This window comes from Manis pentadactyla, chromosome 2 (genome assembly GCF_030020395.1).
Source record: "Manis pentadactyla isolate mManPen7 chromosome 2, mManPen7.hap1, whole genome shotgun sequence".
Classification (NCBI taxonomy): domain Eukaryota; kingdom Metazoa; phylum Chordata; class Mammalia; order Pholidota; family Manidae; genus Manis; species Manis pentadactyla.
In genome coordinates, this window is record NC_080020.1 from 174,040,495 (window position 1) to 175,193,927 (window position 1,153,433).

Sequence of the window (1,153,433 nt, forward strand, 5' to 3'; positions counted from 1 at the left end):
GCTTCTGAGCTGCCCAGCTCATGTGTTGGCCACTGCCTGTTTGCGCTTCTGTTCATTTCCTGCCCTTCCCCTGATCTGCTGTGCCTGGAGGGAGCTGACTCCACAAATTACATTTCCCAGGCTGCTCTGTCCACTGTTTCCTGTTGGGTTCAGTGTGGGGCACTGGTGGGGATCTGAAGGGCAGGAGGAGGGAAAAGGCCAGACTATTTCTTATCCTCTCTCTCTGGTAAAGACCATGTTCCTCTGGCTGTCAAGCTGCAGGGGTAGTAGAGGCTTCCTGCAATTGTTAATCTTTGAGTTGCCTCACGTTCCCATTTTTGGCTCTTCCAACACCCCTGTATCTGGGCTCTCAAGCTAATCCCCTCTGCAGTGGGCTACCTGGTGGGAGTGGGTTTTCCTGACCCTGCGTTCCTCCTGCCTGCCCTCAGTGGGGCTGAGAGCCCTGAGCCACAGCATCCCTCCTCCTGGACACAGTCTGTCTCAGAGGCCTGCCTGGCCAGCCTGTCTTGGCCCAGCCTGCAGAAACATCTGGGCAGAGTCCTTCAGGGTCCCTTTCCCCAGCTAGGGCATGGGGGGTGGGGGAGGAGCCAGGGTGAATGGCAGCTTTCGCCAACACCTCACTCTTCTCTTCTCTTTTCGACATGTTTACTCACAGGCTGTCTGGAAAGTGAGAATCCTCCCTAATGGATGTTTCACCCAATTAAATAATTAACTCAGAGTGTTGCTAAGCATCCTCAGCAAATGTCTTCGAGTCATGGAGGCTCCCTCATGCCAGGCCATGGCTGCTGCCAGCAAGGGCCTGGCCAGTGCTGAGAAGGGAGTGAGGCTGGTGGGAGGAGCCAGGAGGTGTGTGCCAGGTGCCTGCCACATTGAGGGGCCAGGATGAGGGAGATAAGCACACCGGAGAGGGAAGAGGACAAGGGGTGTTTAGAAAAGGGAGGCTGAGGCTCACAGGAGGAGGCAGCAGACAGTTGGTAAGGAACATACAGAGGAGAGGCTAAGTATGTTATGGTTCATTCATACTGCAGAGTATCACTCAGCCCGTAAGGAAATGAGGTTAAGTTTACACATAAGGGACAGCAGGAGATCTCTAAGGTATGGTAAGCTAAAAAAAAATGCAGACACTGGTACATACAGTTTAATAAGTAAAAGCAACCTGCACATATATTCATATACCCGTCCAGGTGTGGAAAGAGGGCCAAAAGGAAGCACACTAAAGTGTTCCTAAGGGTGACCTCTGTGCCTGGACCACCACAGTGAGGAGGAAGCGAGTGTTCTTGTTTTACTCTGTGCACTCAGACAACCAGAACATGTTCTTATATCATTTCTATAATTAAAACAAAAGTATAGTGAAGAATACTGTTAGAAGTACAAAAAAAAAAGAAAAAGAAATGGCTGTGTTTTAAAAAATGGCACAGAGGAGTAGTTGTGGTAAATTGAAGAAAATAGATGCTTAACCCTAGGGATTCTAGATTCCTGAGTCAGTATTTTTCAATCATTTGGCCTCACACCATAGTGAAAAATAAGTTTTCAGCTGATTCCAGTACATACATGTATATGTATCCAATACAGAAGTTCCTCAAAATGATGTTTGTATTTAGTACATATCATGCACTCTATTTTCTATTCTTTCCTAATTTTTTCTTTAAAAATACTGTTTATGAACCTGTGAATAGATTTCATGAGTGTTAATGGGGTTCCATTAACTGATGGGGCTGTGTGGCCCGCCTAGAAAAGGCTGGGCTATTGAGCCCTCAGGGACATCACCTCCGCCAGAGGAGTCCTTTACATTTCCTGTCCCAGGGGGAGCAGGCAGAGACGTCGTTCAGGGCATAACCACAGGGTGGCAGCGCCGGCTGCCTTTGCTACTTTACACCTTTAGGAACCGGCATTGAACATCACCTACTACCGCACGTTCAAGGGACTCCTCAACTGAAAGGCATTACAAGCAGGCCCCCAAAGGAAAGGAAGAAAAGAGGAAGAAAGAAAGAAAACCCAAATACTCCACAGGAGGGACCCAGACCCCCTTCCCCCCTGGGGTAGCCAGATCTTAAAGATGACACCAAATCCTACCCAAGTTCAAACCCCTAGTCCTCACTACTAGTTGTGTGGGGCAAGTTTCTTAACCTCTCTCTGTCACTTTCTTCATCTGTAAAATGGGCATAGACAATAATACCTCCTTCTCTCAAGGAGCTGTAAAGGTAAACGAGTTAGTAGCACGGAGCCCTGAGAACGGTGCCCGCGGCCAGGTAAGCTATTACTGCTGCACAGCCCTCCCTCCTGATTGCTCCCGCTCTGGAGGTGGGGCGGGCAGTGCTTCAGAGGTCAACCGACTGCAGAAATGAATGAAACCCGGGGGAGCCCGTTTCCACCCTGGCCCCTCGGCGGGGCAGCGGGCTGGAGCGGCCCGGCAGGGGAGATGGAGTGTGGCGGCGCCGATGGGGCCGATAAGCCACGGCAGCCGCTCCCTCGTGACCGCGCCCGGGGCTGGGCCGCCGCGCCGGCCTCCCGCGCCCCCGACCACACCCGGAGCCAGGCCCACCCGCCCTGACCCCGCAGAGGCTCCCCCCGCCCTCTGTGCCAGCCTAACCTCCCCCAGAAGGTGGGGACCCCGCCACCTCCTCCCCCTGGGCCAGAGGCGCGTCGCCCCTCCCCCTCCCCGTCAGCCCGCCCACTCGGTCTCCGGCCCTGCTGTCGGCACCCTCATCGCCCCCGCCCCCCACCCGCTCTCCCTGATCTGGGTTCCTCCCTCTGAGGCCTCCCCACGCCCCAGGCCAGTGCCTGCAACGTCCTCATCTTCTAAACTCGAGGGCATGATGTTAACTGCCCAGACACCTGAAAACAGTTCCCGAAGTATTAACAGTGACCTTCAAGACAGCCGCGTTTCTTTGGGAATTGCCTCAATTGGGACAACAACACAAGGGCAGAACCAGGACCAGGGAAGTAGCCCCAGCATTTAAATTTGAATATGGTAAAATTCACTCCTTTTGGCATACAGTTTTATGAGTTTTGACAAATGCAAAAAGCCCTGTGACCACCACCTAAATCAAGATGTAGAACAGTTCCATCACCCTGTAAAATTTCTCCTGTCTCATTTCACTCAGTCCCCCTCCACCCACCCCCTCTCATTTGTTTTCCTTCCTATCGTTTTACCTTTTCCAAGAATGTCATATGAAGGGATTGCTATCGAGCATGGAGCCTTCTGAGTTTGACTTCTTCAGCCCAGCATACTGCACTGGAAATTGATTCATGTTGGATGTATTAATAGTTTGTTCCTTTTGATTGCTGAGTAGTATTCCATTGTATGGCTGTACCACAGCTTATCCATGAGGTCTTGACAGACATTTGGGTAGTTTCTAGTTTGGGGCTGTAATAAATAAAACTGCTATATGTATACAGGTATATAGGTTTTTGTAAGAACATAAATTGTCATTTCCCTTAGGTAAATAACTAGGAGTGGGATTGCTTGGTCATATGCAAGTTATTTAAAAATAGAGATCAAATCATATTTCCAGCTTTCTAGCTCCCCAGGCAACCTCCATCCCCTTTATTTTGTATTTTTCCCCAGAGCTGTGTGTGTATGTGAGAGAGAGGGGTGAGGGCCAGGGGGGGAGGAGAATGTATCATCTTTTAAAAATAAATACAGTGATCAGATAATACATTTTGCTTTGTTGCCTTTTTACTTAATGGATTTTAAAGATGATACCCTCTTAATTCATATAGTTTTGTCTCATACTATTTAACATCTCCTTATTGATGATTTCTGGTTTTGAGGGGATTACAGTGTTGTAACATGCATCTTTATATATGCTTCCTGGGTCATTGTTTGAGTCCAACTACAGGATGATCATAGGCGGAGTCTTTTTTTTTTAAAGGAAAGAAATTTTTTTTTTTTAGTAAGGTGTCATTAATATACAAACTTATGCTCAGGTTTCACATGAACAACATTGCGGTTACTACATTCCCCCCTATTATCAAGTCCCCACCATACACCCCATTACAGTCACTGTCCAACAGTGTAGTAAGATGCTGTAGAGTCACTACTTGTCTTCTCTGTGCTATACTGCCTTCCCCGTGTCCCCCCTACATTATGTTGCTAATCATAATGCCCCTTAATCCCCTTCTCCCTCCCTTCCCCCCCACCCTCCCCAACCCCTTCCCTTTGGTAACTGCTAGTCCCTTCTTGGAGTCTGTGAGTCTGCTGCTGTTGTTTCTTCAGTTTTGCTTTGTTGTTATGCTCCACAGATGAGTGAGATCATTTGGTATTTGTCTTCCTCCACCTGGCTTATTTCACTGAGCATGATACCCTCTACATAGGTGGAGTTCTTAAAAGAATACATATATCCCAGGAATACATATATCCCAACTGTAATCGTTCTCTTCCTCCTCTCTTCCCAGCCCATAGCAGGTTGGCCTGTGCACCACACCACCAAAACTGCTGTCCCAGGCCACCGCCGGCCTTCCTCACTCACCCCCAAGTCTCTCTGAGGCAGGCAGTACTGCCGAGTCTCCCCTTCTGTTTGAGACTCCTGTCTGGGGCTCTGGTCTCTCTTGGTTCCCTCACCTTCCTCCTAACCCTACTGCAGACATTCAGCAAGACCCTCTGGGCTCTCTCCTGCCCCTACACCAGCCACATTTGCTTTCAGGCAGCTTTATGTCCATGGATCTGACCTCTGTTCTCAGCTCTAGTCAATTTCTGGCCCAAACTGTGAGACCAACATCCCAAACCCCACTCAGACTCTCACTACCCTTGAAAGCTGTTCCTCACCCACCTGCCCTGGCTTTACTTAGGGAGCTGCCATGCCACCAGGAAGCTGGGAGACTTTGTGTCCCTCTCCCATACCCGTATTGTCATCCCCTGTCCTTTCACTCTCTCTTCCCATTCATTCATCACCAAAAACTGCCCTTCCCTTGGTTTCTCCACCTCTAATCTCATGACCAACCATCCCGGGGCTCGCTTTCCTTAACAATGAGGGCCAACACGTACACTGTGCAAGAATCACCGACCACATGTAAACTTCACACAGTCTTGTGAGAAAGATTCCATTAGGCTTTAAAGCTCAGGGTCAGTCACACATCTAGGCAGTGGTAGACCCAGGCTCCCGCCCCAAGCAATCTGGAGTTGGTATGTGCGGCCACACCATTGCAGCTCCTTACTCTTTGTGATCGTCTTTCAACACGCTGTCTGGCCTTCAGACCTTACCAAAGGCAACTGACACTCAGCTCACCGACTGATCTTCCTAAAGCATTGTTCTAATTATGCCAAGGCTCTGATCTAAAGCCTTTACTGCTTCCAAATAAAGCTCTGATACCAAGCTTGCTATTCAAGGTCCTCCATGCACTGGGCCCAACCTGCCCGTCTCACCTCCCCATGTGCACCTGGGCCCCCAACTGGCCTGCTGTGTCCTCCTCATTCCCACATCTCGACTCCGCTGGCACATCCCCTTGCTTGGAGTGCCATCACACCTCATCTCAGGCAGGTCAAATCCATCCCATCCTTTATCACTCAGCTAAATACCACCTCCTCCACAAAGTCTCCCACTTCACAAAGAAAATGGTGACCATAAAAAGGGACTATTTTCAACTCCTGTCGCCAAACTCTTTCTTTCCTCCTTACAGGAATCCCAGCCTGTGCTCCTACTCCAACCAGTCTTCTCAAAGGTCTCATTTTAGCAACTACGCTGGACTGAAACCAGTTTGCCATAATTAAGTGGAACAGCATAACAATTTGGTCCAAAAAAAAGAACATTCTAGAGTCATTTAAAATTCTATTATTTATTTTTGGATGATGAATAGACAGTGTTAAAAATTCTAAAGATAAAAAGGATCAAGTAAAATCCTCCCTTCCTCCCATCACCCAGCCACCCAATTCCTTTCCTCATGGGAAACAAATATTATTAGTATCTTGCGTATTTTTTTGGAGATATTTTATGGTAATTAATTAATGTCCAAAATGTCCAAAAGTTCTTTGATACTCCTCCTTTGAATGTGGGCTGGACTTAGTGACTGACTTGCGATGGTGGGCAGACTTCCAAGACTAGGGGCATAAAAGATGCGGCCTCTTGTGCTCTCACTAGTGGAATCCGGCTGCCAAGTCAGTTGGACACTCAAGAAGCCCTTGGGGGAGGCCTGCATGACAAAGAACTGAGGCCTCCTGCCAACAGCTGTGTGGGGTAGTCATCTTCGGAGCAGATTCTCCAGCCTCAGATCAGCCTTCAGATGACTTCAGTGCTTACCGACATTTGACTGCAACTACATGAGATACCCTGAGCCAAAACCATCCACATACACTGTTCTCAAATTGTTGGCCTACAGAAATTGTGAGATAACACAGTTGATTCTTGTTATTAATGGCAGTTATGTTCTATAAAATCACCAAGAACACTGACTTTTTGACTACTGAACCATTGCTCCTAGAGGAAAGATAGGGTTCCTGTGAGCCTCACATTTTCAACTGATCAATACATAACTTTGTGTTTTACATGTGTTTCTGTTTAAGCCACCTTATTTAATATATACCGTTGATTAAGTAACAATGAACTCATGGCCAACAGTAATATAACTCACGTCTGAAAAAAGCTTATCTAACATATTTTCTCCATAAGACATATCATAAGGCCTTCTGGTGCTTAAGAACACTAGACATCACTTAAATCCTACACTTAGGGCCATTTTAAACAGATCACCAACAAAATTGTCCCAAAATGTGAAGAACAGGATGCTAAAGAGACTGCAAAAAGAATATTTGTTTACAGTATGAGAGCTGAAAGAAGGCAGAGCATCACTTTGTTCAGCCTTGCTGAGAATGTGCGCATAGGGCAACTCTCAAGCTCTCACTTTTCACTGCCATGCACTTATCTGCAAATGATCACAACAGCACTCCAAGTATTGATTTGGGGATTAAAATGAATTTTAATGAGTAGGTAAGTTCACAAAAACAATGTATGAATAATGAGGAGTCACTGTAAATATCTGTTGGTTTAGGCTGTAAGAATTGGGGTAATTTGCTCTGCAGCAGGAGAGAAGTAATACACATATCCTAATATGCATAATATGATGCCAGTTTTTGCAGAATAATGATTTAATGTATAGCAAAAGTTCTATAACCAAAAAAACCAGTATAAGTGACTTGGGGTAAGTGGAATTATGGGTGTTCTTTAAGGGTCTTACTTTGATGGCATTTCCTGATTTTTACTGAAAAAAGTATGTATTACTTTGTGATAAGAAAATACAACAAAAGTAAACATTAAAAATTTTATTGTTAGAGGTTTTGTTCCAATTAGTTCTCATTGGAAAATTATTTTGCAATAAATCCCATATTGTTAGACATTTATTTGACCTAATCAACCCCTTTTTGGACATTTAAATAATTCCATCTCATGACAAAGTAGATTAGTTTTAGCCAAATGGTTTTGGGTCACATGTCATAAGAGGTACTCTATCACCCCCTCTTGTCCTTTATTTTCAACTTCCCCTACCTGATTCCTTCCCAGATGTGCTCAGATCTCTCATTAAAACAAACAACACCCTCTTTCCCCAAGAATGCCTACATTCATTGCTTCCCCTTCCTCACTCTCAAACTCTGGGTCTGCTGTAGTCCACCTTCAGCCTGCATCATTTCAGAAATACTGTCCCCCAGTTTCCTGTGGCAAAGTCCAGTAGGTCTTCTCAGGCCCTTTACTACCCTAGGCCTTCCCCTTCTAGCCTGCTCCCTCCCTCCTGACGTCCTCTGCCTGGATTTCCCTGTCCACACAGTTTCTCCCTGTCTACCTAATCCTCTGTGGCCTCTTTCTCAGGCTCTTCAGAGCCAGTGACCTTGGGGCTGTAGATCCTCTTCTGTCCTCACTCTACACCCCCTCTCCAGAAACCTCTCACCCTACCGCTTCGGTTATGTCTGTCTACTCAGGGCTCCTCCCACCAGGTCCCAGCAGCTCACTGATGGTGCACCCGATCCCCAGCCTGCATATCAGCCATCTGCTGGGCCTTTCACTTGGATGTCCCAGTGCACCACATGCTCAGCTTGTCCACACAGGGCCCGTCATCTCCGTTCCCTAGCCTCTCTAGTCTGTTCTTCCCAGTCCCCATTTCAGTTTCTCCTGCTAGGATTTTGGAAGCTACTTCCCTGTCTTCCAAAGACTCCACACAATGCCCAGCACTCAGAAGCATTCAGTTAATGTTAATTTAATGAGTTTAATCAACCACCAAGTCCAGCTGATTCCACCTTCTGAATGACACTAAAACCTGTTTACCGGCCCCCACTATCTTCTGTTTGTCTGTTACTCCATTAGACTAAGGAACATCTCAGGGGCAGTAGAGCTGTGAGCCCAGGACACCTTAATTAGATGCTACTGGAGAATGAAATCCAGCCTGCTCTTAGGGCACCAAGAGGTGGGACCTGGCACAGGGCTTCCCCTCCCACCTCCCCAGGCCCCACCCTCCATACTAGGGTAGAGGCACCTATGAAGCCGTAGGTACTCAGGACTGCAACAGAAGGGGTCACCTGTTACTATACACATTAAGGCAAGATGAGGTCCATTCGAGCTGAGTCTGGTCCAGCAGGCTGAATGTTCAGCCTTCTCTTAGCACAGACCGGCTGAGCCCAAGGGAGATGTACGGAGGCTCCTGCCTCCGGGAGGCACCCTGACCCCGCATTCGCTGTGCTACCACCCATCCCGGGCTGTGAGCTAGGAGAGGAGGACCAACGAGGGGAAGGGGCGGAGGGGCGGTGTGCATCGCAGAGCTGTGGGGCCAGTGAATATGGCTAGGGCCTGGGGGAGGAGGGGATGGCCGGTTTTCTCACTGCTCGTAGACCGCCCTGGGGGCCGCCTTGCTGCCTGGGGCAAAGCAATCTTACTCGGTGGAGACCCGAGGGAAAAAAGCCCTGTTGCGGCCCTCGACGCTTGGGAGCCCAGCAGCTCTAAGGAATTGTAGTTCCTAAAGTCACCAGCAGAGGGCGGCGCCAGCCAACCTCCGCTCCGTGAGGGGAGCGGGGAGTAAGACAAGATGGGAAGGTTCTGATAAGCTACTGAGTGTGGGGAGCAGGAGTTAGGGAGAGGTGAGCCGACTTCCACGTTTCTCTCAAGCATGACATCCAAAACTCAGGAATACAGGAGAGGAGCAGTGTGTTGGTAGTCACGGAGAGCGAGCGGGGTTTGAAGCCATGGAATGTGAGGTCCTGAGGGACATCCTCTGGCAGATGTGCTCTGGGCAGTTAGTATACAATTCTGGAGCTGTGGGGAGAGGTGGAGGTTAAAGATGTAGATTTGGGGTCATCATTGTGTATGCTGAGATTGCCCAGGGAGCATGAGAAAGGGACAGGCCAAAGGCGGAGCCTCCAGCGCATGAGTATTTAAGGGCCATGGAAGAGAGGGGTGAGCTATCAGGTAGGTGCCTATAATAACCAAGGGAGAGCGCTGTGGGTGCAAGGGAGAGAGTTTTAAAGTGAATGAGTGACCCTTACTATGCTGATGGACAGTGACTGTAATGGGGTCTGTGGTGGGGGCTTGATAATGGGGGGAGTCTAGTAACCACAGTGTTGCTCATGTCATTGTATATTAATGATACCACAATAATAAAAAAAAAAAGTGGATGAGTGTCCCCATTGCCAGCACCCTAAAGAAGAAACTTTGCCAGCTGGGTCCCATGGTCTTTTATGAAGCATGGTCAGAGAGCAGGAACAGAGAAAACCAAGAGGCTGGAGGGAAGGTGAGGCCTTTAGCTAGAGAGGCCAAGTACCTAACAGAAACAGTACATAATAAAAAATAGAGAAAGAAAATCCGTGGGCTGAAGGGAGGTCACTGCACTGAGGCTTACAAAAAACTGTGGGGCTGGGAGTGTGAAGGTCCCAGAGTTGCTCCAGAGTAAAAGAAAATTGAGGTGGGGAGAGAAAAAGAGGCTCTTGGAAAGTATATTCTAAAAGAGTACAAATAGAAATTTTGTTTTGATTTCTATTTGGAGGCCAGATAACACATCTGTCTGGAACACATCTTTGAACTACATAGGACCTCAGCTTTTATTACAATTAATTAAGCTTTAGAAAACTAGAAATAGAAAAATCTTCCTTAACCATGACTAAGGAAAACTCCTAGAAATCAATAGCATACTTAATGGTAAAATGTTGAAAGCTTCCCCATTAAATGTGAGACTGAGATACAAATGTCCACTATTGTTACCATTAATTCAACATTGTATAGAGGGTCCTACTTTGACAAGGCAAAGAAAGTATAATATTTGGAAAGGAAGAAACCAAAAAATATCCTTATTTGCAGATGTTGTTCTTATGTACCTAGAAAAGAGTTAACTGAAAAACTATTATAACAAGAGAATTAAGTAGCCAACAAGATCAACATACAAAATCAATAGTTCTCCTATGTATCAGTAATAAGTGATTTAAAAACACGAAGGTCAAAAGATACCATTTCCAATAGCAACTAAAAACTACAAAATGCTATACATATACATTTAAAAATAAAAGGGTAAATTTATATTTTACACAATAAAAATGAAAAATATTAAACTTAGGATTTAAATTAATAAAAAAGTGCACCCATACAGGAAGAAAATTGTAAAACCTTTTTCTCATTACCTAAGAGAAAAGAAGAAAAGCTAAACAAAATGGAGAGACACACCACGTTCCTAGGTGCTGTTGTCTAGCATTTTAATTCTGTTTTTAAGCACCATTAATTAGGCACTATTAGAATTATTTTATACAGACAACATTTGTTTACCTACATGTTTACCATTTTCTTTGCTCACCATTCCTTCTTGAATCTCAGACTTTCCTTCTAGTATCATTTTCCTTTTACCTGAAAGAAAGAACATTCTTTAGCCATTCTTTAGTAAGGATTTATTGGTGCTAAACTCAGTTTTTATTTATCTAGATATGTCCCTAATTCACCTTATTCTTCAAAGATAGTTTTGCTGAATATGTAACATTAGCATGACAGTTTTTTCCCCTTAATCCTTTGAGTATATTATTCTGTCTTGTTTTCCACTCTTGCTGTTGAGAGGTCTTTGTCACTTTGTTGTTTCTTTGTAGGTGACAGGACTTTTCTTTCTGATTGCCTTTTAAAAATCTTTTATCAAGGAAAATTTCAAATGTATCCCAAAGTAAAAAGAAGATTTTAATGAATTTCCACATTCCCAACACCTGGGTTTAACAGTTAACATTTTGTTATTACTGTTTCCTCTCTTCTGCCTACCCTTCCCCAGGCATTTGTTTTGTTTCTGCTGGAGCATTTAAAGCAAATTCCAGATATATACGGACCAGATTGTCTTTGATAGATAAGGATTTTTTGCTTTATTTTTATGTTAATTGCTTAATATCTTTGAATTCCTCATGCATGTTCAAATTCCCCTGATTGTTCCAGAAATGTCTTTTTATAGTTGGTTGGTTTGACTCAGCATACAAAGTGCGGTCTCTGCATTTGGTTGATATGGCTATTAAGTCTCTCTCCATCTGTTAAGCCTCACTCTACCTCCTTTTTTATGCCACTTATTTTTTATAAAAACAGGCCATTTGTCTTATAGAATATCCCACAATCAGGATTTAAGCTGATTGCTTCCTCATGGTGTCATCTCATTTGTTCCTCTAGCTCCTGTATTTCCCATAAATTGAGTTATAGCTACAGCCTTGATTAGTTTCAGGTTAAATTATTTTGGCAAAACCCTGTGATAGGTGGCACTGTGTATCTCTTATTGCATCATGCCAGGAGGCACACTGTGTTTGGCTGTTAAACTTTGATATTAAATTCATCCATTACCGAATTAAGAGGCACAAAATGATGACTTCCCAAAGCTATCATTCCTTCTCCATTTATTAGCTGGAATTTATCTATTAAGGACCTTTCTTCATCAACTCCTCGATTGAGAGGCAGTTAATGTCCTATCAAGGTGCCTGATGGGTGTGTGCGTGTGTCATTATCAAATTATGGAAGTTTATATATTACATGTGCTTCAATAAAATGTCATTATTATTGATGCTGAAATTAGTCCCTCTTTAGCCAATGTCCCTTCAAGTTGGCTCCTGTGTCCTTTTCCCCTAGTAGCTGTTGGCAACTTCCTTACTTTATGACTTGGTGAGAGCTCTCTGGTTCATCTTGTACATTTCCTGCCCTAGAACTGGGATCAGCTATTTCTTCAGAGAGGCCTGATCTCTGTTAGTGGGAAATGGTGTTTACAGAGAACAATTTGGTCCCTCACGGTGCTATTGCTATTGGGTTGTCATTTCTTCAGAGGAGAGAGCTGGAAAATACCCATTGTTTAAAAAGAAAAGTAAGACACAAGTTCATATCAATATTTCCAATTCAATTTTAAGATTACAAGAATTTTAACTAAATTTAACAAATGCTAATTCCTGGCTGCTTTTACCACTTCTGTCCTTAGTATTCTTCAGTTTCCTTATAAGCATCTGGGTGGATTTCTTTCTATTTATCTTGCTTGATATTATATTGGGCATCCTGTTTCTGCAGGTTCATATATTTCATTGGTTCTGGAATAGTCTTCCTTTACCTCTTCATGTATTGCTTTTCCATGTATTGCTCATTCCATAATGACCTTCTGGGATATAAGTTCAACAAATGACAGGCCTTTTTATTTTATACCCCATAGCTCCTAAGCCCTCTTTCTCATTTTCCATCTTCTGTTTCTCTTTGTTGCATTTTAAGTAATTTCTTCAGCTCTTTCTTCACTATTTCGCTTTTCAGCTGTGTCTAATTTTTGATGTATTTAGGCTTTTTTATTGTGGTATTGTTTATTGGTGAAAAACTGGAAGAAGATTAATTTTATCATTAGGTGAATAGTTAAGTAAATTATTATATGTATGTAAATGAATATTATGAAGTCATTTAAATGGTATTTATAAAGTTTTAAAAATAGTATACAAAGAAAAACAAAAAAAGAGGGATTGTGCCTGACTAAGAGAAATTTAAGAGACACAATTACTAAGCGTACTCTGTGGGCCCTAATGCCAACAGACTAACGATAAAAAGGCATTTTTGAGATGGTTGGGGAAATTTAAATATGATCTAGTGTTAGAGAATTCCAAGGAATTACTATTAATTTTGTTAAATGTGATAATAGCATCATGTCTATGTAAGAAAATATCCATGTTGTAGAGATGTATTAAGTCTAGAATTTATTTCAAAATACTTCAGCAGCAACACACACACACACACACACTGAGGAGAAGATGAAGTAAATGTGACAAAATTTTGGTAATTGTTGAATATGGGTAACAGGTTTATGGCAATTTGTTAAACTGTTCTCAGGTTTTAAGATGTTTGAAATTGTCCATAATAAATTACTTAAAAATCTCAAGGATATTATTCTCTACTGTTAACATTTATAAACTCTCCCAAGTCTTACTGTTAGAGTGCTTTTATAAATTCTACCTGAACAATTTTTGCTTAGTCATCCTTATTCATCTCTCACACTAATAATACTTACTAATTAATACTCTGTAAGATTCTCAAAATATCATCACTTTCAGATTATTGCAATAAAACCTTGCAAGGTAGATATTACTGCCATCATGCAAAAACAAAACAAACCTTGTTCTCGCTTTCTTCCACGTGAAGACCAGTAAAACATCTCACCTAAATGTTCTTTCTTTTTTTTAACTTTCCAGTGTAAGGCTCATGTCTGAAATCATTAATCCTTTTGCTGTTTGCTGCCAGCTTTCCAACTTAACTAGGGTTTTTGTTTCTCTGGCTGTAAAAGTCATACATGCCCACTGTACAAAATTTTTATGACTCATAAAAATATACAAGAGGGAAAAAAAATCACACTTAATCAAAATGCCCAGACTATCAACATTGACTATCATTGTAATATATTTCCTTCAAAACATATGGTCTTATTAAATAATATTTATTACATGTGTAAAATACAAGGAATAAAAACAAAGCAAATGTCAGTGGATCCACCACCCAGTCAGTAAACCCAAATTTTTGAAATCCCTGCTGCCCTTCCCAGATCCCAGCACCCCACATCCTTGACAACATTTAGATGTTTTGAATTTTTTGTTTTCACATCTTTTCTTTATAGTTTTCCCACATACATGTTAAGCAGCTTCATACAGGTCAACCGTGTACCCATTCCTAAACTATATATTGTTTCATTTAGTTTTGACTTTTCTATAAATTATACCACATGTATTATTGTGCAGTTTGCTTTTTCGCAGTCATGAGATTTGTTCATGTTGATTTGTGTAACTATATGGCATTTGTTTTTCACTGCTTGAATATGTTGATGGACCACAGTCTTAACTATTTTACTTGCAAGATATTATACTTTTATTTCTGTGCATAATTTATATGTAACTGAGATAAAAGTGTGTTTATAAGTGATACTTGTATTTTTTCTTGCTTTTATTTTATTTTTGAGAGTTTCTTGTTTCCAGTGAGCCCAGCAGAGACATGCTTTGTGTGGCTTCTAGTTATTTTGTAGGAAGGCTCTTCATAAGTACCTAGTAGGCCACACTCCTGGAAGTGGGAGCCTACAGCACAATTTGGTAGAATTAAAACATGGAAACAACTTGCATGTCCATCATTAGGGTGACAGTGTAATACATTATGGATCATCACTACAATGGAACACTATGGAATAGTTTTAATCAAGAAGAGATGGATTTATGTGTAATGATGTGGAAAATTTCTAATACATGTTGGTTAAATCAAAAAGCATGTGTGGCATGATCCAATTTATAAAAAAAGTCTAGGTCAATGTATATGGAGGTAAATGAATAGAAAAAGGCCTTGCAGCATCCCCAGCAGTCTGCTGATAATAACTACCTCTGGGGCAGAAGGAAGCTGAAGTAGAGGTGGGGTGGAGCTGAGGGTGAGTTTTACTCTTTATACACATCGATATGGTGTGATTTCTTCTTCCTTTGGGCATGATGAGACTGTACTTACATATCACTTGTGTAAATTCTCTTTTAAGAAGGAAATTGCATGCAGGGTCAATTGCCTCAGAAGGGCCAAGGAAGGAAGGCAAGAGTCCACCGATGTGGCAAGACAGAGCCTAGCGGTGCTTCAGGAAGAGCTGCTGGACAGGTGCAGGCCAGACTGCAGGGGTGAGGTGAGCCGGACGGGGGCCTACAGCAACCCCACCACCAAGTCCTGGGCTCCTGCGGCCCTTCTCTCAGGTTGGGATGCTAAGGTTCGTCTCTCCGCACTCTTACGTTTCCAGAAAGACTGACAGCTTCCAAAACTTACCCACTTCCTTTACCCCCAACCCCGACCCAAGATGCACCCTGTCTTTGGTGGGGCTACTCCCAGAGTTGAAGATTACTGCTGGGCACAGCCTCTCCAAACAGCCCCACACACGCATGCTGGCACGGCCAGTGCAGCTCTCGGGGGTCTCCACTCTGAAGAGGAGATTTGCCTGGAGTCTTTTGTCTGCCTCTTGGCCCTCCTCCCAGTTTCCTGTGGGCAACCTCTTAGGCTGGGCTATTCCCACATCCTTGCCCAAAACATGGGCAAGGAGATTGGTCTGAATCCAATTCGTTAAAAAGAAACATTATTCTAATTCTTAAATAATTATCTATTGCCCTCAGAAGAAAATCCCAAATCTTTAAATGGCCCACAGGTTCTGGCAGGGTGGACACGGCCTTTCCCTCTGGGCATCCCACTCTGTCCTAGGGCCACATCAGCCTTTTCTTATTGTCGTTGGTGCTCCCAGCAATTCCCTACCTCAGGCTTTGCACAAGCCCTTCCCTCTTTCCGTCCACTGTTCTGGGATTCCTTTCCACTTCTCATCTTTCTGTGGTCTTGCCTAATGTAATTTCTTAAGGGAAACCTTCCCTGTCCTCCCTAGGGAAATGGAAGCCCCCCTGAATTCCCTATATGTGTCCCCTTTATAGAAGCCCTATGATACAGGCTCCTATAATCCATATTTTTGGGTCTTTGCTGTCTGTCTCCCTCCTGAGAGTTCCTCTGCTCACGGAGAAGGCTTCTTGAGAGACTGTCCCACATTGAGTGAATCAGTGAATGAAAGAGAACCATTTACAAAGATACTTCTTCCCCTTTTTCCCCAACGATCCAAACTATGCAGAGCATCTTCCAGTTTTATACCCTTTTATTTAAAAATAGTATATTGACTGTATCTTCACAATTTGCTTAACCAAAAGGCTCAAAACTTTAGTGTTTTTCTCAAAATAAACAATGTCAGTCACCAAAGATGAAGTCTGGTGACACAAAGAAGCCCTGAAGCTTGGAGACCACAGCTGGTCCTGGACAGGACTGATGGCCAGAGGGCCTTGGGGCCATCCTCCCCCAGTCTCTGCAGAAGCGAGTTTTCCTCAGCAAGGGGCCAGTGGGGAGGCCAGCTCTGACAGGAGGGAAGCCCAGGCTACAGCCCCTTTCCTCAGTGGCCTGCTGGGACTGCTTTATCCCTGTTAACGGATCTTCAGACTCCACCCCAAGGGATTTGCTGTTTTAAATCATGCAGAAACCCTTATACACAGTTTGAACACTTGTGTGAGGTTTTCCACAGGGTAAATCCCTAGAAATGGAATTGCCAGCTTAAAGGGATGACCCATTTTGAATTGCTGATCTCTCCAAATAGGCTGTGCAGGCTCATACCCACATGCAGGTGTCCTTCGTCCCCCACACTGGGGATCGCTGCTCTATTAATTTACAATTTTAAACTAGTAGTGAGGTAAAGCATTTTTCATATTTAATTGCCCTTTGTACTTACCCCGTGAACTGTTTGCTCAAATTCTTTGAGCAATTAAGATACAAAAAATAAATATAAAAAATATACTCCTATATTTTATTCTAGTACTTGAGTGGGGATTTTACGTTTAGATCTTTAAGCTATCTAACATCATTTTTTTTAAGAGTTGGAACTCTAACTTTGTATTTAATATTTATTACTATTTTTTTATAAATGGAAAGTAAAGTTGTCCTTTTCCTACGTATTTGCAATATCATCTTTATCATAGATTCATTCTTATGCATGTGTAAGACTATTCCCAGACTTCCTCTTCTGTTCTTCCTGATGCTATTTGCCTACTTCTCCCTGTATTCCACATCATTTTAATTATTGCAGCTTTATAACATATGCGTGGTACCTTAGGCATTTAAAAAATACTTATTACTCTCTAAATCTATTCTTTTGAATATACTTTATAATCAATTTGTCAAGTTATTTTAAAACCCATTGAGATTTTCATTTCTTCTATTTCCAAATTATTTAAGAAATTTTGTTTTAGGCATACCTTCTATTGATTGCATATGTTTGCATTTTTTGAAACCATATCTGAAAGTATTTCCTTTTAATTGACAAGTTTCTCCTATTCAATTATTGTCCTATAGTTTGATTTAATCTTGTCATCCTATATAATTTCAGATTGCTTTTTATAGTTCCTTGTTTTTCATCATTTGCTTTCTGGTCTGTGCTTTCTTTTTTGTTTCTCCTCACCCCCAAGAATTTGAAAAATGTCTAATTTTTAAATATTAACCTTTATCTTTTTACTCTTAAATAAATATCCTTAAGCCTGTGTAAATCCAAAGTCATTCCTCTTAGAAAGCAGAAGAGCAAGCAGACAGAAAATAGAGATACTGAAGAGCTAAACAATACAACTAGTAAATTTGATCTTAGACATAATAGAACTTAACACCCGAGAATTCACATTCTTTTAAAGCACAGAACATTTAAATTGGCCATAAAAGGAGCTGTAATACATTTCACAGAATCAATATCATATAGACCATATCATTAGCCCATAATGCACTAAAAGTAGAAATTAATGACAAAAGTAAGGCTTAAAAGCACATGCCTCTTGCAATTTTGCTGGCTCTGCCAACCTCTCTAATCTTCTCTACGTGCCCCTCCTTCATGGAGTGCTCGATGGCTCCAGGAAACTCAAAATCCTCACTCTGCACAGCAATTCAGGCTCTCCTGGGAGCAAACTCAGCAGTCAAACTTTCTTCATCCAGAACCTATTCAGGTGCCCAGCAAATACAAAAGTGTCATCTTCTGATTTACCAGGATCTGCCTTCTGAGTAAGTTTTGGATGGCATCTTCACAAACAACCAGTATTTACTGGTTTTCTATTGTCCCCATCGCTGTAAAAAGTGAAAAAAGAAGCAACAAACACTGTGGTAATTCCCTCCTCTTCTCTACTTTCCTCCCCAACTTTTTGAGCAAAATTTATGATTTTTGTTCATTTTTTACATCAACAAATATTATTGAGCACCTGCCACATGCCAGGCATTGTAGGGGAAGCAGATGATAGAGGTCGGCCAGGCAGATGTGGTGCCTGCTCTCATGAACCTTACAGTCTAGCTGGGAGAAAGACATAAAAACAAATAGTTACCCAAATCAGTGTAGTGTTACCCCAGTGGACAGCATTGACAGACTGTGGGCAAGGAAATTCTACCCAGCTAGGGAGTTCAGGCAAGACTGGACTGCCAGAGGAATATCAGAAGAGTAGTAGAAATTGTCTTGGCAAAGAGGAGGGAAGAGTGCCAGGCAGAGGAAATAGCAGGTGCAAAGGCCCTGTGGCAGAAGAGAGCAAAAAAGTAAAATACAAGTTACTGAAAGGAGGCCAGCTTCACTAGGCCATGTGAGACAAGGAAGGCTGCAGAGGTGAGTTGGAATCAGGTCATTTTAGCCTTGCTGGCCAGGCCAAGGATGACTGACCTTGTTCTAAAAGCAATGAGAAGCCATACATTTTTTAAAATTTTGTTACTGTTAAATATAACACAAATTCGTAAAATCATATAAAGCAAATGTACCAACGAAATCTATCAAGTAAACAACACAGATGGGAAGAAACTAAGAAGACTTGATGATCAAATGCAATGTGGGATTCTGGTTTAGATCTTGGAACAGAAAAAATTATGTTAATAGGAAAACTGGTGAAATCTGAATAATGTGTGCAGTCTAGTTAATGATATTTTAGCAATGTTTGTTTCTTAGCTTGGACAAATGTACCTGTAAAATGTTATCATTAATGGCAGCTGGGTGAAGGCTATATGGGAACTGTCTGTACAATCTTTACAACTTTCCTATAAGTGAAAAATTACCCCAAAATAGAGAACAATTAAAGCTGACAAGTACCAAAAACATCTTCAAATCCAGAAAATAATGTGATTTTTAAACTAACTATTCTATATGCTTCTGTAATACTTTTCCCCTACTTTTTTGGTTTCACTTGACCATGCCTTCATATAACAATGATTTTGTAATATATTCTAAAGATAAAAAAAAGGTAATTTAGTCTTTTCTTAAAAATAACAGGTAAGCCAACATCATACTTAACAGCAAAAAGCTGAAAGCTTTTCCTCTAAGATTGGGAACAAGACAAGGATGCCTACTCTCACCACTTTTACTCAGCATAGTTCTGGAAGTTCTAGCCACGGCAATCAGACAACACAAAGAAATAAAAGGCATCCAAATTGGTAAGGAAGAAGTTAAACTGTCACTGTTTGCAGATGACATGATATTATACATAGAAAACCCTAAAGACTACACCAAAAAACTATTAGAACTAATAACTGAATTCAGCAAAGTTGCAGGATATAAAATTAATACACAGAAATCTGTTGCATTCCTATACACTAACAATGAACTAATAGAGAAATCAGGAAAACAAATCCATTCACAATTGCATCAAAAAGAATAAAATACCTAGGAATAAACCTAACCAAGGAAGTGAAAGGCCTATACTCTGAAAACTACAAGACACTCATGAGAGAAATTAGATACCAATAAATGGAAGTACATCCCATGCTCGTGGATAAGAAGAATTAATATTGTCAAAATGGCCATCCTACCTAAAGCAATCTACAGATTCAATGCAATCCCTATCAAAATACCAACAGCATTCTTCAATGAACTAGAGCAAATAGTTCTAAAATTCATATGGAACCACAAAAGACCCCAAATAGCCAAAGCAATCCTGAGAAGGAAGAATAAAGCTGGGGTGATACACTCCCTGACTTCAAGCTCTACTACAAAACCACAGTAATCAAGACAATTTGGTACTGGCACAAGAACAGACCCATAGACCAATGGAACAGACTAGAGAGGCCACATATAAACCCAAGCATATACGGTCAATTAATGTACAATAAAGGAGCCATGAACATACAGTGGGGAAATGTCAGCCTCTTCAACAACTGCTGTTGGCAAAACTGGACAGCTACATGCAAGAGAATGAACCTGGATTATTGTCTAACTCCATACACAAAAATAAACTCAAAATGGATCAAAGACCTGAATGTAAGTCATGAAACCATAAAACTCTTAGAAGAAAACACAGGCAAAATTCTCTTGGACATAAACATGAGCAACTTCTTCATGAACATATCTCCCTGGGCAAGGGAAACAAAAGCAAAAATGAACAAGTGGGACTATATCAAACTAAAAAGCTTCTGTACAGTGGGGAGGGCTGTACAACACAGAGAAGACAAGTAGGGATTCTGCAGCATCTTACTATGCTGATGGACAGTGACTGTAATGGGGTTTGTGGGGAGGACTTGGTGAAGGGGGGAGCCTAGTAAACATAATGTTCTTCATGTAATTGTAGATTAATGATACAAAAAAAAATGTGTCCATCTGCACACATGGGAATAGTATCCAGCCTTAAAAGGGAAGGACATGCTCACACCTGCTATGGTGTGGTTGGACCTTGAGGATGTGGTGCTCAGTGAAGTCCCGTCTGATCCCACTCCCAGGAGGTCCCCAGAGGAGCCGCATCCACAGAGACAGAAAGTGGACGGTGGGGCCGGGGGCTGGGGGTTAATGTTTCATGGGGACAGAGCTTCCATTTGGGAGGATGGGAAGTTCTGGAGATGGAGGGTGGGGATGGCTGACGACATGTGACTATGCTTGACACCCCCTGCTGTGCACTCAGAAATGGTTACTATGTGAATCTTACACTATGTGTATTTTGCCAAGACTAATAAATAAATGAATGAATGAATGAATACAAAAAAAAAGCTTTTGTACAGCAAAGACACCATCAGTAGAACACAAAGGCATCCTACAGTATGGGAGAATATATTCATAAATGACATCTGATAAGGGGTTAACATCCAAAATATATAAAGAGCTCACATATCTCAACAACCAAAAAACAAATAATCTCATTAAAAAATTGGTAGAGGATCTGAACAGACACTTCTCCAAAGAAATCAGATGGCCGATAGGCACATGAAGAGATGTACCACATTGCTAATCATCAGGGAAATGCAAATTAAAACCACAATGATATATCACCTCACACCAGTTAGGATGGTCAACATCCAAAAGACAAGAAACAACAAATGATGATGAGGATGCAGAGAAAGGGGAACCCTCACGTGCTGTTGGTGGGAATGTAAATTAGTTCAACCACTGTGGAAAGCAATATGGAGGTTCCTCAAAAACCTAAAAATAGAAATACCATTTGACCTAGTTTTTCCACTCCAGGAATCTACCTGAAGAAAACAAGATCCCTGATTCAAAAAGACATATGCACCCCTATGTTTATTGCTGCACTATTTACAATAGTCAAGATATGGAAGTAACCTAAGTGTCTGTCAATAGATGATGGATAAAGAAGATGTGTTACATTTACACAACGGAATATTATTCAGCCATAAAAAGAAAACAAATCCTACTATTTGCAACAACATGGATGGAGCTAGAGGGTATTTTGATCAGTGAAATAAGGCAGGCAGAGAAAGCTAAGTACCAAATGACTTCACTCATTTGTGCAGTATAAAAACAAAACAAAACTAAAGGGAAAAAATAGCACAGGCACACTGACTATGAGAAGGACTAGTGGTTACCAAAGGGAGGGGTTGGGGAGGAAGAAGGTGACTAAGGGGCACTACAATTCACAATCACAATATAGGTATATCATGGGGAAAGCAGTACATGGAGAAGACAAGAAATGACTCTACAGCATCTTACTACACTGGTAAACATTGACTGCAATTGGCTGGGGAACGGTCAGGACTTGATAATATGGGTGATGTTGAAACCATAAGGTTGTTCATGTGAAAACTTTATAAGATTGTATATCAATGATACTGTAATAAAAAACAAACTAAGGTGTAGTGTTTAGGGATCACACTTGGGAATGTGTTAGACAGACGTACACAGCTCAGGTCCCCTTATGGACATGTCTCCTGAATTTCCTCCCATCTGTGATGGTTATCATGACCTTGACACTTTTGTAGGGTACTACTCAGGTTTTTTTAAGGATGTCCCTCAATCTGGATTTATCTGCTGTTCTTCTCTTGGTTAGAAAGCAGCCATGAGTATTCAGAAAGACACAGAGGTGAAGCACCCACCTCACTGCATCATGTTGGGGGTGCATGCTAATAACTATGACATCACTGGGGACGTTAATCTAGATCTCTTGATTAAGGTAGTGTCTGCCAAATTTTGTCATGGTAAAATTACCATTTTTCATACTCTGTTCTTTGAAAGTGAGTCTCTGAGTCCAGTGACACTCAAGGAGAAAGGAATTAAGCTCCATTTCTTGGTGGGGACAGTGTTATGTATTATTTAGAACTCTTCTGTAAGGAAGATTTTTCACTCTTCATTTACCTTAATTCACTCAACCGTTTATTGATATCACTATAGATTCATGGATTTTTATTTTATGGGTTAGAATCCAATATGCCTATGATTATTGGATTGATGCTGGATTTATTTTGTGGCTCAAATTGTTCCAGCTCAGGCCATTGGGAGTTCTTTCAAGCTGGTTCCTGTGTTGTTTTAACATTACCCTCCCCAACCTTTTTCTTTTCCCTGAGGACTTCCCTATTGTCTGGTGTTTCGAAATGATCCAGGCTAATCTTGTATTTCCCCTGCCTTAGTCCTAGAACCAGCCATGTTCCAAGAAGCCTGGCTTTTTACTTATGATACTTAGAAAGCATGATCTGGGTGCTGGATGTGCTTATTGCTATTGGTATGTTTACTGTTTTTTAAAATGTGTTTTTCAAGTTTTTAGGTGCTCTTCCAGCTCTTTTTTCCTTGCTTGCAATTTACTTTTTGAAATAATTGGATTATTTATTCTATAGTTTCCACAGCCTGGATTTTGCTGGTTACATCCCTGAGCTGTTAACATTTTTCTCTGTCCTATATAGTTCCTATAAATTTATAGTTGTTTCTAGAGGCTTGATTGGATTCTATTTTGGGGTCAAGACTACTTGATAGGTAGTCTTGTTCTTAGGAGGCATGTTCTTCCATCAGGAGGCACATAATTCCTGGTTCTCTCTTTTTTTGGTATGATGTCAGCAGCCATTGATAATCACTGCCTATATCCAGTCATTCATTAAGGGCTGTGAAATGATGATACTCCAGTTCAATTCAGTTATTCCTCTTTCATTCATTTGCTGGAACACTTCTGTAAAAAGGTAACACAGACCGAGGGTTAACCATGTGAGGATGCAATAAGAAGACGGCCACCTGCAAGCCCAGGAGAAAGGCCTCAGAAAAAAACAACTTTGCCAACACCTTGTTCTTGGACTTCTAGCCTCCAGAACTGTGAGAAAATAAATTTGTGTCGTTGAAGTCTGTGGTATTTTGTTATGGCAGGCTTAGCAAACTAATATGAACTTGCTGAGTTGGAGGTGTCTATGGGAGGTTTCATGGCATTTGTAAGTGTGGATTTGGGTTCAGGAAAGAGCACTGGGCTGGAAGTAGACATAGGGGAGTTGGGGACATACACAGAGTGGATACTATGTGTGTAAAAGTGAATCTCAGGGAGAATCTGAGAAGTCAAGAGAGAAGAGGGCTGAGAAATAGACCAATGTTAGAAATAGGAGAAGAGGAGCCCCTGAAGGAGACCCAGAAGAGTCCCAGAGGCACAGAGTGGGTTTAGGGGAGCTTGGAGAAGGGAGTGGTTACTACTAAATGCCAAAGAGGTCAAGTAAGATAAGGAGTGAAGGAGGGCATAGGGATTTTGCAATTTTTAATGGGGTGACAGCAGAGAAAGTCAGGCTGCAGTGGTTTGGGACGTGAATGGAGAAGTGAGGGTAGCAAGACTAGGTGGGCAAATCATGTTCAGAAAAGCTGATAGAAAGGAGAACATGGGGTAGGCTGCTAGCAAGAGGGAGTTTGATGTTTCCTGCTTTTATCGGGAGTGACTTGAACATATTTATATGATGAGAGGAAGGAGCCAGTGTATGAAAAATAACAGAAATGAAGGGGATGGCAGCCTGGACTGTCCCAAGGCATAGATAGGGAAGTTAAGCACACAGGGACATGTCTTCCACTGTAGGCGGTGATTGGTTTGTTGGTTTGGTATAGGAATCTGGACATGAATATGCATGTACATCTTTTTATGAGGATGCAGTTTTAAATTTCCCCTGGGTATATTTATTTCTAGGAGTGAAATTGCTGGGTCATATGGTAACTCCCATTTTTAATAATTTGAGGAACTGCCAAACTGTTCTCCAAAGCAGTGGCACCATTTTACATTTCTACCAGTAACTTATGAGGATTCCAATGTCTCCACACTCCTGACTACTCGTTATCTTTTTCATTATACCCATTCTAGTGGGTGTGAAGTGGTGTCTCACTGTGGTTTTGATTCGTATTTCCCTAATGGCTAAAGTTTTGGGTTTCTATTTAATGAGCATATTGGCCATTTGTATATCTTCTATAGGGAAATATCTATTCAAATCATTTGCCCATTTTTAAGTTGGGTCATTTGAATTTTTATTCTTGAATTGTAAAAGTTCTTTATATATTCTGGATACTAATACCTTATCAGGTACATGATTTGCAAATATTTTCTCCCATCCTTCAAGTGGTCTTTTCACTTTCTTGGTTGTGTCTTTGAAGGAAAAAATTTTTAATTTCGATGAGCTATAGTTCACTTTTTCTCTGGTTGTGCTTTTGGTATCATATCTATGAAGACTTTGCCTACCTCAAGGTCATGAAGATTTACCCCTATAGTTTCTTCTGAGAGTTTTATTGTTATAGTGCTTACATTTAGGTCTGTGATCTATTTTGAGTTAATTTTGTGTATGGTCCTTGTGAAATATCCAACCCAGCACCTATTGTTTGCTGGCAACCCTTCATCTTCGGTATAATTTTGAAAGTTGGCTTGGCCCTTAGATGTTTAAAAAACATACATCTGAGCTAGTTCCTGGTCAAATTGAATTGTGGATTCCTGCACTTTTGGAACTTTAGATATTTTGAATCACTTCTGGTGGTTGGGACCCTTAAATCCATTGGATTCAAGTGGTCTGTTGGTATTTTATTTACCATAGCACCATGCCTCAGTGGAATTCCACAAGAGTTTTCGGTGGGCCATAGAAAAGAAGACATGTCTATCAGGAATTTTCCTTCTCATCTTTAAATGGATTTTTCTTTTTGTCAGATTGTTCGCAGTAGATCCTAGTGGTTCCCAGAGGACAGTAACAGATGTTCCCATGAGGCAATAAAACACAAGTTGCTCTTTTGCTACAGTGGTGGGGAAGGTCATGTTTAGGGTCACAGGTGGAAACTATCTCTGTGCAGAATGCTCCTTACCACCCCCTATATATAGTATACAGTACATCCACCCTCTATACTTGTCCCATCATTGCCACATTTCATTAAACTACAAGGAGAAGCATCACACTGGCCAATGGTGCTCCCAGCATTGGGGTGGCTCTCAGGATACCCCAGGTTTCTGAAATGGCCATGCTTCTTGGTCCACACCTGAATAGTGACAATACAACCTAGACAGTTACTGAGCACCACGTTGAGTCCCTTTGTGTTTGCCAAAATGTCAGGCAGTCCAATCCAGGGAGATCTCACTGTGTGCTAGGTGAGACCTCAACCTGCGGGAGGGTTCTTGACTCTGATCAAGAAAGAACTCATGAGCAGGTACAAGCAAAGAGTAGTTAAACAAAGCAAATTATACACTCAAGAAAGGAGTGTAGGCATGCTCCAGAGGTGAGCAGCCAGCAGCTAGGTTTTGATAGGAAATGTGTTGAATATGTAGATCAATCTGGGGAGTATTGTCATCTTAACAATATTGTCTTTCCATCTGCTAACCTAGAATGTCTTCCATTTATTTAGGTCTTTGTTAATTTCTTTCAATGATGTTTTCAGTGCACAAAGTCTTATACTTCTTTTGTTTTATTCATTTCTAGGTATTTTTTGGTGTTCTCATAAAATGGAATTATTTCCAATTGTTTATTGCTAGTATGTAGAAATACAATTGATTTTAGTATATTGATCTTATATCATGTAGCCTTGCTGAACCCATTTATTAGTTCTAATAGTTTCTTAATGGATGCCTTAGGATATTCTATTTTGAAGACCATGCAATCTGCAGGCAGAAATGGTTTTACTCTTCCTTTCCAATCTGGATGGCTTTTATTTATTTTTCTTGCCTAATTTTCTTGGCTAGAGCAGCACAACGTTGAATAGAAGACATCCTCATCTTATTCCTAATTTTAGGGAGTATAGCATGATTTTAAATGGCTGTTGTTTGTAATGATGTCAGTTTTTCTCATAACAATTTCTCTCATAATTCCAAAAAGAATTAGAGTTCATGTGGATGAATGCACAGGTGAGAGTAGGTATAAAATCTTTGAAAAAAAGAAATGAGCGGAGATTTGTTCTTCCATTGTAATGAAGCATTTAAAAGGCAATAAAAATCAAAACAGAATGGCACTGACAGAAAACTTAAATCTCAGTGGACTAGAATACAAAGTTCAGACTGTCTACAGTATATATAAGAATTTATATGTGAAAACCAATGGCAAAGGGATAGAAGTTTGCAATAAGTATAGGGACACTTGGATAGCTGTTGGAGGACAGAAGGTTAGGTTTTCACCTCAACTCATTGGCTAGAATAGTTTCTAGAAGAATTTAAAGGGAATGAAAGAACAAAGAAAAAAACCAAACAACTTAAAAACTAGAAAAAATATGAGTATTATTGGACCTGTGAGTGTGGAAGAACTTAAGCTTAAAACAATGGAAGAAATTCAAGGATTTGACAACATAACTTATGTCAAAACATATTTGCAATAGACATAAAAGATAAAGTGTCACTATTCTTAACATAGGGTTAATATAAATAAGAAATTAAGGCTTCAAAGAAAAATGGGTATAGAAAGCAGACAATTCAGAAAATAGACAACTCATTAAAAGAGGAAATACAAATGACTGACAACTGAAAAAAAAGTTCCATCTCATTGGCAATCAAAGAATTGCAAATGAGGCCAGAAGGCATAAGCTTTTGCTTTCAGCAAAGATTTCTAAGATAATACTCATTACTGCTTAGTGTGTCTTAGGTCAGCTCTTATACTAACCGTGTGAGGCGACTTCCTATTTTTAGGCTCATTTTATAGATGAGGAAGCTGAGACTCAGTGGGGTTCAGTAATTTACCCAGGCTTATAACACTGGTAATGGTTGGCATCAGGATTTGAACCTAGGCCTGTGCAACTCTGGTTGGGGTCTAGAGTTGGTGAGGGGTCTAGAGTACAGACTCGGGAAGGAGAGGCGAAGCACCAGGGAAGGTAGGTTGAAGAGCCAGGCAAATATATTTGAAGTGCCTGTGTGTAAGGGTGAGCGGGCTTTCATGGTATCGTGGAGGGAAGCAACGGGTGGAGATTACACAAAGGACTACTCTTTACAGCAAGAACTGTTTCCAACGGGCTAGAGAGGCCCAGGAAGGCATGAGCACATCCAGCCCTGGAGGACAGAGGAATCCCAGGGTTCTCCGTTTAACCCTCAAGGCAGGCTGTAGGGGGTGGGGGGCTAGGTGGCTTCATCTTTTAAAGGAGGAAACACCTCTAGGTGGCCAAGAACTCAGTGTCTTCAGTTTCTGCTCTTTTATCAACCAGGAACAGCGAGTGGATCTGCCCTTCTCTTCTAGGGCCCAGTGATTTGCAGGGGGCCAGGTCTGGCTTCCCTGCCCTCTTACAGCTGCTATCCTGGGATAGCAAGAAGCCTGAGCTTGCCAAACTGCATGGGCCGGGGCAGGAGGAAGGAGAGAGTAGTCCTGCTGAATTTTCTTTTGCCCTTCCCTGGAAACTTGTTACTCTGTGGGGATGGGGAGGTAGGTAGGTAGGTGGGAGCAGGCAGTCCAGGCATGTTGGGGGGCTAGGAAACAGAAGAGAATCATTAAAGGAGAGTGACAAATGTAATAGTGGTAAAGATACCTTCATTTCCCAAGTCCTTGGGGAATCTCTTCTTAACGTGGGGGCATCCTGATTCTATAACCTTAGGTAAGCCTTCAGTGATGACTTCAGTGATGTAGTGCTTAGATAACCAACAAGCTAGTGAGAGAGCAGAGTGCCATAGGTGGTCACTCAGACCTGAATTCAAGTCCAGTCTCTGCAATTTTCCAGTCAGAAACTGGGAGAAAATTACTCAGGCTCTCTCTACTTTAATTCCTCATCAGTGAAACTAAGGATAGCAAGTAGCACTTGCCTTAAATGGTTGTCTGCAGGGGTAAATGAGGTAGGACACATAAAGTAAATGGTAGAACCACAACTCCAAAGCCTACTGGTTTAACCATTATACTAAAGTTGCCTCACAACCACAATGCATATAAAACAATAACATATAGCGCTAAGACTGGAAAGAAAAACAGCAACTTATTAACAGTGTTTATTTCTGGATGGTGAGATTATGATCTATTTTTATTTTCTTTATATTTTTTCAAATTACTTTTATAATCAGAAAAAAGTTGTATATGTTCAGATTTCTTGAGATCATTTGTGATGGTCTCCACTGCATTAAAATCTTTGACAAAATTTTAGCATGTAATCTCAGCAATTGTTGAAGTAGGAATCATTATTCCCATTTTCTAGATGAGGAAATGAGGCTGAGAGAGGTTAGAGAGCTGGTTTCATCATCAGGTCTCATTGCTGCTCCATGGCAGAAAGCCAAGATCCATGGGCCGATCCATTTGGCTGTCTCCACAGCCAGGTGCTGTCCACACAGATGGTGGACCATGGGGCTCAGTGGCTGGGCGGCCTCCACCAGTCTGCTATCACAGAGTTAAGGTGAGAGGCTGTCAGGATCGGCCCGTGGTGGGTGTGTGCCCTGGGTTTCCTGGGCTTGGTGTACTGCATTCCTACATCCATATTCCTGTGGAGGATGCCCTGGAGAGTGAAGGTTTTGGCATAGCCCTCTCACAGCATAGGAAGCCGAGGGGTACTACGGACAGTCTCTCCAAAAAGAAATGAAGGTTTCTACTATGAGGGTATCCAACAGAGGAGCTAAAGATAGTAGGATAACCACACCAGATTAAGGGAGGGAACTGGGTGTGAAATACATTATTTATCATAGCAGGAAGACAGATAATGGCTAGGCCGGGTAAATCCAGATATAGGTATGTAAGCATTTATGTAGAGGTACGAAAGACACAGCAGGCCTGAAAAGACAAGTGACAATTCGTGGTTATTTCTGCATAGAGGGGAGGAGAGTAAGTTTTTTACTTTGAATCATAAGGGCTTCTGTCCTATTTTACTTTTTTAGCTGTGTGTTATGTTTTATTTTTAAATTATTATTTTAAAAGTACAGGTTCTGAAAGTTAAGAAAAAAAAAAAAGCACAGGCTTTGGGGTCATCTCTGTTGATTCAAATCCTGCCTCTGCCAGCTACGGATCTTGGGCAGGTTAACCTCTCTAAGCTGCAACTTTATCTTCTGGAAAATAGGAATAAAAACCATACTCACCCCACAGCTTTGCTCTGAGGATGAAATGAGGTAATGCATATTAAGCACATGGAGCAGCACTGGTCGAAATCCAGAATCTATAATTATTAACCATTGTTATCATTATTAATAAAAAACAAAGCGTTAAGTAATACCCTGGGCTTTGCCCACAGCACACAGTAGGCACTTAATGGGTGGAAATAATTGTTTAAACCCCTCACCAGTGCCTATAACTTCCCCCAATCCGTGACGCATGAGCCCTAGCGCTCCGAGGGAACACTTAAATATTGATGTAGTTACTCATTATTTATCATCTGCTTTCCGCTGCAGGGCCGTCTGAGGCCTCCCGCACCGCGGTCTCCCGCATCAGGGAAGCGGCATCTTACCCGCTTCCCAGTCGCCGATGCGGGAGAATCGCTCCGGGTTCCCGCGGGCACCTTCCCCGGCAGTGACCTGCTGGAGAGAGGGGAGCGCGGCGGGCGAGGAGCGCAGCGGGGGTCTGCATCACCCTCACCTGTCCGCGCCGAGGGGATGGCAATCCCAGGAGGGGCGGCTGGAGCAGTTTTAGGGCAGGGGCTATCGGCAGCAGGGACTTTGGGAATGGGGCGGAGCACGCGGAGCGGGCTTTTCACCTCGGGCGGAGGATGTAGCGCAGCCTGCGGCAAGGCGGTTTGGGAGGCCCGCAACCCGGGGCGGGGCCAAGGCGGGAGCCCCGCCCAACCCGCTGCAGAGGCCGCGCGCCCCACCCCCACCCCGCCCCGTCTCCAGCTCCAGGCCGGCCCGCGGCAGCAGCATTGCTGCGCGGCCGCGCGGGTCCGGTCGCGGGTCGCCGGCCGCTGGGCGGAGCGAAGGGCAGGGCGCTTACGTAGCGGCGCGGCCGGCGGCCGGGGAGGCGAGGAGGCGGGGAGGCGGGGAGGCGGGGAGGCGGCTGCCGGCTCGGCCCGGCCCAGCCCAGCCCGCAGCTGCGGTGGCCGGTAAGGCAGGCGGCGGCGGCGACGCTCAAAGTCGGCGCCTGACCGCCCTCCGCCGCTGCTCAGTTTCTCACTTGGTCCGGTGTCGGCGGCCCGTTCGGCCAGCCTTCCCCTGCCGTTGCTTCCCCCGCCATGGCCCTGGTGCGGGGTGCCGAGCCGGCGGCGGGGCCCTCCCGCTGGCTACCCACGCACGTCCAGGTGACCGTGCTGCGGGCCCGCGGGCTCCGGGGCAAGAGCTCCGGCGCGGGCAGTACCAGCGACGCGTACACGGTGATCCAGGTGGGCCGCGAGAAGTACAGCACGTCGGTGGTGGAGAAGACGCCAGGCTGCCCCGAGTGGTGCGAGGAATGCTCCTTCGAGCTGCCACCCGGCGCCCTGGACGGCCTGCTGCGGGCTCAGGAGGCTGATGCGGGCCCGGCGCCCTGGGCTGCGGGCTCGGCCGCCGCCTGCGAGCTGGTGCTCACCACCATGCACCGCTCGCTCCTCGGCGTCGACAAGTTCCTGGGCCAGGCCACGGTGGCACTGGACGAGGTTTTCGGCGCAGGCCGCGCCCAGCACGCACAGTGAGTGAGGGGCGCCGCGGGCGCGTCAACGGTTAAAAGCCTCTCCGGGCGGGGCTAATAGGAAAGCAGGACCCCGAAGGCTGGCGGGGCGGGGCGCCAAGCCCTTTGCCTCGTGCTCAAGGGCGTAAACCGATAAGTTGGTTCTTCACATTTGGGGTCCCCTCTAATCCCTGCCGGTGCGCAGTTCTGTGCTTGGCCGCTGTTGGGTCCTTGGTGGCCTCGCCTTAGAGGTCGATTGTCAAGTAAACTTAGGAATGGGATCCAGACGTTCTTGGACTGTGTGCAACCTCAGGAAGGGAAATCTTTGGGCCATTCTTTCGGCCCCGGGCGTCTCTCCTTTTCCTGGAAGGGGAGCGGAACTACAGGCGCCTGCCCCAAGCTGGGCCCACATGGGGAAAGAGGGTACAGTGTTAGCCTCGAGGGCAAGATTGCACAGAGGTGCCCCACCAAATCTAGAGACTATGGAGGGCATCAGCTTCTTGTCTGGTACTCGAATGCCCTGTGCCGCCTGGAGAGGACCCTGCCCCTCTTAATCCCTGGTCTGAGAACAGGAGAACCTCCTAACTAAAGGTGGGAAACAAGTTCACCTTTAATTGTCCTGCCTATACTGCTGAGGTGAAAGCTGCAGCTTGGTTAAAACAGCAGGAGATAATCTCCTAGTCACTTCCACCTAGAAGGGCCAGTGGTTTTTTTTTTTAATAGTTTATTTTGGCAGCTTTTAACCTTTCTTATGTCTTGAGATCAAGGCTTCAAACTTGAGCCCAGTTTCCTGTTTGGGGCTTGGGCAGGATCTGAAAGCCCAGGGCTGACAACCTGCTGTGGATCACTGGAGAGGTGGACTGGATGCCTCCCCTGGACCCCGTGGGCCCTGTTTGGGGAGCGGAAGGGTATGAAGGCAGGGGTGTGCCCTTGGTGGGGACAGGTATGAAAAGGTTTGTCCTAATGGAAATGGCATCCAACTGAGTAAATCTAGGAAGGCTTGCTGGAGGAGAAGGATGAACCTGGTACAGATCCAAATGAAAGCAGGATTTGGATAGAAAAGGATCTGACCTTGAACATTTAAAAAAATGTGGGTAGGGAAGGGCCTTCATGGCTTTTTGTGGTCTGGGATAGAGGGTGGGTTAGCACAGGCGGGTTTCTGGGCAGGGCTGTGACCTGGCTTCATCTCCCCTCCCCTGGCCTTCTCCGCTTTCGTCATGACTAGCTGTTTGGTTCCTGTGGTATCATGTGGTAGAGCTTGGCCCTTGTTTTGTTTTTTTCCTCCCCTTTTCTGTCCTCTTCCTCCTTCCTGGCTCAGGGAACCCGAGGGGCTGGGGGTGGAGTGGGAAGTCTCCTGTGGCTCCCTTAGCCCTTTCTTTTTCCAAAAAGGCTGCTGCCCCAAATGCAGTCCACTCTTTTCTTCCCTAGTCCTTCAGCCTTTACCACTCAGCTAATCTGAGTAGTGCCTGAGTAGATAACACATCTCAGGGAAGTCTAAAAAGTCTCCCCGCTTATGGGGAGGGGCTTCTGTGAGCTCATCGACTTGGGTGTAGGGGGTGGGGAGGGAACATTCATGTTGTTGTTCTGCCCTTGCTTTCTTCCTGGCCCCAGGATCATCCTTAGCTATGCATGTAGGCCCAGTTGGGCCTGTTTTCAGCCAAGGACAGCCCCTCTTGGAGAATTTGACTTGCCATCCTTGATCTGAATAGGAGCCTTAATTTACTTTATAGAAGTCATCTTTTCCACCAGGATCTTTCCACACCCACCTGGCTGCCTTTCCTCTGATGCACTGACCTGGGTTATTTATAGAATCTGAAGGGGGCAGGAGAGGAGAGGGGACTTGTGGTAGGCAGAGGAAGTCGGTGAAATTCGCTTAATCCTCTAGTACCTGGATGTAAAAGCATGTCCACTGACAGAGGGCGAGGGCTGCTGTTCCCACCCCAGTCCCCAATTCCCACTTCTGGCTCTAATGGCCACTCCGGGTGACGTTTCCTGGAGCACGCTGGTGTGGGCTGCTAAGAGAGTGAGTCTGCACATTTCTTAGTGTGGAGAGGGCAAGACAGAGAAGACCGGGGTGTACCGTCCTCAGCTCTGGATAATGGTAGGGAAGAACAGTATCTGCTCTTTAACTCTAGGATCCAGCTGTGGTGGTCCCAAGGAGGACAGATGGCAGCCCTGTGTCACCAAGACAGAACCTGATGGAGGAAGGGCAGCCTCATGGTTAAGAGGAGAGGGCTGTGGTGTTGCATGGAACAGATCCCAGCCCCAAACCTTCTACTGTATGGCAAGTCAGGTAAACTCTTGGTGCCTCAGTTTTCTCATCTGTAAAATGGGGCTAATTCACACCTTTACAAGGCTGATCTAAGGGATGAAATGAGGATGCAGTAAAGGTACCTGTTGCAGTTTCTGGACACAGTTGTGTCAGTGAACGGCAGTGATGCTAGAAGGAGGTCCTGGTAACAGTGTCTGGTAGTTCTGATCTGGGAAATGTGCCTTACCCTTGAAGAGCCTCTCATGTGATGAGGAGAGATGATACTGAACTTAGAGCCAGGGAAAGCCCAGGACTATGAGTAGCAGGGCACACACAGAAGTATGAGAGCTCCTGATGAAATGGCCTGGCCCTTTGCAGCCCTCCACCATACTCTTTGCTGCTAGGGGGTTAAGAGCTAGGGCTGGGCTTGGGAGGCCTCTGCAGTCCTGAAGCCAAGCTTGCAGCTTTGCAGCTCTCCTGCCCGGCAGCCTCCAGGAGCTGCCCTGGACCTCTCAGGGAGGCATGGCAGCATGGTGTTTAAGAACCTGGAGACTGGGGGTTCATCCCTAGTCCTGTGACCTACTAGCAGGAAAGTTACTTACCTTGTTTGCTCAATTCTACAGAGGTGACAATAATAATCATAAGACTTGTGAGATTAAATAATACAGTGTCTATGAAAGCCTCAGTATAGGTCCAGACCCATAGCAAGCTTGCAAAATGTTTGCTGGGGTCACCCTCAGGGCCTTACTGTGTGTGGTGAAGGTGCTGGTTGGCGCTGGGTGTGAGGTTCCTTGGTAACGCCTGAAACTCCTTTGTCAGGGAGGCTCTGTGAGGTAGGGGATTTCACGGGAGGCTCCCAAATAATTGAAGAAACATTATAACCCGCTCCTCTCTGTGTATACATGTATGTATAAAGCCATACCTGGATCACCATGGGTCTGGAAATGCTGAGATGCTTCTCCACTATTTTTTTTCTGACTTTTACTTCCAGCACCCTTCCTAGTACTCCCCAGTGGGTGTCTGTGCAGAGCAAAACAGTTCCTGCTATAAAGAACTCCTTCCCTGGGCCTGTTGGATTGATGGCTAGAGGCTGGCCCATTGGGAAGGCCAAGTCTGTGGGTTTGATTTAAGCGGGGTCCAGTTTGGTCTTTTTTCATCACAAAAAGTAATGCTGTTGTGACCATGGACAGGCTACTAATTTGGCCGTCTGAGAGGCTGTATTGGCCCTGGTCAGACCTGTGCTGCTGATTTTATGGGGGAGCCTCCAGGGGGCTTGTGGCCAAGGAGGACTTATGTTTGAGTCCAGAGCCTTCTGCATGTCTGCCGGCCTGAGACCTTCTTGAGGAGGATGGGTTTGGGGAACATGGGAGAGGCACCTGAGGGAAAAGGCGGCCTGCTGGCCTAAGGTTGGGATGGTCTTTGAGGATTTCCACCCACCTCTTAGCCACCAGATGGCTTGCATGTTCCTGTTGTAGGCAAATGATGCATGGCCCCACAACTTTCTTCCCACTGGTTTCCAGATGTGATGGCTTTTCAGACAGCAGCTAAGGCCACAAGAGTCCTTGGCTTCAGCTCCTGGTCCAATCCCAGTCCTGGAGTTGGAGGCCTGTGGGGCTGCTAGGGAAGTCAGTTTTGGCTGCCAGGGAAGGGCGTGGCCATACTTAGAAGCCACTCATTAGCACAGGGAGGGTCCATATTCCTTAGTTATGGGGCTGTTTTATTTGGGGTTGCCGGAGCAGCAGTGTTGGGGGGAGTGGGGAGGGGTAGGAAGTGACTCCTCCATCAGACTGGGCGGCTCCTGGCTGGCACAGCAGCTTCCCCTTCCCTCTGCATCTGGTCCTGGGTGGGAACCTCCAGTTCTCCTCTCCCTGTAGGCAGCCCAGAACAGGTACAGCTCAGTAGGTCCTCCATTCTGGGTGACCTTGAGGGTTGTCCCTTTCCTCTTATGGGGGCTGCCCAACCTACTTGTTGCTGCTCCTCTGGTGCCGTCACGCTCTCGCTGACACTAAATGACTGCTCTGTCCTTGTCCAGATGTTTCCCCTGCCCTTTCCACCCTGTGCCGGGACAGATAATTAACACAATGACAGCAGCTCTCTGCTCTCTGGGAATTAGTACTCTGTTTTTCCCTTCGGAAGAGCCAGGCCTCTGCAGAAATGTGTAGTCTTGAAGAAGCTTTGCCCTTTCCCGCAGCCAAGAAATAAAAACGAGACCCCTGTGTGGCTCCTTTATGCCCCTGGCAGTTGGTCAGGGAAGAGTCTGATGGCTTTGCTCTTACTGAGCTGGCCCATGACCCCTTAGGTTATTTCTTCCCTCAAAGGATGGCAGCCTTGAGGAAAGCTGGGCTTGGCAGCTCATGGGTGAGGGGCCGGGGCCAGGCCTCTCCTCCGTGAGCAGGGAGCAAGCAGGGGCTCTGTGAGTTCAGCTCCTAGGAGGCAGCTCTTCAGAGGAACTGTGGAAGAGGGGTTTTGTCAAGGCCATCTCGACCTTCAGCTGACCCTGGGGGTGAGGAGGGGAAGCACATGGAACACTAATGTCAGAGCTAGAAGAGCACTTAGACATGTGGAAATTGAGGCTGGGGTGTGTGTGTGTGAGGCATGCTCTTAGCTACTCAGCAGTTAGCGGAGGGTGGGGCTCTGTGTGGTTTCTGCTGGGCCCTAGCAGCCCACGGAGCTGTAGGATTTAGGGTAAGGAAGAGATGGCATTTGGGGCCCTGTGTGCATTGGAGTTTCTGTGGGGTTTTAGTGAGAGTGGGACAGTTCATCTGGGATGGGGTGGGGGCCTTAGGGCTAACCTGCAGACCTGGGGGCAGTCTAATCCAGTACATTTCTAGAGTGCCTGGGCAGAGGCTGAGAGGGGCCACTGGGGGTGGGTGTTCAAAGGAGGGGAGGACATGGGCACCCCAGCCTACATGCCTGGAGGGTGCAGTCTTATTAGGAGGATGGACCCCCACATATGGAGGAAGGGCCAGAGCCAGCGCTGTGCTTAGGGGCCTAGCCAGGGAACACGAGATGTTCGGAGCAAACAGAGCTGCTGGGCTGAGCTGTGGTCAGAGAAGGCTTCCTAGAAGAGGGGACACCAAAGACCTGTCAGGCTGGCCCTCAGAGAGCCCATCTGCTACCCCACCTTCTCTGAGTTCCCGCGACAGCATGTAACACTGTTTTTGAGGATTGTTATGGCCTTGTTGGTATCATTTATTAAGCCTTTTCTAGGTGCTACTGCCGTCCTAAGGACTGGACTTACATTAGCTCACAGTAACCCCTTGAGGTATACGTACTGTTGGTGTGTTTAACAGATGGGGAAACTGAGGCACGGGGGGGTGAAGTGACTTTTCTAAAGGCACACAGTACGTGGCAGAGTCAGGATTTGGATCAAGGCAGCCTGGCTTCAGATTCCGTGCCCTTTGCCCCCACTCCAAACTGCCATCTCTGTTTTCCCCTGTGTCTTCCACGATTCAGTGCTGGCATAGGACCAAGTGCTCAGCAGCTGCCCTCCTGAGGGTTCTTTTCTCCTCCCCAAGCCAGAGATGGTTAGGCTTAGGGGCTCTGGAAGCCTGACCTTCTTAGACTCCTGTGTGAGGCCTTGACTGACTGGGGTCAGGGCATTTGGTCTGCAGCTCCGTCTGGACCTGTCTGTCTCAGGGTGAGCATGTTGCCTCATTCTTTGGGACGGACGGTGTTACTGTCACCAGAGTGTCTCTCAGGAGTGGGGGAAGGCCTGGTAAGCCCTGCCTTGGCTCTGGCCCTGCCCCCACCCTAGGATTCGCTCCCATTGGCTTGTGTAGTAGAGCAAGACTTGGGAGCATCAGCAGATACAAGACTTCCTGAACTTCCCTAAGACATCATGCTTGTCTTTCTGTGACAGACACCCCGAGCCACCCAGCTCCTCCTGTGGCAATATAGCCGTTTGCCTTTTGCCTTTCTTTTTCCCTTTTGTTCAACATGTAGGAAGCAATTACTGGGCAACCACAGTGCCTAGGTCAGAGGTTTGGAGGAAATGAGAAAGAAGTGTATAGCCCCTTTCCTAAAAGGGTGAAAATACGTTTGCAGTAAGACTTAACAAAGGAAGCATAATTAACCAACAAAGCGGCATCTAAGTGTGAGAGAAGGAAAGGGGCAGAAGACAGATGGACTCATCAGGGTTGGAGTGATCAGGGGGGAGGAGGGACCTTGAATAACAGTGATGGGGGCTGGGTGAATGTCAGAAAAGGAGACCGCCCCTCTGGAAGGGCAGGTGAGTGTGTAAGGCTGAGCTGGGAGATGGAGTAGAAGGGAGACTGGCTTAGTTTCCATGTGTCTTTCTCAGCAAAACAGCCTGACTTCCTTTACTTCTTTTTTTGATTAGTACACAATAAAAAATCTCCCTTGCCCTCACCTTGAACCACCCATTCCTCTCTTCAGAGGCAACTGAAATACCAGGTCTTATGTGGCCTTCCCAAATTATTCCATGCATTCAAAAGCCAGAGTGTTATGTGTTTTCTTCTCTCCCTCCCCTTTTGTTTGCACAGGTGCAGCATTCTCCACAGGGGTCTGTACCTGTGACCAGCTTGTACCTACTTTCGCACATAGGGAACAAAGTTGCCTGCTGTGACTGAGACTCTGGCAGCGGGGATGGGCTGTACTCAGCTCTGTCCTCCACAACTGAAGGCTTCTGTTTGCGGTGACTGGAGTTGGGAGCAAACCGGGGAGGGGTTCCATAGAATTTCTCCCTTGTCCTGCCCCGCTGACCACTGAAGCCCCCCGGAAGAGGTCATCCTGCTGATTTCTCCTTCCACCGGAGGAGGGTCATCGCTGTTGGTCCTGGGCCACCTTCCTCCCATGGGGCCGGTAACAGCTGTAACATCCCCTTATGGACAGTAAAGCCATGTCTTTGTGTGTGGTTTAGCCTACTTTTCAGAGTGCTTTCCTGGTGTCACGGCATTTGGTCACCTTCCCTGAGGGCAGGCAGGGCCTCCCCCATTTGCGCAGATGTGGACTGTGGTCTCAGGAGGTGGAATGACCTGTCACGTGACTTGTTAGTGGCAGCCAGATTTCTGACTTCCAAGTCCCGTCGTTTTTCCCCTGTGTTTTGCTTACATACTTTTGGTCGTTATCTGTGGCAGTCAGACTTGTTTTCAGGCATTTTTATAGATACTACTCTGTGAGGCGAGTGTCTGAGGCAAGCTGATGGTGATGGACCTTTGGAGCCCACAGCAGCAGGAGAGATGAGGACTAGCTTAGATGTTTGTGCCCAGGAGGAAGGGAGGCTGGCCCAGGCTGGGGTCCGAGGTGGGTTGAGCCAGCCATGCCCATGGAGATGGATAACTAATGAAGTGCTGGTTCCGGAGGACTGTTGGTGCCAGGCACAGGGCCAGAGTAGGTGATAAGAATCATCTTTTGGCCTACTAAGAGGCAGAATCCTGTCCTACAATTGTGTCTGGCTTGCAGTTTTACTGTCGGTAACAGTCAAAGGGTAGGTTAGGTTGTGGGTTTGGGGAGCAGGAGAGGATTAGCTCCAGGCCGCATACCCCCTATCTGATAGCATAAGGGGGACTGCACGAGCCGGGGATTCAAGAGGAGGGAAGGCATCTGGGTGGAGGAGACTCTGGAGAAAAGGTTCTCCACCTGTTTCTCCAAACTTTGAGCAATATCAGCTTTAGTTGGGACTTGTCCCTGCCTGGAACTGGCGTATTTTATCAGGTCTGTATTGTGCTGTCCTCTCCATCCCTGCTTTTACAGAGGTGAAGTGGCTGGATGAAAGCTGCTTAGTGAGTCAGATCCAGGACTAGAACCTGGGTCTCCTGCCTTCCAGTCCACTGGGCTTTTCCCACTATGCCCTTAAAATGTTTATTCAGCTTATTTTGGGGACTAGCAGAGCCCTGCCAGTTCCATCTCGTTTATCCAGCAGGTGTTAGAAGGTGTCCATGTATCAGACCCTGTCCCTGGGCCGTGGGGGACAGAAGGTGAGTAGCAGTCCCTGCTGTCAATAAGGAGTGAGCACACAGGGTGGGGGGGCTCTGCAGGGGCCACTGCGGGAGACTGAAGGGGCCTCGCCCTTCCCCACTGCTCCTGCCCTAGTTTAGGAATTTTTTTTTTTACCTCTTATAGCTTCTGCTGCCCTTTTTTTTTTTGATATTGTTAATGTACAATTACTTGAACAACATTATGGTTACTAGACTCCCCCTATTATCAAGTCCCCCCCACAGACCCCATTACAGTCGCTGTCCATCACTTCTGCTGCCTTTTTATAAACTAAAAGGCCAGTTTGTTGATTTACAACGGGAAATAGCTGCCAAGGCATAAGGAGTTGCTCAGGTCAGCCGGCCCCAGGGCCTACCCTGGGTGGTTGGAGCCAGCTTGCAGGTGGTCTCCCTGCCTGGCTTCTCTGCTGTCCCATGCTTTCCTACAGCACAGTCTCCATTGGGTCCTGTCCTTGTTTTGTACCCTGTAGCACTTTTATGGGCCCAGAATAAAGGTATAGTTCTAAAGCTGATATTTGAGGCAGTTTCATATCTGCCCTACTGCCTGCCCAGCCCAAAATCCGCATATTTAGTTCCTTCCACCTGGAATGCCTCCCTGCCTGTCCTTGCTTCTTTCCTACCCGTTGTTCAAAGCCCAGTATAAAGGCCACGTCCTTCACCATGCCTCCCCTGAATCATCTTTCCACTACCCTTTAACGTCCTGTGCATTTTTGTGGTGTTGATCACTTGCCTTTATTTATGTGGCTATCTTATGTCCCCACCAAGATGCATCTCAAGGACACTCTCTTTCTTGTCTCTGACAAATAGTTGAGAAATGTTTTGAGTGGAGGCCTGGCTGAGGCCTTCTGCTTGGGTGGGATTTCACTGGTGAGATCCCTGTGTCTCTATGAGAATGGTGTTGTCATTGTGAGTGCCGGGATCCCAGTGCCAGGCCCTGTGTGGGGCTGTGGCCATGAGCAGGTGGGGCTGAGCTCACAGGTCAGCACAAGGCTCAGAGCCCAGGAGCAGGGCTCCATCACAGGACAAGGAGAAACAAGCCTACATCCTCCCCTAGGTCTACCGCCCGCCTCTGCAGGGATCTAATAGAACCACGCTGTTAGGCCCAGATGGGCCCAAAAGGAGACTGTAAGTGAGTCAGTGCTCCTCAAATGCTTCGATATTTACTTCCAACCATCTCCAGCAGATTCTGGTGCTTTTTAAAAAACATAACCTGATGCCCTTTTGCACACACACACACAGTCCACAGTTCCTTAATACTCATCCAGTAGGCAGTCTGCATTCAAATTTCCCTGGTATCAGAACCATCTCTTCAAAGGTGGTTTGTTGAGTTGGAATCCAGGTAGGATCCCATACTGAGCCTGGTTGTTAGGTCTCCAGTGTATCGGTTCCCACTCTCTTTGTTTGAGACCCTTACATGATGGAGTAGCTGGGTCACTTGTCATTGAAAATACCCCACATTGTGCTCTGGCTGATGCGTCCTCCCCCGTGGAGTGGCTGACCCGCTACATGGCCACACCATCTGCAACTCACTGTCAGTGAGGCCCAGATTAGCCATGGGTTCTGGGTCGTTAGCCTGACCCAGCCACCACGAAGTTCCCCTCACCCTTTCTCCCAGTGCTTGTAGTATCCGTTGATGACCCCAGTTTCTAGAGTTCCTAGGTCTCCAATTCTGTCTTTTCTCCCATATCTGTCAGGATTCTATCGTAAGGAGGAGCTTCTTGCCCTCTCAACTGTTCGGTTGCTATACCCAGGATTCGCAGGATGGCACCGTTCCCTCAGGAATAGCAGCAATGGCCCATTACTTTTCAGTTAGAGATGACTTTCAAATTTAAGATCATGGTAGTGTACATGATACTAGTCATTTACATGGCAGGAGCTTCCTGCAAATGCAGAGATGGGGCAGGGCCTCCTGAGCCTGGGGGGTGGGGGTGGAGGTGGAGTGGCAGGTCTCTGAAGGCTGCAGGCCTTTTGAGGGCAAATGATTTAATCTATACAGCATCGTTTGAAATGGCCAATGGCAGGCCTGGGGGCAAAGAGTGCTATGGACAGATATTTAGGTGTTTTCTCCTACAGTTTTCCCCAACATTTGTGTTTGGAGTTGCGTGTCTTCTCCACTATGGATCCCTGCAGCCCTCCATTTGTACTAACCCTAGGGAAGCTGGAAAGGATAGGCCAGGAAAGGAGAACTGGATCCGTCTGTCTTCCTCTGCATCACTTGGCTCTCACTTTCCCTTCTGGATTCTCCAGCCAGTACATTGGGCAGCAAATTGTGTCATCTAAGGGCCTCTTGGCTTCATTTGTCTCAGGGGGTGGGGTTTGATCCTACCACGTCAACTTTGCAGGCCCCTCCTGCCTAGCATGGTGGTAGCTGTTTACCAGCCTGAGGTGAGGCCCGTCTCTGTAGAGGTGGGGGCGGTAGCCCCAGCCCCAGCCAGAAGGAGAAGTTGCAGATCTGGTGTGTTGCCACTTCAGCAGGTGAGGCCCAGGTGAGGACCAGCCCAGGGAAGTTGGAGATTATGGTACTGGGGGAATGATCAAAAGTAGCTCTGGGAGCAGCCTGCTCCCTCGCTGGCAGGTGCACTTGGCTGTTTTTGTTTCTCTGGAATCACCTTCATTGGCATGCAGGGTATTTGAGGGTCAGACTGAGCATTGTAGCATGACGCTGGGAGTCTCAGGACCTTTGGCCAGCTTCTTCCCAGCCACCAGGCCCCCACATGCCCCTGAATGGGAGGCGGGGAGCAGGGCCTGCCCTCTGCCTTGAGATCTCAGCCTGGGTGCCCTGCAGTGGAGCAAGAGGGAAAGACCTGCCTTTCTGTTGCCATTGTGCCCCCTCTACTCCAGAGCAGGTGTGCTTGGCCCTTTTTGTGCCATGGACCCCTTAGGTATCTGGTGACGCCTGGGGACCCCTTCTCAGAACAAGATCCTCAGATATATAGGATTACAAAGTACACCAATGGCTTTAAGCTACATTTATCAATATATTAAAACATGTGCTAAACTAACATCTGCCTTATCACTGTATTAAGTAATGTGATCCAGTGGTGGTATAATAACTTTATCACTGGTCTTGTGATGAGAGCTGATGTCTATTACCCCATATTATAGAAAGGTGTGGAAACTGAGGGGTTGAGAGAGTAGGTGACCTGCCCAAGGTCATCAGCTGTAAATGGTGGGACTGGGACTTAAACCAGGCAGCTTGGCTCCAAAGTCCATGTTGGGAGCCACTCTCAAAGTGTGCCTCCCACATGCATGTATTAAGAGGGCTAGGGAGATAGAATTTGGTGTGTTGAGTGCTGAGTATAGTGCCCAGCACACCGTAAGTGCTCAGTGAAAGGTGTACTTGTTAATGGTGATAAGATCAGTGGCCTAGTGATAGGCTAGAGTGGGGTCAGCACCAGACTTCCATTCACAAGGTTGGGCACCTTCTCTCAGGGGAGTTAATGAGACTCTTAGCTCAGAGATAGGTGATGAGGGTCTCAAAGTTAAAGAAGGCACCCTTTTGGGACTGGTACTGTGGCTCCTTCCCTGGTACCAGGAGGCTCCTGTAGAGAGTGGTAGGCAGGGAGAGCCTTCTTGGCTCTTTGGAAGCTCCTGGTCTCATGGGTAAGACTCACAGGTTTGTAATGCTGGAAATGCTACAAGATTGTTCAGATATGATCAGGGACAAATAAGTTCTAAATCAATTAATAGATTAATTTAATTCATTGAATAAATATTTGAGAGTCCTAATCACTATTTCAAATGCTGGGGAAGCAGAGATGAGCAGAATAAGTTGCTGACTGTAGAACTGGGGAACACAGATGTTAACCAGCCGTGTACACATACATCCTTTTACTGTGTGGAACACACACACACACATAGTCAGGTAGTGTTAAGTACACTGAAGAAATAAAAGGGGCAGTTGCAGATGGGGTGCACAGGCAGGACTGAGATCTGGTGTGAGTGAGTGGGTGCACCACAGCCTGGAGATCTGGGCCTGTGTCTTGGGCAGAGGGGAAAGCAAGTGCAGTGACCTTGGGTGGGGACAAGCCTGATGGGTTCAGAGGAGCCAGGACTGAAAAGATGGGACCTTTCTGCCATGCTGAGGAACAGGTGTGATGTGCTCTGTTGTCCCCTGTTTGCTGGTGGAGCATGGATGGCAGGGAGGCAGGTAAGCAGGGACAACAGTGTGCAGCAGGGAGGTGGGGGTGGGCTGGGCTAGAGTGACAGCAGTGAGGGGGTTGAGTGCTGGATATAAGTTTCGGGTAGACCTAATGGAGTTCAATGTTGAGATGTGGTGTGAATGGGAAAAGCAGCAAAATGGCTCCTGGGCTTGGTGTCTGAAATCAGTGATGTGTGGGGGCTCAGCAAGGGGCACTGTTCTTTGGGTCACAAGCCAGGGTTTGGACTGATGAGATTTCCACACAAGGTGAGAGTGCCTGGGTCTGTTCGGGGGGTCTGCTGAGTGTCTAGCCCCGTTACATGCCTCCCCAACTCTGAGGGGGCCTGCGGGCCTGCAGAAGCATGGGCTTCTCCTTGGGCTCCCACGGCATCAGATCCACATGTTAACCAAACCCAGGGATCGTTTTGCACTTGGAGAAGTGCTGATGTATGTCACTCCTAAAGAGCAGTGTCCGTAGCTGTGCATTTCTCTTCAGGGGCAAGGAATTTTCTCCTACTCTTCTTTTCCTAATGGTGCCCATCATGTCTTGGCTGCAGGCACATCTGGGACAAGTCCCAGATAATGTTCTTTGTCTAAACCTTGTCTCCCGAGCACGTGCTGCCTGGGCCTCAGGGAGTTCGGGTGCCACAGACGGTGCGAGTGCCAAGGTGGGTGCGGGGCGGGAGCTGCAGAGAAGGGAGTGCAGGTGGGCAGTGGACCTGCTGCAGCCGAGGAACCTGGACTTGGAATGAACGGGTGTCAGGGGGATTTGGGGCCAAATCACTATTTCTCCTTTTGTCTGGGGGAGAGTGCTGTCAGAAGTGGTTTTGTGGCAAGGAGGTCTCATTCATTTTAGCCCTCTCTTATTTCTAGGATGAGCTTCATGGTGCCTGCCCCTCCCCTCTGTGGGGGTTCCTCCAGTAAATAGTCTCCTCCTGGGGGAGGGATGAGCATTTCAGGGTCAGCCCTCAGAAGAAGTGGGTCCTCCGGACTTTGGAAGGCAAGCCTTTGTGGGGCAGGGGAGAGGCGCAGGTTTCTCCTGGGTACTGCTTGTCCTTGAGGGTGAACCCGGGTGCGGTGAAAGTTGTTCTCTGATCTATGAAGCGATGAGCAGTCAGGGGACCATCCCACTGTGGTTCTCACATGGGGTCTGGTGAACTCAGTCACCTGAGGAGGGTCCCCTCCACTTAAAAATAAAGGTTCCCAGGCCTGGGGCTTCCATTTCAGTAGCTTTCACGTGGTATTGTGGTATGAGTGGATATGAAAGAGGTCCCACGCTGGTACCCGGCAGGTTTAGGTGCCTCAGCCCAGAGCTCTGAAGACGAGCGTGTGTCCTGAGCTACCATCTAGCTGGGTTGGGGCCTTGGTCAAGTCCTGATGGAACTGGCGGGGTCCCAGGCATGGAGGGGAGTGACAGGTCAGGCCTTAGTGGGGGCCTCAGAGTTGGCGTTCCTAGGGCTTGCAGCAGCCCACCCAGGAAGGCTGAGCATGTGGACTGTCCTTACATGTTCTCTCTCATTGCAGTGAGAGAAAGACTGGGGTGGAGCGGCTGCAGGAAGAGCCCAAACTCCAAAACCAGAGGCCAGGGCTGGAGGCTCCGCTGCTGCTCCTTGGGGCGTCTCTCCAGAGCTGGCCCAGGGGAACTGAGGGTGGATATTTGTTAAAAGAGCCAGCAGATTCTCTTCAAGGTCAGGCACAGTGATTGGCGTTAGAAATTCCAGAACAAGAGTCCTTGGAGCTGGCAGCTGGGGGAGGGAATGATGAGACTAAACGGGAAGTGTTGGCTCTGTGCTGACCAGGCTCCACAGGTCGTCATCATCTCAGTAGCCCCCAGGGTGGTCTCACCACAGGATGGCTGAGGAAACAGAGGCTTAGGGAAGTGACCTGGTGAGTGGAGGTCAGGTGCCAGTTAGTGGTGGGGCCAGGATGTGTGCCCAGGTTGCAGAGCCAGCTCTCAGCCACCATGCGTCCAGTGAGAGCTCTGAGCAAGGGTGGGCAGAGCAAGGGGCAATCGAGAGGGAGTGTGGGCAGTGGGTACCTGAGGGCTTGTAATGTCAGCTCTCCCTACAGGCATTATTTCTTTACTTTGCAGCTGTATGTCATCGGGTTACTCAGCATCTACAGAGAACACAGTCCACCTGGAGAGACCCCAGGCACCTGGGAATGACAGTGCCAGTTGGTTATGGAGCAGAGTGTGGCCAGATCTGGTTTTAGGGTTGGTTTGGTTTGGAGTTTGTATGCCTGGTCAGGAAGAGGAGGCTTTGCACAGGACATGAGGGTGGCAGTTGCAAGGAGGTGGGACTTGAACTGGGTCACAGGACCCTGCTATTATGTTCCCTATGGAAGCCTCAGTTTGTAGGGATGAGGTGCTCAGAGCCTGTTTGCTCTGGGGTTTGCTGACTATGAGGCTCTGTAAAGAAAAAGTCTCCATGGTTTCACTGAGGGATCGTTAGCCCCCATGGGGTATGTTTGTTGGCAATGTTCAGCTGAGGGTGAGGGCTCCTGGCCTCCATGCCCCAGCAAAAGCTGCCTATACTCACCCATTCCAGTTCCTCAGAGTGGGTTTGGGCCCGGAGTCCATATGCTTCTCTCTTGCAGCCCCTCCCAGGATCTTCCTGGGCTAAATGGGGCCCAGTTCAAATGGGGAAAGTGACCAGAGCTTGTCCTAGTCACTGTAACACTATGCTTGGCAAGTCCAAGGTCTCGGGGGCCATCCGGACAAGCAGGAGGCAAGAGGAGGCAGGAGCAAGGGGTAGAAGGGAGGGGTGCGGCTTTTGTCCAGGAGCTGGTGGTTGTGTGGCCTTGGCACCGTCTCAGCCTATGTGGGCAGCACTCCTGGGAGGAAGCCTGCTCTGGCTGAGCCTTACGGACACCTGAGGTGCCTGGACTGCTAGGGAGATGGATGGCTGACAGCAGCTAGGGGTCCAGAGGCAGGTGCTGACCATTCCAAACCTCACTCTGCTCTGGTTGGGGGAGTCACCAAAAATGGTGAGCAAAGTCTTTTCTTTCCCCTTCTGGCCTCCCTGAAAAGCAGCCCCAGAGAGAGGGCCCCAACTGCCCTGGGGAAGAGCAGGAGAAGCAAAGGTGACCTTCTGGGGAAGGGGGCTGGGGAGGGCAGAGGACCTGAGCCTCACCTTGGCTGGCGACTCATCCTCCCTTCATCCAAGAGGTAGGAGGGAGAGGCAAGCAGCCGGTTCTGTGGCTCACGCCACTCAGGAGATAACACGGGAATGGGCACTTTCTTGTCTCTTTTTCCTATAATGACAGTAATATATGCCCTTTATAAAAAATTCAAACAGGAAAAAAATAGCATAGGCAGTGATAGTTCCCTGCAGCCTCACCCCCCAGAGATAACCACTACCAGCGCTGTGGCGTGTGGAGCGTGACCAGCTCAGGCTGAGGGCCCCTGACCTTCACACCCCAGCAAAGGCTGTCTGCTTACTGATTCTGGTTACAGAGGGTTTGGGGCTGGAGACCCTACACTTCTTTCTTGCCCTGACCCCACCAGGATCTTCCTGGGCTAAATGGGGCCTAGTCCAAAAGGGGAAAGTGACTAGGGCTTAGCCTTTTAAGAGTTGAAGGGTCAGGCCCACGGTGAGCATTAGATCGGGAAGGTAGGTATATGAAGATGATGACGCTTGCTGATCTTTCTTTCTAGTAAACCTCCTCTTCTGCCTCTAGACTCATTCTCACACACATCTCTTCAGTCTGTCAGTCTCTTTCAGCTCCTGGCCCCACGCTTCCCCTCCCTGCCCTTGCTTATTTTAAGAACAGGGAGATGGGTACACACTCTTCGAGCATGGCCCTGCATCCCTTTCTTGTGCCACCGTCTGTCCTGACCCAGCCTGCCCAGGGGGTGGTCTCAGTTTAGGAAGGAAAACCCTCAGTCCAGGCTCACTCTGCTCAGGCCGTCTAGTGGGTCACCAAGGAAAGGCCAGGTGCACAGCCATGATGGGCACACAGGGGTTTAGTCATGACTGACTCTTCCAAAGGGATGCAATTGAAGGTGCCCCTGGGGAGATCCTTTTTTTTTTAAGTTGCAACATTAAAAACCACCACCATCACCACTGCCAGGCCCTTAACAATGATGTCCTTCTGGATATTTGGGACTTTTCATACAGAAGATCCCCCCACTTCCAACCCTTTTATGCCATGAGATACTCAGGGAGCTGTGCTGTGGAGTTGGCAGGTCTCAGGTAGGGGATGACTGTCATAAGGGTGACTGAGGCATGTGGGGTGTGGTGTAGTGTGTAGTGTATGTATGGTGTAGGGAGCTGTTTTTGTGTGGGGTGTGTGTATACACCCAGTGTGTGTATGTAAGAGTCCTACAGTGGCTAGTCCAGCTATATCCACTGGGCTTGCTTCCACCTATATGCCCAGTTGGCTGGGTCTAGAATTCTAGGCTGGAAAGCTTTTCCCTCAGAATTCTGAAGGCATGACTCTATGTGGTGTGCAATGCTACTAGTGAGGACCTAATGCTCTTCTAATTTGTGAATGTATGAACCTGTTTCCCTTCTTTGGAAACCTTCAAGGTCTCTTTTTTATACCTGGCTTTCTGAAACCTTGCAGTAATAGCTGTTGGCTGTGTCTTTGTTCATTGTGCTGCATATTTGTGAGCCTTTCTGTGCTAGTACTCACGTCCTTCAGTTCAGGAAAACTTTCTTGTATTACTTCTTCCATAGTTTCTTGTTCTTTGTGTTCTCTGCTTTCTCTCCTACCCCCCCACCCCTCTCCTTTTTAAAAAAAATTAATAGAGTTTATTTTTTATAAGAAAAGTTTTCAGTTTACAGAAAAATGAGTGGAAGGTACAGAGAGTTCCCATTTACTCCTTAACTGCTCCCCAGTTTCCTCTGTTGTTAGCATTTGCATTAATCTGATATATTTGTTACAACTGATGAGCTAATATTGATACATCATTAGAGCCTGTAGTTTATACTGTAGTTTACTCTTTGTGTTTTATGTTCTATGGTTCTGACAAATATGTGATGACATGTATCCACTGTTACGGTCTAAGACAGAAGAGTTTCACTGCCTCAGAATGCCCTATGAGTTACTGACTTTCAGGTTGCTTAGGTTTTTTTCTTGTTTTGTGAATGGAGAGCTTCCTAAGCCCCTCACATGGGAGCAAACTCCTCTCTTTTTGTTTTCCAGTTATTTGGGGTAAGTCTCCTTGGATTGACCTCTACTAATTGTCTCAGTATTGTCCTTCTACCTTATGGGAGATTTCCTGCAATATGTGGAACACATCCTTTGAATGTTTTATTTCAGCTCTTATATGCTAGGTGGTTATGCATTCTGGTTGCTGGTGTGTGAGAAAGGGGGCTGGTTTTGAGTTACTCCTGTGTTCAGCCCTGCAGCTGACCCCATCATTTGGGCTTGGTGTCCCTAAGTCCAGAATCTCTCTGGTTCCGTTTCTCTGTGGAATCTCTGCCCACATCTGCCAGAGATGGGGTGGAATGTAATCTGGCTGAAAGGAGTGGGAAGGGGACCTGGGGGTATCTGGCTGCCATACAGATGCTGTATAGTGTGCCCAGCCAGGCAGAATCAGATCAGTCAGCCCTGCCTTCTCAGGCCTCCTAGGAGTCTGAGTGATCAGGGAGGAAGATTTAAGAAGCGGAGTAAGGGAGAGCTCTGAGCACACCCCTCCCCAAGGGTTCAATGGTCAGGATTTTTTTGTTTGTTTGTTTCCACTTTATCGCTCACGTGCAGAACTTGAGGTGAGCCTGGACCTTCAGCTATGTGCAGAGGAGAGGCTCAGAGGGGTGGGGACTCAGCCTGACTGAGAAGGACAACTGATACGAGAGTGGTAGGGGTCTCTCTGGGGGTGTGTAAGGGGAAGCACGTGGGCTTTGGAATAGTGCAGACCTCGCTGTCAGTCTTCCCTCCTACTGGCTGCTTGCTCTTGGATGAGTTACTTTACCTCTGAACCTTAGCCTCCTCATCTGTGAAATGTGGGTAGTGTCTCTGACCTCGCAGGCTTGTTGCGAGGTGTACATGGGAGTGAGATGAGAGCGCCTGCACTCCGCCGCAGCACACACAACATACTCAGCAGCTGTGAGTGCTCTTTCCTTTCCCTGGGCCTTTTCCTGAAGGACCTCTGGACACACTGTTCTGTCCTGGGTTTACTGGCAGCTCAGAGCAGAGTTTTGGCTAGAACTGGCAGAGGAGGTGATGTAAGGGAAAATGTGGAGGATATGTGCCTATACCAGGGGCCTGGAGATGTAAGGGTCCCTCCCCGACCCACCCGTACCCATCTGGGCCTCAGGGTTTCAGATATAGGGGGTATCAGGCAGGGAGAGGTCTCTGGGCTCCTGGGAAGGTGCTGGGGTGGGTGCGTGGCACAGTGTGGCAGCTGTGCCAAGGAGCTTCCCCTTCTCAGGATGTGATTTTCTCCATCATGGGAAAGTTGAGGATAGTGTCTCAGCTGTGCCTGTGGCTTGGAAGGCATGGCCTGTGTGTCAGAGCAGGAGCCTCGGGGAGGGGCTGCTGTGGCCGCCAGTGCAGGGAGGGGCTCTGTGGTGCCTGGCTGCCTGTGAGGCCAGGCCCCTGTGCTTGTGACCAGAGCACTGCCCGCTCCTCCTCTTCTTTTTATTTTTTTTATTAAGGTATCATTGATATACATTCTTATGGAGGTTTCACATGAGCAACATTGTGGTTACTACTTTCACCCATATTATCAAGTTCCCCGCCACACCCCTTTGAAGTCACTGTCCATCAGTGTAGTAGGATGTCACAGAGTCACTGTTTGTCTTCTCTGTGCTACACTATCTTCCCCATGATTCCCCCACACAATGTGTACTAAGCATAATACCCCTCACTCCCCTTCTCCCTCCCTCCACACTCCTCCCCTTTGGTAACCGCTAGTCCCTTCTTGGAGTCTGTGATTCTGCTGCTGTTTTGTTCCGTCAGTTTTGCTTTGTTGTTATACTCCACAGATCAGTGAAATCATTTGGTACTTGTCTTTCTCCGCCTGGCTCATTTCACTGCTGCTCCCCCTCTTCTTGCAGGTGGTACAAGCTGCACTCCAAGCCCGGCAAGAAGGAGAAGGAACGTGGGGAGATCCAAGTCACCATCCAGTTCACTCGCAACACCTTGAGCGCCAGCATGTTTGACCTGTCTGTGAAGGATAAGCCAAGGTCCCCCTTCAGCAAGATCAAGGACAAGATGAAGGGCAAGAAGAAGTTTGAGCTGGAATCCGCCTCTGCCATCCTCCCAAGCAGCGCCCTGGAGGACCCTGAGCTGGGCAACCTGAGCAAGATGGGCAAAGCCAAAGGCTTCTTCCTCCGCAACAAGCTGCGCAAGTCGTCCCTGACCCAGTCCAGCACCTCGCTGGGCTCAGACAGTACCCTGTCCTCCACCAGCGGGAGCCTGGCCTACCAGGGCCCTGGCGCCGAGCTCCTCACCCGCTCGCCAAGCCGCACCAGCTGGCTCTCCACTGAAGGGGGTGAGCGACCGATAGGCTGTGCCTCCCTGAGGGGCTGAGGAGGGCAGACTGACCCCTCGGGGCAGCAGGGGAGGCCCAGCCTGGGCTTCTCTGTCCTGTGCTCACCCTGCTTGTGCTTCTTTCTCAGGCAGGGACTCTACACAGTCCCCCAAGCTGCTCACCCACAAAAGGACCCACAGCGATGAGGCCAGCCAGATGCTAGCGGCTCCTCCCCGGGCCCTTGTCGACCTTCAGGGCCACGTCGAAACCTCCTCCCGCTCTTCTCTCTGCGTCAACGGGAGCCACATTTACAATGAGGAGCCCCAGGGCCCCTTGCGGCACCGCAGCTCCATCTCAGGCCCGTTCCCACCCTCCAGCTCCCTGCATTGCGTCTCTTCCCGGCCCTCTGAGGAGGGGCCTCGGTCTGCAGATGACTCCTGGGGCAGAGGCAGCTGCAGCACCGTCGGCTCAGAGCTGGTGCCTGGACAGGAGGGGCTGAGCTCTCAGGCCAAAGCGTTGGCCACTGGAGCCAGCTGCCCCACAGAGGAGGAGGGGACTCGGCTCCCAGATGGGAAGCCAGTGCAGGTCGCCATGCCCATGGTGGCCTCCTCTGAGGCCCTGGCAGAGAAGGAGGGAGCCCGGAAGGAGGAGCGGAAGCCCCGGATGGGCCTCTTCCACCATCACCACCAGGGGCTGAGTCGGAGTGAGTCGGGGCGCCGCAGCTCCCTGGGGGAGAAAGGGGGTCCCACCCTGGGGGCCTCCCCCCACCACTTGTCCAGCGGGGAGGAAAAGGCCAAGAGTAGCTGGTTTGGCTTGAGAGAAGCCAAGGAACCAAATCAGAAGCCCAGGTACGTTTTTGGATAGACAGCTTTGCTCCTCGGATAGAGTGCTGGGGTGTTTGCCGCCTGGACCCCGGGGCAGGGAGGACGGGGCAGGTGGGGTCCTTGGGCAGGCTGCTGGGGCTCTGGCTTTGCATGGTTGAGCAGGGGAATGCTGTCTCCCTAAGTCAAGGCTCATTGCTGGCACGTGGACACAGGTGAGTTGCAAGGGCACAGCACTCGAGGGCCTTGCAGACGGGGAAGTCCAGCTCCTCAGGCACGTGCCTCGCTTCATGAGTTGGCACACCCACCCCTGAGGGAGGTGGAGGAACAGGAGGAAGGCAGGGAAGGCCATCTGTATGAATTCTTTGCTTCACTACATGCACCTCTTGCCTTGAGTTCAGGAAGCCCGGCCAAGGGGAGAGGTGGGGACTGCACCTCAGCCTTCGTGCACCCTCTTAGCTGCCCCCTCCAACCCTGTGATTGCGTCTCTGAGAGATGGCAGTCAAGTAATTGGTGTTCCCACCCATCTCCTCATACACTCACCCCCAGTTGCTCCCCTGACCTGGCAAAGGGCTGTGGACAGCCTCCCTGAAATCTGTGGCCCACCCTCTGTCCTTGGAGACCCCTGGGGCTCTGACCATCTCTGTAGTCTCTTGGTCTTGGAATATGGCAGGTGCTGATGACAGCTGCTGTTTTGAATGTACTGAATCCTACCAAGAGAGGGATGCAGGAGTCTTTCAGCTCAGGCCTAGGTAGAGCTCCTAAAAGGGTTTCGTACCATTTAGGATTCTGCACCCAGTTCCATTGTGGTGGTTGGGGGTTCCCCACACATCCAAGGAATTCTTCACACCAGCTGGATATCCTACAGCTCAGCTCTATTCTGACACTACCTAACAAGATCACAGCATCAGATTCCACATAGGCTCAGTCCTGCAGAACTGCCCAACTGCTTCTGATGCCAATTACAAGTCCAGGTCGTCACCTGTGCTACCCCTGCCAGCTCTAACTCGGAGGTTCCAGTGACCCCCCCTTCCTTTGTTCATTTAGCTTGCTAGAGCAGCTCACAGAACTCAAGAGAAACATTTTAATTACTAGATTATAGGTTTATTATAAAAGGATATAACTCAGGAACAGCCAGATGGAAGAGACACATAGGGCAACGTATGGGGAAGGGTGAGGCGTTTCCATGACTCTTCCTGTCATGTCCCTCAATATCCATGTGTTTACCAACCTGGAAGCTCTTCTAACCCTGTCCTTCTGGGTTTTTAAGGAGGCTTCATTACATAGGCAGGAGTGATTAAATTGCTGGCCACTGGGGACTGATTCAGACTCCAGCCGCTCCCCAATCCCAAGAACTCTGGGAGTGGGACTGAAAGTTCCAACCCAGTACTCATGCTCGGCTGCCTGGCTGCCAGCCTGACGCTTAGGTGCTTCCAAAAGTCATCTCATGAACATAAACCCAGTTGTGGTGGAAAGGGGCTGGTTATGAATATGAAAGTACCTATTTCACCTTTAAGGCTCCAAATTGATTTTAGGAACTGAGGATAAGAGATGAAATATTATGATTAAAAGATGCTCCCATTGCTAATTACTCAGGAGATTCGAAGGGTTTTGGAAGCTGTGAGCCAGGAACTGTGGGCAAAGACCATCATCTGAATGAGCAAATATGTTTCTTACAATCACAGTATCACAGCCCCTGCCTCCTGCTTGGCCCTTTTGCCTTCTCCTAATCCTGAGTCAAGAGAGGCTGCTGAATTGTCCAGCGGAGCCCAGGGAGGGTATCCAGGCATGGGCCATAGGAGCAGGTGTCTTCCCTTCCCATGGGCCTGGGGCCAGCCCTGGGCAGGCAGCATCTGTGTCAATCCCAGCAGGTGTGGCAAGCCTGCTGCTCCTGTTCTCTCAGCAAGTCTGCCCCTCCTGCTTTGCTGGAAATAAGGGCAGGACATGGGGTAGGAAGCCTGGGCACAGTGGTAACGGGTCAAGAGCTAGGCAGATGGTCCCTGAACCTATTCCCTTGCAGAGGGGAGGGGACTCCTGAAGTCCTTGTTCTTCTCTTCCCTTGTGACACTGTGAATCTGGGGAAGGAGCGGAAGGAGTAGGGAAATGCAGGGCCTCTCTAGGTTGGGCCCTGTATGGCTGGCAGCCCTCTGTGTGCCTCATGGACAGGTGTATGGGGTGCATCAGCCCTTTGCCTCCCCTGCTTAGTATATCAGCTTCTGTCCCTACTGCCCAGCCCCTACTCACCAATACCCAGAGAAACTGCTGGTCACCTGCAGCCCAGGGGAAGCTTGGGAAGAAGAGGATGGGCCTTCAGATGCTCAGGCTGAGCCTGATGGCCCTTTGACAACTCAGAGATATTTGTAGATGGTGGGGCAGAGGAAGGTGGCAGGAGACCCGAACAGGGCATTTGCTGGAAGGAGCTGGGGGCCTGGATCAGCACGGGCGCAGACTCCGGGCTCAGTGCTGCTGCCTGCGGGGCGTCTCTGGGCCTTTTCCAGGTAGAGCACATACTGGGGAACATGTCCATGAAGTCATTGCTGGGTGGATGCCCAGGCCTTGGGGTCTGAGCCCTGTAGGCTGTGACTCTGTCACTGTCTCCGCTGTCACCCTCCGTTTTCCTTCTCCTGTTTCTCCATGTCTCCTAATGGCCTTCAGAGTCAATGGCCTTTCAGGTCACTTGCGGACAAAAGGGAGCTGAAGTTTTTGTCCTTCTCATAGTTGAATTCTGAGTTTGTCCTCAGCAGGATGGAGGGCATCCAGGGCATTCCTGCCCTCCCTGGGGCCCTTCGCTGGTGCAGGTTGCAGGGGCAGGTTCTGTGGCCTTGTATCCAGGCGGAAGGGGGGTGGCTGATCTTTGGGGAGGTGGCCTGGTGAGGTGTGAGACCTGGTCAGCATCACCCTGGCCCTGTGTGCCTTGAAGGTTGGGATGGCTGGCCTGGAAGAAACAAACTACCCTTGGTGCTTACCCAGAAGACTTACTTTAGGGCTTTTGAGGGGAGAATGGGACGTGAACTAATTGAGGCAGGAAGCTGTAGGCTAAACATCCTGAAATGGAGTGACTGAATGTAGCTGCAGGATCCTCATCTGGAGCTTTCAGATGCCTGTCCACTGGCCCAGAGGTTTGGGGTGCCTTTGCCCTGGGGCCGCAGTTGCAGATTGCTGGGCATTCCTCACTAGGAAGGGCAGGGGCGCCCTCTAGTGCTCCCCCACAGCACTGATGCCCCTAGTCGAGGCCCGAAGCAGTCAGGATGTATTGGGTGGGCGCGAGTATCTCGAAAAAAGCTGCTCTTCTTTGAAAAGGATGGATGAGAAGGAGTGAGGGTTGCGAAGATGGTCCCCCTGTTCCTCCTGACCTGGCTCCTGTCTGCCAGGTCCCGTGGCTGTTACCCTAGGGCCCTACAGTATGTGTGCGTGGTGGGAGTTGGAGAATTGAGACTAAGGTCTGGGCCACGGGACGCCTCCCTGCTCACCAGCCCTGCTCTGAGCCTTTCATCCTAGGCTGCGGCACAGGCTACCTCATGTGTTTGAGGACTGTCAAGACCACGTGTGTGCGATTATCTTTGTGTGTATTTAGGGTATAAGGTCTGGTCACCTCTGAGGGCAGGTCACCCTTGAGCTCCCCTGCTCCCACCCCTCACACTAACCAGAGAACCCTGTGCACAGTAGGGGATCCAGTATTGGAGCCAACCATTGTTTTAATTGGGGGTAAGTGTGGTACAACATACAGGTGAGTGTATCGTGATGGCCATTAGCAATCTCTTCTCAGCCCCTCACCAGGCATGGTGGATGAGGAGGTCACAGTGAGCCTGGGTGTGTGGTGGCTGCTGGAAGGGCTTGGAGTCTCAGTGGAGTAAATGAGCTATGATGGGGGTCCAGTGACTTAGAGTTAGTGAGGCCATTTGTCCTATTTGTGCCTGTTTTCCTGGCATAGTTAATACTGCCTCTTTACTATATTGAACATATTCTGATTGGGAAGATAAGCTATATGGTCTCCCTGCTACAGCTTCCAAGGCCCTGTGTGTCACCTCCTGGACCCAGATGATGGGAGAGGATATGTCCAGTCTCCTGGACACGTTACCTGGACATTGGGCACATCTCAAGGACACGAGGAGATAGTACCTTAGGAGATGGCTGGCTTTGACGTTTTGGGGGACAGCTGGTAGAGGGCCTTTTCAGATTCACATGCCACCTCTGGGACCAATAAGTGGAAATAACAAGGACGCAGCTCATCTAAACCTAAGGAAGAGCTGTCCACCAGTTCAACCTGGCCTCCAGCTCCAGAGGTGGTCTCATGGTGCACTGAATTGCCCAGCAACAGTAGCGTTTAAGCAGAGGGCAGCTGTCAGAGTGAACTCGTGATTCCTGCTGAAGGGGCAGGTTCATCTAGTTGTTGTAAGGTTCCTGCAGGCCAAGAAATTTTATTCCCTGGGGTCCAAGGGGCAGAGACATTGGACTTTTGATTTCTTTACCCAACTTTCTGTCCTAAGGAGAAGTCAGCATATGTTGAAGCTCCCACTGCGTGGAGGGGGAAATGGCACTGTGCTAGGCCAGCACAGTGGGCTCTGTCCTCAGAGCATAACCTGCAGAGATAACCACACATGGGAATGTGTCTCTGATCTGTGCTGGGTGGAATGGTAGGGAGGGGACATTTTTAAAGTGAGAAACCTTCAGAATGTGCACCTGGTATGGACAAGGGCAAGGGAGGCATTGAGGGGAGGGAACTCTGGAGAGTCCTACTGGGTAGGAGGGATGGACAGAGTGCTCTCAGAGGTGCTGCCAGCTCTGACACCTTGGAGTCTCCTCCTCCAGGGAGCTCTTCGCTGGTTCCATACCAACGGTTTGTGTGCACCTCTGGGGAGCCGGTGGGGGTGGGGTTGCCAGCCTAGCCTGGGTTTCCCAGCCGCCTTCCCTGCCATTGTCCTGCCCTGCAGTTCTGACCAGCTAGGCTGCTGTGAGGCTGCAAGGGTGAGTGGGGCCAGGCCAAGGCTGAGGGGTACAGAGCTGAGCTAGGTGCTTTTTAATGTTGATGGAGCTCTCTTCCCTCAGACCCCTCTGGCCACTTGTCATAAAGGCAACTGCAGAGAGAGGTGACTCAGAGTACCCAGCCCTGTTCCTGGGGGCTGAGTCCCTCTTGGCAGGGCTGGGCGGGGTCTGGTGTGGGTGCTTCAGTGGTTGGGTGGGGGCTGAGAGTAGGGTCGTGACCTCCACCGTGTGGTACATTGCTCTCCTTGGTCCCCAAGGTAGGCATGTGTTCCTGGGCGCTGGGGCCTGTTTGGAGGGACAGGGGAAGGGATGTTTGCAGGGCTTTGGACTCTGGGCCCAGGATTCTCCCTCTTATGTACCTTCACCATGTTGTGACCATAGTGGCAGAGTGGTACTGGGCAGCCAGGTGGGGTGTGAGTAGATAGGACTCTTTATCTCCCTCTCCCTCATCTCTAGGTGGTTGTGTGGGGCTGAGAACCCACCTGTGGATGAGGAATTATTGTAGGGCAAAAATAGGGTCAGGAGAGTGTCTGGAAGCTAGATTCTCGAGAGAAACCCAGGGGTTTGGTACTCAGCTGTGTTCTGCCTCTGAGGCTGGGCTCAGTCTTGTAGCCTGTCTTGGGAAGCCACCTTTGCTGCAGGCTGAAGTGGACTCCTTCCCACTGACTAGCCCCAGTGTTTGTGGACAAGCTGGTTTTGCCTCTGCCCAGCTCTGGCTGGGCCCTGGATTCCTGGAAGAGTCCCGGCAAGCTCCAGACTTCCAGCCTTGCCAAGGGCACATGCCCCAACCTGCATTCCTTGTGGGCTGCCTGGTGAAGCCTGGCTTCTTCCACCTCAGGGCTCACCCCGGGGATTTTCCCACAGGAAGAGCAGCATGAGAGTAGGAATTCCCTGCGATGTTTCCACCGGACCGGGGTCAAGGGATGAAGGTCTTGGGGCCCAGATCAGGGGCCGGGAGACGGTGTGGAGAGCAGGCTGCCAAGGTCTGGGTCTGATGGGTGGGCTCAGTTGCGAGGTGGCTGCAGACCACTGTCAGGCTGTTGAACATGGGTGCAGAGCTCCACATTTCTCCTGTGCTGGCTTTCTGGCCTTCTGTCTGTGTCCCACAGTTGTCCTGGGGAAGCCCAGAGCTCTAGTTTCAGAGTCTGCCCTTGTCCACACCCCCTGGCGTCAGGTGCGCCATGGAAGAGGTGCAAGCACAGGGGCTGCTGGCGCCTGGAGGGGCAGGAGGCATCCACTGTGTTCTCACCCAGAGTGTTCTCCAGCGTCTGTGGGAGTGTGGGGTGGTGTCCGTGTGGACAGGTTTCCTGGGGGAGCCGGGGACCTGTGGGGGGGACCCGGGAGGCCCCTGGTGACATCCAGAGTTCCGGCTGCTGCCTCTGCTCCCATATTCCAGCCTTTGCCTCCCCAGCAGCGGCTGCTTTCAAGGCTGGCCCACAGCTGCCCTTGGTCAGGGCCACCGTGGTGGCTACTGGGCTGTGGGGACTCCTGACAGTTGACGTCCAGCAGTGTCTTGCTGTCTATCTTGGCTGGTTTTAGTACCCCTCCAAGAAATGAGGGGGTGTCTCTTTAATTGACACCTTGTGCCTGATGACAACCCCATCGTTAACTCCTGTTTCTGCAAGGGATCACAGAACCCAGTCTGTTTCAGGAGTCAGAATGCCAGGTGCCCTGGTGGGTCCTGTTAGTGCTGGCTTGGTCCAGCCAGACACCTAGGCTTGGCCTTTCTCAGGTCTTTATATCCCCTCCAGGCCAGCTGCTATTTTCGGTCCCGTCTCTCAGTCTGTAAGGGCACGTGAGGCCCTTCCTGAGTGTTTCTTCAGGTATAAGTCTGGCATTGAGTAGAAACCTCAGTGTGGAGCAGTGGGAAGCACACTTGGTTTAAGTTGGGATCCTGCCTGTAAAATGGGATCATTGCTCTCTGGGGCTGGTGTGGGGTTAAATGAGCACTGTCCGGCATCCTCCTCCTTGGGTAGGGCCTAATGATGTTACGTGCTTCCCTCTGCCTCCTGGCGCACATGCCCGAACCCAGCCTGGGTGTGTGTGGCACCTGTCCCAAGGCAGGGGGTGGGAGGGTATGGTATTCAGCAGGGGCGTTTCCAGTCTCGGCGTTAACCAGGAGGCTCATGGTTTTGTCTCCCTCCACAGCCTGGACGTGTCTCCTCAGGTAGAACCTGGCCCGGCTGCTCTTCCTCACCACCTCCCCTGCCCCCCCTGTGCTCCAGCCCCCCCCACTCCTGCTCCCAGCGCTGCTCCCATGCTAAGCACTAACCTTTTTGCAGCTGCCTCCCCTGCTACAGCCACGGCCGCTGCCCCTGAAGCCACCCCGTCTGGATTCTTGGGTCTCACCAACCCATTCCTCACCTCCTTGCAGAGCAACCCTTTCTTCGAGGAACTCATAGCAGACATAGCACTAAACTCTCCTTCACCTGCTCCCTCTCTCCCCAGTGCCTCGAGGGCCAGCCCCACCCCCCTGGCCTCCCCTGGGAAAGCCCCGCCTGAGTGGGACGACGCCTTCAACGTCTTTACAGCCAGCAGGCTGCATCCAGAGGCCAGGAGCGAGATCTTGGCCCCTGCAGGAGTGGGGCTGGAGGCGACTGGGCTGCAAGACCCAGGCCCTGGAGCCATGACAGTGAAGGCAGCTGAGCCCCAGGGGGGGCCTGGGGGAGGAGGAAGAGGTGGGAGCAGCATGTGGCTGGAGCCCAGGGTTCCTTTGGACTCGGGACTGGACTGCCAGAGCACGAGTGCGGCCGACGCGGGGCCCCTCAGTTCAGTAGGGGCTGACCTGCCCTCCACGCCAGCCCAGCTGTACCCGAGAGCCTCAGACTCTGAAGTGGACAGGGAGCCGCCGGCCCCAGGAGAGGAAGCAGGGCAGAGTCCAGTGGACAGTGCGACATCTCTGTTTAGCTCTCCAGAAGTGATCAGTGTGTGGGAGAGGTTGCCTGGCCCAGAGGACGCCCCTGAAGGCCAGGACCAGGGGGTCTCCCAAGGCGAAAGCCAGCTTTTGCATGAGCTCAATACAGTTGGCGATGCCTGGCCTTGGGATGTGGTCACCATTTCTCCTGCAGCTGAGATGTCCTCACCAGTCCTTCCGGGAGAATCTGATGAACCGCCTCCTCCCCAGGTGCAGCCAGGGTCATCAGAACCTGTGAGCCCCAAGGGCAGTGAGGGGCTCCCCCACCTGGAGCTGGAGCCGGGGCCCAAACCCAAGCTGCTGTTGGACAAGGGACTGCAGCCCAGCAGCCCACCTCCTAAGCCACCGCGCCTCTTCACACCCTCAGATTCCAAGGAGGAGGAGGAGGAAAAGGCCAAAGGGCTGAGTGGCAGGGGGGCAGAGACAGGAGGAGAAGACACCTTCCCAAGTGTGCTGGCTGCTGGTCCCCAGGAGACCAAGGAGGAGGGCCGGAAGCCGGGGTGGCAGTCTGATAGCTGTCCTTTCGGAGCCGCGCTGAGTGGGCCAGGCCTGGAAGACCTAGTGGAGGATGCCAGCCCTCCTGCTTCTGGGTCCTACCTGTCTGTGCCCACCAGCTGCCCTGAGGGGCCTGCCCCCATACCCTGTCACTCAGAGAGCTTGGCTCTTCAGAGTCAGCAGGCCCGGGGGACTCCAGAGAAGGGAGAAGGTCCTGAGACTCTGGAGGCCCAGAGCCAGGGGCCAGCAGGACAGGGGCTTGAGCTCCTGTCAGGCAGCTCCCAGCAGGCTGATGCGTGGGCCTCGGAGGGGGATGCCTCCTACCCCTTCTTGTTTCAGGGGAGCCAAGATCCCCCCAGCCTCCTGTCCACATCCCCACCAGGGTCCAGGGAATCTTCTATCTACTCTGGTCCAGAAGAACTACCCACCCCCCCAGAGCCTGCCTTCCCACCACCCCCTCTCCCATCCTGGGCCAGCCACCACCACGGGGCACCCAGTCCACTGTGCTCTCCCCTGCCTGGAGCCCAGCCCCTGACCTCTTCCTCCCCACCTCCTGGGGAGCCAGCCACCCCCACTGGGAGCTCCCCTGCCCCACCTGGGGAGGATCGCGCTGCAGCCACCCCAGCCTCCCCGCTTGTGCTTCTGCCCTTGGAGACACGACCAGCTGAGGAGCCACAGCCCAGCGCCAGGTGAGCAACCACCTCAAGAAGAGGAGGAAGGGTAAAGGAGGGCAGGGCAGCCCAGGGGCTGAGGTATTCACAGCCCAGCCTCAGCCTCTCCGGGGGCGGATGAGGGGCTCCTTCATGCTGCGGCAGGATGGAGAGGGCTTTGAAGACATGAGCATTCTGTGAGACTTTTCTGAAGCCACCTCTTTCTTGGGACCTTGGACAAGTAGAATATCCCCACAAGCCAAGGTTTTGGGGGATAACACTGATGAATGAGGTGCAGGGAGTGAGGAATGGGGTGGGGAGAGGCGATGTGGGCTGGCAAGGTAAGGGGAATGGGCACTCAGACACTCAGCTGCCAGGGGCTGGGTGCCAGTGGCAGTGATGCTTGTCAAATGGGGACCATGTTGTCCATGGCAGGTCTCTGGGGACAGGCTGTGGGCAGAGAGCCAGAGGAGGCACCAATACTATGGTAGGAGAGGAAAGCCAGAGCCACATTTTGAAGACAAAAAGATAAATGAAAATGTTCCTCATGAATATGACCCTCAGAAGAAAGGGTCTGTAGCTCCACTTGTGGTGGAGCCTCATGGATTGGCACTTGTGACCATCCTGATGTACTTAGGACTGTGCTGAGTGGACAGTGGATGCCTATGTGGCCAGGATCACTGTGGCAGTGTTCTGTTATGGAAGAAGTATGAGGCCAGGTGGCTGGGGAGGGCTGACCAGAACTGAGGTCTCCGGGGGGTGATGGGCTATGACTTAGCAGGGACTGCAAAGTCCAAAGGGATGCTAGTGTACTTGGAGGCCTGAGTGAAGAAGTGGCGTGGAAGGGGCTGCTGCCTCTGATTGGCAGGGCAGAGTAAGGGCCTGGGGAGCAGGATGGGCTCCAGTGCTGGAGCCTTGAGTCAGCTGGCTCATGCATTCAGTCACCCAGATTCACTGAGCATCCACTGTGTGTCACACACTGAACAGAGATGGAAGACACTCCCCAAGATATCCCCAAGGAGTTCCCAATCCAGTGAGGAAGATCCAAGTGAACCCCGGGCTGATGTATGGGAAGGGGGTGGGGATGTATGTGAAGCCCAGGCTGGCCCGGCTGCTCCTCCAGTGGTAGCGGTGAGCTGCTCCCAGAGGGGAGAGGAGGCAGTTACAGCTGCCCTGCTCTGATGGCAGCGTGCTGAGCTGGCCCTGCTGTATTTCAGCACCAGTTCTAGTTGCACCACTCTGGGGAAGTTTTATTCTCTTCACAGTTGTCCTCATGTCTTTACTTGACATGTTCCTTACATCTGAAGTGGGTGGGCCAGATAGAGTGATCCCCATTTCTCAGAGGAGGAAGTGGAATCCACGAGAACTGCAGAATCCAGGGCCCTCCGATGTATGGGAGCAATCAGACTGAGAACCCAGGACTCCCAGCTCCTCAGGCAGGGTGTTTTCGTGCACACTGGTACTCCTCCCTCCACCAGGCATAGCCCGTCGGTGGCATTAGAACTGCTCTTAACTAACCCCCATCCCGAATGCAGAATCCTAGGTGGAAAGGAAGGACTGACATGCATTCTTCTCCCTGCTGCCTGCCTCTGCCTGGGCTCTCTGCCTCTCTTCCTTGGTTGTAAAACTGAACCCACGGCATTATCCCGAGTAGTAGAGCTGGGGCAGTGGAATTCAGGGCTTCCGGCTAAGCCATTTTGCTTCCTGCTTCTGAATGGTCCAAATCCTCTGTGAAGTAAGCATGAATTTTAAGAGGCCCCCTAAGGACAGGTTAGTTGATTTGGGGGCCTAATGCTTGCAGTTTGGGTATGTATGTTATAGGTACTGCGGGCTGGGGGATCCCAGAGGAAGGTCACCTTAGCTTGGGAGAATCAGGAAAATTTCCCGGAGGAAGTGGCTTTGGAGCATGAGTTAGTAGGCCAGCGGGTGAAGGGCAGTGTTCCAGTCAGAGGAACAGCTTTGTAGGAGCCTGGAGATGAGACTGAGCAGTTTTCGTTGGTTGGGGTGTATGGGGGAGTGGAGGGCCAGGGGGAAGGGCGGGGGGGCAGATTGTGCTAGAGATTGTGTTTTCTTACCCAGTGAAGGTTGTTTAAGTGTTGGAGAGGTTGAGAGTATTATCCCACGACAAAATGGAGGAGTGTTAGAGGTGGGCAGGACCCCACAGGACTCCACTGGAGCCGCTGTGGCCGGAGGGAAGGTTAGCTAGCATCGGCTTGGAGAAGGGTTTGGTCATAGGAGAGAAGGTGAGATGGTAGCAGGGCTTGGTGTTTGCTAAGGTGGAAATTGAGTCAGGGATTCGGAGGGGTTCCCTGCTTTCTGACTGGGGTCGTGGGAGGCCGATGGTGCCACTCACACTGGGGGAATGCAGGAAAGAGCCAGCGTGGAGAGGAGTGCAACCTGTCAGAGGTACCCCCAAGTGGAGCGAGCCAACCTGCAACTATCTTCTGGGTCTAGAGTCCTGGTGAGGTCCAGGCTGCAGGGAGCTGAGAAGCTGGAGGGGAGAGAGCCCATGGGCAAACTAGCATTTCAGACTGAGAAGGGGCTGTCAGAGTCAGAGAACCAGACAGAGGTCTTGGGGGGAAATAGGGAGGAGAGCAGCCCAAAGAAAGAAGGGATCCCAGTGTCACCTCCACAGAGAGGTCAGCGGGTACAGAATGGGGTTGGTGGTCTCCACAGGAACAGGTGATGGGCTGATGGGACCAATGTCCTGTTCTAATTGGGTTGAGGAGTCAACAGAAGGTGAGCCCTCTAGAGGCAGAATGTAGTCTGTCTGTCCTGGAGAGGCGGGGTGAGAAGGAAAATGTGGGGCATGACTGAGGGTGATAGCTGGGCAAGACAAGGCCAAGGGGGGGTCTCGGGCCTGTAAATGCGGATGGAGGCAAGCAAGCAGCAGGGAGGGGAGGGGTAACCAAGCATCCCAGTTTGCCCAAGTCTTTCCTGATGTTAGCACTGAAAGTCCTGCATCCTGGGAATCCCCAGTCCTGGGGAAATGGGGAACCTGAGAGGTTTGGTCATCCCTGTAGAGAATGATTACAGCATAAAAGAGGGTTTAGGGACAATGGACCAGGGGGTGTGGCCCTGGCACAGACTGGGCGTAGGTGCAGAGAAGTTTGTAGGACAGCCCTTGCTGTCCCTGCAGAGGGGTGAGGTCATCTGAGGGAATAAAATGGGGGAGGGGGCAGGTGCTGGGGTAGGAGCAAGGAGGAGAGAAAGGCTGCTGAGGAATGCTGGGTGTAGCTGCCCTAGGGCCTTGGCTGTGTGGTGGCTTTCTATCCAGCAGACCTCTTGGCCCCATAGAGAAGGTGGCCCCACCATTCCCTTGTGTCGCCCATCCTTCCCTATAATGCTTCTTCCATCTGTCTCTTCAGTCCCCACCCTGTGAAGCCCCTCAGTGCTGCTCCTGTGGAGAACAGCCCGGACAGGAAGCAGCCCCGCTCCAGTCTGAGCACAGCCCTGAGCAGCGGGCTGGAGAAGCTCAAGACAGTTACATCTGGCAGTGTTCAGCCTGTGGCTCTGGCTCCTCATGTTGGCCAGGCCGTGGACACCAAAAGACTGAAGGTGAGGCCCAGCAGGTGCCAGGGGGCATCAGACCAGATATGTGGTACTGTGCAGAGAGGTCAGGAGCAGAGTGCTGGGCAGGGCGGAGCAAGGAGCAGGCCTGGCCCCGGATCCCAGAGCCCTTCAAGGCCATCTCTGGCATTGAAGAAAGGCAGCTCCAGGAGCAGTTGAAACCTGGCTGCTGGAGGGCAGTAATCCTGAGGCTGTCCTGCCCTGCTCACTGTCGTTCCATCTGGCTGCAGGACTCAGGTGTGCTGGACCAGTCAGCCAAGTACTACCACCTAACCCATGATGAACTCATCAGCCTGCTACTGCAGCGGGAGCGGGAGCTGAGCCAGCGGGAGGAACACGTGCAGGAGCTGGAGAGCTACATTGACCGGCTGCTGGTGCGGATCATGGAGACTTCACCCACACTGCTGCAGATCCCCCCCGGCCCCCCTAAGTAGCCCTCCTCATCCCCACCCCGGGAGGTCAGTGTGGACCCATGGCTCAAACAGACTTGCGCCCTCTGTCCCTCCCATCGAGCTGTCTTGCCTGGGGTGGGGTGCAGTCTGTCCTCTGCCCTCACTCCTTGCTCTCCTTCCCTCCTGCCTCATCCAGGGCTGCTGGAAGGGGGGCCCTTTGGAGTCCCACTGGAGGCATCAGGTTCCATATGCAACTTGTATGTCTTTGGGAGCCCTAGGTCCTTCCCACCTACCTATTTCCATGTCCCTTAGCTTTGGGGGCTCTGGGGAACTGGAACAAAGAATTTAGCCTTCAAGTCGAAGCATAGGAGAGCTGCACTTTTAGGTGGTATCTGGAACATACTTAATTACCCACAAGAATGATCAGCCGTTTCTTCCATGGCTACACTCTTGCCCTCTTCGTCTCCTTCCAGCCCTGGAGGGCCCCTAGTATTACTGGGGATGAGGCAGGAACCATGCCGCCCATCTGTGCATTTTTGACAACCTGGGCACCTACCATTTAGCCTTGTGTATGTTCCCCTGAGAGCAAGGAGCCCAAATGGTCTAGTCTCCTCTTTGCCGTGTCCCAAGTCTGTCTGTCTCCAGCTGTTTGTGGAACAAATGTGGTGTGGATGGGGGGAGTGGTGTGCACTTGCCAGGCCCCTCCCTGCCCTCTTCTGACCTTTCCATGAGTGTCCTGTGTGAATGTGTGGAGAGCTGGGGTAGGTGGGGGAGAGTGCCTCCCCACGCACCCCAAGGGTATGGGCCCCTCCAGCCTCAGGGCTTTGTGCTGCTTATGTTTGGGGATTAAGCCTCCATCTCTGTTCTCTTTGCCTGTCCAGATGCCAAAACTCCAAGCTGCTGGAGAGTTTGAATTTTTGGAAACCAATTAAAATGTGCCTTTTGTGGGTGGGGTCAAGAGCCTGTTCAGTGTCCCTCCCTCCCTGTTCAGTGTCTGTCCCTCCCTCCCTGTTGGGCACAGGGGGGCTGGATCTGTCAGGGCTCTGGAATGGAAAAGGAGGATGTGGGCAGCCTGCTGTGCCCTCTGCCCCTCCCCTAGAGTTAATTTCAGTTAAGGGTCTAGCCAAGCTCAACTGGCCCCTTAACCTCCCTGCCATCTTCTCTTCCCTCAACCCCAACTGAGGAGGATCCTAGGATTAAATAAAAACCACATTCTGGAAGTGGGAGGTCCCACTCCACCTGTACTTAGGAAAAAGGCTTTGTTGCCCTCCCATCCATCCACGAGCTTGTCCCTTCTGCCCCATGGCCTTGCCTGGCTTGGCTGTAGTGCACTTTGAACCAAAGTGTCTGTCCTTTGGCCCAGCCCCTGGTTTGCTTGCAGAAAACAAGGCAGCTTCCGCACAGCATCTGCAGGGAACCTTTGGTGGCTTGGGGCACCCTCCTTTTTTAGCAAAAGTTGTAGGGCTATAAGCTGCTGAAGGAGGATACTTTTGGCCCAATGAGGAGGTGAGAGCTCCTCTGGGATCACCTCTTCTCCATGAGAGGCCTGTGGGGTCATTCAGAAAGCCGCACAAGACATCATGTCTGTGTGCTGTTATCTGCCAGGACGAAGCAGAGGAACCCCACATATGGGGCAAAGCCCCTGTAATGTTAACCTACCTTAAGGTCCATTAAAGCTGAGGAAAGTATCCATGGGGTTCTAGGACTTTGGGTATACTTTTTGGGGGTCATTGGGGATTGGATAGGTATCTCTTCTCAGGGAAGGGGGTCACTCTACTTGGTATTTCTCTGGGCTCTAAGCAGTCCCAGCCCTGACCCTGATCTTCCACTTATCATCCTTGGTGGTGGCCTCCAAAATGCTCAGAGCAGGGATGTCCTCAGAAGAGGTTTGAGTTGAAGCCCAAGGTTCTTGTTAGATGTTTTCTGCTCCTGGCCACATGTTTGGAGGAGACGTAAGGTGGGACGGGCAGGAAGCAGGCACAGTTCTCCTTTGCTGTTTGTCTTCCTAGTTGTAACTCCTGTTTATAAAGAGCTTGTTCTTAGTGTTTTGAACACTTCATAAAGAATAAAATGTTCACATACTGCAGGTGGCTCTGTTGTGTTGTTTTGATGAGCATGTAAAGGAAGTGTCCTGGGGGAGAAGGCAGGTGATGGGGCTCTTGGACAACACTGCCTCTGTGCTGACATCAGGGACAGCAACACAGCCTGGACCCAGTCTTTCCTCACTCCCAGGATACCCGCATTTATTGAGTACTGTGGGAGAATACCGAGGGTCAAAGACTTGATTCCTATTCTCAACCTACTTAGTCTAGTAGGGAAAGAAAGGGAAGTTCAGGATACAGATGATTTTTCATGGCTAGCTAGAATCTCTAGATGTAAGAAAAATGCTTCTTGTGGCTCAACTATTGAACTGACTGTAAAGAAAGACATGGGCGGACTTGAGCCAATCCTATGCCTTACCACCAGATTAAGGAGACCAAAGTGGGGTTCCGTAGGGTCAAAAGCAAGTATTTCTGCTGTCCTCTTGGGTGAAGTAGGCAGCTTCCCTTACCTCTAGTCTGGCTTGCTGACCAGGCAATTCAGCTGGGAATTTTCTACTCTGTTCTGCAGTTGAGTGTGTTTATTATCCCTGCTGGTGCCTTGCTTTACAATCTGCAGTACTCCCCTTCACCTAAGGCCCTGTGTTTGATAAACGACTGAACCCGACTCCCCACTGCCTAGGAATTAGGCTGGGAAGGGATCTTGCCTGGTTGGCCGAAGGACATGGAGGCTGCTAAGGCCTTAAGCCCCTGTTAATTACACAGCCAACAAATAAAAGAGTCCCTGCTGTGAGTCCTCCCGTGCCTGGCACTGAGGACTTAGCAGTGAATCAAAAAGTCACAACCTCCTGTACTGTGGACCTTACAGTAGGAAAGACAGATAATCAAGACCGTGGATAATTGCAAGGGCTGCAAAAGACAAGTGCTGGGTGCTATAGAAGCATTAAGTGTATTTTGTGGAAGTAGGGCGATGGATTGGGAGGGGCAATGTTTAGGCTGAGGCCAGAAAGAGAGCCACTTTAAGGCGAAAGAAGTCTTCTGGGTACAGAAAATGTTGAAGGGTTGGGGAGGGCCCAGCATGCTCCAGGAATCGAGTGTCAGGGTGGCTGGAGAGCACAAGGCGAAGGTCAGAGGGGGGACAGAAGAAACTGCAAGATTCCGCAGCGCAACTCCTCGCAGAAAGCCTTTCGAGATTAACCCGCTCCGCCTGGAGTCCTAGTCCATCTCGTCCCATCTAGTGGGACCCGCTTGAGTAGGGCTCTTCTGGGCTGCAGCTCCAGGAGCGACGCCCTCCACAGAAACTCAAACTTCTAGGTGCAGGTAACCAGAGAGGGGTCCACCCCGTGGTCCGTTGGGACCTGACAGTCGTACACGCACACTCTTCCCGGACTGCAGATCCCTGCAAAACGGGCGGCGGGAACCGAGACGCGGTCTGAGTCCGTGCAACTCTCCGCAGTCCAGGGTTGTCAAGCGCTGTAAGCAGAAAAACTACACTCCCCACAACCCCTTGCACCTCCCGCTCGCTGCGGTTGCTTATGGCCAATCGGGAGAAGCAGCTGTGGCGGGGGCCGAGGAGGGACATTTTAAAAGGGCCGGAGATTGCGGGCGTCAGTGGCCATGGCGGATACAGCGACTACAGCAGCGGCGGCGGCTAGTGCCGCTAACGTCTCGACTGATGCACCTCCTTTCCAGCTGGGCAAACCCCGCTTCCAGCAGGTGAGAACCGGGCTGGCTGTGGTCTGAGGGCCGACAGGTGGCACAGGGAGGGCGAGCAGATTCCTCTCCAAAATTTCCTTTAGCCCTGAGGTCTGCGACCTGCGGCCACCGGGGAACCTGCAGCTACTGCCTCAGGAACTGCGGCCATTCCCATTGGTCAGCGAAGTGGGCGAGGACTCCCACCCTGGCTTCTTATTGGGCGTCCGTGCCGTCACCTCCCGGCTGCCGGAGCCCTCCAGCCTTTCCCGCCCGCGGCGCTCTGCGATTGGCCACCACGGCCGAGGCCGGGGATCCTGGGCACCCGGGTCCAAGCAGCATCTGCGGGGTTCCTTTGGGCGGTGCAGCCCGCCACTGTGGGCGGAAAGTTCGAGTCCGGCCCTGGATGGGAAGTTGGCGTGGCCGAGATGCCTTCCAACTTTTTTCCCCGGTGGGCACTGATATTGTTTCCGAGCCGCTGGCAGAGCCTCCGGGCAGCATCCGCATCCCGTGGTCACGCTCCCGAAGCCGGGCCCACGGTGCGCTAGGGGTTAGGGCCGCGAGCCGAGTGTTGCCTGCGGCCCGGCGACCCCTGTCCTCTCCGGCGGGGGATTTGCTGACGCAGCGGGTCGACCGGCTGGGGTCCTGCTGGGGATGGAGTGAGAATGTGCAGGGAGAGCCGTGGAGCGGAGAAAACACTGTGTCATCCCATGGGGCCGCGGGTCGCTCGGAGGGTCTTCGTTGCCGGGATCCCTCCCCAGCCCCCTCCCACGCTGCGACCTCCGCGGAGGGTCTCCCGCACCCGGGTCCTGGGGCCGCCGAAAGCTGCGCTCTGTCCGACCCGGTCGGGCTTCTCCGGGCACGGTGACAGTGGTCCTTTAGTCCCGGGACCCCCGACTGGGCATCACTAACTCGCCCTCGGCGGCGGAGCCCGCGATCGAACCCGCAACCCGGCCCAGGCAGGGAGGGGCAGTTCCCACGCCGCGGGCCGCCGCATTTCCTCCGTACTCTGCCTCCAGCGCGGAGGAAACCGAGTTTTATTAGGGAAGCGGCAGAGACTTGGCTGAAGTTAACCGAGCTTGTTTTGGCGGGGGGCAGCAGAGGCAGACAGAAAGAAGTTTGCAAGAAGAAGGGAAATTGCACGAAGGTCGGTGTTGTGAGTGTTTTTTGCTTTTGTTTTTTGGTGGTGGTAGGAGAGGGACTGGTTGCAGCAAAGTGGTGCATCGAGCTTCGCTGGTAATTAAGGAATTGTGCTCCCCACCCTCCCGAGAAAATGTTCCCACTGTTTTTAAACAGGACTTTGATCTCTAAAAAATAAGCCATCTCAGCATGTAGGTGTCTGAGGCGACACTGACTGGCTTCTTCCTGCCAGTGTCCGGTGCCACTCCAGGGCGATACCATCAGGGGTGCCTTCGCCTAGACTTGAGTGACCCTTCATTGGCTGTCCCCCTGTACTGGCTCTCCATACACATTCTACTCATCCTTCAAGGCTCCGTCAGGCCCACCTCCTTGGGAAACACGTCTGTCCTTCTTCCCCTGGACCAGATCACTGACTTCCTCCTTCCACCTCTTTGGCCACCCTGAATGGGATCCTCATAGGTCAGCCTTTACTGACAGTCTGCTCTGTGGTCCTTGGCATTCTGTGTGGTTACTTGGTGTGCAGTGCACCTTTGGATGAAAGGTTGACCTTGCCCTGTCTTGTTTCCATCTTGCCCTGAGGTGGAGCCAAACAGTGATGTGCTAAATAAAGAGTTGTGGGTTGGTTTTCTTCCTGTAGCTCTTCGGGACATTTGGCCACACAGTAAACACTTATTGTGGACTTTACTGACTGAGTCCTTTGCTCAGATCACCTCTGGGAGCCATAAATGCACACCTGAGACTACTCCACCCAGGCAGCCTTTGCTGGTATCTGGCACCATTCCTGAGGGCAATAAAAGTGTGGTGCTTGCTTTTGAAGTGCCCCTCCTTCAGCACGGTGACCTGCATAAAGCACAGTGTGTGTGATTCATCCACCTTAAGGAACTTCTCTTTTTCCTCCAAACCAGTCTCTCCCACACACTTCTCTCCTGTGCAGGCAGCCCAACATGCCATCCAGTCGACTGTGTCCAAAGAGACCTGGCAGTCACCTGTACACTTCCCTTCCTCTCCCTCAACTTCTCAATACAACCAGAGGCCCCGAGTTCTCATCTCTTAAACAGCTCTCAAGTCCACTGGTCTCCATGGCTGAAATTCTAGACCAGTCCCCCATGATCTCTCTCCTGAGCTGCGAGGGAAGCCTGAGAGTGCTCTCTGCATTCACGCTGGCCCCATTCCAGGCCCTCCCTTTTCTGGAGGCAGTCCTCAGGAGGTGACTCCTGCCTCCAGCGCAGGTCTGATCAGGTGACTCCCTGCCACCCACACACACTTAAACACCCTCCAGTAGCTTCCCCTGCTTCGGAGACAAAGACTTCATTTTTGAAAGGGCCCCAAAGGCCTGTGTGGCCCACCCCTACTGACCGTTTCTTCCTTGAATCCAACCTCCACCCACCATCTCAAACCCTCCTTCCCATCACGCTGGTTGCTTTCAGCCCCTCAGACCCTGAGTGGTTCATAATCTGGGATCCATTTCCGGAGCTCACACCAGGGACACCACCAAAGTCTCTCGATCCTCACTGAGTCTCACTGCTTTTGCGAGACTGGGTGCCAAGGTCTTTCCTTACTCCTTGGAGTCGCCCCAGGGCCCTGCCTCCTTTCACCCTTCAAAGATCTCCCTGTGCAGCAGGGCAGGGGGAGAAAGGACACCACACAGCATCAGAGGGTGGACAAAGATGACTGGCCTTCATGTGCTTTGGTCTGTGACCATCTTTCTCTGCATAGGATGGTGATGATAGCCAAACATTGTTCCAGGCTTTTTGTGTATTAACCTATTTAGTTTCCACAACTGCCCTGTGAGACATGCACAGTTATAGGGGAGAAAACCACAGCACACAGATTAACTTTCTAGGCAGTCTGCCTCTGGAGTCCATGTTTGTTTGCTTATTTGCTTATTGTCAACTCCTGTTATGGAGGTTTTCAAACATACAAAAGTGGAGACAATTGTCAGTGAACTCCTAGGCACCCATCATTCAGCTTCAACAATTATCAATGTAAAGTCAATCTCAATTCAGCTACATACCCCGCACCCCCAATCAGTGAGTTATTTTAAAATCCAGCCCAGATATCCCATCATTTCATTGTACCTGTTAGTAGGTATCTCTAAAAAATAAAGGACTTTTTTGTTTAGTGTTTTTTAGTAATTATTTTTTTATTTTGAAATGATTTTAGATTTATAGAAGTCAAATGATAACAGAAAGCCTGTGAAGCCCTGACAGTTTCCCCTAATATTACCATCTCATGTTACCAAGGTACACTTGTGCAAACTAAGAAACCAACTTGGAACATTATTATTAACCACACTCCAGACTTACTGGATTTCACTATTTTTTATACTAGTGTCCTTTTTCTTTTCTAGGATCCCACATTACATATAGTCATCATGGCTCCTAAGGTTCCTCTGGTCTGTAACAGTTTCTCAAACTTACCTTGTTTTTTATGACTAATGGTTTTGAGAGTACTGGTTAGATATTTTGTAGAATGTCCCTTAATTTGGGTTTGGCTAGTGTCCTTCTCATGGTTAGACTGGAGTTACGGCTTTGGGGGAAGAATATCACAGAGGTGAAGTATCTTCTTTTTCACTGATATCAGAAGGTTTTTTGACAGTTTTAACATAATCACAATACCATTAACACACCTGAAATAATTCTTAATATCATCAAAGGTGATCAAATCAGTCACTATTTGTCTTAGTCCATTTGGGCTGCTGTAACAAAATACCAGAGACTGAGTGACTTAGAAGGGACAGAAATTTATTTCTCATAGTTCTGGAAACTGTAAGTCCAAGATCATGGTGCTAGCAGATTCGGTGTCTGATGAGAGCCAGCTTTCTGGTTTTGAGCTGAAACTTCATGTGGTAGAGGATGGAGGGATCTTTCTGGGGTCTCTTTAATAAGGGCACTAATTCCATTCATGACCTTGTCACCTCCCAAAGGCCCCATCCCCCAATACCATCCCCTAGGGGGTTAGGATTTCAACATACAACTTTTGGAGGGGACACAATCATTTAGTCCATTGCATTAGTCATATTTCCCTGATTGTCACATCATTTTTTTAAATAATTGGTTTGTTTGAACCAGGATCTCAGAAGGTTCACATATTATATTTCACTGATATGTCTCCTTTATGGCTTCTAATCTATTGATTCTCCTTCCCTCTTTTTTTCTATTTGTTGGATTGTTTGGCATGTAGAATTTCCCTCATATGGAATGTGGCTAGATGGTATTTCTGTGGTATTGTTTAGCATGTTCTTCTGTCCCCTGTCATACCTGTAAACATGAAGGCCATGCTTGTAACCACTGCCTTATATTGCCAAGCTGAGGGGAGGAGAACAGCAGGACAGAACCCTGGGAAGCTCCCTTTCCTCCTCCTCCTCTGCTTATTTCCTCTCCTGAACTTGCTCTTTTTTCTCTTCAGTTCTCAGACACCATTTTTGGCAAGCCAGGGCCCCAGGGTAGGAAATAAACACACATGCTTCTTCCCATTTGTGTTTCAGTCTGTCTAGAAATAAGTTTTATTTTGTTTTGTTTTTGAACTCCCTTGCTCCTTTGGCAAACTCACTCATCGGCTAAGATGATTGGAGTTATGGGGTGCGCTGTGTGTGCTGGGTCCAAACTGACCGAGGCCTGTTGTGGCAGAGCAGGTGGGTTGCGCAGGGCTCTCTCGGGGGCATGGGGAGCTTGCTGGTCAGGAAAGGGCATTCTGCACTTCAAGGTTGAGAAGATTGTGTGGGATGATAGTGGGCAGGCAATGGGGAAATTTCTCTTATAGTTCACCGGAAATAAAGTTGTAAAATGAAAGTGCCTTGCAGGTAGTTAATGTGTTTTAATCATTTACATCCTAATGGCCAGAGAGTGACTGTTTCCCAGGACTGGGCCTGGGGCTGGCTTATGGTTTGGTTATGGTCAACACTGTCTAGTCCAGTGGCACCCAACCCCTCCTGCACGTTAGAATCACCTGGGCAGGTTTTCAATCAGACACTGATGCCTGGAGCCTATCCCAGGCCAATAAGCATCAAATCCGTGGGTGTACAGTCTGTTTTTTAGAATACCCAGGTGATTCAATGTACAGCCTGGTTGAGGACTATCAAGATGGTCCAGCCTTTCTGCATCTGAGCTGTAGGTACAGTGAGTATTTTATTCCTGATCCAGAAGAGCAGTGATTTAGATGTCTGGGGATAGGAGGGTTGTCAGGTTCTTCTCGGGCCTTTGCCTTCAGCAGCTGCTCCCAAGGCCTGTTCTCCCCAGGAGCTGCAGAGGAGTGGAGGCTGCAGTCTTCTGCAGGCCCCGAGCCCCTCTGAGAACTAGCTGACTCACCTTTCTTGTGAAGGGGAAGACAGAGTCACTTGGCTGATTCATTCTTCTGGTAAAGAACAAGGGAAGGAAAAACATCCACTTACTGATCAGGTAAAGAAAGAGGCTGAATTTTGGAGCGGGGAAAAAAGGCCATACATTTAAAACTATTGAGAAAATAAAAATGAACTCAGACTGAGAAAGTAATTTATCAGGCTGGGTGGACAGACACATAAAGTCACCTCCCTACAAAGAAACAGTATTTATTTTGGAACAGTATTTGGGACCATCAGTGGCCATGCAGTATCTCAAGGACTTCCTTCTCTGAGTTGACCAGTCATTCATACTCACTGAGAAAGCATTCTCCAAGGTCAGAGAGTGCCAGTAACTTTGCTATTTAAACTTATTAGTAGGAATGAAACATTCCTCTCTCAACTGGTGGGTCTAAGTCACTTTGACTCAGAATTAACCCAAGTGCAGAGCTTCAAATGAGGAGTTTCTGGACACATTTATCTTGATTTTGTAGATCCCAAGAAAATCCTGTTTATACTTACTTCTCAGTCCAGACCCATGTGGATCCCTTTCTTCTTAGCTTTGTTTTGCTTTGAGCCTATTAAAGTACCACTTGATTTAAACTTTACTCCACCTTTCCCCAGAATTCTATATTAAGTTGGTTTTTCTCTTTGTTTGGTGAAGTGTCCCATACTTCCTCTGCTGTGTGCCTCCCTCATCACTGGAAGTCAGTAAACCTGAGTGTCACACACAGATTTGTCCCTGGGGGTCTTAGGCTGATTGGATTAGGGCACTGTCATCGGTGCTTAGCATTTCCAGTTCAGAACCCCCTTCTTCAAATCTTACTGTTTCCAAGTGTTTATTGAAAAGTTACTTCTGGAGGACCCTTTAAATATCTCAAACTTACATGACCAATAAAGAACTTTTATTTTTCCCCTCATGAAATCAGTATGCTTCTTGCTTTCCTTATCCTGGTTAATAAGCGTCAGTGTCTAACTGGAAATCCAGGCACTGTCCGTGACTCTGTTCTTCCTTGTTTCCCCAGCCAGTCAGCTGTGCTCTACTCCCAGGACCTAACACAGTGCTAGGCACACAGTAGGTCCTCAGGAGCAATTTGGTGAATGAATGAATAAACTACACAAATCTGGTAGTTTTCTCTTCCTTTCCTTTTCTCCTTCTTTCTTTTCTTTTTTTCTACTACCTTATAAGATTGTTTAGGGCTTGGGATGGATCTTTATTTCTGTATACCTTGCATTTCTCAGCACAGTTATTTGCACATAATAGGTACTTATGCATACAAATGAATAAATACAATAATATAATTCCCCAGAGGACTACAGTGCTCATTCTAAAAAAATTATCAAAACATTCCAGGCAAATCTTATCTGTTGCTGGCCTTGCCCTGTTTTTCTAAAATGTCTTATTTCTGACTCCAGCCTTCATGCCTGTGAGCTCTTGCTGATACCTTCTCTGCTTGGTAAATCATCCATCTGCTTGTCACAGCCCCTCTGGGAAGCCTAGAGGTTCTGAAAGAAATAACCTGTGTCTTCACTGCATTTTCTGATGCCTCATTTAAGCACTGATTGTAGTATTTTGTAGTTATTTATTTATTTTTTCTCTCTCTCAATGTACCAGGCTTCTTGAGGGCTTGTTCATGGTGGTGTTCCCTGAGCCTAGCCCAGAAGGGGTTATATATAGATGTCTATGGAGCAAAATGTGACTCTTTCCCAGTGGCAGTGGTGGGGAGTGACACAAGAGGGCCGGAGGGCCGGGACAGTATGAAGACAATGCCAGACCACAGGGGAAGTCAAAGCTAAGAAGATTCCACTGGACTGTCTTCAAGAAATTGCTTCACCCAGGCCCTCACCTGCCCCTTGCTCATCCTCTTTCCTCCTTGAGCTGGGGCCATACTGTTGTCCCTTTTACATCCTACTCTTCCTTCAAAGTCCAGCCTGCTCCATCCCCTCTAAGCAGCCTCCAGGCCATAGGCTGCTTCCCTGCCCACTCATTCATTACTGAGGCAGTGTTTGTGGAGCCCCTTCTAGGTGTGGGACCCTAGACCAGGAGCCAAGGAAGGCACAGGAAGCATGAGCCTATAATCAAGAAATATATTCATTTTTATTTTAAGTTTAATATATATTTTTAAAATAGAATATTGCTTCTATATATTATAGATAATGCTGATTTTTTTCATTTTACAAACGATTTAAAAAAGAGATAAAAATCATACCTATTCCTATTACTCAGAGGCAGTCTTAATTAACATTTTAATATATTTTCTTCTAATTTTTAAAAAAACCTTTTTTTAAAAAAAGTTTTGTGCTTTTTATTTTGGAACAGTTTCAGTCTTATAGAAAAGTTGCGAGAAGAATTGAGAGAACTTCCATATGTACTCTTTGCCTAGATCTATCAGTTTTTAACATTTGTCACATTTCCTTTATTATTCTCCTTGTCTAAAAGTGATCATAAAGTCCTGGAACATAGCAAATATACATGATATCATCAAGGACATCTTCAATCTGTAAATAAAATAATAGTACCTACATTTCCAGATTTTACGGCTGCCCTGTATATTTACACGTTATGTTTTCTCACCCATGTGAAAGTAGGTTATATTCATTTATCCCTTAATACTTCAGTGTATCATAAGGACAAGAACATTCACTTACTTTTCTATATAGACCGCTTGGGCCTTTATAACAAAAATACTTCAGACTGGGCGGCTTATGAACAGCAGAAATTAATTTCTCAAGGTTGTGGAAGTTTGGCAGTCCAAGCTCAAGGTACTGGCTGGTCCATAGACAGCCATCTTCTCGCAGGGTCCTTGCATGGCGGGAGGGGCAGGAGCTCTCTGGGGTCTCATTCATAGGGGCACTCACGCCATTCATGAGGGTTTTACTATCATACCTAATGATCTCCCAAGGCCCCACCTCCTAATACTATTGAATTGGGTGTTAGGATAACATGAATTTTGAGGGGGACACAAATATTCAGTCTACAGCAATAACCTTAGTATAGTTATTATAGCCAGGAAATTTAATATGGATACAATCCTTTTATTAATCTATGATTCCTATTCCAGTTCTGTCCATTGTCTCAGTAATGTCCTTGAGAGCATTTTTCCAGGATTCAAACCAGAATCACATGTTGCATTTAGTGTTCTTTGGTCTTCCTTTGTCTTTGTGACACCTACAGGATGCAGAAGGCTGATTAGTGTATGGGATGCTCCTCAGTTTGGGTTGGTCTGAATTTTCTCACGATTAGATTCAGTCCCTGCAGAATACTGTGTGAGTGATACTGCAAACTTCTCAGGGTACCCGGAGCACATGGTGTCCATCCACCCCTCATCGGTCTGTTGAGCATGTCCTCATCACTTTGTGGGGTAGCTCTTCATTACTTTACAGTACAGTGAAACGTACTGGTCTCATTCCCTGCCTTCCCTGCCTCAGCTTGGGAATCAGCCACTTTTCCAAGAAACCCTGGTCTATTAAAGACCAGGATCTGGATGTCACTGTGTCTCTTTGCTATTCACTTAGTATCCACCTAAGTCTATTTTATCTACTTGTCAATATATTAAGTTGGAATCATCCTGTTTATGTGCATTTCACCAAATCATAAGCTTTTTTCCATGTCATAAATGTATGAAAACATGATTTTAAATAGATGCATAGTGTTCAGTAATGTGTATGGACCATCATTTATTTAACCACCCACCTTTTAAAATAATGCCTCATTGAGCATCCTCAGCATATATCTATGACATCAGCCTTGAACGTCTCTGATTATTTCCTTAGACTAGATTCTTAGAGGTGAAATTTTGTCAGGACCAGAGTAGATTGTGTATAAGTAAAGAAATGGTTTAGGCCATCTGAGTTACAAGAGGTTAGAAGGAACTGTTTTAATTAGGAATGGTGCTGATGCTTGATCTGGTGTGTGAGGGGCAGCATGTGATGGATGGAGTAGGCAGGGAGAGATGGAGGTGGCTCCGGGCCAGTGTGTACAGGTGACTTTGAAGAGACCTGGGACCTGTTGTAGGGTATTTTTGGGGAATAGAAAGGAGCAGAAGTTGGCTCTAGGGTCTGGTGTCCTAGTGAGCAGGAGGAGGAAGTGTGGAGGCTCAGTTTCCTCTGTGGTGCGGGGGGAGGGAGCTGTAAGGCTCCAGGGAGAATCTGGGGCAGAGCCTGGAGGGTAGCAGGCATGAGCCCTCAGTGTTTGCAGCTTTCTCCTTTGTTCTCCAGCTTGGCGCCCTCTCTCCTCCACTTGAGCTTGGCTCTGCCAGGCTGGCTTTGCCCCTAGGGCAGAGGGCCCAGCATTGCTCCATTTCCTTTCATTGTGCTCTAATGCCTGTGGCCTGCTTTGCACAAAGCCCTCCTTTTCCAGGGCCTCTGCTCTGGGCAAAGCTACGGGAAGTTGGCCCCTAGTTCTGGGCCTTGCAGCAGCTCCAGGGCTAAGGGTGAAGGGGGAGTCGTGGTGCTGGAGCTCTGCCTGTGGGGGGGGGGGGGGCTTCCCCTGGGGGCAGAGCCTGAAGAAGACAGGGAGGCTGTCTTGGGAGAGTGTTGGGAACCAGAACTCACCTCAGCCTGTGTGCTCCGTGGTGCTTGGCAGCTGCAGAATGGATCTCAGGGTACTGGGGCAAGAGGGGGAAAAATGGGAGGCACCTCAAAGAGAAGCTGGGACTGTCACTGTCTTCATGATTTTCATGAGTTACTTTAGAAGCCCTCAGACTTGGGAAACCTGCCCTTGGGTCATGAAACGCAAACCTCATGGGCATTCATTCCCCACATGGGGACTGTGGGACCCTAATAGTAAGGGTGGGTTGCAGGGCGGGCCCCCCAGTTTCTGGAGGATGGGGCACTGCAGCTGATCTCTTCTCTCCCACCCCTCCTGCAGACCTCCTTCTATGGCCGCTTCAGGCACTTCTTGGACATCATCGACCCTCGAACGCTCTTTGTCACTGAGGTAAGTCATGGCTGTTCCTCTCAGTGGAGGCCTCTTGGCCTTTATACCTCTTGTCACTTCAGAAGATCCATGGATCATCAGTGTGTATGCTTTGTACATATTATCTCATTTAATTTGGATCTCACAGCATCCCTTCAAGGTAGATATATATCATTATTACTATTCACATTTTAATAAAGTTATTACCTGGTACATGAATGACATGCTCATTACAACAGTTCAAACAGTACAGAAGTGTTTAAGTTGAACAATAAAGTATCTTTTATATACTCTCTCTACCCATTTCCCTCCTCTCATAGGTAATGTTAGGTTTATTAAGGTATAATTTCCTTTTGTATGTAGACCATTCTATGAGTTTTGACAAACATATTCAGCAATATACCCACCACCACAATGAAAATGTGGAACATTTCCAAAACTTTAAAATGTTCCCTCATACCTATTTATAATTGATCTGCCCTGCCCCCACCCAACCTCTGACAACCACTTGTTTTCTGTCCTTATTGTTTTCCTGTTTCTAGAATGTTATATAAATAGAATCCTACAGTAGTTAACTTTGTGTGTCTGACTTCTTAACCTTAGCATAATGCTTCTGAGATTCATATATGTTGTTCTGTGTACCAATAGTTCATGACTTCTTGTTGCTGAGTAATATTCCATTGAAAGGATGTTCCATAATTTGTTTATCCATCCACTTGTTGATGAACAGCTGGGCTGTTTCCAATTTTGGGAAATTGTAAATAAAACTGCTATGAGCATTTTGTGTGTGGATGTATGCTTTCATTTCTCTCTAGTAAATAACTAGGAACAGATCACTAACTCACACAGTAAGTATGGAAAGTGTATGTTTAACTTAATAGGAAACTGCCAAACTTGTTCAGAGTGGCTCTACATTTTACATTCCCATTGGCAATGTTCCAGTTGCTCTACATCCTCACCAATACCTAGTATTGTCAAATTTAAATTTATGTCGTTTATTTCAGCCATTATAAGAAGTGTATCTGTAGCCTTTGTACGCATATTTACAAATGTGTGTAGGAATGCATGCACATATAAAATAGCAAATATTTATTAAACATTTACTGTGAGCAAGGCAGTGTTGTAAGCATTTTATATGCATAGGTCATCAGATTAACTCAAAGCAACCCTCTGAGGTAGATACTGTTATAAGTTCCATTTTACAGATGAGGAAACAAAGAGAAGTTAAGGCTCATGCACATGGTGCTAGCCAGTGGTGGAGCCAGCATATGAACCCAGGTAAGCTTGTTTCCAGAACCTTTATTCTTAGCCAGTTTGTGACCTGTTCAGGTAACTCTCCCAAGATTACTCAGCTGGCAGAAGGCCAGAGCTCCTGCCCTGGGCCCCCCATATCCCAAGGAAAGTCACGGAACCTCCAAGTCAGCTGCCTGAGTTGACAGCACTTCTCTGCACATCTCTGTGTTGAGCATTGGCTTGTTTCAGCCCTGGAACTATCAGCTCTGGGAGGGAAAAGCCATGATGGAAAGAGGCACAAGGACCTACACCCATCCCCACTGTGCCGAGGCAGCAGCCCAGTAACATGAAATGTCGGAATTACCCTGATAACGTGATTTCCTACTGCATCTAAGCAGGACAAAGGGCCCAGGTTGCAACTGTATCTAGTTTTGCACCACTCTGTAACTTTCTAGAAAGGTACAAAACTAGATACAGTTGCAACATAAACACCAACATAAATCGCAGGGAAAGGAAGAAGTGGAGATCCATGCTTAACTCAAAGGATAGAGGTGCTAATGGAAGACTGGGGCACATTGAGAGATAGGGGAGGAAGAATTAGGCAGTGAGGAAGCATTTCAGTGCTCCCCAGTTACCATGAGCAGGCAGGAACTTTGAGGATGGGTTGGCAATGTAGGGCAGCATGTTACCTATGCCAGGGGGCTCACACCTTCTCTCTTCTGTAGCCCACCCTCCTCTTCATTCCCAGACCATTTCATTCTGCTGCTTTCCTCCGGTATCACATCTTTCTTCTTCAGGTCTTGCATTTTGAAAGGCCCTAACATTCTTGTACATTTCTCAACCCTTTTTGGCCTGTTATCAGTAATTGAAATGTCAAAGCAACTTGACTATTCACTGACTAGGAAGTAACCAATCAACAGCCAACAGCAATTTTAGCATGTTTTTCAAATTTTACATGTTCCCTCCTTTTATCAAAGATTCTGATAGGCTTCCCAGAATGATCCATACCTCCCCTCCTTGCTGCACTCCAGTCAAGGACTATTCCCAGCACTACCTGCTGGCCTTTCAGAGTTTCTGCCCACTGAAGCTCTTCTAGGCCCCTCAAACTGTGGAACAGCCATGAGTGGTGGAAGAGCGGTGAGTGGGGCCTTCAGGCCCTCACTGGTTCTAAGCATTTTACATGCATTGGTTCTAGTCCACGCAGGTTGCTTAGCAAAGCCATCTGCGTGGAAGCACCAAGGAATTAGAAGCACTGAAAGGGAAGAGTCTGTTACCTGAGCCCCTCCCCCATGAACTGGGGCACTGCCAGGAGGCCCAGGCTCCCTGTTCCACTGGGCTCAGTCCACAGACCATGGTTCACGTTTATAGAACACTCTTTGTCTCCCAGGGTCTTTGGAAGGTGTTCTGGGAGGGAGTGTGGGGAGGTAGCTGCCCAGTTGGAGGGGATCTGGACAGGCCTGTCAGCCTGTGAGGGTGGGAAGACAGTCGAACACATGGAGCGGTTGTTCTGGAAGCTGGAGGTTTCCCAGGTGAAAAGATCCTGAGCAGATTGAGCTGTCCGGTGACCTGCTTCTGAGGGGCATTAGCTGAGTCGATGGATAGACTCGTCTTAAGAGAATTTTGCAGCTACTTGTTTATAATTTATAACTGACCAGGCTTTAAAAAGATTCCAATCCTTGTATGTGTAATGAGGCAGAGGAAATTTTATTCACTATTATTTCTCTCAGGAAGAAGGCTGTCTTTGTTCTAAGAATGTCTTGAGCAAGGCTTCAGAGGAGGAGGAAGTTGGTCTGCTTGACAGAAGGGAAGAACTGTGCTCTTTGATCCTACAAGAGAGAGGAGAGAGAAGGCAGAATAGGGAAAAAGGAGTGGGAAGGAGAGCAAGTAACCAGGCTGAGCTGAAAAGCCAGTGGCTGGGGCTCTTTTTTGACTGGTCAGGCCTCTGTGCAGGTGGAAGTTGTTGCCATGTCACACTAATGTCCCCTCCACTGTCATTCCAGGGAAGTTGTCAGTAAAGTCTGCCTGGCTCACAAAATTTCTGCAAGAGTAGAACATTTGGTAGCAGGTCTTGAGTGGCTGTGAGTCTCCTGAGGGTGCCGTGTGTGCAGGATCAGGCTCAAGGAAGGAAACCACCAGGAGCTGGCAGAAGCCCCAGCTTTGACTTTCCTCATAGGTTGTGGAATTCCATCTCTATCTCTAAGGTCAAAGCTGAACCAGCTGACATCTAAGTTACTGTTACTTGTGGAGAGAAGATGAAAGGGCTTTGCTATTCTGAAGTCAATAATTATTTAAGGGAATGAATGGTTGACAGATTACAATTTTGAAGGGCATAGAAAACTAACTGAAATAGTGTTAATAACACTAAGTCATTATTAGTATTGGTGTAGTAGTCTGAAACTTATTGGGGTATATTGTAGGGTAGAATAAATAAGTACTTATATTTATGAACCAGGGTTCTTATCATGGGAGTAGGGAGGTACAAATATGGTGTAGGGGAAAAGACTCATGTGGTGTATTTGAACTGGAGGTATCAGTGTGAACTCATGATTCATACACACACACATTTACCAATTCTGTATTTCCCAGTTTCCTGGCTCTCCTCACTGAATGGGCCTAGAAATGATGATGCCCTGGTAATAATGAACACAGCACTCAGATGCTGGTTTCTAAACACTGCTACCCACTAAGAGGAACCAGGGCTTCTTGGAAAGATGGCCAGATCCACATCTGGGGCAAGAGAGATTGCTCTGGAAAGTGAGAAAGTTCTCGAGAATGATGGAGACATGGAAACTGGCTTGAAGGGAAACCCATTGGCCACATTTGGGACAGTTTAAGCATTAAAAAGAATAAAAGCAATGGATTATAATACACTGAATAATAATAATGATGATAAATCCATGAGTCCACAGTAATACTAAAAATGTGGGACTGGGAAGCTCCCCTTCACAGAAGAATGCCAGCTAATAAATGTAGAAGGAAATAGCCACAGTGTAACCCTCAGTGAAATAACTGAATCCATTCAGGATCACTAATGGATAATGCAATTTTCATAGAATGAAAGGTTTTGGGGAAGCAGGATATTCATATGCTCTCAAGTAAGTACTACCCTGAAGATTAGCAATTACAAAGGGGAAGAGGTACCTTTACACTTGAGAGCTTGGAAGCCACCCATTTAATAGGTGACCAAGCTTCAGCATCACTAAAAATGAGGTCGATGGGCTATGCCTCCTGATGTGATGTGGCTCTGTTAGTGTCCCTAAAGACTGGTGTCTGTGGAAGTCTAAAGAAGAAAATAAAAGCTGTTCATACTCCCACCTGCCAGAAATGATCAACATTAACATTTCAGTGCATGTGTATGTACAAAATAAGGATGATTTATATAATATGTACATATATATATATATATATACACACACACATATATATATAGAGAGAGAATATGTATAGAGAAAAGCATATATGATATATATGTTTACATAATATATATATATGATATGTACTTTTTTGGTATAGCATATCATGAGCATTTTTCCTTGTTATTAAATGTTGTTTCAAACTGTGTTTAATTACTGCATAGTGATCTATTATGTGATTATTTTATAATTTAATTACTAATTTTCTCCACTGTTGACCATTTGGGTGGTTTCAAGTTTTTTGCCATTATAACATTACAATAAATATCCTTATACATAAGTCTTCCCATATTTCTCTTTTTTGCCTTTGGATAAATTCCTAGAAGTGGGATTTCTGAATGAAAGACATTTGAAGTCTTTTGATATGTACTGTCAGATTGCCCTGCAGATTGTTGCAACCTGTACCAAGATTATATCAGTTTATACTCTCAATAGTAGTGAGGATGTCCACTTACATGCATTCCAGACAAAATTTAAAAATCTTTAATAAAATTTTTCATTTAAAAATACCCAATGTCAGTACCTTTATACACTTCAAGTTCTTGCCCACTTGTATACATTTTTGGCTTATTATATTGAAGATGGATTTTTTATTTGCTTTTTTCATTCATTTCCTAGTCTTTGTAATTTTTCAAAATCAAGTGCTATATATAGTATAAACAGCCATCCATCCCCGTTAGACTTCTAGATCTAACAGGTTGTTTCCTCTCTTTTGCTTTCCTTCAAAAAACAGTCTTGGCCATATCACTTTTCACTTCTGCTGAATTAAGTTGTTAGAATAAATTCCCAAAAGTAGGGTTTCCAGGCTAGAAGCCATGATTTTTTTTGAAGTTCTTAGGATAGCTGGACAGATTTATTTTCTAAAGGGGTGTACCACTTGGCATGCTTACAGAATTCTACTGATTTACCTCACATAGGCCCCCTGGAGGTGACCAGAGGTCAGCTGCAGGGAGAGCAGAACTTCTCCCCATGTGTCCCTGCTTTCTCCTCCCCTTGGGCCACCCAGAGGGTGGCTTGTGGTTGGTGGGAGCCAAAGACCAAACTCAGTACAAATAACCATAGACGGGGGGTCGCAGGACTGCTGGTAGGGGACAAGAAAGGAGTTAGGAAGGCTTGGGAAGACAAGAGAAGGGCTTGGGACTCTGCCTAAACATAAATCATTAACTTTGGGCCCCAAGTCACACTGCTTGGGGGCCAGTATAGGAATGGTTCAAGCCCTGGTTGCAGACAAGGTGAGAATGCATGGCCCTGACCTTGACAGATGCAAGACTTGCCAGGTGAGAACAAGTGGATGGTGAATGGTCAAGGTACGATGTGACATTACCTGCTGGCCCCTGCCAGCCATTCCTGCGCTGTCTTCTCATGCATACCCCAATGCCAAGTCATTCTCCCCAACCCTTGACACTACTTTTTTCCCCTTTTTTAGTTCTGCAAGCTTTGCAACTCCCAAACTCCCCACTTTGCCTGAAATGCCCATGTTTCAATCGTACCCGCTTTGTCTAAACATGCTGCTCAATTTCTCTGTGTCAGGCCCGGCCTGACTTGAATGAGAGTAAAGAAGACCCTTCCTTTTCTTACCTGGGGTGCCCTGCCCCAGTCGGTATCAGCTTTGAGGGGATGTGGGCATTGATGTGGTTTCTTTGGGAGACCACCCTTCCCTCAGTTGCTGTCATGAGGATAGGAGGTTCTTCCATGCTGACCTTGTAGAAATGGCCCAGGACTGGGATTGAAGGAACTGAGCATTTCTAAGTGCCACCCACTCGCTCTGTGGCCCTGGACATGGAAATGCCCTTCCCTCTCTGGCCCCAGTTGTCTCAAGGAATGGATAGCCTACATGGCTCTATGACAGACATATGCAAAGGGGTGTTCTTATCCCCTGTGAACAGGACACAGTCTCTTGGAATCCTGGGATTCTATAAAACAAGTGTCACCATTGAGGGGCTTTGACCTACTGCTTAGAAACCTGGTTTCCGAACCTGACCATATCCTTCACTTCTACCCCCAGCAGCTTCAATCATTCATTTTTGTTGAATCCCCATTTTGCAGGGGCCCTGTGTTGGTGATGGGCTTGGGGTGAGCTGGTCCCGAGGACCTGCAAAGGTGTCCAAACTCAGTCCTCTGCTCCTCACACTTTGCTTTCTCTGCCAGGTAACCCGGGGCACACAGGTGGCAAGTGGCAGGGACCTGGGAGAGGAGCAACCGAAATGCTCTCTGTTCGGAGGAGGGAGGGAACATTTCTGGAAGATTCCTGGCAAAAGTGGCATTGCACCTTGAAGGATAGATGGGATGGTGATGAGCTGATGGGGAGGAAGCATGTCCTATGAAGTGAGCAGTGTGAGCAGGGTGAGGAGGTGAAACACAGGTAGGCCTGGGGGGGGTTCCCTTTATCAGAAGGGTGTGACATATTTCTGGCACCACCCACATCCTTGCTAGGTGCTGTTACTCCCATCATATAGGTAATATATTCGATATTACTATAACAAGTTAAATGTTTAAATCAGTTTGACCTCCCTCCTTAGCCAACCAGGGGTTACACTCAGTCTGCATTTAGCTGAGGGGTGGGACTACGGCGCCCTCCTCCCTCACAGGAAAGATTAGTTGTGCTTCTGATGGATCTGTCCCCAGCTTTCTCTTTTGTGCCCTTCTCTCCCTGTGTCCCTCTGTCCCCATTCCTGTCCTGCCTGGCCTCCTGCCCCTCCCCGGCCACCACCCTAGCACTCCATGCCTGTCCCTTGGCTTCCTTCTCCTTCCCCTCAGGGCCTGTGGCAGGACCCTTGGGGCCAGGTTTCTCCTCCATTCAAATTACCTCTCTAGAGTCAGCATTTCCAGAGGGACTTTCTGGAGATCATGCCTCCTCCATATAAGGAGACACCCTCATGGTGACACTTTTCTGGCAGGCAAGCTAGAGGCAGGCAGGCCAGTGATTGAGTCTGAGAAGCAGTGACCTGCACCATCCCTCCCCCTGTCCCAGGCCTGTAGAGAAGAGCCCGCAGCCTTGTCTCTGGGCCTGGCAGGACCCCTCACCATCTTTGCATTCAGGGCCTGGCCACCTGTTTGTTCCTGGTCAAGACTTCCTGCAAACTTCACCCTGCCCCCACCCCTCAAGTGCCCAGGGCTCTTCCACCAAGCCTCACAGTGCATCAGGCTGAGAGGAGGGTTTAAAGCAGGGAGGCCCTCCTCCCAGCCCTCAAGTCTCCCTGAAGATGGCCCCCTTCTCCGCAGTGAGAAGACCAGCCCCCGAGCAACCAGCCTTTCGGGCCTCTCAAGACAGCAGCCTGGGCCTTGGCTGCCCCACGGAGGGGCCTGGAGCCCCAGCCCCTCAGCCTCTGACAGAGGCCCTGACGAGGGTCAGTAAGGCCCCGAGGCGGAGAGCGTTCTAGCTTCCCTCAGTCCTGCCTTCTCAGACTTGTCTTGAGGAACTTGGGTTCTAGTTCTCCCTCAACGCACGCCAGGATCAGGGCTCTTTGGGACTTACTTTGTGGCAGGAGGCCTCCCTTTGATGACCGTGTAAAATGAGATGGAATCTGGCCATGTTGTTATAGGAACTCCGGAGAATCCCTGGAGTGGAAAAATAATGAGAACACAGGGCCGTTCAGCACTCTGCGCTGGAAAGTAGGGCATTCATTGTTCGGGTGTGGAGGCTGGGCCTGGATGGGGAGCTGGCCGCATCACTAGGAGCTTTTGGGGGGTGTGGGGGCTGAGCAAGGGTCTGACTAAACTCTGGGTTCAAATACTAAACTGCACACTTTCTATCAGTGTGATCTTAAGCAAGTTAAGCAATCAACATGATCTCATTTTGCTGCAAAGCAAATTTATTCTGTGTAGTAGGAAAATCATCCTCACTTTCGCAGGAGTCACCTCCGTGGTATGTTTACAGGTGACTTAAAATAATTTTTTGTGCTTTTCTATATTTTTCTCACATATTCTCTAAACACCGTGGGTTAACTGGTGGAGTGGGGAACCCTAAAAACACAAAGCTGTCTCCACTTTGGAAGCAGATTCTGGGAACTGGACTCTGGAATTTTGGAACTGATATGTATACATTTGAAAGGGGAGGAGCAGTACTTCCCAGCAGTTAGTCTGCTCCCAAGAAAAGTTTTCCAGGCTCCTTAATGCCCCTGGTTAGACCAGCTCTGGCCAGAGGTACTTCCCAGAGAGCCCTAAAGGGTCAGGGTGGCCTGGCTGGCTTGTCCAGGCTGTTACAGTACATGAGGTGGCTGATCATTTCTCATAGGCTACAAGGCTGTGCTGCCAGCCGGCTCAGTGGATGCCTGTCACCCCACTGGGTGCCCTTCCTGCTGCTGCATCCTGCCTTCAGACCAAGGGCTTATGGGTAGTCTCTCCAAGGTCCCATGCTCAGCCAGCTTTGTCCCTCTATTGCAAGGAGAGGAGGGTGGCTTCATTGGATTTCTCCCCCCACACCGGGCATCCCTGATATCTGGGTTTCTCATCTAACCTTGGCATGGCTGCCTTCTAGGACTGCTGTTTCTTGTTTATTTTTTGAGGTATAGCATACCTGTGGTAAAATGCACAAATCCTAAATTTATGGCTTAATGGATTTTGACATATATTTATACCCATGTAACCACCACTCAGATATGGACACATTACCCCAGATTGTTCCCTCATGCCCTTTCCAAACCAATACTCACCCCAACAAAGGTAACACTATAATGACCTCTACCGCCATAAGTTAGTTTTGTCTGTTTTTGAACTTGATAGACATTCTTTTGCTTCTGACTTCTTTTGCTTATCATTAATGTATATCAGCCTTCTTTTACTATGTAACAAATCACCCTAAAATGCAGTGCCTTAAAATAACCATGATTTTGCTCACTGATCTTCAGTTTGGGCAAGGCTTAGAGGGGATGGTTTGTCTGTGCTCCATGCAGCATCAGCTAGGGTTGCTTGACTGGAAGCAGGAGGGTCCATTTCTAGCTCCCTTCCATGGTGGACAAGTTGGTGCTGACCATCAACTGGTGGCTCAGCCAGAGCTGTGGGCTGTGGCCTCAGTTCCTACCCACATGTGTCTCTCCATAGGCTGCTTGGGCTTCCTTACAGCATGGTGGCTGAGTTCCAAAAGAGCTACCAATCCCAGAGAACAAGGTGAGCTAGCCTTACCTCAGCTGTACTCTATCTGTTGAGGCTGTCGCAAAGGCCTGCCCAGGATCAACAGGAAGGGACATAGACTCTATCTCTTGATGGGGATGTGGGAAGGTTCTAGAGGAGCACAGGGGATGGGAGATATTGGGGGTGGCCATCTCTGAAATACATTCTGCCACATTACATCTGTAAGATTTACCCACATTGTGACATGTGTTTTGTAGTGTGCTTTTACAATTGCTGTATCATGTTTCATTGTGTGCATATATATAATTTACTTATCCTGTCTATGACTGACATTTGAACTGTTGGCAGTTTGCGGCCTTTGGAATAGTACTGCTATGAATATTCCTATACAAATATTTTGGTGGTCAAAGGCTGCCATTTATTACTGTTGCAGTCCCTTAGTTTTTTATATTTTTAAAACAGTACAATTCTATCCTCTTTTTTTCCTTCTCTTCCCATCAGTTACTGTAGCCGTGTGTACTTTAGGTATGTAAATCTCTGCTAGTGTCTTTAAAATGTTGAAAAGAAATTAGATAATTTTTACATAAATATGATCTCTTTGTGAAAACATTCAATGTTACAATAAAAATTAAATTTTCTCCTGACACCCCTTGCCAAATTTGGGCCCATTCCTCCTACACTGAGGCACCTCTTGTTACCAATTTTTTTGAGTTCTTCATCTAGAGGTTTTTTTGGTGTTTTTTTTTTTTATGCATTTACACATATAAATATTCCCATAGAAAATAGTGTTTTCTAAGTGTGTGTGTGTTTTGTTTGGTATAACAAATGGCATCATACAGCTCTGCAATTCATTTTCTCATTCAACAAAATATGTTGGCGATATGGTTATGAAACCACAGGTAAATCTATCTCACATTCTAAATTGCCAAATAATGTTCCATGGTATTATTATACCACTGTCAGTTAGCCATTTCCCTATGGAAGGACATTTAGGTGGTATCTCTGATTGTTTTGCAAGGGAAAAGAGTTGCAGGGGCCTTAGATCTATGCCCCTCAATGTCCCTTTTCTTTCCCCTGCAGAGGCGTCTCAGAGAGGCTGTGCAGCTGCTAGAGGACTACAAGCATGGGACCCTGCGCCCAGGGGTCACCAATGAACAGGTAACTCTGCTGGAGGCTGGGAGGGGAAAGAAGGTGACAAATTCACAACCTTTTCCCTGCAGCCAGAACCACTTCCTTACCCTTCATTATCCACTTCTCCTCTGCTTCATACCCCTGTGGACTTCTGACTTTTGGAGGAGATGGTCAGGTCTCTCCCATATGTTGGGTCTGGGGAGAATCATGGGGGCAAATAAGGCTGGAGAGGCCCAAAGGCAGAAGTTTGGTGGAGCTGACGTGTGTCTCTTCCCAGTTCCACATTCAGTGATATCACAGTGGTAGCTTGAAATACCCCCATGTGGGGGTATTTACACATGGAAATTGGCCATGCTACAAACCAGGACTTCTTCCCCCAGAGAACCAATTTTAAACATTTCCCAGCATATCCACTACCAAAAGTTCAAGTTGAGAGTGGGAAAGATGGGGGAGGATAGTGGGGATTAGGCTAGGATACTGTAATTTCATTTTTGTTTATAGCATTTAGTAACTTGTACTAGAGCTAATTGAGAGGTTGATGGTTGTGTTTGGTTTTGGAGAAAGGTAGGGGGATGTAGTTTAGGGCACTTTAATGATTATAGAGACTGATGGTTAATGTGCCAACATTTTTCTCTTTGTTCATAAACTTTATTTCAAAAACTTAACATTTAATCTCACTTTGTTTCCAAAGTAATATGTGTGCACAGTTCAAAAGGCCAAATAGTACTAAAACTCTTCAAGGAAGAATAGTATGCTGCCCAACCCTCTCCAATTCCCATTCCTGTTCCCCAGAAATAAATATTTTTAGCTGTTAGTTCATGTAGAAGTCTGTATTTCAAACTAATATGCTTATCTATACTGCTATTTCTCAACTCATTCTTTTGTGTTATCTTTCACAGTAGGTGAGGATTCAACTCTCTTATTCACCTCCATAACAACACTTCTCTCCCCATACTCGTCATCCTTCCCTATGATTTTCATGGTTTGGGGGGGGTCTCTGGTTATTCAGTATTCATAATATTACAGCTATATAAATAACATTTGCTATAGAGTCAAGTTGGATGTATCATGATCATAATTCCTCTCTTTTTCACCTTTGCATTTTATCTGGAGTTAATGGCCTCTTTTTTTTTTCTCACTGGCATAGTTTTCTTGGCACCATCTCTAATTCTTATTACAACCTCTAGTAGCTTTTTGATATTCTCAGTGCTTCTTTTCAATATGAAGACTCCTGTCCTTCAGTTCCTTCAATTTCTTTTTTTCTTGAAATTTTCCTTTCTGGAGTGCACCTCTTCCAGCTCCAGGCCTTCCTCTTAGTGTATACCTTCATTTTGGTGGAACACCTCTTCCAGTAGCTTCCTGAAAATGGAGTAAATGGAAAGAAAATTTTGAGTCCTTTTGTACCTGGGTGTAATTCTGCACTCAGCCTTAATTGATAGTTTGGTTGAGGAGAAAATTCTGGGTTGATGATCATTTTCCTTCAGGGGTTTGAAGACATTGCTCTATTGTCTTCTGGCTTCTATTATGGCTGCTGAGAATTTCATGCTATTTCATTCCTGTTTCTTTGCAGGTAATCTGTTTTCTCGCTTTGGGAATGTTTAGGATCTTCTCTATAAAATTTATTTCTGAAATTCCTGAATACTGTGTCTTTTAAAATTCATTATTTTGGGTTCCTGGTGACCCTGTTCAATCTGAAGACACCTATCTCACAGTTCTGGCAAATTTCTTACACTGTTTCTTTGACAATTTCTTCTCATTCTGGAACTCCTCTATTAGTCAAATATTTGACACCTTATATTGACATTCACATCACTCACATTTTCTTATCTTTTTTTTCCTTCTATTCCATCTGTCCTTCTGTGTGGCTTCGCAGGAAATGCTCTTGAGTTTATTTTCAACAAGTCTATTGAATGTTTAACTCCAGTTGGTATAATTTTAATTTTTAAGAGCTCTTTGTTTCTTTTCTTTACTCTTTTTCATAGAATCTGATTCCTGTTTTGTGAATACAGTATCATCTCATCTCTCTGCATTCTGCAAGCCAAGTGTGGGAAGGAGGCTGGAATCCCAGTTCACCTCACATACTTTCATTAGTTTCCCTGCTTTTAGCCTCATCTACTCCCTACTTCCACTATCTTAGTGTTTCCAAGGCTGGAATCACTTGGATTCAGTTTCTCCAGAAGGTTGATAAGCCTCTAGCACCAGGGGGATGCAGCTGAGGGCGGTGAGAGTGGTCTTGCTGTGTGGGGAGGCATGGGGTTCTGACGGCTTTCAGGAGAGGCTTTCAACCAACCCCTATGTTTAGCCCTGTGATTAGTTCTTTTTTTCCTGGGGTGCCTGATCTTTCCAAGTCTTGAACTTTGCTGGTGTCCTGGGGGCAATGGACTAGCTTCTTAAGCATGCCCTCTGCAGGCATTTAAGGGATGGTTTCCTTCTCTCTGTTAGGCAGAAAATTAGGTGTGAGAGGGGTGGATAGAGAATAAGACCAGTAAAGCCCACTAAAAGAGACTCAGAGAGTTAACCACATAAAACGAGAGAGCCAGAAAAGACTCACAGAGTTAATGACTTAATAAGTTGAAGCTCCAAAGGCCAGGAGTAACTTGGAATGTCCAACTATTCCCCAGGTAAAGAAATGTATCTGAGTGCAGCCTATGTCTTCATTGTGTCCATTAGATCATGCCATTGTAAGGTTTACTTTAGCCTGCTAAAAGGCTCAGTTTATTCTTTAACTTAACCTACATGCTGTTTTTTTCCTCCTCCAGCCCCATATCAAGTAATTTGCAACTTGGGCAGGAGACAAGCATCATGATGAATTTTCCAAACAAGCCCAGATATAAACAGCATAGTAAGAGCAGGAGAGAGTCCATCTTAAAGCTAAGATTCCATTTTAAGAGCCAGAAAGTTAGGAGGTAAGATTCCTAACATATTCTTCAGTAAACAGACAATAACTCAGCCCACCTTGGGGGCAGGACAGGCAGTCTTGATTGACATGGTCCCAGAGGGAAGCTGCTGTCCTGGGGAGGAACCAGATCAGTAAATTTCTTATGTTAATTTTGAAGAATTACCTAGAAGACTGATAATGGAAGAGGAGACACTTAATTTCTCTTACAAAAGATAAACATCTTGAGACTACTTAACAAGTCTATACCCTCTAGCCTTTTGTCACATTCCTGAAAAATTCTTACAGGGGGAGCCCCCACCTTTCAGGGCACCTCCTCTTTAAGGAAGCCCGCACTTGCTCTCTCTTTAAGTGCGTAACTTCAAATAAAACTTTTATTCTGCTTTACTACTGTGTTTCTGCCCTTCAATTCTTTGTTGTGGGGGGGCAAGAACCAAGGAAAATAAAGAATTGCTCCCTAACATCTCTACTGTCAGTTACTAAAACTCATTTTCCAACCAAACACATGTTGCTGTCCCTCCTCTGCTGTGGTTTCCTCTTCTGTTCTTTTGGTAACTATGAGGTACTGTTCCTGCTTTCTTCCAGCACCTATAGGCACAAGCCCATGCTGAGGCCCTGTGCTGCCAGCATGACACACTAGTACCTGGCTGATGTTCCCGCCCTCCCCAGTCCAGTATGTTTCACTATGTGTTCATGGAGCACCTATAGGCCGGTTTTGGTGCTAGAGCCTAGGGCAAGGAGCAAGGAGGAAGCTGGGTGAGAGTCTTGCCTCATGGACCCCCCCAGAACAGTGAAGGCACATGGTATTTTGGGGGAGCAGAGGAAAGAGTAACCAACTCTGACTAGGGGTGTCTGGGAGAGATTTCTTGCCTGAGATTTGAGGGGTGAGATGGGCCGGTGAGGAGCAGGCGCTGGGTCGGAGCAATCCAACGAGGAGGCACATCGTGAGTACAGAGAGAACAAGTCCCTCCACGGGAAGTGACAGGTGGGTGTGCCCACCACCTGCAGCCTAGCAAGGTGAGGGGAAGGCAAATGCGTGAGCGGATGTGCCCTGCAGCCAGATGTCCTTGTGCAGGGCCCTGGGGAGTGACCTGGCGTAGTGCCTGGTAGGCAGGGTCTTCTTCAGGCGTCTGCGCTGCTGGCTGAGTTGGGGGAAACCGTCAAGCAGGGAGAGAGGGCTGTGACCTCCTTGTCTCAGCTGTGGGCCCTGAGGCGCCTGGGTAGCATGACCTGACATGCCCCTCTCTAGGCCAAAGTGGTCCTCAGACCCTTGCAGTTCCTCTTGGATGTGTCAGGAGTGGGTCACCTCCAGGCCCTTCCTGACACTGTATCTGCTCCCCACTCAAGCTCCGCTCTGGCCTGTCCTTGCTGAGGTTGGCCTCTGGCACTCCTTCCAGCATCCAGAGTTTGGGGAATGAGGCCAGATTTCTCCTCTTTCCTCCCTTCAGTAGCTTAAAGCTGCCTGTCCTGTTTTCTGGGCCTCTTTGTTTTCTGTCCTGAAGCCCCCATGTGCCTCTAGGGAGCTGGCAGGAGAGGCTGAGGGCCTGGGGGGGCAGAGGGCATGGCACTAGCTGTGCTTCGCAATTCTGGCTCATGCCAGTGATGCCTGCAGTGTCCATCAGGGTAGCATAGTGCTCTAGGTGTCAGCCTGCTGCTGGGTCTGCTAATAGGCAGATCCCCCCCCCCACCCTTTCTTGCCTCCTGGCTCCCAGAGCAAACAGAGGCTCTCACGGCTTCCTTCTGTGGCCCTCATCTGCAAAGCCAGACCCCGCTCTGGTCTCCACAGATACAGGGGCAGAGCAGGTGGGTGATGACATTCCAGCCCAGGGCTTGAGGAAGCCTCAGCAATCTGGAGTTAAGGACAGTCCCCCATTCCTGGTCCAGGCTGGTGTGCTCCTCAAGGGTCATGTGTGTACCACCAAGAGGCCCATGGAGTTCTTGATCTGAGTCTGGACAGCAGCCTCATCTGCTCCCGGGGCCTGTGCCTGCTCTGATGTCCTGTTTTAGGCATGTGGGTCAGCAGCCATGGCGGGGCCTGTGCCTGCTCTGATGTCTTGTTTTAGGCATGTCGGTCAGCAGCCCTGGCTGCGTCCTGACACTTGCAGGCTGTCCTGATGTCACAGGCAGTGCTGGATAACCTGAGCACCAGTTTGTTATCTAACCTGCCTCTGGTTATGACATCTCCTTAGGGGATTTGCTAGTTTTTCATTCGCACTTGATGGCTATCTTTTGGTCTCCTGTTAGTGAGTGGCTGATGTCTCCTTTGGAGACTGTTAATGCCTTAAAAGGTTGCTACCCCAGTGAAAAATTAGTCCTGAGAATAAAATACAAATAAGCATAATTTACCCTTTGGGCTTGACAGGTTAGAAATTTGATGTGTGGTCTCCTGTTCTGTTCTTTTGGTAACTCTGTGAGGCACTGTTCCTGCTTTCTAAGTCCTAATAAAGATTGTAGCTATTAGCTAAATGACAAAGCCATAGGTAAGAGCAAAAATATCAACAGAGGCAGGTAAGTTCCCACACTGTGCTGTATGGACTTCATGGGCCAGGGATTTGCTGGAATGGTTTGGCGTAGATGGAGATGGATGGGGTTAAATATTGAAGACCTCCATGGTGATGAGCCACCACTCACTGCACACTCACTAAGAACCAGGCACCATGCTCAGTATTAGCACTTCACACATATTACTTCAATTAATCTTCACAAAAACCTTATTTGGTAGGTACCTGTATTAACTCCATTTACAGGCCAGAAAACTGAGGCTCAGAGAGCTTGTATTACTTTTGTAAGGTCATAGAGCTAGTATGTGGTGGGACAGGGATCTGATACTGGGCCTGTTAGATCCAATGCCCATCTTTCACCCACTATCTGAAGGTGGGTTTGGAAGGTGATACTTTGTGGAGTGGAATGTGTGCAAATGGGGGAGAGTGAAATCGTGAGAGGCAGGTTGTGGTCAGAGGAAGTTGGCATTTGCGAAGATCTTGCAGCCCAGTTAACCCCTGTGTGGTTCATGCTGTCAGTCCAGACTGTGAGCATCTGCTGAGCACTCAGGATGTAAAAGGTGCTGCAGCAGGTGGGCACTGAGGGAGAAATAAGCATATGCCCTGGTTCCTGCCCTCACACAGCCAGCTCCCAGCACAGGCGAGGTGGCCGCACAGAGGTGGATGGCTAGAGGCCAGGCTGGTGGCTAAGCCATGTGGACTTAATGCTAATGGAGGTAGGAGTGCAGCTGGGGGGGAGGCCTGGGGATGGAGGTGATGAGGAAAGGCCTGTGGAGGGGGAGCACAAGAGGTTGGAGGTAGAATGGCAGGAGACACCAGTGGCCCAGGGAGGACGTGCACTTTAAGTCACAGACTGAAGCCAAGACGCAGAGTGGAGTGGAGAAAGAGAGAGATGAGAGAGCAAGGAGAGACAGAAAGAGAGTGATGGAGAGAGGGATTGAAAGAGGGAGGGAAGAATGAAGGGGAGACATGAGATTATTAGAGAATGTTGGGGAGGCTGGCAAGTTGCAAACCAGATTGTGAAAGTGTTTGAAACCCAGGTGGAGATGCTAGGTTTGTTGTGTGAGGCAAGAGGAAGCTACTGGAAACTCTTGAGCAAGGGAGTAGCATGAATGTGCCCTGTGCTAGGATCAATCTGGTAGATTGCCAGGCTGATTGGGGAGGGGCGTGTGAGGTTAGGGAAGCCAGCTTGGAAGCTCCTGGCATGGACAGGAGTGAGGTGAGCAGTCTCTGGGAGCCGCTGTGGGCTTCTGATGGTGGTTCTTGCCCATCATTCCACATTCCACAGAGGCTGGGGACAAGTCTGCCTTATTAAGTGCCTACCCTGCGCTCGGCCTGACACACGCGTACAGGCCCTGTGCAGGATGGATTCTGCCTGTAACCTGCAGAGGAGAAGGGCCATCCTGGATGCAAGAGATATCCTGCAAGGCTTCTCCTCTGGCTGAGCAGAGATGGCTCAGCTGTGTTTGGCTTTGCTGAAAAATAGCAGAGAAAATACCAGAGTTAAAAATACTTGCACCCCCAAATCTCTAGGTATTAGCAGGGGTGTCAGAAGCTGACTGAAAGAAAGGCTTAGCTAATATTCCCTCTCCTTAGCCTGACCCCTAGCCTTAGACTTCTGGGATCCTGATTACCTTGCCCCTCTGGTCTGGCCCCCAGGTTGGCCCATATCATTAGCACAGAACAGGCAAGTGATCAGTATTAGTTGAGGCATTTATATGATGCCCCAGGTGTTGTACTGGGTATTGTAGATGCATCTCTGGGCTGGGTCACTGAGGTGGCCTCCTGGGTGGCCTCCTCATTCTACCCTGACCCCTCTTCATGCCCAATGCCGCACTCAGAGGGACCTGTGAAAAGATGTTACATCATTTGTTCCTCTATTCAGGGCTTCTCAGCCTCAGCACTATTGGCACTAGGGGCTGGCTTGTCCTTCCACGTGGGGCTGCCCTGGGTGCTGCAGGGTGCTTAACAACCTCCCTGCCGTCTACCAACTAGATGCCAGGAGCACCCCGTCACAAGTCATGACCACCAAACATTGGCAGCTACTCCCTGGGTACAGAAGCACCATGTTAAGAACCACTGCTCCAGTAGAACCTCTCCGCTCAGAGTAAAATCCACAGTCCTTGGCACAACCCACAGATCCTCCTTTCCTCTCTGACCTTGTCTCCTACTACTCACCTGCTGATTCAGTCTACTCCAGACACACTGACCTCCTTTGCTGTCCCTCAAACATGCCAGGCAGGCCCACTCCTGCCTCAGGGCCTTTGCACTGTCTGCGCTGTCTGCCAGAACAGTCTCCCACCAGATATCTGCATGGCTTGCCTCCTCCTTCAAGTATTTCCTCCAAAGTCACCTCAATAAAAACTAGCTTGACCACCTTACGTATCTCTGTAAACTCCATCACTGCTGCTAGCATGCACTCTCTGTCCTTACCTTGTTTTACTTTGCCATGTTTCTTGAAGCACCTAGCCTTCTAACGGATCAGAGAATTTATTTATTTATTACTTACATTGCTTTGTCTCCATTAGCATGTAAGTTCCATGAAAGTTGAGATCTGGGTCTTCATTGATGTATTCTTGGTGCCTAGAACAGTGCCCAGCACATAATTGGTGCTCAATAAATATTTGTTGAATAAATGAATTTTCTTTGATCTTCTTTGATCTTCAGTAACCTTGAAAGTAAGTATTCATATCCCCATATTGCAAATGAGGAAGTGGAGGCTCAAAAAGATTAAGTAAATTGCCCCAAATCTCATGGCCAGTGAGTGGCAGATCTGGAGTTCAAACCTGGGTTTGCCTCCAGGGTCCATCCTCTTAATGGAGAGAAGCTGCTGTCGGAAGTCCTGACTGCTGCTGTGTGCGATGCCACAGGATGAGGGGCAAGTTCTCTCTCCTTTCGTATGTCTATAGAACTGGGGGGTACCTTCACCCTACATAGACTTGCATATGTACAAATTACCTGGGAGTAACCATAGCAACAAAATTAATGGTGAGGAATAATGGGATTGGCCCGAATTATAAATTAGGAAGATTTTTCTGTACATTTTATGGAGATATCCTTTGCCTTACAGAAGGATCCCCTTCAGGCGCTCTGTTTAATTACCTTCTGGATGTTGTTTTAAATAGGCTTTGTCTTCGCTGCCTTCAGAGGTTTGGAGAAGCAGGTTGGAAGGAGGCAGAGGGGAAGGGGAGAGAGCCAGGCGGGGGCGGGGCCCGGGCAGTTACTCCCCTGTCTGGGGTCTGGGCACTAGGGTATGCCCTACTCTGCTACTCGCAACCCCTGAAGGCTGGGCTTCTCCTGAAGCACTTCTGGGCCACCCCTGCCCCTCCCTTGGTCTCCACTGGGGTTCTAGTAGGTTCAGATGGCAGCTCAGTTGAGACGCAGGCTATTTCTGCAATCAGCTAACTTCTGCATTGTTCTAGCCACCTCTCACCCACACTGCTTCTCTCACCCTGCTTTTGTCCTCATTCCCCAAGTTGAGAAATCAAGCAAGTCTCATACCCACACTAGTTTGTGGCTGTAGCCAGAAAGTTCCAAGGGATTAGGGCTGTACATTTTTATGTTCAGTCAGAGGGAGATGGGTGAGCATAAAGGAAACAGGTCATGCCAAGAATTGTAGCTTAAAGTACATTGGCTTCAGGGGGCTGACAAGAACATGCCAGAAACTCTCTGTCCTAAATATTCAGTGTGGACAGACTGTCCATGCATCCCTTACGGCCTGCCAGGTGCCATGCTGGGTGTTGTAGATGTATCCCTGGGCTGGGTCACAGAAGTGGTCTCCTGGGTGGTCTTTTCACCCAGGGTGGTCCTCACCAGTAAACTGTTCGCAGGATTGATTTGTGAGACTTCAAACTAACAACCAGCTCTTGGTTTCTGGGCAGTACCTGCTGCTGTTTCTGCATCCAGCATCTGACTCATGGGTTCAGCAGGTCCCAGAGAAAGACCCAGGCCCAGGGACTCAGACCCAGGTCCTCATCCTGCTCTCTCTACAGGCTCAGCCAGGCAACATCAGGCAGGAAGGGACCCTGGAAAGACTTGTTTCTACCTCCTGCCCCTTCTCTTGCCTGATTAGTTTACAAAAATGAGGTAAGGCTAAGATGTGTGGTGACTTGCCCAGTAAGACCGTGTGAGTTAGAGGCTGAGCCAGGGCCCAAATGTATGACCTGACTATTGTTACTGCAGCCTGCAGATGGGATGAACCCAAATGACATCAGGCCACGACTAGGCATTTTAGTTTACAATGGCGAGGTTCCTCTCACTTCACCCAAACACCTCTTGAGGCAGGAGCGATTCCAAATGTCACGAGAAGAGCCTCAAACACAGTTTTAGCTCTCATTCCTTCCTCTCTCCTCGGAAAGGCTTCCCCAGTATTATGGGAGGCAATTTCCTACAACCCCAAATGGGTTACCTTAGTTAGGTCATCCTAACTGCTATAATGAAAAGATCCCCAAATGCACCAGTTCTGTTTATTTCTCACCTATGTAACAGTTTAGGTTCCAGGTGGGCTGGGGTCTCTGCTCCACAGGATCATTCAAGGACTCAGGTTCCTTGTATAATGTTTCTCCACCATCTCCTTGGGGCGTCCTCTCTGCAAGGCCCAGGTTGGGCTCTAGCCACATCCTTGCTCTGGCTCACAGGAAGGGGACAGAAAGCATGGAGGGACCTCAGCTGCTGGCCAAGAGAGGCACATCTCAATTCCCCTCAGCTGCCGGTGGGGGACTCAGTCACATGGATTAGCCTACTGCAAAGGAGGCTGGGAAATGTAGTACAACAGTCAGCCCCCTGCACAGGGCTGTTCTATTCTTATAGAAGAAGGAGCACAGATTTTGTCAGATAATTAGCAGTCTGTGCCACAGAGGTCAGTAAAGAGCTTAGAAGTTGTATACCCTATTTCTATTCTAGTGGTTATTCTTAAATTTTTTACAATTATTTTTGAATAGGTAACATACGAACAGTCTACAGAATTCTAAAGGTATTTCAAAAGTAGAGAACAAAAGCCAAATTTCCCTTTTCCTGTCCCCTGACTGCCCACTTCTTCCTAGAGTAACCGTTAGCTTCTTCTGTATGCTGCCAGAGATGTTTGCTATATTTATCCTTCTCCTTTAAATGCTAATGATATAATAATGACAGCTCCAGGGAAATTCATTGGAGCATGATTGTAACAGTAAAGATGGGACAGTCACAAAAGGACAAATAGTGTATGATTTCACTTATAGGAAATATCTAGAGTGGTCAAGTTCACAGAGACAGAATGGTGGTTGCCAGGAGCTGGAAGAAGGGAGATTGGGGAGTTAGTACTTATTAGGTATAGAGTTTCAGTTGGGGAAGATGAAAATGTTCTGGAGATGGATGGTGGTGATGGCTGTACAGTGATGTGAATGTACATAAGGCCACTGAACTGCCACTTAAAAATGATTAAGTGGGGCAGGGGGGCCATCAGGTGAGAAATTGGGGATCAACAGAGGTGAGGCTTAGAACCTCACCCCCCACTGTTTGGAGAGAAATCTTCTGCATCCGTGGATGTTTTGTTGCCCTTGTCTAGCTTGGATTAATACTTAGCCTATAGGCACACACCTGATCATCTACATTTGCTTTCTTACAGCACTAAACTATGTTTTCTACCTTTATCTTGCATCTACCTACCACTTCAGCATTTTATTAATAATAATAATAATCAGGGAGAAATGTGGGATTCACATATAAATCAAGTATAAAAATCAAATGAATATTCATATCTGACCTGATTGTTTATAGTTCATAATGTGTGATCAAAACTGTAAGTTTCTGTGATGACTGCCCTTGTACTGTTCACCATGTAAGAACTTATTCACTATGTAAGAATTTGTTCACCATGTAAGAACTTGTTCGTTGTGCTTCAGAAGATCGGAGACTGATGAGAATTAGGCTTGGGGTGGATTAATGATTGTGCATTGAGTCCCCTGTACAGAATTTTATTGTTGTTAACTGTTAACAACCATTTGATCAATAAATATGAGAGATGCCCTCTCAAAAAAAAATGATTAAGTGGTAAATTTTATGTTATATATGTATATTTTACCACCATAAAAAAAGGTGTGAAATAGCCTAAAAGTCCATAAACAAGGTACAGTTTACAATATATGAATTCAGGGTTTCTGTTAGGAAGAGTAAGGCTGCTCTCTCTGTGTTAATATGGAAAGATCCCCAAAATATATTAGATGCCTCAAGGGGCAGAATGGTGTGCACTGGTGCGCTAGCATTTAGGAGTGGGTACATATGGTGGTTAAGAGTAGGGCCTCCAGAGCCAGGCTGCTTGGGTTCAAATCCCAGTGCTTCTGTGGGGTTTGGAGCAAGCCACTTAACCTCTCAGTACCTCAGTTTCTACATCTATAAAATGGGGGATACACTAGTCCCTGCCTCACAGGGTTTTTGAGGAGATTAAATGAGTGAATGATGTTCAAAGCCTTTAGAAGGGTGTCTGGCACATGGTGCTTGTCACTAAAGTGAGTGAGTGAATGGGATGAATGGAAATCTGAGTCAGAGGTCCAGCTGTAGTTCTGGCTGCACCTGAGACCTTGGGCATGGCTCTGAGTTTTGGTTTTCACATCTGTCCTATAGAATCAGGTTTCTCAGTGTGAGAATCAAATAGTTAATGAGAGGGAATGTGCTCAGCAAGATAGAATAGCATGGAGTTATCAGGCGAGGCTTTATCTTTGCCCCTTATTGTGGTGCTAGCTGGCCTGGGCCATGCGTATGGCAGTTGGGAACATGTCTGTAAGCAATGGGTTCATGGCCGTGCCTGCTGACACCATGCTGACCTTCTGCCTTTGCTGATGAGCCAGCATCTGCCTGACTCTCCCACTCCCTGGGTAGGGGTGGAGGAGGTAGTCCTTGAACCTGAGGGACATGGACATGGCCATGGATTACAATGTGGTGCTGTTTAGCTGGACTTCAGGATATCTCATTTAAACGTCTGTATTAGTCAGGGTAAGCCAAGTGCTATAGCAAACAGCCCCCAGATTCCAGGGATGCCCACAGCAAGGCTGGCCTCTCGCTCTTGTCAGAGTGCAGTGTAACTCAGGGACCTGGTGCATCCAGGGATGGGGCTCTCTTCACCTCATGGCCTTGCCTCTTCTAGGGCCTTCCGGGGCCTCCCTGGCCTCCACGGGTCCTCCATGGGATGCTTGGGGGCCAGGCCTGGAAGTGTCAGACATCACGTCCACCCCCTGTCCCTTAGCCGGCTCCCAGTCACATGAGCCCACCTGCCCGTGGGGGAGGCTGGGACATACTGGCCTAGCTGTGCATACTCCAAGGCAAACTCCAGCTGTCGGGGGGCACCGAGCACCGAGGTCTCTGCCCTACCTTTATAACAAACCATTTCCTGAGGCACAGAGGGAAAGTAATTTGCCCAGCACCACACATCCTGTACGGGATTTGGACACAGGCCTCCCTGGTTCTAATAACTGTTCTGATTGGCCAGTTTTTCCTGCTCAGGCTGTTCATCAGAATCATAGGGGATTTTTTTTCTTTTCTTTTTTTCTTTCTAAGAATTGTAAGAAGAGATCTTGAGGTTATTTAAATAAAATTTAAATTTTAGACGAGGCTTAGATTTGCTGCATACCTGGTGCTGTGGGAGAGGCTGGGGGTAGGCCTCTAGGAGCTGGACTGTGAATCCACAGGGTGAGGGGACCTGGAAATGGAAGATTCTGATTTGGGGTGGAGAGCACGGGGTGTCAAGAGTCGTGCCCAGGGCCTGGAGTCACACCTCTGACAGTGATGGGATTTGGGGATGCACTTCAGGAAGGCACCTTCTGAGAAAAGAAAGACCAGCCTGTTGTATTTTTACCTCTTGGCTGCTATGCTCTCTCCTACCTTCTGTGGCTAATAGTCATTCTGCATTCAGCTCCCTCTGTTCCCCAATTATTATTTTTAAAAAAATCTACTGCTTCTAATCTAACTGGGTCTGGAATAGCAGACAATCAAATATATTTGAAATCTATCTAAAATAATAATTAGTCTTCAAATTAAGGCTTGAGGGACTCTGCTATGAGTAAAATGCATACGCTTTTATATATCAATTTTAAGTTCCTATTTTTGTTACCTTCTGCAGCTTAATTTATATTCCAGATAACAACTTTGCCATATAAATGAAGCATAACTGAACTATTCTGCTAGAAAACTTTAAACCTCCACTGCTGGTCTCATCCTCCCTCTTCCTCACACCCTTCTTTCTCCATTAAAAATGTACTGGCTTCTCCTCACCCCCTCTGTTTTGAGAGAAATCTGCATCCGTGGATGTTTTGTTGCCCTTGTCTAGTTTGGATTAATACTTAGTCTATAGGCACAGACCTGATCATCTACATTTGCCCTCTTACAGCACTAAATTATGTTTTCTACCTTTATCTTACATCTACCTACCACTTCAGCATTTTATTAAAAATAAATAAGGGAGAAATGTGGGATTCACATATAAATCAAGTATAAAAATCAAATGAATAATCATATCTGATTTGATTGTTTATAGTTCATGATGCGTGATCAAAACCGAAAGTTTCTGTGATATGACTGCCCTTGCACTGTTCACCATGTAAGAACTTGTTCGTTATGCTTCAGAAGATTGGAGACTGTTGAGAATTAGGCTTGGGGTTGATTATGATTGTGCATTGAGTCCCCTATACAGAATTTTATTGTTGTTAACAACCATTTGATCAATAAATATGAGAGATGCCCTCTCAAAAAAAAAAAAATGCACTGGCCTCTGCCCACAGTGTAAATTTTTATTTACCATGTGTTTTTGATTCTAAAAGGCCTATTTTATCACATTTTGACATCTCTTAAATAGGATGAATCTTTTCATTGATGGGGGTCTTGGCATATACCATAGTTTTCTTTCTTACTGGTACAGAATAGTGTGTCTTAGGATTAAGGATGTCTTAGATTCAGTGAAATACAGTATTTATATCATTTGAAGGAATTGACAAATTGTTCTGTGTCTCCAGCCTGTCCCCCTTGCTGTGCTGGAAAGAGACAACTTCACCACTCATTCTAAGCAACTTTCTTCTCTCTACAACCTTCTTAAACGACAGAAACAACAAGAATAAAATGCCGTTGACAACAGTAAGCAGTTATAAAGTGCTTGCTGTGTGCCCAGCCCTGCTCCAGCCACTTTTCATACATTCAGCACTGTTATAGACACAACTATTATCCCCATTTTACAGAATAGGAAACTGGGTCCAAAGGGAGAAGTGGTGAAGCCAGAAAGCCAGGAGGTGTGTCTAGCTCTGAAACAATCATGCGGCACTGCCTCTAGTGATTCTGGGAGACAATTGAAATATCTTCATTTAAATCATGGCTTCTTCTGTGTCCATACCTTAGAATCAACTGTGGGGTTTGGGGGGTGGGTGGCTTTAGAAAAAGCTGGAAGAATGCTTAAAGTAATTTTATAGTGCAGCCAGAGCTGAGAACCCTTGGCTTAAATGGTCTGCGTGAGATTCCCAAGCTCCACTGTCCTGGGATCCCTGATGCCACACCCCCGGGTAGCTGCCAGACCTGAGGTGGCCAGGACAGTTATACCCTTTAGGACTGGAAGTCTTGGATAAATCATGTGGCTTTGAGACCTTAACTTGGTATGTGCTTTTAATTTTTGTTCTTTTTTTTATTCTTTTCCTTTTTTCTCTCTCTCTCTCCCTTCCTTCCAGCTCTGGAGTGCACAGAAAATCAAGCAGGTAATCCAATTTTGGATTATTTTCCTTTCCTTCATGATCTCTTGGACCCTGCCCTGCCCTGTCCCCAGGATCCAGGGCTGTTCTGTGCTAGGTCGCTCCCCTCCCATTTGCTCCCAGCCAACTCATCTCCTCCTTCCTCCCCAGAACTCAGGGCCTGAGTTTCTGAGGACAAGAGCTCAGGCCGGCTTCCCTTTCCCAGGGCCCCCAGACACCTTCCCTATAGGCTCCTGCCGCAAAACCCTTATTACGTGCTGGCTGTGTGCCGGCATGGGGCACAGAGGGCCTGCAGGGCAGACACCGTCTGCTCTCCCCTCTGTTCATCCTTGAGCATTAGTTAGGAGACGCGCTGTTTGTGGCCCATTGTTTGTTTTTCTCTTGCCCTGAATGGTGACCAGCCAGAAGGCAAGATGCAGCCACTGGTGGTCTGAGTCTTTCTGGAGACCTGTCCTTTCCCTCTGCCTTCCCTGCCCTTGTCCCATCACCCGTGTCCCTATCCTGTGCTCTGTTCTTGGCTCTTGCCAGGCTATTCTACACCCGGACACCAATGAGAAGATCTTCATGCCCTTTAGAATGTCAGGTAAGCCCCTGGGACCCTTTGGGTTCTGCCCAGCCTCGAGCACTTTCTGTGGGTGGGGCTCCCAGAGCGTAGGGATGTGCTGGCCTGAGGAGGCGCGGGGCTTGTTGCACACACAGCCACACCTGCACATGCGTGATCACCTTGGCTCAGCCATACAAGTCTGGCCAGGCCTCAGAATCACCGATGAGCCGTCTGCCCTTTCTGCCTGAGCAGTTGTGGTGGAGTGGAGGTCTCTGCAGGTGAATCTGGTGCCCCTGCCCGCAGTGGCAGTTAATCCCAAGGTAACTCCCCGGTCTTTGATCAGGCTATTAACTTGCCCTAAAGAGAGAATGCACTGCATTTGCTCTACCTTACACACCGGGAAGGAGAGTCCCCTTCTGTGGAGACCAGTGGGTGGGCGTAGGGTGGCAGAGTGGATGTAAGATTTCTGCCCCTGGGAAGCCCTGTCCTGTGGTCATGGAGGCACAGCTCTGTAGGAGCTTCATATCCTAGAAAGCACTTGGCACACTGCCTGGGGCTAGGTGGTTACCCTGCCTACAGTTCCACAAGGCCACAGGCCCTGCCCAGAGTCACACACAGAGGTCAGACTCACAAGGGTATTGATGCCTCCTCTGTGTCATTTCTCAGTGCGCCGCCCCTGAGTTACAGGGTACATGGAGGGCTGCTGCCTGCCACCTCCGCGGGTCCTCAGACATCCAGACAAAGGGTCACTACCAGTGGGTCTCCATCATTTGGGTGGGCCAGTCAGGGTCCCCACCCCCAGAGAGCCTGATGTCATGGCAGAGAGAGAATAAACAACCATGCGGCATGGTTGTGCTGACTGGGGCAGGGAGTGAGCCCTGTGACCCCCAGCTTTGCTGTGAGCAGCTCCAAGCATCTTACAGCCGCGGCCGTAGGTGCTCCCTAGCCCTGCACGGGCCATATCAGGCCCTCACCCCAAGCCTGGCTTTTCTTGTAATTCTCCAGTCAAACTTTAGACCTCTTTCCAGAGGGATGCAGATAGGAGAGTGATGCATCATGTGCACACTCAAACGCACACACTCAATGTGAACGACCTCTCTAGAAATAACTCAGACGAGCATGCTTCTCTGCTGTCTGGCCACCAGCTGACTGGCTGCCATAAGTCAGAGGCTGGGGACAGAAGGCTGCCCACTGACAGTAGTGGGGGCGGTGGAGGGAGCCTTGCCATGGTCCAGGACCGTGAGCAGTAAGCCCACACCGCGCAGGGCCTGGCTGCACTTCATGCTGCTCTCTCCTGCTCTACAGAGGACATCTAGACAGGAAACTAGAGATTTAAAGAGCTCTGGCACTTAGAGGTACACATCTGGGGTGGGTAAAGATTTCCCTTCCCAGAAATGGTCATGATGCTGAGGAAGTGAGGGTATGTGTTAGAAGGACGAGCTGAGAAAGGAGAGAACATTCCAGGGCATTCGGAGACACTGTAAGTGTGGGCAGTGAGGGTGGGCAGGGGATGCTGCGCCTCACGGAGGACCTCGTTGCGGGACCACCATGTGGAGCAGTGGTGTCCCAGCGATGGGCAGCCCTGCCTTCAGAATGGGCGTCTGGGTTTTGGAGGAGAGTGAGAACTGTCTGGCTAAAGGGGATCAGAGAGACAGAGGCTGGGGGACACAGAGGAGCTCTCTGTCCTGGGGAAAGCTGAGTGGAAAATGTCTGAGGGCTGGAGGTGCCTCCTGCTAACTGATCTGAGTCTCCACATCAGGGCCATTAACAAAACAAGCATAGAAGTCTCTTCTGGTATCTCATTTGAGGGGTGTGTGGGATGCAGTTGGGTGGGATTATGAGTTGACCATTTTCTCTCCTCTCTCACAGGTTACATTCCTTTTGGGACACCAATTGTAAGTAGTACCCTGTAATTTTCAATGTATAACTTTATGTCATTTCTAAAATTCTAGAAAAAATTTAATTGTATAATTTTTCTAAAAAAATTTTAATGTATAAAACTTTACATCATTGTTTGTAAATATTTGACTGAGATGTTGATTTAGGATAAATTCTTGGAGGGGAATTATTGGATAAAATGTCATATCAAATAGCATAATTTCTTTTAAATTCCCTTGATATGTATTGCTAGGCTTCTTTTTGCAAGGCGTGCCAGTGGTGTCCACCCAGCACACAGCTTCCAAGTGCCTTCATCCCTATGTATTTTTCATCCAGAGTATTATCGCTAGGACATGCTAATTAAAGAAAGTTTTCCCCAAAGCTTGGGAAATCAGGAAGTAAGGGTGCCTTCTCAAAACTAAAGCTTAAATTAAACTCAGAAAGGATTCAGTATTCTTTTTGTTCACTTTTGGAATCAGGGTTAAGTTTACTCTTAATGTTTTTTATATTGGAGTAAAACAGATGTACAGAAAGTTGCATTCATCATAAATGTACAGCTTGATGAGTTTTCACAAGGTGCGCATATCCAAGTAAATCCCACTTAGAAAAAGATTTAAGCATATCAGCATCTCAGACACCTCTTATGCACATTTCTCGGTCACCACCCCGCAGGAATCTTCCCTGACTTTTCTGACTTCTTTTGCTATATCCTGGGTTTGCTTATTATTGAACTTTAATATAAATGGAATCATCAGGATGAACTTTTTTTTGTTCTGGCTTCTTTGGCTCAAAATTATTTGTTTTAGAGACTCATCCTTGTTCTCATATGTAGTCTTTCTTCGTTTGTTCTTTTCTCGTTGCTGCATCTTATTCCATTGTTATAACCGTATCACGATATCTTCATCCCTCCCTCCTATTGTTTGGTGGTGACCATTTGGTTTTTCTCCAGTTTGGAGTTCACAACATAGTGCTGCTTTGAACATGACTGTACAAGTCTTTTAGAGCATATATACCTCATTTCTCTTGGCTTATACCTAGAAGGCTAGAGAGAACAACTGATGCAGTGTGTGATCCTAGCTTTAGAGGGGCACTTTGTTAATTTAGTAGAGGGTCTATCAAAAAAAAAAATCCCAACTTTATAGCAAGCACTATTCTTTTTTTATTATTATTAAGATATCATTGATATACACTCTTACGAAGGTTTCACATGAGCAACATTGTGGTTACTAGATTCCCCCCATTATCAAGTCCCCACCACATACCTCATTACAGTCACTGTACATCAGCATAATAAGATGCAATAAAGTCACTACTTGTCTTCTCTGTGCTATACTTCCTTCCCTGGGGGGCATGGGGAATATAATATATTATGGCAAGTACCATTCTTAAAGATGAAACAGATGAAGATAAACTCTGAATGTCTGGGACAGGGTAAGAATGCCTGATAATATTTCTAGGCAACATTTTCCTAGGGTACTAGCAAGTACAGTAAGACATGAAAAATAAATAACTAGTATTAGAATGGGAAAGGAAGAAACAAGATCATTCATGAGAATAGACAAACTATTAGAACTACTGTTTTTAAAAAGATTTCTGGATGTAAGACAAATATATAAGGAAAATTGTGTGTCTATGAACCTATAACAGACATCTAGAATTTTTTTTTAAAGAGAGCATTTACAATAGCACTTCAGACTGTAAGGTACCTAAAAATAAACTCAAGAAAGGATATGCAAGGCCTTTGTGGAAATACTTACAAAAAGTTATTGAAGGACATTGGAGGTTTAAATAAACAAACATACATTATCTTGGAGTAGAATACTCATGATCATCAAGATATCAATTTTCTTAAAATTAGAATCTGTATTCAGTATAATTCTAATCAAAATCCTATTTTGCTGGAACTTGATAAGTTGATACTAAAAATTATATGAGCAAGCTATGGGCCAAGACAGCTTTCAAGAAAAAGATATGGGAGAGGACTCATCCGATCAAATAGTATAGACAGTTTGGTTTTGGTATAGGGATAAGCAAATAGACCCCATGGAACAGAGTAGAAACCCTGGAAACATGCCCATGTCCATATGGAAACTTGATCTTTGAGAAAGGCAGCATTACAAATCAGTGGGAAAAAAAGGATGAATAGTTTAATAAATGGAGCTAAGATAGTCAGCTACTTACATGGAAAGAAAGTTAGATCTCACTTCATACACAAAACACATTTAAGTATGAAAAGAATATATTTTCAACATTGTTTATAAAAGCAAAAAAATGGACTGAAATGTCCATTAACAAGAAGATGGATAAGGAAGTCATGGTTTAGTCATACAATGAAATACTTAACACAGAAAAGAAAATAATGAACAAGGGCTACATTTTTCAATATGGATAAATCTCAAAAACAATGTTGAATGAAAAAAAAAGTAGGAGAGTAATAATGCTGTTTGACATCATTTATATAATGTTTGAAAATATGCAAAGCAATATCATATATAGTTTGTGGGTGCATTTTTCATGTATCTATAAAAACATTTATGGAAACTATTAGCAACATATTCATGGTACTATTTGCTTCTGGAGAGAGAGAAGGCAATGGAGTCTAGAAGGAGAACAGGAGGTGCTTCATTTGTATTTGTCATGTTTCATTTTTTTGAAAGAGAATTTTCACAAAAAATTTGACAAAATGATAGATTTACTATAATGGATGCTCATTATATTTTTCTCTAGGCTTTCTGTATGCTTGAAATATTTCATTTTATACATATATTTTAAATATATATTAACATGTAGAAAATTATTTACATCTCTATCCTTACATAGTTTCCCCCAAACCATTACATTGTTTTGAAATAGGAGAAAGGGTTAGAAATTTCCCACCATTATTGTGTGTGTTGAATTTTCTTGCATTTCTTGTAGTGTAGATATATGTATTTCAGTGTAATGCTGTGTAGTGTGTTCATGACAGTTTTATCTTCCTGATGTTACAATCTCTCTCTCTTATGCAAACACAAATGCATACATGTGTGCATGCACACACACACACACATACACACACACACACGAGTATCCCTGTTTCAGTTAATATTGTTGCCTTGAATTCTGCTGTGTCTCATATTTATATTTCTACTATTTCTACTCTTGTTTTATTTGCCTTGTAAATCATTGCTTATGCCTTTTATGAGTGATATTTAATTACTTTGTCATTTTGTATTATATGTCTCTTGTAGACAGTCTATAGCAGAATTTCACTTTTTTACCCAGTTGGTGAAACCCTCCCTGTCTTTACTTTTAATAATAAATAGAGCCAATTCACACTTGTTGTGCTCCTAGTTACTGTGACCACTTAGCCCGGTCATCAAGTTGTTTGTTGGTTTGTTTATTAAGCTTTTTTATTGTTTCCCTTTCTTCTCCTGATTTGAACTAGAGTGATCATTTTCATTGGTCCTTTGGTTTCTTAAGTAGTTTGAAAGAAGAACATCTTAATTCTCTTTAATTACCATTCTCATCTATAATATTTCACTGAGGGGTTCTATTATATTTATCTTATCAATATCAATAGTTGAATAATAATTATGACCTTCCCATCTCTTCCCACATAGGAAGAGACTTTTAACATACCATTTTACTCTACTCCGTATTTTACTGTTTCACCTGTACAAGCCTGCCAAGATTTTGAAAATAATCTGGAATCTCATCAGATTTTTGAATCCTTGCTTAACACCTGCATTAAACTTCACAATTATTTAGGGTGTGTGTTCTTTGTTTGGCTAGAGTACTTCTTTAAATAATATTCAGAGTCTGGGCAACACACATTCTTGGTCCTCGCATATCTGGAAATGTCTTTTTTTCCCTCTCATACATTTACCATAGTTGGCCTGATTTTCTTTACTGGTAAACCTCCCCAGTCCCCTTGAGATCCTTTGGTATTTTTTCTCTTTATCTTTGGAGTTCAGAAATATCCTAAGGATTAAAACAAAATCTTCTCAGTATATTTTATAAAATTACACAAGTGATACATGAATATGTTCTTTGGAATTCAAAAATACCACCAAGAGCCTTTTAAAGACTATCTTAAAAGGTATACAAATAATACTGAATATGTTCTCTGCACTCAGAACTCAAACAATACAAAAAAAAGAGTAAAGATTCCTCTGATAACCCCTCAATCCCAAATCTGTTCCCAGAAGTAACCTCTGTTAAAAGTCTGAGGTAAACTTTCAGCTTTTTTTCTAGGCATTTTCATACATATGAATCACCAATTTAATTTTTTGCTGTTGTTTTGTATCTTTTCCATTACAAATAAAACAATATACTTACCCACAATTAGCTTCTTATACTTAGCAGTTTACCTACATAAAGATCCATTTCATTCATTCATTCATTCCTTTTTAGGAAGTAGTATTCTTTCCCCTAGTGATGAATCTAGGCTGTTCTATTTGCTATTAGAAATAACAGTGCTGTGAAAAATCCTTGTAAAGCTCTTTCTGCATGAGCATGAGGATTTTTCAAGGGCTCACTCTAGAAAGTGAATTTGCTGTGTAAATGGCTATGCGCATTTAAATTTTTCATAGCTATTGCCAAATTTCCCTTTATATGAGCTATATTTTAGCACACCTTTGTTAACACTGTTATTCATATTTTTAGGGTTTTTGGCTGATCTTCTGGGAGAGGGAAAGGCAGCATCTCATTATGGTTTTATTTTTTATTTTCCTGAACACCAAAAAGATTGTGCTTCTTTTCATCTACTTATTGGCCATTTATATTTCCTCTTTGGTGAATTACCTGTTCACATCCTTTGTCCATTCTTCCACTGGCTGTATTTTCCTAATTGATTTGTAAGATTTCTTTATATATTTTGAATTCTAATCCTTTGTATATATATTACCTATTTCTTCTCCCAGCTATTTTCTCTTTACTCTCTGGTGTCTTTGTTGTAGAAAAATTTTAAATACTGATGTTTTTAAATATAAGGAGCTTTCCTTGGATTGATTTTGAGTCTTTTCCCCACTCTCGCCTCCATCTCTCTTACTAAAATAACTGGATTTGTGAGATTTGTGTCTAAGAATGAGCTCTTGGTTGTATTTATCAATTCTTCTGTTTTCATTTTTCTAATTAATTCTTTTCTACTTTTGTTTTTATAATATACTTTTTTCCTCTTTGGTTTATTTGTGATTGGGTTTTTTTTTTTTACTTTTCGCCTTGAATGCTTACTTTATTTATTCTCATTCTTTCCTCCTATTAAAAGGCTTAGGGCTGTGAATTTGCTTCTGAGTATATCTAATATCTGGCTATATTTAATACATTTTCATATGTAGTGATTTATGTTTTTATGTTCTAAATAAGTTTGAAATTATAGTTTCGAATCCTCTTCAATCAATTAGATAGTCAGAAGAACACATTTTAAGTCCAAAGTGGCTGGGTTTTAGAAAATGTATTCTTTTGTTATTACTTTCTAGTTTATCTTATTTTCAGAGAAAGTGACCTCTACAGTTCTGCCATTTGGAATGAATTACAGTTTTCTTTGTAGCATACTATGTGATTATATCAATTAGGATTAGGACCATCTGCATATAAAAAAAGGTCAAAATAACAGTGGCTTAAACAAAATGATTTGTTTCTCTCATGTCAAGGAAATTTGGAGGTAGGCAGAAGCTATCAGGAACCTCGAGTTCAATTTTTCTATACCATTCTCAGTGCTGGCTTCTATCATCAAAATCTTCATGGCCCAGGGTGGCTGTTGGAGTTCTAGCCATCACATCCACATTACAAGGAGGAGTAAAAGGACGTACCTCCAAAGTGAGTCAGTTTCCTTTAAGGAGCCTTCCTCAAACCCTTCTTCAAAGTTCTGTTTACATTTCATATAGAATTTAGCTGGATATATAGTCAATTCCCACCCTTAGGGATTCTGTCCATAAAAAAGAAGGGAAGAATCTGCCATAATAATTTTTATAAATATTCCAACAACACTTGGAAAAAAGGAGATATATCATTTAGTAGTATCATCTCTTTGCCATACCAGATAATTTAAATTTGGGGCTCATTTCCCCATAAGAGGCCAACTAGACCCTTATTAAATTAATGGCTGCCATCAACTGGGATGAACTAGCTGATCCAAGGGATGATAGCCTGTTTCTAGTTCATGAGATGTTATTGAGGACACCCCAAACTTTGCCACTCTCCTCTTCCTACCCAAGACCAAATCTGTTTTTTGAGGGTCACGTGGCATCCTGGGAACATGAGTGCTGACATACTCCGTGCTGTTTGGGCTTCACTGCTGAAAACCAGGTGCTGACAGTGTCCTGTTGGGGTGGATCCTCTCCCTGCCTGGAGCCAACACCCCTCTGAGTAAATGTGCAGGTATAAGGCTAGGATGCCCCAGCCTCTGAGATCATGTATGGACACTTGACTGAGGAGAATGCATAACATGACTTGGGACATCTTCCAGCAGGCTTCAGCAGTAGCCCAAAATGACAATGCTCACCTAGCCCCAAACATTCTTATCCCTGGACTCAGGACAGGTGGCCCAGGTGAGAGACTCATTGGTCCCACTCCCTTGCTGGCCACTGCCTTGCCTTGAGTAGAAGGAGCACTGTGGCCATTCCAGCACCTTCACTGAGGTCTGCTGTGGGGAAAACAGAAGTTCCTGTGGCCAGAATCCTCACCTGACCCTAAACTACTTGATGATGTAATCCACCTTCTGCTGGGCTACTGCTCCCACACCCATAGGCAATTAACTATTACTGATTGAGTCACTATATAAAGAGCTCCGCTCAGTGCTCTGGGTGGAGGCAGAGATGGAGGAGGATTACAGACCTGAAGACTGCTGGATGCAGACATGATTCTAGTGCTTGACCTACTGCTGTGAGAATAAAGCCAGGTAGAAACACTTTTACCCTCAAAATGTCCCACTGTCATCTCTCTGTCTCACTGAATCATAGTGAACTTACCTGGGGCTGAAACCCTCAGGCGAGACACCTGCTCCCACCAGCCACATCAGTTCCCTGATGGCCTTGCTTTCACTTGAAACATCACAGCAAACACCTGGTCTGAAAGACCGTGAAAGCTCCAGTCCATACCTTAGGGGAGCCCCTGGATAGAATGCATAAGAAATAAAGACATGCAGAAGCCACTAAAATGCTTACCAAAATAGAAAGGGGGTGCCGGCGAATGTGCAAGGAACTGGGTCCCTGAGTGATGAAAGGAAGGGGTGAGGGAGGCTGGCAGGTGCCTCTACTGCAGTGCTTCTGGAAGCAACATCCAAGCTGCGTCCTGCCCAGGTGAGCATCCTGGCTCCATGCTCACCTCCAAGGCTGCTGCACCCGCTGTGCCTGCGAGTAACCCCACCCCTGCCCTGCTCACTCCCCAGAGCTCAGGAGAAATAAGCTGGTTTTCTCCCAGAGGCTGGTGCCAGTTTAGTCAGCAGATTTCACAGATCCACTGGCACCCGTGTAGTGTCTTATTTTAAGCTTAACATTTGAAGATGGGAACTTTTCCCCCTTTGGTGTGTGGCAAAGAGATCCCAATTTATATATAAGCATGGTGGCTAAGCGAGTACATCAAGGCTGTTTCCCAGGCGAGGGGAGTTCATGGCTGCCCTTCATTGGGAACCTTCCCAGAAGAACCTCACCAGCTGCGGTAGCTTCTTACAATTGGCAGCTCTGTTTCCAGGTGTGTAGCACTGGCATTTCCAGGCACGTGTGGCTGGGGAGAGGCAGGGCCAGTGTTCTGGCACCTGTCCTAGCCTCTCTGAATTTCCTCATCTGCCAGCCTATATCCTGCACCCTTGGCTACCATAACATCTCAGAGGCCGGGTCCTGGGCTCCTCTTGTGGCCCTGAGGCTCTCCCAGGTAGCATCTGGGCCTCACTGTTCAGCCCGAGCTCTCCATGACACTCCTGTCCTCCCCTCACCCCCCCAACCCCCGTCATTCTGGAACTGTGAGAACCCCAGGCCCCAATCCCCCATACCCAGCTGGGAGACTGAGGAGGGCAGGCCGGTGGCATGCATTCAGTGAGTCCCAGGCCTTGGGTTACGTCCAAACCAGATTTCTGCCTTAGGACATTCAGAGCTTGGACTCTGTACTCTGAACCCTCTATTTTAATACTGTGGATCATCACGTGGACTTAGAACCCTCATTTTTCAGAAGGTGCTGGGGTAGGTCACTTCGTCTCAGGGAGGAGACGATGGACCGGAGATTGCTCCTTTCGCTTGCCGACTTGGTTGTGTCCCGGGGCCTCTGACATCTCCAGCCCCTCCTCATCCCAAACTCTGCTTTTTCACACATTTAAATCCCAGTCCCACTTTTCTTCCTGGCCTACCTCCATTGTAATTGGCCACTAGTCATTTTGGCCTAGTTTATACCATATAAGAAGGGTTGCTCAGTTAAGCTAGAATTGACCAGTCAGGGACATACATTCATTTGAAGAAAGACATTTTCTTTGGTTGAGATCTTTTAAATAGCAGCACCCCTGAAGTATTACTTTTCAAATCATTAGCCACATAAGTCAGAAGATGGAGACAAAGTAGAAGGAAAAAGCAGGCAAATTGTTGTGTATGGGGGCCTGTGGCAGCCTTTCAAAAATGCAGAGGAATATTTTAGACTTGAGCGGGTCAGTGGAAATGGTATGATGCCCGGGGACTGTTGCTGTGCCAGTGAGGACTCCCAGGTACGTGGGGAGTGAGTGTCACATGTCGCACCCGTCTGACAAGAGCAAGCCCAAGCAAGACAGGCTTTAAAGGGATACTTACCACTGAGATGGATACTGCAGAGAAGGCAGGCAGGGTGCTGGGGGAGCCTGTGACGGAACTTCCACCTAACCTCATCTTAAGGGTCAGGGAAGGCTTCCTGGAGGAGGTGACAGCTTAGCTGAAACCTGGTGGAGGAGGAGGGATTAGCCAAAGAGAGATGGGGCGGCGGGCAACAGGGACAGTTATTTCTACCATTGTGTTGCCAGGCAAGATTGTTCTGCACCCAGCAGTCTTCGCCCTGTTTCATCACCAGTGGCTCTGACACACTGTTTCCTCTCTGAATTTCCTATACTTTTAAAAAGTCTTTTTTTCTACTATCACTTAAGTCAGTTTTGTATGGACAGCAACCAAGGGGTGGTGGGGTTGCTCAGTTCTTTCTTTCTGAGTCCCAGCATCACAGCTTACAGCATGGTGACCTGTGGCCTTGCTCCCCTGTCCTTGTCTTCAGCTGTTCACATCCCACTTCTGGCCAAGCAGATTGGGGTATATGGGTGCACCTCTCTCCCAGATCAAGATCTCATCTCTGCTGACATTAGATGCAATACTTTGAAGGAGGAGGACCGAAGTGAAGATGTGATTTTTCTTGTGAGCTACTTGCCATTGGCCCTATTCTTGATTCTGTTGTGAGCCGAGCAAGACTCAAGCACAAACTTCCCTTCTTCCTGGACTGGCCAGGGTGGCCCCAGAATTGAACTAACGATCACTAGGTGGAGTGGGTTGATAAGCTAGGCTTCTCAGGAGCCAGTATCACTAGCAAAGACATAATTCATGATGCACTAGTAATGCCTTCACTCTTTATGTGGTAATCCCTGTCTTAATCAGCTATTGCTACTGTAGTGCTGTGTAACAAACATCCACAAAATTTCAGGGGCAGCCATAGACATTTCTTGTTAGGAATCTGCAGTTGCCTGGGGTTTGGCTGACCTAGACTGGGCTTGGACTGAGGCAATTCTGTTTCTCATTGCAGGTCAGGGGTCAGTGGTAAATCAGCTCCTCATATTTCTCATTCTTCTTGGGCCAGGTCAGCAGTCAGGGTGTACCTCCTTCCAGCAACAGTAGAAGCACAAGAGGGCCAGCAGACACACACTAGACCTCTGTGGCCTTGGCTCAGACCTGGCACTTGGCCACCGCCTCCCACAGGCTATTGGCCAAGCAATGCCGAGAGCTCGGAAATGCATTCCTCCTGTGACGAGGGTATGGATGCTGGGAGGAATGAAGAATCTGGGCCAAAAACTCAATCTGCCCTCTCTCCAAAGGCCGACACCCCCTGCAATTGTATCTTCATAAAAGGAGTGAGAAAGAGCCATCATAGGTCTTTTCCCTGGTCAACAGTTAATCAATGTTCTTAATAACAAATAAGTAATGTTCTCCTGGTGTATAGTGTGGGCCCAGCTTTGTGCTGAGTGCTTTGGGGGACATCAGAGAGAAAAGCTCTGATTCTACCTTCAGGGCTCACTACCCTTTGATGGATAAGGCTTGTGTTCAAAGACAAGATGGGGCAAGGTGATGCTCAACTGTATAATGCAGACTCTGGAGTTCAGGGAAAGGGAAGACCAGCAGAGACGAGAAAAGAATGGGCCACGAGGAGAGGAGCAATGCCAGTAACTGAACACCAAGCGAGCACTTTCTGCATGCCAGGCACTGTGCCAGTTTCTTCCCATGCCTGCTTCCTCTCATGGCCATCCAGAGAAGTACTAGGATTGTCCCCATTTAACAGATGAAAAAATGGAGGCACAAAGAGCTCAACTAACTTGCGTGTGGTCACACTGCTGATAAATTCTAGAACCAGGATTCTCTCTTCCTGCGAGCAGAGACTCTTAGTCGCCAGGGCTCCTGGCCAGCCACCTGAGGGGAAGGGGAACAGCAATAGTAGACAGATGTGCGAAGAGGACAACCGCTAGGGGCAGGAGCTGTGAAGGGGTCCCAGACGTGTTCTGAACTATAAATGGGAGCAAAGATAGGATGTGCGATTTGGCCAAGGTCCTGCAGCAAGATAGGATGGCGGCTGGGCTGGAAATTCTGGCTGTTGGCTCTCCCTCCACTTTCCCTGGTATCAGCCACATTCTGGGCTCTCTCCTCCCGTCTGCGCGGACACGCCTGAAGCTTTTCCCTCTTGGAAGAGGTGCAATCCACTGGCATTGAAGCCGGGTGGACTGGCTCCCTCTCTCTATCCATCTCTTTCCTCCATTCCCCTGCATGTTCTGGAAAGGGCAGCGTGGGGGAATGTGGGCAGGTTGCACCAGAGATATACATCTGAGAACTGAAGGAACATTTATTTTTAATTTAGACTTAAAAAGAAAAAAGGAAGTTATAAAATATCTGCTCCTGCTCCTGGGATTGTGCAGATGGTGCTGCGTGTTGCCTAATAGGGAATGGGGCTGGCACCCGTGTGCTCCTGCCCCGCCAGGCTGACTGCAGGACCTGGAAAGTGGGATCCCTGTTCCCCTGCCTCAGCCTCAGATGGCTCCCCTGGGCCCTTTGTAACCAATGTAGCATGTTCCCCTGCCTTCTAACCTCACCCTCCCTGGACTCCTGTCTACTGAGTTCACAAACCCCCTCCTTCAATGGGGCTGGTCTCTCTGCTCTTCCTACTCCTGTGAACACACACACACACACATGCATGCACATCTCAGCTCCATCCTACCTCTGCTTTCAGACAGATAGACCGAGCACAAAAAGCTCTCCCTTCTTGAACTCCTCTTTGGATGTTAGGATTTGTCAACTTTACACACACCCAAGTATCTGATCAAAACATCTTGTCATTTTCATGTCCAGGTGCTATAAAGGGCAATCCCATACATTTTACCATTTGGTCTCTGTGTTTATCATGATTGAGTATCATTTTCCTCTTTCCCTGTATTCTCCTCTGCATGGAACTTGGTGCATAGATGCTTGAAAAATAGGCATGCGTGTGACTCTTTGTTTGCACTAAGGGGAATGAGCTAGAGAATGAGCCCCTAAAATCAGAGTCGGAGCCCCCAAGCTAAGAAAGGGAGACCTGACTCTTTCTCTAGCTTTTTATGAAGGCTTGGGCAGATCATGGAATTTCTCTAAGCCTCTATTTCCCCATTTGCCAAATATAGAAAGTAATCTCTATTTTGTCTAAACCCAAGTTATAATAAGGATCATGGTAAGTGACATAAGGGGAAATGTTTAGCAAAATCAGTCAATTAATCAGTCTCCTTTAGACATAAACATAAGGAGTCAGAAGTACTCAGCATGGACATCAGACCTAAAGTTGGGGTTGGCTAATAAGGTGAAAAGCTCCCTGGTTACAAGCTGTGTGTATGTGTGTGTGTAGTACATGGTGGCCTGGGTACTATGGTTTGTTCAGAAAAAACTTGATATCACTTCTTAAAAATGCATGCTACCAGAAAGAACAAGAGAAGATGAAAATGAAACAAGAAAGCTTAGGAAAGGGAAGAAGCCAGGAGTGAAGTTAGGGCACAACATCCGTGCAGTGAGGGTCTGTACACTTGGCAGATGTGGGCCATGGAGATCCAGCCTGAGCTTGACAGTCAGTGCAAAGAGAGACACAGCCAAATGCCCAGGGTCTTTAAGACAGATTCAAATCAGATACTCAGAAGCATAAATTTCTAACCTGAGACGAGAAAAAGTTCCCCCAAGAGGATTCATGAAGGGGACTCTGTGGTGTAATGAGCAGTGAGTGTCCTGGACAACAGCTGTCTGGTAAATACAGTGAGTCCCATGGGGCTGTACCTTATGATGCTTCTGGTGGCTCAAGTTCAGTTCAGGGAGTGCAGTGGGGGAAGACAAGGCATCGCTCAAACACACCCATGTTATATAAGCTGACAAATTAGGGGGAATAATATGCTGAGTTCCTAACAGTGAAGAATGGCTTTGTTCCTCTGGCTTTGGGAGGCAGCCAGACATGCACATGTGTACACATACATCCCCATGTGCGTACGCGCACACACACACACACACACACACACACTCCCTGGCTCACGCTGTTCCCAGTTTCAGGCCTCTCTAAGCTCAGCTTCTTCTCTGTGGCCTGCTCCTAACTAGGGGTGCAACTCAGAGGAGGTCCTAGGTCCCCAGGGCTATTTCTCAGCTGGGCTGGGGATGGAATTCTCTTTATAGGCAATGGGGCTATCTCTGTTGACTTTACACGAACTACTTGAAACTGAGAAAAGAATTTTTTTTTTTTGAGAGGGCCTCTCTCATATTTATTGATCAAATGGTTGTTAAGAACAATAAAATTCTGTATAGGGGACTCAATGCACAGTCATTAATCAACCCCAAGCCTAATTCTCAACAGTCTGCAATCTTCTGAAGCATAACGAACAAGTTCTTACATGGTGAATAAGTTCTTACATGGTGAACAGTACAAGGGCAGTCATCACAGAAACTTTTGGTTTTGATCACGCATCATGAACTATAAATAATCAAGTCAGATATGATTATTTGTTTGATTTTTATACTTATATGTGAATCCCACATTTTCCCCTTATTATTATTATTATTATTACTCTTTTTAATCAAATGCTGAAGTGGTAGGTAGATGCAAGATAAAGGTAGAAAACATAATTTAGTGCTGTAAGAGGGCAAATGTAGATGATCAGGTCTGTGCCTATAGACTAAGTATTAATCCAAGCTAGACAAGGGCAACAAAACATCCACGGATGCAGACGATTTCTCTCCAAACGGGGGGGTGAGGTTCTAAGCCTCCCCTCTGTTGATCCCCAATTTCTCACCTGATGGCCCCCCTGCGACTATGCCTGTCTTAGGTTGTTTCTCCCTTGAGGGATCTTACCCCAGAGAAAAGAATTTTAAACCAAGATAGAACCTCCAAGGTCAACCCCTTCACTCTATAGGTAAGAAAGCGAGGGCCCCAAAGGGAACTGTCTTCTGCTGGAGATGGCACGGGGTGGGGGACTAAGATCCAAGGTCTCCTGATTCTCACTCCAGTACCCTATGCTGTCACTGCAAAGAAAATGCAAATTGAGATCTCATTTCAGGGAGACGAATCTCCTAAGATAATTCCTCAATAGAGCTGTGGAATGGCTTTACATTGTATGATTTTATTCAAACTGATATGGGCCAATAATATAAATGTGTGTGTGTGTGTGTTCACTGTTTTAAAACATTTCAATGTTTAAAACATGATTTACTAATGCTGCTGAGGATGTCTAGAATTTGATTTACTGCATAGTATTGAATGTTTATACTTGCTCCTTACAGAAATTCTTGCCAAAGAGTCATTTTATCTACAGGAATAATAAATAAGTCAATATGTGGATGGTTGTGCACATTTTTTCCATATGCAGCGGTATTTGGTAAATGTTTTTTGCACACAAGCACTCAGAAGGGAAACTTGAGAGATACACATGGACCCCGGAAGTCCAGAGTTTGGCCAGTGTCAAGGTTAGAGTTAATCTTGACTCAAACCAAAAAAAACAGGGTCAGTGAATCTCCGGTGGTGCTTGGGCCTTGGGGATGACAGAGGCGATGTGACCGGACTTAGCCTCTGTGTGTATTTGTTCATCCAATGGTTCATAACTCATTCAACAAATATTTAATGAGACATCTATGTTTTAATCGATAGATTAAACGTGAGGGAGGTTTTGCTTTATGGGGCAGACAGAGAACATACATAAATCCCCCTGCTTGTATTTGTAAAGTACTTAAGGCCACTGAAATGATTTTTATGTAATCCTCACAAAAACCCTATCGGATGGCTCAGGTTTGAGGGAGCTGAGTTTGATTGGAAGTGAGGAAGTTCCTTGTGTTGGCTTGTTTTCATTGTTCCCCTAACCCCAGTTATGGAAATAATGCATGTCCATTGTTAAAAAGAATATAGAAATATTCACGAGGAATGTGTGGAAGTACCATGTTCTCTGCCCTCCAGAGACATGTCCATGCTGTGCTATAGACTTTTTCATGTTTGGAGATACGTATTTTTACACATCTGGGCTTATGGTTCTACCTACAGTGAGATCTTTTCATTTACGACAACGGGATTATGCTGTCATATAATTCCACAACCTGGTTCATTTCCACCCTGCACTGTCTCTCTGTGGGCAGCAGAGAGATCTGGCTCATTCGTTTGTGGTGGTGTCGTTTTTTTATTGCAAAAGCTAAAGTCATTTATTTTGCCTTCTCCAGCCTTTCCTCTCTCTCTCTCATAGGTGGTTGGTCTTCTCTTGCCCAACCAGACACTGGCATCCACTGTATTCTGGCAGGTAACAGTTTTCCAGCAAACAGGGGGCTCCTGAAGGAAGGGCCCAACAGGTGCTGGTTAGAACTCCCTGCCCAGGTCTCCTCTCTCATCCAGGCCCCTCCAGGAAAGTCATCCCACTTCCCACCCCTCCACTGGGAGAAACCCAGGACTTTGGGCTGTACTGAGCAAGCACCAGCAGCCCCTTTCTCAGGCCATTATGTGCCATTCTCACCTTTGCACAGAGGTGATGAGGGGCTGGGCCGGAGCCCTTGTCTGGATAGCTCGTTGGTGACTTCCCACTCTGCCCCTTGGCTGTTTGTCCCATGGCCAGGGGCCCCAAGGCCCACAGCCTCATTCAGATCTGTGGGGAAGGTAAATCCACCCAACCCCAAGGGAGAGAGCTGGGTGAAAAAGTATCACATATCACAGACCCTGGGATCTGCTCTTGGAGACAGTCTGAGATGAGGCTCTACATGTGTGTGTGTCCATGCAGAGAAAGTGGGGCCTTTGTGAGAAAATGTTAGTCTTCCCTGAACAGAGCTCCTATCAGTGTCCATGTCTGGGTGCTGCCAGGAGTGCAGGACACTGGGCTGGGATATGTTTGAAACAGGTGCAAGGCTGTCAGTCATTCCAGGGACCTAAATGTCTACCTTTCTGTCAGTATCATAGGGATGACACTGGATGATGTGGCCAAGGCAGGAGTGGGTGGGACCAGTGTCCTGGTTTGCCAGAAACTGAGGGCTTTCCCAGGTTTTTGGTGCTAAAGCCAGCACAGTCCCAGGCAAACTGGAATGGTTGGCCTTGCTAACTTGTGGGATGGGTTGAACCACTTGAGAGCCAGAGACAGCCTCCCACATCTTCTGGATGGGTCCAGGCCTGGCTTCCACACCTTCCCTGACTTCTCCTCCCCTCCATTGCCTTTCAGTGGCTGAACCAGAGTCACAACGCTTGTGTCAACTATGCAAACCGCAATGCTACCAAGGTGAGCTGGGCCCCTGCTTCGCTGGCAAAGTGGCCTCTCCCCTTCTCGATTCTCCCACACTTTATCCAAAGGCAGTGAGAGGGGAGGGGGAGTCTAGTTCCCCTTTGGGGGCTGTCAATTTGGGGAGGAGAGGGTCTGAACATTTTCTCACCTTGGGGAAACTGGCTTGCATGGTAGTAACCTGAGGGTCTGATACTCTGAGGATGCAAGGTAGTTAAAGGCAAGTTCCTCAGCTCTTTCTTAATTTTCTACATTGCGACTTGGGATACATTTTCCATAGAAACGTTGGGCAACTCTCATCTACTGGCATGAACCCGTGGCTGAATGGGTAGACAAGGCCTGTGAGAGGCAGCCTGGCTGCAGCCAGCCTTGACACTGCCAATTCCACCCAGGAGTGTTTCAGCTGCCACACAGCCCCCTGTGACGTTTAGTCTCCCTAAACCGTATCACCACTCCGGCCCTTGCTGTTCTGTGCCTCCAGCCAGCCATGTCTGTCAGTGACCGTTCTAGAACAGGACAGAAGTGTGGTGGGTCCTTCTGTGTCTCCCTGGACATTGCTGCCTTGTGTTGCCATGTATGGAACTGCACTGGGGGAGTCCAGGACCCCTTTGGCTTCCAGAAGGACCTCTTCCTTCTCCTGCCCCTCTGGGCTGCTGGGCAGGAATGCCTCCTGCTGGCTGGGGCTGTTTGCAAGTGTGGAAGCTTTGGCACCTGGTGGGCCTGAAATTCTTTCTCTGTCTTCTAGCCTTCACCTGTGTCCAAGTTCATCCAGGGCTACCTGGGAGCTGTCATCAGTGCTGTCTCCATCGCTGTGAGTACCCCCCCCTTCCTCTCAGTCCTGCTGCTCTGCAGCTGCCCCACTCAACATCTTGGGCCAGACCTTCCATGAGGGTCAGGGTCAGGTGAGGAGCGTGGCAGACAGGAGTTTCTGTGGGTGAGCTGTGGGGTCAGGCTCTCTGCACAGAGAGGAGAGTACACCCTGGTGACATGTTACTAGAGCATCAGTTGGAGAAGAGGTTCGGAGGTGAGGCAGGGCCCCTAGGCAATGTGCAGGGGTACCCACTCCAACTGAGGGCAGGATGTCTGTCCCTACAGGGGCCCATGTTTTCCCAGCACTCTCCTGGGAGGAGCTGGTCTTCATGCTTTGTCACACAGCTAGCTGATGTGGGAGGTGAGGGGCTCAGGAATGATTGCACGGTTGGCCCAAATGCTGGCTCCCCTTTGTTCTTTGCCTTAGCTCCTGGGGCACTGTTCCTTCATGATCTTAGCTATGTATTCACATATCCAGTCCCTCCTGGAGTCTTGTTTGCTCCTCAAGACAGTGGTGACAGGCCCATTTTGAGTCCCACAGGACTTTGAGATTAGAATAGCTATTAAGTAGGGGAGGTTTGTAGACTGTGTGACTGTAAGCCTGGATCTCAGATGAGGGCAGAGGGCAGGTGGACAGCAAGGGGCCTGGACCAGAGCCAGGGTTGCAGCTCAAGCTCCCAGAACCTTGGCTATGCTCATCCCACCCTTGAGCCCACCCTTGCCCCTCCATCTGGTCTTTCAGAGAGCTAGAGATCCTGGCTAGGAGGTGCTCTATAGCTGACTCCAGAGGGCGAGGCACTTTACAATTTTGTTATTTTATTCATTGCAAAATAATTACATGTAACTGGTAAGAAAAAAATAAGAAATTGCAAATTTTTAAATTTCACATATAATGAAAGAATTCACATATAACAAAGCTTTTGTAAAACCCACTTTCCTCATCTTTCCTGTGTCATTAAATAAATATAGTAACTGCCCACAACTATGTACTAACCCATTGTACCATCATTGATTCACTTATTTATATACCACCATTTAGTTCACTGTTCCTCAAAAGTAGGGATTTGGGATTGTTCTGAGATGATCTCATGTACTCTGTTCCCATGCAGCCTGGGTCATCTCCAAAGAGCTGTTTGGAGGCAGGGGTCCCCACTGCATGCCCAAGATTGCTCTCTTTCCCTGAATCCTTGTCTTACTCCGAGCAAGAAATTAGACATTGCTTAATCTATTTAGATGGCTGGCCAAGAGATTGTTAACCCCATCCTGGTGGTCTGCAACCCAGCATGAGATTTCATTTGGGATCATACTAATTGGGAATCCCTGATTCTGGGGGGTTGCTAGCCAAGGTCAGGGGTTCTCGTGAGAGACAGGAGAAGACTGTCACCTCGTCCTCGCACCTTATGACAAGAGGAGCCAATGGCTCTGCCTAGTTTGGCACCTTGAAAATTCCATTTTCCTTCTTTGAGATTTAAGGGTGAACCAGGGAACACCTGGGAGGAGGATCCACACTGGGGGGCATAGTGAGTGGCCCTGACTGGAAAGGGATCATTGTCTTCAAGGGAAGGCCACCTTCTGCAGGCCTCAGGCTCCGGGAATGGGAACACGGCTTCTTCTCAGGGCTCTGGGCTCTGTGTCCCTGGTCTGCAGTGTCCCACCGAGGGGCCCCCAGTCATTCCATCCCTTTGCTTCCTAGGACCAGACTAGCTTGGATTGTGGGGTGGGGGGTTCTGACGCCCAAGCTTTGATTACTGGGGACCTGGGGCCCTCCAGGGCTCTCAGAGCCAGGGTGTTACCTGCAGGGACTGGGGGCCTCATGCTGGCCTGTCATGGCCCCCAGGTGTGCCTGCGCTGGGGACATCCACCTTCCTCCTCTTGCCTAGCTGCAGAGCCCTGGAAAAGGCTTTTCCCTGACCACACCACCCATACTACACCCCACCCCAAGTGCTAGACACGTCTGTCCTTCCCTTGCACTCACTCAGATACGCCCTGTGTTCTGTCCTGTCATTATTCACTGGATTACAAGTTAACCAGGGACAGGCCCCATGTCATCTCCCCCACAGAAGGGGGTGAGGAGCACTGCTCCATAAATACTTGTTAATTAGGTTGCTGATTGATTGCCGGCCTCGGGAGGCCCCTCTCACTCCCATCCACGATTCTCAGTGGTGGCGGTGGCATCCCTCTGCCTGACGTCTTCAAACAGTGAGGGTCTAACTCCGGCAGATGGAGCGGAGCTTCTGACTTGGAAAATCTGCAGCTTTCTTGCTTTTCTTTTGTGTGTATAAATCACAAAACCTCCATAGAAAGGGGCTTTATTTTATTTCCCTTTCCCTTGTTCTCTGAAACCCCAGGCCCTGAGGCCTCATTAACTGATCTCTGCTTCAATTAGTGACAAATCCCCTCCCAGGGAGAGCCTGTTAGGAGGAGATGACCTGTGAACAAGTGTCCTGGCCCCAGTGGTTGGCCCAGCTCTGGCATTAATTAAAACGAGTCCCTACAAGCAGGCGGTGGGGTGGGGGCTGACAGGCCGAGGGCAGATCCCAGGGACTGAGGATGAGCTGGGGTAGAGGCCGGGCCCTGGGAGCCCAGCCTCCTCTCCGGACCTCTCCCCTCCCTCAGAAGAGCCAGAGCTCCGACCTTGGCCAGCAACCCCTAGAAACAGTCTCATGCTGGTTCCAGGACCATCAGTGTAGGGTGAGCAGTCTTTTGGTGAACCCTCTAAATAGATTTGGCAATGTCTGGCTTCTCACTTGAGAATAAAAAAGAAATTTTGTCTTAAGTTATTTTTGAAATCTAACAGTTTGCTGTCTTTTAACAAAGGAAGCCCCTGTCAGTCCTCACTGCGTCTTAGTCTGGGAGGTGGTGATGTGTACTCTTGGGGTCAGCTCCTGCCAGGCACTGGTGGGCTGACCCATTCACTCCCTGCAGGGGTATGTGCATACCTGGCACTTTGCAGGCACTGGGTTGGCACAGGTTGGTGTGTCTTCCCAGATGCTGAAAGGGGAAGCTAAGGATGTTCTGTGGCATAACCAGAATTATGATAAGGTGACCCTTGGGTGTGGTGGGAGCCAGTGGCAGGGTCCCTAACTCACGGAGGGCTGACTCCTACAGGACAGACCAAGAGAGCTGAAGGCAGGGTTGGCTGTTCCAGACAGAAGCACAGCATGCAGAGGCACACAGGAGAAGGAGAGCATGACAGATTCCAGAAGCTATCGGAACATGAGTGTGCCTGCCGTGGAAGGAGTGATGGAGATGAGGTGGTGATAATGCAGGGGAGGAGCAGGGCCAGTGGAGAAGCACTATGGGTGCCTGCTCAGGAGTCAGGGGCTGTTTCAGGAACTCTGCCTGGGCTCAGGGACCTGGGTGTGCAGGTAGAGGGGGCTGGAGGAGAGTTTGTGGGGCTTGGCAGGCCTGGCAGACGGACTGCCCTCCGGGACACAGGGCCTGCATGGGAGCAGGCCTGGAACTGGAGAGGAAGGCTCAGGGCTGAAGTCCTGCATGGCTGGTCAGGGGCTGGTGAGTGGGGCCAGGTATGAAAGCCGCCTCACGCCTTGGCCTCACATGCCTCACCTGCAGCCAGGCCTTAGCTTAGTCTTTCCCTGTTGGGACAATGATGACCTCCATTCCCAAAAGTCCTGGGCCCTGGGAGTGGTTGGGGGGAGGCTTTCTATATAGGATATAGTTAATGTTAACTTTTACTAGACACTGGAGTGCAAGGAGTTATCCCAGGGGATCCCTGGGCAGAACCCCAACACCTCCCAGTTGCTTACTGGAAGCTCCATGTGCCCATGTCAGTAAGAGTGGCAAATAACCACAGTAATCATAATGGCTAACACTTACAGAGTGCCTACCATGTGCCAGGTACCGTTCAGGTGCTCACCTCCATTTTAAAGAAGAGGAAACTGAGGCATGCTGGTACAGCCAGTGGCAGAGCTGGGATTCAAGACCGGGCTGAATCACACCCTATTCTGCTAACGCAAGGACTGCTTAGCCTTCCTGCTCCCACTGTGACAGAGGAGGCAGGAAAAGCCAGTGTTCTTGACTTCCAGGCTGGAGAAACTGTTACCATGGTAGACAAGCCCCTCCCCAGGTTCCTCAAGAACAGGGGGGACTGGAAGAAAGTCTGAGAGGCTCTTTAGGTATAAAGGAGTTGGACCCTTCATCTACCTTCATGCTTGGTTCTTGGGCCTGAGCTTTCTGGTCAGAGTCAAGTTAGCAGCATATATTTGTCCCTGGTCCAGAGTGTGCCTCGCCTCCTGTAAGAACACACCTGGCAGGCTCTGTGGTCCAGGTTGCAGCTCAGTCCCTGCTGTTCTTCTCTGGGCCTCATGGAGGTAGGAGGCCAACAGCCTGAAACCCTAAACCAGACTGTTGTCTCACTGCCTTCACTATGAGTGCCCTCAGGGTTGAGGAACCCACTGCGTGGACGCTGTGGCAGAATCGGAAGTTTTTCAGAAGGCTGCAGGTGGTGATGTTGGCAGTGGCAAATCCAGCATGAATGTCAGCTCTGCATCTGCTCTGGGGAGGACAAGTTGACTCCTCTAACATGGAAAGACTCTGATATAATTGGTTTTCCAGCAGGCCTCTGGGGGGCATAGTTCAGAGGTCAGAGTTGGTCACTGTTGCTAGCAAACAAGCCATGCAGCCACAGCTGGAGCTGACCGGTGTTTTAGCTTATGTATGGCTCTGTTCCAGCCACCCTTTGCTCCTGAGCCTGTTGCCAAGCAACAGGCTGGCTGGGGTTGCAGGACAATTGACCTCCACAGAGGGTCATGGGTCCCCTTGGTTAAGAGTTTATGATACAATGGTCGCCCTCTGGTGGTCAATTTGGGTACCTCAAAGATACCTTGCCCCTGCCCTTAGCCCTCCAGGGACTCCACAAACAAACCCCTGACCATTTGGTTGCATCAAAGCAGATCTGAGTTCTGACCTCCAGGCATGTTCCCTCCATTGTCTTCCAGGGTGCCTCGGCCCCACTATGGCAAGTGCAAATAGAACCCACAAGCTGCTTCCTAAGCTCTGCTGAGCCCTCTTTCCTTCTCACCTGGCTGTCTCCTACTCAGCCTTCAGGGCTCAGTCAGGCATCCCCTTTCTCAGAAGTCTTCATGCCCCGGTGGCCACCCCCTCAAGGCCCCTCGTCCTGGCAGGAGGGTGAGCCATCGCTCAGGTGGACAGCATCAAGCACCATAGGGCTGTGCTTGCCAAGATGGACAGCAGTGACTGCACAAGACAGGCCTCCTCTGCGGCTCTTCTCCTCCTGCTTCAGAAATCATTCACTTGGTTTAGTCTAGAAACACTGATTAAGCACCTACTCATTTCACCAGGCACCAGCAGTTCAGTGAGGAATAAGAGAGACACGGGACCTGCACTCAGTACTTAGGGCCTACAGGAGAGAGATATTTAGTAAAGTAAAAATAGTTCTGTGCAACTCAATTTTTAAATTATATACATGTATTACTTAAATTCCTAACATTTAAGAGGGTAAGTAAATATATACTTAGAGACTGTGATAGGTCCACAGAAGGAAGAGTTCCAGGCTATCTGAGAGACTGTAAAAGGGAGCCCTAGGTTGAGAGGAGGTGACTCTGAGGGCCTGACGTTTAAGCTGAAAAGTGAGGAAGCCAAGGGACGCTAGTGCTTGAGGGAGATGAGAGAAATGGAGGGAGGGAGGGAGGGAGGGAAAGAGAGAATTTGCTCACAGGAGGAGTGAGGCCCTGAGTCACATGGGGTGTGTGGGTCTTTAAGTGCAGTGAGAAGCCAGTTGATACCCATTTTTAGAGGATCATTCTGTCTGCTGTGTAGAGTGGATTGGAGGGGGTCAGAGTTAGGAGGTAGGCAGCTGTCCAGAGAGGAGAGGTGGGGGCTTAAGGCAAGAGGTAGGAGCAGAGAGAGAGAAGTGGCTGCATTCAAGATACCCAGGAGCTAGAATAGGTGGCTCTGCACAGTGGGCAGTATATGGGGTGGGGAGGCTCCTGTCCAGGTAGACTCAGGTTTGTAGCATGAGGAGCTGAGTTGGGGAAGGGAGAGCACAGGGCATGGGTGAGAAAGAACAAAGGTCCGCCTTTGGCGGTACATGCCAGGTAGAGTGCCTGAAGCCACTCGAAAGAGAAGGCCATGCAGGGGACTTGATGCGAGATATGGTCTAGAGTTGAAGACACAGCCTGGGTGAGAGAGGGCTGCAGGGACTGCTCAAGCTCCATCCAAGGTCTCCTCACTGGCTTGGCAGAAATTGGGTTGCTGTTGGCCTGGGAAGGACTTCAATGCTTAATGGGACAACTACCATCCGCATACTCATGATGCTGAACGTCATGGAACTCCCCGCCCAACCCAGTCCTTGGTGCTGGTCAACATGTATCCGCACTACGGACGGTTGTCAGGAAGCTAGTCTTCCCTCCTCTTGGCAAATTCACAGGCCTGGGGGATGGAGCTTGGTGAGAAGTGGCCAGAAAAGGGCCACTGCTTTCTTAGACCAGTGCTGGTGTCCCACAAGTCCTGGGCTCTTGCTTCTCCCAGGACCCCCACCTGAAGGCCACATGGGGAATTCTTGTGCAAAACCCACACCCTGTTTGTTTTCCCCTCCGTCAAAATGGAGCCCCTGTTTGGTTAATTTCTATTTTGTGGCTTATTTGGAGGCTGTTAAGACAGACCCTGGGGGACCCTCAGCAGTAATTGTTCCATATCTCATTATCTTTCCCGAACCTGATTATTAGCTCAGATTTTTCTGATCGCTAGCTGCTGTTCATGATGAGTTGTGTGCCATTAATGCCAGCTGGTTCCCTTAAATAGGACCCACCATGCCAGGGAAAACGAGCTGGCATTCAGAGCCACCAGCCACTTGGCTTTTTAATTGTAATGGGTTCCACCAAATGTTCCAGGCCAAAGGGCCCCTGAGGAATTGAACAGACAGCCTCCCAGCCCTGCTCTGCAGCCCACCCTGGCTCCTCATGGGCTGCGGCCATCCTCGCTCTTGGGATGGTAAGGTCTGGGCTGGGGGCTGGGGGAGGAGCTGAGGTCAGTGGCCAGTTGCCTCTCCTCTAAGGGCACCTACCTGCCACCAGGCATCTCATCAGTGGGTGAGGGGGTAACCTCACCGGTTCCTAGCCTTCTCCCACTCTGCTGGTCCCCAGCCTCTTTCTGGGCTTGTGCATTTTGGCCTTGCTCTCAGAAATGTGAGTGTACATCACTAAATCTCACCCCGTCCAGGCTGGGGAGACCTGGTGTGCTTTGGAAAAGGGAAGACCAGAAGAGACTGGGGACCTTCACGTTCTCTCTCCTCTTTCCTCCTCCCACAAGCCAAGCTGTGGCCACAATTCCTCCTGGCTTCCTACCCCAGTGTAGCCCTGCCCACCCCAGGACGCTACCAGGGGAAAGGGCCCAGCTGCCCTCCGGCTTCTGTAAGGCTCCCACTCCCCCCCTCCTCCAGCACTTCCTGCATCTTTCCTAACAAGTGTGTGGGGGGTTTTGAACCCAGACTTTCTAGTGCCGGGGTTGCGGGGGCATCAGTCAAGGTCAGTTCAAGGACCCTATCTTCCCTGACAAGAGTTGCCTTCCACTCATCTGGGCCCAAGCCCCTCACTGGTCTTTTCAGGGAGGCTTTTACTATGTAGACCGCCAGTTTTAAATAGCACATTAGATATTAAAGCATCCCTCACTAAGCTGAAGCTTGAATTGGAAAATAAACAGCTCAACAGCTAAGAACAAAGCTTTGGAATTAGCAGACCCCTGGGTTTAAAACCTAGCCTTACCCTCTTCGTAATAGCTGTGTGTCTTTGGGCAAAGTTGTCTGACTTCTCTGAACCTGTCTGACCTTCTCCGAATCTGTAAGAAGGGGCAATGTGCACTATCTAAAAGCCTTGTAGTGGGGATTTAATTAAGACATTTCATGTGACGTGCTCAGCACATGGCTTTGCGGCTCCCCCTTCCCTCTCCTCCTCCTCCATGACTAAAGCCCTCCTGCAGGTCCTCCGGCCTCTCTCCATACTTGCCCTCTCTGCACTCTGTAGGAACACATTCACTGGTATTTTGGGGGTGGGTGGGGACAAAATTTCTGAGTCACAGAAACAGTCACTCACTGCTGAGAGGTGGGGAGACCTGGTCTTGATGAGCTCCATCTGCGTGGCAGGGGCAGCCTGGCAGTAGGGCACTGTATAGGCTGGCAGCTCCCCAGCCTGCCCTGTCATACCACGAAGTGTGTCCAAGCTGCCATGCATCTCCCTGCCTCCTAGTCTTCCCCTGAACAATCAGAAAGGGCAAAGATTGGACTCTGAGCATCAGCTTGTGGCCTCAAACACAGACCAGAAGCCCGAGAGTCCAGCTGGGTTTGCCTGGCAGCACTCTGGCTCTGTGGGGTCTGGGGCTGCCCAGGGATTGATGGGCAGGCGCTTCCTGTCTTCCCAGTCGCTGGACCATTGCTGCCACCCTGTGCCACTTTGATGCTGTGGACACCCTCCTGGCCTCTACCTTCTAGGTGCCATTAGAGGCCTTTCCAGCTCTGCACCTTCCCCACAACCCAGAAGAGCCAGGGCTGCAGGTGCGGGGTGGCCTGCCCTCCACCAGGCATATTGGAGATGAGGGCAGGCTGCCCAGGCTCCCTTAGGCCAGGAGTCCTGTGGCAGCCCCTGTGCCCCTCTTCCCAGGAGAGGTCTACAGGGCAGAGGCTGGCTCTGTCCTCCCGTCTTCTGGTCTGGCCACATGCATCTTCTCTTTTCTCTCTCCATGCCTGTGCTCATGCTGCTTTCCCCACAAAATCCCATTTCCTCTGTGTAGCCTAATCCCTCCATCCTCTCCTCCAAGAAGCCCTCTTCCAGCCTTTGCTGATCTCCGTCCATTCGTTTATTGGTTCCTGTATTTATTCCTGTCACGATGTTATTGAGCATGTGCCATGTGCCTCCATGCCCTGAGTACTAGGCACACAAAGACGAAATAGGCATGGTCCCTCCCTCCCAGTCCAGCAGGGCCACCAGACCCATGGATGGTGTACTGAGTGCTGGGAAGGAGGGACTGGCCATGTGTGAGGGGATGACTTTCTGCCTGGGAGAGGGGGCAGCAGTCTCATATAGCTTCGTTTACTAGGGCCTCACATGTGCCAGGTTCATGCTAAACACTTCACATACCTTCTATTAACAGCCCTGGCATGCTGTAGACATCACTATCCCTTTTACAGGCAAGGAAACTGAGGCAAAGAAAGGTTAAATGACTCCCACTGTTTGTAAGTGACCCTGAAGGTGGAGCTCAGAGGTGGGCCTTAAAGAACAGGTGTGGACTGAATAGAGAAAGGAAGGCATTCCTGGCATAGGGAACAGCATGGGCAAAGGCCCTGAGGCCAGGAGCTCATGTATCATCTGAAGATCTGCAAACTAGACTCATGGAAGGAGAACATGGGGTATCAGGGGAGCAGGGAAGTGAGGTAACAGAGGCCAGGACTACTACATGAAGGGGACTGCACCTTCTCACACCTGTGTTGGAGGAACTGGTAGTGGCAGACAGGACTGGATGTATTCTAGAAAGACCAGCATAGCATGGGGCATGGGCTGGTGTCTGGGGCTGGGTGAGGGGAGCGTGGTCTGAGTGAAGGTGGGAGGTGAGCCCAGGATGTACACTGCACCCCTGTCCTGCTCTGGGCTGCCCTGATGAACCCCATGGTCACCTGTGGGCAGGCATGTGCAGCTTCCTCTCCTGAGCCATTATGGCCTGGCTAGGCTCTTCCCCAGGCCTACAGTGGGAATGAGGGGTTCTTACACATCAATAAATACACTTATTTGCAGATTATGTATTCTAACAGCAACCACCCACCATTCCTTTTTCCCTCCCCAGAGGGTGTGTGTGTGTGTATAGCTGATGCTTTCCCCTCTCCCTGTCCCTTACTAATGGGGCAGGCTGGGCATGGTGCTTTGAGTAACCACACTGGAGCTCCGAATCATCAGGCGAGGATGATGCTGAGGATTTGGGCCTGGGGCACAGCTGTGGGAAAAGACAGCGCTGGTGCTCTCTGCTCCAGCTCTGGCCTGCCCCTTCCTCCCCCAGGCAGCCACAGCACCACCATGTGCTCTGTTTTCTCTTTCGAAGGTGGGCCTTAACGTCCTGGTTCAGAAAGCCAACAAGTTCACTCCGGCCACCCGCCTTCTCGTCCAGAGATTCGTGCCGTTCCCCGCCGTAGGTAAGACATGGGGCACAGGGATGCGTGTGGCCCACCCAGGTGTGTGGGGCTGTGGGGCTCCTGGGGAACTTGACTGCCCCTCCACACCTGCTGAGCTGGAGGGGCTTCTGGCTGGGGCAACTGGAATGAAATGTGTGTAGATAGAAAAGAAGAAAGGAGGACTGGGGCCCCACTGACCAGTTCTGTGCCCAAGAATTCTGTGTTTAGCACTGGAATTCTTCACCTGGAGCCCCCAGAACCCAAGGGTCAGTAGATAGAGTGCAGTGAATCCTGTGAACATGGCTGGGGAAAATATTTATACTGATCTCTATCTAAAATGTAACCCTTCCTCCCATTATGAATGTAGGTAGGAAACCAGAGTAATAAGGAGGACCTGTGACTTTGTCCCCAAAAGAAATCACAGTTATTTTCATGCTCCATTACCATTGTTACAGAGAACTTAAAATATCGTTTAATGCCCAACACTAATTCAGAATTATGATATTCATTGAATCCACTGGTAGGTCTTTGTTCTTAATCCATTAGTTAAAAAGCACATCTATTTCTTACTTTATCACCATGGAAAAAGTATTTTGATGAATTATTTCAGTATAATCCCTTTGTCATCCTGTGTATTTTGTTTTATGCATTTAGTTGGAGAGGGGTACATAGACCTCACCAGACTGTCACAGGGGTTCCTGGCACAAAAGGAGGTCCAAAGCTCCCTCTTGATCAAGCTCCCAAGCCCATGCCTTGTTGGAGGAGAGGGTGCCCCAGTGGGAAGTTTTGTAAAAGCAATACCTTTGAAAGAAGCATGAGGCAGTGTGTGATTAGGTGTCAGAGAAGGATAAGCCAGGGCTTGAACCATTCCCTGAGCTCCCCATCCAATGCCAGCCCAGGAGGGTCACGAGGTTCCATGACCGCCCTGCTGCCAGGGCTCAATCTAAAGAGCCAGGAGGCACACCCAGGCTCATGGTCCCCATTCTTCACTCCCAGGCTCAGCTTTCTCATCTGTAAAATGGGGACACAGTACCTACTTTCCTACAACCCAGAGCTGTGGAGGATCAAGTGAGACCACAGATGAGCTTCCATTCCTAGGAAAGGGCTTTGAAGTCCCTGTGAGACAGTGGGAGACCATTACCGGGCAGCCCCACCTCCTCTGTGGCCCAGAGGCTAATGAACTCCCAGGACCAACCACCCAGCTGAGCCTCAGCCAACCCAGATAATTGCTATAGCAACTCCACACTTTTAATGAACTCTCAGCTATTTCTGGCATGGGCCACTAATGGAATAATTCTTTAGATCTGACTTTGTTAAGGGGCCTAATTGAGTGAACACGGCTGCCGGTACCGAGTTCCTCACCATCCGGGGCTAGAGAGTTAGGTGCAGCCTGAGAAGAGGACAGCTCCCAGCTGCACTGGACTGGATCTGGGACTTGGCCGAGATGTAATCTGTCCTTGAACCAAGCTTCAGACAAGGACTTTGCCAGGGGCCCATTCCAGTCCTGCTCTGTGACCATCTGGCTGTGTGACCTTGGGGGTGGTCTTAATCTCTCCAGGCCTCCTTCAGGAGGAGGCTCCCTGCTTTTGGGTTTGACCCTTTCTGCCAACCCAACCTGAGACTTTCTGACCTGTCCCTCTTTGGGCTCCAACCTGAGTCCCCTCCTGTGCTCTTATAGGGGAGGAACCTGAAGCCGCCGTGTACTGGTCCAGCCACTGTTGCGTCTGGAGATCCTGTGTACCCGTAGCCAGTTGTACAAGTTGAACACAGTGTGGTTCACAGCCCTGGTAGTTTAGCTCGCCAGCATCCTGAGAGGAGCAGACCCTTTCTGGATGCTTCCTCAGGCCCCCTGTCTGCGTCCTGGCTGTGTTGCTGCCTGTGACACCCAGCCCCAGTCTGTCCTCTACCTGCAGGTTTCCGTCTCTCTCACCTACAGTGTCCATCCAGGCCCATCCATGAACGGGCACTTACTAATGCCCCTGGTCGGTGCTGACCCGGTGGTCAAGATAAACAGGCATGCCCCTCATATTGCAGGGGCTAAAAAAGCCTCTCAGGCCATCGTGTAGACCCTGCTGTTTGCCTCCCTCCACCTTAGCCCCAGGCTTACAGCACCTCCAGGCTGCACTGCATGCTGGCATGGCCTGGGTCACACCGGGCATTCACCACTGCTTTCCACTGCAGGCTAGGCCAGACCAGGCCGAGCCACCACGAGGGGACCAGGAAGCTTGCTCAGGACTTGCTTCCCTCACCCCTTTGGACCCCTGGCCTGATGTGGAGACAGAACTTATGGAGCCATGAGTGTACATGGGAAGTAGGCTGAGGCAAGTGGATGTGATCAGATTAAGCCTTGGTTGCTAGGATGGATGTGTGTGTGTGTGTGTGTTGTGGGGGTAGCAGAAAGAGGTCTTCAGGGTGAGGAAGGGTCCTGAAGGGGCCTGTGTGCCCTGTGCTGAGAGGCCCTATCCCCACTCTCGCAGTCCTAGACAGACTGGGAGCCCAGATGCCAGGAACAAGGAGGCTCCTGGAAGTCAGCCGCTTCTCCCCGCGGCTCTGCCCAGCTCCTCCTGCCCTGCCCCAGGCTGAAGTCTGGGAGGTGGGCCCCTCCTGCTGCCCAAAAGAGAGGCCTGAGGCTCTGGGCGCAGGAGCCAGGCTCCCCCTCCCGACCCCACTGCCCCACCCCCTGGCGTCAGACCTGACTCTGCTGCAGCCCTTTCCCACTAGGACCTCCGAGCAGCCATGGCAGGACCCCTGGGTTTGCAGGGCCCAGTACTGCCTGAGGCTCCTCTGCTCTCCACATCTCTCCCTGCAGGCTTCTGTCCCCCCAATTCTCTGAATTCTCTCTGTGAGGACTCTAAGGCAGAGTGCGTCATCCCCATTTTACAGACAAGTAAACAAATTCAGATTCACTGAAAGTTATCCTGAACTGGCCAGCGCTCAGGCCTCAGAGGCCCTGCCCAAGGCCATTCCAAGACCACCCGGGACACCCCTCAGCCCTGCAGCTGAGAAGCTGAGGGATGTGGTCTGGAGGTCCCAGAGCCACTCGGCAGCCCCCTGGGAGCACTCCGCCTCCAGGCTCACCCTGGCTTGCCAGCCAATCTCTATGCACGTGTGCGTGCTCAGTGCGTGGGAAGCCCCGAGGACGCTCACTGCAGCCAGTTCTCTCCCTCGAGGCAGTTTCAGAGCCTGGCTGTGGCCTGGTCTAAAACCGCAATCATGTGGGAAATCTCAGTTTCTATTTATACGTGGAGATGTTAAGGAAGACAGTGAGCCCAGGAGCATGTGTGCTGGCATCAGAATTGATTGGGGACTGGTAATTAATTTGTTTAGACCTTAATTAATTCTCCAGTTCTTTCTTATTTGTGGATTGTCACGCTTAATTGTGTTCAGGAGCTCAAGCTTGGAGCAGGCCCTCCATTAATTGACGTGCAGTTGCTGTGAGGTGGAAGTTAATGGTTTGGGGAGCTGGGCAAACAGTGTAATTAAAGGTCAATCGAGGAGGCATTGGAAAAATACACACATCCCAGGTCCAACCACCAGTCCTCATGAGTAGAGTCCATTCCATGGGAGGCAGGCCCACAAACAGCCTCCCTGCAAGGCCCTAGGCTGGGGCTGGGGAGTGACCAGTAGGATGGAGTGACAGGTCCCAGATGCCCCAAGGGACACTGGAGAGATGAATAGACACACCTTGTCAGGAATGAGTGGGATAGGGGCTTCAGCCGGGAGCTGAGAGGTGGAGAGCCTAGGTGTCACCTGGCTAGCACAGCTGTGGCTCTGTGTATGTGTAGGGTGTGTGCGTAGGGAAGGAGGCCTGAAGGGCACCCCAGGATGCCTGGCTGAATCCACACAGAGCAGGAGACAAACAGCGTCATGTGTTCATAAAGACCGCCATCTGGGCTTTGAGCTTCTGGTGAGAGAGGCCGGAGCCTCAGAACCAGCCAGCCAATTCCTTGCTCAGGGGATGGCCTGCCTGCATGGGCCAAAATGCCAGCCTCATCAGCCCTTTGCAGGGAAACGACTTCTTCCTGCACTATCCACAGCAGTCCCTTACATTAAATGTCACAGGTGATTTCATCGCCGTGAAAAAACATCATCTGCATTCACCAGCAAGTCCGTGAATTTGGGAGGCGGTCTGCTATTCATTCACACCTATGTGCCCCATGTCTGCGCCACGCCACATTCCCCTTCACCCCCAGGATCCTGGTGCCATTGATTTCCCTTTTGTTTCACTGCTCCTCCCCTGGTGCACAACCCACATTGCTTGCCTGATCTGGGAGGTGGCCCCAGTGGCGTGCCCAGGTCCCAGAGGCCTGTCCCCAGGCCTGCTCCTCTGCCATCCTTTGGCCCCTGTGATTAGGAGACAGCGGGGTGCACCACTGTCACCTGTGTCCTGGGCCTCATGACTTACACGCCCTCCAACCAGGTCTATGATAATTTGGCTCCTCTGATGGCCCATGAGTCCTTTCCTTGACCTGGCCCCTGCTCACACCCCACTGCAGCTGGTGTGAATCTTGTGAACTGCCTCCTGTCTCTCTCACTGGGCCTTCGCACATGGCCCCGCTTGCCTGGAGTCCCCACTCTTCTCTGATACCTCAGCCCCACTGCCTGCCTTCCCTTAGCTGTGAGGCCTTTGTTTCTTGGCTCAGACACCACCTCCTGCAGGAAGCTCTCCCTGGTAGCCCCAGGCAGGGTTAGACCACAGCACCTGCGGGTGTGCCTCTGTCTCTCCCAGAACTGCCTTGTGCCAGTTCCAAGTCTGCCTCCCTCATCAGACTGTGCTCCCCAAGATAGAGAGCGGATCTCCTTCATCATCAGCCCCCAGAGCCTCCCCCTGTGCCTAGCACACAGTCAGGTGTTCAGTGTGGGTTTGCTAAGTGATCAGATGAGTGTTTTGGCAGAAAAGGTTTGAAATTGGGCACCTGCGGTGGAGCCTCACCCTGGTGATATTGGTGACCACATTCTGTGGCTGCTTGGACATTTATTCTGTTTTTTTGTGTTTTTTTTTTATTTAAAAAATTGTTTTATGAATATTCTGTTTTCATATGTTTTCACTAGCACTGTCAGCTACTCTTTGAGTTGGCAGGCCTGGGCTGGATAACCAATGGGCCGCCTTGACAGGTCATCCTGGGCGCATGCTCCAGCCTTTCTCGTATGGGTCTGGAAGTTGGGGTGGCTGGGCTGGTGGGCAGAACTGGGGCAGCTTTGGAGCTCCTATGGGCCCTGGTGTGTGTCAGGCACCAAGAGGACCCGAGCAGTGGGGCCGGTCTCCAGGTTGTGTCCTGGGCTCTGCCTTCAGTCTCGTCTCGGTCAGTTATTTTATTACTGCCTTGGCCACATGTAACTATTGGTTATATTCAGGAACAGGCACAGCAACATCACAGAGTTTGTGAATTCACAGGCAAGAGTCCCAGGATCCCAGATCCCACAAGGTTTGGTATAAGGCTTGCAGCTGCCCAGGTGTAGGGGTGCCCCAGACCTGACTTGGCCAGAGCCCTTAGGATAAAGACCCAGGGGTGTCGGAGGCTATATGCTCAGAGCAGTGCACAGTGTGGTGTGTGGCTCTGATGAGGCTCACTCACACCTCAGATGTGTTACTAGAGACAGTGACCAGACCAATGGAGTGTTAGTACCGGATTCCACACGTTAAGAATAGCCCTGCTAAATGGAGGCCCCATCAAAGTAGAAGGATCTTCTGAAAAACTGAGTCTGTTACTGGAATGAGCTGCTTGACCCCTCAGTTAGGAAAGTGTCCAAGGAACACTTCCAAAAACAGCCTGGCCCAAAAGTTGTGAGGGGCACTTGTGTGTGACTGAGCCACCTGTTGCTGGCTGGCTTGCGCAGGACCTGGCATACAGTAAGCACTCAGTGAATACTGACTGAATGAGTAGCCTTTCAATTCAGAGATTTTATAATTCCTGAAATCCAGAAGGCAGAGAAATCCAGAGGTAGAGAAGATGGGGAAGCACAAGGGGTTGCAGGGGGGGGTCCGAATCCTGGATGGCAGGGCCCGTTGGGGGAGACAAGGGGCACAGGAAGGGGAGAGCGCACGCTGGGATCTCAGGTATTGGCTTAGAGGCTGCACTTTATCTTATGGCTTATGGAACCACTGAAGGATTTCAAGCATCAAGGGAGAAGCTATGATTAAAGGGAGCTTTCTAGAAGTTGAATGTGTTAGCAGGAATCTTTTATTAAGAAGAGATCCTGAATTTCAGAGTCAGACCACACCTAAATTTACAGATTGATTTTTCAATCCAGAAATTCCCAGTCCTGAGTCTATGACACTTCAAAATAGGTTGTGAAACCCTCCCAAAATTCTCAAGTTATTTAAAAGAAAATCTGTGCCACATAGCACTGCCTCTCAGGTGAAATAATGGGGAAGCAAATATTAGGGTGTCCATCCTCTTTTCATGACCATCACTTCTCTAAAGGCAGAGGGGCTATACTCTAGTGCAGTTCACAGGTGTGAGTATACATGGATTTGTGAGTGTGTGTTTAAAGAGGTGATGTGATACACATACATGTCCACTTATAAATATCTAGAGAATGTCTGGATGAGACATGAGAACTTGGCTACAGTAGTTATCTCTGGGGATGGGAGTAAAGCTAAGGGTCAAGGGTAATAAGGAGACTTAGTTCTTTTTATTTATCCTTTTACATGATTTGAATTATTTATTATGTGCACATGTTACCTACAAAATAGAAGAAAGAAAGGAAGTTGAGTCAGAAGAACTTTGTCCAATGTCAATCTGGAGCCAGGATGCGAGCTCAAGTCTCTTGGTTGCCACTAGAGTGTTTTTTGGTTTTGTTTTAATAAAAATGGTTCTATTTTTTTTATGACTATACCGATTATTATAAAAGATAAACAATTCTAATTCTCTCTCCAGAAGTAAGTTGGGTACATATCCCTCCAAATTCAAGTAAACATCTAAAAGTGTAGGAATTTCTGCCTATTTATTGTATCTATATATAATATAAGTAAGCCTATACAAATATATATTTAACACGAATGAGATCATACTACGTATACTCTTCTGTAAACTACTTTTTAACATCACAAAAAATTTTGGATGTCTTTCCATGGCAGTCATAAAATTTCAACTGATCCTTTTTGACAGCCACAATAATTCATTCCATGGCTGGTTCTTAAAAATTATGAAATATTATTTCAAACACATGGAATATTATAGGAAATATGTAAAATTTTAGATTCAACCAAAGCCTTCTGTGGCTTCCATCTTTTTTGATTCTTGTCTCCTCCTCTCTCAGGGAAAGGCTGTTGACTCACATTCTCCCCATTTGTATTTTTATATTATATCATGTGTGTATGCACCATTAACTATAAATTTTGTTGTTTACATGTTTTTTAAGTTTACATTAACTGTATCATACTGTACTTATCCTCTTAAAACTTGCTTTTCATTGTAGTTTGGAGATTTACCCATATTAATATGTATTCATTCATTTCAGCTGCTATAGGCATTCTACTGCATGTCTACTCCACAGTTGATTCATTGGGGACACTTCAGTTGTTTCTAGTTTCTTGCTATTATACATAGTATTGCCCTGAACAACCTCCTGCATGTGTCCATGTGTACATGAGTAGGAGCTTTTCCAGGGCAGAGGTTTTCAAACAACCATCTCAGGAGCTTTAAAATAAATGCAGAGAACTGGACCCCTCAGATGATGTTTCAACTGTGCAGCCAATGTTGACAATCACCAGTCTAGGGTCTGTACCTAGGAATGGAATGGCCATGTCAGAGGATATGCACATATTTAGCTTTACTAGATATTGTCAAATAAGCATACTGGCTTTTACTCCTCTTGCAAGGTTTGAACTTATTTCTCTACATCCTCTTCAACATTTGGTATTATCAACCTTAAAAATTTTTGTTCATCTGAAATTCTTCCTCATTTTAATTTCATTTTTCCAATTCTCTGTATGAGAACCATTTCTTAACTTTACTAGGCATTTGGGTTTCCAAATAGAAGAGGAAGAAAGAGAAAAGGAGATTCCTACTTAATCCATACAAAAAAATAAATTCCAGATAGATTAAAAACCTAAATGTAAACAGGAGGCTCTACCTGCCACCTCTTCCTATATGGGGGGGAACCTTTCCAGAAGTCCCTTACAGGCATCCCTCATTGGCTAGGATTGGTCACATGCCCTTCTTAAATCAATCACTGGCAATGGAGGGATTACTACAATTAGTTAAAACTAATCTTTTGGAGGTAGAATAGCTGTTGAGAGTCAGTCACCATAGATTAATGTTAGTAACCCTTTGTCTTGTATAATGAATATATTTTCTGAGTTTGCTATTTCTTTATTCTTTTTACTTTTTATTTTGGTATCATTAATCTACAATTACTTGAGCAACATTATGTTTACTAGACTCCCCCCATCATCAAGTCCCCCCCACATACCCCATTACAGTCACTGTCCATCAGCGTAGTACGAAGCTATAGAATCACTACTCGTCTTCTCTGTGTTCTACAGCCCTTCCCGTGCCCCCCCCTGCATTATGTCTGCTAATAGTAATGCCCCTTTTTTCCCCCCTTATCCCTCCCTTCCCACCCATCCTCCCCAGTCCCTTTCCCTTTGGTAACTGTTAGTCCATTCTTGGGTTCTTTGAGTCTGCTGCTGTTTTGTTCCTTCAGTTTTTTTTTCCTTTGTTTGTATATTCCACAAATGAGTGAAATCATTTGGTACTTGTCTTTTTCTGCCTGGCTTATTTCACTGAGCATAATACCCTCTAGCTTCATCCATGTTGTTGCAAATGGTTGAATTTGTTTTCTTCTTATGGCTGAATAATATTCCATTGTGTATATGTACCACATCTTCTTTATCCATTCATCTACCAATGGACTTAGGTTGCTTCCATTTCTTGGCTATTGTAAATAGTGCTGTGATAAACAGGGGATGCATCTGTCCTTTTCAAACTGGGCTGCTGCATTCTTAGGGTAAATTCCTAGGAGTGGAATTCCTGGGTCAAATGGTATTTCTATTTTTAGTTTTTTGAGGAACCTCCATACTGCTTTCCACAATGGTTGAACTAATTTACATTCCCACCAGCAGTGTAGGAGGGTTCCCCTTTCTCCACATCTTTGCCAACATTTGTTGTTTGTCTTTTGGATGGTAGCCATCCTAACTGGTGTGAGGTGATATCTCATTGTGGTTTTAATTTGCATTTTTCTGATGATTAGTGATGAGGAGCATCTTTTCATGTGTCTGTTGGCCATCTGAATTTCTTCTTTGGAGAAGTGTCTGTTCAGAATCTCTGCCCATTTTTTAATTGGATTATTTGCTTTTTGTTTGTTGAGGTGTGTGAGCTCTTTATATATTTTGGATGTCAACCCTTTATCAGATATGTTGTTTATGAATATATTCTCCCATACTATAGGATACCTTTTTGTTCTATTGATGGTGTCCTTTGCTGTACAGAAGCTTTTCAGCTTGATATAGTCCCACTTGTTCATTTTTGCTTTTGTTTCCCTTGCCCGGGGAGATATGTTCATGAAGAAGTTGCTCATGAGTTTACTATTTCTTGTATGGTTCATAAATAGATATCAAATGACATTATTTCTCAATTCTAAGATTGCCGCAGTTATAAGAGGCATTCATATAATAGCCTTTCAGAAGAGGAAAGGACTAGAGTTCATGTTCATTTGAAGGAATAAAAAAGCCTGAAGTACATATTCAATCCAAGTCACTTTCATTAATGCCAGAGTCTGAGTCTGAGCCTTCTTCACGTTTCCAGTGCTCTTCTGGGCATTGGCCGTTAGGCACAGCCACACAGGCACCACTGCTTTTTGTCATCCCTGCTTCTAATCTTGTCCTTTTATCCCCTTTAAAATTGACAGTATAATTTCAAAGCATGTAAAAGGATATTGGGAATTTTTTGTCTGTATTTCCTGTTTGGCTATACTTAGGGCTTCATTTTTTTTTTCCTTCACTCAGAGGAAGAAATATTCCTTTAGTTAATCAGCTTCTTTAGGAAGTTTCTGACATATTGATGCCTAAGTGTAGGACCCAGGACGAGGTTACACCATTTCCTACTGACTTTAAATTTTTTCTGATCTAATCTAAAGAGTTTGGTGATTTCTTTTCACTTTCTAGACAAGTAAAGCACGGTTATATTCTCACTGTAAAAATTCAAACATAGAAAAATTTATGGTAAAAAAGTGGAAGTCCTTCAACAGCCCCTCACTCTCCTATTTAGTCCCCTTCCCACAGGATCACTGTGAGGTGTGAACCTTACAGAACATTACCTGTGCATTTATGGGCACACGGATGTGTGACTACCAATTATGGGGTTTTGCAAACAGTAAATCATTCTGTACATACTCAGTAGCTTTTTTCATACAAGTTTGTTTTGGAGATCTTCCCATGTAAGTCCCTAATGGTGGACATTTAGGTTGTTTCTAATTATTTGCTCTTACAAACAGTGCTATAATTAACAGCCTTGTAAATGTCTCTTTGTGCATATGGGCAAGCATTTCTTTAGGGTAGCTATCTATGGTTTGGCAATTTCTGCTGCCTTTAATTGCATTGCCTGGTATCTGGCAGACGATCTTCTGCATGTACAATAACTTTTCATGTCCGTACTCCATTATAGCGTAAGTTCTAAAAAGATGTTTTAGGCAACAATTAGGAATCTAACTTTAAGTTCAAATTCTGTGTGGATTGCCATGGGTAGCTGGTGACACTTGAGTGAACCACTATGCATGGCTCAGTTCACACGCACATGCCATTGTGGTGGGGAGAAGGCAAGGTTTCCTCCCCCCCCAACATCTGTTGTATGGCACATCACAATTTCTAAAATATTAAAATATGGGAAAGTGCATCTTAGAACCAAGGAGTTACAGTATTTTGTTTCCCCACCTGAATTCCTCATTTCTTTCCCCCACCCTTCCATGTTTGAATGATCTTTTTCCCTGCATTTTGATACAACTACTTAACCACAAACTCATTTCACCTACAGTGGGTATATTTCTGGACTAATAGCTCCTTGATCCTCTTGTCTTTTCCTGAGCTAGTCCAAGCTCCCCTGTCTCTTCCTTTGGAGAACTTTCTTGTGCATTTGTCTTTCTGTCTACCACTCTTTCTTCCTCCCCACCGCTGTCCCTCTTACACAGGGTGCTTCATTAGCTGTTCACAATCTGCATGACTTTGCATCACGATGGGTCTGATGTGAGAACATCTGTAGCAGTCAAGAGCATATTTTCCTGAGGACTTGACACTGAGCTTGCCATCCGTGTGAAGCGATCTCTCTCTCTTTCATTCTCTCTCTCATTCTGTGACATCTCCCAGCATAGCTGCTCCAACATCAGTTATGCCTGAGTCTTGAATGGTGTCAATCTGAGCTGAAAATGTGCCAGCTTTCTTAACATTACCACTAACAAACTGCTTAATTAACCTGCTGATACTGTCAATAATAGATCTTGCTGGTGTGCTAGAAAGGAGACCCATGGCCCACGTTTGTGCTCTCTTTCTTTTTTCATTTGCTTAGCTTCTCAGTGTCCATGCCTGGGGAGCTGGACTTGGCAGGAGTGGGATGGGAGGGACCAGGGAGGGTTTGAAAAGAATACCGCAGAAGTTCTGGATGAGATCATGGAAATGAAATCATGGAAACAGGTCGGTCTTCTCATGGCTCAGGGGCAGAGATGGCTAGTAACCTGTGCATATGGCAGGTGCTCAGCAAATGAACAACCAGTGTACACAGTCAACGGAAGAGATTATAAGGATTGCAATCTGAGTAGGCAGTAAGGACTGTGGGTGTTCTGACGGAGGAGCCTGGAGGGTGCGGTCATTATCAGGGCGGCTTTTAGGGTATTCTCTTTTTTCCATCTGGGGCCTTAGATAAGAGGGGGCTGTTGTCACCCCGAAACGTGTCTGGAAGGGCTGAGGGGAAGGAGGCTGGACTTTCACTTTCTTCCATTCTTTATGTTTTGTCCCAAGTGGTTTTGTATTTGAACCAAAGCCCTGCTCTGTTCTGCTGTGGGTATTCGGAGATTGCAGAGAGCAAACAAGATGCCACCTGGAGCCTGGGGCTGGCTGGCCACCACCTCTGAATCCGTGCCTTCTCTTCTCTTTGTCTGTCTCACACACACACACACACACACACACACACACACACACACACACACACACTAGGGGCTAGAGATATCTCAGCCATCCTGGCTTCTCCCGCTCTGATGTGGGCATGGGTGCAGAGGCTGACATTCCTTGTGAACTCAGCCAGGGTCTAGAGATCCCACAGAGATGCTAAATGCAGCCCCTCCTTTTCCACCCAGGAAGATGGGCGAGGGCAGGGGTGGTGGCTGCTTGGAGCTGCAGTGTGAGCTGGCAGCTTCTGACTTTTAAGCAGATGCTCACCCTTGAACCACGTCCCTGAACCTTGCTTTTCCTGCATCAGTGACGGTGGTGTGGTGGTGGGGTCGGGTTCTCAGAGGACAGAAATGGACTCCTTTCCGGGCAGAAAGCCCCAGAGTTCTCTCCAATGGTTTGGTTTGATCTCCTGGAAACTTGAGGGCCAGGCAAGCCCCAAGGGTTCTAGTGATGCAGAGCATTTCTGCTGCCACTAGAGGGCGTGTCACTAACGTCCAGGCCTGGCTCTAGCTTCTCAGGCCATTCTGGGGCCCTTGCAAGTCCTGAACCGTGGGGGTCCGCAGGGCTGTCAGGAGATGACCTCTGGAGCTGAAGGAGGGAGAGAGGTGCAGAGCCAGGATTGGAACCAAGCCCAGCCGGCTGCAAACCCAGGCTCCCAACTTCTCATTCACCTCAGATTCACCTTCTGACAGTGCCTGGATGCATGAGGCAGGTGTTTCTCAATGTCAGCACTAATGACATTTTAGAACGGATAATCCTTTGTTGTGGGGCTGTCCTGTGCATTGTAGGGTGTTAGCAGCATCCCTGGCCTCTACCCATTAGATGCCAGTTGCGACCCTTCATCCCAGGTCATGATAATTAAAATGTCTTCAAACGTTGCCCTATGTCTCACAGAATCACACCCTGGTGGGTGTAAGACATGTGAGCATGCCTGCTGTGGGGACACGAGGGTCCCGATGCAGAAGAGGGCTGCCCATGGTTACCACTGCAGTTGAGTGTCGTGTGGAAACATGAGAGCTCCTCAAAGATGGCATATGTGCCGTAAATACATTTTAAGACTGTATTTGGTCTCTTGCTTTTCTTCTCCAAAGACTGCTGAGCCTTTCAGTCTTCCCCTCTGTTTAATCCACCTCCCCACTATGTTGAAGCAGGAGACTGAGGCTCAGACTCCTCAAGGGTCTCTGACCACCTCTCACCCACAGAACCCGGGACCCCAGCTGCGAGCACCCTGGATGGCTATGCTCCCTGGTGTTGCTCGGGCACCAGGAGCATCTGTGGTCCCCCCTCCCACTCCACCTGCCTGCTAAGCCCTGCAGCCCTGCAGCTCCCCAAACCCTTTTGCCCCCCTCACTGGAGGGAGTGGGGAAGCAGCAGGTGTTGATGCTAATCAGCGTTCACAGCCCAGAACTGCAGTCGCTCCCAGGCTCACACACTCCCCAAAATTAAACACTCATTATACAAAATTAATTGACATTAATTAGCAAAAATTAAAACTTTAAACACAGCAAGGCGCCTTTGGGGGAGGAGTGAGGCAGGCAGGCCCCACATTTGTCACCCCCCACTCCCCACCCGCCCACCATCCAAAGTCCCCCAATTTCCATCCTGGAGCAGGGCTGGCGGAGTTCAGGCGAGGTCAGCGCCTGCACTCAGCCCCGGCCCAGGCCCAGCCATGCGAGTACCAAGCAAGAGGAGCAGAGGAAGGCTCCTGATGCTAGTCAACAGCTGATGGGGTGCCCTCCAAACTCTGGTATCCAGTGTTTAACTAAGGAGCCAGGAACCCTTTCCTCAGCTCAGGTTGCTATGATCTCAGGTGACATGGGAGGCACAGCCAAAGGAGGGAACCCACCATCTGAACCAAGAATGTAGAAGGTCTGCTTGTAGCTTTGCCTGACACCCTCATCTCAGAACTCTCCTATCGCCTGGGTCCCCATAGAATTAGGCACTGTAGCCTTTCAGCTCTGTTCCACTTTGCTGTGTGACCTCAGATAAGTCACTCCCTCTCTGAGCTTCAGTTTTCCATCCATATGATGAGGGGGAGGTGCTGGGTGAGCACTGAGGTTCCTGCCTGCCCTGGCACCTGCTGTCAGAGAAGCAGATCTCTGGGAACTCGATTTACTCTGAGGCATGAAGGGCTGAATGCAGGGGGCTGGCATTTCAAGAGGTTGCCCAGAAAGGCAGCCCAAGGGATTACATCAGGCACCTGGGGGTGTCTTCAGACCAGAGAGCCCTCCCAGTGGGCATCTACTTCTACCTGTGTGGCTTTTCCCCAAGGAGAGGAAGCCCCTTTGATAACTGGTCACTTTCTAAGCCCTGAACAGTTTTTCTCCCTCCCTAACACCTCTTATTTTCCTTTGCTCAGGACCCCCAAATCCCTCACCAGGCAGACAGGCAGATGTGCAGCAGAACCACACCTTCATCCACTGCATTTGAACTTGGCATTTACCCAGAATCTTTGTTGCTTGGGGCAGGGAAACTTGGATAGGGCCCAGTCACCTTCTCCACCAGGTCCAGCGCCATCCTTCCCCCTCACTCCTGCTCCCTGCTCCCCCCTCTCTCTCCAGCCAGTGCCAATATCTGCAATGTGGTCCTAATGCGCTACGGGGAGCTGGAGGAAGGGATCGATGTCCTGGATGGTGACGGCAACCTCGTGGGCTCCTCCAAGATTGCAGCCAGACACGTGGGTCATCTGGGGGCTCAGGGGGCTGGTGGGGAGGCCGGCAACAGGGATGGGGTTTCATTCCTTGGAGGCTTCTGTCCCCTGGATCTCTCCTCCTCACCTGGCCTCACCTCCTATTTCTGAGCCTTGGGCCTGGGAATGTGGCCCAGCCATGCCTGTCCCCTGGGGCAGTCTCTGACCTCTCTCTAGTTGTCATCTCATCACCACTGTAAAATGTCCCATCTCTTGTCCCAGCCCCTCAGGACCTGACTTCTGTGATCTGCTAATTGGTGAGGACAGAGGGGACCCTCAGAGCTTTCTTTCCCCCTCCACAGGGCCTAGGGCCCTGCTCTCTGGGCCTTCGCTGTCTCTGGGGTGAGAGGAGAAGGCTGGGGGGGTGGCTTGTGGCTCTGAGCTAATAGGCACTCTCTGCAGCTGGTACCTCACCAGGGAGCGAGAGCGGTGGAGGCGGAGGGTGCAGGCTCTGGGAGGCCACAGCGCAGCTTGGGAGGAAAATCTTCTTCCAAGAAGGGCCTCTTCCACCTCTGGTTTCAACAGAGGCTCCCACTCCAGCAACTTAATTTTTTAAAAATCCCAGGCTATTTGTACATCTGTGCTTTCCCACCCTTCATCCTAGAGTTGATAAATGGCTTATTCTTGTCTGGCCTCAGGATGCCCGAGCCTCACCTCTGTCAGGACAGCCTCCTCTATAGCCTCTGCCATCCCCGTCCTCCCTGCCCCACTGATCTCAGGGGGAAGGACGGCCTGTCCCAGGCTTGTGAAGGGCAAGGGGCCAGCGACAGCCTTGCTCCTCTGTGTCCTGTGCTGGTCTGGAGCCTGCGCCATTCCCACACTACTCTGGAGACTGGAGGGAACCTCTCCGAGGACTTCCCAAGCTGATCATGAAGGACCCACGTTCCTGAGAGAAAGTTTCAGCCCTGACCCACCCATCATCGAGGGAATTTGGCCTCTATTTCCTACCTGGCCCCACCCTCCTACCCAGCCTTAGACTTTCCCAAGTTGCTGAGAGGGAGGCCAACCACGATAACTCCTCCTCACGGTCCAAACAACAGCAGAGCCCACGCTCTTCTGTGGCCCTGGGCTGGCCTCTGCCCGGCTGGGTCAGCCCCTCGCTGTCTGGGAAAGACACCAGGGACCTGTGGGCTGTGTGCATTCCTGCAGCCTTCTCTGGGGACAGGGGCCCCTGGAGTTAAAGGAATGCCCCATAAAGACTATCAGAGTGCCGGCCTGCCACTGAGAGCACCTAGACCGTGCACCACCAGCCAGGAATCCCAAGGAGCCCCTGAGCAAGGCCCACAGATGCCTCTGGAGAAACTGAAGACACTCAGCCAAAGCATGTCCCCCTCACACAGCTGCCCTCTGGTCACTAAGAAAGACTCTCATCCACAGCCCGGAGACTCAAGTTCTTCCAAATCTTTGTCTTTAAGGGATGTGAAAAAAGAGAAAAGTATATCCCAGAATCTCTGTCCTCCCTTGGCACCCTGAGCCTCCCTGGGCTTGGCAGGCCCCAGCTATTTGCTCTGGCCCTTCAGTGCCTGCTTTGTCTTTAGAGCATCTCAAGTCTTCTGTATATGTCCTCCCCCGCCCCTGTGCCTGCCCCCTGGGTCACAGACCCCTTCCTGGCACCGCTGCTCCAAGATGGGAGTGGCTTTTTCCTGCTGTTTGGAAGAGGGATTCATGAACAGTTCCATGAATTACTCCACTCAGCCAGATGTGCTTAGCAACTGTAGGCACACTTAGCGGCTCCGGGGTGGGGTCTGCTGCCAGGCAGCTATCCCCCACCTGGGACCCCTGCTCACCACAGCCTCTGCCTGCCCCTCAGGCCCTGCTGGAGACGGCGCTGACACGAGTGGTCCTCCCCATGCCTATCCTGGTGCTACCGCCGATCGTCATGTCCATGCTGGAGAAGTGAGTTGAGACAGCCAGGAGAGAGGGGTCTCCTAGCTGGAGGTGGGCGAGAGGGAAGGGCCTTGTCCTGGCCCAAGACAAGGTACAGGGGAGCAGCTGGCAGCTCGCCCCACCCTGGTTTGTTCACTCTCCCAGCTAGTTCTCTGGAGTCATTCCCTGAGAATGTGTGGGCTTTTACTGCACAGGACCCTGTGGTAGGTATGGGGAGGGGTGGACAAGGCTGGCCCAGCCCAGAGGAGCTGCTGGTTCTTGGGCACGCATGCCAGTGAGTGTGTGCATGTACTCTTATCAGAGTGAGACCTTTGTGAAGAGAGAGGCTGGGGTGTGCGGCAGGAGGACCAGATCTGGGGCTCAGGCATCCACCAGGGGGCAAGTCATTACCTCACTTGAGCCTCAGTTTCTCCATCGATAAAATACAAATTGTACTAACCTTCATACCTCCTCAGAGGGATCTACTGAGCATACATATTTGCCATGACTGTAATGACCTAAGGGAATGCAATATTAAGAACAATGATAGAGTGATTCTATTAATTAATGAGTGTGAGATTGAATCGTGGAGCTGGAAATGCTGCTCAAAGGGCCAGCCGAGGGGAGACTGAGGAAGCAGGGCTGGTCTTCCTGTAGGTTTGGGCAGGACCTGAGGATTACAGTCAGTCTAGGAGGATGGCAAGGAGCAGGAAAGTGTTCTAGGGGCAGGCAGCTAGATGAAGTATGGCCGGAAGAGCAGATTTGGATGGGCAGACCTCTGGCTCTTGCAGGTGAAGGTGAGGAGGTCCAGCCTGGGAGAGGCTCCTCAAGGGAGCAGCTGGGCTTCGGGGCAGTGTGGGGCAAGGACAGGATTGGGGGCACTCCATCTGGAGCCTTGGGGAGGGACTTTTCCCCAGTTTGAGGACCTTATTATTCCCACAATACGAATTATAGTAACAGCTAACATTAAGCACTTACTGCACCCCAGTCATCTCCCAGTCAAGTCTTTGTCCAAATACCACCTCCTTAACCACCCCATTGAGGAGATAACAGCCACCATCATGCCCTCTCTCCTCACACTGCCTTATTTTTATTCCCAGCAGTTATCAATATCTGAGATTCTTTATCTCATTGCTTAATATCTGACTACTCCTCCTTGTCATCTCCTTGGAAGCAAAAGTAAATTCCTTTTGTTTACTGCCCTGCACAGCATCTAGCACAGTTCCTGGCACACAATAATGCTTAGTAAGGTTTGTCGAATGAATAAATGATCTCATTCAACCATCACAACAGTGCAATGAAGTTAAGTATGGTGCTGCCATTTTAGTGATGAAGAAAGGAAGGCAAAGAGAGGGTATATCATCTGCCTACACTCATACACTAGGAAGTACCAGAGCCAGGAATGCCCCAGGAATACCACTGCAAAACTGGGCTCTACCTACCACACTGGCTGCCTCTTGGGTCTTCAGATCATATCATATAACTGGTGTGCCTTTGGGTCTTTCCCTGTGTGGAGATAGGGGAGGAACAGATCTGGAGCCTGGCCTCAGGCAGCCTGTATCTTGATAAAGGAGTTGGGCATGCCACACGGATGTCAGCTGCAGGTGGGGCTGGGCAGTGTGTGAATGGGCCCAAGTAACCTTGAGGAGAGGGAGCATTGTATCATGAGCCCATCACCAGGGAGGGCTGGTCCAGAGCGGAGGGGCTGCTGCTGTCTCTGAAAGCAGGATAGGACTTCTAGGCAGGTTGCGAGCTGGTTGTGTGGACATGGAGCAGTCCCACCCAGTGGAAGCAAAGCACGCTGGTTGGGGCCAGCTGATGAGGGGCTCCATGTCCCGCCAAGGAGATGATCCCTTCCTCAACCTAGAACAGTGGAGAGCTGTGACGGGGGAAGGTACCTGAGCAGGGGCGTGGCATATTGAGTCCTGGGATTTCAGAAAATTAATCTTGTATTGAAGTTGCAAAAATAAACAGATCCTGGGAGAACAATTGCTTATGCGTAGCTGCCTCATGAACTGAGTGACTTCAAGTACACACAAGGGGACTACTCAGCAAGTGATCTGTGATGGCTTCCCAGTTGGCATCTGAGTTGGGTTTGCAGAAAGTGGAGTGATGGTTAGTGTCTCCTAGGCTTAGGGACTTAAAAGTACTTCGGGGGGAATGGGAGGTAGTGTAGGACTGTTTTAGTTCTGAACCTCCCCGGCCTGGAGTCTGCTCAGAATCCAGGCCACCATGTGTCCGGCTCAACTCAGGACCTGAGGGAGCCCCTGGGGTGGGCAGTCAGGTTGGCCACATGGTTCTCCCGGCAGTCCTGGACTTGGTTGGTCCATCCCTGACATTCCTCGGAGGCTCTCCAGGAAGGATGACAAGGCTAGCCTGGATCCCCCAGTAATGTCAAGATGAGCAAGACCCAGTTTGTGCCCTCAAAGACTTACTAACCTTGCATGTCTCTGCGGAACCACAGGATGGTGTGTCGGGCAGGGAGGCCAGTGTAGCAGCGCCAGCTGAGACTCCTGGTAGGCAAATGAAATCTGGTTCCTGCTCCACCACTTTTGGACCAGATTGGCCAAAGACACTCCCTTAGCCTCAGTTTCCATATTCTACATTATTGGAAAATAATGACACCACCCTCCTTCACCACATCCTCCGCTAGGTGTTTGCATTTTGCGCATCCAGCAGGCTCTTGGCTCTTTGCAGGGGCCCCACCAGCACTGCATAGTCTTTCCATGCAGGGGCGCTAGTGGCAGGGCCCCTGCTGAGGGGAGCTAATGGGGGAGGCAGCTCCCCCAGCCTTGGGGAGCCCAGGTTGGGTGAGGGAGTCAGGACAGCCAGGGAAAAAAGACAAAAGAACACTTACAAAGCAGCCTGCTTGCAAATTAATGGAGTGCAAACTAAAGCTGTGCTCCAAGTGCTGAGGGAACGCACAGCAATGGGGAGACAAGCTGTTGTGTGGGGCTGGGCTGGGGCCCGGCTTGCTTTGCCCCTGGCCTCAGCTCACCTGCTCTGCGGAGCACAGCATGTTCAGGTGTCCCTGGCTCTTAGACCAAAAGGGAAAGAGTAGCAAGTCATAAACAGGGGGGCCTCTGCCCCCAGCCCAGAGCACCAGCCTTCCCCACACACTCATACATACACACACTCATACACATCATGCCCTGACTCTCTATTTCACCTTCCTGAGGGCTGAGGGCTCACACTCCAGCTTCAGTGGCCTGAGGAGGAATAGGGTTTTAGACCCAGGCTGGGAAATCCTCCCCCTTCCATATAATCCCCCCCTGCCCCCCTGCTGATAGACAGGGGCCCAGCGCAGCATCCTTGGCCCTGGAGTCTGCCCTCCCCCGAGGCTGGGCCTCAGCTGGGCTGGGGTTCAGGCCATGTCCTCCACAGTGGTTCCTAAGGCCGCTCCCCAGCCTCCCTCATTCCCTGGGATCCGGGTCTTTCCTTTCTCCAGGCATTCGCACATCTCTCCATCTGCATATTTTAACTCCCCCAGCTGCCTTTCCAATCCCTCCCTGCCATTTCCCTTTCCTCCCCTCCCCCTGTCCTGCTGTGTTCACTCTTCTGCCTGCTCTGGGCTGGGACTTCAGCCGCTCCTCTTTGGCTGCAGTCTCGGCCTACCTCCTTCCTAGTTAGGAGCACGGGCCTGCAGTTTCCTGGACCCGGTTCCCAGTGGGGGCTTTGCCCTGAGGGAGGAGCTGAGAGTGCAGCCCCATAGCCCCAGGGTCTGTCATCGTCCCACCAGGTCTGAGTCCATGGCCTACCCCTCACCTGCCAGGGAAGGAGCATCCCTTTCTCCTAGTCACCTTCCTTACCCTCAGTGACCCTAGGGCTGTGCTTGCAGGGACGAGTTCCCAGTCACTGTCCCCTGTGCTGAGGCAGGAGGGCAGCTTTGCCCTCCACAGCCTAGTCAGAGCCTGGGCTCCAGGCCGAGTGTGCAAGGCTGGAGAGGGAGCCCGTGCGTCCCAGCTCTGTGTCCTATTGGACAAATCAATCTGCGCTGGAAAGATCAGCTGAGGCTTGTCTCAACCTTACTGCCGGCCCCTCCATGACTCCTGTGAAAGCCCAGGAGGCCATGGGCTAAGTCTTTGGAGGGTAGGAGGTTCACCTGAGGTGAAGGAGAGGATGGTGGGTGCTGGGGCAGAGGTCAGATAGGTTTGAGCTTGATTTAGGTACCTTTGTTCTGCTGCTCTTAGTCCTGTGGAAACTTCTCTCTCCAATAGCTCAGTTCAGGCTTAGTTCAACAGCCGGACAAATCTTGGGGTACGCCAGTGGGAAGGGCTGGAGGACAGCACAGATGCCAGGAGCCTCCCTCCTCCTGTGCGTAACAAGAGCAGTAAGAACAGCAGTGTAATGTGCAATTACTGAGCATTTACAGTGTCCAGGTCTTTTACTTGCATACACTTGACAAGTAATTGGATCTTTATTGGTACCTTGGCAGGAGCATCCTGGGCCAGGGTTTCTCAGAAGTGTGGTCTGGGGATCACCTGATTTAGACTTACAGAGGGTTATTTAACATGCAGATTCCCAGGTATAGTACCAACCGAATTAGGATTTCATGGGGGCAAGGGACACTTGGGGTGGGAGGACTGTATTTTTAAGCAGCTGCCTAGACACTAAAGTTTGAGCACTACCACTCCCAATTTTGCTGTTGACTCAAGACCAGGTGGCCAGGTGCTCTGGGTATTCCTGTCCTGGGAGGTGAAGGGTTTGCCTGCCCCCATACTGAGGCTGTTACCCCAGGAGGTCCTCTCCTCTGCCTGCAACCACAGCCAGCCCTGCTGCAATGGAGTAGGGGCAAGAACCCCAGTTATAACCTTTCCATACCAGGAGCCAGTCACAGTCACGTGCAGGCTGATGCAGTTACCAAGATCTGATTTAATGTCCACTCAAAATCCCCTGGCAAGTAGTTCAAGCCTACATCCTGCTAGTGCATCTGCCCCAGGCTTCCCCAAGGAGTCTTGGTGGTCTTGGCGGTCTCCACTAAAGGCCCTGCTGGATTATACCCAAAAAAGTTCTGATAGACAAGGTATATCTGCCAGCGAGTATGGCCCTACTCCGTCTGGAGATCCCATTTTGTCACGGAGCTGGGAGGTCCAAGGCCTGGAGGGAGGTTTTTTGTACACCTCTCCTGCCTGGGAATCCCGCCGTGGAGGGTGGGTGCCAGCTGTGACATGCTGGTGATGAGCTGGCAAAGGGCTCCAAAGGCAGGATCTGGGAGCAGCATGGAGTGGTAGCACTCTCGGGGAGCCAGGCGTCCAAGCAGCAGCCCTGCCTGCCTCCTGCACACTTGGCCTTGGATAAGTCAGTGCCCCCTGGGGATCAAAACTGGCCAGGCAGTCAGCAGGGTGTGCTCTGTTCCTATTCACAGAAGAGGATAACTCCTCCCAGCTTGTGTACATGAATGTACACGTGTGCATGTGTGTTTGCATGTGTTTGTGTAGCTTGTCTCCTCCCTTGGGCTTGGCATCTACTCTGGTCTGTTCACTGTTTCATTAAGAGCTGCTTCTGAGGACCATTTTACTCTGCTGCATGTTCCCCCAGAAGCAGGGGCTAACAACCTCCTTAATCGCCTTCCCCACAGGTGGCCTTCTTTGCACAGGACTGGACACAGGGTGGGGTGGGTGCCTCACAAGTGTTCATTTATGATTTATGGTTGAAAGTTCAACCAGCAATGTCCTTCAGGGCAGGGCCTGGGAAGAGGGGTGCCGACCGGGGAAGGCCCCAGAGATGGAACAACACCACAGGCAGCATCATGCTACCCTGGCCCTGGGACTCTGAGTGGGACCCAGGGTGCTGCTACCAGCCAGCTCACCCTGACATCAGTCTTACGGAGCTCCCTCCTTCCCTCTCCCCAACAGGACAGCTCTCCTGCAGGCACGCCCCCGGCTGCTCCTCCCTGTGCAAAGCCTTGTGTGCCTGGCGGCCTTTGGCCTGGCCCTGCCACTGGCCATCAGCCTCTTCCCACAGATGTCAGAGGTCAGTGTGGGGAAGGGCTCAAGGGCAGGACAGGGAGGGGGGCAGTTTGGCCATTTATCAACAAATGCTTATTCAGTCACTGACTGCTTCGCACTGGGCTAGACGCTGGGATTAGAACTGTGAATGAGACTGGCCCCGGCTCTGACTTCTCAGAGCTGAAGGTCAAGCAGTGAACACAACGATTAAATAGGGACAAGTGAATGGTGAGCAGTGTTGGGTTCGGAGAAGTTCAGCTGGATGTGGAGGAGACAATAGGGGGACCAAACTGAACCTAGACAGAAGTGGCATTTCATGGGGCCCGGAGGATGGGCTGCAGTTGGCCAGGTAAGTGGGGACGAGGGGACACGTAGGCTAGGGTCACTTGGTGAGAAAGTTCTAAGGTGAGGCAGCACACAGCACCTTCAAGAGCTGAAAAAAGTCTGCATCGCAAGCTGAGAGTGGAACCAGGTGAGGTGGGCCAGGTCAGGGGGACCAGGGCCGTGTAGAACTGGGAAGTTGGAGCCAAAGCAGAGAGGAGAAATGTCATCAGAAGGCCTAGGCAAAGCAGGACCACAGCTCCTGATTGTGAATGATCCCCCATGGCTGTGTTGCGAAGCTGTGTTGGAGCTCTGGAGGAGAAGGAGCCATCAGGAGGTGGTGGTGGGCGTCCAGCGAGAGATGATGGCGGCTTGGACCAGGCTGTTGGCAGTGGGCTTCAAGAGAAGTGGGTCCTTTAAGAACATTAGGATATGATGAAGAACTGCATGTGGTGGGAGAGAAAGGAGCCTGTAGGATGTGTGCCTGGCTTTCTGGTTTTGAACACCCAGGTAGATGTAGGTATTAATACTTAACAAATGGAGACACAAGGATGCACTGGTTTGAGGGAAGACAGTGGGTTGAGTTGGGTAAACACATGGGGTTTGAGGAGCCTGGGGACCGTGTGAATGGGGGTATCCCATGGCAAGCTGGCTCTGGATCTGAAGTCCACGAGAGAGGCCTGGGTTGGAGGGACAGATGTAGGGTCATTAGCATTAAAACAGTAATGGAAGCAAGGGCAGTGGGTGGGATCCAAGGGGGTGCTAGGGGAAGAGAGGTCCCCAAGGAGGGGCGTGTCCATGGACCCATGGCCAGGGCCAAGTGGGAGCAGGGGCTGGGGTCCCCCTCAGCGTCAGACCCTCCTGCGAAGTGAGGTTCCCTGAGGCTCGTGTCTGAGGCATGAGGGCAAACGCTGTCCTGGGGTGAGGCAATGGGGTGGACTGCTCAGTCCAGAGGCTTGGTGCCAAGAAAAAGAGAAAGAGATCCACAGTGCAACAAGATGTGGAAGCAAGAGACACTTTTGTTTATTTCCCCCTTTTTTAAATGGGAGAGACTAGAGCTTGTGTAAATGCAAAGGGAGGCACCAGGAGAGAAGCAGAGGACACTGGGAGGTGGAGGAGGATGGGGAGAGCACGGTCCGTGAAGCGGGGCTGGAGCAGAGCACAGACCCAGGATGCCAGCCTTCACCCACTGCAGTTGAGAGGCGGCAGATGCAGTGGGGTGGGGCTCAGGTGTAGGGAGGTTGAGGAAGCTGTTCTGATAGCCTCTGTTCTCAACAGCAGGCAGAGAGGAAGGAGGAGAACAGAAAAGGGGAGGGCAGAGGTCTGAGGACTGTGGAGGAGGTTCAGAAGGGACAGTAGGAGAGAAATCTGACCATGGAAGCTAGAGGCCTGGTAAGCATGCATTAGGGCAGTGGAGGGGACAGCTGAGGAGGACACCAGTGTGTGGCTGTGGCCAGGGCCTGTCTACCAGGGGTGCTAGAGGCCTGCTTCGGGTGCCACAGGGCTCACTTGGCAGTTTTCATATGGCTGCATGGGGCATTTGGAAGACCCATTAGCAGAGCCCAGAGCCCAGAATCTCAGCCAGGTGGGATGAAGGTGGGTGAGCAAGCTGAGTGGGAAAAGAGGCTTGATGGGGAGACAAATTCCAGGGGGTCAAAGAATGAAGGTGGCATTTGGAGTCACTAAGCTCATGGGAAGGTGGATGTTGTGGCCACAGACTGGCACTTTGGAATTTGTGATTGCAGGGCTGAGCCTGCAAGTCCTCCAGAGGGGTGGTGGGAGGGGTGTGGGTTCCTGGAGGGAAGTTGGGGACAGTGAGAATAGGACATTAGGGTGTCATACCTGGATGGGGAGGACTGGAGGCCCTAGGTCTTAGTGTAGGAGGGAGTGACCCAGCCTCCAAGCCCCAAAGTCCTAGGAGATGATGACTGGAGTCACTTCCCTCCACTGAGCCCCTGAGTTTTAGGAGGAAACTATGATGGGGCAAGGCTCCTGTTTTCGGGGGCCAGGGCACACTGGCATGGGAAGCCGGGTGTGTGGTGTGTGCCAGCAGTCCCCTCGTGACCACAGGGCCCAGCCTTGTCCTGAAGCTGAGGATATCCCTTGTGCCCTCTTCCTCACCCACCAGCGAAGGCTCAACAGCTTGTTACCTGATGCCTGGGGATGCCAAGCTCCAGGTTGCCTGGAAGTTCTGAAGATGGGAGGGAGGTTCTGGCCTCCCTGTCCTGGAAGAGCTGGGCCTGGCGCTCCCCAAGGACACTGCATCTCTCTGTACAGTCGGGCTGAGTCCAAAGTTCTAGGCGAAGGTCAAAGTGCTTGTAGGCACCACTGTGTTCGGCTGCTTCAAGTTGCCCTCACAGCTCCACCTGTCTGCCTAGAGGAGGGACCCAGGGCTGGGAAACCCCGTGGACAGAATCAGAGACTGTCCCATTGGAAGGATTTTCAAGGCCATTCGGTTTGCAGCCTCCTGGCTCTCTGGGGGAGATGGAGGCCCAGAGCAGCCAAGGAAGCAGCCCCAAGTCCCAGAAGCCGGGGGCTCATGGCCGAGGAGACCACAGAGGCCCACTCCCAGTCTGGGGCTCCCAGGAAGTGCTGTGCTTACTTGTTCTGGGAGATTTTCTCTCTGCCTGGGCAGGGGCAGTGGAGAGAGGAGAGAGCTGGGGGCTGTCCCCTGGTGGGGAGGAGGCTACCAGTACCATGGGTCTCGGGCTGCTATTCCTGTGGGGCCAGTGCTGGAGAGACAGCCACCACCCCCCCGCTGGGCCTCTAGCCCGGGCTGCAGGAGGTGAGTGGCCCTAGCTTCCCAGAGGCTCCATGTCAAAGTCCAGGCTCTGCTAGTCCCCATGCCTGCCTCAAATAGGCAAGGAAGTTAGTTCTTCTGGGTGTCTGGCCGAAGTTCCTCTCCTTGCAACCCATGACTTTTTCTTGAGGTTGGGAAGAACATAGTCATTGCATATTAAATCTGTTCTCTGGGAAAGGAGGGTAGGGATGTGGTTTTCAGAGCTGCCTCCTCATCTGCATCAAACCCAACAGGATGCAGGTGGGTCTGGGCATTCTGAGGTGTTTTGAGGCCTGTCTGTGACCTATCACACCAAGGCCATCAGCCAGTTGGCTGAGAGGAACGTTGTTTCCCCCATTTCATCCTCCCAATTAATTCTAACGAGGTGCTGCTTCTGCGTATGGGGATCATGTCTCACATCTCAGAAGCCAGTGGGATTTGCCACAATAAGTCTGGACTTGCTTGGGCTGACCCACCTTGCCAAGAGCCACCAAAGTTGTCAACAGGAATAATAGCTGGAACACAAATTAATTAATTAAGGGACTTGGAGATAGAGTTTAGGAACTTGTTCCTAGAATTGCTGGCCTGCCGTGACTGGTGTGGGGTTTCCAACCCACTAACCCCAGAGGTTGAGGAAAGAACTTCAGTCCCCCCTTCAGTCCCTGGGAGAGAGTTTTGTCTGCTCTTTTCAAAGTAGTAATTCCACCTATTAAAATGTGCTAATTTTAAAGTTAAAATTGCAAGTAATAATAGCTTCCATTTGCTAAGCATCTACTAGGCCAGGCAGCAGGCTGGGAACTCTACATGCCTGATTGAATTAAATCCTCCTAATGCCCTTCAAGTCCAAAGTATTATTGACTATCAAGGGATGTTACCTAGACAGTTAGATGTGTGTGTCTCAGACACTGGGGAGAAATTTTGGTTGGAGACATGGACCCTTTGGTGCATGGGGGGAACTGAAGCCACAAAAGGGGTGAAGTCACTTTGGGAGGAAGAAAAGGCATCAGGAAGGGGCAGAAGCTGCCAGGGGCAGGGGGAATGGCTTCTGGGCAGTGAGTTCAAGGGCAGCCTGGAGATTGGGCCGCAGCATAGCCCAGGCCTTCGACCGGGTCTGTGGGTCCAATAAGTAGAGGACCTAGTTGGCTATGGTGGGGAAATGGGGGTCCAGAAAATGATAGTCTATGAGGTAGGTACCAGCATTATTGCATCTTTACGAGTGAGGAATCGGAGGCACACCACGATGGAGTGCCTCGCCCAAAGTCCGGCCTGTGCTGACAGAGCCAGGTCTGTAGCCATGAAGGATTCCACAGCCCTCCCCGGGCCGCCCCCACCTCACTAGAAAATGAGAGGCCAACTTTACAATTTAGCAGTGGGAATAGTCAGTAGTTCCCTGCTAATTTATCAGGCAGAACATTTCAGCACCTCAGCCGGCCCCCTACCCTCTGTGGGAGTTCATGTCCACTGCACAGGGACCTTCTGGAGTAGGTTTGTGCCTTTGTTCTCTAACCCAGGCTGGCAGGGAGGGAGCAGAGGGGGTATCCAGGGAAGTTCTTAAGGAACCTGGGTGTGGGAACAAGGACACAAGGCCTGGCCTCCCTTCTAGGCCCCAGTCCTGTTGCCCTGCAGGGAGCGTGGGGTCTGCCTTGGTAACCCTGTGACCTGCAGGTTAAGGCTGTGGGGCCGAGGCCCACGTGGGCCACAAGGATGTGGGGAGCCCATCTGTACCCAGAATCTGTTTCTTACCCCCACAGACACTGTGGAGCTTTCTTCTTGTAACTGGGAGGGCCATGTCCTAACCCCCTGGTCTCAGGGAGCCTCGGGTTTGGTGGGGTAGACAGAAACCCAGTAAACAAGAAATGTCAGGAGAAGGGTGTTGTGAAGAAAATAAAGCAGAGGGCCATGCCTGCGCAGGGGCGGCTCAGGGTCAAGCATTTGTGGAGGCCTATGGGGCATGTGGGACCTGGTTTATGGCCCTGCTCTCTCTGAGACTGGGGCTCTGAGTTGTAGCAAATGTGACCATATCCTCCCCCAGACACGCACACACACTCTGGTGCCTTCGGTCCCTCAAGGGAGATGTCCAGGGTCCAGTCTCTGGCCCCGTGGGCTTGGCTGCCACATGAGGCTAGACAAGGGGACAGTGACTGTCCCTCCAACTCTGACAGCCGGTGTTGCCCACCTGGAAGCGCTTCCAATCACATTTAATGAACCTCATGTCTCCCCAGGCAAGAAGTGGTACCTTGGCCAAGTCCCCTCCCCACATCCCTGCCTGTCTTTCTTTGTACCTCTTTCTCCATTCCTCGGTTCCTCTCAGGCTCTCCCCGACCCCACCCACTCTCTTTTCCCTCACTATTCCCCCGGGAGCTTGGGGGCTGGGGAACGGGGCTGCACATACAAGCCGGAGCCATTGTTTGACAATCTGTTTTTGTCTTCATCCTGTTGGCAGGCGGCAGGAGAGGAGCAAAGGGTTAATGAGGCACCGTGCAGCGGATTACTGCGTGCAGGGCGAGCAGCGGGCGAGCCGGCCCTGGTAACAGGGAGCTAATTAGGAGCAGTTTAACAGGAGGAAAAAGTGAAATCTCCTCTTCACCAACTGTCAATAATTAGCTGATTTGGTGAGGTTGAAATATGTCCACAGGAAAGGTGGGGTTTTTCTGTGGATGAGTGAGGCAAGCAGGAGTGGGGGCCACTGGGACTCTGCCTTGTCCTTAGGTCGCCCCACATCCGCCAGGCCCACCCTCCTCCCCTCCTGCTGGCATCCCTCAGTCTCAGCTGTCAGTATGACCTTGGTCTTAACCTCAAAGACCACAGTTTCCCCAGCCAGAAGACAAGGCATTGGAACTACATTTTTTCCTGGCTCTGCCCTTTAGGATTCTGGAAATGAAACCAGGAGACTGGGTCCTGGTTCTGGAGTCAGAAGAGCTGACAGCAGGCTGTGTGACCTTCAGTCACGTGCTGACCCTCGGGTGTCTTATCTGCAGCACAGGTGTGCCCTCTGAGAGCCACCTTCTGGGGCCAGGCATGGCTGGACAATGGGGCCCAATGGTGATGGGGAAAAACTGGCCTTCCCTGGAAACAGCCTTGTAGCCCCAGGCCCTCAATGGGCTCCCTCTGGCCCCCAAGCAGCAGTAGGGGCTGGGGTGGGAGCACAGGAAAGATGGCACTACAGACCTCCATGCAGTGGGGGGCTCTCTGAGTGTGTGTCTCCTCCCTGCACCAGCTTTGCAGGGACAGAGTCGGAGCAGGTAGTCCACTTCACTGGCAGCCAGTTTGTAGCCTGTTGGGCCTGTTTGCTCTGTTGGCTTGCCCTGAGCTTGTGGGTTTCTTGGCTCCTGCCCTTTAGCCTTCCCTGACACCTCAGCAGGGGAACCCCAACCCACCCTCCCTCTGCCCCTTCCTTTGCCCCTTCAGCATCTGCCAAACACCTTGACTAGAAGAAAAGGCATCTTTAGAGTCCCCCAGGGCTTCCTGTTCAGAATTTCCCGTGTCAGCCCTGACAACCCCAACCCCTCTCTCTGCCCAGCCCCCCTCACTTCTGCCCCAGAGGGTCCAGAGCACCAGAAGGCAGATTCCAAGGAAGGTAAGGCCCTTGTCCTGTCCTCACACCATTCATAAGCCACATTTTGCCCTGGCCGCAGAGAGTGGCTCCTAGAGGCCACACCCATGCTGTAGATGCACCTGAGGGTCAAGCTCAGCCACCCTCCTCACCCCCTAACTCCTAACCCTCCCCGCTCCCACTTCAGAATCAAGAGACAAAGAGGCACCCCCTCCCTGTATGGGAAAAGAATGTGGGTATCCCGAACCTCCACCATCACTCTAACCATCACCAGTCCTAAGGAAAATCGTGGTTTTGATGAACTAGGTCAGCTGGGAGCGGTGACCCACCAGAAGCAAATGTCTCCTCCAGCTTGCCTCTCTTTCTCTGAGAAAGCATTTGAACTCCCTACCAAGAAAGGGGAAGAGTTGGGAATGAGCTCAGGTCTACATTCAAGCTGTTCTAGAAACAACCACTCCTCCAGGAAGTCCTCCCTAATGAGCCCCACCAGGTTCTCTCACCTCACACATGTAGACTGTGGTGCTGTGGGTTTCCTGTGTCCCATCTCCCTCCCTGGGACAATAGTCCCTTCTCCCTGCCTCGACAAATACACATCGACACATCAGGTGTCCCTAAGGCCAAGAACTGGCACTCTTTATCAACACCTAGTGGAGAGCACTGCTCATCTGGACTCGCCGTGGCTTCATTAGTTCCTGCTTCTCCTGCTCTTCCAGGGCTGGTGTGAGGCCAGAGGCAAAGTGTAGGGGTCACTGCGTCTCTTCTGAGTCCACAGACATCTACCACCTCCTAGAGCAGGGGCCTTCTTCCCTCCAATCTCAAATCCATCTCCTACTTTGCTTGGAGATGTTTGTTTTGGGTTTTTCTCATTTACTGGTTTAATCAGTCCCTATCGAACTCTGAAGTGGGCTATTTTTGCCATCAGAAATCTGCTGCCTCCCCGCCCGCTGCTTTCTTGGAGTTTGCCCGCAGGACCCCCCAGGAGGGATGGATGGGAATGGCAAAGCCACTTGGAGCCCAGGAACGCCCACGCCACCTGTCATATTGCGTGTTCCCCACCCCCCCACCCCAAACCTGCGCATGCACATAGGCCTACGCACAAGCACACACACAAACATGCACACTTGTGCCCCAGTGACAGGCCTCAGCTGGGCAGCTGCAGCCTGACCCTCCCTTGTTCTTTCTAGGACCTTCTAGAACGCCTAGCTGAATTCAGGACAGGGAAGGGGGAGGCTCAGTTGTGCAAAGCTTCTGCTGAGAGGATTAAAAGCATTGCTATGTGTGAAGTGTTTAGAATATCCCAGGCCCACAGCAAGGGTTCAACCTTGTGACCTATGAGGAGACTCCAGCAAGCAAGACGGGGCCTGGGTGCTGGAACAGCCACAGAGTCCTATCTTCCTTACACAGCATCACGTATGTTTTCTAAGCCTCCAAAGGGCTCTCCATCTATTTCTTGATAATATCTTCATCCTACCCCCAGGAAGTAGAAACTTCCCACTGCACATGTGGGGAAACTGAGGCCTCAAGGCTGAAAAGATGGAGGACAGAGAATGATTCTGAGATTGGTCCACCAGAGGGCACCCAGGAATAGTGCAGGCTCCAAAATGGGGAGGGGGCCTGAGCATCCACTGGGTGTACACTGCAGGAGAGTTAGAAAAGTCTAAGACAGGAACCCTGTACTTGGGGAGCCTTGGCCCAGTTTGATTCAGCTTTTATGTAGGAGCTACTATACACAGGACACAGAGACACTGAGCTGCGTCCAGTGGCTCACAGTGGGGTGAGGTAAGGGACTGCCACATTGACATATGGTCACTGTACAAATTGGCCCGTGACTGGGATGTGATAGAGATGAAACTAAGTGCCACGGGCATTAGAGGCGGCAGCAATGGATTTAATCTGAGAAGATTGGGGTGGGGCAGGGGTTGCTCCCTGGAAGAGGCAACCTTAGAGGCTTAGGATATAGCTAAACATACAAGGCACTAGAAATAGAAAACAGCCAATGAGTGAGGAACCTGGAGAAGGTCCCAGAATGCCTTGAGTGTCCAGCTAAGGAATCTGACATTCACTGGGAAGGCAGTGGGAGCTGAGCCAGCACCAGAAGCCTGGCCCGGGGTGTCCAGGCTCAGGCCTCAGCTGCTCCCCAGCCATAATCCAACATCCCTGCCTTCCAGGACACTCAGGACAGCTTCCCCAAAGACGGGGTGTGGATGTGTGTGTGTATGAACAGAACCTGAGGCCTGCCCAGCCCTGGAGAGAGGGTAGGAAGTGCTGCCCTGTAGGCAAGCTGGTTCCAGGCTGGGCAGAGGCCTCAGGCCTAAAGGGTCAGCCAGGTGCCGGCCTGGGTGTTGGACCCCGTGTCAATGTTGCCACTGCCTGCAGACCTCAGAAGCCCAGAACCCTGGCCAGGAGCAGGACGCAGCTTTGAGCCATGTCACAGGGTCATGCTGCACACCCCACCCCCCAGCCCTACGCCTTTCAAAAGGAGGCAGAAAAGCAACCAGAAGAAAGGCCAGGAGGAGGAAGTTCTTTGTAGTGGGTAAAAGTCCCTAAGAATGGGGCACAGGCTGGGGATCCAGTTTCCTGTTTATGTCTCTCGGCACCTTAGCTCCAGGTTCAAATATGTAAACTATCTGCTGGCCGCCGGCTGCAGGTGTGTGGAGGCAGAGGTGGCCCCAAACACATTCCTGACCCTGGCCCCTCACCCACGGAGGAGCCAGGAGACAGAGGCAGAGAGCTCAGGGTTAACCCTTCCTGCACCACTGGGGAAGGCCCCCGGGCTGCTGCAGCCAGCGGGCCTCAGGGTGCTCAGGAGGGGCTGTGGGTACTAGAACTGGTGCTTCATTCTTGCTGCCTCTGACCTTGGCTGCAACCAGAAGTCTGGGGCTGTCTGCCGTGAGGGGCAGCAGGGTCTGGCTGGGTCTAGAGGTTGGCACTGAGGCCCTACCATGGGGAACTTGGATGTGGGTAAGGCTGTCTGGGAGCCAGGGTGCAGGTTCTGCCTCAAAGTCAGGGAGTGCTAGCACTGCAATATCGCTCTGTGCTGGCAGGATGGGCATGTTCCCAGGAGGCCCAGATCTCCCAGGCACCCCCAGTTCTTTGGGGTGGGGGGGATCCTCAGCCAGTGCTGATTGATAACTTAAGCTTCCTCACTGCTCTCTGCAGCCCACACCTTCCTGGGCTCTGGCTCCACATCCCAGACACCCCCTTCCCTCAAGTGAGCCTGCTGACTGGTGGCCAGGTGCCTGGGGAGGAGTCCCAGGTGAATGAGGAACCCATGGGGCTGGCAGTCTGGGATGGGCCACCCCCACTCCCTGTGGCCACTCCTTACCCTGCCCCCTTTCTCCTCCTCACCTCCCTCCAGAGGAGGCCCCTCAGAGCTTCTCTGTGGCCAGAACCCCAGCCCACTACCCTGGGGCTGCAGCCTTGGTTGTGCTGTGCTGGTGACCCCTCCCTGCCGCACCACTCCTCCCACAGGGCCTTGGCACCTCCCTCCCTCCACAGCCCGCCTGCAAGCCACTGTGGCCACCACATCATTTGTTCTGTTGATGGGCCACATAAAGCTGGCTTCTGTTCCTTACCTGTCAGCCTCCCAAGCAGCAAGGAGACCCCAAGGAAACAGCAGAGCCCCATGTCCCTGCCTCTGGGCCCTGGGACTGGCTAGGGCCATGGCAGGTCACTGGGTCACCCTCACCTAGTGCCTGAATCACACTTACTTACCAGCAGGGCCCCAGATGTCCACATTTTTGTGGAGGAGCCTCAGCAACCCCACACCTCAGAGAGGTGATGTTCCTATGCCCCTACCAGGCACAGGGGTCCCGGCCCCAGCTTCCTGCTGAGACCAGTGGTGAGGGCCCCCAGTGGTCCCAACACCCACGAAACCTCAATCTGGTGGGCCATTAACTCAACCCTCAGCCATGGCCAGAGAGCTGGAGGGACTTAATGAACTGCCAGGTGAGTTGGCCCAGGATGGAAATGAGAGGCTGTGACCCAGGCCAGCACCCAGTGGAGGTTCGCAAAACTGGACTCTGGAGGCACCCAATCCTGTTGCCAAGGTCAGAGCCTTCTGGACCTCATCAGGACCATGCAGAGAATGCAGCCTGGTGTCTGGCAGCCTCTGTCACTGTTTCCACTCCTTGTGCTGGTCCCCCAAGGCTGCTGTCATGGGCCTGTTCCCTTCACCCACCCCTCAAACGTGTTTGTTCCCCAGGACTGGCACCCTCCCCTTCCATCTGCTCTCCTGGGCGAGCTCCCCCACTCTGGGGGCTCCGGCTGTGCTCACATATCCCAGGCTTGCTCTCCCACCCCGACCCCTGCCCAGAACTCCAGAACCCCACCCTGTCTGCTTCTCAGGCCTCTCCACCCGGGGACTCCACATGGCCAAGCCTGAGCCCCCCCTCGCCCACCCTGACCCCCGCCTCCTGTATTCCCTGCCTCTGAGGATGGCGTCACCAGCCTCCCCAGCTCCTGAGCTAGAATTAGGAGTCATCCAACGCATAGTCATCCTCGACACCTCCCTCTCACCCCCACGTGGAATTGGTCATCATCTCCTGTGGTTTCATCTTCAGAAAGGATCCCCCGTGCCCACCCTCCTCGGGGCCCACTGGCAGCATCGTGGGGCAGGACCTGGTACCTCTCGCTGGTTCCCACGGCTGCCCCTCACTAACCCTTCCAGGCCATCTTCCTCACTCACCACCAGAGAGACCTTTCTAAACCAGAGTCAGGATCATGGCCCACCCCTGCTCAGAGTCCTTCCAGGGCTCCCTATTGCCTGAGAAAAAATGCTGACACCTTCATGTGGCAGTCTCTACAAGGGCCTGCCTGCCTGTCCCATCCCCACCTCCATTTCCTGCCACATTCCCTGCATGCCCAACATTGCCCATGCCAAACAGGCCAGGCTGGCCAGCTAACGCATTTCCCTTCACCCGGCAAGCTTTTCCTGCTCTCTCATATCAAAATCCTCCATCTTCTTCCTGCCCACCTCCTCTGAGAAGTCTTCCTTCCTGTTCTTCCATCAGTATATGGCAACCTTCACCCCCTCCCCAGTTTCCATGGCACTTTGACTCTCTGGGATCCATCTGCTTTCATATCTGACTCCTCCCCTAGACTTGGAGTTTTTCAAGGGCATGGGCTTGCCTTGTCCATCTCTATGTGCCCAGCCCTGGTGAATGGAGTTGGCAGCTATAAACATCTGCTGACTGGAGGGCAACTGAACTGAGAGGAAAGGCCTTGAGTGCCAGCTCTGTCCCCAAGCTTCTGCTCCTGAGAGCCTTAGCCACCTCGAGCCTTCCCACACCTGCGTCTCCCTTATGTATCCCTCCCACCTGCTGCCCTCAGCACAGTGGGGTGACTGGGGAAGCCCGGGGGTAGGGGCCTATGTCTGTGACAGCCTCCAGTGGGAGGGTGAGGCCTCCATCTTCACCCAGGCCAGCACTCTTCAGGGAGTGGGCCGTGGCCCTGGCCCGTGGTCCTCCACCATGGTGGTGAGCAGCCTCTCCGATTTTAATGCGGGCCTCAGTGCTTCAGTGAAAGCCGGCATGGGAAGTTGCTAATAATGGCACTAAAATAAAATATGCTACATCTGTTATGGGTAGCAGAACAAAATTAGCTGCTCACACCTCTGACATCCAAGATGTCTTAACTTAAAATACTCCTTGGCTTACTTTACATCATTTACTGATTATATTTAAAAGAAATACAATTTTGCAATTACTGTTCTTACAGTGTGATATCTATGCATCATTTTCCTTTTATGTTTATATATTTCTCCTTCATTAGTGCAGTCTGAAGGGTGATTAGGATTCTTCAAACATTTTACAGAGGTTAAACGTTGATTAAGATTTAATTATTACTGTAAATAGCTTGGAATGACATATGGTGCAAAAGCCTGACATATGTGCATTTGAATAAATGAAGTGCTATTTCCCAGGATGCCTCAGTAGCTGTTTAACAGCTTTCCCGAAGGGTTATGTTACACCTCATGGTAAGATTGCTGGGATGTTATATTTTGTTGGTTTTTGCAGCTGAAAGCTAAGAACAGTTTTCCAGTTTTTTAAAAACATTGAATATTTTAAATACCTAAATTGTTTTGCACAAATTTTTGCTAATTTGTCTAACTAGGTTAAACATTTTCAAAAGCATTCAGATTTTTAAGCGTGGGTGCTGTGCATTGTGTCAGTGGCAGCGTGGGGACGAGGGGAGCTGACAGGGTGGAGGGGACTCGGAGGCTAGCAGGGGTGGGGAGGGAGGAGGTGGTTTGAGGAGACAGGGTGGGGAAGAGCCCTGGGCCCTGAGCCTAGCTCTTGTCTCTTTGGCCCTCTCCCATGGCTAGAGCCTGGGTATTGGGGTACCATGGACTACAGGGGAGGGTCTGCCTTCTCCAGAAACTCTACCATGCCCACCAGCTCTAGTCCACACTGAATCCCCTCTTGTCTGGCCTCTGACATGCATGGCTTTGGCATGCCTGAGTTCTCTGAAGGCACAGCTAGTCTGTGGCACCTTCTGCCTACTCCCAAGGGTTGCCATGTCTTGACATATAGCAGGTACCTGGCAAGTTCAGCTGAGCTAAGTTACAAGGGCCTGACATGTCCTTGACTCTGCCTAGGGTGGATATCAGGCTGAGCAGCCCCAGGAGATAGTACCTCTCTCCCCTCCTCCCTCAGGCTGGGAGCTTAGGCGTCCCACTGGCTTGGTCCCTGGAGCTGTGGACCAACATCTGGGCTGCTGTGGAGCCTCCAGGGAGGCCATCCTCCCAGTGCTTGTCTCTCTTCTTTCCACTCATTTATTCAGCAATTGCTGAATACCCACCAGGTGCTGGCTCTGGGCTTTAAGGGTGCAGGGATGAACAGGGTCACACACCCCATTCACTCCTCACAGAGCTGACATGGAGATGGGGAGATAAGTGAACTGTCAACCTCTAAACCATGTGACACAACTCATATATAAGAAGTGCAGGGAGCTGGGGGGCCCTGAGAGGTGGCCACACCCATCCTGGGTGATAGAAGATATCTAAAGCTGAGACAGATTTGGGGAAGTCTGAAGAAAGTGGGGTGGGAGGAAGAGAGGAAGTGGCAGGGGGGCCGGCTCAGGCAAAGACTCTGGGTGGAAAGAGCCCAGTGTTTCTGAGGCACTGAGGTAAGCAGGTGTGTCCCATGTCTCCAGTCCAAGGGGCAGGCAGGGGCTGGGTTCCTGAGGGCAGTGGGGCCACTGAGCCATTGTATAAGGAAGAGAGGCATGCCCGGACTCATGGCTGGGAGGGCTCACGCTGCCCGTGGTGGGGTGGTCTGGGGAGCTGAGACTTGAGGGCAGGGAAGGAAAAAGGTGTGGAGGCACCACAGCACCACTGGGTGGAGGTGTGGGGAGCTGGGTTGAGGCAGGGGGAGATGTTGACTTCAGTTTCTTTTTAGATGGGTTAAGTTCAAGTGCCTGTGAAACATGCATAAAAAGGTCTGGAAGGCACTCCCTGCAGGCCCAAAACTCAGGGAAGCAGCATGGGTGGAGCCTCCTCAGACCTGGCAGTCACCAGGAGGGCTGAGTCATCCAGGGATTGTGTGCGGGGAAGAGGGCCCAGCCAGACCGAGCCCCAGGGACCCTGAGAAATGTCACCAAAAGGAGGGTGGCAGTGACCTTAGAGAGAAAGATTTTTGTGGAATGTAGTGGGAACAGAAGCCAGATTTGCTGTGGGTTGAAAAGCCAATGTAGACAGTGCCTTAGAGAAGTCAGGTTGGTGGGGCGTAGAGAGGGCAAGCAGTAGCTGGAGCATGACCTGGGGTTAAAGGGATGTGTTAGCCTTGGGAGGTTCTTGTCTGCGTTGAAATGCTGATGGTCAAGAGTCAGTGGACTGAAAAAGTGGGGAAGAGGGAGAGCAATCCCAGAGTGAACTCCCAGAGTCAGTGGCAGGGAGGTGGAGCCCAGGGGGCTGTGCCTTCTGAGGGCAGGGACAGCTGCAGTGGGGTGGCAAGACGGCAGGTGAGATGCAGTGTGGACACGGGTGGGTCATGGGTGTAGTGATGGGTCAGTGAGGTGTTCCTTCTGATGCCTTCAGCTTTTTCCCTTGAAGTAGGAAGAAGGCTCATCTGCTCAGGGTCAGTGGGGAGCTGTGGGGCTGGGGGTGGCTGAGAAAAGCAGAGAAAGCTTAAGGTGCCCTCTGTGGAGAATGGGAGAGGGAGTTGGCCGGGCAATGTGCCTGGGAGTGGGGGTTCGCTGGCCACCTGATGGTCCCGCCAAAATCAGTGACAGTGAGTGCTGAGTGGTTTTAGGTGTTCAGGCTCAAGTGGAGAGACGGTGGGTGCATGCTTGGGTTCCTCCAAAGTAGGACTGCCAGTTGGTCTGGAAGGACCTTTGGGCTGGCAACAGGCTGTGATGGGCCCTAGTGCCCAAATTGGTTGGGGGTATGTGGGGGCTGAGCTCTAGGGAGTCTGGGGCCTGAGGTCTCAGTGGTCCAAAAATAGGGAGAGTGGGTGGGGTGTGGGAAAGATAGGGCCCTGTGGTCTGCAAGAAGGTGGGGTTGGATTTAAGGAATCTGGGTGGAGCAGCCCTGGGTGGTGACCAGGTCGTGGCCCTGGGAGCACGGTATGTGTGGTGCAGTGGACGGGGTCCTTGGAGTTGAGGGATAACAATTCAGAGGCCAGGGTGTATGATGTTCACTCACATGGATATGCTGTTAGAGGAAGAGTTTAGAGTTGGGTGGGAAGGGGTACTGAGAGCCTCTTGGCTGCAGGGCAGCAAAGAAGGAAGGTGTGTCAGTAGGCAGCACACCTGGGCGCTGGCTAGAGGTGCCGAGGCAGAGGGGGAGGACCATGGTCACCAGGATAGTCCTCACTGCTACTCCCACGCTCCCCACTCCCCCTTCCCTCCCAGCCACCTCACCTCCCCGCTCTCTGTTCTTGCTCTTTCCTCAGATTGAAACTTCCCAGTTAGAGCCTGAGATTGCCCGGTCCACCAGCAGCCGGACAGTGGTGTACAACAAGGGGCTGTGAGTGGTGGCCAGCCAGCCTGGGGATGGAGTGCTGTCGGGCTGGGGAGTTGGGTGTGGGGAACGGAGTCTCAGGGGATGCACCTGCAGGGAGGGGCAAGCTGACCCCACCAGTCCTGGGCCACCTGGGGGAGTACTGCACTGCAGTGTAGGTAAACTAATCTATTCACATGCTAACATAAGGGAGAGGAACGCTGACACATTTCCTGTAAAAAATAATCAAGTGCATTTCTGGGCCTTACCTGGGGTTGTTAAAACTCTACTCAGCACAATTGTGTATGAAGCTGAAAAATTGTAGTGCCCATGGGGTAGAATTAGGATCCTTTTATACTTTGGTTTCTTTTCTCTTTTTCTTTTTTATCAGAATCGAGTCTGAGCCTTGGTCACAGCTGCCCAGATGCAGCAGGTAGACCAGTGGTGGGAGTAGGATAGGCCTGGGAGCTGGTTGGTTTGGTTTGCTGGGCTGGCCTTGGGTGGGGAGGGTTGGTGGTCTACACCTCACAGGATGAACCAACTATGACTAAGGCCCTCAGGAGGTGGCCCAGGGAATCAAGGAGCACTGGAGGCCTCCAGAAGTTTCTGTGGGCAGCTGGCTCTATGTGGCTGGCCCTCATCCATGCCACACCTGCAGAACCAATCCCTCTGCACGAAGCCCAGGGCTATACTCGGGTCGGGAGCTACCCTTCATGGAGCCCTGATCGATCTGAGGCTCCTGAGATGACCCAGCCGCAGGCAGGAAGCCCCAGGAAGGATCAATGTTTGGCGGAAACTGTGGGCCTGCACATCAGCCTCTGCAAGAAGATCCTTCTTCAAGTCACCAGGCTGGAATCTGGGCTGTGGGGGCTATGGGTGGGGCTGGAGCAAGGCTCTCTGAACCTTCCTGCCAGTTCCTGGAAGGGAGGGCCATATTCCTGAGAGGGAGGAGACCAGATTTCTAGGCACCCATTGGAGAGGCAGCATGAACCCAGCAACTGCGGGCCCCAGCGCGAGCACTGACAAGCTGGGTGACCTTGGATGAGTTCACTCCCTTCCTCTGAGCCTCTATTCTCTATCCGGAACCAGAGGACTGGATGGAAGGGTTCTCATGAGCACTTCCAGCTAGATCTCGTCTTGGCCTGTCCTGCCCAGATGCTGGTTATTCTGGGCACATCCCCAGTGTGCACACTGGACTGGGAAAGGGGCAGGCCCCTTTGGGAATGGCCAGCAGCTGGCCTTAGAACCTGGACATCGCACTTCTGTATGTGAGCCCACATCCTGGAACACCTGACCTTTGCCAAACATTTGAGTTCTGAAGGAGGTAGTACGGATGTCTGGGCCTGAGTGTGAGGCCAAACCTGCATGCCTCTCACCCTGCATTGGCCTCCAAAGATGCTGCTGCCGCTTCCTGCCCCGCTCCCACCTGCGGGCCAGGGAAGAGAGCCCTGCGGGAGTTCTGCCCAGGAGAGCAGGGCCTTGCATCTGAAAGGCCCAAACAAAAAGGCAGCGTGGGCTTCAGTGCGCCCTCTGCCTTACCCCAGACAGAACGGACCCCTCCACACGCAGCCGCAGGGACTCCTCCCTTGGCGACTCCGCCTGGAGAGAGATGGCGCCAGAGGGGAATGTGCACGTGCAGGAGGAGGCTGGTGCAGAGCAGCAAGGGCGCAGCCATGGGTGGCTCTCGCTGTCCGCAGAGCAGGGGTAGTGTGGTGAGGCAGGTCTCCCACAGACATTGACACCATGTACCCCTCAGAAACCCTGTTGCCCTCACCTCCCAGCCAGGCCCTGGTACCCCAGTTAGGGTCTGCAGGATGCTGCCCTGAGGGCCCCCCTCTCATGAGGAGCAGCCCAACCTCTGCCCATCAGAGAAGGCAGAGCAAGCATGGAGGACAAAACAGCAGAGAGAAGGGGCCATGGTGTTGGAGGGGCAGGTATTTTTGAGCTACTCCCATCAATGGGACTGTGCCAATGACCAGGGCTGGGCATGTCTGGTTCCTCTTTTGAAAGCTCACTTCAAGCTCACCCTGCCCCAACTCTCATTGGGTCTTTTTCTTATGCACTTTACCTTAGGACCAAAACTGCCCACCCAGCCCACTCCCACCCCCTCCAGAGGCCTGGCAGAGGTGGGGTGTCTCCAACTCCCCACTTTGTGCTGGCTTCTCCTGCCCAGCCCAGCCCCAGCCCTGTGGCCTTGGCATCTCATAACCTACTTACTTTGTCTCCCGGGTGATTTCCATTCATGTTCCCATGCAATGTCAGGTTGAGTTAAGTGAGTTCCTCGGGGTGGGGATGGCAAGGATCCTTATAGCTCAGGGGGATGGTGACAGAGGTTCAACGGGCCATGCTGCTAAGCCCTGGAGTGGCTACAGAAAAAAACATGAGGGGAAACTTGGCCAATGTCCATCCCCCACTCTGCTGAGGCCAGAGGAAGGGAGGCTGAGCCAGGACCCACAGTCAGGGTGGGGTTGGCCCAGCTGTGCCAGAATACAGGGCATAGCAGCAACTGGTTCTCCAGCTTTTGGTATACCTGCCCAGCCTTCCTCTGGTCACTTCAAACATCCCCTCAGGCTCAGGACCTCCTCCTGTTTTCAGAGAGCAATCTGGAGGCATAGGGACAAAAGCCCAGGATGTCAACATGGCTGCTGGGTCAAGATAGCTGACAGCCCCCTTCCCACCTTCTGTCCTGGGCATCTGGCCTGAGAGAAGGGTGGGGTCCTGAGAGAAGGGTCCAGTGGGCAGAAGCAAGGTGATTTTCCAGCCCCGGGCCAGTGTGAGTAGGCACCAGCCCACATGCCTCGCCCATGCCCAGGGGACTTTGCAGTGTCTTTTTAACCTTCTCAGAAAATTTCTCAGTCTCTGTGATTTATGTACTACTAATGAGATGTGGACAATAAATGATGGATTTAAAGTATCAGGGTTTGGCTTTGTGAATTGTGAGTGGGAGAAGTGGGGGTCTGGAAACAGTGGGAATAAGCCAAGGGCAGCCTGAGAATTTTGTGGGGGACCCGCAGGGAAGGTACAGACCCAGGTTCCAGAAGGGATCAGGCCCACTGGGAGGCCCAGAGGGAAGGGGAGAGGACAGGAGAGCATGTGGGCAGGAAGCTGGACAAAGGGGGCGCATTGAAACTCCACAGGAACCCCTGTACAGAGCAGTTGCTGAGCATTAAGGGCCCCACTGCAAGGAACTTGAGTAGGTAAAAGATTTTGGTAAAGTCTCATCCTATTTATATCCCGGGGACTGGGAGGGGCAGAGGGGGAGGTGAGGGTCATTCTGGGCTGCCTGGGGGCCAGCACAGGATTCACAGGTAGGAGACATTTGAGCCTAGTGGAAAGGGGGCTGATGCCCTGATGTCTGTGGTGTGCACGGCACCAGCCCTAGGAATCCTGTCCCTTCCTAACTCCCCACAGTCCCTCAGGGCCAAGCCTTGGCTGCCTCCTCATAGCTCTGGCTTCTCTTCTTCCAGGTGTTCCTCATGGTTCCTCAGGGTGTGGAGCCTGACCTCTTCTCTGGGACCTCTGGCATCTTCCATCCCTGCAGGGAGAAGCTGGTGGGCTCCCAATCCAGAGAGACCGTGCAGTACAGGTGAGGTCCATGGTTGAGGTCAGATAGACAGACCTAGGTTACAGTCCCAGACTGGCCCCAGCACAACTGTGACTTCTAGCCAGGCACTTCCTTTTTCCTCTTGTTCAGTCAGTCAGATGCTTAAGGAGCATCTTCTCTAGCACACACAGCCTTGGTGTCCGTAGCTCTAAAACGTCAAGCACAGCATCATTCTCTGGGCTGGTGTAAGGATTGGAAAGACTAGTGAGGAATGCACCCAGACTCTTGTCTCACGCCTCCCAGGTGTCAGGAGGGCTGCTGCCTCCCCTCGCCTGGGCAATGGGCCTCCCTTGGAGTGGGGAGGAAGGAAAGGAATGGGGGAGGGGTCTGTTCTCAAAATGATACTTCTAGGTCAGTGGGCTTCTCGTCTCTAGGGAATTTCTTTGCTAAGAGCCCCACCAGCCACAGTCCCCATCCGGGCGGAAATCCTTGACTCTCAGGACCGACACAAATCCCTCCTGGGAGCTATTTGTTGTTTTTAGCTGGTTTGGGGGCTCAGCTCCTGCCCAGCCCAGAGATCATCAACACTCCAGGAATGTGGCTGCCCGGCCTCAGCCTCTTCCCCACCCACTGGCCCCTGGGGCCTCCCTGCTCCTTCTCAGGCTGTGACTAGAAGAACAGTCAAAATGCTAGGAGATGAGGGCGTGATGAGTGACCTCCCCTGGGGGGGCCTGGCCTCATTTTGAGTGGAGCCTCCCTCAGTCACCGAGCTGCTACTGCTCCTGCCATTTCACCCATCCCCTGCCACCATTAGTCCCCACAACTGGAAAGCCTCAGCCTCTCTCCTCAGATTCTAAACCACACACACTTCCCTGCAGTATCAGGGGCCTCGGGGAAGCAGCCAAGATGTGTTCACTCTCTGTGCTGCATTCTGAGGCGGCTGCTGGTGGCCTTGTCCAAGCTCAGTGCCCAGCTCCTTCCCAACAAGGATGCCTCTTCAGCCAGAACAAGAATGTGAGCCCCCCCTTACCCCAGCTCCCTGCACTCTGTGGAGGGGTGGAGAGAAGGAAGGGGAGAACCAAGAGGGAAAGAAAAGGTAGACAAACGGGCAGAGAGAGAGGCACCAGATGCCCCCCTGGATGACCCTGTGCAAATCCAGGGAGGGAGCCAGCCCCTGGCCCCCTGAGCCACATGCAAGCATGGCAGAGGGAGCGACAGTGCAGCAGGGCCCTCACTCACTCCCGGGGTGAGCTGCCAGAGCTTGGCGCTAGAGAGCAGGGCAGAGGTAGGTGGGCAGCTGCCGCAGGGCCAAGGACAGCCGGGAGCCCCAGAGGCTGTAAGTAGGGGAGTGGATTCATCTGGCAACAGAGGGGAGTGTGGCGTGGAAGTGGGCAAGACTGCTGAGGAGGCCAGGGAAGAGGCCCCTGTGGCAGCCACAGTGAGGGAAGATGGGGCCTGGACCAGGGGGTGGGACGGGGAGAAGGGAAGAGATTCAGGACTGCTCCGCTCTTGGTGCCTGAGCATGGGGAGGGGGCAGCGAGGAGTCAGAGATGGCCTTGGGTTCCTGGTGCAGGCAGCTGAGGACACAGATAGCAGTGCCATTTCTCAGAGCTAAGGACCAGAGAAGGAAGAACAGATCTGCAAAGAAGGGGATGTATTCTGTTTTACAAGTTGAGGTTCCCATGAGACAATCAAGTCGAGATGTTGGGCGACAACTGGGTGTGCTTATCTGGAGCGCAGGAGGCAAGCTGGGACTGGATATGTTGATTGGCATGTTATCCAATTATTGAGAGTGCCTGGAGCTAATGGGATGGAGGCAACCCCCAGTGTGGGGGTTGGGGGGCAATACATGCAGTAAAAAGAGGAAGACCTGGGATGGAACCTCGAGAAGTCCCCACTTCTAAGGCCTCAGCAGACAAGAGGTTGCTAAGCTCAGCCATAAGAAAGGTGTTATGGGCTGCATTGTGTCCCCCAAATTCCTATGTTGATGTGCTAACCTCCAGTACCTCAGAATGTGACTGTATTTGGAGGTAGCCTCTTTAAAGGGATAAATAAAGTAACATGAAGTCATTCTGGTGGGTCTTAATCCAGTAAGACTTGTATCCTTATAAGAAGAGGAAATTTGGGTGCAGACACCCAGAGGGAAGAATGCTGTGTGAACATGAAGACAGGCCAAGGAGAGAGGCCTTGAGGAAACTAACCCTTCTGGCACTTTAACCCCAGACTTCTAACCTCCAGAACTGTGAGAAAATTAATTCCTGTTGTTTAAGCACCACTTTATCTGCAGTGCTTGGCAGGGCAGCCCTAGCAAACTAATAGGAGAAGATGGGAGCATGGCATCCCAGAGGACAGGCGATGGCAGTGCTCCAGGTAGGAAAGGTTGTCCATGTGCTTAGCAGCTGAGCATTAAAGGAGGGTGAAGTCCAAGGTCTGGCCCTTAGAAGGACCTAGAGAGAATGGTCTCAGTGGAGCATGGTCAGCCCAAAAGCCAGACCGCCATGGGTTGAGAAGTTAGTAGGACTCCCACTGACTGCCAGTGTAGATAATTCTTTAAAGAAATTTGGTTGTGAGTTGGGCAGAGTCACACAGTGACTCAGGGAGGGCTTTAGAAGGGAGACTCTTGGGCAGGCTGGAGCTCTAATGGGCAGGAGTGGAAGAGACGGAAAAGCAGGAGAGAGGAAGAGCCGCCCAGGAGGGAGGTCCCCCAGGGGGTGGGGAGAATCCTTGGCCAGAGGGAGAGAGAGGGGTCTGGGTGGCGACAGGAGGCAGATGGAGAGGATGGCTGGGATGCAGGCAGTGTGGCTTTGAGGGTGGGGAAATGGGCCGGCTTCTCTGGCCCCTCCAGGTCCACTCCGGCCCCTCTCCCCCTGCTCGCTGTCCCAGCAGGCTCACTTATAAGGACTTGCCCCCTGGCTCCTGCCTTGGCTTCCCCTTGGGGGTGGCTGAGAAGTGTTCATTCTCCATGCCACATTCTGGGGGTCACCAGCAGGAAACTGGAGGATGAGAGGAGAGTGAGACTGGGGGATTTATCCCCCTGGCCTCTCCTGCAGTCTGTGGCCTCTAGATACTGAAGGCCACGGCTCCTGTTTAGGGCCCTCTCCATCCAGTTGCCCCCCGGGTTCTGGTAACTGCTCCTGCTGCTTGCCTCCTCAGGCCTGAGAGCCATATGGGATCCCCACTGTTGCTAGCCTTGGGGTGCTGCAACATTTCTTGTTGGTTTCCCAAATTTGTTTCTTTATTCAACTCTCCTCAAAGTGCCCTGTTTGAAGGGACCATCTTTTTTGGCCTGGCCCCTGACTGATGTGAAGGTATTCCTTCCCAGGGCTGCTTTCCTCTCTCTGAAGATGGAATTAATGTCCTCCACTGAAGGTGAAGTAGGGAAGAGTTCTGGAGAGAAGGGCAAGTGTTTGAGACATCTCCTGCGGAGGGTGGAAGCGAACTTACCAGCAAGGATGAGGCCTCAGCTGAGGCTGGGACCTTGGACTTCAAGGGGTTCCTGATATCCTCACGGGTTCAGCTGCAAGGGTAGATGGAAAAATGGGTTCAAGAGCACTTGTCATTTTGCCAGGCAGGTGTGACTAGGGAACTGTGGGACAAGGGGATGTCAGAGAGAGAACAGAGGATTTCGTGAGGTCAAAGCACGGATGTAGAGGAAAACTGAGGGCGTGAGTGGGAAGAACATGCGGTCCGACAGGAAGGGACATGTGAATGTTGATTTGAGAGAAGGCACAATTCTGGGCTCTGAGAAGCCCTTGGGGTGGGTGGTGATGAGAGTAGAGAAGAGGGGCTGGGTGCTTGGTGGGTTGTCCATGCAGACCCCGAGGTCTGGGGGAGACATGACCATAAGCTGGTAGCCACAGTCTTTGACAAATGAGGGGGCATGACTGGGACTTGCAGCCACACGTGCACAGCCACACACCCACACCCGCCCACACAGTCACACTCTCACACACACGCCCACAGCCCTCCCAGACTCTCCCAGACACCCTCACATGCACTCACCCTCACACACACCCCAGACAGCAGATGGGGCGCTCGGGTAATTGGTTAAACCTGTTCCCGATGTCTGGCTCCGCATTGGCAGCGCCTGTCTGACAGGAAAGCTGGCTGGGCCTGCACCGGCTCAGCCTGCTGGCCTCCCTGCCCCTCCCCCTGCATGGCTGCCCTGGAGCAGGGGCTTCAGAAGAGGCCTGTGGGCCCTGGCCTGGTTCCCTTCTGGCAGAACCCAGTTCACTAGATGAGGGTTCCATGAAGCCCCACGGGAAGCCGTCACAGCACCCGGAGGGAGGAGCTGGTGTAAGCCGAGTGCAGAGATGCTGAGAGCATGAGCCTTGCTGCTGTGGAGCCACAGGGACTAATCCCAGAACGTCCCACAGGCAGGGGATGTGCAAAGGTGAGGCCCATGGCGTAGGCCGGGAGCAGGAAGAAGAGCTCCTCTGTGTTCCTCCACTCCAGCTACATTCCAGCCAGGGCAGCTTGGGGTTCCGGCAGGTGTCACTGATTCCTGAGCCCACTGGGCTCTGTGGGGCAGGGAGGCTAGTCCAGTGGAGGGGATAGGACTGAGTCAGGGTCACTCAGGGGAGGTTTGGCGGGGCAGCTCCTGTCCACCTGCCCTCACCCTGCAGGGCCCTGATCTCAGGCAGGAGCGGTTGGGGGAGAGAAGGGGGCACCCTTCCACGGCTTCTCCCCTTCCCGGCTGCATCTGTGTCTCTTCAAGAGAAACTTTGGTTTGTTCCCTGGAGAGGGCCCAAAAACTCCCAAATTAGCAAACCTGGCAAGCCCTCAGCTCAGAAAATAGTTCATCCTGATTCCATGTTTTTCAGGCTCACAGAAGCCTTTATTAATGAAGTCACAACACCAATATTTACCGTCTGTGGGGAGAGGCACAACACGGGGGACGGCTGGGAGTGCAGCGGGGACTCCCAGCCCGCCCCTCGCAGGCCTGGCCCCGGGAAGACTGGCAGGTTTCCTTGGGTCCTTTCCAGCCCTTTATCTGGATGACAGGGGGTGCTCTGCTGTGATCTTCCTACACCCCCTCCCCCAGCAAGTGAGAGAATCTTGAGAGGAACAGCTCGCCCATTCCTCTGCCTGACCTGGTGCCACAAGGATGCCTCCTCGCCCTCACCCACTGCATGTGCATGCTCCCCACAGGCTAGCCCACCTGTCCGGCAGTGAGAGAGTCCACCTTGACATTTAACTTGGACTTATCCAGGTTAGGACTTTCAATATAGGAGGGACACAGTTTCCTGGCTGATGGGGGCTGGTGCAGGAAGAGGGTGTTGGGATCCAACAAAGACCTTTGGTGTCTAGCATTGACTGGACCCAAGCGAGATGTTGACAGTCCCAGCAGAAGGACACTGTGCTCGGATCCCTGCCTGTGTCCCAGGCAACAAGGCTGGGCCTTTGACGTCTTTCCAGTGACTGCCATGTTGATCAAGCCCCCAGGACATTCCAGGAGCCCAGAGAAGCATTAGGAGAGGCTGAGCACAGGCAAAGCCCCTGGCTCAATGGAGGACAGAGATGACAAGGGCGAGACTGAAGCAGAGGGCACCAGGAGCGAAGCCAGAGAGGCCAAAGGCAGAGGGAAATGGGGGCAGAGAGGGAGGCCTAGGAAGGGGGTGACATGGTCCTATTTGGACTCAAGGACGAGAACCCTAGAAGGACTCCTAGAGAACCCTGAAGGCCTCCTTTCAAGTGGGCCTCATCCTTGACATCCACACAAACCTCATTATGCCTACCACCCTGCCCTCCCCCCCAGCCCCCAGAAGCCATGTACACTATTTCCCAAGGTAGAAGAAACCTTGCCCATTTTGCCAAGGTGGGCAATCCTGGAGGAGCTGAGTCAACTATGGATGTGTTGGGTTGTGGTGCCAAGGGAAGTGGAGGGCAGCAGACAGCTGGCAGTGGGCTTAGTTGGGCTGTGGCTCAGCAGAGGTTGGCTGGAAGTTTGGACCAGGGAGCTCAGAGAAGTCCTGGAAGTGGGTACAAAGCCCTAGGCGGAGGGCACAGTGAGGAGGCAGGAGGAACGAGGACTAACCCTGGATGGACAGGGGCGATGAGTCATGGACAAGACTGGGGGGCACTCAGAGAAGCAGGAGGTGAAGGTGTCAGAGTTACTGGAATGAAGGCAGGGAGGGGTGGGGCATCAAGGAGGGAATGGCAGGAAGATTGGGGTGCAGATGAAGCCAGGTGGAAAGCAGTTGAGTTTGACTAGAGGGAGGTAGCCACAACTATGGTTGGTGACTGTCATTGGCAGCAGCAGAGTGGTGAGGCAGAGGCCGAAGAGCAGAGGGCTGCAGAGCACTGGGGAGGTGAAGAAGTAGAGACAGTCTGGACATTGTGGGGGAAAGGATGTCAAGAAGACAGGTCTCGCTTTTTGGATGAGGGAATCCTTGATGTGTGACAGTGGGAAAGACACGTGGACAATTGAAGGGCAGGTAAACTGAAGGGTTTAGTGGGCCCTGCCTTGCAGCTCTTTCCCAGGCTGGGAAGCCCTGACCCTTGGGGACCTGTTGCAGGCTCAGCTCTGAAGCTTTAATCTGCACAAGGGGGTTCTCCATGAACAGAGTGAACACTCTGGTGTGACCAGGATTTGCAGCTGGGACTGTCAGCCTCTCTGAATGGTGCCCCCTCCACCCAGCCCCTAATATTCCTATTTTTCTGTGTTTTTTCTTTTCCTCAACTGGGGAAGCCACCAGACTCTGTAAGCATGCAGAGGTGCACACACTCTCTCTCCTCTGACCCACCTGGCCTGAATCTCACTGATCAGTAAGTTTGGAAAGACCTGAGCATAGCCTTCAAGACACAGGTGGACCTTCCCTATGCCTAGCTGCTTTCTCTTGCTGTAGAGTTGGAACTAGAGACCAGGGTGAAACACCAACAAAGAACAGGAGTTAATGGATTGAGTCCCTAAAGCCCCACCCCAGGCTCCCAGACCCGGGGTTAGAGCTGAATGCCCATGTCTTTAAGAGAGAGACTTTTATTATTCCCATAGGGAAGGGAGACACAAAGGGATCACTAAGAACTACAGCGGGTGCCTGTAAAATAAATTAAAACAGAAATGCATCAAAACAAAAAGGAGAGCAGAGAAATGGAGAGTGGCTGAGAGGCTGTAGTGTCTGGTGGCCTGCGCAGGCAGGCAGGCAGGCTCTGTGTGGAGAAGGCCAAGCAGTCCCGGGCCTCAGCCAGCCCATTTCTTGTCCCTCCGTCGGTGGCAGCCCCAGACTCCAAGCCCTGTGGGGCAGTGACTTGAGGCTCTCCCCACAGCCTGGCCAGAGAATGGCCAGAGTCCAGTCGGGCCCACCCGAGGGGCCTGGCCAGCAGCGAACAGCATTCTGCCCTCGTGGATGTGTGGCAACTGCCCACCCTAGTCATTGGAGGTGACATCGATGTCCTCCCCGTTGGCCTGCTTCGTGGCAATGCGCCACCGATTGATGTGGTGGGAGCCCTTCTTCTTCTGCTCGGACTCGGGCCCCTCCTCCTCCAGCTTCTGCCGCTTGTACTTTGTCCTGCGGTTCTGGAACCACACCTTCACCTGGGCCAGGGAGGGAGGGGGCACAGGTGAGAAACACCCAGGAAGCCCCCAGAGCAGCCACTGGGCCTTGGCACCCAGGCCGAGCTGGGAGCCAAATGGCGAAAGCGAGGCCAGGATCCTCTCCTCTGGCCAGGTGCCACCTGGGTCTGGAGGACCTGCTCTTCCCCATGCAAATGTGGGGTGCGGGACAGAGAGAGGACCCGGAGGGCCAGCAAGGGCAGTTTTTGGTCCCTCTCAAGAGAGGGAAGGGAGGGGTATGGAGCTGCTGAGCATCCTGCAGCCATGGCAGAGGGGCTCCCAGGCTCTGGAGTCCATCTCTACCGGTTTCTACAGAAGAGCTAATAACTGGTCCTTCACAGGGCTGATGTGATCAGTAAATGAGAGAACATACAAAAGCCATTGCTTGGGTCCCAGTGCGTGCCCTGAGGGCCTGACATGGGCCCCACCCCCTGGGCTGCCGCATGCATCATGCGGCACAAAGGCAGAGTCAAGTGGTGATTGCCACATGGAGGGCAGGCTCAGACAGCCAGGGTACTCCTGGGGCCACGGAGCCGGCTGCTCAAGGCTCTAGCTCATACGCGGCCCAGGTCAGGCTGTTTCACCCAGGGCCCCATCCCGCGACGTCAGGTGAGGTACTCCCCAGCTGACATCAGAGGCAGAGCAGGGTGGGTGGGGAGCCCTAGTTCCTTGGGTGCCAGCTCCTCAGGGTAGTCAGAAACCCACCGATGAGGCTTCATCCCCCTTAGACACAGCAGTATCTGCAGCCCTGCCTGGAGACAGCCCACTTAGATGTGGAAACAGTCACCCAAGGGACAACTGGGAGAAATCTCAGGCAACAGCAGTGAGCTCCTCTTTAAGCACAGAGAGCTCCCGATTTCTGTGTCAGGCAGTGAGAACCCTGACAAGGAGAGGGTTCAAACAGAGACCAGACAGCCATCCTCTGTGATGAGTGGGCAGCACTGCCATGCTAAGTCCACCCTCTCCAGGAAGCCTCTGTAGATTTAGTCCCATCTTTAATCATCCTCTCTTCTCCCTCTTCCTCCAGCATTTGCTCAGTATCCAGAACACAGCACTTAATATCCTCAAGTGGGTTATCTGGGGGGTCGTCCTGGCTCCCTAGCTAGTCTTTGCACTTGAGGACTGGGGTGAAAGCCTCACTCCGTGAACTCCCCTGACTGACAGTCCTTTACTTGTCCTGGCAGAGTCAGGCCATCCACAGAGTTGGCAGGGTTGGGTCTGGGTACGGATCCTTTGCTAAGTTCTTCCTCTGGGCTTCAGTCTGTCATCCGCAGGAGAGATGCTTTCTGGGGCCTTGCAGCTCTAGGGCACCTCCTGGGCTTTTGCTCTAGAGGGTCCCTGGGGGAGGTGATGCAGAGGGAGCAGGGGCACGAGGCATGGATGCTTTCCTGGAAATGACAGCACATTTAAAAAGCAAGTAGGTACATACTGCCAACTGCAGCTGGGGCACCTGTGCTGCCTGTGCCAGTGGTGAGTGGAGGGTTGTGAGTGGAATGACAGTGAGCACCTGGGTTTTGTTTGAGCACTTTGGCAGCAGTGACTGCTAAGGGAGATCCTTGAACCCTGGGTAGGGCCAAGGGCAACTCTCAGGAAGACTCCCCGGTCCAGCCCCTACTCCCTGAGAACAGGTGAAAACACAGGCCTCAGCCATAAAGCCAGCCAATGACAGCCAAAAGCAGGCCTGGCCTCCGAGCCCAGGGCAGTTTCCCACCCAGGATGCCCTACTCGCACACTTCCCAGACACTCCCATCTGTCCCCTCCATGGAGCACAGCCCCTCCCCAGGGTTTCCACGGCACCATCTGCCCTGCCCCTTGGTTTTAGAGCTCAAGGATGGAGTTGGGGGTGGCCAGTGCTCAGGGCTATGCCGAGCAGCAAGCAGGGAGGAAGAGATGAGGTACCCAGCCTTGGTGGATGCTGTGAGGAGTGGGTCTTCTTCCCTTATTTCCAGGGAAGGATTCAAACCTCAGGTAGACAAGGGAGGAGAGCAGATGCTGTGGGCATAGGGCTTCTGGATTCCATGCCCACCTTTCCTTGGGCACAGGACAGGCTGGGCCCTGGGTGGTTCTGGGCACAACCACTTGGCAGCCAGCCTGGCCCCTGCCCCCACCCTGGAGCCTGCTGCGATTCTGCCAGCTAGTAGGCGGATGAGCTTGCCTCACCTCCTATACAAGGCATGTGTGTGACTCAGGCCCGGATCCAGGGCTGGGGAGGCATTCCTGAGAGCCCAAGGGAATGGCCAAGGGCACAGTGTGGCCAGCCCGGTGATGGAGTGATCCAGGGACAACACCAGGGACAGAGGGCCCCTTTTTCCACCTTCTCCCTACCTTCTAAGGAGACTCTCCCGTAGCGGTATGGGTCCAGCCTGCTACCCTTGCCCTGCAGTACCAGCCTGAAGAAGGAAAGCTTGGATGGTGGAACTTCAGCCAGGGCCAGCTTCCTAGCACACCAAGTGAAAGGCGATTCTGAATATTTTTACAATGAAAATGACTGGGGTCAAAGAAGCAGCTCTCTAGAAAGAGGACATAAACCCTCTGCCTAGGCAGCCTGGCAATTTTCTGAAGAACAGCTTTGGGCTGACTGTCCAGATGCTGTTTACAAAGGCTGTAATAATAGGGGGATGCTATGACTTAATATCAGTGAAAATGGCAGGCTGAACAATTTGGGCACGATGGATTACAACCACGGAAAAACAAAATCTATGCATAGGGAAAAAAGACTAGAAGGAAATATACCCAAATCATAGGTGACATTTCTATGTTCTTTCCACTTTTTTGCCTTTTCTTTATTGTGCTGCTAACAACAATTAAAAGTTATATTTTACTTGGAAAAAGAAAAGGAACTGGGCTCTGAGCATAGTAGGAGATAAGACCGACATCTCATGACCTCTCTAATTCACCCAGGAAATCTGGGGTCATCCCAGAGCCCCTTCCCTATAGGACAGAGGCCTGGGAGAGGAACCAGGTCACATGGTGTGGCTCCAGAGTGGGACCCGGCTTTTGGAGGCTGTACTTATTCTGCAACTGCCTCCCCATAATAGATGCACACTAGCCCCTAAGGCGCAGTCTGGGTGTCAGCCAGAGGAACTCCTCTTCCATCTCGGACCACTCTGGGTTTGGGGAGAGGTTCCTTGTGCTTTCCCAAGACCCCACCTCACCAAACATCTCTGTTTTTCAGATTAGCCAGATCTTTCCAAGATTCTCCACTTTGCCTGAGTTACCCTATCTGGAATACTCTCACTTAGCCTTTAAAACCCTACTTAGATGTTCCTGGCCTGGACCAGCCCCATCACCTGTCTGTACTTCTTTAGTACTTCTCATGGTCTCAGTAACAGTCACCCCAGCAGTGTGTTAATTTATTTGCTTGAACCTCTGTCTCCTGACCAGACTATGGGAATCTGGAGAACCAAAGCACTGGGTTAGTCCATTTTGATGCCCCAGTGGGCACATTTCAGGTGTGGGCAGCCAGCTGGGCAGAGGTGAGGTGACCTATCCCTGTGTTCTCTGCAAGAGGTGCCTGGAAGTCAGGAGGCAATGGCAGAGGGATTGAGGTCTAATCAGAAAAAGTTTGGGGGAAGTAACTCCTGGAGAGATGGGGTCCTTTTCTTGGTTCAGTTTAGTGGGCATTTCTACAAGAGGGTCAGTTCTTAATTCTCCATGTTGTGTGTTGGATTAACCCCTCCTAGGGAACATCTGGGCAGGGAGACCCACTGTTGGTGGGAACAAGGGTCAACATGAGTCAGGCAGGAGGAAGAAGGTGCTGTGGATGAATGAATGCATATCAATGTATTAGAGGATTGATGGATGAATGCATTAACAAATGAAGGTGTGTGTGTGTATGAATGCATGAATGGATGGGATGAATGAACTAACAAACTACAGCCTTAGCCAACATTTCAGACTTTACTTTTGAATAACCCATTATTTGAATGAAGCAGGTCTGTTTCCCTTCTTTCTCACCATTCCTCAATATTAGCCCATCCCAAACAAAAGGGTCTGTGGTTCCTGACCCCTGTATACTATCCCTAAGGAATTCAAATACCCTGTCAGGGAGTAGTCGAGTCTTGTAACTCTGACACAAGAAGTTCCGCATAGCCTGCTGTTATCTCTTCTGCTTTAAGTCTGTGTCCTATTCTGTCATCCTTAGACACAGAGAAAGTCCTCAGAATAGAGACCTGAAGACATCAATCAAGCCAACCTTCAAACTTCTCTCCTCCCTGCCCTGTCCACTGGGGATCCATTTCCTATTATTTGATCTTTTGAGCTGCTCCCACCCTCAGGTCAAGCCCAATGCCAGGCTAAACTCAACCCTTCCATAGTCTGGTAAACTCAGCTGAGGTCACCCCTGACTCCCTGCAATCACACAGCTCTAACTTCTCCTAAGCCCTTTGTTGCCTCCTCTCTCAGAGCATCCTGGATGCTTATGCTCACTCTCCACAAGACATCACAAGATTCACCTGCCTCCTCATGCCCTTAGAGAACCACTGCAGTCTCCCTCATCTCCCCTGCCCTCTCCTGACTCCTGGGACTGCAGAGGTTAGGAATTCTTGGAGAAGAACCAAGACTTAGAGAAGGGTTGAGTCTATCTCAGTGGGCTAGTAACAAAGGTCTCTGGACCTTTCCTTAAAACTCAAGTCACTTGGATATCTCCCTCTTATCGGTTCTCCAAAAAGCAGATCATTTCAGAGCGGGAAGGACCCAAGGAGTCCCCTTACCATGCCCCTGGGAGGAAAACCCATAGACAGGTGACCACACACTTCTTCCTTCTAAGACCTCCCTACCTGCTCTTGGGCCCCAAGATGGTAGACAGACTTGACAGCTCCTGCTCCATCTTAATCTGCCCCTCCTTTCCTTTTCACCAACCTAGAATCCTGTGCATCCCCCCAAGCCTTCCAGGCCCAAGGCCTTCTGGGAGCCCTCCACCTATGCAGGTCTCCCTTGACCTCCTCCAGCCCACAGCTGAGACTCTGAGACTCCGAGGGGACTCCAGTCACTGATTCTGTTCATGTGCCACAAGTGTACACACTTTGCATTTAGCCCCCACCATCAAATGAGGAATTCCCAACACTAAGGACTACATTTCTGTACCTTTTTTCTCATAGCTCAGCCCAATTCAAAGCCAGGGAAGGTCAAGACACACCTCCTAAAGTGTTCAGAACTGGAAACATGGACCAGTCAACCAGCCTGCAGCAACCAATGCTCTCTATCACTGCCCCTAAAACTAACACAGGTTCAGAATCATACAAGCTGCACCCCTGCCATATATACATGTGATATCACCTGTTGGGTATTAATCACATCAAGCTCATATGTGCCCACACTGTGAGCATATACATGTTACACATATCCATTACATGCACACACACACACACACATGCACGCACACACTCACACTCATGGCTCTGACCTGACCCAGGCCTGGATCTGCCCCACCAGTCACCAGGACTGAAGTTTAAATGGGCATCACCCTGATCAGATTCCAGGGCTGTACCACAGCAATGAACAGCAAGTCCCTAGAGCCAAAAGGGAGAAGTAACCCTTGCTCCGGGCTCCTCCCTCCACTTCCTGGATTGACTCGCAGCCATCCCAGCACAAATATCCTACTCCCAACCGAACACAGAGCACCTGTGCCAACAAAGAAACTCCCGCTCACCTCTCAACACTCCATGGTAAAGCTTGGAGTTCTGCATTAAGACCCACACACTTATTTGCTTAACCTTCCCAGAAGTTTTATCCATGAGCTAGCTGGTGGATAAAACTAGATTATTTAGATCAACAATACAGATGAAAGTGTAAGGGAAAGAGAACAGAGGGTTAGGGAAGGAGCAGTGACTGCAGAGAGCAAGGGAAATGACTGATAAAGTTACTGTATGGATATGTGTGCAATCAGGAGGAATTTGCCCACTGACTCAGTACATTTATAGAGCATCTACCGCTCGCTGGTCACTAAGCTGCCCTGGGTACAGTGAGAAATAGGGAGACTTGACCTCTGCCTCCCAGAGTGGAGATGCTCAGGCCTGTTCATCAGAATCACCCACTGAGCTGTTTTAAAAACTCTCCCTGGGTTCCTTTTCCTTTTCCTGAAACTGCTAAGAGACTTTTCAGAGTGGGGCCTGGGAATCTGTATTTTAAATTTTCTTTGCAAGACAGATACAGCCAGTCTGCAGAGTGACATTTGGACATGGCAGGCAATTAAACAACAGCAGAGTCTATGCATATTATGATATGTGGGAGATACACTGTGAACTCTGAGAACTTGGAAGAAGGATTATATAGAAACACAGAGAAAAAGAACATATATGAGCCAGAAACTCAGGACTGGAAAGAACCCTGAGTTCATTTCATTCAATCCTACCAGTACAGCAACTGAGGCCCAGAAAGAAGACAAAGCCACAGCTGATGAGATGACAGACAACCATTATCAGACATACAAACATACTGTCAGTTGAGAATCTTTAGAGATGGACATTTGAGGTGGATGGTAGATACACAGAAGATAAAAAGAGAATAGATGATGAAGATAATCAGCAGTTGTGTAAATAAGTTATTGTTAGGGAGATTTCAATTAATAGAAAATAGGAGACACAAATTAACCAGCTTTGGGGAGGCAGTTTAATGAGAGCAGACAGAAGTACATGGCTAGATATAAAACAGCTATCCATGAGGGACAGATTAGAGAGCTCTGAGAGACAAATATAGATAGCAACAGTGGAAATAGATGGCAGTGGGCTGATGGGAGCCACTGATGTTCGACAAATAGCTGACAGCTGGAAATGACAGGTAAGCCGACCTGGTAAATACTGAAAGATGGATAGATAATTAGTTAATTATATAGCCCAGATAAAAATGATAAGTTATAAGAGGGCCAGAAAGATATTGCTGATGATGAAAGAAGGAGAGTGGATGTGGCAGAAAGAACACTGGACTAAATCAGGAAACCCAGGTTTGGATCTTACTGTAGCACTGACTTGACATACGACTTTAAACAAAGGGAAAGGATGGACTGGGGATGAGAATTAACATTATTTGGATTCATATTATGTGCCTTTAATCCTTGAACAATGTGTTTTCTGGATGTGAAAACCAGAGCTCAGAAAGGTTGAGCAACTTGCCCAAGGTCACACAATCTGTTCACAGGGAAGCAGATAATGAAACTGCATCTGCCCTCCTGGGAAGCTCTACCCGGTCCATCCCTGTCTCAGACTCCTCACCTGGAAAGACAGGCCTCTACAAGGAGGTTTCTCAGGCTCAGATCTTCCATAGTTCTATTGTTTTTTGTTCTATATACTAAAACCAGCTCACATATAGATAGAATATGAGTTTTGATGGTGACGCTGGGTACATTACATTATTCTATCTGGTTTTGTTTTAAATATATGTTTGAAACATCTTACAATAAAAATTAAAGAAACAATCTTTACATTTACTAACACATTGTTAGGAGCAAATATCGACAGGCAGCTAAGTTCAGTTTGAAAGAAGATTAATTAAAAATGATCTCACTGAGCTAAAAAATTGAATTAAAAAATGACTATTTCAACAAGTGTTAAATCTGTGGGTGGTTAGACTATAAAGTGTTTTGTTTTGCTGCAATTCTGCAATTAAAATTTAATAACTTACTTTTTAAGTGAATATAGCTAATTACTGTTTAACTATAAACACCATTCTTAACCTGACACCTTGTTTTAGACAACAGTTTTAAAACACTGTTTGCCACTAAGGAAAAGGGGGTATTATTTTATTAACTTGTTTTTTTAAACATATCTTTCTTCAAGACATTAAAAAAAAATTAACTCCGTTGTTTTGTAAGCTTTATCTCTGCAGTTAGAACAGCCCAGCTAACAAATCTGAATAAGCACGGGTCTTGCAATGGAGACAGGAGCAATGCATTGGTTAAACGGAATCAGACGACAAATAGGACAATAGATACCAAAATGACACGCGAGGAAGGGTGATGAGGTCGGCCACAGGGAGCTGGGGACGCTGCGAGAGTTTGGAAACCCCCACGAAGCCCCCTTCCAATCCAGACTGCCTTCCGGGAGACCCCAGGCTGGCCCGACTTCCCCAGCTGGGGGCCTTCTCACAGTCGGGGACTAGGGTGGAGAGTGGTGGTGTGGTCGGGGCTAAAACGGGGAAGGGAAATGGCTTGGCGCAGGAGTTGCTGGGATGGTGAACCGACCTCTCTCACTTGCAAATCTGGGAGCTGTCAGGGCGGAAGGCAGTTAGGTCTCCCGAGGCCCAGACTGACCCTGAAATTCGCCTCCAGGTCAGCAGCCACCCCGTCGTCCTCCTGATGGACCAAGAGCTTAGGCGGTGCTTCCAGGCAGCTTTTATTTACGGCAAAGTCTTTACTTAAACCCAAATCTGCTTCCCTAAAACTCCTATGTACTTCTTTTAAAATCTTATCTTAATTATCAATTACAAAAATAACACGCGGTGATTGTATTTCATCTAGTTCAAACACCTCCAACACCACTGGAGTTTATTTCCTCCTCAACTCAACAGCCCTTTCAAGCGATTGAAACAGTCCCTGAGTGCCCAGAATCTACCTTCCCATCAGTCCAGGCCCCTCAGAAACCCGCGCGCACACACCACGGGGTCCAGAGCCCCGCCAGCCAACCCGCGCAGAGATCAGTGCCTCCCTCCGACCCCAAGCGGGGCTGGCCCCTCCCTGGCTAATCCCCTCTGCCTCTGATGTTTATAGCCTGAGGATACGTGGGCTTCCGCCCCACACCACGGCCGCTGGTGGGCAGCCGAGGCCTCCGTCAGCTCTGCCCCTCAACAGCAGCAACGCCAGTGTGGGTAAGGTATAGTCATCCCACAAAACAGTGGACGCCCCGGAAGAGTGTTGGGAGAAGGGCCCAGTAATCACAGGACTGAGACTGCCCCAGGGTACTCTGTGCCACCGCGAGTGGCTGTGCGCGCGGACTCCACGCCAGGCCGCCCCCCCGCCGCCCCCGCCAGGCCGCCCGCCGCCTCCTGATAACCGAGCTTTGGAAGAGGACTCGGGATAAGCTTTGATCACAGCCTCCTCGGTGCTTGATAAAAGTCCCGCGGCCTCTGCAAGGCTAAACACAGTTGAAGGGAAGGGTCTCTAAAGACCAGCTTTGCGGGAGCGCCTCAGGGGTGGCTTTTGGAATCGGGCTGAAGGGAGCCCCTGGGAAGGCTGGGGCGAGGCTCGGGCAGCCCCGGCCCCCGCCCGCCCCCGCCTCCACCTGGGCTCCCGGGCGGAGCGCGGGCGGGCGGGGGTGATTGTTACCTGCGTCTCGGAGAGGCTGAGACTGCCGGCCAGCTGCTTCCGCTCGGCGCCCACCACGTAGTGGTTCTTCTCGAAGGCGCGCTCCAGCCGTAGCAGCTGCGAGGGCGAGAAGGCCGTGCGGATCCGCTTGGGTTTGCGCGCGAAGGGGCCGTGCAGCAGCAGCCCGTCCTGGGGCACGTCGCTCGCTGCGGCCGCGCCGCCGCCGGCAACACACGCAGGTGCAGACAGAGAGAAGGGTGCCGTGAGCCGCAGCCCGGCCGCCAGGCCGCCCCCGGAGCCCGTCGAGCTCGGCCCTCCCGACACGCTCGCAAGTCCTTGCCCTCTCCGGTACCCTCTCCTGTCCTTGACACCTCCTCCCCTCCCAACACACTTCTCCGCCTTTTTCTTTTTTGCCGTCCCTTAATTCTACTCCCCTCCCCAACACCTCCTTGTACTCGGAGAGCTACCCGGTCGCGGGAAGCGCAGAATCGCAGCGATGCGATCACTCTGTTGGGTGCAGAGGTGGGCCCAGGCCTAGTGAGGCACCGACCAACCCAAACCCACAGTGCCTGGAGCAACCTAAAGAAGCCAGGGGTGGGAAAAGTCCCTTAACTCTCTTTGTCCACTTGTCCTGTCATATCTCCCTCACAGTGGACCAAGAGTGGAGACAGCGCTGGGTGTGAGGAAGGCAGTAAGGGGAAGAAGGGAGGCTGTCCGGTACTTCCATGCCAAACACAAATACAGGAACCAGGAGGTACAGAAGGAACTCTCCACATCTTAAAACAGCCTGGCAACTAAATGATCAGGCTACTAGCCCTTTGAAAATTCCTGCCAACAGGCCCAGGTTCTGCCTTGCAAGTGGTAAGAACAGACCAGAGACTAGGTCAACAGCCAGGCAACATCTAGAGGTCTAAGAATCAGGCTTCTTCTTTCTCCTCCACCTGTCTCCCCCAAGGTCTTTTGGCAAAACCCTCTGCTCATAGGTGACTCTTACTACTCTGGTGGGAAAAGGCCTTGTTTCATCCCTGAATAGGCCCCTGCTGAAGAAACGTGTAAGTAATTAGATTTCATCTTTCTCTCTAATATAGATAGATATAGATATATTGGTTTCTGCATGGGCATGTGTAAATATATGCTCCTGCCGCCCTACTGTCTTTTCCCCCTATCTACCATACACAAATTTCAAAGAGTCTGACTCCCTTGGTAAATGTTGACCATGATGGGGACTGACTCAACTCTTAACATTCAGGAGGCTGGGCTGACATGGGGCTGGATGAGGCTGGGATGGTGGGGTCAGGAACTACAATAGCCAAAGCAAACTTCCACCCACAGTCCCAATCTCAATGAACCCCTCACTAAGTCCTCACACAATCTGGCTTGGCTGCACATGCTGAGAGATTTGAGACAGGCTCTGACATCACCCAGGCATTCTCATGTAGTGGCACATAGCAGTCTCCTGCCACACCAGCAATGCAGAGCCCTAGATGGAATGTTTTGACATAGTCAGCTATTGAGATTGACAGATCCAATTAATTTCTTCAGAAATGGCCACTGGTTTGACTCAGTTTGACCTGTTTTGTTCTTAAGATAATTGTTTGGATAATTCAGTTGAGATCTCCTATCTCTGGAAATATCTCTGTAAATGAAGCAAGGGCACATGAGTGAGATGTTGTTGCTAAAACTCTCCAGGTAATTGTTACTGTCCCTCTGCTGCTGGAAATGCCTGACATGACTTTCTCTGAGTCCCTGGGCTTTGGACACCAACACAAGGGAACTTTATTGCTGAGGTTTTCTGTGAAACTGGGTTGCCTAGGAATAAGGGGCTTGTGCCTGGGGGAAGACAAAGTCCCCTGACAGGGATAAGCCACTAACTTCCATCACTTTATCCATTTCAAGTGGTTGGATCTGTGCCTCTACACAAGGGAGTGGGATCACATTATAGGGAGATGGTGGGGCACCACCCTGCCCATAGGGCTTTTCAAGTTCAGGCTCTCAGGCTTGAATGAAGGAAGAAAAGTTTAATTTGTGGCAGAGGACACAGGCAGGTGATCAGGGAGGTGGTCTGGCAAAGAGGGGTAAAAGGGGGAGAAAAGAGGAGCTTAATCCAGGTAGGAATAAGGATTAAGGTCTTGAGTGGTGGCTGGTGTGTTAGAAAGGTGGTAGATGTGGGTGGGAAGCAAACACTTCTTGTTGATGTTAAAATAAATTGTTTCCCAAAACAACATCGTTCTGAGCCCAAGTGAGGTCCCAACAGTGTGGCAAATGAGCTGGAGAGGGAGGGAGAAAGCCTAGCTTGTCCTAGTATTCTCAGGGTTTGGCCTCAGCAGTTCAACTGGCCCCAGCTGGTCAGAAGTGAGGCGGCAGCATGGAGAGGCTCCATTATGCGTGAGGTAGTGGGATCAAAGGTGTGGCCGGCAGTGAGGGGCTGAGAAAGCAGGACAACAGTCTGCCTTAGTGGGTGTGATTTGATGGCTGTTTTGTAATTCTGTGATGGTGGGGGACGTTTGTGTGGTAGAGTTCTCTGTATTTGTCTTTATAAATCCAAAGTGGGGGGTGGAAACAAGCTCTTCCGCCCTTCTGACAGACACATGCCCCTTTGCCTCAAGTCTGGCTCTTTTAGCGGAAATAGGTTGTTTGGGGTCTGCCTCACTGAGAGAATGGCCTTAGTTCATCATTAGGTCCTGTTGGGGCAGACAGCATATGTCCTGCAATCTGTGTCCACAATCATTTGCAGAAACAGGGGTCTTTCTGACCCAAACACAAAGATAAGAGGGCAGGAAAATTATTTAAGATGCTAAAAAGTGATGACACATTTGATTTCAAAAGAAGCAGGGCTTTTCCTTGTAAGAAAGGACAGTTAGTACAAAACTAACCATCTAGAGAAACTGATCAATAGCTACATGTTTCTGTAAGGACAAGGGTGCTTGGTGCCTTTGGTGCCTCAGTGCCTGGGCCCCTCTCATTCTGACCTTTGTGGGGGGTGGCGGGGGGCCTCAGCCAACTCTACTTGGCTTCAGTTTGGATTCAGTTTCACTTAACTGGCCCACAAAGGCAGAAAAAGCTTGAGGCTGGGATGCGGTGTGGCCTGTTTCCATGCAATAATTCTGTGAGAGTGGGCAGTCAGTTTCAGACAAGGCCAGGTGGAAAAGTGGAAAGGGGCTGGCTTAGCCTTCTCTGGAGCTAGGAACTGAACCCCACCCCATTTTCCTGCAGCCTCTCACTTCGAAACCCTTCACGGCAATGGTTGGGAACTAGCAATACAGACTCTCGGGAATGAGGTTGCTGGAGGTGGGAGTTAGAGATCTGAGGCTCCCAGGACTCGAGTTGCCTTACTTTCTGGGGAGGCCGAGTCGAGCCAGGGGCTCTCGCTGGGATGGTGGGGCAGAGGAGCCCGGGGCTAAGAGGGGGAGAGGCTGGCCAGGCGGCGGAGACAACCTCATTCCCCCTCCTCCTGCCGGAACAAAGGTTCCCTTTGAAGCACCGGCCCATTACCGTCGCCTGTCCCAGAGGGCTGGGTCTCCAAAGGCCCCCACCCAAAGCTGCTCCCCGGCCTGGAAACTTCTTGATGTCCGGGAAATAGCACCGAAGTGCGGCCAACTCTTCGTCTCCACCGGCTCCTCCCCTTCAAAACCTAGAAAGCCGCCCCCGGCTTCAGGGTCCAGCCTCCTGGTCCGGACCATCACGCACTGGTTTTTCCTTTTGAACAGCCTTGCTCAGCGGAGAAGCCGCTTCCCGGCGCGCCGGGACTGCGCGGTCAGAGAGCGCTGTGCGCTGAGCGCAGACATATTTCTTTTCGTTTGTGTAGGGTTTCGTTTCTTGCTTTAAAACGGGGCTGAAATGAGCATCGCAGAAACCCGGTTCTCTAGAAAACGCGGCGCCGGAGGGTCTGCGACAGCTCGGCTCGGCTTGCAGCTTCCAGGCCCCGTTGGGACCTCAGGGCGCACCGCAGCCGGGACGCGCATGGATCTGCCACGACAATGACTGACCCCGAAGCCCAAACATCTCAAGGTTCGAAAAATCTTTGCCCAGCGGATTTCCAAGTTCGAAAATGAGACCACGTTTGGCTCCATTTCCGCGCCCAGACACGGTTCTTGGGAGAAAAATCCAACCGTTTTTGCAACTCGGCTACGTGCCCGCCGGCACTGATGGCTCAGGAAGCGGCGGCAATTTCCGAGAGGATTTTGAGGAGGACTTATCCGGCCTTGCCTGGCTGGGAATGGCCAGAGTCTGAGCTGAATCTCTCTCGAGGCGCCCGCAGCCCTGGGTGCCCCGAGCCCGCGCTGGCAAGGCAGGTAACCCGAAAGGCTACGTGGAGGCCGTGGGGCTCGGGGTCCGAAGCCGAGGGCGCCGCCAGGGAGGCCATCTCCGTATGAGCAGGGACCACACAGCTTAGGACAGGCTCTGCCCTCTCCTTCGAGCCCCTGTCCCTGTGTCCTAACCTCAAATCCCTCCGCTGCCCAGGCCCGAAGGTTTACAAACAGCCGCGACTTTCGAATTGGCCGGTCGTTGCCAGGTTTCAAGATCCAGGCCAGGCACCGAGCCCATGGAGGACCAATGTGGTTTGATAGGTTTTGAATAAAACTTCTTTTTATCAGTACACATGGATTTTGACTGGTTTCTTGCCCAAAGCGGCTGACACCATAGGCTTTTTTCCCCCCAAATGATATGAACTAATCTTTGAAATCTTCAAGGGAGACAAGTTTGCTCCACAAAAATTCTTGTTCAAATAATTAAATTCTCTTATTTTGTGGGATCCGCTGGGTCAGTATCTACTGGCCAGATGGGACTGAGAAAATTGTCTGACAAACTGGTCCCGGGAAGGCCGCTTTCTGTGAAAGAGGTTAAGCAAGTATAGCTGACGCTTCAAGAGATCATCTATTACCTAGATAATTGTGCCAAACATCCAATTTACTTTGTGTATACCCGCTTTACCCATCAGATTTGCTCCAGGAGCTGAAGCTCTCATGCCGTGTCCTTCTCATTTGTTTCTCTAAAGCCTAGTTACCTAGGTCTTAGTCGTAGAACCTCACAAGGCTGTGGTCGGGTTAACACTAAGAAAATAAAACCAGGAACTAAAGCAAATACAGCACAAATTAAGGTCACTCTTTAAAAAAAAAAAGGAAAAACAAAACTCCAACAAATTCAAGGAAGAAAACGAACTCAACAAATCTCTTTTTCTTTAGGAAAAGTAAGATAATTGAAACTTTGTGTGTGTGTGTGTGTGTGTGTGTGTGTGTGTGGCCAGTGGGCCAACTGCGTTAGCAAACTCATTGCCCTTGCAGACCCAGAGACTCCGACTGCCTACTACCTCAAAAGCTCTCTGCCCCCGCACCCTGCCTGGGAGGAGGGCCGTTGGTCCCCCAACAGCCGAGCGGACTCCGAGAGTCGGCAAGCGGGCGGAGGAAGCCGGGCCGAGATTGCTGAGAAACATCGCAAGACGGCGGACCACTCACTCTACACTCATTAACTCTCCAGTTTGGCCTCCCTACCGCCCTTTCTTCCCACAGACCCGGGGCACGGGGGTGGACTTTGCCCTCCTCCGAGGCACCAGGGAGGCCGATCCCTGGGAATTGGTGGTGGACGTGCAAGCGAAGTATGGTCCCAGGTTCGCCCGGCGCTGCGCTCTCTGGGCTGGGACTGGCTCAGCCCGAGAGAGATCAAGACAGGCCGCGGGGAGGACCAGAAGAGGCTCCAAGGATGCGCCCGGGTTTGGCGTGCGGACCGGCATCACTCTGGGAAAGACTGGAGGTCCCAACCCGGCTCTTTAGGAGGGACCCCAATGTGGCAGAAGCGCGAGTGGATCCGGCGCGGCTTTTCCCAGCTTTGGAATCGGCCTCTGCGGACCCTCAGCCTTCACGCAACAACTTCTAAAACAGCCCCGCGCATCCCGAGCCTCCCCGGTGCCATGGCAGCCAGGGCGCCGACCGGCCGCTTAGGCGGGCACAGCGTGGGCACTCACCCTGGAAGCGGTGGCCGAAGAAGCGGTTCCGCAGGACCCAGGGATAGAAGTGCAGAGGGTCCCGGTGCTGGGCGCCGAAGAAGGAGTGAGGGGGCTGCAGCGGGGAAGCGCCCAGCTGGTGTGCCGGGTGCACGGTCAGCGCGGGGTGGTTCATGGCCTCGGGGAACACGAGCTCGGGCCCACCGTAGAGCGAACGGCCGGCGCCCGCAGCGGCGGCGGCGGGGAAGCCGCTCACGAAGGCTGCCTCGGCCGCGCCAGGGTGAGGGTAATTGAGTGCTGTGGGCCGGAGCGGCTCCTCTGAGGCGGCCGCCGCCAGGGGATGGGAGCCGGTGCCCCCGCCGCCAGTGCCCCCGCCGGTGCCGCCGTCCTTGGCCACCAAGGACTCGATGGTAAAGCCGCGCTTGGCTGTGGGCTGGAACATGGTCGCGGCCGGCAGAGCCGAGCGAAGCACCGGGCTCTGCGGAGCGCTCCGCGTCCTGGCGCCGCCGCGTGCGGGGTGTGCACCCAGCCAGGCACATGCACACACGCCAGCACCCCTCACCTCCCCCGCCCGCCCGCCCGCCCGCGCTCAGCCCCTGCCGGCGAGGCAGGCTCGCAGTGGCGAGGGAAGTACTGGCGAGCGAATGAATGCAGAGTCGGGCAACTGCGCACAGCTAGGAGCGCCGGCCTTTGCGGCCGAGAGGGCAGCTCCCGGCGCGGGCTCTGGCGCGGGTTCCGGGCGAGGCTGCGAGCTGCTCTTGCGGGAAGCACCCGGCTCCCTCCCTACCGAGTCCAGCCAGGACAGACCCCCGCCCCCGGTCGTCCCAGCACCGCCCGGCCCGGCCTCAGCCGAAGCGTTGCGAGGCGCGAGTTAGCCGGCACCTGCCCGGTGCTCGCCCATTGGCCACCGCTCACCTGCCCCAAGGTGGGGGGCGGGGCGGGGAGGGGCGGGGCGAGGGACGGCGGGTGGGGATGGAGCCAGCAGTCGGAGGCAAAAACCGGAGTGGAGCCTTTGCGGGGCGATTTGGCCTCCCCCACCTCCCAGCACACAGGCACCCAGTCCTCGCTGCTGCCTTCTAGCGTCTCCGCCCTTTAGCTGAGTCTGGCTGCCGCCTCAATCGCCTGTACCCACGCGGGAGCTGAAGAAGGCGTCCGAAGGTCCTGGGGCTTGAGAGAAACTCCAACCCCATTCCCCAGCGTGCAACTCAGTTGAACCCTCTGCAGTTCATCCCAGGATGTCGTTTCAGTTCTCAATGAACTGGAACTTGGATCTGAATGGAAGATGTGTGTTTGGGATCCAACAAATAGGTTCTCCCGAGAACCAGTTCTCTGCGCCACTGGCCTCCAGGACCCTCCCACTCACTCACCATCCCTCTCCTGGGCCTCGGTCAGAAGCCAAGGCCTTGTTGATGAAGTTTCGAGTTTTCTTGGTGTTACTGGGAACAGGTCCAGAAAGGACACGCATATTTCTTTTCACAAGGCGCCAGGCCGTGGACAGTGCGCAAGGAGTCGCCGGAGCGGTCACGCTGCAGCCCTCAAGCCACAGGCTGCGGGGGGTAGAAGCGCCTTTTTACACGCCCAGTAATAGCAACCGCGGCCGGCTCGCACCGGGACGGCGGGTCTTGGAGCGGGACAGTCTGCTTTCCTTGTCTTCTCTGGTCATGGGGCTCAGGTGCAGGCTGGCTGGGCCAGACCGGGGCCTCGGGGACACTGACTTAAATTGGAGCTACCCGACCAGTTGACATGGTTCCCAAGAAGACACACCGGCCGTCTCGGAACGCCCGGTCGCCTGGCTTCCCCTGACCCTCACTCTCCTTCCGCCCGAGGTGCAGCGGACTCCCTGCTCTGGACAGTGTCCATTTTGTGCAATAATTCCCCCAGGCCATTGGCAAAGAGAACCAGTACTTCCTAACTTTTACCCGGGCCTTCCGGGCCGCAGGACAACACGGCGCTGAGGCCTAGGAGGGCGGTGGGTGGTGGGCAGTGGGTGGTGGTGGGGAGGCTGGGACTGGGACCCAGCGCGGAGGGGAATGCCACGAGGGGACGGCAGCGCGTTCTGCTTCCAGGCCACAGCCGACCGGAGTCAGTCATAGCTGTCCGGCCGCGGCCTGGGTGCGCCGATCCGGGCTGGGTCTCCCAGCGCCCCAGGGCTAGGGGCTCCACGGAGCCGCGTGACTCTGCAGGGATTCCAGGCCAGGTCTTGGGAGCAGCCTGCCTGAGCGCCGGGAGCCCTGGTAGGGGAGAAAGCTCCCGGCGCCCTCGTAGCCACAAAGCGGGTTAAAGTCTATTTTCCACTCGACTGCTCCGAAAAGCCCCCGCGCGCCTATGTCGCTCCGGCCCCATTGGGCTAGTTGGGGAGGAGGCGGCTAGAGAAAGGGAGGTGAGGTTACCGCACCCTGAAGTCCTTCGCATCCTGGGCAGCCCAGGGCCGAGCACTGAGGAGGCGCCCCAGAAATGCCTGCGGAAGAAATCGTTACCGAATCCGTGGCGAGTGCCTATGCCTCTTTTGCTGGCCTGTCTAGATCTTCCTGGCTGTCAGTGCTGGTCGCTCTTTCTGTCCCCTTTCAGTCTCGGACTCTATTTCCCCTCTTTCCTGCCTCCCTGCTCCACTGCTCCCACCCCCAACTTTTCACTTATTTCTTTTTCCCTCCTTTGCCCTATCTTCAGTCTTGGAAAAGGGGAAACTCCGCCGACTGGGGACAGGCCACATCACTCAAGGGGCAAGAGTGTGGACCTGGGCAAAGGCACAGAACAAGATTTTTGTTTGGAAGGCGATGGCAGGGGATTTTGTTGGAGCAAGATCTCCACAGGGATGCGGGTTCAGCTGGATAAGCATTGCCTGGGCCTGTGCTCTGCAGCGACAGACCAAGTGCTGGGGGCTGCGACGGAGGAGACTGGAGCCTGAGCAAGTTAAACCCGGCCCCAGGGCCTTGAGCCCATAGCCAGAGATGAACCCCACATGTCCAACAGCAGGCCTCCACCTCCTACCCCACCCCCGGGCTAGCCACGGCCACCAACTCGCTAAACTGGACAGGCGGAGGATCTTGGAATCTACCGGGCCATTCCTAGGCTTGCATCTACACTGGCCAAATCCACTTTAAATTAACATGGCTCTGAGTATATATGTTCCTATCTCAATCGATGGGCTTTTATAACAGCAACACCTCCCTTTGTTGTGATGCTTTGGAAATGCTTTGACATCCAGCTGTCATTAATCCCATTTTACAGATGAAGAAACAGACCTCACAGTACCAGTAACTTGAGTCTGGTCACCGTCTGGGTTGTGCTGGGACAGCCCAGTGGTCCTGGCCTGGCTGGGGTTCCACCCCTAGCCCCCGCCACTGCAGGTGACTCTCCAGAGACCCCATGTTCACAGGGTCAGGGGTGGGGGGCTAGGGTGCGCTGGGTTATGGGAGTTCTGCCTTCATCTTGCCTCTCGTTTCCCTCTCCCAGCTCTCCTTCTCTCGCTATCCTCTCCTGTAATTCCCTAATGTCCCTCCTTCCTTTTCTTACCTCTCCAGACATTTACCCTTTACCCGTTTCCTCTATTTCCGCTCCTCCTAGGGTCTCTCTTCCTCTGTTGTTGTTTATGTGCAGCAGGTTAAGAGAAGAACTTGTCAGCCTCAGGGGGTCTCTAAGCCTGCCCGAGATCCAGCATCCATGCCCTCCACCCAATCCCAATCTCTTCCAGCGCCCTCTCCCCTGCCCAGTCTCTGCCAAGCTCTTGCACTCTCCCCTTCCCACCCTAGCTGATTGCCTACACAAATGCGTGCTCTCCTCAGTCTCAACCAAAACCTCTCCCCCCACCACCTCTGTTCCCCAACCCTCTTCTCCACCTTCCAGTCCTCCCTGCCAGGCTGCTGAGTTCTGCCCAGTCCTCAGAAGCAGCATGCCTTCCTCACGCTGGTGCTGCAGTCCCACACCGCTGCGGGCTGCTTACCTTTCACTCTGCACCACCTGCCCCCACCACCCTGGACCACCCATTCTAACTCTGGTTTATCATCATATCCCACCCCACCCCCCACTTTCTGGAATAACCTGGGTTCAAATCCTTACTCTGGCATATACTAATGGCAAGACCTGGGCCAATAATCTTGCCTCAGCTTGCACATCTGTGAAATGGCAACTTCTGAGAGGATTAAATGAGATAAATAATTTCACTTCTGCACAGGACCAATGCCTGACTCCGGAGAGGTACTCTGTAAATACTACGGTCTCTGCCTTTGCCATTCAGGAAATTTGGGAATTGTCCACAAGTCCTCATGCTCTTTCATCCTCTGCATCCAACCAGCCACCAGGTATTGTAGTCAGGCACTTCTGGAGTCTATTTCTGCCTCCCTTTCTGCTTCTTTGCTGGCTAACTTTATTCTTCACGGCTCCGTTCAGCCCCCACCCCCACTCCCATTCTTTCACCACTCTGTTGTTGCATTCACCTGCAGGATGGAATTGTCTGCATCTGTGTCTGTCTCTCTCACTAGACTACCACCCCCACCCCCCACCCCCACCTCAGTTGGGAGGTTGCGGTGTACATCCTGACCGCCAGCACAGGCCAGGCAATGTTCATCCAACAGAGCCCTGCTCCTGTGGAGAGCCGGTCCAACAATATTCCCAACCATCTCCCCACCTTCCTCTCCAGCCCAGGTTCATCTTCATGTCTCCCTGTCCTATAAAGTCTTCTGTCCTCATGTTTCCTCACTTGGTTGACATTGTCCTCTTCACCACTTAACTTCATGAATTAGTTTTAGCCCTTTCCTCAACTTCCTCATTTCCCCTTGACTTAATAAGCCTTTGCAATCTGCCTTTCACCCCCATCACGTTAAGGAAATGGCTGGCAAAAGCTCCCAAACTTTTGTTATGGTGATAACACTTGTGATTACGAAGGTGGGAGGAAGAACAACCAGCTTGCGGAGAGTGTGCGATGAAGGAGTTGCAATCCCCACCCAATGGTTTGGAGTAAAATCAGCTATGATTTTTATGGAGCTGTGCTCACCAGTATGCAAGCCATGTGGCTATGGGGTGCTTGAAATATGGATGGCCCTCACTGAGATACTCTGTAAAAGTAAAATACACAGCAGATTTAGAAGGCTGAGTGTTAAAAATATTTGTATCATTAATATTTTCTGTGTTGATTACATGTTAAACTGATAATAGTTGGCCTATATTGGGGTTAAATCAAATCTATTAAAATAATTTTTATCTGTTTCTTTTTACTTTTTAAGTGTGGCTACTAGAACTAGAATGTCTCCTACATTATAATTCTTTTGAACAGAATTGTTATAGAAAATACAGATAATCCAAAAGAGGAAAGTAAAGTAAATGGGTGTGGGGGAAGGGAAAACAGAGATCTTAACCATTATCACATTCTGCCACCCAGAAACAGCCATCACGAAATTCTTGCAGTATATCCTCCTATTTCTTTCTTCCTATTTGTGCCTACCTTAAAAGGGGTGGTGGGGGAAGATATCACAAGGTACATAGTTTTATAACCTGCTTTTTTATCTTTATAACCAATCACAAGAATATTTTTATTCATTAAATGTTCTCTCTTGTTGGACATTTATGCTGTTTTATACATTTTAACTATTTTCAACAAAATTTTGGCCAAAAGCCCCATAGCTGTATCTTGCTGCATGTCCATGAGTATAATTTTTCTATGTAAATTTCTAGAAGTATAATTTCCAAATATGCAATGTTTTTATTCTTTTGATCCATATTGCCAGTTTGGCCTCTGGAAATGCTGTACCCATTTATTCTCTTACAAGCAGAGTTTAAGGGTTTCTCTTCATTCTCTAAAATGTTGCTCAGGATTCTTTATTTCCAAATTCCAGTCTTTTGTAGTCATAATTGTCCATGGGCTCTTCAGGATTCAGCTGCATTCAACTCCCTGTTCTTTTGGAAACTCTCTGCCCTTCATTTTCCTAACAAGGTACATTTTCCTAACAATTCTGGAAATTGCTCCTTTGTGGGTTCCCCTTTTTTTTCCCTAACTGTAGGGGTCCACTAGGCATCCTTGTCTGTTCTACCCTATCATTATTTAGTCCCACAGCCTCAACCCACACCTTGATGCAGACCCTTTATGGGTTTGTAATACCAACTCTCCATTTTTCCCAGATCAAGTCACTAATTAAAAAATGCTTGTGAGATGCTTTCCTGGGGTTGGGGGTGAGGGGTGCCCCACAGGCTTCTTAGACATTCACTGTACCCAAAACTGAGCTCAACCTTCCCCACCAAATCTGTGCCTCTCCCTGGCTCAGCCTCTCCTGATAACTGGCTCGCCTTTCTCCAGAATGTACAGTCTCAGCTGTTGAGAAACATCTGTGATATCTTCCCCTTGTCACTGCCCTGAGGAGCCAGTCTTTTCATTCATTCCTTTCTTTCTGTAGCCTTTGCCACTGGCTTACTGCTGGCTGTTGTTTCCTTTCCCTGGTGATTCTCTTACAATAACCATTTGTGGTCTCTCTTCTCTACGGTTCATCTTACACAAAGCTGCCAGATTTCTGCAATACAACTCTACCCTGTTAAAATGTGTTCACTCAACTGCGGGATCCAGGGCAGTTTCTTTACCTCTCTGTGACTCAGTTTTGCATGGAGATAGTATTAGTACCTGGAGGATTGTTGAGAGAATTAAGATGAGGTAGTTCATATAGAGCTCTTAGCACATAGATCACGCTATCTTAAAGCCTTAACTATTAGTGTCATCATTTCCAGTAAAGTTCAGACTCCTTAGCTTGACATTTGAGACCCTCTGTGAGCAAGTCCTCACCTTTCTAGCCTCATGTCCTCTGTTCACCTTTGCATGGCCTGCACTGTGGCAATACTGCCACCAATAGGACATTCAATCAGATACTCCTTGTTCCCTGTGGCTCTCTGTGCATGCCCTACACATTTTCTCTCCAAGCCTTGCTCAAAAACATTACTCCAGCATATCTGTCAACCCAGCTTTTAAGAGGAGGAAAATTTAACGTGCATGAAGTCAATTAGATAGAATGCCAACTTCACGAGAACTTCATTTATTTTATTCACTGCTGTGTTCCCAACACCCAGCCCAATTGCCTGGCATATAATAGATGCTCATTAAGGATCTGTTGACTGAACATATGAATCTGAGAAACCTAATTTAAGGTTATGTTGTTCTAAGACAGTGTAAAAATGTAAATTTTGATCACAATATAATATAAAGAAGAGACTGTCCATGCCCTATGAAGTTTGCCATAAAAGCAGAGTTGGATCTGGGCCTCATCTTGGAAGATTTCTCCTGCAGAGCCTCCAGCTGATAGGAGATGAAACCCAGACACTTTGAACTTGAGCTTTGCCCAATAATTGGCTAAACTCTTGGATGGGGAGGACTATAAATAAAAAAGTCCAGTGTGTTTCTATATTGTAAGATGTATGAACTCAGAGCAAATATCTCTCTTTTCTGGGAAGACCACTTCAGTGGATGCCATGTTTTTGCAAAGATAAGCCAAAGACTAAATTCTTAAATGGGGCAATTTGAGATCCCATGACTCAGTGTTTTGTATAATAATATAAATATCTTCTCTATAATGGGATGTTATCTTTGCAGATTATGATTACTTCAGGGAAATGTTTATTTTCAACATATGGGTCTAGGCTGCTCTTTCCCTGAAAATTAGGCCCTTGCTTGGGAGTGTGCATGTTTTTGATTGAAATAGTTCTCCATGGAACTGGAAAATGAGGAGCAGGCAGGCCTCTGTTTTCACCTTCCACTGGCAGAAGGGTCGTGACCAGAATTGCCAAAGCCACCCTGGGCTACTTATTCTGCAGAATGCCTACTTAGCACTTCAGTCCATCAGGGATTCCCAGGCTTTGGGAAACATACTCAAATCAGATGATTATGTAGTGGTAGACTGACTTAGTGGGGCCTGAGGCAAGGCTGGCCCCTGGAAGTTCTGGAAATGGACATTATGACCCCCGGTAAGACAGCAGAAGGGGCTAGAAGGGGGGCACTAAGAGAGCAGGTGAGATTTGGGCTGAAGCTGGGAGACAATCTCCCTTCCCTAAAACTAGAGAGGCTGAACCTGTGAAAGGGAAAACCTAGATCCTGCTGTTGCATGGATGGGACTGTCAACCAGCAGTCAACTGGGTCATGCAGTGAAAAACTAAGCCCTTTGATATAGCTCAATGTCAAGATACTTCAGCCAGCCCATCCCTACCTGACTTAAAAGCAGAGTTGCCATAAAAACAGAGTTGGATCTAGGCCTCATCTTAGAAGATTTCTCCTGCAGAGCCTCCAACTGGTAGGAAATGAAACCCAGAGACTTTGAACTTGAGCTTTGCCCAGTTTCTACCAACCTGCTCATCTTCCTGCCTTCCCAGTTTTCACTCATACAAATTTGTTTGTTCATATCTGAATTTAACAACTTTGCATTACTCAGTACATATGTTCTTATTCTCCTTCAGTTGTTCAACAATTTGTCCTGGGTCATTTGCATTTCTTTCTTTGCAAATGCAGTCATTAAATATGATGTCAAATTTATTTCTAATAATATGGTAGACTAAATATCTAGAGAACCTTCCCAAGAATCCTTTTTATTACACTTTGGCTTTTTATTATAAATACTTCCAAACATACATAAAAGTGGACAAAATTGTATAATGGACACTCATATACCCTGTCACCTAATTATAACTTTACAATTATTAATCTTTTTCCATTTTGCTTCATCTCCTTTCCTCTGAAGTACTTTAAAGTAAATTACAGCCATCATGATGTTTCACTCCTAAATATCTCACTCTCTGGGCAACTCTTTTTAAAAAGACAAGACTTTTTATTATGTGAAATTTTGAACACACTTTGTAGAGAGAATGGTATAATGGATCTCTACATGTTTATCACTCAACTTCAATTATCAATCTTAGCTAGTCTTAAAAACATCTTTCTGAATGATGGCTGAGCTGGCACAAAAATAAGGAAAAATTCTCAATTGCCCAGAAATTATAGAAAGCTTGAATTGAGACAAGGAAGTACAATTTGAAGCTAGAGTTTGTGTTGGAACAAATCCCAATTCACTGGTGGCCCAGAGATTGGGCTTTAAAGGGCCACTAGTGAGAGGGACAGAGAAGAGAGAACAAAGCTTGGGACAGAAAATCAGATCAGAGACCCCTGAAAGGTGATGTCCTTATTGATTGAATGAAAAAAAATTACACCCTCACAAAGGGAGGTGGTGGACTATGTGTCTGGCTTAGCTTTGGCTCTATGTGAAGGAAAAAAAAAGAAAATATGTTTTCTTGAGCATTTCTAAACAAAGCCCACTTTACTTGGATTTGGGGCGCAAAATTTTAGGAGACCCTAAAGATTCCAAGCTTAAAATTTAGTATCCACTGGCAGAAGCAAACAAGTGTATTTATCATCTTCTTTAGAGGAATATACTTGAAAGTTAAACTTCAAATAACTCCCCCAGACAGAGTTCCAAGGGGGATAAGCTCACAAACAAAAATCACAGAATACACAGGAAATAAACTACCATGAGAGTTAGCAGAAACTACAAACTGCAGAATCAGACCTGCTGAGACAGTATATATTAGAATTAATTTATAGATATAGAATACAAAACATTTATGAAATATGTAAACATATCAGATATAGATTATAAAATAATATTTAATGTTTTAAAAATAAAAATATTTTTAAAAATCTTGAAAAATACCTAGCATGGATGAAAAATGGGACAACTTTGGAAAAGTATTTGGCAGTTTTAAATAAAGTTAAAATATACTCATTCAGCCATTCTACTCCTGGGTAGATATCCAAGAGAAATGAGTGCATATGCCCACATAAAGGCTTTATTCATAATCATCAAAACCTTGAAACAATCCACATGCCCATCAACAGTAGGATGAATAAATAACTTATTAGATTCTTACAATGGAATGCAATACAAATGAATAAAGGATATATGCAATGACATGCATAGACCTCAGATATATTATTAAGTTTATAGAAAGGTAGAATAATGGTTACCTCTGAGGAATATTGACTAGAATGTTCTGAGATCCTACAAATGTTCTGTATTTTAACATTTTAGCATTTACATGGGTGTACACATATGTAAAAATTCATTGTGATGTATACTTAAGATTTATTCATTTTAATATGTAAATTATACCTCAGTATAAACAAAAAAGACCCAACCGATTTGGAAAAGTACCAAAGAGAAATACAAACTATAAACACTGAAGCTAGAAACTCAGTTTATAAGTTTCAATTTATAAACAGGTTAGACATAGCAGGAAAGAGAATTCATGAACTGAAAGATCTGAAGAGTTGAAGAAATACAGTACAAAAAGAGGCAAAGATGTAAAAATTCACAAGAGGCCAAGGGATACAGAGGGTTGTGTATGAAAGATTAAATCTGATCAGCATTCTAAAAGTAGAGAATAGAGGTCATGCAGCAAAAGCTTCATTTGAAGAGCTAACGTTTAAGAATTTTAAAAAATTTAAAAAAAATTTTTAAAAATCATTTGAATGATACAAATTCTTGGATTAGGGAAACCCATTGATTTCCAACATGATAAGTAAAAATAATAGCCACATGTGGACAATGTAATCACAGAACACCTAAGGAAAAGAGACCTCAAAAGTAGCTAGAGAGAAAAGATAGATTATTACACAGTGAAGACAAGTGACACTCAGCGATGAATGCCAAGGGAGTGGGAAGTACCTTCAAAGCATGGAGAGAAAATAACTTACAACCCCAAATTGTAATTCTAACAAATTATAGTCTTTTAAGAACAAGAGTAATACAGAGACATATTCAGGCAAATAAAAAATGAAAACTTCTTGGATCAAAGACTTGAATGTAAGTCATGAAACCATAAAACTCTTAGAAAAAACATAGGCAAAAATCTCTTAGACATAAACATGAGTGACCTCTTCTTGAACATATCTCCCCGGGCAAGAGAAACAAAATAAAAAATGAACAAGTGGGATTATATCAAGCTGAAAACCTTCTGTACAGCAAAGGGCACCATCAATAGAACAAAAGGGTATCCTACAGTATGGGAGAATATATTCATAAATGACAGATCTGATAAAGGGTTGACATCCAAAATATGTAAAGAGCTCACACACCTCAACAAACAAAAAGCAAATAATCAAATTAAAAAATGGGCAGAGGAGCTGAATAGACAGTTCTCTAAAGAAGAAATTCAGATGGCCAACAGACACATGAAAAGATGCTCCACATCGCTTGTCATCAGAGAAATGCAAATTAAAACCACAAAGAGATATCATCTCACACCAGTAAGGATGGCTACCATCCAAAAGACAAACAACAACAAATGTTGGTGAGGTTGTGGAGAAAGGGGAACCCTCCTACACTGCTGGTGGGAATGTAAATTAGTTCAACCATTGTGGAAAGCAGTATGGAGGTTCCTAAAAATGCTTAAAATAGAAATACCATTTGACCCAGGAATTCCACTTCTAGGAATTTACCCTAAGAATGCAGCACTCCAGTTTGAAAAAGACAGATGCACCCCTATGTTTATCGCAGCACTATTTACAATAGCCAAGAAATGGAAGCAACCTAAATGTCCATCAGTAGATGAATGGATAAAGAAGATGTGGTACATACACACAATGGAATATTACTCAACTATAAGAAAAAAACAGACCCTACCATTTGCAACAACATGGATGGAGCTAGAGGGTATTATGCTCAGTGAAATAAGCCAGGCAGAGAAAGACAAGTACCAAATGATTTCACTCATATGTGGAGTATAAGAACAAAAGAAAACTGAAGGAACAAAACAGCAGCAGAAGCACAGAACCCAAGAATGGACTAACAGTTACCAAAGGGAAAGGGACTGGGGAGGATGGGTGGGAAGGGAGGGATAAGAGTGGGAACAAAGAAAGGGGGCATTACGATTAGCATGTATAGTGGGGGGGGCACGGGGAGGGCTGTGCAACACAGAGAAGACAAGTAGTGATTTTACAGCATCTTACTATGTTGATAGACAGTGACTGTGAACGGGTATGTGGGGGGTACTTGGTGAAGGGGGGAACCTAGTAAATATAATGTCCTTCATGTAATTATAGATTAATGATACCAAAATAAAATTAATAAGAAAAAAAATCAAACAAACAAACAAAAAAGAAAATTTCTACCAATTGACCCTCACTGAAAGAATTTCAGGCAGAACAAAAATTACTGCAGAAGGAAAGCCTGAGATGAAAGGTGAGTGGTGAGTAAAGTTAATATAATAAATATTGGCTGATTTAAAAATGGGCAAAAGACTTGGATAGACATTTCTCCAAGAAGATAAACAAACAGCCAATGAGCACATGAAAAGATGCTCAGTATCAGTAACCATTAGGGAAATGCAAATCAAAACTACAATGAAGTGCTACCTCACACCCATTAGGATGGCTACTATTAACAAAACAGAAAATAACAAGTATTGACAAGAATGTGAAGAAATTGGAATCTTTGTGCACTATTGCTGAAAATGTAAAATGGTGTCACCACTGTGGAAAACAGAGTAGCAATTCCTCAAAAACTTAAAAGTAAAAGTACCATATGATCCAGCAGTTTTCCTTTTGGATATAAATCCAACATAATTACAGGCAGAAGTTTTGAAGAGATATTTGTACACCCATATTTATTGCAGCATTATTCACAACAGCTAAAATGTGGCATCTGTCAGTGGATGAATGGATAAACAAAATGTGGAATATACATACAGTGATATTATTCAGCCTTCAAAAGGAAGAAAATTTCACAATGTGCTACAACATGGGTGAGTCTTGAGGACATTATGCTAAATGAAATAAAGCAGTTACAAAAAGACAAATACTGTATGCTTGCATTTATGAGGTAGTTAGAATAGTCAAAAACATAGACAGTAAATGGAATGGTGGTAGTCAGGGGCTCAGGAGAGGGAAGACTAAGGAGTTACTGTTTAATGTATATAAAGTTTTAGTTTTGCAAGATGAAAAGGTTTCTGGGGAATGATGGTGGTGCTAGTTGTACAACAATATGAATGTACTTAATACCACTGAACTGTGCACTCAAAAATGGTTTAGATGGTACATTTTATGTTATATGTCTTTTACCACAATAAAAATAAGTTAAAAATAAATATGTACACAAATAAATAAAAATTAAATAAAATGATGGCAACAGTAAATAGTCTGTGTCACTTAAAATACATCTTTACAACAAAAGAAAAACTTAGCAACACTGCCCCCAACTCCCAAAGATAAATATTAACTATATAAAGCCTTAATGTTCCTACAAATGTATGATTTGTAGGACTAAAAAAATGGAACTAAATATTTAATAATAGCACATAAGTTGGGGCAGAGTGGTGACCAAAGTTAAAGCATATTTGGATCATGTATTTCTTTGAAGGAAGGTAAATGTAGTGATTAACTGTAGACTTTTGGAAGTTAAATATGCCTGACTAAATGTCTAGGGTTAATCACCAAAGGAATAGAAATAGGGTATTACTTTCAAATTAGTAAAAGTAGAAAAAAAGAGTTAAAAAAATCTATGATAGAAGATAATTCAGTAACAATGAAAGTTTCTTAATAAAAACAATAATCAGTGGAAAAATCCTAAATCCATAGTTTCTAGGCCATAACAGTAGTACACCACTAGGCTGAAAGAGCCCTGCTTTGGGACATTAATCTGGTTAGAAAATAACTGAGAAAACATGGAAAGTGTCATAACAAGAAGTGTTAGAGAATCTGTCATTGGCATTCTCTTCCTGGAGATGGAACACAATCACTGAGCAATTCTAAATAAATACTTAAATCACAGGAATTTAAAAAGTGATGTCAAAACAAAAGTTTGAGTTTCTATTTTTCACAAAAATTTCAAAGAGTTTGCCATCAAATTATGATGCCAATAGTATTGTGAGCAATAATCAACTATTTTACCCTCAAGAGTTAATCAGGGTTGTCATGAGGACTGGTATAGACACATTTCAAGCCAAGTTTCTGTACATGGTTTGAAATTTATGAAAGAAAATAGTAGGCCTTCTCGATCCAAAACTACCTTCAAAGTATCAAAACTTCAAGGCAAATTAAGATATTCTTTCAAAGTCTTTGTAATGAGATTATTGGAACAGAGCCTTAAGAAAGACGTGCTATTCTTTTACCCATTCCAGTTTTTTGGCTAACAAAAATTCAGGGATAAAAGAGCAATTAAAACTTGAACATAATACTGGGAAATTTCAGAAAACCAGAAAAAATGTGAAGTGCATTTATATTGTTATAGTTTTGTAGTAGACATCTATTTTTTTGGTGACATTGTCTCTGTAAACTAGTACCTGGTTAACTGAAATCTAGTGAGGAAAATAGAATGTATCTAATGTTGAAAATATTTTATTTTGGGAGAACTGTGCCCATCAGGGGCATAAGGAATCTGTTTTGCGAACAAAGGCAAGTGTTTTGAGTTGGAAATCAGAGAAATATAAAGAGAACTTACACCTAATTTAAACTTTCTACAAATTGTGCAAACACTAGGAAACTAGGGCAAGTTACTTAACCTTTGAGAGCCAGTTGCCTTTTCTGAAAAATGGGAATGTATCATGGGACCTGCCCTAGAGTCGTTTGGGAGGATTCAATGAGTATATGAATGTAAAACACTTAGAAGAGTGCCTGGCACATAGCAAACATTTAGAATTATCAATAAAACAGTAAAGATGGACATTGTTTCCATAAATTACTCATGAGATACAATAAGACAACTGATGGTATAATGACACTAAGCTCAGAACCTGTGCAAGTTTCCTGCAGAAAATGTTCCAAGTTGTCCTAATGAAGCAGACATTCACGGGCGTCATGCGAATGGGTCAGATCGTTGGGAGGCTCTTACATCGGATTATTATAGAAGCTGATTTTAATAAAATACACGGCTATGTCTACACAGGAGCTGCTGACAAAAGTGAAAGATTTAATGTTGTTGCTGCAGCGTTTACGGAGGATGAGCCAAGAGCTTTGTACACACATTGTCATGCATGTCTTGGGGATTTAATGGTGTTGTTGGGATACGAAAGAACTCCGCAGTGATCTCAGTACTGTCAATTCTTTGTATGACACTATTCATGCATCTCTGAAAAGCTGGCAAATTTTCAAAACATTTGTAAGCGGAGTGAAGGCATAACATTCAGGAAGCTCCAAGGTTGTTGAAAACATGTTGGATGGGTTGGTTGTGACTGAGGGACTTCTGCAGATTTTCGAACATGGGAAGTTGTATCAAGTTATTCCTGAAATGCACAGGTGGCTGGTGCAGTGAGGGCTTGGCTGACTGGTTTCCAAATTGGAATTCACCTTTTGTTTACACATTTTCACAAATTTTAAACAATGGGCTAGGCTTTGCATGCAATTTTGTTTCTAAAGAGTTTCTAATTGAAGCTATAGATATTTTTCTCTTTGCTATCAAGTTAGAAGCAAAATTTCATGGTTCATCATCTGAAAGAAGTGATACATATTTCCAAACCATTTGGGACAGAACAGATAAATTATGCCAAAAAGTAATCCCCAAAGGATTCAAAGTGGGGAAAAAAATTGTTTTAAGGGGAAAAAAAATACATGGTAATTCAGGTAGGATATTTCCCCTACTACATTAGAAAATCAACTTAAAATAAATGTTTGCTTCCAATAAGTAGCAGCCATATTACTAAAATTGTGCTTTCAAAAGCCAATAACAGCAAAATGAAAGAAATTTGAAAAACACTGCTTCAAGCAACAGTATATTAAATGAAGGAGCTAAACCCGTGCAAGAATTTTTGGTGTGCTTGCCTGCCATGACCACACCTCCACGAATACCCTACTGCCCTGGGTGAACCACCTGGCCTTCCCTCTGGTCACAGTTGATTGGACTGAGATGGTCACCATGAGCTTATTGGTGACGTTGTTTTGGGGCTGGGTTCAAACAATGAGATTCTCTCTTGGGCACTTGGACTAAGTGACACAGAGGGAAATGACACTTGGTAATGGGCAGAGGGGCAGGGAGTGCACAAAGCAGGGAGGCAGGGACAGTACCTGGAGCCCCTGAGGGCAGGGGCTCAGTGGGAGCCCAGGGCAGCCATGTGGAGAGGTCATCCTGGCTTTAATCCAAAGGTCTGTTGTACTTAAGGTCTGGAACACAGCCTGTATCATGGAACTGCCCCACCAGTGTCTGTCTCCCCTGAGCAGCTCTTAAGTCTTGTGTCTTGTTATGTCATGCCCCCTACAGTAGATGTTCACAGGCTCCTTGGGAAGTGGATTCATTAGCCTAAAGGACTGATAGGAAATCCGGCCAGGTGAGGGATGTGATGAGCATGGAAGGCAATGCAGGTGAGGACTCTTGGCCTCTTACCGGATCCCCTGGAGGTTGGCCAGAGTACTGGTGGCACCAGTGGCCAGGAAGGGGCCAGAAGGAAGGCCTTGAGACAGCCCGGGGAAGTTTCTGGACACTGGTGTTAAGGAGAGTGCCTGATAATGTGGATAGTCATCTCCTGGAAGAGTGGCTCATGTAAGCCCCAGGTCCTGGCCCGGTGCCTCAAAGACACCTGTCATTCTGGTCTCATCCACTCCTAACAGAGCATGGGCCACCCAGCTAATTGGTGGCCCTGTCTGCACTCACCAGGCCCATTCCCTGCTCAATGCTTTCGCCCACAAGATTCTGCCACCCAGCATGCCTTCTTCCTCCCCACCAGTGCCAACCCTGCACAATCTTCAAAGGCCTGTTCTAATCTCACTTCTGCCAGGCAATCCTCCCACCTTCCCTGCACTGAAGGATGCCCTTTGGAGTCTTCAGGCCACCACTTACACTTGCATTTGTGTAGCTCAGGAAAGGCATGTGGCAGGGACCCAGGTCTCTCTGGAGCAATGCCTTGAAAAGAACAAGATGGGATGGGCTCTCCTTACCCCCTTTTGCTTCATTCCATGGCCCACCCCCAAAGACAAAGGAGAGTCAGAAGAGGCTCCTTTCCCCACCATCCTGTTGGGGTTTCCTGTGCTCCTCCACTCACATGCAGGAGCCCCTGGTCCAGCTGTTCTCACACCTGCCTCCAATAGTCTGTGGCCAACCCACTCACCTCACCCAGCCCTGGACACCCCTGTCTCTGCCCCACGCTGCAGCACGGTCCCCTGGCCCCAGCACCTGGCAGCCAACTGCCCATTAATGAGCACATTAATCTCAGATGTGGTGAGCCCCGGACACTAGGTAGGCTGGGGTGAGCCTCTCCTCCTAATGAGCTGCCTAGGAGCTCTCCTGGAGACCCTCCTCTTTTTCCAAGGATCACAGAATTCGTCCTCTCTCAGCTGCACCACTCGGTTTGCCTTCCCTGGCCACCATGCTGCCAACCTTGCTGTTCCCGTGCCCTGTTGTCTGACTCTAGGTCCTGACCTGTCTGACGTCCTCAGTACTGTCACTGTGACTGGCAGCGTTTCTGGTTGCTCAGACAGGAACCACAAACAAGGCTAAGCCAAGTTTTCTCTGGCTGCAGTGGAAGCCCCATCTTACTTCCTTCAGTGCAATTTGCTCTTTCTCCAGGAAGCCTTCCCTGACTACTCTAAATCTAACTCACCTGAATCTGCCAGTTCTCTCCAGAGAAGTCTGAAACTCATAAATATTTCTATAACACATGTCCATCTTTTGCATCTCTGTGGATAAAAGTGAAGGTTCCTATGGCCAGGATTTTCACCTGACCCTGGTTGGCTTGCTTACTACACACGTGTGGGCAATTACGTTGTTACTGACTCTATAAAGAGCTCTGCCCAGTGCTCTGGGTGACATGGTGGCATGGCCACAAGGCTGTGCGGCTGCAAGAGAGCAGAGACTGGAGTGGTGGCAGCGCCGAGGACAGAGACTGAGACTGCTGCAGGGGCAGAGAGGCCCAGGGGCAGAGACCAGCTTGCAGACTCTCTCTGAGTGGATGGGATTCTAGTGATCGACCTGCCACCGTGGGAATAAAGTTGGGTATAAACCCGTTTAGCCCAATAATGTTCCATTGTCATTCCTTGGCCTCACTGAATCCATAGTGAACTTCCCTGGGGCTGAAACTCATTGACAAGACAATCTCTACAAGACCTTTATAAATATATAGAATGGTGTGATTATATGATGTACTTTTCTGATATTCAGCAGATATTTACTGAGCACCTACTGTGTACCAAGCATTGTACTTGGTGCTGAGGAGAAAGCAGTGTGCAAGACAAAACATGGTTGCCCTTCTCCTGGACCTTAGCAGGTAGCATATTGAGGTGGAATAGACCAAGCAACCAGACATTGCTGGTACAGTGTGAATGGCTGGCAGGAGGTGTTTTAGGACCACATGGCAGAAGCACAGTATCAAAGATGCCAACCATTTCTTATTCAAGCCAAACCCCCATGTGAGCCCAGTCACATTCTGTACTATGTGAATGCTGCCCACCATCCCACCTCTCCACAGTTCATCGGCCCAGGATGGACACATGGTCCTCAGGCACCAGTCCATGGCCTGGCCCGTGATCTAGAAAGGGGCTCACTCCCAGAAATGTGAACTAAGAGACACAGAGGGAAGTTGCAGTCAAACATGGGCCTTGCCCTTGTGGACAGGGCTACATGGACACTGAGGTCACAAGGGAACCAGGATGATGTGTTCAGGAGAGAGGGAGGAGAAGCTGCCCAGCAGAGAGACCCGGTGGGCTCCAGAGGGAGGCTCGGGGGTCCCATTCCCACTCACTGGGCATCTGGACAGCACACCACACAACCCCCAAACCAAGGTGACCAGCAAGGCAGACCCGTAGGCCAGGCTTGAGCAAAGAGCAGGATAGGCAAGAAAGGCTGCTTAGCTCCCCTGGAGAGGAGTGGGAATGGGACAGAATTTCCAGGAGGTACGAATGTCACTCACGGTGTAAGACCTCCGAAGGACATACAGCGGCAGCCAACCCAGCATGAGTGAAACTGTAGAAATTTAAAATTGCAGAACTACATTTGCTTTGAGCAGAGTGCTCTATGCTATGGGAATATTTCAAAATGCAGAAAAGCAAAAAAGAGCTAAATAAAAATTCCTCAAAATCTAACTACTCAGATACCATTATTTTAAATGTTTACTCTTTATTGAGCTCTTTCAAGATACAAAACATTGTTTTATGACTTTCCAAGCATTGTTTTATTTAACTCTCTCAACCCTATGAGATGGGTACTCTTTTTAACTCAACCTAACAGATGAGGAAACTGAGAGACAGTTTAAGTACATTGCAGAATAGCAGCTTGAATCCAGCCAGGTGATAACCAACTCAAGTGATAGCCAGTGTTATAATTTTTATGTCCATATTTATGGTCTTTTAAAAAAGAGCATAAATGAATGTGGACTCCTTTTCTGTTTCTTTTTACAAATATTTTGTGAAAAACTTTCAAGTCACATCTAGTCATACTTTATACATTTAATGTCACTCAAGTAACATATTTACATTAGAGAAAGTAAAAAAATACAGATGATTTTAAAGAGAAAACCAAAAATCATTTGCAATCTGGCCACCCGAAAGACCACTGTTTATACACAGGAGTCTATCCTCTATTCCTGGAATGAATTTAGGATTAGGAGCAAGGCTGCTGCTTCTAAACAGGTAATGTCACCCAGGGAGTATTTTAATGAGCTGGGAAACCATGTCAGCATTTGGCAGGTGAATTATGTTTGGAACCTTGAAGAACACTTCTGGCTGATGTAGGTGAGTATGTTCCAGATGGTAACATTAAATGTTGCACGGTCTCTATAAACATCCTGGTTGTAGCAGAGAGAACGAGGCAAGGGGTCAACAAAACTGGATTCTCCTCTAGAGATGCATGGGTTGGGGAAGTTATTTCCTGTCTGAGTCTCAGTTTCCTCATCTGTATAATGAGCTGCTACAATTCTAGGAGTGTGACAATGTCAGTGGAGTTCCACTTCTGGGATGTCTGCTGCATTTGGGACGATTCCTGACACAGTTCCCACTCAGCTTTGGCATGAAGAACAGAGGGCCGGTATTATGAAAGGTCTGGGGTCAGGGAACACCAAAGGCTTAAGGACACCCAAATGAGGGTGTGAGCTCTATTTTCCTGGAAGGCTGGGCCAGCCAAGCCGATTAGGGGCCTGGAGCAGCTGTGGGCCGAGGGAGGCCGCTGGGAGTGAGGGGATTCAAACTGCTCTTTCCCACCCTCTCCCCCACCAGCCTGTTCTGTGTAAAAATTCCAAACTCCCAATCAAACCCCCTTCTCTTTTCTCCTTTCATTCACCTGCCCATCTTCCTCTCCTCTTCTCTCCTTTTCTATCCAAACTCATAATTAATCGCTCAAGGCAAAAGTAATGAATGTTAATTGGCCATCTGTAGGAAGACTAATTAAAATCTACCACGCTGGGGTTTCAAACATACCTATAGCAACGGAGTGAATCGGGAATGAGGCGAGGAGGGACTGAGGTAACAGCTGAAAGACTGCAAAACACCATTGGGCTTAGGTGTGAGGGAGCGACGCCAGAGAGGGGCCGAGATGCTGGAGAGAGGGAGGGGGAGAGGGAGAGAAACTTCCTTGATTTACTCCCACCACTGCAGGACCTGGCATTTTGTTGCTGTTCCATTTTGTATTTAACAAACACATTGACATGTTTCCTTCTCACTGGACATGGCTTAAGGGGTGGCTGGAGTTTATCAACACACAATTGTTGTCCCTTAGTCATAGGCCTGAAGACACCCATTTATCCAGGAACAGCTGCACTATGTCAAAATCACACACACACACACATACACACACACACACACACACACACACACACACACACACAGGCTAAACCTCATGCACAGCTTTGCATAGGTTCCTGCTTGCAAGGTAATGCCCTGTCACATGTGCACACGTGCGCACCAGTTATAAACTGAGAGCAACCCGGGGATACGACGTGATCACACAATCACACATAATCCCATATATACACACTGTTGTATGCACACGTGGTTTAAGCATATAAATCTAAAGTTATTCAAATATAAATGCAGATATGTGCTTATAATAGTTTACGCTTATATACATATTCAACACAATAGTCCTATAGGTAAGTGCATATTTACACACCCAAACCTGTACTTGCATGCACACACTGTTATTTGGCAAGTTTTGCATTAAAACATGCATACACAAGTACACAGTTACACAAACTACTCTGTGCATAAGTGAAGCCAAATACTCAGGTGCCTATATGACTAGTATCAATACTAAGGTGGCACAATTACACTCACTGAGACCCAGGCAGACCCATGTGTGGTTCATATACTTCTGTTAGACATACACACAGACTGGAGCCCCAGGAGAGAACATACCCCGGATGACAGCCTCTCTTCTTCCTGAAAAAAAACAGGGCTAGAGCCACAGATACAAGGGCTTAGCCTCTTCTCTTCTCTCAGAACACTGGGTTTTGAGCAACATGAGCACCCGCAGCCTGCTCAGAATGTCCTGTCCAACCTTTGGGCAGAAAGGATTATAAATCTGATGAAAGAGTAAGAGATGGCCTGGGAGTCAGGAAGGGCTTTGATGAGGCTGGTCAAGGGTGAGGCTGCCAGCCTGTGGGTTGGGTGGCAGGGCCTTTGACCCTCTGTATCTTGAAAGGGTCAGTTCTGTGGGTCTGGGAAGGCTTGCACTGGGTGGACATGGCATTGTGGAAGAGCCCCGACACAGGGGCTGGGTCCCCTTGAACAGGGTCCCTGTTTCTCATACTTAGAGTGAAAAGGCTGCCCTCCTTTCTGGAGTTTCCAGGGTCTCCTCCTCATTGCTGTAAAATCCCTTTATGATGAACTTAGACTAAAGCAGGAGGGAGTGCAAATGCAAAGAAGAGCTTCCTGACACATTGGGGTGGGGGCCGAAAACCTGGAAAGGGTCACAGAGAGAAAGAGTGCAGTCTCCTACCCGGATATGCTTGCAAGGAAGGGCTAAGCAACTTCGTGTCCTCAAGCTTTGTGTCAACCCTCTCTGCCCCTGGAGGTCCAGGGTCTGAGGTTCTTAGACCAGAGAACCTGAAGCTCAGAGTTAGTGCCCAAGGCACATCCTTAGGTCCAGCAGGGAAAGCAGCTGTGAGAAGAGCAGGCAGAGGAGGGCAATGTCCTTGGTGCCCTGCAGGGACCTGTATGTTGGGTGCACCCCTGGAAGTTGGGAGTCAGCCACAGAAGGAATTCCCAGCTGTAATAAACACGCTGAAAAGAATCTCTGATAACCCCAGGGGTCACATCACACATGAGGCCAGGTGCTCATCACCACCCCTCTGGGACCCAGGGGGATTGGCTACTTTACATCCTCACCTGCCACGTGAGGAGACCCAGCTGCTCCAGTTGTCCAGGGCCACACGACTGTTAGTGGCTGAGCCAGCTACAGAAGCAAAGTCCAGTAAGCTATCTTTTAAAGCTGGGTGGTCAGGGGCCTCTCCCTGTGTTGGAGGGAGGGAGCAAGGCCTGCTTCTCAGGGCATGGACTTCCTGGAGAGCCTCTGGGCCCTTGGGGATCTCCCTGTGCCAGGCTAAGTCCTCAGAATTCTCTGGGAGGAATAGGCGCACGCACGCGCACACACACACACACACACACTCTCACACTCACACACACATGCACACACCCCTGTGACAGCTTCTACATTTGGAGCTGACAGATGTGCAAGGTAACAGCTCGGCACCGCCTGTGCAGCTGAGGCCCTGGCGTCGTGAGCGGGATTATTTCCAGTGAGGCTCAGGGCGACTGCGTGAGCGCACGCCTGGGTGTGTGTGAGTGTGCGTGTGAGAGAGAGTGTATAAGTGTGTGTGAGTGTGTAGTTTCTCTCGAGCTCTCTCCCTCCATCTAAATCTGTCTCACTGTATTTTCAGATCTTTCTGTCTCTGCCCATTTTCCTCCCTGTGTTTCTCCATCTTCCTCTCACTGTCCTGCTCACCCTGTCTCAGCCTCGCTGGTTCTCACTATGTCTGTTTTTGTGTCTTGGCCTGGTTGCTCCAGAGAGGAGAGGAGACCTGCTTCCTCTCAACCCCCTCACTTTGCCCTGGTCCCTTTCCAGTCTCACGCAGGCAGGCCACAAGGATGGACCCTTAAAGGAAGCCCATTTTGTTCTAGGTAACGATGTAGCTGTCCCTGCCCTGTCCACAGGCCTCCTGGTCAGGGAGATGGGGTGGGGGAGTCTGGAGCTCTTCTGGCCTAAGAGAGCAGCCCCCCAGCTTTGGTCACCATCTTCAGGCCTGGCCTTCTCCTAACGAGCCAGCTCACTCTGACACTCATCATTGTGGGCAAATGAACATTTTAGAAGTCAATAGCGCAGGTCTCCTTTGCTTCCCCAAATTTCCCATCTCCTTCTCCATGTGCCCAAATCTCACTGCAGACCAAGCCTAGCTATGCCCCCAAATCTGACCTCAAATCTGGACTCACAGCGACCCTGACCCTGGCCACATATCAATTCTTAATTTTGACCTCAGACAACCCTAACCCCTAACCCTGACTCTGTCCCCTGAACTTCTCCTTCTCGGAGGAGCTGCCTCCTTTGATCTCTGCCAACGTCTGTGCTCACAGCTCACTTTTTAATACTCTAGTCCAAGTGGGGACACACCTAGAGCCACCAAACTGGATCTGGGTGAGGATGGGGCAGTGGGGAGTGATTTTTTTTTTTAAACTTGCCAGTTATTCTGGCACAGGTGAGCCCCGCCCTCTTCCTCAATACACACATTGAGGCTTTCCTTTAGTTTGAAACCCCACATAGAGATGCCTGGGCTGGGTAGAGGCTGTCTGCAGAGAGGAGACTTGACACCTAGGCAACAGTCAGCACAACCAAGCCCTTTGAAATGCTTCACGACACACCTGGCACTGGGCCACTACACCATTTTCACTCACTTGCTTGTGCACTCTCTCATTCATTCTTTCATTCACTCATTCATCAAACACTCAACAAGGCCTCAGTGGGTTAGGTGTGGGTAAGGTCTGTGGGATATATACAGCCTCTTGAGTCTGAGACCTTGGGTCCCTGGGGTCAAGCTGGGGCTTGGAAGGGCAGGGCCCAGGCAAAAGGCCTCTGTAGCGGCTAGACCAAGCCTTGAACCGGAGTATGGGCCAGACAGATGCTTGCAGCTGCAGGAGGAGGCCCCAGGTCTGGGCAGGGGGAGTTCGGCCCCTCGCTTCCCAGCCCTGGTGTTGGGGATGGGAGACATGGGCCTGTGGGCTGACAGATCACTATACAGCTTCCAGGTCAGTCAGCTGGGGCATCACTCTGAGCCTCTGGGGGCGGGGCAGGGCGCCTCAGGGGCAGATTCCTCAAAGGGAAAAAGGAACTTCTTCCACCCTCCCTCCTCCTGTCCAGCAGGCACTCCAGGGCTCTCAGCGCTCACAGGCTCACTTGAAGGGCAGTTAGGCCTGAGGGGAATGCACAAGAAAGGGAGAAATGGAGACAAAGAGCAAAGTAGGGGAGTCTTGCTGGGAATTAGCAATAATTCCAGGTGGGAGTGGGGAGGTGGGTTCTCTCCTAAAGCCTGAGGGCAAATCCAGCACTCAGCTCTGCCTTCCAGCCCTGCCCGCAGAAGACCTCGGGATTGGCTCGGTGGAGCATGGACGGCTCACTCCCTCTTTTCCTCAGCCACACTGTAAATAACCCTCACCGGATGGCCTGATGCTGCATGGTCCTCAGCTAACTTCTCTGCAAGCTGCCGAGTGGCTTCAGGTGCGCTCCCTCCTCCCAGACAACCCAGGTCACTGAGAGGTGTCACCCCATGGGGTCCCTGCTCTGGAAGTGCTCTTCACCTATCTTCTGGTCGCCCCAGGGGACCCCAGTGGTGAGGGAGTGCTGCTGGGCACTCCTGGGCATATTTGCACAGGGGTGTGTACATGTGCTACAGGAGTGGGGATTACACATACACATGGTTAGCAGAAGAGGCCACGTGCTATGGGGAGACACTGCACGAAGTAGGCTGAAGGCGGTATCCCAGAGCCCAGCTCTCTGAGACGAGATGTGGGGAGATGCTGGCACAGAGCATGTCCGTGAGGAGTGGTTCTGAGCGGGGAGGCAGGAGCAGCTGGACACCTCTAGGCTTGGCTAATAATGGAACTCAAATACCAGCCTGCATTGTATTCACAAGATAAAGGACAGGAATTGGGGGGTGGGGAGGAGGCTCCTGCCCAGCCTAGTCCCAGCTAGTCATGCTCACAGACAGAGGTGCTGGAGCTCCCTGGGATGGGCCTGCAATACTCCCCTCACTCCTCTGCCCCTCCCAGGCTGGCTGCTGGCCCTCAGCTCAGGGGTATTACACACAACCTAACTGCCCAGCTCCTTCACACCAAAGACAGCCTTGTTTGTCTTTTGGCTAATCTGAGGCCCAGCTCGACCTGGCAGCTGGGCATGTGCAGGCATGTATTGTGTATGTGCTTATATGTGCTCCTGTGTGTGCTAGCCAAGGCCAGGCCACGCATGCTGGGAACACAGATGGTTAGCCCCTGGAGGCTGGCAAGAGGGTCCCTGCACCTGTGGTGGGGGACACATGGGGAGGCTGAGTCCAGGCCAAGGAGCAAGGCCCGGGAAATCCCTGTGGCCAGAGCGCATATGTCACTAAGGGCACCACACGGACCCTTTCTGCCCCGGAGGCCTCCAAGAGTCCAAAAGCCTACAGTACAGGGAGAAAGACAGGACTAGGGTCATTCTCAAGGCTCTTAAATTCCCGGGCTCAGAGGGGACGAGTGTCAGGCATGGGAGGGCCTCGCCACCTCGTGGGGACATGAGGTACTCCAAGCCCTGGCCAACCAGCCCGATGGGGAGGGAGGGAGCCCACCCCGACAGGGCAGCCAATGGAAACTGTGCACTGACGGCCCTCACTCTCCCATGGGAGCAGGAGGCAGGCTGAGGACATCTGTTCAACGCCCACCATGCAGAAGGGGCAGCCCAGGCTGGCGTAGCCCCTCCTGCAGAGGCAAACCTGATGCCATCAGATGCAGCCTGACCACGTTTGGAACACCTTGGGGAAAGGTTTGCAGGAAGGAATATTACAGCTCATCTGTTCTAAGGAAACTGAAGCCCACAGAGGCAGTTGCTCTGCTCAAGACCCTACAGTGTCTCTGTCACAGAAGGAACTGGGACTGAGGGTGTATTTTCCGGTGGGTCTGGTGAGCCCAGGATGTGCTGTCTAGACTGAAACCCAGCCTCACGGAGGCCCAGAATAGGGGCAGCACAGTGACAGTTCTTGCTGCAGGTCAGCAAGGGGGAGGGCATGTGGGCCACATGGAGGAGATGTGGATCCAGGTGGGGTTCCAGGATGAGATGACCTAGATCTTAATATTGAAAGGCAGTAAGTGTAAGTATCTCTGGGGCACTTACTGCAATGTGAGCACTGTGCTAAACATTCCAAACATTAAATCATTTGAGGGAGGCACCATTATAATCTACATTTTCAGCCCAGAGAAGCACTTTGCCCTGGGTTACCAGCTGGTGAGTAGCAGAGCTGGGATCTGAGCACAGTGAATTTGACTCCAGTGAGGGCAAAGTCTCTGCTGGGTGAAAAAGCAGCATGAGTTGCTCTTTTCCTCCTAGGGAACCTCGCTGGACAGGGCCAGTTCGGGCCCAGCGCGGGCCTCCAGTAGCAGGAGCTACTGTGGCTTCTCCAGGAATGGCCTCGGTACACCCTCTGCTGCACGCAAGGAGAGGAGAGCATTCCCTGCTGCAGGATTGGATGAGGCACTGAGTCCTGGAGATGGTAGGCAGGAACCATGGTGTCTCCTCCCACGTAAGGGTCAGGGGCTCCCAGCGGGCTGCTATAGAACGCCCCCATTGTGAGCGCCCATCTAATGACCCACAGGACGGGTTTGGTCAAACCCCTGGTTTCTCAGGGCTTCCCTGTTGGAATCTTGCCCACTTCTCCCAAAGGCCACCCCACTGAGGACCAGGACCAAGGGCCAGATGGGCATTGCCAGGAGGGCCCACGACAATCACTCCTGAGGAGCTGGGATCCATTCAGAGCATAGCCATGTGGGCAAGGGGTAGAACTGGGAATCAAAGAGAGCCAGGGAAAGGGCCCCTCCCTCTGGCTGAGTCAGGGCCTGAAGGCTGGATACCACACATAGGTCTAGGGTGGGGAAAGGGTAGTACAGACCAGGGTCAGTGTAGGCAGAAGCATGAAGAAGGGACAGGCGCCTGGGCACCGTCCATCTTGGCCAACTATGAACCTGGCTTGCCGCTGTGTGGGGCTCAGTGAGAAGAGGCAGGCAGCCCAAGCCAAGTCCCCAGGAAATAAGGGCAGCACCCCATGTCTGGGTTAACTGCCCCGGGTATGCCCCCAGGGCCAGCAAATGATGGAGTCAGACATGGGTCCTCTAGCAGAGGAGAAAACATGCACAGAGAAAGGACAATCCATATTTTATTTGTATCTGCCTTTAACATAAACTCTCAGGAGTTCCTTCTCCACATCTGCAGAATGGCAGTATGTTCTGGAGGGAGGAAGCATCAGAATGAGGACATGAAATTCTACAGAAGGTCCTGCTACCCTGGGTGAGGGGCATCTCTGCGGGCAGGAATTCGCACTGTGCCCCGTCCCCTTCAGGCCATCTGTGAGTCTATATAAGACTTCCGATTTAACGCTAGCAGACCCCATGGGCTGGCCATGGGCAGGAGACCCAACCTCCTCTCTTCAGTGTTTCAGCTTCTTGTCCTGCTCTTCCCATCCCTCAAATTCTATTCCTGGTGAGACAGAACACCAACAATCATAACTTCTCTCTCCCCAGCCTCCTCTCAGCTCAGAGTGGTCATAGACTTGTGGGAACTGGGAACTCCAGCGACCCGCGGCCCTCACAGCTGGCTGGATCTGAGGGCAGGATAGCAAACATGAGTGCTTAACTGGGTGAGGCAGAGCTGTCAGTGCCACTGGCAAGATGTGGGGAGGCACAGGGCTCCTGGGTGTGCCTGGAAGAAGGCGAAGAAAGCTCCAGGGAACCGAGGATGTGGGCTTATTTGTCATAGAAGTCAACATGGGCTCCAGACTTGAACACGTCCTTTTGCAGCAAGCTTAGCAGTTTCTGGGCTGATGCCCTACAATCCACAAGCTCTCCCTTTGTCTTCAGCTCCTGCAGACTTTTTCGCAAGTCTGGGTCCACAGAGGTCTCCCGGGCCAACTGCTGCATGTCTGTGTCCAGAGGACCTAGGGGATGAAGAGCAGGTGAGGGGACCAGGCAGAGGCAGGGGCCCCTGCTATGTGTGTGGAGTTGGGTAGAGTCAGGTCTGGCCAGAGACAGAACCTCATCTTGTCTGACAAGTGTGGTCAGGGTCACCAAAGGCTCCATGGTCACTAGCGAATTCCAGACTCAAATTCCAATGCCCACTGACAATGGTCCTTCCAGACCTCCATGTCTAAAACCAAGCTTATTGTCTCCTGTCCAACCAGTACATCCTCCTGACTTTTCCACTTCTACTGATGAAGCACTCTTCTGTAATCAAAACTTCTCTTACCTTTTCTTCCCTCCCTCCTCTGCCCCCAGAGCCAACCAGTTACCAGGTAGGACCCTTCTACTTCTACACACCCTGATGATCAGGCCCTTTAGACAACCCTATATCCCTGCTTCAGCTCCGCTATAACCCTGTTAAATTCACCTTGCTAAAACATCAATGGAGTAAGCAAAATGGTGGCATAGGAATTTCTGGCACTTTCCTCACCACAGGAACATCAGTTTGAACAACCAACTGCTCACAAAATTACAATCATAATAGCCAAGTATTCTAGGTTGAGAGATTACACTACTTAGGTAAGGCATAGATATAAGAAAGGATGTATTGAGGAGTGTAGGAAAGATAGTCACACTACCCCCATGACCACCCCCTCAAGCCAGACAGCCTAGTGCAGAGACACCCTCCTTGTGGAAGAGTGAAGTGAGTACCCAACTTTCCTGGGAGCCGAGAGCCAGCCCACCCCAGCACCAGGCCAACTCCCATGGCCCAAGGGGGCTCCCAGACTCAACTAAGCAGAAGAATCACTGAACTAGACAGGTCATTAGAAATCATCCATCAGAGGAATAAGAAGAAAAAAAGAATGAAGAGTGAAAAAAGTGAAGAAAGCCTATGTGAATAAAGGGGTACCATTAAAATAAACAATCTATGCATTATTAGGGTCCCAGATGGAAAAAGGAGCAGAAAGAGTTAAAAGAAATAATGGCTAAGAACTTCCTAAATCTGGGGAAAAATTTGTACACCTAAGTTTTGAAGCAAGTAAGTCACCCCAAAATTTCAGCCCCAAATGATCTTTTTTTTCCCAAGACAACAGAAGTAGAGAGTTTCACTGGTGAATTCATCTTGTTTTAATGTTGATACCATACTGTTCTGATTACTATTGCTTTGTAATATAGTTTGAAATTAGAGGGCATAATACCTCATTTCATTTTTCTTTCTCAAGATTGCTTTGGCTATTTGGGGTTTTTTTGTAGCTCCACACAGACTTTAGGGTTGTTTGTCCTACTTCTGTGAAAAATGCCACTGGAATTTTGATAGGAATCACACTGAATCTGTAGATCGCTCTGGAAAGTATGGAATTTTAATATTAATTCTTGCAATCCATGAGCATTTTTTAAAATTTATTTTTATCTTCACTTTTTAAATTTTTTATCATCTTTTATTTTTATCTTCTTCAATTTCTTTCATCGATATCAATGTCTTATGGTTTTCAGAACACAGGTCTCTTAACTCCTTGGTTACATTTATTCTTAGGTATTTTCTTCTTTATGACGCAATTGTAAATGGGACTGTTTTCTTAATTTCTCTTTCTGCTAGCTCACTAGTGTATAAAAAGGCAACTGATATTTGTGTATTGATTTTGTATCCTACAACTCTACTGTATTCCTTTATTAGTTGATATAGTTTTGGGGTGGAACTTTACAGTTTCCTATATATAACACTGTCTTCTTCAAATAGAGACAGTTTTCTTTCTTTCCAGTTTGGATGCTTTTTATTTTTTCTTGCTTAGTTGCTCTGGCTTTGACTTCCAAAACTGTATTGAATAAAAATGGTAAGAATGACTCCCATGTCGTTTCTGATCTTAGAGGAAAAGCTTTCAGCTTTTCGCTACTGAGTATGATGTTATCTGTGGGCTTGTCATAGACAACCTTTATTACATTGAGTACATTCCCTCTATACCCACTTTATTGAGAGGTCTTTTTTTTTAATCACAAAATGAGTGTTGAATTTTATTAGATATTTTTTCTGAGTATCTATTGAGATAATCATATGGTTTTTAGCCTTCATTTTGTTAATATGGTATATTGTATTGATTGATTTACCATCTTTGCATTCCTGGAATAAATCCCATTTGATCATGTTGATGATGGTGCATGGTCCTTTTAATATATTATTATATTTGGTTTGCTAATAATTTTCTTGAGGATTTCTGCATCTATGTTCATTAAGGATACTGGCCTATAATTTTCTTTTCTTGTAATGTCCTTGTCTGATTTTGGTATCAGGGTAATGCTGGCATCCTAAGATAAGTTTGGAGAGTTTTCCCACCTTTACATGCATTCATTGGGAATGTCGTCCAACTGCTGATATGGAAGCAGCCCTCAAGGTCAATGTCCAGGTCAGGCACATCAAATAAAGTCATTTCTGGCACGCCACCAGAAAGGAATTGCTCCCTTCTTGAACTCTTTCAGGCACTTTCTGTTCTTGCTACAGGAACCACAGTACCTTTAATTTGGGAGTTAATGGGCCTCAGGGACAAAAAAAGTCAAGGAACCTCAGGATTGGAAAGAGAACCACCTCCTGATCCTCAAATTTTTTCAGCCATCTGTGCATTCCTGGTTAAGTGGAGACTTGCTACTTTTCCAAACAGCCCATTCCATCTTTGGAAACCTGTTAGAACATTCTTCCAGAGAGTAAAATGAAAACCCAACTGGTCACAGCCTTCATTTGGGTCCTAGGGACCTTAAAGAAAGTTCAATTTCCTCTTGATGCCTAGGGTAGCCCCATGAGTACTAACCAGTGACATGACATTCTGGAGTCTGTTCCATTCCTGGTTGTGGTTTTCATTTTCTCTATTTTTTTTTTTTGGTATTACTAATCTACAAATACATGAGCAACATTATGGTTACTAGACTCCCCCCATCATCAAGTCCCCACAACATACCCTACATTTTCTCATTCTTGACTGAGTCCTAGTCTGAACTCAGAGTTGGGTGCTGAGTTGAATGTTGGCTGCAAGAATAACTGTGTATATGTTAGGGAGAAAGGGAGCACTGGGAGAGCATGAAGAAGTAGAAAGAACAGCAAACATGAACTTGGGAGGCAAGGTTTGATACTGGCTTTGCCACATCTGGGCTTTGGCCAAGTCATTCTACCTCTGTGCCTCCCGAGTTCCAAGGGGAATAGAATATTGGATCTCCTGTTAAGTTGCTCAGACATTATACAATGGCTATGGCAACACCTTCTAATCGCAGCAGCTTCAAGTCTAGAATAGAAAGAAGTCTCACTTTAAAGAAAGGGACATATGACACCATGGCAGAGTGATGAGAAACCAGACCAAGTGTCACAAGCCCTCTACCTTTTACCGTTCGTGTGGACAGGGGCCCTGTAATATCTATCCCAGCACTGCGCAGTATTCTAGCACAGTTTAGCAAGGGATGGTCAGCATTCAACAATGTCTGTCTGCTCTTCATTCAACTATCATTTACTGCAGACTGACTCTGCACTGGGGTACTTCACTAGGTGCTGTGGACATACAGGTGAATAGTGCATAGTCTCTGCCCTCAAAGCTTTCCTATCAAGAGAGGGAAGTAGAAAAGTGTACATATGAAGATAACACAGTGTGGCAAATACTATATAACAACTGGAAGTGATAGCAATTGAACAATAGTTAGGGATCATTTTCACATATATTACTCATTCAGTCTGCCAGACTGCCCTGTTGAGACAGGTAACATCTTCTCTATTTCACATGAGGAAATAGGCAGACAGGCCTGGAATTCAAACCCTAATCATCTCTCAAACTAGTATCTCTGACTTCTAGCCCCATCCTCCAGTCAAGACAGCTCCCCACTCTCTCCTTACCCTCTAACTACAAGTCCCTGCCCCTGCCAGCTCTAACTTCCTTGGAACCTGTATGTCCCTTAAGGAGTGATGGGTTATGATTTAGGGACAATATACTCTGTGGGTCCTTTCCTGGAGGGAACAGACTATGTCCCACCAGTTGGGGGACAGGATTGGCAGTAATGCAATTGCCACCTACCTGGGGCATAGCTCAGCACCCTCACACTAGGTTCCTCTGCGGCCAGGACCTGGAACATCATGTCCCGGGCAGCCTTCCCTGCACAATATAGTACCCATCCCTTGAAGGGCTGCAGGGCACACAGGGATGAGATGTTAACCACAGTCCTGCTGAGGCCAGGACTGTCTGGGAAGGTCTTCAGGATGCTGGAGGTCAGGCATAGCGTGGAGGTCAAGTTCAGAGCCCAATAGCTGTTCACTTCAGCTGGGTCATCCAGGTTCACGAAGCCTTTGGACACATCCCCAAGAGTGCCTGAAAAACCAGACCTTAGGAATCACACAGTGCAGGCAGGGATTTCTCTTCCTCCTACCCTCTCCAAATTCCTCTAGACACCCCCTTCCCATCCAGACCTAGAGGGTGCTCCTTCTAGTGCTTCTGAAGATGCCTCCTTCTTCCCAGCACTGTAGACAAAAAGACACACTGGGGAACCACTCACCCAGCCTGCGGACAGCGAAGGCGCACGTCCTGCTTGTAACTGGGGAAGAACACTGGGGACCATTTGAGAAGGAGAATTTACTTCTGCTGGGAGACTCCATAACCTGAATCAGGCCGCCAGAGGGCGCCGAGTAAGGCGATCAGGAAAGTTCTAAGGGCGTGTGGAAAACCTGCAGTGGGTGGCAGGCATGAGCTGCCCCAACGACACCCGCTCTTCCTCCACACCTCAGTGAAACAACCAGGACTTTCGGGTGCCTTTTCTAACTCCTAGTGGTCAGCTTTACAGTTCCCAGCGATGGGGGAAATAAGAGGGTGGAAGAAAGGGAGGCTGGACGGTATTCGAAACGCTCAAACCAAGTGTCCGCCCTCGCCTCCGTAAGTCTTACCAGCGTTGTTGATAAGCAGCAGTCGCTGCAGCCCCTCGGGCCCGGGTAACCCTCGCAGGGTGCCGAGCAGCTGCTGCACGCCGGCCTCGGTGCCCAGATCGGCGGGCGCCCGCACTACGCGCAGGCCAGACTGCTCGGCGCCCACCTCGGCCTCCAGCTGCCGCAGCGCCTCATCGTTGCGGGCGTTTAAGACCAGCAGGGAGCCGGGCGACAGCAGCCGAGCCAGGAGCGGAGCCAGGGCCCGGCCGAAGCCGCGGGAGGCCCCGGTCAGCACGCACACGGCGCGCCCCAAGCCGCCCTCCTTGCGGCTGCCAGCCTCCATGCCTCAGCCAGCGGCCGGCGGGCGGGCGGACCCGAGGGCGGAAAGCGGACCCGGCCGCCAGGGGGCGGGGCAGTCCCGGCGGGAGGGGATGCGGGGGGAGCAGGCGGAAGCCCCGGCGCGGGGAGGCTTCCGGCCGCGGCCTCCCGGGACTGGTTGCTTGGAGGCTGGTGGCGGAAGTGGAGGCGCGTAGCTGTCGGAGTCCGCGCTAGGGCCCCAAACCGGGGGGGCCGGTAAAGCCGCCCCCGCGGGAAACCCTTTCCCCGGCCGGAGTTCGGCCTCATTCCTTGCCCCGCAGTCTCGCACCTTCAGTCCCCGGCGGGGACGTAGTTTCCCAAGTTCAGCCCTCCTTACACAAGTGCCCTCCTCCAGGTCAGGCCATTTTACTCCGTGCTGGACATCCCTGTACGTGGCCTGCAAAAGCCCCGAATGAAGCCCCTGCTATTATAGGGCTTCGGGAACTGACCGCCCTCTAGTTAACACGAGCTACCTCCCAGGGAACTACAGTCGTCCCTCCAAGTGATGTAAAAACCTCTTTTAGCTTATTAGGCTCTCGGCAGCTTGGTGCGCACCCAGTTCCCTACCGTTCTGAGGTTAATGTCTACTTCCGCCCCTACAGGTGTGTGTTCCCAGGATTCTGCACCCACTCAAGCTACACTCTTCCTAGCTGACAGTTCCATCTACCCCTAGCTTCAAGTTTATGCAGACTATCACCTAAGTGTGTACTTCCAGCCTGTGCTTCAGAAAACCCACATTTCCGGTTTTTTTCAAGGAGAGAGGAAAGATGGGAAAGTTGGCAGACAGTTACAAATGTTTAAAAGCAGTGTCTTCAGACTTTAGCAAGGGCGGTAAGTAACCTCTGAACAGAGTAACTCCTCACAGGGCTGTTCTCTCCCCTTGAGGGTAGAGAGCAAACTGGCCTTTCAAGGTGCCTGGAAAACTGCGTTTTGCCTCCTTGTGCTGTGGACTATCATTACCTGCACAAAAACAATTTGGGAGGAAGCTTTTGTCAGTATAAGTGCCTTTACCACAAACTTTTTGTAAAAGGTACAGTTCAGACTACATCACTGCGGAACATACTATAAGAACAAATCAAATTATCCTAATGTTGTTACAAGCTAAGATATTCAGTGCTATAGAGATGAAGTATACATTCAAGGAAATTAAAGGGAAAGTCTATAAAATTGAATTTGAGTTGGAAGCCAGAAAATTGTAGAATTTATTGCAATTTCATTTATACAATAACACCAAAAAAACATTTTTCTCTTCTGAGTGCATTAGTTCTCCACCACCCCTAACTGACCTTTTTAAGAGTTCTCCTGCCACAATGGCAGAGATTAAAGTAGTACCCAGATAAAGTTTACAGTTGTGTTTTATTTGGTCCAAATATGACTGTTTTTTTCCTTTTAAATTTGGGGGATTTTACATAGTGTCACAATTTCCAACTTCTTTTGAATAATGGAAAGGTCTGGCAAACTGGGTTCTGGATGAGTTAAGCAGCATCACCTCTTGGGAAGGAGGCTGGCTGTGTACTCCAGTTTGCCAAGACCCTTACCACCCACAGGTGTAGGCACTGCATTTCCTACTCTTGATGCAAAGCTGAATTCTCACCCAGTGGCGATGGTCAAAACATTTAATGGCCAGGGCTTTGTGCTGGAAAGGTGGGCCTGGGGAGGAGTGAGGAGAGTTTTGATATTTTAACACAGATAAGATTCTTGTGTATGTGTACATGATTTAAGCTGCCCTGCTTTTTACTAACAATGGAAGATAAAGATTTATTTTTTAATTTTTTATTAAGGTATTATTTATATACACTCTTATGAAGGTTTCACATGAAAAACCAAGGTGGTTACTACATTTACCCATATTATCAAGTCCCCACCCATACCCCAATGCAGTCACTGTCCATCAGTGTAGTAAGATGCCACAGATTCACTATTTGCCTTCTCTTTGCTACACTGTTTTCCCCGTGATCCCCCACACCAAGTGTACTAAACATAATGTAAGATAAATTTTAGCCGAAATAAGCAGGCGAAGAGTGGCAACAAAGGGCCAGGTAGTTTATTTGAACACAAACACCCAGGCGAGATTTTCCCAGCCTACAGAAATAGAGTCTGAGGAATTTGCACGCGTAAGCAGACAGGCAGCGAGTTTTTAAAGAAGGTAGGGGGAGGCAGAGCTTAGATTTACAGCGGTGCGAGGATTGGCTAACGTAAGGCACATTTTTCAGGTTGGGAGGGGGCAACAGCCGGGAACTTTGACACGTCATCAGGGTCTGACGTGCTTGCTCCTCCCATCAGTGCTCTCAGCCTTACACATAATACCCCTCAATCCCCTTCTCCCTCCCTCCCCACCCGCCCTCCCACACCCCTCCCCTTTCATAACCACTAGTTTCTTCTTGGAGTCTCCGAGGCTGCTGCTATTTTGTCCCTTCAGTTTAGCTTCGTTTTTATAGTCCACAAATGAGGGAATCATTTGGCACTTGTCTTTCTCTGCCTGGCTTATTTCACTGAGTATAATGTCCTCCAGCTCCATCCGTGTTGTTGCAAATGGTAGGATTTGTTTCTTTCTTATGGCTGAATAGTATTCCATTGTGTACATGTACCACCTCTTCTTTATCCATTCATCTACTGATGGACACTTAGGTTGCTTCCATATCTTGGCTATTGTAAATAGTGCTGCAATAAACATAGGGGTGCATATGTCTTTTTGAATCTGAGAAGTTGTATTCTTCAGGTAAATTCCAAGGAGTGGGATTCTTGGGTCAAATGGTATTTCTATTTTTAGTTTTTTGAGAAACCTCCATATTGCTTTCCACAATGGTTGAACTAGCTTACATTCCCACCACCAGTGTAGGAGGGTTCCCCTTTCTCCACATCCTCACCAGCATTTGTTGTTCCTAGTCTTTTTGATGTTGGCCATCCTTACTGGTGTGAGGTGATATCTCATTGTGGTTTTAATTTGCAGTTCCCTGATGATTAGGTGATGTGGAGCATCTTTTCATGTGTCTGTTGGTCATCTGAATTTCTTCTTTGGAGGAGTGTCTGTTCAGCTCCTCTGCCCATTTGTTAATTGGGTTATTTGCTTTTTGGGTGTTAAGGCATGTGAGTTCTTTATATATTTTGGATGTTAACCCCTTGTCGGATATGTCATTTACAAATATATTCTCCCATACCGTAGGATGCCTTGTTGTTCTCTTGATGGTGTCCTTTACCATACAGAAACTTTTTAGTTTGATGTAGTCCCATAAGTTCATTTTTGCTTTTGTTTCCCTTGCTCAAGGAGATGCGTTCAGGAAGAAGTTGCTCATGAGTATATTCAGAAGATTTTTGCCTATGTTGTCTTCTAAGAGTTTTATGGTTTCATGACTTACATTCAAGTCTTTAATCCATTTCGAGTTTACGTTTATGTATGGGGTTAAACAATAATCCAGTTTTATTCTCTTGCATGTAGCTGTCCAGTTTTGCCAACACCAGCTGTTGAAGAGGCTGTCATTTCCCCATTGTATGTCCATAGCTCCTTTATCATTTATTAATTGACCGTATATGGTTGGGTTTATATCAGGGCTCTCTAGTCTGTTCCATTGGTCTATGTGTCTGTTCTTGTGCTGGTACCAAATTGTCTTGATTACTGTGGCTTTGTAGTAGAGCTTGAAGTTGGGGAGCATAATCCCCCCAGCTTTATTCTTCCTTCTCAGGATTGCTTTGACTATTCAGGGTCTTTGGTGGTTCCATATGAATTTTAGAACTATTTCTTCCAGTTTGTTGAAGAATGCTGTTAGTATTTTGATAGGAATTGCATTGAATCTGTAGATTGCTTTAGGCAGGATGGCCATTTTGACAATATTAATTCTTCCTATCCATGAGCATGGGATGTGTTTCCATTTATTGGTATCTTCTTTAATTTCTCTCATGAGTGTCTTGTAGTTCTCAGAGTATAGGTCTTTCACTTCCTTGGTTAGGTTTATTCCTAGGTATTTTATTTTTTTTGATGCAACTGTGAATGGAATTGTTTTCCTGACTCCTCTCTCTGCTAGTTCATCGTTAGTGTATAGGAATGCCACAGATTTCTGCATATTAATTTTGTATCCTGCAACTTTGCAGAATTCAGATATTAGATCTAGTAGTTTTGGAGTGAATTCTTTAGGGTTTTTTATATACAATGTCATGTCATCTACAAACAGGGACAGTTTAACTTCTTCCTTGTCAATCTTGATGCCTTTTATTTCTTTGTGTTGTCTGATTGCCATGGCTAGGACCTCTAGTACTATGTTGAATAGAAGTGGGGAGAGTAAGCATCCTTGTCTTGTTCCCGATCTTAATGGAAAAGCTTTTAGCTTCTCACTGTTAAGTATAATGTTGGCTGTGGGTTTGACATATATGGCCTTTATTGTGTTGAGGTACTTGCCCTCTATACCCATTTTGTTGAGAGTTTTTTTTATCATGAATGGATGTTGAATCTTGTCAAATGCTTTTTCAGCATCTATGGAGATGATTATGTGTTTTTTGTCCTTCTTTTTGTTGATGTGGTGGATGATGTTGATGGGTTTTTGAATGCCGTACTATTCTTGCACCCTTGGAATAAATCCTACTTGATCATGATGGATGACCTTTTTGATGTATTTTTGTTTGAATTCAGTTTGCTAATATTTTTTTGAGTATTTTTGCACCTATATTCATCAGGGATATTGGTCTGCAATTTTCTTTTTTTTGTGGTGTCTTTGCCTGGTTTTGGTATTAGAGTGATGCTGGACTCATAGAATGAGTTTGGAAGTATTCCCTCTTCTTCTACTCTTTGGAAAACTTTAAGGACAATGGGTATTAAGTCTTCACTAAATGTTTGATAAAATTCACCAGTGAAGTCATCTGGACCAGGGATTTTTTTTTAGGTAGGTTTTTGATTACTAGTTCAATTTTGTTGCTGGTAATTGGTCTGTTCAGATTTTCTGTTTCTTTCAAGCCTTGGAAGGTTGTATTTTTCTAGAAAGTTGTCCATTTCTTCTAGGTTATCTAGTTTGTTAGCATATAATTTTTCATAGTATTCTTTAATAATTCTTTGTATTTCTGTGGTGCCTGTAGTTATTTTTCCTTTCTCATTTCTGATTCTGTTTATGTGAGTAGACTCTCTTTTTTTCTTGATAAGTCTGGCTAGGGGTTTATCTATTTTATTTATTTTCTCAAAGAACTAGCTCCTGCTTTCATTGATTCTTTCTATTGTTTTATTCTTCTCAATTTTATTTATTTCTTCTCTAATCTTTATTATGTCTCACCTTCTACTGACTTTGGGCCTCATTTGTTCTTCTTTTTCTAGTTTCATTAATTGTGAGTTTAGACTGCTCATATGGGATTGTTCTTCTTTCCTCAGTGTTAATGGCTGCTGACTGATCAGGATGATGGTGTTTGCTGAAGACTGGAGTGGCAGTGGCGATTTCTTAGCTTAAGATGACAGTGAAGTTTGCCTCATTGATCGACTTTTCCTTTCACAGACGATTTCTCTGTTGTATATGATGGCATTGGTGGCATTTTACCAACATGATAACTTCTTTCAAAATTGGAGTCAGTCTTCAAATCCTGCTGCTGCTTTATCTTAAGTTTATGTAATAATTTTAAAAATCCTTTGTTGTCATTTCAGCAATCTTCACAGCATCTTCATGGGGAATAGATTCCACCTATAGAAGCCATTTTCTTAGTTCATCCATATGAAGCAGCTCCTTATCCATTCAAGTTTCATCATGAGATTGCAGCAATTCAGTCACTTCTTCAGGCCCCTCTTCTAATTCTACTTCTCTTGATATTTCTACCACATCTGCAGTTACTTCCTCCATGGAAGCTTTGAACACCTCAAAGGGTTGGAATCAACTCCTGTTTGCAAACTCCTGTTAATGCTGATATTTTGACCTCTCCCCATGAATCATGAATGTTCTTAATGACATCTAGAATGGTGAATCCTTCCCAGAAGGTTTTCAATTTTCATTGCCCAGTTATATCAGGGGAATCACTTTCTAAGGCAGCTATAGCCTTATGAAATGTGTTTCCTAAATAATAAGATTTCAAAATCAAAACAACTCCTTGATCCATGAGCTGCAGAATGGATGTTCTGTTAGAAGTCATGAAAATAACATTAATCTCATACATCTCCATCAGAGCTCTTGGGTGACCAGGTGCATTGCCAGCAGTAATATTTTGAAAGGAATCTTTTTCTGAGCAGTAGGTCTCGCCAGTGGGCTTAAAATATTTAGTAGATCATGTTGTAAACAGATGTACTGTCATTCAGGCTTTATTATTCCATTTATAGAGCCAGGCAGAGTAGATTTGTAGCATAATTCTTTAGGGCCCTAGGCTTTTTGGAATGGTAAATGACCACTGGCTTCAACTTAAAGTCACGAGCTGCATTAGCCCCAAACAAAGTCTTGGGTAGAGACACCCAGAGAATTAGATGGATTAGTGGAAGAACAGAGGGATGACTAGGTGACCAGATACATGCTAAAGCAGTTATAATAAGTTGTTAACAGTAAAATCTAGCAATTCCATTCCTAGGTATCTACCCAAGAGAAATGAAAACATATCTCCACAATGAGTCATTTGAAAATGTTCACAGAGGCATATTCACAATAGCCCAAAGTTGGTAATAATTTAAATGTCCATCAACTGGTGAGTGGATAAACAAAATGTGGTATATACTCATATGATGGAATGTACTCAGCAATAAAAAGGAACAAAATCCTGATGCATGCTACAGCATAGGCAAATCTCATGAAAGAAACCAAATACAAATAACTACATATTGTACGATTCCATTTATATGAAGTTTCTATAAAGAGCAAAACAATAGGGACAGAAACCAAATCAATAGTTATCCAAGACTGAGAGTGGAAGCAAGAATTAGCTGCAAATGGCATGAAGGAACTTTTGGGGGATGAGAGAAATGTTCTAAAACTGGATTGTGGTGATGGTTGCATAGCTGTAAGAGTGTTACAGTTTTAGATCTTAAGTTTAAGTCGATCCATTTTGAATTAATTTTCTGAATTATTTTTTGTTTATGGTGTGAGGTAAAAGTCCAACTTAATTTTTTTTTCTTTTTTGGCCTGTAGATATCCTGTTTTCCTAAAATACTTTGTTGAAGAGACTGACCTTTCTCCCATTGAGTGATCTTGGCCACCCTTGTCAAAAATCAAGTGGCCATAGATGGGAGGATTTATTCTGGGCTCTCAAGTTTATTCCTTTGGTCTATATATCTATCCTGTGCTAGTACCACACTGTTTTGACAACTGTAGCTTTATATAACTTCCTTTAATTTGTTCCTTTTCAAGCTTGTTTTGGCTATTCAGGGTCCTTTGAAATTCCATGTTAATCTTAGGATGGGGTTTTCCACTTTTGAAAAAGAAAAACAAAAGGCAAAAAAATGCCATTGGACTTTTGATATGGATTACATTGAATCTGTATATCAGTTTTCCAGCCCATGAACATGGCATGTTTTTCCAATTTTTTAGGTCTTCTTTAATTTCTTTCAGCAATGTTTTGTAGTTTTCAGTGTGTATCATTAGTTAACTTTATTTTTAAGTATTTTCTTTTTGATACTATTTTAAATGGAATTGTTTTCTTAATTTCCTTTTTGGACTGTTCATTGCTAGTATATGAAAATGCAGATTAGTTTTATGCATTGATTTTGTATCCTGCAACTTGGCTCAATTCATTTATTAGCCCTAGTATGTGTGTGTGTGTGTGTGTGTGTGTGTGTGTGTGTGTGTGTGTTTGTGTGTGTGTGTGTGTGTGTGTGTGTGTGTATGTGTATGTGTCTGTCTGTATTCTTAGGGTTTTCTACAGATAAGATAATGTCATCTCTGTATACAGATTAACTTTACTTCTTCCTTTCCAATTTGGATATCTTTTATTTCATTTTCTTGCCTAATTGCTCTAGCTAGAAATTCCAGTACCATATTAAAGAGAAGTGGTGAAAACAGGCATCTGTGTCTTTTTCCTGATGTTAGGGAAGAAGCTTTCAGTCTTTTACCATTGAACATGGTGTTAGCTGTGGGGTTTTTTTTTGTATATGGCCTTTATCTTGTTGAGGAAATTCCCCTCTGTTCTTATTTTGTTGAGTGTTTTTATCATGAAAGAATGTTGGGTTTTGTCAAATAATTTTTCCACACCAGTTAAAATAGTCATGTGGGTTTTTCCCCTTCATTCTATTAATGTGGTATCTTACATTGATTAATTTTCATATGTTGAACTAACCTTATTCCTGAGACAATCCTACTTGGGCATGGTTGTAATCCTTTTATTGTGTTGCTGAATTTCGTTTGCTAGTATTTTGCTGAGATACTTGCATCTATGTTCATAAGGGATATTGGTCTACAATTTTCTTCTAGTGTCTTTGCCTAGCTTTGGTATCAAAGTAATAGTAGAACAACACAATTCCAAGGCAATAGGAGAGTAACACAATTCCAAGTTTGACTTAAAAGATATATACTCTAAGTGTTGTATGTAGAGAAAGACAGAATATTTTATATTCACAAATAGAGAATACCTGTTTTTTAATTACCCAAAGAACATTTATAAAAGTGCATCATATATGTAAAGATCTCTGTAAATTAACAAAACTCTCTTAAGAAAATGTAACAAAATAAAAAAAGTCCTAAAATGATTAAAAAAAAAATCACTTGAAATTCTAAAACCACCTTTCCAAGACACTCATTTCAAAGAAGAAATAAAAATCTATTCATAAAATAGTAAATGAAAACACTACTTAGTATGCTAACAAAATTCTTCTTAGAGGAAAATTTATATAACTAAATATTTTTTATTAGAAACCAAAAAAGAAAATCTAATTATTCACCTTATATTAGTTAAGGATCTTTGCAAAAACACAGAAATTAACTCAGACAAAACAGAAAAAAATAAAATTTTGGTCCAGTTCACAGCATTGAAAGACAAAGCAGAAAAACCATTTCCAAAAGGGGCAGGAACCCCACGTGGCTCTGAGGTTGCTTCCTGAACCATGTAGCAGAAAGCAGTGAATCAGCTATAGGATGAATCAGCTGCTAGATGAATCAACTACAGCTGTTTCCAGTCTTATCATTTTGCTTAAAATTTTGTTGTCATGGAGAGAACATAAAATTAGCCTAGGTCAGGTTTCATGTCTATTTTTTAATCTAGAAAACTTCAGTGAATCTTCATTCATCTTTCAGCAAATAGTTTCCAATAGGGAAAGGTTAGTTCCCCAAGAAAAATTAGGGTAGTTTATCAGAAGAAGGGACAATTGATGTGGAATAACAAAAACAAGAAATTGTCCATTACACATTTTCAGGAGCTAGATTTTTGCTAGAATGTTCACTATAGCACTTATTTATAGTACCAAAAAGCTGTGAGTTCTCAGTGTTAACTGAATGGCTAAATAAAATATAGCACAGTTAAGATGGTCTATGATGCAGCCACTACATAATCATGCTTTGGATTAATATTTAAAGATTGAAAAAACTCACTGTGGAAAAACAGAATAAAATGTTTATGTAAAGACACTATGAATTAAGTTTAGTTTCAAAGTTTTATTTATGTATGTAACCAATACCTGAACAAAATGCACCAAAATACAAATTCTTTGTGTGTGCGTGTGCCACATCCTAATACCTGAACCTATGAGAATAACTATATTTGGAAAAAAGATCTTTGTAGATGTAAATGTAATTAAACTAATAATTTTGAGATGAGATTTTCCTGGATCATCCTCAGGGGCCCTAAATCCAATGACCAGTGTCATTAGAAGAGAAGAAGAGAAGACACAGAGAAGGCTGTGGCCATGTGAGGACAGAGATCAGACGATGCAGCCACAAGCCAAGGAATGCCTGGAGCCACCAGAAGCTGAAAGAGGAAAGAAATCATTCTCTCCTGGAGCCTCTGAAGGGAGTGCAGCCCTGCTAACACCTTGATTTTAGAATTTCTCTCACTAAGTTGTTTTAAGCTACCCAGTTTGTAATTTGTTACAGTAGCCTTAGGAAACATATATATGTGTGTGTGTGTATATATATATATATACAGATAACAGTAATCTCTCTCTATATAGGTAGATAAGATATATTTTCCTAAAATTTCCATGTTTTTCCATTGTAAAGTATACTGTTTTAAAATGTGGATACAGTGTCCTCCCTTATCCACGGTTTTGCTTTCATGGCTTCAACTATCTGTGGCCACTTGCAGTCTGGAAGCAGATGATCTGCCATCTGACAAAATGTTAGAAGGTCAATAGCAGCCTAAGGCTAAGTCACAATGCCTAGGTCATTCACGTCACTTCATCACACAGGTATTTTATCATCTCACATAATCACAAGAAGGGTGAGTTCAGTACAATAAGATATTTTGAGAGAGAGAGACCATATTCACACAATTTTTATTATAATATATTGTTATAATTGCTCTATTTTATTAGTTATTGTTGTTAATCTTCTACTCTGCCTAATTTATAAATTAAACTTTATCATAGATGTGTATGTGTAGAGAAAAAACAGAATATATAAGGTTCAACACTCAAGTTTTCAGGCAACTAAAACTTGCCTGGAAGTTTTAGGGGGTCCTGAAACACATCCCCTGCAGATCAGGGTATAAAGAAGGCTAGCAAATTTAATGTCAGATGAAATAAGACTTAAGCAAAAACATTAAATGTGCCTATATTCTCATGGGCAATTCTCTGTAAGAATGCTGACTCAGGGAAGAATGACTCAGGGAACCCCTCCAGCCCATTGTCCTGTTCACTGTTTTGAACGCCTAGGCCCTTGTGCTGTCTTCGCACATCCTTCGGGTATCTATTTATCGCTCCTTCCCACCTCCTTCCTTTTGCTTGGGTGTCGGGCTTGGCTGGGTGGACTGGTTTCGGGTTGCATCTCGCTGGTCTCTAACACAGCCTTGGTTTCTGCCTTGTCTGACCCTAGTATTCAGCATCCTGGATCCCCACTTCTCTGGGAAGGGGGAATCAAACAGTCACAAACAACGGCTATATCCGCCTTTCAAGTGCTCATAATACACGTGGAGAGATGAGTAAAAACCGACAGTAACACACCCGCGTCACGTGTGAATTCCGATACAGCGTTAGCGCAATGATCGTTTTCTACTCTCTTGAGGGCTACGGTAGGGATTAAAGTTATCTTTTAGTGTCCTTAGTATTCTCACTGCCCGTTGTACCCTGTTTACCCAACAGAGCAGACGCCATCTAACCGGGCAGATGGCGGGGAAGATGAGCTCTCTTGAAAGTACCAGCCAGGGGGAGGACCTCTTGCAACAGTATCATTATCCAAAACCACCAGCAGGTGGCGCCAATTTGCCACCGAGACTTGGCGGCTTCAGACCGTGCAGCTTCAAGGCGAGCACCAGGGTTAGACGCTGCGTGGCTCCCTGGAGAAGGGCTCTGCCCTCTGCTTTCTGCTGACAGGGTAGAAACTCCCCAGGAGTTGGGGTATGATACCCCCAACCCCACCCCTCCTTAAGGATGTGAGATCTAAAAGTAGAGATTCTCTGGGAAGATCGGAGAGGCAGCAAGCTTTGCAGAAGTCAGCCCACAGCAGCCTAGGTGGTGTCAAGACTGTCAAGGGACTAGGGGACCTGAGTATGCAAAGGTGGCTGGACGAGGGCTGGCAGCGGGGAGGCGCCTTTGAGGTCTGGGCCAGTAGTGCATGTACCAAAACTGGGAAGTGTGGGAAACAGGCCATTAAACTAATGTCGGCTTCGTCTATGGCTGGTGACAGGCCTGGGAGGGGAGGATGATGTACATCTCAAGGGATGTCAAAGTGGGCAGATTTTGCCACAGAACATTCAGATGAACCTCCCTTAATGCTACAAAGGTTCCCCCTGACTTAGATGCAGGCTCCTGCCAGAGGGTGGGAAGGGAGGAAACCATAACTGAAATCTTGAAAAGCTAGAAATGAGTTTGCCTTGAAGTGACTAATATTTGTGTGGTTGGAGGATTTAAATTTTTAATAGCTGGTAGGAGTAATAGATAGTCAAAATACAGGAAAAATTTTGTAATAGAAAAGGAAGGTTATATTTTGTTCTAGCAAACCTGAATCTGTGGCCCATGAAATGCTTATCAGATACAAATATTGATAAAAATTGATTGTATATAAGAAATCTTAAAAATTTCCCAAAGCAGAAATTGTATAGACTGCCTTTTGTAGCAAAATAAATATGTCAGGGTAAAAAATAAATATGTCAAAGCAAAACAAGAAAGTCCAGGCATTTGGAAATCATAAAAGGGGGGAAATTATCCTAAATAACCCTAGAGTCATGGAGGAGTCAGGATTATAATATCAAATTCTTTAGAGAAAGAATAAATAAGAAAATACAACATACCAAATCTAAGATATATGGACAAAGCTGTGGTTTCAGATATAAATTCATAGCTTTAAATGCTTTTGTTAGCTAAAAGAAAGAATTAACTAAATATTCTACTTAGAACTACTTAGAACTTTGGAAAAACAAAAAGTTCTTTAAAAAGGAATAAAATAACTATGGAAACAAACTAATTAGAAAGAAGAACAGAGTTTTTTTTTAAAACTAAGGGACAAACTATGAATTAAAGAGAAAATGCAAAATTCACACCTCTTCCATTGCCCTTCAGAAAGCACTTACTCATCTGTCTCAGCAGAAGGCCCCTTCCTCCCTCCGGTTTGCCCACTGTGCCCCTCCAAGGAGAGTCACAATATACCCTTCCTTGAAGGTGCTAGCTATCCCACAAGATCTAAAGTAACTTTCAAAATCCTGAAGTGCCCATACCTACAGAGCCCAGAAGAGAGGGGAACCGTCCTCCTTGAGGATGAGAGCAAGATGATATGAGTGACTCTGTCCCATGGAAAATGCTTACACCTGTGTGTGTGTGTGTGTCTGTACAAGGGAGGATGTGTGTTGTTTTCTTCCAGTCTAAGAAATATTCTCAACTGTTGAATCTTAGTTTCAGAATCCAATCCCAACAGAGGAGTACATATTTTATGCATTCCACATACATTATAAACCAAAGTGATGGGTGCATTATAAACCAAAGATTTTGAATAATTCAAATTGTGCGCCCAACATTTCAAAAAGAAGAAAAGGCTCCCAGGAGGGAACTACCCCGATTTCAATCCTCTTTGTCCACCTCTTTCAATCATCTGTAATAACTGACCACCAATTACCAGGGATTCAGGGACAGTCATTATTTCAGTCAACCTCTCACTGTGTGGGAGGTACCATTACTATTCCCACTCAGTCGTAGGGCTCACAGATGGATTACAGTGACTTGTCCTGCACTACACAGCTAGCCCAATGCAGGCCTAAATGAGGTTAGTGTAGCTTCCAAGACACTGGTCTTATCATTATGCTATGAAAAGCATTATAAATACTTGTATAATAAAAGTATTTTTAAGTATTTCTAAAGTACTTCTTTGTCCCATGCTTTTAAAAGTATCTTTTCTCTGTTCTTGTATGCACATGAAGAATAATACGTATGCCTGCCTTGGTCTTTTTTGGCCCTAGGTATGACCTGAATCAGAAGCCCAGTGTAACCCAGGACCTGGGACATCATGTTGTGGTATGACTGCCATAAGGTGGCAGCAGAATCTGAGGCTTTTCTACTGAAATAAAGTCCAGACTCCTTGCCTTGCAAGAATCTGCCCAGGTCAAGGAGCCCTCCTTATTCTCATAACCCTTTGGTCTCTAGTCTGGCCTCAGAATCTGCTTTTCATCATTCTTCAATGCTGCTTCTCATAAGTGAGCACACAGCATGGGCTTGCCTTAAAACACCACTTTTGTTAACACACAGAGAATTTTCTGTACTTAAACCCTATTCAGGCTATAACTTACATAAAACAACTACCCTTATACTAAGTGTTGTTGAAATTTAGTTTTGCAAAGTGTTTATTTTGACTTGTTAATACTGTAAGATTTTCCTGATTTACCATCACGTCATGTTTCCTAAACTTTGGCATCTAGCCTCAAGCAAAATCCATGGACTCTCAGATCTAGCTAAATCTGAGGGTTGGAAGAACCTCCCAAGGGTGAGAAGGCTGAAGGACTCCTGGAGCTGCCTTGGCTTTGCTGAGGTTTGGTAGACTTGACTCTGTCTGTCCACTGTTATCATCTGCTCTTCTGAGACCTGGCATGAGTTTGTAGTGGTATATGCCTTTTCTTTTCTTTTCTTTCTTTTTTTTTTTTTATTAAGCTTTCATTAATATACACTCTTATGAAGGTTTCACATGAATAACATTGTGCTTACTACATTCACCCATACTATCAAGCCCCCATGTAGTAAGATGCCAGAGTCACTACTTGTCTTCTCTGTGCTACACTGTCTTCCCCGTGAAACCCCCACACCATGAGTGCCAATCATAATACCCCTCAATCCCCCTCTCCCTCCCTCCCCACCCACCCTTCCCCACCCCTCCCCTTTGGTAACCACTAGTCCCTTCTTGGAGTCTGTGAGTCAGCTGCTGTTCCGTTCCTTCTGTTTTGCTTTCTTTTTATACTCCACAAATAAGTGAAATCATATTGTATTTGTCTTATTCCACCTGATTTATTTCAATGAGCATAATACCCTCTAGCTTCATCCATGTTGTTGCAAATGGTACAATTTGTTTTCTCCTTATGGCTGAATAATATTTCACTGTGTATATGTACCACCTCTTCTCCATTCATCTACTGATGGACACTTAGGTTGCCTCCATGTCTTGGCTATTGTAAATAGTGCTGCAATAAACATAGGGGTGCATATGTCTTTTTGAATCTGGGATCTTGTTTTCTTTGGATAAATTCCTTGGAGGGGAATTTCTGGGTCAAAAGCTACTTCTATTTGTAGTTTTTTGAGGAACCTCCATATTGCTTTCCACAATGGTTGAGCCAATTTACATTGCCACCAACAGTGTAGGAGGGTTCCCCTTTCTTCACATCCTCAGCAGTTGTTCCTTGTGTTTTCCTAACTGGTTTTCCCAACTGGTGCCATCCTAACTGGTGTGAGGTGATATCTCATTGTGGTTTTAATTTGCATTTCCCTGATAATTAGCGATGTGGAGCATCTTTTCCTGTGCTTGCTGGCCATCTGAATTTCTTCTTTGGAAAAATGTCTGTTCATATCCTCTGTCCATTTTTTAATAGGGCTATTTGCTTTTTGGGTGTTGAGGCATGTGAGTTCTTTATATATTATGGATGTTAACCCCTTGTCAGATAGGTCATTTACAAATATATTCTCCCATACTGTAGGATGCCTTTTTGTTCTGCTGATGGTGTCCTTTGCTGTACAGAAGCTTGTTAGTTTGATGTAGTCCCATTTGTTCATTTTTGCTTTTGTTTGCATTGTCCAAGATGTGTTCAGGAAAAAGTTGCTCATGTTTATATTCAAGAGATTTTTGCCTACTTTTCTTCTAAGAATTTTATGGTTTCATGACTTACATTCAGGTCTTTGATCCATTTTGAGTTTACTTTTGAGTATGGAGTAGCCAATAATCCAGTTTCATTCTCTTACATGTAGCTTTCCAGTTTTGCCAACACCAGTTGTTGAAGAGGATGTCATTTCCCCATTGTATATCCATGGCTCCTTTATTGTATATTAATTGACCATATATGTTTGGGTTAATATCTGGGCTCTCTATTCTGTTCCATTGATCTATAGGTCTGTTCTTATGCCAGTACCAAATTGTCTTGACTACTGTGGCTTTGTAGTAGAGCTTCAAGTCAGAGAGTGTACTCCCCCCAGCTTTATTTTTCCTTCTCAGGATTGCTTTGGCTATTTGGAGCCTTTTGTGGTTCCACATGAACTTTAGAACTATTTTTTCTAGTTCGTTGAAGAATGCTGTTGGTATTTTGATAGGTATTGGCCTGAATCTGTAGACTGCTTTAGGCAGGATGGCCATTTTGACAATATTAGTTCTTCCTATCCTTGAGCATGGGATGTATTTCCATTTATTGGTATCTTACTTAATTTCTCTCATGGGTGTCTTGTAGTTTTCAGGGTATAGGTCTTTCATCTCCTTGGTTAGGTTTATTCCTAGGTATTTTATTTTGTCTTCCTGATTTATCTTTCTGCTGCTTCATCATTAGTATATAGGAATGCAACAGATTTATGTGTATTAATTTTGTATCCTGCTACTTTGCTGAATTTAGTTATTAGTTCTGGTAGTTTTGGGTCGATTTTTTAGGGTTTCTTATGTACAATATCCTGTCATCTGCAAACAGTGGCAGTTTGACTTCTTTCTTACCAATCTGGATACCTTTTATTTATTTGTGTTGTCTGATTGTTGGGGCGAGGACCTCCAGTACTATGTTGAATAGAAGTGGGGAGAGTGGGCTTCCTTGTCTTGTTCCCAATCTTAAAGGAAAAGCTTTCAGCATCTCACTCTTAAGTATGATGTTGCCTGTGGGTTTTTCATATATGGCCTTTGTTATGTTGAGGTACTTGCCCTCTATACCCATTTTGTTGAGAGTTTTTATCATGAATGGATGTTGAATTTTGTTGAATGCTTTTTCAGCATCTATGGAGATGAAAATGTGTTTTTTGTCCTTTTTGTTGATGTGGTGTATGATGTTGATGAATTTTTGAATATTGTACCATCCTTGCATCCCTGGAATAAACCCTACTTGATCATGATGGATGATCTTTTTGTTCTATTTTTAAATTCTGTTTGATAATATTTTGTTGAGTATTTTTGCATCTATGTTCATCAGGGACATTGGTCTGTAATTTTCTTTTTTTGTGGTTTCTTTGCCTGGTTGTGGTATTAGAGTGATGCTGGCCTCATAAAATGAGTTTGGAAGTATTCCTTCCTCTTCTACTTTTTGGAAAACTTTAAGGAGGATGGGTGTTAGGTCTTCATTAAATGTTTGAAAAAATTCAGCAGTGAAACCATCTGGTCCAGGAGTTTGTTCTTAGATAGTTTTTTGATTACCAGTTCAATTTCATTGCTGGTCATTGATCTATTAAGATTTTCTGTTTCTTTCTGGATCAGCCTTGGAAAGTTGTATTTTTCTAGAAAGTTTTCCTTTTCTTCTAGGTTATCCAGTTTGTTAGCATATAATTTTTCATAGTATTCTCTCTTAATTCTTTGTATTTCTGTGGTGTCCATAGTGATTTTTCCTTTCTCATTTCTGATTCTGTTTATGTTTGTAGACTCTCTTTTTTTCTTGATAATTCTGGCTAGAGCTTTATCTATTTTGTTTATTTTGTCGAAGAACCAGCTCCTGCTTTCATTGATTCTTTCTATTGTTTTATTCTTCTTGATTTTATTTATTTCTTCTCTAATCTTTAATATGTCCCTCCTTCTACTGACTTTGGGCCTCATTTGTTCTTTTTCTAGTTTCATTAATTGTGAGTTTAGACTGCTTATATGGGATTGTTCTTCTTTCCTGAGGTAAGCCTGTATTGCAACATATTTCCCTCTTAGCACGGCCTTTTTGCATTCCACAGATTTTGTAGTGTTGAGTTGTTTTCATTTGTCTCTATATAATGCTTGATATGCGTTTACTTGGTCATTGATCCACTGATTATTTAGGAGCATGTTGTTAAGCCTCCATGTGTTTGTGGGCTTTTTTTTTCTTTAGATAATTTATTTCTAGTTTCATATATTTGTGGTCTGAGAAGCTGGTTGGTACAATTTCAATCCTTCCGAGTTTACTGAGGCTCCTCTCTTTGTGGCCTAGTATATTATCTATTCTTGAATATATTCCATGTGCACTTGAGAAGAATGTGTATCCTGCTGCTTTTGGATGGAGGGTTCTGAAGATGTCTGTTAGGCCCATCTGTTCTATGTGTTGTTCAGAGCCTCTGTGTCCTTACTTATTTTCTGTCTGGTTGATCTGTCCTTTGGAATGAGTGGTGTGTTGCAATCTTCTAAAATGAGTACATAGCATTCTATTTCCCCCTTTAATTCTGATAGTATTTGTTTCACATATGTAGGTGCTCCTATGTTGGGTGCATTCATATTTATAACGGTCATATCCTCTTCATGGACTGACCCCTTTATCATTATGTAATGTTCTTCTTTGTCTCTTGTTACTTTCTTTGTTTTGAAGTCTATTTTGTCTGATAAAGGTACTGCAACACCTGCTTTTTTCTCCCTATTATTTGCATGAACTATTTTTTTCCATCGCTTCACTTTTAGTCTGTGTATGTCTTTGGGTTTAAAGTGAGTCTTCTGTAGGCAACATATAGACAGGTCTTGTTTTTTTATCCATTCAGTAACTCTGTGTCTTTTGGTTGGTGCATTCAGTTCATTTATATTTAGGGTGATTATCAACAGATATGTACTTTTTGCCACTGCAGGCTTTAGATTTGTGGTTCCCAAAGGTTCAAGGGTAGCTTCCTTACTATCTAACAGTCTGACTTAACTTACTTAGTACACAATTTCAAACACAATCTAAAGGTTTTTTTTTCCTCCCTTCTTTTTCTTCCTCCTCCCTTCTTTATATATTAGGTGTCATATTCTGTACTCTTTGTGTATCCCTTCACTGACTTTGGGTGCAGTTGATTTAATTTTGCATTTGCTTAGTAATTAATTGGTCTACTTCTTTTAGTGTGGTTTTGTTTTCTTTGATGACAGCTATTTAGCCTTAGGAACACTTCCATCTATATCAGTCCTTCCAAAATACACTGTAGAGATAGTTTGTGGGAAGTAAATTCTCTTAAATTTTTCTTATCTGGAAATTGTTTAATCCTCCTTAAAATTTAAATGATAAGCTTACAGGGTAGACTATTCTTGGTTCAAGGCCCTTCTGTTTCATTGCATTGTATATCATGCCACTCCCTTCTGGTCTGTAAGGTTTCTGCTGAGAAGTCTGATTATACCCTGGTGGGTTTTCCTTTGTATGTGATCTTTTTTCACTCTCTGGCTGCTTTTAATGCTCTGCCCTTATCCTTGGTCTTTGTCATTTTAATTATATGTCTTGGTGTTATCTTCCTTGGGTCCCTTGTGTTGGGAGATCTGTGCATCTCCATGGCTTGAGAGATTATCTCCTTCCCCAGACTGGGTAAGTTTTCAGCAATTACCTCCTCAAAGATACTTTATATCCCTTTTTATCTCTTCTTCTCCTTCTGGTACCCCTATAATGTGAATATTATTCCGTTTGGATTGGTCACAGACTTTTCTCAATATTCTTTCATTCCTAGAGATCCTTTTTTCTCTCTGTGCCTCAGCTTCTTTATATTCCTGTTCTCTAATTTCTATTTCACTTACCATCTCCTCTACCTCATCCAATCTGCTTTTAAATTCCTCCATTGTATGTTTCATTTCATATAGTGTATTTTTCAAAGTTTTTATTTCTTTTTCTTGAATTCCTCTGTGAGGCCTTGAATATTTTTCTGTAGCTCTGTTAGCATGTTTATGATTTTTACTTTGTAATCTCTTTCAGGGAGATTAGTGATTTCAGTTTCACTTGGCCCCCTTTCTGGTGTTTGTGGGATTTTGGTTTGTACCAGGTTCTTTTGATGTTTCATATTTGTAATGAATAATATGGAATAATAACTTTGTGTAGGCAGTGCCCTCTAGTGCCCAGAAGCTCATCTCTCTGGAGTTGCTCAGCCCCTGGAATGATGTTGGTGGTTGCAAGCAGGTGGCACTGGTGCCTGCCGGATGAAAGAGCTCTTTCCTACCTCCTGGCTGCAGTGCCAGCCTCCACTGCCAGGGCCCATAGGCTGAGCACACAGGGAGGAGCCTCAGTGCTACACCTCTGTAGCTGCCATAGGTGGGGCCACCCTCTGGCTGGCCTGGTGCAATGGCAGGGGCAGCAGGTTTGCCAGCTGATCTGCCTGGGAGGAAGGAGAGGTAGGCTGCGTATCATCATGGGGGGCTTCAGGAGGATGGAGTGCCTGAAGCTCCCTAAAATTCCCAACCTGCTGGGCTGAGTGCATAGGGACAATTTTGTCCACCTGTCCTTTCTCCTGAGCAGCAAGCTCTATGTTATCCTTCCACCTTTAGCAGCCTTCTCTCTGTTGGGATGTCTCTCAGAGTGCCTACCTTTCTTTTATCCCTGAGTGGCTGGTTGTGGGTACCTTTTCTCTACAAGCAGCTGGAATCTCAATCTCTCAGAGTATTCCTCCTGTCCTAGCTTTGCAACCCCACTAATCTCCAGAGCACCATGTAATGTAGGTTCATGCACCCACAGCAGATCTCCAGGGCTGGGTGTTCAGTAGTCCTAGGCCTGCATCCCCTCCCTGCTTTGTTTCTCTTCCTCCTGCTGGTGAGTTGGGGTGAGGGAAGGGCTTGGGTCCCCCTGGATCACAGCTTTGCCACTTTACCCTTTTCTGTGAGGTCTTCTCTTTTCCCCAGATGTAGGCAATCTGTCGCAGCCTTCTTTCCTGTTGCTTTTTCAGGATTAGTTGTATTTGCTATATTTTCATATTATATGTGGTTTGGGGAGGAGCTTTCTAGCTCACTTCTCAAGCCACCATCTTTAATCCTCTGCCTGTGCCTTTTCTTTTGTTCTGTGTTTTATGAACACTTTACTGGGAAGTTGAAAGAAGCTGCACTGAGGACTGCTAGCCAGAATATCCTTTCAAAACACAGTTGGGCTGAATCTTTTACTGATACTGAATCTGAAGCTCGGCCCACCTAAGCATGCTAGGAAGATACAGCTACAGTCAAAGAAGCCTCCCCTCTCCTTTCACTGTTCCCCATAATGCTCACTCTCACTGCCTTCGGGAAGGCTAGTGAGGTCTGTCTAGAAACAAGTGTTTATGGCTCTGGAAAAGACTATCAGGAGGGTAGTCTTAGAAGGAAAAAAAAGCCAGAAGGGTTATCTAGAGTTGTTCAAAAATAATCCTGCCTGCTTCTCCTATGTTCATTCATGGCCGAGGATGAATGCCCTTGTGGCCCCTTCTTGTCCGTGATGCAAGGGCTCCCTTTGGTCTATGCCCCTGACCATGATGCTCTTCCATGACAGCTAGTGAGTCACCCACCCACAAAGGTCCTTGTCCTCCCTGCCCTCTCATGAGGTCTCAGAAAAATATCTGGGAGCTTCTGCTCTTGCAGTGTGGGATTCACAGAAAGGGGGTGACCTGCCTTAGCAGTGGAGACCCCACTCTAAAGGTTGGGGGCCACAACTGTGGCAGTCCCTCCCATGACTTCATCTCCCCATACCCATTGTCCCAGCCCCTGACAAGCCTGTAGGCATTTTTGCCTGTCTGTATTTGGCAGTTGAAGCAAGTGACTGCAAAGTGTTACAGTTATTTAACAGACCCCTTATAGGTGTGAAGGACGGGGGGGGGGTGAAGAGATGGGGATTGCAGTAGATGGAGGTGTACCCCAGGGTCAGGGACCATGTGAGGGACAGCTGAGGTGGCTGGAACTTGGACAATGAGGAGGGAATGGCATAAGGTAAGGTAAGAGGTCAAGTCAGTGAGGTTAAAAGTTTTGGTTTTTATCACAGTAGCAAAGGGGAGTCATCCATTCAAGGGTTTAAAACAGATTAGTGATATAATATGATTCATGTTCTAAAAGATGAGCTGTCCATAAAGTGATTTAGAGCAGGAAAGCATGGTAGGAGGATATAGCTATGATCAAAGTGAGAGATTATGGTGACATGAGGATGATGGCAGTGGAGAGGGAGAGAAGATCTATTTAGGATCGTAGAGTAAGGAATGAAAGATGCATTTCTAGCACTAGGATAAGGTAATTTTCCTGTGCTCACACTCACCCTCCCATACAAACTCACACCTGCATTTTCTTTCATGCCACCTTCCCCATTCACTCCATGTGCTGCTGCTTTGCACAAATGCTTGGTTTCCAACAGATGCCACATTCTCTACTGTTCTTTTCCTGTCAGTCTTTAGAGGGAAAGTTTTCTCTGTTAGTCATCTCAGAGGAAAAGCCAGCTGGCTCTGGGTAAGGAGATCAACATATGATAGAGGAGAATGAGATAGTAGGGTGTGGTCACTGTAGCTCAACAAACCTGTGATCTCATCTAGCCAGGCCCTGCCTGAGAGCCCTGGAGAAAAGCTAGCCAGATGCTCCCCTGTAGACCTGGCTCCCTGGGTCCTGGTCCCTAGAGAAGGTGCACCAGAGTGCCACAGCAACGGTGGTCATGTGACAGACATAGGCCCCTCCTCCATGCCCCGAGGTCTCACTGCACCACAGGTGCAAGGAGGTTTGGGAGCAGGACCCCTGAGCTTTCAAGCCAGGGCTCTTAATCAGGTGGTGACAGACACAGAGGAGGTGTGGTGTTTTTCTGACTCCAGCCCTTCACAAAGGGCTGGTCTAGCTCAGCCCAAGGGAAAGGATAGGGGGCTATGGTTGAGAAGGGAGGAAATGTCTTAGGCCACAGAAGAAGGAGCCAGGTGCCAAGAGTGGGAGGTAGCCCCTGGCCTCCAGGCAACAATCAAATTAAAGAAGTGCCAGAAAATCAACAGGGCGGGGAGATGGGGACATATCAGAAGGACACAGGAACCAACCTAAAGGAGCTCCCAATGGCCAACGTTGGCAGAATTTGAGCAATAAACGAAATAATGTAGTATTTATTACTTAATAAATTACTTATTCAAAACATGAAAAGTACTCAAAACATAAAATAAATACACATGCATCCATAGTGATAAAAATACATGTTTGAATACATAAGTAAATGATGGGGGGAATCTTCCTTCCCCAATAATTTTATTTAACATATATAGATATTTCTACCTCTGAGAGGCAGAGCCTAGTTCCCCTTCAAAACATTAGGGTAGACTTAACGGCAGTGTTTTGGGAAAATCCAATCCAGGGAGACCTCCCTGTGCACTAGGTGAGACCTCAACCAGAGGGGGTGCTCCTCACTCTGATTGAGAAAGAATTCATGAGCAGGTCAAGCAAAAGTACAAAAGTACACTCTCAAAAAGGGATGTGGGCATGCTCAAAGGGTGAACAGCACAGTGGGGTTCAGATTGGGTGGTCTTACAGCTGGAGTTAAAGCAGGAGGTGGAATATTCATCAGGATAGGTAGGGTTTTCTTGGAATAGGAAGGGGATTTCTGGGAAATGGGGTGATGTTCTCTTTTTGTCCTTGTATGTTCTGCCTTGGAGCTGTCATGGTGCCAAGGGGTGTGATTTTTAGAATGCTAATGAGCATATAATGTGCTTTGAGGTGAAATCAAGGTCAGCTTTTCTTCCACATTGGAACCAGTCAGCTTTGGCCACTCTACTATCTATATTCTTACTCCCCACATCTCTTGAGAGCAGTTTAATGGAATGTTTAGAATATAAACAAGCATCCAGCTGAATGTAAACACCAGCCAAAGTCCCCAACCCCCTCCTTGTTCATGTCTGGCTATCTACCTCCTATAACAAATGGATTCCAAAGAACAGAGTTTGAAAAGGGAAAAATAGTACCATTACAGAGGAGGGACTTGATGTACGCTGTCTTAACCCACGTGAGATCGAGGCACACATTACCAGTGATGTGGTGTGGATTTATGTGCCAACCACTGTGATGCAATGGGAAGCCCCTTCACCTCTGTGGTATCCTTTCCAGAGACTCATAACCCTGGTCTACCCAAACTGATGGGTATCCTGTGAAATACCCGGCCAGTATTGCTCAGAACTATCGAGGTAGTGAAAAACAAGGAGAGCCTGAAAAGCTGTCACAGATTGGAAAAGTCTAAGTAACATGATGACTGAATGCAATGTGGTATCCTGGATTAGCCTGGGGCAGAAGGAGGGCATTACTGGGAAAATCCAGTGAAATCTTAGTTAACAGAAATGTGCCAATATTGGTTTCTTAGTTTTGACAATGTACTGTGTGTCACCCCAAATAAAGAGGGAAACTGAGGCAAGATCAAATGACAAGGAATTTAGTTTGTTTGGAAAGAATTGCAATTTGGGAAACACATGCTGTAGCAAGCTATAGGCAAGTCTACTGATGGTTTGGGATGGGCTGTATTTATAGGCAAGGAGTGCAAAGAGGGGGAAGTCCAGCCAGAGTCCAAGTTGACTGGCTTACAGATGAGGAGAAATTCTTGGCAGGTGTTCATCTGACAGGAGATAAGTCTCAGTCTTCTGGAAATCAGGCACTTACGGGAACTCAGTCTTTCAGTTCTTAAGTTCCATTTTTCTGAGAGCATATGCATGAGATTCTGTGTTCATATCCTCTCATTCCATTTTAGGTGGAAATCCTTTCACACATGGAATGTAAAATGATAAATTATGAGAAACTGAAACTGACTGAGGAGTAAGTAGGAACTCTGTCTATTATAACAATTTTTCTCTAAATCTAGAATTCCAAAGTAAAAAGTTTATTACAAATATGTATTTAGGGGGCTATTGATTCAGTATATAGTGAGCTTTCTCTTTCATTTTTACTGCTGCGTTGTACTCCATTATATGGATTTAGTGTAGTTTATTTAACCATTTTTCTACTGATGGACATTGAAGTTGTTTCCAGTCTTTTTGCTATTACAAACATTTATACATGAATTATGTCATTTACACATATGCAAGGATAGCTGTAGATTAACTCCTAGAAATGAAGTTGTTGGATTAAAAAATATTGGCACTTGTCATTTTAATCAATACAGCCAAATTGCCTTTCCTAGAGGTTGAACCAATTTATACTTCCACCAACAATGTGGGAAATGCCTCTTCCCCTACCCCCTTCCAATATTGGTTATAATCATAGAAGCTGTATAGATTGGAGGTTCCCATGACTCTCTCCTTGGGTTTCATTAATTTGCTAGAGCAGCTTACAGAACTCAAGAGACCAGTTTACCTACTAGATTACTAGTTTATTACAAAGGGTACAAATGAACAGCCAGATGAAGAGATAAATCACTTAGCCTGTAAGGGTCCTGAACACAGGAGCTCTCATCCCAGTGGAGTCTGGGGTGCATCACCCTCCTGTCCCATGGATGCTTTCTAGTTCATGAAATTGGAAGCTCTCCAAACTTCATAGTTGAGGTATTTTTCTAAGAATTCATTATGTAGGTACACATTGATTAAATCATTGGCCATTGGTGCTTGAACTCAATCTCCAGCTCCCTCCTCTCCCTGGATGATGGAGGTTGGGATGGAAAGATCCTAACTGGTTGGTTGGTTCCCCTGGAGCCTCCATCCTTAGGTTGCTTAGGGGCTTTCCAAAAGTCACCTTATTAACATAAACACTGGTGTGGTTGAAGGCTTGTTATGAATAACAACATACCCATTTCACCTTTATGATTCAGAAATGGAGGACAAAAGATCAAATATAACAAAAGATGATCACATTGCTCTAATTCCTTAGGAAATTCCAAGGGTTGTGGGAGCTGTGAGCCAGGAACCATAGACAAAGATCAAAATGTATATTTATTATAAATCACAATATTATTGTTGGGCAGCTGCGTTTGGGGAGGTCTCTGCCTGCACACTAGGTGAAACTTCAACCTGGACAGAGGAAGGTTCTTGACTGATAGAGAAAGAATTCTTGAACAGATGGGATGAGGTGAGGAAGGAATTCATTAGAGCTGGAGCGGTAGTGAAGGGCAGCAGCTGTGCAGGCAGTAGAGAGCAAGGAAGAGCAGAGGGAGGAAAGGGAAGTTCACTGAACTGCTCGGCATAGGGCTGATCCCCTGCCAACTCCAGAAGCCAGAGTCACCTGGCATCCAGTATCGCTTGAATCTGCATGGCATGGGACCTAAGCCCCTGCCACCCCAGCATTTGGGGGAGCTGTGGAGCACTGGATGGAATGAGATTATGTTTTGAAATTCCCAAAGCAAAGAAAGGAGGTTTTAGTGCAGGTTAGTGAAGAGCATGATTGCATAGCTGCAGGCCTGTCTGGGTCACCTCCCAAGAGGCTTGAATGAGACAAAACACAGTAAGTTGAGCAGCAGTAAGTCTTTATTTAAGACAAAGTACACACTTGAAGAAAGGGGACTGCAGGTAACTCAGAGAGGAAGGGTGCTTAAAGGCTTAGAATTCTTGTTTTTTAAGGATTTCAAGAATGGGGCAAAAGGCGCAGGGAGCATAGCCTAATACGTGCTCTCATGATGTCTCTCTCTAGTGAGAGAGATATTCTGTCCTAAATATTCTATAAGATAAGCTTAACACAAGGAATCTACTGATCCTGTTCTTCAAGACAGTGGTTACCCTCAAGCAGTAGAAACATACCACTTAGGACTGCTTGCCCTGCCTTAAGATGGGGTCAGTTGGCTAAATACCATGAAGTATGTTAGGAATGTTGCCTACTAACTCCCTGGTTTGTTTTTTTTTATTGGTATAATTAATCTACTGTTACATGAGGAACATTATGTTTACTAGACTTCCCCCATCACCAAGTCCCCCCCACAAACCCCATTACAGTCACTGTCCATCAGCGTAGTAAGATGCTGTAGAATCACTACTTGTCTTCTCTGTGTTGCACAGCCCTCCCCATACCCCACCCACATTATACATGCTATACATGTTATTCATAATGTCCCCTTTCTTCCCCCCTCCTTTGTCCCTCCCTTCCCACCCATCCTCCCCAGTCCCTTTCCCTTTGGTAACTGTTAGTCTATTCTTGGATTCTGTGTTTCTGCTGTTGTTTTGTTCCTTCAGTTTTTTCTTTGCTCTTATACTCCACATATGAGTGAAATCGTTTAGTAATTGTCTTTCTCTGCCTGGCTTATTTCACTGAGCATAATACCCTCTAGCTCCATCCATGTTGTTGCAAATGGTAGGATTTGTTTTCTTCTTCTGGCTGAATAATATTCCATTGTGTATATGTACCACCTCTTCTTTATCCATTCATCTACTGATGGACACTTAGGTTGCTTCCATTTCTTGGCTATTGTAAACAGTGCTGTGATAAACATAGGGGTGAATCTGTCTTTTTCAAACTGGGCTGCTGCATTCTTAGGGTAAATTCCTAGAAGTGGAATTCCTGGATCAAATGGTATTTCTATTTTAAGCTTTTTGAGGAACCTCCATACTGCTTTCCACAATGGTTGAACTAATTTACATTCCCACCAGCAGTGTAGGAGGGTTCCCCTTTCTCTACAACCTCGCCAACATTTGTCGTTGTTTGTCTTTTCAATGATGGCGATCCTTACTGGTGTGAGGTGATGTCTCATTGTGGTTTTAATTTGCATTTCTCTGATGACAAGTGATGTGGAGCATCTTTTCATGTGTCCGTCTTTGCCCTCATCACCTGTTTCTCCCCCACAGACTGAGCCAGAACCCTTCAGTCCCCCTCAGACTCGATCCCGGGGGCCTCCCCAAATTATTGCCCCCCTCTGAGAGGTGGCGGGACCCGAAGGCATCGTGCAAGTTCACGTACTTTTCTCCTTAGGGGATTTAGCCCAACTTGAAAAACGCCTTGGTTCCTTTTCCACTGATCCCACGACATATATCAGGGAGTTTCAATGGACCCTCCAGTCTTACAGCCTCACACATCATGACATTTTCATGCTCCTAGCCAATACCCTCCTTCCTGAAGAGCGTAGATGAGTTTGGGACTTTGCCCAAACACACGCTACCAAAACCCACAGGACTGACCCCACCTATCCCACTGGCCCCACCACTGTCCCCGAACAAGACCTGCACTGGGATTATAACACCGCCGTGGGTCTCCACTCTCGAGATATCTTCGCCTGCTGCTTAATAGCAGGTCTGAAAAAGGCAGCTCGTAAAATAGTCAATTTTCAAAAGCTCCAAGACATAATTCAAAGGAGGGAGGAAACTCCCTCCGAGTTCTTAGACAGACTCACTCAAGCCCTATTACAGTATACCAGCCTGGGCCCAGAAACGCCTGATGGAAGACATGTCCTTATGACATACTTCCTAGCTCAAAGCTATCCCGACATTAAAGCTAAACTCAAAAAGTTAGAACAGGGCCCTGCTACCCCACAGACTGAGATCCTAACAGTGGCCTTTAAAGTCTTCCATAACCGGGAGGAGGAGAAAGAACGCCGTAAACAAAAGGCTGATCAGGCCAATTTCCAAATGTTGGCCCAGCTGATAAAACCACAACCTGGGCGCCCCTCCACAAACAAGCCCCCCCCAGGAGCTTGTTTCAAGTGTGGAAAAGAAGGACATTGGTCAAGGGCGTGCCCCTCCCCCAGACCTTCTACCACCCCATGCCCCAGATGCCACAAAAAGGGCCACTGGGGGTCTGATTGCCCAACCACCTGAAGGGGAGACTGGACGAACAACCCCCATCCTAAGCCTGCCGTAGTGGGGCTGGCAGAAGAAGATTGATGGGGCCCAGGGGCTTAACGCCCGACCATTTCCATCACCAAACAGGAGCCCAGGGTTACTTTAATAGTAGACGGTCGCCCCATCTCCTTCCTCCTAGATATAGGAGCCACCTTCTCAGTCTTGCGAGAAAACCGGGGCCCTACCGTGCCGGCCATTACTCCTATAGTCGGGGTAGGAGGTAAACAGATTTTCCCATTAAACACCCCCCTTTTATGCACAATCCAGGACAATCCCACACCTTTCTCCCACTCCTTCCTGGTTATGCCCCAGTGTCCCATCCCCTTACTAGGACGGGACATCCTTTCTCTCCTCCATGTTTCCATAACTATATCCACTTCCACAGCCCCCAGTACCCACTTTATGATGGCCCTCACAGTGATGACCCCCCTCTATCCAATAAAAGCTCCAGTTTTGCCCTCATACACCCTGTAGATCCCAAGGTCTGGGACATTACAAGTCCCTCCATGGCTCTATGTCCTCCTGCCTCTATTAAATTATGGGACCCCTCACAGTATATCTGTCAGGCCCAATACCCCCTAACCACTTCGGCCCTCATAGGCCTCCAACCCATCATTCAGGACCTTTTAAACAAAAATTACCTCAGACTCACTCACTCTCCATTTAATACCCCCCTATTAGCTGTTAAAAAAACTAACAGATCTTTCCGCCTAGTCCAAGATCTCCGCCTCATCAACATGGCATCGTCCCTATCCATCCCTTAGTCCCAAATCCATACACCCTTTTATCGCAGATCCCTGCCTCAGCCTCCCACTTCTCAGTCCTAGATCTCAAGGACGCATTTTTTCTATCCCTCTGGACCCCTCCTCCCAAGATTTTTTCGCCTTCACCTGGACGGACCCATACACAAGACATTCTGAACAAGTCACTTGGACAGTTTTGCCACAAGGCTTCCGAGATAGTCCCCATATTTTTGGACAGGTCCTAGCTCAGGACCTCAAACAGTTTCATCATGATCACTCCGAGTCCACCTTATTACAATATGTGGACGATCTTCTACTCTGCAGCCCTCATGGGAACAGTCTCAACTTGACACTGCCTCCCTACTTAACCTTCTAGCTTCCAGAGGTTACCAGGTATCCCCTGTCAAAGCTCAAATCTCTTCCCCTTCTGTCTCTTACCTCGGATTCCTTCTATCTCAACAAAGAAAGTCCATTACCTTAGACAGAAAACGGCTCCTCTCTGACTTGCCCGTTCCCAAAACCAAGACAGAAATCCTTTCCTTTCTAGGCCTGGCTGGGTATTTTAGAGTGTGGATCCCTAACTTCTCCCTGTTGGCAAGTCCCCTACATGACCTCAGCAAGGTTCCCCCTGAAGAACCATTATCCTCCTCACCCCGACACTCCTTCATTAAGCTCCGTCGAGCCCTTGTGGAAGCCCCAGCTCTCCATCTTCCTGATTTGTTGAAGCCCTTCTCATTATACATTCATGAGAGGTCCAGTCAAGCTCTAGGAGTCCTAGGCCAACATTATGGCCCATCCTTTGCCCCGGTAGCTTATCTTTCCAAGCAATTAGACCCCACAGTTCGGGGATGGGGCCCCTGCCTATGGGCATTAGCCGCTGGACAGCTCTCGCAGAAGGAAGCTCATAAACTGACATTCGGGGTGCCCCTTACCATTCTGTCCCCACATCACCTAAAAGACCTCTTAACCTACAAAAGTTTACAGACTCTCCCTCCCTCCAGACTCCTGACCTTACTGTCCTCTTTCCTCCGAAATCCAGATATTTCTTTCCTCCCCTGCCCGCCCCTGAATCTGGCCACTCTTCTTCCTCTACCCTACTCTCCTCATACTCCCTTGCATGATTGCCTAGAAGCCCTTCACAACTTCCTTCCGTGCCACTCCACAATCTCCGAAGGAGCCCTCTCACACTCCGACCTCATCTGGTTTTCTGATGGGTCCTCCTTTAAACATGAGGGCACCCACTACGCAGGATACGCAGTAGTCTCCCTCGAAGACGTCATCGAGGCACGAGCCCTACCCCCTGGTACAACCAATCAACAGGCCGAACTCATTGCGGCCACCAGAGCTTGCACTCTGGCCCCGGACATGTCTCTCACACTGTACACTGACTCCAAATACGTATTCCACATTCTCTTGTCCCATGCGGCAGTATGGAAAGAACGAGGCCTCCTCACCATAAAAGGAAATTCCATCACTAATTCAGCCTTAATTACCAAACTTATAGAGGCTTCACAACTCCCACACCGACTGGGCATAGTCCACTGCAAATCACATCAAAAGGATGACTCCCCCATTACAAGAGGTAACAACAAAGCTGACAGAGTAGCCTGGTCGATTGCCCTATCAGAAGAAGCACCAGACAACGATCCGTCTGCCCTTGCGGTTTTAGTCTTATCACAAGACACCCTCTGTTCCCAGGACAAAGAGTCCCTCTTCTGCTTCTTACATGATCTGTTCCATCCTAGCCCCCAATCCTTGATCCATTTTTTACAATCCTTTTTTTCTCTCTCTCCTGAAGACAAAACCCTACTTAACCAAATCATCTGCAGGTGCACCATCTGCCAACGCACTAACCCTAATACCTCGCTCAAGGCCCGACCCTTCCTGGCTCATCAAGCAAAGGGTAATGTCCCCGCCGCAGATTGGCAAATAGACTTCACTAACATGCCCCCTGTCCGGCGTACCAGATACCTCTCATGTTAGTAGATACATTTTCAGGATGGGTCGAAGCTTTCCCCACCACTAACAAACAAGCGTCCGCAGTTGCCTCTATCCTCCTCACCCAGATCTTTCCTAGGTTCGGGATGCCCACTTCCCTCCAATCAGATAATGGCCCTGAGTTTACTGCCCAAATCATTCAGAACCTCTCCAAGTCGCTCTCACTCCCCTGGCATCTACACTGTCCTTATCGACCACAGGCTTCGGGAAAAGTAGAAAGAGCCAATAGGACTCTAAAGGACATCCTGACCAAACTATCTCTAGAACTACACCTTGACTGGGTTTGCTTACTTCCCTTAGCTCTGCTCCGCATTCGGGCCCTCCCAAAGAAACCTTCCTTCTTGTCACCCTTTGAGATCATGTACGGCCGCCCAATTCTACCCCCAGGGCTCCCTTCCTAAAAAGGACCAATTCCTCCCAATATGGCCCTTCCGCTACTCTCTCTCCTCCGCACCAAATTGTGGAAATATCAGGATTGGCTCCTTCCTGATCCATCCGCCTCCCCAAACCCTCCTGTCTCACAGCCCAGCCAACTAGTGTTTTATAAGCTGCCAGAGGATCGGCCGTCTCTCACCTCAAAATGGGAAAGTCCATACCCAGTTATTCTCTGCACCCCTTCGGCCGCCAAGCTCTCACTGCCTGATGACTCTGTCACCCCTTGGATTCATATCTCCAGGTTGAAACCAAACACCCAGGACCCACCTTCTCTGGACACCCAAGACCCATCAGTCACAACCCAGAGTCCTTCAGATACAGCCAAGATGCTGTCTACTCTACCACACCTCATCCCTCTGATCCCTTGAAACTCCGCATCTCCCATTCACCCCCTTTGCCATCCATACACGAATCATGATGTTTTCCTCCTTTACTGCTCTCTCGCTTTTTTCCCTCATTCCTATTGTCTTCCCCACCACCCCAGCCTCCTTTGTATGGCGATTCAAAGTCAGACAGACTTACACACAGCATCAAACAAAAACCACTGCCCTCATTACCACATCAGACTGCCCTCTGAAAGGCTGCTCTGAGCCTTTGTACCTTCACTTTCCTCCCTCCACCGAAGTGTTCACTAGCAGCCCCCTTTTCACTCCCTACCTCTGCTTCCTCTATGACCAAAAACAAGCCTCATGCAGGCAGTGGCCAGACACCTACGGGGGATGTCCCTACTGGTCTTGCGCCATTCACTACATGGGTGACTCTCGGTACCCACAGTATTACTCCTCCAACCGTTTCATAAAATATCCCAACAGCTCATTCTCCTTATCAATCCCAGATCCCTGGGACTCTCGATGGGCCGCCGGAGTCACAGCCTCAGTTTACAACGGGGGATCCTCGACCCCCCAGGGTACCGGTACCCTTCATATCTCTTGAGAGTATGTTCCCTCTCATTCCCAGATCTCTTAAGTTGCATCAGATATTGGACATTCCAAAAAAGTCATTATCCAAACTCTTGACGGCGCCTCTTCATCTTCTTTTTTTTTTTTTTTTACATAATTATTTTTTATTGAAGGGTAGTTGACACACAGTATTACATTACATTAGTTTCAAGTGTACAACACAGTGATAAAACATTTATATACATAATTCTAGGTTCCAGCTATCACCCTACCAAGCTGTTACAATATCTTGACTATATTCCTTATGCTATACATTACATCCCGGTTACTTATTTATTTTACCATTGGAAGTCTGTCTTTTTTTTTTTTTTTTTGTGAGGGCATCTCTCATATTTATTGATCAAATGGTTGTTAACAACAATAAAATTCTGTATAGGGGAGTCAATGCTCAATGCACAATCATTAATCTACCCCAAGCCTAATTTTTGTCAGTCTCCAATCTTCTGAGGCATAACAAACAAGTTCTTACATGGAGAACAAATTCTTACATAGTGAATAAGTTCTTACATGGTGAACAGTACAAGGGCAGCCATCACAGAAACCTTCGGTTTTGCTCATGCATTATGAACTATAAACAGTCAGTTCAAATATGAATACTCATTTGATTTTTATACTTGATTTATATGTGGATACCACATTTCTCTCTTTATTATTATTATTTTAAATAAAATGCTGAAGTGGTAGGTAGATATAAGATAAAGGTAGAAAATATAGTTTAGTGTTGTAAGAGAGCAAATGTAGATGATCAGGTGTGTGCCTGTAGACTATGTGTTAATCCAAGCTAGACAAGAGCAATAAAACATCCACGTATGCAGAAGATTTCTCTCAGAACAGGGGGGTGAGGTTCTAAGCCTCACCTCTGTTGATCCCCAATTTCTCACCTGATTACCCCCTGCGACTGTGCCTGTCTTAGGTTGTTCCTCCCTTGAGGAATCTTACCCGTCTCTGGCTAACCAGTCATCTTCCGGGGCCATACAGGGAAATGTAAAGTTGGTAAGTGAGAGAGAAGCCTTATTGTTTGAAATGGTTAGCTTTTTATTTCTTTGCATATTTATGCCCTGTAGCTTCTATGTCCAGCATTTGTCTTGAGGTATCTTTACCACTTGGAAGAATTATGATACTCGGTAAATTTGATATGAGGTACGAATTCTATTTAAGGGTTGTAATTAGGAAGGAAGAAGAAAAGCTATAGAAGTAGCAGGCGGAAGAAAACATGGGAAGATTGATTATTTCTTTGACATATCTTCTTGTAGAGTAACTTCAGCATGTATAGGTTTTAAGCTACTAATTAAATTGCACACACACATTAACATAATAGGAGTACAGTTACATAACCAAAGCATACCTGTAATTACCAGCCATCTCCAGTGAAACCAAGAAAACCATTAAGGCACCTTAGGCATTTGTGAAAACTTATCTATGATATGGTGGATATTGTCCAACTGAACTTGAACAGTCTGAGAGAAATCAGACAAATTAAAACAACACATTCCTGGGGAATATTCACATCCCTTATGTTCTTTTAACAGTAAATAGTCTGTAGTTGTAAGATTTTGGAGCGCTACAATTTGCACTTCTCCTAATTCTTGGTTGAGTTGCAACAGTATAGATCCAGTCAAATTTGTTGTTCTACTGTATGCACAGGCCAGCTTAGATATCTCCTTCTTCATTCCCATGGCAAGTCCAGGAGCTGGTGGGATGAGTGCATCTACAGCTGTAGCAGTGTGTGGATCTTTGTTGGGGTTTTTTGATGATCATCTTCTGGCATGAGTCTTCCAGAGAGTGCAGATGTTGGAAGTTCTCTTTCATATCGTATCTTAGTTCATTTTTGGGGTAGCCCAATTAGGCTTTGATCTTCTGTATAAACGCAAACAGACCCTTTGCCTACACTTTTATATGCCCCTTATACCCTTGTGTAGAACTCACTGGAGGTTACCACACAGGAACTGCCCTTTTTTTTTTTTTTTTTTTGGTATCACTAATCTACACTTACATGACGAATGTTTACTAGGCTCTCCCCTATACCAGGTCTCCCCTATAAACCCCTTTACAGTCACTGTCCATCAGCATAGCAAAATGTTGTAGAATCACTACTTGCCTTCTCTGTGTTGTACAGCCCTCCCTTTTCTCCTACCCCCCCATGCATGCTAATGTTAATACCCCCCTACTTCTCCCCCACATTATCCCTCCCTACCCACCCATCCTCCCCAGTCCCTTTCCCTTTGGTACCTGTTAGTCCATTCTTGAGTTCTGTGATTCTGGTGATGTTTTGTTCCTTCAGTTTTTCCTTTGTTCTTATATTCCGCAGATAAGTGAAATCATTTGGTATTTCTCTTTCTCTGCTTGGCTTGTTTCACTGAGCATAATACCCTCCAGCTCCATCCATGTTGCTGCAAATGATTGGATTTGCCCTTTTCTTATGGCTGAGTAGTATTCCATTGTGTATATGTACCACATCTTCTTTATCCATTCATCTATCGATGGACATTTAGGTTGCTTCCAATTCTTGGCTATTGTAAATAGTGCTGCGATAAACATAGGGGTGAACCTGTCTTTTTCAAACTGGGCTGCTGCATTCTTAGGGTAAATTCCTAGAAGTGCAATTCCTGGGTCAAATGGTAAGTCTGTTTTGAGCATTTTGATGTACCTCCATACTGCTTTCCACAATGGTTGAACTAACTTACATTCCCAGCAGCAGTGTAGGAGGGTTCCCCTTTCTCCACAGCCTCGCCAACATTTGTTGTTGTTTGTCTTTTGGATGGCAGCCATCCTTATTGGTGTGAGGTGATACCTCATTGTAGTTTTAATTTGCATTTCTCTGATAATTAGCGATGTGGAGCATCTTTTCATGTGTCTGTTGGCCATCTGTATTTCTTTTTTGGAGAACTGTCTGTTCAGTTCCCCTGCCCATTTTTTAATTGGGTTATTTGTTTTTTGTTTGTTGAGGCGTGTGAGCTCTTTATATATTCTGGACGTCAAGCCTTTATCGGATGTGTCATTTTCAAATATATTCTCCCATACTGTAGGGATCCTTTTTGATCTATTGATGGTGTCTTTTGCTGTACAGAAGCTTTTCAGCTTAATATAGTCCCACTTACTCATTTTTGCTGTTGTTTTCCTTGCCTGGGGAGATATGTTCAAGAAGAGGTCACTCATGTTTATGTCTAAGAGGTTTTTGCCTATGTTTTCTTCCAAGAGTTTAATGGTTTCATGGCTTACATTCAGGTCTTTGATCCATTTTGTGTTTACTTTTGTATATGGGGTTAGACAATGGTCCAGTTTCATTCTCCTACATGTAGCTGTCCAGTTTTGCCAGCACCACCTGTTGAAGAGACTGTCATTTTGCCATTGTATGTCCATGGCTCCTTTATCAAATATTAATTGACCATATATGTCTGGGTTAATGTCTGGATTCTCTAGTCTGTTCCATTGGTCTGTGGCTCTGCTCTTATGCCAGTACCAAATTGTCTTGATTACTATGGCTTTATAGTAGAGCTTGAAGTTGGGGAGTGAGATCCCCCCTACTTTATTCTTCTTTCTCAGGATTGCTTTGGCTATTCGGGGTCTTTGGTGTTTCCACATGAATTTTTGAATTATTTGTTCCAGTTCATTGAAGAATGTTGCTGGTAGTTTCATAGGGATTGCATCAAATCTGTATATTGCTTTGGGCAGGATGGCCATTTTGATGATATTAATTCTTCCTAGCCACGAGCATGGGATGAGTTTCCATCTGTTAGTGTCCCCTTTAATTTCTCTTAAGAGTGACTTGTAGTTTTCAGAGTATAAGTCTTTCACTTCTTTGGTTAGGTTTATTCCTAGGTATTTTATTTTTTTTGATGCAATTGTGAATGGAGTTGTTTTCCTGATTTCTCTTTCTGTTGGTTCATTGTTAGTGTATAGGAAAGCCACAGATTTCTGTGTGTTGATTTTGTATCCTGCAACTTTGCTGTATTCCGATATCAGTTCTAGTAGTTTTGGGGTGGAGTCTTTAGGGTTTTTTATGTACAGTATCATGTCATCTGCAAATAGTGACAGTTTAACTTCTTCTTTACCAATCTGGATTCCTTGTATTTCTTTGTTTTGTCTGATTGCCATGGCTAGGACCTCCAGTACTATGTTAAATAACAGTGGGGAGAGTGGGCATCCCTGTCTTGTTCCCGATCTCAGAGGAAAAGATTTCAGCTTCTTGCTGTTCAGTATGATGTTGGCTGTGGGTTTATCATATATGGCCTTTATTATGTTGAGGTACTTGCCCTCTATACCCATTTTGCTGAGAGTTTTTATCATGAATGGATGTTGAATTTTGTCAAATGCTTTTTCAGCATCTATGGAGATGATCATGTGGTTTTTGTCTTTCTTTTTGTTGATGTGGTGGATGATGTTGATGGACTTTTGAATGTTGTACCATCCTTGCATCCCTGGGATGAATCCCACTTGGTCATGGTGTATGATCCTTTTGATGTATTTTTGAATTCGGTTTGCTAATATTTTGTTGAGTATTTTTGCATCTACGTTCATCAGGGATATTGGTCTGTAGTTTTCTTTTTTGGTGGGGTCTTTGCCTGGTTTTGGTATTAGGGTGATGTTAGCTTCATAGAATGAGTTTGGGAGTATCCCCTCCTCCTCTACTTTTTGGAAAACTTTAAGGAGAATGGGTATTATGTCTTCCCTGTATGTCTGATAAAATTCCGAGGTAAATCCATCTGGCCCGGGGGTTTTGTTCTTTCGTAGTTTTTTGATTACCTCTTCAATTTCGTTGCTGGTAATTGATCTGTTTAGATTTTCTGTTTCTTCCTGGGTCAATCTTGGAAGGTTGTATTTTTCTAGGAAGTTGTCCATTTCTCCTAGGTTTCCCAGCTTGTTAGCATATAAGTTTTCATAGTATTCTCCAATAATTCTTTGCATTTCCGTGGGGTCCGTCGTGATTTTTCTTTTCTCGTTTCTGATACTGTTGATTTGTGTTGACTCTCTTTTCTTCTTAATAAGTCTGGCTAGAGGCTTATCTATTTTGTTTATTTTCTCGAAGAACCAGCTCTTGGTTTCATTGATTTTTGCTATTGTTTTATTCTTCTCAATTTTATTTATTTCTTCTCTGATCTTCATTATGTCCCTCCTTCTGCTGACCTTAGGCCTCATGTGTTCTTCTTTTTCCAATTTTGATAATTGTGACATTAGAGCATTCATTTGGGATTGCTCTTCCTTTTTAAAATATGCTTGGATTGCTATATGCTTTCCTCTTAAGACTGCTTTTGCTGTGTCCCACAGAAGTTGGGGCTTAGTGTTGTTGTTGTCATTTGTTTCCATATATTGCTGGATCTCCATTTTGATTTGGTCATTGATCCATTGATTATTTAGGAGCGTGTTGTTAAGCCTCCATGTGTTTGTGAGCCTCTTTGCTTTCTTTGTACAGTTTATTTCTAGTTTTATGCCTTTGTGGTCTGAATAGTTGGTTGGTAGGATTTCAATCTTTTGGAATTTTCTGAGGCTGTTTTTGTGGCCTAGTATGTGGTCTATTCTGGAGAATGTACCATGTGCACTTGAGAAGAATGTATATCCCACTGCTTTTGGATGTAGAGTTCTATAGATGTCTATTAGGTCCATCTGCTCTACTGTGTTGTTCAGTGCTTCCGTGTCCTTACTTATTTTCTGCCCAGTGGATCTATCCTTTGGGGTGAGTGGTGTGTTGAAGTCTCCTAGAATGAATGCATTGCAGTCTATATCCCCCTTTAGTTCTGTTAGTATTTGTTTCACATATGCTGGTGCTCCTGTGTTGGGTGCATATATATTTAGAATGGTTATATCCTCTTGTTTGACTGAGCCCTTTATCATTATGTAGTGTCCTTCTTTATCTCTTGTTACTTTCTTTGTTTTGAAGTCTATTTTGTCTGATATTAGTACTGCAACCCCTGCTTTCTTCTCACTGTTGTTTGCTTGAAATATGTTTTTCCATCCCTTGACTTTCAGTCTGTACATGTCTTTGGGTTTGAGGTGAGTTTCTTGTAAGCAGCATATAGATGGGTCTTCCTTTTTTATCCATTCTGTTACTCTGTGTCTTTTGATTGGTGCATTCAACCCATTAACATTTAGGGTGACTATTGAAAGATATGTACTTATTGCCATTGCAGGCTTTAAATTCATGGTTACTAAAGGTTCAAGGTTAGCCTCTTTAGTATCTTACTGCCTAACTTAGCTCGCTTATTGAGCTGTTATATACACTGTCTGGAGATTCTTTTCTTCTCTCCCTTCTTGTTCCTCCTCCTCGATTCTTCATATGTTGGGTGTTTTGTGCTGTGCTCTTTCTAGGAGTGCTCCCATCTAGAGCAGTCCCTGTAAGATGTTCTGTAGAGGTGGTTTGTGGAAAGCAAATTCCCTCAGCTTTTGTTTGTCTGGAATTGTTTAATCCCACTGTCATATTTGAATGATAGTCGTGCTGGATACAGTATCCTTGGTTCAAGGCCCTTCTGTTTCATTGTATTAAATATATCATGCCATTCTCTTCTGGCCTGTAGGGTTTCTGTTGAGAAATCTGATGTTAGCCTGATGGGTTTTCCTTTATAGGTGACCTTTTTCTCTCTAGCTGCCTTTAACACTCTTTCCTTGTCCTTGATCTTTGCCATTTTAATTATTATGTGTCTTGGTGTTGTCCTCCTTGGATCCTTTCTGTTGGGGGTTCTGTGTATTTCCGTGGTCTGTTCGATTATTTCCTCCCCCAGTTTGGGGAAGTTTTCAGCAATTATTTCTTCTAAGATACTTTCCATCTCTTTTCCTCTCTCTTCTTCTTCTGGGACCCCTATAATACGGATATTGTTCCTTTTGGATTGGTCACACAGTTCTCTTAATATTGTTTCATTCCTGGAGATCCTTTTGTCTCTCTCTACGTCAGCTTCTATGCGTTCCTGTTCTCTGATTTCAATTCCATCAATGGCCTCTTGCATCCTATCCATTCTGCTTATAAACCCTTCCAGAGTTTGTTTCATTTCTGTGATCTCCTTTCTGGCATCTGTGATCTCCCTCCGGACTTCATCCCATTTCTCTTGTGTATTTCTCTGCATCTCTGTCAGCATGTTTATGATTCTTATTTTGAATTCTTTTTCAGGGAGACTGGTTAGGTCTGTCTCCTTCTCTGGTGTTGTCTCTGTGATCTTTGTCTGCCTGTAGCTTTGCCTTTTCATGGTGATAGGAATAGTCTGCAGAGCTGGGACGAGTGACGGCTGGAAGGACTTCCTTTCTTGTTGGTTTGTGGCCCTCCTCTCCTGGGAGAACAGCGACCTCTAGTGGCTTGTGCTGGGCAGCTGCGCGCAGACAAGGCTTCTGCTTCCTGCCCGGCTGCTATGAAGTTAATCTCCGCTGTTGCTGTGGGCGTGGCCTGGCTCGGGCAGCTACTCCAAAGTGGTGGAGTCGCGTTGGAGCAGGAGCGGCTGGGAGGCTATTTATCTCCGTCAGGGGCCTCCGTGCTCCCTGCAGCCCAGGGGTTAGGTTGCCCAGAGATCTCCGGATTCCCTACCTCTGGATTAAGTGACCCGCCCTGCCCCTTTAAGACTTCCAAAAAGCACCCACCAAAACAAAACAACGACCACCAAAAAAATAAAAGAAAAAAATTTTTAAATTTAAAAAAAAAAATTTTTTTTAAATAAAAAAAAAGAGGTGGTTGCTCGTCTTTCTTTATTCTCCGGTGCCAGCCTCAGGCCTCTGCTCACCGGTCTTGCTGCCCTGTTTCCCTAGTATTGGGGTCCCTATCCCTTTAAGACTTCCAAAAAGCGCTCGCCGAAACAAAACAGCAAAAAAGCAAAAAAAAAAAAAAAAAAAAATGGTTGCGCGCTTTTCTTATGTCCTCCGGCACCTGGCCTCCAGTGCCCGCTCACTGTTCTTGCTGCTCTGTTTTCCTAGTATCGAGGGCCCTGCACTCTGGCCCGGATGGCTGGGGCTGGATGTTCGGCAGCCCTGTGCTTCGTCTCCCTCCCGCTCTGCCTTTTCTTCTCCCGCCGGGAGCTGGGGGGAGGGGCGCTTGGCTCCCGCCGGGCCCGGGCTTGTATCTTACCCCCTTTGCGAGGCGCTGGGTTCTCTCAGGTGCGGATGTGGTCTCGATATTGTCCTGTGTCCTCTGGTCTTTATTCTAGGAAGGGTTGTCTTTGTTATATTTTCATAGATATATGTTGTTTTTGGAGGAGATTTCCGCTGCTCCACTCATGCCGCCATCTTCTGCCCCCCTCCTCTTCATCTTCTTATCCCCGCCCCTCTTCCAATTCCTCCTCCTCTTGGTTACAGCTCATTCAAGACACCACCATCTTTCTCAACCACACCCTTAACACCACCAATTGCTTCTTGTGCACATCACTACAGCGCCTACTGCTAGCCACCATGCCCCTTAACATTTCCAATTACTCCTTTCATGCAGAAGGACAACCCTTCTGTCCCCTGGCAGACATACCCCTATGGGAACCAGAATAGGCAAACAATCTCACCATCCACCACTGTGTAGGCCCAACCCCTCCCCCCTCCAGCCCACTTCACTGTCTCTCTATCTACACCCCTACCTCTGGCTCTAAAACTTTTACACAACCAGGACACTTCTTTTGGTGTAATGGCAGTCTTTTCAACTCACTGCCTCCCAACTCCAATATACCCTGCATTCTTGTCACCCTAATCCCACAGCTTACACTTTACAGCATGGCAGAATTTCTTGAGCTCCAACCTCCCTTGCCCTTGCGTACAAAAAGGGCTGCTTTCCTTCCCATCATGGTTGGTATCTCTTTGACCACCTCAGCCATTGGGGCAGGGTTTTCGGGAGGGGCCTTGGGTCACTCTCTGTGGGCAATTAAAGATCTCAACGCCAAACTTGAGGGAGCCCTGACATCCACTGCCGATTCCCTGGCCTCTCTCCAAAGACAGGTCACTTCGCTAGCTAAAGTCACCCTTCAAAACCGGCAGGCCTTAGATCTGCTTACAGCTGAGAAGGGCGGCACCTGCATCTTCCTTCGGGAAGAGTGCTGCTATTACATCAATGAATCCGGCATTGTAGAAACTGACATTACCAAACTCACCGACCTTGCCTCCAGCCTCCACTCTGCTTCCAATTCCAACCCATTCTCTTCAATACTAACAAACCCCTTCCTTACCTGGCTTTGGCCCATTGCAGGCCCTATAATAATCATTCTCCTCACCTGTCTCTTCTTGCCTTGTATAATAAAGTTTATCAAATTCCAAGTCGGTAAAATCTTTAATCAAACTTTCAACCAGCTTTTACTCAGGAACTACCAGCTTTTAGCCACAGAAGATCCCTCACCCTCACGTAACCTCCTCACCACACCCTGAGATGGACCCCTCTCTCCGCTGGAAACTGTTCCTGGAAACAATGGCCACAGACGCCTGGCTTCTGGCACCTGTATCCTCTTGGCACCGTTGGAATCAACAAGTCCTCGACCTATGGTTACAGGGAACCTTCATTAATTTCCAACCTGAAGAAGTCCACATCTACTTGTCCTTACTGTGGGGAGTCCTATCAACCCTTTCCTCCTGGTCCTCAAGCCCTCATTCCCTTCTCCACCCCCATTCAGCAGGAAGCAGTCAGAGAGAAAGCAACGTCCACAACCCCATAGAGGAGAAAGGGGGGAATGAAGGGCCCCCACCCGTAAGATGGCGAACTTCCTGCTTCTCTTCCAGGTCTTCAGTTCCCGCTGGCACCACCCGAGGCCCAATCACCTCTCACCGCCCCGCCCACCCCCGCAATCCCAGCACCTGGCCAATAGCCACCAGTCCCATTGAAGTGACACCTCAATCAGCTTATGTCCCTCCCTATATAACCTAATACTTTTCCCCAATAAAGTGGAATTCTCCAGTGAATTGCTGCTGTGTGTTGCTCCTTCCTTTCAAGAATGGGTGTTATGTCTTCTCTGTATGTCTGATAAAATTCTGAGGTTAATCCGTCTGGCCCGGGAGTTTTGCTCTTGGGTAGTTTTTTGATTACTGCTTCAATTTCGTTGCTGGTAATTGGTTTGTTTAGATTTTCTGTTTCTTCCTTGGTCAGTCTTGGAAGGTTGTATTTTTCTAGGAAGTTGTCCATTTCTTCTTGGTTTTCCAACTTGTTGGCATATAGGTTTTCATAGTATTCTCTAATAATTTGTATTTCTGTGAGGTCCGTCATGATGTTTCCTTTCTTGTTTCTGATTTTGTTGATGTGCGTTGATTCTCTTTTTCTCTTAATAAGTCTGGATAGAGGCTTATCTATTTTGTTTATTTTCTCAAAGAACCAGCTCTTGGTTTCATTGATTTTTGCTATTGTTTTATTCTTCTCAATTTTATTTATTTCTTCTCTGATCTTTATTATGTCCCTCCTTCTGCTGACTTTAGGCCTCATTTGTTCTTCTTTTTCCAATTTTGATAATTATGATGTTAGACTATTCATTCGGGATTGTTCTTCCTTCTTTAAATATGCCTGGATTGCTATATACTTTCCTTTTAAGACTGCTTTCGCTGTGTCCCACAGAAGTTGGGGCTTTGTGTTGTTCTTGTCATTTGTTTCCATATATTGCTTGATCTCCATTTTAATTTGGTCATTGATACATTGATTATTTAGGAGCATGTTGTTAAGCCGCCATGTGTTTGTGAGCCTTTTTGCTTTCTTTGTACAATTTATTTCTAGATTTATACCTTTGTGGTCTGAAAAGTTGGTTGGTAGGATTTCAATCTTTTTGAATTTATTGAGTTTCTTTTTGTAGCCTAGTATGTGGCCTATTCTGGAGAACGTTCCATGTGCACTTGACAAGAATGTGTATCCTGTTGCTTTTTGGATGTAGAGTTCTGTAGATGTCTATTAGGTCCATCTGTTCTAGTGTGTTGTTCAGTGCCTGTGTGTCCTTACTTATTTGCTGTTTTGTGAATCTATCCTTTAAAGTGAGTGGTGTGTTGAAGTCTCCCAAAATGAATGCATTTCATTCTATTTCCTCTAGTTCTGTTAGTATTTGTTTAAATTATTCTGGTGCTCCTGTATTGGGTGCATATATATTTATAACGATTATATTCTCTTGTTTCACTGACCCCTTTATCATTATGTAATGTTCTTTATCTCTTATTACTTTCTTTGTTTTGAAGTTTATTTTGTCTGATACTAGTAATGGAAAACCTGCTTTTTTCTCCCTGTTGTTCGCATGAAATATCTTTTTCCATCCCTTGACTTTTAGTCTGTGCATGTCTTTGGCTTTGAGGTGAGTCTCTTGTAAGCAGCATATAGATGGGTCTTGACTTTTTATCCATTCTATTACTCTGTGTCTTTTGACTGGTGCATTCAGTCCATTTACATTTAGGGTGATTATTGAAAGATATGTACTTATTGCCATTGCAGTCTTTACATTCGTGGTTACCAAAGGTTCAAGGTTACCTTCTTTACTCTCTTACTGTCTAACTTAACTCGCTTATTAAGCTATGATAAACACTGTCCAGTGATTCTTTATTTCTCTCCCTTCTTATTCCTCCTCCTCCATTCTTCATATGTTGGGTGTTTTGTTCTGTGCTCTTTTGTGTTTCCTTTGCCTGCTTTTGTGGGTAGTTGATTTTATTTTTTGTCTTTAGTTAGTATATGGTTGGTCTGCTTTCTTTGCTGTGATTTTATTTTCTCTGGTGACATCTATTTAGCCTTAAGAGTGTTCCCATCTAGAGCAGTCCCTCTAAAATACCCTGTAGAAGTTGTGTGTGGAGGCAAATTCCCTCAACTTTTGCTTGTCTGGGAATTGTTTAATCCCTCCTTCATATTTAAATGGTAATCATGCTGGATACAGTATTCTTGGTTCAAGGCCCTTCTGTTTCATTGCATTAAATATATCATGCCATTCTCTTCTGGCCTGTAAGGTTTCTGTTGAGAAGTCTGATGATAGCCTGATGGGTTTTCCTTTGTAGGTGACCTTTTTCCTCTCTCTGGCTGCCTTTAATACTCTGTCCTTGTCCTTGATCTTTGCCAGTTTAATTATTATGTGTCTTGGTGTTGTCCTCTTTGGGTCCCTTCTGTTGGGAGTTCTGTGTGCTTCTGTGGCCTGAGCAGCTATTTTCTCCCCTTGTTTAGGGAAGTTTTCAGTAATTATTTCTTCAAAGACACTTTCTATCCCTTTTTCTCTCTCTTCTTCTTCTGGTACCCCTATAATGTGAATATTATTCCATTTTGATTGGTCACACAGTTCTCTTAATATTCTTTCATTCCTGGAGATCCCTTTATTTCTCTCTGTGTCAGCTTCCTTGCATTCCTGTTCTCGGATTTCTATTCCATTAATGGTGTCTTGCACCTCATCCAGTTTGCTCTTAAATCCTTCCAGATATTGTTTCATTTCTGTAATCTCCCTCTGGACTTCATCACTTAGCTCTTGCCTACTTCTCTGAAGATCCATCAGCATGGTTATGACCTTTATTTTGAATTCTTTTTCAGGGAGATTGGCTAGGTCTAGCTCCCCTGGCCCTCTTTCAGGGGTTGTCTGGACTATTTTGGACTGGACTAAATTCTTCTGCCTTTTCATGGTGATAGAGGTAGCTGTAGGATGGTAGTGCATATGTCAGCTGGGAGAACAAAGTTCTTTCCTGCTTGCTGGTCACCATGCCCTTCTCCACTGCCTGGTCGGTTACCCACACTCCTGGAGCAGGTTCTGGGTTAATGCTGTGGGCAGGGTCTCTGTCAGAGTAGCACAGAGCCCTGTGGGGAGTGGCAAGCTTGCTGGGTGCACTCTTCCTTGAAAGTAGCGCCCTTGCCAGGCACTGTGTACCAATAGCAGCCTTTGGGTCTGGCCCGGGCGGTTGTGTGAGCAGCTGCTGGGGATGCAGGTGCTCCTGGGCTGGTCCTCTGCTGCCACTGCCAGCTCCCACGGGCCACTCCCGGGCCCCTCTGGCACCGCCGAGGGCTCGTGAAGGCTGCTCTCATCCCCCTCCGGTGCCGCCACTGCAGGCTTGTGTAGGCCGCTCTGTCGCCACTGCTTGATGCCTTGATTTTAACCCTGTGAGACCCATTTCAGACTTCTGACTTTCAGAACCATAAGACAATCCATTTGGGTTGTTTCAAGCCACTGAGTTTGTGATAACTTGTTGTAGCAGCAAAAGAAAACTAACACATAGTAATTGTGGTATGATTTTTATGTTTTAGGAATTTGACTCCATCACCTCTCCAGTACTGAAGCCTCAAAGCACTTGCATCTATACCCCACTCCCTGTTCAAATGGATGACTATCCCTGCCCCCATGAGAAGCCAGTGGTAACTTCTAAAATGACTGTCAGAAAACCTGTTTGTCAAGTTGAGCTGAGATTTTTAGACTCACTGCAGTAAGGGAGAACACACTCCTGCTGCACTCTTAGTAGTGTCTCAGAATGGGGACATGAAGACAGGATATTTCTAGAATTGTAGGCTTGGGGGATTTCAAGGTGGGTTTTGCAAGGAGAACTGGTTAGGACTGAACAGAGTGCCCAGCAGATTTGGAATGGTGGGCATGCGGTGAAGTAGTCAGTGAGGAATGGTCTGAAGGAGTCTTGATGAACAAGCCATGTTAGTTGGTTCACAAACTTCTCTCCCAGGAGCAGGTATTCCTGAATTACCTGATAAATTATTTTACCAGATTTCAGTATTGTGTTACATGAGGACAGGAAAGTATTGTGTGTGTAAAATTGTAATATTTCCAGAATATCTCACCTGGCTTTGGTATATCTGCATATCAGTAGGTGTTCAGAGGTGAAAAGAAATATGAGTTTAGTGCATTTGCATCATTCTTCAGGAGTGAAGAGAAGCTCATCTCCATATCAGTGGGCAATTACCTGGGCAAGGAGGGCTTATCTGTACCTGAGAGGTGAGGGGGAGGGCTGGTTTTGCTTCTGCTGGAGCAGGAAAGAGAGAAGGGCCTAGACTTCAGTTTGTAAGCAACATACGGATTTTAAACTTTATTTCTTCCTTTGACTGATTTCGGTTGTAGAGGTATTTTGCCCCAGGATTTCTTTTCCCCAGACTTAACAATTGTTAAATAGAGAAACATGGAATTATTTTCTTTAAAAAAAGGAAACATGCCCAACCATGTTGTCACTTTCTCTAGGCCAACTCACTAAACTGGGGGTTAATACCAAACCTAATTGCAGTTGCAGCCTCCCTCAGAAAGTTAGTCAGTCAGGAATTTTCTGGTTAGCATTGATAAGATAATGTCACAAGTATCTTCTCCATCCTCCAAGGGGATCTACCTAAGAAGTAAGAAGCTATTGTCCCCAGAAGAAGGTGACCTCACCCCAAATAATCCTTTTCTCCCCCTATTTATGACTTTCATGTCTTGCCCTTAAAATCTTCTCCCTTTCTGTTGCCCTTTAGGAGCATCTCTCTACTTGCTGGGGGGGATTCTGGTGGGCTTCCCAATTCATGGGTCACTGTAACTCCAGGGGTAAATTCCAGGGCAAAATACTTTTGAAACCGAAATCAGTCAAAGGGAGAAATAAAGTGTGAGAAATCCAATTATTGTTTACAAACAATCATCCACTTCTGCTCTCCCATGTCTCTCATGACACAGCTGCAGGAAAAGGGAGCCCACCCAACCTCTCTGGTCCAGATACGCCCTTGCTTGCCCTTATAATTACCTACTGATATGGAGATGGACTACTTCTCTCCACCCCTTGAAACACCTATTGATATGGTGATGCACTAAGGCCAGGTTAGAGATTCTGGAAATACTGCAATTTTACCCACAGTCACTTAATAAAGCCAATTAGATCTTCTCATTTATGTGGACCAATTTTGGTTTTTGGCAGCATCAATTCTCACCAGAATCTCCACTTGTGGTCTGGATCTCATTCCTTCTTTTTATTCAAGGACTTCAGTCCTTCAGCATTGTCTTTCTCTTTAGCATTGTCAATTCTCCCTCTCCAGTGGCTCATTCCCATCTTGAAAACTAAACTAAACTAAAATTCTCCCCGCAGGACCCTTTGACATCTGCCCCATTTCTGTTTCCCTTTATAGAAAAATCTCTTGAAAGAGTTGTCTGTGGTTATTGTGTTCACCTCACCTTGCATTCCAGCTGCTTTCCCTCCTTTGCCTTAGAGGCTCCCACCACCTTAGCCTCTCTAGGTCCCCAGAATACTTTGAACATGTGTCTGCTTCAGTGCTGTGCCCTGCACCCTTTGCCTGTACTTCTTCCCCTCGCCCCCCGTCTTTACACAGCTGCTCCTCCTTGTCCTTCAAAGCTCAGCTTACATGTCACTTTCTCAGAGATACCTTCTCTGGCGTTCAATCTAGAAATTACCTGTGCAAGATTTATTATGTCACTCCACTTAAAAAATATTTAATTTTACTGTGGCCGAATATAGATAACACAAAATTTATCATTTTAACTGTTTTTAAGTGTACATGGCCATGGCATGAAGTGCACAAATATTGTTTGTAACATCACCACCATCCCTTTCTGGAATGTTTTCATCTTCCCAGACTTAAACTCTGTTTAAGAGTTTCAACTTCCCAGACTTAAACAATAGCTTCCCATTCTCCCTACACCCCCAGCCTCAGGCAACCACTATTTAATTTCTGTTTCTATTATTTGCCTATCCTAGGTACCTTGTGTAAGTGGAATCAAGCAACATTTGTCCTTTTGTACTGAGCTTATTTCATTTAGCATAATGTCTTCAAGTTTCAGCCTATGTTGGAATAAGCTGTGTCCATCTGTTGATGGACATTTGGGTTGTTTCTACCTCTCAGCTGTTTTGAATAATGCTGCTATGAACATGGGTGTGCAAATATCTTGAATTCCTGCTTTCAATTCTTTTGGGTGTATACCCAGAAGTGGAATTTCTGGACCATAAGGCAATTCTGCTTTTTGAGAACTTCCATAATGGTTCCCATAGTGGCTACCATTTTCCATTCCCACCAATAGTCCCAAGGGTTCCAATTTCTCCACATCCACACCAATACTTGTTATTCTCTGTTTCTTTGATAATAGCCATCCAATGGGTGTGTAGTGCTTTATCACTCCATTTTAATTCTCTGAATAGCCCTTGTAACTTTTCTGCCCCAGTTATATTGTAAATACCATAAGAACAGGAATCTTGTCTTTCTGGTTTACTACTGTATGTTCAGCACCTCTTATGAGTGTGGCAAGTAATATCAACAACAGTGATAATGACAATAGCTGCAACCAACGCAATAGTCAATACCAACAACTCATTTGTATGTGCCAGGCATTGTGTTATGCCAAGAGAACAATCCTATAGGAGAGGTATTACTAGTATTATTACTCTGATTTTACATATAGTAAAACTGAGGCACAGGGAATTAAGCAATTTGCCTAAGGTTACACAGTTAGTGTTACTGTGCTTGCTTGAAAATATTTTTTGAATAGAAGCAAAGGAATGAGTGATGGGGGAGGAGGATCATAAAGAAATGACTTGTTAGACTATTGTAAAAGTTCTGGCACAAGATGGTAAACCTAGATCTCTGGTAGTAACAGAAGTGATGGACAAAGGGTTGGGGGTGGATCCCAGCCACTGTGGAAGTAGAATCATTGATAAGATTTTGTGGTGTAAGTGTGTATTCAGGAATGTCTCTCTAATGTATAAGAGAATGAGATTTAGCAGGTTGAGCACATAGGTTATGAGAGGGTGCTTAGAGATAGACTTGAGGAGATGATGGATGGACGAATCCAGAACACTCCTGATCACACCATACATTTTGGTACTTGGTTATTTTCAACTTTGCACATTATTGTATTCTGTCTTTGTCACGTTTTGTATTTGGTGGAGAGCAGAATAATGTATTGAGCTTCCACTTTGCCTTTCTTTTCCCTGATTCCCTTCTTCCATTCCAGGGAGGCAGACTGGATTTCAATGCTGTTTCCTCAGAGCCATTTGCATGGCAAGATACAAATCAAGGTAGTCAGCTGGAAGTGTAAGTTCTATGATGGGTTGATACTAGGCTACAGGGAAAGGGAATGTGCAGTGTCTGAAGGCATAAGGCTGAAATGGAGGGGGTAGAGGAGAAGGAAAAGTTCTCCAAAATCTGGGGTAGCTTAGAGGTTACCAACATACGGGAACTGTGGCCTTTTCCCTGGGTACACTCTGCAGAGGTGATAAGACAGGAGAAAGGAATGGCCGCCCAGTACACTCCAGGCGCCAGATTACCAACTCCACAATGCTTCCTAAGGGGAAAGGTGGTTTGGAGGCTGGGAGCTACTTCATAGTCCCCCCGAGGTCTGGGTCAATGAGCAGCTCAGTTGAGGGGCTCCCTGAATGTTCTGCTCCAGGAAAACCTTTCCTTCCCCTTGGGCCTTTGCTCAAACCTGGGTTGAGACTAAATTTCCACTAACCAGAAAGTTGAGGGTTTGAAGGTAGATCTATATGATTGAAGGGAATTAAAGTAACGTACTCTTTCTTGTATACCCAGTGTAGCTACAGTGGGGAAGGGTGTTCCCAGCCTGCAGCAATTCCTCTATAAATCTGGTGAAACCAAAGTAAGTCAAGGAAAGGGCAGGTTGGGAGAAAGGCTTTTATTTCTTACAGCTTACTTGGGATTGCTGTCCAGGTTCCCATCAATCCCCTCTGGCCACAGCGCATACTCTCCTTTCCTACCCACCTCTTTGGCAAACACCAGACCAATTGCATACCAGGAACAGAGGGGAGGAGAGAATGGCTGTTTCCTCTCCACCCCTTACCCTGCATCCACCAGAGGCTCTGTGTGGTAAGCGTCTGCTGATATGTCAATGATAAGGCTGGGTGGGAGATTCTAGAAATTCTGCCATTTACTCCACACTCAGTTTGTATAGCAAAATTTAGAAATGCTTTGTGTGTGCTAGTCAGCTTACCCAAACAGATGAGATGCTCCCTAAATGCAGGGATCACTTTTTATTGTTGATTTGGTCAACAAAAATTTAAGCTCTTATGATGTGCCAGGTACTAAGTATACATTCAACAAATCAGACATGGTCCCTGCTGCCTTGGATTTACAGCCCAGTGAGGGAGAAGGAAAATTAAAAAAGAAACAAACAAATCTATAATTATAAATTGGGATGAACGCTACGAAGGAAAAGAATGGGGCATTTGACTACTGGGGCAGCACCTTGACCAAGCCCTGAGTCCCTGGGCCTGATGCAGCTTTCTGTAATGGCCAGGCTGGCCAGATCTTTCCAATTTGGACTTTGAATACTTCAAACCCCATGCTCAAATTGTCAGTCACATACTGTTTGTTACAGTTTCTGAGGAGATAACTAAGCTAAGTCCTATTTTGACTACTCATCCTCCAGGTCTCAACACAAACATAAATTGCAAAGCCAAAGTGATCAAGATTTTGGTGTGTCCTAGGGACTGAAAGAAATGTGGCAGGCTGGGGTGGAAGAGGAAGAGCAGTGCAACATGAAGCTGAGGGTGGTCAGAAGGAAAGTGCAAAGGGCCTTGGTTTGAGTTTGGATTTTGTTCTAAGAGCAATGGCAGCCATGTGAGGATGTAAAGCTGAGGGGTGCCTGTCTAATTTTTGTTTTAAACCATATCCCATAGTGCCAGGTATTCAGGTAAATGACCGTCTATTCTGTTGTTTGATGATTACTTGCCAAATTGAATTAAACTAGGGGTTGATGGATGGAGGAAGAGAATTCCTCTATAGGGATGGTTTCCTTATGGCTAACAAATACTAGCAAGTTAAAAATCCTAAAGTTCAGGATTGAAGCCCTTTTAAGTTTCCAAGCACTTAAAAGTAGCGCAGCCCTGTGACAGTCAGATCCTGGAAAAGATGACAAGTTGCCCTAATTTCTTCTTGCTCAACTTCTCCCTTTTTTGGTAATTCCTTGTGTTTCCTGGTGTATCTTGGTGTGTCAGAGATTCTGGGCTGTGTATGTACGTGTAGAGCAAAGTACTAAGTGAAGCTTATGATTATAGGGGACAGGGAACTTAGGGTGAGTGACAGGAAGGAAAGCTGCTCACACTTGAAATGAGACCTCTAGGCAGGGAGAAGGACCCTCACAGCTATGATAATGATCACACAAGTTGTTTCAGGAAGGAACATGTGGATGAGGTCTGAGTTCCTTACTAAGCCCCATGGGAACATGGGTTATGTCAGTGTGGTTGTGGCCTTAAGGGCCTGGCAGAGCAGGGGCCTAACGTTACTGCCCAGGGGACCCAGTGAGCTCAGACTCTAGGGAGGCCTCCTCATAGCCTCCGAAGATGCTGGAGCAGCAAACATGACCAAGAGAGCCCTGGGGGCTGAGCTGTTTGCATCTGTTGTTCAGTTATTGCTCTTTTCCTCCCCCCTTTTGCCAGCATAGAATCCTACCCTAGCACTGTGGAGGGTGATGGAAGGAGCATTGATGCTCTGCACCCAGGAAGCCTTAGGCCTAGTGGGGAGATATTTCTTCCCCTGAGAGCCATCTGCTGGGACAGGCCCCTGCCCAAGGAGCTTATGGTATAGTTGGAGAGACAGATTTGAAAACTAATGAAAGCCATAAAACATAGTGTATGAGCTTTGAGGTTAGGTTTGTCTACTAACCTCAATTGCTTACTTATTAGCTATCTGACCTTGGGCAAGTTATTTAACCACACTGGGCCTCAGTTTTTTCATAAAACAAATGGAGACAACAATTTTTGTCTTGTAGCAGGATGATTGTGAAGATTCAATGAGAGAAATAATATTATATTCCTGGAACCTAGTACATAATAATAACAAGGTCACACAGTGTGACAGGGACAATGCAGAGTCATGCATTAATAGAAATAGAGATATTGACAAAGGATCTATCATCAACTGCCTGTATTAAGGAAGGGAAGGCTTCTCTTCACAGAGGAAGGTCATAGAAGCTGGATCTTAAAGAACAACTTCACCAAGTAAGCAAGGAGGGGGAAGTGGAAGAGTATTCCATACAGAAGGACCAGAATAGTATAAACAAAGACTGAAAAAAGGGACAAGCAGTTCAGTTCAGCTCATTTCAGCTCAAGGTACATGAACTAAATGCCTTCTATTCCAGTTCCTTTGCTAAATGGCTGGGGCCCCAGAGGTAAACAATAGTATCAACATTTATATTTATTTTAAGTGCTTTGTATCCATTAATTCAATTCAACCTTATGAGATAGGTACTATTATCATCCCCATTCTATGGATGAGGAAACTGAGGCATAGAGAGATGAATAGTTTGCCAATCACACAGCCAGAAACAGGTAGAGTCAGGATTTTAATTTATACTGTCTGACTCTAGAATGTCCTAATTACTCTGCTATAAGAGACTGAGCTATCCTGAGGGAAAAACAGTGGTAAAATCATGTGGTAACTTTTGAGACAGATCTATACACAGGAGGCTGAGAGCCCAGTGGGGAATGAGATCATACAGCAAAGACTCCCCATAGGAGAGGGTGACTCTGGAGTTGAGCCTTAAGGAGTGAGTGTGTTGTTCCAGGTAGAATGAACAACATTAGCAAGGATGGCAAGTAGGCTGGTTATCATAGTACTATTATGAGTTATGAGATTGTTTACATGTCCTGGCTATTGTGAATGATGCTGCAGTGAAATGGGAGTGCAGGTATGGTCAGGGAAGTACACTCCACTTGTAGTAGGAGGAATGGCAAAGTTACGTGGAAGAGTGAAGAACTGAGAATAATGAACTTCGTGCATCTAGGCCTGCCTCCTAACAGTTAGTGAAGACTTGGGATAAGGGTATGAAAGGAAACCTGCTCCCCTTTTCTTCCTATTTCCTGGCTCCATTCAGCACCTGGGGTCAACTCTGTCAAATAATGGATAGAGGTGAGGTAGGATGAAGGCTGGAAAATGCCTTTGGATTCAGCAATTAGAAAGTTTAGGACCTCCTTTGAAAAGTTGTTTCCTTGGAATGCTTTGAGTTAAGACATTAAGGAACAAGTGGAAGGTGAAGAGAGAGAATGCATGTAAAATACATTTCCAAGTGGTGAAGGGAATGGAGGAACTGGAATAGCTAGGGAAGCAAGGTTGAAGAGAGGGATATTTTTTTAATTTTAATTTTTTCTAACTTTGTTGAGCTATAATTGACATATAACATTGTATATATTTCAAGTGTACAAAGTGATGACTTGATACACTCATGTACTGCAAAATGATTACCACCATAACTTTAACTAATATCTACATCATGTCACATAATTACTATTTCTTTTTTGTGATGAGGACATTTAAGACCTACTTTCTTAGCAAGTTTCAAGTATATAATACAGTATTATGAATTATAATCACCATGCTGTACATCCTCAGGACTTACTCATCTTATAAATGGAAGTTGTATCCTTTGACCAACATTTCCCCATTTCCCCATCCCTCATTCCCTGATAACCACCACTCTACTCTCTCTTTCTGTGAGTTCAGCTTTTATAGATTCCATAGGTAAGTGGTATTATACAGTGTTTGTCTTTCTCTGACTTATTTCCCTTAGCATAACACCCTCAGTATCAATCATGCTATTGCAAACGGCAGGATTTCCTTCTTTCTCATGGCTGAATAATATTCCATTATGTATATATATATCTCACACCTTCTTTATCCATTCACCTGTTGCCAGACACTTGAATTGTTTCCATGTCTGGCTATTGTGAATGATGCTGCAGTGAACGTGGGAGTGCATACATCTCTTTGGGGTCTTGCTTTCATTTCCTTTAGATACATACTCAGAAGTGGGATTGCTGGATCATACGTTAGCTCTATTTTTAGTTCTTTGAGGAACCTTCATATTCTTTTCCATAGTGGCTGTACCAGCTTCCATTCCCACCAACAGTGCACAAGAGTTTCCTTTCCTCCTCTTTTCCAACACTTGTCTCTTGTCTTTTTGATGATAGCCATTCTAACAGGTGTAAAGTTATTTCTCATTGTGGTTTTGATTTGCAGCTCCCTGATGATTAGTGATGTTAAGTGCCTTTCATGTACCTGCTGACCATTTGTATGTCTCCTACAAAAAAATGTTTATTTAGTTCTTCTGCCCGTTTCTTGACTGAATTGTTTGTTTGTTTGATTTTTGCTATTGAGTTGTGTGAGTTCTTTATATATTTTTGGATATCAACCCCCTTACCAAATATATGATTTGCAAATATTTTCTTTCATTTGGTAGGTTGCTTTTTCATTTCTTAGTTTGATATAGTCCCTCATGTGTATTTAAGGAGCTTTGTCCCGGTGTTTTCTTCTAGGTAGTTTTACAGTTTCAGGTCTTACATTTATGTCTTTAATCCATTTTGAGTTAATTTTTGTGTGTGGTATAAGATAGGGATCCAATTTCATTCTTCTGCATGTGGATATCCAGTTTGAAGGGAAAGATTTTTAGTTGGAAAGACTCAGGCATGCATTTACTGACCAGAGTAAAACAGAGAAGGGAAGATTGAAGCTATAAGATAGAAGAGAGATAATTGTGTGAAATTTTCCCACAGGAGAAGTTGACTTTGGAAAGTGATATAGGTCCATGTTCCTCTTACCTAGAAGATGCGTTGGATGTAAAGATGGTGAAAGAGAGGGAAGGTGAAGTTTGATAGTGGATGGTGGTCTTTCCAATGAAGTGGGAGGCAAAGACATCTTCTAAGAGTGAGAAGGCTGGGAGCAGGGCTAAGATTTTAAGAACAGAGGAAAGGATTGTAAACATGCCGTGCACAGAAATAGATGTCAAAGGATGGGTGAACAGCCCTAAGGGCCCAAATGATCTGAAGCAACACAAATGTGCAGTTGTACTAGTTGCCACAGTCACAGTTTTTTTCCATTATAATAGAAGGGGGAGAAATTGGCAATGTGGGTATGGTGAAGAAACTAAAAAATTAGAGAAGGTTTAGTCAAATTGATGGCTCATAGGACTACATGCGGTGGGTAGCTATTAACATTTATTCTGCCAAGCCTATGTTAGGCTCCTTACATTATTTTTGATTCTTACAAATTTCTGAGTGTATATTATAAACTCCATTTTATATATGAAAAAACTGCAGCTTAAGGAAGCCAAGTAATATACCCATATCCACCTGCTGATTAATGGAGAAACCAAGGGTGATACTCTGATCTCTCTAAATTGGACACTTGGATAGAAGGAAATCCAGGATAGAAAGGAAGAGATGCCAATAGATGACATAGAAATCAGAGATGAAGATCAGGATTAGAATAATGTGAGTCCCCTAGAATTAGGCAGATGAAGAGGTGGATGGAAAAAAGGCACAGAGAGAAATCTGGGAGTTTGTAGTCTTGTGGGTTACAGCAGTGTTTTATAGAATAGGGAAAAATACATAAATGTATTGCCTATGTGGCATGAGGAGCATGGCTGTGATGGTTGGGATCCCTGAGGCCACAGCATTGGGTGGGTTATCCATGTTGATATTGAAATGCCTCCTCATGATGGTGGAGAGGAAAACTGTGAGCCAAGTGGTAAAATTACTGAGCAATATGGACATTAGTATTTGACCATAGAAAAAACTTGATGCCCTAGACTTCAAAGGAGAGTTGAGGATTTAGGCTGTTGCAGCAGGAGTTTAGAAGTGGCAGTGGGGAGTAGTGAGAATGTTGATAATGTAAATTTACAGATGTAGGAGAGGAAGGAACAGTTTATTTAATGTGAGTAAGTGGAAAATGGTGGTTTTGTGAAGAGGTTTTCAAAGTAAATTGTAAGGGGTCTAAGACACGATACAATCCATTAGACTAATGTGGAAGCAGATGTAGAGGGCCAAAATGGTTTACGTAAGCTCACACAATAAACTCCTGGCAGTGGAGGATGTGGGTGGGACAGTATGGCTAAATGGTTAGTAAATGGGCCTTGGAATCAGATGGACCTTGGTTTGAATACCAGTTCCATCATTTACTAGTTGTGAGATTTGACATATTACCTAATCTCTCAGGTTTCTCATTCATAAAATGGGACATAATATTTACTGCAAAGGATTTGTTGTAAGGATTTAATGATGCATGTGAAGTGTTTACTTTGTGTATTGTGCCTGGCACCCAGCAAGTGCTCAGTACTAATGCCAGAAAGAAATCAAAGGCCCTCTGACTCAGTCTAGTTATTTTCTGGTCCTTTCACACAGATGTGACATTCTCTCTATTTAGAGGGCATTCACATTAGGCAGGCCATCTTCACTGGAGCTTTACTACACCAGTCACTCCAGACTCACACACACTTGTTGGTAACAAGTGAGATCTCTGGCCTCTGTGGGTGCTCAAAAAAAATGCTGACAGGAGCAGAAGCTACTTTACTACTGTACATACCTGGTCTACATACCAATCTGCTTCCTGTGATGGATAAAAAGTTCTTTGCTGAGTGAAATGCTAAAATAGGTGCCTGAAGGGACCTGCTATCATGTATTTCAAGAGATCTTCACAAATATGAAAGTCCCCATACTCTCCCTACTCCTGCATCTGTCTGGAATTGTTTAAGCATGAGTAATGGAATAAAATGAGGACAGCTAGAGATTATCTGGAGACAGGTTTAGCAACTTGCTCAGTTCCTGGCAAACCAGGACTTGTAATCCATTCTTCTAACTATTGGTTTGTTTATTTTTAAAATGTGTTTTAAGGAAATAGCTACTCTTTTTATTGAAAAAGTAATATACGCACAAGGGTAAGAATTCCAAAATATATACATAATTAAAAATTTCTTACTTCCTATTTCAGGTCCCTTCCTACCAATCCCTCTCCTGGCTGCCACTACCCGTTAACAGTTCCTTGGGTATCTTTTCAGAAATATTCTATGTAATATTTTATATATATATAAGCATATATGTGAATATTTATTCTTAAAAAAATCCAGAAAACATATATATACTGTTTCAGTCAACACTATAATTTGGAGACAGTTTCATATTTGAATATATAGAGTCTTTTCTCTTTCTCTTTAACAACTGCATAATAATCCATGGTATGGCTGTAATAGAAATTATTTAGCTTCACCTTCCAGTTTGGTTCTTCTTACATACTTTTCATTTGTTGATGGCAACACCATTCTCCCAGTCACTCTGCTCCAAACCTTAGAGTAATAGCCAAGGTCTTTCTTCTCCATATTTAGTAAATCATGCCAATCCTGCTTTTACATTTGTCCAAAATTTTTCATCCTCATTGGCACTTCTCTGGTTTAGGCCTTAAAATACCCTATAGTGTTTTGCCATCTCCAAATTTTCTATCTCTGCCCACCTTGCACACTTAGTCTTGATCAAGTTTTCTAATGCCAAGATTCTGATTGTGTTGCTTTTCTTAAAAGCCTTCAGTAGATTCCCATTTATTGTGTTGTGTTAAAACTCAAGCAATGATCAATAAATATGATTTTAAAATTTTAATCTGGGAGTTTATGAAATGAAGATGCCTGGATCAGAATGCCCAGATGTAGGACCTTTAAAAAATCTTTATTAAAACAAAAGTTTCAAGGTGCTTCTGATGCAGTTGGTGGTTGGAAGCAGCCCACTAGAGTAAAGTACAACTTTCTCAGCCCAGTATTTTTCTCAAAGGTATCTTTCCAGACCCATCTTACTACTCTTACTACTACTTCTCTACACACCAGTGCAAATGACATTCTCGCTGGCTTTCTGGGTGCTCCTTACACCTTCCAGTCACACCTTTTAACCTGTGAGGCCAGTCTATGTATCTGCAGCCTGAAGTGATCCTTGAACTCAATTCTCTGAACCGGTTTACACCACATTCTGCCTTATCTCTTATTTTTGGGATTTTCCAGCATTTTCTCCCTGATAGCTTGTAAGATCATTGTCAGCCCAAACCTAGTTCAATCTTTTTTATTATTCTTGCGTATAGAGCCTTGGCACTTTGTAGCGAGGATTCTAAACAAGAATTTGTAGGATTAGTGCCATTACCTTACTTGATCATCATTGCCTGTGTTGCACAGTAACAGTGTCGTTACCTGCTCCTGGCTTACAGCCGGTCTGTCAACACGTACGTATGGGCTCAATGAATAAATCAGCGGGATCCGGCCCATCAGTGCCCGGACAACTACAAGCCCCAGCGGGCATTGCGCATAACGTCGGCAGTCGGGATGACACAGAGGGCGTGCCGAGACTGAGGGAGAGGTCGTCCTGCGGGTATCCGGGCTGGGGAGGCTCGGAACCTGCGGTGTGCGAGGGAGCGAAAGGTGATCAGGGCCGAAGGAGCGGACGCGCTGCAGGCGCCTCCAGTTTATGGATCGGGGTAAGATGGCGGAGGCGGAGAGCCTGGAGACAGCGGCGGAGCACGAGCGGATCCTGCGAGAGATCGAGAGCACCGACACGGCCTGCATCGGGCCCACGCTCAGGTACCCTGGTGCTGGGGCCCCGACGGGCGGGACGGGAGGCTGGCTCCGTTCGCGCTGTGCGGCGGCGGGCCGCACGCGGGACCAGCGCCGACCCCTCCCTTAGGAGATCCTGGCGAGCGACCTCCACCCTCGGCGAGGCGGGTCCCCCTCCGCATCCCGGGCGTGGGGGCCCCTTCCCTACCGCCGGCGCCCACGGCTGATTCTCTGGAGGCCCCGTTTGCCTCCCTCGGGGCTGGGGCAGCCTTCGTTTATCCGTGGCTGGCCCCGCACCGGGCCACCAGATCGCGCCCACAGATGGTGGCTTCTCATCAGATCTTCCCCCTGGGGACATCACCCTTCTCTCCTGCCCACACCCCGTGCTGCTCTGGACAGAAGTCCTGCTCTGTAGACAAGGCAGAAATTGACCCCGAGGTCTGTTGGTCGGAAATTAAGCTCTTGCCTCCTTAAAATCACAACTACTTCTCAGAAAGGAGTTCCTGAAAAAATCTTAGGCCTGGGAGGAAGTTTCCCTCAACCCGCGCCCCTCCCAAGGGAGCGGGTGCTCGCTGAACCCTTGCCAATAGGGCGACCTCTCTCAAAGGTGCAGCTTTAACGCTGTGAAAAAATAACCTTCCCTCCCCCACCCCCATTACCATTACTTTGTCCACACAACCCCATTTTTTTCGTAGATGCCAAAACAAATTCCCACCTACCTCAATTTATTGTAGTTAACAAAAGTTAGGTACTACTTACCATGTACAGTGCAAGACATTGAGCGATTTACGAATGTAACTTATTCAAACCGCAAAACAATCATATTAGGCAGGTACTGTCATTACCCTCATTTTACAAATGAGGCACAGAGAAGTTAAGTGATTTGCCCAAGGTCACAGAGAAAATAAAGCGGGGGAGTCGCAATTACTATTCATTCAGTCTGGATCCAGGGTCTGCGTTCTGTTGTTCTGCCTCAACTGGGGATTACTGTATACCGGTACTTCCTGTCACTAACCAAGCCCAATTTCGAGCTGCTTTTCCCTTCCCTGGCCATTTAATAGTGCCCTAGAACTAACTCATCTGCATCCGTCCTGTAGTACCTTCTGATCTCCACGTAGAATAAATAGGTGATACTTCACCCACTTTCTGCTGTACTGGGTCACTACTCTTGCCGTCAGAAAGAGTTGTTACTCGCTGCTTTTTTTTCCCCCTTTGGGGGGAGTTGCCTCATCAGTGTTTGAAGGAGGGGCAGGCTGGACTCTTTACTCCTTATCTCCACCTGCACAGCCTCCTTCTCCAGGGCACATTGTTAGCACGGTTCTCCCAGTGCCACCCCAGGAATTGACCATCCTTAGTAGTTTGCCTTTTATTCCTTATCACATTATGATTATGACCATCATGTTCCTCTGTTTTCCCGTTTTTTTGAGCTCTTAAAGGTGAATGATCCTTTCATTATCTCACTTTTATAGAAACTAAGGACTACCAAGTATTCTAAGTGCATTGTTAGTAGTTACTAATATTTGGTTTTCATAAACACTGTTACTATAGTTACTGAGGCTCTTATTTCAACGTCTACTAGGAAATGTGGCTGCTGAGCTGCAGTTGGCAGCCACACAGGGCTCTCAGTGGAGCAGTCGGGATTACCACAGTTTTATGAAGGATTCTTTATCAGAACACCATCAATGTTATCTTGAGTTGGTTGTGGTCTTCAACTGCTATCATTCTTGGTTTATATAATACATAACTTTAATTCAGTATTATTGATTCAGTTTTTGTGATTTATTATTATGTTAGTCCTCCATTGAATGGCAATGCTATTTATTCAACTGATTTTCTGTAATTTTCTAGTGTCTTGATTTAAGAATAGTTATATTTTGGTTACCTATTCTCCCTTAATTTACTTCATGGTTATCATTGAGTTCTTTTCCCACTGGAAAATGGGATTTTGTGGGGGTAGATAAAGGGGTCTTTTGCCCTAAAGGGAATATGGTAAAAAAAAAAAAAGGGTTTGAGAACTACTGCACTCTTCTACCAGTTATAGTTGCTTTTCCTGATTCCCTGTATCATTATTAAAGGCTTTTCATTTTGGCTCCATGCTGTCTTAGAAAGATAACCCTAAATCTTACTATCAGATTCAAGATCAATCACCTGAACATCCTATAACGCAAGTAGTACCCACTGTCATTGTCTTTAGTCTAGCTTGTTCTAGCCCATAATCATAGGGGATGTTCTCACCTTTTTTCCTTATTCCATTCAGAGGCAGCAGCATGCACAGACTAGATGTTTCAGATCCCCTGCCTTAGCCTATATCACCTCCATCATCATCATCTGTTTTCCCATCAGCGTCTATTAGACAGGTTTGATTAAGGCAGTAGTCTCTCTTCCCTAACTTTACTCTCAACTGTAAATCTCAAACTACTCTACCCCTCTTCATAGGCTTTCCTATTTCTTTCATCTTTTAATGGAAGTCACCAGATTTTTCATTTTTAAGTCACCAGATTCTAGGTGTTCCTGAGATAGGTTTTGTAACTAAAGAGGAACTAAAAAACAGAGAGTAATACAGTAAATAGATAGCAGATATAAGATTAGTATACCCATCCCTAAAATTCTTGCCCTTCACAAAAATCCAGTTAGCTACATTGCCTAACCAGACCCTTTCCTTTGCCAAGTATTACTTGAATCATTACTTGCTTTCTTTCCCTGCCTTGGTACCAGATCATTTGTCCAGTGTTACCCTTTTTTGTTTGAGGAGCCATAGTGGCTTGACTTTTTCATTATATAACTATGCTTATTTTAATCTTAAACAGATGCAATGCCTGTCAATTCTCATCTATCATAAGGGAGTGCCTTTCCTTTCTGCACTGTAGTTCTGAAAGGCCCAAGCATATCCACACATATAGAGGCTGTTGCCTAGCAAATTCTTTTGGGAAGGCAGCCATATCTTTCTTTGTCTTCATCTGGAAAATTATTTTGTTAGCTTCAAGACCTCATTTTGATGAAGAAAGAGGCCCATAGGATGTTAGGGCTTGTCTTGTTTTTAAAATAATATTGATTCCTGCTTTGTAGTGCTTATGTTAAAATATTGATCACCAGTCACTCATGAACAATAGCTCTGTATTTTCAGTTTCAAATCCTATTTCTGTATCTCTAGTTTTCTTTCATATCACTTAGTCAGTAGAAGTCATTTCTTCACTTCACTCTCTAGGTACTAGCAATTAACATTCAGTCTTATTTGCTATTTAAGATTTTGTTTTTCAACTTTTTAATTTAACAGTGAAACACATTATCTTTAAAAAATAGCTTTGTTGAGTGTAACTCATAATACCAGCCACTTCACCATTTAAGTACACAGTTCAGTGGTTTTTAGTATAATCACAGAGTTGTGCAACAATAAACACAATTTAATTTTAGAACATTTGTATCACCCCAAAAAGAAACCCCATTCCCATTTAGCAGTTACTCTTCATTTTGTCCCCTTTTTCCAGGCAGTCACTACTTTCTGTCTTTGTGGGTTTAGACATTTCATATAAATGGAACCATCATCTCTGTCTCTGTCTCTGTCTCTGTCTCTGTCTCTCTCTCTCTCTCTCTCTATAGTGTGTGTGTGTGTGTGTGTGTGAGACGTAACATAATGTTTTCAGGGTTCATCCATGTGGTAGCTTGTATCAGTACTTCATTTCTTTTTATTAATAAATGGTATTCCATTATATAGATATACCACATTTTATGAAGTTGCATCTCACTGTAGTTTTGATTTGCATTTTTCTAATAGCTAATATTTTCATGTGCTTATTAGTTATTTGTTTATATTCTTTGGAGAAATGTCTATTCAGATCCTTTGCTCAGTTTTTAATTGAGTTATTTATCTTTTTATTGTTGAGGTATAAGAGTTCTTTATATATTCTTGGTATGTCTTATAAGGTATGTAATTTGCAAATACTTTTTCCATTCTGTGAATTGTCTTTTTATTTTCTGGATGGTATCATTTGCTGCACAAAAGTTGTAATTTTGAATTAGCCCAGTTTATCTTTAAAAAATTTTTTTCTTGTGCTTTTGGTATCATGTCTAGGAAGCCTTTGCTTAACTAACCCACAATCACGATTTGCTCCTGTGTTTTTTCTAAGAGATTTGTAATTCTGTCCCTTACATTAAGGTATGTGATCCATTTTGGGTTAATTTTTATATGTACTGTAAGGAAGGATGTCCAGTATCACTCTATTGCATGCTGATATCCAGTTGTTCTAGTACGGTTTGTTGAGTACCATCTTTTCTTAACCCAGTTATATATTCTTGGTTGATTTATCTTGACCGTTTTACCATTACATTTATATTCCTTGTTTGTGGCAGAAATGTAACAATCAAGACCCTGTCATTGTGTTTGACTCTGCTATTCAGCCTGATCTCCCTTATTGAGTGTTCTCATCTGGGAAGTTTACAGTTAAGTTTACATCTGAGGTTTTCAGCTAAAGGTTTTCTCTTTTTAGCTCAATTGCTACCTCCCATTTCTGAGGTTCCTGTGTCATAAGAAATGATGTGATTGCTTGATTTATCTTGGTAAATCAAATCACTTTATTTTAGGGACTGATTCTTGTCTTACCTTAATGGAATTGTTTGTATCATATTACCCAGTCTTAAGATTACCATAAAGTGTATTAATGATAGAATCTTATTTGTTTAAACTTTTATTGTTTAATCATATTAAAAATTACCTCTAATCCCATAACACCACTACTGTTGTTTTGGTGCATTTCCTTGTAGACCTTTACTTTGTATATTTTGTTGTTAGAAAGCTGTACTCTTGGTGTAGGAACAATTTTCTGTCTTGCTTATTTAATTGTTTGTAAAGTTGGCTCTTACAGAAAGCAAGATGGTGGCTATTTTCAAAAGCTCAATGTCATTTGATGATTAAATATGGGGCCTTTTTTTCCCACTTACTATTCTGTGCCTTTGGCCACATGGCTTTGTTTTCTGTCCTTCTCCCTCCACTGTTTCCTAAGTTGTACATAAACCAGTTAATCATACCCTTTGGTTCATGACACCTTCTCATTATTTGTCCGTTCCTGGACCTCTTTAAGCAATTAATTAATTAATTAATTTTTATAAGCAACTTACCACCAGAGTGGCAAATTTTTCTCATCTATAACGTGGGGAAGATACCACCTACATTGCAGGTAGAGTATTAAAAAACAAATCTTCATTCTTCACAGTACCTGTTAGGTAGTAGTCAGTCAGGTAATGTGAGTCATCTTCTGTCTTTTATCCTGGAGTTTGCTTTGTGGACTTAATTATTCCTGTTTTTGAAGTTATGTTAGTTAGTGGTTCTTGGCCTTTTTTTTGGCCTCTACTCACATATCTGAGGGATATGATATTTATCAATAATCAGACTCCAGGTGTGCTTATTTTAGGATAGAGAATGGAGGAGGTGATAGGAAATAAATTTATAAAAGCTGTTTTGGTGAGTCTGTTATACCCCCGACTTGACAATCAATGAGGAGAAAGAAATTATCTCCCATTGTTGATTGCTTGTTTTTTAGTAGTAGCTCCCTTTTAAAAGTAACACCTTTAAAGTGAATTATAAATATAATATAATGACTTTTAAAAAGATAGAAAAAACAGTCAACAAAAAACTTAATTCTACCACCCTGTTACAGTTCTTATATTTGTATATTTCTTTTAATGTCTTTCCATATGTACTTTATTACATTAGGTATTAGAAGAGTATTATGTTGTGTCTTGTTTTTTTCAGTTAACATATTATATACAGTTTGATATGTTGCTATGTATTATATAGCTATATCATTTTACTGGCTTCATTCGTGAATTTATTTATTCATTCAACACATATTTATTGAGCAGCTTCTATGTGCCAAATACTCTTCTAGGCTCTGGGATACAGCAGAGAACAAAATGGACAAGTGCCTGTGCTTATGGACCTTACGTTCTAGATAGAACACTCCTAGAATAAACAAATATATAAAGTAATGCTGTTTAGTGCTTAGTGTTAAATATGAGGGGGTATTGTTTTCAATTAGGTGGTTAGAAAAAGTTGTTTTTGTAAAGCTTTGGCTAGAGCAAAGAAACAAGCCATGTGGCTCTCGGGGAAGCCCCTTCCAGACAGAGGGCACAGTAAGTAAGTGTGCAGGCACTCTGGAGAAGTGTAATGGTGGGAGTTCATGGTAGGAGATTAGTCAGGGTCCAGATAATGTGGACTAAGAAGAATAATTTGATTTTATTCTGTTGTGGGAAGTTACCAGAGAATTTTGAGTAGGAAACCGACATACTCTAATTTAGGTTAAACAGAACATTGTGACTGCTGAATGGAGGTGGATTAAGAGAGGAAATAGGGAAACCAGTCAAGTGATATTTGCAGTAATAGGACTCAGGAAATGGTAGTAGACGCAATAAAGTGTTGGCAAGGAGGTGATGAAAAGTAGTTGTATTTAGAATATATTTGGAAAGTAGAACCAAAATGATGGATTTATTTTGAGGGCAAAAGAAAGAGAGGAATCAGGGTTATTCTATAAGACTCTTGTAACTGGGTCTTACCTAAGTAAGATTACCTAAGTAATACCGGAGTAACTTTGTGAATGGTGTTGCCATTTATTGGGATAGGGAATAAAGGGGGAGGAACTTTATTTTTGTTTGCAGCACTTACTTGTCTGACGTAATTTTTGATTGTTTTCTCTACTAGAATGTGTATTCCAGGAGAAAAGGGATTTTGTTTCTTTTTTTGTTACTGTATCCTGGGAATCTAAAGGTGGTACTTAATAAATATAATCCTGAATACAGGTGGTACTCAATAAATATTTGTTGAAGGAATAGAAGAATAAAAGAATTGTACCACCAGTTGTCAATTATCTGGGAGCTTATTTGCAGATTAGCTGTCTTAAAAATATCACTGGGGTTTTGAGAAAAAGTAAAAATGAAAATCTTGAGAACTTCAACATATCAGTATTTAGTTTTTGGAAGTATGTATAATTTTATAGTTCCTCATTCTTTTGTTCAATCAAAAGTATAATCTAAAATAATTACCCCCTAAAACCTCATTCTTCAGTATTTTGTGAAGTGTCGCTAAGTCTGCAAATTTATGATGACTGTAGTGATTAAGATGTTATAATCCAAGTGCACAGTGTATAAACAAAGCTTAGCATTGGGCAAAAAGTTAAAATTGTACATTTGGGAAAAAAGAGATTGGTAGCATTAAATAGCATTATAATATGGAATAGGAGAATGAATTTTTTGTTGTTTGATAAAGAGAAGTTAGGTTTTGTTTTAATAAACTCATTGAGTTTTCAGGCAAATTGGAAAAAATGAAAAAAGAAAAAGCCCTCTTGTAGCTGATAAGACAGTGCTGACTTGGATCAGTCAGCAATGGGCTCTCTGATTTTATTTGAGTTAAATAAATAAAAATTTTCATTGAAGCTCTTTCAGTGGAAGGTTATTCTGATGTGTTATCTGATAATTAGATTTAAATCTCAGAAATAGTAGTAGTCACAGAAAGAAGTTAAACGGGAGTATGGCATTTGGCAATTATCTCTGTGTTGAATATCAACGGTTTATTATCATCAGATCAAATACATCATGCTATTGAAAATGATCTGGAAATCTTACCTACTATAACTTTGGAAATAAAAAGCAAATAGGCAAGTTCTCTTTATTTCTCTGGGTTTGAAATATTTTATTTAAAAAATGGAAAGGAAAGGATAGGAACCATAGATCTAATAAATATTTTTCACTTCTATTCCATTTCCCCATTTTCTTAGTTTGTTTATTCTTCCATTGCATTTTTAATGCAAATGTAAGCATATATGCTTTTATTTTCTTCCCCCTTTTATAAAATAAGTAGTATAGTATATATTCAATTCTGAAGCTTAGGTTTTTACTTATCAGTATACTTCGGAGATCTGTCCATATGAGTATGCACAGACAGTCCTTGTTTTTTTTTACACCTACATAGTATTCCATTATGTGACTGTACTGTGTGTGGTTTATTCAGCCATTTCCCTATTTCTGTATGTTTGGTTTATTTCCAGTCCTTTGCTGGACCAGCAATGAATAATCTTGAATATTTGTCATTTCTTATTGTACATCTCATACTGTATCTATACGATAGGTTCCCAGAAGTGGGATTGCTGCATGAAATGGTGAATATATCTGTAATTTGGTAGGTATTACTCTCTATAGAGATTGTACCATTTTGCTCTCCCTCTCACAATCAATAAGAGTGCTCACTTCTCCATAGTTTTTTCTTTTTTTTTTTTCTGGCCCTGCAGGCTTGCCTTGGGGGCAGCCCTGGCTTTACAACTCTCTTTCCTTTCCCTCCCTCAACTCCATTCCCTGGTTTAAGATGATCAGGGCACGTCCCCTAAGTCTGGCTAATCAGAATCCCTTCCTTAAGAATTTGGGTCTGGGGCTGGGGCCTGTGAATGCTTAAGTCCTTCTGCCATTTTGAAGGAGCCTTGAGGTGGAAGAAGAAAGAAGCAGGCATGCAGATGGGAAGCAGTACTTTGAGTACCTGCTTCTGCTGGCCGTTTGCCCTTGAGGCTTGTCTGGGGACGCTGAGAGGCACACCTGTATCGTTACCTACATTCCTCTGGCATTTTTTACTTTATCACGTTTGGTACTTGTTACTTGCTACCAACATAGTCCTAACTAAACATTCCCTTAGCAAAGCTCTGTCTGCCCACACCACTTCTTTTCTATAACTAGTGAAGTCAGAAACCCTAATGTGCACAAGCTGCATACTTAATTTTTTAAAAGCAATCCATAGCTTTTTCAACAAAGTGTGTTAGGCTTGATTTTTTGCCAGTATGATAAATGATGAACGGTAATTCAGTACAATTTTCATTTGTACTTTTCTTATTGTGAGAGTGAACATTTCTTCATAAGTGTAAAAGGGCTTTTGTATATCTATGGGTATGTGTGTGAGTATTGTCTGTTCATGGCCTTTGCTTATTTTTCTATAAGATTGGTATTTTTCTTTTTAATTTGGGAGCACACTAAAGAAACTTTGATAGTTACACTTTGCTTAAATACATTGGGAGTATATAAACTTAAATAAGCTTAAATACATTGGGAGTATATAAACTTAAGCTATAAAACAGGAAACATTTGTTTTTTTAAGGAATGAAAGCTTCAAACCTGCCTTTTCATTATTTTAGTCATAAAGGGATATGAAATATTTGAATTAAGGAGAGTTCAGCTAACAAATAGCAATAATGAAATACTTTAAAATCTTGGCTATTTTTAAAAAGCAATTTGTGATGTGTATCTGTAAATTATATTTATATTATATTTTACATTTCTAGATATCTGCAGAATGGTTAAATATTTTTCTTTAAATTGCAGGTAACTTAAAATTAATATTTCTACCACATTTTGACTTTTTTTGAGGAGTAATTTAGTCTTAACTGGGTTTTTGAGTTATTCTCAATTTTCTTCCCCTCTTATTCTAATTGACAATTGACTTTTTTCTCCTCTTTTTCTTGTATAGCCTCTTGCTTTGTTTTAGAAAGGAATTGATGGTTTCCAAAAATCTACATGATTTAAAAAATACACCATAATAGATACATCAATGGTGGTGAGGAAATTGGGGCAAGGGAAAACAAAGGTAGGAAGGAGAATATGAAGTCCAGAATGAGAGCAGTTAAAAGATTCATGTTTGAAGGCCTGTATATTTTGTGAAGGTAGGCCATCAGTTTGGCTATAGGCATTCCAGCAACTACTGCAAAAAAGAGACGTGCTGTCTTACTTGAGTTATGGTGTTATAACATTAAAAAGTAGTTACATAGGAGAAGCATGGCTATTCTTGGTTTTTGAATAAGACCAGAGAACTGTTTCTCCCATATGTCCTCCAAAGAAGGCTCTGTATAATGTTAACTTTAATATCCATATAGTAAATGCAGCAATATGTGACAGGCTGTTTCTTATATTGTCCTTTAGTGAAAGCATATGGCGTAACCAAAGCACAATTTAGTAAAAGCAGTTCTGCAAGGGAGCCAAAAGAATGCAGTTTTCTGCTGGTTTTAGCTTAATCAAGGCATAGGTTTTATAATACCTACAGTGGAAGTTGAAAGTGTATTATCTACCCCCAGTCCCAGCTTTTGGATCATAGAACTTGGAGAAACTCATGAATTCTATAGACCCTTTCCTTAGTAAAATGCATGTGTCCAGTCTCCATGATTTCTAATCTGGAAGGGAGCATGTACACATTGGTTAATTCTTCTTAAGTATTACTTTTAGTAGTAAAGATTTTTTTCTGTGGAGAAACCTCAGAGAAATTTATTTCAAGTGATGAATTTTGTTAGAAAATGAGGAGGACTATTTCCGAGCTCTTCAAAATCTATCCAGGCATTGAGGTAGCTCAGTATGTTGATGGAGGACTGTGCCAGTCCCAAGGTGAAATCCATTTGGTGTGTTTACAGTTGACTCCTCTTCCTGCCTGGCCTCTAACCAACCAGCCAAAACCACAAGGCAACAACAGTCTACCCAGAGAACGTTCTTGCACAACGCTCCTCCCTGACTGGGAGATGGGGAGAGGTAGCCATTTTGCGCAAGGACAATTATTTGAATGGTTTTTGACTTTTCATTAGAAACCATCAAGGCCAGAAGACATTTTCGAAGTGTTACAGGTTTGTCTCGGGCTTCTGCAAGTTGAGTAGCTCTCCACCAGTAGTCAAGGCTTTAGGTAAGTAACAGCTATCAGTGGATAAAGGAATTTTTTTTTGCCTTTTCCCCTGACGATATCACTGTCTGTATGATTAGTTAAGTACAGAGTTGTACGTGTAAAAGTAAATCAGCTGTGGTTTGGATCAGTATCTTATGAAAGTTGAGGAACATTAATGAGCCACCTGTTCCTCCAAAGGCAGTGGAGTACAAGAGAACACCCGAGCTGAGGGCCAAGATTCTTCCCTAGAAGTAACTGGAGGGATGTTCTAACACTGAAAGAACTGCCATTAAAGCCACAATAATTTTATTTGGAACAATCTTACGTTTGATGTTAAAAGAAAAACTGACCTTGGCCTTTTAAAAAATTTGCCAGCAAAGTAACTGTTGATATTTTGCCTTAAACTATATAATTTGGAATATAATGCCTGGAAGATGTATGCCTTATTAAAAGGTTATTTATGTGAAATATCTGGAACCTACTCAGAGGTTCCAGATTTATTATTTAAAAAAAGTTGAGATATGTAACTCTCAAGAGCACAATGGTTGACAAAAAAAATTAAGCGTGTAATAGATATTTGCATAACTGTAATTTAGAACTTTAAAAACGCACATTACCCAGTGAAACATCTAAGTGGGCAAGGACTGTTACAGTGCAACCAACCAGATTACCTTAATGTGATTTGTGATGATACATATGGATTGGGACTCTGTTAAAACACTGGCCTGCCATTCACAGTCTTGGAGGTCATTACATTAACATGCACCTGGCACTGAAGTGAATTTTTCTTCAGTTACTGCTGTGGTTTGATAAACAGATTGATCATTAGATAGAAGCAAAAAAAAACTCCAAAAAACTGTGGAGTAACACAGACTTACAATTTTGACCATGTTTTTATATACTTGGAATATGAAAAACTGATGAAAGCATATCTTTTGGCACTGTAATACTGTATAGTGGAACACTGACATTGTATTGCACGTCCAAGCCAACTGTCTTTGCTCCTATTGTTCTCAGTGTCTCTATTTTTAAAACTTGCTTCTTTATGTTTTTCTTCTTTGCAAATTGTGCCTTTGTTTCTTTCCTCATATTTGTTCTTGTTTTTTGTATCTTACTTCTATTTCATGTGACTTAGAACATTAAAGCACACAATATCCATTGAAACATCTAAGAAAGCAGGGATCATCACAGTGAAACTAACTTTCACTTTCTAGGGGAAGCTCTGGTACCAAAAAACAAAATTCTAAAGGTATAATTCTAAATATGATTTTATCAAGAAATATGAATGAATAAAAGCAGCAGACATTGAGCTTGACTTAATCTTTTAGGTAATGTTTTTGGTATGGAGTTTGATTTTGGGAAAGACATGTTTATGTAGCACATTAAAAAACAAAAAAGAAAAAAATAAGGGAGTAGCCAAGCAATTTATTTTTTGATGAGGTAAAAGAATTACTTGATGTATGTAAGTAAGGAAAGATATGCAATGAAGATCTTTTAGCATTGGAACAGCAAAAGTTAAGAGGAAAATTAAATGAGAACTCTTGAAATCTGAAGAAAAATAGGTTATTAGAAGCATTTTAAATGGTAAGTGTGGATTTGACTATAACTGTATACTTTTATTATTTGTTTTTTTAAAAAGTAATCTTTTTATTTTGAGATATTGTAGATTTACATGCAGTTGTAAGAAATAATACAGAGATTCCCATATCCTTTACTCAGTTTCCTCCAATGGTAATATCTTACAAAACTGAAATACAGTATGTCAGAACTAAGATATTGACATTGTGTCTTGAAAGTCAAGATATAGAACATTTCCACTACCATAAGGATCCCTCATGTTACCCTCTTATAGACAACCACTTTCCTTCTGTCCCCATCTACCTTTAGCCCTTGACAACCGCTAATCTGTTCTCCATTTCTATAATATTGATATTTCAGTAATGTTATATAAATGGAATCATACAGGATTTGGCTTTTCTTGCTCAGCGTGATTGAGTTGTGGTGTGCCAGTAGTTCCTTTTTTATTGCTGAGCTGTTTTCCATGGTTATAGCTTAACAACTGTTCAATCATTTATTTACTCATTGAATCATAACTGGGTTGTTACCACCTTTTGGCTGTTACAAAGAAAGCTGCTGTACACATTTGTGTAAAAGTTTTTGTGTGAACATATGTTTTCAGTTTTCTTGGGTATATCCTAGGAGTGGAATTGCTGGGTATATGGTAACTGTGTGTGTAACTTTTTGAGGAACTGCCCAACTTGTTCTCAAAGTGGCTGTATCATTTCATATTCCCACCAACAATGTATGAGGGTTCTAGTTTCTCCAGATCTTCATCAGCATTTGCTGTTGCCACTTGTATTTTAGCCATTCTGATAAATGTGTAGTAATATGTCATTGTGGCTTTAATTTGCATTTCCCTCAATGCTAATGATGCTAAACATCTTTTACAAACATCTGTAAATGTGCTTATTTGCCATTTGTATATCTACTTTATTGAATTGCCTCTTCATGCCTTTTGCCCATTTTCTGTTTGGATTTTTTTTTACTGTTAAGTTTTGAGAATTGTTTACTTGTTTTAGTATACTAGTCCTTTGTTAGATACATTTGTAGATAGTTTCTTCTACTCTGTAGCTTGTCTTTTCATCCTTTTAACAGGGTCTTTTGCAGATCAGAAGTTTTAAATTTTAATGAAATCTAAATTATTAATTTTTTTTTGCATGGCGTGTGCTTTTGCTGTCAATGCTAAGAACTCTTTGCCTAACCCTAGTTTTTGAGGATTTTCCCTGTTTTTTCCCCCTAAAAATTTAATAGTTTTACTAAAATGTAAAAGTCTGTGATCCATTTTTAGTTAATTTTTGTAATTTTGTAATTTTTTTTAAGGAGTGAGACTTCAGAGTGTTCTTGTTTTTGCTTTCTCCAATGGATGTCCAGTTGTTACAGTACTGTTTATTGAAAAAGCAGTTTTTCCTCCACTGAACTGCCTTTGCACCTTAGTCAGAAAGTACTTGGCTAAACTTGTGTGATTCTATTTCTGCATTGTCTTTTCTGTTGCTTTATTAGTCTATCCCACTGCCGTTCTTGATTGCTGTAGCTATGTAAAATACGTCTTTCGATACTGGGTAGAATGATTTCCTCCCACTTAATCTTATTTGTTAAAATAGTTTTAGCTGATTTAATTCCTTTGCCTTCCTTATAAATTTTAGAATAATCTTGTCTGTATCTACAAAATATCTTGCTGAGATTTTTATAGGAATTGCATTAAACTTGTTTATCAGTTTTCAGATAATTGACATCTTTATACTTAATGAGTCTTCCAGTCCACTAACATGGTATGTCTCTCAGTTTATTTAGCTCTCTTTCTATTTCTTCTCATCAGCAGTGTGTGGTTTTTAGTGTACAAACTCAATGTATGTTTTGTTAGATTTATACCTGAAGTGTTTCTTTTTTTAAAAAAGTGATTGTAAATGGTAATGTATTTTTAATTTTTGTGTCCAGCTGTTCATGGCTAGTAGATAGAAATACAATTAATGTTTGTATGTTTATCTTGTGTCTTTGTGATTTTGCTGAATTCACTTTACTAGTCTAGGAGATTTTTGTAGATGTAGTTTTTTGGAGCCTTGGAGTTTTTTATGTAGATGATCGTATTATCTGTAAATAGGGACAGTTTTAGTTTTTTTCCAAAGTGTATGCTGTTTTTTTCCATTTCTTTCACTGGCCAGAATTTCCAGGATTATGTCAAATAAGACTGGTAAACCTGGATATTGCTGCCTTGTTCCTGATCTTGGAGGGAAAGCATTCAATTGTTTGCCCATTAAGTATAACGTTAGTTGTAGTTTTTTTGCAAATACTCTTTACCAAGTTGTGGAAGTTCTCTTTTATTCCTAATTTCTGAGAGTTCTTTCTGATGAAAGAGTGTTGAATACTGTTCAGTGCTATTACTGCATTGATTGATATGATAATGTGATTTTTCTTCTTTAGTTTGGTAGATTACATTGATGAATTTTTGAATACTGAAAGAGCCTGCCTCCTTGAAATAAACCTAACTTAGTTGTTGTGTATCTTTTTTATTTGTTTTTTATTATAGTATCATTGATAACAATCTTATGAAGGTTTCATATGAACAACATTGTTGTCAACATTCACACATATTATAAAGTCCTCACCCCCCCATTGCAGTCGCTGTCTATCAGTGTAGTAAGATGCTATTGAGTCATTACTTGTCTTCTCCATGCTGTACTGCCTTTCATGTGACCTACCTATATTGTGATCATGAATTACAGTGCCCCTTAATTCCCTTCTCTCCCCTCCCACCCCACCCTCCCCAACCCCACACCTTTGGTAACCACTAGTCCCCTTCTTGGAGTCTGTGAGTCACTATTTTGTTCCCTCAGTTTTGCTTTGTTTTTATATTCCACAAATGAGTGAAGTCATTTGGTACTTGTCTTTCTCTGCCTGGCTTATTTCACTGAGCATAATACCCTCTAGCTCCATCTATGTTGTTGCAAATGATAGGATTTGTTTTCTTTTTATGGCTGAATAATATTCCATTGTGTATATGTACCATCTTTATCCATTCATCTATTGATGAACACTTAGGTTGCTTCCATATCTTGGCTATTGTAAATAGTGCTGCAATAAACATAGGGTACATATGTCTTTTTGAATCAGGGATCTTGTTTTCTTCGGGTAAATTGCTAGGAGTGGAATTACTGGGTCAAATGGACTTTCTATTCTTAGTGTTTTGAGGAAGCTCCAAATTGCTTTCCACAATGGTTGAATCAATTTACATTCCCACCAATATTGTAGGAAGGTTCCCCTTTCTCCACATCCTTGCCAGCATTTGTTGTTTCTTGTGTTTTGTATGTGGGCCATCCTAACTGGTGTGAGGTGATATAATCTCATTGTGGTTTTAATTTGCATTTCCCTAATGATTAGCAGTGTGGAGCATCTTTTCGTGTGCCTGTTGGCCATCTGAATTTCTTCTTTGGAGAAGTGTCTGTTCAGATTTTCCACCCATTTATTAATTGGGTTATTTGTTTTTTGGGTGTTGAGGTGTGTGAGTTCTTTATACATTTTGGATGTTAACCCCTTATAAGATAAGTCATTTACTAATATATTCTCCCATACCATAGGATGCTTTTTTGTTCTGCTGATGGTGTTCTTTGCTGTACAGAAGCTTTTTAGTTTGATGTAGTCTGACATGTTCATCTTTTATTTTGTTTCCCTTGCCTGAGGAGATGTGTTCAGGAAAAAATTGCTCATGTTTATATTCAAGAGATCTTGTCTGTGTTTTCTTTTTTTTATGAGTTTTATGATTTCATGACTTACATTCAGGTCTTTGACCCATTTCGAGTTTACTTTTGTGTATGGAGTTAGTCAATAATCCAGTTTCATTCTCTTACATGTTGTTGTCCAGTTTTGCCAACACTGGTTTTTGAAGAGGCTGTCATTTCCCCATTGTATATCCATGGTTCCTTTATCATATATTAATTGACCATATATGCTTGGATTTATATCTGGGCTCTTTATTCTGTTGCATTGATCTATGGGTCTGTTCTTGTTCTAGTACCAAATTGTCTTGATAACTATGGCTTTGTAGTAGAGCTTGAAGTTAGGGAGTGTAATCTCCACAGGTTTGTTCTTCCTTCTCAAAATTACTTTGGCTATTTGGGGTCTTTTGTGGTTCCAAATGAATTTTAGAACTATTTGTTCTAGTTTATTGAAGAATGCTGTTGGTATTTTGATAGTGATTGTATTGAATCTGTAAATTGCTTTAGGCAGGATGGCCATTTTAACAATGTTAATTCTTCCTGTCCATGAGCATGGGATATATTTCCATTTATTGGTGTCTTCTTTAATTTCTCTCATGAGTGTCTTGCAGTTTTCTGCTAGTTCATTGTTAGTTTATAGGAATGCAACAAATTTGTATGTATTAATCTTGTATACTGCAACTTTGCTGAGTTCAGTTATTCTAATAGTTTTTGGTGGAGTCATTAGGGTTTTCTATGTATAATATGATTTCACCTGCAAACAATGACAGTTTAAGTTCTTCCTTACCAATTTGGATGCTTTTTATTTCCTTGTGTTGTCTGATTGTTGTGGCTAGGACCTCTAGTATTATGTCGAATAAAAGTGGTGAGAGTGGGCATCCTTGTCTTGTTCCCGAACTTAGAGGAAAAGTTTGCAGCTTTTTGCTGTTAAGCATGACGTTGGCTGTGGGTTTGTTGTATATGGTCTTTATTATGTTGATATACTTGCCCTCTATACACATTTTGTTGAGAGTTTTTCTCATGAATGGATGTTGAATTTTGTTGAACGCTTTTTCAGCATCTATTGAGATGATCATGTCATTTTTATCCTTCTTTTTGTTGATGTGGTATATGATGTTGATGGATTTTTGAATATTGTAACATCCTTGCATCCCTGGAATAAATCCAAATTTGTCATGATGGATAATCTTTTTGATTTATTTTTGAATTCAGTTTGCTCATATTTTTTTGAGTATTTTTGCATGTATGTTCATCAGGGATATTGGTCTGTAATTTTCTTTTTCTGTGGTATCTTTGTCTTGTTTTGGTATTAGAGTGGTGCTGGCCGCATAGAATGAGTTTGGAAGTATTCCCTCCTCTTCTACTTTTTGGACTACTTTAAGGAGGATGGGTATTAGCTCTTCTTTAAATGTTTGATAAAATGCAGCCATGAAACCATCCAGTCCAGGACTTCTGTTGTTAGGTGATTTTTTGATTACCAGTTTGATTTCATTGCTGGTAATTGTTCTGTTCAGATTTTCTCTTTCTTCCTGGGTCAGCCTTGGAAGGTTATATTTTTATAGAAAGTTGTTCTTTTCTTCTAGGTTGCCCAATTTGTTGGCATATAATTTTTCGTAGTATTCTCTCATAAGTATGCCTGTTTGCATTTCTGTGGTGTCTGTCCTGATTTTTCCTTTTTCATTTCTGATTCTGTTTATGTGTTGTAGACTCTCTTTTTTTCTTGATAAGTCTGACTAGCTGTTTATCTATTTTGTTTATTTTCTCAAAGAACCAGCTCCTGGTTTCATTGATTCTTTCTGTTGTTTCATTCTTCTCAATTTTATTTATTTCTCCTCTGATCTTTATTATGTCCCCCCTTCTACTGACTTTAGGCCTCATTTTGTTTTTCTTTTTCCGGTTTCATTTATTGGGAGTTTAGACTGTGAATTTGGGGCTGTTCTTCTTTCTTGAGGTAAGCCTGTATTGCTATATACTTTCCTCTTAGAACTGCCTTAGCTACATCCCACAGGTTTTGGGGTGTTGAGTTGTTATTTTCATTTGTCTTCATATATTGCTTGATCTCTTTTTTTATTTGTTCATTGATCCATTGATTATTTAGGAGCATGTTGTTAAGCCTCCATGCGCTTGTGGGCTTTTTTATTTTCTTTGCATAATTTAATTTATTTCTCATTTCATACCTTTGTGGTCTGAGTAACTGGTTGGCACCATTTCGGTCCGTCTGAGTTTACTGAGGTTCTTTTTGTGGCCCTGTATATGATCTATTCTGGAAAATGTTCCATGTGCATTTGAGGAATTTGTATCCTGCTACTTTTGAGTAGAGTGCTCTTTAGATGTCTGTTAGGTCCATCTGTTCTGATGTGTTGTTCAGTGCCTCTGTCTCCTTATTTTGTGTCTGGTTGTAGTGTCTTTTGGTGTGAGTGCTATGTTGCAGTCACCTAAAATGATTGCATTGCATTTTATTTCCCTCTTTAATTCTCTTAGTATTTGTTTCACATATGTAGGTGCTCCTATATTGGATGCTTAGATATTAATAATGGTTATATCCTCTTGTTGGACTGACCCCTTTATTATTATGTAATGTCCTTCTTTGTCTCTCGTTATTTTCTTTGTTTTGAAATCTGTTTTGTCTTATATAAGTACTGCTACTCCTGTTTTATTCTCTCTATTATTTGCATGAGGTATCTTTTTCCATCCCTTCACTTTCAGTCTGTGTATGTATTTGGGTTTGATATGCGTCTCTTATAGGCAGCCTATAGATGGGTTTTTTGTTTGTTTGTTTTTAAGCAAAATTTTATTTTATTCATTCATAGAATTATTCTTAAAAATTTTTAAATTTTAATATCATTAATGTACAATTACATGAACAACATTATGGTTACTAGACTCCCCCTATTATCAAGTCCCCCCAAAATACCCCATTACAGTCACTGTCCATCAGTGTAGTAAGATGCTATAGAATCATTACTTGTCTTCTCTGTATATACTGCCTTCCCCATGTACCCACCCCCCTATATTATGAGTGCTAATCATAATGCCCCATTAACCCCCTTGTCCCTCCCTTCCACACATCCTCCCCAGTCCCCTTTCCCTTTGGTAACTTTTAATCCATTCTTGGGTTCTGTGATTCTGCTGCTGTTTTGTTCTTTCAGTTTTTCTTTGTTCTTATACTCCACATATGAGTGAAATCATTTGGTACTTGTCTTTCTCTGCCTGGCTTATTTCACTGAGCCTAATACCCTCTAGCTCCATCTATGTTGTTGCAAATGGTAGGATATGTTTTCTTATGGCTGAATAATATTCCATTGTGTATATGTACCACATCTTCTTTATCCATTCATCTACTGATGGACACTTAGGTTGCTTCCATTTCTTGGCTCTTGTAAATAGTGCTGTGATAAACATAGGGGTGCATCTGTCTTTTTCAAACTGGGCTGCTGCATTCTTAGGGTAAATTCCTAGAAGTAGAATTCCTGGGTCAAATGGTATTTCTATTTTGAGCTTTTTGAGGAACCTCCATACTGCTTTCCACAGTGGTTGAACTAATTTACATTCCCACCAGCAGTGTAGGAGGGTTCCCCTTTCTCCACAACCTCGCCAACATTTGTTGTTGTTTGTCTTTTGGATGGTGGCGATCCTTACTGGTGTGAGGTGATATCTCATTGTGGTTTTAATTTGCATTTCTCTGATGACTAGTGATGTGGAGCATCTTTTCATGTGTCTATTGGCCATCTGAATTTCTTCTTTGGAGAACTGTCTGTTCAGCTCCTTTGCCCATTTTTTAATTGGATTATTTGCTTTTTGTTTGTTGAGGTGCGTGAGCTCTTTATATATTTTGGATGTCAACCCTTTATTGGATATGTCATTTATGAATATATTCTCCCATACTGTAGGATACCTTTATGTTCTATTGATGGTGTCCTTTGCTGTACAGAAGCTTTTCAGCTTGATATAGTCCCACTTGTTCATTTTTGCTTTTGTTTCCCTTGCCCGGGGAGATATGTTCATGAAGAAGTCGCTGATGTTTATGTCCAAGAGATTTTTGCCTATGTTTTTTTCTGAGAGTTTTATGGTTTCATGACTTACATTCAGGTCTTTGATCCATTTTGAATTTACTTTTGTGTATGGTGTTAGACAGTGATCCAGTTTCATTCTCTTACATGTAGCTGTCCAGTTTTGCCAGCACCATCTGTTGAAGAGACTGTCATTTCACCATTGTGTGTCCATGGCTCCTTTATTGTTTATTAATTGACCATATATGTTTGAGTTAATGTCTGGAGTCTCTATTCTGTTCCACTGGTCTGTGGCTCTGTTCTTGTGCCAGTACCAAATTGTCTTGATTACTGTGGCTTTGTAGTAGAGCTTGAAGTTGGGGAGCGAGATCCCCCCCAGTTTATTCTTCCTTCTCAGGATTGCTTTGGCTATTCGGGGTCTTTGGTGTTTCCATATGAATTTTTGAACTATTTGTTCCAGTTCATTGAAGAATATTGTTGGTAATTTGATAGGGATTGCATCATATCTGTATATTGCTTTGTGCAGGATGGCCATTTTGACTATATTAATTCTTCCTAGCCAAGAGCATGGGATGAGTTTCCATTTGTTAGTGTCCTCTTTAATTTCTCTTAAGAGTGTCTTATAGTTTTCAGTGTATAGGTCAATCACTTCCTTAGTTAGGTTTATTCCTAGGTATTTTATTCTTTTTGATGCAATTGTGAATGGAATTGTTTTCCTGATTTCTCTTTCTGTTAGTTCATCATTAGTGTTTAGGAATGCAACAGATTTCTGTGTATTAATTTTGTATCCTGCAACTTTGCTGAATTCAGATATTAGATCTAGTAGTTTTGGAGTGGATTCTTTAGGGTTTTTTATGTACAATATCATGTCATGTGCAAATAGGGACAGTTTAACTTCTTCCTTGCCAATCTGGATGCCTTTTATTTCTTTGTGTTTTCTGATGCCATGGCTAGGACCTCCAGAACTGTGTTGAATAAAAATGGGGAAAGTGGGCATCCTTGTCTTGTTCCTGATCTTAAAGGAAAAGATTTCAGCTTCTCGCTGTTAAGTATAATGTTGGCTGTGGTTTTGTCATATTTTCTGTTTCTTTCTGGGTCAGTACCTTTACTATGTTGAGGTACTTGCCCTCTATACTCATTGTTTTGGAAGTTTTTATCATGAATGCATGTTGACTTTTGTCAAATGCCTTTTCAGCATCTATGGAGATGCTCATGAGGTTTTTGTCCTTCTTTTTGTTGATGTGGTGTATGATGTTGATGGATTTTCGAATGTTGTACCATCCTTGCATCCCTGGGATGAATCCCACTTAATCATGTTGGATGATCTTTTTGATGTATTTTTGAATTCGGTTTGCTAATATTTTGTTGAGTATTTTTGCATCTATGTTCATCAGAAATATTGGTCTGTAATTTTCTTTTTTTGTGGTGTCTTTGCATGATTTTGGTATTATAGTGATGTTGGCCTTGTAGAAGGAGTTTGGGAGTATTCCCTCCTCCTCTACGTTTTGGAAAACTTTAAGGGTATGGGTATTAGGTCTTCACTAAATGTTTGAGAAAATTCAGCAGTGAGACCATCTAGTCCAGGAGTTTTGTTCTTAGGTAGTTTTTTGATTACCAATTAAATTTCTTTGCTGGTAATTGGTCTATTCAGATTTTCTGTTCCTGGCTCAGCCTTGGAAGGTTGTATTTTGCTAGAAAATTGTACATTTCTTCTAGGTTATCCAGTTTGTTACCATATACTTTTTCATAGTATTCTCTCATAATTCTTTGTTTTTCTGTGGTGTCCTTGGTGATTTTTTCTTTCTCATTTCTGATTCTGTTTATGTGTGTAGACTCTCTTTTTTTCTTCATTAGTCTGGCTAGGGGTTTATCTATTCTGTTTATTTTCTTGAAGAACCAGCTCCTGTTTTCATTGAGTCTTTCTATTGTTTTATTCTTCTCAATTTTATTTATTTCTTCTCTAATCTTTATTATGTCCCTCCTCCTACGGACTTTGGGCCTCATTTGTTCTTCCTTTTCTAGTTTCATTAATTGTGAGTTTAGACTGTTCATTTGGGATTGTTCTTCTTTCCTGAGGTATGCCTGTATTGCAATATATTTCCATTTTAGCATGGCTTTCGGTGTGTCCCACAGAGTTTGTGGTGCTGAATTATTGTTGTCATTTATCTCCGTATATTGCTTGATCTCTGTTTTTATTTGGTCATTGGTCCATTGATTTTTTAGGAGAATGTTATTAAGCCTCCATGTGTTTGTGGTTTTTTTTGGTTTTCTTTGTGTAATTTATTTCTAGTTTCATACCTTTGTGATATGAGAATCTCGCTGGTACAATTTCAAACTTTTTGAATTTTCTAAGGCTCTTTTTGTGGCCTAGTATATGATCTAATCTTGAAAATGTTCCATGTGCACTTGAGAAGAATGTGTATCCTGCTGCTTTTGAATGGAGTGTTCTGTAGATGTCCGTTAAGTCCATCTGTTCTAATACGTTGTTCAGTGCCTCTGTCTGTTTACTTATTTTCTGTCTGGTTGATCTGTCCTTTGGAGTGAGTGGTGTGTTGAAGTCTCCTAAAATGAATGCATTGCATTCTGTTTCCCCCTTTAATTCTGTTAGTATTTGTTTCACATATGTAGGTGATCCTGTGTTGGGTACATAGATATTTTTAATAGTCATATTCTCTTGTTGCACTGAACCCTTAATCATTGTGTAATGTCCTTCTTTCTCTCATGTGACATTCTTTGTTTTGAAGTCTATTTTGTCTGATATAAGTACTGCAACTCCTGCTTTTTTCTCCCTGTTAGTTACATGAAATATCTTTTTCCATCCCTTTACTTTCAGTCTGTGTATGTCTTTGCATTTGACGTGAGTCTCCTGTAGGCAGCATATAGACGGGTCTTGTTTTTTAATCCATTCAGTGACTCTTTGTCTTTTGATTGGTGCATTCAGACCATTTACATTTAGGGTGATTATGGATAGGTATGTACTTATTGCCATTGCAGGATTTAGATTCGTGATTACCAAAGGTTCAAAGGAATTCCCTTACTATCTAACAGTCTAAACTTAACTCCCTTTGTGTGCTATTACAAACACAACCTAAAGGTTCTTCTTTTTTTTCCCCTCTTTTTTCTTCCTCCTCCATTCTTTGTATGTTATGAATCATATTCTGTCTCTTTGTGTATCCCTTGGGTGACATCTGTTTAGCTTTAGGAGTACTTCCATCTATAGGAGTCTCTCCAAAATGCACTGTAGAAGTGGTTTGTGGGAGGTAAATTCTCTTAACTTTTTCTTATCTGAAAATTATTTAATCCCTCCTTCAAATTTAAATGATAACCTTGCCTGGTATAGTATTCTAGTTTCAAGGCCCTTCTGCTTCATTGCATTAAATATATCATGCCACTCCTTTCTGGCCTGTAAGGTTTCTGTTGAGAAGTCTGATGATAGCCTGATGAGTTTTCCTTTGTATGTGATCTTTTTTCTCTCTCTAGCTTCTTTTAAAAAGTGTCTTTATCCTTGATCTTTGCCATTTTAATTATTATATGTCTTGATGTTGTCTTCCTTGGGTCCCTCATGTGCACCCCCATGGCCTGAGAGACTATCTCCTTCCCAAGATTGGGGAAGTTTTCAGTAATTAGTTCCTCAATGACACTTTCTACCCCTTATTCTCTTTCTTCTTCTTCTGGTACACCTATAATACGAATATTGTTCCGTTTGGATTGGTCACACAGTTCTCTTAATATTCTTTCATTCGTAGAGATCCTTTTTTCTCTTTGTACCTCAGCTTCTTTTGTATTCCTCTTCTCTAATTTCTATTCCATATACCGTCTTTTCTACTACATCTAATCTGCTTTTAAATCCCTCCATTGTATGTTTCATTTCAGATACGGAAGTTCTTGATGATAGAATCTCTGACTTAAATTTGTCCCTGAGTTCTTGAATATTTCTCTGTACCTCCATAAGCATGTTTATGATTTTTATTTTGAACTCTCTTTCGGGCAGATTGGTGAGTCATTTCATTAGGCCCTTTTTCTGGGGTTTGTGAGATTTTGGTCTGAACCATGTTCTTTTGACATTTCATAATTCTGTGTGGTGCCCACTAGTGCCCAGAAGCTCCAGTCTCAGGAGCTGCTCAGCCCCTAGAGTGAGGCTGGGGGTCATAGGGGAGTGGAGCTGGTGCCTGGGGGAAGCAAAGATTTGTTTCCTGATTCCCGTCTGCGGTGCCTGTCTCCAGTGTCAAAACCATTGGGCCAAGCACACAGGTGTAAGCCTCTGTGTTTTACGTCTCTAGTTGTTGTAGGTGGGGCCTCCCTCCGGCTGGCTTGACACCAGTGCAGTGATTGCCGGTTTGGTGCCAGCAGGCTAGGAGGAAGGTGCAGCAGGCTGCATATCACAGTGGGGGGCCTCGGAACTGCATAGGCAACCAGGGGGATGGGGTGCCTGAAGCTCCTCAAAGTTCCCAACCAGCTGGGCCCAGCGTGCCCAGAAAACCTTGTCCAGCTCTCCCCTCCCTGGCACAGCAAGCTCTGTGCAAATCCTGTCCTTCAGCAGCTCTCTAGCTGCTAGGAAGCCTCTCAAACCGCCTGCCTTTCCTTTGTCCCAGAGCGGCTGGGTGTGGATCACCTCCTCCACAAATGGCCTCAATCTGTCTCTCAAGCACTCCACCTGTTTGAGCTCCCCAACGTCCAGAGCACCACACAGTGTAGGTTTCTGCTCCCAAAGCGGACCTCCAGGTCTTGGTGTTCAGCAGTTCTAGGCTTCCACCTCCTCCCCTGCTCTGTTTCTCTTCCTCTTGCTGGTGGGCTGGGGTGGGGGAAGGGCTTGGGTTCTGCCTGATAAAGGCTTTCGTACATTACTCTGTGTTTGTGAGGTCTGCTCTGTCACTGAGGTCTGCATCCAGCCTGGTTCAGCCTTCTTTCTTGTTGCTGTTTTAGGGTTAGTTGTAGCAATTAACTATATTTTCATACTATTTGTGGTTTTGGGAGGAAATTCTCTGTCTCACCTCTCACGCCGCCATCTTGAATCTCCCTCAGGATTTGTTTTTTTTATCCATTTTGCCACTCTATGTCTTTTGATTGGTGCATTCAGGCCATTTACATTTAGGGTGATTATCGATACACACGTACGCATTGCCATTGTAGGCTTTAGATTTGTGGCTCAAGGATAACTTCCTTACTAACAGTCGTCTTGAATCTTATTACTCTATATCAAACACAAACTGAAGGTTTTTTTTTTCCCTCCCCTTCTGCTTCTTCCTCCTCCACACTTTATATTTTGGGTGTCATTCTTTGTGTATGCCATGACTAACTTTCTGAGTAGTTGATTTAATTTTGTGTTTTCCAAGTAATTAATTGGTGTACTATTTTTACTGTTGGTTTATTTTCTCTGGTGAGAGCTATTTAGTCTTAGAAGCATTTCCATCTACAGCAGTCTCTTTAAAATATCTTACAGAAACGGTTTGGTGGTAGTGAATTCTCTCAATTTTTATCCAAAAATTGTTTAACTCTGCTTCAAGTTTAAATGATAATCTGCTAGGTAGAATATCCTTGGTTGGAGGCCTTTTTGTTTCATTGTTTTAAATATATCATGCCACTCCTTTCTGGCCTGTAAGGTTTCTGCTGAGAAGTTTGCTGATAGCCTTATCGGGTTTCCTTTGTAAGTGATTTTTTTTTCTCTCTCTCTTGCTGCTTTCAATATTCTCTCCTTGTCCTTAATCTTTGCCATTTTAATTATTATATGTGTTGGTGTTGTCTTCCTAGGGTTCCTTGTTTTGTGGTTCTCTTCACTAATGTGACCTGAGTAACTATTTCCTTCCCCAGATTGTGGAAGTTTTCAACATTTTCTCAAAGAGATTTTCTATCCCTTTGTCTCTCTCTTCTTCTGGTATCCCTATAATGCAAATATTGTTCCATTTGGATTGTTCGCACAGCTCTCTTACTATTCTTTCATTCCTAGAGATCTTTTCTTCTGTCTGTTCCTCGGCTTCTTTGTTTTCCTTTTCTGTAATTTCTGTTTCATTTACTGTGTCCTCCACCTCATCTAATCTACTTTTAGATCTCTCCATTGTATTTTTTCACTTCAGATACTGCATTTTCCAAAATTTCTCTCTTTCTTGAAGTCCTCCCTGAGATCTTGAATCTTTTTCTGTGGCTCCATGAACATGTTTATGACTTTTATTTTGAAATCTATCAGGAAGATTGGTGATTTCAGTTTCACTAGACACTCTTCCTGGCATTTTTCTTGAATTTTTGTTTGTACCAAATTCCTCTGTCTCTTCATTTTTTTTTTTGTGTTTCTTATGGGATAATAGATTTGTGTAGGAGGCACCACTAGTACTCAGAAGCTCAATTTCCTGTGTGGGAGCAGCACCTGTCTGCCTTGCTTGTGGTATTCTGCTCTGGCCTGTCTCAGTGGTGGGGGTGCAGGTCAGAGGGATCAGCACCTGCCAGGAGGAAAGAGCTACCTGTGCTGGGTTGTGCACGCAGCACACTGGCTGGCCCAAAATAGTTCTGAGAAGGCTGGGAGTTCTCCCCCTGCCTACCTGGGAGTAAAGTTTGATTTTACTGCCAGCCAGGAGGCTGTGCACTACTGTGGGGAGTCTCTGGGTTGTGTTGCCAGCAAGGGGTATGGAGTGTCTTAAGCTCCTGAGGGCTCCCAAACTGTTGGGCTGAGGGTGGGCTAGGGAGGTATTGTCCACCTAACTTTTTTCCCAAATAGAGAACACTGTGCACTCCTTGCCCCTCTGACTCCCCTCTCACTGCTGGGAAGTCTTTCAAACTGTCCACTCTGCTTCTTTACTAGGGGGCTTGTAGAGCATGCCTGATCTCCACAGGTGACTGGGATCTCAGCTTCCCTGAATGTTCTGCTGGTCTCTGTTGTCCAGCCCCACCAATCACTGGGGCACTGTGGAGTGTGGGCTGTGTTCCCAGTATAGATTTCCAGGACCATGTGTTCAGAGTCCTGGGCTTCTACTCTCTCCTGACTCTGTTCCACCTCCTCCCCACTGTGGGCTGGGTTGGTCATGTTCTATGTGATCCTGGGAGGAGGTCTTTGCCTTGCCTTCCTACACTGCCATCTTTTTTTCCCAGAATGTTTTGTATATTTTTATATACCTCTGAATTCTGTTTGCCAATACAAATCTTCCTTGATTTACAATGGGGTTATGTTCTGATAAACCTATCATAAGTTGAAATACCCTAACTTGAAAATGCTTTATTATACCTAACCTACCAAACATCATAGTTTCACCTAGCCTACCTTACATATGCTCAGAACACTTACATTTCCCTACAATTGGGAAAAATCCTCTAACACAGAGCCTATTTTATAATAAAATGTTGACCATCTCATTGTAATTTATTGAATACTGTACTGAAAGTAACTGAATGTTTGTCAGTGTATATAGGTTGTTAACCCTGGGGATAGTGTGGCTGACTGGGAGCTGTGGCTTCTTGCTGCCACCCAGCAACATGAGAGTATGATACTGAATATTGCTAGCCTGGAAAAAAAATCAAAATTCAAAATTTGAAGGATGGTTTCTACTGAATGAATATGTGTTTGTCACCATTATAAGGTAAAAATTTGTTAAGTCAAATGATTGTAAGTCAGGGACCATCTGTAGTTTCCTAGGGATGTTTGTGTTTATATTTATGAGGAATGTTGGTCTGTAGTTTTATGAATTTATTTTTTATTGTCCTTGCTTTTGATGATAAGGTAATACTAGCTTCATGAAATGAATTGGGAAGTGTTCCCATACTCCTGTTTTCTGGAAGAGATTGTGGAACTGATCTTAATTCTGCTTTAAATATTTTGTAGAATTCTCCAATGAGAACATTTAGGGTCAGAGATTTCCTTTATGGGAGATTTAAAATTACAAATTTAATTTTCTTTGTAGTAATTACTATTTCATATTGCATGAATTGTGATAGTTTGTGATTTTCTAGGAATTGTTTATTTTATTTAAGTTGTCAAATTTATGTCAAATGGGTTTATGTTTTGTATTATCCTTTTGATGACTATAGGTTGTATAGTGATAGCCCTCATTTTATTTCTTATATTGGTAATTTGTATCTTTTATTTCTTTGTTACATATTTTTCAATTTTATTGATTATTTCAAAGAATCAGACTTGGTTCTTTTTTCTTAATAGAGAAATTCTCTATTTTTTTCATTTTTCAATTTTATTGATTGCTGTCTTTGTCTTTATTATTTCCTTCCTGCTGCTTGTTTTTTATTTTTTATTTTTGCTCATTAGGTTCTTGAAGTATAGAAGCTTAGATTCCTGATTTGAGATTTTTCCTCAGTTCTAATGTATACTTTAGTGCCATAAATTTTCCTCCCAGTCCTGTTTTACCTGTGTTCTATAAATTTTGACATGTTGTACTTTGATTTTCATTCAGTTTAGTGTAGTCTTTTATTTCTCTTTTGACTCCTGTTTGTCTCATGAATTATTTAGATGTGTGTTGTGTCATTTCCAAATTTTGAACATTTTCTGTTATCAGTTTCTAATTTGATTTCCATTGTGGTTGGGGAACAAAGTGTGTATGATATCAGTTCTTTTGAATTTACTGAGGTTTGTTTTATGGCCCACAGTACAGTTTTTCTTGGTATATATTCTGTGGACATTTGAAAAGAATGTGTATTCTGCTGCTGTTGGTAGAGTGTTTTGCAAATGTTAACTAGATTTCATTGGTTGATGGTGTTCTATTCTTTGTCCTTGCTGATTTTATGTCTGTTTCTATCAATTATTGAAAGGGGTGTTGAAGTGTCTAAGAATAGTTGTGGAATTGTGTCTGTTTCTCCTTTAAGATCTGTTGTCAGTTTTTACTTCACATGTAATAGAAGTTATGTTGTTTGGTACATACATGCTTAGGATTGCTCTATCTTCTTAGTGGGTTGCCTATTTCATTGTATAATGCCTTTCTCTGTATTTGGTAATTTTCTTTGCTATGAAGTCTACTTTATCTGTTGATAATATAGTTATTCCTACTTTCCTTTGTTTAATATTTTCATGATATCATTTTCCACCCTTTTATATTTAACCTGTCTATATTATTATATTTGAAGTGAATTTCTTGAGAACACACAGTTATGTTGTGTATTTTAATCCACTCTGTCAGTTTCTGGCATATTTAGAACATTTCCATTTAATGTAATTATTGATATTTAAGACTTAACTCTTTTGCATTATTTGTTGTTGTCTGTTTATTCTCTCCTTTGTTGTCTCTTTGTTTTCTTTTTCATGACTTACTATGAATTACTTGAGTATTTTTAGAGAATTCAGTTTTGATTTGTTTATAGTATTTTTGAATATACCTTTTTATATAGCTTTTTTGGTTTTTCCTGTGTGTTAAAGTTATTTCTATATAACTTATCACTGTTTATTAGTGTCATTTTACTAGTTTGAGTGAAGTATAAAGAAATCTTACCTTCCTTGATTTCCCTTTCCTCTCCTATTTGTAATTGTCTTAAATATTTCAGCTACAAACATTTAGAAGCATATTAGACAGCAAACCTAATTTAGAAAACTCAAGAGAAATAAAGTGTATTGTATTTACCCATATTTTTTGCTTTCTATGTTTGTTTTTCCTCTTTGATGTTGCAAGAGTCCTGTTTTTTTTTTTTAATTCCTTTCTGTTTCGAGAACTTCCTATAGCCGTTCTTTTAGAGTGGGCCTGTTGTCAACAAATTCTCTTTAGATGAAAATGTCTTAGTTTTTCCTTCACATGAGAATGTATTGATTTCCCTTTCATTCTTGAAGGATATTTCTGTTGGGTGTAGGATTCTGGTTGGACAGTTCTTTTCTTTCAGTACTTGAAAAACTTCTTTCTGGCCTCCATGGTTTTTGATGAGAAATTTGCTGTCACACAAGTTGTTTTTCCCCTGTAGGAAAGGTGTAATTTTTCTGAGGCTAATTCAAGATTTTTTTCTTTGTCTTTAGTTTTCATAAATTTAAATATGATGTGTCTTGGCATGGACTTCTTTAGGTTTATCCTATGTGGCATTTGCTGAGCTTCTTGAATCTGTAGGTTTATGTTCCTTGCCAAATTTGGGAAGTTTTCAGCCACTATTTCTTCAAGTAGTTTATCACATCACCACCAGTCTACTACCCCTCTGGCACTCTGGTGACATGAACATTAGATCTTTTATATATAGTCCCACTATCCCTGAGGCTCTATTCATTTCTTTCAGTTTGTTTTCTCATACTGTTCAGATAATATAATTTCAGTTGTTCTATCTTTCAGTTCACTGATTCTTTCCTCTGTCCCTTTCATGTTGCTTTTGAGCCCACCCACTGAGTTTTTTTTTATTTCAGCTATAAACTTTCTCACTTCTAAACTCTCTGGTTATCTTTTCTTCAATCTTTTTTTTTTTTTGCTGAAGCTCTTACTCTTTTTGTTTGAAGTGTGTTCATAATTGTTTTGAACAATTTTTATCACGACAGTTTAAAGTCTTCAGATAATTCTAACATCTCTGTCATCTTGGTTTTGGGATCTAATGATTGTTCTTTTTTGTTAGTTTGACAGCTTTCTGGTTCTTGTTATGAAGAATGATTTTCAGTTGAAACCTGTACATTTTCATACTACATTATGAGACTCTGGCTGTCATTTAAACCTACTCTCTTATCTGGCTTTCTTTGACACTGCTCTGGCAGGAGAAGGTGTGGCTAACTCCTTCACTACTGTTAGGTGGAAGTAGATGTCCATGTTCCCTACTTGGCCTCTGTTGACACCTGAGAGGGGCTCCTTATTACTGCTGGAGATGGGAATTTTTGCTCCGTACACCGTCTCTACTGACACCATGGTGTGGGAGAGAGGTTGTAACCATCTGGCAGGGATGAGAGTCCCAGTTTTCTTCTTCTGTGACAGAGATTTCTGACACCCTGACTGTGGCATTGGGTGCTTTGTTAATCACCTTGTGAGAGTTGAAGTCTAGGTTCCCTCTCCACCTGCTGTGGGTGTGGATAGGGCTGGACCACTGCTTTTTCTGTGGTTTATCTGGAATAGAACAGTTATTGTATCAGTGTTTTCTGTCTTGGTAGGCTTTCTCTTTAGTCATCTTTAGGCTAGAGAGAGCAGGCATTTTTGGGGGCTTTTTTTTTTTTTTTTTGCTTGCACCAGTTTGTGTTTCTGGGTTGCCATTCTCTTAAGTTCCAAATCTGAAATAAGAGGCAAAAAGAAAAATCAGGAAACTTACACCATGTAGTTGTTTTGGTCCCAAGGTCCCATGCCAGGCTGCCGTCTTTCTACCTCTCAGATTTTCTTAGTTTATTTTATATATAGTGTCTAGAGCTTTTAGTTATATTTAGGGGGAGGAATAGGAAAAACTATGTCTGTTCCATCTTCCTATAAGTGGAAGTTCCATTCAATTCCTTTTCATTTCAAATTATTTTTCCTTTTATAAATATGGTACATGCATATTAGTAATAATAAAATCAAGCAGTACAGAAGAGTCTAAAGATGACACAGATACGTATGAGGCAAAAATCTGTTCCTGAAAAATAACCGTAGTTAACTTTAGGTGATCATCATTTCAGATGAACATCACTTCACACAGTTATACAAATAGGAGGGTGAGTAGAAGAAAATAATTTTCATAAAAATTGAATATACTATAATGCTGTAGTATGCTCTAACAAAAGTATTAAATCTAATCTTGAAGAGGAAACTGAAATGAAACTCATAGAATTACTAAATTCAGGTCATTGTTTTTTCATCACAAGTGATATTCATTTTTTAAAGATCTCTTACACATATGAAGATAAAAAGTCAGTTTCCATATTTATAATAAAAAAACTCACATTCAGTATTAGGCAGTATCAATTGATTTGTCACCATGGAAGAGAAGAAAAATTGGTGATTTTTTTTCTCAAAACTGTTTTATTGAGATATAACTCACATACCATACAATTCACCCATTTAAAGTGTACAATTCAATAGCTTTACTATATTATCAGGCTGTATAATTTCTCAAGAGAAAAGTCCCCTGATGTGTTGCTAGAGTAAGGTGTTTGGCTGCTGGAGTATCCATGTATGGGTTGAATATGTAGGGTTAACTGTCTATATTCAGTCTTTCAGTTACTCTCTTCCTTTCCAGTGCTTCCATTATTCTTCTGAACCTGTTAGCCTTCTGAATCCTGACATTGGCCATGGTTATGGCTGGTACTCTGATTCCATTTTGGTGGATTTCATTCCCTTGGCAAATACTCCAGGCTCACTTTTGTATTACTCTGCTTCATCCTCAAGTTCTGTTTATCAGCTTTTGTCTTTCAGAAATTTGTTGGTATTTCTTGTAGCTGCAGGCTCTTTTTTTGTTTTTTTTGGAGTAATGGGCTTATATCTTTCCTTTAACGGGGTCTCAGGAGGGAGAAAGATAAATGTCTTTGTTTGTGTCATCACATTGAAGTGGAATTATGGAAGCCAGAGTTACTCCTGCTGCCTCAAGTTGTTACCCTCTAAAGTGAAGCCAGTATACATTAAATAGTAGATATTCACTAGGTTTTTAAGAAGTGTAACTCTGAAGAAGACTTTCCGTAGCCACTAACTACCCTGTTCCAACGCACATCCCCTAGCCCCCATTTTTCAATTCTGTTTTCATGTAATGTGATGACTCTCTTCCATTTATGTAGCTTTGTCACATCTGCCTGATTTTCCTCCCACATATTTTCTCTCAGTCTTTTCTCTCCTCCCTGTCTTACACTGCAAATCATTTCTTACCCAGTTGGCCTCAGGTTTCTCTGTCCATACTATCCTGTAGGAGTTTTGCAAACTTATTCATATATGGGTCCCAATATTTGCATTTCTTCTTTTTCTTTCATGTTTTGTGAAAAGTATATTCATGTATGTGGTTGTCCTTTAAACTTTATTATTTCCTATTTTATGTCATACCTATGAGTGTGTGACAATTCCTAGCCTCACTTAAAATTGCCTTTTGTCAGTTGAATAACCTTTATGTAACAGGCACTTTATTTGTAAACAGTAATGGCTTTTAAGTATTTTTCTTTGGTATCATTAATCTACAATTACATGAAGAACATTATGTTGTCTTCTCTGTGTTGTATGGACCTCCCCATGCCCTCCACCCCCACATTATACATGCTAATTGTAATACCCCCTTTCTTCTTCCCCACCCTTATCCCTCCCTTCCCACCCATCCTCCCCAGTTCCTTTCCCTTTGGCATTCTGTTAGTACATTCTTGGGTTCTGTGATACTGTTGCTGTTTTGTTCCCTCAGTTTTTCTTTGTTCTTATACTCCACATATGAGTGAAATCATTTGGTATTTGTCTTTCTCTGCTTGGCTTATTTCACTGAGCATAATAACCTCTAGCTCCATCCATGTTGTTGCAAATGGTAGGATTTGTTTTCTTCTTCTCGCTGAATAATATTCCATTGTGTATATGTACCACATCTTCTTTATCCATTCATCTACTGATGGACACTTAGGTTGCTTCCATTTCGTGGCTATTGTAAATAGTGCTACAATAAACATAGGGGTGCATCTGTCTTTTTCAAACTGGGCTGCTGCATTCTTAGGGTAATTCTTAGAAGTGGAATTCCTGGGTCAAATGGTATGTCTATTTTGAGCATTTTGAGGAACCTCCATACTGCTTTCCACAATGGTTGAACTAATTTACATTCTGACCGACAGTGTAGGAGGGTTCCCCTTTCTCCACAACCTCACCAACATTTGTTGTTGTCTGTCTTTTGGATGGTGGTGATGTGTCTTTTGTAATATGATGACTCTCTTCCATTTATGTAGCTTTTTCACATCTGCCTAATTTTCCTCCCACAAATGTTCTCTCAGTCTTTTCTCTCATGGTGAGGTGATATCTCATTGTGGTTTTAATTTGCATTTCTCTGATCATTAGTGATGTGGAGCATCTTTTCATGTGTCTGTTGGCTTTTTGTTTGTTGAGGTGTGTGAGCTCTCTATATATTTTGGATGTCAACCCTTTATCGGATCTGTCATTTATGAATATTTTCTCCCATACTGTAGGATACCTTTTTGTTCTACTGATGGTGTCCTTTGCTGTACAGAAGATTTTTAGCTTGATGTAGTCCTTCTTGTTCATTTTTGCTTTTGTTTCCCTTGCCTGGGGAGATATGTTCATGAAGAAGTTGCTCATGTTTATGTCCAAGAGATTTTTGCCTATGTTTTTTTCTAAGAGTTTTATGGTTTCATGACTTATATTCAGGTCTTTGATCCATTTTGAGTTTACTTTTGTATATGGGGTTAGACAGTGATCCAGTTTCATTCTCTTACATGTAACTCTCCAGTTCTGCTAGAACCATCTGTTGAAGAGACTGTCATTTCCCCATGTATGTCCATGACTCCTTTGTTGTATATTAATTGACCATATATGTTTGGGTTTATGTTTGGAGTCTCTATTCTGTTCCACTGGTCTGTGACTCTGTTCTTGTGCCAATACCAAATTGTCTTGATTACTGTGGCTTTGTAGTAGAGCTTGAAGTTGGGGAGCGAGATCCCCTCCACTTTATTCTTCCTTGTTAGGATTGCTTTGGCTATTCGGAGTCTTTGTGTTTCCATATGAATTTTTGAACTATTTGTTCCAGTTCATTGAAGAATATTGTTGGTAATTTGATAGGGATTGCATCAAATCTGTATATTGCTTTGGGCAGGATGGCCATTTTGATGATATTAATTCTTCCTAGCCAGGAGCATGGGATGAGTTTCCATTTGTTAGTGTCCTCTTTAATTTCTCTTGAGAGTGTCTTGTAGTTTTCAGGGTATAGGTCTTTCACTTCCTTGGTTAGGTTTATACCTAGGTATTTTATTCTTTTTGATGCAATTGTGAATGGAATTGTTTTCATGATTTCTCTTTCTATTAGTTCATTGTTAGTGTATAGGAAAGCCACAGATTTCTGTGTGTTAATTTTGTATCCTGCAACTTTGCTGAATTCCGATTTTAGTTCTGGTAGTTTTGGTGTGGAGTCTTTAGGGTTTTTTATGTACAATACCATGTCATCTGCAGATAGTGGCAGTTTAACTTCTTTTGTTACCAATCTGGATTCCTTGTATTTCTTTGTTTTGTCTAATTGCCATGGCCGGGACCTCCAGTACTATGTTAAATAACAGTGGGGAGAGTGGGCAACCCTGTCTTGTTCCCGATCTCAGAGGAAAAGCTTTCAGCTTCTCGCTGTTCAGTATGATGTTGGCTGTGAGTTTATCATATATGGCCTTTATTATGTTGAGGTACTTGCCCTCTATACCCATTTTGTGGAGAGTTTTTATCATGAATGGTATTGAATTTTGTTGAATGCTTTTTCAGCATCTATGGAGATGATCATGTGGTTTATGTCCTTCTTTTTGTTTATGTGGTGGATGATGTTGATGGACTTTTGAATGTTGTACCATCCTTGCATCCCTGGGATGAATCCCACTTGGTGATGGTATCCTTTTGATGTGTTTTTGAATTCGGTTTGCTAATATTTTGTTGAGTATTTTTGCATCTATGTTCATCAGGGATATTGGTCTGTAGTTTTCTTTTTTGGTGCGGTCTTTGCCTGGTTTTGGTATTAGGGTGATGTTGGCTTGATAGAATGAGTTTGAGAGTATTCCCTCCTCTTCTATTTTTTGGAAAACTTTAAGGAGAGTGGGTATTATGTCTTCTCTGTATGTCTGATAAAATTCTGAGGTAAATCCATCTGGCCCGGGGGTTTTGTTCTTTGTTAGTTTTTTGATTACCGCTTCAGTTTCATTGGTGGTAATTGGTCTGTTCAGATTTTCTGTTTCTTCCTTGGTCAGTCTTGGAAGGTTGTATTTTCCTAGGAAGTTGTCCATTTCTTCTAGGTTTACCAGCTTGTTAGCATATAGGTTTTCATAGTATTCTCTAATAATTCTTTGTATTTCTGTGGGGTCCATCATGATTTTTCCTTTCTTATTTCTCATTCTGTTGATGTGTGTTGATTCTCTTTTTCTCTTAATAAGTCTGGATAGAGGCTTATCTATTTTGTTTATTTTCTCAAAGAATCAGCTCTTGGTTTCAGTGATTTTTTTTCTATTGTTTCATTCTTCTCAATTTTGTTTATTTCTTCTGTGATCTTTATTATGTCCCTCCTTCTGCTGACTTTAGGCCTCATTTGTTCTTCTTTTTCCAATTTCGATAATTGTGACGTTAGACTATTCATTTGGGATCGTTCTTCCTTCTTTAAATATGCATTGATTGCTATATACTTTCCTCTTAAGACTGCTTTTGTTGTGTCCCACAGAAGTTGGGGCTGTTTTCATATATTGCTTGATCTCCATTTTAATTTGGTCATTGATACATTGATTATTTAGGAGCATGTTGTTAAGCCTCCATGTGTTTGCGAGCCTTTTTGTTTTCTTTGTACAATTTATTTCTAGTTTTATACCTTTGTGGTCTGAAAAGTTGGTTGGTAGGATTTCAATCTTTTGGAATTTTCTGAGGCTCTTTTTGTGGCCTAGTATGTGGTCTATTCTGGAGAATGTTCCATGTGCACTTGAGAAGAATGTGTGTCCTGTTGCTTTTGGATGTAGAGTTCTATAGATGTCTATTAGGTCCATCTGTTCTAGTGTGTTGTTCAGTGCCTCTGTGTCCTTACTTATTTTCTGTCTAGTGGATCTGTCCTTTGGGGTGAATGGTGTGTTGAAGTCTCCTAAAATGAATGCATTGCATTCTATTTCCTCCTTTAGTTATGTTAGTATTTCTTTCACATATGCTAGTGCTCCCATATTGCGTGCATATATATTTACAATGGTTATATCCTCTTGTTGGACTGACCCCTTTATCATTATGTAATGTCCTTTATCTCTTGTTACTTTCTTTGTTTTGAAGTCTATTTTGTCTGATACTAGTACTGCCACACCTGTTTTTTTCTCCTTGTTGTTTGCATGAAATATCTTTTTCCATCCCTTGACTTTTAGTCTGTGCATGTCTTTGGGTTTGAGTTGAGTCTCTTGTAAGCAGCATATAGATGGGTCTTGCTTTTTTATCCATTCTATTACTCTGTGTCTTTTGACTGGTGCATTCAGTCCATTTACATTTAGGGTGATTATTGAAAGATATGTACTTATTGCCATTGCAGGCTTTAGATTCATGGTTACCAAAGGTTCAAGGTTAGCTTCTTTACTATCTTACTGTCTAACTAAACTTGCTTATTGGGCTATTATAAACACAGTCTGACTATTCTTTATTTCTCTACCTTCTTATTCCTCCTCCATTCTTCACATGTTGGGTGTTTTGTTCTGTGCTTGTTTGTATTTCCTTTGACTGCTTTTGTTGGTAGTTGATTTTATTTTTTGCCTTTAGTTAGTATTTGGTTGGTCTGCTTTTTTTGCTGTGATTTTATTTTCACTGGTGACATATTTTTAGCCTTAGGAGTGCTCCCATCTAGAGCAGTCCCTCTAAAATACCCTGTAGAGGTGGTTTGTGGGAGGCAAATTCCCTCAACTTTTGCTTGTCTGGGAATTGTTTAATCCCTCCTTCCTATTTAAATGGTAATCATGCTGGATACAGTATTCTTGGTTCAAGGCCCTTCTGTTTCATTGCATTAAATATATCATGCCATTCTCTTCTTGCCTGTAAGGTTTCTGTTGAGAAGTCTGATGATAGCCTGATGGGTTTTCCTTTGTAGGTGACCTTTTTTCTCTCTCTGGCTGGCTTTAATACTGTGTCCTCGTCCTTGATCTTTGCCATTTTAATTATTATGTGTCTTGGTGTTGTTGTTTTTGGGTCCCTTCTGTTGGGAGTTCTGTGTGCTTCCGTGGTCTGACCAACTATTTACCCCCCTCCAGTTTGGGGACGTTTTCAGCAATTATTTCCTCAAAGACACTTTCTATCCCTTTTTCTCTCTCTTCTTCTTCTGGTACTCCTGTAATGTGAATATTCTTCCTTTTGGATTGGTCACACAGTTCTCTTAATATACTTTAATTCCTAGAGATCCTTTTATTTCTCTCTGCATCAGCTTCCTTGCGTTCCTGTTCTCTGATTTCTGTTCCATTAACAGCTTCTTGCACCTCATCCAGTCTGCTCTTAAGTCCTTCCAGAGATTGTTTTATTTCCGTATTCTCCTTCTGTACTTGCTCCTTTCGCTCTTGCATATTTCTCTGCAGCTCCATCAGCATGGTTATGACCTTTATTTTGAATTCTTTTTCGGGGAGATTGGTTAGGTCTATTTCTGAAAGCCCTCTCCCAGGGTTTATCTGGACTATTTTGGACTGGACTAAATTCTTCTGCCTTTTCATGTTGATAGAGGTAGCTGTAGGCAGGTAGCGTGTGTGTCAGCTCGGAGAACAAAGTCCTTTCCTGCTTGCTGGTCACCTTGCCCTTCTCCGCTACCTGTGTTGGTTACCTGCACTCCTGGAGCAGCCTCCGGGTTAATCCCCTAAGCTGCTGTGGTCGGGGTCTCCATCAGAGTACCGCAGAGCCCTGCAGGGAGTGGCAGGCATGCCGGGTGTGCTCTCCTGTGAAAGCGGCAACCCTTCCGGGCAGCTGTGTGCCAGCAGCGGCCTTTGGTCTGGCCTGGGTGGCTATGCGCCGGGCTGTGATTCTGGGCACCTGATGGGGGTGTGGCTGCTCCTGGGCTGCTCTTCCACTGCTGCCACTGGCTCCTGTGTGCTGCTCCTCGACCCCTCTGGCGCCACCACCGCTGGCACGCTCGGGCCACACTCGGACTCCTCTGGTGCTGCCGCAGATGCACGTGGGCCGCTGCCATGCCCTTTTGGCGCTGCCGGCACTGGTGCGAGCAGGCTGCTCCTGCACTGCTTGGTTGCCGCTGCTGCAGGCTCACATGGGCCTCTCCTGGGCCCCTGTGGCACTGCTGCCCCCAGCGCATGCTGCTGCTCTCCCACTACTGGGCCAGTGTGTCATGGTCCGCGCCAGTTGGGGAAAAGACTAGCAGGCTGCTTATTGCCATGAGGGGCTTCATAGCCGTGCTGCTGCCCAGGGTGTTACATCGCCTAGAGTTCCTGTTATTCCCAGCCTGCTGGGCTCAATGCGTCGGGATGACTTCATCCAGCTGTTGGGTCCCTGTCCCTTTAAGACTTGCAGAAAGCACTCGCTTTTCTTTTGTCTCAGGGGTGCCGGTTGTGGGGACCTGCTCGCAGGTTTTGCTTTTCTGTTTCTCTAATATCCAGCACCCCATGCACCGTGTGTCTGCGCTCTCAGTGTGGATTTCTAGAGCTGGTTGTTTAGCAGTCCTGGGCTTTAACTCTCTCCCTGCTCTGACTCCTTTATTCCTGCCGGGGTCTGGGGTAGGGGGGCGTTTGGGTCCTGCTGGGCTGTGGCTTATATCTTACCCCCTTCGTGTGATGCTGAGTTCTCGCAGATGTAGATGTAGCCTGGCTGTTGTACTGTATCCACTGGTGTCTCCTTTAGGAATAGTTGTATTTGTTGTATTTTCAAAACTATATATGTTTGTGGGAGGAGATACCCGCTGAACTACTCACACTGCCATCTTGGCTCCCCTCTCGGCTTTTAAGTATTTTAAAGTTTTATAAGTTCATTGTAAAAAATGAAACAATTTAGAAATATATAAGTAAAATTCCCTCTTTCCCATTCTAAAATCATCCCTTAAAAGCATTATTAGTAGTTTGATGTGTAGTTTTCTAGACTTTTTTTCTATGCATATATAAGAATGTGTATATACATACTCACATTCTCATGTGCATACAGCCTTACAGTTTTTCTTTTTAAATGGGAAGTACATATACATTTTGATACACATCTTTTTTTCTACTTAATATAGAGACATATCAGATATCTCTATATAAGTTGAAAATTTTAGGTCTACTTCATTCTTCTTAATGACTGCAAAGTATTCTGTTGTATGGAGTTACATACTTCTCTGTTGATTGACACTTAGATGGTCTCCTTCTTTTCCCTTCCCACATTTTTTGTATAAACAATGCTGTATTCTTATAAATACTTCTTTACATATTGATACTGGTATTTCTGTAGGACAGATTCTTAAAATGTGGGTTTGCTAAGTATAAGCTTTGTAAATTTAAAACTGATAGGTACAACCAATTCTTTCCCATTCTTTTTCCTTCCCAAATATCTTACTGCGGAAAATTAAAAACCCATAAAACTCAAGAAAATAGTATAATAAGTCCTTATATGTCCTTCTCACAGTCTTAAGAATTATCAACATGCAACAAATCTTGTATCATCTAATTATCTCACTGCCTACCCTTTCCATACATGCCCACCTTGGCTAATTTTGAAGTAAGGCCTAGATATCAGATCATTTGACCCAACATGCTTCTTTATTAACTGCATTACTTCTGGGAAATTTTGCTGTGATTTACAAATATTTGCTCTATATGTAGGCTTCAAGAAACTTATTTACTTAGTGAATCAAAACTGAGTGTAGTGGGTCTGATCATTCTTTTCGTCAATAATTAGGCAGCAAGACCAGTTTTCTAAGGTCATATCTGAAACTGTATGGTCAGCATATAAGATGCAGGTTTTCTTTCTATTCTCTGTGGGGACAGTGGGAGGAAGGGAAACAGAAGAGAAAGAAGGGTAAACATTCAGCTCAACAAAAAGTTATCAAATGCTTAGGGTCTAAGACTAAATAATAACAAAAATGCTTGTTTCTCTCATTGAAAATTATCATTTAATCTTTCAGAAGATTTTGCCTACAGTTCCCAATTCCTGTGCCAAATTTAAGGAATAGGCTTTAAGTATCAGGAAACAACTTTTTTTTGAACTCATAAATAATTTTTAACCAGAGTATTAAGCTTGGTAATGGTCAGTAAAAGCCTGATGAATCAATATTCTCATTATTTTTTTGATCTGTATTAGCATAACTTTGCCTCAAGTTTCCCAGCTCCTTGCATAATGTTGACTGGAGAAGCCCTATATTGTATTTATTGAGGATGCTGGTCTATAATTATAATGGATTATTTAATAAGGTACTACATTTTTTACTGAAGATGAGCAAAATGTTGTCCTTAAAAATAATGATTCAGGCTTCTCTTCAGTCAGAAAAGACCATTCATATGGAGTAAGTAAATTAGAAAAGTGGTTCTTGAATAATTCTGGAGGAAGAAATTCTTTCTAAGGGCTTTATTTAGCTTGACCTTGTATATTAGTTGTACAGTATGGGAGCCTGTGACCAGTACTTAGTAGTCTCTTTTCAATATACAGAGTTATGGCAGTTTATGAAGCTGGGAAAACTGCAGCCCAAAGATACAGCAGTTTTAAATTATCATTGTCCCAATTATCAAATTTGAACAGCATGACCTAAAATTTGCCCTTGTTAACCAGCCTTATTTAGGAAAGTCATAAATTTATAATAAATTAATTCTAAAAAAAATTTCTCAGGTGTCCTTTTTACTGTTTTATTTCCCATGTCACTATACAAATTTGGTCAGGAGTTTTATTTTTCACTACCTGGCAGTCTTTGACAAAGTAGGAGGACAAGTCCCATATTGCTTAGAATCGGTTTTAAATTATAACAGTTTGTTGATAGGAGAAATAGAAATTTCTGAAGGTACTTGAGGCAGAGTTAAAAAGGTTTCATTTCATTTCAGAAAATTATAAGAAAGAATTAGAAACTCCCTTGCTCCTCCTTGTTTTCCTAAGTTTACTAGTCTTCTAAGGACATTCATGCATGGAGATGGCTTCTGGAATAACTCTTTTAAGAGTTAAATGGAGGAGAAATCATTATCTATCTGGTCCAGAAGTGAAGAGAGGCTGCAAAATCTAGTTTGCTCTGTACCTGAGTGATTTATTTCTGGGGCTGCCATTTTGCACTGTTACATTCTGTTCATCAAATAAAAAATTTAAAGAATATTTCATTCAAGTTTAGTATGTTGTCCCTAAAGTAATTATTTGGTAGTATTCAGACCACTCATTTCTCCACAGCTCTAGGATGGACTGCACCAGACCCTTTCTATAGCATTCCTGTTCTCAGAGATAGACATAATAGAGAGCCAGACCTATTAAAAACAAGTAAATAAAAATTAAATTGACCCAGAAACAAATGAAAAGAATGAGTGCAGCAAAATTCTTGAATGAGTTTTGCTTTCTTTTATAGGATCCCTGAGCCAAAGCAGTGTCATCCTGTCTGATGGAAAGCCAAGTGTCAGAGAACAAACTGCTGTTTATTATCTCCTTGAAGCTGAAACTGTGTAGCTGTATAGCTTTATCATTAGTTACTTGGGAAAATGAGGTTATAGGTTATGTACACAGCTGAGAGGCTTCTGTTAGCCTAACCTATGTGAACTTTATAGTGAGATGTCTTAAAGATTACTGATTCACTATGGAGGGTCCCATATGGTCTAAATTAGATTAATTCTTCAAGTATGGTTTCTTTGTACATTTATACAGTTGTATAGTGCATAGCTGGGCCATATCTAATGTAGTGCCATTTATAGCTTAGATAATGTAGATTTATGTATTCATTAGGACAGTTTTCCAGCTGATGGCAGACAAGTATCTTTAAGAGGGGAAAGATACCGTACAGGCAAGTGTAATCCTTATTTTGAAGTATGTAAAAATTTCTTACAAAATGATAAGTAAAAAGTCTTTCTTTAAGTTGTATTTATAGGTATAATAATAATTTGTTATAAAATAATAATTTTAGGTGCAATGCCTGTATATTTGATCACTCTTCCTGTATTTACTATTTCCCCCCTATTATCCTTAATACTGCCAGGTTTTTTCTTTCATCCCTTGGAGAATTTCGTTCTTCTTAAGTGAGTTTGCTGTGAAAGTGTTTTTGACTTTTATTTTTGATGTGTTTTGTTTGTTTACAATTTAGCAACTCTGAAGCCTTAATATGGATGTTTGTGCCATGTTGGATGACTCAATGCTTGGATCCAGTTAATAGCTCCATTGTATGTTGAATAAACCTCACATCTCTGCCAGAGGTTTGGGTATTGCTCAGTTGTGATTCTTTCAGTATGTGGCCAGCTAGGATTCCAAGTTCGTTTGTTATTGCTCAGAGTTTCCAGAAAGTTGCCCTGAGTAGCACCAGGCTTTTGATAGTGTTCATCATCTGGAGCTTCTGTTTCTAAGTTGGGTTTAGAAGTTTTATTATTTGTGCTTTTTTTGCATCAAGATTAGTCACAGTCAAGTTTTATTATTTGTTCTTTTTTCATGAAGATTAGGTGGGGTTGCTGCTTCACTTTTGATACTTCAAGTCTTTTTGAGGTCTTTATCCCCAGAGTTTATCAGCAAGCAGGCTCTCCTAATGGGGACATCACCTATGTTTGTTTGGATTTATATGGCATTTATAATACCAAAAGGAGTTTAAATAGGCCTTCTAGGTCACCAGGTTTTGAGGTCATCTTTAGCAGTGGTTCTCAAACTGGAATGTGGATCAGAAACATATGGATAACTTGTTAATACAGATTGTGGGCTTTACCCACCCCTATTTCTAATTCAGTAGGTATGGAGGGGGGTGATATTGCTGGCTTGGGTACCACACTTTGAGAAGCACTGCTTGCAGATAACATTACCTCATTCTCTAATTGTTCTCTATAATTAGAGAAAGTATTCCCTAATTTATAGTACTTAGCGTCTGGCATGAAAGGAGGTAGGTTCAGGTCTTTGAGAAAACTATCAGAATGTAGAATTCCTTTTCTTCCAAGATGAAAAGCATTTTGAAAATAACATATTATATAGTAAAAATTCCTAACTGTAAGGACCAAGCTTAAAGGTAAAAGTAAAAACTACTTAAAAATCACATTATCAATACAAAAAATTAATTTTGGCAAACTTCAATCCAGATTTTTTCTATGCATTTATATAATTTCATATTCTTATTTAAAATGAGTCCATTTTACACCTGATCTTGTGTAACCTATTTCTATAATTCAGAAATATACAATTGGCACATATACATACCAAATTACTATTAGGTAGATTCCATAATTAATTTAACCAATGATAGCATAAACATTTAGATTGATTCTAATTTTCCAGCAGTTACAGGTTCTTATACTGCATCTTTGTACATATGTCTGATCATCTTATTATGAATCCCAAGAAATGGTGCTGCTAAGTCATAGGAGAGGTACATTTAAAATACTGACACATATTGCCAAATTGTCCTCCAGAAAGGCAGCATGAATTAATACTTCCACTGACAGTGCCTAAGCTTTGCCTGTACACTGAAGTGCTTTTAGAGATAGTAACTGCCTTTCATCTTATGGTAGAAAAAATGCTTTCTCTAAGATGGACCATGATTCTTATTGGAGCAAATAAAAATTCTGATAGTTCTAGGATAGATAGAGGCCTTAGCTACAGCCCCTTAAATTTCATCATAGTTCTGGTAAGATTATTTAATTTGGTGAGCCTCAAAACATTGTCCCACACCACCAATAGAACAAAAAGGCATCCTACAGGATGGGAGAATATATTCATAAATGATAGATCCGATAAAGGGTTGACATCCAAAATATATAAAGAGCTCACAGACCTCAACAAACAAAAAGCAAATACTCCAATTAAAAAATGGGCAGAGGAGCTGAACAGACAGTTCTCCAAAGAAGAAATTCAGATGGCCAACAGACACATGAAAAGATGCTCCACATTGCTAGTCATCAGAGAAATGCAAATTAAAACCACAATGAGATATCACCTCACACGAGTAAGGATCGCCACCATCCAAAAGACAAACAACAACAAATGTTGGCGAGGATGTGGAGAAAGGGGAACCCTCCTACACTGCTGGTGGGAATGTAAATTAGTTCAGCCATTGTGGGAAACAGTATGGAGGTTCCTCAAAAAGCTCAAAATAGAAATACCATTTGACCCAGGAATTCCACTTCTAGGAATTTACCCTAAGAATGCAGCAGCCCAGTTTGAAAAAGACAGATGCACCCCTATGTTTATCGCAGCACTATTTACAATAGCCAAGAAATGGAAGCAACCTAAGTGTCCATCAGTAGATGAATGGATAAAGAAGAGGTGGTACATATACACAATGGAATATTATTCAGCCAGAAGAAGAAAACAAATCCTACCATTTGCAACAACATGGGTGGAGTTAGAGGGTATTATGCTCAGTGAAATAAGCCAGGCAGAGAAAGACAAGTACCAAATGATTTCATTCATCTGTGGAGTATAAGAACAAAGAAAAAACTGAAAGAGCAAAACAGTAGCAGAAACACAGAACCCAAGAATGGACTAAGAGTTACCAAAGGGAAAGGGACTGGGTAGGATGGGTGGAAAGGGAGGGATAAGGGAGGGGAAAAAGAAAGGGGGCATTATGATTAGCATGTATAATGGGGGGGGCATGGGGAGGGCTGTGCAACACAGAGAAGACAAGTAATGATTCTACAGCATCTTACTACGCTGATGGACAGTGACTGTAATGGGATTTGTCAGGGGGACTTGCTGAAGGGGGGAGTCTAGTAAACATAATATTTCTCATGTAATTGTAGATTAATGATACCAAAAAACAAAAAACAAAAAAAACCCAAAAACCTTGTCCCAGACATACCTTTCTAGTCATTATACAGAAAGGACCTTCTCAGATGACAATTGCAGTACTTGTCCTTAAGTTTTGCTGGAAGTTTCTGAAAAGAGCCTTAAATGCAGGATAGACTGTTAAAGTACTTTTGGAGGCATCTGGTCACCAGCTGCTGGATAACTAAACTATTTTGAAACTTTAGGGATTTTGTAAAAGAAAACATTTAAAATTAAAGTCAAACTGTCTTTGTAGGGATGTAATTTTTTTTTTTGCTAATTGTCTATGTTTTGATCATGTATTCCTATCAGTAAACAGTGAGCATACTCACCCTCTTTGAATGTATTTATTTATGAATTATATGCATGTACTAAAATATATGTATTGTAAAACATAGGCAGTTAAAATGGAAATTTAGAAGGATGAGATTAGGATATACATAGTAAAATGTTAAATCTTTTCTTTCTATAACAATAGAAACTGCTAGTGAATGCAGGGGTTATTTCTTAAGCACCATTTCCTATAGAGTACAAGGGGCTTCTTGATTTGAGACATATATCTGAACTGAATTTTTATACCTACTAAAGCTTTAACAAGCCCAAATACATATTTTGATAATTTGTTCCTGAACCTTATAATAATGCACTTTGTTTTCTTAGCAACTACTTGTAATGAGAGTAGTGGAGAATGAGAAAGAAGTGGTTATCATTTGCTCCTTTAGGTAGATTCTATTATTTAACATCATTGATAGAGCATATATTACATATATTCAGAACCATGGAATTTATAAAAGGTTTCATAGAAATCATATTGTCTTATTTCTCTTTTTTACCTAGATTTTAGTATATTGTAGTGGTTAGGAGCTTAATTCCAGACTAGAATTAGATTACTTGGATTCACTGGCTCTGTTACTTATTCACTGTGTGATCCTGGGTGCGTTACTTTACCTTTCTGTGCCTTACTTTCCTCATCTAAAATAGTAGCATTTGTCTAATGAGGTTATTGTGAGAAGTGGTGTCTGTCTTGTAGGTAGTGCTTTAACTAAATGTTTGTCATTATTACTACTATTCATCCATTATTACTAAATTAACTACAAAGTGATATAGAAAGGAAAATGTAAGTTAAAACTTAAAAAATCTAAAAATTAATTTATAAACCCACCACCAGATATTTTGATATTTTATGGCAGGCAGAATGGCCTATCTTTCTGGAGTTCTACTACTTGGATTTGAACAATGGCTTTATTGCTTAGTAGCTATGTCACCTTGATCAAATCAACTTATATTTGCCCAGTTTACCCATCATTTAAATGAGTGATACTAATAGTGCCTATCTCATAAAATTGTTATTAAAATGAAATAAATCATTACATGTATAGAGCTGCCTGGGTGTAATAAGTGATCAATAAAAACTAGTTTATTCTTTACAGGTATTCAAAAATGCATTTAATTTTTAAAATACATTATTTTGTAAATTCTTTTCATGTTCTTCTTTGGTTATATTTATAATTTTTAATGTCTTTGTTGTATTCTGTTATTTTGAGATTCTGTGAATCCTGAACAATTACTGCACCTCTGTTTTATAAATACGGTGTTTTGTTCTGCTTGTCCCATTTTTGCCCAAAATGAAAAGGTTATTCTTTTTGCAAACATTTCAAAACTACAGTTTCTTTTGCATACATTTTGACGTTAAAATACTTAAATGTGGAACACATTTCAAGTGATGATGTTGAACTTTAGGCCAAATGACTACATAAAATAATACCCGGAAATGAATTCGTTGTTACTATTATCTCATACAACTGTCAGCTTTTTTTTGTCAGGACCACACGAAGAGATAGCAAGAAACTGAGATAAATTTGTAAATATGTCTTCATTCGTCTCTTCAGAAAATCGCCCTTACTAAGAGGACCAGAGCAATGCCGCTTATTTAGCGTGGGGAAGGATGAACCAGAGAAAATGGTGGAGTGGTCAGTGGTGCCATTAGCCTCAGGCATGATGACTCCAGTCTGGGGATTTCCAGGGGAAGCTATTCCTTTGACATTTTTGCTTCACCTTCCTATTCTTCTGAAGTCCTCATCCTCAGTTAGAAGTCTCCCAGAAGCTTATTTGCCCTGTGCCTCTCTGAGAAGTACTGTAGCCTGAAGTATATATGTACAGTACTAATTATGCCCTTTTGGGAATTTCACTTTGCAATATAACCTTATTCCCTCTTGATAGACAATCTTTTATGGGTGCTCTCCTCCTGTGGTCTAAGTGAAAATTGCCTCTGTTTGCAAATTGGGCTAGTTGTCTCCTATGGCAATAGGGACCAGAGGATGCCTGGGAGGTCTCTTCCTTTAGATCTTGACTATGTAGAATTGCATATGGGTTGTGCCAGATGGAGGGCCGGTGTGTACTGATAATATCAAGATTTCCTGGATAGTAAGGTTTTTTTTTTTTAAATTAGGACTTCGAGCAAGTGCTAGGGAGAAGGGAGGAGAATAAAGGAAGTATATTAATTTTCTATGGCTTCTATAACAAATTACCACAGATTTATTGGCTTAAAATGACAGAAATTTATTACCTTATTAAGAGTTCTATACTTTAGCAGTCTAACATGTGTCCCTCTGAGCTGAAATCAAAGTGTCAGCAGACATATGTTCCTTTCTAGAGGTTCTAGGGGAGAATCCTTTCCATTGTCTTTTCCAGCTTTTGGAGGCCACCAGCATTCCTTGACTTTGACCCCCTTCCTCCTTAGGAATAGGATGCCATCTGAACAGGATTGTTTAACATTCACTTTGGGGAGCTCTGGGGGGAGGGTCTCTGCAAAGCTGGGTAGTTAACATTCCAGAGTAAGTAGCTGATGCTGACTTAGGTTAATTGGCCCTGTGACTGCCAGTTTGGAGAGATGGGCCATATATATTTACAGTGCCACAGGTGGAGAAACAGTGGTTTCAAATATAAGCTCCAAATCAAAAGTCAAATGGTACGTTATTTGTGTTGGATCAAAATTGAGCTGCTTCTAGCAAGGGCGGCTCTATATGGGATTTCTTTGTTTATATTATGAATAATGCGTTTACTGAGCAACATGGCAGTGGTTAGTGGGAGGACAGTTGGCTCATAAACTTGTACTCATCTCTCTTCCTTAATACCAAGGAACAGTCTTTACCAGGGGACACTTCCCTTTTGCAGTGAGATATAGAGCAGCTTCTGCTGGCACACCATGGCTGTAGTGGAGAGACTGAGGCTGAGTTTTAGTTTCCTCACATTCCCTTCTCTTCCGTTTTGTAAATATGTCTTATGTACTATCTGTCAACTTTTTGCCCAATGTCATATTTGTTATTCTAGGTACAATTATACTGGTATCTTGTTATATATCTTATAATTTCCAGTTCAAATCTTTACCTTCCTAGTGGCAAAAGGGGCTTATCTCCCAGTTGAATTATCCCCCTTTAATAGTTCTTCCTGAAGCTCTATGTAATGATTTCTCTTACATCTATCTCATTGACTTGTTTGCAAGGGTTGTCCTTTCAGCCATTTCCACCTGACAACCACACCCACTCTCCAAGGTCCACTTCAAATATCTGTCATCTCTTTTCCTCTAACTCCTCTGGGTGGATAAGTGGTTTGTTTTTTGGCTTCTAAAGAACATTTTTCATACCTATGTTACAGAAGTTAACAAACTATTCTTATTTGTTAGTTCTTCCTTCCCCTTAAGACTAAGCATTTTACCTTTCTGTAGTTTTATATTCAGAACCATTGCATCTTAGTAGTGTTTGAGATGGGTGAGGAGTAGGCCTTTATTTTCTAAAGTTATTGTGTTATAAATGCAGCCTGTTTTATTATAAATGCAGATCAGTTTTAGGAAAGAGTATTTATGGAACTTAAGGGTCTGAAATTGGACTCTTGAGAAGCTATATACTGTCCACTTACCATTTGGAAAGTCTTTATGTATTCTTTTTTAATTTAAGTATCATTGATATACACTCTTATGAAAGTTTCACATGAAAAGCAATGTGGTTACTATATTTACCCATATTATTGAGACCCCCCATACAACATTGAAGTCATTGCCCATCGGTGTAGTAAGATGCCACAGTCACTACTTGTCTTCTTTGTGCTGCACTGTCTTCCCCATGACCCCTCCCATCCCCCACACCATGTGTACTAATTGTAATACCCCTCAATCCCTTTCTCCCTCCCTCCCCACCTGCCTTCCCCTACCCCTCCCATTTGGTAACCACTAGTCCCTTCTTGGAGTTTGAGAATCTGCTGCTGTTTTGTTCCTTCAGTTTTGCTTCATTGTTATACTCTACAAATGAGGGAAATCATTTGGTACATATATTTCTTTGCCTGGCTTATTTCACTAAGCATAATACCCTCTAGCTCCACCCATGTTGTTGCAAATGATAGGATTTGTTTCTTTTTAATGGCTGAATAGTATTCTGTTGTGTATATGTACCACCTCTTCTTTATCCATTCATCTACTGATGGACACATAGATTGCTTCCATTTCTTGGCTATTTTCAATAGTGCTGCAATAAACATATAGGTGCATATGTCTTTTTGAATCTGACAACTTGTAATCTTTGGGTAAATTCCTAGGAGTGGAATACCCAGGTCAAATGGCATTTCTGTTTTTAGTTTGTTGAGGAACCTCCATATTGCTTTCCACAATGGTTGGACTAGTTTACATTCCCACCAGCAGTGTAGAAGGGTTCACCTTTCTCCACATCCTTGCCAGCATTTGCTGTTTTTAGTCTTTTCGATGCTGGCCATCCTAACTGGTGTGAGGTGATATCTCATTGTGGTTTTAATTTGCATTTCCCCAATAATTAGTGATGTGGAGCATCTTTTCATGTGCCTACTGGCCATCTGAATTTCTCTGGAGAAGTGTCTGTTCATATCCTCCACCCATTTTTTAATCTGGTTATTTGCTTTTTGGGTGTTGAGGTGTTTATATTTTTTTATTTTGGTATCATTAATCTACAATTACATGAAGAACATTATGTTTACTAGGCTCCCCCCTTCACCAAGTCCCTCCCACAAACCCCATTACAGTCACTGTCCATTAGCATAGTAAGATGCTGTAGAGTCACTACTTGTCTTCTCTGTGTTGCACAGCCCTCCCCATGCCTCCCCCCACATTATACATGCTATTTGTAATGTCCCCTTTCTTTTTCCCCCTCCTTATCCCTTGCTTCCCACCCATCCTCCCCAGTCCCTTTCCCTTTGGTAACTGTTAGTCCATTCTTGGGTTTTGTGTTTCTGCTGCTATTTTGTTCCTTCAGTTTTTTCTTTGTTCTTATACTCCACATATGAGTGAAATCATTTGGCACTTGTCTTTCTCTGCCTGGCTTATTTCACTGAGCATAATACCCTCTAGCTCCATCCATGTTGTTGCAAATGGTAGGATTTGTTTTCTTCTTCTGGCTGAATAATATTCCATTGTGTATATGTACCACATCTTCTTTATCCATTCATCTACTGATGGACACTTAGGTTGCTTCCATTTCTTGGCTATTGTAAATAGTGCTGTGATAAACATAGGGGTGCATCTGTCTTTTTCAAACTGGGCTGCTGCATTCTTAGGGTAAATTCCTAGAAGTGGAATTCCTGGGTCAAATGGTATTTCTGTTTTGAGCTTTTTGAGGAATCTCCATATTGCTTTCCACAATGGTTGAACTAGTTTACATTCCCATCAGCAGTGTAGAAGGGTTCCCCTTTCTCCACATCCTTGCCAGCATTTGTTGTTCTTAGTCTTTTTGATGCTGGCCATCCTAACTGGTGTTAGGTGATGTCTCATTGTGGTTTTAATTTGCATTTCCCTGATAATTAATGATGTGGAGCATCTTTTCATATATCTACTGGCCATCTGAATTTCTCTGGAGAAGTGTCTGTTCATATCCTCTACCCATTTTTTAATCTGGTTATTTGCTTTTTGGGTGTTGAGGTGTATGAGTTCTTTAAGTATTTTGGATGTTAACCCCTTGTCAGATATGTCATTTACATCTCCTATACTGTAGGATGCCCTTTTGTTCTGCTGATAGTATCCTTTGCTGTACAGAAGCTTTTTAGCTTGATGTAGTCCCATTTGTTCATTTTTGCTTTTGTTTCCCTTGCCCAAGGAGTTGTGTTCAGGACAAAGTTGCTCATGTTTATATTCAAGAGATTTTTGCCTATGTTTCCTTCCAAAAGTTTTATGGTTTCATGACTTACATTCAGGTCTTTGATCTATTTTGAGTTTACTTTTTAGTATGGAATTAGCCAATAATCCAGTTTCATTCTCTTACATGTAGCTGTCCAGTTTTGCCAATACCAGCTGTGGAAGAGGCTGTCATTTCCCCATTGTATGTCCATGGCTCCTTTTTCATGCATTAATTGACCATATATGTTTGGGTTTATATCTGGGCTCTCTATTATGTTTCATTGATGTATGGGTCTGTTCTTGTTCCAGTACCAAATTGTCTTGATTACTGTGGCTTTGTAGTAGAGCTTGAAGTCAGGGAGTGTAATCCACCCAGCTTTATTTTTCCTTCTTAGATTGCTTTGGCTATTTGGGGTCTTTGGTGTTTCCATATGAATTTTAGAACTATTTGTTCCAATTTGTTGAGGAATGCTGTTGGTATTTTGATAGGAATTGCACTGAATCTGTAGATTGCTTTAGGCAGGATGGCCATTTTGACAGTATTAATTCTTCCTATCCATGAACATATGATGTATTTCCATTTATTGGTATCTTCTTTATAATTTGTCTCATGAGTGTCTTGTTGTTTGCAGAGTATAGGTCTTTTCACCTCCTTTGTTAGGTTTTTTCCTGGGTACTTTATTCTTTTTGATGCAACTGTGAATGATATTCTTTTCCTGATTTTTCTGCTATTTCATTGTTAGTATATGGGAATGCAACAGATTTCTGTCTATTAGTTTTGCATCCTGCAACTTTGCTGAATTCAGATACTAGTTCTAGTAGTTTTGGAGTGGATTCTTTAAGGTTTTTTATGTACAATATCATGTAATCTGCAAACAGTGACAGTTTAACTTTTTCATTACCAATCTGGATGCCTTTTATTTCTTTGTGATGTCTGATTGCCGTGGCTAGGACCTCCAGAACTTGTTGAATAAATGTGGGCAGAGTGGGCATCCTTGTTTTGTCCCTGATCTTAAAGGCAGCTTCTCACTGTTAAGTATGTTGTTGGCTGTGGGTTTGTCATATATGGCCTTTATTATGTTGAGGTCCTTGCCATCTATACCCATTTTGTTGAGAGTTTTTATCATGAATGGATGTTGAATTTTGCCACATGGTTTTTCAGCATCTATGGAGATGATCATGTGGTTTTTGTCCTTCTTTTTGTTGATGTGGTGTATGATGTTGATGAATTTTTGAATATTGTACCATCCTTGCATCCCTGGAATAAATCCTACTTGATCGTGATGGATGGTCTTTTTTGATGTATTTTTGAATTCAGTTTGCTAATATTTTGTTGAGTATTTTTGCATCTATGTTCATCAGGGATATTGATCTGTAATTTTCTTTTTCTGTGGTGTCTGTCTGCTTTTGGTATTAGAGTGATATTGGACTCATAGAATGAATTTCCCTCCTCTTCTACTTTTTGGAAAACTTTAAGGAGGGTGGGTATTAGGTCTTCACTAAATGGTAAAATTCAGCAGTGAAGCCACCTGGTCCAGGGATTTTGTTCTTAGGTAGTTTTTTGATTACCAATTCAATTTTGTTGCTGGTAATTGGTCTGGTCAGATTTTCTGTTTCTTCTGGGTCAGCCTTGGAATGTTATATTTTTCTAAAAGTTGTCCATTTCTTCTAGGTTATCCAGTTTGTTAGTATATAATTTTTCATAGTATTCTCTAATAATTCTTTATATTTCTTTGGTGTCTGTAGTGATTTTTCCTTTCTCATTTCTGATTCTGTTTATGTGTGTAGACTCTTTTTTTCTTGATAAGTTTGGCTTGGGGATTTTCTATTTTGTTTCTTTTCTCAAGGAACCAGCTCCTGCTTTCATTAATGTTTCTGCTGATAAGTCTGCTGATAGCTTGATAGGGTTTCCGTTATAAGAAATTTTTTGTCTCTCTCTAGCTTCTTTCAATACCTGTCTTTATCCTTAATCTTTGTCATTTTAATTATATGTCTTGGTGTTGTTCCCCTGGGGTTCCTTTTGTTAGGGTATCTCTGAACTTCCAGGACCTGGGTGTCTATTTCATTTCCCAGATTGTGGAAGTTTTCAGCAATTATTTCTTCAAAGACTCTTTCTTCTCCTTTGTCTCTTCTCCTTGTGATACCCCTCTTATTCAAATATGTTTTGTTAGGAGTTGTCACACGGCTTGCTTAGCATCTTTGTTTCTAGAAGTTTTTTTCCGTGTTCCTGAGTTCCACTGTTTTCCTGTTCTCTAAATTTCTCTCTCATTGTCTTCTCTACTTGCAACAATCTATTATTTATTGCCTCCATTGTATTTTTCATTTCAGATACTGTATTCAGCTCTGAGTGGCTCTTTTTCAGTGCTTCTTTCTCTTTGTTGAAGTCCTCCCTGAGATATTTAATATTTTTCTACAGATCAGTGAGCATATTTATTACTGTTGCTTTGAAATCTTTGTTAAGAAGATTGGTGGCCTTCGTTTCATTTAGCCCTCTTTCTTGTGTTTTATCCTGTGGTTTTGTTTGGAACATAATCTTCGGCTTCCTTCTTTGTCAGGATTTCTGTGTTTCTTCCTTTGTATAAGATACACTATGCCTCCTGGTCTAGAGTGTAATGTTTTTATGAAGAAGTTGTCCTGTGGTGCTCAGAAGCTCAAGACTCTTTACTTACCAGTGCCTAGTTCTTCTTTGTGGTGGAGCCCCAGTTGCTATTGGTGGGCTATGGGCTGGGTTGCCTTCCTGCCAGCAGTGGCTGATCTCTTTCAACAGAGGGTGGCAGGTTGTCTCAGCTGGCCCTTAGTGAGTCAAATAGCAGTGCTTGTGCTTGGATCATTGTGGGTGGGGCTGCCTGCCCTGCAGTGATGGCAGTGCTGACAAGGCAGGTCGGGTGGGTGGCAAGGGGAGTGCAGTGTAGGGCTGGGCCACTAGTGAGGAGAAAGGAGTGTTTGAAGCTGGCTCCAACAGGTGCCTCCCCAGTTGGGCTTTGCAGAAGCTGAGAAATCTGGGAAAGCCTTCCTTTGCCTGCCAGGCAGCAAAGTCTGACTGCTTCTGGGCCCAGAGACAAGTGGGTAAAGAAGGAAGTACCTTGGAGATGAGCTGCCAGTTAGGGAATAGAGTGTTTGGGCCTCCTGCAAGTGCCGAACCAGTTGGGTCGAGGGAGGGCTGGGGAAGTGTTGTCTGCCTGCTCTTTTCTTGCAGAGATAGCTGTATCCAACCCTCACCCTTCTGACACTCCTCACACTGCTGGTGATTCCCTCAAACTGCCACCTCTGCTTTGGGTCCCCGCAGTGCTGGTGGATCATGCCTGTCCTCCACAAGCAGCTGGAGTCTCAGCCTCCCAGAGTGTTCCAGCTCTCTCTGTGTTGGCCCTACTAATCATCAAAGCCCAATGCAATGTGGATTCATGTTCCCAGAGCAGATCTCCAGGGCTAGGTATGCAGAGTTCCTGAGCTCTTCCTCCTGCCTTCGCCCTGCAGTCCGTTCCTCTTACTCCTCCTGCCTGTGGGCTGGGATGGGTGAAGGGCTGGGTCCTGATTCATCATGACTCTTCCACTTTACCCTTCTCTGTGTGGTCCTCTCTTCTTCCCCAGGTGTAGATGACCTCTTCTCTGCAATCTTCAGGTCATTTTCAGGACTTGTATTTGTGGTAGTTCCTTTACGGTGTGTGTGTGGGAGGAGGTTTCTGCTTTGCCTTTCTACTCCACTATCTTTTCTTCCCTCTGCCTAATAAGGATTTTTTTTTACTGTGCTGTTATTAATTATTAAATTTGACCTGTAAGTTGAGAGAAAATACCTGTTAGTCTATATTCATTATACATGTAAGTGGTCTGAGATGTATTTAGTTGAGGTATATCCTGAGAAAGTTGTATTGAAGAACATTACATTATATACATTTCCAGGGAGGGATTTCAGTTTACATGGCTATGCAATAGAATCTGGTTGAACTAGTTTATTCCAGGCTTCCAGGATTAATTTTAACAGGGTCTAGTCTGAAGTGCTGAAGCTGGAATTTTGGGAAATTATTTGGAATCTAAATTTTAGTGAATTCAAGAAAACAGACAGAAACATACAAGGTTGGTTGCTGATGTGCATCTCCTGTTGGTTTCTTGTGCGCACTACCTTTGGTGCTTACTGTGGCCAGGCCACGTTTGGTAGCTTTTAGTCAGATTTGCAGTATACGTCAAGGATTGAAAAGATGGCTTCATCAAGGATTGCTTATCTGCTAGGTATTGAAGATATGTATCCTTTGGGTACTAACTCCTTCCCAGCTGTACTGGTTCTCTCATCTTTATCATTTGTTAATAATCATTTATGTAGCCCTTGGTTTAAAAATTTTTTATATGTTTATTTGCATTTCAGAAAGTATAGTAGTATTGCTTTCAATTTATCCATACAGAAAAAATTTAGTGACTTTTAAAAACCAACCCAGAGATGTTGTAGTACTATCAAGGTGCATATTCTTAGCTCTTAAATTGCTTGTTAGTGCTAATAGTAATCCTCTAGTTTAATTTTCTAGACTCTATTTTGTTTTCTACTTCAATTAAAATTGCCTTTTGTCTTGCCTCTTACATTACTTAAGGTAGGAGATATGAACAGTTTGTATGCTATACTTAGCTTTCAATTTTTAGGAGGCCAGAGTAAGCTGAAAACATAGCTTTTTGTGGGACTGCTTTAGGTTTTAGAAGGGATTTGAGAGTCATTTTAATAAATTAATTATTGAGCTTTAAAAAAAAGTCCTCATTTTTACTGTAAATTTATTCCCTATTAAAGAGCATATTGTAGATTAGGTCACCTCTGCAACTGAAGTATTGATGGGGTACTAAAAACAATTCATATTTCTGTGTAGGTGAAAAAACCCCCTGTTTTGCTGCTTAGGTCACAGAAACTCACTACTTATTGATTCTGCCTTATTGTTTTGTTTTTCTTTGGCTTATTTGATTGTACTCAGTATTTTCCTTCTTGGATATAAAATTCAAAGAAATGATCACATTAAACTTATTAATGCTCCCTTGGAGTGGAGTTGTTATTCATGGTGAAGTCTGGGATATACTCAACAGATCAGTGTATTTTAACTGACCATGTTAGAGAGCAAAGGGACTTAAGGCTGCCAGATGAAACTCCTTTTCCAAATTAGCCCTGTGACATTTCTTTGAGTGCGCCATTCTTAATGGAGTTTATAGACATCTAGGTAGATTGCTATAGCACTTGATAAAATTCATAGAGGAAAGCAAATCACACAGACTCCACTTTCTGTTAATTAGGTGGTATAAACAGTAATTTTTTTCCTGAACTCTGGGAGTATTAATGTATGAGTTTGTTAAGTTCTACCACCCTGCCCTCTGTTGCCCCAACTTTTTATTTAGCAAAATTCCTAATTTATGGAAAGATGGAAAGAACAACAATACAGATTCAGTAATTATTAACATTTGCCATATTTATCTGTACACATTTTCTTCTTTGGGCACTGTAGGGTAAATGAAGGTTTTCACCCAGAGGTTCCAGAATCTCCCACCTGGCCTTAGTTTACTTACAGACTAATGGATATTTCAGAGCCTCTGGTCAATCTGGGGGAATGGGTTGAGAGAAAACAGCCATTCTCTCTTCCCCTCTGTTCCTGATACCTACTTGGTCTTGTGCCAATCAATCACCACAGACCTGCCCATGGAGTTCCTCCTGGAAGGGACGGGCAGGGGAGGAGAGTATGGGCTGAGGCTGCAGGGGAATGGAGCTGGTTTCGCCAGCCGGGACAGGGGAGAAAGGACTTGGGAAGCAAACGCACGCCACGACCAGAGGAGAAGGATAAGAGAAAACTGTGAGAAATAAAACTCCTTAACCCAAACTGTTTTTCCCTTGCCTTACTTTGGTTTTATCAGATTCAACACCCCTCCCTGTGGAGCTACAGGCATCAAGTTGACTTTTTAATTATATAGCTGGAAGAAAAGTAAGATTTGTGTCATCAATTAGTAGTTCTGATTTTCATATTCTGCCTGAAAGGTAGAGTATTTTGACTTCTGAGTCATAAAATAAAGCAATTTTCTTTCTGATATTAATGTTAATCATGATACAAATGTTAAACATGTAATTGTACCCACCTTATAGGAAGTTGGGAAACCTAGCAAAAATTAAGAACTAGGAAACTGATACTGTTAATTCACATTAAGCTCAGAAGATCTTGAGCTGTTGTCAAGAACTCCAGGGTCTCCAAGCTGTGCCCCAGCAAGCTAACTACACACACCCATCCTAATCTTTCTCTCAAACTTTTCATCATGAATTCTCTGGAGGTAGGGATGAAGTAGGGAGAGGAATGGTAGAAAGTAACTAGCATTTTTTTGATTGGAGCTAGAAGTGTTACATATGTTAGCTCATTTAATAATAATAATATTGTTACAGATATTAGTATCCACATTTTATAGCCAAGAAAACTGAGGTTCAGGTAAGTTAATTTGCCCAAAGTCACTCACTGGTAGTAAATAGAGGAGTATTTTTGGATTAAAAAAAAATCGTGTACAGGTCACTGTGATGACAGCACATCAGATATATTTGAATTAGGGATCTCAAGTGAAAAATGACTCTTCCTAACATTTTATAGTTGGATAAGTTATTTAAGTCTTACATGATTGGCAGTCTGGGTAGGATTTGTCAATAGTGCTTCTTAGAAGATAGTTGATAAAAATCCTAGTTCCTTTGAGATTTCAGGGGGTTTGGTAGTGCTGAGTACAAAACTTGCAGTCATGTTTTGTGCTTTTGCTCATCCTCATAAATAAACAGTGGAAAATTATAAAGTAGACCAGCTTAAATACAGCTGAATTCTACCATATGAGCATTCTCAAAAGAGATGGTGCCAAACATGGTACCACACCCAGAATCAGCCAGGCACAACCTAAAAGAGTCTAAGTAATCAGGAATTCCATGGAGAGGTTGGGACTCATCCCAGGATCTGGAGAAAAAGCTGATATGAAGATCTAAGAGAAAACTTAAGTGAAGAATGGGGTCATAACTAGCTGGTGGTAGCACTAGAAATACAGGACATTCTTCATATTCCTGAAAGACATATATTGTTAAGACCTTCCAGTTCCTGAATGTTGCTAGTTGAAATGTTGATGCAGGTAGTTTGTTACACTCATGCCCAGGCCAAATGACTAGACTTCACATTCAACTTAACTATATTTGTAGTACCTATTTTTAATAAAACAGCTAACATTTATTATTTACTTTGTGCTGGCCCTTATTCTAAGCAGTTTTAAACATATTAACACATTTAGTACTCACAACAACCTTCTGAAGTATATGAGGAAACCAGCTCAGATAGGTTGAATAATGCAGAGATCAAGGCTAGGCAATGGAACTGAAATTTGAATGTAGGGAATCTGGGTCTACTGTTTCTGTTCTTGACTGCTGTATCAAAACTACTATCTATATTAGAAAAACACTGAAAGGTTGGTATTATCTCATCCCTTTTGTTCATAACTTCTTAAAGGTCATGCTTGAGTAGGAAGAAAGTGAATATTAATTATTAGAAAGCTCTTTTAGTCATTTCTCTTATCTAGCCCTGATGGCTTGATGAGTCTTCCTTTTAGGCTTTTGAATTTGTAGTGCCATGTCTCAGAAATTAGACCAGTGCTCTCATTCTGTGTCTTAAGTAGAAACTTCTTGAGGTTTGTGTTAACAATTAAAAGGAAATTATAATCTTAAGATTTACTTAGAACTCTCTGTTGGAAAATAAGAAAAAGAACCATGGAGATTGAGGCTTATGGGCTTTAAAAGTTTATTTATTCATTTATTTATTTTGGTATCATTAATGTACAATTAAGTGAGAAACATTACGGTTACTAGACTCCCCCTATTACAAAGTCCCAACCACACACCCCATTACAAGTCACTGTCCATCAGTGTAGTAAGATGCTATAGAATCACTACTTGTCTCGTCTGTGTTATACTGCCTTCTCCATGCCCGCCCCCTCTACATTATGTGTGCTAATCGTAATGCCCCCTTTTCCCCTTATGCCTCCCTTCCCACCCATCTTCCCCAGTCTCTTTCCCTTTGGTAACTGTTAGTCCATTCTTGGGTTTTGTGGGTCTGCTGCTGTTTTGTTCCTTCAGTTTTTTCTTTGTTCTTATACATCACAGATGAGTGAAATCATTTGGTACTTGTCTTTTTCCGCCTGGCTTATTTCACTGAGCATAATACCCTCTAGCTCCATCCATGTTGTTGTAAATGGTAGGTTTGTTTTCTTATGGCTGAATAATATTCCATTCCGAATATGTACCACATCTTCTTTATCCATTCATCTACTGATGGACACTTAGGTTGCTTCCATTTCTTGGCTATTGTAAATAGTGCTGTGATAAACATAGGGGTGCATATGTCTTTTTGAAACTGGGCTCCTGCATTCTTAGGCTAAATTCCTAGGAGTGGAATTCCTGGGTCAAATGGTATTTCTATTTTTAGTTTGTTGAGGAACCTCCATACTGCTTTCCACAATGGTTGAACTAATTTACATTCCCACCAGCAGTGTAGGAGGGCTCCCCTTTCTCCACATCCTCACCAACATTTGTTGTTGTTTGTCTTTTGGATGTTGGCCATTCTAACTGGTGTGAGGTGATGTCTCATTGTGGTTTTAATTTGCATTTCTCTGATGATTATTGATGTGGAGCATCTTTTCATGTGTCTGTTGGCCATCTGAATTTCTTCTTTGGAGAAGTGTCTGTTCAGATCTTCTGCCCATTTTTTAATTGGATTATTTACTTTTTGTTTGTTGAGGTGCATGAGCTCTTTGTATATTTTGGATGTCAATCCCTTATTGGATATGTCATTTATGAATATATTCTCCCATACTGTAGGATGTCTTTTTGTTCTACTGATGATGTCCTTTGGTGTACAGAAGCTTTTTTGTTTGATATAGTCCCACTTGTTCATTTTTGCTTTTGTTTCCATTGCTCGGGAAGATATGTTCATGAAGAAGTTGCTCATGTTTATGTCCAAGAGATTTATGCCTATGTTTTTTCTAAGAGTTTTATGGTTTCATGGCTTACATTGAGGTCTTTGGTCCATTTTGAGTTTACTTTTGTGTATGGGGTTAGACAGTAATCCAGTTTTGGTCTCTTAACATGTAGCTGTCCAGTTTTGCCAATACCAGCTGTGCAAGAGGCTGTCATTTCCGCATTGTATATACATGGCTCCTTTATTGTATATTAATTGACCATATATGTTTGTGTTTGTATCTGGACTCTATTCTGTTCCACTGGTCTATGGGTCTGTTCTTGTGCCAGTACCATATTGTCTTGATTACTGTGGCTTTGTAGTAGAGCTTGAAGTTGGGAAGCGAGATCCCCCCTGCTTTATTCTTCCTTCTCAGGATTGCTTTAGCTATTTGGGGTCTTTTTTGGTCCCATATGAATTTTAGAACTATTTGTTCCAGTTCGTTGAAGAATGCTGTTGGTATTTTGGTAGGGATTGTGTTGAATATGTATATTGCTTTAGGCAGGATGGCCATTTGATAATATTAATTCTTCTTATCCAAGAGCATGGGATGAATTTCCATTTATTAATGTCATCTTTAATTTCTCTTTAGAGTATATTGTATTTTTTAGGGTATAGGTCTTTCACTTCCTTGGTTAGGCTTTTTCCTAGGTATTTTATTCTTTTTGATGCAATTGTGAATGAAATTGTTTTCCCGATTTCTCTTTCTGCTAGTTCATCATTAGTGTGTAAGAATGCAACAGATTTCTGTGTATTAATTTTGTATCCCGGAACTTTGCTGAATTCACATATTAGTTCTTGTAGTTTTGGAGTGGAGTCTTTAGGGTTTTTTATGTACAATATCATGTCATCTGCAAACAATGACAGTTTGACTTCTTCCTTACCATTTTTTTTTCTTTGTGTTGTTTGATTGCCATGGCTAGGACTGACAGTACTATGTTGAATAAAGGTGGGGTGAGTGGGCATCCTTGTCTTGTCCTGATCTTAGGGGAAAAGCTTTCAGCTTCTCAGTGTCAAGTATAATGTTGGCTGTTGGTTTGTCATATATGGCCTTTATTATGTTGAGGTGTTTGCCCTCTATACCCATTTCGTTGAGAGTTTTTTTCATGAATGGATGTTGAATTTTGTTGAATGCTTTTTCAGCATCTATGGAGAAGATTATGTGGTTTTTTGTCCTGCTTTTTTTGATGTGGTGGATGATGTTGATGGATTTTTGAATGTTGTACCACCCTTGCATCCCTGAGGTGAATCCCACTTGATCATGGTGTATGATTCTCTTGATGTATTTTTAAATTCGGCTTGCTAATATTTTGTTGAGTACTTTTGCATCCATGTTCATCAGGGATATTGGTCTGTAATTTTCTTTTTTTGTGGTGTCTTTGCCTCATTTTGGTATTAGAGTGATGCTGGCTTCATAGAATGAGTTTGCGAGTATTCCCTCCTCTTCTGTTTTTAGGAAAACTTTAAGAATGGGTATTATGTCTTCTCTAAATGTCTGAAAAAATTCAGCGGTAAATCCATCTGGTCCAGGGATTTTGTTCCTAGGTAGTTTTTTGATTACCAGTTCAATTTCATTGCTGGTAATTGGTCTGTTTAGATTTTCTGTTTCTTCCTTAGTCAGTCTCGGAAGGTTGTATTTTTCTAGTACGTTGTACATTTCTTCCAGGCTATCCAGTTTGTTAGCATATAGATTTTCGTAGTATTCTCTCATAATTCTTTGTATTTCTGTGGTGTCTGTAGTGATTTTTCAGTTTTCATTTCTGATTCTGTTTATGTGTGTAGATTCTCTTGAGTCTGGCTAGGGGTTTATCTATTTTGTTTATTTTCTCAAAGAACCAGCTCTTGATTTAATAAATTTTTTCTAATGTTTTATTCTTTTCAATTTTATTTATTTCTTCTCTGATCTTTGTTATGTCCCTCCTTCTCCTGACTTTGGGCCTCATTTGTTCTTCTTTTTCCAGTTTCAGTAATAGTGAATTTACACTATTCATTTGGGATTGTTCTTCCTTCTTTAAATAGACCTGGATTGCTATATACTTTCCTCTTTCTTAGAACTGCCTTTGCTGCATCCCTCAGAAGTTGGGGCATTGTGCTGTTGTTGTCATTTGTCTCCATATATTGCTTGATCTCTGTTTTAATTTGGTCATTGATCCATTGATTATTTAGGAGCATGTTGTTAAGCCTCCACGTGTTTGTGAGCCTTTTTGTTTTATTTTGTACAATTTATTTCTAGTTTTATACCTTTGTGATCTTAGAAGTTGGTTGGTAGAATTTCAATCTTTTTGAATTTACTGAGGCTCTTTTTGTGGCCTAGTATGTATGTGGTCTATTCTGGAAAATGTTCCATGTGCACTTGAGAAGAATGTGTATCCTGCTGCTTTTGGGTGTAGAGTTCTGTAGATGTCTGTTAAGTCTATTTGTTCTAGAGTGTTCAGTGCCTCTGTGTCCTTGCTTATTTTCTGTCTGGTTGATCTGTCCTTTGAAGTGAGTGGTGTGTTGAAGTCTCCTAAAATGGATGCATTGCATTCTGTTTCCTCCTTTTATTCTGTTAGTATTTGTTTCACATATGTTAAGTGCTTCTCTGTTGGATGCATAGATATTTATAATTGTTATAGCCTTTTCATGGACTGTCCCCATTATCATTATGTAATGTCCTTCTTTATCTCTTGTTTGAAGTCTTTTGTCTCATACAAATACTGCAACACCTGCTTTTTTCTCCCTATTCTTTGCATCTTTTTCCATCCCTTCACTTTTAGTCTGTGTATGTCTTTGGGTTTGAGGTGAGTCTCATATAGGCAGCATATAGATAGGTCTTGCTTTTTTATCCATTCTGTTACTCTTTGTCTTTTGATTGGTGCATTCAGTCCATTTACATTTAGGGTGATTATTGATAGATATGTACTTATTGCCATTGCAGGTTTTAGATTCTTGGTTACCAAAGGTTCAAGGGTAGGTTCTTCACTATCTAACTGTCTAACTTAACTCACTTATTATGCTATTATAAACACAGTCTGATGATTCTTTATTTCTCTCCCTTCTTTTTCTTCCTCCTCCAGTCTTTATATGTTAGGTGTTTTAGTGTGTTCTCTTTTGTGTTTCCTTTGACTGATTTTGTGGTAGCTGATTTTATTTTGCATTTAGTTCATATTTGGTTGATCAACTTTCTTTGCTGTGGTTTTATTTTCTCGGGTGACATCTGTTTAGCCTTAGTAGCACTTCCATCTAGAGCAGTCCCTTTAAAATACACTGTAGAGATGGTTTGTGGGAGGTAAATTCCCTCAACTTTTGCTTATCTTGGAATTGTTTAACCCCTCCTTCAAATTTAAATGATAATCTCCCTGGATACAGTATTCTTGGTTCAAGGCCCTTCTGTCTCATTGCACTGAATATATCATGCCATTCTCTTCTGGCCTGTAATGTTTCTGTTGAGAAGTCTGATGATAGCCTGATGGGTTTTCCTTTGTAGGTCATCTTTTTTCTCTCTTGTTGCTTTTAATACTCTGTGCTTGTCTTTGATCTTTGCCATTTTAATTATTATATGTCTTGGTGTTGTCCTCCTTGGGCCCCTTGTGTTGGGAGATCTGTGGGCTTCCATGGTTTGAGAGACTATTTCCTTTCCCAACTTTGAGAAGTTTTCAGCAATTACTTCTTGAAAGACACTTCTGTCTTCTTCTTCTGGTACCCCTATAATGTGAATATTGTTCTATTTGGATTAGTCACACAGTTCTCTTAATATTCTTTCATTCCTAGAGATCCTTTTATCTCTCTCTGCCTCAGCTTCTCTGTATTCCTGTTCTCTGATTTCCATTCCATTAACATCTCTTTCACCTCATCCAGTCTGCTCTTAAATCCTTCCATTGTTTGTTTCATTTCTGTTATCGCCCTGCAGAGTTCATCCCTTAGCTCTTGCATATTTCTCTGTATATCCAGCAGCATGCTTATGACTTTTATTTTGAATTCTTTTTCTGGAAGATTTGGATTTCGGTCTCTCCAGGCTCTCTCTCAGGGTTTTGAGGGATTTTGAACTAAACACGTTTCTTTTGCCTTTTCATGGTGATGAAAGTGATCACTGGCAAGTGGCGCGTGTGTCAGCTGGGATAACAAAGTCCCTTCCTGCTTGCTGGTTGCCTTGGCCATCTCTGCTGCTTGTGTTGGTCAACCCCACATAGGGTGTAGCCTCTGGGTTAATCCCCTGAGCTGCTGTGGGCGGGGCTGCCCTTTGGATGTCCTAGGGCACTGGCAGTGGTTGAAGGGGATTAGCGCGTTTTCACTGCAAGAACAGAGTTCCTACATGCTTTCCGGTTCCGCGCTGGCTTCTTCTGTCTGTGCTGGTCGGCTCTGTGCAGGGGGCAGCCTCTGGGTTGATTCCCTGAGCTGCCGTGCGTGGGGCAGCCCTTGGGATGGCCTAGGACGCTGGTGGTGGTTGCAGGTGATGAGTGTGTGTTCGCCATGAGAACAGAGCTCCTACCTGCTTTTCGGGCCCTGCTCCAGCTTCCTCTGCCTATGCTGGTCAGTTGTGTGCAGGGGGCAGCCTCTGGGTTAATCCCCTGAGCTGCCATGGGTTGGGTGGCCTTCTGAATGGCCTAGAGCATTGGTGGGGGTTGCAGGTGAGCAGCGCTTGTTCGCCATGAGAATAAAGCCCCTTTGTGCCTTCTGGACTCTGCCCTGGTCTCTGCTGTCTATGTCGGTTGACTGAGGGCAGGGGGCAGCCTCTTGGTCTGGCCTGGTATGCCACTGCTGGGAGAAGCCTCTGTGTGGTTGCTGTGGGCAGGGCTGCTCCCTGGTTGCTCCGCAGCAGTGACAGATCAGCTGGTTCGTTTGCAGTGCTGGTGGTTGGGGAAATGAATGGCTGCCTGCTTATCACTGTGAGGGGCTTCGATGCTGCGTTGCCACCCAGAGGGTTAGGGCGCCTGAAGTTCTGGTTATTTAGCAGTCCTGTGCTTCCACTCCTTCTCCACTCTGATTCTTTTCCTCCTTCCGGTGAGCTGGGGTGGGGGGAGTACTCGGGTCCCGTCAGGTCACGGCTTTGTATCTTACCCTTTTTGTGAGATGCTGAGTTCTCGCAGATGTACATGAAGCCTGGCTGGTGTACTGTATCTTCTGGTCACTCTTTTAGGAATAGTTGTATTCGCTGTATTTTCAAAGCATATATGGTTTTGGGAGGAGATTTCTGCCACCCTACTCATGCCTCCGTCTTGAGAGACCCCCCGGCTTACGGGCTTTTAAAAGACCTTCTGTGATGAATTCAGTCAGTACTAGTTGAGAGAATCACTTTCTCAAAATATATAATGCATTTAAGGTTGTCAAGTAGTTGTTCAAAGAGATCTTTGTTTCTTTGTGGACAGATTGCTTCTCTAGTCTCTACAGCTGTTTTTTCTAATTTCCGTAGTTCATAAGACACAAAATTTACTTAGCATTTAAATAAAGATGTCCCACCTCCCTCTGATTGATCTAATTCTGGCCCTTATGTTTTACTTGAAGAACAGTTTCTGTACTGGTGTCTCTTTCATTCTTTCCAATTTTTTCAAGAAATATGTATGTAACGATGTCTATTGTGTATGAGATGCTGTGCTCAGCACTGAGTGTATCAGCAGTAAACAAGACAGACATAGTCTTGCCCTAGCAGAGTGTGTTGTCTACTGGTCAGTGCCTATTCTATGCCACCACCATAAACTTTTTCTAAAACCAGATCAGATCTTTGCTGGTTGTCTTTTGCCTACTGTAGTCTCTTCATAGTAAAGTTGTAGCTTACCTTAACAGTTCAAATGACTTCTCCAGTGCAGCCATCCTTGATCTCTCCTTAGAAGCAGAAATAATTATTTCTTATCCTGGTTCCCATAGCACTTTATACAAATCTTTATCAGAATATTCATTATATTGTAGTGTGGTTGTTTGTGTCAGTCATATCTGATAGTTGTGACTTCTTGAACTCAGAAATAGTATTTTATTCATTATTGTTTTATCCTCAGTGTCAGATACAGGGTCTGGAATATCAGTGCTCCATGAATGATTGATTTATGGTATAATCTTAGTACTCACTGTCATATCATGTATGTATGTCTTGTTTCTCCAACTACTAGGTTATAAACTGTCTTATAATTTCTTTGTATTCCCTCTTATATCCAAGCTTGTGCAAAGGATATAATATATCCTTAAACAAATATTGATAGATTATTACTATTCTTTTAGTATCTTCTCAATGATAGCTCTGTTCTTTTGGAAGAACATTTATTGGTCTGTTGTTTTAATGAATATCTTTAATTTTTAAAATCAAACATTTTATTTAAAGGACCTTATTTAATTTATGCTGACCCTAAAACTGTTTATCTTATTGATACTGTGACTCTTAAGATGAATCTTGCTTTCTTCTGTTTGGTTGCTAGAATACTTAGAGCTAAATTTGTGGCTCACCTTCAAAATAGATATACATATGATTTCTTGATATGCATCTTATGCATCATTTTTACTTCTGATCTTAGGTTGCTGCCCTTTGTACTGATTGTTCTCCTATTTTCAACTTTATTTAATGCTGTGTTGTTTTATATAATACATAATATCTGTCCAAATGAGATTGAATTGGTTAATGGAGAAAACATTGATATAAGAAAGGTTAGACAAGACTGGGAGCTGATGAGAGGCATAGGCTTTGGAGACTCAGGGGGTGCTTCTGGAGAAGGCAGCATTAGAACTGAATATTTAGAGATGGCTAGGATTTGGATTTATAGAGAAAGGAGAGTTTGGGTGTTCTAGTAGGCAGAAATAGCAAGCATCCAAGAACATACAGTTCATGGTATTCATTAGGATTATCTACCCAATATTTCTCTTTTCCCTCCCAGGTACATGTTATGATTGCATGTCCTTGCCCTTTCAAAGTTAGGCATGGCATGAGAGTTGCTTTAACCAATGATATAATGTGGGTTGAAGTGACATGGGTCACATTCAAATGGAACTTTCAAGAGTCCATGCATTTACTATGCTTTCTTTTCCTCTGCCCCAGTGCAGTGCTCTGATTGATTGGCATGAGAGTCAAATATGGTCTGTGGCTTGTATTTGTAAACAAAAGTTTTATTGGAACATTTGTTTATGTATTGGCTATGGCTGCTTTTGCAGTACAACAGCGAAGTTGAATAGTTGTGACAGAGACCTTGTGTCTCATAAAGCTGAAAATATTTGCTATCTGGCCATTTATAGAAAAATCTTGGCGAAAACTGCTCTAGATATTGGCTGCTTGTTGAGTGAGGATATTGGAGAGCAGAGCCTCCAGCTGACCTATAATGGACTTATACTGTGGGAAAGAAAGAAATCTAGTTTTAAGCCACTGCTTTTTTTTTGAGGTTGTTTGGTATAGTAGCATAATCCAGCCCAGCCTGACAGGCTGTTAATAGGAAAAAAATTCAGTTTGCTTGGAGAGGAGGAAACCTGATGAAGAGGAGTACTGTGGAGAAAAGATGGATCAGGATGTTAGGGTAATACTGTGAAAGTACTAGACTGTTAAGCTTGGTTGTTTAGATTTTATTTAGAATCCTCAATGTGGAAGCAGGACTTGGGATTTTTTTCAAGGGACAAAAGAACAGTTTCTTGTCTTAATAGCAACCTCAGATTTTCTGTAACTTGAGCTGTTAAATAGGTGAGGAAATAGATGAGTGTGGGAATCTGTGTCAGTATACTTAAACCTTAATCATGGCTCTGTAACTTGGCAAATAATTTATTTTATCTGTGACTCAGTTTCTTTGTGTATAAGATGAAGGTAATACTATCCTGTATTATAGGGTGGTTGTGAGGTTAAGCAAGATAATAAATAAACATTGTTTGAGATAGTCCTTCATAAGTAGTAAACATGGAATAAAAGTTACTATAAATACTGTAGTGTTTATAAAATTTATGTACGTATCCCTTTATATGTTCATGTTGTGTTAATATCTGGATAGGTGCACATGGATTTTATATCCTGCTTTTATCACAAAACTATTTTCTATATTGTATTTTTGAACTTTAACACTTTTTAGAAAACTCACAAACCTGAAGAAAATAAAAATAAAGTTTGGTGTTCACTGGTGACCTTTTCTCTGAAACATGGCATTTTGGGAAAAATATTGCTTGAGTATAATAGCCTTTAACTCAAAGACATGTTTAGAAGGAATGGAAGATGACTAATAGCAAATCTTAGTCATGAATTACAGTTCTTGGCTTGAATGTTTTGGTTAGTGAGATTAGTATATACCTTTCCTGAACTGGTATAAATTCAGGACTGTTTGGCATAAACATGCTAAAGATCAAACAGGTACTCTATCAGTACGTAAAATGACAGTTTTTTCATTACTAATATAACATGTTAGTTCCTATTAAGGTACTAAAGAGTTGATTCTGTTTCTACTGTAGATAGTACATTATGGAAGTAAGAGCAGTCTAGAGACTAGGGTTTGAATATTAATGTTCTGAACATCTAAAATAGACATGATCCTAAATACTACTATTATGCTGTTAATCTCGTTATCCAACATCTTGATGGATTGGCCATTTTATCATAATATAATGTCCTTTTTCTTGTGCAGTTATTTTTATCTTGAAATTTATTTTGTCCAAATTTAACTCTCTTTTGGTTTGTCCAGTTAATCTTTTGGTTACTGTTTGCATGGAATATCTTTTTCCATTCTTTCATTTTCGACCTATTTGTGTCTTTGGATCTGGAGTGAATCTCTTTTAGATAGCATATAGTTGGATCATTTTTGTTTTTAATAAATTCTATTAATCTGCCTTTTAATTTGAGAGTTTGGTTAATTTTCATTTATTGTAATTACTGATACGGAAGGACTTTCTTTTTCCATATTTCTATTCGTTTTATATGTCTTAATTTCCCTCAATTTCTCCAATATTTCTTCTTTTGCATTAGATAGATATTTTCTAGTTTAATAGTTTGATTCCCTTCTCTTTTCTTTTACTATATATATTACAGTTACTTTCTTAGTGGTTGTTCTGGGGATTACAATTAACAGTTTAATTTATGAGAATCTAGTTTGAATTATAGTTGGCTGTTGAACAACAGGGACTTGGGGTGCCAATCCCCTGTGTATTTGAAAATCCGCATATAATTTTTGATTTCCTAAAGACTTAACTACTGATAAGCTACTGATGACTGGAAAGCCTTATGGATAACAAATTGTTGATTAACACATATTTTATATGTTATATGTATTATATACTGTGTTCTTAAATAGTATATAAAAGTAAGTTAGAAAAAAGAAAATTTTTCAAATTGTTGCAAATCTCCAAAAAATTTTACAGTATATTAATTGAAAAAAATTCATGTCTTAGTGGACCCCTACGTATTTCCAACCTGTATTGTGTGTCAGCTGTAAAACTAACTTAAATTCTATAGTATACAGAATCTTTGTCTCCGTCCTGCCTTTTTGTTGTCATAAATTACATCTTTATACATTGTGTGCCTATAAACATAGATTAGTTATTGTTTTGTACAGCTGTCTTTTAAGTCATAAGGAAAAAAGAGGAGCTACAAATCAGGAGTTACAAAATGTGCGTTTGTACTGATTTATATTTACCTGTGTAGTAACATGTAGTTCTTGTAGGGCAGGTTTACTGGTTTACTAGCAATCAACTCTTTCAGTTTTTACTTATACAGGAATGTCATAATTTCATTCATTTTGAAGAATAGCTTTACCAGATAATGAATTTTGGTTAACATTTTTTTCTCTCAGCACTTTGAATATGCCATGTCACTACCTTCTGGCCTCCATGGTTTCTAAAGAGAAATCAGCTTTTAATCTTACTGAAAATCCTTAGTATATGACAAATTGCTTCTCTCTTGCTGCTTTCAAGATTCTGTATTTTGACTGATTGTAGTGTGCTTTGGTATGGGTATCTTTGAGTTTAATCCTCCTTGCAATTTGTTGAACTTTTTAGATATGTATACTCATATATTTCATCAAATTAAAAATTTTTTTGACTATTATTTCTTCAAATATTCTATCTGCTCTCCTTTCTTCTTTCCTTCGGGACTTCCATAATGTGTATGTGGGTACTTTTGATGGTGTTCTATAGGTTTTTGAGGCTATTTCCTTTTTCTTTTTACTTTATGCTCCTCAGAATTTTTTTTCCTGCTCCTCAGACAAGGTAATGTCAATTGACCTGTCACCAAGTTAGTTGATTATTTTTCTACTTAAATCTGCTGTTAAACCCCTCTAGTGAAGTTACTTCATTATTGTACTTTCAACTCTGGAATCTCTATTTTGTTCCTTTTTGTAATTTTCATCTCTATTGATAGTCTCTATTTGGTCAGACATCTTTCTCATGGTTTCCTTTAGGTCTCTACATGGTTTCCTTTAGCTCTTTGAGTTTATTTAAAACCACTGATTAAAATCTTTGTCTAGTAAATCCATTGTCTTCATTTCCTTATGGACAGTGTCTATTAATTTCTTTTATGTGTGGGTATATATGGTCCGTACTTTATTGTTTTTTTATGTCTCATAATTTTTGTTGAAAATCAGGCATTTTAAATATTCTCAGTTCTAGTAATAATTCTGAAAATTAGATGATCTATCTTCCTTTTCTAGGATTTGTGTTTACAGCTTGTTGTAGCTGTTTGCTCAGTGAAGTTCCTAAACTAATTTTAAGTCTGTATTTTTTGTTGTATGTGGCCACCAGAGCCTCTGTTCCATTAATTTAGTGGTCAGCTAATGATTAAATAGAGACTTTCTTAAATGCTGAGACTCAGCTCTTTTCTTCTTGATTTAATCATTCCTTTGGTCACTGTAGGCTTTTGATTTTTTTTTTGCCAGTATATTCATTGTGTCTGTGGAGGGATGGATTTTAGGAGTTTCTATCCTGCTATTTTCACCCCTGACTTTTAAGGAACCCACATTCATTTGTTCATCGAGTAAGTATTAATTGAGTTCCTGCTGTGTTCCAGGCATGGCTGGGGCTTGCATGTATGCAGCATTCAAAATATTGAGCTTCCTGACAAAGCCTGAAGGCAAGAGAGATGGGAAGCTAATATTCATTGGTGCCTGTAACCACTATTATATAATACCTGATTTTTGTTCTCAATCACAATTCCCTGATCAGAGGAGTTGAGTATCCTTTATCATGTATACTAACTAGTTTTATTTCTTCTGCTATTATTTAGAAACTCATAAACATTTTTTCTTTTGGGTTGTTTGCTTTTTACTTACTGATTTGTAAGAATATTTATATATCATGTATATTATTAATCTTTTATTATACATTTCACAAATACATTTCTACATTAAAAAAAAAAATTTTTTTTTTTTACTTAATTCATGTTGTAAGTTCTTTTAGCCTGTGTATGTCTTTGGGTTTAAAGTGAGTCTCTTGTAGGCAGCATATAGATGGGTATTGTTTTTTTATCCATTCAGTGACTCTGTCTTTGATTGGTGCATTCAGTCCATTTACATTTAGGGTGATTATCGATAGGTATGTACTTATTGTCATTGCAGGCTTTAGATTCGTGGTTACCAAAGGTTCAAGGTTAATTTCCTTACTATCTAAGAGTCTAACTTAACTCACTTAATATGCTGTTACAAACACAATCTAAAGGTTCTTTTCTTTTTCTCCTCTTTTTTCTTCCTCCTCCATTCTTTGTATATTAGGTATCATATTCTGTATTCTTTGTCTATCCCTTGATTGACTTTTGGGATAGTTAATTTAATTTTGTATTTGCTTAGTAATTAGCTGTTCTACTTTCTTTACTGTGGTTTTGTTACCTCTGGTGACAGCTATTCAACCTTAGGAACACTTCCATCTATAGCAGTCCCTCCAAAATAGACTGTAGAGATGGTTTGTGGGAGGTAAATTCTCTCAGCTTTTGCTTGTCTAGAAATTGTTTAATCCCTTCTTCAAATTTAAATGATAATCTTGCCAGTTAAAGTAATCTTGGTTCCAGGCCCTTCTGCTTCATGGCATTAAATACATCATGCCACTACCTTCTGGTCTGTAAGGTTTCTGCTGAGAAGTCTGATGTTAGCCTGATGGGCTTTCCTTTGTGTGTCATCTTATTTCTCTCTCTGGCTGCTTTTAATAGTCTGTCCTTATCCTTGATCTTTGCCAATTTTATTAGTATATGTCTTGGCGTTGTCTTCCTTGGGTCCCTTGTGTTGGGAGATCTATGGATCTCCATGGCCCGAGAGACTATCTCCTTCCCCAGGTTGGGGAAGTTTTCAGCAATTACCTCCTCAAAGACACTTTCTATCCCCTTCTCTCTCTTCTTCTTCTTCTGGTATCCCTATAATGCGAATATTGTTCTGCTTAGGTTGGTCACACAGTTCTCTCAATATTCTTTCATTCTTAGAGATCCTTTTTTCTCTCTGTGCCTCAGCTTCTTTGTATTCCTCTTCTCTAGTTTCTATTTCATTTATTGTCTCCTCCACTGTATCCAACCTGCTTTTAATACCCTCCATTGTGCTCTTCAACGATTGGATCTCCGACCTGAATTCATTCCTGAGTTTGTGGATGTCTTTCTGTACCTCCATTAGAATGTTGATGATTTTTCTTTTGAACTCCCTTTCAGGAAGAGTCACGAGGTCCATATCATTTAAATCTTTCTCGGGAGTTGTATTAACAGTTTTACTATGGACAAGGTTCCTTTGGCTTTCATGTTTGTATATGGCGCCCTCCAGTGTCTAGAAGCTCTATTCTGGAGCTGCTTAGCTCCTGAAGTAATGTCAGGGGTCGCAGGGGAGCGGTGCTGGTACCTGGGGGGGAAGAAAGAGCTGTTCCCTGCCTCCTGGCTCCTGAGCCTGTCTCTACTGCCTGAGCCAGTGGGCCGGTCACACAGGTATGTTTTTGTCCCAGAGAAGCCAGATATGGATCCCTACTTTCCACAAGTGGCTGGAATCTCAGTCTCTTCAGGAATTCTGCCTGTATTAACTTTCCAACCCCATAATCACACGAGTATCATGAAGCACCATGAAATGGAGGTTTGTGCTCCCAGAGAAGATCTCCGGAGCTAGATGTTCATCAGTCCCAGGCCTTCCACTCTCTCCCTGCTCTGTTTCTCTTCCTCCCACCAGTGAGCTGGGGTGGGGTAAGGGCTTGGGTCCTGCCTGGCCACAGCTTTGGTATGTTACCCTGTTCCGTGAGGTCTGCTCTTATCTCCAGGTCTATGCAGTCTGGTGCAGTCCTCTTTCCTGTTGCTCTCTCAGGATTAGTTGCACCAACTATATTTTCTAATTGTATCCAGTTTTAGGAGGAAGCCTCTGTCTCTCCTCTCACATCGCCATCTTTAATCCTCCCATGTTGTAAGTTCTTATGTAGAACTTCGACACATCATTGTAGTAAAATCTACCAGTCTTTTCTTTTGTGGCTTCTGTTTTAAAAAGGCCTTCGTTATCTCAAAATCATAAAAATTCTGAAATTTCTTTAGATATATGGTGTTGATTTTTTTAATTGAAATTTCTATTGAGGTCATTGTAGGTTCACATACAGTTGTAAGAAATAATGGAGACCAGTTTCCCCCCGTAGTAATATTCTATAAAACAATAGTATAATATCATAACCAAGATGTTGACATGATACAACCTACCAGTGTTATTCAGATTTTTATGTTTTATTTGTAGTCATTTGTGTGTATACATTTAGTTCTATATAGTTTTATCTCATGTAAGTTGATGTATTCATCACCCTAGTCAATATACTGAACAGTTTCATCACCATAAGGATCCTTTGTATTGCCCTTTTATAATGACATCCACGTCCCTGTTGCCCCATCCTCCACCCTTGGTAACCATTAATCTCTCTCCAGTTTTGAAATTTTCTCATTTCAAAAATGTTATATAAATGGAATCATGCAGTATATAACTTTTTGGGATTTTCTTTTCACTCAGCATAATTCTCCAGAAAGTCATCCAAGTTATTGTGTGCATTAATAATGTACTCTTTTTTATTGCTGAGTAGTATTCCAAGATAGTGATATGCTACGGTTTAACCACTTACCTGTTGGAAGACATCCAAGTTGTTTCCAGATTTTGACTGTGGTATAATAAGAAATATGTATTTGAGTTTGCCCTAGTTCCTGGCTCAGTGCTCCTGAAACTCTTGAATTTCTTGAGTGATAGGAGAGTGACAGGAGCATCTCTTCTTATTCCTAACAAGCCCCTTAACCATACCTGAATTTATGCTGATGAGGTGACTTTTGGTGGGGCCTTAATAACTTCAGGATGTTGGCTGTCACCTGAAAGACCAAGCCTTGATTAGAGGGTTTGAACTTTTAGTCCTATCCCTCAACCTTTGGCGGGTGGAGAGGTTGGGGATTGAGTGAGTCCATTCACCAATGACAAGTGGTTTAATCAGTCATGCTTAATGACACCATCATAAAATTTCCTGAATGATAGAGTTTGGAGAGTTTCTGAGTTGGTGAACACATACTGAGAAGTTGACATGCCTGGAGAGGGCATGGAAGTTCCACACACACCCTTACTTCCATACCTGCCCTGTGAGTTTTTTCCATTCGGATGTTCCTGAATTGTAGCCTTTATAATAAACGAGTAATAAAAGTAAAGCACTTTCCTGAATTCTGTGAGTTGTTCTGGTAAAGTATTGAGACTGACATGAAGGATGGGCATGGAAACTTCTGAATTTGTAGTTGTCCAGGCAGAAATGTGAGTCACTAGGATATCCTGTTTTTGGCTGGCATCTGAAGTGGGGGCAGTTATGTGGGACTGAGCCCTTAACTTTTGGGGTCTTGCATTAACTGCTATTATTTGCACTACTTTTGTGGGATTTACTGTTGCTGCCTGTTCATATTTTTGCAGATGTGGCTTGTTGCCCTCTTAAAGACTGCCAATACTTATAAACTTTCCTTATGAGACTGAGTGTTGATATTAATGAGCATTACTTTTTGGTATTATTTAATGAAATATGTCAACATTTAGAAGACCTGCAAGACCTGGTGCACTAGTATTTTTCTAATGACTAATGCCTGATGTTACAAAATCATACATGGGTAAGAGATTCATTAAGAGTTTAAGGTAGATCCATTAATTTTAATCTAAAACTCATAAAGTTTTGAGGCTGTATCATAAATTTGTGTGGAAAGGTTTTAAAAATACTTTGTACTTTTCCCAACTACATATGTATGAAGCTAGGTTTTAGATTGGATGCAGAAGTGATTACAGAATACAGATGTCTTCTGTTAAGCCAGTTATGAAAGAGATGTAAAGCAAACTCCTCTGTTTTTTTTGTAATATGTAATTATTTTTCATAAAATACACTGTTTAACATGTAATGGGTTGTTAGTTTTAAATGAATTAATATTTTCTAATTTCTCAGTTTTAATATTTAATACAGTAAATATATGATACATATAAACAAAATAAAATGTAAGTAATAATATAAATTTATAATCCATATAAACAAAAGTTATTTAGCACCTTCAATGATTTTTAATAGTGTAAAGCACTTCTGTGTCTACCAAGTTTGAGAACTACTAGTTTAAGTGAAAGGAAACTTAAGAGGCATGGCAACTGAAGGTAATATGTGATCCTGGACTGGAAAATCTCCAGGCGGAAATGAAAATGCTCTAAGAACATTATTGGGACAGTTGACAGAATTGGACTATGGACTGTGGATTAGATTAACCGGTATCAATTAAGTTTCTTTGATAACTGCGCTGTAGTTAGAGAGGAAGTACAGACTGCAGTTTTAAAGGCATGTAACTGATGCAACATTTTCAAATGGTTTAGAAAAATAAACATACATGTACATGTACATGTATATGTAAAAAGTGAGAATGATAAATGTGGCAAAAATGTACAAATTGGTGAATTTTTTGGGAATGATATATAGTAGTTCTCTATTATCTGTGCAATGTGAAATTCATGTACTTCAGTTTTCACCCCTTTTCAGAGGACACTTTTTGTGCTCTGCTGCCCCCTAGTGACTTTTATGCTTATCAGCAATTCACTCTGCAAGTACAGTAATTTGGGAATGTATATAGCATCCTTTAAAAATAACTTATTATCAGGTAAAATAATTTTTTTTTTGGTAGGGAAGGGAGATGCTACTGTGAAGCCATATTTCATGGTCTCTTTTTCTTCAAATTAAAAAAAATAATATCCATCTGTGGATCTTGGTTTTTAGTCATGTAATCTCCTGTGGCATGCCAGGTAATTTTGACTGAAGGGGGATAAAAATAATTGTGGAGGTTCTGGATAACCTTATCTTTCCTAAGAGAAGGTTTGTTACTCCTCTTCCTCCTTTTTTGTTATAAGTCAGAAGGAATGACAGTAATCTCTTTAATGCAGTCAGGGTCAGAGCTGGCTTAATCTAGGGTTTGGCTTTGACAAGGCTATGGCTTGCCTCTTGTTCAGTACTGCCTATGGTATTCCACATGTTCCAAAGAGCCTTGGAATGATTATTAGGCTCTCTTCCCTGGATACTGAATTCTCATCTCTATTTCCTCCATACCTTATGAATACCTAGAACTGTTCTGCTTCTCAGAGTCTTGTCTTCTTAACTAGTTGCCCAGTGTAGCTTACGAATTCAGCAAATGTGTTTAGGGAAAAATGGAAGTGTGTTCTTTTTTCTTTCCATTTTTTTTCTCCAGGATCTTTACCTCTTAAGTCTTATGTCACCAGCTTCACAAAACTATCAAAAACTAATTTCTCTACCTCTCAGTAATGGCCTTCTGCTTGGTCCTTTTGCTAGAAGCTTAGCTTCTTTTTGTGTGTGTGCAGATTTTGGCACAGTGACTAAAGAATGTTGGCTCATCCCTTCTCATTCTCCCCTGATCTCTAGCATATTGTTGCCTTAATTTCTGATGACCTTAATGGTATGTGTATATTGAGAGGAGAGGGAGAGGAATGGTATGGTATGATGAGGTAAGTCTGATCTACCTAAATGACAGCAGTAAGGAGCCAATATTTAAAACTGATAGAAAGCAGCAGTATTGTCACCCCCCTCCCTTTTTTTTTTTTTAACAGATAATGGGCTTAGCTTCAGAAAACTAAAAGCAGAAACATAAAATTAAACAAAAAAGCAGAAAAATAAATTGAAAGAACAACAACATAAAATCAGAGAAATAAAAAGCAGAAAAAGTTCTAAATAGTTTTCTCTGGGAAATTTGATTGGAAATCTGAGAAGCTTAAGTATCCTCAAGTAGGATAAATATAAGCAACAAAACTATACCAAGCCACTATAGAAAGGAATGAGAACAATAGCTCAGAGGATAAAAAGGGAGAAATGGAAGTATACTCAATTAATTAAAAAGAAATCAGGAAAAGAGAGGAAACCACTTATATTAATATGATTACCTATTTCACTAGGTTTAAATCTGTTATCTTGCTATTTATTTTTTAATTTGTCCCATCTGTTCTTTGTCCCTTGTTTTTTCTTTTCTTACTCTCCTTAATGGAATAGATTAACTGAACACATTTTAGAATTCTGTTTTATTACATTACGGGTTTATTAGGCATCCTTTTTTTTTTTTTAAGTGATTGCTGTAGAGTTTGTAATATGCATCTTTTAACTTATCACAGTTGCTGTGGCCTGAATATTTTGTGTCCCTTCAAAATTCATATGTTGATATCCTAACCCCATGTAATGATATTAGGAGGTGGGACCTTTGGGATTAGTTCTTGAGAGTGGAGCCTTCATGAATGGGATTTGTACCCTAATAAGACACATGGAAGCTTGCTCTCTCTCTCTGTTCTCTACAACATGAAGATGCAATGAGAAGACAGTCTGGTAAATCAGCAAGTGGGCCTCAACAAACACTGGATTTGCCAACACCTTGATGTTGAATTTCTCAGTCTTCTGTACTGTGAGACTGTTGTTTATGCCACCCATTATATGGTAACTTTTTATAGCAGCCCAGAATGATTAAGACAACACTCTACCTTCCAATGACAGCATGCCTATCATGTATAACATAAAATCCTTATAACAGTTTACTTTCATTTCCCCATAGGCCTTTGTGTAATTGTTAATGCATATTTTACTTCTACATATGTTATGATTTATTGCCACAATTCATTGGTATTGTTTTTGGTTTAAATACTGTTATCTTTTAAAGAAATTTTAAAAATAAAAAATTTTTATATATACCATTTCTTATGCTCTTATTCCTTTGTTGGATATAGAATTCTAGGTCTACAGTTTTACCTTTAGCACTTTAGAGGTATCTTTCCACCATCTTCTTGCTTTCATAATTTAGATGACAAGTCTGTAGTAATTTTTTTTCTTTGCATGTATTGTGTCCTTTTTTTCCTCTTATGTTTGCTTTTAAGATTTTTTCCCCTTTGTTTCTGGTTTTCAGCAACTCCCAGAAGCCTTTTCTGATTAATACTGTTACACACTGAATGTTATTTTACATTGCTACAACACAAAGTGTGCAGATTTAAACCTAATATTAACTTCTTTACAGGTTTATCATTACCTTTTATTTTGTTTCCTGTATCTTTCCTTTCAAATTACAGCATGGCCTCCCTCAAAGAGAAGTATTTTTGTCTTTTCCTTTTTAGTAAATTCTCAGTAATTTCTTATTAAGTGAGCCTCTGATGGAAAAATGTCCAAACCACATAGCCAATTTTTTTACATTGCTGAGAACACCGTTTCTTTTTGACTTGCTGTGGTCATTTCATTTTATTATTTGCTTATTTTATTATTTAATAGTCAAATCTGTCCTGCCTTTTAAAAGTTTAATTTCTCTAGTTTAGTATATTTTGAACACTTAAAAAAATTGCCCCATTTTCATTCATTAAGTAATCAACTAATTAACTAATCTATCAACTGAGTTGATAGATTGGAGAACTAGAGCATGATAGTGATATTTCGTAGCTTTCAGAAAAGCCCAAAATACAAGCCTTTGGAGAATTGGTTTACTGGTAAGCAATCTTTGTTTCTTCAGTAGTGTTTGAAGCCATAATAGAGCATCATTTTGTTGACTTCAGAGTTGAGCTATGTAGGGTACCTGATTCTCCACAGACATTGCATGATCCAGACCAGATTGATTGATAATAGGTAATTGGTAATAGATGAGTAATGAAAATATGCACTAGGCCTCAGGTAGATATCCAACAAATTTTAATCATAAGGTCATTTCTGTAAGGATGGCAATTTATTTTCCCATTCTAATTTCTTAATTCCTTATATTGAACCAATCATGCAGTTTGGTGACCTCTCTTTTCAGAAAGTTGTCTCTTAACATGTTAAGCTAGTCTTTTCCCAACCTTTATTTTATGGCTTGAGTTTTGATAACACTCATTCTGTTAGATTTTATTTTGCTTATTTTAGGGCCATTTTTTCTAGATAAATCTGTGTAGATCAAGGTTGTTTCAGATTTTACTTTTTCAGAGTATTAAAAATAAAATCATTTTAGTATCATTTATATAGTTGAACATTTATTTGATTTCTTGGTCTAGGTATCAAGTAAAATAATTGAGTAGAGTGAACTCTAAGATGACTCCATGTAGAAACAGTTAATGACAGAAGTGAGGTCTTAATTGAAGACTGTGGCCATCGCTAAACTAACCCTATCTTAGAACACAAAGGGCTTTATAGTGAGGGTGACCGTGATATGCCAGGGCAGTGCTTTGGGCGTATGATCCAGATTATTGATTCTGGATGCTAACGTTTGAAAATGATTTTTTGATGGAGAATATGTGACCTTGGAATTATGAATTACCTTAAATTTCTTTCAAGGAGCATATGAGAGGGTGGGTAAACAAAATATTTTGTTTATAATTCCCTGTAAAGATGATTTATTACAGTTTAATATTAAATATTTTAGGCTCAGGAGGCCTAAAATTTATCTCACTCGGTTCTAACTGGTATTTCTGTCTGACACATGGTGTGAATCAACTGTCCTTCCAACTTGAAAGAGCAGAGCCTGCTGACGCAACTCCTTTGTTCTGGGGAACTGTTTTCCACTGTGCCTTCAAAAGGGAGGGACTTTAAAGGTTTGGCTCATAGCAAGTTCTTCCAACTTGATGCACTTGGGGGGTTGAATGTTGACTAAATGAAGTGGGGTTGGTGACTTCTTCTATATTGTGGACGTTTTTTTTTTTTAAGACTGAGCGTTAACTTTTTTAAGCTCTTTGCTTGACTTTATGTGATTAACAGTCCCTCCTTCCCCCCGAAAATGGACCAGAAAAATCTCACAGTTGTATATGTTGATGTTTTCTAGAGTTTTTCTTTCTTAGATCCTACAGGTGCTTGGGTTTCTGTCCTCCCTGCTACTGAGCTTTTTTTTTTTTTTTTTTGTGATTCTTTTTTAAAATTTTTTATTTATTTTTATTTTTAAATTTTGTTATCATTAATCTACAATCACAGAGTTTTCTTTTGTGAAAATTTTCATGTGCCTACTTAACAAAGGGAAACATGGAAATAGAAAGTTGAATGACAAAATCATCATCTCAAAAGATCTCAGAAGACAGGAAAAATGGACTGTAATTGTAATAGGTAGTAAGCTGTAGATTCAGAATACCAACTGAATAAGTATAGCAATATTCAAAAACAAGTTAAAAGATTTTATATAACTTTAAGCATAATATTCAACATGATTGCCAAAACCACTAAAGCATTATTGTTAGACTGTTTTAATAGAAGCTGAGGAACAAAGTTAAAGGAGATGTGTCTTATTTTCCTCATTTGACCATGCTTGATTTTAAATTTCTAATATTTATAGAATGCTTTCCATGTGCCAGGCACTGTTTTGAATGCTTTACTCACATTGTGCCATTTAATCTTCAGACAACAACTATATGATGTGGTTGCTATTATCATCTGCATTTTGAGATGTGGAAACTGAAATATAGAAACATTTAATTAACTTGTCCAAGATCACACAATTAATCAGTAGCAGAACCAAGACTTGAGTCCAGAAAGTCTGGCTTTGAAGCCTGTGCTCTTGACCACTGTGCCATACTGCCTGTTTTGTTACACTTTCAGAAGAATGTTGACTACTGGAACATGTCCAGAGGGATAAAAACCTGAACTGAAAAGCTGTTTATATGTGGAATAGTTGAATAATTTGAGATTGTTTAGTCTGGAGAAGGAAAGGGAGGGATCAGGACTTGTTCTTAGTGGTCTTTTGGGGGCAAAAGTAAGATAAATGGTGAAAATATTATGAGGCAAATTTTATTTTTGTATAAAACTATTGCAACAGCTTTTGAAATAGGATTGGTTGCCTTATAATAAACTTCGTTTTATTAGAGATGCTTTAGCAGAAGCTGGGCAAGTATGTGATAGATACCTAGAAAAAATGGAACTTGTGTCTGTGAGTTTGGACTGGATCATCTCTCATGTTATTTTTTTCTATACATTTTTATATTGAAGAGAACTCTTTAAAATGGTCTGTTCTATATTATTCTTAAACAAATGCTTCTTTGAAAAAAGGATGTTGATTCCTAACGGCTCATAGTGTGAGAGGAGGGTTGCATCCTGATTTATTTTTGTCTAAAATATGAAGGTTTTTTATAAATAACTTTATGTTATTGGTGGGGAGTTCTTTGTGTATCATGTTAGTAGAATAGGAAACAATATAAAGTGGCCTACTTTTCCAGTTCACAGATCAAGTTACTTAGTAATAGATCTGATGTTCCATCATAATAATCAGCGAGGCTCCCCGTTTCCCTCCCATTGGAAGGATCATGACAGAACATTAATTGATGAGCTTCATAGTTGCAGTGGAAGGGCCCTAGGGAACAGCTACATCGGTTTTCAAATTAAGAATTTCAGGGTATCAAATAAATGCATGCTTTAAATACATTTTGAGATTATGGTCAATAACAAGAGAAGGTTAGAATATAGAAAAGATACTGAATTAAAAAAAATTCTGATCAGTGGAGCTTGCTTCTTGGGTCTGTGGGGGATTGACTGTGAGAAGAAATCACCATTCTATTCTTTATATTTATTCGATTTTGGATAATTATTAAAAACCAAGTTACATTGAAGTGTTCTTGTTTGGTTTTTATTTCAATTAATATTTTATTGAGCATCTGCTGTGAACTGGGTACTAAACTTTTAAAAATGAATTTTCCTTTTTTCAGTGATAAAAGCAATATATGTTTATTTAAAGGAAATAGAAAGTTAAAGAAAAGTACAAAGAATAAAAGTCACAATTATATTGTCCAAACAGCACCATTTGTATTATTTTGGTGCTTTGTTCCTCTGCCTCCCTTTAGTCCTCATCTTCCTCTGTTTCATCTTCTTCTTCTTATCCTCTTCCTTTTTCTTTTGTTTTATCATTGATGTAATTGTAGCAACCTGGGGAAGATGTTTCTGTTTACTGCCAATGTCAGAAAGGTTGCTTTGTGTGTGAAACGATGATAATGTTAATTCCTTCAGTAGGACTCCTTTGAGCAAGAATTAAGTTAGTGTATGTAAAATGTTCAACAGAGCGCTTGGTACATATTTTTAAAATGCTTTCTCTTTTTACTTTTACAAGTAAAAATAATAGTAAACAGTATTTTACTTAATATTTACTTAATGTTTAAAATTTACTATTATTTAAATTTATTTAATTTACTTTTTACCTAATATTTACTTAACTGTTATTAAAAAATATTTACTCTTTACTATTTAATAGTAAAAAATGTTTACTATTATTTTATAATTTTGAGCTGGATTTTCTCCTTTAATGTGCTGGGTGATACTGGTAGATTAAATTGCTGGGTGGTTGAATGACTGGCCTCTGAATTCTTTCTGCTTATCTTATGAGTTGGTACTATGAGTAACTATCCCCTCTCATGTTCTTGAGCCATCGTTACATGCTCAGACATACAACGCAGACTTTTTTCAGAACCATAGTCAGGTATAAGTCAACTTAGTTGTCCCACGTGATGTGTGACAGGATCTCTCTGCATTACCCCCATTATAACCATTGAATAGAATGCTTAATTTGGGTCAAAATAATGAAAAGTTGCTTAGTCACAGACATTTAGCTTTGCCCTTGGTTTAGCGCTCCATGACTGTATATTACAGTGTCTAGTCTTGGTATGAGACTGATGTTTATCATTATGATACAGAGTTCTCGAGTACTTTTATGTTCTACCAAATACAAATCTTTAACAGACTACAACCCGCCTCCCCCTTAAATAAAAAAAAGACCTTTGCCAACAAGTTTTTTCTCTCCTTTGAGAGTTAGCTTAGTAATTTAGGCATATAACCATAATGTTTGGGAGCTATCTAACTGTTTCCATTGTTGCAGCCTGATTGTCCATGGTTTAATCATCAGTAGTTAAGAAGGAAACCAAAAATGGCTCCAGACTGCACAGTACCATAAAAAATTTCCACCTGGAAGCAATTTTTTGTAAAAGCCCTTGGGGACTGCTGTCACCCTCCCCCTTCTCTTGGCAACAGGGCCAGAAACACCAGCTTCTTTCAGAGCCAGGTCTTACTGCAGTTTAATCATCTTCCTTCTCCAGCTTCTAGAGGAGGTTAAAGGAGAGCTAGGGAAATCACAAATTATTCCCAGACACTTCTCTTTTTCTCCAGTAGATTTCCTTGAACCCTCTTAAATTCCTCCTTTTCTTCCTCTGATTCTTTTTCTATTTAGCATTTTAGCTGGAATACAAATTATTTGCACTGCTGAAACATAAATTTACTTTTTAAGTAAGAATGTTTATTATTAACACTAGTGCTTGTCTTTGGAGAAAGTTTAAGTATTGAAACATTTCTGGGCACTGCTTTAGGCCCTTTGTCGCTTTGTAATGCCTTCTCTGTGGGATGCAGGCATTGTTCCAGATGTAAGCCCTAAGGAACTCATGGCCCCATAGTGCAGATAGACATGTAAAGAAATCATTACTGTGTAGAGTGCTCAGTGTAGTACCCTTTCAAAAATAGGAACAAATAAAACATTTCAAAACAAGACTATTGGCTCAGCTTTCCATCAGTGAAAGTCACTTGTGATGGTGCCCATTCATTTCTAGGGTAATACCAGGCTTTGTTCAAGAACTTTAAGGCAAAACAGGATGATAGTACTTCTGGTGAAATTCACCTCAAACCACACAAGGTTTCGAAGTCCAAGGCTAGTTCAAATTTGCACAATGTCAAAATGAGGGCCAGGAGGCAAATGAGGATACTGTAGATGTTAAGGAATACCGTTTATCCTGTATCACTTGTCTAAGACAAGACTAAGTTTTTCAGACTTTATTTCTTCATAAAAAAAAAACATTTTAAACATATTCCTTTAAAAATTAGACTATCACATGCTGCAACAAATTATTATTGTAGGTGAAATTGGCCTCTTTTCTGAAAAGATTCCTAATTTCAGCACATCAGTAAGGAGGAGAAAAGTAACCTTCAACATGAATCTTCAAAGAATGGACTCAACAATCCTTTGGTGTAAATGCCTCCAGAGAGAATAAGTTTAAAATCTCACTGGTTTAACCAACATTTTCTTAGGTTCTACCTAGTTCGTAAGCAGGGAAACTTCTATATCAGGTTACAATAGTTGTAGTAGGGAGGCAGGTTTAAAAAATATATTTATTTTTTTATTGGAATATATTTAATATACAATATTATATTGGTTTCACATGTTCAACAGTGTGACTCGATTATTATATATGATAATGCTCACCATGGTAAGTGTAGTTATTCCTTTACCCATACCAAGATATTACAGTATTATTGGTCATATTCTCTAAGGAGGGAGGCTTTATTGAAAGAATGAGTTCTGAGCTGAGTCTTCACAGATGACTAGGAATTTGCCAAATAAAGTGATAGTAAGAAGATTTGCACAGAGAGACTGTAGTACACTCAGGGAACTTCAAAAGAGTTGTAGAGTGAATGTGGGGCTTACTCAGAGAGAAATCTGTACATGGAAGGATCTTATATATTATGCTAGGGACTTTGGACTTGATCCTGAGGCAGCTTAATCCTACAGGTGTGTGTGTGTGTGTGTGTGTGTTTGACTATCATATTTCATTTAAAGAAGATTACTATGAATGAAATATTGAAGATAGATCATTAGGGAAATAAGAAGGGCAAGATGGAAACAGTTGTTCAGAAGAGAGATAATGAGGACATGAGCCAAGACAGTTGTTGCAGGGGAGGAAAGGTAGTTAGAAGCATAGAAGAGGTACTATGGTATGAGAATTGGTAGGTCTTGGTGATTGATTAGTTGGAGGGAGATGTGAGGTGGTGTGGGGGTTCGAGGTTTACTTACATATTTATAGTTGGGGAAACTGGGTGGCTGGTGGTACCTTCAGCTGAGATGGTGAATGTAGGAGGAAAGTGTAGGTTTGGGTAGAAAACTAATGATTGTAACTTTAGACACACGGTTTGAGATGTTTTTGAGGATGAATGGTGGTTGAATATTCATGTTTATAGGATTTGACAGAGATATTGAATTTATTTGAGAATCAAAGATGTTAACTCATAGTGAAAGCGGAAGTATTGATAATATCTCTGAGGGGGAATATATGAAGAGTGAGAAGAGGTGAAGGCCAGAAGGAAGAATTCTTGGAGACCAAGAAGGAGAATGTAATGGAAACCCTGGGAGTAGATACTTAAGAAAGGGGGAATGGTTAACTGTGGCACATAAAAAAGGGGAGTCAAATAAATGAGCTGAAAAATGAGTATTTGATTTGATGGTCAGCAGGCTTTTATTGACCTTAGCAAGAATAGGTTCATTGGGGTGATGTGGGTAAGAAGCAGCTTATACTGTGTTGAAGAGCAAGTTCAATTTGAGGAAATGGAGGCAGGGAGTATAGACTGTTCTTTTAAGAATCTTAACTATGAAAGGAGAAAGAAAAAGAGAAGGATACCAGAAGGAAAATTATCAGGAGATATATTTTAATTTAAGAGTATCTTTAAAAAAAGCGGGAGCCATGTTGTTGTGTTAAAAGGGGAGCATGTTTTATTAAGAAAAAGAGGTCAGTAAAGATGAAACATTTGAAAGTACATAACAAAGTATTGATGGAGTAACATTCTTGGAATAGAGGAGAAATGAGATTTTTAGAATGTAGGATTAGTCCTATTTTGAGGTGGGATATCATCGAGATGGAAAGGCACAGGTATAAAGGTAGATAGAGAGATAAATAGACTTCTGTATTGGAATACAGGCAATTAAGATTCATGCCTGATAACCTTGAATTGTCTTTATGAAACAGGTGGCAGTCATTTGTTATGAAAGAAAGGTGCAGGATCGAGGTTGGAATTTTAAAGAGAATGCCAACATTTGGAATAGTTGCTGTAGGTAGTGGAAGAATAAGTTGATAAAAGACACACCAAATGTGTGGATGATGCTAAGGGTGGTTGGTGTATTTGTATAATTTGCACCATCAGAGTAAGGTTCTATATGCTAATGAAGTTGAGCCATGAAGGGAATGGATAAATAGGCAGCCAGGTCTAAATGTTGCTAGATAAAACTGAACAGAGAGGAGTGCCTTTCCTCTGTTGGGGGACTACTTTTAGTAAGGTGTGTGGGTCTGTCTTTATTTTGAGGATAACAAGTTCCTTGTATCTTTTATCAACTGTGGGAAATTCTTAGCTAGTTTTTGAATATTAGCTGTTCATTATTTCTTATTAGAGGATCTATTAAACCCATTCTGTTCTACATGTTCTTAACCTTTCTTTAATGTTTTCTGATGTAGGTTGAGTGTCTGTGTCCCCTCAAAATTAATATGCTGAAATCCTAATCCCCAAGGTGATGGCCTTGGGAGGTGGGACCTGTGGTAGATGATTAGGTCTTAAGGGCAGAACCTTCATGAATAGGATAGTTCCCTTACAAAGAGGCCCTAGAGAGCTTGCTTGCCCCTTCTGCCAATGGAGGGTACAAGTCAGCTACCCTGAAGAGGGCTCACTCTTGACCATGCTAGCACCCTGATCTCAGACTTCTGGCCTCCAGAATTGTAAAAAATAAATTTCTGTTGTTTATAAGCTGCCCAGTTTGTGGTATTTTGTTACAGCAGCTGGAATGGACTGAGACATTTTCCTTCTTTCATCTCTCTCTCTGCTTCATTCTGTATTAGTTTCATATATATCCTCCCAATTAGTGGTCATATCTTCCCACCTGTTAAGTTTCAAATATCAATTACTATTGTTTTTATTCTACAAGTTCTACATACGTATTTTCCAGTTTGTCTATTTATCTTTATGGTAATCCCTTCTTATTTCTTTAAGCATGTTACACATTTATTTTTAAGCCTTTGCAAATCTGACTCTGTTGTTTCTTCTTTATGTGCTTTGTTTCCTTGTGTGTTTTATAGTTTTTTGGTACTTGAGTTCCAGCTCAGAGGAATGTTATTTTTGAGAATTCTTGGAAGTATGGGTTAAGTGGTATTCCTCTAGAGAAGATTGCCTTTGCTTCAGTCAGTTTTCTGGGGACATTAGCAACCAGACTGGGGCTACTTTTAAAATACATTTTCAATTTGAGGTGGAACAAACAGATAGTATTAATAATATGAATGTGGGCCTCCTTTCTATGAGAAGGCCAACTGTGACTTCAGATTATCTGGGCATCTTGCCTCTATCTCATCCCCCAAAGCCAAGTACCAGACAGGTAAGTTTCCCTGCAGTCTCCCCTTATGGGAGGGAGTTTTTTCTAACTTACCTTTCATTAAGGGTGTAGTCCTTGGATATCTTGGCTTTATTCATTTAGAAGCCCCTGATTGGACTCCTCACCTTTTGTGGACCCTAGGCTTTGTCTCGTTTTCTGTGTGCTGTAAAATAGAAGGGTTAGGTTATAGAGAATAGTTAGAATCTGGGTTTCTGTTCCAGTGTTGTTTTAGCATCTGGAGATTTTCTGTGTTTTCTTTTTTTAGCTTAGCATGCACTAAAAATGATTTAGAAACTTAATCCAGTAGTTTTAGTGGTTTAGCAGAGAAAGGCTTTTCACAGTATATCCAGTTTTCTACATTTTTTATGGAACTTCATTCTATTTTGCCTACTTTGTTCTCTATCATTTTTTTTAGGAAGGAAACTGGTCTGATACCTTTTATTCGTCCCCCTTTCAGGTTTTCATTACTTATAGACTTAAAGAGTAAATTGTGGTCACATTTGGCTGTAGGGTGTCAGAAACAACCACTTGTGGTGAGATTGGAAATTTAATGTTTGCCAGTTTGGTTCTTTCTTGGAAAATCAGAAATGTATATGTGTGTGTATGTGTTTAGTGCTTATGTGCGTGTATATCATACACTCACATGCATGTAGCACATACAGTGTACAACACATATAACATATATGTGTGCACATGTACACATATACATATATGTTATACATAACATACACCTCTACAAAGGACATCACTTAAATTTATTATACATTTGACCCTTGAAAACAGAGGTTTGAACTGCACAGGTCCACTTACACATGGATTTTTTTTCAATAAAAATTTTTTTTTTGAGATAAACATCTCCATTTTGAAAAAATATTTTCTTTTCTGTAGCTTACTTTATTGTAAGAATATGGTATATAATACATATAACATTAAATATGTGTTGATTGCTATTTATGTTATTGGTAAGGCTTCCTGTCAATACTAGGTTATTAGTAGTTAAGTTTTTGGGAAGTCAAAAGTTAGATACCATTTTTGACTGAAAGAGTTAGTGCCCGTAACTCCTGTGTTGTTCAGGGTTCAACTGTAGTTTGATTCAGTGATTCTGGGAAACTTGGTTGGTCTAATTTTGTAAGCCCACATTAAATCTATGTGCATAAAGAGAACAGGACTGTTCATGCAAGTGTTTCCAATACCTACCCCCTTTGGTTTGTTTTTTTTGTATTAATAGGTTTATGATCTCTGTCATTGGAGCTGTAATAATTTTAAGTGTGGAAACTCTGAAGCATTTCTTCAATTAATATATGCTCTTTTAAAATATTTACATAGCTCTTCAGAGTAATTCATTAAATACTTAATTTTTTTTGTAAAGGATCTTGAAGAGTTTTACCAACATAACCTCAACTCAAACTCATCATGATGGTGGTAGATATTAAGTGAATCAGTAATTTCATTTAGCTCCAACTTTGCATGTTTAAGTGTTAATAAATTCAACACTTTGAATTACATGCAATGACTGGAGCTAATCTACCAAAGTTAATTATATCCCTGTGTATACCAACTACATTACTCTTCTGGTTTCAGCAGTTTCCCAGGTTAGATTCAATGGATATCGCCAGGTGGAGATGGATTATTAATTTTATTTGGCGGCAACATCTCAAATCCAACTTTCAGCTGCCAGATTTTAAGACCAACACTGAAAGCTGCAATGGAATAAATCTTTTTGCACTTAACACAAATGACACAGAGGCCAAAATGAAGCTACTAGTGTTCCTTGTAGTGCCTTTGTGTCTTCAGTTACTTAGGGTGATTAATTGTTCTAGGGAGTGACATTATTCTGGTAGTAGTTATGGCAGTCTCTGTATCCTTAATTTGGAGTTTCCTTGCTTTCATTAACTTATTTCCTAGTAGTCTGTTGTTTTGACTGATGTTTTGTGACAAGTTCTGCTTCACTTTCCTGTGCTGTTGTAACCAACACCAGGTTTTTAGCAGGCTCTTTGGCTTGTGTCAGTTGAAACTTCTCCACCCTGTTTTTGTCCCTCTGAAAATAGCCATCATGCAAGTATGGGGTTCCCTTCCTGCCTTGAAGGAGATCTCCATCACAGCGTCTTCTGTTTGCATTTGCTATCGTGGTGAAGCCACTTGGTATCTGCAAGGGTGGAAACAGATTTGAATGTATTTGATCTCCTGTGGCAGTACAGGAATATTTGGGTGTAGTCTTCAGCTTCAACTTAATTAGCTAGCATATGCTTCCCCGTCATTGATGATGATATCCATGATCTGCTTTCACCTTTATGCACTCAGAATATCCAAATTACCATAGTGAGGTCTGAATGGATTAAACTGATAGACAAACTGAAGTAAGGAGGGCAAGCAAGGTACTTTAAACTCCTCGTGACCTGCAGTTTCTCTTTCAACATCATGCTCAAGTTGGTTTTTCCACTTTATTTTTAACTTTTGGAATAAACAAAAATACCAATGATGCTTTTATGGAGCTTAATGAGAAGAAAATGTTTCAGGACTAAAACCATGACAGAAGTTAAAAAACATATATATGAAAAAAAAAAGACCAAAATAAACCATGGAATATTTTCTTGAATTAATCAGAAACAAAAAGCAAAATGTTCAGTTCTTTATATCTATCTTGAAGTTCTTGGTTTTGAAAACATCTCAACAGATCAACTTTATTTGATGTAGTAGTCTTTTGCATCCATCTTTAAAACATTCAGAAACCCACAGCTAGTCTCCTACCCTTCCTTCTCTTTCTCCGTCTTCAGCATAAACGGAGGGTCTCCTCTGTGCCAGGCAAGACACAATTCCTACCCACTTGGAGATTAATGTTCTACTAGAGGGAAATTCACAAGTGAGTGGGCAATCAGAATATAGTTTAATAAATCTTGTGATGGCATTAATAACAAAGAAGGAACACATAACAGAGTCTACGTAATAAAGAAGTTTTCCTAGAAAAACTAAGGTGCAAGCTGAGATTTGAAGAGTACGTGGGAGTTGACTCTTAAGTAACCTGAAAGCAAAGGGGGATGAGCAGTGGGGTCCTGGCAATAGGATGTTCTAGCTCATTGACTTGGTTGTCCTTTGATTTGCCTGCTGCTTTTGAAGACTGAACAATGTTGTGCATTTAGGATACTCTGCTTTGCAAGTAGCAGAATATCAAGGAAAAGTGGAAATAGGAAATTTCCCTTAAAATTTTATTAACTCACTTAACGTAAAGTCTGGAGATAGAACTGTTTCAGGGTTGGGTCATCATCAAGAACACAGGTGTTCCCATCTTTTTACCCTTTGCCATCCTCTGATTATTGGCAATATTCCTTTCATCCCAGATTGGTTTGCTGCATCCCCAAGGATCACACAGGACAATGTCCAAAATTGAAAGAGCAGTTCTTTTCCTGAATTCTTCAGGAAAGAAAACCTTTTCTTGGATCCTTACTGCCAGACTTCCCTTTACCTTTCATGGATGAAGGTTGTCTCATCTGTTAGTCAGTCACTGACAAGGGAAATGGAATTACTGCGACTGGTTTGCAGATTAGTTAGTATTTACCCTTTGCAGTAGGGTGGAAGAATAGGTTGGGTCTCTTCCAACAGGGAGAATGGATTAGCTTTTCTGTAGGCACAACTAATAGGGCAACTGACTCATCTTGAAGTAGAAGTGTGTGTGTTTCTCTCTCTTAAACCATTTAGCTTTGTATCAGGCTTCGTGTTTCTTAGCTTATTCTAGTTGTGTTTTCTTTGGGAGTCAGGCGCCAATGTATCAGTAACAAGCAATGTAATTTTGATTAAGGCACTTAACTTTCTTGGCCTCAGTTTCCTCTGTTACACAGAGTTTTGTATTCCATCTTCAAGACCTCTTTTAACTCTGACATTTTAGGGGTCTATGTGACTTTATTGCTTTCCTTGTTTGAAAAGGAAAAAGACAGATCCCACAGAGGACTTTCTAGCGGTGTGAGTTTGGTAAGTCACTTGGTCTTCTTGGGTTTCAGGTCCCTCATTTGTGAAATGCAGACAATAACTAACTGATAAGGTGCACAGGGTTTAAATGAGATAACATGCTCATGACATTTATATGTTTATTTTTCTCTTTTAAAAGGTTTGAGTTGATGTGGGCTCTAGCAAGTGCTAGGATAACCCTGTAATGGTTCTGTACAGGCAAGTGATAAATATTTGTTGAATAGAATTCCTGACGTGCCGTTTTATAAGTTAAAATACCACTCTAGTATAGACATGAAATTTAAGTGGTGGGATGTTTAAAAGTATGGCTCAGCTATAGACGCTAGGATAAACATTTTACTTTTTGCAAAAACTTGTGTGTTTTTTTAAAAATTAGACTGCAAAGGCAGCATTTCTATAACTGCATCAAAATTTAGGCTATGAAAGGTTGTCAATTTCCAAGCATTTCTTCTTGTTTACCTTTTATTAGAATATTCTTTGGATTATCACAGATAATTAAGCCAGTGGTACAGTTTATTTCACAGTCTTATTTAACTGTGGCATATCTGTGACACATTTATGTTAAAAGCATGATTTTGTTCTCAAGATCTGTTTATTTAATTTATTTAAGTATTAGAGTATTTATAAAATATCATTTAATAGCAAGTTATAATAGAATATAGTTTTTAGATTTATAAACCAGTTACTTAACTGGCCATCTCAAGTTTGTTTCAGGGAATGTTAGAATGGGCTACCACTAGATGGCAGTCTTTCTCTAGTTTAAGTCGTTTATTTCAGAGCGGGAGAAATCCTACTCTGTTCAGGTACAACGTTGACTACCAATAGTAGGTTAAACAGCAGGTCTGTTACCTTTCCAGATTTAAGACTTGTTTATTATTGTTCTTACACCTGATAGGTATGTTGTTTAGCACTGAGTAAGACTGAGATACACATAAAATGCTGATACAAGTTGAACTGTTTGGTAGTGATCTATAACTGCCTTTTTCTATGGTAGGCAATTTGAAACAAAACCTTTAAATCAGTGATTTTTAACCTCTTTGATAACCAGATGGAGACTATGGTTCAGTTTCCCTTAAAATCATGTATTTGTGCTTCTCCCTTTACACACAAAATCCCCATAAAATCTGAAATTGTGGATTTCCTGATGCAACCGATGGAATACAAGTTTATTAAAATATAGCCCCATACCCCTGGCTTACAAATTAGTTAGTATTTACCCCTTGCAGTAGGGTGGAAGAACAGGTTGGGTCTCTTCCAACAGGAAGAATGGATTAGCTTTTCTGTAGGCAAAACTAATAGGGCAACTGACTCATCTTGAAGTAGTAGTGTGGGTTTTATATTTTATTCCAATTTTTTTAACTCTTAAGATACTGAGGGGATCCACTGTAAGTCTTTCATGTTGTTCATTATTTTTTATAATTAGAATATTAGAATCATAAATGTCCTAAGATAGGAGAAACAGGTGGGGGCTAGTGATAAGAATAGAAAATTCATTAACTTGTTTTGAACTACCTGTTTACAGTATTCTGAAAATATATAATCTTTACATTATTAATGACTTGAACTTGAAAGTGGAAGTGAATTGTAGAAATTTCAAGCTAGGCTGATACTTCAGAGAATTTATAATTGATTGCTTCCTATTTTTTATGAGAAAGTTGAGAGTCAGAGAGATGAACTGAGTTGGTTAAGGACTCATAGCTAGTTAATTATATTTCTAAAACCAAGGCCAAGCAATCAGGCAGGTAAAATTCACCTTTCCTTTCTCCGATTTGAAGTTGTTTTGTAGGAAGCTTAGGGAGCTAGGGAGATATTATTAACATAAGCTATGAATTTCTAAACTTTGGGTTTTTCCTCTCCTTGATGTTGTCTTTTGTGTTATTAATGTGGAGGGGAAAAAATGAAAAGTTTTACATAATAGAAGGAAGCAGATTTGCTACTTAGAAGTGTTACTGGATCAAGATATAACTGAATTTCAAACCAAGAGGTTTTCTAACATAAGATAATATTTGTATATGCCATTTAGATTGATGGATTTTCAGTGGTTACCCCTTTTCTTCAAGTGGCAAGGAATATTGGTGTCTTGACATGGAAACGTTTCTTTTCCTTGTCTTTGGAAGGGGAAAAGTGAGGTTAGTTGAAATGTCAGTGGTAGATTCTGCCTTGTATATTCAAATAGCTCTTCAGGCAAGTGGTTATTCTCTGCTGTATTTTAATTGTCAAAGCAGTGATTGTTTATAATTTATTTGAAGATCTCCTCCCTTTATTTCAGAGGAAGGAGAGTGAGTTTAGATTGTTGTGGTTTTCTAGAAGTGAGTTCAAAATTTTTATTGGAAGTAAAACTTGTATATATATAGTCTTTGTTTACTGCTTAATTTTGGGCAGTGGAACTGATCTGAGGAAAGTATGCTTTCTTATCCACAGGATCAGGGTACTGATCTGGTACCTAGGAATGATTATAAAATAAGAATTTTTTTGGTAATGAGCAAACGTACATTTATTGAACAAAAGTCAGAGATCACAGAGATCTTAGGGATAATGTTAGTCATTCATTTAGTCAATGAATGTTTACTCACTGCCTACTACCTGTCTGGCACTGTTCTAGAGGTACAGTGGTGAATGTGGTAGACAAAGTTCTTGCCCAGGAGCTTACAGTCTAATTGAGATGGGTTAGGGGGAGAGAGACACAGCAAATCTTGCATGATAAGGAGAAGAAAGTTGTTTGAAGATATAGGGGATGAGCATTACTAGCAGAAGAAGAACGAAAACAAAATTTTTGAGGCAGGAAGAGGCTTTTATAAGAAGTGTATGCAGTATATAGCTGGAGCATAGAGGGTCAAGGGAGGCTAGGAGTGGGAACTAGTGAGAAATGAGGTAAGAGAGATAATCAGAGGCTAGATTATGTAGCATCATAAGGGCTATGGTAAGTATTTAAGATTTCTTTTCCTTTTGCAAAGAGAAGCCATTAGATTTAAGCAGGAGGATAACATCTGAGTTATTACTTTATAAAGATCATTTTAACTGCTATATGGAGAGTGTCTGCATTGGGATGGAGAGTGGAGGAGATAGGGAGTGCAGAATGGAGCCTTTTAGGAGGCTATTGCATTGTTCAAGTGTGCAATGATACAGATTTGGACTAGGGTTTTAGTGGAAATGGTGGGATGTGGTCAGTTTTAAGAGATGCTTTGGAAGTTGAGTTGTCAAGACTTATTAATGGATTGGATGGGATGTATGAAGGAAAGAAGTGGGTTAGGGGTGATATCCTGGATTTGGATTTTTGACTTGGGTAACTGGATCGTGCCCTTGGCTGTGGTGAGGTATGTTAGTGGTGGGGTGGTGGGGAGATAACGTGAAGAACAGGTTTGGGAGTGGAGATAGTTTGGTGATAGAGGAACCCATGTTAAGTTTGAGATGGCTTTTAAACATCCATTTTGGAGTTGTTAAATAGTAGCTAGATATTTGAATCTAGTGTTCAGGGAAGTGCTCTGAATTGTAGGTGTAGATTACGAAATCATCACTATATAGATTCTTTTAAAAGCCATGGGATTAAGTGGCATTGCATGGTGAGAGAGCATAGGTAGAAAAATGAAGAGGTTCTAGGAATATTTATAAAAAGAATAGAGGAGGAGGAGCCCAGAAAGGAGATTGAGAAGGCATGTCTGTGAAAGGATAAAACCACATCAGTGTGGTATCATTCAAGTCTGGAGGAAAGAGTGTTTCACGATGGAGGGTGTATCAAACCATAGCAAGTGATGCTTCTAGGTGGAGTAAGATGAATGCTAACTATTGGGAGATGAGGAAGTAGAAAGGAGTTTTGCTGGAAAGGAAAGCAGATAAATAAGATGATGGCTGGAGGAAAGTGTGCAAGTAAGGACAGGTTTCTGAAAGTCATGTTTATATACTCATGAAAATGATTTAATAGAGTGGGGGAAATAGATATTATTCAGGTGAGCAGTAAAAGGATTAAAGGTCTTGAGCCAACAAGGACTGACTGTAGATAAGAGCTTGAAACATTTTTTCCGTTGATTCAGGACAGTGGACAGAGTAGAAGTTACAGATGTAAGTAGGTTGATTGATTTTAATGGGAGAAGAGGAAATATTTGTTTTTTCTGTGAAGTAGGTGGTAGGATCAGAAGCTGAGAATGAAGGGATGGACATTTGAGCAGGGGAGGAAGTGAAGATCTCACATATAGTTATTTTGGAGAACAGAGTGAATTTTGGGTGGTGGTGGTGGGGGTAGTTTTGGTGGTATTATCTAGTGGTATTCATTGAGTGCCCAATTTAGATTTGTAGTTAAATAGCTGAACAGTCAGTCTAGCCAGCATACCATGTAACTTTTCTTCAGCCATGTTAATTTTTTGGAGCATAGAGTAGTTGGATGGTTTATCCAAAATTGAGTTTTTCTGGATTAGTTTGAGAGAAAAAGGTGCAAAGTTGTAATTCAGACCTTTGATTTATAATGAGATTTTTATGCTGAATACTAATATTTTTGAATGAATAAGGAAGCAAAATTTTGGATTTTCTTAAGGAAATCCTCATTTGACATTGGGGCAATAGTAATACAGTTGGAATACTCTGTGGTCTATCTACCTGAAATATCTAATTTCCAAATAAATTTGCTTCTGGGTTTGTAATTCTGCTTCTGTTTCTTACAACTAGATCTGGTGTAATCTTCATGCCATTTTTTTTAAAGGTCCGTCTATGATGGTGAGGAACATGGACGTTTCATGGAGAAGCTTGAAACTCGTATCCGCAATCATGACCGAGAAATTGAGAAAATGTGCAACTTTCATTACCAGGGCTTTGTGGACTCTATAACTGAACTGCTGAAAGTGAGAGGAGAAGCTCAGAAACTCAAAGTAAGGAGACTCTAAGACTTAGAGACTTGTTTCTCTGTCTGGTGCTGGGGATCTGGTTAGCATTAAAGGAGTAGGAATACATTACAGGTTATGTATTTGTAGTGAAGATTTTTGTGTAGTAAGGAATTTGTATTTAAGCATAGATAATTAGGATTATGGCTTTTAGCTAAAAAGAATACTTTTTATTTGGGATAACTACATGTGGATGAGAACCAGTAACAGAATCAATAACAATTTTTTTCAAACAGAAACTCAGTTGACTGACTCTTCACGTCATCCATCTGTATCCTTGCTAGGTAGAAGCTGTCACTGTAGGATGATGGAGTTGCAGGGAATAGCTGTAGAAATATTTGCAGCATGGCAATCTAAATCAAAGGAAAATGAATCAATAGTTGTTGTGGATTGTGTTCTACCAAAGCATGAAGGTTCTTTCTTGATATGACAGATTAGAATCTAGGAAGCATGGGAGCCATATTGGTCTGGTCCCGGCATAGCGTATTTACTTATCTTGGATAACCGATTTTGCTTATTGTTCTTAAATCTAACCACTTCACTAAACTCTTCTATTATTTCTAATAGTTTGTGTATGGTTTTTTTTTGACTTTTCTATTGTAAACACTCATATGATCTGTAATAATAACTTGACTTCTTCTTTCCAGTCGTTATGCTTCTGATTTTTTTTTCATTTCATCTCCCTCTTCTCTTTCCTCTTCTCTTCTCCTCTTCTCCCCTCCTCTCCCTCTCTGCTCCACTCCCCTTCCCTCTCATCTTTTCTTTTCTTTATTTTTTGTCTTAATACAATTTGAATTAAAATCCCAAAAGGATTTTCCTGGGGCATGGGGTGAATTTGGCAGTGAGTGTAAAATTCACAGAAAAGAAATACATTGGTTAAGAACAGCAAAGAAACAATTTTATTGAGGAGAGAAATGGGCTATTAGGTATTAAATTATATTTTAAACCAACAGTGATTTAAAAGCTAATTTGAATGCAAAACCTGACCTGAGTGGACATGAAGCTGTCAAACTTCTTAATATATTTAATTTAACATAAAATTTTGTTTTTTGCTACAGAAAAATTAATGTGCTTGATTATGGGCTACTGTCCTACCACCCATGAGGAGTGTTATGTAATATACACTATGTACCATATTATCTTTACAAATTCTGAAGTCTAAAACATAGTGCCAAGGTTTCAAATGAGAGTTTATGAACATATACAACAACTATACAGTCTTCCTAAGCAATCTAATAATGCCAACATAGTTAAATCTCTTTGGTTCTCCTCTGAGTCGCTTCCTTCACTCTCTCCTCTAAAAGAAACAACTCTTCTGATTTGTTGTTAATGTTCTTTAATGCTTGACCATTTTAAAGGAAATTTTGATCCTTTTCTCTTATACATACCAAAATTAATTTCAGATGGACTAAAGAATTAAATGTAAAAAAATGAAACCATATAGGAACTAGTAGAAAATATAGATGAATATTTATGCTATCTTGGGAGTGAGGAATACATTCCTAGTACTCCGTAAGCCAGAAAGAAAAAAATTGATAGATAAAACAGTAGAATGAAAGAACCTCTTCTACATACAAATTAAAAGGTAATACATTAAAAACATTTACAAATACATATGACAAATTCCTGACCTCCTTAACATAGAAAAAGTCTTTACATATTAAAAGGAAAAATTTGAACATTTTAATAGAAAACCAAGAAATACACAGTAATATAGTTTACATAAGAAGAAATATAAGGGAATTCTACAATTTAGAAAATTTAAAGGAATGCAGATTTAAACAATAAAATGTCATCTAATAAAATGACAAAAAATTTTTTTAAATTGGAGGTGATGCCACACAACCAGGGCATGATTGGAGTATAGATTGTTGGAGCCTCTGAGGAGAGCACTTTTATTTATTGATATTTAAAACTCCACATATTCTTAAGACGTATTCTCAGGCTATAGGTGCAGGTACAAGGATGTTCATATAATTTTTTTTTAAACGGTAGAACTTAAAAATGTCCCTAAAAGTCATTTGGCAAAGGATTAGTGAAATAGATCATGGTACATCCATTTAAAAATGATAAACTACAGTATATTGTAGAAGGATATCTAACATGGGAAAGTATTAGAAATGTTTGCCTGATGCATAAAGCAGATTAAAAAGTATGAGCAATTTTATCCTATTAAAAATAAAAAGTTATGCTGAATCTTTGGGGACTGAACAGCCTCAGATGGACAGAAGTATCTGAAATGTGTGAAAACAAAGATATGGGGCTCCTGCCAGGAGCTATGTGTCCTCATGCAGCCATCCCAGCTTCCCATTCTCACCTTGGGCTGTTCTCTGTGTTCCTTGGACACCTGTGTTCCATACTCCTCCCTTTGCTCCCCAGGTCCCTGTCCGTGACGGGCAGCAGGGTGCTCTGTCTTTGGTTACTGAAGTAGTCATGTGGGAGGGTAGCTAGCTCCTTGGCATGTTGTACTGAGTATTTCCCATAATGCTCACCAATTATTGATACCATTTGCTGGCACCCATCTCTGCCTCCTCCTTGTTTCAAATTGTTTCAAGCTGCAAATTCCTTCACCTTGCTCAGGATGCCCTTGAGGCAAAATATGAACTGGAGAATACCCGTTCAGGGTTTTGGCTGTTTCAGGCTCCACTCACTCCAGAACTGACTGGATTAAAGCCTAGCAGCACATCTGGGAGGCTTTGCTCCCGGGGACTCCATTCAACGTGGTTTAGGAACCTGTGAAATTTAGAGTTTCTTCAATTCTAGGAAAGGATTTAGAAAATGGAAAGGTTAAGTATTAACTACTGTCAGTACTATCGTAACATAACAATGGGAAGAAACCTCACTCTCCAGGATGCCCACTATTTCTTTTTCTTTATTCACTGGTGTGTGTGTGTGTATATCTATATTTATGTTCTCAGAATCAAGAGAAGTAACATGGCAAACAGGCAGTATACTTTCTTTTCATTGTTATATTTAACAAGTATTGTAATGTGTTGTTAATAGGTTACATTAACAAAGTACTGTGAAAGAGAATAGTAATTTTATTTCTTAACATAAGCATTGGTTAGGTTCCTCTAGATGTGTTTTAGAACTGCAGTTTGCATGAATTTAATTTAGTGGACCATAATTAGTATTTGTAACAGAAATTGAACTGAAATAGAATAGAATAGCAAAGAATAGCAAAGAATATAATAAAGTGTATTACATATAGTAAGGATTAACATTGTTTCTTGAAAATTTTGTTTTAGGTGTGTGTGTGTGTGTGTGTGTGTGTGTGTGTGTGTGTGTGAGAGAGAGAGAGAATTCCCTGTACATGTGTACTGGGTTGCAGTGTAAGATGTATTTCTTAAAATGAGTTTGAGATAAAAAAAAAGTTGCAGAAATGGGGTCTTTATAACATAGATACTTTTATAAAGTATTCTGGTAGAGACAGTGCTGCTGAATTTAGTAATATTTATGAAAGGTTTAATTTTATGAGATCTCCAGTTTAGGAAAAAAAAATTATTCTTGAATAACTATTGTGAAGGGGACTCCACTATTGTGAGAGGCCGTACTGCTCCAGGCAACCCATCCCATTTTTATTCATATTGCTTGAAAGTATTTCCTTATATTGAACTGATATTAATCCTGTTTTCTAGTAACATCTGTTTATTGGTTTGAGTAATAAGTACTGTTTTTAGGGCAGCACCTTTTGTTCTGATAGTGCTTCAGTTATTTGAAGGATAGCTGTCTTTCAGGTATGGTGTATAGTATAGTGTCCAGGTATACTATATGGTGTCTCCAAATGAGTATATCCCTCTTTGGGCTAAAATTCCTGTATCTGTTTTTTGTGTGGTGTAGCCTTGAGTCCCTTTCCAATGTATTCCTATCTAATCATGCTTCACTTTGCAAACGGTCTTCTTAAAACATGGCATCTGAGTGTAATTCTCATATAGTGTGGTCTTATGACTTTACCTTCTCACTTATTTTAGACCAAGAATCAGCAAACTGCATCTCTCACATTACAAATCCAGTTTGTCTCCTGTTTTTATAAAGTTTTACTGGACTCAGCAATGTCCATTCATTTATGTTATGTTTATGGCTGCATTTTTTTTTAATTAAAATTTTTTTTTTCTATTTTGGTATCATTGATCTACAATTACATGAGGAACATTATGTTTACTAGACTCCCCCCATCACCAAGTCCTCCCCTCCACACCCCACTACAGTCACTGTCCATCAGCGTAGTATGACTATAGAATCACTACTTGTCTTCTCTGTGCCCCTCCCCCATACATTATATCTGCTAATAGTAATGCCCCCCCCCCCCTTTTCCCCCTTATCCCTCCCTTATGGCTGCATTTTTGCTGCAATGGCAGCATTGAGTGCTTGCAGCAAAGACTGTCTACCTGGCTTTTTACAAAAACAGTTAGCTGATGCCTATTTTAGGCAATTATTATTGTTGTCTTAGATGTTGTCTATTAATGTTGTCTTAGATCAGCATTTTGGACAGCTCCATTACACTCTTAATTCATACTGTGCTCACAGTCCCATAAAACCAAGTGTTTCACATGTGGGGCTATTAAATAAATATAAAGAGGAATTTGAAGGTTTCTTGCTTCTCTTTCTGATATTTAACAAAAGTCTTTTTGAAAGAGGCCAGATTTCATGTTATCTTTGAAAGGGGGTGCATGTGGTAATCTGCTTTGAAATTAGTCCAGATAGAGTGTATAGTTTAGGGCAAAATTTTCAAAGGTGTGTTCCTAAGAAACTAGATTCTTGAAATGATCCTCAACTGAAGGGTGTTGTGTTTAATAGGTTTGGAAAGCACTCTCTGTGCTATATATCCTTCTTGGGCATTCACAGTTCATATACAATATTAAAGACTTCAGGAAGTCCTGAATAAACTAAACTGTTTAGTTGTGTTTTCCATATGTGTGTGTGTATTTGTGCATTTATACACCTTTGTGTGCATGTGTAGAGTACCTGTTAACTGGCATTTCTTGTTGTTCTAAGGGACCTAATAGGAAGTGCTGGGTAAAGGAAATTCATTAAAAGTGTAAGAAGTGGCAGGAGTGGCAGTTAAGGTGGAAGGGTAGAAAACCTCTGTTAAAGAAAGCTTTGGAAGTTAATGTTGCTCATGTTTTGCTAATGTCTGAGATGGCGAGGAAATTACTATTCTATATACTAATATTTTTTATATCAATTAAGCTTCCAAAATATGGTCAGTGGTTCTTAACATCTTTCTATGTTGACAGATAATAACTGCACTAGTTATGGTGAGGATATAATAATGTGTGTAACTGTTGAATCACTGTGCTGTATACTTGAAATAAATAAAATATACCTCTGTAAAAAAAGTTCACTTAAAAAATTAAGTCTCCAAAAGTAGATACCAAAAAAAGTGGTGCCCGTTCTTTTAAATTATGAACTCTAGATAATTTTAGGGCTTGTTCATGCAGCTTTGACTGTCATGTGGAGAAATTAATTTAGATAAAGGGGAACATGCAAGTATTAGGAACTATTAAGAATTAGTGATCCAAAAAGAATTAAGATACAGTGTTTTCTAAAACTGGGATCATAAAAAGGAAAAATTTGACCTGAGTTAAGAAGTTCAATTTATACACAAGTTTTCCTGGAATACATTGGTGAAGTGAAGAATGTCTATGATAAAATTTGTTGTTTCTATATATAGTAGAGGTGATCATGTTCTCTGAGCGTTATTTTTTCTTTGCTTTTTTCTCTTTTCTGTCCAAAAGTAAAGTGCATTCTTTAGTTGCTGTAGTACCTTAGTTTGGGATATTCCAAGCTGAACATAGCTTTCATAAATTTTTCTTTTCATTGTTCTAAAGGTCATGTAAACATTGAATAGAAAAGTTGATATAATTTAAACTGAAGAGAGTGCCACTAAATCAAAGTACACTGTCTTTTCATTTAAAATTTTGATTATCCAAGTATTGTCTAAATGTTTGTTTTTTATGAGTTTAAATTGTCTTCTCTCCACAGAATCAAGTGACGGATACTAATAGAAAACTACAACATGAGGGAAAGGAAGTAAGACCAGTTTACCTTTTGAAAAAATCTTTTCTGTTTCCTGTCATTCTCGACTGACTTCTTGATTTAGTGGCCTGTAAGACCATAAGCAGCATATTGGAGAACATGGGCATTATTGTTGCTTCTCCTAATGTTTATCTGAGTTAAATGAATATAGCCATACAAAAGCTTTGAGAGAAGATGTAGCCTTCCTTAGTGTGTTTTTAAACACTCGAGTGGTCATAATACAGCCATGCTGTTCCCTCTGCCTGGAATGCTCTTTCCTTAATATTCACCTATGTCAGACCTTTACTCAAATGTTACCTCCTTAGGGAGGCCTTTCTAACCATCTTATTTGAAATTATAGTCTCACTCTCACCTCTCATATTATTATTACCTTTGTTGCTTTACTTTTCTCCATTGCACCTATAATGCTCTGATGTTACGTGTTTTACTGATATATTTGTATTTTGTCTGTCTCCTTACATTAGTAACTAAGCTCCATAAGGCCAGGAATTTTTGTTTGCTTTATTCATTGCTGTATCTCCTCTACATGCTTAAACAGTGACTGGCACAAAGTGGGTGCTCTATAAATATTTGTTAAAAAAAATGAATCATGGATTCTGTTAATTGATATACTCACTATTTAAGTCATCACAGTTTACTAAATCATTCTGCATCCATTTCTCACTTGGTCCTCATGGCGGAACTCTGGCAGAGTCAGGGCAGGTATTATCACTATTGTATTGCTAAAACACTAAAACACTACAATTATTTGCTAAAGTTTGTATACTAATTGGCAAGACTGGGACTAAAACTCAAGTTTTGTCACTGGTAGTTCATTTCTGTTATCTGTATGATGTACCTTCCTTATCACCTTATGATGTATTAAATGATTCATTTTAATAATCTTTAAAAAGGTTTAGCTTTTGATTGTTTTATCACTGAGTTGGGGCAATTCTCTTTTCTTTTTTGCATGGTATCTAAGCAGATACTGTTTTTAGGTGCGGGTATGGGATGAATCCTGCAAGAGGCTATGCAGATTATTACTTTTTGAAAGTTTGACTCATATTTTAAATTTTATGTAGAGAGCACAGTTTCTTAGTTATTGTGATATGACTTCACATGAAGCTTTAAAACGGTTACAGGGAGAAAAGTGAGTTACTCTTCATTAAACTGGTGCTCTTGGAAAAGCCACAACTTCTAAGAATGTAATTTATATGTTGACATAGAGATTTAGGTGGAGGTTATTTTCAAGACTCATTTGAAGCTGTATATGAAGGACTGTTTTCCTCTCAGAGTCCAGCACTGATGAAAGAAATACAGGGTCTTGATAGATCATGCAGAGTCTGAATAGGGTTTGGAGAAAATCTACACATTTTTTTTTTCTTCTGGATAGCCTCTGAATTTTAAGGTTTCATTTTACCTAGACTTTTCCTAGTATAGGATGTTTCCTGGGGAGAAAGTGGGAAACCATGCAGGAATGTTTTACTGGTTGAGAAAGGCAGTTCCTTAGTCTGTCTATCTGGCAGGTCTTTCTATGAAACTGGAATTTTCTGATGAATTGAGCACAAGGTAGAAAAATGTGACCGAAAGCCTTTTATTTACTGCTATTGGCATAATTCAGTTTTTTTCCCTTTGCCAAGCTGGTAATAGCAATGGAAGAGCTGAAGCAGTGTCGACTACAACAGAGAAATATTTCAGCCACTGTTGATAAATTAATGCTGTGTCTTCCAGGTGAGGAACTGGAAATGGAGTAGGATTCTTGATGCAATTCCTTTGGTTTATAGTATTTCACTTTTTCTGAATACTTGTGTGTTCTTTTTTCCTTTTTCAAGTCCTAGAGATGTATAGTAAACTGAGGGACCAGATGAAAACTAAAAGGTAAGGTTTTTTTTTTACTGAGTACTTTTATTGTCTTAAGTTTCTGTTATTTAGGACATTTTTATGGTCTAAATTTAGCATAACCTTTCAAAAAATAATTAAGTCCATATGACATCTTCTCTAGCCTTTTGTATATCTGTTGATTCATCCTGGTACTTATTTACATAAGCAAATGATATGCTGGTGTGCTTTTATCATGTATTATGTTTATAAAACACTTTGATTTGTAGAACACCTAGTCATTTAGCTGTAACTCTTTTAGTGACAGCTGATTTGAGAAACATGCTTTGCTTTAGTAGTGTAGGAGAAAAAACAGGTGCAGGTGCACGAGTGAATTATCCAGCGTTCTTCTTTGAATCAACCAATACTCTGTGGATGCGGAGAGGGAATTAATTTATTTGAAGGAATTGGTTCACGTGATTAGAGAGGGCTGACAAGTCCAAAATCTGTGAAATATGCCAGGAGGCTGGGGTGTCAGTGGAGACTACTAAAGATCAGAGCCTGAGTCCAAAGGCAGTCTGCTGTCAGAATTCCATCTTCCTTGGGGGAGGTCAAAACTTTTTTCTGTTAAGGTCTTCAACTGATTGAGTGAAGCCTACATACATTATAGAGAGTAATCTTTACTCAGAGTCTACTAATTTAAATGTTACTCATCTCATCTTAAAAATGCCTTCACAGAAATATCTAGAATAATATTTGACCAAATATCTGGATACCATGGCTTAGCCAAATTGACACATAAAATTAATTGTCCCAAGGGACAATATCAAGGTGAACTTCAGGGGATTATGTGTTGTTTTCTTCTGGTTTTATTCCAGAGGAAATTCCAAAATGACTCTTTGACTGTTCTTCCCAAACTAGAGTAAGCACTCCTACCCTCCCTGCCTGTGGTATCCTGCAGTATGGTGGGGGTATGTGAAGCTATAGGAATAGGACACATCATCCTGGAATGTTAATTTTACCTAGGTTTTGAGGGAAAAAGTATAGAATCAAAATATATTATTAAAATAAGGTTAGAAAAATTGTTGATAAAACTTGTAAATTCTCAAGAATTTTAAAGCTGAAGCATGAGGCATCAAAAAATTTTAAATATCTTAGGATTGTTTCTCAGACTCCGTTCTCCCCGGGAGGACACATTCACATAAGAGAACAAACAATATGAGAAGTTCTGTTTAGTGAGATATGAAAGTAGTGTTATTTTCCTGATAACTTTTTTGTAAAGTTCTAAAATTCCAGAAAATTCCAGAGACTAAAAGAACACTCATGTACCAACTACTCTGAATTAAGAGGTATTAATAATTTTCCAGTTTTAATTCATATGTACAGTTGACCCTTGAACAATGCAGGTGTCAGGGGTGCCAACTCCCCATACAGTTGAAAATCTGGGTATAACTTTTGATTCTACAAAAACTTAACAACTGATAGTCTATGGTTGAACAGAAGCCTTACCAATATCACAAACAGTTGATTAATGTATATTTTGCAACTTAAATGTATTATATACTGTATTGTTACAATAAAGTAAGGTAGAGAAAATAAAAAATTTTTTTTCAAATTGTTGCAGATCTCCAGAAAACTTTGATATTTTTTGAAAAAATCCTGTGTATAAATAGACCTGTATAGTTCAAACCCATGTTGTTAAAGGGTCATCTGTAAATGTAAATATGTATAGCATATTTAAAAACATATATGGAAAGAAAGAGGTAAAGATAAACATTTTTAAAGATTACAGATAAAACTTGATGTCCCCTTCCTCAGTCATATTCCTTTCCCTACCCCTCTGAGGAAATCAGTATCCTAAATTTGGTGAGTGTCTATTTAGTCCATGTTTGTATTATATTATTTCGTGCTTTCAAAAACATTACATGAATGTCCTTTTTTTTGTTTTGTTTTGTTTTGTTTTGTTTTTCTTTTAATTTTAATTTTTTTTCACCATGAATGTCCTTATTTTTTGAGATTCTTTCAATTCACATTCTACAGAAATGAATTGAGTAACTACTATATGCTAGGCATTTGTTGGTTCTGGGGATACAACTGTGAACAAACCAGACAAAACTATCTGCTCTTATGGGGCTTAGGTGCTAGTGGAAAGTTTATTTTCTTTATGTAAATAGATAATATTATTCACTTATTTTAATTGCTCTATAGTAGTCCTTGTATGAATAATCTACATTTCCCCCTCTCAATTCCAGGGGTTTGTATAAGTGCAATTCACCAATATTTGTAGTTGAACCTTCTTTTGGCATATAGTAGGATTGTATTTCCTGGCTCCTTTGGTCTGTGTGACTGATTCTGGCTAAGTGTGAGAAATGATGTGTTACATTTGGACTTAATAGTTAATTTCCAGTCATGTCCCTTTGGAGCTCTGTGTTCCCTTAGTCATGACAAATGGTGACTTTCAAGATTTTGGTCGAATCCCTCTAACTGCAATGAGCAGAACTTCGCTGCCAACCTGTTACGGATGTATAGCATGAGTTAAGTTATAAATCTTTGTTTTAAGCCTTGGTGACTTTTGGGTTTGTTGTTACTACAGGATAAGTATCCAGACTGATTTTATGAGGGACATTTGGTATATTTCTAGTTGTTTGCTATGCAGACAATAGTGCAGTAAATATGCTTGTTCATGTCTCTTTGGGCGCACATTCAAGGTTTCTTGAGAACAGTGCTCTTCAAATGTTGCTGTATATATACAAGTCAGATGGAAATTTGTTTAAATGTAGATTCTGATTCAATGGGTCTGGATTAATTCCTGAGATTCTGCATTTTCTACCAAGCTTCCAGGTGATGTCATTCTGCTGGTCTAGGGCTTATACCTAGAAGGAGATTAGGAGGATCAAAGAAAGGGTATGCATGTCTTGATCTTACTAGGTAGTGCTCTCCAAAGTGATTTGCTGATTTAGACTCCGACAGCATTTTATAGGAGGTCCTGTTACTCCACTCTTTGGTAACATCCAGGTGGTTACGCTTTTTCGTTTTTGCCAGTATGATGATTGTGAAATAGTAGATCATTGTAGTGATATTTCATTTCTTTGATTACTGGTGAGGTTGGGTTTTGGATATTTGGGTTTTCTTTCATGTATTTTGACCATTTTTCTCTTAGGTTGTTTGTTGTTCTTTCATTTATAAGAATTCATTATATACTTTGAATACCTTTTCCTGCTATGTCCTGCAAATATTTTCTTCCAATGCATGGCTTTTCTGTTAACTTTGTACAGTTAGTATTTTTTGTTGTATAGTAGTTCAGATGTTATAATAGTCACATTTATTTTGTGGTCTTTAAAAATTTTTAGATATTCTCAAGTTCAGTGTACATAACTGTCTCTTTCTTGACCCAGTAGAAAGTAGGTTGTGAACATGATGCCCCATCATCCCCATATACTGAAGTGTGATTTTCTACAAATAAAGACACCCTCCTATGCAGTCACAATGCAACAGAGAATAAAATTTAATGTAGTAGATTAGTTAGCAACTAAATATCATACCCAGTTCAGATTTTGCCAATTGTCTGAATCATATTCTTCATAGCAAAAGAATACACTCTAAGTAAAGTGCTATATTTAGTGGTCATGTCTCTTTAGTCTTCTTCAATCTGGAACCATCCTCAGCCTTTTCCTTGACTTTCGTAACCATGTCACTTTCAAAGTTTACAGGCCAGTTATTTAGAATGCCTCTCTATTTGGCTTTGTTGGATATTTCCTCATTATTAGATTGTTACGTTTCTTTGACTGAAATATCACAAAAGAGGTGCTGTGTTCTCATTGCATCATATGAGGTAGCAAATAAATTGGATTTATCCTATCACTGTACTCACTTTGATGACTTAAGATGTGTTTTTCAGATTTTTCCATTGTTAAGTTGCTCTTTTTCCCTTTGTCATTAAAATTTTTGTGGTTAAGTATTTCATAGTTATATAAACTCATCATTTTTCATCAAGTTTTCAATTTATTTTTTTATGTCAGAATGAACTCATGGTTTCTTATTTTTCTTAATGCATCATCATCCATTAGTATAATTTATTTGCTCAAATTATCCTGACTGGTGCCATTGGAGCCCCTTCATTTTGGCTTCTGTGTCTTCTTAACATATCTCCGTAATTCTTTGAGTACTTTCTTACTAGCAGAAAGAATCATTTTTCAGGTTTATCTTGTACTTGACTGCTACAGCCTTGGAATTGGCCATTTCTCTAATAAGAAATGATGGTTCTTTTGGTGGCGAATGTGATTTAGAAGCCAAGATCTGTGTGTCTGGTGTGCTCATTACTGTTTAGTCACTTGGATCCCATTACTCTTAGTATATTTACTTATTGGATCAATTCCCCTCGTGAAGCTAATCACTTATCATTACTGTCGTTGTAACTCTTTACCCTGCTAATGTGCCAATACCACACACGGAGTTGCCCTCCTCTGTGTCACCCTCCTTACTCCACTTGGCTCTAATACTCTGTGGCATGTTTCTGTCCTTTGATGCCCTCTCATCCCTGCTTGGCTCTGACACTCCCTGTGAGGCTGCCTTCCTATAAGACATCTTATATCACTGGGCCCCTTGCACCCTGTGCTGGTCCATCTTTTCCTCCACCAACCAATATGGATACTCTCATTTTTTTTAGGTCTTTTTAAATTTTGTTGTTTTTTTAGTGAACAAGTTTTACATATCTTTTGTTATATTTAACCCTAAATTACTTTATTTATTATTTATTATTATTTTTGATTAATTTTATTTTTTTAATTTTTTAATTTTGATATCATTAATGTACAATTACTTGAACATTATGGTTACTAGACTACCCCCATTATCAAGTCACCCCCACATACCCCATTACAGTCACTGTCCATCAGTGTAGTAAGATGCTATAGAATCACTACTTGTTTTCTCTTATATACTGCCTTTCCCATGTACCCCCGCCTCCAGCTACATTATGTGTGCTAATCATAATGCCCTGTTTTCCCCCTTATCTCTCCCTTCCCACCCATCCTCTCCAGTCCCTTTCCCTTTGGTAACTGTTAGTCCATTCTTGGGTTCTGTGAGTCTGCTGCTGTTTTGTTCCTACAGTTTTTTCTTTGTTCTTATACACCACAGATGAGTGAAATCATTTGATACTTGTCTTTTTCTGCCTGACTTACTTCGTTGAGCATAATACCCTCTAGCTCCATCCATGTTGTTGCAAATGGTAGGATTTGTTTTCTTCTTATGGCTGAATAATATTCCATTGTGTGTATGTACCACATCTTTATCCATTCATCTACTGATGGATGCTTAGGTTGCTTCCATATCTTGGCTATTGTAAATAGTGCTGTGCTAAACATAGGGGTGCATATGTCTCTTTCAAACTGGGCTCCTGCATTCTTAGGGTAAATTCCTAGGAGTGGAATTTCTGGGTTAGATGGTATTTCTATTTTGAGTTTTTTGAGGAACCTCCATACTGCTTTCCACAAAGGTTCACATTCCCACTAGCAGTGTAGGAGGGTTCCCCTTTCTCCACATCCTCGCCAACATTTGTTGTTGTTTGTCTTTTGGATGTTGGCCATCCTAACTGGTGTGAGGTGATATCTCATTGTGGTTTTAATTTGCATTTCTCAGATGATTAGCAATATGGAGCATCTTTTCATGTGTCTGTTGGCCATCTGAATTTCTTCTTTTGGATAAGTGTCTGTTCAGCTCCTCTGCCCATTTTTTAATTGGATTATTTGCTTTTTGTTTGTTGAGGTGCGTGAGCTCTTTATATAATTTGGATGTCAACCCCTTATCGGATATGTCATTTATGAATATATTCTCCCATACTGTAGGATGCCGTTCTACTGATGGTATCCTTTGCTCTACAGAAGCTTTTTAGTTTGATATAGTCCCAGTTGTTCATTTTTGCTTTTGTTTCCCTTACCCAGGGAGATATGTTCATGAATGCTAAATTATTTTTTGATGCTTATTTTAAATGGTATTGATTTTCAAAGTTCAATTTTCAGTCATTTATTACTAGTACTATTACATTTATTAATAGTAAAAATAGTAAATTTTTGTATATTTATTTTGTATTCTGAAACCCTACTAATGTCACTTACTAATTATAGTACCTTTTTAATATATTCAGTTTGATTTTGTATGTATATGATCATCTTATTTTCAAATAAAACAGTTATATTTCCTTCTCTCCAACTGGGGAGCTTTCTTTTTTCTTTTTTTCTTTTTTTTCTTAATTGAACTGGCTAGAACCTTCAAACACAATGTTAAATAAAGTCATGAGTGGATATCCTGTTCTCCTGTTTCTGATCTTAGGTAGAAAAACTTTCACCATTAAGTAAGATGTTAAATTTAGTTCTTTTGTACATGCCATTTATAAGTTTGAGCAAGTTTCCTTCTATTTCTAGTTCTTGAAAGTTTCTGTCAGGAATGAATATTATTTTTGTCAAATGCTTTGTTTCCTATGTCAGTTGAGATGCTAATGTGGTTTTCTTTTTTAGTTTATTAATATGATAAACTATACTGATTGATTACCAAATGTTAAAGCGAAGTTGGATAAATAATTCCCACTTGGTCATGGTATATTATCCTTTTTATATGATGCGGTATTTGATTTGCCAAAACTTTGTTGAGGATTTTTACATCTAAGTTCATGAGGAATATTTTCCTATAGTTTTCATGTTTTGTAAAGTCTGTGTCTGATTTTGTGGCACATTAATGCTGGCCTCATAAAATGAGTTGGCAAGTATTCCCTCTTTGATTTTCTGAAAAAATTTGTATGATGTTGGCATTATCTTCCTTAAATATTTGATATCATCTGCCAGTGAAGCCACTTGGATCAGGAGATTTTCTTGTTTCTGGTGAGGAGGTTTTTAACTACAAATTCAATTAAAAAATGAATACAGGGCTGTTTGTATTTTGTATTTCTTGAGTAAATTTTGCTTATTTGTGTCTTTCAAATAATTTGTTCATGTCATCCAAGTTGTTGAACTCATTAGCAAAAACTGTTTAATATTCCCTTATTATTTTAACACACATAGGATCTCTAATGATGCTTTCTTTTTCCTCTTATGTTGATAATTTGTGTTTTCTTTGTGTCTCTCTGTTTATGAATTTTTCTCTGCCTCTGATTGTTCTGGCTAGAAGTTATCAATTCTATACAAATTTTTTCAAAAAAGCATCCTCAGATTTATTGAGTTTTTTCCCTGTTGTTTTTTTCTATTGTCTGTTTTACTGTTTTCATTTATCCTGCTTTTACTTGGGGTTTAATTTGCTCTTTTTTTTACTTTGTAAGGTGGGAGCCTAGAGTATTGATTTTGGCTCTTTATTTTCTGCTGTAGACATTTAAAGCTGTACATTTCACTCTCAGTGCTTTAGCTGCATCTTTGTTTTATGATGATGTGGTTTTTTTCCCATTTATTTCATCTAATTTCTAATTTTCCTTGTGATTAAAAAAAATTAATCCATGATTAATTTTAATGATTATTTACAAGTGAATTGGCTAATTTCAAAATTTTAGGGGATTTTCCAGATTTTTCAAAATTGATTCATAATTTTAATTCACTGTGTCCCTAAATATGAAATGTGTGATTTCAACCTTTTATGCTTATTGAGAATTGTTTTCTAGCCCAGATTATGGTCTATTTCGGTGAAAATTCCATGTACACTTCACAATAATGTGTGTCTTTTGTTGAGTAGAGCATTCTTTAAATGTCATTTAGATAACTTGTTTAAAGTATTGTTTAGGTTTTCTACATCCTAATGTTTTTGTATTTATTTGTCAATTGAAAGAGAAGTGTCGAAATTGCTTGTTATGATTGTGGATTTGCATATGTCTTCTTTCTGTTCTTTCAGTTGTTGCTATGTATATTTTGAAGCTCTCTTATTAGGTGCATATGCAGCATTATTGTATCTTCTTGATGAAATGTCCCATTTATTATTACGGAAGTTTCCATTTTATCCCTGATAATAGTCTTTTTCTGAAACATATGTTGTTTGGTATTAATATTGCCACTGCTGCTTTCTTTCTGTTTAAGCTTTGCATTGCCTATTTTTAAATATCCTTTTGTCTAAAATACTTTAACAGTTAAATTGAGATATAATTTACATACTCTTCAATTCATCCATTTAAAAAGTGCAGTTTATGGTTTTTAGTGTATTCACAGAGTTGTGCAACCATCACCACAATCAATTTTACAATCTTTTATTCTTCCCAAAAGAAACCTTGAGCCTCCTAGCCAACACTACTCAATCTTCTTCTGTCCTCTGTACCTTCTTGCTGATTACTGGAAACTACTAATTTACTTTACATTTCTATAGATTTGCCTTTTCTGGACATTTCGTGTAAGTGGAATCATACAGTATGTGGTTCTTTGTGATTGGCTTCTTTCATTTAACTAATGTTTTCAACATTCAGCCAACATATATCAGCAGTTCATTTCTTGTTATTGCTGAATAATATTCCATTGTATGGTTGTATGACATTTTATTTATCCTTCAGTTGATAAACATTTGATTAACTTTTTGGCTTTTATGAATAGTACTGCTATGAATGGTTGTTTACAGTTTTTGTGTGGATCTATGTTTTCATTTCTATTGGCTATATACCTAGGAAGGGGATTGCTGGATCATGTGGTAACTCTGTGTTTAATCATTTGAGGAAGTACCAGACTGTTCCAAAGCAGCTGTGCCATTTTACCTTTCAACTAGCAGCAAATGGGGATTCTAATTTCTGCACATCCTCATCAATACTTATTATTATCTGTCTTTTTGATTATGGCCATCTTGGGGGGTATGGAATGGTATGTCATTTGATCACCTTTAGTTTTGAAAAACAGTTTTGATAGGTATAGAATTCTAGGTTTATAGTTTCATTAGTTCTTAAGATGTCATTTCTTTGTTTTCTGGCTTATGTAGCTTCTGAGGGACATGTATGTGAACAGTTATGCTTTTGTTCCTCTGTACTTAGTATGCCTTTTCTCTAGCTGTTTTAAAACTTTTGTCCATCATTTGTTGTCAACATTTGTTTTTGATGCACTTGAGTGTAAATATGTGTGCATGCATGCTTGCATGTGTGTATTTATGCTGCTTGTGGTTTGTTTAGCTTCTTGGATTTGTGGGTTTATAATTTTCACAAAATCTGGAACATTTCAAATACTATTTTTCCAAACTTTTTTTGTTCGTTTCTCATCCTCATTCTGGGACTTCAATTATATTTTTGTTGGACAACTTCATATAATCCCTTAGGTGACTTGAGGATCTATTTTTTTTTTCTTTCCTAGCCTTTTTTTCCCTCTGTGCTATGTATGGGATAGATTTTATTGCTGTGTTCAGGTACACTGATCTTTTTCTTTTGTATTGTCTAATCTTCTTTTAATTCCATCCAGTAAAATTTTCATTTCATATAATAAATTTTTCTTGTTTCATTTGTTTTTTTAATGTTTAATTTCTCTTGTTATTTTTGTGTCTTTAAATACCTGTCTGTAGTTCTAATGCCTGTTTTCATGTACTTCTTTGTTTATCACTTCTGGCATATTGGATCTCTTTCTGCAGGCTGATTTTGTCTTTCCCAGTCAATTATTTAGTTCTTATGATGTCTACTATAATTTTTGAATGGGTAGTGGACATTATGTTTCTGAGTATCTGGATTTTTGAGGGCTCTTTTAGAGTGTTGGTCTTTCTTTTGGCCAATAGTTTAGTTGTTTGCAGATCTGTTTGATCTCTTCAAACCCCATTATAAGCTTTGATAGGTCTGCTTTCATTCCAGAGGTAGTCACAGTAGTATATACATCTACTCTGAAAAACTCAAGAATCCCCAAGTACTCTTCACTTTGTCTGTTCCGAGTTCAAATGTTTCTTTGACTTGTCTAAGCTCCTTGAAATATTTATTTTACATGTTCCTCGTGTCTGTCTGTCTCTCCTTACCTCCTTGTCCTTTCTTCCCTCCCCTTTTCTCCCTGTCCATGTGGAATTTCACTTTTCATATGCCTGGTCTAGTACTCAGCAAAGACTCAAGGGAAACTGTGTGAATGTCTGCAGTTCTTTTTATGCATTTCTCTCATTTTTAAAAAATTCTATACAACCTCAAGATGCAACAGCTTTGTTGAACTCATTCCTATCACTATAACTGCTAAGCTGCTGAGCTCTGTTTGGGTTTTCTCTGGCTGTCCATGATGTAGAAATCACCTTCAGGTAGATAACCTGGATAATTCCTAACCTCACCATTTTTGTTTCCCTTGTTTCAGAGATCACAGATCTGTGTTACCTGATACCCACTATCTGAAAGCAGTTTTTAAAAATTATATATTTTAGCCAGTGTTTTACTTTTTAAGAGTGGAAGTTCATGTCTGTTCCTTGTTACTCCTTCATGGCTAGCTAGCTGGTTTTTTTTGTTTTTTTTTTTTAAGCTGTAAATACTGATTATACTGCTAGGTTTTATACTCCCTAAGGAAAGTTATCTGACCATCTTTCTCTCTCTAGCACACAGAAGGGATTAAATATTTGTTAATGATGCTGTTTGATTAGGGAAGGCATTAGTATTCCTGTGGTGAAAACTTTCATTTCATGTTTTTATTATACTCTGAAATCTAGAAATTTTCTTATGGTTAGCTGTGTTCTCCTTTAAAAGATCACTTAGGAGTACTTTAAGAAAATCATCGTGAAAGAAGAGTTCCATACCATGGCAAGAAAGTACCAAAATTTAATTTGCCTAGAATTAACATTCCTCTTCTCATGATAGCAGTCAACCTTGTCTAAGTTATTCTGACCTTAATTATCCCATTTATGGGATTATTTAGACCTTTTTTCCATTTTATTCTTTTTTCATCTTTACTTTTATTTCATATACTTTCTTTCTGCTCCCATCTCTGTTCAGGAGCCTGCATGACAGGAAGAGGGGAAGAACTAGCACACACATGTCACAGTTAGAACATGAACATGCTAGAGAAAGGACAGTGGAGAAATAAGGTGACATACTTGGTTGCCAGGAATCACTGGGTTTTGTACTAATTAGCCTTGAAAAATGTGGAGTTATTTGACAGACCAGATGTTTTCCGCATGCAGCCATGTGTCTCATCAGTGAATGTGCCTTGTCTCCGCAGGCCACATTGTTAGGTTTTTCTCATTCTATAAACAATGTTCCAAAATATAACTAAACCCCAAAGTGTGTTTATCTTTTTGGCTTAATTTCTGGCTTTCTATCCATTCTAAAGTTTCTCTCTAGAGGAATTGCATTTTATTGCACATAGCTCTTCGTACCTAATTGTAGTATAAACACTATTCTGTTTACACTAAACCATGTGAATTGTACTGTTTTTGAGTCTGTAAAATTTTAATAAGAACAACCATCTCAGATTAATCTGTATTTGTACTTTTATTTCTAATAAAAAAACTTAGGGGGAAATAAACCTTTCTTCCATTTATTTGGACTAAGACTTTGATTTTTGGAACAAATGAGGGGAAAAAAAAAAAGGCACACCTAAACAAGTAAAAACCATCCCTAGTCTTCAGTGTTTGTGGTACTAAGAAGAGCTTAAGTATCTACTGGTGAAATTCATTCTTAAAATCTAAAATAAGAGCTGTAAGTCTTATTTATAGGATCAAAACTGAGTTTTTCCTCTACTAAATATGTCATGAGAAATGGGGAAGTTAAGAAATTAAAAACATGAAGAAGAAAATTTTCACCCAAAATGTTGCTATCCAAAGGAAAAATAGATCATGGTTAGTGTTTTTATGTATATATTCTTGAGTCATTTTCTACATACTTAATGTATGTTTGTTTATGTCCATTTAGTGATACATATATATGCATAGGTCAGCACATAACTTATATATCTATACATATCTTTAATTTTGAAAAACATACTGATTATACTTGTAAGTTCTATTTTTTGAAAAAATTTTTACTCAACAATAGTGTAAACATCTTGCTATTTTATTAGTCTTTTACTACATGGGTATATCATAATGTGTTTACTAATTCCTTATTACCAGGAAGCTAGATTACTTTATTTGCTAGAATAAATAACTGCAGTTCAAGAGGCTTATACATGTTTTTGTACATCTAATATTTTTTTTGGAAATGCAGCTGTGTACTTATTTTGGTACAATTCTTCATCGAAAATGTATATTATTAATGTAAATTTGTTTATTAGCAGACTGTTTATTCTCATTTATTGAAACCACTGATAATAATACCCATTATCTCTTAAGAAAGTGTTGGCAGTTTGAGTGACAAAAGTATGTTTTTGATTTACATTTCTTCACCTATCAGTTTACCTCTTTTTCTTATTATGTTGGTCTTTTTTTTGGTTCTTTTGTGACTTCTTCTTTGCTTTCAGGAAAAAACCTCAAGTTTATATGTAATCTTTACCAGGTTGTTTCTTTTTTTTTTTAATGTTCTTTTTAGGTATAACTTATTTTGTATTTACCTACTTAGCCTTATCAATGTTAGTTTTATTTGTTCTGTGCTTATGGAAGCTTTCCTAGTATCAGATAAGTATTGTCCCTTTTATTATTGAAAATGTCCTTTCATTACCAGCAGTATTTGTTATCTTAATATCTATTGTATCTGATATGTTAATATAGCCATTCCAGTCCTTTTATGGTTACTTTTTGCCTGGTGTATCTTATTTTATCTTTTATTTTTAACCTGTTTGTGTCTTTGAATCTAAAGTGTGTTTAACATATAGTTGGATAATGCTTTTTAAAATCCTGTATGACAGGTCTGCTTTTTGATTGCCTTTTAAAATCCTGTATGACAGGTCTACTTATCTGATATGTAGGAAAGCTTCCATAAGCACAGAACAAATGCTTAATATTTATATTTAATGCAATTATTGGTACAGTTAGATTTGGTGTCTGTTTTTTGTTTTTCATGTCTTTGTTGTTCTTATTCATCCTTTACTCCCTTTTTTGTGTTAAGTATTTCATAGTGTAGTACTTTAATTCCTCTGTTGATTTTTTTTAAACATAGTTTACAGTTATTTTCTTAGAGGTTGCTCTATGGGTTATAATATAAATCTTCTTTACATAGTAAATGATATAGTTTTGATATAATATTTAGTAGTTGTTTTGCTTCAACTTAGTTCTATTTCTTTCCTTCCTTCTCTTTTGTGCTGTTATTGTCATATATATCTACATATTTATAAATCCAACAGTTCAGTGTTATATTCATTGTTTTTAAAAATCTGATCTTTTAACAAAATTAAAAGAAGAGAAAAATGTATTTATTCATTCTTTTATATTTAGCTTGTGTTTTATTTCCTATGTGCTTCATTTTATTCCTGTGAATTCAAGTTTCTGTCTACTCTCTCTCATTTCCTTTCTCCTTTTTTACTTCTTGTAAGGCAGATCTGCTAGCAAGAAATTCTCTGTCTTTGCTTATCTGGGAATGTATTTTATTTTTATTTTTAAAAGCTAGTCATGAGCTAATGACTGGTTGGAGGTTATGCTCCAGCAAAGTTGAGTCAGTAAGATTTCTGCCCTTTGTCAGTGGAATTGTTTGTGGGGCACCAGGTGCATTAAAAATGCAGGTAGTTTTCAAGTTTGTCCTAACTTTTACTTTCCTCCAGGCCTTTAGTGTATGTGCTGGTAGCCTCATAGTCAGCCAGGGATGTATGGAATGCTTAGGCCCTTTTGAATGTCCCTTGCATGTGTGCATAGCCTCCCATTCAGCTAGGGATGTGCAGAGAACTGTCAGGCCCTTCTGTGAGTCTCCTGTTTCCAGGACTTCCTTGTTAACTCTTTGGTTAGCCCTCCAATCTGCCTTTTGTCCCAATGCAGACTAACTGTAGGCCAATAAGTAGAGCTGGAGGTTTTCCCTATTTTATTTTGATTTATTTTTTTGCTGAGTTTGCTTCTTTTCCTAACAGCACCACTCCAAATCATGTCAGCTCCTAATGGCAGGGAGGCTGCTGGTTTTCATGACAAGCCATGACCAGTGACTGGGGGTAGGGGGTAGGGGGCTGGGAAGGAATGGAAATGAAGTGGGTGATGGAGGTAGCCCCAGGCAAGAACACCACAGAGTTCCACTGTTCTGCAGTTTTTGTGAATAAACACTTCTCAATTTGTTGTTCTCCTTTGGTCAGTTTCCAGAGCTCTGAAATGTTTTTTTGGGACAGTTTTGTCTAGTTAACATTTGTTTTTTGGGTAGAAGATTTGCTAAGCTCTTACTGTGCCATAGTTGGAAGTTTAGCTGTGGTTACTTTATTTTATAGTATGACTGATTTTTTTTGGCATTGATATGATGATCATTTTGTATCCTCTTATTCTTTGTGTAATGAATTTCATTGATAGATTTTCTGTTTACTGTATTCTTGGGATAAAGTCTTTTTGATTATAATCAAGTCCTTTAATGCCTATATTAATTTTTAATAATTTGATATTTTCCCATTGATGTTTTTATTGAAATATAATACTGGATTTGTCTTAATGTACAGTTAAAACTAATTCAGGCAAGAAATTTTACCTGAAGAATATATCTGTGGCTGTAAAGGAGGCTGAGTTGAGCTAAAGGTGATATAATTCCTTTTATAGGCATTATCCAGCACTGAAAACTCTGGAACATCTAGAGCATACCTATCTGCCTCAAGTAAGCCACTACCGATTCTGCAAGGTGATGGTGGACAACATCCCGAAGCTTCGAGAAGAAATTAAGGATGTTTCTATGTCTGATCTCAAAGACTTTCTGGAGAGTATTCGCAAACATTCAGACAAAATTGGAGAGACTGCCATGAAGCAAGTAGGTCTTGGGTTTATAATAGGTGACCACTGACTTTGCAAGTATTCTGTTAAGCATAGGTTTCTTTTTGCTAAGTATCTGAATTGTTTCTTATCATTTTAGGGAAGTCCTTCATCTTTATGGGAACACATGACTCAAAAATGTTTTATTTTCTCAGCAGAACAATGCATTATTTATTAGTATGTTGTTTTGCTCTGTGAATGTTCAGTAAATATTGATTGTGATGGTTTATTTTGGGGCTTTGAAGAGGTTTTTTAAATTTCTTGAATACTTTCCTTGGCTTTGGATATGATTTGAAGTCCAAGATTTTTAAAAGGTCTGTTTCTACTTTATGAGCTAAATTATGCTGCAGGTACCTTTGGTTGATTATTTACTGTGTAAGCAAGATGTCATGTTATATGTGAGTACTTATTTCTGTAATTGTCATTTCTGACATCAATGGGTATCAACGAAAAAAGGCATATTGGGAAATGCTGTGACTTATGATCCCCGAAAGGCATTTATTTACAGCTTACAAGTTAACAAATGTGTTAAAAGTATTTGGATTTTTTTCCTTTCAGTATCTTCATCTCTAAGTAATGAAATCATACTGAATGTCCGGATTTCTTTTGTCATTATGAATAAAGGCAGTAGTGACTTGCAGTACTACTTGCTTTTTTGAAATTTAAGTCACATTGATTTTATTAAAATTTCTCAGTATGCAATATAATATTGTAGCCTACAGCAGTAAATAGAAGATTCAGTTGCTTGTGGAAAGTGTTGTTTGGTTCTGTAGACAACTGTGTTATTGAATAAGCGATTTGTAGTTCTGTCTTTGGGGAAGAAGGGAGTAGGCCGTATTTTGGGTCTCAGCTATCCTTGGTCATCTTTTAGATGTCTATTTGGTTCTGCCAAACAGATCTGCCTGTTGGGAATCCCTTTCCTAAAAGAATATGGATAGTCTTTTCCCTTTCTTTTAAATTGTGTCAGTGTTATACTTTACAAAGTGGAAAGTTTAAAACTAGTTGATGATAAGCCTGATGGAAAGAATTATGTTATTTTTTTTCAGTGGTAAAGAAACAAAATTAATCATTGAAAATATACCTTTGTGCTGCTGAGCGTATGTTTTGAGTTTAGGAATGAAGGTATTTTATAAGACATGTCTTTACTGTGGTTGATGAATTTATCCTAAACTTCCAAAATAAAAGAGAGCTAAGTACAAATCCTCTGTGGAGGCTTCCTTTTTTAAAGTTGTTTTTCTAGGGCTTTGCTTGAGAGATTAATTTTACTTCCTTTTGGTCAAAGAAGAGTCAATGAAGAATATTACTTCATTTAATGTGAGATTATCTGGTCTCACCCCTTAATTACCTGAAGAAATTAAGGCCCATAACATGAAGTAACTTGCTCAAGTTCAGACAGCTTATAAAGGTCAGTTCCTATTTTTGAGATTTGAGGATAGATTGAGGTGAATTTGTCTAGAATGACACTCAATCTGTGTAAACTATTAGCTGTTTGCTACATTTTTGTCATATAAAGAAATGATGAAGATGCCTTTTGTGAAATCAGGACTTTTAATTAACCAATAACCTTCATTCTTCCTATACAAATTTGCATCTCAGGTATAGCTCTTTTTGCATGTATTTTTATCCTGTGCTATGTTATATATAAGATTCTTGAATAAAGGTATCTTACACGTTTTTGAATCTTCTGTATTACCTAACAAGTAAGGAAAGTAGGAGGGAGAGAAACTATCACATATTTTGTAATGGTAGGTGTTCAAGAAATATTTGTTTGAATTCATGGGTGTTGGAAAAAGAGGGAGAGGAGATGGTTTATTCTTGCGTCAAGTCCAGAATGATGTTTCTTCACGATGGTGATTTAAGGGACTCTTTCCATTATGTGGCCCTGACAATTTTAATATGGTTCTGAAGATGGCTACAGAAGGGGAAAGACCAAAGAGTATTGCATGTGGGAAGGTTTTTAAGAGCTAGGCATGGACATAACGCATTATTACTTCCACTCACATTTCATTGGCCAGAACTTAATTATAAGGCCATACTGACCTGAAAGGGAGGCTGGGAAATATAATTTTGCTTTATCCCTAGGAGGCGAAGGGCACAGGTTTAGTGAAGAGTAACCAGTCTCTGGCACTGTCTACCTTTTTGGTCATCAAAATGTCTTTCACTCTTCCTCCCATACATAAAACACACTTGCCCCTCCCCTGTGGAGCGCAGCCCAATGATCCCATCTAGTCACTACATCCACCTCAAAGTCTAGTTCGTTGTCTTCCAGTCTAGGGATGCCCGACACTGTCCATCAGATCCAGAGGTGTCTCTTCACGGGCTGGTGACCAGGTACTAAGATGACAAGTTATCTGCACCTGTGTCCTCTCCCATCCCCAATGTACAATGAGGAAGCTTCCATTTAGAAAGAACTCCTATTTAGAATAAAACCTCCATTTAGAAAAGGGAAGAACGGGAGAAGCGCCGTCTTTCCTGCTTCATAGCAAATCTTGTAATCGCTCTGGGCCGTCCCTGAGAAATCCTTGTGCCCTTGGTTGTGGGGGAACCTCCCTGCTTAGATGTTGACTCTTCAGAAAAAACTCCATTGCCCATTGTTCTCTGGGGCTCCTGGCTGCTTTTTTTTTTTTTTTTTTTTTTTTTTTTTTTTGCTGTGTATGCTTCTGAAGTGCATTCTGGGTAATATACCTTCCTTAGAAAATCTCTTTCTCGATATAGATATCTGTCTGTCTATCTACTTCTACATTTATACTTATAGCCACATCTATTTCTCTATACACATTTCACTGCCTGCCTTCTGTAAGTTTAGGGGCCCACAGGTTGTTTTAAGGCTCTGAACAATCAAAGGTTTATTTAGTCCAGTTTTGTAGTTTTTTTGCATTATAGTTACCTCAAAATTTAGTAGGCCTCTTGATATGTTTGTTTCCAGTAGGTTCTATGTGGACGCTTACCCAATGCTCTTTTCTAAATATAATTTTCAGGAATGATTTTTTTCTTTTCCCGTTTGGGGCAGTAGTGGAGTTGGGGGAACATTGCCCTTGTCTTGTGCCTCTTTCCTACTTCAGTGGCCCTACTCTGAGGTTACATGAAATAATGGGTAGGAAAACCATACCTGAATCTGAATTTTTGCCTAAGGATTGACTCGCTTTATTCAACTAGAAGTTTTTAGACCTTATTGCTCAAACCTTTACCATTCCTTTCTCTTACTGTTTGGGATCTTTTTGTGTGTGGTTTGCTAACCTCCTGAGGCCCAAATTTCTGGACTTTTTCTACTCCCTATAATTTCAGTTTGCAAATCAGCAAATTCTTTTCTGTGCTCATCTCTTTTATGTAATACCTTGCTAAAAGCAGAAAGTAAATGCCAATAATATGTGCTGTAACTCTGACTCTCTACTCACATATTTACATGCTTCAGGCCCACTAGGCATGTGGTGTGCCTTCTTACTTATTACAGGTTCCAGTTTTACCAGTTATTTTGCCACAGTATTACAGGGCTCTCCAGGCTTTTGACTTGTTAAGTATATATTCTTGTTGCTGACCACCTGACCTTAAACCAGTGCCATTTATTTTAGTCTTTTTTGTTGTTGTTACAGCAACACCATTCTTCCAATACCACTTTCTATTCTCCTTAAATAATGCTGCCAGTTATAATAGCTAAGCTACAAAGTCTCACCGTAGAAGTCTTATTTTTGCCCATGCAGAGTCCAAAATGAATGTTCCTGGTGGGGTAGCTCTTTTTCAAGTGACCACCAAGGGGTCCAGGACTCTTCCAACTTGTGGTTCAGTCACTTCAACATGTGGTTTTTAATGTTACAATTGGCGGAGGGCTTATGCGGAAGTAATTCCTGGACGGTCTCATAAGTGATACGTATAGCTGCCAACATGACGCTGGCCATAACTCAGACACTGCAAGCTGGAAATACAGTCTATCTTTTTAACCAGGAGGAAGAGGAAGTAGGCTTGGTGAATAGCGAGCTAGTCTCTGCTACAACCTGCTATTATACAGTTTAGAAAAATACATATCTATAATGTCTGTTGCCTTTTTTCTTTCCAATATCGTCTTTTTGATATTCCGCCCTCCATATGTCTGTCTTCTAATATTTTTAGCATTGTCAATTCTGCTATTCAGAACCTTATCATCATTACTATTTTTAGTTCAGCAACCATGGTTTGGTTTTAAGATTTTTTTCTTGCCTTTTAAAAACAATTCTAAGTAGACTTCTTTAGAATCAAATGAGAAAACAGATTTGAAAGTCTTAGTTAATATTGATAGTTGGTCTGGGCTCATCTAGAAATGATATAGGTGATTGTGCTTTTTCTTGGTGGACATCTCCGTTTTTCTTCTTCCACCCACCATACCTGAGTTGTTGCGTTGATCTGTGGGTGGGCCCTGTCTTTGCTCCAGTGAAATAATGGAGTAATTGGTAAATTGGCATCTCTTTGGGATATACCAGCCAAAACAAACTGCCAGAAGGGCTCCGCCCTATTTAAGCTTTAAGGAACAATTTAAGCTCTGAACTTTTATCTGAGCTTATAATCTCAAACTGTCTGATGTCCAATTTTATCAAAAGAATACATTTCTGTTTTTGAGGGTGATCTGAAAGATATGTAGTTTATCCATTCCTCTGTGTTCAGAGTGTTATATTGTTTCTGGATAAAGCTTCATCAGTAGGAACCTCTTTGCTCTGATTGCTTGTAGTAGGAAGAATTCTAAGATGGCCCCCAGGATTCCTGCCCTCTAGTGTGTTCATACTGTAAAATCTCCTTGCCTTGAGTGTGTGGCCTGATCTAATCAGGTTAACTTTAAAAGAAAGTCTGGAAGTCAGATATAGAAATTAGAAAGATTCAAAGCTGCAGCAGATACTTTACTGTTGGTCTCAAAGAAACAACTGCCATGTTTTGGAGAGGGCTAGGTGGCAGGGAACTGTAGGCAACCTCCAGTTACTGAGAGCTGTCCTTGACTGATAGCCAGCAGGAAAATGGGGATCTGAGTCCTTTAACCACAAGGAACTGAATTCTGTGTACAACGTGAATGAACTTAGAAGAGAACTGTGAGCTCAAGATGAGACCATGGCCCTGACACCATGACTTCATCATGGTGAGACCCTGAGCAGACCCATCAAAAATACTCAAACTCCTGACCCTTGAAAACTAAGATAATAACTGGGTGATTTTTAAGCCACTAAGTTTGTAGTAATTTGTTGCACAGCAATAAAAACTTAATACACTCTAGTATTTTGGTCTTGAATAGAAATTGCTCTTTACTAAATTGTACATTTTTGTTTTGCCTTTAAATGTAGGAAGAAATGGTATGGTCTGGTTTAAAATGGTGTCAACTTAAAAGTTTCTCAGTCTCTCACCTGTCTTCCAGTATACCTGGGAAGCTGCAGCAAAGTAAGAAAATGTACAAGTATGGAAACTAGGATAGTTCAATTATTCAGCAAAACTTGAGGAGGAATTTTCAAAGTTGTCCATTCTACTGTTTATTTCTGTAAGTTAAGCCATCTTGTTTTTATTTTCAAAAAAATCTTTCATGTTCTCATATATATTTTTTTAACGTGGTATTTGATTGAAAGCATTTAGTGAACACAGCCGTGGGTTCTGCTGTGGGAAATAGAGCCATCTTTAAAAACAGGTAGAAAAACTCCCTTTTATCCTATTCCATATTCTATGTTGATCTTGCAGAATGCTTCCAAAGTACTGTGCATATCTTATTTTGGAATTGTCATTTTTAGCTTGAAGTGACTTTATAAAAAATGTCTAAAAGAAGCTTTTTGTTAATTGTCTACTGTTTTCTAGTTTTCCTTTTGAAATTGATATCTGTAATTCATTTGTTATGGAATTGATTTGTGCAGGAGGGAAGTTCTCTATTTCTTATTTTGATTAGTTTGCCTTAGGCTTTGTGGGGCTAAATAACATTTCTAATGTAAACATTCTCAGTTAGGTTGATTTCTATGTGAGGCCCTGTAACAAAGGGAAGGATTTATTTACTTTTAAAATTCTAACTTAGCTTTAGCAAATTGTGTGGGTTATACAACTGATACTTAGAAAAGGAACTGGTTGCCCATAAAAGAAATTAAAGGCTCCCAGGCATTCTTCCTTTAGTAACTGATTTTAAAGAAACTGACCCTTGGTGAGATGAGTTGTTACCATGGTCCTTTCAACCCTTGACTTTCTTAGGTTAAGTATTGACTAGAGCAAAACATCCTCTTTCATTTATTGTGTAGAACATGTTTTGATTTAGGTCTGGCACAGTACTATCAACTGAGTTCACACAGGCCATGCAATGACTGTCAAGTAAAAGTGATATTCTGTTTTGTGTTGGATGCTATGCAAAACTTCCACAGAATATGGCCTTTGGAGTCAAAAAAGTTGTGCTCATTTGAGGTGTTCACGGGTTTACTTTATATTCTCTTTTCTTTTTAATTTTGGTATTAATGTATTTGTACTACTTTTTGCTCCTTGTACTTTGATAGTATAGAAGGCCTGGGGATAAGGTGGGGGAATGTGAGAGCTATTTTATAGAGATTCTTGAAGTCTGCAGCTATCAGAATAGTTTACGATAGAGTACAATTTCAGAAAGAATCTGAAAAGGATAGTAAGAATTTAGTTTATTGTTAAGTAGTATGATAGTTAACAGAATAGACATTGGAGTTTGGATTAGACTCCTGGATTTGCCATTTGCTAGCTATATGACAATGAGCAAATTACCAAACATCACGTTTAATCTTTACAACTCTATAAAGTTGGAATTTTTAATTTTCTTTTCAAAGGTGTGAAAACATTTAGGGAAATCAAGTACTTAGCTCAGCCTCAGGCATATAATAAATGTTAAATTAAAAAAAAACGACTATTCTAGGTGAATAGTAAGTGTGAATAGGCTCTAAGAATGTGAAGAAGATAATAAGGGGTTAAACTTGAGGTACTTAAATACTTATTTTTTTTTTTTTTTTTTTTTTTTTAGATAATTATTTTTTATTGAAGGGTAGTTGACACACAGTATTACATTACATTAGTTTCAGGTGTACAACACAGTGATTCAACATTTATATACATGATAATTCTAAGTACCAGCTATCACCATACCAAGTTGTTACAATATTTTGACTATATTCCTTATGCTATACATTACATCCCGGTTGCTTATTTATTTTACAATTGGAAGTGTGTACTTTTTCTTGGTTGTTGTTGTTAGGGCATCTCTCATTTTTATTGATCAAATGGTTGTTAACAACAATAAAATTCTGTATAGGGGAGTCAATGCTCAATGCACAATCATTAATCCACCCCAAGCCTAATTTTCGTCAGTCTCCAATCTTCCGAAGCATAACGAACAAGTTCTTACATGGAGAACAAATTCTTACATAGTGAATAAGTTACATGGTGAACAGTACAAGGGCAGTCATCACAGAAACTTTTGGTTTTGCTCATGCATTATGAACTATAAACAGTCAGTTCAAATATGAATACACATTTGATTTTTATACTTGATTTATATGTGGATACCACATTTCTCTCTTTATTATTTTTAATAAGATGCTGAAGTGGTAGGTAGATACAACATAAAGGTAGAAAACATAGTTTAGTGTTGTAAGAGAGCAAATGTAGATGATCAGGTGTGTGCCTGTAGACTATGTGTTAATCCAAGCTAGACAAGGGCAACAAAACATCCACATATACAGAAGATTTCTCTCAGTACAGGGGGGGTGAGGTTCTAAGCCTCACCTCCGTTGATCCCCAATCTCCCACCTGATGACCCCCCAGCGACCGTGCCTGTCCTAGGCTGTTCCTCCCTTGAGGAATCTTACCCGTCTCTGGCCAACCAGTCATCTTCCGGGGCCACACAGGGAAATGTTAAGTTGGTAAGTGAGAGAGAAGCCTCATTGTTTGAAATGGTTAGCTTTTTATTTCTTTGCATATTTATGCCCTGTGGCTTCTATGCCCAGCATTTGTCCTGAGGTATCTTTACCACTTGGAGGAGCCATGATACTCGGTAAATTCGATATGAGGCACGAACTCTATTTAAGAATTCGTTGTAATTAGGAAGGAAGAAGAAAAGCTACAGAAGTAGCAGGCGGGAGAAAACATGGGAAGACTGACCATTTCCTTGACACATCTTCCTGTAGAGTAACTCCAGCATGTATATATTTTAAGCCACTACTCAAACTGCGCACACACATTAACATAATAGGAGTATAGTTACATAACCAAAGCATACCTGCAATTACCAGCCATCTCCAGTGAAACCAAGAAAACCAGTTAGGCACCCCAGGCATTTGTGAAAACTTATCAATGATATGATGGTCATTATCCAACTGAATTTGAACAGTTTGAGAAAAATCAGACAAATTAAAACAACCCATTCCTGGGCACTGTTCACATCCCATATGTTCTTTTAACAGTAAATAGTCTGTAGTTGTAAGATTTTGGAGCGCTACAATTTGCACCTCTCCCAATTCTTGGTTGAGTTCCAACAGTATAGATCCAGTCAAATTTGTTGTTTTACTGTATGCACAGGCCAGCCTAGATATCTCCTTCATTCCCATGGCAAGTCCAGGAGCTGGTGGGATGAGTGCATCTACAGCTGTAGCAGTGCGTGGATCTTTGTTGGGGTTTTTTGATGATCATCTTCTGGCATGAGTCTTCCCGAGAGTGCTGATGTTGGAAGTTCTCTTTCATATCGTTTCTTAGTTCATTTTCGGGGTAGCCAAATTAGGCCTTGATCCTCTGTATAAACACAAACAGACCCCTCGCCCACACTTCTATATGTCCCCTATATTATTGTGTAGAACTCATTAGAGGTCACCACATAGGAACTGCATTTTTTTTTTTTTAATCATTAATCTACACTTACATGACGAATACTTACGAATACTTTGTTTACTAGGCTCTCCCCTATACCAGGTCCCCCCTATATACTCCTTTACAGTCACTGTCCATCAGCGTAGCAACCTGTTGTAGAATCACTACTTGTCTTCTCTGTGTTGTACAGCCCTCCCCTTTCTCCCACCCCGCTATGGATGCTAATCTTAATACCCCCCTACTTCTCCCCCCCTTATCCCTCCCTACCCACCCATCCTCCCCAGTCCCTTTCCCTTTGGTACCTGTTAGTCCATTCTTGAGTTCTGTGATTCTGCTGCTGTTTTGTTCCTTCAGTTTTTCCTTTGTTCTTATATTCCACAGATGAGTGAAATCATTTGGTATTTCTCTTTCTCTGCTTGGCTTGTTTCACTGAGCAAAATACCCTCCAGCTCCATCCATGTTGCTGCAAATGGTTGGATTTGCCCTTTTCTTATGGCTGAGTAGTATTCCATTGTGTATATGTACCACATCTTCTTTATCCATTCATCTATCGATGGACATTTAGGTTGCTTCCAATTCTTGGCTATTGTAAATAGTGCTGCGATAAACATAGGGGTGCACTGATCTTTCTCATACTTGATTGCTGCATTCTTAGGGTAAATTCCTAGGAGTGCAATTCCTGGGTCAAATGGTAAGTCTGTTTTGAGCATTTTGATGTACCTCCATACTGCTTTCCACAATGGTTGAACAAGTTTACATTCCCACCAGCAGTGTAGGAGGGTTCCCCTTTCTCCACAGCCTCGCCAACATTTGTTGTTGTTTGTCTTTTGGATGGCAGCCATCCTTACTGGTGTGAGGTGATACCTCATTGTAGTTTTAATTTGCATTTCTCTGATAATTAGCGATGTGGAGCATCTTTTCATGTGTCTGTTGGCCATCTGTATTTCTTTTTTGGAGAACCGTCTGTTCAGTTCCTTTGCCCATTTTTTAATTGGGTTATTTGTTTTTTGTTTGTTGAGGCGTGTGAGCTCTTTATATATTCTGGACGTCAAGCCTTTATCGGATGTGTCATTTTCAAAGATATTCTCCCATACTGTAGGGTTTCTTTTTGTTCTATTGATGGTGTCTTTTGCTGTACAGAAGCTTTTCAGCTTAATATAGTCCCACTTGTTCATTTTTGCTGTTGTTTTCCTTGCCCGGGGAGATATGTTCAAGAAGAGGTCACTCATGTTTATGTCTAAGAGGTTTGTGCCTATGTTTTCTTCCAAGAGTTTAATGGTTTCATGACTTACATTCAGGTCTTTGATCCATTTTGAGTTTACTTTTGTATATGGGGTTAGACGATGGTCCAGTTTCATTCTCCTACATGTAGCTGTCCAGTTTTGCCAGCACCATCTGTTGAAGAGACTGTCATTTCGCCATTGTATGTCCATGGCTCCTTTATCAAATATTAATTGACCATATATGTCTGAGTTAATGTCTGGATTCTCTAGTCTGTTCCATTGGTCTGTGGCTCTGTTCTTGTGCCAGTACCAAATTGTCTTGATTACTATGGCTTTATAATAGAGCTTGAAGTTGGGGAGTGAGATCCCCCCTACTTTATTCTTCTTTCTCAGGATTGCTTTGGCTATTCGGGGTCTTTGGTGGTTCCATATGAATTTTTGAATTATTTGATCCAGTTCATTGAAGAATGTTGCTGGTAGTTTCATAGGGATTGCATCAAATCTGTATATTGCTTTGGGCAGGATGGCCATTTTGACGATATTAATTCTTCCTAGCCATGAGCATGGGATGCGTTTCCATCTGTTAGTGTCCCCTTTAATTTCTTTTAAGAGTGACTTGTAGTTTTCAGAATATAAGTCTTTCACTTCTTTGGTTAGGTTTATTCCTAGGTATTTTATTTTTTTTGATGCAATTGTGAATGGAGTTGTTTTCCTGATTTCTCTTTCTGTTGGTTCATTGTTGGTATATAGGAAAGCCACAGATTTCTGTGTGTTGATTTTGTATCCTGCAACTTTGCTGTATTCCGATATCAGTTCTAGTAGTTCTGGGGTGGAGTCTTTAGGGTTTTTTATGTACAGTATCATGTCATCTGCAAATAGTGACAGTTTGACTTCTTCTTTGCCAATCTGGATTCCTTGTATTTTTTTGTTTTGTCTGATTGCCGTGGCTAGGACCTCTAGTACAATGTTAAATAACAGTGGGGAGAGTGGGCATCCCTGTCTAGTTCCCGATCTCAGCGGAAATGCTTTCAGCTTCTCGCTATTCAATATAATGTTGGCTGTGGGTTTTTCATAGATGGCCTTTATTATGTTGAGGTACTTGCCCTCTATTCCCATTTTGCTGAGAGTTTTTATCATGAATGGATGTTGAACTTTGTCAAATGCTTTTTCAGCATCTATGGAGATGATCATGTGGTTTTTGTCTTTCTTTTTGTTGATGTGGTGGATGATATTGATGGACTTTCGAATGTTGTGCCATCCTTGCATCCCTGGGATGAATCCCACTTGGTCATGGTGTACGATGGTTTTGATGTATTTTTGAATTCGGTTTGCTAAAATTTTGTTGAGTATTTTTGCGTCTACGTTCATCAGGGATATTGGTCTATAGTTTTCTTTTTTGGTGGTGTCTTTGCCTGGTTTTGGTATTAGGGTGATGTTAGCTTCATAGAATGAGTTTGGGAGTATCCCCTCCTCTTCTATTTCTTGGAAAACTTTAAGGAGAATGGGTATTATGTCTTCCCTGTATGTCTGATAAAATTCCGAGGTAAATCCATCTGGCCCGGGGGTTTTGTTCTTTGGTAGTTTTTTGATTACCGCTTCAATTTCGTTGCTGGTAATTGGTCTGTTTAGATTTTCTGTTTCTTTTTGGGTCAGTCTTGGAAGGTTGTATTTTTCTAGGAAGTTGTCCATTTCTCCTAGGTTTCCCAGCTTGTTAGCATATAGGTTTTCATAGTAGTCTCTAATAATTCTTTGTATTTCTGCGGGATCTGTTGTGATTTTTCCTTTCTCATTTCTGATACTGTTGATTTGTGTTGACTCTCTTTTCCTCTTAATAAGTCTGGCTAGAGGCTTATCTATTTTGTTTATTTTCTCGAAGAACCAGCTCTTGGTTTCATTGATTTTTGCTATTGTTTTATTCTTCTCAATTTTATTTATTTCTTCTCTGATCTTTATTATGTCCCTCCTTCTGCTGACCTTAGGCCTCATTTGTTCTTCTTTTTCCAATTTTGATAGTTGTGACATTAGACCGTTCATTTGGGATTGCTCTTCCTTTTTTAAATATGCTTGGAGTGCTATATACTTTCCTCTTAAGACTGCTTTTGCTGCGTCCCACAGAAGTTGGGGCTTAGTGTTGTTGTTGTCATTTGTTTCCATATATTGCTGGATCTCCATTTTGATTTGGTCATTGATCCATTGATTATTTAGGAGCGTGTTGTTTAGCCTCCATGTGTTTGTGAGCCTTTTTGCTTTCTTTGAACAGTTTATTTCTAGTTTAATGCCTTTGTGGTCTGAAAAGTTGGTTGGTAGGATTTCAATCTTTTGGAATTTACTGAGGCTCTTTTTGTGTCCTAGTATGTGGTCTATTCTGGAGAATGTTCCATGTGCACTTGAGAAGAACGTGTATCCTGTTGCTTTTGGATGTAGAGTTCTGTAGATGTCTATTAGGTCCATCTGTTCTAGTGTGTTGTTCAGTGCCTCTGTGTCCTTACTTATTTTCTGTCTGGTGGATCTGTCCTTTGGAGTGAGTGGTGTGTTGAAGTCTCCTAGAATGAATGCATTGCATTCTATTTCCTCCTTTAGTTCTGTTAATATTTGTTTCAGGTATGTTGGTGCTCCTGTATTGGGTGCATATATATTTATAATGGTTATATCCTCTTGATGGACTGAGCCCTTTATCATTATGTAATGTCCTTCTTTGTCTTTTGTTACTTTCTTTATTTTGAAGTCTGTTTTGTCTGATACCAGAATTGCAACACCTGCTTTCTTCTCTCTGTTGTTTGCTTGAAATATCTTTTTCCATCCCTTGACTTTAAGTCTGTGCGCGTCTTTGGGTTTGAGGTGAGTCTCTTGTAAGCAGCATATGGATGGATCTTGCTTTTTTATCCATTCTATTACTCTGTGTCTTTTGATTGGTGCATTCAGTCCATTTACATTTAGGGTGATTATTGAAAGGTATGAATTTATTGCCATTGCAGGCTTTAAGTTTGTGGTTACCAAAGGTTTAGGGTTAGCTTCTTTACTGTCTTACTGTCTAACTTAACTCGCTTGTTGAGCTATTATAAACACAATCTGATGATTCTTTATTTCTCTCCCTTCTTATTCCTCCTCCTCCCTTCTTCATATGTTGGGTGTTTTGTTGTGTGCTCTTTTTAGGAGTGCTCCCATCTAGAGCAGTCCCTGTAGGATGCCCTGTAGAGGTGGTTTGTGGGAGGCAAATTCCCTCAACTTTTGCTTGTCTGGGAATTGTTTAATCCCTCCTTCATATTTAAATGATATTCGTGCTGGATACAGTAGTCTTGGTTCGAGGCCCTTCTGTTTCATTGCATTAAGTATATCATGCCATTCTCTTCTGGCCTGTAGGGTTTCTGTTGAGAAGTCTGATGATAGCCTGATGGGTTTTCCTTTGTAGGTAACCTTTTTTTTCTCTCTGGCTGCTTGTAATACTTTGTCCTTGTCTTTGATCTTTGCCATTTTAATTATTATGTGTCTTGGTGTTGCCCTCCTTGGATCCCTTGTCATGGGAGTTCTGTGTACCTCTGTGGTCTGAGAGGCCATTTCTTCCCCTAGTTTGGGGAAATTTTCAGCAATTATTTCTTCAAAGACATTTTCTATCCCCTTTTCTCTCTCTACTTCTTCTGGAATGCCTATGATTCTTAAATTATTTCTTTTATATTGATCACTCAGCTCTCTTAAAATTCTTTCATTCCTGGAGATCCTTTTATCTCTCTCTGCATCAGCTTCTCTGCGTTCCTGTTCTCTGTTTTCTAGTCCATTAATGGTCTCTTGCATCTCGTCCATTCTGTTTTGAAGTCCTTCCAGAGCTTGTTTTATTTCTGAATTCTCCTTCCTTAGTTCTTGCATATTTCTCTGCAAGTCCATCAGCATGGTTATGACTTTTGTTTTGAATTCTTTTTCAGGTAGACTGGCTAAATCTATCTCCCCAGATTCCTTCTCAGGGGAAGATGTAGCAGATGCCGAAGCTGTCTGGGTTAGTCTTGTCTGAATCATATTTTTTTGCCTTTTCATGTTGACAGGTGCTATTGACTGTCAGCTGGGAGGGCCAAAATTTTCACTTACTACTGGCCTTTCTTTACTGGGGCAACTGCGACCCCTAGTGGCTTGTGTTGGGTAATTGCGTGTAGAGTGGGTCTTTGTGTCTTGCCTGGCCGGAAGGGAGAAATTTCCCTTTCTGTGGGCGGAATTTGTCTCAGGCTGCTTCTCTGCTTTCGCAGCGCCCGGTGGGGTGATGGATGGGGGGGCTGCTTGACTGTTTGCCTCCGTGAGGGGTCTCAGAGCTGTTGCCCAGGGGGTTAGTGCACCCGGTTTTCCCTGTAATTTCCAGCTGCTGTACTGTGACCTGGGTTGTTTCCGTCAAGCTGTTAAGTCCCTGTCCCTTTAAGACTTTCAAAAAAGCCCCCGCTTTTCTTTGTCACAGGGGCATCAGCTTCAGCACCCGCTCTGAGGTCTACCCCCTGTTCTCCCAGTATCCAGGGCCCCCTGGGCATATACTGTGTCTGCGCTCTGGCCCGGATGGCTGGGGCTGGGTGTTCGGCAGTCCTGGGCTCCGTCTCCCTCCCGCTCTGCCTATTGTTCTCCCGCCGGGAGCTGGGGGGAGGGGCGCTCGCGTCCCGCAGGGCCGGGGCTTGTATCTTACCCCCTTCGCGAGGCGCTGGGTTCTCGCTGGTGTAGCTGCAGTCTGGCCACTGTCCTGCGTCTTCTGGTCTCTCTTTTAGGGCTAGTTGTGTTTGTTGTATTTTCAAAAGTATATATGTTTTTGGGAGGAGATTCCCACTGTCCTACTCACGCCGCCATGTTGGCTCCGCCTCCTCTTAAATACTTATTTTTTAAATCCCTAGAATTAAATTCCCTGTGGCAATATTCAACCTTGAATTAGATCTAATTTTTAAACAATTTTTTGTCCTTGCCTTAAAAAATTATTTCTATTAATATATACTTTCAAGATATTTTGAACCTGATTTCTGTTGAAAAGTACATATATATATATTACATGACCATTAAGTTTAAAAGATCAATATCCCTTTACTGGATTGAATTGGAGTCAGAGAAGAAAGACAAGTTATTCCTTAAATCTAATTTGAGGACAGTATTACAGTTTGGTTTTGAGCTTTCTGTTTTTTTAAAAATGTTATGTATGTATGTATGTATGTATGTATCATTAATCTACAGTTACATGAGGAACATTATGTTTACTAGGTTCTCCCCTTCACCAAGTCCCCCCGACAACCCCCATTACAGTCACTGTCCATCAGCGTAGTAAGATGCTGTAGAATCACTACTTGTCTTCTCTGTGTTGCAAAGCCCTCCCTGTGCCTCCCCCAACATTATACATGCTGATCATAATGCCGCCTTTCTTTTCCCCCCCTTTATCCCTCCCTTCCCACCCGTCCTCCCCAGTCCCTTTCCCTTTGGTAACTGTTAGTCCATTCTTGGGTTCTGTGATTCTGCTGCTGTTTTGTTCCTTCAGTTCTTTCTTTGTTCTTATACTCCACATATGAGTGAAATCATTTGGGACTTGTCTTTCTCTGCCTGGTTATCTCACTGAGCATAATACCCTCTACGTCCATCCGTGTTGTTGCACATAGTAGGATTTGTTTTCTTCTTATGGCTGAATAATATTCCATTGTGTATATGTGAGCTTTCTGTTTTTAAGGGTAAAAAGGAGACTATGGTGTATGTACATGTGTGTATATATAAGTAGTTACCTGCTTGACTAAGTAAAGCATACCAGCTTCTAAGGAGAAATTTTCCTTCTATTAAACTTGAAGAGAAAATTCGCATATGGATTCTCAATATGGTTTGTGAACATGGCTTTGTGGTATGCTCATCCTGAAATAGACCATTGCTTAGAAAAATCTAGAAAACAGTACAACACCTAGACCATCTCTTACAAAAATACATACATACATGTTTCAGTTACTTTAAATTCTTTCGAGAATATTCTATTTACTTAGCCTTGGCTTGTACTAAAGTACAATAATACTTAATTAAAAACAATGCAGTATCATAAGAATAAATTGATGAGTGGAACAGAATATAAGTAGACAAATTGACTCAAATATATATATTAGAATTTAACAAGTGGTAAATGTGGTGTCATGCAAGAGGCATACTCACACACATATTACCATCACATATCAGGTGTAAAGTAAGTTTTCCCTCAGGCAACTTTGTAGACAGAAAGGTCAGCACAGTGCACGGGAACACTGTCCTCCTGTCATTCTGTGGAAGGAATCTCATGGGTTTGGCTTTCCTATGCAAACAGTGGGGCTTGCCTCTGGAGAGGGACCCCTGCTCTTGTATCATTTATAGGGAAGTTGGAAGGAGGGCAGAGAACATGTAGTTACTATATACTAGGTGAATCCTTGTTGCTCAGAGAAATAACTTGGCAAGGGGGATTCTCATATCAATGCCACGTATATTGGCTGGAGACCTAGTATGCTTCAGATGACCAGCTCAGTCTTACTGAACCAGCTTGTTGCTAAGCTATGAAGATGGGGAAGGTGGAGAGCCAGTAGGGCCCTTCAAGGTGACATCTCATAGCAGTGGGGAATTCTGTTAATGTGATTGCTGCTTTCTTTCTTTCTCTCCCAACCAGTTTGTAGTCTCTGTAATGACAGAGGTAATGGTTTTTATACTTTTATCTTTAGCACCCTAATAGCATGGTAAGTAGTAGCATTGGTGATAGTAGGTAGTTAATAAACAGCTAATAAATCAATTAATGACTATTAATTGTGTATTTAATTAGATTAATGTACCTACACCTTAATCTTTTTCAGGAAAAGCCATCTTTTTTTTATATATATGTGTGTTCTAGGGTATATGTTCTTAGTCTCCAGTTACTTTCTTAAGTATAAGAAAATATCTAAAATTGCTCTTTGGATGGGTTTTGACCCTCTCTGAAAGTACTGTGGAGGTGCTATGATCAAACTGACTTAAAGATGGTGGACTGGACCATTTATTTTCTCCCTCATTAAACTCTTAAAAACAACAGCGAAAGGAATTTTTAAAAAGCACCAGCTCCCAAACATAAAGAATACAGGGAATAGATGATAGCAATATTTTTTGGAAGCTGGAAAGTAGAAAAATATGAGATAATTGTCCTAGCATACCCAGAAAACTCAGTCATAAAACAGTAGTAGATAAAGCTGAGAACAACCCAATTTCTAGAATCCCCATGTTTTATAGAAACTCCCCCATCCCTTAGAGCACCAGGTTCCTTTGGGAAAGGGGGTAAAATTTAACAGAAGGGATGGTTGAATGTCTATGTCAAAAGCAGTTTGACAAACAGATTTCTTCCCTAGCTTTTCCCACCAGTTTACTGCCCTATCCCAACTCCAGCAGACCAGAGGGCAATAGACACAAGTTGAAGGTAGGGTTACTAAACTGAAAACAGTGAAAGTTTATATACTAAGTACTGAGATTCAACCTGCATCTAACGCTTAATAGCCAGGCTTTTACCCTTCAGGTGTGTATTTGGAAGACACTCTGAATAATATGATTAGCCTAAGAAAAATGTCTTAAAGATATATCCATTGGGTAGTTCCCAACAAAATGGGCAAGTCAGAACACTTTGAAATCTACAGTTGACTAGACTTGATAGACATGCACATATCTTTCAATTAGCTTTTTAGTTTCCCTATTTAAAATATGAGCAGAGAACTAAGGATCATGAGACATATGAGAAAAGCCTGTATCATAAAAGCTGGAGGTCAGAACAAACACATATAAAGAAGCAACTTGGAGAAGACAGAGACTGTGCAAGAAGAGGAAAACCTTAAATGCAAAGCAAACAATCATCAATAGCATCAGAAAGATAAGAGAAAATAAGTTACCTGTAAAAAGCCAAATCGGAATGCTACATAAAAGGGGTGTTTCAGATAACACAAAGAATGTTTAGAAACTAAAAATATGGTATCAGAAACCACTTAAAGGAGGATTTGCAAAGTAAAGTTGAGAAAATCAGAGAACAGAGTAAAAAGAAAAAGAAATGGAACACAGGGCATAGAATAGATGTAAGAATATTAAGAGGTCAGTTCAGAAGAGCAAGCATTCGAATACTAGGCATTCTAGAAAAAGAAAGCAGAGAAAAGGAAGGGAAGGAATTTGTCATAGAAATAATGGGGAAAGTTCCCCAAATTCAAAGATATGAAGTTGCAGATTAAAAGACATACCAAGTGCCCAACAGAAGGGATGAAGACAGACTTACATCATGACATGTTTTGAAATTTCACAAGCCAGAGGACAAAGAGAACATCCTAAATACCTCTAGAGATAAAAAACAGGTCATATATAATAAAAATTTAGAGTCAAAATGATTTTGGACTTAACTACAGTGATACTGGAAGCTAAACTGAAATGGAGCAGTGTTTTTAAAGTTCTAAGGGAAGATGATTACCCATCCATATTTCCATATCTAGCCACAATGCCATGCTGTGTGAGGGTAGAATAAAGATGTTTTCAGTGATGGAAGATTTCAAAAATTTACTTTCTGTGAACCAAAAAAAAAAAAAAGATATTCAGGATGTAGATAGTCTAATAGAGGAGAGAGGAAAATAGAGTTTTTAAGGTGATGGTTAAGGGAGGTAGGTGGTTGATAGTTGAGTAGCAGGCAGAAAGTACAACTGCAAAGCCAGGAACATTTTAGAAAATTTAGGAGATTCGTTGCTAAAAAGATGAAAGTGATAGAATACTGGATATATTTGTGCATAGTGAGAGGATATTAAGATTCTTGGAGCAAAGTAATACTAAGTATGTAGAAAAGTAAGCAAACATAAAAATAAGATAATTACTATATCCAGAAAACAGAGGTTGTGTAAGAAAGGAAAAATGATTATAGTATCTTACATGGCATGTCTGTGAATTGCATTTATGGAGTTATAATAATCAGATGCTAAAAGTTAATTGATTCATTGTTTGATTGGAGGAATAAGCAAATGAATACTGTGTGCAGATATGTGGTGCTGGTCTGGTATGTTATATATGAGAAAGAAACCTAGATTCTCATCCTCCATGGAGAAAAGTCAATAACTAATACATAAATCTAAAAAAAAGCCCACAGTAGCCAAAAGGCAGAAGCAGCCCAAGTGTCCACTTTCAGCCTTAAAACAGAAGGGTATTTTGACACGTGCTAAAACATAAATCTTGAAGATACTATGCTAGTAAAATAAGCTGCACAAAAGGATATTATATGGATTCCATTTATATGAGGTTCCCAAAGTAGTCAAATTCATAAATACAGAAAGAAGAAGAATGATTTCAGGGGTTGGAATAGAAAAGATGTTGAGTTAGTGTTTAATGGGTACAGAGTTTCAGTTGGGGAAGATGAAGTTGTGAAGATGGTGATGACGGTTGTACAACAATGTTATTGTACCTAATGCCATAGAACTGTACTCTTAGAAATGGTTAAAATGGAAAATTCTATGTTGCGTGTTCTTTACCACAAAAAAACCCTTAAAAAAACAGGCAGTTAGCACACATAAGCATGCTATGTAGAGATAAAGAGGTAAGCATCAAAAGAGTGGTTGCCTCAGGAAAGCAGGATTTGGCAGGAGAAGAAGAGGAGGAAACTTGTTTCTCACAATGTACCTTGTAGGACTAGTTGGCTATGCAAAGCTTAAGTATGCATAGCTTTGCATGTATAACTGAGATAAAACATATTGGGGAAAAAAGAGAAAAGGAATATAAGTTGTCAGATTTGGTATATATGTATAGCAGATAGGATTTGTTGATGGACTGGATAAGAGGTAGGAAAAATCCCAACTCTCAGGGTACAAAGGAAGAGTTCCCCTTATTTAAAGGTCTTTTTATACTTATCTATGGCATTATGGATTTTCTTTTTTTCTTTATTTAATTGGGGAGTCTCCAGTCCTCAGATTCATAGCTGTAACAAGATGGGATTGGAATTAAATGCCAGATGTAAATTAAATTAAGGTCCATTCAGTTTTTTGTGTACCTTACTAAAGAGAACAGGTAAATTTGATACAATGGGTAATAAAGCAAATACTGGTTTGTAATGGAAAAACCTTGAAGGTGATGATAAAGGTTGAAAATTCATGATAATCAGAATGATCTCTTTCCTTTGCCTTGAATTCTTAAGATAAATATTTACCTGTGTTCAGAAGAGAATGAGTTCTTCAACACCCTCTTTTGGTTGCAAAATAAATGTTGCACTACCCCACCCCTGCCATTACTGCAGGCCCACAAACTCATTTCGTACATACTTGGGCATGTGTTCTGGTGAGCAAGTGAGTGGTTCCTCTGCTGCTGCAGAAGATGGGGAAGGAGGGAATGAGAATTCTAGGGCTAGCCTTCATATAACTGGCTTGGCCTGAATCTTGTGGGAGACAGCCAGTGGCCTCATTATTATTTCATTGGGAAACTTAACTTTCTGTTGAATTTTAAATAAAGGAACATGACCCATACTGTGAAGTTTTTCTTGGGTGGTTTGTACAATAACTGAACTTTATTCTGTTACAATACTCCTGGGATTTCCTGCTGTCCCCAAGTATCACATATAAGTCCACCACACTAATGTGGAAAGGGGGTTCAGTTCACTGAACTCACTTTTTTTTTTTTCTTTGTAGATAATTATTTTTTTATTGAAGGGTAGTTGACACACAGTATTGCATTACATTAGTTTCAGGTGTACAACATAGTGATTCAACATTTATATACATGACAATTCTACGTACCAGCTATCACCATACCAAGCTGTTACAATATCTTGACTATATTCATTACATCCCGGTTACTTATTATTTTACCATTGGAAGTGTGTACTTTTTTTTTTTTTTTTTTTTTTTTGTGAGGGCATCTCTCATATTTATTGATCAAATGGTTGTTAACAACAATAAAATTCTGTATAGGGGAGTCAATGCTCAATGCACAATCATTAATCCACCCCAAGCCTAATTTTTGTCAGTCTCCAATCTTCTGAGGCATAACAAACAAGTTCTTACATGGAGAACAAATTCTTACATAGTGAATAAGTTCTTACTTGGTGAACAGTACAAGGGCAGCCATCACAGAAACCTTCGGTTTTGCTCAAGCATTATGAACTATAAACAGTCAGTTCAAATATGAATACTCATTTGATTTTTATACTTGATTTATATGTGGATACCACATTTCTCTCTTTATTATTATTATTATTTTTAATAAAATGCTGAAGTGGTAGGTAGATACAAGATAAAGGTAGAAAACATAGTTTAGTGTTATAAGAGAGCAAATGTAGATGATCAGGTGTGTGCCTGTAGACTATGTGTTAATCCAAGCTAGACAAGAGCAATAAAACATCCACATATGCAGAAGATTTCTCTCAGAACGGGGAGGAGAGGTTCTAAGCCTCACCTCTGTTGATCCCCAATTTCTCACCTGATGACCCCCCTGCGACTGTGCCTGTCTTAGGTTGTTCCTCCCTTGAGGAATCTTACCCGTCTCTGGCTAACCAGTCATCTTCCAGGGCCATACAGGGAAATGTAAAGTTGGTAAGTGAGAGAGAAGCCTTATTGTTTGAAATGGTTAGCTTTTTATTTCTTTGCATATTTATGCCCTGTAGCTTCTATGCCCAGCATTTGTCTTGAGGTATCTTTACCACTTGGAAGAATTATGATACTCGGTAAATTTGATATGAGGCACGAATTCTATTTAAGGGTTGTAATTAGGAAGGAAGAAGAAAAGCTATAGAAGTAGCAGGCGGCAGAAAACATGGGAAGATTGATTATTTCTTTGACATATCTTCTTGTAGAGTAACTTCAGCATAAATAGGTTTTAAGCTACTACTTAAATTGCGCACACACATTAACATAATAGGAGTATAGTTACATAACCAAAGCATATCTGTAATTACCAGCCATCTCCAGTGAAACCAAGAAAACCAGTTAGGCACCTTAGGCATTTGTGAAAACTTATCTATGACATGGTGGATATTGTCCAACTGAACTTGAACAGTCTGAGAGAAATCAGACAAATTAAAACAACCCATTCCTGGGGAATGTTCACATCCCTTATGTTCTTTTAACAGTAAATAGTCTGTAGTTGTAAGATTTTGGAGCGCTACAATTTGCACTTCTCCTAATTCTTGATTGAGTTCCAACAGTATAGATCCAGTCAAATTTGTTGTTTTACTGTATGCACAGGCCAGCTTAGATATCTCCTTCCTCATTCCCATGGCAAGTCCAGGAGCTGGTGGGATGAGTGCATCTACAGCTGTAGCAGTGTGTGGATCTTTGTTGGGGTTTTTTGATGATCATCTTCTGGCATGAGTCTTCCCGAGAGTGCTGATGTTGGAAGTTCTTTTTCATATTGTATCTTAGTTCATTTTCGGGGTAGCCCAATTAGGCTTTGATCCTCTGTATAAACACAAACAGACCCTTTGCCTACACTTTTATATGCCCTTTATACTCTTGTGTAGAACTCATTGGAGGTTACCACACAGGAACTGCCCTTTTTTTTTTTTTTTTGGTATCACTAATCTACACTTACATGACGAATATTATGTTTACTAGGCTCTCCCCTATACCAGGTCCCCCCTATAAACCCCTTTACAGTCACTGTCCATCAGCATAGCAAAATATTGTAGAATCCCTACTTGCCTTCTCTGTGTTGTACAGCCCTCCCTTTTCTCCTACCCCCCGATGCATGCTAATCTTAATACCCCCCTACTCCTCCCTCCCCTTATCCCTCCCTACCCACCCATCCTCCCCAGTCCCTTTCCCTTTGGTACCTGTTAGTCCATTCTTGAGTTCTGTGATTCTGCTGCTGTTTTGTTCCTTCAGTTTTTCCTTTGTTTTTACATTCCACAGATAAGTGAAATCATTTGGTATTTCTCTTTCTCCGCTTGGCTTGTTTCACTGAGCATAATACCCTCCAGCTCCATCCATGTTGCTGCAAATGGTTGGATTTGCCCTTTTCTTATGGCTGAGTAGTATTCCATTGTGTATATGTACCACATCTTCTTCATCCATTCATCTATCGATGGACATTTAGGTTGCTTCCAATTCTTGGCTATTGTAAATAGTGCTGCGATAAACATAGGGGTGCACTGATCTTTCTCATACTTGATTGCTGCATTCTTAGGGTAAATTCCTAGAAGTGCAATTCCTGGGTCAAATGGTAAGTCTGTTTTGAGCATTTTGATGTACCTCCATACTGCTTTCCACAATGGTTGAACTAACTTACATTCCCACCAGCAGTGTAGGAGGGTTCCTCTTTCTCCACAGCCTCGCCAACATTTGTTGTTCTCTGTCTTTTGGATGGCAGCCATCCTTACTGGTGTGAGGTGATACCTCATTGTAGTTTTAATTTGCATTTCTCTGATAATTAGCGATGTGGAGCATCTTTTCATGTGTCTGTTGGCCATCTGTATTTCTTTTTTGGAGAACTGTCTGTTCAGTTCCTCTGCCCATTTTTTAATTGGGTTATTTGTTTTTTGTTTGTTGAGGCGTGTGAGCTCTTTATGTATTCTGGACGTCAAGCCTTTATTGGATGTGTCATTTTCAAATATATTCTCCCATACTGTAGGGTTCCTTTTTGTCCTATTGATGGTGTCTTTTGCTGTACAGAAGCTTTTCAGCTTAATATAGTCCCACTTACTCATTTTTGCTGTTGTTTTCCTTGCCCGGGGAGATATGTTCAAGAAGAGGTCACTCATGTTTATGTCTAAGAGGTTTTTGCCTATGTTTTCTTCCAAGAGTTTAATGGTTTCATGACTTACATTCAGGTCTTTGATCCATTTTGAGTTTACTTTTGTATATGGGGTTAGACAATGATCCAGTTTCATTCTCCTACATGTAGCTGTCCAGTTTTGCCAGCACCATCTGTTGAAGAGACTGTCATTTCGCCATTGTATGTCCATGGCTCCTTTATCAAATATTAATTGACCATATATGTCTGGGTTAATGTCTGGATTCTCTAGTCTGTTCCATTGGTCTGTGGCTCTGCTCTTATGCCAGTACCAAATTGTCTTGATTACTATGGCTTTATAGTAGAGCTTGAAGTTGGGGAGTGAGATCCCTCCTACTTTATTCTTCTTTCTCAGGATTGCTTTGGCTATTCAGGGTCTTTGGTGCTTCCATATGAATTTTTGAATTATTTGTTCCAGTTCATTGAAGAATATTGCTGGTAGTTTCATAGGGATTGCATCAAATCTGTATATTGCTTTGGGCAGGATGGCCATTTTAACGATTTTAATTCTTCCTAGCCACGAGCATGGGATGAGTTTCCATCTGTTAGTGTCCCCTTTAATTTCTCTTAAGAGTGACTTGTAGTTTTCAGAGTATAAGTCTTTCACTTCCTTGGTTAGGTTTATTCCTAGGTATTTTATTTTTTTTGATGCAGTTGTGAATGGAGTTGTTTCCCTGATTTCTCTTTCTGTTGGTTCATTGTTAGTGTATAGGAAAGCCACAGATTTCTGTGTGTTGATTTTGTATCCTGCAACTTTGCTGTATTCCGATATCAGTTCTAGTAGTTTTGGGGTGGAGTCTTTAGGGTTTTTTATGTACAGTATCATGTCATCTGCAAATAGTGACAGTTTAACTTCTTCTTTACCAATCTGGATTCCTTGTATTTCTTTGTTTTGTCTGATTGCCGTGGCTAGGACCTCCAGTACTATGTTAAATAACAGTGGAGAGAGTGGGCATCCCTGTCTAGTTCCCGATCTCAGAGGAAATGCTTTCAGCTTCTCGCTGTTCAATATAATGTTGGCTGTGGGTTTATCATATATGGCCTTTATTATGTTGAGGTACTTGGCCTCTATTCCCATTTTGCTGAGAGTTTTTATCATGAATGGATGTTGAACTTTGTCAAATGCTTTTTCAGCATCTGTGGAGATGATCATGTGGTTTTTCTCTTTCTTTTTGTTGATGTGGTGGATGATGTTGATGGACTTTTGAATGTTGTACCATCCTTGCATCCCTGGGATGAATCCCACTTGGTCATGGTGTATGATCCTTTTGATGTATTTTTGAATTCGGTTTGCTAATATTTTGTTGAGTATTTTTGCATCTACGTTCATCAGGGATATTGGTCTGTAGTTTTCTTTTTTGGTGGGGTCTTTGCCTGGTTTTGGTATTAGGGTGATGTTAGCTTCATAGAATGTGTTTGGGAGTATCCTCTCCTCCTCTATTTTTTGGAAAACTCTAAGGAGAATGGGTATTATGTCTTCCCTGTATGTCTGATAAAATTCCAAGGTAAATCCATCTGGCCCAAGGGTTTTGTTCTTTGGTAGTTTTTTGATTACCGCTTCAATTTCGTTGCTTGTAAGTGGTCTGTTTAGATTTTCTGTTTCTTTCTGGGTCAATCGTGAAAGGTTGTATTTTTCTAGGAAGTTGTCCATTTCTCCTAGGTTTCCCAGCTTGTTAGCATATAGGTTTTCATAGTATTCTCTAATAATTCTTTGTATTTCTGTGTGGTCCATCGTGATTTTTCGTTTCTCGTTTCTGATACTGTTGATTTGTGTTCACCCTCTTTTCCTGTTAATAAGTCTGGCTAGAGGCTTATATATTTTGTTTATTTTCTTGAAGAACCAGCTCTTGGTTTCATTGATTTTTGCTATTGTTTTATTCCTCTCAATTTTATTTCTTCTCTGATCTTTATTATGTCCCTCCTTCTGCTGACTGTCCCGTCCCGCGGGACTATCAACGAAGGCCAAAACGAGAAACCTGCAGAAATGAAACAAGCAAGGGACACAAAGCACGACCAGCAAGACAGGATGTCTGATCAAGCTGGCACAGTTTATTGTTTGCAGGCTCAATTTATACAGGTTAGCAAGGAAGGGGTGGGTCAGAAGATAATTGGACCTTAGGTGGTGCCGGCGGGAAGGTGTAGAGGGGTGATTGGGTCTTGGCTGGCACTGGCGGGTGCAGAGGACCCGGAAGAGAAGCGGGGAGTTCGCCATCTTGTGGGCGGGGGCCCTTGGGAGGGAGGTTTTAAGGGTGGGGACTTCCCCTGGGGCAGAGGATGTTCCTGAGAAGCAGGGTGTTGGCAGGGTTAGAAGGCCAGTGGAAAGAACAGAGGAGGAAATGTTGCTTAGCAATCTGACTGCAAGATCTATATTGATTTGGCTAGGAGAGCAGCTTTGCTTTTTCTAGGATACTGCAGAAATGATTGTTGTTGTCTTAACTTACATAACTGGCATTGCTTAAAGTCCATAGGCTCGCTCCCAACAGCTGACCTTAGGCCTCATCTGTTCTTCTTTTTCCAATTTCGATAATTGTGACATTAGACCATTCATTTGGGATTATTCTTCCTTTTTTAAATATGCTTGGATTGCTATATACTTTCCTCTTAAGACTGCTTTTGCTGCGTCCCACAGAAGTTGGGGCTTAGTGTTGTTGTTGTCATTTGTTTCCATATATTGCTGGATCTCCATTTTGATTTGGTCATTGATCCATTGATTATTTAGGAGCGTGTTGTTAAGCCTCCATGTGTTTGTGAGCCTCTTTGCTTTCTTTGTACAGTTAATTTCTAGTTTTATGCCTTTGTGGTCTGAAAAGTTAGTTGGTAGGATTTCAATCTTTTGGAATTTTCTGAGGCTCTTTTTGTGGCCTATTATGTGGTCTATTCTGGAGAATGTTCCATGTGCACTTGAGAAGAGTGTATATCCGGTTGCTTTTGGATGTAGAGTTCTATAGATGTCTATTAGGTCCATCTGCTCTACTGTGTTGTTCAGTGCTTCCGTGTCCTTACTTATTTTCTGCCTGGTGGATCTATCCTTTGGGGTGAGTGGTGTGTTGAAGTCTCCTAGAATGAATGCATTGCAGTCTATTTCCCCCTTTAGTTCTGTTAGTATTTGTTTCACATATGCTGGTGCTCCTGTGTTGGGTGCATACATATTTAGAATGGTTATATCCTCTTGTTGGACTGAGCCGTTTATCATTATGTTGTGTCCTTCTTTATCTCTTGTTACTTTCTTTGTTTTGAAGTCTATTTTATCTGATACTAGTACTGCAACCCCTGCTTTCTTCTCACTGTTGTTTGCTTGAAATATGTTTTTCCATCCCTTGACTTTTAGTCTGTACATGTCTTTGGGTTTGAGGTGAGTTTCTTGTAAGCAGCATATAGATGGATCTTGCTTTTTTATCCATTCTGTTACTCTATGTCTTTTGATTGGTGCATTCAGCCCATTAACATTTAGGGTGACTATTGAAAGATATGTACTTATTGCCATTGCAGGCTTTAAATTCGTGGTTACCAAAGGTTCAAGGTTAGCCTCTTTAGTTTCTTACTGCCTAACTTAGCTCGCTTATTGAGCTGTTATATACACTGTCTGAAGATTCTTTTCTTCTCTCCCTTCTTATTCCTCCTCCTTGATTCTTCATATGTTGGGTGTTTTGTGCTGTGCTCTTTCTAGGAGTGCTCCCATCTAGAGCAGTCCCTGTAAGATGTTCTGTAGAGGTGGTTTGTGGGAAGCAAATTCCCTCAGCTTTTGTTTGTCTGGGAATTGTTTAATCCCACCGTCATATTTGAATGATAGTCGTGCTGGATACAGTATCCTTGGTTCAAGGCCCTTCTGTTTCATTGTATTAAATATATGATGCCATTCTCTTCTGGCCTGTAGGGTTTCTGTCGAGAAGTCTGATGTTAGCCTGATGGGTTTTCCTTCATAGGTGACCTTTTTCTCTCTAGCTGCCTTTAAAACTCTTTCTTTGTCCTTGATCTTTGCCATTTTAATTATTATGTGTCTTGGTGTTGTCCTCCTTGGATCCTTTCTGTTGGGGGTTCTGTGTATTTCCGTGGTCTGTTCGATTATTTCCTCCCCCAGTTTGGGGAAGTTTTCAGCAATTATTTCTTCTAAGATACTTTCCATCTCTTTTCCTCTCTCTTCTTCTTCTGGTACCCCTATAATACGGATATTGTTCCTTTTGGATTGGTCACACAGTTCTTAACATTGTTTCATTCCTGGAAATCCTTTTATCTCTCTCTATGTCAGCTTCTATGCGTTCCTGTTCTCTGGTTTCAATTCCATCAATGGCCTCTTGCATCCTATCCATTCTGCTTATAAACCCTTCCAGAGTTTGTTTCATTTCTGCAATCTCCTTTCTGGCATCTGTGATCTCCCTCCGGACTTCATCCCATTTCTCTTGCGTATTTCTCTGCATCTCTGTCAGCACGTTTATGATTCTTATTTTGAATTCTTTGTCAGGAAGACTGGTTAGGTCTGTCTCCTTCTCTGGTGTTGTCTCTGTGATCTTTGTCTGCCTGTAGCTTTGCCTTTTCATGGTGATAGGAATAGTTTGCAGAGCTGGGACGAGTGACGGCTGGAAGAACTTCCCCTCTTGTTGGTTTGTGGCCCTCCTCTCCTGGGAGAACAGCGACCTCTAGTGGCTTGTGCTGGGCAGCTGCGCGCGCAGACAGGGTTTCTGCTTCCTGCCGGGCTGCTATGGAGTTTATCTCCGCTGTTGCTGTGGGTGTGGCCTGGTTCGGGCCTCTGCTCCCAAGTGGTGGAGTCGTGTTGGAGGGGGAGCTGCCTGGAGGCTATTTATCTCTGTAAGGGGCCTCCCTGCTCCTTGCAACCCAGGGGTTAGGGTGCCTAGAGATCCCCGGATTCCCTACCTCTGGATTAAGTGTCGCACCCTGCCCCTTTAAGACTTCCAAAAAAGCACCCGCCAAAACAAAACAACGACCACAATCAATCAATCAATCAATCAATCAATCAATCAATCAATAAATAAAAATAATAAATAATAAATAATAAATAATAAATAAAAAAAAATGGCCGCTCGTTTTTCTTTATTCTCCGGCGCCAGCCTCAGGCATCTGCTCACCAGTCTTGCTGCCCTGTTTCCCTAGTTTTGGATGTCCTATCCCTTTAAGACTTCCAAAAAGCACTCACCAGAACAAAACAGCAAAAAAAAAAAAAATGGTCGCGCGCTTGTCTGGTGTCCTCCGGCGCCAGGCCACCAGTGCCCGCTCACTGTTCTTACTGCCCTGTTTCCCTAGTATTGGGGGCCCTATCCCTTTAAGACTTCCAAAAAGCGCTCGCCAAAACAAAACAGCAAAAAAAAAAAAAAAAATGGTCGCGCTCCCTGGGCACGTACTGTGTCTGCACTCTGGCCCGGATGGTGGGGGCTGGGTGTTCGGCAGTCCTGTGCTCCATCTCCCTCCCGCTCTGCCTATTCTTCTCCCGCCAGGAGCTGGGGGGATGGGTGCTCGGCTCCCCCTGGGCCGGGGCTTGTATCTTACCCCCTTCGCGAGGCGCTGGGTTCTCTCAGGTGCAGATGTGGTCTGGATATTGTCCTGTGTCCTCTGCTCTTTATTCTAGGAAGGGTTGTCTTTGTTATATTTTCATAGATATATGTGGTTTTGGGAGGAGATTTCTGCTGCTCTACTCACGCCGCCATCTTCCGCCCCTCTGAACTCACTTTTGACTTGAACTTGAGATCTAAATTTTAGGATGGAAATGAATTGATCCATAAATAAGATGCTATCTGGTTTTGTTTTGTTATATAATTTAACCTGAAATATGGAAGGATATTAAAGAGTTTATTTAAAATGATGCCTTTAATATAATATTTAAGTATATAGGTTAAGTGCTGCAAATATAGCTTAATATTACTACATGGGGGCCAAAAACAACCACTTTATTGTCTTTATTATCAAGTAAAGTTTAGATCTGGTCAGGCATAGCCTCTGTCTTCCTTTCTAAAAGATGAATGGAAGCAAGATGTATTTTTCAACTCATCATTGGAATGAACTATTAAAGCTTATATTTAATAGGTAGTGATCTCTCATTACAGAACTGAATGAGCTAGTGTTTCTGTTATATCTATTTATAAAGTTATTATCTTACTTTGTTTATATATGGGTGGTGTTTTCAGATATAACAACTGCATGATTGTACAGAATAAATATTTTAAAACAAAAACTTGTTTCTCTTTTACTTCTCACCTCTATACATGTTTTCTTTTCTTAACTTATTTTTTTTCTCTTCTTTTCCCCCCTCTTCTCTTTATTTTTCTTTCTCCTTTTCTCTCTCTCTTAGTTCTAAAAATCCTCCTTGCAAGACCTGAGGATTCACCTTGATCCTGGGAATGCTTACATGCTGACCAACCCAACTGGGAATCTTAATTTTTTAAAATCATTCATCAGATCTAAAAGTGTAATAAAGTTTAATCAAGTTTGAGAGTCATAATCCTTGCTCTCTATTACATGTATGTTTAGCTGCATTGGTAATGGTTCTTTGGTCTAAAGAATAATTCTAAGTATGACTTTTTGGGAAGATTTAAATTCAAGGAAAAAGACTTATCAGTCTGGTTCTCCCCAGATCTCAGACTTTCTTGATACTCTGAGATATCTTCACTATAAATCTGATTAAATTAGATAGGTTGTAATATCTGATGTCAATATGGGGAAAAGTGTACAAAGCAAACAAGAATGCCAACGACATGTTTTAAAATGGTTGTAAATCTTGTCCATTTTTTACTTTAATGTGATTAATCCTTGGACCCTAGTAATTGTGTTTCTATTACTAGATTGAGCTGTACACTGAACTCAGTGTGTTTTCTCATCTCCTGTGTTGATACTTCTTGGTCTGAACAAGTCAGTTTACTGGTGTGCTGTAATTTCTTTTTAACCACCCTAGAACCCTGCCATGTGCGCAGAATGTAGTGGAGCCAAGTTTGAGGTTTGGATCCAGAGCGCTCCCCAAATCCTCATGGTGTGCAGTTCGACCTGGGGGATAGCTCATATTGGCCCTGGGGAAACCCAGTTGAGAAAAACTTGGATTGTTGTGTTCTCAATGAGTGCTTTATTCTTTTCCTCTGCCAGATGTTCTCTTTATTGAGCACAAAAACTCCATCAGAATAATACTAAGTGAACTGGTAAGTGAGAAAATAAAAAAAAGGAAGAAAAATAAATACACAGACACATTCAGGAAGACTAGAGATACAGACGGACATTCTAGAACAGGAGGAATCTGACTTAGTTGTATTTCTCACATCCTTCTAGATCTTCTTTACAAAATATTTTAGCAGGTAACCCCAAAGTAGTATAAAAAGTTGACATACAATTAAAAAAATTATTTTTTTGTGTGTACATGGATTTTCAAGATATGTAAATTTGTGTAACCACTGCCGCAAACAGGATACAGAACAATTCCATCACATCTCCAGATTCCCTTGTGACCATTCATCATTAAGTGTATTGAAAATATAGGAAGAGAAGCACATTGAACAGGTAATGAGTACTACCAGAAACTTGAGTTAATTAATTATTGCCAGGCTACTTACTGATTGGGAATGTGTCATTTCTCTTGCTACCTCTTGTTTAGGATCTCAGGAAAATGAACCTCACACCCAAAATACAGAAAAGTTAAATTTTTGTAGTTGAATTGCAACAGATGACCACCTGTTGGTGCTTTTTCTAGGTCTATGTGATTCTAAGCTTTAGAGGCTTTATGACCTTTAAACCTGGCGCTACTAGGGTGGATCCTTTCTGTATTCATTAGAAAGTGGATGGATAAATGACTGCACCAAGATGTGTGGGAATGTAACACTTCGAACTGGGAAGTTCGGGAAGTGGTCAGATCAGCAGAGATGAATTTTTCACTCATAGACTCCTTTCTTTGTTCACTGTGAGTGGCTACTGAACAAAGCAATGTCAAGAGTTTATACTGGAGCTAAGAGTTTAGTTTTCAGCTGAGTACAGTTTATTTGTTCTGAAAGCATGCAAAAAAGTTGTTTTGTTGACAAGTTCAGGCTACTTTATCTTCCTGACATACTCTTCTAATTGCACATCTAAAACAAATTTAGAACAGCTTTCAATTGTGTGTGTGCCTGTGGAGGAGAAAATTCTCTGCAGATTAGGATGGTTTGGGGAGAAAGAAAAGGCTTTATCAGGTTGTGGTGCCTACCTGCACATGTGTTTGCTTAAACTTAGAAATTGGCCAACCATTGAGGCCTCTGAGAGTGTTTAGCCATTAAAGCAGACCAGTGATAATGGATCTTTAAATACATTTTTAAGTGTTTGAAAACTTTTAAAAATTGAGACAATACTGTTTTAGAAATCAGAGTGGCCTGTCAGGGGAGCTAATTGTACTCTATACCGGGAGTTGTTAATGAGAGTGGGAGAGAAGTAGGGAATCTAAGAGCCCGTATGATGTCTTCATGGCTCACCACCATGAAGAAAGTGAACTTGAAATCACAGGGAACCCTCTGCAGAATAATAGGTAATAAAAAGGGTCTGGGGAAGGTGTTTGGAGGAGGGGAACCTCTAGCTAGGATAGAGGCCAGGAAGTGGAACCAAGATGGTAATCATTTATGGGCATTTTCTCCAGGGCATGTGTCTGAATTGGTTTCATCTTTTTGTTTCTACAGACCTAGCATACTGCTTTGTACAAACTAGGCATTCAGCAAATTCTTGTTATATTATGCATATATTTTTTTTTCTTTTGGCAGAACACTTGTGCATTTAAGATAGGGAATTGCCATGGATACTGTAAAAGTTTTAATATTTTCCTGTTCTTTTTAGGCTATTAATTTCCTGATGAAGTCTATGATACGTTGATATTTTAAGATGCAATTTATCTTTGAAGTCCCCGGCAAAGTTTTTTTATTTAGGTATAATTTTACCTTGGCTCTCCTCCAGTGAACCTTTCTCACTTCTATATACCAGTGAATTTTTTTTGGGGGGCAAAATATATATAACATAAAATTTACTTTTTAAATCATTTTTAGATGTACAGTTTTGTGGCATTAATAAGCATATTCATGTTGTTGTGCAACCATGGTCATCATGTATCTCCAGGACTTTTTTTCATCTTCCAAAATGGAAACTCTGTACCTGGTGAATTTTGAGCTTGTAATTTGTGCTGCGATACTGATTGAACAAATAAAGTCTTTTATGTGTTCATTGAGGAACTCATGATCTCTTTTTAGGGAAGAAAAAGAGGCAAAGAGCAAAACTGGAATTCACACAATAGGCTTTTCGTTTAATAAGTAGTAGATTTTAATTCTCAAATTTTATAGATAGGCTTTTTATGCTCTTCAGTTTCCTAAAGAAATTAATTCAGTTCAGAATCAACAAGGAGTAGTTCTTGTAAGACTCTCCAGTCTGTGTGTATTTCTATTGTGTTTGTATCTAGCAAGATATGTAGAAAGCTGTATTTGTACCTTAGGTTTTGTGTTTAGTGCCATTACTGGCTGGCTTAAACCATGATGGTCTTAATTTGAGGGCCTCTGATTGTGGTGATTTTACCATGATGTCAGAGAATGTAAGGACAAGGAATATATATTGTTTCAGTATTATGATGTTATTTTTTGACCCAGGCTAAAGTCTGTTATTAATGTACCTTTCCTTTACTCCTGAATAACTATGTCAGAAAACAAGCAAATGCCAAACAATAGTACAGCCTTCTTCCCAAGAGAATGACTTCAGCAATTCTTAGTCTGCTTAACATATGGGTCTCCGAGCTCCCCTGAGGAAGAGGCTGTGGCCTAACTGGGGCTTGTTCTGTTTGTCTTTCTTGGTAGGTCTTCAAGCAGAGTTGGTCTTTTAACATTGGAGAGCATCTTTTAACATCCAGAGCAGTAGTTCATAAACATTTTTCGGACATAAACTTTGTGAGATTTTAATGAAAGTCATGAACCCTGTACTTAGTAAAATTATCATGTAAATACAGATTTTTTCATACCATGTCAGGGAATTTAGGCACTCTGTGAAATATATCCAGTTACATATCCCTTGTATGAGTGATCTGGATTATTTAAGTCCAGTATCAGTATCAGATTCAGTAGTATATTCTGGGATGCTCTTTTTTCATCATGATTTATGGAAAGTGCATAGTAGAAAAGGTTGAATGAAGTAGTAACTGACTCAGTTCAATTTTACAGTATTAGTGCAAATAGATTTTCACCAACACATTTTCACTAACACATCAACAAGAAGGTTCAAGATATTGGTAACTTTTCTGAGTAGCTAAACTTTTCAGTTTAGATAGTAGATTGGTGTCAGAGAATAAGTTGACCTATATTATGTTTTGATTTGAAAGTTGGATAAGGTAGTATTTCTAAACTTTGGTTTGGCTATGACTTCTCATGTGTTTTTGTCATTTATTTTTTTTCTCCTATTTCTGTTGTATGGGTAGTACAGAAGAAATGGAGCACAAAATAACAATGAAAAAAATGTCCTAATCTAGACTTGAAATAACCAGAGATTGCATAGGAGTAAACTTAAAATTGTTGTCCATTTAAATATTCAGTATGATAGAAAAAGGCATTTTTCTTTGGTGAAGACTTTACCTTTTTCTTTATGATGATCTTCTCTCTTAACCAGTCATAGAAAAACTGAGGACTATTGGGCAGAACCTTTCCTGGCCTTCAGCACTTTTGTTCCTTAACTATCTATGCCTTCACCATTCTTTGTGGCTTCAACTCCAGGCTCAGGGGAAGGGCTGTTTCTCCTGGTTATGGCTCTTTCTTCCACTCGTGCTCAGTCTCATTTCTGTCAGGTCTGCTTTGATCATCATCATATTTGCCACATGATATATTTGACACCAGGTGTATTAGTTTATCCGTTGCTGTTTAACAAACCACCCCAAAACTTCATGGCTTAGAGTAGTACTGATTCATGACTTCTTATGATTCCATGGATGAGCCCTTAAGGCTGGGCACAGCCAGAGAGTTTGTCTGCTGGCCTCACCCAGAATCACCTGTGGTTGGCTGACAGTTGGTGTCAGCAGTTGTGTTTGTCCTCTTCATGGCCTCTCACATCCTAGTAGGCTGATCTGTGCTTCCCCATAGCATGGTGGTCTCAGGGTTTAGACCGAGAGAGAAATGAAGCTGCTTGGTCTCTTTGGACCTCAACTCCAGAATTTTACAATGCCATCACATTCTGTTAGCGAAAGCAACTCGCAAAGCCAGTCCAGATTCAAGAGGCTGGAGAACTGGTCTCTGCCAGGTGGTAGGAGAAGCAGCAGAGTCATGTTGCTAAGGGGCATGATTCATTAGGGGCCAATATTATAATTGTCTTACCACACTAAGATGGAGATAAATATCAACCCTGCAATTTTCTTCTCATTTTAATGTGCTAGCAATATTAGTAGTATTTCAAACCATAGTTTCTTTCTAGGAATACGTTAAAACAGTTTGTCCATTTTCTGCAAGTTTAACTGAAACTAGATAATCCAGTTTTATGTAACTGAGCCCATGTAACCTATGGTACATTACAAGAAACTGAAAGGAAATCAACAAATGAGGGTATTTCTATCAACCACTCTGTAGTATCTTTCCTCAATATAGTTTATTTGAATTGCATATGTGGTGCATGATTCTCCTTGACAGTGACAGTGTCAGTGTCATTTCTTAAATCCAATGTTAGTAAAGCTTAGTTTATTTCTTTTTTTAAAAAAATGAAAATAAACATATGTAAGTACTCATGAATTACTTTTGCATAACCTTGGGGGTAGGCATGCCCCTCTTTGGAGACCATATGGGTCAGTATGGGCTGCAAGTCTGCGGAATTGGTATGCCCATTAGTGTGAACCCTGACCAAAGTCAGTGATCATCATGCACTAGAGATGGCCTTAGAGTCCTTCTTGATGTAGTGTTGTAGGCCAGCAGGTGGTTTGCTCACAAGTAGATCATAATTGGCATGTGAGATAAAATGTGTTTGTGACTCTGGTTATAAAAGATTAATTTTACTTGCAGAAGAGGTAGTGTATGGCCTTCCATTTCTGCTTTAGTAATTATCATTAAAAAAAAATCACCAATGATAACTTCCCTTTGGTTTCTCTATTCAAACAAAAAGCTTTGAGAATATTTTCATATATTTTTAACTTGTGTTTAGATGGGAGGTGAAACAAGTGTTTATTTCCAGTGTATGAGGTTTGTTTTAATCCTCTTCTCTACAAAACTCAGTTCACAGTTGCAGTTTTCTGATGTATGTGTGTTTGCTGACCTAAATTCTTTAGCTTCTGGTACGTGGGTGTCCTGGTGTACTGCTGGAGCAATGAGCTTTTACTAAGGAGTTTACTACATGAAAAGCCTTGATAAAATTCTAGTGTCTTCACAGCTACTTCTCCTATAGCTGTGCATTTTTGTGTTCTGGTGACTATAGGGAATGCTTCTTCCATGCAGCCAGCAGGATTAACAAATAGCCAAGGTGAACCCCAAAGCATTCAGCTGTCTTTCCTGCTTTGACCCCATAACCTCTCCTTTGGTTGGCAGTGTGCTGGCGTTGACAGTTCTCCTGGTTCAGCCAAAGGTGAAAGATAATTGCTTGTGGAGTAGTGGCTGGGATGGTATGTGTTTTTGCAGCAAGCACCCCCACCCCCATCCTGAGGCAAAGCTTTGGATCTGGTGCACATTTCAAAGCATGTGTTAAACTTTATGTGATACTGATTGAAATGGAGGGCTCCAGGGTGAATTGGCAGAACCTCACAACTGCATCTGCCAAATGACATACAGAGAAATGTCTTGCTACAAATGCAAGGGCTAAATTCTGTCTATCTTAGCAATATGCAAGCCTGCAAAAGGAAAGGTGACTCTGGGCATATGTACATGTGCAGCCTGTGGAGCATCCAGGATTCTTTAGCAACCTGTTTGTTCCTATGGCATTTTAACAGGAAAGAAAGCCTTTTCATTTTTCCTTCTTTAAACAACAACAGCAAAACCCATATGGAAATAATAGTTTGCATTACCATGTCCTTTGGTTTGCCATTCCCACTGAACATTTATTAAAAACCTAACTTGGACCAAATACATGGAGGTGGAAGAAGTATCTACCGTTTGAAGCTAGATTTATGGGTCATTGTGATGAGATCTATGAAGCTCATTCTTGAAGGAAACAAGCTTTTCTAAAGCAGATAAGTTTGTATCCAGAGCTTTTTAGGTTCTCAAGGTCTCCTCAGGATTTCATTCTAAATAATAATGTGTATTTTTATCACACACATAGGTCAGCACTTTCTCAAAGACAGTATAGACAGCATTAGTATCTCAGGTCACATTTTTTTAGACATCTTGCCTTACTTTTATGATGGGGTTTGAATGGAGAGACCATTTGTTCTTTTAGGGATTTAGACATTTTGTTAGGAAAAGGTAAGGAATTTAGAGGGGTAAAGAGGGTCAGTGGCACACATGTGGAAAAAAAAAGAGAAGAAAGAAAGGTTGAAGAAATTGGTGGAAAGAGGAGGATGAATAGAAAGATCAGCCAGTCTTCTAATTCGTGGGTGAATCAGAGAGAACAGATAGAAGACTAGGGGTTACAAAATGTGGAATGGGTATGAAAAAGCAATAAAAAGCAGCCACAATTATATTGATTGATGGATTTAAGTAACTCCACCAAGCACTGATGTATTTCATCACATTCATTCCATGCTCCACAGAATGAAGAGTTGTTTGATCCTTTGCAGTATATTTGTATTCTTTTGAATGGCCAAAAGATGGCTTTGGGGACTCACTATAGGACTTTGTTATCATCCAGGTTATACCTGAGTGGGGAGGCATGACTTGAACAACTTCACAGGCAAAGAAAAGTAGTATGTGCAGCAGATCCTGGATTGGGAAAGCAAATACATTTTATTGTTCAGAATTTGCTTTTATAAACTCCATGTTAAAAAAAAAAGAAAGCAAGGCCTTTACATATGGATGTATCCCAGTTTTCCAGGTGAGAGCATCAGATCTGTTTTGCTTTTAAGTGCTTTCTATAATGTGTGATATTTATTTGTTAAATTAGATTTATTCCTCCCCTCCTCTCCCTGCCCCTGACTTCCTCCATTCCCACCTCTCTGTCTTTATTCTCTTGAAACAAGGATGGACAATGTGCAGGGAATGGAGGGAAACTGCTGTCTGTTTTGCTTACCATTTTGGAGCTTTATTGAATTTCAAACATTTTTTTTCCCTCTGGTTTTAAAGCTGATTGTTCCAGTCATGAAGATATTTTTTCTAGAGTATTTTTGACTAAACTTTCGTTTAGAGTAGTTTGGGGTGGGAGATTGATAATCTGTTTTTCTCTCTCCTCCAGTCTTGGCTAGGTCAAATAGGATTTGCCCTGAGGCTATTACTGTTGATGTCACATATAAAAAAAGCTTGGAATTTAAGATTCTGTCAGTTTCCTCTACTGGGCTTTTGTAGAATATTTTGCACAGAGAGAAAAATGCAACTGGAATGTAGTCAGCCACTAAATCTTAGTGAATGCTGCCTCTTTCCAAGGATACTCAGAGTTTGAGACGGGTTAGCTACTAAATGGAAGCTTCATGTTATGTGACACAATTTTAATTGATAAAGAATTCTATGGAAATAGAGGAGGAAGAGTGTACACATCTCTTTGTGTAGCGAAAGTTGTAAAAGAGAAGAAGGAATAATAGAGAAGGAACTGGGAACCAGACCAGCAGTCATATAGTTCTCCTTGTAGAACGCTTTCATCTGATTAATTTATTTTGTGTGTGAAAGTTTATCTTTGTTTAGTAATGTCTCAGAATTTGAATACAGTGATTAAAAGCTGTCAAGATCAGTATCTTGATATTTTACACTTCACTCATTATTTCAATCAACAAACACCTACTGAGTGTTAAAAAGTCAGAACACAGTATGTCAGATGGTGATATTTGCTGTGGAGAGAAATAAAGCAGGAAATGGGGAAGGTTTAGGGAGGTGGGTAAGTTGTTCAGTCCTTTGGTGTTCTGTAGTTAGACACTTAAAAATTAATCTTCTATTTTTACAGTTCACTGTGTCTTCACATCAGCCAAAACTCATCATTTTATTGGAGTTTGGGTGGCAGCACTTAATGCTTCTGCTTCTTCAGTAGCCCAGGTTTTGACTATAACCAACTGTTAATAAGTAAATGGGCATAACATTTTGTATTTGTTTTTGTTTTTCATAGTATCTTTGGCTAGTGCAAAGCCAAATATTGAACAGCAGGTCACCAAATAATAATACTCAATTTTTAAGTGCTTGAAACTTCAAGATTAGAGAAGCTTTTATGCATTGTAAATTTATCTGTTAAGTCAAAAGCAGATTTTGATGCATTTTCTGTTATTGCAGTTGACATCTTAGATAAGTTAACTCATTTTTAGTCAGGTTGGTAGATACATTTGTGTTTTACTATTTTATTTCAAGAGTGGAAAGTTTAAAACTATTCAGTCTTTTGGTCAACACTTGCAATTTTTACTTATTTTACTCAAATAGGGTTTGTGAGATGGACTTGTTGAAATTTTTCGAATTGTGTATGTGCGTTTTCTTGGTTCGTAACTTTCAGGGACTCTACTCTCAAAGCAGTCTGTGTATTAGTCCAGGGTTTGCCAGAGGAGTAGAATCACTGGAGAGTGATCACCCAGTTCCCATTGCAGAAGGCCAATTGCTAGGCAGGGCTGTGATCCTTGTGTGTGTGATTCTGGAGTTTGAAGTCCATAGGTTAGGTAGTCAGGAAGGGGAAGTAGATATCAATTAGGGGAGAGCAAGGACAAGCTGGAACCCATAAGCATGAGCTGGAACCCAGGAGAATGGACTGAAACTCATATTAATTTTTGCTGCCTCTGCTCTTGATGATATGTGTATACTGCAGGAGAAACTGGTGCCCTTCCTCTTAGAGCTAAACACACACCTGCTGCAGGAGAGAACCTGAAGGTGGATCCACAGGAAACTGGAGTAATTGCAAGCCTAGCTGCTGCCCCATGCCAACAAGTTTAACTAGCAGATAAGTGCAACATGTGTGAGCTACAAAATGGCTGCTGCTTCATTTCCACTCTCTAAATCTTACACAGGAATATCTCTTGAGTCTCATCCTAATTAGAAATATACAGGGAGGGGAATTGTGGGAAATGCGGTTCAGTTTAGCTGAGTTGATACATTTACAACTGTATGTCTGTTAGCGATCTCAAGACAATGAGGAACGATTACTCTAAAGCAGAGGTTAGAACTGTGTTTGTGGGTGGACCACCTATTTTTTTGTAAATAAAGTTTAATTGAAACACAGCCATACTAATTTGTTTGCAGATTGTCTATTTTTGTGCTTCCAAGGCAAAGTTGAGTCGTTGCAATAGCCACTCTATGGCCTATAAATCATAAGCTATTTACTGTCTGGCCTTTTAAGAGCAAGTTTACTGACCTTTATTCTGCAGGGACTAAGAGATTCTTTGGATCCCAGGGGACTCATACCTAGAAACATTTCTCAGAAGCCCTAGAACATTATATTTATCCCTAGGAAACCTTGCTAGTTTATATTTTCTTCTTGCAAGCATTTCTGTTAAAATTTCATTTTTCTTTTCCCCATATATTTTTAAGTTTTCTGAAACTAACCAGAAATAGAATAAAATTTATTTATGAAGTATTCTTGATGGACTTTCTTTTTAGAACTCCACAAATTCAGCTGCATATTCATGATGGTTTTTCCTATTAGCTTTATTAGTAAACTATATTGTATGTTAATTTTTTTTCTTTTATATTTGGTCCCTGAGTTTACAGTGAAATTTCTTAAGTTAGATGTATTAGTTTCCCATGGCTGCTGTAACAAAGAACCACGAGTAAGGTGGCTTAGAAAAAGACAAAACAAATTCATTGTCTCACAATACTAGAGGCTAGAAGTCGGACAACAAGGTGGAGGCAGGATTGATTCTTTCTTGGGGCCTAGTGAGGGAATCTGTTTCATGCCTCTCTCCTAGCTTCTGCGAGTTGCCAGCAATCCTTGGCGTCCTTTGGCTTGTGGAAGCATAACACCAGTTTTGGTCTCCTTTGCATAGCATTCTCCCTGTGTCTGTGTCCCTTCTTTTACTACAAGGATACTAGTCATATTGGATTAATGATCTCATCTTAACTTGATTACATCTTCAAAGACATGATTTCCAAATCAGGTCACATACAGGTTCTGAGGGTTGGAACAACAGCATATCTTTTGAGGGATATAATTTAATTCATGGCAGTAGAATTTAAGTTGACTGAGTGCCTGTCATACCCTTCTTAGCAGCTTTCTCTGTTTTGTCACGCCACAAGGAAAATGTAGAAATGAGCTCTAAACACCCCAGAAACCTTTAGTGTAAGAAAATTTATACTTTATGAAAAACGAGTTAAAACTAAGTATAACAGTCTCTATAATCAGAAACTCAGATTACTACTGCATACACAAAGTTGTCAAGTTGATTAGGAAGACTGATCCATGATTTGTTACTAGTGTTTGTCAACAAGTTGTGCCTAATAGTAGCAAGTCACACTAGTGGTTAGTCAGTGACATTTTTCATACGACCATTAAGTACAAGGACTTAGATTAGATGCTATCAAAAAACTCTAAAGAAAGAGCCCCTTGAGAGCCTCTTTAGGATAGATGAATCAACATATGATCAACTGATATTACAACTATTGAAGCAACTTAGTATAAAAGAGTGATTAAGTTAAATTTAGAAAATAAGATACTTCTCTTTTTTTTATCGTCTCATGGAAAAGGAAGGATTGGAATATGCATAGGGCCATGGGAATATGAAGAAGGCCATCAGTCACTTGATAATTATGATATTGCTGTTCTTGGTTATCATGTACCCAGATGGTATTTAAGTGATGGAAAGATTATTGATGATAGAAAATATCTGTCCAGAGGTTTTGTAGTTGTAATTGGCATTTTTGTGAAGTAGCTCACTGTTTTTTCCTCTATGCCTTATAGACTAGAAAAGTAGGTGTTGCAAGAAAACAACTTCTTTGGGCAGGCTGCCTATAGAAACTTCATAAACTGCTTTGAACAGAAGGTTTGATTCCTGGGCTTTGAAAAACCATCTTTGCTGTCCTGCTGTGAAGACTTCAAACTTGTATAACATGTTGTCTTGGCAGAGTCAGAGCTGGAACAAGAAGTTAAGCAGTACTCCAGAGGATGTCTTATATATGTTTTGGGTGGACGGTCTCCTTAACTGGCCCAGAAATCTCAGGGACACTTAAGCACCCCATTATGTCCCCTAGTTGTCTGGCACGTTATGGACCACATGGGAAAGAAGGGAAACACTGTGCGCAGTTGTGCATACCTAAACCGGGATAAGGTGATCAGTTTGTGGGAGAAACAGTGGAACCCCTAGGAGAAACAAGCATGTGAGTAAGAATCCTGTTACAGTGATCCAGACTTTGCCACAGGTTCCGAATATTAGAAACATTGATTCAACCATTCTAACCTTTTGCCTGCCAGCATTTTAAGGAGTCTAAGAGGGAGAAACATATTGGGGATCTCAACCTTCACTAAGTAAACTCTCATGCTTACTCCCTCATTTTCAGAATGATACTCATCTCCTCAGTGGTGACAGTTATCTCCCAGTCCAGCGACCTTCTATTTTATCTTCTCTGTAGAATAAATCCCTAGCCTTTGTGTGGTCAGGGAGGAATAGGTGCTTGGCTAGATGAAGTTAGAACAGGGAAAAGCTGAGCATCTAATTGCTTCTTCAGTAGACTTTCAGCCAAGTCTGTTGAAAGCTCCCTTGTGTACCATCCCTTCCAGAGATACCGAGCGCTCCCAGCACAATGCAAGCTGCACTGCCCCTCGGCTTTCCCCACGCCTCCCTTTGTCTGGATGCCAGCTGGGCCCTCTACTTCCCAGCTTCTAGCATTTTGTTGCTGTTGGTTCTTCTGTGTTCTTTGTTTATGTTGTGGGTTTATGCATTTTCTAAAAGCCTGTTTAGTCTTGTTTCAGTGGAGCTTTGAGGAAGGAGTTCAGCCCAGTGTACATGCTCAGTCTGCCATCTTTAACTTGAAATCATAGAATTTAGTTTTCACTGAAGAAAACATAATAAAAGAAGGCTGGGTATTGTGTTTTGACTTCCTGTCTCTCCTCCCCAGTCTTAACTGGCATTCGATCTAGTATGCGTGCTTAATCTTCGTACATCCCCTTTTCCACCAGGTATGCCTGCTCATGTCCCATGGCTTTGCATTATCATCAGAACAAAATCCATATATCCCAGTTGGTCATTTAAATGCTGCCACAGTACGGCCCCAACCTTCTCTTCTAGCATCACCCACAAGCACTCCTCTCCATGACCCTCGTCAGATTGGTCTGCTCAGTCATCCAAACATATCCTGTACTTTTTCTTTTTTATCACATTAAAAAGATTAAGAAGATTGTACAGCCAGCAGTATTGAATAAAATGGTAGGTTGAGTGAAGTATTGAAATAGTTAACAGTTTATATATTTCTGAGCATCTTAGGAAGAACATTTCAAGTATCTATTTCTTTCCAGACTACTAATAAAATACTATTGATAGTAGTAAGAAAAACATAGAAGTGAAAGTTGGGGAAGAACTAAGATGACTGTAGTGTGCATGGGGCATGTATTCTCAATTTGTGTAGAATACTTGTGCTGAGTATCATCTTTTGAAATGTAAATACTATTATACATATTGTACAGGGCCTCTTTATAGTGGGATGAAATAAGACTAACAACAATACTTATTTACTATAACTTATATGAGAAGTTAAAAGTCTTTGAACATAAATAATTTAGAATTTTTGTTTAATTTTATTGAGGGGGTAAAGAATTCAGAATCTTGCTTATTGTTACACAGGAGTCTCAAAAGAGAACATTAATACTTCATTTCTGAAAGTTGGACTTTTCCAGATATAGCTCCTTGGCAAAAAGTCTGTGCCTTATTCACAAATGGTTTTGCTACAGTAAGATTATCAAATCATAACCATACATTCTAAGATACCTATTGGAAATAGTAAATCTTCTCTAAGAGAATATTTCTCTAAGAGAAAGATATTCTTTCTCCTACCACCCATGGTATTGTCTGTTGTATTCTTTTTTAAACTTTATTAACTCAGTGAACTTTGTGTGTGACATATTTGCTAAGTTACAGAATTCTGTGTATGGTTTTTCTGTCATGACTCTTTTGCCTTTTAGACTTAAAAACCTGAGCCTACTAAGGAAATCCACTTTCCAAAACTCCAGACTTCATGTGTGATGGAACTTAAAAGAAAAGCTCCTGGCTAAGCTTGAATGCTGAGAATCAGCTAAGTAGTTTTCTCTGTCTGGAGAAAATTGGAAAAAAGGGAATTATTAAGCCCAGCAAATATAGCTGTTGATGGAAATGCTGACAGACTGGTTCTGCTTGGTGCCACTGTTGTGAGAAGCCAGTCAATATTAGATGTATTGTAAGAGCTGCTGCTTAGGTACAAGTTGTGTTTTGTAGACCGTGTCACATGTAAATAAACCACTCCAAAAAATGTTAAGTGATTTCCACAAAAAACATTTATTTTGTTCTCCTCCTTAAGCCAAATTCTTGTTGTTTATGGCTTCCTGTGCCCAACAGTTTCTGATTTTCTCAAAAAGCAAAACATGTCCTGCGTGGATTAAGCTGCTGAAAAGCCTCTCAGGCATTGTTTATGAGTCCGCACTCTCTATTTTCAGAGAGAAAGCGAGTACTTTAATGTCTTCCATATTCCATAAATCTGTCCCATGCTACAATTCAAAGCTGTGTGTGTTTTTGTTAGAAGGTACTTCTGGTTGTACTTAGGGAAGAAAAGCTGCCTAAGAACGTTAGTGAATATTTGGGTGGTGGTGGCAGACTCCCCTACAGGGATTTTGTACTGGTCAAAAATCCTGTTGGTTTGTCAGCTTGAGAGTCATCGTCAACGGTGTTGTTACGGTTAGTAGTAGCTCAGTCTCTCTTTGATTGCTTTGTACCACTGAGTTTCCTGTTTGGCTCCTCCTGTGGGGCCGGTTTTCCCTCCAGGCGAGCCTGCTATGCTACTGCTAAGGAACGTCCTGAGTGTGCCTGACTGGTGGTCTCCCTGAAGAGGGGAAATTTGACTTCGCTTGCCACAAAGTGAGGCTGTCTATCCCTGGATATTGAGCGAAAAGTAATTTGACTTGAGGATTGCAGTTTACTTTTTTCTTCTTAATATTTTAGTTTGAAAAATTTTAAACTTAGAGAAAGGTTGAAAGAATTGTATAATTAACACCAGCATTTACCCACCACTTAGATTGTACTTTTAACATTCTACAATACTTGCTGTACAATAGTTGCTTTATTGTATATACACCTCTCATCCATCGACTTGTAACAATCTTTTTTATGTGTTTCAAAGTGAGTTTGAGCATCACTACTCTTCTTCACCTCTAAACACCTCAGCATGTATAACTTAAGCTAGAGTTCAGTATTTGATTACTTTTTTGAGGTAAATTTTAAATAACATGATATGCATAAATAGTGAGTTTTTGACAAATGTATACAACTGTTTAATCTAAACCTCTTTCAAGATGTAGAACATTACCTTCACCCCAGAAGGTTCTCCCATTCTCTTTTCCACCCAGTTTTCTACTCTTCCCTCCCCAGAGACAACCATTTTTTTCCACCACAGTTTTGCCTGTTGTAGAACTGCATATAACTTCATATATACAGTATGTACTCTCTTATATAAGGCTTTTTTCACTCAGCACAATGATTTTGAGATGCATCTATATTGTTCTATTTAATAAATAGTTGAATAGGATCAACTATTTTGAGTAGTTCATTCCTTTTCATTGCTGAATGCTGTCCTCTTTTATGAATTTAACAGAATTTGTTCATTCATTCTCTTATTGATGGGCACTTGATGTTTCAGTTTTTGGCTATTAAAAATAAAGCTGTTGTGAGCATTCTTTTTTGAGTCTTTTTGTGGACATATATTTCAATTCTCTTGGATAAATATACCTGGGAGTAGAATTCTGGGTCAGAATTATATGAGATACTTGTCAAACCTTTTTACAAAGTGACTGTACCATTTTATATTACCACTGTTTTTTTTTTTTTTTTTTTTTTTTGTAGATAATTATTTTTTATTGAAGGGTAGTTGACACACAGTATTACATTACATTAGTTTCAGGTGTACAACATAGTGATTCAACATTTATATACATGGCAATTCTAGGTACCAGCTATCACCATACCAAGCTGTTACAATATCTTGACTATATTCCTTATGCTATACATTACATCCCGGTTACTTATTTATTTTACCATTGGAAGTGTGTACTTTTTTTTTTTTTTTTTTTTTTTTTGTGAGGGCATCTCTCATATTTATTGATCAAATGGTTGTTAACAACAATAAAGTTCTGTATAGGGGAGTCAATGCTTAATGCACAATCATTAATCCACCCCAAGCCTAATTTTCGTCAGTCTCCAATCTTCTGAGGCATAACAAACAAGTTCTTACATGGAGAACAAATTCTTACATAGTGAATAAGTTCTTACATGGTGAACAGTACAAGGGCAGCCATCACAGAAACCTTCGGTTTTGCTCATGCATTATGAACTATAAACAGTCAGTTCAAATATGAATACTCATTTGATTCTTATACTTGATTTATATGTGGATACCACATTTCTCTCTTTATTATTATTCTTTTTAGTAAAATGCTGAAGTGGTAGGTAGGTACAAGATAAAGGTAGAAAACATAGTTTAGTGTTGTAAGAGAGCAAATGTAGATGATCAGGTGTTTGCCTGGAGACTATGTGTTAATCCAAGCTAGACAAGAGCAATAAAACATCCACGTATGCAGAAGATTTCTCTCAGAACAGGGGGTGTGAGGTTCTAACCTCACCTCTGTTGATCCCCAATTTCTCACCTGATGACCCCCCTGCGACTGTGCCTGTCTTAGGTTGTTCCTCCCTTGAGGAATCTTACCCGTCTCTGGCTAACCAGTAATCTTCCGGGGCCATACAGGGAAATGTAAAGTTGGTAAGTGAGAGAGAAGCCTTATTGTTTGAAATGATTAGCTTTTTACTTCTTTGCATATTTATGCCCTGTAGCTTCTATGCCCAGCACTTGTCTTGAGGTATCTTTACCACTTGGAAGAATTATGATACTCGGTAAATTTGATATGAGGCACGAATTCTATTTAAGGTTGTAATTAGGAAGGAAGAAGAAAAGCTATAGAAGTAGCAGGCGGCAGAAAACATGGGAAGATTGATTATTTCTTTGACATATCTTCTTGTAGAATAACTTCAGCATGTATAGGTTTTAAGCTACTACTTAAATTGCGCACACACATTAACATAATAGGAGTATAGTTACATAACCAAAGCATATCTGTAATTACCAGCCATCTCCAGTGAAAACAAGAAAACCAGTTAGGCACCTTAGGCATTTGTGAAAACTTATCTATGATGTGGTGGATATTGTCCAACTGAACTTGAACAGTCTGAGAGAAATCAGACAAATTAAAACAACCCATTCCTGGGGAATGTTCACATCCCTTATGTTCTTTTAACAGTAAATAGTCTGTAGTTGTAAGATTTTGGAGCGCTACAATTTGCACTTCTCCTAATTCTTGGTTTATTACCACTGTTAGTATATGAAAGTTTCAAATGCGCTACCTTCCTGTCAGCATTTGTTGTTGTCTGTCTTCTTAATTTTAGTCATTCTTTTGAGTGGGTAGTGATATCTTATTATATAGTCAGCATTTATTTTTGGTATGGGAAACCAGGAAGAAGAGATGGAAGAGACAAAAACAAATTGTAATAGCCCAGATAGTGAATTTTCTACCCTACTGTTGGATTGGATGAAGCAGTGAGTGAAGAATACAAAGAAAAGTAACCAAAAGGTGGAGTGGTAGGGCAAGTGACAAAGGAGCAATGATCTGAGGAATCACTTCAGGATTTGGGAAGAAGAAGAATGGTAGTTGGCTTAGAGAGTTAAATTATTTGACTTTTTTTTTCAACATGAAAACATTGTTACTGTTTTGATATCTAGGAGAGGGGTTAATATTTAGAAATTTCATATACTATATATAGGTTTATGTAAGCATGAATATGAGAATCATTCAAAAATCTCACTGCTCACAGATAACCTTTTGTTGAAAAGATATTAGCTTTTATCTATAGATAAATGAAAATCATTTACATATATACACATGCCAATATATATATATATATTTGCAAAAATGGGCTTGAGCTATACATACAAACTATAGTCTTTTTATTCACTTCTTAGACATCGTATCTGTAAATACAAATCTAGTAAATCATTTTTAAATTTTATACACACACATATATATCCATATATATAAACAATATAATTTAACTATATTCCTCTACTTCTGGACATTGCATTATTTCTAATAATTTTAAAGGAGACCTTTTGTAAAGTTCTGTTTTAGGCCCTGGGTGGGCAGGGTTGAAGATGGAAGAGAGTCAGAAATGAAAAGACTGTAATTCTGCCTTCTAAGAACTCACAATCCAGTGAAACTGTATCAGATGTTAAAAGCTTTCAAAGTAAGTATTTCTCTTTGCAGGGTGTGCAGAGAGGGTGGTTGGTGGTTTGTGCAAGAACTCTTCAAGTCAGGCGTAATGTGACTCTATTGCTGGTCAGTCTTTGGCATCAAGATTACCAATTTGATAGAGTTTGGTATTCTGAGCTGTATACTAAACTAGTAGCAGTTGAGAACAGAAAACTGTTCCTATAGTTTTCAGATCTTCTACAGAACCCTAATACTGCCTGAGAACTTTATGGGGGCTTACTGAAAGGAAGAATAATTACAGAGAGTATGTCTCTTCCAGTGTTTGCATGTAAACTCACAGTAGGATTTGAAGGCCCAGGTTATAAAATAATACTACAGAATAGTTTTATAGCATTTCCACCTTAACTATACATGGAATCAAGATGGATTTCTCCCTAGTTTTCTTCTTAGTCATGTTTATAAAGTCAGAACCAAATCAGTTAAAATATTAATACTTGGTGACTTTGTCACCAGATAACATGAATCTTTAAAAATTATTGAATGAGTGAATAATTGACTTTCTCCTGTGCTTTCTCCTTATGTCTTACAGTTCCCTGTGCTTTGTATTTGAGCCCGTCATCTCTACTTTCAAAATTACTCTAAAACATATTTTTTTCCAAGAAGCTTCTCACTGAGTTTTCTTACAGAAGGGATAGCAAAGGAGGTGGAGAATATAATATACTGTCTGAATTACTTACTGTCTGAATTTTATCTGGTTTAAATTGTGATCTTCAACTCTGGGGATCTTGTTTCTTGAATGGAATAAATAACCAGTCGGTCTATCCATTTGTGAAAAAAGAATCTTAGGAAGAAAGAGCAGATGGTTGGAGCCATGGTGTTTCGTACCCAGCTGGGAAGGATACAATTTTCAAATGTTATTTCCATTGTGTTTAATACAGCTCAAGGGCATGTTTCCAGCACCTTTTTTATTTGGCCATGTGTTTTGCCCAACTCATGGTGTGGAAGGGAACTCTGGTCAAGATTTAGATTATTGGAATTAACCAGGCATTGTGACTAGCAAGATTAAAAGCCTTCTCAGACAGATAGTATTAGTTGTTTTTTTTAGATAACTCTGGTTAGAAATACCTTTATGACCTGAAATTAGTCCATCATACTTCTTGGGTAGTAGAGAGAAGGGATTTGGAAGGATTGTCTTTTTGTATGGTCTGTGTCTCTGGCAGTAAAAGCATCTTCAGTTATTAATACTGTTTTTAACAAATTGAAACCACAATATTGTTGTGACTTGTGTCTTTAGGAAATCCATGAACTGTGTTCAGGGAATCTTACCAAACTACACTGCCATCTACTTTTTCTGAGCTCTTGAGGCATGGAGCTAGCCTTTTGATCAAAACTTGCATGGCTAACATTTTATAAATTTGGTTGAAAGTACAGATTTGATTGAAGCATAAGCCCTCTACATTTGACAAATGCTTTCATTTTCTACTCAATAGATTATCCTATGTGTATACACATTTTGGAATTTCTTGTTAAGAGAGTCTTGATGAAGGACTCTTGTTGAAGGACTCTCAATTATTGAACGCCTATATTGTATCAGGTTTTGTGCTTGGAATTCAAAGACTTATAAGACATAGCTCTTGCCTTTGAGAAGTTAGAACTTAATGAGTACGACAGACTAATCAGTGATTATAATAGGATACCATGGTGGAGCTGTGCATAGGTTTTTATGTGCTCAGAGAGGCATCTGCATCATGCTGAAATAAGTTTTGAGGGCGAATATGAGTTGGCTGGATAAGTAAAGGTGACATTCTGTTACAGGCAGAGAGAATATTCTGTTTCAGGGATTGAAGGTTTGTAATCAGAGAACTACAAGAAGCTCATTGAGGGCTGAGTGAAGGGTATTTTGTGCAAGTGTGTTGAGAGATGAGAACAAAAGATATGCTGTAACCAAAAAAATCATGGTGGACTTGATGGAGGGCATCAACTTAACCAAAGTTGTGTGTATAGAGTTGTAAGTATTAAAACTGCCCTGACAGCAATCAGAGAATGTGTTAAAGGACGATCGATCAGCCTGGAGACAGGGAGCCCACACAGTGGATCAATAACCTTGAAGCTAAAAATGAAAACCATGATTTTTTTCATTGTTTGTTTCTGTCTTTTTTGCTAAATTGGCTCAGTCTAGCAGAGTGATGGGATGGAAGGGGCAGGGAATAGGGATGATATTTAGAAAGAAAGAAAAACAATAATGACTACGATTTGAGTGCTGCTCATTGGCAGACACTGTTCAAATAAACACTTTACATGATCTTATTATCATTTTTTCTTTACAACAACTTGAGGTAGTACTGTATTATCCCTGTTTTACAAGTGAGAAGATGGAGGCAAACAGAGGTTAAAAATCCTATTTGCCTGAGGTCATATAGCTAATTAGTGGCAGAGCCAGGATTGGAACCTACATAGCCATGTTCCTGAGCACATAATTAAAAAAATTTTTTTGAAAAAATTTCAGACTTGTAAGTTGGAGAAAGAGTACAAATATACCCATATGCCCTTTATCCAGATTGCCCAAATGTTAGCATTTTACCATATTTGCTTTATCCTTCTTTCTCTACAGATAATTGAAATCAATTGATAATTACTATCAATTTTTTCCAGTTGGTTTTAGAGTTAGTCAGACATAATACCCCCTTAAAAAATTCCATTCTCTGTGTAATCTTATCAGAATCAGTAAATGAATATTCATATTATCCAAACTTTGAATTTTTATTCAAATTTTATGAAAGTAGACACATTTCTTTGGTCCAGGCTCTATTCCAGGACCACCTTTTCAGAGTTTGTGCTCCTGAGCTCTGTGCTGCACAGTCTTCCCCGGGGCCGGCCGTCATTGCTAGGACTCCCAGAATCATTGTCTCCAGCTAAACATTGATTATATTCCATTTTCTTTTGAAATTGTTGGTTGCCATCTCTGTCAGCTTCAAAGATTTAATAATTTCAAGGTTCCTTTTTCTCTTTTTCAGAATTTTTCTCTATTTACATATGTACGCTTTTTCTGTCACTTCCTTCCATTTTGCAACTTTTATACCATCAATGAAATCCCATGAAATTATCAGTTTTTTTGTGTTAGAAATGTTATTCTTTCTCCAACTTCTTTTTTCTCCATAATGATACACTTCTGAAAACATAATCTTGAAAGATTACAAGAGACCCACACATTTCCTTTATTTACCTTAAAATATATGTATTTTTAGAATTGAATGTCTTAACCTGTGGCCTGTGATGTATAGGTCCAGGAGGTGCATTAACCCTCTGAAATGATATGCAATATTTCTGTATTTGCATGTATTTTTGGAGAGGGGATCCATACCTTTCTTTAGGGCTTAAAAGTAGTTGATAGTCCACAATAATTTTAAGAATTAGCTTGTTAGTTTGTTAACCTTTAGAGATGAACAAATTGATCTAGGAATTGTGTCTTAAGATTTTTTTTGTGTGTGTGTCTTAATGAGATCCTAGTAGACAACAAAAGAGTTGGTCCTAGCAAATTTAAATCAAGTTCACTTACTGAAAAGTTACATTGCACACCAATTTTATGTGCACACATGCACATGTTAATATATCCACGTTCCTAATTTAAATAACCTGCTGTGTGTATGTTTTAACTATTAGTCTGCCTCAGTTCCTAATAAGCAGCCCTATCTCCTTCCCATTTTGCCACCTCTTCCAGGAAAGCAGTTTCAATCCAGCCAGTTTCACTGTTGGGCAGTGAAATCACACTGTATGCTAGTGGCAGCAGCATTTATAGTCATTGAAACAGAAATTGGTAATCATGTTACAGATGTTGAGCAAGCCACATGTCATGACCATCTTTGCAAGAAAAAATTGAAGGTGTAAACAGCTGTTGGTGCATTGCATTTGCATTTCTGAAATTTCAAGTGAAGATAAAACATTCCCAGCTGTGATAGACAGATTCCTGCATTTGACCTAGTGCCTCAGGGTGTGCAATGCATCGATGTCTGTCGTCAGGATGTCAGGGGCCTTGTGAGAACTGTGGAAGAGGGAGAATCCAAGAGATGAAAATAGGTTTGCTATTCTTTTAAGGTTTTGCTCTGTTTTTTTTTTTAATCTAGATAATCCTGGGATTTTAGCAATTCCCATAGTCCCTAAAAGAGCTTTTGCTGTATGAATTCCAGTGGTTGATTGTTTTTAGACCGTGTATGCCTCGAAAATACCAAAATAGTTAACTCTCTCATGGGCTGCCCATCTTCTTTTTCTTTTTCTTTTCAGAATTGTATACCTGTATGAGATTTTAGTTCTCTCTTTGAATGTGTTTGGGTTTCCTCCTCTGTCTTCACTTAAGCCACTACTGAAGAACTCTTTTATGAGATCCAAATGCTTGAGGGCAGCCCTAAACTTTATTGATGAAATTATGTTAAGCCCATTTCTCATAATATTTATTAATAAATTATATTTCTCTCTTGGAGTTATGAAATAAACTGTCAAGGAATATATCACTGTATGACTTTCTGGTCCACTGAAGTTCAACGTATAATGCTTTAGAGAGAGTCCAGATTAAAATATGAAGCAGTATTAGATGTGTGACTTATAGACTTGAAGGGGCTGAGTGCCTGAAGATGTAGAAGAAAGAGGTGGGGAGGGGCCAGAAAGGATCAGTCTTTAGTGTTTTGAGCAACTATTTCTTACAAATTTGAAACTACTTAGTTACTCTTTACTGTTGGGCACCCATTCTCTTGACCTTGTCCAGCTACTGGAAGGACACTAAAGGATTTGGGTTCTGATAGCTGAAAATCAGATAAGAGATTAGGGTTTTATGGATTCTAAAACACTGAAATATGTTCCAAGAGTTAGTAGATTTTTGGCCCACTAATCTTATTTAAAAAGATAAATTAATGTTTTGTCTGGAATGACTTTATTTTGGAAGATCATTGAAGACCTTTTAGTTCAAGATTCTATGACATCCTAGTACTAAGACTTAGTGGGACTTACGATAAAAATGATAAGTCATTTGGGTTTTTTGTTTTTGGCTCATTTGTGTCCAGAGTATCACTCTGATGTGCCATAAAGTGGTTTCACATCCAGAACCTCTTTGTTTTTGTTTTTATATCAATACTTTCCTTGTTTGAGAACCAAAACACTTGCATCCATGGTGGTATCCTCTTCAGCAGCCTTGGTGGTAGGAAGATCTTGTGAACTGAGTCATTTCTCAAGAGTACAGTTGACATCTGATAGGGATGATTTTTCCTGGCTTCATTCATTTAGGGCTGTTGCCAGTGTTTTGGAAATGGTATTTGGTGGTACCCCCTCCATTCTCAGCCACTAGACCTGTTAATCTTATTGAAGACTTCAGATTTTATATGCAGTCTGTGCAGGTAGCCAGATGCCATATGCTGTTAATTTCTGATTCCATGAAGGCCAGATCGTACAGCTGGAAATGATTGAAAGGAAAAGCATGTTCTTTTGTTTAACAAGACAAAGCCTAGTGTGTACTCTGCTTCTGATGCTTAAAAGATGTATTTTTTTTTCATGCTGCATAGTATGTAGGGCTAAAAGTTTTGAACTCTTCACTTCAGAAATTACTTTTCCAGACAAAAGAGCAAAACAATGTTTGTTTAAATTGTTCTCTGGAACATGACTGATAGTGTTTACAACATTTCTATGACATTTTGATTCAGTGGGGAGTACTTGGAGAGGTATTTAAAGTGCTTTTCACAAAATCAGATGCTTTGTAGTGTTTGAACCTTTTAAAAAAATCATTTGAAAGGGTGAGTTGAGAGACAGAAAATGGCCAGGGCATTCTCTAAAGACTAAGAACGACTTATCATAAGCAAAACTGATTTTTTCCCCCTCAAAAATTGAAAACATACTTCTCTTTTAACTAGAATGAGGTGCACACATACTGGTTCAGAGCTCTGTCTATTCATGTCAGCCCTTTCATGAGGGCTGTTTACCAGAGTCTACCTCCTATTCAAAGAGAATTTCTTTGGAAGAAGCCCTTGAGGGGGTGTGTATGTGGTGTGTATGTGGTGTGTGTGTGTGTGTGTGTGTGTGTGTATGTATGTATTTGGCTTTTCTTTTTTTAAAATTCTACTACAGAGGAAGCAATAGCTTGATTCAGGTACTAGGAGCCTATTAATAGATCATAGAGAAAAACACCACATAAATGTCTGTATGAAGCCAAAGAAAGAGTATACACAGAGGACTTTGTGTTTTGTACATTGTTTTTATAATCGTGATGTTTGACATGTGAGTTCAAGGCATTTAGCTGCTTGAAGCTGCCAGAGGGGATCTTAGCAGCCATACAGATTCCACAGCTAAGTATTCAGTGACTGACCATTTGTACCATCAGTTACTTATAGTGAATGCCGGCTTTTAATGGTAGAGTTTTTAGAAGTGTCTGTTTAATGACATCAAACTAATAGAATGTTTAAATGCTATCTTTAAATTGGGAGAGATCTTCTTCAGCTTTTCATGCATTTTTAAAAAATATCAACTCTGGAAGTTTTGCACTTCAGAATTCTAGATTTGAAAATCATTTGAAAGTTTAAAGAACCAGTTAACGATATGCCCTGATCATATAATTTATCAACAACTCTCCTCTGGATGGTACTGTGTTGGGTACATACCTGTGTAAATCATGGAGGAGCAAGATATTTTAGTTGTGCTTGTTTTGGGTAGTATATAAAGAAACATGTCAACCTGATTTTGTAGAAGGGATATGCAACTGAGGTTGATACTAACTTAAAGAAATGAAAGGAATGTATTTAAGAAGTATTCGAGCATCATTTGAAAACACATTTATTGTTATGCATTGGGCAACTTAGTTAGATTGACACTATCTACTCTTGACCTCTGTAAGCTAATACAGAAAAACATTGTTTAATGTTGTTTTTGAGTCCATTGTACAACCTGTGAAAAGGCATGTGAATCATTACTACTGGATAGATATAAATGGCTGAAATAAATGGACATTTGTATAAATGTGTGTGCAAGAATATGAAGAAGAAGCAAAGAACATTGAAAGTTGACATAGCACTGGTTCCAAGACTGTTAATTAACAAAATGCTTTGTATAAGAGATGGCACTCTGGATTTGAAAGAATATTGAAGGTGGGGAGCTTGATCATCTGTAAAAGACAGAGCTTTCTTAATTATGCAGCAAGGAGACCTACGAGAAATCTCAGAAGGGTAGTGTCATTGAAGGGTGATTGGGAATATGCTTGATTTGCAGAGATAGAAAGGGCCAAACTGTGGAGATAGCATAAATGGGAAGTGGGATAACTGGGACTTCCTAGTGAAATTTACTGAAATAAAGAAATAATAGATTCATAAAATCAAAGTGGTAAAAGAAACATTTAAAGTCACAAAATCCAACTTTTCTCCCAATGCAAAAGTCCTCCTCCAGGATTATTTCTAATTGAAAGGAAGTTTTAAATGTTAAAAAAGGTCTTTTGGTCAGTCAGTAAATATTTATTGAGTATCTGTTATGCATCAGACCCTGTGCTGTTAATGCTGTAGATGCAGGTGTGAAGAAAATAGATACAGTCTTTCTGCTCATGGGTTTCACTGTCTAATTGGAGGTTGATAGCGAAGAAAGAATGATCTTAAGGGATTTTAAAACTAAGTACATGCTTAAAATTGTAGTAAGAATTGCTTTCTCTCCAGTGATAGAAACCCAATTCTAATTACTTATGCCAAAAAGGGGAAGTTACTGGTGCACATAATTGAAAGTTCCAGGAATGGATCCACAGATGGATCTAATGTGTTAGTTATGTGCTTTTCTTTGTGATGACTTCATTCTTAAGGAGACTTTTCAACAGGGTAGTGAAGGTAACCCCCAGCAACTCTAGCCTTACATAATATTAAATGTTAGCCACCTACTTCTCCAGAGAACTTCAACAAAAGTCCAGAAAGTGACTCAGCTTGAGCCACATGCTCAATCCTGCCTAAGCTAAACCAGAAGAATGGAGTACATTTGCCAACCAGCTTCATATGGGTACTCGAGGGATAGGGAAGGCAGAGCATGGTACTGCATTACATTAATGCCAGTACCCTAAACTTCAGACCACTGAGTCTGAATCACTGAACATGGGACTTGGGCAGTGGTATATTTTAAAAGCTTCCCAACTGATTCCAGTGTACATCAGAGCTTGATAAATGCTGATACAGGCCTTAAGAGTTAGTGTAAAGACTTACTTTTGAGTGAAAGTGAAGCCATTGGAGGATTTTGACTGTGAAAGAAAAGAGCACTTGTTTTTGGTACTCACTGCTATGTGGAATATAGACAAAGAGGGTGAAAGTGGAATAAGAATATCAGGAAGGAGGCAGTTTTAATAATACAGGCATGAAAGGACTGTAGCTTAGATAGACTATACTGTTAGAGATGTTGAGAAGGATTATCTGAGTTTAGTATGTTTTGAATGTAGAACCGATAGATGTATTAAAGGGGTTGTAGGAATAAGAGATATCAAGAATGTCTCCAAGGCTATTGGTGTGCATAGCTGAAAGAATGGAATTGCTCTTTGCTAAGATGCAGAAGAATGTGGGTGGGGTAGGTTTTGGTGAGGGAGGAGGGGCTGGGACTGGGAGTCAAGAATTTGATTTTGGATAGTTAGGTTTGAGATGCCTGTAAGGCATCCAAATAGAGATGTTGAATAGGGTGATTGGATTTATGGTTCTGAAGGTAGAGTACTAAGCTGTAATATGATTCTGAGATTCAACACAGAACTGGATGGAATCACCTGAAGAGTGAGTGTAAAGAAGAGGTCCATGGACTAAGCACTAGAACCTCTCCAACACTGAGACGGTGAAGAAAGGAGGTATAGTAAGCAAAACAGATTAGGAAAAGCATTCAGTAAACAAGTAGGAAAGCTAGAAGAAAGGTGTTCTGGGTTCTTCCATAATGAAGAAAATTTTCAGTACTAGGGGGAAGAGGAAGTTCCCAAAAAGAGATTGTTGGGAAAATAATAGTATTTTATTACAGACAGTCTTGAATGCCATTTTGAGGAATTGGGCTTTTTCCTGTCAGCCCTGTCAAATGTGTATGAACAGCAGAGGGATGTGACCAGGTTCCCGTTTTAGGAACAGGTTTTTTAGGACCAGGTTCCTGTTTTACTGATAAGCAGTGTGGTGCCAGATTGAATGAAAGGAATCTAATTGAGAGACCACTGCAGAATTTCAGGAGAGAGACTATTGTTTAATATACTGGTTCAAGCCTGTTAGACCTTACACTGCCTTTTTTATAAGAAATATTTTCAATCCTGAATAAAATTCATAGATAAAGTAATTCAAAACAAATATGCTATCCTAACTAGTAAAGGAGGAAAAAAAAGGAAAGTGTAAAAAAGTATTATCATAACAGAAGCTTTATTATGATATAATTTATTGCCATGTATAGTAATGTTATTACAACCCATTCAGGTGTGTATGAGTGAATCCAAAGCAGTTACCATTCAAAACCAGTGCTGTATAATATAATTCCTATAGATGTGGGTCCAGAGGAAGAAAACCTGTCTTTCAAAAAATGTTTATTAATCAGCTTACCTCCAGTGGGGCTTCTACCTGATATCTCTCCATTTGGTCCCTTCTGACACTGCAGTCTTGAGGAAACTATTAGCGACTGCAAATTGAGTGTTCATAAAATGAGAGTAGGAGGTATTACTGTGGTGGATCTTGGCATTCCCTCTATGAGGAGATCTTTTTGCTTCAGGGGCAGAGATCTTATTTTATCCCTATAATCTGAGGCTGCTTCCTTTTATTAGGTCTGCTGTATTTTGTTTTTGTAAGGTATTATGAATTCTGGACATGTTGGTAAAATTGCTTGAGATTTGTATAAAATGTTCTTTATAGATTTTTGAATGAATAAATGCAAAAATCCCATAGATAAAAAAGATTATGTGTTTGTATCTAAAAATGCTTGAAGACATGATGGAACATACTGAAGGCATAATGAAATAGCCAGATGCTTGTTGACCTGTGTATTACAGCTGTAATGCGTACTCATACCACTGTGCTGTATCACCAGCTTAAATACTATACGTGACATTACCACTGATGCTTAACTTTCTGAATTAGTGAACAAGTCTTTGCAAAGTTCTGAATAAACACAAAACACAAGTTTCCCTAAGTTTGAATAGTTACTGAAGTTCCAGTGTCTATTAAAGCTGTGCAAAAGCTTTAAGTTATGGGTTCAGAGTTCTTTTTGACTTAACATGAATGTGCATTGGGGCATCAGACTGTTGAGAGTGATGTGGGACATTTCCTCCTTTTGTATGATACTGCACACATTTCAGGATGTCTAGCATCCCTGCGACCCTGCCCACTAACTGCCAGTAATGCCTGGCTACCTACCAGTTATTGTGATAACCAAACCTCCTCCACAGTTTTCTTAAATGCCCTCCCTGCTCCCCAAACAAACAGTGTGGAGGTTCCTAGTTAAAGGCATAATAGCACTTGCAGTCTCTTTGTTTCTGCGCTCCTGTTTTGAAAGAACTTTGAGGAGGAACCTATGGTGGATTTTAGTGTCATGTTGGAACTTTTTATGAATCATCAGGAAATGATGCTGTTTGGTTTTGTGTTTCTATAATTATATAGATGTACATTTAAATAGTTTGTGATCCCAGTGGTAATGATAAATTTATTTGAGTGTTAATTTCTCATATTTTTTGGAGCTCTGAAGCATATAAAAATAAATTGTTGAAAATGGTACCCATTCCCATTATAAACCAGAATCATTTCTTTGCCTTTGTTTTTTCTTCCTATTTTATAAAAAATTGAATGGCTTTTATTAGCTTGGATTACAGTTACATTTTGGGTAAGGGAAGCTTCAGAGTGAACCCTCCTCACTTATTTCTTGAGCACTGTGAGCATTTCTTGGCCATTTGTAGTAGTTGGAACTTTCGGCTGCTAAGTTGTTTTTGGTGACTAATGTTCCTAGGATTTATAACTATTTTTCCATAATTGAATAATGAGTGACTTTTTTCTCTCTTTTTAAAATGAATAGACTATTTTTTAGAGCAGTTTTAAGTTTACTGAAAATTTGAGCAGAAAATAGAGAGTTCCCATTTACCTTTTCACTCCATCTTGCATCAGTGTGGTACCTTTTTTTACAATTGATGTAACAAAATTGATACATTATTATTAACTATAAAGCACACAGTTTACATCAGTCTTTGTGTTGCATATTCTATGGATTTTTATAACAATGTAAATAGCAAATATATACAGTAATAAACATATAATGACATGTATCCATCATTCAGTATCACCTGGAATAGTTTCACTGCCCTAATAATCTCTTGTGCTCCATCTGTCCCCTTCATCCCTCCTCTACTCCCTGCTCCAAACCCTGGCACCCCCTCTGAACTTTTTACAATCTCCATAATTTTGACTTTTCCATAATGTCATATTTTTAGAATCTATGTATAGCTATAAATTTCCATGTAAGCATTGCTTTTTCTGAATTTTGACAAATTGTATTTTCATTTGGTACAAAATATTTTTCAGTTTCTTTTGAGACTTTTTCTTTGACCAATGTGTTATTGAGAACTGTGTTTTTAAATTTCCAAGTATTTGGGGATTTTCCAGTTATCTTTCTGTTACTGATTTCTTAAACTCCCTCATGTATTCCTTTATAGTCCTCTGCTCACCCCTAACCTATGACAACCACTAATGTGTTCTCCAGTACCATACTCTGTTGTCTTTAAGAATGTCATGTTAATGGTGTAAAACATTTGTACACTTTTGATGCTGGTTGATTTCATTCAGCATAATGCCTTTAATAAGCCATTATAATTGTTGCATGTATCAATAGTTCACTCCTGTTTATTGTTGAGTAGTATTCCATTGTATGGATGTACCACATACATAAATGATTGTTTATCCAAGCCACTATTGAAGGGACTTGGGTTGCTTTCAGTTTTTTAATAGAGCTGCTGTAAACAATTGTGTACAGGATTTTATGTGAACGTAAGTTTACGTTTATCTTGGATAAATGTCATGGAGTGAGATTGCTGCATTATAGGGTAGGTATATGTTTAACTTTTTAAGACATGGCCGTGCTGTTTTCAGAATGCCCATCTAGCAGTGTTTGAGAGTTTCAGTTGTTCTGCATTCTCCCCAGCAGTGGTATTGTCAGCTTTCTTTTTTCTTTCCTGTAAATCTTAGATGTGTAGTGATACATTATCATGGTTTGAATTTGCCTGTCTGTAATGGCTAATGATCTTGAGCACCTTTTCATGCCATCCAGGTGTTCTTTTTGGTGAAATGTCTGCTCACCTATTGTGGGTTAAATTGAGTTTTATTTTGAATTTGGGGAGTTCTTTATATATTCTGACTACAAGTCCTTTGTCAGATATGTGATTTGCAGGTATCTTCTCCCAGTCTGTAGTTTGTTTAAAAAAATTTTTTTAAGAGTGTCATTTATACAGCAAAAGTTTTTGATATCAATGAAGTTTAATTTATCAGATATTTAAAAACTGGATCATGATTTTGGGGTCATGTCCAAGAACTCTTTGCCTAATCTAGGCCATGAAGATTTTCTTCTATAAAACACTTTATAGTTTTGTTTGCAATTAGGACTAGAATCATTTTCAGTTACTTTTTATATAAGAAGTTTAAATTCAAAGATTTTTTTGTCTTTGTTTTCTTTTGCCATACGGCATATCCAGTTGTTCAGCACCATTTGATGAAAAGACTATCTTTCTTCCATTGGATTGTTTTGTACCTTTGCTGAAAATCAAATGGCTGTATTTGTGTAAGTCAGTTTCTGTCATTTCTATTCCATATGTGTCTATACCTTCACCAATAATACAGTCTTGACTGTAGCTTTAAAGTAAGTCTTAAAATCAGGTAGCATAATGTTCACAGTTATTCTTTTTCCAGAATAAAAAAATACATGAGTTCCTTTGCCTTTCCATATAAATCTTAGAATCAGCTTGTTGATATCTACAAAAAATCTTGCTTGGATTTTTAATTGTAATTACATTTAATCTATGGTTCAGTTTGAGGAGAATCTTTATTATGTTGGATGTCCCAATCCATGAATATGTTATGTTTCTCCATTTATTTAGGTCTCCTTTGATTTCTTTCATTAGCATTTTATATTTTTCAACATATACATTCTATATATGTTCTGTTAGTTTATACCAAGTATTTCACATTTCTTTTAAGCTGTTGTAGATGATGTTATTATTTTTTGTTTCCCATAATTTATTGATAGCTTATAGAAGTATGGTTGACATTTGTGTGTTGATGTTTTATTCTATAAGCTTGCCAAACTCACTTTTTTGCAGATGTTTTATTCTATAAGCTTGCCAACTCATTTTTTTGCAGTATATACCAAATTCTTTGGTATTTTCCAGGTAGATACCGTCATCTTTAAATAGTTTTATTTTTTCTTTCTAATTTGTATTTAATTTCTCATTCTTGTCTTATTGCATTGACTAGGTACTTTTCAGTTCCCTGGCTTTTTTTTTTTTTAATCCTGTAGTTAGAAAGCTGGAGCTTTTGTTACTCCACTTTGTCATGGACGTCCCAAATGCCCTCTCATCCTGAATCAAATAGTGGGGAGACAAACAGCAAGAAAAAAGGACCTGGGTTTGGCCCCACTGTCTTATAACCACAGCTCTACTGTATGGAGGGAAAGGTTCCTTTCCCTTGAGAGTTTTAGCTCCTGCGGGCTCCCATTAATAAACAGTGCCATTGTTGCTTGGAGATTGCTTATAGGCTCTGGTGGGATGGCGAAGAGAAAGAGAAAAAGGTGGAATATTTCTTACACTGTGAGCATTATGTAGTCCCTTTCCTTCTCCTTGGGCCAAGACCAGAGGGCTGGTCCTGAAGCTTCATTGCCGACTTCCAGGGTTCTGGTACATTGAGTTTAGCCTAGGAGATACCAGAAAGAAGAAAACAAGGTAAATTTACTGTCAGTTTGGTGGTACTTCAAATTCTGGTCTTTTCCCCAGTCAGCTTGCTAGTGTTTACTTACTTATTTATTTATTTATTTATCGATTTTTTATTTATTATTTTGTTATCATTAATCTACAATTACATGAAGAACATTATGTTTACTAGGCTCCCCTCTCACCAAGTCCCCCCTACACACCCCACCACAGTCACTGCCCATCAGCGCAGCAAGATGCTGTAGAATCACTACTTGTCTTCACTGTGCTGCACAGCCCTTCCCATGCCACCCCCCTACATGCTAATTATACATGCTATTCATAATACCCTTTTCTTCCCCCTCCTTATCCCTCCCTTCCCACCCATCCTCCTTAGTCCCTTTCTCTTTGTTAACTATTAGTCCATTCTTGGGTTCTGTGATTCTGCTGCTGTTTTGTTCCTTCAGTTTTTCTTTATTCTTGTACTCCACATATGAGTGAAATCATTTGATACTTGTCTTTCTCTGCCTGGCTTATTTCACTGAGCATAATACCTGCTAGCTCCATCCATGTTGTTGCAAATGGTAGGATTTGTTTTCTTCTTATGGCTGAATAATATTCCTTTGTGTATATATATACCACATCTTCTTTATCCATTCATCTACTGATGGACATTTAGGTTGCTTCCATTTCTTGGCTATTGTAAATGCTACTGTTTACTTTTCAAAGTGCTTTCATAGCTTTTCCATGCCTTCTGTCCACCTTTTATAGCCAAATTCAGTGGCAGAGATAGGTTTGAGTATGCTTACTCTATTTTTACCTAGAACTGGACTCCATTAATGGAATTGTACAGGGATTGAGCTAAACCATTTCTCTTGTGTGTAGACTAAGTGATCAAGAATGAATGAGCTAATGATATTGCCACAGTTATAATTGAAAATATTCTGTGATAGAGCAATTAATGGACAAATACATTGATGAAGACAAAGTTGTTAGGAGGCATAGAATCAGGAAAGCATTTGTACACTGCTCCTGAAGGAAGTTCAGGGATACCATGGAGAATTCTTCTTTATCTGTGCTATTGGAAATAGCTCTATTTCTATACTTTTGTAGAAAATAGAAAAAAGGCTAAGTTTTGTAAGGTTGAGAAAAGAGAGTAGTTTTTGAGTACTGTTCTACAAATGTCTCTGGAAATATGTGCAATATATATTTATTATTAACTCTATTCAAGATACTTAAATTATTATAGACTTTAGTTCTTTCAGCTTTTTGATGAGTAAGGTATAGTTTTTAAATAGTTCAGATAGTGCTGCCTATCTGTAGACTGAGTTTTAATAGCCAGTCCTTCACTCTTACTCTAAAAAGTTTACTAAAAGGAGGGAGGTAGAGCAGTAAAGGAGGCTATTGTACCAGTTTATTCCATGATTTCATATTTTGGATTTTGTCCACTGACTTACAGGGGGTAGACCTTTTGCTGCTTTCAGATTGCCTGACCTTTTTGTAAGTTAAGGCTTTTAAGAGTTTAACATTACAAATACCTTAAGTTCATTGGCATATGCCGAACAAATGTGAATCAAACAGAAAATGATTTTTTCAAGAATTTATTTATTGATGTGGTAGCGAAATACTACACTGTTTATAATAGAGAGTGTGGGATTTGGAGTGTGCTGAGACATTGACAGTTTGTGGGTCCTGAACAAAATACTGTCTTTTGTGGGATAAGAGAAGAAAAGATACACATCTTTTGAAATGACTATTTATAAATTATTTGAAATTTTGTTCTACTTCCAGCCCAGGAGACATTTGCCAGCATTGTGGTCATTGCAGTAGGGAAGTTTTGGATGTAAAAAAGAAAAAAAAAACTTCACAGAACTCTGCATTTGAATAATAAGATAAAGAACCCTTATGTAGGCTTGGCGAAATAAAGTTGTACACACAATTCTTTCACTTTCTTCCTTAGGGTCAAATAATTAGGAACTGGAATAAGAAATTGTAGGAATTCATTGAAAAGTGAATCATGGTAGATGGAAAGGATTTTGATTGTTGTTATACAGTGGGTAAGAGAGTAGCAGGCACTTCACTGAAGGATAGAGATCCCATGGAGAGATATTTGCTTCTTGTGTGACTTGTTTTCTTCAGATGGGAGGATAATATCTCATTTTAGGTTGTTTTTGGGAACTTGGGTGATAGTCAAAAGACTGCATTGTTTTCACATTGTGTATATTCTAATTTGTTTATTAATTTATTTTATCTTTCTGCCTACATCCAAAAATAACTTGAGATGCTTCTGGGAAAAGACATAGACCTACAAACACTGGCATTAAATGAGCAGCAATACCCTAATGAAAATGATGGTGGATAGGAGGCATAACTAAAAGGAAGAAGAAATAACTATACCAGAAAACTGATCTATAGAAAGCTACTATAGTTCTATATGTAATCTTACTCTGAATTTTCTGTTAGCCAAGGTTAAAAAGTGACAACATGGGTTGTATACTTTTCATCATTATCTGATAAAAAGAAGTATGACTTTTTTCCTTTGGCAGTTTCTAAGAGAATACAGAGTTGGTTTTTAAAATCTAAAGATGACTCTTGATTATTTGGGGTGGGTGGGAGGGGGAACACAACAATAACTATGGCTAAAAATAATAAAAGTACATTTGAGAAAATTACTAGCTCTCCATAAAAATATATACATTTATTAGAAAGTGGTTTTATATTTCTTGATCTTTTTCTTGCTTGCTTGCCAATCAGAATTGTAACCATCAAAAGGCCGGTCAAGTAGGAAAGGCAAGCAAAAGTTTTCATTGGCTCTAGTACCACAGCGTCTGAACTATGAGGGCAGAGGAATCAAGTGCTGGGAAAGGCAGTGCGAGGGAGGGGACACTGCCACTGGACCGGAATCTTTGCTCCTCCGCTGATCCATTATAATATTTGAGAAAAGAGAGCTCAGCCATGAGTCTAACAATGATTACAAAGTATTTTAACAAACAGAAATGTTCAGTTCACTTTGCCATCAATAAATTTTTTTTGGTCCTCCTAAATTATTGAACTTTTTTTGGTTAAAATTTTTAAGTTGATTTTGTACCTATTTAAAAACTAGTTTTGTTTTTTCTGTGATTTATAGTTATCTTTGATTTTCTCAGTCTCCTGCTTCTTCCCTCCAATTATCTCAGAATACACTGATCCTTTAAAGGTCAAGAATATATGTATATTTGTTCCTTTAAGATGTTTTTGTGTGGCTTCCAGTATAGTTTTATTAAGAAAGTTAGAACTAAAGAGCTGAACTGAATAGCTAATGTATTATAGGATTTTATTTTCCAATATTGCCTTATTTTAATAATACATGTATTTTTTTCAAATTACACAAGTAATACTTGCTTAGTGCAGGATATTTGGGAAACAAATAAAAATTGCATGTAATTAATATTTAGAGGTGACCACTAATAATATTTTGGTGAGTGTTCTTATGATTCTTTGTATGTCCAGCTTTTACAATCTAGTAGTATATTGTGAACATTTTTTTAATGTGAGAAAATGTTCTTTAAGAATAATAATAGCTAATATTTATTGAATGCTTTATTTTTCTCTTATGTAAAATTATCATGGTAGGCTCTCTAGACTAATACAGTGAATGCTTTATTCCATAAAATCATCAGATTAATTGAAATAACATCATAATATCATACATTATATATTTGTGTATGTATAATATATGTATATATTAAAATATGTGTGTATATAAGCACACATATATTAAAAATGTCTGGAAGGACATACATGTAAGTGATAATAGTAGTCATCTCTGGTGGTAGTTTTATGGATTTAAAAATTTTTTGAAAACAGTTCTCTGATGAGCATCCTTGAATGAAGATTTTTTTGGTTTCACCAGTAGTGAATGACTGTGGCTTTGTATCCACACTGGTGGCAGCCTAGTTCTTTTTTTTTTTTTAATTTTTTAATTTTGTTATCATTAATGTACAATTACTTGAATAACATTATGGTTACTAGACTCCTCCATTATCAAGTCCCCACCACATACCCCATTACAGTCACTGTCCATTAGTGTAGTAAGATGCTATAGAATCACTACTTGTCTTCTCTGTGTTATACAGCCCTCCCCGTGCCCCCCCTCCCACATTATGTGTGCTAATTGTAATACCCCATTTTCCCCCTTATCCTTCCCTTCCCAACCCCCTCCCCAGTCCCTTTCCCTTTGGTAACTGTTAGTCCATTCTTGTATTCTGTGAGTCTGCTGCTGTTTTGTTCCTTCAGTTTTTGCTTTGTTGTTATACTCCACAGATAAGTGAAATCATTTGATACTTGTCTTTCTCTGCCTGGCTTATTTCACTGAGCATAATACCGTCTAGCTCCATCCTTGTTGTTGGAAATGGTAGGATTTGTTTTCTTCTTATGGCTGAATAATATTCCATTGTGTATATGTACCACATGTTCTTTATCCATTCATCTACTGATGGACACTTAGGTTGCTTCCATTTCTTGGCTATTGTAAATAGTGCTGCAATAAACATAGGGGTGCATATGTCTCTTTCAAACTGGGCTGCTGCATTCTTCGGGTAAATTCCTAGGAGTGGAATTCCTGGGTCAAATGGTATTTCTTTTAGTTTTTTGAGGAACCTCCATACTGCTTTCCACAATGGTTGAACTGGGAACTGGTTTACATTCCCACCAGCAGTGTAGGAGGGTTCCCCTTTCTCCGCATCCTCACCAACATTTGTTGTTGTTTGTCTTTTGGATGTTGGCCATCCTAACTGGTGTGAGGTGATATCTCATTGTGGTTTTAATTTGCATTTCTCTGATGATTAACGATATGGAGCAGCTTTTCATGTGTCTGTTGGCCATTTGAATTTCTTCTTTGGAGAAATGTCTGTTCAGCTCCTCTGCCCATTTTTTAATTGGCTTATTTGCTTTTTGTTTGTTGAGGTGCATGAGCTCTTTATATAATTTGGATGTCAACCTCTTATCAGATATGTCATTTATGAATATATTCTCCCATACTGTAGGAAATCTTTTTGTTCTACTGATGGTATCATTTGCTGTACAGAAGCTTTTTAGTTTGATATAATCCCAGTTGTTCATTTTTGCTTTTGTTTCCCTTGCCCAGGGAGATATGTTCATGAAGAAGTTGCTCATGTTTATGTCCAATAGATTTTTGCCTGTATTTTTTTCTAAGAGTTTTATGGTTTCATGACTTACATTCAGATCTCTGATCCATTTTGAGTTTACTTTTGTGTATGGACTTAGACAATAATCCAGTTTCATTCTCTTACATGTAGCTGTCCAGTTTTGCCAATACCAGCTGTTGAAGAGGCTGTCATTTCCCCAGCCTAGTTCTTTTAAAGATAAAAATATCTTTTCTTAATATAAAAGGGAAAAGTTTTGAGATCTGTTTCGATTGGCAATTTTTTGACCATATCTTCTTTTGCCCATTGCCTTTTCTTTGTCCCTTGCATTTATGTGTAGGCATTCAGTTTTATGTGATCATGTCTGATGAGCCTTTCCTTTGTTTTCTGTAAGCAAATCTTTCTCTATTCCAGGAGTAAGTAGTTATTCTCTTATTTTTTTAAAGTATCCTTACTTGGTTCTACACAGGCTATCAATTTTCAAAAGATGAATGACTTAGTTTTTTTTTGTTTTTTGAGAGGGCATCTCTCATATTTATTGATCATATGGTTGTTAACGACAATAAAATTCTGTATAGGGGACTCAATGCACAATCATTAATCAACCCCATGCCTAATTCTCAACAGTCTCCAATCTTCTGAAGCATAACGAACAAATTTTTACATGGTGAACAAGTTCTTACACAGTGAATAAGTTCTTACATGGTGAACAGTGCAAGGGCAGTCATCACAGAAACTTTTGGTTTGATCACACATCATGAACTATAAACAATCAGGTCAATTATGATTATTCCTTTGATTTTTATACTTGATTTATATGTGAATCCCACATTTCTCCCTTATTATTACTATTATTATTATTATTATTATTTTTAATAAAATGCTGAAGTGGTAGGTAGATGCAAGATAAAGGTAGAAAACATAGTTTAGTGCTGTAAGAGGGCAAATGTAGATGATCAGGTATGTGCCTATAGACTAAGTATTAATCCAAGCTAGACAAGGGCAACAAAACATCCATGGATGCAGATACTTAGTTTTTTTATTACTGTTTATGTATGGTGGTATTTGTTCTCAATCAATAATCTTCTCTTTCTTAGCAAGTATTTAAGATAGTTCATGTAGAGAAAAGCCCAAGAAAACTTGTTCAGTGTGTTTTCTGCTTAATTATTCTATAAAACGCAGCCTGCTAACTTGCTGAGAGATTTTTGTGGCTGGAGCATTTGTGTCAATGTTTTCTTTTTTTTTAAATTGAGATATCATTGATATACAATCTTCTGAAGGTTTCACATGAGCAACATTGTGGTTTCAGCATTCACCCATATTATCAAGTGTCCCACACACACCCCATTGCAGTCACTGTCCATCAGCGTAGTAAGGTGCTGTTGAGTCAACTCTTGTCCTCTCTGTGTGATACTGCCTTCCCTGTGTCCCCACCCACATTATGTGTGCTGATCATAATACCCCTTAATCCCCTCCTTCCTCCCTCCCCACCCACCCTCCCCAACCAGTAGTCCCTTTGGTAACTGCTAGTACCTTCTTGGAGTCAGTGAGTCTGCTACTGTTTTGTTTCTTCAGTTTTTGCTTTGTTGTTATACTCCACAAATGAGTGAAATCATTTGGTACTTGTCTTTCTCTGCCTGGCTTATTTCACTGAACATAATACCCTCCAGCTCCATCCATGTTGTTGCAAATGGTATGATTTGTTTTCTTCTTATAGCTGAATAATATTCCATTGAGTGTATGTACCACCTCTTCTTAATCCGTTCATCTACTGATGGACACTTCGGTTGCTTCCATTTCTTGACTATTGTAAATAGTGCTGCGATAAACATAGGGTGCATCTGTCTTTTTCAAATTGGGTTGCTGCATTCTTCGGGTAAATTCCTAGGAGTGGAATTCCCGGGTCAAATGGTATTTCTATTTTCAGTTTTTTGAGAAATCTCCATATTTCTTTCAATTGTTTCTATCTTGAGTGTGGATAATGACAGCTACTGAGCATTGTATTTGGGGGCTTTGAGTGTAAAATGGTCCTGGCATAAAGTTGTGTAGTCAAGAAAGGCCTAGAGAGAAGAGAGAAGAAAAGGAGAGAGGAGACCAGAGAGAGGAAAGAGAGAGAGAGAGAGAGAGAGAAAAGAAGGAGGAAGAGGGGGGAGGAGGAGGATAAGGAGAAGAAGAAAGGAAGAAGAAGAAATTATTCACCTCTGTGTTCAGCATGTAAACATTTCATGTATTCAGAAAAGATGAAAAGGCACCTTTAATTTACATATCTCGAAGAGCCAAAAATAAGATAAACTTAGACTTAACCTCTGCAAGTCACTTTTAAAATCTAGTCTTCTGCTTCACCTAAGTGATTGTTGTTAATTTCCTTTGGGTTTTTCTTGGTTAACCCAGCTAATCATAAACCTAAGAGAAATTAGAAAACTTACCTCAGGAGTCACTGTATACACCATTTGGAAATATGATAAGACTTGCTTAGAAAATAGTTGTTAAAGCTTCTATGTAGTTTGAAATCTGGAAGAAAATCTAGAGTCTAAAAGTTTGTTTTTTAAAAATTAAATGTAGGATGTTGTACAATGGTATGTGATCCAAGATTTGTTATAAAGCAGTGTACTTTACTAGTCTACAGTTTTTTTGGTGTTAATAATACTTAACCGTTTAGATTCATTTATTGCAGTGCTATAGTCACTGCCTCTGGAAATGTGATATATCCCATTGAAGCATATATGTGGGAAGATTTATATTTGATAAAGACTCTGCTAAATGTTAGACTAAGGTATTACATTTCAAATTAATAACTTTGCTAGCCAATTCATATTCTCCTTTCTTTAGAAAGTATTTATGTATTCAGTATTAGGGGGTAAAACTAGATGAGTTTTTAAGTCTCTTTCAACTCAGTGTCAGTTGAAAGGTATTACGCTAATTGTTGCTTCCTAGAAAATGGCAAAATGATTATAAAGGAGTAATTTTTCCTTTTTTCCATAGAATTATATAAATATACATATATGAAATGTTTTATAATATATGATTAATACATAACACACAAAATATGTGTATGTATATGTGGGTACATATGTATACACATATGGATATATATATATAAGCCGTAGGTGTGCGTGTGTTTGTGTGTGTGTATGTACACATATATATCTGTGGCTTGCTTTTATGGAATTTTTTTCACTCAGGTAAGCAGTACAGACTGTATTTAGATTGTAGCAAGAAATAAGAAGTTCCTTATCATTAGGTCATTGCTGACAATTGCAAAGTTTGACTTGATTAATCAGAAGAAATGATAGGAAGAATACTTTTATTTAGAAATTGGTACTCTGGTATTGGCTAGAAAAAGCAACATTATTTTGGTGAGTGATCTGAGTTACTGTTGAGGCAGTCTTTGACAAATTTTTGATGTGGTTTGCACTGTGACAATAAAATCTGTTGAAAAGTTAGGGTTCATATGTCTTCTCAGCACAAAAGTTAATCAGCTTTTCCTATCCATAAAATGGTTATCACATTTACTTTTCCATAGTTTTCTAACTTTAATATTTTACAGAACAATGGGTACCCAAGGAGTTGGTAATGATTCTGTGGTCTCTGAATAAATGTAAGTGCAATATTACATTGAAGAGACTAGAAGATTCATCACTGGATAAAAGGTCTTGGATTTAGTATAAGTCAGAGCAAATGAGAAAGATACTTAGATGTCAACTTACTAAGAATAGAGAGAAAGGAACGTGTATAGGCTACAGGTTAAGTTATACAGGAGATATAAATTCAGTGATAATTTAAAAGGTGACCTAATTATAACTCAGTAGGTTTTATTGTAGAATGCAAATCCTTAATACTATGAAATAAGACAATGTACTCTATTATTATCACTATTCAACATTTGATAGAAATCCAGTCAGTGCAATAAAAGAATATGAAATGAATTGTGCAAAAATAGTAACAGAATTTAACTTGCAGTGTAATGCCATTTATTGGATAAGTTCAACAAAATCAATAGGAAAATAATTTGAACCAATAAGATAGATTAGTGACTAGTTACAAATATATAAAACTCAGTGCTCAATTATAGACAAGAAATTATAAATTGAGAAAATTATAAAATGGAGAAAAAGATCCCATGATAAGAGCACTGAAAACAACTACACATACTCAAATACCTGCATATTTCCAAGGAAAAAATAAGCACAATTAAATAATTAAACTAATAAAGAAAATGCAGGGATTATGTGGAGAACCAACATTATTAAGGGACACAAAATAAAATTTTAATAAATATAGAGGCCAGAGGTGTCTGGCTTTTGTGGTATGTGTGACTTGGTGCTAACATATGAGAATATAAAACTATAACATACAGCAATGGCACACAGACAGTAGACTAGAAGAGAAAGCCCACAAACAAACCCTAGTACATACAATAATTTGATATGTGAAAAAAGTAGCATCCTAAATTACTAGCAAGAAGACTAAAGGGTTCACCGTGGCACACAAACATTGCAGGTGGATTAAAGAAGTAAATGTAAAAAACCATCAAAGTACTAGACATTATGATTTATTATTAATCTTGGGATCAGGAGGGACTTCAAAACATGATGCTGGAAGTCTAACAATGGGAAAAACTTGGTAAATATCATTATAAAATTAAAAATCTGTGTCTTGTTTATCAAAATCAAAAGTGAAAGGCAAATCACAGACTTGGAGAGAATATTTCATATCTGATTAAGGGCTTATATCCAAAATATACAACGAACTCTGAAGAATAAACAATCCAATGAAAAAGTTGGCCAAAAGTCTGCACAGATATCTCGCCAAAGGTATCTGAAGATATTAACATGTGAAAATTAGCACATGAAATGATACTGTACATCTTATCTCATTAGGGAATTGCAAATTAAGCCAAGAATGAGATACCACTACACCTGTTAGAATGGCTAAAATCCAAAACACTGACAACACCAAATGCTGGTAATGATGTGAAGCAATGGAAGCTCTCATTCACTGCTGGTAGGAATACAAAGTGGTACAGCCACAGCCACTTTGGAAGACAGTGTGTCAGTTTCTTACAAAGCTAAATATACCATTACCATACAATTCAGCATTTATGCTATTTACCCAAGTGAGATGAAAACTTGTGTTAACACACAAGTAACCTGCACATGAATGGTTGTAACAGCTTTATTCATCACTGTCAAAATTTGGAAGCAACTTGAATCTTCTATGAATAAACTATGGTAAGTCAGACAATGGACTACTACCCAGCACTGAAAAGAAATGAGCCATCAAGACATGAAAAGACGTGGAGAAACTCTAACTGCATATTGCTAAGGGAATGAAGCCAGTCTGAGAAGGCTACATACAATATTGTTCCAACTATATGATATTCTGGAAAAGGCAAAATTATGGGAGGTAGTAAAAAGATCAGAGGTTAGGGGTTGGGGGAAAGGATGAATAAGTGGAATTACAAGGGGATTTTTAGGATAATAAAACTATTCTTTATGATACTATAATGGTGGATGCACATCATTATGCATTTGTCAAAACCCATAGAACTGTACAATGCAAAGAGCAAACCTTAATGTAATCTAGGGATTGCATTAGTTGGTTAATAATAATTAGTTGATAATAATTAAATTTATAATAATTATCATTATTGTTTCCTCAGTTGTAACAAATGTACCACACCAATACAAAATTTTAGTTTAAAAAATCATGCCAAAAAAAAACCACATCACAACTGGAAAACATTTGTATTCTGGAATATAATTAGTTAATGTCTGGTTTTAGAGGACTCTAAAGACAAAGAACCTCATAAAAATGGGCAAAGAATATAAACAGATTGTTTACAAAAGAAGACAACAAAAGTTGAATAAAAACAATAGAACTGTACTTTTAAGCTCTTAAGATTTTGTTTGCCACCTATGAAATTGGCAGAAATCTTCAAACAAGGATAATATACTGTGACCAAGAATGTAGAGAAACAGCAGTTTTGGAGGAAGTATTAGTGAGTGAAGGAAAATCTGAGAGCACACATCAAAGATATGTGCAAGTATCTAGTTATAAGGATATACACCATAGTATGTCAGTAAAAATTGTGCACCACGAAATATGTCCACCATTAAATAAATTGCTGTATGTTTACACAGTGGGGAAAATGTGCCAAAATAGTGTTCTAGAACAGTTTTTAAACTTGAATTTCAGAATTACTTGGACCCCATCTCCAGAAACACTGATTTGGCAGGTCTGGTGTGGGGGCTTATGAGTTTGCACTTCATCAACATCTGGTGACATTGATATTGCTGGTCTGGGAACCCTATTTTGAAAACCACTTTTTAAGAGAAATATTTAAGGAAAGAATGCAGATTATAGAACAGTGTTTATAATGTGGTTCTATTCTTCTAAGTGAAATAAATAACATGCATTTGTAAAAAAAGACGAAATAATATACACCAAAATGTTTACACTGGTTATTTTGTATAACGGAAATATGGGTGATTTCTGTTTTTTATTAAACTGTGTCATTAAAACTGTGCATGATGAAGAAATTTTTAAATGAGAAACAAAATGAAACAATGTAAAAAACAAAAAGGTAAGGTAGAAGACAATTCTTTCAGGTTCCACATGAGAACTAAAAATCTCAAGCTAGCCATCCATGATTCCTTTCTACTCTATCATTTCACATGTTCACTCAGTTATAAAAATGTATTAATTTTACTTTGCAGATATTTCTTTAATCTTTCCTCAGTTTGCTATTCCTTCCACTATTCCTTCAATTTCATCTGCCATAATCTCATTTTTGGGCTTCTGGAATAGACTCTGAATATCTGGTTCCCTTACCTATAGTTTTGTTCTTTTCCAATCCCTTTTACTAACAGAAGCCAGAGTAATATTCATAAAATTCAAATTTGAAGCATTAAGCATTTAGTGTGTCCTCAGCTGCCAGGATAAAATCCAGACTCTTACTTCTCTTGCTTATCTTTTATATTGTAACTTCTGCTTTCCAGACATTCTGAACTCCTTTAATTTAATTCACGTAAGGTGTATTTTAGTTCCCCCTCACATTCCGGTCTGAACACTTCCCTCCTGCCCTCCCCCGACTCTGTGGGGCTTATCCTCCCGCTTCATCCCTGACCTGGCTAACTCCTAATGACTTCAGTGTAACTGTTACCTTTGGGGAGCTTCTTCTAAGGTACTTCTTCCCCACACAACTTCTGTTTCTACATTAAGCACACTTTGTGTGCACTTCCGTGGCCATGGCATTCTTTATTTTTCTTATCATAGGACCTTCCACGTTACATTTTCATTGCCTCTTTGTCTGCATTATCCCTTTGACTACAAAACCTCAGAGGATAGGGTTCAGTGCCTGGTATAGAGTGGGAGCTTCAGAAATAATTGTTGGTCACTGAGTCAATGAATGAATGGATGAGAAATGAAACATGAAGATGAGATACAAAGATGTGCTGATTTATGGGCCCAAAGTATAACTCATGTCACCTGCTTTCTTCTTTGTTCTACCAGAAGTTAAACTTGAAAAGGATTTGGAAGAAAATTACCTGATGATTAAAGAGCTAGAAAGTAAAACCGGTGAGGCAAACTTAAAGAAATTGAGAGGATTATGAGTAGCCTGAAAGTTAGCAGGATGATCTAATAACTGTCTAATTATGTGAACACACGGTTAATTTTCTAAGAATATTGATCAGTTATTCCCCCACAATTCACGAGGAAAAGTAGTTTGGTTGGTTCTATAGCAGAATTTAAATTCAATATATGAGGGGAATTTTAATGACTGAAAATAAATCCTAGAATTATTTACTATGTAAGACAATGGGAAGTGACAATTTTTGTTTTGTTTTAACTTGTTAAAAAGCCTTGAAAGTACAGAAGTATTGAAAAGAAAACAGATAAAGGTGGTTTCTGATGTTTATTTTGTCAGTCAATAAAGTAAAGATAATTATAGTGCCTCAGGTACTATGGGGATTTAAAACTAAAATTTCTCCTCCAAAAGAGCTGTTTGGAATTGAATATTGTTGATAGTGCAGTAGTTTTTTCACTAATTTCTAGGTAGCCTTGCCAATTCCCTCTCAGGATTTTAGAAATTTTGGCCTTAATCTATGGAGAAAATATTGTCAAAATCTAAGATGTTAATAATCAATATACAGAGAGCTATTTTTGGGGTAACATGAGCCTAGCAATGTTGACTTGAATGAGTGATGTGTATCCTATATAATCAGCAGAATATAAGGTTTAACTTTCTCTGCAGCTGCAGGAAATGTATTTAATTAATACTGAAGCAATTATCTTGACAAGTAAGTCAAACTCAATTAGATCTCAATTAGAATGCTAACATTTTCTCAAATATTGTATGGTTGCCAGATGGTTACACTTTTTTTTTAACCCACCATTATTCTGCCCACTCTGCCCCCCTTTTAGAGATTGACTTTCCTACTACTGTGTTTAGTGGGTATAATCACTTGGTTTTGTTTTCATATTTTGGGGAGGAAATTTGAAATTTAATACATTAAATATAGAAATCCTCTTACCTGACAATGTGTAGCTTTGTTTTATAGAAATTTGGAAATGTAACAAATGTTGACTTATTTATAAAATTCCAAACTAAAGATTGTTAGGAAGAGACTTGTAGAAGACATTTAATTCATATCCCTGTCAGAGGCATCCCAAATTACAACTCGATCTGTATATCACTGTGTCATATTTTGTCTGAAAGTAGAAAGGAGGTATAGATCTTTTTAAGTTTAATAAGTGTAGGTATTCCAATTACAAACTGTTATGTGATGCTTACTAAATAAGCATTTATTGTAACATCATCTACTAACCACTTATTTATACTTAAAACAACTGTGTTTTCTGAAGTTTTCCTTTCAAGTGCATTTTCACAGATCAACTAAATTTATGTTAATTCAGGTCCAGCTACTTCACCTCAGTCTTACATTTAATTTCTTGCACCTTATTGGGTTCTTAACTCACAGATAAAGGTGGAGGACAATATAGTAGAGGCAGTATTGAGTCATGGATTGGAACTGCAGACTTTGTGGTCAGACTACCTGAATTTTGAGTCTTGGCTCTACCACTTCCTAATAGTAGGCTTTGGGCAAAGAATTTAACTTCTGTAATCCACAGTTTAAGTTAATAAAGCTAACTGAAAGGGTGATTGAAGGTTTAAAGTAGATAAATCATAGTTCGTGCTTAGTATTATTCCTGGTATATAGGAACACTTAGTAACTAAGTGGCTGTTGTTTTTCTTGTTTTTACTCATTTACTTATCATTGGTTTTCTTCATTCACTTTTTCAGTGAATAATTGAGTAATGCTAGTCTTTAGATAAACTCATTTCTGAAACTTAGGAATTCATTATTTTATTGCTTAGCACATGTATAAGATTTTCAAGAGAGATGAAATAGTCTTCTAAATTATTTCCTTGTTTCCATTTTATCACTCCTTTAGCCATTCTGTAAATCATACTCTACACCTGATGTAGACGAAAGAACTGTTCCATTAACCAGAGAACTCCTTCATGCTACCCATTATAGGTTATATCCACCTCCTCATCTCACCATCTCTAACTGCTGAAAACCACTCATCTGTTTCTATTTTTGTCATTTCAAGAATTTTATTAAAATAGAATTATACAGTATGTGACTTCTTGGGATTGACTTTTTTCATTTGTTCTTGTGATACATTGTTTCATGTTATGGATATACCACAGTTCCTTTATTGTGTGTGGTTTTTGAGGAATGGTCCATTTCATCTAATTTGTCACATTTATGTGTGTAGAGATGTTTGTAGTATTCCCTATTTATTCTTTTCATGTCTGCACAGTCTGTGGTGGCACCCCTGGTTCACTCCTGATTTATGTCTTTTTTCTTTTTTTATTGTCAGTCTCATTAGAAGCTTGTTGATTTTACTGATATTTTCAAAGAACTACCTTTTTATTTCATTGATTTTTCTCTATTTTCCTATACTCAGTTTAATTGATTTGTGCATTTATCCTTATTATTTTCTTCCTTCTGCTTGTTTGGGTTTCTTTTGCTCTTCTTTGTCTTGTTGCCTGGAGTGGGAACATATTACTGACTTGACATTTTCCTCTTCCTAATGTATACCCTTAGTGCTTTGGATTTCTCCACTGCTTTAACTGTGTCTCACACATTTCGATGTGCTTTATTTATATTTTCATTCAGTTCCATGTATTTTTAAATTTCCTTTGAGGCTTTCTCTTGACTCAGACATTGTTTAGAAGTGTTTTATTTAGTTTACAAATGTGTGGGAGAATCATTTTCAGAGATCACACCCTATGATTTCAATTCTTTTACATTTGTTGACGTGTGTTTTATGGCCCAGAATATGGTCGTAGTATATGTTCTGTGGATACTTGAAAAGATTGGATATTCTGCTGTCATTGTAAGGAATATTCTATGAATGTCAGTTAGATCTTGTTGGCTGATGACATTAGTGAGTTCTTTTATAGGCTTGCTAATTTCTGTCTGCTTGTTCTAACAGTTGTTGAGATAGGGGTGTTGAATTTCCAGCTCTAACTGTGAATTTATCTATGTCTCCTTTCCATTCTGTCACATGATCTCACTGATATCATGCAGGGGTTCCTTGTTACTGCCTAGTGGGAATTAAAGTCAAGGCTCCCTACTGTGCCATTTCTGACAGCATCTCTAAAGTGGGGAGGAATTAGAGCACCTCCTTATAGCCTGGTTGGGATGGAAATCTTACTCCTCATAAGGCTTTTGATGAGGTAGTGGAGGGATTTCTGTGTCATGTTGGCTGGGGTAGAGTAGTTACTGTGTCAGTTTCTGTCTTGGTAGACTGCCCCTTTCCTGGTCCTTTGGCTAAAGACAGGGAGCTTTTTGGACTTTTTTGGTCTGCTTTTGTTGGCCTTTCCAGGTTGCCAGCTTTCCCTAGTACCTTCTCTGGTATGTATGGGAAAAATAAAACCCAGGGAACTCACTGCCACTTTGTTTGTTGGGTCTCGAGGTCCTGTGATGGTCTGTTGCCTTCTCTCCTCCTCTCAGAATCTGTATGTTAATGTCTAGAGATTTTAGCTGTGCTTAATGATGAGTAGGAAAAAGTACATCTATTCTATCTTTCTGGAGGTAGAAGTCTGTTTTTTGTTTTTTGTTAGTTTATTTTCTAAGACTTTATTTTTTTGGAGCAGTTTTAGGTTCACAACAAAATTGAGAGGCATAGACATTTCCCATATCCACTCTGCCAGCACACACGTATAGCCACCCCGTGTCAGCACCCCTACCAGAGTGGTACATTTGTTACCACTGATGAACATGACACATCATAATCACCCATGTCCATTGTTTATATTATGGTTCGCTTCTGGTGGTGTACCTTCTATGGTATAATGACATGTATCCACCACTATAGTATCATACAGAGTATTTTCAACACCCTAGAAATCCTCTGTTCTTTATCTATTCCTACCCATCCCCTCAACTCTCAGCAATCACTGATCTTCTTATACTCCATAGTATTGCCTTTTCTAAAATACCTTATAGTTGTAATCATAAAGTACATAGTCTTTCAGATTGGTTTCTTTCATGTATTTGTTTACATTTAAAGTTTTTCTATATTTTTTCATGGCTTGATAGATCATTTTGTTTTCAGTGCTGAATAATATTCCATTGTTTAGATGTACCATGGTTTATCCATTCATCTACAGATGGACATCTTTGTTGATTATAAGTTTTGGCAAGCTGTAAACACATGCAGATTTTTGCGTGGACATAAATTTTCAGTTCCATTGGGTAGATGCCAAGGAATGCAATTGCTCGATCATATGGTTAAGAATGTGTTAAGTTTTGCAGGAAACTGCCAAACTGTCTTCCAAAGTGACTATACAGTCTTGTATTCCTATCAGTTATCAATGAAAGTTCCTGTTGCTCCACATCCTTATAAGGATTTGGTGCTGTCAATTTTTGGGATTTTGGCTATTCTAATGGGTGTGTAGTGGTATCCCATTGTTACTTTGTAGTGATTTTTTTTTTTAACAACTCTTAAAATTGTTAAAAAAAAAATCTTAGCCTGAGAACTGTACAAAATCAGTCTGTGGAGTGGATTTGGGTCATGGGCCCTGGTTTGCCAGCATGATAGCTGCCTATATCTTTTTATTCTTATCTTGGGTCTTTCTCCTGGTTGCTCAGTGTACTGTAGCCACCGGCTTTTTTTCTTTTTTTTAACTTGCCAACTCTTTCCTGTCTTTGTACCTTCACATGTGCTCTTTCACCTGTATCATTCTTATATCCACTATCCCCTTAGATATATCCCACTTATCCTTTAGATTTCAGCTTAAATATCTTCTCAAAGGGACTATTCTTGACCCTTTGCAGTCTAAGTTAAATGCCCTATACTATTTCACAACACTGTCAAGTTTCCTTTTATAGTACATATGACAATATCTTATTCTAAATTTAAAAGTGTGACTATTTGTTTAAAGTTTGTTTTTATTCATTACAAAATTGTAAGTTCTTTAATAAACAGACTCTGCTTTATTCACCAGCTTACAATGTCTGGAACAATATTTCAATGCTTAACACATCAGTTAACACTTAAGCAGTTTTATTAAGGGGAAGTTGAAACTTTCATTTGACTCAGCCCCAGGATATTGTTTGAGGTGTTGTACCTATGTTTGCTAAGTTAATATTCATACAAACTTGTAAGGCAAATAGTTTTATAGGTGAGGATGCTGAAGCTCTAAGAGCTCAAGTACTTTGTTTAAGTTGGAGAGTTAGAAAGGGCCAAGGTCAGGTTGTAGCCTGAATCCAGACTTACTTTGTTTTAATTACACCAGTGGTGCTCACTGAGGCCTCAGTATGGCTATGGCCATAGGGGATGGGGAAATGATAGTAAAAGAACAACACTACCAAAAACAAACACTATATGATCCTCCCTACTTCCTTCCCCCGTTCAGGGGCCAAAGACAGGAACGTGCTCCTGTGTTCAGCATTCCTGCACCTCCACCTGCTGGCAGTCAGAGTACTTTTTGTTAAGGGCCTTAATATTTGGTTGGAGGGACAAGTTTTGTGTTTTGTAATTTGCATTTGAGTCAATAAGCTAATGAGGCAAAATTAAATAAATGCTGTAATATCAAATAAGAAAAGGCTATATCAATGGATATACTGAGGAGTTCCAGTATATTCATTCCAGCTGAACAGTTTAAAGAAGTTCATATTTCATTCCTTTCATTGGGAATTCAGGGTGTAAAGTAAGAAGCTGGTGTTTGGCCAGTTAGTGTCTTACCAGATGTAACGATCGGTACTAAAAGTAGAGGGTAAAGTAAGTAGAATGTAAAGACTACTATTACATTTTTGTTTATTTTTCTCTAGAAATTTTGTCTCCATGGCTGTGCTTTTAAAAGTACATTCTTAATTATAGTGTATGCTCAATTGTGTATCTTATTTTAAACATTTCCTCATAAGTATTTTCATGTTATATATTCCACATAAACATTACCTTTAATGAATATTTTGTATTCATCTACATAGAGTCATTATGCTATATGTTAATTATTTTTACTAAATGATGGACTATAATATTTAGATTATAACTTTCAGGTTTTAAAAAAATATTAAAGCACCAGCTACATGCCCATAGCCTTTTCCATGTTAAGGTCATTTTTTAAAAGATAGATCCTGAGAAATGGCCTTAGTTAGTTAAAGAATATAAATATCTTTAAGGCTTTTGCTACATATTAAAAATTTGTTTTCCAAATTGATTTTTCACAGTTTACTGATACTTTCAGAGAGTTTCTGTTTCACTGAACTCTTGCCAGCAGCATGTATTATTATTTTCTGCAGTCTTAAAATTTAATAGGCATTGTTTTGCTTTTCATTTCTCTAATCACTAGTAAGACTAAACATTTTAACATGTGTTTATCCACTAGATATATTTCTCCTGTGAACTGTGTGTTCTTTTGTCCATTCTTCTTTTCTTTTGGGAGGTAAAGCCAAGACTTCAAAATTAAAAAAAACCCCATCAAGTTGTATCCACTCTCAGATAGTATCTTCTACTCTATTTTCTTCATGATTTTTTATTGTTTTTATGTTTGAGTTACTTATATTTGATTCTATTTTTAAAAATGGTTTGAGTGTTTTTTCCCCCTTAATTTATTTAATCCAACTGAAATTTGTTTTGGTGTATATAGTGTGATGCAAAAATCCAAGTTGCTTTCCAAGTTGCCATCATCATTTATTGGATAATCCTTATATGCTGTTATGATTTCAACTCCTGTGCATGCACATGTGTTTGTGTATTATCTGTTACAAGTTTGATGCCATAGTTAAACATTTTTGATGGTACTGAATGATGGAGTAGAGTAGTAGGGGTCCCCTGTAATAGTGATGTGGGATTACAGATAATTTGTCTTTGATTTAGTTATGTTGTTTTACATGTATACATATATACACTACACACAATTCTGTGCTTTAGAACTATGAACAAATATTAATTATGCCATATTGCCTGCTCACACTGTGATAAATTTTCCTTTATAATACAAGTTTGTTTCTGTAGGATGTTCTTATTAAGGTAGTAGTGCAAAGTCATGATGAATATGCTATTATGTAGTTTGCTATGTTAGGACATCACTTTGGGATTATTTAGTTTAGTTTGGTGATTTGGTATGGTGCCAGTGTTTCTCCTGTTGGGTTTACTACTGTAGCATTATTACACAATATTGCTGCTTCCTCCTGAGATTTGTACTTGAGCGTTAGACATTTTTTTCCAGGACAAAAATACAGTTAATATGCTTTAGGATTGCCTTTTCTCCTACTGTAATTGTTTAATTAGCTAGCTTGGGAATTCTTTTCTCTCTTACTTAGCTTGAGAAGTAATTCTATATTTCTTAACTTCTGGCAGCATTATTGCTTTCAAAAAAGTGAAAAGTTTTATTTTGTTTTCTCTTTAGAAACGTATACACACATTTATTGTAAAATATAGGAGGTCATAAGAGAGTTTGACAATCTCAGAATGAGATTCTACAGGTCACAGTGGAAAGATTAGGGGAAGAGCTCTCACACATGGATAGGATGAAGTCATATTGGGACAGATGTTGCATATCCAGTTAACTCCAGGATTAAATGGGTATGTAAATGAGTATAGTGAGGACAGTGCGGGTCTAAGTGGATTAGCTACTACTCAGCTCTAGCCAATTACTTCCATTTTTCTCGTATTTTTCTATATTTCCGTTATTACCAGACCTTAATTTCTTTCTCCAAGACATATGGGAAACCTGGAAGTTTGTGTAAATTCTCTTAATTTCAGTGTCTCACTCAGAGATCGAGAAAGCATGTAGGGATGATGTTCTGGAGGATGATGGATGATTAAAAATTTCACTCACTAAGGTAAATGGATGTGAGGCAGTTAGTCCCTGAAGCCTATGAAATGATGTTGGCTAACCACATCTCTTGCTGTGTTCCCAAATATTTCTTTCTGAATTTATTGGCTTTTTGAGGCTTGGCCTGATGTAATGATACCCATGGCTAATGGTGCTTCCAAAGCCTTTTAACCTGCAGAGTATTAAAGACAAGTAAACCAGAAATTATAATAAAATGTAGTGAATGTTGTAATAGAGGAAGTACAGGGTATTTCTGAATCTCAGAAAAGGGATGTCTAATCCAGATTTGGGTGATCAGGGAAGGCTTTGTATAAAAAGTGGTTAATTAGCTGAGACAAAGGAGCTTGCTAATGGGTTCGTGGGCAGGATAAGTTGTATGAAGACCTAAAGGCTAGAGAAGATGGTGCATTGAGGAACTGGGAAATAATTCACTTCTTATAACTATTCCTCATTTTAACACTGTTTTATGTCATTGACATCACAGTCACTGTTTACCCATGATGAACTATGAATTGAGTAGATTGCTGCTATTGTGTAGTAGGGTCCTTTGTGTTGAGTATTGGCAACCTCATCAGAATAAAGAAGTTAAGAATACGCTTACTATATTTCTGATTAGTTGCAACTTGAATAGGGTGAATGTCAGAATCAAGATTCTGAAAGGTCTTTCCAAGGGTGAAGAATCAGTTTCATCCAATAGGATTAAATTTTATCTTGAATTCAAATTTTATCTTGAGTACATTGCACTGCTTGTAAGCCTGAAATAACTAACTGTAAGTACAGGATGGGAAAAGTTCGTGAACTCTGTGTTAGTGTGTGTGTGTGTGTGTTGTGTTTGTATAGGAAGGCAGTGCAGTGTGGTCATTCAGCAAAGTCAAGGTTGCACTAATAGTTTAGTCCTGTATGAGGGAGATGATAATCCCATTCTGTTCTGTTTGGAATATTCCTGGAGTGTTACATTCAGCTTTTAGTGCTGCACTTTATGTGCTTTAAGTGAAGCAAAACATCTTCAGGGGAAAGGAAATAGAGTAGCTGTCCAACAAATTACCACTGCATATGACAAGTAGTTGAAGGACTAAAAAATGTTTTTAGTCTGGAGAACAAGAGAACTTTTGGAGTCACTGATAGGGCTTTATATTTAAAAGGGTTAAACATGGAAAATCGATTAGGATTGTAATGTTTTGGCATCCAGAGTAGCATTATATCAGATGGATAGAAGCCTTGGGGGTTGGGGAAAGTTTAGGGAGGAGGAAGAAAGTGAAGGGCTAGTAACTAACATTTCTTACTGTGCATGTAACTTTGTGTATATTACATCATATTATTCTTATTACACCCAACACATTAAATATTATATTTTAAAATTATCTAATTTTTATGAAACATTGACTTTTCATAAAATAAAATATTAAAAAAATTTGCTTATTATATATTTGCTTAAAACTACATTTGAAAACCAATCCTCTGCTTGAAATGGCTTCTATATCTTGCTTTTACAAAACTAGAAAGAACAACAGTTGCATCTATGAGGATTCATGTACTACAAAAATATCACAAGAAGAATTGAGAAACAGGAACTTCACCCTTCTATACACTCCATCTTTGTGTTTCTAGTGAATAGATTTTCCAACCTTGGCATTTTCTGAACACAAGGACCTACGACACCGGGACACATTATATCATCTCCTCCTCAAACCCAAAAGACAAAACCAAAACCAAACCAAACCAAACAAAAACTAGACATTGCATGGAAAAGATAGGCCTCTGCCAGACGTCTCCAGAGCACATGCTTTCAAGGTGGCCAAGTTATGCACAGCAATTAACATAAACAGAAACAACTAACGCTTTTCATGAACAGCTCATGTTAAGAGCTTTCATTAGTACTTCTATTGATTTTTTTTCTTTGAATACAAAAATATATTTTCTACTTGAAGCTAACACCATCAAAAAACTTTTCTATCTCAATAATGATTTCTGTGGATGGAACACTGGTTGCGTAAGAGTGTACAGCATAGTTTGTTAAATTACGAAGGTTCTGCTCTGTGAGCAGCAAGTTATTATACAATTGGGCAGGGATCCCTGATGTGGCACTAGTGAAGGAGCACTGCTGAAATGGAGAGTGTTTTTAATATGTACATTTGCAGGGCCTCAGATTCAATTAGAGAAGGAATTTGGTTTGTAGTTTGCCCTAACTTTCAGTAACCTGAGAAGCAGGGATGAAGAAAGGAACAATTTTGCATGCAGAACAGCATTCAGAACAGCTAAAGGAAAACAATAAGACACTGATTTTTCCATTTTGTTTACTGAAAGCCTGTGCATGAATTCCCCCCACTCTTCCCTATCTTCATAATAGTCCAGAGGGCAGCCTCTCCTTACTCAACTATAAAACATACGGTACTCATCTGAAACTGCTCTCTTCCTTGACTCGTCAACCAGTGCACCCTCTGCAGGAGAATACTCAATCAGCCTCATTAAATACAAATTAAAATTGGTTCTGAATACCAATATCTATCCAATGAGGCATAGATCAGTCACCTTAATTAAGATCATTGCCCAGCAGGGATCAGACTTTAGCCTACAACATAAGATTAATACACCTTAGAGAGTAATAACCATTTAAAAATTATATAAAAGCAAAAAAGCTTTTTCTCCCATTTAAGTAGCTTATGTGGTATGGGGGAGGGAAAAACATACTTAGCAATGTTTAATAGTATATGTAACATTTTGGGCCAATTAGATGCTAAAAACTTATTGAAAGGTCATGATGTAGTTTTTAATACTACTACAGCCTACATGGGAAGACAAAATTACTGCACCTAGAAAAACTAAAATGGTAGTATATAAATAGCAAATAAGCATTACAGGCAGCATATAGTAAAGGTTATCAGAACAGGGAGAGGTCACTGTTGGAGTGGTCAAGGAGAGCTAAGTAAGAGAATCCATAGAATCTCAGTTTGAAGGGACCCCAGAATCATCATCCTGTCTAGTAACCCATTTAGGGGTTGACTAGTCTGCGTCAGATACCTCTAAAATTTGAAAACTTACATCTTTGGATGAGGCTAAATCATAAAATATTCCTCAATTTAGATTTGGGAGCTGTTATGCCAGCTATTCTTTGTCTAAGAAGAACTCTAAATTCTATAAAGAGTCCTTGGTGTTCTCTTCTTAATAACCGTTTAATGTTTATTCTCTTTAGAAATACAAGTAGATGAATGCTGCGAGAGTCATTCATTTCTATTGTTGAATATAAGTTTGCAAGAATGAATTTAGGATAGTTTTATATTTCATCATTTCTTACTCTTCTTAGTGAAAAAAATGTGTGTTTTGGAACTTTTTATAATTTTTTCTAGATTTGGTAAGATGTTCTGGGAGATGCGGAAAGCATAGCTTTAAGTGATTTGATTTGTGCAGTAGTCCTACCATAGTCAAGGAAGGGCTACTGTTAAACTCTGAATGAGGGTGAATCCAGAAGAGTGGAATAGACTAGTAGGATCCTTGAAGGATCTCCAGAACTTACAGTCTGTTTTAAACTATTTGGAAAAGTTACAGTTTTGTAAAAACCACGGTAAATTCAATTGAAAGCCATTGTTTATTGTACATGATGACCAAATGTGAACTGGAGGTGAGGGTATTCCTGAAGTTTGATTTGTAATGGATCTGCTATGGCCATCTTGTAGCAATGGGAAGAGAACAGGAATATTCTCTTACATTTGTACAATTCAGTAAAAGACCAACGGTGTCAAGAGAGTGCATGACTTTTGGGATCTTGAAAAAAAGTGCAGGAATTTGGAGATAATTGGTATGGCCTGGAACCTTTCTTGGCATATGTTAGTAACTTTTGGGAAAAAAGTTCTCTTTCCAGATGTGTTACATGGGAGAGTCTCATGAGCAGCTGGAATGAGGACAATAGGGGAAATAAGAAACTGGTATTTCCTTGTCCTTCTTATGGATAGGAGAAGGGGCCAGTCCCTCTCCAGAGTCTGGCAGTGAATTTTGTGTGAGAGAGAACTGAAAGCAGTGAACCTAGCAGAGCTGTCTTTAGGGTTCTGGACATGTACTGGACTATGAACTATAGACAAATGTGAAAAGACTCACTTGGAATTTCAGAAGTGAACAAATATTAAAAGTTTTAAGTCTTTGTTAATGTCTTTTTATATAAAAGAAAAACTCTGTATGTTCTTGAGCGTGGAAAAACAAAAGGAAAGACCCAGTACCCAGCTGTTATTGTTGATTAGGAGGCAGAAGAGGGTAGTGGTTAAGAGTCCACTGTGTGAACTCTGTAACTTGACAGTCTGTTTCAAATCCCAACTCTATTACATATAATATGTGTGACCTGGGGAAAGCGACCTAACCTCAAGGTATCTGTTTCTTCTTTCATAGGGGTTGAAAATTAAATAGGGTAATATGTGTAAAGTACTTAAAATGGCACATGGCAATGGTAGGTACTAGATAAATGCTTTTTAAAGTAAAATACAGTAAAATAAGATCCTCTGATCTTGATCAAGAGGGAGAAAATATAGAGAGTTACTCTTTATATCTTCTTTCTTCACTTCTGCTGTTGACTAAACATAGTACAGAGATAAAATTTCTCTATTAGCACTTAGTTTTGGTTATCTACTATAGAAGTATAACTGGAAAGGAGTGCCTTTCCTATATATTCAGAATAGAACGTTAAAACATATTCCCATCAAAATTCTAATAAAAAACTGTAGTCAGTCATCAGTTCATTCAGCCTCATGTAATTAATTGTTGTTTGCTTGGTCTTGGGTTATCAATATCATGAGCCCATTTGCTTTCTGACTTGTGTTCTGGAAATCCTTACTCAGTCCACTAGTGTGGTCTCAAAGCTGTTGAGCTATGCATCATTATATTGTACCCAAAAGATTTGCTTTAGTCCTTTTCCATGTGGCTCTGAGATTTCTTTGTTGAAGATGGAAGCATTCTGGCCTGTAGCTGATTGCAGATATTGTCAGGGAAGCATCAGAATAATATCTTTTATATAATGTAATATACTATAATTATATTATTATAATTATTATTGATACTATAATGTAATATCTGTAGGTGACAAAAGGTTTAAATTAGCTGTGTTTAACTTACTACTAATAATTTTAAATGTGGAAGATCTAACTAGAATTTATTATGAGATTAATATAATTGAAATTTGGTTGTTTTTGTGTCATGGAAAACATAAAAGTCAATCCAAAATATTTTTTAGGAATTTAGTCTACAAACCTACCAATTAACCTCATTTTCAAACAGTAATGTACATTACATCTTATTTGTTAGAATGGGCATAGTCTTTACAGATAAAAAATTCTTCAGATGTAACATAATAAGCTTCACATAATATACCACAAGTATATCAAATATGTGAAGTAAGGAAATTCTGTAAATCTAGAATAGGTCCTAAACATCTATATATTAATAGAAAATTAATAGATAAGTGATGTGAATCCCTAGTTGAAAACCATTCATCTGGAAGATGCTAGATTCAGGTTCAAGAAGTCAAGTTGTTGCCAAGTTAACACTTCAAAAAAATAACTGAAATTATGATTGATCATACTGAACTGTTGTCAAAAATCAAGCAAAGCAGGCCCCAGTGCAACAATTGTTTTTGTTGATCTTGCCCACTAAGTTGGGCTCTTTGAGGGTAGAGACCATGTCACATTGATGTTTGTACATGTGTGGCATTAGCTAATTGCCTGACATGCTAAAGCTATTTAATGTTTTTAGGATTTACCTGAATTGTTACAGTTATCTTTACATTTCTAGTATTAGCCATTGTATGTGTCATATAATTGTTGCTCTCTAAATATGTTAATGAATTCAGTTGTTGGTATGAAGTTGTATAGTTTTTTTACTCTACACAGAATAAACAGAGGAACATGGGAGAAAGTTCATTGGTAAAATAGCCCATCTTTGAAATGTTTCATTTAGTATTCTAAATATCTGGAATCAGTAATTATAGATAAGTAAAATACTTTTCATAGGGTTTCAGTGGAAACTGAAATGGTATTTTGGATGTGATGGTTCATGTCTTTTTTCTGCTTTTTTTTGCTGAGTGGTATTGTACCGTTTTACATAGATAGCTTTGAATGTTGGTTGTCTTATCCGGAAATACCTGCCATTAACCCTAATAGTTTCCATAGGCCAGTATAAATGCACATGATGGGAAATTGCTAGGTCATCATCAATACTTGTATAAATGTGTATCTTTTGTCCCGATCCATTCTTTGTGTCTCCTCCCAAACTATACTTTTATTTATAGTGGCTGGTTCAAAGCACTGGAATTCTTTAAGGTCTCTTGGGAATCTTTAGCCTATGTTTTCTGGTGATTCTATTTTCTAAGTAGGCTAATTCTTATTCCTGCCCTTGTATTGGTTTTGTGTCACTTTTCTCCCTCTGTCATCAATGACATCAGGGCTTCTTATTCCCGTCATCTGACAACACCCCCACCATATCTTGCCAAATCATGTTTTCCAACTCTTTGAACCTGGTCATAGAATATGTACTTTGTCATTTTATTTCTGGACACTTGGCAAGTAAAGCCCTGGAAAAACCCTACACAGTTGTTACACAGCTGTAATCTACTCGTATTCTAGCTGCTTTGCACTGACTGTTTAATTACTGTCACATCTTTATGACTTATATTGGGTAGGATAAAAAAATTCAGAGGATTAGTTTTATGCTAATTTTGTTAATAAAATGAGAAAAAAAGTGTTTAGCTTTCCATTCTGTGCTTATTCTGCCTTCTTGAGAGTGGCAGTATCTAAGAGTGAAATTTTTACTCTATTAATTTTAACTGTTCCCATTTACTGTCATTTCCGTTTTTATACATATGAGAATATGTGTGAGTCAGTATATATTAGAGATTATATATATGAGCAGCTTGTTCTAGCACTAGAATGTGAAGAAGAATGTTGGGTGTATTAGGTTCTAGTTTTGCCCTGGACTTGCCTGTGACTTTAATAAAGTCACTTAAAGGTCTTGAATGTGTTTTCCCAGCTATCACCTGAGGTGGCTACCTCCTAGAATAGACTGAAATGATGGAAACTGTGAGCAGAATCAGCAATTCTGGGAGTACTTGCTAAATACTTCGTGAGTGTGAGGAATTAACTGATCTTTTAGATTTTTTAACAGCAGATTCTGGTACAAACCTTTAGGCTGAGTCTTTACCCACAGGGAACTTTGTATTCTATTTGCATTTGTACCTTCTTCACACTTACCAGATTTTTCTGTACTTTTTCTCAGCCCCACTCTTCTTACAGTTGTAGACACCAAAGTGATTGCTTCTGTGATTTCATCCACTTACATAATTTTGAGAGAATAAAATACTCCAAGGGATAAAGGGAAGGGAGACAGGATATCAACCTCTGTGTCACCTTTTGTCTCTTGAGAATACTTAAAGCTAAGTTGCCTACCTGTTCATTGACCTTTGGTGGTCTTGCATGGAAATGTTCAGTGCTTGTAATATCTGTAGACAGTTAATTATCAATTCACACAATCTGCTTTTTGGGGTCATATGTTTTTGGTTTTATCATGAACAGAAGTAATAAAGTTGAGAACATATTTTTCTATATCCAGTTTCAGTTGTGGATAATGGAATAGTTTGTTACCCACATAGTTTGCTTTTTGATGGGGCTTCTGGCCTGAAAACACTGTAGCCATTTCAGTATTCTGCTATTTTCTCAAGTGCCCTAAAGGCTGCATTATTGGGACTTCCTTATGTAAAACATAAAAGTGTTGTTATTGTTGTTTTTTAAATTGCAGCCACATCTTTTTATTAAAATCAATTGCAATTCCAGTACTAAGGCAAACTTTTCCCCAAACATTTGCCTTGAGCTATTGTATCTATTTTTAATTTTATGGAAATGAACTTTTTTTCCTGATCATCAAAGTAATATATGTTCATTCTAGAGAACTTGGAAAATGCTAAGAGGTACTATGAAGAAACATACATCATTACTGGTACATCATCCAGAAAGAATTTAATATTTTAATAGATTTTATTTTTTAAAAGATATATAAGCACATATATTTATTTATTAAAAACATTGGCATCATATTTATAAATGGATTATTAGACATAGTTTAGTATTTGTATTTTTGTTATGAAGTATATAATGCAAATATATATGTAAATGATAGACCATAAAAATAAATGTCTTTCTACTACTACTCAGCTTAAGATAGATATTATCAACCACTTTGAAGCCCCCTGAGTTGCTCAGCTTTATCACACCCCTTCTTCCTGCTCCACTAGAGATAATCAGTATGATACATTTTATGTATATCATTTACTTCTATTTTATGTAATTATGTGTATAACTGTGTAAAATATTTAATTTGCTTTGTTGATCTTTATAAAAAGGGTAACATATGTTAGGTTTAAATTTTACACTTTACATTATGTAGCTACAAATAATCCATTTCTTTGAGCTTATTTATTTTCATTGCTCTAAAAAAATATGATATACTTCACCATTCAACTAAAAAAGGTCATTTGAAGATGACAAGTTTGATGACTTGAAAGTAGTATAGTGTGATTTGGCATATGAAGGTATATAGGTAATGGTTATGTATGTGTAGGTTATTTTGTGCTTACTATCACTTCTTGTTTCCTTTATACTGAAGCTGTGTTATTAGTTATTTGAATCTTATCGTAAGATTATTTTTCTCTACTAATGCTTTTATGTGATATTTTGTGTAATAAATATTAAAAGAACTATGCTAACCATTTTTTCATTTTGGTTAGTATTTTAATGGTCCAGTATTTCTTTTTAGTTCTTTTGAAAATGAGGTTTTAGATGTATCTCTTACAAATTGTGTATGGTTGGACCTCTAAAACAATCTAGTGTTTATTAACATGGTCATTCAGTCCGTTGACATTTAGTCTACTATGGATGTATTCAAATTATTATGTATTGTGATTTTGAGTTTTCTATTTATTATTTCTTTTCTGTTTCTCACCTTTTCTTACTTCCTTTTGGATTGATTTTTTAAAATCATCCCATCCCCCATCCCCTTCCTTATTTTGAAAGTTTAATCCAATTTCTGCCCTTTTAGTGGTCATCCTACAAATTACAACATAAACCCTTAATTTACGACAGTCTAAAGTTAATCAAAACTTTACTCTACTCTTGGACCTTAGAAGACCTCAATCCCATTTACTTTCCACCTGATTTGTGATATTACTCTTCTATATTTTAATACTCTTTAAAATTTTTCTAGCCATTATTATTGTTTCATACAATTAATGTTAGTTCATATTTGTCTGCATTTAACTCTTTATTCCTTCTTTCTCTTGATCTCAGCTCTTCTATTCGAGATCACTTACCTTCTGCCTGGAGCATGTCAATATCCATTGATGGAAGTCTGACTGTAACTAACATTTTTTATCTTAAAATTTCTTTGTTTTGCCCTAATTCTTAAAAGTATGTAGGTAACTGTGGGCTTGCAGTTATTTTCCTTTAATACATCAACTATTATTTCACTGTCTTCTAATTTCTATTTTTGATGATTTTAAGTCAGCTGTCAGTCTGACTTGACACTTTGAATGTGATGCATCTTTTTTTTTCCCTTGTGTGCTTTAAAATTTTCTCCATGTCTTTGGTTTCAGCAGCTTCATTGTGAAAAGTTTGTAAGCAGATTCCTTTTTATTTATACTACTTGAAATTTGTTGTACATCTTGGATTTATGGTTTGGTGTCTTTTATCAGTTCCGGAAAATTATCACCTGTTCTTTTTTTTTTAAATATTATCCTTACCTCAAATCTTTTTACATTCTTTTTCTGGAACTTTAGTTAAATGCGTATTAGATTAATTTCATTCTAAACTGCTTGTTTATTATTTCTTGCTTTGTATTTTTTGTTATTTCTCTCTGGCTTCATTCTCTATAATTTCTTCTGTATATTTTCCACTTAGCTAATTCTTTTTTCTAATGTGTCCCATCTATCAGTGATATACATTGGATTGTAAATTGCAGGGTTTTTTTTTTCATTTCTGGAGTTTCTTTTTCCCCCAAATCTGGAATCAGTTTTCTTTCCCACTTGCCTTCAATAGTTCACTGTTTCGAGAAAATGTTTCCAAAGATTCTGTTTCTTAAAACAGAGTAAGTATAGTTGGATTGTCTGTGCCTATTAATTACAAAACCTAAAGTCTTTATGAGTGTTTCTCTGCATGCTCATACTCATGGGTCTTGATTTTTCTTTTGTGTCTGCTTTTCTTTGACTCTGTCCTGGCAACTACCCTTGAAAAATTGTGTGTGTATGTGTGTGTGTGCATGTGGGATGAAAGTTCATTTTTCCAGGGGTGAATTTTGTTTGCTTCTGTCAAGTACCTAGGAGCATTGCCAGTAAGGGACTTTCTTAAACCAAGTTCATGTGGTCCATTCAGGCCTGGGCACCAAATCTTTATGAGGCCACGTCTATGCCCACATCTTCTTTAGTATCTTGTTTTTGTTTTATTCCCATCTTTTTCTTTAAAAAAAATACTGTGTTTCCCACTGAACTGAGGCAGCCTTCCTTGGACTCCCCTCTGATTGGATCAGAAGATTTTAGTTATGTTGTATCCTAACCTCTAGGATGTAGTCCTTTGAAGCTTTATGTAGGAGACAATCTCCTATAACTAACTTCTCTTCTTGGAGGGACTTGAGTCTAACTCCTACCCTCTTTCTCCTTTCAGGCTTCCAAAATGAACCCCAAGTTTCAAATTTCTGGAATTGTAATTGGCAAATGCCCTCAGTTCGAAACTAGCTTTGGATCTGTAGTATTCTCACTTCTTTGGTTGTAAGTTTTCTTCTGGAATTTGTCTTGGTGGTTTCACAGTAGTTTATTAGCACTCCAGTGCTTTTGACTTGATGTTGTTCATATTTTAGCTAATGTTTTTACTTGTTTTAAGTAGAAATGTTGGTTTGAGTAACCTAGCTCTCCATTATTAGAAATAGAATTTCTTTTGTGATTTTTTTTGTTGTTAGTGCTTAGTTTCCTTGGAACTTTACTTATGGATGCTGTAGTACTTCTGAGAAAATTTGTATTAGTTTCGGGCAGGTGCTTGTGGGGTGGGAGACACTGATTACTTAAATCCAATTTATATTAAATTCTCAACTTGATATTTTTTGAGCTCCAGATGGATATGCAGACTGTTTAGAGACTTCTTATCCCCTGGTCCCCTGTACTATTTATGACACTGTGAACATGACACTTCATGAAGAGTCATTGTAGAAGCAGGCATATGTCTGTGTAATATGATTTTATGGTAGACATATTTCTCTAGTTCACTTTTAAGTGTCTGGTCCTTTGTTGTTACTGCCTTTTTACCACATCTCCATTTTGATTCCTTGCCCTGCATAAGCCAGAGGCTTTATTTCCTGTCTCCTTTGTGTATTCATTAAAAATGAAGTTCTAGGCCATGGGTTAGCAAATTTTTTCTGTAAAGGGCCAGATAGGAATATTTTAGAGTATGCAGGTTATACAGTCTCTGTTGCAACTACTTAACTTTGTTGTTGTGATATGAAAGCAGCTGTGGATAATACCTAATGAATAAACATGGCTGTGTTGCAAAAAATTTGAATTTTTAGTGTCCATAAATGGACATAATTTTGATTTGTTAAGATTTCTTCTTTTTAATTTTCAAACATTTAAAAATTAAAAAGACTTAGCTTATGACTATAGGCTGGATTTGGCTTGTGGACCATAGTTTTTAGACCCCTGTTTTAGGCCTTAAGATATATTTCCTCTCTGCTGCTCTCATTTCTGGTCCTTTCAGAATTTTTCTCACTCCATACAATCTCAAGAAAGCCTAATATTCATTTTAATATGAAATTAAGAGTATTTTTCTGTTTTATCCAGAATTTTAGGTGCTTTTGCAATGTTAAGATTTCAAGATATATACCTATATCTAAATATAGATTCCTAATCATTTCATCATTGAATATTAAATAATATATAGCAAAATATAAAAAAAGACAAAACATTCCCTATTTTAGATTTTATGATCCTTTCTGAACCTTTTAAATTCTTTGTTTTTACAAATCTATGATAGTGTATGCACATTGTTTTTGCTCTGTGTTTTCATTTAATGTTCTTTGGGCTCTTTTCTGTACATATTCATAATCTTCATATTTATATTGTACTGAACAGATAATATTCTTTGTCTTACTGTACTACAGTTTACTTAGTTAACTTCCTTATTTGGGAATTGTGGTGTTTCCCCCAGGTTTCTGTTGTTGTTGGTTATAACTGAGTATAGCAATTTGGAAAAGGGGTATTTATGTACCAAATGTCAATGCCCCATTCTAGATCCATAAAACTCAAGAGTTCAGGGAAAAAATTGTTAAAATCTTATATATTGTGTTCTGTTTTCATTTATTTAGCACTGTGCATTCAGGTCTAAATAACATTGTTTAGTTCATTTAAACTTTTTTTCAATGATGGCCTTCTTTCATATTTGCCGAATTCAAATATCCCATTTCTTTTTGGCTCTTTTCTGATAATTTCCTTAATGCCTTTGTTCATTTAAATTGGAATCTTTCTTTAAATTTAGCAACATTTTCATGCTTAGTCTTTTTATCCCATCATCCAAACGTATTGAATATTTCAGTCTTTGGCTTCTGACCACCTACTTGAAAATCATGCTAAAGTTCTATCTGGTGTCTTTAAAACTTGGATAAGAGTTGGGTGTGGCCTGTCTGCTAGTAGGCTAGCTGTCTAACAGTATTGTACTCATATTTTTTTTGGTTGTCACATTGAGACTACAATCAAATATTTGAGTTATCATGTGTTGGCTCTTTTTTAAAAAACATATATATATCTTCACAAATTGGCTCTTTTCAGCTCTATTGAGGTATAATTGATAAATAAAATTATAAGATATTTAAAGTATACAGAGTGATTTGATGTATATATACATGGTGAAAGGATTCCCCCCCAGTTGGGTTAATGAACACATCCATCACCTCACATATTTACTTTTTTTTGGGTGAGAATATTTAAGTTCTGCTTTCCTAGCAAACCTCAATTATAAGAAGTAGTGTTATCAACTTTAATCACCATGTTATACATTAGATCCTCAGACTTTACTCATAACAGAAAGCTTGTTCCCTTCTAACAACCTCTCCCTATTACCTCTATTCCCTACCCTCCAACCACTTTTCTACTCTTTGTTTCTGAGTCAGACTTTTTTGTTTTGTAGATTACACATATATGAGCATTTAACTAACTCAGTGTTTCACAGAATCTTGGAAAGTTACATATATATGCATGTTTCTGAACTTAGAAAAATTTGTCATGTTATTGTCCAACTGCCATGTAAACCTCATTAAAAAGGAGGACTGATATTTTTCTGTCTGTGGAGCAGGGAATGGCTGGCTGGCTGGATTCTAGGGCAATACATACATTTTTTAAACATTCACCTGAAGACTTGGATTGAGTATTATACAGTATTTGTAAAAATGTGATTTCTGGAGAATTTCTAAAACTTAGATGATTTTAAAAAATTGGATGTGTATAGATATATCTTTAATAAGTTATGAGAAACAAGATTGTTCTAGTTACTTGGGGAAATAACTTGAGATTTAGACTTAGATTTGAACTAAGTCTATTTAGAAAATAGCTTTTTATATTATAATCTGTATTCACTCTCTTTTCTGCATGCTCTTCTGAGAATGGCAATATGTTGTAAGAAAATTATTTCACTGAAATAAATTTCTTGTTTTGTTGTGTTATATGCATTAGCCAAGAGGGTGATTTTGTTAAGTTTGACACTTAGAATATTTATTAGATTAAATCTTGATAACATTAGTTAAAAGATTGTGAGTATATTGCATTTATATTTCTTAGGTACGATTACCTTCTGAACTTTTTTACTGGAATCATAATTAATATCTGGTTTCTTATGAAGGGGATGAGTGGAAGGTTTTACTATATGGAATAGATTTTTAATGTTTACTCCATAGGCCTACCCAATAGAGTGAGTGTGTGTGTGTGTGTGTGTGTGTGTGTGTGTGTGTTTATCTTAATAGCGAATTAAATTTGAATAAACTTAGTAAATTACCTAATTGGACCCTTCAAAGACTTAACTTAAAATTTGAAATCATGTAGAATATTTTATTTGAAATGTATGTAGGTTGTATTATTGGTCCATCTAGAAAATGAAATTAAAAGCATAACTGAATCTTAGAAATCATTATTTAGTTCTCTCTGATTCATTCCACTGATGGCCTGTAGAGGGCATTATATGTATAGTAAATAAAGCTTTGTATTTTTAGTTTTCATTTAAAATCATTATATAAATCGAATAGGTTCTGAATTATTCACATATTCTATGATATGCCATAAATATCAAGATTATTATCTTTAGTGATACTAGGTTGAGGTGAAAGGTATGAAATGAAATTCAATTACAATTAATTTTTTATTAACAATATTTTCTATAACTCTGGTTTTAGCTTTTCTGAGGACTAAATGAAGAAAGTAGGCTTAAAGGGATTTTGAGAACATATAAATAAAGCTTTCTAAAAGTTGTTTGCTTAGCATGGATCAGTTAATGAATCAGGCAATTAGTTAACATGTTTTTGCTAATCTTCTATGAAATGCTGAAAGAGAGAAACTGCATTTAACAAAAAGATAAGGGTTTCTTCTTATTGCAGACATTTTGTGAGCTTAAAATGCAAAGAAAACAGTTCAGTTCTTTTTATCTTTGAGACTAGTTAATATGATGTAGTGACACAGTGCTTTTCCTGTGGGTTAAGAGGAAAATAATCAAGGTAAGAATGAAAAGAGATTATTAGATGGGACTGGAAGTTGTGAAGCCCTCCCCAGGTTCCCTGCTGATTTTCAGGCCTTCTCATGCTGGGGTTTTAGTGTTCCTCTCTGTAAGCTGGAGATTCTTAATTGTAACCTTTGTAGGTAGTTGTTTGGCTTTCAGATTTTATGAGATTCCTAAGTGCATAAGAGATGCTTGTGTTTCTGTACACACACCATTGAATACTCAGACAGGGCTTTCACTATTTTATTTATGGTATATAGTGTCCAGTGATTGGGAAGCTGACTAAATGAATGAATGAGTCTGAATAAATAATTTGTGTAAAAGCTGATCTTTACAGAATTGACTAGACTTTTTTTTTTTGCCAAGAATATTTCAACCATTTCTCTCACTCTTTGGTATAATATAAGCCAGACTTGAGGTTAAATAGTTTTACATAAAAGATAGTCTGGTATGACCAGTAAGAGAAGTGCAGTTGTTATGCACATAAGCATACAGTTGTAGCGATAGACTAACAGCTACTGTGGTTAGTTGTGTCTTCCTATCTTGGTTCTGCCATTCTCTGGGATTTATGACCTGTGGTCACTTAAAGTACCTCTCAAAACTTTCGATTCCTCTTCTCTAAAGAGGGAATAACTAAACTGTCTACTTTATAGAGCTTGTGATTTAAATAAAATAATTCAGATTATGTGCTTAGTATGGCATGAGAGCATACACACATTTTTATTATTATTATAGGATTTCTCTTAGTAATTACTTCTTTAAGACTCAAAAAATTACAGGATTTTCCTCACTTCAAGGGTAAAGTGAAAATTTAAAAATAACTTTTGAAGAACTTGAGACCAGAGTTTATTGACACTTTTTTTTCTAGTGGGTTGAAGACTATGAATAACATTAACCCCCAGAGGGAAATCTCTAGGCATCTGTGAGACTTATTTCAATAACACTGACTTTGGGTTTTGTATTATACTTCTAAGGTAGTTAGAGCCACTAAATCATTTGGGGAATCTAGAAGATCAGTGTGACAGAAACTTCCATCAGCATCACATGAACAGAGACTAATAAATCTAAGATTTTTTTTTTTCTGGCACAGTTAATAATTGTTCAGAAGCTACCTTGATGGAACATATAAATGAAAAAACATTCCAAGAGATCAAGATTCCAGTCTTGATATTAAGAGAAAAAAAACAGTCCAGGACCATAAGGGAAAAATGTGGTGGGTGGGGGAAGTCCTTGAAAAGTTGTTAACTTGGGTAAGGGAAATACCAGTATCTCTGTGGTCTTTCAGGAACAAAAAACATCTTTTGCAGAGGGCCTGGTGTTTGAGCCAAGATATAAAGTGACCTTCATGGCTGGCTGGCTCAATCTTAAGTTTTCCTAGGGAGAGTCAGTCAGCATTGCTTCAGTGCTTGACAGTGGGCAGCAGTTAACTTACCAGTGGGAAGCAAGGAAATGATGGTTGAAGCAAAGAATGGCTGTTATTTCTCACCAGCAGATATGTACACATTACTTGCTGAAATGATTCAGCAGTTTAAAGTTGAGAGCTGTGAGACTTCCTGAGTTACACATAGGGAGCATTGTACCCTGGAGGGTCAGCTCTGTTGGGATACTTCTGGGATTTCTCTATTCCCTTTGGCTTTGAGGTGCAGTTGTAGGCTTTTTCTTTTTCTCCTAACCCTACCCCCAAGGTTCCTTGACTGTTTATAATTGAGTATTCTAGACAGCAGCAGGTAAAAGTTTTCAGGTGCTGGGGGCCAAGGGAGGGCTGGGAAGGGAAGGAAGGTGTTTCATCTATTCCATCAGTGTTTTTGGTACTACCATCTTTTAAAACTGACATTATTCTGTTCCACCCTTGCTCCCTGGAAAAAAACAGGCCTCTTGTCTGGATCTTTTCGTTTTAATGATTTCCATGAAAAGGCTTTTACCCAGGCTCTGACATGACTGTCAGAACACAGATTTAAATATGAGACTGCTTAAAAGGCTATTGATATTCCCTGGTGGAAAAGAAAGTGCTTTAAAAAAAAAATCCATCTGTCCATACACAAGTTAACCCTGACTTCTTTATTTTTCTCTCTTTCTCTCTCCCCCCCACCTCCTTCCCTCCCTGCACATTTCTCTCTCTTACTATTTCCTCCTCTTTTTTTTCCAACGGGTCAAAGACTCAGTTTAAAGCCAGATCCTTGGTCTCACAAAATTTGTGTGTCACCATCTCCTAGAAGCTGTCTTTTTTATGCATTGATGGCTCTGACTAATTTAATCCAGATCCCAGAATATTGAGCGGGAAGGAAGAATGCTTAATTTTTATCTAAGGCTGCTGCTGTTCGGTCTCAGCAGACTGTTCTTTTGAATCTAGGGCCCATTTCTGTCTGTATGACAGGATATATTAGCAGAAGTCAATAATCTGCGTGATAAATTGATGCTATATACAACAGGAATTGTGATAGTATTTATAACAGAAAACACATTTGCCATCAGTTTATTAACTGTTAGTGGGAATTAAAGTTCATACCAGATTCCTGTACTATATAAGCAGTCTGTTACAGCAAATAGGTTCTGAAGTAATGATCAGATTTTTGATAAGATTTTCATTAATTGATAGGCATGTGAATATGGAGCTGTCAGCATGTTGGTCTGTCTTCACATTGGTGACACAGTGTTCTATTAACTATTAACCACTATGTGCATTGTTGCTCCGTCTTCCTCACGTGAAGTATAATGGTTTCAGTGAACAAGCAAGAGACTTAGGCAGTAAAATCCATAACCAGGAAAAAAAAAACTGCTGCTCTTGAGAAGTCATTCCTGAAACAAGTAATTTAATTATCCAGGTTTTATCCACTAAAATAATGCTATCTGAATTCATCTAGACACTCATGGCTACTTACAAATATTTATACTTATTTCATAAGTCCTGATTGCTTTCTCTGGGGTGACTATTAGAAACTTCTCTCACGTTACTCAGTCCCACTTTACTTCTATCCTACTGTTCCACAGATGATCTTTTACCTAGAAAAGGGACATCATAGGTAGAGGTTAAAAGAGATCCAGGCCATCCATTTAGAGTAACTTCCTCAAACTTTTTTTTTTTTCTGTTTCAAATTTCTTCTGGGTCATCACCCACCCTTTCTTATTTCAGAGAAAGTAGTACAGGCTTCCTTAATGAAGCTAATAGCTAAAAGCTCTTTTTGATCCTGCTTCTTCCTGGTTTTTCTAAAATATTGTTTCTGTAGTAATTCCCTCCTTTCCTTCCGTTTTCAGGTCTTTGGTTGGCCCTTTCCCTTCTGCCCACAAACTTGGTCTTGTACTTTATAATAATAATAATTAAAGAATTAAAAAGAACCAACCACTCTTATAGCCATACTTACCCCTTGAAGGCAACTTCAGCTTTATGGTTCTTTTTAACGCTTTCACGGATACCTTTGATGTCTTTTAGTTCAGCTCGGTATTTACTGAGGCCTACCGGTGCTCAGCACAAAGATAAACCAGTTGTGGCCTCTGTCTTCTTAGAGTTATTATGTGTATTTCAGTCTGGTGAAGAAGACTAGGTCTGGTTATAATACTGAGTGACGGATGCTTTACTGGAGATGTGTCCTCAGTGCTGTGGGAATTTACGCTGGCATTCGGTGTGCCCTCAAGTACCTTTTCACTCGTACCTCTTATTGCTGAATGTCTGATGACTCTCCCAATGATGAAGAAATTAATGGTCTTCTACTGTATGCTTTTTCTTTTCATCACTTTTCTTCTCCTCCTTTCTTCCTGTGTGAGTTCTGGTTATAATTGAATTGTTCTTTACATATATATTTTGAATCTTTTAATGTACTTTTTATGTAATATAAAGCATCTGCTAATTATAGCAGTTTCATCTTGTCTTGTCAATATGTGATACTGTTTCGAGCTAATTCAGTTTTAAAAGAGTTGGTGTTTCCTGATAATCCTTTCATAGCCAGCATCCCCAGTCATGAGTATTTTATTTTGAATCACAATTAGTTGCATTTTGAACTGCAGATAGAGTTTTCAAGAAAGGTTCATAAAATGTGATTTTTTTCCTCCTAGGGACTAAAGAAAATATGAATCTAGCTTCCTAATATTTATTATTTAAAAATACCTTCTTGGCTTTTAATTAATAGATTATTTTTTAGGAAAGTTTTAGGTTTACAGAAAAACTGAGCAGATTGTCAAGTGTTTCCTTATACCCCTTCCCTTCCCATCACAGTTTCCCCTATTATTAATAACTTGCATTAGTGGGCTATATTTTTTTTAATTGATGAACTATTTTTGGTATTATTTTCAAAAATTGAGATGTAATTGTATATAACAAGTTTATATAACATTGCATAAATGTGTTGATTTGATGTATTTATATATTGAAGTATGATTGCCACCATAGCTTTAGCTAACACCTCTTATCATATCACATAGTTATCATTTCTTTTTTGTGGTGAGAACATTTAAAATCGAGTCTTTTAGCAACTTTGAAGTTTATAATACAGTATTATTGACCATGATCTCTATGCTGTGCTCCCAGACTTACTTATTTACTAGTTGAAAGTTTGTACCCTTAAACAACATCTCCCCAATTACTCCATCCCCAGTTCCTGGTAACCGCCACTCTTCTCTCTGCTTTTATGAATTTGGCTTTTCTAGGTTCTACATATAAGTGATATCATACAGTATCTGTCTTTTTCTGCCTGGTTTATCTTGCATAGCATGATGCCCTAAAGTCCATCTGTGTTGTTGCAAATGAATGGCAGGATTTATCTAAAGGAAAGGAAAATGGGATTATCAAAAAAGATCTGCATTCCTGTGTTTATTGCAGGTTATTCACAATAGCAAACATAGAAAAACAACCCAGGTGTCTATCAATGGCTGAATGGATAAAGAAGATATGTTATATATGTGTGTGTGTGTGTGTGTGTATAAAATGGAGTATTATTCTGCCATGAGAAGGAAGGAAATCCTGCCATTTGTGACAATACAATATATTACTGTTAACTATGTTCATAATTTACATTAGAGTTTATTCTTTGTGTTGTACAGTTCTATAAGTTTTGAGAAATGCATAGTATCATGTATTCCTCATTGTTAAATAATACAGAATAGTTTCACTGTGCTAAAAATCTTATTTTTCACAACTGTTTACCCCTTCCTGGACCCCTGATCTCCTTGGAACCAATAATCTTTTTACTGCCTCTAAAGTTTTGCTTTTTCTGGTGTGTCAATTAGTATGTCGATTTTTAGACTGGCTTTTTTCACTTAGCAGTATGCATTTAAGATTCCTCTATGTCTTTTTATGGCATGATAGCTCATTTCTTTTGATTTCAGAATAATATTCCATTGTATGGAAGTACCATGGTTTGTTTTCCATTTCCTCTTGAGAGACATCTTGATTGCTTCCTGTTGCTCCACATCCTTATTTGCATTTGGTATTGTCAGTTTTTTGAATTTTAGCCATCTGTAGTGATATCTTGTTTTAATTAGTAATTCTCTAATGAGAATCTAATAGGTCTCTATTCAGAACTTCCCTTTTTTTAAACTGGCTTGTTTGGTTTTTGTTGAGTATTGAGTTCTTTAATTTTGGATACCCATCTTTTCATCAGATATGTGTTCTGGAAAGCTTCTTTCCCAGTTTATGGGTTGTCTTTTTATTCTTTTACTCTGTCTTTCACAGAGAAGATGTTTTTAATTTTAATTAAAATTTCAACTTACCAATTTTTCTTTCATGGATTATACGTTTGTCATTGTTATCTAAAAAGTCTTCACTAAACCCAAGATAACATAGATTTTCTCTGATGTTATCTTACATTATTTTAACATTTTTGCATTTTATATTTAGATCTATGATCCATTTTGAATTTTTTTTTATGGTATTAAGTTCTGTGTGGCATTTAGATGTCCAGTTGTTTTAGCACCATTTGCTGAAATGACTATCTGTTTTCAATTGATTTGCCTTTGTTTTATTGTCAAAGATAAGTTGACTGAATTTGATTGGGTGTATTTCTATACTCTATATTCTGTTCCCATTGATCTAATTTTTTTCACCAATACCACACTGTCTGGGGTTTTGTAGTTTTATACTAAGTTTTGAAGTTGGACCCTATCAGTCCTCTGATGTTGTTCTACATCTTCGGTATTATGTTGACTATTCTGTGTTTTTTCCTTTCCATATCCACTTTAGAATGAGTTTGTTGATATCCACAAAATAACTTGCTGGGATTTTTATTTGTATTGTGTTGAGTCTATAGATCCATTTGGGAAGAATGAATATCTTAACAGTAGTGAGTCTTCCTATCAATGAATGTGGAGTATATCTCTATTTGTTTAGATCTTCTTTGATTTATTTCATCATAATGTTGTAGTTTACTCCTAAAGGTTTTGTACATATTTCATCAGATTATATCTAAGTATTTCTTTTGGGTGCTAAATGTTAGTGTTATTTTTTAGGTTTCTAATACTAGTTATTCATTGAAGAAGTTTAAAATTTAGTGAAGCAATTGACTTTTGTATTTTCACCATCATCCTGCAATTATGTTATAATCACTTACTAGTTTGAGGAGGGCTTTTAAAAATGTTTTCTTTTGATTCTTTGGAAATTTCTGTATAAGCAATCATGTCATCTTCAAACAAAGACAGTTTTATTTCTTCATTCTCAATTTGTATATGGGTTTTATTTCCTTTTCTTACCATATTACATTTGCTAAGACTTCCATTCCAGTATGATGTTGAATGGGGTGGTGGGAGTAAACATCTGTGCCTTCTTCCTGATGTTAGGAGGAAAACATCTATAGATTTTTTAATAGACATTATTCATCAACTTTAGGAATAATACAATTATGTAATATTTTATTTATCTCTGATAATTTTCCTTGTTCTGAAGTCTCCTTTATCTGAAAATAATAGTTACTACATCTTTCTTTGGATTAGTGTTAGCATGGTATATCTTTATCCCTTTCCTTTTTATATCTATCTGTGACTTTATATTTAAAGAGGGCGTCATGTAGACAATATATAGATGGGTCTTGTTTTTTAATCTACTCTTTTTGTCTCTTTTAATTGGTGTATTTAGACCATTAGCATTTAAAGTGGTTATTGATACAGTTGGATTAATATATACCATATTAGTAATTTTCTGTTGATTGCATTTGTTGTTTCATTTTTAAGTCTTCTCAACTGAGTTTTTCATGATTCCATGTTCTATTCTTTATAGTAATTATACTTTATTTGAAAATTATTTTTACTTGTTGCTCTAGCATTTCCATTATACATTTATAATTACTCTGACTCCAGTTTCAAATAACACCAGAATACATGACAGGAAGGGTAGATTATCTTAGAGTATTCCCAGTTCCTTCTTCTGATCCCTTATACCATTAATGTTAGCCATAAGCTTTTATAACCCAATACATTTAGCTATTACTATAAAAATTAATTTTTTTTGTATTGAGGTGAAATTCAGATAACATAAAAGTAACCATTTTAGAGTGAACAGTTCAGTGGCATTTAGTATATTCACAGTTTTGTGCAACCACCACCTCTATTTACTTCCAAAACATTGCCATTATTCCAAAGGAAACCTTGTACCCATTTTATTCCCCTTTCCACCATCTAGAAGACAGTTGTATCAGACAATAGGAACTGATGTAAATAAGATTTTAATATGGGAGCTTTTGTTTAGGTGGGTAAGGGTGTATTTAATATTTGCTGTAACTGTAGTTTTCAGAAGCTTCAATTTGCTCAAGTGTTCTTGTTTTTGTTCACCCTGTTGTCTTGGGTTTCCCTAGTCACTCTTTTTTAAATGGAGTCCTTTTGTCTTGTAGCTCTTAGTTGTAATTCCCTGTTTATTACACTGGAGCCCTGTTGATGTGGTGGTGGGGTATTGGGATAGGGAAGCAGTCTGTAATGTTATGATTAAGTCTCCTTTTTTGTTTTGTTTTAAATTGAACAAAAGTCTTTGAGCTGTAACCTTCAGAGTATCTTAACCTTTCTTTTTTCTTTCCCTTATGTGATAAAGGAAGGCTAGAGGGCTCATATTTCAAAATGTCTACTTTTATATTTCTCCTGCTGGAAGCATGAGGGGATTTTTCTTGGATATTTTTCTTGAGAACCTTGGAAGGTCCTGAAGGTAAAACCTGTGGAAGTGTAGGGCCCTCCTAAGACTGGGCCCCCAGGAGCTCCAACTTTCAAACTAGTTCAAACAGCCTACAGCCACTCACCAATTATCATTAAGTTTTTCTGCCAGTTACTGGATAGGCTCCAGGGACTTCTGCTTCTAGTAATCTGTGATTCTCTGTATTCACCTGTCTCTTTCATTTTAGCATGGCAGTTTGCTCTGTGACTTCGTTTTTCTAATGGACCTAAGACAAGTTGGTTTATTTTCTAGTTTTGTAGTTTTCCCTTACTCATATGTTGGCATTTCATTGTCATTCTTCCATATTTATCATAATTTCTCTAAATTGTTTCATATCTTGTCTGTTTTCTTATTAATAAATGTGTATTTTTCCTTAAATTTGTCAGATCTCTTGCTTCTTGGCACTAACATGACTGCTTCTGTCTTCTCTCTGCTTCTGACTTCTAATGTGCTTTCAGTTCTGTAATGCTTTTTATTTTTTCCTCAATTCCTTGAATTAACTCATCACTTAAGAAAAATATTTATCTGACTTTTTTTTTTAGTATATTATTTCGCTTCAGGGATGACCTGTTTTGTAGTACTCATGTTTTCTTAATTTCTCTGTTTTTATTTATTTTCCTACATCAAATTATTCTAAAAATTTTCCTTTAAAAATTATATTATTAGTTTATTTAAAAATTTCATGTCTTTCCTTTTTGTTCTGTTTGCTCCCTCCCCAAGTGGTTTTTCTCTCCACTTATCTTTTCTGATAGGGAATATTTATTTCTAGACCTGTAATTTCCTAAAGAATACTGTACTTAGAGTGTCTTTGGCTTCTTCCTTCCTCTAACTGTATACTATTTGAATCATTTTTTTGAACTTTAGCTAAAGAACTTGAAAACTTTGGTTTCAAATTTTTGTGTAAACATTCAATTATTCTTACAATCAATTTTTTATTGAGTGTCTTCTAAGTGCCAAGTTTTGTTGTGTGCACTGACTATATCAGTCAGCTAAAGAAATGGATATATTTGTCCTCAAGGAGTATGCATTGTAGTGGGTAGACATCTAACTTCTTGTCATTGTCAGGGTAATGAACAAGTTGCCAGTAATAGGAAGCCTGTAACACAGTGTGAGTAATTTGTATCAAAGCATTTTCTCAGAAAATATATATATATCGTCTTTCTTGGAGGTGCATATTATTCAAAGTACACATCAAGTGGCCATTAACATTCTGTACATTAACATTCATGTATAAACCTTTCTGTGGACACATAGTTTGTTGCTCTTTAGTAAGTATGTAAAAGTGGAATTGCTGTCGTATGGCAAGTGTTGTTTAACCTTTTAAGTTGTCCAAAGTGGCTAAACCATTTTGTATTCCTACTAGTAATGTATGAACATTAAAATTGATCCACTTCCTCACTTGGGATTGTTGGTCTTTTTTGTTTTTTGTTTCTTTTAAAAAATTTTTGCACATAATTTTAGAATTATATGAAAGTTGCAAAAATAATGTAGAGATTTGACATATACCTTTATTCATCTTGCTCTTAACATCTTTCACAACTGTAGAACATTAACATTTACTAAAATTAAGAAATGAATTTTGGTATAGATCTATTAACTAATGTATAGAACTTAATTAGATTTCACCAGTTTTGCTACTAATAATCTTTCTTTGGTTCAGGATCCAATCTAGGCTCCCATATTGCATTTTGTTCATGTCTCATTACTCCCCTTTAATCTGTGGCTGTTCCTATCTTTTCTTTCTTTTAAAACCTTTATACTGATCAGTTACTTTGCAGAATGCCCTTAAATTTGAGTTCATCTGATGTTTTCTCTAGATTAGACTGAATTTATCTATCTTTACATCAATAGGTATACCACATTGACTTATTACTACAGTTTTATAATACATTTTGAAATCAGGTTGTGTAAAATCTCTATGCTTATTCTTCTGCAAAATTATTTTGGCTATTCTATTTCCTTTGCCTGTCCATAAAATTTAGAATCAGACTATTTATTGGTTTCTTTAAAAATCCTGCTGGGATTTTGACTGGAAGTTTATTGCATCTATAGGTCAATTTGGAGAGAATTAACATCTTAACAGTAATAATTCTTGTCCATGGGGATAATGTACCTATGTCTCCATTTATTTTGGTCTTTGTTAATTTCTCTCATCTGTACTTGGCATTTTTCATTGTACAGGTATTGCACTTCACTTCTTAAATATATCTCTAACGATTTAATATTTTTCATACTATTGTAAGTATTGTTTTTTTTCCAGATCATTTATTGCTAGATATAATGTAGAAATACAATTGATTTTTATATGTTGCCCTTATATCCTTACTAAATTTTCTTATCAGTTCTAGCAGGTTTTTTTCCCCCCACTTTCTAGGTGATTTTCTGCAGATAATTGTCTGCAAAGACAACTTCACTCTACGCACCCTCCAATCTGTATGCCTTTTATTTCTTGTATTTGCCCTTTTATTCTGGCTGGGACTTCCAGTACTGTGCTGAATGGAATTGGTGGAAGCAACTATTTTTGTTTTGTTTCCTATTTAAGAAGATAAGTAGTTGTTTGCCCTTAAGTGTGATTCTATACACATAATCTTACTAGAAGCCCTTTATTAACTTGAGGAAGTTCCCTTCTATTTGTAGTTTTCTGAAAGTTTTCATCCTGAAAGGTGTTGAATTTTGTCGGTCTCTTTTTTGTGGATCTGTTGAAGTGATTGTTAGTTTTTCATTTTTAGTCTCCTAATATAGTGAATTACATGGTTAATTTTTAAATGTGAGCTTATATGATATTGTGATAAAGTAAGAAATACATATTTGATTTTCACTGCTGGTTCCTGTCAGAGTTCCTAAAACCCTTGGAATTTCCTTGGAATGTCATAGCAGTAAGGGAGCATCTTTTGTTACATATAACCAGCTTCTTTCAACATTACCTGCGTTTATGCTAATGACTCTTGGTGAATCCCTACATAGCTTTGGGATGGGAGGTGGTTGCCTAGAGGAGCCAGCCATGTGATTAGAAGGTTAAAACTTTCAGTCCCACTCCCAGATCTGTGGGGAGGAGAGAGGAGAAGGGGGTGGAGACTTTGTTAAGCATCAGTAGCCAATGGTTTAATCAATCATGCCTATGTGATGGAACTTCCACAAAAATCCCTAAACCATGGTGTTTGGAGAGCTTCCAGGTTGGTAGGCATGTCAGGGTGCTGGGAAGGTGGCACACTAGGAGAAGGCATGGAAGCTTATCCCTCCTATTATGTGACCCCTTACCTTACCGTGTACATATCTTCCATTTGGCTGTTCCTGAGTTGTATCCTTTACACTAAATTGATAATAGTAAATAAAGTACTTCCTTGAGTTCTATAAGCCATTCTAGCAAATTTTCAAACCTGAAGAGGGGGTTGTAGAAACTCCTGATTTGTAGCCAAGTTGGTTAGAAGTGTGGGTACCCTGGGCAGCCAATACGTGAGGCTGTGTCTGAAGTGATGGCAATTTTGTGAGACTGAGATCTTAAACCTGTATAGTTTGACAACAGTTAGTATCAGAATCGAATTGAATTGTTGGACACCCAATTGGAGTCCAGAGAGTTGGAGAATGGGTTGGTATGTGAGAAAAAACCCACACATTTGGTGTCAGACTGTTGTGAGTAAAAACAGATCTTAGCCCAAAATTGCATTCCTAAGATGAGCCCCATCTAGTCAAGTATTAGCATCACACACATGTGCACACATGCCTCTGCAGTTCAGTTCAATTTGCTGAAAGTGTTACATATATTTATATCTATTTTAACAAGATGTTTGTCAGTAGTTTTCTGAAACAGTTTTTGTTTGGTTTTGGTATTGGGGTAATACGGGCCTCCTAAAAGGAGTTTGTATATATTCTGTTCTCTTCTATTTTCTAGAAGCATTGTGTGGAATTGGATCTGTCTGTCTGTCTATCTATCTATCTATCTTTCTATCTATCTATCTATCTATCTATCTATCTATCTATCTATCTATCTATCCATCTATCAATTATCTATCTGTCTATCTGTCTCTATATATTCTTTAAATGTTTGACTGAATTTATTAGTGAACCACCTGTGTCTGCTGTTTTGTTTGTTGGAAGATTATTATCTACAAAATCCATTTCTTTAAAACAAACAGGGCTATTCAGGTTATCTTTTTCTTCTTTAGTGAGCTTTAGTAGTTTATGTATCTCAAGGAATTTGTCCAGTTTATATGAGTTATTGAATATATAGGCATAAAGTTCATAATATTCCCAAACCTTTTAAATGTCTTTTAGGTTTGTAGTAATGTCCTGCTTTTGAATCTTTTAAGTCTGTATCGAGTAATTACAAGTTTTAGAGCTTTTATATATTTTCCTCATCTCTCTTTTCACCTTAATGGTTTTTGTTCACGTTGTCTTTTCTTGTTTTGTGCCTGGTTACTTCTGCTTATGTGCTGGGCATTATAGTTTCAAAATTGTTTATGGAAACAATTTAAAGTCTAGGATGATGGTATCCTTTTTTGGAAAGCAGTCATGTTTGCTTTTATCAGGCACCGGTAATACTGTCCTAGGATAGCTCGTGGGGCGGGGAGTTGTGTATGATCATAGTACGTGTGTGTAATCCTGTTTTAACCTTGTCATAGGGCGCACCTGTTCAAGGTTCCACCCCATATTGAATGGTACACCAAAGCCACGACTTCTTGATGGAACTTGACTTTTATTTCCTAATCTCTTGACATGGTAAAAAGTGCCATTAGCTAGTCTGATTCCCTTTCAGTGGTGTGGTAAATGCCCTCAAAGGAAGAATGGCTACAAATGTTGGCATCTCTTCCCCATGCCACTTCCCTTTCCTAAATCCTGGCCTTGTAAGTTTTCACCATCATGTTAGCTCTCGAAAGCCTTTAAGGAGATGGCTTTTATTTGTTACTCAGCTTTTCTTATCTAATTGTCTAGTTCATCATTGTCTAAAGTGGATATTCCTTTACAGTTGTTCATATCCGCATCTGTTGTATAGAATTTTTATCATATTGTATATATATCTTGATTTTTAAACTTAATGTAATATTTCCATGTAACTAAATATTCTTTAAAGACATGTTCTTTTAATTTAATGACTTTAATGATTTAATTTCTTCACATTTATGTTGTATTATTTACAGTTCTTTTCTTCTGATATGATTCCCTATTAGTAGATATTTATATTCCCTCTTTTTATTTGCTGCATAATGACATTTCTAGATTCATAATTATTTACAGACCCTCTGTTTTACACATTTTATCAATGCGAACTCGGTCATCCTTACTGGACCAGATACCTGCTGTGATAACAAAATGGAATTTTATTAGGTGGTTGCATAGGAACCTTTAATATCTTGAGAAACACCTGGCTTTTAAGTTAAAACTGGAAACAGAAGCTTGTGTGAGTGTATAGTTTTACACCTAGCAATAAGAGAACACATGTCCATCTGATCTTAGAAAGATTTTATAAGTTTCAAATGGGTCTTGGGCTCTGAGCCATTCTTGCTGTCACTTTTTATTAACTTTGTACTCTTTTTCTTCTTACAGAAAGCCTGCTTTCTGTAATACTGGTTTTTAAAAATATGATTCCATTCAAAAGGATATTGTAAAATGGTATCTTAAAATTGTGCATCTCAGTCCATTAAAAAGACTCATAAAACATCTTAACAAAAAATATGAAGTAACTAGTCAGAACCACAGAGTTAACCTCAACTCACTTTTGTTCTATTTCATAGTAAATCAGCTTGCAGTGATCATCAGAAAACAGCAAGTTAATTTGTTTTTCTTTTTGAAACAAACAAAACTAGCTTTTTTGTGGATAAGAATGAGACATTTAAAATCTCATTTGTAGATAAAGAGTTGAAACTGGGAATTTCAGTAATATCATTGAGATTAAATCAACTTAGTATTCAGGTTTTGTGTGACTTTTGTATCAGCCTTTTAATTTGTTTTCATAAAGTAGATCATATTTTTAATGTCTAGTCCTTCATAGAATGGCTAAATTGCAATTATTGCTATTCATTTTTCTATGGCACTTTTTTAGGGGTAGACAGTAAGAGTATGTCCTGTCTTCCATAACACTTTTCTTGTCTACTATGTTCATCAAAACTATTTTGTGGGAAATTGGGTCCAGCTTTTTAATGCATTTGTATGAACTAGATCATGGTTGTTATGTTTAGTCCTTCATAGTTGTTTAAATTGCAATTATACTGTTCCTCTTCCTCTGGCACTTCTTAAAGGAGTGGGTGCTGGAGATGTGCTTCCCCTGTTCCAATACTCTTCCTACCCATCTAGTGCTGTTCATGAGAAACATATCTTCTGTGTTGATAGAAGCTCTTGATAAAGGTAGGCAGCATTAGCTTATGGTAAGAAAAAAGAAACTGTCATTTTTCAGATGTGTTCTATGTGTTTACAATGCCAGGCACTCTCACATAAAGTGAAGAGATTGGTTTGTTTAGACCTTTTGACACTTCAAAGAAACCTTCTCAAGGTAGTTGAAACTAAGCTTTGGAAACCTTAATTTTTTCCTTTTTTCTTTTTTTTCTTCATTATTTTTGCTATTTCCAGAGGATGTGAATCAAACATTATCTTATATAATTTTCTTATAAATATTCCCATCCTGTATAGATTGGATCTCCTAGTAGGTTTTCTTTAGACACTCTGTGTTAGAATATGGACATACACTTAGTGTTTTCATAACTTTTCCATTTATATTTATTAATTATATTGCTATCCTATTTTTTTTCCAGATTTGCTTTGGTACCAGTAGTTTAGACAGTGTATGACTTTTACTAGGACCAATCCAAGTTTTTCCTTGTATGGAGATTTTCTTTATGGGAAGTTGTCTTAAGTACATTTGGACCCCCCATTCTTTGTCTCATTAGCACTCTACGTAGCCAATGACTTATATCTAACAACTTTACTGCAGTCCTCAGAGCATTCCCCAAAGTCAAGGTAATTTATAGGATAGTAGAAGCATACCCTTGCTTTCCCAGTAAACCACACTAAAGGTACAGATTTCTTCTGCTTAAACTTGGCTTTCTTCATCATTCTCCCCTCTTTAAAGGCAGCTTGGAATATTGCCCTTCACTTTGATGTGGTCTTTACATTTTTTCTCTTCATTGCACTTCTTACAGAAGCCTTTATTTGAAACAGAATGTTTAAATTCAACTGTGGCTATCTAACACATCATTTTTTTTTCCATTCAGTACCATCAAGTAAGTTATGTCGGATCTGTTACATCATTTTCTTAGTGCAAAAACATGAGGAGAAGAGAGTAAGTAGGTAGGAATGGAAAAGTTGTTTTGGGGACTTAGTGCAAATACTTACAGGCACTTGGTTTTATACTCCTCTTAATTTTTCTGTAGGACAACTAATTTTTAGGTGGATAGTATGTCTCAGTGGGTCACTTGCATTTGAAGAAATTATAAATATACACTAACATCCTGCTTCACTCTCAAATTTAAAACTTACTATTTTAACTAAAGAATAGGTTTATTTTTCTGGACTATGTTCTTCAGTGTTTTGAATATTCATTTTATATTATTGAATATTTTCCATTTTGATAACATTTAATGCAACTCAGAGCATTTTGTAACATTTTATTGAAGAAGATGGAAGAGAGAAAAGAAATATGCTATTTACTTTGAACTACAGTTACTATTTTAATTCAGATTGTGTGGCTATTATTATAGGAGTTGTTAACGATGTCATACAACTATCAGCAGTTAGAACTACAAATTACATCTCATGAGTCTTTGTTCAGTGTATTTTCCACTTAATCATACTGCTTTGTTGTTTTGTCATAGCACTTCCTTTAATTTTAACTTCCTTGGGAAGAAATCTGTCAGGAAAAAATTTTTTTTCCAACAGACACCTCCAAGTTGGGGCCTAATTTGATTCCTTTTCTTATGATAGGTTATTGCAGAGAGAAACTTAACAGCACATATTTGAAAGGAAATATACTGGATTGGAATCTTCAATATAATGTTGTTAGAACTGGAAGCATTTGTCCTTTAGGTCTATTAGTAGCGAGATTTGGTGGTTTTATTTAATTTTTTTAGATTTACATACCTTTATTTTTCCTCCTACTATCCTGTACCCCTCTCAGCTTTCTACCTACCCTCACCAGCACTCAAAATATAGTCGCTTGAGTTTGCAAGGGATGAGGCAGTGCAGTAACAATACCTGCCTTGGGTAAAGTGACTTGTGTTTGAGACATTTTGGAAAGTTGGGTATCTGTCTACTCAGCTTCTGAGAGCTCTCCCATGATTAAAGGTATGGGTGAAAAAGCAATAGTCACTTGTTTCCTTGAAGGAAGACAATGGATAAGTAAAGATTGACTTATTGGAATTTTTGTTTTGCCAAAATGGTGAATCAATAGAATAGATAATTTTGGAATAATTCTTGCTGTTCAGGAATACACCCCAACATGCTCTAGATTTTACTTTTATTTTCTCTCAGTACAATTCTTCATTGTATCCTTCTGTTTTTGCTTTTGGTTTTTCTTGCTTGGATTTTGATTGTAAGTCTTGTAAATGGATTAGAAAAAAGAAGATGCTTCTCCATAAGCTTCTTTTATATAGCAGAAATGTAAGGGACATGGAGAATAATAGCTTATATCTTATTTGGTTATATACTATGGCTGTGCTACCTAGCAACACATTTATTAGGTATTTACTTTTTAGATCTCATTTAAGTTGAGTTGACTGAAAGGAGTGATTTTTAAAAGTTATGTGAGCTATCAAGCCTAACCACAGAATGTGTGTATTTGATGGATATATACTTACTCTCTCTTTTTTTCTAATTTAACAGTTGTCTTCTGAAAAAAACAATGGGTTGTATAAAAGTCTTAAGTTTTCTGTATAACTTTATCCTTTGTTACAATGAAAGCCAAGAATTAGGATGTTAAATTGGGATCTTTGTTGATAGTATAGTTATAGTTGAAACTATTGGTTTGGTTGTAATATTGACTGAACTGGTGGTTTTAATTAAAACTTTTTCTAACCCTTTTCAGGTGGATTGGGTTGTCCTTGGAGAAAACCTTGCTTATATAGACCTTTTCTTTTTGCGAGGCTAGGGTCAAACATAAAATATTAAACACCTAGAGCAGTACTATTGTAAGGGTACTACCTAACCCTGATTGTTTTTCCTCTCAAATATACCTATATACTGGGGTCATTTTACCACCATGTGAAGATTGACAGTGATAAAGAATATAAAAATCAAACTGATATGTGGTAAAAATTGTGAAGAGTTAACATTATTGTCAAAAATAACATTAAGGATTATCTTGAGGTTTAGTTTATGAGCCAGTGAATATTAGAAAAGTACATAAATGATTTTGAGTGACCTATTAATTAATGTGTTAGACATAGGTAAGATCTACCATAGTGCTCTTGTCTTCAGGTAGCTGGCATTCTAAAAAAAGCTATATTTTAAAGTGACTAAGAAATTCTTGAAATGTGATTAACACCGTGGGAATAGTTCTTCCAGATATTAGAATATATTATAGTGTTTATGATATAGCTTAAAATCTCTGAGAACTCAGGATTAAAGGATTGACCACATGTACTTATCTCTCTTTTCTTATATCCCTACCGACATTAAATAAATAAGCACTAAGATCTGAAACACAAATGCCACTTATGAGAGAGACTCTCCTTTATCATTCTATTTTAAAAAGGCAACCTCTCTTTCCTTCTTTTATTTTTGCTCAGCCACTTTCTACTTCTGATGCTATTCATTCATTCCTGAGGCTCTAAGTTTCCATCTGAAATAATTTTCCTTCAATTATAGTACTTCCTTTAGCATTTTTATAGTGCAGATGTGCTGGTTTTAAATTCCCTTAGTTTTCTATTACCTGAAAGTTTTTCCTTTTTCTTTCATTTTTTCTATTAGTTTCCTAGGGTTGCCGTAACAAAGTACCACAAACTTGGGTGGCTTAAAAAAAAAAAAGAAATTTACTGTCTTATAGTTCTGGAGGCTAGAAGTTCAAAATCAAAGTGTCAGCAATGCCATGCTTCCTCTGAAACCTGTAGTAGAGCATCCTCCCTTGCCTCTTCCTAGCTCCTGGTGAGTTGCCAGTAATCTTGGTGTTGCTTGGTTTGTAGTTGAGGCACTTCAATCCTGGTTCCCTCATAACCTGATGTTCTCCTCCATGTCTTTTATCTTTGTCTTCTCCTCTTATTATGAGGACACCAGTCATATTGGATTTAAAGACTCATCCTGCTGCAGTATGATTTCATTTTAAATAATTTGCAGTGACCCTCTTTACAAATAAGGTCACATTCTGAGGAGCTATGGCTTAAGATTTAAACATACCTTTCTAGGGGACACAATTCAACACATAACAATTCCTGAAGGATATTTATTGCATGTAGAATTCTGGGTAGATAACTTTATTTTTCATTTCATTTTTTTTCTATTGCTTTTTGGCCTCTGTAATTTCTGACAGGAGGGAAGTAGTTATCTGTATTGTTTTTTCCATTGTATATAATGTGGTGTTCTTTTTGTAGCTTTCAAATTATTCTGTTGATCTTTGATTTTCAATAGTTTGACTATGATGTGCCTTAGCATGATTTTCTTTATATTTATGTGTGTTGGAATTCACTGAGCTTGATTCTGTTACTTAATATCCTTTATCAAGTGTGGGGAATTTTTATCCATTATTTCTTTAAATATTTTTTTCTACACTATTTTATTTCTCATCTTCTTCTGGACTTCAGTTATGCATACATTAGACCTTTCAGTATCATCCTGCATGTTCCTCACCATCTGTTCTTGATGCTTTTTGTTTTAATCTTTCATTGCCCACTCTCTGTCTTTTTTTCCCCCTGCTTGGCTAATTTCTGTTTATCTGTCTTCAAGTTTATGGACTCTTTTCTTTTGTTATCTCTATTTAGCTATTAAACCCATTAAATGATAAATTCTTTATTTCAAGTACTGTATTTTACAGTTCTAGAATTTACATTCGGCTCTTTTACATAGCTTCTATTTTTCTGCTGAGATTTACTTTCTTTTCATTAATTGTGAGCATATTTTTCATTACCTCCTTATGTATGGTTGTAATAAGTGCTTTGCAATTCAACCAATGAATGAATTGAATGAAAACGGTAAAGAATATGAAGAGGGTGTAATAAATCTTTAGAAGAACAAAAGCAGGGGTGCACCCAACATTGGAGCTCCTAACTACATTAAGCAATTATCAACGGATGTGAAGGGAAAAATAGACAACAAACCATAATAGTAAGGGACTTAATTATCCCACTTTCAACAATGGATATATCATCCATTTAGAAAATCAGTAAGGAAACATTGGACTTGTACTTTATCTTATACCAAATGGAGTTGACAAACATATACAGATTACTCCAACCAAGACCAGCAGAATACATATTCTTCTCAAGCACACATGGAACGTTTTCTAGGATAGAACATATGTTAGGTCACAAAATGATTAGCAAATGTGAGGATTGGAATCAAATCAAGTATCTTTTTCTGACCATGAAGGTATGAAACTAGAAATCAATAACAGGAGAAAACTGAAACATTCATAAATGCATGGAAATTAAACTACATACTCTTGAACAAGCAATAGGTAAAGGACAAAACCAAAAGGGAAATAAAAGCATATGTGGAAATAAATGAAATGGAAGTATAGCATATCAAAACTTATGGAATGCAGCAAAAGCAGTTCTGAGAAGGAAGTTATGGCAATCAACACCTACATTAAGCAAATAGAAAGGTGACAAACAACTTAACTTTACACCTCAAAGAACTAGAAAAAGAACAAACTAAGCCACATAAGCAGAAGGAAAGAAATAACAAAAATCATGGCAGAAATAAAAGAGAGACCTAAAAAAGCAATAGTAAAAGATCAATGAAACTAAGGGCTGTTTTTTAAAACCGAAAACAAAATTGACACACCTTTAGCTAGATGAAGAAAAAAAATACAGAAGACTCAAATAAAATCAAAATTGAAAGAGGAGACATTACAACTGACACTGCAGTACAAAGGATTATGAGAGACCACTATGAATAATTGTCAACAATTGGATAACCTAGAATAAACAGATAAATTCCTAGAAACATACAACCTACCGAGACTGACCTGAAAGAAATAGAAAATTTGAACGTATCAGTAATGAGTAAAGAGCTTAAAAAAAGCATAAAAAAACCTCTAAACAAAGAAAGGGGCCAGGACCAGATGGTTTCACTGGTGAATTCTACCAAACATCTAAAGAATCAGCATCAGTCCTTCTCAAACTCTTCCTAAAATTTGAAGTGAAGGGACCCTCCGAAATTCATTTTACAAATCTAGCATTACTCTGATACCAAAGCCATTTAACGATACTACAAGAAAAGAAAACTACAAGCCATTATCCCTGATATATATAGATGCAATGACTGTCAACAGTATACCAGCAAACAATTCAACAGCATGATAAATGGATCATACACCATGATCAAGTGTGATTCATACCTGTGATGCAAGGATGGTTCAACACACACAAACAAATAAGTGTAGTACATCACATTAATAGAATGAAATATAAAAATTATATGGTTATCACACAAACAAATAAGTGTAGTACATCACATTAATAGAATGAAATATGAAAATTATATGGTTATCTCTTTAGATGCACAAAAAGCACTTGACAAATTCAACATTCTTTTCACCAGAAAAAAACCTCTCAACAAATTGGATATAGAAAAAATATACTTTGCCATAGTAAGGGCCAGATATGGCAAATGCACATTTAACATCATACTCAACAGTGAAAGGCTGAAAGCTTTTCCCTTAAGATCATGAAGAATCCAAAATATATAAAGAGCTCATGCACCTCAACAAACAAAAAGCAAATAATCCAATTAAAAAATGGGCAGAGGAGTTGAATAGACAGTTTTCTAAAGAAGAAATTCAGATGGCCAACAGACACATGAAAAGATGCTTCACATCGCTTGTCATCCGAGAAATGCAAATTAAAACCACAATGAGATATCACTTCACACCAGTAAGGATGGCTACCATCCAAAAGACAAACAAAAACAAATGTTGGCAAGGTTGTGGAGAAAGGAGAACCCTCCTACACTGCTGGTGGGAATGTAAATTAGTTCAACCATTGTGGAAAGCAGTATGGAGGTTCCTCAAAATGCTCAAAATAGAAATACCATTTGACCCAGGAATTCCACTTCTAGGAATTTACCCCAAGAATGCAGCACTCCAGTTTGAAAAAGACAGATGCACCGCTATGTTTATCGCTGCACTATTTACAATAGCCAAGATATGGAAGCAACCCAAATGTCCGTCAGTAGATGAATGGATAAAGAAGATGTGGTACATATACACAATGGAATATTACTCAGCTATAAGAAAAAAACAGATCCTACCATTTGCAACAACATGGATGGAGCTAGAGGGTATTATGCTCAGTGAAATAAGCCAGGCAGAGAAAGACAAGTACCAAATGATTTCACTCATATGTGGAGTATAAGAAACAAGGAAAACTGAAGGAACAAAACAGCAGCAGAGTCACAGAACCCAAGAATGGACTAACAGTTACCAAAGGGAAAGGGACTGGAGAGGATGGGTGGGAAGGGAGGGATAAGGGCTGGGAAAAAGAAAGGGGGCATTAGGATTAGCATGTATAGTGTGTGTGTGGGGCACGGGGAGGACTGTGCAACACAGAGAAGACAAGTAGTGATTTTACAGCATCTTACTACACTGATGGACAGTGACTGTGAAGGGGTATGTGGGGGGGACTTGGTGAAGGGGGGAGCCTAGTAAACATAATGTCTTTCATGTAATTGTAGATTAATGATACCAAAATAAAAAAAATAAAAAAAACCTTTGAAATAAATAGGATTGAAAGAACAGTAAAAAAAAAAGATCATGAAGAAGACAAGGGTGCCTACACTCATCACTACTATTCAACATAGTACTGGACAACCTAACCAAAGAAATTAGTCAAGGAAAAGAAAAAGTCATCCATATTGACAAGGAAGAAGTAAAATAATCTGTTTGGAGATGATATGTTTTATATGTTAACTGCATGTAAAAGTATAGGTTGAGTAATGCTATGATGGCTATTAGTGTTGATAAAATAATTATAAATAATAAAATAATCCTATAGACTCCACCAAAAAACTGTTAGAAGTAATAAATTCAGTAAGTTGAAGGATACACAACACATAAAAATCAGTTGCTTTTCTATATACTAACAATGAACTATCTGTATAGGAAATAAATGAAACAATCCCATTTACAGTAGCATTAAACACAACAAAACACTTAGGAATAAATGTAATCATGGAGGCAAAAGAACTGTACATTGAATTTTATAAGACACTGATGGAAAAATTGAAGACACAAATAAATGGAAAGATATCTGCTCTTCATGGATTAGAAAAACTAATATTGTTAAAATGTCCACACTACTCAAAGTGATCTACATATTCACTGTAATCCCTATCAAAATTCCAGTGGAATTTTTCAAAGACAAAAAATTCTAAAATTAGTGTGGCACCACAAAAGACCCTGAATAAGCCAAAGCAATTCTACAGAAGAAGAAAGCTGAAGGCATTCTTCACAGCAGCCAAGACATGGAAACAATCCAAGTGTCCATCAATGGAGGAATGGATAAAGGGAATGTGGTGCATATATACTGCGGAATATTACTCACTCAGCAAAAGAAGGAAATCCTGCCTTTTGCGACAACATGGAATGAACGTGAGGGCATTATGACAAGTTAAATCAGGTAGAGGAAGACAGAAACTGTATGATACCACTTTTTGGAATTTAAAAAGCCAAACTCAGAAACAGAGTAGAACGGTGGTTGCCAAGGCCTGGGAGATGGGGAGAATGGGGACATACTGGTCAACAGGCACAACTTCCAGCTGTAAGATGAGTAAGTTCTGGGGATTTAATGTACAGCATATATTCTTGAAAGTTAAGAGAGTAGATCATATGTTATCACCACAAACAAAAATGATAATTATGTGAGAGGATAGAGATATTAAGTAACCTGTTTTGGTAATTACTTCTCAATATATATATGTGTGTGTCAGATAAGTGTGTCGCCTACCTTAAACTTAGATATGCTATGTGTCAAGAATATCTCAATAAAGCCAGAAGAAAAGTGTACAGAAGAGTGATAACTAATATGATAGCATATATGATGTCGTAGCTGAAAGTCTAAACAGAAGTACATATGGAATGGAGAAAACAATTTGATACGCATAACTCCAGGCAAGCTGTGACTTTGGAGGTGTGAGTTATGATAGGTGATGGTGGTAAGATGAGGGGCTTAAAATGGTGTGATTTATTGAAAGTTAGTCTACTACTATTTACTCTTTTCTCCTGTCCCATGCGTGGAATATTTAGTCTTGTATTCTTAGGTGGAAGATTGGAAGTTTCTTTTCTAATGAAATTGATAAAAGACTGCCACAAAGTGCCATTTGGATTTCCTGAGCAAAGAGGTTATCTCCCTAAAATGAAGCTTGCTAGTTGACAAGTCTTCCTGTGCCCACAGACCTTTCTGTAAGCTCTTAAGTGATTTATTATTAAGTATGAATGACTCTCCAAGGATAAACAGGTATTTGAGGAAGATATCTTCAAAATCTAGCAATATGAGAGACCAAAAATTTAGCAATATGGGAAAACAAGCAGCAACAATAAAAAAAGTATCTGGAGGGAACAGATAATACAGAAAACAATATGTCAAAAAATAAGTTGTTTTCCTCAAACATTAAAAATTTGGTTCTTTATATAGAAATGTTATAAAGATTGTCAGGAGGAATTATAGGAGAATTCTGTATCCATGAGAAATTCTAGACATAGGGAGAAAATTATCAGAGCAGTGATACAATAAAATTCCCTTTATTTTAAAGCACTCAAACTTGAAGATTCGTGGATACATTAATTACTCAGCATAATGAACATAATTAAACAAAGACCTACACTAAGGTGCATCATTCTGAAATTTAGATTTTTTAGGGTAAGGTTTGAAAAACTTGCAGAGGGAAAATGTAATACACAAAGGCATGAAGATCCAAATGACACTGCCTTTCTCATTAACAATAATGGATGCTAGTAGACAATGGCAAAATGTCTTCAGTAATCCGAGCGAAAGGTTTTTTCAACCTTCAATTCTACACTCATTTACATATTTATCAGTTTATGTGAGAAAGATTTAAGTATGTTTAGATTTCAAGGACTCAATAAACTTAACTCTCTGGTTCCTTAATCCACGTGACCTTCTGAGATGCATAAGGAACTACCCGTGGGAGGAACCGAGTAGGGAGTCATTTATCTGTCAGTCCCCCTTGGTCAAGGGCTGCCTCCCGTTGGGGTTGAGAATCATGAGTGCCAAGTAGTTCTTGTGGGATTCCACATTGCGGTGTCAGCGGAGCCCTAGGGCAGGGAGGCTTGTGCGTGCCAGGGCTGGTTTCAGGCTACACTGTGTCCCATTTCCAGCGCTGCCCAACACAGCTTGCCGATGCTCTAGCTGGGGTAAGAGCTGGACCGAGAGGACGTGAGTTGGTGCGCATGGGGTGTCCACTACAGATACCTAATGCTCGCAGTGCAGCACAGATGCAACACTGAACGGCCATGTGTAGTGGTATTCGATGCCATTAATGATTATGTGTCTAAAAATTGCTGGATCTCAGTTGTTCGTGGTAGACAGTGAAGGCAGTGTCCCATCTCGTTTTCGGAGGTAGGACAGATGGAGCTTATAATTTTTAGTGTTTGTCGTTGGCCTTATCTTTTAATTCAAAGTACTTTACGTGTGTTACCTCATTTAATCATCGCGGCTGTTCTGATTAATCTTCGCGGCTGCTCTGAGGTGTGTTCAATGAACCTTGTTTTATAGATGGGTGTGCTGCACAGAGAAGTAAAGAACCTACCCAAAGTTATAGAGTAAGTTGTGGAGCTTAGATATAAAAACCTATCTTACTCCAAGAAGTGTTTTCCCCTGCTGCTATAGCACCTACAATTGAAGTCCATGTAATTATGTCAGGCCTCCAACCTGCTAGGCTAGATGTGTGATTTTAAAGGTCATTTGTATATTTCTTTCAGCCCACTAGAGGTCAGTATTGGCTTGATAAATACAGGAGCATTTGGTTTTTGATGCACAGAATTTTAACTCTTAAGAGTCTTATTGCTTGGTACACTTGGAACTTGTATATCACAATAAAACTTTATTTGATAGCATATGTAGGATGCCTCATAGACCCTTTCTGACAGTTGTAATAGTGTTCATAGTTACATGTTTAGGTTAATTGTCCAGATTAGATAATTCTTATGAGTTATTCCGCTCTTCTAATAGGTAGGAGAACATCCAAATCCTGTCCTTTACAGATACCCCTGTCTTTTATGGGCCAAATCTCATGATCACATCGACTTTTTTTTTGTTATCTATTGCCATTATATAGTAAACATTTATCTAAATTTACTATGCATGTGCCACTGTATCTGGCCATGGGGGATTCCAAGAATGGTAAAATGTGTTTTCTATCCTCAAAAAGAGAAGAGTAATATACTGATGAATTGTACTGTCATTTTTTTTTACCTGCATATCCAGTAAGTTTACTGAATTCATCTTCTCCATTCTGCTTTTAACTTACTGTTTTCATGGTTCCTATTATTTGGAATGACCCCACCATCCTCTCATCAAGACCAGAATACTTGGAGTTATTTTTATTTCCTTCCTCTCTTGTACTTCATTCAAATCAGTAAATTCTGTTGTTTCTGCTTCTTGCATATCTGCTACTACCTTAATTCAAGTCCTCACTGTTGATGGGACTGGTATATGATCTGTATTCGTTTTCCTGTTTTTAGTCTCTGTCTTTGCCTAGTTGACCACTCCTTTACAGTTTGCGTAAGTTGTGAATCTGGTCCTTTTTTTTCTCCTGCTTACATTCTTTCATTGTTCCTCCACTGACCATGCGCTAACCTTGAAACTGCTTTGTATGGAATCTTTATCTCTTGTCAGTTCTTCATAATCTGTGTACTTACATAAAATAACTTATTCCTTGGGTGAATTATGTTATTTCACACATGATGGTCTTTTCTCATGCTGTTTCCTTCCTCTGGAGTGGTTACTTTTTATATCTACTTTCCTTTGGAAAAATCATATTTATCTTTTAAGAGCAGTTTGCTCCCTCTTCCTCTGTGAAGCCTTTCCTTGAACCCCTCCAAGCAGATATGATTACTTTCTCTTTTGTGCAATCATTGCACCTGTGTTTATTTCTGTTATCATACTTACTGTACTGACTTTCAGCCACTTGTTTGCTTATCTTCTTCCCATGAAGTATGATGTGAGGTTCGTGACTTGGGGACTCCACGTTATTCTCTGTAACCCAGAATGCAGCACAAAGCCTGGTACGAAGCAGACATTCCATACACGTTTGACTGGAAGTGTGGATACAGAGGGAAAGCACCGTGAGTTAGTTCAGTGAGAGGTGCATCCTAAAGGAAGAACTTTAGTTGGGTTTCAGAAGAAAGGTTGGGTTCAGGTAGGTAGAGGTCATCAGTAGAGGAATGGCATAAGCAAAGATACACAAGTGTAAATAGCCCTAGTATATTATGAGGTAGAGTCTGATCCAAGTGGAAAATTAGTGTTGGAGAGTGTGGGGTAAGTACATTGGAAAATCAGATTCAGCTTCCATTATGGTAGAGTCTAAGTGATAGATTGGAGTTTGGATTTGTACTTGTTTACATTTTCCCCCAATTTCCCTCTTGCCTAATTGTGTGAGGAATGATGTGGTTTTAGAAGAGCCTGGCCAGAACATGCAGGGGAATTGTAATGCGAAGGTGATGAGTTCCATTTTAGGTGTGTTGGAGGTGAGGTGCTTGTAGAGCACATGGTAGCAATAGGAAATGAGATATGCTGTTGGATCTTGGGAGAGTAGAAGGAATGGTAAGAGAAGAGGCAGTCAGGAATAAGTCTTGTTAATTTCTATGTCTTTAGGAAAGCAGCGAAGAATGTCTATGAGGGGACCTTGAGGAAGATGTGGTTAAATGTGTAAAAATTACAGAGAGAATGAACAGCTAAGGAAAAGGAAGCGCCTAAATGCTTTGTAAGGTCCACTTGTATGCTTGGTATCCTATCCCTCCTAACTCCATACAGGCAGCAGAAATCATTCAACTGCTTCTTAAGTTCATGATTATAATGTTTATCTTTGGACGGACAGAATAAATAGTCCTGGTGAGATAGTTCGGCATGTTGGAAAAGAGCTCTGAAGGGCTTTGTTGGTTTCTTTTTCATGGATTTTAACTTTACCTTTCAGATTTGTAATCATTTCAAGTTTAGGTGACAGTACTTAAGCATGCCTCCTCTTGATTGCTTAGGATACACTGGCAGTATTTTATTGATTATGAAAGAAAAATAATCAACTTTGGATTTTATAAAATAAGACCAATTTATGAAAAGTTTTGGTTTTGTTATACTGAGAGGATAAGAGTTCAGGGACAAGTGATCACTTTCTGGTTGAAGACTTGCTTCCTTAAGTATGAAAGCTTTAGGAAGTTCTCCCTTCCTTTGTGCCTCCCCAGAGTCATTGATCCCTTTTGTGTGGTTCCTTTGGAAGTAACTGTGGATGAAATTCTTACTTTTGAGAGGAAAACAAAGAATATTCTATCTAACTTGGGATTTCAAATACTTGGAGGACAAATATGTCTTACGTACAGACATGAATTAAATGTTGTTGGTTATGTTTTCTATCTCATTTTGTTATTGAAGCCGTGTATTTTATGTAAGTCAGACCAAAATATCAACGAATACTATGCAGAGAAACAAGTTTGCCCATTGATTCAAATCTCTGGAATGTAGATTCTTTTCATTTTCTTGGCAGAAACTAGTTCACATACTTCAGGTTTTTCTCTGTCCTGTTATAATTGTCTCATTTAACCAGTGTCTGGACTAACACCTTACATTTAATATTTATCTTGAATTCATTAATTTCATTCAGAATATTTGGAGACTGGTTTTCTCCTGAAATAACCTCTACTTGTCACTGAGAAGAAATACCATATATTGATTAAGGAATGTATATTCTTAAGAGGCCACATTTTTTTAAGCTTTGTATGTTGGGATGATCCTAAATACTATTTGAAAAAAGGGTTGTGGGGGCGGGGGGAGTTGTGTTGTGAAATACTTTTGGGACATGCTGTTAAAGAAGTTTCCTTAAAATAGGACTTCTCCCAGTTCTGACTCTGCTAATATGCATTGTATATCTACAAGAAGTCTACATGACAGGCAGTATTTGCCATTTATTTGATTACAGAATCCTTTTTTGGAAACATTGTCATGCTTTGAGGGATTGTTAGTATAGTGGAAAGATCTCTGATCTGGAATTTAGGAGATTGCTCTTTGAGCTTCTGATTGCAAACAAATCCTTTGTCTTCTGGCCTCAGTTTCCTGAGTGGTGACTAAGGTCACTTCCAGGGCTAATACTGTGTGGTTTAATGCTTCTGTTGTTGACTCTGCCTAGTCACATTTTCCACCTCTTTGTATCTCTTGGAACTACACCATCATATGAATCTATTTTGTTAAACAGGGGATTACACTTCCTTTTCTATAAAAGTCAAAAGAAGAAATCTTTTAAAACTGTTTTCCATGGATTAAGGTCTGGAATCTTGTTGGATTAGTTATTCAAATTATTCTTTTTAAGATACTTCATTCTCCCAGTTACATTTTACTTATAAAATATATCCACATAAGAGAGTCCCCTAAGCCTAAAGGCTCCTGGCCCTCCTCCCTGCACCACAGTGGTTCCAACATGGCATTTATTTTGTAAGAGATAAATAGTTAGTTATTTGCAGTAATTTCTTGAATATTCAGGTAAAAAATGGGTAGATTTCATTTTTGTGATGATTTAGTGTGTGTATTTAAAAAAATCTTATGAAAATATTGACTATCTTTTTTTTCTATGGAAACTGGGAAAATGAACCAAGATGTGTAACTTCAGGGTTAAAAATGTATACATGAATATGTTTGGTTTCATTTCTGGGACTAAAATTTTAGATATTAAGGCATTTTGTGTTTTTGTTAAGATGCCATTTGTCCTTTGAATGCGTTGTTTCTTTTCTTTTCTTTTTTTAATATGTGTGTGTACATCTCTATCCTAGGCCCAACAACAAAGAAATCTGGATAACATCGTCTTGCAACAACCCAGGATAGGTAGCAAGAGAAAATCTAAGAAAGATGTATATACGATTTTTGATACAGAGATAGAAAGCACTAGCCCCAAGTCTGAACAGGATTCAGGAATTCTGGATGTTGAAGATGAGGAAGATGATGAAGAGGTAAATAACATTTGAAGTGGGAAAATGAGACTATTGTGTTTGAGATGTGATGAAGAATTCATCCATATAAGATAATTTATGTGATTTTCTGGATATTAAATATCATTTTAAATGTACATGGGTTCCAATTTAAGGAAACTGGGATGCATGAAGATATCTTAGATTCTAATTCTTTAGATTTTAAATGCAATCATCTTTTTTTTTTTCTTTTTTAAAAGCTTCAGGGTTTTTTGATTGTTCATTGACTGGGCACTACATTAAGGGAAGAGTAGAGTTTACCTGACCTAGAGAAAGACATCTAGGTGACCTCCATTGAAACTGAAAGTTACTTGAGACAAAAGATATTGCTCTAAATAGCGGGGAATAAACAAAGTGATTTCTTAGCCTTGAGAAATGGTTCTAATTGAAAATATAAAAAGGTACCAGGAAGTTGAGAATACATTTCTGAAGGAAATATGAGTGATTATAAAGGATCTGGGAATATTGTGAAATATCCATAATCTTAGATTAGTTCTGTGTCACTTTCAGGTAAAGAGTAAGATTAAGTGGTTTAGCTAGTACATATTTTCGTATCTCCCTTGTTGCGGGACTGTATTTAATGTGTTTTTAAAAATGAAACTACTGTGACATTTGAGATTTCCTGTTAAAATATTTTCTAAATACTTGTCATTTGCTTAACTGGATCAGTTTCTTGGTGAGTATAGTGATTAGGAGATGGGCTTTGGAGCCATACAGACTGCATTCAAATCCTGGTTTTACCATTTTATTTTATTTAAAAAAGTTATCATAAATAATCATATTGTACTTTTTAAATGTCTGTTGACATGTGCAAGGAACCACTTATCCTGCTACTTGGTAACCTGCTAGTCTCTTTTTCATTGTTTCATTTCTCCAGATAAAACTGGAGTTCCCGTCTCTTCCCTATCCTTGTTTTTTGTTCTACCCTTACTAGCCTTCTTATTCTCCTCTCCCCACAAAAACTACACCCCAAAGCTTGATACTGTCTAATGCTGTAATCTTAGGTGGTTATTGAAACTGTCGGGACAAGTGCCTTCATCTATTGAGGGAAGACAGCAGTCTCTAACCCATAGGATTGCACAAGTGCCTTCACAATAAAAAGTGGTCAGCAAATGCTGGTTTCTGTTCTATTTTTATTACTCTTCCTTGCTGACTTCTTTTATGACTCACAACTGTTGGTATTCTTGTCATTATTATTAATACTTTTTCACTTCAGAAATCAAGTTGGCATTGTTTAAACTGGGCTGAAAAGCAAATAAACAAATTAGGTAAAACTACATTCTCTTATATAGTTTTCATTATTGAGGGAACACATTTCTAATGTAATTATATTTATAATTTATACTTTATCAGGATATGTTTATTATGTAAATGAGGTACATTTATAGTTAACGATGTATGAAAGTTTCATTATCTCTGTTGTACTTGGATAAGAAGAACTTTTAATAGCTCTAAGAAATAGAGCCAAGCAAAGAACCAGGCATTTTCTTAATGCTCGTGAATGTAGAAAGGGGCAGAGCAGACTTGATCTCCTTGATTTTATTTTCTAGCATTCACTGCTCTTGCCTAGAACAACTGGTGTGGTAGGATATGAATCCACCCTGGAGATCAGACTGTCAGGCATTAGACCCATCACTGATGACAAGTTACAGTAGTAGTGAAGTTAAGCATCAGAATCAAGAAAGACCACTTAACACCTTTTATTTACATTTTGGGTGCTCCTCAAGGAAATGACATTCTATCAGGCACTATGGCTTAAGGAAACAGAAGTTAGAGATAGTCTATACCCCTGGATAACACCCCCACCCCAAAAAGATGGTTAGATAAGATGAAAGAATACAGTATATACACAGCTCTCATATTTCAGTGAGACTCTTCTGGATATGAGCCATTCTTTATCATTAGCTCACTGAAAATCCTGGGCCAGTACCTCTTCATTTTTGTGCCATATTTCTTCTTTGTTTTGTTTTCCAAGGTCCAGAGAAGATGACTAGTATACTGTATTGGGGGTTCCTCACAAAGGAAGTATTATAGGAATGTAGTTGTAAGTTAACATTTTAAAATGGTCCTGAATTCCAAATCAAACAGAATTCATATTAGAGATTTGCTGATTGAGCTCTTAGAACAAGAATTCAGCACTTCACTGTCATCTAATGGCATCCTAGCTTTAAAAAAACCCTACCATATATTTATTTACTTCTCAGTTTGAATCTTCTTCAAGTGCACATTCTTAATCTCAAACCTCATGTAGAGAATTATTTATTTAGATGTCTCCAAACTGGTTTCTTGGCATAGTTCTTGCATGGTGTGAATAAATTCTTCAGATAAGGTCTTTCGTGACCCACTGTGACGTTCTGACCTTCATTCTTGTCATTCTTCAGCAGACCTCATTGAGAGCAGCGTAAATAGTTTTTTGAAATATCTTCACTTAAACTGTGGCATAAAATCCTGAGGGCAGTGGTTCTTAAATCTATTTGGGGTTATATATTCCTTGAGAGTTTGATAAAAGTTACATGGAATCTTTTCTCAGTAAAATGTACATATATTCACTCACAAAAAGTTGTGCATGAAATTTCAGGGAATTTGTGAAATTCATCTTGCCCTTAGGGCCCAGTTAAGAAGCCATGTTGTAGGGCAGTGCATCTTGAACTTTAATGTGCATAGTCATCACCTTTGGAGTCATTTTAAATGCAGATTATGATTCTGCAGGTTAGGGGTGAATCTGAGAAACTGCATTTTTTTCTGACAAGCTCTCAGATTAGGATGGCACTTCTGCTCCCAGAACACAGTTTGAATTGAGGAAGCATTTTTAGTGAATAAAGAAAACCAACCCTGAATGTTTGGGTCTCCTATTGATTTATCATTACGTCTTAAAATTTTTCCAATGAGTGCAGTACTTGAAGAGAAAGTCGTATTTTGCTTTTTAAAATCTGTTGCTTATCAGTAGTGACTCTGTGGCATCTTACTACACTGATGGACACTGACTGCAGTGCGGTATGGGGGGGACTCGATAATATGGATAAATGTAGTAACCACACTGTTTTTCTTGTGAAACCTTCATAAGAGTGTATATCAATAATACCTTAATTTAAAAAATCTGTTGCTTATAACAGATTACCAGCATTATTTTTTCAATGAAATTTCATGGTTCTGATTTAACATACTTCAATTTCTGTATTTTATTATTTTCTGAAGTAAGGATTTTTTAACCTTTCATTTGCTTTTAATGGAGGCATACTCAATGCATTCTTTGAGTCGAGTGACATTTGTAGGCCATTTACTATGTCTTTGATTCTCAAAAGGACACCATAGAATGAGATGGGTAAAAAAGCCCAAACACCTAGAAAATAGCTTTGCACATAGTAAGCAGATAGTTAATACATTGTTAAACTGAAATAATGTTTTTGCCAGAGAGAGGAAAAGCTTAATAGCCTGGGGGACTGAAAACGAAGTCACAGTAGTAAATTGTCATCTTGGATGAGAAACCAGCTTGTGTTGAACTAGCTGAGAGAGCCAGTCTCTTGAAGCCATGTTGTAGGGCAGTGCATCTTGAACTTTAATGTGTTAGGAAAAATATCTCTCCATGAAATTCTCGATTTGTGTTTTATTTTTGTCTAATTAGTGAAAGGGTCACCTTAAATAAGGTAAGGTTTTTTTACTTGTTATATACTGAAGTTGAACTGTATATGAACTGCCAATATTTGACCATTTTTGACCAACAACTTAATTAGTTGGTTTTCAGTGGAAATGTGTATGATTTGGGGAATTTATTTTGAATCTCTGTATCATCCTGTGGTATATGCAGATGTGACTGATTTTCTTTAAATGTTTAGATAGGACTTCGAAAAATTTTTTAGAAGTAGTGAACATTTTAGATTGAGAATGTATTTGTGGTCCTAGATTCATTAGGAATATCACTTTTGAGGTACATGAAAATAAAATACAAAGAACCCTTAAGGTGATACACCATTTGTGATAAGGGGGACAATCATACCTACTGAGGGTAGGCTTGTTGTGAGCGTTGGCTGTGATGGAAATAATGAATATGGTGCTCTTGTCACAGTGCTTGGCACCCACAGTGCTGTCAGTATATAGTGGTCATTATTATGGCATTACGACTTGTGCTTTTTTGGGCACAGTATAATACATAAGTTGATACAGTTTTTGATAATGTATATTTGCTTGGATTGGTGAACACCACATACTTGTTAACAAAACATCTGCTGAAGTAAAGCAGTATTGAGTAAGAAACAGTTTGAAGAATCAGGGCCTATGATTTCGTCTTTGTGTCTAGGTTACTTCAGAGCTTCTGCATTTTTAGAACACTTTGTTGGTCCTATACTTAGAGCACAATTCATGTTAGGGAGCAGTGGTCACCATTTCATCTATATAGCTCTTCAGAGTGTTGGTTAAAGAGATGTTTGTTGACCAAATGATCCAGGTCAGGTTTAGCTGTCAAGTTTGGTGTCTTTTTTGAAGTATGAAATTAACAGGATTGAGTTGATAATTTAAATACAGATGTTGCATAATATAAAGCTTTCTGAAGTGTCCTGAATTGTGGTACTATAGTTATTTTGAGGTAACAAGATGTACTTGCTTTCTAGAGCAGCCATGACAAATTATCATAGATTGTGTGGCTGAAACAATAGAACTTTGTTTTCTCACAGCTCTGGAGTCTGGAAGTCCCAAGGTCAAGGTGCCAGCAGGGTTGGTGTCTCCTTAGGCCTCTCTCATTAGCTTGCACATGGCCACCTTCTTGCTGTGTCTTCCTGGCTTTTTCTCTGGGCTTGCACTCCCCTGGTGTGTCTCTCCCTTTTCTTGTAAGGATACCAGTTTTACTATATTACAACCCCACCTTATGACTTCATTTAACCTTAATTACCTTCTTAAAGTACCTGTTTCCAAATACAGTCACATTGGGGATTAGGGCTTCCACATATGAATCTGGGGGGAGATGATTTAGTCCGTAGAACAGAATAATTGGAAAGAACGTAAGATTTGTGTTTAGAAAGTGTAAGTTTTGTCAGCTTTGTGCTATTGGAGCAAATCATGTAATTTCTCTAAGCATCTCTTTTCTTACCTATAAAATACAGACAGTAATTAATTTATGTTGTATTACTTGTGAAAAACTGTGGTTATGATATTTGACCAAAATTTCAAATTGTGTATTGCAAAACTTCCTGTTGACATGAAGGCAACAAAATGAGGATTATTTATCAGCAAATTAAAGTGACATGAAGGATGCCCTTAGGACTTCAGAATTTAAATCAGAGGTTACAGACTAGTAGCCCATGGACCAGAAACAACTTGCAAAATGGTTGTTGGCTTGCACAGTGCTTAAACTTTTTTATGTTAGTTGCCAACTTTTAAAATGCAGTTGAATTCACTTACCATTTGTGACAAAATGGACAGACCTTGAGGGCGTTATGCTCAGTGAACTAAGTCAGACAAAGACAAATACTGCACTATCTCACTTATATGTAGAATCTAAAAAACAAAACAAATAAACAAATGAAACCAAACCAAACCCAGACTCATAGATATAGGAAACAAATGGGTGGTTGCTAGAGGGAAGAGGGGTTTGTGCGGGAGGTAAAATCGGTGAAGTGTATTGAGAAGTACAAACGTCCACTTATAAAATCAGTAAGTCATGGAGAAGTAATATACAGCATGGGGAATATAGTCACTAATATTGTATTAACTTTGTAAGGTGACAGATGGTAACTAGACTTATTGTGGTGACCATTGCACAAAATTTACAAATGTCAAATCACTGTGTAGTGTAGTCGAAACTAATATATTATTGTTTGTCAATTATGCCTCAATAAAAGAGTATATGCTGTGTGTGTGTGTGTGTGTGTGTGTGTGTGTATAGCCCATATACAAATTTCTCCAGTTTTTCTAAACTTTAATATCTCTCTATTTAGGTACATCTGGTACATCCTCATCATTAGGTTCAGGTCAATCATTTTTGGCAGGAGTATTAAAAAAGTACTCTTTTCAGGACATCATATAAGGAGGTTCACAATTGGTTAAGGAGGTGTCTATCAGATTTCTCCTTTCCCCTTCATAATTAATAAGTGATCTGTGGAGTGATAGTTTTAGATCATGTGACTGTCCTGTTCCCTAACATTTTTTCACCCATTGGTTTTAGAATTTACTCATGATTCTTTCCTCAATTATGTTTTACTATGGTGATTATGAAAGAGTAACTTTTTATTTTTATCATTTCTTTCACATTGATTAATTAGCGTTCTTCTACAAAGAACTTTTCTCCCTTTCTTTTTTTTTGGTATCAGTCAGTATTGACTCATGGATTCTTATTTTCTATGCAATGGATTATATTCTATTCTTGTCTTTCATTTTGATTCTTCAGTTGTTCCAGATTTGATCAGTGATAGCCTTACCCACTGTCTTTTGACATGTCTCTATCAATTTTTGACCACTTACTTTTTTTCTTTTGGGGCATAAGACATTCTTAGTTCGCTCTAGGTTCTGCCCTACTCCCGGAGTCAGCTATTTTATTAAAGAGCTCTTGTTCCTTTTACTGGAGAATGATATTTAGAAACTGAGATGTGAGCATTCGTATGCTTCTTTGGTGGACAGAACTAAGAAATTCACAAGCCACACCAACACATTAGACATTTTTATAAATCATGAATTAAAACCAATCCTTCTAATTTCAATCTACTGTCATAGATCTTCCTCTTCTCCTATGCCTTATTTGTATCTCTGAGAATTCCAGTTCCCAGAGGCAAATCTATGTATTTTCTCATTTGCCTTAATCATATACACAAATGAAATGGTTTCAGAATTGCTATGCAAATGTCACTAGCAGCAGTAAACTTAATTTCAAGATTTCTTTGGAATTCTTTTTATCCTACAACATATCCCAATGGCTGTATAGTTCAGAGTATTTTGTTCAAATGTTTCTTAGCTGTTTTTTTTCCTCTGTGTGACTGTTAATAAATTGATATATAAATAGGTTCATTGTTCCTTTTTGTATTATTTTTTAGTGTTCTCTATTCTTATTAATTTTTTTGAATATGTAAAATACACCATGGTTCAAAAGGCAAAATTATATAAGAAGATATATTCAGTGAAATCTCATTTTCTTTTTTATCTTTCCACCCTGCTCTTTCTACCTCTTGTAAGCAGTCAGTACTATGAATTGGTGGTGTATGTGTGTATATGTACACTTCCTTATGCCTTATACAACATGGCTATTAGTAGCATATATAAATAACATTTGTACTTTGTCTTTTCACTTGAAAATGTGTCCTGAAAATTATTGCATATCAGTTTATGGACATCTTTCTCATCCTATTTTCAATACATTATTTGAATGTACCATAGTTTGTTCAACCAGTCTCTTTTATTGGGCATTTAAGATTTCCAATATTTTTCCTATTAAAATATAGTGTTTCAACTACACAGCTATTAGAATTAGCTGAAAAAAATTACTGATAATTCCCACTATTGGCAGGGTGCAGAGCAATTGGAACTCATATATTGCTGTGAAATGCAAAATGGCACAGTCACTTTGGGGAAATGGTTAGTACTAGTGTGTTATAAAGCTGAACATATACTTACCAAAGGACCTAGCAATCTCACTCCTAGGTATTTACACAAAAAAACTTGTACATCAATGTTTATAGCAGCTTTATTCATACATTGCCAGAAAGGAGAAACCATCCAAGTGCCCTTCAGTGGGTGAAGGAGTTCGTGAAACATGGTATATACATAAAAATCACTCTGAAATTAAAGGAAATGAACCATAAATACACGAAACAATACAGATAAACCTCAAATGCAGTGTGCTAACTGAAAGATGACAGATTAAAAAAGCTGCTTACCCATGTGAGTCTATTTGTATGACATTCCTGAAAAGACAAAACTCTAGGGACATAAAATGGATCAATTTTGTCAAGGGCTGGGCGTCAGGGAGCAATATGACTACAACAGAGCATAAGGGAATTTTTGGGGGTGGTGGAAGTTTTTTTTAATCTAGATTGTGATGTTGATTACAGGACTGTATGGATTTGTCAGAGCTTACCGAATTGTTCACTAGAAAGGCTGAATTTTCTGTATGTAAAACGTATTAAGACTTTAAAAAATAGTTTCAAAATAAACCTCAAAACCTGAGAATTGTTTTTCATATATTAAGAGGTATATCCTCAGTGTAGGTTCTTAAAAACAAGATTGTTGATTCCAAGGGTAAATGCATGTGCAGTTTTGTTGGGTAATGGCAAATTCTGCTCCATAGAGGTTGTGCTGTGTTCTGTACCTTCTTGTTCCAGCAATGTGTGAGGTGCCTTTTTTCTCACAGTTTGTTTAAAAGATTATTTTGTTAAGCTTTGGGTTTTTTTTTGCCAGACACATACATGACAAATGGTATCGCTGTATAGTTTTAATTTGTGTTCCTATTAAGACTTTAAAAAATAGTTTCATGAGTGGAATGTAATATCTTATAAATTTGAGGGCTATTTGTATACCTTATTTTTTAAAGTTTTTTAAATACATTTTTTAATTGAAATACAGTTGATATACATTAGTTTCAAGTATACAACACAGTGGGCCACCGATTACCCATATTATTAAATCATCACCCCAACTAGTGCAGTTAGTATTTGACAACACAGAAAGATGTTACAGAATCATTGGCTAAATTCTCCATGCGGTACCAGCATCCCTGTGGACAATTTTTTATTGTGATCGAGAGTTTTTGTGTCCCTTTGTCTCCCACCCATCCACTCCACCCTCTCCCCCATGTTAACCACCAGGCACTTCTCTGTTGTCATTTTGTTCATTTTGTTTTGTTTTTAGATTCCACTAATAAGTGAAATCATATGGTATTTGTCTTTCTCCGCCTGGCTTATTTCTCTTAGCATAGGTCTATCTATGTTGTCACAAATGGCAGGATTTCTTTATTTTTTTAGGCTGAATAGTATTCCATTGTGTATAAGTACTACATCTTCTTTATCCATTCATGGTTGCTTCCATATCTTGCCTATTGTAAATAATGTGGCAATAAAGATGAGGGGTGTATATGTTTTTTTGAATAAGGGATTTTGTTTCCTTTGGACATTGCTAGAAGTGGAATTATTGGATTGTATTCTATTTCTATTTTTAGATTTTTGAGGAACTTTCATACTGCTTTCACAGTGGCTGTACCAATTTACATTCCTATCAACAGTGCAGGATGTTCCCTTTTCTCTACATCCTTGCTAACATTTGCTGTTTTTTGTCTTTTGGATAGTGGCCATTCTAATTTGTGTGAGATGATACCTTATTGTGGTTTTGATTTGCATTTCCCTGATGATTAGTGATGTGGAGCATCTTTTCATGTGCCTGTGGCCATCTATCTGTCTTTGGAATTAAGTCTGATTAGGTCCTCTGCCCATTCTTTAATCTGGTTATTTGTTTTTTTGGTGTTGAGTCATATGAATTCATTATATATTTTGGATGTTAACCCTTTATTGGATAAATCATTTTTGAATATATTCCCCTATACTATAAACTATATACTACAGGTTGCCTTTTTATTCTGTTGATGGTGTCCTTTGCTGTACAGAGCTTTTTAGTTTGATACAGTCCCACTTGTTCATTTTTTATTTTGTTTCCCTTGCCTGGGGAGACATGTCCAGAAAAAAATGACTGACGCTTATGTTCAAGAAGCTTTTATCTGTGTTTTCTTCTAAGGGTTTTATGGCTTCATGTATTACATTTAGTTCTTTAATCCATTTCGAGTTTATTTTTGTGTATGGAGTTAGACAGTAATCCAGTTTCATTCTCTTGATGTAGCTCTCCAGTTTTTCCAACTCCAGTATTGAAGAGACTTTTTCCTGTTGTGTATTCATGCTCCTTTGTTATATATTAACTGACCACATATGGGTGTGTTTATATTGGGGCTCTCTGTTCTGTTCTATTGAGCTATGGGTCTGTTCTTGTGCCAGTACCACACTATTTTGATTACTGTAGCTTTATAGTATAACTTGAAGTCAGGAAGCTAATATCCCCAGCTTTGTTCTTCTTTCTCAGGATTGCTTTGGCTATTTGGGGTCTTTTATGTTTCCTTATCAATTTTAGGATTATTTACTTTAGTTCATTGAAATATGCCATTGGTATACAATAGGGATTGCATTGAATCTGTAAATTGCTTTGGGCAGGATGGCCATTTTGACAATATTAATTCTTCCAATCCATGAACATGGGATAGAGTTCTACTTTTTTGTGTCTTCTTTACTTTCTCTCATGAGTGTCTTATACAAGACTTTTACCTCCTTGGTTAGGTTTATTTCTAGGTATTTATTCTTTTCAATGCAATTATAAATGGAATTGTTTCCCTGATTGCTCTTTCTGTGAGTTCATCATTAGTATATAGGAAAGCAACCAGTTTGTGTGTATTAATTTTGTATTCTGCAACTTTGCTGAATCCAGTTATTAGTTCTAACAGTTTTTTTGGTGGCATCTTTAGGGTTTTTTATGTATGGTATCATTCCATCTGCAAACAGTGACAATTTTACTTCTTCCTTACCAATTTGGATGCCTTTTACCTCTGGGTCTTGTCTGATTGCCATGGTTAGGACCTCCAGTATTATGTTGAATGAAAGTGCTGAGAGTGAGCATCCTTGTCTTGTTCCTGATAATTGAGGAAAAGCTTTTAGCTTTTCACCATTGAGTATGATGTTAGCTGTGGGTTTGTCATATATGGCCTCTATTATTTTGAGGTATGTACTCTCTATGCCCATTTTGTTGAGAGTTTTTGTCATGAATGGACATTGAATTGTATCAAATGCTTTTTCATTGGTTTCTGACCTTCCTAAAGTGATGTATCACATTGATTGATTTACAAATACTGTCCCCTTCTTGCATCCCTGGAATAAATCCCACTTGGTTGTGATGGATGATCCTTTTGATGTATTTTTTAATTCAGTTGGGTAATATTTTGTTGAAGATTTTTGCAGCTATTTTCATCAGGGGTATTGGTCTATAATTTTCTTTTATTGTGGTATCTTTGGTTTTGTGTTGGAGTGATGCTGGCTTCATAGAATGAGTTTGGAAGTATTCCCTCCTGTTTTGTTTTTTGGAATACCTTATGAAGGATGGGTATTAGCTCTTCTTTAAATGCTAGAATTCAGCTGTTGAAGCCTTCTGGTATTGGACTTTTGTTTTTTGGGAGTTTTTTGATTACCAATTCAATTTGGTTATTATATATACCTTTTTTTTCTTTCATGAAGTGTCTGCTCATGTTTTTGCTATTTTTCTAATGATTTTGTTTTTTTTCCTTTTTTCAATTTTAATGAGTTCTTTATATATTAGGGATATTAGTTAGCCACCTATAATTTTATAACATTTTTTTCTATATACATTGATAACCTTAATTTTTCCTCCTCTCAGAACGTTTATTTTTAATACCATATTTAGTGCTAAATGTCCTTGTTTGCCTAACAGTTTAGAATTTCTTAGCATATAATGGACCATTGTGAAATAAAGACTAGCTGAAGTTTTATTTCTGCAGTGTACAGATCCAAGCAGAGAATACTTGAAGGACTATCTTTTGATTTTTGGCCACAAGGTTTATTACAGTGCCTCTGTGAGGAGAAATGGTGTTTTTTTTTCCCTTTTCTTCTGCCTATTGCAAACACTTGAGAACATTAAATGATTGTCTTAGGGATTTCTCAGGAAGAATCCTAATAATCTATCAGAAACTCAGTACCAAAATCCTGTACTTTTTCAGATAGGACTCTGGTTACATTATTATTATATGTTCAGAGGCTTGGAAAATTCTTTATACTTTTGAAATTCTACTCACTTAGAATTTTAGGCCTTATAGTTTGTTGGTGTGTTGGTGGTGATCAGTCAGTGCTATGAAAGCTTATGTCCAAATGAGTTTTATCATTCTTTCTCTGAAGTTTTAAAAGCAGAGCAGTACATAAAAGCACACTGGGAAAAAATGTTTGCCAGGTATTTCTTGGCTTTCAGACATAATAGGGGCAGTTGAAATTGATCCTCTGCATATAAAGGCAGTGCCTCTTCAGCTAATCATTTGTAGTTTTCTCCTTTCAGGAAGATACCTGGTACATTTTAATGACTTGAGATCCAACTAATGCTCAGAAATGGCCACCAAGTCCCTGCATTCATTTATCAATACTAAAAAAATGTTTTTTTTGTATAGTGGTAATCAAAAGTATTTTCAAGAAGGAGAATGACTCAAATAATTAGTGAAAAATATCTAAATTCTTGCAAACTTCTTTTGTTGTCCTTTTGGATGATCTACCTATTTGAAGGGTTTCATAAGAGAAAAATGTCATGTCTGTGTGTATCTCCTGGGACAGCTGTGCGAACAACAGGGCTCGTTTTCATGTACTGTCTTTATCAGCATCGTAGGTAAGTCTCCCATAGTACATTTGCTACTCTTCTTGAGGTAGGGTTTGTTTTCTTCTTATGGCTGAATACTATTGCATTGTGTATATGTACCACATGTTCTTTATCCATTCATCTACTGATGGACACTTAGGTTGCTTCCATTTCTTGACTATTGTAAATAGTGCTGTGATAACATAGGGGTGCATATGTCTTTTTGAATCTGTGATCTTGTTTTTTTCAGGTAAATTCCTAGGAGTGGAATTCCTGGGTCAAGTGGTATTTCTATTTTGGGCTTTTTGAGGAACTTCCATACTGCTTTCCACATGGGTGAACTAATTTACATTCCCACCCACAGTGTAGGAGGGTTCCCCTTTCTCCATATCCTCACCATCATTTGTTGTTCCTTGTCTTTTTTTATGTTGGCCATCCTAACTGGTGTGACGTGATATCTCATTGTGGCTTTAATTTGCATTTCCCTGATAATTAGTGATGTGGAGCATCTTTTCCTATGCTTGCTGGCCATCTGAATTTCTTCTTTGGATAAGTGTCTGTTCATATCCGCTGCCCATTTTTTAATGGGGCTATTTGCTTTTTGGGTGTTGAGGCATGTGTGTTCTTTATATATTTTGGATGTTAACCCCTTGTTAGATATGTCGTTTACAAATATATTCTCCCATAGTGTAGGATGCCTTTTTGTTCTGCTGATTGTGTCCTTTGCTGTACAGAAGCTTTTTAGTTTTATGTAGTCCCATTTGTTCATTTTTGCTTTTGCTTCACTTACCTGCGGAGATGTGTTCAGGAAAAAATTGCTCATGTTTATATTCAAGAGATTTTTGCCTATGTTTTCTTCTATGAGTTTTTTGGTCTCTTATATTCAGGTCTTTGATCCATTTTGATTTTACTTTTGTGTATGGAGTTAGACAATAATCCTGTTTCATTCTCTTACATGTAGCTGTCCAGTTTTGCCAACACCAGTTGTTGAAGAGGCTGTCATTTCCCAATTTTATGTCCAAGGCTCCTTTATCATATATTAATTGGCCATATGTGTGTGGGTTTATATCTAGACTCTCTGTTCTGTGCATTGATCTCTAGGGCTTTTCTTATGCCATTACCAAATTGTTTTGGTTACTGTGGCTTTGTAGTAGAGTTTGAAGCTCGGGAGCATACATAATCCCCTGAGCTTTTTTCTTCTTTCTCAGCATTTCTTTGGCTATGTGGGGTCTTTTGTGGTACCATATGAATTTTAGAACTATTTGTTTTAGTCCATTGAAGAATGCTGTTGGTATTTTGATAGGGATTGCACTGAATCTGTAGATTGCTTTAGGCACGATGACCATTTTGACAATATTAATTCTTCCTGTCCACGAGCATGGGGTATATTTCCATTTATTGGTGTCTTCTTTAATTTCTCTCCTCAGTGTCTTGTAGTTTCCAGGGTATAGACCTTTTACCTTCTTGGCTAGGTTTATTCCGAGGTATTTTATTCCCTTTGATGCCATTGTAAATGGAATTGTTTTCCTGATTGCTCTTTCTGCTAGTTCTTTGTTAGTATACAGGAATGCAGCAGATTTCTGTGTACTGATTTTGTATCCTGCAACTTTGCTGGAATCAGTTATTTGTTCTAGTAGTTTTGGGGTGGATTCTTTAGGGTTTTCTATGTACAATACTCTGTCCTCTTCCTTGATGTTTGCCATTTTAATTATTATATGTCTTGGTGTTTTCTTCCTAGCGTCCCTTGTGTTGGGAGATCTCTGCTCTTTCATGACCCGAGAGACTATTTACTTCCCCAGATTGGGGACGTTTTCAGCAATTATTTCCTCAAAGACACTTTCTATCCCTTTTTCTCTCTCTTCTTCTTTTGGTACCCCTATAATGCAAATATTGTTTTGTTTGTATTATTCACGTAGTTCTCATAATACTCTTTTTCCTAGGGATTGTTTTCTTTCTGTGTCTCTTCATCTTTGTACCCCCTCTGGCTGGCCTGGTGCAATGGTAGGGGCAGCAGGTTTGTGAACTGGTGCCAGACGGGAGAAAGGAGCAGCAGGCTGCTTATTGTAGTGGGGGCCCTCGGTGCTGCATTGCTGGCCTTGGAGAATGGAGTGCCTAAAGCTTCTCAATGTCTCTAACCTGCTGGGCTGAGTGTGCCAGGACAATTTTTTCCACATGTCCTTTCTTCTGAGCAGTAAGCTTTGTGTAAACTCTGCTTCTTTATCACCCCTCTCGCTGTTGGGAAGTCTTTCAAAGTGCCTGCCTTTCTTTTGTCCTGGAGTGGCTGGTTGTGGGAACCTGTTCTCCACAAATAGTTGGAATCTTAGTCTCTCTGAGTATTCCCTGTCTTTGCTTTCCAACCCCTCTAATCTCCAGAGCACCATGTAATGTGGGTTCACCCTCCTGGAGCGGATCTTCAGGGGTGGATGTTTAGAAGTACTGGGCTTCTGCTCCATTTCCACCCCGTTTCTCTTCCTTCCTTCTGTGAGCTGGGGTTGGGGAGGGCTTGGTCTGCTGGATTGCGGCTTTGCTACTTTACCCTTTTCCATGAGGGCTTCTCTTTTCCCCAGATGTAGGCAGTCTGTTGTAGTCTCCTTCTGGGTTGCTCTTTCAAGATTAGTTGTATTTGCTGTATTTTTGTGTTACATGTAGTTTTGGGAGGAAGTTCTGCCTCACTTCTCATGTTGCCATATTGTTTAATCCTTGTCATCATTTATTTTATAATCAAAATTTCCTTTTCTGTTTAAGAAGTAAAATCTTTCTCCTTATTCTTTGTGAGAGAAACTTACCTACTCAGTTTTCCATTTTCAGAGCCTTTTTTTTTTTTACCTGAACTCAGATGTATAAGAGAAGAAGGAAAACATGTCATAAAAGATCCTGATGTTTTCAAGAATTTTCATAAACAGAAGAGTTCATGTTTCTTTTCTTCCTGACCACCTAGTATTACTATTTCTATTCTGAGTCTTTATATCTTCCCCAACATACACTGTGTGCAGAGACTCATAGGACTTTTTTTCAAGGTGTCTTTCATTAATCCCATTTATGAATTCACATTTCTTACTTTGTAGCTTCCTCCTTTTCCAGACTCCTTTTTGTCATCTGTGTGGTGGCATCATGTGATAGGTGGTGTATTGATAGGATATACAGTAATAATTAGGACATATTATCTTGATATATATTGTATTTATCATACAATGTTGAATATTGAAATAGGTTAGCCATATATATTGATATCTAGTGATAACACCATTTCTAATTGGCATGTGAATACGTAATTATAGAATGTAGTAGTTGCCACCCTAGTATCTATCCGTGAATGTTGTAGTCCAGTCACCTCCAAATTCCTTTAATGCCTTATTATTTATCTGTCATTTTGACATCTCAATTTATATGATGGTATAACCTGCTGTGAGGCACAGATTTCTTAGTTACAGAATCTGAAATCTTAGCTGCTATTTGCTTCTCCCTGAAAATAGAGATTTGAGCTGACAGAAAGCACTAATGCTCTTCCTTCAGAAACCATATAGGGAATTAGGCAGCTGCTGTCCTTGGTGATGAAATTATTTCATGTGAGTTCATAAGGAAAACAACTAGTTAAAAAAGCAGGATAATCTTGAGTATATTGTTTGTGGCTACTGTTGGGTATCTTCACAGACCTATTTGAACTAGAAAAATACAGACTTCAGTATCTTAATGTCTTGAGTTCCTGACTGCCAGGCAGAGGAAATGTTTAACTATTTTAATCATGTTTCTGTATCTCAGAAAGAAAGCCCTTATGAGAGGAAATGACAACGTCCTAACCACAAAGTTATCTCTTATCAGCTATAGTCTCAGTCGATAATGATTTGTCAAACTTGGACATGTGTAAAATGCAAGGGCTGTGTTATTTACTTTGGAAAAGGAAAAATTAGATGAAACTGATAATGATGGAGTCATGGCTTTTGTTAGGAGACAGAAACCATTAGGGACAGTCATTGTTAGCTGAGGAAAGTGTCCTTGGACCCCTCCCTCTGCCCCAGCTAAAACCTTAACCTGTTTGAATAATTATTTGCAACTGGAGGGGAGAGAGAGGTGGAGGAAGGGAAGAAGAATGCAGGCAACTTTGACAGAGATTTAACATTTTAAGTGGAAAGCAAAATGTGGACCTTAAAACAGACCTATTTACGTGAGTCAGGAAAAACTGCTTTGTGTTCTCTTCTCATTTATTTAGAGTCTTGAAAGTTCATTTCTTATCCTTCCAAATGTGTAGCATTCCTTCACGTACAGGGTTTGCTACTCTCCTCCTTTCCCCTTTTGGTAGATGTGAGTGATTCTTTTTCATTAGTGGAGGCAGAGAAAACACATCTAGCTCAAAGCAACATGAGTCAGTGCATGCCTTACATACCTTTGCCTTCACAGCACTCCTCTCGGTTCCTCACAGTGTTCCTAGTTCTTCACAGAAGGGAGCATGGAGGAAAAATGATAGTAGGCTGTTTTGTGGGGGTGGTAGAGTTTGTGAACTGAAGCCCCATTTTGCTCTTTCTTTTCTGTGGATTTCTGTCTACCGCCTTCAAAGCAGGTGGTCATGTGCTTAGGAGGACTTAATCAGATAATGGTTGCAGAGATTAAAATATAGCAAAGACAATATTTCCAGGTTGGGGAACTTGAAACAGTCTGAAGCAGAGTATGATGACCATGTCAGACAGCCTCATAGAAAATAGGTTTGGTTGTAAATATTTGGTGGAGATGACAGGGAAGGCCTTTGTCTCCGCTCTAAATGATCTATTTTTTAGTTGGTGCAAATAAACCAATCTTCTTAGCCGATTAGTAAGGGGCCCATTATTTATCACAGACTTCTAGGGAAACTGTCCCCTAATGTGGATGTTCATTCTGTAAGGATGGGTCTGACATGTCAAAGGGATAAGGCTCTGTCTAAGGAATGGCAAAAGGCAGTTTCCTTTTGAATCTATGGCTTGAATCAAAACAAAATAAAATAAATAAACTGAATGAAGAACATATAAAAAAAATTGTGTTGAATTTATTTTTCCAAATTAGGGAAGAAAATTTCCTTAAATTTTTTGCACATAAATATTTATAATCATCAATTCTAAATAAAAGAAGTTTCATTTCCTATCAGATGAAAGTTTTTAAACACATTTTCCATATGCATGTATTAATTTTTATGAATACTGTTGTAAAAGTAATCTTTTGAGATTGTGTTTCACTTAGCTGTTGTTTTCACTAGTAGACTGTGGTTTTCTGGAAAGATAAAATAAATTTCCTTCAAATCTCCACTTGGCAATCAAAGAGCAGACACTGCAGAGATGCTTTAATTTTGTGGTCATTTCAAGTAAGAGTGCCTTAAATAACTACCTGTTGCCTCTTTTTGTGTTAGATGAAAATAAGTATCCATTTGAACTCCTCAAGTTCCATTTTTACGTGCTTTTGTATCTTACTTTTTCTTCAACTACATGGTGCCCATCAATCTATAAAATGTTTTCTCAGTAGTTTGGCAGTGCTCATTAACTATTCTAAAGGCTTTTTTTTTTTAAGTTTAACTATGCTTGGCCATTGTGTATGATCTCGAGCACCTTACTATCAATGTTTTGATTCCTTACAGAGTATATAGCACTATAAGGTTCTTAAACATGGAGATTTAATCTCTGCCCTCATGTATGCAAAACAAATGAATAGAATAGTCCATAAACTTGAACCAGTAAATAAGGAGATGTGATGATTTTAAAGGGAAAAGAAAGTAAATATTGTGCTGTTGAATTGTAGAATGAATAGATTTCATTAGGAAAAGCATCTTGGTGAAGAAGCTATGCCCCAAAAGAAGAAATAAGACTTACTTTCCAAAATAAGGGAAAGTGACCTTGTAATCACAAATCAGCTCAGCTCAATTTAGATGTGTCTGCTGCTTATATTATGATGAATCGTAGAATTGCCAGTTGTTACAGTAAAAACTTCAGCTTGGTCTTTATTGTTATTATTTCTTTATGTAATTTTGTCTTTTCTTTTTTGCTTTATTTTGTTTTGTTCAGTGTTTACTTTCAGTATCTCCTTTTATTCTTGTTAAATCCTGTGGGCCAACTGGTAGTTTCCTTTTTTGGTTGAAGAAATTGGGGCCAAAGTAAATTGTATCTTACTCATTGTCAGGTCACATAACAAAATCAGTTTGAGCACTGTGACTATAATCCAGCTGTTACCTGATGTTTTTTGTTTTACCTTCATTTTGATGCCTAGGTTTAAGTTGTATGCGTTATTCATATTATAGTTTTATGATATTACTTCTAGGTTTGGTTTTCCCATCCATTATCTTATTTTTTTACATGATCTGCCCTCTCTTTGTAGGCGGTCTCTATTTTGATTGCATGCTGATTTAAGTGTTCACTAATTCTTATGCTCCCTTCAGAAGTTAGCTGGCAGGCCATTTAATTCATCCTGCGGGCAAGTTTTGTTTTGACCACTGAAACTTAGTTTTTATATATAGATTACCATGTGTCTAAGAAGACAAAGTTATCGAAGTCATGTTCCCATTTTCTTCTTTTTCCTTAGGAACCCCATGCACAAAATGTATCTCTGAAGGCTGCTATCCATCCTTTTGTTCTGTGTCCCAGCCTTGGTGATATCTTCAGTTTATTAATCCCATAGCTGAAATACCAAAACAACCAAAACATGCTTTGTTTGTTTATTTTGTGTTTCTTAGAAGCAAGAGTTGGTGTGTATCTCCCCTCCGCTCCCCCTCCAGCCCCCAGTTCGGGAGTAAAAATCAATGTAGACTCTTAATAGTTTTGTTTGAATATTTTGTGAAAATCGTTGTTGTTTTGCAGGTACCTGGGGCCCAAGATTTGGTGGATTTCTCTCCTGTTTATCGATGTCTACACATATATTCTGTCCTGGTGAGTTATTGTCTGGCTCTGCCTGATAAATATGTATACTAAATTCAGAATTCCACTTTCTCATTTTTGATAGTTTTTCTGTTGATTATTAAGAGTACGGAAAGAGAAACTATTACTTGAAGAGTATTATTTACAAGAAATAATCCTTTTCTTCTTGAATCTTTTATCTATGTTTGCCATGTAATATGCTATTGCTAATAACATTAATTTCTGTCATTCATCAACAAATTATAGGATTATACCTGGAAATAGTCAAACACACATTCAGATTTCTGTTCTTAATTAAATAATGTTGTGACTTAAATAACAATAGCCTTTTTTACACACTAAAATAATGTTTGTAAGAACTGTTTACTTCTATTCCTAATGACAATTATTTTGTCATGCAAAGCATGGAGAGAGAAGAACCTCTCTGGAGAGAAAATAGTGTAGGTGTTAATAGTATTCTAAGAAATGGCCCTTTTTCTATGTTGGTAATATACCTATATGCAGACATACAGATACAAAGTCAATCAAAAAAATTAAACTACAAAGCTAAATTATCATCAAAGACAAATTGAGGAGAGAAGTCCATTTTTGAAATTTTTTATAGCAAAGTTCAGTGAAGCTTCTGTCAGGTTATTTTTAATATATATGAGTATGTCTTATTGCCCAGTCTGTTATCCATTTTTTTTCTTCATATGTTCAATGTAGTGCCGCTTAGTCATTACTTCACACAATTTGGGACACTGATCTGTGTACTTATGGCCTGAAGTGTTTTGTGGTGATCTCGTTTAAACTGAGAAAAGATCTGGTAGCTTTCATTCCTCTCCTGTCATTCCTCTTCCCTCTTCTCCTTTTTCTTGGACTTGTGTGTAGGTTTCTATACCTACGAATAGAATTTTTGGGTCATAACGTATATGTATAATACTTAATTTCACTAATTTCTAATATCTGCTAACCTAACAGATATTGAATGGTATTACTTTAATTTTCATTTCTATGGATACTGGTAACATTGTGCTTCTCTTTATAAATTTACTAATCATTTAAGATTTTTCTTCTCTAAACTGCCTACTTTTAACCTTTGTTCAATTTTGTGTTGGATTTCTTGTTTTTGTTCTTTCCTTTCTGCTACAAAAGGAAATTTCAGAAATTCCTTATATAGTGTAGATATTGATAGTTTAGGATATTTCAAATGTCATTTTTCTAGTTTTCTAACAGACTCTAAACTATGTATTATCTTTCATGAATAGAACTCTTTGATTTTGATGTAATTAAGCCTATCAATTTTAACCTTATGGTTTGTACTTTTTGAGTTAAAAAAAAATCCTTCTCTGTTCCAAGGTCATGGAACTTTCCTCTTATTTACATTTTGATCTTGATCTGTCTTGGGTTCCCCATTTTATATAGTGTAAGGGAGGCATCCAACTTAAATTTTTTCTATATGATGAATTCAGTTTTACCAATCTCATGTACTACATAATCTGTACATCACTCAGTGATTCCTGGTAATAGTTCTGGCATATACTAAATATCCATATTTATGACTCTTGTTTCTCAGCTCTAGTTTGTTTTTGTAATATATCTGTTTATATGATGAGAGAAATCTCTTCACATTTCTCTTTTAAAATTGCTTTCTCTATTTATAGACATTTATTTTTCCATATATATTTTAGAATCAGTTTGAGTTTATTAAAAGAAATCCTTTTAGAATGTTGGAATTGATTGGGAATTTTGGGAATTATTGACAACTTTATAATGCTAAGTCATTCCGTTCATGGAAGAATAAGATCTGTTTTTAAATTATTTAATTGAGCTTTTCTTCTATGTAAACATTCTTGGGCATTCTTTGTTAGGTTAATAGCAAAATACTTACAGTTTTTGTTGCTATTTTGTACTTTATTTTCTAATTAGTTATTGCTTATACTGAGCAATGCTATTGGTTTTTGTTAAGTTATCTTGCATATGGCCATCTTGCTCAACTCTTGTTATTATAGTTTGCTATTTGGTTTATGACAGGTGTTCTGGGTAGTTGATCATAATGTCTGTGGACATTAACTTTTGTTTTTCTTTCTATTCCCATATCTCATTGTTTTTTATTGTTTCATTGCATTACCCAGAGTCACCATTACTTTGTTGTTCAGTAAGGTGATAGTGGGCATCTTTGTCTGATTTCTGATCTCAAAGAGAGTGTTTCTAAAGTTTCTCCATTAATTGATGTTTGCAATAGATATATAGTAAATATTCTTTGTACTGTTATTCCTAGACTCCTGATAATTTTTTATAAAACATAAGTGAGCGCTGAATTTTGTTTCCCCAATTTATTTATATAATCCTGTGGTTTTTATCCTTTACTTGAATGTGGTGTATTTTTCCTTTAGCTCATGAATGTGGTGAATTTTATTGATAGATTTTTCTGATATTAAACTGCCCTTGCATTCTTTAGGTAAATCCAGCTTGTTGAGGATTTCTATTACTGCTTTTTAAAAAAATTCCCTGTGGAATTTAACTCCTCTTATTTATTTTTGTATTATTTTTTAAATCCTTTTTTATGTTTATATGTATGGTTATTTTACAAGACCTATCATTTTCTTTTATTTTTTTATATGGTACTTACATGGTTTGTAAGTCAATGTTATTTTATCCTCATTAAAATGGTTGAATATCCTTCCCTTTTCTCTGTTCCGTGGAATGATTTATATAAGATAGGAGTTATTTGTTCCTTGAAAGTTGAGTAGAAATCACAAATGCTGTAACATGTGTTTTTCCTTTGCCACATTCTTCCTCCTTTCTCCTTTGTTACTTTGCTTCCATGCTCCATGATTTGGTTTTGTCTCTTCAGTGGTATGTATGATTATGGGACTTCACAGTTATGTTTAAGTCAAATGACCATAGAAAAATAACCATATTCACTAAATCAAGTTTCAAGGTTTACTGTAAGCCTTATAATTGCAAAATCAAGTGAGTTTTTCCTTTCATATAGTCTAAATTCTATGAAAGTTGTTTGTTTAGTTTGATGTTACATCATCAGTAACAACAACAGTACTTGACATATAGTTAGATGTTCAGTAAATATTAGTGTCATGAATAAATAAGTGGTGGCCAAGGATTGTAGTAAATTTGTTTGAACATAGTGCTGAAACTTTATTATTCACTTAGTCAGTAAATACTTAATAAATTTCTCTTCTGCATGAAATGGATTTAGAGAAGTCATATACAGTCAACCAGGAAGGAAGTTACAGTCTTGGAATGACTGTAATATGACAGTACTGCATCTATCACTTGTGCATATGCTAGTTTTTTAAGCTTTATTAAGATTTTATGATAAAGAAAATGTAATAGATATTCCTCAACTGAGAATTCTATAGTGATTCATAAGAGTACTAAAGTAACATATTTGCACACTTACTAGATGTGTGGTGTTAAGCAAGTCACATAAGCCAATGATTACCGGCGTAGTGCAGTTACATATATATTACATATATTGTACAAATGGTGCCTTCCCCAGTCTCTGGCACATAATTAGCATTTAATAAGTGGCAGTTAATGTGGCAAGAGTTATATATCTCTGATACTGATTATTAGACACATTATTTGTATTTTTAAAAGTATATGACATATAGATATGCAGACAGAGGTTCCAGTCTCTGTCATAAACATACAAAGTTAATCTTTTATTTAAAATCCACACATTCTTAAATATATAAAGACTATATTATGTAGTCTTAAATTGTGAGGACTAAACACGAGGGTGTTAAGCTGCCCACTTAAAAATAAATTCTACCACTGTGATTCTACCCACTACAGTTCTGTAATGTTGAAATATTTGGTATTCATAAATTTTTTATAACAATTTGATGAGGCATTGTTGGTATGGCAGAAAGAGTCTTCCTCCCCTATTCATAATGTTTCCTAAGTTTGAAAAGGTACAGCTAGTGGTAAAAACTGAATTCTTTTTTTTTTCTGAAATACATGTTTATTTTTTAGACATTGCTGTTCCAGACCTCTATGGACTTTAAATAAGAACTTTGCTAAAGACAGGGCCAGAGTATGTAAAACTTCTAGGCCTGACTCTTCATAGCTTCTGGTGGGCTGTAATTTGTCACTTCTCTGTATTTGTTTCCCCATTCTCACATCACTAGTTTGTATTACTGGATGGTGAAACGTAGCTCCTCACAATATCGATGACAGAGATATTTAAAAATGGACTGTTACTTATAAAGATTTGTAACATAAATATTTTCTTTTTTACTGATGTAGTTAATATTATTGTTAAGCTTTAAGAAACGATTTGGAAGAAGAGAAATGAGGACTAAGAAGAAAATCAACCATTCCTACACATTCCAATACATTTCTCTACTCTCTTCATTCTCTCATCAACCCAATGTGTTTACTATCTCCTGTTTAAGCCACTACCCTCACTGTAGTGATAGTATTTTATTGATTATACCAATCTGACATGAAAGTTACTTCCTTAAAATTCTTCAGTTGGTCACCTGTGGAGTAAGATGTAGAAGTATAGAAGAAAATGAAGCATAGAGAAGTAAAGAAGGTTTCCCATGTCCTGTCTGCCATATTTCCTGCTGCTTACCATCTTGCTTTAATGATACTGAAATGCTTCCAGTTCTTCAAATGCATCATGCTAATTCACACTTCTCATCCTTTCCTCAGGTAGTCCTTCTGCCTGAATTACTAGTCTCATTTTTTTTTTATTTTAATGATTCATACTTGTTCCATATTGTGTCCTCCAGCAAATTTTCCAGTAGACCTCCTTCCCCTTTGCACTATTATAGGACCCAGTATGTATTTATATTATTGCTTGTTGTATCATATTCTCACATTCTAAATATGTATTATTTTCCCTTAATAGACTATAAGCTCTTTTAGGGCAGGTACCATGATTTATTCATCTTTTTTAGCTCTAGCACTTAGCACTTAGTATAAGTATGTAATACTCAATAAATGCTTGTGTCTGATTTTTGAAAGATAACATTTGGCCTGCAAATGAATCCAGCACTCAAGTCTTAAGCCCTGTTGTACCATATCAGGACTGGGACTTATTCAAGGAAAAACAGTTCTATTGGTGTCCAACGGAAGGATCATAACAGAAATAACAAAAAGTTCTAATATTTTGTCATTTACAATAGTGTTTATCTGAACTTTTGGCCTGGAGGATAACAAGGCACACTTTGAATAAACATGGCAATATTTATTATTTTTAGTGAAACCGACCTTCCATTCACCCCCCTTTTATGGCCGTGCTGCTTATAAATTCCCAAAGGATTATTTGAAAAATCCTACTTATATCTGCCAGCCTTATCAGTAGGGCAGGAGTTCATGTATTGTAACAGGAGGTCAGATTTCGGTCATGGTCTTATAGATGGGGCCAAGCACCTGTAAATTCTTCCTTTGGTGACTAAGTGAAGTACAATATCAAACAGGCAGTGAGACTTTTCTAGGAAGTGCTGAACTTTGGCAGGAAGGGCAAACTTTGGCAGAAGGAGGGGAGGGAAGAAAGTGAGCCAGGGTCAGATACTGGTTAACTGAGACTTGGTCCTTGATGTAGTAATGCAATGGAAGTGTGCAGGGCAAAGTTAGGTATACTTTATAGAACTGTTTTAAACGACTTATGCTGTTTAAATCTTCATATACCATTTAAAGATGGGTTGGTAAATGGTAGGATATAAAACATCATCTTAAAGTCATTAAAGATAATTTTTCAAGAAGGGAGAAAGTAACAAACTAAAAGTAACAACTAGAAAGGAAATGATGAATAATAATAATTTGAGATTCTTATACCTAGTATAGTAATAGCTAAAAAGGTGGATAGACTATCTGTCTAATGGAGACAGAAACCAGTTTATCTTTTTTTTTTTTTTTAATTTTCACCATGTTTTATTGACATGCTACAGGGTATATGCATATCTACAGTTGTTATAGGGTATATGCATATCTACTTGCTGGACTGCTTTTCATAAGAATTGGACAAATTTACATTCACATTCCCACCAAGAACGTTTAACACCTGAGAAACCAGTCTATCTTGCAGAGTTTTTGAAAATTCTATCAACACAGTGATGTCTGCCATGGGCTCCAAGCCCTGAACCCAGCTCAGTTTGGACAAAGGTCTTTGTGTACTTGAAGCTCTTCTATCTACAGCAACATCTTCCTGACTCCTCCAGGTCTGCTGCTCATTCCCCCTTCTCCCACTGAACACTCCATAACCAACAGCTTGGGGGTCATTAAGAGACTAGGGGAGTAAAGCTGTAAATACAATCACACCCCTACTTTATAGGTCTTATTTATGATCTTATCTTCTTCTGGTATCTTGGTCTCCAATGATTCACATCATCTGCTCCTCAAAATTGTTTTAAAATTCCTAGATTAAAAAATGTTGAGAAATGTATACCTTTGGTTTATATATTTTTCTGCATATGTGTTGTAATAAAAAGTTTACCTTGAAGACTTCTGACATCTTGGATCCAGGGATAGCAGTTGTAGCAATGTATAGATGTTATGTAGTAAGCAGCAATCCCTCAGTATTACATGAATCATAAGAGCCTCAGTTTTACCTAATTCTCATTCAATCACTTTAAAGAAGACTGTAAAGCAGCCTGAGATACAGGAGAATGCAGAATGTCATTGTGCACTGAATTCATTGGTACAAAGGCTCCAAGTACAGCTCTTTTAAACTTTCGTGGGCAAGGAGCCTGTGAGAATTTGGTGAAAGCTGTGACCCTTTCCCCAGATAGGATGCATGTATGTACATGCATGTGTAGTTTGCTTAGAATTTCAGAGGCTTCCCCAACCTGAATCTTACCCACAGACCTAGAAAGAATCTAAAGGGAACTATAGACTGAGTTAAATTTCAGGTATCTACTAACTACAGACCTGTGCCCCCTAATAGATTACCCCAATTCCATTTGAGTATAGCCTTTTTTAAGCCTCTTATGGCCTCCCTCCCTACCACCTCGTCTTTTTCTTAGATTTGAAAGCCTTGTCAAAATTTAAATTTAAAAGCATATTTCAAAGTGGCCTTATTTCTGTGTCATGAATCTTAATTCCCTGAGCAGCCATTATGCATGGCAAGCTGGTGACCTGTTTTCCTGATAAGAATAAGTTAGCCTTAGCACCCAAAGTAATAGTTTGTCCCCTTTGAAGAACTCAGAGCAGAGATTTAGAATTCTAACTGTAGTTAGTAATCCATCTCCCTGAACATAAGTAATTGTGTTAAATTTCAAAATATTTTACTTCTTACTTGTTTTTATTAGTATTTCTCTTTAAATACCTGGCTATAACTAGGAGAGGTGAATCAGCCGCAGAGCTAAAATTTAGCACCGTCTCTCTATAATCCTTCATGATCATTGCTGGGGTAGGGGATAGGATGGAGTGAGGTGGGGTGGGCAGGAATCTTCCTGGGACATGAGTCTCCTTTACTGATTGAGGATTTCTGCTGGTCTGGTCTGCATTGGCGGCTGGCGGAAACTGCAGAACCCATGGTCATGTAAGGACAGATGATGGCAGGGAAGGATTTGGAGAGCGGGAAAGGAACAGATAGAAGCAGTTCCAAGTGACCTGTTTCCTGAGGTGTTAAGGGAAGTACTTAATGAAATTACTTGAAGAACTTTTGTTGTAGTTGGTTATTAAAGCACTTAGGAAATAAGTGCTTGAAAAGTCTGAGACACTACTGGAGTTTTCAATGAAAGAAAAACCAGTTTTGGCATTCTCAAGGTTAGATTTCAAGATCCTTTTAAGAGTGGTAGATAGTGGTTGTCGTTTATGCATTTAATAATAATATTATCTTGGACTTTATGTAACACTTTGTTCAGTAGTCTCATAGCACTCCCCCAATTTGATCACTGTAAATAAGGGACTTACTCATATGGTGGATATGAGGAAACTACCTCACTTGGTGGAGACTGGCCTCACTCTGAACCATGCCGTGAAATAGTTCTTTTGTTGGCACCAGAGGTAAGATTTTAGGGTTCTTATTCCTGTGCTTTTCTATCAGAAGGCACTGTTGCAATTTAATAACCAAGTAAATTTAGTAACAAGAATTAGCAGATAGACTTAAAGCAAATTTGAAGGATTGAGAGTACTTGATGGTCAGATTTTTTTGCTGTTATTGTTTTACAAAAATGAGACCCCCTCCTTTAATAAAGCAACAGCAAAACATTTCTGCTATATATTGGTATTAAGACAGTTGATTGGCAAATAAAAATAAAGATATTTATACATCAGTTTCACATAGGCTTTTCAGACCATTGATCTGGCAGTTAAAGCTAATAAATATACAGAGCTTTGACTGGTTTTGTAGTTTTCATTAAAATTGATTGTACTTTCACCATAGCCTAGTTTTTACTATTTTTATTATTATTAATTAATTTATTTTTCACCACATGCTCCAGCCTAGTTTTTTTTAAAGCTTTCCTGATTCTGTAATAAACACCGAAACTGTTGACTTCTATTTTCTATAACTAGTAAAAATCCATTGTTTAAACTCTTTCAATTTTTTACAAAGACATTTGAATGAACATTTAAATATTTGGTTTAGGAGTAAACATAAGCTGGGTCATCTACTACTCCTGTGGTAGGAATTAAGAAATTAACAAATGAGAAAGGCCTATATGCAAAATTCTATGTGCTTAGAGCTTGAGAATATGTTTTTTTTCCCCTTATTTGACATTTCCAAAGATGGTATCAGAGAGGGAAAAATCACTTTAATTTGCCAGTCACGTGGAATTAGAAATTATGGATATAGAAGTCCAGCATTGCCAGAGGCTAATGTATCTTAATGATTTAGATCTCCTTACAGTTGTTTCTGGAGCTGTATTTCTGGGGAGCACCAGCCTCATCAGTTGATCTCTTACAAATTAAAAAATGAAGGGGGGATGTGTTCTTTTTCACATGTCATATGATACACAGAGTATTGCTGTCAGGTTTTTGTTCATGGTAGTATATGCAAGTATATTCTGAGAAGAACTACAGAAAATAAATATGTTAAATTTAAACCATCATTTCCTAATACAGTGAAAGACATAAAGATGATCAGGTCACTTTCTGCTTTGAAGAAGTTTATAATTTAATGGATTTAGGGAAAGCTGCTTTGGAAGAGACTCTGAAGAGGCCTGTTTTTTAAAAAAATTCATCATGTTTATTTGCTATATATATATGTTCTTTGGGAAATAAGGACATTGGACTTTTAATGGAAAAGCCTTTCTGAGAACAGTAATTTGAAATGAGTAGGTACCATTTACAAATCTTTTGAGACAGTGTGATGTTAGGAAGGAATCTGATGTTTACATACTTCAAATTTATTTTTTAAGACTTTTAAGTGACTAATATTTCAGGTGCTGGTATTTGGACACTATTCCTCTTGATCCTTTTTGTAATTGTTGTTTTATTTTCATTTTAAATGGACTTTATTTTCCCTCAGAAATATTCCTCTGCTTTCCCCCACTATCTAAGACAAATGCAAGTTGCACTGTTTGAGGAGCCAATTTATACTGTTAGAACAGAACTGGAAGCTTTCTGGTTTGCTTCCATGGTGATTTGAGTAGTTCTGAGCAGTAAGAACATATTTTAAGTATTTTCTTTAGAGATATTTTTTTAATGTGGAAAGTTTTGCCCTGAAGTCTTTGGTGACTCCTAGGCCATCTCTGACACTTAACAGATTGTCTCATCACTCTGCTGCCATATCTCACTGCCTCCTAGTTTTACTGACCCACCAGTGCCTGGTGAGGTTAGATAGGCATAAACACTACATAGATCATACAGAAAAGCTGAGGGTGAGATACTTTGTGCACTGCATTGATAAGGACACAGGAAAAGCCATTTGTAGTGATAACTTTCCTGTAGTATGGGCTAATGGGCCCTGGTTTGTAGTAGCTGTAATCTAACTTTTTGTAATTGTCATATTGCTCTTTTAACCTGGTGACCTTTTTACTCATGGATATACATATCATTTGGCTTTGAATAAAAGAAGAGGCAAAAAAAGTGATTAAAAATTTTTTTTCTAGATGTGTTTGTATTTGTTTTTCAGAATGCTTACTTTGGGAAGATTGGGCTTCTCAAGTGTGCTTATTTATTTATTTATTTTGAAAATAATTCAAACCGCTTTAGGCACCACAATAATATAACTTTTTTAAGCTCTGACAAAATGAACAGGAAATAACTCGTTTTCCATAGAACACACAGTAATCCTAAAAACAATTAAAATCATTAAATCTGTGCTTCAAATACTTCAGTTTCTCATTGTTTTCAGGACAAAATAAACTTCTTAACTTGTTCTATTAAGCCTTGCATATTCTATCCTTGATATAACTCTCTTGCCACATTTCTCTGTGTTCTTTTCCTCTTGCCTCTTCATAGCCTCTACTTCAGATATTGGGGCCCCCATGCTTTCTCATAGAGATGCCTTTGCATCAGTAATTCTCTTTCCTGAAACATACTTCATATTTTCTTCCTTTTCATGCTTTTTCGTATTAATTATGCTGAATTTCTCCCCTATACTCCCCCTCATTTCATAGATCCATCTAGACCTCTTACACCTTTTTCTTCCTTTACTTTTCTATTCTATTTTTGACTGCCAGGCTTTGTTTGTTTTCTTCAGTTCTTTGAATTTAAAATTGTTAGTTTTTTTTTTTTTTTTTTGCTTTCCTAAAGTATCTTTTTATACTGTATACTTAGTTTAATACATTGTCCCAATAGTTTTGGATATTATGGGAGCAACCTTAAATAACTAACCAGAGCCTTGTTATCTAAACAAGAGGACATGTAGGGGAGGAGTTTCCTTTTGTTTTATAGGGGAAATTTGGGCATTCAGACAGTTATGGAAGGTGCACATAGCAAAATGATCTTCTAACCAGAAGCAAATGACATCAACTGGAACTCATGTTTATCTATGGTTGGTTGTAGCAGATGTAATGAAGAGTTTGTTTTCAACTTATGAATGGAATTGATTTATTTTAAATTGGGTAGATTGGAAAAGCGGAGTTTGTGACCATAGTGGATTCTCTACTTTTTCAGATTCCTAAAACTCAAACCACAATCTACAGGTGAAGTAGTTTAGGACCTCAACACTGGAGTAGAAATTCAGACTCTTTGCCTGTCTACATCCCAGGTTTTCTCAGGGAAGTTAGGTAGAATACATCTTACTTTGTTACTTCAGTGTCTTTAACTAGAGCTTCTGGAAATCTCAGAATACCATGTTATTACAACCACACGGTAGAAATTAACAAATAATTGTGGAATGAATGAATGAAAAAATAACTCAAGATCATGCTGTGTAAAAAATTAATAGAGAACTATAAAAGGACTATTAAATAAGTCTAAGAAGATTTAGTTGTTCTGGTTGGGGTTAATATAGTTCATCGATCTATTACATAGAGTATTATTAATTAAGGTTTGGGATTTCTTCTGGCCAAGAAATGAAGTATAAGATGTGTTAACATATTTTTTTTTAGATATGAAAAATGAGATCATTTATGATGTTTAATGGTCATGTTATAGCAACTCCGATTGTATTTGACTACATGTAACTAAAACCCAACTATAATGGTTTAAACAAATATAGTTTTTATAATATGACAGGAAATCCAGACATAGGCAGCTCAGTGTTGGTATGTTAGCTCTAGTGTCATCAGAGACTTAGGCTCTTTTAGTTCTTCCAACCCCTCATTTTTAGTGTGTATTTTTGCCTTCATTCTTTCAAGATGGATGCTACATCTTAAAGTGTCAGTTCCATATTTCAAAACAAAACAGGTGGGAAGGTCACAGTACAAAAACTGCATTCCATCTGAGTCTGTTTCTGTTGACCAGGAAAATAGTAGCTTCAGTCAAAGAAGAAAAGGTTTTGTAAAAATGCTGAATTCTTTGTCATATTAAAAACAATCAAAATTAGAAACCAACTGATTTCTAGTCAACATGGCCTTTTTTTTTTTTAATTAGGGACAAAGCAGAAGCTTGAATCTAAACCTTGACCTAGGTATATTATTTAACTTTTCATAGCCTCAATTTCCCCATTTTAAAAATGCAAATAATAACAAAGTATATTTTGTTTGTCTCACAGTGTTCCTGTGAGAATGAAATGAAAGAATAATTGTAAAAACACATGGCATAGGACCTGGAACATACTAAATCTTAAAGAAGTATTTCTCCTTGCAGCTTGTATGTATTCTGCTCCCCTACTTACCAAATTTTCCTATTATAGAAAGGACTTTTTAAGAATGTAGTGAGGAAGGAATAAGGGACTTCCTCCTATAACCCATCCCCATTTAATGTTACCTTTATAAAAATTCAAATCTAAAGATTAAAAACCATGAAATATTAGGGGGAAAAAGATTCTTATATACCCTTTTCCTTTTAGCCATCTCTTTTCACAAAGGGGAAACCTTGGCCAACGGCAGTTAAATCAGTCACCTGAAGTCACATAACTGGTAAATAGCAGAATTAGAACTAAAACTAGATATAAATTATGTCTTGTGTTCTTTCCTTCATCAATTGTCGTCATCATTAAAGTGGGTATATGTAGCATGCTGTGTGTGACATACTATCCCAAACACTAAGTTACTCAGTACACTGTATTGCACACTAATGTAGTATATAATAGATACATGAACGTTATAAACCTAGTCAACCCATGGCTTTTCTTCTCCTACAGTAAGAATTAAAATGGTTTCCTGTCAATAATGACTGGAAATAGGGATGAAGGTAAGAAGGCCTTCTACATTTTTAAAATCTACCTTTTCAGAACGTCTTTTTTCCTTCAGAGTTGCCTTTGGACATACTTTAACAATTCTATACTCTCAGTTTTTATAAGACTATGTGAGAATTTTTGCTCGGGTTGTCCAGAACCATCGTATAGGGAAGCCTGATTGACTGTAATTGTTATGGGAAAAAATTGGGATTTTTCTTTTCTAACCAGAAAGATCAATTACTTTCCTTCTATGAAAATGGTGTGTTTCCTACTAGTTTTTTTCTTGTAAAATAAATTGATGCTATTGAAACCAGGATCTATAAGAGAATAAATAGCCCATACCAGACCACATTTGGCTGCAACTATGTGGGCTTAAACAACCAACAGCAGCTATTTGTGAGTCTTTTTAGGCTATTAGTCAATTAAAAGAGCTGGGTTTTAAAGTCGTAATGGAAAATACAGAAGTAGGAGAGTTCGTAAGGGTGTTTTCATTGGGGAAAAATAGAAAACCATGGGTCTATACCGACAATAGGTATATAAGTGGTTGAATGAGTACATATATATGTAAATACATACATACACAGATAGGGGAGATGGCTATGGTCTTACTTAGAGTAGAATGCAGAGTGTTGACCCGGGGAGGGGGGGACAGTAATGTGTCCTTTGTATCTCTGTACATCCTGTGTGCAGAGACACTGACTGAGTTTGTTCCAGATCATCTTTTCCAGGGTATTTGTGTAGTCAGCAGCTTTGTAAGGTAGGGGTAATACCTCCTTCCAGATAATATCTCCTACTCAGACTCTTCATGGTTCTTCATTTTTCAGCCATTATAATAAAGATTTATTCAGGCAGGAGTCATTAGTAGACACTAAATCTAATGGGGAGATTTTGGTAAGGAGTAGTATATTTGTGTGGTCTTAAAGTGTCTCAACAAGATTGCTTATTAATAGTAAGATGAAATTGTATTTGGACACCCTCTTTACCAGCTTATTGAAGTTTATATCACAATTGAAAATCATATAGACATTGAATGCTTCTGAATGAGATGCCCTGAGAAGGACACAGAATTACTTAGCTAGTATTCTGACCTACAGTGCTTAACTTAAATCTGATTTATGAGGAAACATCTTAGAAATCCAAAATGAGGGGCCTTCTGTTTTGAAAGAAAGAAAGGAAAGAAGAAGGGAAGGAAGAAAATAATTTTCAAAATCAGTCATAAAAGAGATAAAAAGCTGAGGCACTGTTTCATATTAAAAGAAGGTAAAGAGGCATGACAACTAAATGCAACACCTTGTTCTAGACCAGGGATTGGTAAGCATTTTCTCCAGAGGACCTGGTAGTAAATATTTTAGGCTTTGTGGGCCACAGAGTCTCTGTCACACCATGTAAGTTTATGTTATAGCTCAAAAGCAGCCAGAAACAATATGTAAATGAATGGCTGTGGATGTGTTTCAATAACACTTTATTTACACAACAGATAATGAGATGGATTTGACTCATGGGCCATGATTTGCTGACCCCTGTCCTAAATTGAATCTTATACTTAAGGGGAAAATATGCTATAAAAGACATTTTGGGTACTTTAGCAAAATTAGAAAATGAATAGTAGATTAGGAAAATTTAAAATATTCTGAAATTGATAATTATTCTATTATTATATAAGAGATTATTCTTATTCTAAGGCAATACACAATGAAATACTTGGCAGTAAAGAGATCTGATGTATATAGCGTACTTTCAAATGGAAAAAATAAATACGTAGAAAGACAGCAAAGTGCAAAATATTAACATTAGGTGAATCTGGGTAAAGAGTACATGGGTCTTTTTCATACTATTCTTAAAATTTTTCTGTAAATTGGAATTATTTCCAAATAAAAAGTTAAAATAGTATGTGTGCTAATGTATGTGAATTTATATGTATGTACATAGCCAAGATGGAGGGAAAATACTACAAATTTCATACTTTACACTTTTTTGATAGATACCTACAAAAAAAAGAGAGATTAACCAAAACTTGAATTGAAAATGAACATCTGTGATTGATGTAACAAGGGAAGCCAGCAGACATCATCGTTGGCCTAATCTGAATGCACTTAGTTACCAAACGGCTGTAGTCTAGGGGCCAGAGGTTTAGTGCGGTCTGAAAATGATGGTGGGAGCCACGTTTTCCAAACCGTGAAACACAGGGTACCTTGTTTAGTCAGCACAGTTTAGGTCAAATGTGGTTATGAAAAACAGATGAATTCTGGTGATCAAGTTGTATTTTGACAAATATTCCATTGTTTGAACATGCAGTAATTTCTGAAAAATGTGAAGCAGCCTGGACTGCAGAGATTGAGTTCTCTCTTCTCAACTCCCTTGACTGCTCACAAAGGTCTTGTCGTCGTGGGGAGTAGAAATAACAGGGCAAAAGAAGTATGTTAGATACTCCCCTCCCCCTTCTTTGTCTTCTTTTTTTTCCTTTGCTTTGCTTTACTGGCAAGTCAAGCAGTTCTGGACAGGCTGTTTTGTCAGCTGGAGGTCTTGCACTACTCTGGACTTCAGAGAAAGCTTTTGTGCTTCCCTTTTGGGAATAGTGAGTGGTGTGTTCTAGTGAACTAGATACTCTTGAGTTTATCCCATTAATGGAAAGTGGTACTTGAGGTTTAGTGCAACATTGTTATATTTCACTGGCCTCCTCTGGCCATGACCTGTGAGTCATTATTTTATCCAACGACTATTCCTACCTCAAGAGGCTCGTCTATGGAGCTCTGTTCCTATAACTTAAGAAATATAGTAATAGCATAGCAGGCCAGAGATGCCTGATACAGAGAGCTCTACATGGAGTCAAGTCCTCCTTGATAGCTTCTTTTTCCACTTGTATGCTTATGTTGTCTTTTTTTTTTGGTTGCTTCAGGATTTTGTCTCACTTTATTTACTTTGTTCATTCATCCATTCAATAAATATTTATTGCTTACTTAACTGTATGCAAAGCACATAGTCCATCCTTCTGCTTGGAATGATTTGGATTTGTGCTGTCCAATATGTAGCCAGTAGCCACATGTGGCCTTTGAGCACTTGAAATGTGGGTAGGCCAAGTTGAGATGTGTTAAAAGTGGAAAATGCACACCAAATTTAAAAGGCTTAGTAAAAAAAAAAAACTACAAAATTATTCATTAGTAATTTTTATATTGATTGCATATTGAAATGATACTAGTATATATTGGGTTAAATGAAATAATTTATGTATATATATTTATATCACTTGTTTTTTACTTTTTTACTGTGGCTTCTAGAAAATTTTAAAATTGCATTTGTGGCTCACATCTGTGACTTGTATTATATTTCTGTCAAACATTGTTGCTCATCAAATATGAATTAATATATATGAACCCTGAGTGTTGCCCCCCTGACCCCCATCTTTTATCTTGAAGAAATTCTGGTCACTTCTAGTATTAGTACATTTAACATTTTTCTATAAAGGAATATCAGCTGCCGTTACTACACCTTCCTTTTTCTTTTAATTTTGATGATTGTCAGTACATCTAAAAAATACCATCAGTTCTTGCCAAATTGGTATAGCATTTCTCAATAAATTTCGAGTCTTGGTGAATATCTCTGGGCAACTAGATTCATTAATACCAAGGTGACATTTGTAAAAATGATGAGTATTACCCAGAAATCCTGATAGAAGTATTCTTACAAATTCTACTAGAACTTCTGTATAAGGTTTTAAAACCTTAAGGGAAGTCCCCATAATTTTGTTAACTATTCCAGCTACAGGTAAGTGAGGTCATGGTAGTTATGTAATATATGGTTATAAAATATAAAAGAAAGAATTCACCTGTAAGCTTGAACACTTAGTCATAAAATTATGAATAACTACAAAATGATATATTGCATGTTTAATATGTATTTGTAAAGAATACCTTTTGTTGCTGAAATCTACACTGCATTCTGCTCTGAGGAGAATGGACTGGGAAGAAATTTTTGATGGCTGGCTGTGGCTGCCTGTGTCTTTTGGAAGTATTGATTTTTTTCATGCCCTGGGAAGCATGGCTTTATTTTTTAGAAGCTTGAAGCTAAATCTTCATTGTAGGTATTACAATATATATATACTCATGTTGGACCTCAGCAAATGGTGTGGCAATCTTACCATCTTTGTCATCATAGTGCCATAGCCTAGATTTAGTTTGTCTTTCATTATGTAGATCATATTTGCTATGAGTGTCATATACGAAGTTGGGACAGGTTTTAATCTCAGTTCCAACCATGGTATAGATGCTTTTCAGGGCTATAGGTGACTTGAAGCACCACCAGGAAGCAGTCCTGATAAGGAACAAAGTTACAGGCAACTTTAAGGGAGGGGAAAAGCAGACTCCTGCTGTGGAGTTGCTTAAGTAGGAGGTGGAAGCTGATTTTTAGCCAAAAAGAATCATGCACATCTAGACAAGGCTAGCTTCATATTAGGAAACCAGAAGGAGAAATTATCATTTTTCTCTTTCATTCTTTTTTGTTACCAAATGTTGACATGTTTTTGCAATACACTTGTTGGGGAAAGACTAGTCAGTCTGAGACTATTGTTTGTATTATGTCTTTATATTGAGGAGAGACAAAAAAAGCATGAGACATATACTTACATTCAAGAAAAATTGATAAAGATACAAGATGACTGATAATATATATGGAAGTTTCTTAATGTGTTAAAGGGCATTTATGAAAATTTCCAGCAAAGATCGTACTTATTGACTAAACTTCAGAAAGATTCCCAATAAAGTCAGGAAAAAGACAAACACTTGGACAAAGGTGCCTACCACCATTGTGTTCATTATTCCCCAAAGTCCTAGGTTGCAAAAATAAAAGAAGATAGATTGAAGAAATTGTTCAACATACACAATATCATTTCTCTAAGTCAATTATGTCCATCAAGAAATTACAGTTGAAAATAAATAAGCCTTTTAATAAGTTACATAGAAATTAACATAAAAATGTACAGGGTTTTTATTGTGAAAATTTCACATTTCAACTAAAGGACATACAGGAAGTGCTGAATAAATGAAGGGAGAGTGAGTCTTTTAATAGGATGTCTGAACATTGTAAAAATGTCAGTTTCTCTCCATTTTAATTTGTAAAGCCAAAGAAATTCAAATAATAATTCCAGTAGGAAGCTTGTGGAAACTTGGCAGCCCTTTTTCTAATTCATCCAAGTTGCCGTTCTACATAGGCTAGTGGCTTGCTGTCAAGACTTGATGCCACATTGTGATGGCCTGTACCCCACAAGAAGCTCTCCTGTATTAACATAAGGATACAGTTATGTGGGTATTTGTTTTGACATTGTTTCTGGTGGCAAATAGTAGAAGCAATCTAGGTGTTCATTACTGGGGGACTGGATGAGAAAATCAGTATTTATGAATGATTGAATGTAATATGAAACATATACCAAGCCATTGTAAATGATGAACAATATTTACAATATTACAACATGTAAAGATTTCAAAAGTATGATGCCAGGGGATCAAAGTAAGAAACAATACAATTGATAGCTCAATATCATTTACATAAATTAAAACAAACCCCTAAAATAACACTATTATATTTCAAAGACACATTTTTATACAAATAAATATAAAAGGTTCACTTGATTGACATGTCTTATATATACTAGAGTGGATGACTGTGTTGAAAAGGGGTGTTAGATTAGGAATCGGGCATAGAAGAGAGAAAATAAAAATGTGTAATACTACATCAACAATATATCTTGACCCCGGGTAGTAGTATAAAATCAATTGTTTGTAGGTGATGCCCTAATAAAATGCTCTCCATTGTTTCTACTTGAATATCACGTTATCAGAGAAGTCCCATTAGCATTTGTCAAAAGGCAAGGCTTCAGGTATTCCCTATAGCACTACTCTACTCTTACAATCTTGACTGAATTGCCACAAAACACTGGTGGAAGATTTTATACATCTCTTCTCTTTCTTCTGTGCAGCTTGAAAACCAGTTTTTCTTTTTAAGGTCATGATGTACATGTCAGGTCACATAAAGTGTTTTTTCGAGAACCAAAATAGAAAAGACTGATGCTTACAGCAAGGACTATGTACATATCTAGTGTCCCTAGAGTGAGTGAGTCTTAGTCACCATACATTCTTTTAAAGTCATTCTTCCAAAGGAAAACAAAAGTGAGCAAATGCTTTATCACGACCATATTCATTCAACAAGTATTTATGGCAGATATATTTTATTCTATATGAGTGGGCTTCAAAACAATTAGTACACTAGACTCTGAAGAAGTCCATCAGAGTTCCTTGCTTTAAGAAAAAAAGGAAATTCCTTGCATTAAGTCTTAGCACCTTTGTAAACATGAATGACATTGAAAAGGTCCCTGTCAAAGAGGGAAGGACATGTAAATAATATGATTAGCAAGTTTTCCATTTTCATTTTAAGCTTTTCATCTCTGATCAATGAAACACATTTGTTCATTAAAACAGTTTTGACGGAACTTTCCTGAAATCACACTAAACCTGTCTACTTCCCGTGAAGTTCAGTGTGACTTGCTCTTGAAAAGTTTGATTTGAGGGACAGGGGAGTTTCAGAAGGAAAGCTTCACCCATCCTTGAGAGAACAAAAGCAAAGCTACCCTTGTCAGGGTACAGGAAGTAGAGTCTGTGGAACTAGACAGAGAAACCTGCATAGAAAAGGAGGGTAAAGTGGAAAGCACATGAGCTGGTGTCGGACATACTTGTCTTTTCTCAATGAACTTTGTAACTTTGGCTTTCAGTTTCCTTGCAGGCATAGGAAAATGTACTTTAAAGCGTCATTGAGAAGGATAAATGAGATACAAAGATTGTTTTCATAAAACACATAGTAGGCGTAATGATTGCACAATTTATATTAATTCTTTGTAATAAATATTTCTTCTTAAGCATGTGTCAGCTTGCTTCTCCTGTTTCCTCAAATCTTAAATCCAGCCCCTACCTCATCTAGACTCTTAGGTAAAGTTTACTTTTACTAAGTGTAGAGTAAAAATATCATCTTTAAGGGAGATTTTTACTATATGCTTTTTAAAACCTGAAGCATAAATCATTTCAGTTTTCTAGTCTCTTTTTCAATATAACTAAAATTATTTGCTGCCTTGTGGCTTCTGTGAAATATCCTTTGTGAAAATGACAAGCACAGAGGATCCAGCTTGATTTTGGTGCTGTATCTGTCTTCTCCAACAGTTCTTGAAAACACAAAAATTGAAAGGATCAACCTTTAATCCTCATTAGAAGGAAGGATAGTTTTTGTCTGTCTTCTTCATTTGACAGTAGTGGCTATAGCTCTAAGGTATTCTATAATCAACATCCCAAACTCCTAAATCCTTTTGTGTTTAGGAGTTTCGTGTTTTTTCCATATTCACACACACTGTATCTCATTTGACCCCCATGATACCTGCCTGACATAGGCAGGTTTTATAGTGAGCCTCTTATATTTACTTGGTGGTTGAGAGAATTGCAGCTCAGCTTGATTAATTTATCTATCTGCCCAGGGGATCACAGAGCTAGTGACTAGCTGATCTAGGAATCAAAGCTGATTTTATGAGTCATGTTTGAAACCTCTTTTAACTTTCCTGTATCATTAATGTTTCTGTTGCAGGGACAAATGCTGTGCAGAAAGTAAAAAGACTTTTCCCATATTGATACATTTTGAAGGTATTACTGAAAAGTAAATACTTTGGCATTGTTTTGGGTTAATATCTGGTCTTTGAAGTTTGAGGAGAAAGAACTGTTTATAAAATTTTTAATTAAGAAAGCAATGGTCTTGGTAGTTTCTGGAAAAAGTTACATTGAAAATAACAGTGAAGCCCTACCTTCTAATACTGTCAGAGACCTGGAAATCAGATACAAGGCCTTGGAGAAAGACAGTCACATAAACCACATTGGTTTTGGCTTAGAAAAATGACTGGGGTAGAGAGAGAAGATGGGCAAAATGTGTTTAATAGTTTGCTCCTTAGATTGGGAGTGTTGCCTTATGAGGAACTTTAATAATGTGTTAGAGTCGTCATACAAAGTCTCTTTGGGCCTCTCATGGTTCTGCAACTGCTATGTAAAATCTCAGCCTTGCTGGGATAGTTCTGTACAGTTGATTGTCAGGGTTTATTTTTAAGTAGAAATTACCTTGTGCTCTCTCTCTGCTCTTCACTCTAGACCTGGCTTGGGAAAACCAGGAGGGGAGGGGCAGGTGCTAATACTGCTGTTTTAAAAGGATCACTGCCAGCCCTAAGTTAGGCAGAGCCAAACTCATTCTGGACTAGTCCTAGGGTAGATGATCCCTCCTTGAGTTGCCAAATGGTCCTTCCTAATGTCAGGCTGCTGTGCAGTCTGTTCCAGCATAAGGCTTCACTGGGCCCTCCCATTCAGAAAAGAGCAAAAGTTTCCTCTCTTCCCAGGCTTAGCTTAGCTTTATTACTCTCTTAAGGGTGACTTTCAGACATTTGGCTATTTCAAAAGACCGTTTGTTGAAAGTTTTGACTGTGCATGGTGTCCTCTGTTGCCTGAAATCATCCCACACCGTTATTGTACAGTCACATGTTTGATATTTACGAGGAGGAGTCATCAGATAACCAGTCATCTCGTCTGTAGTCAGCAGTGGTAGATGACAGGGTCAACCAAGTATTAGCTTTATGGTTACCTTATTGCTACCAGGACAGTGAGTTCCTTCCTAGGTGCCAGCACTGTTAATGCTAGCCCTGTCTAACTCTAGGCACAGCACAGGACTGCTTTTATTCTCACCTATTAACTTTGGAGAGAGCACTTTTTGTTTCTCTTCTAGTGTTTTTTATCTTGGCATCTGTCAGTTTCTATACTAATTGTTCCACCACTGTCTGTAGGCTCCTTCTGCAATGACCTGGTAAGATCTGTCAGTGGGCACTGTAATGCCTTTGATGAAAGGGAACTAAGGAAATACCTTAATTTTTTTCCTAAACATCATTGTTCATTGTTTAAAAAAAAAAATAGAAGAATTTGAAGAAACCAAGTAACTCACAGTTCTACCACTATTTTGTCTGCTTCCTTGCAGACATTGTTTTCTGGACACATTGATACACTTTTCACAAAAATTTCATTATACTGTGTCCATTTCTTTATGATTTGCTCCTGCCCCATTAACATGTACCATATCACAAACATCTGTTCATGTCAATAACTATAGACCCATAATTACAGTTTTGGTTTCCTCTGTGTAGGTTCACTTAGTCCAGTGTTGTTGTGATTAATCATGACAATGATTGTGATGATGATAGCAGACATCTATTAACTTACAACATGCTAGGCATTGTGTTATATAATTTGCATATATTGTCTTATTTAATCCCCATAGCAACTCTGAAAACTATATATATATATATATATAGTTTTTTTTTTTTTTTTTGTAGATAATTATTTTTTATTGAAAGGTAGTTGACACACAGTATTACATTACATTAGTTTCAGGTGTACAACATAGTGATTCAACATTTATATACATGACAATTCTAGGTACCAGCTATCACCATACCAAGCTGTTACAATATCTTGACTATATTCATTACATCCCGGTTACTTATTATTTTACCATTGGAAGTGTGTACTTGTTTTTTTGTTTGTTTGTTTGTGAGGGCATCTCTCATATTTATTGATCAAATGGTTGTTAACAACAATAAAATTCTGTATAGGGGAGTCAATGCTCAATGCACTATCATTAATCCACCCCAAGCCTAATTTTCGTCAGTCTCCAATCTTCTGAGGCATAACAAACAAGTTCTTACATGGAGAACAAATTCTTACATTGAAAACTATATATATTAATCCCCCTATTTTGCAAGTGAGGCAGTTGAGATGTAGATTAAATAGATTGCTTAAGTTTACAAAGTCAGGGTTCTAACTCATATTATTAGAATCTGAATTCAGTTCTTCCAATTGCGCACATTTGAAACATTTGTTTTTGTCACTGATCTGATTATTACTTTAGATAAAATTACTAAAGTGAATTAAAAGGCATGCACATTTTAAGCTTCCTGAATACCTAACCTCTCAGAAAAGTCATAACATTTTGCATTTTTTAGCAAAAGAATTCAGGAGTGTGGTTTTACATATTTTCAGCAATACTGGGTATTGTCTTTTTTCTTTGCTAATGTGGTAGGGGAAAAATGGTATATTGTGAATTTCATTTGGGTTTTTTAAATTTTTTAAATGTGGACATTTTTCTAATGTTTAGTGATGACTCATTTCCTTTTTGAGTGTTCATGGAATGTTTATAATTTGTTTATTCAGATAAAGAGTGTTTTGTCTGATATGAGTGTTTAAGCTATTTTCTTAGTTTGCTTTTGATTTTTTAGTATTCTTTCTTTTGATTTGTAGAAATTTAAAAATTTCTTTGTGAACTACTCTGTTACTTTTCCTTACTATGTATTTTTAAAAAATAACAATTTGCATATATTAAAATATGCAAATTTAAGCATACAACTTAATGGGTTATAACATATGTATACACTTGTGTAAGTACCTCCCAGATCATTTCCACCTTCTAAGGAAGTTTCCTTCGCCCTTTTCCAGTTGTTATTAGTCTTCTCTCTGCACAAAGTAAATTTTGCTGATTTCTATCACCATAGATTAGTTTTGCCTGTTCTTGAACTTCATATACATGCAGTCATATAGCATGTTGTCTTTTGTGTCTAGTTTCTTTTCCTCAACATAATGTTTTTGAGATTCATCCATGTTGTTGCATATAGTGGTAGTTTGTTTCTTTTAATTATGGGGTAGTTTTCCATTTTATGAATATTAATAGACATTTGGGTTGTTTCTATTTGGGGCTTATAATGACTCAAGCTGCTGTGACATTTTTATACAGATATTCTTAATGGACTTTGACACTCTTTTCTCTTGAGAAAAAATAGGACTGGAATATTCTAGTTATCTTTTTGTTTTTGATTTTTAGATTTCCACTGGAGTCAGATAATATAATCCTATAGACTTCAACACTTTGAAATTTATGGGGATTTTCTCTGTGGTCCAGCATATAGTATAATTTGGTAAATATTAAATGTGCACTTGAAAAAATATGAATTCTGTAGTTGTTAGAGTGTTGATAGATGAAAATATGATTTGCTGTTGCTTTCTGATTTGCTTCTAACAGTACGTAGAAGAAATATTTAAGGTAATTATATTGCGAATGGAGAAGAGTAAAGATGTACAAGGAAGTAAGGTTTCTGTACTTCCCTAGAATTGGTAAAATGACAATATATGTAACCTGTGGTAAGTTATGTATATATAATATAATACCTAGAATAGCCACAAAAAATGTACAGAGATATCCACTCAAAAACACTACAGATAAAAAAAATGGAATTATAAATAATATTCAAGTAACCCGCAGGAAGGCAGGAAAAAAGAAATTAAAAACAAGGAAAACAAACATAAAACAAAAAATAAAATGACAGACGTAAGTTCTAATATCTAAATAATTTCATTGAATATAAGTTATTTAAATAAACCAATAAAAAGGCAGATACTGACAGAGTGGATTAAGAAACATGACCCAATTATATGCTGTCTATAGGAAAATCACTTCGAATGTATTGTTATAGGCAGGTTGAAAGAGAAAAAGGACACCATGATCAAAGAAAACATTGATCAAAGAAAGTGGAATAGGAAGTATTAACGTCAATGACGTGGACATCAGAACAAAGGAAACTACCAGAGACAGAGGTGCATTATATCATAACAGGATCATTCTATGAAGAAGACATAATTCTTGATGAGTATATCCCAAACACCAGAGCTGCTAATGGTGAAGCAGAAACTGATATAACTGAAAGGAGAAAGATTTCAGTTTGGAGACAAATCCACTAGGTCGGAGATTTCAAAAACCCTTTCTCAACAATTAATAGAACAACTAGGTGGGAAATCAAGGATATAGAAGAACTCAGCAACACTATCAACTAGCAAGATGACAAATAGACATCTATAGAACACTGTACATATTGATAGCAGAATACACATTCTTTTCATGTGTCCACAAAACATGTACCAAGTTAGACCATATGTGAGCCCTGAAATAGGCCCCAACAGGATTTGAAATCACATGTAGACCTCAAGAGAAACCAAATAAGAAGTCAAGAACAGAAATATAACAAGAAAATCTCCAAACATTTTGAAACTAATAACTCACTTTTATATAATGCCTAGGTCAAAGAGGAAGTCTTAAAGGAAATAAAAATATATACTGAACTGAATGAACAGAAAATTTGTGGGACTCAGCTAGAGCAGTGTGGAGAGGGAAATTTATAGCATTAAATTTCATAGAGTATAAAAGAAGAAGAGTCTCAAACCATAACATAAGCTCTCACCTCAAACCTAGAAAAAGAAAGGCAAAATAAACCCAAAGAAAGCAGAATGAAATAATAACAGTAAGAGTGGAAGTCAATGATAGTAAAAACAGGTAAACAATTGGGAAAATCAATGAAAGAAAGTTAGCTTTTTAAATAATTGATAAAATGGGCAAACCTCTAGCAAGACTGATAAAGGAAAAAAAGAGAAGAAACAACAATTTCAGGAATAAAATGGCATATCCAGGATATCACTATAGACACTATAGATTTCAGAAGGATAGTAAGGGAATACAGTGAACAGCTCTAAACACATAAATTTGAGAACTTAGAAAATACAGACCAGTGCATTGCAAAATATGAGCTGTCACAGTTCACCTAATATGAATTAATAATTTGAATTGTCCTGAGACTATGAAGGAAATTGAATTCATAATTTAAAAACTACCCCTGGCTCCCATTCCAGTTAAATTCTCCAGGGGGAATCCTATGAAACATTTTTAGAAAAATTAATACCAATTCTACACAGTCTCTTTCCTAATATAGAAGTAGATGGAGCACTTTTCAATTAATTTTATGAAGCTAGTGGTTCCTTGATACCAAAACCAGACAAAGATAGTACAAAAAATAAAACTACAGACCAATATCCCTCATGAATATAGATGTAAAACTTCTTAAGATATTATTAAGCAAAATTTAGTAATATAGAAATAGAATATATGACCAAGTAATTATGTCAGGTATCTAAGGCTAGTTCAGTATTTAAAAATCAATTAATATAATCTACCACATTAATAGGCTTAAGAAGAAAAATCACTTATATGTATCAATTAATGCAGAAGAAAAATTTGACAAAATTCAAGCCCATTCATGATTAAAAACAATAAAATCCCTCCTCAACTGGATAAAGAACATATGGAAAAACCTACAGCTAACTTTATACTTAAGGTAAAAGACTAACTCTTTTGCCCCTTAGATCAGGAACATAGCAAGGATATCTGCTCTTACCACTCATATTCAACATTGTTCTGGAAGTTCTAGCCTGTGCACTAAGGTAAGGAAAGGTGATAAAGGGCATACGGATTGGAAAGGAAGAAATATAACTGGCCTTATTTGCAAATAGCATGATTGCTTGTGTTGAAAATCCCAAAGAATCAAGGTAAAACCACCAAATACTAATACATGAATATAGCAAGGTGGCAGATACAAGATATACAAAAAGCAATTGTACTCCTATATACTAGCAATGAATATATAGATAACAAAATTAAAAATACAATGCTATTTATGATCATTTAAGAAAAGATACTTATGTGTAAATTAAAAAGAAAACATATGCAAGATTTGTATGCTGGAAACTATAAAATCCCAATGGGTGAAATTAACAAAGATGTAAATAAATGGAAAGACATACTGTGTTATTGGAAGACTTAGCACAGTTAAGATACTAATTTTTCCCAAGTTGATACAGCTATTAAATAAAACTATCAAAATCCCAGCAAGATTTTTGTTGATACAGACAAGATTATTCTAAAATTTGTATGGAAAAGCAAAGGAGCTAGAATAACAAAAAAATTTTGTAAGAAATAAATTGGGAGGAATAAATGTACCCAATTTCAGTTATATAGGCAGAGTAATCAAGACATGTTGTATTGGCAGAGGGATAGACAGAAAGATCAGTGGGGCAGAGTAGAGAATCCAGAAATAGATCCACAAAAATGTTTGACAAAATTGCAAAAGCAATTCATCAAATTGTGTTAGAACATCATAGACCAAATTGGACATCCATTTACCAAAAAAGTGAACTTGGAGCTGCTTCTTACATTTATGCATTTTATTGAGTTAATACAAAAATTAACTTGAAATGAATCATGACTTAAGTTTAAAATGCCAAACTATAAAACCTTAAGGAAAAAAATACTCATAGTCTAGACACAGGCAAAGAGTTCTTAGACTTCACTCCAAAAGCACTCACCATAAAAGAAAAAAATTGATAAATTGGAGTTCATCAAAATTAAAGACCTTTGCTCTGCAAAAGACCTTGTTTATGAGGATGAAAAGACAAGCTGTAAGAGTGGGAGAAGATCTCTGTAAACCGTATATTCAGCAAAGGAGCAGTACCTAGAATATGCAAAACTTTTTCAAAACTTAACAATAAAAAAAGTCTAATTAGGATATGGGCAAAAGACATGAAAAATTCACCAAGACAGATGAAAAGATATTCAAAATTGTAAGTCATTAGAGAAATTCAAATTAAAGCCACAATGAGCTATTACTATACTCCTATCAGAATAGCAGTGACACCAAATGTCATGGAGGATGTGCTGGTGGGAATGTAAATTGATGTAGTCACTCTGAAGAACAGTTTGACAGTTTCTTCAAAAACTAAACAATGTGACCCAGCATTTACACTCCTAGGCATTTATCCCAGACAAATGAAAACTTAGTTCAGGTATTTTCTATATGTGAGTGTTGATAGCAGCATGATTCATAATAGCCTCAAACTGGGAGCAACCCTGATGTCCTTCAGTGGGTGCATGATTAAATCAACTGGTACATTTATATTTTAGTATGAAATATTAGTTAGCAATATAAAGAAAATAATTGATATATATGCAGCAACCTGGATGACTCTAGCGATTTATGCTGAGTTATGAAGCCAATCTTAAAGATTAATGTAAAAATTCCACTTATGTAACATTCTTAAAGGGACAAAATTAATAGAGACGGAGAACAAATTATTGCTTAAAAAGGGTAGGGATGGAGCTAACTAGGATGCTTTAAGAAGGGAACTTCAAGATCCTTGTAGTTTGGGAAATCTGTACTTTGACTGTAACAATGTCAAAATCCTGGGTGTGATACTGTACGATACTTTTCTAAGATGTTTTCCAGTAGAGAAACTGGATAAACACACATACGATCTTTCTCAATTATTTACAATTGTATGTTAATCCACAATTCTCTCATAATAAATAGTTTAATTAAAAAATTGGTATTGAAGCACATTTTATTCAACTTTTTTTTTTCTCTTGACTTGGAATCTTTCATTTTTTTTTTAACCAAGTATCAGCCTAATATTTGGCCACTTTGTTTTTAGATATTCTGCCTGTTTCTCTGAACATCTTAAGTTCAGCATGACAGATTTCTTTCTTTTTAGACACTGAATTTCTCTGTTTCTGGGGGAAAAAAGCATCTGTTAATGGGGGAAAAAGCATAGATTAACTTATACAAAATTTCCCCAGTCTTTACTTAACTATAAAAGGACTGTTTTTTTTTGTGTGTGTGTGTGTGTGGCAAATTTGATTTTGAAATGCAGGGAGCAGCCATGTGTCTTTAATAAAATAGCTATTACATACATTTATATGTCATAAAAATAACATGTATAGCTCATTCAGTTTATAAAGTATTTAGACTGAGCCTCAGATTTTGGGCTTTTCCTGGCATGGACTTCCTTTATATACATGGGAAGTCACTTAAAAGCTATATGCCTAGTTCTTTCTGTATAAAACCTTATACTGTACTTCTGTTAAGTCAGTATTTTCCATTGTGAAGACTATTAACAGTGTTCCATCACCTCCATCTCCTTGAAGCGATTGTGTGTCAACCACCGTGACATGTTGGTATTTTTTAGATGCCTCTTAGCTCTTTAGCAATTGTTCAGAGACGCTATTTATTTTGGCAACATGAAACAGATTGAGAGATTTGTCTGGGAAATTTTAAACTTCAACACAGTGAAGCACCTTAGCAGTTTAAAACATTGAGAGTTGTGAGTTAGAAAAGACTTTCCATAAAAATTGGCAAGTATGAAATTGGGCAGTTGAATAGTAACTTTTGAAAACTATGAACTTTGGGAATAGTTCTTTGGAGAAAACCTCATTTCTTTCTCTCTAATTAAAGGAGTAAGTCCTTGCTTGTCATGTGTAGACACCCAATTCTGTAAGAATTTTTGGTGTCCCATTGTTGGGCAATTAATATGGTTTAATTCTTTGCTCACATAGTCTTACTAGTCATTGGTATTTTAAACGGACCACTGAATAAAATAATGGGACTTGGAGGAGGTTTATAATTTACCTCATAGTGCCTTTTTTCTTAACAGCAAAATAACTTGCATTTCAATTATTTTATATTAGAAGCTGTGTCATACTCAAAATTCTCTTGCTAATTGCCTCCAACTTGATTAAATCATATTATAATCATAACATACAGTTAGCACATTAAGGTGTATAGTTATATGCAGATAATTCGAGTTTCCCTAACAGAAGGGGCACTTAAAAGTGAAATCCAAATCTTTGCCCTGATTAATTACCTTAATCATAGAGGAAGTCAGTGTTTTTGTTCTAGCCAGGTAGGTAGGTTGTAATTTTAAGTAGTTTGCTTTGGTAAGCATGATTAAGACACCGTTCCCTTTGAGGTCTACCCTTTTGCTTCTAAGGTACAACTGTTTATCATCCTGGGTCAAAGGTTCTAAAAAGTAGTCATCAATTAAAGCTTTATTGGTTGTAATTGGTAATGCAATGAAAGGAGCCAGCCAAACTGAATCTGATAATAAAAGACCCTTTGTTAAAATGTTTAATAAATTAACACTCTCTCTTGGAAGGGGGAAGCTAGTTACAAAGCCCAGGATTGTTAATCATAATGTTTACTTTCTTCAAAAGCACAGACTCAACCACTCCATAATCTTTAGACATCAGATTTCTTTTTCTTTTTTTAAGTCCTGCAGCTCTGTCATTCCTGGAGGGGATGTTCTTTTCTATGGCTCAGTGCGGCTTGGGATATGCAGGAGGGAATGCCAAGAAGAACTAAATTATAAGGACCATCTTAAAAATAATCAGGACTCTAGTAGAATGTTAGACTGCCTTTGCTGTCTTTAAAAGGGTCAGAAATTTATGTAGAGTTATTTCATAGGCTAATTGAGTGACATCAAGAACTGGCACATTTGGAAAGTATTTTTTTATAATAAATTAACTTTATTATTATTTTTAAAAATAAATTATCTACCAGTGCAATTATCCTCTACCATCCACATTTTTTTGAGGTGTCTTGACAATGTTGTGGCTCTTGAATTTTAGACATTTTTCAAAGCCCTAATATAGTAGGTAAGTGCAGCTGTGATACATACACCTCCATGACTCCTGAATGACCTTACCCTGGGAACTCTCTGACTGGGCTTTTACATCTGGGAATTGAATGTTTCTAGATTTAAGCAATAGGGGGCATCTTGGGTTTGGTTTTTATACATGTTTCTGTAGTCTGATCTTTAGGGCAGTGCTAATGAAAGAAAATCCTGCTTTGGGCCTGCTGTGCAAATTAGCCATGTGGTGAAGTGTAATATCCCGCTGAACGTCATTATGGGGTCCTATGAAAAGTGCTCCCCCTTTCACATGGAAGCAAATTAAAATGGCCCTTTCAGGTTTTTTAAAAAAAAATCTCTGAATAAACCTGTCTTCACTTGGATGCCGGGTAAGTTAAAAGGGACTTCTCCAGCTGCAGTCAGGGTGGTGAAATTATAGGCTTTGCCCAAGACCAAATGGAAATATTGCTTCCTGTAGGCAAAGCCGGAAGAACAATGGTGTGTGCTTCCCTCCTTCCATTTCCCTCCCTTGTTCTTTGTGTCCTTGTCCTCAGCCACTTCTCAATCCAACGGTTAATTTTCTGTTAATGTGATGGATGAGAAGGACTCAGCCCATTCTCCAGCAGATGCCCATAACCATCTCTTCCAGGAAAGACCCATTAGATGAAGAGCTATTTAGCCAAATAATGGCACAGTAAATATTTAACAAAGAGGATAGAATGTCCCTTTGCCTGTTTGTGTAGACATATTGCTCATAGAAAGTAGTGTTGTCCCAGCATAAGTTTTTTTTTTTATTCCACAAGACTAGACATGTAGATGCCATTGATGTTTGGAGGCATGGGGCTCCAATAATTGAATGCAACATTCAGGGTGTCTGTGTGCATGGTATAGGTTGTCACCTTTTATGAAAAAAAAGAAATCCATGGGAAAAGTCTTTCCTCTAGCTTTCTCTTTTCCAAGAGCAAGGATTACATGATTCTGACTTATTTGATCGCTGGTACATATTTGTAGCCTATAGCAGCTAAAATTTGGCTTTGAGCTTTGTTAGTAATGCATTTAACCATTTTTACAGACAAAAATAAAAAGCCTCACTGATTTGCCCACATTAAGAGGCAATACTGTGTGTTTTTCCTATATCCAGACAAGTGTCCAGACACATGGGGAACTCAGAGTTGTCACTTGTTTTTTTATTCTAATTTTTAAACATTTATTCAAAGCCCACGTGGTTTTAGCATTTGTATGATGACAGTTTTTAGCATGTGTTTGAAGGAAGGGTGTTGGAACAGTGTTGTGCAGTAAAAGTGGATCATACTAAATTATGATGTTTGAGAAAAGATTTTTGCATATAAAGCTCAGTGAGAAGAGTATATATAATATGTTTACATGTGTCTGTACATATGTATGTATATGAAATACCTGTCTATTTAGAATAGAAAAATATCTGTAAGGGAATATACCAAAAAGTAAACAGCAGTTATCTCCAGGTGATGGGATCATGAATGACTTTTATTTTTCTCTCTTTGCATTGTATTATCTGATTTTTTATAAGTCACATATGTTAGTTTTGTAATTAACGATAATTAAAAAATATATAGACAATATTGAAAACATAGTTAAAAGCAAAAGATTAAAAAAAACAATTATTTCCAGCATAGCATGAGGAAAAGTGAGTTATTTCCTGGTAAATTCCAGTGCTAGGGTTAATGATTGGATTTAGGGAATTGGCAATGGCTTTTGGAGCATTTGACCAATAGTGCCTTTCTCCAAGTTTACCATATAATGTGATATAATATTCAAATCAAATATGAATTTAGAAAATAAAGCACCCAGTGAATTGAAGAAGAGATTACCAGAGCTTGGAGAATATTTCTTTGTCTTGATTTAGCATTAAGTAAAAATTGAGTATGTTCTGTGATCATTTAGCCTTTCTTCCATAGCTGTTCTGTAAGAGAATGATAAGAAACTTACTGTGGAGAATTTTGTATAATAATATAAAAGCTAGTGTTAAGGTTAAATTTCAGATGGAACTTAACATAGAAAATACTAAAGAAACCCTTGTTAGGCTCCTAAGTCTTTGTTGACTTACACTAAAATATTTTAGATGCACAAAAATCTGAAAACTTCAAACACCTTTGATAAATAATGCTAATAAATAGGTATTACATTGTCTGAATTTGAATAAAATTTCTCTAACTTTAGGGCTTATTGAATGGATTGAGAAGTCCAGTTGTTGAGTGATATATGTTTTGCTGCCATAATCAGAGCAAGCCTTGAAAGTCAGAATACACTTTATCCCTTTTCCACTCTGTGCCTTCTGGCTTGAAAATACAATCCTGAGTTGATAAATACATTGGTTGTCCAACCTGGTACTGCATGGATTCTCCTTTTTAAGAGTGCTAGATGTGGGGTGAAGGGTCAAGGGGGACTTTTGGTGGCAGCACAGTTCACCCTGTGTTGGAGCATACTAAAATCACAGTGCTATACAGGAGCACAGATAGGAAGAGGCTATATTATTATGGTTTTCATTCACTTTAAGAAGTTCAGAGAGTTAAACACAGGGAACTGTGTGGTAGGAGATTGTTCAGTCATACTTCATGTGAACTTCTTAGGCCAGTTGCTTGATAGAAACTGGAATTAATTTGTGGATTGCCTTAGAAACAGTTTTGGATGTGGGCACATCATCCTGCTATGAATTGCTGCTTCCATAAAGATATTAGATCCATAGCCAGATGAATGGTTCCACAAACCAAGCCTGGAACAAGGTACTGGTCCAGAAAGAGCCTGTTATTCAACATAGAGCAACTGGGAAAATGAAACAATACAAGACAAAATATGGGGACTGAAAAAACACACTGAATAAAATGGGACAAGTAATATTATCCTAAGATTCAGAGGAAACATGATTTTAAAAATGATTTTTTACAGAAACCTAAAGGAGATTTTAGAACATTGTTTGGGGTGAGGAAAGTATAACCTCTGAAACAGGAGAAAAAAAAATCTTAAAAGAATAGAGATAGAAAACACAGGATGAGATGAATAGGAATAATTATAAAAAAATGATAATTGTAATAGCAGATGAAGTATAAACATAAAAATGTAGCCTTAAAAGAAAATGTCAATATTTCATTCATACTTTTAGTCATTTATTCAAGCAAATGTATGTTGAATGCTGTTTATGTACCAGACATTTTTCTAGAGGCTGAGAACACAATAAACAAGACTAACAAAAAACTTGTTTTCATGGATTTTTCATCCTAATGAGATGAGACAGACAATAAACAGCATAATGTCAGATGGAGATTTGTGCTATGCAAAGAATTAAAAGAGTGTTATATATTAAGTAAGACACTGCATTTTAAATTGAGTAGTAGAAAGGTTTTCTCTTAGGTGACATTAAAAGTTATATTTTAATTAAAAGAAAGAGCCAGACATTTCCTAATTGTTGATGTCACTTGAGGTTTTTGTGCTAGGTCCTTTGTTCTTTTGTTCTACAGATATTCTTTAGAACACCTTGTTTTCTCGTAGGGCTTTGATTACTGTCTCTCTCTAATGATTCAGAAAACTGCTATCTTTTAGCCTAGCTCTTTCTCCTCTGCTGTTGATCCCATTATGCCTGCTTCTAATGGTTAGCACTTGGAAGTCACAAACTAAACATGTCTGATACAAAGGTCATTATCATCAGTCTCCCCAAATACAGTCAATTCTTGTTATTCATGGTAGTTATGTTTTATAAAGTCACTATAAACACTGCATTAATGAATACTGAACCATTGCTCCTAGGGGAAATACAGGGTTAGGTTCCTGTGAGCTTCTGGTCACAACATTTTCATCAACCACTCAATTCATAACTTTGTTTTATGTGTGTTTCTCTTTGAAGACACCTAATTTAATATATATTGCTGAATCATTAGCATTGAGTTCATGACCAACAGCACTATAACTCAAGTCTGAACACGTTTTCTCAGTAAGGCATATCTTGTTTTCTTGAGCTTAGGGACACTAGACAATACTTCAGTATTAGTTTTGGGTCCATGTTAAATAGCAAAATCACCAAAAGAAGTGCACAAATTCAAGACATGTAGGTAGCCACTAGGTGCATGCAAAGGTGCTTGACATCACTAATCATCAGGGAAATGGAAAGTAGAACTACAGTGAGATACCATTTCACACTGGTTAGGATGGCTGTCATCAAAAAGACAAGAGATAACAAGTGTTAGCAAGGATGTGGAGAAGGGGGAAGGAACTCTTGTGTTTGTGGGAATGTAAATTGGTGTATCCACTATAGAAAGGTTCCTCAAAAAATTCATAGTAGAACTATCATATGATCTAGCAATTCTCCTTCTGGGCATTTATCCAAAGGAAACAAAAATGTTAATTTGAAACAATAGATGCACCCCCATGTTCATTGTAGCATTATTTTCAATAGCCCAGACAGAGAAACAACCTGTGTCCATCAATGGATGAATGGATAAAGAAAACATGCAAAGGAATATTATTTGGCCATAAAAAAGACGAAATCTCGCCATTTGTGACAACATGGGTAGAACTTGAGGGCATTATGCTAAGTGAAATATCATATTATCTCGTTTATATGTGGAATCTAAACAAACAAACAAAAATATCATTTGATCTCATTTATATATCAAATCTAAACAAACAAACAAAAGACAACCAAACTCATGGAAACAGAAGTCAGATTGGTGGTTGCCAGAAGTGGCGGGTAGGCAGTGAATAGTTGGGGAATTGGAGGAAGGTGGTAAAAAATTACAGATTTCCTGTAATAAAAAAAAATAAGTCTGGGAATATAATGTATAGCATGATGAGTATTGTTAAGAATAGTGTATTATATATTCTAAGAGTTTAGAATATGTGTGTAATGGGTGGGAGGGTTGTAGGAGGAAACCTCCAGAAAAATATGACATTTATACTCACACTTAAAGAATGAGTCAGAAAAATAAGCCAGGTAAAGAGAAAGGGCATCTTACTACACCGATGGACAGTGACTGCAATGGGGTATGGGGTGGGGGGGAAGTCTATAATATGGGTGAATATAGTAACCACATTGTTTTTCATGTGAAACCTTCATAATAGTGTATATCAATAATACCTCAATAAAAAAATGGTACCCACAAGGTAAGAAAAAAAGAGAGAGAAAGGGAAGAAATGTTCTTTGTAGCAACACAGAAGTTCAAAGAAAAAACACATCACACATCTCATGAATTCAAAGTTCATGGCTGGAACTTCATAGTGTAAAGGAGAGGGATGACAAGAGATGAGGCTGGAGGGCTTTATAAATGATGTTAAGATATTTGAACTTCAACTCTAAAGACAACTAAGTTTTAGACATTTGGAAGTTGTAATGAATAGAATGAAGAAAGGGAAAATGAGATACAAAAAGATCAGTCTAACTCTGATATATATGTAGGAGGTACAAGATGATGATTGATGGGATATGGGTGGCAAAGGACAGGAAGGAAAGAAGGCTGGTGTGAGGTTTCTTGCCTGGATAACTGGTTTGATGGTGGTGTCATTTAATGAGGGCAAACATAAGAGAAGGAATATACAATTGATTATTATTCATGGACTCTTTATGTGCAAATCTGCCTACTTGCCAAAATTTATTTGTAACCACAAAATCAGCACTTGTGGTTCACAGTCATTCACAGATGTGTGCACAGTGGTGAAAATTTTGAGTTGCCCCATGCACAGGCTCCCAGCTAAGGTTGAACAAAGAAACATTCTGCCTTCTTAATTTCAGACCTCATACTGAAAACAATTATCCTTTCCACAGTCTGTCTAATGACCTGATTTCTGCATATTTGTGCTTTTTTTCTTGAGATATAACTGATATGTCATATTAGTTTCAGGTGTACAATGTAATGATTCAATATTTATGCATATTGCAAAATGATTACCACAGTAAACCTAGTTAACATCCATCACCACATGTAGTATTAATTTTTTTCTTGTGATAACTTTTAAAATCTACTCTCTTAGAAACTTCTTAGAATATATAGAATATGTGTGTAATGTGTGAATCTTAGAATTTTAGAATCTTAGAATATATAGAATATGTGTAACAATGTGGTTACTATATTCACCCGTATTATAGACTTCCCCCCGACCCCATACCCCATTGCAGTCACTGTCCATCAGTGTAGTAAGATGCCCTTTCTCTTTACCTGGCTTATTTTTCTGACTCATTCTTTAAGTGTGAGTTTCTTTTTCTTTTGAATATTAGTGATTAAATGAGCTAGAAGCTGAAGTGGCAAACCTTTCTAATTCATCTGTTGATTTATTTGTGAAAAGACAAGCACCTCATCAGTTTGTCAACTGGATTGGTCAGACATCTACTTCTCAAATGCCACCTGTAAGCACTGAGTTGACAAAATTGGCAGAGGAAATAGAATAATCAGAGGTGAATTTATTTAGCAGCCATTAGGGAAAATCTAACTCATTTTTGAAAATGAGGAAACCAGACCTCTTAGATAAATTGGTCTTTTCTTATGTTTTTATTTAATTGAATGAATATTCAAAAGGCAAACTGTATGTAGTTTAGAATTAAGTAGAAGTTCATGATTTGGTTTTTATATAGAATTTCATTGTTTATATTTTCTATCATTTACATCAGATAGTTAAATTAGTATACTATGGTCTAATTAGAGAGAAGGCTTTCCCTAAATTCTGAACTAAGTGTATCTTGGCTCCAAAGCATGTTGAATATGTAACACCACACTAGAATAATAAAGGCCCTTTTGAGCTGTTAACCTTAAAATGAAAGCCCTTTAGTGTATACAGCATGTAATTGACATTTAATAATACTGCTATGCTGTGAAATGGTGACAAGTGGGGAATAACTTTAACAAACCAACAGGCAGTTTCCACTTCTTATTTCTTAAATAGAATCATTTGATACCTCATTAACTTATGAACCAAGAGGGCCTTGAAATAGCTGTCTTACTGTTTGATTGCATTTTATAGTCACAAAAACTCAGGTGTGTACGGTTATAATCACTTCAGCATTTTAAAACCTTTGTTTTTAAGCTACACCAGGGGTCAGCAAACTATGATCCGTGGGCCAGATCCAGCCTGCTGCCTGCTTCTGTATGACCTGTGCACTAAAAATGGCTTGTACATTTTTATATAGTTGGTAAGAAATCAAAAGCAGAATATTGCATAACAAGTGAAAATTACATGACATTCTAATTTCAGTCTCCACAAATAAGTTTTTATTGGAACACAGCCGTACTCATTTATGTATTGTCTGTGCCTGCTTTTGCATTATGTTGGCAGAGTTGTGTAGCTGCTATAGAGATTGTATGGCTCACCATGCCTAAAAATATTTACTATCCTGCCCTTTACAGAAAACATTTGCCAACTCCTGTGCTACACTATTGAGTTTGGGTGATTTAGTACCTAAAATCAACTTTCTCAGTTTAGGGATCTAGCATAAAGGTCACGTTGAAAAAAATTCTTCAGGCTTTTGGAAGGTGAAGGAAACTGAACTGGGTTCTGCATGAGTTTATCCTTTCTCACAGGGGCAGGGCTTTCACTTTCATTCCTATTTCATCTTATTTATTTTTAAAAATAAGCACTTGCATAGTGGTTATAGTTTATTAGACACTGTTCTAAAAGCTTTATAACTCTTCTAAATCTTCATAACAATAATATGAGATTGGCATCTCTACAAATGAACTGATCACAGCACATCTCTTAGTGACTATTAAATAGTTAAATAGTGGAAGTTAGTGATGGGGAAGTTATATAAGTAGTTACAAGAGTTGAGCAGCTAGCAAGGGGCAGAGCCGTGATGTGAATGAAATCATGTGGTTCCAAAATCAGTGGTTTAACCACTGTGCAGTGCTGTCTCTCCATTTCTCCTCTTACTTCTTCAGCAAAGTTTGGGTTTAGAGTAGAATTTAATAATAGGGAGACACTGTATTTTAAAAGTGTTGAGCTTATATTAGTTTCTTGGGTTTGTAACAAAGTACCACAAACTGGGTGGATTAAGATAACAAAAATTTATTCTGTCACAGTTTTAGAAGCTAGAAATCCAAAATCAAGGTGCCAGCAGGCCCTCTTCTCTCTGAAACTCTGCAACACTGGGTAGAATCCTTCTGTGCCTCTTCTTAGCTTCTGGTGGGGGCCTGCCCTCCTTGGTGGTCTTGGCTTGCAGCCCCACCTCTCCTGTTTCTGCCTTTGCTGTCTGTGTGTTCTTCCTGGTTCTCTATCACAGTGTCTGTTCTCCTCTTCTTTAAAGGACACCAGTTATATTGGTTTAAGGGCCACACTATTCTACTGTGGCTGTATCTTAATTTAACTAATTATATATGCTGTGACCATATTGCTAAATAAGGTCACACTTTGAAGCCCTGGGAAGGACGTGAATTTTGAGAGGACACTATGTAACCCAGTTACAAAGCTTATGAGCCTGTTGTTGTTCTCTAGAGCTAGCACCTTTCTCGTTAGGCCTAGAAACTCTAAATGAGAAGTGAAAATTGTATATTAAGAATTTCCAGGGCTTTGTGTCTTCTGTTGTGGTGTTAATCCTTTGTTAGATTATATGCTATCTGGGAAGGCTGATATATAGTTCTCATCTCCTACCTTTTGACCTTTTGCCCGTGATTCATTTGAGACTGGTTTTCATTCTGGCCTTCTGAAATGTTTTGTGAGTTTTTTAAAGAACATTTTATCAAATGTTATAAGCTGTGAGAATGTTGGTTTGTCTTTATTCTTGTGAATTTGTGATAGTTGATTCAGAAACCAGCTTTGTATGGGTGGTTGAATTCTGGTTGTTTCCTTTTAAGAATCCTTTGTATCCATGCCTATGGGATTTGTAAGGTTCAATTAAGTGATCATAGTTATTTTTATTTTTTCTGTGATTTTTATCATTGTTAAAATATTGGATTTTGAGAAGTGTGGAGTTGCTTCAATTCTAGACCTGGGAGCTTCTCTTTTTCCTATGAAATACTAGAGTTATTAGTAAATTGTGTCAACCATTTCCTTTCATTTATTTTACAGGGTGCTCGGGAAACATTTGAGAACTATTACCGAAAACAGAGGCGAAAACAGGCCCGTTTGGTACTCCAGCCTCCATCTAACATGGTAGGATCATCAACTCACTTCTCTCATTTTTTCACTTTTCTTTGCTGGCATCTTTGAATTATTTTGCATGTGTACTTCTGTTTTTTTAAGGTGTGATTTACAGTAAGAAAATAGCAATGAATATGTATTGATTATTAGGTTTCAGGCACTGTTCTACGTGCTAGATATGTATTGTCTCATTTCATCCTTATTGTAACCCAATAAGGTAGGTATTATTATATATTTACCTTTTAGTCTTGGGAACTGAGTCTCACTAAATTAAGTAACTGATTTTAACTTTGTCTTCATGTCTTAAAATAGAAATGGTAACTTTTTCCCTCTTTGCTTTGTTGCAGCATGAAACTTTAGATGGTTACAGGAAGTATTTTAATCAAATTGTAGGGTAAGTATATATCTGTGTGTGTGCCCTCTCTATATATATTTAAATTTATATACTTTGAATACATAGATTAGTGAGACTTGGAAAAACAAATCAAATTTTTCTTGGGAAGCTCTTTTTAAAAATTCTTAAGACAAGATTTATTTTTGACTGGTGATTTCAAAGGAATGTCCTACTAGTTTCAACATTGTATTGTTGGAAAATATATTGTGGATAAAGGGAGAAAGGCATTGAATTTTAATCTTATTAGATTTGATGTTTGTTTCTCTATTCTTGGTAAGAGGGAACCAAATAATCAGCAGAAGCTGGCAGTCTTTCTAAAAGGGCCATATAGTACAGTATTTTAGGCTCAGTTAGCCATATGATTTCTGTCACAACTGTTCAGCTCTGACGTTGCAGTGTGAATGCAGCTAAGACACTACGTAGATGAGTGAGCTTGACTGTGTTCCAATAAAACAGTATTTATAAAAAGCAGTGGGCAACATTCATCCCATGGGCTATGTAGTTTGCCACCCTCATCTAGAGTATATATACTAGTATGGATTTGTAGTTACCAAAAAAATATCCCAAATGTAGGCAACTTACTTTAATTGCAAAATAATGACATGTGGTTTAAAGAAAGGGAAGTTGGATTGTTTCTTGAAATTCTTTTTTTTTCAGATTTAGATTGTTTCGATGTAATTGATAATTTTGATTAAAATATAGCATTAACATTCTCTAAAGAATTATTTTAATGAGTATGAACAGTCAGGCAAGACAGCTGACAATGCATTTTAAATGCATAATAATAAAAAAACAGGATTATGCTAAAGAGTAAGTTTGCATTTTGTTACTTTTGTAAAGATACCTTTCCAACACCTTGATGAGAACATCTGTATCAGGGGATTTCTGTGTGTGATATTTTGTGTGTTGGCTTCTTAAAATGTGTATTTTATCTTTCTTCATCTCTTTGAAGTCTTGTCAATTTTTAAAAATGTATTAATGGCCTGATATTTTTAATACAATGAAATTAGTCTCTTTTACCTATAAATACATTTTCTGCCTTTTTATTATGCTAAATGACATGATTAACATTCAGTGGAAAAGTTTCTGTAGAGGAGTTAACATTCAATGTCCCATTTCTATAGAGGTGGTTAAGAAAAAGAAAGATATCATAATCAGGGGCAAAACTCTAAGTCCAAAAATTCTGATTTCACTTATAATAGCAAATAGCTTTCTTTAGGAAAAAAAATTACTGTTACTTCGAATTTGATGGTAGCTCTCAATGTTTGTCTTATTCTGGAAATAGTAAAATTGTAATTTCTGACAGTTGTGCTTTCTTTTTTCCTCAATCTTAGCTTTTTTGTTGTGGAGGATCACATTTTGCACACAACCCAGGGCTTAGTCAATAGAGCCTACATTGATGAACTGTGGGAAATGGCACTGTCAAAAACCATTGCAGCCCTCCGTACCCACTCGGTAGGTAAGATGCTCAGGAGATGTTTTTCTTAGAGCTGGTTATATATACTATTTAGTGTTCTATGGCTTTAAGATAATCTTTATCATTTGGATCACCTATTTGGAGCTACAACTCCTTCAAAGTTAATGGAAGTAGCTACTTCAGGTGGACATGTTCTTTAACACTGAGTCCACTTTTGTGGATGCTCTCTGTAGTAAAAAAACAGCAGATAATATTTATGGATGCTGTCTATGTGTCAGGCATTGTTTATTTTATTTTATTTTTATTTTGGTATCATTAATAGCAACATTGTGGTTACTAGATTCCCCCCATTATAAAGTCCCCACCACACACTCCATTACAGTCACTGTCCATCAGCGTAGTTAAGATGCTGTAGAGTCACTACTTGTCTTCTCTGTGCTATACTGCCTTCCCCATGCCCCCCCCACTACATTATGTGTGCTAATCGTAATTCCCCTTATTCCCCTTCTCCTTCCCTTCCCACTGCCACCCCCCCAGTCCCTTTCCCTATGGCAGCTGTTAGTCCATTCTTGGGTTCTGTGAGGCTGCTGCTGTTTTGTTCCTTCAGTTTTTGCTTTGTTCTTATGCTCCACAGATGAGTGAAATCATTTGGTACCTATCTTTCTCCACCTAGCTTTTTTCACTGACCATAATACCCTCTAGCTCCATCCATGTTGTTGCAAATGGTAGGATTTGTTTTCTTCTTATGGCTGAATAATATCCATTGTGTATATGTACCACATCTTCTTTATCCATTCATCTACTGATAGACACTTAGGTTGCTTCCATTTCTTGACTATTGTAAATAGTGCTGCGATAAACATAGGGGTGCATATGTCTTTTTCAAACTGGGCTGCTGCATTCTTTGGGTAAATTCCTAGGAGTAGAATTCCTGGGTCAAATGGTATTTCTATGTTTAGTTTTTTGAGGAACCTCCATACTGCTTTCCACAATGGTTGAACTAGTTTACATTCCCACCAGCAATGTAGGAGGGTTCCTCTTTCTCCGCATCCTTACCAACATTTATTGTTCCTATTCTGTTCCATGTTGGCCATCCTAACTGGTGTGAGGTGATATCTCATTGTTGTTTTAATTTGCATTTCCCTTATAATTAGTGATGTGAAGCATCTTTCCATGTGCCTGTTGGACATCTGAATTTCTTCTTTGGAGAATTGTCTGTTCATATCCTCTACCCATTGTTTCATAGGGTTATTTGCTTTTTGGGTGTTGAGGCATATGAGTTCTTTATGTGTCAGGCATTGTTATGTGTAATTCATATGTATTTCATCCTTACTGCAAACCTATAAGATCGGTATTATTATTATATTTACCAGATAGTCCAGGAAACTGAACCTCAGAGAAGTTAAGTAACTGGCCTAATGATTACACAATAAGTGGTAGAGCTTTGACTCAAACCCAGACAGTGTCACACCAGAGCCCATGTCCTTACCACCACTCCATGTTGCCTTTTGTAATGGCATTTAATTCTGATTTGGAGTTCATGTTTTTTTTTCTTAGTTTTCTAGAAAACTGTTTACAACATATCATTGAGTTGTCTCATTATGAGTTCCCATGATCTATTGATAAATTTTATCATAGCATGAATTTTTGATGATAATCCAGTTTATGTCAGGTAGAGAATTTTAACTGAATTAATCACTAATTCATTCAGAATTTCTTGAGCACTAATTATGTGTTAGTGATGGGAATATAACAGTTACACAAGACAGATAAAGTCTTTTCACTCAGAGAGTTAATATTTTAATTAGGGGAGATTACCAATAAACAAATAAATGAGATTAGCAGACAATTATAATACAAAGCAAACAATTAAAGCAAAATGATAAATGAGGATAAGAGGGTGCCTGTCTTTGGTTGACCAGAAGTGGCGTTCTGAAATTTGAATATCAAGGAGTCACTATTTATGCAAAGATCAGTTGAAAGAGCATTCTAAGTATAAGGAACAGTAGTGCAAGGGCTTTGAGGTCTGAAAAGTCTGATGTGCTTGAGGAATAATAGTGAGGAGTTAAGAATAGAAGATAATGGAGTTGGAGGGAAAAAAGATGGCAGCATGAGAAGTGAGGCAGGAACCACCTCCCAAAACCACATGTAACATGAAAATACAGCAAATAAAACTAATCCTGAAAGAGCAAATGAAGAATGCAATAGACTTTCCACATCTGGAGAAAAGAGAAGGCCTCACAGAAAAGGGTAAAATAGCAAAATCGCCATCTAGTGGGACCAAGTATTCCCTTCACCCCAGCTCATAGGTGGGATGAAGAGAAATGGAGCTGGAAGGGAGTAGAAGCACAGGAGTGCTAAATAACCAGCCCTGGAGGTCTGCTCTGGGAGCACATAACCACATTATTTGGTGCTCTGGAGATTAGAGGGGTTGGAAAGAAAAGACAGGTGGAATACTCGGAGAGACTGAGATTCTAGCTGCTGTGGAGAACAGATATCCACAACTGGCTGCTCTGAGACAAAAGAAAGGCACTTTGAAAGACTTCCCAACAGTGAGAGGGGTGCTAAAGGGGCAAAGATTACACAGAGCTTGCTGCTCAGGAGAAAGGACAGGTAGAAAAAATCATCCTGGCACACTCGGCCCAGCAGGTTGGGAACTTTCAGGAGCTTTATGCACTCCATCCCCTGGCTGGCAATGCAGCCCTGAGACACCCCACTGTGAAACACAGCCTGCTGCTCTTTCCTCCCGGCAGACACTTGTCTGCACAACTGCTGCCCCAGCCATTGTGCCAGGCCAGCTGGAGAGCTGCCGTGCCTAGGCAGCTACAGGGGCATAATGCAGAGGCTCCTCCCTGCACAGTTGGCCCACTGGACTTGGCAGTAGAGGCAGGTAGTACAGCCGGGAAGCAGGAAAGAGCTCTTTCCATTTAGCAACTTATGGCATTGTGACCCACTGCCATTGCACCAGGTGCTGAGCAGCTCCAGAGAGTAGAGCTTCTGGGCACTAGAGGGCACCACCTATACAAAGGTATTATTCCATAGGAATCATTAGAAATATGAAATGGCAAAAAATTTTGTATAAATGAGAATCCCACAAACACCAGAAAAAGGGCTAAGTGAAACTGAAATCACCAGTCTTCTTGGTAAAGATATAACAATAAAAATTATAAACATACTCAAGGAGCTACAGAAAAATATTCAAGATCTCAGGAGGACTTCCAGAAAGAGATAGAAACTTTGAAAAATATGGTATCTGAAATGAAACATACAATGGAGGGATTTAAAAACAGATTAGATGAGGTAGAGGAGACAGTAAATGAAATGGAAATTAGAGAACAGGAAAACAAAGAAGATGAGGCACAGAGAGAAAACAGGATCTCTAGGATTGAAAGAATATTAAGAGAACTGTGTGACCAATCCATACCGATATTTGCATTATGGGGGTACTAGAAGAAGAGAGAGAAAAAGGAATAGAAAGTCTCTATGAGGAAATAATTGCTGAAAACTTCTACTATCTGGGGAAGCAAATAGTTTCTCAGATCATGGAAGTGCACTAGGGAACTTCCCAACATTAGTGACGCTGGGAAGACAACACCAAGACATATAATAAGATCGAAGACAAGGAGAATATATTATCCAGAGAACAAAAAATGATCACATATACAGCAAAGCCCATCAGGCTATCAGCAGATTTCTCAGCAGAAACATTACAGGCCAGAAGGGAGTGGCATGATATATTTAATGCAATGAAACATAGGGGCTTCCAACCAAGAATACTCTACCTGGCAAGATTATCATTTAAATTTGGAGCAGGGATTAAACAATTTCCAGATAAGCAAAAGTTGAGGGAATTTACCACCCACAAACCATCTCTACAGTGTATTTAAAATGGACTGCTATAGGTGGCCCCTAAGACTGAATAGCTACCACCAGAGAAAATAAAACTAGAGTAAAAGAAGTAGACCAATTAATTACTAAGCAAATGTAAAATTAAATCAGCTACCCACAAAGTCAGTCAAGGAATACAGAAAGAATACAGAATATGACACCTAATAAGAGTGGGGGAGGAAGAGAAAGAAGAGAAGTAGTAAGTCTAGGTGATTGGTTAATATAAGAGTTTGAAACTGAAGAGAATATATCACTGAATGTGTTGCAAATATTTTTCTTCTTTTATTTTTGTTCATGATTTCCTTTTTTGGTATCCAGAAGTTTCAAATGTTCATGTATCTATATATTTACCTTATTTAAAAATTTTCCTTATTGCTTGTATGTGTTTGGAGTTGAGCTGAGATTTTCACCATTTTACTCTTTTGTCATAGTAAAGTCTAATAAATTTGAAAATATTTTTTAAAATTCCTGCTTGTTGTGAGATTAAAAAGCCATCTCTTACCTATTTTATGCTTGATCTTTACACATTTATGTATTTACTACCACTTATTTATTTTCACTTAGAGTAAAATTAAGGATCTCATTTAATTTTTTATTATTTGCAGTACTATATCCATTGTCCTAGGATCTAACATCTTCCTTTCCCCATTTTATGGTATATTTTTATATGTAAATATTTACTATACAAAAATAGCATCTTGAGGAGGAGCCAAGATGGTGGTGTGAGTAGGACAGTGGAAATCTCCTCCCAAAAACATATATATTTTTGAAAATACAACAAATACAACTATTCCTAAAAGAGAGACCAGAAGATACAGGACAACAGCCAGGCTACATCTACACCTGCGAGAACCCAGCACCTCACGAAGGGGGTAAGATACAAGCTGCAGTCTGGCGGGACCCAAGCGACAACCCTACCTCAGCTCCCTGGCAGGAGGAGAGGAGTCAGAGCGGGGAGAGAGAGGGAGCCCAGGACTGCTAAATACCCAGTCATAGTCATCTGCACTGGGAGCGCAGACATACAGTGCGTGGTGTGCTGGATATTAGGGAAATGGAACAGTAAAACATGCCAGCAAGTTCCCAGAGCTGGTGCCCCAGGGACAAAAGAAAAACGAGTGCTTTTTGAAAGTCTTAAAGGGACAGGAGCCTCATGGCTGAATGGAAGCATCCTGGCACACTCAGCCCAGCAGCTGGGAATCTTGGGTAACTCCGGGTACACTAATGCCCTGGGTGGCAGGGCAGCTCTGAGGCCCCTCATGGTGATAAACAGCCTCCTACCCGTTCCCCCTCTGGCATGGCCCCGCCATAGCAGAGCAGCAGCCTGAAAGCAGCCACGCCCACAGCAACCACACGGAGCTTCTCCACAGTGGTGTGGGAAAGAATCACAGACCCCATCTGAGTGCAACTGCCCAGCACAAGCTGCTAGAGGTCGCCGTTCTCCCAGGAAAGGAACGCCAGAAGCAAGTGGAAAGGAACTTGGTTCTCCCAGCCGACACTCACGCTAACTGCCCATGACTACCTCTGTAGCCATGAAAAGGCAGAAGAATTTGATTCGGACCAGAATAACCCAGACATCCTCCCCCTGAGAGGGAACCTGGGGAGATAGATTTAACCAATCTTCCTGAAAAAGAATTCAAAATAAAAGTCATAACCATGCTGATGGACTTGCAGAGAAATATGCAAGAGCTAAGGAGGGAGAATACAGAAGTAAAACAATCTCTGGAAGGACTTAAAAGCAGGATGGACAAGATGCAAGAGGCCACTGATGGAATAGAAATCAGAGAACAGGAACGCAGAGAAGCTAACGCAGAGAGAGATAAAAGGGTCTCCAGGAATGAAAGAATATTAAGAGAACTGTGTGACCAATCAAAACAGAACAATATCCACATTTTAGGGGTACCAGAAGAAGAAGAGAGAGAAAAATGGATAGATAGAAAGTGTGTTTGAAGAAATAATTGCTGAAAACTTCCCCAAACTGGGGGAGGATATGGCCTTTCAGACCACAGAAGCACACAGAACTCCCAACACAAGGGACCCAAGGAGGACAACACCAAGACACATAATAATTAAAATGGCAAAGATCAAAGACAAGGACAGAGTATTAAAGGCAACCAGAGAGAGAAAAAAGGTCACCTACAAAGGAAAACCCATCAGGTTATCATCAGACTTCTCAACAGAAACCTTACAGGCCAGAAGAGAATGGCATGATATATTTAATGCAATGAAACAGAAGGGCCTTGAAACAAGAATACTGTATCCAGCATGGTTATCATTTAAATATGAAGGAGGGATTAAACAATTCCCAGACAAGCAAAAGTTGAGGGAATTTGCCTCCCACAAACCACCTCTACAGGGTATTTTAGAGGGACTGCTCTAGATGGAAGCACTCCTAAGGCTAAACAGATGTCACCAGAGAAAACAAAATCACAGCAAAGAAAGCAGAACAATAAAATACTAACTAAAGGCAAAAAATAAAATCAACTACCCACAAAAGCAGTCAAAGGAAACACAAAAGAGCATACACACACACACACACACACACACACACACATAGACACACACACAAAAAACACCTAACATACAAAGAATGGAGGAGGAGGAATAAGAAGGGAGAGAAATAATCATCAGACTGGTTTATAATAGCTCAATAAGTGAGTTAAGTTAGACAGTAAGATATTAAAGAAGCTAACCTTGAACCTTTGGCAACCACAAATCTAAAGCCTGCAATGGCAATAAGTACATATCTTTCAATAATCACCCTAAATGTAAATGGACTGAATGCACCAATCAAAAGACACAGAGTAATAGAATGGATAAAAAAGCAAGACCCATCTATATGCCACTTACAAGAGACTTACCTCAAACCCAAATACATGCACAGACTAAAAGTCAAGGGATGGAAAAAGATATTTCATGCAAACAACAAGGAGAAAAAAGCAGGTGTTGCAGTACTAGTATCATACAAAATAGACTTCAAAACAAAGAAAGTCACAAGAGATAAAGAAGGACATTATATAATGACAAAGGGGTCAGTCCAACAAGAGGATATAACCATTATAAATATATATGCACCCAATATAGGAGCACCAACATATGTGAAAAAAATACTAACAGAATTAAAGGAGAAAATAGAATGCAATGCATTTATTTGAGGAGACGTCAACACACCACTCACCCCAAAGGACAGATCCACCAGACAGAAATAAGTAAGGACACAGAGGCACTGAGCAACACACTAGAACAGATGGACCAAACAGACATCCATAGAACTCTACATCCAAAAGCAACAGGATACACATTCTTCTCAAGTGCACATGGAACATTCTCCAGAATAGACCACATAGTAGGCCACAAAAAGAGCCTCAGTAAATTCAAAAAGATTGAAATTCTACCAACCAACTTCTCACACCACAAAGGTATAAAACTAGAAATAAATTGTACAAAGAAAGCAAAAAGGCTTACAAACACATGGAGGCTTAACAACATGCTCCTAAATAATCAATGTATCAATGACCAAATTAAAATAGAGATCAAGCAATATATGGAAACAAATGACAAGAACAACACAAAGCCCCAACTTCTGTGGGTGCAGCATAAGCATTTTTAAGAGGAAAGTATATAGCAATCCAGGCATATTTAAAGAAGGAAGAACAATCCCAAGTAAATAGTCTAAAGACACAATTATCGAAATTGGAAAAAGAAGAACAAATGAGGCCTAAAGCCAGCAGAAGGAGGGACATAATAAAGATTAGAGAAGAAATAAATAAAATTGAGAATAAAACAATAGAAAAAAATCAATGAAACCCAGAGCTGGATCTTTGAGAAAATAAACAAAATAGATAAGCCCCTAGCCAGACTTACTAAGAGAAAAAGAGAGTCAACACACATCAACAGAATCAGAAACGAGAAAGGCAACATCACTATGGACCCCACAAAAATACAAAGAATGATTAGAGACTACTATGAAAACCTATATGCTAACAAGCTGGAAAACCTAGAAGAAATGGACAACTTTATAGAAAAATACAACCTTCCAAGACTGACCAAGGAAGAAACAGAAAATCTAAACAGGCCAATTACCAGCAACGAAATTGAAGCGGTAATCAAAAAACTACCCAAGAACAAAACCCCCAGGCCAGATAGATTTACCTCGGAATTTTATCAGACATACAGAGAAGACATAACACCCATTCTCCTTAAAGTTTTCCAAAAAATAGAAGACGAGGGAATACTCCCAAACTCATTCTATGAAGCCAACATCACCCTAATACCAAAACAAGGCAAAGTCCCCACCAAAAAAGAAAACTACAGACCAATATCCCTGATGAACATAGATGCAAAAACACTCAACAAAATATTAGCAAACCAAATTCAAAAATACATCAAGAGGATCATACACCATGATCAAGTGGGATTCATCTCTGGTATGCAAGGATGGTACAACATTTGAAAACATATCAACATCATCCAAAACATAAACAAAAAGAAGGACAAAAATCACATGATCATCTCCATAGATGCTGAAAAAGCATTCGACAAAATTCAACATCCATTCATGATAACAACTCTCAACAAAATGGGTGTAGAGGGCAAGTACCTCAACATAATAAAGGCCATATATGAAAAACCCACTGCAAACATCATACTGAACAGCGAGAAGCTGAAAGCATTTCCTCTAAGATTGGGAACTAGACAGGGATGCCCAGTCTCCCCACCGTTGTTCAACGTAGTACTGGAGGTCCTAGCCACAGCAATTAGACAAAACAAAGAAATACAAGGAATCCAGATTGGTAAAGAAGTCAAACTGTCACTATTTGCAGATGACATGATATTGTACATAAAAAACCCTAAAGACTCCACTCCAAAACTACTAGAACTGATACCGGAATACAGAAAAGTTGCAGGATACAAAATTAATACACAGAAATCTGAGGCTTTCCTATACACTTACAATGAACTAATAGAAAGAGAAACCAGGAAAACAGTTCCATTTACAATTGCATCAAAAAGAATAAAATACCTCGGAATAAACCTAACCAAGGAAGTCAAAGGCCTATAACCGGAAAACTACAAGACATTCTTAAGAGAAATGAAAGAGGACACTAATAAATGGAAACTCATCCCATGCTCTGGCTAGGAAGAATTAATATTGTCAAAATGGCCATCCCGTCCAAAGCAATCTACAGATTTAATGCAATCCATATCAAATTACCAACAGCATTCTTCAACGAACTGGAACAAATAGTTCTAAAATTCGTATGGAACCACCAAAGACCCTGAATAGCCAAAGCAATCCTGAGAAGGAAAAGTGGGAGGTATCTCGCTCCCCAACTTCCAGCTCTACTACAAAGCCACAGTAATCAAGACAATTTGGTACTGACACAAGAACAAAGCCACAGACCAGTGGAATAGGATTGAGTCTCCAGACATTAACGCAAACATATATGGTCAATTAATATATGATAAAGGAGCCATGGACATACAGTGGGGAAATGACAGCCTCTTCAACAGCTGGTGTTGGCAAAACTGGACAGCTACATGTAAGAGAATTAAAGTGGATCGTTGTCTAACCCCATACACAAAAGTAAATTCAAAATGGATCAAAGACCTGAATGTAAGTCATGAAACCATAAAATTCTTAGAAAAACTCATAGGCAAAAATATCTTGGACATAAACATGAGCAACTTCTTCATGAACATATCTTCCCGGGCAAGGGAAACAAAAGCAAAAATGAACAAGTGGGACTATATCAAGTTGAAAAGCTTCTGTACAGAAAAGACACCATCAATAGAACAAAAAGGCGTCCTTCAGTATGGGAGAATATATTCATAAATAACAGATCTGATAAAGGGTTGACACCCAAAATATATGAAGAGCTCACACACCTCAACAAACAAAAAGCAAACAATCCAATTAAAAAATGGGGAGAGGAGCTGAACAGACAGTTCTCCAAAGAAGAAATTCAGATGGCCAACAGACACATGAAAATATGCTCCACATTGCTAGTCATCAGAGAAATGCAAATTAAAACCACAATGAGATATCAACTCATACCCATAAGAATTGCCACCATCAAAAAGACAAACAACAACAAATATTGGTGAGAATGTGGAGAAAGGGGAACCCTCCTACACTGCTGGTGGGAATGTAAACTAGTTCAACCATTGTGGAAAGCAGTATGGAGGTTCCTCAAAAAGCACAAAATAGAAATACCATTTGACCCAGGAATCCCACTCCTAGCAATTTACCCTAAGAATGCAGCAGCCCAGTTTGAAAAAGACAGATGCACACCTACGTTTATTGCAGCACTATTTACAATAGCCAAGAAATGGAAGCAACCTGTGTCCATCAGTAGATGAATGGATAAAGAAGATGTGGTACATATACACAATGGAATATTATTCAGCCATAAGAAGAAAACAAATCCTACCATTTGCAACAACATGGATGGAGCTAGAGGGTATTATGCTCAGTGAAATAAGCCAGGCAGAGAAAGACAAGTACCAAATGATTTCAGTCATATGTGAAATATAAGAACAAAGGAAAGACTGAAGGAACAAAACAGCAGCAGAATCACAGAACCCAAGAAAGGAATAACAGTTACTAAAGGGAAAGGGACTTGGGAGGATGGGTTGGAAGGGAGGGAGAAGCTGGGGGAAGTAGAAAGAGGCATTACGATTAGCATGTATAATGTTTGAGGAGTCACAGGGAGGTCTATGCAACACAGAGAAGACAAGTAGTGGTTTTACAGCATCTTACTATGCTGATGGACAGTGACTAATGGGGTATGTCAGGGGGACTTGGTGATGGGGGGAGTCTAGTAAACATAATGTTCCTCATATAATTGTACATTAATGAAACCAAAAGAAAATAGCATCTTTATTATGATAGTTAGAAAGTATTGATTATTAATTTTAACAAGTTTTGTCCATAATCCTTACCATGATTATTATTAATTTTCTTACATCCAAATTTTAAAAGCCCTTTTTTCTTATATGAGTGATGATATAATATAAGACATGTTTTAAGTAGAAACATGGCATATTTTTCATTTGATGTCTAAGAAATCTGTTAATTTTTATATATGTTTGCCTAATACTCCATTGTAGAAATATTCCATTAACAATCCATTTAATATGCCTTTCAATCTTTTTTTAGCTATTATAAACATTGTATTGTATATTCTTATAAAAATATCCTTGCACCAATGATTATATCTAGCATAATTCTGAGATGTGGAATAGAGTGTACATTTGTGAGGTTCTGGATGCATATTGCTAATTTGCTCTATGAAAATACTGAGTGATTTAGCACTTTGAGTACTGTCTTTTTTTAAAATTTTCAATATTTTGAATTTTTTAGTTTTTGAAATTGAAGTATACTGGATATACTATAGTATTTTGGTTCTAAGTATACAACATCGTGATACATTATCTACATTATTAAATCCTCACCCCAACTAATGTAGTTACTGTCAACATAGAAAGATGTTGTAGAACTATTCACTGTATTCTGTATGCCATACTTTCATCCACATGGCTGATTTATATTATGATAGAGATTTTGTGCCTCTTTATTCCTTTGACCTATTTCATCCACCTACTCTCAACCCCTCCCCCATGGTAACCACCAGTCACTTCTCAGTGTCTATGAGTCCACTGCTATATTTTATTCATTTTGTTTTATTTTGTTTTGTCTTGTTTTAAGATTCCACATATACGTGAAGTCATATGGTATTTGTCTTTCTCTGCCTGGCTTATTTCACTTATCACAATACCCTCTAAGTTCATCTATGTTGTTGCAAATTACAGGATTTCTTCTTTTTTTTATGACTGAATCATATTCCATTGTGTATATATACTAAATCTTCTTTATCCATTTATCTATTGATGGACACTTTTGTTGCTTCCATATCTTATTGTAAATAATGTGGCAATAAATATGAGGGATGCATATATTTTTTGAATCAAGTATTTTGTTTTCTTGGATAAATTGGTAGAAGTGGACTTACTGGTTCATGTGGTATTTCTATTTTTACATTTTTGAGGCTCCTCTAAAATGCTTCCACAGTTGGTAGACCAATTTACATTCTGACCAACAGTGTCAAAAGGTTCCTTTTTCTCCACATCCTCACCAACACTTGTTATTTCTTGTCTTTTGGATAGGGTCCATCCTAACTGGTGTGAGGTGATATCTTATTGTGGTTTTGATTTGCATTTCCTTCATGATTCGTGAAATGGAGCATCTTTTCATGTGCCTGTTGTCCATCAGTATTTATTCTTTGGAAAAGTGTCTATTGAAGTCCTCTCTGCATTTTTTAATTGGGTTATTTGTGGTTTTGGTGGTGAGTTGTCTATGTTCTTCATATATTTTGGATATTAATCCCTTATTGGATAAATATTTATGAATACATTTGAACATACTGGAGGTTGCCTTTTTGTTTTGTTGATGGTGTCAGAAGCTTTTTAGTTTGATGTACTTCCATTTGTTCATTTTTGGCTTTGTTCTCCTTGCCTGGGGAGATGTGTTTGAAAAAAATTACTCATGATTATTGAAGAGATTTTTGCCTATGTTTTCTTCTAAGAGTTTTATCGTTTCATGTCATATATTTAGTTCTTTAATTCATTTTGAGTTTACTTTTGTGTATAGTTTTAGACAATAATCCCATTTCATTCTCTTGTATGAAGCTGTCCAGTTTTCCCATTACCAGTTATTGAAGAGATTGTTTTTTCCCCATTGTATATCATGGCTTCTTTGTCATATATTAATTGACCATACATGCATGGGTTTACAGCTGGGTTCTCTATTCTGTTTCCTTGATCTATGGGTCTGTTTTAGTTCCAGTACCACACTGTTTTGATTACTGTGGGTTTGTAGTATAGCTTAAAGTTAGGGACCATGATTCCCCAGCTTTGCTTTTCTTACTGAAGATTTTGAGCACTATCTTTTAGAATGCCTATTTCCTTATTCCTTTTATACCACAGAAGGTTATGTTTAAAAAACCAAAAAAGTAATTCCCAATTTAATATGTCAGAAATTATATCTTAATTTGATATAATTAGTTAATTCTGATTTATTCAATTCTTTGATTATACACTGATTTTGAAAATTTCTGCATATGTTTTTTAGTTATTTGAATGTTTTCTTAGGATTTTCTATTCATTTGTGTTGCCTTTATTTTAGATTTTAGTAGTTTAAAAATATTTTATTGTTCATTAATAAAACATGGATGTTATCCTTTAATCTGAATTTTAATTTCTAGTCTAATATATAGGTTGTACATATTTTTTCTTAATTTCAGAGTCTCTAATGTTTGCTTTTCATTTTCATAGCTTTACAGAACTTTAAAATTTTTCATTTAAATTTTTTGATGTTTAACTTTATAAGTAATTTCTTATTCCAAGGAATAAGTAATTATTTGCCTATATTTAATTTTTATCTTTCTGAAGTTACTTTTTACACATAAATCACAAACATGAAAAGTTTATTTTAGTATAGGGTGTGATGTCTTTAATGATTTTTAAAATGACTCATCATTCCAATAACATAAATGTGATAATCTGTTGTTTTATTCAGCTCGGGTTGCCTTAATGAAATACTATAGACTGGGCAACTTAAACAACAAAAATTAATTTTCTCACAGTTCTGGAGGCTGCAAATCTGAGATCAGGATGGCAGTAGGGTTGTTATATAGGCAGAACTTTATTTCTGATTTGCAGATGGCTGTATTCTCATGATGTCCTCACATGGCCTTTCCTCAGTGTGTATATCTCCTCCTCCATTTATAAGGATACCGATCCCTTCAGATTAGGGCCCCCACCCTTACAACTTCATTTGGCCCATAATTATCTCTCTAAGGCCCCATCTCCAAACAGAGCCACACTTGCGGTTAGGGCTTAATGTATGAATTTTGGGGGCATAACATTCAGTCTATAACATCTATTCTTTCCCAACATATTTTGAAGGTCACATTTATCATGCAATAATATGTTATATAAATACTAAGGTCTATTTCTAGGTTTTGTGAAACCACCAACTTTTCTCTCTCTGTCTTTATTGACACACCGTTGTTTCAGTTATTACAACCAATATAGTATGGTTTAACATGTTAAGGACATGTATAGGCTCTAAAATGCTTTTTTTTGAAATATGCTATTTATCTTCTTCTTCCAGATTAATTTAAGAATTATTTTATCACATCTGTTTACCTCCCCCCCTCCCCCCCAAAATAAAAATTGAACTGTAGTGATATTATGCTGCAAATCAGTAAATTAAAATGGAGATCACTGATGTATTTCAGTATCTGGTATTTTTCACCAGGAATATGTATATTTTTCTCATTTGCTTTTATGTCTTTGGGAAAGTATCTTCTATGATCCCCATCTAAGTCCTATTTCTGGTGTTTTATGTTTTTTTAAGGTAATATTTTGAAAAAAGATTTTTTTCCCAGTCATATTTATTAACTAGTATCACTGTAATTCTGTGGGAGAGAGGTCCTTGATTTTGTTTGTTTATTTTATATCTGTCCATTTCACAGACTTAACCAATTTTGGGGGGTAAAATCTGTTTTTCTCTTAGAAAACTTATATTTCTCCCAAGGAATTTCTTTTTTGCCAAGCAGTGGTTCTTGACTTTTTTGTGTGAGTGATATATTTGAGAATGTGACAAATCTATAGGACTCTCTCAGCAGGAATATGTACTTTCTTCTTCATCATGCAGTTAATTGATTTGATAACATTAAGAGCAGGACACTTTCCAAAGTGTGCTGATTAAAGTGTATACCTATAGGAAAAGTTATTCTTAATGGAGTTTTTCCTTTTGGACCTATTTTATATTATTTTGAAGTAAGGAATAAATGACAGAATACCTCTTTTTATTTTCCCCCAATAGTTCAACATCAATCTGTAGAAAGAGAAAGTAATTAGTGGTTACTAAGGGCTGAGAGTTGGTAGGAGAAATTAGATGGTGATAACTTAAAGGACATGGGGTTTCTTTTCAAGGTTTCTGAAATTTACTATGATTATTTATATTTGTACATGTTTGTTAATATGCAAAAACTAAAAACCTTTGAATTATATACTTTAAATGGGTGAGTTGTCTGGTATGAGAATTACAGTACAACAAAACTATTAAAACATATCTCAGTATCACACACATTTGCTCTCTGAACCATTTTAACTGTACTGAGATAGATTGGTTGGTATCACCAATGCTAATTCTATTTCATGATATTATTTATTGTTTCATACCACCTAGCAAGCAAATCAAAATAAGAACAACCCAAACATCAAAACAAACCTCAAAACAAACACTGTATCTAAGTGATTATGTTGTTTACCACAAATCTATGCATTTCTAAGTTTCTATGTTAATATTTAAAACTACTCTTTACTTTTTTCTGATTGAATTATTAGTCATTTCATAAATTGGAAACATTGTGAAAAATATAATATTTTAGCTATTAGTGTGTACTGTATTCTCAGTGCTGATTATAAAACATGATGTAGAGCTTACATAATCCATCTCACTTAGAATTTAGCTATAGCAATATATTAAAAGAATGATATGCTGAAGTGAAGGAGGGTTCATATCAGGAATGGTTCCATATTTGAAGATCTGCTAATAGAATTAATAGAATTGCTAATATGGTTGTTAATAATATGATAAACAGATCATCTGAATATTAAAAATAACTTTTTAAGATTTAAAATTAGTGAACAATGTAATCTCATGAGACCAAAAAATTTTCATTTTATAGATTTTAAATATTTTTCTTACTATGTGATAAGTGGACAAGAATGTACTGTGATAGTGGTTCTATACACACTCACATCCATACCCATTCTCCCCCACCTGACACATGTATTTTAAGGTTTTTTTGTCAAAAGGGTATAATGAGCACATGTATCTTCTAGGTCTCCTAACCAAATATTTATTGAATTAGCATGAGGGAAAATAAACTAAAAAGGAAACTATAAAGTACCATCTATAGGCTAAATGTTTAAAAAAATTTAATGGAACTTAGGAAAAAGATGGAGTTAGATAATGACTGGTCCTGAGAAAATAACATATTACATTAAATAGGGTGGCAGTATTGTCAAAGTAGGAGACACACTTTCAAATGGAGTTTAGGAACACTCTAAATTCAGAGTCAAGTACTAATAAGCAAGAATAGGGCCTGGGTGAAATCATAAGGGAAATTATTTAGAGATCTACTTTCTAAAAACTTTGGTCAACCAGCTTCTTACCCAATTCCTTTGGCTAACCTTACTATGTACATAAAGAGACAATAGCATGATCAGCAAAGTTCTCTAGCAGTACTTTTTGAACAAAGTGATTAATTGGCCACACCTTTACAAAGAGCTTATAGTCAGTTTCTTGGGAAAGAGACTTAAGACTGCAGAGGGTGAAATGTGCACTAATCAGCCCTGTCCTTCATTTCAAATTGTAAACAGTCCAGAGTCATAAATATTTGAGGAAAACCAATTACATCAAATTGAAGACAACTATAATCAAATAGAATAGCTATTCTTCAACAAATACAAAAAATACATGGACTAGGAGAACAATTTACAAAGTAATTATCATTTCTGATTTTAGTAATATAGGAAGCTAGTTTATTCATACCAACCCTTCAGCTGGGCATTACTAAAAATGCTGCTTTATGTGTATGTATATATTTGTATTAATATATACATCATATAAGATATTCTTTAAGTCTCAAGTGCTTAGAAAGGATAAGAAGGAACTACCAGGCAGATACAAGAGAAATTGAGAGTCCAGGGAAACAGGTTAAACACAAGCTGGCTTCATCTTGAGATCACTTTTTAGAATGGACAATTTGAAATTAGATTTTGACAGCTTCTTGGGCCTATGCAAGATGGACAGTCTAATATGATGTCCTCCCGACATTAACCTACAAAGGATTATTCGTTTCCAGTTAAAATTTGAAACACAAGTAAAAAGTAAAGCAGCCAAACATCTTCCCTCAAAAAAAAATCTCCAAGTCCAAGGAGTTTTATCTTTAATTCCTGTCTTGCATATGCTCTCAGAGAATAAAAAAGAGGAGACACCAACTCATTTTATGAAGTGTGTTTAATCTTGATAGTGAAAAACCAGATGAAAATAGTATAAGAATTCAAAAGCTCATAAATGTAGATCAGACTCATTTATAAATGTAGATTAGAGATCCTAACAAATACTAGAAAAGAGGATCCAGCAATTTACAAATAACATTAATATATTGAGCTTTTTGTAGCAGATACAAGCTTGGCTCACTATTACAAAGTCTGTTAATGTAATTTAATGAATTAATAGATTAAAACACAAAAATTATATATTCATTTCAGTAGATACAGAAAGCATTTATAAAACATAACAAATTCATGGTAAGATCTCTTAATAAATAATGAGAGTAAGATAATTTTCTTAAACTGATAAGAGCCATCCTCAAAAGCCTGTAATAAATATATTTAGTTGCCTTCAGTCCTATTTTATATTTTTATTTTTCAAATTTCAAAAGGTAAAATTGATGCAATAGAGTACATAAGAAGACATTTATAGAAATATATCTAGCAAAAGATGTTCAAGAACTCCATGGAGAAAATTGTTATTGAGAGGCTGGAAATAAGAAGACCTAAATGAAATTGAGAGATATACCATGGTCATTGATTGGGAAAATTATTATAGATATTCTTTCAGATTGATCTATAAACTTATATCAGTGTCAATCAAAACCTTAATACTTTTATTTTGGGGGAATAGGTAATTTACCTTATACCCTGATTGTAATATTTCTAAGTCAGTACAAAGGCCAAAACAGGTAAGAGACTCCTTAAGAATGAGAGTAAGATAGGTAAGTTTCCCCTACCAGATATTAAGACATGATATAAAAATCAAATTAAGACACTCCTGTATTGTCACTGTGTTGGTAGTGGAACAGAATAAAGAGCCTCCAAACAGATCCTTGATATTTATAAAAGGAATGTATGACATTGTAGGTCAGTGGGTAAAGGACAGACTTTTCAGTCACTAGTACTGGGACAATTGGCTATCAGTATGTGGGACATAATATACTAAGAAACGAGCTTCAGGTGGATAAAATATCAGAATGTGAAAAGTAAAACCAGAAATCTTTCAGAAGGTAATATAAACATTGAGGCTTAACAACATGCTCCTAAATAATCAATAGATCAATGACCAAATTAAAACAGAGATCAAGCAATATATGGAGACAAATGAAAACAACAGCACAACACCCCAGCTTCTGTGGGACGCAGCAAAGGCAGTTCTAAGAGGAAGTATATAGCAATCCAGACCTATTTAAAGAAGGAAGAACAATCCCAAAATAAGTAGTCTAAATTCACAATTATTGAAACTGGAAAAAGAAGAACAAATGAGGCCAAAAGTCAGCAGAAGGAGGGATATAATAAAGATCATAGAAGAAATAAATAAAATTGACAAGAATAAAACAATAGAAAAAAAATCAATGAAATCAAGAGCTGGTTCTTTGAGAAAATAAGCAAAATAGATAAACCCATTGCCAGAATTATTAAGAAAAAAAGAGAATCTACACACATAAACAGAATAAGAAATGAGAAAGGAAAAATCATGACGGACCCCACAGAAATGCAAAGAAATATTAGAGAATACTATGAAAATCTATATGCTAACAAACTGGATAACCTAGAAAAAATGGACAACTTTCTATAAAAATACAACCTTCCAAGACTGACCCAGGAAGAAACAGAATATCTGAATAGACCAATTACCAGCAATGAAATTGAACTGGTATTCAAAAAACTACCTAAGAACAAAACCCCTGGACCAGATGGATTCACTGCTGAATTTCATCAAACATTTAATGAAGACCTAATACCCATACTCCTTAAAGTTATCCAAAAAAGTAGAAGATGAAGGAATACTCCCAAACTCATTCTACGAGGCCAATATCACTCTAATACCAAAACCAGGCAAAGACACCACAAAAAAAGATAATTACGATGAACATAGATGCAAAAATACTCAACAAAATATTAGCAAACAGAATTCAAAAATACATCAAGAGGATCATACACCACGAACAAGTGGGATTCATCCCAGGGATGCAAAGATGATAAAACATTCGAAAATCCATCAACATCATCCACCACATCAACAAAAAGAAGGACAAAAACCACATAATCATCACCATAGATGCTGAAAAAGCATTTGAGAAAATTCAACATCCATTCATGATAAAAACTCTCAACAAAATGGGTATAGAGGGCAAGTATCTCAACATAATAAAGGTCATATACGAGAAACCCACAGCCAACATTATACTTAATTTTTCCCTAAAATTGGGAACAAGACAAGGATGCCCACTCTCCCCACTTTTATTCAACGTAGTACTAGAGGTCTTAGCCACGGCAATCAGACAACACAAAGAAATAAAAGGTATCCAGATTGGTAAGGAAGAAATCAAACTGTCACTGTTTGCAGATTACATGATATTGTACATTAAAAAACCCTAAAGAATCCACTCCAAAACTACTAGAACTAATATCTGAATTCAGCAAAGTTGCAGGATACACAATTAATATACAGAAATCTGTTGCATTCCTATACACTAATGATGAACTAGCAGAAAGAGAAATCAGGAAAAAATTCCATTTGCAATTGCATCAAAAAGAATAAAATACCTAGGAATAAACCTAACCAAGGAAGTGGAAGACCTTTACCCTGAAAACTACAAGACACTCCTAAGAGAAATTAAAGAGGATACTAATTAATGGAAATTCATCCCATGCTCTTGGGTAAGAAGAATTGATATTGTCAAAATGGCCATCCTGCCTAAAGCAATCTACAGATTCAATGCAATCCATATCAAAATACCAAAAGCATTCTTCAATAAACTGGAACAAATAGTTCTAAAATGCATATAGAACCACAAAAGACCCTGAATAGCCAAAGCAATCCTGAGAAGGAAGAATAAAGTGGGGGGGATCTCGCTTCCCAACTTCTAGCTCTACTACAAAGCCACAGTAATCAAGACAATTTGGTACTGGCACAAGAACAGACCCATAGACCAGTGGAACAGAATAGAGACTCCAGATATTAACCAAGTCATGGATATACAATGGGGAAATGACAGCCTCTTCAACAACTGGTGTTGGCAAAACTGGACAGCTACATGTAAGAGAATGAAACTGAATTACTGTCAAACTCCATACACAAAAGTAAACTTGAAATGGATCAAAGACGTGAATGTGAGTCATGAAACCACAAAACTCTTAGAGAAAAACATAGGCAAAAGTTTCTTAAATATAAACATGAACAACTTCTTCATGAACATATCTCCATGGGCAAGGGAAACAAAAGCAAAAATGAACAAGTGGGACTATATCAAACTAAAAAGCTTCTGTACAGCAAAGGATACCATCAGTAGAACAAAATGGCATCCTACAGTGTGGGAGAATATATTTATAAATGACATACCTGATAAGGAGTTGACATCCAAAATATACAAAGAGCTCACTCACCTCAACAAACAAAAAGCAAATAATCCATTTAAAAAATGGCAGAGGATCTGAACTTCTCCAAAGAAGAAATTCAGATGGCCAACAGGACATGAAAAGATGCTCCATATCACTAATCATCAGAGAAATGTGAATTAAAACAAATGTTGGCGAGAATGTGGAGAAAGGGAAACCCTCCCACACTGTTGGTGGGTATGTCAATTAGCTCAACCATTGTGGAAAGCAGTATGGAGTTACCTCAAAAAACTAAACATAGAAATGCCATTTGACCCAGGAATTCCACTCCTAGGAATTTTTCATAAGAATGCAGGAGCCCAGTTTGAAAAAGACATATGTACCTCTATGTTTATCGCAGCACTATTTACAATAGCCAGGAAATGGAAGCAACCTAAGTGTCCATCAGTAGATGAATGGATAAAAAAGATGTCGTACATATACTCAATGGAGTATATTCAACTGTAAGAAGAAAACGTTTCATACCATTTACAACAACAATGGATGGAGCTGGAGAGGTTATGCTCAGTGAAATAAGCCAGGCAGAGAAAGACAATTATCAAATGATTTCACTCATCTGTGGTGTATAACAACAAAGAAAAAACTGAAGGAACAAAACAGCAGCAGACTTGCAGAACCCAAGAATGGACTAACAGTTACCAAAGGGAAAGGGACTGGGGAGGATGGGTGGGAAGGGAGGGAGAAGGGGAAAAAGGGGCATTACAATTAGCATACATAATGTAAGCGGGGGGGCATGGGGAAGGCAGTATAGCACAGAGAAGACAAGTAGTGACTCTACAGCATCTTTCTACGCTGATGGGCAGTGACTGTAATGGGGTATGTGGTGGGGATTTGATAATGGGGCGAATCTAGTAACCACAATGTTGCTCATTTAATTGTATGTTAATGATACCAAAGTAAAACAAAGAAACAAACGAAAAGCTAAATACAAATTAATGAATAAGCATAAAAAAACGGTAATATAAGAGAATATCTTGATGCTTCAGGATTATGAAAGGAGTTCCTAACTAGAATACAAAAAGCATTAAACCATAAAGGAAAGGATTTATACATTAACTATTAAACTACATTAAAAGTGGATTAGTGTAAAAAATAAGCCAAATGGTGAGAAAGGATATTTATTTGCAACACATAAAATGAACAAAAAATTAACATAGGATATATAACTATTCCTAAATACCATTACAATAAAGACAGACATCTCAAAGAAAATATGAGCAAAAGATTAAATAGATACTTCACCAAAGATGGAATCCATTTGCCCGAGAAACATGTGAGAGAGGTGCTCAACTTTGGTATATCAGTGAAGTGCAATTTAAAGTCAAATTAGGTAACAGTATACAAGAATTAACAATCCAAATGTTGCTAAAAATATGAAGCAATCAGATTATATGCTGCTAAGGGAATGAGTTTAAATTGGTAAAATACTTTGAAAAAGTTTGGCTTTATCTCATAAAATTGAAGATCCCCATGAACCAGAAATTTTATTCCTTATTATTTTCCCTTGAGAATTTTCTACTAATATATTATAAACACGTGCAAGAATGTTCATCCAGCATTGTTGAAATTTCAAACTTAGAAATGATGTAGATATCTATCAGTAATAAAAAGAACAGCCTGGTAACCAGAACATGAAGTATTATACAGCATGAAAATGACCACACCAGAGCTATATACAATCACATAGGTGAATTTTGCAAGTGAATGTTGAGTGATTGAAGCATAGCAGAAAATTGTATGTACAGTTTATTTCCATTTATAAAATGTTGAGAAAGAAAATAGTGCCAAAGGCTGAATATTTGGGTGGATACAAAGCAACAAAATTGAGAGCAGAAACTGACAAGCCACAGACTGGGAGAAAATATTTGCAAAACATAGTTTTCTGGTGAAAGACTGGTGTTGAAAATATACAAAGAACTCTAAAAACTCAGCAAAGGAAACAAAGGCCCAGTTAAGAAATGGGCAAAATTTCTGAACAGATTCCTCACCAAAGAAGATATACAAGATAGCAAGTAAGCATATAAAAAGGTGTTCAACATCAGATGTTATCAAGGAATTGCAAAATAACACTAAATTAAATTAAACTCAATTAAACCGAGATGCCACTACACACCTATTGGCTAAACTCCAAAACACTGACAAAACCAAATGCTGGAGACCATGTGGAACAGCAGGAACTCTCATTCATTGCTGACGGGAATGGGAATAGGACAGCTGGCTTAGAAGACAGTTTGGCAGTTTTTTACAAACATCGCCTTGTCATATGATCCAGCAAGTACACTCTAGATATTTGTCCAAATGAGTCAAAAACTTTTTTTAACAGAAAAAGCTGCACATGCATGTTTGTAGCAGCTTATTCATAATAGACAAAACTTGGAAGCAGCCAAGATATCCTTCAGTAGGTGAGTGGATAAACAAACTGTGGTACATCATATAATTGAATATTGTTCAGTGGTAAGAATAAATAAGCTATCGATTCATGAAAATACATGGAAGAAATTTAGATGCATGTTGCTAGGTAAAAGAAGCCAATCTGAGAAGGATATATACTTTATGAGTCCAAGTATATGACATTCTGGAAAGGCAAAATTATGGTGACAATAAAAAGATGAGTTGCCAGGATTCAGGAGAGGGATGAATAAGTGGCACAGGATTTTTAGGGCAGTGAAACTATTCTCTATGATGTTGTAATGGTGGATACATGTCATTGTACACATGTTAAAACCTACAGAATATGCAACATAAAGAGTAAACACCAATGAAACTATAAACTTTAGTTATAATATGTCAATATTGGCTCATTAATTTTGACAATGTCCCACCGTACTACGGGATGTTCTTACAAGGGAAATTGTGAGTGTGTGTTTGAGGGAGCATACGGAAACATTTTGTCCTTTCTGCCCAATTTATCTGTAAACACAAAACTGCTCTAAAAAAATAAAGTCTGTTAAGTTAAAAATGCAAAGAAACAAACATGGAAGTGATTATCATGAAAGTCATGATATTGTTTCCCTGAGTAGGGAGAGAAGCTATTGTGATTAGAGCATCTGGGAGCTTCTAGCATGCTGGTGCTGTTCAGTTAGGTCTGCCTGGTAAATTTGTACATACAGGTTTTATTCATTAATGAAAATACTGTACTCACAATTTTTAAAAATGTAAGAAGGAAGAAAAGGAAGTAGCCAAGCCAAAGAAGGGTAGATATCAAAGATTATACATAGCTTTCTTGGAAATCTATGCTAACCAGACTAGAGAAACTTAATTCAAAGATTAAATAGACAAAACTGCATGTGTTTTTGTGATCAAGGAGTTAAAATTAAATACATATTCCCAAATGTGGAGCAAAGGCACAAGAGATGGGGAATATTAAAGGAAAGTTAAGAAACATGGATAATTGACTTAGATTTTTGGTTGTGTCTAATAGAGATTTAGAAAGAAAAGGCAGTCACAAAGGAGAGGACTTAAAAATTGAAGAAATAAAAGAAGGATGTTTCCTTCTATGAAGAAAGACTAGGTTAAAGTTGAAAGGCTGCATTGAATATCAAGGTAAATGATGGGAGACAATTTTTCCACTCACTTCTGAAATTTATTATTTTAGTTTGAGGGCAAAAGGCATTTTCAAACACATGAAGATTCAAAGTTCATTTTATTGGTGTTCTATAAAACATGAAAAATCCAAAATATAAGATGGGATAGGATTAAATCAAATGTGGGCAAAAATGAGCAGAATTCATAGATAAATCCAAATAACAGATTATTTGATTGTTAAATTTAATGCTATTAAGAATCTGTACAAGAGACTTAATGTTTAAAGAGTTTTTTAATGAACATTTCAGATTATTTCAAGTAAACAGTGGGAAAAATGTATACAAATTATAAATAACCATTATAAGGTAATTAAAAAGGACTATCTAATAAAAACCATGAAAGGAAATAAAAAAGAAAGAAGAAATCACTGTAAATAGGAAACTAAAAACAAGATGGCTGGAATAGATCCAAATATGTCAGTAATCACAGAAAATGTCAGAATAAGAAAGTTTTATAGTCTGGTTACTAAAAGATACTCATATATTAAGATGACCTAAAAAGATTCAAAATAAAGAGGAATGGGATATGCCATATTTTCTAAGGCAAATGGAATTAAAGTTGAACATTAAATGGGAGAAGAGAAGAACATTTGCACTGGTATTAGTTTTAGCCCACCAAAAAGACAATAGCCTTTTTTTAGGGGACAAGCAAGAATCAATATGATTCCAAACAAGAACTGTTAGGAATAAGAGAAACCAATGAACCACACCATTGTGGGAATAATTCAACATACCACTTTCAGAAATTGAGAGATCAGATAGGGAACAAGTAACCAAAATATAATTAAGAGTTTTAGTGACATACGCATCTTTGTATCTGTCCCACTGAGGCTATCTTCCATGTTATTTCAGTTTTCAGATTCATTGATAAGAGATTATGCGTAGACTTTATGTGTAATTTTATTTACCCTGTATATTTTCTTTTGTGTTTCTTGTATTGTTCAGTTTTGTTTTCTCTTTGTTGTTTAAACAGACTTGTCTAAGATTTGTCTATTTTAGTGACTTAAGCTTTTGGTTTAATTGATTATCTTTCATGTCTTCTCTATGTCATTAATTTCTGCTTAAAATTTTTAATTTTTAAAAAATGTGATTTTGTTCCCTCACTCACTTATGGTTTATTTTGGCTCTTTCTGGCTTAGTTTCCTGTGTTGACTGCTTAGTTTATTTTTCAATCTTTTGTGTTTTCTAATGTTTGCATGTAACAAATTTATTTTGAAAATAGCTTTAGCCACAGTCTATTTGTTTATTTCAAAATAATCTGCAATACCAATTTTGATTGCTTTTTTAACCAAGGAGTCATTTAAAAGTATGTTTTCAAATTTCCAAGTGTTAGAAATGTAGATCATGGCTTATTGGAATCTCTATTCAGCAGTTCTGTGGCTGAATCTGGTATTACCTTTAATCAGGAAAGGGTTGGTTGGACCTTTTCTATTTTCTAGAGATCCTTCACCAGGTGAAGTATTAAAACAATTAAATATATTAAACTTTAGTTTTAATTTTGATAATTAAGATGTTTTCCTTCATTGTCTTTTATTTCCTTTAGTCTTACTGCTCTGATCCAAACCTCGTGTTAGATTTGAAGAACCTCATTGTGCTTTTTGCTGATACACTTCAGGTTTGTGACTTCTGTTTACATAAACTTTACCTAGATTAGTATTTCATCAGCTCTAAGTCTTTTCATTGTCTGTATCTAAGTTTTTAGTTGTTTCTTCCTTTCCTGGATCTAGAGCTTTTTATCTCTTTATAGCATTTCTTGGTCAGCACCCTGGCCAGTCATGTTCTCATAAATAGTTTCCACCTCCTTTTTTTCCCTCAGAGCAAGTAAATTAACTGAAGCACTCATTATCTTAGTTTTTCAAAACTTTCTTAATCCAATTATAGTTCCTGAGTGATTTTGGAGTTTCTTAACTTCCATCTTGAATAATGATTATTCATTGGAATTACATCTTCTGGCCAATAGAATGGCATTAGAAGTGGGTGGCATTGGTAGCATTACAAATTTCTTTCCCTACTTCTGAAGGTTGTTAAGGGGACTTGTAGGTAGAACTTAGCTGGTAGTATACCTAATATAAATTGATTTTAGTATTTATCTTTTTATTTTTTTTTCTGACTGGCTTAGATATTTTGGTCTGTATCTTTTAATTTTTGAGAGATAAATACTAGATATTAGGTGGCAATGAATGATTCTTCTGTCATGGTTTCACTGAAATTGTTGCCTAAGAACAAAAAACATTTTTCAGTGCTAATCCCTCTCATGTTGCTAAAAAATTACCTTAGAGAATGAAGCTGTTTCTTATTTTGTTTCAGGTGTATGGTTTTCCTGTAAATCAGCTTTTTGACATGCTGTTAGAAATCAGAGACCAGTATAGTGAAACTCTGCTAAAGAAGTGGGCAAGTATTTTCAGGTGAGAAACTATCTGTAGTTAGTATGACTGGTGCATGTGCACACGGGTTAACACATGTGTTTATGCTTAAGGTTTCTATATGTAATAAGCAATGAGTATATGTGGCTTATATTTTCTAGCTGTGAATCCAGGATTTGATTTAAAATTCAAATATGTTTTAGTGATATCCCAAATAAAGTTCTCATGATATTGGGTCTTTGTATACTAGTGTCTACTATGTGGGGAGAGTCCCTGAGCCCCATTTTGTCTTTTTGTTCCTTTGAGTAAGTATCAAATATCTTGGTTCATACCATCCAGATCGTCTTGTGTCTTCTTATTCTATTTTTTGTTTTTTTCTTTTCATGACCTACTCATGTGATTCCTGTCCTTTTTCCTCTTCCAAGCACAAAGAAGGGGCCTATTACAATCCAGTGTTTGAAGCATATTACTTAAGTATTTTCTGCCACATGCATACAATAATAAGAAAGTGAAATAGTAAGAAAACACCTCTCACTCATATTGTCTCCTTGGAGTGTTTTCCTGGTGCACACCACTTGTCAATTCCCTTGAGTTTCCTCTCTTGAACCTTTACCCTTTTCTTTAAGTACACTTCCTGCCTCTTGCAAGACCTCTTCCCCAGATCTGCTTACCCCATTTTCAAATTCTTACAGCTTTAAGATCTTACCTTGTTCCTTTAATCTTTCTTATTTTTATTGCACTATAATTGGCATATGATATCCTATTACTTTCAGGTGTACACCGTAGTGATTCAGTATTTTCATACATTATGAAATGATTCTTAGAAGTCTAATTCCCATCTGTCACCCTACAAAGTTAGTACAATATTATTGACTATTCCTCTTCACAGTTGAAGAACATATCTCTGATCATCACTTAGCCCCACTTATTTGTATTAATGTAAACATTCGTGTTTCTAAAAACCAGGTTTATAGTGCTAGTGGTACAACTATGAAATAGGGGAGGATCATCTCTATAAAAACCTTAAAAATTAATAACATGATATTTCCATGGTCTTAAAGAGCTTCCTATCTGATGCCTCCACTAAGTTTCTATTTTGGTTTTGGTAATATGCTCTCTGCTTTTAGAGATCCTCCTGTCTAGGTAAGGAGCCAAAGTCTATCAAAGAAAATGAATTCATTATTAATACAGAGCAATAAATGAAGTAAATGACATTATTTGGATTTATTATAGAAGTTAATTTTCCTCATCTGCCAGAAAGTTAGAATAGGATATCTAGTACAGGTTTAAAGAACATAATCAAATATACCTTACTAGAATAAATGCAAAACACCCCTTTGCTTTTTCCAGAACGCACATTCTTTTGTTACTTCACACTTACCTTAAGGCTTCAACAGGATGCCTTCAAATTTTCTGTCTCATCCATAAATCTCAAATACTATGAGGCCGTCTTTATATTTGTTTTCCATATGTTTCAGAGTATAGTTTTCTTGCTGTCTTGTTTTAAAGATGTCCTTATCTGAAATCAAATAGTTGTATTGTAGAAGGAATATAATAAGGATGAGGAAACATTCATTTAGTGTTGTGGTATGTATATAACCATTGACTTCACCTGAAAATTACTTGTGGTCACTACAGTGATTAACCCTCCCTCCATTCCCTGTTTCCCTCCTTCCCTCTATCCCTTCTTTCCTTATTCTTTACAGAAACATACTTGATTCTGACAACTACAGTCCTATACCAGTAACAAGCGAGGAGATATATAAAAAGGTGGTAGGACAATTCCCATTCCAAGATGTAGAGCTGGAAAAGGTAGGGAATACTTTAAAATAAACTTCTCTGTTTGATATGGCATTCTCTAAAAGCTTTCACTGTATCAGCCTCATTAAAGGCATTATCTCCAACTCGATGAGTTAGAACTCCAGAATACCTTCAAAGGATGCTTTTTGGTCCTAGAACAGAAAGTCTTGTTTGGAGGATCAGTAGATGGTTTTGGGGGCCTGTCACCTCTCAAGTGTTTTGGAGATTGCTGAGAGTGTTCCAGTTTGACACTTGGAAGTACTGTTTCTATTTTACTCTTAGGCCATTTTCTCACTTAAAACATACAGTTAAATTTACCCTGTGTACTATATAATTCTGTTGGTTTTGACAATGCATTGAGTCATGTTTCTCCTATAATAATGTAGAAAAGTTCCACCATCCCCCCAAATTCCCTCATGCTTCCTTTTTAATCATTCCCTCTCTTCACCCCCACCCTTTGTCAGCTGCCAATCTGGCTATCCATCTACTTTTGCCTTTTCCTGAGTGCATGTAACTGGAATCATACAGTGTATCATCTTTTGAGACAGGCTTCTTTCACTCAGCATAATGCTTTTGAGATTCATCCAAGTTGTATGTATCAATAGTTCATAACTTTTTATTGCTGAATATGTATCAATTTATTTATCCCTTTGTGTGTTGAAGGACATTTGAATTATTGTTTATTTAAATTCGCTTCTTATTCCTTATAGTATCAGGACCCTTTTGGAGATACTTTCTTCAATTTGAGGTCATTAAACAGACAGTTCACAATGTGGAAGACAATTCCTTTTGCGTTTAAACTAACTTATAAGTATAAACGTATGTCAGTTTGTGACTGGCTTTCATTAATTCTTGCATTTACAGCAATCATTTCCAAAAAAGTTTCCTTTCTCTGAATTTGTGCCAAAAGTTTACAACCAAATTAAAGAATTTATCTACGCCTGTCTGAAGTTTTCAGAAGATCTTCATTTAAGGTATAGTGTGAACTGTTGAAATGCAACAGATACTGAGACTGTGACTCTATATGCATAAATATTCTCAAAAACTTTTGGTGTTCCCATTGGCTCTTCTTTTGAAAGTCTTCATATTATCCCTCTACAGCATGGCACTGCTATATTGATATAGCATGGAGAAAGGGGAAGTTCAAAACTTTTGCATAATTTTTGTTTATTTATTGGCTTATTCTCGACTATTTTCTTTACAGATTTGCATTTCAACACTTTCTATTAGTGACACTCCACTAGGAAAGAGTAGTATAACATTAATTTTTACCTTCTACTTGATGAAATGTTAAGGCCAGTAGGGGAGTAACAGGTAAAATCCTTTGGAAATACTCTTTTTCCAAATATTTTTCTGGTCTTGTTTAAAGTATCCATATCTCCTTTAATTTAAGGTTAATTATTTAGTCAACATATATCGAGCCTATTTGTATACCAGATTCATCCTGCTTACTGGGAATGCAGAAGTAGAAAGCAGGTTTTTTTGTCATCAGATATTGTCAGTATCCACTAAGGAAATAGACAATTAAAATAGGCCATGGTAAGCATTGTAATATGTGTAGTATACTTACAAAACACCTAGAAGAATACTTAACTCCTCTTAAAGAATTTGAGGGAAACAGTCAACATGATTGGCTTTCTGAAAGAATATTCTCCTTTCAGTGAATGATACCACCATTCAGCCAAACCAGAATCTGAGAGTCCTTTGCTACTCCTTATTTTCTATAATAGTTATTTTTCCTGAAAACAAAATTTCAGGTATTAGTCAGAATTCTTGTAAACACTTTACAAATATAACATCTGTATAACTCAAAACAGCACTTACGTATGAGGGACTAGGAAGCACACTCCATTTTTACAGAAGAGGAAAGTGAGGCAGAGAAGTTTAAGTAACTTCCATCAAGGTCACATAGGAGTAAGTGCTTAAGCGGGATTCAAATCTGATCAGTATCAGCATCAGTCTCATGCATGAGTAGAGACTTTTAACAGAAAGATGGAAATTATTGGAAAGTGTCAAATGGAAATGATCAAAGGTGATAAATCATTTTAGAGATGAAGAATTCCTTTGAGTGGCTCATCATTGAACTTGACAAAGCTGAAGTAAGAATTCAGTGAATTTGAATGTAGGTCACTAGAAGTTAACCAAACTGAGACAAAAATTTAAAAAGATGAAAGAAAGGAAATATAATATCTAAGATTTGTGGAGCAATTTCAGACAGTGCAATTGAGGGTTCAAGAAGGAAGATAAAGAGATCAGGAAACAAGAAATATTTTAAGAGATAATGGCTGCAAGTGTTCCAAAAATAACATAAGATATCAAACCAGAGATCAAGATTTTGGAAACCCCATCAAGATACACAACAAAACAACAGTACCACAATAAGCAAAGGAAAATACTTAAACACATCATATTCAAACTGGTAAAAATGAAAGATAAGGTAATTCCTTGATGGCGTCTAGAAAAAAAAATTACATGCAGGTGTAATGGGGCAAATTAGGGCAGACTTCTCTTCAGAAACTATGCAAGTCAGAGACAAGTGGAGTGACATCCTTAAAGTACTTAGAGAAAAAAACAATCAAGCCAGAATTCTATAGACAGCAAAATAACTTCTAGAAATGAAGGCAAAATGAAATTTTTTGCCAAACAATAGCTAAGATAACTAATTTTAGTAAACTTGCAGTATGTGAAATAAAAGAGAATTCTTTACACAGAAGGAATGTATGAGGTAGAAGCTCACATAAATACATAAATAGACTTTTGAGAATGGGTAAAAATTAAACTGATTGTAAAATAATTTTTCCCTTCACTTTTAATTGCTATTTTTTTAGATTGTACAATGTGATATTTTTAAGTGTCTTGATTTAATATAATATACATTAAGAAATTATTATAGCAAGTTAATTTACATATCTATCACTCACATAGTTACCATTTTTGTGTGTGTGTGCTTTATTCTTCCCTTCCTCTTCCCCTCTTTCTCTCTCTCTCTGCTCTTTTTATGCTCTTCCTCCATCCCCCCTCCTTCCTTAGTTTTCTGTCTCTCTGTACATATGTCTGTGTGTATGTGGTATTATAAACCTTTATGGTTTATGCTAGTTTTGATTAGTTAACACATAGTCTGTTTTCTCTGTGTAATTAACATTACCATTTTCCTTCTGCAATAAGTAATGTTTGTGTTTATGTTGAAATACTTTGAGACTGTGGATTCTATCAGATTTCCTTTACTGAGTAGATGTCCTTATTGATCACTTTTGTGTTAATAAGGATTATAAAACATTTATGCAGAATTAAACTCCTTGCTTGAAACATTGATTTCGGAATGAGAGTAAAAGAGGCATTATGTAAAAGATGGTGATAAAGGAGCAGAGATATCTTTCTTTATGGACCTTTATTAACTAATTGTGCAGGCAGACTATAGAGAGGCCAGGCTAGAAAATGATAAAAATGAACAGGCTGTGAAGAAACTTGGAAGTATGGGAGAAATAATGGTTTCAGAATGAGGAATCATACCTACCCTGGGAGACAGTACAGCATAGTGTTTAAATGCCATGGGCTTTAAACCTAGATTGCCTGTGTTAAAATCCATTTTTTGCTCTGTATTACTTACTATGTGACCTGGAAAAAGTTGCTTAACTTCCCTTTGCCTTCATTTCCTCATCTGTAAAGTAGAAATACCAATAAAAACTACTTCATATGGTTATCGTGAAGGTTAAATGAATTTTAGTACATTAAAGTACTTAAAATAATTTCTGGCACACAGTAAATGTTATTTGCTGCTATGATGATGATGATGATGATGGTGATGATGATGATGGTGATTTTATAAGTACCACTGACACCTTGTTGGTTTGCAAAAACTCTGCCATCTGGTATGACTGACTCCTGGTACTTCTTTTCAGCTCAACTGAAGTTGATGACATGATTCGTAAATCTACAAACCTGTTGCTAACGAGGACTCTGAGCAACTCTCTGCAGAATGTCATTAAAAGGAAGAATATTGGATTAACTGAGGTAAAGCTACTCTTAATGGAAGCAGCCAAGGCCTTATGTGAATAGTCATTGTAAGCTCTGGGGCTTGTTTGTGAATTAATTATAACTTTCTATTTGATCCATCATATTCTTCCTGATGGACTCCTAATGGCGAAAGAGCAAAACAAATTCCTTGTTGTCTTTGGTCACCTCAGAGAAATCCAGTATTTGTCTTGAAAAGTCATTTTTCCCCCCCTCTCTCATTGTTTTCACTAGCTTAACTGGTTTTTCTTTCTGAGGTTGTTGGAATTAATTTGTATTATTTGCCATTGATTATATACATACATACAAACAAATATATATATATATATATATATATATAATTTAATCCTTGGTTGGAGAATATAGTCAACATCAGGTTCTTATCCAAATGAATGGCAGTTCAAATACAACATACATTATGAAATTGCATTTTGCCTGCATAAATCATTGATGCCAAGGATATTGGCACTCATGGTCCTTGTTAGTGATAGACTCAGCTTTGGTTCTTGAGATACCTCACATATATGAATAATTACTTATCAGCATATAAGTTTGGGGGTTTGGGATTGTGGAAATGTGAGAGAAAGGCAGTCACCACATTTGTATGGAAGTTTACGCAATCTCACAAAGGGAGGTGAGATATTGTACATATATTGAGAAGAGTATTTTGGCAAACTGAAGATTCAGTGTGTGCTCCTAAAATGTAGAAAGATGTGAAGTTTCCTGTCTTTTGGAAACCCAGGATTGCATGGGAGCCTCAACCTGTCATTTTATGGAAATTATAGTGCCAAAAGTGAACCGTCGGAGGAATTTTTTTCATAGGAAAAGGGAAAAGCTGTTGGCCATCTGTTTTACCTGTAAAGGTGGCATAATTTGAAAGTCAGTTGCTCGAGGAAAAGTAGACATTTTCAGATATAAACCATCAGAGATTATGATCAAAGTCAGCAAACGGCTAATGATATTGACTCATAGGCAAAGACAGCTGGGAGCCAGGTGAACTTCTACTTCTGATTTTAGAGTGATTGTTTCTTTCCCTGTATTAAGATTTTAAAACATTATAATGTGGGACATAGGCAATATTTGAGTTCTACTTTAAACTAACTTTTTTTACAGTTGAAAGTCACATTTGACATTATTTAGGGTAGTCCCCTTATTTTGCAGAACTCCCTTTCTATTGCCTGTATAGAAATACTAGGTATAGTCTTTGTGTGTCTGAGAATAGGATAACTTCTTTTCATAATCAGGAAAGCTACAGAAAAGGAAAGGTGGAGTGAAAATTAGGAAGTCCTCCTTGTTATATTGTACTCTTCTCCTTTTCTGAATCCCTAGTAGAATAGGAAGTTTGTTATATATTTTGTGAATTATCTGTACATTAGAACTCTTGATATAATTCTTTTTAGGCCACTCAGTTTAGCAGTCTCTTAGAAAAACCATTTTAAACAAGTAGTATAGCAAGAACTTAACTTAATAGAAACATATTTGGCCTAAAAAAGCTCTTGAGTTCACTTGTGGCAATGCCATTGATTTTCTGTGACATCTTCAGAGAAAAACTTTAATTCTTTGGTTTTCCTGACTTCGTTATTCATTTAAGGTAATGATAAGAAGCAGTAGTATGAGCTTATCAAAGAAGAACTTTATCATAATTCTTGGCAATATTTCAATATTATTGCTAAACTTTTGGATCTTTTTAGAAAAATGTACTTTATTATCAATAACTGCATATGAATGAAGGAACATCACACCCACTTATTTATTTTGGCTATCATGGTGGAATGTACATGTATAGATGCATACATACCCAGTGCTGCTTTTTTCATCACCAACCAGTGAATCTTTGAATAATTGTATTACTCACTTTTGGAAAGAGAGGACATTATATCCTCATTCATAGGTAACTAAAATGAATTCACAGCTGGAATCATCATCATCATAATAGGAAACATTTGTGGAATAATTTATATTCTTCAAAGTCCATTCACAAATACTATCTCACCTAGTACAATAACATTTGAAGCAAGCTAGGCATTGTTATCATTCCCATCTTATAGAAGGCATAATTAAGGTTCAGGGGGACTGCACAATTTCACACAACTAGCAAAATTATGAAAATGAGACATGAGTCCAGGTGTTTTTTTCCCAAACTTAAGTATTTTTATTATAATATACTGCCTTTCCATATTGACTTAATTATTTTTGATAATATTTTACAAGTTTTTTTGATAATTGATTTAATTATTTTAATTATTTCATCTTAACAAAGAGGTCCATAGTAACATGGAAATTGTTCTAGAGATGATTTTGTGACAGAGACCAGATATCAACTCAAACAACAGCAGTGTTATAAGCACACAAAACTAAAAGAATCCATTCCAGTTTGTCAGTTCTCTTAGGACTTTAAAGGTCTGATAAGCTAATGCCTGTCTGTCTGCCTGTCTTAGTTTGAGGTCACATGATAAGTCTTATTTTTTCTGTGCATCTGCTCTATCCTTTCATCTTTTTCTATGGACTGGCTTTCTTGCTTTTCTCATAGCTTCTTTTCTTCTCTATGCTCAGCCAACTCAACATCATTTTTCAGTTCTAGCATCTGCTGTAACTTGAATGCCTTGCTCCCTCAGACCTTAAATGACTATTCTTAGTTCAGTCAACAGGTATAGCTGTTTTCCTATGGCTGCTTCTGGCAAGTTGGTAGAAAGAAGGGCAGCTGGCAGTGGTTAAGAATGTATGTCCAAAAGCAGACTGCCTAGGCTTCAGTTCTGCTCTCTCCTTAATAGATGTGTTCTTGAGCATGTTACTTGGCTCTGTGTATAAACTGGGGACAATAATAGCATGCATTTCATAGGACTGTTGCAAGGACTAAATGAACATGTAAAGTCCTTAGAACAGTACCTAGTACATAGTACACAATGCATATTACCTGCTACTATTTAAAAAGAGATTTAGAAAAGACAACAATGATGGTCAGGTCCTGTATAGAGATGGAGATTTTCAGTTAAGAGAAGTCAGATTAGAACAAGATGTCATGTTAAGATAAATAATTTGTGGGAGGGGGGGAAAAGATGGCAGTGTAAGAAGTGAGGCAGAAATGTCCTCCCAAAACCACATATAACATGAAAATATAGCAAATACAACCAATCCTTAAAAAGTGACCCAAAGAAAGCAGAACAGACTGCCTACATCTGGGGAAAAGAGAAGACTTCAGAAAAAAGTGTGATGTAGCAAAGCCACCATCTGGCGGGACCCAAGCCCTCCCGCCACACCAGCTTACAGACAGGAGGAAGAGAAATGGAGAGGGGAGGGAGTAGAAGCACAGGAGTGCTAAACAACCAGCCCTGGAGATCTGCTCTGGGAGCATAAACTCCATATTACATGGTGCTCTGGAGATTAGTGGGGATGGAAAGCAAAGATGGGCAGAATACTCAGAGAGACTGAGATTCTAGCCTCTTGTGGAGAACAGATACCCACAACCAGCAGCTCCAGGACAAAAGAAAGGCAGGCACTTTCACAAACTTCCCAACAGTGAAAAGGGTGATAAAGGGGCAAATATTACACAGAGCATGCTGCTCAGGAGAAAGGGCAGGTGGACAAAATTGTCCTCGCATGCTCAGCCAAGCAGGATGGGAGCTTCACGTGTTCCATTGCCCTGGCTGGCACCACAGTGCTAAGGCCCCCACGGCGAAATGTAGCCTGCTACTCCTCCTCCTGGCAGGCACAGGTCAGCACGCTTGCTGCCCCTACCATCATGCCAGGCCAGCTGGAGGGTGGTCCTGCCTATGGCAGCTACTGGGGTATAATGCAGAGACTCCTCCTTGTGTGCACAGCCACTGGACCTGGCAGTGGAGGAGGGCACTGCACCAGGAAGCAGGAAAGAGCTGTTTCCTCCCAGCAGGCACTGGTACTGCTGGTCTCTGACCCCTGCCAGAGGTTCTGGGTAGCTCAACAGAATAGAACTTCTGGGCACTAGAGGGCGCTGCCTACACAAAGTTGTTATTTCATAGGAATCATTAGAATGAAATGGCAAAAAAGTTTTGTACAAACAAAAATTCAAATGTCAGAAGGAGGACTAAGTGAAACCAAAATCACCAAACTTCTTGATAAAGATTTCAAAATAAAACTCATAAACATGCTCACCGAGCTACAGAAAAATAGTCAAGATCTCAGGGAGGACTTCAAAAAAAAAGATAAAAACTTTGAAAAATACAGTATCTGAAAAGAAACATACAATGGAGGTATTTAAAAGCAGATTTGTTGAGGTAGAGGAGATGGTTAATGAAATAGATATTAGAGAACAGGAAAACAAAGAAGATGAGGCACAGAGAGAAAAGAGGATCTCTAGGAATGAAAGAATATTAAGAGAACTGTGTGACCACACCAAACAGAACAGTATTTGCATTATAGGGGTAGTACCAGAAGAAAAAGAAGAGAGAGAAAAGGGGGTAGAAAATTTCTTAGAGGAAATAATTGCTGAAAACTTCCCCTATATGGGGAAGGAAATAGTCTCTCAGGTCATGGAAGTGCAGAGATCTCCCAACACAAGAGATCCTAGGAAGGCAACGCCAAGACATATAATAATTAAAATGGCGAACATCAAGGAAAAGAGGAGAATATTAAAAGCAGCCAGAAAGTAAAAAAATATCACATATAAGGGAAAGCCCATCAGGCTATCAACATATTTCTCAGCAGAAACCTTACAGGCCAGAAGGGAGTGCCATGATATATTTAATGCAATGACACAAAAGGGCCTTGAACTAAGAATACTCTATCTGGCAAGATTATCATTTAGATTTGCAGCAGGGGATTAAGTAATTTCCAGGTAAGCAAAAGTTGAGGGAATTTATCACCAGCAAACCGTCTGAGTGTATTTAAAATGGACTGCTATAGATGAAAGTGCCCCTAAGGCCGAATGGCTGCTACCAGAGAAAATAAAACCACAGTAAAGGAAGTACACCAATTCATTACTAAGCAAATGCAAAATTAAATCAGCTACCCACAAAGGCAGTCAAGGGATAAACAAAGAGTACAGGATATGACACTTAATATATAAAGAGTGGAGGAGGAAGAGAAAGAAGGGAGAAAAAAAATAATCTTTTGATCGTGCTTGAATAGAGTAATAAGCTAGTTAAGTTAGACTGTTAGATAATAAGGAAGCTGCCCTTGAACTTTTGGTAACCACAAATCTAAAGCCTTCAATAGCAATAAGTACATATCTATCGATAATTACCCTGAGTGTTAATGGACTGAATGCACCAATCAAAAGACATAGAGTTGCAGATGTATAAAAAAACAAGACCCATCTATATGCTGCCTACAAGAGACTCTACTTTAAACCCAAAGATATACACAGACTAAAAGTGAAGGGATGGAAAAAGATATTTCATGGAAATAATAGGGAGAAAAAGGAGGAGTTGCAGTATTTGTATCAGACTAAATAGACTTCAAAACAAAGTAACAAGAGACAAAGAATGACATTACATAATGAATAAGGAGTCAGCCTAACAAGAGGATATAACTGTTATAAATATATTTGCACCCAATATAGGAGCACCTAAAAATGTGAAACAAGTACTAACAGAATTAAAGGGGAAATAGAATATAATGCATTCATTTTAGGAAACTTTAACACACCACTCACTTCAAAGGACAGATCAGCCAGACAGAAAATAAGTAAGGACACAGAGGCACTGAAAAATGTATTAGAATAGGTGGATCTAACAGACATCTATAGCACACTCCACCCCAAAGCAGCAGGATACACATTCTTCAAAAGTGCACATGGAACGTTTTCCAGAATAGAACTCATCCTAGGCCACAAAAAGAGCCCCAGTAAATTAATAAAGATTGAAATTGTGTTAACCAACTTTTGATACCACAAAGTATGAAACTAGAAATAAATTATGCAAAGAAAACAAAAAGTCCGCAAACACATGGAGGCTTAACAACATGCTCCTAATAATAATCAGTGGATCAATAACCAAATAAAAACAGAATTCAAGCAATATATGGAGATAAATGAAAACAACTCAACACTCCAAAACCTGTGGGATGCAGCAAAGGCAGTCATAAGGTAAAGTATATTGCAATGCTGCCTTACCTCAAGAAAGAACAATCCCCTATGAACATTCTAAACTCACTATTAATGAAACTAGAAAAAGAAGAACAAATGAGGTCCAAAGTCAGTAGAAGGAGGGACATAATAAAGATGAGAGCAGAAATAAATAAAATTCAGAAGAATAAAACAATACAACAAATCAATGAAAGCAGGAGATGGTTATTTGAGAAAATAAACAAGCCAGATAAACCCATAGCCAGACTTATCAAGAATAAAAGAGAGTGTACACACATAGAGAAATCAGAAATGAGAAAGGAAATATCACTACAGACACCACAGAAATACAAAGAGTTATTAGAGAAAACTATGAAAATTATATGCTAACAAATTGGATAATCTAGAAGAAATGGACAATTTTTTAGAAAATGAAACCTTCCAGGTCTGACCCAGAAACAGAAAATATGAACAGACCAATTACCAGCAATGAAACTGATTGACAATCAGAAAACTACATAAGAACAAACCCCTGTACCAGATGGCTTCACCACTGAATTTTATCAAACATTTAGAGAAGACCTGATACCCATCCTCCTTAAATTTCCCAAAAAGTAGAAGAGGAGGGAATACTTCCAAACTCATTCTATGAGGCCAGCTTCACTCTAATACAAAAACCACACAAAGACATCACAAAAAAAGAAAATAGAGACCATTAACCCTGATGAACATAGATGCAAAAATCCTCAACAAAACACTAGCAAACTGAATTAAAAAATACGTAAAAAATAATCCATCATGACAAAGTGGGATCTATTCCAGGGATGCTCGGATGGTAGAATATTAAAAAAGTCATCAACATCCCACACAACATCAACGAAAATAAGGAAAAAAATCACATGATCATCTCAATAAATGCTGAAAAGGTATGTGAGAAAATTCAAAATCTATTCATAATGAAAATTGTCAACAAAATGGGTATAGAGGGCAAGTACCGCAACATAAATAAAGTCCATATATGACAAACCCACAGTCAACATCATACTTAACAGTGAAAAGCTGAAAGCTTTTCCTCTAAGATCGGGAACAAGACTAGGATGCCCACTCTGCCCACTTTTATTCAACATAATACTGGACGTCTTAGCTAGGACAGTCAGACAACACAAAGAAATAAAAAGCATCCAGACTGGTAAGGAAGAAGTTAAACTGTCACTGTTTGCAGATGACATGATATTGTACATAGAAAACCCTAAAGAATCCACCCAAAAACTATTAGAAGTAATAATTAAATTCAGCAAAATTGCAGGATGCAAAATCAATACACAGAAATCTGTTGCATTCCTGTACACTAACAATGAACTGGCAGAAAGAGAAATCAGGAAATCAACTTCATTTACAATTGCATCAGAGAGAATAAAATACCTAGGAATAAACCTAACCAAGGACGTGAAAGACCTATGCTCTCAAAACTATAAAACACTCATGAGAGAAATTATAGAAGACACCAAAAAATGGAAAGGTGTCTTCCATTTATGAATAGGAAGAATTAAAATTGTCAAAATGGCCATCCTACCTGAAGCAGTCTACAGATTCAATGCAATCCCTATCAAAATACCAACAGCATTCTTCAACAAACTGGAACAAATAGTTTAAAATTCATATGGAGCCACAAATGACCCCAAAGAGCCAAAGCAGTCCTGAGAATAAAGAACAAAGCTCAGAGGATTATGCTGCCTATCTTCAAGCTCTACTACAAAGTCACAGTAATCATAAGAATTTGGTACTGGCACAAGAACAGCCCATAGATTAATGGAACAGCATAGAGAGCCCAGATATAAACCCACACATATATAGCCAAATCATATATGATAAAGGAGCCATGGATTACAATGGGGAAATGACAGTCTCTTCAGCAACTGGTGTTGGCAAAACTGAACAACTACATGTAAGACAATGAATCTGGATCATTGTCTTATCTCCATACACAAAAGTAAACTATAAATGGATCAAAGATCTGAATGGATGTCATGAAACCATAAAACTCATAGAAAAAATAGGCAAGAATCTCTTGAATATAAACATGAGCAATTTTTTCCTGAACACATCTCCTCAGAGAAAGGAAAAAAAACCAAAATGGACGCATGGGACTACCTCAAACTAAAGAGCTTCTGTACAGCAATGGACACCATCAGCAGAACAAAAGGGTATCGTACAGTATGGGAGAATATTTTCTTGAACAACTTACCCAATAAAGGGTTAACATCCAAAATACATAAAGAGCTCACATGCCTCCACACCAAAAAAACAAATAACCCAATTAAAAAATGGGCGGAGGCCTGAACAGACACTTCTCCAAATAGAAATTTACAGGCCAACACATGAAAAGATGCTCCACATCACTAATCATCAGGGAAATGCAAATTAAAGCCACATGAGATAACACCTCACACCAGTTAGGGTGGCCAACATCCTAAAGACAAGGAACAATAAATGCTGGTGAAGATGCACACAAAGGGGAACCCTCCTACATGTTGGTTGGAATGTAAATTAGCTCAGCCACTGTGGAAAGCAATATGGAGGTTCCTCAAAAAACTAAAAATAGAAATACTATTTGATCCAGGAATTCCACTCCTTGGAATTTACCTGGAGAAATCACCATCCCTGATTCAAAAAGACTTATGCACCCCCTATATTTATCACAGCACTATTTACAATAGCCAAGATATGGAAGCAACCTAAGTGCCCATCAGATGAGTGTATAAAGAAGATGTCATACATATACACAATGGAATATTATTCAGCTGTAAGAAGAAAATAAATCCTACCTTTTGCAACAACATGGATGGAGTTAGAGGGTATTAATGCTCAGTGACATAAGCCAGGTGGAGAAAGACATATACCAAATGATTTCACTCATTTGTGGATTTTAACAAGTAAACAATAGTGAAGGAACAAAACAGCAACAGATTCGCAGACTCCAAGAAGGGACTAGCGGTTACCAAAGATATGGAGTTTGGGATGGGACTTGGGGAGGGAGGGATTAAGGGGTATTATAATTAGCACACAATATAGTAGGTTATGGGGAAGTCAGTATGCAGGGAGAAGTGAAGTAATGACTCTGGCATCTTACTATTGTGATGGACAGTGATTGCAATGGGTTTTGGGGGGGACTTGATAATATGGGTGAATGTTGAAACTACAATGTTTCTCATGTGAAACATTCATAAGATTTTATATCTATAATACCTTAATTAAAAAGTGATAATTTATTTATTAACTTTAAAATATTTATGGAGTACTTAGTATCTGAAAGGCACTGATCCAAGCCTTAAAGATAAATAAGTAAACAACAAGAATAAGAACAAAGGTGATTCTTGCTTACATTCTAGTGGCAGAAAACAGATAGTAAAGGTTAAACAAACAAATAAATCATCTAGTATAATAAAAGGTGATGAAACTATGGAGAAAAGAAGAAGAACCTGGGCTAAGGAAATCAGGAATGTGTTGAAATTTCAAGGTTCAAGGTATTAAAAAGAATAGCATCTTGATGGTAAGTTATCTTTGAAAGGAAAACATTCTTGGCAGAGTTTGGAACTTGACACAGGCCTGAAGTCAATAGTTAAGTTATTGGCAAATTTAGGGAATAATAAGGAAACTAGAGAGCTGGATTGGAGTGGGCAAGGGAAGGAAAAGCAGGAGATTAGATCAGAGAGGTACCCAGGGTTTGTGCTAGGCCATTGTAAAGTGTTTGGTTTTTATTTTGAGTGAAATAGGAAGCCATTGCTGGAGTTCCATTAGTGACATGATCTGACATACTTCAAAAGGATCACATTGGCTGTTGTATTGAGAATATACTGTAGGGGCTAAACAGGGATCAGTTAGGAACCTATGACAACAATCTAGTGAGATTTGATGGCAGCTGGGGTGGTAGCCATGGAGGTAGTGAGACGCGATCCAATTTGCAGTGTAGAGCCAGCGTATTTTCCTGATGATTGGATATGAAGGAAGTGAGAAAGGGGTTGAAGATCACTCTGATATTTTTTAGTTTGAGAAAGTAGAATGTTATATATCTCATGAACTTTGATGGCTAAAGCTTACGGTTGAGCTAAGTTTGGGGTAGGGTATATTGAGAATTTGGTTTGGGATCTATTAAATTTGTAGTATTTATTAGATATCCTGTTTGAGATATTAAGTAAGCAGCGATAGTATATATGAGTTTGGAGTTTGAGAAACAGGTTTTGTCTGGAGATAAAATTTGGAAGCATATAAACAATATTTATTACCACCTGACTGGATACTGTTACTGAGGGAATTTGTAAAGATGGAAAAGAGAAGCGTAGGAAGAATGAAGGACCCTTGGGCACTCCAGTGTTAGGAAGTTGGGAGAAAAGAGGAACTTGCTGAGGAGATTGGGAAGGAGCCACTAGGAAAGTAGAAGAAACCAAACAAAAACAAAAACAGAAACAGGAGAGTATGGTGCTCTCGAAGACAAGCAAGAAAGTATGTAAGAAGGAGGAAATATTCAACTATGACAAATACTGCTGGTAGATCAGGTAAGATAAAGATTAAGAATTATCATTGGCCTTAGCAACCTGTTGCCAGTTTGGCAACTTCAGCAGGAGCATTTTTAATAGAATGATGGTAAGAAACTCCTAATAAAGTAGTTTAAAAGAGAATGAGTCCAAACATAAGATTGTGTATCAATGATTCTTCAATAAAAATAAAAAATAAAAAAGAGAATGGGTCTTGCACAGAAGAGTTTCAAATAATTTATGTTGTTGTTACCCCTGAAGGAGGTGGTTATGACTTGCTGCCTAAAAACAGTACGGAAGGAGGGAAAAAAGTCACATTACTGTGAAGAAACCTGACAAACACTACCTCTGTCAGGCAAGCGGGGTTAACACCATCAGTCATAAGTTATATTGATGGCATGTGCCTTTGGTATGATGTAGTGAGAAGGCATTTGACCTCTGTGATCTTCCTTCCAAAACCCATGACCCTAGTCTAACCATGAGAAAAATAGTAAACAAGCCCAAATTGAGTGACATTGTACAAAATACCTGACCAGTGCTCCTCAAAACTGTCGGGGTTGTCAAAGATGGGAAAGTATGAGAAACTGTAACAGGCAAGAGGAGGCTAAGGAAAAATGACAACTAAATGTAATATGGTATCTGAGATGGGTCCTCAAAAAGGTAAAGACCATTAGGGAGCAAGCAGGGAAATCTGAGTGATGTGTTCATCCGTTAATACTAATGTTGGTTCCTTCGTTGTGGCAACTGTATCATAGTAATGTAAGAGGTTAGCAGTAGGAGGAACTGGGTGTGGAGTATTTGCTAACTCTCTGTAACTGTTTTGTGAATATAAAACGATCCTAAAGTAAAACGCTAATTTAAATGAAAAAATTTTAGAAGTGGGAAGAGAAGAATTAGAGGGAGCAAGTACAAGACAGCTCAGGGAATTTTGTTACAAAGGCAAGCAAAGGAAAGAGGTGGTAGCTGGCAGGGAAGTGGATAAAGCAAAGGGTTTTCATTTTGTTTTTCAGTAGGAGAAGTAACCATTCTTATTTCTTTTGAGAATAATGTAATAGAAAGCAAAAAGTGGATGATGCAGGAGAACAGGGGAAATCTCTGAAGTAATGTCCTTGTGTAGGACAGAGAGTTTAGAATCTAATGCACAACGAAAGGGATTAGCTTTAGGTAATGAACACCTCATCTGTTCATCTGTAACCAAGATGAGAATTAGAGTCTGTGGATCAGATGGCAGTGGTTGGGTATATGGCATGGTGCAGGCTCCAAATGCTGTATTCCCAGTGAAAGAAAAGTCTTCAGATGAAGGTGGGGACTGAGTGCAAGTGTTGGTGTTGAAGCAGAGAAAAATTATCTCTGGGCATAAGGAAATGACAATTGGCTCATGCTTGATAATATGGTTATTTTACAGCGTTAATTGCCCACTTTGGCTAATGGATATGAATTAAAGTGAGATTAGCTAGCATCGTGTATTTTCTTAAGCCACATTTAGCTGGAGATACAATAAGCAAGTTCATATCAATTATAGCTCTCAGAAATGTGGTATATATTATACTTGTACTTTACTGTTATATTAGTATTTAGACTTAATTTTTCATAATATATTATTTCTTTGGTATGACATTGATATTATCTCAATTATAAGATGATGAAAGATGTAACTTTGTCTAAGGTCACACAACCAGTAAGTAGTTTAAAAATAAGATTTGAGAAGTTTTAAAATACATTTCCTTTAAAAATTAGATTTAAAGTAAGTTTTGAAATGAGATTTTCTTTGTTCTAAACCTTTGCTCTTTCACTAGGCTAACTTAAAACATCAATATCATGGAGGAAAGGAAATATACCACCAGTTTATTAATCTCAGAACATATCAGAATTAATTAAGTTTGAAAGAAAATTTTAGATGAATTAAAGGACAAACTACTTGTTTGTGAGGAATGTATTGATAGAAAGGCTTAAGATATAACTTGGATTAAAATTATTTATTATAGATGATAGAAATATTATATTTCACTCCAAGTGCCTACTCAGATGTCACTTCCTTAAGGAGGCCTTCCATGACCACCCTATCTTAAAATAGCTCAGACTTCCCATCACCATATAACTCCTTATCCTCACTTTGATTCCCAGTGCTATTAACATCTGATCTCACACTATGTTTATAGGTGTATGTGTTTACTATAATATCCATGAAGCCAGGGATTTTATCCCTTTTGTGTATAAGAGTGTACAGCTGTATCCCAATTCCTTGGCACATAGAAGTTCTTAGTTGATGCAAGAAGAAAGAAAGAAAAAAGATAGGTTCTTAGAGTAAAGTGAAAGAAATTCAGAGTTCCTATTAGTTGTACCATGTTGAATATTTGTATTTTTATGATCAGAATAGTCTCTCAGGAGACCTAAATAAATGGCCAATTCTTTGCACTGACCTTTTGTTTTTAATATAATTTACACTGTTGACCACATTGTTGCCAGGCAACTGCATCTGAGGAAGTCTCTTCCTGCACACTAGGTGAAACCTCAGCCCGGACGGGGGAGGGTTCTTGACTCTGACTGGGAAAGAAGTCTGGATCAGGTTGAACAAGTGCCAGCAAGAAAGGAATCATTAAAGCAAGAGTAGAAGTGAATGTCAGCAGCTATGCAGGTTGTAGAGAGCAAAGAAGAAGAGGAGAAAAGGGAAGTTCATTAAACTGCTTGGTGTAGGGCAAGTCCCTTGCCAACTCCTAAAGCCAGGGTCACCTGGCATCCAGTGTCTGCTTGATCTGCACAGCATGGGAACTAAGCCCCTACCACCCAGGATTTGGGGGATTCAAGGAGCACTGGGTGGAGTGAGATTATGTTCTGAGAACTTCCCCAAAGCAAAGAAAGGAGATTTTGGGGCAGACTGTTAAATAGTTTGATCGTACATCTGCAGTCCTGTCCGGGTCACCCAGGCGACAGGAACTTGCAAACCCAGATCAGAGAGATCTTAGTAACCCTTCCCTAGGGTCTGAAGTAGGACAGAGAGAGAGAGAGAGACTTGTGCTTAAGTCTAGAAAACTGAGTGATGTAGTGAAGTAGCTTATGTCTGGGAAAGGGGGTTTCTTATTAATTTCCCTACAGGCTTGGAAGAGAGCTTGAAGATAAAGTGCATTAAGTTGAGCAGCAAGAGGGCTTTATTTAAGGCAAGTACACAATTGAAGAAAGGGGAGTGCGGGCAGCCTCAGAGACAAGGTGTGCTTACAGGCTTAAGGTTTGTGTTTTTAAGGATTTCAAGAATGGGATAAAGAGACAAGGGAACATAAGCTTGACATGTGGTCTCATGATGTCTCTCTCTGGTGAGGGACATTATGTCACCATCCATAGTCCTCTAGATATTCTGTAACATAAACTTAGCACAAGGAATTTATTGACCCTATCCTTCTCCAGGACAATGGTTACCCTCTTAAGATAGTGGTTACCCTCAAGCAAGAGAGACATAGTTAGAACTGTTTGCCCTGCCTTGAGATAGGGTTGGCTGGCTAATCACCATAAAATATGTTAGGAATCTCACCTCCTAACTCCATGGTTTTAAAAATGGAATCTTAGCCTTAAGAAGGAGTCCCTCCTGTTCTTACTATTTATACCTCTGCATTTTTCATCAAAGGCAGGAAAAATTAATCATGATGCTTGTCCCATGTGCCTGCGCTACCTCAACATGGCTGTATACTGTGTTATTTATCTCCCACAAACTATTTGTATACATCCCCTGTTGTTAACAGAAATGATATTGCTAATATTATATTAAACATTTTATACTTAAGTCTTGTCAGATGTAAGCCTTGAACTAGACCTTTGAATTTGGAACTGGTAGTTCCAAGTATTTTAACATTCTGGGTATTTGCCTTGGAGATATTGTACAATGAATAGTTGACATAGCTTTTGTATATTCTTTTGGCATCTCCATGCTGGGCTGAAATGGAGATAAAAATTCCTTGAAGTCTTAGGGATCGCTTATTTTTATGTTTGGGAAGCAAGGCTGCGGTTTAGTTCTTGATCTTCTGGCAGCTCTAACAGTTGAGATGTATTAGTAGTATGGAGCAGAGTGTGACTTCTGTTCTTGCTTTCTGTGAGTCCTTTTGAAACTTCAGTGTACTAAATTCTTTGTTTTGGGGAACAAGATAATATATACTCTAAATGTAAGTAGATGTGTTTATTTTTCAGGAGTAGTTTATAATTGAGAGTGGAAACCTCTTCTTGAAATTTAGGGCTTAGTTTTGAACTATTGAAGATGATGAAGACATTTTCTTTTCTGGAGTTTGTCAAGAATATGAACGTCTTTCTGTCATCATGGCTCAAGCTCTGTTGGGGCTTTGAAGCAGGGTTGGAGAAGTGGCTTCCACCTTCTGCTGTATGCCTTCTGCATTAGACTCTCTCTAATACTGGGAAAGAGAGAGAGAAAATTTCTCTGCTTCTTAATGGTTTTTAACTTACATCATTCAGTTGTGAGAGGTGATTGTTTGCTGTTTGCATTTTCTTTTTTTGGACAGTTCTCATAGAACTTTCCTTTATCCAAGATATATCCTGTATCTAATCTTTGTTAGTTCTATATCCTTGAAACATTGTTAAGGACAGTTTGGATTGCTGCAGTGATATATTTTTATAAGAGAGTGGGAAGTAGGGGTTAAAAATATCAAAGGAGCTCAAATTCTGATGGAAGTTGAAAGTGCTTCATTTCATCCTTAAATTCAAAATTACCCCTAAAGCCTCAGGCTTTACATTGTAAATGCCCTTGTTAAGGATGTTGGTTAGCTGTCATTCAGGAGTAGAGATCACTTAGACCTCATTAACAGACAATATTCCCTTTGAAAATGACATGGTATCTACTGTAATCCTGAAGTGTTTTAATAGTCTATTCTATGCTCAGCAATGAAATATTTCAAAAGTGACTGACAGCCAATTGACGTAATTCATAGTGATCTTTTGTGTTGACAGATCTTTAAAAAGTCATGGGAAATTACTACTTTACCTAGTGAAGCCGCCTCCTTTTTTTTTTTAACTGCCAATATCTTGCAAAACAGGACAATTTTCTCTTTGACTGCCACTATTTTTTATTTCAATAACATGACATGATTTCTCCTTATTATTAGGATTTCTTTTGATAGATAGAGTGTGTTCCCTGTAGGTAATGCTGATTTTAAAACAGAAATGCTTCAGTTCTCCAAATTAACTCTCTTACTTTTCTGACTTCTACATCAAGACAACCTTGCCAGTAGCACCTTCTCACTCAGGAAGAAGAGTGATTTAATTTAGACAATTAAAAAATGTTTAAATGATTTTAGTCTTCTTCTGAGGGGGAAGCAGGTTGAAAGGAAGAGGGTGATGAATTGCTAATTTTGGTGGGTGTTTTTTCCTGGAGCACTCTAAAGTTGAAAAGCTTATGTTTTGGGTAACTTCATAGAAATAGTGTCTGTCTATCAGTAGTGTCCACAACTCAAAGTCTCCAAACTCAAACTGTAGAATGAATGGAAAGTGTCTAGTGATGAATATAAACTTGTCTGATGAGTTGTGGGGACTAATGCAGAGATCTAGCCCCAGTATTACTCTAACTTTTCACTTTTGTTTGAAGGGCATCTCAGGGTCAGTGCCCCTTGTTGTCATGTTTTAAAGTAGCTGTTGTCCTCAGATCTTCTGGCTGAACCTTAGGGCAGTAGATGGTACCTTCTCCTTCATCCAGTCTATTGCTAAAGCCTTGTCATGATGAGTTGATATGTATTTTTGAGAATGACATGTATGTTTTAGCCCTGTGCTGCATACTGTTGAGGAGGTAAGAATGTACTTTCTGATTATAGTCCTACCAATATTTTTGTTTAATAGTCCACAGTATAATACAATGACTTCTATTGAAGTACAACTCTGACTTTGAAACATTGTTCTAAAATATCATTTGATTGTGAAAATGTGTAGTACGTTTGTTTATCTTTAATTTCAATGTCCCCTTTGTGTCATCTTCCCACTCTCCCAGTTCACAACCTCATTGGAAGAAAAGAAGACCTAAGTTCCTCCATAGCCTTATACACCAAAACTCCCCCTACCTGTCACAACCCCACCAGCAGACATATTCTTATGAAAATGAAAAGTTAAAGATGTAGAAAAGTGAGACAAAAACAAAGGTTCTATTCCATTTTTTTCCTTTATATTGTTTTTAGACTCTGGGAACTATAAATAGCTTTCATAGTTCAAATAGTAGTAGGTACTGCTCCTTTTTTCTTTTCTTTTCTTTTTTTTTTTTAACATAGAGAAGAATCAAGGTGTAGAAATGTATAACTGATGGCTGGCCCAGAATCTGATACTTCAGCCTGAGGCACATCAACGTGCAGTGCTCCAGGGCTGGCATCTCATGCTTATCCTTAAAAGCACTGTCAGAAGGCATTTAAATGAGTCCATAATTCAAAAGTAAATGACTTGGATTTGAGTTCTTCATTCCATTTAGAGTATGTGATCTAGAAAAAATAGCTTCATTTTTGTTTCTGTTACAGTAAACTGGAAGTAATAATTATACTCAACTTATTTCTCCAGGTTGTGGAAAGACAATGTCAGAAAATGAACTGGGAAATGCTTTATAAATATTAATTCTATACAGTAAGAGTTATTTTTCCTCATCCTCCTCTCAAAGTAATTTATAGATGACTTTTTATCTTACCAGAACTGTCTTCTTTAAGAGTCTCTTCTGTAAGCAAAGGGAAATAAGTATCAAGTATTAATCTCCAGGATAACCCTGTGAGTTAGAAATTATTATTAACATTTTACAGATAGAGAAACAGGCTTTGAGAAATTAAGAGACTTTCTCAGGATCAATTTGTAAGTAGTTAATCCCTTGAGTTTTTCTGATTTCAGTGTCCATGTTTTTTCTTCCATAAGCTAATAAAGTTTGTTAATATACTGCAATCAATTCTAATATTTCTCTGTTCATCATGCCTCATTTTTAAACTTTTTTTTGCCATTTCAGTTATTTGTGTTCTTTTAGTGAGAGCTCAATTATTTAATTCATTCAGCTATTATTTATTGCCAGGCTCTATGTTAAACACTAGCAGTTTTTGTTCTTAGCCTGGTTTTTTTAAACAGAAGAAGGCGTATATTTAAAATAGAGTGACAGGTGCTCCTGTAGTAGGGGAAACACAACTGCTTTGGGAAGTCAGAGGAGGCTTCATAGAGGAAGTCATAGGTAAGCCCATGCTTTTACATACCCTTTTGTAGAATATGGATGACCTCTGCCATCAGGCCTTTTCTTTCTTTACCAGGAGGCTCATATTGAGCTGTTCATCTTGGGGTAAATAGTCAGATGACTCTTGAATGTGCTTGTTGTTTTCTAGCTTGTCCAGATTATTATCAATACAACACACTTGGAGAAATCCTGCAAGTACTTGGAAGAATTCATCACCAATATCACTAATGTGCTTCCAGAGACAGTCCACACCACCAAGCTCTATGGCACCACAACCTTTAAGGTGAGAAGGCCCTCCAAGACCGTAGAACTGCTTCTGGTGTGTGTAGTCTGGGGCATTCTACCCAAGGTGGCTTTGTTTCTTCCACAATGCATGGTAGTATGACTCCTAACATGCTCTTGAGAATAAGCACTTATGATTTCCTTAGAAAAGCCAATATTAATGCTAATTTTTGAGTATTGACATTAAAAAATACCTATAATTGTGTCCACTGAGTCTTCCTTATATTTTGTACATGAAAATGGCTATTTCTTCAGTTGGTTCCCCCCCCATCAGAATAAAAAGTTCTTAGTATAGTCTGTATAGTAGTGGTTATAGCTGAAATCAACAGCAGTTACAAGTTTTCAATTACTTGTCCTCTCTTCTCAGTGTCCTTTGTGCATTTTTTTTTTAATGTTACTTTTTAGGGAAGAATTTTCATACCTTACTATGGTAGTTAGCAAGTTTGTAATCATTTCACAAGGCCACATCACTGGTTTTGATCCAGTATTGGATCAAATGAGAAAAATGACAGTCCTGTAGAGCAAAAGAAGGATTGATGGTAGTTGTGTTTCTGGAGAGTAAATGCCTTAATTTAAAAGACTTACTGCCTTAAGAAATTCCTTTGTTTGCCACATGAGCTTTAAATAAATATTGAGCATAATTAAGTAAATATTGAGCATAAAAGTAACAGGGCAATATCTTAAGCATTAGAATAGTAGATCCTGACATAAAGGTCAACATATATATTTTGAGTTTTTGTTACTGTTATTATTTGATTATTTTAGTATTGAAACTAATCTGTGTCACCCTTTGAAATCCAGAAGTTGGTGTTAACCAGGTATAAAATTATAGAGTTGAAATCATTATTTATGTCCAGTGGTGTCTACTTTTTCCTGTTTTTTTTTCCTACTTACTGGTACCTTCCCATGAGAGTAGATTTAGAGAAGAAATCAAATTTGATTCATATTGCTTATTACATTTTATGAGAGATAAAATATATACAGTATGTTCTGCTCTTTTTCTGTTTTAAGAAAAAGAAACGAGAAACGTCCAAATAGCCAGAACAACCTTGAGAAAGTTGAACAAAGCTGGAGGCATCAGGCTTCCTGAGTTCAAATTATATTACAAAGCTATAGCAATCAAAACAGTATAGAATTGGCTTAAAAACAGACTCATAGATCAAGGTAACAGAGTAGAGAGTCCAGAAATAAACCCATGCATATATGGTTAACTGTTTTACAACAAAGGAGCCAAGAATATACAGTGGGGAAGGATAGTCCTTCAATAAGTGGTATTGGGAAAACTGGACTTCATGTGCGAAACTGGACCACTCTGTTTATCATACACACAAGTCAACTCAAAATGGATTAAAGTCTTGAATGTAAGACCTGAAATCATTAAACTTGTAGAAGAAAACATAGGGAGTATACTCCTTGACACCAGTCTTGATAGTGATTTGTTTTGTTTTGTTTGGATTTGACACCAAAGCAAATGCAACAGAAGCAAAAATCAACAAGTGGAACTACTCTTAATCAAAACTATATACTATTGATCTGAAAAGTTTCTGGATAGCAAAGGAAATCATCAACAAAATGAAAAGGCAACTGATGGAACTGGAGAAAATACTTGCAAATTATATATCTGATAAGGGGTTAATATCCAAAATATATAAAGAACCCATACAACTGAATAGCAAAAAACTAAACAATCTGATTAAAAAATAATCAAAGGATATGAATAGGCATTTTTCTAAAGAAAATATACAAATGTCCCACAGACAAATGAAAAGATACTCAATCACTAATCATCAGGGACATGCAAATCAAAACCACAGGGAGATATCACCTCATACCTGTTAGAATGGCTGTCATCAAAAAGACAATAGATAGAAAATGCTGGCAAGGATATGGAGAAAAAGGAACCCTTGTGTGCTGTTGGTGGGAATGTAAAATGGTACAGCAACTATGGAAAATAGTGTGTAGACTGCTCATGAAACTAAAATTAGAACTATCATATGTCCTAGCATTCCCACTTCTAGGTGTGTATCCAAAGAAATGGAAATCATTAATATGAAGAGATATCTATCTATAGTTACATGTTCATTGTGGCATTATTCACAACAGCCTAGATACAGAAATAACCTAAGTGTCCATCAACAGATGAATGGGTAAAAAAAATGGGATATATGTATGTGTATATTTATATGTAACACACAGACACAGAGACACACACACACATACATATATACATGTACATATACAATAGTATATCATTTAGCCATGAAAAATAAGGAAATCCTGTCATTTGTGGCAACATGGATGGACCTTCATGGGCATTTTTTAAATAAAATAAACCAGACAGAGAAGCTTATACGTAGAACCTTTAAAACAAAAAAAAGTCAAACTCCAAACAGAGTAGAAAAGTAGTTGCCAGGAGCTGGGGGATAAAGGAAATAGAAAGAAGTTGGTAAAAGGGTATAAACTTTCAACTGTAAGATGATTAAGGTCTGAGAATCCAATGTAAACCATGGTGACTATAGTTGACAGTACTGTATTGTATAATTCAAAGTTGTTAAGAGAATAGAACTTATATGTTCTCATCAAATATGTGTGAAGTGATGACTGTATTAAATAACTAGAATGGTGGGAATCCTTTCACAATATGTATGTGAAATCACCACAATGTACATTTCAAATATCTTAAAATTTTATTTTCAATTATGCCTCAGTAAGGCTGAAAAAATGAGAAAAAAAGGAAAAAAACCCCACAAATATTCTTTATGTGCATATGATTAATTGAGCTGCTATTATGTGTTACACATTCATGATGTAACCATGGATTGTTTGTTTCAAATTACCTATAAAATTACTTTAAAAAATTCATTATGTATTATATTATATTGGCATCATTACTTGTAAACTCTTCAATAATGTCTCATTATGTTAATATTCGTAATTTTTGGTGAAGAAAAGACTTTTTAAATTAAGAGATCCCCAAGAATAATAATATGACATAAAAAAATATGACATATGAGCATAAAAATATGACAAGAGCTTTAAGAACTTCAGGATGACCTTAGGCAGTTTAATAGGGATTATAATAATTTCTCTTTAATGTTAGCATGAGTAATAATTTTATAAAAAATATATTTCCACTTGATTTATTGTAGAAGTTAACATTAACATTTTTCCAGGGAAGAAATGTAGGAGGGATTATAAGTTGAGTGGTCAACAGAGTATAAAGAGTTAGAGAGTCAGAGCATGAGGTTCATTTATGTTTGTCTGTAATAAGGGGAAAATGGAATATGTATTGCTATTCTTCCCCTAACTCACCTCAATTTTCTCATTTCAAGGGCTTTTCAAAGTGTGGTCAGAAAGCTTCCCGGAGTATGTTTTGTGTACTTTGTTGTTGCTCCAGCATTAAAATTGCTGAGGGAAAATTAAAGGCAGACAGGAAGCCATAGGGGTTGAGCAGCCAGTTTAATACTTGGTAAAGGAGAAGTTGTGGAGACGGCTAAAGGTCATGTTGATTGTGCTTTATTGGAAACACTGATTGCTTAAAACACATTGAAAGTTTATTTTTACCAGGACCGTTTCAGACCAGCTAATCCAGAACTCAGTATAAACATGGCAATTGTAACAGTTACACAGTGTGTATTTTCCTAAGCTACTGTTTCCAGAAAACTTTCCCTTACAGATGGAAACCTTTAGGCTGAAAAACGGGCAAAAATAATCAGAAGGTCTTTAAGGTATTTTCTTGCAGAGTTCCCTCTTGTTTCTACCCTATGTGACATAATCAAGCTGGCATTCTTAGCTTTCCTTGTTCATGAGAATTTCCTATCTCTTACAAAAATAGAACTAAGGTACTTATTAACTTACCAAATCACAAATATTGTTTATGTTCCTACTATGTGACAATCTGGTAGATTCTTGGTTGTAGAGGGATAAAATACATAGTCATTCAATTTAGACTTTTTATAGAGGAAGACAGACACTGTAGGTTGTATATAAAGAGCTACTCAAAAAGCACTAGAATAATACAATAAATACATTCAATTCCTCACTGATTTTCTATATTTTTATAAAGCATCTACTACATACCAGCAATTTACACGTACGAGCTAAAGAAACAAGTCTCCTGACTTTCTGTAGCTTATATTCTAGTGGGGATGACATGATAAACAAAAAACCTAGGCTAATGTCAGGTAGTAGTAAGAACTAGAAAGAAGAATACATGACCTCAATGAAATGAGGAATGGAATCATTTGGATATCTGGTAGACAAGCATTCCAGTCAAAGGCAACTGTGCAATAGTAGGTACTGGTGTGGTCAAGGACTAGCAAGGGGGTCAGTCTGGCAGTGATGTATCTGTCATTGGTGGTAGGAGTGGTGAGATATGACAGGAGTCAGATGATTTCTGGCCTTGTATGCCATAGTAAGTATTTTGGATTTTATTCTAAAATGAAGTGTGAGACCATTAGAAAATTGGGAGTGGTGATGATAATCTATCTGATTTATGTATTAATGAGTAACATGGTAGCTGTGTGGAAAATTATATATACACTATAAGTCAGTGATGGTGGAAGTTATTGCAGAAGTCTAGGTAACAGATAATAGTCAGTTGAACTATGGTAATGGGGTAGAAGTGGTAAGAAATATTTTTGACAGTGGGGAAGGCAAGTTTTACTGCTGGATTTGGTATGGGGTTATAGGAGAGCAAGTGGGATCAACTATAATTACAAGATTTTTGAACTAAGCAAACTTGATGAATATTAGTGAGAGGAAAAACTGATCTGGGGAGGGGAAGTAATGTTGAGACTTCCATTTCTTACATGTTAAGCTTGAGATATGTAGTAATCTCCATAGAGATATTGATGGTAAAGTCATTGCCGGAGATAAAAATTTAGAAATCAGTGTAAAAAAAGTATTTGATGCCATGGGGCTGGCTTTCTTCTGTGAATTGAATATAGATAGAGAAAAGATATGAGTAGTGAGCTCCAAGGGAAATAAACATTGACAAATCCAGAGGAAGAGGAGAATTCCAGAATGAATGGTAGTTGTCTCAGCTTTAAGATCTTCAAGGAGAACTTCCCAGAAAAGGCACAAGTTGGAATAGATCTTAGGACCAGTAGGAGAATGAAGAAAGGATGAGGAGGAAGTAAGGGACATTTTTAGGACAGGCAACTTCATGTACAGAAGTGAAAGAATAAGATAAGGCCAGACAGATTCTATATGAAGTAGGGGTAGCAGTGAAGTATAAAAGTAGGTAAATGCTAACTTGTGAAGTACTTTTTAAAATTGGCAGATAATTTGATCTTTATCCTACTAAAGTCTTTGAGAGACTTCAATTCAAGGGTATATTGCATTTTTAAAAATAATTATTTTACTTTTTCTAATTAGAAGGACAGAAAAAGTATGGAAGGATTGAAAGCTGATAATAGGTAAGGAAGGGGAAGAGAAAAAGAGGGAGGCAAAAACAAATGAATTCCAATTGCTTGAAATTCATAATCAGAGGAGGTTAAATATCTAGGATACTTTATGTAACTGTGCTAATAAATTTGAGGATCTCTAGGAAAATAGATGATTGAAAGTGATTCAGGAAGATACAGAAAAATGACTTGATAAATATGAAAGAAAGAAAAAAGTTATTAAAGACTTCTTAATATTGGGCAAGATACACATGATTTCACCCATGAATTCATTTATGCCTTCATGAAGCATATGATTTCTATATAATTGAAACTATTCCAGATCACTGAGAAAAAGGAATATCTCAGTTCATTTTTGTATAGTAAAAAAAATCATGACTCAGAAAATGGAAAAAGCACACAAAGAAATCTGAACAATTAAATGTAAATATAGATATAAAAATAATAAGTCATAAAATATCAAACAAAATTCAGAAGTACATAGAAAGTATATATAAAAATAAGTTGAAGAATACAAGGATACTAGCCAGACTTATAAAGAAAAAAAGAGAGTGTACACACATAAGCAGACTCAGAAATGAAAAAGGAAAAATCACTACAGACACCATGGAAATACAAAGAATTATTAGAGAATACAATGAAAAATTATATGCCAACAAATTGGATAACCTAGAAGAAATGGACAACTTTCTAGAAAAATGCAACCTTCCAAGACTGATCAAGAGAGAAACAGAAAATCTGAACAGACCAATTTACCAGCAATGAAATTGAATTGGTAATGAAAAAACTACCTAAGAACAAAACTCCTGGACTAGATGGCTTCACCACTCAATTTTATCAAACATTTAGTGAAGATCTAATACCCATACTCCTTAAAGTTTTCCAAAAAGTAGAAGAGGAGGGAATACGTCCAAACTCATTCTATGAGGCCAGCATCACTCTAATACAAAAACCAGACAAAGACACCACAAGAAAAGAAAATTACACACCAATACCCCTGATGAACATACATGCAAAAATACTCAGCAAAATATTAGCAAAACAAATTCAAAAATACATCAAAAAGATCATCCATCATGACCAAGTGGGATTTATTTGAGGGATGCAAGGAATGTACATTATTTGAAAATCATTCAACATAACACACCACATCAAAAAAAAGGGAAAAAATGACATGATCATTTCAATAGAAGCTGAAAGGGCATTTGATGAAATTCAACATTCATTCATGATAAAAACTGTCAACAAAATGGGTATAGATGGCAAGTACCTCAACATAATAAAATCCACATACAACAAGCCTACAGCCAACATCATACTTAAAAGCAAAAAGCTGAAAGCTTTTCCTCTAAGATCAGGAACAAGACAAGGATGCCCACTCTCCCCACTTTTATTCAACATAGTACTGGAGGACCTAGCCACGGCAATCAGACAACAAAAAGAAATGAAAGGCATCCATATTGGTAAGGAAGAATTTAAACTGTCACTGTTCGCAGAGGACATGATATTGTACATACAAAACCCTAAAGAGGGAGGTGGAGCCAAGATGGCGGCATGAGTAGAGCAGCAGAAATCTCCTCCCAAAACCATATATATCTATGAAAATATAACAAAGACAACTCTTCCTAGAATAAAGACCAGAGGACACAGGACAACATCCAGACCACATCCACACCTGCGAGAACCCAGCGCCTCGCAAAGGGGGTAAGATACAAGCCGCAGCCTGGGGGGACACGAGCGCCCCTCCCCCCAGCTCCCGGCAGGAGAAGAGGAGGCAGAGCGGGAGGGAGAGGGAGCCCAGGACTGCCGAACACCCAGCCCCAGCCATCCGGGCCAGAGCACAGACACAGTGCATGCGCGGGGCCCTGGATACTAGGGAAACAGGTCAGCAAGAACGGTGAGTGGGTACCGGAGGCCTGGCGCCGGAGGACATAAGAAAAGCGAGCGGCCATTTTTTTTTCTTTTTTCTTTTTTTTTTTCTGTTGTTTTGTTGAGCTGAGTGCTTTTTGGAAGTCTTAAAGGGACAGGGACCCCAATACTAGGGAAACAAGGCAGCAAGACCGGCGAGCGGCTATTGGAGGCCGGCGCAGGAGAACAAAAGAAAAGCGAGCGGCCATTTTTTTTTTTGTTGTTGTTGTTGTTGTTTTGCTTTGGCGAATGCTTTTTGGAAGTCTTAAAGGGATAGAGACCCCAATACTAGGGAAACAGGGCAGCAAGACTGGTGAGTGGGTGCCTGAGGCTGTGCTGGAGAATAAAGGAAAACTAGCGGCCACTTCTTATTTATTTTTATTTTATTGTATTATTTTTATTTTTTTTCTGCTCATTGTTTTCTTTTGGTGGGTGCTTTTCGGAAGTCTTAAAGGGGCAGGGCGGGACACTTAATCCTTTCAGAGATAAATAGCCTCCCGGCTGCTCCCCCTCCAATGCACTCCACCACTTTGGAGCGGCAGCCTGAGCCAGGCCACGCCCACAGCAACAGCGGAGATAAACTCCATAGCAGCTGGGCAGGAAGCAGAAGCCCTGTCTGCGCACAGCTACCCAGCACAAGCCACTACAGGTGGTTGTTCTCCCAGGAGAGGAGGGCTACAAACCAACAAGAAGGAAAGTTCTTCCAGCTGTCACTCGTGCCAGCTCTGCAAACTATTCCTATCACCATGAAAAGACAAAATTACAGGCAAACCAAGATCACAGAGGCAACACCAGAGAAGGAGACAGACCTAACCAGTCTTCCTGACAAAGAATTCAAAATAAAAATCAAACATGCTGACAGAGATGCAGAGAAATACGCAAGAGAAATGGGATGAAGTCGGGAGGGAGATCACAGATGCCAGAAAGGACATTACAGAAATGAAACAAACTCTGGAAGGGTTTATAAGCAGAAGGGATGGGATGCAAGAGGCCATTGATGGAATTGAAAACAGAGAACAGGAACGCATAGATGCTGACATAGAGAGAGATAAAAGGATCTCCAGGAATGAAACAATATTAAGAGAACTGTGTGACCAATCCAAAAGGAACAATATCCGTATTATAGGGGTACCAGAAGAGGAAGAGAGAGGAAAAGGGATGGAACGTATCTTGGAAGAAATAATTGCTGAAAACATCCCCAAACTGGGGGAGGAAATAATCGAACAGACCACGGAAATAAACAGAACCCCCAACAGAAAGGATCCAAGGAGGACAATACCAAGACACATAATAATTAAAATGGCAAAGATCAAGGACAAGGAAAGAGTTTTAAAGGCAGCTAGAGAGAAAAAGGTCACCTATAAAGGAAAACCCATCAGACTTACATCAGACTTCTCGACAGAAACACTACAGGCCAGAAGAGAATGGCATGATATATTTAACGCAATGAAACAGAAGGGCCTTGAACCAAGGATACTGTATCCAGCACGACTATCTTTTAAATATGATGGTGGGATTAAACAATTCCCAGACAAACAAAAGCTGAGGGAATTTGCCTCCCACAAACCACCTCTACAGGACATCTTACAGGGACTGCTCTAGATGGGAGCACTCCTAGAAAGAGCACAGCACAAAACACCCAACATATGAAGAATCAAAGAGGAGGAATAAGAAGGGAGAGAAGAAAAGAATCTCCAGACAGTGTATATAACAGCTCAATAAGCGAGATAAGTTAGGCAGTAAGATACTAAAGAGGCTAACCTTGAACCTTTGGTAACCACGAATTTAAAGCCTGCAATGGCAATAAGTACATATCTTTCAATAGTCACCCTAAATGTTAATGGGCTGAACTCACCAATCAAAAGACATAGAGTAATAGAATGGATAAAAAAGCAAGACCCATCTATATGCTGCTTACAAGAAACTCACCTCAAAAACAAAGACATGTACAGACTAAAAGTCAAGGGATGGAAAAACATATTTCAAGTAAACAACAGCGAGAAGAAAGCAGGGGTTGCAGTACTAATATCAGACAAAATAGACTTCAAAACAAAGAAAGTAACAAGAGATAAAGAAGGACACTACATAATGATAAAGGGCTCAGTCCAACAAGAGGATATAACCATTCTAAATATATATGCACCCAACACAGGAGCACCAGCATATGTGAAACAAATACTAACAGAACTAAAGGGGGAAATAGACTGCAATGCAGTCATTCTAGGAGACTTCAACACACCACTCACCCCAAAGGATAGATCCACCGGGCACAAAATAAGTAAGGACACGGAAGCACTGAACAACACAGTAGAGCAGATGGACCTAATAGACATCTATAGAACTCTACATCCAAAAGCAGCGGGATATACATTCTTCTCAAGTGCACATGGAACATTCTCCAGAATAGACCACATACTAGGCCACAAAAAGAGCCTCAGAAAATTCCAAAAGATTGAAATCCTACCAACCAACTTTTCAGACCACAAAGTCATAAATCTAGAAATAAAGTGTACAAAGAAAGGAAAGAGGCTCACAAACACATGGAGGCTTAACCACACGCTCCTAAATAATCAATGGATCAATGACCAAATCAAAATGGAGATCCAGCAATATATGGAAACAGATGACAACAACACCACTAAGCCCCAACTTCTGTGGGACGCAGCAAAAGCAGTCTTAAGAGGAAAGTATATAGCAATCCAAGCATATTTAAAAAAGGAAGAACAATCCCAAATGAATGGTCTAATGTCACAATTATCGAAATTGGAAAAAGAAGAATAGATGAGGCCTAAGGTCAGCAGAAGGAGGGACATAATAAAGATCAGAGAAGAAATAAATAAAATTGAGAAGAATAAAACAATAGCAAAAATCAATGAAACCAAGAGCTGGTTCTTCAAGAAAATTAACAAAATAGATAAGCCTCTAGCCAGACTTATTAAGAAGAAAAGAGAGTCAACACAAATCAATGGTATCAGAAACAAGAAAGGAAAAATCACGACAGACCCCACAGAAATACAAAGAATTATTAGAGAATACTATGAAAACCTATATGCTAACAAGCTGGGAAACCTAGGAGAAATGGACAACTTCCTAGAAAAATACAACCTTACAAGACTGACCCAGAAAGAAACAGAAAATCTAAACATACTAATTACCAGCAACGAAATTGAAGCGGTAATCAAAAAACTACCAAAGAACAAAACCCCCAGGCCAGATTGATTTACCTCGGAATTTTATCAGACATAAAGGGAAGACATAATACCCATTCTCCTTAGAGTTTTCCAAAAAATAGAGGAGGAGGGGATACTCCCAAATTCAATCTGTGACGCTAACATCACCCTAATACCAAAACCAGGCACCCCCAAAAAAGAAAACTACAGACCAATATCCCTTATGAACGTAGATGCAAAAATACTCAACAAAATATTAGCAAACCGAATTCAAACATACATCAAAAGTATCATACACCATGACCAAGTGGGATTCATCCCAGGGATGCAAGGATGGTACAACATTCGAAAGTCCATCAACATCATCCACCACATCAACAAAAAGAAAGACAAAAACCACATGATCATCTCCATAGATGCTGAAAAAGCACTTGACAAAATTCAACATCCATTCATGATAAAAACCCTCAGCAAAATGGGAATAGAGGGCAAGTACCTCAACATAATAAAGGCCATATATCATAAACCCACAGCGAACATTATTCTGAACAGCGAGAAGCTGAAAGCTTTTCCTCTGAGATCGGGAACTAGACAGGGATGCCCACTCTCTCCACTGTTATTTAACATAGTACTGAAGGTCCTAGCCACGGCAATCAGACAAAACAAAGAAATACAAGGAATCCAGATTGATAAAGAAGAAGTTAAACTGTCACTATTTGCAGATGACATGATAGTGTACGTAATAAACCCTAAAGACTTCACCCCAAAACTACTAGAACTGATATCGGAATACAGCAAAGTTGCAGGATACAAAATCAACACACAGAAATCTGTGGCTTTCCTATACACTAACAATGAACCAACAGAAAGAGAAATCAGGAAAACAACTCCATTCACAATTGCATAAAAAAAAAAAAACCTAGGAATAAACCTAACCAAGGAAGTGAAAGACTTATACTCTGAAAACTACAAGTCACTCTTAAGAGAAATTAAAGGGGACACTCACAGATGGAAACTCATCCCATGCTCGTGGCTAGGAAGAATTAATATCGTCAAAATGGCCATCCTGCCCAAAGCAATATACAGATTTGATGAAATCCCTGTCAAATTACCAGCAACATTCTTCAATGAACTGGAACAAATAATTCAAAAATTCATATGGAAACACCAAAGACCCCGAATAGCCAAAGCAATCCTGAGAAAGAAGAATAAAGTAGGGGGGATCTCACTCCCCAACTTCAAGCTCTACTATAAAGCCATAGTAATCAAGACAATTTGGTACTGGCACAAGAGCAGAGCCACAGACCAGTGGAACAGACTAGAGACTCCAGACATTAACCCAGACATATATGGTCAATTAATATTTGATAAAGGAGCCATGGACATACAATGGCGAAATGACAGTCTCTTCAACAGATGTGATTGGCAAAACTGGACAGCTACATGTAGGAGAATGAAACTGGACCATTGTCTAACCCCATATACAAAAGTAAACTCAAAATGGATCAAAGACCTGAATGTAATTCATGAAAGCATTAAACTCCTGGAAAAAAACATAGCCAAAAACCTCTTAGACATAAACATGAGTGACCTCTTCTTTAACGTATCTTCCCGGGCAAGGAAAACAACAGCAAAAATGAACAAGTGGGACTATCTTAAGCTGAAAATCTTCTGTACAGCCAAAGACACCATCAATAGAACAAAAAGGAACCCTACAGTATGGGAGAATATATTTTTAAATGACATATCTGATAAAGTCTCGACGTCCAAAATATATAAAGAGCTCACACGCCTCAACAAACAAAAACAAATAATCCAATTATAAAATGGGCTGAGGAACTGAACAGACAGTTCTCCAAAAAAGAAATACAGATGGCCAGCAGACACATGAAAAGATGCTCCACATCACTAATTATCAGAGAAATGCAAATCAAAACTACAATGAGGTATCACCTCACACCAGTAAGGATGGCTGCCATCCAAAAGACAAACAACAATGAACGTTGGTGAGGCTGTTTAGAAAGGGGAACCCTCCTATACTGCTGGTGGGAATGTAAACTAATTCAACCATTGTGGAAAGCAGTATGGAGGTTTATAAAAATGGTCAAAATAGTCTTACCATTTGACCCAGAAATTCCACTCCTTGGAATTTACCCTAAGAGTGCAGCAATCAAGTTTGAGAAAGACAGATGCACCCCTATGTTTATCGTAGCACTATTTAAAATAGCCAAGAATTGGAAGCAACCTAAATGTCCATTGGTAAATGAATGGATAAAGAAGATGTGGTACATATACACAATGGAATACTACTCAGCCATAAGAAGAGGGCAAATCCTACCATTTGCAGCAACATGGATGGAGCTGGAGGGTATTTTGCTCAGTGAAATAAGCCAAGTGGAGAAAGAGAAATACCAAATGATTTCACTCATCTGTGGAGTATAAGAACAAAGGAAAAAGTGAAGGAACAAAACAGCAGCGGAATCACAGAACCCCAGAATGGACTAACAGGTACCAAAGGGAAAGGGTCTGGGGAGGATGGGTGGGTAGGGAGGGATAAGTGGGGGGGAAGATGAAGAGGTGTAGTAAGATTAGCATGCATGGGGGTGGTGCAAGAAAGGGGAGGGCTGTACAACACAGAGAAGACAACTTGTGATTCTACAACATTTTGCTATGCTGATGGACAGTGACTGTAAACGGGTTCATAGGAGGGACCTGGTATGGGGGAGAGCCTTGTAAATATAATATTCTTCTTGTAAGTGTAGATTCAAGGTAACAAAAAAAAAAAAAAAGAAAGTTTAGGGGTATTACTCCCTGATAGGATAAAACTAACTGTAAACCAACGATTAATGCATGCTTTAAATATCCTTAATTTTGATCACTTAAAGGGTGTCAGATGATCGGCTATGGAGGAACACTTTTCTGGTAATATTCCTTTCTCTCAAAAAAAAAAAAAGAATCAGTTCCTGTGTGGTGACCTCCAATGAGTTCTACACAATGATATAAAGGGCAGATCAAAGTGTGGGCAAAGGGTCTGTTTGTGTTTATACAGAGGATCAAAGCCTAATTTGGATACCCAGAAAATGAGCTAAGATACGATATGAAGAAGAACTTCCAATATCAGCACTCTCTGGAAGAGTCATACCAGAAGATGATCATCAAAAAACCTCAACAAAGATCCAGCCGATGATGCAGTTGTAGCTGCATTCATCCCACCAGTTCCTGGACTTGACATTGGAATGAAGAAGGAGATATCTAAGCTGGACTGTGCATACAGTAAAACAACAAATTTGACTGGATCTACACTGTTGGAACTCAACCAAGAATTAGGAGAAGTGCAAGTTGTAGCGCTCCAAAATCTACAGACTATCTACTGTTAAAAGAACATATGTGATGTGAACAGTTCCCAGGAATGGGCTGTTTTAATTTGTCTGGTTTCTCTCAGACTGTTCAAGCACAGTTGGACAATATCCAGCATATCATAGACAAATTTTCACAAATGCCTAGGGTGCCTAACTGGTTTTCTTGGCTTCACTGGAGATGGCTGGTAATTGTAGATCTGCTTTGGTTATATAACTGTATTCCTATTATGTTAATGAGTGTGTGCAATTTATTTAGTATTTTAAAACCTATACATGCTTAAGTTACTCTACAAGAAGATATGTCAAAGAAATAATCAATCTTCCCATGTTTTCTGCCGCCTGCTACTTCTATAGCTTTTCTTCTTCCTTCCTAATTACAACCCTTAAATAGAATTCATGCCTCATATCGAATTTACCGAGTATCATAATTCCTCCAGGTTGTAAAGATACCTCAAGACAAATGCTGGGCATAGAAGCTACAGGGCATAAATCTGCAAAGAAGTAAAAAGTTAACCTTTTCAAACAATATGGCTTCTCTCTCACTTACCAACTGTGCATTTCCCTGTATGGCCCTGGAAGATGACTGGTTAGTCAGAGATGGGTAAGATTCCTCAAGGGAGGAACAACCTAAGACAGGCACAGTTGCAGGGGGGCCATCAGGTGAGAAATTGGGGATCAACAGAGGTGAGGCTTAGAACCTCACACCCCCCTGTTTGAAGAAAAATCTTCTGCATCTGTGGATGTTTTATTGCCGTTGTTAGCTTGGATTAACACATAGTCTACAGGCACACACCTGATCATCTTCATTTACTCTCTTACAACACTAAAGTAAGTTTTCTATCTTTATCTTATATCTACCTACCACTTCAGCATTTTTTTAAAAACAGTAATAATAATAATAAACGGAGAAATGTGGGATCCACATATAAATCAAGTATAAAAATCAAATGAGTATTCATATTTGACCTGATTGTTTATAGTTCATAATGTGTGATCAAATCCGAAAGTTTCTGTGATGACTGCCCTTGTACTGTTCACCATGTAAGAACTTATTCACTATGTAAAAATTTATTCACCACGTAAGAACTTGTTCGTTATGCTTCAGAAGATTGGAGACTGACGAGAATTAGGCTTGGGGTGGATTAATGATTGTGCATTGAGCATTGACTCCCCTATACAGAATTCTATTGTTGTTAACAACCATTTGATCAATAAATATGAGAGATGCCCTCTCAAACAAACAAACAAAAAACCCTAAGGAATCCACCCACAAACTACTAGAACTAATAACTGAATTCAGCAAAGTTGCAGGATACAAAATCAACACCCAGAAATCTGTTGCATTCCTATCTATATGTGAACAACGAACTAGCAGAAAAGAGAAATCAGGAAACAACTCATTTACAATTGCATCTAAACGAATGAAATACCTATGAATAAACCTAACCAAGGAGGTGAAAGACCTATAAACCTGAAAACTACAAGACACTGTTGAGAGAAATTAAAGAAGATACCAGTAAATGGAAATACATCCCTTGCTCATCGATAGGAAGAATTACTGTTGTCAAAATGGCCATCCTGCCTAAAGTAATCTACAGATTCAGTGTAATCTGTATCAATATAGCAACAGCATTCTTTAAGAAACTAGAACAAATAGTTCTAAAATTCATATTGAACCACAGAAGACACCGAATAGCAAAAGCAATCCTGAGAACAAAGAACAAAGCTGGGGCGATTATGCTCCCTAACTTCAAGCTCTACTACAAAGCCACAGTAATCAAAACAATTTCGTGGTAGCGCAAGAATAGCCTCATCGATCAATGGAACAGAATAAAGAGACCAAATATAAATCCACACATATATGGCCAATTAGTATATGATAAAGGAGCCATAAATATACAGTGGGGAAAAGACAGCCTCTTCAAACAGCTGGTGTTGCCAAAACTGGACAGCCACCTGTGAGAGAATGAAACTGGATTATTGTCTATCTCCATACACAAAAGTAAATTCAAAATGGATCGATGACCTGAATGTAAGTCATGAAACCATAAAACTCTTAGAAGAAAACGTAGGGAAAATCTCTTGAATATAAACATGGGTAACTTTTTCATGAACACATCTCCTCAGGCAAAGGAAACATGATAAAAATGAATGAATGGAACTACAGAACTATATCAAATTTAAAAGCTTCTGTACAGCAAAGGACACCATCACCAGGACAAAAAGGCATCCTACAATATGGGAGAATATATTCTGATACGACATATCTGGCAAGGAGTTAACATACATAAATAGCAAATAACCCAATTAAAAAATGGGCATAGAATCTTAACAGACAGTTCTACAAAAAAGAAATTCAGATGGCCAACAGGCACATGAGAAGATGCTCCACATCACTAGTCATCAGGCAAATGCAAATTAAAAGCACAATGAGATACCTCACACCAGTTTGGATGGCCAACATCCAAAACACAAACAACAAATGCTGGCGAGGATGTAGAGAAAGGGAAACCCTCCTACACTGATGGTGGGAATGTAAAGTCATTCAACCATTGTGGAAAAAATATGGAGGTTCCTCAAGAAACTTAAAATAGAAATACTATTTGATGCAGTAATTCCACTCCTAGGAATTTACCCAAAGAAAACAAGATCCCTGATTCTGAAAGACCTATGCACCCCTATGTTTATTGCAGCACCTTTTAAAATAGCCAAGAGATAGAAGCAAGCTAAATTTCCATCAGTAGGTGAATGGATTAAGAAGATGTGGTACATAGTCACAGTGGAATATTATTCAGCCATAAAAAGAAAACAAATCCTACCATTTGCAACAACATGGATTGAGTTAGAGGGTATTATGCTCAGTGAAATGAGCCAGGCGGAGAAAGACAAGTACCCAATGATTTCACTCATTTGTGGAGTATATCAACAAAGCAAAACCGAAGGAACCGAACAGCAGCAGACTCACAGACTCCAAGAAGGAACTAGTGGTTACCAAAGGGAAGAGGTTGGGGAGGGTGGGTGGGATTAAGTGGCACTATAATTAGCAATCACAATATATTAGATCATGGGGAAGGTATAATAGCACAGAGAAGACAAATAATGACTCTATAGCATCTTAGTATGCAATGGTTGGGGTTGGTGAGGACTTGATAGTATGGATGAATGTTGAAAAACCACAGTGTTGTTCATGTGGAACCTTTGTAAGATTGTATATCAATGATATTTTTATAAAAAAATACAAGGATGACTTGTATTAAAAATAGCTTAAAATTATTCAGTACTTTAGTTGATAAAATGAGAAAAAATACATGAGTACTTTAAAAGATGCTAAGAAGGTATTTTATATGAGATATAATGTCTTATTGCCCAAATCTATTAATAAACCCTCTATCAGTACTTGACAGATCCAGGAGGCAGAAAATCTGTAAGGTATAGTTAAACTGAATAGCACTATCAATCAACTGTATCAAATTGATATTTATTAAATATTTTATCCATTAATAGCAGAATATACATTATTCTCAAGCTCATAAGAACATTCACTAAGACTAACCGTGTTCTGAGTAATAAACAACAAATTTTACAGAAATCATGCAAAACTCATTTTCAGACCACATGGAATTAAACTATGAAATTTCTGTTAGAAAGGTAAGTAGAAAATCCCCAAATATTTGAGGTTAACCAATACACTTCAAAATAACATGAGTCCAAAAAAACGTCTTAAGAGAAGTAAAAAAATACTTTGAACTAAATGAAAATAAAATATGATTTCAATATTTCTTGCAACAGTGAAAGCAGTGCTTAGGGGGAAACATATTAATTGCATATATTAGAAAAAAGAAATCAGTAATCTAAGTTTTGACCTTAAGAAATTAGAGAAGGAAAAGCATATTAAATCCAAAGTAATGAGAAAAAAATAAAAGTAAAAATTAGAGCAGAAGTGAGTGAAAACTCTACACCTACAGTTTGATAACCTAACAATTCTTTGAAAGATACAATTTACCAAAAGCCACATAAGGAGAAATAGATAATCTGAATAGCCTTATGTCTAATGAAAGAATTGGATCAATAATTCATAACCTTCCAAAATAGCAAACATCAGGCCTAGTTGAAAGAAATTGAAGAATACAGAAATAAATGGAAAGAAATTCCATGTTTATGGATTGGAAAAATTAATATTGTTAAAATGTCTGTACTACCCAAAGTGATCTGTTGTTAATTTATAAGTGGGTCATTGCAATCCCTATCAAAAGTCCAGTGGAATTTTTTATTTTTGAAAGAAGAACAAAACTAGAGGCATCTTGTTTCCTGAATTCAAATTATATTACAAAGCTGTAGTAAGCAAAACAGTATGATACTGGCATAAAAGTATACACATATATCAATGGAATAGAATAGAGAGCCCATAAAGAAACCCATGCATATATGGCCAATTAATTTACAATAAAATTACCAAGATTAAAAATGGGGAAAGGGTAGTGTCTTCAATCAATGGTGTTGTGGAAACTGCACAGCTATGTGCAAGAGAATGAAACCGGACCACTGTTATACATAAAAAATTATGTGTCAAAATGGATTAAAAGAATTAACAGAAGACAAACTATAAAATTCCTAGAAGGAAACCTAGGTTGTAAGCTCCTTGACATTAGTCTTGGCAGTTATTTTTTGGAGTTGACAGCAATACAAAGGCAACAGAGGAAAACATAAACAAGTGGGACTTTGTCAAACTAAAAAGCTTCATAGCAAAAGAAACCATTACTGAGATGAGATGACAACTGAGAAAATGTAAGAAAATATTTGCAAACAATATATCCAGTAGGGAGTTAATATCCAAAATATTCAAGGAACTCTTGCAACTCAATAGCAAGAAAAAATAATCCAATTTAAAAAATAGGTAAAAGATGTTAATAGACATTTTTCCAAAGACATACAAATCACTAAGAGGTATGTGAGATGGTGCTCAAAATCACTAATCATCAAGGGCAAATCAAATCCACAATGATATATTACCTCACACCTGTGAGAATAACTGTCATCATAATGACAAGAAATAAGTGCTGGCAAAGATGTGAAGACAAAGAAACCTTAGTGCACTGTTGGTGGGAATGTAAACTTGTACAGCCACTCTGGAAACCATTGTGGAGATTTCTCATGAAATTAAAATTAGAACTACCATATGATCTGCATCCCACCTCTGGGTGTGTATCCAAAGAAATGGAAATCATTATCTTGAGGAGATTTGTATACTTCCATGTTCATTACAGCATTATTCATAATAGCCAAGATTTGGAAACCACGCAAGAACCCATCTGTGGATGAATGGATAAAGAAATTATAAATGCACGCAGACATATCATACACAAAATGGAGTGTCATGCAGCCTTAAAAGAGAAGGAAATCCTGTTATTTGCAACAACATGGATCAACCCAGAAGGCATTATGCTGAGTGATATAAGAAAAGAGAGAATGACAAATACTACATGGTATCACTTATGTGGGATATGAAAAAAAAATAGTTTAACTAATAGAAAGAAGAAAGTAGAAACTTTGCTGCTGGAGACTGGGGTGATGAGGTGAATAGTGAAAGTCTGATGAAAGAGTACAAACTTTCAGTTACAAAATGAATAGGTGTGAGGATCTAATATGTAACATGGTGATTATGAATGATAACTTATGCAATTGAAATTTGGTAATAGAGTAGAAATTAAATATTCTTACAAAAATACATACATACATACATAAACAAACAAGATGGATGTGTTAATTAACTCAATGTGTGGAATCCTTTTGCAGTTTATATGTAGTCATTACATTGTACATTTTCAGTATCCTACACTTTGTCAACTATATCATAATGAAACTGAAAAAACCTTCTCCCAAATATTTGAGGAAGAAATTACACCACCTCTCTATAATGTTTTCCAGAAAATAGAAGCAGAAGGAATATTTCCTGACTCATTGTATGAGGCCACCATTACCTTAATATCAACAAAACATTACAAGAGGCACAAAATCTTAATCATAATATGTTATGATATTGTATCATAATATAGTCATGGGGATAAAAAAACAGCATAGTGAATGTGAATATCATCAATGGTTCTCTAACATCTTTCTATGTTGACAGATAGTAACTGCACTAGTCAGGGTCAGAATTTAATAATGTATGTAACTCTTAAATTGCTATGTTGTATGCTTAGAACTAGTATGATATTGTATATCAAATATACTTCAGTAAAATGAATGAAAGTAAAATTACAAATATCTCACATCAACATGGATTCAGAAATCCTCAATAAAACATTAGCAAACTGAATCCAACAATATATAAGATGTATACACTACAACCAAGCGGGATTTATTCTAGATCTGCAAAGCTAATTCAACATTCAAAAATCAGTTAATGTAATCTTCACATCAGTGGGCTAAAGAAGAAAAATCAGTCATATCAGTAGATGCAGAAAAATCATTTGACAAATATCCCGCATCTGTTCATGATAAAACCTCTCAGCAAACTAGAATAGAACAGTAACTTCCTTAAATTGATAAAGAATATCTACAAAAGTCCTATAGTTAACATAAGACTTGGTGGTGAGAAACTGGAAGCTTTCCTGCTAAAATCAGGAAAAAGGCAGTGATGGTCCCTCAGACCACTCTTATTTAATACCCAATAAGACAGGAAAGGAAAGATTTATGGATTGGGAAGATAGAAATCAACCTGACTTTGTTTACAGATGACATGGCTGTCTAAGTAGAAAATATGAAGATAGTAAAAAAAAGTTACTGAAAGTGATAAGTGAATATAGCAAGGTTTAGGATATAAAATTAATACACAAAAGTCATTTGTTTTCTTATTATACCAGTAATGAACAACTGGAATTTGCAATTAAATTTGTTTTGTTTACAGTACCACTTACATTAATATAAAAAAAGAAATTGGCATAAATCTAAAAAAATAAGATCTATGTGAGGAAACTATAAAATTCTAGTGAAAAGAAATCAGAGAAGTAAGATCTAAATATATGGAGATATGCACCATATTCATAAACAGGAAAACCCGATATTTTATCAAGATATCAGTTCTTTCCAGCTGCATTTATAGATTCACTGTTAATTCAAGATTATCAGTGAAAAGACATGTTAAAGAGAATGAAAAGACAAGCCATAGACTGGGAGAAAATATTTGCAAAATACGTATCTTATAAAGGACTCACATCCAAAGTATACAGAGAACTGGTAAAACTCAACAATAAGAAAACAACCCATTTTAAGAATGGACAAAAGATCTGAACAGAACCTCACCAAAGAATAGAGAGGGAATTGTAAATTAAAACAACAAGATACAACAATACAGCTATTACAATGGCTAAATCCAAAACACTAACACCAAATGCTGTAGTAACAACAGGGCTCTCTCATTGCTGTTGCTAATGCAAAATGATAATGCCATTTAAAAGACAGTTTGTCAGTCTCTTACAAGGTGAAGACTCAATAGTTTTACTAGTCGTGCTCCTTGGTGTTAAGCCAAGTGAGTCAAAAACTTAAGCCACACAAAAATTCACATATGAATGTTTAGAGCAGTTGTATTCTTAATTTACAAAACTTGGAAGCTACCAAGATGTCCTTCAATAGGTGAAGAGGAAAACTGTGGTATATCCAGACAATGGAATATTATTCAGTGATGAAAAGGAATGAGTTATCAAATCACAGAAAGACATGGAGGAAGCTTAAATACATACTGCTAAGTAAAAGAAGCCAATCTGAAAGCTACATACTGTATGATCACAAGTATATGACTTTCTGGAAGAGGTAAATTTATGGAGGAAGTAAAAAGATCTGTGGTTGCCAGGATTCAGGGGATGAGTGAGGGAAGGATTACTAGAGTACAAGAGGATTTTTGGGCAGTGAAACTGTTCTGTATGATACTCTAATAGTGAATGCAAGACATTATGCATTTGTCAGAACCCACAGAACTGTATGACACAGAGTGAACCCTAATGCAAACTGTGGACTTTAGTTAATAATAAAATATCATTATTGGTTCATCAATTCCAACAAATGTACCATACTAATGAAAGTTTTAGTAAGGGAAACTATAGGAGGGCTATGGGGGACAGTACATATGAACTCTGCACTTTCTACTCAATTTTTCTTTAAGCATAAATTTCTAAAAAATATAGGAAACTCCTAGTAAAATGGGAATTCAAGGAGAGCATTAGGTTATCATGTAAATATGTGAAGATGAAAGCACAGAAGAGCCCATTGAAACATTGTTCATGTAGTTAAACATTCTATGACTATGTTATAGTATTTACATACATTGCAAAAGTGTGCAACCATTAAAAAGGTGAAAATGGAGAGAAGGGTATGAGTTAAGAGAAATTTAGGAATTAGAATTTATAAGATGGTGACTATGAAGGAAAGAATGGATTCAAATATGTAGATCTCTGCCTTGGACTAAACTGAACAGGGGAGGAATGGGAATAATCATCAACCAAGTCCTGTACCCACTGTGTGCAAAGTTTCTGTGGGTCATAATGCCCAGGAAGCAGATTTACGGGTCTTTAACAAGAGTGGTTTTGGACAGAGATAGTGTAAGCCATAGGAGTTAATTAAATCACCCCATGAAAGTGAGAGGATTGGAGGCCAGAAAAGTAAAAGTAAAACCAGGTGAAAATCATGTCATAAAAGCTGAAGAACAGAGTTCTAGAAGAGAATGTTTAAGAGAAATCAAGTAAGATCAGACTGAACAATGAATATTGGATGTGGTAGCATAGAAGTCAGGGGTTGCCCTGGACCCATCAATAGTGATGGGTTGTCAGCATTGGAATCCTGATCGCCCTGGTGCAATGCAAAGACCCTTTTGTCCTGAATATATTTTTTTTGGAACATTAGTGCCATCACAATTATTAAAGCCTTTTGTATACTAGCATACATTATAAATCTCTTAAGTAGGTGTTCTCAAACTTACTTGATATAGGAACTCTTTTGGTGGTGTTTTAGCATATTTCAGGACTGGTGTTACCTAGAAGACACTTTAGGAAACATCAGAGTATACCAATCTTGAAGAGGCTTGATGACAAAGAAACTAAGGAGGTAGGATAGTAACTAGTAGGAGTACAGAGCATTAAGTTGAAACTTCAGGATATTTATAATAAAGTGAAGAGACCAGGTAATATAGAGAGATTGGTATTACAGGGACAGTGGGTCTTGGAGTCCCAGAAAAGACGAAAAGGAATAGGATCCTGAGAGCGAGTAGTTTTGAACAGATGGGAACGTAAGAAAGGATGCAGAGAGCTGAGGCCAGTGAAGGCATATTCTCTATTTGGTGAGTCAAAAATAATAGATTGTCTTGCAAATGCAAAATATACTCTACGGTGCTTTTGAAAAAAGAAAGATTAATGGACCATAATGTTCCCAATTCTTAATAGATATAAGTGTGAGATGTCTCGAAGCAGAAATTTCTGCATTGCTTATCCCAGAAGTCTGAATGCTTTTTAAAATTCCGTATTTCACAGGATGCCAGACATGCTGCTGAAGAAGAGATTTATACCAACTTAAACCAGAAGATTGACCAGTTTCTACAACTGGCCGATTATGACTGGATGACAGGAGACTTGGGCAACAAAGCTAGTGACTACCTAGTAGACCTCATTGCCTTTCTACGTAGCACCTTTGCTGTATTCACGCATCTTCCTGTAAGTGACAGTTGCACTAACTTTGCCCGTTTTACGGAAAAAAGTGCTCTTAAACTATAGTTTGGCAAATGATGTTTTTTTCTGATTTTACCAGCCAGGAAGCTCTTCAGGATGATCCTCTCTTGGCAAGATTTAGAGACTTTTTCCATCATTTTTCATTGACTTTTGTGTTTTGTTTATTCTGAAACTGGTCTCTAATATTATGTCTATTTATATCTACCTAACTTCAAGGTAATTAGTGCAAACACATATTGAGTGCCTTGGTAGAAATAGGAGAGAAACTTAGGAGTCAGAATTTCAGATTTGTATCTTTTACTTCTAGAATATGCATTTAATTTTTTTTACACCTCAAATTCTCTGGTGAAATTCTCCATCTTTTTATCTAATTTGTTTATCTCTTCTCTATTTCCTTTAGTGTATTAACCACAGTCATTTTAAAGTCATTGTTTACTAATGCCAGTATGTAGTTCACCTACATGTAGCCAGATTTGTTTGATTTTTTTTTGATTATTGCTTATATGGTTCTACCTCTTCCTACTATTTTTTGGTTGACATCAGATAGGGTGTTTAAAATATGTAGAGGTTCCAGGTGATATCCTCTCCACTAGAAAGGATTCACTCTTTCCCTTTTCAAGTAGGTGGAATGAGTACAGAGATTGTGCTTTGAGTCTCATCACATTATTCCAATTATGGACTGATCTGGGTCAAGCTTGGTCTGCTGTTGTGGTGTACATTGGGTTTGCCCCTGTTGCTAGGATGTGTTCCTTCAGAGATTTTAATGCTAGCCTGGCACATCATTGTCTCTTCAGCACCAAGAGGACTTTTGAACACTCCACTTTTCAGAGAAACCTTCTCTTCAGCCTCTTGCCCTTATCAATTCTAAACTTTGGCTAATGTCTTGAGAAGGAGTCTTACCTAGATCAGCGGTTGTGAGACGGAAGAAAAGTGGTTGGAGGTTGTCAGTGTCAATTCACCACTCCCTCACAAGCTTTCAGCTCCCACCTGAGAGTTGCATGAATCCTCCCACTGGTGAGTCTTTTTCTGAAACACTGTGAGACTGCAGGAAATCTTAGTTTGCTTTTCAAAGGTTTTGGCTTACACCTTATTTTCCTCAGCTGGGTAGCTTTAGAATTCAGAAAATGTCTTGAGGAGAAAACTGGCCCAGTTTTGGCATTTCAGACCCATGGAAGCATCAAATATTCAATGATTTCTTTTGTCCCAGTAGCTAGTCTCTGCCTGGACCTAACCCATATTCTCAGTCTGTTCCTATGCCTAAGTTTGGCAGATGCCTTCAGGAAAACAGTTGCAGATCCTTAGCTCACCTTAAAATGTCTGCCCTCTTTGCAGTTTTATTTCTTTTAGTCCTTATTACTTCACAGCCTTCTGGTGCCTTTATATATACATTTTCTCTAAGTTTTATACTGTCTTTCCTATAGTGCTTAGTTAGAGGAAGTATTGGCCTGCAGAAAACTAGATCATTTCATCTAGTTTCATCTTGATACCAAAGCTAGACAAAAAGTAGCACAAAAGGGAAAACTATGAACTAATCTCACAATTATGGTTAAAAAAATAAAATGAATAAATGTTAGCAAGTCAATTCACAAGTGTTTTAAGAAAAAAATTTAGCACTACTATGTAGGATTTACTGTAGAAATACAAGGATAGTTTAATATTTTAAAATCTATTAATATAATTTATATATTACTAGGTAAGGGAGATAAAGTAAAATGATTATTCATATATATTTTCAAGAGACATTATATAACTTCCAGCCTGCATTCCTGATTAAAAAAAAACTTACTAAAATACAAGCAATAAAGTATTTCAATAACATTAAATGAGAATCTATATGAAATTCAGCAGCCACCATAGATATAACAGTGAAATGCTAGAAAAACTTTCTTGCATTAACATCAGAAGTATAGTTATAATGCTTTTCACCACTGCTTTAGAAGTTCTGTCAAATAAATAAGGTAAAAAAGGAAATAAATTATGTTTTGAAATGAGCCATGCTTAATTATCACTGCTCATAGATTAGCATTGTTTAATTGGATAATCTAAGAAAACCAACTGAAAAATAATTAGGTCCAATAAGACTTTTGATTGGTTAGATGGTCCACTTAGAATACAAACCAGCTCCTTTTATGTTAGCTTAGAAAATTAATTGCAAAGCAATTCCCTACTCACTATTGGGGTGTGAGTCTTAAGAGCTCTATGAGCATGCTTAGTTAATATATAGCACTCATGTGAAGAACATGTGACAGAGTGATTTAAAAGAGACTTCATTGTTTACAAATACATACAGTGTTCTAGGATGGGAATATTTATAGTGTAGAGAGTTTTTCCAAAATTAATCTAATGGTAATGAATACCAAGTGAATTTGGTAGTGGTAGGGTAAATTAACAAAGTAAATCTCAGATTCATTTGGAGACAAAAATGGGCAGTGTTGCCAAAAGACATGAAAAAGAAAATGAGTGTTTTTTTCCTATCAAATATAGAAGTGTTACTATGAACCAAAAGTTATTTAGTTAATACCCTTCTCACACTGGCATAGACTGATAGATTAAAGAAATAGAACATAAAATCCATAGATAGTTCAAAGTGTATGTAAGAATTTGGTATACGATAAAGGTGACATTTAGCAATTGCTGTTGCCACTACTGTCCGCTCATTTGGGTAAAAAGAATGTTAATTTCATACTTAATACAGCAAAAGGAATTCTAGATCAAATCCATGTTTAAATTTTTTAAAAGAAACAAAAATATTAGCAAATATTTTTATAATCTGAAAGAAAGTCATCATCATAGGGTTGACACAAAGGATTGACATCGTTAAGGAGAAGGTTAATAGTTTAACTGCATAAAATCTTTTTTAAAGTACCTGAAAGAATTTAACAAGGAAAATAGAACTTTTCAAGAAAAATAATTATAGTTAATATTCCCAAAGGTTGATATGTATAATATACGACAGTATTATACATCATTTCAAATCTCATGGGAAGACACACAACTTAAGGGGAAAATTTGCAGAAGAAATATTTAGGCAGTCAGAAAAGAAGAAAAGTGGGAGACCAATGATAACATGAACAAAATGTATGATTCTAGTCTTAGGGCATATATACTAATATTGTAGGATATTTTTGCCTCTACACTTGCCAAAAGTAAGAAAATGACCACATTAAAAATTTGTGAGAAATATTTCAGGAACTAGGTGTAGATTGCTCATAGACATATAAATTGGTATAGTCTTATTGGCAGTCAGTTTTTCAATATACCTCAGAAATCTCTTAAAATTTATTTTTATCCTGTAATCTCACTTTTAGAAATCTAATTTAATGAAGTAATCATGGCTGTATTATAAAATTAAGATAAAAGTATGTTCAACACAGTATTGTCTTTCATAGACTCGAATTTAAATGAAAAGGCCAGAAACAGATGTGTTAGCTAAATAAATTATTATATGTTCACATAATATGATATCAGTCATGCATTAAATTAATGTAGATGCATATTTATTTTTTAAGTATGTTGATTATCTCTTTATTGGAAAAGCAGATTGCAAAATAGTATAAGCAGCATAATTTCATTTTTGTTAATACAGATATAGGCATGTTAATCATATATATTTTATATATTAAAAATCTAGATCTACATACTCCCTAGTTTAACTGTACTTATCTCTATGTAGCTTTTAATTTTTCCTTTTTATCTGTGTTTTTAAAAATTATTTTTCTGTCACAAAACGTTTGCTGTTTTTGTAATCCTGGGTGTGGGAGAAGGTGATATTTAGAATGATTGTTCTCTATCTCAAGTTTATTCTGTCTTTAATAATTAATTTATGTTTTAAAAAAATCTCTTATTTGAAAAATTTAAAAAATAATGTGTTTCGTTTTTTAGAAGGAAAATGGCCAATAGTATTTTGTCTTTTATATCCCCCCCAGCATTGTGCGGTTACTTGAGTGAGTAAGGTTTTGCAGAATCATAGGAAATAAAGCAATAGTTCAAAGTCAAAGCCATCTTGTAGGTGTGTCCCCTATACTCATCTTCCTTGTTTTTTTAATTTTTCTGTTCTTTAAAATAAAAATGACACCTTAGTGTTACTGTTTATAAATGTCATATAATACAATGGTTCCTATATATACAATAATGATCATATGTCAACTTAACTTTAATGTCCAGGCTTTTTAGAAATAGTACTGTGATTCAATCTCATGCATGAATCTAGAAAAGCTCATGCATCTCTAGAAAAAGTACATGCATGCTATTGCTAACTGTATAGTTACGACGTTTCTTGCAGGGCTTTACTTGTAAGTATTAGTTGAGAATTTTTTCTTTTTTTCTTTATTCTGATGCTCTAACCTCTCAGTATTACTTGAGATGATCCCACCATTCAGATTCAAAGCCAGAGGTAATTCATAGTCCTAAATCCTCAATATTTCTTCCACAAATGCCACGTTTCTATTTGTCTAATATACAGATCTGTTTCTGAAGCCATGCTTTCAAAAAGTAGTTGTATTTACCAACGATCATATACTCTATCATCAAATTTGTATGACTTCTAGAAGTACTCCTTCTGGTTTTCCACAGACATCAAAATAGATCACCCAGCATTTCTGTTCAGGCTCCCCAGCAGCCAGAAAACTTCTTCATGGAATCTCATATTAGTGAAATGTTGTATTAAAAAATAGAAAACATACAGAACTGTGTCTAAGGTTTGCTCTTGAGCAATATTAGCAAAATATAAGAGAAGAAGGAGCTATTTCTGAGAAAGAACCAAAATCATTTGCCTTTTAATTAATATGAATATTTCTTTTCATATTTTAAATTCCCCGGCAAGAGTGACTTTCTGTCAAAGAGGGATTGAATGATAGGAAATAAATATATGGAAAGAACTGCAAAAAAAAGGCAAAGACTGTCTTGTTCTGAATTTTGAAATCCCCAGTTTTTCTTAGTTCTCAGGGATGTTTTGTCACCACAATAGCAACATAGCCAAGGGGATAATATCTAGGTGTGTGTGAGTGTGTGTTTGGGTGAGAGAGGATATCCTAGATCACACCTTACTTGATAGTGAATGGCCAGGGGAAAATTATTGAAACTTAAACAACTATTTTCCCTTTTGGTGACCAAGGTGGCCTACCTACATGAGGCACCCAGAAACGTTTGTAATAAGGTTTTCCACAATTAGAGTTCTGCAGTGTTGCTGTGTCCGTGAGTTAACAGATAAAGTAAGCACACAAGCGTTTGTTCAGGCTCCAAACATATAATTTACAATGGAATGCCCAGCTACCCATTTTGCATGCTCAGCATAAGAACATGCTTTTGAGAATTTACCCTTGTTATCCTGATAATTATCTTTCAGAAATGCTTGAGAGAGAGGAAATGCTTTCTCAAGTAACAGACCCAGAGGAGGGAATCCTGTATTTGTTTTCTCTGTCTGCTGTTCATGTTAATTTATATAACCTGGGACAAGAGCTCTCTTTACCCACCTTGGTTTGCCTTAGTTTCTCTGTCTAAAATACAGTAGTATCTGTTGTTGGCTTCTTCCTGCCTGGGCAGTTACTTGTTAGGTCATCTTTAAGGGAAAGTTATTTCCTGAAATTGTTCCTGTCAAAACCCCTGTTAAAACTGACATTTCTCCTGGCACTCCATTTAATTCTGCTGCCATCTCAGGACTAAATGATTCTGCTATTTAGAAACTGTTTTTGCCTCCCATTAAACACAAAACCTTCTCTCTGACTGCCAAGACTTGCCGTAATGTGACCCCAAACCACCTTTTTCTCTTTATCTTGCTTTATTTTCTATTTGCCTGAGATATTCCTTCCAGACTGAAGTAATGCTCTTTGTCAAGCGCAGCCCACAGTCTTCTACTCTTTTGGGTGTTTTTTTCATGCCTTTTTGTCTGCTTGAACTGCTTCTCCCCTTTAGCTGTATGTACCAAAATCTCACCCATACTCAAGGCTTATTTCAAATCCCACATCATCCGTGAAGCGCTCTCCAGCTCTCCTCACCAGATGGGACATCTTCCTTCTTTGTGAAATTAGCCTAATTCTGTCTTGGGTGAGATGTGTCATTCATTTGTGTACTTATTTCAGGAAAGAGGAGGGTGGTAATTAAGAAGGACCTACTGTGTTCCAGATGCTTTACATGTGATATATGTCTTCCCACTTAATGAAGATGCAAAATCCCTAAATCAGTAGGTATCATTACTACATTTAATAATGAGAATACTAACTCAGGCATATACTCTGTAAGAGATAGAGCAAATAGGTGGCAGGGTCAGGATTTAAACAGATTTATTTGACTTTAAAACTGCTCCATTATCTCATCCTGCCTTCTAGATTGATTGCCAGCTACAGGACTGTAAACTGCATAAAGAGTTTTATTCATCTCTATCCCTGTAGACTGTGCAGCACTTTGTATAAGTTGCAATAAGTTTTTGTGGAGGTAACTTGTTTTAAATAATTAACTACATTCCTACCTGGGAATTGAACACCATTTTTGGATCACATCTATCATTAAAAGTAATCATTTAATTATTAAAAAGAAAAGTTATTATCCTGAGATAAGGACCAAGTTTGTTCAGGTTAAAACTCTAAATTGGTCTTTCTCCCTCTACATCCTGTCAAGCTTACCCAAATAAAGATCATTGTTTTTAAAGTGGCAGAATTAAAAAAAAAAGATAATAAGAATATATAAAGGGATTTCAATATTATTAAAATGATATTTTAATCAAGCCATTTGTATAATTAAAACAACCTCTATGATATATGGGCAGTTATTATTTTCCCCATTTGACAAATGTGGACCTGAGGCTTAAAGCAGTCTTGCTGAAGGTCAGAAAATAAATCAATAATGGGAGTAGATCCTAGTGTTTTTACTTGGGGTTATGTTTTTCCCACTACATAAAACTGTCTCTCAATATTTAATACTAGCTACCATCTCTTGAGTGTATGCCATGTACCAGGTACTATGTTAAGCACTTTCTCTTTCTCTCTCTCTCTCTCTGTGATATTATTGCAAGGAATAAATGATTCTATATATTATATATTAAATGGTTCTATATATATAATACATATATTATACAAATCATTATTTTTATATATGTAATCATTTATTCCTTGCAACAAATTTGCAAAATAGTATTATTATCATCCCATTTTACACATGAAAAAGCAAAGCATAGAGAGGTTCACTAAATTTGTCAAGAGGTAATCATCTAGAGGCAGTGGATCTTAGGTGGGAGCTGCCCCTAAAGCCCTTGTTCTCTTCTCACTGGGCTGTAATACCTCTAAGCTATGCATGAGAAACACTAGGCTATATTTCATGGAGCCATCATTTAAATTCCATTTCCTCAGTGAGATTCTTACTCCATATTTTTTGTTTGCATAAATTTTTTTGCTTCTATAAAATCTTAGTCATTATGACCAGAACAATTCTCAATAGGAGAGGTAAATTGTGGTGATGTGCTCATAAAATGGAAACTCTATTTAGCAATGGGAAAGATACCAGTAAGTGGGTTGCCTGTTTTTAACCTAACCTAGTTCCCTTAGCTGATACCTCACGTGAAAATCCTCTCATCTGCTAGTAATAACGATTCTCTGAGTCAGCCCAATGCCTATGGTTGTCTTTGGAACAAAATAAGGAAGTTTCAGGCGTCCTCAGTGGAGCAGAGCATTAGAGCCTTCAGGATATTAATTGAATTTTTCTTCAAATAAATTGCATAGGTAGAGCCAGTATCTAAGGGTTTTTGTTTTGTTTTGTTTTTCCTCAGTTGGAGCAAAAATTACAGATTTGTTAATGATTTCTCTGCTACTGAGAAATTGATTAGGTTCCCAAAGTGTTATTTATGTTCTATGTTGTTAAGATTCGGTTATTTGAGCTACATATTTTGAAATCAACAAATTATCTCCTTGGGATAGTAGTCTTGAGATTCTGAGTTAGTTACATTCTTTATGAGTTTTGTCTTTCTTCAGAGTTATCTTTGTATGTTGGGCTATCACTTAATATTTCCCCACTAAAGCTACTATTATCAGCCACCACAGCCATTCTTTCCGGCGGTATTCAGCCAGCAGTCCACTTGACTGTTTATTAATGATCTTCAGATCGTCTCCTCTCTTATAGTTATTAAATAAAAGATTAAGAATGTTTGATTCCAAATACTAAGAGTCATTTACCTATAATTGTGTTTTTGGAGTTGAGATAAGGTAGAAAATATAGAGAACCTAGGGCTTGAAGGACTACAAAATCCTACAACTGTAACTTTTTATATCTGATGTGCTGTTGAAGAGTCAGAGATACCAGGGAGAACACCTTGGATATGCTATATCTGGCTACCTTAATATCTCAGATGTCTTTATAAAATGGAAAGGAAACTACTCCTTCTCACTGGTGTTGGGGTAGTGGGAAGCTGAGTGTTTTCTGAGGACAAAATAATTATGTCAACATTGCTTATAAGAGCAAATAATTACAAACAACTTTAACTTTGTAATAAGCAGTAATGGTTATATAAACTATAATACTGTTGTTCAGTGAACTGTTACACATTTATTAAAACTAATTTTATGAAAATTAATAACATTGCACAGACTTTATACTACCATGTTAAATGAAGGAAGCAGAATACAAATTTTATAAACACTGTGTTTACAAGTATGTAAAAACTCTAAAAACATGTTAGTATTAGAGAAAAAGGTCAGCAGGAAATACATTAAATGTAAATTTAACTTAAAAATATTCATTATTGGCATTTTAAAAATATTTAAGCATTTGCTTTATTAAAAAGTTTTAGGTTTTTATAGCTTCTCTTCCATTTCAGATTTACCTTTGCTCATAAATTACAATAATGAAAGGAAAAAAAACCCAAATTTCTATGCTCTTTTAGGTGCCTATCTCCTTCATGGAACTTATTTCTGTGTACAAAGTAACTTGTTTTTACAGATTAAACTTAGGAATAAGTAGGTAAATCATTGCCCAAGATCGTACAAGTAACGTATGGTGGAACAGGGATTTATATTGAGACCTCTCATGCCAAAGCCTGTGATCTTTTTGCTATAGTAAACTAAACTAGTTGCTTTTTCCCTAAGATTTCAAAGACTAAAGGAAGATGTTTGGAGTATGTGTGGGTGCTTTGGAATTGAGATGTCCTGGTTAGAACAGGGATAATAAATCATAATAAGAGGACAATTGAGGATGTGTAATGATTAAAGGAAGAACATAACGCAGAGTTTCTTCTTATGTCAATTTATATTCAGATGTGTATTCCAAAAAAACTGGTGTGTCAGCAACACCCTCTGTTTAGAAACTTTTAGTGATTCTGACTTCTTCTAGTGTAACTCTTGTCCACGTTATATGTATTTTGTGTAATTCCTTTACGTAAATGTTTGACTATAGCCAAGTGTATCTATTCATTGTTTCCAAACATAATATACTTATTCCTGGCTGTAGACTTTTGTTTGTGGTTTTCTTTTTCCTTGGAAGGATGTCTCATTTCACTTTAAAATCTTTTCTTCCTTTAAAATACAATTTAAAACCTATTTTCCCTGTGAAGTCTTTTAGGACTAGTTGCCTTCCTCCCCGCAAGTCATATCCCAAGGGTTTGACTTTCTAGTAAACTCCTATAGATCTTATTGTTTCCTTTCTCTAGTTGAAAGTTAAGATACATTATCTAACATTATATTTTTTCTGTATATTCCCTTTATCATCAACTCAGGTTACAAGTTCTTTGAAGGAAAATGTCTTAGACTTTTTAATATATCCAACACTGAGTAAGTATTCAGTGAATGTCATGATGAGATGGAATATTTTTAACAGGGATTGTGCAAGCAACAGTGACCTCCAACTTGGATGACTGTTTGCCATCTCATGACATCTCCTCTGATTACAGCTCTTTATTATGAATTTATTTTGCTTTACAATTCCATTTCATTGAGAATGAGGTTGGGAAAACACCAAAAAGATATTTTTCCAAGTTCCCAAGGAAGAAAATGCTGCTGCAGGGGAATATTGCAGTCAGGTCATTCTAAACTGTGTTTTAACTTATTGGACAAGATGGCATACTTGAGCCTACTGATTGGTGCCAGCATACTTCAGAACATCTAGTGCACATGTTGTGGGGTGAGGAGTTCACAGTTAAATGAGCAGGAATCTGGTACATGCCACTGTTCTGCAATACTTTCATGGTGGTTTATAGCCACAGTTTTAATATGGTTTAGTAAGTGCTTGAACTTCTCCAAACAATAACACACATTATTGGATATCAGACACAGTATATACTTGCCTCTGGGGACTCCTCCTACCTTGAATTAGCAACTGCAGGCTTGTTACTCTTCAGCTGCCTGACTATAGATGAGGTTCAGGCTCTTCTTAAGGAAAAACTACCTTCTTAAAAAAAATTAGAGTGACACACACAGAGAGACAGAGCCAAAAAATTAATTTGCTTCCCTGAATGTATTATATCTTTAAAAAGTGCTTCGGCTAAGAACATCTACTTGTTATTTCTATTTCATTTAGGATAATTTGATTGCTGTTATTATATTCCTACGAACAAATGTTTTACTGTCTTTAACTGTTCCAAGAGGAGACTTTCATCAACACTTACAGTGACTGTCAAATTAATGAAATGAGGACATTTTATGTTGTGTGTTTGCCTGTGTGTGTTTTGTTGGGCTGAAGGATTAAATTTCCCGTAATCATTGTGTATCTTAATAATTCCTTTGGAAGATAGTCTTTGGATCAGGATGTGATGAGGACCTGAAAACGGGAAGCTGCCTTCCAATAGACAACAGGTCCTAACTCCAGAGTCTTAAGTCTAACATGAGCCCTTTGTAAAGACAGTTTTCTTCTGTGCCTGTTTTTCCTACACGTGAACATAGATTCCAACTGGATCTGTGTGAAATCCAAGGATTGTTCTCTAGAACTGTGTTTTTGATGCCATGTTGACCGCATCAGTATTTTTGCTGTTGTAAAACAGACACAGTGACCCCTATAGCTCATTGTCTCATTGTTTTAGTTAAGAGCCCCCTGAAATGACATGTTTGTAAATAGTCTATCCTTTAGAAAAGGAACTAACTTCATCTGCTGTTTTTTTAATTGAGGTATATAACATATAGAAAAGTGACCAAATTGTAAATACATAGTTCAATGAATTATCGCCTAGCAGACATACCTTTGTGATCAGTGCAAAGATCAAGAAACAGAACATCACCAGTTTACTAGAAGACCCTTCTAGCCTTTCTTCTGTCAAATCTTTACCTTTCTCCCTGAGGTTAAGCGTTATCAGTACCTCTAATACCATAGGTTGGCTTTGTCTGTTTGTAAAGTGATAGTATGTACTCTTCTGTGTCATTTCTTAATTCAATATAACATTTGTGAGAGTCATCCATTGCAGGTAGACCTAGTTTATTCATTCTTATTCCTATGTAATATTCCACTATATGAATAAATCACAATTTGTTACCTGTTTTAAAGTTGTTGGACATTTGAATTGTTTCTAGTTTTTGGTTATTAGATAGTACTGCTTTGAAACTTCTTATTTATGTTTTGGTGGACATATTTCTTTTGAGTACATACCTAAGAGTGGAATTGCTGTGTCACAGGGTATTCAGCATCCTCCCCATCGATTTTACAAAGGATTATACCAAGCTGTATTCAGGGTTTATGTCTCTTTTATCATTTTAATCCTTTTCTTGGATTACATTGCTCTTTCAGTTTCCATTTTTCTGAGAACTCATGAAACTGAGCAACATTTCTTATGCTTATTGGCCATTTGTATGTACTTTTTGGTGAAGTATTTATTCAAGTCTGTTGCCCATTTTTTGAAAATCAGATTATCTTTTTATTAATGATTTTAAGGAATTCAGCATATATTTAGTTTAGCAGTGTGGTAGACAGAAAACTAGTCTCCCAAAGATGTTAATATCCTAACCCCCAGAACCTATGAGAATGTTAATCGCAAAAGGAACTTTGCAGCTATGATTAAGTTAAAGGTCTTGAGATAGGGAGATTATTTTGTATTTTCTGAATGGACCCAGTATAATCTCAAATCCTTATAGGAGGGAGATAAGGGTGTAATAGTCTGAAAGGGAGATGTAATGATGGAAGCAAAGGTCAGAGTGATGTAAACAGGAGCCAAGGAATGTAGGCAGCCTCCAGACACTGAAAAAAAGAAGGAACAGATTCTCCACTAGTGCCTTGAGAAGGAATATTGCTCTAAGTTTAGCCCCGGAAGACGTATTTTGGACTTCTCACCCCTAGAACCAGAAGTTAATACATTTGTATTGTTTGTAAGCCACTAAATTTGTGGTAATATGCTACAGGAGGAATGGGAAGCTAATACAGCTGCACTTAAATATTTTGGTCTTCAGACTCCTTCTCAGATGTTCTGAGAAGTTGTTGAGGGATCCAAAGAGTGTTGGTACTCCTTATATATATCAATGTTTATTTTATTTGAAATTAATATTGAGAAATTTAAAAATATTTATGTATTTATTTAAAAATAATAATACACCCATTATTTGTTAACATGAATAATATATATTTCAAGAAAAATAACTATATTTTCCAAAGCAAGATAAATTTAGTAAGAATGGTATTGTTTTATATTTGTAAATATAGCCTTTATGTTTGGTTCCAAAGAAGATAATTGGGTATCTCAATTCTGCTTCTGTATCCGTCTGCGGGATACATTGCTCTGGCTGAAGTATATGAGAAAATCTGGCCTCATAGATATGTTGAATAAAAGAGGAGTACTTTAATAGCCTTTTCAGATAATTGTTGGTATTTTTTGATACTCTAGCAATACTCAGCACATAGATTTCTTAAAGGTTAGTTGGAAATTGGAATCTGAAGCTTATCAGTGAATTTTTCATACTATGTTACCTTAAAGTTCATTGTATTATTTTGTACTTTGAATAGATCTTTTACCAATGAATGAGTTTTAGCATCATACATTGGTCGTTTAAAAAATATTGGCTCACTGAATTATGCAGGTCATCCAAATGTTGACATTTTATTATGTAATATTAAAAAACCACAGTCCATAATATTACCACCAGTCTCATTCAAAAAGTCTTTAAGAATCTATGTCATCGTAGCTGATACAGCTTTCCAAAATTCAAAATCTTGCTTATAAGCTTGAATAGTCTGTGGCAACTAATACCATCAATTATTTTCTTTAAAGTGGCAGACCTATTTTGATGATTTTTAAGAAAATACTTACCAAAAACCCAAGTCTGAATAACCATAATTTGTCAGTTGATCGTTCAAGTAAATGGGTATTCTGTGAAAAAACAGCAGCTAGTTGAGCTTGCAGCTCAACCCACACATGCTTTTCCTTGAGACAATTATCATATTTTGGTATACAACATAAATGTCTTATGCATTCTTCCAAGTTTGTCACACAAAATAGAAAAAAAGACATACTCAGTGGCTGAGATTTAATAAAATTAATAATTTCTGTTGCTTCATCAGGACATTCTTACATGAAACTGGTGTTTGTTTTATTGTGAATTCCTGGCAGTAAAGAATATAAGGATTACAAGTACAGTTTGGTGCTATGGCATTAATTTGTGCCAAGTCACCAGTGGTTTTGTCCATCATTGTTTTTGTAAATGTCAACACAAGTAAAATGTCATCAGTGCAAATTTCAACACAACAAAAAAGGCAAATAACATCTTAGTGTTACTATGAAAATTGTTTTGACTTCATGGACTCCTTGAGAGGGTCTGAAAGACCCCCAGGCATCTGCAGACTACACTTTGAGAACTACTAATCTAACTGTGACCCCTTTGTAGCATGTATGTATTATGAATATTTCCTCCCAGGTTTTTAGCTTGCCTTTTCACTCTCTTAATGGTGTCTTTTAATGATGCATATTACCCTTTGAGAAGTATAAATTTATTTTCTAATATGTTTTTCAAAATTAAACCTTTTTTCTCCCCAAGAAATTGAAATGTTGTTCATGGCAAGTGGGTCACATTATCCTTCCCTATTTTACTTTTCTGTCTGATTCCCAGACCCTCTATTTGCTTTCCTAGCAAGGTGCAGTCTTCCATTCTGCAGGGTAGATGTGTATGATCTCTGCTTCTTACAGGTCTGCATTCTTTACTTATATGTATTTAGTAGATTTGCTTTATGGTTCAAACACCACAGTAGCTTGAAGCGTTCATGATATTAATTAATAGCTTTAAGAGGAAAAGAGAAAGATTATAAAAGTAAATTTCAAATATTTACATGAAGTTAGATTCCTCCTGATCACAGATATTTTTTCATTAACAATTATAAGCCTAGAAGAGTTTTTTTCAGGAAGAGAGCTAGTTATTCGGTATAATCCTAAAACCATGAAAACTTTATAGGTAGTAGATAATAACATTGCCTAACATGTAGTAAACGTTTAATACATATTAGCTGTAATATTTATAATAGATAATATTAAAATTATAGTAATAGATATAATACATACTATTAAAATTTAAAGATCCTTCTATAATATAGTGAGAGACATTGCTTATTTTGAGATCATTAGAAGAATGATGTTGATAGGCCACCTTTTGGTGGCAAAGGAAATGTGAGATTTAATTGACTGAGAAGACATTTAATTGTGATCTTTCTTTAGGGTTTCCCTTTTATTTTAACAGTAGTCCCTGGGGATCCTTCCAGTGTATTTGTTTATCTCTGTACTTTCCTGGTGGAACCTGGCTCCCAAGTGTAAGTCAGGGACTGAGTCTAATGAGCATAAGCTTTATAGCATGTCGAGTTTTCAATAGCAGTGCTTAAAACTTCAGTCTTAGTTCTGCTCTGATGTTAGTTCCTGGCCCCATTCTATTAGGAATGATTTAACTATGATTAGCTCTAATCATACCTGTTCTGTGTTACTGAGGGAAGATTGCTAGACCTGGCACAATTATATTAGTGATGCTAACTGTAGAAAGTCATGAGGAATGTCTTGTGATCTGTCCAATTCAGTGAACTTCTCTAATTATGTTATATAGCATTTGATCTGCTTTTGATTAAAAACTACCACTACCCTAGACTACCAAACCACAATGTCTTTATGGATAACTCACAAATATTCACTTGTCTCATGACTCAACTTGACTCTGTTTTGCCAGAAGTTAACACGTAACCTCTTTCATTGTTTAATTCCTTTCCTTTTTTTATCATGTGAAAGTTATGTGATTAACCTTCTACCATATATGACCTCTGCCTTTCAGGGCCCTCCGGTAAGCTTGCTAGGCTGTCTCTGATTTCGTGGGGATGGAACAGATATTTGGCTCAAGTGCTTCTAACCCAAAAGCCTGGGAGGCAGTCTGAGAAAGTGATCTTGTCCAAATAGCAGAGTTTAGCTTCTTTTTTCCTCTTCCTTTCAGATTTCCTTGCAGTCCATTTTATCCTCTCTACTTTAACTGGGTATGTGAATACTGGGGAGCCTGCCACAACTTTCTGGACTGCTGTCTATTTATTACTTTTTCCAAGGATAGACTTTCAAGTTGTTATGAAAAGAAAACAATTTGTAGCTGGCTTCAATGAGTATTATTCCTGACTCTTACCATTAATTTGCTGCCTTTAATTTAGAGCAAAATTTGGATACCCAATGGCCCTCTGTTTCTTCTTCTAGAAATGGAAAAGCCAAATGCTGGAAAAAGTGATTGTATGGAAGATGGATTAGACCTATTTTGGATATGATAAGTGGAAGTTAGGAAGTTAAATTAAATAGAGCATGAACTAGTTAATTCATGGTCAGCATTGGAACAAAGGGTGGGTGATTATTGTGGGATGTTGCAAAGGCAATACATACATATAACAGACTGTTAGACTAGGACTCTGAGTCTTCCTGCCCTGAGATTCCCAAGCTTTTTCTGATATGTGCTGAAACCGTATATGAGGAATACCTTGGTATATAATTTGATGCAGTTTCTGTATAATTAGAGGACATGCAACCTGGTAGCTTATTAGAAATTATGCTTATAATAATGATGATAATTTTAGATGAAGGCCTAAATGTGGAGTAATTTTCACCTTATATTTCTTACATTACTCTTATTTAGTTTGTAGATACTCATGTTTGATCCAACATAGTTATAGAACTTCATTGGGAGGAATCTCTTCGAAAACTTCCTTATAACTATCCTCCAGTAACAGGGAAAAAGAAAAGAAAAGAAAAGTGCTATAAGACATATGGAAAATATGTGGAACATAAACACCAAACGTAAAGGATTTAGAACATAATTAATGGTTTACTGCTCTGTTAAGATTCCCAAAATCTATATAATAGGGGTTTAGGATTCTTTTCATTATAGGCTTAGTATGAGTGAAACAATAGACTTGAAATATGTGCTTTCCTTTTATTTCACCATCTGGCACTATGGAGTCTCTTATGACCCTTTTAAATTTGTGAATACAGGAAAGAATGCCAATGACACTCCATTGCTCCTCACAGTCCTTAGCTGTCTTCCGAGATGCAACAGTGACAATTACAGTGTCCTATCCAAAACTGGGCAGAATGTATACTCAAGCGAACTGATTCATGGTTATTCTTCTGTCCATACATTATAGGACAGCCCTGCACATAGTATTTATAAAGAACTTAGATTTGAGCAGTTTAGGTTTGAAAATATTATTGATTTAATTAGTTGCTATAAACAAACCAAGGGACTTGTTTTTACAGCATAACATATAGTTATTTTTGTTAATTTTTATATTCTACTTTCAAGCAATATACAGCCCATTAGGTGGTATGTTTGGTTTAATATTTGGTTCATTTATTCTGTGTTATCACAATAAAATACTTTTGTTAATTGAGAGATGAGGATGATAGATATCTAAACTTTTCTCCCACAGATTATTGTTTTAAATAGACCTCAACTGAGAATGCATGAGATAAATATTGAAACTACTTTATTTGCATCTATGTAGGCTGTTACCTTTTTCATAAGTTGATTCTGTAGTTACCTACTCACCTAATTTGAATGCTAGTTACTTAAATTAATAGAGAATGGGGTGTATTTCTCTGTAGCAAGAGATAGACAAACATAACTATGTTTTTCAGACATATAAGGATGACTCCAAAAATTTTATATCAGTTTGATATATTGTATAATCAGGTAGAAGAGAAAGAAAAAGGCAACTTTGACTGTGTGCTAGGCATTGAGACTACAGCAAACATAATAGTCTTTGCCCATGTAGCAGACTCTGTCTTCTTATATTACTGTGGTGTCTAGCCTGATGTCTAACATATTTCATTCCACACAGATTAGGAAAATGAATTTCAAAGGCCTTAAGTGACTTATCTAAGCTTACTACAGTTACTTAATGGCAAAACAAGCAAACAAAAAAACCCAGATCTCCTAATTTCTAGTCCAGCATTCTTTTTAGATACCACACTGCTTTTAAGAATCCTTTTGGCTATAATAACATGTATGTATCACACATATGTGTGTGTATGCATGTGTGTGCATATATCTATACATGTAGATAATATATACATGTTTGTGTATGTGTACATGTAGGTGTGTATATAAATTGTTTGATAGATAGAGTCTAAGTGAAAGGAAATTGATTGAAAAGTTAATCCCCATTTTAGTCAATGCTCAGTGTGGTCTTGGGGGTGGTAACTTCAAAACCTTTTACTCATATTTCCTTATATAAAAGTAGAGGTTATGTTCAGCAGTCATTCATATGAGTTCATTGAAGCCCTACTATGTGAAAGACACAAGACAGGTATTTTAATAATGATATATGATATAAGATATGGTCAGTGCTTTAAGAGTGATATAAACACAGTAGAAGTCCAAGGAGAAGTGCTGAGAGAAAGGAAGTTCGGGGATGATTTAGAAAGAAAACATCATATGCAGTTGGTTTTGAAGAATATGTGGGAAAGGTCTTTTTAAGACAGAAGAAATCCCATAAAAGCCCCATAAGGAAAGCAGTAAAAGCTATATGTGGGAAAGAATGAATATTTTGATATTTCCTGAGCTTTGAATATATAAAGAAAAATAGCAGAGAAAAGCAAATAGAAAAAGCAGTGTCTGGGGCCATTCTATGACAGGCCTCCAACTAGACAGTAAAGGGAAAACAAAATCACTGATAGGTTTTAAACAAGGAAGTGTTAATATTATAGCTTTGTTTCTGAAAAATTCATTTGATAGCAGGAAATTGGATTGGAGATGAAACATATTTTGGATAGGAGAACTAATTGGGAGTTGCAGAAATTCCTCCTCATGCATCTAAGTCAGATGAAAGAATATCTGAATTGACAGAATAGAGATGAAGAGAGGTATCAGGGAGGTAGAATCAATATAAGTGGACAACGGGTGGATGTGTGGAGCAAGGGGAGAGTTACGTAGATGACTGAAAGCTTTGAACCAGGGATTGGGAGGCTGGTAGTATCAATAAACAGAAACCTATAAAGAAGAGCAGTTTTAGGAGGAGGTTAATGAATTCAGCTTTGGACATGACTGTGAAGTCATTTAGTGTTTACTTATTTTTAGAACTGCAGTGTTATGCCCATGGTATTGTGTAAGTTATTTAGAATAGATGGACCTACATGGTTCCTTTTATGATTCTGTGTCTTTCAATTTTGTCCTTTTACAGAAAGGTTAGTTATTGCCCTGTTCTTAATGAAAATGTATATCTGATAATGCATTTTCTTGGATGTGTTAATTATGTGGGATGTGTGTAGCTTCTGTATTTTATATATTGTTGGTGGTAAGTTATAGAGCAGGAAATACTACCTTTGTCAGTGTTCTGGGGATTTTTTTCACTTCAAGAGACAAAATAGGTTCCCAGATCAGAATAGCCCTCAATAGCATTTCTTTTAATGGTAATGCATTACTTTTTTTACTCTGTCCATTAGTAGCTAATATTTGAGTATAGTTATGAAATTAATGGAACTTAATCTAAAAGACATTCAGCTCACATTTTTTTACATTTCAATATCTGGTATTAAGAGAGAGTTCAAATAATTATGGTTAAAATTAATGTCAAAAACATAGCAAATGTTTGATGTTAGTCTAAATACAATTCAGTTTTTGGTGTAAAGTTCTCTGGTTGCAAGAAAGAATATTTGGTTTACCTCACTAATTGGGGTATCTCTTTTTTTAAAAATTTTTTAATTTTAATATCATTAATGTACAATTACTTGAACATTATGGTTACTAGACTCCCCCATTATCAAGTCCCCCCACATGCCCTATTACAGTCACTGTCCATCAGTGTAGTAAGATGCTATAGAATCACTACTTGTCTTCTCTGTATATACTGCTTTTCCTGTGTCCCACACACACATTACATGTGCTAATCGTAATGCCCCTTATTCCCCCTCATCCCTCCCTTCCCACCCATCCTTCCCAGTCCCTTTCCCCTTGATAACTGTTAGTTCATTTTTGGGTTCTGTGAATCTGCTGCTGTTTTGTTCCTTCAGTTTTTGCTTTGTTCTTACACTCCACAGATGAAATCATATGATACTTGTCTTTCTCTGCCTGGCTTATTTCACCGAACATAATACCCTCTAGCTCCATCCATGTTGTTGCAAATGGTAGGATTTGTTTCTTTCTTATGGCTGAATAGTTTTCCATTATGTATATGTACCACATCTTCTTTATCCATTCATCTACTGATGGACACTTAGGTTGCTTCCGTTTCTTGGCTATTGTAAATAGTGCTGCGATAAACATAGGGGTGCATATGTCTTTTTCAAACTGGGTTTCTGCATTCTTAGGGTAAATTCCTAGGAGCGGAATTCCTGGGTCAAATGGTATTTCTATTTTGAGTTTTTTGAGGAACCTCCATACTGCTTTCCACAATGTTTGAACTAGTTTACATTCCCACCAGCAGTGTAGGAGGGTTCCCCTTTCTCCACATCCTCGCCAACATTTGTTGTTGTTTGTCTTTTGGATGTTGGCCATCCTAACTGGTGTGAGGTGATATCTCATTGTGGTTTTAATTTGCATTTCTCTGGTGATTAGCAATGTGGAGCATCTTTTCATGTGCCTGTTGGCCATCTGAATTTCTTCTTTGGAGAAGTGTCTGTTCAGCGACTCTGCCCATTTTTTAATTGGCTTATTGGCTTTTTGTTTTGTTGAGGTGCATGAGCTCTTTATATAATTTGGATGTGAATCCCTTATCAGATATGTCATTTATGAGTATATTCTCCCATACTGTAGCATGCCTTTTTGTTCTACTGATGGTATCCTTTGCTGTACAGAAGCTTTTTATTTTGATATAGTCCCACTTGTTCATTTTTGCTTTTGTTTCCCTTGCCCCGGGAGATATGTTCATAAAGAAGTTGCTCATGTTTATGTCCAGTAGATTTTTGCCTATATTTTTTTCTAAGAGTTTTTTGGTTTCATGACTTACATTCAGGTATTTAATACATTTTGAGTTTACTTTTGTGTACGGGGTTAGACAATAATCCAGTTTCATTCTCTTACATGTAGCTGTCCAGTTTTGCCAACACCAGCTGTTGAAGAGCCTGTCATTTCCCCATTGTATATCCATGGCTCCGTTATCGTATATTAATTGACCATATATGCTTGAGTTTATATCTGGACTCTCTGTTCTGTTCCACTGGTCTCTGGGTCTGTTCTTGTGCCAGTACCAAATTGTCTTGATTACTGTGGCTTTGTAGTAGAGCTTGAAGTCAGGGAGCGTAATTCCACCTGTTTTATTCTTCCTTCTCAGGATTGCTTTGGCTATTCTTTTTGTGGCTATTTGGGGTCTTTTGTGGTTCCATATGAATTTTAGAACTATTTGCTCTAGTTCATTGAAGAATGCTATTGGTATTTTGATAGGGATTGCATTGAATCTATAGATTGCTTTAGGCAGGATGGCCATTTTGACAATATTAATTCTTCCTAGCCAAGAGCATGGGATTAATTTCCATTTATTAGTGTCCTCTTTAATTTGTCTTAAGAGTGTCTTGTAGTTTTCAGGGTATAGGTCTTTCACTTCTTTGGTTAGGTTTATTCCTAGGTATTTTATTCTTTTTGATGCTATTGTGAATGGAATTGTTTTCCTGATTTCTCTTTCTGCTAGTTCATCGTTAGTGTATAGGAATGCAACAGATTTCTGTGTATTAATTTTGTATCCTGCAACTTTGCTGAATTCAGACATTAGATCTAGTAGTTTTGGAGTGGATTCTTCAGCGTTTTTTTTTATTTATTTATTTTTTTATAGTTATTTTTTATTGAAGGGTAGTTGACGCACAGTATTACATTACATTAGTTTCAAGTGTACAACACAGTGATAAAACATTTATATACATAATTCTAGGTTCCAGCTATCACCCTACCAAGCTGTTACAATATCTTGACTATATTCCTTATGCTATACATTACATCCCAGTTACTTATTTATTTTACCATTGGAAGTCTGTCCTTTTTTTTTTTTTTTTTTGTGAGGGCATCTCTCATATTTATTGATCAAATGGTTGTTAACAACAATAAAATTCTGTATAGGGGAGTCAATGCTCAATGCACAATCATTAATCCACCCCAAGCCTAATTTTCGTCAGTCTCCAATCTTCTGAGGCATAACAAACAAGTTCTTACATGGAGAATGAATTCTTACATAATGAATAAGTTACATAGTGAACAGTAGTACAAGGGAAGTAGTACAAGTACATCACAGAAACTTTCGGTTTTGCTCATGCATTATGAACTATAAACAGTCAGTTCAAATATGAATACTCATTTGGTTTTTATACTTGATTTATATGTGGATACCACATTTCTCTCTTTATTATTATTATTTTCAATAAAATACTGAAGTGGTAGGTAGATACAAGATAAAGGTAGAAAACATAGTTTAGTGTTGTAAGAGAGCAAATGTAGATGATCAGGTGTGTGCCTGTAGACTATGTGTTAATCCAAGCTAGACAAGGGCAATAAAACATCTACATATGCAGATTTCTCTCAGAACGGGGGGGTGAGGTTCTAAGCCTCACCTCTGTTGATCCCCAATTTCTCACCTGATGACCCCCCTGCGACTGTGCCTGTCTTAGGTTGTTCCTCCCTTGAGGAATCTTACCCATCTCTGGCTAACCAGTGATCTTCTGGGGCCATACAGGGAAATGTAAAGTTGGTAAGTGAGAGAGAAGCCTTATTGTTTGAAATGGTTAGCTTTTTATTTCTTTGCATATTTATGCCCTGTAGCTTCTATGCCCAGCACTTGTCTTGAGGTATCTTTACCACTTGGAAGAATTATGATACTCGGTAAATTTGATATGAGGCACGAGTTCTATTTAAGGGTTGTAATTAGGAAGGAAGAAGAAAAGCTATAGAAGTAGCAGGCGGAAGAAAACATGGGAAGATTGATTATTTCTTTGACATACCTTCTTGTACAGTAACTTCAGCATGTATAGGTTTTAAGCTACTACTTAAATTGCACACACACATTAACATAATAGGAGTATAGTTACATAACCAAAGCATATCTGTAATTACCAGCCATCTCCAGTGAAACCAAGAAAACCAGTTAGGCACCTTAGGCATTTGTGAAAACTTATCTATGATATTGTGGATATTGTCCAACTGAACTTGAACAGTCTGAGAGAAATCAGACAAATTAAAACAACCCATTCCTGGGGAATGTTCACATCCCTTATGTTCTTTTAACAGTAAATAGTCTGTAGTTGTAAGATTTTGGAGTGCTACAATTTGCACTTCTAATTCTTGGTTGAGTTCCAACAGTATAGATCCAGTCAAATTTGTTGTTTTACTGTATGCACAGGCCAGCTTAGACTCTTTAGCGTTTTTAATGTACAATATCATGTCATCTGCAAACAGCGACAGTTTGACTTCTTCCTTGCCTAACTGGATGCCTTTTATTTCTTTGTGTTTTCTGATTGCCGTGGCTAGGACCTCCAGTACTATGTTGAATAAAAGTGGGAGAGTGGGCATCCCTCTCTTGTTCCCGATCTTAAAGGAATAGCTTTCAGCTTCTCGCTGTTTAGTATAATGTTGGTTGTGGGTTTGTCTTATATGGCCTTTATTATGTTGAGGTATTTGCCCTCTATACCCATTTTGCCCTCAATAGCATTTTTATTTTAGAAAAATAATTGTTTTAAATGCAGTCGAATGTAAAAATATAAAGAGTTAAGTCAAAATGTCTTAATTTATAGAATTTACAATAATATTTATATTTCTATATCTGGGAAATATGTTTTTCGAGGTTGTTTCTCCCAAAGTACATAGATCTTGTTCATTTAACAAAAACTTACTCACTGAGAGTGTACATCAGTTGTTCTAAGTTACTTTACAAATATTAATTGCTTAGGAATCTTGTGAGATTGGTAGTGTCTTACTCATTTAATAGATGAGGAAACTCAAATATAGGGTAGTCAGGTTGCCCAGAGTCACACAGCTGGTAAGTGGCAGAGGAAGGATTTTGCTGACTTTTGTTTCTGAATATAAGCATCATCAACCTTTTACAGAATCAACCTAGTTTTTATTAATAGCCAGTATTTCTCTGGACAATACAATAGAGGTTAAATAAAATTAGGCCTTAGAAAACATTTCAAAAGAAGTTTCTGGTCCATTGCCTCATGTTTATACTTCATGCTTCAGACATCTGTGTAGCAAAAGTCTAAACTGGGAAATGGAGTGTTAATGAAAAGAGAATGCATTAAGTATGAATTGCAGGTGACTTCTAAAAAGAGTGAGGAAACACATACTCTGGCCTATAAGAGTGTTTCTTTATAAAGATTGGTAACTAGAGGCCCAAGTTTCAGAATCACCATATTTTTTTTCTCTTTGGTGTTTTTCCGATAAAGTTTTAATGTATCTTCATGGTCTAAATGCCTTAGGTAAATTGGTAATAATGCAGTTCTAATTCAATTATCTTTGCATTGTTTAGTCTATTTTATTATTATGTGCATAACTTTAGAACAACATGAGCTCTGAGAATCTGAGGTTCATTGCTTTCAATTCAGTTCCACAAATATTTATTGAGCACCTAATATGTGCTCAGTGATGTGCTATGTTGCTTTTTAAGATTATAAAGATGAAATTTCTTCTCTGAGAAAAAAGTGCTGTGTAATGATTTGAAGTATTGCTGATTTAATTACATGGGATGTGTTTGGAATCCAGCTGTCCTAAAGAAGCCCTTCAAAAATAATTCGTCACTGAAATAAGCTGACAGAAGTAAATACAGAGATTTGCTCCAGGTCTAATTCTCTGTTTTCACTACAGATCTAGGCGAGAGCAAAACTTGATTCTGTTTCTGTTCTTATAGCCACATCAGAAAAGAGCAAATCCTTAATTCAGTGCCCAATATTGGTGGAGGTTATATGCAGCATAATTAAAATGAATAAGCTAGTTGTCAAAATTATTGTTTAATATTCATTGTGAAGTTGTCGGTGAATCTTATTTGAAGTCAAGATACTAATTCTGGAAAAATATGTGCAAAATGAGAGTTTCTGTACTAGGTAAGAGTACTGTAATAATTTAAAAATATACTGTGGTCTTTTAGTTGAGTTATATCAGGAAAGTTAATATCTGATCTTTTGGTCTCCACTTTGATTTATGATAGTAATAGTACAGAACACCTGAAAAGACAGATTTTCACATCCCCATTTTACAGTGAAGGAACTTAGGCCCCTTATGGTTAAGTAACTTGTCTGCATTCCCTTTGCCATAAATTGATTGGCCTTCACATTGGTCGCAAATCTCTGGCTCCAAAGTTCCGTTCTCTCTACTGTACAGTGTGTTACAGTTCAGTTCTCACTGACAAGATTTGATTGGCAGTGTTGGCTTCTCAGTGTTTTCAAATAGTGTAACCAAAAGAGAGAAATTCAGGATTTCTTCTGCCTTTTATTTCCCTTTGGTCAAGGTTATTCATTTTTTTTGGTTGACCTTGGTTGCTAGTGAAATGATTTCTTAAGTGAGTTATAAAGTTACATTTTCCTACCAGCATGACTTTTCAAGATACTAAGGAATTTTTATAGGTTTTATTTTTCATTTACATATATTTTTTTCCTCAAACTTTATCATAAACCATCTTTAAGATTTGTAGGGAGAAACATCTATTCCACCCATATACTTGGAAGCAAAGGTCAATTTTATAGATGAACAGAAGCTGTTGGCTACAATAGCAGTTTATTTCTGCTTTCTGCCAAAACCCTGCAGATGAGATGAAGTATAACCTCAGTTACCTATTGTGTCTTCAGCTGTGTGTGTGGTTTTTAAAGCAACCATATCATAACACACTTCTAAATAAATTTTGTCCTTAATATAGTCTATTTGGAAAGCTATTTCCCCCAAATCAGTATATTGAGAGCCACTTTGTGGATCTTGTTTGTAATTATTATGTTTTTATCCCAAAGAGTATCATTCAATTTGATTATGCTTACAGAATAGAAGAAACCATGCTTAGACAGTCTGCCATCTTATCCCCCAGTTTAGGTTCTAATGCAAGGATTCTCAGCCATGGCCCTGTTGACATTTTGGGCTGAAGAATTCTTTCTGCTGGGGTGCTAAACATCCTCCTCAGACTGTTTAGCAGCATCCCTGAGCTCTATCCTTTTGATGCTGGTAGTCAGTCCCCCTGCCAGAATTGTGACAAAGTGTTTCCAGATATTGCCAAGTGTCCCCTGAAAAGCAAAATCATTCCCAGTTGAGAACCATTGCTCTAATGTCTGAATTAAGAACTTCAAAAAGAATAAGTGCTACTATAGAAGATAGTTTAAGAAATGGCCATGAAAGTTGTTCTAGAAGAGGAGTTTCAAGAGTATTCAGAGAATGACTAGCATTATTATGTAACCTCCTGTGGTTATCTCAGTTCTGAGGTGTTTATTTAAAAAAATTAAACCATTTTATGCTTATATCTCATATCATTACTTAGGCTTGTTGCTTTATTCATTACTCGCAATTTTAAAAGCCTGTTTGCTTTTAACCAGATTTGTTTAATCATCTAAATAATTCTCGACTTAAAAAGTGTTTGTTTTCTTCCAGTGTCTTCCTCTTTTTACCTACCTTTTCTTTTTGAGTAAGGGCAAAAATACCCTTACTGAAAACAATTGGGTGCTCATTTAACAAAGTGCCAGAATATTTTTGAGGCATTAAATACGAACATCAGGATATTTGATTCCATAATTTTCAGAGGAGTTATTGAAACATTGACAGTGTCATTGGAACCAAACAAAAGCTAAATGTAATCTTTTTTGTTAGCTTATCTCTTAAAGGGACTCAATTAATGAAGTTATCATAGAACAGTCTTATGTTCAACATAAAATTCAAATTCAAATATAATTATTACTAATTACAAAGACCTATTATTTGATATCCTTAAATTTGGTTTCATTGCTTTTATGTGAAATCACCTGAAATTTATGTGAAAATTTTAATTTGCAAGTTCTAGGGAAGTTGGCTAAATGAGCTGAGTGCCCTACCTGAAATACTCTCTGAAATGGCTATAAACAAGCAAAAATAAGGATATAACTTTCAGCCATAAGCAAAATTATAGGAGTTGGCCTTGCGCCTGTGCCATTATTGCAAAGACTGTTTTCTAGACATTAATAAAAATTGAACTAAGTTGGATGTCAAAAGCTGATATGTATATCCCCAATTTCAAGCAGGTTGTAGGTTTTGCCAAGTGAGAAAGATCAGAAAGACCTTCCCAATAACATTTAAATTAGAGATAAGATCCCTACAGATATGAGTGGCAAATACCGAACAGGGGCTAATTTTCATACTTCAGTATATAGATGGCAGGAGTGGTGAGGTTGATAGAGGGTCATGTTACGTTATTTTCATTTTCCTCAACTTCCTGTTGTAAAGAAATCCTGCCAGTTGTGTTACTGGCTCTGAAGTGGATAAATTAAGACAACCACCCTCATGGGACTTTAACTCAGGACAGAAGGGTCATCTAATTTGATAGCAAAGTGTTTGGAGAAAATATATTTGAGTTTAGGTCATCTCAGCTAGATTCATTCTAAACTCTTCCCACTTCCCAGAGTATCTATGAAGGAATGAAAAGATGCTACATCCGGTCAATTTCCAGCTTTCAGTTCAGATTCTAATGTATGTTTAAAGAAGTGACTGAAAAACAGAAGAATCCAACCATACTAATCAGCAAATAGCAGATATAACCAAATTGTTCCTCTTCTGAGCCAAATGACAAGCATAACCTTGAACTTCTATATGAGTATGACCAAAAATAAATAAAATAACTTAAGAGCACTAAAGGCAAAAGAAGAGTATATTTTGAAAGAAGAAATACTTCAGGAAACTGAAGAACATTTTAAGAAAAAATAATTCTCAGCATTCTTAGGGAGATGAAAGTGACCATAGACTCAATGATAAGAGATCAAAGAAGAAATTTAAGGGATTAAAAAATAGATAAAAGGACACCAAAGTAAGATTAAAAGAGAGCTGGTAGAGGGGCATGAGTAAAGCTATCAAAATAATTAAGACCACATTAGATACAGGAAGATATAGAATAAGTGATGCAGCAGATGGACTTAATGACTTAGAGGAGATTCTTGAGGAAAATCACACTAATGCAATGAGAATGAAATTAAAAACTGTTATTGGAAATTTATTGGTACAGAGGGGAAAATTCATGCCTGAATTGAAAGTCCTCAATCTAGCGATTAGAAGAATTTACTAAGGGAAGAGTGTACCAGGAAAAAGCAACGAATACTTAGACTTTCCTTGGTCACTTTTAAGACTAAAAACATCCACAAGTATTACTAGAATAAGAAAAAAGTCACCTACAAAGTATTAAAAATTAAATTATCCTCATATTTTTTTCTTGGACTCCAAGTAACACTGTAAAAAAAAAATCTATAGAATGTTGAAGAAAAAAATAGGCGACTTAATTTAAAAAGTAATAAATTACAGCCTTCATGAACCCCTCCTAAAAATGTACTTAAGATGAGTTAAAAGAAGTCCATAAATGGCAAAATTACCATATAGAAAGATTAGTGATGAATAAATGAAACAGAATCAAGCGACTAGGAAAAAGGGATATATTATAATGTTTGAATTCTTAAATAGGATATGTATGATTTAGAAATAATAATTTGATGTTAGTTAGCTGAGAAAAAAAGGTTCAGAAAGTCAGCAAAATGAAAGTTTTTAGGGGGTGGGGTTAAGAGGGAAGGTCATTTTAACGTGCTGATTGCTCTGCCATTCCTAGGGGAGTTTACTTTTTAAGTACATAAATGGAAAAATGTGACTTCAACATACTAATGTACTTCACCAATTGTAAAGAACATTTCTTTTCACATTTTAACATCTCAGGAATTGAAATATGTCTCCTACTTGATAATGACCTACACTTATAATTGGCACCATATTTCCTTTCATGATCATTTTAAAGTAACAATGAATCTTAATAGTTACTGACATTTCAGAGTACATTAAATATAGAGTTTAAACGTTTAAAGTTGTCACTAACAGAACTAAAACAGACTATATTATGTATTTTTAAAATTAATGATTAAAGAGAAGAAGGGGAATCAAAAGAATTTTGATTGTAGAATACAGACCTTAAAGCAAAAGATTGAAAACAAAAGAAATACTGGGGAAAGGAGGCAATAGAAAATAGTAATAGCTGAGAGTCCAAACTGTGGAGCCAGAGTGGCTTAGATTCAAATCGCAATGCCAGCAAATGTAGAGATACAGTCACTCAAATTATCTGTGTTACAGAAACACTAAAAAACAAAATCAGTGAATAACCAAACAAAAAGCAGAAACAGATTTACAAAACAGAAAAAAAAGTGGTTGCCAGGGTGGAGGGGAGTGGCAGGGTAGGGAAAATAGGTAAAGGGATAAAGCAGTACAAACTTCTCATTATAAAATAAATTCGTCACAGGGATGAAAGTACAATATGGGGAATCTAGTCATAATATTGTAATAACTTTATATGGTAACAGATGATAACTATACTTACAGTGGCATGAATTTTGTAATGTATATAAATGTCTAATCACTGTTGTATATCTGAAATTTATAATATCTCAACTATACTTCAGTAAAAAATAGAAAATTTTCTATTTAAATACTTCTTGTTATCATAGAAGAAGTCAAAAGTATATCTTCAGAATATTTTAAAAATAATGATAAAAGCAAACAATTTCATAGCCTAGGACTACAATTAGAAGCATACTTCAAGGAAAATTTATAACTTGAATGAAACATTCTAGCAAGAATGAAAAACAAATAAGCTTTGTAAAAAAATTAGCAACAACAAAAACAAAAAACAAGAACTAATTAATAATGATAAAACCATTAAACAATGAATTAAATATCAATTTAATTGATAGGTTTAAGAGCTTTTTCTTGGATAATGTAAAAGTCTTCAGTCTAAAGTTGAGGAAATAAAGAAAGCCAAAAATATACAAAGTTAAAGATAAGAATTAGGAGATAACCTAAGATACAGAGAAAATTGCTGCAACTTTGCACAAATCTATCCTATAAATTTGAAATTTTAGATGAAATTGATGATTTTCTGGGAAATATACAGGTTTAAAATGAGATAGAAAACTAAACAGAAAAAAAAAATGTAATGGGAGGAATAAAACTGTTCCAAAGAGTTTATTACCTACCTCTTAATTAAAAGAACTCCTAGGTGGCTTTGTGGGTGATTGCTGCTTAACTATTGAAGAACAGGTAATAGTAATGCTATTAAAACTGTCGTTGGTCATAGAGATAGAAGGCATAATGAGCAATTACTTTCTTGAGACAACATAATATTGATAAAAAAACCTGATGTGAAAAAGTAAAAAATAATTTGCAAATCAGTCTTATACAATATTGATGAAAATCATCTAAAAAATTTAACAAATGCAATATAACAGTGTATTAAAACAAAATAAGCCATGGCCAAATGAGATTCATTCTAGAAATGCAGAGTTAGTTGAATATAATTCTCAGATTATATTGAAAAAAAAAATTTTGGATACCCAAAAACATTCAATGTAATTGAATATTTATTCCTATATAAATATCTTTAAATAACCATTAATGGATAAACAAATCCTTAAGATGCGTGTATCTGTGTGTGTGTGTGTGTGTGTGTGTGTGTAAAACAAAGGTTCCCTATTGCTATTATTTAATGTTTTTTCTCTGAAGATGCTAACTAAAGCAATTATGTAAGAGTAAGAAATTATAAATATTGGGAAAAAAAGAGGTAAAATTATTATTACTTGCTGATTATATGGTCCAATATCTGGAATACCATGAGATTTAAATAAACTAAGGAACAATTGATGGAAAGAAAAATTACATAATTTAACAAATACATTAATTTGTAGTTTTCCTATACATAAACCAGCATCCCCAAAGCATAATGGATGAAAAGATCACATTCATAACAACAACAAAAAAGTTAGAACACTTAGGAATAAACAAGAAATACATGAATGCTACATTAGAGAATTTATAAAACTCTACCTAGTCTCATAAAATAATCTGTTTATATGTGGTGATATGTTTGAAAAAATGTCAGTTATCCATTAACTAAAGGCATCTTTATAAGAATTCCACTTGACTTTGCATTGGAACTTACTACAACTACATAAAATTTATCTGAAAGAAGGAATATGTGAAAAAGAATGATCAGACAATTCTAAGGAAGAGAGAATACACTTTTCTTACCTAATTTGGAAGGTTAGATTCATACAAACCATTTGGCACTTGCCAGGATACAAATATATAGTTCCAGGGAGTAGAGTAGATGTTCTGGAAATAGAACCAACACTATCTGGGAATTTAATATATGAAAAAGATACTTCAGATCACTGGGAACAAGGATAGATTATGGAATAAGTGTTCTAATAACAGAGTTAAGAGGGGGAATAATGGATTCCTTTATTGCCCTTATAAACCCAAAATTTAAATATATGATTTTAAAAAGTCACAACAGTACTAGAAGACAATGGAGTGGAGATTTGTTTCAGCATGGTACAAAACTCAGTGGCCATAAAAGAAAAGTCTGTTAAATTTGATTGTGAGAACTCTAAACATTTCTCTGTCAAAATCACTATAAACAGTCAAAAGTCTATTAGTGACAGGGCTGATTTCTTAATAAACAAGATACACTTATATATTAAAAACATAATATTAAAAGCATATAAGATGCTCTTACATATTAAATTAAAATTTTACCAGTAAAAATGTATACAATCAAGATAGACTAGGCACACATGTCCAAATATTCTTTAACCCTCTAATTCCCTAAAATAGAGCAAATATATTTTTAAATGGAAATAAGTTAATAGCAATGCAAGAAAACAAGAAGGAATGTCATTGGCATACCAGATACTAAGAGATTTCTGAAATACAAAACATAAAGTATATGAGATTATTTGGAGAAAGATACTGGAGTAAATCATCCTCTGAAAGCCAAGTAGGAGATTTCTCTGGTTCCAGTGTACCAAGGTTAGAACCAGCATGCTGACTCTTTATTCCCTTATTTCACTGCCGACTAACTCAATTCTAGGGCAGTCAGCAAGGGTGCTGAGGGCTCCCTGGGTTTCCCCAGACTCTAGCCTATTTCGTAGTGCTCCAGGAGAGAGTCCGTGGTTCTTCCTGTGCACAGACCAGGCCAGACAACGTGCTGGATATGAAACTTTATGACATCCACGGTAGCACTTCCCAGAAGCTCCCTTGATTTACCAAGATAACCTTACCCCTTTTTACAGATAAATCATGTTCTGCCCTTTCATGTCCTTTTCTTTTCAATGTTGTGACCCCCTCTCATACTCTTCCCCAACACCCAAGGTATGGTTAACAAGAGCACATTTGGCCCAGTTTCTACTTACTGTTAACTTCACATTAAAAAAATTTTTTTCCCATTGCCATGGTTTGGGGTCCTACCACCATGGCAATTAGGAATTGATTATGTGACATGCATCTTTTACAAACACTTTTAACTCCTCTTTGTATGATTATTTCTGTTCCCCAGCTATTCTCATACATGTGACTAAAAGGGTTTAAATAATTCCAAGGTTCTGACTGGCTTTTCTTGTAGTTATACTCTTACCTATCTCCAGAAGGTCTGACTTTCTTTCCACAAGGTTTGTCTCACAGCTACAGAATTCTTCTGAATTTACTGATGATTTCTCAATGTCTTTACCTTTTCCCATGACAGATACCATTTTGATTAATACTTCCTACTCTAGTTCCCTTCCCCGTGCCAGGCATGACCATGTGGCTCTCTTTGGCTGATGAAGTGAAAGTGCTTCATGTGCCATTCTGTGTTTCTTCATCACTCTTTCCCTCTGCCATACGCATAGAATGTTCCAAAGAGTAGCTGGCCCAATTTCCAGCTTTGTTCTAGAATAAAAATGATGTGAGCTAGAGCACCTGATCTCTAGCCAACATAGTTTGAGTGAGGTATTAAGCCTTGGTTGTAAACCACTGAGATTTACAGGTGGTTTGTTGTTGTATCATATATGAGTATAAGCAGACTGATACAGAAATTCATAACTGCCTCAGATACTGCTGTAATAATCACACATTCAAAAAAAAACACACCAAAAATGCATGACATTGTAAGTAGAGGGCATCCCTATTGTAAAACTTTTGATGAAATTGTCATCTGAAGTAATCAGTAATCAGATAATGTGCCAGATGGGTATGTGGTATTAGGCAAACAGTTTGAGAAACAAAATGGGACCAATATTATTTGGTTGCTACTGTCTTCATTTGATTACAAAATAAAGATGAGCTCAGGAAAGAATTGGCCTGTTTTCAAGCAAGGTATAAAGGGAAAGAGGAGAATATAAAAATTCTAGGAATTGAAATGTCAAATATGTAATCTCTCATTTTCAACTGGTAAAATATGTAATTGAAAAATTATTTGAATGGAGAGAAGCCCATTATATTTCAGCCACCTATCAAAGACTGTATCAGGGCTAAAGCCAGTACAGTTTTGTTTAAACCTCAGGTTCAATTAAAGTGGGCAAATCCCTTTGTTTTGATAAAATGATTCACAAGGAAAAAAAGTAGTAAGAGTGTGGCTCTCCTACAGAAACTTGCTTGCCTCAAGGAACTTGTAATTAAGTCTAGAGAAAGAGGCATATCCCCAAAAGATAGGTGGACATGGGTATTGGCATAACAAGATAACAGTAATTAAATACACTAATTTTTTGAGACATGTACTGCCAAATGGGCTAGTACATCCAACTAAGAGGCTGTGATTGCTCATAACTTTCATTCTCCTACCTTCTATGAATGGAAGCCAACCTTAAAAAACTACTCAGGTGATTGTGGTAAGGCATATTCTTCAATACCTTATTTATAGATCCAAGGAAGACCAGGAAAACGAATGACCTCCAAGAGGGCAGAGTCAGCAGCCTCACGGAACAGTGAGCTAGGAAGCAACTCCAAGAAAGCAGAACCAGGACTCAATTAGGGAATGTTCCCCAGACCCAGAGCAAGTATCCCTCACAACTCCTGTCTAGCAAAGTTTCAGAATTCACACGGCCAAGAGACTCCTCTGTGTTTCCCATTCCCCCCTTTCCAAATTGGAGATTTATTCCAGTTGTATTCCTGTTCTACAATTACACATTGCATTTTTGAGGGGCAGCTAACTTTTTAGTTTATTGGTCTTCAGAGTAAAAGATTCCACATCTGGATTTTAAATAGACTCTTGTCACCAGATCCTGGCTTTGCTGAGTTTCTTCCTATGGTTGGAAAGAACTTTGGGGTTTTATCCCTCCTGGAGGGTTGGGTGTGTGTGTTGTGTGCAGAAGGAAAAAGTAAATATTTGTGATGAGTTGCAAATTGTAGTATTATTATTTTCCCCAATTATTTGCTGCCTCTCCCTGTGAAAAAATTAAAATTCTCCCTCCCAATGACATCTAGGTTGACCATGTGACTTCCCGTGTCCAGTAGAATGTGAACAGAAGGGATGGATGTCCTTAAGAAACATTACATTGTTCTACCATAGCTGTCTTTCCTCTTTCTTGAGGTAGCATGTCCCAGAAAGGGGCTGCTTCTTCAGCCCAACCTTAGCTAACATGTAAACTGAGTAAGAAATAAATCTTTGTCGTTATAAGCCACAAAGGTTTGGAAATTATTATTTATTGCAGCATAACTTAGTTTAAGTTGTCTGACAAATCAATACTGGTTAATGATTTTGTGTTCACCTCTAGAATCTTGAAGATGATAAGCCTCCAAAATCTCCTAGAAATAATTTTTTCTCTGTACTTTACTAATGAGAGATACTGAGTAAAAGCTATTAGGCACTATTCCATGTAGACCATATATATCACTGTTATTTTTCACAGTTCTTAGGTTCACAGGTCCTAACTGCTTTGTCGTAAGTTGGGAACAATAGTCAGAAATTTCACTTTGTACTACCTATTCCTCCTCATTAGTGGAGTGAAGCAGTGTTCTGCAATGTTTTATTCAATTGGCTTTTACATTGGCATGGTTAATTCTAGAAGCTGTGATCTAAATTGGTTTATCACACTTTGGACACAGAAACAGTGAGTTTTAGCATCTGTTCGTGATTGAATAAAGTCAGAAAACACATGGAAAGGCTGCCATGTATTCCAAACTACAGGGTCAGTACATTTTTAAGAGTTTTCAGGATGCTTTTCAAATACAGGTTTTTGTTTTTTGTTTTAACCTGAGAAGCTTTTGCTGCTTCCTCCACTGCTTTTTTGCCACAGCCACAGATTTGGCCTTTGATTTGGCCTTTGATTGGTGTATTCTCTGGAGGACCCCAGGATTAGCATCTTTTCCTTTGTGTTTGTTCTTTGATTTGTAAGCTTCCAGAACTCCATAGCTAAGTTTGGTAGATCAGGGCAAAAGCTGCATTTGGAAGATTTGGCTTCTTAAATTTAGCTGTAAGTAGAGCTGTGAATGTGAATGAGTACTTGAGTCTTAAGAATCTGTCAGGTTTGCTATAGCAATTGATTATGTTTCATAAGAGAAAGACATATAAAAATTCAGCATGTTCATATTCTTTTCAAAAATGTTTTTACCAAGTCAGTGACAGAAGAGTATTTATTATCAGGTTAGTTCAGCCCAGGCACTGGGAATAGAGTCCTAAATTAGGCAAGGAAAAAAAGAACCATCATAGAAGTTATGTTATAATCCAATAATTCTCTGACTATTGATACTCTGTTAACCAAACCATCTTGAATTGGGGTAAGTATGAGCACAGCTGGGCAATTTTATTGAGCTAATAACATTTTTATAGACTTGAAAATTGTATTCATGAGATTTGTCTTAAGTTTGTCAAACTGACTTTAATCAAACTTTGGAATCCAAAAGTTGGCATAAAAAATAACTGAGCAAAACTAGTGAAGGCCATTGATTTCTAAAATTAGCCAGTTGACACTGAATGTATGTATTCCTTGAAAGGCAGCATATTTTAGCATATTGATATCCCTGCACTGAGGGCCTCCACCTATGTCATGTAGAAATGGCAGGGTTCTTTGTTTTCTTATAACATTAGCTAACTGGAGTCAAGAACTCAAATTTGAAAGTAACTTTTTTTTTCAGTTTTGGATTAGTATTTATAAAATTAGTTTTTTGGACAACTAGTAATTGGATAGTTAGATAAACAATTCATATAGTTGAGAAGGAGCCAACAGTTATTTTTCAAGAGTTTTGGAAAGCACTGTGTAGTTGATTCATTGTTTTTTTTGACTTCCCTAACGATTCTGCTATGAGATTTTTAAAAATTGTAGAATTTTCATTACAGAGACTTCGAGTTCTCTTGATGTCAGGGAAAGGACAAGAGATCTCCAAAACTGGGTCCTTTATAAATTAGAAATGACAGAAGTCTGGAATTCCTTTTAGCTTGATGAACTAAAGCTAAAATAGAAAGAATAACATACTCTTTTTCATATATGAGTGTCATTTAATGATCTACTCTCTGTAACATGATTTTTGTTGATTTTCTCAGAGATAGAAAACAAGAAATGGGACCATTATTCAAATCAGTTATGTGTATAAAAAAGATTTGACAATTTTAATTGACCACAAATTCAAGTTAAGTAAGTAAAACGATAGGTCTACCAAAAAGCAAAATTGATCTAAGATTGTACTTTAGAAGAGTATAATCTAACAGTTGCCAAAGTGTGATACCTGGAACAACAATGTCAATATCATCACAGAACTTGTTAAAAAATGCAAAATATCTGGCCCTGTCCCAGACCTACTGAATTAGAAACTCAGCTTTTGCACTAGGAATTGGTATTTTAACAAATCATCCAGGGAATTCTGATGTATGCTAGTTTAAGAAATATCGATCTAGATCCTCTTTTACTTGATGCTGATCTCTAAGAACAATGTCAGAAAAATGGTGGAGTAACCAGTTCTAAACTCTCATCCCTCTACAGAAACATTGACCAATGAATGCCGAATCAGAGAAAAGGCAGTCTAAAAACAGTAGGAAATCTCTGTGGTATTTTTATTTGCCCTTGTTCACTCTTCCATCAGCAGGTTGGCAGTCTTGAAACAGCAGCAGCCTTTGTTCCTAGTGTGGGATCCTGTTCATTCCTTGCAGAGGTATCAGAGCATATCTTATACACATATTATTGTGCGTGTATCTTCCAATCTATTTAAGTTCTACTTCATGTCAGATACTCATCTCCATTTTGTGGAACTAGGAACTCAGGCTAGAACAGTGGTGAGCACTATTCAAAAATGATGTACAGTGAAGTAACAATCCACAGGTGCCTGAAGTAAAAAATTATAGTGTAGACAGGCAATACAACACTTAAGGCCTAGAAGGGAAAGCTGGAGGAAATGCTTTGGAAAATAAGTACATTCAAAAGCACCATGTAAACAAGGAATTTTAGAAAGCCACATGTATACCTGGGGAAAGATGCTCAGAAATGACTTAAGAAGACCCTAAGCTTTCACTTTAGGCTAATATGTAGGCTCAGTACAGATCTATTAGTACAGGCTTGCTCATTTTGTTTTGCTTTGTGAGGTATGTGTATGTGTTTGTTGTTTTGGTTTGGTTTGGTTTTTATTCCATCATTCAAGAAAATCTTTGTCAAAAGTTTAGCTCAACAGAAGCTAAAGGAACAGAGAGTTAATGACCATGCATGATAAAGAATATAGTCTTTAAAAAAAAGCTTGGAAAGGTTACTAGAGAAAGAGACTACTGTAGCCTTCAACAATCAAAAAAACAGCATGTGGATGGGGCAGAATCTGATTTCCAAGTTATAACATTATTATATTCAAATATGTTGTTTTCAAATACAAATAAAAAATGAGAGGCATACAAAGAAACAGATAAGTGTGACCTATTCAAGGGAACAAAATACATTGATAGAACCTGTCCCTGAGAAAGTCCAAGAACTTTAAAACAACTGTCTTAAATAAGTTAAAAGAGCTGGAAAATGTGGACAAATAACTAAATGAAATTGAGGGATGTATGAACAAAATTAGATTATCAATGATGAGATAGAAATTATAAAAAGGAACCAAACAATTTCTGGAGCCGAAAAATACAATATCATTTCAGATAAAAATTCACTAGATGGATTCAACAACAAAAGGTTTGAGTGGGCTCGAAAAAAAATCAGAAATTTGAAGGTAGGAAAAATGAAATATTGAGTCTTAAGAACAGAGAGAAAAAAGAATGAAGAAAAATATAAAAAGCCTGAAGAGCTTGTGAGATATCATAAAGCTGACTAACATCTGCATTATGGGATTCCAGAAAGGGAGTAAAAAGAGAAAGGTGCAGAAAGAATATTCGAAGATATTATGGCTGAAAACTTCCTGAATTTGAATCATATATCTACAAATACAAGACCTTCAATGAACTCCAAGTAGGATAAAGACCATTTCTGAGATGCGTCATAAGGAAACTATACAAAGACAGACAGAATCTTGAAAACCATTAAGTGAGAAGTGACTTGTTACAAGGTAACCTCAATAAAATTATTCCACAGTTTTCTCATCAGAAACCTTGGGGAACAGAATTCAGTAGGTTGATGTATTCTAAGTGCTGAAAGAAAGAAAAACTCAATCAAGAATTCTACATTTGACAAAGCTATCCTTCAAAAATGAGATGGAAATTAATAAAATTAAGACATTTACATAAACAAAAGCTGATGGAATTTGTTACCACTAGATCATCCCTACAAGAAATATTAAAGGGATTCCTTTAGGTTGAAATGAAAGGATGCTAACAGTAACTTAAAGCTGTATGAAGAAATCAAGGTCTCTGTTAAAGGGAAATAGCAGTAATATTGTATTATTGGATTGTACCTCTACTTTGTGTACCTACTTAAAAGACAAAAGAATAAAAAGAATTACAAATCTGTGTTATTGGGCACACAATGTATAGAAATGTAATTTATAGTAACAACATAAAAATGACCTAGATGAAATGTCCAAAATCCTAGAAATACACATTACCTAAATGGATTCAAGAAAATATAGAAAATTTTAACAGGTCTGTAATAAATAAAGAGATTGTACTCAGTAATCAAAACCTCCCAACAAAAGTCCAACACCAGATGGCTTTATGAGTGAGTTCTATCAAACATTAAAAAATAATAACAGTTCTTCTTAAAACTCTTTCAAAAAAATAGAAGAGTAGGAAGCACCTCCTAATTCATTCTATGAGGCTATCATTACCCTAATACCGAAGCTAGATAAAGGCATCACGAGAAAAGATAATAACAGACTAGTATTCCACGTAAATACAGAAGCATAAATCACCAACAAAATACTAGCAAGGTGAATCCAACAGAATATTGAAAGTATTGTACATCCTGACCAACTGGGATTTCACCTAGGAATGCAATAGTGGTTCAACATAAGATTGTCAATCAATTTAATACACTGCATTAATAGAATGAGGGAAAAATACCATATGATCATTCCAATTCTTGCAGAGAAGTGATTTGGCAAAATCAACACTCTTTTCTGCTAAAAAAGATTCAGAAACTAGGAACATTCTCAATATGAAAATTCCATGCTAACATCATATTCAGTGGTGGATGACTGAAAACTTTCTCCCTAAGATCGAGATCAAGACAAGGAACCCTACTGCTCTTCAACATTGTTCTGGAAGTTCTAGACTGATTAGCTAGACAAGAGTAAGAAATAAAAGGTACCCAAATTGTAAAGGAAGAAATTCAAGTATCGCTATTAAGAGATGGCATGGTGCTATGTATATAGAAAAACCAAAGAATTCACAAGTTACTACAGGTAAAAGACAAATTCAGCAAAATTTCAGTGTCTTTGATCAACACACAAAAACCAATTTTGTTTCTGTACACTCACAATGAACAATCCAAAAAGGAAAGAGAAAACATTTCCATTTATAATATCTTTAAATTTTTAACCTTTAGTATGATATTTCCTATATTTTTGCTGTTGGTTAGTTGGTTTTTGGTAGATAACCTCTATCAGATTAAGAAATTTCCCTGGTATTCCTAGATCATGAATTATTTAGTATCTGAGTTGTTATTGAATTCTTCACATTGTTTTCTTACATTTATTAAAAAGATTATTTAATTTTCACCTTTTTTCTGTTATATTATGAATTACAATGAATGACTAACATTCTTAGAATAAATCTGGTTGTAATGTACTTTTTTGTAAAACTGGATTCCATTTGCTAATATTGTGTGTAGAATTTTGTTTCTATATTCATGTGAGTTGCCTATGTTTCTTTCTTGCAATGTCCTTATTTTTGGTACTAGAGTTCTTCTGCCTCATAGAACAAGTTGGAAAATGTTTTATCCTCTGGAACTATTTATATAATATTGGTGTTATTTGTTTCCTAACTGTTGGTAGATTCAGTGAAGGCATCTGGGCCTTTCCTTTGAGGGGAAAATTTTAATTACAGCATCAATGCATTTTATACTTTAGGGCTATTCAGATTTTCTGCTTCTTGTGTCACTTCTGATAAGTTACCTGTCAATTTTTTGTGCTCTATGATTTTATTGATGTATATTTGTTAATAATATACTCTTTTATCTTTAATGTCAGTAATATTTATAGTGATGTCCTGTTTTTTAATCCCCTGACATTATTTATGCCACCCCTTCTTTAACACTTTTTAAAATCATTTCTCATTATTTGTTTATGACTGTGCTTTTAAAACCATGTTTTGTCAGTTTTCTCAGTTGTATATTTTTCCCATCTCAATGATTTTTGCTTTTTTCATTACGTCCTATTTATATATTTTTAAATATTTCTTATTTTTTATCTTTTTGAGATGAATACTTAATCAAGTTTTAGCCTTTTCACTCTTTAGTATATATGTTTATGCTATAAATCTCGTAAGCATATCTACCTACATTCCCCAAATTTTGATGCATTACATATTTAATGTGGTACAGTTCAAAGTATTTTTTAGTTTACATTGTGATTTATTTCTTGGCCAATAGATTATTTAAAAGTATATAGCTTGATTTTGGGGGAGGGGATTTCTGCTGTCTTTTCAAAATTAATTTCTATCTTAATTCCACAATGACCAGAGGCCAAAATCTGCATTAAACTTTTTTTTCTGTTGATATTGTTAATGTACAATTTCTTGAACAACATTATGGTTACTAGACCCCCTCTGTTATTAAGTGCCCCCCACATACCCCATTACAGTCACTGTCCATCAGTGTAGTAAGATGCTATAGAATCATTACTTGTCTTCTCTGTATATACTGCCTTCGCTGTGTCTCCACTGCTACATTATGTGTGCTAATCGTAATGCCCCTTTTCCCCCCTTATCCCTCCCTTCCCACCATCCTCCACAACCCCTTTCCCTTTGGTAACTGTTAGTCCATTCCTGGCTTCTGTGATTCTGCTGATGTTTTGTTCCTTTAGTTTTTGCTTTGTTCTTATACTCCACAGATGAGTGAAATTATTTGATACTTGTATTTCTCCGCCTGGCTTATTTCACTGAGCATAATACCCTCTAGTTCTATCCATGTTGTTGCAAATGGTAGGATTTGTTTTCTTCTTATGGCTGAATAATATTCCATTGTACATATGTACCACATCTTCTTTATCCATTCATCTACTGATGAACACTTAGGTTGCTTCCATTTCTTGGCTATTGTAAATAGTGCTGCAATAAACATAGGGGTGCATATGTCTTTTTCAAACTGGGCTGCTGCATTCTTAGGGTAAATTCCTAGGAGTGGAATTCCTCGGTCAAATTAAATTTTGATACTATCAGATTTGTAGGAACTTACTGTGTGACCCATCAGTTACATGAGCATTTGGAAACATATATGTATTCTGCAGTTGTTAGTTGCTGTGTTATTTAATAGTCAATTGGGTTAAGTTTATTCATTGTGACATTTAAATATTCAATATCCTCTGATCTGTTTGGATTAGTCTATTTCTTTTAATTCTCTTATTTTTGCCTAATGTTTTTGAAGCTGGTTAAGTACATACAAATTCAGATTTATTATATCTTTCCATTGGATTAACCCTTTTATCTCTAGGTATGTTTTCTTATTTTTAATTGAAGTATAGTTGATGTACAGTATTGTATATGGGTTTCAGGTATACAACATAGTGATTTGACAGCTTACTTATATTATTAAATGTTAATCCCCAAAACTATAGTTACTATCTGTCAACATACAAAGATACTACAATATTATTGACTATATTCCCTATGGCATACTTTGATCTCCATGACTAATTTACATTATAATGGAAATTTGGGGCCTCTTTATTCCCCATCACACTATAATCCTTCCCCATGGCAACCACTGTCCCCCATTGCAACCACAAGTCTTCTCTAAGAATATTTTCTTACCTTAAATTTTTTTCTAATGTTTGCTAAGGTACGGAAACTTAGTTTTGATTTTTACTAGTTTGTATTTTTCCATCTCTGTGTCCAATTTAAAGGTGCATCTCTTTCAAGTAGCATATAATTATGCATGTTTAAAAAGTAGTTTGATAATTTTTCCTTTAATTGCATTATTCATTCTACATACAGCTAGTATAATTACTGTAGCATTTCTTTTTAAAGCTGCATCTTACTTCTTAACTTTCCATTTGTCTTTATCTATTGTTTGTTCCTTTATCTGTTTTTGCTTTTCGTTTGATTTAATCAATTATTATTCCATTGTCCTATATCTGACATTAGTTTATCATTTTTAGTTTTTCCTCAAGAGATCACAACATGAGTTTTAAAAATTGTTCAAAGTATTACAAGTAACAGATAGTGCCTGAATAGTGCAAGAACCTTATAATACTACAAACTATTACAACCCTTCTGCTCTTTGTGCTACTGTTGTCATCTATATTGATTTTACATTTATTTCAAATCTTTAAAAACCTTATTATTGCTATTTTTACAGTCTTTTTCAATTCTCTTTGCATTACCGTGCTTACATTTGGGTATTATTTTTGTTCTGCCTAGGAAATTCCCTCTTTTTTTATTTGAGTGTGGGTTTACTGGTTGCAAAACCTTTCAAATTTTATGTGTCTGAAAGCATTTCCATCATTTTTCAAGAATTTTTAAAAATTTAAGGTCCCAGTAATTCTCAGCCTCACTCCTATCCTCAGCAATTGGAAAGTTGTAATCCAATTATCTTCTTGAATCTATCATTTCTACTGAAAAGTTAGTTTTCAGTACTATTCTTGGTATAATTTTTTTCCTGTAGCTACTTTTATGACTTTCTTTTTCCCTTTAATTTTCTGCATTTATACTAAAATGTTCATAGATGTAGGGTCCTTCTTATTTATTTTATTTGGCCTTCATAGAACTTCTTAGATCTAGAGCTTAATGTCCATCAGTTTTGGAAAATTCCAGTCCATATCTCAACTATTTATTCTGCCCCATTCTCTCTCTCTTTAGCCTCTTTCTATGACTTTAGTCACATGTATATTAGATTTTGTGTGTGTGTCATATATTTTTTATAATATTTTATGTGTCTTTTACATCTGGTTTTCTTTCTGTGTTTAAATTGGAATATTAAGAAAAATCAGTGTACTAATTTTCTCTTCTACTATGTCTAATATGTCATTAAAAACATCTTTTGGGTTCTTAATTTCAGAAGTTGTTTTTCAGTTCTAGAATTTTTAATGATTTTCTATTTCTACACATCAGGTCTCTAGTGAAATTCTCTTTTTACCCATCTTCTAAACATATTAAATTATTTTGTATGATAATTACAATATCAATCACCTAAGTGTTTTGTTTGGTTTCTACTTTTCATCATTTTTTGCCTTATGCACTCCTGTGATGTATTTCCATGTTTATCACTTTTGATAATTTTTCTATGGAATGCAGAACATCATGATTTTTTTGAAGTTCTGGATCATTTAATCTTTCTGCAAAGTAGGCTGTCCTTAAGGCTTTGTAAGGATTGATCTATTTCTGGTTTACACTTAGTAATAGGGTGTAGTTCTAGTGGGTTCTCAGCTTGAATCCTAGTGTTTACCAGGGCCCTCCCCTTTGACGAACTCTGATCTCTAATTTTCTGCCAAGCTCCTTGAAACTGCTTAAACTCTGCTTAGCCTTCTCACCTCTTAGCAGGTCCTTTCTGATTGTTCTTTCTGTTTCATACCTCCTATAATGTTCAGGATTTAAGTAAAGGCAAACAATATTAATAAAGTCAGTCTCATTTCTCTGCATGCATTTCACTCAAGGATCTTATTATCTAATTTTGATTGCCTTTGCTGGTGGGGGAGCAAAAGATGAGAATGGTGAAATTCCATTATTCTTTGACTCCACATTTTTGAGATGCTCCTATTTTCCCAGCCTCCATGCCCTGTGTTGACATAAACAAATTCCCTGAGGGAAAACTGGTGAAATCCCAGGTCACCTTAATATTTAACTTCTCTTTCATTTCCCTAAATCCTTGTGTCCTTGATTGCTCTTTGATGCCTTCAAACAGCTGTTTTTGTTGTTTTATTTTTGTTATTTTACCAAGTTCTACAGTGGGTCTTGGAGGGAGGATTGTTTTTTTTTTGTTTGTTTGTTTTGTTTTGTTTTTGTTTTTGTGTGTGAGGGCATCTCTCATATTTATTGATCAAATGGTTGTTAACAACAATAAAATTCTGTATAGGGGAGTCAATGCTCAATGAACAATCATTAATCAATCCCAAGCCTAATTTTCGTCAGTCTCCAATCTTCTGAGGCATAACAAGTTCTTACATGGAGAACAAATTCTTACATAGTGAATAAGTTACATAGTGAACAGTAAAAGGGCAGTCATCACAGAAACTTTCGGTTTTGCTCATGCATTATGAACTATAAATAGTCAGTTCAAATATGAATACTCATTTGATTTTTATACTTGATTTATATGTGGATACCACATTTCTCTCTTTATTATTATTATTTTTAATAAAATGCTGAAGTGGTAGGTAGATACAAGATAAAGGTAGAAAACATAGTTTAGTGCTGTAAGAGAGCAAATGTAGATGATCAGGTGTGTGCCTGTAGACTATGTGTTAATCCAAGCTAGACCAGGGCAATAAAACATCCACGTATGCAGAAGATTTCTCTCAGAACGGGGGGGTGAGGTTCTAAGCCTCACCTCTGTTGATCCCCAATTTCTCACCTGATGACCCCCCTGTGACTGTGCCTGTCTTAGGTTGTTCCTCCCTTGAGGAATCTTACCCATCTCTGGTTAACCAGTAATCTTCCGGTGCCATACAGGGAAATGTAAAGTTGGTAAGTGAGAGAGAAGCCTTATTGTTTGAAATGGTTAGCTTTTTATTTCTTTGCATATTTATGCCCTGTAGCTTCTATGCCCAGCATTTGTCTTGAGGTATCTTTACCACTTGGAAGAATTATGATACTCGGTAAATTTGATATGAGGCACGAATTCTATTTAAGGGTTGTAATTAGGAAGGAAGAAGAAAAGCTATAGAAGTAGCAGGCGGAAGAAAACATGGGAAGATTGATTATTTCTTTGACATATCTTCTTGTAGAGTAACTTCAGCATGTATAGGTTTTAAGCTACTACTTAAATTGCACACACACATTAACATAATAGGAGTATAGTTACATAACCAAAGCATACCTGTAATTACCAGCCATCTCCAGTGAAACCAAGAAAACCAGTTAGGCACCTTAGGCATTTGTGAAAACTTATCTATGATATGGTGGACATTGTCCAACTGAACTTGAACAGTCTGAGAGAAATCAGACCAATTAAAACAACCCATTCCTGGGGAATGTTCACATCCCTTACGTTCTTTTAACAGTAAATAGTCTGTAGTTGTAAGACTTTGGAGCGCTACAATTTGCACTTCTCCTAATTCTTGGTTGAGTTCCAACAGTATAGATCCAGTCAAATTTCTTGTATTACTGTATGCACAGGCCAGCTTAGATATCTCCTTCATTCCCATGGCAAGTCCAGGAACTGGTGGGATGAGTGCATCTACAGCTGTAGCAGTGCATGGATCTTTGTTGGGGTTTTTGATGACCATCTTCTGGCATGAGTCTTCCAGAGAGTGCTGATGTTGGAAGTTCTTTTTCATATCGTATCTTAGTTCATTTTCGGGGTAGCCCAATTAGGCTTTGATCCTCTGTATAAACACAAACAGACCCTTTGCCTACACTTTTATATGCCCTTTATACCCTTGTGTAGAACTCATTGGAGGTTACCACACAGGAACTGCCCTTTTTTTTTTTGCTTTGTTTTTGGTATCACTAATCTACACTTACATGACGAATATTAGGTTTACTAGGCTCTCCCCTATACCAGGTCTCCCCTATAAACCCCTTTACAGTCACTGTCCATCAGCATAGCAAAATGTTGTAGAATCACTACTTGCCTTCTCTGTGTTGTACAGCCCTCCCTTTTCTCCTACCCCCCCATGCATGTTAATCTTAATACCCCCCTACTTCTCCCCCCCTTATCCCTCCCTACCCACCCATCCTCCCCAGTCCCTTTCCCTTTGGTACCTGTTAGTCCATTCTTGAGTTCTGTGATTCTGCTGCTGTTTTGTTCCTTCAGTTTTTCCTTTGTTCTTATATTCCACAGATAAGTGAAATCATTTGGTATTTCTCTTTCTCCGCTTGGCTTGTTTCACTGAGCATAATACCCTCCAGCTCCATCCATGTTGCTGCAAATGATTGGATTTGCCCTTTTCTTATGGCTGAGTAGTATTCCATTGTGTATATGTACCACATCTTCTTTATCCATTCATCTATTGATGGACATTTAGTTTGCTTCCAATTCGTGGCTATTGTAAATAGTGCTGCAATAAACATAGGGGTGCATCTGTCTTTCTCAAACTTGATTGCTGCGTTCTTAGGGTAAATTCCTAGGAGTGGAATTCCTGGGTCAAATGGTAAGTCTGTTTTGAGCATTTTGATGTACCTCCATACTGCTTTCCACAATGGTTGAACTAACTTCATTCCCACCAGCAGTGTAGGAGGGTTCCCCTTTCTCCACAGCCTCACCAACATTTGTTGTTGTTTGTCTTTTGAATGGCAGCCATCCTTACTGGTGTGAGGTGATACCTCATTGTAGTTTTAATTTGCATTTCTCTGATAATTAGCGATGTGGAGCATCTTTTCATGTGTCTGTTGGCCATCTGTATTTCTGTTTTGGAGAACTGTCTGTTCAGTTCCTCTGCCCATTTTTAATTGGGTTATTTGTTTTTTGTTTGTTGAGGCGTATGAGCTCCTTATATATTCTGGACGTCAAGCCTTTATCGGATGTGTCATTTTCAAATATATTCTCCCATACTGTAGGGATCCTTCTTGTTCTATTGATGGTGTCTTTTGCTGTACAGAAGCTTTTCAGCTTAATATAGTCCCACTTACTCATTTTTGCTGTTGTTTTCCTTGCCCGGGGAGATATGTTCAAGAAGAGGTCACTCATGTTTATGTCTAAGAGGTTTTTGCCTATGTTTTCTTCCAAGAGTTTAATGGTTTCATGGCTTACATTCAGGGCTTTGATCCATTTTGAGTTTACTTTTGTATATGGGGTTAGACAATGGTCCAGTTTCATTCTCCTACATGTAGCTGTCCAGTTTTGCCAGCACCACCTGTTGAAGAGACTGTCATTTCGCCATTGTATGTCCATGGCTCCTTTATCAAATATTAATTGACCATATATGTCTGGGTTAATATCTGGATTCTCTAGTCTGTTCCATTGGTCTGTGGCTCTGCTCTTGTGCCAGTACCAAATTGTCTTGATTACTATGGCTTTATAGTAGAGCTTGAAGTTGGGGAGTGAGATCCCCCCTACTTTATTCTTCTTTCTCAGGATTGCTTTGGCTATTCGGGGTCTTTGGTGTTTCCATATGAATTTTTGAATTATTTGTTCCAGTTCATTGAAGAATGTTGCTGGTAGTTTGATAGGGATTGCATCAAATCTGTATATTGCTTTGGGCAGGATGGCCATTTTGACGATATTAATTCTTCCTAGCCATGAGCATGGGATGAGTTTCCATCTGTTAGTGTCCCCTTTAATTTCTCTTAAGAGTGACTTGTAGTTTTCAGAGTATAAGTCTTTCACTTCCTTGGTTAGGTTTATTCCTAGGTATTTTATTTTTTTTGATGCAATTGTGAATGGAGTTGTTTTCCTGATTTCTCTTTCTGTTGGTTCATTGTTAGTGTATAGGAAAGCCACAGATTTCTGTGTGTTGATTTTGTATCCTGCAACTTTGCTGTATTCCGATATCAGTTCTAGTAGTTTTGGGGTGGAGTCTTTAGGGTTTTTTATGTACAGCATCATTTCATCTGCAAATAGTGACAGTTTAACTTCTTCTTTACCAATCTGGATTCCTTGTATTTCTTTTTTTTGTCTGATTGCCGTGGCTAGGACCTCCAGTACTATGTTAAATAACAGTGGAGAGAGTGGGCATCCCTGTCTAGTTCCCGATCTCAGAGGATAAGGTTTCAGCTTCTCGCTGTTCAATATAATGTTGGCTGTGGGTTTATGATATATGGCCTTTATTATGTTGAGGTACTTGCCCTCTATTCCCATTTTGCTGAGAGTTTTTATCATGAATGGATGTTGAACTTTGTCAAATGCTTTTTCAGCATCTATGGAGATGATCATGTGGTTTTTGTCTTTCTTTTTGTTGATGTGGTGCATGATGTTGATGGACTTTCGAATGTTGTACCGTCCTTGCATCCCTGGGATGAATCCCACTTGGTCATGGTGTATGATCCTTTTGATGTAGTTTTGAATTCTGTTTGCTAATATTTTGTTGAGTATTTTTGCATCTACATTCATCAGGGATATTGGTCTGTAGTTTTCTTTTTTGGTGGGGTCTTTGCCTGGTTTTGGTATTAGGGTGATGTTAGCTTCATAGAATGAGTTTGGGAGTATCCCCTCCTCCTCTATTTTTTGGAAAACTGTAAGAAGAATGGGTATTATGTCTTCCCTGTACGTCTGATAAAATTCCGACATAAATCCATCTGGCCCGGGGGTTTTGTTCTTTGGTAGTTTTTTGATTACTGCTTCAATATTGTTGCTGGTAATTGGTCTGTTTAGATTTTCTGTTTCTTTCTGAGTCAGTCTTGGAAGGTTGTATTTTTCTAGGAAGTTGTCCATTTCTCCTATGTTTCCCAGCTTGTTAGCATATAGGTTTTCATAGTATTCTCTAATAATTCTTTGTATTTCTGTGGGGTCCGTCGTGATTTTTCCTTTCTCGTTTCTGATACTGTTGATTTGTGTTGACTGTCTTTTCCTCTTAATAAGTCTGGCTAGAGGCTTATCTATTTTGTTTATTTTCTCGAAGAACCAGCTCTTGGTTTCATTGATTTTTGCTATTGTTTTATTCTTCTCAATTTTATTTATTTGTTCTCTGGTCTTTATTGTGTCCCTCCTTCTGCTGACCTTAGGCCTCATGTGTTGTTCTTTTTCCAATTTCGATAATTGTGACATTAGACCATTCATTTGGGATTGCTCTTCCTTTTTTAAATATGCTTGGATTGCTATATACTTTCCTCTTAAGAGTGCTTTTGCTGTGTCCCGCAGAAGTTGGGGCTTAGTGTTGTTGTTGTCATTTGTTTCCATATATTGCTGCATCTCCATTTTGATTTGGTCATTGATCCATTGATTATTTAGGAGCGTGTTGTTAAGCCTCCATGTGTTTGTGAGCCTCTTTGCTTTCTTTGTACACTTTATTTCTAGTTTTTTGACTTTGTGGTCTGAAAAGTTGGTTGGTAGGATTTCAATCTTTTGGAATTTTCTGAGGCTCTTTTTGTGGCCTAGTATGTGGTCTATTCTGGAGAATGTTCCATGTGCACTTGAGAAGAATGTACATCCGGTTGCTTTTGGATGTAGAGTTCTATAGATGTCTATTAGGTCCATCTGCTCTACTGTGTTGTTCAGTGCTTCCGTGTCCTTACTTATTTTGTGCCCGGTGGATCTATCCTTTGGGGTGAGTGGTGTGTTGAAGTCTCCTAGAATGACTGCATTGCAGTCTATTTCCCCCTTTAGTTCTGTTAGTATTTGTTTCACATATGCTGGTGCTCCTGTGTTGGGTGCATATATATTTAGAATGGTTATATCCTCTTGTTGGACTGAGCCCTTTATCATTATGTAGTGTCCTTCTTTATCTCTTGTTACTTTCTTTGTTTTGAAGTCTATTTTGTCTGATATTAGTACTGCAACCCCTGCTTTCTTCTCGCTGTTGTTTACTTGAAATATATTTTTCCATCCCTTGACTTTTAGTCTGTACATGTCTTTGTTTTTGAGGTGAGTTTCTTGTAAACAGCATATAGATGGGTCTTGCTTTTTCATCCACTGTATTACTCTGTGTCTTTTGATTGGTGCATTCAGCCCATTAACATTTAGGGTGACTATTGAAAGATATGTACTTATTGCCATTGCAGGCTTTAAATTCGTGGTTACCAAAGGTTCAAGGTTAGCCTCTTTAGTATCTTACTGCCTAACTTAGCTCACTTATTGAACTATTATATACACTGTCTGGAGATTCTTTTCTTCTCTCCCTTCTTATTCCTCCTCCTCGATTCTTCATATGTTGGGTGTTTTGTGCTGTGCTCTTTCTAGGAGTGCTCCCATCTAGAGCTGTCCCTGTAAGATGTTCTGTAGAGGTGGTTTGTGGAAAGCAAATTCCCTCAGCTTTTGTTTGTCTGGGAATTGTTTAATCCCACCGTCATATTTGAATGATAGTCGTGCTGAATACAGTATCCTTGGTTCAAGGCCCTTCTGTTTCATTGTATTAAATATATCATGCCATTCTCTTCTGGCCTGTAGGGTTTCTGTCGAGAAGTCTGATGTTAGCCTGATGGGTTTTCCTTTATAGGTGACCTTTTTCTCTCTAGCTGCCTTTAAAACTCTTTCCTTGTCCTTGATCTTTGCCGCTTTAATTATGTGTCTTGGTGTTGTCCTCCTTGGTTCCTTTCTGTTGGGGGTTCTGTGTATTTCCATGGTCTGTTCGATTATTTCCTCCCCAAGTTTGAGGAAGTTTTCAGCTATTATTTCTTCCAAGATTCTTTCCATGTCTTTTCCTCTCTCTTCTTCTTCTGGAACCCTTATAATACGGATATTGTTCTGTTTGGATTGGTCCCATAGTTCTCTAAATATTGTTTCATTCCTGGAGATCCTTTTGTCTCTCTCTATGTCAGCTTCTATGCGTTCCTGTTCTCTGGTTTAAGTTCCATCAATGGCCTCTTGCATCCTATCCATTCTGCTTATAAACCCTTTCAGAGTTTGTTTCATTTCTGTGATCTTCTTTCTGGCATCTGTGATCTCCCTCCGGACTTCATCCCATTTCTCTTGCGTATTTCTCTGCATCTCTGTCAGCATGTTTATGATTCTTATTTTGAATTCTTTTTCAGGGAGACTGGTTAGGTCTGTCTCCTTCTCTCGTGTTGTCTCTGTGATCTTTGTCTGCCTGTAGCTTTGCCTTTTCATGGTGATAGGAATAGTTTGCAGAGCTGGAACAAGTGACGGCTGGAAGAACTTCCCTTCTTGTTGGTCTGTGGCCCTCCTCTCCTGGGAGAACAGCAGCCTCTAGTGGCTTGTGATTGGCAGCTGTGCGCAGACTGGGTTTCTGCTTCCTGCCCGGCTGCTATGGAGTTTATCTCAGCTGTTGCTGTGGGCGTGGCCTGGCTTGGGCAGCTGCTCCAAAGTGGTGGAGTGGTGTTGGAGGGGGAATGGCTGGGAGGCTATTTATCTCCGTAAGGGGCCTCCCTGCTCCCTGCCGCCCAGGGGTTAGGGTGCCCAGAGATCCCCGGATTCCCTACCTCTGGATTAAGTGTCCCGCCCTTCCCCTTTAAAAGACTTCCAAAAAGCACCCGCCAGAACAAAACAGCGACCACCAAAAAAAAAAAAAAATGGTGGCCGCTCATTTTTCTTTATTCTCCGGCGCCAGCCTCAGGCATCTGATCACCGGTCTTGCTGCCCTGTTTCCCTAGTATTGGGGTCCCTATCCCTTTAATACTTCCAATAAGCGCTCGCCAAAAGAAAACAGCAAAAAAAAGTAAAAATTTGGTCGCTCGCTTTTCTTATGTCCTCCGGCGCCCAGCCTCCGGTGCCTGCTCACTGTTCTTGCTGCCCTGTTTTCCTAGTATCCAGGGCCCCCTGCTCATGTACTGTGTCTGCGCTCTGGCCCGGATGGCTGGGGCTGGGTGTTCTGCAGTCCTGGGCTCCGTCTCCCTCCCGCTCTGCCTGCTCTTCTCCCGCCGGGAGTTTGGGGGATGGGCACTCGGCTCCCGCTGGGCAGGGGCTTGTATCTTACCCCCTTCGTGAGGCGCTGGTTTCTCTCATGTGCGGATGTGGTCTGGATGTTGTCCTGTGTCCTCTGGTCTTTATTCTAGGAAGGGTTGTCTTTGTTATATTTTCATAGATATATGTGGTTTTGGGAGGGGATTTCCTTTACTCTACTTAAGCAGCCATCTTCCGCGCCCTGGGAGGATTTGTTTTATAGAAGCTATAATGTCATTGGAAAGATCATTAAGTTTCTTTCACTTGGACTTATTCTACCTTTTGCTATACTTTGCCAGTTTTTTGTTAAATAAAAATATGCCCCAGTTTTATAGGATTTCCCATGGTTCATCCCTGTGGTATTACCTAACATGTTCTTTTCTGCTCTGTATTTCTTTTAAACAGGTAGGTAGATATAGATATAATTTTGACAAAGTATTTTATAGATAAGTTGGGTGATTTCCAATTGCACTGAACTGGGAGACTTATAATGTATGTTTTTCTGTATTTTTTTAATGTTAAAATTAATCCATGGCTTCAATTTTATTTTAATTTACATTTGTGTCAAATGGTAAATGCAAATGTAAGCCATGAAACCATAAAATCTTAGAAAAGAACACAGGCAAAAATCTCTTGGACATAAACATGAGCAACTTCTTCATGAACATATCTCCCCAGGCAAGGGAAACAAAAGCAAAAATGAACAAGTGGGACTATATCAAGCTGAAAAGCTTCTGTACAGCAAAGGACACCATCAATAGAGCAGAAAGGCATCCTACAGTATGGGAGAATATATTCATAAATGACAGATCCGATAAAGGGTTGACATCCAAAATATATAAAGAGCTCATGCACCTCAACAAACAAAAACTGAACAATCCAATTAAAAAATGGGCAGAGGAGCTGAACAGACAGTTCTCCAAAGAAGAAATTCAGATCGCCAACAGACACATGAAAAGATGCTCCACATTGCTAGTTATCAGAGAAATGCAAATTAAAACCACAATGAGATATCACCTCACACCAGTAAGGATCACCACCATCCAAAAGACAAACAACAACAAATGTTGGTGAGATTGTGGAGAAAGGGGAACCCTCCTACACTGCTGGTGGGAATGTAAATTAGTTCAACCATTGTTTAAAGCAGTATGGAGGTTTCTCTAAAAGTTCATAATAGAAATACCATTTGACGCAGGAATTCCACTTCTAGGAATTTACCCTACGAATGCAGCAGCCCAATTTGAAAAAGACATATGCACCCCTATGTTTATCGCAGCACTATTTACAATAGCCAAGAAATGGAAGCAACCTAAGTGTCCATCAGTAGATGAATGGATAAAGAAGATGTGGTACATATGTACAATGGAATATTATTCAGCCATAAGAAGAAAACAAATCCTACCATTTGCAACAACATGGATGGAGCTAGAGGGTTTTATGCTCAGTGAAATAAGTCATGCAGAGAAAGACAAATTCCAAATGATTTCACTCATATGTGGAATATAAGAACAAAGGAAAAACTGAAGGAACAAAACAGCAGCAGAATCACAGGATCCAGGAATGGACTAACAGTTACCAAAGGGAAAGGGACTGAGGAGGATGGGTGGGAAGGGAGGGAGAAGTGGGGGGAAGAAGAAAGGGGGCCTTACGATTAGCATATATAATGTGGGGTAGCATGGGAAGGGCTGTGCAACACAGAGAAGACAAGTAGTGATTTTACAGCATCTTACTATGCTGATGGACAGTGACTAATGGGGTATGTGGGGGGGACTTGGTGAAGAGGGATGTCTAGTAAACATAATGTTCCTCATGTAATTGTGGATTAATGATACCAAAATTTAAAAAAAGTTGGTAAATGCATATTTTTAACTTTTTAAGAAACTGACAAGTGGTTTTTCATAGTAGCTGTATCATTTTTATGTTCTCATAGCCAATGTATGAGAGTTGCAGTTGTTCAAAATTCTTGTGAATGTTTGGTATTGTCAGATTTTTTGTTGATTTTAGTCACTCTAATTTGTCGCTGTAAATGCCAGTGTACTGGCAGTTCCTTGTGTTTAGTTTATCATTTCCCTAATACCTAATGATGCTGAACACTTTTCATGTGCTTATTGGCTATTCGTTTATCTCCTTTTATCAATTACGTGTTCAAATCTTTTCCCCATATTTTAAATAGGGTTAGTTTCTTATTAGTGAGTTGTAGGAGTATTCTAGTATATATTCTAGATACCAGTTCTATTTTATACACACACACACACACACACACACACACACACACACACACACACACACACACACACACACACACATATATGGCAAGCCCTTGCCTTTTCATTGTGTTCTAAGAAATGTCCAATTTCTAGAATTTTTCTCTTTTTTTCCTATAATATTTATAACTAACTTCTTTTGTTCAGATACATGATATATTTAGATATTTTCTTTTGTATAACAGTGATAAAACAGTTGAGGTTTATGTTTAGCTATATAAATATCCACTTTTTCAGGCACTAATAATGAAAAGTCTTTAAGGATTTCATTGGATATTACCCCATTTTTCTGATTAGAAGATATATTTCCTGATCATAACATATATCTTTTAAATCCATGTTAGTGCATTATTATTCAGACCTTACTTTTATTGTAATTTACCCTACTTGATCTGTCAGAGTCTCAATTTATTCTGTTTTGATCTCTTAGCATCATTTTGCTGCCTGTGTTTTTGGTATTTTACCTTTTGTTTAATTTTTTCTTTATGTATTTTCATACATTACAATATGTTGTATTAGGCTCATGACAGGCAGATCCCCATTTTAGAATGCTAATAGGAAAATACTCTTGTTTAGTTACTTTTACCTTAAATTTGAACTTATCTCTTATTAAAACGTTACCTTTTTTCCTTTACAATTGCTTTTTCCTTATATGCCTTTACACATTGTCAGTTTCATGAGTTTTTTTGTCTTGCCTTTGTCTTTTAATAGGATAATTTAAACAGTGTACAATAAGTGATGCTATTTATTTGGTTACAGCTGTGTTACATTCTTATTCTTTCTCTTTCTAAAATATCTTTGATTTTCCTTGGTTTGGTGCATATGCCATAGTTTTTAGCTTTGCACATCTCCAGAGTTTTGAAGAGTCCCCAGGCCTTTCATTTTTTTGAAAATGTTCTTCAACTTGTAATTCTCTGGGTGTTGAAATTGGGAAAAGTTTTGTGACCTATTTAAGTGGTGTATTACTTATTTTTATTTTCACACTTGTTCTCTATATGTTAAAATATATTCCATTGTTTTAGATGAGGAGTTATTATTATTAGAGCATTGTTTTCTATTTTCTATGTGTTTTTCAACAGAAAACACTGAAATTTGCATTTAATTTTAGGACAATCATGAAACTTATGTCACTTTTAACTAGTTGCCATGCTTTAGACTGTGACTTTCACAATGCATATCTTCAGGTAAAGATGCTTGTTTCATATTTTATGAAGCTGTCTTTGACATATTTCACAATATTTTCTTCTCACTTTTTAGTTTATTTTAAAAAACTTTTTATGTCACATCTTTTCCCCTCAATACTCTGTGTATGTTGTTCTAGTACCATCTAGCTTTTAGTGTTGCAGTAAAGAAATCTGATCTTTGTTCTTTGGTTATAACTTAATTTTTCTGCCTGAATGCTTGTAAATTTTTTTCTCTCATATATTGATTTTTCTTGGTGTTTCATTTTTTTCTTGTCTCCACTTTACAAACATCAGTTGACCTGATGTTAACTTTATCTTCTGCATTTGAGTTGATCATCTTCTCTATTATTGTCTTTAGCTCCATACTAGTTTTCTAAGCTCTGGGAGGAAGTCTCATGTTTGTTTTCCACATAACTTAGGTAATTTTCCAAAGCATAAATCCCACACCTAGTACCTCTCATATAGATTTTAATTTAGTTAGTACTCTTTCATCATTCTCGTAACCCTTTTATCTTATCCATCTCCCTTTATATTTCCTGTTGACCTTTTGATTTATTGTGTTATTATTTCACCTCACACTATTTTCTCCTCATTGTTTTATGCTTTTCTTTTTATTGGAAATAATTTAATTTATATTCTAGAAGTTGATACCAGAGAGTTTCTTGAAAATTTCCTGCCAAGCCTGTACATGATTTTCTGGTACTTGATAATTCTCTAAGTCTTGTAGATTCGGTATTAGTCAGGATTCTACATATAAACAAAACCAATAAGATATGTGTAAGTATATATGTTAAGGAATTTATTATAAAGAATTGGCTTATGTGATTATGGAGGCTGAGTAGTCCCAAGATCTGCAGTTGGCAAGCTGGAGACCCAGAAATGTAATTTAAGTTCTGGTTTTAAAGTTGATAGGCTCAAGACCTAGTTAAGAGATGTGTTTCAGTTCGAGTGTGAAGGCTCTCAAAGACTGATGTCCCAGCTCAAGGTAATTAGGCAGGAGGAGTTCTCACTTACTCACAGGAGGATCAGCCTTTTTGTACTATTCAGACCTTTAATTGATTGGGTGAGGCCCATCTACAATAGGGCAGGGAATCCGCTTTACTCAGTCTATTGATTGAAATGTTAATGACATCCAAAAATATTCTGACAGCACACCCAGTGTAATGTTTGACCAAATATTTGGGCACATAACCCACTGAAGTCGACACATAAAAGTGACCATCACAGATGCTGTACCCTTTCCTTTGTTTTGCAGTGTTTTTACTTGGACCATGTGTGAGTAGTTTACTCTCCTCCTTACTTCACCTTAGAGATAGAGGTTCTTTGCACACTGTGATAGCCTTTCATCCTTTTCTTTGCCCTATGTAATGCCCCTTTATTCAGACCATTTATGTGTGTAATGATGTGCATGTCTTTCTGGCTTCCTTAGTCTACTGACTTTCATGTAGGTATCAGTTATCAATAATAACAGCTAATCAACCTCAGTGGCTGGAATACCTATGCATGTCTTTTCTCACATAATAACAACTCCAGAAATAAAAGCTCATAGACTCAGGAATGTCAGAGTTAAGGTCTTTATCATTCTCTTGACCTTACCTCAGGGTTCCAAGATAGCTGCTAGAATTCTAGTTATTGCATCCATATTTAGATAGCAGAAAGAAGGAAGAACCAAGCAAAAGGACTTCTGAAGACATTTCTACTTTCAAGTCATTTGCCTTCCATATCTGACAAGAGGCTGAAAAATGTATTCTTTTTATTGTTGCCAACGATTATTTTGTTAAGGTAGAAGGGAGCATGGGTAATGAGTAGACAACTATCATACTCTATGAGCATATTCTGTTTTCAGCAGAGGTGGCATCTTTTTGCCTATCACAAATGTCTGGATCTCTGAACATTTTCTGAACTTGTGGAATGCAATGTAAATGATGAGTTTCTAGCATGTCCTACTGCAGATATCCTTCAGTTCTTGTTCTTTGCTCAAGGGTCTGTATCTTTGAGATTACATTTTATTCTCCCAGTTTTCTTTCAACTATAACTTTACGCCATCTCTCTAAGATTTGTGGCCTCTGTTTAAATAAAGAGAAGCTAGATGGCACGAAGTAGGTGAGGGATTCACCGGGAATAGAGAGAACCACATTCTAACATAACGGCTAGGAGTAGAAGGTATTGAGATGAACAGCTGCCTGCTTATGTATTATGTAAATCTCAAAGGGATAAATGGTAGAGGGCTTTTCAAGAATGTTTGATGTCCCATTATTCTTAAATCAGTTTCTACCTTCCACTTAGGATAACTTCATCTCTGATATTGTCAATCTTGGTTTTAGCATTATTGTGGTTTTTCTTCTTTTTCTGGGTCTTTACTATTGGGAGAGTTTGTAAAGAGCTATACTGAGGAGCTGTTACCAAGGCAACCTTTATTCAGTGGGTATTTATTTTAATAGCCATTTGGTTTCATTACGTTTTAATGAGTTCTTTGATAGCAAGTTCCTTAATTAACGAGGCAGTCTTTCAGGTTTCCTCTTCTCTAATTGTTAACATGTTTTGGTGCTATCACACAGATATACTATGATGAAAAGTGTCCTGTCTTACAGCTCCTGGAGGGCCACTCTTGGAAAGACAGAGATGGGGACAATATGCAGCATGTTTCCTTGAGATATAAATGGTTTAAGAGCACTTGTCCTCTCAAACTGAGACTGAGTGAAATGTTCATATTTCATGCTCTGTTTCCTGCAAATTGATGAACTCAGTGCCAAGTTCTGTGAATGAAAGTTGATTGAGTCCAACCTTCACTAGAATTTATAAGTTGAATTTTTCTATAACCACTTTTTAAGAAATGTGCAATATTTAATTCTACCTGAGACCCAAAAAAATTTTCATTTAAATTTTTCCTTGAGCTATAGGTAGTACTCCTCAAAAAAGACAAAACCACTTTATAATAAAGTACCTACCATTCATTGAGCCTCACTACATGCCAGACACTGTTCAGGGTTCTATATTAATGTCACATTGCATACAGCTTCTGCAAGGTTGGTACCATTACCTTCATTCTACTGATGAGGAAGCTGAGTCTAACCAAGATTAAATAACTTTTCTGAAGGTCACATAAGTGGTAGGGCTGGACTTGAACCTCAGGTACTGTGAACTAAAGTCCTTGCTTTCTCTGTGTATCACTTCCACTTTAGTACTATCTTGTTCTCATTACTACTGCTCATAAAATAGACATGATGGTGCACATACTGCTGTCCCATTGTGATATTAATTAGAGCTAATTAAATTCCTGTAAAGAAGATCTTAAATGATTTCCCTTAGAGAAATCTGAGGTTTTAAATATTCTAGAATGAAGCATTTGTTATTGGCAGAAAATAACGAACCAAAGCACCTACAGGATACATTAGCTCAAAAAAACAAAAAAGAAACTCAGGCTAATGAGGTGTTTGGGAGGAGGAATACTCTTATTTAGGGTACTGACCAGTTAGGAACTCAGTAATAAGTTGTATGTGGAAGTTAAAAGTGAGTGGCTGGCAGACAGTCAGGCGTCTGTAGCATTGTGTTTTGTAAACTTTCTCCTATGGCTGTGGTGTGTTTTTTCCAAGCCCACTTAGTTTTTTATGAGTTTGTAAAGGTCTTCAATAAACAATTGTGATTATAGAGGTTTTCCTGGAAGCTTTGGTTAATATTTTAATAAGCTTTGCTTTGTCACATTATTAAATAGCTATTGGAAAGTTTGAAAGAGAGGGTTTCATTTTCTGATTTTTCTTTTTCTTTTTTTTCTGTTCTAGTGGTTAAATATCAAAATAGGATGTAGTTCTTAGTGATTCCCTCTCTTCTTTTTATTTAACTTTATACCTCTAAGGGATCACCCTTGAATTGGGGGTCCAGCATCTGGGAGGCCTCCACTTAAAATGTACTTCAAGTGAAATTACAGTTTAGAGGGTATATCTTGAAACTAAGCCAGTGACTGTAAATGTATGTAGTAAGAGAGGCGTGGAGAAAGGGAAAGAGAATTGGATAGGGTAAGAAAACAGGAACTTTGGCGATTACCTCATTTATGACCTTATGCTCATTAATATTTGAATCTGATTCATTGGCATCTTGTTTACAGTCTGGTGAAATGTCAAGCATGGCAAAGCCTCGATACCTTCAAAGACATTTCTGTGTTAATGAGGTGATTTGATGAAGTTGACCTTTAACCTGAACAGGAGTTGAGGAGTTAAGAGTTTTATTTCTCATTATAAGGACTTCTTATTCTATGGAGGTTTGTGTTGTTGTAATTGTTATTTGTAGAGTACTTTATATTACCGCATTTTGAATTTGAAGCCACTTGAAAACATTTCCATGCTGTTGTTGGGATGTAATGAAGGTCACCTACAACTTTGGGGAAGCCTTCTCTATTTTGACTTCATAACCTTTTCTTCTAAAATCATATAGTGCTTAGAATTTATTCTGCTCAATTTAGCACTTAATTGCATGTTCTCCTTGATTTGCTTCATAACAGAAAGTACACTTTCCACTCTTTTGCATGACAGAATTTTTTGGTTTAAAAGAAGAAAATCATACAACTCTATAAAAGGCAGCGATGATTAGTAAAATTTGATGCACTCATAAAATACTTACATTTTAAGTAAATACATCCACTGTCTTTTTCAACTGTTTTTCATATTCAGGGTCATAGGAATAAAAATTTTGATAATCTTAAGACATTTATTGAGTACTTAATATAAGCCAGGTACTGTGGTAAATACTACATAGGAACTATTTTTATTTAGTAATAAAATAAATTTTATTAAACAATTCTGTTTTGCAGATGACAAAGCTGAAACAAGTTTAAGTCAATGTCCTAGGGCAGTCATTGTATTTAATGTGTATGTTGATTTTCATTAAATAACACTAATTTCTCTATTTACTTTCCTATTTTTTTCTTTGTTGTTTTTGCTCTGACACTGTTTCAGTCTATGGTAGTGGAACATATAAGTTCAGATATTTGCTGATGGTGTTACTGTTGTTTTGTAATTGGCATATGCTGATTAATTGTATACATACTTTATCCTTTATTGTAAATTTGAGTTTAAAAGACTCATATATGCCTGCATTCTCTTTATAAAGCAAAGATGTTTGCCAAGCTGATAATGGAAATAAGTCTAGGGCATGTAAGATTATGTGATATAGAAATTTCCAGGGAGAAATTATGTGAAAAATAGATTTCCAAGGAGAAATTTCAAATGGCTATTGTATTTTCTCTGGTTGATGTAAATTGGTAAACTACAAAGGTTATTTTTGGGTTCTAGTTGTGCTGCCATAACTGGTATCAGACTTATCCTCTGTTATAAACAACTGTAAAAACTGGAAAAAAAGTATAATCAGAGTATTGTCAAAAGAAGGGAGAGATCAATGCTTAGGATTTAAAGAAAAATAGGTTTTAGAGGAACAGGATATCAAAGAAGAAAGAAACAAAATAAATTGTCTTTATAAAATTCCCCTTCAGTTTTTGGCTAATTTTTAAGCTGCAAATAAAATAAGCCATGTTGGGCCTTTAGAAGACATCAGCTGCTGGAATATTGATAGCTGAGCAAATATCCTAGAAGTTGTACAACAGAGACATTGAGGATTGGACCCATAAAGAGACCAGATGAACACCATGACCTTTCAGTTTAAGTATCAGTAAAACCATTTGCTGGGGATTAAGGACAAGGTCCTAGAGTAAGAGCAAAACTAAAATGGATCCACTGTAATTGTTAAAACAAGCCTGACAAAATTAAGACAATACACTAATCATTTTACTGCCTACTCAAACAAAACTCAAAACTCCATTAATGAAGATAAGATAATCGAGAGCCTCAATAGAAGCTCATCTGCTATGTATGACATATAAAACAAGTTTCTTAACATGATAGTAAACAGAAAAAAACTGACCTTTAGTCAAAAGTTGAAACAGTCAATAGAAGCAGATTATCAGGTAATCCAGATATTTAAGCTAGCAAAAAAAGATTTCAAAATAACTGCTTAATGTGTTGGCATAGGATTAATATGTTAAAGAAAACAGAGGAAGAATGTTCATAATAGAAAAGAGATTGAACAGATATTAAAGGATCAAATGTGCATTCTAGAATAGCAAATACAAAATCTGTAATGAAAAGCTCATAAGGTGAAGTTTTAATAATGCGTCAAATGGGTTTAACAACAGACTCGACAAAGCAGAAGTCAAGATGTGTGAACTCAGAAGACAGTTCTGTAGAAAACACCTAAACACATAGAAAGAAAAAAAGAATAAAAATTTTAAAAATGGAATGGGGCATGCAAAACGATGGAACATAGTTGAAAGGTGTAACCTGTATGTCCTTGGAATCCCAGAGTAGAGGAGAAAATGAGAATGGTACAAAAGTACTACCTAAAGAAACAATGCTTGAGCGTTTTTTACATCTGTGGAAATGCACCAATCCATGGATTTTGAAAGCTCAGGAAGTCCATGCAGGATAAGTAAAAAAAAAACTCTACCAAGGCACATGGTATTTAGACTGGTGAATATTAAATATAAAGAAAAATCTTAAAAGCAGTTACAAAAACACATTCAAGGGACAAATAGTAAGAATCATAGTTGACTTCTTATAGAAAAATGGAGGTCAGAGGACAATAAAATTAAATTTAAGATTCCAAAAGTAAAAGAAATCTATCATTATATAAGTTAGTACCTAGCAAGATATATTTCAAAAATAAAGTGAGATGGGCACTGCTGGCAATGTTGAAATAACTTGTACTAGATTTACTCTTGACCATTAAACATTTGGAATATTAGGTAAAATAAATGAAACAACTGTTTTCAGATATTAGACAGCAGACAGTGCAGGGCCATGATCTCTGAAGGAAGGGAAGCAAATGAGATTTAGTGCCAGCAATCTGTCTACAGATAACTGGTAGACTGTGGCACAGTGAGGGGGCAATCCAACTAGAGCATGGCAGTATTGTTGAGTTAGAAATACAGAGATTGGAGTTTGGGAAAGAAATTGCTAATATTTGCTTGAAACAGTTTCAAGATGAGGGAAGTATTCCTAGGAATAGCACTAGAAATCTGCATTGGGGTCCCCTTGAGGTTTTGGCTGAATACTAAGAAGTTCATGTGAAGGGAGAAAAATCCATGAGGTCAGGCAATAAACAATTGCCAGGGCACAGAAGCTGAGCACAATTGCCAGAACTCACACAAGGAAGGGAGATGTTCAAATTCCAACCTGTAAGAAGGGAAGGACCCCACTGAACTCTTGAAGCATTCAGTAGAGCTGCCAGAAGAGTAACTTGTAGTGGGTCCAAGTGGCATTTGTACTGGGACTAAAGTAACCCTAGAGAAAATATTTTTCTCATACCTACATTCAAGTGCATAGCAAGAAACCTCAAAATTTCAAACTAATCCAAAAGAAACTGAACTGTTTGCCATAACAAAATCAACACTCTTTAAAGAAATTCAACAACCTAACATTTACAACATCTAGTGTTCACTAAAAATTTACTAGATATGACAAGAAGCAGGGAATTGTGATCCATAAGAAGGAAAACAATCAGCCCATGGAAAAAGATGCAGAAATGAAAGAGATGATAGAATTAGCTGACAAATGTTTTAAAATTGCTCACATACACACATGCTCAATATGTTTAATATTTAAAGGTAAATATAAATATAGAGAAATAGATATAAAAATGAAGCAACTGGAAATTCTAAAGATAAAAAATAATCAGAAATCAAAAGTGTACTTAACTGGATTTGCAGCTGCAGTCAACAACTGTAGAAAGTAAGATTGGGAATCTTTAAAGACTGAGCAATGGGGGCTATCCAAACAGAAGTGCAGGAGGGAAAATGATGGAGAGAAAATTTCACAGTCTCAAATATCTGTGGGACAATATCAAGCAGTGTCACATATGTCTAAGTGGCTTCCTGAGAGAGGAAGGAAGAATAGGAAATGTGTTTGAAGAAACAGTGAATGAAAACTTTTAAAGTTGATGAAAATATAAACCCACATTTCCAAGAAACTGAAGACTGAATAAATACCAAGCAGGACACCACACACCCCCCACCTTCACTCCCGGTGCATATCATAACCCCCACCAGCACATATCATAATCAAATTGCTGAAAAACTATGACAAAGAGAAAATCACAGAAGCAACGAGGGGGCAGGAGGTCGGGGTGGGGAGGTGGGGGAAGAGACACATTGCATATAGAGAAACCATGGTGAAATGACTGCATGTTTCTTTTTCATCAGAAACTGTGCAAGCTAGGAGATAATGAAACAACACATTTAATGTGCTGTAAGAATAAACTGTCACCACGGAATCTTCTGCATAGCAAACCAGAAGGTGAAATAAATGCTTTTTCAGACAGTCAAAAGTTGAGAGAATTTGTTGCCAGAAGACCCGAATTTCAAGACACATTAAAGCATTTAACAAAACTTGAACATCTTTTCATTAAAAATAACCTCTCAGCACACTAATCAGGTTTTATTTAATCTGATAAAGGGTATCTGAAAAAGCCAAAGCCATAGCTAACATTTTACGTAATGGTGAAAGACTAAATGTTTTACCCCTAAGATCAGGAGCAAAGCAAGTATGTCTTCTCTCAAGTTCCAATTCAGCATCCTATTGGAGCTGTTAGTGCAAAATGACAGGTTAAACGAATAAAAAGCCTGCTTATTGAAAGGGGAAAGACTGAAACTTTTTTCTTTTTTTAATAAAAAGAATGCTATTGTCTATGTAGAAAATCCTTAGGGATGTGCAGAAAAAGATATTAGAACTAACAGTTTAGCAGGATCACAGGATACAGGGTCACTATGCAAGAAGCAATTCTACCTCTTTGTATCAATAATGAACAATTAGAATCTGAAATTTTAAAGTCAGTGTAATTTCAATAACATCAAAAAACAAATACTTTCAAACAAACAAAATATGTGGAAAACTAGTACACTAAAACTACAAAATACTGCCAAACAAAATTAAAGAAGAGGTCACTAAATGGAAAGGTATACCATATTTATGGACTCAATATTGTTGAAATGTCAATTTTCCCAGTCTGTAACAGCTCCTTTCCACCAGGCTTCCGGATGAGAATCAAGCCCTAATGCCTAAGGCATCCATTATATATAATGAATTGACATTTCTTCTGTGCATGCAGTCACCCTAGCTATACTAATTACTCAAGGGAAATAAGTGTAAATGTTAACAAGCTGATTTTAAGATTTATATGAAAATTCAAAGGACTTAAAATAAAATAGTGAAGACTACCATGAAAAAGAAGAAGAATGCTGGAGAACTTTATATGGCCTGATTTTTATATTTACTATAAAGCTTCAGTAATTAAAACAGTGAAGTATCGGCATACAGCTACACAAAAAGATCAATGAAACAGAAGAGGGAGTCTCAAAATAGACTCACATGTATTTTCAACAAAGATGCCTTTGCAAGTCAGTGGGCAAATGATAGGTCTTTTCAGTAAGTGTGTGGCCAAGCAATCCCATATTTGAATCGAAAAGAAAAATTAGTCTTGGCATCTATACCATACCATAAATTGAGATGGATTGTAGAGCTGAATGTGAAAGCTAAGACAATAAGATGAATAAAAAAAACCTATGAGAATATTTTCAAGACTTTGAGTTAGGCATAGATTTCTTAGGCAAGTCACAAAGGGTGTTAGCTATAAAAGAAAAAGCTGATAAGTTGGACTTCCTCAAAATTATAAGTTTCTGATCATCAAGAGACACCCTGAAGAAAGTGAAAGGCAAGCATGGACTGTGTGAAAATATTTGTAATACATCTGTCTGTCATCCCAGACATCTCACCATGTCTTGTAGTTTTCAGAGTATAAGTCTTTCACTTCCTTGGTTAGGTTTATTCCTAGGTATTTTATTCTTTTTGATGTAGTTATGAATGGAATTGTTTTCCTGATTTCTCTTTCTGCTAGTTCATCATTAGTACATATAAATGCAACAGATTTCTGTGTATGAATTTTGTATCCCACAACTTTGCTGAATTCAGTCATTAGTTCTAGTAGTTTGGGGGTGGATTCTTTAGGGTTTCTATGTACAATATTGTATCATCTGCAAACAGTGACAGTTTAACTTCTTCCCTACCAATCTGGATGCCTTTTATTTCTTTGTGCTGCCTGATTGCCATGGCTAGGACCTCCAGTACTATGTTGAATAAAAGTGGGGAGAGTGGGCATCCTTGTCTTGTTCCTGATCTTAGAGGAAAAACTTTCAGCTTTTTGCTGTTAAGTATGATATTGGCTGTGGGTTTGTCATATATGGACTTTATTATGTTGAGGTACTTGTCCTCTATACCCATTTTGTTGAGAACTTTTATCATGAAAGGATGTTGAATTTTGTCAAATGCCTTTTCAGCATCTATGGAGATGATCATGTCATTTTTGTCTTTTTTGTTGATGTGGTGTATGATGTTGATGGATTTTCGAATATTGTACCATCTTTGCATACCTGGAATAAATTATGCTTGATCTTGATGGATGATCTTTTTGATATATATTTTTAAATTCAATTTGTGAATATTTTGTTGAGAATTTTTGCATCTATGTTCATCATGGATATTGGTCTGTAATTTTATTTTTTTGTGCTGTCTTCATCTGGTTTTGTTATTAGAATGATGCCTGCCTCATAGAATGAGTTTGGGAGTATTCCCTCCTCTTCTACTTTTTGGAAAACTTTAAGGATTTTGGGTATTAAGTCTTTTCTAAATGTTTGATAAAATTCATTGGTGAAGCCATGTGGTCCAGGGTTTGTTATTAGGTAGTGTTTTGATTATCAATTCAATTTCATTGCTGGTAATTGGTCTGTTCAGATTTTCTGTTTCTCTCTTGATCAGTCTTGGAAGGTTGCATTTTTCTAGAAAATTGTCCATTTCTTTTAGGTTATCCAATTTGTTAGCATATAATTTTTCATAGTATTCTCTAATAATTCTTTGTATTTCCATGGTGTTTGTAGTGATATTATCTTTCTCATTTCTGATTTTGTTTATGTGTGTAGACTCTCTTTTTTCTTGATCAGTCTGGCTAGGGGTTTATCTATTTTGTTTATTTTCTTGAAGAATAGCTCCTGGTTTCATTGATTTGTTGTGTTGTTTTATTCTTCTCAATTTTATTTAATTCTCCTCTCATCTTTATTATGTTCCTCCTCTACTGACTTTGGGCCTTTTTTGTTCTTCTTTTTCTAGTCTGATTAATTGTGAGTTTAGACTGTTCATTTGGGATTGTTCTTCTTTCATGAGGTAAGCCTGTATTGCAATATACTTTCCTCTTAGAGCACCCCACAGGTTTTGGGGTGTTGAGTTGTTGTTTTCATTTGTCTCCATATATTGCTTGATCTCTGTTTTTATTTGGTCATTGATCCATTTATTATTTAGGAGCATGTTGTTAAGCCTCCATGTGTTTGTGGGCTTTTTTGTTTTCTTTGCATAATTTATTTCTAGTTTAATACCTTTGTGGTCTGAAAAGTTGGCTTGCACAATTTCAATCTTTTTGAATTTACTGAGGCCCTTTTTGTGGCCTAGTATATGATCTATTCTTGAAAATGTTCTATGTGCACTTGAGAAGAATGTGTACCCTGCTGCTTTTGGGTTGAGACTTCTGAAGATGTATGTTAGATCCATCAGATCTAATGTGTTATTCAGAGTCTCTGTCTCCTTACTTATTTCCTGTCTGGCCGATCTGTCTTTTGGATTGAGTGGTTTGTTGAAGTCTCCTAAAATGAATGCATTGCATTCTGTTACGCCCTTTAATTCCTTTAGTATTTGTTTCTCATATTTAGGTGCTCCTATATTGGGTGCATAGATATTTATAATGGTTATATCCTCTTGTTGGCCTAATCCCTTTATCATTATGTAATGTCTTTCTTTGTCTCTTGTTATTTTCTTTGTTTTGAAATCTATTTTGTCTGATACAAATACTGCAACTCCTGCTTTTTTCTCCCTGTCAGTCGCATGAAATATCTTTTTCCATCCCTTTTCTTTTAGTCTGTGTATGTCGTTGGGTTTGAAGTGAGTCTCTTGTAGGCAGCATATAGATGGGTCTTGTGTTTTTATCCATTCTTGAAGTCTATGTCTTTTGATTGGTGCATTCAGTCTGTTTATGTTTAGTGTGATTATTGATAAATATGTAGTTATTGCCATTGCAAGCTTTAGATTCGTGGTTACCAAAGGTTCAAACACAGCTTCCTTATTATCTAACAGTCTAACTTAACTTACTTGTTATGTTATTTGAAGCACAATCTACAAGTTATTTTTTTTCTCCTTTCTCTTTCTTCCTTTTCCACTCTTTATATATTAGGTTTCATATCTGTACTCTTTGTCTAGCCCTTGACTGACTTTGTGGGTAACTGATTTGATTTTGCATTTGCTTAGTAATTAAATGTTGTACTTGCTTTACTGTCATTTTATTTTCTCTGTTGACAGTTATTTAGTCTTCTGGGTGCTTCTATCTATAGCAGTCCCTTTAGAAACACTGTAGAGATGGTTTGTAGGAGGTAAATCCTCTCAACTGTTTGCTTATCTGGAATTTGTTTAATCCCTGCTTCAAATCTAAATGATAATCTTGCCAGGTAGAGTATTTTTGGTTCAAGGCCATTCTGTTTCATTGCCTTAAATTTGTCATACCACTTGCTTCTGGTCTGTAAGGTTTCTGCTCAGAAGTCTGATGATAGCCTGATGGGTTTTCATCTGTAGATGATCTTTTTTCTCTCTCTGGCTGCTTTTAGCACTCTCTCCTTGTCCTTGATCTTTGCCATATTAATTATTATATGTCTTGGTTTTGTCTTCCTCGGGTCCCTTGTGTTGGGAGATGTCTGTACTGCCATGACCCGAGAGACTATTTGTTTTCACAGATTGGGAAAGTTCCAGCAATTATTTCCTCAAAGAGAATTTCTATCCCTTATTCCCTCTCTTTTTCTGGTTCCCCTATAATGCAAATATTTTTCTATTTGGATTGGTCACACAGTTCTTTTATTATTATTTCATTCTTAGAGATCCTTTTTTCTCTCTGTGCCTCAGCTTCTTTTTCTTTCCTGTCCTCTAATTTATCATCTCCTCTACCTCTTCTAATCTACTTTTAAATCCCTCCCTTGTATGTTTCATTTCAGATACTGTGTTTTTCAAAGTTTCTATCTCTTTCTTGAAGTCCTCCCTGAGATCTTGAATATTTTTCTGTAGCTCCATGAGCATGTTTATGACTTTTAATTTTGAAATCTTTATCAGGAAGATTGGTGATTTCAGTTTCACTTAGCCCTAGTTCTGGTGTCCATTTCTTGTTTGTATAAATTTTTTTTGCCATTTCATAATCCTTATGATTCCTATGAAATAATAACTTTGTGTAGAAGGCACCCTCTAGTTCCTAGAAGCCCCACTCTTTGGAGCTGCCTAGCACCTGGTTTTATGGCAGGCATCGTAGGCGCTCAGGGGTGGCATCTGTAGGGAGGAAAGAGCTCTTTCCTACTTCCCAGCTGCAGTGCCTGTTTCTATTGCCAGGATCAGTGAGCTGAGCATGCAGAGAAGGGGCTCTGCATTATACCCCTGTAGCTACTGTAGGTGGGTCCACCCTCCAGCTGGCTTGGTGTGATGGGGGGCAGCAGGCTGCACTTTTTGGTGTGGGGGGCCTCAGTGCTGCATTGCCAGCTAGGGGGATGGAGCACGTGAAGCTCCCATACTGCTGGGCTGAGTGTGCCAGGACGGTTTTGTTATCTTGCTCCTTCTCCTGAGCAGCATGTTCTGTGTAATCTTTGCTCCTTTAGCATCCCTCTCACTGTTGGTAAGTCTTTCAAAGTGCCTGCCTTTCTTTTGTCCTGGAGAGGCCAGTTGTGTGTATCTCTTTTCCACAAGTGGCTGGAATCTCAGTCTGTCCATGTAGTCTGCCTGTCTTTGCTTTCCAACCCCACTATCTCCAGACCACCATGTAATTTGGGGTGCGTGCTCCTGGAGCAAATCTCCAGGGCTGGGTGTTTTGCAGTCCTGGGCTTCTACTCCCTCCCAGCTTTGTTTCTCTTCCTCCCTTCTGTGAGCTGGGATATGAGGAGGGCTTGGGTCCTACCACATCGGGGCTTTGCTACTTCACCCTTTTCTGTGAGGTCTTCTCTGTTCCCCATATGTAGGCAGTCTGTTCTGCAGTCTTTGGGTTACTCTTTCAGGATTAGTTGTATTTGGTGTATTTTCATGTTATATGTGGTTTTGGATGGCGGTTTCTGCCTCACTTCTCACTCTGCCATCTTTTTCCCCTCATCCGCATGTACTTTTGTAGTTATATTTCAATAAAAGCATGCATAGCAAAAAAGTGTTCTAAAAAAGATTTCCTTTGTTTCTTGAAAGGTGACTGAGAAAACAAAGTGAAACAAGGGGATAAGTCTTAGAATCAGGTTTTTAGCATCTTTGCATCCCTCCTCTGCTCCTCCTTTCATCCACATCCTGGTCATATACTCCCAGTTTTCTTTTGACCATGCTTTTTCCTTCCAACTTCCTAAAATTTTTCATGACAAATTAGGTAGACAGTGTTTTCCTTTGTTTATTTATTTTTGTTATGTTTTTATTTTTTTAATTGACTAGAGGTCCACCATCTCATAGAAGGCTCTACTGATGTCATCCTGTAATACTGCATATATTGCCTAGGATATTTTGAATATCACCCTTTGGCTTCATTTTTTTTAGCTGTTAGGGAATATTTGTCTAGAATGTGGATTTATGCATCCTTTTAATGCATTAATTTATGCAGATTCTCTAATTAAATTTACAAATATTATTTGAATATGAATGAAATTCTTCCTAAGACAGAATTCAGTTCTGGGAAATCCACTTGGGGAGGATATGTGATTTTAAGGTGATTTAGATGTAAAGGTCAATTAAGTTTTTGTCACAGGATTTCTGCAGCAAATGGAAGCTAAAATTATAGGCATAGGCCCCAGAAAAGAGAAACATATGGGAAGATCCAGAACTCTATCCTGCAATTGTAACTTATTGAATGTCCATCTAAAGCAAATAGGAGGCTTAGTGCTCTGGAATGATGTAACCTCACCTATAGCATGTGTTATTAAGGAAAAAAGGTCAAGACAGCTTCCTTGATCAATAAAGAAAGGGAACTTAGAGTGGCAATCCAAAAAATCAATTTTCAGGGGGCAGGCAGAAGTTAGACAAGGCTCTGTAATAAAGGAAATATCTACAGGAACAGGCAGGGTAGCAGTTTAAGGAAGTAGAGACACAGGTGTGCAGAAAGAAGGAGCAATTTACAGGGTAGCTTAATGTTCTCTCCGGGTATTTCTTGCCTTGCCAGATCAGTTTCTGCATTTGAACTTGTCTCTGTTCCACAGTGAAATAGTTCATTAACTAAATTGAGAAAGATAAAATTTGTCACACAAAAGTGTAAGCAATGGAGTATTACTCAGGGAGCAAAGCAAAAAAAAAAAAAAAAGGTGGTGTGAGAGGACTGCTGTCTTTCAGAGAAAGATGTTGTTCCCTCTGCATATTTCTGACTTTGAAACTTGATAAGATTGTCCAGAGAAAGAGACATTTGGCTTTGGCCACTTGGTCATTTAGATAAGCTCTTTGATCATCTGAAACTCAGGATCTAATTCCAGTAGGTTAATAGATAGCTGTGGTTGGATCCATTTTAAATATCTGCTGTGAGTTCAGCATTGTTTTGATGCCTCCTTAGATGGGGAAGGGAGAAAAAATCTCTTAGTATCCTTTTGGATTTGTGTGATTTCTATCTTTTGTCCTCTTTTTATCCCTTTAAGTCACAGATCAGCAGAAAGACTGAGCTGTTACCACAAGGATCTATACTGGGAGACAGGATCAAATGATTGTTAAATGTTTGGAGTCTGACAGGACTGAATTCACAACCTAACTCCCCTACTTACATGATATATTTGAAGAGTTGAACATCTCTGTCCTTACTTATAAATTGAGGGTTAAATATCTCATAGTGTTCTTTTAAGAATTATGTGAGAAAATATTTTCAAAATGTTTGGCACATAGACAATGCTCAGTAAATGGAAGTAGTCGTTCTAGCAATGATGGTCAAGATAGGAATGGTGTTGGTGATGGTGATGGCTTTCTCTAAACTCTTTAGCACTACTCACTTACATTTAGTACTATGACATAGACTTAATATTGTGTATTGAAGTATATAGAAATGGAAAGTAATGAATACTGAGCATTTATATTCTTTTGAAGGAGTTTGTGAGATTTCTACACATTTGTCTTAATTATGTTTGTGTCTTTGTGTAAGAAACAATGGATGATATCTCCCTTTTTATAGGACAGAATTAGAAAACTCTGTGGCATAACGTTAGGTATCAATGAATACCTACTTTTCAGTCTTGAACTACGTTTTATTTAGATATACCAAAGGAAAAAGTCCGGAGTTTCTTTCCTTGCAATCCATGTACTTTTCAAGGAAATATACAGACATGAAAGGACAGTGCCATATTTAATCCAGTTCAAAATATTATGGTAAAAGTAAGTATGGCAGCAAATAGAGACTAGGAGGCACAGGGGATAATTTGAATTAGAAAATAGGAATCTGAGTATAATTTTGAAGTAAGTTCACTAGGTTACTACAGAGCTATAATATAGGGTCATATATTATGTATATATTCATACCAAAGATTTACAAAATACAAGTGACTGGAAGTGAAGAGCTTAGAGAAAGCATCACCATTATCAATACCAGTACTGTCTCTGCCACTGTTACCCAAGCAGCTGCTTCCGTGTATAGAAAGGTAAAAATCAAAAAAATATTTTCATGGGCCATGCCTCAAGCTCAGTAATGGTTCTCACTATGGTCATAAGTCTGACTTTGAATTAACATCATGAATTTTCTCAGCAATTTACTCTTTTCCCCTTCCCAAAACTTAAAAAAAAAAAGTATTGCAATATTGCAACTGGATTGAGAAATAATATGAAGTATTTAACTAGTTGTCTTTGGTATGAAGTATTAGTAATTGACTTCCAGTTCGTTTCACTGATAGTTGACTGTCTTGGAGAACATAAACATTGTAGCTTCATTGAGAGGCAGCATGATGATGCCCGTAGAGCTAGAGCTAGGTGTAAGACCTTGTGATTCAAATCTCACTGCATCTCAGGTTCCTTGTACATTCAGAATATGATGATAATGCTTAGCTCATTTTTTATCTTGTCTGGCATTCCATCTCTATTCTATTGCAGTATCTGTATACCAGCACTATCATAACTTCATAAGGTGTAGCCTAGATGTCATTATGGTGATTTGAAACTATTTCTGGAAGTATCCGAAGGCAGTTTTATTGGAATTTTGGTCAGTTTAGGTTTTCTTAAGTTCAAAATTCTTACCCAGTCCTACAAATTTTGGCTGTTTGTTCCCAGAGTCTGCTTCATAAAAAGATTACTTAATGAAAAGAGTGAAATCACCAATTTAAAAAATATGTTTAATTTTAATTTAATTTTAATTCAAGTATGGTTGGCATACAATATTATATTAGTTTCCAGTACACAACATATAATTACCACAGTAAGTATAGTTACCATCTGTCACAATACAAAGTTATAGCATTATTGACTATATTCCCTGTGTTGTACTTTTTTTCCCCATGATTATTTTATAACAGAAAGTTTGTACTTCTCAATCCCCTTCACCTGTTTTGCCCCTCCATTTATCCCCTCCCCTCTGACAGCCATCAGATTGTTTTCTGTATTTATGAGTCTATTTCTGTTCCTTTTTTGTTTGTTCATTTGTTTTATTTTTTAGATTTCACATATACATGAAATCATATGATATTTGCCTTTTTCTGTCTGACTTATTTCACACAGCAAAATACCTTGTAGTTCAATCCATGTTGTCACAAATGGCAAGATTTCATTCTTTTTTTTACAGCTGAGTAATATTCCATTGTATTTATGTGCCATATCTTCTTTATCAATTTATTTATTGATGGATGCTTCCATTGCTTCCATATCTTGGCTATTTAAAAAATGCTGCAGTGAACATAAAGGCACATATATCTTTTTGAATTAGTGGTTTGTTTTCTTTGGGTAAATGCCCGGAAATGGAATTACTAGGTCACATGGTATTTCTATTTATAAATTTTTGAGGAACTTCCATACTGCTTTCCATAGGGGCTACACAAATTCACATTCCTACCAACAGTGAATGAGGGTTCCCTTTTCTCTACATGCACTTCAACATTTTTTATTTGTTGTTTTTTGTAAATTAGCCATTCTGATTGTTGTGAGGTGACATCACACTATGGTTTTGATTTGCACTTTTCTGATTATTAGTGATGTTAAACATCTTTTTCATGCATCTGTTGGTCATTTGCATGTCTTTTTTGGAAAAATGTCTATTTAGGTCTTTTGTCCATATTCTAATTGGATTGTTTTCTGGTATTGACTTGTGTGAGTTCTTTATATATTTTAGGTGTTAAACCCTTTTTGGTCATATGATTTGCAAATATCTTCTCCCATTCACTAGGATGTCTTCATTTTGTTGATGGTTTCCTTTGCTATGCAAAAGCATTTGAGTTTGATGGAGTCCCAATTGTTTATTTTTGCTTTTCTTTCCATTGCCTGAGGAGACAAATCCAGAAAAATATTGCTAAGACTAATGTCCAACATATTACTGCCTATGTTTTCTCTTAGGAGCTTTATGGTTTCAGGTCTTACATTTAGGTCTTTGGTGCATTTTGAGTTTATTTTTATATATGATGTAAGAAAGTGGTTCAGTTTCATTCTTTTGGATGTACCTCTCTAGTTTTCCCAGCACCATTTATTGAAGATACTGTCTTACTCATTTATATTCTTGCCTTCTTTGTTGTAGATTAATTGACCATATAAGCATGGTTTTATTTCTGGGCTCTCTATTCTGTTCCATTGATTGATGTATCTATTTTTGTGCCAGTACCATACTGTTTTAATTACTATAGCTTTGTAGTATAGTTCAAAACCTGAGATTTTGATACCTCCAGCTTTGTTCTTTCTCAAGATTGCTTTGGCTATTTGGAGTCTTTTGTGGTTTCATACAAATTTTGGATATTCATTGTAGTTCTGTGAAAAATGCCAACAGTATTTCAATAGGGATTGCATTGAATCTGTAGACTGCTTTGGGTAGTGTGGACATTTTAACAATATTCTTCCAATCCATGAGCATGGTATATCTTTACATTTATTGTGTTGTTTTCAGTTTCTTTCACTATGTCTTACTGTTTTTCAGGTACAGGTCTTTCACCTGCTTGATTAAATTTATTCCTAGGTATTTTATTCTTTTAGGTGTAATCATAAGTAACTGTAAAAAGAATTGTTTCCTTAATTTCTTTTTCTGCTATTTCATTGTTAGTGTATAGATATGGCAACATATTTCTGTATATTAACTTCATATCCTGAAACTTTCCTGAACTCATTTATTATCTCTAATAGTTTTTTGGTAGAGTCTTTTAGGGTTTTCTATATACAGTATCATTCCATCTGCAAAGAGTGACAGTTTTACTTCTTTTTTTTTTTTTTTTTTTTTTTTTTAGGAAAGCAAGGAACAGGCTTTTATTTAGAAGTAAAGTGAAATGACAGAGCTCCTGGCTCACACCAGGAGGGGACAAGAGAGTCCCCAGTTTTACTTCCTTCTTACCAAATCGGATGCTTTATTTCTTTTTCTTGTCTGATTGCTGTGGCTATGACTTCCAGTACTATACTGAGTACAAATGGTAAGAATGGACATCCTTGTCTTGTTTCTGATGTTAGAGGAAAAGCTGTCAATTTTCATTATTGATTATGATGTTAGCTGTGGGCTTGTCATCTATGGCCTTTATTATGTTAGGTATGTTCCCTCTAAACCCATTTTGTTGAGAGTTTTTATCATAAGTAGATGTTAAATTTTGTCAAATGCTTTCTGCATTTATCTAGGTGATTATATGATTTTTGGCCTTCATTTTGTTAATGTGGTGTATCATACTGATTGATTAGGAATATTGAATCATCATTGTATCCTGGAATAACTCCCACTTGACTATAGTGAATGATCCTTTTAATGTATTGCTGAATGAAACCACTAGTTTTTATTGTTTAGTGTGTTGGTTATTACTGCCTGAGTCTGTGTTTATCCTTCCTTAGAAAACTTACGTACACCATGGTAGTAATGGAAACTGGAAGTAAAAATGAGAAAGGATAGTGTACTGTGAATAGCAAAGCTCCAAAATGCTTTCTAGATTTAGAAAAATATTTAACAATGAAATCATACATTTCTGCAATTAATTCTTTGTTTGGAAATAAAAAACTAACTTGAGGAGAGATGAAAAGTGACGGAGGGCAGTTAAGTAACTCAGTGTGTTAGAGTACTATAACATGATCATGTATAAGTGCATTTGGCTCTACTGATTGATATGTATTGATATAGATTTGAAAGCTAACTCTTATGTTTCGTGTAAATGTTAAAGTTAATAAACTATTTAATACTTTGAAATGCATAATGAGTCAGAAGTGTCAACTTACCTTACCCCAAATTACACAGCAAATAAGTAGTGGAGATAAAAATTAAAACTTGGGACTTTCTGACTCTGAGCAATCTTCAGTTTACTATGCAAGCCTTCTTCTCCTGGCAATATTACAGACACTGAAGCAAGCCTTGTGAATGCTGTCTTCTCAGTCTCCAGATTAGTTGGGGCTTTATTTTCACAACACATTTGATTGTTACAGCATCTCCATGTTCAGCTTGTTGGGTCCTCTAAGTATCTATCATGGCCTAGTTAGTTATCCTGGGCCACAAGTTAAAAAGTATGCCCCAGCAGATACCCAGTATTTGAAGATTTGTTTCCTGAACTACCACTGTTTTACCTGTTTGGGCCTAGTCTATGTCTCAGATGACCTGTTAATCCTGTTACTATTTTGATCTGTTTTTTGCCCAACCATCCCAGTGTAAGATAATGTAAGATTTACTGCCTCTTTGTAGGTGATGGTTTAGTAGAAAGGTATAGAATTAGGACTGGGCAGAAATAATAGCTGTATGAGTTTGTCTGAATTTTCTTAACCTCACAGTCTTAGTTTATTCATCTAAAAGAAAGGAATAATACCATCTTTTATGGTTGATTCAGAGAATTATATAAAATAGTAAGATGTCAGCTGCCTAAACATAGCACATCTTCGGCATATACTTGTGCCTAAGAGATGACAGTTTCTTTCCCTTTTCTCTGGCTTCTGATCTGTAGAGCTATCTTTGGGCATCTTCTTTAGTCTTATTCTCATTCCTTCACTCCACTCCCACTCTCACTTTTGAAAAGCCAGAGGGCTTCTCACAACTTTGATCTGTTCCCTTCTGACTGCTCACATAGGGCATAGCCTGAAACTGTTATATCTCCTGGGCAGTGCCTATTCAAGGTCTCCAGTGGCTTTAATAGAAAGCAAGCCATTTAATGTGGGTTTCTTTTATAATGTGACTTTTCTCTTAGGATTCTTTATGCTTCTGTTGCCTTTATCCCACTTGGTGTCTATAATATTACTTAAGTGTTTGTTTTTGTTGTCTTAAATAAATCAAAATCTGGCATTTTCATGAATTCTTACTAGACCTACATTACTCTATGACCTGTTCTCTTTATAATAGAAAAGAAAAGAAAGACAGACCTAAGTCTACAACAGTCAAAGAATGGAAAAATAAATTGTGGTATACTCCTAAAGTTGGATATTGTGGAATAATTAAAGGAATAAACTAGAGCCACATTCATTGCATTTAAAAAAATTCACATTCATTGAACCAAAAAAAAACAAGTTGAGAAGACATACTTTATGATATTATAGAAAGTTTCAAAATACATAAAATAATACAATATATTGTTTCTTGTTACATACTTGTCATAATAATTCTTTAAACATTCAACTTCTATGCCTGTATACAACACTATATACAACACAGTGGTTCAACAGTTGCACATATTATTGAATCCTCATCCCAACTAGTGCAGTTAGATACTATCTATCAACATAGAAAGTCATTACAGAACCCTTGACTATATTCTCCATGCTGCATTTCCATCCTGTGAGCAACTTATACTATGAGGTTTTTGTGCCTCTTCATCCCCTTCATCTACTCTACCCACCCACCCCAAACCCTCCCCCGTGGTAACCACCAGTCACTTCTTAGTGTCTGTGAGTCTACTGCTGTTTTGTTCATTTGTTTTGTTTTGTTTTCACACATATAAATGAAATGAGATGGTATTCGTCTTTCTCCACCTGGCTATTTCACTTAGCATAATACCCTCTAAGTCCATCCAGGTTGTTGCATATGGTGGAATTTTTTTATGGCTGAATAATATTCCATTGTGTATATGTACCATGTCTTCTTTATCCATTCATCTATTGATGGATGCTTTGGCTGCTTCTATATCTTGGCTATTGTAAACAATGTGGCAATAAACTTAGGGTTGCATGTATTTTTTCAAACCAGAGATTTTGTTTTCTTTGGGTAAGTTCTTCAAAGTGCAGTTACTAGATCATGTGCTATTTCTATTTTAAGTCTTTGAGTAACATCTATACTGCTTTCCACAGTGGCTTCCCCAATTTACATTCCCACCAACAGTATAGGAGGGTTCCATTTTCTCCATATCTTTGCCAACACTTGTTATTTCTGTCTTTTGGATAGTGACCATTCTGATTGGTGTGAAGTAATATCTCATTATGGTTTTGATTTGCATTTCCATGATGTAGAGCATGTTTTCATATGCCTGTTTGCCATCTGTATTTCTTCTTTGGAAAAATGTTTGTTCAGGTCCTCTGCCCATTTTCTAAATGGGTAATTTGTTTTTTGGTGTTGAGACCTATGAGTTCTTTATATATTTTGGATGTTAGTCCCTTATTGGATAGATCACTTATGAATATATTCTCCTATACTGTAGGTTGCCTTTTTAGTCTATTGATGGTGTCCTTTGTGTACAGAAGCTTTTTAGTTTGATGTAGTCCTACTTGTTCATTTTTTATTTTCTTTTCCTTATGCATCCGGTATCATCTGTTAACTGACAGTATATGCAAGAGTTTATTTCTGGGCTCTCTATTCTGTTCCATTGACCTATGGGTCTGTTTTTATGCCAGTACTATACTGTTTTCATTACTGTAGCTTTGTAGTATAGCTTGAAGTCAGGGAATGTAATACCACCCACCTTGTTCTTCTTTCTCAAGATTGCTTTGGCTATTCGGGGTCTTTTGTGATTCCATATGAATTTTAGGATTATCTTCCCAAGTTCATTGAAAAATGCCTTGGTATTTTGAGAGGGATTGCATTGAATCTATAAATTTCTTTGTGCAGAATGGCCATTTTGGTGAACTCAGACTTTTCAAAACATGTATCATCCTATTTTTCAGAACAGATGATAAATAACAGGAATTAATGGATATATATCTGAAAAAAGTGGATATATATGCTATAGTATATAACTTAGACCTTGGATGAGATGTAGTTCACTAGATATAAAGTGAATTCTTTAAAAAATAGTAAAATACTGATTTTAATACCAATACTTTTAAAAGTAACTTAGAGTAATTATGCACATAAATTTCAGTGTTCATTTTTAAAGAAAACAAAATTCATCCTTTCAGTTACTTTTTTCAGGAAACATTTGTTTTAAATCATTCTTTTCACTTCATAGGTATTAAGTCATAAAGCTTAAACATTTTGGTTCCTAGAAAACATAGGGATTGCCATTTACATTTCATTTTTAAGAAGTATGGTAGTTTTAGAGGGAACTTCTTGAAACTTACTCTCTGTGGAAAAATTCCTTCTCAGTTTAATTAACATTTTAAATATTTATGTATTGTTGATTAAGGAAAAAATCTTTCTTGAATAAATATCTGGTATTTATGAATTTTAGCTTACTGTTAGAGCTACATGACTTGATGGTGATGGAGCTAATATTTAGGATGACTGCCATCAGGTGCTATTAATTCCAAGATTATTTGAATGCAAGGGTACCATGATGAAGAAAACCTTAAATTCCTTATTGAAAAGTAAATGACTTTAATTTTGTTGCAATTTCATTTTAATCCATTAATGTTATGGTTTTCACTCTTGTATTTCAGGGAAAGGTGGCCCAGACAGCATGTATGTCAGCTTGCAAGCATTTAGCCACATCCTTGATGCAACTTTTGCTGGAAGCTGAAGTAAGACAGCTCACTTTGGGAGCCTTACAGCAGTTCAACTTGGATGTCAGAGAATGTGAACGTAAGACAGTGAACCATCACTTTTGCTTGTTTGTTTTTCCTGCATATTTACTTTTGTGAAAAAAATGTTTAGGTTTATGGGGTCATTGTTCCTGATGGAGTCAAAGAATACCTAGATGACAGAGATATCCTATAGGATATCTAGATAGAGAGTCTATCAGCGAGCTAATTTGAGCACCCAAAAGTGCCTAGGCCCATATGTAGGACTGAGAAGATCCCTGTTCACAAGGAAGTTTGCAGTCTAGAGGGATGCCAATGAAAACCTGATTAGTCCTAAAACTTCAAAAGAATGCAGTTCCCAGTCATCTCCTATTTATATTTTAAGACTATTCTTTTTTTTTTTTTTTTTGAGAGGGCATCTCTCATATTTATTGATCATATGGTTAAGACTATTCTTACCTCTTATCTGTAAGTTTTCTTAATCTAATGAAAAAAAGTTTGCATTTATCAGTCAAAAATGCTTTCTGTTACAGGTAGAAACAAAATACCTTTGATAATAGTTTAAACAAATAGGTTCTTTCCATTTAGATGCAGTAAGTTGCTGTGGCAGTGTAGTTTCTCAGTACTATCATCAAGGACGCAGGGTCATTTTTTTCCTCTCCTCTGCCGTACTTAGAGTGTGGACTTTTCCTCCTTATACATATTATAGTCACATGACAGTCATATACAAGACAGAAAAGGGGGCCCGTGTCACCTGTTCCTTTTATTAAGAAAATAAAAATCTTTTTAGGCACCCTCCTAACCAACTTCTCTTTATGCCTCACCGATCAGAATACAATTGTTTGGTCACCTTCAGCTGCAAGGGAGGCTAGGAGATAAAGTATCTGCCAAAGTGAAAGAGGAGCATCATTGCTGACATAGTTTATTCATTAAGAATCATCCACTTGGAGTTGAACACAAAATTAGACTTTGGTTAGAAAGGAAGATAGGAGGAATGTAGAATACTGTGATATTCATTGTGCTGTCAGTGAGAAATGAAAAATGACAAAAATGGTCTGATACCTGGAAGGTTTTTTTCTGGTTCTAAGAAAATTAGCAGAAATTTCCATGAGTCTGCTAATGTTTCTTCCCCACCTTTTAATTTTTACTACTTATTGGTTTCCATTGCTTGACTTTTTGATGGCTGGAAAGTAAGGTTTTATCGGCTATACTATTTTTATTAATTAATTAATAGAGATTGCCAGTTTCAGGTATCAAAGTTGCCCTTCTGCCATTAAGCACATAAAACTGGGTAAACTCTATGGAGCCATTCTTTTTATGCATTGAAATCAGACAGCACAAGGCTATCATCATTCAGAGAGGGAAAAACAGAAGATAAGCTTGACGTTCATTCTTGTTTTCTGTCTGGGGACACTGTTCAAATAGCAGCACAGGAAAGTAGAGCCCAAATAAAAAGCAGTATTTCACACAAAAACAAACAAACCTTAAATTGGCATAAAGAGCTGATGAGGCTTCTGGGATTTGTGGAGCAAAGGTTATTTAGAGAAGTAGCTCTAAATTCTGCTTTGCCGAGCCCTTGAGTCTTTGGCCAAAAATTAAATTGCCTTGTGCAGGGTTGAAACTCGATGAAATTTGGTAGAAACCAGATACTGAGATCTGTGAGCTGAACAGAGGTCACAGAGATCTGAGAGACATTGGCATCTCAATCAACCAGAGTGAAGAGACCAGCTAAACAATTTATGCATTCAGTAAGACTCCAGAAGGTTAGTTCTTAAGGGTGCTGTGCAAGCTCTAGAGTAAGAGCTAATTTTGATGCAGTCTAACAAGAGTGGACAAGATAACCTGCCAATAAAATAACTGTCTGACTACATAAAACTCAAGTCTTTGAAGAAAGAGAAACACACATATACCACATAGCATCTGTAGTTGCACAGTAAAAAATAAAATTTGACAATGCAAAGAAGCAGGAAAATGTGACCCATAACAGAATGAAAAATAGACAATAGAAATAGACCCACTGATAATACAGATGTTGAAAATAGCAGACAGGGCCTTTAGAAAACCAAATAAAAATAATTCAGTACTTTAAAGGAAAAAATGCACAACAGTGCATGACTGTAGCTAAATTTTTTCCAAGTTGGATGACCCAACTGATTGGAAAAAGCTCAATGAATCTTTAGTAGGATGAACACAAAGCCATACCCAGGTACCTTGTGATCATATTGTTAAAAAAAAAAAAAAAAAAAGATAAAAGAGACAATTTTAAAAGAAGAAAAGTTACATTACATAACAAAGTGTAATGATAAGAATTACTAACTTCTTATCAAGAAATGGTAACAAGCAGAAGGCAGTGGAACATCTTTGAAGTACTGAAGAAAAGAAAACCTTTCAACCCTAAAGCTCTATGTCTTTTGAAAAATATCCTTTGAAAATAAAGGTAAGTAAAGATATTTTCAAATAAATAGAAGTTGAGAGAATTTGTCACCTGAGGTCTGTATTCAACACATGTAATGGATAGTTTTTCAAGTTGAAGGGAAATGATAATAGAAGTCAACTCAGACCTACAGTGCAGATTACATTGTTTAAAGATGTCGACAACAATATCTTCTTTCCCACATCTCTTTTGAGAACCTTGATAATCCCCTATTAAGAAGGGATATCTAATTCCTGTGCCTTTGAATCTGGGCAAGCCTGCAACTTGATGGTAACCAACAGAATGTGGCAGAAGTGGCCTTTGTGCCTTTGGTGGCAAGGCCATACGAGACAGTATAGCCTCCATGTCCTGAGTTAGCAGGCACCTTAGGGGTCTGGCTACCCTGAGGCGTCCATGCTGTGAAGAGACCGAAACCAGCTCATGGGACAAGGCCACATGAGAAGCTGTGATGCCTGATGTTTTGAAATCTGTATTGTTGCTGCTGTCTTTTGTTATATTTCCTTTAATAGTGTAGGTTTTGTTCTGACCTGCATTTCCTTTGCTTGGCATAGTTGGACCCTTTTGAGGCTTCCTTTTAAGTTTCTAATGGGTCCAGAGCAGCTTTTTGTCTAGGTCTTATTTAACCCCAAATCCAAAGTGATGCCCTTTGAAGGATTTAACCCCATTCCCCAGGTATCTGGAGACCTTTCAGCTCTGGCTGGTGGGAATACAGAGTATGTCCAGCTCTGTAAGCTCCACAAGTTATTCTGCCTATTCTTTGCTGGTGATTCTTTCCCTAGTTTTGGGTGTTTCTTCTCACATACACACAGATTGGAAATCAGCCATATAGAGTCAATGGTGTGCTTCTTTAGTTTTCCTGAGTGCCCACTTTGCAACTTCCTCCACTCTGGTACTTGGCTCTGCGATTACTAGTTGCTGTGTCATTGTTGACTATAGTCCTGACTTTCATTTGCCTGCTTTACACAGCCTACGAACTGCCTCTAGGTGTGCTCCGTGTTTGGTTTTCCTTCTTACAGGAATCACAGGTCTGCATTGACTGTTCAATATCAAAACCATCCTCTTAGATGCTTTGTCCATTTTCCCAGTTTCTTTGTTTGTTTTGCAGTGGAAAGATGAGTCCTCTTCCTATTACTCCATCCTGATCAGTAGTGGAATCAAGTGTGTATATTTTCAAGGGGTTTTAAAACTTTTTATATTTCATAGAAGTAATAGCTCTCTGTGGGAACTTTCGGGAAAGAAAGAAAAGTACAAAAAGAAAATAAAAATCACCATAATCTCATTATTCAAAAATAAGTACAATTCCAGGCATTACATCCAGATATGATAATATCCAGCAGCCACAGAATTGTTTCTAGAAGCCATCCACTAGATTCCTTGCACCTAGTTAGCCAAAATTGTTTTGCATGCCTCTGTCTTAACCAATCATTTACCAACATAATGCAAACATAATGATTGGCTAGACCACTCAGGATTAATTCTTGATGTTGAGCATGAAGTCATCCTTTTCTGAGTTGTGAGGAAATAGTAGAGCCTCACTCTGATCTAAATAGGGAAAAGGGCTTTGCAGTAGCAATCAACCAATACCAACAGTCAAACTGAAAAGGCTGATGACTGATTAGGAATGACTAAATGGCTACATTTGTGATGGGGCTAAAAGATAAAGAGGAATAAAAGAAAGGGATGGAGGGCGCTAAAGCTAAAATATACGAGCCTTGGGGAGGAGGAATGGTGCTCTGGGAGAGAAGGGCAGGAGAGCAAAGAAAATGGCCACGTTATGGCCTGATTCTGAGGCACATTACACAGAAGAATGAGCAGCATCTACTTAGGAGAAATAATAGGCAAATTGGTATCCTTCGCAGAAAGCTAGTTTTCAGTTAAGACCCAGAGATGGAGAGATCATTTAACGAAAACATAATAGAGTTTGTTAAGTGTGTAAATGGGTTTCCAGAGAGCCAGTATCTTATCTGAAAAGCCATTCAATATTTGTAACAGCCTTTTAGGCTTAGGGTCAGCTTGAAGCTAACATTTGTAGGACATGGCAGTGCCTCCAGTAACCATGTCACGACTGAAATCTTTCCCATGTATTGTGGAGCCACTAAAGTTCATTGATTTAGAATTTAACGTTTCATTTCTGATTGGCAGTGATTTGTCTGTCAAGAAACTTTCCATGGACATTTGTTTTACTTTAAAAGAAAGAACTCTATTCTATGCCTTTTGCTATACCATCCCCCTCATTTTTTTTCTTTAGATGCTCAGTGGTCTATAAAAATCTTAAAGAAATAATACATAAGATTCAAGTAACTATACAGAGGCGTATAAAAGCAGCCCCAACTGACAAGATAATTAACACTTACATCTTTCTACGCAGTGGTGTGTGCATGAGGTATTTTCCCTATTGTCTGTGAGTCCTAGGAAGAACTGTATAGGTCCTGAAAGAAATCAAGCTCTGGACAAGGTAGAATATGAATATACCTCAAGTGTTTGACTCTGAGGCCTGAGCTGCCATTTTCTTAGATCCCAAATAAGTAGAGGAATTATGTGTATTACCCCTAGCCTACAATATTTAACTACTTTAGTGTAGTCATTAAAAACACAGATTTTTAGAGGCAGCTCAACCAGTTGGATTCAAGTCATTGCTTAGTTTTAGGGTGACCAGGTATAAATTATTTAACCCTCACAGGCCCATTTATGAAATAAGAATAATAGTAGTGCCTAATATCACAGGGATGGGTCAGAATTAAATTAGATAATGCATGAAAGGGTTAAGCTTATGACCAGCAAAACACTAACAATGCAATAAGTAATAGCTTCTCTGGTTGTTAACCATGAGCAGCAGTAGCCACAGCAGTTAATAAATACCCAGCAACTCCTAGCAGGTCTTTTGCAGACCACTCATACCTTGGCATGTAGTTTGTGAATAAGAAAGATTTGAAGATGCCTGTTTATTTGGCATACCAAATTAAGTTTTGCTTCTTGGTAGCTGTCTGTCAAACTTCTTTGGTTGCCCCGAAAGGTAGGATCCAGAACTGATCATTTTGATTCTCAGCTTGATGCTTTTATAAGAAATTGATCAGTTACCTCAGCTGTTCACTGGAGATAGTAGCTACTCCTTAGGGCACCTTTATCTTTGTTATAGGCAGTTCTTACCTACAGGATAACAAATCAAGTACCTTTAAAGTGGAGGTTATTAGAAATTTAGGAGATACGAAAAAAAAATTACTTTCCTATTAAAAAATTGACAATGGCTTCTGGGTATTTCTGCTTTGTATGGATTTCATCTTACATCTCCATATGTTTATGTGTCTTATATTTGGTTTTGGATATTGGAGCACTGGATCCTGGCAGAGAAACTGGATTTTAAACACTAGCTGGTTTTGATAGCCTAGTACTTCCCTCCTTAATCAAACTTGGGCTACTGTATCATTTGTGCACTAGGATGTTCAGTCTGTTTGGATTAGGAATTTCTTCAACTGTCTCTTCGTATATTCTAAGTAAGGAAGTCTGGGTTCATAGTTCAGCTCAATTACTTGTTAACAGCATTAATTTAGTAATCTGTTCATTTATTCAATAAATATGTATGGAGCCTCTGCTCTGTGCAAAGTACCATGCAAGAAGCTGGAGGTAACGTAAGAGACCATGGATTTTAAATAGGAGAGTGACTTGATGAGATTTGTATCTTTAGAAGAAACTCTGCAGTTTGTCAGGAGCCTCAGAGACCAGTTATAAGGCTGTTGCCCAAATCCATGGTAGAGATGAATTGGGAGTTTCAGCACATTTCTGCATGATAACTCAAGCTGTGGGAGTGAATGAGCCAACTTCATTTAACCCCTCTGAGTCCATCAATAAACTAAAAAGACTAATCTCTACTGTGTTTGTCTCACAGTCTTGGTAGGAAGTCATATGAGATAATATATACAAAATAGTTTGTAAGCAGCCTTGGAAATGTTATTTATTACAATTATCATTTCTTCATCCATGTGCTTTTATGCTTTTTTCTTCTTTCCCACTTCCACTGTTCTATGGTTTATAATGTTAAATATTTTCAGTTTTTAGTTATCTGCTCAGGTCCCTCAGTTATTCAAAAGATTGGCATATTAAAAATATAACATAATTAGGCCAAATCAGGGCACATTTGGTTGCAAGGAAATGCAGCAGCAGTTGCATCTTTTTCAATTTAGTGTGATCCATCAGGTCCCAGGACCCAATCATCTTTTGCACAGAATCAACTGTGTCTTTGAACAGGATGATATTGAACGCATTCTTGCCAAATTCAGTTTTTTGATGGTTGAGTTAATCTGGTCTTGGAAAAGAGCAAGGGCTCCAAAGAACCATTCTTACTGCTTTATAGGTCAGGAAACCAATGTGGAGAAGCTACCTAAACTCAGGATGTAGGGAAACAACTTGAGAGTAAATTCATGGTCTCACTGAGCCTGCTATGATATAAAAGAGTGGCAGAACGCCGTATGTCTCTTAACCTCCGTAAGTCCCCGTTCTGACTGAAACATCAGATAGCTTTCTGCATTCCAGAAAAAATTCATTTTAGCTCAGTGTCAGCATCCAATAGTTCCTCAAAAGTCTGAACATTTACATCTCTTGTATATAGTCACTAAATGGCTGCAAGGCTCCTTATGATAGAGACTCAGATGTGAGATGTTTTAGTGAATGTTAATCAGGCAAACCTTCATTGGCCTGCTTGCGGCTTTGCCACTGGGGCTCCTGAACCAAAGAATCTTAAGAAAGTGATCTCTCTGAACCCTCAGTACTAGGCCCAAACAATTGCCAATTAAGATAAATGTCCTTAACTTATTTTGATTTTCTGCACTACTTGAGCCTAGCTATCTTTGACTTTCCAGTTCCATATAGGTAATTATCCACCTTAGGTTACTCCCCACAGGAGTCTCCCTTAGGGTGTTAGGCATTCCTTTACCAATGTCTCCCTGATGTGAGGGAGGGGGAGGAGAGGCAAGTCCTCAGGACCTGGTAAGAAACATAAGGAAAGCATATGTGACGGATCCACACAGTCATTCCTCTCTTGCAGCCTTTGAAGTTTGTATTATGTAACAGGAGTTCTGGCCCTTCAATAACAACTAAGCCTGTGCTAAACCCAACTCTACATCAGCCAACTAAGCAAACTGTTAAAATAACTACTCGCTAGTACATTAAATCAAGCCTCTCCAGCGAGATGCCCTATAGTAATTAATTTGTCAGTCAAGATTATGTTTAGTCGTCCTTGAATAAGTAGTGCAAAATGCATATCCACACAGTTTTACCTGTTTTTGCTGAGATGCCCTAGAAAATTCTTACATTTCATACCAGATACAATTCTCTTCTTCCCTTCTCTTATTTTACATATCACCCTTGGGCCCAATGTGTGTTTAGATCCTAGTCAGAAGACAAGATTTAATAATGGACAGAGCAGAGTTCTGCTTTTCTCTGGCACAGGGGATATTATGGAAAGTATTCTGGAAAAGGCTGAGGGATCAAGATACACGGTTTGTCCCAGTCCCCTTGCATTTATCAAGGAAATGTGGTGAGATTATGAAGACAGCTGGTATATCAGTTCATAACTTGAAAGATCAGTTTATACACTTGATTTTCAAATCACTCAGCTGTCCAGCTGCAGACAGAGGGAAATTACTGCAAGAGAGTGTCACGATCATCCTGATGTGTTTTCTGGAGCTGCACATTCTATCAAGGACCAGAGTTTGCCCTGTTTTCTTTGTAAGATGCCCAGTGTTTCACATGACTCATATTCTTCAGTTTCTTAAAATTAATCAATGGTAGCACAACTTAGTCCTGCAAAGCTTCACCCTCAGTGGAACCTGTTCCCAGGGGACTTAAGGTAATACCTTAATTATGAGCTTGGCTGCCACATTCCACAGACTCTTGACTTCCCATCCTGGAAAATGAAGGGAAATCTCAGTGCCCTTGCCCCTGCTCTCACCTGCTAACCAATTTCAAGCAATCTGCTTTTTCTCTAAAGTCTTTTGTTTGCCAATTAGATCCAGATCTCTAATAATCTGTCTTAATTAGAATATGTTTATTTTCAAACAACAAAAATCTATTCAAACCTGTTTCAGAATAAAGGGAGTCTTATTTTAAAAACATAGATTTCATGGACTACCAGAAAAAGGTAAACAGTAGCTTAGTCAGGTTAGGAATCATCTCTCTCTCACTTTGGTCTCCTCAGCACCTTGCACAGTGTCTGACATATGGTACTTGCTTAATAAATATTTAATGAATGAATAACAATGTCTCAAATAGCAAGTACCTCAGTTTCTGGATCTCTGCAGTCAGCTCTGAGGATGGGAGGGAAGAGTAGGAAGGAGCTTGGGGCAGATGTCATGTGATGCGAAAGACAACCTGGGATGCAACTGGAATCATGAGGGATATTCTCTTAGGAGGATGTACAACTGGCAACTCAATGATTGGCAACTTTAGTGCACATATTCTACCACCAACTTCTACGGACTATTAAGCCATCTTTATCACCAACAGTCAGTTGTTAATACATATGGTGTATAATACATAATAATTAAAATTGTAGGTAATAGAAATAAACACATTGGCCTTTGAAACCTGGATCTTCATTTTAGCAGTTTGGGCATATTAAACTTCTCCTCTAAATCTTATGTTCTTTATTTGTAAAATGAAGTTACAATTGCACCTATCTCACAGACGTCTTGTGATGATTAAGTGAGTAATTATACACAGTAAGTGCTCAGTAATTGTTGACCATCAGAAGGAGTACTGGGCTGGAAGTCAGGAAACTAAAACCTCACTTTGCCACCAACTAGCTGTATGGTCTTAGGAATTAAATGTTTGAACTTTAGGTTCCTGACTTATAAAATGAGAAAGTTGGGCTACATAATTTCTGAATTTCTACTTAGTTCCAAGATATTAAGATTATCATGGGAGGAAAGATTGTGTGGATATTTTTATGCCTCTGGTGAGTGTTGTAACAGTTAAATGAGATAATACATACAAAATGCTTTACGGATCCTCCTGCATACATAAATATTTGTAAGTACTAGTAACTACTGAATATGTTTATTGGAGCTTTCATTTAGTTATGTCCAATGCCCTGTTCCCCAGGGGACTTAAGCTCAGAGTATATGGAAGCAGAAAGCAGGTTTTGAGTGATTGCTATCACAGGCTCTTATAAATTTAAGGACCATTGAAATAAAGTCAATATTTTCTTCCTCAGAAACTTTCTATATAATTGTTTAAGGCAAGACTGTGTCAGAGTCTCCTTTATGGTATTTACTTTTGATAATATTGAACAAACTCAAGACCAGTAGCACTGGAGTATCATGTAGAGATTTCAGTGTGGTTGTGGGTAAAATCAGAGTTGCTGTGATGAAGCATGTGAGTTAAGCAGTCCTGAATTTCAGGAGAGACAAAAGAGTGCGAATATATTTCTTTTGGAAACTTGTTTTTTCAGGACATGAGTACTGATAGAAACAGATTTAAAGAAGACAAGTTGGCTCTCTATGAAATTAAGTAAGTCTTGGAAATATTAAATCATTGTGGTAAATGACACCATTTCATACTAAGGGATCCTTGTGAAAAGTTTGGAATTTACTTACTTTCCAATTAAAGTATATTTTTTATACTTTATCCAAAGGACACTTTCCAGATTGTATCTTAAGCATTTGGTACCTCTTCAAGTCTTAAAAAGAGAGCCATCTTAAGAATGTAAGATTTGAAAAGAAACAAATGGAGTAAATTTGAACCTAGTAAAATTTTAAACCTGATCTCCCTAGGTTAAATGAAAAAACAGATGTCTCTTTTATGAGAGGATATATAGTTCTTGAAGATGCAAATTTCCTGGGGGTTAGACTACTGAAGGGCATTTTTGTGTGTTTCAGTATCATTAATTTCAGATTCCTTCGCTTCTATCCTCAGCCCCATCTTTCTGAATTATAATTTTAAAATAAGCTCTCCCTTTCTGCCCTCTTCCATCTGAGAAACATTAAGGTAAAAAGATTGATGATAGACCGAGTTCATATGCAGAAAAATAAACTTGTTTCCCTTTAATTTGCAGTGTTCTGCACATGCAAATATCTAAGGTTAATTAGTTGTTATTGCTTTAGTATGATGGAGACAATAACTTGTTCCATGAGACAAGCTCCATGGCTAATGAATTTTGTCACTGGGTTTATCAACTGGTTAATGGAATTGGAAAAGTATTTTATATCTCTTCTTTACAATAATGCTTTCATTCTCTACTGGAAATATATAGGGATTTGGGTAGGCAGACTTTGTTAGAGCAAATTTTTAAAATACTTTTTAGCATTTGTTTTCCCCTTTTCCTAGTTAAGTTCTGTATTCTTGTTTCTGATTCTCTTTTTGATTCAATAGTTGGAGTGAAACTTACAGATTTGCAAGGGAGAATCATTAAATTGGCAGTTGTATGTGTACATATATAGTAGTCAACAGTTCACTCAGTCTCTGCATTCCTTGTTTTCTCTGCAAGACCTGGAACACTGTAGATATTGTATAAAAGAAATCAGATGTAAAACTCAAGTGCATTGGGAACTTGTAGGATGAAGATAGAGACATAGTCTGGTATCATTTTCTCAGGCACACAACTCTCAATTCACCCTTGCAAAAGCTTCTCTGGAAACTTATGGATTGCTTGACTTTGAATCTCCCCCACTTCCCAGAACATCACCTTTTAAAAGCAAGTTTGAGCTTGGATTGTCAGATCTAAAATGGTGTGGGAAGAGCACAAACTGCAGATATCTTCCTTCCATCTAGCATAGGCAGTGCTACAGCCCTGCTTTGTTTGCTGTTGTCTTCCCAGCCTGAGGGTGGTCAGGCTACGTGCTATGCTATTATGATGTGCCTTTTCTAAGCTGTGGAGAATCCAGATAGAAGTCTTCGTGCCATTGAAATGGCAATGTCACTTCTCTTTGACTATGGATCATGGACCCTGTACCTTCTAGGAGGGCTTTTCTTAAACATGGGTCAGTGAGTGTGCCCACTCAGCAGTTATTTTGACTTATGGGCTGAAGTTCCATGAATTCCAGGAGGTAAGGCAGTCATTGTCTCTTTGAGCCCATTGCCAGACACCCAGTCATTTGACAGTAGGTGCTGCCAACCTGAGCAGCGAGGGCAGGCAACCTGCTCTTCCTCACCGTGGCCTAAGGTACCTTCCTTGTCAAGCAAATGGAGATGGATCGTGCTGCTCTAACCTTGCTATACATCACTGTCAGGCCCTACTGTTGGCTTCCAGAGATTGGCCAACACAGACAAAGTACTTTTTCTGGTAGCAAATGTTACCTTGGATTGTCTGTGGGGCATTATTAATGATGAGAGAGTACAAAGGGCCTGTGATGTGAAGGATCATAACTCCCAATTAAGCCTTTTCTGCGGCAAACTTTTCAATACCCTAAATTCTGTCTTCCTGTTTGGTAAATGTGGTACTTATGCCATCTCCACATTAGGACAGTGACTAATTTCTCTTTGAAATTGTTTACATTTTTCTTCCTGCTTTTAGTTCAAGGCATATTTGGGGGAAGTGGGGATGGCTGCAGGAGTTGAACTTAAATGGCTGGTAGTTTCCAAAAGGCTATTTCCCTGCTGTGTGATTCTGAAAAGGAGAGGGTGGATTTTTTTTTTTAAGGTGATGTACCAAACTCTGCTCCTTCCCTCTTTCTGTTCACTTACTGTTTTAGGTATTTCGAGTTTTACTCTTTTTTTCTCAACTTTGAGAATGTACACACTTTTGGAAGTTTCGGGGATCAGAAAGATTAAGAAATGACATTTCAAAGAAGAAAAAGCAAAAAAGTATATTGTGGTTATTGCTAGCTTCCTGTCACTTGACTCTGGTTCCAGATATGGTAAAATAGGTTTTATTACAGTTAAAGGAGTGTATCGTAGCAATTTCTTAATTTCCAAAGCCCTTTACTGTTTCTTTATTAGAAACTTAAAAAAAATTATCTAAAAAATTTCTTTAGTCCCCATAATTTGCTTGAGAACACCCAGAAGCATTTTCAAGGAGAAATGAGCCGGTGGAAATAACGGCTCATCTTAAACATTGCAAAGCAGAATCCTCACCATTAGCCCCAGAACAGTGTATGACTGTCTCTTTTTGCTGTATCAACTAGCTTCATATATCACTTCAGCTGAAATTATTTTCTTTCTTTAGCATTGCTGCCTCCCTCCATCAGGCCATCTGTACCTCCCTTTTACTCACAGGAGCCCAAATCTGATGTTTGTAATAAGCCAAAGTCTCCCAAGAATATCTGATGCATTCACCACTACTGATTGTCTCCAAGTGTTTATACTGGGGCATTTTATACATTTCATATTTTCTTTAGCCCTGACTTCATGTCTTTGGGGCTAAGGCCAGTCAACTATTTTAACTGGGTCATTTTATAGGCTGCAAACCAGGAGGCTATATTAAATGCCATGTTTACTTAAAAATTATTTTAATTGTTGAAAATTGACAGATTTCTACCCACATCTGCAAGAAATTCCCCTAACATTCTAATCTACCTACTTCCTTTTGCTGAAACAACAATTTATGCATCTAAAAAAATTTATGAGTCCTAATTTTATAAGCCATTTTAAAAGAAAAACTTTCATGCTTTTCCATCGTAACCTGCTCTAGCATTCCTGCTTTTAACAGATTCTGATTTGAGTTCTGCTGTTTTAATTAAACCATCTGTTTAGTCTACTTTTAGCATTAAAATTTTTTTAAATTTATCCCCTTTCTCTCTTCTGTTTTATCTATTTGTGTGTGTTTATATGTGTGTGTGAGAGAGAGAGAGAGAAATTGAGGAGACGTAAGTTTCTCCAGAAAATCACCTTAGCAAATTTCATATTTCTAAGATTGGAATTTGGAAAATGTGAGAAAATTACTATTGCCACTACTTCCATTTAGAAAAGCTGAAGTTTCCAGACACTAGTGAGTCAATGTTTAGAATTTTTAAAGTCTTGCCTATATTGTTCTGTAAAGCTGGTTCATCTGTAGTTTACTCTGTTTTTCACTCCTCTCCTGGGAGAAGGTGATGTGCTACGATCACTGGTGGGACAGCGTATACTTGGATGGGTGAACTGAGGCCTGTTCTTTGTCTTTAAGTGATCACTAAGTAGCTGTGAATTTGGACAATGCACTTGATCTCTTTCAAAATCTTTATACTCATTTGGTATATGTGAGTGGGTTGAACTGAGATCTCCAATTGAACAACATGGCTAGGAGTTAGCTATTCAAACAGGATGAGGTGGGTTGGGGAGGGTGTTCTGACAAAGTCAGGTATTTACATAAATTCTGGGAGGAAAAATCAACATAGCATATTAACTAAAACTAGTTCATTATGACTAGAGAATAGGGAGAAATGAAGTGGGGCAGCCAAAGGAAATGATAGAAATAGAATCATTGTTACATCTTGCAGGACTTAGTAGGAAACATACACTTTATTCTAAGTACTTGCATAGGGGGCTTGTTTGTATGTTTTAAACATAAAAGTGACATGGTCATTTTTTGCTTTAGAAAAATCACTGTGGCATAAGTGTGAAAAATGCCTAGGAGAGGGGCAAGACTAGATATAGAAACTAGTTAGGAGTAGGATTGCCAGCTAAAAAACAGGATGCCCAGCTAAATCTGAATTTCAGGGGAAAAACTGAATTTCAAATAAGCAACAAATATTTTTTGTAATACTACATGGTACCTGCAAATGTCAGGTAAAATAAGGACTGAAAAAATGTCACTTGAGTAAGAAGGAAGCCAAAGCCAATTTTAGAGAACTTTCAGTGGAAGTAGGGTGGTGGAAACCAGATTGCAGAGTTGAGGCATGAAGTTGAGTCTGCTTGTGAACAGTTCTTTGAGAAATTGACTTTGAAGGAGAGCAAGCCAGGGATTGTTGATTTCATTGCCTATGAGAACTTCAGTGGTTATTTTTCTTCATGTTGTGCATTAAGTCTAATGATTTGTGACTGTTTAACTGCAAATGACACCAAGCATTTTATATAATATAACCAAGAATGAAAGTAAAAGAATTCTTACTTTATTTTCTTGTAGGTATACTAAAGTTTGCCTGATAATCTTTCTCTTCATTCTGTCTTTGCCCTTTCTTTCTGAATGAGGTGCCTTTCTGGAGAAATACAAGTCTCCTCAGTTTTTCACCAAATTGCAGCAGTCAGACTGCTTGAGGCTTGCTCTTCCCCTCTGATTCTCTGGAACCTCCTTGTCAGCTATCTGCCTGTCATGGATGGAATCAAGGTGTAGCATAAGCCTCTGCCCAGGCAGTTAACCAGGAAAAAGAGTGAGGTTCCCTACTCTTGTCTAGAAAAGCATTTTGAGGCCTTTCAACAAGAACTATTTTAAAGACAGGAGTGCTTTTGATATTTGAAATGCTCATTTATCTCCTGTATCTCCTAGCACTGAATATGTTCCTTTGAAAACACCAGTTTACAATGGAATGAAGTTACTTAGTTACCCTGAAAAACAATTATTTTCATTTCCTTTTCCTCCAACTATCCTAAATTCTCTAAAACACTAATCTCCTTCTTTTTAGCAGTGCCTAGGAGTTAAAGTCCCTAATGCTTCCTTTAGAGCTCCTGTTGTGTCTGAAGTCAATTCCTTGATCCCTTACCTAATAACTATCAGCTTAAGGTCTCAGCTTTCACTGAAGGAGTTCTCTTCTTCTTCTTTTGTTTTAGTTTGTTTGTTTTAGGGGGAAAAAAAGGGAAATACACCCTAAACAGAGCTCTTAGTGGCAAAGTTTATAATCTCTAAGTAGGACAGATCCTAAATTTAGATATTAATCTCTGAAAAGAAATTCATTAGTCTATGTAACAAGAATAGCAGATTAGTATTTATATTGATACTGATCTAACACAATCATTTTACATGGATGTTGAATCACTATTTTAGTACTTTATGCTAAAATTCCATTTTTGGGTAAAAAAAATTCCCAACTAATACTAGAACAATTCCTTTATGCAAAGAAGCAAAGCTAGAAAATGTTAATGTTCTCTGGGCAACATATGTAGGATTCTTTACTTTGCCATATTGAAAATGATCTCTAATAATAAAGACTTGTTTTAGTTTAATATCTTTAAAGTTTTGATTCATTGGAGAAATGGACATGTAGGCAAAAAAAGCGTATTATTTTATTGTTTACATTGCCAATAATTTTCCCATTTATTATGTGAAATATGGACCTAATATATTACATTACAGTTGATTTAAATCAGACTTTGTGTTTCAACAGTAATTCTCTGACACCAGTTGGGTGGCCTACAATTCAGTTCAAAACTACTTTGGAGTTAATGCAGACTCTACTCTTTAAGGGATCAGTCAGCCCCACAGGATTGCCTCTCTTCAAACATCAGCTGTAAGTCTCAGATGTCCTCAAGCCACTCACACTTCTTCCTGGTAGATTACAGATTTGGGGCTCCCCACCACCCATTTGGGTCAATAATTTACAAAAACACCTCTCAGAACTCACTGAAAGCTCTGTACTTATGGTTATAATTTTCTTATAAAGGCTGTAACTGAGGAACAGCCAAATGGAAGATATGCATGAGGCAGAGTCCTGGGGAGGATGGGGCAGCAGAGTTTTCACGTCCTCTCCTCATGGAATCTTGGCATGTCACCTTCCTAGCACATCAATAAGGAAGGTTCACTGAGCTTTAGTGTCCGTAGTTTTTATATGGGATTTCATTACATAGGCATGACTGAATAAATAATTGGCCACATGATGAAACACTCTCTAGCCCCTCTCCTCTCCCTGGAGATTGGGGCTGGGGTTGAAAATTCCAGACCTCTAACCACAGGCTTGGTCTTTCTGGCCTGTCCAGCCCCTCCTTTAAAACCATCCATCGGCCCTGTGAGTCACCTTGTCAGCGTAATTTCAGTATGGTCTAAAGGAGCTCATTTGGTCTAACAAAAGGCATTCCGGTTTCTCAGGAACATCCAAGGTATTTGAAACTGTTCCTGGAGCTGGGAACAGAGGCCAGTTATATTCTTTATTATATCACAGACCTCAAGAGTATATTTCATTCAGTCCCATAACTTTTTTTTTTAGTTGAGATTTTGTGCCTCTTTATCTCCTTTACCTATTTCACCCACCTGCCCTAGGCCTTCCCACTTGGTAAACACTAGTCACTTCTCATAGTCTATGAGTCTGTTTCTGTTTTGTTCATTTGTTTTGTTTTGTTTTGTTTAGATTCTACATATAAGTAAAATCATATGGTGTTTGTGTTTCTCTGCCTGGCTTATTTCACTGAGGATAGTTAGCCTCTAGGTCCATCCATGTTGTCTGTCCAGTCCCATAGCTTTAAGTAAGTGAAATGTTATTACCTTCATTTTACAGTGGAGGCATCTGGCACTAAGAACTTACATGATTGGCCCAAGGTTAAACTTAAGTACATTTTAGAAAGAACTGGAATCCCAGTTACCTTAGCTAATGATATGCCCATTTCCTGTGGACATCAGCTTAGACTATGAGACTCAGTTTTCCTAGCAAATTTTGACACTATCCATGAAATGTATACTAAAGAAATGTTAAATATCTACTCTTAGTTTGGAAAGAATTACATTAAATTTTTAACTTTGAAAGCAACCCATAGCATTTTTCATAGTGTAGCCTTCCACCCTGTTCAAGAATCTTGAGAGTGAGTCTTGATACTCTCCCTTTTATATGCATTTAATTTATATTGTATACTTATAAAAATTTTTGCAGTTATAAATCTGGACTATTACTGTCATTATTGGCTAAGGAAACTGAGGCAAAGAGCTTTTTCTAGAAGCCTATATGCTGATTAACTATCCTCATTAGAAAAATTATACCATACTGCTGTCCAAAAATTATTTGAGACCACTTTCAACAGGGTAAATTGAAAAAATAAGTGAATTAGGTACAGTAATCTCCCCTTTATCTGCAGATTTGCTTTCTGCTGTCTCTTTACCCTCAGTCAACTATGGTCCAGAAGCAGATGATCCTCCTCCTAACATTTAGTCAGAAGGTCAGTAGTAGTCTATATCTACTAATGCCATATCACATATCTACTAAGTCTGTATATACTAATGCCTTTTCACAATGTCAGTGTCATTCATCTCACTTCATTTCATCATGTAGGCATTTTATCATCTCACATCATCACAAGGAGGGTGAATATAGTACAATAAGGTATTTTAAGAAAGAGACCATATTCACATAACTTTTATTATAGTATATTGTTATAGTTGTTCTATTTTATTATTGATTATTGTTGTTCATCTCTTACTTGCCTGATTTATATATTAAGCTTTATCATAGGTACTTATGTACAAGAAAAAGCATAGTATATATAGGGTTCAGTACTATCTGTGGTTTCAGGCAGCCAGGGGGTCTTGGAATATATCCCCTGCAGATCAGGGAGGACTACTATTTAAGAAAGAGAAAATGGGATGAAGACAAAAAAGGTAAGAATACAAGCATAAAGATTAATACAGAGATATAAAAATTTACTGACACACATGGTGAATAATATACAAAGTATATAGTTCTTTTAGAGGGGGACATATTTTTAAAATATGAGCTGAATAGAAGCTGTTGCATAGCATCATGGACGTTTGCTTCAATTCTAATTTCATAGTCAGTGTAAAAATAGACTTTGTATTCCTCTGAATTTTTGAAGTGTTCTTTCCCTGTCATTTCAAAATCTGAAGTCATTGTTCCCACATTTCATTTTAGTTTATATCACCTAAAGCTGTGCTGTCCTGTCCTACAGCTACCAGCCGTAAGTGACTATTTGAGCATTTCAAATGCAGCTAGTCAGAAATGAGATGTTCTGTAAGTGTAAAATACATCCTAGATTCGAAAAAAAAAAACCTCATGAGTAACTTTAAAAATATTAGTTTCATGTTGAAATATACTACTATTCATTTTAAAATTAATGTTTCTTGTTTCCTTTTTTAACGTGTCTACTACAAATTCTAAATGACGCATGTGACTCAAATTTCTATTTGGATGGAGCTTTTCTAGAGAACTGATTTTCACTGTTAGGTTAAAGGATCCTTCTCACTGAAAAATTTCAGATAGCCAGAGCTTTGTGTATATGTTCACACAACAGAATAGTCAGTGCTGAACAAACACATGGATAAAATTAAGTCCTTAAAAGCATAGTAAAAATATCAAGGATATAAAGTTACTACTTCAGAACACTAAGTTTTTCTTATCCCCCAGGAAGCCTACCCTGTCCATGGCAGGCAGATCCTCAGCCTTCCCAAGAGGAAAATACGTGGAATCTGGTTGCTAACTGGGAGAACCTTCTTTTCATCATAGTTATTCTGCAGTTATGAAGCATTTGGGAACTTAAGAGGAAAGTTACTACTTAACACAGATCTATTTTTTATAATTTTATTGTTCCTAATTAAATGGAAAAGAATAATGTATATAATAAGAGAACAAGTAAAGTGAATATTTGTTTTTAGACATTCTAGGTGTGGGAGTCATATTGAGTTGATAGAAAGACTTAGATCAAATTTTAACTGGTTCACTGACTTAACATTTTTTCATCTGTATTTACAAATGTTCCTTTCAGTTGTAGGATTCTGGGTGTAGACAGGAGTCCTAGGCCATCTTTTGCTATTTTTTGGCAATTATTTTTCTGTGGAATATTAAGGTTAAGTCCAATGTCATGTGGCATGACATTTGTTCTACTGTGAAGTGATGGTCTTGATTTGCCACCACAAAGTTAAGGTGACTTTGCAAAGAATCACACAATGCAAAAATTACTCTGTTTAGTTGAGTGAATGCTAAAGTATTCTTATCCATTTAGAATATTATTTCTTTAGATAAAGAACAGCACTTTGTTTCTATAAAGGCACCCACTGGCCCCTGGACTCTATGAACCGGTAGGAACTTAAGTATTATCTCCATCTTGTAAATCTTGAACAGAATTGTTTTCTAGTTTGCTTTGCCAGATTCATCCAATTTCATTAAACTCTTCACTGATTCTTATATGTTAGACAAGACACAGAAATCAGCTTCTTCAGTTTTCTAGGTTTCTTCATCATGAATGGCTTCCTCTCCAGGGGAGCATGTGCTGTCGTTGCCTGCCTTTCCTCTCACCAGTGAAGTATATGGAGACTGAGCCAGATGGAGGCTGATTGGCCTGTTTACTTAGCAGCAGCATAAAAGCTCCTTCATTTCTTAGCTTACAGAAGATTAGTTCCTTATTAATTAAAAAGCCATGTCTTATCTGTCCTAATTTTGAATTGTCTTTCAGAGCAAAAGGAGCTTAGAGAATTTAACTTGAAGTATTAAACCTTAAAAGTAATTTATAAATCGTTTTGAAGTACTGGTTTGGCATTTGCATTGGATTTTATTATCAGTTTGAATCAGATTTCTGTCACAAAAACTTTGAGAGTAAGTTAGAATTAGCCTGTACTCTCCTTGGACCTTCCCGAGGTATGAGATCTAGTAAGTTATATTTTTAAGATATGTAAAAGCAAAGAATAATTTACATTACAGCGAAATACCCTAGTAATTAAAGTTAGCTGTTTTTTATGACCACATGTCCATACAAGCACACTTATGCAAGTATCATCAGTTGAATCTCCAAGGAGCAATTCCCTCCCAACCCCCTTTCTGTCCCCTTGTTATCTCTCTACCTAGTTCTTCCTTATGTTCTGTCTGATCTTTCTCTGACCAGCAGGGCCTTGTGTGGATTCCCTGTGGAGTCCATCAATTCCTCTCTGTAATTAGCTTAGTGGAGCCACTGTGAAGTGATGCAAGAAGGCCTTAGCTTCCCCAGAGCTGCACTTCGTAGTCTCGCACACTCCTTATCTGTTACTCTAGGGAGCCAGATACCAGGAAACCATTATGTTAATACAGCAACAGCAGCTCTTATTTTCTCAAACCCACAAAAACCACATGTGACCTGACATGATCTTAAGATATAAACAAGTACCCAACATACTTTGGGCTCCAGGGTGCTAAATTTCCTTTCTCACCTGGCATTGTGGCCAAAACCAAACCCCTAATCCACTCAGTGAGGGCTCGTGGTACCTTCTTGTCCGTTGTCTGACCTGGAAGTTCAATGGGGGCAATAGTACACAATCTTATCCAGGGGCCTGTGGTTAAATTTTTGTCCACTGTCTTTTCAACTTCCATTTGAACAAATTATGGTTCCCTCCAACAATTTTTATTTTACCTTTTTGCCAGATTGTACTCATTTTGCTTTTCTGAAATAAATATTACCTTGTTGTTCATCTTCCTCTGATAATTATTCTTGTTCTGTGGACAATTTGCAAAGATTCAGAAGAATTAGTGTGATATTCTGTTTCTCACAACCTGCTTTTGGTAAACTCCCAAATGTCCTATCTGGATTTATAGACTAAGGCAGTCATTTTGACTTTGCAAAGACCCTTCTAACTCTGACTCAACTATTTTATTTTAATTAGGGTTCTGTGCTCTTAAAAAAACATGTTTTGTTTTCCTCAGCCAAATGTGAATGTATCAGGTAAATTTAAAATTTGTTTATAAAGTTGTTTTTTCCTCTCACCTCTAAATTAATTTTTAATTAATTTACTTAATTTTAAGATCAGCTTCAAGAAGTCTAGAAAGCATTCTGAAATTGGTAGAATCCCTCCTTTTTCTCCTTTGGTAATATCATTTCATTATAATTTGAAGATTAGAAATGCAAACCTACATGGTATTTGTGAGAAATTACTATTGTTTTTAAAAGTAATTGCCATACTTTATAGATTTAAGTGGATATGAGAATGTGAGGCAATGTTGGATATTTGGTAAGTAAAATACAGTTTTTAAAAAAATATTCTTTACCCACTTATACCTTCACTTAACAATATGCCTTCTTTCCTGTACCTTTTACATCTCCTTTTTATTTTTCAAATGAAGAGATTTCCTGCATAAACTTCAATGAGTTGACAGTTTCTGCATTTTTCACCTTTGCAAGTTGGATCTTGGAGTCAGGCCATGGCACTAGCTTCGACTCTGAGAGTTCATACCATGATTGGACAAGGGCAGGGAAGAGCTGCTAGGGAAGCCAAGCTCTCTGAAGGATGGGCCTACGCTGGTCAGGGGCTCCGCTAACCTGAACAAGTTTCCAGGAGGAGGCTTTCTTGCCAGCACCTCTGGAGCCCTTGACTCAGTCCCCAAGGAACACGAGATGGTCAGAGGTAGAGTTTGGTTCTGTATTAAATGGAGCAAGCACCTTGATATTCTTTTTTTTCTTTTAATTAAAGTATCACTGATACACAATCTTATGTTGGTTTCAAATATACGACACTGTGGTTCAACAGTTACCCATATTATTAAATCCTCACCCCCTTCAGTGTGGTTACTATATATCAACATAGTAAGATGTTAGTAAAGGACCATTAACTGTATACTCCATGCTGTACTACCATCCCTGTGACCAATGTATATTGTGATTATGTATTATTAGCACTTTGATGTTCTTGCAATGCTGAGAACTCAGACTTCAGAACTCTGAAGAACTCCAGGCTTTGGAAACTTTGATGTTGGCTTAGGCCACTTAGAGACCGAAAACATACTACAGATCTTAGACTCTAGAAAGGGATTTGTCCATTGTGCCCCATGTATCTGTTGGTTCTACCTGCCCACAATTGCGTACATGTACCTCTTCTTGTGATACAAAAGAAGGAAGATTTTCATTCATGATTCTAAGAGAGGCTCCTTGTGTGTACATATAATCAATTTGTGTATGCATCCCAGTCCTACAGCAGCCCCCTCCCATGTGTGGTTTTCCTCCTCTTTCTGTAAAGCAACCTCTAGGAATTTGGGTGTGCATAGCAATAGCAGTTACATGTAATATTAAAACTTGAACAAGTTATATCTCTTGTTACCAGAGAAAGTACTACTAAATTAGCACTACTAAATTATTTTGGGATGTGACAATGTGTGTTTGTTCTTCTATGTCCTTTTCTCTGATTATAGAACTGGTCTGTACTTAGGTTAAAAGTTTAGAAAATATAAAGAATAAAACCCTCTTGTAATCTTCCTTTCTGTAACAGCTCCAGTTAACATTAAAATGAGTACTTACTATTATATTTTCTGCATATTGTATTTTATATTGTTGAAGCCAGCTTTATGCAAATTAATTTTTTTCAATATTCACACTTTCTTATGCTATTAATATTTTTCATATATCTAAAAAATTTACTCTAGAACAATCATGTTTTTAAGGGTATATTGAGGCACAAAATTGCAGATCTATTTTATGCACTTATTGAATTTTTAAAATAATACCAATGAAAATTACTGTGCTGTGGTTAATACAACAGTAATTAGTCACATCACTTCCTCCAAGTGAAGAGTTTAAATATTTGCCTATAAATAAATTTGCAATGTCAACTCACCGACTCATTGCAGAATGGTAGCTGAATTTTTTCTAATGTTTTATCCTAGATATAGAACAGTGTTTCTTAACCTTTGTTTGGTCCCCAACCCTCTGAGAATTCAGTAAAAGCTATGAACCTTTTTCCCAGAGAAATGCATATTCACACAAAAAACAAACTGTAATGATAATCAGTTATGATATGCCAGGCACTCTGCCAACTGCTTTACACGTGTTATTTAATTTAATCCTCATAGTAGCACTATAAGGAATGTATTGTTATCCTCACTTTTGAGATAAAGACATCAAAGCTTTAAAGAAATGGAGTAATTTGCCCATGCCCACAGAGCTAGAAACTGGGGCTCAAACATTGATTTTTCTGACTCCAAACCAAAGTCCATTCCCTCAGTCATTATTCACCTAATTTTAGGTAGCTCATAAATTCCTAAAGCCTGCTTATTGATACTGACATTAAGGACACCTTAATCTATCGCAGTCCAAAGATATTTATTGGTAGTGAAGAGTATGTGTGATTAATGAACTTGGTATTTTCAAAACTTATTTAATTAATATATGAGTATTTGTTGAACATCTACTATTTTGAATACTTGTTAAGTTCGATAACATGTTTTTTTATCCCTAAAGAGTTTACTGTCTACATGGGAAAACAAGAATTACATATGTAAAACAATTTTAAAAAATACAAATGTGACTTTAAATATACAGTAACCATACATTTCCACAAGTTATACATGAGGATTAATGTCTTTCTCATACTTTGATGCAATTGCCTTTCTTTGATTCCCTACTTTATAAAAAAGGCAAATCAAATCTTAAAAGGCCAGCATGTCCTCTGGGAACCTGGAATATTCAATGTGTCATAAAAATAAGGTCTATAAAATGAGACACTGAGAACTAAGCATGTGTCACATCCAGATACCTGAGCGGTTTCGTCCACATCATCAGTTAGCCCTAGGGAGCATGCCCAATAAGGAGATTCAAGAATGTGTAACCAGCTCTTAAGCATTCAAACCAATGTTGAGTTGGACATGTGTAGGGCAGCAAAACACCATGATAACTCCTCACTGCATTTTGACTCAAATAAGTTTCCTACTGACAGGACTTCAGTACTTCAAATGGTGCAACATAGCCTTGAGTCATGAAGGATAATCTACCAACCTTAGATGAAATCATCAGGCATGGAAAGCTTATTTAAGCTGACCACCTGACAATCAAGGCTGTCAAAAAGAGTGGCTATGGCTATAATTCAAAGACTGGCTTTCTATAGGAGTGTAGTATGGGAAAGTTGTACATCTGACTCGAGCAGCTGCCGTATACAGAGTTATCACAAATAATGGCTATTGTAAATATGAAGGGTGGATTATGTCAAACTTTCTATTAACATGATCCTTATCAAGTTTTAGAATTTTGCTTTTAAAACTCAAATCATTTGGACTATATGATGGAATTAATTTATAAATGGCACTTGAATTTTCTTTTAAAAAGAAACAAACTTAGTGTTGCTAATCATGCTATATAGTTTATCACCTTCCACTATGATACTCATTTTTAGTTTAAATGTCTAAAATAAGAATATTTTGAGTATGGTTGCAAAAATACATTCTGCTGTACTTTAATTAGTTTAATAAATTGTATTAAGTTTCATTTCACATAATGTTTCTGTAATCCCTGCAACTTAAATTGTTAACATTACTTTTTAAAGCAAGGCAAGAATTTTATGAAAAAATTATGTTTAAGCCTAGATGGAAAATATTTTTAAAGAACAGAAATTCCTATCATTGTTCAGAAATCATCATTTGAATCTATGCAGCTACCAGACATATAGGCAAATATCTGAATGGATTTAATTTAATTTCAAAAGAGGAATAATGATACCAACTCAATAATTTCTTAATTCCATTCCTGGATAAAAATATAATTGAAAGGAAAACATTCCTTTTCATATTTGCTTTGAGCAGATACTTGAGTTGTTTTGGGGGTAAGTAGTAGAGTGATGTTAAATGTCCATCATACTTTGGCTTCACAGAGAAAGTTCAAGATATAGTAACTTTTATCCAAACTTGTGAATTTGCTATGTGCACATGTGTGTATATGTCAGGGGCTCACACAAGACCTTTTGATTTCATAATAAGCAGAGCTTAGGGACAATAAAACTTGACATTCTTAACTGTTACTAGTATTTGTCCCTACAGCCCTGTGTAGTTACCTTCTTCTTAATGATGTAGAAGCCGGAGTCATAAACTGAGCATGTACCCAAGGCACTACCATAAATTGCAAATAGCATTAATGTGGTCTCTTCCGCCTAGGACTAAATTGGGGTAGAAGAAAGAGAAAAAAAGAATTTTTGAAAGTGAAATAGGAGTCAAGGACAAAGAACATAGTAGAAAGATGGACATGTGCAAATGTTCCCTAAACTTTCACAGTGAAATTTATTTAGATGGGCCTTTTCATATCTGCGAATACTCATTTGCTGAAGAGGCAAACACTGGATTGGGCAGCCTCTGCTGCCGGTGTGTGTGTCTGTGTGTGTGTGTTGGCAATAATGCACTCATGAGATAATACAAATAATCAGTGAAGGAATAATTAATGATGTGGCAGGGAATATTTTTTGATAAATGCTTGGGGAATGAGGTGACAGGCGTGAAATTAGAAAATTCCTTCAGCGATCTTTAATATAAATAGCTTTCGGAACTGAAAAGAGTTTCACAGCTGAAGATTTTATTGTGTTGAGAGGAAAAACTTTTTTCTCTCCCCCACTCCCTCCTCCTTTGCAAGTTGTTTGTCCATTCACAAAACAAATACTCTGAAGCCCAGCGCAGCTCATGGGAATAAATTTCAGGTCGAATTAGTACAGTTTCCTTGCTGTCAGGATGCTGGAATTAATGGTGTTTTGATGACACGAATTTTGAAGGGCAAACAAAGAGGCTGAAGGGAGAGAGACATGACTCCTTAGAAGCCTGGTCCTCCTCTCCCCCAGCCTCTCTTGTCTTCCCTGTCATCCGTCTGCCAATCTCCCTGTCCATGGTTAGTTAAAGGCGCTTTTTATCCTCTTTTCTTTCCCACAGAGTTTGCCAGATCCGGCCCGGTGCCTGGGTTCCAGGAGGACACGCTGCAGTTGGCCTTCATCGACTTGAGACAAGTAAGTCTTTGTGTTTTTGTTTTTTGTTTTTCTTTTAAGATGTGTGACTGAAGACCATCAGGTCTTAAGGAAAAGGGGAGGGGAGGGGGGTTGGCGTTGGCGATTCACACTGGAGACCTAAGGGTTTTTCCCTGTGTTTGAGGCCACCTCTTTTATTTAGTTATCTGGGATCCTTAGCTATGGTGGAGTTAAAGGTTTTGTGGGTGGAAGGGAGGGCAGGAGGTGGGAGGAGGGACCCTGAGAGTACAGGGACTCAAGTGACCCTCAAGTGATGTGACCCATTGTGTTGTAGTTGGCTTCTGCAGACACAGCAAAAAGATAACTCAGCAAACCCATGCTAAGCAGGTGCACTGAGGCAGAGCCTGCCTGCCTGGACGACTTTTGTTTGCAGATAATGAGGGCAGCAGCATTTGAGAGAAATGGAATGTTTTACATTCTGGGTTGTTGGTTTGGCTTGTTGACTTTTTCTGTTGCCTTCGGTCTTCCCATCCCTTCCCCTGTAGAACGTGGTCAGCCATGAGTGGCTAAGTGGTCGTTGCAGAAGATGATTTGCAAAGGCCCTGACGAGTTGTGCTGACAGGCAGCCCTATGAAAGTGATGTGATGGAAGTCAGTACTTAGGCATACCTGGGCTTCGCAAGCCCATCCGATGGAAAGAGGCATTCTGTAGGGCTGTTGCTTGCAGATTGAAATGGGTGGGTTGGTAGGCCTTGATGGTTTGGGTATAGAGAAGTAGGATGGGCGGGGGCCCAAAGAGGGAGAGAGTTAACTGGGCTCTGTCATCTCTTCACTCTGAAGATGGATGGGGTTGGATAGAAAGTGTGAATGAAGTACGAATCAATGACTGATGCTTCTCTCCTATTAAAACAATCTTTTTTTTTTTTGTCTGTTTTATAAAGGGGGCTGGCTTTGTTTCTCCTGCCATAATGATTCAGTGCCTCTTGTTTTCAGAGCTGACATAGTTTGCATTCTGAAAACTTCTAGATGCCTAGGGTATTTCTTAAAGCTGTAGGACCCCTTGTATCAGTAGTCTCCTTACCACTGGGATTTGATTCATGCTGAACAGCTTTTAGCCCATAATGGATGGCCTGAGCTACCCCTGAATCCTTGTGGATGGGTGGTGTAATCTGTCATCTGATGACAATTCTGGAAAGCCCTGTTAAGCAGAAAACAGAAAATTGTGTCTCTATAGACCCACCAAAGTTTGAGGATTCAGACCATGTCCCAGAAACGTGTGTCAACTTAATATTTGGGGGCCGAGGTGGGTGTTTTTTTATACATAAAGGCTTTCCCAGTGTGGTCGCAAATGGAGCTGAGTATCTCTTTCCTCACTTAAGACCTTCCACCTATGGATTTAGCAACTCAACTGAGACGTTCAGGTTTTAACCCCTTGGCTGATGTAAGGATGAAAGATCGGGATTTGGCTTTAGAGTTTTTGAAGCCGTATCAGTTGGACTTTTGCCCCCTGTTTCTTCTCAGAAACTTCTGAGCCAATTGGGTTTTCTTGGAAAGCAGAAATTGCATTTCACTGGAGAAATACATCCAAGGAAAAAATTTTCCTTTCCCACTATTCAGGAGAAAGAAGTGTGGTCATTCTCTCTAGTTTGTGGTTTTGGTCCCTATGGAAAGCAACTGGTGTTCACAGAAAATGTTAACTAAGGGAATAAGTTAGAAAGCTCAGCCAGAATAAGGTGGATCTGAGCTGGGGATGAATGCTCAAGTGCTTGTGAGCTCTCAGGGAGCTGTGTTGTTTATGCTCAAGTTCCTATTTTCTATCACATTTCTGTTCTCAGAGTTTCTTTTATGATGTTTCAGCAGTAGAAACCAAAACTCCAAAATTTTACTAGTAATGAAAGAGTATGCCTCTTCCTATTGAATCTATCACCTAATTTCTGTTTATATCTGTCTCTGTTAGAGCAGCTTAAATTTTACTAACCTAGATCCTTTGAAAAACTTTCTCAGCTATCAAGCTGTGGCTCCTTATTAGTAGGCTTCAGGTAGGTTGAATAATTGTAAGGAAAAGTATCCTTCCCTATGCCATGCTGAAAATACTGATCTCTTTGCAGTTCATCGTAGTCATTTTCATAACTTATTTAAAGTGAGCATCTCTTCAAAAGGAGATTTCTCCTTAACTGTGGAGATGTTCAGACTATAAAAAGAAAGACTGGGAGTTTGCTTCCAAAGAAGATATCTTGACCTCAAATAAGGCATAATTAAGTGTCCCTGAATCTGTTGTCTCTTTGCATGTCCTCTTCTGAACACTGTAATTTTGGGGTTGGAGGCTAATCTTAACAATCATGTGGCATAACCTTTGACTTGATATTTGAAGCCCTGTGCCTCACCCTAGACTGTGCTTTTGAATATCCCCCTTCAAGAGAACTCACTGCTGCAAAGCAGCAAGGTCCACTTTAGGACAGTCTTATTATTAGAAAGATGTTTCTTTAGTTGGCTAAAGTCTGTCTCACTTCACTTTGACCCTTTTTAAAAAATTTTTATTAACACACCCCAAATTTGGGGCTGGGCTTTCTATCCTGATTTCTTGAGCTTCCTACCTGCTTGTAATTGAGTCTTTTTTTTACAAGTAGTATTATTCCCCATTCCCCATATAGTCCTTATATGGTTGATTTCATGGGCCAAAATCAGAGACTTTACTCTCTTTGGTCTATGTTTTTCTCTTAGACGTATTATTAACAACATAGATTTTTATGATTCTAGCCTATCTAAGCCTTTTAGGTCCTAGTTCAGTTATCCAGCTTATTAACTGATTTAATTACTGTGCCCGTTATTAGTCAAAGATAACAGAATTAAACAGCAATAGCAAAAGTTAAAGAAGAAGTTCAAGTTAAGGCAAGTTAGGGTATGTCCCCAGTACAGCAAGTACTTATATAGTGTAGCAAGGACGTCCTTTTGCTGTCATTGACTGTGTTTGCCTCACTGGTTCCTGAATATATTCATTCTGATCATGCTTTCAGGTTCTGTTGCTTTAGAATGTTGCAGACACTATCAGTTGAATGATAATTTTTCAGATACTCAAAACATGGAATATTTAATGAAACCATCTCTGTATAGACTATATAATAGCAGAGTGTCATTTGAAGCTATAGAATTTCATTAGGAAGCAAATTAGATGTGGGTAGTGAAGCTATTCATCCTTCACACCTGTCCTGTCTATTCCTTTTCCTACTTAAGGGAAAGAGTGAATGACATATTGAATATACAAGCTTTCATGATATTTTACATTTGTATAGCACTTCAAAGTTAAAGTACATTTACATACATATCTCATTTGTCAGATTTCTGAGTTTAGAAAATCAGTGTTGTTAATAGTGAGTTAGATAGTACAAATCCAAATCTCCTTCTTTCCCATTTTATACTTTCTAAATTTCCAAGTTCATAAAAGTAGGGTTACAGTACAACTTCACATTCACATATGAAATATTGAAGTTTGGACTAATGCTAGATCTTAAGGACAACTTACGAGCTAGCTTATTACCTGTCTTGAAGTGTCATGTACACACCAAGTAATAAAAATTGCTTGTCTTTTATGATTCTTAGTTGGGAATTACAACACAAGGCCAATAGATTCTCAGTAGTTATTTGATTCTTTAATAGTACTAGGGTATGTATTTTTCTTCTGTTGTCAAACATTAGTAGATAGTACTGATGAACACCAGAATTTACTTCAATTGATTATCATTTCAGTTAATTTTATCAAACTCTTGAGTGCCTACTGTGAACAAAGCACATCCTAGGTGCTGGGGGGAATACACAAAAGAATATAATACAGTCTCTGTCCTCCAGGTGATCAGAAATTGTTAGTTCTAATATAAGACATATTGTGATAAGTACTGCATTGTAAGGATGAAACCAATGCGTATGTTTGGATTATTTCAGTAACCTTTGCTGCATAACAAATCACCCCAAAGCATATTGGCTTAAAACAAGAATCATTTGTTTAGCTCAGCTTTCTACAGATGGGCAATTTAGGATAGGTTCAGTGGGCTCACTCATCCTTTGAGGTCAGCTGCCAGACTGACTAGGGACTGCATGGTCTAGGATGCCTTAGCTAGGCCGACTCCTCTCTCTGCTCTGTGTGGTCTCTCATCCACTAGCCACCTAACCCAGGCTTATTCACATGGCATCTTGGCAGGTTCCAAGGCAGCAAGAAGAAGTGTGCAAACCCCTTAAGGTCTACACTTGGAACTAGTAAACCATCATTCCCACCACATTCTAGAGCTGGTCACAAGGTCAAACTGAATTCAAGGAATGAAGAAATAGACTCCAGCTTATACTCTATTTGTGATATAAGACTTTTATATAAATGATACAAAATAAAGCAAATCAAGAGCAAGATTGTATCTTTAAGTCCAAGAAGAGGCTGAAGTGGAGAGGCTTCTGTGAGCCTAAGTAGTGTAAATGGCCAACATAGAAAAGACTAGGAACAACAAATGCTGGTGGGGATGCAGAGAAAGGGGAACCCTCCTACACTGTTGGTGGGAATATAAACTAGTTCAGCCACTGTGGAAAGCAGTATGGAAGTTCCTCAAAAAACTAAAAATAGAAATACCATTTGACCCAGGAATTCCACTCCTAGGAATCTTCCCTAAGAATGCAGGATTCCCGATTCAAAAAGACATATGCACCCCTATGTTTATCACAGCGCTATTTACAATAGCCAAGAAATGGAAGCAAACTAAGTGTCCATCAGTAGATGAATGGATAAAGAAGAGGTGGTACATATTCAGAATGGAATATTATTCAGCCATAAGAAGAAAACAAATCCTACCATTTGCAACAACATGGATGGAGCTAGAGGGTATTATGCTCAGTGAAATAAGCCAGGTGAAGAGAGACAAATTCCAAATGATTTCACTCATCTGTGGAGCATAAGAACAAAGCAGAAACTGAAGGAACAAAACAGCAGCAGACTCACAGAACCCAAGAATGGACTAACAGTTGCCAAAGGGAAAGGGACTGGGGAGGGTGTGTGGGAAGGGAGGGAGAAGGGGAATAAGGGGCATTACGATTAGCACACATAATGTAAGGGGGAAGCACGGGGAAGGCAGCATAGCACAGAGAAGACAAGTAGTGACTCTGTAGCATCTTACTATGCTGATGGACAGTGACTGTAATGGGGTATGTGGGGGGGACTTGATAATGGGGGGAATCTAGTAACCACAGTGTTGCTCATGTGATTGTATATTAATGATACCAAAATAATAAAGAAAAAGCAAGTTGGGCATTGAAGAGGAAAGAAGATCATTCAAACATAGAAGATAGCTCATTTTAAGTTTTGTTTAAAAATGTGTGTTTATGTGTGTTGATTTAACTACATTCTAGATGACCTTTCCTCCTTTAGGTATTAGGCTAATCTCTTTAAACCTGCATTTCTTAATTTCTCTTCTTTATTCCTTGTTTTACTGTGGAGCTTCCTCATAGACCTTTTCTTTTATGTCCTGTACTTCTCATCAAATGCTGCTCATTGTGGGCTACCCCTGACATGCCACATTTCTGTCGTTCACATTCATTGTGAGGGAATCTTAACTTCCTCGGGTAATTATTAATCATTTAATTTATGGCTGTTCACCTTATATACTTGACCAACAGGAAAGGGTTTGAGTGGGTTCTTTTCTTTAGTAACATCACATTATTTTCTGTTCCTTGGCCTCCACTGTTATTTACTTCCAATATACATATATTTTATAAAGCTGAATGAACTAGGTTGAAACATTGCATCAGATCTTCTGAATGGAGCTTGTTGGCAACAACTATTGTGCAGCAAAGCCATCCCAAGATATCTACGGCTTTTTTTAGATTGAGCTGGTGACATTCCCTCTAGGCCAGTTATTCCCCTATTTCTAAACCTTTAGTCTAAAGTAAACACAGTGCATTTCCATTGCAGGCACTTAATGTGCCTTAAAAACAACTATAGGACCTAAGAGAAATAACTGTATATTCCTTTGGAGATGCTGAACAAATTCTGGTACTATTCCTGTATGAAGTGTTTAGGTAAAATCAGTACTGTCAGTTACCAGCAGGTAGGGAAACCTGAGAACAGCTCAAGGACCTAATTAGTTAGAACTGCCCCTCCTATTGCCCATCCTATCTTGATCCTATTCAGTAAAATTTGGAGTTTTGCATCAAACTGCCTTCCCTTCTCTTTTGTCCTGCTCCCAAGTCTAATGAACAACAATTCCTGCAAAGAGAAACACCCCCCCTTTTCTTGACTACCCTTGGCTGATATGGAAAAATCTGCTTAATAATCACATATTTTATCCTCAGTAGAACACCAGTTTATGTATTTTTTGAAAACCTGATTTTGTATGTTACAGCATGTAACAAAGTAATAGTCAATAGAATTTCTTTTTTGATGGTTCACCCTAACAAACCCTAGGAGCCTAAAGTAGGAGGCTGGGTAGGGAAGGGCAGACCCACATCTTAAAAGACCTCAGGTGGCAGTCTTCTATTTTTCATCACAACTGGTAAGATGTATTTAACAGGAAGAAAGTCATGTACCACATGTACTTCTTAGTACTGGTCCTTAACCTGCTAGAGTGTAAATTGGAGGTGTTTTCTGGGTGTCCTGTAGTTTTCCCAAGTGTTTACTGAGAAGTTGCTGAGGAGTCATGGTGGAGAAGATGAGAGGTATGGGGGTAGGTAGGAGAATGTTTTTATGAAAGGATATTCTTGGTGGAGGAAAATAGAATTGTGTGCATTACCCTGTAGTAGTGAAGCATGTGGACTAGTAATGTCATCAGAAATACTCTCCAAGTGCTCACTTGAGAATTCTTTTGACCTTCATATTGTATATGACCTTGAGTAATGGCCTGCAACTCTGGGAGTCATCTACACCAGAGTCAGAAATCAAACAGCTTGGTAACTTACGGATTTGGAAGATGGCATTACTGTGACTGATGTGGATCATGGGGTTGAAAGGAATAGTTTAATACATAAAGCACATTATCTTTGAAAAGACTGTTGGCTCTACCTGTGTGATAGCTTGTGTATGTGGTTAGATGTCATTTCAGAAATGAAATCCAGAGTCATCCTATCCCAAACGCATTTGGTGATTAGAAGAAACAGTAGTAATATATCAGACCACTTGTACAGATCTCTGTGCTGATACCGAGCCACAAAGATTTGTGCAGACCATAGTCTGTGTGTTGATTATGGGCATGGGAAGCACTTGAACTTCATAATTTGAAGGATCATTCATTTGTTGAACACAATGCCTAGCACTATTATAGTGGGTATGGTGGTGTAGTTAAATGACATGCATAAATGTCACATGGCCTCTGCTTTCCCAAAATCTCTCTTCAGGTAGCCTCATGCCTTCAGAAGATGCCACTGTGGCTAGATTTTGATTTTTTGTATTAATGCTATATTGGTCAGTTTTAGGGACAGCTGCAATTTTCTGGCAAGATGCACAGGGCAAGGCTAAGTCTGTTGTACACTGATATACAAGCTTTCAGAAGGGAACCTTTAACTATGGTTTGTCAGCCTGGCACAAATAAGATAGTCAAGTTGAAATGCTTTAAAAGGTGATCCTTTGGTTTTTGAAAACAGAATTTTCTGGTTGATATGACAACATTGTTTTATCAGCCCAAGTTGTTTTGACAGATACCCACAACCTTCAGAATGATACCTCTAACCTCAAAGGAAGCTCTGATGGCAAATAATTCCTATTCCCAAGCAGGAGAGAGCTGACACTTTTGGGTCTGGTTCTGTAAAAAAACTATAAATAGGGAAATTTCTGGGAATAGACACTTCTGAGCCAGACCTTTGACCTTATATAAGCCAACACTGGATCAGCATACACAGGATGGGGCACAGATAATGTCCTCAGCCACCAGGATGCTGCTGTGGCCTCTGCAAACCAGATGTCTCTCTTTACCTTGCTTGGGACATTAGTAACTACAGCCATCATGGAAAATTTATAGAAGGAATTGCCAGTAATATGTAACACATTCTGGGATTTATTGGATGTCCTTGGTTGATTGGAGGAAAGTCTATTCTAGAACTAATGAGACTTTGTCTCACCTCATACCAACCCCTTAACCAGGGAGGAGGTGAGCTCAGAAATTCTGTCTCAGGGTTTTTTTGATTTAACACAGAATCCATTTTTTCCAGACCAAGATCTCGTGAAATAGTATCCAAGCAGAGTACAACTCTGTGTTATAGAAAATCATGTAAGATGTCCTTTAAGTGCTAGGAAAAGACCCAGACATTTAATAGGCCAAATGACATCATACCATGTTAGGAAGGCTATTTTCTATTCATTATCCTCTCACATTAGAAATAATTTTAGCAGCTCACAAGTCTAATTTCTTAAAATCTCACAGAGTTGTTTCAGGATGCTGGGAATCAGAAGAGAGGGAATAAGTATTAATAGTGGATGTTAACCACATTAAGACCCTTGTCTTTTAAGACTTACATGATTTTAGACTCCTCATTGATTTTTTTTTTTTTAATAAAGAGCAGTTGGGTTCCTTGAAGGGAAGGTTCAAAGTCTGATGAATTCTACTGTGTATTTCCCAGGGTCTCCACCTTTCCTCAGAGGGGAAGCACCACAGCCGGAATGTGGGCTGCAGACCCTTGGTTCTTTGCATAGTTGTGCTAGGTAAAGAGGAAGCTTCTGAGCCTCTTTGAGGGGCCTCCTCTTTAGGGAGGTTGTGTGTCTGGAAATGCTGACTCATGAATTATAGATACTATGGGCCCTGTCACAGAACTTAAGCTATATTAAAAGTAGATATGTGGAGACAAACAGTAGGTGAAAGACCTTCTCTCTGTGAGGAAGAGTTGTGAATGACCTTTGGGTAGTAGGAGACACACCACCAGGTTTTTGATACATTTTTCCCATGAATGATACACTGAGCTTAACCTTTGACTCATGGGTCTCCCAGGCTCACATTATCCATTGTTGCTGTCAACCCATATTGCACAGTCTTGGGTTGGATGCGAAGTCTAATCTAAAACTTGGTCGACAGAGTTGTCCAGCATTTCCTACTTTAACCCAGAGACAGAACTCTGCCCCTTAGAGGTTCCACCAGAGTATAGAACAGCCTTACCAATAGATGCTAGAAGGACCTTGCCCCCAAGTGTGAGTCTAACAGTCTGTGACAACCCTCCTACCCCTTTGTTACAATAGAATGACTGTAACTTTTTTTTTTTTTGAGAGGGCATCACTCATATTTATGATCAAATGGTTGTTAACAACAATAAAATTCTGTATAGGGGACTCAATGCACAATCATTAATCCACCCCAAGCCTAATTCTCATCAAGAATGACTGTAACTTTTAATGTGGGCATGGTTCTAGCAATACTCCAAGCTTCATAGCAAAGGCTATCAGTTCAGAGACTAGAGTTTCATTGCATGTCAGCTCTTGTGTGAAGACCTAATTACTATAGTTTATAATAAGTCACCCGACAATTTCTTCCTTAGCTCATAGACAGCAGTGGTGATTCTCTGTTGCTCCATCAGAAGAAACCTAGGTAATCTGTGAGCTAGCATGCCAGACTAGCCGGAAGACCGCCCACTCTCTGCTTCTCCTCCTGTGGTTTCTCCCTTACCTGCAACACAAAGCGTGAATATGCATACTCATAAACCTGGAATTGGTGAATTTCTGAGACAGTCACATCTTCGTTAGAAAGGACAGGAGGGCTGTAACCAATGAAGTTGCCTGGGAGTAGCAGTGGTATCAGAGGCTGTTGTGGTAGTACTGGCTGAATTAGAGCCTACTAGGTTCTAAACACAAAGTTCATCTCCATTAACTGCCCAGTGTCCTGCTCGTGGACACTCATAGGCCAAGGAAAGGGCAGCAGAGCCAGTGGGAACGCTTTTCTAACTACTGCATACTACTGATAGCCGCTGGAGGGCAGCAGAGAGTGACAACAAAGGGCTAGATTTAGGGAATTGGGGCATATTTCAGTTTGCCAAGAAAGAAGCCCCCTTAGTATAAGAGAATTAGCTACGTGGGAGCCACAGTTAGTTATAAGCATGGGCCCCTGGGCAATAAAGACAAAAAAGAGCATCCAGAACCCTGATCTGAAGGCAATTCAGGAACCAGGAATGGGTAAAGAAATGAGGCAGGACTGACTGGGAAAGGGGAACCAGACAGTAAGGGTAGGGGACCAAAAATCAAGTATCAAGTCCCAAGGGGACAAGCAAAGATGGAACAGGAGCCAAATGAAAGAAAGAACTACAATGGTAGACAAGCCAAAGTGAGTTAGTTGAGAAGACAAAGGTACCGTCAGGAAAGGCTGCTTCTCTGAGGCCACCATTCCAGGAAGGGTCCATATCAGTAAGCCGAGCACTGCGAAGGGGCCAGTTTCAGACACAGCCAAGCAGCCAAGAGATGAGAATCTCTGAGATTCTCATCTCTTATAGTAGCTCCTCCTTGATTAGCCAGGATAGTTTCTTCTTGGTCATTTCAAGAGCAAAATAACTCATTGAGAATGTGGAGAGAGAAAGAGATGCGTATAACATTTAAGATGTGACTAAGGGATTCTATGCATAGAATGAAATTGAACTTGGGCATGTAGCCCGTCTGGATAGCATTGGTGTGAAAGGACAGCTCACCTTCCTAGATTAGCTTCTGATGTTTCCTTTTCATATTTTATACTAAAACATTTGCTAAGAATATCCAGTGGAAAAGAAAAACTGGCTCTCTCAACTAGTTATATAGGCAAAATCCCAATCCATCCAGGGACTTAGGATCTGTTCCCAGTAGGTTAGCAGAGAGCTGTTTGGAGTCTCTTCTAAATGCTGAGCACTTAGCAGTTTTTCCAACCCCTTGAGTATGGAGAAAGAAAATTTTTGCTTGACCTATTAACCTTCCAGTGTCTCCCTTCCATATTTCAACCCCTTAAACATCAGGAAAATGGGACTCCTGTACCCACAAATTTCAGGAGCCCTGCACTGGTGTTAGGACGGCATAGTGGTTAAGAAGTTGGGAATTGGGCAGACCTGGGTTCCTTGCGGTGATGTTTGGCCAATCCTTTGACCTCTCTAAGATGTAGTTTCCTACTATGTTTGATTATATGCTTACCAAACAATAAGTAACATGATTACATTATGTTATTTAATACTTACTCCAGCATTATAAGACTTATAAGTTATTATAAAAATCTTAAGTAGGTTAGTTCATAAATATAACAAATGAATGACTAAATAAATTATAATATACCCATATAAAGAAATGTCACTTATCAGTAAAAAGGAAAAAGCTATTGATACATCCAATTCTAGATTGTTATAGTACATTCTAGGATTTAATGTTCTTTTTATACGCTTAGTGTTTGTTTTCTTTCAGCATAATGTTTTAGGATTCATTCAAAGTATTGGATGTATCAATAGTTCATTTATTTATTGATAAGTGCTATTCTTGCTATATTTAGGAACACCTTGGAACATTAGGAACATTTTACTGTTTCCAGTTTTGGACTATTATGAATAAGGCTGCTCTGGACATTCATATACAAGTATGTATGTGGATATATGTTTTTCTTTCTCTTGAGTAGTACTAAGAGTGGGATTGTTGGGTCTATGGTAAATGTATATTTAACTTTTCTTTTAAATGTGAACTGTTTTTCCAAAGCAGTTGTACCATTTTCCATACCCATCAGCAGTGAATGAGAGTTCCAGGTATTCCACATTCTCTTTAATACTTGCTTTGACAGTCTTGCATTTGTTAGTTTATTGAGGGTTATATTACATATAGTAAACTTCATCCTTCCTACTTATACAGCTCTATAAATTTTTACAAACTTACAGGAATTGTAAAACCACTACCAAAATGAAGATGCAGAATATTTCCATCACTCAAAAAATTCCTTTGTTCCTCTCTTCAGTGAGTCTCTTCTTCCCACTCCTAGTTCCTGGCAATGACTGCTGTGATCTCTGATGCTATAATTATGTCATAAAAATAGAATTGCACATATACATGGAATCATACTTTTAATTTTGTTCTTTTTCATCTAGCAGGATGCTGTTGAAATTCATTCATATTGTTGCATGTATTAGTAGTCTGTTCATTTTTATAGCAGAATAATATTCCATTATAGGGATTGTTTACTCTTACTCCCAGTTTGGGGATATCATGAATTAAGCCACAAAAACATTTGTATAAAGCTTTTTATGTTTTTATTTCTCTAGAGTAAATACATAGCAGTTGGATTACAAGGTCATATAGTAAGTATATACTTGACTTTATAAGAAACTATCAAGCTGTTTTCTAAAGTGGCTTTACTGTTTTGCCTTTCTACCAGCAATATATTAGAGTTTCAGTTGCTCTGCACCCTTCCTAATATTTTTAATATTGTCAGTTTTTTTAATTTGAACATTCCAATAGGTACGTTGTGGTTTTAATTTGCATTCCTGTAATAATTCTTGATGCTGTACATTTTGTGTGATTATTTGGTATCCATAATCTCTTCTTTTGTAAAGTGTTTGTTCAAATCTTTTGTCCAGTTTTTAAAATAATTCTTGTGATTGAGTTCTAAAAGATCTTTATATACTCTGGTTAACCACCCATTATCAATTATGTGTTTGGCAACTTCTAATCTGTAACTTTTAATTTTCTTAACAATATTTTTCAAAAAGTTTGAGTTTCTTATTTTAATAACATATAATTCATAAAGATGACATTTTTTTCTTTTATGACTTATGCTCTCTATGTCCTCCCTTAGGAAAGCTTTGCCTAACTAAAAGTCCCAAATTATCTCCCATGTTTTCTTCTAGGAGTTTTGCAATGTTAGGTTCTACATTTGGATCTCTGGTGATTTAATTTTGAGTTAATTTTTCAGTATGCTGTAAAACATGATCAAGGTTCATATTTTTGTATAGAATGTTCAGTTGTTCAGCACTGTTGGTTAAAATGATTATCCTTTCTCCATTGATTTGCCCTGATACCTTTATCAAAAATCAATTGACCATATATGTATTGTTTTATTTCCAGACTTTCTATATACTATTCCATTGATCTGTGCTTCCTCTTGCTGCGTCCTGATCTTACTTTTATAGTAAGTCTTTGTGCTTCTTCAAACACAACAAAAGTATTACACACAGCAGTATAACTCCTTTTGAGTTCCCAGACCCGATTCCAGTGTATGTGGGAGGGGGTCTTCCCCCACACACAACACCAAGCAGTTCTTGAACATCAGCAATTCTTGGAGAACTCAACTCTATTCTGATGTTCTCTGCCTGTAGACAGCAACAGATTCCCCAGGTTTAGGGCTCCATCCTGTAATACTGCCCTCCACCCCCTACTTCAGACATTAGGTTGCAAACCCCAGGCAGTTACCAGTGCTTCCGATCTACTGGCTACAGATTGGAGGTTCCAACCACCTCACACTTCAGTTCAATTAATTTGCTAGAGTGGTGCACAGAACTCAGGAAAATACTTACATTTACCTGTTTAATAAAGGATACCATAAAGGATACAGGTTAACAGTCAGATGAAGAGCTAGATAGGGAAAGGTCCCAAATAAAGGAACTTTTATCCTTGTGAACCTTGGGGCCTGGCTCAGTGACACGTGGAAGCTCTCTGTTTCCCCAAGTGTAGAAGCTCTCTCCATACTCTTCTCATGGGTTTTGGGAGGGCTTCACTGCATAGTCATGATTGACTAAATCACTGGCCCTTGGTTGATTCAACCTTTAGCCCCTGCCGTTGGGTGGGGTCCAAAAGTCTCTCATTAACACGACTGGGCACCCATTTCACCTTTAAGGCTCTGCAGTGTTTTCAGGAACTATGGGTGAAAACGAGATATACCTGGAAATATATGTTTGGTCATATAAAGGACCAAATATGTATTTCTTAATACTCATACTCAGTCTTGAAATCAGATCATATGGTATGAGTTCTCCAACTTTCTTTTCTTTTTCAAAGTTGTTTTGTTTATTTTAAGTCCTTTACGTATATATATATATATATATATATATAAGCCTCATCTTATTGATTCCTACAAAAAAGCCTGCTGGGATTTTGACTAAGGTTTTGCTGAATTCTTAGGTCAATTTGGGGAAAATTGATAGGCTGACAATATTGAATCTTCTAATTCATATGTATACTCTATCTTTCCATTTTATGCCTTTGATTAATCTCATCAGTGCTTTAAGGTCTGACAAATATTGCACATGTTTTGTTAGATTTATTTCAAAATATTTTATGTTCATTATAAATGGTGTTTTTCTTTTATGTCACTTTTTAATTATTCATTGCTACTGTATAGAAACACAATTGGTTTTTGTATGTTGACCTTAAGTCTCAAACTTGTAAAACTCACTTGTTAGATCTAGTAGTATTTTATACATTCTTTGGGATTTCCTAGGGAGTCTGTGAATAAAGACAGCTTTACTTCTTCCTTTCCAGTCTAGAAGCCTTTTATTTCTTGGCCTTATTGCAGTAGGATCTCCACTACAATGTTAAATAGAAGTACTTAGAGCAGATAATCTTGCTTTGTTCCTGATCTCAGTGAGGAAGTATTCAATGTTCACCATTAAATAAAATGATGTAAATTTTTTTTTTGCCATGAAATACAGTGATGTAAATACAAGGGTGTAAGTTTTTATGCCCTGCATTAGTTGAGGAACTTTTAATTCTTAATTTGCTTAGCGTTTTTATTATGAATGGTACATTAGTTTTACATTCCATCATTATATAATATTATATCTGAACTTACAAATTAGCCATTATTATATCTAAACTTATAAATTATGTCCAGTGGTTTTTTATTATTTAAATTGTAAAGTATACTTAAAGGTTTTTTTTTGTCTGAATTGGTTCTTAAAGTAGTTTCTTTATGCAAGAGTTATAAAAACATTTTTATGACTTTTAAATGTATTGCACGTTCCTGTAACAAAAGGTTATACCAATTTAAAGTACAGGTATTAGTGTATTAATGCATTAGTTTTATGTCAGCCTCCCTAACACTGAGTCTGTGAGTTATAAATTTTAAGTGTTTGGGTTAATTTAATAGATGCAAGAAGGTACTTTTATTTTTTTATTCCACATTTTTTTTCTTTGCTGCACATAAGAAATATTGAGTGGTCCATGAACATCAGTAAGAGTATGAATTTACTAATGTCCAATTTTCAATTCTCACTGCCCTGTCCTGTGATAGTTTGAAATCTGACTTGATGCATCTCTAATTTAACTTTAGCTTATTACAATCTTATAAGAAAGGCAAAACTGATTATTGTAGAACATTAACTATCAGTAAAAATCAGCATATGATTTAAGTGCCAAATTAGGTAGGATGAAAGCATTGCATGAGTTTGAAGGAGGGAGATAGCACTCTGCCATTCAAAGTGATGATTCTTGCCTTTTTGGTTATTGGGCATAGAAGTGGATATATTCATGGTTCTTTCTGTTAAGTATGAAATAATTCTATTTTATGCTTACTTCTTCTCTTTATCTGATTTATGTCACTGCCATCAAGGATCTTTTATTTCTTTTCTTCCATTCTGCCACCTACTATTTTTTTAAAACACAATTATGATCATGTCATTTGCCTGCTAAAAAGCTTGAGAGCTTTGTTGCCTAAAGAACAAAAGACTCCTAGCAAAACAAGTCTGGTCCCAGCTTATGTGTCTAGTCTCCTTTTCTTGTCCTCTTTCCCATGTAACCTCTACCAGGACCATTCTTCACACCTGCCTGACCATAAAAGTGGGTAAGCTTTAAGGCCCCTCTGCTTATCACAGAGCTTCCTTGGTAGAATGGCAAACTCCTTCCCTTCCTTCACACCTTGGCTCAAATATCATATCCTTTATAAATCATTCCCAACTTCCTCAGGCAGATGTAATTGTTCCCCTTTTGGGTCCCTGACGTTTTGTATGTCCCTTCATTACTAATTCTCTTGTAATTACTTATTTAATTATCTGCCTTCTCCATTAGATTCTGGGTTCATCAAAGGCAGGAACCGTGTTTTATTTATTCTGGAATTCCTCCTCTCCAGAGGGTAACACAGTCCCTATTACACATTATGCTTTCATAACTACTTGCTGAATTCATTGACTTAATACTGTTTTGTGGTATAGAATTAGATTGAATTTCTGAGTAATATTTGTCATCAAACACTCTTAAATAAGTAGTGTTCATAATTTTTCTCCCACTCCATGCTCTTCATTTTCACTTGAATATCATTAAATGAAGTGTAGAGGTCACAGTGGGGAAGGCAGGACCAAATATAGGGAAAGGGCACTTAGCAGGTAGCCCCAGCACTTGAGGACTTTCTCTAGTGAGAGCTATGATGGAAGACTACCTAGGAAGAGTACTGTGCAGCTAGATGGTGCATTCTGGAAAAGAAAATAGCTTCTCATCTGACATATAATTCTTACTTACTGCTTCATAGGAGATGACTTTTGAGATGAAACACTTGTTGATACTCTTCCATCTCTGGTGAGCACTTGGGTCAAGTGTCAGGTGTTGCCTTTTCATTTCTGTTCCCAAATGGTAGCCATTTTTCTCATTGCAAATGCACCCTTGGAGTTCAACCAGAATTTTATCCTTGTCATATTTCTCTGACTGAGCTCCACAATTAGTCCAGAATGTCAATCCAAACTCTGTAACCAATCTAGGATGTTGAAATCTTTCTTAGAATGACTTCTACAGTAGTTTTCAAATAATTCCTACAGAGTGAGTGAAAGTGATTAATGTGTAGAACATGCAACATGGCCTTATTCTCCATGCCAAAAATATATACTTGTCTTCATCACATTTGATAATAAAAAACTCAGTGTCTTATGTTCTATTATAGCTTAAAATGTTCTAACTTTGAACTATTATTACAAAGCTATAGTAATCAAAGCAGTATGGTGTTGGCATAAAAGCAGACACATAGATCTGTGGAACAGGATAGAAAGCCCAGAAATAAACCCACTCATATATAGTTAATTAATTAATGACAAAGGAGTCAAGAATATACAATAGGGAAAGGATAGCCTCTGTAACAAATGGTGCTGGGACAACTGGAGAGCCACATGTAAAAGAATAAAAGTGGATCACTGTCTTACATCATACACAAAAATTAACTTGAAATGAATTAAATATTTGAATGTAAGACTTGAAACCATGAAAGTCCTAGAAATAAACACTGATGGTAAGCTCCTTAACATCAGTCCTCGCAATCATTTTTTGATTTAACACCAAAAGCAAAGGTAACAACAACAAAAAACAAGTAGAACTACATTAAACTAAAAAGCTTTTAGGGAACAAAGGAAACCATTAACAGAATGAAAAGTCAACCTAGTGAATGGGAAAGAATATTTGCAAATCACATATCTTATAAGGGGTTAATATCCAGGATATATAAATTATTCAGACAACTCAATAGCAAAATAATAGAACAATCCAATTAAAAAATAGGCCAAGAGTCTGAATAGACATTTTTCCAAAGAAGACATACAGTCAATGGTACAAAAAGAGTTGACCAACATCACTAATTATTAAAGAAAAGCAAATCAAAACCACAGTAAAGTATTACCTCATACCTGTTAGAATGGCTATTATCAAAGAGACAAGAGATAACAAATTCTGACAAGGATGTAGAGAAAAGGGAGCCCTTGTGTACCATATGTGGTACTATAAATTGCTGCAGCCACTGTGAAAACACTATGGAGACATCTCAGAAAGTCAAAAATAGAACTGTTGTATAATTCAGCAATTCCACTTCTGAGTATTTATCAAAGGAAAATAAAACACTTAGCTAAAAATGTATATGCAGTCCCATGGTCATTGCAGCATTATTTGCAATAGCCACGACATGGAAAAAACCTAAACATCCATTGATGGATTAGTGGATCAAGAAAATGTGGTGTATTCACAGTGGAGTATTACTCAGCTGTCAAAAAGAACGAAATCTTGCCATCTGCAAAACATGGATGGACCTTGAGGACATTATGCTAAGTAAAATATGCCAAACAGAAAAACAAAAATCATATGATTTCATTTATATGTAGAATCTAAAAATAAAAATCAAGCTCAAGGTACAGAGAACAGATAGTGGTTGCCAGATTGGTGGGGCTAAATAAGTCATGGGGATATAACATACAGCATAGAGGCTATCGTTAATAATACTGTTTTGCACATTTGAAAGTTGCTTAGAGAGTATATCTTTAAAGTTCTCATCACAAGAAAAAAATTCTGTGATGACCATTTCACAATATTTATAAATATTGAGTCATTCTATTGTACACCTGAAACTAACATTGTGTGTCTGTCAATTATATCTCAACTTTTTTTATTATTCTAAAACTAAGTTCCTAGTTTCTCCATTCGCCCCATAGAAACCGATTCCTTCTGCAGTCCTCCTCATCTCAGCGGCAATTCTGGTCTTTCATTTGAGAATAGAAACTTTAGAGTCATCCTTGACTCCTTTCTCTCATATCCCATATCCAGTCTGTCAGCAAGTCATGTTTTCTTTCCCTTCAAAATATATCCAGAAACAATCCCTTATAATTATCACTTCTCTTATCCTGATTGAAGTAATAATTATTTCTCACTGTGTTCTTGCAATGGCTTCTTAACTGGTCTCCGTGATTATGCTTTTGTCCCTCTGCAGACCATTCTCAATATGGCAGCCAGCATGAAGCAGTTAATATAAAAGAGAGATCAAGCCACCCCTCTGCCCAAAACCTCACAATGGCTTTCCATTTTACTCTAAGTAAAAGCCAAAGTCCTTTTAATGATCCTACAAGATCCTATAGAATCTTTACACATATACCCCTTAACTCTCTGACCTCATCGGCTGTTTTTCTCTTCACTCTGCTTTCACTCTGATAGCCTCTTTACTGTTTCTTAAACATGCCAGGTATACTCCCATCTCCAGGCCTTTGCATTACATATCAACTTTTCCTAGAAGGCTCTTTTCAAGATATCTGTATTGCTTGCTTCTTTATCTTCCTCAGGTCTTTATTCAAGGCATTTAAAGTTTACCTTCTCATTGAGGCTTTACATATTTAGGATGGTATTTCCACCTCCCACCCCAGCACCAAGCCAAAACTAAAGCAAACGCTCTGTCCTCTTTGCAGCTTTATTTTTTTCTGAAGAATTTATCATCTTCTTGTATATTATGGATCTTACATATCTTGTTTACTTTGTATTCCCCTCACTAGAAAGTGTTTCTCATGATGGTAAGGATTTTGCCCATTTTGTGAACAACTTTAGTCTTCATGACTAGAACAATCCCTAACAGAATAGGCCTTCAATAAGTACTAAAGGAAAAGAGTGTAATCTCTCTGTATTTGCCTTGGTTTTAAATACTGAGAGGTTGATAGCTTCTTAGATATGAATTGTTCTAAAGGCAACCTGAGGCACCATTAAAAGTAGGGATTTCAGAGAGTTTTTGATCAGTGGTTTATAAGTGTGTTGTACATGTTGGATATAAATTCTAGACTTTTTAATGAAGTAAAGAAAAGATATTCCTAAAAGGATTCTTGGTTGTAGATATCTTTGCTTCACAGTGTAGATTGATATATACCTACTGATAAATGTTCCTCCCTAACAGCACGTCACCCAGGATGATAATGATGGTGATGATAGTGATATTATGGGATTAAAAGTATGGAGAGGAAAACTGAGCCAGGTCCAAATGTCTCTGGTCACAAGTTAGTAGTTATACTTGTCAAGAAATGCAGAAATCAATTGAAATGGTCAAAGGAACAACAGAACACATTGGGGAGCAATGTTTTCGTAAATAGAAAATCGACTCTTCATTGGAAAAGTGTGTTGACTTTTGCAGAGGACTTCTAATGCAGTATAGGGTCAAAGTAACCTCTTATTCCAGTAAAGTACAATGGAGGATAATGATATATGGAAAGTTTGGGGATTCAGAGGATACCAGGTGAATGTGACAACCTGGGCTAAGGAGTGTCAGTATAACAAGGAGAGAGATGTAAGAGAAGCCCTCCCTTCAATTGTGATAGTTCAAGTACAGTATTTTAGATTAAAAAGAAAAAGACGATTGAACTGCATACCCTAAAGTTAGAGTCTACAAACTCAGTAGCCCATCCTGAGAAGAGACAGAGAAATCTGGGGTTAATCAGGTACCCTCTGTTGCTTTCTTCATGTCCTTTCCTTTATTCCCTTTCCTTCATTTCCCTTTCCTTTAATGCAGCTGTTAGTGGCTTGGCGGGCGTGAGGCCCACAGAAACCCAGAGGATGCAGGATGACCTGTGGAGGGTCTAGCCTGCCAAAATCTCCCACTGGTGACAGCTCAATATCTTTAAGTAGCAAATTGCCTGGACAGGGATCATAGGATTTAATCACTAAAGCTGGCTAATTGCATAGATGCTAGGGTTGGGACACCTACATCGGTCAACTGATTCCTTGAAATGTGTAATTTTTAAAAATTTCCTAGTCTGGAACAGAATAAAATAGCTGGGGTTTTATGTTAAATGTATCCTGTAATGTGTTGGTCAGGATAGGTTTCAGAGATTTCTTTATTGTGGCTCCCACTTTTTATGAGTTATGGCAATAGAATTTAAAAGTCTTGGCAGACTGTCAGATACCGCAGAGGTGAAACCATTATCCTTTTTTCCTACTTTTCTCTTTTCCTCTTTCTCGCCCCAGAATGCAGTGGTAATTGATGTACACGCACCTCTGAAATCTCTTTCACACAGCTAGTGAGACTTACGTTGTGTCCTGCTGTCTTATGATCCTTAAGGTGTGCTGGCCCCTGGTGGGGAACTAAAGTTCATTGCTTTTCATAACTCATTCCCTATACTTCTGAAAGATGTTCTTTAGGCTCACAGATATTAGAACCAATTTTCCAATAGAACTGAGGCTAGAATTGCTTATAGTGGTAAAGACTGACATTGCTTCACCCACATTTTGGTCCTTCTCATTGAGGCCTCAGAATAAAGTGGCTGAGAGACTAGCATCCATTTAGCAACTAATAGTAGAGCTACCTCCAAAGGACCATCCCTGATACAGAACACTGAAATCAGGATAACCTGTGGTGGGGCCAACAACTAGGTTATCTTGGGAAAATCCCTTCCTTGTATTTTAATTTCCCCAAGGTAAATTGAAAAGGTTAGGCTAGATAACCTGAATGTTCCAATTGATGTCTTATGATCTATGACCCTGGATCATCCTTACTAGTTTTAGACTTGTCCTTTCTGAAAATGGTTTCTTCCTTAGCTTCTTACATGTACTTGCTTACAATTTCTGTATTTCCGTTTTAGAAGATAGCATCTATTTAATAGGAAGCTTTTAAGCACTGATGATCTTCAGCTTATAACACAGGATCTGCTCAATGCCCAAATCTTTTATTTAAATCAATACTTATCAGTCCACATGTCTGTATCTCATAAAATAGAGACTCACTTGGAGAAAAGAGCACTGACATCAGGGGACTCCCTGCCTGCTTTCTCCTTTTGAAAACCTGAGGTCAGGATCTTGCTTGCCGGCAGTGGAATTTGCCATCCAGGTATTTCAGCCTTCCACAGCTACCTTGCTTTAGGGAGTTCAAGCAATGATCTCTTATTCTATTGCCTGGAGCAAGATGTTCTGGAAAAGAGATCTCCAGATGTTCAGCCAATTTAACAATTCATTGGCTGAATGTTCTGAGGTATTTCTGAATATTATGTGCAAAATTGAAATTTGTGTAGTTACTGCTCAAGAATCAGGACCATTCATGGTGACTGGATTAGGAAGTATAAAACTGGACAAGAGAGTTTTGAGAAAATACTCCAAGTTAAAAAAGGAAATCAGTAGGTCACGAACAGGTAAACTTTGCACAAGAATCTTTAAGATCAGTGTACTTTGGATCCCTGTCTCTGGGTATTCCTTCTCAGGTTGTTTTATTATTTGTTTGTTTTGATGTGGAGGTGCCTGTCTTCTCTGCCCATCCCTTGATACCATATTTAGGATTCTATTAGACTTCTGTTCTATTGGTTCTATCAGATTTGCCATCTTTTTAAGTTAGTAGAAATTGTTTTTCTCAATAAAACCAATTTGGTTTAAGTACTTGCCTTATACATTTATAGTCATCATCTTCAATTAAATTAGAGAAAACACTTTTTCTTTTCCTACTAATAAAATATAAAAGAAGTAGACAAAAAATTTTATTCAACCTACTTTGATATTATGATGAACTGCCTGTCTGTTATAATGGGGGAAAGTAGTAATGTTGGGATATCAGGAACTTTAGAAATGTATGTATATGGAGACTGTTATCAGCTGTTAATCAACTAGGGAGATCTCTTCTTGACCCAGAATACTGGCCCATTGTTTTTACTTACTTAAAGCCTTAAGTTTCAGCTGCCTAGTGGGAAATAAGAAAAGGAAAATGTTAATAGTGCCAGGCACTAAGCACTTTATGTGCAATCACTCATTTAATACTTACAACACCTCTGTGAGGTAGATACTACTGTTACTTTCATTTTACAGACATCTCAGCAGCAGAAGTCAATCTGTTAGAAATATTGTTTTACCTCAGCTTAATGTGTTCCTTCTTACTTACCTATGCCATACCCATTCCATTACTTACTTATTTCATAGCTGTCCCCATTCTATAAGACTTCTTGGTTTAGGCTTTCAGTATATCTACAGTAAATGAGAGTTGATTTTGAAAATTAATAATGACATAAAATATGAGAATCTGGGGCTGAGTTGTTTAAGGAAATGATCCACTGTTGTGGAAAGGAGGTAATGTATGGGATCCGTAGGTCTGGTTGGGCATATGCAGTAGACACATGGACATTTCCTAGACTTCAGAATTATTTGCACTTAATGGAGTAAATGGAAAAAGCAGAAAATACAAAAGTGTTATAGTCTTTGCTGAGTTTGCCTTCTTTGAGGTCTCTGCAGAGGAGGTTTTTTTCACTTCAAAGTATTTAAAGGACTTTACCTATTCAGTTATATAAGGCTCTCAATGAGTCAACTATGTTAGCAATTCTGATGAATTTGTCAGCAGTGAATTCTGGAAGTCAGTGTGGCTATGTCTTTGTGAAAGATGATTGTCTCTTCTCATTTATATTCTATTTTGTAAACATATAATGTTTTATGTTTAAATATTAAGAAGTATTTGCCAGATGCAGACTTTGTTGTTTGCTCTTTTTATTACTCCTCCAGACTATATTTGATATAAATCCATTGAACTTTTAATTAAATGCAAGTTTGCTAGACTTCGGTGGAAGAGATAGGTAAGAATCGGTCCTTATCTTTGGTGTATACTCTAGTAGGGAGAGAGTATCACTTTCCTTTTTTTTTTTTGAGAGGGCATCTCTCATATTTACTGATCAAATGGTTGTTAACAACAATAAAATTCTGTATAGGGGACTCAATGCACAATCATTAATCAACCCCAAGCCTAATTCTCAACAGTCTCCAATCTTCTGAAGCATAACGAACAAGTTCTTACATGGTGAACAAGTTCTTACATAGTGAATAAGTTCTTACATGGTGAACAGTGCAAGGGCAGTCATATCACAGAAACTTTTGGTTTTGATCATGCATCATGAACTATAAACATTCAAGTCAGATATGATTATTCATTTGATTTTTATACTTGATTTATATGTGAATCCCACATTTCTCCCTTATTTTTTTTTTAATAAAATGCTGAAGTGGTAGGTAGATGCAAGATAAAGGTAGAAAACATAATTTAGTGCTGTAAGAGGGCAAATGTAGATGATCAGGTATGTGCCTATAGACTAAGTATTAATCCAAGCTAGACAGGAGGCCCCAGTTGTGTTCTGTGTATACAAACAAGAACAAAATGTCTGAGCCCAAGAATCATAATCCCTTTATTTCACTGACTTCTTCTTGGGATAGCTTGAATCTAATCAACTAGTATTAAAAAATTAACATAAATTAATCTGAAGAATTGGTAGAGATTAGTTTCCTTAAAATTTGGAGTGTGTAGTATGTTGAAACTTGCTATGCATTAGAGACGACATGGAATTTGGTAGAGTACATTTTAGGGAAACTGTATAACTGTATACTACAAGTATATTCTTATAGATCCTTTATGTTGAACACAGTATATATTTTGTAATTGTAATCCACTTACTCTGCAGTCAGAGGTGGATAATTTGACTGTATAATTTTAGTATTCACATATACCAGTTAACTTTCCATGAGGTAAAACCTCCAACTCTCCTTCACAGGGTTCAGAAGGAACAACTGGATAAGCGTATAATTGATAAAATGTTAGAGAGTAACAAAAAACATCATACATGCACACAAAAACACACTCACAAACTCACACACTCACTCTTACACCATATATTTTTTTCAACTTCATTATTTTAGGCATTCTCATGAAATTGTTTTCCTACTAACCTCAGAGTCAAGGCTAATCTGTCATTCACCTACATAAATTTAGCAGTAGAACCAGGAGAAGTTCATAACCTTTCTGTGCCTCAGTTTCTTCACCTGCAAAATATAGATAATAATAGCAGTTACCTCATATGCTTATCATGGTTAAATAAGCTAATCCATACAGAGTGCTTAACATACTACTTGTCATATTCACAAATTCAATTCATGTTTGTGACTTGTAATTGTTCTGATTTGCTGTAGCTCTCAGGAAATTCTTCATCCTTTAGACATATGCTCACTTTAGTATCGAAATGTATGATACAGCTTCTCCCAGGCCCTCTACCAGTGCCTCTGGACTCCCACATTTCTCAAGAAACCTTGTTCTCAATCTCAACTGCCTGATATTGACCCAAATAACCTAGCCTCAGCCTTACTGAATTTTTTTTTTAATTGTCTAGAGGCCCTTACAACTTCAAAGCTGTCAGGTTCCCAAATAGTTTACCATTTTTGGTAAGGGAAGTTAATAATAATAGAACTGATATGACCAAAAATGAGGGCTCTACTGAATGCAGAGTTGACTAACCTCATATCTCAAAAAGTATATTTTGTATTAGAGGGTTGATCTTTAAGTTGGCTTTCTGCTACGTCAAGTTCACCGTATCTACTCCAAAGTCTATTTAGTTTAGCATGACTTTTAAGAGCCCTACTTACTGACAGGCCAGAAAGAGGTGGGTGGTAGGGAACAGATAGATCAACTAACACTGAAAGATACGTGTTTGTTCAATTTTATTGTACGAAAAAATGAGAAGTTACCTGGTTTATTCTAGTATGGATGAGCAGAATTTAGCTCTTCTACATCTCTTGGAAGTAGTAGTGTAGAACCCAGGCAGTGCTATAGCAGATTAGAGAATGATGCCCTAATAATGCCTTCACCCATGATAAAATGGGGAAGAACTGTTCAAGAAGCCATGGTAGGTATTTAAATTTGTTTTGGTATTTTATTTTAACCTGCATATTTTTAATTTGGAGATAAAGGATCAGTTTCTGGGTTACTGTATCTGATATTTCCACTACACATTTTATCATAAGTATTTCCCCAAAATTATCACTCTGAAACCCCTCCACCTTTGCCCAATACTCAGTTATGCACCTGAACCAAAAAGAAAATGCCCTTGGGTGGAGGAGTGACTATGTCTTTGTCCTCTGCCAACTGGAGGACCAGTACACAGGTGACTGGCTTTTGATATCTCGTTTGGTGGTTTGATATTTTCTTACTATTTTGCTTGTTTTCTCTTTTGCCATTATGTTTTCTTTGTTTTTTTATTTTACTAGTAAAAAGAAGATGTGTGTTATATTTTTATTCCTATATATTTTATTCTTTCATTTATGAAACATTATTTAATTTTATAGCTTCCCATGTTAGCATGAGGTCTATAAGCATGATTTTTCCTCTCCTGACCTTTTCCCTCAACCTTGCCTTTGTTTCAGATGCTATGATACTTGGATATGTACTACAGTAATGAATAGTTATTTATATCATATTATATCACTTAGAAACCTGGAAAAGGGGAGGGGCATATGGCAAAAAGCTTAGCTGGAGAACTAAAGTTAAATGGGCAATGGCAATGTTAAGTGGTATAAAGGGAAACTGCAGGGTACACAGGACACACCTAACCTTAGGTAAGGGTGAGATCCCTTTTAGGAAATAGTTTGGCGGTTGTATTTGTTTCCTGTTTTGTAGTTATATTTATAGCAATTTTTTAGATTCAGCATGTTTGACTGATTTCTGTGTTCTCTAAGTCTTCGGCAACATGTTTTTTCCATTCATGAATTCTTGGTAGACTGGTAGGTGTCTGAGTAATTATTTTTCAGGAGTAGTTTGATGTAAACTTTGTAAGTCTTTATCATATATCTGAAAATATGTTTCTTCTAGTGTCAAATGGAAATGGCAGCCCGAAGAGTATAAAATTCTTTGCTCATATACTTTTCTCCTCCTAGACTTTGCTCTGTGGCCAATCTGATTTTTGTTTCATGGTAATTTACCCCTTTTGCTGCCTACATATTTGTAAAACCATTTCTTTACTGTTGAAATTAACTAAGTCCCCAGGATATATATCCAGATACTGTTCTTTTTTCATTGTTTGCTAGTTGTATGATGAATCCTTTTACTCTTTATACTTCGTTCTTTCCATTGCTCATAATTTTTTTGTATTTAAAAAAATTACTTTTCTATGATCTTTTCTTCACACATTGAATAGTCTACATGTCATAACCACTTTATACTCATTATTATGTTGTTCTCTCTGTCCTTTGCTTTCAGGCAAAGCATCTCAAACCAAATGGCTAATCTGTTGTGGGTTTTTTTTCCCAATATTGATTCTGTACTTCACTTTATAGGACAGATTATAAATTTAGTGTCGCATTTTTTACTTCTTAGCATTTCTTGTATCATCTACCTCATTTTAAAATTCCATGCAACTGACACTCTCTTTGTGTTTTCTTATTTTTATATTTCAACTTTTTTTCAAGAATCTATCATTACTTGAAATAAATTGAAAACATTAAAATTGTCTTCTTTCCTGAATTTTTTTTCTATAGTTTAATTTTTCTTTATTATAAACTCCATATATAGTCTTATAGATTAAATTTTTCCCACACCCTCCATGTTTCTTATTTTCAAAACTATAAACTTAATCCTGAAAAGAAAAGTCTATCCAGAGCTATTATTTGCCTGTGAACAGTTGTCACAACATCACCAATCAAAGTGTGTTCTGCACATTTCTCATAGAGGAACTTAATTAGTAATGTAAAATCTCATGACCCATTCTGGACTTAATGAATCGGGATCTGCATTTGAACAAGATACTCAGGTGATTGATGTACAAATTAAAGTTTTAAAAACACTGATCTACACTAGTGCTTAGGAAACTTACAGTCTCAAGTTTGAGGGATGATTGATGCAAACTGTCCCCCAAATTGGAGTAATTAATCTTACTGTCTGAGGAAGCATCTCCTTAGACACATGTGATTAACTGCTTGGTTTTCTTCTTTCTATAAGGAAGCAATCTGCAGTTCTCCTTTTGCCTATAAAATGGGGGAGGCAGGGGAATCAGTAACCCACAGAATATCATATTCCCATGGATTTTCTAGGCTCATCTTCCTGTTGACAACTTCTCGCTCTGCGAGGTAAAGCCTCACCCCCTCGGTACTTCAACCTCAAGCCATGTATTATTCCTAGTGTAGAGGAAGAAAAACTTTTCCTCTACCCACTTAGGTTCAATTTTTGAGGCCTGCAAATTAAACTGACAGAAGACAGATGAACAGTAGAAAAGACATATACATTTTAATATTTTTATGTTCATGGGAGCTCCATGGAAAAGAAGAGAAACCCAAAGAAGCAGTTAGACTCTGGGCTTATGTAAAACTTTAACAAAGAGTGATAAATTGTGGAGAAGTGACTAGACAAAGGAAAGGAGAGTTGGGCTTCTAGGGGTGGTAAATAATGGGAAGATGTCAAGGGGATGTATGTTCCATGAGGATTGTTTAGGAAGGTTTGTTTTGTAGACTCATTTGGTATCACTTCAGGTCTTCCTAGTATGGAGGAGGGGAGCATTTTTACAAAAGGAAATTTATGTCATCTTTACAAAGTGAAATGTATGCCCTCCCCTCAGGCAGAAAAGGGGAAAGCAGAGAGCTCAGTCTTGTGTCTGCTGTTTCTCATTTGTTTTTACCTCAAAATAGTCTTTATGCCAAAGTGGCATATTTTGGGGTGGCATATCTGATCCCCTTTATTGGGAATAATAGTCCTGCAATATCCTAATCTCTCCTTTGAACATTGTGGATTCCTCCTGAAATCTGACAGATAAGTTTCTTAGTTTCTAGTAAGGTTGAAACTTATCATCGCTCACCGTATTTTCATGGGAAAGCGAGGAAGAGCAAATCAGGCATTGCCAACTTCCTCATTTTTATAGCAAGAAGTCCTCACTACAAAATGCTGAACTGGATGACCATTTTTGAGAATACCAAATGAAGAATTCCTAACTGAATGGAAGATTGCATGGATGAGTTATCCTCCCATCCCATATGATGCAGTGGCCCTTAGGTTGTATCTAATCCAGTTTATATACTTATCCCTAATGTGGAATCAAGTAAAGATTTATAAAAAGCATACATCTTGCAGAGTGTTTAGTTATAAATACTGTTTTACTCTAAGATTGTGACTTTCTTAGAAAGATTGGTCTTGGTCCTTTTTAAAGTCATTTGAAATATCAAATCATTCTTAGTATTTAGTTTATAATTTATACACAGTACAGCAGTCCCCCCTTATCTGCAGGAGATATGTTCCAAGACCTCCAGTGGATGCACAAAACCACAGATAACACCAGACCCTATACATACAGTGTTTTTTCCTATATGTACATATCTATGATAAAGTTTAATTTATGAATTAGGCACAGTACAATATTAAGAACCATAATAATAATACAATGATAACAATAGACTATAATAAATGTTATGTGAACATGGTCTGTCACTTTCCCAAAACATCTCATTAAACTGTACTCACCCTTCTTCTTGTGATGATGTGAGATGACAAAATGCCTGTGTGATGAGATGAAATAGGTAAACGACTTAGGTGTTGTAATGTAGCATTAGGCTGTGACCTTCTGTAGATATGTCAGAAAATTGACAGCTAACTGAAACCGTGTAAAGTGAAACCACAAATAAGGGAGGACTACTGTTCATTAGTTTATAACTCCATGAGGTTAGTCTTTTGATTCACATTTTACAGGAGCTAACATGTGACCAAAGAGATTAAGCAACTTGTTTAACATAATTTAGCCGATAATTGTAGGACCTCAATTACTTACTGGCAGTGTAACCTTCTCAAGTGACTAACCTCTTTGTGTTTCAGTTTCCTCATTTATAAATAGTGTGTTATTATGCGTTACCACAAACAGTCCTTGTGAGATTTATATTTCAATTTTTTAAAAAAGTTCTTGTGAGGATTGAACATGTCAATGTGTGTCAAAGCATCTAGCATAATGTCTGGTAAATAGTAAATACTCAGTAACTGTTTATTTTTCTCCCTTTTTCCCAGTTGTGGTTTCTCAGGCACACTCTGCGCCATCCCAATTTCATGTCTCTGCTACCTTTGCTCTTTGTCACTAATCTGAATCTGTTTAAAAGGTACCTGTTTAATTTAGACCAGTGAAGTAATCACACAACTGCACAAAGGCGTATGTACTGACAAGTTTGTCACACCATTGTTTCCAATGACAAAACTTTGGAGTAATTTGATTAAAATTTCAATTCAGTTCAATTTAAATTTGATTTATTTAATCAAAATTCAAGTTAAGTTATATATTAAAATTTGGTTTATTTATCTAATTAAATAAGTTGTGGTACATGCATGCCATATGGTATGGTATGTACCTCAGATGTAATATGTATTAAGTTGATATTCATGAAGCACTTGGAACAATGCCTGTTACATAGTAATCACTGTGCTTTCTTAAAATGGCATATTAAAACCACAGAATACGATGCACTTGTTAAAAATGATAATATAAATCTATGCCTATTTGCATTTGAGTTGGTCAGAGTGTATCGTTAAGACAAAGTAAGTCATAACACATTATATATGATACCACTAAAAAAAGTCTGGAAGGATATATTTAAAATATTTTTAAAATTAAAATTGTGAATGGTACAGAGCCAGAAATACAAGCTGATTTTTCTAAAACCTGACTTCCCTAGCATTAAGTCAGAATTGGATTATATATGACCTTGAGAGATTTATTTAATGGTGAGGATTTTCAAGGATTTCCCCTCAACTACTCTTGTTCCATGTGGCTGTGCAAGTCAAAGTAGATTCTTATGGAACTTGTTTTTTACTGATTAAGAGTGAAATTTTAGAGCTCAAACTGATTAGGCCTGCCCACTTAGACATTAAGAAGCTCTGGGGTTAAAGGACAAGTAGCATGGCAACTTGCTTAACCTACCTTGAGTGGATGGGATATTTAGATATAACTCACAGATTACAAAGTTCCTTAAAGGGAAAACTGTCAGAATCTCTTTCAATGAAAATACTATTTGGGGAGATTAAGTCCAGTTACACCTCATAGGTTGTTGTGAGGATTAAGTGAGTTAATATATTTAAAAGCCCTTAGAAGAGTACCTAGCATATAGTAAGCACTATATATGTTTCTTATTGTTACTTATGTGTTTTGTTTGAGCCACGCAGTATTTAAATGGATCAGAAATTCTAGTAAAGTATCTATTCACTACCTCTTTGGAAAAAACTTACATTAGATCCCTGCTTTATACCATGCCCCTAAATAAATTCCAAATGTATTAAAGTCCTAAACATAAAAGGTGTTGAAAGAAAAATAGGAGAATATTTTTATACTGTGAGGGTGGGAAAAGACTTTCTAATTAAAATACAAAATGTAAAACCATAAAAAAAAAGATTAACAAGATTTAAGGTTTTAATATGATAGAAGATAGCATAAACAAAGTTAAATCACAGTCTGAGAGAAAACTTGCAGTTTCTATAATGAAATGATGATTAATATCCATAAAATACTAAAAAACTCTAAGGACTCGATAAGAAAAAAGGCCAACAAACCAGTAGAAAAATGATCAAGAGATAGTTGGTAAAATAGGAGCTAAACATGCCGCCCCAAAAATGAAAACATAATTACCTTTGTTATTAATAGAAATTAAAATAATAATGAGAGATCACTTTTCAACTATCAGATTAATCAAAACATTTTTTAATATATGATATCTTATGTTGGGAAAAGGAATGAAGAAACCGATTCTTTGAAGCTGTAAATTAGGGTGTAAATTGGTACAATATGGGTAGTAACAATATTTTAAATTACACATTTCATTTGATATCTGGTTATTATACATCTCACAACTATACAAGAATATAAGCATAATAAATTCATTATAGTATTGTGTTTAAGAATAAGAAATTAAAACATATCTAAATAGCCATTAGTAGAGGAATGGCTAAGTTATGAAACATTCATACTTGGGATATTATACATCCCTTAGAAAATGTTGAGACAGTCATATATACTGGCATAAAAAGATCTCCAAGACATACTAAGTTTAAAAAGATCAGTCACAAAACAATTCTTAGAGTAAAATCTCACCCTCACCTAAAAATCTGTCTATATTGTACATATGTTAACAGGTGAATTATCCTTTCATTGTGAAGAAGAAAGGGGGTTTGAGAAGAGAGGAAAGGAAGAATTTCAATTTTTACTTGGCGGCCTTCTTTAAACTTTAAAAAATGTGTTTACATATTACTTGCATATTTAAAAAATACAATTAATTATCAAGGATAAATTTAGAGGTAGAAAATCACTGTTAGATAATTCTATTCATCTCTTGGCTTTCTTTCTGCAGGTTTATCCTCTGTAGAACAGTACAAAAAGAATAGTCTTTTCATTAGACTGCAAACAATCTTTCTCAGGGAATTTAATTCACAAGTAGAAACCTAAGAAAAATCAGAAAAACATTCTGTTTATTCCTGAGTTTTCCTTTGCCTAACTTTGTCCCATTACACCTAGATAGTTTAAGTCTCTTGAGATGTTTTACCCTTCTCCCCTCCTTGATAGTCACATTCTTTAAACACCTGGAGAATAGTCATATGATTGTGTCTTTTCTATTTCCATTTTTAAACTATTATTGTACACATACCTTTTTTCATGAAACACTAAGATACGTTTTGGGACCAGGCAAAATAGGAATATAATCATAGTAAATCTTGTTATATTCATTTATCTGCTCTACTCTCATCTACCATTTCAATGTACGCTATACATAGAAGAGGCCCTCAATAAGTAGTGAATGAATTATCTTCATCTAAGTATTTAGGGGATTCTTTAGAACTCCCCTTGTTCCTTGTCCATGTGTGCTATAAAGGGAACAGTGGTCTTGTCATTAGAAAGGCCAAGGAAATTTGACCCTCTGGTTTTTGGCCACTCAGAAAGCTTTTCCATTAGAATAATCTGAAAGGCCCATGTTTCTTCTCCCTGTATAACAGAAACTTCCTATTTTATAGTAGAAACTGCCAGAATGAATATAATCTTAAATTCAGCACTTTATGATTACATGCTAATTTACTCAGAAGCAAATCTATTATTTTTATTATTTAATATCATTTATTTTTATTTATTTTTTTTTTAAATAATTATTTTTTATTAAAGGGTAGTTGACGCACAGTATTACATTAAATTAGTTTCAAGTGTACAACACAGTGGTAGAGCATTTATATTCCTTATGCTATACATTACATCCCGGTTACTTATTTATTTTACCATTGGAAGTCTGTCCTTTTTTTTTTTTTTTTTTTTTGTGAGGGCATCTCTCATATTTATTGATCAAATGGTTGTTAACGACAATAAAATTCTGTATAGGGGAGTCAATGCTCAATGCACAATCATTAATCCACCCCAAGCCTAATTTTCGTCAGTCTCCAATCTTCTGAGGCATAACAAACAAGTTCTTACATGTAGAACCAATTCTTACATAATGAATAAGTTACATAGTGAACAGTACAAGGGCAGTCATCACAGAAACTTTCGGTTTTGCTCATGCATTATGAACTCTAAACAGTCAGTTCAAATATGAATACTCATTTGGTTTTTATACTTGATTTATATGTTGATACCACATTTCTCTCTTTATTATTATTATTTTTAATAAAATGCTGAAGTGGTAGGTAGATACAAGATAAAGGTAGAAAACATAGTTTAGTGTTGTAAGAGAGCAAATGTAGATGATCAGGTGTGTGCCTATAGACTATGTGTTAATCCAAGCTAGACCAGGGCAATAAAACATCCACGTATGCAGAAGATTTCTCTCAGAACAGGGGGGGTGAGGTTCTAAGCCTCACCTCTGTTGATCCCCAATTTCTCACCTGATGGCCCCCCTGCGACTGTGCCTGTCTTAGGTTGTTCCTCCCTTGAGGAATCTTACCCGTCTCTAGCTAACCAGTCATCTTCCAGGGCCATACAGGGAAATGTGAAGTTGGTAAGTGAGAGGGAAGCCTTATTGTTTGAAAAGGTTAGCTTTTTACTTCTTTGCATATTTATGCCCTGTGGCTTCTATGCCCAGCATTTGTCTTGAGGTATCTTTACCACTTGGAGGAGTTATGATACTCGGTAAATTTGATATGAGGCACGAATTCTATTTAAGGGTTGTAATTAGGAAGGAAGAAGAAAAGCTATAGAAGTAGCAGACGGAAGAAAACATGGGAAGATTGATTATTTCTTTGACATATCTTCTTGTAGAGTTACTTCAGCATATATAGGTTTTAAGCTACTACTTAAATTGCACACACATTAACATAATAGGAGTATAGTTACATAACCAAAGCATATCTGTAATTACCAGCCATCTCCAGTGAAACCAAGAAAACCATTAAGGCACCTTAGGCATTTGTGAAAACTTATCTATGATATGGTGGATATTGTCCAAATGAACTTGAACAGTCTGAGAGAAATCAGACAAATTAAAACAACCCATTCCTGGGGACTGTTCACATGCCATATGTTCTTTTAACAGTAAATAGTCTGTAGTTGTAAGAGTTTGGAGCGCTACAATTTGCACTTCTCCAAATTCTTGGTTGAGTTCCAACAGTATAGATCCAGTCAAATTTGTTGTTTTACTGTATTCACAGGCCAGCTTAGATATCTCCTTCCTCATTCCCATGGCAAGTCCAGGAACTGGTGGGATGAGTGCATCTACAGCTGTAGCAGTGCGTGGATCTTTGTTGGGGTTTTTTGCTGATCATCTTCTGGCATGAGTCTTCCAGAGAGTGCAGATGTTGGAAGTTCTTTTTCATATCGTATCTTAGTTCATTTTCGGGGTAGCCCAATTAGGCTTTGATCCTCTGTATAAACACAAACAGACCCTTTGCCTACACTTTTATATGCCCTTTATACCCTTGTGTAGAACTCGTTGGAGGTTACCACACAGGAACTGCCCTTTTTTTTTTTTTTTTTGCTTTGTTTTTGGTATCACTAATCTACACTTACATGACGAATATTATGTTTACTAGGCTCTCCCCTATACCAGGTCTCCCCTATAAACCCCTTTACAGTCACTGTCCATCAGCATAGCAAAATGTTGTAGAATCACTACTTGCCTTCTCTGTGTTGTACAGCCCTCCCTTTTCTCCTACCCCCCCATGTATGTTAATCTTAATACCCCCCTACTTCTCCCCCCCTTATCCCTCCCTACCCACCCATCCTCCCCAGTCCCTTTCCCTTTGGTACCTGTTAGTCCATTCTTGAGTTCTGTGATTCTGCTGCTGTTTTGTTCCTTCAGTTTTTCCTTTGTTCTTATATTCCACAGATAAGTGAAATCATTTGGTATTTCTCTTTCTCCGCTTGGCTTGTTTCACTGAGCATAATACCCTCCAGCTCCATCCATGTTGCTGCAAATGGTTGGATTTGCTCTTTTCTTATGGCTGAGTAGTATTCCATTGTGTATATGTACCACATCTTCTTTATCCATTCATCTATTGATGGACATTTAGGTTGCTTCCAATTCTTGGCTATTGTAAATAGTGCTGCAATAAACATAGGGGTGCATCTGTCTTTCTCAAACTTGATTGCTGCGTTCTTAGGGTAAATTCCTAGGAGTGCAATTCCTGGGTCAAATGGTAAGTCTGTTTTGAGCATTTTGATATACCTCCATACTGCTCTCCACAATGGTTGAACTAGTTTACATTCCCACCAGCAGTGTAGGAGGGTTCCCCTTTCTCCACAGCCTCGCCAACATTTGTTGTTGTTTGTCTTTTGGATGGCAGCCATCCTCACTGGTGTGAGGTGATCCCTCATTGTAGTTTTAATTTGCATTTCTCTGATAATTAGCGATGTGGAGCATCTTTTCATGTGTCTGTTGGCCATCTGTATTTCTTTTTTGGAGAACTGTCTGTTCATTTCCTCTGCCCATTTTTTAATTGGGTTATTTGTTTTTGTTTGTTGAGGCGTGTGAGCTCCTTATATATTCTGGACGTCAAGCCTTTATCGGATGTGTCATTTTCAAATATATTCTCCCATACTGTAGGGATCCTTCTTGTTCTATTGATGGTGTCTTTTGCTGTACAGAAGCTTTTCAGCTTAATATAGTCCCACTTACTCATTTTTGCTGTTGTTTTCCTTGCCCGGGTAGATATGTTCAAGAAGAGGTCACTCATGTTTATGTCTAAGAGGTTTTTGCCTATGTTTTCTTCCAAGAGTTTAATGGTTTCATGGCTTACATTCAGGTCTTTGATCCATTTTGAGTTTACTTTTGTATATGGGGTTAGACAATGGTCCAGTTTCATTCTCCTACATGTAGCTGTCCAGTTTTGCCAGCACCACCTGTTGAAGAGACTGTCATTTCGCCATTGTATGTCCATGGCTCCTTTATCAAATATTAATTGACCATATATGTCTGGGTTAATGTCTGGATTCTCTAGTCTGTTCCATTGGTCTGTGGTTCTGCTCTTGTGCCAGTACCAAATTGTCTTGATTACTATGGCTTTATAGTAGAGCTTGAAGTTGGGGAGTGAGATCCCCCCTACTTTATTCTTCTTTCTCAGGATTGCTTTGGCTATTCGGGGTCTTTGGTGTTTCCATATGAATTTTTGAATTATTTGTTCCAGTTCATTGAAGAATGTTGCTGGTAGTTTGATAGGGATTGCATCAAATCTGTATATTGCTTTGGGCAGGATGGCCATTTTGACGATATTAATTCTTCCTAGCCACGAGCATGGGATGAGTTTCCATCTGTTAGTGTCCCCTTTAATTTCTCTTAAGAGTGACTTGTAGTTTTCAGAGTATAAGTCTTTCACTTCTTTGGTTAGGTTTATTCCTAGGTATTTTATTTTTTTTGATGCAATTGTGAATGGAGTTGTTTTCCTGATTTCTCTTTCTGTTGGTTCATTGTTAGTATATAGGAAAGCCACAGATTTCTGTGTGTTGATTTTGTATCCTGCAACTTTGCTGTATTCTGATATCAGTTCTAGTAGTTTTGGGGTGGAGTCTTTAGGGTTTTTTATGTACAGTATCATGTCATCTGCAAATAGTGACAGTTTAACTTCTTCTTTACCAATCTGGATTCCTTGTATTTCTTTATTTTGTCTGATTGCCGTGGCTAGGACCTCCAGTACTATGTTAAATAACAGTGGAGAGAGTGGGCATCCCTGTCTAGTTCCCGATCTCAGAGGAAATGCTTTCAGCTTCTCGCTGTTCAATATAATGTTGCCTGTGGGTTTATCATAGATGGCCTTTATTATGTTGAGGTACTTGCCCTCTATTCCCATTTTGCTGAGAGTTTTTAACATGAATGGATGTTGAACTTTGTCAAATGCTTTTTCAGCATCTATGGAGATGATCATGTGGTTTTTGTCTTTCTTTTTGTTGATGTGGTGGATGATGTTGATGGACTTTCGAATGTTGTACCATCCTTGCATCCCTGGGATGAATCCCACTTGGTCATGGTGTATGATCCTTTTGATGTATTTTTGAATTCGGTTTGCTAATATTTTGTTGAGTATTTTTGCATCTACGTTCATCAGGAATATTGGTCTGTAGTTTTCTTTTTTGGTGGGGTCTTTGCCTGGTTTTGGTATTAGGGTGATGTTAGCTTCATAGAATGAGTTTGGGAGTATCCCCTCCTCCTCTATTTTTTGGAAAACTTTAAGGAGAATGGGTATTATGTCTTCCCTGTATGTCTGATAAAATTCCGAGGTAAATCCATCTGGCCCGGGGGTTTTGTTCTTTGGTAGTTTTTTGATTACTGCTTCAATTTCGTTGCTGGTAATTGGTCTGTTTAGATTTTCTGTTTCTTCCTGGGTCAATCTTGGAAGGTTATATTTTTCTAGGAAGTTGTCCATTTCTCCTAGGTTTCCCAGCTTGTTAGCATATAGGTTTTCATAGTATTCTCCAATAATTCTTTGCATTTCCGTGGGGTCCGTCGTGATTTTTCCTTTCTCGTTTCTGATACTGTTCATTTGTGTTGACTCTCTTTTCTTCTTACTAAGTCTGGCTAGAGGCTTATCTATTTTGTTTATTTTCTCGAAGAACCAGCTCTTGGTTTCATTGATTTTTGCTATTGTTTTATTCTTCTCAATTTTATTTATTTCTTCTCTGATCTTTATTATGTCCCTCCTTCTGCTGACCTTAGGCCTCATCTGTTCTTCTTTTTCCAATTTCGATAATTGTGACATTAGACCATTCATTTGGGATTCTCTTCCTTTTTTAAATATGCTTGGATTGCTATATACTTTCCTCTTAAGACTGCTTTTGCTGTGTCCCACAGAAGTTGGGGCTTAGTGTTGTTGTTGTCATTTGTTTCCATATATTGCTGGATCTCCATTTTGATTTGGTCATTGATCCATTGATTATTTAGGAGCGTGTTGTTAAGCCTCCATGTGTTTGTGAGCCTCTTTGCTTTCTTTGTATAGTTTATTTCTAGTTTTATGCCTTTGTGGTCTGAAAAGTTGGTTGGTAGGATTTCAACCTTTTGGAATTTTCTGAGGCTCTTTTTGTGGCCTAGTATGTGGTCTATTCTGGAGAATGTTCCATGTGCACTTGAGAAGAATGTATATCCCGCTGCTTTTGGATGTAGAGTTCTATAGATGTCTATTAGGTCCATCTGCTCTACTGTGTTGTTCAGTGCTTCCATGTCCTTACTTATTTTCTGCCCAGTGGATCTATCCTTTGGGGTGAGTGGTGTGTTGAAGTCTCCTAGAATGAATGCATTGCAGTCTATATCCCCCTTTAGTTCTGTTAGTATTTGTTTCACATATGCTGGTGCTCCTGTGTTGGGTGCATATATATTTAGAATGGTTATATCCTCTTGTTTGACTGATCCCTTTATCATTATGTAGTGTCCTTCTTTATCTCTTGTTACTTTCTTTGTTTTGAAGTCTATTTTGTCTGATATTAGTACTGCAACCCCTGCTTTCTTCTCACTGTTGTTTGCTTGAAATATGTTTTTCCATCCCTTGACTTTTAGTCTGTACATGTCTTTGGGTTTGAGGTGAGTTTCTTGTAAGCAGCATATAGATGGGTCTTGCTTTTTTATCCATTCTGTTACTCTGTGTCTTTTGATTGGTGCATTCAACCCATTAACATTTAGGGTGACTATTGAAAGATATGTACTTATTGCCATTGCAGGCTTTAAATTCGTGGTTACCAAAGGTTCAAGGTTAGCCTCTTTAGTATCTTACTGCCTAACTTAGCTCGCTTATTGAGCTGTTATATACACTGTCTGGAGATTCTTTTCTTCTCTCCCTTCTTGTTCCTCCTCCTCGATTCTTCATATGTTGGGTGTTTTGTGCTGTGCTCTTTCTAGGAGTGCTCCCATCTAGAGCAGTCCCTGTAAGATGTTCTGTAGAGGTGGTTTGTGGAAAGCAAATTCCCTCAGCTTTTGTTTGTCTGGGAATTGTTTAATCCCACCGTCATATTTGAATGATAGTCGTGCTGGATACAGTATCCTTGGTTCAAGGCCCTTCTGTTTCATTGTATTAAATATATCATGCCATTCTCTTCTGGCCTGTAGGGTTTCTGTTGAGAAATCTGACGTTAGCCTGATGGGTTTCCCTTTATAGGTGACCTTTTTCTCTCTAGCTGCCTTTAACACTCTTTCCTTGTCCTTGATCTTTGCCATTTTAATTATTATGTGTCTTGGTGTTGCCCTTCTTGGATCCTTTCTGTTGGGGGTTCTGTGTATTTCCGTGGTCTGTTCGATTACTTCTTCCCCCAGTGTGGGGAAGTTTTCAGCAATTATTTCTTCTAAGATACTTTCCATCTCTTTTCCTCTCTCTTCTTCTTCTGGGACCCCTATAATACGGATATTGTTCCTTTTAGATTGGTCACACAGTTCTCTTAATATTGTTTCATTCCTGGAGATTCTTTTGTCTCTCTCTCTGTCAGCTTCTATGCGTTCCTGTTCTCTGATTTCAATTCCATCAATGGCCTCTTGCATTCTATCCATTCTGCTTATAAACCCTTCCAGAGTTTGTTTCATTTCTGCGATCTCCTTTCTGGCATCTGTGATCTCCTTTCGGACTTCATCCCATTTCTCTTGCGTATTTCTCTGCATCTCTGTCAGCATGTTTATGATTCTTATTTTGAATTCTTTGTCAGGAAGACTGGTTAGGTCTGTCTCCTTCTCTGGTGTTGTCTCTGTGATCTTTGTCTGCCTGTAGCTTTGCCTTTTCATGGTGATAGGAATAGTCTGCAGAACTGGGACCAGTGACGGCTGGAAGAACTTCCCTTCTTGTTGGTTTGTGGCCCTCCTCTCCTGGGAGAACAGCGGCCTCTAGTGGCTTGTGCTGCGCAGCTGCGCGCAGACAGGGTTTCTGCTTCCTGCCCGGCTGCTATGGAGTTAATCTCCGCTGTTGCTGTGGGCGTGGCCTGGCACGGGCAGCTACTCCAAAATGGTGGAGTCGCGTTGGAGCAGGAGCGGCTGGGAGGCTATTTATCTCCATAAGGGACCTCCCTGCTCCCTGCAGCCCAGGGGTTAGGGTGCCCAGAGATCCCGGATTCCCTACCTCTGGATTAAGTGACCCGCCCTGCCCCTTTAAGACTTCCAAAAAGCACCCGCCAAAACAAAACAACGCCCACCAAAAAAAAAGAAAAAAAAATTTTTTTAATTAAAAAAAAAAAAAAGTTTTTAATTAAAAAAAAAAAAAAAAAAAGGTGGTCGTTCGTTTTTCTTTATTCTGCGGTGCCAGCCTCAGGCCTCTGCTCACCGGTCTTTTTGCCCTGTTTCCCTAGTATTGGGGTCCCTATCCCTTTAAGACTTCCAAAAAGCGCTCGCCAAAACAAAACAGCAAAAAAGCAAAAAAAAAAATGGTCGCGCGCTTTTCTTATGCCCTCTGTTGCCCAGCCTCCAGTGCCTGCTCACTGTTCTTTCTGCCCTGTTTTCCCAGTATCGAGGGCCCTGCACTCTGGCCCGGATGGCTGGGGCTGGGTGTTCGGCAGTCCTGGGCTCCGTCTCTCTCCCGCTCTGCCTGCTCTTCTCCCTCCAGGAGCTGGGGGGGAGGGGCGCTCGGCTCCCGCCGGGCCGGGGCTTGTATCTTACCCCCTTCGCGAGGCGCTGGGTTCTCTCAGGTGCGGATGTGGTCTGGATATTGTCCTGTGTCCTCTGGTCTTTATTCTAGGTAGGGTTGTCTTTGTTATATTTTCATAGATATATGTTGTTTTGGGAGGAGATTTCCGCTGCTCTACTCACGCCGCCATCTTCTGCCCCTCTAATATCATTTATAATTAAGACAGTCATGTTCAGAATTCTGTTAAATTCTCTTTCTGTGTACCCTTGGTTAAACCCATGACCACTCGAATCCTTCAGCTCTCTGTCTTTTGTATTAAGGGGATGTCTTTGTTTTTATTTTAGAGAGAAATTATGAAGTATGATTCATACTGGAAAGTCTCCTTATAAATATTTAATTCCTACCTCCTCTTCTGTACATTCTTTCACTATATTCTGAAAAAAGTAACACTGTAATTCTGCTTTTATCTCCTTAAATTATTTTATATATAATCATATAATCTGTTTAAAATAGGTACATTAGAAGAGACTTCAAAATGTCATCTGGCCTAATAATCAGCCTTAGGCAAGCAGATGCTTCAAGAACTCAGGACAGAGTTGTCTTTTCTCTGCTTGAAAGACTTAGGAAGATGCAGATTTCACATATTCTTTTTTTCAGTCATTCAACATGGACCCCTGATATTCACAAAGTAGTAATTTTATAGTGTTCAAGCCCTGTTTCACTTCTGTTTTAATAAACTCTAACTGGTACTCCTTGACCATAGAAAATAGCTCAGTGTCTACAAATATGAACACTCCTTAGACTTATGGACAATTTTAACTTTCCCATCAATCATTTGCTTTATAACAATCTGCTGCTGCATAGCAAATTACTCTAAAACTTGGTGGCATAAAATAACACACATTACTTAAAGTTTCTGTGGGTCAAGAATGATTTTGGCTTAGCTGGGTTCTGTGGTGCAGGGTCTGCCACAAAGCTGCAGCCACTGCAGAGATCCATTTCCTTGCTTACTCAGTGGTTCCATAGGTTGTTGGACTGAGGCCTGTGCCTCTCCCTGGGGCATCTCACAAGGTGGTAGCTTGCTTCATCAGAGTGAACAAGTAAATGGGAAAGAAAGACTATGGTAGTAAGATGGAAGTCCACAGACTTTTGGAACCTAATTACAGAGGTAACATCCCATCACCTTTGCTGTATTTTATCTTTTCCTTCTAATCTCTATTTAAGAAACATGTCCAGACACATAATAGCAAATATCCAATTGTTCCTTATCAAGATAAAAATTTTCACCTACAGGAAGCTGTAGAGATTTAAAGATCTACAACCATTTGTCAGCTGACTTCACACCTAGGACTAGGCTTCAAACTAGGAATCGACTCAGCAGATCACCTGACAGAATACTGAAAATAAATGTTATCCATGTCCTCCTTTTTTTCTCTGGATGCCTAAAAGGTTGGGATAAAAGATGATTTGAGGCATGTGTGTCTGAGAAGTTCTGGCATACATAAATGGTGAAACATCTTCAGTTAAGACTAGAGCAATACATGTTTAAGCTAGGCTTGTTTCTCTCCTGCAGAAATTATCACCTATAATGATTAACCAGCCAGTGACCAGGCAATTACCATTTGAACACTAATACCGTTGGAAGATGTACATATGAAACAAGGCAGCAATCAGTTTGGGTAAGGAAAGGGCTTCTTGAGGTAATAAAACAAGGGAGTCTCTTTCTCTCTAGGTCATACCAAAGCTTAACCATCTTAGGAAATTAGGGTGGCAGTTAGTTGGCAGGAGAAATGAAGGGTCTTCACTGTCTTTGAGAAAAGAGCTTTTGCATTTCCTGATAACTTCATTCCAGTTGTTTTCAACCCTTCACTTGAAACCTGTTTTTTATTTATATATGTTTCAGCCTTGGTTGAGCTCATGAGCCATTCAAAACCACTGTTGTATTAATTTTGAATCACAACTGGAAATGGATGCACATACCACTTATTTGCATATACAGGTACATACACTAAGGGACTTCTCGTCTCATCTTTTCTTCTCAAGTTCAAATCTTCCCGATTTTATTAGCCTCTTCTAGAACCTCTGTTCCATCTCTTTAAACCTTGTGGTTTAATGCACTCTTTGAAATTTTGTTGCTTTTTTTCTATCTCCGTTGTTCTAATAGCCTTAATGTGGGGTGTTTTTATAGATAATTCATATAAAAGTGAGTCTTGGTGTTTGTTTGCAAACCTTTTAATCCAGTCCTTCACTCCAATCTTTTTTATTTTTATTTTTTGCAAATAGAATAAGGATTACAGGATTACATTTTTATGATATAGGTCCTAGAGATCACCCCTCAAACATATAGATTAAGAGAGAGAGAGAAATTTATAAACAGATATATTTGAGAGCATTTATTATCCCCAAGAAACCTAACCACCCCTTTCTAGCATATATACTTTTTAAAGTTTGTAGGATTCAAATAGAAAAAAAAAGACCATTAATACCTAACAAGCATGCTCATTCTAGGAAATCTGCAGTAAATTTAAGAGATTAAAAAGAGGTAAACCAAAGATCTCTGCTCTGATACCAAGAGAGTTTCCGTGTTCCTATTTTAAATGGTAACCTGAAGCTCAGAGGTTTGTGGGTTTGTCCTGGCTCTGCCTGAGGTTGCAGTGAACTCTGGTCCCACCAGATTATGCTGCTTCTTTGTCTGGATTCATTAGGAGCCCCATAGCTTGACTTTCCTGGTAACTGACCTTCTTTCTCTCCTCCTTTCGCCTCCTGCTGCTTGGAAGACAAGCATCTGCCGATATTTCTCTCCCAGTTCGAATTTGGTGAGAAGGAGAGCTCTGCCCATTAGAATCCCTGAAGGCTTCATCCATGTCATTATGTTAGAAGGTACCCTCAGATTTTTCTGTATTCCTTTTCCAGTCAAGCTCAGCAAGCAGACACGACTGATGTTATCACTCTTCATTCTGCACACCAGTCTGGGGTTGTCATACTCACAAGTCACAGAACCTTTAGTATTTGTCTTAAAATAAGGCTCTGTTGGACACATGAAAAGATGCTCCACATCGCTAGTAATCAGAGAAATGCAAATTAAAACCGCAATGAGATATCACCTCACACCAGTAAGGATTGCCACCATCCAAAAGACAAACAACAACACATGTTGGCAAGGTTGTGGAGAAAGGGGAACCCTCCTACACTGCTGGTGGGAATATAAATTAGTTCAACCATTGTGGAAAGCAGTATGGAGGTTCCTCAAAAAGCTCAAAATAGATATAACGTTTGACCCAGGAATTCCACTTCTAGGAATTTACCCTAAGAATGCAGCAGCCCAGTTTGAAAAAGACAGATGCACCCCTATATTTGTCACAGCACTATTTACAATAGCCAAGAAATGGAAGCAACCTAAATGTCCATCAGTAGATGAATGGGTAAAGAAGATGTGGTACATATACACAACAGAATATTATTCAGCCATAAGAAGAAAACAAATCCTACCATTTGCAACAACATGGATGGAGCTAGAGGGTATTATGCTCAGTGAAATAAGCCAGGTGGAGAAACACAAGTATCAAATGATTTCACTCATATGTGGAGTATAAGAATAAAGAAAAACTGAAGAAACAAAACAGCAGCAGAATCACAGAACCCAAGAATGGACTAACAGTTACCAAAGGGAAAGGGACTGGTGATGATGGGTGGCAAGAGAGGGATAAGGGGGGAAAAGGGTCATTATGATTAGCATGTATAATTAGCATGTAGGGAGGGGAGTATAGGGAGGGCTGTGCAACACAGTGAAATCAAGTAGTGATTCTACAGCATCTTACTACGCTGGACTGGAATGAGGTGGAGGGGGGGAACTTGGTGAAGGGGGGAGCCTAGTAAACATAATGTTCTTCATGTAATTGTAGATTAATGATAACAAAAAAAATGTAATTTACAAAAAATAAAAAATAAAAAAATAAGGCTCTGTTGTTGCTACATTCATCGGAGCCCCCATGGTACATGCGACAGGCACTTAGGCTTGCTTTTATATTACCAAAAAGTAAGTTTTCTACTGGATTGAGCCTGTCAAAAGAAATTAAGCAGACTCAGAGATTATGCTATTCATTGAGAACATATGTGGGTCATTATAGTTTTATAATACACACTGAAGCTCTAGTTTTAATTTTTTTTAATCATAATAAATAATGACTATCTTAGATTTATGTCCCAGTCACTTAAAAAAGAAATATGAAAATAGAGAACACGGAGCTGTGCCTTTCATTCTGTGTAGCGTCATCTAATATTAGAGAAGGACTTAACTCAATTAAGCTGGCCCCAGACCTCTTTTCTCCAGCAAGAGTCAGTCAACTGTGGCCACTGCCTGTTTTTATAAATAAAGTTTTATGGGACATAGCCATGTCCACTCATTTGCCTCTTGCCTGTGGCTGCTTTTGCGCTACAGTGGCAAAGTTGAATAGTTGATACAGAGAATAAATTTATGGCCTCCGAAAAAGGGAAAATTTGGCCCTTTACAGAAAAGATTTGCCAACCTCTACTATATAGTATAAAATACAAAAAAGTGAAAACATTTACAAACCTTTAAGGGAAAAAAGTCTCCATAATATAACCAAGTTACTTATGCTTTTAATCAATAGAAATATGGTTTGTTTTTTAAATAAAAGGTTGTCATTGTATAAATGGACTGACAGGGAACATTAACATTTTTTTAAACATATTGAAGTTTGAATAATTTTTGAGAGACTTTAAAAATATTTAAGATATTTTTATGTGTAAATACTTAAGAATAAGGAACTCAGTATGAAATCCTTCATAATGTCAGTCATATTGGGGGATGAAAGAAATACAGAGGAAATAGATGCTCTTTTATTCTTGATGTTGATAATTGTATAAATTCATATTTTAAAAATTGAACTGACACTAAACATTCTAAATCATTAGCAAAAACTAAAACAAGATTTCTGTGTAGCAAAGGGAACAACAAAGTTGAAAGCATTAAACTAGGTAATACAGGACCAAACATAATCATTATAGTAATAAATGCAAATGGATGTGTCCCTACTAAAAGACTCAGACTGGCTTGAAAAAAAGAAATCCAGATACCAAAAAATGATTCCAAGACGTTAAAAGACAAATAAAAGGCAAAACTTGAAGCAAATGCAATTTAAGGGGAAATAGAGGCTCTAGTGCTAATATTGGTGAGCATGTTAGGAGTGAGTATATTAACTTTTAGTTGAAGAAACTGAAGTGCAACTGCATTTAATTTCATTGAACATTATGTTACTGAGTTATTGATGAAGCAAGATCATTCAGTGCTTATCATTACAGAAACACTTAAATACTCCCTGGAAGTTATAGTCTTACCCTTTGGATAGGTGCACGTATGTGTGGAAGAAGAAGGAAATCTGGTTAAGAGCAACGATATATCCACGTTTCTGAGGAAAGAAAAGACAGATGGAGGTGATCATTGCTTGTTCTCAACAGGTGCCTTTCTTTTTCTAAATGCCTTGAAATTAGAGCCATGTTGGTCAAACTCTAGACCTAAGCAATTGTATCAGATTCTGAATGGTCTGTTTCTGTTATGAAGAGTCAAATTAAGGACAGAGAATAGAGGTGATTATAATAAATGCTTACTTTGGGGAGTAAATAATAAACATTGATACAGTTCTTAGGTCTTATCTCCCCATACAAATCATCTTCTCTTTCTGTTTACCTATGTTTTTTTTACCATCCCACTACTCTTATGAAAGTTATTCAGGCTTGTCCTTCATATCTGTTGTTTAAGTTGCCGAAGTTGTGGTCATTACTACCTTTAAAATTCTACTATTCCATTTTTTTGCATTGTTTCCACTATCTCCCTTATCATGACTACTTCTTTCATTGTGGACTTCTTCTTTGCACCGGATTTGGAATACAAATCAGTTTTTATTTTTTAATCTCCTTCTGCTATCTATATTAAATCTTTTTCAGAAGTATGTTTTCCCTCTTGAACTTTAAGGATGATAGCCCCTTGTAATGATCCTACAGTATTTTTCCATAGGTTTTTTTTCCTGATTACTTTCTATAGAAGGAATATTTAGATGCATTGTATATTTGAACAGACAGAATATGTAGTTCACCATAGTCTTGTTTCCTTGGGTTTGTTTGCCATAGAGCATCCACAGAAATAACGGAAAAGAAAGCTGTTGTGTCCAAGTTAGGAGTCAGCACAGTAGCATGTATTATAATCTTAGAGCAAGAATGTTGGCTCATAAGCCACATCACAGTATGTATTTATTTCTAGGCCAAAAGCTCAAATACCAGATTTTCATTGTAAAAATCAGATACCTGTTAACCCTATTCTTGAGTAGGTTTAGCCCTAACTCAGATCCATAGCTGGAGAGCACATCAATATGCACAATTCTCATCCAAGTGTCCTACCTTTAGTAATTGTTTATCTAATGCAATATTAATGGATTACTATTTAGCATAAGCCCACCTCCACTGTCTCTTTCTCTGACATTAACCAGTAAGGATGAATGGAAACTATTGCCCCAGCATGTCCTCCTCCTGGGATCTTCTACTCTGTGCTCACATTGTGACTCCATAATGCTTTTTATCACTCAAATCCTCATGCCTTCTGCCATATTATAAAAGCATAAGTACTAGGTAGAGGCTGAGAGAAAAGGATATCCAGCTTTGTGCACCTCAGAAAGCAGCAACTGATAAACCAACTGCTGGTGAGCATGCAGGACAGTTGGATCTCTCATGCATACATTACTGGCAGGATTATAAAATGGTACTGTCACTGGAAAAGAGCTTAGCAGTTTCTTATAAAATTAAATATACACTTAATTATATAAACCAGCAATCACACCCCTGGGCATTTACCCTAAAGAAAGGAAAACGTATGTTTACACAAAAACGTGTACATGAATGTTCATAGCAGTTTTATTTGCAATAACCAAAAACTGTAAATGTACTTCAAATGGACAATCCAAATGTATTTCAGAGGATGAATGACTAAACAGTCTGTGATACATCTGTGCAACAGAATACTACTTAAAAATAAAGAGGTTTGAGCTATTGATATATGCAAAATCTTAAATGGCTCTCAAGGGCATTATGCTGAGTGAGAAATAAAGCCAACCTCAAAGCATTGTGTATAGTATGATTCCACTTATATAACTCTCTGAGTGACAAAACTGTAGTAATGGAGGATAAATCAGTGGTTGACAGAGGTTAGGATTGTGGGTTGGGAGAGGTGGACTTGTAAGAAGTAAACAAGGTCTTTTATGGGAATGGAAAAGTCCTGCAATCTTATTGTACTGACTGTTACACAGATCTGCATGTGATAAAATTTTGTACAACTGTATACAACACACACATACAAACACACATGAGTGCATATGAAACACACATTAACAACAATGCATGTAAAAACTGGTGGAGTCCAAATAAGGTCTACATCTGAATTCATAGTATTGTGTCAACATCAAACCAGTTTCCTGGTTTTGACCATTTACTCTGATTATATAAGGTGATATAATTGGGGGCAACTGGTTGAAGGGTTTATGGAACTCTTCATACTATGTTTGTAACTTCTCATGAGTCTATTTCAAAATTTTAAAATTATGTTTAAAAGAAAGCAGCAGCTGTGTCAGAGAGGAATGGATACCCAATTTTCCTGATTGGTATAGACCAGTCGTTTTCAAACTTTGGAGATCATCACATTCACTTTATATGAAAATTAGTCACTTCTGGACACCCTCTGTCCCCTTCCTTCCCAACACACCAAACCTATGAAAACAGGATCTCTGGAAATGGAGCCAAGGAACCTGTATTTGTAGAAAATCATGGGAAACAGTGTTACAAAGCCTGGTTTCTGAGCCACGGGTAGGAGTGGAGAAGACTTGTGGGTCTGTTCTATATGAGCCCTGGGTTGTGGATCTCAATTCTGCTACTTGTTAGTGTGAAAATCCTTCTGAATTCTCCAGTAGCTTAATCATTTGTTTTAGATTTTAGCATTGTTAAGAGTTCCTACTCTTTTCAGAGTTTTCATAGCTATCTCAGCGGGAAGTTTCTTGAGGCCCTATCATTAGCTCCTAATCAGTTGCCAATTTGAGGCAGAAGAAGGCTTATAGTACTTTATAGATGGACCTTGTCTTTGCCTTACCCACATGTGAATGGCCACTTGCTTCCAGCTTCCCCCAGTGAGGCCGCAGAGATCTACTTCATTTACTTGGTCAGATTTTCACATTGATATGGCATCAGCATAAATCACATTTCCCCCCAGATTGGCTAGTGAGTGGAAGACAGCCAAGGCGCACCACAGTGAGGACATCAGCAAGGGAAATTACATCTAAAACCTGAAAGCAGCTGTCACTGCAGTTTTTGTTCATGAAAATTGGAGAAGTTCTCCCCTCTCAGCCACTGACATCCCTGATTTATTGTTTCTCTGCTGAAAATTATCCAAAGATGTTTTCAGACATTAGTTGGTGAAAGCCAAATTTATTGAAGGTGGAGGAGAATGTAAAGAGCCATTATTTTTGTGATTTTTGCAGTCAGACATGGCAACCTTTTAATAGCTAGAATTGACCGTATCCTTTTTGTGCATATAAGAAATCAGTTGAGGAACTAGTATGACCCATAGTGCTAGAAAGGACAGAGCAGTATGTGGTGACCCAAAGAACTCTGGACCAAAAAACAAGACCCGTGAGTGTTTACTGTCAGTCTGCCACTAACTAAAAATGTATCTTTAGTCAAATTGCTGTGGGTCTCGGTTTCCTTATCTGTAAAAGTTAGGGGTAAATATTAGACTAAACTAGCATTTTCAAACATTTATGAGTGTGGAATTTATACTAAACATAATCATAACGATCACCCCTCCTTTGAACTTTACAAATAATGTCATTTTTTTTCATGGCATATGATAAAGAAGCAAATTAACAATGCAAATTTTGCATATTGTTGAAGATTCCAAAGTTAATTTCAATGTAATATTCATAAGTATCAATTAAATACATGTCACCTTTTCCCATATAAAAATTATGCATAGTATTTAATTATTTTAAATTATGTGAGAGAAAGCATAATTTATTGAGTAATCTAATTGTATTATTTTATCAAATTGTTTAGAGATCAAATATAAAAAGTTATGTTTATTAAAATATAATCCAAAGAACTAAATCCACTTCTATAATTTGTTGTTTGAAGGTTTTTATTTTGAATAATTTTTTTTTACAGTTTTCAAGTTGTGTTTCTAAGTAAGAAAAGGCATTTCGTGCTAGTCAAGTGCAAGTAAGTCTCTGAAACTGTCAATATGACTAATCTTAAGTCCTAAAGACTGCAAAGTCAAATTAAATAGAAATAAATTTCCTCTTTTTAAATATCAGTTTTTTTTTTTTTTTTTTTTTTTTTTTTTTTTTTTTTTTATTGAAGGGTAGTTGACACACAGTATTACATTACATGAGTTTCAAGTGTACAACACAGTGGTAGAACATTTATATACATAATTCTAGGTTCCAGCTATCACCCTACCAGGCTGTTACAATATCTTGACTATATTCCTTATGCTATACATTACATCCCGGTTACTTATTTATTTTACCATTGGAAGTCTGTCCTTTTTTTTTTTTTTTTTTTTTTGTGAGGGCATCTCTCATATTTATTGATCAAATGGTTGTTAACGACAATAAAATTCTGTATAGGGGAGTCAATTCTCAATGCACAATCATTATTCCACCCCAAGCCTAATTTTTGTCAGTCTCCAATCTTCTGAGGCATAACAAACAAGTTCTTACATGTAGAACAAATTCTTACATAATGAATAAGTTACATAGTGAACAGTACAAGGGCAGTCATCACAGAAACTTTCGGTTTTGCTCATGCATTATGAACTCTAAACAGTCAGTTCAAATATGAATACTCATTTGGTTTTTATACTTGATTTATATGTGGATACCACATTTCTCTCTTTATTATTATTATTTTTAATAAAATGCTGAAGTGGTAGGTAGATACAAGATAAAGGTAGAAAACATAGTTTAGTGTTGTAAGAGAGCACATGTAGATGATCAGGTGTGTGCCTGTAGACTATGTGTTAATCCAAGCTAGACCAGGGCAATAAAACATCCACGTATGCAAAGATTTCTCTCAGAACGGGGGGGTGAGGTTCTAAGCCTCACCTCTGTTGATCCCCAATTTCTCACCTGATGGCCCCCCTGCAACTGTGCCTGTCTTAGGTTGTTCCTCCCTTGAGGAATCTTACCCGTCTCTGGCTAACCAGTCATCTTCCGGGGCCATACAGGGAAATGTGAAGTTGGTAAGTGAGAGAGAAGCCTTATTGTTTGAAAAAGTTAGCTTTTTACTTCTTTGCATATTTATGCCCTGTGGCTTCTATGCCCAGCATTTGTCTTGAGGTATCTTTACCACTTGGAAGAATTATGATACTCGGTAAATTTGATATGAGGCACGAATTCTATTTAAGGGTTGTAATTAGGAAGGAAGAAGAAAAGCTATAGAAGTAGCAGGCGGAAGAAAACATGGGAAGATTGATTATTTCTTTGACATATCTTCTTGTAGAGTAACTTCAGCATGTATAGGTTTTAAGCTACTACTTAAATTGCACACACACATTAACATAATAGGAGTATAGTTACATAACCAAAGCATATCTGTAATTACCAGCCATCTCCAGTGAAACCAAGAAAACCAGTTAGGCACCTTAGGCATTTGTGAAAACTTATCTATGATATGGTGGATATTGTCCAACTGAACTAGAACAGTCTGAGAGAAATCAGACAAATTAAAACAACCCATTCCTGGGGACTGTTCACATGCCATATGTTCTTTTAACAGTAAATAGTTTTTAGTTGTAAGACTTTGGAGCGCTACAATTTGTACTTCTCCAAATTCTTGGTTGAGTTCCAACAGTATAGGTCCAGTCCAATTTTGTTGTTTTACTGTATTCACAGGCCAGCTTAGATATCTCCTTCCTCATTCCCATGGCAAGTCCAGGAACTGGTGGGATGAGTGCATCTACAGCTGTAGCAGTGCATGGATCTTTGTTGGGGTTTTTTGATGATCATCTTCTGGCATGAGTCTTCCAGAGAGTGCAGATGTTGGAAGTTCTTTTTCATATCGTATCTTAGTTCATTTTCGGGGTAGCCCAATTAGGCTTTGATCCTCTGTATAAACACAAACAGACCCTTTGCCTACACTTTTATATGCCCTTTATACCCTTGTGTAGAACTCGTTGGAGGTTACCACACAGGAACTGCCCTTTTTTTTTTTTTTTTTGCTATCACTAATCTACACTTACATGACGAATATTATGTTTACTAGGCTCTCCCCTATACCAGGTCTCCCCTATAAACCCCTTTACAGTCACTGTCCATCAGCATAGCAAAATGTTGTAGAATCACTACTTGCCTTCTCTGTGTTGTACAGCCCTCCCTTTTCTCCTACCCCCCCATGCATGTTAATCTTAATACCCCCCTACTTCTCCCCCCCTTATCCCTCCCTACCCACCCATCCTCCCCAGTCCCTTTCCCTTTGGTACCTGTTAGTCCATTCTTGAGTTCTGTGATTCTGCTGCTGTTTTGTTCCTTCAGTTTTTCCTTTGTTCTTATATTCCACAGATAAGTGAAATCATTTGGTATTTCTCTTTCTCCGCTTGGCTTGTTTCACTGAGCATAATACCCTCCAGCTCCATCCATGTTGCTGCAAATGATTGGATTTGCCCTTTTCTTATAGCTGAGTAGTATTCCATTGTGTATATGTACCACATCTTCTTTATCCATTCATCTATTGATGGACATTTAGGTTGCTTCCAATTCTTGGCTATTGTAAATAGTGCTGCGATAAACATAGGGGTGCATCTGTCTTTCTCAAACTTGATTGCTGCATTCTTAGGGTAAATTCCTAGGAGTGCAATTCCTGGGTCAAATGGTAAGTCTGTTTTGAGCATTTTGATGTACCTCCATACTGCTTTCCACAATGGTTGAACTAACTTACATTCCCACCAGCAGTGTAGGAGGGTTCCCCTTTCTCCACAGCCTCGCCACCATTTGTTGTTGTTTGTCTTTTGGATGGCAGCCATCCTTACTGGTGTGAGGTGATACCTCATTGTAGTTTTAATTTGCATTTCTCTGATAATTAGCGATGTGGAGCATCTTTTCATGTGTCTGTTGGCCATCTGTATTTCTCTTTGGAGAACTGTCTGTTCAGTTCCTCTGCCCATTTTTTAATTGGGTTATTTGTTTTTTGTTTGTTGAGGCGTGAGAGCTCCTTATATATTCTGGACGTCAAGCCTTTATCGGATGTGTCATTTTCAAATATATTCTCCCATACTGTAGGGATCCTTCTTGTTCTATTGATGGGGTCTTTTGCTGTACAGAAGCTTTTCAGCTTAATATAGTCCCACTTACTCATTTTTGCTGTTGTTTTCCTTGCCCGGGGAGATATGTTCAAGAAGAGGTCACTCATGTTTATGTCTAAGAGGTTTTCGCCTATGTTTTCTTCCAAGAGTTTAATGGTTTCATGGCTTACATTCAGGTCTTTGATCCATTTTGAGTTTACTTTTGTATATGGGGTTAGACAATGGTCCAGTTTCATTCTCCTACATGTAGCTGTCCAGTTTTGCCAGCACCACCTGTTGAAGAGACTGTCATTTCGCCATTGTATGTCCATGGCTCCTTTATCAAATATTAATTGACCATATATGTCTGGGTTAATGTCTGGATTCTCTAGTCTGTTCCATTGATCTGTGGATCTGCTCTTGTGCCAGTACCAAATTGTCTTGATTACTATGGCTTTATAGTAGAGCTTGAAGTTGGGGAGTGAGATCCCCCCTACTTTATTCTTCTTTCTCAGGATTGCTTTGGCTATTCGGGGTCTTTGGTGTTTCCATATGAATTTTCGAATTATTTGTTCCAGTTCATTGAAGAATGTTGCTGGTAGTTTCATAGGGATTGCATCAAATCTGTATATTGCTTTGGGCAGGATGGCCATTTTAACGATATTAATTCTTCCTAGCCACGAGCATGGGATGAGTTTCCATCTGTTAGTGTCCCCTTTAATTTCTCTTAAGAGTGACTTGTAGTTTTCAGAGTATAAGTCTTTCACTTCTTTGGTTAGGTTTATTCCTAGGTATTTTATTTTTTTTGATGCAATTGTGAATGGAGTTGTTTTCCTGATTTCTCTCTCTGTTGGTTCATTGTTAGTATATAGGAAAGCCACAGATTTCTGTGTGTTGATTTTGTATCCTGCAACTTTGCTGTATTCCGATATCAGTTCTAGTAATTTTGGGGTGGAGTCTTTAGGGTTTTTTATGTACAGTATCATGTCATCTGCAAATAGTGACAGTTTAACTTCTTCTTTACCAATCTGGATTCCTTGTATTTCTTTATTTTGTCTGATTGCCGTGGCTAGGACCTCCAGTACTATGTTAAATAACAGTGGAGAGAGTGGGCATCCCTGTCTAGTTCCCGATCTCAGAGGAAATGCTTTCAGCTTCTCACTGTTCAATATAATGTTGGCTGTGGGTTTATCATAGATGGCCTTTATTATGTTGAGGTACTTGCCCTCTATTCCCATTTTGCTGAGAGTTTTTAACATGAATGGATGTTGAACTTTGTCAAATGCTTTTTCAGCATCTATGGAGATGATCATGTGGTTTTTGTCTTTCTTTTTGTTGATGTGGTGGATGATGTTGATGGACTTTCGAATGTTGTACCATCCTTGCATCCCTGGAATGAATCCCACTTGGTCATGGTGTATGATCCTTTTGATGTATTTTTGAATTCGGTTTGCTAATATTTTGTTGAGTATTTTTGCATCTACGTTCATCAGGGATATTGGTCTGTAGTTTTCTTTTTTGGTGGGGTCTTTGCCTGGTTTTGGTATTAGGGTGATGTTAGCTTCATAGAATGAGTTTGGGAGTATCCCCTCCTCCTCTATTTTTTGGAAAACTTTAAGGAGAATGGGTATTATGTCTTCCCTGTATGTCTGATAAAATTCCGAGGTAAATCCATCTGGCCCGGGGGTTTTGTTCTTTGGTAGTTTTTTGATTACCTCTTCAATTTCGTTGCTGGTAATTGGTCTGTTTAGATTTTCTGTTTCTTCCTGGGTCAATCTTGGAAGGTTATATTTTTCTAGGAAGTTGTCCATTTCTCCTAGGTTTCCCAGCTTGTTAGCATATAGGTTTTCATAGTATTCTCCAATAATTCTTTGCATTTCCGTGGGGTCCGTCGTGATTTTTCCTTTCTCGTTTCTGATACTGTTCATTTGTGTTGACTCTCTTTTCTTCTTAATAAGTCTGGCTAGAGGCTTATCTATTTTGTTTATTTTCTCGAAGAACCAGCTCTTGGTTTCATTGATTTTTGCTATTGTTTTATTCTTCTCAATTTTATTTATTTCTTCTCTGATCTTTATTATGTCCCTCCTTCTGCTGACCTTAGGCCTCATCTGTTCTTCTTTTTCCAATTTCGATAATTGTGACATTAGACCATTCATTTGGGATTGCTCTTCCTTTTTTAAATATGCTTGGATTGCTATATACTTTCCTCTTAAGACTGCTTTTGCTGTGTCCCACAGAAGTTGGGGCTTAGTGTTGTTGTTGTCATTTGTTTCCATATATTGCTGGATCTCCATTTTGATTTGGTCATTGATCCATTGATTATTTAGGAGCGTGTTGTTAAGCCTCCATGTGTTTGTGAGCCTCTTTGCTTTCTTTGTACAGTTTATTTCTAGTTTTATGCCTTTGTGGTCTGAAAAGTTGGTTGGTAGGATTTCAATCTTTTGGAATTTTCTGAGGCTCTTTTTGTGGCCTAGTATGTGGTCTATTCTGGAGAATGTTCCATGTGCACTTGAGAAGAATGTATATCCCGCTGCTTTTGGATGTAGAGTTCTATAGATGTCTATTAGGTCCATCTGCTCTACTGTGTTGTTCAGTGCTTCCGTGTCCTTACTTATTTTCTGCCCAGTGGATCTATCCTTTGGGGTGAGTGGTGTGTTGAAGTCTCCTAGAATGAATGCATTGCAGTCTATATCCCCCTTTAGTTCTGTTAGTATTTGTTTCACATATGCTGGTGCTCCTGTGTTGGGTGCATATATATTTAGAATGGTTATATCCTCTTGTTTGACTGAGCCCTTTATCATTATGTAGTGTCCTTCTTTATCTCTTGTTAATTTCTTTGTTTTGAAGTCTATTTTGTCTGATATTAGTACTGCAACCCCTGCTTTCTTCTCACTGTTGTTTGCTTGAAATATGTTTTTCCATCCCTTGACTTTTAGTCTGTACATGTCTTTGGGTTTGAGGTGAGTTTCTTGTAAGCAGCATATAGATGGGTCTTGCTTTTTTATCCATTCTGTTACTCTGTGTCTTTTGATTGGTGCATTCAACCCATTAACATTTAGGGTGACTATTGAAAGATATGTACTTATTGCCATTGCAGGCTTTAAATTCGTGGTTACCAAAGGTTCAAGGTTAGCCTCTTTAGTATCTTACTGCCTAACTTAGCTCGCTTATTGAGCTGTTATATACACTGTCTGGAGATTCTTTTCTTCTCTCCCTTCTTGTTCCTCCTCCTCGATTCTTCATATGTTGGGTGTTTTGTGCTGTGCTCTTTCTAGGAGTGCTCCCATCTAGAGCAGTCCCTGTAAGATGTTCTGTAGAGGTGGTTTGTGGAAAGCAAATTCCCTCAGCTTTTGTTTGTCTGGGAATTGTTTAATCCCACCGTCATATTTGAATGGTAGTCGTGCTGGATACAGTATCCTTGGTTCAAGGCCCTTCTGTTTCATTGTATTAAATATATCATGCCATTCTCTTCTGGCCTGTAGGGTTTCTGTTGAGAAATCTGACGTTAGCCTGATGGGTTTCCCTTTATAGGTGACCTTTTTCTCTCTAGCTGCCTTTAACACTCTTTCCTTGTCCTTGATCTTTGCCATTTTAATTATTATGTGTCTTGGTGTTGCCCTTCTTGGATCCTTTCTGTTGGGGGTTCTGTGTATTTCCGTGGTCTGTTTGATTACTTCCTCCCCCAGTGTGGGGAAGTTTTCAGCAATTATTTCTTCTAAGATACTTTCCATCTCTTTGCCTCTCTCTTCTTCTTCTGGGACCCCTATAATACGGATATTGCTCCTTTTAGATTGGTCACACAGTTCTCTTAATATTGTTTCATTCCTGGAGATCCTTTTGTCTCTCTCTATGTCAGCTTCTATGCGTTCCTGTTCTCTGATTTCAATTCCATCAATGGCCTCTTGCATTCTATCCATTCTGCTTATAAACCCTTCCAGAGTTTGTTTCATTTCTGCGATCTCCTTTCTGGCATCTGTGATCTCTTTCCGGACTTCATCCCATTTTTCTTGCGTATTTCTCTGCATCTCTGTCAGCATGTTTATGATTCTTATTTTGAATTCTTTGTCAGGAAGACTGGTTAGGTCTGTCTCCTTCTCTGGTGTTGTCTCTGTGATCTTTGTCTGCCTGTAGCTTTGCCTTTTCATGGTGATAGGAATAGTCTGCAGAACTGGGACGAGTGATGGCTGGAAGGACTTCCTTTCTTGTTGGTTTGTGGCCCTCCTCTCCTGGGAGAACAGCGGCCTCTAGTGGCTTGTGCTGCGCAGCTGCGCGCAGACCGGGTTTCTGCTTCCTGCCCGGCTGCTATGGAGTTAATCTCCGCTGTTGCTGTGGGCGTGGCCTGGCTCAGGCAGCTACTCCAAAATGGTGGAGTCGCGTTGGAGCAGGAGCTGCTGGGAGGCTATTTATCTCCGTAAGGGGCCTCCCTGCTCCCTGCAGCCCAGGGGTTAGGGTGCCCTGAGATCCCGGGTTCCCTACCTCTGGATTAAGTGGCCCGCCCTGCCCCTTTAAGACTTCCAAAAAGCACCCGCCAAAACAAAACAACGACCACAAAAAAAAACAAGAAAAAAAATTTTTTTTAATTAAAAAAAAAAAAAAAAATTTTTTTAATTAAAAAAAAAAGGTGATCGTTCGTTTTTCTTTATTCTCCGGTGCCAGCCTCAGGCCTCTGCTCACCGGTCTTTCTGCCCTGTTTCCCTAATATTGGGGTCCCTGTCCCTTTAAGACTTCCAAAAAGCGCTCGCCAAAACAAAGCAGCAAAAAAGCAAAAAAAAAAAAAAAATGGTCGCGCGCTTTTCTTATGTCCTCTGTCGCCCAGCCTCCAGTGCCTGCTCACTGTTCTTGCTGCCCTGTTTTCCCAGTATCGAGGGCCCTGCACTCTGGCCCGGATGGCTGGGGCTGGGTGTTCGGCAGCCCTGGGCTCCGTCTCCCTCCCGCTCTGCCCGCTCCTCTCCCGCCGGGAACTGGGGGGAGGGGCGCTCGGCTCCCGCGGGGCCGGGGCTTGTATCTCACCCACTTCGCGAGGCGTTGGGTTCTCTCAGGTGCGGATGTGGTCTGGATATTGTCCTGTGTCCTCTGGTCTTTATTCTAGGAAGGGTTGTCTTTGTTATATTTTCATAGATATATGTTGTTTTGGGAGGAGATTTCCGCTGCTCTACTCACGCCGCCATCTTCCGCCCCCTCTAAATATCACTTTTTAAATGTCTAAGGATATTTTTATGTCCATTATAAGGAATTTCTGATCAATGAAGTTAATTACAAATGTAAGATCACCTTTGGAACTTATTTGCAAAATACATTTTCATGGTTTTCATTTATTTTTTCCAATGTTTTTTTGTTTTCTGCCTTTAACAAACAATCTATTATGGGCAAAAATTAAGCATATATGAAGTATTAATCAGAGTTCTCCAGATAAATAGAACCAAAAACACGTGTGTGTGTGTGTGTGTGTGTGTGTATTTATTAATAATAATATAAGGAATTGGATCATGTGATTATGGAGCTGACAAGTTTCCCAAGATCTGCTGTCAGCAAGCTGGAGACACAGAGAGCCTGTGGTGTAGTTTCAGTCTCAGTGTTAGCAAAGACCCCAAAGGAACTGATGTTTCAGTTCCAGTCCAAAGGCCAGAAAAGACTGATGTCCCGGCTCAAGGCAGTGCGGCAGACAGAGGTCAGCCTTTTTGTTCCATTGATTTCTTCAGCTGATTGGATAGGGCCCACTGACATTAAGGAGAGCAATCTGCTCTACTCAAGTCTGTTGACTCAAATGTTAATATGATCCAGAAACACTCCCGCAGGCACACCCAGAGCAATGTTTGACTCAGTGCCCAAGAACGCTGGCCCTGTCTCTCTCTCTCTCTCCTCCTCTCTTCCTCCCCCTTCCTTCCCTCTCTGCTTCCCCCCTTTTTTCTCTCTCTCAGTGCCTCTCCCCCTCTCTCCCTCTCTCTCTCACATCACAGCACCTAGCTGTGTTCAGCTGAGTGGAAGACTAGGCAAGTGACTGGATCATGAACACACTTCTGAATTCCATTGGCTGCTACTCAACAACTTTACTCTCAGAGGATCCCAAACAGTACAGATTTGAAGGGGGAAAGTAAGTATTCCACGAATGGACATTTTAAAATAAACATTATTGTAGAACTGAAAAATCTATAAATCATAATTATGCAGCTTGATGCATTTTCACAAAGTGAATGTGTCCACAAAACCCAGATAAAAAAAATGAAACATTACCAACATCCCTCAAAGTTCTCTTCTACCTGCTCCCAGTCCCTAATGCCTCCCACAATAGTAATTCCTATACTTACTTTTATCAGCATTCATTAGTTTGGCCTGTTTCCAACTTTAAATGATCGGGATCTTACAGTGTGTGCTCCTGTATGTCTAGCTTCTTTCATGAAACATCCTTTTTATGAGATTCATCCAAACTGTTGCATGAAAGCAGTAATTTATTCTTTCTCATTGCTGTAAAATATTCCATTTTATGAATATGCCACAATTTATTAATTTCAATTTGATTGCTGGTGGGCATTTGGGATATTTCTTGGATGGGATTTTTACAAATAAGGCTACCTTGAACAATCTTGCATATGCCTTTTGATGTACCCATTTCTGTTGGTTGTATACCTATGGTTAGAATTGCTGGTCATAGGATAGGATTATATGTATGTCAGCTTAAGTAGATACTACCAGTTTTTCAAAATGATTATAATCAGTTTATGCCAAGAATGATGATAATTCAACTTGCTTTACATCCTCAGCAGCAATTTTAGCCATTCCTGTAGGTGTATGCTGGTATCCTATTGTGAAGTCATTTTGTACAATATAATAATAAATTGTATAATAATGCTAATGATATTAGCAACCTCTTCATATGTCAGTTAGTCATTTCGATATGTTCTTTGGTGAAGTGCTAGTTCAAGTGTATTGCCCAGTTTTCTACTGGATTTCCTTTTTTATATTAGACTTCAGGTTTTAGTGTCAAGGTTATGCCAGTCTAATAAAAATCATTTGGAAAGTAATCCCTCATTTGTTTTCTCAAGAAGGCTTGTATAAGATTAGTGTTATTTCGTTGTTATAAAGATTTCACCAGTGTTATAAAGATTTCATCAGTGAAATCATGCAGACCAGGAAGTTTCTTTCCAGGAAACTTATAGGCTCAGTTTCTTTAATGCACAAGTGACCAGTTAGGTCTCCTGTTCATTCTTGTGTCAATTTTGGTAAATTGTTCTTTTCTGGGAATTTGTTTCATCTAAATTTCCTAATCTGTTAGCATAAAGTTGTTGATAATATTCTCCTGTATTTTTAATTGTCTGTACGGTCTAAAGTTACATCCTTTTCATTCCTAATATTGGTAATTTGTGCCGCCTTTTTCTTTGGATCATTGTTGAAAGAGGTTTATCATTTTTACTAGCCTTTTCAAAGAACCATTTTGAACTTTGTTGATCCTGCTTTGCATTTGTAAAGTCTGCTTTTCTGATTCTGTTTTGAGTGGGAGCAGGAGCAGCAAGTTTGCCTTCTTTAGCCTGAAAGGAATACCTGGACCCACCTTTTTTCCTTATTTTCTAATATGTGCATTTTGGGCAACAAAGTTCCCTTGAGGCACAGTTACACCTTCCTCTCAGAGATCTTGATATGTCATATTTTCATTAATAATTCAACTCAAAATACTTTCTAATTTCCATTTTTATTTCTTCTTGACACATGAGCTATTTAGTAAGGCATCATTTTACATTTCTGGATTTCCTAACTATCTTTTTGTTATTGCTACCTAGCTTGACTGCATTATGGTCAGAGAAGGATTTCTAGTCCTTTGAAATGTGTTGAGACTTGTCATTTGCTTCAGTCTGTGGTCAATTTTGGTAAATATTCTATGTGCCTTTTAAAAATATGTTTTCTGCAATTAGTGGCTGCATCATTCTATAGACATCAATTAAATCAAGTTTGTTCACCAAAATGAGTAAATCTTCCATATCTCTACTGATTTTTGGTTGTCCTAATTGTTATGGCAGTTATTGAGAGACTTGCAACTCTTCAAATACAATTGTGGATTTGTTTATTTCTCCTGTTAGTTCTATTTTTTCTTTACATATCTTAAAGTATAAGTTACTAGGTGCAGATAAATTTAGGACTGTTGCATCTTCTTGGTAGACCGACTCTTTGAACATTGTGGTATGTTCCCCTGTATCTCTAATAATGCTTTTTACCTAAAACCCACTTTGCCTAATACTAATATAGCTACGTCAACTTTCTTTTTGGCTAATATTACATGGCATATATCTTTTCATCATTTTATTTTCTTGTTTTCAATATTGTTATATTTAAGTTATGCCTTTATAAGTGGCATGTCAGGTATTTGCTTCTTTGATCCAACAAATTCTGCTGTTTAATTATTTAGTTAATTCCAATTACTAATGTATTGAGATCTATATATGCCATTATATTTTTGGTTTTAGATTTTTGCCCCCTTTTTTAAAAAACCTTTTCATTCCTTCTCATCTTTTAAAAATTAATTGTATTTTATTATTGTACTTTTTTTCTCTATTTACTGCTTCTTATACAGTCTTTGAGTGGTTGCCCTAAATGCTGCAAGCATCTTTAACTTTAACTAGAGTCTAGTATAACTTAACAAATCCTACAAAATGCTAGAACTTTAGACTATTTTAATTTAGATTTTCTATTTCTCCATTTTTATTATTGCTATCATGCATTTTAACTTCATAATTATTTTAAATCCAAAGGAACACTAGTATTATTATTATTGCCAACAATATTTACATGTGTCTACATATTTATCCTATTGTTTCTTTCCACATTTTTCTTAATATTTCTTTTAGTGTAGGTCGTCTGCTGATAATAAGTTATCTCAGCTTTTGTTTGCCTTCAAATGTCTCTTTTGTTTTGTTTTGTTTTGTCTGGCCTTCATTACAGAAGGATATTTTTCATTGGGTATTGAATTCTAAGTTGCCAGTTACTTTCTTTGAGCACATGAATGTGTAGTTCCATTGTTCCCTGATTTCCATTACTTTTCTTGATGAAGTCAGGTGTCAGGTTTGTTGCTGCTTCTTTGAAGGTTTGGCTTTGGCTTTGGCAGTTTTACTATAATGTGCTTTGGTGCGATTTTCTTTGTGTTTCTCCTTCATGGCGTTTATTCCTTTTGAACCTGTGACTTGATGTCTTTTATCAGTTTGGAAAATTTGTGACAATTATCTCTTCAAATTTTCCTTTCTCCCATTCTCTAGCTCTCCATTTCTGGACTCCAAATATACATATTTTGGCTCTTTTCACTATGCCCATATGTTCTGCCTTTTTGCTTCAGTCTAGATATTTGCTTTAGTCTAGATATTTTTACATACTCACCAGTGTTCCAATTTGCTAATCTTCTCTTCATCTGTGTAAAATATTCTTAAACTCATCTACTATATTCTCAATTTTAGCTATTGTATTTTTCAGTGCTAGAATGTTCTCTTTTAAAAAATATTTCAATTATGTGATGAAATTCTGCATCTTGTCCTTTATTTTATTGTGTATGTTGGTCATACTTATTTTAAAGTTCATTTGTGATTTTGTTCACCTCTAGGACTAGGTCTATTGTTTGTTTTTCTCTTACTCCTGTTCTCTGCAAGTCTGTATTTTTATTGAATCCTAGTTATTGTGCACAAAATTTTTAGTGGCCTTGGATGATGATTTTTCTCCTTAAGAGATTCATTATGTCCTTTGGCAGGTATTTAGAGTGAGGGGGACATCACCTCAGTTTCTTCAAGAATTTTGCAGACTTGTGACTGAGATACAGTTTTTATAAAATTCAGTCTACGCTTTGTTCATATCCACTATTATAGATATCCCTCCATGTGTCCTACATGAAAGCCTAGGGCATTTTGGTAAGGCCCCTCCTTGGTGGGACCTAAATTCTCATTTTTTTTCCCCAGCACCAAGTGTCTGCAGAAAACTCTGCTCTAATTTTCAGCCATTTTCTGCTTGGCTTCTCAGCCCCCTTCCTTTGACAGTTTAGCATCAGCACATGCCAGTAGGCTCACTTTCCAGTCCCTCTCTTCTCTCTGCAATCTTGATTACTTAAATTATTTCTCCCTGGGTAACACCAAACTCTAATTTTTGTCTCTCTAGCCCTGTGAATTTGCCAGAAGTTCTCCTGGCTTCTCTGCCTCTATCCCAACACCAAGAATCTGGTTTGCAGAATTTTGGCTTCATCTCAAAGACCTTCTCTTTTCTTCCAGGTCTTGTCTTCTCAAATCCTGGATGCCTCAGCAGCTCTCTGAGGCTTTCAAGCAGCTTTTTATTTTTTAATTTTGTTTCTGACTTTTCTAATTCTTCTTGGCGTATGTATTGGTCTGCTACAAGTTACTCCATCAACCTGAGAACCTGTGTATTGATTTAAAATAGAAATTCTTATTGATGCCATTACCACCTTTAATGCTTTGAAGCCTTAGGGTTTTCCAGCCATTTCTAGACTAAATGATCTCCGAAGGTATGTTTAATTTTAACTTCCAATGAGTCTTTCAAGTTAATATCATAGACTTTTATATCCATATTGGTGCATGGGAAATGGTAATTTCTTTTTGCTTAATTCTAACATCTGGTCTATCTCAGGGTGCTTTACTAGAACAGGGGTTATGAACACAAGTGTGAAAAGGAGAAAAAAGAGTGAGCTACTATAGTTGAAACATACCTGAATTAATTTGTGAAGCAGTCATAAACAATGCAGGCAATAGAGACTCCCAAAAAAGAATGTAAGAATGAAACAGGGAAATAAAAGTACAGAAAGGAATGTCAGGACAAGCTTTTTGAGTCTGTCTCATAAATTAAATGTTTTTTTGTAATGCCATTTGTTTTAAGTACAGAAAGGAGAAAATGACAAAATAGAACCAGAATGACGAGATGAGATTAATGAAGACTAGAGATTGTAATGGCTGAGATACTACACAGATTAAATACTCAATACATGCCTGCTGTGAGACAAATGAAAACTGTATTTTTAGGAAGCATTATTTGGTTCATGAAAGCAGGTTTTTGTTGTTACTGTTGCCATTGATGATGGTGGTGATGTTGTTCCTCAGTCATCTATTTCTAAATGACTCAATAGCTTTAGAAAAATTACCTACACTTATTCTGCTGGTTTACCAATGTTGATATAAAAAGGAAGGGTAAGTTTAACAAAGTGCCTCTGTCATCATAAATTTGAGAGGCATTAAAAAAAATGGTTTCTAACTCAGAATTACATTTTATCACATACAAAAAGCAATTATTTAACATTTGGAGCCTTACACATTTTTGTGTGGACCAAGGTCCAAATTTTCTAGGCTTTCTAGTCCCATACCTTAGCTATTTGATTCTAATCAAAGGACTAATTAAAGACTGGCTCAAATTATCCCTGAAGGATATCTGGAACGTGACTTTGTAATTCCAGAAGGTTTGGCAGAGGAATAATTAACTAAAGGAACAGATCTTAACACTGGTAAACAGGTCTAAGAACATAGGATTCTTCACTTCTCAAGCTATCCAATCTTTGTTCTAGCTCTAGTTCAGCCCTCATTTAGGTATAAACGAGAGAGAAAGCGTGATAGGGAAGAGGTAGTGATGGGAAAGGTATGATTGAAATGAAAATCATTTTTGTGTCATGGAGCAACTGTAAGTACGATTGCCCTACAAATCAAATGTAGCTCTGACTCAATCTTAGTAGTGTTCTGAACCCAGTTCAGTTTGACATACTCTGAAGCTTACTTTGCAAATCAGAGCCCTGGGTTCCTCCCACCCCTATACCACAGCTTTAATCCCCAAGAGCTAAACTTGTGCCTGTGGCCATTAAAATACTCATTGTCTGGGTATTTACCCTATGACAGTTGATTTACAGTTCACAATACATTTATTTTGTTAACTTTCTTTTGACTTTTTATTAGATTCCCTTACCTGGGATCCCATACAGGATCCTGAGTCAAATATGCACCAGCAACAGTGCTAGATATTATCATTAATATTATCTCTTTATCTTAAAAATAATCCTGTGAGGTGGCGATGATTATTCCATTTATAATAATGAAGAAGCAGATACTCAAGGTGCTCTTGAGCAATATTAAACTGCTCTCAAGTAGCGATCCTAAATCTGGGCTCCAGTGTTCTGACTTCAAGTTCAGTGCTTTTTTAGGACCCCCCTCCCCAACGAATATCAATAAATACTTGTTGATTGTTACTGAGAAGGAACAATTTCCCTAAAATGAAAGGCAGGCTTCAAATGACTTCTTTGCCTTGATTTAACACCCACCACCTCCTTTTGAATGCCAGACAAGAGAAATGATCAGTTTGGTTGTTGCCTTTTATAAGTGGGAAAATGGAGGTCACAGAAACTTTATTCAAGGCCTCAACTTGCAAATGTCATCCTACATTTCTCATTAAGGAAAGTTGAGATACATAGAGGTTGTCAACTTGTTTGAAGGTCAGATGGAGCTTTTCTATGATGAATTGAGTCAATACTATGAGCAATACTAGAGCTGGTCTCTTGTGATCCCTGTGATGACTAGGGATTTCTGGGTGAACGTGGACTGAGGGAGGAGGGAGATATCATTCCTGCCCCCTTAAAACAGCATGCCCACACAGAAAATAATTTTTTCCAATCTGAGACAAGGTAGTATAATGTAACATTTATTGAACAGTTAGGATGAGCAAGGTATTGTGGGTAGTATAATATAAATATGCCAAAGCTCCTGCCTTCAAGAGATGATAGTTTAATGGGAAAAAAGTTCTAACATGATCATTCATATACTTCTGAGTTAATTAAGCTTGGGGACATGATTTGTTACTTACAAGTACCTACTTTCTAATTACTACCAGCACCTATGTCTTAGTAGCTTTTAAGCTATGTTATGTGGCAGCTGGTGGTTGTGTTGAGCTCCCCGGGTATGATTCTGTGCTGTGGCTGTAGAAGCTGGGGAGGTAGGAGGGCTGAGCTGATAAGCCCCTGACTGGTTTATTGTAAATTTGCCTAAGGAGCTTTAATATTACATGTTTTATATATTGGGCTTCTAATAAGATCCACTTTGGGGAAGAAAACAGGCTCTGCAACTGAAAAACTTAAATCCCTGGATTATGCAACAATAACAAAACATTCAGGCTTTATGGTGGGGCACTCAACTAAATGCTTTGTGGTCCTGCAGCAACCAGAAATGACCTCCCTCTTTTGAAAAGCAGTATTGACATAATCTGCAGTTAAGTTTTGAGAGTGAAAAGGGTTGTTACACCACCCACTTGTTTGCCAAGAAAAGAATCCACTGAAGAGAAAATGAGTGAACATTATAGAAATTGCCATTCCATTTTTTCAAAGAGGATTGACAAAGCAGATCAGGCTGTGTGAAAGCAGATGCAGCCCAAGCCAGGTGGTGATCCAAGTGCTAGAGAAGACTTCTCTGAAGCAACTTGAGGCAAAGTCCCATGCAGCTAGGAATTATTTCAAGGGGAATAGATGACCAAGAATGAACTATGCAAGTAGGGTCTATACTTATTTTTGGTCTCTTCAGCTTACAAAATGAACAATACTATGAGGAATTTTTGGGGTCATTTAGATAGTTTGGAAAAAAATAAAAGAAAACAAAACCAACAAAAAACAGCTAAGCTCTGTGAAATGGAAAATGAAATTTCTTATAGGATGAGTGTTGAGTTATGCAGAAAACATTCCTGAGCAAAAGCTTTGAGACCACTTGTTTTGGTTTTGTTTTTAAATGGGAAAATGGGTCCATTGGTCCTTTGCAGAATTCCCACAAAGCTTGTTGTTCTGACCTGTGATACAGTATGAGTGGCAGGGTATGAGAAGAATCACTTCTGAAGTGACTCCTCTCATTCAGGTTACCTGGGCACTTCCAGCCTAATTCATAAAAGGAGCCCTTGTCTGCAAAAAATGTTTGCCTCTCCGAGAAAGTCCTTTTCTGTTCCCTACCCATAGAAAGCAGAAGGAAGTCAGCATTTGTCCCAGTTGCCTTTAATACAAAACCAAGCTTCCGCTATTGTGATGACCTCAGAATGTAGCACAAGGCTGCTTCTGAGCCAGTTGTGCTTCTGGCAGTGATGCAATCATCCAGTAAGTATGTAGAAACTCCTCTAAGTCTCCACCCAAAAACTGCAGGGCCTTCCCCCATGAGCCAGAATGGGCTCACTAAGATGGCCATTTGCACTGAGGGTCTCAGAACTCCAGTCAGGAGCCGTAGCCCTCCTTCCCTTCTGACCCTCTCCCTTCCCCATGCCCCGCTCCCTACTTCCTTCATAGCTGCTAAGTGCTCTCTCTGGAATGTTTGAAGGTGAGGATTTAGGTCTGGGCAACCTGTTAAAAATATGAATTGTAACCATGAACTCTGAGTGGCCTTTCAGCTTTGCTGACAGAAATTTACTCCATGTAGACCAAAAAAAAAAAAAAAAAATTAAGCAGGTAAGGTCATTTGGAGTTGAAACAAGCATGCAGTCGGTGTGTTTGAAAATGAAATTATAATTAACCTGCTGATGGCTATGAGGTGTTACCTTGAACTCTGTGTGGCCTCTTGGCACAGTGGCTGAACTTGCTTTATTGAATACCCAGAGACCTGAACAGGTGAAATCAGGATATGTCCAGGGCCAATAGTACTTTTAGAAAGAAGATGATGTCTCTTTTAGTGCAGACTGTAAGAGAGTTGAGGATTAACTGAGCAGCACTAATCAGAAAATAAAAATGGGTTTTGACCATCTATGTCTGTGTGAAGAATAAAATTTTTTAAAACGGCAGAAGGAAATGACTTTACTTGCCCACTTTGTGAATTGATTCCTGAAGTGTTGAGAGGTTACTAGGCCTGATAGTGGCATAGGAAGATTACTGTGGTTTGGGTACCATATATCAACTACATGTTTAGGAAAACATCCTAATTATCAACTGAGAGCTGTGAAGTGTTGCTTGAATTCCAAGTGGTCTGTTGACAAGTGGGTTGGACAACTTTATGGAACTATTGAAAATGAGGTAGGTAAAATCATACAGCAGTAACTTAGCATTGTTAATGACAAGGATGGGTGGTGAGGTCGTTTATGGTGTAGAATGGGTCTAAGATTAACTTTAACTCTCTCTTATCCATGAAATATTATTTTTAAGTAAGTACATGGCTTACTGCTTATATAATCCACAAAATAGAATAATGAGGCTGCAGTTATCGATGTATACTAGGTTAAGGGGATGCCATAAACAATTGATTGCCAGAGTCAGTCATGAGCTACACACCCTGTCACACTGTATGCTTTAAACTGGCAAGAAATCTGTTTCATCCCATGTCACCTGAATAAAAAAGAATTACATTATCCCCATGCCCCCTCTTCACATCTCTTCCCTCTAAGTATATAATATCATTCCACTGTAAAGTCACATTTTATTTTGGGATCCTCCTTCTTTGGCTGAGAGCATCTATTGTTAGACTAAACAGACTTTAGTTCACTTGGTGCTTTTGACAGGCTGGAATGAACACTCTTATTGGTTTAATAAACAAAGAACAATAATGCAAAATGGATTTATTACTGGGTGAAATTACTCCATTCACAGGATTGGAATAACCTAATTGTTCATATCTCTGCCTTGTTTAAGCATTAAATATATAAGTAACACAGAGGTTTTCCTATTTCAAAAGAAGTTTCAGTTAGGACACAAATATGGACACTCCTTGCCTTCTCAACTCCTCTTTTAGTAGCAGCCTGTGGTATATTCTCGTGTATTTCTTGTAGACACTTAAAGGAAGAGGAAACTTCACAAGGTAACCAGCCAGTAAGCCAGAGTCATCTTATTTCACTCAGTTGGTGATTAAGGTTCAGCATTGCTAATAGACTAGAGGAATCTGTCTTTTTGAAAGAAAATGCTTCGTATTTGCCTAGCATATTTCATCCCTATCAAATACACAAACTTGGAAATGGATTAAACCCTCTACAGCAGTTACAGGCATGATCATGTCAGCTCAGTGTCCACAGAGATTAATGGACTAGTCCCACTTTGGGGGCCATTTAGATTTTGGTGGACTTCCGTGTAACTTGGAATACCTGTGTAAGACTTCAGATAATGTTATTTCTCTTGTTTCCCCATCAGTTTGACAGGTGTTCTTCAATTCACAGACACATCATATAGCTCTTCTGCAGTTAGAAGCATCGCGCTTTGTTCTATCTGAACAATCCAGGATGCTCAGCCCATTCTAGCTTCAGTTGTTGCCCAGTTCCTGCCTGGCTTCTCCATGAAGCCTTCCCTCATAGTTCCAGTCCAATCTCTGAACTCTTATTATATTGATTTTCTATAACACTCATTTGGTGGCAGATAATTGACAAAACTTACACAAGTATCCACGTTGGTATCAGCACTTACAAATTTTATCATAGTTATATTGCACACTTGTAACGTACCCATTGTTTTTGCGTGGAAGAGCCCACCCTCCCCAGCTCCCGATTCCCAAAGTGCCCTTTCAAAAATACACACTTGATTGATCATTGTTCTGCCTAAAACCCTTTAGGTTTTGCCCAATCATCTCCATGGAACAACCAAAAAAAGCCCTTGCATATAAGAACCTTCTCAGGCCAGCCCCTCCCTGCCTTTACAGCTGTGTCTTCTACCATTTCCATGATATCTATACAAAATTTGTCACTGTTCACTAAACATGACATAGCAAAGTTTCTTCCTTTTAGCCAGGCAATTATTCCCCTGGCAAACATTTGCTCAACTTTTAAGACTCAGTCAGATGTTTCCTCCCTTGGGAAACTCCCTGACTCTCTCAGCGGGGACTGGCTGGCACTCTGCACCTCCTTAACGCCTTACACAAAGCTCTGTTATAGCCTATCTTACTATACTGTATTTACTTTCCTGTATGTCTCCTCTACTGTGAACTATTTAAGACAGAGACTGTTACCTTACCCATTTGTATATCCTTATCTCAGCTCCTCACACATAGCAGCTGTTCAATAAATGTTTGTCAAGTGAATGCACGACTGAACGAACAAATGAACATCTTTTTTAATGTAATTAAAGAAGACCAAATAGTTTCCAATGACAGAGATGCTTAGAAACTAAAGTATTTTATATCTGTAGATATCCTGCTTTCATGATCACAAATGAGCTACTTCTAAGGGGCCTGGGTGCATACCCTCTGCATATTTCAGCAGACAATCCTGCCTCTTGAAATGTGTCTTGACCATACCTTGATTTGAGAAAGTTTTTTAGTTTCAGTGGAAGTGATTTTTGCCATCATTGTTGATTACACCTAGATTCCAAAGTAGGTCAGATAGGTATAAAGACAATTTGGCTTAACAAAAGGATAGAGTCTTCAGTCTCAACTCTTACCTTCTGTTTAATGCAATGTGAGTTTCAGAAAATGAAAACTTTCTTTAGTGTTCTGCAGTATTTTTGGCCAGGACTCTAATAGAATTAGAATTTCCACCTACTTTGTATTATTCTCTAGCAGTACCCAAGCAACGACCAATTCTATCTAAAATTAGCATAAAAGAACAATGCCACCAACATCCTATTCACGGCCAGCCATAGGGCTTCCTGTCAGCCAACCCTCAGGCCCCAAATCCAGAAGCACAAACTCTTGAAATTTGATCTTTCCCTGTCACTGAGACTTAGGTGTTCTGCTCTTCAGGGCTCTCTAAGTAGGTAATAGAAGCAGTTTAGGAATAAATAGTGAGGACTGCCATTTTATAGAAGAGTAAAACAAGACACACCAAAGTTACATGGTTTCAGTAATCAAGACAATTTGGTATTGGCACAAGAACAGACCCATAGACCAGTGGAACAGAATAGAGACTCCAGATATTAACCCAAGCACATATGGTCAATTAATATATAGTAAAGGAGCCATGGATATATAATGGGGTAATGATAGCCTCTTCAACAGCTGGTGTTGACAAAACTGGACAGCTACATGTAAGAGAATGAAACTGGATTACTATCTAACTCCATACAAAAAAGTAAACTCGAAATGGATCACAGACCTGAATGTAAGTCATGAAACCATTAAACTCGTAGAAGAAAACACAGATAAAACTCTCTTGAATATAAACATGAGCAAATTTTCATGAGCATATCTCCCCAGGCAAGGGAAACAAAAGCAAAAATGAGCAAGTGGGACTACTTCAAGCTAAAAAGCTTCTGTGCAGCAAAGGACACCATCAGTAGAACAAAAAGACATCCTACAGTATGTGATAATATATTCATAAATGACATACCTCATAAGGGGTTGACATCCAAAATATATAAAGAGCTCACACATCTCAACAAACAAAAAGCAAACAATCTGATTGAAAAATGGGCAGAGGATCCGAACAGACACTTCTCCAAAGAAGAAATTCAGATGGCCAACAGGCACATGAAAAGATGCTCCACATCGCTAATCATCAGAAAAATGCAAATTAAAACCACAATGAGATACCACCTCACACCAGTTAGGATGGCCAACATCCAAAAGTCAAACAACAACAAATGCTGGAGAGGCTGTGGAGAAAGGGGAAACCCTCCAATTAGTTCAACCAATGTGGAAAGCAGTATGGAGATTCCTCAACAAATTCAAAATAGAAATAACATTTGACCCAGGAATTCCACTCCTAGGAATCTTCCCTAAGAATGCAGGATCCCAGATTCAAAAAGACATAAGCACCCCTATGTTTATCGTAGCACTATTTACAATAGCCAAGAAATGGAAGCAACCTAAGTATCCATCAGCAGATGAATGGATAAAGAAGTTGTGGTACATGTACACAATGGAATATTATTCAGCCATAAAAAGAAAACAAATTCTACCATTTGCAACAACATGGATGTAGCTAGAGGGTATTATGCTCAGTGAAATAAGCCAGGCAGAGAAAGATAAGTACCAAATGATTTCACTCATCTGTGGAGTATAACAACAAAGCAAAAACTGAAGGAACAAAACAGCAGCAGAATCACAGAACCCAAGAATGGACTAACAGTTACCAAAGGGAAAGGGATTGGGGAGGGTGGGTGGGAAGGGAGGGAGAAGGGGAATAAGGGGCATTATGATTAGCACACATAATTTAGGGGGGGCACAGGGAAGGCAGTATAAAACAGAGAAGACAAGTAGTGACTCTATAGCATCTTACTATGCTGATGGACAGTGACTGTAATGGGGTATGTGGTGGGACTTGATAACAGGGGGAATCTGAATCTAGTAACCACAATGTTGCTCATGTGATTGTATATTGATGACACCATAATAAAAAAAAATTTTTTTTAAGCGTTTTGTGGTTTCTGAGATGATGTTGGCTAGGTTCAGATACTGGTCAGTGCCTTGGCGGGGAAAGCATCCAGGTATCCTTGACAGATAGTCCCCTAGCTAAACACCCACCTCCACCACCCTTGGTAGTTTAACCTATGCTAGTGATGCTAGCATTTCTGAATGAATTACCATAATTGGACTTAATTCAGGAAGGGTATGTTTCCTGTATACACTAAACAAGCTACATACTGGATTCTTTTGCCTAGATGGCAAGGAGGAAGAAACCCAACAGGAAATACATCTTTGCAAATTAGAAAAGTTGATGAGCTAAGTCCTGCAAACATTGGGCAGTTACCCAAAGTGAACTCCTAGTGACCCCCTGGCACCTTGGCTCACCTCACTGCACTTCACAGCCAGAAGCATACCAGGTGGATTCTTACTCACCTCCCTGATAAGGCCACAGGACCGGCCACACCCAGACTCACATCCAGTCTCCTATCCCGCTTACCCTGACCCAAGGCCTGATAAAAATCCTGGGCAATAATGCTATTGAGGTACAAGTTGTAAACCATATCAGTATGTGCGTAAGTGGAGGGCGGGTAAAGGGGAGGACAAAGCAAAAAAAAGGCCAAATGGAGAGTTTGGCTTCACCTCTAGATGACCTTGGCAGTATGTAGAGTAGAAGGGAAATTGCCAGGAACTTGCAGCCTTTTTTTGAGCATTGTTTTGACTTGGCTTCGCTACAGAGCAACTCTGGGGGACTGGGGCAAAAAAGAGGTCATTGTGAACCACTGGTGCAGTTTTTGATCTTGAGCTATAATCTGCTATGGTAGATGTGCAAACCCAGAAGTATTTATCAAGATGGAAATGAAGCTTTTCCTCATAGGTCCACAGACCACCTTACATCATATCAGCACCAGCATCACACTTTTTCCCAAAAAAGGAAGGATAGAGTGGAGTCCTCTCCCTCTGTCCTCCAGCCCATCACTCTTCCTCCCTGCTTTCTTCCCTACATCTCCTACCCCGCTCCTTTCCTCTCTCAGTCTCTGTGTCCCTTTCTCTCACTCACTCCTTCCTTCACCCCTTCCTTCCATAGATCCTCTCTGCTGGGACAAACCTCATTTGACAAACACTGGCTCTCAAGGCACCCTCCTCAGGAGATGCTGATTAATGTAGACAGACTCACTCAAGGATTCAGTGACAGACAAAGTGTCCAAGAGCTGGAATTTAACTGTTCCCCTCCAGTAGTCAGAGCATGCGCCATGGTCACTGCCTACTTACACTCTTGAGAGAACGCTGGCCAGAGTGCAGAAAGAGCATAGCCCACCGAGTGAAAGAGGAAGAGTTTTAAAGCCCTTACTTTTGGCCTGAAACATGTCACTTAATCCCTCCCACCATTTGTTTCCTCATTTTCTAAACGTAATGGGAAACATGACAAGGCATCTGGCTGCTAAAATGATAGGCACTGTCTCTGGGGTGAGAAGAAAATCGGGAGAGTATTGCTTGAGCGATTTTAGACTTGAGAACTGCTAAAGAACATTGTTTTGGTTGCTGATGTCTCCTTTCCAAGCTCTTCTCTACACACAAAGAAGATTAAGAGAGCAGAGGTTTAAATTTCTGCAAGAAACCTTTAGATTAGACCAGAAGTGCCCTGTCACATATTTATCTAAGGAAGGAACCATTTAGGTTAGGCTTAATACAAAGGAAAATTAGTTGTATTCATTTTCTGATCATTGTGATTTTTTAAGGTAAATAGAGAAAAAAAATAATGAGGAAAATTGGTATCTGTTAGTGATACTTTCTGGGTATATTAGATTAGTTCACAAAAAATGGTGAGACACATGAACAGCAAACAAGAGCAGTTTTATTGTGTTTTCAGTTGTGATGTGGCCTGGGTAGTGTGGGTAGTGGGTGTAGCAAGGTGGGAAAGGTAGGATGGGAGGGCAGATGGACTCCATTTGAGGTTTCTTCAAAGTTTGTGATTTAATATGTTTGAAGAGTTCAAACTTCTTAAGTGTTTTTTTCAGAATGCCTACTGATAGTTGGAGGAAAGGGGCATATAACATTGTGTCTCTTTAGGAGGGACGTAAGACTTGGAGTAGACAGACAGATATCTTAGGACAACCTGTTGGCCTTCACTTGGCATTCCTGCCCTCTGATTCAGAGTGGGGTCCCCTGAGGTCATGCACGTTGCTTCCAGGCTGCTTGGAATGAGTACCAGCCACCATCCGCTTCTGCTGCCCCAGGAGTTTGCCCACTTAGGGGTTTCAGCTGCTGCCAACAGGAAGTCTCACATTTCTGTGATCTCTGGAACCCAGGTTCTCAGAGGAAGCAGCAATCCAGAGTTGGCCACCATCTGCACCTCTACAGTTCTAGGAGCCTGAAATACCCAGCGTAGGTTCTGCTAGACTAGAACAGATTCTCAGTGATGAAGGGAATGCATGGGGTTTGGGGCACATCTTAGAAGGCTTCCTGTGCCTGGTCACCACCTTACATCCTGAACTTGTTCACCCCTCCATATCCCCCACTATTATGATGGAATGTCCCGTATTCATCACATGTGTAGAATTAACAAATAATGGTTAATTGTAAAAGCCCTCAATAAATGCTTCCTCATCCCTTTGATTTTCCCTGACCATTTGAATATTTCCTCTGTGATAGGCAAAAATAAGCAGTATATTCACATATTATCTCAGGTAACTTCCTGAAGACTACATGAGATAAGAATTATTTCTACTTTATACATAAGGAAACTGATGTTCAAAGAGGTGAAGCAGCTTAGCCAAAGTCACACTAAGTGGCTGAACCAGGGCCAAACCCAGATGTGTCTCATGCTAAAGCTACTTAGTCGTTGCGCTCTTCTGCCTCCTCTCCCCAGCGACCTTGCCCAGAACTAGGCTGGCTAAAGGGCAGGCCCGTGTCTGAAGTAGCAAATGTTCATTCAGATAGCCAGGAACTCTCTGCCTGTAAGGGTCAGAGGAAGCCTTAAATAGTACTAAGTCTCTGCTTAGGTTTAGAATTCCTAACATCCGACAGATGCATTTTTTCCATACCTCAAAATAAATATAGTCAAGTGATTGGTGCCTTTGAGACTAATTTTTTTTAGAAATTTCAATATAACAAATACTATATCCTCTCTATCTGGACTTGAAAATCAACGTTTTTTTCTGTTTGTTTTTTTTTTTGGTCTGTTTCATCTTTATTTTTACTTAAAAATCTAAAAAGGAAGGAAAAATAAGTTAAATGAAAAGAAGCAAATTTTGAAGCAGCTTTGATCCCTAGGCCTTGGCAGGTCCATTCTTTACCATAAATATTTGGTATTTATCCTTTTAATTTTTTTAATGCTTTTGATCTGCCTTTGAACAATATGTAATGTAGCTTTGTGTGTTTTCTAAATTTGTGTATGTAGAACCAGCTGTGGATCATTCAGCAATAAATTTTTCATCCAATAGTATTTTTAAGATTTCTCCATGCCAGTTATGTCTAATTTTTTCCTTTTATCTGTTGTATAGTATTGCATTACATTAACATGGCACATCTTATTATCCTTTGTCCTATTGGTGAATATTTAAGTTGTTTCCACTTTTGTTGGTTGTTACCAAAAAAAGGCATCATCTCATGAAGCATCCTTATGCTTGTTTCCTTGTGCATATATGACTGTTTCCTGAGAGTTTTTGCCTCAAAGTATACCTAGAATATACCAGAATGACTGGCTCATTGAGTCTCATCTTGATGCACATGAGATTTTTATTTCATGAGATAATTCCAAGTGAAATAGTTGATGTGTGTTTATAGTAAGGGCAGGAGAGGGTCAGTGTGTGGGGCCCAGAAATGAGAGACACTGGGTCCCATAACCGTCCAAAGCACTGCTCCCATTCCGCAGCCAGAACGTCAGGCTTTGGCTCCACAGGCAGGTTTAGTTGATTTTATATATATATATATATATATATATATATATATATATATATATATATATAGCATCTGCTGTTCATTGGTACATTATCCTTTTCTTTTACACTCTGGGATAGGCCTGTTCGTTAATTCAGGAAAGGAAATTATACCCCAAATTCAAACATCAGCCAGCTCTGCAGTTGTTCTAAGCAAACTGCTTTCAAATCTTCACAATGTTGTGACTGTCAGAGTGCTTTATTGTGGTGCCTGCAGCAAAACCTGAGAGAGAGAATTTCCCTTTGCAGGAGTGGCTGAGAACAGCGAGACTGTGCATTGTCTGGGCATTCTGCTGTATGGATAAAGTATTTATTTACTTTATTTAGCTGCTGTGGCTATGACTTTATCTTCTTCTAGCTCATTTTCCAGTGTAACAGGATAAGACCACTCCTTCCATTATGATTTGCCACGCAGTAAACAATGAAGGCTTTTGGATTGCATTTTATAGAATTGCTTTATTCAGCCTTTCCTTCCAACCCCTTTGGGAAAGAATTGAGAATTGATATTTCTCTTTTGGATTTCTCCATGAATTCAGCATTCCTAGATTTGGTTTCTATTTGTTATTTGGCCTGTAAAATCCACCACTTTGGGGGATAAGAATGGCTGTGTCCAGCTTAATATTTTTTGCTTACTAGTCTACCCAGTGTTGGGAGGGGAAGGACAACATGACCCAGCCTTATCTCAGTAGTTCTTCTCATACTCTGCTCCAAACATAGCAGTGCTTCCCTCCCAAACAAACAAGGATTCGCTGTTCCCAGCACCCCTCTTCAGTAGTGGAAGTTCAGGTATATCAGAGTCAAAGTACTGCACGGCTGACCACACTGGCATGCGCAGGCCAGGTCTGGCACTGGCTGCCATCCTCCTTCTAACATGCTCTGGCAGCCTGTTACATACAGACGCTCATCAAGGGGCCATTTAATTTCATAGGGCAGCTTTATTCCCCTGACAAAGTTGTTCCTGGGTCTTTGGTAATACGACACTTTCATAAAATTTTCTGTCTGATGTCAAATGTAAATCAATTCCAATTCTAAATTATCCCCCAACTTTGAATCTTGCTTTCAGAGGAAAAGCTTTGGTCTGGGATGTTTATATCCTGTGCATTTCATATCACTGTAGCTTGTTTACAGCCTGCATGTCTTTTTAACATCAGTTGCTGAGTTCCTTTAAGGCAGGACTTGGTCTCTTTTTTGTGAACTTCAATTCTCAGTGTCTCGATGTCTTGTTGATTTGCAGTAAGTATATACTGAATTAATTCCATATGTATTTTGAGGACTGAATTCAGAACTTGTGGAGGTAGGACAGATACAAAGAAGGCATGTAGGCCAAATCCCAACCAGCGTGTGCCAGAATGCTGTTTGCCTAGTGCACTCAAACAGAATTTTAGCCACTGTCCCAGGGGTAATATATGTCTTCATCCTTTATTTTTGTTCTTGCTATGTATTTTATATTCAAAATTCTGATTAAAAGGTGAGTATATCTTATATGCCAGTGCTTCCCTCACATCACTACCACCACCCAGGCCAGTATTTAATTGCTTTGAATTTCTTTATGATTTAAAAGCTGCCTTCAATGTGAGGTGATACTACTGCCTGACTAAGTGTTGGGATTTCAGTTGGGTGGTGCAGGGAACCTGCCTGGACGGCACTGGACCTCTTAAAAGACCAGAGGTATTCATATGCTTTGATCCTCTGCTACTACAGCCTTAAAGACCTTTACCCAGAGGGGTTACCTAAGAGTGCATCTCATTTTCTCCTGTAGACAGGAGTGGAGACCCAAGTAGGGAATTAAGCTGGCCTAGGAGAAGAAAGTTTGAGATCCTAAGACTCATTATTTTCCATTCATTCCATTTGTCATAATAACAACTCTGTTATTCATGTTGACAAAACATATTTTTTCCATCCAACAAGTTATTCTCAAAGTGATGTAGGGGAAGAATACTGAACTGAGAATCAGGAGATCCATTTCCTATTTCTATCTCTGCTACTACCTGTTTGGATGGCTGTGAGCAGGTATCTAACCTTTCCTATCAGCTGTAATTGGAGGCAGTTTGCTATAATGATAAGCCTATATACCAAGGCACTGCATTTGATTTGGAGCACTGCATTTGGTAGGATACTCATGAAGTGCATTTAGGAGAAAAAGTTAACCAGGCTACCAAGGGATCTGAAAACCCTACTTAAAGAACTATCAGTATTTCAGCCTGGAAAAGAGGATTCAGGAGATTCATGATATCTTCAACTATATGAAGACCGGATTTGTAGAGAATTCTGAGTAGACTTACTTCTGTTTTGCTAACTAGGGCCTGTGATCGGAAGTTAAAGGGAGCAGATTGCCTCAATATAAGAGAAAAACTTGTCAACAGCTAGAGCTCTCAAAAATTGGAGCAGACTACATTTCCTTTAACTGGAGGCATGCAAGCAGAAAACAGACTCACATTTATAAGGGATGTTTTGTATTGGGTAGCCAATTATTCTAAATGATTCCCGAGGTCCCTTCCAAAGCTAGAAGTCTGTGATTTTGTGCATTGACAAACTCCAACTCCTTCCAGCCTTTGTTCTATGACCCTAAAAGATCTATAAGTTTTAGCAAACTTTTCTTGAAAATCCTAAGTATGAGAAGAATAGACAATGCATGTTGTTCCATTGCTTTCCAATGTGGCAGAACTCAGGCTCTGATATGATGGCAAGTTCCCTGGAGGGGGTGCTCCAAGCATGTTCTTCCTCTGCTTGTTTTCCCTCCCTCCAAGCACATCTGCCGCTTTTTTTGCCTTATTATTCATAGTAATTGTTGTATTTCTTGGAATCTTTACAGGTGGTAGCAATTTTGGTTCATCTGACTTGATGGTATGAAATTCTAAATAGTTGGGGGTCATTTGGAGTGATTACTTTTTTCTTTGTATTCTGGGAGCCTGAGGGAGTGTGTTTGGAGCTGCTTAGTTTATAGTCCTTGTCAACGTAAACTCTTTATTCATCTTCCCATCTCTGTGAAGAAGAGAGGAGGCTTATAATATCACAGATGTCATGCAGCAGACACATACAGAGTCAGGAAGAATTATAGTAGTCTCTAAACTGGAGACATTTAGTAGCTTTTATATTTCTAAGTTACTGGTTTAGGGAAAAGAAATTCTATAGATGATCACCAGATAGAAAATAAGACCTCAGTTTTGGTGGACATTGTCTTTAATAGGAAATCTACTGGCATATGCTCTTGCATGTGGGAATATGTTCACTTCACCATCCCCCTCAAGGATTAAGTTACCGAGAATTGCAGCTATTATGAGGAAATTGCCAAGATCTTCTCTGTTCTCTTATCAAATTATCTGGATGGCTGGGGTTTTTTTTTTCTTTCTTCCCCCACTCTGAAATCTGCTGAAGCCCACATTTTACATGAAATGCTTTTCCATTACACTTTCAGGGTGTTTGAAATCCTGTCTAGATTATTAGCCATGGGGCAGGGAACGAGAATCTTTGGACTTGATCTGTGTGGCAACATTTTAAAGCAATCCCTTCCAACTTAACAGAGGTAGGGCTAGTGCTCCTCTGTTCATAATTGTTGCCTCACGTCATCAAAACTGGATATGACTTTGTTACGCTACAGGCTAGCTCCAAAGCATGACTTTTTAAAAGTAGATTGCCATTCCTTCTTTTATGCCCCAGTGAACCTCACTTCACTCTATACCGATGAAAGCCCAACAGTCTCCACAGGCCATGGACAGTTCAATGTCCCTTCATATAAACTTGAGGTGGGACTTCAAACACTGCGGCTCTTCCAAGGCAAGGGAATCCAGAATGACTGGCTGGTGTGAGGCCACCTGTTGCTAAACTGTCCAGTCAAAATCAGGCTGATTAGAGCAACCAGAGACCTCATACCTTGTTGATGGGAGTGGAAAATGGTTTGGCAGTTTCTTATAAAAGTAAACATGTACATACCTCGTAACCCAGTAATTCCAATCCTGGATATTTATCCGAGATGAAAATGTATGTCCACAAAATGACTTTTAAAAGAATGTTCATAGCAACTGTATTCATAATTATAAAAGAAAGCCTCAAATATCCCAAGTGTCACCATCAAGAGGAGAATGTATAAATTATGGTATTTTCATACAATGAAATATTATTCTTCAGTAAAAAGCAACAATATTGACACATACAGCAACATGGATGCATCTCCAAAACATTATACAACTGAAAGAAATCTTATGCAAAAGAGAACAGATTATATGCTGTCATTTATGTGAAATTTTAGAATAGGTGACTGTCTACTTTACAGTAATCATGGACCAAGCAAAACTAATCTGAGGTAGAAAAAAATCAAAACAGTGCCTCTGATGGTAGGGATTAAGTGATGACAATATTTTATTTTAATAGGGGTTTGGGTTACACCAGTTGTGTGCATTTATCAGAACTCATCTAAACTGTATACTTACAACTTGTACATTTCCTTATATGTAAGTTTTACCTTAAAAGAAAATGTAGAGCTGTAAACAGTATCAAACTTTAGTTAATGATATGCATCATGAAATTGTAACTTACTTTGGAGCACATCAAAAAAGAATAATGAATAAATGTGTGATAAAACAAATATAGAAAATGGAAACTACAAAATTTAAGGGGTAGGTATATGGGTGTTCACTGTTAAATTGTTTCAATTTTTCCTATATGTTTGAAATTTTCCATAAAATGTTGGGGGGTGGTTGGGAAGCAGTAACAGCCACAATGACGAGAAAAGCCAAGCTTAAAATTTTCAGTGGAGTGATTTCTGTCTCAGTGTGCGTATTATATTATGGTCTTCCAAGACCATCATGATCATCATTATTATTATTATTACTACTATTAATTATTCACTCATTCATTTATTCAACAGGCACTGGCAGTGTACCTTCTCTGTCTTGAGCCTTGGTCCAAATGCTGGGAACACAGGATAAAAAAAACATAAATCCTGCCCATAAGTAGCTCTCAGTCTAATGGGGGAGATAAGAGATGCTTGATGTTCCATAAAGAAAGACAGCTCTGTTTCCTTGCTGTCTTTGTTTTAGTAGTCTGAGAATTTAAAAAGAAATAATTGAAAGAATGCTAGGCCAGTTAGGTTTAAAGAATGCATAAGAATCTAATCACATATATAGGCTTTTAGCTTTAAATTACTTAAAGACACAAACTGTGAAATTTAGTGTGTGAGCCAGCCTCCTCCTAAACATCTCAGAATGGTGATTCCCGAAAGGTGTCCTTTTCTGCAGGACTTTGAATTGAACTGTGGGAAGAGGCCCTACTGCCAGGTTGAGGTATTTCTGTGCCTTTTAACTTCAACTCTTCAAAGCATCTTCAAAGAGACTGGAGTTGTAGGAATCAGAACGCCGAGTGGGCCCATGTGATTCCTCCCCATCAGCCTCATTCTGTCCTGTGGCTGTGTAGATTGTGGTGACTAACCCAGCCCTGGGAAATGTGGGAAATGGGGTGGTTTGGAGTGAACAGGAGAAATACCTCCTGCTCTGATCTTCCTCAAGATAATGAGGCATCAGTGTTTCATTGATCTTTCTAGGTCTTCCTAATTCTGCAGAATCCACAAATCCTGTCTCCTTAAGGGTCTTCTGGTAGCTGACAGACATGTAATTCAGTCTCTGCGTGTTAACAGGCCTTGTTAGCACACTGTATTCAGCTAATGGTAAACATCAGAATAATGCATTTCCTTCAGTATTGACTTAGGGACCAGAGATTGATAGCGATTTTTCATTCTGCTAAGATTGGGTTTACTCAGGATCAACTGCTTTTAATGAATAAACTTAGGCTCTAATACAAATGGAATTTTTCCAACCCTAATATTGCAGTTAGCAATTAAATTTAGGAGAAAAACAAATTGAAGAGAAAATTTAAAAACTATAAAGCCAAGAGTCAAATCTGGGTTTAAAAACAAAGAACCATATTTAGTCAAACTAGGACTTTTCTAACAAGGAAGATGTATTTTTTTTTTTTTAAGATGTGTGACTTCTGAAAGATGGAAAAGATTTTGTGAATATTATTCTCAGATGTGACAGATCCATGTTGGCAAGACTAGCTTATACTCAGATACAATGAACAATACCTGTTTCGTTTTGCCTGTGTCATGTCACATACGTGCTTTCCCTTTGTGGAGAAAAAAATACTTTGCACAGTCATTTTGTTCCCAGAATATGATGAGATGGGACAGGAGGAAGTCAGCCTAGGGACAGTGACTAATTATGCAAAACAAAGGATATTAAACATTACTTTAGACCCAAATTCTATGCCCTGGAACCTGGAATAAATAGGTTCCAGATACTTGATTTTACATTCAGCCTCTTCATGTTCACAGATATGCACAGTCTAGGTCATGCAAATAATTAAGTGCTGAAAACTGTAGGAATAGGTCTCTGATTCTATATAAAATTTATCACTAGAAGGGATTTGACAATCATCTAGTCCTATAATTCCCAAACGTGGATTCTCTTGAATTTCCTAAGAGCTTTTTAAAAATAGACAGGTTTCAGGGCTACAGAGACTCTGGGTTAGCAGGTTGCTCACGGGGGATGTGCGGTGAGTGCTGGGAGCCTATAGTTTTAAGTAAGCTTCCCATGTGATTGAGTTGATAACCAGTTTTGGACTAACTCATCATTCCCACTCACAGATTTACAAGTGAGGCAAGTGATGCCCAGAAAACTTGTGAGGTACCCGCAGTCACAGCTAAAGCCAGAGCTTGAACTCCAGGATTTTAATTTTCATTCCAGTGCCTTTTCACTCTACCATGAAGGAACAGTTACAAAGACCATCTGTTTAATGCATCTTCTCTTTAACTAAAATCACTTAAGTTCTTTTAACTTTAGTTACCTTATCCACAAAATAGATGATAGTATCTTAGTTGTTGTATTAGTTTCCTGTGGCTCCTGTAACAAAGCACCACAAACTTGGTGGCTTAAAACAACAGAAATTATTTTCTAACATTTCTGGAGGCCAAAATAAAATGTCAGAAGGGCCTTGCTCCCTCCAAAGCCTAGAAGGGGCAATACTTCCTTGCTTCTTCCAGCTTCTGGTAGGTCCGGCTCCAGTAGCTTGCATAGCTCCAGTCTTTGTCTCCATATTAACATGGCCTTCTCCTCTTCTCCCCGTATCTTCTCTTCTTCTGTCTCTTATAGAATAATTGCCATTGGATTGAAGGCTCACCTGTAAAATCCAGAAATGATCTCATCTTAAGATCCATTTACAGATACTGGAGGTTAGGACCTGGACATATCTTTTTGGGATCATCTTTAAACCCACTGTATTCAACTTTTAGACCTCAAAAATTCATGTCTTTTGGACCTCAAAAATTCATATTCAGAGATGTAGGGACATTCACCCTATCCCTATATCTCTGAAAGTTCAACCCATTATAGTATTTACTGTAAGTTTATAAAGTCTGTCTAAATATCATCAGTCATCAGCTCAAAAGTCCCACATTTCATCATCTAAATCATCTGTATTAAATGTGAGTGAGACTCCAGGTATGATCTATAATGGAGAAAAATTCCTCTTTATCTGTGGATCTAAGAACCTAGAAAGCAAGTTATCTGTTTCCAAAATGCTTTTGTGGGACAGGCATAGGATAGACATTTCCAAAAAGGACAAATTGAGGAAATAAAGGGGACACCAATTCCAAGAAACTTGAAAATCCAGCAAGGCAAATTCCATAAGGTTTCAAGGCCTGGGACTAATCCTCTGTGGCTCTCAGCCCTGCTCTTTGATCCCATGACTCTGCCCTCCAGGCCCGTGACATCGCTTCCTGTGTTTGCTTCTGCACCTGAATCTCTGTCCAGAAGTCATTATTTCCCTTCCTTGAATAGTAGCTCATGTTTGCAGCTGAGTAGTTCTGTTAGTGCATTTCCTGCATGTCAGTTGTAGAAATCCAACAGCCTTCCTTCACTTCATCCTGTCTTTGTTCCCTTCACTTCAAGCTAACAGTGTCTCTGCTGGTACAACATTCCTAAAAGCCTTGTGGGTCTCCTGTGTATATCACAGGGATCCATACCATAGGATAAGAGGGCTCTCTCCTTAGATCTCTCCTGGATAACCCATCTGTATTTCTGGCTTCTGCTGAGATGGTTGGGTTGATCAATGAGTCACACACAGAATCTCTTCACCAAAGGGGTGTCCAGGCACACCCTTGGCTTTCTCCCAGAGCACACTTTCTTAACAGTACATTTCCTAAATTTGGCATTCTTTATCATTGGAATAGGCCAAGAACCTCCCAAATCATCAAACACTGGTTCCTTTCTCCTTTACAGTTCCTTCCTCCTTTTAATTTTTAATACTTTTTCTTTAGCTCTGTTCTCTCACATTTTACCATAAGCAGCAGTGAGGAATCAGGCTGTACCTTCAACACTTTGTTTATAAATCTCCTCAGCTAAATATCCAAATTAATCACTTACAATTTATACCCAGCTGTAGAACACAATTCAGCCAACTTTTCTGCCACTGTATAACCAAGACCATCTTTCCTTTAGTTTGCAATAACATATCCATCATTTTCTGAAGATATCACCAGAAGGACCTTTAATGCTTACATTTCTACCACCCATTCTGTTATGATGTTATATGCATTTAAGATGATAGCTGTCTCTACCATTCTTCTCACTTCTTTCTGAGCCCTCACCAGAATTGCCTTTAACATTAATATAACTTCCTACAGTCTCTCCAAGATAATCTATGCTTTTTCTATCATTTTCCTTTCTATCATATGCATTACTGTCATTTGCCTCAAAAATTGTCCAGCATTTTTACATTTTTAGATATTTGTTATAACAGCACTCCTCTTCCAGGTATGAAAGTCTGTACTAGTTCCTTAGGGTTATTGTGACAATATTCCCATAAATGTGAGGCCTTACAACAACAGAAATTTATTCTTTCACAGCCCTGGAGGCCAGAAATCTGAAATCAAGGTGTTAAGATTGCTGTGCTCCCTCTGAAGCTTTTCCAGCTTCTAGTGGTTCCAAACATTCTTGCATAATTCCAATCTCTGGCTTTGTCTTCTCTCATGTCTTCTCCTCTTTTGTCTTTTATAAGGATACTTGTCATTGGATTTACGATTCATCCAGTTAATCTTGGATAACCTCATTTTGTGATCCTTAACTTAATAACATCTACAAAGTCCCTGTTTCCACACAAGGTCATGTTCATAGGAAAAGGGGGTTAAGACCCTATTTTTTAGGGTCACCGTTCAACCGACTAGAGTGGCCAAATGTACGGGAAACACATTATTTCTATAGCTTCCTTCTAGAATTGCAATCTGTGATTGTCTAATAAATTGTAATCGTTTATTAATGAAATTAATAGTATTATTAATGAAACTATATAGTATTATTAATTCTGTATCAATATACTTTATGTGTATTATTCATTCAATCCTCACAAAAATTATAAAGCAGGTATTATTATTGCCATTGTGTAGTTAAGAAACTGAGGCTCAGAAGTGTGAAATGACTTTGTCAGGATCACAAAGTATATGGCAGAATCTAGATTTTGAACCCAAATCTCTCAGGTGACAAAGGTAAAGGTTTTACTCTATATTATATTGCTTCCCTTTTTTCCCCCAGAATAAAGCTTATAAGGAGCAATATATCACTCTTATGATAAGTGCAGACAGTAGGGATGTATATTCTACCAGCTACCCAACCACATGCACACACGATTGAGAAAGAAGAATGTCCACCTAAGGCAATAGTGGTACACATTTCACCCTTGTTTATATCAATGCAATTAAATAAAATTATATAACTCCCCCAAAATAGCTATAATCCCTTCTGTGGGTCCAGTACTTATCTTCCCTTTCCTCTGCCCTCATATTATTCAGCAGTTATCAGATTGGGAGATAATACAACATGTTTATGTGGTGATGGGCTCAATAAAGAGGGAAGAGTTGGTTCTATAGAGAAAGGGGGTAACTGCAGGAACGAAGAAAGCCCGTGAGTAGACAAGAGTGGGACTAGTACACAAGTGAAGGAGCGAGGGTAGTTCATTCATTATAACAGAGGAAGAAGCAGAAGGAAGATGAGAGTACAGGTGCAAGGATGCTAGTAGACTTGGTGATGACAGCATGGTGCAAACAGAAAATGATCTAATGTTGATGTTAACTAGGTGGGAAGTTATTTAAGCTTTACATGTTCTAAATGTTAAATTAAAAGTCTCTTAAATTTGTTTCATTTATAGCTGTGCTATTTATATTTATGCTTAATGGATAAAGTTACAAAAGAGTGAAACTGAGGAAATGCAAAGGCAACTGTATCTGTACCAGTGACCCTTATTACACATATCTCTGTATGGAGTATCACAGCTTGGGTAAATGGATACTTGCCTGAGACCCACTTGTCTCAAGACCTGTTGAAGTTACAGTTTCAGACCTCATCTATCTGTCCTATTTAGGAATATAAAAATTAAGATGCTACCTTCAACTCACACACATAGCTATCTCATTAAGAGGTTATTCTTAGTACTTCTAGCCATTTTACAAATGCATACCTTTGGTTTCAAATGAATAACGGTGCAAATGGATTTAGTTCCTATCTGTTCCTACTCCTGGGGAAGTAACCAAGGTGGCATTTGACAGCAGGTGTGTCACTCTGTCACACCCATTCCTTTCACATGAGACACGTAAATTAACTGCCTCTTTAGATCAGTGGACTCTGATGAAAAGCAAATTGTGTTACCCAAACATAAATTCCTGTGTATACTTTGAACCTTTCTATGTGCCTAGAAACCTATCCTAAGTGGTTGGCTTATGATGAAAGGCTTGAAATCCAAGTAGAAGAATTTCATCAGAGAATAAGATCAGGAACAAGCATGCAAATGAATGAATTAGAAGGGGCAGCTGAGGAAAGAGGCAGCTGTGGAGACACTGCCAATATCATAAAGAAAGTAAGCAAGTGAAATCATGAAGAGTGGTGATTATTTTATCTTCAGGAAACAAACTGAAATTGAGTTTTCAATAACTGATAAGAGGAAAAGGAGTCATAAATTTTCCAAAAATTATAGTAAATTTCAAACCGAATTAATTTATTACCTTACAAAAATCTGACTTTTACAGAGTATGCTCAGATCTAGACAGAGTTGTCAGGATCAAAAAGGTACTGGGCAGTTTGGTCCAAAATAATAGGCACTGCGTAGGGGTAACACATCATGACTTTGATTGCCATGATTGTGCAAGAATTTGGAAGCTGTTTTTATGCCCCAATTTATAAAAATGATTGAAACTTGATCATGGATGCCTTACTATGTGTCAGACACTAAGGATTCAGCAGTGAACAAGCTAGGCCAAACCACTATTTTTAGGAAGTTTACATTTTAATAGTTCTAAATAAAATCAATCAAAATTGATCTTACCCTTGATGTTTAACCTAAATAACTAAAGCTATTGTATTAGGTTGAACCATATAAAACTATCAATATGCAACAAAAATAGCAATTTCATGCAATTCAACCAGCTATTAATTGGGCAAGTGGCTACCTGCTATACCAAAGAAGAAGATAGGTAATTTTTTCACAGCTTTTTTAATTTATTTAAATAGCTTTATTTGTATAAACCAAAATGACTCTAAGAAACAAAGCCATCAGCTAATAGTTCATCCACTTCAATTTATTTGTGTATTCAGCAAGCATTTATTGAACCAGGTATTCTCCTATGAGTCGGGGATACAATATTGAACAAGACAGACAAGGTTTCCAGTATGTGTACAAGCTGACAGAGGCAGACAGTAAACAAATGGCCATACAAATAAACAATAAATTATGAGGTAGTGATAAGTTTTATGGCAAAAATAAACCATATACATTTTCCTTCTGTAGACACTGACAAAGAAATAGCCATTTAGAAGAAATTTTACAAATCTCTCATAAAGTTCAAGATAAAAACCTTGTATACTTTTTTGTCAACCATTCCTCATATAAGGATCCATGCAAAAAAAAAAAAATTCTTTCCTAGAATTTAATGCCAGGAAAATACTTGCTTCTTCAGATGAATTCTATTGAGAGTAGAAATTTAGTGTGTTTCTCTTTTTGTTTGGTGGCCAGTAAGAACTGTTTAGTATTCCATTACAGTGATAAATTTGCTCAAATTTCCAGTTCATCTTTCTTTTTCTCTTACCATTTTGGTTTTTTAATAGAACTTTTTCTATTTATCATATGTCTATTTTTAAATTTTACTATATTTCTATTCTTTTATGCATTTATTATATTTATATATAGCTATAATATACTTTTTGTTTTTTATATATTTCTTATTTTCTTATTTCTACTTTTTATTTTATGGTGTTTTTTAAATCTTTTTTCTATCTTTATTTTGTAGATGTTTTAATATTGCAGGCAACCTTATGTTCTTTTTTGTAGTAGATAGGAATGAATAATAATTAGCTGTTAATACCCAACACTTTTTCATTTATTCTACAAATATTTTTTGGCCATTTACTGTGCTGGGCATAAAAGAGATAACAATGAAAAAGATAGATAAGGTCTATACAAGGAAATTGCAGGTGAAAATGGACTTCTGGTGTTCTCAAAGAAATGCACAGTTAGAGCTGGGCATTTTGGTGGAAGACTGTGGACACTCAGGAAGCTGAGTCACCTACACTGCATATGGCCATGGTGAAGTGGTGACAGTTGGGCCAAGTTTTAGCTAAAATGCTTTTGCCTGAAAAGAGTTTAAAGTTCAACAAATCCAGATGTAACTATTATTTCTGAAGTGTTAAGTGCAGTTTACAATGAATGGTTAGTCAAACCTGCATCCTACCTTCAAAGACCATCAATTTGTGTGGCATATAAGAACAGAAATCTAAGATTAAAGGAACTGAAGTATAGTACCTGTACCTGCCGTGGGACATCAATTACAATAATGAAAAAGTTCTAACACATTTTTAATCGTTGTTGTTATTACTATTTTTGTGTTATCTGAGTAGTTCAGGTTCTGGCAGGAGGGGGTCAGGTAATATGGAGAAATGTTTCCAAGAGGACTAAAGAAGAGGCTAGTATCCAAGGGCCACTGGCAAGCGTAGCCGTCAATGGAATCACTCTGAGATGTGCTTGTGTATTATTATTGAATCTTTGGTGAAAGGCTCTTCAGTGACAGCTGGTCCATCTCCCTTTCTTCAGGCATCCTCCAATTATGCCATATAAAGATAGATGACAGCCTTCCTAAGTCCCCAAGGTTCTTAGGAGATCCAAGTTCAGTGTCAGCACATATGCCTTCCCAACTTATTCATAAGATGAATCAAACTAATCATTAAATGGCCAAAATTATCAACTTTGAAAAAACTACCATCCATCTTTCCCATCTTACCCCCAAAAGAATCTTATCCACAAGCCAATCATCATGTTCTGATAAATTTGCAAATTTCCCATATTTGCCTTCCAAGGCAGCTGTAGAAAAGGAGCTGGGAGTTTACGTGAGTAGTTACAGTCACCAACTTAAGCCTGCCAAAAAGTGTCTTAATTTCATAGCTGATCTAAGAGGGAGGACTTTTGACATCTGGATGGAGCTGGAAGAGCCAGAGGCACACCATCAGGTCAACACAGTATATTATCCTTGGGAAACCCTGAAAGGAGAGCTTGAGGAAGATTAGAAACTTTTAAAAGACCCTAAGCAAACAGCAGCATCTGTGTGATACTGACAGCACCCCAAATGTCCTTTTCCTCTCAGGCAGTAATCTCCGCTGAATGTTGTCCCTGCTACTGCCGGCCTCCTATTGCTCTACCTTCAAAGACTTCTGGCTTCTCATAATGGGGGTCACAATTCCCTGTCTTGTACACATAGTGGTTTCAGCAGTTCAGTTCCTGGGGCCTGTCCATGTCTTGCCTCTCCACTTCTTCATTCCTGAGACAGGAATAAGATTGACCAAACAACTGCTACCCCACAGAACAGAATATGCGATTCATGAAATAAAACATTTATCAGAAAAATTATCTTGGTCCTCTTGATGACATCTCAGTGTTTGCCTTACAGTAGAGTCCTACCTGCTACATTTCTAGGTAGCAGATTTTGTTACCTTTTTCCAGAAATCTTTGTTTGGTACCACATGGGCCACTTTCCTCTGTAAGCAAATAGCTGTTGTTAAATTTGGATCACACTGTAGGGAACTATATTGTGGAAACTCAAAAACCTCAACTGATTGTGGAAACTCAAAAACCTCAACTGAACAGGTTCTTGGAAGTTTCATCTCTTTTGGCTCCCTGCTTTCATAGATTTACAATGGAAAATGATCTCAGAGAAATGTCATCCATTCTCTTAACCAGTATTCCAGATGTATTTAGCTCTGGCTCAGGGATGGGTAACAACTGGTTGCTAAATTAAACTATTCCAGAACATCAATTAGTCAGTCAGTCAGTCAGTCAGTCAGTCAGTCAGTCAACTTATTCTGAGTACCTACCATATGCCAGACTTTGCAGATACGACAATGAAAGCTACAGGCTTCCCTTAACGGAGTTTGTATCCTAGAAAACAAAACAGGTGGTATGTGATGAATATGGCAGATGCTCTGAAAAGGCAAGTATACATTTGTAGAAACATAATTTACAGGGACCCAGCCTAATGTTAAGTTGTTCAGGATCGCCTTTGTGAAAAAGTAAAACTTGAAGATGAAGTATGACAAAAACTGGTGCATTTGAAAGAATGCATTATCTTTAGAGCTTGGTGAGGTAGATAGAGGATGAGGTTGAAGACAGCAGATGGATCATGGCTTTGTTGATAATATTAAATTATTTAAATTTAGAAATTTTATGTGAAAAGCAGTAAGCCATTGATGGGTTTTAAGCAAGGCACTGATACAATCAGATTGTTAAAAAAAAATCATTCTGACTACAGATTGGGGAAATAAAGGATCAATGTAAGAGACCAATCTGGAGGTTTTTGCAGTAGTTCAGAGGTAAGGGAAGGAGGGAGGGAAGGAAACTTGAACTGGTGTAATACCAATAGAGATAAAGAAAAGTGGATTAGAAAGAAGTATAATTGCCAATATTTGGCAAAAGATTGAAAAGCAGGGAAGAAGAAAGTTAAGGATGATATGTAGCCTGTAAACCATGAATTCTGAGAAGGCTCTGTTTTTGTTGAGTAGGTTTAGTTTTTATTGTATCCTTAGTATGTAGCATATATGAGGTATTTAATTTTTGAATGAGTATATGATAATACATCCACATTTCTAGCTTGAGTGGCTGGATTGAAGGTGATGTTATTTGTTTAAATACAGAACAGAAAAGGAGGAAAATATTAAAGGGGAATGTGAGTTCAATTCCTTTATTATTCATGTCTAATTATTTTAAAGAACTATGGTAGGTATAAAACAGAAATAGCTCACCTTTTAAAAAATTAAGACTTGTTTTTGGAGAAGTTTTTGGTTTATATGAAGATCAATCTGAAAGTGCAGAGAGTTCCCACGTGCCTCCTTCCCTTCTCTCCCTGCCCTTGTTTACATCTTGTGTTAGTAGGGTACATTTGTTAAAGTTGATGGGCAAATACTGATACATTATTAGTAACTAAAATCCACAATTTGTGTTGGGGTTCTCTCTGTATTGTACATTCTATGTGTTTTGGCAAATGTATAACAATGGCATGGATGCATCATTGTGTATCATACAGAATAGTTTCTCTGCCCTAAAAATCCTCTGTTCCCCACCTATTTTTTCCTTCCCTCCCCCACACCCCCAGCAACCACTGGTCTACTATCTTCATAGTTTTGTCTTTTCCAGAATGTCATACAGTTAGATACCTACTGTATGTGGACTTTTCAGATCAGCTTTCTTTATTTAACAATATGCTTTATCCATGTCTTGAGGCTTGACAGCTTATCTATTCTTATTGCTGAATAATATGCACTGTTTGTATGTACCACTGTTTGTCTTGTCCATTCACCTATTGAACGACATCTAAGTTGCTTCCAGGTTTGGGCAATTATGATAAAGATGCCATAAACATTCATATGCAGGGTTTTGTGTGGATATAAATTTTCAACTCATTGAGTAAGTATCAAGGAGCACAATTACTGGATTATATGCCAAGAGTATGTTTAGTTTGGTAAGAAACTGATAAACTGTCTCCAAAGTGGCTGTACAATTTTGTGTTCCCACCAGCCATGAATGAGTTCTTGTTGCTCCACATTGTCACCACCTTTTGATGTTGTCATAGTTTTGGATTTTAGCCATTATAATAGGTGTATGTTGGTACTCAGTGTTTTAATTTGAAATTCTCTGATGACATTTTCAAATGCTAATTTGGTCAGGTGTATGTAATATATTTTGTACATTTTTAAATTAGGTTGTTTTTTTATTGTTGAGTTTTAAGAGTTCTTCATATATTTTAGATACAAATTCCTTATCAGATGTAAGTTTTGCAGATATGTTTCTCCCAGTCTTTAGCTTATCTTTTCATTTTCTTAACAGTGACTTTTTGCAGAGCTGAAGCTTTTAAGAAACTGCAACTTATCAGTCATGCTTTTGGTGTTGTATCTAGAGAGCCATTGCCAAATCCAGGGTTCCCTAGATTTCTCCTGTTATCTTTCGGGAGTTATATAGTTTTGTGTTTCAAATTCATTTTTATAGAGGTGTAAGATTTGTATGTAGAGAGTTTTTTCAGTGTATGTTTAGTTGTTCTAGCAGTATCTGTTAAAAAAAAGATCCTTTCTTTAACTGCTTTTGCTTTTTTCTCAAAAATCAGATTACTGTATTTGTGTGGGTATATTTCTGGACTCTATTTTGTTTCATTGATCTATTTGTGTTTTCTTTTACTGATATCACACTGCTATGTTTACTGTAGTATTATAGCAAGTTTTTTGGTCAGGTTATGTCAGTCCTCTGACTTTGTTCTTCTTTATTATTATGTTGGCTATTTTGGGTCTTTTTCCTGTCCATATAAATTTTAGAATCAGTTTGTTGATGTCTACAAAATAAGTTACTAAGAATTTGAATCTATAGATCGAGTTGGAGAGAACTGCCACCTTGGCAATATTGAGTCTTTCTGTCCGTGAACATAGAATATCTCTCCATTTATTAACATCTTCTTTGCTTTCAGCAACATTTCATAGTTTTTCTTACATAAATCTTGTACATATTTTATTATGTTCTTATGTATTTCACTTTTTTGGAGTGCCAATATGATGTATTACATTTTTTATTTCAAATTCTAGTTCTTCATTTTTGGTATATAGAAATTCACTTTTGTATATTAGCCCCTGTACCTGCAACTTTTCTATAATTTCTTATTAGTTTTTATAATATTGCTTTATTACTCATTTTTTTCAGCTTTATTTTGATATAATTGACATATAACACTGTGTAAGTTAAGGTGTACAATGTGATGATTTTATACTCATATATTGTGAAATGATGGCCACAGTAAGGTTAGTTAACACATCCATTGCCTCACATAGTTTACTTTGTGTGTGTGTGTGTGTGTGTGTGTGTGTGTGTGTGTGTGGTGAGAACATTTAAGATCTACTCTGTTAGCAACCTCAGAGTATACAATACAGTACTGTTTACTTTAGGCACCAGGCTGCACATTATATCCCCAGAACTCATTTTGTTATGACTGGAAGTCTGTGCCCATGACAAACGTGTCCCCGTTTCCTTCACCACCCAGCCCCTCGCAACTATCAGTCTACTCTTTATTTCTATGAGTTAAGCTTTTCTAGATTCCACATGTAAGTGAGATCATATATTATTTTTCTTTCTCTGTATAACTCATTTCACTTACCATAATGCCCTCAGGGCCCATCCATGTTATCACAAATGGTAGGATTTCCTTTTTTGTGGTTAAATAATATTCCAGTGCATGTATACGTGTGTGTGTATAATATTTTCTTTATCCATTCATCAGTTGACAGGTTATTTCCGTGTTTTGGCCTTAGCAAATAATGCTACAGTGAACATTGGGGTACAGATATCTCTTTGAGATACTGATTTCATTTCCTTTAGATGTATACCCAGAGTGAATTGCAAGATTGTATGGTAGTTTTATTTTTAATTTTTTGACGAAAATCCATACTATTTTCCATAGTGGCTATACCAATTTCCATTTGCACTAGTGGTACAAAAGGGTTCCCTTTTCCAAACATCCTTGCCAGCACTTGTTATCCCTTATTTTCTTGATAATAGCCGTTGTAACATATGTGAGATGATATCTCATTATGGTTTTGATTTGTATTTCTCTGATGATCAGTGATGTTGAACATGTTTTCATATACCTGTTGTTCATTTGTATTTCTTCTTTAGAAAAATGTCTATTCAGATCTTTTGCCCATTTTTTAATGAAATTATTTGTTTTGTTTTGTTTTTTGCTATTGAGTTGTATGAGTTTCTTATGTATATTTTTATATGTATATATCAGATAGATGGTATGTAAATATATTCTCCCATTCTATAGGTGAAATGCCTTTTCATTTTATTGATTGTTTCTTGTGCTGTACAGAAACTTCTTAGTATGATGTTGTCCCACTTGTTTATATTGTTTTTTATTCTTTGTGATTTTTGTGTCATATCCAAAAAAGCATTGTCAAGACCCATGTACAGGGACTTTTCCATGGGTCTTTTCTAGGAGTTTTATGTTTTCAGACTTATGTTAAGTCTTCAATAATTTTCAAGTTAAGTTTTGTGAGTGGTAGAAGATAGGAGTCCAATTTCTTTTCTTCTGCATGTAGATGTCTTTACCCAGCACCACTTACTGAAGGGGCTTCCCTTTAACCAATGAGTATTTGCTCCCTTGCCAAATGTTAGTTGTCAATTCTGTTCCATTCATTTATGTCATTATGTCTGTCTTAATGTCAATGCCATACTTTATTGCTATAGCTTTGTAACAGCGTTTGAAGTCATGTTCAGGATGTGTGATTTGAAGTCAGAAAGTGTGATGCCCAGGCTTTTTTTCTTCTTAAGGAAGGTTGCTTTGGCTACAGGTCTTCTGTGGTTTCATACAAATTTTAGAATGTTTTTTCTATTTCTGTGAAAAGTACCATTGGAATTTTGATAGGAATTGTATTGAGTCTATTGATGGCTGTGTTATAATATGGACATTTTCATAATATTAATTCTTCCAATCCAAGAACATGGGGTATTTTTCCATTTATTTTTGTCTTTTTCAGTTTCTTTCATCAATGTCTCCTAGTTATTAGTGTGCAGGTCTTTCATTTCCTTGGTTAAATTTATATATGTTTATTTAGTGATCCTTTCATTTCTTTGGTTAAATTCTTATCTGTTTATTTAGTGATCTAATTTATCTATATGTTGTCTATTAAATTTATATCTCAGAGTACTTATATTGCTTTTAATACTATTGTAAATGAGATTGTTTTCTTTATTTCTTTTTTAGCTACTCTGTTGGTATATAGAAACACAACTGAATTTTGTATGTTGCTTTTGTATCTTGCATATTCACTTACTTGAATTCATTTATTTGTTCTACCAGTCTTTTGGTGGATTCTAGGATTTTCTATACATAAGATCATGTCATCTGCAAACATAATTTTACTTCTCCCTTTCCAATTTGGGTGCCTTTTATTTCTTTTTCTTGCCCAATTTCTCTGGCTAGGACTTCCAACTCTATGTGGAATAGGGTGATGAGAATGGGACAGTGACTTATTCCTGATCTTAGCAGTAGAGATTCAACTTTCCATTGTTGAGTGTGATGTTAGCTGTTGGCTTGTTACATATGGTCCTTATTATGTTAAGGAATTTTATACCTAATTTATTGAGAATTTTTATCATGAAAGGGTATTGAATTTAGTCAAGTGCTTTTCTGCACCTATTGAGATGATTTTTTTATTTTATGATTGATTTTATGAAAATATGATTGATTTTAGATGATCATATGATTTTATCTTTTATTCTATTAAAGTGTTTTATCACATTCATTTGCATATTTTGAACCATCCTTACATCCTAGGAATAAAGCCCATTTGATAATGGTTTATGATCCATTTATTGTATTGTTAAATTCAGTTTGCTAATATTTTGTTGAGAATATTTACATCTGTTATTATCAGAGATACTGACCTGTAGTTTTCTTTTCTTATAGTATCCTTTCTGGCTTTGGTGTCAGAGTTATGCTGACCTCATGAAATGAGCTCAGGAATGTTTCCTCCTCTTCAATTACTTGGAAGTGTTTGAGAAGGATTGGTGTTAATTCTTATTCAAGTGTTGGTAGAATTCACCATTGAAGCTCCCTGGTCCTGGCATTTTCCTTATTGGGATATTTTGATTACTAATTCAGTCTCCTTAATTGCTACTGGTCTATTCAAATATTCTGTTTCTTCATTATTCATTCTTGATGTGTAGTCTGTTTATAGGAATGTATCAGTTGTCCAATGTGATGGCATGTAATTGTACATGGCAGTCTCTTATGATCCTACTTTGTATTTGTGTGGTATCAGTTGTAATGTCTCCTCTTTCAGTTATAATTTATTTAAATTCTCATAAATTCTCTCCCTTTTTTCTGAATTAGTCTACCTACAAGTTTGTCAATTTGGGTTGTCTTTTAGGAAAACAAATTTTTAGTTTTGCTGATCTTTTCTAGATTTTTCATACTCTCTTATTTCATGTATTTATGCTCTAATCTTTGTTATTTCCTTCTTTTTGCTAACTTTGAACTTGTTTGTTCTTCTTATCTACTTCCTTCATGTGTAATGTTATGTTGTTTATTTGAAATATTTCTTTTTTCTTAACATAAGCATTTATAACTGTAAACTTTACTTTCTTCGAACTGCTTTTGCTACATTCCATAAGTTTTGGTATTTTATATTTTCATTTGTCTCAAGATATTCTCTGATTTCACCTTTGACTTCTTTGATCCATTGACTATTGAGGAGTGTGTTGTTTAATTTCTATGTATTTGTGAATCTTCCAGTTTTCTTCTTGTTACTGATGTCTAGTTTCATACCATTGTGTTTGGAAAGGATACTTGATATAATTTCTGTCCTTTTAAATTTGTTGAGACTTGGTATATGGCCTAAATTATGATCTAAGCTGGAGAATGTTCCATGTGCACTTAAAAAGAGTGTGTATTCTACTCCTGTTGGATAAAATGTTCTGTATATGTCTGTTAGGTCCATTTGGTTGTAGTGTTGTTCAAATCCACTCTTTGCTTATGGATTTTCCATCTGGATGATTTATCCATCATTAAGATTTGGAAATCAGAACTCCATACTCTTACTGTATTACTTTTTATTTCTGCTTTTAGGTCTGTTAGTATTTGCTTTTTTAAAATAAATTGAAATATAGGTAGCATACAACATCATATTAGTTTCAGATATGCAACATAATGATTCAATACTTGTATATAATGATCACCACAGTTAAGTCCAGCCATCATCATATATATTTAAGGACTACTCTCAGCAACTTTCAAGTATGCAAATGTATATACTATTTGTTTATATTATTATGTATATACTACATTTGTATACTATAGCTGCTGTACATTACATCCCATGACATTTATTTTATAATCAGAAGTTTGTACCTTTTGACTGCCTTCACCCATTTTGCCCTCTGTTCAGCCCCTGCCTTTGGCAACCACCAATCTTTTCTCTGTATCTATGAGCTTCTGTTTTTGTTTTGGGTTTTTTGTTTGGTTGGTTTGTTTTTGTTTTTAGATTCCAAATATAAGTGAGTTCATATGGCATTTGGCTTGCTCTGACTTATTTCACTGAGCATAATGCCCTCTAGGTCCATCCATGTAGTCACAAATGGTAAGATTTCATTCTTCTTTATGGTTGAGTAAAGATGGCTAAAAAAATCTGTTGTTCCATATATGGAACAATAAAGTAGATAGATGATAGATAGATAGATAGATAGATAGAGAGATAGATAGATAGATATAATAGATACACATACACACGTAAATATAATATACCATAATTTCTTTATCCAGTCATCCATCAATAGACAAATTTAGTAAAAGAAAACCCTAAAGAACTTTTCTTATAGAAATTGAACGTATTTTTAGACTTTACGTACATGCTAATGGGCACATATACATAAAGTTTCTTTATAACAATTAAAACTTTAAAAATTCTTTCTTTATCTTGACTTTTGACAATTTAATTATGTGTCACACTGTAACCTTTTTCCAGTTCAACCTCTTTGGGGACCTTTGGGTCTCATGGATCTAGATGTCCATTTCTTTCCCCAAGTTTGGAATTTTTCTACATATTATTTATTAATAGACTTTCTGTCCCTTTCTCTCTTCTTCTAGGACTCCCATAATGCGTGTATAATTTCTTTTAATAGTATTCTGTAAGTCTAGGCTCCACCTTCTCCATTCTGTCATTTCTTTTTGTTTTTGTTCTGACTATAAGTTCAAGTGATATGGCTTCACATTTACTGATTCTTTCTTCTACTTGGATGAGTGTGCTAGTAAAGCTTTGTATTGAATTCCTCCATTAAATCATTGTATTCTTCAGTTCTAGGATTTCTGGGTTTTTTATTGTTTCTATTTCTTTGTTGAAGTTCTCATTTTGTTCATACATTGTTTTCCAACTTTTGTTTAGTTGTCTGTGTTCCTATAAGTCACTGGATTTAAGAAGATTATTCTGAAATCTTTGTTAATTCATAGATCTTCATTTCTTTAAGGTCAGCTATTGGAGCTTTGTTATTTTTCTTTGATGATGTCATGTTGTTTACCTGATTCTTGGGGATCATTGTGTTGTTATCTGCACATTTGAGAAGGCTGTCTCCTTTTCCAGACTTTACATGTTCACTTTAGCATGGAGCTTCATCAGTCAGCTCAACTTGATATTCTGTACAGGTCATTTAATAGCATCTGTGAGCAGACTAGGCTTGATGTTGGGGTCTATAGTTGAGGAGGCTACTATCCACGCTCTCTGATTTTAGGGAGGAGGGCACTGCTTGAGTTCCATGACTGAGTAGGCCTGTTGGCTTGCTCCACATTCAATTGGAGCTACTATCTGTTCTCACTGGCCGGGTAGAGCTGAGCTGTGTGGTCAGGTGAGGCCAGAGGCTGGACTCTGCAATCATCTGTAGTTGAACAGGAAAGCAGGCTATGGTCCCTGGCAATGCAGCACAACTAGCTGGACTCTGTGATTGGTCAGTGCTGCAATCACTCCTGGTCAGGTTGAGCCTGAGGCTATGCTCTCCATCCAGATGGTACCACTAGTTAGATTCTCTATTCATTCAATGCCACAGCAGTGCTTCACAATAGGCAGTGCTTCAGGCTGCACTCCATGATTAGGTTGGCTGCAGGCTGGGTTCTACCATTGGACAAGTTGCTGGCTGTGCTGTGCTCTTGGACAAGGTTGCAGGCTATACCCTCTGTTAGAAATGACCTCCTGCTTTATTATGCAGTTGGGTGAGGATAGAGGCTGTGACCAAATATCAGGCAGTCACTGTCCAGGCTTTCTGGTCAGGTGGGACAGGCTATCCACAATTGGGTGGGGTCACTGACTGGTCTCCCTGTGTGGATAAGGCTGTAGGCTGTGCTCAGAAGTTGGGTGGGGCCAGCAGCTGGGCTCCAAATTGTTTAGGCTCCCTGGTCAGGCAGGGCCAGAGGTTTTGCTCTGCAGTTGGGCAAGGTTGCTGGCTTGGCTCTTTCCCCATGTACAACTATAGGATTTGCTCTGTGACTGTCTGGGGTCTTTAGGCAGGCTTCCTGGTCAGGCAGGGCTTGGGCTTTGATCAGAAGTTGGCTGGGGCTGTTGACTTGCTGCTTTGAGCAGTTCTGTCAAAGGTTCCACAGCTAGTATGATCCATTTACTGGGGACCCTAACCAGGCAGAATTGCCAATTGAGCTTTCTGGACAGACAGTACCACTGGTGCATCTATGCATGGCAGAGCCACTGGCTGGGATCTCTGTTGAGTGCTGCTGCTTCCAGCAAGCACACAGTCTGCTAAGGTCTATCCACTGGCTGCTTTAAGCTCCACTCTCTTACTCATCTTTGAGCTCCCATGATCCAACCCACTGATTCCCTAAGTGATTCCCCTAAGGTGAGACCCAAGTGGGCTTCCTCGGAATCATCCATTAGTGCTAGGGAAGTTGGATGTCTACCTTGGGCTCTCTTTTTCCCACTGAAGAAACTGAAGGTCCAGGTGGGGGCCCTCTCGGTGCGGCACTGTTCTGGTCTGTAGGAGGAGTGTTGCAGTCAAAGGGAAAGTGCTGCTCTTACACCTCTAATGCGGTCCTTATTGGTCGCTTTTTCCAAGGGAGCACTTCAGCCTTACCTCTGGTTCTGGGATTTTCACTAAAGGTATCTTCTCTATGGGTAGTTGCCAGTTGGTTTTTGTGTGAGAGTAATTCAAATCTGGACCACCTATTCTGCCTTTTGCTGACCTTTTATTATCCTTTTAATGTCAATGGTATCAATAGTTGTAGAACCACTTCATTCCTGATATTAACAATATGTGTCTTCAGTCTGTCTTTTCAAGGAACCAAGTTTTCATTGATTTTGTTTATTGATTTCCTGTTTTTAATTTTATTGGCTTCTTTTCTAATTTTTATTATTTCTTTTTTATGCTTATTTTAGATTTAATTTGTTCTTGTGTTTCCAGCTTCCATTGGTGGAAGCTTTGATTACTGATTTTAGATCTTTCTTCTTTTCTAATGTAATTAATTCAGTGCTATAAATTTTCCTCTGAGAGCTGCTTTTACTGTATCCCACAAATTTGTGTAAGTTGTATTTTCCTTTAATTCAAACTATTTAATTTATCTTGAGACTTCTTTGACTCATATGTTATTTAAAAATGTGTTGTTTAATCTCCAGGTATTTGGGACTTTTTCTGCCATCTTTCTGTTTTTATTATATCATTTTTGATATCTTGTGTGGTCTTAGAGCACTCTTCATGTGATTTCTACTCTTTTAAATTTATTAAGATGTCTTTTATGACCCAGAATGTGGTAAATATTAGTGAATGTTCAATATGACCTTGAGAAGATGTATATTTTGCTCTTGTGGATGAATTTTTCTGTAAATACCAATTAGGTCAATTTGATTGGTGGTATTGGTCAGTTCAGTATTTCCTTACTGATTATCTGACTGCTGATTCTGTCAATTACTGATAGAGTTGTGTTGAAGTCTTCAGTTATGATAATGGATTTGTCAATTTTCCTTGTAGTTCTATCAGTTTCTGCCAAAATATTTTTCTGCTCTGTTGTTTGATATATATACATATTAAGGATTGTTATGTCTTTTTGGAGAATTAACCCCCTCATCATTATGTAATGCTAATATTTTATCCCTGATAATTTTCCTTGCTCTGAAGTATGCATTCCATCCTAATAATTGGCATCTTTTAATTGGTATTTTGACTATTTATGTTTGAAGCGATTATTGATATAGTTGGGTTAATATCTACCCTATTTGTTAGTGTTTTCTAATGATTGTCCACATGGAAGGCTGGAACAGTCCAGAGCTGACTGTTTGCTTTCCCCAGGTTTGTTAGGCTCTGTTAAAACCCCATTTAGGCTCTTAGAAAATAGTCTTTGTTGAGAGCAAGCTTTGCAAAGAGCAGAATGCCCTGTGTGTATTTCAAAATGACTGCTGAAAATAGGTACAGGGTTTCTTTTTTGGAGTGATGAAAATGTTCTAAAAATTATTGTGATGCTGGTTGCACAATTCTGTGAACATCCTAAAGACCACTGACTTGTACAGTTTAAGGGGATGAATTTTATGGTACATGAATTGTATCTTAGCTAAAGTGCTCAAAAAAAAGAACAAATGCTTCCCTAAGTCCAAAAGTGAGAAAAATTTTTGTTCCCTTCTTTCTTTGGCCTTGGCTCTCTCCTGCCTCTTCTCCACCCACACTTCGAGTCGGTAGCCTCCAAGGAGCACTCGGTTTACAGCCCCTGCTGCCACAGTGTCAGACTCCGTAGAAATATGTTATACAGAGCAGAAATCAAGAAGTCATAGTATGTGAAGTCCGACACAAACTGGCAATTGCACAGAGATTCAGAGGTCAGGTAGGGGGCGAGGGTAAGGAGAAGGACAAAGTTGACTCTGGAACATGTTTAAATTCTCTTCGCCGTAAAGCTTACTTTACATTGTCAGCTAGAGGCTTTTCATTTATAGTAAGCTCTTTGGTTGTCTTTGTGCTTTATTCACAATCTTTGTGTTGGGGTTTTGCATATTTTTATTATGTATATCTATTGACTGTTCCTCTGTAGTATTTGCCCTCTATTTCTATCAAACATGTTTGATTTGAAATTTGCATATGTACATCTTCAACTTCCTGATTATATTCTCAGAAAAAAAGGTGTATTTGTCCAATGATAAAAATCACTGATCACAAGTAAAGGAGATAGCATCGCAATTATTAGAAACCTGTCACACAACACATATATTTTCCTAGCTTGGACAAATACCCATCTCAATAATAGATTGAACTTTAGGAATTTAACAGTTTGCATTCCTACTGCCTGACATAATGCCTAACCTCTCATAGTTGCTCCATAAATATTTATGCAGGAATCAATCAGTGAATGAACTACCTGGATAGCGTCTCCTAGCATTGGAGCTTCCCCTCTCTTCTCTTCTGCATGAGCCACTATGCCTTTTTCTTTTACAAACCTACCTTTCTGCCTTTAAGACTCAGGAAGTATTGACTCTAATATTTAGAGTTTATAGCCATGTCATCTTTCTACCTAGGAAGTAGAAAATCATGCAAGAAGAAAAATATGAGTACCACTCTTCTTTGTTTAAATATGGGGCTAGTAATCTTCTGTTGATAGTGATTAGAAACAGCATTGACTTTGCCAAAGAGCAGTGGATCGCCTGAAATCATGTAAAAGAAATGGAGACTGCCTGTGGTTCTCTGCATTTTGATGTCCCTCCTTGCTTGGAATCCCACCATTTACTGCTTGGACTAGATGTGGCTAAATAATAGTTAAGTCAAAAGTTGCCAGGAAAATAACTACATCTTTCAAGACTTATGCTGAGTCACAGAAATCCCAGTCACTTTGCCTGTGGAATAGCATTTCTAGTTGATTGAGTCATTATGGGCCAAACATGTCAAAACAATTCAGACAGGGACAGTATGGATTAGAAGTTTCCAGGGGTTTCTGTACAACGTAAGAGTACTTGAATTTATTTGGTAGCTATGTTTCAGGAATGTATGTTGAAAGTTACATTGTATTTGAAAAACAAATAGTGATTTTGAAAGTCTGAGTTCTAGACAGTACTGACAAATCAGTGCCAGGACATGATTACTTCCCGTTGCCCTCAGGATAGTGTTCCAGAAAGGTTATTTTCCAAGCTCAGAAAAAAATAGGATTCCAAATATTTCAAGCCATTTAATCTCTTGTGTATGTAGTAGCCTAATATTACAGCCCTATTCTCCAACTGCCGTGAGCCTACAAATAGAAATCAGTACCAGATAAGCTAGTAAGCAAGCAATGTTACCAAAGGGGTTGTGTACTTTGATTTGCCAAGAGGCTGCCTGCTCTGGTCAGGAAAGGAGCATTCTTGGTCCATTTTGTTTCAGCTCAAGAATTTAATAAGAGAAATAAACACTTGTAGTCATTAGTTTTCATTTCCATAAAATGTGAGTAGGAATACCTTTCTTCTCAGGAATGGTCAAATTGGTTAATATAGTATGTGTTAGACACTTTAAGCTCTATCATCAACTGCTATCTGTTAAGCACTTTTGTATGGCCATGTTAACTTTGAAGGGTTTACAGTCCTCTTGAAGGGGAGGCAAATACAGCTATAAAAACAAAAGCCACAATACACAGTGCTGTACAATAAACACCAATAAGTAGTAGAAGCAGTGGAAAGAATCAGTGATGGCACGGGCTGTAGTGGTGTGGAGAGGCTGCCCGGAGAGACCAAGGGACTTAACTGTGCGCAACGGGGAGGGGCAGAGACTGCGCTGCACGACGGAGCACAGCATATCCAGAGCATAGCTGGGAAGGAGGCTAGAGAAAAGGAAGATACCATCTGAGAGCCTGTACACAACTGTGTGGTGGGATGATTCTCAAGTGTCACTCAGTTAATATTTCTAAATAGCACCATTTAGAAGCTATGTTTATGAATTCTACCAAATTTCCTAGTCCCTTTTGTTTAATAAAGAAAATATGGTTCCCAAGGCATACCATCTTTTTATTTTAGTCCTGTGGTAGCTTCTTGAAGGATTTCATAGTATGGTTTCTTTCCCTGATTATAAAAGTAGTACATGTTATTATAGGAAATTTGAAAAATAAGGGAAATATAAATTTATTTACATAGACTTGTGTCTTGCATTTTTCACTTAATATCTTTTTAGCTATTTTTAACTATATAATTTTTTACTATAATTTTTTACTTTTTCTGTGGTTAGACATTTACATTTTTCCAGTTTTAGCCTAAGGTAAGTAAAACTATGATGAATATCCTGTACATATATCTCGTCTAGGTTTTTAGGTTAGTTCCCACAAGTAGAATTACTAGGTTAAATGTTGTGAACCTTTATGGCTCCGGATGTATATTAAGAAATTGCTTTTTAGAATAGTTTTACTGATTTATCCCCCTGTATATTATATGAGAAGGCCCATTTCAATCTCATTATGACCAGTATTAAATGTTCTCAGTTTTTTAAAATCTTTACCAATTTGATAGGTGAAAGGTATTGTTTCAATATACATTTCTTTGATTGCTTTTAAGGCTAAACATTCTTTAATCTTTATTAGCCATGTATGTTTCTTTATCTGTAAAGTTATTTAATAATGTCCATTGTCTTTTGCCCATATTTTATAGGAGCATTACATTCTTATCAATTATAACTCTTCATATAGTAGTTATTCCTTTGTCATATTTACCAAAGACATTTTCCCTGGTTTGCCTTTTATTGTATTTTTTGACATACTAAAGCTTTAAATTTATATGTAGTCAAATCTATAACTTTCCTATGTAATTTCTCATTGCTTTTATTCTTCAAAAGTCCTTCTACAATCAGAAATAAAATTAGTATCTCCATTTCTTTACTGTTCCATCTTTAAAAGTTAGATTATAGATACGTCTAGAATTTAGTTTGGAGAAAGATCTAAAATGAGGATTTAATGTATTTTTGTGTCATGCAATGAATTTTCTTATCACCGTTGTTGATTAATTAATCCATTTCCCCAGATTCAACAATCAGGTCTTTTAAATTTACAGAGCTGTTACTATTTAAAGAATGTGTGTGTGCGCATGTGTGCGTGCGTGTGTGCGCGATTTTCATAGGAAACAGGAAGTTGGGAATCTTGGGGAAATCTTCCACCATGTTAAATCAAAACTGGATTCTATTCTCAGGGAGAACTTTTAAATCAAACATTCTCAATGAGCTTGATTTTATTAAATCAATGTTAACTACCTTGTTCTTTATCTCCAGATGTTCTCATTAATGGGAGAAGCATCTTAATTGCTTCTTTATTGACTCTTTTTTTTTCCCTCAACCACTATTCTCTGACACATTAAGGCCTGTTTCTTCACTCTTAGGAATATGTCATTTTTATTCTTTTTTTCATTCATATTGTTTTTTGCCTAAAATGCTATCTTTCTAACCATCTCCTAGAAGTACTTCAAGAACCAGATCAAATTCTAATTCTTCCAGCTAGCTTTATTTGGTCCTCTGAATTCCAGTAGGACTGGTAATATATACATAGCGATTGAGCACTTAAGTTCAATTTATCTTGTGTGTAAATCTTATTTTACCAGATATTGTAAGCTTCTTTAAGAGACTATTTCTTCTCTTCCTAAGTACCTAGCACTAACAATTTATTTAAAAATCCCTAGAAACTAATTATCTTAAACATTAGAATGCCAAGGATCCATTCCTATGTATTTATAACCCTCTCTGCCTGAATCTCATGCAACTAGTATTAGGGTCTCTATAAGCCAGAGGCGAAATAATTTATTATTCCCATTTGGCAGAAGAAGGAATTGTAATGCAGAAAGATAAAATGGTATGCCTTCAATTATTTCACAAGACATCTCCCAGAAGTGAGACCTCCCAAATTCAGTCTTTTTACTAGTACTCTTTTCAAAGCTACGTTGTTCACAAATATTTTTAAATTTAGCTCATATTTCTCGAAGTATGTTCAACAGAAGAGAACCATAATGCCACAGCATACTAATAAGTGCCTTGCAGTGAAAGAGTCCCATAGTAAATCTGGGACATGCTGAGTTAAACAAATTTAAGTGGGTTTCTTTACAACAGAATTTCTCAGACTCTTAATATGATACTTACCAAAATTAATCAAACCGACTGCCTGTAGAAGTTTTTTTTTTTTTTCTCATGGAAGATCTGTGAACATACTTCCCCTCTGCACTCTCCCCTTTCTTCCATGCTTCTTCTATATACATACTCATTTTTTTGGCTTTTATCTGGGGTATGTTGTACAGCAAAGTGATCCTGCCTTTGTAAGATGCTTTGAGATGGGAATGGAATGCCTGTCCAAAAGAATCCCCCGTCTTGATATAATTACATCCAATACCACAAAAATTGTCAGACCTTCATTGTAAGGAATGTTTTTAGGTAGCATGTGGTATCTATTTCTCTGAACACAGCAGTTTTTCTAACAAATATTTTGAGTTAATGTGCTGTAATTTACCAACCAACTTGAATCTTTTTTTTGAACCTAAGTTTTTCTGTTTCCAGTTTTTATTCATCTGCTTTTACATTCACAGACTTGTATTTTACAAACTTTCCTTGAATGATATGTCTTTTCTCTTAGAGCAATAACTATTTATTACTAAGGAAATAATGACTACCCCAATAATCAAAGAGATGATCTTACATAATTTGGTTTCACATTTATTTCAAACAGGACTGATATACTCTGTGTCTCCTCAGGTGCAAGGAGGCAAGCATCCTACGTGCTCTTCACCCTCACCCCATCCCTGTCCCTGAGCCCACCCGAAGTCCTTTTTTTTTCTTTTTGTTATCATTAATCTACAATTACATGAGCAATATGATGTTTACTAGACTCCCCCAATCATCAAGTCCCCCCCACATACCCCATTACAGTCACTGTCTATCAGCGTAGTAAGATGCTATAGAATCACTACTTGTCTTCTCTGTGTTGTACAACCCTCCCTGTGACCCCCCCCAACATTATGTCTGCTAATAGTAATGCCCCTTTTCCCCCCTTATCCCTCCCTTCCCACCCATCATCCCCAATCCCTTTCCCTTTGGTAACTGTTAGTCCATTCTTGGGTTCTGTGATTCTGCTGCTGTTTTGTTCCTTCAGTTTTTTCTTTGTTCTTATACTCCACAGATGAGTGAAATCATTTGGTACTTGTCTTTCTCTGCCTGGCTTATTTCACTGAGCATAATACCCTCTAGCTCCATCCATGTTGTTGCAAATGGTAGGATTTGCCCTCTTCTTATGGCTGAGTAGTATTCCATTGTGTATATGTACCACATCTTCTTTATCCATTCATCTGCTGATGGACACTTAGGTTGCTTCCATTTCTTGGCTATTGTAAATAGTGCTGCAATAAACATAGCAGTGCATATGTCTTTTTGAATTTGTCATCTTTGTTGGGAATTTAGATGGTTTCTAACTTTTGCTATTAGAAGCAACTCCCTAATGCACATATTCGTGCAGTGTTAACTGTAGAAGAATGAAAATGGAAAAGAAATTTGGATCTGGATTGTCTTTCTCCTTCTCCAGTCTCCCTTTTGTGGGATGCTCTGCAGCTTCCACTGGGGAACTCCTGCCTTGTCACCCTCTAAATAATACTGATTTCTTCCAGATCTGGAATGACAGATTTTGTTTATTGTTATTGTACTAAACTTGTCCTGTTATCATAAAGACTGTGCTTTTATAGCAAAGGCAGACTGATTCTGGTTGCTAAATTCCTGCCAACTTGAATCTTTCTAGAAAGCCTCGAATCTCTCTACCTGCTTCCCCTTTGTGTCGTAATTCTTGCTCCGAACTCTCCCATCGATGTCAGAAGTAGATCTTAAGGATGTCCCACCAATACTTCCAATGCAGCATGCCCTAAATTCAGTCCTTTTTTTTCCTCCACTCCTACCTGCCACTCCTACCTGCTTTTCCTTTTTTCTCCATTCCTTCTCCCCATTAATGACGTCACCACCCAGTTATTCAAACTAAGAAATCTTAGATTTATCTTTGCTTCCTCTTTTCCTTCCACTTACTCATTCCCCTGAATATAGGGTAAATTATTAGGTGACGTCAAATCATTGCCCTTACCACATCTCAGAACAATTTGTTGCTCTGTATCTCCGTTGTCTACCTCAGTTGAAGCTCTCTGAGCTTATCCCTTCCTCCATTGTTTCTGCAGTGTTTCTCCATGGTTTCCACAGTGCCGTAGAGTGATCAAATTTATCAGCCCCATATGCAGACACCTTTGACCACTTCCCTTTGCCTAAATGAGGAAATCCCAACTTGCTGACTTCTGGCGACCTTAACAGTCTCTTTTCTGCTTTTTCCTTCTCATCCTATGCTTCAATTATACTTTCCCCTTGAAGGCCTTTCTATCTTTTTACCTTTACAAACACTATTCCTCCACCAGCAATACTGTTCTTCTTGGCCTGATGGTTAACATTAGTGAGCGACATTAGTTATTTAGCGCTCAAATAAAGGTATCGCCTCCTTAGCTTTTTTGGCCCACCACGTTATTTTTCTAAGCTGAGTAAAGTTATAAGCTTCCTGGAGAAAAAATGTCTTGTTGAAAAAATAAATAAAGAAGAAGAAGAAAGCATGCAGATTTAAGTTATTTATTTGTAATTTTATTGCAGTGATTCAAAGGCTGTGGTATTTTTTGAGGTTTGCTTTATACCACCTTTATAACTAATTTTTATAAATGCTGCACAGTTGTTTGAAAATAATATGTATTATCTAGTAAATGAATGCAAGGTCCATTGAATCAAACTTAATAATTACGCTACTCAAATCTTCTACATCTTTAATAATTTTTTAAAATCTGCTTTATCAATTACTGAAAGAAGAGTAATAAAATCTCCCTCTACTATTGTGGTATGTCAATTTATCCTTATAATGGTGCCAGTTTTTGCTTTGTTTCATTGTATATTTTGAGACTATGCTATTGGGTATACGAAAGCTTAGAAATTTTATGTCTTCGTGAATTATTCTTTTATCAGCATATAGTGACCCTTTTTATTCCTAATATTGCTTTGTTGTCTTACAGTCTTTACTGCACCTACATGTTTTTAAGTATTTGCTCAATATTTCTTTATCTGTTGCTTGACTTTGAACTTTTGTGCCCTCATAGTTATATTTTAGATTTATCTCTTATAAGTACCTAAGAACCTCTGTCTTTTAACTGATTAATTTAGACCTTTGCTATCATTTTTATTTCTAACATCTTATTTGTGCTATTTGCCGTGCCTTTTCTTTGCTTCTTTTTGCTTTTATCTTTTCCTGCCTTCTTTTTTTATATTTTGGTTCTAAAATGTTAGTATTACAAATATGAATGTGTAGAATGCAGATATTTTCTAAAATGACTTTACACCAAAAATTGCTTTCAGTCTTTGACACACATCAAGGATTATATCTTTTTTTGGTTTTATATAGTGGTTGTCAATTCCACTGCTTCCTATTTACCTGATAAATATACAGACAGTTTGCATCTGGTTAAGAGGGAAGAAAACATACTGTCCCTAATTTCAAAGCATTCATTTTTGCTTTCGCCATTATTTCACCGAGATGTCAGATTTAATATAATCACCACCGCTTGGCTGTTCGTGCAGCTTGAACACCAATTCACTGATATATTCAGCCTACTGACTTAATGAATGAAGTCAGTCCCTTCACAATTACTATCAGAATGACAGTGCTTTGGTGATGGTATGATGATCTAATTAAAATTCATGTAATGCACGAGATTTGTTTAAAGATGTTGGAGAAAAGGAATGATTAAGCAACTCATACTGAGTTGGATGCAACTTTACTTGCCAGCAACACCCAGCTGTGCGTCCCCCCTTGCATGGATGGTGCCATTTTTACCCCTGCATGTCTTTAGTTACACTACTCTCCTTCCCTGTTGGGATGGCCTTCTCCTTTTTAAAAATAAAATTTGAGGGGGGTATAATTTTAGATCTGCAGAAATGTTACAAAGCTAGTATAGAGTTCCTGGATGCCCTTCACCCAGTTTCCCCTAATGCTAACGTCTTTTACATTACTGCAGGACATCTGTCACAACTAAGAAATTCACATTGTTACATTATTGTTAACTAAACTATAGGCTTTTTAAATTTCACCAGTTTTTCTACTAACTTCCTTTTTCTATTTCAGGATCCAGTCCAGGATACTACATTGAATTTAGTCATCATATCTCCCTAGTCTCTCTGCCTTCTATTTGACTGATTTTTCCAAAAATCTCTTCTCTCCTTTTTTCCCTTTAGTTTGGTGGTTTTACATTCTATTTCTATTCTTTTAGAAGTTGTCGATGCATTATGTTTCCTAAGACATGGAGAGATTGTCACTTATGCTACTGTGATAGTATGTGTAATATGATACTAATGAAGAAGTTTATATGCTGATGTGAAATGATGCCCAATATATTGTTCAATGTGGATGGGGGAAGCAAAATTCAGAACAGTGTATTTAGAAAGTTCTGATAAATTAATTTTCTTATCCCTACTATACCAAAGGGTATATTTGTTTTCTGGTCTGCCCTTTCTCTAGGGTTCAGCCCTTGAAGCGTCTTATCTTTACATTTCAGTTCTAACCTGGCTCCATAGACAGGACCAAGCCATTGTCTCCAGTCCCCATGTGGACTTGACAATGCATTTCAGACACTTGCCCACCCTCTAGGAAACCAAATGAATTTTTCATTTACTTCCTGGTTATGATAATGATTGTTTACAGCAATGTACAATGTTTCAGCTTTCTACCACCTAGGGATATGAAAATTAAATAAAGAATATTGTCTGCAGAGAACTTAGCCCAATACCTGACACATAGAGCACTCAAGAAACATTAACTATTGAGTTGCTTTTCTAATTTTCTGTCTCTTCCTAGACTTGCTATTAATACTTAAATTGAGATTCATCAAACTTTCTTTAAGACTCATGTCTCTTTGTAATGACCATAAAAACATCATATCCTGTTTAGTATTACTTAATATTATAAAATAAAGCAATTTTATGTCTAACAGAAAATAAAAGCAATGGTAAGTATCAATATGCTTTCCAAACTATACATGTATTTGTTTCTTTACTCTTCTCCCATGGGGAGATTCTGATATACTTGCCTCCCCCATGAAAGGGTACTGGCACCCTAGTTGAGATCCTTTGAGTTAGCTTGTTTCCAATTTTATGTAGTTTGTATTCTTTTCTTTCCCTGAGAATTCTATAATATATATCTTCATACCTGTCCCATTTTTAATCTAGTAAATTATTCCCTCTGGTAAATTTCTAAGAGTAGAGTCATTGTGCCAGAGGGTAGAAATATTTTTGATTCTCAAAATAAAAGGTAATATTTCCTCCTAAATATGCCATATTATAGTGCTGTTTGCAATACACAAGTGTACTAATTTTATCAAATCAAACCTTGAAAGCATCAAGAGTTGATATTTTTAATACGTTTGCTAATTCTTAGGTGTAAAGTGGTAACTTCTCATTGCTTTAATGTCCATTTACTTGCTTACTAGTGAGTATAAACTAGGTGTTTGTGTAACGTGCATTTTTGCTGTCTTTTATTATTTTAATGCCCACCACCAGGTTATTAACCTAAAAAATCCTCATTTAGGCTTTTGCATTCTGAAAAGATTTGGAGCTTAAACCAACCGAAAAAAGAAACTAAACTAGGAAGTGGCTGTGTTTATAAACAAGCAGTTTTGAAACACAAGATCACTGTGGTTATTGGAATGATCTGTATCCCCGAATGTCCTGCTTATTAGACGCCAAGTTCACCAACTAGCTGGGAAGAGGCAGAGAGCAGCGTGCTTATCCCTGAGATGGTCAGATGAGGCAAATCTGAATTCCAAAGTCCACCAGTACTCTCTGCCCAAAAACTTAGCATGGCCCACTCCATCTGAGTGTTTATATTAAGGATTCTGTTTTCCTGGAGTGTTGTAGGATTCCTGCTTTAAAAAAAAACATGAAAAACAAAAAACAGGCATCTACTAGGTCTGAGAACATTTTCTCTCATTATAAAGGTATTTATTAATAAAACAGAAACACATGTTCCTTTTCTAAATACCACGTTCATTCAAAAGAGGCCTTTTCATTAGATGATATAAACACAAGGGCTAAAGATTACAAAGGCAAAAAATTAAATTGTAAACTACCCAAGGATGCTTAGCAGAAAATCTTAACAGGGTCATAACCAGAGATGCTATATCCCTTCTACTTGCTCTGTTTGCAGTCTAACATTCGTGGGGAATACTGTCTAGGGAGAGCCTGAATTGGTTTCATAATCTGTAACCACAGAGGAATGACTCTGATCTTTATCTTTTATAAACTGCACTCATAACGTGGTGCCTTACTCACTTTCCCAAACACTGAATGTGTTTGGTTCAATGATTTAAAACAAGTTAAAGGAATCTTTGTGTTTTGTTTTGCTCCCACTGCATTTTCTGAATAGTGGTCTCTCAATGGCAATTAGCTATTGAAATCAGTTACCCCTCAACTTTACCTGCCTTTGGGGCTCTTCGTACCTTCTTACCAAATTTGAGTAGAGCCTGGTGACCAAGGAAAAGCCAAGTTCTTTGGGTGGGGCTTGGGGGAGGTGTGAAGAGGGGAGGGGATGGACCTCAGACACACTGAACCCAGATGCTGTAGCTGCCACACATTCTCAGTGTGGGTGACTCACATATAAGGCAGCTAGTCTCTGAAGAGAGGGAGTGTACTACAAGCCCTCACATGGAAGTAAGTGGCTCCTCTCCTCCTCTTAGTGCTTAGCCATCAGCCTCACCTTATTGGCTCAGTTACTAAGGAATGATAAATACAGGTGAGGACCCCTCGCATGAAAGTTCCCTCTCTGCCCATTTAGGTTCAGAATAGCTTGTGATGAGTTACCTGAGGTGCTGGGGATATGTTAAGTGATATATACAGCTCATTGTGCAATAATAGCATTTTCCAGAGTTACTCATCTGGCCAGCCACATGACCTGTCTCCAATGTAGGTCAGTATCAGATATTTCCTGAGAAAAGGTACTAGTGCCTGCATAAAGACCCAGTTATGAAACACTTTATCACAAGAAGAAAGACTGTGTGCTCTCCCCAGCTGATAGTCAGCTTAGTTTCTAGCCAGGGCTGTTTGTTTTTCAGATTCTGTAATTAGGTACAATAATACTCAAATATACAATAAAGTTTTTATATTAAAAAATGATTAAGAAGCTTTGAATAGTCCTATGTCTTCAGCCCTGCCTACAAAAAATATAATTATTATATTACTTGTTCTTATGTCTATGCAAAAATATTTCCTTTTGTACTTTAAGGCCTACCTTGCCTGTAGAAAAGTTTCTCTGATAAATCCTGGACACAAAGACGTCTTGTTGAACTTTTCTCATACATGGCATTTCCCTACTGCAATGAGTGGGTGTTAATCAGCTAGTGTAGTGCTTGCCTTTCTTTTTTTTTTGGTTCTGATTCTATTTTTCAGTGGCAATCAGTATTCCCTATATTTTATGGGACTCATTATTCAAGTGCCTAGAACACACCAGGTAGTGGGGTTCAGGGACAGAAGTTGTAAATGTTTAAAAAAACCTCCATCTTCTCTGGCTACTCCATTAGTGAATCCCCCAGGTTCTGTGAAGCTCTTAATGACTTGTCTTACTGTTGTGAGTCTCTCACTCTTTCTCAGTTATTCTGGACCTCTGCTCAGGCATCCCTTACCTTCCCCTTTATGTCCCTTGCCTTTACCCAGCTTTACCTCCCCAGCTTGACCCTCTTACCTGGTTTCCTGAGATAAGGATTCCCCAAACCAAGAAGACAGATAAAAGAAGGCAGTCACAGAGTATTTATTTTCAGATACATATGTTAGTCTAATAGAAGGTGTTTTTGAATATCTTCTGGGCCCAAACCCCGAGTTGACTATAGTGACTATTCAAAAGACATTAGCCTCTGCTCTCAAGTAATTTAAAAATAAATTATTCTTTGAGGTTCATTCACTCATTTAATACATGTTTGATGAGCCTCTGCTATGTGCCAGGCACTTTGAGATACATCAGTGAACAAAACAGACCAAGATTTCTGACCTCTTGGAACTTAGGAAGGAGCTTTAGGAAGGAAAAATGAAAAAATAGATAAATTAGAGGAATAATTAATAAACTGCATAGTTGCAGGTAGGTAATAAGTACTGTGGAAAAACTAAGAAAGTAGAACAGGAAAAAAGGGTTGAGAGTGTAGGGATTTGGGGGGACAGGGTTACAGTATTCAATGAGACCAGGCAGGCCTTGTGGAGGTGAAGTTTGAGCAGTGCTTCAAGGGAGGTGACATAACTAGTCAAGCATACATCTGAGAGAAGGGTAGCTTTCCAGGTGATGGAGAGCCATGATTTATCATTGAAAATTTGCAGGCTTTGTTAAATGTAATAATTCAATATAGATTGTTTTTTCCTTCCTTTTCGAATGAACAAACTGGATATACCAGCTGAATATCAGTCCAGGCTTAAAGTGACTTTGAATTGAGGCAGATTTTAGACAAAAGCCTTCATCTTTGTTCTACAGAATAGGGAAAGACACGGAAAGGAAAGGGGAACTAACTTCCTTAGAGTCATGAAACTAAGCAACATGGCCACAACTGTGATAGAGAATCACCACACAGCCTGTTTTCTTAGGGCCTTAGAGATTTCTTTTCTTGTAAAAGTTACATTGCATTAAGATACTTTCTTTGACAGGATTTAAATTGTCACCAATTTCCCTATGCGATATAACGAACTTATTATAAGCAAGTTCAATGAATTTAAATGAAGAGAGGGAAACTATAAAATGGAGATCCTAGATATAAGTCTGGGTCATTTCTTAGTATGTTGTCACAACTGAACATGCTTTGAGTTCCCTGGAAATTATTTGGGATGTTTTCTTTGAGATCAGAGTACCCCCCTGGAAGGTCTTGGAGGGAGTCTGCTGGTGATCATCTCTGCTGCCCCAGAAGGCATGAGGAGCCAGCCCTCCTCCAGTATTTTCTCACTGCCTTGGCTGGATAGAAAGCAAACCAGCTTCTTGGGTTCAAGTGGAGGAGGGCCAGCGGAGACAGCACTTGGAAGTAGTAGGGCCAGCACCCAGGAGCCGTTTAGAACGAGCTGTTCATATTCTCCAAACCAGCTCAATCCAGTTTATATACTTTGCAGACCTTGAAAAATAGGAGCACTCACAGATAAATTCACCTCATTTCCACCCACAGGTACCTAATGGAGCCTTAATATTAAAAGCTTATTAAAACATTTATGTAACATGTGGAATCTCCAAATCCCTTTACAATTGTTTATTGGCTAATTAATCCCTGCAGCTTCTCTGGGAGCAAGTTGGTATCCTTTCATCCCCAAGTTAGAGATTAGACACAAATACGTTAAGTGGTTAACCTGAGGCTGTACCATGAGTCAGTAGATTCACAGTTAGGAATCAGGGTTCATCCATGGCTGCCCCAGAACGAATCACTTACCTTCTGAGCCTTCGGTTTTCATATATATGAGGTACTAATGTTCATGGTCCTACCTATTCCAAAGAATGATTGTGAAAATGAACTGAGGCAAACTGTAAGTGCTGTACTGCAAGTTATAGTTCAGTGATGGATTAAGGCAGAAAGAATCAGCAGCCTCATTATTTAATATTTAGGGAGTGCTACTTACTTGGGGCCAGAATGGAAAAACTGAAAAGAGACAACCTGTGGCTGACCCTCTAACCAAGTCCTCTCCCTCATGTGACTCAGCTTAGAGTAAGGTTGGGAAGAGAAGGAGAATAAGAGCAGTAAACTAAAAATTAAGAATGAGTAATGCTAGGAGGAGAAAAATGGAAGAGGTACAACTGTGAGCCTTCAGTATTAGTATAACAATGCCATAAACCGCTCATCTTGGCAGGAGAATCATTGTCTGAGCTCAAGCTGTATTGCAGCATAGAGGGAAAAGCTTAAGATTCAAGAGCAGAGGACGCTTTAGTAGCTGGATTCTGCTGTCCAATCCATTGGTCTGTGTCCCAGATCTGGTAATGGTGTCTCAGTGTCATGTAGTCCCTGCACTGTTTCCCTCTTCGCTCCCTTCTACCTAAGCCAAGCTTCAGGAAATAAGACCTGTAACGTGGTTGTCCATCTCCACACACTGGCTAACCACTTGATTACTGAAGCCGGTATTCCCTGCCACTTTCTCTTCTATGGCCTTAGGAACTGCAGACCAACTCTGTCTCTCAGTTTCATCATTGGTGAACTCCAGGGCCTCCTGCTGCCTCTAGAATGCCGGGAACAAGCATTTGCATGACAGTCAAGTTGCTAAAACATTGGTCCTTCTCTTCATTCTCTCGGGTTTTTTTCTTCCTCTGATTTTGTTTAGTTGGACATATAAGAGTGGAATTGAAGGCTTAAGGAACATAAAAACTGGAGTGAGTAGTGAGGGATAAATGTAAAAGAAAAGGTCTTGGGAACAAATGAAAACTCAGCAAGTGAGGACCAGTGTTGGAGGACAGTGGACAAATACATCATTACTGATCAGGTTAATTTGGTTAATTCACGTGGTTAGGAATTGTTTATAGATATGAACACATGTGAATGTGTACATACACATCCACATCCACCCGCACACGCACACTCATTCTCACACACCCCTTGCTCTGAGACCCTTCTTGGGTAGTCTCCTTATTCTGTCTAGATTGAGTCCCTAGAAATTAAGGCAGGATCAAGTAATTCATGCATATGCATATTTTAAATTGTTAAATGTCTTTATGCTTAGGATTGCAGCTAACTTCTAGGGCAGGAAGCAACCTGAAACATTTACCGTCCTTAGAAGCTGAACACGAAGTAGCCACTCTACAGGTCTTACAGCACACATCCACAAATAACACATTTGTGAGGTATTCTCTTGGTTGACAGAAGGCGAGCAATATTTTTCCTCTGAGTACAGTGTTCTTGTAAACTGGCAAAATCTTCTCCCTTGATCGCTCCTCATAGCTTGCATTCTCCTTTTTCCAGGCCTTCAGTGATTTGGAACAAGTGACTTAAACTCTTTGGCCTTACTCTTTTCATCTGTAAAGTGGGCTTATTAGTAAAGCCTACCTCATAGAGTTGTTTTGAGCATCAGTAAAATGATGTATAAAAATGCTCAGCACCATATCTCGTACATAGTAACCAGATTAGCCCCTGTTACTTATTGAATATCTGTTGTATGCTAGGTCCTGTTCAAGACAGTCAAGGCACAAAGAAAATAAAGCGTAATCAAAGAACCTTCTAAGATGCTCATCCTCTCTTAAATTCCTGGGAATTCCTAACAAAATACCAGGCAGCACTCCCTGAAGCAGACCCCGATGTGCCTAAGCACTCAGCCATCCACATTCATACTGTGATTGTCTTATGTCTTTTTCCCGGACCCTATTCTCTCTTTGGTCCCTTGAAAGCAAGCTCCCTCTCTCTTACCTTGCACAAGGAGTGCCTCGGTGGTGGAACACCATATCCTGACAACTAGATCAGAAGCTCCCCAGTTAGGGGACTTTTCCCTCCTCCTCTTCTGGTAGGCACTTGATGCATAGTGAGTCTTACAAGAGTTAGTGCTTTGAATGCATCCACTCCTTTTATACCCACTGCTTTTTTGCTGCTGAGAAACTGTATGAGCAGAGCTGGTCAATACCCTTACTCTATGTCCCTGAGTTTGGAAGTCCGACTTGGGTACCCATGCTGTACCAACTCAAGAAATCCCGCTCCTTGATCCTCTTCTGTGTTTGCTGTATGTGTTCATTCCTTATCCTAATATAAGTAAAAGGGAGAGAAAGTAGCTAAGAGGAAAAGATTTTGAGATTTAGGTACCAGAATTGCATAATATTTTTTAATCCTCAACTTCTCCTGACCTGCAAATGTTGGTATTATCCAGGGCGGGTCTGGAATGGGAAAATAAGGTGTAACACTGGGAGTTCATGAGAAGCACACAGTGTAAATCTTTAATCCACAAAGCTAGGCCTTTAGGAGAAGAGAGAAACACCTTAGTTCAGGCCACCTTCTTCTCTTACCTTGATTGCTACAATTTTCCTTAATTGGTCTCCCTGCTGCCAGTCTTATTGTCTGCAGAATTATTCTCCAGTTGCTGTCAGGTGGAAGTTGTCTCTCCCTCTCAGAAATCCCATAACCTTAGCTCTCTCTTAGGACAATCAGTACTTTCTACCCCATACATAGAACTGCATGTGCACATCCTGTCTTTGCCAGATCAGATGCAAGGCCTTGTGCTGCAGTATCTCTAGCCCGCTGGTTAGTAGGGTTCATTCTTTTATAACTGCCTGGTCTGTACTAGTCTATGAAATCAGTTGCCTATATTCAAATCTGGCTCTGCCACATACTAGCTGTCTGATCGTGAGTAAGTTAACCTTTCAGTGCCTCAGTTTCCTCATTTGTAAAAAGAAGATAATAAGAGAATCTCACAGAACTACTGGTTTAAATAAGGAGATAAACAGACAATACTTGCATATGTTAATACTCAGTAAGTGTCAGCCACTGCTGCCACCATGTCAGATGACAGGTCCTTCCCCGTGACTGAGGATCTGTGCTTGCTTCAAAGACAATGACCTTCCTGTAAAGAAGAGACTTGTTCTTTGGTCATGAGTAGCAGCTAAAAGCAGGATTCTCACTAAATAGATTTAGAGAATATAAAAAGGACAGTACAGAAGGAGAAACATATTACCTGTTGTCATACCACCCAAAGATAATCTCTGTAAATATTTTTGTCATGGCTGCACTATAAATTACATTAGCATTCTTCTATTGTTGGATGTTTTAATTTTCAGTTATAGAAATAAATTTGTTGTGATCGTTTTCTTTTTTGTAGCATGTCAGATGGTTCAGTATAAATGATCAGGAATAAAATTACTGTGTCAAAGAAAATCAGTGACAGTACATGACATACCTGTTTTATGAATACATAGCATTCATTTTCTTGCCTTTCTTGAAAATTAAGACAACACTTGGTCAACTCAAAGCCCCCATCATGCTTTTTATTTTCCAGTAGTCCTCAAGCATTTATGTATTCAAAAATACAAACTAAGGGTGCAGATATATCTCTGCAGAAGAATGGCCCAGCATGGAATGTCAGAGTCTGAGCAGGATGAGGAGGGTGTCTGTGTGTGAGGCTGACCGGAGCCCAGCAGGGTGGAAAAGCCACCCCACAGAGAAGCAGCCTGGCGTGGGCTGTCAGAGCCCACCCAGGTAAGGCTGGCATGCGTCATGGAGCCAGTTCGCCCCCGGATGTCAGAGCCCATGCAGGCGAGGCAAGGGCGCTCTCGGAGGGGCAGTGTGCCGTGGTCATCGGCACGGGGCAAGTGTAAGGCTTGCTCATGGGAGAGCTGTCCTGAAAAGGGACTCTCAGAGCCAGACAGGAAAAGCAGGGCATCCGCATGAAGGAGAAGGTAGCACTTGAGATAGGAGACTCATTACATAAAGGAAGATTGATTTAAAAACTTAATATATTAAGGATAATGGAGGCCACTTTCTAACTGTCAGAGAAAGGGTTTACAGGTGTGGACAGGGAAAAAATTCAAATGAACTGTAAGGTATGAGCTCATTTATTGTCGATAAATATGGAAATACAGAAGTAAATATATATATATTAGTATACACGTGGTACATGTATACATAGGAACATATGTAATGCATGTATTCCCTAAGTTTGTCTGGGAGCAGTAATACCCCATTCACAGTAAACAAGCATGCCTAGTGCTCTATCCTAGGTTCTCAATATAATTTTCCATGAAAAGGAAACCAGGGCACTTTGGACAAATGACTGTTTGCAGGGAAAGTGCAAGATGAGCCTGGAACATCTTTTTCTGCCAGAAATCAAGTGCTCAAAGAATGAGGGGAGCATATCAAAAGGATATAGAAGCCAGCCAGTGTGAAGCGTCTCTTTCACTGGCCAAATTATAGATAATTTGAGCACCAAAATAAATTATTACAGCAACAAATTATATTGAAAAAATGAGAAACCACAAGTCCACGCAGATAAATAACTGAATACATTGAAAGTCTGATGAGGAATGAGATACTTAAAAAATTTTGAAGTACCTCCCTACAAATACTTAGTAAGAAATGGAAAAATACACATTTATAGCGAAGAAGCCTGGCAGACACCACCTTAATCAAAGGATCAAAGTGAGTATCATCAGTAACAGGGCAATTTGAAATCACGGCCCATTAGATAGGAGGAAGTGAGGGAAAATGCAACATCACTCGTATAATACTCTTGTCAAAAATGAATCATCTGAATCTAATCATAGGAGAACATCAGGCAAATCCAAACCAAGAGGCATTCTATGAAATAACTGATGTGTAATTTTCAAAAGTGTCAAGATCATAAAAGTCAAGGAAAGCCAAGGAACTGGTTCAGATTCAAGGGAACTAAAGTAATAACAACTAAATGCAACTCATAATTCTCAGCTAGACCCTTTGATTCTAAAACACAGTGAGATAATTGGTGAAACTTGGGTGGGCTTTGAGGGTTAGATGATAGTAATATATCAGTGTTGATCTCCTGACTATAGTTGTATTGTGCTAAGTAGAATATTGCCCACACGAAAGCATTTACTAAAGATAAGGCATCAGATTGGTGATATACTCTCAAAGTGATTCAGGAAAAATTTTTTTTAAATTAATTGTACTGTTCTCCCAACTTTTCTGTAAGCTTGTGATTATTTCAAAATTTAAATTTTTAACAAAAGGGGAAAAAAAGCAGACTCAATAATTGCATAAAAACAAATTAACCTAATTGTGTATTAAATTGATAACATAGCCATGCAGAACAAATAATAATTTCAAGTTACTTTTGAAAATAGTTCTGTTTTCTTTCCATGAAAGAACTGCAAAAGAATTTTAAATTTTACTCATAGGTTCATTATAGTTGGTAATATTTGTGTTATACTTTGAATCAATTTTACGCAATGCATATTGTAGAGAAAATAAGCAGCTAAATGTATTAATGTTATTAGGGACAAATATTTTTTTACTGAAAGAGAAAAGCCAATTTAAAATAAGTAGAAGAGGCTTGAGGGCTGAACAGCACTCTGACAAAGGTTTTTTTCTCACGTATTTAGTGAATAATATGATTTAATTTGTTCCTGTACAATGCTATTTAAATTGTATCAGAACTTCAGGAAAAAATAGAACATTTTCCCAGTTCACTTTATGAAATTAGCCTAATTCTGAAAGTTGCATTTCCAAAACCATAAAATAGTAAACTACAGATCATTTTTAGTTAGTACATGGATTTTAAAATCTTAAATAAAATACTAGTAGATAAGCTCAACAGCATATTAAAAGAATAACATGTGTCCAGATAGGGCTTATCTGAGAAATGCAAGGATATTTCACATTATCAGTAGATGAAAAAAGAAAAATCACTCAAGTAAGAAACAAGAATGCCCTCTGTCACCAGTATTATGCCACTGTATGTTCTGGTTAATGAACAAGACAAGCAGAAATAAGAGGCAAGGAAAAATTTGTCATTTATTATAAATAACCATCTGCTAGGAAAACATCTAAGAACAAATTGAAAACTAAGTGTGATGAGAATTTATCAGAGTTAAAATACAAGTGACAGACTGGAAGAAAATATGCTCAATATCTTTATTGACAGAAGATTAATATCCAGGATATATAAAAAGTTCTGACTAATTGGTAATCAATAGGAAAAAGACCATAGAATAGTGGACAACAGATGTGAACAGAAAATTCACAAAATAATCAAGAAAGTAAATCCCCTCATAATCAAGAAAATCCCCTCATAATCAAGAAAGTAAAAATAAAAACAATGATAAAGTAACATTCCTCTCTGTCAGATTAACAAATATTTTCTTAAAGACAAATACTGAAAAAGTCTTACAGACAGGCTTTCACATTCACTGCTACTTGGAATATAAATTGTCACAACTGTTTTCTTGTTCTTTTTTAAACTATCAAGATACAACTGAGAATACATTAAACTATTGAAAATACATCAAAATTTATTCTATGTATGGTACTGTTCTGACAAGCCCATGGAGTCATATAACCACAATCATAATCAAGATACAGAACAATTCTATCACTCCAAAGAATTCCTTTATCCTCTTTATCATCACAGCCTTCCTGTACTTCCAGCCACTAAAAAATCACTGATTTATTTTCTGTGCCTTTTCCAGAGTATTATCTAAATGGAATCATACAATATGGAGCTTTTTCAGTTTGGCTTCTTTCACTCTACATATGCATTTGAGATTCATCCATATTGTAGCTTGTATCTGTAGTTTATGCCTTTTTACTGCTGGGTAATATTCCACTATATGGTTGTACCACTCTTTGTTTATCCATTACCAGTTAAAAGACATCTGAGTAATTTCCGTTTTTTTGTAGCTATAAATAAAGCTTTTTTAAGTATTCGTGTATAGGTTTTGCTGTGAACAAAAGTTTTCATTTAGCTTTTTTACATACCTAGGAGTGGGTTGCTGAGTTGTTTGTTAAGTTTTAATGAAAAACTCCCAAACTACTCTCCAAAATGGATATATAATTTTGTTTTTAATTTAAGTAACTCTAATGGATGTGTAGTAATTTTATTGTGGTTTTAATTTGTATTTCCTAAATGACTAATGATGCTAAGCATCTTTTCATGTGCTTATTTGTTATCTATGTATCTTCTTAGGTGAAGTGTCTATATAAATATTTTCTCCATTTGTACAATTGGGTTGTTTTTCTTATTCATGAGTTTTAAAAGTTGTTCTTATATTGTGGATGCAAGTCCTTTATCATATATGTGATTCGAAAATATTTTCTCCTAGTTGGTGATTTTTCTTTTCATTCTCCTTTAAAGAGCAGAGGTTCTTAATGAAATCTTAATTTCATCAAAATTTGATGAAATCTAATTTTGCCATTTAAAAAATTTTATGCATTGTGTACTTTGTGTTATATCTAAGAAATCGTTGCCTAAACTAAGTTGACAAAATTTTCTTCCATGTTTTCTTCTAGAGTTTTATAGTTTTAGATTTTACTTAAGTATATGATCCATATTGAGTTCATTTTTGTATGTGATATAATGTATGGATTGGAATTAGTTTTTTTATGTAGTGAGCTGAATGGTGGCCCCTAAAAAGATATATATCTGTGTTCTAATATCCAGAACTTGTGAATACTACTTTATGAGACAAAAGCTGTGATTAAGTTAAGAATCTTGAGAGGAGGCATTTATGTGGTATTATCCAAGTGGGCCCTAAATGCAATCACGTGGATTTTTATAAGAGAGAGTCAGAGTGATTTTTGGAATACACCGAATGTGGGAAGGCAATATGACCACAGCAGCAGAGATTGGAGTGATATGTCTTCAGAGGGAATGCAGCTCTGCCAACACCCTGATTTTGGACTTCTGGTCTATAGAACTAAGAGAGAATAAATTTCTGTTGTTTTGAGCTACCCAGTTTATGGTAATTTTTTACAATAGTCACAGGAAATTAATACAATGGTTATCCAGTTCTTCCAGCACCAGTTGAGAAAACTGTCCTTTCTTGCCTAATTGCATTGCCTGAAATCACCTCTACCATGTTGGGGAAAATGATGAGAGTGGACATTCTTGCTTTAGGTCTTTTCTCTGTGCTTCATCTCAAAATGTCTCTCCTCCAGCAGCTTACTGCTGACATTGGTTATTCATTGCTGGCCACCTTGGTGATAGGGGTGGAGGTTTTCATGTTTTCTATCCTCAGTGATCCTTCTCAGCAGTAAGGGATCTCTTACAATCTGGACCCACTCCTTTTTCTGTCTCCTTCATGGATATGGGGAAAGGGGAGTTCTTATTCCCTTCCCCCAGCTGCACTAGATCTTGCCTTGTGCCCTGAATGCTGCCCTTTCTTTCTTTCCTTAATGGGTTTTTTTTGTAGTGGAGAATAAGTAGAAGCATCCAGGGCAGGGCTTTGTCCTGTCCTCAGGTGGCTACTGTACATCTCTTCCAGGTCCCCACCACGGAGGAAACGTCCTCTGGTCTCCTGTTCTGTTCCCAGTCTCTCTTGAATAGTGAGGTGTGTGAAGAAGAGTCTCCCAGTGGGTGCAAACTTCCTCTGTATATGTTGCTCCCAGAGATTGTCTACTCTCACACTACTCCACACTCAGCGTTTAGCAATTTGTTAACAATTTTATCTGACTCCTTCCCAGCTTGGCTGGCACCCAGCATCTGCCTCAGGTGAACAAGTGCTCATGTCCCGTGCCTGCCTGAAGGTGTCTGTCTTTCTTTAGGTGTCAAGCTAGTTGGTCTTGCAGGCTCTCTGACAGGTTCAAGAGCTGTTACGTCCTGCAAGATTTTTACTCCACTTTGATTTCCTTGGTCATTTTTGGATAGAAAAATGGTTTCTTTCTTGAAAGTTAAGTTTAGGTAAGAAGTATTGTGTTAGGTAGGGGAGTGAGACGTGTTTGAGAGGTAATGTGAGGCAGAAGATGCATCTGCTTTGGCCTTCTTGGTTACAGGACGATGGTAGGACAGTAAATCAAAGAGATGTGTCAGAACTGGTGCCTGGCCCACGGCGATCCCAGGGCAAAACAAGATTTCTTCTCACTAACATCTTACCTCAGAGGAGAGACATGAAACAGTAAGACTTAATTGGAATGTCCATCTTTCTCTCTATGCTCAGCCTGCCCAGAGAGGTGTTCTTTAGTAGGCAAGTGGGAAGAAGATGAGATTATTTGGCCCTCTGTCACTATTCAGCAAGAGGAGAGATGTGATGGCCTCATGAGTAGCTCTTGCTCCCCATTTCCAATGTAAGCTAGACTCTTATGATTAATGAGATAGGCCATTTGCTAGTGCTTTTGAAAGATAGATCATTGTGAAAAGGCCCAACCCTGTTTGCTGCATTTCCTCCCTAAATGCAGCCTTGACAGAAGCTATGCGAGTCATCCTGTCTCCCATTAACAATGACCTCAACTGTTTGTTTAAAAGAGTTCACAACCCCAAAGCAAAATTTCACATACAAAACATAGTATCAACTAAACCTTTTTGGGAAAGCTTCTCCCGAGCCCTCAGCCTGTACATCTGTTCATTTAATCAAATCCGTCCCTTTATGGTAGATGGGAACCTCCCATCAGTGGCACTGATGTGGTCTTAAAGGAAGAAGCCTGTGAGTGGCCACCTTTCCAGATAACTGATGCATTCTGTCTGCACATAAGCTGATGAGTGGCAAGTATGGCTAGTGGGGAGGAAATAGAAGAGAGAATTCCATGGAAGCTGGGTTGATCAGTTGAGGAATCCTAGCCAGGTGCAGACACTGCAAACAGGCTTGGATTGCCACAGTGGTGTGTGGTAACAAACAGTCATCGTGGAGGATATGTTAGAGCACATCCTGTGTCCCAGGCACCAGTAACAATTCTCAATAATAGCAAATGACAATATGAACAGAAATAACTCACTCTTGACTTTAGTTTTCCACAGCAGGAGGGGCCCCAAGGAGTAGTGGGCAAAAGAGCATCATTGGAGCCCCTTCTAGAGTGAAAATGATGAGCTCCTATTTCAAGAGCTGCCAGCCTAGAGAAAAAAAACAATTTCCCTTTGAAGGCTTTCTATCAGGAAGTCCCAGCAGGAAGTCCTAACAGAACTCACTGTAGAGACTCTAAGAAAATGTGTTCCTCCTCTTTCCCCATGTTCAGTGGATTGCTGAAACCAGACAGGTAAATTTAAGGCCTCGCCTCACCTGAGTTCCCAAAACAAATGACTATGTAACCCTTTCCTAATTAATCTAGGGGGGAGATTTCCACCTGCTTTGATTCTGTTTGCTCCATTAACAAGCTACCCCAAAATTTAGTGACTTGAATCAACAGCCATTTCATTTGTTCTATGTGTTAGGAATAAATGGCCAGGGTTCAGCTGGCAGTTCTTCTGCTTGACGGGGCACAAGCTGGCATCTTTCATGAGGTTGCAGTCAGATGGTGGCTGGGGTTGGAGTACCAGGATGGCTTCGCCCACAAGCATGATACATTGTCAGGTTGGCGAGGAGGCTGGGATCACTCTCTACCTCACCTGGCTATCGTGGCCTTTTTTACCCAGCAGCTGGATTCCAAGAATGAGCATTCCAAGTGGTGAAGCTCTCTTAAGGCCCAGCCTCAGAAGATATATAACATCACTTATCATATTCTTTTGATGAAAACAAGTCCTGGGGCTAACCCAGATGCAAAGGGAGAGGAAATAGGCTCCACCTCTTGATAGGGGAGTGGAAAGCTTGCTTTGCAAAAGAGCACATGAAATGGAAACACGGTTGCAACCATCTTTTGGAACACAATCTACTATTCCACCTAAGGATCTCCTCCCAGTGCCTCAAACTCTGCTCTGGTGAGAACTGTTTTGTATTTACCCCAAGCACTGAGTACTGCAATTAGCATCCATGCCTTTTTGTTCACTTCATAGTGGAACTGGAGAATATGGGAGTCATCACCCTCCATACACCCCCAGAGGCTGCTGATCCAATGGACTTGAACTCTGCTTCTCTCTTAAGTACTATTATAAGTTGTGAGGAAAAGTTGGAAGGAAACAAGATGCAAATTCTTAGTTCATTTTCCCCAGATTATTATCTGAGTCAAATGCATTTTTATTATTATTAAGTTGAAGGTGTTTTATTATCCACACAGGGATTTTCAGTTCCATTAATATGCTTGATACTGACATTTAATTTTTTTTTATTACTCTGTTCTTTTATCCCTTCTCAGTACCAGCAACACCAAGTTCTCTTTTATAGGGCTATTATTTTCTAGGGCTATTCTATTCCTGTGTGTGCTGGAAACTTGGGTTTATCTCTATGATATGTTAGTAATTAAAGCAAATCTCTGCAGCAAGCCATTAAACAGCCTGCTCTGCCCCAAGAAACCAAACTATGGAGAGGACTAAGAGCTGACTGAATTAGACAAAGATAAAAAGCTTTGTTGGCAGCCTGATAGCCACTGTTATCCCCTTTGAAATGCTGTTTTTGCTTGCTACATCGAGGCTTGCTTCAGGTCACCTGAAGGAAAGATGCCACCTTTCCACAAAGAGAGGCACCTGAGCTAGACAACCACCTTTAAAACAGGTCCTTCTGGCACAGCACTCTTGGGCCAGAGGGAGAAGCTCCCCGAGCATATTCCAAAGCAGTGCAGCCTCTTTTTTGTTTTTCCACCTCAACACACCTAAGGGATTCCACACCACCTGAGGGCTCTGTGGTTTGGGAAAAGTCCACCATTAAGAATTGCTGGGATACAACTCTAAACAGCATACAGTAATACTGGATGGCAGAGAAAGCCAAGCCAAAGGAACAGGTAAATCACACTGATACACACCTCCTAATCCCTCACACAGCCTCTGAGGTTAACAAAACAAAACACACTTTCATCCAAAATCACTTTGGCTTCATAGTAATCCCAGAGTATGCTACTGGACCACACACTAAATTCATAGTGAGGACTGGGGAGTCATGTGATTGAAAGTCATTCAGAAGTCTGCACATTACCTTCTAGTAACGTCACCATTCCTGGTGTGCCTCGTTAAAATCTCCATAAAACCTGGCCTATGGAGGGTGTCCATCTTAAGCTGGGACAAAGTTTTTGTTTCTACTACAGTTTTGCACTCTTTAGGGAGTGGTAGGCATTCATTATAGGCCTTCATTAATGAATAGGTGAGAAAACAGAGTCACGTGCGTGTAACTGCACCAGTCTTCGTCCTGACCTGGCCTTTCTATGACAGTACAGGTGTAGCAGAAGAGAGCTCTTTTTCCTATCCCAGCCTCTCATTGGAGAATATGGCACATTTCCAGACTATGTTTCAAACTAGAAAAGGGCCCTTAGAAATCAATTAGCCCCAAAACTTCATTTTATAGATGGGGAAATTGAGTCCAGAAGCCTTAGGACTTTTCCCAGCATCATCTGTCGGTATATCTGTAAGCCATTCTCCACGAGGGGGCATGTAAACTGGTCCTCTGAGGGATGAATGAGTCTTAGAGGTTGCAGGTGCCCAGGCGGTTAATGCGGGCAGGACGCATTTCAGACGGAGAGAGGAGAGTGAAATGGCTGGCCCTTTCCTGGATCAGTTCTGGCAGAGAAAGCTGTTGCCGCCTGGGGAAGGCGGGAGGGGTATTTCTGCCTTCTGCAGATACCATTTGACCCAGGCTGTGACTTTCTTAATCAGCACCTTCAAATAAGTGCTAAGTGAAAACACTTTGAGGAAATGCCTCTGTAAACAAGTGCTGCTCTCTTGTAACCCAGCTGTACTATCAAAGATTGCGCAGCTGCGTGGCCTCTCCTGAGCAGTAGACTGCTGGTAGAGGTGAGAGCCACAGTGTGTTTGCAGGGGACGTGTGCTGCCTTGCTGAGGAGGCAGGCCTGACTGCTGCAGACCTGCATCACCACCTCACTGCTTGCCACTACCCACCCGAACCCCAGTCTCATTAGAAGTGCAAACCAAGCCCCTGTGGGTACTGTCCCCAGAGAAACAACACACACTGACTTGTTAGATGAGGCATAGCCCCCTCTGGGATGGCTGCCAGAAAACTGCACAACCTTATGGAAATTGTAATGACTCAGGGGCCCTTTGGGGAGGGTAGATGTCCTGGAAAACACCTGGTCCTGTGGCTTTGAAATAGATGGCAGGTGAGGAGAAAGGAGAATTCATTCTATAAATATTTATTAGGTGCCTATTACATGTCAGGCGCTGCTCTAGGAAATGGGTATCCACTATGAACAAAATATCATTGTCCACTGCTATTTATTTTAAACTTCTATGTGATCCATACTTTCCTGCACATGGATGTGCTCATTTTATTGATCACTAGTGGAAAGTTAGCAATATGCCATCAATAAAAATGGTACTTTTATTGACTAAAATATGTTAATCAGGATCCCCAGCTAAATTGCAGACTCCTTGAAGGCAGAGGTGGTATCTTCTCCTTTCTTTGTGGTCCTTATAGCATTTCACATGGTAGTGAATGCAGAGAAAATACTCAATTAAGGGTGATTGATTAGATGCCAAAAAAATATCTAAAGGCAAACCAGAGAGAACTAGGGAGGAGGCTGACACCAAGCAAAGGTCTAGGACCCAAAAGAACAGTACACCCTGGAGGTGGTCGCTACAGGTACCCACCAAAAGAAAGCCTTACTATTTCAAGTAGATTTTTAAAATTTATGTCTGTGTATGGGTATGCAGATTATAGCATTCATTTAATATAACATTCATTGAAAGCAACAATATAAAAATGTCATCACTGAAGACCAAAATCAAAGACCATATATTTAAAGAAAGAAGGACTGCCTTGATTATGGCCATTGGTAAATAGGTAAGAGCAGATACAGATGCCCACAGTTGTATTTTCGGTGCACTCGTCTTGATTTTAAGACCTCAGAGCACAGGATCTAGCACTCTGATGTAGACAGACATAAGCCAATGCTGTAGTGAAAGGTAACTACAGCCCAGTTTTTTAAGTAAGCCACTTGTTCTTTTCTGCTCTGAGAATGTGTCTGCATTGGGTCTTCGGCTGAAACACATAGAGCTTCCAGTGGAGTGGAATTCTCACACCTCCAACATATCAGCAGGGGAGGGTGCCAACGAGGAGAATTTTAGGGAGGTCCTGAAGACGCCAGGCCAAGTTTTGCTCCTAAGAATCTTGAAACATTAAAAAAAGGAGGTTTAATTTTGGGGGTTTGGGGTTTTGGTTTTGGTTTGGTTTGGTTTTTGTGGAGCAGGGAGCAGCAGGCTAGAAACAGCTAAGGACCTTTTTCTAGTAAATGCTCATGGTTGATGAAGTGAAAGACAAGGAAGCTAAAATATTTTAAGCTACTTAAGGTAACAAGATTGTATCTTTAACTCTTTCCCTTTGTGTTCCTTTGCTGTACAAAATTTACTAGAGAGCACAGAGAAGTAGCTGTGTTTGCAAGGTTGAAATCCAAAGAGAAGAAGCTTCTGAATGCTTGGGAGGTGACAATGGGAGATAAGAGGACCTGAGAGAGCTTTTGATGTGGGGGAGGGGAGGTGAAGGGTACAGGCACCCTGGGCCTATTTCATTCTGAGGTGCAGGGCTGCTGGGTCTTTGGATCTAGAACTGGGTTAAGATGAGACCTGGCATCCTTTTGGTTATTTTGTAACCTAATCATCCCTCAGTTGTCCCAGTTGGAAAGTATAGTCAATAAGTTAATACCAGTAAATGAGGGTATATTTGAAAACATTTTGTAAATTATAAAGCACTATCTAAAAGCAGGTTATTACTGTCCTTTCAAAGTGTTCCAGGTATTTTCAGCATGTTTTCTTGATTTCCATTGCATTTGTATGAAGGCAAGGAAGCATGGAATTTTATGGTAGAAAGGGATAGTCAGGATCATAAACTATAGCTTTTTGTTCAGTGAGAGAGTCCCGCTAGCAAGCCTGAGAAATGTTCATCCAGACTCTAAATTGTCTGATACCTGCTCATGAGAGGATAATTGATGCTGGAAGGCAGTTTATCAGTGGACATTCAAAGCTTTCACCTAGAATTCTGCTTCCAGGAACTTATCGAGCCTCATCCATGTCTTCGGGGCTAACATTAGCTGTGCATTTACTGTGTGAAAGGCACTGTTCTAAGTGCTTTGCATGAATTAACTCATTCAGTACACATGACAACCCTGTGATATATGTACGATTATTATCCCCATTATATAGATGATGAAACTGGATTATAGGGAAGTTAGGTAACTTGCCCAGGGTCACAAAGCAGTAAGTAGAAGAGCTAGGAAGCTAACGTAAGCTGTCTACATCCAGAATCAACACTTTAAACCACTGTACTGTATGAAAACTTGTGTTACTTCCTAAGGAAACTATTGAAAAAAGGCACAAAGATGTAGATCAAGTATTTCATCAAGGCATTGGGTAATATAGGAAAAGACATTGGATAGTATAGGAAAAGATTGGGGGAAAAAACTCAAAATATCCACCAGTAAGGAATTTCTTCAACTTAGTATGGTATGTAGCCATTAAAAATAGATACTATTGAGTCTTTAAAAATGGTTAAGTTCCCGCCTGCTACTTCTATAGCTTTTCTTCTTCCTTCCTAATTACAACCCTTAAATAGAATTCGTGCCTCATATCAAATTTACCGAGTATCATAATTCTTCCAAGTGGTAAAGATACCTCAAGACAAATGCTGGGCATAGAAGCTACAGGGCATAAATATGCAAAGAAATAAAAAGCTAACCTTTTCAAACAATAAGGCTTCTCTCTCACTTACCAACTTTACATTTCCCTGTATGGCCCCGGAAGATGACTGGTTAGCCAGAGACGGGTAAGATTCCTCAAGGGAGGAACAACCTAAGACAGGCACAGTCGCAGGGGGGTCATCAGGTGAGAAATTGGGGATCAACAGAGGTGAGGCTTAGAACCTCACCCCCCAGTTCTGAGAGAAATCTTCTGCATACGTGGATGTTTTATTGCCCTTGTCTAGCTTGGATTAACACATAGTCTTCAGGCACACACCTGATCATCTACATTTGCTCTCTTACAACACTAAACTATGTTTTCTACCTTTATCTTGTATCTACCTACCACTTCAGCATTTTATTAAAAATAATAATAATAAAGAGAGAAATGTGGTATCCACATATAAATCAAGTATAAAAATCAAATGAGTATTCATATTGAACTGACTGTTTATAGTTCATAATGCATGAGCAAAACCGAAGGTTTCTGTGATGGCTGCCCTTGTACTGTTCACCATGTAAGAACTTATTCACTATGTAAGAATTTGTTCTCCATGTAAGAACTTGTTTGTTATGCCTCAGAAGATTGGAGACTGATGAAAATTAGGCTTGGGGTGGATTAATGATTGTGCATTGAGCATTGACTCCCCTATACAGAATTTTATTGTCGTTAACAACCATTTGATCAATAAATATGAGAGATGCCCTCACAAAAAAAAAAAAAAAAAAAGTATACACTTCCAATGGTAAAATAGTAAGTAACTGGGATGTAATGAATATAGTCAAGATATTGTAACAGCTTGGTATGGTGATAGCTGGTACCTAGAATTGTGATGTATATAAATGTTGAATCACTATGTTGTACACCTGAAACTAATGTAATGTAATACCATGTGTCAACTACCCTTCAATAAAAAAATAATTATCTACACACACACACAAAAAAAAATGGTTAAGTTTATCTATAGATATTTACATGTCAAAGATGTCTGTGCTGTGTTAGTGGAAAAAAAACACCTTTTGAAAATATGTATAATGTGTCCTATTTTGGGTGAGAAAAATATCTTGCAGGCTCAATACCAAATTGTTGACAGTTATTTTTCCTAGGAGATGAGATTATGGTTGATAGTTTGCCAGTTACTTTTTTAAGTTAAACATGTTTTTACTGATTTTTCTTTGCAAAGATTATATATTGTTTTTATAAAGGAAATACAGAATAAGGCTACATCATTTGGGGAAAAAATATACACAGAAGAAGTAGAGCACATTCTACTCTCACATGCATATCCCTTATGCCATCACTGCAGCACATTCCAGTAATGAACAGCTTTCCTTATTATGAAATGTTTCCTTGTTTTGTACATTGAGAAGTTTTGTTGGTTGCTGGGGGCTTATTCACAAATGTTTTGAGGTCACACTGTGGGTCCCTTACCATATTAGTCATTGTGGATCTCAGACCTCAAAGAATTGCCTTCACTACCCTAGGATATACAAACTTAGGTTTCTCTCTGTACAAACATCTGGTTTACTGATATACTCAACTGTTTAGTTGTGAGGGACAAACAGAAGAATAGAAAAACCTGTGATACAGTGCTTCCTGTGCACCACAAACAATAAGTGCAAATGGAGTTCAGAGAAGGGATAAGTCTAAGAAGCTGATAGTAGTATTCCAAGCTTCCTCCAGGAGATAAGGATTTAAGCAAGGTCTTGAAGGATAGTAGGAAAACTTCATTCAGTCTGACTGATAGGAACTTTTGTAGATTTCCTTAATTCTATGGTTCTAAGATTCTACTCTCATATCTAAAGAACTGGAGAGGCCTTGGTTCAAATTATGACTTCCTTGCTTATGATTAGTAGTATGTTTTCAAACAGTAGCTGTATTGCTCTGTGCCTCAATTTCCTTATCTTTACAATGGGCATAGTAATTGAATCTTTTTCTTAGACTAATAGTAATTGTATCTTTTTCTTAGACTGACACTAAATAAGATGGTACCAGTAAAACATTTAATATTGTGCTTGGTGACCTTTTAGCTTTCAAGAGAAGTAACTTCTATTGTGTCCTCCCCCTCCCCAAGTTTCCACCCAAGAGTATAACCTGGTATTTCCTAGCTGTGGACTCAGATTTGCCTGCCTTCCTCCTGGGTACGCCTTGCTGGTTCTTCAAAGGCCTGTTTAGTCTGCCTCTTTGCCTTTGGCTGGTACCAATGTGTTGGGTGGTTGTTACCTGATTTCACGCTGTAGGCCTCAGTGCAGACCCCCACCCACCTCTCAGCTTTCCCATGATTCTCATATCCCAGCCTCCCTATGTTCAGTCTCCTGACCTCACCACCAAACACAGAACTCACACGGAGAGGCAGGAAGCCATTCTCTTTCTTCTCCAAGTCCAACCCAGAGCTTTGAACACAGGCTATCCCTGGGACCAGAGGTTGACTTCAGATCTCCCATGTCAAACTTAAGCATCCCCCAGACGTGCTGGCTCTGGGGTCATTTCACTTCCCGGCTCAGTTCTGTGTGTCAGAGGCAGTGCCTGAGCATTTCCAAAGGCCTGTTTTCTGACTCCTGGCTGATTCTTACAAGTGATCTTGCCGAGAGCAGAAGCTAAGCTAAGCCATCAGCTGCTTTCCCTGTGTGATGGGCACTGGGCTTTGCTGCTTTTATGGACAGGGCCTTGCCAACTGTAAGAACAATGAGCTCTTTCGCACCCCTGTCACTGCCACGGGGTAACCAGAGACAGAATGACTCCTTTCCAAAGGTGCCTTTGCTGGCCAGAGCCTATCACTTCAGTCTGGGCTTCCTGACCACTTTTTACAATTCTTTTGGATCAAATAGAACACTCCATGGCCTTTTCTGGTTATAGACGTCTCATTGTTTAATGGTCAGCACAGGCCTTTTGAGGGCCTATCTTGGCACTGGAATCCTAGAGGGTTTAGCAAACTTTCCTTCAGTGAAATATCCATTTTAAAAAATTTCTTTAAGCATTAAACAGTGAATCATAGAAATAAATGTTTTTAGGTCATCTGGTCAGTCTCCTGGGCACAGCTACAGGGTGTTTCCTTGAGAATATGGTCCAGTCTGTGTCCAGTCTCCATTTAAATGTCCCACATGTTAAGGCATCCTCGTCTCTCATAGCAGCCCAGAGAACAGTATGAACTGTGTTCTCTTGCAGCCTTCTTTCCCCTGCCTGCTGCCCTGTCCGTTTGCCCCACACTGTGTAGCAAATCCCAGCGAGGGTATCTCCCTCTCTCAGGCAGAGCACTCCTGCAGGCGCACCCTATCTGACAGGCCAGGAGCAGGGGCAGAATAGGTTGGTGTCGCCTGTGAACTTTCAGATTGCCTGGAAATGGGACCAGGAGCAGCTCAGCTATTCTGTTGAGTTTGGGGCTTGAATTTCTCTCACATGGTCACATTTCTTTCCTCTTCTTTCTGGGACACCTATGCAATGTTTTCTCTTTTGTTCAGAGCTGTGAAAAGGAACTGTTTGTTTGACTACGAGTTTCCCCTTTTTTAACTCCCCCCACCCTAAACCCATTGCTCTCTTCCTCTCCCAAAGAAGAAAGAGGAAAGCAGGCCACAATAATACTTCTGTAAATTTATGGCCACTCTGTAATGTTTAATCACAGCTACGTGACTGGGGGCTTCAGAGCAGGCGTACAAGTTCAGCGCAAGGTGAATCTTGTCTGAGATAATCTGAAAGTTCATTCAGAGGTGAGGGCAGCAGCCTCTTGCAGACGGGTGAGGTTAACAGGAGGTCACCTGTTTTTTTTTATTCTGGTCTTCTCCCTTTTTATGTGTAAACAAAGGGAAAATGTAACTTCCAATGAACTTGGCATATGTTGTGCTCACGCTAATCTTGGCCCGGCCAACTGTAAACAGTCCAATATCCTGTGGCTGAGCCTTTCCACCCATTCTCCGCCTTTTGGAGAGCATGCAGAAGCACCAGCAGAAAGAAGAGGCCAGCATCTTATGCCCCAGAGAAGCACAAGGACCCCAAGGGGATGCCCTCAAGAAGACCTCGGGCGAAGGTGTTTGCTAGGATGCATTCGGGGCCTCCTGGGGCACTGGCCTCCTGCCTTGCTTCCTCAAAACCGTCAGTTAGCACGCATTTATTGTGCTCCTTTTCTGCCCCACCACACAGTGCTAAACAGTAAGAAGACAGCCTGTGTGGACAGTAAGTGGACAGGCCTGTGAGGTGCTTATAGACTGAGAAGCAAAAGCACCTGTGATCTGGCCTTACAGGTAGGAGGATGGAGGTGAGGGACTTTGCTGTGAAACAGAAGATGGATTCCAGACAGGAACTGGTCAGAAGTCATCTCCCCCTCCCCCCAGCCATTATAGGGCTGTGCTTTGGCTTCCATCCCTCTTGCAGAGACGCCTCCAGGCCAGAGAAGTCCAGAAGCTTATAGAGGCAGTGTGTATGTGCAGTAAGGTGCTCCATAGCTGGAGCATCAACAGCTTACAGAAGAGCAGTGGCCACTTGATGATTTTTGACCAACTCTCATTTGCCACAAACCAATTCCTTGGCAGCCCAGAGCCTCTGGGCCAGTGCAGGCGTGCTTGGGGAGCATTCTTCTGCTGCACCTTGGCAGCCCCCTTGGGAAAGGGAGAGTATAATTAGGACTCCAATATCCAGAGCAGTAGTAATTGCTTAGTGAATAACCTGTGTCAAGTGTTAAATCTCAAACCAGCTTACTCATCTGAGGAAGAACCCCTTACTCATTTGAGTATTTGGGGAATGTGGGCTTTCCCCCACTTGAGCCAACAGGAGACTGTTTTAGTAGTAGGAAGTGGTGAAGAAAGCCCAGCGGTGTTGAGCATCTAAGAAGACCCGCCTTCAGCTGTGCAATTCCCTTTGTACTGTGCTTGGTGCCACTCTGGGACCAGAAAGAAACCTCCTTGACTATACTTAATATGAAGCGTTTCGTAGCTAACATGGGCCCAGACCTGTGCCGGGTGAAGTAGAGAAAAAGATAGACCCTGCCCTTAAGGAGTTTATAATTTCCCTGAGAAGGCAACACAAAAGAAATACTAAGAAGTTTAAGAGAGGCTACAGCACTACCAAAGGAGACAGTGTGCCTGGAGCTGATTGAGGAAGGCTTCTTAAGGGTCTGTCTACAAGGAAAGGATCTGGATTAAACAAAGAGGAAGGCGGGGAGGATTCCAAATTGTAGAACAGGGTGTCTGGAGCGGCGAATGCAGGAATGAGTCGGACAGCTTCCTTGTCATCTTCTCCTCTCCTCCTCCTCCTTCTTATCAACATCATCATCATCACTAATACTTGCTGAGCATCTGCTGTGTGCCAGGCTCTATGCCAAGTACTTTACCAAGGTAGGTGTTATTATATCCAGGCTAAAAAGGGATGCGTTTCTTGCCCAGGGGCACAGACATCAGAAACAATGGAACTCCTGAACTGACTGACTTCGCAGCAGAAAGACTTGGATTTGCCTCAACACTACTCCCATTTTTAACTTTGAAGATTTCCTAACACTGCCCTCAGTTCAGTGTTGTGTGTTTGACTTTGAGACCCATAAAAGGGACAAGGAAGGTGTTGGGAAAATTTAAGTACTAAAGATGGCACCTTGAAGTCAGGAATGAGGCTTGTCACCAGTTGGAGAAGACTAGTCAAGGGATGAAAAGATGATGGTGATTTGCCAGCTCACTGTGGTGTCTGCTTTTGAGTGATTTTCTTGTAGAAATGGGGCAGCCCTCAGGTAAAAGAATAGATTGTTTTTCTCACAGCTTGCTTGTGGTATTTAACTGTGGGTGGTCCCTTCCAAAAAACCATTGCTTATGATCTGGCCCTTGTTAAGGTCCTTGAAGGAGCTCTGCTCCCAGGGAACAAGCCACATGGACAAATGCTAATCTGGAGAATATCCATCTGCCCCTGGCTCACAGAGTATACATACTTGATGGCACTGGGGCCAGGAGAAGGGAATTGTAGCTTGGATGAGAGCCAGGGGCTCCAGTCTACATTACATTGAAGCAAAAGTCTGGCGATTTTTGTTGCTTTTAAGTTCACAAAGGATAATTTTTAGTTGCTTTTTAAAAATCTCTTTGAGAAATAATGATACCCTGTGACAGTGGTGTTAACTATATTAAGAATATGAAGTTTTCAAGTGCTGTCACTTACTATACATCTTTTCATACTCTTATGCAATAAAATAGAGCAGGTTTTTAAACAAACTCACATAACTGATATTGAGAAACTGAGTCAGAAGACTATAATGATTTGAGACCTCACAACAAGCCATTCTATAACCCACAGATAATAAACACAAAAACCAGCCAGTGTTGGACAAGGCTCCCATGCCATCAAAGACTGAAGACCTTATTGCCCTCACCCTACAAGAAATGGGAAGATTGAGCTTCTCTGTGCAGAGTAAGAGAAGAAACCTTTCCATCCTTGGTTCTCTGAGAATGATACTGAACTCTTCCACAGGCAGGCTTTCTTCTCCTAATTTCTCCTTTCTACCCAACTCAAACACAAACTAGTGAGTATTTAGAAAATTCTTGGAAATTTTCAGAGACAATCTATTCAGGTTCAAGGAAATAGAGGGTAATGACTATGGAAGCAGAACTTGCCCTTGTCTGCTATCCCAGGTCAACTTCAAATACCTTTGAAAATCCTGTGTAGACTTCCTGTGCCATGAGAAGTCTGAGACTTCCCAAAGGCTCAGAAATGGGGACATAACTTCTTGACATTACTGTTCAGAGAAGAAATATTTTGTGTTTATCTTAATTCTGGTCAGAGTAGGCTTAAGGACCTCAGTTTTACTGTGCTGCCTTCTTTATTCCTCTGCTGAATTTTCTTTCCCAAGAAGGATGGATTTCCTTTCAGTTGTCTTGTTAAGAGCCTTGCCCTGGACTACTCATCATCTGAGTTTTCTCTGTCCACTTACTATGGTATAAAATTCAGGGGGTATTTAAGTTGGCCCACTAAGTGGTCTGACATTTTCTACATCCTTTCATATATGTGTGGTGGTAAACATTGATACCTTTTTCTCATCATACTCACCCAGCAGCTGCCTCTTCCTGGATATCAGCAAGCACTCTGGAGATTCCCCTCTCAGCCAGAAACACGACTACAAATTCCCATCACTGAATGAATTGATAAATACATTGTTGTATATTTAAGTATACCTATACGGGAGAATAGTGTTCAGTAGTTAAACTCAGTGAGCTAGGTTTACATGGATCAACATGGGTGGGTCTTGAAAACATAATACTGAATGTAAAAAGCAAGTTGTAGAATGTGGTGTACAATACTATAGTATATATGTAAATGAAAACACAAAACATTACCATATATTGTTTCTCTAGTAAAAGCACATAGGGGATGCATGATGTCATCATGACAGCAGTCTCTTCCAGGAAGGCAAAAGGAATAGACAAAGGGAAGGGGATTTCACCTTTACTTATAATGTTTTATTCCTTTAAAACAGAGGGAGGTTCTGAAGTAAATTAGACAAATCATTAATGTTTGTTTGCTAGGAAAGGATGGATTTTATATCCTTTTTTACTTTTATCTTTTAATTAAAAAATAAAAATAAAAACCTCTCTGTTCTTCTCCTTCACCTCTCTAAGCATCTAACCTGTATTCTCTTCTCATGGTCTGTATTTGGTTCTCCACCAGCTGATTAAATTGCACCATGTAGTAGAAGGAAAAGTGGACTAGAAGTCAAGGGCTTCAGTTTGGCAGTTGAATCTGAGTTGCAGTTTTATGCAGTCTCCAGCCTCTCAAACACAGAGCAAAATAGATTTTAACTGCATATCTGACTGGGCTAAGGGTCTTAAGAAGTTGGCGGTCTGGTGCTGCCCTTTGTCCAGCGCCATCTGCAGCAGCTTTGCATATGACCATTATCTTTCGGGACCTCAGCTTCCTCCTCTCGAAGGTGAAGTGGTGCTGTTCTCTGCGATTCCTCACGGTCTGCCATGTTAGCAGCCTCATTCCTGCTAAGTGACGAGAACTACTCTGTCCCAAAGGTGTTTACTTTCTAATAAGGAATTCTGTAGAATAGAATCTTAGAGCTGGGAAGGGCATCAATGTTACCAGTTGTCAGTAAAAGTGCTTTTTAGAGAAGTCCTGCTTGCTGGTAGGGCTGACTGCTAAGGGCAGACCCAAGGCTGTGACGCCAGTTCTGTCTTCTGTTTCGGGGATCCGAAAACCAAATTCAAAAGCCAAAGGAATACATCCAAAGCTTGCAAAGGAAAGCAGGTATGTTTACTAAGAGACAGATAATATAGAAGAAATTGAACAGGTTTGGGATCCAGAGTTTTTTAAATGCCAAGCAGAATTCAAGCAAAAAGTTCCTCCCTTAGAAGAGAATTCTAAAAAAGTAACATTGTGACATTTTCTGCCATGAGGAAGATTTTAGAAGGAGATTCTGATAGTAAAGGAAGGGTATTTATGGGGATGGGGGTAGGGTTGGAAATGGAGGCAGAGAAGAAGTTCCTAGGGCTTAGGTAATTTCTAAGATTTCACCATTTCCTTGAGCCTTAAGTGACTTTGGTCAGACTGAAACCTGCCACAGGCCCTTGGCCAGCCTTAACTGTGCTTATAAAATTCACAGTGAGCAAAGACAGGAAAAAAGCAAGACATTTGTATCCCTCTCCTCCACAGCTTAAGCAAAGGCAGGTGTGAGAACTCAAGAAGACGTACTGATTCATCGGCTTTGTTTAGAATAAGAACAATTATGGGCAGTTCCTGCCTGATTCATGCATTTGTATTAAATGCTTGGTCCCTGGGAGAAACTGATTTTGAAAACTCTGCCTTGTGATCGCTTTTTTGTCTTCCTGTCCCCCTCCAACACTCAGGCAGCTGTCCGTCCTTCAGCTGGACCTGAAACAGTGGCGATCCCTCCCTCTGCCATCCTGGTCCCCATTTTTATTAACTCAGATTTTCTCATCTGGAAATTTTGTCAAGTCCATTTATCTTATTAATAAATTGCTACTGAAATGTTACTGCTCTCCATGGTATATACAATTTTTACAAAATCTCTGAATGGCGGTCAGTACTCTTCCTAATCGAACTCAACTACTACTTCCTTGATCTTCCCACTGTCCTTCCTTTATGTGCCACCCCTGCTCATGCAAGGGTATTCCTGGTGTCCCTTGAGAAAGGCCCAAAAGGGAATAGAGGGAAAAGCCCAGTCTTGGGAGTCAGACTCTCCTGGGTCCACGCCTGGACTCTCTCACTTAGTGGATATGTTCCTTCCAGTCCATTCCTGTAACCTTTTTGGGCCTTCATTTCTTCATCTGTAAAATGGAGATAACCTGCCTCGTAGGCTGTTGATTTTCCTGAGGATTAAATGAAATAGGTTAATAAGATGCCCTAGCTCAGGCTCTACCATGAATGTCTACTTTCTTCTTCCCTTGAACACATCTTAGCTACTCTTATTTCCGTACCTTGGCTTCTGCTAGTCTGTTTGAAATTCCCTCCATTCTCTTCTCTGTTTAACCTAAATTGTGCCCATCTTTGTGAAGCACTGGGACTTCAGATCTTTTGGGCCTCTTCCGCCTTCCCTCAGTGAACACATACCCTGCTCACTGCTAGGTCCCTTCATTTGGCTCTTACGGGCAGGGCACATTAGTACTTTTTATCAAATTTGTTTAAGCCCACATATTTCCAAAATGGCCTAGAGGTGACTTACTAAAATGATACATAAAATATAATTAAGAAAATAGAATTGGAAGGAAGGAAAATTTAATGAGAAGAGAAACAGCAAAAACACCAACCCCATGGGGCTGACACTGGCCTTCCTAGAAACTATCCTTTACTTCACACAATCTTTGGGAGGCAGAACCCTTTTGAAATTTGGAGTTTATAGTGGGAAAACAAACAGAAAGGATTCCTGGGTAGTTGAGAACCACCTATCATCTAATACCTCTTTAGTTGATGTATTGATCAGTTCCAAAATTTGGCCATGGAATCTGAGTTGCAGTTTTATTCAGTCTCCAGCCCCTCAAACCCACAACAAAATAGATTTTAAATGCATATCTGTCTGGTCTAAGGGTCTTAAGAAGTTAGCTGTCTAGTGCTGAGACCTTTGTCCAGACCCAAGCATGTCTCTCAGGTCAATGAGATTCTAGAATGTTCTAAAGTTGTCCAGCATCTGAGGACATTCAGTGCTACACTATCCTTTAATGTTAGGTATGTTTTCTCATGCGTATCATAAAGCTCCTGGTCTGTAATTTGTAATGACCCATATAAGTAATTTTCTACAACTCATGTTTCTTAATTTATCTGTTAATAAAAGAGAACCCAAACCATTTTCATTATGAATTTGTTACAGTTTTTCTCTAAGATTATCTAAATAGTTGTCAAAGGGTTTCTTTTTGGATTTTTTATGGTATCATTAATCTACAATTACATGAGCAACATTATAGTTACTAGACTCCTCCCATCATTACATACCCCATTGCAGTCACTGTCCATCAGCATAGTAAGATGCTATAGAATCACTACTTGTCTTCTCTGTGTTGTACAGCTCTCCCCGTGCACCCCCCGACATTATGTCTGCTAATCATAATGTCCCTTTTCCCCCCTTGTCCCTCCCTTCCCACCCATCCTCCCTAGTCCCTTTCCCTTTGGTAACTGTTAGTCCATTCTTGGGTTCTGTGAGTCTGCTCCTATTTTGTTCCTTCAGTTTTTGCTTTGTTCTTATACTCCACAGATGAGTGAAATCATTTGATACTTGTCTTTTTCTGCCTGGCTTATTTCACTGAGCATAATACCCTCTAGCTCCATCCATGTTGTTGCAAATGGTAGGATTTGTTTTCTTTTTATGGCTGAATAATATTCCATTGTGTATATGTACCACATCTTCTTTATCCATTCATCTACTGATGGACACTTAGGTTGCTTCCATTTCTTGACTATTGTAAATAGTGCTGTGATAAACATAGAGGTGTATATGTCTTTTTCAAACTGGGCTACTGCATTCTTAGGGTAAATTCCTAGAAGTGGAATTCCTGGGTCAAATGGTATTTCTATGTTTAGTTTTTTGAGGAACCTCCATACTGCTTTCCACAATGGTTGACCTAATTTACATTCCCACCAGCAGTGTAGGAGAGTTCCCCTTTCTCCACATCCTTGCCAGCATTTGTTGTTGTTTGTCCTTTGGATGGTGGCTGTCCTTACTGGTGTTAGATGATATCTCATTGTGGTTTTAATTTGCATTTCTCTGATGACTAGCAATGTGGAGCATCTTTTCATGTGTCTGTTGGCCATCTGAATTTCTTCTTTGGAGAAATGTCTGTTCAGATCCTCTGCCCATTTTTTTATTGGATTATTTGCTTTTTGTTTGTGGAGGTGCATGAGCTCTTTATGTATTTTAGATGTCAATCCTTTATCAGATATGTCATTTATGAATATATTCTCCCATACTGTAGGATGTCTTTTTGTTCTATTGATGATGTCCTTTGCTTTTCAGCTTGATATAGTCCCACTTGTTCATTTTTGCTTCTGTTTCCCTTGCGCAGGGAGATATGTTCATAAAGAAGTTGCTTATGTTTATGTCCCAGAGATTTTTGCCTATGTTTTCTTCTAAGAGTTTTATGGTTTCATGACTCACATTCACGTCTTTGATCCATTTTGAATTTACTTTTGTGTATGGGGTTAGACAGTGATCCAGTTTCATTCTCTTACATGTAGCTGTCCAGTTTTGCCAACACCAGCTGTTGAAGAGGCTATCATTTCCCCATTGTATGTCCATGGCTCCTTTATCGTATATTAATTGACCATATATGTTTGGGTTAATATCTGGACTCTCTATTCTGTTCCACTGGTCTGTGGGTCTGTTCTTGTGCCAGTACCAAATTGTCTTGATTACTGTGGCTTTGTAGTAGAGCTTAAATTCAGGGGGCATAATTCCTCCTGCTTTATTCTTCCTTCTCAGGATTGCTTTGGCTATTCGTGGTCTTTTGTGGTTCCATATGAATTTTAGAACTATTTGCTCCAGTTCATTGAAGAATGCTGTTGGTATTTTGATAGGGATTGCATTGAATCTGTAGATTGCTTTAGGCACGATGGCCATTTTGACAATATTAATTCTTCCTAGCCATGAGCATGGGAGTTGTCAAAGTTTTTTGATTGACCACTACTTTTCACAAAAAATGTCTTGAGTTACTCCTAATATATTGTGTGTATAACAATTTATTACCAAATTCTAATTCATACTAAACAGCTGCAAAAGGTAGTCACACACATACTGTCCTCCCCACTGCAGTATAAGAGACAGAATATTTCATTACCTTTGAAAGACTGCTTGTGTGTATGTCCAGGTGAGTGTAGACACACACACATTACTAGCATTACTATTTCAAGGCACAGTATGTACTCGGGCTAAGTAAAGTTCATTATTCACAATAGTGGATACAAATTACATCTTAAATAGCATTTTGATAGTTTCAAATTTGAAGGACTACTTTATCAAATCTGATTAACTCATTATTTTTACTTTATAATGTGTAGGATAAGGAGCTTACACATGATAGAGATTATGATCTCTGCCATTTTCTTGAGGTTTGCTTATACTTTACATTGTTACCATTATCTTCCATGGTATCATTGCAGGGGTGTTTTTAAACCACCTATTCATGTTGGCCAGAGAGAAAGGGTAGTTTAGTTAAAAAGTCAACAATATGGTCCCTAATCTACCTCGCTAGGATCCTTTAACAGATCACAGTATGCTGGAAGAAAATGAGCACGGCTCGTGGCTCCTACATATGTGGCAGCAGCTCCATCCAAAACCCACACCTGTCTGCCTTTCCCACCCCAACAAGGGCAACTGGGTCAGCCCATGGTAGGGACCTCCCAGTCTGCCCTTGAACATGTATGTACAGGATGGTTATTATTGCCCAGTGTGATAATCGGTTTTCCTCCTGCTCCCTGCAGCAGGAGAGATGCTGTCATCAATGAGAAATGGCCTTACAGGACAGTCTCTGACAAAGGAGCGCTTGGTGTTGGCATTTTTATTTGGGTGTCTCCGTGCAGGCACCAGCTGATGACAATGGGAGAGCCTTACCATTCCCTGTCTTTCCTTTCCTCTTTACCAAGGTAGTCTCAGGGGTGAAAAGTTTAGATAGCAAACCAATAAACCCACCTTTATGAGGCAAATAAATATTTCTTAGAGTGACGTTCCCTTTCAGGGGAAGCTGCTGATGTGCAATTGGTCTCTAATAAAGAGCTTAATGAAGCCTCCATCCACCTGGCAGCTAGGCTGGAGGGAAAGCAGGGAACTGCACGGCCACCTTTTGCCCATTCCCTTGCTCTCACTCGACCAGGGAAAAAGAAGGGGAGACCAGACCTTTCTGGGAAGCCCAGGAGCCAGCCTATTGAGTAGCCACCATTGTAAAACTCAGGTATAAGCCAGATCCCTTATGTCTATAGAGATCCAGGGAGACTTGAAACTGTTCCCCACCCCAGTTCCATAGCCTGTGGAAAACCCAGAGGTCTTCTGCAGAGTTCTGTGAATCCCTAGTTATCTCGTGTTTTTGTTTCCTGGGCTCCCATTTCTACAGTGTAGTTCTACAGCTTTCTAGGTGTGAAATTCAGTCTCTCTAAGTTCAAATAAATAAATAAATTTGAATTAATTAACTCACCCAAGCAATTGAGAGCAGAGTAGATCTGTCTAAAGACTGGGATTGCAGGGGTAGATTCCTAGGGGAGATTTCTGTCACACACTACACAGCAAGCTTTGAAAAAGTCCCTCACCAGCTATCCCAGGTCTCCAAAGTTATTTGGGGCCATAATACCAATAGGAATTTCCTTCAGAGCCCTTCTCACACATAGTCCTTCTTAAGTCCTCTCTTTTTAAATTAGCTCCCTGCCTCTCAAGAACCACAGTAACAAAATCTCTTCCCTTTTCTAGGACATGTCTTAGCCCCTTGGAAATCTTAACAAAGCAAATTATTTCTCCCAAACATACTTCTCTGCCCTTAGAAAAGAATTCTGATGCCAGATGTTAAGATAATGAAGTTTTTGTCACTCATCACAATTTCTCTGAAGCCACTTTCTTTCTTGTTTTCTTTAGTGGATATTACACACCTTAGTCTGAGGGAATTTCAGAACAGACTGCCCTCCCTGGCTTGCATCTAGAGGCAGACTTTTTTTGTAAAGAACTACACAGTGAAAGTTTTAGGATTTTCAGGCCATATGGTCTCTGTCACAACCACTTAACTCAGCTGTTATAGCACATGTGCATAGACAGTGTGCTAGCCAATGAGCATGGCTGTATTCCAATAAAACTTTATTTACAAAAATAAGTGGTGGCTGTAGTTTTCATCCCATTATCTAGAAGAAAGCAGATAGCAGCTTTGATGAAAACAAGTTGAGAACCCTCCAGCTAACATTCAGTCTCCTTAGTTTAGCATTTGAAGTCCTTTATCTCTTGCCTCCTTTGTCCTTATTCCTAAGACAACCCCCTATCTATCTGGCTCAGGCTTAGATACCCTTCTTCTGAGCTTCCTTTGCACCCTGTTTGAACTGCTTAGAGTGCTCACATCATTCTCTATCTGTTATTTACCAGACTGAGTTCCTCAAGACTAAAGATGTCTTATTCATCTTCCCTGTGCCTAGAAGATGCCTGATACATTGTTGGTAACTCAATTTATGATTGTTAAAATAATTCCTGTTTTCTGTTTCCTGTGTTTGCCCAGATTTGGGTGTCAGCAATCACTCCTGAGAATACGTGGGAGGCAGGCAGGTGCTCTTCTTTGAAAGGTAGTGAACCAGCATCAGGGATGAGGAGCTGGGGGAGATCTTGAGCAATAAACACAAATGGGTCATTTACCAGACTGTCAATTCTATGCTTTTTAGGAAAATTTTTGCAATTGTTCTTCTGACCTGCTCTCCGCTGTTGATAGGAGCTGTTATGATTCCATATTTGAATGAGAAAAACAGATTTTGTGGCTTATCCAGGGTCATGCCATCAGTCAGGGGACTCCCCACCCCCAGGCTGAGGTTCTTTTGGCTGTGCTAAACTGCCTCCCAAAAGGCACCTGTGCATCAGTGATTATAAAGAATATGTTACAATGATATGATTGGTTCCATCCTGTCAAAGGTAGAGAGTGGACAAAAGAAACTCCTTCTGGCTTAGTATCTATATATTAACTGTTCTCTTGACACTATGTATAGTAGCCATGTTCTGAAGATGTAGCATATTTAGAATTTGCCAGATTATATGTTTAGTATCACAGAGGAGCATATTATTTGAAATCATTTTGTAGTCTATCTTGTTTAACATGAATTCTCTGGAATGTATATGAAGTATAAATTCAGGTGTTTGTGCATCAAGCTTACTTCAAGGACACACCTACTTTGGGAGCACAGTTCTCTACAGGATTCAGTAAAAGTGTGCCTGTTCAACAGAAAACGTGTAGGAAAAATCACCCCACAAAACAGAGGTGTGCCTGTTGTTCGTGTGTCTTTGCATCTTTGTCTGTCTGTACCTTCTATGATCCTTTGCTCCCCATGGAATCTTTGCAGGCATTTGGGGAAGTAGAGGCTTTCCCTAACATGCGGCAGGCCCATACTGCCCACTAGGAGCCAGCCTAGATGTCCCCTTGGAGCCAAGCAGCTGCTAAGTTCCACTCACCAGTCATAGTTCCCATTCTTCTGGAGCCTTGGGACCAAATACCCAGGGCTGGGTTCCCACTCGCCTGTCATAGGTATTCTCTCTCCTGTTTGAGATTTTCTTCTTCCTCACACAACCTTTCTTCTATTGCTGGTCAGGGGGGCCTTCAGTTTGGTCCATTTGGAAACTTTCTTGTGAAAAACACAGATTGTAAGTCTGTCCTACCATTTAGTCAATATTATTCCCATAAAATGTCAGTTTACCTATTTTAATTACATTTAATGTGTTGTGCTGCCTACTTGCTAGAAAACTACCCTTATGCCGTTCCAGGATGTGGGGCAGTCAGGAGAAAACATGACCCCCATCCTTGGGGAACTCCCGGTCCACAAGGGAGATGAGGATCATCGCACAGGAATTAGTGATGGAGGCAAGATGCATAAAACAATTCTCCTCATCAAGGACAGGCATGGTACGAGTTGGTTTGGTAATGCCTGTCCAGTAGTAGGTACAAGCAGGGCATTCTTCAACAGTATCTTCGTTTTTACTTCCTGAGTTTTTTGGTTAATCCCTTCTGCCTAAAAAAATACAAGGACACTCTGAAGATCGTTTGCTTGAGTATTAGCCTATAATTTCTACTTGAAGATTTTCTTCTACTCCTATAACCATGAACAACTCATCTGCTTGGATTACTTCTACATTTTCTGTTGGAGAAGTGTGTATGTTGGTATGCACCAACACAGGTCAACAGAGTCTGACTTTATCTTAATATTATCTCATTTTGAAAGTCTTTCCTGGAAGTTTGTGTCTGTTCTGCTATTATAATGCTGTGTGTACTCTGTCCAGTTAAGTCATTCCAAGGCTTTGGATTAGTGTTCACTTTGACTCATTTGGATTTTTCTAGTTCTTGCAAACTCAGGTACCATTGCAGAAAAGAAATTCTGTTTAGAAGTTGACCTAGTCTCAGACAAGTACCTAACCTGGAGATTGCATCAATGAGCATTTAAAAAAATAAACAGCTATGGCATCTTGGGGAGTGTAAGCTATCCAGCCATCTCTACCACTCCTGTATCTTGCAGTTTCAGCAACTTATCCTTTCTGGGTCTTGATCCTCCTTCCCCCAACCCCTTCATTCCCATGAAATCAGAATTATAATTTGAGTCCTGTTAATCATTGGGAATGTTATGAAATAACAAAGAAATACAATAGAGATAGCTTTAAAAATTGCCAAAGCTGTCAATTGTGGTTCATTACTAGAGGTGCAAATAAAGTTGGGCCCTTTTATTTTAAAAAAAAAATTGCCAAAGCTCTAGTTAAAGTCATATAAGTAAAAGTTATAGAGGAAGCAAAAAAAAAGAAAAGATTCCATCTTAGTAGCTTGATTCGTGTAAACTTATTCAAATGGCTTCCCTTGTCCTACGCTGTCCCATTCATACATGTTTTTGTATAATAACCAGTAATCAGATAATTTATAATTTTTATTAACCTGTGTAGCTTATAAGGTGTCCCACAACTACTGTAACAATTTAATTTTCCTGTTCTGATAATAAACAAATAATTCTGTGTTTGAGGTCAAAGCACCATTAATCATTGTTCAGGTTTGATTTAGATTCAAGTAGCCATAACATTTATTGGCATGTCCTACTGTGTAAATACCTAACATTCCCCTGTTCCACTGGTTTAATGATAAAATGCCCCCAAACGTAATGTCTGGTCTATCCCTTGAAAATGACTTATCTAGTTGTTAAAAACAGCATTTGTATGACTAAATCAAGAATATGATCATCAATGAGAAATTATTCATTTCTCATTAATAGTTACAGGATATACCATTAAGTGAAAAAAGCAAAGTACAAAATACCATCAATAGTCTGCTATCCTGCAAGTGAGAAAGAAGAGAATATAAGAAAATGCACATGTATCTTTTCATTTGTGCAAAAGAGAAACTGAGAAACTAGGGTGGTCACCTTCAAGGGGTGGAGAGGAAAGAGGTGGGGGGAGTGAGACAGGTAAGTTGGGATGAGGAAGGCAAGATGCTTATGAGTATACATTTTATATAGCTCTGACTCATTCCCCAAAATAAATAATTAAAACCAACCAGAATGTGGGGGCATCCAAAATGGGACACAAGCAGTGAAAAATAAATCTAACTAAATTATGAAAGAGTAATATAACCGTGCTGAAAGGGGTGAGGAAGAAAAGAAGAAACACACCTAAGTTAAAAGCCAGTATTTGACTGGAAGTTGAAAGGCTAGGACAAAAAGAACTGTATAAAAATATTATACTCTAATTGGTAAATCTGTTTCTCACAAGGGTGTGCATTAGCAATTCTAAACTATAGTAGAATTGAACAAATGAGTAAAGTTTGGAAAATGAGATTTAGGTCAGAGAAAGAAGTGGTAAATAGAAAAAGAGGGAAGGCAAGAATGAATCCCATGCTGTTGGTTTGGAATCAAGAGACATCAAATATGAACTCATGATTTTAATACATATATACACAAATAGATACAGAAATAACATAAATGTGTTTGTATGTGTGAGTTAGTAAATAAGCATTGTTTCTTGGCTCTGTCCACAAGAAGCAGTAGCACCCTAGTAGAATGGGCATGCTAAGTGTCCAGATCTTGGTTTCTAAAACCATTCTCCAATAAGAGAGACCCTTGGAAAAGTGACTGATTCCAGAGCGGGGGCAGGGGAAGTACAAGAAGAGCTTGGAACATCTTATACTGGGAACATCTTGTAGTGCCAGAAAGTAAGGAAGTATTGAAAAAAGGGCAGGGGCAGGTCAAAAACACACAGGAGAGCCAATCTGAAGGGGTCCCTAATGGCCAAAGCTGGAACAAGTTGAAAAACAAAATAAAAAATGATTGTGTTATATTATTACCCATGAAATAAAATAAATATCCATGAGGTCATACTGATACAAGTAATTGGACAAATAAATAAATGAGAAGGGACAGAACTTTTCCTCATGGAAAAATTCCAACTAATATCTACAGAAAGAATGAGAGAAATAATGAGATACCATAGTAAATATTATTGCAGGCAGGATCCACCCATGGATGTTAAAGTTCATGGACAGAAGTTTGAGGAGTAGCAGGGTATTTGCATAGTCTCAAAGTATATTTCCACAAGAAATATATTAAATTAAAAAGGTAAAAACAGTACCTATGCAGTGGAGAAATTCATCAGCCACCACCTTAATCAAGTGATTGAGGCCAGTATCACCAATAATAAGATATGTGGACATCATGCACATCTGATACGATGCACTTAGGACACACTGGCACTTCTGTAGTGTTTTTGCAAAAAAAAACAAAAACGCATAACCTCAATCCAGAGTTTCTTAACTTTGACATTACTGACATTTTTTGTTGGCTAATTCTTTGTTGTGGGGGCTGCTGTGAGCACTGTAGGATGTCCTACAGCATCCCTGGCTTCTACCCACTAGATGCCAGTAGCATCACCACCACCTGCCCCACGCCCAGCCTTGTTACAACCAAAAATGTCTCCAAACATGGCCAGGCATCGCCTGAGAGGCAAGATCTACCCTGGTTGGCAACTACTGCCTCAATATAATCATAAGGAATATTAGGCAGGCCCAAATTGAGAGGCATTCTACAAAATAAATGACCAAAATAAACTTCATAAGTATTGAAGGTCTCAATACTTCCTTGATGTGGAACTATAACTGTAAGATTGGAAGAGACTAAGGAGATATGATGACTGTACAGTGTGGAATCCTGGATTGGATCAGAAAAAAAGAGTACTAGTGAAAAATGTGGTGGAAATTGGAATAGTCATGGTTCAGTTAATAGTTTTGTACTGATGTTAATTTCTTGGTTCTGCTCATTGTACTATGGTAATGTAATACGTGAACATTAGAGAAGCTGGGTGAAGGATATAGAAGAACTGTCTAAATGATTTTTGCAACTCCTAACTAAGTCTAAAATTGTTTCAAAGTAAAAAGTTTTTTTTTTAATCTGCCACTGATGTTAATAAAATACTGGCATATTTCCATATTGAACTCTCTGACAAAGGTGCAAACATAACTGATATTTGGTATCACTAACATGATTCTCATCACCTTGATGGCATTATCTGACAACCAGAATAAACTTAAAGTACACCTTGTGTGTGTGTGTGTATGTATAGTCTGCACCACAATTTATATTTGCTGTTTAACTTTTGTTATTTTTTTGTAAGTGGAAAACTTTGCAAAATGTTCAGTTAATAGTTCAAAAAAAGGAGGATAGCCAGTATATCACTAACATTTCACTTATTTGGCTTGGATTATAGTTATTCGTGTTTTTCTTTTATTCTCCCTATAGGAGGGGAAACCACTTATTTAATAGCACTTGAAAGTCCCAGCCCTGTTCCTTGCACATATTAAATGCTTTAAAAACATTTGCTGGATTTAGAGGGTCTACATCTTCATTAAGAAAATTTGAGACAAGCAAATATGTTTTATTATCATATTTCAAATCCTGTGCATAAATATTAGAAGTTACTTCACTTGAATCTTTTAAAGTTCAGAAGGTTATCATTTTTATGCAACTCATAAGAAATATAAATAGACTGAACACAGTGCAGGCCCCAAGTGTGGTTCCTTAAATTCTGTTGGAAGTCATCACATGCAGAATCAGGAATGTTAACAGGGTTCTGATGCAGAAGTAAGAACTTATCAAAAGCCAACTACAAAGAAACCTACTAACTAATGAGGACACCTGGTTATGAGAAAAATGAACTCCCCCCACCTCTGGCTGTGTTAGCAAGTTGCCCAGCCCAGCCAGGCTCCCCAGGCCTCAGCAGCCAAACCACATCCTTGTCTATGGAGCCTCTTGACCGGCCCATCTGTACACTGATCGTCTCTCAATGAGACTGATACTTGGCTGAAATTTATGTTATAAGCACTGCTTTGTACACATGGACCACTTAATTCTATTCCAGGCACACAGTCACCACTCACCTCTTGGCTGAAGTCAGAAACTAATCCTAAAACATAGGGTGGGTGGAATACTGAAGGTATAGAAGGCCATATAAAGTGGTACTCGAGACACGGATTTAGATAGCGTGCCCAGATGCATGATTAAACACTAAATCATGGTGTAAGAAAGCTTTTTCTTTTTGGTCCTTGTGATGACAAAGAGAACATCATTATGGTGTTAGTATTTGACTTATCTTCTATTTATAGCAAGTAAGAATGGTTCCCCATTTATGGCAGTGATATAAAATGTTCTTTTAGATTTTTCTTATGACCAATAAGAATCTAAGAAACTAAGAAAAATGTTAAGTAAACAATAATGCATGTAGCATCAATATGGCAGAGATGATCAAATAATGAAGCCTGCGGCATAGTGACGTTCAGGCCAGTCCCCCACCTCTGCCGTCCTCGTTGTTCTTCTCCATCCACCAACCACTTTAAAGCATCAAGAAGTAAGATGCTTTAAAATGTGTATGTAGTAAGCTACTTTCTGTGAAAGAAAGAAAGAATAAGAAGGCATATGTTTCTGTGAAAGAAAGAATAAGAAGGCACAAAGAGGAACACGAAGGAGAAATAAAAAAACAATGGAGTTGGTTATGTGTAAGGCAAGAAAGGAGTTGGGGTAAAACACATGCAACAAGGGAAGCAGTGACACTTCTCTGGGTTAACTTTTCTGTATAGTTTTGATTTTTGAAAACATGTAATGTGTAATGTCCTACATATTTAAAAAGTTAAATTATCAAGAGTGGGACGGAGGAGCCTGAAAGCAAACGGAAGCAACGAACCTGACTGCATTTAGATGAATACCATAACTAAACTGAGGAGAAAATAACAAAGAACTAATCCAAGTGACTTAGGGACACACTATCTGCTTATACACACTCAGTCTTTAGGTTAGGAGGGAGAACTGCAAACAAATCTTGAGCTCTTATTTTAGCAGGTTTTTTTTTGTAGTGGTATATACAAACATTTCTGAACCTATCTTAGACACAGGACTGAGCATACTAGTAAATGAGATGATGCTGTTGAGAGCCAGGATTCTCTCTGTGGAAGAAAACACATGGAATAGAGGAAGGCAAGAAAGAACTCTGTGAGAATGATTCAAATTGGAGTTATTGGTATAAACTCATGATCCCTAAAATCTGTATGGGTACATGATTGTGTAAGTACACATTCATGTATGGATATTCATGCATGTATATATGTGTGTGTGTGTGTGTGTGTGTGTGTGTGTGTGTGTGTGTGTGTGTGTGTGTGTGTGCCTATATTTCCTGCTTTTGTCTGCTGAAAGGGTTTAACTCACCACAGATTTTTCCCCCAGTAGCAGTGGACAAAAACAGACTCTAGTAGCAGTGAGCCCACCTAGTACCCAAATCTTGATCTCTAATAACATTTGCACTAAAAGAAACCAGGGGTCCTCAGAGAAATGGCTGATTTCAGAGCTGCACAGTAGCTGAAAGATAAGCCTGCAACACCTTATTATGACAGAAAGTAAGAAAGCACTAAAAAATTATGGGGGTATGTCACAAGGACAAGACTCCAGCTTGAAGGGGCTACCACTTGCCAAGTCTTGGATGTTTGAGCACCAAAACAATTAGATATAGTAGTGAATATAAGTCACTGAAAAAAATGGGAACCCATGAATCCATACCAATAATAAAGATAAATTAATGAGAAGAAGGGAGAGCACTTGCTTTTGGTAGAATGTTGAGTGACAACTGATAAATGTGGATGGTAGGATGGAATTGGAATGCCATCATTTGGCAGCCATCATAGAAAAGACTGACAGAGAAAAGCCCTCAATGGATGCTAAATCTAAGGGGAAATTCTAATCAGGAGCAGTATATTTGCATGTCTTAAATTGTCTTCAGTCTCAAATTGTCTCCTCAATTGCCTGCTAGTTACAAAAGAAAACCTAATGCCTAGATAATAGAGAAATTGTACATCTTGACTGGATGATCAAAATGTATATCACCAGCAAGAGAGAAATGAGCATTGTATACCTCCAGGTACAATAATCTGGGAAGAATACAGCATCATTTAAGTAATATTCTGGCCAAAAATGCATGTCTTAAATCTTATTATGAGAAAGCATTAGAAAAACCAAAATGGGGTAGGAGCAGGGGAACCATATTCTTCAAAAATACCAATATCATCTAAGAAAGAGAAAGGCTGTGGAAATAGCCCAGATTAAAGAGGACTATATAGACAACTAAATATAATAGACAACCTAATCTATATGATACGGTAGAACAGAAAAAAAAGGCTATATAAAACATTATTGGGTCAATTTATAAAGTTAAAATATGGACAATATATATATTAAATTTACTGTAGTTGAAAACCATTCTGAGGTTATGTAAAAGAAGATCCCTAATTCATAGGAACATTGAAGTATTTGAGAATAAAGGGCCATGGTGTATCCAGTTTACTATGAAGCAGCTTGGAAAAGAAATTACATGTGTGCACATGTGTGTAAAAAGAGAGAGAGAACCGAAATGGTGAAGCATGTGGAGTAAAATGTTGACAGTGAATGGATCTGGGTGGAGGGTATATGCTATTCTTTATACTATGCTTAATATGCAACTTCCTGGTAAGTTTGAAATTATTTCTAAATAAAAAATAAATTAAAAAGAATGTGATCCTTAGTGATGACTGAATGTTCTGTATCCTTGGGACAGACTTTATTGAGCTGTAACAGGCCACTGTATGCGGAGAACCAGGCTGGAGGAGCCTGCTTCACCTTTCAGAGTCATAGTCTGGAAATCAAAGTGCCATATTGATAAGTAAGCCTGCAGGTTTTCTTGGCCTCATATTCTAACATTGTTCTATATAATCCAGTAGAAGTGTGCCCCCAGACAGCTAACTCAGTTAAGTACCCCAGGAATCCAGTCTCCATCCATCTTTCTCAGAGGAGGCCCTAAGACTAAAGTTTAGATGCCCTCGTGGACCGTGGAAAGCAACATGGGCGCAGAGTGATCTACAGGCTCATATGGTTGAGCTGAGTAGAGTTTTGTAACTTTCATGCCTAGAGTGGGATAAAGTAGATAGCTTGTCATCCCAGATCTCTTAGGCTCAGCACTGGCACTGAAAGACTTTGGCAGGAAGATAAAAATAGTAAACCTTAGAGCTATAATATAAATATAAACCCTCCACATGCCAATGGTGGTTTACCCATGTTTCATCAGCCAGAGAGACACAGTGTTCTTTGCAAGAATCAGAAAATACTGATACCACTAATTCTATCACAAAAATTAGAAAGTCACTAATCAAGAACATAGTTTTATTATGCTCATGTATATATATCCACATCTGAAAAGTAATACCTGAAATAGCTTTAAGAAATTAGGTTTTCACATTTTTCTAATTAAACTTACTTTCTACTCATTCACATTTCTTTTATTAGCTCCCTGTTGTGCAAACAAGTTCCCCAATGTTTTTTAAATCTTATTGAGAAAAAACTTTAATTAAGAAAATGGGGGATTGCATAATCAGATCTGTAAAGCACAGTACTGTAAGAACTTTACAAAGGACACTGTGCACGTCCGTCATGCTCCCTAGGAGCACGTGAAGAGGAGCCATCTCACGTGGTCTTTGGACGCTGTCGGACAGAAATACCAACATTAGCGTAGGAAGTCGGGAAATTCTCTTCTAAAGAAGAGCTCTGTGAGGCCTTGGGGCAGCCAAAGGAAGTGGTAGAAGCCCTCTTTCTTGCCAACTAAAATAGGCATGGCCTTAGAGGGCCCTTTGGGACCATGCTGCACAGATCAACCAATGTGTCTGTTTGTCTCTCTCTACCTCCGCTCTTCTTAGCATCCCTTTGTTGGCTAAGGGTGTAGGGGCTTTTTCGGATTTAGGCTTGGGACTTCGGCCCATTCCCATCCTGCCTGAGGAAGTTCATAACAGCTATTCTAAAAGAACGGATGGAAGAGGAGGGTTGGCCAAGTAGGGCACAGCCCCACTGCCTGCTTGCCTGGCTGCACAGTGAAGACAGGCAGGGGAGGAAGGTGTGCGAGAGCCCAGGTGCTGGCACTGGATTTGACTCTCGACCTCTCTGCCTTTGCTCTGCACACAGAGACAGCTATATGCTTGTCACCATCAGCAGTTAGCACTTGGAAAAGGGGTAGGGAAATGTCTTGAGACAAAAAGCACTATTATGTATCTCGCCACTAGAAAGACTCCTTCAAGGGCCCTCCGTCTATGCAATGGTATGAGTCTGGGACTGTCCCCTCTACAAGCTTGTAGAGGAGAGATCACAGCTTCCCTTTCATCATACATACCTTTGAAATGCACTGATTTTTTTTTTCAGCTCTACTCAGTTACAATTTTTAAATATTTGTTAGATGATACCTGGGGCTAAAACTGGCTGAGAAGGAAAGCCTTTCACAAAAATCTGTTTAGTTTCACTAAGTCAAAATCTCCCCCAGGCTCAGAACTCATTTTGCCCTCAGAAAGCTCTCATTATCTGCTTATAAATACACATCTAGTTCTTGGCACGCCTCCTTAACACTCCTAACCCCAATTCCAGACTGTGTCCTCCATCATGGACTGAGCCTGTTGTTCAGACCTGACCTTGCACGGCCCTGGTCTTCATCCTAGAGCCCTGCCTGGCTAGCATCCTCCTAGGTGTAGCACACATAGCCTCATGTAAATGCCATGTGATCCATTTATGCCTTGGTTCAGTGTTTCTGTGTTGTCCCTGTGTCCTGTTTGTATATAAGTATGTGTGTGTATCTGTGTCTGTAAAGGAAAAACTCAGTTTTGTCCTTGCTGTGTAAGGAGAAACCCCGGTCTCCCTATTGTTTATCTCCTTATGAGTCTCCTTTACTCCTTACACAAAACACTTCGCTTCTCACAGTTCTGGTCACCAAATGGATGGCCATTTTTCTCCATACCAAGCAATTCTTTGCGACACCAGCTGGGTGTCCTACAATTTAACTCTATTCTGTCTACCCAGAGATTGCATCAGACCCCATAGGTTAAGAGTTCAGTCCCACAAGACTGCTTTCCCCTCTGGTGTCCACTTCAGATGCTAGTCACAAGTCCAGGTTGCCCTCTGGGTTTCTGACCAACTAGCTAGAGATTGGAGGTTCCCTTGGCCCCCTCCTCAGGTTCAATTAGAATGGTGGTTGGCACATGGAAAACAGTCCATAAGTATTTATTAAATGAATAAGTGGATGTTTATTATGATAGTCTTGGGTTTTGATTCAATCCAGTGTTAGTTTCTTTACAGACCTGCCACTGAGAGCTAAGTCCTGGCATGTAGTCTTAGCAACATTACAGTACTTAGAGCAGAGATGACTGCCTTCTAATGATTATTCATTTATTTTCTTAGTTGCATTATAGTGTTTAGCCATTCTTTCTCTTAGTGTGTTCATATTTTTATTTTTCAGACCTACTTACTATTAGCTGATAGTGAAGGATGATAGAGTTTCTGAGATCCTGATATGTCTTGTCTAATTAATTCCTGGGGTTGGGGTTTGGATGTTTTACAGCTTTTGGATCTCTTCATCCAGTGGGATTGGTCAACCTACCTTGCAGACTATGGTCAACCCAACTGCAAGTACCTCCGAGTAAATCCAGTGACAGCTCTGACCCTGCTTGAGAAGTGAGTACCCAGTCCAGTGGTCTGTGTTGGCAAATGGGGAAATGGAGTTGGGAGTTGGTATAGAGGATCGATTTCTCTTGCCAATACCTTGAACAGACAGCAGAGAGGCCCTGTCCTTGAAGGTGCCATAAGGCTACTAGTAGTCTTCATCACTGGCCAGTCTCCTTGCAGCTTCTTAATTCCTGGGCCCAACAAGCTAGGCCAACTGTGGGTCAGTAAGACTCTGACATTACCTTGGAGCTTGATGGGGCAGCATAGCTTTAACCAGAGATGACAGGAGAAGAAAGGAGGACGTCTTACTTTGGGGCCCAGGCCAGCCCAGTGAACAGAGTGAGGCTGGCCCCACTCATCTGGGACATGATGATGGATAGAACAGCCCCACAGAACAGACAACTTCTGTGATTCCTAGCAGAGAAGCTCTTGCAATCACTAAAACCTTCACCAGCCCGCTCCCAGCTCCCTGACAGCTGACTGTCCCAAGAAAGCGGAGATGGAGAGGGTTTCGAGTTCCTGCTTTAGGTAGTCACTAGCCAGCAAAGGTTGCTGCCAGCCCCGGGGCCTCTCATGGCTGCCCGGTATTCAGCCGGGTGCTGGGGTCTGCCGTGTGTTGCAGCCTGGCTCTGACTTTTGCTAGCCTAGCTGGGAGCTGGCAGGCCAGAGAGCAAGACCCATGAGAAAGGGAAGCTTTTTCTTATCATCAAACCAGCTAGCCCCCAACTTCTTAGGCGAGTGTCCTATATCTAAGTGTGTGGCAATTTTCTGTATATGCCCAGTCAAACAGGTCTCAAATCCTAGAAAGGCAAGGATCAGAGTCTAGGAGGTCAGAGAGGAGCCTTAAGCAGAAGGAGCGGCTGAAGTGTAGTGTTCCTGCTCTGTGGTTATGGTAGGGGAATCAGGGGAAGAGACGGAGAGGGGGAAAGAGTGGGATGCAGAGGTATGCGTTCGCAGCCAAGAAACTAGAGCCCAGAGTACCGCTTTCTCCAGACCAGGACAGAGACTGATGTTTCCATTTTAACTTTATTTCCCATAATTCTCTCTCCCAATGACCTTCCTCCCTAGGATATCTAGAGAGTAAGTATATTATTCACTTGGGCTTTTTCCATCACTTTGAGGCAAGTCTTCCTGGTTTCCTTATTGATACTAATGACTACACTAAAATTCGTACCCTGTGAGTTGTCCCTACCCTGACATACTAATCTACTAAACCAGCCTGTTGCCAACTGGCTAGCTGCCTCCTCTGTCCTTGGTCCTTAGAGTGACCCTTGGCCTAACCAATTCCTTTGGGGCTGGGAGTGGTAGCTGGGATTTTCCCCCACCAGTGCCAGGTAAAGGGGTGTTCCCACTCAGTGTCCTGGCACACTCGGCATTGCGAGTGCAGGGCCTTGAACTTCAGCCCTGATGGAAGGGGAGCCCTCAGCAGTCTCTCCTGCCTCCTGGGTGAGGCCAATGGCTTTAAAGTCTGGAACCCTCATCTCCTATGGAAAACTCTCTATTAGAGGCAAGACCTAAGCCCAACATTCTCAGTGCCCAGCTGAAATGGAGCACGTTCTTGCCTTCTAGTTGGTGCCAAGTGAGCTCTGGGATTGCTTTAAGCCAGTTCCCTCTCCCAACGGTCCTTTACTCCTCCGTTCCTGAGACTCTTCAGATCTAAGACGTCCTGGCTTGTCCCCTTCCTGTGGATCAACAGCGGGCTGAAATAACCAACCTCTCTTAGTGTTCTGGAGGCCTAGCCAGTAACTAAGCCATGTACTTAGCCCTGGCAATCAGCAGGGTTTAAAAGCTTCCTTCCAAGCACAGTAGGGCCAAAGGCCATCCAGATCATTAAAATCCAAATTTCCCAGCCTCATAGGAATCAGTCCCTGTACCTGACCCATTCCTGCTTCTCCCACAGCCAGCTATACCACTAAAACTTGACACTGTCTCCTTTTCACCCTGGCGCTTCTTAGGATTAGGCATGGAAACCCCAAAGGCCTTCTGAGGACATTCAGGAAAGAGAAGAGGCCCCTGTGTCATTGGGAGATGGCCATAGCCAAAGTAGATCAGGATCCTGGGCTTACAGATGGGATGGGAGGTGAGCAGGGCTCTCCTTTGGTTTTGGAGCATCAGCCCTCTGGGCACTTGAGTTTATCTTTTGAGAAATCCTAACTCCAGGCCCTAAGGGCCAAGAAGTCCTAGAGACTCCTCAGAGAGTACCCTCTCCTTCCCTTTCTCCTGTCTTATTATGGAGCTTCCCAATGAGCACTGAAAGCCCCTCTGGCTTCCTGTCTCTGGGCTGCATCAAGGAGTCGTGAGACTGATACTCACATAGAATGTCAGATTAAATATCCTATAATGTAGGATGTGTTTTTCTTCTTTCTTCTTGTTGGTTTTGGTTTGTGTTGTGCTGTTTAGATTTATAGTGTGTCCAGTAAAAGAAATAGTCTAAAACCAGGTCGGTTCCACAAACAATTGTGTGATTAATGTGTAAGGGACTAAACAGAGTAGCCATCGTAGCCTTGAGGCCCCACTGTCACCTACCCGTCTCCCTCACTTCCCAGCGCTGGCCTCCGCATGGGGGCAGTTGCACTTTATATTCAGGGCTGAGTTTTTTGGTGAGTAATTGCAGCCTAAAGGCCCACAGCTTAGATCAGAGAAAGAAGTCTCAGTTCGTAAGTGGCTGTCACTGTCGGCCAGAACCCTATAGCTGTGGCACTCATCAGCACCTCCTTACCACATGGATATAAATGCCCTTGTGGGCTCTCTGGCCTTTTGACCCACCAGCCTCTAATCTGCCCCTCTGTACAGGGCCACTCCACAGAAAAAAATGGGCCAGGATTGGCCAAAGGCCCTTGGGAAGTACACCTGGGAGTAGTTCTCCCCAGTGCCGGTTCCTTCCCTGCCCTCTTCTAGCCTGTCTCCATGCAGCCCAGGGAGCGGTAAAGTCAGAGAGCAACCCAGCTCCCCCGGGGTAGTGGTGAAGCCCAGCTGTGCTAACCCCAGGGAGAACTGAGTCTGGGCAGTGGCCTTAATCTCTAACGCTAGAACTAGCTGGAGGGCCAGCGTGCAGAGGCTGGGGCCAGAGGTAACAGTCACCAGCGGATGTCCAGGGCATGGGCCCTCTGCAGGGATTAGCAGATTCTGCGTTCTGTCGCAGTGGCCTAGTCAGACTTGGGGTTTCCGTGACCACCTCATCCTGGCTTTGACTCTTTGTTCGTGCTTCCCAGTTAGGTCTCTCCATCTGACCAGAAGCACTGGCCAGAACTGTCCATGGTTTGTGCTCTAAGAGTATGCCCTCTCTGGAACTTAGCATGACCCAGTAACAGAAAGTTCTCCAAAGGCTAAAGGTCTGAGGATACAGACAGACCATTGAGAACTCAGGGGCTTCTCTTGCCTAAAGACCTGGTTTATCAAGTGAGAGGATGTCCCAGCTTTGTGTCACCTGCTTTTCTCAGCACCATGTGCTCTTAACCTTACTCTGAGACAAAGAAAATAGATCAGTCAAGCCCTTAGTTTTGTTAGGGATGGTGTGGAGTAACCAGCTAGAGTGAGGTTTTGAAACACACTGTGGCTTTCAGTTATTCATGTCTTCTTGAAATTGCTAGTTAAGAGTGTTTTCCTGTTTTATCTTTCAAACACCAGCTCTAAGGTCTCAGCAGGATTTCCTAGGCTCATGAGTGATAGGTGGATCCTAGACATTCTGTAAAAACCTATTGACCAATAGGGTGTAGCATGTCCCAGATACCTAGAACATTTGCATACCTGGGCATAGAAGGAAAGGAAGTAGGTGGGGTAGGTGTGGGCAGTGAGGGGCCTGGCCCCTCCATAGCTGGCTCTTGACTGTTTTCCAAAGGCAACTAAAGTTGGGAAGGCTATAGGGCCAGCAGGATACTTCCTGAATATTAGGTAAGTATTGGCCTGACGAAGGAAATATTCTGGACTCTCTCAGCTCTGGGTGACAGTTTAGATACACTGTGCTATCCCACCTCCTAACCGTTCTCCTTGCACTGTTGTCTCCTCAAACACTTTCTTCTCTTTCTTTTCTCTTCTGTTTAGGATGAAGGACACTAGCCGCAAGAACAACATGTTTGCACAGTTTCGGAAAAATGAACGAGACAAGCAGAAATTGATTGACACTGTGGCCAAGCAGCTCCGGGCACTCATCAGCAGCCACCATTCATGAAGGCTGGCCTCGGGCTCACAGAGGCTGCTGGCTGCGGTCCACAGTCTGGGACCTGGCCCCAGCTGGCCCTGCATCTGTGCATTCTTCTTCAAAGAGAACAAATGTATTTTTTTAATAACTATGTACAGTATTCACATAACCTTTCCCTATAGTACAAGAGGCACAAGAAGAAGCAAGGACATAAGGTGTTGAGAGGCAGGGACTCGGGGGCAGTTACACTGTGCTCTCCATGTTGTCCTGAAGATGGTGGTGTCAATCCCCATATGCTGGGCTGCCTTCCCTCCACGGCTCTGGAGCTTAGGTCCGGAGCTCAGAAACACAACAAAATGGGCACTTGGCACAGGGAGGTAAGATGCATAGGCAACACAATAATAAGGTATATCCTGTTCACTCCTGGATGCCCCCTCACCACGCAGGTGAGGCTGAAGCTTCGTGATGTGAGGGAAGAACTGGGAAAGCTGTACTAGTTAGTGTGTGAAAGACGAGCGCCCAGTCCTGGAGGTTCATCTCCTCAGCCCACTGATGTTCACTGGCTGTAAAGCAGAATGATGGCTCATCCAGCCCCCCAGGGGTGGCAGTTTCTTTAGCTACATCTGGCCTAGAGCTTTCACTGCTGACTCCTCCGGGACAGGATGGAGCCAAGCGTGCATGGGTGAGACCAGCCTTCATGACTAACAAGTCTGCCTCCATGCCAGGAGGAGCATTGCCGCATCTCAAAAGCCAGTGTGAGTCGAATCAGAACATCCCTTCCCAGTTCATCTCATGTCCTTCCTTCAGGGTCAGGACGCTTAGCTCAGGGCGCAGGTCAACACTTACTTCCTTAGGTCTTCACAGAGAGTCTCAGAACTGACCCCTGCCAGCAGTGTTGTGGCGACAGGCCGGATTCCAAAAGCCTGATAATGGCCCTGATTTTACCCTTTGGTAAAACCTGAAGATTGCGTAGGATGGTTCCTTTGTGTTTTCAAACCAGCTTTCTGGCCACCATCTTTAAAGGCAGTGTCACTGGCTCTGCACTGTGGGGACAGCCACAGCCGCACGGTTGCCTGTAGGGCCGGAGCCACTGTCACCGTGAGGTAGATGGGGCCCAGGCCCAGGGCCAGTGGTTTGTTGCCTCTGGCACAGCTGTCCCTTGCTATGTTGCATCCTCAGCGTGAAGCTCTTCTTGTTCAGACTGGCTTCTACCCTCTGTTGAAATCCACACAGCGGTTTTCAGGCCTCCTCTGAGATAGTTTGTCTATAATCCTATCCCACAAACTCTGGAGTTTGCGAAGTGAATGGATCCTGGACCATCTAGCGCAGGGGCTGTGTCTGCTGTCCCAGGTGGGCCCCAGATACCAACTGCAAGGTCAGTCAGAGGAGCCTGAACTTGAAGACACTTGAGGAAGATGCTGCTGTAGCTACTCGCAAGAGTGTAATTGTGCATCACCAAACAATGACAAATAAGCCACACAGGCCTTTCCAGCTTGGATTAGTGGGAGAGGAGGCCCATCAAACAGAATTCCTCACCACCCTTGTCAACCACAGAGCTGCTCTGGGGGGGAAAGTGCTTCCTTGTTCATTCTCTACCTCCTACCAGCCCCCACCACCATGACCCATCACAACCTGAAAACCAAGGGGAAGAGATTAGTACCCAGAAACACAGCTTCCCTCAGAGCTGGAGAGACCAAACCACGCGTGCGCTCCATGGAACCTCTCTGAGGTGCGTCCTCAGGGCCAGGCGGCTGGCTGGGTCTAAGGATGAGTGCTGCCACCTAGAACTACAGAAGCCAAGGGAAGGCAGGGGGCCCGTGGAGATGACACCCAAGATGCCATCTCCCAAGCCCTGGACTTCACTGAAAGTGAGCGAGAAATGATTACTTTGACCTCAAGCTCCCTCCACCAGTCCCACATTTGCAGCCAGACCTCCATCAGCTTTGAGCGCTGAGACTTTTGAAGTGGATTGCAGAAAACCTTAAGCAAGTCACAGTTTTTTGTCTCTTCCAAGAGTGATTCTTGCTGGTTTGGGCTTATATCTGTCCCCTGGGAGAACTGTGCTATACAGGAAAAAGTGATCTGGGTGGGGGAATGGGGGTTACTCTGGACCTTGCACACACCTTTCTTTAGAAGTTCCTTTAAAGAAAAAGCCTATTCAGCCCAAGACTCATGAGGGCAGCCCCTTTGGTGGGTCTCTTCTTCCCGCTCAGCCTGCTTTCAGTCTCCCCAGCAAAACCGTGTGCTGTCCTGAGTTTTCTGGGGAGACACGTTCTTGGTGGGTGGAGAAAAATGGACCAGCAACATCCAAGGTGTTCAAACTGGTGAAGTCGGGTTCTGTAGTTTTGTCTATAGGCCTCTGGCTTGAGGAGACTTATGCACAGCATATATGCCCACGCCCCTCAGAGTTCTAAGATCTGGCCTCAGATGCCCATAGATGTAGAAGTGCCCTAGGGGGCCTCAATAAGAGCATAAGCACATAGGTGGCTTGAAGCCTCCTGGCTCTATTGTTGGTATGAACCCTTGGCCAAGTTCTTGGGGAAACCAGGTCCATATTTCTGAAGGCACAGCCTGGTTTGGAATCCTAGTTAATACATTAATATAGGCAGCTTGCTTAGTTTTCACATTCATAGGAAAATCTTTGAGTAAACTATAAATGAAGCTGTTGGGAGTAGGGAAGAACAGGAGCTGGAAATTAGAACTACCAGTCCCTGTTGACAAAGGGAATGTAGAACCTCCAGGAAGTGTTCCCCAGAGTTTTCACTCATGTCAGGCCTAACAGTCTCCCAGGCCTCAAAGCCAGCCTAGCTGCAGTGCACGCTTGACAAGTGCTTGCTCAGCAAGTCCCAGACCCGGGGCCCTTTATCCCCAAGATTGGCACTGGCCATGACCTTCCTCATAAGGCCTGTGAGCCACACTCCCTGGGGCCTGCTGCAGAAATCCCCCTACCTTAGTCTCCCTTCTCCCAGGACTCTTCCTGGCTTCAATTGCCTCTTTTTCTTTCTTTCTTTCTTTCTTTTTTTGTTTGCCTGCATTTGCAATTACTTTACACTACTGTGTTGGCAATGGCTTTTTTTTTTCACAAATAGTTACACATGTGTGGAGAAAATTTAGGAGAGTCCATTTTTTTTAACTCTAAAGGGAACTTTTTTCTTTAAAACTCACCAGGAAAGCTACTGATACATAGTCAGGCCTCATGATTAGTGGAAAACCTCTTATGTAGAAAGAGCATGTTTATTCCTCCTGTACATTTCCCTCTTTTAACTGCTATTAAAGAAGAGAGCCTATGTACCTATTTCAAAAGGCACGGTGTCGTCTCATGGTTTTTTGGTTCTTCCGCCCCTTTTGCACAGTGCAGCTCTGGTTGGTGAACTGGATGGCAGACATTGCACCCCCTCAACGGGACTGAGGACTAGAGCAGGCAGAAACCTGGTGGGGAGGAGAAAGCCTGCCTGCCAGACAAGGCAAGGGCCCTTGGAAACATCTCAAACTCCTGGGTTATTAGCTTCTCTTATCTATACCCTCAACACTGACATCATCATCGTCACTTAAGAGGAATAACTTGAAATTCCTGAACCATGCTAGACAAATTAGGGCCCAATGTGTTTTGAGCACCAGCCCTGCCATGGAAAGGCTCCCAGGCAAATGAGTGATGTGGGACTGTCCAGAACGAAGCCAGACTAAGGGAAGGGGAGAGATGAGCCTACTTTAGACCTCAATGTGGAAGAGGGACAGGCATCCTGACCTAAGACAGGAACAGGTCTGGGCAGGGAAGACAGCACAGAGAACGCAGGATGTTAATTAGCTGGGCCCTGAAGGAATTTAATTCAATCTTTGTTAAGCTATGGGAGTATTTTAGGTGCAGACCACACTGGAGTGAAAAGCTGGCATAAGGCTGGTATGTGCTGGCAAGGCAAGTGAAGAACCTGGTAGGCACATCTGAACTGTGGTGAGTAGGCTGGAAACGGTGTTAACGGCACCAAGCCTGCTTGCCCCTAGGCTGGCATGGAAGTCATGGTAATAGGATGGAAAGAATTTCTTCAGTAACAAGTCTGGCTTCAATCCCTGCTCTGCCATCTGCTAGCTGGATGACCTTGAATAATTACCCCCCTAAACCCCACAGTCCTCATCAGTGAAAGCAGAATAGTGGTCCTGATAGGGTTGCCGTGAAGTGTCCATGAGCAAGGCATGGTCAGAATCCTTAGCCAGTACCTGGCTTTCCCTTCCCTCCCTCCTCCCCAAGCCCAGTGCAGGGGTGATGGTAGGGAGGTCTTTCCAACACCTGTGCATGAAACAGGAACAAACCCTTCAAATCAGCCAACTGTCTTAGAGGGGAGCCAGCCCTTCACGTGGAATCTGCTCCTCAGTCACCACATGGAACTTTTTCTGCTCTCATTTTAGTGCCAAAACTTACACCTCCTTCCAGAATCAGAAATACTTAACAAGGGGTCCCTGAACCCTTGGAATACGCATGTGTGGATGAGTGTACCTGTGGCTAGCAGCCACATGGCTTTCATCAATGTCTAAGAGAGATGCATGACTAAAATAGTGAATAATAGCCAAATTCCTTTGGAAATGTAGATCTCCCCCTGAGGGAAGGACCGCACCTCTAGGCAGTCACCCCCTCTCCCTGCCTCATGTATAGTTCTGGCAGGAGACTTCTCAAGCCCTGCAGCTCTGCCACCCACTTTGCCAAGAAGCCCTGAGGAACCCCAAGTCACACCTAAAAACCCACACAGCTACCATACTTAGCTTCCTCTCTCCATAAAGGCTAGGGTCCTGCGGGGGCATGAGGACCCTCCACTTCTGAGAATGCAGACTTCCCGCAGGTTGGGAAGATCGCAGACCAGAGGGTCCAGTGCAGAGACAGCCTGTCAAAGCCAAACTGAGCGCAACTCACCCCAGAACATTTCCCATAGCTTCTGAGCACTGACTGGTGCAAGGTCTCACCTAGGGCCTTACCCAGCGACAGACCACCAGCCCTTGTTGGGGTGCTTTGAGGGGGAAAAATCACAACAAAACCTGCGGTGGATGTGAAGCAGTCACCAGCTTGCCCTTTTTCTCCTAGCCAGGCTCCTGATCTGCTCACCAGACAGAGGAGGGTGGGAATAGCTAGCGAGAGATAAGGGGAGGGAGGGAGAGAGAGTGCCAGACCCATTCCCCAGCGGCCTCAGTTTTAAATTTAATGGGCAGTGTTTGCCGGGAATGAGAGAGCCTCCAGGCCCAAGGGGCCAGAAGACAAAGGCTTTTGAGGAAGTGCTAGGAGGAGAGCGTGAGGGCCGGCATTGTGTGGGAGAGCTACCCCTCTATCTGTTTCGATCAGCGGGTGGGGTTAGGGTTACCCTGCATTTGGGGCTCCAACTGCCTTGTGGGGTCTGTGACAGCCCTTGTAATGGTAATGGAGGGGACTCTCACAGGGGCCACCCCTTCGTGGGCCAGCAGAGAGGACTGAAGCTCCCATTTCCTCACGGTGGGGGCAGGCTGTGGGCCCTGCTGAGGGTACCTTCCAAGCCCAAGCTATGACTTTCCGTCTCTCCAGATTTCCAGAAAAGGAATGGAATCTGAACATTGAGACGCTTTTCTGGCCCTAAACAATCCTTCCATTCTCTAGGCTCAATGATGGGTCTATTTCTTCCTGTAAATGGGTCTCGTAATCTTCAACTTTTACCTTTACTTCTAAGGGTAATTAGTTGTTCTCCCCACACACTCCCCTCTCTGTTACAAGGCTCAGGTTAAGCGGGATGGATGGCTTTTCTTTCTCTCTATTCTACGGAGTGCTCGGTTTAAGCCGCTGGAGCAAGGCCCTGCCCTCTCCCGGGAACCTCTTCTTCAGAGAAGCCTGCTGGGGATACACCATTTTGGTGGACGCAGGAAAGGGGCCTCTGGCTATCCAGCTAAAGGCTTCTCAGATAGCCATTTCTGAGCAACCATTTCCCTTTTTTCCCCCAGGTATGTCTCCAAGGTTTGGGGAAAGGTGCCAGGGAAGGAGTTTTCAGGTAACTCTCAGAAGCAAAATGGAGGGCTAAGTGTCAGTGATCTGGACCCTGGAGACAAAGGGAGGCAAAGATGGGCAGGAAAGAAGCAAGAGCACAGAACCAGAGTCTCTTTTTTCCGCCGGAGTGAGGAGAAACAGTGAGGCCTCAGGCACAGGGCAGCATGAGGTCACTGAGGAAGGAGTGAGAATAGAGCCTGCGGGGGCGGTGGGAGGAGAGGCAGGCTGTGCAGCAGTAAGTTGAGCCCCAGAGAGACTGATGACTTCTAGTATCTGTTACTTGTCTGATGCTTCTGCTTGATAATGAGCTCTTTGACGACAGGACATCACACGCCTGTCTGAAGCCCCTGCAGCACCTGGCCCAGCAAATGGCACATGGGGACTCGTGACCAACTGCATCACACTTAACAGTGGGGACCGTCTCTCCCAGGGAGGGGCTCTGAGAGGGGCACTCCCTGTCGGGAGGAATATCTTATCACTGACATTGTTTAGAAAGTGTATGATGATAATAAAAAGCAAACCAACTTTTAGTCAGTTCTGTTACGGTTTTAAAGTTCTCTATAAGCATGTACCGCCCCACTCTTGGTACGCCAGTGGAGTAGGAAACAGGCTAAAACAGATGGAATGAAATGGGGAACCAGCATAGCAGTTTAATTCCTGATGGGCAGGATGTGGTCCTGGTCGGGGAGGTAATACTTGGGTACAGTGTATGTGTGTATGTATGTGCATGTGTATGTGCGTATCTAACAGAGTGGGGGCTTCTCCCACTGAGCCCTAATCCCAGTTCCCACTTGAAACCACTGTTAACAGTGTAATAAGCTTCTTTCAGGTCATTTTAATATGTATACACTGACTTTTTTCACAAAAAAATTATAATCATAGTGTATTATATTACAGGTTTCTTTTCCACTTGTATCTTAAACCTCTTTCATGACAACAAACAGAATTTCTTCATCCTTTATGAAGCCCATGAGTATTTCCATTGCATGGATGTACCTTGAGTTTATTTAACTAATTCTGAGTCAGTGTATGGGACGTTTCAGACATTTCACTATTGTAGACAATATTGCAGGACACTGGTGTACATCTTTGCCTTCTCACTTAGGTATTTCTATAGCATAAAATTTCAGGAATGGAATTGAATGCTTAAAGGCTATAAATATTATAAATAGAAATTGTGTATAACTCATTTGAAAATCACCAATTTTCAATAGTATATGAGTCTGTTTCTCTGTATATCCTCAGCTCTAAGCAATACCAATATTTTTCATTCTTGCCAATCTTTTAAGTAAAAAATGAGTCCCCTTTATTTTCTCTCCATTTCTTGAATTTATAGTGAGCATAATCATCTGCTTGTATTGTTCAGTGGTCATTTGTATTTCCTCTTACATGAAGTAGCTATCCATATATTCTGCCTCTTAACAAAAATTAGGTTGTTTTCTTTTTCTGTTGATATGTAGCTCTGTGTATTTTTAGGACATTTAATTATTTGGCATTTGCACTGCAAATATCTTTCCCAGTTTGTCTTTGGAGTTTATTCATGGCCCACAGCATTTAGAACTCCTTATTTTGTAAGTAACAATAACAACAAAAAAAACCAACTTAGAAAAATTGACTGAAAACTTTCACTGAAAGTCAAAGGTAGCTCAGGATTGGGTTGATTCAGTGACTAACAAATGTGAAGGTCCTGTTTCTTCCCTTCTCTCTGCTCTGCCTTGCATAGCAGCAAGGCCACCTTGAATATCACTTCCCTTCTAGTGGCTAAATGGCTGTCGTTTTTCCAAGTTTCACATCTCCACACCATGTTGTGCAGACACAGTCTTCCAATAGCCCTCTTCGGAGAGTCTGTAACATAAGCCTCCAATACTTAGGCCCTAACTTGGTTTGTATGTCATTATTTTTTATCAGGACCATGCTACAGGCTTATTGCTTAGACCAGGGTTGCTTGAACCAATCTCTGTAGCAAGGGCAACAAGATGGCCCTGGCAGGTTAAAACAATCATTTCTCCTCCCTAGAATTTGGAGGAAAGGGATGAACATACTCCATCCCTCAACAAACCACAGGGCAGCTACACATGGGGAAATGGTGGAAGGAATAGTGAAGAAATAGGCCATAGTACTCACTACTTGGTGTTTTTTGCCAGACGGAGGGTTTTTGATTGTTGAAACATCAATTTATCAGACTTTTCCTTTATGCTGTTCAGATTTCACATCAGGCTTTTCTCTCTTCAAAATTATAAGAATATTGACCCAGTTTTTCTTCTGATAGTTCATGTTTAATATATTAATCCTTTATCAATTTGAAATTGACTTTGAGGTAGAGAATGTGGCAAGGATCTGGCATTTTATTTTTTCCAAAAGGTTAACCAGTTGCCCCACATCACTGATTCATTTTTAAATGTCATCTTTCCTTTTATCCTAGGGTCTATTTCTGGACTTTCTTAACTGTTCCGTGATCATTCTGTTTCTGAGCCATTGCCATATTGTTTTAATAACCAAATCTGTGTAATCTGTTTTAATCACTTCCTACATCTTGCTTTCTCTTTGAGAATGTTCCTGAATATTTGAATTTTTATTCTTCTAGGGTAATTTTATAATTATTTTTCAAGTTTAAAAAGCTTTATTGGAATTTTGATAGAATTGTATTGAATTTTTATAATTTATAGGTAAATAACTCAAAGCCTGTCTATGCCAAGATAAAAGAAGTCTGTCCATTTATGCATCACATTTATGTTCCTCCAATAGTTTTAACATTTTCTGCACTTAGATTCTTCACATTTCTTATTTAACAGTACAATTACGAATGTTCTACATTCTAGTTCTCATTACTATTGTAAATGAGATCTCTCCTTCCATGTTCTGTATTTTCTCTTTTTTTGTTTTAATTACAGAAGTAATATGTACACACCTATCAGACTGGCAAAAGTCCTGAAGTCTGATATTAACAAATATTAATGAGGCTGGTAGGAAGATATATTAGTACAAATACTTTAGAAAGCAGTTGAATGGTACATATCTAAATCTCTTATCTGCAATTCAGAAATCCAAAAAGCTCAAAACTGAAAGTTCTGTCTTAACTCATTTGGTGGCAAAATCTGACCTGATGTCAAGCTATTTCTCATCTTCATTTATCCCACTTATATTGTGGATATATATACTTTTCACCACAGAAAAAAATAATATATTTGGTTATGGAATACTTCCTTAAACCCTGCTGAGAGTGTTAAGTATGGCACATACACCATACTGCCTTTCTGAAATGCAAGAAATTCTTGCTCTGAAACACCTGGCCCCAAGGGTTTTGAACAATGTACTGTGGGCTTCTATCTGATAAAGCTAAAGATGTGCATGTCCTAAGAACCAACAATTCCACTTTGAAGAATATTCCCTAGAGAAATCTACCTACATGTGCACAAGTTAACATGTATAACATTGTTCATCCTAGCATTGTTTATAATGATGAAGAACTTAAAATAACCTAAATGTCCATCAATGGGAGAATAGATTAATTGTGATATATTCATCTACTAGAATAATATACAGCAGTGTAGCTGTACTATATATAGTATAGCTACATATCGACATGAAGAAATCCCTAAAAAGTTTAATTTAAAAAGTTGAAGAATGACAACAGTACAATACAATTTAAAGTTTGAAAACATGTATAAGAGTAGTATACATCAAGTTCAGTGTACTAACTCTCTCTGCAGAGGGAGGAAAAAATGAGTTCTCCCTTCCCCCAAGGTGCAGAGTAGATTTTTAAAAATTCATCTATAAAGTATAAATTTCTTTTTAAAAAATCTGAAATGAATATGGCATAATGTTGAAATGTTTTTACAAGTAGATTTATATTGTACATCATGGTCTCCATCTTTTTAATGGCTGTATAGTATTCCAAATTGTGCCTCTACCTTGATTAAGCCATTTCCTTTTTATTTAACTTGCTTTCACTTGCTTATTATTATAAAACTACTAAAGCAAACATATTTTTGATATCTTTTTTTGCACTTGTACAAACGTTTCTATAAGATTCCTAGTAATTCCTAAGAGCAGAATTACTAGGTAAAGGATATACATTTTACATTTGATAGATAATGTCAATTATCTTTCAAGTGACTATACTAGTTTATACCCTTGCCAATTACATAGGACAGTGCCCATTTCCCCCCACCCTCAATAAGACTGTCAGAATGGAGTGGGGAGAAATGATATATTAAATTGCAACTGCCAGTTTCTGTTAAGCTGAATCATCTTTTTGTATCTCATTAGCCATTTACAGTTATTCTCAAGAAAATGCCTGTTGATGTCTTCATCAGTTAGAAGTGTCCAGCTACTAACTGAAAATGTTCTGTGAGTGCAGTAAAGAATAAGGTAGGAATTTTTTGTTTTTTTGCTTGTTGGACATAAGAATTCTGGAAGTTTAAGCATAAGCAATACAGGACTAGAGCAGCTGAGCCCAGACAGCTGGGCCCTTTCTTTCTCTTTTATCATGCTTAGCACGCTTATCATCTCATAGGCACAGGACAGCTGCTTCACCTCCAGGCATTATACCTACTTTTCAGGCAGAAGGAAGGAGGAAAGACAAAGAGATAAAGGCCTGGGCAGGCTGACTCTGTCCCTTTCTTAGAAGCAATGACTACCATCTTTCTTTAGGTTTATAGAATTATTTCCCTAAAATTATGTAAAGTAGTCTCAAAATTATTTAAATCTAAATTGCTATTTAAAATTAGCTTTTTATATTACTTCCTCTTACATCTTATTGGCCAGAACTGAATCACAAGTCCACCTTCAAACCAGTCATGGCCAAGGGAGGAAGATTGTCATGTCTAGTTTCAATCAATTTTGGTTCATTCCCTGTAAACTCCATGAGAGTGGGGTATTTTGTCCACAGCTTTATCCTCAGTGCCTAGAAGAGTTTCTGCCACATAAGATATGCTCACTACCTTTTGTTCAGAGTATGCATGAATGAAGAGAGAAACAGAGCTGGAATAGGGCAAAGGATCTGCACCACTGTTTGAGCCAACATGAGTCATATTGACATGTAGCTATACTATATATAATAGAGCTACACTTCCAGAATTCTTATGTCCAGCAGGGAAATCAGGGGGAAATGAATGTTGTCAGGAGATGGGGTCACAATAGCCTTGGCCCATTGATCCAATTGATGCTAACTACGTAATTTATTATGTATGAGCAAATACTTTCTCCTAGTCTTTTACTTATTTTTTAAATAAACATTTTATTTTCAAATAATTTTAGGTCTACAGGAAAGTTGCAAAGTGGTACTGATTTCTCACATACCCCTCAACCATTTTCCTGTATTGTCAACATCTTGCATTACCATGTACATTTGTGAAAAAATTTAAAAACCAACATGGGCACATTAACATTAACTTAACTCAGACTTCATTAGGATATAACCAGATTTTCCATTAATGGTCTCTTTGTTTTCTGGGATTCAGTCTAGGATACCACACTGCATTTTGTTGTGATAGCTTCGTAGTCTTCTTTGGTCTGTGACAGTTTCTCCTTCTTTCCTTTTCATGATCTTAACAGTTTTGAGGAGTATTGGTCAGGTATTTTGTAGAATGTCCTTCAGTTTGCATTTATCTATGTTTTTCCCTTGATTAGACTAGGGTTATAGATTTTTTGAGAGAACACCACAGAAGTGAAGTGTCCTTCTCATTATATATCTGTGGCTACATGAGCCCATGTGACATCACTCATGATGTGAATATTGAACTAGGATATGGCAGTGTCTGCCAGTTTTCTCCACTGTAAGCCTACTATGCACATTCTGTTTATTAGAAGCAAATCACAAATTGAAGCCCACACTTAAGATGGTGACAAGGGGAGGTGCAGAGCTAAGCTTTACCTCCAAAAAGGGTATCATAATAAATTATTAAAATTCTTCTATAAAGAAGTTTTGTCTCTTCTTCCTAGCATATTTATTTAAATCATTTATTTGTATCAGTATGAACTCAACTATATGTTTTTGCACCATTTTTTAGTTTTTTGTTGCAGTGTAACTCTACAGCATAAAATCCATCATTTCAAAATGTACAATTCAGTGGATTCTTGTATGTTCATAATGTGCAACCATCACTAACTTCAGAATATTTGCATCACCCCAAAGGAAACTCTACTCATTACAATCACTACAGATTCCACTCTCTGTCTCCTGAATCTACTTCCTGTCTCCATTTATTCACCTATTCTAGACATTTCATATAAGTGAAATCATATGTGTCATTTTGTGTCTGGCTTCTTTCACTTAGCACATTGTATTCAAGGTTTATCCATATTTGTAGCAGATAGACTTCTTTCTTTTTATGGCTATATAATATTCCATTATGTGGATATGCCATATTTTGTTTATCCATTCAGCTGTTGATGGACCTTTGTGTTGTTTCCACTTTGGGCATAAATAACGCTGCTATAAACATTGGTGTACAATATTTTGTTTGAACTTGTGTTTTCAGTTCTCTTAGGTACATAGAAGTGGAATTGCTAGGTCATATTGTAACTCTATGTTTAACCTTTTGAGAAATTGCTAAACTGTTTTTCCAAAGTGGCTGCATCATTCTATATCTCCATCAGCAATGTACAAAGGTTTGTCACATCTTTGACAACCCTTGTTTTTTTGTTCTTGACTTTGTTTTTTGTTTTTTAGTAGTTTGTCATCCTAGTAGGTATGATGTGATATCTCATTGTAGTTTTGATGTGCATTTCCCTAATCACTAATGATACTGAGAATCTTTCCATGTGCTTTGTGGTCATTTGCGTATCACCTTTTGAGAAAATTGTTGCTTTTTTAAAAAATTGGGTTGTCTTTTTATTGTTGAGTTATAAGAGTTCTTTATATATTCTGGATGCTAGATCCTTATCAGTTATGATTTGCAAATATTTTCCCCCATTCTGTGAATCTTTTCATTTTCTGGCAGTGCCCTTTCATACACAAAAGCTTTAAATTTTGATGCTGTACAAATTTATCTTCTTTTTGTTGTTGCTGTTGCTTTTGGTACAATAGCTAAGTAGGAAACTCTTGCTTAATCCAAAACCATGAAGATTTATACCTTTATTTCCTTCAAAAATATTTATTGTTTTAGCTCTTATATTAAGCCTTTGATCCATTTTGGGTTGGCTTTTGTATTGGTATGAATTAGGGGTCCAAATTCGTTCTTTTATATGTGGAGATCCAGTTATCCCAACACCACAAAGAATATAATTTTTTCCCTATTGAATGGTCTTGCTACCTTTTTTGAAATCGATTGACTGTAGATGTATGGGTTTATTTCTGGACCTAAGTTCTATTCCATTGATCTACATGTTTATCCTTTGGACTTATGTATTTATCTTACACTTTGGGTTATAACCCAATACCATGTTTTTTCTTTTGTTGCTCAAATCATTCCAGGTTTGGTCATTGTAAGGTCTTTCAGGTTGGCTCTTTGACAAGCCCCCATCCTTTTGTTTATTTTAACATTTTCTTTATTTATGGAACTATAGGATGCTCCAGGCTCATCTTGTACTTTCCCTGTTTCATTCTTAGAATTAACCAATTCTTTGTTGGAGCCCTGGTTCCTTTATTAGAGAATGATATTCAGAAACCAAGATCTGGTTGCTTGGTATGCCCATTGCTCTAGTGTGTCATTTTTTAAGCTTGTAGCAGACAGAGCTAAATACTTTATTATATATAATAACCCACATGTACACACATATCTGTAATTGTTTGTATCTAAACATCTGTGTATGTTGGTATGAGATATATAAACATGAGTTCATACAAATGTCTCAACTCTAACCTAGGACCACAGGGATAATTCTAGCCTTTACTTCTGCTCATCTCTCTCCAACAAATAGAACCTGGCTCCCACCGTCTACCAGCCATGTACTTATTTATTTAAGCCCAGTATATAGTTTCAGAACTGTTAACTCATAACCTTACTTTCATCTACTTTTAATTGTTATTTATAATACCTTTCATCATACAGAATTTTGAAATTTAATGTAGCTTAATTATCAGTCCTTTCATTTAAGCATCTAAGTTTTGTATCTTGATTAGAAAGGCTTTCCCACCCACCAACCACCCCCAGACTATAAAAGTATTTTAGTTTTGTTTTACATTTAGATATTCAGTCTATCTGGATTTTATTTTGGGGTTATATAAGATGGGAATCTAACCTTTTTTTATTTTTTATTTTTTTGCAAATGGCTAACTGAGGGTCCTAAATACTTAATATTATTAGTCAATCCTTTCCTCACTGATTTTCAGTTCACAAGTCTGTTTCTAGAATTATTCTACTAGCCTTTTTGTGTATTGCTGTGCCAAAATGAGACTATTTTAATTTTCATTACTTTAAGATATAATCTGATATCTAATAGGGAAAGTCTGTCATCACTGATCTTTTCAATAGTTTCTTGGCTCTTCTTGTATGTTTAGTCTCACAGATGAGCTTTAGCATTAATTTGTATAAGTTTCATTTTAAAAACTCCATGGGGATTTTGATTGGAATAACATTGACTTTATTCAGTTTTGGAGAAACTGACATCCCAACATGGTATATATCGCTATGTAGGTCTTCTTTTATGGCTTTCATAAAGTTTTATGTTTTCTTCCCGTAAGTCTTGCATTATTCATGAATTCACATTATTCACATTACTCACATAAACTCACACGAGTATTCACATTTTAAATTGCAATATCAAATTTATTAATGCTAAACTATAAGAAAGCTATTGATTATATGTTTGTCATGATTATATGTCTGAACAACTTACTGCATGCTTCTGTGAAATCTAATAGGTTTTCAGTTGATTCCCTGGGATATTCTATTGTAGGCAGCCCTAATATCTGTAGCTAATGACAATTTCTTATGCCTTTTTAAGTCAAAGAGCTGTTCATTGGTGGGAGCATGAAATAGGCATATCACTAAACAAACCTAATCTAGGAAAAACAATGTAAAAAAGTACAAATACTTTTCCTGATTCCTAAACAAAATTAGGAATCAGAAAATGGAAATAACCACAGACTTAAGGAAATTTAAATAAGAATTTAAATGTAAGTAATGTTGAGAATACTTTATGTAATTTTATGAAAATAAGTCTGTAAACCTAAAGAAAGATGGTTCATTCATCTAAAAAATTATATATTCTTAATATTGACCCAGGAAGGGAGAGAAAGCCCAAAGGTCAATAATCATTAAAGAAGGTGAGAAAATTGTCTAAGGCTATTAATTGTCCAAGGCTAATATTTGTATTCTTATACTTTTGATTTTTCCTTGATTTCTGATTTTTTTCTTGTCTAATTAGCTAAGACAAGTGTTGAATAATAGTGGTAATGGTAATAAATTGTCTCTTTCTTTGCTGTAATTGAAATGCTTCTAATGTTTAGTTCTTAATTATGAGGTTAAAGGAGTTTTCTTCTACTCCTACCTCACTGTAAGCTTTTTTAAGAAACCAGTGTTGAATTTTTATCAAATGCTTTTGTCAGCATAGACTGGAATGATTAGTCTTATTCCTTTACCTATTAATATAATAAAATCCTAATGTTGGGACATCTTTTGGCTCATTTATGGGTTCAGCCCCACTTGTTTATGATGTCTTATTACCTTCGTGAACTTCTGAAACTTATTAGTAGCATTTGATTTAGGATTTTTGTATATTCATAATTAAGAGTTGTCTATACTAACACTATTTTTGTGCTGTCTCAAGAAAAGTTTGTTTTGTTCTGTATTTGTACACAGGAAGAATTTTTTGGAGAAAGCTTATCTTTCTTCTCTTTGCTTTGGTCTATCAATGGTTATCTGTTCCTTGACATAACTGGTAAAATTAGCTTCTGCTGAGGCAGGCTGAGGTAGCTAGAGTGCTGATCATTGATGATTTGTGAATCCTATAAGGCATCAGATAAGTGAAGATGGGGGAGAAAGAGCTGGGATGGAAAATAACCTGAGAAAATTGGTTATAACAGTGGACTTCATTGTATATACTGTCACTAAACAAACTCCTACCTAACATGAAGTTTCCTCTACTCTGAGACAGTGGAAATGGGGGTGGAGATGAGGGGTAGTTTCAAGAATCAACATGAAAGATGAATCAATTGACTTTTGGTTAACTAAGCAGCCAGGGAGGTGGGAGATATCATTCTAATGTCCCCTTGGTTTACTGGGAAAATAACAGGATTGCTAGAAACAGGGTTACTAGGTTCCAGAGGAAGGCTGGTTTGAGAGAGGATGAAGAGTTCATTTTTAAACATGTGTAGAAGATACCTTTTAGAAGCTTGATGAAGTAAAGGATTGGATACAGACTGCTGTCAAAGGGTGAATATAATACACACAACTAACCTGTGTCCAATGTGCAGATCAGTACACTGTAGGCCCAGAAAGGTTAAGCTCTCCAAGGTCTTTTCATTCTAACAATTTTGCTGTTTCCATTGCATCCTTAATGAGGCTTTAGGGACTGATTAATCCTTAATCAGCCCAGAGTTGACTGGCATTAAAGGAAAGTCTTTTCAGGCTTAGAGAGATATTGGCTTGGTTACACACAGAAGGGAAGAAACATTTAGAAATGGATAGAATAGAGTGGCTTGAGAGAACTGAGTGAGGTCGTAGCTATATGAGAGGATTTATTCAGAAAAAAACACTTACTGAGAACATAAGACACTGGGACTGTAAAGAGAAAGAATGCAATTTCTGTACTTGATATCATTTTAATCCATCAAGACAAAGGAGCATATAATGGATTGCCTGATTTCCCAGTTCTCACTAACACAATCCATCTCAGCCCTTTGCTCTTCTCCTTCCTCCTCCCATGATTTCCAGAGGCAGGAACCATATCTGCCTTAATTGACAAGGGAGGGGGTAGTGTGTAAATGAGAAAGAGAGAAATAATATAAGTTCTAGGATGGAATGTACAGAATGTTCTGGAGCACCAAGAAAAGGTGCGACAAACTAGGAAACACAAAAAATAGGGTATTTGGATTGGGTCTTGAAAGATATGTAGGAGTTTATCAGCCAAAGAAAGGGGGATATTTAAAGCAGAAGGATATGTATTATAAAGGGGAATATAGAAAGGAAGGATAATCAGCATAGTGGTTAACTGGTATGTTTAGAGGCTTAGATCACTTTACACCTATCAGACTGGCAAAATTAGAAAGTGGAATAATGCAAGTGCTGACGAGGGGAAGCAGGCCCCTCTGTGCATTGCTGATGAGTGTGGACTGCTGCATCCTCTCTGGAGTCACACAGCAGAACTTAAGTTTAAGTATGCACATCCCTTAGGACCCTGTATGCTCATTCCCAGTTAAACACCCAGAGAAATGGATGTTCACTGAATAATATAACAGTAGGGAGTTAGAGGAATTCTAGGTGTCTATTACTAGGGTAAATCGTGGTAAATACATATTTTGGAATATTTTGCAGCAGTCAGAAGTAAAAAACTAGAAATACATAAACAGCATGAATAGATCTCAAAAACCATGTTAATTCTTTTCAAAATCTGAAACAGGATCTATAGTGCAAAATCATTTATGTAAGTTGAAAATACACACATACATAAGATAACACTTAAGCTGACTCATGATCAATACAGGGGTCAGGGACACTGACCACCCCCTATCATGCAGTCAAAAACCTGTGCATAACTTTTGACTCCCCAAAAACTTAACTACCAATAGCCTACTATTGACCAGAAGCCTTACTGATAGCATAAACTGTCAGTTAACACATATTTTGTATGTTATGTGTATTATATACTGTATTCTTACACTAAAGCAAGCCAGAGAAAAGAAATGGTTTTTTAATTGTTGCAAATCCTCCCCCCAATTTTTCCAATATATTTATTGAAATAAATTCTGTGTATAAGTGGGCCCATGCAGTTCAAACCCAAGTTGTTCAAGGATCAACTGTATTTTCAAAGATACATGTACATCACCAGGAGCGTATGCTAACACAATGGAGTGTGAGTCTGGGGGATCATGCGTAGGGCTGGAGGGTCAAAGGGGAAAAAGAAATGAGAGTGAAGTAACCAGGAACTGAAGAGTGTGATGATGGCTTCCCGCCACTGAGGTCCGGTGAAGGGCCCAGAAGTGTGAAAGTGTGTGGCACGGTTTTGCCACACGACAGCCTGGGTGAGCCAGAAGGAGCCCAGCGCTGAGGCTGGGAGAGAGGCTGCAGTCACAGTGCCAGCATGGGCGCTGACCCTGAGGACGATGGGGATTAGCTGACCGCTTTTAAGTGTGAAAGAAGATTTCATTTTAGAAGATCTCTTCCAGTGACCTCGAGGATAAGAAAACACAGGAGAGAGTGTTGTGTTCAGGAGACTACTTTACAGTGACCAGAGCGAGAAACAGAGATTAGAACCGATGTGGGTAGGTGGGGGTAGCAGAACTGTGGTGGTGGGAGTGGGGGCTGTGTCGGGCCAGCCTAGGACCCTGCAGTGGACCACCTCCTTTTCAAGAGAAGCAGTCATTGGCCTCACACATGTCAGTAGATCTCCTGAGGAGTGTAAAGGCTCCCAGCAACAGAGAGGCCAGAGTGACCTTGTTTCTCCTCTTCCAATGCCATTCCTTCCGCCAGCCCTGCTCACTCTGGCACAGGAAGCAGGGGACTTAAGTGCCAATTGCAGCTCTTCCTTCGGGTTCCAGCAGTGACCTTGGACAGGTCGCACCTTCTCTCTGGGCTGTACTCCCTCTCTCTTCCCTTTCTAGCTTGCACTTTCTCTGCCTCCATATTATTTCCCTAGTAATAGCCTCCAACAGGGAAATTTTGTCCCCTTCTCAAATCCCCCCAGGTGTCTCCAAAGTCCTGACATCCTCCTTAATCTTCCAACTCCCTGCCCCACCCTGGTGAGGAGGAGCAAAAAATTGGTGTCGTAATGGCCCTGCTGATTGCATTATGGGTGTCTAATGTAATATGCCCTCATGAGGGCCATCCATCAGGGCAGAGCCCCTCCCCAGGTCCCTGCCACCCGCATCACATTAGTCAGGCAGCCCATTCATCACTACCACACACCTCCATGGAGACGGGCCTAGACAGATGAGGGGCCAAATCAGATTTATGGGGAAGAATCTTGGAAAAAATCAGCCCCATCCATCTCCCAGACACTGAAGAGGGAGCCCTGTGTCCCCACTCCCTCCAAGGCTCCTTAGGGAAAGGGGTGCTAATGGAGAAGGCAGCCAGGTTGCTTTTGTTTTCCTGAACGCCCATTCCTGAGCCCCGGTGTCGCCAGCACAGCCCTATAACTGGCTTCTCTCAAAGTTCATAATTTTTGGAACAAAGCCCCTGCTAGGACTGGAACACAGTAGCCAGAGTCAGCCACAACTTCTGGGAATCCAGGAAATTCATTTAACAGCGTCCCCTTGGTTGGACCTGTGACTGGGAGCCGAGGATGGGAAGGAGCAGGCACAGAGCCTAGGTCATGGGGAGGGCAGTCCTTGGGCAGCCTTCTCAGCAAAGGTGACTTCACCGAGGCCTTCTGTCTCCGATGAAGCCTCGCTCAGGGCCCATTTCAGCTCTGCTGGCCAGGCTGGGCAATTTTCCTTCTGTGCATGGAGAGACTTTGGGAGAATTGAGCATGGAGTCGAATGGCAAGGGAAAAACTACCTTTCAGGTCCCAAGGCTTGTGAAACCTGAAACGTGTATAATTCAGGGGATCCTCTTTAAGAAAATAATGTGAAATATGAACTGCTAGGGGCACTCCCAGGACTTCAGGAGGAGCCTGCACAAACGAGAGACCCCAAAGCTTGAGCTTCCTCAGCTTCACCCGGAATCTGTCCCTGCTATAAGCCTGCCACTGTGTCAAGTGCTTTGCGTGAATTACGTTTTTAAATCCTTACAACCGCCAATTGCCTGGTAAGACAAATGGATTCTCCCCATTTTAACAAGAATATTGAGCCTCAGAGAGGTGAAGGGACTTGGCCAAGATGCCATCGCTGGTGAGTGCAGAACTGACTTCCAGCTTGTGCCTAAGTTGAGTTGGCTGGTCATGTTGGGCTGGGAGGTACCTCTGGCCCAAATGTCCTCTTTCGAGACAACCCGCAAACTGTGGACAGGACGTCCTCTCTCTCCACAGTTGCTCTATAACCAAGTGTGGCAGCTGCCCTGGGGGGCCTGAGAGGGACATGGCAGAGTTACAAGGAAAGGAGAGTGGGAGAAATCCTGCTGACATAGAGCCCTGGGGCATTAGTGATGGGGCTGCTCCTGCCCTAAACAGTTCATCTCACTTCCCCCAAACTGACCATGGTCCCACCTGGGTTGGGTCCTGGTGGAAGGAGCTCGGGCTGAGCAGAGCTGGAAGCCCATATCTGGGGCGCAGGCAGAGAGCCATGCAGGGTCCCTTTTATGCTAGTGTGGCCTTCGCTGAGAAGCCTGTCCTATCCCTACCCCCACTCTCATCCTGAGCAGGCCATCCTCCACTCATCACACAGCAAACCAAGCCAGTCACTGCTCATCTGGGTACTAAGGTGCTGAGTATGTGGGTGGCCCTCCTCCTGCTAGTTCAGGAGGCTCCAGGGCTGTGAAATGCAGCACCCAAGCAGCCATGGAGAGTGGGGAGGGGGCTGGGCATGTGTAGTTCGGGCAAAGAGTGTGCAAATCCCCCAAGCATGTGTGAGTGCAGTGGGAGCATCTGTGAGGATAAGAATGTGTGCATTCACCCAGGAGAGGAAGCATTGCAAACTTCTCCCCACTCTCTTGCTCTCCATGTGATGGTTATGACAGGTGCCCTCCCCACAGTTGCCACTTGCCCCTGAGGACAATGCCTTGTCTCCCCTCTGATGGCCTGCCCAGCCTGGGGCTGTCTGCCCAGGCACCGTGTTAACTAGTATCCTGGTGTCAAAGCCTTACCTAAGCACCTCCCCTCCTCCCGCTTCCCTCACCTGTTTCCCTCCCTTCTATCCTGCCTTCCCTAGGGCCCAGGCCCTTCCAGGCCAGCTCTGCCCCACTGCTGGCCCCTCCAGCACATGGGCGCTCCTGTGGTGGGCCAGGGGTGTGCCTGGGAAGGGGTTCCATCCCTCTAGTCAGTGCCTGCCTTTCTTTCCATGCTTTCTCCATCCCCCTTCCCACAGGAGCTTTGCATGTGGCCACTGCATCTATTAGGTTCTGGTTCTTATTTCTGACCTCACTGGATCCCTATACCCACTGGGCCCATGGAGGCTGCCTTCTGGCCTCAGCCCTGAGCACAGAGCAGAAGACTCCGGGATCAGGCTGTATTCTCCAGGAAGCCCCAGTCTGGTGGAGGATGTAGTGCAATAGGGAATCTCTACCCGTGAGAGACAGGCAGCCTAACAGAGTCTTATTCTGGGGGCAGACAAGATACACACCCATTTAGGAGGAGGCCCTAAGAGAGTTTTGGTCACATGTGGTGAACCGCTTCAGTGAGACAAATACTTTCATACACAATTACAAGATGCCAACATTAACTCCTAAAAAAGCATCTAGACAGAGAATCCTACTAAAGGGAAGCTCTGTGTGCACGAGAGTACATGTGTTTGTGTCTCTAGGTTGAGTAGGGGGGAATCGCTGAGCAGAGCTCCTGGATAAGCCTGAGGTCCTAAGTGCTGAGGGGAAACAAACAAGTAGGATATCGGGTCTCAAGTGAAGTTAACTAGGACATGAGTTTGGGGCAAAGAAAACAAATGTCTTTTTTTCCCAGACCCCTTTTCCTCTACTTGGACTTTAAAGTCTGAGTTCCTTGAGTTCCTGGGGCTCTCTCCCAGGGCCACTTCTCTTCTTGTAAGCTTCTCTATTCCCACGTCTTCCATCAGCATCCATATGCAGACAATGTTCAGATCTCTCCAGCCCAGATCTCTCTTCTGTGCTCCAGATGCTATACTCAGCATCCCACCAGACAGCTCCACTTGAATAACCTTTAATCACCTGGAAGCTTCCAGAGCAAAACAAAACTCAGCATCTTGTTCTCCAAGCCTCACCCTTCTCCTGAGCTCCCTAGCTCAGCAGACACCACGTCCATGAACCCAGTTCCCCACCCGAGATCCTCCGTCCCCTTTCCTTCATCTTTCCACACCTAACCAGTTGCCTAATCTGTCCACTCTTAGGTGGGAAGTCTAATATGTCTGAAATCCACCCACTCTTCTCCAGCCTCGCTGCTATCAGCTTGGGTTAGTCTGTAGCATGCTAATAGCTCAGACTTTAATCCAGTCTCCCTGGGTCTGAATGCTAGAAGAGATTAAATCTAACCCCCAAAGGGCAGCAGGATTCCTTTAGGTAAGTTGTCAAACCACTTGGTACCTCGGATTCTTCCTCTGAAAAGTGGGGATAATAGTATCTACCTCCTGGGGTCACAGTAAGGATTAAATAAAATAATACATGTGAAGCACTTTAAAAGAGGCCAGGCACACAAGAAATACTAAGGAAGTGTTAGCTATTATTATTGTACTATTATCATCACTATTGTTATGACTATTATTATCATCTAAGTTACTCCTGGCCGCCTAATTGCTCTCCCTGCCTCAAATCTCATTCCCTTCTCATCCACTGCTACGCTGGAGAAGCACCTGAGGCTGGGCAACTACTATACTGAGAAAGCACAGTGCTCTGCTGATGAGTGGCTGCGCAGATTTGGGGCCTAGGTCTAAAGGACTCCGGAGCCTTTGTTCTTCGCTGCTAAGCCACTCTACCAATTGGCAAGTGTGAAGAATGAGTGGACTGGGAAAGCAGGACAATGAGGAAGGTATGAAACCAATGGAGAGAAAACTAAAAAAGAGGGTCAGAGGCAAGTAGTGACTCTATAGCATCTTACTACACTGATGGACAGTGACTGTAATGGGGTGTGTGGTGGGGACTTGATAATGGGGGGAATCTAGTAACCACAATGTTGCTCATGTAATTGTATATTAATGATACCAAAATAAGATAAATAAATAAAAATAAAATATAATAACATAAAAATAAAGTAGGAAAAAAAAAGAGGGTCAGAGGTGCTCCAGATTTCCCATATAGGAATATTTCAGGGTGGCAATCTAGTTGCAGGGCGTGGGAACCAGGGGCTTGTATTGAAGCTTGATTTGAAGAGGAAGCATAGAGTTTTGGAGGGGATGCTGATGGACAGAATGTGTTAGAGAACTTAGGTCCTCCCGAGAAGCTGTTGGTGCCTCCAGAATGGTCAGGCCCAGGCAGTGGAGACCAGGTGAAATCCTGGGGGGATCACAGATGTGTGCTAGGATAGCCTTGGCCATCAAAACAATCCAGACCAAAGGGCATCTTGCTGGGAATTGATCCTCTTATCTTCGGTCACCACATCATGGTCAGGGGAGAAAAATCTGTTAAGGCTGCAGCATCTGGGAGCCCAGGTTAGCTTGCAACTGGGGCGAGATGGTGGTGGTGTATGAGATGAGAGGTGGGGATGTCCCGGTGGGACCCACATAACCTCCCTGTCCTGCCTCTCCATATCCTCCTTCTGAGTGAAAGTCAGCTGGAGCCATGGCCTCATGCAAGAGGAAGTGATGTGGGGGTTGGGAGCTCTGCCAACTAGCTCAGGTTAGCTCTGCTCTCTGAGCTCTCTGGGCTAGGCTGCTGGCCAGTCAGACTGCCTGCCTGCTGGGTGCCTTCTGAACGAAAGCTGGCTGGGAATGGGAAGGCTAGGGAGGGGTGGACTTGTTTCAGGTACGGTCTCCAAGTGCTGGAGAAGGAGATATTTTTCCTCCCAGGTTTGTTCTGCATCTGAGGCCTGTGACTTGGTTTGCTGCCCTCAAAGAATTGAAACCTTTGGGACAAGCAAGCCAATGTCCCCATGTACTCTACCTCAGGCTCCAAAGGGCCCTGACAGTCCATCTTCCTCCATCCAGTGATCCTTGGAGTTCAGGTGCAAGACAGAACTTTGATTGGCAGGGAAAAGCCCACCTTGTCCCTGTCCCAACCAGAACCCTAAAGAGAAGCTGGCCACACAGGCTGAGACAGGGGGATGCAGAGGGCACTACACCTCTGTGAGCAAACTCTCTGAAAAGGCTCCCCTGGCATGGGGTGAGGGGGGGCTGGGAAGGCGAGCCCTGGAGGGAGGAGGCTGCGCTCCAGCTTGTCTGACTCAGCCCATGTGGAAATGAAGTGTTCCTTTTAAAAATCAACAATCTTGCAATTTCTGGGATCCATGGGATTTTTGCAGCTTACGTTGAAGGTGGGGGAAGCAGTTTTTAACACCAAACCACATGAAGGCAAATTCACTGAGAGCCACCAAGCCACATCCCCGGCCTTTCATACCGGTGCTCTACCTTCCACAAAAGCTCTGGGTTCTCTGTCATGCCTTTCTTTTCTCTGCCTGGATCCCAATTGTCAAGGCTTCAAGAAAATGCACTTCAGTCCTTTGTCACTGAGTGTAATTTGATAAACTGAGCAGAAACACACTGCTCTCCCCATCCTTTCAAAAACTGTTACTGCCAGAGAAAGAGGCTGAGGGAAAGAGATCTGAGGTCTTTGAATGGACGTTTAAGCACGAACGCACGCGGGCGCGCGCGCGCACACACACACACACACACACACACACACACACACACACACAGAGTCTCATACACATACCAGGACATAGAGTTGCCTGGAATGGGAGGAGGTCAAATCACAGCTTCTTGTGTGTGGGGGCCTGGCCCTGGGGTCCTGGGGCGGATGCCCTCCCAGCTCCTAGCGACTCCCCTAGTCACAGGCCTCATTGCAAACGCCCAGTGGGCGGTGCCAGGGTAGGTTTCAGGCTATAAAGGGCTCTTGGCTCCCGGGCCTGAGGGAACGGCATTGCCGCGGCAGTGTCCCTGCCAGCCACAGCCAGCTTGGGGCACTGCTGGTGTCCCACCGCCACCAGGCAGGCTACTCTTCCCCAGGCCGTGCTGCTGGGGCACCACTGTCAGCTGCGTTCCTCGCGCCCACCCCATCCTCTCCACTGGCAAGTCCCTTTCTGAGTTGCTTTCATCTGGGTTGGGTGTGGGGTGGGAGGAAAAGGACTTGAGTATGGGGCTTTGACAGGGGAGGATGGGCTTATTTCCATTTCTTTTTTAAAAATTCCTTCCAGGACAAGTCTCTGAGGCTGAGATTCCAGAGATGAGGTTTTGGGTGAGGTTTATTCCATATTCAGGCAAAGAAGAAAGCAGCGATGTTCTTTCCTGAGGGCCACCCCCTTCCCAGGGCTGCAAGAGGGTAGATGGGGGGGCTCTCTCCCACCCGCTGGGCTCCAAGAGGCTGGGAGTGAGGGGCTAACTGTGCCTGCATCTGGCACAGACAGGTAGACAGTTGGACAGTAGTTGTTATCTGTAAAAACTAAAAAAAAACATCTAAATATCCAATGTAGGGAGGATACCTCAGGGTGGGGTGGGAGCAAGTCACACAAGGGACAAAGAAAAGAAAGAAGGAAACCCTTGAGAAATAAATAACTAGAATCCAGAATCCAACTCCAGCTTCGGCAGCATCACAAATAGCAGGATGGCAGCTCTGAATAGGTGGGTGAGACTCCAGCCAGCTGTGGTGTCGAAGGGGTCAGTAATTGTTCCACACAACAAGCTTCAGAGCCCCTAAAGCTGCATGGGTGGGGGAGGGATGGAGGAGAGTTTAGCTCCTGGGGACTCTAGAAAGGCAGCATTCATGGCACTGTGCTGATTGTCAAGCCATGCACGGTTGACCCCCCCCCCTCCCAGCCAGCCTGGAGAGCAGGGGTCCCAGCCCTCTCAGAATAGCCAGGGCACAGCCAGAGAGTGTCCTCTAAACTGTCCTTGAGGATTGGGTACCGGAGGGCCACTTCTAGCCTTGCAGTGCCCATTCTGAAGGAGGACATAGAATGGGACAGGGTGGGTAAACAGGCTTAAGGATATCTGGGGACACAGGCTGGAATCTGGGGGCCAAGGGCAACAGTTCATCTGCTAGGGTAGCAGTTTCTGCTGCAAGTTCTGAAGAAACCCTGGAGGAACCTGCCTGAGTAGGAGCTGGCGACCCAGGGCAGACCCTCTCCTCCATGGTGCCTCAGAAGTTAACAGAATGTCGCTTCCCCACTGCACCTGGCATTTTTCAGGCAAGGGGCCCTGCCACATTGGCAGGCATGTACTGAGAGTCCTTAGAATGCAATGGGGACCAGCCCAAGGCCTAGGGGGTGATGAAGAGCATCAGAGAGTTGATTTCTAAGGGCCCCCTCAGTGCCAGCAGGACAGGACAGGGCTAAGAGCATGGAGAACTCACTGAAGTTACATTCTAAGCTTTCCCTCTCGAGCTAGACTACCACAGTCCAGGGGAGAGGCTGGGAAGGCCCTGCACAAACTCCTGAATACCGGAATGCCACCCCTGCTTCCTGCCCACTGCCTCCTGGTTTCTGCTATCTGGCCACCTTTATCCTGGATTTTTCTTCCTTTCCATTTGGATCTGGTTAGAGGAGGCAGAGATGGCTTAAGAAAAAGAAATAAATGGCGCACATTTAAAAAATTCAGGGCCAGAACTATGCAAAATTGAGTGTAAAATTGACAGCTCCCTCTGTTGCCAACTTTAGCGGTCAGAATGGACATTAAACAAAGAGACAGCTGCCAGGTCCTCTTCAAGTCTGATGGGACTGTGTGCTTGCTTGGGGCAGGAGTGGATAGGACAATATAATGGCGAAGGAGATGGGGGCCGTGGGCCCCAGTTTCTCATCACTGGGAAAGTAATATGTATGTCTAATATTTTTAAATAGTGTTATCTCATGGCGGTGTGCAGAGATGGAATAAAGTAGTGCTAGAGCACAGGCCTGTTGGCTCTGCAGGACTAAGGCCCTACACATGTGAGGGACTTGGAAGGTACAGTGTCTCCATCCTTTTGGACATAGCAAGTCCAGGACACTCCTGAGAATCTTTGTGTCTCAGTGAGGGGCAGGGCCTGAGATAAATTTGCCATTCTGCTTCCTGCCCACCACCTCCTGGTTTCTGCTGCCTGGCTGCCTTTATCCTGGACTTTATTTCCTTTTCTCTATTTGGCTCTGGTTAGAGGAGACAGAGATAGTTTAAGGTAAAGAAAGTAAATAGTATACATTTTTTAAAATTCAGGGCCAGAACTATGTAATATTGGTGTTTTCTGGGCTGAGGAAGGGGTACAGAGGCTGTGCTTAGCCCACTGTCTGCATATTCCAGTCCCTCTGCCAAATACAGCGAACTTCATCTGCACAGAACTCCATTTGAAGCAGCATTCCCATGACCGGTCCCTCCTCGGTCTGTTCTGATTTCAGGGTACCCAAAAGGCTGCAGGGCTGTGGGAGACAAGCTGTGAACCAAGGCAGTGAGTTGAAGGCAAGCTCTGACAGCAATGGCTGAAAGCCTGGGGTGGGGTGGGCACTGGGCCCCACAGAAAGGGTTGTAGGTGGGGGCGTCCAGGAGTTCCTGTGCTATTAGCTGCAGCTGGCCTGGAGGGAGAGAGATGCTCACTGGGGAATGGCCAGATCATTGAAAAATACTCTGTCTTATAGCCCACTCCTACTCTCAGAGTCTCTTGGGTTGAGCTATGCTTACCTTTTGGACAGTCCACAAGGGGTCACTCACATTCTATGACCAAAGGTGGTGGTGGGTGATGCTTGAAAGGACTGGGGTTCAGTCTAGGGTCAGGGACAGGGTCAATCTGTGACCAGGATTAAAGGTCAATCCAGGATTAGGCTCAGGGCTCCGTTTAGGTCAGGGTTATGGATTCAGGTTGAGGCCTGGCTCAGGACTCAGTCTGGGGCCAGGGGCAGAAGTCCGTCTGAGGCAGGCGAAAGGATGCCCTCTAACGGAGTTTGACTGGTGAAGATGGCTGCTGACCTTTCTCTATCCTAGCCCCTCCTAACAAACCTGCCCTGCAGCACCAGGCTTCCTACCCTGTCCAGCATCTCTGGCAAGTCCTAGGGAATTATACTATTACGGATTTCTTTCTCTTTTTTCCTACGTGCTCTTTGGGATTTGAGGAGAGAGATGGTTCCAATTAGGAAATCCAGCAGCTGTTGCTGTGGGGCTGTGCTATCCCTGTAGACATTCCCCAGGCCCCCAGTTGGTAGGTGGGCAATAAGGACTCAGAATGACTTCCCCAAGCCCCCTCCCACCTCCCACTGTACACCTGAACAGGAGAAGAGGATGAAAGTGCACAAAAGCCATTCCCCAGGAGTAAGGGTAGGGGAGGAGAGGGCAGCTAGACTGGGGAGACTTCTGGGCTGTGATCCCCAGAGACACCTCCTATGGACTTTTGAGCTTGGTGGCTGGGATGCTGGTGTTGCATGAATTTATTGACAATGATTCCCTAAGTGTATATGCCTCAGTATGTGCATGTGTGCACTCAGTATTTGCCTGTGCATTTATTTGCATTTCTATACAGCTGTGTGCCCATCCTTTCAGAGATGGATATCTCCGAGGGTGGGTTCCCCAGGGTCATCTTGCCCATTTCACCACCTCAGGGCCAATGCTGTTTCCGAGGGTCAGGCTAGATTCTTAAGTCTCTTCAAAACAGACTTCAACGATCTTGCCAAGCCCCATTCTTGCCCAGCTTCATCCCGAGATGGGGAGCAAGGTAGTGCAGCCTCACCACTCTCGGGTACCCTATCCAGTTAACTGTTGCCTGAAACTTCCCTACTGTGAAAGTGTGCCCTGACTCTCTGTTTCTGGGCGCCACTCTTGGGGAGCTACAAGCAAGCCCTTAAAGGTTGAACTCCCACTGTGAAAGACTGGGGAAAGGGGGGGCAAGAATTGCTTCCCCGAGTCTGTAGTACCCCAACTGCCCACCAGGTGGGGTTCCAAGGCTGAGAGTGAGAGTCGAGATGACAAGCAGCAAGCCATCAGCTTTTAAATCACCACCCGCCACATCAACCTCCCAAGCGCTCACACAGGGAGGGACAGCACATATGCTCGCACCTTAGACTCTCACACACATTCTCTCTCTTCTAGTGAGCTCCAAAATAGAACACGATTGGGCTCAGGGGAGGTATTAAAAGGGGAGGCTAGTTTCGTTTACACACACCATCCTAAACTGAAGGTGAGCTATCAAGTCCTCTCTGTCTTGGGAGTGCGAAAGTGAACGACAGAGACAAGGCCGGGGGAAACAGGACCTACGGGAGAGGGCTAGCCAGGCACTAGCCAGACCAAGTCGGGGTTGGCACGAAGAGCTCCGTATATCACAGACACGAGGAGGAGAGGCCAGATGACAGAAGGATGCACAGACCCACATACAGCTCCAGAGAGCACACACAAACCCGCAGACAGACCACACAGCTCCACAGACGTCGGGCCGACCCAGGGACACACACGCTCGCGCACACAGGTGCGGCCCCGGGCCACACGCACATCTCGCACAGGCACGCGCGCCGGGCTCTCTGCGGCCGGCTGGGAGAAGGTGGCCGAGCTCACACGGCATGTTTATTTACTCAATTGTATCAGTGAACGTTTGTACCCAACTCCTCCTGCCTCCGGGTACCGGGGCCGCCGCATTTGTTCTCGGCGCGGGACACTCACCGTGACCATCAACGGGGTTCCTCCGACGCTGCAGGGGACAGAGGGGACTACGAAGTTAGGAGGTCTCGAAGTGTCCGAGTGGAGGGGCTGCAGTGTCAGCGGCCCGGGACGCTTACAGGAAGAGGGGAACATGGAGGGCTTGTAGGGTCAGAGACATACGGAGCGGGCACAGAGACCTTGGAATCCGAATTAGGGGGATGTATGGATCGGGATGGGGGACGGCGACTAGGAGGCATTGGGAGTGGCATGTGGAAAGGCCGAGAGGTCCCAGTAGATAGGAGCCGGCGGGGTTCCGCGGAATAGGAGCTCGGGACCCTAAGCACAGGTTCAGGGCCTTTTGGTGCCCCTCAATCGCCGCCGGGGCGACTGCCCGAGGCGAGAGGAGGGGGCCGGGAACCGAAGAGGGAGGGAAGAAGCTCAGCAGCCAAGCGGGCACCGTGCGAGTGTGCACCGTGTGTGTGTGTGTGTGTGTGTGTGTGTGATCTCGTTCATCTGTAGGTGCCGGACTCAGCGAGACGCCAAAGAAGGAAGAGGAGGCGAGAGGTGAACTGAGTTTGATCCTGCGGCGGCCACAAGTGGGTCCCGGGCGGGCGGCGGGCGGCGGGGCGGGGCGGGAGGCCGGCGGGCGCTCACACGCTCCGGCCGTCGGCCTCTCACCACGCCTCCAGCTTTGTAAGCGCTGGGGGGTGGGGGGCCGGGCTGCCTGAGCGCCCACGGCGCAGCCTCCCGCCTCTATATAAACACACGCATCGCCCCGCTTTGGACTCAAATTCAACATTGAGAGAAGCTTTTTAAACCACGAGCCCTGAAATCCTGCCTCCCGCTTTTCCCCTCTTTCATTCCTTTTACCTTCCTTTCTTTTTCTCCCTTTCTTCCCCCAGCAGCAACTCCAGAGCCGAGAGACCGCGTCCCGGGACGGACTGCCTTTTCCTAATTGATACAATAGCCCGGCTCGGGTTTTCACCTCCTCCCCCACCCCCACCGCCTCACCCCTCCCGCCGCCGCCGCCGCCGCCGCCCAGCGCCCGCCCGGGGCTCTGTCGCCGGCCGCGTCCCGGCCCGGCCGCGGTCCGTCGGCTCTGCACCCGCGCGCCCGCCGCGCCGCCTCGCCCGCCGCGCCCGCCTCGGCGGCGCAGCGGAGCTCTGGGCTCGGGCGCGCCGCCCGGGTAGCCCAGGGAGCTGGGCTCGGGCCTCTCCGTCGCCTCAGCTGGGGAGCTTTTCCCTTCGTCCCCAAAGTTTTTGGGTTCGTTGGAATTTTTGGATTGAGGACTTTTCTTTTTTTTCCACCTGGGAATTTGAGGGGGAAACTTGACAAGCGGATCGCACTTTCCTCTCCGCTAGTTCTCCCCTTTCTTTTTTTTTCGAGCAGCGAAAGGGGCTTACGAGAGAGGCTCCTGCTGGCCAAAATTTTTCAAAGTTTTCCGAGTGTGATGGTTGCGGGGAGATCTGATCCACCAGCTTGATTCACGGCTTCATCTCACCACCCCTCGGGAAGCCCCTAAGCCCGCTATAAGAGAACAAACAAACAAACAAACAAACAAAAAGTTACACTCCGAGTCGCCTCGTGTCTCCTCTCTCTCCTCCTTTAGGCAATTTTTTTTCTCCGTTTCTCCGCTCCCCTTGCAGCCTCCACTCCCCTTCCCTCGGCCCCTTCCTCCTCTGTTCGGCTGGAGGTGCCAGGACCCCCGGCCTCAGCCTCCCCTCCCCCGCCGCTCGCGTCCCTTCTCGTCCGGCCCTCCCCTCCCCCGCCGCGGCCAGCACAGCCAATCCCCCGAGCGGCCGCCAACATGCTTTTTGAGGGCTTGGAGCTGGTGTCGGCGCTGGCCACCCTCGCCGCGTGCCTGGTGTCGGTGACGCTGCTGCTGGCCGTGTCGCAGCAGCTGTGGCAGCTGCGCTGGGCCGCCACCCGCGACAAGAGCTGCAAACTGCCCATCCCCAAGGGTTCCATGGGCTTCCCGCTCATCGGAGAGACCGGCCACTGGCTGCTACAGGTAAGGGCGCGCTCGCTCCGCTGCTCTCCGGGGTCCGCTATTGGCACGCGCCGGGCAGATGGAGCCGCGGGCAGGCCAGGGGGCGCCGGGAGCCTGGAAGTCCGGATCCCCTTCCCTCCCCTTCCCTCTTCTCTGCCTCCCTGCCCGGGCTTCCCCTGCCTGCCTGCGGCGTGGTTCGGAGCCCGCTGGCGCCGGGTGCGCAGGTTCGGGGGGTTGATAAGAAAGATCCCCTGAACCCGAGAGGTCCCCAAGACTGACTTTTCTCAGTCTGCGGCGACCCAGCACGGGTGTGCGGACCATCCTGGGAGTTCCCCTTACGGCACCGAAAGGGCGTCGGGTGGTGAGCCACTTTTGCCTCTCCTGCGCGCTCCAGGCCCTAGTCGCCGTAGGCCTCTTGTGCTTTGGCGGTGTCATTGGATCCCGACCACTGAGTTGGGGAGAGTGGAGGAGGTGCCCACTTTTAAGACTCGGGCTGTGTTCCCGCCGCGTCGTCGGCCGCGCAAGTTACAGCTGCCCTAGGTCCGATAAAGTGAGTGTGTGTGTGTGTGTGTGTGTGTGTGTGTGTGTGTGTGTGTGGTGGGGGAGGAAGGAGGTAACCCAGGGAAAAGGAGAAGCCTACACATGAGGGTCCTCGGCTTTTGGGGAAAAGGGTCTATTTACTTCTTGGGTGGGGACAGTTTAGCAGGGGAGATAAATTTGGGATTGGTGTGTGTGTGTGAGATCCGTGGAGTGGGTATTTGTTAGCCACTGCACAAACCCCACACACTGTTGGTGATAATGGGCATGGGCGAGTCAGGGACCAGACCCAGGTAGGTAATGGGGAGATTAACCTGGAATTAACCTCGTCAAGTGCTAGACATCACTTTGCAATTTGATACACACCAGGTTTCTTCCTGGGGCGGGAGAAGGGGGGTGCTTCTTGGCTAACAGCATAAGGTGTGTTGTGTGCGCATGTGAACGCGTGTTTGTCGGGCGGATGCTGATGGTAGTTAGAAGGCTGGATGTTCTCAAAGACAACCTCTTTACCGGAGAGCCTAGGCTGGAGGTGAACCCAGAGACCTGTGGGTTTAGAAGTGCAAAAACTTGGCTTGAAATTAACAGACGCGTGCAACCCTCGCGCACACACAGACTTGCGGCCCAGCCCCGCCCCACGCCAAGTGACCGCCGAGCGGGACTAGGAAGGGGGATGCGAAGTCCCTTTGCCCTGTGGTCTTCCCAAGTCCCGGAATCAGCCCCATCTCTTTTGGGGATTATTCGTGCAGCGGGGTGGAGTTCACTTCAACTAAAGGGATGCCCCCACCCACCCCACGCCGTAAAGAAATCCCCAGAGCCTCTCTCTCCGTGCCGCCACACTTACAGGGTTAACTGCAGCAGTGGTCTCGGCTTTGGGCCGAGGATTTAGGAAATAAAATAACTCACATGGGCTTTGGCTCCTGTCTTGTTAGAGCGAATCTGCGGAATTTGCCGTGCGTGCTCGGCTCCATCTCCCCACCCCGCCTTTTCTGACCTTTCTTTGCTCCCCCATCCCCACCATGCTCCCCCCATCCCCACTATGCTCCCTTGACCTTTTCTTCGAATCCCACAAGGCGCCTGGGTCTCTGTGTCAAGTAAGCACAGAAGATGGGGACTGGGTAGCAGTTTCCCATCCATACATCCCCTGGAGTCCTAGAGTCCACGGTGGGAGAGAAATGGGGAATGCGGGTAGAGGAGCGCTGAAGGGGTTAACGGGAGCTTTCTGAATCCCAGCTTTATTTTTTTGGAGTCATTTATCAGATTTTACGGGGGGACCTCCAAGGGCTCTCCGTTTCCACCGTGCGCCATCTAAACAGAGCCCAGGGCTAAAAATACAACATTTTTGTATAAATTGGACTCGCGGCCCGAGCGGCTGCCCCTATGAAAGTCCTCTTTGTGAAGACCGTGGAAACGGCGGACAAATAACTCTTTATTAATGCCACAAAAAACGCACTTTAATTATAGTTAGACAGATCAGAGGCGGGAGGGGGGGCAGCGGGCGAGAGGCGGCAGCGACCTCGGAAAATTCACAGCCCAACTTTTGTGTCGAAAGAAAAGAAAAACAGAGGAAAAGAAGGAGAGGAGAGACTGAGAGTCAGACAGAGAGGGAGACGGGTATAGCAGACGGAGGGAGGGGACCGCGCTCCTCACTCCCCACCCTTTGTCGCACCTCCACCCGCGCCTTGATTTCTCTTAAAGGGGTAGACGCGGTCCAGACCGGCTGCTTGGTTGCGGGGGCGGGGGTGTTCTCCCCGACCAACCAACCTGCAAGTGGGGCGGTGTCCGCCGCGGCCCAGCCCCCCTCCTGGAAGCGAGGGCACTGCGGGCTCGCTCCCTGTCGCGCGCCGGGGCCGGAGGCGCATTTGGGAAAATTATTAGGGCTCTGGGTTCTGTAGTCACTTTTCGGCAGTGCTGGAGTGTGTACACATCTAGCTGGAAAATACTTTTCCATAGAAGAAAGGAGAGCGAGGAGGACGACCAATCCGGAGAAAAGGGAAACCGAGTTGTCCTTGGGGGTGCAGGACCCCGTTGGTCGGGAGCCCACATCCGCACGTCTGTTGACTAGCAGGCGGGACGGCCGGACAGGTGGCGTCCCTCCTCTTCTCACCCGGGGCCGCCCTGGCAGAAGAAGGGTTAATGTGGGGTGGGGTGGAGAGCGCGGAAGTCAAAGGTGAGCAGGACGCCCCTGCCCCCGCCCCTCGGAGATCCCCCCTATTTCCGGTACCCGTGCGGTTTAGGCTCAGCCCGCAGCTCAGAGCACCCTGCCGGGGCCCGGGCCTAACCGTCCAGGACTCGCGCGCCGCTGCAGCCGCCGGGGATCCGGTTACCTGCGACGGCCGCCCCGCCCTGCCCCGCCCCGCGGGAAGCGCCGGCTTTTGCGCTGGAGTTCCGAACTCCTGGGCGGCGACGAAAGTCCTTCTCAGTTATTTCCAGAGCAAATTGGTTTAGGAAAATCGCGGCTCTCCTCCCGTGCCCTACCCTGCACAGCTCTCAGAGGGCCGCCGGGTCCCTTGGCCGCCCACACCCGAGCTCGGCGGAAACCCCAACCCCCCTCTGTAGCGACTGCCTCCGGGCACGGACCACTCACCGCTATAAATAATCTCTGGCCTGCGGCCACCCCGCGGGATCTCGCCAGTCAGTGGCCCGGAGCCTGGAAATATTTATTCCGAGAGGCTCCGGAGCGCAGGACGGGGGGAGGATGGGTGGGGGAGGGGGCGGGTAGGCTCCAGCTTAGAGTCCCGCGGTACGGGATACCTAGTCCCTCCCGCAAGTCATAACAAAAAACGGCCTCTCGCGGGGTGCCCCTCGGCCTCCTGCCTCCTTGTATTATTTATTATTCTCTTAGGCCCTACTTCCCAGTTCTAGTGCATGGTATGAAAAATAAAACCTATGCGTGTGTTTTTGTGCGGAGGAGGTGGGGGCGCGGCGCAGCGCACCGGTGCCCGGGTTTGGGTCCTCCGCCCCCTCCCCCATGGGCCCTCGAGGCTGGGCCTCCTGGGTGTCCAATTTGGAGATGTGCATCCTGAGAGAGCTCCTTTCTGTGGCTCCCGCAGGGTTCCGGTTTCCAGTCGTCGCGGAGGGAGAAGTATGGCAACGTGTTCAAGACGCACTTGCTGGGGCGGCCGCTGATCCGCGTAACCGGCGCAGAAAACGTGCGCAAGATCCTCATGGGAGAGCACCACCTCGTGAGCACCGAGTGGCCGCGCAGCACACGCATGCTGCTGGGCCCGAACACGGTGGCCAACTCCATAGGCGACATCCACCGCAACAAGCGCAAGGTAAGAAGAGTTCTGGGCCACGAGCACTGTAACTGTGCTTTGACCCTCTTCTTCCGTGCACCTCCCTTGGGGTAAGGTTTCGCTGAACCCTGGAGACGTCCCCAACGGAATCTGTCATCTCCATTTGCACACACGCTAGAGGATCCCGTAGTTCGACTAGACGGCAGCGATCCCGGATCCAGAGCCCGCACAGGCCTCCTTCCAGTCTGCCCTTTTGTTGACCCACTGTGCTTAATGCGCTACTAGGCACAACGTGGGGGCTGTTTTGGGGGAGTGGTGGTTTGGACAGAGCTTGAATGTGCGGGAACTGGGTGTCCAACGTTTGTCCTTGCAGTGCTCCACAAAACTGGAAAAGAATGAGGGCTGGCGGTGGTTGGCGCCCCCCTTTTCTCCACGTTTCCCCCAGGAATTCCTATGACTGGGGATGGATAACTCTAAAATCAAACCTAGCATTTCTGCCACAGGTTGCTTAAGGTCGACGTGGGCAGGCGCGGGGGTCCGGGGGGCACCCTAACGATAACGGTTGCGGGGCCTTGCCTGGGAGGGGAGCGGTGAAATTCGGGCCACTGCATACATGGGTCTGGATGATGGGGGGACGGCCAGGGGTGGGAGAGCAGCCGAGGCGCGGCTGCGGATCAAAGTACACCTACCTCTTCCCATAAAGAGGAAGAGAAAGTGGGTGTTTATCCTGTGGATTTCCCGAGCGCCTGGAAGAGGCACGGAGGAGGTGAGCCAGAGCGCACGCAGCGAGCCTCCCCGCCCCCCTCCCAGGGCTGAGCTGCCGCCGGCGCGGCCTGCAGCGCGGGCGGCACGTGCTGTTTGAACTGCAGTAACCCGAAAGCTGAGCCGCCGGCGGGCGGGGCGCCGGCCTGCGGGCTTAAAGCGGCCGGAGCCGTGTCTGCGCGACCTCCCCACCCTCCATTTTTCCGTTGGGTCAGAGGACTCGCCCAGGTTTGAAACCTGCAGGAAAAAGAGAGACCGCCTGTGATCTCCAAGAGTGGCAGAGTACGGGAGAGGGGAGGGGCAACTCTGGGCAACCCCTGTGTGAGGTGGTCTTGGTGAATTTAGCGATTCATCTTACAGTATTTTGATGTCTTCTGAACTGCCTGCGACGAGTAGTTCCCCGCAGCAGACAAAAGGAGGAAAAATCAAATGGAGACTGAACTTACCCACCCCCCTCACCCTACCCCCGCCCAATAAAACACGTATTTTGGGAACTGGAAAGGGGCTTCTAAAATGGTCTCCCGCATCTGTCTCACTAGAGCAGGAAGCAGCTAACACAGCCGGCCGGGGGCAGAGCAGGGGGTTCTGGGGAGTGGCTGTGGGCTCTAGGCTCAGGAATGGGGGCTTTTCAAAAGTGTAAAACACTCCTTTCTTGCTTAGTCTTTGTGACCCCACCAAAAACCTATTCCAAAGTGAAGAGACAGCCTGAGACTCAGAAGTCCAGGTCCAAAGAATATGGCTTCTTCCTCATTTTACCTTTATACAGGCTTTGACAAGAAAGCAATTATCATCCGCTTCTCACAGAAGGGGACACTGAAGCTTAGAGAGTTTGAGAGACAAAGAAAGGGCAGATCAGCGCATGCAGCACAGGCATCCATAAAGAAAAGTTGTTTCTGGGCCACCAAGCAGAGCCCTACTCACCTGCCCACCCGGGGCTGCCAGCACCTGGGGGTGGGGGCGGGGAAGAAGGCTGGGTCAGGACCAGAGTGAGAGACCCTGGGGGTGCAGAGGGCTGTGGGGCAGGGCTGTTGCCCTGTGGTTCCACCTACCCTCTGCCCTAACTAGGCCTTGGGCCTCCAGGTGGGGAGGGGCCTGCCTGGAAAGCCCCAAGGTTTTGGCCTGTGTTGTCCATTTGGGGGAGGGAAGGAGACAGCAGGCCCAGAGGAACAGAGGAATGCACAGAGAAGGAGGGAGAGAGAAGGAATGGGCTGGGGCCAGGGTGAGGACCATGGGTAAAGTATCGATGATCTCCTTTGCGAGACTTCTTGCTCCTTGGGGGTGGGGAGCAGCCAGAAAGCAGCTCATCCTTTCTGGATAGAGGCCTGGGAACCTGATGCAGAGGCCCTCTCTGTGTGTATAAACTGTGTGTCTCCTTTGTTGCATGTATATGGGTCTTGTGGTAAATGGGTAGACAAAAGGGTCCTTGCCTGCTTAATATCCCTAATTGATGTTCCTTAAACTTGGGTTTATCTTAATTAAATAGACCTTGAGTTAGGTATAAACGTAGAAGCAGGAAACTTGGTCCTTGCCTTAAAAAGTGGAGTCTAGCTGGAGGGATAAGAGAATATTCACGTGCACATTCTGGTCCTGGAGAGAATGGCCAGCCTGCTGGACCCAGTGCCCAGTGGACTCGGTGTGGCCAGGGAGGAGGCTGCTGTGTGCCACTCACACCATCCTACCCAGCCGGCACTGCAGTCAGGGACCTGGAGAACAGGCTCCTGGGCCAGGCCTCGACCTGGTTAGGATGTTCTCTCAGGAAGTGGGGCCCAGGTGTGCTGGGCCTGGCTGGCAGGCAACTGGAAGCGTCACTGTTTCCACTGGGTCTGGAGGGCCACCCTTTCTCTGGGAGGTCTGACCAGATGTGCTGGGAAGGGCTCCCCACAGCCATCACTGCACTCCAGGTGTTTGCCCTCACTGCCCTGGTGGTCTAGGGCCAAGATGAGTGGGGTTGCCAGAGAAAATCCAAAAAGCCTTGCCCAATCTAACAGAATACTCTCTGGAGGCCAGGCTTGTATCCCTACAGCCATCAACTCAGAATCTGTCCCTCCTCCTTTGATACCCCTTACCCACGGGCCCTGGATGTTTGATCTGTTGTGGTGGGGCAGTGGGGTGGGGTGGGGCATAACTTCATCTCTCTTTGTATGCAGAGAGGCCAGGGTACTCCCCTAGAAGGGTAGATTGACTCATAGGGAAGATGGGGCAATGGTTGTCAGGAACATGGAGAAGGAGTTGGGGTAGTTCTAGAAGCTTCCAGTGCCTAGCCCCACACACCAGTATCAGACATATCCTCTTATCCTTTGGAGATAGGTCTGGGCTTCTTTGAAGGGCCAGAAGATTCAGGGTGCTTTAGCAGAGCCTTCCAAGAACTTGGAGAACATCTCAAGGGATGCACTTAGCCTTAGAGCCCTGGACTGAGGAGAACCCAGGCAGGGCCTTCTTGCCCTTCCAACCCTGACCCCTGGCTACAGGGACTCTGTGCTCAAGGCTGAGGTGGGGAAACAGCTCCCCAGGCTTTGGAGGTAGCAATTAAGGCTGCCTACCTGCCCACCCACTGCCCCTCACTGCCCTGGCCTTTGGGTCCCTTCCTGGGTAGGGACTCAGGATCACTGCACTTCTCTCAGAAGTGCTATGCATCCTGGGGTTTATGTCAGATGGAGAGTCCAGGAAGTGCCTCAGAAGGCTGGCAGAGCCCATGGTTGCAGGGAGCTTGGGGGAGGCAAGCCTACGTAGCCTTTGGACCAGTGCATGCCCTCTGGCTGCAAAGTGTGCCCAGGCTTAGCTCAGAGCAGAAATTCCCACCAGCATTAGATAGGAAGGTGGATGTCTCAGCCAGGCAGCCCTGCTACTGGAAGCTCTGCCCCAGACCCCTGTCATAGGCATAGAGCCTTTGTTCTGCCAGCCAAAGAAGTCCTTCACCAAAAGTTACTGTAGCATCAGCTGGTGGGTGCATGGGCCTCTGAGGGGGCTGGTGGCAGGAGCGGATGTCTGTGAAGGTCAGTGGGGGAGGGAGCCCATGGCCAGCAGCCAGGCGCCTGAGAGTGGGCACCTCCCTCCACATACCCTGTGCCCCGCAGCAGGGTGGGTGGGCTGGTTGGGCCTAGGGACACCTCCTCCCTTTGCCCTCCTTTCTTTCCTCCTCCCAGGGTGGGGAAGGGTCCAAGGCTGTGATGCTGATGTGTTGGCTCACTCTCCCAGCCTTGGGAGACAGTTCTGGTCTTGGTAGGGAGTGGGGAGGCTTGCTCTGGCCCTGAGCCCCCAATGCCAGCCATTGTATCCACTCCAGGTTCACCGGGCTGAAGGGCAGGGGTTAGAGGGTGTGCCTCCAGGGGCTGAGTAATGCTGAGAGCAATCCAGAGTAGCCAGAACAGATGGCCTTCCCCTTAGAATAAACTTGGGCCATAGTGGAGGGAACCCTTCAGGGCTCTTAGATAAATTCAGAGCCCCCCACCCTGGACTGGTAGAAAGCAGCTTGGTGGGGTTTGGAGTGGTGGGAGGCAGGGAGTTCAGGGACCCTGGTAGATGTGGCCAATCGTGCTTTGGACTGTGACCGTGGGAGTGCCCTTCCACTTTGGGCCTCTGCTGTTGGGGGGTTTAGCTATGACTGGAGGAGGGATGAGTGTCTGGGCAAACCTTTTCAGATTCTGAGGCTCAAAGTTATCTACCAATTACTGCCCTCCCCTTCCCCACCAGCTTTTGTTGTATGTGGAAGTTAGGGGAGAGCACTGGAGTCAAATGGGGGACAGATACTCTGTTTCCACAGATGCTGGGAACCCAGAGAGGACATTCATCATCTGGGTGGGTGTGGGGCGGCCTCTCCCAGTGAGAGGGGCCAAGTGGGCACTGGTTCAGCAGGCAGCCAGGGTGAAGTTGAGGCCCAGTGGAAATGCCAGGCAGTGGGAAGATGACGTCCTCTCTTGTCCTCCCCCTTACTTGACTGTACAACACACACCTTGGCGTCACCCCTGTGCTGTGCGGGCAGCTGCCTGCCCTCTGTTATTCTTTCCACTCCAAAGGCCTCAGCTTTGGTTGCTTGGCAGGGTGGCCTGCCCGGGCCCCCACCCTCCTGGGCGGTCACTTCCATTCCTCCCAGTCTGAGTCACTGGCCCAAAGAGTGGGTTCCTGCTCACTCCTGAGGCTCTTCCCAAGCCTCCGAGGCTGCCTGTCCATCTGTCCTTCCATCCACAGCCACCAGCTGAGTAGGGGGAGGTTATCCGGCCGAGCCGGTCTGCATGAAGGACCATGAGGGTCCAGTGCGTGACTCTACTCCCAGGTGCACCAGGTGAGAGGTAGGAGAGGGGAGAGAGGCCTGGAGGAGGAGGGAGAAGCACTTGTAGAAACAATTATGGGGAATTTGAGCCCTGACAAGCCCCTGGTGGCCCCCCTAGACCCTCCCACTCCAGCTCTCACTGCAGGAAGGAAACCAGGGACCTGGGCTGAGCTCACTGCATCACCGGGGAAACCGATGTAGGTGGGAAGGCTTCTAAGCACATCTTTCAAGGTGGGGATCCCACCCTGCCTTGCTTCTGTGCCTGGGTGTACCCTGGGTCTCCTGTGACCCCTGCCCTCACTCTGGGCACCAACCCTGGTGTGAAGTCTGTACCTGCTGCTGCCTCGGCAGGACTTTGCCTGGGCTGGAGCTGGTTTCTGATGACCTTTGTCCAGCATTCTTGGCTCACTTTTGGGAATTCTAGGGTAGCCCCAGAGGGAAACAAAGCAGGCCTGGCTCCTGTTACAACTGTGGTCAGGGCAGTCGGCTCTGGGGGCTAGGAGCCCTTTCCCTCTGTACACAGAGCCGCTCTGCTGGGCACCTGCCCATGTGCCCGAGTCCTGACCCCACCTGCTCCATGTGGCCCAGGCCTCCCCTGCCCTGGCCAGCACCTCCACCTCCTCCTGGCCTTTGTGGTGGGTGGTGGTTTCTGGGCTTCCCTGGCTGTGGAAGTGCCCACATTGTTAATCCTGGGCATGGACCCAGGGATTAGGCTCTGGAGTTCTCCCAGTGCCTAGGAGGTCCCAGTTCCTGTGGAACAGCTGGGCTGAAAGCATGGGCATGGACCGGGTGCCCGCTGAGCTAATCCCCGAGGGCCCAGAGGGCTTGCAGTCTGCTTTGCATGGCTGCTTATTTGGGTAATTTCTCTACCTCAGTGGGACTCTGAGGAGAATCATGGGATAGTCAGGTGGCAAGGGACCCCAGAACATCCAGTCAGACCCCTCAGGAAAGAAGTAGGAAAACTGATTCCCCAGAGAGGGCAGTGACCTGCCGGCTGCCCCTGTCAAGTCCGGAAAAGAGCGCTGCGCCTGGGTGTATTGTTTCTCCAAAAGGCACAACCCGGGGCCAGGAGGCAAAGGGTGGCTTGGGCTTCCTGAGATCATTCCAACTCTTGGCCTTGCTCAGGACCCCTTTCTGTCTAGAGGTGAGGTGGGTGTGGACTCCTGCCCTTGGAGTCCCCCTGCTCAGTCTCAGGTTCCCCGACATCCTGCCTGCCCTCCTAGGACCCCAAGGCTTGAGAAGGAGCGATTCGGCTGGCCATCACTAGGGGGCGCAGGGAATGTAACCTTTGGGGCAGGGCAGGGCCGGCCTTGCCAGGGCTTGTCTGTGGGTCCCCTCTGGCCATTCCTCAGGATGTAGTGAGGGCCCTCAGAGGCCCCACTCTGGTAGCCCAAGGATGGGCTATCCTGGGCTACTGTATCCAGTGTGGGCTGTGTGAGGGGAGGGGCGGGGCTGGCAGGCACTTAGCAGGTGATTTGTGCAATATGATTCTGGGCTTCTTTCCGGGATAACATCTACTTAGGGACTCATACATATTGGCATTTGTAAGCTCTGTACATTGAAAGGAAACACAGGTTCAACCTCACCATTTTTGCAGATGAGGAAACTGAGGCGGAGGGGGCCGGTGAGTGGCCATGGTGGCACAGTAAGTTGGTAGATGATCCTAAGTTAAAAGTTAGGTCTCCGGGTACCCAGCCTGCCCTTCCCACCACCCCACTGCATCTTAGAGCCAAGCTGGTGAGGCTGGCAGGTCCTGGTCAGCCCTATTTCCCCCTCCATATGCCCACTTTTGGGTTCAGGTCTCCTGTGTGCTGGGGGCCCTGGCCAGTCCCTGCCCCTCTGCCCTCCATGACAGTGTCCTTTATTCTGCTCTGTGGCCTCCCTGTGCCTGCCTGCCCCCATGTCCAGCCCTTCCACTGAGCCTGGTAGCCACAAAGTTATCTCTCTGCCTCCCTGATGAACCTGCTTGGCCCCCATGCACCCCTTTCTGCTCATCCCATGAGCTCTTTACTGTTTGGTAAGGGCCTTAGTTGGCCAGCACTGGGCTCTGGGGCTAAGACTAATACTCTTTGACTAAGAGCTGAACCTGGAATCCGAAGGACACCACGGTGAGGGCTGAGGCAGAGAGTGCTGTCTTCATCCATGACCCTTTGAAGGGGGGTGGCAGCTGAAGTTCCCCTAGAAATTCCTGGGACCCCTGCAACCGAGCAAGGTGTGAGTGACCCGCCTAGGCTTCGGCTGCCCTTGGCCACCTCCCATTATCCTCCCACCCTTCAGCTGTCCCTTAGTAGCAGAAGCAGCTCCAAACAGTGCTGGCTTCTCTGCCCCTCACTGGCCTCCTTCCCTCCCTCCCTCTGCCCACCGGGAATTTCGGAATGAAAGTGCTATTGTGAATGCCTGGCTGGGCCACTGAAGGGCCAGCACTGTTATTTCTGCAAACCAGCCCTCCCATTAGCCATGCAGGGCTGAGGCCAGGAAAATGTTACCTTTTCCTCCATGAGCTGACTGCAGGGGAAATTCTCACATTTACAGTTTGTGTGGTGGTTGTGTTTGGGGGGCAGGAGGGGAGGGCGGGCACGTGTGTGTGGTTTGTGTGGGGCAGAATGCGGGGTGTGTTGGGGGGGCAAGAGGAATATTTTTCTCCTTCCTTTGCTCTACCTGTTCTCTGCCTTCCCTCGTTGACCTTTCCCTGGTGCCGGTGGGGGCACCCCTTTGTGCTCCAGACTGGAGGAGATGGTCACTGGCTGGGATGAGACCCACAAGCCACTGTCGGTAAATGAGCAACATCCTGCCATCTGCTACACACCATGAAACTCCCGTGCACAGCATGGAACCTGTGTGCAGGGCTATCTCGGGAGCAGCAGGCAGTTGTTGAGGAATCAGGACAGAAAGCGGGGGAGGTGGAAGCAGGGACTCACTGGTTACTTAAAATGGACTGGAAAGATACAAGGAATAAAAGGGCTTCTTTTAAGCCCTTTGTGATTTTGGTTTTATGATTTTTGGGGGTGGAAAGCCTTGCCCTTAATCCCCTGCCTCCAGACCTGGGCACACTGAAGACATTTTGATGGCACAGCTGTTAACAAATTCCTTCGCATCTCTACCTGGTAGGTGTTCCCCAGGGAGCGAGAGCAATTTTGGGGTCTGCAGAAGTCCTGCGTGCAGTCTAGCCTCAGACTCTTGTTCTCCCATCAGTGGGGAAGAAGAGCTGCCTACTGACTTCCACCTCTTCCTTGTCCATTCCATTCACCTTTGTTCCACTTCTGCCCTGTGGCCTGGATGTTCGGGAATGGGTCCTGTAGTGGAGGCTGGCTTCCCCTCCAGCCCCACCCAGCCCCCCGGAATATTGCCCCCACTGCTGGTATGACCACACTGCCCGCAGACCTGTTGGCAGGTAGACTGCCCAGTCACCGGGGCTTTGTCATTGTTTGGAGTACCTGTTTTCTGTAGGCCAAGAAAGTAAATGACAGCTTGGGTGATGTGGAAGGTCCTAAGAGTGATGTGGGAGGTCCTAACTTCAAATAAAAGTACTTATAAACTCTGTCTTCATCCCGTCCCTTTCCTGCCTCCCCACTAAGGCACAGACAGTAGGAGGGGTTCAGACTAGGGGAGTCAGCAAGGGGCTGTGTCTGGAGATGGAAAGGGGGAGCTCAGTTGGGGTGAGGACCTGAAGTCTTCCCTGCCCACAGTCATGGGATCCACAGTTCAGCCAGGCCACGTGGGTGCTATGTGGGCAGGCTTGAGCCCATGTGACCAGCTCACCCGTCTGCCTTCTAGGTCTTCTCCAAGATCTTTAGCCACGAGGCCCTGGAGAGCTACCTGCCCAAGATCCAGCTGGTGATCCAGGACACACTGCGTGCCTGGAGCAGCTACCCTGAGGCCATCAATGTGTACCAGGAGGCACAGAAGCTCACCTTCCGCATGGCCATCCGTGTGCTGCTGGGCTTCAGCATCCCTGAAGAGGACCTCGGGCACCTCTTCGAGGTCTACCAGCAGTTTGTGGAGAATGTCTTCTCCCTGCCTGTCGACCTGCCCTTCAGTGGCTACCGGCGGGTGAGTGCCCAGGGCCTGGGAGGAGAGGAGGTGGGCATCCATGAGCCCATCCTGTGGGAGGAGGCAGCTGACCACTAAGAGGATCACTGGCTGCACAGACAGAGGGGAGGTGATAGTGGGAGGGTGGGGGAGCCTTCTCCCAGTGGTCTCTGCAACTCACTTGGGAAGTTCTCAGGAGAGGCCCTCAGTGACCCTGCCCTTCCCCTTGGGTGACCAGGCAGCCCCTTCTCCCCTCAGGGCATTCAGGCACGGCAAATCCTCCAGAAGGGCCTGGAAAAGGCGATCCGGGAGAAGCTGCAGTGCACCCAGGACAAAGACTACTCGGACGCCCTGGACATCCTCATTGAGAGCAGCAAGGAGCACGGGAAGGAGATGACCATGCAGGAGCTGAAGGTGGGCTGGCCTCCCCAGCGGGCAGCTCAGCGCCCAGTACTCCAGTTCTGCATGCTCTGGTGCCCTTCTGCAGGGGCTTTCTGGGGTGGCCGTCACTGCCCAGGGCTGGGTGCTAAACTAGAAAAAAGTCCATGTCCCTGCCTGCCCAGTGTGCAAGACCTGGTGGGAAGGACAGGAAGCCCCCGTGATGGTGAGCCTGCCCCTCAGCTTGCTGTGCACCCAGTGCTGGTGTGGAGCGGGTCCCCACAGCAGTTGGGCCCTGCACTTTCCATCCCACTCACAGTCCCATCTACAGTCTTGGAAGAGATGCTGAAAACTGGCCCTTAGAAACCTCTGACCGAGCTTAGTGTCAGTGGCTCTGTTGACCCCCTGACCTCCCTGCCCCGCAGTATTCACTATTCCAGTGCATTTCATGGTCCCAGTAGCTCAGGGAGGTCACCACAGGCCCAGAAGGGGAAGCCACTTGCTTGAGGGCAGCCTTAGCGCCTGGGGAAGGATGGGGAGATTCGGACCTCTCTCAAGCCTCCTCCCATCCCGCCAGCCTTTTAGTGTTGGGGGCATTTGACACTCTCCCAGTCTCCCTGGCACTGGCCACGCCCCGTTGGGCTGTCAACACCAGGACTGTATTCCACCTGAGGAGGGATTCATTCCCTCTTCTTCGTCTAGACCCTGCCGCCTACACATCTGCCGGGCGCCCCTGGAGGCTTCCCACTGACTTCTCCAGTCTCTGCTTCCCCCCCAGTCTAGCGCCAGCTTTTTCCCTGGCCAGCTAGGAAGGAGCCCAAATGACTTTCCCATTGCACAGGCATTTTTGCCACTTGTAGGTGGTACCATGGCAAGTAAGGGACCCAGGTTCCTTCACTCCCCACTCTGGGCCCAGCATCCACATTTGTAAAATGCAGGGCTTGGAACGAGATGACCTGCTGGGACCTTTTCCATGGCGCGCCTATGGCCCTGTGTCTTGCCAGAGAACACTGGTGGGGTCTTTAAATCTTCAGGGGCACCCCCCCTCACCCTTCTCACTGCAGTCCCATCTCTTAGGTGTGACCACAACATCCTCCCCAACCCTGTCAACTCTCCTGCCCACCTACCAGATGTCCTGAGGTGGAGGAAGGAGCAGGAGGCCCAGGTTTAGACCCCACACTCCCCCCAATTGGTACAGTGCCTGCCTTCCAGGGACTTCTGGGCTAGTGCCTCTGCCCTGGGTCACAGCAGTTGTATCTCTGGGCCAGCCAGGGAAAAGGCCCTGGGACCCATGTCCTTCGTGGCTCCAGTGTCCCAGCAATGTGAGGCTCAGAGGACGTGGGCAGGGCCCCTCTAAATGACACAAGACACTGGCAGAGCGTGGCTGCTCCTGCCAGGGCTGTGCCTGCCCGGCTGAACCTAGATTGCAGCAGTGCCTGTCCTCTGTGCTGTGCAGGACGGGACCCTAGAGCTGATCTTCGCAGCCTACGCCACCACGGCCAGTGCCAGCACCTCGCTCATCATGCAGCTGCTGAAGCACCCTGCCGTGCTGGAGAAGCTGCGGGAGGAGCTGCGGGCCCAGGGCATCCTGCACAGCGGTGGCTGCCCCTGCGAGGGCACCCTGCGCCTCGACACGCTCAGTGGGCTGCACTACCTGGACTGTGTCATCAAGGAGGTCATGCGCCTTTTCACACCCATTTCTGGTGGCTACCGCACAGTGCTGCAGACCTTTGAGCTCGATGTAAGGTTGGGCCCATAGGGCTGGGGCTCCAGGGACCTGTGGAGCATTGCCATGGGGACAGGGAGGCTGGTTGATGGGAGCAACCAGCCTCCCTGTCAGGGTACCTCAGTCTGATGGGAGAGACCCCGCCCCAAATTCTGGGCGGGTCAGATGAAGCCAACCTGTGTGTTACAGATGTAGATATCTGTAAATGAAAGAGTGGACTGACATGCCCAGGGGGAAGGCTGGCCAGGATGGGAGGACCAGTGGGGCGTCCCTAGGGACATCTGCAGGGGCAGCTGGCAGGCAGTCCTGGGCCCTCTCAGATGTCTTCTGGCTCTCACCACACCCTATCCTACCCATCTTGCCTCCAGGGTTTTCAGATCCCCAAAGGCTGGAGTGTCATGTACAGCATCCGGGACACCCACGACACGGCGCCCGTGTTCAAAGATGTAAATGTATTTGACCCTGACCGCTTCAGTCAGGCTCGGAGTGAAGACAAGGACGGCCGCTTCCATTACCTCCCATTTGGTGGCGGCGTCCGGACCTGCCTGGGCAAGCACCTGGCCAAGCTGTTCCTGAAGGTGCTGGCAGTGGAGCTGGCCAGCACAAGCCGCTTTGAGCTGGCCACCCGGACCTTCCCTCGCATCACCCTGGTCCCTGTCCTGCACCCCGTGGACGGCCTCAGCGTCAAGTTTTTTGGCCTGGACTCCAACCAGAACAAGATTCTGCCAGAGACGGAGGCCATGCTGAGCGCCACGGTCTAACCATGTCAAGCCCACACCCCCAGCCTCAGCCCAGCAAGGCCCTGGCTGTGGGGGGTGATGGAAGGGTAGAAACCTGTGTGTGCAAGGGGGCTGGAACCCAGGGAAGGGGGAGCAGCCCCCATACCTTGCCCTCCCCCCTTCCCCTCCCTGGCAAACCCTACCCAAAGCCCAGAGGGCCCCATCCTTCCAAGGAACAGGGGCCCTTCTGGCTCCTGCTTCTCTCCAGTCTCCCCAGCTCCCACCGGCTTAGCCCCTGGGAAAGGGCATGGCCAGGGGCCCCGCACTCCCGCCGCAGGGTTAAACATCAGCTGGCTTGTACTGCAGCACTGGCTTGGGATGTTCTGACCCTGTCCGTCCCCTCCCTGTTCTTCTGGGCCTTCTTACTTTGAGATCAGGTGGTTGACATGGGGAAAGGAGCACAGGGATGCCCCCTTTGGCACTCTCTCAGTGCTCCCTCCCCTCCTGCCTTGGCTCAGACTGGCCAGTGTCCCTCCCGGTGTGGCCACCGAGGAACAGCATCCTGGGTAACAGAACACAGTCACCCCTGGCAGGGCAGGGGCTGCAGCCAGCCTGGAGGGACCCCACCCCTTTGCCAGTTTGGACATTTAAAATTACCTATTGCTGCTACTTTTTCTCTTCTGACCTTGGGGCAAAGGAGCCCCAGGCCCTGTCCTCCCAGCATCGCCCCTGGTGGCCCTGGGCACAAGCACTGACATCCCCACCTGCCCACCAGGCAGCCTTGAGCCCACCCTGCTCCCCACCACACACATATCCCCAAGGACCTTGACTCATGGGCTGCCCCCTGCACACCCCTCTCCCCCATATTTATTCACTGATATAACTGAATCTTGGCTAAACGGGGGTTTGAACAAGCATCTCTTTGTCCCCTAGCCCCTGCCAGGGACAGGACTTCTGAGAGTGATGCAGTCCCCAGCCTAGGACTGAGCAGCTTCCCCAGGCTCCAGACCTTTTGTGGTTCAAACTCAGAGCCTCCCTCCTAGGGCGAAATCCAGCACCTCTGCCTTTATTCCCTGGTGGAGATGGGGAAATGGCCCACTGCCTGCCTCCCTGCTCTGTCAGAAACCCTGATCACATGGGAATCTGGAGGCTGCCGTGATCTCCTGCTTGGTCCCTCGTCTCCCCTGTGCCCCCAACTCTGGCTAGTGAGTATGGGGAAGGATACGGGTTCTTTCTTCTGATGGGGAGTGAGGGTCTCCGTCATCCCTCCCTTGACCCTCATCTTTTGCCCTTTGCCTTTGGAAAGGTGTCTTTGAAGTCCCTTCCCACCTCTATGCCACTGTTTGCTTAGCCCAGCTCAGGGGGGTGGGGACGAGATGGAAGCAAGAGAGGTGAGTGTAGAAGGCAGCCCTTCCTCTGAGCTGGTTCGGGCCCTCCATGGGGCTGTCAGGGGCAGCTGTGGGGGAGGCTGCAGCGAGAGCTGAGGAGGAGGGTATGTGTGATTGGTCAGAAGTGATTTTGTTGAAAACTGGCCGGTCGGGATGACTGGGGGAAAGAGGAGTAGTTCCTGCCACTGGCATTTTGAGTGTTGGCGAGTTGGGATGCCTCTGGGGACGGCTTGGGGTCTTTGGTGAGTCTCTAAGTGATTTTGTCTGTTTTCAGATTTTTCTGTGCTTTCCATGGTTCTCTATTGGCTTTTGATGTTGTAAAAGCAATGAATTCCCTTTACAAGAAAATTTAAAACACACAGAAGTAGGACACAAGACGTCTATCCCCCTAATTGCCTCTCTGTAGCAGCGACCACTGTGAGGTGCTCGGGCTGCTCCTGGGGTGTGCAGCGGGCAGAGGGAGAACCCCGCTCTTGCCCCCATCACACTACCTCGTAGTGTGCTTTACAGGAATGGCATCATGTCTGATGGATTGTCCTATTTACCCCGTTCTCCAGTGTCTCATTTGGTTCCCATTTTTTCACTATTAAAACAAAAGTGCAGAACACATTGTTGGTAAAAGTACACATTTTAAAAAATTAGTAAAATCTCTCAGTCGCCCCACATTCTGAAAAACAGGCAAAAACGTGTGAAGACTCATCAAAGCCTGTGGAACAGCTGCATGGTGCACCAGAATTTGTTACCTACAAAAAAAGCCCTGTGTCTGGAAGGTTCATGCTCCTTTAAGCTGATCCAGCTTGCCCTGAACCAATCATTTTTGAGTATCTAGGAATGCAGTCAATGCAGCTCAGACAGGAAGCCCACAGGCCTGGCTCTGGTGAGGGATCAGGGGCTGGAAAGCCCTGGGAGGCCTCAGTGGCCTTCCTTTGGGGTGGCCAGCCTGGGAGGGGCAGAGGGAAGGGCTGAAGGAGTCCCTGTGAGGAGGAAAGAAGTATCGTTTGCCCTGCTGGGTCTCAAAGGCAACACGAAGAGAACTGAAGAAAGCTCCTGACTGGCTGACAGAGGGGTTCCGTTGTCGACACGCATCCGTCCCTGCTCTGTACATCGTCTGTGTCTGCGTGTGTAGGTTTTATCGTGGTAGCGGTAGATGGGTGACGATTTCTCACCATTCCTAACGTTGTAACGTGACATAAAGACAGAAAGAAGACAAAACCCCACAAAACTCTTCCTGCCATGGGCTTGCAGATTGAAGCACTTTTGATGTCGGGCGCTGGCGTTTGTGTTCTGGGCATCATCCCGACCCTGCTCAGATCGCTATAATATTATTTTATACACAGAACTTTTTTTTCATAAATGGTTTAATTTTGTGTCTGTCTTTATAAACTATTATAAGTACTATTTTTGTTATAATTCAAAATAGATATTTAGTATAAAGTTTTTGCTGTTAAATATTTGTTATTTAGTAAAATATGAATTTTTTCTCTATTGTAAACATGGTTCAAATAATGTTTTTATCACAGTTGTTTTAATACTGAAAAAGCACTTGTGTGTTCTGTTTCGATATGAAACTGGTGCCGTATGTGTGTTTTTGCTGTCATGTGGTTTTAATCTGTATATAATACTCCATCTTGCATATTAAAAAAATGAATGTTGTGCATTTTGTGATTTTGGAGATACTCAGCATTGCTCTTTTATAGGCTTCCATAATAAACCATGGGGATGCACCCTCGTTTGGCTCTCTTGTCTCTGCCTTCTCAGCCTCAGTGCAGGGATCCTGCTGGCCAGCTACATTCCCTTCAGCAATGCCTAGTCCCACCTGTCAGGCGGGAAGTTTTCCCCTGAAATGTTCGTCCTGTGAGGCCAGCTTACCATTCCTGTAGGTAGGCACAGAGACGTCCATGGCAGTCTGCAACAGGTAGTAGGGTTTGCTGTGGAGGGAAAGCTATAGACAGACAGCCACTGCCATAGAGGCCTGTCGGGGGTGCGGCAGCGGGGAGCCAGCTCTCCAGGCCCAGGGCGGCTGCCGTGGTGGGGACCCTTGCCTCAGTCCTACGCCTGGCCTCAGAGTCCATCTTCTTACACTTGAGTGAGGACACTGGTATCCACAGCCACGTGGCAAACTGGAGAGCAGAATTCAGTTCTCCTGTTAGCCTCATGCCCCACGAGGCATTTCTCAAAGCCTGTTTCATGGGTGCTGCAGGAGCAAATAGATGCCTTGATCAAATAAATTTGAGGAAGGGGTTAAACAGCGTTGGGCAGATTCCTTTCCTGCAGGACTTACCAGGATGTTGAGCCTGAGGAAGGACAACGCTAAGGGGCTGCACAGTGTAGCATGGACACAAGTTGCAGGGCTCCCCAACCCATCTGATGACTGACACTGTGTCCTCTTCATCAGGTATCACACTCTTGAGAAAAGCCTCTCCACAGCCTGCCCCAGAGGCTGGAGGTAAGGCTGGCAAAGGGTATGACGTCCAAGGAATGTCCAGGGCAGGTCCCAGGACGGAGGGGCTGTGCATGGAGAGGGAGAGGGAAGGAAGCCAGGGCCTTGAGCCCCAGGGTCACACCAGGAACCAGGAAGGGCACAGCCCCAGCAAGCGCAAGGCCTTAGAGCACCCCAGGTGGTGCGAGCTTCTGCCTACCTGGGGAGGGAAGGCCGCCACCCCCACCCTGCCCTGGGCTGGCCTGAGCAAGGCCTTTCTGTGGCTGTGGTGTTTCTTCCCAGTGCAGTCAGACTTGGCTCAGAGGCCCTGAGCCCAGACACACTGGGGGCACAGGACCTCCTCACACCTGGGTCACGGAGCTTGGCCACCCAGAAGAGAATCCCCAACACCTTCTGAACGACGCCCCCAGGGCAGGATGCTCAGCAAGCCCTGACCACCCTGTCCTTGGCCCCGGGCCTCCTTTCTGCTTCACCTGCCCCGCCCTCTGCTACCAGGGCTGCTCTGCCGGAGGCCTAACCTACGCTTCGGTGACAAGGAGTTCCGTTCAGTGAGATAAAGCAGAGTCTCAGAGTGGCAGGGACTTTTCCAAGGACACACAGAAGTGCAGGGTAGTCCCCAGACCAGAGCTGTCCCTCCAGCACATGCCCACTGGGAGGGGTTCCTTCAGACAGGCCTCCAGGCTGAGTAAGAAACAGTCACCCCCAGCTTCTACCGGGAAACATTCCAGCAGAAGGTAGTAGTTTTTCAGAGTGTAAATTCCGTCTTTCCTGGTGGAATGTCCTCTGTGGGAGCAGAGGTGAAGGAAGCGTGGTCTTTGGGCTGCCCTCAGTCTGACCGCCCTGCCGTGGGGTGGGAGGGCCCAGCTGGGCGGACGGCTGCCTGTCATCATGCAGTCTGTCCTTGCCTCTCCCCTTGGGCCCGGCTGGTCGGTGACATCCCCCACAGGCTGCTTGCCCTTGGGATCTTCTGGCCTGGAAGGAGAACACAGGCTGTTGTGGACAGGCAAACACGGCTGCTGTTTGTCCAGGGATTGGGGCGCCAGTGTGGAGGCAACTCACAGTCCGCACATTCTACCACCTCCCAGCGCTTTTCCAAAACAGCTTGGCTTTGGTTGGGCCTGGCTGCCTGGGGTGGCCGGAGGCTGGGAGCCAGGAACAGGGCAGGGGCAAGCAGGGCCTTGGGGCCAGCAGGGTGAGGTAACCAGGTGAGGGCTGAGACAGCCCTTCGCCAGAGCCAGCCTGCTTGGCTTTGACGTGCCTTGGAGGGGAAAGAGAGAGAGGGGGAGAATGACTCTGTGCGTCTGTGCTAGGGGCTAAAGGAAAAATAAATGACTTGCCTGAGTCTTCAGGCTGAGCCAGCTAGGCCCCATGCCGTGTAGAAGCTCTAGGGCACCAAGTATGGTGCAGATGAACTGATGGTGGAACAGCGGGCAGGGACTTGGGCTCAGGTCCGCGTCTCCCACCTGACTTACTTTCACTAGAAGAGATTGGTCTGGGCCAGGGTTTGGCCTCCACTGGCCTTGCCCACCACCCTCTAGGGACTCTGGCCTCCCAGGAGACACTACCCAACCTCTTGAGCCTTGGCCTCCTCCTAATAATGAGAATGCTCACCCTCTAACCCCTAGCCTTATTGCTCTAAGACTGGTCTTTCCAACTGATCCCCCATTCTGCCTAGCAGTTGAGTGACAGATGAGCCCACAGAGACTTCCATGGGAGTGTGGCACTCTGATACCACCCCTGGAGCCTACTGTGGTACAGCTCTGGATGCTGGCTGAGGCATGGCGGAATTCCTTGGCTGGCAGTAGCCATGTGCCCTGGTTGCTGGCCCTACCTGAAGGCATCAAGCTCTGTGGGAGGGAAAGTTGGTGGTCTGGGAGGCAGATGTGCCTGGGCAGTACCTACCTGCTTGATTTAGAAGTGTTCCCTCCTCTTCAATTTTTGGGAAAGGTTTGAAGAGGATTGGTATTAATATTCTCTAAGTATGTAGAAGGAATGACCAATGAAGTCATCTGGTCCTGGGATTTTCTTTGTTGTAAGGTGACTTGCTAATATTTTGTTGATGATTTTTGCATCTATGTTTATGAGAGATAATATTCAGTTGTTTTCTTTTTTTGTACCATCTTTTTCTGGTTTTGGTATCAGAGTAATGGCTTTATAAAATGTATTAGGAGGTATTCTCTCCTTTTCTATTTTTTGGAAGAGGCTGTATAAAATTGGTGTTCATTCTTCTTTAAATACTTGGTAGAGTTCTCCAGTAAAATCACGTATGGCTGGACATTTCTGTTTTGGGAGCTTTTCAATAATAAATCCAATTTCTTTAATGGTTATAGGACTACTTTAGATTATTTATTTCATCTTCGTTGAGTTTTAGTAGTTTATGGTTTGGGTGGATTTGGTTCTTAATTGTTGAATTTGTGAGTGTAAAGTTGTGTTAGTGTTCCCTGATCATTTTTATAATGGCTGTAGGATCTGCAGTGATACTCCCTGTTTCATTCCTGATGTTAATGATTTATGCCTTCTCTCTTTTTATTTTTGTCAATCTTGTTAGAATTTCATCAATTTTATTGAGTTTTTTGAAGAGGGAGCTTTTTGTTTCATTGATTTTATTATTTTCCTGTTTCCAATTTTACTGATTTCTACTTTTATCTTTATTATTTTCTTCCTTTTGCTTGGTTTGGGTTTCTTTTGCTCTTTTTTTTTCTAGTTTCTTGAGGTAGGAATTTAGATTATTGATTTGAGGACTTTCTTCTTTTCTAATGTATTCAGTTAGTGGTATGATTTTTCCTCTCAGTGCTATTTTAGCTGCATTCTACATATTTTGATAGGTCATATTTTTGTTTTCATGCAGTCTTCTGTATTTTTAATTTCCTTGATATTTTCTCTTTGACCCTTGGATTATTTAGAAGTATGTTGTTTGATTGCCCAGTGATTAGAGATTTTTCTGTTATCTTTTCTTAATGTTTGCTAGTTTGATTCCATTATGGTTAGAGAACATATTTTGTATGATTTCAATCCTCTTAAAATTGTTGAGGTTTGTTTTATGGCCAAGGATATCAACTATCTTGGTTAAAAGTATGTGTAGTCTGCTATTTTTGAGTGCAGTATTCTATATATCTCAATTAGAATTTGTTCAGATCTTCTATATCTTCTGTAGACTGTGCCACCTGATGCTTTTAGGTAGGAGAAGGGAGTCTCTGGCCTGCAGGGTAAAGAGCTCTTTCAGGGTTGGGCCCTTATTGTGGCAGGATAGTCCCCTTCTGTGAGCGAAAGAGAGAGTTTCCCAGGCCAGGTGGCCAGCTGTGGCAAAATCACCCAATCTGGTGCCACTTGGACTCCTGGTGTCTCTGGGTGGGGAAGAGGAGTATCAGGCCTGCAGGATGAAGATACTTCCCAGGCTGGGTGCTTGTCTTGATTATTACAAATACATAAGTCTTAAAATTGGGTGGAATTATTCCTTCCACATTATTACTCTTTTTCAACATTGTCTTAGCTAATCTCATTCTTTTGCTTTTTGATATAAATTTTAGAATGAGGTTGTCTATATCTACAAAAACTCTTGCTGGGATTTTGATAGTGCCATATAATGATTTATGAGGAATCAATAATTTGGTCATTCAGATGACCAAAACATATTTCTCAGATATATTTGGTCATCTTCCACAGTTCCTGAAAATGCCTCAGAGACATAAAGTGAAACAAGTGTCCTGTTTTATCAGTGAGGAGACTTGGACCCACCCAAGGGTGGGCTGGTTGCCGGTGGGCCCAGCTGTGTGATTAGATGGTGGGAGCTTTCAGCCCCCTGCCCCCAGCCCCTTAGTCTGTCATGACCATTCAATGACGCCTTAACAAAAACCCTTGAGGAAAGCATTTCTCCCTCTCTTGTACCCTGCTCTCCTGCCTGAGAGAGCGCTTCCACACTCGGGAACCAGAACGCTTCCATGTGCTGCCGAGACAAGCCCCGGGGTCTGAGACTAGAAGCTCCTTCACTTGGGACCTTGCCCTGTGCATCCCTTCATCTGGCTGTTGACCCTCATCCCTTACAGTAAGTACCCTTTATTAAATTTATAAATAGTGTTTTCCTGAGTTCTGTGATCTGCTCTAGCAAATTAATTGAGCCAAAGGGGGAAATCGTTGGAACCTCCGATCTGTAGCCAATGGGTCAAAAGCACCGAAAACAGCCTGGGTCTTGTGACCAGCAACTGGAGTAGGGGGAGGAAGGCAGTCTTGTAGGACGGAGCTCTTCACCTGGGGAATCTGTCTCTGGACAGACAGTGTCAGAATTGAGTTGAGTTGAATTCTCAGACATCCTGCTGGTATTTGAAAATTGCTTGGTGTGGTTCGTGGAGACCTCCCTCCCCCACCAAAATGGGTTCCAGGAACTCCAACACAGTTGGTGTCAGAGTAGTAAGATTTGCTAGAAGGGCCCTGACTCAGAGAAATATGTGTTTTTTGAAGAAAAAGGATGAAAGGACAGGAATCTCTGATGCTGGGATGGTTACTAATCACCCACAGTGTGAAATAGCAGCTGTGCTGTGATTAGTTACTAAAAGTAGAAGTTACCAGTGGAATTAAAAATGGCAGTGGACCCAATTTCAAAGGAATTGGCTCATCGGATATGTAAGGAAATGCAAAATAATAAGAATCAGGTTAAATATACCATTCTTGGTTATTATCTGTAATGGCCAAATTGAAAATAAAAGAGAACGCTGGGTCAGGCCTTGATGCTAAACCAGGCTTGGATCTGGACAATGCTGGGCTTTGGCCATTAGCCCCAAAGCCGCCTAGAAAGGAGAAATAATGCTGCAGCAACAGGAAGTGTTTCTAAGACTTCTGGTCACCAAGAAGGTAGTTACTGTAGGGGAGGTAAAAACCAGGAAATGACTGAAACCAGGGCATACAGTGTGAAGGAACTGGCTCGTTTTGTGGATCAGTATCACCAACTTTCAGAAGAACCATCACTAAAGTGGATTGTGAAAGTACCCAGCTTGGGGGCTGTGTCTTTGGTTTTGAATCCTGCAGAGTGAAGGGGCATGTTTGGGCTGAGGCAGGACCCACAGCTCACTACTGAACAATCACAGATGGTGTACATGACCCAGACATGAGAGGTTATTCCTAAGGGAACAGCTAGCCTGGTGGACTGGATAAAAGCCATTGTGAGGTCTGTTTATCCTAAGAAGGGGGATTGCCCAACTCCCCCTGTAAATGCCAAATGGAACACCCCAGATGAAACAGCTGATGTACTTCATGCTCAAGCCATGTGGAATTGGCTTTTGGTGACTGAGATATTTACCTGCTGAATATTCCCTTTACGCAGGTTATGGTGAATGCTGTGCTTACAGGGGCCTCTGTTACATGGGCACCCTGTGTAACTTTACTCCTACAAAATCCAACAACAGTTCAAGAAAACTTATCAGATTTGCTATCTTAGCTTCTCCTTATGGGTCTTACTGATACCAAGAAGATAAGTAATTAAGAAAATGGGGAGGGACAAGCAGAGTGAAAGTCTTCAGAAGGTCTTTGAGAAATAGGATGAGGAAAGCAGACCCTGATGGGGTTGAAACAAAGGTGTCAATAGTGGGCCAATGAGACCTCCTGTTGTTCCCTCAGTATTAAAGGGGCTCAAACAAGTGAGCTCTATTTACCCCCATTTTGAGAAATTTAGAAAGCCCAAAGGCAAAGATTACAATGAGAAACCCAACCAGAAATCCCCTGGGGCTGCAGTCAGGCAGGTTCATCAAGTTAAAGACTGACAAAAGAGCCAGTCTTCTGGCCACACCCCCAGCTGAGGACCGAAGGCCATTTGCACGTGTGTGGGTAAAATGGCTTGGGGGAGAAGAAATTTTCTGGGACTTCAATGCACCATGATTCCACAACCTGTTGGTGAAATCTTAATGGGGGCTAAAGTTAGATTGGGAGGATATAGAGATGCAGCGGTTGGTAGGATTAAGGTGAAAGTTTGGATGAAAATTGGGATATTTGAGCAGATTTTGTGTGAGGTGGTTGTATCTCCTTTACCTGAATATATTATTGGGATGGATATTATATCTGACTGGAGATTGCTTCCCTTACCTAATGGTGTAAAGCAGAAGGCAGGAAGCCTGCCCTCAGGCCAGTTTTAAATGGGCATACTAAATGGGAACTGCTACAACTGCCTGAGCCACACAGATGGTTGACTTGAAGCAATAGAGAATATCTGGTGCACAAAAGGAGATCACCACCTTCATTAGTGACATGCTAGAAGCTTCAGGGTGGGTGCCCAAGAATTCACTGTACCCTAGTCCTGTGTGGCCTGTGAAAATGGCAGGTGGCTCGTGGAGACCAACAGTAGACTATAGAGGCTTAAATAAAGTTGCACTGCCTGTAGCCTCAGCCCCAGACATGATCTCAACCATACAGAAAATACAGCAGGCTGCAGGAGGCTGGCACTCAGTGATCGACCCTGCAAATGCTTTCTTCTCCATCTTGATCTCTGAGAAGAGCTAACCACAGTTTGCCTTCATGTGGGAAGGACCCCAGTTTATTTTTACTGTGTTTCCACAGGGGGATCTGAACTCACCAGCTATTGTCACAACTTGTCAGGTGGGATTTGGACTTGGTGCAGATCTCGAGTGTAGTAGTACACTATACTGATGATGCTATGATAATATCAGAAACAGAAGAGCAGGCTAGGACTGATTTGAACATAGTAGTGACCCATATGACCAGCTGGGGCTGGTTAATAAATCCAGCAAAGGTCCAAGGGCCTGCTCCAACAGTGAGATTCTTAGGGATAACGTGGGCAGGAGCCACCTAGGATATTCCACATGTGACTAAGAGTAAACTGCTGTCACTACCCAGCCCTAGAGCCAAACAAGAAGCTCAGCATTTGGTTGGTCTGTTTGGACTTTGGGGAATGCATATTCCACATCTGGGAATATTGCCAGCTCCTGTCTGTAAGATTACACAAAAGAAAGCTATATTTGAGTGGGGACCTGAACAAAAGCAGGCCATGTCTGAATTACGAAAGACAGCTGCACTTGCAACACCTTTGGGCCTTTATGACGCCCACTCAGATATGCTTTTGGAAGTGTCTGCCACTATACTCACCCAGATGGGAGCCTGTGACAAAAGCCCATGAGCGCCTCCCAGCAGTGGCGGCTGGGATGTTGGACCAGAAAACTCCCAGATGCTGCTGCCTGGTACATATCATTTGAGACACAAATATTAGCCTGCTATTGGGCATCAATTGAGACAGCCTCAGTGACTAAAGGATATAAAATAATCTTGAAACCTGAGATGCCCATAATGTCTTGGTTGATGTCAAAGAAGCAGTCTAATAAGGAAGGCAGTGTGCGGAAGACTTCCATAATAAAATGGAAATGGTTCATACAGGAGCAGGCTGCCAGGGGAATGCAAGGAGGCCCCCACCATATCCATGAGCTGCCAGAACTGATTGCCATGTGGACAGTACCCTAAGAACAGTGCTCAACTGAATAGCAAAGAGCTGCTTGGCTTACAGATGGAAGTTCCAAGATGAATGGATAATGTCCTGTTTGGAAAGCTTCTGCATTAAGTCCAGTGGATGGCAAGACTCTGGTTGAAGAAGGTGAGAATAAATCGGCTTGGTGGTCCGAACTGCATGCTGTTTTTCTAGAAGTGATGGAAGAATTGATAAATGCCACCATGTTTGGATTTTTACTGACCTGTGGGCTGTAGCCAATGGCCTGGCTGTATGGTAGGTAGCAGGACAATGGAAAACAGCTATTAAAGGGATGCCTGTGTGGGGTATAGCTGTATGGAAATCACTCTGGGAATTTCAGGGGTGCATTGGAGTAGAACATGTCAATGCCCATCAGAAGAACCCCCTCCCAGGATCAGAAGGTGACTGGAACCACCAAGTGGTGTGTTCCCTTGAGGTTGCCACCTGGGTCCATGAAATGAGTGGACATGGTGGGGCTGCAGCAATGCAGAGATGGGCTGAATCTACACATATTCCTCTTACACCACGTGAGGTGCCCAATGCCAACAAGAACTGTTCCGTCTGTCAACAAGAGAGACAAAGACTGCAGCTGGCCATGGGGAAAATTACCCCAAGGAAAAGCCCTGCCCACAGCTGGCAAGTGGATTACACTAGACCAATGCCAGAAGCCCCTGGAGCCTGTAAACGAGTCCTAAACAGAACAGACACTTACTCTGGACTGGACTTTGCATATGGTGGCAGATGCAAACACTCAAAATATCATTAAAAGATTGGAACAGAAAATATTGTACCAATTTGGACCACCAAGTTACATCTGTTCAGAACAAGGGACACATTTTACAGCCTATAGCATCCAACAGTGGGCCGAGAGACAGCAGGTCAGATGGGCACACCAAGCTGCATATCATCCTCAGAACAACGGTTTAATAGAAAATTAGAAAGGACAGTTGAAACATTTGCTGTCTGAAACAAGGGGGAGATAAAGGCATGAGAGGTTGGCTTACACACCTTCAACAGTGTGGGCAGCTCAGTATGAGGGGGCTAGGGGAGGGTCTCCACTGGACAGATTCCTCTGCTTTTCTGGGGGATCTGGGTAAAAAGGGGTGGGGGAGGAGGCTAGTGTGACTATACAGTTCTTCCCCACATCACCGCAACTGTCTTTTTTCCTACTGGATGCAGTGGTCCCAGGACCAGGGCTGCAACTGCGGGTTCTGAGAGCGGGGAAAATTCCTAAGCAAGAAACTGTAATCTTACCCTTAAGTCTTTATGTCAGAATTCCTAAGGGCCTGATGGGGTGGACTGTGCCTTCACCCCGTGTGGCCAAACTGGGACTGACGGAGTGCAGCTGGGCTACCTAGTGGCCTGGAAGGCCCACTAGCTCTGCACCTGTGTACCCCTCCCTTCCATGAGGGGAGTGGACAGGGGTAGCCACTTGTCAGACTGGTGTTGCTGCCAGCCACCTAGACCAGCACAGTAGCTGAACCTAATGTCTCTCCAAAGGTGGAAAAGTCTGGGTAAAGATAAATGACAAATGGAGAGAAGGAGAAATTTTGGCTGAGGGTAAAGGGATGAATAAATAGGTTATGCAGTGAGGGAAATCTAACACTTTATCAATACCTTTATCAGAAAGGCTCAGAGCAAGAGAATATCAATACCTCAGAAAGGCTCAGAGCAAGGCCCTAGCAGAGGCAGCCCAGATGCTCAGAAGGGTAAAGCTGTATGTTTGCTGAGACCACCTCTGCTTAGGGAACCTGATAGGTTGAATGGCAGCCTGCAAACCTGAGTGATGTCACTCTGAGAGATGCTCTGGCCATAAGATAGGTTGAGGAACTGGACCAATATAAAAATGTTTATAATGGCTTTAAAGGACAAGTCAGTTGTCTCTTTAAATCTGTCCCCACCCCACACTGGCTTCTCCAAAGGTGGGCCTCTTGTGCTGGCACCGTTGTTGTGTCTGTTGTACAGATGCTATGCCAGATATAAGTGCTGTGACAGGCATGATCGTTTTGCTGTAAGGGATCTGTGTTTGAAGACCAGGCAGTGGACTGCATTATAATGTACTAAGCAATGTATATTTGGTCATTTAGATGACCAAAACATATTTCTCAGATATATTTGGTCATCATCCACTCTTCCAGAAAACACTTTGGAGCCATAAAGGTAAAAAGGGAGTCTTGTTATGATGAGGAGATTTTTGGACCCCACCCAAGGGCAGGGGCTGTTTGCCAGGGGGACTAACCATGTGATCAGGGCACTCTCAGCTGCCAGCCCCCAAACCCCTGGCTATGAAATGAAGCCTTCACAAAACCCAGGAGACGAGAATTTCATTCTCTTTTTATGTCCTGCTTCCCTGTCTGAGAGAGCCTCCACGAGCCTTGGTGCCAGGCCCCAAGTGCCACGAGGACAGAAGCTCCTTCAAGCGGAACCTTGTCCTATGTATCTCTTCATCTGACTATTGACTTATGTCCTTTACAATACCCTTTGTTAAGCTGATAAACATAAGTGTTTTCCTGAGTTCTGTGAGCCACTCTAGCAAATTAATAGAACCTCCAGGAGAGGCAGTTGGGACGTCCAATCTGCAGCAGCTCTGCAGAAGCACAGGTAACAGCCTGGGACTTGCGCCTGGCGTCTGTAGTTGGGGACGGAGGGCAGTCTTGTAGGATTGGAGTCTTTAATCTGGGAAATCTGCTAAATGCTGTCTCTGGGCAGATAGTGTCAGAATTGAGTTGAGTTGAATTCTCGGACACTGTGCTGGTGTTGGGTGGTGTCGTCAGTGGGAAGGGGTCTGGGAACCTGTAAGAGATAAGAATTGCATTAAATCTACATATCAACTTGGGAATCATTGACATCTTGACAGCTCTAGGTTCAGATGGAGAGGAATGGGGGAGGGGACAAATGGAAACTAGTATTATCTGGAGGAAGCAGAAAAAGCTCCCAAGAGAGTGAGTTGGGGCTGGGGATGGTAGGAAATGACATTAAGAGTGGAGAAGCTCTTAAGATGTAGCAGCTGCTGCTCTGTGTGAAGCTGTTTGAATTCTCAAGGTGTTAAATCTTCCTCCAAGAAAATTAAGTCTATCATCTGCCAAGGAGTTTGTGTCACTATGTGTGTATTTAAAAAAAAAAACAAAGCAGGGCTGAGTTTCACATGTGGGACCTGAATCCAGAGGTGTCAAGATGCACAGAAACAAGAGCCCAGAGACCAGGATCTGAGGTCAGAAGTAGGCGGAAGGCACACCCCCAGGGAACTCAGAGCTTGTCGCTTGTGCAGCCCGTAGGAGTGAGATACTGAGACTTTTTAACCTACCTCTTGAGGGCAGAGGAACCTAGTTGACATTCGTGGGTTGCTCCTATTCTGCTCGAGAAAACAACAGTAATTAGACATTCCCCCAGTGGTCGTCTACCAGTTTGCAAAGTAGGTGGGGGACAGAGGGTGAAATGAAGTCGTGTGTGGTAAAGTGATTTCTGTTAGGGACAGAAAAGGCCTGAGGATGGGTGTGTGACTTGTGTAGAAGCCCTAGTCTTCTCACCTTTTCTCAGAGAGGCAATGTCAACCCATCCTGGAGGGAGGGCAGGGGTTGGTTATAAAAAGGATTACTAACATCCGAGTACAAACATGTAGCCCATGCTCACTTAACTGTCACAAGACCCCCCAGATCTCCTACCCATCATGTCCCTTTCCTTCCCCTGATCCACCAAGAGCCGTCTGCTGGGAAGGAGCCTGGTGCTGGCGGCCCCGCTGTGTCACCAGAGGTGATGCTGTGCCCAGGGGCAGAGAGACCAGCACTGAGTCCTGGTCCGATCCCTGCCGCCCAACACTACAAGATGCAGGGGGCCGCTGGCCTCCCCCCCACTGTGGGCCTCCGCTCTCCCGTCTGAGAAGCGAAGAGTTGGAAGCCGAGCTTCCTCCTTGTTCCCATGTTGGATTAGTTCCGATTCTTCTGATCACAAATAACGAGATTAAGTTGAAGTAACTTCAGTACAAAGGAAGATTTATTGGGAGAACACTGCATTATCTCAGGGACACCAAGGGAGACCTGGATCCCAAGCCTCTGGCGGAGCAAAGAAAGGCTGCCCTGGAGATACCCACCATGGGAGACAGCAGAGTTACCCTTTCCCCAATGTGACTCAGCTCCAGGAGCTGCCAGTCTAACCTCTCAGCTTCTCTGGAGAGAAAATTTGGTTGGTTCATCTGGTGCCTGCCTCTGGGCCAGTGAACTAATTCCAGGGGGGCAGGGTTACCTAGCATAGGCAGCTGCAAAGTAGGGTGGCCCTAGAATCAGACAAGGCCTCAAGAGGTCACTCCAGGTATGAATGGTATTTATAAAACTTGATCTAAATGGTTTTGTAATGAACTGAGTGCTAAAGAAGGGCCTAACCAGAGAAGGATAAACAGAAAAATTACTGACAGGGAATGGAGTAAATCAGAGATGGCTTCCTGTAAGAAGAGGTTCCATTTTTTTTTTCCCCAAGGGGCCTGTTGGAAAGACCACCAGCCCTGGCTTCTTCAAGCCACCCCAGCCCTTGCCACTCCTGAGTACTCTGCCAAGGCCTGGCATCTAATGGGTGGTCTCTAGTTCTCTTGTTGCAAGTATGTACTTGGTGTCTGATGTGACCTCAAAGCTCATTTCCTCAACTGAGCAAAGAACTTGGTGTATCTCTGCTTCACTTTTCTTATCTACAGAACATACAGGCAGGATCTTATCAGTACTGAAGGCGCTAGAGTGGGGTTACATGAGACAGGGTAAGTGAGAGTGTGGGCTACCAAGCAGATCTTCATCAGAAAGTGGGTCAGCTCCAGAGGAAGGCTCAAGGAGCTGGCACAGGGCTTTGCCCTCTCCTTCTTGGGATGGATTCCTAGCCACAACGTGTGGGGCTGCAGGTCCATCCCTGGCCCTTGGTGAGAACAGCATGGGAATGCAGGAGAGGGGCAGAAGTTCAAAGTGTGGCAATATCAAGTGTTGGTGAGAAATGGAGCAACAGGAATTCTCACACAGTGGGGAGGGGAGTGTAAATGGTGAACCGCTCTGGAAAATGGGTTGGCAGAAGGTTCTCATCCAGCTACTCCATCCTGGGATTACCTTGGAGCTGCTCTGCATGTGTGCCTTGGGGACAGACGCCAGAGTCTGACAGGTTCAGTGGGCTAGAAGCCTAGGCATTGCTCCAGCTGAGTTCCCTGCCAGGGTCCCATGAGGCTGCATTTTCCCTGGGAGCTTGGGGTTTACTTCCAAGCTCACTGGTTGTTGGCAGAGTTCAGAATCTAGCAGCTGTAGAACTGAAACCCTCAGCTCCTAATGGCCACCTGCTCTTCCTGCCACATAGCCCCCTGACATCTTGGCGGTTTGCTTGTTCAAGGCCGATGGGCATGCATCTCTGCCGCTGCTTCTGACTCTGACCCCTACCCCTGATTAAGTCAGGCCCACCAGGATCACCATTTGCTTAATGTCAATTAATTAGAAGCTTTAATTACATTTGAAAAATCTCTTCTCCTTTGCTGTATAATATAGCCCTGTCACTAAGTGACATTCCATCATAGTTTCAAGTCCCACTCACACTCAGGAAGGGAAATTATCATAGTAGATAGAGCAGGCAGGGGCAGGAATCTGGGGACCATCTGAGAACTCTGCCCAAACAAGCCTACAGCACTGCAGATCCACCAACTACAGGCACAAATGGGATGGAGTCAACTCACCAATAAAAAGCTGGTCAAAATAAGCCATATATATATATATATTTAAGCAGATAGATTTAAGCACATTGTTATGGGTACATAGAGAGGTAGGTAAAACTATAATGAAAAGTATGGCAGTGATCAGCATGAGGGCCAGTCCCTCAAGGGCACAGTGTTCTCTTTCTTTACCCTCATATGGGCAGTGGTTACACTAGTGTTTGCTGTATAAATGTTTCCTATACTGTACATCTACACTTTCTATGTACTGTTTCCATAGGTCTCTTTTATTTCACATCCTCAGAGCTTAAAAATAAAAATGAACATGAGATGTGTCTTAGGCAAGGATATAAGGCTGCTGAGGTGCATCGCATGGGACCACAACCCTCTGCGGATACCCACACTGCTGGGAGGCATCTGTGCCAAGGGGCTGCAGGATGGCAGGTGGCCTGCTGGGAAACCCCAGCCTGAGGGGTGGTGAGAGGGAGCTGCACTCCCACAGGCTTCCTCCGGCATCTCTGGGCCCTGGTTAGATTGGAGACCAAAGCTGCGTGGGCCCTTCTTTCTGCCTGGCACAAACCTGACCTTGCTGCTCCTGGATAGGCAGGCGGCAGAGCAGACGAAGTGCTTTGTTGCAGTTCCAGAGTGACCACAGATGTGGGCCTCAGACTGAGCCCTGAGCCTGCTTCCAGACTGCATCTTTGGAACAAGTTTCTATCCAGGGATCCATGGAAGGCTGCGGGGGTCTTGACACCGTAAGTCTTGCATTTACACTGTGTGATGTGCCTTCCTGGATATGAGAGTGCATAGCTTCCAGAGCTTTTCAAAGGGGAGCAGGACCATAGAGAGAGGCTAAGAATCAGTGCTCTACACTAGGTCAGGAAGAGCAAAACAAGGAGAGATCATCTTTGTTCATCTTCTTCTATGTCCCAGGCCCTGCTATCCCTTTTTACAGATGAGGAAACAGACTCAGAGTGCTGAGTAATTAATCCAGGTTCCCACAGCTAGAAAGTTGGAGTCCTCACAGAGGCTGTTTCTTGGAGTTTTCTCCTGGTTGAGGGCAGGAGCAGGGAGGGCCCCAGTGTGCAGCTTGTAGGGAGGCCTAGGCCTCTCCTGGCTCCTGGCTCAGCTCACAGACAGCAGAGGGTGCGGGTGGGCTGGTTGCCCAGTGGGCTGTTGCCCAGTGGGCTGGGGCGCTGGTGCAGAAGCTGTCAGGTGTGGTCTCTGTGGTTCCTTCCTGCAGGGTGGCGGAGAAGTTGCTGAAAAAGGGACAGGCAGTGCCCTCCTAGGGCTCTGAAGGCTGCTGTGGAAGAGCAGCTCCATGTGCCCCTTCTCTGGCCTTCAGGTGTCCCTGGGGCTGGGAGTGACCCTGGGGGCTCCTGGGCAGCAGCAGACTGGGATTTGCGCCTGGGAGGCTGGGAGGAGTGACGTGAGCACAGCGAAGAGTCAGGGCATGTGTGGGCTCAAACTGGAGAAGTGAGCATTAGGTGTGTCCTGAGGGGCCAAACCGGCAGCATTAATAAAGGGTGGGGGAAGCACATGAGGCACATATGCTTAAGAAAACGACCTGGGGGTCAGGGCTGGCCCCAACCGGGCAATGAACAGCACTTAGAAAAACGGTTGTGGGGTGGGGCCCATGGCAGGGTGTGGAAGGGTTGAGGGCCGGGAATGCTCTTTCCTCAGCCTTCAGCCCTCAGCAGCAGCCCCACCCCTACTGGACTGTCCTGTCCCCTGAAGGGCAGGCTGTTGTCTGTCCTAGAGTTGGGGACCACTGGGAAGGTGGTGTCTTCCGTGTGTCTCAGCTTTCACGCATGCTTTCAGCCTGTCAGGTGGAGGAGGGCTGTGAGGATCGGGGTGAGATGAGGCCAGCCCTGGAGGCCCCGTGGGGCTGGGCTCTGGAGCGTGCCTCATCGGGCTTTCTGGGGAAGCTGAGAGTGCAGACTGCCCTCAGTGCCGCCCTTTCCCGGCACTTTCACTGCCTCTTGTCTGTCGGTCCCCTGTCTGTCAGTCAGAGGGCTGAGTCAGAAAGGCCCTGGGGCTGGGGGCCTCCTGCCAAAGTCCTGACTCACTGAGAATGGCTGACTGGTTTCCCCAGCCTCTGTCCCTCCCTGTCACAACACGCTGAAGGCGCAAGGGCTGGGGAACTGCACGGGCATCTCTCTCCTGGGCAGCTCCTCCCACAAGGGGCATCTGGGCTTCTGGCCTGGACAGGCTGACCCCCTGTGACCAGGCCCCAGACCGCCAGCAAGGCCTTCCAGTGTGGGCTTTGCTGTGCTCCTGAACCTAACACAAATCATGTGTGTGCTCAGTACACACGTGGTGGCTAAATAAGTGAATTCCTTCCTCACTGCCAGTTGAAAATTACCCTCCAGCCCTCCTCAGCCATGTAGGACTGTGTAGACCACTGGCTTCCCAGTTCCACAAGGTTGAAAATGCTATGCTAATTTTTGTGCCATGATTCAAAAAGTCATTTTTGTAACACCTCACTTAGCCCATCGTTAGCTCTGATTCACATTTTATTTGAATGAGAAGTAACTCACACACCTCCAAGCTAAGGGAGTGAGCCTTTGGGCCTTTGAGCTATGGAGCAGCTCTTCAGAGAGACCTGCATTCCCTAGGTGGGGACCTGGGGCTCCCAGCTGAGGCCAGGCAGCCGTGCTCAAAGCCATCCAGCCCTGGGGGATGGAAGGTGCTGCAGCCTGGCGCCACGCCTTTGTTTCTGAGCTGCAGGATGGCTTGTGTAGGGTCCAGGTCCTCATGATGGTGAAGCCAGGGCTTCAGGGCCATGTGTGCTGCGTGGTGGACTGAGAGAGGTGCGGCTTTGGGGCAGTCAGGCTGCAGTGACAGATGTGGGAATGAAGGTCCAGGTGGTGCATGGTTTCCTTGGGTTTAGGGCTTGTGTCAGTAAAGACTTGTTTACAAGTAACAGGAAACAATCTCCTGGCTCCCAGAGTGGCCAAGTGCCACAGGGGTTTTAGGTACTGTAGGTTCCTGGGGTTCATATGGAACCCCCATGTGTTTTCCAGCTTTATCTCCTGGTCCTTGACTGTCTGTCTGGCTCCATTCTAAGTGGGTAGGAAGTAGGATGGCCATGGGTCACCCCAGTCTATGCAACCCCAGAAGAAAGAGAATTCTCTCCAGTGGTTCATACAACAATCCCAGGAAGGTCTGGCTATGGGCAGGGACTGAGTACCTGACTGGCTGGGGGCCGTGTACCTGCCCCCACAGGGTGATGGTGGGGCGGTATATGCCTGGCAGCCCCACCATGGGGACCTGGAGCAGGAGAGGAACTTCCCAATGACCAGGAAGAGGGCGGGACAGCACGCCACCCCCAGCAGCCTTCTGGGGTGCTCTGCTGGCTGTGCACCTGGCCTCTGCAGCCCTGCCCCTCTCTAGCTGTGTGACTCAATCCTGACCTGTTGTGAGGCTAATGGTTCGGGGAGATAATAGACCTGGGGGGCTTGGATGTGCGATGGCAGCAGAACTGGTGTCTCAATGACAGAGGATCTCCATCCAAGTCAGAGTGGACAGCGGCCTGCAGGAAACTGCTGTTCTCCTTGGGGCCAGCAACCAAAGACACTTGACCAGGTGGCACGTACCTGCTGGGCCTTCTGGGGCAGTTGATTATGGGAAACTTAGAGCCATGGAGCCAGCAGGTTTGTGGGTCTCTGCAGCCCATCTCATTCAGGGGCAGAAGTGAGGTACCTGGTAAGGCGATGTGTGGTCTGGAAGAAGGACGGAGGACTGTGGGGCTCCTAGGGTGCATGGTTAGGACAGCACCTATCTTCCCCACTGGATACTGCAGTTCCTGCTCCCTCTACCTTCTACCAGAACTGACCGCCCCGAGGCCTGGGCTGAGGTTAGTTTTGAGGGGCCCTAAAAGAGGCCAGCAAACTTTTTGGGAGGCCAGGCTGCAGGGAATCCATTTTGAACAAGTTAACACTTACCTCCCACCACCCTCCCTTGGCCCAGCCACAAACCACCAGTTCTTGCATGATCATCTTCCAAACACCATGCCAGCTGCCAGGTGCAGAGGGGCAGAAGGCACAGAGCCCTGGTGCTCCCTGCCATGGGCTGTAAGCCACTGGCTGGGGTCAAGCCCAGCACAGCTTCCCGAGGCCTTTTGTGAGAAAAGCTCTAAGCTTTTCGGCAGACTGAACATTCAGCACTGGGGGTGTCTGATGGGGACACTGACCTCCTGCATCCAGAAAGAGAGCCTCATGCCCACACTGTGGACTTGACACACCCTCCAGAAAGCTGGCATGCTTCATGAACTCCTGTACCCCACAGCTCCACACATTTCCCTATTCCCTGCTGGACTGATTCAAAAGTCAGCCTGCCCATATTCTTCCAGATCTGAATGCATGAGTCTCACCTCTTCCCCAATCCAACATTGCCTCTAATTGAGCTTTCAGACCTGTGCCAGGCACAGCCTGGGGAAATTCTCCTCTGACCCTACAGGGCACTCGGCTCTACGGCACACTGCCTGCTCCCACCTCCTCCCAGAGCGACTTCTCCAGGGCCTGTGTCTGGTGGTCTGTGCTGGAGAACTTGAGGATCTCCATCCAAGTCATAGAAGGATCTCATCCAAGATATAGAAACACTATTCTGTGTCACCTGCCATTTTTAAAATGTCATTCTTTTATTTGCTTCTTTTGTTCCACATTATGAGTTCTGAGATTCCAAAAAATTATATCGATGTGTAGAGTTGTAGTTCATTTTTCCCTATGCATAATGACCCATTATATATAATAAACATACTTCGATGTATCTATCCATTCTGTAGTAGATGAACATTCTGTTGTTTTTCGGCCATAAGCAGTGCTGCTATGACCTTCTTGTGTCCCGATGAACAAATTCCAGGGTTTCTTTAGAAGTAGGTGTAGGTCATATGTGTGAGTGTGCAGCTTTACGAGATGGTTGCAGACCATTTCCTAGACTTTGTTCTCCCTGTGTGGTTATTTGCTCCTGATATTGCTCTAATGCTTTAATTGAGAACATCATCTCAACTCAGGGGGATGCAGAGTTGATCTGATGAAGATTGATGGGTTTCATGGAAGGAAAGTGGACACTTGGCCCTTGAATGCCCTGCGATATGAACTTACTGGGGTCTGCAGCAGTCCCTGGAAAACCTGACACAGGTGCAGGGAGACCTCTGCAATCAAGAAAGAAGACCAGCACTGTGGTCCTGTGGCTGGCAGAGGTGGAGAAAAGGAGGGGGGAGCTTGCTGGCTCTAATGGTTGGGAGCAAGGAGAGGCCCCTGCTACTCCTCATATTCAAATATACCCATATAGAAATCCCTTCCACACAGCAAGAAAACACCTGGCACCAGACTTGCTAAGCCATAGAAACTTCTGTGCTCATCATGAATAAAGGGGCCTCTGGACAGGATAAGAAAAGCTCAGCACAGCTCAGCCTTTCTCTTCTCCTTTCCCTAGGAAGCCCTACAGGCTCTCTGGCAGAACGTATCTCAAATTCCAGGAGTGAGTAAACAGAGGGAAAGAAACATTTACTGAAATGACCAAGTAGTTTGAAAGAAGAGCACTAATTACTAATCTATTTCTGTTTAATAAATTACCCCAAAATTTAGTCGTCTAAAACAATAATAAACACTTATGATCCATCACAGTTTCTGTGGCTTAGGAATTTGGGAGCAGCACAGCAAGATGGTTGGGGCCCTAGGACTCGTGAGGGTGGTCCTCCAACATATTGGTCAGGCTACTATCAGCTGACAGCTTGCTGGGTTGGGATAATCTGCTTCCAAGGTGGCTCATTTACACAGCTGGAAAGCTGACATTGGCTGTTAGCAAGGCCCTTATTTCCAACCCAGGAGGGCTTTTCCGCAGGGTGGCTTGAGCATCCTCATGACATGACAGTTGGCCTTCCCCGGAATGAGACCCCAGAGCACAAGGAGGAAGCCACAACACCTCTTAACGCCTAGCCTTAGAGTCATACACCATTATGTCTGTATGCTGGCAAGACCCCACTGGCATCTTGGGTAGCCCTGGTTCCCTGTGGGAGAAGAACACTGAGGAGCAGGAAGAGCAGGAGGTGCGGCTGTTTGGGGGACATTGGGGAGGCTGGCCACAGCAGGGACTGTGCCAAGGAAACTAAACAAACATTCCCTTGTGCAACAGCATTGCTGCAAGAAATAGGAGAAAACAAAACAAAAGGAAGTGAAATGAAATATCTTATCTCTCTTTATAGTTTCTATGATTTTCATTGCACCTATGAGAAAAGATTAATCTCAATTGCAAAAAATTCCTTCTACACAAAAACTCACAATTATAAAATGTAAAAAGCATAAGCCATGAATAGCAAAAAACCAAATGATATTAGAACACCAGCTTGAAAATTCCGGATATCAGAGGAAAAGGCTAGAGATGAGGGAAAACGGAGAGACAGAGAATCCAGGTGATGCAGCATTTGTACAATAGGACAATGAAGAGAACAAAGAGGGAGAAAAAAAGATTCCTTCCTTTGTTATTCATTCAACATACACTTACTGAGCCTAGTGTGAGCCAACCACTAATGGAGATTTTATGCACTCATTTAAAGTTTCTAGTCAATACAGAGAAAGACAAATACTGTATGATCTAAGTGGAATCTAAAGAAACAAACAAACTCGTGGAAAAAGCCGTCAGATTTGTGGTTACCAGAGGCGGGGAGCGGGGTAGTGGGGGAATTAGACGAAGGCGGTCAAAAGGAACAAGCTTCCCGTTAATAAGGTATTTAAGTGCTGGGATGTAACATACAACATGGTGACTGTAACAATATGGTCTATTTGAGAGTTGTGAAGAGAATAGGTCTTAAAAGTTCTCATAAGGAAAAAAGCATTTTTTTCTCTTTCTGTTTTTTTTTTTGGTAACTATATGAGGTGATGGATGTTAACTAAACCTACTATGGTAATCATTTTGCAATATATTTAAACCAAGTCATTATACTATACATTTTAAAATTCTATAGTGCTGCATATCAATTATGTTGCATTAAAACTGAGTAAAAAAAGGTTTCAGTTAAAGATTCTGTTTTATTATTTTTCTGTAATTTTACTGTAATTCTCTAAAATCAAAGGAATGATAGAAGAATGTCCCTCTGAGGTGAAGGAAGTTGTGATCCATCAGATTTAAGGGGTAAAATGAATATAAAGGGATCCCATACATACTCATTTTTATAAAATCTCAAGTTTGAAAGGCAAAGGAAAAATATTTTCAGTATCTGGGTAGGAAAGAAACAAAGAGAAGAAAAGTAAGCTGTCCCAGATTTTACTATTGTAACTGAAATTCTAGCAGACAATGAAACAATGTTTGCCGGATTCTGACGAGCAATAATTATGAAGAGTTCTGTACGTAGTTACAATGTCATTCATATATGGGTCAAGAGAAATACATTCTTAGACATGTAAGGACTCATGTAATCTGCCTGAAAAACAATGCCCCAAAAAGTCCACCAGTCAACTAAGAAATGAGTCAAAATAAGGGAGCCAAGAATGGAAGAAGTGGTACAAAAGAAACATCCATGAGTAATTAAGCCTGTAAAGAATAGCTAATGTCTAAATCATTGTTTAGAACATGGTTATGAAACTAAATGCAAACGTCAAAGATAATTCTTGAAGGACAAGAAATGTAAACTCCAAATATATAATTATTCTGACAAAAGTTTAAGATGAGGGAGGTAAAGAAGAAAATAAAAGTGTCTTAAATTTCTCACCTAACATGAGTGCAACTAGAGATATTATTTAATTGTTGAAATTGGTAGGAACTTTTGCTTTAAATGTTTTGTTTTATCCTATAGGCACATACTTTTCACATTATTACAGGAAAGGGAACCAAGGAAAATTGATCAATTAAACAAAATTCACATAACAAAACCTCTAGGAAGCATAAAAGAGAGCACAAAGTAATATTACAAAAACAATGCCAAACATGTAAGTTGCATTCAGATATCAATGTATGAAATTCTATTAATAGATGAAAACTTTAAGATTGTGTAAAAAAAAAATCAAAGTATATTCTGTTTACCAGAGCTATACAATGTTATGAAAGAGTGAAAAATAAACAAATGGGAAAATATTATACTCAGAAAATGCAAACAAAAAGAAAGCAGAAGTAGCAATAGGAGAAGTATATGAGGTGGAATTCAAGGGAAAATGCAAATAAGAGAGTGTTATTTTGTACTGATGAAACTGTCAATCCACAATGAAGATACATCGTTAATTTTTATGAACCAATAACATCTTATTAAAAACAGAAAGCAAAGACTATTATAAAGAAAAGAAGAGATTTACAAACCCATCGCATTAGTGGAGATTTTAAACATACAAATCGTGTATTTGACAGATTAAGGAAACTAAAACAGCTATAAAGAAATTGAATAACATGGGTATAACAGTAAAGCGGGAAAGTGGAGACCCCCGAGGTTCCATCTGAACAGGGCAAAACCACCCTGTGAGGCTGCCCTCCTCCCTTCAGAGTCTCCAGGGCGAGAAAGGAGCACAGACACTTTATCCTCAGTACAGCTTAGATTTTTTTCTGGGATTAAATCACACTCTCACCACAGGGCCTTTGTACCAGCTTTCCCTTAGCTTGGAACAACCTGGTCTCTGCCTTACCCATATTTGCCTGACTCATCCTCACTTCATTTTTCTGAAAGTTCAAAAGTCACCTCCTCACAGAGGCCTTCCTTGCCGCTTCATGATGGGATTTTCCCTTCTGGCTTGTGCCTTCTCCAGGCCATCACTATTCCCTTATCCTGCTTTATTTATTTATTTATTTACTTATTTGCACATAATTATCACCACTTGATATTATTATAGAGTCATTTGGTTTGTTCACCTTTGTATTCCCAGTACTCATTTGGCACACAATAGTATTGGCTCAATGGTATAATTCACAAATGCATGAGATTTTGAATATAAAAAAATGTAAATGGTGGCAATTTCTTTATGTTGCTATAAATCAATGGTTCTCGGCTGGTGGCGGGTGTGTGGGGGTGGGGGGGAGGTGATTTGGGTCCCTTGGGAACATTCAGTGATGTCTAGAGACATTTTTGGTTGCCACAGCTCGGCAGGGGACTGCTACCAGCAGCCAGTGGCAGACACCGGATGTGGCTCACCACCCTGCTATGTACAGGAGAAGCCCCACAACAAAGGATTATCTGGCCCCAAATAGTAATGCCGAGATCAGGCAACTCTGCTGTAGAACCATTATTTACCTCTTTGTTTAGGAAGACACAGTCTTGGGATTTTGAAAGTTGTAAATATACAATAAGATGTTAAAAATCAAAGCTTTAAGTGGTAGGGAGGGGTTGAGGGCAGGGAGGGATGAATAGGTGGAGAACACAGGATTCTCAGGGCAATGAATCTACTCTGTATGATACTGAAATAGTGGGTACACATTACGTTTGTCAAACCAAGAGTGCAAACACTATGAATGAACTGTAATGTGGACTTTGGGTGATAACATGCCAATGTAGATTCATCAGTTGTGGGGGATACTGATAATGGGGGAGGCTCTGCATGTGTGGGGACAGGGGATATAGAGTAAATATCTGTACTTTCTGTTCAACTTTTCTGTGAACCTAAATCTGCTCTAAAAAAATGAAGCTTATTAAAAAAAAAGAAGCAGGGTTTTACCAAGGCACATAGATGTTCTAGCTCTCTGATGCTCAGTGTGGTCCTTGGATCAGATGCATTGACATTACTGGGAGCTTGTTAAAATGGAGACTCGTGACCCCATGCCAGACCTGCTGAACAAGAACCTGAGGTTTAATAGCATCCTGGGCGCCTCAGAAGCACATTCAAGTTTAAGAGGCACTGGGCTAGGACAAGGGTTCTCATTCATGGCTGCTTATTGGAATCGCCTGGGAAGTTTTTAAAAATCTTAATGCACAGCCCATATCCTTGGCCAGTTAAATGAGAATCCGGGGGAGGCGGCCCACGTATTGCAGTGTGCACCCAAGTCGTGAACCGCTGTTTGAGACCATATGCAGAAGTTACAAAAAACTTGGTAAAAATGTGCTGTTTTGAGTGTTGGGCCCTTTACCCACACAAAGGACATAGACTGTTTTGAGAGGGCCAGGCTGTTGGGGGCAGAGAGGATTGCGCGGAAGGGTCCCTTTGTAGTATGAGTGTGAGCAAGCCTCGGTCTGCCCCTCACTTCACGGCCCTTGAACAGGGCCCTGGGCGAGCCTGGTCTACATGGCCTACATTTGGGTTCACAGTAGATAGTAGATGGGGTCCAACACCTGCCTGAGAAGAGGCTGAGGCTGTCAGGCTGAGGCGGCTGGGCAGAGGGAGGCTGTCTGCATGGGGCCCACGGCTGCTGCCATCAAGGGCTGGCCTGGGGGCCAAAGTGAGCAAGGGAAATGAGAACTCGTAAACCAGCCTAAAGCTGTTGAAAATCTTGCCATGAAGACCTGAAAAGGCTATGGGACCCCAGCAGTGACAGGAAGATGGTAAGGGGCCACGGGAGAAAATGCCCCTCCCCCTTCATAGCAAATGCAGCCAGATGTTCCCTGTGAGGCCTCTGAAGTCTCCATGGAAATGCACCCTAAAAAAGTCATCTTTAAGTCACAGAGCATCAGGCTATCTTGTTAACAGTTACCTGTCAGGTTAGAACTCACCTATCTCCTACTGTTGACTGGGGGAGGCAGAGAAATGCTAGGCAACAAAAGAGAGAAAAAGACTTATGCCCAACCTCCCCCCACACCGACCCCCTGCTTTGCCCTCTATGGCCCCCCTCCCCCCAATGTAGGCGGCTGCCCTTGCTGCAGCAGGGGAGAAATTCAAAACCGGGTTTGAGGATTTTATTATCACACACACATGGACACTCTTAGTGACTGAATGAGTCAGTATTTGGGACTTCAGGCAATTTTTATTATCTACAGGTGAGACAAAAAAAGCAGTGTTCCAAATTTTGACTCCAGGCGTTGAAGTCCTACAAGGGGACTAAATAACATCTCTCACTAAATAAAGCTTAAAGGGTTGATGATGGGGGACAGAAGCAAAGGAGGCTTGTGGCGCCATCCCGGGAGCCACACCCAAAGCATGGGGTACAGAAGAAAGGCCTGGGCTCAGGCTGGAGCAGGATCTCCAAGGAGAGCCGATCCTTCCGCACAATCAAGTGATGGAGAAGAGAGAGGAGGGGGTCTGGGATGAGGGACAGAGGAAGAGAGAATGGGAGAGGAGACTCGGAGTGACAGGACAATGGTGGGAAGCAGCTCCCAGAGAGGCACAGGGCAGGGACAGGGGGCCCGCGGCAGCGTGAGAGCCGTGGCTGGGAGGCGCTGCTCTGAGGTTAACGTGATGATTCGGTACTGGCCACCCGGTTTGGTTTCGGGAACTGCGTCACTGCACTTCGTGGTTCTCAAAGCAAGGCAAAGCGATTGAGCCAACGGTAACTTGGTTCCCTTTTAGTATTAAATGATGCCCTGCCTTACTATCCCCCCCAACAATGCTAATGTCACACTTGGGAGAGGGGGGCCAATGAGGAGCAGGCCTGTTTTCCCCGAGTGTGGCTGGTTCAGATGACACTCTGAGATCCCACTTGTCTCCTTTGCCTTTTCCTGTTCAATAAACAGACAACACTGGGACCCCGAGCAGCCAAATGGTGCTCTTGGAGGGGTCTCCGCACCCAACCCAGTGCCTGCCACAAGTGTACCCATGAGACCTTCCAGGCCACCTTGAGATCTACCTCAACACAGGCAAGAGGACAGGGCAGGGCAGCCTTACCGTTCCCTCGGGAGCCTTCACCATCCACGGAACCTCACCCTTTGCCTCTTTTTTTCTCTGCGGTGTTAAAAGAGCTAGGTTTGACTGGCCCTTTGGGACGGTTCAAAGTCACATTGTCTTCCATCCTTCCAGCTTGCTCAGGGGTCATCTGAGGGACTTCAACAACTGAGGATGTGCATTCTCTTTAATCACTCTTGAGAGCATTTTCAAAAGTTATTCTTATGCCAAGTCACAAAGACATTATCATAACCTTTAAAATGTACAAATTGTACAGGTCATATTCTCTAACAGGACTTGAAGAAAACTGGAAATTAAAAACCAAAGCATAAGCAAAGAATGAAAACACTGACACAGTTGGGAAATTAAAAATCACTTATCTGACTCACTCCTGGGTCTAAGAGGGAGTGTGAACATCAGTAACAGGTGTATAGAACATAATGATAATGATGGCAACACAGGAAGATGGATGGGCCAAGCATTTATTTCCAGATGCCAGAAAAAAAGAAAAGTGAACCACCATCAACACAACCCAAGGAAACAAGAAGGAGAAGCTAATAACGGAAACCCCAGAAATTAATGGATTAGAAAATGGGAAATGTAAATTGATCAGTACATCCAGAATCTGGCTCTTTAAAAAGACCAGTGACTTAGAGAAACCACTGGCAAGCCTAATAAGGAGAAAGAAAATGTGAGTGTGCAGACATGAGAAGTGATATGGAGTCAATGAAAAATGTAAAGAAATAGGTTTTATAACTTTAGGCTAATAAACTTGAAAATTTTAATGAAGTGGATAATTTTCTGGGGAACTATAAATTACCAAGTTTGATGGAAGAAGGGGTAGAAAATATGAATAGATTAATAACCCTGAATGAAGCTGAAGAGGTTGTCAGAAAAATGTGTTAAGCTCTTAAAACTAATTTGCTCAGGGGCAAATTCTTTCAAACCTTTAAGGAACAGATCATCCCTGTGCTGTTTAAATAGGGTTTGCTCATGGGAAAAGATGGGCAGCTTCCCAGGTCATTTTACTAAGCTAGCATTGCCCCACACAAAAGCCACCAGCCAGATGGGCAAAAGAGAAACTGAAGCCCAATTTCACAAATACAGACACAAAAGATCAGAAAATTGAATACAGCTGTATGTGTAAAATAACAATACATTATATAAAACAATACACTATATACCAGTACTGATGCCAGTAATGCAACTGTTCAATATCAGGAAATCTCTTAATGCAATCAATTATGTTAATAGGTCAAGGTGAGAAACCACATTACCACAGCCTAAAAAGCTTAGGTTTTGACGTCACAAATCCTGCCTTTTTCTGATTTCCTAACTGTGGGCCATTGGACATTTTCCCTATCTTCAAATCTGGAAAATAATGTCTAAAGTCAGAGTCATGTGTGGATTAAATTAAATAATGGATATAAAACTTTTGACAGAGAGCTGGGTACATAATCAGAGCTCAGTAAATGAGAGTTTTAGAAGAATTCCAAGACATTGCCATCCATCCTGGTGATGTTTTTGTAACTAAAACAAGAACTGAAGAACATTTCAATATTACAAAGATAATCTCTCTCGAACCAAAGCAACATCATAATTAACTGTGAAAACATTAGTGACATCCCAATTAAGTTTAGGAACAAGATAAGGATGGCTCCATCTCTCCACTATTAGTCATTGTTTCAAAAGATTGAGCAAAGGAATTAAACAAGAAGATAAAATAAGGGTCATAAATATTTCCAAGGAGGAAATATTATCATTTTCAGGGGATATGTTTTTTTTGTAATTTGAACATCTCAAAAAAAAAAAATCAATTGAAAAAGTCACAGAGTTAACAGTAGGATAGCAGTCACAAAATATAGAAACACAGATGTAAAAACGAATTCCTTTCCTGTGATAATGAACAAGCTGTGAGAACACATCTTGGAAATACATTGCATTTACAACAAAAAAATTCATGGGAATCAACAAGAAATGGGCAAGATTGATGTAAAGAAAGCAAAAAACTTTACAGAGAAACTCAAAATGAGACCTAAACAAAAGGAGAGACCAACATGGTTTTCTAAGAAGAATCAACTACGTAAGTTCTCACTTGTCCCTATTAATCTGCACATGAACACACTCCAATCACAATGTTCATGATATTAGTTTTTCTTGAGGAAATCTTGACAAAATTCCTGTAAATTTCTCTGGAAGACTAATTATGTGGGGAGGAATATGTTAAATAGAGTGGATAGACTTGCCCTACCAGGTATTAAATATAATTAAAGACTCTAACAATTAAAACAGATTCACTGGTACATAAGAACAGACAGATGGATTCATGGGACAGACAAGGAAGGCAGGAACAGATTCAAGTGTGTGTGAGAACTTAGTATTGGTTATGGAAGTAATTCATGGAACAGTCAATGAATAATGGAGGATTAGGTTATCAAAGTACACATAAAACAAATCTCAGCTTCTAATTATGCATATTTTTATTTTAAAATGATTTCAAAATTTGAGGAAAGGTATAAGACTTGTACAATAAATTCCATCATCTCCTTCATAATGATTCTCCAATTGTTAATATTTTACAACTGCTTTATTTTATATATATGTATATTTATATATCATATTTTATTTTATATATACTTATTTAATATTTTATAGATACTTATTTTTATTTATATATTCTCATGTATATATAAAACCCCCAAACCCTGGCTTCTTTTTTTCATTTCGTAAATGTGGGGGGAAAAAAAAAAAATATATATATATATATATAGAGAGAGAGAGAGAGAGAGAGAGAGAGAGAGAGAAACATTATTTCTTCTGTAATAATTAGGAGAAAGTTTCAAGCAATTTGTACCTTTTATCCCTAAATACTTCAATGAAATTCTGCAAAGAACAAGGGTATTCTCTAATGTAACCACAATACAATAATCAAATTCAAAATATTTAACATTGATACAATACTATTATGTAATGCTTAGTCCATATTCAAATTTTGCCAAGTTTCCCAATAATGTCCTTTGTAGGCATTCCCCCTCCTCCATCCAGTATCCAAACAAGGATCATTCATTGTAATTAACTGTCATGTCTTTAGTTTCCTTTAATCTGGAATAATTCCTCAGCCTTCCTTTGTCTTTCAAGTTACTGATATTTTTTTTGAGATATACAAGCCAGTGGTTTTGAAGAATCTCCCTCCATTTGTGTGTATCTTGTATTACTTCTTAATTAGAATCAGGTTATATATTCTTGTAGGAATATTGCACAGGATACGTGTCCTCCTTGGTGCATCACTTTAGGAGGTACATGATATAGGTGTTTTTCATTATTGGTGATGTCCACTTTGATTAATCACTGGATTAAATAGCATTTGATGGATTTATACACCATATAGTTATTCTATTTCCTTTTGTGATTAATACAGTGTCTATCTGTGGGGGGATACTTTGAGGCAGTGTGAATGAATACCTGCTACCCATCTTTGCCTAAATTAATTATTACTAAGATTGCTGTAAGGTGATGATTTTCTAAATCTATCATTCCTTCTATAATTTATTAGTTGACATTTTATTGTAAGGAAGAACTTTCTCTACCTCTTTTTTCCTCCTCTTCTTCCTTCCTTCTTTTCTTTTCCATTAGTATAGGCTCATGGATTCTTACATTATTCAGTGGGCCATCACCCATTACTGCCATTATGCATTTTGATGCTCAAATTGTCCTAGATTTGGCCAGTGGGTCTGTGTCCTTTTGACATGTTCCTGTCTTTTTTTGAGCACCTCTTTGCTTTCTGGCACAAGGTGTTCTGGGCTCATTTCGTACTTTCTCTGGTCTAGACTTGGAATAACCCACTTCTCTATGGAACTCTGGTTCTTTTGATTGGGAAATGGTGTTGAGAAATAAAGATCAGGGCATAATTAAATATAAAAAGTTAAATGATGAAAGAACAATAGATAAATAGTTACATAATCTTTGGCTGAGAAAACATCTTAATATAATATCAAAGGCAAACCCATAGATTTAACTATATACAAATTTAGGAACTTCTCTAGGAAATCATAAACAAAAATGTTGAAAAGTCTCAAAGCTCATTCCTTGAATTTCTTCTTTTCTCTGTCCACCCTCCTTCCTTTGGAGATCTCATTCAATATTATGGCTTTAAGGACTATCTATGTTCTGATAATTAGCAAATTTACATTTCTATCCTGGACCTCTCTTCCGGACCCTAGACTTGTATGCTCAACTGCTCTTTCATTTTCACTTAGACATCCACTATGAATCCCAAATCTCTCTCCCTTCCCAGCTTACTCAGGTCACATCATTCCTCCATCAGGCTCACCCCAGGGCTCTTACGCCTCTTGGAAAAGAAGCCCAAGTCCCAGTAACAGCCTCCATGTCTCAACATCATTAGTTCTTAACTCTCCTTGCACATTAGAATCTGGAAACTTTAAAATAAGTAGAGATGCCTGGAACTGGGCCAAATAAATGAGAATCTCTGGAAGTAGGAGCCTTTATGCTGTTCTTGAGCACACCAGGAATGCTCTTGCCTGAGGGCCTTTGCACATGCTGTTCCTCCTGCCTGGAACCTCTTTTATCTGCATGGCTTGGCTCCCTCACTTCCTTCAAGTCCTGCTCTAATGGCCCTTTCTCGGTGATGCTTTTCTTGTTTAGTGTTACAATCCCTATGTCCCTACCAGCACTCTTTCAGTAGCACCTCAATAATCTGACATTGTGTGTATGTATGTATTTGTTATTTATTTTATGTCTCACTCTAGAGCACAGGTTGGCAAACTATAGCACGAGGGTCAGATCCAGCCTGTAGGGTTTGCACTGCAGGCAAAGGTACCCAGCTGGTGTGCGCTCCTGTGTCTCTGTTTTCCCTTTGCTCCCAATGCCTGCCTCCACTGTTCTACCTACCAGCCACCCAGAAACCTTCTGGGTGCTAACTACATGCTGTTGGCAGCCGCCAGGAACTGGGTGGTGGCATCTCTGTCTAGGAGACAGCAACTCAGTAAGTGCCCCCCTCGAACCAGCTGCTCTAGTTGCGATGGCCAGGCTCTCCTGGAAGAGGAAAGTGTGTTGGATTCTGGCTGTCACTGGGGCAGAGAGGGAAACTGACCACTGGCTGCACCCTCTCCTGCTTGCCACCCCCTCCTTGGGAAGGTCACTCCTTTTCCCAAGGACAGCTGTAGTGGACACTCACCAGCTCAAGTTGTGCCTACCATCCCGGCAACTGGGGCAGGACAGAGAGGAGTGGGAGTTTTCTCTCTTGTCATATAAGTACCTATCTCAAGCTTGCCTAAAGCATTTATTATCTGGTCCTTTTACAGAAAAAGTTTATGGACTCTTGCTTAAGAGTAAATCTTCACGAGGCCATGTTTCCTTAGCCTTATTATGTTCACTGATGATTTTCTGCATCTGGTAGGGTATCCGGCATATAGGAGGTGCTCAACAATGATTTAATAGCTGAATAAAAGCAAATGATAAACTAGACAAATATTTGCTTCATATATAACAAATGTCCTTAAAATACAGAGCCAGCACACATCATTAAGAAAAATATGAATATACTAAAAGAAAAATACTTAAAGACAAGAAGATATCACAAAGTAGAAATACAATGATTAGTAAAATTACAAAAACATTAATACCAATCAAATAAATCCAAAATGGAAAAGGACACGTTTCACTTAGCAAGTTGGGAAAGATTAAAATGAGAATACCTGGTTTTAGGGGGGCTATCTGAAATGGAGCCTCATAAACTCCTGGTTAGTTTATAAGATTTTACTGAGATTATGGGTGATGAGCTTTTTTGTCTCATATAAATTACTGAATTTTTCTATACTGAGCACATAATACCTAAGTAATGATTTAGAAGGTTCTTTAAGAATAAGGGGAGGTACTGGGATGACTGGATATCTATATGGAAAGAATAAATCTCAACCCTTACCTCTCATAGCAGATAAAAATTACCTTTTGTGGGTCATGGACTTAAATGTTAGAAGTAAAATGATAAAGCTTCTAGAAAAAAACATGGAAGAAAATCTTTATGACATTGCTTAGGTAAAGATTTCTGAAACAGAACACAATAATGTGAACCATAGAAGAAAAAACTGATAAAATGAACTTTATCAAAATTAAAAGTCTGCTTTTAAGAAAATGAAAAGGCAAGCCACAGAATGGAGGCATCTATTTACTAACCATATGTTGACCAGAACATACATACATACATATATATATATATATATGTATATATACACATATACACACACATATACATATATATATGGGCCTCTCATGCATATGTATATATGTAAACAGCATTTTACATACAGAACATGGAACTCTTAAAATTCATTAATAAGACATACATTCCAATTTAAAAATGAACAAAATATTTGAAGAGACACTTCAGTAAAGAAGACACGAGTGGCCAATAAGCACATGAAAAGGTGTTTGACATCACTAATCTTCCCTGAAATGCAACTTAAACCTACAGTGAGATATCCCTACATGCCCACTAGAATTAAATTGAAAAGGCTGACAATACTAAGCATTATTGAGGACAATCGACTAGAAAACTGATTCATGATTTGGGAACATGATATAGTTCAACTCACTTTGGAAAGCAGCATGGCTCCCACTTACCATACCACCCAGTGAGTCCACTCCCAGAGAGCTACTCAATGGAAAAAACATTCATCCATTCAAATGCTTGTAGGTAATATGCATAGCAGGTTTACTCATAAATGGCTCAAACTGGAAACAGCCCAAGTGTTCGTCAACTGGCAAATGGATAAAAAAATTACAGAATTTTATGCAATACTACTCAGCAATGAAAAAGAACAAAATATTGATACACACAATCACATGGACAAATCTCAAAAGCATTGTGCTAAGTGCAAGAAGCAAAGCATAAAAGACTATATACTGTATGATTCCACTTACACAAAGTTGTAGAAAAGGCAAAGTTACAGGGACAGAAAGTAGATCAGTGGTTGCATGGAGTGGTTGGGCTAGACGAGGGGAGTGATAAAAAGAAACACAGGGAAACTGTTTAGGCTGATGGAAATGCTTTATATCTTGATTGTGATAGTGGTTATATGACTATACAATTGACCAAACTCATCAAACTGTACACTTAAAATGAATATTCATGTGTATAAATTTGACCCCAATAACAATGATTTTAAATATGATGGAAAAAAAGTAGAGAAATAATAGGAAGGGCAATTCAAAGAAAAGGGAACTGCCAAAAGATTTCCTGCTCATCCTCAGGGTGGGAGGGGGTCACCAGAATCTGGAGGATGTTGTGGCCCTAGACAGAAAAATTTCTTTTGTCTAAAAAGTGATCTGGATTAATACCTAAATTGAAGCTGTCAGCTACCTTGGCCCACACCCTGTTTGCCCCCAACACAATTCTCAAGGAAAATGTTGGCCAAGACAGAACTTTCCCTGCTTAATGATGAGTGAAAAACAGAAAGAATTCATCAAGAACACAGTTACAAAGTGGAGAAACAAGAATGTTACAAGTAAAAAGCTTTGTCTAAGGCATATCAGGAAAAGAATTACTTCAGGAAACAGGACAATTTTGGAAAAATACTCTGCCCATGATCTTACACAAAATTATTGAGAACATGAACTCTTACAGCGGAAATGGAAGAACTCAGAGAACAGAAAAGAGATTGAAGAAGCAACATTAAGACAATGGAGGGAGATAAAAAGCAAGCTGATAAAGATGAAAAAATAGAAATGTAAGATAATAATAAATGTGTTAGAAAGACAAAAACCTTTTGACAATCACAATAATGGAGAAGATTTTTAAAAGCAGGGTAAGATGCATAGTAGATAAGTGTGGGAAAAATCTCAGAAAATGAAATGGAGGAGGATAGAAAAAATAGGGAGTGTTCAAGATAGATCAAAGAACTCAAGCATATATGGCAGTACAAGCAGACAAAATAAATGGAGTAGAAAAAAAATCAAAAACAGAAAACTGCCTTTAAAGGAAGACCTGAATGTACAGTTTGAAAGAGCATATTGTGTTCCAGAAAGAAAACATCCTAGTAAAGTAATTAAGTATTCTAGCTAACGAAAGAATCTTAAGGGCATCCAGGCAGAAAAAGCAAGTCACTAACAAGGGAGGAAAGAGTATCATCTGGCCTGAGGCTATTCCCCATCAACATTCAGGAGCGAAAGGTAGTAGAGTTTCGTCTACAGAGAGTTCTGAGAGAAGTATGACCAACAGCCAAACTGTCATTCAAGTCTAAGGCAACAGTCACTCACAAAGATGGAAATCTGCTGAGATTGTTGTACCCATAAGTATTTCTTGAAAAACTACCTGGTGATGGAATCTAGTTAATCAAGAAATGAATCTAAATAAAGTACTCTGGAATGGAGAAACCATTATATTAAGTGATAAATCTTGAATAAATTTACATGCAGAACCATGATGTTTATATGATCAATTCAATACTGAAACTATAAAAACCCTTGTTGTTGTAAGCCACTGAGATTTTGGGACTGCTTGTTACTACAGGCTGAACTAGCACAAGCTAACAGATACACCAATACAGGTCTGATAAACCACAGTCTATTTGAGTGAGGGACTGAGGGGCTTTCTGGGAAAGAATGTGAAAAGATTAGAAAGATCTTGGTTGGTGTTGGAGGTGCTAAGGAAGTCTGATATAGAGTGCTTTCTGTTACTTAAATATGTCCTTGGCCATACTGCACGAACTCATATCTTGTCTGTCAGAGAGAGAGCCGCAATGCAAGTAAAAGCAAAATATCTGGTTCACCAAAACTCTGGAGATACTGTGGCCAGAGCAATGAGCTTTGAGATCCTCTCCCAGAGTGTAGCGCAGGGGACAGAGAGATTCTATCTCCCTTTGCCCCGACCCCTCTGATGGCTTTGCACCATGAGGGTTCCAGGACATTGGTGGCAGTGCCCATGGAGAAGTAACACACATAGGAGCCAGCTTTGGGTGGAGATGAGAGCCCAGTGGGAAATGGCAGTAGCAACCAGTGACTGTCCAGGGTCCTGGGTTAAATTGTGGATCTGGCCTGAGTAGACAATGTAGCAATGATGGTTTCAGTTGCAAGTAAACAGTATAAACAGTAAAAGGAATTTATGGGCTTATTATATGGAAATGTCCAGCAATGCAGTGAGCTGCAGGCAGTCTGATCTGGAGTTCCAAGGATGTCATCAGGACGTGACTTCTTTTCCTCTCTCTATTTTGTTTGCACGAGATCAGCTTCATCCTACCGTGGGATCCCTTACATGCAAGATGGCTACTTCTGATTCCTAGGTTGACATCAAACAGGTAAGAACTGAACATGGTTCTTGAACTTCATTCTAGTTAGACCAATTTAATCCATATATCCAGACCAGTAACCATGGAAAGGAATGACCTTATGTAATTAGACCAGTGGTTCTCAGCTAGGGGAATTTTGTTCCTCAGGGGGACATATGGTAATGCCTGAAGACATTTTATAACAAGGGGGCGTGTGTGTGTATGTGTGTGTGTGCGTGTGTGTGCACACGTGTGTGTGACTGGCATCTAGTGGGAAAAGGCCAGAGATGCCACTAGACATCCTTCCCACCCCAACAAACTATGATCTGGCCTAAAATGTCAAAAGCACTAAAGTTGAGAAACCCTGGCTTGGACCAATCAGGGTTCCCCTCAGAGTTGCGATGGTTTTGGGACCATTCACACTGCTTGGTTGTTACACACGCAGGAAGGGGGAAATGGATGCTGAGAAGGCAGTGTGATAGCTTCCTCAAGTGCCCAGGAGGCCACTAGGTGGCAACCAGACTTGTGTGTGGACATAAGGGAGACACTTTTGGGGACCCTCAGACATATTTGGAGTGGCGACTGTAAGATGCCAAATTCTTGCATGACATGGACCAGAGAAACTGGGGTTATTACCAAGAAGTGATCTTATTTGTTCCCAGAGGTTAGTGAGCCTTGGCCCAGTATTATACAATTGCAGGGTTTGGGGGTAAGACCCAGAGGCTTGGATACTATTACGTGCTTGAGTTGGGGAGGATGGACTAGGATAGAGACCTGGTGAAAGACAGGAGCTGTAGAGGAGGGCAGCTTTAGAATGTGAGGGCTGTGGGCTGGGCCAGGAATGGCCGTCTCCTCCCAAAGGTGGTAAGGATCCCTTAAGAGATGTCAAAAGGAGGATGGCATCATCAAATTTGCATTTTATAAAAATCATGCCTTGTGAGGAGGATGAGTTGGAGTGAGGGTGAAAGGGAGGGAGGTAGGGGTGGGATGGTCGGCAAGACCAATGAGGGGATGATGGCAGTGTCCTGGGGAAGATGAGGTGACACCTGGAGGTGGAGAGGAAGACATAGGTCTGAGAGCAACTCAGGAGGAGGTGGCTGATTTGGAGATGGGTTGAGTGAGAGGGGTAAGGGAAAGGGGTGAGTCAAGAGCATCTCCCACATTTCTGGCCCAGCCTGCTGATTGGGAAGTGGAGCCACCAACAGAGATGAACTGTGGGGGACGGGGTAGGGTGGTGGGGCTGGGGAGGAGACAACAGGGTGTTGTTGGGTTTGAGGGGTTTGTGGGATTTGGATCTAGAGCTCAGAAGGGTCATCTTATCAGTGGAATTCGTGGAAGGGGATTTGCACGTGAAGGGAAAAGAAAGGGCATTCAGGCAAGAAAGCTGGGGCTTGCCAACATTTCAGAGCAGGCTAGGGAGAGAGCCTGAAGGAGTGTAAGAGGAAAACCAGAGGAGCCTGGGAGAAACAGGGAGTCGCCCAGTATCAGCCAGTACTGAGAAATCATGTACAATAAGACCTGAAAGTGTCTATTGACTTTAGCACCAGGAGGATGCTGGTGACCTTGGGGAACAGTTGTTCTGCAGTGATAGAGGCGGAAGTCAGATTGCAAAGCACCCGGGGAGTGGATGGGCGGTGAGGAGATGAGGCAGTGAGCCCAGGCCCCTCTGTTGAGAAGCTTATCTGGAAAGGGAGCAAAGGAGATGGGGGCAGAGGGAGGGGAAAACTGGACAGACAGCAAGTTCCCCGAAGCTCCTTCTACTATATTTAAAAACCAAATAAGCAAAAAGATTAACAGACGGTAAACTAAACAATATCCTTCATAAAAGACTTCCACTGAAGGAAAAGCAAGTGAGCATTAATAGAGACTTAAAAACACAATGCTTTTAAACCACGACGTTTAGCTTTTGTGTAATACTGTGATATTTTTTAATGTGAAACCAATAGAAGATACTTAAAATTTTAATTTTAATTTTAATACCAGAATAATATTATGTCATCTTACATTAAATATAATTTATAGCTACATTAAATTTCTACTAGTGAAGTTTGTTTTGTTTATTAAGATGGTCAGAACTTTCATGCTGAGGGAAAGAGTTAGTGGAGGGGATAAGTTGAGGATCAGGAGAGGATGCCCTGTGCCAAGTTCATGGTCCCCCTAGGACCCTGAAGTCTCCTGCTTCCAGCTCAGGGACCCTTTAACTTCCCATATATTTGGAGGAAAAGATGATTAAGGCTAAAGGATGAGCAAACAGTCCAGCTGCAGTCACTAGTCTTCTCCAAGCCCAAGGCCTCCCTCTCATCTTTCACATTAAATCATTTTCTGGAATCATATCACAGCTGTTTTACATTCATGTTTCACAATGTGCAGTAGCCATACATTGAGAAGCCAGGGCCTATAGTAGAATCATTTCCGCATATGAGACTGAGTTTAGACTTGATCTTGCAAAAAGAGAAACTGGCTCTTAAACTAACCACCCCCTGGTGTGTAAGCAGGCCTCCTCCTATTGCCCATGACCTGAGTTTTCTCTTCCCTTTGGTGAACAGTGCAGATGCTCAGTTCTATCACTGCCCTTTTGAACCTGATTACTCAGACAATACCCAACCATTGCCCCGGGTTAATCAATGATGTGCTGATATCCTGTTGGCAAACTGTGGGTCATGACTGCCAGGTCTGGAGACAACTGTGCATTGCACAATTCCAAGTCATCACAGAAGCTGGGAGAGGATCAGGAAACCTGGGCAGATGTCACCCTTGGTTTAAAACCTGGAGAGAAGATGGCTCATGGCAGAAGGTATGCCCAGGTAGGATGGGTAAAAACACAGTTTGCAAATCTGAAGACAGGGAAGTGGTCACCAGGGACTTCCCTGGCTCTGCTTGAAAGACCTGTGAAATTCCTTCATGTTCATTTTTGATGAGTTATGAATTAGGAGGAGGTGGGAGGGAGATGTGTCTATCTCACCCAGTCTCTCAAGTCACTCCTGTGGGGCCAGATGGGGACCTGTGATTGGGAGAACCAGGTCCTTCTCTCACCCTGGCTCTTTCCTCTCTTAGAGAAACCAGGTAGATGTCCAGCTACCTGGAAGGTTGATTCAGGAATAAATCCCAGCCAGGCTTTTGGGAAACGTAAGGTCTGGAATTAGAAAAGGCAGCCCGATTATCTCATTTTCAACCTTGCTCTGACCTAAAGCTCCAGATCAAGAGATCAGGGCTTGCCTTGAACCCAGTCTAATGCAGGGTCCCTCTTGCCCCTGAGCCTTTTCAGGAACTCCAGTCCATCTGTGTGTTGGGTCTACATCTTGTCCTTACCAGTCTGCTGCATGCCCTCTACCTAGAGAACCCAAGCTGTGTGGGCTGGCCTGTCAAGGCTGCCACAGATGTCTGCTGTTCCTGTCTCTGCCCCATCTTGCCGGGCCTCTCCCAGGCTACCCTGCCTTGACGGCATCTGTTGCCACTCTGCACTTTTTCTACTGGCCCAACTGCACTTCCTACCCCTGATGACAGCCAGCATGTCCCTAGCAAACAGCTCTTCCGGAGTCATGCCTAGTTCTAGATCCCAGCTCTCCCACAGCCTACAAACCTCCAGTTCCTGTTTGCACAGGTTGGGGCCAGAAACACTGGTCTGTGGAACTTCATGTGCCTGCCATCTCCCATGCTCCCTTCTGAGGAAAGTGGCCTTGGACAGCTCCTTGCAAGTAAATGCTGGGTATATGGTCTGGGGCCCCACTCTTCTTTGACCCTAGTGGGTTGGCACAGGAATCAGGACTTGAGCTCACTGAGGCCATCTACTGCCTGGACACTGGGGACACATAAGCTGCCCACAAACCACCCTGGTGGTAAGATTTTGCCCACAGTTTGCCACAAAATAGTGGACAGTGACGAGCTGGCCCAATCAATCAGATCTTCTCTTTTGGGAATTTTAAAAGTGCGGTAACACATACAAGTCAGGCAGTATAAAGGAGAAGCAAAGGCAGAGGAAGACCTGAGGGACGCCTGATTCTGAGATGGGGAAGACACAACCCTGCAGCCCTGCTAAGCCTTCCTGGCATCGGGTATCAGTCTGGCTCCCTGCCCCTCCCCCAGACCTGGCTGAGCCCCAGCTGGGGCAGGTTTTTCTCATTTCCCCATCTCCCAGAATGTACTGAGCCTGGCTTTGTTCCTACCCAGCCTCTCCAGGGGCCAATGGCCACACCCGAAGGGTGTTGATTGAGGTCAGATGGAGGGAGTTTTCAGCAGAATGTCCTGGCTTGTTTAATGATTCTAGTAGCTAAGGTGTTGGAGACATAGATGACATGCTTATCAAATAAGGGTGTGATCTGAGATTGAGAGGGATAGCAAAAGGGTGCCAGGGTCAAAGGTCAAAGAGACCTAGTGTCAGACTGGAGGAATGAGCCAAATTCAATGTAATGGCACTCAAAGGATGAAGGGAAATGCTCCCTCTACCCAGACTGTAGCACCACAGCTCTTTTTAAAAAGGCTTGGATGTCTCATTGGCTGTAGGAAAAAGAGCCCATGGGGTGAGGGAGTTGCCCCAATGGGAAAAAGCCAAAATGCTTGAATCCATAACAATGAGGATGTGTTCTTTAGTTCAACCTCCACCAATGGCCAGGGACAGAATGTCATGCTCTGTCACTCCAGCAGTAGGGGGGCTCATGGTACCTGGGGCATCATCCTAACCCTTCCTTAGCCTTCTTTCCTTCTTAATCCTTCCTGATTTTTTCTCCCTCCCTCCCTGGATCTCTCCTTTCCTCCTTCCTTCCCTTCTTCTACCTTCCTTCACACACTGACTGAACACTCTGGTCTGGCACCACTGTAGGCATTTGGCCCAAGGAGAACAAGGAGGCCGGCCAAGTTTCCCAGAGAAGCTGGCGTCGGAGGAATGAGCAGGGCTGGGTTCCGCCGGGCAGAGTTAGGAGGGAGTGGGAAGGGGCGAGGGCATCCCAGTTTCAGAGAGTCATGAGAAATGTGAACTGGCTGGAGGCTGGGGAATGGCAGGGAGAGAAGTCGTCATCACACGGTGGAAGACATCACATATGCCATGCCAAGCAAGGACTGTAGCTTTTGGCCTGAGGTCAGTTATTAAATTGTTTTAGCTGAGACAGTGCAACCAAACCTGAGATCCGATAGATCTCTCTGGTGGCACGACGGAGGGTAGACTGGAGAGGAAAAAACTCAAAGGCTGGCAATCCAGCTAACCAGAATGGCAGCCTCCCTTCTCCTCGTTGGCAGGAGTCTCCAAGCCACTCTCTGCGTAAAGGGCTGAAACGTCAAACGCTCGCTTTCCCAGCCCATTTTGCTGCTTTATAGGGGTGTGTGACCTTCATTGGCCAATGGAACCCAGGCAAATCCCTCTGGGGAAGGGGATTCCAGGAAACAATTATTCCCTGATAAAAGAGGAAATTGAAGAGAAAAAATGCCTTCTTATTTGCCTTTAGACTTTGGCTTGTGAGAATGTGCTGTTGGGACCCATGGCAGCTGTCCTACATACTCCAGGGGAAGGCCAGAGAGTCAAGGTGAGGCTGATCCCCCGCCCCGATGTCATCAGGTGCCTGAGTTAGCCAGCCCTGGGGGCACCTGCCGGCTAACTTTACTGAGGGCTGTCCCAAGAATTTTACATGTGTTGATTCTTTAACTTCTCCTAATACTCTCATAAAGAAATTAGGAATGAATGCATGATTATTATCTACACCCGTAATACACATAGGTTATTACTTAAACCTTACAGATGAGGAAATGGATGCACAGAGAATCCAAGTGACTTGGGCACCGAGAATACTCAAGTCCACACAGCTAGTAAATGAGAGAGCCATTTTTTAACACCCTACCTGGCTCAGTCCTTAGTGGTTGGGTATCCCATGACTGATGGCTGGAGACACCCAGGGTGATGAGGAGGCTATTGCTGTGGTTCAGGAGGTCGCAGATCAGGCCCAGAGCTGGGGCTTTGGCCCTGGAATGGGAAGAAGACATGGATTCGAGAGACATTTGAGGAGCAGCCAGCCAGTCCTGGTACCCTGGTGGGTGTGAGCGGTGAGGGAGGGGAAGGACTAGATGACAGTTCCCGAGTATGTGATGAAGCTGTGGGGTGGCAGGCAAGGAGCAGGTCTCAGGAGGAAGATGAGTTGGCTTGGGATGGTTGAGTAGGGTGTTCTCTTGGAGTTGTTGGGTGGCAGTGGGGGTCCAGCAGGCCCTTGGAAACTCTTGTGTGGGAGAAAGGCTGGTGCTCTGGGGCTGGGGACTGTTGACCCAGAGAGGGAGCTAACGCTGTGCAATCAGATGATGTGACCCAGCGCCTGGTGAGCGGGGAGAGGAGAGGGGACCCCCAAGGGATGCCTGGGAAGCAGCCAAAATTCAAGGGGAGCAGGGGACCCAGGAGTAGCCCCAGAATCAAGATAGAGGACCAGAGGGAGCCAACAGCAGAGGGAGCTCTGAAGGAAGGGCATGCTCACAGGCTACCCTGAGGTCACTGGTGGCTTCCCAGCGGGGGCTGCGAGGCAGCTGGGAAGTGAGCGCAAAGGAACAGGACTTAGTGTAGACCGTTTTTCTCAAGATGTGTCACAGGAAGCAGAAGAATTTAAGGCAGAAGGAAAGGATTCGTGAGGAAGGAAAGTTTCAGAAGGAGGAGCTTTGAGTATGTTTGCAGGCTGTGGGGAAGGAGCCAGAAGCAGAGGTGAAGTGGAAGGCAGAGCAGAGGATAACAGAGGTGGCCACACTGTGAGAGGTAGCCGGAAGCACCATGGAGGCTTGCAAGATGCCCACCCCAGGGTGGCAGGAAGCTGGCAGGTCTGGCTCTATGTCCCTGTTCTCTTTGCATTTGGCAAGGCCAGCTGCTAGGTTAGAGCTGGGTGGGAGTGAGGCTGTGGTCACGGAGGGGCTGCAGAACTGAAGGTGTGGAGGTGGCACGGTTCCTGGTGATGACCTGTTCTCACCTCCTCCCTGGCTGAGCACCTTCTCCCCTCTCCTCCTCCTGGCCCTGTCAGAGTGGGTGCAGGCACTTGAGGGGGCCAGCCAGTCCATGGTGTTCTGGGAGCTAGCAGACCCTAGGAATGCACCACTGGGGACACCTAGCAGCACTCAAAAGGTGGCTTCCTCCAGGCAGCCTTTGCAGGGTGGGGGCTGGTGGGTTCCTACACACCTAACTGCTTGCTGGGGAGCCTCACTTCCCAGTACTTGGCGTGGCTACTTCACACCATCACTGCTATGGATCCTCTCCCTGACCTTGGCATTTCTGGAGCAGGTGTCTGTTCATGACGATGGCTTCCTCTCCCAGTGGTTTGTTGGACCTCCAGGGTAGAGTCCTTATGAGGAAGAAGCAAGAGGTGATTGCAAGCAGGTGAGATGTCCTTCCTGGGCTGTTGGAATCCTGAGTCCTGCCTTCTGCCTCCAGCCTGGAGGCCTGACTGAGCTGCAACCCCCTGCCCCCTTCAGCTGTTCTGGCCTGGGAGAGACAAGGTAATACCTGGTCAGAGCCCTGGCTGTGGCAGCCTCTCAGGCACCTGCCTGGGAGAGCCATCATGGGACGGCCCCAGCAAGCCACCTCCAAGTGCCGGGGCTGCCCGTACCTTCTGCCTCTCAGTCCTCATCTTTTTCAAGGCGGGATGAGGCCCTTGGGGCCACATCCCTCTGCAGGCGGCGATACTTCATGTGGAATGGAGACTACCTGATTGTTCAGGGTGGGCCCTGGAACTGGACTGCTCAGGTTCCTGGGTTCATATCCTAGTCCTGCATCTTACAGCAGAGCAACTTATGGGAGTGTTTTTAAACCTCTGAACTTCAGTTTCAACTTGTGGATGGGGCTAAAAATTTTATCTACTGCATGACCTTGTTACAAGGATTTAAAAGAGCCGGGTGTGTTGGATGCCTCCCTAATGGTGTGGTATTTTATACCTTGATTTTCCTGTGGGGGCAGCTTCTGTCTCCTGCCAGCTCAGGGCGCCCTACAACCTGGGGCTTCGGGGGGAGCAGACAGACGGGAGACAGCACAGTCTGAGGGTGGAATGTGCATGTGTTCAAACGGCGCTGACCCGTGAAGCAGACCCTGGAATTCACTACACTCATCTGCCCAATCCCAAGTGGAAACAAATACAAATGTTTTTTATAAACAAAGACAGTGTCTTAAAAAGAGAACAAACCAATGAGCCGGTCTGAACTGGAACTGAAGCTCTGGGTTTTCTGATGATTCTATCTAAATATAAACTCCCCCAGCCCCAGACCCAACTTCCCTCTAGGCTTGGATGCTGGTGGCAGCCTGCATCTCCCTCTCCTGAAGCCCAGCCACGTGCCGGGGGCTCTCCAGCTCTGGGGAGTTCTTCCAGTTGCCAGCAGCTTCTCTTACAGTGCCAACCACTGCCAGAGGAGAGATGTGGCCCTTGCCCCTGGGGGGACTGAGGTTAGAGGACTGTTCCCCCCAGACCCTGCACACATGTGCAACCTAGTTCCCACAGTCTGCCCTCCCCTTGACCCCATTGTCTTGGAGGCAGAGGTCATCCTGGAAGAGCAATGTTATCACTTCTGACCTAAGTCTGGCTCCTGAATTATCCATCTGGTCCTGGCTTCACCTCTCTCCCACCCTCCCTGAGGCTACTGCCCACCTCTCCCCACTCCAAGGCTCCCACAGCCTGGCTCCCACCTTCGCAACCTGGGTCACCATGTGTCCCTGCCCTTCCGCTCCTCCCAGCGCGGGCCTGCCCCTCTCACACCAGCAGCTGCAGGAGCCTTCACAGGCAGTGATTCACTAGACCCACAAACATTTATTGGCTGCTGCTGAGGGCCAGATGCCAGTCAGTACCTGGGAAAACCATGGTCCCTTCTCCCTGTCTCGCCCCCAGGCTATCCCCACCTCCCCGAACGACTCTTCATGCCTGTCCCCACACCACTCCCCGTTTCCAAGGGCTGACAATCAGTGTCCTCAGCACCGATTCAAGGCTCTTCACAATCCAGTTTTAACATCTAGTTTCTGCTTGTCCATATGCTACCCACCTTCTGAGTTCAGCACACACCCAACCACCATGTTCCCCTGGCCCTCTCAAGGGACAGCGGGGGACAGGCTGGCCATTTATGTCCAGGCCTCAACTCACATTTCTCAGAGTGTGGTCTCCTCCAACTGCTGTCGTTGGACTCTCCTGGGAGGCTCAATAGGTTGCAGGTCTCTGGGGCACCATAGACTCAGCCAGCTGCCCCAGTGGTGGTCCGCCTCTTGCTGACTTTTGAGGAGCCCTGTGGGACACTGGGGAGATGGAAAGGTGGTAGGTGACTGTCTCTCTTGTCTTCGCCCCTCCCACAAAGCCAAATATAAATGGAGGTCAAGGAAAACCATGTTCTGAGGCCTGACCCAGAGCAGGGTGGGCCTGCCGGCAGACGGGGATACTCACTTCACCAGGGACTGTGGAGGGGCCACATACCGGGGAAATCTCAAAGCACCAATGTCCTTCATCAAAGGGAGGCGAGAAGGTGAACGAGAGACCTCGGGGGAGGCTCCATTCTGGGGACCCCTACCCTTGTGCTGTTTCAACCTAAAGAGTACGGGACACAGTCCCCAATTCTGTGGGTGTAAACTGGAGAACATGCATACGAGAAGGTGACGAATGTGTGACCTCAGAAGGACCAGACCAGCTGCATAGCGATTGCTGATGATGGCGCACTCATCCTCTAGGCCAGCCATCATTTCGTGTGAGCAGGTGAAACTGCACAGCCTCCTGCACACTGTACAGAGGTGCTGAAGAGAGGCTGCGCCAACAGGTCAGGCCCAGGCAGGCAGAAGGTGGCTTGGCAGATGCCTCCATCTCTCTGCCCATCAGGGCTGATATGAGTGCAATGCTGGCCCTGTCCTCCAACCAGTTTCTGATGTCCAGTAGCCCCGGCTCGTGAGGCCACCACTCTCCATAGCCCCTCTTCCCTGAGGCCTGGCTCACTCTAATCCTGTTGAAATCACTCCGTTAGGACGAGAACCGCTGCGGTTACCAGCGGCACTCAGAGCAGCCGAAGAACAATGCATGACTCAGAATTCCGTGCCTCTGTTGTGGGTTCTAATTTTAGTCTATTGTTCCATTCTTCTCTTTGCCTTTTCCCAGAATTCTAATGGGTGGGGGTGGGCCAGCTTGCCAAGATGGAGACCAACAGGGGTGGGGTGCCGGGTCAGATATTGCCCCAGGACTGGGCTGGAAGTGGGTTGGTCGGGCTTTGGGACTCTGAGAAAGATGACCCTTAGGACAAGGGTCCCCACTGCCCTCCACACAGTGGCCTGAGGATTGGGAAACTATTGCTGTGACTCCAGCAACCGCTCTAATTACTCAGTTATGCCATTTGAACCACAGGACGGGCAATCTGGAAACCCCACAGCTCTGAGTCACTCAGGTTTGCAGGCGAGCGAAAAGCCCCACAAACCTCAGAGAGAGAGAAGGCGCGTGAGCTGGTGTCTGAGTGCTAGCGTGCCTGTGGTTTCCATGCTCAGTGGCTGTAGTGAGGGATGCAGAATGGCTGCATGGCCCCTGGCTTACCCTCACCCCATCCACAGAGGGGCCTGTACCGCCCTCCTCCACAAGTGGTCCAGGCATGAGAGGGGACACTGAGGGAGGTTCCTCACTGCAGAAATCCATCCAGGCCCTACTTCCTCCCTGGGTTTTCAGGCACCAGTGCTGATTCTCACGGGTGGAAAGCGAGCTGTGTTTGGAGTCTGACTGCTTGTATCTCCTTGCTCCCACGTCTCTGAAAATCTCTTCAGAGCCCACTTTTCTGCAGAGGAGAGTATGGTATGTGACTTGTAGCTCCTTGTAGTCTGTACCTCTGTGTGTGTGTATAAATGCGCGTGCATGCTAGCACATTAAATTCCCACCCTGAATTGTGAACAACCATGGACCTTCCTGGAAATCACCTCCATTCGCCTTTCCTCCCCTTACCTTCTCTGAAGTGGTTACTCAGGTATGAGCTGGTGGAAAGACAAGGGGGTAACCCAAGGACCCTGACGTCCAGCTGTGCCCACAGCCTGGTGTGTGGCCCTGGGCAGTTTCTTATTCATTCTGGGCCTTGGTTTTCCTGGAAGCAGGAGCCTTGCCTGCCTTCCCTGTGCTCTTCAGAGCCCTTGGGGATGCAGAAGAGAGCTGAAGGGGGTCATAGACCCCACTGTATGTGGCTCTTGCCCTGGGAGGGTTTCCCTGGCAAATGAGGGTGGCACCTCTCTTCTCTTGCTGAGCCAGGCAGAGAAATACAGTAGGCTGGGTGCCCAGAATTCCATGAGGGCTGTGGTGCCCCCTTCCACATCCTTCCCGCTCTCCTTCCCAGGGTACCCTCTTCCCCTGAGCACCCACTTCACTGTCTCATTCAGGGATGCTGGATTGGCCCCTGTGCCTTCTAGACTCCTCCACAACTGCTCCCTCAACCCTTTTCATCAATCTTGGGGCTCATCTCTCAACCCAGTGCACCCTTTTTCCTTACTTTATTTTTTTTCTTTCAAGATCCAAAATGTTTACTCTGTCTCCTTCCATACAAATGCCCTGCTGACTGATGTTAGCACAAACCGTATCGTCATTTGTTCCAGTACACAAAGTCTTTTTGCACTATCCTGGCCCTGCATGGTCTGCATCAGTTATCTATTGCTGTGTAACAAGCTACCCTCAGATTTTAGGCATTTAAAACAATGCTTCTGCCCCTCATGATGTTGATTAAAATCACTCAGTGGGCTTCAGCAGGTGAAAGGACTGGTCTGGACAGTCGAGGATGCTTCACTCACATGTCCCGTATGCCCAGATGGCTTCCACAAAGCACATGTTCCAAGAGGCCTGGCTAGAAGCCGCCAGGCTGAGTCCAGCTAGGGCTGCCAACCAGTGAGCTTACAGGTGACCTCTCCAGCATGGCAGTCTCCAAGGTAGGCTTCCTGCGTGATGGCCTCAACTGAGCCAGCCCACATTCAGGAGAAGGGAATTAGATTCCCCTCTCAGTGCAGGGACTAGCAAGGACTTTCAAGCCACCTTCCATCTATGCACCTTATTTCAAGCAAGATGAGGCCTCTCATTTTTCCCTTGCAGATGAGCTGTTACTGTGTAACTTTCCTAGGTCCTTGATGGCCTTGGCTTTCCCAGCTCCTTGTGCACTCTCCCAGGGAGGGAGGCATGAGAGGTTTTGGTGAGGTGCTGCAGGCAGAGGCTATACCTGGCAGATGTTTAACAAAGATAGTAGGAGAGGCCCCCAAAAGCTGGAACAGATGTTGCATAGGTCAAGCAGTATGCTGATGACACATACGATCTATGATCTGTCCTTCAAACACCAGTTATGAGCAAGGGACTGTGAAATACCCACTCAGGTTTCAGTTAGAGGCAGCGATGTGGGGCCCCAGGAAGACGAGGTAACAAGCACCTGGTTAAGGTGGGCAGGGTGTGTGATGTTTTGATGTTAGTCGTCCTCCTCACGGACTCTTGGCTGCTGCTGATTTGAAGCTGGCGGACTCAAGTCAGACTGAAGCTTCTGACGTTTGCCTGCTTCAGTAGCAGGGAGCTGCATGACCTGAAGTGTTAGTGCACAGGCTCTGGGGTCACGAGGTGTACATTCAAAACCCTGATCCACCACCTGCTGTTTTGCAACCTGGATGAAGTTGCTGCATATCCCGGAACTTCAGGTTCCTTTCCTTTAAGACAGAACAGGAAGCAGCAGCTATCTCATCATGCTGTTGCAAGGTTTAAAAGAGAATGAAGATTAACAGCTGTTATTAGTATCAGTATTATCCTCAATCATTAGGCTGTAACCAGAAGGAGAAGGAAAGAAGAGGAAAAATAAGAACTTCAGGAAAACTAATAATTGTTGAGTGAAACAGTGCTAAGTAAAACATAAAGAGAAAATAATTTATGACAATGTATATGGCTGCAGTACAAGTCAATTTACAAATGCCTTCACAAACTTCAGCACCTTACTTAAACGTGTTTTATTTTGACACAGTTTTATATGTACATGGTTAACAAAGCCTAGAAGTTCTACCTCCCCAGTGGAGTCCCATTTCCCAGAGTCAGCCATTTTTAGCTCCTTCAGGGACATCACTCTCCATGTTTTAAAATATGCCTATATGTGATTCAGCTTTTGAGTGTGTGTGTGGATTTAAATATTATCTAGTGTTTATTTACTATGGCAAATGAGATTTGAGCCACCACCATCTCCCCAATATACAGGTATACTTGCCCTTCTTCCAGGCTTCCAACAGAATTCTATCTTTAAATATCTTTTTGGTTGGACTAATGCTGAGTCTTGACATTATGACCATATAATCCATTCTTCATAGCTGCTCTAGGGAGTATATCATGATCACATTTCTTTGTACAAGTGTTTGTTTTCCCCTGGGGTTTATAGTTTGGTCACTTAGTTTCCATACCAGTCACTCATGTTAACCCCTTAACCCACCAACGGAATTGAAAAACCTCACCATATTCAGACATAAACATATTGTAATTGACATTGAGGATCACTCAATCCCATTTGACTCTTATCATTGTCAACATCCTTCATCATATGTTGGCAATCCTTGGCTGTTTGCTCATGTTTAGGAGTGGAGCACTAAAAATCTGCTTGGAAACTATGTGCTTTGGTGAGCTTTTTGACCCTAGGTAAGTCAGGGGCAATTTGTCTGGGCTGATTTGTTGAGGGTACCACTGAATGGCAGTATCCGGAGGTCTTTCCTCCTGGGCTAGTTGGTTTAATCATAGAGGGATCTAACCTCTCATGCCTAGGGTGGGAGTGGTTCATAAATCCTGCTGCAGGAGTGTGAGAGCTGAACTCGGGGAGTAGACTGCATGCCCCCTTCACTTAATTCCTCCATTTATAGCCTGGAATCCTCCTCCCACAGTGCTTCTCAATTCAGAGCTTCTCTATTTCAGTCTCTCAAGGAGAACCTCTAGTTTTTGCCAGGATGACAGAGGGCACTGGGGGTCTAATTACCTTCATAAAGACTTTTAATCACACTCTTATTTTCAGCCTTACCTGCATTCTCACTGGCAGGGATACTTGGAACTTCCAATCCTTAGATTTTCAGGGGCCACTGAAGCCCAGTTAACTTATCCCTACTCTTCCCCAATAATTCATTTGTGTTTCACCTTTCCTTGTTCTATCGTCAGTTACCGCTTGGCTATCCACTTTCCATCTTCCTATATTTTGTGACTGTTCACTCCTGTTTGTCCTGTGGATTTGTACATAAAATAATTATTTTTCTTTTGTTTTAGTGTGACTTCCAGGGAGAGTAGCTCAGTCTATCATGTTTTGTTAGAAGTCCCAGGGGCTATTATTTAGTCACTTCATGGTGAACTCAGCTCAAGCTCACAAAGGGTGTGAGCTGTGAAAAGACACATAAGTAGTGAAAAGATTTGACCCCAGACCTGGTTCTAAATCTTGTGCTGTTTCTACTCCACCATGTTGGTCTGACCCACACTTCAGTCATTCCTCCAAAGATGATTTATCATAAGACAGTTTTGTGCCACAGGATTTTCTCACCACATTTCAAGCGACCTCATTCTTTCTTTTCATTTCTCCCAGCTCATTCTCAAGCTGCCCATGAAAACTCAAAATTTCTATTACAGTTTTCTTCAGATCAATCAAGCTGTTTCTTCTGTATTTAAAAAAGTCAGTTATAAGAGTATTTAAACCTTAAGATAGTCAAGGATAAATATAACACTTATGTGAAGGACATGTACACTGAAAATTATAAGTCCTTGGCAAGAAATTAAATAGAACTGAAATTAAAAATGAGAGACCATGTTCATGAATTGGAGGACTCAATATTATTAATATTTCAATTATCCCCCAAATTATCTATAAATTCAAAATAATCCAAATCAAAATCCTAGCAGACTTTTGTTATTGAGGAGGGGTATAAATTGACAAAGTGATTTTAAAATTTATATGGAAATGCAAAAGATCTGGAATAACCAAAATAGTTTTGTAAAAGAGGACAAAGAGGACTTAATTAAGCTATTTGATTTCATGGTTGTAAAGCCACAGTAATCAAGACAGTGTGAGGATAGATACACAGATCAGTGTAACACACATGGTCAGTTGACTTTCTACAAAGGTACCAAGGTAATCCAATGGGAATGTTTTTTTCAAAGTATGGGAGTGGAACAATTGGATATCTATACATAAAAAAAAATGAACCTTGATCTTTACTTCTAATTAGCCATAAAATAATTAACATGGAATAGATCATAAGCCTAAATGTAAGAGCTAAAACTAGAAAGCTTCTAAAAGAAAACATAGAAGAAAACTTTGTGATGTTGGGTTAGACAGATTTCTTAGGACACAAAAGCACAGAGTAAAAAAGAAAAAAAGTGTTAAATTGGACTTTATCAAATGGGTTATTTGAAAGACACGGTTAAGAAACTGCAAATACCTGCTACCAATTGGGAGAATATAATTGCAAATATATCTGTTATATAAAGAATTCTTACACCTTCTTATTTAAAAGTCAAACAACTAAGTAAAAAGTGGATAAAAGATTAGAATAAATACTTCACCAAATAAGCACATGAAAAGATGTTGAGTCATCAGGGATATATAATTTAAAACCACAAGCTATCTCTATGCATATACTAGCATTAAAAAGACTGATCATATCAAGAGTTGGCAAGGATGTGGAGCAACAGGAACTTTCCTACATCGTGGATGGGAACACAAAATGGTAGAGCCACTTTGGAAGACAGTTTCTTATTAATTTAAACATGTATTCCAACCATCCTATTCTATTTATCCAAGAGAAACAATGTGTCCACACATAGACTTATACACAGAGGATTTACATAGCAGCTTCATTTGTAGACCCTGAATCTGTTTCCTGAGGTTGCCTGTAACAAATTACCACAAACTTGATGGCTTAAAACCACACGATTTTTTTATCTCACAGCTCTGCAGTCTAGATGTGCAATTTCACTGGGATGAAGTCAAAGTGTGGGCATGGCCACACCCCTCTGCAGGCTCCAGGGGGACACCCATTTCTTGCCTCTACCAGCTTCTCGAGGTTCTGGCGTTGCTTGGCTGTGGCTGCATCACTCCCGCATCTTGACACATCTTCCTGCTGGGTGTTCACCTCTCCTTCTCCACTGTGTGTGTCAGATCTTCCTCTGCCTCCCTCTTCTAAGGACGCATGTGTCCTTAGAATCAGTTCATCAATTTCTACCCCTCCTCAGCAACAACAAAAACCTGCTAGGATTTTGATTTGGATTATTTTGAATTTATAGATAATTTGGGCATTTAGGGCCCATCCTGATAATCTAGGATAAATCTGCCCATCTCAAGAGCCTTAATTTAATCACATCTGCAAAGATGTTTTTTCCATATAAAACAACACTTACAGGTTCCAGGGATTAGTGTGTGAATACCTTTTGGGAGGTTGAATCTCTTGGGCTGCCATAGTCACAGACTGGAAATAATCCAAATTTTTATCAACTGATGAGTGGATAAAGACATTCTGGTATATTTATACAATAGAATACTAATCAGTAATAAAAAGGACTGACACATGTCTGTGTGAGTCTCAAAACACTGTGCCAAGCAGAAGAAGTCAGATACAAAACAAATCTAGATTCAATTTCTACAAATGCTAGGAAACTCACAGCTATCGTGATAGAGAGCAGACCAGCAGTTGGCCTGAGCCGGGGTGGGAAGAGGGTATTGATTGCAAAGGGCTAGAAGGGAACTTTTTGCCATATCAAAAATACTCTATTTTTGGTGGAGGTTACAAGAATGCATTAAGTTGTTAAAATGCAGTGAGCTGTACTCTTAAAATGGGTGATGTTTTGGCGTCCTCCCACCTGCCCAAGCTGGGCTCTGTGAGGTCAGACCAAGGAACTAAACAGTGTCTGGAGGGGCATTGACATTTTGGAAGGGAAGTGAGAACATATACAATAATGAAGGAGTAACACTGTGTTTAAAGTCTGGGGGGAGAAAAAATACAGAAGAAGACTGGTTCAAAAGTGTTAACTGAGGAGAAAAGGAGCGAAGCCAACAAAGACCCAGATGATAATATTTTGGCTAATTCAAAGGCGCTCCAGGAGAAGCTTCAGGGCAGATGGATTTGAGACATGAAATCCAGTAAAAGAGTCAAAAGTGATGTTTCAGACCTACAAAAAGAAGGACATGGAGAAGAGAAGCAGAAGCCTTGGTAGCAATCCTTTGAAAGAATTTTGAGACTTTAATTCTTTTGATGGTTCTCTAATTGCCACCAGGAAGTTCCTGTCATTTTCTGTTCAGAGTATGTTGCTTGGAAATACTCAGAATTGCCGTGATGAAATTTCTCAGTCAGGGTTGGGTTACCACTTAGGTTATGTATATTGTTGAAATTACATGATTAAAATGGCTTGAGAACCTTATTTGTGGGTAGCAGACAAAAAATAGATGGTATTTGTCAGGAAAACCATAAGGTATTGAATTTTGACAATACTGAACCAAGTTACCATTATTTTAAAGGGAATTCTTATACAGAGCACATGCTAACTATCCATCCTGAGGGAGGACTGTTACTCAGTTAAGGACTTACTTTAGCTCAGACTGTAAATATAAATTTGTTTCTAAAACTTACTAGCAAACTTATTATTCAAAAATGTTCACTGTGAATGCCAAAGTATATTCTTTTTATTTATTTAGGTATCATTAATTACAATCACATGAGCAACATTGTGGTTACTAGATTCCCCCCGTTATCAAGTCCCCACCACATACCCCATTAGTCACTGTCCATCAGTGTAGTAAGATGCTATATAGAGAGTCACTACTTGTCTTCTCTGTGCTATACTGCCTTCCCTGTGCCCCACCTACATTATGTGTTCTAATCATAATGCCCCTTATTCCCCTTATCCCTCCCTTCCCACCCATCCTCCCCAGTCCCTTTCCCTTTGATAACTGTTAAGTCCATTCTTGGATTCTGTGAGTCTACTGTTTTGTTCCTTCGGTTTTTGCTTTGTTCTTATACTCCACATATGAGTGAAATCATTTGGTACTTGTCTTTCTCCGCCTGGCTTATTTCACTGAGCATAATACCCTTTAGCTCCATCCATGTTGTTGTAAATGGTAGGATTTGTTTTCTTCTTATGGCGAATAATATTCCATCGTGTATATGTACCATATCTTCTTTATCCATTCAGCTACTGATGGACACTTACTTTGCTTCCATTTCTTGGCTATTTACAATATAGTGCTGTGATAAACATAGGGGTGCATATGCCTTTTTCAAACTGGGCTGCTGCATTCTTAGGGTAAATTTCTAGAAGTGGAATTTCTGGGTTATATGCTACTTCTATTTTGAGTTTTTTGAGGAACCTCCATACTGCTTTCCACAATTCTTGAACTAATTTACATTCCCACTAGCAGGGTAGGAGGGTTCCCCTTTCTCCACATCCTCACCAACATTTGTTGTTGTTTATCTTTTGGATAGTGGCCATCCTAACTGGTGTGAGGTGATATCTCATTGTGGTTTTAATTTGCATTTCCCAAAGTATATTCTTAACTATTTTATACCTAATTGTGAACTTTTCATCTTGTTTTGTACTTGTTAAACTGAACATAATTTTTGGATACTGTTTAAACATTACTTTTTATACTTGATATAAATATTTATTTTTAAAAAAGGGTGAATTTTTTAATGTGAATTATACTTCAGCAAAGCTTATATTGAAAAGGAAAAGGCTATAAAGCTAATTTAAGTTGGAAAATCTGGATGAAGTGTTTGAGTTTTGAGGAAAAAACAACCAAAATACAGTCAAAAAGAAAAAGAAGCCTGAATAGAACAATAAGCATGGGATAAATCAAGAAGTTTGGTGAAGAACTTTGTCCCTTTTCCCCACCTCCTCCAAACTGTACCACAGGGATAAAAGGTAGTTCTACTTGCAGATGATTTATTTCAAACCTGAGAATTTCTATGCAACTTTAATTGCTGTAGTGAATAAAGAAGGAAAGGTTTCCAATTTATTTAATGCAATTTATTTCACCCTAATGTGAAAACTTTATTAAACAGCAACAAACAGAAAGCTACTGAATAATATGCTCATGAATAAAACATCAAGAAAATATTAGCAAATTCAGTGCATTCCTATGTGAAAAGAATAACACATCCTGCTAAAATAGGGTGCATTCCAGAAAGGCAAGTTTGAGAAACTAAGAAAAACAGGTAGAAATGAATTACCTCTGGACTTTTGCTACCCACACGCCCCAACACCCCCCACCCCCCACCCCCCACCTCCAAGGGCAGGTGAGTTATATTTGGGAAGTGGGAGCGTCTCCTCACAGTGCTGCTCTCTTTGGGGATGTAAAGAGGTGAATAAAGCCTAATCACAAAGAATTGTTTCCTGGGACGAGAAATGACTGAGATGGATTTTGGCACCTGTCCCTTCACCCAAGGACTCTTCCACCTTCCCCTTCAGCTCATGGGACTCACACAGACGGGGCTGGCCTCCCAGCTGTTCTGACTAACAGAGAAGGCAGTATCCCCAGCAGAAAAGGATCTCAGGGCCAAACAAAATAGTTTATAATCTTAAATAAGACACAAGAATGTCGACTATAAGGAGAAGATTGCTAGATTTGCCTATTTTAAAATTAAGAACCTAGTGCTGGAACAAACTGGACATCCTTTTCAAAAATTAACGCAAAGTGAATCACAGATCTAAATGTGAACTATAAAGCTATTGAACTCCTAGAAGCCTGTATCACAATTGGATCAGTTCTCCCTAAATTAATCTAGTAATTTGATATGATTCTCATCAAAAGTTGATGTTCTAAAATTTGTGCAAAGACTCAATATGAAAGATGTTCTAAATTTTATGCAAAGATTCAGTATGAAAGAACAGGCAGTAAGGAAAATGAAAAGTAATGAGAAGATACTTTTCCTACAAGGTAGTAAAATATATTTAAAAACTAGAGTAAATAAAAGAGTGTAACACCAGTATCAGAATAGAGAAGTGTGGAAGTGGAAGTAAATACAAAGTCCAAACCCAGACAAGTATTTGTAAGGATTCAGTATAAGATAAAGATAAGATTTCTTATCAGTAAGGGAAGTATAGGCTACCTGATAAATGGTATTTGCATAACTGGCTTCTTTTGTAGGAAAAAATATGGTTGGATTCCCTTGTATATCCCTTATATTAAAATAATTCCATATCGATTACATATTCAAATTAAAAAATTAAGAGAGAATATAGGATATTATTGTTACTGTGTCAGGATGAGGAAATTTTTCTACTTCTGACAGCAAAGCAATAAAATAAGATACTGATAGATCTGATTACATACAATTCATGCCATAAAAGTTATTATTATGAAAACCAAAAAGATAACAAAGTGATATGTTTTTGCAATAAAAATATGAGTTAATATTTTCCACATAAAGAACTCTTAAAAGCCTAATTGCAGAAATCGACAAAGTACACAAGCAGGCAATTCACAAAAGTAAAAGCCAATAAACACATGAAAAACGTTGATATTCAGTAGTTTTAAAAAATGTGAAATGAGGTATCTTTTTTCCCCCTTAACAGACTGGCAAAGATTAAAAGGAGTAACACTGTGGAATGCTTGTCAGACTATAGAGAAATCAGCATTTTCATACCCCATTGGTTTGAGTATAAATTAGTTCAACTTTCCTGGAGGGCAATCTGACCATCTCTACCAAAAGCCTTAAAATGCAAGCAAGCCCTTTAACATGGTTTTAATATATTTAAAGGGAAGGAATTTATCCTAAAAAAAATAATTGGAGAGCTTCAATCTAAACACAGTGGATTGAATACATGGATTTATCTCTGTTTCCTCCTGAAGCCCCACTAGACAGACATAAACTTAAAAGAAAAGTGTAAAATAACAAGGAGATGACAGTAGAATATAGTTGTCAACATCGCTTTGGAAGTTGAAAGTGGATAGATGAGCAGAGAATGGCAAATTGAACACATGCATTTAATTTTGCTCTCTTCCAAAACCCACTACAGCTACAGTAAATGGATTGTTTAAAAAGGCTTGAACTGCTAGGGCAGGGAGAATGGGAGAGGAGTGAGGAGGAACACAATTTTGTAAATTAAAAAGTCAGATGCATAATTTATTTGGTGAGCCTGAGAAAGCTGAGAGGACTCACCTGGTTTAAACCACAGAATCTTCAAAAGACCCAAGAATTGGAGGCACCCTTTACCTCTGGAAGGAAGTAAGGGAAGGAATGTATGTGGCTGACATAGGGCAGATTGTTTGAAAGCTGTTTAAGAGACAATAATATTTCCAGGCCCCTTCTTTTCCAGTGTCACTGAGTGCCTGCCTCTTTCCCACTCCAGTAGAAGACTGGAAGTTTATTCTCTGGTGTAAGTCTGGGGAAAGGAAATCCCGGGGCAAAATACCTCTAAAAACCGAAATCAGTCGAAGGGAGAAATAAAGTTTAAAACCTGTTTAGTGCTTACAAACTGCAGTCCAGCCCCGTCTCTTTCCCCTGCTCCAGAAGGAAGCAAACAAGCAAGCAAGTCAACCCCTCCCTTTAAACTCTCAGGTTCAGGCATGCCCTTGGTTGCCCAGGTAATTACCCATTGACATGGAGAAGAACTTCTCTCTACCCCTGAGGATATGCAAATGCACTAAAGCCAGGTGAGATATTCTGGAAATGTTACAATTTTACCTACAGGCCACCCATCCAGAAATCTCACCTTACAATCTACTTGTTCCCTTTTTCCGCAATGGTCCGTGGGCAAGAACTCTGGAGCATTGTGACCAGACATAACAATATCAACAGCAATAAAATTATGACAATCCTCAAGCCAGAGGATTCAGCTAGCTTCAAAGTCTTAGCACATTAACTCCACAGCTCATCCGTTCCGTAGGCAGGCAGTAGCCAAGGGTTCAGAGCACTCATCATGGGGCAGCTGCAGCCAGGGGGCGCATTCAGGCCACAAGGACTGTAGGAGAAAATAACCTTAAGGTAGATAAGATACATGTTTTAATGACACCAGCATAGGCAAATGTTGTCCATCAGGTAGGATACATGCAAGAGAGTGATCTTGTGATAAAACAGTGGCAGGAATGGGATCTTGTCTTAGTCTAGTACACCAGACTTCCACCCCCCTCCCTGTGGGAGTTACAGATGGATCGGTATATAGGGCTACAGGAGGTACATGCACTGGCCATAAAGATAAAACAAAACTTCCCCACAAGATACTCTTACTTCCTGGACATTTTGGGTACACTACCATGACCTTTGGGGGCCATTCAGCGGTTATTCCAGGAATACACAGGATGCCAGCTTCCAGGCCTTTCCCCCAAGGTGCCAGAAGGGCCAGCCATCACTGGTCCATGTGTTGAAATGTCCAGGGCCAGGTCCATTCAACAGTGTCTCCAGGGCTTAATGAAGTAGGGACTGGCAGTGGGATGTCGCTCTGATGGCCATATTCTGGCTTCATTAACTCTTCTTTGATTTGGACATACAGTTGTATAGGAGAGGCAGCAAGGTGTGCGAGCATATCCACAGGGCTCAAAGTTTCTTTCTGTGGTTTCTCATTCAAATGCCACAGGACTGTCCATAGACAAACTGACCAACCCCGTAGACTACTGGTGTCCGACTTCAGGCCAGATTTCAACAAACTGTTGTATGTCTCTATCATGCCTGCCCCAGTAGAATTATATGGTACATGAAATTTCTACCTTATTCCTAATTGCTGCACCCATTCTTGTAACGCATGTCCAGTAAAGTGGGTGCCTTGATCCCTTTCAATCACGGCAGTGGGCCATAGGCTGCAAAGAGATGCTCCAGGCCCCTCTTAGTGGTTTGCTGATCTGCACGACATGCAGGAAAAGCAACCAATAGACCAGTAGTCATGTCCACACAAGTAAGTCATGGCATACTGATATCCTTCTGATATGGGCAGAGGCCCAATATAGTCTATTTGCCACCTGACAAGGGGTATTGACCCCCTTACTATTGTTCGTGTTGCTGTGGGACTCGGTGTAAGTCCCTCTTAGAGCATGCAAGGCACTCCTTCCGGGCTCTGCTGACTTCTTCAAAGGTCAATGGCAAGCCCCACCTATGGCCCACATTGTCTTTTGCCCCAAGTGCAACAAAAGCTGGTGTAGCCATTGGGCCAGATCAGAGGCAGGCTTCCTTCTGCCAGCACGCCTGAGCCAGTGTGTCTGCTTCATCATCCCCTGGGGATGCCAAAGGCAAATGAACAGTCACATGATACACAGTAACAGCCTTAGTCTAACCAGAGGCCCATAGGTCTTGCTACAACTCTTGCCCCCAAAGGGGCTGGTGACCAACCATCCAGTTGGCATGATACCATGTCGGTACCCACAGAGTGAAGCCCTGATAGACGGCCCAGCTGTCAGTGCAGACAGCTATGGAGGAAGGCTCTTGGGTGATCACAAGCCATACTGCCTGTAACTCAGCCCATTGTCTGCTCTTCCCCTCTCCATCTTCCATCCACATTGTCTCAGTCTTAGGATGGAAAGCCACAGCCCTCCACTTCAGAGGCTGCCCATGACTGGAGCTGTCTGTGTACCAAGCATCTTCAGGTATGAAGAATAGGGGCTTTTCCCTCCTGATAAGGAGTCTCAGCTACCAATGGCTCAAAAGCAAGTTCTTCCTACTTTCCACTAGTATAGGTCACTGGCCCCAATAAGCGTTGGAGTTCTCCACTTAAGGGGCTAGTAGAGAGGGCACTGCACTACTGTAAATATGCACCCCATTTGGCCTGTTTAGGTGTCTGTGCTACACCACTCTGTGGCCTTTGAGTCCAGTCTTGCACCCACCCCATGATGGAATAGATCGTTATCACCTTGGTCAGAGGTGTGCTGGTGATGGGCTCTGTAGCCAGTAGGGTGTGGTACACAGCAGCCAGTTGCTTCTCTATCAAGGTGTACTGGACCTCTGCTCCTTTCCATAGTTGTGACCAGAATCCAATAGGTTGGTGTGTCCATTCAAGCCACTGCCAACGACCCCATCCACAACCATCTTCAGTTACATGAACATCTAGTTCACAGGGTCTTGATGAGTCCATTACATTCAAGGCCTGTATGGCCTTGACTGCCCACTTGGCAGCAGTAACAGCAGCTGCGCATGTCTCATCCCAGTCTCATGTGATGCCCTTTCATACCAACTGGTATAAGGGCTTCAGAATTTGTGCCAAGTGCGGGATAAACACTTTCCAGTAGCCCAAAAGATCCAAAAACTCTTGTAATACTGCCACAGTGGTAGGGGTGGGAAAAGCCTGGACCTTGTCTGTAACTGTTTCAGGAACAACATTAATCTTACCCGACCAGACAACCCTCAAGAATTTCACAGACAAACCAGGTGCCTAAATCTTGGTGCTGTTCACAGCCCATCCTTTTTCCTGTAGATGTTGCAATAGTCTAGGAACTGCCCCTTCTAAATCTGAAAGAGAATCAGATGTGAGCACAATATCATCAATGTAGTGATACAACCACACTGTTTGCAGTATCTTCCATGTGGCCAAGTCCTGGACAACAAGTCCATGACAGATGGTGGGACTGTGGCGATATCCCTGTGGAAGGACAGTGAATGTCCAATATTGGCCTTCCCATGTGAAGGCAAAATGTTCCTGGCTTTCCTGTGCTATGTCAATAGAGAAGATCATTAGCAAGGCCTACTACATAATGATACATTCCCAGTTCATGGCTGAGGGTGTCCAGAATGTCTGCTATAGAGGGGACAGCAGCATGCAAAGGGGGTGTGACTTTATTCAATTCCCTGTAGTCTACAGTCATACGCCAGGAGCCATCTGGCTTTCTTACTGGGCCACACTGGGGAATTACAAGGACTATGAGTGGGCTTTATGATGCCTACCCTTTCCAACTCCTGTAGAGTTTCTCCAATTTCCTTGTGCCCCCCCAGGCAATTTATACTGCTTAGTATTTGTCACCCACCGAGGTACAGGCAGAGCTACAGGTGGGTGCTTAGCATGTCCCCTCAGAACTGCCTTTACCACACATACCCTCAGTCTGACCTCACCTGCAGTGGTCTGTAACCACAGGCCCTGCAGGATATCTACCCCCAGAATATATTCAGGAATGGGAAAAATGTACACAGTATACTCCTTTTGGGGTAAATGCCCTATCCCCAATCGGATTTGGGCTTTCTTCATTCTAATTGCCTTACCCCCATAGCCATCTATCTCAGCAGGGATCCTGGGAAAATGCTCAGGGTTGCCATGAATCAGAGAACACTCAGCTCCTGTGTCCACCAGCGCCAGGACACATTGTACATTCACAGGGGACCAACGAATTGCTAATTCTACATGTGGCCTCCGGTCCCCACCATGTCCTCCAAGGTGGGGACTTTGAGCGCCCCCCTCAGTCGAATCGCGATGCCCAATCATCCTCCTGTGGAGGTGAGGGCTCAGGTGAATCCCGAGTAGTGTCTTCCATGAAGTTTTGCAGGGACACAAGCCGGGCATGAGGCCTTGACTCTGGTCTCCGTGTCCTGGACCTCAGTGGCTGGAACTTATGCTCTGGCTTTAATTGGTGCCACAGTTCTAACAATAGTCTATTGGGCTGTCCATCAATTTTTTCTTTCACTTCCCCAGCCTTTATCAAATTAACCCACATCTGGGTCCTCGAGACCTTCATGGGGCCTTTTGCACCTGTCCTTTCAGTCGTGGCCCATACTTCCCTCCATGCCATTATTGTTTCAACCTCCCCCAGATCTGCTAAAGTATGAGTAGCCTCACTTATGGGTTGCCCTAGGTGGGGGGCAAGAGTACTCACTAAGGACCCAAAGAGAGATGGGGGAGCTGTATGCAGCACCAGGTTTCTCATTCCTATAGTGAACACCTCCTCATCAGGGCCCTGGGGGTCCATATTACAGATGATATTTTTCATACCCAATTCCCGCAGTACCTGTTGGAGCTCTGCATATGTTTTCCAACTACTGAGAAAATATGGTAAATCACCCTGATTAGGCCAAACTACCCTGATGGCAGCTGTCAGCCGTTCCAGGAGTGTCTAATTACCTGAGGCATGACAGGCATTTTGCAATTGCTGCCGGAGGGAAGGGTGAGTCATTAGGGAAGCCATTCTACTCATCTCAATACCTGACATAACAATGTGTTACATCCCCATATCCAAGAGACGTAAAAGCCATGTAGGCAGAGTTTCTGATGGCCTCTGCCTATACTAGAGCTACTGGAGCTGCTCGTGCCCACCAGCTCATCCTGGGTATAGGGGTGGAGCATGGAGTGCTCTATAACCTGGGGAGGGGGCTGCTCCTTTCCCTGAGGATCCTGCAGTTGTTTCGTTTTTATTTTCTTAATTACAGCTGGGCAGGCCTTTAAAACAGGAGAAGATGGTACCTCCGGCGGTGGCCTGGGTAGCAGATCCGCCAATGGTCCCACCTCCTCCTCGTCACCCTCGGGCTCCTCCACCAACAGCTCCTCCTCCATCATTTCTGGGGCTGAATTTCCCCCTCCCCCACGGCCTCCTGCAATGGGGCTTCTTTTCCTGCTGCCTCCCCCTTGCTGCTAAGGAGTCTTCTAGGAGCGTGACCTGTCCTTTCAGTAACTGTCTCTCTTCTTTAACAGCATCCCACAGGTTATCGCCCAGCTCCTCCAAGCAATGCTGAAGTGCGTCTCCCTCCTGCCTAAGTCCCTCTCTCTCCTCGCTAACCCTCTCGGTAATCCTCTCGTTCTCCTGTATAACATTTTCCACTACCTTGATGAAAAGAGTCCCTACACTGCCAGCTGCTACACTCCCCCTAAGGCCTCCAACCAGTCTTCCAACTCATGGAGGGCTAATTCTGCAGCTTCTGGTGTTTCCACCCCTCCCCAGTTCTGGGGAAGGCCCCACCCCTCTAAGAGGTAGTTTACCCTAGTCCAGTTCCCCACTAGGGGTTCCCAAATTGGAAGCCCCACAGCTGGGGGCATAACAACAGGTGAAGCTGTACCCTCTGCCGCTGCATCTGCTGGGGCCTCCCCACCATCCACAGGAGCAGCCCTCTCAAAGGTCGCACCCATCATGACAGATTTCGGGTTCAGAGGCACCCCGTCGACTGCTGCCAGATGTAAGTCCGGGAAGAGGAAATCCCGGGGCAAATACCTCTAAAAACCAAAATCAGTCGAAGGGAGAAATAAAGTTTAAAACCCATTTATTGCTTACAAACTGCAGTCCAGCACCATCTCTTTCCCCTGCTCCAGAAGGAAGCAAACGAGCAAGCAAGCCAGCCCCTCCCTTTAAACTCTCAGGTTTAGGCACACCCTCAGGTAATTACCCATTAACATGGAGATGAATTTCTCTCCACCCCTGAGGATATGCAAATGCACTAAAGCCAGGCGAGATATCTGGAAATGTTACAATTTTAGCCACATGGGGCAAAAGTTGTTGGCATTACTTGGCTTGTGGCCATATCACGCCAGACTCTGCCTCTGTGGTCACATTGCCTCCTCCTCTTCTGTGTTAAACTCCCTCTATGAAAGGGCACTTAGGGTGGCATTTGGGACTGACCCCAATGATCCAGGATTATCACTTCATCTCTTAATCCTTCATTCAAGCTCATCTGCAAAGACCCTTTTTCCAAATAAGGTAAGATCCATAGGTTCTAGGAATTAAGATATGAATATCTTTTGGGGGACCATTTTTCAGCCTGTCAAATATGCTGAATTAAACTGATTGATTTTTGAATGTTAAACCGACCTTACATTCCTGGGATAAATGGCATTTGATTGTGCTGTATTACCCTTTCTGAAAATATATTACTAGATACAATTTACTAAAAATTTAAAAAGATGTTTTCTAGGGCAAATGTCATGAATGTCATGAATGCCATGAAAGACATTGGTCTGAAACTTCTTGTGCTCCATCATATTTAGATATCAAGGTTGTGATATCAGTTTTCACTTCATGTATTTTAAAGAATTAGTTTTTGGTTTCATTGATTTTTCTTTATTGTTCTTCGTTTACTTTTTAAAAATTTATTTTCATCCTTTATTATTTCCTTCCCTTTTCTTACTTTAGGCTTATTTTATTTTTAGTTTCCTTAGAAGCTTAAACCATTAGTTTGCAACAATTCCCCCACTCCATATATAAGCATTTAATGCTACAAATTTTCCTCAAAGTACTCTTTTACCTGTATTTCATAATTTTTATTGTGTTTTTACTTTCATTTAATTCAAAATATGTTTTTATTTCAATTGTGGATTTTCTGAAGTATAGATTATTTAGAAGTGTGTTGTTTAATTTCCAGACATTTGGTGGTTTTCCAGTATTTTTGTCATTAATTTATAATTTACTTCTGTACAGTAAGAGAGTTTGCATTAATTTCAATGCTTTAAATTTATTGAGACTTTATTTTATGGCTCAGGATATAGTCAACTTAGTAAATGCTACAAATGCACTTGACAAGAATTTGTATTTTATTGTAACTGGATGGTGTGATCTGTAAATGTCAAATTAAGTTAGTTGATAGTGTTGTTCACCTTCTATGTTCTTGATTTTCTGTATACTTGTATCAATTACTGAAAGAGAAGTGTTGAACAAATTAGAATTATTTCTTCTTTCAGAAATATTTTTACCTCATTTATTTTGAATCTCTAGTGTTAGGTACATACACATTTAATATTGTTATGTCCTCTTGATGAATTTACTCTTTTATTTTGTCTTTATCCCTGGTAATATTCCTTGTTCTGAAGTCTACTATATATGATATTAAGATAGCTGCTCTAGCTTTCTTATGAATAATGTTGCAAGATACATCTTTCTCATTATTTCACTTTTAACCTATCTGTATCTTTATATTTAAAGTGGGTTTCTTGTACAGAATATACAGCTGGGTCTTGCTTTTAAAAAAAAAATCTAATCTGATATTCTCTGCCTTTTAATTTGCTTAGTCCATTTATATTTCTTGTACATTTAAATACTTCCAAGCTTAAATCTTCTGTCTTCCTATTTGTTTTCTTTTCAGTCCATCTTCTCTTTGTTCTTTTTTTCTTTCCTTCCTTCTTTTTGGATTAATTAAAAAAAAATAATTACATTTTATGTATACTCTTGGCTTATTAGCTATAGCTCATTATTTTTTAAGTTATTGCTCTATGGTTTGCTACATCTTTTAAGTTATAGTCTAATTTAAAATAATAGATAACATCACATGTAGTTGTAATAAAATAGTACATTTCCATATCCCCTTTCATCCTCTGTGCTTTCAGGGATAAAAATTCTAGGTTGACAGAATTTTTGTTGTTCAGTACTTTAATATCTCTCTTTGTTTTTCTGTCATGCATAGTTTCTGATAAGAAGTCAGTAAGCTGGTGAAATTTTGTTTCCCTTCTCTCAGTTATTAAAGTCCTGTGCTAATTATTGTGCAGTGTCTGAAAAGCACTGCTGTACATATTGGTCTGGCTTTTTTTTTTGGAGGTTTTTTTTTATTAAGGTATCATTGATATGCAATCTTATAAAGGTTTCACATGAGCAACGTTGTGGTTATTACATTCACCCATATTATTAAGTCTCCCACACGCACACTCCACTGCAGTCACTGTCCATCAGCATAGTAAAATGCTATAGAGTCACTACTTGTCTTCTCTTGGCTATACAGCCTTCCCTATGCCCCCCACCTACATTATGTGTGCTAATCATAATGCCCCTTAATCTCCTTTTCCCTCCCTCCCTACCCACCCTCCCAAGCCCCTTCCCTTTAGTAACCTCTAGTATTTTCTTGGAGTCTGTGAGTCTGCTGCTGTTTTGTTCCTTCAGTTTTGCTTTGTTGTTATACTCCACAAATAAGTGAAATCATTTGGTACTTGTGTTTCTCTGCCTGGCTCATTTCACTGAGCATAATACCCTCTAGCTCCATCCAAGTTGTTGTAAATGGTAGGATTTGTTTTCTTCTTATGGCTGAATAATACTCCATTGTGCAAATGTACCACCTCTTCTTTATCCATTCATGTACTGTTGGACACTTAGGTTGCTTCCATGTCTTGGCTATTGTAAATAGTGCTGTGATAAACAGGGGTGCATATGTCTTTTTGAATCTGGGATCTTGTTTTCTTTGGGTAAATTCCTAGGAGTAGAATTCCTGAATCAAATGGTATTTCTATTTTTAGTTTTTGAGGAACCTCCATATTGCTTTCCACAATGATTGAGGTAATTTACATTCCTACCAACAGTGTAGGAGGGTTTCCCTTTCTCTGTATCCTCACCAGCATTTGTTGTTGTTTGTCTTTTGGATGTTGGCCATCCTAACTGGTATGAGGTGATATCTCATTGTGGTTTTAATTTGCATTTCCCTGATAATTAATGATGAGGAGCATCTTTTCATGTGCCTGTTGGCCATCTGAATTTCTTCTTTGGAGAAGTGTCTCTTCAGATCCTCTGCCCATTTTTCAATCAGGTTATTTGCTTTTTGGGTGTTGAGATGTGTGAGTTCTTTATATATTTTGGAAGTTAACCCCTTATCAGATATGTCATTTATGAATATATTCTCCCATACTGTAGGGTGCCTTTTTGTTCTACTGGTGGTGTCCTTTGCTGTTCAAAAGCTTTTTAGTTTGATGTAGTCCCACTTGTTCATTTTTGCTTTTGTTTCCCTTGCCTGAGGAGATATGTTCAGGAAAAAATTGCTCATGTTTATATTCAAGAGAATTTTGCCTATGTTTTCTTCTAAGACTTTTATGGTTTCATGACTTACATTCAGGTCTTTGATCCATTTTGAATTTACTTTTGTGTATGGAGTTAGACAATAATCCAGTTTCATTCTCTTACATGTAGCTGTCCAGTTTTGCCAACACCAGCTGTTGAAGACACTGTCATTTCTCCATTGCATATCCATGGCTCCTTTATATGAGTTTGCCACATATGGTTGGGTTTATATCAGGGCTCTCTATTCTGTTCCATTGTTCTGTTGGTCTGTTCTTGTGCCAGTACCAAATTGTTTTGACAACTGCGGCTTTGTAGTAGAGTTTGAAGTTGGGGAGTGTAATCCTGCTATATTCTTCCTTCTCAGGATTGCTTTGGCTATTCAGAGTCTTCTGTGGTTCCATATGAATTTTAGGACTGTTTGTTCTAATTCGTTGAAGAATGCTGTTGGAATTTTTATAGGGATTGCATTGAATCTGTAGATTGCTTTAGGCAGGATGGCCATTTTGACAATACTAATTCTTCCTATCCATGAGCAAGAGGCGTGTTTCCATTTATTGGTGTCTCTTTTAATTTATCTCAGGAGTGTCTTGTAGTTTTCATGGTATAGGTCTTTCCCCCCCTTGGTTAGGTTTATTCCTAGGTATTTTATTCTTTTTGATGCAACTGTGAATGGAGTTGTTTTCCTGATTTCTCATTCTGCTAGTTCATCATTAGTGTATAGGTATGCAACAGATTTCTGTGTATTAATTTTGTATCCTGAAACTTTTACTGAATTCAGTTATTAGTTGTAGTAATTTTTGGGTGGATTCTTCAGGGTTTTTTATGCACAATATTATGTCATCTGCAGTGACAGTATAACTTCTTCCTTACCAATCTGGATGCCTTTTATTTCTCTGTGTTATCTGATGCCATGGCTAGGACCTCCAGGACTATGCTGAATAAAAGTGGTGAGAGTGGGCATCCTTGTCTTGTTCCCGATCTTAGAGGAAAAGCTTTCAGCTTTTCACTGTTAAGTACAGTGTTGGCTGTGGGTTTGTCATATATGGCCTTTATTATGTTGAAGTACTTGCCCTCTATACCCATTTTGTTGAGAGTTTTTATCATGAATGGATGTTGAATTTTGTTGAATGCTTTTACAGCATCTATGGAGATGATCATGTCATTTTTATCCTTTTTTTAATGTGGTGTATGATGTTGATGAATTTTCAAATATTGTACCATCCTTTAAAATACTGTACCATAAATCCTATAATACTGTACCATTGATCATCATGGATGATCTTTTTGTTGTATTTTTTAATTCAGTTTGCTAATATTTTGGTGCATATTTTTGCATCTATCTTCATCAGGGATATTGGTCTGTAATTTTCTTTTTTTGTGGTGTTTTTGTCTGGTTTTGGTATTAGAGTGATGCTGGCCTCATAGAATGAGTTTGGAAGTATTCCCTCTTCTTCTACCTGTTGGAAAACATTAAGGAGGATGCATATTAGGTCTTTTCTAAATGTTTGCTAAAATTCAGTGAAGCCATCTGGTCCAGAGCTTTTGTTCTTAGGTAGTTGTTTGATTACCAGTTCAATTTGATTGCTGGTAAATGGTCTGTTCAGATTTTCTGTTTCTTCCGAGATCAGTCTTGGAAGATTGTATTTTTCTAGAAATGTGTCCATTTATTTCTTCTAGGTTATCCAACTTATTAGAATATAATTTTTCATAGTACTCTTAATAATTCTTTGTATTTCTGTAGTATCCATAGTAATTTTTTCCTTTCTCATTTCTGATTCTGTTTATGTGTGTACACTCTCTTTTTTTCTTGATAAGTCTGGCTAAGGATTTATCTATGTTATTTATTTTCTCAAAGAACCATCTCCTGTCTGGCTTTTTGACTGTATTCAGTGACAGAGCATCTTGTCATTGTTACTAACTGTGGGCTAGAAGCTGAACTTTACTATTCTGACCATTTTTAAGTTTATACTTTGATTTTTAAAAACATTATTTAGATGTGTTTCTACAATAATCATTTTTGTTATTACATTTTAGTTTTATTGCATTGTGGACAGATTGTAGCTTGAAATGATACAAATTCTTTGAGTTTTAATTTTATTGCATTGTGGTCAGAGATTGTAGTTTGGAATGCTACTGATTCTTTGAAATGTGTTAAAGCTTGCTTTACATACTAGTGTGTAGTCAATTTTTGTAAATTATTCATGTATGCTTAACAAGAATGTATATTTTCTGATTGCAGGTTACTGAGTTCTAAAAATATCCATTAAATCAAGCTTGTTCAAATCCTATATATCTTCATTGATTTTTATTCTCCTTCAGCCATAAATAATTGAGTGAATTGTGTTAAAATTGCTCATTATGATGGTGTATCTGTCCATTTTCACTGGATCTATCACCTATTCTTACAAGTATAAACAAGTTTGTAATTATTATATATTCCCAGTAAATTAAACTTTTTCTCATTATGTAGTAATTTTTTTGTCCTTGATAGTGTTTCTCATTTTAACACTGCCTTTTTTTGATATGACTGCCTAGCTATCTTTATTTAGTAAATATCTACTCACAATATCTTTTTTCATACTTCTACTTTCAACTCCTCTATCTTAATGTTTTATGTGCATCATTTTAAACAGTACATCCTCAGATCAGCATGTAAAGCAACTGATAAAGATGTTTTCAGGTTTCACTTACTTCAATGGAAAATCAAAGAACATGGACTCTTTGTTTCCATAGTCTTTTTAAATTACAAAAACAGAAAACAGAAAAACAAGCTTTGCTTGGATTGGAAAACTTAAAATTGTTAAGATGTCACTACATCTTATGATTTACAGGTTCAATAAATCCCTATCAAAACCCCAGTGATGTTTCTTGCAGAAATAGAAAAACCCATCCTAAAATGTGTATGGAATCGCAAGAGACCCTGAGTTGCCAATAATTTTGAAAAACAGAATTGGAGGTCTCACACTTTCTGATTTCAAAACTTACTACAAAGCTACAGTATTCAAAACAGCATGATTCTGCTATAAAGACAGATGTATGCATCAATGGAATAGAATGGACAGCCCCCAAATAAACCTTTGCCCATATATGGTCAAATCATTTCTGACTAGGCTGCCAAGAACATTCACTTGGGAAAGGACAGTGTTTTCAACAAATCCTATTGAGAAACTGGAGATCCACATGCAAAAGAATGAAGTTGGACTCTTTCCTTACACGTTATACACAAATTAACTTAAAATGGATCAAAGACCTAAATGTAAGGGCTAAGCCTATGACATTCTAAGAAGAAAACATAGGGTAAAAACTAAGACATTAGTTTTTACAATGATTTCTAGAATGTGACACCAAAAGCACAGGTAACAAAATAAAAAATAGATAATTTGGACTTCATAAAAATTAGAAACTTGAAAAATGCAAACTAACTTTTATGAATCAAAGAACACTACAAATAGAGTGAAAAGGCAACCCATGGTATGAGAAAAAATATTTACAAAACATATATATGATAAGGGATTAAAATATAGAATACATAAAGAATTATAATTCAAAAATTAGAAAACATCTTAACTAAAAAACAGGCAAAGGACTTAGCAGATATTTCTCCAAAGAGTATACAAATGGCCAATAAGCACATGAAGAGATGATTAGATCACTAGTCATTAGCAAAAGGCAAATCAGAACTATGATGAGATGCCATCTCACATTTATTAGAATGGCTATTATTAAAAAGACAAGATATAACAAGTGCTGGCAAAGATGTGGAGAAAGGGGAACACTTGTGCACTCTTGGTGGGAATGGAAATTGGTGTTTCCACTATAGAAAATGGTAGGGTGGTTCCTCAAGAAATTATACATAGAGTCAGCATATGATCTAGCAATTCCGTTCATGGGTATATAACCAAAAGAATTGAAAGCAGGAACTCAAACAGGTATTTGTACACCTACATTCACAGCATCTATTCACAATCGCCCAAAGATAAAGTAACCCAAGTATCCATCAACAGATGAATAGATAAACAAAGTGTGTATATACATACATGGAATATTATTCTGCCTTGAAGGGGAAGGAGATTCTGACACATGCCACAACATGGAAGCACCTGGAAGACAGTATGCTAAATGAAATAAGCCAATCACAAAAGGACAATCCTGCATGATTCCACTTATATGAGGTACTTAGTGGGGTGAAATTCATATAGACAGAAAGCAGAATGGTGACTGCTGGGGACTGGGGGAAGGGAAGGGAGGAATTGGGAGTTGTTTAATGGATACAGAGTTTCAGTTTCAGAAGATGGAAAGAATTCTGGATTGGATGGTGGTGGTGGTTGCACAGCTATGTGAATGTACCTAATGACACTGAACTATACATTTAAAATGGTTAAGTGGTAAATTTTGTTACGTATATTTTACCACAATAAAAAAATACAACATTATGCATCTAACCAGAAGAAACTTCTTGCTAAAAAAAAAAAAAAATCTATGCTCATCCCTAATTCAATCAGATTCTGGGGTATCAGTAGTTTATGTTAAAGCTGTACTGGTAATTTTAATATAAAGCCAGTGTTGAGAACATCTGACCTAATATAGATCTCAGTGATGGAAGAATAGTTTCCTGACCTTGTTATTTTTACTTATGGCTTTTGAGCATGGCTACAAAATAGAAATTGTGTTTAAGGTAATTTTTCTAGGATCTGGCTGTATTTTAGTGGGAGGGACCTTTAAAGTATAAATTTAGAATTTTATACCCAGCCAAATCATCAATAAATCTTAAGGATGGAATAGAAGCATTCCAGATGCCTAATTTCTTAAAAATTTTACCTCCCGTTGTTCTCAAGAAATGGCATGATGTTGTGTTCCAAGAAAATTAAGGAATAAATGAAGAAAATGAAAACAGGAGAGCCAGGAAATAAGATAGCCAACACAGACAGTAGCAAAGTAAATTTACAAGGTGACAATGAAAGAAGCACTAGAAGAACAGTGGTGGGGAGAGCTAGGAACCATACCAGATGGAACAGCATGAGGAAATTTTCAAAAGAAAAATGGAAGAGGACTGGAGGTGTTGACCTTATTTAGAGAGGTTTTATGGCTTTGTCAAGAGTTTGAGAAGAACTAGCCATAAGTGTTGAGAAAGAGGTGAATAAAAAACCAAGGCAGTTATTAACTCCAGGAAGAACTGAAAGTTTTACTGGAAAGGAAATGTAATCAGAATACATTGTATAGCTCAGATTTGGGAATGTTGTAATTTAACTCTTAGGAGATCCAGGAAAAGGGAAATATTTGTGTATGGCTGTATAGGAGTGCTTTCTTTTCATTTTCCATGGTAGGAAGCAAAGAGATGTTGCTGAAACTTGGTTAATTAAGAAAGCAGAATTTAAACAAATGACTTACATGCATGCAGTTAAATGTCAGAAAAAGCACTAAAGGAACTGTGTGTGTCTCACGCAAAGGGGAGGAGTGAGACAGGACACTGTTAGTTTTCATCATGAGTTTTGACTTCTAAAATTATCTTCAGGGTATTACTCTGTTTGAAGATATGTTTTTCAAGTATACAAATACATAAAGATGTACTTTAAGGATGTTCAACTCAGCATTGTTTGTGATAGTGGAAAATTTACTATCTAGTTGGGGAGATAATTTGTGTATATGCATTCAGTCTGCCAATGATAATAACAGTAGAAGACAATAGAAGGAATGTTTGTGATTAGCGGCCAGATGGATTATTAAGTCACATTCCTGCAGGAATTCAGGGAAGGGAGAAGGCCTTCTGGCTGGGATTGGTTTGGAAAGAAGATGAAGGCTGTGCTTGGCTGCTAAGATGGGACTCAGGGGGCTCTGAAGCTGAAATAGGGCATTGGTAAGGGTCCCAAGGTAGTCGGGAGCCCAGGGTAAAGGAAGAGTGAGTACACCTGTCTGGCAGGCTGGGAGAGAGGGGATGGTGGGGAGATAAAAGGGATGGTGAAGAAATCAAGTAGTGGAGGGCATTAATGGCTATGCCAGAGCACAAGGGCTTCAATGGCTGGCGTAGCTGATCCCAATGTGTGGCCAAATGCCATTCCCACCAAGCCCTGCAGCCATGTGCTTTGTGGCATTTCTCCAGAAACATGAACATGCCCTTTTCCTGTATGTTTGAGATCTAAACATGCACTTTAGAGGTGGCCAGTAGCCAAGATTAGGCTCAGTGAAGCTGGAGGTGTTGGAATTAGGGTAAGTGTGAGGACAGGTTTAGCAGTGAGTCTGTCGCCAGGGTTAAAGTTCAGTCTGAGGCCAGATTTAGGGTTCAGCATGAGAGCAGAGTTAGGGTTTGTCTTCAGATGTGGTTTCTGATTGGATCCCATTTTTCCTGTGTCAATAAGTGTTGCTTAAGTCCACAGATGAATTGCAAATTTTCACCAGCTATTCTTCTCAAAGCCCTTTAACATTTATCTTTCTTGGTCCCTTGTCTTGGCCTCCTGTCTCCTTCTTACTTCAACACACATAGAGGCATCTCTCCCAGACCTCCCTAGGCTCTGCCTTCCTGGGTCTCAGTCCGCTGCCTTACCCTGTTCCCATTAGCTAGGTTCCAGGCCCTCAGGCAGTGGGTGCATGGCCTGCCTTGTGAGGAAGGATCTGTGTGGTGGGAAGTGGTGGTGGGGTGCTGGTCTCCTACAGGGGCAGCTGGGCCCTCTGTCTCCATGCCTACCTGATCCTGACCAGCAGCCAGTGCCCCTTTCCCCTCATCCATGCTGGAATGGCCACCTTACTCAATGCCCAGGAATCCTGTCATGCATAATGTCTGGGTGCTTTTAAGGCAGGTTACTGAAACTTTAATCCCAGCTTTCCTTTCATTCCTGACCCCCGTAACTGCCATGGTCCCAGCTGGGCCACTCCCTTTTCCTGTCCCAGCAAACACCTGAGTCAGGCCTCAGAGGACTCCCTATCCAGCCCAGCTCAGCCAACTGCCAGTGGGAGCTGTCCCTTGGCTAGGTCAGGGTGGGGTCGAGGTATGATGGTGGGGGTGGCAGGACAGAGCAGTGCCTCCTCGTCCCACCGCCACCCTCCTGCATGTGGTCCTCCCAGCATCTGGTCCTCGGCTGCCTTCCAGTTTGGCTGCCTTTTCCCGGCCTTCATGCTCCAACATGCAGGAGTTTCAGGAGTGGCTTTGAGGATGCAGAGCGCAGCCTGGCACCGAGGCAGCCAGGGAGGGAGGGGCCCATGCTACCACTGCCCTTCTGCCCTCTCAGCTTTCATTGGCCTCCCTCATGCTCTCTGTCTTCTTTGTCTGCTCTCTCTGGGCTCCTGCCCACCCAGTCCCCGGCCCCTTCCTGTCTCCACTTGCCCCCCTCCTCCTCTTTCCCTGTTTCTCTCTGTCCCTGTCACTGTCTTGCTCCTGCATCATGTTTCTGCCTCTCATCCGGCCTGTCTCCAGCCCATGTCCTATTGTTGTTCCCTTTTTCTGTCTGCATCTGTCTGTGCCTGCAGACTTCTCATTCCATCATCTCAGATTGGAGGGGGAAATTTCATCCCCAATTACTTGAGAACAGAGACATGGCAAATACCTGCTGGTGAGGCTAATAACTTGGGGCAGGAACCTTTCCCTCAACCCTCTCCCACCCAGTTATCCCTGCAGAGGAACCTTCATCACCAAGTTGTTCTCCGAGATGAGGCAATTCAAAACCATAGAACATTCTCAGAGCTCCTGCCAGGCTGGTGCCAGCACTGTGTTGGGGGCTGAAATGTGTGAGTAAGACCCGTCTCCATCCCCCAGAGTTTACAATGGGGTGGAGGTGGTGGTGGGGTAAGAACACACAGGCTGAAAGGGGAATAACAGTATAAGATGAAAGTAACAAAATAGGATGAAAGGCAATAATTGGAAGCTGTAATGGAATGTGAAGTCCCATCTCCCCTCCTGTTTTGAGTACTAAGGAGTCATTGTGGCTGAAGAAGCTGTACAGATCCTTACAGAGACTGTGAGAGAACAAGCTGCTGAGAGATGCTTGTAGCTGAAGTGTAGCATGGGGGGAGCAGGGCAGCTTTTCCAGGCTGGGGACACATAAACAATGGTGTGGAGGTGGGAATGTGCACAGAGCCAGGGTTTTGGGAGGTCAGCCTGCTGGGACCTCGGTGTTGGTATTTGTGAACAAAGGGAAAAGGTGGAGAGGCCACTTAGTTAGTAGACTTGGACTTGACTCGTTGGGTAATAGGGAGCTGAGATAGCTTCTTGAGCACGGGGATGGTGGCCTGAAGTGACACAGCAGGAATAACTCCAGGCTGCAATGCATCCTTCCTCCTCCCTGAAGACCCAAGCACCAGAGGGCTCAGACCAGCAACACTGTCCGTGTCCATGAAGGCAGTTGTGCAGATCCTGACCCTCACTGAGGACCAAGCTCAAAGTCACAGCATCTGTCTGCAGCGGGAGGTTTGCAGGGATGAGGGCCACTGGGCATGTTCCCAGGCAGGCAAGCGAGAAGGACTTGTGATGGCTGTGTCACCCTGTGCTTAAACCCTTCAGTGGCTTCTCATGTGCCAGGGATAAGCTTAGAATCTGCACTGGGGTCTGCAGGCCCTACATGGTTGGAGCCTGTGTCCAGTTGTGTCTCCCCAAAGTGGGGTCTCCCCACACACTGTCTCTCAGCCTGCTCCTTCCCACTCAGGGGCTTTCCCAGGAGTCCTGCACTGCCCAGTACGGATGAGTGGTGGTCCTGCCTCTGTGTCGCACCAGAGCCCTGGTTCCTCAGGAGGCACCCTCGGGTGGGGCGCTTGGCTGCTAATTGGTGCCTGTAAAGCACTAGGAAGCATAAAGGATGAGGAATGCAGCTGCTAATCCCAGTGTCTCCTGAGTCAGAGGAGGAACAGGGGAGGGGACAGACCCAGAGCTCCTGGACTGGTTTCCTTCACATCCCCAGATCTGCTCCTTCAGGGTCTGCACTCCCTGGGAGGGCCCCTGTCTAGCCCCTGTCTAGAAAGCAACCTCTGAGCAGTGCCCTGGTCCTGCTTGCATCTGTGAGCTAGAGGGGACCCAGCAGAAGGCCAGAAGACCCAGGCTTTGATTTCCGGAATGGTTGTGAGGTTGGAAAATATTACTTCTTGTATCTGAACAACCACTGTGACAAGTACCTAAAGGCCCATCTCAAAGCAGCTTGAACAAGAGGGCTTGTCTTCTCACATAGCAGGGAGGCCCCGATGTGGGGTGATGCAGGGCCGTGGATGCAGCAGTCCAATAATGCCCTGGAGCCTGCGGAACCTCGAGGCCTTCCACCCTTCCCCTGCCTACTGCAGCAGTTGGCAATAACTCCCTCAGGGTGGCAAGTGTCAAAACGGCATCTGGTGAGCAAGCAGGGAGTTCCTTTCAATAGTAAGAACACTTTCCCTTATGGCCCCTGACCAAGACTGGGCGACACTCAGGCCAGGGGAGCAGGGCACTGTCATCAGCTTGTGTCACTGGCTCTAAGAGAACTGTGAGCACGTTGTGATTATCCTGGTGATGAGGGTGCTGTGGCATTTGGAAGTGGGGGCAAGAGGTGTCCTGCAATGTGTGGGATGGTTTGCATCCTACAGGGATTTTGAAAGTCACACCAGCCATTCATGGAGGTGAAAAACCTGCTTTTTATTATCCAAGCTTAGGACCTAACTCTATTTTATAGATATGCTCTTGCCTAAGACCTACTAGGTAAACTGAGGGAAAATTCTCTGTGACTTAGAGCTGCCCACCAGTTCTGAAGGTACCAAAGTGTGGGCAGTGTGGCTTCAGTGTGTGCCTTGGGTCACCGTGCATTTGCTCCTGCTGTGGCACATCCTTTGGGGTGGACTGCTTGACCCTGTAACATATTGAAACACAATTAACATCATAGAAATGGCTTTTCTTATATTCTTCCTTTACATTAGGTATGGCATTGTGTTGGTTTTTTTTTTCTTTGAAACTATGGATTTCACTTCAGGATAGAAAAGAGGGTGGCTCAGATGCTATCAAAGAGGGTATTGGGTTTGAGAGGGTCATTGCCTTCTGGCTTAGGCTGATGGACTTAATCTGAGGGGAGGAGGGAGGCATCCTCCTTGAGCTCCTGGGATGATAAACTTCGGGACAAAATTGGGGACTGCCAGCAACAGAGGAGGGGGTGGGGGTGGAATGTCAGCTGGGAAGCTACCCACGCATCTGCTTGACTAATCCCTTCAGGGGACCTCAGTTGCTCTTCTGTGAAATCGGTTGATAGTCTCCTTCCTTGTAAGACCCTAATGCAAGGAACTGGAAAGTGCTTGCACAGAGTTAAGTGCTGCTCAAATGCTGTGCAAGGGTGGGAGCATGGCTGTGCCCCTGGGGCCCTGTATACCTGCAGTTTTCTTTATTGATCCCTGTTCATGCCCTCAGGAGCCCATGTCCTAACAGTTCGGTATTTTAGCCCCAGATTCATTAATGCCATTAAAACCAAATAGAAATGCTGTTACCAAGCTTCCTGAACCGAAGTATGGCGCTTCTTAACCTACTTTTCCTGGAAGCCAGCACCTCCTATTGGGCTCCCCTCCCAGGGCCAGCTGCTTGCTGGCAGGCCCTGTGTACAATAGAAAAGAAACAAATGGAGATACTGAAGTTCGTGGTATCCGGGAAAGTGGAGAGGATGTAAATGCTGCCTTAAGAGCACCCTGCTCCAAGGGCCCACCTCTCTCTCCCTGGAATTCCACCCCTAGAGATTTAGTTGTTGGCTTTAAGCTTCTTTCAGGAGGACATGGGATGGGGGGGTGGGGAGAGCTTTGGCAATGCCACAGCTTGTGTGCGTGGAATGGGGTAGGGTCAGACATGGTCTTGATCTTAAATCATACAGTGGTTAAGAATGAGGCCGACAACCTGGATTTAAAAACAGGTGCCTGGATTTAAATGCAGGAGCCACTTATTTAACCACTCTTTACCTTGGTTCCTCATCTATATATGGGGTAATAACACATCATTGGATTAAAAGAAACAATGCATATAAAGCTTTAGAACTGTGCCTGGCACAGTATGATATAGCCATTAGCTGACTCTGGGTTGCTGACGCATGCGGTGCTGTGGCTGGGAGCAGTGTGCTGCCGGGGTACCCCCATCCTTTGCTGGGCCCATCGCTGTAGTCCTAGGGATCATGACTCACAGGTACTCTGGGGGAGCCGCCTTGGAAGCTCTGCTTCCCCTCCCAGGCCTGGGGTGGCTGGGCCCATGGAATGACTTCAATCAGGAGGAATGAGGGGCGCGGAGTCCATAGGGCTGGGTGTCGGCCCTTGCCTACCCCTGGGGCCCTCCCGGCCCTACCTTGTTCCTGCTCCCTAGCAGGTGGCCCACCTGCTAAGACCCCAGGGGTCACTCCAGTGACTCCATGTGGCCTCTTGATCCAGACCCAGTGCCTGGGTCCCTTCAGCTACTCCCCTATGCAGCCTACCGCTTATAGGCTCATCCCAACCCCAGCTTCAAATGCACCATTGATTCTTACTTCTAGCTAACACCTCAAGCTGGCTTCTGACTGATTCGTGACCCTGACCTTTGACTCTCTGACTCTGGCCATAGACTGACTCACAGACAGAGTTCCAGTTCTGGGCTCTGGCTGCGGTCTGGCCCAGGTTACAGACTGACCCATCCCCGAGACATGGCAGGCACTCAGGGAGCTTGTGGGGTCTGCCCCCCTCTGCTCTATTTGTCACTGCCCTCTGATCCCAGGGCTCTGAGCAGGGTGTTCCAATTGCCTGGCAGCCTGCCTTCCTGAAGGTGGGGAGGGCCTTCCTGCCCCCCACCATATCCCTTGCTGGCAGTGGTCACCTGAAGAGAGTCTCGGCCTGGGAGGAGAAGATAATGGCTTTGTCCCATTAGTCCACTTCTCAGGGATGCCCACTGAGGGACATGCTTGCTTCTGCCCTTCTGACAGCTCCCAGAAGGGAGGGACTGACCTTCCCATTAGCCCAGGGGCCCGCTAGAGCAGAGACAGAGTTCCTCAACAGGACCAGGGTTCTTAAGGACAGAAATGTGTCTCTTCCATCAGACTGGGGGACCCCCAAGAGCTAGAGTTGTGTCTCAATCACTTGAGGGGGTTTCCCAAAGGAGGGGTAAGAGCAGCTTCAGTGATGGAGTTGTACGAACTTGGATTCAAATCTTGACTCCATTGTTTATTAGCTGTGTGTCCTTGGCCAGTCTCTTGACCTCTCTGAGCACAGCTTCCTCAACCAGAAAATGGGGCCAGTGACATCACTTACCTCATAGAGCTGTGAGGATTACGTGGGATGAGCTTTGGGAAGCGCTGAGCATGGAGTCTGGCACCTGTTAAGTGCTCAGCAGAGGTCAGAGGCCATGGACATTGTGTCACCTCATGTCAGGGTTCCACAAGGACAGAGGAACTCAGTGAGGCCAGATCTTCACTTCCACCCCAGCACCAGGTTTCTCTCACTGAGCTGGGATCAGAGGGCAGCGTCTAAGGCGGCCTCCTTGCTGCCCTCGCTCCTGGTGCTTTCTCGGGGGCTGTGGGCCTGCAGGGTGTGGTCCAGCCTCTCCACAGAGTTCCTCTCTGCCCTTCATGCTAAGAAGGTCTCTCCTCTCTGGCCTCCGCTCCTTACATCTCCCTGTCTTTCCCGAGTTGCCTGACTCAGCCCACCTGGGCTGACATACGCCAGAAACTGGCTCTGTAAGGCTAAATCACAAAAGCCAGGGCTGCTCCTCCACGGCTGAGGTCCTTGCCATGATTCCTGGCTGCCTGTTTCTCCAGAGACAGTGAGGATCTGGGGCCCAGCCTGCCCCTCCCACTGAGGACATTAGGATGGGGCTTGGGGAGGGGGTGGGGGAGTCCCCTGAGCCACAGCCACTGGGCTGGGGGGACTTCTCTGTCCCACTCGTGACCCAACAGGTACCAAAACTGCCTTCAGGATGGTTTGGTTTCTTTTTCTCTCTTTTCACTTATATAAATGAAGTAAGTCATCATTTTGAATCACTCCAGTTGGCCACTTGGGGCCGTCTTAGTGAGGCCTGATTCATTAAGACGATGGGCAGACGCCAAGGCCAGCCGTGGCCTCATGGGCCGGGGCGCAGTTCCTGTGGGCAGGCCGGGCGGCGCTGCTCGTGGACCAACAGCAGCAGGCGAGAGGAAGACCAAGGCGGGCCCGTGTGCCGACTCCGGGGGGTAGGGGTGGGGAAATGATCAGAACAGGGGCGTGATGTGCCGTGGGGGCACGTGGCTAAAGCAAGGCGTGTGCTCAGGCTGCCCAGACACGGGGGCATCCATTTTCTCAGTCAGTCACAGACATTTCTCAAGGGTCTCCTAGATGTTGGGGGACAATGAAAAAGATGGTTCTGTGACTCCTGGAGACTCCCTTTTCACTAGGCTGCTGGGGAGCTCAGATAGGAATTTCATCCTTCATCCCAATGATCTGTGTCAACCTCTGTTTGACACATTTGTGTTTTTCTCCTCTTACATTTTTATTTGTTATTTTTTGTTAGCAGCAGCTTTATACGTACGATTTTTTTTTTTTTTTGTAAGCTACCTCATGTCCTCTCCGGAAGTAAGTAGAGTATGAATTTAAAAAATCAAATAGTGGGGTCCAGAGGAGCTCACATACCATTAAAGCAGACTCCTGGGAACACCCTGTATCTTTCCTTCCTGGTTGGAGGACACTACAAGCTACAGGGTGTGGAAAAAGTGAACTTTCTGGGGTCTAAAGACCTCAACATGAATTGCAGCTACAGTGTCTGGCTGGGGTAAGGATCTGCAAGGCCTTGGCCCGACCTGTGGCTTCTGTGGAAGGAAAGCTGTCTGGGTTTAAGGCTGCAATGCCTGACTTTTGGCCCCAGCTCCACCTTTCCCTGGCAGTGGGGTTCTGGGCTGATCCTCTTGCCCCAGTGGGCCTCTGTTTATCTGGGTGCTAGTACGTATGATGAGCGGTCTGACCTTGGCTTTCATGGAACTGCCTGGAGGCTCCCCTGAGCTGATGGGTGGACTTTAATGATTTCTCTGATCAGGGCTGGTTTGTACACTGCTCTTGCTGCTCAAAGAACTAGATAGGTCCCCTACTCCCAGGTCCCAGAAGAGGAATTCACGTGTTATAGGAATGGCTGCTCCCTGAACTCAGAAAGACCCACTCCCAACCTCGGTGCCCTCTGGCCACTGCCTCTCTCACTGGCCTGGGTTCCTCCAGGTCACACTCCTGTATTCCAGGGTGATCAGCACATGTGTCAGAGCCACCTGATTCCCTTGGGGCAGGAGCCTCCTTCTCAGAGCAGGGGTTCCCTCCCTATGCTCTGAGCAAGAAGACCCTGCCAAGTGAGCTGAAGGGAGTTTCCAGGAGTATTTCCTGACCTGGAAATGGGGTCAGTGGGCCTGACCCATCTACCTCCCAGTGATACTGTGCAGATGGCACATGTCACATGACACCCACTGAGCTAAACACCTAATTTAATCCACACAACAGCCCATGAGTCAGGTACCATTCTTAGCTTACTGTTACAAACAGGGAAACCAAGGCACAAAGAGCTTGTATCACACAGTTAAGAAATGGTGGATTACCAAAGTTCCCTCAACCATTACAATCTATGGACTCTCATTCATTCACTCATTCCACAAGTGTTTATTGAGTGCGTACCTTGTGCCAGGTGTTATGAAACAGACTAAAAATTTGTTATGAATGAAATAGACTCAAAGCCCTGCCCACCTGGAACTGACATTCCCGAGGGAGGAGGAAGATCATAAACAGCACACACAGTAGACAAGTAAATTACATAGTGTGTTAGAAGTAACAAGAGGTATGGAGGAAAAATAAAGGAGAGTAAAGGGACGCGGGGAAGGGGAGTGCTGCAGCGTAAGTGGGATGGCCAAGGTCAGGCGAGACTGCAGGGGCACAGGGAGGGGGCCATGGGGTGCCTGGGAGAGGGGAGCAGCCTGGAGGGTGTAACAACAGCAGGGGGCCAGCGTGGCTGGGAGACTGAAGGGCACGAGGAGGAGAGGGAGTGGGGGGACAGAGTGTGCAGGGCTCTGGAGGCCACTGTAAGGCCTTTGGGGTTCTTTCTAAAACTAAGTTGGTTTTAGAGGACAGCTGTTTCCATGGGGCTTTGGCTCCTGCCAAGACCACTGGGCTGCCCTTGCAGAGTTCTCAGCGCAGAAGGACCTGATCTGACTTTATGTTCACAAAGGACCCTCTGACGGCAGTGGGGAGACCAGACGGGGCGGGGGAGCTGGGGGCGGGGCTCTTGCAGCATCTTGGGGAGACCATGGAGCCTGCACTAGCCAGAAGGAGAGGGGTGGTGAAAAACAGTGGGACCCTGGGTCTGTTCTACAGGTGCAGCCGAAGGATTTGCTCCTAGATTGGATGTGGGAATGGGAGAGGAGAGGAGGCAAAATCTGTGGCCTGAACAACAAGGATGGGTTACCATTTCCTGAGATATCGATGGAAGTGGTTCTTCTTTGGTGTTTGGAAGCTGATCAAAGTTCAGTCTTGGGTGTGTTGAGTGTGAGCTGCCTGCATCCCAGGCAGAGCTGTTAAGCTGGTAGCTGGACCCAAGCGTCTGCAGAGCAGAGAAAGGTCTTGAGTGGCAGGGCTGGGACTCACTTTCTGTGAACTGCGTCCACTGCCTCCCAGTGACAGCCAGGCCAGGAAGCGGGGGTGGGGGTGCTGGCTGGGTCCACCATGCCCTCTACCAGGGAAGGGGACTGGGGCCCATGTGGCCTGCCTGGGCTGGTGAGGACAAGCAGCAGAGCTGGAACCCAAGTATCCATGATGAGGGGTTCAGAGATTTGTGCATGACAAGATAGCACTCGTGCAAGCGCCCTGGCAGGTCTGGAATGTGGGAGTGAGTGCGGTAGGATTATTGCTGTGCCCCATTGGCTGGCCAGGGGCACATTGCGGCAGGATTGCCCTCTTACCCAGTGAGCTCTGTGGACCAGCTCATGCTCTTCCTGCTGGGAGAGGCTTGGGCCCCTGGGTGGGGGCCACGCACTCAGTCCCTGCCTCCCTGATTCATTCCAGCTCTCCTGGCGGCCTGAGTCACTTTCTTTCCAGGTGAGAGCTGCCTGTTTGGCAAATCCCTGGATCCTGGGGGAAGGAATGGGAACCTGAGCCCAGGGTGGGTTCTGTGTATAGGTGAGGCAGGTAACCACCCACTTCTGTCCCAGATCCCTGCCCCAGCCTGGAATTCACTCACTTGTCTATCTATCCATCCAGCCAACAATTCCCAAGTAACCATCTCCATTCAGGTGCTCAGTATTATGCAGGTTGCAAACCTTTTTCAAATAGTACTATTTTGTGGATGAGAAGACCAAGGTTCAGAAAAAGAAAACAGCTGACTCAGAGGTGTCCAGCTAATTAATAGGAGAGCCAGGGTATAGACTCTCAGTTTGTGTGACTCCACGTGCTCTTTATAATCATGGCTACCCCTAAGCCTGGCTGCCATTTTCCAATTCTTGGCCCTGATTCTCTGCTCTAGGGAGGCAAGCTGTGACCTTGGGGAAATCTGTCAGTTTGCCTTGTACTTTGGGTGATGGGAGGAGGAGGAGACAGGGGTCATGGAGGACAGCCTAATGGAAGACTACAGCAAGGGCCGAACAGTGGCTGGGGGAGAAGTCTTGCTGGGTGGGTGCTTGGCAGCAGTTCCATGGAAGCAATCCGAAGAAAATCAAATAAGCAAGCTGGATAGAAGGCATTCTGGGTGGGGAAATAGCCAGAGGAATGGAACAAACTTGTATTCAGGGTCCTGGATCATAAGATGCGTATATGGCATGGGCGAGGGTCAGACTGCAGAGGTTTCCAAATGCCTGTGGAATGTTCTGGGAAGAACTGGTGAGGGGCTGAGGTGCCTCTTCCCACAGGAAGCCTTTGAGCTAACTTGCTGGTTCCTCAGCCCCAGCCAGCTCTCCTTCCTTCCCTGCATAGCTTATAATTCAGAAGGAAAGCATGAGACTTCCTGGGTCATGCCCTCTCTCCCAGGGAACAGGGCACGCGACAGCTCTCAGGATGTCTACACTACTGATAGAGACTGGGGGATGTCAGGAACCCAGAGACTCTCCCCAGACAGATCAAACCAAGGAGGGCTGACTCCACAGACAGGTGGATTGTGTTTTATTAGAGGCATATCCAAAAATATTTTCTCCAAATAGCCCCAAACAAATGCAATGGTGCCCGGATTTCGACCGTGGAGGTTCACCCTTTTGGACTAAGGCACATTCCCCTCTCATAGGCAGATTTCCTTGGGAGGGAGACCATGTTCCAGTCACTATGAAGTCCATAATGTATTACTCTCCTCCCTGGGTGGGTGCTGGGGGTGGGATAAGGGCTCAGAGCAGGGCAACCCACAGGAACCCACAGGAAGAGAGGTAGCGGGGGCACCTGGGGCAACTCTGCACCTGTGCGGTGGGAGGACTGGATCCATTTGAAGGCTTCACAACCCAGGCCCACATTTCACAAATGCCCCCAAAGCTGGGTGGGTGTAGGGCTGCCTTAGGGGAGCTGTCAGGGAAGTCTTGGAGCCCAGGTCCCTTTAGCAAACAGAACCTAATACAGGGAAAGGAAAACCTGGGTGTCTGTGAAGTAGCCAGTCTGTAGAGACAGAAAAGATTCAAAACGGTCCCCTCTAACTCAGGTTTCCAACTTTGATGCCATCCGTAACTGATGAATTGCAGGTTCACTCAACTCCCATTGAAATAGCGCCCTTCTGTAGAATTAAGAAAACTTTATCCCAACCTATCTGTGTGTGTTGTTACGATAAGCATGTTCATGTTGAATGACATAGGGACATGACATGTCTCTCACCTAGGACCCATTCAAAGCTGCAATCAACTGAAATCTTGCAACTCATAATGCATGATACATTCAACATTATTTATTGGGAAGGAGGGAATTGTTTTAGTATATAAAATTTAAAGTCATTGATACAAAAACACTCCAGTTTAGAAAAAGGAAGACTGAGAACTTGAGAATGTTATCAGTGGATGACCATGAACCAGAATAAAAATAATGCTTAAATATATTGTGAATAAGACTTAGTGATGATATGCATATAAATTAGAGGGTATAGCTAATGGTAGCCAGTTATCAGTAAGGGGAAAATTATGAAATAAAGACAATTCCAAGTAAATTAAAATATATTTACTGCAAGTAGTTGATGCCTTGTTTTGAACATAAAGAAAAAAGTATGTAACCTATATTAATTGAAAATCTGTTTCCTCATTTCCACTAGAGCTGAACACAAACAAAATTTTAACAGTTTAGTGAGACACTGAATTATTAGCTTTCTTTGATTGACTGAGTGCCTTGTTCTTCCCTGATAAGAATGGCTGGTGGCATAGGGGCTGCCTGTGAAAAACTGGAAAGCCATCAGCTGGCAATGATGCAGCTCCAAATTTATGATATAATAATATATGCGCGTCTTATTAGTGCTTTAAATAACAAGATCTGGTGGCAAATCTAATAATTATTGCAATTCTGGGGTAGTGATGAGTATTTGTGATATTTCAGCACATCTTTCCAACTATAATGTGCCGTGAAAATATCTGATTTCTATTGTGGTGTTTTGGGCACTTATGTGGTTTGTGCCTACCTGCAGAATTGAAAGAGAATTCTGTTAGAGGTTAGTGAAAATAAAGATGTCATTTCTTTCTTCGATCCAATTCCCAAACCTCTATATTCTATCCACAGACTCCCAAGATGTCTAGAGACTGTAGGGTAAGGATCCTGGTCTCTGAAGCTCCATCTCAAACGCAGTCCATGGGGCAAATGCCTGGAGAATGAGACTCTGGGGCTGAATTCTCGCTGGGCCCATCCTCAGGGCCGCTGTCTGTCTGCACCTGTGTCCTGCCTCTGCACACACTCCCCTGGTGGCTGCTACTCGTGGCTTCCAGTTCTGCCCAGTCTGCCTGCCTCCACACACTCTCCTAATTGGGGCCTCCTGATTGGCCCCCTGCTCCTCTCTGCTGGCCTCCTGTTGGTTCCCCACATGGCAGCCAAGATGCAAAGTTCATCATGTCACTGCTTAAATTATTGAGCAGCTTCCGAGTAGACTTAGGATAAGAACAAGAGGCAGACCTTAATACCCAGGATGCAGCCCCACTGGCCCCTCTGTACCCACCCTGGCCGCCTTTCACTTCCTTTCATGCCATGAGCCCACCCGCCTGGACTTCACACTAGCAGTTCCTTCTGCTGGGGACACTCCTTGCTTAGCAAAGCACCTTGTGGAACCCTCAGCTCTGGTTCTTTCTCCAGGATTCTCTCCTGGTCTCTGCAGCAGCCCTGCTCCACAATGACTGCTCTGCTCAAGGTTGGTTAGTACAACACGCATTTTACTTCTCTTACGAAGGGAGCACCGTGGGCCTCCTGCCATGTGCAGGGACCGAGTGGCACTGGGACAGCTCTGGCTCGAGGCTTGTTCTGACTTCAGGGGCTGATAATGCTTGCAGAGAAGTAGGGCCTGGGCAGTCTGCCCTCCTCAGTGGGGCACGATATCCAGGCTGGCTCTCCTGGCACCATGAACCTTTGGTTCAAAGCCCCTTATGCAGTGGTACTTCTGCCTTTCTCTGATCTTCCCACCTACACCCCAAGTCCTGAGGATCAGTGCCCAGCACCTCTCATGTGTCTGGCACTCAGTGGGGGTGATGGGATATTTGAGTTCCTCAGGAAGAGCCCTGTGTCCCCTCTCATCACCTCCCCTGGCCCCTTCAGAGACTGCACACCCTCAGCTGGCCTTTGGCAGATCATCCCCACTCGCAGCTAAGTCACAGCCTTACTCGTTTGGCAGGAGGGTTGCCAGTGACTCAGACCCGGTGTGGCTGGGCCTGGCTCTGAGGGAGCTCCCCGGAGACTGAGTAGGTGCTCAACAAACATGTGCCGAGTTGAGCATCAGCCAAGCTTGGAGGCAACGGGTGGACAGGATGACCTGGTTGGAGGAGGGTGGGCCCTTGGAGGAAGGAACAGACAGGCTGGGTGCCTGAGGTCAGGGTTCAATTTGGGGTCAGACGGCGGGGCCCAGACCCAGGGGAAGGTGCTGGGCAGTCTGGGGAGTTCCACACCCCGCCGTCTGGGCTGGGTGCTCCAGATAGGATCTTGGCACACCCCTGGTGGCCTGCTCCCACCTGCTCCTGGGGCGGGGGCAGTAGGTGGGGCCCACTTATCACCAACCAGGCCAGTGGGCGGAGCTGGCCTGGCTCTGGGGAGATGGCAATCAAGCAGGCACTCCTTAGTGGAAAATCACTTCATTGCACGGCCCCTTCCTGGGAATGGGAACAGAAAGGGCCTCAGAGACATGGGGCCAGAGGGCTGACACCAAGTATCTGGATCTGTAGGAGACGCTGAGGCTCCCCTCAACCTGGAAGCAGGCGGGCCTTCTTTCTTCAGGACCCCCACACGTGGGCAGTGCTCAAACTAAGTAGAGGGAGCCAAAGGGCAGTCCTGGGCCATGTAGATCTTGGCTGTCCAGAGCCTTGGGAAGCAGCTGCAGCCTCCTTCTAGGCCCTGGGGGTGGGGTCTCTAAAATCACCTCTAATCAGACCCGGCTGGCCTGGACGAGCTCCAGTCATGGTCCCCTGAGGTCTGCTAGGCCTCCACTTGGGTGTGATAATGCCCTTGGCCAGGGCCCGCTCTGGAGCTTAGTGCTCGGGACCCTTTTCTATGGGGGCTGTGACTACTGGCTCCTTTGGTCAGGGTGTGCAGGCTGAGGAATATCTGTGTCACTTGCTAGTTAATTTGCTTAATGCAAAGACTTGTACATAAGACATACATGTACATATACGCTTAGAGCATCCCATAGGATGTGCTTTCCTGGCCATGTCCACAAAGGAAGACACTCTCTCACACGGCCATAGACATAGCCGGGCGCCTGGGCACCCATGCTCAGAGGTCTCCATGCAAGGTAGACGCACATGCCTCAGACACGGAACACTGTCCAGGGGCGGGCTCCGTCCCCAGGCCTGTCTGGGAATACGGGCAGGCGTGCTATTTCCTTTCAGTCTCTTTTCTACGCACTGAAAACCATACTTGGCAATTGAACAGTTTGTACAATTTTGTACCTCATGTCGCAAAACCCTTTCTGTAAACATCATTTTAAATCATTGCATAATCTGCTGTCATATGGGTGGACCATAATTTATTAAACCAATCCCCTATTATTGAACATGTAAGTTGTTTTCGGTTTTCACAAGACTGCATAAATCTTTATCCTCCTAACAGATGATTTCCTTGGGCTAAATTCCCAGGAGTCACAAAAATGTCAAAGGGTAAGACTCCCCCTACCCCATTTTTATTGAGATATAATTGACATATAAAAGGGAAAAACTTTTTAAAAGGCCTTTGATACATATTGCCAAATTTACAAAGATGATCTATTTAAATGCCCACCAGTAGTTTCCTTGGAAAACCTAGATACCCTTATTTTAAAAACTATTAATTAATTTCATGTGTAAAATTGCTTTCTGCCATTCTTTTAATTTATGTGTTTGCTAGCTGTTTATATTTCTATTTTTTCTAATTTAAGTTCTTTTACATTTTTTCTATTTTTGCCCTAGCTTTTTTTTCATATTGATTTTTAAGAACTCTTTTATAACATTGACTCTCCCTGTACTGGCCATATTTGCTTCAAATATTGTTTACATGTTTCCTACTTGACTTTATATTCTGCTTTTTAAATTTTTTGACATGGAGAACACTTACATTCTAAACAATTTAAAAAATTTTTTCAAAGCAGAGAGAGTTTTATCTGAATACACTCCAAAAGGAGGAGTGGGGCAGCATCAAGGTGGCCAAAGGCACCAAAATTTTGGGGGGGTCTATTTATCATGTCCTAGCTGGGAAATGCCTCTTTGACAGGGTGATGTCATTTGATTATCATTCTAGTTATACACCCATTTCTCTTGGTGAGCTTATCTTTTCCCAAAATGCCCATGGAAAAACCCAGGGAAGGTAAATAATCAAATTTAAAATGTTTTCCTTCAAACCTGCTCCATACACTTTTAAGTTAAGAATGCTCTTGCCTATTCCAGATGTTCAATATCACTTCTGTTTTCTTTGTGTGTGTGTGTGTGTGTGTGTGTGTGTGTGTGTGTGTGTGTGTGTAAGGCTTCATTTCACACTCAGTTCTGCAATCATCTGGAAATAAGGAAAGGAAGACTATCCCTGCCCTCCAGGAGCTTTCCGGGAGCAGAGCAGAGGGAGTACAGCGGTGTGTTATCACTGCTCTCCTTGTGTGCCGGAGATGCACCACGCAGATAGGGGTTCAGTGAAAGGAGAAGGAGGCTGCGAGGAGGAGCTGGGCTTCAATGGCACATTCAAAGTTGCACTGGGCTAGCAGAGGCTTTGTTTATTTATCAAACACATACATAAGCTCATTATATGCCAGGCATTATTTTAGCGCTTTATAAATATTACCTGATTCAATCTTCATAATAACTTACTGAATTATTATCATACTCTTACCATCACCATTTTACAGACAAGGAAACTGAGGCCCAAAGAGTATAAATAGCTCACCCGAACTGGTATATGGATGGGCCAGGATTCGAACCCAAGAAGTCTGGTTGTGTTGAGGGGAAGCAGGGGGAGTTATGGCTAAGGCACTTGAATATGCAATGAAAGGATTTAGATTAGCAGTTGGCAAATTTTCCTGTCAAGGGCCCAATAGTAAATATTTTAGACTTTGCAGGTGAAGAGGAAAAATTGAGGATATTGTCAGTACTTATATAACAAGAGGAAAAACAAATATCCACTAATTTTTGTATTGATGAAATTTAAGATGTAGTAATAATGGAATACAATTTTGTTTTAGTAATACAGGTCAAGCAGTGTGAAGAATGGAAAATTTTTGGAGGGATTAAAGTTAGTGACCCCTATCTTCTAACTGATAGGAAACACTCATCTGTAGAGGCTACTCTCAGTTTGTGGGGCCTTGGGGATCAAGTGAGGGGCTGGATTTGGCCAGCTGCCCAGTGTAGTCTCCGACCCCTACTGTTGTGGAGCAGACCTGCCTTGGGGAATGATGCCCTCGAGGAACTGCGCGCCGACAGGCAGAGGTAGAAATCTACTGCTGAGGTCCAAGGAGAGGCGAGGCAGTCCACCTCAGGGCCAGAGCAGTGTAGCTGGAGAGGCAGGACAGATTTGCTAGACTTTTCTGAGTGGGCTCCCAGGGCTGGTGATTAGCTGTGGGGAGAGGCGGAGGGCCCTGCGGACATGTGGGTGGTGGGCATGACGGGCACGGGGAAGCACAGTCCTGTCACTGGGTCTGCGGCGCCCAAGCACCAGCATTCCTCTTAGACAGCTCAGGGGAGCCCATTCTGAAGACTTGGCTAAGAAAAAATAAGCTGCTGCCGCTGTAGTTTGGGAGTGAGCTTGCTGTTATGGGGCACCAGGAAGGCCCCCCAAACAGAAATAGTCTCCTCGTCTGCTGGCCACAGGGCCAGCCATCCCACCAGCTTTATTGTCCTTTCCCAGGGTGGCAAGAAACCCAGACCTTCCCCTTCTGGGTGAACAAAGAGAGGGATGGGAAGTGTGGCAGATGGAGAGAAGATTGCTGAAATGGGGGAATGAGTGGCAATCTGAGAAAATGTCACCACCACGGCCACAGTTTCCACCGGGACTGATCATACTACTGGGAAAGGCGCCTTGATTTCTCTCCCTGACACCTCCAGTGGAGCACAAACCTGCCCCTTCCTCTGTCCCATGTGGGGGTGGAAGGTGGACACTGACTGTGGCCGGGCTCTGTAATTAAGTCTGTAGCAATGGGCGGGGGATTGGACGCATCTCATCCCAAAGCTGTTCTTGCTGCCAATGGGCTCAGAGGCAGGCAGGTCACTTACGAAATGTTCCTGAGAAATTGTCCCAGGTGAGCCCCAGATGAGCCCCAGGTGCGACAGATGCAAATGGGCCTCAGGGACAAACAGAGAGCACCTATGTTTTAGGTGTGGTCACCCTTCCTGTCTGCAGTTCCAAGGGGACTGGGGAGAGCAGGTCTAGAAGGCTGAGGGCCCGGCCAGCTGGGGGTGACCCTCGCCTACAGCAGCGGCGCTGAGCGTGTGTCTCTCCTTAGCTCTGACCTCAGAGTGACCCTGTTCTAGCCTCAGACAGAGCTTCAGCTGCCCCTCCCAGCCCCTCACCTTTGAATGCTACCTATCTTATAAGGCAGGCATTTTCCACTCCGAGGGAGGTTAGGCACAGTGGTGTGGTTGCTCACAGCCTGAGTCTAAATGCCTGGAGGGGGTGTACCATGGAAGGGCCAGGGAAGGTCACCAAACAGATACGGGCCAGTCTTCTGCCCCAGCTCTCACTCAGCTCGATGACTCTGTATAACTCCCTTAACCAAAGTGAGGTAGGGGTCTTCAGTGAGGTGGACTCAACTGTCCATTGGGTAAGAGGACAACCCAGGCTCTGCCTTGCCATCCGCTGAAGCAGGTGTGAGAGTTCAATGGGACGGAGCAGAAGTGATTTGGACCCCACGAAGCCTTACAATACAGACCTGGAGTACTGAGAGCAGGTGGATTGCCTGCATCAGTCAGCCTGTGCTCTGCTTCCAAATGCTGCTGCATGCGCTAACTTGGTTATATTTTCTCCTCCCCTAGAATTTTCTGTTCTCTCCGTTCTTTTTTTCTTTTAATATTCATTGAGGAGGGTTTCAAAGACACTCCAAAGCAGAGAGAAGAGTTTAATGAACTATTAATGTGCCCACCAGGAGAGCACATTTTGCACAGCTCCTGCTGCTGGGGCCCCAAACTGACCTGGGGTCCAACACCAGGGCTTTGAATCTTGTTCTGATGGGGCAGAGGCCAAAACCCCCAGGGCTAGACACCACCAGTGAAGCCCAGGATACTAAGGCAGCCCCATTCTGGTAAGTGTGGGCTCCTCTCCTTGTGACATCCACTCCGGGACTCATCCATGGCTTTGCGTGACTGTCCTTAGACTCCAGGATGGCACTGCTGTCTCAGATGCATCTTCTCAGCCTTCTCTTCCCCCCTTGTTTCAAGGGTAGACTCTAATTTAGAATGGCAGCTCTCCCAGCCTTTCTGGCTCCTTCTCTGTTTCCTTTCTCACAAGCATTTCCTCTAATAAAATAAAGCCTTTAATCCCGTCTTGGTGTCTGCTCCTGGGAGGACCAGGACCGACAGGCTCCATCCCCCACTGGCCTATCTTCTAGGGTCAGCAGTTATCAATGTATTCCCACATTTGCTTCATTTGTATTCTCCTCACCCTCCACCCCTCAAAGTAATTTAAAACAAATCCTAGACACCATGCCATTTCACTCTTAAAACAGTAGTTCCTCATTATTTATGGATTCTGTATTTGCGAATTTGTCTACTGCTGAAATGTATTTATAATGCCAAAATCAACACCAGCGGCGCTTTTCGTGGTCATCCACAGACATGCCCAGAACAGTGAAAAATTTGAGTCACCAGCTGCTCTCAGCAGAGGTCAAACAAGCCAGTGTTCTCCCTTTTTTGTTTATTCCAGCCGTATTGAGGTATAATTGACATATAACATTGTGTAAGTTTAAGGTGTACAAGGTGTTGATTTGATATGCTTCTATATTGCAAAATGATTACCACTGTAGTGTTAGCTAATACCTCTATCACATCACATAATTACTGCTTCTTTTTGTGTGGAGAACATTTAGGATCTACAGTCTTAACAACTTTGCTCTGCCTTTCTGTTTTGGCTCTCGTACTGCAACAAGTGTCTTTACTGTGGTCTATCTGGTGCCACAATTTTTTGCATTTCTATGCTTTTTGTTGGTGGTTTTTCTTTTGAAAATGGCCTCCAAGTGTAATGCAGAATGCTGTCTAGAGTTCCTGAAATCAAGAGGGAAGTGATGTGGCTTGCAGGTATATATGAACTATCCACTTTCATGAATTACAGTGCTATTGGCCAAATTCAATGCTAATGAATAAACAACCTATATTAAACAGTGTATCTTCAAACAGAAATACACATAAAACCAGGCTATGTTTTGATCAATTGACAAAAATGTGACCAGAGGCTCACAGGAACCTAACCCTCTATTTCCCCTGGGAGCAGTGGTTCAGGATTTGATAAGTCAGTGTTTTGATGACTATATAATATAACTTCCAAAAATAATGAGAATCATTATTTCAGTATAATGAACATTTCCGTACAGTACTACAAGGCCATTATCACACCTGACAAAACTAACACTGATTCCCTGTTATCATTCTGTATTTAGCCCCTTATCAAACGACTTTCCCTGACCTCAAAAATGTATGTTCAAGGTTGATTTCTTCAAATGGAGCAAGATCCAAACAAAAGTCACATTTCATATTTGGTTATTATGATTCTTAAGTTTCTGACTCTAAAGCATTTCTCCCTCTCCTTGTAATATTTTTTTCATGCCATTGACTTGTTGCAGAAACCAGGTCAGCTATGTCATGAAACGTCCCACATTCTGTATTTTGTCAATATGCCTCCTTCTGGTACCATTTACATTGTTCCTCCATTCCTTGCATTTTTGGACAATGGAACTTATCTCTAGAGGATTCTTTTACTGGTGAGGTCAGGGCATAAAGGGTGAATGAGGGGTGAGAGTTTGGGTTGGGGTTAGGGTAATATTGGGGGGGTGACATTAGGGTTGGGTTGGGTGGGGTTCAAATTCAGGGCAAAGCTGTATGTTGCAGAATGATCTAGTAGTTAAGAGCAAAGACTTGGGATCCAGGATTTCTGAGTATAAACTGTGACTCTACCACTTATTAGCTATTGACCTTGAGCAAGTTATGTGACCTCTCTGTGTCCTATTTTCCTCATTTGTAAAGTGAGGATCACAAGAACCCTTACCTCATAGGGTTGTTGTGGTGTTTAAATGAGCTAATATATGTAAAGCAGTTGGACTGTGACAGGTACATGGTTGTAGCTAAGGAGGTGTTTGCTGTTCTGTTGGTATTGGGGTTGGACTAGGGGTGGGGGCTGAGTTTATGGCAGGGTAAGTGCTACTCTAGTTCATTATTCCACCCATTACCGGAGGTTCTGCCTCCCAGCCTGAAGGGGTGGGGATGGGGATTGCCAGAATCACCCTCCCTTGGGATGGCCTTCCCTCCCTCTCCCTCTGGAGACAAGGTCGGGATTGAATGGGGGCAGGCGGGGCTACATCTCATTTTCCTTTAGCAACCTTCCCATTCCTCAACCAGTTCTGACTCTGACCCTCTCCTTCCCTGCCCTTGTGCCAACAAGACTGTGGAAGTTCTCTGATACAACCACAATCATGCTTGGAGTTTTAGAAGGTTGGATGGGGAAAATAGGTCTTGGCTTCTCACTCACTTCTGAGAAGGAATTTGCAGGGTGAAGACATCTGTGTGGACATTGAGATTAGTTGCCTGGAGCAACATTGGAAAAGGGCTGATACAACTTCAACGCAATAATAAAGTAAATCAGACAGTGGCCACGAGGGTTGCTAGCAGATGTGGGTGCAGGATTCATACCATCCATCCATCCATCCATCCATCCATCCATCCATCCATCCATCCATCCATCAATCCTTCCATTCATCTGCTTATTCATTTATATATCCCTCCATCACCACAACAAATACTAGGCACCCACTCTGAGTTAGGTATATCATCCCTGTGCATAGAAACCCATTGTCTAGTGAAGGAAGTGCATGTGTAATTGCTATATATAGTGCTAGTAGAGGAACGTACAATATGTGGGGAGTGTTCTGGAGAGGGTGGAACACGGCCTTTATGGCTGGGGTCAGGGTCAAGAAAGGAGGCCTCTTCTTTCCTTCCTTTGGTCGACTCTTCTGCCCCAGTGGCCCCTCTGTCTTATGGCTGGATCCAGTGGCATGCTAATTTTTCAGTTTCCTGGTTCTCAATCTCTGAGTTCAACTTGAGAAGAGAACTGTTCCTTCTGGGAAGCAATTCTGCAGTTATCAAATCACTGTACCATGCCTGGAGAGGTGTCCTGAGGTCATAGCCAAGTTCTCTGGGAGAGGCTCTTCCTCATGAGGACCCTCTTGGGGAAATGTGGATGCAGAGCCCAGGCCACCTCCACCCACCCAAGTGGCAAGACCCTGGATGCAGTCCTGCTGTCCCCAGTTTGCAGCTCTCTCCATTCCCCTCTTGTACCCTCCTACTCGGCTATCCCACTGCCACCCCATCTCCTGGCCCTGGTTTAGGTCTCTCAGGGATGGATCTTGATCTCAGGTGTCTAATGGGGATTATCTGGCTTCTAACTAATTGCAGGTTCCAAGGGTCAGCGGGTAGGGAGTGTAACTCACCCAGACAAGACCAAGTTCCCCCCCACTGCTTCACGGCTGGGGCTGTCTTTGCCACTGGCCTAAGGGTCAGCTGGCAGGGGCTGGGTCTGGCCCATCAGCCGGGGGCAGGACCAGGGTCTTGTCCTTCATTTCTCCCCAGCTCCAGAGCAGGAACAGGCCCATGGAGCCTCGCAGACTGGCCTGTTTATGGGGAGAACCCAGCCAGGGCCTGAGGTGGTTTCAGCACGCTCTCCCTCCCTCTGTCTGACTGACTAATGTTCCCATCTGCAAGCCCAGGTGAGAGATGGCAGCGTCTCCTGCTGCTGCCCCAAGAGCAGTTTGCGGTGTAACTGCCTGATGGTATCTTGGATGGTGGTTTGGGTGAGCTGTCTCCTGGGAGTGTCTGCTTGTTTTCTGCCTCAGCCCCCACCCAGCCCCCACCCCAGCTTCTGCCTGAGCTCATTGCATTATTCATAGACCCACAGGAGCAGCACCCTGCCCCAAGCACTGAGACACCTGCCTGGCTGATACTGATATGTGTGTGAGAGTGTTTCAGGGAGGGGGTTGTTTCTGTACCTCCTCTGGAACTGGCCCTCAGAATCTCTCCTAAGTAGAAGCTATGGGGACATTATTGCCGTCGGGCTGTTTCTGGAAATAGGAGGCCCAGTTCCGTCCCCCGGCTCACAAAGAATCCCAGCAATGGGCCTTGAGGTCTGGCTCTGAGTTCCTGAATGGCCCTTAAATACCCTCTCCTGCACCAATGGGCTCCCAGCTCATTACCCTGGGAGATTTCCTCTCCGCTCCCCTCCACTCCCTCCAGCTGCCTCTTCCTGGCCCCGAATCCCTCCTACAATAGGAGAAGACTAGGAACAAAGCCATCACCAAAACTTGGTGCCCAGCCCGGCTTGACGGCCATGACCAGCTGTGTGGACCACTACCACCGACCCACCCTTGCCGCTGCTCCTTAGTTTCCTAAGCTGTGAAACTAGAGTAACAGCGAAGAGTCCCTTTGGGGTGAAATGAGATCACACCTGCAGAAGCACTGGGAGACAGGAGCCCAGCGTCTGAATGTCCTCCTGCTGCTGCCTGTCCTCTCAGTCCTGCAGTCCCAAAGGACTGTCTCCGGGGCAGCAGCCGTCAGGAGTGTATCCTCTGAGCCGATGGGAGAGATCCATTCTCTGCCTGGGGAGTTCCCAGTGTGTGTGTGTGTGTGTGTGTATGTAGTAGGGTGCTGGGGGAGTTGCCCAGCAGGGGAAGGGAGCCCAGATATGTGTATCCAAGCTAGCCAGATGACTACTGTAATGTCTTTTTCGCAGGCAAGAGCAATCAACAAATTCATTAAGTTCTTGTTTACACATCTATTGCCAAAGCTAATAATTTGATTTAACTAAGCTGATTGCCTTCATGAAAAACCATTAGTTCCCACAAGCAAATGTTCCTGTGCTTGCATTTTCATAATTATGTTGACATTTCACAACTTGCATTTCAAGGGAAGCCTGTGCCCAGACTCGGCGTCATGCACCCCAGCCCTCTGGGCTCTCTGTGTTGACCCCCTCGGCCTGGGTGCTATGCGGGGTGCTGGGGGCAGTGGGGGACAGACAGGCCTGGCCACCCTTTGCCCGCAGCCCATGCTTTACTGCTTCGGGTGTCCCATATGGTTCCTGCCCTTGTGCCTCGGTGGCACTACAAGCTGTCTGTGGGCAGGGCTAAGGCCAGCCTTACAGCCAGTCTCGGGCAGCTCTGGGTGCCCAGTTGCCTAACCGATCATCCTGCACATGAGATGGCCCTCAACCCAGCCTTTCAAGGTCACCATTTATTGACACATCCACCTCCCTGGGCAAAGGGAGGTACCCAGGATCCCCCTCAAGGGAAGGGGAAGGAACCAGTATTTTCTGAGCACCCATAGTTGCCAGGTGCTGGCACTGTGATTCCTTGGTGTCTTTTTAATCCCTTCAGGAATGTCTCAGCATCTCAATGTTCCTGATGATGGAACTGAGACTCAGAGACATTAAATAACTTACAAATTCACCCAGGAAGAGGGTTGGTACAAGGTTTGTACCCCGAGTCTGTGCCATTTCCATGATATCACACCTTCTTTCCTAAGAGAAAGATAGACAAGGCCCCAAGCCAGGTGCTCCCTGCCGGGTCCATGCGCTGGCTTTCCCTGTCTCCATCGGAGAGGAATGCACCTCGATGAGGGCTGTTCTCAAGGTCGCCAGCCTTCCTCGACCACCCTGTGTGACCTTCCTTGGTACTCTGGGTCCTGGACTGGCCCCAGGAGGCACTGAGTCCTAACAAGTCTTGTGATATGTGCATTGTGGGGCCTGGGCAGAAAAGCATCCCACCCTCCTTTCTCCCCTGTGGTCTATATTCCTGGAGCCCCTGAAACCTCGGCTGAGGCCCCGCAGGCAAACTATGCCTTATCCAGGCAGCAAGGGCCTACTGTCTGCCCTCCCTCCTCTCCCCAGGGTGCACCAGGTTTTCCTGGATTCCCATTCCCCTGGAGCAAGGGCCAGGGTCTGAGCCAGGGAAGTGTGGAGAAAGCACACCCTGGGAGGGCTCCAAACAAGACAGGAGTCTGAGCTCTGTATTAACAATGACCAGAGCTGTCAGTGGTGAGAAGCAGCAGTGTGCCCAGGTCCTTTCTAAGCTCTGACAGGTGGGAAGACAAGCCTCTTGGAGCCTCAGTCTCCCCACCTATAGAATGGGTAGAAGAATCTGTGCTGGGAAAGGGTGTCCTGTGGGATCACAGGGAGGCCCTGCCACAGAGGGCTTTGCCCCTGGGTTTCTGGCACTGGGGACACTCCCTCCCTTCCTCTTGGACTGCGATGGAAGGAAGGGCTGTGTCTGCCAGGGGATGGAGGGACACCCCAACCTAGAGTGGCGGCGGGCCCTTCACGAAGGTGGCACAAGGAGGCCTCATGGGCTGCAGGGGCTAGATGGGGCCTGACATGGTCTCCCCTGCTTGGGCCTTCTTCCCTTCCTCCCATGCCCTGCTGCCTTCCACCCTGTGTCCTGACTTCCGGTGGGGGCCAGCTCCCAGCTCTGTCTCTCCTCACTCACTGTCCAGCTAGCTTTTACCAGGCCACACTCCAGGTAGCCCAGCTCTGGGTGCTGCTCCAAGGACAACCCTGAGGGCCCCAGGGTACAGGAAGTGAGTCCCACATCCCGCCTTGCACAGCACTGTTGCCTCCTGGGACCCTGCGGCTCCCCACCCACTGACCCTCCCCTTCCCTCTCTCCCCCTCCAGCCCCATCCGTCTTCCTATCCCATGTTCTGTCTTCCGGACTGTGGATGCCTCCCACACCTGCACTGTCCCCCCTCCCCTACCATCTCCTGGTCCTAGCCCTGCCCCCCTCCCCTTCCTCCTCTGGCCCTTCACCCTGTCCTGGACCCCTCTTCACCTCCACCCCCAGACCCAGGGTGGGAGCAGCCTGTACACCAGCAGAAAACAGAAGCTTCTAGCTCCATGTAAGAGGAAGCCATGGGCCTGGACAGAGTAGTCAGCAGCCCCTGGTCTCGGCCACTCGGAGGAGCCAGGTGAGCCCAGCAGAGGACACAAATGCTGCTCAAAATCCGAGACAGCCTGTGGTGCTTTCTTTGGTATGAGTTCCTAAGGTAAGTCTCCTGCCCCATTGTGAGGACAGAATTGACCTTAAAAAGAAAAAGCCTGACGTTCTTATGCTCCTGATGGTGAATGAGATGAGTTAGAAAGGACGATTCTGGGTAGGAAACCAGGTATAGCCCTTCAAGAAGACTGTGCGTTTGCATTCCCTGTCAGCTCTGCTCTGGGAGCATCACCACGGGCAAGAGGCCTTGCCAGGCTCTGGGAAGTCAAGAACCCGGCCAACCGTGGCCAGACTCCAGAGCCCGCTCCCAGCGGACCAGTTCCCCGGGGCTATGAAGAGCGCTTCTGGGTGTGAGGGGAGTAATTCAGTTCCCACCAGAGGGAAGGGAGTTCAAGAGGTGGGAAGTCTTGAAAGTGTTGTTTGCTGCTGGGACATGAGGAATTGGGAGCTATAGTGCCATGTGTCAGGAGCGAGCCTGGGGTCCACTGGACTTTCTTCCCAGCCCCACCACATTCCAGCTGTGAAACCCTGAACATATGACTCTCTAGAGCTTGGTTTTCTCACCTTTAAACTAGGAATAGTTTTCATACCAATCTCATAGTGTTTGTATGAGGCTAAATGACTGAATCCCAAATGGCTTGATATGTTTTGACTTTAAAAATGGACGTTTGTAAAAACTGACCCATTTCAAAAACATTTTTAAGAGAAGCATGAACAGACTCCTAAGCAATTACACAGGAGTCCAACCAATCTTTGGTATCACCAGAATGGAAATGCTGGTTTCCACTTTGTCTCTGCCCCTTGCCTACTGTGTGCCCACCTGTAAGCTGAGGACACTATCATTGGTGTTTCTAAAGTTCCTGCAGGTTTGACATTATTTCCTCAAGGATCCAGTGCCACTGTTTTTTGTTTCTCGTCTGTGAAGTGAGGACCATCAAATGGGGGTGAAGGTGTAGGTGGGGAGAAGACCTCCTTCTCCCAAGAGCTTGGATCCTTGAAAAAGAGGCCCATATAGAACTCTAGTCTTGAGTCAACTTCTAGAAGGAAATAGGTCTGAGCATGCCCCGCAGCCCCAAACCCAAATAACTGGAGGCTTTTGCATCTGGGGTGCAATAGAGTTGAGTCACCCAGCGGGGGAAAATTTTGGGGAAAACTTTCCCCTTGTCCTCCTCCCTTCCACCTCCTGGCACTCCTGAGCAGCAACGCTGCCAGGATCAAGGCTGTACACATCTCATGAGACTAGAGGTTGGCATGTTTAGTCACCTGGGTGAGCTGGGGGTCGGGCAGAAGGGGAACTCTGTCCTGGGATGAAACAATGAAAGCATGCACCACACACTCCCTCCCCACCACCTGGCTTTAATGAGCCCCTTACAAATCTAGGCCCTTTACACAGATCACGTCCATCCAGGTCTGAAAGAAAGCATTATTAACAAGCTGCCCTGGGCACCCCGTAATGATTGTGAGCGACTGTGAGCCAGGGTACACGAGGGCACAGCAACTTGAAAGGGAACATTTCCCAAAGGGAGGTGATAGGTCTTGATAATTGTTATAATAACAGCTCAGCGGTCCTGGGTTGGTTCCTTTCATCCTGTGAGGTCATAAATGGCTTTCTCCGCTGGAGAAAGGACAGGGCCTACGCCCACCACAAACACCCTCTTGCCTGCCCTCACCCAGCTGGGGAAACTTTGGGATTGTTAAAACAAGGTGAGCTAATCGTGCCTGTGTGTGCCATTCTCCTAGGATGGGAGTGGAAATTCCACTTGTCAGTTAGGTTCCTGAGTCCTGTGCCAGGAGGCCTGTTCCATTATATGGGCCCACTGTCCCCTCGCCTTTCACACGGACTGTCTGTTGTGTTCAGGACAGCTGACACTTTGTTGGCTGTGTGAGTGATCACAAATGCGTGGTGGCTCTACTTTTCTCTGCTCTTCAAGTCTTTTTGCGCCTGGAAAGTTGACAGTGGTGTCCTGAGGATGAAAGAGACAACACGACTCTGACTTTCCTCTTTGTTGGGCTCGGGCCATCTTTTTAGGGCTCTGACAGTGAGCACCTAGCAGGGCCAGCAGCCGAGCGGCGGGCTGGCAATCAGAGTGCTAGTGACCGACTGTGTGCAGGTGGCCCAGATCACGTGTAAGTTAAGGCTCCTTGTCTCTTACCTGTCTGCTTTCCTTTATGTTGTTTTGAGATGGTGAGATCACAAAAGTGTGGGCTAGTGTGTGCCAACCTGAGCCCTGGTATCGTGGTCCCCGCCCTCACCCACTAATTGTGCTGCAGAGGTGGTGGCCACACACAGGATCCTTGGGCTTGAAAGATGATGGTGTTCATCTCCATTTGCTCTGCTTCTGCCGGGGTTTGAAGCTGCCCACCCTACATCTAGCTTCTGGCCAGACGCCCTCTTCTGCCCTCCACAGTGGCCCCTCTGGGGTCTTCAGCCCCAAGATTGCTGCTTGCTGAGCAGCTGTGGCCTTCCCTTTGAACCTAGTGGAAACTCCCCTGCCACACCCCCACTCGCCTGCTTTCCTGTAAATCTCAGTTCAGTGTTCAGCCCTTCATCACATGCTGAGCTCACATTTATAATTTGGAAGAATGACCCCTTGATTTTATTCCACACCAAACTTCATCCCGCAACAGATGCCCTCAGGTGTTCCCGAGATGGCTATAGACTTGATTTTTTCATGTTAAATTCTATTCTCCTGTCTAGCTACACAGATCTGTGCACACAGAAGACTCCTGGGAAAAGCTGCTGACGCCAAAGGGGAGCATATATGAAGATGAACAGGTTTGCGGAGAGTTAGGAGCATGTGTTCTAATTCGAACCTTGCCACTTAGGCAAGTTACTTGCTTTTGCTGCTTAGTTTGTTCAGCTGCAGAATGGGGGTAACAGCCCATACCTCGCAGGACTGTGCAGAGAAGAGTTAATGCATGAGCATTTGGAACAGGGGCTGGGACGTGCAATGTCAGCTGCTGTAGTAATTATTATTTTACTATTGTGAAAGCAGTGGAGGGGCTAAGCCCTGACCTTTCCCAGAACAAGGGCTTTGTGGCTCTCAGGTGTGAAGTGGGGGACCAGCAGCTAGTGGACAGGGATTTTGTTAAAAGCCTTCAGGGAAAAAGGTTAGAAGACCATCTTTAACTCTTGGAGCTTCAAATTTTCCCTGTCAGGAAGTCCCCCCTCAGGCCAGGCTTCTAGCCTATATCCCCCCAACCTGCTTCATGCAGTGCAGCAGAAAGGCTATGAGGTATCCCAGTGAGCAGAGCCCAGAAGATGGGGATGATACCCAGGTAGTGTCTGCACATGCCAGGCTGCTAGCCCTGTACTTGTCCTAGGTCCTCGGGCCCAGCCCTTGGAACAAGAGCAGCCACTCAAAACCCAAATGGAGTCCCCATACAAGTGTACACATCCTTGCTGTCTACCCCCCACCCCAGAGCAGCCTCTTTCTGCAAGGGAGGGTCACACAGATTGGCTTTCATCCAATCACCTGTGGCTGGAGTGGTATGTTCTCCTAACCACCAATTCACAGCCCACGTGGATGCCACTGCAAAGGGTGTCTTCCTTCTGTGCTCTCCACCACCCGCTATCCATTCTTCACAGCTCAGCTCATATGACACCTCCACCAGGCAGCCTCTTCTTCAGCCCACACCATGCCCTCCATCTCTGAGTTCCTCTGGCCCTTGGCATTAACAGAAATAAGCCGGAGGTTTATTATGCACTGACCCTGTGTATTATCCCCCTGTGATGGCTAGGGCGAGGTGGCAGAGCCTGATGAAGTCTCTTCAGAAACCAAGAGATAGACCTGCATTCCTGTTTTGGGGAGCTCAGGGTCCTCCCTTGTACAAGGCTGTGATGGAGCCCCAGCCACAACTGCTTCTGGAGGAAAGGGAAGTCATGGACCTTGCTTTGACCTTGCTGTGGGCTGCTTATGGGATTCAAAGTTAAAGGATGGGACAGGAGCAGAAAGGCTGGCTCAGTGTTAGATCTGGAGGCTAAATACCAAGAGAAGCTGTTTGGGAAAGTCTGCTGTCTCAGTAAAGACGCTCTGCAGCTGATGTGCCTTCTGCCTGCCTCCCCATATCTCTGTGGACCTCTCCTTGCCTCTGCTTCTGTCTCCTGGCCTCTGTGCCACTGTTTCTCTGCCTTCCACTTAAGGCAGCTCGCAAAGGGGCCTGGAGTGACGATTCTCCCACATCAGCCAGGTGAGTGGGAAGACCCAGCCTTGGCATAAAGCAGAACAAAGAGCGTTCTGCTACTCTGTGTCACCAGACCCCCGTCTAAGGCAGCATTAGCACAGGCTGAGGGCAAAAGATAGGCCAGCTGACCCCCAGAGCTGTTTTCCAACCTGACCTGACGTGCCAAACTGCTGCTATCCCCCCGCACTCTGGATCATGCTGGGATGAAACACCCCTGGCTGAGACGTTATTTTTTTTATCTGAGATTATCTCCATCACAAATTAAAAAGAGAAAATAACTGCCTTTCAGAAGAGGGAAATCAGGGGGTCTGGACAGCAAGTGACTGTGTCAGCCTCAGGGGTGGCCAAGCCCAGCCAGGGGTGCCTGCCCTCTGATCCCTGCTCCTCTGACCAAGGCTCTGGAGCGGCAGGCAGCGCAGGGAGCAAAGAAACCCAGTTGGGCGGTCGGGAAGAGTGCTGGGGCAGTAGGCAGCTGCTTTGCCCTCTCCCAGGATCCCCCAAGGTCTCAGCCCAAGGTACCCCAAAGGTCAGAGGTCAGGCGAGGTGTGTCCGGGAAGAGATGGCCGTGGCTGTGGGAGGACGCTGTTCCCATATCCAGGCATCCCGTTCTTGCTTCCTGGCTGGACACACCTTGCCTCTCCGGGATTGTCCTGCCAGAGGAGCTTTCACACACAATGGTTGGCAGACTTTGGCATTTATTTTCATCACCGTTTTTAAGGTGAATGGCATTTGTCACATTCCTTCCTGGCTGGCTTTGATGTGGGCCGATTTCCCACTGCCTAATGACAGGTGAGGAGCCGGCCAGCTAACACCCAGTCCCCTGGGCGGCGGGGCTATCCCTGCCAGATCTGGTTCCCACAGCAGCTGCTTGTTTTTGGTATCTATTTTGGGGACCTTAATTAAGATCCTCTTTAATGATGGAGAGGAACTTCTCTAGCGATTACCTCCTCACTTTTACAGCTCTCTCAGGCTCTCTCAGTCCCTCCTGCTCCCACACAGGCTCCACTCCACACCCTGATGAAAATGACTGAGGACACAGCTTCTGTGCAGGGCTTTGGGGGTTCAAGGGGAGCCTTTCCCCCAGATATTCCCACAATGCTTAAGCGCACCCGACTAATAACATGCAGTATTGTTTTACTGCCTGTACCCTAAACCGCCTGTCAAACTATGCACCAGCACAAAAGGAACTCAGTAAATGCTGGCTTGAGGAGTGAAATGAAATCAAAGATTAGCATATGGGTGAATTTAGTATTGAACACAAAATATTGATATTTGGGGCAGGACACTGCTGATTTCCTGACTGGAAGCAGTCTGATTGTGAACTTTTCATGAGAGAAGTGTTTGTATCTAGTTCAGCAATGTGGGAATCCAGTCATGAGGTGGTGGGGGTTGGCTCTGTGGGCCACACAGTGGGGAGAGCACTGGTCCAGGCCCTGCCACCCCTGCTTCTGCCCTGGTTCTGCCTTGACCTCACTTTCCTGGCCGCAGTTTTCTTGTCTGCAAACTGGGGTCATCAATCCCAGTTGCACAGGTGGGCTGTGGAGCAACAATGAGACCCTGCATATAAAAATGTCTGCAAGACTCATTCCAGGTTAATTCAAGTTAAAGGTGGACCTTGGCTTTTCCATCTGGTGGAAGAAGGGACTGGACATTCTAGGACTTCAGGGTCTTGGGCTGGGCTACAGCCTTGTGGAGCCCTGAATGGGCATGGACCTGCTCTCAGTCTTCCCCCTGGCCTGTGAGGTCCTGCTCTTCTTCCTCCTGGGTGTCTCCCCTCCTCCTAAGAGCACCCTTCTTGCCTCAGCTCTTCCCACAGTCTGACACTCCCCCCTTCTGTTCTGACACTCCATGGCATCCCACCTCACTCAGCCCCATCTTACCTCTCCAAGGAGATTATTTCTTTCTTGAAGGAAGTCCTGGCATCCTAGAATTAACACTGAAGCCAGAAAGACGTGGATCTCCTTTGGGGGGAAAGGCTAAGAACAGGCTCTCAAAGGTTTAAAGGACAGCCCAAGGCCACCCAGAAATGCAGCTGCCAACTAGGGCTGGAAAGAAGAGTTGTTGCCCACCTCCATGCTTTTTCCAGAGGACCTCATGAGCAGGACACATACAGGGTGGCTCAGACCTACAAGAGGTGGAGGGGGAGATGCATGCATGGGGGTGCGTGGGTGAACAAGAATCTGACCCCCAGCTCTCAAGGCACTCAGTCACCCCCAAGTCCTGACTGAGCCCTGCAGTTTTCCCAGCTCTGATCATGGAGTGGGCACTCTACATCGGAGCTCTGAGCTTGTAACCCCTCCCTCTCTCCAAGCCTCAGTTTCCCCGTCTGTGAAGGGTGACAGTGGGGAAACACTTGGGCTGCCTCTGGCTGAGTCATTCCCCATCCCATTAAGTGAAGCAGGACATCCTTGCTTCTCTCCTGCAGGAGAATGTATTCCAGAGAATCCCCTGCCTCCTGGCCTGTGGACCCCTCACACACACCTGTCCACCGTGTGCTCTGCTCCTCCTTCAGCAAGGCTGACCTGTCCTGATAAAGTGGCTGCTTCAGAGATGGGTGGGCATGGTGACTCACAAGCTGGAAACCTGAAGTTTAGGGTTCTGCTCCCTGTGTGACCATTTACCTGCAGCCTGGCTGTGGGAAAACCATAGAATGATCCTGAGCTGGTTCCCTATTTTGGTAAAACTGACATAACAGTTAGCCTCTAACCAGCCCCCTCCTTGGGGTTGTGGGGTAGATCTAAGAGATCTCCTGCCCTGCTAATACAAACGGTTGTTATAACTAACCCCAAAGAGTCAGTGAGAAAGTGAGAAAGGAGGGAAGAGTGCTGCCCACCATGGAGGTGGGTGTGCAGCAGGAGGGTGCAGGGCTGAGCCTGCAGGGGGCCGGCTCTGCTGCAGGCCAGTTGGGAGGAGAAACAGCCTCAAGGGGCTGGGGAGGCCACTGGAGGTTGAGAGCCTGTTGTATAAAAGCCAGGAGGCTGAGAGGTGGTCATGAGTGATGCTGGGGGCTTCTGAGTGCTTTGCATGCCCTGGACTTCGGTGGTTAAATGTGCTCAATATTTGTGGATATGACAGGATATTTTATTCTGTGTTAAGAAAAATTTAGGAAAAATACCCAGAAGGACCACCAAACCATTTCTTTAACCAGGTTCATGGAACTGTGCACCTAGTTTTTAAGAGCTGGTCATGGAGGGGCTGATGGGCCTGGGGCCCGCCGTGCAATTCAAGTCTTCCCAGCCCTTCGTTCCGGCCTTGGTTTTTATTTGCCTAGCACCTTCCTTCCCAGGAACTCACAGGAGGGGCACTTTGTTATCTCAGAGGCTTTCAACACCCAGAGGAGGCAGGGAGGCACTGGGATCCTTATCAGGGGTGGGGCCCCCCATCTCCGCTGCACCTCCCAGCAGCCTGCAGTCTAGATTTTCTGGGACAGCTTGATTTCAGCATCTGGGCCCAGGAGACAGCTGGCCCTGCGATCTAATTATTGCCAGAAAGACTTCAGACCAAATACTCTGTCAGCAAAGCCATTATTTTTGGTAGCTGTCCCTCGGCTTTTAACAGCAGTGAGTCATCCCATGCAGGCCTCCTCACAGCTACCTTAGTTTGCATTTCACAAATGGTTTATCTTGGAAGCTACAGCAGGAAGGAGACCGCTCAAAACTAGGCAACCTGGGAGACTTCACTGACATGTAAAAAAAAATGTGGGTTGCTATTTGGCTGGCTCTGCTTTACAATATTCCCAGGCTTAAGTCACTGGCAATATATTCCATTGGGTCCACTGGGTCATTATTTTTCAGGAAGAATCTTGGTCTTGGTTAGTGTAAATCTGGGGAGAGGAAATCCCGGGACAAAATACCTCTGAAAACAAAAATCAGTCAAAGGGAGAAATTAAGTTTAAAATCCCTTAATTGCTCACAAATTGCAGTCCCAGGCTGTCTCTCTTTCCTGCTCCAGCAGAAGCAAAACCGGCCCTCCCCTCACCTCTCCAGTACAGATAAGCCCTCCTTGCCCACGTAATTACCCATTGATATGGAGATGAACTTCTCTCCACCCCTGAGGAATGATGCAAATGCACTAAAGCTATACCTCTCTCCACCTCTGAATGTCTATTGACATGCAGATGTACTAAAGCCAGGTGAGATATTCTGCAAATGTTATAATTTTACCCACAGTTGGGCTCTTGAATTTTCAAAAGAGGATGTCCTGCCTCTACCCGCTCAACATCTTGCAGGTCATTGGGTCTCACCAACAGCTTTCTCACCTAGAAGAGTTTCAGTCAAGACACCAGTCATGAGAACCTACAGTCCCCCGCCGTCTGCCTCAAAATGGTGACTGGAGATGCTCTCCTTTGAAAGCATTAATTTATGGGCCTGCAGCCAACACCATCCACCATTGCTTTAACATCTACTGCCAGACAAGTGCAGATTATCGGATGCTTATGAGCTGCACTGAACCTCACATCTCTAGCCCTCCAGCTAACTATATTCCCCATCAGGCCAACTCCCATGTGCCTCGCTGTCACTGCAGGAAACAAAGCTCACAACTATGCCTGCTGCATGGCCCTGTCTGAACGCTTCGCTCATTGTCTTAGCGATATCCTCTCTGGGAGGGGTTAAGGAGCCATTTCTTTCTGTTCTCTGGAACATCAGGATGCTGGTGTCCCTCCTAGGCAAGTGGTTTGCTTTAATCTTAAGGATCCTGGGAATTGCGTGGCTGATCGTGTTTCATCTTGGCACTAGCTCTTAGAAGTTTTAGAGCCAAATTTGTGGCCCACCACTTGCAGATGGATTGAAGTTTATAGTATGTTTATTTTGTGTTAGGCCCATCCTTGGCTCATTTTACGGCTTTACTCTTGCTTTTATATTTCTTTCCTTCTCACCTGCTTCTAATTTGTCATCTTGCTCATGCATCTTTGTAAGCTGCTTTAAATCCTCTTATGAAACAAAGAGGGGTATACACAGACAGACAGACAGACAAATGCACATTCTGTCTCATTACCAGACAACATATTGTGATTTTTGGCATGAGCAGTAGGGTCCATATAGCTCCTGCTGTCCCCAGGCCTGCTGATCTTCCATGAGACCCACCAAACAGACAAAGTGTGAACAAAGACATGCATCTACCTTCCAAGGGGTGGGGAGACAAAGCAAATAAATAAATGCACAAAAAGTCAGGTGATGTTAAGGGCTGTGATGACAATAAAGCAGGGTAGGCAGATGGGGCACAGACATCCCCATCAGGGGTGATCCACTGAGAGAGGTTATTTGAGCAGAGCCCAAGGAAGAGAGGGATGTAGTCGGGGAAGAGTAGTCCAGGCAGAGGGGCTGGCTGCAGGGCCTGGAGGCAAGCTGGGAATGTTGGGGGAACTGAAGGAGGCTGGTATGGCTGAGCAGAGGGAGGAGAAGAGTGGTGGCTGATGGGAGCAGGGGCTCCATCCCACAGGGCCTCCTAGGCCTCAGTAAGGACTTGATATTCTGAGATGAGAAGGCTTTGATGTATCTACAAGGCATGACATGATCTGACTTAAGTTTCAGCACAATCACCATGAACTTCAGGGGTGAGGATGAAGGAAGGAGGTAAGTTAGGAGGATACTGCAGTCATCCAGGCAAAGGCTGGTGAGGGTTTGAACAACAGTGGCACCAGAAGAGGTAAGAAGCGGTCAGATTCTGGAGCTTTCTCCATCCTGTACCCCCAAAATGGAAGTCTGTTTTGTGTGCTCTTCTTGTCTACGTCCTGCCCTTTTCATACCTCAAACAGTACGACCTGGCTGCTGCCCCTATTCTCCCACAGGTCATCAGCAACTCCTCTGCATGACCTGGCGCTCCTAGAACCTTGGCCTCCTTCACTTCCATGACCTACCGCTCCTGCATCTCCTCCCACTTGGCACAGAGCTCTGTCATAGCCTCACCATGCTTCTCTCATACCACCCACCCTTTTCAGCTTGTTGCTTCAGAGCAGTTTGTCTTTGCTCTTCTTGACCTCAAAAACTGCTGCATAATTTGCAGGGCCATGTGAAAAATGAAATGGTAGGGTGCCTAGTTTTATAATTATTAAGAAATTCAAGATGGCAACAGTCAAGCATTATTATACTAAGCAGGAAGCCCCTCTGAGCATAGGGCCCTGTGTGGTTACGCACCCATGAAGCTAGTCTTGTTCACCCTACATGAACCCAGGACAACCTCGTCCATGTTGGCATTAACTACCACATACATTAAGGACTCTCAGATGCATCTTCTTTCTTGGGCCTCAGACCCAACTGTTGTTCCAACTTATTGAAATCAATACTTTGTCATTTTGCAGGCAACTTAAAAGTAGTAAGTGAAAGTAGCAACTAAACCTGCTTCTCATCCTGTATTCTCTATCTTGAATAGCGACATAATCCTGAGCTGCATGAGAAACCTCTGAGTCATCCTTGATTCTCCCTCTGCCATATCGCCCATATCCACTAGGTCCCCAGGCCTGAGTGATTAGAGCTCTCTGTGATCTCTGGGATCCATCTCCTCTTCTCAGTGTCCGAGGCCAGGTACTCAGCAGCTTCTGCTTTCTTCGGGGCAGCTGTCTTTTCCCTGCCTATTGTTTCCTAGCACCCATCCACCCTTCTCCACCCTGTCACCTCAGGGATATTTCCAAAACACAAAAGTCAATGCCTTCAGTCACATGTCTACAACTCCCAGAGTCTGCAGAACAAAGTTCAAACTCTTTGGCGGTCGTATGCCAGCTCTTCATGATCTGACCCTGACCCTGGCCACACCCCTCCAACCTGCAAATGATGCCCACCATCCAGCTGTCTGTGTTCCTCGTCCCCAGCAGGCCATGCATCTTCATGCCACTTACCTTTGGACATCCTGTTCTCCCAGCCCAGGGCCCACTCCTTAGCCCCCCTAGTTACCTTACTACTACCCTTCTTTTGAACCTTCATGATGCAGCTCCAGGATGGCAAATCGAGTCTTCTACCTCCCAAAGATGCACTAAAATGACCAATGAGAATGAGAGTCAGAAAACATCCATAGCCACACTGACAAAATGAGGAAGCTGCCACAAAATGAGAAGGCATCTGCAGGGATTTCTGAGAAGAGGATGCCCCTGAAAGTGAGGGCAGGGGCCTCCCCCACAAAACTTCGAAGGACCCAATGCTTGTGTTAACAGGAAAGGCTTAACGGGTGTGCAGTGGGGCAGATGGCAAATTGAAAGGTCATGAACTGGATATCAGCTCACTTCCCTGCAGTGAGGTTCATACTGGATGCATTCCTTACCAAGTCCTCAGAATTGAGAGGAATCCAAAGGACGGTAAAATACCCCAAGGCCCTCAGTACCTAGAGCAGCTGCAGCTCCTTCTTCCTGTTGACATTGTCCTGTTGGCAGCTGCAGCTTTGCTAGAGAGGCACATATACTGCAGGTCTCCCAGTAGGAGACCAGGAAGCCATCAGCAGCAGTCCTAACGGTTTCCTAAGACTTGACCTGCACTCCTCACTCCAGAGGTTGGCTAAAGTGCTCTCCAGCCCCCGGGCTACCGCTAGAAGCAGAACGCATAGCACTTGAGGGTGCGAACAGGAGCCCTTATAGTCATAAGCCTTTGCTGAGGTCTCTGGCCTGCTGCCCTGTGCCCAGAAGGAAGCCCCATCAGTGTGGTCTAAGACTCACTCCCTACCCCTCCAGACCCTGCCCTGGAGTTTGGCTACTATCACTCAACTATTTTTCTGGGAGAAATGATGGTGACCTGGAAATCTGTCAAGCTGATATCATGTGTGAGAGACAGAGAAAGGTATTTCTGAAGAAGTGGGTGGAGGGGTTGAAGAAGAACAAATTAAAAAATGAATCAGAGAAAATAAAGCAAGGTAAAGGGACAACCCACGATGTAAGAAACACTTTAATCAAAATAAGTGTGTTAGTAATGGGATTTGGAAATTTAATGCAAGTATTATGGAGGGATTATAAAAAGAAGAAAAATGTAAATGTAAAAATATGGAAAGTAGGAAGACCTGGGAGAAAGATGATCAGAAAAGCATATTAAAATTTCCATTTTGCTTTTTGACTTAGTGTTTATTAATTGATGTGCGTATTTTATTCAGATTTATTTGTTAAAATTTAGAGAGAACCAATGGTAGGATAGAAAAAGGATGCAGGGCTTTGAATCTACTGGAGAATAAAAGGAACCAAAAAATTATCCAGTTAAAACTTAAGAAAGGGTAAATTAATAAATAGAAGCCAGAAGATAAAATATCAGGGATGAGATCAAACATAAAAGTGACAACAGTAAGTGTGGACTAAATTAAATTCTCTATTAAAAAAAAAACTCAGATTGACTATAAAAACCAAATCAAGTATTGTGCTATCTTTAAGAGAAACGCATAAACCAAATAAATGCAAATTGTGGAAAATAATGATATGAACGAAGATATATTGGCAAATGCTTGTACGAGAAAGAGAGGTGGGGGGAGAGAGAGAGAGAGAAAGGGACAGGGAGAAGGAGAATTACGGGGAAAAAAGCTGGGATAGCAATATTGGCATTAGATTAAGTAAGACTAAAGGCAAAAGTTAGGTTGGAAAAATGGAATAATTTATATTTATAAAAGTTATAGTCAATAAAAATACAATATTGACAAATTTCAACTTTATGCGTTGAAAGTGAGGTATAGAAAGGTATAAACTGTTAGAAATGCAAGCACTTAATGGAACCAGGATCAGAATGGGAGGTTTTAGCCCACCTCTGTCAGGATGGGACAGACACACAGAAGGATTTAGTTTGAGTTAGTGAATGTAATAGAACTTTATACCCATGCAGAGCAAAACATCTCCTTTTCAATTACCTGTGAATCTCCAACAAAAATTAACCATATACAAGTTCATAAACAAATCCCCAATTTCCAAAACTGACCACAGTGCAATGAAAAATAATAAATTTTTAAAATGTTCTAAAAATTGAATCACTTCAGAAACAATTAAAAAAATTATTTCTTACCTAAAAGTTAATAACAAAGCAAAATATATTAAAACTTAAGAGGTGAAGCCAAAACTGTGCTCAGAGTAAAATTGATTCTTTTAATTATTTTATTAAAAATAAAAGATTGAAAGAAACTGGCTGAGAGTTTGGTTTCAAATAATAAAAAGGCAACAAAACATCAAACCAGGCAGGAAGAAGAAATGCATTGGAAAGAAAAAAAAGAATTGATACAGAAAATCAAAAGCAGGCTCTTGATTTACCCTGTCGGTAAATATTTATTGCACACTGAGTATGAACCAGGTACTGCACAGAGCCCCTGGGGAGTCCTGAGATGAGCATAGCAGACGGGACCACTGTTCTTGGGGCTTCCTTGAAAACAGTTTTTAAAAGAGACAAACCTCTTTCACGACTGGCAAGAAAAAAAAACGAGTGACAAAGGATATAAATGCTGAATTTTATAAATAGGAACATGGATATAATTACAAATATGAAGAGAAAGTTCTAAAAAATTTAAATCATCTATAGATTTATGTCCATAAATGTGGAATTTTAGATGAAATGGGCACTTTTCATGAAAAATGTAAATAGCAAAATTGGCTCACGAGAAGGCTGAAGACCTAAAAAGATCAATGACTACCAAAGAAAGTGTAAATGTAATAAAATATTTAACACTCAAAAGACCTCAGGCCAGATGTTTTTACAAGGGAGTTCTATCAGATTGTAAAGGACAAATCTTTCTTATCTATACTTAGAGATAATGTTCTTCTGGAATAATTTTATGAGACTCACTTAGCCCTGATATTAAAATCTGACAAAAATAGCATCAAAATATGGACTGATTTGTGAAAGTGTAAAAATACTATATAAACCATTGGAAATTTCAATGTAAGCAATGTAAAGGTTAAAAATACTACAATTAAAGGCTGAAATTCAAGGCTGGTTAAATATTAGACAATTCATTAATTTACATTAATAGACTAAAGAAAAAAATTATCATCTCAATAGATACCAGAAAGTTATTTAACAAAATTTAAATTCTGTACTTCATAAAAACTCCTAGTAAGCCAGGCAAATAAGGAAAGTTTATTAACTTGATAAAATTATTTATAAAAAAATGATTGTAACCATTATCCTTAATGGTGAAACATCAGAAATGTCACTACAATCAAGAAGGAGACAAAGATGCTCAACATTGCTGGTAATATTTATCCTTGTTCTGAAGGTTCTAACCAAAATGATGAGATAAGAAAACCAAATAAAGAACTACATATAGTAAATAGAAAGGGAAAACTTGTCATTATTGTGGATGATGTGAGTAACTGAAATAGCAAGAGAATCAACGATCAAGTATGTAGACAAGTGAGTTCTGTGTGGCAGCCAGATCAAATCTATATAAAAAACCAAAAATCTATAGACTTCCTAAATACCAACAACAATCTTTTAGAAAATAAAATGCAAAAAAAATGTAATTCAATGAGCAAACTACTTTTTGCTTCACTACACAAGTAGTAACAAATAGCTAGTAACAAATTTAACATGCAACATATAAGATGTATATGAGAAAAACAATATAATTTTAAAAAGGATATAGAAGAGTATTTGAATTAGTAAGTGGAGAGACATGAGTTCTTGGATGGGTAGATTTAATTGTGTAAAAATGTCAATTCTTCCTAGATTGCTGTGTTAATTTAATTTAATTCCAATGAAAAATCCTATGAGATTTTAACATTTGAACATTGCAAGTCAGTTTTAATTTTCTTAAAGAAAATAATAAAAGGCAATTTGTTAGGAGCTATACAAAAGTACCTTAAAGATACAGTATTGAAAATTTTATGACAGATATAGAAAAAGAAAACTTGATAAATGGAAGAGAATAGTATAAAATTAGATGAAATGTACATACACATAGAAAAGAACTAAGTATGTGAAGAATGCAATAGGTTGCAGTGATATTAACAAGGGAAGGATTTTTAAAATAAATCAGGCCTGCAGCATATGTGGATATCCATTTGAAAGAAATATGGTGTCTGTAGTTCCTTAACACCATATGTGAAAATAAACTTCACACTAATTAAATAATTAAATGTAAAACATCTTACCATACGAGTGTTGGTATGTTACCATACGAGTATATGGTTTATATACCACACTATATAAAGAATTATACAAAATAATGATAATTCACAGAAAAATAGGCAAAGATTATGAGGAATAATTCATAGGCATCAATAAACATGAGAAAATATGCTCAACCTTACTAATAGAGAAACTCAAATTAAAACGCAAATTTATCAGGTTAACAGAAATGATTAAGAGTGTTATTGGCCTGTATTGGTGTGGGTACAAGTATAAATTGATATAAATCATTTAAAAAGACTAAGTGTGCAGTGTCTCCTTTATTCAGCAATTCCATTCCTTAAAATGGAACTTAGCCTATAAAAATATTTATAAGTGCTCCAAAGTTACATATATGGGTGTTTATTGCAGTATGGTATGCAATAATGAAAACTGGGAAACAACTGGAGGGTTTATCAACTGAGGACTGATTAGATTAATTATGGTACATTCAAGCACCAAATTGTGCAAATGTGTACAAGGAGAGTGAGGAATTGGGAGGAAAAACTTGACAGCCACATAGTACTATATTTGCATATCACACTGCTAATTTGTAGCCCAGACACCATACAACACTTGGATACTAGGAAAGAACTTGGAGATCTAGACAACTCTTTTACGTTATACAGGAGGCATCTGAGCCCTGACAAATGTTGGTCCGTCTTCTGTTTGAAATCCTTGACTGGGAACTCTGGTTGTAAGACCTTCTTCCTTATGCAAAGCAAATCTGACTCTCTGAAACCCCCTTGTCATCAGAGAGCAGCTGAGAAGACTGGGAATGATGGATGGGAGTCAAAGGTGACAGTGTTCAATGTAATGAAAAAAACCTTTAGGACTGACTGCAGGTGCCCCAGCAGGATGACTGCTGGGAAGCACTGTGGAAGGAATGTAGATGTAGGGGTTGATTAATTGACCATCAAGGTCACTTGCAGCCTTGAAATCTCATGATCCCAATCCCATTGGATCCCATTTTGCCCTTTGGAGAAACAGAAATTCAGACTGACTGTTTCCCCTTAACACCCTTTGAATATTTATAGAGAACTTCCCAGTTCACTACTAGTGTTATCTTCTTCAAGCTCTGTATCTCCCTTTCCTTTTTTTAAAAAAAATTACTTCCCATATTGTGACATCTTGACTTTTCCTCCTCTGATCCAGTTTCCTTTGGTCTCTTTTTTATCTTGCTATGGAACCAAGAATTTACCCAAGCATTCCAGCTGTGGCCTAATATAGAATATAGTGAGACTTTTTTTACTTTTCCTACTTGGCACATGCAGTTCTTGTCTGCAAAGTCCTAAGCTACTTCTCTCACCACCGTTTTACATTGTGAATCCCATTAGACTCACAGAAGGGTCGTTTTAAACTATTATGAGATTATGTACTGCACAACTCTAGGGGGCTCTCTCTAGTTACAACATAATGTAGATTTATATATTTCTTATAATAATTTTCCAGTAGATGGCAGTAAAGTGTCTGAGGAAGGGGGTGAATTTTCTAATTCATACAAAGACCTTCTATGGGTAGTAATGAGCCTGGCTCATAGTCAACAAAAGTAATAGATATTTTTAACATGGGTGTACTGCCTTTATAGTGGACTGTCCAATATTTATTTTTTCCTTTCTTCTTTCCTAACAAACTCCAGTTTTGTTCAGATATCCACCCCTCCCTCATGTGATGTTGAGGAAGGTGATCCCTTCACACACACAAATACACACTCCACTCCTTGGTAGACCTCGATTACTCTGAATCAGGGTTTCTTAGCACTATTGCCATTTGGGGCTGGGCAATTCTTTGCTGTGGAAGCTTCTCTGCACTTTGTAAGGTGTTTCTCAGCTTCCCTGGCTTCTCTGTACTCACTAGATGCCAGTAGCACACCCTCTTTCCCAGCTGTGACAACCCAAACTTTCTCCAGACATTGCCAAATGTCTTCTGGGGCAAATCTATCCCCCATCCCGGCTGAGAACCATTAGCCTAGAGTGGCTTGGGAGAAGCAATGCTTTCACACCTGAACCTTCTTTTCCTCTGTTTTTGTTGCTGTTGTTATAGGAGATGATAATTTGTCTTATCCATCTTGAATCAGGCATTTTTGTTACTTGCAGCCAAAAGCATCCCTTTCTAATACAAGGAATTACTGCTGACTCATGCTTACCTATCCTGTGCTTGTACTATTGCTTTTTTTTGGTACTGAATGAAAAACTTTACACTACCTCCATTCACTTTGTTATTGCTAGCTTTAGGCCAAGTTCTGGTCTATCGAGAGACTTTGGAATCCCAGTTTTGTCATCCAAATTATTAGTTATCCCTTCCAGCTTGGCATTGTTTGCAAATCTGATAATCATGTCATAAATATTCTTCTCTGATTGGCTGGAAAAAATATTTTATCAATGTTCTTTAGGTATAGCTGTCCAGCCCCTCAGAAATTCATCTAATTTATCAATAGTCAACTCAGATTTCTTCATCTTGCCTACTAAAATTTCCAGGGAGACTTTGTCAAATGGTTCACTAAAGCCAGGAGGAGCCGTGCCCGTAGTGATAACTGACCCATGAGTCAGATTACTGAATGGAAACAGAGTAGGGTACTTGGCATGAGATAGTTCTTGAGAACCCTTGTTTATGCATAGTGATTGAGTGTGCAGAAACCGTCTGCTTACTAGTCCATTCTAGTGTTCTGCCGGTAAGAGGTGTCACACGTATCAGTCTGCAGTTCCCACATGCCTTCCATCTTGCTGACATGAAAAATATTTAAAACTTGTTAGTCTCCTGTTTTGTGATCTGTCTGTAGTTCTCTATGAATTCTCAAACATTATCAAAATGGTTCAGTAATCATATTTGCAATGATATTTGGTGGTCTGAGACTTAATTCATCCAAAACATGAATTCATTTAAAGTCATCTCTTGTGTAAAAGAATTTAGATAAAGGAGCCTATGTGCATTTACTCAACCAAATACCAGAGATGTAAAAGGAGTGTCTACTAATCACAGGGTTTGATTAAGAAACATCATGAAGAGTTGTCAGGTTCCATCTATGCATCTAAAACAAATAGCCAGGATGTTTGGTAAACTAAGGGAAAAAGAACCCTTGGACATCCCATGGTCATAAGAAGGGATTCTGTTGAGAAAGAAAAATAGAGAGAAATGAGTTAAGCTGGTGACTTCCACTGAGTTGGACCGAGTTCCAGTCTCCCCTTCCCAGTGACCACCCTTTCTCCCAACTTACTCCTGCAGCCTCCCGTCAGAGAAGCTTTATTGAGAGGGAATGCACGGCCCAGGGCACTGTTGGAAGTGAGCATTTGCAGCAGATGCCAGGCCCAGGGGATGAACTAGCACCAGTGGAAATAACATTAGGAAGAGGACCAAAGGGACCACAGTTGTTCTCCTTGATAGCAAGGAGCTGGATAGTACATTACAGAGCTGGATATATGCACCATGGAGGGATACTGACTTGTCAGTCTGCACCAGGAAAATGTCAAGGTAACCTCGTTCTACTGTGGAGGGGGACAGATCCACAGTGGCTCTCCTTCCCCCAGCTGGCCTCTCATCCCCTGCCTGAAGATTGCAGCCAGAAGGGCTGGAGCCAGATTGGGTTCAAAAGATGACTCTCACAGCTTTTTCAACAGGACCTCCTTGAGTTTCACTCTGTGGGTGGAAAATGACAGTGTGCTCAGTGAGGTGCCTGGCACACAGCGCACAGGGATGTTAGCTAATGTCATGACACACCCTGGAAACTTCCTCCATGCTGAGGCTGTTGAGGGAAGAGAAAGCCATGACATTCTGAGCTTGATCCTCGAATCAAGAATTGGTCCTGGGGTTTATATAGTCCTGGTAAAGAAGGGTGGAAGTTGGAACAGAACCAAGATTTCAAAGGTTCAGGTGCTTTTCTTTGTTGCTGGAAGGGGGTTCTTTGGGTTCATTCTTGGAGAATGGCCCTTCTGATTAAGTAAAGACAATGGATTCCCAAAGAGCCAAACCTTTCTGCATAACAATGTTAACAAGTTATCTTGAACGAGGGTGATGGAAATGGAGAGGGGTGGACAGAGTTGTACCTCTACAGAAAACACTTCCTTTGAAGAAAAGCCTAATCCAGTAGGCTTTTGATACTGCTTGTTCTCAGGAGGTATTTGTATGTTCCTCTTCAAGCATTTGCAGATCTTGGAGGAGACCCTGAAGATAACAGAAAGCCTGTGCAGATCTGGTCTTGACTGTTGCTGGAGGAAAGAGGGGGAAAAATGATTTTGGCTTAGCTGTTGACAGCTCACAGATGTTATTTTTCAAGACTAAATAAGCTAGAGTTTGGGAAATGCCTTGATTTGTAACTTTGGGTTCGTATATATCTTAAGGGCCAAAGGGCAAGACCCTTTTCCTGTGGGTTGGGGTTAACATTTTCTTGAAGAAAGCTGATTTCTCATTGTCATTCATGCTTGCAAAAGGTTAATCATAGGATTGGAAAATAAGAACTTGGAAAATGGGCCCTAGAGTTAAGTGAGGGAAAACTAGCTCCTCTCTCTAGGCCTTTGGATATGACTCAGGCAGATCTTAGGCTGGGCTGTCAAGCTCAAGTGCACTTCCTAGTAGACTTAGTGACAGATCAGGGTAAGGCAGGGAGGCCAGCCTACCTCCAGTGAGGTGGACCAGAGTCGAGGGAAAGAGGAGGGCAGGAGTGGGTCTCTGTGAAGGGTCTGGGGCTGAGAACTCAAGGCAGCCATCACTAATATTCAGTGAAAACCCTTTGTGCAGTAATCCTGCCTGTCATATAGCCTCCCTGTCAGCCAGCTTGTGTTAAATTCTATATCAGCAGAGGAATTGCAGGAGAGTGTTATTCCCACACTTGGGGAAGAGTTAGTACAAGGAAAGCTGAAACATCTCAAAAGGAAGCTAATCTTGAGTCCACAAAGACAACAGGCAGAAGAGTAAGCAGTGTCGAGAGTCAGAGGATACCCTGAGGTAGGAGGAACACACAAGACACTTGGTGAGCACCCCAGTTTTCCCCAGGAAGTCGAGATGGAGCTGGGAAAGGACAGACGCAGACTGCTATGAATCAGGGATTAAGGGGAAACATTGTTTCTGAAATTGGTAAATCCTGGGATGTCATCCGGGTATGCAACTGTGTCACCTTCTGGCTGCATGGTTTTGTGCAAGATACTTATCCTTCCAAGTCTCAGTTTCTCCACCTGGAAAATGGGGACAATAATAGTGACTATTTCATAGGATTCATAGTAATGAGCCACAGGAATAATCCAATTGGCAGTACTTGGTATTATAATTACTACCTCAGGAGTGCGGGGAGGAGGATTAGTACACTGAGCAAATAACCATTATAACTAGTTGCCAGGAGAACTCACGCCAGGTGTAGAGATTGAACTGCTGCATAGAGGAGTTCTTAGCTCATCACTGACTCAGAAATGAGAAAACAGTCTTGATGGAAGTCTGATGCTCCAGTGGGCCCCCGGAAGCTCTCAGGCTGCCTCTTCACACAAACAGGACTGGGTCCTCAGCAGCATCTCAAGGCCTCGAATCTCACCTTCCCTAAGCAGAGTCCCATTGCAGAAATCCACCTGGAGAGGCCCAGAGATGATTCAAAAGAGGGTGCCAGCTCAGCAAACTCCGCCAGAAGTGGGTTGTTGAGGATTTTGTACAAAGCTGCCTCAGTGCCTCCTCCTCAATGCTGGCAGAGGCAATAGGACAAGGTGTGTACTTTCCACATCTCTCAGGAGCCAGTCGTGCCTGTGCCAGTGGGGGGACTTGATACCCAGCTTCATGCTACCAGGAAGCCTTCCCACTAGCCCGCCAGCTCCGTCTAGCCACACTTCCTGTCTTATTCCCCTGGACTCCCTGGCTGCGGTCATGGGGCCCCGCTCACTGCCTCCAGAATGGTTCCTTTCCCAGCTTTGATAGCCCCCCTCTTGGGGTTACTGCCTTCTGGGAGCTTCCCCATACCTGCACCCCCCAAATAAGCTGAGTCAGGAGTGAAGTGCTGGTCCTCAGCACTCCGTCAGTACATAGTGCTTACTTCTGTCACAGTGCCCTGTTTAATCACCAGCTCTCTGGTTTCTTCTCCCTCTGGAATGCGTGCTGTTTGGGAAGAATGGGCCATGCTGTCTTCCTTTGTTTGTTCCTATTTCTAGCTCAGTGTTTGTTCCTTTTTCTGCCATGTAGGCATTCTTTAAACATGTGCTAAATACATTCATGAGTAAGTGAAATGTTCTCAAGTATCAAAAGTCAAAATAGAAAAGTTACTCATTCATAAATTCATTCAAGCCCTGACTGGGCACCTACTAACTTCCAGACACTCCTGCAGTCCCTGGAGATGCAGCGGTGCCCGCTGGGCCCAGGCCTGCCTCAGCATCTGTGTACTCCGTGCGGAGGACGGGAGGTAGATGAGCAGCTGGGACCCTCTCGGTTGGCAGCGTGTGTTACAATAAAAGTTAAGCAAGTAAAGGTAGGATGACCCATAATTATTGCATAGAGCATTTTTAAGGCAAAATTTTCAAGTAAAAATGTTATAAATCTTAGATTAAAAACACAAAAGGTGGAAAAATGGCTCAATTACATTTTAGAAGCAAATAATGGGGTTCATAACCCTGGTTTAAATTTTTAAAGTGCCTGAAATGATTAGAAAAATGCAAGACTCAAAGAAACTAATTTATTTACTCTTTCATAAAATAACTACAAAGTTATTATTTGGTCTTTATCTTTTAAAGTTGTTATTTTCTTTATGCACATACACAGGTAATTTTACCTAAAGGCATGAATAGTGTTGCTTTTGTCTCCCAATTTTTGGCATCTCTTTTTTCCTCCTCATCTCCCTTCCCTCTATAACAGCACCACAACCCATGTTGGTGAACTAGTAGATAACTGTCCATATTTTTCTCTATGCTAATGTGCTCATTTATACATGCATGCACGTGCACACACACACACACACTCATACACAGAATAAGAGGTTTTGTTTCTCTGTCACTTTTTATGAAACTGTAAAGAGGTGATATTATTTGCCCTTTTCCATACTTGCCCAATAAAACTTCATGGAAATCCCTCTAGGGCAAAAAGTATATTTCAAGTCTCATTTTTAAAAACCAGCTGCATAATATTCCATGTTATGGCCAAGCCATATTTTCTCAGCCATTCCCTTATTTACAGACATTAATTTTGCTCCCAGTTTTTTCCCCCATAATAACAATGCTGCAATAAATACGCTGAATATATGCCCTTATATACTAGTACTCTTAATGTTATGCTAGCTTCCCTGCAGTGAAACCATTAGGTTATAGGTACATACACATATATATGTAAGTTTTATAGGTACTTGCAGGTTGCTTTTCATAACAGCTGTAACATTTCATGTTGCCACCGACAATATGTTAGAGTTCTTTTTCTTATACCTGTCCTCTAAGAATAGATGTTGTTGAGTGAAGTGACATTTCATTATTACATTAATCTGGATTTCTCTGTGTACTAGTGATTTAGATTTTGTATTTGGGTTTTAGTAACTCAGTGAATATAATTTTTAAGTAAGCTTTTCATAGAGGCTTAACATGTATGCAGAAAAGCACACAAATCCTAAGTGTGCAGCTCAATGAACAAACCCCCGTAATCAGATCAAGAAACAGAACATTGTCAACTCCTCAGAATTCCCTTCATGACCCGTACCAATCACTGGCCCGTCTGCCCCCAAGAAAGACCACTATTCTGATTTCTCTTACTATAGGTTAGTTTTGTCTATTTTGGGAGTTTATATAAGTGAATCACACCTTCTGTACTCTTCTCTGTATTATTTTGTGAGAGTCATCCACCCATCCATAACTGTTGATGAAGCAATAATTTTACTTGCTTTGCTATATAGATTTACATTATGAAAGTACACTACCGTTTATCTATTCAATTGTTGTGAGCATTTGAGTTGTTTCCAGTTTTGACTATTATGAATAGTGCTTCTGTAAGCATTTTGGTACATGTTATATATATATATACATCTAGCAATGGAATTGCTGGACCACAGGATACCCATGTGTTTGCTTGCAGTAAACACTGGCAAAGATCTACTGCCAAAGACCACTGCCAAAAATGATTCTTACCAGTTAACACTACCCTAGCAGTGTCTGAGAGCTCTAATTGCTCTATATCGTGCAAACGTTTTCATCTTTATAATTTCAGCCTGTTGGGTATGTTTTTAATTTGAATTTCCCTGGTGATTAATGATATAGCACAACTTTCCATATGTTTATTGGCCATTTAGATATCTTCTGTCATGGCATGACTATTCAAGTCTTTTGCCCATTTCTATAGTGGTTGATCTGTCTTTCATGATTTATATGAGTTCTGTATGTGTTCTGCCTACATGCTCCCTGCCACTTTTGTCAGATATATGTATTTCAAATGTCTCCTCCCACTTTGTTGCTTGTCTTGTCTTTCTCTTAATGGGCATTTTTTTTATGAGTAGGAGTTCTTTGTGCTAATATAGTCTGATTTATCATTTTTCCCCATCGTGCTTAGGGCTTTTTGTGTACTGTTTAGTATATCTTTTCCTACCCCAGATCATGAAGATATTCTCCTGTGTTATCCTCTAGAATAGTGTTTCTCAACATTTCACTCATTATCACCTGGGATGGACAGACTCTAAGGTGTTCCCATCACCCCCATCTCCTGGTATTCACACCCTTGTGTGATCCTGTCTCCTTGTGCATGGGAGGGACTTGTGACCTGCTTCTAGCCAATGTAATACAGGAAGGGTGATGGAAGTGATGTCATTTCTGCTATTGTGTTACCTAAGACTGTAGCAGCTGTTTTGCTAAGGGACGCTCTCCTTTGCTGGTTTTGAAGAGGTGAACTTCCATATTGTAAGCTTCCCAATGAGGAAAGCCACGTAGCAAGGAACTGAGGATAGCCTCTGGATGACACCCAGGAGGAAAGTGCTGTCTTTAGTCCCAAAGCCTATGATAAACGGAGTGCTGCCAATAACCATGTAAGCTTGGATGTGGACCCCTCCTCAGGCAAATCTTCAGGTGATTCAGCCTCAGCCAATACCTTGTTTATAGTCTTCTAGGAAATCAGCTAAGCTGGTCCACAAAATACTGTAGTATATTAGATGTGTTTCTTTAAGCCAGTAAATTTGTGATAATATTGTTATGCAGCACTAGGTCACGAAAATATCACATATCCAAAGGAGACTTCTTTAGAAATTTTTTCCTAATCATTACAACACTCATTGTGAAATATTAACATCCACTGTGAAAAGAGTACATATATACTACCTGTTTGTGTTCTATGTATACCGCTGTGTTTTATACATAAAGAGAATAGGATTTTATTTGCCCCCCAAGAATGAATTTTCAACCCCTGGGGGCAAATATAGCCTCTGTTGAGAAAGCATAAATAGCACTGGCAAATTAAAGCATATCTCCTGTTTTTGTAAATACACTTTTATTGGAATATAGCCAGACTTATTCATGAACATACTGTTAATGGCTGCTTTTATACTACCACAGTAGAGTTGAGTAGTTGCAAGGGAGACCATATAAGCCTGCAAAGCATTAAGTATTTACCACCTGACCCTTTATAGAAAATATTTGCCAACCACTGTTCTAGAAGTTGTAGAGTCTTACCTTTCACATTTAGATCTACAAACCACCTGTAATAGGTTAGTTTTTGCCTGTGACGGTAGGTGAGGTCAAGACTCTTTCTTTGCCTCATGGATTTCTAACTTACCCAACATTATTTACAGAAAAGGCCATCCTTTCTGCACTGCATTGTAGTGTCATCTTTGTCTAAATCAATAACTGTGTATGTATGGGTCTCTATTGTATGTGGGACATAATTTGAAGACAACTGATATTTTCACAATATTGAGTTTTCTAATTCTTGACATGATATATACTTCCACTTAGTTAAATCTTTCAAAATTCTCTCAGTGATATTTGGATATAGATGTCATATACATGTTTTATTAGATTAAATCTTAGCTATATGATTTTAGATAGATCATAAATAAAACATATAATAGTTTCTATTATTTAATTGTATACTGCTAGTATATAGAGGTACAATGGATCTTCCTATATTAATTTTGTTCCCATTGACTTTGTTAAATCTATTACTGATGGCAATAGTTTACTGCTAAATTGTCCTGGATTTTCTATGAGCACAAGTAAGTTGCCTGTAAATGACATTTTCATTTCTTCTTTTCTAATTTTCATATGTTTTTTTATTTTTATTTTCTTGCCTTAATACACTGACTGAAATCTCTAATAAACATTGAATAAGAGTAATAGCAGATACCTGTATTATTCCTGATCCTAGGGGGAAATTTTCAATATTTCATCATTAAGAATGATGTTTGCTCATACACCACATCAACAAAAAGAAGGACAAAAATCACATGATCATCTCAATAGATGCTGAAAAAGCATTTGACAAAATTCTACATCCATTATAATAAAAACTCTTAACAAAATGGGTACAGAAGGCAAGTACTTCAATGTAATAAAGGCCATATATGACAAACCCACAGCCAACATAATACTTGACAGTGAAAAGCTGAAAGATTTTCCTCTAAGATCAGGAACAAGACAAGGATGCCCACTCTCCCCACTTCTATTCAGCATAGTACTGGAGGTCCTAGCCATGGCAATCAGACAACACAAAGTAATAATAGGCATCCAGATTGATAAGAAAGAAATTAAACTGTCACTGCAGATGACATGAAACTGTACACAAAAACCCCTAAAGAATCCACCCAAAAACTACTACAACTAATAACTGAATTCAGCAAAGTTGCAGGATACAAAATTAATACACAGAAATCTATTGCATTCCTATACACTAACAGTGAACTAGCAGAAAGAGAAACCAGGAAAACAATTCCATTCACAATTGCATCAGTAAGAATAAAATACCTAGGACTAAACCTAACCAAGGAAGTGAAAGACCTATATGCTGAAAACTACAAGATGCTCTGAAGAGAAATTAAAGGAGACACCAACAAGCAGAAACACATCCCATGCTCATGGGAAGGAAGAGTTAATATTGTCAAAATGGCCATCCTACCTAAAGCAATCTACGGGTTCAATGCAATCCCTATAAAAATTCCAACAGCATCCTTCAACAAACTAGAGAAAATAGTTCTAAAATTCATATGGAACCACAAAAGACCCCAAATAGCCAAAGCAATCCTGAGAAGGAAGAATAAAGTGGGCAGAGGGCAGCAGGGGGAGAAGTGGAATTACACTCCTCAACTTCAAGCTCTACTACAAAGCCATAGTAGTCAAAACAATTTGGTACTGGCACAAGAACAGACCAACAGAACAATGGAACAGAATAGAGAGCCCTGATAAAAACCCAACCATATGTGGCCAATTCATATACAATAAAGGAGCCATGGATATACAATGGGGAAATGATGGCCTCTTCAACAGCTGGTGTTGGCAAAACTGGACACCTACATGTAAGAGGTCCTAGCCATGGCAATCAGACAACACAAAGTAATAATAGGCATCCAGATTGATAAGAAAGAAATTAAACTGTCACTGCAGATGACATGAAACTGTACACAAAAACCCCTAAAGAATCCACCCAAAAACTACTACAACTAATAACTGAATTCAGCAAAGGGGTAAAGAGTTAACATCCAAAATATATAAAGAATTCACATGTCTCAACACCCAAAAAGCAAATAACCAAATTAAAAATTGGGCAGAGGATCTGAACAGACACTTCTCTAAAGAAGATATTCAAATGGCCAACAGGCAAATGAAAAGATGCTCCACATTACTAATTATCAGGGAAATGCAAATTAAAACCACAATGAGATATCACCTCATACCAGTTAGGATGGCGACTGTCCAAAAGACAAGAAACAACAAATGCTGGCAAGGATATGGAGAAAGGAAAACCCTCCTACACTGTTGGTGGGAATGTAAATTAGTTCAGTCATTGTGGAAAGCAATATGGAGGTTCCTCAAAAACTAAAAATAGAAATACCATTTGATCCAGGAATTCCACTCCTAGGAATTTACCCGAAGAAAACAAGATCCCAGATTCAAGAAGATATATGCACCCCTGTTTATCACAGCACTATTTATGATAGCTAAGACATGGAAGCAACCGAAGTGTCCATCAGTAGATGAATGGATAAAGAAGAGGTGGTACATATACACAATGGAATATTATTCAGCCATAAGAAGAAAACAAATTCTACCACTTGCAACAACCTGAATGGAGCTAAAGGGTATTATATTTAGTGAAATAAGCCAGGCAGAGAAACACAAGTACCAGATGATTTCTCTCATTTGTGGAGTATAACAACAAAGCAAAACTGAAGAAACAAAACAGCAGCAGGCTAACAGACTCCAAGAAGGGACTAGCAGTTACCAAAGGGAAAGCAGGTGGGGAGGATGGGTGGGAAGGGAGGGAGAAGGGGATTAAGGGGCATTATGATAAGCATACATAATGTGGGGGGGGCGGGACACAGGGAAGGCAGTACAGCACAGAGAAGACCAGTAGTGACTCCTTAACATCTTACTAAGCTGATGGACAGTGACTGCAATGGGGTATGTGGGGGGGACTTGAGAATATGGGTGAACGTAGTAACTACAGTGTTGCTCATGTGAAACCTTCATAAGATTGTGTATCAATGATATTTTAATTTAAAAAAAGGAATGATGCTTACTGTAAGTTTTTATAGATACTACTCATCAGATTAAGGAAGTTCCCTGTTACTTCTAATTGCTAGCAGTTTTTATTTATTTAGTTTATTATGAATATATATTGAGCTTTATATATGAGTTTTCCTACATCTACAAAGATAGTCATTTGATTCTTCTTCTCAATTTTAATTAATGTAGTGAATTATATTTCCTGAATTTTTGAATGTTAGACTAACCTTTCATCTTGCATTCTTAGAATAAACCCAGCCTGTTTTTTTAGACACATCACTGGATCACTTTGCTCATTATTTATTTATTTATTTATTTTGCACCTATCTTCATGAACAAGTTGGGAAGTGCTTACTCTTTTTTCAGTCTTTGGAACAGTTTGTATAACATTGGTGTTATTTCTTCCTTAAGCATTTGGTGAAAACTTCTGGACTAGAACTTTCTTTGTGGGATGCTTTCAAATTACTGATTCTGTATTTAAAATACATGTAGTGCTAGGGAGGTTCAAGATGGCAGTATAAGAGGGCCCTGAGCTCACTTCCTCCCACAGACACACCAAATCTACAGTTACATATAGATCAATTTCCTCTGACAAAGACCTGAAAACTAGTTGAAGAGCTCCTCCACAACAAAAGATAAAAGGATACCTTCCATACTGAGATGGGTAGGAGAGGCAGAGATGTGTTCTTGCCAAAATCCCACCAGTGGTGTGGCAGTCCACAGCCAGGAGGAATCTCACAAATATGAGTTTCTCTCCAAGAAGCAGTGTGCCCCACGTCAGGCACTCCAGCCCTTGGGACATACACTGAAGGGCTGAGCTCCCAAAATATCCAACTCTAAATCCAACAGGGCTTATATACAGGAGACCCAAAAAGCTGCGGGAAATGGAAAGTCTGCTCTTAAAGAGCTCGCATGCAGACTCTGTCAGCCTGGACACAGGGCAAGAGCAAAAGTTTGAGAAGTGCCTAGACTGTACTCAAAGGAGATTCATTAGCTAATCTTCAAGGATTTGTTGGACATGCAGGAGTCTGATAGGACTTTCCTTAGGGAAGGAGGCACTGGTGGGTGCCATTTTGGTGAATCTACTTCACTTTGCCAGCGGCAGCTCTGACAGGTGCCATTTTTGTGCTCACTATGCGTCACCAGAGCCAGCAGATTTGTCCTGCTCACGCACTTTCCTGTGACTCCACTGCATCTGGTAGGCTCACCCATCCATAAGCTCTTTTGTAGTCCTGCATCTGGTGGGCCTGTTCCATCCCTGGAAGCCCCCACAGCCTCAGAGCATCCAGGTTTACCCTGTCCATTGCTATTACAAAGCCCTGGACTCTCCTAAGTCCCCACTATTGCCTATAGGGATACTCAGCCCACAGAGGGGATGTCCCTTTAATGTTTGGCTCTCATGGCCAGGGTGGAGGCAACGCTGTTGTTTTCCATGGAATGGAAACAATCAGAAAGACAGTTCTTGGCAAGTTACCAACCTTAGGGCATGACACAGACAACTGCTGAAACACACCTCCAGTCTTCCTGTGAAAAAGGCCTATTTACTTGTCTTGGGACTTCAGCCTGAGGGTCAGGCTTCAGGTTTACCACACATCTAGAGGCTACAGAGGAGTTCTCAGGAAACATAACCTGGGGACTCCAGCTTTGTGCTCTCTCTTGGACTTACTACAGTTCACCAGTACCTCCCAGAAAAGAGCTTATACACTTGTCTGGAGCTCTAATTTGTGCAATTCTTGCCAAAGGGTCACCTCCAAATCTCCTGATCTGGAGGCCAGCAGGGGTTATAACTGCAGTCACACATAATTGTATATATTTGCATATGTATTTATTTGCATACTTTAAAAAGCTGCTTCCTGAGGGTGTGGCTTCAAATCAGCCTGAAACCAGGTGCTAACTGAGATCCCTCCCTTTGGAACACTAAGAGGGTTTGGCACAACCTCAATGACCAAGACCTATCAAGAATAAATCAAGCTGCTTAGACAATCACAAAGGATTGAGAGACACCAAGAACTAGGGCAAGAGTGAAAGATGAGGTTCATTGCCTCTACAAGGCCACTCCTAGACTGGGGGAGGTAGCTGGGTTTCCTAATACATAGAAACAAATACAGAGAGAAAAGAAAAATGAGGAAACAGAGGAATATGTTCCAAATGAAAGAACAAGATAAAACCCCAGCAAAAAAGCCTTAATGAAACACAGATAAGTAATTTATCTGATAGAGTTCAAAGTGATGGTCATAAAGATATTCACCAACTCAGGAGACAATTGGATGAACACAGTGAGAACTTCAAAAAGAAATAGAAAACATAAAAAGTACCAAACAGAAGTCATAAAACTCAAGAATGCAATAACTGAATTGAAAAATACCACAAAGGGGTTCAACAGCACATAGATTAAGTAATGGATCAGGAACCTAGAAGATGGTGCAGTGGACCTCACTGAAACAGAGCAGAAAAAGAAAAAAGAATTTTTAGAAGTGAAGACAACTTAAGGGACCTTAAGCTATGGAACAACATCAAGTGGAATAACAGTCACATTACAGAGGTCTCAGGAGAACAGACAGAGAAAGGGGCAGAAAACTTATATGAAGAAATAATGGCTGAAAACTTCCTAACTTAGGGAAGAAAATAGACATCCAGGTCCTTGAAGCAGACAGTTTCAAATAAGATGAACTCAAAGTAAACCACACCAAGACATATTATAATTAAAATGTCAAAAGTTAAAGATAGGGAATCTTAAAAGTAATGAGAAAAACAACTGGTTATGTACAAGGGAACCCATATGATACTATCAGCTAATTTCTCAGCATAAGTTTTGCAGATAAAAAAGGAGTGGCATGATATATTCAAAGTGCTGAAGGAAAAAAAAAAAACTTTCGACCAAAAATACTCTACCCAACAAGATTATCATTCAGAATTGAAGGAGCAATAAGAGTTTCCCAGGCAAACAAAAGTTAAACGAGTTCATCACCACTATAACAGCATTATAAGAAATGTTAAGGGATTTCTTTAAGCTGAAAGGAAAAGGTACTAACTAGTAGCAAGAAGACATATGAAAGCAAAAATCTCATTAGAAAAGGCAAAATATAGTAAAGGTAGTGAATTAATCACTTATAAAGCTAGAAGCTATAACATTATAGAAGATTAAAAGACAAATTAGTAAAATTAACTATAACTACAATAATTAGTTAAGGGATACAAAAATAAGAAGGCATACAATATGATATCAAAAATGTAAAACATGGAAAGGGAAGAAAAATATTGAGTATTTAGAATATTTTCAAACTTAAGTTGTTATCAATTTAAAATAGACTGCTACATAAATGTATATATATATACATATACTGTTATATGTGAATCTTATGGTAACCACAAAGCAAAAACCTATAGTAGATACACATAAGATAATGAGAAATGAACTTAAATATAACACTAAAGAAAGTCATCAAACTACAGGGGAAGAGAGTATGAAAGGAATAAAGAGGAACTACATAGGAAGCAAGAAAACAATTAACAAAATGGCAATAAGTATATATCTATCAATAATTACTTTAAATATAAATAGATGAAATTTTCCAATCAAAAGCCATAGAGTAGATTAAAAAAACAAGATGCATCTATTTGCTGCCTGCAAGAGACTCAGTTCAGATCTAAGGACACATACAGACAGCAAATGAAGGGATGGACAAAATACTCCAAACAAACAAAAACAAAAATAGACCTGGTATGACTATATTTATATCAAACAAAATAGATAGTAAAGCAAAGACTACTAAAATATAAAGTAGGAATTATGTAGTGAAAAAAGTTCAATTCAACAAGAGGATATAACATTTGTAAGTAGATATGCACCTATACATAAAGCAAAAATATTAACAGACCCACAGGAAGAAAATTGCCAGCAATACAAAAAAAAATAATAGTAGGGGACATTAATACCATATTGATGAAAAAAACATGCAGACAGAAAATCAATAAGGAAACATTGGCCTTAAATGACACATTAAGCCAGATGGACTTAATGTGTATACATAGAACATTCCAACCAAAAGCAGCAGAATACACATTCTTCTCAAGTGCACATGGAATATTCTCCAGGATAGATCACATATTAGGCCACAAAGCAAGGCTTAGTAAATTTAAGAAGATTAAAATCATACCAAACATCTTTTCCAACCACAATGATATGAAACTAGAAATCAAGTAAAAGAAGAAAACTGGAAAAATTGCAAGTACAGGGGGATTAGAAAACATGTTACTGGACAGCCAATGGACCAATGAAGAAATAAAAGGGGAAGTTAAAAAATACCTTAAGACAAATGAAAATAGAAATACAGCATTCCAAAATCTAAGATGCAGCAAAAGCAATTCTAAGAGAGATGTTCATAAAGATAGTCTTATCTCAAGAAACAAAAATATCTCAAATAGTCTAACTTTACATCTAAAGGAACTAGAAGAAGAACAAACAAAGCCCAAAGTTAGTAAAAGGAGCGAAATAATAAATATGAGAGGAAATAAATGAAATAGAGATTAAGAAAATAGAAAAGATCAATGAAACTAAGAACCAGTTCTGTGTAAAGCTAAAATTGACAGACCTCTAGCTAGATTTACCAAGAAAAAAAAAGAGTAAGGGCTCAAATAAATTAAATCAGAGATGAAAGAGAAGTCACAACAGAGAAGATGCTGCAGATATACAAAGCATCTTAAGAAACTACTATGAACAATTATTGCCAACAGATTGGATGACCTAGAAGAAATGGATAATTTTCTTGAAACTGAATCAAGAAGAAATAAAATCTGAATATATTGATTAAGCAATAAGGAGGTTGAATCAGTAATCAAAAACTCCCGACAAATAAAAGTCGAAGAGCAGATGGCTTTGCTGGTGAATTTTAGCAAACACTCAAAAATTTAATACTTATTCTTCTAAAATTCTTCCAAAAAATTAAAGAGGAGAGAATGCTTCCAAACTCATTTTATGAGATCAGTATCACCCTGATACCAAAATCAGACAAGGGCAACACACACACAAAAAGAAAGTCACAGGCCAATATTCCTGATGAACATAGGTACAAAAATCCTTAACAATATTAGCAAACTGAATTCAACAATGCATTAAAAAGATCATACTCTGTAATGAAATAGGATGTATTTGAGGGATGCAAGGATGTTTCCACAAATCAATCAACATGATACACCACATTAATAAAAATGAAAGATAAGAATCATATGATCATCTCAATGGATGCAAAAAAATCATTTATGATAATAACTCACAAAAAATGGGTATAGAAGGCAAGTGCCTCAACATAATAAAGGCCATATATGACAAACCCACAGTTAACATCATACTCATATGAAAAGCTGAAAGTCTCTCCTTTAAGATCATAAACAAGACAAGGATGCCCACTTTTCCCACTTTTATTCAACATAGTATTGGAAGCCTTAGTCAGAGTAACTACACAAGAAAAGAAATAAAAGGCGTCCAATTAGAAAAGAAGTAAAACTCTCAGTATTTTCTGATGACATGATACTTTATTTATAAAGCCCTAAAGATTCCACCAAAAAATTGTTAGAGTAAATGAATTCATTAAAGTAGCAGGATAAAGATCAAAATACAGACATCTGCTGCATTTCTATACATTAATAATCAGAAAGAAATTAAGAAATCAATCCCATTTAACAATGCATCAAAAAAGAATAAATATCTAGGAATAAATTTAACCAAGTTGGTGAAAGACTTGTGCACTGACAATTATAAGACATTGATGAAAGAAATTGAAAAAGCACAAGTAAATTCTGTGCTCATGCACTGGAAGAATTATTATTGTTAAAATTTCCATACTATCCAATGCAATCTACATATTCAATGCAATCCCTATCAAAATACCAACAGCATTTTTCACAGAACTAGAACAAATCAATCCAAAATTTCTATGGAATCACAGAAGAACCCAAATAACCAAAGCTATCTTGAGAAAAAGAAGAAAGTTGGAAACGTCATACTCCTTGATTTCAAATTATACTACAAAGCTGTAGTAATCAAAACAGTATAGTATTGACATAAAAACAGACACTTAGATCAATGGAACAGAATAGAGAGCCTAGAAATAAACCCACACATAAGTGGTCAAGTAATTTACACGAGAAGAGCTAAGACTATACAATGGGTAGAGAGGACAGTCTCTTCAATAAATGGTGGTGGGAAAACTGGATAGCTACATGCAAAAGAATGGGACTAGACTATTATCTTATAATATACACAAACATTAACTCAAAGTGGATTAAAGACTTGAATGTAAGACCTGAAAACATAAAATTCCTAAGAAAAAACATAGGTGGTAAGCTCCTTGATATTGGTCTTAGTGTTGAATTTTTTGATATGATTACAAAAGCAAAAGGCAATAAAAGCAAAAACAAACAAGTGGGATGACATCAAACTAAAAAGCTTCTGCAGAGCAAAGGAAACCATCAACAAAATATAAAGCAAACCTATTGAATGGGACAAAGTATTTGTAAATCATATATCTGATAAAGTGTTAATATCCAAAATATGTAAAAATATATTTTAAAATGGGCAAAGATCCAAATAGACATTTTTCCAAAGAGTACATAGATAGCCAACAGCTATATGAAAAGATGCTCAACATCACTAATCATCAGGGAAATGCAAATCAAAACCACAATGAGATTACATATCACACCTTTTAAAATGCCTATTATAATAAAGAAAAGAAACAACAAGTACTGGAGACAATGTGGAGAAAAGAGAACCTTCATACACTGTTGGTGGGAATGTAAATTGGTGCAGCAATATGGAAACATTATGGGAGTTACTGAAAAAGTTAAAAATAGAACTACTGTATGATCTAGCCATTCCATTTTTACCCAAAGAAAACGAAAGTGCTAACATAAATAGATAGATGCATACCTATGTTCATTGAAGCATTATTTACAATAGCCAAGACATGGAAACAATGTTAAGTGTCCAGTGATGGAAGAATGGATAAAGAAGATGTGGTACACACACACACACACACACACACACACAAACACACACACACACAGTGGAATACTACTAAGACCCCCCTCCACCAAAAAAAAAAAAAAAAAAAGGAAATCTCACCATTTGTGACAACATGGATGGACCTTGAGGGTGTTATGCTAAGTGAAATAAGTCAGACAGAGAAAGACAAATACCATATGATTTCACTCACATGTGGAATCTAAAAACAAAACAAATGAACAAACAAAACAAAACAGAACTCACCCCGAAAGGAAACACTGCCCCTATTAAGCAGTCATACCCCATTTCCCTCTGCCCCCAGCCCCTGGCAACCACTAATCTGATTTCTGTCTCTATGGATTTGTCTGTTCTGGCTATTTTATATAAATGGAATCATATATGGACTTTTGTGTCTGGATTCATTTACTTAGCGTAATGTTTTCAAGGTTTATCCATGTTATAGCATGAATAAGTACTTTATTTGTTTTTATGCCTAAATAATAAAGCATTATATAGATATACCATATTTTGTTTATCCTTTTATCACTTAATGGATATTTGCATTGTTTTCACCTTGTTGCCATGAATCTTTGTATATAGATTTTTCTTTGAACACCTGTTTTCAATTCTTTTGAGTATACACCTAAAATGGAATTTCTGGGTCATATGGTAATTCTATGTTAATTATTGAGGACCTGCCAAACTGTTTTCCACAGCCTCTGCACCATCTTACATTCCCATCAGCAATGTACGAAGGTTCCAATTTCTCCACATTCTCTTCAACACTTGGAATTTTCTGTTTTTGTTTTGTTTTATTATGACCATCCTAGTGAGTATGAAGTAGAATTTCTTTGTTGTTTTGATTAACCTTTCCCTAATGATTAGTGATGTTGAACACATTGTCATTTGCTTGTTGCCCATGTGTATATCTTCTTTAGAGAAATCCAAAGGGAGAAATGTCCTTAGCCTGTTTTTTTAATTGGTTGTTTGTCTTTTTATTAATTTCTAAGAGCTTTCATATATTCCAGATATTAGACTCTTATCAGATATATGATTTGCAAACTTTTTCTCCTATTCTGTGGCTTGTCTTTTCACTTTTTTGATAGTGCCCTTTGATGGATAAGAGTTTTTAATTTTGTTGCAGTCGAATTTAGCTATTTTTGTAGTTGTTCTATTGCTCATGTGTTTGTTGTCATATCTATAAAACAAAGGTCATAAAGATTTATACTCATCTTCTAAGAAATCTATATTTTAATTGTTACATACATTCATATTTATATTTAGGTCTTTGGTCCATTTTGAGGTGATTTTTTGTATATAGTATGAGGTTGATGAATTGATTTTTGACAAAGTTGTAAAAGCACTTTAATGAGGAAAGGATAGTCTTTTCAACTAATGGACTTGTAACAGTTGGACATTCATATGCACAAAAATGAACCTCAACCTATACCTTACACCTAAATCTTAGAAGAGAAGTCCGTAAGTTAGTTTAAAGAGAAAGGTGGAGAGAACACCAGCATCCAGAGTTGTTTTAAGCCAGTTGGCAAAGAGATGGAGAAGATGTGATCCTCTTTCTTTTTAGAAACCATAAAATCTTTGTTCTCTCCAAGGACTGGGAACATCAGCAGCACACAGAATATGCATCTTGGCATGGATAATGGGGGCTTGTGTTAGATGGTAGCAGTGACAGCGTTGATGTTTTTTAGAGATGAGCTGACTTTACAGTGCACCCCAGAAAGTGCTCCTGCAAAGCAGCCCTCTGAAAGAGAGCCCAGGAGAGTACCAATGTTGAGCCTTCATTAGGTTATAATGACAACCCAATGATACCCAGGGACTAGACACATTCCCTAAACCCAACTCATTTTCTTACTATTCTTGAGAAGTATAAAAACCATCCAAAGTGTCTATTCTCCTCTTCCTTTGCCTGCCATTGGTATTTAAGTAGGAGAAATGGGAATCCCATTGAGGAGTGTCATTTTCTCTGAATCAGGAGAGTTGCTTGGATGGTTCTAGCAATGGCCTGTGAGTTATGAATGTCTTTGACTGTGCCTGGTGTATCTTAGTCTTCCAAGGCCTCTCTCTTTGACAGCAGGAGGCTGGAGGTCTTACCTTTCCTCTTACTCACAAATCCCTGGAGCTGAGGGCTCCTCACCATTTCTCAGAGCTGAAGAATGAATTCCAGTTGTAAACAACAGTTGCAATGATGATGAGGAGATATAGATGATCTATCTATTTCCCCAAAGCACACTGGCTCTAGAGGATATGAGGCAATCAAGGCCTGAACCCAAGTTCTCTGTTGGCCCAGTTGGGAGTCTCTTTTCTGTTCTCTCATCTTTAGGAGATCAATATGGAGGGAAGTAGGATTTTAGAATCAGGTAAATATGCCCTGGTTCAAATTCCAGTCTAGGTTTTAGCTGTTGTGACTGTGAGCAAATGTCTTAAGCTAACTGAACCTCAGTCTCCTCGTGAGTAACAAAGCTGATAATAGCTCCCATTTTGGGGTTTTTGGGAGGATTAAGTATAATAATATAGGAGAAAGTATATAGTGGGTACCCAGAAAATGTTGACCTCCATTCTCTTTTCTTCTTCAAATGGATGGCTGAAATTCTTCTCCTTGATATCTGTCACAGTTAGGAATGAGGCTTTTCTTAGTGTAATACACAAACAATAGTGACTGAAATGAGAAGTTTATATTTTTCCCATCCAGTGTTTGGTGATAAGCAATCCAGGGGGTCCAGGGACCCGCATTGCTCCAGCATCTGTATGGTCCAGGGTGACTCTCCACCACATCCACACTCCACACAGTGGAGTGGAGGAAGGGGAAGAAAGGCTTGTGCTCCGTCCTTCAGGGAAATGACCAATATGGCCTACAACCCTTCCCTGCACATCCTATTGGCCAGATCTTAGTCCTACTGCCATCCCAGCTGTAAGAAAGGCTGGGAAATGTAGTCTTTGTTCCGAGAAGCGATGTGCCTACATGATAGTTGAGCTGTATTACTATTGAGGAGAGGGAAATGAATATAAGGGGACAGCTTGGATCCTCTTTCCACGGTCTGCAATTTCCCCTTTCTCTTAGGTCAGAGTTAACATTTTCAAGCCTAAGTGCAAATTATATAGATAATAAATAAAATCACATCAATCTTACACCATTAAAAAATGCATAGGTTAAGTTCCATTAGAAAGACGTGTAAACAAGAATCAAAAAAAGCAGAATTAAAGACTAAGATCACAAAAGGTCAGTTTTTATTGATGAGAATTAAAATGCATAGGGACTTTTTAACAGTAAGGAGTCTTTGTGCTGGACACCTTCCATGTTCCCCTGGTCCTCCGCATCCTGGCTGTTCTGGGACCCAGGAGGCTGGCCTGTAGGGGCCACATCAATAGCTCCCTTGCCTTCTGCTTCCTCTTGGGTTTGGCCAATGGAGAGAACCAGCAGGAGATTGAAGGGAGATTGGAAGGTGGGGCTGGGCATTCAGTTCCCCAGCAGCCTTCCCACAAAGGTACCCCAGGTTGGCTCTGTCCCTTCCCTGAGGTCATAGTACTGGCAGGGGGCGCCCTTTCCACATGGCCCTCCTTGTTTCCAAGTTTCCACGTCTGCTCTTACTCTTGCCCTTTGCAGTCTAAGGGAGAAGTTGGTCCTTTGCTCTTTCTAGCCCTCGGGTACTGTACTACCACTGTAGTCTCACTGCTCTAGAACCACAGCTGCACGTAGAGTCCCTTTACTAAGCCCTCCTCAAGTCACCCTCTTAGAGTGGGCTGTCTGTTTCCTTTCAGAGCCTGATCAATGCTTAATGCTCTCCAGACACTCTAGAATCAAAAGGCACAAAGTAAAACCTATTAGAGTTGTAAGAAGAGATTTATAAAAGCAAACTCTCTAAGACATTTCTAACCAACCGTTATTCATCTAAACAGTCTAAGCAGTAATGTGAAATTTGCTTCCTAGATAAAAAGAGTATATACTGTTTTCAAACAACCATGGACAATGTAGAACAATTGAACTGTATCTCCAGTATCTCCAGAAAATATGGCCAAAAGGTAATGTTCTTAAAATACAAAGAGCTATGAAATAAAGTTATGAAAGGTTAATAAACACATTAAAAATTTTTAACATGGCTGGCAATCAAAAATGCAAATTAAAGTAATAAGATCTCTTTTTTAGCCTATCAAATTTACAAACATTGAAAAATAACAGTGCTAGCAGGAGTGTGATATTACAGTATTATTCACAGTGGGAGTATGAACTAAAATAAAGATTTCCTAGATAGAAATTTGTCCTTTATGTGTCAAGAGCCTTATAAAGATTTTTACTCTTTCAACCAGTAATTCCACTTCTAGGAATTTATAGAAAGAAATAATAAATAGTGCACATACTGTTTATGAGAGCAAATTGGAAATAGTCTAGATAATCGATAATAGTTGATGGTCACATTATGTTATAACTATGGAAAGACAGCCAGACATTAAAATAGAGTTTTCAAAAAAAATGAAACAGTACAATAATCCCAAAATAATTTTAACTTACCACAGCAGGATTTAAAGCCGTAGAAACAGTTTGAGTCTTAATCAAGTTAAAAATATGCATAGAAAAATATTAACAGCATTCATGCAAGTAGTGAAATACAGATGATTTTTATGTTTTTCTCAACTTCCCTGTATGTTCCAGATGCTGTCCACTGAGTGTGTAATAGTTTCACCACAGTATGCATTTTAGAAAGAGTAGCAACCTTCTGAAAGGCCCAAGAAGCAAGAAGTTACTGCCTTCTTAGTTTAAGTAAGGCATTTCCCAAAACTGTAGGAGATCCTGCGGAAGACATACCCTTCCCACTCCCCACCTCCAGTCCTACGCATCCCCTTGGGAAGGAGCACTCTTTACCTTGGAAGAGATTTTAAACTATCTCGGCACAGTTGGATGAGGCACATTGGCTGCCCAGGTGATTTGTCAGGGGAAAGCCCCTCGGGGAAGGGAGAAAGTAAGAGAGCCCTGAGGGACCACTGTGGTCACTGGTGGTGGGGCTCAGAGCAGTAGGGGGCAGCTTGAGCAGCATGGCTATTAATTCAAGGAGTTAAAATATTAACAGATAGTGATTTAAGACAGTGTCCTGTTAGCCTAAGGGTAGACATGTAGGTCAATGGAACAGAACAGAGAGCTCAGGAGGAGACCCATGCATACATGACCAACTGATTTCCAACAAAGCAGCAAGCCAGTTCAATGGGGGAAAGGACAGTGTTTTCAAGGAAAGGCGCTGGATCAAATGGAGGTTCACGTGGAAAAAATGTACCTCAATCCTTACCTCACAATATACCAAACATCACTCAAAATGGATCAGACACTTAAATGTTAAGGTGAAACTACAAAACTCCTGGAAGAGATCATAGAAGATGATCATCATGATTTGGGGACAAGCAAATATTTCTTAGTTTGGACAGAGAAAGCATGAACCATAGAAAAAACTGAAATGTTAAATTTTGTCAAAATGAAAAACTTCTGCTATTTTCAAAATATCATTAAGAAAATGAAAATATAAACCACAGACTGGGAAAATATTTGTAAGACACATCTGACAAAGTACTTGCCAAGAATATGTACAGACCTCTTAGAATCTCCTGATTAGAAGAAAAATAACCCAATAAAAACGTACAAAATATTTTTTTTCTTTATCCCTCATCTGGCTCCCCTATTTGAACAGGGACCCTTATAATAGACTCTCAATACTAAAAAATGTGTTATTTTTACTAGTAACAGCTGGAAAGGAATAATGCTAGCAAAATAACAAAGAAATCAGCCACTTATTTACACCAATGAGGATGTTAAGTGCCACAACTTTTTGAATGGCAATTTTGGTTTTAGATTATTTTCCAAGAAATTGTATGTCTAGGAATTTGTTCTGAATCCTAAGTTAAAAGATGATGTGCATGAAGATTTAGGTATAGAAAATTATAAGGAATTGGATATTGCTTAAATGGCCCCAGTAGGGAATTAATCAATAAATGATGTATACACACACAAGAGAATTACATGCAGCCTCCCAAATTGTAGAAATATAAGTGTTGACAATGAAAAGATATTTATATCATATTATTAAGTGAAAAGGCAAGTTTTAAAACAGTATGTACAGTAAGATTCAATTTTTGCAAAAAAGAGATTTATGGAAAGAAATATATGAAATTCCATAGTATTACCTCTGGGAATTATAATTACAACTTATTTTTCCTTTTGCACCTCTGTTTTTTGCATGCTTGTAAATTGAAGAGTGGTACCCTATCAAAGAGTGATCCATGTTTTTATGGGTCATAATAATTACTGTTTATTTTCGAGAGAACATAATCTAGGGGATGTCTCTTCTGTCTCCTTCCCCTGACTCACCTGGCCTTTCTGTCTGCCCGTCTAGCCCATCATGGTTCCCTCTCTACATCCTTCTATCCTTGAGGAAAGAGCCCTTTCTGGTTCTTTTTTAGGCACAGCTCCTGGATTTAGTGTGACCTCAATTCCAAGAGGTGCTTGACACACTGTCTATATTCTCTACTCATCCATCTTACTCTGCTTTCCTAATCCCTTCCTATTTTACTTCCCTCATACACCCTCCCCTCGCAGACAGATATCTTCTTTGGCTCACAGACACTCAACTCACAAATCGCCTGATTTGTACCCTGAGCCTTCCCTCATTCATCTCTTTTACGTTGCTTCTCCCTTGATGCTTAGGCTTTTGGGTCTGTGTCAAAGCTTTTGTCGAATACATTAAAGGGGCTGTTGATTCTATCTTCCCAGCATTCCTCCCCCATCTCACCTCTTCCAATTAGAAACAATTTCCTGGTCATAGTCCTGTGATGTCTGGTGGACCACAGCATCTTAGTCAGGTATAAGGATGTGATGTAAGCTGGCCAATCAAAGCCTCTCCCCGGGCAAGACCTTGTCCTTCTCAGGCCAAAGGCTATTAGAAGAGTCTGGAGCATGCTTGTGGCCATGTCCCCCATAATGTGTGAAAGCCAGTCTAAGAGAATCAAGCTCATATACAGAAGAGAGATGCCTGAAAGAAACAGTCCAGGTGGTAGTGGTCCCTTGATCTAGCTGTCCCTGAAATCCAGTTCCATTCCTATCCTCACTATGAGTTAGTTACATGGATTTCCTCTTTAATGCTTTGAGTTGGTTTGAAATGCATTTATGTCACTTCCAACCAAGTATTCTAACATAATCGTTTCAGACCTCTCAGAGTCACCATGATTTAACACTGCAATAGCCCTTCATGCTCCTTCCCCAGGAAGCTGTCTTACCCATCTTCCTACTCTCATCACTCATCTCTTTGCAGGTGACAGAAGTTCTGGATTGGGAATAGAGAGACCAGGGTTCTACTTCTGGTTCTGCTAGCAAAAGCTATGTGAGCTTGAGGAGAGCTGTTAGCCTGTCTGGGTGCATGAAACCATATTTCAGAATGAACTCAAGCTTGAAAAAAATGCAAAAGGTTAACTTAAGTGTTGGCAGATCAGGCTCCTAACTGATTTTTCTCATCCCTCCTCCCTCCTATAGTGAGGATCCTCAGGGTCAAAGGTGGGCCCACAGTGCCAGAGGAGCGGTCTGCTTTCTCTCCTGGATTCAGGAGAGACTCACTTTCACTGGGCTGCCAAGTCGGGAACCCAGGTGATGTTCCCACTGTTGGGGGGCCTCCCAGATCACTGCTCCTCTAGGCCCTCTAGGGCTAACACACTCTTCGTCGTGCACCCCCTCTTCTCCTCTGAGCAGGAGTGCTCAGAATTGCCCTTCCCCTAATGAAGGCAACCCCAGGATCTGAGGCTGGGCTAGCCTGGAGAGAAGGGGGTCACACGTGGCTGAGGGAGACCTGGCTCAGCTCTGCACTGGGGTTTGGGGAAAAGTCACCTCTAGGTGACTTTATTTCCTAGAGAACATATTCCTCTGCCTTATTCTGTCTTCTGTGCTTATAGTCCTTTGGAGATTCTGGGGGAAGGCTTGTTATTGAAAGCCAGATTTGAGGGCCAACACCTGGGCCATTTATGTCTCTATAATATCCATTAGTGTGCTGTTCTGATACAACTCAAAACCCCCATGATTACTTTTAGTCATACAAAGCAAGAAGAATCATGAAGGGATGCAACACATTTCCTGGCAGATGGTATCTGGGAATAGATGACAGAGAGAAGACAGGTCAGTCAACTCCTTCTGAAAGGGAAATTGGGCTTTCTCGGCCCAAGGAAGAGATCTTCGTTCTTGGGTTTATAGAAGAAATGTGCTTAGGAAGGAATGTGAATATAAAAATAGAAGTAGGTGGTAAGAGAGCAATTTATTGCTTTGGAGAAATATTTAAAGGTGATTTTTTAAAAAAGTACAGAATAGTTTGAAACTGAAATGTAGAAAGAAGAAAAGTCACCATAGCCTCACCACCCAGAGGTGGGCCTTTCTGAAGAATTCCATCTTGTTCCTTTCAACCCTCTTTTATTTTAACTACTTATCTTTCTTCTATTTATTCGATTAATATGCACAAAATTTTGTATTCTGCTTTTTATGAGAACATGGCAGAACCATCATCTTTATGTTTTGTTGCACAGCTCTTGCAAACCTTTGTTAATTGGACAACTATTTAACAAACATCTATAATGTCCAGACATGGGCTGGTCACAGAGAGGCCTCTCTCATAGTCTGTACAGTCAGGTAGGCATGAAGACAAAGCAAGCTTGCAGGTACCCGGATGTGAAACAGGAATCAAGAGAGGGACGGAAAGGACCCAGATGTCTGTGGGGTGGGTGTCACAGAAGCTCCACGGCGGAGGTGTGTACAGGCATGTGAGGGAAAAGCATCCTGGGGTCTGGAAGACAGTGAGAGCGCAAGAAAATGAAGGAATGAAGGAATGGAGAAAGTTTTTCCCAGTGAGGATCTGGAGAGCTGGGGTGAGCGTGTGGGGTGGGCAAGAGGGGGAAGCAAGAGCCCAGTGCAGTGGCTAGTCATGAAGGGCCCTGTGGGCCGGCCAAGCAGTCTGGCCGCTCTCTGGAAGGAAGGGGCTCAGGGAGTGACAGGTTAGCATTGCATTTTAGGAAGACTGTTTAGTCCAGGTGAGATAAAAATAGCACTGGGGAGACCGATTAGGAATTTTGGCAGTAATCCAGGTGAGAGCTGATGGATCTCAGCCTCTCTACTTCCAGCCTTGCTCACCACCAGGTGTAGAGGGAACAGCCTTCCACAGACTCTTCCACCAACTTTCCTCAGGGCCCACTCCTGGCTGGGCATGCCTGGCTTCAGGCGCTGGTTGGTGACTTTATTCTGCTCTTCCAGCTTCAGAACTTCTGCTTCCCCAGCTTTCCCCACAATGTTGTAATGTCCTATTCCCATAATATATCCCCCATCTCTTAATCCTCACTACGTCTCTACCTCCTGACTTAACCCCGATGGGTGCAGGTCCTGGAGCCCAGTCACACTGGCCCATTACTCTGCAAGCTCTGACACCCTGCGAGGAGTGACCTGCTGCTTTGCATACTGCTTGCCTCGACTACACTGGGAACCCCCACAGGCAACTATTCCGTTTTGTTCCTGAGCACAGTGCCCGGCACATGGCAGGTGCTCAGTCTGCTGAATGAGGGAGGGAGGGAGTGAATAAATGAATGAATATGCAGGTCCACAGCTCAGAGAGAGCTCTGGCTGTAGGTCAAGACTCTAGAATCACTGAAGCCACAAAAGTGGATGAGATCACCCAGGCAGGTGCGTTGTGAGAAGGAAAAAATGAGTAGAGCCAAAGACAGAATTCTAGAGGGCCCAAGCTACAGAACCAGAGGGTGCAGCCAGAGGGTAGGAGTGACACAGGCATGCCCTGATGAGGAAGACAAGGCAGAGGAGCACTGTAGGAGGGACATACAGGGCTGTGAGCTGCTGAAATTAGACTTAGCAACAAGGGAGCCTTGGGGTGCTTGGACAGAGCAGTTTTAGGAAAGTGAGAGAACGAGCCACACTACTCTGGACTGAGGAGAAACTAAGGGCCAGGAAGGAAAGACAGCAAGAGTGTGTAAGTCCAGAAGTTGGCTGGAGGAAGGAGCTAGAAGCAGCAGGAGCTGTGTGGTTGTAACATGGCAGACATTCGAGTATCATAAATGCTGATGGGAGGGGCAGATAGACATGGAGAGATTAAATCATGGGTTGGGGCAGAGGCTTGGAACAGACAGCTGCCCACGTTAACCTGGGGGGAGGGACTGAAGTCACGATGGGCTGAGCACAAGGAGGCCCCCTTGTCTGGGGACAGGACACCAAGGGACCACCATCCCACTGCATCCCCTCCCTGGGAGGTGGGAGGAAAGGCCATCGGCTCAGAGGGCTGGGGAGTAGAGGGATGAATGGTTTCAGCTTGGCCAATGTCAGTCCCTTTAGTACCCTGAATTCCTACTAAAGAGAGTGCTGCCCAGGGCTAGAACACCTCTGGTCCCTCAACTAGGCCCCGGAACGTTAGTTCCCATCTGTAGTCTTTGGCATGAGGAGTTTCCCTCTCTCCAGGAAAATACCATTTCTTAAGCTCTCTGGACTTCCTCTCTGCCCTTCCTCTGGGAGCAGCTGAGGGGCCTGGCGCCCGCCCTTCCCTGCCCAGCTCAGTCCCTGAAGAGGGCAGTATTTTCACAGGTGGGCCCTGCTCCGAGGAACCCCATTATAAGAAGACTCTGGCTTTTTAAACTGGGAACAATAAAGGAATTTGCCAAGAGGGTCTCTGAAGTAATGACCTCTGTAGTTAGTGCCCTGAAACATATTTTTACATCTTGGAGGAGAGATTATGATCTGGAGGGGGCCGAGAGCTGTGGGAGGTGAGAGACCAAGGGTGGCGGAGTCCCGGCTCCTGTCCAGAGGCCCCACCAGAGGAGCCGGGTCTTCTTGCTGCTCCAGGAAGGACCTGGGGTCTGGGGAAATCAGATTCACATAATTCTACATGTCTGAGCCCAGTTCCTGGGTGAACTGAGGCTCTTCTGGATTAGAGCTGTTTATTCGCTACAAACCCAAGCACAGCTGGACTCAGTGTGAGGTCCAGGCCAGCTGAAACCATGTGGAGTGGCCCCTTCCCAGTGTCCAGTCAGGATGAGTAGGGTGAGGGCAGAGGGTGTAGATGTGATTATGGATAATGGGCCTGGAGGGTGGTCAGCCCCGATGGGACTAAAGATCTTCTGAAGGATTAAAAAATTGTCTCATCTTTCATATCCATATATTCACCCATTCATTCATTCCCCGAATCTTTATTTAGCACCTACTATATGCCAGCCCTATTGGTGGGGCTTCAATAGTGAGTGAAATAGTCCTGGTCCTGGCCCTGCAGAGATGACATTCTAGTAGGGAAGACAGACATTAAACAAATAGCATTCCAACATGTAATTATAAACTGTGGAAGAGCTACAGAGAGGACCATGAGTCAAGAACGCATATAAACACAAGCCCCAAATATGGGGGTCAGGGGTTGGGTGTAGTGGTTGGGTTTTGGGGAAGCCGTCTTTGTGCAGAGACTTGACGCCTTGTTGGGCATTAGCAGGTCGTGTAGCATCCCAGACTGAGGGAAGAGCATGTGCAAGGGCCCTCAGGAGCGAGAGCAGGCCATTCCAAAAGGCAGAAGACTACCAGGACGGTGGACTCCGAGAGTGAGGGCGGGGTGGTGGTGTTGGGGCATGAGGCTAGGGAGGGCAGCAGGGGCCAGGTCATGTGCAGCCTCAGTGGTGCCAGGAAAAGGTTTTTATTCAGGGTGTAAATGGGAAGATCTTGGCGGCCATTGGGTGGACAGCAGAGGTTTGGGTACAGCGGCCCCTCCTGGCAATGATCAGGTGGTGCTTCTAAACAGGAAGTAGAAACAGAGGTCCATGCCACTCACTCCCAATCCCTGTTCATTTGACTTCTCTCAGCCTAGGAACGCTTCCCAGGCAACAGCTAGAAACAGGAACTCCCCAGCTTCTCCCTGTTGTGGCTCTCAGGCTTCCCTGAGGGGCCCTGCTGCTCACTGCTCTGAGTTCTGCAAGGAGAACATCAGGTGCAGCATCAGGACCACCCTCCCTGGAGGCCCCTCGGAGTCCTCTGAGTCCCACCCTCCCACTTTAGGGATGAGCAGCCCGAGACAGGAGGGAGAAGTGAGCTCTGCAGCTTCCACAGAACATTCCATATGCCAGAAATGCTTCACCTAAGAGGCTTCAACTGTCTCCCATCTGCCGTCCCTGGTAAGTCCTTGGGAACTAGATGCTTCCAGAGGGAAAGAAGTAGGCAAGATGTGTGCATGAAAAGAGGCTCAGAAGTGTAACATGATCCCTCCCATCTGAGTATTGTTTTATGGTTTCCACTGTAGTTTCCCAGACTTTAGCTATTGTGTGAAGTGTGTACTGTCTTCACTTTGCAGTTGAGAAGACTGAGGTTCAGAGCTTAAGTGACTTGCCTAAGGTCACACAGCCAGCAAGTAGAGGCCCTCAGACCCTTTATGCCCCTCTGAACCTTTCTACAGTGGCAGTAGGAGAATTGTGAGATGACAGGACAAAAGGACCATCAAGAAGAGCTTCGTGGGGCAGGAGGAGTCTGATGGGAATAGGGGGCAGAGGCAGCAGTGAGGGGATCAGCCTGGCACAGGTGGGACTGTGGAGGAAGCACTAAGCAGCTGAATGTGTGTTTCACCCAGCAAGTGGCAGGTTTTGAATCCCGGCTAGAGAGGCTTGATTTCTTTGGATAGCCCTGAAGGCTTTTGAGCAGAGGTGTGACCCAGCTATATACGGGGAATCTTGTTTGGTGCTGGAATGCAGGATGGGCTGGAGGGAGTGGAGAGACACGATGTAGGGCCAGTAGTGCTGAGGCCGCTGTGGTTGAGAAAACCAGTCAGGTGTGACTATGGGGGAGGCAGAGAAGTTGGGGTAGAGTCGAGGCTGGGGCACTGCTGGCAGAGGCCCCCGCAGGACTTGGTGAGAGATGTGCAGTATGCTCATGTGCCAGCATGCGTGGTGGTGGTGGCAGTGGTGTGAACCCCAGGGGATTCCACAGCCACGGCCTGGGGCTTGGCTTGCCATGATGTTTGGTGCCAGGCTGGGGTGTGGGGGCTGTGGATCCCTGTGGTCAGGCTGAGGCTGAGGTGTTGAATGGACACAGCTGGGCAAGCCAAGTAGCACATTGGAAAATTGAGCCTAGAACTCAGAAGGGAGGATCTCTGGGACTAACTAGCTTCTTGTGTGAATTAATCACCCATTAATGATTATTCCATAAACAAAAGGCTGCCTCTGTGAATTCCTATACTTCCTAGTCAAACTTTTCAACCCCAGTTACTGAATTCTGGCCTGTCATTCCTGAGGCCAACCCTTCCTTTGACTATCAATAACTACATGAGTTCATCCTTCATTCCCTACATGCTCTAGCTCCTACTCTTGGCTAACTCCAGGTGGAAACATGCAGGAAACTCACCTCTCAACTCCCATCTGACCTCTTTCCTAAGCTGCCCACAGCTCCCTTGCAACCTGAGGAAAATCTGCATGGCCCAGGCCTTTTATGTTCGCACTGACATTTGTGCTCGTGTGTTTTGCTTATCCTGGCGCCCCCACTGGGATTCCTGCCCTTCTCCTTGTCTATCCAGCTTTCCTTGGTGGGCAGCCAAAAATTCCTGTAGATTAAAAACCACAAGCCTATGTGAACCCTGCCCATTTCCCAAGGCCCATCCCTGTTTCACCTCCTCCAGGCGTTCACCCATGATTATGCTTCAGCCAGCTCCCTCTAGAAGGCAGCAAGGTGTCGACTTTGTATTTCATGGATTGTTTAGGTTGCATATGGTATTTGCCCAGGAAGCTAGAACTTGGTCTTTTTCTGCCTGTTTTTGCTTCTGTTCATTTCTTGCAGGTAGGCTGGGTGAGTCAGGGTGGGCAGAGCTCTGTGGGAGCAGCAGCTCCACTCTGGAACTTCAGTGGCTTCACATGTGGTTTATTTAGTGGTTTATTTCTTGCTCATGCTACATGTCCACTGTGGGTTGGTGAGAGTCCCTGCTCCTTTCTTGCTTGAGGACCCAGGCTGATGGTGATGTGACATCTTGTAGCTTCACCTCCTGAAATAGCATTGTCCAGGAGAACTTCCTCCAAGTACAGAGATATCCTATACGTGCTGTGTGATGCAATATCTGCTTGCCACATGTGCCTACCAAGAACTGGAAATGTGGTAATGAGGCTGAGAAATGGAATTTTAAATTTCATCTAATTTTAACTAATTTATATTGGCATAGTGGCTAATCACTACCACATTTAGCAGTACAGATCTGTAACATGAGGTCTCTGTGTTCATCTCCCAGGTGTCAGAAGAGAGTATGCAGAGAATCTTGCCTGCTTTTCTATGCTTTATTGGTCAGAGTTTGTGCACCTAATTACAAAGAGGCTGGAGAATGTGGCAGAAGCCGTGAGTATTCAGAGAACAAGAAACACCTTTGCTTTGAAACTCTTCTAAGTGCAAACCTTCCTGAGGCTAAGACCCATGGGATTTGAGGGCACAGATTGAGATGGTCTGGATGGCAAGGAAGGGCAGGGATGGACTGAGTGACAGAGGAGAGACTGTAGCTTGGGGATGCAGACATGGGCCAGAGAGAGCAAAGAGTGCAGCCACCACCTCACAGCCAGGCGGAGCCCAGGGTCCTGAGGTCCCAGCTCAGACTGGGAAGAAGGGGAAGGCAATATGCTGTACCTGCCCCAGGGAACACCAGCTCCGGCTGGGACACTGCAAGCCTTTCATCCTGGGTCCCTGGGAAGGGGAGAGCTGAGAGCTGCCAAGGGCCTGTTCTCAGAGCCCTTGGAAGGGAAGGGCCCCAAATGGCTTTCAGTTTTCAAATGGATCTTGGCTCTCCCCCCTTGAGGTGAGTCACCAAGCTGCCTGCCGAGGGATGAACAGCAGGGCAAGAACCCAGCATGAGGTCATCTGGGCCGCACTTCCCGCCTGACCCCAGCCCTGGGGCCAAGTTTGGGGAGTTTCCCAAGGCCAGTGAGGAAGGGGGTCATGCCCCGACTACTGCAGAGCTCCAGCTGCTGCCGAGGGGGTGGAGGTGGCGGGGGTGCTGTCAGGGTCAGGGCCCAGGAGCTGTGGCAGGAACCTCAGAGTGACCTTGCCAGGGGAGGCCCAGAGGCCCAGGGAGAGGCCCCAAGGCCACGCAGGGAGTCACAGCTGAATGGTGACCAGGGCCCACAGCTCCGGCACGAGGCCCTCTGGACCGCACATGAAGGAGTCCCTGTGACAGCACTGCCCTGATTTCATCCTCCCCAATCCAGGTTGGTTACTGCTCCAGATGTTTTTATTTTTCCTTGAGACTCACAGGCTCTGTCCACTTCAGATTTAAATCCTTGCTGCTATTGGAACCCATTTCTTTTCCTCTCATCGCCCCAGGATGGACAACATCTTTCTCCAGATGGCAGAGGAAGACCAAAATGAGCAAAGGAAAGGTTTTTATCTGAGTCTAGAGCCTGGGAAGGGAGCCTCTGCTTCCTCCAACCAGGCTGACACAAATCTGTATTTTCAAAGAAACTGGAATGGGAGAAATTCTTCACTTTACAAAGTACTCTTCATTTTAGAGAAGACTTTACCATAGGATTCCATCAAGGCAAGGCATTTCCTGGTATATTTCACATGGAATCTGATTCACAAAACTTCTAACTTCATCAGCAAAATTTTATTAGCAATTACCATCTGTAAGTCCCCTAAGTGACTTACCTGTAGGTACCTCAGGCTTCAGGGAACCTGAAATCGGTTTGGTCTATGCTGGCCTCCAGGCTGCCCAGGCTGGGAGAATTTAAACCCCATTTTACAGAGGGAAAACTAATCCTGCAGTAAGGAATTGGTACCAAGACTTGGGAAACTGTCAGCCCTCACTGACGTGCAGGGGAGAATGTGTTGGAACCTGGTGTATTCCAAAACTGCTTCAATCCTGGGTCTCCCACCCAGCCCCTAGTATGTCCTTCCGGCTTGGGGCTGCCCAGTTAAGTGATTAGCTCACTAACCACTAGTGGGAGTTGGGGAAGGGCAGCAGAGTGCATTCCAGGACACACTCTTTTCCTCTCTTCCTAATGCTTTTCAGGGATGGACCCCTTACCACAGCCCAAACTGACCTGCCTTCTGCTGGTGTCTGGGGCAGATGTATTTTCCAGAGATTTCCCAATATCTCCAGTCCACGTGTTCTACAGTATGACCACACGGCCTTTGGGTAGGGGGCAGAGTCTAATTCCCCTTCCCTTGTCTTGGGTGGGCGTTGATTACTTGAACAATAGAGCACAGTGGAAGTGATACTCATGATTTCTGAGGGTCATTGAAAATAATGCAGCTTCTGCCTGTTCCCCTTAACAGGTGTGGACACCTTGAGGCCGCCGTGCTGTGAGGAAGCCCAGCCACACGGAAAGGCCACATGGAGGTGCCCCGGTCATCGGTCTTGGCCTAGGTGCCACTGTGTGAATGAGGAACCTTCAGATGATTCCAGTCCCCAGCTATTGAGCCATTCCCAGCCTTTGTGTCTATCCTGGAGCCACAGACAGTGCAGAGCAGAAATGAGCCATCTCCTCTGTGCTCTTTCCAATTCCCAACCCCCAGATTCTGTGAGCATAACAATGGTTGTTTTCAGCTGCGAAGTTGTGAGGTCAACTGCTACATGGTCATAGTAACTGGAATAACACCCAGCTCTGAGGCCTCGGGGCACCTGGCACCCTCCTCCACAGCATTTGTTGCAATGGTAATTAATGAGCTAACTCTTCAGGCAATTCCTTCTTTAATGACAGTCTTTCCCATTGAACTCTAAGTTCCAGGAAGGCAAGGGATGCTGTCAGGCCCATCACTGTACTCAGAGGGAATCAGCCAGGAAGATGCTGAGTGAACATTTAATGAATGGCTGCTCCTAACAGTGTCCTCAGATTGACCCCTAAACTTGACCTTAGGATGACTCTGGCCCTGGATTCAAACTAATTCTAACCCTGGCCAGAGACCAACCCCTAGTTCTGGCATCCAAGACTGAACCCTGGCTGCAGCCTGAGCACATCCTCTCATTCTGGTGCTGGAGCACCAAGTCCAGCTTCAGACTGATCCCTAAACTTGACCTCAGAATGACCCCTGGCCCTGACCTCGGGGTGAGTTCTGGCTCCACCATGGCCCCTGCCTACCGCTCCTGCCACACTGCCTGGCTTTCAGCTGCTTGCAGGAGCAAAGCCCTTTTAGGGGGCAGCACCTCAGTACACACTTGCCTCCATCAGGAACACTCTCTACTAACTCCTACTCTTTCAATCTTGCTTAAACATCACTTCCTTAAGGATCAGCTAATTTAAATGAGACCCCTTTATAATTGCTGCTAGCATTTCACACTGTGTAACTATAACTATGTATGTGTTGTCACCGGTTTGATGTCCTTTTCTTCCTAGAGACCAGAAGCTCCTTTGGTGAGTACAGGAACCGCATTTGTTTAATTCACCACTCTATACACAGTATGTACAGTGCAGGGCTGGGCACCTACAGGGGGCTAATAAATACCCAAAGACTGGGCAACAGATCTCCCTGGAAGCCTTCTCCGGCCCCTCCCCTGCCACAGTGGAGTTCCCTTCTCCACCTGTTCTCTCCTTGGGCCCTGCGGATACCCAGCCATGACCTGGGGAATGTGTGTGCCTCCGTGTGCCTCCCACCAGAGTGGCCTCCTGCAGCCCTGAGCTCAGCCTCTCCCCTCCGCAGCTCTAGCTCACACTGGCTGGGGCAGCTCAATAAATGTGACTGAACTGTAGAACTGCACCAGTTCCTTCTCTCCAGCCTCCTTGCTGGCCTCCACGCTCAGCTGATTCATGTGAGGGGCCATCAGGAGCAGCAACTCAAACAGAGAAGAAACAGATGAAGAAGCCAAGAAATCAGCAGTAGGAGTCAGGCAGAGGCATCCCTCTCCTCCTGCCCTCTGTCCTCATCGCCAGCCGCGAGTGTTACAGGCAGTCAAAAGTTCAGGCTCCACGTTTTCTGGAAGAGGGAGGGAAATCTGTGTGTGGGGGATAAAAAAGTCCCCAAACTCAAATCACGCACACAGAACAACAAGCCATAAAACAGAACACCATTGGGAGAAGATGGGGTCACATGGTAGGAATCTGGATTGCAAGGGGAGGAGGCACTTGAGAAAACGCAGCCTCCTCAATGGGAACCAGATGGGCTGCATGCTCTTAAATAGAATCCCAGACTTGCAGCGCAGGGTGGGATCCAGGATGGGAGCACTCTCCCTTTGGCCCCTGCATGTGCAGAGGGGACGTGGAGGCACAGGGAGGTGGTGGCAGGCCCTGAGGCTGCAACAGAGAGGCTTCTAGACCCCAGGCTCCTGGCTCTGGGCCAGTGCTCCATTCACCCTGCCACGCTGTCTCCCAGCCCTTTGCCAGGAGCTCCAAATTAGAAGCATATCCAGAAGCATTGCTGTCATTTCCCCCTTTTCTGTTCTTTCTTCTAATTCCTTTTCTTTGCAGTGTAATTTTAGAGGTGCCAGGAAGTCCTCCTTATTCCAAAATCTCCACTCCTGCCTGCCACCCCATCAAGAGAACACAGAGCAGTACCTGTGATGGGCACTGGGCTTGGGGCCTTCCAGCTATTTGCTTGCATAACTGTCCATGCCCTGCGATAGTCCACAGGACGGGTGTAGGAAGGGAGGTGAGGCTGTGTGCACTGGGGAGATAGGGATCAGATATTGTCATTTTGTTTATTAACCCCTTAGACTTAGTATCCTAACTGGAGACCCTTGTAGCAGTAAAAGCATGAAATGAAGCTGACCCTTAGGGAATCAGGGAGATCTCTTGAGATGCTGAAATCCAAGCAGCCTCCACTTTCCCAGCAGTGTCTATCACTCACCCTGCAGAAATGTTGTATGAAACCATGAAGGTGGACACACATTGCTTTATTCACCGTAGAGCAGAACATCAAGTAAAGGGACTAGTTCAAGGGCCCAGGTGAGTGAAGAAGCTGGCTGGACCAAGGGCAGTGTCAGTTTGACGAAGAGATGAGGATGCACTTGAGTATATGTTGGAGGAAGACTTGCCCAGACTTCCTGCTGGATTGGATGTCAGAGTGAGGGGCAAGGAAGGTCCCCAGTCTGGGGCCTGGATAAGCAGGGCAGCTGGCAGGGTGGAGTGGGGAGGTTCAGGGGGACAGGAAGGTCAGTCTCCTTCCCTAATTCCCATCCCTGACTGCCTCAACCTGAGACTTCAGCAAGTGAGTAACATGTGCTGTGGCCTCTCTCTGCTCCCTTTCTTGCAAAGCAGATGGCAAGAGAAGGAAGAGGGCCAAGCCTCCGAGGCTGGGATTGTACTTTCTACTTTTAGCCCAGCAGTTGGGAGCCCATGGCCTTGCCGTTCCTTGCCTCCCACTCCTGGTTCTCTCTGCTCTGCTCTAAATCAAAGTCAGCTCAGTACTGTCTACTGAGTACCTGCTGTGGTCCAGCCATATGAAGGCCACTACAGGCCACACAGGAGAAGGAGCACATGTGGTCCAGCCTTTGTGGCCTGGGGAGAGCCAGGGAGCGTACTAGAGAGAGAGAGAGAGGCCTTTCTCTTGATGTGCTCTGCTCCACAGTGAGGAAAAGGAATGCATGTCCACCCTCGTGTTTTACACAAGGTTTCTGCAGGGTGGGTGATGGGCACTGCTGGGGAAAAGTGGAGGCTGCTTGGACTTCAAGGGCTCAAGCAACCAGGGAGTGTGGTAGAAAGGAAGAGTCCTAGAAAGTTGTGTATACTTATTTGAGGTCAAACAGTGGGAACTGGGGGCAGAGTCAGCAGCTGTGATGAATGCTGGAGGCAGCTGCATCTCCCCAGCACCCTCGGGCATGCGCATGCACACACACGCCCCTCTGGGAGGCCTCACCTGGCCACTCCTAATCTATCTTCTCAGCCCATGTCTCCCTCTTCCCTGATGAGGTGGAAAGAAGACGGAGAGATCATTTGTTCACTTCCCTGCCTTACCATCCCTGACTGCCCCCAGAGAGCCAGCTAAGAGGAAGGCAGCCATTTGCTGACCCTCTGGTTCTTAACTTCCCTCCACAGCAGGTCGACTTGCCCAGGCCTCTAGAAATCTCCAGTGGTTCTCAGGATGTGGCCCCAAACCTGCAGCATCAGCATCGTCTGGGAACTTGATAGAAATGCACATTCTGGGGCCCTACGCCAGACCAGTTGAACCAGAAACTCTAAGGTGGGGGACTCAGAATTGGTGTTTTCATGTGACTCCCCCACTTCCTTAGGGATTCAGTTGCACTCTGAAGTTTGAGAACCTGGGCTGTCCTGAGACAAATCTTCACCACAAAAAGGAGATGTTTCTCTTCTGCTGCTCTTCCTGAGAGGAAGCTCCCATGGCCCCTCTAGGGCTGAACCCTCCCTCCTCCCCAGGAGTTGTTTCCGCCCATATGGACTCTTTAGCTCTTCAAGTTTATTGCCCACTCCCACCCCACGCAGGGCTGTGGGAGTGAAAGCCAGGTGGCTACATCTGCTGCCTTCTCCCCCTTTCCTCCAAACCCCCCATCTCCTCCACCCCACTGCCTCCCAGTCTGGCCCACCACATGCATGCAGCGTCCTCAGAGGAGCCAGTGTCACCCATGAAGAACATTCTGGACAGTGGGTCAGCTTGTGACCAGGGAACAGGGGTACCCAGTGCCCCATCCTGGTTCAGTTCCTGTGGCTCCCATTTCTGCCCCAGAATCCTGTCCCTAGCAGTGCAGGGGGGCTACAGGAAGCCATTGGCCTTGCACTCGGCTCCTTTAGGTTGAGATGAAAGGGCTGGTATGCATTGTAGATAAATTCGGTTGTGTGCTGGCTGCCTCCTGGGATGGGACAGCTTCATTGCTCCTAGGGAGCTCGTATGACAATGTTACATCCAGAGTTTGTTTTCTTTAAAACTACAAGCAACAGCCACCCACTGAACATCCCCAACTTACCTCAGAGAGCCAGCTAAGAGGTTGTCGAAGGCAGCCTTTTGCTGACCCTCTGGTTCTGAACTCCCCCCGACAGCAGGTCAAGGTACTCCTTGGTGGAACTCTTGCTTCATGGGGCTCTGGGCAGAGCCCTTTGGGAGGCACTGAGTGGGGTGGGGGTTGGTCCTGCCAGTTAGGCCCCCTCCTCTCTTGTAAGCATTTGGCTAAATACCAAATTTTTTCATGTCAGGTTTTTCATTGCTTTTTAGCATTTTGCTTTCATCTCCAGTGAGTGATGAAGTTATGTTTGCTCCAACTGTCCACACTGGGTGGGGGTGGAATGCTCGGGGCTATAGCGGCAGGGGCGGAGAGAAGGGGGCACAGTCCAAGCCCTCAGACTAGCAGGCTGAGCAGGCTGTGTGTGAGCATGTGCACGGCTAACTGCCTGCTGCTGGCAAGTTCAGAAAACTAGGGATTCTTGCCCAAGTGCCATCACCAAAAGACCGTGTGTCTCTGAGGGAGTCAGCTAGCCTCTTTGGGCCTCAGTTTACTTGTCTGACAAATGAGACAATACTAGCTCTGCCTCCCCTCAGGACCAGTGTAGATATCAAAATGAGCTAGAATCTGAAAATATTGATGGTTACATAAAACAAGTTACAAAAGGGTCATTGCCTCATTCTTGAAGGAGCCAGCTGTGGCTTTCTCATGTTTTGTATTCCCCAAAGCACCTGGTACAGCCCATTATAGGTGGTCAATCAGTACTTACTGAATGGATGAAATAGAAGACATGGTCCCTGTCTCCAAGGAACTGAAGATCTAGCTGGTGGATGGTGGTAAGTATGAGAAACATGCAATGGAAGAAACTTAAGAAGAGCAGAGAGCCACTCTTGTTCACTCAGACACCTCTGATTTCGAATTTGTGATGCTTTCACAAGGCCAGAGAGGAATTGGACCCTGCTGATGGGCGCATGTGCTGAGCAAACTCCTGGTGGGAACAAGATAATAATAATAGGTCCTCCCAGCCTCTGAGTGCAGTTGTGTCCCAGCTGGCAGAGGGAGCGCTGTACTCTTTGGCAATACCCAGTTGCATGGGGGCAGTTCACATGCCAATCACAAGTGAACTCTGATCTCATCACTGAAGCAGCCAGTATCTTTCTTTGACCATGTTCTGTTAAGGGATGTTCAGGTGACTTCATGTATTTAAGGAACATAAAGTTTTATTTCGTTAAGACTAGACCACTACTGGCCTCCCTCTGCCTCCTCCCAAGCAGCTCAGAGCCACTCCATTTTCTAATAGACTTGGGGACAAAGAGCATGTAACCAACCCAATCTCATCATGCCCAGAGGAGGGAACATGGGCTCCCTTGACAGCAATCAGGGGGCCCTTGGGCCTGGTAGAGAGCTGCTGGCTGTTGGGGACCTGGGCTAGCCACTGGCCCTTCCTGGGCCACAGTTGCCCTGATAAGATGAAGGGGTGGGCTAAATGAGCTTCCGAGTAGATGCCTACCACACAACCCTCCTGGCTCTTGGCTGAGGAGGGCCTCAGCCCCGGACAGTGTAAGAGCAGGATGGCCCCCTGCTGGCTGCTGCCTCCCCGCCCAGAGCTCTGGTTTGGAGGGGACGTGGACTCTACAGGCTGGAGGCAGAGGTGGTTTGGGTTGTTTTGTCCCTTTCTCCCAGCCTCAGACACTTGGGCCAGACTCCCAGGGGGACTGGCCTCAGGCAGAAGGGGTGTCCAGTTGAGCCCCTCCAGCAGGGGTGGGCAAGAGTGATCTAGGCACAGGCAAATGCCAAGCCTTGGTGTGGTGGCTGGGAGGCGAGAGCCCAGGTCCCTGCTGGAGAGAGGGTGACAGTGGGCAGTGTGGGGATGCAGTGGAGGGACAGGTGTAACGGCTTTCAGGTCCAGGGAGAGGGGCTCAGTCTTAACTGGTAGGAGGGAGTCACTGCAGGCTGGCAGCAAAGGCAGGCTGTGATCAAGGTCCTCCCCCCCGCGATCTGCAGCCACTCAGGTGAGGTGGGCTGAGGGTGTCAGAGGCTCCAGGTGGGAGCCCTGCCAGGGCTGACTGCAGTGGCTCAGGGCTGCAGGGAGGAGGGTGGAAGGCCAGAGCTGCGAGTCCCACTAAAAGTCAGAATTGCTAACAGGGTGCAGCAAGAAGGTCCCTGGGGAGACCCCTCTGCCCAGAAACATCCCAGGTAATTGACATTCAAGAGCCCACTCTCCTTCAGCTCCTAAAAGGCCCTGGGGACTGCGTGAGACATTCACATCTAGTTTCCTTACGTATCTTCAGACAGCCCCACAGTGCTGGTCTTGCTGTCCTCATCTCATGGGTGAGGAACCCAGGACTGAAACTGGCAAAGTAACTGCAGCTTGTGTGCTGGGAAGCATTTGAGGCAGGTTCTGAACGCCCACCCGTCTAACTCAAGCCCCCGCCCTTTCCAGGGCCCTGATGCCTGCAGTGACCCGCATCCCACCCTGGCCTCCCCCTGTCTCCAGGCCCAGAGGTGGCATGGGCATAGGCTCCCAGGGAGCGTCTGGGCACACGCTGGGCAGATGGCTTTGTGCCGGACCCCAGCTCCAGAGGGAAACTAGCCTCGTTAAGGGGGAGGGGCGGGCCTGGGCCTGGCGACGGCCCTGCTGAGTTTCCGGGTCTGGGAGGAAGGGAAGAACGGATATGCTCAGCCCCAAACCCACGCATGCTCCGTCCTCCACACCCTTGCTCAGACTCTGCCTTCCACCAGGGCTGCCGTTTTCTGGCTGAGCTTCTGGGCAAGTCTCCTCACATATCTTCACACCTGTTTCCTCTTATTCAAAGTGGGGCGAAGAACAACTGAGTGCGGTTGCAAGCAAATAAGATGATACGTGCTAAGTGCGTATCACAGTGCAGTCACTATTATCCGCAGTTCTCGCCATTTCCCCTTGTCCACCTGATACACATTCCACACATCATTTAAAGCCCAGGGTAAACACCTTCTCATCCCTCTTGGCAGACTCTGTTTGCTTTGATTTCTGTCCTGCTAGAAGCATGGTAACGGCTTCATGGCATGATTTAAGATGGCCTGGCTGTAGCCAGCAGAGGATATGTCTGTCCTAGACAGTGAGCCCCTGAGGGTGGGGGCCGTACTGGTCTCCCAGGCTTGGGAGGGGACAGTCGCAGATTCAGGCACTCAGGCCAATGTCACCCTGGCTCCTCTTCCCTCTCAAAGGAAAGGCCTCTAGTCTCAGGCTTCCTTTCTTCAAGATCGCCTGCTCCCTCACCTCTGAGATGGGCCACCTGTGGCCCCAGTTACTATTCTTGATTTTGCTGGCTCTCTCTCACTGCCTGATAATGCAGACCACTCCCTTCTCCTAGAGATTAATTTCTCCTTTTGTCTGTGTCACCACTTTCCCAGTGGGATATGAGCAGAAGTGATGGGTGGGGGCACTCTAGGCCCGGCCCTGAGAACCTCCCCCATGATCTTCCATGCTGGCTGTCTTCAGTCCAGCAGAGAGCTCTGCAATCATGAAGTCGGCAGATTCTAGAACCCTGAATCACGCTAGGAGGAGATGCACTCATTCGGCAATGCTTGCATTGTGCTGCTATAGCAGAGAGAATAAACTCTTATTTCTGTTAAGTCATTTCAATTTGGGGGTAGTTTATTACCACAGAACTCTACCCTGATTACTACAATCCCAAGGGTATTTATGCAGCTTATATAGATACATATTGCAGGAATATAAATATAAATAGCTAAGGAAATCCAGCGGGGGCAAAACAGATTAGGGAGGCAGGATGAAGTCAGGGGTAAAGAAGTTGACAGATCTCACAAATCTTACAGAAGTCAGTGAGAGAAAGCATAATATTCCAATCGAAAAAAAGAGACAATAGCTCTGAACAGGTAGCTTGCAAATGGGTTAGCCTCAAGGCTAATGTATATATATATATATATGAAAACATGCTCCTGAGGTAATCAGGGAAATGCACTTCAAAGAAACAATGACATACCGCTTCACACTCTTTGGCTTGGCAAAAACTAAACACTGTGATGATATCCAGCATTGGTGAGGAGAAGGAGAAACAGGAACTGTGGGGTACCTGATGGTAGTGTAAATAGCTACAACCTCCTTGGACAATAATAGGAGAATATCTACTAAAGTTGAAGATGGACATTCCCTCTACCCAAATATTCTATAGAAACTCTTACACTTATGTATAACTGCTACAGATAGGATGCTAATTTGACCCTGGGCTCCCTGCAGCCAAAACAAAGAGGAGCAGATGATTAATTAAAGGTTCTCAATGCCTATATAATAAAAAAGTAGACCCGCAGTTCTGTCTTTTTGGCTGTAAGGTCAGAGAGAAAACTTTGGATTGCTCCTGGAAGCAAGGTGTCCTTTAATAGACATGATCTTAGGCAACATCCCCATAATAAATAGTAAATTGTATACAACTTTCTAAGTTTCAAAGCATATATAACAATTATATGAAACTTACTATTGATTATAGGGATGAAATACAAACTGAGACCCCAAAGGCAATTCAGGAACAGCAATTATAGGAGAGCCCAAAGTCATGTGATCCGAGTATGGGCTCTCCCAGGGTGTGGGACAGCCTGGCCTGATTCAGGGACGAGATTTTTTAATACCACCAGGACCTCTGTCCCCTTCCCACCCGTGATGACTATTTCTCCAAATCAAGCTTTTGAATAGAGTTGAGTAGCAGAGAGTCCAGGTTACAATTTCAAACAAGCAACCAGAGTGAAAATAGCCTCTGCTGTTGATTTGAGACAAAACCATGAGCTTTGCTGATGACATAGACAAGAAAATTGCTGTCTTTTTGTGAAAATTAAGGAGTCCTTACCAGGAACACCCCTAATCCAGAGGTGTGTGGAGAGAGTCTAGGTAAACAGAAGAAAATAACATCAAGAAATGCATGTAAACGCAGCTATGGTTGGTTCCTGATCGCAAAATTTTGGCAGGTGCCTTTTTGTAGTCAAAAGGGAAACGGACAATGGCTACGGAGTTCTACTTTATATTGTTTCCCTGTGGGGGCTCCCTGACTTAGTCCTGATAGGTCTGGGCCGCGTCCAGGGGCACGGCTTTGGCGGTTCCTGAGGAAAGCTTGGAGCCCCTAGTAGCATGACCCAGGTCACCAGTCCTTCTGGTGATTGTGACTAAAGCTATGCACCTGACCCAAATTCCTCCGATTCCAGAGGGTGAGGAGGGGCCTGGAAATCAGTCCTCCTTTATCCCATTTCAAAAAGGGATTCTCTGTCAGATGGCCATGTCTGTTATTCCCAGAGTGGTGGGGCAGCCATGGAGGTTCTCAGGACACACCGGAGCCATACCAGCACTACGCGGCCAGCTCCCAAGCAGTTTTTGCCTCGGAGTCAAAGGCCAGGACAGTGATACCCATTCTGGGGAGAGGGAGGAGAGTGTTTAGCTGCTGCTTCTGTTGGGTGGAATGGTGTGACAGGGATCAGTGTGGGGAATCGTTGTCATCCTGGATATGAAGCTTGTAGAGGAGGAAGCTGCCACTTCTTCCTTAACTTGAAAGCTGCAGGCAGGTAGGTCTGATACTTAGAGCAGAGGAGTTGCCTCTTCAACGGAAACCAGAGACTCTGCTTTGGGTTCAATCTGTGGGTACCCACCCAGGAAATGGAATAGACAGTTTGCAGAAATTTGGGCCTACCACTTAGGGTAAAGGTTTAAGACCTCTGGGTTGTAAAGAGGCCCTCCAGTACCTTCCTCAGTTCTAGGAGACAATCTTTAATCAGGGGCATCCCCAGGTAGAAAGATGTGTTGGGCTCCACTCAGGGGCTCTGCGCCAGTTCTGTGTGCCCATCCCTCAGCTTTCAGGAGTTTCACTCCTTAGAGTTTGCACCTTTGAAGGCTACTCTTGGGTCACTGGTGCCACTTCACCCAGACTCCTGGAGATCTGGAAATGCCGAGTTTCTATCCCCATGGGCAGACTGAAGCTAAAGCCTGACTGGTGGAAAAATACAGAAGCCTGGTTTTCTTTTCTCCAGGAGGATAAGCTCTGTGGTGTAATTTATGCTCCTGAGCTCCCTGCAGGATCAGGTAGGGCTGGACCTTCACCTGAAATCACACCATTCCTTAGCTTCCCCTGTCCCTGTCCCGATGCCCCAGTACCTTCACTGCTTTCTCCGGGGAGCACTGTCTTGATGAGTTGCTTCCCCAGGGATCCCCTCTCTGGGGCCTGGTGCAGGATGGAGGAGGAGACCTGGGCTTGCACCAACTTCCCCCCACTCCAGTCCTCTCACTGTACTTGGGTCAAGCACAGCAGGATCTGGGGGTCTTTATTCATCAGCAACCCTTCATGATGAAGCCACAGACCTCCTCTGAAATCTGGGACAACTGGCTGGGGGTTTGGGCTTTGGAGAACTGAGTAGCTCATAGAGTGACTGAGATGCAATGCATCCTGGCAACAGGGCTTCCTTTGCTGTATTCCTCCAGCGCTGCCCCAGTAGGATTTCCAGGGGAGTTTTGGCTTCCCAGAGAACCTCGTAAAACAAGAATTTTATAGCCAGAGTATCTGCTGCCCAGATAGGAGAAATCAAACCGAGATCAAGTGGTCCCCATCAGTGGCATGCAGCCACAGGGAAAGCACTCCAGGAGAGGGGCAGTAGTGACAATCTGTCCCCTCCTCAGGCTGTAGGACGGTCCCAGCTCCCTCCAGTGTCTTCACAAGCACCTGACCGTCCTGCCCAGGTCGCCCAGCATGGACGCGAGGTTGCCTATGGGCAGAGGGAATTCATGGGTGGAAGGGCCCCCTCTGAACCCTCTGGAAGCCCATGTCACAGATTCAGCAGCTATTGCATCATTGAAGACATCAGCCCTTTGGCTGAACTGCGAGCCCATTTCCCGTCAACATATACCATGGACTGCTGTTGAGCAATCAAGTGTCAGTTGGATCGGATTGCCCCCTTCAGTCACATGACTTTCCCAGAGGTGTGACCCATAGGGAAGCAGACTTTGAAGGCAGCTTGCCCACGGCTGGGGTCCAGCCAGAGCCTTCCTGAGAAGGCATCAGCATTCCCAGCAGCCAGGTCACTTCCAAGTAGTATGATAAACAGGTGTGCTGGGTAGGAGAGCTCAAAGGGGTCTCTAGCTGCGACCCTGCAATGAAGAAACCTCTCTTGAGCAGAAACAAAGGAAAGCAGGCACTGAAACTGGTCCTGTTGGGTTGAGTCAAGTACCCAGCATGCTCCAGTGGCAGGGTGACTTGTCAGCCAGTGGCCAGTAAAAGCTGAAAATCCAAGGATCTTACAGAGTGCTGGCTTCGAAAGGAAGAGCTGGACCTGGGGATCCACATGCAGCTCCCCCACGTTCTAATCCTGCCCTTTCCCAGCCCTTCCCTGAGCTGGGCACAGCCCTTCCCCTCACATCCAGAACCACTCTCTCCCTCCTCTCAGAGGAAAAAGCCCTGCATGTCTCCAAGGCTATAGTGGCCTTCTGTTCTAAGAACTAGCACCTCGGTGCCTCCATGGAGCCCCCGTGCCAGCACTTGGTCTGTGAGCTCATGTCAGTTAGTGTTTTAAGCCTGTAAGGGTAATTTTATTCTTGGGGCAACACACAGGTCCTTGCTCCCCACCTCCCCCTGCTGAGGTCTGGCCTCCGCCCTGTCCCCTCACTTCACCAAAAGGGCTCACACTGAGGTCCTCGGTGTCCTCTGCCATCAGTGGTGGAGGCCTCTTGGTCATTAGTGCATTGGCCTCTCTCAGCCTTAGATGCTACTGGACATGTCTTCTTCTTGACACTGTCTTCTCTGTGCCCCTCTCCCTCTGGCCATTCCTCCCCCAATCCTTTGCAGGCCCTGTGTCCTCTGCTTTTGGCCTGCACCCCTCTCTCACTCCCCTCACTCTCCAAGGACAGGTGTGGCTGGGCTGTGGCCTCTCATCCATGACTATCTGTGTGCCATGGACTCCTAGTACTCCCTTCTGAAAGCCCAGCTATGTCCCTACTAGACATCTCCTCAGGAATGTGGCAAAGTCTTGGCCAACTCTTTTACCCAAAATGGTACCATCCTATTCCCTTTTCCCCCAAACATGCTGCTCCCCAGGTGAATCCATCAGGACCTGGCTCTTTCTCCCCAGCACTCCCAGGGCAGCGGACAGCATCACTGGTCGTGAAGGTGCTCACGCCAACCAACCTGGCAGCTGCTCCCACCGCTTCACCCTACACAGAGCCCTGTCGGTTTCTCCTACACATTACTTGTTATGTCTGCCCTTTGTTTCTGTAGCCAGGGCCTGGGCTCTGCTCAGATCTCATCGTCACCTTCCAGACCCCTGCCCGGACTTTTGCCTGATTCTCAGGAGTGGGATGGCTGTTCCTTGAGGGAGAACAAGGCAGAGCTGGGATGGGCCCTGAGCCTAACTGCTCATAAGACTGGGCCTAAATTAAGGTCCCACAGTCCGCCTGAAGCAACGTGAGGCTCCCCTTGATGGCTGCATGTATCCAGAAGCCTTTCTCCCAGGCACTCAGTACTAGAGCATCTCAGCCTGGTGGCTACACAGAGCTACATCCTTAGGGACATGTCTGGAGGCTGCAGGAGGAAAATGGGGGTTTCCCAATTGGAAGATGCCTATGTCCCTACACAGAGCTCTAGGCAGCTGCAGTGCCTGCTCTGGGAACGGAAAGCTCCGCCCTGCCTGTCCCCCTCACAGGCTTCCCCCTGCAGGAACACCGACCCCACCAGACCACTGCTCCAGCCACTCCAGATTCTCCACATTGATGGTTTTAAAATTCCTGAACTGCTGGCCCAACTACCAAATGTCCAACTTCCTGGGACAAGAGCACATCCTCTCCTGTACCTCACTCTGAAATAGATGAAGCTGTGGCCTCTGGAGGGAAGTGAGTCCTCTGGGCACTGAGAGAGGCTGCCTGTGTGGTTTATCTCGGGGAGTGGCCTTGTCCCCAAATACCCCCTGACTTGGTGCAGAGGCACCAGCACCCCCAGTAATTCTTGATTTCTCTGGGGAAAATACCCCACAGGATAAGAAGCCTCACAGTCTCATTTTCTTCCATGACTAGCTCAGGGGAGAAACGGATGGTGGCCTGAGGGTAAACAGGAGGGTGGAGAGGCAGGGTAAGCACCCCCAGGGAACTGCAGGCTGAGGGGAACGCAATGTGGACATGCCCCGGACCCCTGGGAAACAGGAGCGCTGGAGAGAACCCCTGGGGCCTGCAGGCGTGGTGAGCCAGCACGGTGGCCTGGGGGAGGGGTGGGAGGCCAGTGGGAGACAGGCTTTCAGACTTTCAGGGAACGTAAATTTTACCCCTGGCTACTTTCTCTGGGATTTATTTCTCAGTGAACTTGAGACTTTGCCTAATTACGTTTGGGTCTCTTTCAAAGCACATAAATTGCATCCAGTTCTTCTGCCTCCTTCTTAGGAATAAATTGTCCTTGTGCATGGAGGGATCTGGGGGAGAGAGTGAGACTTTATTAATTCAACACAGAACTCTGTTCCCCTGCCCTCCCCTCTGCCCCCCATTGAATAATAAAATAATGAAGATTTGACTTGGACCAGGATGTGTGGATAAATATATTGGTGACATGAATGGAAATGGATTTATTACATAAACAGGAGACTTCATCAATTTAAACCTGGCCTCCTTTCAATAGGCATAAATTACATTTTCTTTTCCTACCAGTTGCTGTTTTTTAAAAAAAAAATAAAAAACTGGATTTATCGGAATTGAGATTTCGCTAATTTATTTCACTGAGCCTCGTGCTTCCTCTTTCTGCCCAACTCATTAAGACAGGTTTCCTTCCAGCTACTTCTCTTGAGTCTCTCCGACCTCAGTCACCCTGAGCTCTGAGGCCTGCTGGAAGGTTGGGGGTGTTGGGGTGCTGCGGAGTGTGTGCTGTCTCCTTGGCCCCTGAGAGAACATCAGGCCTCTACTCCATGTAGAACGATCCCATCTATGTAAGGGACTGTGTCCAGCCAGAAGCAGATGAAGATTCCTTTCCAGGCCTCCAGGAGGACTGAGGGATGATCCAGAGCAGAGTGTGAGCTTGGCTGGTTTTAGCAGGCAAGTGGCAGAGAAAGCCTGTGAGCAGGACTGCTAGAAGAGGTTCAAATATGTGTGGCCAGGAGTCCCAGGTGAGGCGGGGTGGGAAGGGTGCAGGGAGTGCTGGAAAGTCCCATCAAATACGAATGGCAGAATGCTTGCAGCACAAGAACTGACTTCTTAGGAGTTCAGGGCCCCATTTATATAGGGCCTCTTCCTCCTCCTTCTTACCTTCTCTTGCTGTTTTTTTCTTAGCAAAATGGGGATTTAGATTGGCACCAGCCAAAAAGTTTGATTGGAGCAAGAAAGCTGGCTCAAAACTACCTTAGAGTAGAAGATACGCTCTTTGGACTCTGACTTTGCTTTTACTGCATCTTTGCTGGCATGCCAAGGTTGCTTCCAGCCTGGGAATCTATGTAGGTACGCTCCCGTCTGCCTTTCCCCGGGTATCCCTGAACTTGGCCAGTGCTGAAATGAATATTCTCATTCATTGACAGTGGTAAGGAACCCAGTATGTCGGCACTCCTGGGGATGTGTGGATGACAAAGAGAATGCATGGCTGCCATCTTGCTCAGAGAACCTGGAGAGGACAATGATTAACACAGAGAGGTCACTAATGGGGGGATTTGGGGTACCACAAGGACCTGCTGATGAGAGATTCCTGTTTACTCAGTCCTCCGGACTGCCCCCAACCCCCAGTGTTTCACGCTGCAATGGGGAGGGTGTTGCCTCAGCAATACCGGCCCTAAAGGGGTGCAGGGAGAAGAGGCAAGGGAGGGAAGAGATTGCACCCACCCAAACCCTCACCTCCACCTCCCTTCCCACCCAGCTCACCAGCCCCAGGACTGGCAGGGGGGCAGTGGCAGCTCTGCAAGCTGTCATTCACCAGGCCTGTCGTCTGGGGCAGGTGTTTCTAATAAGGGCCCCTTCGGGCTTGCTTCATCCAGGAGGATGTTTACAAGAAGGTCTGATGAGAAATTGTCTCCAAATGCTGTCTTGTAAGCAAGACATTAAAAAGGGGGAGTGAGTGCCTTGGGCTGTAAGCAAGCAGGGCTCCTGGAATGGGGCCTGGCCAGTGCTCCCTCCACCCCCCAGTCCTCTTGGCCAGGACTGGCAGGCTGGGGCCTGGGCAGGTCTGGGCCCACTGCCAAGGGTGGTGAGTGCCATGGGTGTTTGGTTTCAATAAACAAAAGCAATAATGCTGGAAGAACCTCCACAATAAACAGAGACACTGGGGCATCCCAAGCCCTAAAGGCCTTTTCTATGACTGTGATCTTTCTTCAGCCCCTCTTCTGCAGGTTGGGGGCCCGGCAATCGCTCATTTTATTATCATCATAATGAACAATCCACACATCATAAGGGCCATCTTCCAGGAGAAGCCCAGAGAAGGAAGAGAGGTATCCTGTCTCCAGACCTTCACACAGAGTTCTCCAGTGTGATTAAACCCTCTGGGAGGAAGGCAAGGGGATGCACAGTAGAAGTGGCAAACTTTTTCTGTAAGGGCTAAACAGTAAATATTTTTAGTTTTGAGCTGCACAAAGTCACTGTTGCAACTACTCATGCCTGCCATTGTTGCAGGAAGGCAGCCACAGGCAATAGGCAGATGAGAGGGCATGGGCAGATTAGATCTGCCAGTCATTTGCTGACTCTTTATGAAAGAATCACATGAGTCCCAGAGAGGTGAAGTGACTGACTGAAATCATGCAGCCTGTGGGTAAGTGAGCAGGACCCACGTTCCTGCTCCCTCTGCCCAGCAGGTGGCACAGATCAGCGTGACCCAACTCAGTGTAGCTGACCGAGGTGGTTTCCTGGAGACTTGAACTTGGTGCAAGGGAATTGTACCCCATGGAAGAGGTCAGTATGCTCAAAGTTGGAGAGGAATTTGACACTTAGGTTAGACATACAAATAATAGGAGGAATGTAGCTGGTTGGCATGTCCCTGCTGGGCCAGGACTTCTGGTACTCCCCCCCCCCTCCGCTGTGCTGTGGGGCTAGGACATAAAGGAAGCGAGGACCCAGGTCAAGGCGCTGCTGCCTGCTGCAACCCCAAGATGATCTCTCCTTGACGACCGTCCCTGCGTGTGCCAGCTTGCACGGGGTCATAGGCGCTGAGGTGGGAGAGAATGAGGGTGCAGTTGAACTTGGGTAGCTTCTGTGTGGATGGGATTGCAGGTCCCTTTGGGTGGAGGTGAGGCTGAAACAGACAGAGTGAGACTGGGTTGGGAAGGTTTTGTGGTGGGTTGGTGTGAGTTCAGGATTTGAAGACCCAGTATAGCCAGGGGTTCAGTGGGGCTGAGGGAATCAGAGAACATTGGTGGGCTTGGGGCCGCCATCAGAGCGCCCCCTCTCTGTGAAGGGCAGTATAGGTTGGCATGGGGTGTTGAGCTTGCAGTCAGGTTGGGGTTAGTGGGGTGTTTGGTTTGGTGTCGCTTCTCTTTGGGCTGGGGTGGGGCTTGAGGGTCAGTGTATGCTGAGACAGGGACACTCTGAGGGCAAGTTTGGCGATCACTCTTTGTTGGAGCTGAGGCTGAGGTGAGGTTCTGAGATTAAGAGTATGGCCTCGTTTTGGGGGTCAGAGTGCCTGGTTTGGGGGTAGCTGGGATTGAGGTCATTTGCCGAGGCTCACAAGGTCTGTGAGTGTTCAGCAAGGGGTGTCTATGCCAGTAGCTCCATTTAGGTGGTGGGCACCCATGTGAGGTGTGAGATGGGAGTGACAGACAGCGAGTGGGATTGGGGGTCGGTGCGCAGCCGGAAAGCTGGTGGTCTCTGTGCTCTGGTGGATTGGTGTCTTGCTGAGTTGAGAGCGTTAGGATGTGTGCTGTTCCGGGCTGGGGAACAGTACCTATCAGGGGTTGGGCATCACCATGTGTGACTGAGTTCAGACAGAAATGTGTGGCTGGGCTACAAATTCCAGTGTGGTTGTGTCTGTGGGTCAGTATGTGGATAGGGATGGAATGGAGGCACTGGTGTGTGGTTGGCTTTGGGGCAGTCGGTGTGATTTGGGGTCACCTGTGGTTGAGGATTCAAGATAGAGCTGGACTTGCAGCATGTGGGTCCTTAGAGTTGTGGTGTTAGGTTGGAGGGTCTTAGGGGCAGTAGGTTTGGGCTGTCACAGTCACCTCCAGGACGGATGAAGCTGGGGAGGAGCGTGAACACATGGTCTCCCAGGGAGGACTCCAGAGAGAGGGAGCCTTGTAATCAGAGACTCCAAGGCCGAATGGGGATTAGCCTGCAACTTGGGCTGTGGGCTCCACGCGCAGTGGGGTTTACAGGCTAGCAGGCCCGCAGGCCAGCATGTGACTGTGAGGTGAGACATGGTCACAGGGGTTGGGGGTCGGTACCTTGTTTGGGGTGGAGAGTTCTGGGTGTGAGGGGTGAAGTTTACTTGAATATTTGAGCAAAAACACCACCCTACAAGCTACTGTTGCGCTGCCACCATTCCTGGGCACTCACTGTTCCTGATACTCCAAAAGCTTTCTGCTATGGCCCCTGCAACTCTGCTTAGCAATGTTGTTTAGCTGTGGGACCAGGTTCCATCTTCACCAGACAGGCCAGAAAGGCCTGGTGTCACTGCCCTCAGTGACAGCCCAGCACTAATGATGGGCAGGAACTGGTGGATAAATACCCCAGCTTTGGGTCCTTAGCAGGACGGAACCCGTTTCTTACAATAGTTCCACGCCCATTAATACACCCCGTGTGGGCTTCCTTCCCATCCCCCTTCACACCACCATTCCTCTATGGTGCTTCTTGGGATCACAGCCCAAGTAAACGACTTG

The 1,153,433-nt window shown here is 41.2% G+C and overlaps 6 protein-coding genes and 2 long non-coding RNA genes across 26 annotated transcripts; 5 read left to right on the top strand and 3 right to left on the bottom strand.

Moving 5' to 3' along the window:
* Positions 1 to 7,240: 7,240 nt before the first annotated feature.
* LOC118923056 (uncharacterized) lies at positions 7,241 to 30,243 on the bottom strand. 4 transcript variants are annotated; one of them, XR_008995799.1, is made up of 5 exons: positions 30,004 to 30,243; positions 29,639 to 29,715; positions 27,746 to 28,057; positions 10,732 to 10,805; positions 7,241 to 9,230 (listed from the first exon to the last, which is right to left on the bottom strand). It is a non-coding gene; the product is annotated as an uncharacterized LOC118923056 (long non-coding RNA). The 4 variants fall into 4 exon arrangements; XR_008995800.1 differs by lacking the exon at positions 27,746 to 28,057 and adding an exon at positions 28,117 to 28,233; XR_008995801.1 differs by lacking the exon at positions 27,746 to 28,057 and having other exon boundaries at positions 10,756 to 10,805.
* A 254-nt stretch (positions 30,244 to 30,497) lies between these two features.
* RAB11FIP5 (RAB11 family interacting protein 5) lies at positions 30,498 to 66,811 on the top strand. Of its 5 annotated transcripts, XM_057497092.1 has the most exons (8): positions 31,027 to 31,151; positions 37,887 to 38,038; positions 39,263 to 39,320; positions 50,487 to 50,923; positions 51,051 to 51,750; positions 59,155 to 60,804; positions 64,134 to 64,323; positions 64,566 to 66,811. In XM_057497092.1, exons 2-8 carry the CDS (start codon positions 37,990 to 37,992, stop codon positions 64,767 to 64,769), a joined length of 3,288 nt encoding a protein of 1,095 aa, XP_057353075.1. In that variant the 5' UTR covers positions 31,027 to 31,151; positions 37,887 to 37,989; the 3' UTR covers positions 64,770 to 66,811. The 5 variants fall into 5 exon arrangements, with proteins under 5 accessions (XP_036762349.2, XP_036762350.2, XP_036762351.2 ...); XM_036906454.2 differs by lacking the exons at positions 37,887 to 38,038; positions 39,263 to 39,320 and having other exon boundaries at positions 30,498 to 31,151; positions 58,855 to 60,804; XM_036906455.2 differs by lacking the exons at positions 37,887 to 38,038; positions 39,263 to 39,320 and having other exon boundaries at positions 30,502 to 31,151.
* Positions 66,812 to 68,327: 1,516 nt separating this feature from the next.
* SFXN5 (sideroflexin 5) lies at positions 68,328 to 175,167 on the top strand. 6 transcript variants are annotated; one of them, XM_036906457.2, is made up of 14 exons: positions 68,335 to 68,482; positions 78,784 to 78,852; positions 89,628 to 89,705; positions 104,753 to 104,779; positions 105,302 to 105,356; positions 107,187 to 107,212; positions 122,098 to 122,151; positions 123,055 to 123,111; positions 123,857 to 123,922; positions 133,984 to 134,074; positions 148,718 to 148,833; positions 150,656 to 150,741; positions 156,567 to 156,684; positions 172,207 to 175,167. In XM_036906457.2, the coding sequence occupies exons 1-14, from the start codon at positions 68,384 to 68,386 to the stop codon at positions 172,282 to 172,284; spliced, it is 1,020 nt and encodes a 339-aa protein (XP_036762352.1). In that variant the 5' UTR covers positions 68,335 to 68,383; the 3' UTR covers positions 172,285 to 175,167. The 6 variants fall into 6 exon arrangements, with proteins under 6 accessions (XP_036762355.1, XP_036762356.1, XP_036762352.1 ...); XM_036906458.2 differs by lacking the exon at positions 68,335 to 68,482 and adding an exon at positions 68,503 to 68,909; XM_036906459.2 differs by lacking the exon at positions 68,335 to 68,482 and adding an exon at positions 78,374 to 78,517.
* Positions 175,168 to 181,604: 6,437 nt separating this feature from the next.
* EMX1 (empty spiracles homeobox 1) lies at positions 181,605 to 199,093 on the bottom strand. Its single transcript, XM_036906463.2, has 3 exons — positions 198,544 to 199,093; positions 192,606 to 192,790; positions 181,605 to 183,331 (listed from the first exon to the last, which is right to left on the bottom strand). The coding sequence occupies exons 1-3, from the start codon at positions 198,962 to 198,964 to the stop codon at positions 183,164 to 183,166; spliced, it is 774 nt and encodes a 257-aa protein (XP_036762358.1). The 5' UTR covers positions 198,965 to 199,093; the 3' UTR covers positions 181,605 to 183,163.
* Positions 199,094 to 225,819: 26,726 nt separating this feature from the next.
* On the bottom strand, positions 225,820 to 231,939 carry SPR (sepiapterin reductase). Its single transcript, XM_036906464.2, has 3 exons — positions 231,540 to 231,939; positions 230,680 to 230,970; positions 225,820 to 226,614 (listed from the first exon to the last, which is right to left on the bottom strand). The coding sequence occupies exons 1-3, from the start codon at positions 231,859 to 231,861 to the stop codon at positions 226,424 to 226,426; spliced, it is 804 nt and encodes a 267-aa protein (XP_036762359.2). The 5' UTR covers positions 231,862 to 231,939; the 3' UTR covers positions 225,820 to 226,423.
* Positions 231,940 to 231,998: 59 nt separating this feature from the next.
* On the top strand, positions 231,999 to 239,607 carry LOC118923061 (uncharacterized). 2 transcript variants are annotated; one of them, XR_005029028.2, is made up of 3 exons: positions 231,999 to 232,091; positions 232,478 to 232,706; positions 238,949 to 239,607. It is a non-coding gene; the product is annotated as an uncharacterized LOC118923061 (long non-coding RNA). The 2 variants fall into 2 exon arrangements; XR_005029029.2 differs by having other exon boundaries at positions 232,034 to 232,382.
* A 50,390-nt stretch (positions 239,608 to 289,997) lies between these two features.
* Positions 289,998 to 939,950, top strand: EXOC6B (exocyst complex component 6B). 5 transcript variants are annotated; one of them, XM_036908369.2, is made up of 22 exons: positions 289,999 to 290,247; positions 386,791 to 386,956; positions 392,954 to 393,001; positions 394,627 to 394,717; positions 394,819 to 394,864; positions 409,352 to 409,556; positions 536,120 to 536,296; positions 555,484 to 555,552; positions 594,646 to 594,729; positions 595,065 to 595,111; positions 596,446 to 596,566; positions 622,080 to 622,151; positions 622,844 to 622,941; positions 624,606 to 624,711; positions 625,564 to 625,673; positions 628,599 to 628,710; positions 646,605 to 646,739; positions 670,102 to 670,281; positions 749,318 to 749,459; positions 775,244 to 775,317; positions 932,414 to 932,526; positions 936,559 to 939,950. In XM_036908369.2, exons 1-22 carry the CDS (start codon positions 290,135 to 290,137, stop codon positions 936,683 to 936,685), a joined length of 2,436 nt encoding a protein of 811 aa, XP_036764264.2. In that variant the 5' UTR covers positions 289,999 to 290,134; the 3' UTR covers positions 936,686 to 939,950. The 5 variants fall into 5 exon arrangements, with proteins under 5 accessions (XP_036764266.2, XP_057353079.1, XP_057353080.1 ...); XM_036908371.2 differs by lacking the exon at positions 646,605 to 646,739 and having other exon boundaries at positions 289,998 to 290,247; XM_057497096.1 differs by lacking the exon at positions 536,120 to 536,296 and having other exon boundaries at positions 289,998 to 290,247.
* A 27,253-nt stretch (positions 939,951 to 967,203) lies between these two features.
* On the top strand, positions 967,204 to 985,951 carry LOC118923988 (cytochrome P450 26B1). 2 transcript variants are annotated; one of them, XM_036908365.2, is made up of 6 exons: positions 967,204 to 968,053; positions 971,620 to 971,844; positions 980,609 to 980,884; positions 981,122 to 981,277; positions 982,698 to 982,982; positions 983,336 to 985,951. In XM_036908365.2, exons 1-6 carry the CDS (start codon positions 967,850 to 967,852, stop codon positions 983,726 to 983,728), a joined length of 1,539 nt encoding a protein of 512 aa, XP_036764260.2. In that variant the 5' UTR covers positions 967,204 to 967,849; the 3' UTR covers positions 983,729 to 985,951. The 2 variants fall into 2 exon arrangements, with proteins under 2 accessions (XP_036764260.2, XP_036764262.2); XM_036908367.2 differs by lacking the exon at positions 967,204 to 968,053 and adding an exon at positions 971,314 to 971,437.
* The last annotated feature ends 167,482 nt before the right edge of the window (positions 985,952 to 1,153,433 follow it).

What these genes read in the sequence shown, in the direction of transcription:
- RAB11FIP5 (XM_036906454.2), top strand. Translation starts at nt 30,721, where the DNA reads ATGGCCCTGGTGCGGGGTGCCGAGCCGGCGGCGGGGCCCTCCCGCTGG. An exon ending in GGCCGCGCCCAGCACGCACA is followed by an intron (nt 31,152 to 50,486) that starts GTGAGTGAGGGG and finishes CTCTTCTTGCAG; the next exon opens with GTGGTACAAGCTGCACTCCA. An exon ending in GAGCCACAGCCCAGCGCCAG is followed by an intron (nt 60,805 to 64,133) that starts GTGAGCAACCAC and finishes CTGTCTCTTCAG; the next exon opens with TCCCCACCCTGTGAAGCCCC.
- SFXN5 (XM_036906457.2), top strand. Translation starts at nt 68,384, where the DNA reads ATGGCGGATACAGCGACTACAGCAGCGGCGGCGGCTAGTGCCGCTAAC. An exon ending in CATCCACTGTATTCTGGCAG is followed by an intron (nt 122,152 to 123,054) that starts GTAACAGTTTTC and finishes ATTGCCTTTCAG; the next exon opens with TGGCTGAACCAGAGTCACAA. An exon ending in TCTTCCCACAGATGTCAGAG is followed by an intron (nt 156,685 to 172,206) that starts GTCAGTGTGGGG and finishes CTCTTTCCTCAG; the next exon opens with ATTGAAACTTCCCAGTTAGA.
- EMX1 (XM_036906463.2), bottom strand. Translation starts at nt 198,964, where the DNA reads ATGTTCCAGCCCACAGCCAAGCGCGGCTTTACCATCGAGTCCTTGGTG. An exon ending in CTTCGGCCACCGCTTCCAGG is followed by an intron (nt 192,791 to 198,543) that starts GTGAGTGCCCAC and finishes GCGCGGCCGCAG; the next exon opens with CGAGCGACGTGCCCCAGGAC. An exon ending in TCAGCCTCTCCGAGACGCAG is followed by an intron (nt 183,332 to 192,605) that starts GTAACAATCACC and finishes TCCCTGGCCCAG; the next exon opens with GTGAAGGTGTGGTTCCAGAA.
- SPR (XM_036906464.2), bottom strand. Translation starts at nt 231,861, where the DNA reads ATGGAGGCTGGCAGCCGCAAGGAGGGCGGCTTGGGGCGCGCCGTGTGC. An exon ending in GCTGCTTATCAACAACGCTG is followed by an intron (nt 230,971 to 231,539) that starts GTAAGACTTACG and finishes CTGGTTTTTCAG; the next exon opens with GCACTCTTGGGGATGTGTCC. An exon ending in GGTGCTGAGCTATGCCCCAG is followed by an intron (nt 226,615 to 230,679) that starts GTAGGTGGCAAT and finishes TTCATCCCCTAG; the next exon opens with GTCCTCTGGACACAGACATG.
- EXOC6B (XM_036908369.2), top strand. Translation starts at nt 290,135, where the DNA reads ATGGATCGGGGTAAGATGGCGGAGGCGGAGAGCCTGGAGACAGCGGCG. An exon ending in GAGAAGCTCAGAAACTCAAA is followed by an intron (nt 386,957 to 392,953) that starts GTAAGGAGACTC and finishes TTCTCTCCACAG; the next exon opens with AATCAAGTGACGGATACTAA. An exon ending in TACACATATATTCTGTCCTG is followed by an intron (nt 555,553 to 594,645) that starts GTGAGTTATTGT and finishes TTTATTTTACAG; the next exon opens with GGTGCTCGGGAAACATTTGA.
- LOC118923988 (XM_036908365.2), top strand. Translation starts at nt 967,850, where the DNA reads ATGCTTTTTGAGGGCTTGGAGCTGGTGTCGGCGCTGGCCACCCTCGCC. An exon ending in TCCACCGCAACAAGCGCAAG is followed by an intron (nt 971,845 to 980,608) that starts GTAAGAAGAGTT and finishes TCTGCCTTCTAG; the next exon opens with GTCTTCTCCAAGATCTTTAG. An exon ending in TGCAGACCTTTGAGCTCGAT is followed by an intron (nt 982,983 to 983,335) that starts GTAAGGTTGGGC and finishes TCTTGCCTCCAG; the next exon opens with GGTTTTCAGATCCCCAAAGG.